This window comes from Odocoileus virginianus, chromosome 3, assembly GCF_023699985.2.
Source record: "Odocoileus virginianus isolate 20LAN1187 ecotype Illinois chromosome 3, Ovbor_1.2, whole genome shotgun sequence".
NCBI classification, from domain to species: Eukaryota; Metazoa; Chordata; class Mammalia; order Artiodactyla; family Cervidae; genus Odocoileus; species Odocoileus virginianus.
Genome location: NC_069676.1, coordinates 46,336,482 through 47,398,166, shown reverse-complemented (window position 1 = coordinate 47,398,166; position 1,061,685 = coordinate 46,336,482). Strand labels below are relative to the sequence as shown.

Here is a 1,061,685-nt window from a genome sequence, read left to right as displayed (position 1 = left end):
TCCATAGGTATGCATATGTCCCCTCCCTCCTGAGCCTCCCTCCCACCTCCTACTCCATCCCTCTCCTCTAGGTTGTCAGGTAACTTACTTTTTTTTTTTCCAATTATTTTTATTAGTTGGAGACTAATTACAGGTAACTTACTTTTAAAATAAACAATATATGGTGAATCTTCCTGTGTCAAGACATATTTTTATTATATTTTAATGGTTGTATATTCAATCATAAACATATCATATTATCACATTTTGGGGGACATTTAGGTTGTCTTAATATTTTTACTATTAAAAATATTACTATACGGGGGACTTCCCTGGTGGTCCAGTGGCTAAGCCTCTGCACTCCCAGTGCAGGGGGCCCAGGTTCTTTCCCTGGTCAGGGCACTAGATCCCACATGCTGCAGCTGAAGATCCTGTGTGCTACAACTAGACTCAGTGCAGCTGAAATAAATATTAAAAAAAAAAATTACTATATGGAACTTCCCTGGTGGTCCAGTGGCTAAGACTTCATGCTCCCAAAGTGGGGGACCCTGGTTCGATTTCTGGTCAAGGAACTAGATTCCCCCATGCTGCAACTAAGAGTTCATATGCTGCAACTAAGAACTGATGCAATCAAATAAATAAATATTAACAATGGAACAACAGACTGGTTCAAAACTGGGAAAGGAGTACATCAAGGCTGTGTATTGTCACCCTGCTTATTTAACTTATATACAGAGTACATCATGCAAAATGCCAGGGTGGATGAATCACAAGCTGAAATCGAGATTGCTGGGAGAAATATCAACAACTTCAGATATGCAGATGATACCACCCTAATGGCAGAAACCAAAGAAGAACTAAAGAGCATCTTAATGAAGATGAAAGAGGAGAATGAAAAAGCTGGCTTAAAACTCAACATTCAAACACCTAAGATCATGGCATCTGGTCCTATCACTTCAGGGCAAACAGATGGGGAAAAAATGGAAACAGTGACAGACTTAATTTTCTTGGGCTCCAAAATCACTGTGGACAGTGACTGCAGCCACGAAATTAAAAAATGCTTGCTCCTTGGAAGGAAAGGTATGACAAACCTAGACAGCTTATTAAAAAGCAGAGACATCAGGGCTTCCCTGGTGGTCCAGTGGTTAAGAATCTGCCTGCCAGTGCAGGGGACTCAGGTTAGATCCCTGGTCCAAGAAGGTCCCATGTGCTGCAAGGCAGCTGGGCCCGCATGACCTGCATGCCCTAGAGTCCATGTACTATAACTGGAGAGTAATCCCTGCTCTCAGCAACTGGAGAAACCCCTCATACAGCAATGAAGACCCAGCACAGCCATAAGTAATAACACAGCAGGATATATTAAGAAGAGGTGGCAAGAATACACAGAAGAACTATACAAAAAAGATCTTCATGACCCAGATAACCACAATTGTGTGATCACTCACCTAGAGCCAGACATCCTGGAATGTGAAGTCAAGTGGGCCTTAGGAAGCATCACTACAAACAAAGCTAGTGGAGGTGATGGAATTCCAGCTCAGCTATTTCAAATCCTAAAAGATGATGCTATGAAAGTGCTGCACTCAATATGCCAGCAATTTTGGAAAACTCAGCAGTGGCCACAGGACTGGAAAAGGTAAGTTTTCGTTCCTATCCCATAGAAAGGCAATGCCAAAGAATGCTCAAACTACTGCCCTATTGCACTCATCTCACACGCTAGTAAAGTAATGCTCAAAATTCTCCAAGTGAGGCTTCAACAGTATGTGAACCGTGAACTTCCAGATGTTCACTGGTTTTATAAAAGGCAGAGGAACCAGAGATCAAATTGCCAGTATCTGTTGAATCATCAAAAAAGCAGAAGAGTTCCAGAAAAACATCTGCTTTATTGACTATGCCAAAGCCTTTGACTGTGTGGATCATAACAAACTGTGGAAAATTCTTGAAGAGATGGGAATACTAGACCACCTGACCTGCCTCCTAAGAAATCTGTATGCAGGTCAGGAAGCAACAGTTAGAACTGGACATGAAACAACAGACTGGTTCCAAATCGGGAAAGGAGTATGTCAAGTCTGTATATTGTCACCCTGTTTATTTAATTTATATGCAGAGTACATCATGAGAAATGCTGAGCTGGATGAAGCCCAAACTGGAATCAAGATTGCTGGGAGAAATATCAATAACCTCAGATGACACCACCCTTTGTTATTGTTATCAGATGACATCAATAACCTCAGATGCAGATGACACCATCGTTATGGCAGAAAGCAAAGAAGAACTAAAGAGCCTCTTGATGAAAGTGAAAGAGGAGAGTGAAAAAGTTGGCTTAAAACTCAACATTCAGAAAACTAAGATCATGGCATCTGGTCCCATCACTTCATGACAAATAGATGGGGAAACAGTGGAAACACTGAGACTTTTATTTGGGGGAGCTTTTATTTTGGGGCATATGGAGTGCAGCACTTTCACAGCATCATCAAGTTCTGTCTAGTCAAGGCTATGGTTTTTTCCATAGTCATGTATGGATGTGAAAGTTGGACCATAAAGAAAGCTGAGCACTGAAGAATTGATGCCTTTGAACTGTGGTGTTGGAGAAGACTCTTGAGAGTCCCTTGGGCAGCAAGGAGATCCAACCAGTCCATCCTAAAGGAAATGAGTCCCGAATATTCATTGGAAGGACTGATGCTGAAGCTGAAACTCCAATACTTTGGCCACCTCATGCAAAGAACTGACTCATTAGAAAAGACCCTGATGCTGGGAGGGATTGGGGGCAGGAGGAGAAGGGGACGACAGAGGATGAGATGGTTGGATGGTATCACTGACTCAATGGACATGAGTTTGAGTAAACTCTAAGAGTTGGTGATGGACAGGGAGGCCTGGCATGCTGCAGTCCATGGGGTCGCAAAGAGTTGGACACAACTGAGCAACTGAACTGAACTGAAATATAAAAATATATTTTTTAAAAAAGCAGAGACCACTTTGGTGGCAAAGGTCTGTTTAGTAAGCTATGGTTTTTCCAGTAATGTATGAATGTCACAGTTGGACCAGGAAGAAGGCGGAGCGCCAAAGAATTGACTCTGATGCTAGGAAAGATTGAAGGCAAGAGGAGAAGGGGATGACAGAGGATGAGATGTGGGATGGCATCACTGAATCAATGGACATGAGTTTGAGCAAACTCTGGGAGATGGTGAAGGACAGGGAAGCCTGGCATGCTGCAGTCCATGGGGTGAAAAAGAGTGAGAAACGACTTAGTGACTAAACAGCAACAAAAATATTGCTATAGTGGATATTCTGTAGTTAATCTTTGTACAACTCTGAGGGCTTTTGGGTATAAATTCCTAGGAATGAAATTGCTCTGTCAAAGACTAATCAAATTTTTACATCTAAGTTCATGAGGGATAAGAATTTATATTTTTCTTTTCTTGTAATATCTTTGTCAACTTTTCATATCAAGGTTATCCTGGCCTCATAAAATAAGTTGGAAAGTGTTCCTCTGTGTTTTGAAATAATTTGTGTAGGATTGTTATTTTTTCTTCTTTAAATAAATATTTGATAGAATTCACCAGTGAAGCCATCTAGTCCTGGAGTTTTCTTTGCAGGAGGAGTTTGATAATAAGTTAATTTCTTTAATATGTATGGGGCTATTTAGATTTTTTTTCCTTCTTTTGTCCATTGTTTTTCAAGGAATTTGTTCATTTCATTTAAGTTGTCCAATTCATTAGAATAAATTTGCTCATAGTATCTAGTTTTTCCTCCACTACCTGTAGAAGAAAAATTTCCTAGTCCAGGGCCTCTTCCTGACCCAGGGATCGAATCTCATCTCTTGTGTCTGCTGCATTGGCAGGCAAAATCTTTACCACTAGTGCCATCTGGGAAGTCCTAACAGTTATATAGTATTTGTTACTTATTTGTTTTTCCAATAGTCTGTAGAGATCACACAATATAGGTAATGGATGTGCTGTAGGAAGAGAATAACATCTGTGCTTGGTGGTTTCTGAGAGAGGATTATGAGGGACTTTTGCTTTCTAAGTCAAACATTTCTGAAATGTTGAAAGTTTTATACTGAGCATGTATTATTCTTATATAAAGAAAAGAAGTTTTAAAATCTATAACATGAAATAGCAAAAATTGGTAACAGTCTAACTATTCACCGATTAATAAAGGTTAATTACAGTACTGAATTCATACTACAGGATACTGTGCTACCATGAAAAGAATGATTAAATCCATATGTCCCACTGTGGAAGAACTATCATAATATTGTTGAGGTAAAAAACAAAAATTCCAGCAAAATGTAGTTGATATAATTCCATTTCTGTGGGTTAAAAAATGTCCAATAAAAACTCATGGAGCTGCTTACACTTGAGATTTGCACAATTCTAATGAATATCTTTGTTTTTGTTCCTTAAATATTTATTTATTTGACTACACCAGCTCTAAGCTGTGGGGTCTTTAGTTGTGACATGCAGAGTCTTTCTTGGTCGCAGCATGTGGGATCTAGTTCCCTGGCCAGGGATCAAAACTGGATCCCCTGCACTGGAAGCCTGGAATCTTAGCCACTGAACCACCAGGCACATGCGTGACGAATATCTGAATAGAAGTTTTTTTTCATCTTTATGAAATTCTGGTTACATCTGTATATGTGTTAGAATGTGCATGGGAAAATATCTGAACAGATGAAGACCAAATTTTTAACTTAATTATTTCTGGGGAATTACTTGAAGAAAAGGAAGGCACTTGCACTTTTTGCTTTACATACTCCTCTATATTATTTACGTTTTAAAATAATGAACATGGAGATTCCCTGGCAGTCCAGTGGTTAGGACTTGGAGCTTTCACCCCAAAGGCCACAGGTTCCATCCCTGGTCTGGGGAACTAAGGTCCCGCAAGACTCAGGGATGGGCAAGATAACAAAATGATTTTCTTTTGTTATTAAAACCAAATAGAAAAATAAAATTCTTTGTCTTCTATGGGGTCCCCTAAATCACTCCATTGATTTCAAGGACATTTTTGCTGCCTTCCCTCCCTCTCAGTGGATAAAGAAAATGAAGTCAGAACAGTCCAAAGGCTTCAGGCAAACTGTGTCCAGTCCACGTGACAGTATTACTGATTTCCCCTTTAATTTGCATTAAAGAAACTGAACTTTTGGTTGAAGTCGCTTTTGTCTCAAGGAGAAAGCAGACGAACTTTAATGCTAGGTACTGTCTCATGACCTTTTAACATTAACACGGCTCTCAGGAAAGAACTGGAATTTGGCGGCAAAGCTCTGCGTGAACATTATCTTTTTAAATGTCTTATTTTTGACGATGCCCTAGAAGCATTCTTTTGGAGAGGTTCCCATAAAATTTAGCCAATGGGAAACAGGAACCAGAGACCTGAGAGGCGGGACTGGTTTCGAGAATCTTCAGCCGCGAGTGAGAAAGCTGCATCTACAGAGGGTCGCCTCACAGCTTGCGGCTCCGTCCTGGTCCCAGTGTCTCTGCTGGGGGCAGCTGCAGCCCTCCCGCCAAGTGGGGCGGGGGACCAACCCAAACGGTTGGTCTTTCCTCTGCATTCAGCCCCACCTACAATCCAGGATCCACACAGATTTAGAGGGATGATTGGGCTCAAAAAAGGCAGAATGATCAAAGAGATGATCACAAAACAGAGCGAGGAAAGGGGACGTTCTAACAGAGGCTGGGGGCTCACCTGCCAAGCTTTAGCTTTCAGAATAATATTTTGACTATAGTAGGGTAACCCAGATCCATTGTGAGGCATGAAAGAGGGGCTGCCTCAGTAGCTTTACTGCTTTACCTTTTAATATTTTTGTCTGATTTTTTAAGTTTTATTTATTGTCAAACAATGCAGAAACCTATAGAGCTGAAAATTAAAGCCACCTTCTCTAATTCTACCTTCCTAGAAATAACTACCATAACAAATACTGTGTGTCTGTCCAAATCTTTCAATGTAAATATTGTATGTATAAATATATATATGGTATGATGTAGTGGTTAACAGGTTAGCCACTAAAAGTCAGTCTGTTAGATACAGGCTAACTTTGACAATTCAGCCTTATCCTGGACATCAGTTTTCTCAAATGTAAACTGAAGATAATAATAAATAATAGCTCCTTTTTAAAATTTAAAAAAAAATTTATAAACATAGATTCATACTACCTTTGTGGTTCTATAAGTGTAATTTCAAATGAATTTTTAAAAATTCTTACAGATTCACAGGGAGTAGCAAAATAGTATTGAAAGTTCCAGTGCCCTTCATTCAGTTTCCCCCAATAGTTACATCTCACATAATGATAGTACAATATCAAAACCAGGAAACTCATGTTGGCACAGTGTGTATATACAGTTTAATGTCATTTTATCACATGTGCAGATTACTGTGACTACTACTGGAATCAAGATGCAGAACTATTCCAAAACTACCAAACTCCTTCACAGTACTGTTACAGCCATGTCCACCAACCATCAATCTCCACATTTCTGCTGCTACTGCAAAATCACTTCAGTCATGTCCGACTCTGTGCGACCCCATCCCTGGGATTCTCCAGGCAAGAACACTGGAGTGGGTTGCCATTTCCTTCTCCAACTCATAAAAGTGAAAAGTGAAAAGTGAAAGTGAAGTCGTTCAGTCATGTCTGACTCTTCGAGACCCCCTGGACCGCAGCCTAACCCTTGACAATTACTAATTTACTTTCCATTTCTGTAATTTTGTCATTTTGAGAATGATATATAAATGAACTCATACTGTATGTATGAGTTTTGAGATCCCTTTTGAGACTGGCTTTTTTCACTCAGCAAAATACCCTTGAGATCCATTTACACATCTCAACATTAATTGTTTTTTATTGCTGTGTAGTATTCCATTCTGTAATGTACTTAAAACTTTTTTAAAAATTGTAGTAAAATACGTGCACATGACAAAAATTGCCATTGTAATCATTTTTAAGTGTACAGTTCAGTGACACTAAGTATATTTACATTGTACTTAATGTACTTACTACATACAACCACTACCACCACCCATCCATAGAAATCTTCATCTTGCAAAACTGAAACTCTGTATCCATTAAAGAATAACTCCCATTTCTCCTTCTGCCACCCCCTGGCAACCACCATTCTACTTTCTGTCTCTATGAATTTGACTACTCTAGATAGCACAAATAAGTAGAATATATAGTATTTATCCTTTTGTGATTGGCTTATTTCACTTCACATAATGTCCTCAATAATGAACCATGATATAGCATGTCAAAATTTCCTTCCTTTTTAAGGCTGAATAAAATTCCATTGTATGTAAATCCATTCATCTGTTGATGGACATTTGGGTTGATTCTACCTTTGGCTATTGTGAAAAACGCTGCTATGAACATGTATGTTCTATAATGTACCTTTATTTGTTAAAACTGTATCATGCCACCTGTTAACAAAATAGTATATGAAGGGAAATTTTTCTTTATAAAAGTAGTCTAGCTAATATTTTAAGTAGTAATGAGAAAGTATCAGCATTTTGTGACCTCTAATGAATTAATTGATCTAGGCATGGAGTGTAAATGACTGCTAATTTTTTGGTAAGAGGCAATCAGACACTATTTGCCTTCTGGTAGAAGTACACCATACCAACTCTGAAGCAGTGTTGCCATCAAATCTCTACATCATACTATGTAGTAACAGGAAATACAAAGGACAGAAAAGCAGGTCAAAACTACCTCAGAAATGCAACCACAAAATTCAGATTGTGAGAACAATAACAATACAGTTTCTTTAGCAAGAAGTTGCAAGTAAGGACACACACACACACAGAGGAAACTTATAAATTGAAAGATATTTAAGAATCCCCACCAAAAACTTGTGCAAATGTTCATAGCAACAGTATTCATAATAGTAAAAAAATGGAAAAACCTAAATATTTATCAGCTGATGAACAGATAAACATGATGTGGTATGCCCATGCAGTAGAATATTATTCAGCAATAAAAACATGCTGCAACATGGATGAAACTTGAAGGTATGTTCAACAAAATATACCAGTCATGAAAGACCACAGATTGTATGATTCTGCTTATGTGAAATGTCCAGAATAGGCAAATTCATAGAGACAGAAAGCATATATGGGGTGATGGGGGATTTGGGAGGTAATGGCTAAGGAGTGAGGGTTACTTTGGGGGATGAAAGTGTTCTAAAATTGACTGTGATGCTTGAACAACTCTAATATACTAAAATATATTAAATTTTACATTTTAAATAGATGAATTATATGGTATGTGATTATATATCAATAAAACTATTAAAAAGTATTTAAGAAGCATATGAATCAATCACAACATGTGGACCCTATTTATATTCTGATTCAAATGATTAAAAATGAAATTTATGATACAATTGGAAATTTGAACACTAACTAGATACTTGAGGATATTAAAATATTTATTACTATTTTTAAAAGTGGGATGAGAGTATGGTTATCACACAATGGGATGATACTTTTGGTTTTTAATAGGGTCTTTACTTTCAGAGATACATACTGAAATATTTTTATAGGTTAAATAATGTCTGGGATTTCTTTTATTTTTATTTATTTTGGGGGGGTTTCTTTTAAAATGAGTCGGGAAATAAGTGAGGATACAAATGAAACATGACTTCCCATGACATAATAATTATTGAAGTTGGGTAATGGAGCTATGTCAGGCTGGATGAAAACACAAGCTGGAATCAAGATTGCGGGAGAAATATCAATGACCTCAGATATGCAGATGACATCACCCTTATGGCAGAAAGTGAAGAAGAACTAAAAAGCCTCTTGATGAAAGTGAAAGAGGAGAGTGAAAAACCTGGTTTAATACCCAACATTCGAAAAACGAAGATCATGGCATCCAGTCCCATCACTTCATGGCAAATAGATGGGGAAACAATGGAAACAGTGACAGACTTCATTTGCTTGGGCTCCAAAATCACTGCAGACGGTGACTGCAGCCATGAAAGTGAAAGACGCTTGCTCCTTGGAAGAAAAGCTATGACCAACCTAGATAGCATATTAAAAAGCAGAGACTTAACTTTGCCGATAAAGGTCCGTCTAGTCAAAGCTATGGTTTTTCCAATAATCATGTATGCATGTGAGAAAGTGAAAGTGAAAGTTGTTCAGTTGTGTCCGACTCTTTGCAACCCCATGGACTATACAGTCCATGGAATTCTCCAGGCCAGAATACTGGAGTGGGTAGTCTTTCCCTTCTCCAGGGGATCTTCCCAACTCAGGAATTGAGCCCAGGTCTCCCACATTGCAGGTAGATTCTTTACCAGCTGAGCCACAAGGGAAGTTCAAGAATACTGGAATAGGTAGCCTATCCCTTCTCCAGCAGATTTTCCTGACCCAGGAATCGAACCGGGGTCTCCTACATTGCAGGTGGATTCTTTACCAACTGAGCTGATGTGAGAATTGGACCATAAAGAAAGCTGAGCGCTGAAGAATTGATGCTTTTGAACTGTGGTGTTGGAGAAGACTCTTGAGAGTCCCTTGGATGTCAAGATCAAACTAGTCAATCCTAAAGGATATAACTGAGCTACTGAACTGAACTGAATGGAGGTATGAGAACTTATTGTAATCTAGTCTGTCCACCTTTGTGTATGTTGAAAATTTTCCATAAAAATACATACTAATGAACATATTTCCATGTCAATATATGGAGATGTACTTCATGCTTTTTTTTTTTTTAGTATTGGAAACTTTTATATTTGGAATTAGCTAGATGGACTCAGTTTAGGTGATCCCAATTTTGTTGGCAACATTCAAAGCATCCTAGTCAGGAGCCAGTTGAACATATGCCTTCTTCTCTCCCTCAGGCCTGATCAGGAGTTGACCTTAGCCACATCAATGTCATAGAGCTTCTTCACAGCCTGTGTAATTTGGTGCTTGTCAGCCTTGACATCCACAATGAATACCCATGTGTTGTAGTCTTCTATTTTCCTCATGGCTGACTCGGTGGTGAGGGAGAATCTGATGATGGCATAGCGGTCAAGTTTGTTTCTCCTAGGGGCACTCTTCTGAGGATATTTGGGCTGCCTCCTGAGCCATCGTGTTTGGCTGACGCCAGGAAGGTGGGTGACATCGGATCTTATTTTTTGGTGGATGTGGACGCCTTTGAACACTGCTTTCTCGGCCTTCAAAGCCTTTTCTTTGGCTTCGACTTTAGCAGGGCCAGGGGCTTCCTTCTTCACCTTTGCCGCCATCTTCATGAAAAAGGGTTTCTGTATTTCATGCTTTTTAAGAGCTACATATACTTCCATATTTATATATAAACAATTCCCTATTAGAGGATATTTGGATTGCTTCCAAAATATTTAATATTCTAAACAATGCTGCAGGAAATATCCTTGTCTCTGCTCATCCTAAAGGAAATCAGTCCTGAATGTTCATTGGAAAGATTGATGCTAAAGCTGAAACTCCAATACTTGGGCCACCTGATGTGAGGAACTGATTCATTTGAAAAGACCCTGATGCTGGGAAAGATTGAAGGCAGGAGGAGAAGGGGATAACAGGGGATGAGATGGTTGGATGGCATCACCGACTCAGTGGACATGAGTTTGAGTAAACTCCAAGAGTTGGTGGTGGACAGGGAGGCCTGGCTTGCTGCAGTCCATGGGGTCGCAAAGAGTCGGACACGACTGAGAGGCTGAACTGAACTGAACCGAGCTGCCCAACTAGCCATTTCCTTAGAATAAATTTCTAGAAGTAAAAGTGTTAGGTCAACTGATGTGAATGTTTTAGATTTTTATATACGTGGAGAGATTGTTTTCTAGGAAATTCTTGCACTTACTTATTTTCCCACACTTACAATAAAATATTGGTCACTAGCAATCCTATCCTTTTTTATAAAAAGAGTTTATTGCCATTTAACTTTTATACCATTAAATTCACTCATTTCAAGAGTGCAAGTCAATGATTTTTAGTACATTAGTTATAGTTATGCAACGATTACTCTGTAAGTTATAGTTAGGCAACCATCTCCACAAATTAATTTTAGAATATTTTTATCACCCCATAAAGAAACTTAGTGTCCATTTATTGTCAACCCTTAGTCCTACTCCCAGCCCTATATGAACAGTAATCTACTTCTTATTGCTATAGATTTGCCTTTTTAGGACATTTCATGAAAGTGAAATTATATACAATATGTGTTCCACTTAGCATGCTTTTGAAGTTCATCCATGTTGTACCATGTGTCAATATTTTGTTACTTTTTATTGCTGAATAGTATTCTATTATATGGATATGCCATATTTTGTTTATGTATTCATCAGTTAATTGACAGACAAAATGCTGTTTCCCCTTTTTGGCTATTATAAATAAGGCTGCTATGAATATTCACATGCAAGTCTTTGTGCGGGCCTGTGTTGTCATTTCTCTGGGTAGATCCCTAGGGGTAGAACTGATGTGTCATATGAAAATTCTGTTTAGCGTTTTGGATAACTGACAAACTGCTTTCCAAAAGACCTGCACCATTTTACATTCTCACCAGAAGTATAAGAGGATTCTGACTTCTCCACATTCTGACCAATGCTTGTCTTTTTTTTAAAATAGTCTCTTAGTAGGTATGAAATGGCCCCTCATTTTGCTTTTGATTTGGGACCATATTAGTAATCTCAAGACAAAAATATAGGTGATTTTAATTCTGCGTGATAAACCCTATGAAAGTGAAAGTGAAAGTCACTCAGTCGTGTCCAACTCTGCAACCCCATGCACTATACAGTCCATAAAATTCTCCAGGCCAGAACACTGGAGTTCTTTCCCTTCTCCAGGGGAACTTCCCAACCCAGGAATCAAACCCAGGTCTCACAGACTACAGTCAGATTCTTTACCAGCTGAGTCACAAGGGAAGCCCAAGAATACTGGAGTGGGTAGCCTATCTCTTATCCAACGGATCTTTCCGACCCAGGAATCGAACCAGGGTCTCCTGCATTGCAGGCAGATTCTTTACCAACTAAGCTATCAGGGAAGCCCTGGGGTAAATCCTATTGCAACAGTAAAAACAACAACAGTCATCATTTTTACTGACTCCTGACTCTGAACTTTATTCTTATTTAATCTTCCAAACCACCTATGAGGCAGATACTACTTTTAAGATGAGTAAATGATTTCCACATCAGGAAGCCAAGGCTTTGGTAAAGATAAGCACAGACAGTTGTGTAGCACAAAGGAGGGGTCCTCATTTAGACTGGGGGGTTCAGGGAAGGAGTTTTGGAGGGGACAACCTCTCATTTGAAAACTGAGTTACACATAGGTGGTACCAGGCCTTGGAGAAGAAGGGCTGCCTTGCCAGGCATAGGAAAAGCAGGCACAGGGGCTTGTGAGTTGGGGAGCTATTGTGGCCGTTCTCTCCCCTGTACCAGCATCCATTACCAGAATTCCCAGGACAAGCATCTGTACCCCGCCAGCTCTGCCTGTTTCTCCCCAAGACCCCTTTGTCATCTTGTGGACCAGATCCTGCAACCAAACTACCCTTTGAGAATAAGGGGTTACTCCAAATACTGCCCAGCCCCTGGGAATGGATGGCCTGTCACACTCACAGGGTGGCCTGAGTAAGATCAGCATGTCCAGCTGCCAACACCAAAGCCAGACCGGAAGTCATGCACGTGTGTATGTGTGCGGGGTCTCCTTGGTAAGCCACACCCTCCCCCAGCCCCAGAATCTCCACCTTGAGATTTCCTCTTGGGAATCAAAATTTCCCTTCTAAAATATAAACAACCCTTGCAAAGGGGCACTGCAGCTCTTAACTCCTTAGGACAAATTGTGTGAGTTCTTTTATAGAGAATAATGAGAAAGATAATTCTGTCTTTCAACAAGTGTTCATGGAGCAGCTATTTTGTGCTAGCTCCTATGGTGGCTCCTAACACTGGGCACCAGGATGTAAAGGAGATAAAGCCCCAGCCCTCATAGAGCTCACATCCTAATGAAGGAGTGTTTAAAGTTACTGTAACCATGTAACAAATTACCCCAAAATTCCGTGAAGTAATAATTTAGTATGCTCACGGATTTCCCACTTCAGAAATTCGGATAGGGTACAGTGTAGTTGGCTTATCTCTGCTCTGCCGTCTCTAGGGCTTCTGCTGGAAGCTATCGATGTGTGGTTGCTGGTCCTGGCAGCCTGAGTCCCTAACTGGGGCCAGAGGCTGAATATTTGAATGTAAATGGAATAAGAGTGCCTGGAGGATGAGACTCTGAAAAGGACTGTGGCGCTATAATAACAGCTCATGTTTCTTTTTAATAATTTTATTTATTTAAGTATTTATTTTTGGCTGTATTGTATCTTTGTTGCTGTGCAGGCTACTCTCTAGTTGAGGTAGGTGGGCATCTCATTTCAGTGGCTTCTCTAGTTGCAGAGCACGGGCTGTAGGTTACATGCTTCATTGAAGCACATGGGCTCAGTAGTTGTGGTTCCCAGGCTCTAGAGCACAGGCTCCATAGTGGTGCAGGTACACAGGATAAGTTGCTCTGTGGCGGTGGGATCCTCTCAGACCAGAGATGAAACCCATGTCTCCTGCATTGACAGGCAGATTCTTTACCACTGAGCCACCAGGGAAACCCCTCAGCTCATGTTTATTAAGTGCTTAGTATGTGCCAAATATAGGGAAGACATCCCATGTAACCCAGGAAAGTGGGTGAAAATGGAGCTCCAATAAAATTTTTTTTAATTACACAAATAATTTTTTAAAATTATGTGTTTTCTTTCCATAAAGAGAAGCATACTATTTTTTGCTTCAACTTGCTGTTTTACATGTCAATATATCAGGGACATCTTTACATGTTACATTCAGAACTATACTTTTCTTTTTAAAGACTGTAGACTCTTTCATAATAAGGATTCTATCATAGGTAATTTAATTAATCCCTTATTGAGGGAGAAAATTAAGGAAAAATTAATTCTTAAAAATTAATTTTAAAAATTAAGAAAAATTAATTTTTCTTGACACGTTTGTAGGATAAATCCTAGATGTATTATTAGCAGATGAAAGGATATGCAAATTTAAATGTTTAGTAGGTATTGCCAGATTATTTGTTAAGGAGGTCATAAGATTTACACTCTCTACCAACAGTATTAGTAAATAAGACCACATGGTTCCCTACACCCCACAACATCCCTCATCACAAATGGGTTAGGCATACCTTTTCATATGCTTTTTGGCCACTTGCATTTTATGCTTGGACACCTGCATGTCTATATCTCTCAAGCTGGCGTCTTTATTTGTAAAAATGGGGTTGTAGACAGATGGGAATCCCAAGCGTGAAAACTACAAAATCAAGAATGAATGACCCCCCCCCAAAAAAAAGAATGAATGACCCCTCCTACACTGTTGGTGGGAGTTACATTGGTACAACCGCTATGGAAAACAGCATGGAGATTCCATGAAAAACTAAAAAAAAAAAAAGAGAGAGAGAGAGAAAGAGTTATATGAGCAATCCTACTCCCAGGCATATATCCAGAACAGTCAGAAGCTCTAATTTGAAAAGATACCCATACCCCAGTGTTCATAGCAGTACTATTTATAATAGCCAAGACATGGAAGCAACCTGAATATCCTTCAGGTTGAATGAATGGATAAAGGAGATGTGATGTATATACAATGGAATATTACTCAGCCATAAAAATAATGAAATAATGCCATTTGCAGTGACATGGCTGGACCAGAGATTATCATACTAAGTAAAGTAAGTCAGACAGAGAAAAGCAAATATCAGAGAAATCACTTACATGTGGAATCAAAAAAGGATTAAAATGAACTTATTTATAAAACAGAAATAGACTCATAGACATAGAAAACAAACTTACCGTTACCAAACAGAACACGCGGAGAGGGATAAATTAGGAATTTGGCATTAACAGGTACACACTACTATGTGTAAAATAGATAAACCACAAGGACCTACTTTATAGCACAGGGAACTACATCTTGTACCTATAATGATAAAGAATCTGAAAAAGAGTAACTGAATCACTTTGCTATATACCTGAAACATTATAAATCACCTATACTTCAACTGAAAAAAAGGAAAGAATGGGGCTTTCCTGATGGTCCAGTGGTTAAGAATCTGCCTTGCAATGCAATGGACACCGGTTCGTTCCCTGGTCCAGGAAGATCCCACGTGCTGAGGAGAAACTAAGCCTGTGAGCCTCAATTACTGAGACTGCCTGATGCAACTACTGAAACCTAGGTGTCTAGAGCCTGTGCTACCCAACAAGAGAAGCCACTGCAACGAGAAGCCTGCACACCACAACGAAGAGTAACTCCACTCACTGAAACTAGAGAAAGCCTGCATGCAGCAAGGAAGACCCAGCGTGCATCCAAAAAATAAAATAAAGTAAATAAATAAATCTTAAAAAAAAATGAAGGGCAATGCTTGTGCAGTTCCTACCGTCTTACCTCCTACCCTGCAGATGAGAACCCCACACAAGATGGCTCCCTTTTTGAATAAAGCCCCTGGCCTTGAAGGGAGAACACTAGGGATTTCTGCCGAGTGGCTTCTGAACCTTATTTGTAACTCACTGGAAGCCCCCCACTGATGGTAGCCAGTGACAAACAGCATCCACGTTCATCTGTAAGAAGATGACACAGCTTTATGGGAGTTACCAGACACTACAAATTAAACACAAGAATCCTTGAGAGGCCTTGAAGAAGGCTCTAAAAGTGAGCCCACCCAGTCCCTCCTTGAGAGTGTGTCCAAGAGGCAGAGTTACCCACCAGAGGGAGGCTTTGCCCCCACTGCCACTTACTCTGCTGAATAATACTGCACCAGGGGCTTTCCCAACTCTGGACACAATTTCTTCACCTGGGGATAATAATAGCACTGACCCAATGGGATTGCTGCAGCATCTGGTGAACGCATGTGCCAGGCATCAGGCACCTAACTAGGTAGTTATTATTATTCTTACAGGTCTCTGACAGAAGGTTTCTAACCTCTGTGTAAGTAGCCCCGGCTTCCCTGGTAGCTCAGATGGTAAAGAATCTGCCTGCAATTCAGGAGACCTGGGTTTGATCCTTGGGTCAGGAAGATCCTCTGGAGCAGGGAATGACTATCCACTCCAGTATTCTCGTTTGGAGAATCCCACGGACAGAGGAGCCTGGGGGGCTACAGTCCATGGGGTCGCAAAGAGTCAGATAGGACCGAGCGACTCACACACACACACACACACACACACACACACACACGTAGCTCTCTTACATTGCTGTCAGTAGGTAAATAAAATCCCTCTGTAGTCTAATCTCATTCCTCCTACTGCTGATTCAGCTCCTTCACTTGAGTTCTGGAGCAAGGAAAGGTTATTTTTAAGACCCTCCGTAACTTACTCTTTTCCATCTGGTTCCAGGCACAGTCTGTCAAACACCTTTGGGCAGGGAAGGAGGCATGAGAGGGGGCGGTGCTCACAGCAGCACCTCCCACTCTTTCTTCTCTTTATTTGCCCACACCTGTATCTGAAGATTACATGCTATCTGCTGTGTGGCATGTGGGATCTTAGTCCCCAACCAGGGATCCTAAAATGGCAGCTCAGAACCTTAACCACCAGACCACCAGGGGAGTCCCCCACCTGGTCTTTAAACTTTGCCTGACAAAGCCCAAGGGGGACTATTGACCCCTTCCAGAGAAAGAGGGGGTGGGTGATGGGGCTAGGTTTAGGATTGGGCCCCAGCCTATTGCTTAATAATCACCATAAAGGCCTTTCTGGCCTTGGAGCTTCCTGAGGGGCTTTCACATTCAAGATGCTCAGGCCTCCTTTGATCCCTCTCCCTCCAGTAGTGGACCAGTAATACATAACAGTGGCCTCTTGTTACTGAGCACAGAGCACAGAAGGGACTTTAGCACTTGGTAATAATAATAGCTAGCATTGATTGAGTGCTTAATAGGTACCAAATCCCTCACAACTATTCTGGGAAGAAGATACTGTTACAGACAAGGAAAAGAAGGCTGAAGGTCCTTAGCAGTTCAAAATTATGGCAACCAAAGGGCCAGATTGGCATCTGAAGTCCTGCTGGGATTCTGAAACCAGTATGCAACACCTCCCTGCAGGCTGCACTTCCAAACCTGTTAGTCCTCTTCCTTCTGCAGTGTTCCAGCTTCCTCTGACCTCCTCTTACCAGGAATTTTTTTCCAGGCCCCTCCCTCTCTCACCTCCAGGACATCCACTGGTATTTTCAATACCCTCCATCATCTATCATTGTCCCTCCAATTATTTAAGACTCTTCTAGGGTCACAAAGTGATCCCTCCCAGTCTAGCCACCCTCCATCCTTTCTGGGACACGCGTTTGCAGGCATATGCTTGCACACCCCCTGTTCCCCATCTCCAACAAAACAGGCTACAGCCATTACAAATTGTGCAGCAGCAGGTTGTAGTGACAAACAAATGTTTAGAATGTCTTTTATTTAATTTTTCATAGTTTTGAAGAAAATGATAAAACATTATATTAAATATTTCTTGCTGTTGCTTATCTGTGGTTTCTGATTTATTTTCAAATGAGCATGTATTAATCTTGTAGTAAAGGGAGAAAAGCCCATATTTGGAAAAACTTAGGTAGAGGTAGGAGTTAATGGCCTTTGACTGGCTTTATATTTACCCTCTGATGGATTCTTGCTTCCCATGGCCCAATAAACTCCAAAGTAAGAAGCCCCAGCAGCTTTAAACTTTTGGGTCAAAAGAAAAGCAGTAGCAAGAAAGAACACCCAAGAACTTTGGTAGTCTCTTTTTTGCTACTCTTTGGTGTTAGCTGTTGTATCTCTGATGACCTGGAGAAGCAGGGACAGGATCCTGGCAGTGCCAATAGGGAGCTGGGGGTCCCCTCTCTTTCTCTGATATGGATAATTGATCCCTTTTCATTCTTATGCAGGTAGACCTCCAAGACAAGTTTCCCAGAAGCCCCCTTCCACAAAATGTGTCCGTTGTTGTTCCCTGGTACACCAGGGGCTGAGCTACCTTCTTCAGAGATTCCAGCCCCTCCCATGTTATCCTCCTGCCGTTTCTCCAGCTCTCCTCCTTCACTGTCCTTTGTTCAGGAGATGAACTCAGATGGTAAAGAATCCGAACTGCAATGCAGTTTGATCCTGGGGTGGACAATCCCCTGGAGAAGGGAATGGCTACTCACTCCAGTATTTTTGCCTGGAGATTTCCATGGACAGAGAAACCTGGTGAGCTATAGTCCATGAAGTCACAAAGAGCTGGACAAGACTGAGGGGCTAACACTTCCAGTTTCAGGCATGTTAAAGCTCTGGGGTCATTGTAGGGTATGTGACAGGCAGGCTTTTGAGATGAGTCTCAGATGGCATCTGGGGTTTTTCTGGTGGCTCAGTCAGTAAAGAATCCACCTGCAATGCAAGCGACCCAAGTTTAATCCCTGGGTTGGGAAGATCCCCTGCAAAAGGAAAGGGCAACCCACTCCAATATTTTTGCCTGGGAAATCCCATGGACAGAGGAGCCTGATGGGCTGCAGTCCATGGAGTCGCATAAGTCGGAGAGGACTTAGTGGCTAAACCACCACTCAGATGGCAAAGAGAGTCTTAGCATGTAGGAAAAATGGGAAAGAGTCTACAGGCCAAGGCACAGAGGAATCTATGATAAAGCCAAAGGATGGGAAGTGACAGGAAATGAGACTGAAAGGCCCTTATAGGCCAAGCTAAAGGTTTGCATGGGATCCTGAGGGCAGTCGGAAGTCATTGAAGAGTTTGGGCTAGTGAGTATATACCAGAAACACAAAGAGAAGTGTTAAATAGCTGACATTTATTGACCACTTGCTTTGTATGAAGAGAGTTTATTTCATTTAGTCTTACCAACAATTTTATGAACTAGTATTATTTCCATATGATTTTAAGGGAAACTATAGAATATGGGAAGATTGTTTCCTCAAGCCATAGCAAGGTGCTGAGCCTGGAATTTACTCCTTTAATTGTCATGCTAGCAGACCTGAGTAAGGGCAGGGATCAGTGAAGAGTCCTGGAGATGACTGGGAGACAGAATGAACCACTGGATTCCATGACTGCCTGGATGTGGGAGTGAGGATGAAAACCTCTCAAAGATGATGCCCAGTTTTGCACACCTGGGAGACGCATGCAAAAGCACACATTCTCTGGGCCAAAGTACAGAGATGAGAGCCAGAGCCAGCCAGTCAGCGGACCCATTCTGATGGGTTGGCCGTGTCCGCAGGGAAGGCCCAAATCAGCCACACAAGGGGTGCTATAGCAGGAGCAGGTGGCCTGCCTTTCTGGTCCTTTCCCAGTGCCAGCCAAGCAGCAGGAGGGGCCGAGGGATGCTTGGAGCAGGGCCATCTAGCAGAGCCTGGACCCTTGGCAACCAAGCCCCATGAGGGGACCACACAGAACGTGCCAGGAATGGCAGCTGCTAGGGCAGGTCACCAGAGGGGTGGGGGAAGGGTATGGACCCAGTTGCAGGCCAGGCCTCTCTGGTGGTCTCTGTCCTACTGTGGATGAGGGATGCACCAGGCTGTGTGGTATCCCTGACTCTGGGGTCCCTGAAGGGTTGTAGCTTCCCTACCCTCAGGCACCAGGCATTGACCCTATGATCTGACCTCTCTGACCCCTCAGATTCCACACTGAATCCCTTTGTTACCCAGCTCAGGTCTTCTTGCTTGAAATGCAGCAAAGCCAATCTACTGATACTTGATTTCGTGAGGGACATTACAGTGTTTCCTGCAGGGTACCAAGCAAGGAGAACCGGGTGGCTAGTACTCAAAAGGCCCAAACTCCTCAGGAGCTTTCAGGCAAGGGTTTTAAAAGGTAACAAGACGAGGTGAAGGTCACAGGGAGTATAATCAGCTCCTGAACATTTTTCTGAATGGCTGGTGGGGATGCTTCAGGAATCTCAATCATTAGCCTTCTGGTTCCAATCAGTCTGAAGTCTACATGCTTGTGGGCAGCATGTCATCATCATCCTCCACTGGGTGGGGGTTTAAGTTTCTGCAGAACAACTCACACTTTTGTCTATATCCCTTCAGACTCGTTACTCTAGTCATAACTGCTTGAGTCTGCTCTTTGGAACTCAGGGAAGGCCAAACAAGAAACAGGGGCTTGTACCTGGGAAGGCCCCGCAGGGTCCTGCTCATTTTCAGTCTTCCCTTTTCTTTGACAGTCCTCATCCTGAGGGAGACAGGGATGGGACAAGAAAGGGAATAAAGCTTTGGACAGAGAGCTTAATCATAAATTCAGCATGGGAACTGGGCTTTAGGGATTCCTCACACTCCTCGGACTTCCTGTACCAGGTTTTGGCCCCTCACCACCCATTTCCTTGCCCTCTGGCCACCTTATTTCCCTTATCTCACAGCCAGTCCATTACCAGGTCCTGTGGATGCTCCTGCCCGCACCCCTCTTCTCCTAAATTCAGCCACTTCTCTAGCCCCACTGCCTTTTTCTCAATTCAGGCCAACACCCACTCAAGGCATGAAGGTCACATCAGCCAGCAGTCCTGTCCTCTTTCTACACTGCAGCTGGAGGAGGGATCTTTGCAGAGATTCTTGTTGTTCCCTGGATGAAAGCTCTTCAGTGGCCTTCTGATTCCTTTGGTATAAAGACTAACCTCATCGGGCTGACCCACCAGCCTTTCACAGCCCGGTCCCTGGGATCTCTAGCCTGTCTTTCACAATGTCTCCCTCACATGCTGAGCCATAGTCCCACCTACTTTAGAATCACTAGTGGAGCTTGTTAAATGTGAATTTATTCTGGATCCCCACCCCCAAGTCCACCAAATCAGAATCCCTGAGGCTGGCACCCATGTCAAATAAGCCTCCCATGATTGAAACCTACTTCTTGTAGCTCCTCCAAAAGCTAGGGCTCTTGTAACAAATTCAACAAAACCTTTTAAAATGGTCCACATCAAAAATAAAAATCTTAAAAAAAAAAAAAAAAAAAGAAGAAGCTAAGGCTCTCTTTTCCTCCTGGGCTGTACACAGGTTCCTCTTGCCTGGTGACTATACCTCCTCAACTTCCTTCATACTGTTTAAAGGTCACCTCCTTCCTGCCCTAGGCTTACTCCTAAAACAACTCTTATTAAGTGGAATTTTGCCTGTCTGCTTCTTTGTCCCCACCCCCCATCCCCAACCAGAATGTAACCTCCTATGGTAAAGTGCCTGGCACAGAGAAGGGATTCAATAAATACTTCTTGAATCCCAAATGAATTAATATCTGGGCATATTCCAAGCTCAAGGATCTGGCATGGTGCAGGAAGAGAGAAGAGCAACCAAGAATAAGCTGGCTCTGAGCATGGAGAAGTGGAAGTATCTAGGGGTTAGGAAGTAGGGGTCCTTCCAGTTCCCTTCAAGCAGCTACTCAGAGGGGTCTGATTAAGGGCACAACCACCTCCCAAGGGTACCAAGGAGAACCTATGTTTGTGGATCAGCTTTCTTCTCTGTGGCCTTAAGGACCCACCCCTGCTCTTCTGCTGGGGGTTTTGAGTCCCCCCCTCCACCCCTGTGCCACCCAGGGCACCTGGGGATGGCATCTTGGTACTCTAGCAGCACTTTGTCTCTCTTGGCTTTTTAATCCATCAGAAAAATGTCAAACCCAGTCCAGACAAGTGACTCATTACAGCTTTAAGGAACGAAAGCTGCAAAGCCAGGCTCGGACAGCAGCACATAGAGAAGGCACTAAGAGAAGCCAGACAGCAGATGCCCTCTAGAGCCAAAAAGAGGTCTTCTCTGTGTCCCGGGGCTTCTCTGGACACAGAATCAAGGTATTCTGCCCTCTCTGCTCAGGGATGTCTCCATCTAGTTGTGGGAAGGACTTAAACTGGGTCTTAATTACAACAGCAATAACAGCTGTCATTTTTATTGAACGCTTGTGTGTGTGCATGCTAAGTTGCTTCAGTCATGTCCGACTCTGTGCGACCCTATAGACTGCAGCCTGCCAGGCTCCTCTATCCATAGGATTCTCCAGGCAAGAATACTGGAGTGGGTTGCCATGCCCTCCTCCAGGGGACAAACCCAACCAGATTTGTCCCTAAGCCAGGGATCAAACCCACATGTGTTAAGTCTAACCTGCATCGGCAGGAGAGTTTTTTACTACTAACGCCACCTGAGAAAACCATTGAATGCTTACCCTGTGGCAAACATTGTTGTAAGCATTTGGCTAGTAGCCTCTCTCACACCGCAAACAATCCCTTTGCAGATTAGGAAACTGAGGCTCAGGGAGGTTAAGCCCATCCATACAGTGGAAGGGATGGATATAAAGCAGAGTTGTTGAGAGGAGGGCTCTGGGTAGGTTGGGAGGTGATGCACACTTATTTCTTCAGTTGAAAGGAAAGGCATGTTCTGGGGCGGCGGGGGCAGTGCTGTCATAAGGTAATGGGAAAGTCCTGCTTGCTAGGCTAAGGTGCTTGTAATTGCCCCTCTAGGCTCCATACCAACTGTTCCTTTCCTCTGTGTTTCTATGTTAGGTGGTCAAATGCTATGATTTGACCTAAGGAACTGGACCTGGGAGTCCTGGCCCTGCTACATTCTGGCTGTGGGACCTTAAGCAGGTTTCTGCCCTCCCTGGGCCTCATTGTCCTTGCCCTGAAAGGAGCTTTATTCGGGGACTTCCAAATTAGCCCATGGGTCTCTATTCATAGCTTCATAGGACAATTAAGCTTAGATGCCAGGAGCAACTTTTATTAATAATTAACTTTAACCTTTTCCTGTAATAGACCCTTCCCCTACCTCATAGGTTCCCCTAGGACACAGGACAGGCACAGAGGAGGGAGGCAAAAGAGAGAGCAGAAGCCATTTTGTCTGTACTTCCCTGAGCGGATGAATTGTCTGGCCCCCTCCTGTAGTCCAGGTTGGTCCACTTGCTTAGATCTCCAGATCAGAGAGAGACAGCATCTCTTCTTCCTCTTACTGTCTGTGTTCATTCATCCATTCATTCCTCAAAATCCAGGGCCTCCTCCAGTCCAAGCACTGTATAGGACAGCTATGAAGCAGATGGACAGGACAGGTAGATGGTGGGGTTGCTTTTGTCCTAGTCCAGCTGGCCACCAGGTGTCGCCAGTGCCAGCCACACAGCCTCCCTCAGGCCTGAGAAAGAAAGTGGGGCTGGGATGGGGAAGTGTGAACCAGTGAAAACATCCAGCTCTGCTCAGCCAGCCTGGATCAGAAACAAGTTCCTCAAGTGCAAAAATAATCCACTTCCTTGCCCCTCCCCCACCAGAAATACACCCTCATGATTCCTCCAGCAGCCCAGCTTGCTTGGGATATTGGGAACGCATAACCTCTGTTCAGTCTGGAATTCTCTCTACAGCACATCCCTCACAGCGAGCCCACCAGACTTCTTGTAAAACCCTTTGGTGACCACCGATTACCACTTTGCAGGTGAGACAGGCTGGGATCTGGGACCCTTTACTGCAGTTCCTGCACCTGGACAAACTTCTCCTTGAGCAACAGAATATCAAGAAACTATAAGGGACTGGAAATAACTGTGTACACATGCAGCTGGGGCAAACTGTGAACGAGATACAAAAAGACCAAAATCCAACTGCCACTTCTGGGATTCAGGGAGCAAAAGCAGGGCACTGTGAATGACCCCTGCACATGGAGCCACCCAGGGGGTGGGCAGACCACCTAAGCCAGTGGGCCCCAAATTTTTTGACACCAGGGACCAGTTTCGTGGAAGACAACATTTCCAGGACCAGAGATGGGGGATGGCTTTGGAATGATTCAAGCACATTACATTTATTGTGCACTTTATTTCTATTATTATTATATCAGCTCCACCTCAGATCATTAGGCATTAGATCCTGGAGGTTGGGGACCCCCAACCTAAGCCACCCCTCTGACCTGACCCACAAATTCGCCCATACCTTTACTTTATTTAAGGGACCAGCTTCCTCCCCACCTCCCACTACCCCACCTTCCCCTTCCTCATTGCCTCACCCCCTCATTTCCATCTACTACCAACCCCCCACACCCTCCCCCACCCCAACCGAGGGGAGCAAGCAAGACAACACATTACTTGTTTTCACTCCCTCCTGCTGTAGCATCAGTCCCAGTAAAGCTTTGCCTGCATTTCTCATCTGGCCTCTTATCAGTTTCTATTGATTAAAGATTCCAAGAACTGAGGTCAGTAACACAGGCAGCCTTTATTACTAGAAGATCCTTCCTGACTTAGAACCAAAACTTGACCATCACTTTGTCCTTGTTTTGCCTTCTATAGGCCAGAAGAAGAGAGCTCTTTGGCTGCATACAGCACTTCAGGCATTTGAAGAGATTGCTCAGGTCTCCTGAGTTTGTTTGTTCATTATTAATGTCTACATACAGAGAATTTGCTGTATGACAGACCTCAGGGCCACAGCAGAGAACAAGCCAAATTGAGACCTGTCCTCCCATGGCTTGTTGTGTGTCCAAGAAACCAACAACCAAACCAACAGAAAGGATAAATCTTGCACAAGGCCAGATAGAGGATGTTTGGTCTGACATGGGGCAGGAGGCAAGGCTTTCACCCAGTCTGGTGGCTGGGAAGACTTCCTGAGATCTCCCTGTGGTCAGGCAAAGGGTGAGCAACTTCAATGCCATTCGGTATCAAACTTTTTCTTTTGGCTGTGCTGGGTCTTCACTGTGGCACACAGTGGCTGTACGTGAGGTTTCTCTAGTTGCAGCAAGCAGAGGCTACTCTCTAGCTGTTGCTCAGTAGTTATGGCATGTGGGCTCTAGAGCACAGGCTTTTGACACAGTTGCTGACTGTCCCCAGAGTGAGTGACCCAAGAAAGAGAACAAGGAAGAAGTAACAATGCCTTTTATGATCTAGTTAATCCTACACTTAGGACGGGATTTATGCTTCACCTTTTGAAGGCAAGAGTATGAAAGAATTTGTGGATTTTTTTTTTAAACCTCCAGATACCCCAAATTCCCTTCCCAAATAACTACTACGAACATTTTGTCATATTTACAACCAGAATGTTTCTCATGCAACTATATACATCAGCCTTAAAAAATAAAAATGGGTGTCATAATGTTCATTCTGGGGTTCATTCCTATCTTATGTAACATTTGAACGGGTAATAACTCACACTATAAAAATTTAAAGGTATAAAATCATATGCAGTTAAAAGTGAGCTTCCCTCTCTTACTTGCTCTCAGCCACTTAGCTCCCCTCCCTGAAGTTTGCCTTCACCTGATTCTGGCATATCACAGACACACACATGTGCTGAGCTTTGTGCTTAGTCACTCAGTCGTGTCCGACTCTTTGCGACCCCATGGACTGTAGCCCACCAGGCTACTACATCCATGGGGATTCTCCAGGCAAGAATACTGGAGTGGGTTGCCATGCCCTTCTCCAGGGGATCTATCCAACCCAGGGGTTGAAACCAGGTCTCCTGTATTGCAGGCAGATTCTTCACCATCTGAGCCACCAGGGAAGATCAGACACATACATATCTACCCTTTTGTTTCCACACTCACTGCTCTGCAACTTACTCTTTGATCTCATTCTACAGCACTCAGATATTTCCATATCAGTACATAGGGAACCGCCTCATTTTTAAAAGAGTTGCAAAGTATTTCATTGAATGGAAGCAGCCAAATTTATTTAATATGGACTATTTTGTAACTAGTTCTGCGACTTTAAAATGACTATAAATGCCTTTCAGTGTCAGTAATTCTATGGCAACATTATACTTTGTTGTGGCTCTGACCATGTACTGTCATTAACTGATTCCCTGGTGTTGAAAATTTGAGTTGTTTCCTATTTTCTTGTGGTGGCTTCCAAAACAAACAGCATACATCTAGTGAGCCTTTTGGTAATATCCATCAGAAGCCTGAAAAATAGGCATAATCTTTGATCCAGCAATCCCAATTCTAAGAATCTCTCCTGATAATCAGAAAAGTACACACAGATACACCTTCCTATGCTTGCTGCAAAGTTGCTTATTGCAGAGAAATATTTAAAAGAACAATTATACCAAAGAAGTTCTCACACTGTTGTAAAAGTTCTAGGGCACACAACAGATTACCCAACCTGGGGATCCAGCAAAGGGACTGAGAACCCCCAGGGAATTTGACTTTGAAGGCCAGTGGGATTTGATTACAGAACTTCCACAGGACTGGGTAAACAGACTCTTGGAGGGAACAAACAAAACCTTGTGCCCACCAGGACCCAGGAGAAAGGAGCAGTGACCCCACAAGAGACTGAGCCAGGGTTGCCTGTGAGTGTTTAGGAGTCTCTAGTGGAGGTGTGGGTTGACAGTGGCTTGCCATGGGTCAGGGGCACTGACTACAACAGTCCTGGCGTAAGTACTTTTAAAGGAGGTCACCATTACTGCCATTACCCTACCATAGTTTGGCCTCAGGCCAAACTTCAGGAAGGAAACACAGCCCCACCCATCAACAGAAAATTGGATTAAAGATTTATTGAGCATGGCCCCATCCATCAGAGCAAGACCCAGATTCCCCCACGGCCAGTCCCTCCCATCAGGAAGCTTCCACAACGTATCCTTATCCATCTGAGGGCAGACAGAATGGAAACCACAATTACAGAAGCGCGCCGGCTGCTACGGACCGGGCAGAAGCGTGGCCGTGAGGAGCTACCCCTCGCCCAAGGTCAGGGGTGGCAATCGAGAGCGCCAGGTTGCGACATCGCAGGAGCGGCCCAGAGGAGCTACCCTACGCCCGAGGTCAGGGGCGGCGGCCGAGAGGAGCTACCCCACCTCCAAGGAGCGGCTGCGCGGGTGCAGGAGGGCCGAGAGGAGCTACTCCACCTTCAGCGTCAGGAGGGGCGGCCCTGCGGAGATACCCCTCATCCAAGGTAAGAAGCAGCGGCTGTGCTTTGCTGGAGCAGCCGTAAAGAGATACCCCACGTCCAAGGTAAGAGAAACCCAAGTAAGACGGTAGGTGTTGCGACAGGGCATCAGAGGACAGACACACTAAAACCATAATCACAGAAAACTAGCCAATCTGATCACACGAACCACAGTCTTGTCTAACTCAATGTAACTGAGCCATGCTGTATGGGGCCACCCAAGATGGACGGGTCATGGTGGAGAGGTCTGACAGAATGTGGTCCACTGGAGAAGGGAATGGCAAACCACTTCAGTATTCTAGCCTTGATGGTTGGATAGCATCACTGCCTAAATGGACATGAGTTTGAGCAAGCTCCAGGAGTGGGTAATAGACAGGGAAGCCTGGCATGCTGCAGTCCATGGGGTCACAAAGAATCAGACACGACTGAGTGACCGAACTGACTGACTGATTCTTGCTTTGAGAATCCTATGAACAGTATGAAAAGGCAAAAAGATATGACACTGAAAAAAGAACTTTCCAGGTTGGTAGGTGCCCTATAATATGCTACTGGAGAAGAGTGGAAAAAAGCTCCAGAAAGAATGAAGAGGCTGAGCCAAAGCAAAAACAACATCCAGTTGTGGATGTGACTGGAATGTGGATGTGTGGAAGTAAAGTCTGATACTGTAAAGAACAATGTTGCATAGGAACCTGGAATGTTAGGGCCATGAATCAAGGCAAATTGGAAGTGGTCAAACAGGAGATGGCAAGAGTGAACACTGACATTTTAGGAATCAGGTGAACTAAAATGGAATGGAATGGGTGAATTTAATTCAGATGACCATTATATCTACTACTGTGGGCAAAAGAATCCCTTAGAAAAAATGGAGTAGCCATCATAGTCAACAAAAGAGTCTGAAATGCAGTACTTGGGAGCAATCTCAAAAATGACAGAATGATCTCTGTTTGTTTCCAAGGCCAACCATTCAATATCATGGTAATCCAAGTCTGTGCCCCAACGACAAATGCTGAAGAAGCTGAACAGTTCTATGAAGACCTTCTAGAACTAGCACTAAAAGAGGTGTCCTTTTCATCATAGGGGAGTAGAATGCAAAAGTAGGAAGTCAAGAGATACCTGGAGTAACAGGCAAGTTTGGCCTTGGAGTACAAAAGGAAGCAGGTCCCAAGACTAACAGTTTTGCCAAGAGAACGCACTGGTCATAGCAAACACCCTCTTCCAACTGCACAAGAGAAGACTCTACACATGGACATCACCAAATGGTCAATACTGAAATCAGATTGATTATTTTCTTTGCTGCCTAAGATGGAGAAGCTCTATACAGTCAGCAAACAAAACCGGGAGCTGACTGTGGCTCAGATCATGAACTTCTTATTGCAAAATTCAGACTTAAATTGAAGAAAGTATGGAAAACCACTAAATCATTCAGGTATTACCTAAATCAAATCCCTTATGATTATACAGTGGAAATGACAAATATATTCAAGGGATTAGATCTGATAGACAGAGTGCCTAAAGAACTATAGACAGAGGCTCATAACATTGTACAGGAAGTGGTGATCAAAACCATCCCCAAGAAGAAATACAAAAAGGCAAAATGGTTGTCTGAGGAGGCCTTACAAATAGCTGAGAAAAGAGGAGAAGCAAAAAGCAAAGGAGAAAATGAAAGATATATCCATCTGAATGCAGAGTTCCAAAGAATATCAAGGAGAGATAAGAAAGCATTCCTCAGTGATCAATGCAAAGAAATAGAGGAAAACAATAGAATGGGATAGACTAGAGGTCTCTTCAAGAAAATTAGAGATACCAAGGGAACATTTCATGCAAAGATGGGCACAATAACAGACAGAAATGGTATGGACCTAACAGAAGCAGGGGATGTTAAGAAGAGGTGGCAAAAGTACACAGAAGAACTATACAAAAAGGATTTTCATGACCCAGATAACCACGATGGTGTGATCACTCACCTAGAGCCAGACATCCTGGAATGCAAAGTCAAATGGGCCTTAGGAAGCATCACTATGAACAAAGCTAGTGGAGGTGATGGAATTCCAGGTGAGCTATTTCAAATTTTTAAAGATGATGCTGTGAAAGTTCTGCACTCAGTATGCAAGCAAATTTGGAAAACTCAGCAGTAGCCACAGGACTGGAAAAGGTCAGTTTTCATTCCAATCTCAAAGGAAAGGCAATGCCAAAGAATGCTCAAACTACCACAAAATTCCACTCATCTCACATACTAGTAAAGTAATGCTCAAAATTCTCCAAGTGAGGCTTCAACAGTATGTGAACTGAGAATTTCCAGATGTTCAAGCTGGTTTTAGAAAAGGCAGAGAAACCAGAGATCAAATTGCCAACATCCGCTGGATCATCGAAAAAGCAAGAGAGTTCCAGAAAAACATCTGCTTCACTGACTATGCCAAAGCCTTTGACTGTTTGGATCGCAACAATCTGTGGAAAATTCTTCAAGAGATGGAAATACCAGACCACCTGACTTGCCTTCTCCGAAATATGTATGCAGATCAAGAGACAATGGTTAGAACTGGACATGGAACAACAGACTAGTTCAAAATTGGGAAAGGAGTACATCAAGGCTGTATATTGTCACCCTGTTCATTTAACTTATATGCAGAGTACATCATGTGAAATGAGAGACTGGATGAAGAACAAACTGGAATCAAGATTGCAGAGAGAAATATCAACAACCTCAGATATGCAGATGACACAACCCTTATGGCAGAAAACAAAGAATTAAAGAGCCTCTTGATGAAAGTGAAAGAAGAGAGTGAAAAAGTTGGCTTAAATCTCAACATTCAAAAAACAAAAACCATGGCATCCAGTCCCAGCATTTCATGGCAGATAGATGGGAACACAATGGAAACAGTGAGAGACTTAATTTTCTTGGGCTCCAAAATCACTGCAAATGGTGACTGCAGCTATGAAAGTAAAAGATGCTTGCTCCTTGAAAGAAAAACTATGACCAACCTAGACGCATATTAAAAAGCAGAGACATTACTTTACCGACAAGTTCCATCTAGACAAAGCTATGGTTTTTCCAGTAGTCATGTATAGATGTGAAAGTTGGACCATAAAGACAGCTGAGCGCCGAAGATTTGATGTTTTTGAACTGTGGTGTTGGGGAAGACTCTTGAGAGTCCCTTGGACAGCAAGGAGATCCAAGCAGTCCATCCTAAAGGAAATCAGTCCTGAATATTCATTGGAAGGACTGATGCTGAAGCTGAAACTCCAATACTTTGGCCACCTGATGCGAACAACTGACTCATTTGAAAAGACCCTGATGCGGGGAAAGACTGAAAGCAGGAGAAGGAAGACAGAGGATGAAATGGTTGGATGTCATCACTGACTGGATGGACATGAGTTTGAGCAAGCTCTGGGAGTTGGTGATGGACAGGGAGGCCTGGCATGCTGTAGTCCATGGGGTCGCAAAGAGTTGGACACAACTGTGTGACTGAACTGAACTGATATGTCCCCAAATAGGTCACTGGTTAAATCACAACTCATAATTCTATACCATGGAGTGCTAGGTATACACCAAAAATTATGATGAAATTTTATCTTTATTGATACACAAATACATCTATGAAATGATCCCTCATCTTAAAAAAAGCAAGTTATAAGACTGTATATCTAGTGAAATTGTGAAAACAATTTCATTTACAATAACATGAAAAAGAATAAAATAGAAAATAATTTGAGGGTTCCTCAAAATGTTAAACATAGGATTACTGTATGACCTAACAATTCCACTTTCCATGCCCCAAAGAATTGAAAACAGGAACTCAAATGGATACTTGTGTGTAAATATTCACAGCAGCATTATTCACTATAGTCAAAAGGTGGAAACAACCCACATGTTCATCAATAAATAAATGTGATACATATATAGAGTGGAATATTATTCAGTCATGAAAAGGAATGCAGTTAAAAGTGAGTCTCCCTCTCTTACTTGCTCTCAGTCACTTAGCTCCCCTCCCTGAAGTTTGCCTTCATAAAAACGAATGACATTCTGGTACATGATACCACTATGTGGATGAACCTTAAAAACATTATGTTAAGTGGAATAAGCCAGACACCAAAGACAAATAGCATGTGATTTAACTTATATAAAATATAGAGGGTAGGCAAATTCATGGAGAAGGAAGTGGCAACCCACTCCAACAATCTTGCCCAGGAAATCGCAGGACAGAGGAGCCTGGAGGGCTACAGTCCCTGGGGTTGCAAGAGTCAGACACGATTTAGCGACTAAACCACCACCAGCAGGCAAACTCATAGAGACAAAAAAGTGGATTACCAGAGCCTGAAGGAAGGGAAAAGCCGAGAGTTACTGCTTAATAAGTATAGAGCTTCTGTCTGGGATGGTGAAAAATTTTGGAAACAGATAGTGGTGACTATTGTACAACACTGTGAATGTAATTACTGCACCTGAATCGTATATCTAAAGTGGTTAAAGTGTAGACTTCCCTAGTGGTCCAGTGGTTAAGAATCCATCTGCCAATGTGGGGGACACGGATTCACTCTCTGATTCAGGAAGATCCCACATGCCTCAAGGCAACTAAGCCTATAGGCCATAAATACTAAAGCCCACAAGCCCTAGAGCCTGTGCTTTGCAGAAAGAGGAGCCACAGCAATGAGAAGTCCAAGTACCAAAACTAGATGACTCACCGAGTTCCAACGTTATCTCAAAATGCATGTTGTGGGTGAGGGGCCTGGAGCCACTCTGAGTTTTGAGACATCTCCTTTCTCTGATTAACAGCTTCCTGATAGGTATTTAAAATACTGGTAAAGGCTAGCAGGGGGACACTCTTTCTGCCCCCTTCTGATGTCTATGTCAGAAGCTTTCTCTATCTCTTTTGTATTTTAATAAAACTTTATTACACAAAAGCTCCTTTGATCAAGCCTCATCACTGGCCCCGGATTGAATTCCTCCTCTCTGGAGGCCAAGAATCCCAGCATCTTTCATGGCTCAACAACAATCTTTCAGTGGTACAGTGGACAAAAATCCACTTGCCAATGCAGGAGACACAGGTTCATTCCCTGGTCCAGGAAGATTCTACATGCTGCAGAGCAACTAAGCCTATATGCCACAACTACTGAGGCTGAGGGCCCTAGAGCCTGTGCTCCACAGCAAGAGAAGCCACCACAACAAGAAGCCTGTGCACTGCAACCAAGAGTAACCCTCGCTGTGAACAACTAAAGAAAGCCTGTGCACAGCAACAAAGACCCAGTGCAGCCAAGTAAATAAACAAAATTATGAGATTGTTGGATGGCCTCACTGACTCGATGGACATGAGTTTGAGCAAGCTCCAGGAGTTGGTGATGAACAGGGAAGCCTGGCATGCTGCAGTCCATGGGGTTGCAAAGAGTTGGACATGACTGAGTGACTGAACTGAACTGACTGATAAAAAGTAATAAGAATAAATTAAAAAAATAAAATGATTAAAGAGGCAAATTTTGTGTTATACACATTTACCACAATTTTAAAAGTCCAAAGTAGAGTAAAATACTAAATAAGTGCAAAACTTCTACTGTATACAATATAAAACATTGCTAAAAGGAATTTTAAAAGACCTGAATAAACGGGAAGACATCTCATGTTCAAGGGCTTGATAATGTTAACATGATGATATTATCCAAACTGATCTATAGAATCAACACGATACCTGTCAAAATCCCAGATGACTTCCTTGCAGAAATTGACAAGTTGATCCCAAAATTTGTATGGGAAATTAAGCTACCCAAATAGCCAAAACAATCTTGAAAAGGAAGAGCAAAGTTGGAGGACTCACATTTTCTAATTTCAAAGCTTACTACAAGCTACAGTAACCAAGATGGTGTGGACTAGGATAACAATAGATACATAGATCAATGGAAAAGAATTGAGAATTCATAAATAGAATTCACATTTAGAGTCAGCTGATTTTTGACAACTGACCAAACAATTTGTGCCAATGGAGAAAGGCTAGTTTTTGACTAGCCTTTTCAGTGGAGAAAGGCTAGTTTTTGACAAATGGTGCTGGGACAACTGGGTATCTATATGAAGAAGAACATGAATCTCTAACACATCACATATAGAAAGATTCAAAATGGACCAAAGGTATAAATGTAAAAGCCAAAATCATTAAACTCTTAGGAGAAAACATATATACAAACCACTGTGACCTTGATTAAGGCAATAGCTTCTTAGATATAGCACCAAAAGGACAAGCAACAAACTAAAAGTTAAATTAGGTTTTATAAAAATTAATAACACTTGTGTTTCAAAGGACAACATGAGGAAAGTGAGAAAACAACCTAAAGAATAGGAGAAAAATTTTGCAAAGCATTTATCTGATAAAGGACTTGTATCTAGAATATACAAAAAAACCTCCTATGATTATCACAACAACAAATTATTAAATAATAGTAAAAACACAAATACCCAACTAAAAATGGACAAAAAAATATGAGTAGGCTTTTCTCAAAAAAGATATGCAATAGGAATAAACACATAAAAAGATGTTCAACATAATTTACCATCAGGAAAATGCAAATCAAAACCACAATAAGATGCCACTTCGTATCAATGAAATGAGAATGGCTATAATCAAAAAGACAGATAAGTGGGTCATAGAGTATCTTGCTTTGATTTATGTCATAAAGTGGTCAGCCTATGTTTTCCTCTAAGAGTTTTATAGTTTCTGGTCTTACATTTAGGTCTTCAATCCATTTTGAGTTTATCTTTGTGTATGGTGTTAGTAAGTGTTCTAATTTCATTTTTTTACATGTAGCTGTCCAGTTTTCCCAGAACCACTTATTGAAGAGATTGTCTTGGCCCCATTGTATATTCTTGCCTCCTTTGTCAAAAATAAGGTACCCATAGGTGCATGGTTTATTTCTGGGATTTCTATCTTGTTTCATTGGCCTATAGTTCTGTTTTTGTGCCAGTACCATTCTGTCTTGATGACTGTAGCTTTGTAGTATAATTTGAAATAAGGAAGTTGATTCCTCTAGCTCCATTCTTCTTTCTCAAGACTGCTTTGGCTATTCAGGGTCTTTGGTGTTTCCGTATGAATTGTGAAATTTTTTGTTCTAGTTCTGTGAAAAATGCCATTGATAATTTGATAGGGATCACATTGAATCTGTAGATTGCATTTGGTAGTGTGGTCATTTTCACAATATTGATTATTCCTACCCAGGAACGTGGAATATCTCTCCATCCATTTATGTCATCTTTGATTTCTTTCATCAGTGTCTTATATTTCTGTACACAGTTCTTTTGTCTCCTTAGGTAGGTTTATTTCTAGATACTTTATTCTGTTTGTTGCAGTGGTGAATGGGATTGATTCCTTAATTTCTCTTTCTGATTTTTCATTGTTAGTATATAGGAATGCAAGTGATTTCTGTGTATTGATTTTGTATCCTGCAGCTTTGGTAAATTCACTGATTAGCTCTAGTAATTTTCTGATAGTATCTTTAGGATTTTCTCTGTATAGTATCATGTCATCTGCAAACAGTGAGAGCTCTACCACCTCACTCAGCCCTGCACATCAGAGGAAAAAAAAAACAAACTCAGCACAAATATCACCCCATACAAAGCTTACACAAATCATTGGACCAAACTTTGGAGGGCAGAAATCAAAAGGAAGAAAGAATTCAACCTTGAAGCCTACAAGGTTTCTTTTCTGGTAATGAAAATGTTCTAAATTTGATTGTGGTGATGTGACTATATTAAAAACTATTGAACTGTGCATTAAACAGGTAAGTTGTATGGTACGTGAATATCTCAATTAGGCTGTTAACCAAAACTAACAAAAAACAACTGTAGATTTCCCCACCCTCATGAATACCACCTTCCAGGAAGATGTAGGGCCTTACATAAATAAAAGGTTATTTATCCTCTGAAGATACAGTAGCTCAATCAGCTGTGCTTCCCCAACCCCTGACTGGGATATTGTCTTGTCCAAGAAATACCATGACACACTAGACAGCTGCATGATGGGGCAATAAAGTTACAACAAAGAGGTGGCTGGGGTCAGACTCAGAGCCACCCACAGGTGAGACGTCAAGTCTCTGTGTCTGCTTGAGCCCAGGATAGAGGCCAAGATGAGAGGGGCTGACAACTCAAAGAATGTGATTCTCAGTGGTTATGATGATGACGGTGAGTTAGCTATCACTAAGAACTTACAAATCAGGCCTACAGACACATTATTTCTTTTCATTCTCACGACAATTTTATGAGAAAAAAAAGTATTACTACCCCCACTTAGGTATGAGGAAGCTAAACTTCAAAGAAGTTAAATAACTGGGCCAAAGGGAGGGAAGTTAGATTCAAGTTGCAGACTGCCATACTGACAGGCTGCTGCCCTCTGGTCAGTGTTTCTGAGTGCCAACACTCTGTTCCACAGCCTGCTTGCTCCTGGGGCCTCTCCTTCACTTACTGGTAGTTGCTTCTTGCCTCCAGACACCCCGGAAGTGCTGGTCTGAGATGGTTTTCATTTCTATTTCCAACCCAGTTACAGCTTCCATGTGTCTTCTACAACTTGGACCTAACTTCCCTTTGTGGTCCTCAGCTTCCTCTTTGGATGCCAGATGGCTATCTAGAAGAGCTCTGAGGTCTTTGCCCATCAGCACAGCTGATGAGGACAATCCCATCCATGCAGTTGTTGAAAGTCCCCATGCCCTGAGGCCCTGGCCACAACCCACAAGGTTCCAAACAATTCTCCAGCAATCTTTCTTCCAGCACTGATCTTGTTATGGATTGAACTGTATCCCCCAAAAGAGATACTGAAGTCCTAACTCCCTCTACCTGTGAATGTGACCTTATTTGGAGGCAATGTCTTTGTAGCTGCAATTGAGTTAAGATGAGGTGATTAGGGTGGGCCCTAATCCAATGGACAACACTGGTGTCCTTATAAGAAGAGGGAGTGCCATGTGAAGACAGGGACACACAGAGAGACCGTCATCCTGTGATGATGGAGGCAGAGGCTCAAGTGCTACAGCTGCAAACCAAGGAGCACCTGGGGCTGCCAGAAAGTGGAAGAGGCAAGGAAAGGTCCTTCTCTAACACTAGCATACTCCAAACAACTAATACATGTTCAATGTCAGGAAAAGAAACCTTAAAAACATGATGAGCTAAAAGGGAAAAGCATACCAAAAATCACCCATAGTCCTGCTACATGGAGTAATCATTGTTAGCATTTTTCCTGTCATGTAGCCTTCCAGACCTTTTCTCGTGCAACATGTATTTCTAAAAATGCAATTATATTATTTTGTACTCTGCTTTTTTTTCCAGTAAGAAGCAATATGCTAAAGATATTTAAGAGTCAACATACAAAATTACATCTTCATATTTAGTGGCTACCTAACATTCTAAGATAAACCACGATTTAATCAGTCCCCTATTGTTGGACATTTAGTTTTTAGTTTTTCTCTGGTATAAACAACACTTGCACAAACATCTGAAAATGGGCATCTTTGTGCCTTTGTCTGGTTATTTCTTTTTTTAAAAAAATTATTTATTTTTGGCTGTGCTGGATCTTCATTGCCACTCAGGCTTTTCTCTAGTTGTGGCACACGGGCCCAATTGTTCCATGGCATGTGAGATCTTCTCGACCCAGGGATCAAACCCATGTCTCTTGCATTAGCAGGCAGATTCTTTACCACTGAGCCATCAGGGAAGCCCTGATTATTTCTTAATGAAGGATTCCCAGAAGTGAATTGCTAGGTCTATGATTCTATGTGTCTTTTAAGGCTTCTGATGCATGGCACCATTCTGGCCTATAAACAGAGAATCTTCCTCTAGGAGAAGGGGGCAGAGATGAAGAACAGGTTCAGCAGAAATGATGACCATTGTGGAGCAGTGGAACTGACAGAAATGGTACCACCCAGGGGAGATGGTGCTAGCTGTTGGGCAGGATCAGTATCAGTATCAGTTCAGTTGCTCAGTCATGTCTGACTCTTTGCGACCCCATGAACCGCAGCATGCCAGGCCTCCCTGTCCATCACCAACTCCTGGAGTTTACCCAAACTCATGTCCATTGAGTCGGTGATGCCATCTAACCATCTCATCCTCTGTCGTCCCCTTCTCCTCCTGCCTTCAATATTTCCCAACATCTGGGAAGGCGGGGCAGGATAGTAAAGGCCAAAGGTTGCTTGGCACAGGGGGACTTTGGGACAGATGTGGATTTGCCCTCTCTGGAAGGACTCTGTTTTCTTTGACAACCTTGGGGTTCTTTGGTTTTGAAGCACCGGAGCCTTTGTCCACCACAGGGCTCACCCTTTGTGAGCCTTTGTAGGGGAGAGAAAGTGCAGGGAATTCTCTCCATTCTTGGAAAATTATTTTTAAAAATGAGAGTTTTCTGGGAGCCTCCTTGCTCCCAAGAGGCCAGTGGCATCTATGGACATGGTGTGTCTTCTTGTGTCTGGTTGGGATATGGGGAAGGGTCTAGGCAAGCACCCTCTGGCCTGGGCATATATGGACCGCTTCTGCTCTGTGGCTTCTGTCCCAATCCCACTCCTGAGCCTGCCTCCTTCTCGAATCTGATCAGCTTACTGGTATGCCAGAAAATGGCCAGAAACACTCCCCACCCTCTTTCAAAGTGCAAACATGAAATTTGATCCTGGTCCTTCCACCCCTTTCTGGGGAATCAAGGCACAGAACCAGCTGGGTTTTGAAATCACCTACCTGATTCATGTCCCCACTCCCTCCTTTACTAGCAGGGGGACAGGGGCAAGTTAATTCACCTCACTGAAGCTCAGATTGTCCGTGAGAATAGCATTATACCTTCCTGATAGGGTGGCTGAGTGGACTAAGTGAAACAATATATGTAACACTTGGCATAATGTCTGGAGCACAGTAAGCACTTAATTATTATTATTATTATTATCATTATCATTATTACTATCATCCATGCGACTGCCTTTTTGGCTGGAAGCAACAGGTTCTCTCTGGGAAGTCACAGGTATTGCTATAATACTTCCTATGGAGAGCCGAAACCCCACACTTCAGGAGCCCTTTGGCTCTCACTCAGTTTTTTACTAGAAGGCTATTGTTACAGGAAATAACTCTTCATTTTCCCCGCCTCTAGTCTGATGTCAGAGTCTTCAGAAAAAGAGGATCTGCATCTGCAAATCAGAATAAAACCACCAGGCAGGGCAGCATCGTGCAGTGTGTATGCTTGGCTGGGCGTGTGAGTCTCGCGAGGGTGTTGGTAGAGTGTGTTTGACTGGGGGGTGCTTGAGGGACAGCTAGTGTTCAGGGTTGTGGCTGTGAGGAGTGTGAGAGGGTTTCTGAACACCCTTGGTTTGAGGGGTGGACGATGGAACGGGGGCCTTCTCAAGCTTTCTCCCTCACCCCAAGGCAGGCGTGGCTGCCCAGGAGTCCGTGGGAGGGAGGAAATAGCGTCCTCTGTGAGCACAGTGAGGCTGTGGTCTGGTGAGATGCCAGCGTTGGAATGCTGTGGAGGAAGCTTCAGTTGTTTTTAACCTTTCGTTTTTCAGGCTCTACCCTGAGAGGCCACCCTTGGTTGCTGGGAGCCCTGGTGCTGGGCCTTCTCTCCCTGTCGACTTCCAGAAACAACCTGCAGTCTGAGAGGTAGAAGATCAGGAGCCGGCCAGCCAGAGCTCTAAGACTGAGGACCCTGCAGAGGCAGCGGAGGTGGGTGCCTCCACCCTCTGAACTGTGGTTTACAGCTTTGCTGCCTAAGGTCCTCCTTGGGGTGGACTGTGGAGAAAGGGAAGCCTTGGTCCCCTGGTGAGTTGTACCTCACAGGACACTTTCAGGTCTGGGTCTGGGGTAATAGCTGTCTTCTTTCTTCACCACACCTGTGGTCTCACTGGGGTTGGGTGAGGTGTGTATGTGTTGTTCATTTGCTAAGTCATGTCCGACTCTTTGCATCCCCATGGACTACGGCACACCGGGCTTCCTTGTCCTTCACTATCTGCCCGAGTTTGCTTCAACTCATGTGTGCATGCATTTCTTTCTCCACCTACTCTGTTAGCAACAAATCTTTTTGGGTTGGAGCTCTGGGATGCTGTATGCCCAACCTGTCCCCTAGAGGTGTCTCCAGGAGCATCTTCTGGGTATGGCTGGGCACCAGGGAACTGGAGAGCTGGGGGACGTGCCCACTTAGGGCCTGAGTCCTGGAACTGTAGGAGAGTGAAGGGAGCACAACCATGGATTTCTTCGTACCCACAGATGCCTCACTCCAGCCTGCATCCATCCATCCCACAGCCCAGGGGTCACGGGGCCCAAAAGGCAGCCTTGGTCCTGCTAAGTGCCTGTCTGGTGGCCCTTTGGGGCCTGGGGGAGCCACCAGACTACACTCTCAAGTGGTTGGTGCTCAACCTGGCCTCCCAGGAGATGGGACTGCTGATCAAGGGGATCTGCAGTCTGGCCGAGGAGCTGCACCACGTCCATTCCAGGTGACTCCCTGAAGTACCTCCTGCCCCTCTCTGGCCGAGCTGGGCTGGTGTCTGGAACTTGTGTGTCACCTGCAGGTACCACGGCAGCTACTGGAGGGCGGTGCGGGCCTGCCTGTGCTCCTCCATGCGCTGCGGGGCCCTGCTGCTGCTGTCCTGCTATTTCTACTGCTCCCTCCCAAACATGGCTGGCCTGCCCTTCACTTGGATGCTTGCTCTCCTGGGTCTCTTACAGGCACTTAACATCCTCCTGGGCCTCCAGGTATCACACACAGGGAGGTGGAGGGTCTGGTCGGGTGGAGGTGTGGCTATTGTGACCTGCTCTGAGCTCAGTACTGGGAGTGGGATCAGTTTAGAAGCTGATCCTTGGACTAGAGCCTAATATGGTCTGGGTTCAGCAATGGCAGAGAAGGGAGCCAGTTGGCAGGAGGTTGGGAAATCTTCTTGGGGGAGGAGCGCTCTCGTTATCCTTCGCAGAGGCCCTCCAGCCCCACCCTGCTGTCCACAGAGCCTGGCCCCAGCAGAGGTCTCTGCAATCTGTGAAAAAAGGAACTTCAACGTGGCTCATGGGCTGGCCTGGTCATATTATATTGGATACCTGCGGCTGATCCTGCCAGGTGGGCCGTCCTCTATGCCCCCATTTCTAGATCTGTAAGACACGCAACCTTGTTTCCAGAAGTCACTATACTTTTCAAAGCATTCTCTTTTTTTTTCCCCAAGAGTTCTCAATTGCTATTTATTTTTCCAAAGCTTATTTATTTATTGCTGTTGGGAGTACAATTGCTTTACAATGTTGTGTTAGTGTCTGCTGTATGAAGTGAATCAGCTATGTGTACACATGTGTCCCATCCCTCTTGGACCTCTCTCCCACGCCACCCCCATTCTACCTGTCGAGGTCATCACAGAACACAGAGTTGAGCTTCCTTCAAAGCATTTTCAGTCTAACAAACCATATGATTCCAAAAGTGATTTTATAGGCTTGAAGGCTGTTACTATTATGCCTGGTTTGCAGGAAGAAATTTGGGGCTTAGATCCATTAAATGACTTGTCCAAAGTCACCCATGAATTCTTTCAATAAATATTTGCTGCAAGCTGTATTTCCTTCCTTTACAGTTTCTCTTTTAATTCACATTCCCTGGAGAAGGGAAAGGCTACCCACTCCAGTATTCTGGCCTAGAGAATTCCATGGACTCTATAGTCCATGGGGTCGCAAAGAATAGGACATGACTGAGCGACCTTCAGTTTCACTTCTGTGAGGACAGGATAATCATCACCCCTGTTTTAGAGTTAAGAACATCACTATTCTGAGAGATAAAGTAACTTGTCCAAAGTCACACACCTTAGCTATAGGAAGAAGCAGGATTCGAACACAGGCCTGTCCTTGACTACCCCACTGGAAACTTACAAATCGCATCTCATTCTTCTGACTTGCTGGCCAGGACTGTGGTTCTCCCCCATCTCATGGCTGCCTTTGCTAGACAGCAGGGCTTCGGCTAGAGGCCTGGCTCAGTGCACCTGGAGTTGCTGGGCATGGCAGCTCCCAGGGCTCTGCCTGCCTCTCAGAGCCCTGAAAGCTGTAGTGGGAAGGAATGGGGCTAACAGAAATCTGGACAAAGGTCAAGTGAGGGGAAGAAAGGGGTGGTGGGAGTAGGTGAAGCATTATTGCCTAATGCTCTGCCTCTCCTGGCCCCCCAGGCAATGCCTGTGGGCTGGCCCCCAGGGCTCTTGCACCCACACAGTGAGGGCAACAATGGCCTGCATCTCTGTCCTGAGTTGGTTGGGAGACAGAGTTGGTGGAAATGACTTCTTGGACCTCTCCACCCTAGGGTTCCGGGCCCGGATCCAAATTTACAATCAGTTCCACAACAACACGCTACAGGGCGCAGGAAGCCACCGGCTGCACATCCTCTTCCCGTTGGACTGTGGGGTGCCTGACGACCTGAGCGTGGCTGACCCCAACATTCGCTTCCTACACGAGCTGCCCCAGCAGAGTGCCGACCGTGCCGGCATCAAGGGCCGGGTTTACACCAACAGCATCTATGAGCTTCTGGAAAACGGGCAGCGGGTGCGTGTGCAGGGAAGCAGGTGGCACTGGGAAGGGGTCAGGCCTAGAGACTCAGAACTCCGAGCCCTGGCCAAGCCGTGATAAAAATTCACTGCCCTTCTCTATGCCTCAGTTTCTCTGATCGGTCCCAGGGCTGGGCAAAATTAGGTTCTGAGTGATAATGATTAAGTAACATTTATTTATTTATGACTGTATCATGAAGCTTGCGAGATATTAGTTCTCTGACCAAGGATTGAACCCTGGCATGGAGTCCTCACCACTGGACCACCATGGAATTCCTAGTAACATTTATTGAGCACTTATTGCAAGCCAGATGCTCTTCCAGGTGCTTCATCTGACCATCTCATTGAATCCTCACCACCACTCTGTGGTGTAGGGACTGTTATGACCCCTGCTTTGTAGAAGAGGACACTGAGACTCAGAGAACCAGGGCAGAAGTGGACAATTTCACCCTGAGTGTACCATGCTCTGGAACATAAAGCTGCCCAGATGAAGGTCAAGAGAATGTCTGAAAGATTTCATGTAGGCTGTGGAGAATCCAAGCAGAGTTGAACCCAGAGTCCAGTCCCCGAACTTGACTTCCAGCTGGAGTAGTTGACAGCCTAGATGAAGGATCTGGGAAGGGTAAATTTAATGCAGTCCCTGGCTGTGATTTTAGGAGTGGGGTTCACAGGCAAAGGTCATCAACCCCATCAGGGGGCCACCTCCCAGACTCCACCCCTACAGATTGAGCAGTGGGGTCCAGAGTCTGCCTGCCTGGCCCCTGGATGAGTCTGGTCTTCCTTTTACCTCCTCCAGGCAGGCGTCTGTGTCCTGGAATATGCCACCCCCTTGCAGACCCTGTTTGCCATGTCACAGGATGGCCGAGCTGGCTTTAGCCGGGAGGATCGGCTGGAACAGGCCAAACTCTTCTGCCGGACACTTGAAGACATCCTGGCAAATGCCCCTGAGTCTCAGAACAGCTGCCGCCTCATTGTCTACCAGGGTAAGGGGGTGACAAGCTGAAGGACAGGAAGGGTTGGGGGCCTCAAGGGCCTCCCAGGTGCTCGGCAGGAGATAGGACAGTCCTCAGCCTTCCTGAGTGGTCAGGGCATTCAAGCCCTGCCTCTTTCTCCCCTGGAGAAGGTCCTATCTCCCCACCATGGGACACCCGATGGCTTTCTGAGGTCTTTGGCTATGGGTCCTGGGTGGAGCATGAAGGGGTGGCTCCAGGGGCCTCTTACTTCATCTAGAGTACCAGAGAAAGCAGATAGCCCCCGGCCACCAGCCAAGACACCAGGACTGCAGCTTCAGCAGTGTCACTCCCTTACTCTGTGACCTTAGGCAGGTCTCTGTCCCTTTCATCTCTAATGTATCATCTCTAAAAGCAGGAGGGTAGAATTCTCCTGTCTCTAAAACCACTGCTAGCTCTAGGATTTCATGAAACTCTAGCCCCAATGGCTAGGGGTGGGGAGGAGGTGGGAGAGGGAGGGTTGGGGGAGCCCCCCAGCAAGTCCTCTGGGTGTGCTGGAGTGGGAATGTGTGAGGCCTTCACCACCCCCTACACATTGCCCTCCTCATTCCAGAACCTGCAGAGGGAAGCAGCTTCTCCTTGTCACAGGAAATTCTCCAGCACCTTCGGCAGGAGGAAAGGGAGGTTACCATGGGCAGCGTGGAGACCTCAGTGATGCCCGGTTCCTCTGTCCTGTCCCAAGAGCCTGAGCTCCTCATCAGTGGCATGGAAAAGCCTCTCCCGCTCCGCTCAGATGTCTTCTGAGGCTCCAGTCAGCTCTCCTGAGCCCCCAGCCAACCCTGAGACTCTGAGAGGATGTCTTTCTTCAGCAGCTGGAGGCCTAGCAGAACCATTTCCTCCCTCTCAGAGAAGGTGCTTGGACTTGACATTTCAAGATGAATCCTGTAACCTTGGGCGAGTTGTTTCACCTCTCTGAGCCTCAGTGTCCTCATCTATGAAACGGGATTATAATCATTGCCCTATCTACCTCACAGGGTAGTTATGAGTAGTATGGTTGTATGGTTTTTCTGCAAACTCTAAATGCCAGGTCAGGGGCTTCCCTGGTGGCCCAGTGGTTAAGAATCCATCTGCCAATGTCAGGGATGTGAGTTCGATCCCTGGTGTGGAAAGATTCCACATGCCTCAGAGCAGCTAAGCCTGTACTCCACAACTACTGAGCCCATGTTCCAGAGCCCGTGAGCCGCAACTATTGAGCACATGTGCCACAACTATTGAGGGCCATGCCTAGAGCCTGTGCTCTGCAACAAGAGAAGCCACCACAATGAGAAGCCCATGCACTGCAGATAAGGATAGCCCCTGCTCACTGCAACCAGACAAAGCCCCTGCAGCAACAAAGACCCAGCACAGCCAAAATAATAATAAATAAATGAAAAAAATCCTTAAAAAAATAAGTGTAGAGTCAAGGGCGTGGTTGGGGAGCTTTTGCTGTGCTGCGTCAAGGATCCGAAAAGCTCTAGTTAGCAACAAGAGTTGATCAGGTTTTGGGGAGCATACGTTTATCCCTTGGGAAGTCACTGGAAAAGGGATAGTTGCAGAGTCCAACACATTTAAAAATGCGTCTCCTTATAGACGGAGGTAGAAATTTATATTTTCGCCCTTGTTTGGTGCCCTGGTGGTAGCTTTGGCCACAGAGGGCTCTGCCTTGGGCCCAGAGCGAGAAAAACCAACCCCCGTTTCTGTTCCAAGAAGCGGGGGCCTATGAAGTCCTTTCTGATCCTAGATCAGGCTTCCCTTGGAGGGTAAGAGGTAACCAGGTCTCAAGGGACTGGTTCCCCAGTGTCACAGCCACCTCTTTCTCTGTCCTTGCTGAGCCAGGTCCAGAGGAGCTAGTTCAGCAGGAGGGTGCTGAGACCACCCGGGTGCCCACTCCTCGGCCCAGGGATGGTAGGTGTTCACAGTCCCTAAGAGTGAGGTGGAGGCATCAGGGTAGGAGGGACCAGATCTGGAGGGAGGTCACAGCCCCGGGTTACACAGCAGATTTGCACCAGGCCCTAGAACCCTTGTCCTTTCCTGCTAGTCTCAGGCCTCATCAATAGAGATGTGATGTCTGGAAAGAAGGGGGGGCGGTTTAAGCTAGAACAATCGAGAGATTTCTAGAGTTGGGACCAAAATAGAGGGACGGGGTTCCTGTCCTGAGGAGATCAATGAAAGAATTCAGGCTTTAATTTGGGGAGTCCAGAGAGGAGGGAAGATGGTGATGACCTTCGGGGACACAATCTCATTTGACAACAGCCGCAGTGCTGAGGTATTGGGATTGTAAACAGACAGCTAAGGAGAGAGCAGACAAACAAAAAAAAAAAGTGTAAACTTATTATAAGGTAATATTTACTTATTATAAATAAGGTAAACTTAAGGGATCTTCCAGGTGTCCTCCACTGGATGCTCAGACCTACCCTCCACCTCTCCTCTGTCCTAGGATGGCATCAACAGGCACCCTTGCCCTCTGACTTCTGGTCACATTCAGATGATGGGAAGCCACAGTGAGAGAAGGGAGAGGAGGGGGGTGAGGCTGGGATATTTATTCCCCCACGTCCCTCCCAGGAGTTTCAAGGTCACTGTGGGCTCTCTTCATCTCTAGACCTAAAGGACCCTTTCAGTAACCCTGTCTATCTCCAGGTTTCACTAACTTCCTCCTCCCCATCCCCCTTCAGGCCTGACCATGGTACTGGCATCTCACTGATGCTCACCTGGAATGCTCCCTCTCACTTGTAGTTTCCTTATACCTGCACTTTCTAAATAGTCCCCTTTAATTTTTATTAAAAATTTTTAAATTACAAATTAAAAAAAAATGTTTTGGCTGCATCACACAGTATGTGGGATTTTAGTTCACTGACCCAGGATTGAACCTGAGCCCCATGCAGTGGAAGAACAGAGTCTTAACCACTGAACTAACAGGGAAATCCTTAAGTAGTCCCCTCTTTAAACACTCTTCAGGTTGTTTATTGGAGTATGCCATCTTTTTCTGGCCAGACTCTGATACAGGCAGTTGCCCTTTATTATCAACAATGTCCGAATCTGCTTGCACACAGTTCTTTACACGTCTCCTCATACTAGTTCAGGGCCGTGGGGTAGTGGCCATCATTACAATGTAGGCTGAGGGCATAGAGCTGGGAAGCAACCCACTTCACCTGCCCGTTCAATGCCCTGTCTCCAGTGGGTGGCTTGGGGGACAGAGAGGAGCCTGAGCCAGCACAGAGATGCCGTAAGGAGTAAACACAGCCGTGTCCTGGGCAAAGGGACTACTCAAAGAAGCAGGGGCCACTGAATAAATGTCCCCGGATGAGACTCCCCTGAATAAGGGGGAGGAGAGTTTGTGTGAGGTGATGGGATATACTCTGGAGACTTTGGACAACACAGCTGGCTACTCACCTGCCACACTTCATGCCATCATTGTTAGAACTGATCCACTGCGGCAACCACTGTGGAGGCAAAGTTGCCCCCATCTGGGAGACCAGACAGCCTATTTCTGCCAGTTCCATCCATTCCCCCCAAGACTTATTCCCTCTCTCCCATCTTTGTTTTTATACAAATGCTCGATATGAATTTCTGAGTATAGCATTACTATGGAGAAAACCTCCACACAGACACACATTTGTCAAAAGCAACCCACTGCCCCCAAGGATGACAGAGCCAAGGGAGTGAAGGGGAAACAGTCCCCTCCCCTCCCCCATTGTACCAGCCATTCTGCCCCTGAGGACCCCCCAACATCACATCAGTCACTCCAACACCTAAAAATCAGCCCAACAAGATCTTTACCTACCCATCCAGCCACCAACATGGTTCTCAGACTGTGAAGCCTGCCAGTCCCAGGTTCAAGTCCTGACTCTACCACTTAGTACCTGGGTCGTGCTGGAGTCTTGATATCCCCAAATGTAAATGGAGATAACAGTGGCTCCTCCTCCTCCTCAGGCTGTATGAGGAGTAAACATTATATTATCTGTAGGTCCACAGATGAGCCTGGAGCCCAGCACACAATGGGCCCACAAGAAGGAGCAACTATTAACATTATAGCTGCCTCTTACCAATTCCAGTGGAGGCCAGTCCTCTGCACACATTAGTCTCTATTCCTCTTCATCTGTTATTTCTCACAGTCCTTGATTGTGCTGGGGTATCTCCAAGGGCAGTCCCCAAGGTTGACTTGTTGCACTCAGGTGTTCCCCAGAGTAAAGCACCCAGAAGTCCCTCCACAAATGTCTGTCTGCATGTTCTTGACTGCACAAGTCAGGTGAAGTTCAAGGGTGTCCAAGGAGGGGAAGCCTTTCCAGAGTGCCACGGAGAGGCTCAACTCTGCCTTCCCTGCCTCCTATATCTTCCCAACCTCCATGTCCCTCCCTCTGTAGGAACCTCCACTCCTTCCTTTCCCCAGACAACCTCCACAGAGCTCCTTTTCCTTTCCTGTTTTCCTGCCAGCTGGAAGGTTCTGGATCTGGGAAATGTCCTGCGGTAAATTCTAGACTGGTTCCAATAGGCCAATGCACACAGAAAGTGGGAGGTAATGAAAGACCCCCAATATCCCCTACTCCATCCTGGGGAAGTAAGATAGAGTCTTGCCCCAAGATGGTGGAGGTGATTCAAAAACAATTTGGGAATCTACAAGTGGGCTTCCTAGGTGGCATCAGTGGTAAAGAATCTGCCTGCCAACACAGGAGACGTTACAGGTGCAAGTTCGATCCCTGGGTCAGGAAGATATCCTAGAGGAGGGCTTGGCAACCAACTCTAGTATTCTTGCCTGGACAATCCCAGGGACAGAGGAGCCTGGACGGCTATAGTCCATCGGGTTGCAAAGAGTTGAACATGACTGAAGTGACTTAGCACACACACATGCAAGTAGTGCTTAGGGCTTTTAGGGCCCTTGGAAGTTGGCAAGGCCAGGGACCTGACAGCCAAAAAGATGTCGCTCAGTTAGTGAAGGGCAGTAGATCTGCCTTCCTTTCCTGAGTCCCAGAGAAGGCAGACCCCTAGGTTCTTTGACTTGGCTCTCTCTGGTTAATCTCACAGGACCTGGGGGCCGTGGGGACAGAGCCTCCACCAGGAACCTCTGACATCCTTACACAAGGGTGGAGTGGATGGTGGAATCTTCCCAGCTGAACTCACTTTGACACCAAAAGGGGAGATAAGGAGTAGAGGAGGGAGTAGGAACTCAGAGGAGGAGGTTCAGGGGTCTGGTGCTTCCTGAAGAGGAGAGGGTAGGTTTGTTAGGGTGGCTTTGGGCACTGGGAACACTCCCAGCAGCGTGTTTCTGAGCAGGGCTCTCAAGTTTCTTCTATTATTTTGGTCCTCACAGGGCTTCTTCTACAAATACTCTATTGAGAGGGCAGCTCCAGTAAGTCCAGGTGTGCCCTTCTGAAGCTCCAAGGTCCAGGCCCCGGTTTGCTTTTGCCCTACTTCTCTGTCTGGGCTTCCCAGGTGGCTCAGTGTGCAAAGAACCCACCTGCAATCCAGGAGACACAGGCAGACTCGAGTTCATTCCCCAGGTTGGGAAAATCCCCTGGTGGAAGGCACGGCAACCCACTCCAGTATTCTTGCCTGGAGTATCCCATGGACAAACGAGCCTAGTGGGTGATAATCCATAGGGTTGCAAAGAGTCAGACACAATTGAAGCAACTTAGCATGCACTACTATGTCCAGTTTCTTGTTCTGATACAGCTGAGGCCAACTTTCCAAAGTCTCCCTCCTACAGAAACGTGACTTCATCGATGCTGAACCTGGACCCATCTGGCACAGGGTAGGAGTGAGGGCTGGGAGGTTCCTGCTGGGCATCTTCATGACTGTCCTGATGGCCCAGCATGCGCCAGCGGATGAGGTAGATGCTGCCCTCCGGCTTTGGGGATAGTGGCTCTGTGGCGAGAGTGGCATGGCCTTTGTGCAGTTTTGGCCCAAAGTGGACCGCCACCACGATACAGACTGCCAGCAAGACGAAGACAGCAACGATGATGGTGAGCAGGGGCAGCCCGACCCCTGGACGTGGTTCCCAGGCCCCACCTAGCAACTCTGGAAGCTGCTTCTGGGGATCCTGCCCTGCTGAGCCATTGACAGTTGGAGAAAGCCACGGATGGCGGTCAGCCTGGGAGGGAAGCGGTAGAGGGAGAGGGTGACATGGGCATGTACACACAGAGAAAGACCAAGATAGAGAGAGACAGACACCTAAAGGGAACTGAGAGAGACAAACAGACAGATACAGAGAGACAGTAAAGACATGGAGAAATAGAAAGAGATGGCAGAGACAGAAAAACATAGAGATAAACACATAGCAATAGACAGAATGAAAGAAAGAGACAAGGGGGATACAGAGAAAACGAGGATGATACAGGTAGAGAGAGAGAGAAAGAGAAAGAAGTGAAGATAAATACAGAGAGACAGAAACAGAGGGGACAAAACAGATTAGGACACAAAGTCATTCAGAAAGGAACAAAGAGAGGGGCTTCATTACAACCTAGCATATGAAGTTTATCTTTCCTTCCCCCACCAAGTCCCCTCCCACTGATCTCTCTTCCCAGGTCTCCAGCAAAATTCCTAAATACATCTAACGTCTTGGGTCAGGAGTCCTAGCACATTTTGGACTGCTCTCCCATGTCTTAGCCAGGGGTCAGTGAGCAACTGTTCCTTACAGTCCAAAAGGGAGTCATTGTGTCCAGCTTCTTAGGTTCCCACTGCTCCCCACCCACATGGTAGGAAGAGGGCTGGTACTCCAGGGGAGGGAGAGAGGAAGAGGAGGCATGAACCCCAGAGGCTTGGGGGAGGTAAGAGTTATACCTCACCCCACAATATCCACTTCTGGATCAGGTTGTAGGGGGCACTGTAGAGTAGAGAATGCTCACCGGGGATTCCTGGTTCTGTCCAAGATGGACTAAGGAGACCCCCTGCCAGCCTCTATCTCTTTCAAGGTCCCAGCATTCTTCTGCCTAAAGCTGGGGGTCATGATCCCTACCTCTATCTCTACCCTGCTAAGTATTGGTTGGTGATGGGGTTTACTATCAAGGTAGCAAATCTCCAAACCGTAGGCCCCAGAGCTGGCAAGGTTATCACAGGCTCAAGAAGCTCTCCCCCTGGTCTTCCCTTCCCCAGCTGGACCATGAGGAGCAGCCCTTGCGGTGGAGACCCTCCCTTAACTCTAAGCCTCAGCCTGGGCATCCCCATGGGTAGGCAACTGGGGTCCAGGGAGGGCTGGCCAGGACAAACCCACTCCCTTTAGTTCCTGAGTCACAGGGTCCACCCCAGCCATCCCCAGCACCTATCCTCTGGCATCTTTAAAGCTTAATACCTACTTCCCCTCCCCTGCTTGAAAGTTTGGCGCTCTCTAGGGCCCAGGCCACAGAGCTCCCAGGGTAGGGGGTGGGGAAGCAGTTTCGGATGTACAAGGGGAAAGGGAAGCATAGGCTGGTGCAAGACTCGGGGCCCTTGATTGGGGGAGTCTCACCAGCCTGGCAGAAGGGGGTGAGCTGAGAATCTACCTGATGCATTGTCCGGCTGTGCAAGGCTCTCTTGGGACTGGCGGCCAGCTGGGCAAAGGAGAGCCTGTTGCCTCAGCTGGGTCCCTACCCGGAGCTGCCACGTCTATGGGGCTTACAGGGTACACACCCTCTACGCACACACCCTCACCGCTCTCTCCCGCGCTTTCACTTCCTTGAACATCTGTACTACCCTGGGCCCAGCCCTCAACTCTAACAGTGCTTGATCTTACTCCTAGGCACCTCCTTTCACATACCCTGCCACCTTCAGGAGCTCGAATCTGCCTGCTCATCCCTCCTCCACCTCCCTCCTCCACCGGATCCCAAACACTTGCCCTAACCCCGCCCCCGTCCCCCACCTTGCTGGCTTTACATCTCAACTGATTCCCTAAAGTCATTATCGTTTTTTGTTTTTTTTTTTAAAGCAATTTCTCAAGCACACTGAAAAGTGCAGACTATAATATACTAAGTCTCTCTGGTCCAGCCACCAGGTCTGTTCATCTCAATAGTCTGTCACATTTATTTCAAAGAATTTTAAGAACAAAAACATTACAAATAGAAGCTTCACCCCCTACCTTTCCCCTCCTCACCCTAGGGATAATCATCTTGTTGAATTTGATATTTATCGTTCCCATGCAAGGCATTCTCCTCTCTTTGTGCTTTTTCTTCATTGGTTTTTACAAGTATGAATTCTCTTATGTCTGTTTGCATTTGTCTATAACTTCGTTTGTGAATGTGTGTGCCTTAATGCTTCTGAGTTACAAAAAGTGCCCACTAATCTCACCTCTCTCTGGAAACAGTTTATAAAGGATAATTTTTGGTTCCCAACTAAGTCCATAGGACCAGCCATCCCTCACTGTTCCTCACTCATGTTCCTCACTATGCAGCCACCACCCTTTATTCTAGTCTGGAGACCAGGAGACCCCCTAGGAACTCCTCTCACCCTGTGATCTGATCCCAGAAGGTAAGCCTCCTGACTCCTTGTTTCTCAGCCCAGCTGCTACACATGCTGACGTTTAGGGACCCCATTCAACCTCCAAGCTCACTTAACCTGCTGGTCACTGGGTTTTTTACTTGACCTGCAGAATGAGTGCGACTGGCGGGCTGGATGCTAAGGAGAGGGTGCTGCTGGAGGACAGAGAACTGACCCCAACCTGAGGGGAGGGCTGAGGGAGGGATGCTTAGAATGTGTTCCTTCAGTTTTTCTCTGCAGAATAACAAGAATATTGTAATGCCTCCCTGAAAGATGCAAGGAGTCCCGGCTGGATCTGGAGCCCTGAGGAGGGAGTGGCGTGTAGAAGATTCAGGGTCTACAGAGGGTGGGCTGCCAGTGGGCTGAGCTTTAGGGCTCAGTGAGACAGAGTGATACCCCAAGAAAGCCTCCGGGTGGTGTGTGGAGGGACAGATGGACCCCTGCAGAGGGGAAGAAAGGGGGTGTGGGGCCAGGTCGCCATCACTGGCTTTTGTGCCCAGGTCCTGGCGGAGACCACGTGGCCCTAGCCAAGGCCATGAGGAGCCTGGGCGCAGGCACTGCTGTTTCAGCCTTACATCCTCAGCTGGGCTGCCTGACTGAGCAGGGCCCCTGGAGCCAGTCCCAATCTGTTTCCTTCTATTCTTTGACAGGAAGCTCCTGGAGAGCCGGCCCCCACCCCCCACCCCGCCCTCGCAGTCCCTCTCTCTTCTCCACTATGGACAGAGCTTCCACTCAGAGGCTGCTTGCCTGTCGCAGACCCAGCTGACATGGGGAGCGTCGGAGAAACGCAGCTGCGCTGGGCCATCCTGGGCTTCCTCCTGCTCCAAGGTAAGAGGCACCCACCACCGTCCTTCAGCAGTTCCTCTCCAGTGGCCGGCAGTTCTGGGTGCCTGTCCCTCCTTTGGGACACACACAGCACGCAGGCTCTCCATCCAGGGCTTCACTTTCCCAGAGGGAAATTCCAGCACCTTGTTATGAAGGGGATCACTTGGCTGGGGAGCTGGTCATTCCCAGGCAGCAGTAAAATCTCTATTTATTATTAGACGCTTTTGGTGGGAAACTTTCCAGGGAGAACTGGGCGCCCCAAAGAGGCTGGCCCCCTGAAATGTGGGAAGTGACTGTCTTGGTATGAGGTTCAAGCTGGAAAGCTCCCTCCAGGCTGTCCTAGTACAAAATGGTCTGTACCTTGGGCTTCACAGGTCATCTTTTTTCTTCTTTCATATGAGAAATAACAACCTTGGATCTCCAATTATTGACTTGACAGTCAAATCATAGCAATGAGGACTCAGGTTAGATACAAAGAACTATTTGCCCAAGAAGCTGTACACATTTCATCTAGGGGGCCAGATGAAATCATCCCCAAAAGAAATGACGGGAACAATATATCTCAGGGCTCTGATAGTTTATGACTTGTGAGGTAGCTCATAAGGGGTCTTCTAATTAGGGAGCAGTTGCTGGGAATCATGAAAAATCCAGGAGATTCTGACTCACAGGGCAGAAACTTCCCTTTGGTCGTGCCTTCCCCACCCCCACTCCACCTTCCACAAGCCCTCCGCTGAGGATTTAGGAGCTTGTGCTCAAAGCAGCAGAAGGAAGTTCCAGAGTATTTGGATGGGGAGGGGAGGGAGGATGGTTTTTTCTTGGTGGTAGGTGAGAGGGCCTGAGTATTCCAACTGTCTGTCTCCTGGAGAGGTCAGACATGTCTCTGAAAGCCCAAAGACTGAGTGCAAAACTCCCATCATCCAAATCCAATTCCCCCCCACCCCACCGACCCCCTCCCAGGAGGACAAAGTCACTCACTTGACCTGAGGCTCGGGGATTAGGTGGTTATAGAAACTGCAGAAATGGCACAGGAGGGAATTAAAAAGTGAAACTCATGAGGGGACATTTTCACAAACCTAGGCTTCTCCTAGCTTCCCTACCTGCCATCCTGCCCCAGGCAGGCACCAGAGCTGGGAATGTCCTTAGTTTTTCTACCTGAACCATGAGCACCTTTGAGTATCCTGACAGCTCCTCCCAGGATCTCAGAGCGCTCACTGTTGCCTTCTTTGTTGGATTGGAGAATCTTTTGAAGATATTCAGGCTCACAGAGAGACTTGACTATGGAGACACAGATTCAGGGCAGATTTGAAACTTAGAGGATTTAAGAGAAGGGGCAAAAATTAAAATGTCCAGAATTTCTTGAGCATGAGCTGTCAGGCACTGTGTTAAGTGCTTTGTGTGCATTTTCTTATCCTCACAACCACTTGTGGGCTACTAAAATCACTTGCACTTTAAAGAAGAGAAAACTGAGGCCCAGGTCAGACAGTAATCAGAGCTTGAACCCAAGACCGTCAGTCTACAAAATCCATGATTTTAGCTACTTAACTATGCTGCTGAGGAACATAGTATGGTGGTGGTGAAGAGGGGAAGGAGAGAGGCTAGAAGGGAATGAAGCAGGTAGGGATAAGAGAGAGGACACAAGAAAATAAGAAATCCCTGTGGTCAGTGTTCTTCCAGTTCTGTATGCCCAGTGGTCTGAGGCACCTTGGCCTGTAGGAACGTGAGCTCCCCAAGTCCCTCCTCTCCTCACTGAGGAATCCACTGTTGACACAGTGTTCGGTCGGGGGAGGGGAGACGGGAGACAGAGAGCAGGTCACTACCTGTTGGAGCTTGTGACTTTGAGACTCCTTCTAACTAGTTTTGCTTCTAGAAAAGAGCAAGAAGGCAGTGAACTGTGCCTTCCCACTAAAAGCCAAAGTTATAACCTTCTAGAACTAAGATGGTACCTTAGATATGCTTGATCAACAACTGATAGATTGATCTATCTGATAGATGTCTATCAATAACTGATAGACATGCCTCAGATTGAAAGTGTTCACCCAGGGTCATCTCCAGCTGGGAAGAGTTCTCTCTAGGCTGGGGCACCTAGAAGCTTGACACCCCCACCCAAGGAGGGAATGGGTCTATGAGAGATGGTGACCTGGAAAAACACTGCCCAGGCTTTGGGCAAGCTTGGGCTTGGAAACAATTAATTCCTCTCCATCTGAGTGATAGCCTTACAGAGAAATGCAGTGGTTAAAGAAAATAAACAGACCAGCAGGCTGCCCCAGGCTGGGCGGGCCCCTGGCCCTTAGCTGCCTCTGTTCACCCGGGCCCCGGGGCTTCCAGGCCTGGTGCTTCCCTGTTGATGAGGGGCCGAGGGAGCAGGAGGCCAGGCCAGTGGCTGCAGTCCCTGCCCAGCCAGTGGAGGACGGGAACCCAGCTGGGCGGCTCCACTTCCCCATGATGTTTTCCTTTCACATTGTTCATAGGTTTCAGGAATGATTTCATTGTGGAAAATGAGCAAACACAACCTGACCTCTCAGGTCCCACACACAAAGGGGACACATGTATGGGCACACCAGCACACACGACCTCTGCGTGGAGGCCCACAGGCATACACATGTACGTACACAAAAGGGAATGAGGGCTTGTGACCAGGGCCTCCTCATAATTGCCTCCTCCCTGGGTTTGGCTAACAGTGACCATTTCCAAAGTAGCCTCTACCTGTTAGAGTACACTGGTTGCTCGTTCAAGAATTTCCCTGCCTCCAGTATGTACCTCAGAACTTGCTTCCTGTGTAGGTCCCCACCTCCAGTTGGAGGAACAGACAGACAGCCCAGACACCAAGCCCAGCCCCTAACTCTATCTTATTCACCACATCTTTTCATCCCCTTCCCTTGGGGCAAGGCCAGGAGGAAAGCATTCACAGAAAAGGAATGGCTCTGCAGCACTGTAGTGAGAGCTACAGTGAGAGACCTGAGTTCCGGGTCTTTGTCTAGACGTGGTCTGTCACTGGCCCTCTGTCCTCGGACGTATTGCTAATTTGAAACAACCTTCCCCTGTCCTCGTGTCAGGTTTGTATGTAACCCATGTGGTGTTGAAGAGACCGGAAAGGACTTTGGGACACTGAGCCGTGAAGTGGTGGTGACAGGGCGACTGAGTCACAGAGGAAGCCAGCACCACAAGCTGGAGTCACATCCTCTAGCCCTCTGCCAGGGTGTCTGCCTTCTAGCACAGGGGCCTGGAAGCCAAAGGGCTGGGTTCTTCTCAACGGTGCGCACTGGGCAGAAACCTCGCCAAGCTAGTCTATATGTTCCCCTTTCTCTTGCCGGCTGCAGCTTCCAGCTCACAGGACCTACTCCATCATTCAGGTCTGGGTGCTTAGGAAGGAAGAGCTCCAGGCCTGTTTTGCAGGAATCTCTCACGTGCCTTGAGAGTGGAGAGAGATGGATGATTGGGTGGTGGGTGGGGTAGGGAGAAAAGTCTAGAAAACACCAGCTTAGTGAAGAAGAGAGGGAGACAGAGCAGTCAGAGGCAGTGGACCCTCAGTCTCAGATGATCTGTTTCAGGAGCCTTCAGCAGTCAAAGTTCAACCACACAGCCAACTTCCCCTGAAACAAGTGAGTATGGCTGCTGAGTGGCCAAGCCTTGCCCCTTGCCCAGCCCTCTCCCCAGCCCTTTAGACCTGCTTGGAGCCCAAGGGTTCTTGGGTGGGCTAGGGAGCGTGGTGGCATCACCAAACCTGCCCAGCCTCCAACTGCTCTCTGCCTATATTTGCAGGTCCTTCCACAGAGGCCAACAGCTTAAGCCCTCTGTCCGACACCTGGACCACAGGTACCCCACTGCTCAGGTTATAGATGCCATCCAGAGAAGGTCCAACAATGAGGCAGACACGGAGTCTGCTTTGAAGGACAATACAGAGTAGTAGGGGACCAGACAAGTAAATAGGACCTCACATTGACCGTTAGGAGGTGGGGAAGGGCCATGATGGGCATAAGCCAAAGGTGCTATGGGAACCCAGGCAACATCAACCACTTCAGATGTAGGGCCAGACATCCCAGACTGAGTGATCTCCGAAGCTGAGGCCCAAAAAGGAATCAGTCAGATGGAGGCTGTGGGGTGGAGGGCGGTAGGGCATACCGCAGGCAGAGGGCACTGCAAAGGTAAAGGCCCAGAGGACCTGAAGGCAGATTTGGGACTAAAGAGCCTCCCTGGTCACATGCTGGCTGAGGCTCTAAGCAGGCCACACACGCTTCCTAACCTGCAGCAGCATCAGAGATGCCCTCACAGATCTCCACAGAAGCCGTGACTCTGAGTTCAAGCACCGTGGCTGGTCACTTGCCGTCCTCTCCGGGACTGACTTGGTCCCAGTCACAGAAACACATGTCAGGACTCAGTGAGTACCCGGGGCCAGGGGTGGAAAAACACTGGGTCATGTCTGACTGGGTTCCTTCTTCCTCGTTCAGGAGGCCCAGGGTCCTGCCCCACCCAGAGTGAGGGTTCACACCAGGATCCACACCAGTGGTACCCTGCTTTGGGAGACAACTAGAGCAGCCTGTGGGTGAGGGTGGGGAGAATGGAGCTAGGAATGGGTCACAGTGAAGGTAAAAGGAGCCTGGACTCAGAATTGATAAAGGCATAGATGGGATAATTGGTGGGGGGGGTGGGGCAGGGAATAAGAAAATGCAAAATGATGGAAAGGAAGGCATAAAAGGTTGGGAAATGGCTACATGCTTCTCAGGGCAGGTTGGGCTTCACCCAGCAGTATGGGAGGAAACCAGGAGTGGGTGGGTACCTTCCCATCTGGGCCCTGTTTTATGGTGCAGGCACTGATGTTCCGAGCAGTGGCAGGAGCAGCAACAGCATGAGTGTAGGTATGTCCTGTCTGTGCTCACAGAGCAGAGCACCCTGACCCTTTCTCTTGTCCCAGCCCTCTGTTCTTCGACTTTTTTTATACTTCCCACCTTATTTGGTGGGGCGGGGGGTGAAGATAAGGAACTGGAATCGTGGAATTGCAATCAGGCCTGCAGTAAATGTGTTGAAGCTGGGCAGAGATGGGCAACCGTACTGCATTGTAAGAGCATCAGAAACTTGTGTCCATTAACTGGCAGCCTGACTTGTTAGGTCAGTGCCTGGGGACAGACATCCAGTGCCCTTCCTTCCTCCCAGTTCAACATTTGGCAAAACACAGATGGCTCCCCATGTTTTGTTTTAGGACCCCAGTCTGGCTCCCTATTTCTGCAGCCCTCCTCTGGGCCCCATGGGTGTGGTGGGAAAAGCATAATGAGGGGAAGCATCCTGAACTTTCTTAAGTCCTAGGAACATGAGTAACCAGCAGTGTTCTTCCCGTGATCCCATGTCTCCCAGTTCTGAAGGGTGGGAGGGTGTCTTTTGTGGGAGTTCTCTCCTCAGTTCTCTACCTGGGGGAAGTGGGAGGGGGCTGGCTTTCTCATGTAGGCTGAGTCAGTCCCTCCACTGACACCCCCATCCCTCCCTACTCCTTTCTAGACACCTCTCACAATGTTACTTCCACATCATCCAACATGAGTTTTAGGATGACAGCAGACTCCACTGTCCCACCCAGCCCCACGTCAGAGACGGTGCTCACTGTGGCTGCATTTGGTGAGAGGGAGAAGGTGGGGAGTGGTGGGGGGAGGCTCATGCCTGAACTGACTTGAACTCTGGGTCTGGGAACACAAGTTCAAATCTAGCCCATTTATTTCAGGAGGGTTGGCTGATGAGGAAGATGCTGGTGGGGAAGGAGCCTCCCCTGGCCCTCCACTCAGCTCTTTTGGACTCTGCTGGACTCCGTGTTCCTAAGAGAGGATGGGGTGGGCTGTGGAGATCACTTTAGCCAGGGATACAGGTTGAGAGCACATTCATTTGGGAGTGAAGAGGAATTCACTTTGCTCCCAGAACCTGTATAAACAGCACTCAGCTGGGAAGGGAATTTGGACTCCTGTGGGCCTCTTTTGTCCCCTCCTCTGTCTTTCCCTCACCCCATTCTTTTCCCTGTTCAGGTGTCATCAGCTTCATTGCCATCCTAGTGGTTGTGGTGATCGTCCTGGTCAGTGTGGTCAGTCTAAGGTTTAAGTGTCAGAAGAACAAGGAGTCTGAAGGTACATGCCCTGACTCTCAGGGCCCCCTTTGCCTCTCTTTGATGAGAGACCCACAGCCAGACTCTAGGCCTGACACCCAGCACAGAATTGAGGGAAGGAATAGCACACAGGGGAAATGGGATATGGGGGGAGGTCCACTTAGGTGGGCTTTGAAGGGCCGATTGGGCTTCTGAGTTACAGCCTGTGGCCTCCAACCTGTGCCTTTGGGTTTTTACAGATCCTCAGAAACCTGGGAGTTCAGGGCTCTCTGAAAGGTAAGACTATTAGAAGTACAAGGAAAGAATCATCTACTGACCTCTTACTCCTCCACTCCAAGAGGGAACCAATGCTTCCTGCCTTTTACACACACACACACACACACACACACACACACACACACACAGAGTCCTGACAGCCTCACTGAGGCCAGTGCTGGGGGTGGACAGGATAGGGGTGGAGCTGAAAGGAAACAGTCAGATGAAAGGAGATGGACTTTACCCCTAAGGAATCCTTTACCCACAATGCTAAGTCTTTATTAACCTCTTCATGAAAAGCGAAGGAACTCAGATTCTAATATACTCCTTAAACAGAGGGTACGTATTTAAGGAACCACTTTCTGAACACCTTGTATGTGCCAAGCACTATAATATCTCAAATCCTCAGAGTTCTTCAAGGCAGATATTTATGCATTTTACACATTAAAAAAAATTAAGACTTAGGAGAAGTTGTGGCACTAGAGGTGAAGAACCTGCCTACCAATAAATGCAGGAGATATGAGAGACGTGGGTTTGATCCCTGAATCAGGATGATCCCCTGAAGGAGAAAATGGCAACCCACTCCAGCATTTTTGCCTGGAGAATCCCATGGACAGAGGAGCCTAGTGGGCTACACTCCATAGGGTCACAAAGAGGCAGATACGACTGAAGCAACTTAGCACGCAGGAGAGGCTTTAACTTGGTCCAGGTCACACAAGTAGTAGGTAATAAAACTAAGATTTAAACACAAGTCTTTTGGGCTTCAAAGCACATACTTGTTTGATGACAATCTACCACCAAAATAAAGGCTTCTCAAAACAAAGGTCTAAATTTCAACACCCCACCTCAACAATTCCTTGACCCCCAACGCCCTGCAGCTCCTTCTCTCTAAAACCCATGTTCCCTTCCTTCCCCAGCGGTTCCACAGCCAATGGAGAGAAAGAGAGCATCACTCTTATCTCGATGAAGAACATCAACATGAATAACAGCAAAGGATGCCCCTCAGCAGAGAAGGTGCATTTTTTTCCTGGTTCCTTCCTTCTCCTTCCTCCTCCTTTCAGGCGCTATTTCCTTAACCAGAAAGGAGATACTCTCGAAGGCCCAGACTCTTCTTTCTCTACCCCACCATGGCTAATAATTTCACCCATCCTCATTATATATTTATTTTGCAGGTTCTTTAAAAGCAACCTTGGGTCCCAGTGGATCTGATGATGAGGCAACTGCCCTGTGACTGTAAGGAAGAAGGTGATGGCATCAGTAGAGGCAATGAACCAGATATAAATTATTGTTTCCCATTTACTCCCAGATTGAAAAGACACTAGCATCCCTCCAGATCTGAGAGGGAGCTGCCAGTATGAGAGACTCTTTCCCATGTGGACAGTCAGCCTAGAAACACAGCTTGCTCCTTCCTGCCATTTCAAAGTCAGAGGAAGGAGGAGTCTACAGAGCCAGAGCAAGGAAAATGACAAAGTGAACTGATCCTTTTTCCTTGGCATTAAAGTTATTTTCTAACCTGCAGTCTAATTTCTTCTAAGGTCTATGCTCCCATGAGTATTTCTTAGAGTGTTTTAGCAGTTCTGGGGCCTCCTTTTGGAGGTAAGGCATGTGTACAAGTTTCTACCCCTGTGGAGAGCTCTCTGAGAAGCTTGGGAGGTGGAGAGAATGTTTTATCAGGTCTGCCTTGTTTTACTTGATTTATAAGCAGTAATGAGGACTAACCACTCCAATAGAAGGGAGAGAAAAGGAGCTATAGACAGTGACCAACTGTCACCAGTTGGTCTGCAGAGTGAGAACACGAGAGGTACAATGCATTTTGATTCAGACACTCCAGTGACAAGAGCTGAATGATAAAAAGGCAAATGTCCTCTGCCTGCCCCAAGTAAACGTGATTCACTTTCATCCTACCGGTGGGAATAGCACTGGGAAGGACAGATCTATGACTTCATCAACCTAAATCTACCCCCTGTGCCCCACACAGCTATGATTTCTGTGTCTGAGAAACAGAATGAAGGTTCACAAACACTGTAAAGTCATTTAAAGAGAATGAGAAAAAGAAAGTCATCTGTATTCTTAGTCATCTCTACCATGACACTGGTTTGGAAGTGAATCTTGGTTGAGGAGAGTCAATGGAAGAGTCATCTGGGTATGTCTCCATGGAGCACCATAAGCATCTGGTTGATGGCAGTTTAGAACACAAGAAAATACAAATTAGCCATTCTGAAGCAACCATATGCTATTTTCTTCTGGATGTAGACTCTGTGAAGTAACAGGAGAGAGAAAACAGAACAGAAAGTTTCACTCTGCTTGTCTCAATGAAACTATTAAAGTGGTCTGAAGAAACCTACTGGATTCTAAAATCCTCTAGGGCAGGGCCTGTAACCTGCTCATGTCTGTAGCTTCTATGTGGTACACCATGCCCAGTACATCAGAGGTCATGAAAACTGGCTTGTGAGGGCAGAGAATCTAGTCAAAAGACTGGGCTCTGCCACAGACCTGCAGCTTGATTTGGGTGAAACCATCCCCATCTCTGAAACTATTTTTTTACTTTTAAAGTGAAGTGGGTAGACTACGTGGTCTTCCCTATCTTTTTTGGTTCTTATATTCTACATTTGGTAAACTCAAGATGTAAGAGAAAATGAACACAATATTTTGAGCAGAGATCATTCTGGGTGGGAGCCAGAGACAAGTATTGGGTGACTCTGGGACTTAGATTTTCCTCTGTGTTAGTGTGCATCAGTGTGGAAGAATGATCCCGGCCTAGCCCTGTCTATCTCACAGGCTACTTGGTAGGTAAAATGGAATAGTAAATGTAGAGACACTTGGAACTGCAGCAGCTAATGTGGAGTACCACTACCCAGGTCCCACTTCAGGATCAAGACCCTTGATCTTAAACTGCTGGGAGTGTTGGCTACTGAGGGCTCATAGCTGACTTAGGACCAGTCAATGGGGGTGGAGGTAAGGGTGAAGACTTGGACTCCTTACATCAATTTCTCCCTCTGCTTAATCCTGCTTCCCTTATAACTCACAACTTAATGTTAGGAACACTCACCAATAAACCTTCAGCATGCAAATCTCAGAGACTATATTTCCTGGAGTTCCCAACATGTGACAGCAATTCTATGGCATTTAAAAAGTAATTGATATATTTTATTTAAGCCACAATGCAAAAAACACATGACTTCTTAGCCAGTTCCAATACAAAAATCCATTCACTGGGATAGAACTCTCCAGGTGACCTAACAATGTCTAGAAGTACTGGATTCTTTTTTCTTTTTTTTAAGTACTGGATTCTTTTTGAATTGTTATTGTTACTCTGACTGCCGGAGGGACTTAGTTCAGTTTCTTACCTTGCTGGACTAATTAGGTTAAGGATGTGGTTTCATTCTAGGTAACTCAGTTGATATCTACATTATAAGGCCACAAACTTCCCCTTGATTCTGGACAATATAAAGCAAATATGAGCTGTTAGTCCTAAGGAATTTCTATGTGGGAGAGATGGGGTGAACTGGTATCAACAAGAGACTGAAAGCTTTTACCCTGAAATTGACATTGAAATACCACATTAGCCAAGTTGACTTTCCTGTTGTCAAATAAATACCCTTTGGGAAGAGGTTAAGGATGAATTCACTTCATGCTGAATTCTGCTCTCTAGCAAGCTATATTAGAGAGGTTTCTGCTGGAGAATCCTACTATTTATGTAAATACAGAACCCCACCTCTGACAGGAAATCCAAGTATAGCCAAGTATAGCAGCTTCTCTGAGCCCATATTTCTTCCTTGATGTCTAGACAACAGGATGGTGGTCATTTACTGGACGGCTTCCTCCCTATTCTAACATAGGACTTCAGGACTCCAAAGCAGGAACAAGTGGCAGGGGTGGGCTGGTTGCTGTGTGTCCTTCCCTTGCTTCTCCCTGCATCCAATGGGAGGTCAACTGACAAGTCATCTCAGGAGCACAGGCTCCATCAAACAGAGGGATGATTTATTCAGTATCTTTCTTCCAGGGCTGGATGGGGCAGCACTTCAATCACATAGGGAACACAGTAAACCTCAGTATCACCCACAAAAATTCACTACAGTTCAACAAATTTTTCTAAAAGTAGAGAAACTGATAGAAATCTGAGGCTGATTCTAGGTGAAGTGGTTTAGCAGATGAAGAGTTACTGCAGGCCTCCCAGCCTAGGTCTTGAATACAATTTCCCAAAGCCAGGCTAGTACTACTCAATTCTATTGAACTTGCTAGGAAACATTGTGTGGCTCTGCTCAGCAGTTTCCCCTTTGATTTGTCGATGTCCTTTCTCATCTCTTTGAACTTCTTTCTGCACCTACCTCCCTTTCGTTGAGAACTGCCAAGTTCTTCTCCCTTATTTCCTTCCCAGGTGCTCTCACTCTTCCTGCTGATTACTTTTGCCAGCACCTCCATCCTGAGCCCTTTAAGCCCACAGTTTCCTCTTTTACCAAACAGAGATTGAATTTGACAGTGGGAATTATTTTTGTTGTGTGGTTGGCGTGCTTAAGCAAAAACTGGCACAGAAGTGTTCTAAATGTTGAGGATTTGGAGTTCTAAGTTAGTCCTGGTGATATAGTCACAGAAAAATTCACCCAGAAGTGTTAATTGAGGTGTAAATGAGTTGAAGGATATATCTGCATGGTAATATCTGAGAAAGTTGCAATGCTAAATCATTTTTTACTGATATAGAAGTCACTGAGCCATCTAGAAGTGGAGGAAATGAGGTTTCAGAGGATAATGGGAAAGGTCATTGAAGTACCAGACATTTCCAAGAGGCCTCAGCTTCCCAAATCTTGCCCAGCATTCTTGAACCTGGACCCTATTCCTAGTTCAGTTCAATTCAGCTCAGTCGCTCAGTTGTGTCCGACTCTTTGTGACCCCATTGACTGTAACACAACAGGTCCCCCGATCCATCACCAACTCCCATAGCTTACTCAAACTCATGTCCATCAAGTCTGTGATGCCATCCAACCATCTCATCTTCTGTCTTCCCCTTCTCCTTATGCCTTCAATCTTTCCCAGCATCTAGGTCTTTTCCAATGAGTCAGTTCTTCACATCAGGTGGCCAAAGTATTGGAGTTTCAGCTTCAGCATCAGCCTTTCCAGTGAATACTCAGGACTGATTTCCTTTAGGATTGACTGGTTGGATCTCCTTGCAGTCCAAGGGACTCTCAAGAGCCTTCTCTAACACCACAGTTAAAAAGCATCAATTCAGCGCTCAGCTTTCTTTATAGTCTAACTCTCACATCCATACATGACTACTGGAAAAACCATAACTTTGACTAGACGAACCTTTGCTGGCAAAGTAATGTCTCTGCTTTTTAATATGCTGTCTAGGTTGGTTGTAGCTTTTCTTCCAAGGAGCAAGTATCTTTTAATTTCATGGCTGCAGTCACCATCTGCAGTGATTTTGGAGCCTCCAAAAATAAAGTCTCTCACTGTTTCCATTGTTCCCCCATCTATTTGTCATGAAGTGATGGGACCAGATGCCATGATCTTAGTTTTCTGAATGTTGAGTTTTAAGCCAACTTTTTCACTCTCCTCTTTCACTTTCATCAAAAGGCTCTTTGCTTCTTCTTTGCTTTCTGCCATAAGGGTCATATTCCTTCCAGAAATCTTGATTCCAGCTTGTGTTTCATACAGCCCAGAATTTCACATGATGTACTCTGCATATAAGTTAAATAAGCAGAGTGACAATATACAGCCTTGACATACTCCTTAACTGATTTGGAACCAGTCTGTTGTTCCATGTCCAGTTCTAACTGTTGCTTCCTGACCTGCATACAGATTTCTCAAGAGGCAGCTCAGGTGGTCTGGTATTCCCATCTCTTGAAGAGTCTTCCACAGTTTGTTGTGATCCACACAGTCAAAGGCTTTGGCATAGTCAGTAAAGCAGAAGTAGATGTTTTTCTGGAACTCTCTTGCTTTTTCAATGATCCAATGAATGTTGGCAATTTTTTTTTTTTGCTTTTTACTTTTTTAATTTATTTTTCATTTATTTTTATTAGTTGGAGGCTAATTACTTTACAATACTGTAGTGGGTTTTGCCATACATTGACATGAATCAGCCATGGATTTACATGTGTTCCCCATCCCAATCCTCCCTCCTGCCTCCCTCCCCATCCGATCCCTCTGGGTCTTCCCAGTGCACCAGCCCTGAGCACTTGTGGATGTTGGCAATTTGATCTCTGGCTCCTCTACCTTTTCTAAAACCAGATTGAACATCTGGAAGTTCATGGTTCACATACTGTTGAAGCCTGGCTTGGAGAATTTTGAGCATTACTTTGCTAGTGTGTGAAATGAGTGCAATTGTGTGGTAGTTTGAGCATCCTTTGGCATTGCCATTCTTTGGGATTGGAATGAAAACTGACCTTTTCCAGTCCTGGGGCCACTGCTGAGTTTTCCAAATTTGCTGGCATATTGAGTGCAGCACTTTCACAGCATCATCTTTTAGGATTTTAAATAGTTCAGCTGGAATTCCATCACCTCCACTAGCTTTGTTCACAGTGATGCTTCCTAAGGCCCACTTGACTTCACATTCCAGGATGTCTGGCTCTAGGTGAGTGATCACACCATCATGGTTATCTGGGTCACAAAGATCTTTTCTGTATAGTTCTTCTGTGTATTCTTGCCACCTCTTCTTAATATCTTTTGCTTCTGTTAGGTCCATACCATTTCTGTCCTTTATCGAGCCCATCCTTGCATGAAATGTTCCCTTGGTATCTCTAACTTTCTTGAAGAGATCTCTAGTCTTTTCCATTCTATTGTTTTCCTCTATTTCTTTGCATTGATCACTGAGGAAGGCTTTCTTATTCCTCCTTGATATTCTTTGGAACTCTGCATTAAAATGAGTATATCTTTCCTTTTCCCCTTTGCCTTTAGTTTCTCTTCTTTTCTCAGCTATTTGTAAGACCTCCACAGGCAACCATTTTGCCTTTCTGCATTTCTTCCTGGGGATGGTCTTGATCACTGCCTCTTGTACAATGTCACAAACCTCCATCTATAGTTCTTCAGGCACTCTGTCTATCAGATCTAATCCCTTGAATCTATTTGTTACTCCCACTGTATAATCATAAGGGATTTAACTTAGGTCATACCTGAATGGTATAGTGGTTTTCCCTTCTTTCTTCAATTTAAGTCTGAATTTGGAAATAAGGAGTTCATGATCTGAGCCACAGTCAGCTCCCAGTCTTGTTTTTGCTGACTGTATACAGCTTCTCCATCTTTGGCTGCAAAGAAAATAATCAATCTGATTATTGAAATTGATTATTGATCTGATTTCAGTATTGACCATCTGGTGATGTCCATGTATAGAGTCTTCTCTTGTGTTGTTGGAAGAGGGTGTTTGCTATGACCAGTGCATTCTCTTGGCAAAACTCTGTTAGTCTTTGACTGCTTCATTTTGTACTCCAAGATCAAATTTTCCTGTTACTCCAGGTAGCTCTTGACCTCCTACTTTTGTATTCCAGTCCCCTATAATGAAAAGGACATCTTTTTTGGGTGTTAGTTCTAGAAGGTCTTGTAGGTCTTCATAGAACCGTTCAACTTCAGCTTCTTCAGCATTACTGGTTGGGGCATAGACTTGGATTACTGTGATACTGAATGGTTTGCCTTGGAAACAGACAGAGATCATTGTGTCATTTTTGAGATTGCATCCAAGTACTGCATTTTGGACTCTTTTGTTGACTATGATGGCTACTCCATTTCTTCTAAGGGGTTCTTGCCCACAGTAGTAGATATAATGGTCATCTGAGTTAAATTCACCCAATCCATTCCATTTTAGTTCATTGATTCCTAAAATGTTGATGTTCACTTTCTCCATCTCCTGTTTGACCACTTCCAATTTGCCTTGATTCATGGCCCTAACATTCCAGGTTCCTATGCAATATTGCTCTTTGGAGCATTGGACTTTACTTCCATCACCTGTCATATCCACAACTCGGTGTTGTTTTTGCTTTGGCTCCGTCTCTTCATTCTTTCTGGTGTTATTTCTCTACTGATCTCCAGTAGTATATTAGGCACCTACCAACCTGGGGAGTTCATCTTTCAGTGCCCTACCTTTTTGCCTTTTCATGCTGTTTATCGTGTTCTCAAGGCAAGAATACTGAAGTGGTTTGCCATTCCCTTCTCTAGTGGACCACGTTTTGTCAGAACTCTCCACCATGACCCATCCATCTTGAGTGGCCCTACATGGCATGGCTCAAAGTTTCATTGAGTTAGACAGGGCTGTGGTCAATGTGATCAGCTTGGCTAGTACTCTGTGACCCTACTCCTAAGTAGCCACATAATTCATAGCACCTCTTCTCAATCCAGTTTCTCCCATATAATGCTCTAGCATCCCCACTCTCAACCAGATACCTCTGACTTCATGGTACTCTGACATCTTTGACTCTAGTCCAGTGCCTCTGGACTTCAAGACATATTCCACCTTTCCCTGTCCATCTTCTAGAGGAGTCTGTCTAGCCTCCCTAAACCAAATAAACTTCTTTTAACCACCTAAAGGATGTCCCTGGTCAGACCCTTTGTCTGAAGAGCACAAGTGGCTTCTTCAGGACCCAGCCTTCTGTGTACACACTGGTGCTCATGTATCCCAGGGCCATGACTGCAGGGAAGGGATGGAACTGCTTACAACCAAAGGCATTTACCCTTTCAGTTTGTGTCTAGGGCTGTACATCTCCCCACTCCACCCCAACTACCTAAGTAGCTACTGTTTGATATCACAATTGACATAACTTATTTGGTCTTTGTGAGTAAGATCTCAGTGAATTCCAGGTGATTTTTTGTTTGGGGATGTACATGATCATGTTTCACTTCTGCAGACCTGATTTTTGGCCATCCCAACTCACCTGCAGGGATGAGTCAGTAAGGACACTTAGGAATCGCTTTTATTCTTCGCTAGGCTCCATGCAAACCTGAGTGGGAAAATGAAGGGATAATTCTTCATTTCCTTTTCACTCATCTCCTAGGGCCTGGTCCTTCAGAAAAGGGGATGGGCGCAGTAAACAAATAGGGTGGCGGAGAGAAGTCTCAGAGGGGCCCTGGAGACTTCAGGGATGGATGTCTGATGGAGACTTCAGACATCCTGGGATGGAGGAAGACTAAGGAAAAGCAAAGATAGGAATCTAAGGCCAGCTCCAAAACCTGCCTTTTTCTTCTTTCTCTACCCCTGACTTTTACTGGACACTCTAATGAAACTATGCCAGGGACGCTCCCTTCTAACCACATAAAACTCTCACCTTTTTATTTCCTTGATTCTTCCCAGGGTTGGGTTCAACATCACCAGAACTTGTCCTGGACCAAACACACACTTTTACACAGAATAGGTGTCAGCGTATATTTCAAAAGGACATCCCTGAAGCTAAAAATAGTCACAATGTCACCCTCTAGCCCACAGTTTGTCTTTCCCAGTGGATCTAATCACGTCTTCTTGAACTTCCCAGCTGTTATGCGGCGTGGAAGCCACTATTCCCACAGATGAGGAAAAGCTCTGCCCGCAGTTGTCACAGTAGCAGCTATGAGCCGCTAGCCGGAAAGCAGTCAACTGGCAGCAACACGCTTCCACAGGCCTTCCAATGGTCGCGCCCCTTACACCACTGCAGCTGCGACCCCTGGCGCAATGCAGGCCGGGTATTGTAGTCCAGTGAGCCGCAGTTCCTATGGATTGGACTACAATGACCATCGTGCCTCGCGCTTTTTTGCCCCCTTTCCCTTTTAGCCTCGGGCGCGGGGGAGGCTCGGCAGACCTGCTGACTGGGAACCGATATGGCAGCGACTTTGGGGAGCGGGGAGCGCTGGACGGAAGGTACCAGGTCCTGGCCGGAGGGTGGGACAGGGCAGGGTCTCGGAGAAATCAGGGATGGGACTCCTGCTGGCACCAGAAAGGGCTGAGATCCTGGGCCTGAGATGAAGGACAGAGGCCTATGAGAAGATGCTGGGCCTGAGTGGGGTTCCTGGTGAGGTAGGAGACTGTCCAGGACAGGGGACCGGGATATGGAATCCCGGAGCGTTGGCTCAAGCTGAGGACCCGGCTCGGTACCCACAGTCACCTGTGACGACTTGTTGCCTCCGGCCCCCAGCCCCGCCCAGGGCCTGCAGTTATCAGGCCCCGCCCGCACCAGGGTGGGCGGGGTAACGCTGTCTCCCGCAGCTTGCTTACCCGGCCCTTATCCTCACCTCCAAACTGTGCTGCTTGACCCTAGACCTGGGTTTCGTCTTGTCTGTGCATCCAGCACTGGGACAGATAGGCCAGCCCATTCCATCCTACAGTCAGGCAAAGAGGACTGAACCAAGGCCTATTATGTATTCTGCATTATGGATTTGACAGACATGGTCCCCTGAGCCCACAGAACTCTCAGTCTACTGGGGGAGTTTGACAGGTAAACAGTTACAAAAGAAGGCCAAAATGTCCTGGGCTACACAGCAAGGTCGTAGGTTTTGGGAGGCATACTGTTAAGGCACTCAACACGACCTGGGTTTCAGAGGAGGCCTCATGAAGAAAGGGTTACATATGATGACATGAAGGATGCGCTGGAGCTAGCCAGATCTACTTAGAGAAAAGTTTTGCAGGCAGAAGGAACAGCATGTGCTAAGGCCCAGAGAAAACAAGGCATTGCTGATCTGAAGGAAGATTGCTGTGGTAGAACGAAGAGTACAGAGGAGCTTGTGGTGAGATTTGAAGCTAAAGAGACAGGCTGGGCCCATGAGAAGAGATCTGGACATGGAGCAATGGGTAGTCACTAAGATGTTAAGCAGGAGAAAAGGGTTTTTTGTCTTACCCAGAACAGATCCTCTAGACAGGACATGAGCATTCTGCCTTCTTTGACTATATTGCTATGGCCCTCTTCACGCTCTGCAGGCATTATGATTAATTAAATCCTCTCCCTTTAAACAGTAACCTCTTTCTGATCAGGAGTAGGTCTTACCGATACACCTCCTTGATCTATCTAGCCAAATGTCTTGTACGTATTAGTTCTATAACCATTTAAACATTGAACTCACCTCTACTTTAAATCTTAGTGGTGGAAAACATTGCAATGAAAAATAATAAGTTATGAACAATTCTCTTCTGACCATGAACCACAGAGAAATAGACTTCCCTGGTGCTGCCCTAAATCCAAGGTATTGGGCAGATGCCTCTGGAGTGCCTTTACTGGCCCTGAATCAAGATTATTTGCTGGCTGATGCCTGTAGGGATGATGGACATTTTAATGCTTCATGTTTCTGACATTAAAAGTTTTTCATGATTGCTTCTATATTTTCTGTATTGTTTTCTCAAGGAAGATGTTTCTTCTGCTTTGTATGGATTTGGATCTGTAAAAGTCAGTATGACACCACTAACCTGGTCCTCAAACATTCACTGGCCTACAGGCAGCCTCCCAGATAGCTAAGGCCAGTAACAAAGTTGATTTGCAGGTCAGAGTGAACCCTCATGGAGCTGCTGTTGTTTTGCAGCTTACATTGATGCAATCAGAAGAAACAAATACCCAGAAGACAGACCTCCTGAAAGTCATGACCCCTGTGGTTGCTGTAACTGCATGAAGGGACAGAAGGAAAAGAAGTCTGAGAATGAATGGAATCAGACCCGACAGGGTGAGGGGAACTCCACTTATACAGAGGAGCAACTGCTTGGAGTACAAAGGTGAGCCTGTGGTGGGATTAAATGAGTGATTTTATGTAGAGTGCCTAGCACAGATTATCTGTTCTGTAAGTATTGACTGCTATTATTATCATTGAAGCACAATAACATCTTGGCCTCAGAGGCAAAGTTAGGTGGAAGTAGAATGTTAGGCTATAATCTGAAGTAACTGCCCTGTTCTACTCTAAGAGAATCAGGGAAAACCATGTTGACATAACAGACATCTGTACAACATCCTACTCAACAACAGCAGGATGTACAATATTCTCAAGTATACATGGAACATTATCCAGAGTAGACCATATGTTAGGCTATAAAACAGCCTTAATAAATTTAAAAGGATTAAAATAAAACACTGTATGTTCTTCGAAATTGATAACAGAAGGAAATTTGGGTAATTCACAAATATGTGAAAATTAAACAACATATTCCTAAATAACAAATAGGTCACAGAGGAAGTCACAAGGAAAACTAGAAAATGCTTTGTGATGATTGAAAATGAAAACACAATGTACCAAAACATAGGATACAGCTAAAGCAATACTTAGAGGAAATTTATAGCTATAAATGTTTATTTTTCTAAAATCTCAAATCAATAAACTAAAAAAAGAAGCACAAACTAAATTCAAACAAACAGAAGGAAATAATAAAGAGTGAAAATAAATAAAGGACAGCAAAACAATAGAGATCAACAAAACCAAAAGTTGTTGGTTATCAACAAAACTGACAAGCTTTTAGCTAGACTGACCAAGCTATAAAAGGGAGAAGACTCAGATAACTAAAATCAGAAGTGAAATAGGGGATATCACTACCAATCTTACATAATCATTAAGATAATAATCAAATAATAAGATAATAATTATAAGATAAGATATAAGAAGTGAAATAGGGGATATCACTACCAATCTTACATAATAAGATAATAATCAAAAAATAATGATTATGTAAGAGGATACTGTGAACAATTATATGCCAACAAATTAGAGAACTTAAATGGATAAATTCAATTTCCCACAAATAAAAGCCCAGGCACCGATGACTTAACTGGTGAATTCTACCAGATGTCTGAAGAAGAATTAACTAATCTTTCATTAACTATTATAGAAAATACCAAAGAAGGGAACACTTTCCAAGTCATTCTATGAGACCAGTATTACCCTATAACCAAAAACAAATGAAAGCATCACAAGATGGGTACAGATTTATGCAACATATAAAATTTGTAAAAAGGATTATATATCTTGACCAAGTGAGATTTATCCTAGGAGTACAAGGTTGTTTAACCCATGAAAATAAAATAATGTAATACACCATATTAATAGAATGAAAGACAAAAGTCATATGATCATTTCAATAGGTATAGAAAAAGCATTTGACAAAATCCAGCACTCTCATGATAACAAAATTCAGTGCACTAGGAATAGAAAGGAACTTCTTCAACCAGATAAAGGTCATCTACAAAAAATCCACAGCTAACATCATACTTAATGATGAATAATTTGATGCTCTCCAAGATCAGAAACAGGACAGGAACAAGACAAGTACATTCACTCTAGCTGTTACTATTCAACATTGTGCTGGAGGTTCAAGCCAGGGCAATTAGGCAAGAAAAATAAGAAGCCAACCAGATTGGAAAAAAGAAGTAAAACTGTATTCACATATGTTATGATCTAGTATAGAAAATTTTAAGGAATATGCACACACAAACTATTAGAACTAATAAATGACTTCAGCAAAGATCAATATACAAAAATCATTATTTTTCTTTTTTTCACTTAATAAACATATATTTATAGATATACAATTTCAGAATTCTAATCAAGAAATATAGCTTCTCAGGGGATCTGTTAGGATCTATGTTCTTATTGCACATGGCTCAGCCCATCTAGGTAGGGACATCTACGGAAACCAGAGGATTGGGGTGGTGGGAGCAAAGCACTGGGGTCAGCCCAAGCAGGTCGCTCTCATCCATATCCAATTCTGAGCATCTCTCTGGGCTAGGGTGGCCACTTCATCATAGGGCAAGACTTTATTTATAAAGCCATATTTGGCATGTCTTAACCAAGCTTCCTTTCCCAGCAAGAATCCTGTTTGTTGGGGAACTCTTAAAAGAGAGCCAAGAGAAGCTCCTGGAGGGTAGTGACCCCCTCCTGGCTGGCAGTTTGGGGTACTAAGACTTCGGGGGATGGCTGGCTCAATGACACATCCCACCACCAGAGAAAAATTTGGGAAAAACAGTAATTCCAAAAGGTTCAGTATAAACTGTGGAAATGAATAAAACCTCGCTCCCTTCCCCTGGCAGTAACTGCTATTTTGAGAAAAACCTCATTTGAAAGTGATGATCAGAAACTTGTGGTTCGTCCTTTGTCCAACATGCAAGAGAAGGCCAGGTGGCGTCATGACCATGGAGGGTAGAGACAGAGGTGCCCATGGTCACGGACTTTCTTTAAGAGCCAGCGGCTGCCGCAGGGTCCTGAGAACCACCTGGTTGACTCTTCGAGGAAAAGCCTTCTGGAGTCTTTGATATATATAACTTAGGAAAAACCAGTAGCAACAGTGGGTCTATGCCCTGGGGCACCTATAAGAGAAAACTTGCATAGGGAAATCATTATTTTTCTATACACTAGCAATGAACAATCTGAAAATGAAAACAGTTTCATGTATAACAACATCAAAAAGAATAAAATGCTTAGGGATAAATTTAACAAATGTAACATTGTACATTGAAAACTACAAACTTCATTAAAAGAAATTAAAGAAACTCTAAATAAATGGGAAGTTTGCCTGTGTTTATGAATTGAAAGGCTTAGTATTGTTTCAGTTCAGTCACTCAGTCATGTTCAATTCTACGACCCCATGGACTGAAGCATACCAGGATTCCCTGTCCATCACCAGCTCCTGAAGCTTGCTCAAACTCATGTCCATCGAGTTGGTGATGCCATCCAACCATCTCATCCTCTGTCTTCCCCTTTTCCTCCTGTCTTTGATCTTTCCCAGCATCAGGGTCTTCACATCAGGTGGCCAAAGTATTGGAGTTTCAGCTTCAGCATTAGTCCTTCCAATGAATATTCAGGACTGATTTCCTTTAGGATTGAGTGTTTTGATCTTGCAGTCCAAGGGACTCTCAGAGTCTTCTCCAACACCACAACTCAAAAGCATCAATTCTTTGGAGATCAGCTTTCTTTATAGTCCAACTCTCACATCCATACATGACTTATGGAAAAAACATAGTTTTGACTATATGGACCTTTGTTGGTAAAGTAATATCTCTGCTTTTTAATATGCTGCCTAGGTTGGTCATAGCTTTTCTTCCAAAGAGCAAGTGTCTTATAATTTCATGGCTGCAGTCACCAACTGCAGTGATTTTGGAGCCCAAAAAGATAAATCTCTCTCTGTTTCCATTGTTTCCCCATCTATTTGTCATGAAGTGATAGGACTGGATGCCATGATCTTAGTTTTCTGAATGTTGAGTTTTAAGCCACTTTTTCACTCTCCTCTCACTTTCGTCAAGAGGCTCTTTAGTTCTTCTTCACTTTCTGCCATAAGGATGTTGTCATCTGCATATCTGAGGTTATTGATATTTTTCCCAGCAACCTTAATATTGATAATATTCCTCAGATTGATCCACAGATTCAACACAATCCCTATTAAATTCCCAGTTACCTTTTTTTGCAGAAATTGACAATCTGATCCTGAAATTCATATGAAAACGCAAAGAACCTAGAGTAACCAAGTGTTAGTCACTCAGTTGTGTCTAACTCTTTGTGACCCCCATGCACTGTAGCCCTCTAAGCTTCTCTGTCCATGGGATTATCCAGGCAAGAATACTGGAGTGGGTAGCCATTCCCTTCTCCAGGGGATCTTCCCAACCCAGGGATTGAACCTGTGTCTCCTGCATTGTAAGCAGATTCTTTACCATCTGAGCCACCAGGGAAGCCAAAACAGTATTAGAAAAAAAGTGCAAAGTTGGAAGACTCATACTTCCCAATTTCAAAACCTACTGCAAAGATTCAGAATGAAGATAGTGTGCACTAGCATAGGACAGGCATTTAGATCAATGAAATAGAATTGATACTCCTGAGATAAACCCTTATATTTATGATTAATTGGTTTTTGACAAGAGTGCCAAGACAGTTTAATGGGGGAAAGACTAGTCTTCTTGTTGGGACAACTGAATATCCACATGCAAAAAATGAACGTGGACTCCTTCCTCACACAAATAAAAAAATTAATTCTAAGACCTAAGACCTAAATATAAGAGCTAAAACTATAAAACTCGTAGAAGAAAACATAAATGTAAAGCTTTGTGACATTAGATTAGGGAGTGATTTTGTGTTGACAACCAAAGTACAAGTTAGAAAATATAGCCAAATTGGACTTCATAAAAAAAAATTAAAATTTTGTACTTCAAAAGATACCATCAAAAAGGTGAAAAATCAACCCACAAAACAGGAGAAAATATCTTCAAATTATATATCTGACAAGGGACAGATGGAAAGAGAAAGAGAGAGGCAGGAGACTATTTGCCATGGAATCAGGAATTGGAAGCTAGGGTGGGGAATCCATAGGATCCCCACAAGCAGCTATTGGGGAAGGGCCCCGACTGACATTCCAGACCCTGCATTAATAGTCCCGATTGTGTTACTAACTTATTATGAACTCTTCAGCAACGCTCTGAGCCTCTGCCTGCTCAACTGAGTTGTGTGATAGAAAAAACTGAAGGTACTTTAAATGCCCATCGGTAGGGAATGTACATGCATGCATGCTCAGTCACTCAGTTGTGTCTGACTCTTTGCAACCCTGTGGATTGTTGCCCACCAGGCTCCTCAGTCCATGGGATTTTTCTAGGCAAGAACACTGGAGTAGGGTGCCATTTCCTCCTCAAGGGGATCTTCCTGACCCAGGGATCAGATCCAAGTCTCCTGCATTGACAGGTGGATTCTTTACCACTGAACCACTTGGGAAACCCATACATCCATAACAGTGCAAGAATATGCATCCTTTAGAAGAATGTGGTAGATTTTTTTTTTAAAGCATAGTTGATTTACAACGTTGTGTTAGTTTCTAGTGTGCAGCCAAGTATTGTGTTATATAAAACTGAATATATATATGTTCTTTTTCAGATTCTTTTCTATTATAGATTATTATAAGATACTGAGTACAGTTCCTTGTGCTATATATATGTATAATATGACCTTATTGATTATTTTATATAAAGTAGTATTTATCTGTTAATCCCCAAGTCCTAATCTGTCCCCTTCCTTCCCACTCTCCCACCCCTGCTTTCCCCTCAGTTCAGTTCAGTCTCTCAATTGTGTCTGACTCCTGGCAACCTCATGGACTGCAGCACACCAGGCCTACCTGCCCATTCCAACTCCCAGAGTTTACCCAAACTCTGTGTCCATTGAGTCGGTGATGCCATCCAACCATCTCATCCTCTATCATCCCCTTCTTCTCCTGCCTTCAGTCTTTCCCAGCATCAGGGTCTTGAGTCAGTTCTTTGCATCAGGTGGCCGAAGTATTAGAGTTTCAGCTTCAACATCAGTCCTTGCAATGAACACTCAGGACTGATCTCCTTTAGGGTGGACTGGTTGTATCTCCTTGTAGTCCAAGAGACTCTCAAAAGTCTCCTCCAACACCACAGTTCAAAAGCATCAATTCTTCAGTGCTCAGCTTTCTTTATAGTCCCAACTCTCACATCCATACATGACTGGGAAAACCATAGCCTTGACTAGAGGGGCCTTGATGATGCTGTGAAAGTGCTGCACTCAATATGCCAGCAAATTTGGAAAACTCAGCAGTGGCCCCAGGACTGGAAAAGGTCAGTTTTCATTCCTATCCCAAGAAAGGCAATGCCAAAGAGTGTTCAAACTACCGCACAATTGCACTCATCTCACACGCTAGTAAAGTAATGCTCAAAATTCTCCAAGCCAGGCTTCAACAGTACGTGAACCGTGAACTTCCAGATGTTCAAGATGGTTTTAGAAAAGGCAGAGGAACCAGGGATCAAATCCAACATCCGCTGGATCATCGAAAAAGCAAGAGAGTTCCAGAAAAACATCTACTTCTGCTGTACTGACTATGCCAAAGCCTTTGACTGTGTGGATCACAACAAACTGTGGAACATTCTTCAAGAGATGGGAATAACAGACCACCTAAGCTGCCTCTTGAGAAATCTGTATGCAGGTCAGGAAGCAACAGTTAGAACTGGACATGGAACAACAGACTGGTTCCAAATCGGGAAAGGAGTATGTAAAGGCTGTATATTGTCAGCCTGCTTATTTAACTTATATGTAGAGTACATCATGAGAAATGCTGGGCTGGATGAAGCACAAACTGGAATCAAGATTGCCGGGAGAAATATCAATAACCTCAGATATGCAGATGACACCACCCTTATGGCAAAAAGTGAAGAAGAACTAAAGAGCCTCTTGATGAAAGTGAAAGAGGAGAGTGAAAAAGTTGGCTTAAAGCTCAACATTCAGAAAACAAAGATCATGGCATCCGGTCCCATCACTCATGGCAAATAGATGGGGAAACAGTGGCAGACTTTATTTTGGGGGGCTCCAAAACCACTGCAGATGGTGACTGCAGCCATGAAATTAAAAGATGCTTACTCCTTGGAAGGAAAGTTATGGCCAACCTAGACAGCTTTCCCCTCTGGTAACCATAAATTTGTTTTCTCTGTCAATGAGTCTGTATCTGTTTTGTAAATCAGCTCATTTGTGTCATCTTTTTATAATCCACATACAAGTGATATCATATGATATTTGTCTTTGTCTGATTTACCTCAGTATGATAATCTCTAGGTCCATCCTTGTTGCTACAAATGGCATTTCATTCTTTTTTATGGCCGAGTAATATTCCACTGTATATATATGTGTGTGTGTGTATATATATATATATATATATATATATATATATATTATATACCACATCTTTTTTATCCATTCATCTGGCTGTTGTAAAGAGTGCTGCTGTGAACACTGGAGTGCATGTATCTTTTCAAATTAGCGTTTTCATCTTTTCCGGATGTATGTCCAGGATCATATGGTCTATTTTTAGTTTTTTTAAGGAACCACCATACTGTTTTCCATAGTGGCTGCACCAGTTTATTTTCCTCCCAAGAATGTAGGAGGGTTTCCTTTTTTCCACACCCACTCAAGCATTTGTATTTTGTAGACTTTTTGATGATGGCCATTCTGACCAATGTGAGGTGATAGATACCTCATTGTAGTTTTGATTCGCATTTCTCTAGTAATTAGCAATGTTGAGATCTTTTTGTGTGCCTGTTGGCCATCTGTAGAATGTGGTAGATTTTTAGCAATAGCCAATATTTACATCATGTCAGATGCTATCAAGCATTTTAATGAACACTTAATTTAATTATAACAGCTCAGTGAAATATAGGTATAATTATTAGCCCATTTCAAAAGATAACACAATTCACAAAGTTAAGTCCACAGCAAAGTCAGATGCCAACCAAGGCATTTTGACTCCAGAGTTCATGTTGTAGTCCATCCATTCTCCAAGGTGTGGTTTGGGAATCCCAAGACCATTTTGGAGAGGGGTCTGCAAGTTTTAAACTATCTTTGTGAACTTCCCTGGTGATCCAGTGGTTAAGATTCTTTGCTTCCACTGCAGGGGGTACAGGTTTGACCACTGATCAGGAAAGTTCCACATGCTGCTTGGTGCAGCACCCCCCCAAAAAAAACCCACAATATTTTCATAATAATACAAACACATATTTGCCTTTTTCACTTGAGAGGCTATATAACATCCAGTTATATCTTTTTATAAGAGTATAAAAGACTTTTTATATCAAAAAGTTCAGAACTGCTGCTCTGGTGGTGTAAACTATTATCCCTGTATTTCTCATCTCTGTAAGTTACTGGTCAATCCCCAAGACAAATTGTTGTTTTAAAAAAAGATGTAGAAGGGTGATTATAATATGCTTACATTTAGGTATTAATAAGAAAAAGAAAAAAGAAAGAGATGGGGCCGTTTCTATACATGTGCTGTCTCTATACATAGGAATCAGAGAAAACTTTTTTTTTTGGGCCTTGCTATGCATCTTGTAGGATCTCAGTTCCCTGGTCAGGGATTGAACCTGGGTTACAGCAGTGAAAGCTCAGAATCCTAACTACTAGGTTACCAAGGAAATCCCTACAGAAAACTTCTAACTGTGGTTATTCTTAGCATAGGAGATTGGGGGACAGAAAATGGAGAAGCAGGAAGTTGTTTCACTGTATATAGTTTAGTATTTTGGATATTTTTCTTCTACCATCAGTTCAGTTCAGTTGCTCAGTCATGTCCAACTTTTTGCAACCCCATGGACTGCAGCATGCCAGGCTTCCCTGTCTATCACCAACTCTTAGAGCTTGCTCAAACTCTTGTCCAAGTCGGTGATACCATCCAACCATCTCATTCTCTGTCTTCCCCTTCTCCTTCTGCCTTCAATCTTTCCCAGCATCTGGGTCTTTTCCAATGAGTCTGTTCTTTGCATCAGTTGGCCAAATTATTGGAGTTTCAGCTTCAGCATCAGTCCTTCCAATGAATATTCAGGAATGATTACCTTTAGGATTGACTGCTTTGATATCCTTGCAGTCCAAGGGACTCTCAAGAGTCTTCTCCAACACCACAGTTCAAAAGCATCAGTTCTTCAGCACTCAGCTTTCTTTATAGTCCAACTCTCACATCCATATATGACTCCTGGAAAAGCCGTAGCTTTGACTAGACAGACCTTTGTTGGCAAAGTAATGTCTCTGCTTTTTTTTTAATTTATTTTTTTATGAAGGATAATTGCTTTACAGAATTTTGTTGTTTCTGCTTTTTAATATGCTGTCTAGGTTGATCATAACTTTTCTTCCAAGGAGCAAACATCTTTTAATTTCATGGCTGCAGTCACTATCTGCAGTGATTTTGGAGCCCCCCAAAATAAAGTCTGCCACTGTTTCCATTGTTTCCCCGTCTATTTGCCATGAAGTGATGGGACCAGATCCCATGATCTTAGTTTTCTGAATGTTAAGTTTTAAGCCAACTTTTTCACTCTCCTCTCACTTTCATCAAGAGGCTCTTTAGTTCTTCTTTGCTTTCTGCCATAAGGGTTATTGACATTTCTCCGGGCAAGCTTGATTCCAGCTTGTGCTTCATCCAGTTTGGAATTTTGCATGATACACTCTGCATATAAGTTAAATAAACAGGGTGACAATATACAACCTTGATGTACTCCTTTCCCAATCTGGAATCAGTCTGTTGTTCCATGTCCAGTTCTAACTGCTGCTTCTTGACCTGCATACAGATTTCTCAGGGGGTAGGTAAGGTGCCTTTATAACTTTTTAAAACAAAGTTTAAAAAGATAGCCATAAAAAAGGGGTACATTAAAAAAAATGGTTAGGGTATTTCTTCTGCCTTTGCTGTCCTGTGGTTCAACTTTGAGGACCTTAGATTGGGCCTTAATATAAGGATTAGTATAGTTATTCTACCCACTTACAGGGATATAGAAAGAATAAAATATTAGATGTAAAAATACTTTGAAAGGAATTAAGCTGTCTCTGGGAGGAGAACGTTGTTAGTGAATTGAATGATTCATTAATGTGTTCACCAGTTTTCTTTCTTTCAGGTTTGGAGCTCACACATTGGAAAGAGGATTGATTTACTATTTTGCAGTTAATTGTACAAAAGGGACCTTTGTAGACATACCAAAAAAATGTTTCTGATTTGTGTTTTTAGGATCAAGAAATGCAGAAATTACTATGAAATTCTGGGAGTTTCACGAGATGCTAGTGATGAAGAGCTTAAGAAAGCTTACCGAAAACTTGCCCTGAAATTTCATCCTGACAAGAACTGTGCTCCTGGAGCAACAGATGCTTTCAAAGGTCTGATCCTAAACTAATGCTTAATTATGCCCTCCTTGTGATGTTTGATCACAGCAAGTTGTTTCCAGCCTCCCTTGTAATTGTTTTCTAAGGCCACAAGCCTTAGAAATTGTTTTTTTCTGCCACACCTCTTAGATAGTGATTATTAGCATAGCTCTGTCCTTAATTTCTGACCTTAATTTCTTTTGGAAAAAACAAAATACTTGGTTTCTCTGTAATACCTTACAGAACCTTTTATTCTTTGATTCAGCAAATATTTATTGAAGATCTATGTGCAGGTGCCAGGGTAAGTAAAACTGATATGACTCCTCTTGTGGAACTTAAAGGTTGGTAGCCACTTGCAAGTAGGGCCTAGACAGCATTTCAAAACTTCTTTGACCATGAAACTCTGTTCATGAAACCTCCATTATAAACACATGGTTAGTATAAAAAGGCTTTATAAGACTTTGTAGAGAGCAAAAACACAGTTATAGATCAAAGGTTTTTCCATTGATTTCTGTGATACTTTCAGAAACATCTTCTCAAAAAATATTTTGGATCCAATACATAAATAAAATTTTACTTAAGAGCTTCACCCTGAGGATGTCATTGATTCAGGAAAGGATTATCAGTGAATGCTAAAACCATTGGGTAATAGGTTGTTGTTGAATAGAATATTCACATAATGTCAAAGTATCACCCCACAGAATACTTACTGATTTTGTTGTTATTTAGTTGCTAAATCATGCCCGACTCTTTTGTGACCCCATGGACTATAGCCCGCCAGGGTCCTCTGTCTGTGGGATTTCCCAGGCAAGAATACTGGAATGGGTTGCCATTTCCTTCTCCAAGGGATCTTCCTAACCCAGGGATCAACCCCAGTGCTACATTGGCAGATAGATTCTTTACCACTGAGCCACTTGGGAAGCCCAGATTGCACAGGGAAAATTTTCTAAGTAATGGAGATAGCTAGCTGTTACTACTTTAAGCAAGTGATCTAATTTATCATCACCATTACTAGAACAATTTAACATTACATGTTGTAATACTAATACCAGAATGTTTGACCTGAATCTAATAAAGAGGAAACAATAAAAATATGGAACATTCTACAAAGAACACTGAACTACTCTTCAAAAAATTAATTAAAAGAAAAGCAAAAAAGGTGGGGAGACTGTTCCAGATGAAAAGAAACTAAAGAGATGTGAAACCAAAGGCAGTACATTAACCCTGAATGGATTTACTGGGTGATAATGAATTGGTGTTCATTTTCTTAACTGTGATATGATATTTTGATCATGTAGGAGAGTATCTTTCTTCTTCAGAGATGTATGCTGAAATATATAGGAGTGAAGTGTCATAATATCTTCGGCATACTTCCAAGTGATTCAGCAAGAAAAAATGAATACATATTATATATATGCATGTATGTGTAGAGCATTGAGAAAAGAAAAGTGGTAAAATGCTAATATTGATGAATAAGGGTAAAGGTGTTTATTGTACTATTTTTTTCAGCTTTTCTGGAGATTTGAATTTTTCAAAAGGAAAAGTAGGGACCTCTCTGGTGGTCCAGTGGCTAAGACTCAGTGCTTGCAATGAAGGGGATCCAGGTTCGATCCCTGGTCGGGGAACTGGATCCCACGTGCTGCAACTAAAAGATTAAAGATCCCTAATGTCCCAACTAAGATGTGGCACAGCCAAATAAATAAATGTTTGTAAAAAAGAAAAAGTAAAAAAAAAGATAGATCTGAGACAGTTTTTTTAAGTCAGTATTTACCTTAGAGGACAAGTTACTTTGTTGAGTGCCTTTGTGAATCTCATTCTCCCCACAGTTTCTGTAAGGAAACAGATAAACCACATTCTCCTCATACCTTCATGTAGGGTACGTCACAGACTAATGCCATTTCTCTAAGAAATCTGCCAGATTTCAAGGGATGTGACTGTTTAAACAACTCTGTTTAGGTTTTTCTTTTTGTTTTTTTCTGCTTAACTGTTTTATTGCTATAAATAATTAATTCAGTTCCCTGACTAGAAGAATCACAAGGAAATGCTCTTTCTGACTATATTTCTGATAGTGTTGACTGAATTAAAGGTAGGCAGGTGGGAATGACTTAAAAGATTTTTTTTAAGATTTCTTTGATTGGTGATTCTTTGATTGGTGGTACTGACTGAATGTTTAAATGAAATTGGACAAAGTTTGCACATTTGTGCACAGGGAGGAGAAGTGATGGTATGCTTATGTAGTCTATTCAGACTTTGATCCCTCACTGAGGCACTGGACATACTTTTTTTTTTTTTTAAAGCCATGATAATTGGCTTGTGGGATCTTAGTTCCCTGACCAGGGAATGAACCTGGACCCTTAGCAGTGGAAGCACAGGTTCTAACCACTGACGACCAGGGAATTCCCTGGAGATACATTTCCAAATTTCTAAAGACTATGTTTAAAAGTTAAGCTGAAATAAGACTGATGACAGGACTTTGCTTTTAACCAAGTAGGAGGATTTTTATTTATTATTTTATTCAGGAGACTTGTTTATGTGACTTCATGTTAGAATACCATTGCTTATGTATAAACTGTTTCTGACCATAAACTATTGCTCTCAAGTGAAATAACACATTTTTTATAAGGGAGAACAGTACTTCTAAGTTTATTTTGACTCCAGTATTGTTTCAGGCTTATCAAACTAGATCTTGGGAAGATTTCAAGGGCAAGCACTTTGGTGAACTTTCCAGGCCCAAGCACCTCTCCTTGGGTCACTGTGAAGTTGTCCAGCACCAACTCTTCACTGTTACTCTGGGCTCTTCACTGCTACTACTGTGATTACCCTCAGCTGCAACAAAGACTGTGTACGCTGGTGCTTTTTGTTTTTGTTGCAGCAATAGGAAATGCCTTTGCAGTCCTGAGCAATCCTGACAAGAGACTCCGCTATGATGAATATGGAGATGAACAGGTGACTTTCACTGCCCCTCGAGCCAGACCTTATAATTATTACAGGGACTTTGAAACTGACATCACTCCGGAAGAGCTATTCAATGTCTTCTTTGGAGGACATTTTCCTACAGGTTAGTATCCCAAATTTTTTCATTTAAAAAGTCTTAGGGACGTCCCTGGTCCAGTGGTTCAGTGGTCCAGTGGTTAAGACTCTGCACTTCTACTGCAGGGGGCTCAGGTTTGATCCCTGGTCGGAGAGCTAAGATCCCATATGCCACGTGGCGTGGCCAAAAACAGTCATATATATTTTAAGGATCTGAATAGACAGGCCATGGTATGGTGGAAACAACAAGACTTTGGAATCAGATAAGCTGAGGTTGAAGTCGTCTCCAGCCTCCAACTATGCATGATTTTTACTTAGTCCATCTGATCTAGTTTCCTTACCAAAAAATGGGGCTGATAATACCAACCTCACAGAGATGCTGGGAGGATTGGATATTTTTTAAGTGTTTTATAAATTAGAAACAAAATTCCTATAATTATTGTAAACTAGCACTTATATAAAGGTAAAGGTTAGAAAAATACCCCCAGAGAGTTGGAAGTTGGGTTAATTAAATGCCTTGGAAGTAAATTGGATTTTGTGGAGTTGCTATTAAAGATGCTAGTGATATAATCTGATATTGGGCAAGAAGGCAGACAAGAGCATGTCAGACAGGATTCATGGTCCAAGTGCTGTTTCTTTCTCTGCCTCTCAGGTTTCTGTCACTCACTAGTTACAAAGGACTGTTTAAATAAGGGTGAGAGAGCTAAGCATGTCCCATTTTTCAGCTGGTTCACTTGATATACCTACTGTCTTATTTTTCTGCTGGGTAAAATGAGACAATACCCTACCCTCAAAGAGCCTAGTTGGAAGCACGGACTTTGGAAAAGGCAAGGAAGAGGTGTGTGCCATATTGTGTGCTAAGTATTTTTCTTTCTTTTCTAGGAAATATTCATATGTTTTCAAATGTGACAGATGACACCCACTATTACCGCCGGCGGCACCGACATGAGAGAATGCAGACACGAAAGGAAGAGGAAGAGGATAAGCCTCAGGTACCTGGGGAGGATAGGACAACAGCTGCCCATAAACGCTCGTACTGAAACTGACCTTTATGAAGTAAGATCAGGTTTTTGAAGTTCAGCTTGAGATATGTGCTAAAGCGTGCTTTAGGAAAGCGGAAGCATGGTAAGAAGACCTGGATAACTGGCCCAAATGGGCCAGAATGGTACCCCCTCCCCCACCCATCCTTTGGTGACTGTCCCGGGAAATTTGTTCCCCTATGGGGCTGTCTTGAAAAAGATTTTCTTGACTGCAGAGAAATAGGGACCCCCTTTATAATATTCAGTACTAAAGGGGATTTAAATTAAGGGATCAAGGGAGTCTCATGAAGCTCAAGGGCAGGAAGCACGCTGGGCCTTGTGACAGATGGGAACCAGGAACTGGGGTGCTGTCAGGCATCACGCAGCTGTGCTCTCCGTGACTCTTGGGGCCAGACTGTCTCCAGTTTTCCTTACTCTCTGCATCTGCTTTGTTCTCTCTAAGCAGCCTGGCTTTTCTACTTCCCCTTGCAAGTGTCCAGTCTACAGTGCCTCTGAGTATGTGTCCTTTGAAGTGACTGCCTAGCAGTGAATGGTGATGAATCTCAAGCCCAGATTCTTAGGAGGGAGAATGTGATCATCCCTGCTATGGTTAAATGTCTGCCAGATGTCCCCCAGTCTGCTCAGCTAAGGCTAAGGCAACAGAGCTGCATGATAACATGACCTCATGAGGGTCACAGGCTGGGCAGACTAGTGCACAGGTGTCTGCTGCATTGGTCTTGGAAAAGGAGGCTGCAGGATTGAGTGTCAGTCCAGGTTGTGGGTGGGCCCCCTTCAGCCTTTTCAGCAGACAGAATGGAGCTGTTTGGTACTTCTCAGCAGAAAATACAACCTTCTCAGAAAAACTTTGGGCAATGTGCAATGCACTGGTAATGCATATTTTCTTTGGGAAAACTCCTATTTTCAGTAAGCTTTATATTTATGAACAGCACTTACACCAAATATTTTTTCTTTTTCAGACTACATATTCTGCATTTATTCAATTACTTCCAGTTCTGGTGATTGTGATCATATCTGTGATTACTCAGCTACTAGCTGCTAATCCCCCATATAGTCTATTCTATAAATCGTAAGTCAAATACTTACAAATCTTTCTTAACAACAAGCTGGTACATTACCAACATTTCATGTCACCTTTTGTTGTAGAAAACACTGGTTTTGTGTTTAAAGGGACAGCTGGATAGTAATAATGCAGAGACTCAAAGTTACTTCAGGCAGTTTCCCATGCACTCAGGACCTGGATTGTTTTGTTCTACAGCGACATCATCTGGTCAACTGCGGAACAGCAACAGCTGGTTTCTGAGGGATTAACAGACTAACTCCAGGTTCAGATTAAATCTTTAACATAGTTCCATGTTAGAGTTAGAAAGGACCTTAATGAGCTTGTGAAAGTATCACTGCACCCCTGTGAATCTGAGAACATAGTAACTAAGATCTAGTGATTATGTCCAATTTAAGAAACTGCAAGAATAGGACTTTTATTCATAAGACTGTACAGTCAAACCATACTATCTCATTTCTTTGCTTTTGCTAAAAATATAGAAATCATTATGAAGTTTGTATTGCATGAAAAATATGAGCTCTGATAGGAATTTTTAAATTTCTTCAATTAAGTATTTCAGTTAAATCAGTTCTCAAAGTTTGATCCCTAAACCAAGCATCCCTAGACCAAGCATCCCTAGATCAAGCATTAAATGGCAACATAAGTGCAAACTCTTAGACCTTACTCTGTATCTACTGAATCAAAAACTCTAGAGGTGAGAACCAGCAATATGAGTTTTAACAAGCCTTCCAAATAATTCTGGTCCATACTAAATTTGAGAATCACTGGTTTGTTTTTTTTTAATTAATAATGGGAAATGAGCCTTTATTCACAATTACAGTTTAGCAGACAAACACCTTTCAAATGTGGACTCTGTTGTGGAACAGTACCTAAGAGGAAGAGCTCAGGTTGGTGATCACTATAGCCTTAAGGCTATCATTCTAGATCAGTATCTTCATTTTACAGAGAGGCAAGCTGAGACTCAGAGAGAGGTTATTGCTATCAGGTCACGCTGGCCTGAGTCCCTCTAATTTCCTGACTTCCCATATTTCTCCATATGTTACGACTACCTCCTTTCTCGTCAGGCCAGTGAGGCAGGCAGGAACCTGCCCTCAGCTTTCCAGAGAGAGGGAAGAGCAATCATGGCCTGAGCTCTTAGACATCCAGCAAGATCCATGAGTGAAGAGATCAAAGGAAAAGCTAGGAAAAGGTCAAATATAACTCCTTTAAGATAGACTTTGTTCAGTGTGAACAAAGTCAGCTTGGATTTGCACATTACCATCACATTGTTTTAACTGGAATTTGAGCTCCCTTCTATACTTTCTTATGGTTAGACTTTAGTTAACCCATGACCTGTTAAAGTTTCTGAACATCAGAGACTTGGATATCATTAAGAGTTAGCCTGGAGGTATAATTGAAATCTTTTGTCTCAGTTTTTTTGCAGTTCTCATCTAACAGCTATGTGTGAAGTACTTTTTATCATGTCCTAAAAATTGGAACTAAGTTAGTATAAGCTGTCTAGTTATTTGTGAATAGTTTACAATAGCAATCATTTCATTCAACCTACATTTACCATGCCAGCTGCCATGCCAGGTCCTGCAGAATATATAAATTGCTTTTTAAGCATTCAGCATTATACTTTTAACAGAGAAAACAATCTAAGAGAGGTGAATCCAGGTAGCTGCACCTTCATGTTCATAGCAACATTGTTTATGGTAGCCAAGACATGGAAAAAGCCTACACACACACACACACACACACACACACACACACACACACACACACGTGCGCGCATATATACACACAGAGGAATATTATTCAGCCCTAAAAAATGAAAATTATAGCATTTCTGACTACACTGAGGGACTCTGAAGGCATTATGCTAAACAAAGTAAGTCAGAGAAAGACAAATACTGTATGATCTCACTTATATGTGGAATCTAAAAAAAAAACTCAGAAAAGGAGATCAAATTTCTGGTTACCAAAGATGGAGGAGAGAGGGAGGGGGAATTGAAGGAAAGATGGTCAAAGGTGCAAACTAATAGTTGTAAGATAAATATTAGTAAATATGATGTATGTCACATACAATACAGTGTTATAGTGGTTAACACTGCTGTATCATAGGAAATGATAGAAAAGTTAAAGAGACTAAGTAGTAAGAGTTCTCATCACAAGGAAAAATTTTTTCCTTTATTCTTGTCTTTTTTTTAAATCTTCTTTATTTTCTTTTTATTGTATCTATATGAGAAGACAGATGTTAGTGGATTACCTATTAGACATGTTAGACATTGTGGTAATCATTTCACAATATATGTAAACCCATCATGATGTATGTCTTAAATTTAAAGAGACAGAAAGAGGGAGAAAGAAGAGAGGGAGATGACTCATTTAAGAGAATAAAGTAAATATGCTGAGACTGAATCCACCTGAAACATGCTCATAGAGTAGCGACAGTGACAACATTGCACTTACTGCTTTGCTTGGGAAATAATAAATGTTGATGTGTTAGAAATGGTATCTGCATCTGTGAAAAGGTAAGTGTGATGATGATGTCAGCAAGGCCAGTGCTAAGAGTGATACTTCCAAATATAACAAGCAAACCTGAGCCTCTCCTTGTTTTAGGACCTTGGGCCACACCATTTCTAGAGAAACCCAGAACCTACAGGTGCCTTACTTCGTGGATAAAAATTTTGACAAGGCCTACAGAGGTGCATCTCTGCGTGACCTGGAGAAGACGATAGAGAAGGATTACATTGATTATATCCAGACCAGTTGTTGGAAGGAGAAACAACAAAGTAAGATGCTCTAAAAGGGGCTTTAGCTGGTGCCACCCTGAGGTATCCCCAGCATACTGATCTCTCCTCTCTTTCTGAGCTACTCATGTTTATCTGAACAAGGACAGGACAGAGGCCCATTCAGGATATTAGAAATATTATAATAAAAAGGGAAGTTTATTGACAGGATACATGTGGCCAGGGCTTGAAATCTTTAGGGACTTAGGCAGTACTAGTTGCCTGTCTGTCTGTCTCTGAGTTGCTACATCTGTCTGCCTATCTGCCTTCTGTCCTTTCTTTTACCAACTGCTTTCCTACATTTTTTTCAAGCTCTCCTCCTTCACAGCCTTGATTTGCCCTAGTTTATTTTGGTTGCCACCCTCCTATTCGTTCTCCCAACTCCCCCAACCCCACCATTCATTGGCCTCTTTCTACGTCACAAGCTTCCTCTTTAAGTAGCTTGCTGTTGGTCCATTGTTTCCTAATTCCACATTTCCCAGAGGGAAACCTGATCCAGCCTAACCAAAGTTTGATAGGTTGTTGTTATTGAGTCTGGTGCCCCTTCTCTTCCCCTCCAATCAGCTGTGGCCACACAGAACAAAAGTGATCTCTCATTGGAGCAGGCCTTCCACACTGTTTCCCTGTCTGGAGACAGCAAGGGTGATGGTGTTGGCTTACGATTTGTCTTATGACTCCAGTGAGCATTCATGGAGAGTGCTGTAACAAGGCAGCCCTGTCTCAGCCAACAGGCTCCTTTTCGTCCCACTTGAATTCCCCCTGCACCCCCCCCCCCACACACACACACACACTAGTAATTGTATCTTATAAAACTTGGCTTTGGCTAATTTTTAAAAGGCAAACTAACTCATTTTAAAAAACCTATCACTGGGTATTATTAAACATCTAACAGTGTCTGATAAATTTAGATCCTTAGTCACAGTGCTACTAAGCGCTTGCTGACCCATCTGCACCCCAACCCCACCCCAAGTTAACCTTTCCTTCCTCTGTGTGTTTAAAGCCCTTCAGTCATCCTACTGAGACACTAACACCCTCGCAGTGTTAGTGTTCTCTAGGTACATGACAGTCTCTACTGGACTCTGGGCTCTCTGAGGTCAAGAACCATGTCTTACTAATTTTGTGGCCCAAGCCCTTGGCACAGTCTTTGCTTCAGAACAGATGCTCAACAAATGTCTTTTGAAGAGAGGATTCTCAGGACTGGAAAAAGTGAAGCTGCTGAGAACCAGGGATCACTGAGCAGGCTAGTGTCCTAACCCTGGCCCGAGGGACCTTGTGTCCTCCGTCTGCTCCCGCGGAGTGGAGCCCACCTGACCTCTCGGTGCCTTAAGAGCCTGGTGGGCATTGACTTGAATGTAAGGGGGATTCAGCAGGAGGAGGCCATTGCTTTTTTTATTGAAAAAACAAAAACGAGAGGTCTGGAAGTAACCCTATCCTACTGTTAAACTAGGTTTTTCTAGTTCTAAAAACCAGGAAATAATTTTAGAGTAAGATAGAGGCCTTAGACTTAAAGGCGTTATAATTGATCACCTGATCCAAATCAGGTGAAGGTCAGTGTATGTCCTAAGAGTCTCCATTGTTTTAGGCCCTGATAGGGTTTTGAATTTGTTGCTGTATGCAAGAAATTGATGAAAATATATATTTCTTAAACACCCCCCCCCCCCCCCCACCCACACACCAGCTAGAACTATGCAAAGAACTAATGGTTAAGATTTCCTGGTGGCTCAGACAGTAAAGACTCTGCCTGCAATTCAGAAGACCCGGTTTCGATCCCTGGGTCAGGAAGATCCTCTGTAGAAGGAAATGGCAACCCACTTCAGTAGTCTTGCCAGGAGAATCCCATGGACAGAAGAGCCTGGCAGGCTACATTCCATGGGGTCACAAAGAATTTGACACAACTCAGCGACTAACACTTTCATGGAAAGGATTACACCTAAGGCGGCTTCTAGCCTTGCATCCCCATCCTCATGAGACCTGCTTCCAGGGCTTTGGCACCCTCCAGGTATAATCAAGTGGGTGAGCATGACACGTCTACCCACAAGTTCCAAACTGGGGGTTATCAGCACACACCCCTTAAAAATCTATTTCTGGCATTTAAGGATGGTGGCTGTCCGGAGCCTCCATACAACCCAAGTGCCATTTGAGAACAGGCAGCATCTGCCCTCCGGATCCAGCAGCAAGTGCAGCCAACATGGTTAAATTTAGCACATGGATGGAGGTTGTAAAAATAAACCTGCTTAAGAACAAAGTTCAGTCTCGGCAAAATACCGAATGGAAACTGCTTTTAGCAAAGTTTAGCCATTGTCTTTTAAAATCTTTTGTTAATTTCTTTGCTCTGCTCTTCCTTAGAATGCTTCATCAGAGTGAATTTCTGTGAGTACTCCTTTACTGTAAACACTGATCGCCCTGTCTACTCCTTCACGGCTGCACCTAGATAATAAAGCCAATGCCAGGGGAAGTGGCCATGGCCCTGGACTGGGACAAACCAAAATAAAAGGCAGGACTGCTTCCTGACCTAGCTGAGCGGGACTGGGACCCCAGCCCTTCCTGGCAGAGGAGAACTTTCCATGCTCTGGAGCAGGATGGCAGAGAGGGCAGAAGCTTAGACTTTGAAATGGGGATAAAATGAACTTCCTCCCAAAGAGGTTGTATGGATGATAGAAGATGACATGAGTATAACACTTAGCACAGTGTCTAGCATATAGTAAGTGCTTGGATCCTAACAAAATCCAGACCTTGCTTGGCCTTGATCAACTGGATGTAGCTCTGTCTCGCAGGGCTGGATCCTGAGGGTGGTTGGGATCTGTCAGGACTCCCATCTGGGCTTTTGGGCAGAGTATTTTGCGAGAGGAGGCTCTGGGACTTGCTTCTCTTGGCAATTTGCCCAAGTCAGTTTACTCTGAAGGCTTCAATGCTCTGTTCATCTATTACACTGGCATTCAGGGCAGGGAAAACATTATGCAGAGAAGAAAAACATGTTCCCTTGATTCTGCCCCTGCCAAAGATTTTGTTTTTCCTTAGAAGTTACTGAATATTAACAGAACTTGTCAAAAGTAACATATTCGTTGAGTTGAGCTTTTGTTCATTGAAGTACAAAAGGATTCAGTGGCTATCTGGAGAGAAGTTTTCCAACCATGATCATGGGGATGTGGGCCATGGTTCCTTGAAACACTGTCCTTGTGCAGGGTCATTCCTCTGGAGCAGGGTTCTCAACCTTTGGAGCATGTTTTGAGAAAGCATTCATATATGTGTACGTATGTTCTCTTTCATCAGCTTATTACAGTAGTTGTCAGTATAGAAAATAGAATCACTAGCTGTTAATGTTTTCCGGAATGAGATTTCAGGCAATGAGACATTTGGATAAGGTCAGTAACAAAAAAACCTAAGGAAATCATTTCAAGGAAAAGCTGAGCCACAGAATCTGCTCTACATACTGGTGCAGCTGTGACTCCAGAGGACCACAGAGCCCTCTTGAACAGGTTTCCCACATGCCGAAACAGCCAGACAAATGGAGTCAGTGCCCAGCTCTGGGTGGAACAAGGCAGCAAAGGCTCTCATTTGGGTGCAGCCGATGATCCTCCATGAAGCTGCATCACCCGCGAGGATGCCCATGCCAAGGCAAGCTCTGGCTGGCACGCAATGCAGGCCCCACACCACGGGGTGAAAGCACATTGTTCTGGAGCCTAGGAGACTCGCTGATTGCCAGGCAACTGCTGGGCCAGGGCCCAGGCTCTGAGCCCCTATTGTAGAGGGTGGGTTTTCATGCATCCCCACCCCTCGCCCTAAAGTCCTGCACTTAATCTGTACTTTGGGTCTTACTTGGTGTAAACGGAATCATTGTGAGCAGAAATGCCTGTATTTTGTGTTGATAGAGACTTATTCAGAGACCAATGCGCATTGTTCCCCCTGGCCAAGTATTAATTCCTGTTTCCAGTCAGTTTGCTGATTAATCAGACAGGTGCCTCTCGTTCACCAAGAAAAACAAAATCTGTCAGCAAGATGATTAAGAATTAATAGGCATATTTAAGAATGATTAAAATAGCATTTTTCACAAGGATGGGCCTTTAAACACTGAGTAGCTGTCTGCTGGTGAAGCTACACAGGCCCTCCAAGCGTGCCTTGCTGTTAATACACCACACGCCTCTGGAGGTTCTCTTCAGGCATTCCTTCCTCAGAGTGTCTCTGAAACTATACAAAAGAATAAAAAAGAGAGGTAGCCAAACCACTGCTGAGTCCAGGAGGACAGCAGAGATTATATTCTGGTTAAAAATAGAATGACCTTCTCCACTATGAGGAGAAAATAAAATACATTTTGTCAAGGAGATAGAGGTCACCGGATCCAGATGATTTCACTTTCAAAAGAGCCCAGCTGCCTTTGCCCTTTGAGTTAGGGGCCCCCCATGTGGTGAGGGCATGAAGGATGCAGCCAGCAGCCTGGGTACCTAGAGCAGGCAGGCCCCCAGAGGAGGGCTCTGTGTCCGTCAGCGCATGAGTTATGCTCCAGCGACTCGGGAAGGGTGAAGCAGCTGCCTTTGTTTCAGATGACAGGAACAGGCGATCGGACTCCATTCTCTCCCAACTGCCATCTGAATACCATTTGTAGGAAAGCCTTGAAACAGAGTCTCCTCTTACTGCACACGTGCAGGTTTCCTAAGTCTGGTGCCAAATGTTCTGTTGATAAGAACTAAGTCCAGTGCTTTTGTAATGGAGCACAGATACTTTCGGACTCCAGGATCACAGGTGTCCCTTAATCCTCAGCACCTGGTGTGGTATAGCTTCCTGATACATGTTTCTCGAGTAAATGAGTTTTTTTTCTTAAACTTAATTGAAAGAAAAAGCATTATATAAAGTAAAAGGAGCTCTGCTTCCAGAAGTATTGAAGTGAAACAAAGGAGCTCAACTCTCTTGATGAATTGGTTACCTCTTTTATCTTTCAGAGTCGGAGTTGACCAATTTGGCAGGATTATACAGAGATGAACGATTGAAACAGAAAGCAGAATCGCTGAAACTTGAAAACTGTGAAAAACTTTCCAAACTTATTGGCCTACGCAGAGGTGGCTGAGAGGCTGATAGTTGTACGCAGGCTCGGGGTTTTGCTACATGTTACTGTTTATGTTCCTAATTCCATTTTATAATACAAAATTAGGAAATGATGAACATTTCACAATTTGCTAACTTTGTTTGGTGGGCAGAGTTGGAGGCGCTTCAGCATGGAGCCAGACTTGTCATCACAGAATCCTTCCTGGGGGTTGGCTTCAGGAACAAGGGGCAGGTCATCTAAATTCATGGCCAAGCATTAGATCCAGCTCCCTGCGCCATACCTACCTGCCTCTAGGAATGTAGTTCAGGGCATCCCAGAGCAGATTCATATTTTCTTCCTTCTTCAGTGAAGTCTCAATACCCAGTCATTCCTAGGGTTTAGCCAAAGCAGCTTAATATTGGTTGTTTACAATGTGCAATGAGAATTATACCTCTCCTTTTGTTAAAGTCATCTCCCCACCAGATGCAGTTGTTTTGACAACTCAGCTTTCCATTTTCAAAGGGGACCGCAGAGAAATGCAAACTGTTGTCCACAGTTTTCCATTTGCCTAATCTATATTCAGTTACTGGCGTTAGCAAACTACCTGATTTCAGTTTCTTTTACTTTCTTAACCCTCTCTCTTACAGAGGGCCCAGAAATTAGAGTTATTGAGTAAACAGTTCAATGGACACACAGAAACAGGGGCCAGGGGTAAAGGTAAAATGCAAGTCTGAGTCTCAGCTGTTCAGTGCAGTTTCCCTAGTCCATCATAGAACCCAGAGAATGTTGTCATTTTTCCTTGCAGCATCACACTTGAGCTGAGTCCCTATACCCCATAGATGTACAGTGGTCAGACCTAAGAGGAGGCATTCCCATCTAGCCAGGCTGCTCAGATCTAGAGATAGAGAGGAAAGACCCTTAGTCTGTGGCTTTGGGGCCTGGCGGGATCTGGCGTTGGCCCAGCAGTCACTTTGTTTAACCCAGTGACCTGTGGTTGTGATAGGAGATGCTTTTTTTACGTAGTCAGTGTCTGTTAAGTGCCTGGTATGGATGAGAACATCGGCCCAGAGAGGCTACATGGTTGACCTGGGTCACACAACTGGTTATGGCAGAGCTAGATGGTAGGCTGATTATCAAGTACAAAGTGAGTGCACATCCTCCTTGCTCAGGTGATTCTAGCCATATTGGTAAAAGCAGAAGCTTTCCCAAGGATGCCCCCCCTGCACCACCTCCCAGCCTGGGACCTGGTATCCTTTCTATGGCAGTCCTGCATCCACTCAGCACACCTCACTACACCACTTATCATACCAAACAAAAAGAGGCAACTCTTCCCACTTGTGACAAGGAAGAGGGAAACCGTCGCATGGACTGTGTGGTTCTGGGACTTCCTGTGGAGGTGAGCTATAGGATTGAGCTGCACAGATTCTATCATGAATCTGACCTAGAAGGATCAGTAGGTGACTGTAGTCAACACTCCATGTTTTTTTCAGGATAGAAGAAAAGTTCCTGTTGCAAGGAGAGTCTACATTAAAACTCATTTCCAAAGTAGAGTTTCTCCTTTCAGTGGCAGAGCCATGATTTAAGAAGACGTATTTAGTATGGGTCCACCTGGGGGCATCCCACAGGGTCAGGAGATGAGTGCAGAGGTAAAGAGTGGGACTTTGGTGGCTGGTAGGAGACACCTGCTCAGTTCCAGGGAGGGAGAGCAGCTCCAGAGATGGCCAAATTTTTGTCACCCAGCTAGGTCTGCCTTCCTGGGTTTGGGGGACTTCCTTGTTCCCCTTGGAGTGACTGAAAGGATTTACATGGTAAAATGTGCCTGTGAGCCAGATGGGCTGTAGAAAGTTGTTTTCCTATACATTCAAAAATCAAAGCTCTACTCTCCCCAACTCCAACCTCTGCTAGAAAATGGGCCATAATTAAACTGACTTGACAGGTTAAAAGTCCCTGCTCTAGGTGCCCATGAATAGTATAGTCACACATTTTATGGATTTCATGGCGGAGATGAGTTATCTGTGATGATACTCAATAGAGGCAATACTAACTCACTTCATTAGATGTCAAGTCTGTTGTCTGTTTTTATAGCACTGATGGTACCGTTTTATTTATTTTCTAATAGATGACAACACTCACATCTGGTTTTCCTCAAGGGGATGGTTATGTGCTTTGGATTGAAGGATAGTTTAATCTATTTGGTACTGTCCAGAATATTGTTAAACTGTAATTTTCTGGGTTGCATTTTTAGATGGGTTGTTTGCATGGTGGTAAAATAAGCATTTTCCTCTTGCCTACATCATTTGGAAGGTTTTATCATACATAAACTTTCTAGTTATGGCTTATTCTTGCTGTCAGAACTTGGCATGCAGCTCTCGACTATTTTTGTGAGCATGAATGCAGACAGGAGACCGGGCTAAGAAGTAGGGCTTGAGGCTCAAGCAGAAACTGAAGCTCTCAAAAGAATGGAAGTGCCTTCTGCAGTGCATGATCAAAAGTGAGGAGGGTAGGATAAAAACCCTTCTCATTACAAAGGGCACCACAATTTGAAGGCATCTGTGTCCCCAGGTTAGCAACCTTGGGGTTCATCTGCTAAAACTACAAGGCTTCTGAACTTCCTTGATCGGCTCCAGGCCTCACAGTTTGGGAGAAGTGACCAGTAAGAAAACACCATTGCTATTCTTTCTGTTGGAAACTTAGAAATTATGCTACTCCAAACCCCATGTGGAATCCAGCAGCCTGGCCAAGCTATGTGTTACTCTCATTTACATCCTCACACTCAGGACTGGCTTTGTGAGGAGACACTGTTGGGATTCCAGAGCTTTCTGTTATGAATGGCTACACATGCGAGTTCATTGTCTGCATGCATTGTTTCTCACAGGAGCTAGCACTTAATTAGTATTTATTTTTTATTCATTTAAGGTGTAAGCTTAGTGTCCTAATACATTTTTGGAAAGGACCAACTTACTATACATCTTATTTTTTGAGCCTGCATTGTTGATACCTCGTGCAGTGACCACCAAGAAACTATATACCTATGTGTTAGATATTGATTACATCATTTGCATCACATTGAGTATTTGTAATTAAAGATATGAATGTTCTGTGACCAAAACCAGGTTTGACACAGATGGAATCAGCTTATGGTGGAGTGAGAATCCTGAAAAATCTGGTCACCTGATTCACAGCATCTGGACTGAGTGTATTTTAACAGAGAAAGAAATTAAATGATTTTATATTAAAAGAATGGCTTTATATTTTTCCTTTGTTCTTTTACCTTTGCCCATGACACTCTTAGGTCCTGCATATTGCCTGACTCCTTGGAGCCACTTAGGACTATACTAGACCAGAGCTCTTGACCTCTGCTCCAGTGTTCCCTCATATATCAATGGAATTATTTGTGTTTAGAACAATGGATAGCATTGGTGACACCACCAATTCAATATTTGTTTTCCATTGGATATCAGCAGCTGCAGCTTATTACAACCAACAGACACATCAAATTTACTTAGCATCTGAACATCAGGTGTCATCCCAGTTCCTTGTTGGTTTTGTTCCTCATGGTCCTGTTAGGTTAGTCTTGGCTTAGAAATACAGGACATTGTTAATATAATAGTAATACCTTCCATGTGAAGAAAGATTAAGATAATACTCAATTCAGCAAAGATGGAGAACTTACTATGTGCCAGGTGGGCTGAGCTTTTGGGATGGAGATCAGGAAACAGTGAAAGCTGGCACCACGGCTCCTGGAGCTCTCATCCAACAGGGAGGCCAATTAGAATGCTCTCCAGTGGGATGAATGTCAAAGCGGGGACCAAAGGACTCTATAACAATGAGACTTAATCCAGGATGAAGGATCAATGAAAACAATTCTGAGGGAAAAGAGACTTGAAATGTAATCATCCTTCTTACAGTGATTAAAAATGGGGATGGAAGCAACACCATTGAAATGCTCCCATTTCCATGAATAGCACCACCATCCATCCAAGAAAAAATTCAGAAACCCAGAAGACTTTGTGTGGTATCCTCCAATGGATTCACACCTAATATTCATGACCTTGTGTAGTCCCCCTTCTGACCTGGGCTGGCCTTGATCTTTAACCAATAGAATGTGGCGAAACCAGCAACTTCCATTTAAGTCCTACCACCCTGAGACCACTAAGCTAACTGCATGGAGAAGCCATCTAGAGGAGAACCAAACAACTGAGCTGGCAGCAAGAACTGAACCCAGATACATATCATCTGAGCCAAACTAGTTATGCCATCCTGCTGATGATCACAGCAGAAATGAGCTGCATACCAAGCCCAGTTCAAACTGCAGATCTTGAGCAAGTAATACACTAGCTACTGTTTTAAGCCATTACATTTTGTGGTAGTCTGCAGCAGTAGAAAACCAAACACCTCAGCTCCCTTTCCCCATATCCCTTCCATTGTTAAGTCCTATCAGTTTTACCTCCAGGACATCCCAAATCCATCTACTCTGCCTCCTCTGGTGCCATCTGACTCCCAAACTACCATCCACTTTGACAGAAACCACTGCAGTAGTTGCCTAAGTATAAGTAGTCTCTCTGCATCTATCTACTCAGGGTTCCCTCCAATCTGTACACCTTGCTGCAACCAGAGACATATTTTCAAAGCATAAATTATAGCATAACACCCTCTTGCTTAAAATATTTGAGTAGTTTTCTTTTGCCCTCATAATAAGAATCAGTAAAGTCTTCAGCATGGCCTAATGCTTAACAAGGCTTTACCAAGTTTCTGGCCTCTATCCTTGCATGTCCTGTATATTGTTTTCTTTTCTGCCATATTAACCTTTTAGTTACTACACTCTGCCAACCTTTTTCCCCGAGGGACTTCGTATATACTCTTCCCTCTTTCTGGTACCCTTTCCCACTTCCCTGCCCCTGCCCACCTTCGTTAAGTGCTTCCTGGTTACCTTAATAGGTTTCATTCAGCTCAAACATCTTTTCCTTACAGCCTTCCCTGACACCCAGGCTGGGCTTAATCTCCTTTTAAATTACTCTCATTCCTCTTTTTCTTGCTTGAATAATGACTTAAATTGGGATTTATTTGGGTGTTTATTTGATTATTATCTGTCTCCCCCATTAGACTAAGTTCCAGTCTGGTTTTATCTGAATTGAACCTTGGAAGGAAATGACATGACACCTGTCAGGACTTCCTCTGGAAGTGCAGCTCAAATTCTCTGAAACTACTCCCATCAAAAAGTAGGAAGTGTCCCCTCTGCTTAAATCTGGACTCTCTGGTTCTTTGAACCAATAGGGTTGGGCAGAAATGACAGTAACCCAGTTTTTAGGCCCAGAACTTAAGAAACTGGCATCTCTCATTTTGTCATTTTGAAGGTTTATTGGCCGCAGACTCAGCTTGCAGGATCTTAGTTCCTTGACCAGGGATCAAACCCAGGTCACCAGCAGTGGAAGTGCAGGGTCCTAATTAACCACTAGATCACCAGAATATTTCGTCATTTTAGATGCTTTTAAACCCAGTCATATATTATAAGAAAGCCCAAGCAGCCCGTGGAGAGGCACCAAGAACCCTGGTCCTCATAGAGCAGAAATAAGGTTTCACCATTGAACATTGCCCAAGCTGAAGATTTCTGAGCCAAATGACTTTTTTTAAGCTGTTAATTTTGGGTGGTTTGTAACAGAGCAATAGATAACCAGAACATCAACCGGGATGACAGCCCTGTGAAAAAAGGCAGTCCTTCCTGGAGCAGGATCACAAAGCTATCTGTGATGTCATGTTATCCTGAGCCTTGCTGAGCCCCAGCTGGCGAGGAACCTGTAGTGTCTGTTGACACAGAGTGGGAGTCTTTGGCAGTCCCCAACCAGAGTGACCATCCCAGATCAAGTCCATGCTAGTATGCCATGGGCCTGGATCCAGGGTTCTCTCTTGCTCACAACTTCCCACCCCTAGGAACTGGCTGCAGAAGCCTATTTCACTCCAGAGTTTTGCCCTGAACATGAAGAGCAGCTGGTGGAAGTGATCTTTGAGTGGCAAGGGACATCAAGCAGCACCTCGTGAAAGACCCTAGAGAGGAGAGACTCAGGGATCGCTGCCCCAGAGCAATGTACAGCTTTGTCCAGAGTGATTCAGAGGAACATTTGCATTTGAAACACAAAGTTCCAAGAGGGCTCTGTCGTTAGGTACATAAATCACAGAGCACCCTATAGGCCCATGATAATCCAATACCATAGCCACTAGCCACATATGGCTATTTAAATGTCAATTTTAACTAATTAGAATTTTTATTAAATATTTAAAAAGCACTCCTCAGTCACATGAGCCATATTTCAAGTGCTGCCAAGCGACGTGAGGCTAGTGGCTGCTGGCACTGGACAGTACAGAACACTTCCATCACAGAAAAGTCCATCTCTGACCTTAGAGACTGATCCACAGTGGTGGCCTTACTCTCAAGGACATCAGAACAGACACAATAAAAAAGGAAAGAAGAAAAGGATAAAACAAGGACTACCACTGGGAGATCCACAGGAATGACCATGTCTTGTCAGGTCACAACATCCAGCCAAAAAGAGATACCCAGGCAGCTGAGGAGAGCACCCTAAGTGACTTACCTGATATTTCAACTTCCCTTTGTGATCATTGACAACATATTTTCCCAAATTCCTTCTTAATATAGTTATTTCCCACTTGGGAGTTTCAAATTCCATAACTTCAGAATCCATTATGTTCACAAAATACTGCATAGCATCATGGTTAAGAACATGGACTCTGAAATCAAACTGCCCCTGTCAAAACCCTGTTTCAAAGCTCAATAGCTTGGGTGACCTTGCCTTACTGGGTTATTCATTCTCATAGAAACTACATTTTCTCATCTGTAAAATGAGGATATTAGGATCAAGTACACAAGGTTATTATGAAGGTCACATGAAATAATACTAATAAAGCATAACAGTATCATGAAATAGTGAATACTTGATAAATATTAGTTCCGGTTTACCCCAAGCATAATCTTATTTGGGTTTCAAAACAAGCCCTCAACGGGGATTGGTGGGGATGTGTAATCACCTTATTCTTCCTTGCTTCCATTTTACAAGTTTCCTTCATGCCTGACTTCAGTTCTAATATCTTCAGACTCTTCAGGTTGCCCAAAGCCTGGTCCCAGAATATGAGGACTCTTATCTTAGATGAAGTCACTTTCCTATTCTATTTTTGAGCTTCCCTTCATTGGGAAGCTCAGGTCCCCTAAGTACTGTGTTCCTAAGAGCTTCGAAGAGGGATCATATTAGTCTCATACTATGCGGAAAATGCAGAGTTTAGAGTGGGATAAAGACACTTGCAGGGGTTGTCCATGACTCTTGCTTCTAAGTCTTGTATGTAGTTTAATGGGTCCTGGGGGAAGGCTGTGGGCCGGTGTGTTGCCTGCTCCTCAGCCCTTAGGGTAAGTTTAAACCGGGCCCTGCCCGCTCCTCAGGACTGCGTAAGAAAGACACCATATAACAACCGTGCAAATTCCCTATAAACCTAAATTACTAACGGTGCGGCAGGTTCTCTGCCCCAGCCTGCTCTTGTAAGAGAGGGACTCTTTTAAGAGAGCGACTCTTTTAAGAGGCGGGCCCCATCCCTGCAAACAAAGGAAGTCCCCGCCCCTGGTTGCCAGGGTGCTTTGTGGCGTCGCATTCTCATTGGTGGCCATCAGCGGTGAGGTAACCCGCGGCAGCCATTTCCAACGAGCTGGCGGGGGCGAAAGATGGCGACGCCCGTCGGGTGGTCGCAGGGCGGGTCAGGGTCGGTATGTCTCGCCTTTGATCAACTGCGGGACGTGATTGAGTCTCAGGAGGAACTGATCCACCAGCTGAGGAACGTGGTACGCTGCCAGAGAAGACTGACTGGACGCCTACGTTGTGGGGGCGGGGCCAGGCCCTGTCCCAGTGCCAGGGGCGTGCCGAGGCCACATTGCCAATGGCGTCATCCGGAGGAGGCGGGGCCCCGATATGTTCTGGCTGGTGGGGGGATTAGAGCCAAAAAGGGACTGTGTCTCAGGAACATTTACCCGGAAATTTTAGAGAAAACCAAGTTGTTTTCTACTCTCTTTGCCTGGTTGTCCAGGGCCTGGTAGATATGGCAGCCTATTCACTGAGCTTCAGTTTCCCCATTTCTAATTGGAGATGACTTCACTGTGTACAGAGTAACTATAACATCATCCCTATTGTGGAGTCCCCTCCCCATGCTGAGTGCTGTAAGCTATTCACATGTTGACTTAAGGGCTTTCAGCCCCTTTATGTCCTTTGCTTTTGCCTTGTCAATCAAATGCAAAGCTGGGACAAAGCACTGGAGCCACAAATTTCCTGAACATGTATGGTAAAATCATGGCCAAGTGGGATATATGATTTTTCTGTTTGTTTTTTATCTTGATAAAGAGGTGAGGACATAGATAAAACTGACTTCACATCTATTTCTCACTCCAATGTTTGAATGCAGCTCTGAACACTGAATTACCTAAAGGTACCCAGGCCTTTCTGTTGACAGCTGGCCTTACATATGTGTTCTCATTATGTGGAACACTTCTCTTTTCCATCCTTTTTTTCTGGCCCACCCATATTTAGCAGTCAGATATCAAGCTGACATCCCTTCCCTTGAAGCAGTTCTGACCCTTCCTCAGGCTGAGGCAAAGGCCTCATAGCACACATCATGGTGGCCACAGTGTCTTCTCCATGAGACTTGTTGTTCCTTGTACGCAGGACCTAGAGTTGAGCATCAGTGAATCTTGTGGAATGAACTCTCCCTTCCTTGGGCCCCAGTGTTATCGTACATGCCCTAGGCATCCATTATCTATACCAGGCCCTTGTGCCTAGAGAAACCCCTCCCACCACAACTCCAGGCCCTCCCTGAGCCAGGCTCTGTTGCAGATGATTCTCCAGGATGAAAATTTTGTCAGTAAAGAAGAGTTCCAGGCAGTGGAGAAAAAGCTGGTGGTAAGTAATAGCCTCTGTCAGCTTCTCATCTTCCCCCATTTCCCAGGATCCCAATGGTTGGGCAGTCCTTGAGCACTGGTCTCTGAGCGCCTCCAGCCCCCATAGCAAGGACAGAATCTTCCTGTACCATGTCTTCTACGTGCCCATCTGAGAAAGGGGACTGATTAAGGGGGCCTAGGAGACTCAGCATGGCTTGTGGTGATAAGGTCACTGCTGCTGCCCCTGCAGGAAGAGAAAGCAGCCCATGCCAAGACCAAGGTTCTTCTGGCCAAGGAAGAGGAGAAGTTGCAGTTTGCCCTCGGAGAGGTAGAGGTGCTGTCTAAACAGCTGGAGAAAGAGAAGCTGGCCTTTGAAAAGGCGTGAGTGGAACTTGGTAGTGGGGGAAGAGTTGGGGGTCCCATCTGCCCATCAGCCTTCCCATCTTTCCTTATCTTCTCCACTCAGGCTCTCCAGTGTCAAGAGCAGAGCCCTACAGGAGTCCAGCAAGAAGGACCAGCTCATCACCAAGTGCAATGGTAGGCGGGAGGCCCGCACTCCCTCCCACGCTTGCTTACATGGGCTCTTCCCTAACAGCCCAGTGCCTGTGTCCAGGGCAGGGTTTCACCCCAACTTCTGTCCCCGGCTGAGGATACAGGCCAGCCCAAGCGGGCCACACCCTCGCAAAGGCCTTCAGGGACCAGGCAGGCCACGGAAATGAGGGAAATGATTGGTGTACAATATTCTTCATGGCCATAAAGGAACGGGCTCGCTCCCATTTTTCTTGAAACATACGACCTTAGTCCACCTTTTTGTTTTCCCACTTTTGGTAACTAATAGAAAGAGTGTACTTTACTCATAACTCTGTTTTCAGGGAAAGAACAGTCCTGTATGGAAGCTGACCCTTAGTCTGAGTGTTGGGGACCCAACAGGGAGAAATGGGGACTGTGATGATGTGGAGAGCCATACTCCTTCCCAAGGGCCTAGCACCTCTGCTGTGGGAATAGGGGCCCAGTTCAGTCAGATCTTTAAAAAAAAACTGGAAAGCACATTCTAATGGAAGCTTTTCTGACTTTTTCATGTTGGCACTAAATTTAAAAATTCAAAAATGTTTAAAGTATTGTATGGGCCAAGGAAAATATGTCTGTGGGCCATTAGTTTTCACCTCTGCTCTATGCAGATGCCTGTGGCCACTTGTTGGCTCAGTTGGTACTCTGAGTTTTGGGGCACTTTCGGTCAGCTATTCAGTTTTCTGAGACCTTAGAACCCCTTTTCATTTTCCCAGAATGCCAGACTCTCCTTACCTACTTTAAGAAGTAGATATGAGTTCCATATGCAACATTTCCTTCATTCACTGCATTGTTCAAGTAGATCAGAGTTCACACCCAGAAGAGGTTCAGGGTCTCTCCTGATGAGCCCCCACCTGGAGTCTTGGGCACCCCCTACCCACCAATGCAGGCTTCTCTTTCCCCTGGTGAGTACTCTCACTGGAAAGATGCCAGTAGGCTGCCGTCTTGATCTGGCCAGGTGGACTAACAAGCCTCATGGTTGTCTAAGGCAACCTCATGGCCTCATGGCCCCTCCTGCGGCCCAACAGGCAGGCAGTGCCTCCATACCCAAAGATGCTGCTCCCTTAGTCCTTCCCTTTTCCCTGGGCTTCCCCCCACTTCCCTAAAAGGAACCTAGGCTTCTCTCCTAGTGGTGAGGCCCTTCCTCTAGGACACTTCCTAGAGATCAGCCATGGCCTCAGGGCTCTGCATCTGCTTGTGGAAGGTGTGTGTGAGTCATGGGGAGGAGCCTGGCTTCCTCCCGGCAGAATGTTCTGAATTCCTCCAGAAGGGCACAAGCCCTCACCTGAGCAGATCTCGTGACCTAAGCTACCCCCTGGCCTAACTTCTAATCCCCCACGCCTCCCTTTATGTGGTTCCAGGTTGGTTTTACACTTACATAGTTCCTTATTCTTCTGAAAGTCTTTTCTAACCACTCTCTCATTGGGTGCCATTTATTCTAAATAGCTCTCATTTATTTTAAGATTCGAACAAATTTCTGATGCTTTTTTCCCACAAGAACTTCATAAGCAATCAGATTGGATTCACTGGCTGACCTGGGGAAGGAGGTTCAATAGCACTGGTCCTGTGACCCATTGAACCCAGGTTTTCCTTCTTTTCCTTCACCCTTGTCTCTGTTCAACATATCCCGTAATTTTTGACCAGATTTTCTCTTCTCAAACCTTAACTGCTTCAGCATTTTTGCATTTTCAGAGCTTACGTTCTAGTTAATCTTTGTCTAGTCTTTGAAAGCTATAGGATTTTCTTCTTTGAGGATCAGAATTTTCAGGGCTCCCTGAGGGACATTATGTAAATGAAGCAACCCCAGATCCCTACAGCCTCATTGGATTTTAAGCCAAGACACAAAACTCATCCTTGCATCTAATGAGCACTTAATCTGGGGGTAAGCTTTGCCACCACTATCTCCCTGGGGTCCTGTCTTCTCGCCTGAAGCCCTAACACAGGGCTGGGCATCCTGCTCTAGCCCTCAGTGGGTGGGTGGTTTGCAATGACTGAACTAGGTGATGTTTCTAAGACTTAAACTCCCAGGGGACATCTTGTTTATCCATTCCACAAATAAATGTATTGTGCATCTATTTAACAGTATGTGCCAGGTACTATTTTAGGCCTCAGGGTTAAAGCCGTGAATAAAACAAAAATCCTTTTCTTTGTGGACCTTATATCCTAGTAGAGGAGAAGACATGAGCAAAACATGAGGTCTGTGAGATTTAAGTGGTAAAAGGGAAATAAAGCAGGAAAATGGGATAGGAAATATTGGGAAGTGAAGGGCTGTAGTTTTAGACTAGGAAGGGTCTCACCAAGGAGGGTGATATCTGTAAAGAGCTGCAGGAGTTGAGGGCAGGGCTGACCATTTCTCTCCAAGGGCCGTTGCATGCCCACAGGGGAGCCACCTGGTCCAGAATAGAGTTGTGAAGTCACTGACACACACCCCCACCCTATAAGGACTCTATAATAAACTCATCCTTACAAAGACATTAGCAACTACTCTTAGACAATCCCTGGGTGGTGGGGAGCCAAGTTCTGAAAAGACCCACGAGGGAATGCCTTATCTCAGGAAGGAGCCCATGGGATGGGAACCCCTCCTCCTCCCTGCCTCTCTCCCCCACAGAAATTGAGTCTCACATTATAAAGCAAGAAGATATACTTAATGGCAAAGAGAATGAGATTAAGGAGTTGCAGCAAGTTATCAGCCAGCAGAAAGAGATCTTCAGGTGAGGGGTCTGGGCCAGGCTGGGGGTTGTTGATGGAAGTAGGGAGCCAGACTTCTGCTCCCTACCCTGGGCTGTTCCCAGCCCACACCCAGCCGGCTCCGTTGCAGGAATCACATGTCTGACTTCCGGATCCAGAAGCAGCAAGAGAACTACATGGCCCAAGTGCTGGACCAGAAGCATAAGAAAGCCTCGGGGACACGTCAGGCCCAGAGCCGCCAGCGTCCCAGGGAAAAATAAAATGGTTGCCGCCTTCCTGTTATCTGGCTGTAATGCCCAACCTCTGCCTTCTCTGCTCTGGAGGTCCCCATCCTGACCCTTCCTGTCCCTGTGGGTACTTCCCTCAGGCCTCACAGTGGCCTGGACACCAGGGAAGAGGCAGGGTAAAAGGCAAGACACCCCTTCCTTCCTCCCTGCCTGCCTTTTGAACCCCCACCTGCCGGGCCATTCCTGTGCTCAGAAGTCTGAGGATGCACCTCGACGAGTCTCCAGACCCTGCTACTCCCCTTGCTTCCTCCCTTGGGTGATAGTGGGGACTCTGGGGGTACGGGTTGTAGCCTAGAGAAGGACTACTTGGTTGTCTAGTAGGCACTATCCCTTCTTACTCTTGGTATTAAATTCTTTCCTATATAAACAGCCCTGGTTACCCCAGCACACATAAGTGTGTATGTGCTGTGTTATGTGTCTGAGAAGCCCCAACTGGAGAGTTCAAAAATGGTGGGTTCCAGGACCACAGTGAACTTGGGAAATCGGTTTCCATCACATAACAAGAATGTTATACCTGTGAATCACCTTTGCATCTTCTTACACATCTCCCGAACAGAAGCTTATGTGCACAAATGGAGGAAGAGGAAAAGACTACTATGGTGGTGGTGTGTTTTTGGTTTTTTTTTCCCCCCTTCTATGTCTGTTTTTAAGGTGGGATAACAGTCTGTGGAGGGGTTATGACTTGCTCGAGTTGCATATACAGAGCTGAGTGTGATGGCCAGGCTTGGTCCTCTCAGAAGCCGTCACTAATGTGCCCTAGGTGACCAAGGGAACACACCCAGGCAGGAAACGCACTTAGGGGAGGCAGAGTCAATGGTCAGGTCTGGCCTTGCGTGGGTCAGTGTGAGGCTGAGTGCGTAAGGGCCAGCTGGGGCCTGAGTCATAGCAGGACCTTGAAGCCAGAAGTTTAAGGGCAAGTGGTGCCCATTGTCATCGTCCCAGGATAGTAACAGGTGGTAGCTGCTTCCCCATCAGCAGTTGTCCCCAGGACAGGTCCTGAAGTGATGGGGCCTGGAATGAGGGCATTGTGAGTGCCTGGGGGAGCACAGAGCTATTCTTACCACAGGCCTTTAGAGAAGGGACCACAGCTACCCTAAATGTTCCTAAAAGATGCCGTATTAGCATCTGGGCCTTGTTCTGACAACCTGAAAAGCTAGCACTGTCCCCTCCAGCCTAGGTTTCCACAAAAGCAGTGGGTCTAGCCAGGGACATGTTTTCTGAGGCCCCAGTACAACTTTCGGAGTTGGGGGAGCCTCCATGTGATGCTCCTCTATCAAAGATATGGGGCAGGTTGTGGTGATGGTCACAGAAGATGATGCATGCTCCCTTATGAGCTCTGGCTGGGGCAGGCTTTGTGAGGGCCAGAGAGGAGGGGTGCGCTGCAGTGGTGGGAAGACCTGGGGAGTTGACAGATGAAATTACCAGACCCGGGTTGTCTGGTCTGGCTCACACACTGACCCACACAGGATACTTGATGTCAAGCAGGTCCCTGCTCAGCCTCAGTTCCCTCACCTGGGATGGACGAGTGGAGTTGGGCCTGGCTCCTGGGTCCAAGTTGGATGTTTGCCCTCCGCTCACCTTCCAAACCAAATCCTGGAATGTCACCCTAGGCTCTCCGGTTCTGAGAAGGGATCTAGGAGGGTAGGGCCCAGGGCCCTCTGGCTGCCTATGCCGCTGTCTTAGGAGCGGACGCGGCCGCTTTAAGGCGCGGTGACCCCCACGACACCCGCGGGCGGGGCGGGGACAATGCGGGCGTCCGCGGCACCAGCGAAGGCGAATGCGAGGGAGGTAGTGCGCAGCGTCCGGCCCCAGCATGCTGACCGCGCTCGTCCAGCCAGCCCTGCCTGGGTTCCCCGGGCGGCTGCCTGAGGCCCCCGCTCGGCGCCAGGACTCGTCCGGTTCGTCAGGCTCCTACCACACTGCTCCGGGTTCTCCAGAGCCCCCGGACGTTGGGCCGGACGCAGAGGGCCGGGCGAATTGGCCCAGGGTGGCCCCTGCGCTGGGGGCGGGCGTGCAGCCTCGCCTGTCCGTCAGCGCCCAGAATAGCCGCCAGCAGCTACTGCCCGGCTCGGGTTTCCCGCGAGGCCCGGCCTCCGGCCCGCGACTACCCCAGCCCCAGCTGCGCATGCTGCCGTCGGGGGAGATGGAAGTCATCTTCGGCGCTGGGCCCCTATTCAGCCGCTCCGACGCAGAGGATAGAGAAGTGCAACAGCTCACGACGCGGGCCTTCCGCAGCCTCTCTCCGGCTGGGTCCGCGTCTCCCATCCCTGCCGAACCGCAGCCCCAGGTCCCCGACGGTGGCTCCCGCTGGGCCACTTACCTGGAGCTGCGGCCCCGCGCGGCGAGTCCTGCCACCCCATCGCAGTTCGAGTGTGTGGAGGTGGCGCTGGAGGAGCGTACCGCGCCTGCCAGGCCCCGGACGGTGCCCAAACGTCAGATCGAGCTGCGCCCTCGGCCCCGGAGTCCCCCGCGGGAGGCCAATGCGCCGCGCCCTCGACTGCTCCTGCGCACCGGCTCCCTGGATGAGTCTCTGAGCCGCCTGCACGCTGCCGCGGACCTCGTGCAGACGGCACTAGCCAGAAAACTGAGCCCGGCGCCCCCTGCCCCAAGCAACGCCATCTTTGGACCCACGGTGCCGCCGGAGCCTGCGACCCCGGAAACGCCCCGCAGTACTCGGGTGGCCCTGGAGGAAGCCAAGTCTCTGCCGCCTCGGGTGAACTATAGTTCAGCCCCAGCCAGGGCCCCAAGACCGTGGCCAAGCCTCCGGGAGCGCGCAATTCGGCGCGACAAGCCCGTGCCCGGGACCGAGCCGCTGGGTCCAGTTAGTTCCAGCATCTTCCTGAAGTCAGGGGAGAAGACCGAGGAGGTGCACCAAAAAGAACCGAAGGCTCGTTTCCCGCGAGATACTCCGGATCAAACCGTCCTGAGGGCACAGGGTCCGCCTTTCCAGTCTAGGCCCCCCTGGGAAGTTTCGAGTAAGGCTGTGAGACGGAGGAGCCCATCCCCGCCGTGGCAAGCCCCAAATGGGACCGTGCGGGGTCCTCACTGCACCTCCCCCCAGAACCTGTCCCCCTGGAATCGAACTATTCGGAAGGTGAGTAGCCCATCGCTCCCCGAGGCATCCTCCACATGGGACAATCAGGATGCTGCTGTCACGGAAACTGTCAGCAAAAAGAGCCCTTCCCCTCCGACCCTTTCCCAGTGGAATCGGGGTGTTGCCAGGGCAAGAAGCCCATCCCCCGAAGCTCCCTCCTCGTGGGAGGTGCCGCATCCGGCAGTTGGGGATGCAGTTGAGGGAAGTAGGAGCCCGTCCCCGCCGACCTTGCCCTCGTGGGAGACTCCAGATCGTACTATTGGAACGTGGAGCCCATCGCCCCAGGAGACGTGGAACTCCACAGTGCAGAGCTCATCGGTAGTGCCTACGCGGGTAGCTATGAATGGCGAGGCCCAAGAGGAACTGGTGCCGCCCACGCCGTCTGCACCAGGGACTCCAAAGCTAACAGAGGTTCAAAGTCCATCCACGCGGGAGATGCCGGATCTTGCCTTCCGAGGTAACCAGCTGTCGCCAGAGGTGACTGCAACCCAGCTGCCTCTCAGCCGCACCCTGGATGCCGATGCGCGCCCTGAAGCTGTGGGCTCTGGAGAAGCGGCCTCGGGGCGCCCGCGCGTGGCCATTCCGCGGCCCCGCGACGTACGCAAGATGGTGAAGACCACGTACGCGCCGAGCTTTCCGGCAAGCACCCCAGACTCAGGGCTCCCCGCCCCTCCTGCAGAACCCCGCGGGGAAGAAGGCAGCGCATCCAAGACACAAGAGCTTCAGGCGCTGGGGCCCCCCGCCCCGTCTCACTACACTTCCATTTTTCTCAAGGACTTTCTGCCGGTCGTGTCACACCCCTACGAAGGCCCAGAGCCAACCCCAGACACAGTCACCCGGGACGTTACGCAGTCCAACGGGGTCCTGCGGCGGAGGGCAGAGAACAACACGGCGAAACCCTTCGCGCGCACTGAGATCCGCTTGCCTGGTGCCCTGGCCTTGGGCCGCCGGCCTGAGAGAACCCGGGGAGTCGCGGTGCACGGTCCTGGAGGAAAGAACCGGGATGCAGAGGCCCAGCGCTTGGTCCCGGACGACAAGGGTCGGACCAGCCCTCTAGGCGGCGCTCGCACCTCACCCCAGCAGTCGCCCATACGGCCGGCGGAGACCCAACCTCCCGGACCGCCCCGCCCCAGCTCCCCGCAGGCTCGCCCCAGCTCCCCGCAGGCTCACCCTAGCTCGAGCTCTGGAATAGAATCCAAACTGGAGACGCCCCCTAAGGTCCCTGAGCCCGCGGTGGCGGTCCAGTCGCCCCTCCCGCGGGAGCCCCAGGCGTCGGCTCGTAGAACGGCCCGGGCCCAGCCCCGCGCTGCCTCGGCACCTCCGCTGGACCGGTCCGCGGACGGTTCCTCCCAGGGGGCGCGTAGGCCGCCGGGGGCCGCAAACCCGGGGAAGGTCCTGGTGGATCCCGAAAGCGGCCGCTACTACTTTGTGGAGGCGCCGAGGCAGCCTCGGCTGCTGCTGCTCTTCGACCCCGAGAGCGGGCAGTACGTGGAGGTGCTGCTGCCACCCTCGCCCTCGGTGCCACCCCGCCGCGTCTACACCCCGCTGGCCCTGGGCCCCGGCCTCTACCCGCCAGCCTATGGGCCTCTTCCTGGCCTCTCACTGCCACCATCCCCCGGCCCGCCGGCCTTCAGCGGCCCGCAGCTACCCTGGTCTTCCGAGGCGGGGCCCCTGGACGGGATGTACTACCTGCCAGTGAGCGGGACACCCAGCCCCGCACCTCCTCTTCTTCTCTGTACTCCACCCTCCAGCTTGGGTCCCTCGCAGCCCAACAAGGGCTCCTTGTTCCCGGTGTGAGGCTCCAGGGCCTGATCCGCTTGATGTTGGGGCCTATTGATGGTCTTAAAGGTTCTGGCATCCAGTCCTTCACCCTCTTCTCCTTCAATCATCTCTTCCTTTTACCCATCTCATGCCGTTGTTTTTTTTTTTTCCCAGACCGGAAGTTACCCTCAGATTATCTGAGACACGTTGGGGTGGGGTTGGGGGGCTAATGGAGCTGGAGCTCAGGAAATGGCTGCCTGTTTCCTCCCCCAGGAAAATCCTATACCCTTTCCCCAACTCCCAGAGTGTGGTGTGTTGGGGTGTGTAGGTGTGTGTGTGTTGTGGGCTGAAAAAAATGCACAACATGAGATTTGTGAGTTAAGTGTTACTTGGGGCAAAATGAAAACTATAAGCCTGGGAGACAACCTCTCACATAGCTTGTCTATGTGGGAGTAGGTCAGTATATATGTGATTTTGGTGAAGGAGGATAGTGCAATCAAGCACTCATTTTGGAAGAAGATTGCTGCTAGTCACAAGGAGCAGATGTCTATTTTATTGCTTTTCTAGATATGAGAAGATGCAAAAAATTGGGCTCATAAAAACTTCTCCTGAAAATAAGTATCTAAAGGCCTATTCTGCCAGTTTCTCCCGGAGCACAGAGGGCCTCATTCCTGATCTCTGCCCTGAACTTTCAGGGTGGGTTGAAGGTCAGCGATTGCAGTGGCTAGTGATTTCATCCTTGTAGAGGCAGGTGACAAGTGACAGTTTTTAGTTGGCAGTGTGAAAAATCCCATGACATGGCCCCAGGAACCGACCTGAGGGGATGATGGGGTTTCTCAGGGAGAGCAGGAAATGGGAGCTGCAAGGAAGGGGCTGCCCCTAGAGGTAGGGAGATGTCTGTCTCTCCCTGAAGGTGGACCCAGCTGAGGTGGAGCAGGCTAGTGAGCAATGATGGGATGAAGGAGGACACTGGTACCAAGTCCATTATTCTTTGGAAGGGGATCTGAGTCTTGGCCTGGGAGGCTGTGGGGAAAAGTGGCTGGAGCAGGCCCTAGGCGAGGATTATCTGAGAAAGGGAGCTACGGGGACAGGAGGTGGAGGTAGGTCAGGGAAGTAGTATGTGAGGGGCTGTGGAGGGTCAGCCTGGGACTTGGGGGGAGTGGGGACTGGGGAGAAGGTGGGAGGTGACTGTAGTCTGCAGCTGGGAGTACTGCCCCTCTTTCTCCCCTCAACTCCAGCCTCTGACTTGGCTTGTCTAAGCCCTCAGAACTGAACTGGCTCATTCTGGGGTTATAAGTGGGGGTTCTGGCTGTTCCCACCAAGGGGGGAGGAACAGATTAGTGGGTCATTGGGAAAGACTTAAAAGCAGAGAGGATGGTTGAGCTGAGGTCCCAGAGGAAACTCTTGACCTTTCTGGATGGGGTGGACAGTGGGTTAGGGCTGGTGAAAGAAGGGATGCCCCTGTGTGGCGCTCTCAACTGGTTCCACTTGCCTGGTAACAGATGTGGCAACCATGCCTAGAGAGGGGCTGGCTCTGCAGGCTGGTCACAGCATAGGAAGGGACAGGCCCCACAGAGGGTGTTCCAGTTGCCTTGAGATTCCAGGAGAGCAGAGGGGGGACGCACAGAGTAGGAGGTGCTCTTCGTGGGGGGTCTGTGTAGAGTACTGAGTGAAGTGACTGGGCTTCACTCAGTGCTGGACTGATACATGGTGTGATGTGTTTGCAGAAGAACAGTTACCATTAGAAGCAGTGTTAGGGATGGAGATCAATGCCTTTCTTAAATTCCAGGCCTCTGGTGGACCTGGATCTCTTGGAGTCACTGCCCCCCTCGCCTTGAATTGGAAACAGAGAACTATGAGTCAGAATAACCTGGACATCTTTCTGTGGCCAGAGATGCCGATGCCAAGGAGGGCCCTGGGCCACTCCTGGGCCCTTCACTTCATCGTGATGTGCAATAAACCCAATGGCCCCAATGGCTGGAACAACTGGCGTGAAGTGTCTGATTTCCTGCTGCGGCCCCTTAACACCCCCTACAATGCCTTCCATGCCTGGGTGTGGCTTGAGGGAGAGTATCACATGTGTCTTTCATACACTGTGGCGTCCCTCCTTCAGCAAACCTGCCTCTCAAGGAGGGAGCCCTAGGCTGGCAATCACACCTGTGACCTCATTTCTTCTGGCAGCTGAGTGGTCAGTGGGCCTTGGGGAGCAACCAGGCTTGGGTTCCAGTCTCAGCATAGCCCTTCTAGCTGTGTGGCCTTGAATTTGTCACTTTTCTCTAAACCTTTGTGTTCTTTGGGGTAGATTTAAGACATAACCAGTCATCTCCTCCCCCAAGGAGCTTAGCACAGTGCCTGCCATGTAGCCTGTCCCAGGTCAAGAGAGGTATCAGCTCCCATGTGTCTTTGCCCAGGCCCAGCCCCTCTCCTTGCCTCATTGGCTGGAGCCAGGGTCCCACGAGAGAAGATCCACACGTGGAGTCTCCAGGGCCCTGGGGGAAGGGAGAGAATGGGAGGGGTGAAGTGTCAGTTCCCCATTGGTCTGGGCCAGGTGTTCTGAAGCAGCCCCCACTACACACACACACAGATGCACCCACACACCTGCACCCCAACCACAGCCCTTGCTCACTGAGTCAGCTCCACCGGCCATGAGGCTGTCACTGCTGCTACTGCTGCCGCTGCTTGGGGCCTGGGCCATCCCAGGGGGCCTCGGAGACAAGGCCTCACTCACTGCCACTGCCCCTGAGCTAGACGATGAAGAAAAGTTCTCAACTCACATGCCAACTCACCTGCGATGTGATGCCTGCAGGGCGGTGGCCTACCAGGTGAGTCCCCCCGCCCCCAGCAGTTCTGCCCCTACGAAGGCCCCTTCTCAAGCCAGACCCTTCTGTCTGCCTCAGGTTCCACCACTGGCCTTTGATCCCCAAGCCCACCCCTAGGCATCAAGCTAGACTCAGCCTTCCATGTTATTGCCATCTTCACCTCACCAGAACCTCTGTGCCTCAGTTTATCTGTCTGCCCAGCAAAGAGCAGACAGGCCATCTCTGGGACGTGAGGGAGTCCCTAGCTAGTCCTCTCAGTCTTCTCCCTTTCCAGGCCGATCCTGAAGTCCGGACTCCTTCCCAAAGCATGCCTGGGGAGCATGTGGGTTTGTGCACGTGTGCATATTTGTCGAGTCTGTGAGCCCATGAGCATGTGCGGGTGTCTTGAGTTCACATACAAACCTGTCAAGTGTGTCTGAGTACTTGCATGAGTGTATGTGTGAGTGTGTAAGTGCTATGAGTACATGTGTCACTGATGACTGAGTGGTTTTATTTTCTTTCCTTGTTCTTGTGGTTTTACATTGCATGTGGTGATGGTGGGCAGGTGTGCCCTGCAGGAGGGTCCCCAGTGCCCAGGCCAGCTCAGCTTTGCCCACCCAACCAACTCATCCCAAGGCTGTCCTGCCTCAGCTGGTGCGTTTCCAGCTCTCTGGACCTGGGGGAGGGCCACGAAGTCAGCCTCACAGGTGCTTCCTGCTCAAAAGGTTCCGTTGCCTCGTTCTTCCTCTGAGACTCAGGCTGCTGCTTTCCCCGCCCCTCCTTCCGCACTGAGTAGTTTTGAAGCCCTGGTTCTGAACCCCTCCTTGTTCCAGATGTGGCAACATCTGACAAAAGCTGAGGCCAAGCTTCTCCCACTGGACTCTGGGGGCCGTCATGAGCTGAGTGAGTCAGTATACACAGACGTCCTGGACCAGAGCTGCTCGCAGACGTGGCAGGGGTGAGTTGGAAAATCTGGCCCCTGCCTCACTTCTCCAGGGGCAGGCTCATGAGTGGGGGGTCCCCATCCTCCCAATCACACCATACACACTCCACAAGGTCTCCAGCCCAAGGGTAGGGCTAGTTGGGACAGAGGCTGAACTCTGGAGCTGGGAGCAAGCAGAAGAGTGGGTGACCAGGGGATAAGGGTATTGTGTGACTTTGGGCCAGGGGCTTCCCCTTTCTGGTCTTCAGTTTTTCAGCAGAGAGGACCAGAATCTGGGCACTAAACTTGGTAGATGTCCCATGTGCCCCGCTTCGGGTAGATACAGGCTCCACTGATGCTGTCTCCCTCTCCTCCCTCTGCCTCCAGCTATGGAGTTGGAGAAGTGGACCAGGTGAAACGTCTCATGGGCCCGGGACTTAGCACAGGGGCACAGCCGAGCATCATGGTGGTGATCATGGACGGACTGTGGCCCACCAGGTGATGACTGGAGGGCTGGAGTGGGGTGGAGCCCTTGCAGCCTTGATCTGCCCATTGTAGGCAGGGCAGAGTCTGAGGCTCCTGCTGGGTTCCTCTAGGCTCTCCAAGACCTGCTTTCACTACCTGGGGGAGTTTGGAGAAGACCAGATCTATGAAGCCCACCAACAAGGTCGAGGGACCCTGGAGGCGCTGCTGTGTGGAGGCCCCAGGGGGGCCTGTTCGGAGAAGGCTCCAGACGCAAGAACAGAGCTCTAGTCCAACTCCTCCTTCCCGGTCAGCCCCTGAAGAGAGCTGGCCTCCTTCTTGATCTGCCTTCCTCCTTTCTGCAGGCGGCCTGGAGGGCGGGTGCAGGGAGGCCTCGCTCCCTCCCTCCTCCAGCCTCGGGGGCCTGGGATGTGGCCAGGGCCTTTCCCTCTGGACTCAAATAAAACGAGTGACCTCAATTCCTTCTCTCGGCAAAAGATTCTTGGGGGGCTGGGAGGATAAACATTGGTGTTTCTGCTGGAGAAGGCCAGGGACAAGCCCCACAGTTTCCCAGAGGTAAGAGATCTATCATGGTTGAAAATGTGTGTGAGCTGTCGAAGGCACATGAAATCAGTTATCAGCACGTTTGGAACCCCAGATCCCTCACGAGAGAAAATGAAACCCAAGGAAAACTCCATAAGCACGTCACCTGCGGACACGCCCACCACAGCCACTGCAATCTCTGTGCCCCTCCCAGAACACTAGTCTCCCTGGGTCTACGCCCAGCGGCTGCTCACTTTCTAGACTATGCTTTTGACCCAGCTGGCATGCCTGGGCCCTGGGACAGGGCAGGGCAGGGCAGGGTTCCCAGAACAGGCTGTATTCTGGATCTTGGCTCTACATCCTGCTCTCCCCAGAAATTCTTCTCACCTGTGGCCCTTTATTTAGCAGCAGAGAAAAGAGCTCCACCTGGGTTGCACCTGAGTCTGGATATCTGGGGTCAGTGATGCTCAAGCTTGCAGTTTCCTTTGTATCTCTGGGAGGTGGACAGAACAAACACTGTAATACTCTGTTGACACCTTGGCTCAGACAACAAAAAAGACTCAGGCAGAGTCCTAGGCGAAGTGGCAGGGCTGGGAGAGAATTCACATTTAGGGGGTGGGGGAAGGATAGTGCTGGAGTAATGGGGGTGTCCCGGGCAGGCCCTGACCACTGTGGCTTCCCTGAGCTGCCCTACAGCCCAGCGCTCTGTGTTCCATCACCTGTTCTCCACCTGTCTGAGGCCCCTCCCCTGGCCCTCAGGAGAGAACCCTGAAGCCCAAGGAGAGCCAGGGTCCAAGGCATTGGCTGAGGCGTCAGAAGTAACAGGTGTGGAGCTGGGAGCCGTGATGTGGACCTGCGTGGTCCTGTGTTTGTGGAGTGACTTAGACTTTGCATCAGACTCTGGGTGTGTTTGTGCAATTGTGTATCTGAGATCATGTGCAGCTTGCCGGCCTTGTCTCTGTGTGTGTGGTATGTGGTTTGGGTTGACTTGAATGACCAAAGGACAGTGTGTGGAAAGGGTGGGGCTGTCTCTCCAGCCCCCTAGGGAGTACCGAGGGAAAGAGGGTGGGGAGGAAAGTGCTGAGGAGTACAGGCTTTGAACTGGTCAGACAACTTTAGGAACCTGGGAGCAGTAGCCAAGAAGGGAGAGGAGAGGACAGGCAGGCAGAGCAACGGGCTGGAGGCTGGACAGGCCTTTGGATTCAGGATTGTGACATGAAGCTGCTACCCAGCTGGACAGCGGTGCTGCCTGGGAGCCCTCGGGGCAGGGCCTGGCCGTGGGCACAGCGACTCAGAAGTAGGTGGACCCTAAGGGGGCTGGGAAGGCACAGAAGGGAGCTGAAACTGGGACCTGGGACTTAGAGCCCACCAGCCAAGAGTCTCAACCCCTAGGCTTTCCCCAACCCCTAGGAGGGGAAGATGGTCCGGCCCAGGGCTGCTTCAGGGGCTGTGTGGCCGTCCCACAGGGCCTGATGCTTAGAAAAGTCCCCCGACTTGGTTTAATGCTCTGCTGTTGCTGTTTATAACACTTTTGGAACAGAGGGTCCCAGGTTTTCATTTTGCACTGGGTCCCACAGAGCACACAGCTGGTCCTGGTTGGGAGGGAAGGAAAGGAATCCTTGTCCCTAACACAGAGGACAGGCAAGACCGGACTAGCTAGCCCCGGCAGCTCCTTGGGCCCATTTCTGATTTTGCCTCAGGGACCCTGAGCGGTAGTGGTGGGGAGGGCAGCCCTTTATGACATTTAATGTAGAAATAAACACGGTGGGTTTAGGCATTCAGGCAAACCTAATTTTTAGAATGGTTTTCTAAAACCTTGCGACCCATGTGGCCTTGGTCAGATCACATCTCCTAAATCTGTTTCATCAGCTGTAAAACAGGTTAATAGCACCCAGAACCTGGGGTTAGACTTGACAATACAAGGATGTTGCTTGGCACACAGTTGTTCCTCAATAACAAGATGGGTTATGATGATGATAATGATTAACTTTTTATTAATAAGTAGGGAAAAGCCTGATTCAGAGTGTGACATCATATGTGCCCAGGTTCACTCCCTTTCTCCTCACCTCACCCAGGGCCTGGTACCCTTCCAAGGTCGTCCACTCCTCACCCTGGCCCTCTGTTGGAAAACTCATGGCCCGCGCCCAGGCTCAGGTTGTGGGCAAGCAAGGGAGTGCTCTGGAGGTACATGTGGCAGAGGCTTGGGCGGCCTTTTCCACTACAGCCAGAGTTAATACGTTACCTCAGGCTGGGCCCTCCTTTCGCAATCAGCGCTAGAGATCTGGTTACAGATTTACTTCAAACAATGTCTGATATGTGGAGTAAAGTCCTCCCTGGCCTTCTTAAAGCCATCCCTCCTTCTCCTCAGGAACAGCTCAAACCTGTGCCCCAAAGATGAGGGCCCGGGAGGATGCTGAGGGCCAGACACAGGTGCTGGGGGATGAGTGGGGGTGGGGGTGGAGGTGTGGGGGGGGGGAGGTGGGGGGTGGGGCCCTGTGCAAGCCTGCTCCCTGGGAGGGCAGAGAGAAAAGTTCTGATGAACTGGATCAAGAGTGACTGTCCCAGGTGGAATGTGGCAACTGGGGGAGGGGGTGGGGGTGGCAGTGGGGGTGAAGGAGATTTCTGCTTTGGGACTGGCTGACTCCAGCTTGGAACCAACAGGGGCCCAGCCTACCACCCCACTAGTGGACACTCCAAGGACCGGGGCACTGGTGGGACCAGAGTGGGTCCAAGAGGGTCTGTCACGGTCTTCAGCCCTCTTGGCCTCTTCCTGGGGTACCTCTAGGCTTCTGACTTACGGGCCCATTCCCTTGGCTAGAAGGCCCAGGTTCCGGGGGCTCCAGGAGCTAGCATAGTGGACTTGTTCCTGCACAAGGCAATGTGAGGTGGTAGCCAGGTGTAGCCAGGCCAAGGGAGAGCTGGGTGGGTGAAGCTTGAGGGAGGGCAAGGGCCCCCATCTGTGGAGCTGTCAGGCCACTCGGGGCACCTGATTGATTCTGAAGCAGAATGGACTTTTCTGGGTGTCACCGCTCCCTGCTGAGTTCTTCTCTATGCTGCCCCCAGCATGAGTCCCTGGGCTCAGCAGGGACCTCCACGAGGGACCCCCCAGTGTCCCTGTCCACAGAACCCAAGTTCGACATGTTGTACAAGATCGAAGATGTGCCTCCCTGGTACCTGTGCGTCCTGCTGGGCTTCCAGGTGGGCGTCTTCCCAGGGCCTGCCCCCTGCGCACCCCCCGCCCCGACCACCCTGCACCCGCCCCAGGATCCCAGCCCCCTCCCTGGCCAATGAGGTCTCGTCCTGGGTAACAGGAAGAGAAACTTAAGGTCAGCAGCAGTGACTGTTGCCAAGCCAAGTCGATGGTGAAGAGGCTTGATAGGGCCCGAAAGGGGTGGCGCATCACCCGCCGGGGGAGCGGGAGTGACAGGAGGAGGGCCCACTCCACAGGAGCTGTGGGAGTAACTTAGGGCAGATTAACGACTCCCAGAGAGGTGAGCAGTCGCTCTGTGGGAATCCCTTATGCAAGTATCAGTCCCAAGGGGGCTCCCTGGCAGGGGTGGCCTGGGCTCAGGCCCACTGAGGCAGACGTGAGGGCTCTGAGATCCCCCTGCTTCCTGGTGGGCTCCCTGTGCCCTGTCTCTCACGCTCTCCCCCAACTCTCCCCCACCCCTAGCACTACCTGACCTGCTTCAGTGGCACCATTGCTGTGCCCTTCCTGCTGGCTGAGGCGCTGTGTGTGGGCCGTGACCAGTACATGGTCAGCCAGCTCATTGGCACCATCTTCACCTGTGTGGGCATCACCACCCTCATCCAGACCACACTGGGCATCCGGTGAGCTGCCCCATGTGCTACCTGCACCTCTGACCCTGTTCCTGCAGACACACATGCAGTGACCCACACAGCAGGAGCAGTCTCAGAGGACTCTCGTGGGACACAAAGAGCTGCTATTTGTGTCCACCTGCTGCTTTGGTTTTCAGGCCAGACTTAGAGCCAGGAGGTTGGGGTCCCACCCTGAACCCCTGGGGGTTCCTCAAGGAAGAGGAATGTGCCTAGCTGGGCTCTCCTCTGTTAAGCCTTACTCTGGGTAATTGGGACCACTTGCTCTCCTGCTTCCAGGGCCTTTGTGGGCCTCTTCAATGGCCTGTCCTCCTGGGGGCTCTCTGCCTCTTGTGCATAGTCCTAGGCCTGGGTGGCCTAAGGATGGTTGTATGTGGGAAGGAAGGTTGTGAGCGGAGCTTGCACACAGGAGCCGAGCTATCCACTCCCATGCCCGTGGCCCATCACAGTGCAGGAGCTGGTGCTGAGAAGGAAAGGGAGCAGGTTATGGGCCAGGGGCTCCATTTGTTTTCTTTCTTATGCTCCCAAAATGTCTCAGAGTCTGGCCTGAGGCTGAGGTGACTTCCCTCTGTTCTGCCCCGGCCCCTGTTCCTCTGTGTCTCTGTCCCTGGGATTCTCCCGGCGCTGCTCTCTGCCGACCCCCCACTCCCCGTCTCCCTTGTCTCGTTCCTGCCTCCCCCACTCCCATCCTGTCCCTGTGGCTCTGTGCCTCTGCTTTCAGGCTGCCACTGTTCCAGGCCAGTGCTTTTGCATTTCTGGTTCCAGCGAAAGCCATCCTGGCCCTAGAGAGATGGAAATGCCCTTCAGAAGGTGGGTGCATTTCTGGGGTCTGCACTGGGAAGGGGAGTCCCCGGAGCCTGAAGGTTGGGACTGTCCCGTGTCCATTCAGGGCAGCATCTTTACTTTCTCTCTGTCCATGTATGTGTTCCTATCTCTGCCCACAGAGGAGATCTATGGTAACTGGAGTCTGCCCCTGAATACCTCACATATTTGGCACCCAAGGATACGAGAGGTGGGTTTGCATGTGGGGTAGAAAAGACCTGGACTTGAGGGTGTGGGCTAGATAGAGGGAAGGCCACTGCTGAATTGGGGGAAGTGAGAATGTGGTCCAGGAACTTTTTCTTTATAATTTTATTTAATTAATTTATTTATTTTGGCTGTGTTGGGTCTCGGATGCTGCATGGGCTTTTCTCTAGTTGCGGCGAGAGGGAGCTAGTCTTCGTTGCAGTGCATGGGCTTCTCATCGGGGTGGCTTTTCTTGCTGCAGAGAACAGGCTCTAGGGCAGGCAGGCTTCAGTAGTTGCATCGTGTGGGCTCAGCAGTTGTGGTACCCAGGCTCTGGAGCACAGGCTCAGTAGTTGTGGTCACGGGTCCAAGGGATGTGGGATCTTCTTGGGCCAGGGATTGAACCTGTGTCTCCTGCATTGGGAGGCAGAGTCTTTACTACTGAGCCACCAGGGAAGTCCTTTGGAACTTTTTTTTTTTTAACATAGATGTAATGGCCTCTACATAGTGACTTACAGCTGATCTTGCTTTTCCAGGTCCAGGGTGCAATCATGGTGTCCAGTATGGTGGAGGTGGTGATTGGGCTGATGGGGCTGCCTGGGGCCCTGCTCAGCTACATCGGGCCTCTTACAGTCACCCCCACTGTCTCCCTCATTGGTCTCTCTGTCTTCCAAGCTGCTGGCGACCGAGCTGGCTCCCACTGGGGTATCTCAGCTTGGTGAGTGAGAACCAGGCTTGATCCTTGCCCAGCCCCAGTCCCTCACTTTCCTCGTGTCCTGCCTGCCCCCTTAGCCTTGGCTCTTGCTCCCAGCACAGCCTACCAGCCATCTTCTCTTTGTGTTTCTGCCCCCAGCTCCATTCTCCTGATCATCCTTTTCTCCCAGTACCTGCGAAACCTCACCTTCCTGCTGCCTGTCTACCGCTGGGGCAAGGGCCTCACTCTCTTCCGTGTGCAGATCTTCAAGATGTTTCCCGTGAGTAGCTGATGGGCAGCTTGGGCTGGGACTAAGGCAGGGGCTGGACCTATGTCCAGGGCCAAGGTTGGGGGGAAGGGCCAGGGCAGTAGGGGAGCTAGAGGCAAAGATGAGGCCCCAACCAGGAATGGGGCTGGGGTCTGAGCTAGGGCTGGGACACAGGCTGGGAATGGGGCTAAGTTTAGCTGGTTAGCCTGGACTGAGCTCTCCTGGGCCCTCAGTGCACCCCTCACCCCACCCTCACTTCAGATCGTGCTAGCCATCATGACCGTGTGGCTGCTCTGCTATGTACTGACCCTGACGGATGTGCTGCCCTCAGACCCCACAGCCTATGGCTTCCAGGCACGAACAGATGCCCGAGGGGACATCATGGCTATTGCTCCCTGGATCCGCATCCCTTATCCCTGTGAGCAACCCATCTAGGCCCCTCTGCCTCCAACTGAGACCATCAATGTGGCCCCTGGTGACCCCAGTCCATCTGATGACATAAGTATCAACTGCACATTTAAAGTGTTCCAGGCAGAGTGCCGGTGTATTCCGACACAGCCTCACTCCAGCTTTATGACTAGGTGATCCCAAATAAGCTCCTGCAACTGTACAACTCCCATCCCAGCCTGAGATCCTTTTACCCCTCTATCTGCTCTACCCAAGTACTGCCTGTTCCACTGCCTAACCCACCTAGGAACACTCACTTCATCCATCCTCCTTCCCCCTGTTGCTTCAGGTCAGTGGGGGCTTCCCACTGTGACTGCAGCAGCTGTCCTGGGAATGTTTAGTGCCACGTTAGCAGGCATCATTGAGTCCATTGGGGATTACTATGCTTGTGCCCGCCTGGCTGGTGCACCACCCCCTCCAGTACACGCTATCAACAGGTATGCCCACCTGCCCTCCTTAATGTCTAATCCCCTCAAGGATCACTTGGGAAGCAAACATTGGGACAGAGTTGAACCCCAGAGGAGGGGGACAAGGAGTTGGGCAAGTCACTAACTCACCAGGATTGGTCCTCCTTACTTACGAAGTGAGGATGCTCCCATCACTTACTGTTTCGAATAGCTGAGGAGATAACAAAGCTCAGAGAAACTAGTCACTGACAACCTTCCATGTGTCTAGCCCTTGGTGTGCATTCTCTTGCAATCCATTAATGGCTCTGTAAGACAGGTATTCCTATTGTCCGCATCTTACAGATGAGGAAATTGATGTCCAGAATCACCCAAGGATTAAGCGCCAGGACAGTGGGACTAGCATTCAGACCTGGGATCCTGGCTTCCAGACCCCCTCTGGCCTGGAGTAGGGGACTACTATGGACTGTTGTAGCTCGCACAGTCCTAGAGACGTGAGAGTTCTGGCCAGGGCAATGGGAGGACGCAAGCCAGGATAGAGCACGGATCAAGGCCCCCACTTGCTCTTTCCTTACAGGGGTATCTTCACCGAAGGCATCTGCTGCATTATCGCGGGGCTGTTGGGCACGGGCAACGGGTCCACCTCATCCAGTCCCAACATTGGCGTCCTGGGGATTACCAAGGTGCCCGGCTTAGCCAGAGCGACCCAAAGACCCGCCTCCATTTCACGTACCGCAGGCCCTGCCCCAAACACCTCCTACCTTGGCCTAGCCCCACTCTGCCTTCGAGAGGCCCCTCCCAATCCTGCCCTGACCCGTCTGTGCCCTGCTCTTGTAACAGGCCCCGCCCACCTACCACACTCCTCCCCTCGCGCGCAACTAACTCTCCCCCCAGCCTCGTCCTCTGGGTCTAGCCCCAACTCCTGGCTCACTGGCAGGTGGGCAGCCGGCGCGTGGTGCAGTATGGTGCGGGCATCATGCTAGTTCTAGGCACCATTGGCAAGTTCACGGCTCTCTTCGCCTCGCTCCCTGACCCCATTCTAGGGGGGATGTTCTGCACCCTTTTCGGTGAGTGTTGCGCGTGCTTTTGAGGACGCAGCGTGGTCGCATTGAGTGGAGCCCACTCAGCGGTTTAGGAGCCTCTAGCGCTTCTCTTGCGCCCTCAGGCATGATCACCGCTGTGGGGCTGTCTAACCTGCAGTTCGTGGACATGAACTCCTCCCGCAATCTCTTCGTGCTTGGGTTTTCCATGTTCTTTGGTCTCACGCTGCCCAATTACCTGGACTCCAACCCGGACGTCATTAATACAGGTATTCCCAAGAGTCTACCCATCCCAGGGTGGGGGAGGTGTGGTGGGCTTGACTCTGAGCACAGCTTCTTCCCTCAAAGGCTCCACACAGCCAGAGAAACAAATCCTCCCCAACTCTGGATGTTAGTCAGCAGCCAAGTGGCTAATTAATAACTGTCCTTTACTCAGACATTTTCTGTGTCTTAGCTTTACATGTGCTCTTTTAGTTTTCACAACTCCATGAGACAGATACGATCTTCATGTCACAGATGAGAGGGGTTAAATGATTTGTTGCAGGACAAGCAGCAACCAGCAAACTAGGATTTGAATCCAAGGATGGGAAAGGCAGAGGGTATAATCCTGAATGTCAAGATTTTGTACTGTCCCATCTCCACACCTGCTCGACGAAGTCAGCAGGCTGTGCAAGTGGGGAGCATCTCTGAGGTCTTTCTCCGGATGAGGCCATCACATTCACTGGCCTTTGGCCTGTTCCACAGGCATTCCTGAAGTGGACCAGATTCTGACTGTGCTGCTGACCACGGAGATGTTCGTGGGTGGGTGCCTCGCTTTCATACTGGACAACACAGTGCCAGGTATGGATCAGCCTTGGTATAAGAACAGAGAACCATAGTGGACTCGTGGACAGTCCACCAGATGTCTCCAGAGCCGTGGCCAGGTCAGATGCAATGCAGGCTCTACAGGGAGAGGCAGGAACAGATGGGCTGGAGGGGGAGACCACTGGCCTCACAGAGGCCAAGTTTCCTCTTGGTCTTGAAGAGGATGTGGCTAGGAGAGTCATTCCTGGGCCCCATAAATTGTTTCCTTTCCATTTCTTGGTTGCCACTGGATTGAGGAGTGCCTTTGTTTTCTTAGAATAGGACAGGTGGGAATGTAGCATTAGTATATTGGCAAAACCCACTCCAGATATGCCAGTGATCTGTCATGCAGATGTAATTTTTCAGACCTTGGTGAAAACTGGGTTGAAAGCAATTTAGAGCAGTAAGGTCAATGAGCCTGGGCTTGAGTCATCCAGAGCACTTCCTGGATGATTCTGGATGGGCCAAGGAGACTGGAATGTGGACAAGAGTTGAAGGCACCACAGGGAGGGGTGTGGAAGGCAGGTGAGGAGCATGCACTGGTGGTTGTGTCTGGCAGTGGTGAGGAGTGAGGTTGAGACACCCATCTGGTGCCACAGCTCCAGCTCCTCCTCCAGGTGGTCTCTCCCGAGATCCCAGCCCTTCTTCAGATTTTGGGATACATCTGGTTTCTCTACTCATGGGGTTTTTCAACCTGGCCTGCCAGTGTATGGAAATCTCCACTTTCTTCTACTTGTTTCCAACCTCATCTCTCTTGTGAAAACCTCAGAGAATTCACAAATCCCTCCCATACCTACTTCCCCCAATTTGTGAAAGACCTCTTGTGTATCCCTACCACCAACAAAGATTTTACTTAGCTTGACTTTCTGAGGTTTGTATTACAGTTTATTTTCCAAATATGGAATCATAATACTGAATATTAAGACTGATTACAAAAAAAAAAAAAAACTGATTACAGTATTTTAAAATATACCTTCCTACCTCCACAGCAGTCTGGGCACTACTTGGTCCCCATTGGCCCAGCAAACACCAGCCCCATACTCAAGGTGAAAGCTGACATTACTTAACCTTCTTCATCATAAAATTTTGTATAATAGTGCATATACAACTCCCACCAATGTTTCAAAGAAATTAAGACAATGAACTTAAAGCACTTAAGCACGGAGCATTATGGCACACTGTAGATATGCAATAAATGTTGATTATGTATAACCAGTATATTTTAGGGATCTCTAGAGCTCTAGGCAAGTTAGGAGCTGAGATCATAGATTCAACTTTGCTGGACCAGAGAACTGAGAATCACGATAACTCTGGAATTCTTCCCTCATGACTAGGTTATGGGGAGGGAAGGTAAGCAGAGGATTGCTGGCTCTGGTGACCCCTTTGTCCACTTGCAGGAAGCCCAGAAGAACGAGGTCTGATACAGTGGAAAGCTGGGGCCCATGCTGATAGTGAGATGTCTTCCAGCCTGAAAAGCTATGACTTTCCCATTGGGATGAGCATGGTAAAAAGAATTGCCTTTCTGAAATACATTCCTATCTGCCCGGTCTTCAAAGGATTTCCTTCAAGGTCAAAAAACCAGCTTCCAGTTCCAGAAGATATCCCAGAAGACAAAGAGACGGTGTACACCAAGGTCTGAAAAATTACTCCCAGGAAAGGTAGGACTGTGTTAAGTCTATGGCTTTTGTTGGAGGGTTGGAAAATCACATTCTTATGCTTTAACCAAAGAGACAACTACTCAAGTTTTGTCTCAACCTTGAGACAACTACTCAAGCTTCCATTTTTGTGACCTATTTGACCATTTTCAATGGAAAGGCAGACTAGGTAAAAAGTCACTATATGTATGTGGAACTTCTTAGCCGTTTTGTAGTGACAGTGGAACTTCCCAACAAGTGTGGGCCATTAACCCTGTAGGAGGTTAAAAGTATGCTGAAATACTGATCCTTTGGCCTTTGGATTTTATAGTGACAGTGGAACTTCCCAACAAGTGTGGGCCATTAACTGTGTAGGAGGTTAAAAGTATGCTGAAATATTGATCCCTTCAGCCTTTGGGTATCTGAACTGATACTGGGTCAACTGGAGCCCATGAGCCATAACCTGTAGCTATAGGCAACCTCATCCGTGCACTCCAGTATGATAAATTGTACTTCATGACATGGAAAAGGTTGAGAAATGACTGACACAAGTATATTAAAAATTCTCTCACATAAGGTGCCCTGTTTCAATAGTTCTAATAAAACCTCTACAAAACAGAATGATTTCAGTTACCCTAAAACTATGCCATACAGGCCCTAATGGGGTGATGTTGTCTCAAGGTCTTAAAAAAGGTACTTTTAATGTGCACATTGCCACAGATGGACAAGTTCCAACAAGGTGAGAGCTTAGCTTAGATGACTCCATGATAGAAAGTTCTAGTTAAGTGATTTATTACTTTGTACCAGGGGATGGTCTCAAATGTTTGATGTGTATTAACTAAATACACTCCTGAGATAGATACTGTTATTACTACCATTTTAACAAGGTGGAAACTAAGGCACAGAAAGGTTAAGGGACCTACCCACAATCACTGGAATCAAATTCAGGAAGTCTGGTTAGTCTTTGCTTTTAATCATTAGGTTACTCAAGTTTATAACCTCTAATTATATTGAATGATGATCATCTGGCAGTATGTGAAAATGAACTCATCTGCCCACCCATCTAGGCTTAGAGAAATGGTCTCTAACACTTACATACTTGGCAGCTTGCTGTGCCACTTGTGGTACTGAGCTAGTAGAGAACAGAGGGGGCTGGTGGTATTGTGGCTCCAAAAAGAGCAAGAGCCGAACAGGATCAGCTACTTCAGAGTCTTAAAAAACCTACCTGTTTATTAGCTTAGTAAGGGAGTCATTAAAAAAACACCGGGCACAGGTACTGACATCAAAGGACCATAGGGAAAATGTGAACCAGGACTGACTAGATGGCCTTCTTAATCTTGAGCCCTCCAAATTTAAGAATAGGGCCACAAGGCAGAATTATATATGGAACCAGGAAATTGCTAGTTGACTGACAGCCTATCCCAAATAAAAGATTATAAATTAGTTTGTGAGAGTGAAAAAGGGGAAGATCTAGGTGAATCCAAACAGCAAACCAGGCCAATCAGAGCAGCAATGGTTTGTGAAGGGCAGAAGCCAGTGGAGCTTATACTAGAGTAAGGTTACCAATATACTGGCCAGTCAGAAAGTTTCTTAACATAGATATATATGATTGCCTTGACACTGCAGCCTGAGGCGACCAAGGTGGGCTACGGAGGGGGCTATGGGATTTATTTTACTGCTATGTTTTGGACAGATACTTATATAACAACATACCTGACACTATGGAATCCAATAAAGCTTGCTCTCTCAGCAAATTTTGCCAACAAGGTTGTCCTGAGGGACTGGGCCCGCACTAAAGTGAGTATCACCACTTGAGTCCGTATTTCAACACCAATAAACACAAACATCAGTAGCTCAGTTCTACTATTATTTATTTTTTTAAATATTTTTGAAAAAATATAATTTTTTTACAATATTTTCAACTTAAACACTATTCACACTGAACACGTATGGCAGCTTAACCTACCCAAATAAGAAGTTTAAGAAGCCAAAACTGTTCTAGCTTTGTTAAAAGAAAAGTTGTGCTGCAGACTATTGTAGTGATGGTTAACAAAGCAAGGAAAAGCACCACTCAAATTATATAACAATTTCTTTGTTCAATTGAATTATGGGTTGGTCAAATGTTAGATTTTACACTGGTAATAGTTATGATGCAATGACTCCTTAGAAAAGGATGGAATTCTCAAATCACATACTATCTTAGATGTAACACTGGGATAATTCAGTATTTTCTTACATGATAACACACCGTAAAAGCTAGGAGACTTAGGCTCACTACCTTGTAACCTCAGTAACTAAAGACATACTTAAATGTCTATACTGAATTATTTCAATTAACCAGCAAGCCTTCTTCAGAAAAATGAGATTCTTTTTGATGGGAATGCAGATTTAAGACTGAACTGAGAAACTCACTTAACAAGTAGAATTTAATTTAGATTTAGAGATCATTTAATTTGGTGCTTTTGACACAACTTGACTGGTGCTTCTTTCCTTGCTGTCTTCATTTCAAGCCATGGGGCCAATTCTATTCTCAGTAAATGTTTGACAGCTTTTTACTTAATAACAGTCTCAGCACTTTTATTAAGCATGCAAGACTAACAAAACTTTGGCAATGCATAAGTGTAACACAGTGACAAGAGAGAGCTTTTACAATTAAGTCTTCTAATACTGCCTTCACAGTGTGGAAATTGTGCTACATCCACCAAAAGAGGGCCCCGTCTACTCAAATATTTTAGTACTTCACCCCAGGAACAAACTCCTTTGCATTTGGATTCAGATTGCTCTTGACCTGGAAAATAAGTACATAAAAAAGCAAATTCATTAAGAGATAGCTTCAGATACTCAGAAGCATTCAACCCAGATCCACATGCAAAACATCTTCCAAAAATAAAAGACAAAGGCAAGAATTCAGATGGTAAGGTAAAACTGAATTAAAAAACATCTATAGCAGTCAAAGAAGGAACCAGATCTAAGCTATGTATATTATATCAAATTTTATCAATTTCCTAAAAAGAAAGTAGGAATTGAAATTAAATTTGCTTAAGTGTAAGCAGAAACTCACTAACTGCACATCCACCAAAGGAATGTCTCAGAAAACAGGATTCTATTCATTTAACTATGATAGTTGACTTTCTTTAAACAGTTTCATACTATGCAAACATTAAACAAGTGTTGAAATGATGATTAAAGTAACTGGGGAATTGTTTATGGATTAATTTTACTTGATGATGCTCCTTGAAAATATGGAGTTGTCTTTTTACAATTGCTGTATTCTAATTCCCACAGGAAGCATGGTATATAACAGGAAAAGAAAACTACATGGGGAGTCAGAAGATCTAAGTTGGAACCCCAGTGCTGCTAACTAACTTCTTACGTAGGCCTGGATAAGTCACTCTCTGGGACTGTTTTTGTATCAGTTAGGGGAGGAATGGGCCAAAGCCTCTCAGAGCCTTAGAGGCTTATACCACCATCATTCTGTATTTCTAAATCTTTACTTTCCTAAGTAGATATGTTAGCATACAGGGAATAGCTGGAAATTTTCCTCTACCACATCTCTGAATGCAAATTGATCAAGACAAAAAGAAACCAGGACGGATTCCAGGGCCTGAAATGTAGGCATGCTGGCAGGATTTTAGATTGAATCTGAGCCCTCAACATTACTTACTTCAAAACCAAAGCATATTAAACAACATATTGGAGCAATAATTTAAGTTTCATAATTTAAACAATCATTCTCATCTCTCAAGGGAAATCAATCTAAACTTTGGGCAGATACAAAATAACGAGGTTAATCTCAAATAGACCGGGTCAAACAAACCAGTTTCTAGACAGTGGAATGATACTGGGTCCAGGTAAAGTTATATATTATGCCCAGGAAAGAGCTTTTTTTCCTCAGAGGAATCAGGATTATTTGTGGAGTGACTAATCCAGCCATAAGCAAGCATACCCCAACAGACTGTTCAGATCACATATCTGCCCAATTGGGTTACTGTCCTTTACTGCAACAAAAGCTATGCCACAATGTACATTTCAGTGTTCTCTATACAGCCCTTTAGGAAAACGGTTTCAAAATGTCTGAAAGGGCAGGCTGGTGGTATCCTCTGGGAGTGCTTTTAAAAATTAGCATGTCTAGATGATTGATTCTATGGATGGGATGTTCCTGAGAAAATTTCTGTTTTTAATGCTTCGTAGGTCATTATGATGTACAACCAGGTTAGGAAATCACTGCACAGTGAATAAGACAATTATAAAATGAATTCAGAGTCTAGGGGTATATTCCAGAGAACCGTCTTGCAGAAGCAACTAGAGATTGTCCATATGGAGAGAAAGTTTAACATCCTGACTAAATTATCTTCATTTTAGCAAAAGAATCATCAGGTTTTACTTTAGTATTGATGCTTAGTTATCACAGTTCCTGAAAAAACTTTTTACTACAAATAAACCATCAGCAATGAGACATTGGGAACAACTAAAAATATAAATAGGTTTGTGTTCCTTTTCTGCCAAGAGTTTATAAGTCTTTGTTAAATCACAATTCCAAACGGGGTTAGGGTAACTCAATGAAAATCCTGGGTTAGGAAAAAAATCTCCAAAATTTTACCTTTCAGAAAAAATTTGTAATTTCACCATATATTTAAGACAGGGCAAAACCTCTCCATCAAGCTAATTTTGCATAGGCAAAACACATGAACATACTTGTCCCTTTTGAATGACTGCTTTTAGACATTTACTGAAAGTAGTGTCAAGAAGTCTATTAGTAGTCTCAAACTAGCTCCAGAGTGCTGCCACAAGTCACTCCATATCATAAGTGAGACCAGGAGGCCTCTGCTTCCATAGTAAGAAGCAGTAGAATTTCTTAAGGGAAAGAGACGTAGAACTCTTCTTAAACAGATGGATGCTGGCTTTTCCACTTATGAGAAAGATGACCCAGGTTTTAAAAAGATGAAAAAATAACTCTTTACCACAAGATCTTCCAGGGAAGAGCCATCACTGATAACAAGGTCATTAAACTGGTCTTGGATTTGGTCCATAGTTTGTGGGAGATCTCGAGCTGGAATAAACCACTCATGTTCCTCTTCTTCTTCCAGCATTTCTTGGAAACAGCGTTCAATAAATTCTTCTTCCCATAACTCCTCTTCTATCTGGATTTATAATAAAGGGTAATTTATAGCATACTTGCTAAGATGACATCATTAGGAAAGGCTTAAAGTATCTTGAACTGAACCATTAAAAATCACAATGTCATACCTTCTTCGTTTGCATCTATGCTAAGGTAAAAAAAAAAAAATCTTTCCCATAAGACCTGGAAAGACCTACTTAGATTTTTGCTATGTCTTTACTTGTCATAGCAGAATATTCTTTCTTTCCACTAAAGGTAGCAGGGAAGAAGTAACAAAGAAGTGTTATTATGCAGGACTGGGTATCAGAATTACCTATGAAACTTCCCAAACTATACAAACCCTAAACCCACCCAAAAATGACTGGAAAAAAATTTTTAGAGGGCCAGCAACTTAAATGTCATTGAAATAGAAGACTACACTGCTTAACCTTTTTTAACACTCTTGAATATATATAACTAGGTATGGTCAAATCAAGCTGGCTACTGATGACCAAAGCCAGGATAAGGGAGAAACAAGACAAAAGATGAAAACAGGTACAAGAAATATGGGAATAAAGACATCTATCAATGTATGAGAGTTCTCTACAACATATGAGAATTCTCTAAAGAGAACAGTGGTGTCAGATTTGGGGGCTGGTCAGAACGAGAACCTTAGGTGAAAACCAGTACTTTGGTACTTGTGCCTGTCTACTCTGCAGTCTCTTGACTTTCACCGCAATAGGACAATCTGACTGGTGTAAGGTAGTGGTTTCCAAACCTTACTGCTCACTGGAACCACCTGAGACCTTAAAAAAAAAATAAGTTAACCAGGTCCCACCCTAAACTCTTTTGAATCAGAATTTCTGGGGTCAAGACACCGAAAAAAGCTCCCAAGGTTATTTCAATTGAGCGGTTAAACCTGGTAGTAATCAACATCCAAATAAAACAGGAGTGGTGGCACATAAATCCATGTATCTCATATATAAGGAACCAGGTGAAAAACACATTTCAGGGACAAGTACAATTATATTATTTGATGGTTGTCATGGGCTACAATAAAAAAGAATGTTTATACACAAAACTAACTTGTCTGTTGAATTCCTCTTCATTTTCCATCCACATGTACTCTGCAAATGGATTGTCATCTTCATGAGAATGACCATTAATTATCACATCTTCATTGATGATGCTTGGGCTAGTACTGCTGCGACTTGGATCTTTCATGGTTGGCGTTAGATGTAGTTTTTAACCTTAAAACAACAATACAGTTAATTTAGTCAGTCATTCTTTCAGTTCTTAGTGAGCATCTATTATTACCAGCCATCATGGTTAGGTATGAGATGCACATGATACCTTAATGAACATGGTAAACCAAGCATTTGGAAAGCTTCATTTTTCTCCTCAACGATTTTAATGTCTAAGGAATAACTGAGAATAGCCTAGATTCTAATAACAGTAAACAAAGGCAAACAATTATTTAAATGGAATCCCCAAACCATCCAGTTTTTAAAAAATAGAATATTCTATGTTCCATAAAACAAGCATGGTTTGGAAAATCGATATTAAAAAACCCAGGGGCTGGAAGTGAAAACAAACTTTTAATAACTTCTAGTTCCTTAGTTGCAAGGTATAGCTGTGGCTCTCTCCACTTCATAGCCCATTCTCTATTTGCTTTATCTTTGGGTCCATGTTGAGTTCCTCCATGTCTGGATTTCCCCACAGTGAGTTTTAGGCATCTAATCTCATACAGTAATCTTATACTCAATCGTATACTCTACTCAAAAGGGGATAACATGATCTAACCTAATTGATATATTGCAAGTTAAAAGTTTGAAGCATTAAAGTTCCAGATTCTACAATAGTCTGTCTGTGTGTGTACGCCCAGTCGATAAGTTGTGTCCAACTCTTTGTGACCCCATGGTCTATAGCCCACCAGGCTCCTCTGTCCATGGAATTTCCCAGGAAAGTATACTGGAAAGGGTTGCTATTTCCTACTCCAAGGGATCTTCCCGACCCAGAGATTGAACCCATGTCTCTTGTATCTCCAACAGTGGCAGGCAGATTCTTTGCCACTGTGCAACCTGGGACACCCCTACAATAACAGTCTGCCAATTCATTAACTCTGAAATTGCTAAAAAATGTGTTTACATAGAGCAAGAGAGACTTGTACATAAATCCAAACATTAGTGTGATTTATGCCAAAGGAAGGCAACAACTTACCTAATATGAAGATAAAGAGTTTAAAAAATGTCTTCTTACTCCAAAGTTGTCATAATCAAACTAAACACCAAACCCAAAATATACTAGAAGTAGTTTTCCTTCTTTGGGTAAGGTTCAGGGACAGACTCGCTCTATATATGTTGCCTGGCCCTTTAAACTCATTTTATGAACTTATCCTTAACAGGATAAAAAACTTACAGCTTTTCATATTATATGAATGTAAGTCTCTAAGCAGTGGGGGTGGGTGGGCCCAATTCTGATGCACATATGCATCTCCCCCAATACTGAATACTAATGACAATAGTATTGTGGTGCTAACATTTTTAGTTGTTAGGAAGTCCTGAATTAAGAATTACTGAGAGGGCTTCCCTGGTGGCTCAGCGGTTAAGAATATGCCTGCCAGTGCAGGAGACACGGGTTCGATCCCTGATCTGGGAAGATTCCACATGTCGTAGAGCAATTAAGCCTGTGCACCACAACTACTGAGCATGTGCTCTGTAACAAGAGAAACCACTGCAATAAGAAGCTGGCGCACTGCAACTAGAGAGTAGCCCCTGCTTGCCACAACCAGAGAAGAACCTGCTCAGCAACGAAGACCCAGCACAGTCAAAAAAAAAAAAAAAAAAAGAATTACTGAGAATTCTGCCTTACTTAGTGTTGTATGTGTATGGAAAAAAAGGCAGAGACAGACTGAGATTTCTGTGCGAGGGTGCGGGGTAGAGGGCTTCCCAGGTGGCTCAGTGGTAACCACTCCACCGGCCAATGCTGTAGCTGTGGGTTTGACTTCTGAGTTGAGAGGATCCCCTGGAAGAGGAAATGGCAACCCACTCCAGTATTCTTGCCAGAATAATTCCATGGACAGAGGAGCCTGGAGGGCTACAGTCCATGAGGTCACAGAGTCGGAACACTACTGAACACACGCACAGTGTGGGGTAGAAAGAAAACACGATTTGGGTTAGGAAACTGAAGCACTATGAAAACAGACACAACAGAAAACAGATGAGAGATATCCTTGATATTTTTATTTATCATTAAACTTGGATTAAATAAACCCTCATATTTTGATAACAAGTTCTGACTAAACAGCAATCAGTTCCTCTAAATTACTCATTCTTATATATCAGGCTACCAAACATTTATATGCTCATCTTTAAACAAATTACATTTTAGAGTAGACTCAAATATTATGAAAAGAAGGAGGTCAATTCTGCTTTGCAACTTGACGGAACTTTGTTTACTCTGCACATGAACCGATCATTAAACTATGTTCAAATACATCTCAATTTACAACAGCTTTTCATTATTTTCCCAACACGTATCCTATCTCAACTCATACCCATTAAATCCTACCTTTCAGAAGACCACAGTATTAATAAGTGACTTATATTTTTAGTTAAAAATAGCAAATAAAAATCATGTTTAGCAGAGTACAGGACATTCAATATTCAAGTAGAACTGAACAGTTAAGTAGCAATTATGTGTGAGACCTGTACTAGAAATACCATTAACTTGTTTTTGAATATGCTTTAAGTGACTATAGTAGTATATAAATACAAACTTTTTAAAGAAAAAGTGTTTTCCATACATTTCATGAGCATAAGCTTATGTTAACAATGAAAACCTGCACCAGCAAATTCTACAGTCTGGGAATTTCAAGGGAACCCCTCCCTCCTTGTTTGATGCCAACCAGTAACAAAATATAAATAGTGCTTAGCAAAAAGGGCCCAAGCCCTGCATTTGACATGTCTCTAGGTCAGCTTTTTGCCCATTATCACCTCACCAAACAACCCGTGGCTTTGGTACAGATCCCACTGCAAGTATACGAAGGACAGTAAATAAAATTTAATTGTCAAGCAATACTTGGGAAACAAATCATAACCGGAACCAGTAAAATCAACTGGAGCCCGGGCACTAATCTTACATCTTAAGATAGCTGAGGAAGGAACAACTGCTGACCAGATTTCTGCTACAGCCAGTCAAGCGAAAAGCCAGAGAGGGGTGAGGATCATTTACTTTCAGAACATTGACAGGTCTACAATTACTGAGTGTAAGGTGTTTTAATACAAGGTATTGTTATCAGATTTTAAATTTTCTTCTATGACCTGTTCTTGATTCTTCTTAGACCACACAGTTTATATTATGTCCTATGTATGTTTTGGGGCTTCCCTGGTGGCTCAGAAGGTAAAGAATCTACCTGCAATGCAGGAGTCCTGGGTTCGATCCCTGGTTGGGAAGATCCCCTGAGAAGGGAATGGCTACCCACTCCAGTACTCTTGCCTGGAGAATTCCAAGCACAGAGGAGCTTGGTGCCCTACAGTCCATGGGGTTGCAAAGAATCGGACATGACTGAATGATTAACACACACACATGTGTTTTGCTATTACTTGAGTATATAGTTCAAATACTGTAAAATTTATTATTTTAAATTGGCATTTGTCAAAAACAGTTAAAGGCAAATATAGTAGCCAGTGCCAGCAAAGCGTAACAGTTGGGGCAAAAGGGAAAGGAAGATCGGCTGGTGAAGGAGATGCTTTGGGAATAAAGGCTTTGAAAAGCTCCTACATATTCTGGGAAACCTAAGAGGACACAGGCATGCCCAGTGCTGGCAGCACACTCAGTAAAGACCTGACAAGACTATTCAAGCTTCAGGCTCTGCACATAAAAAGGTTAAGAAGACTTGTAAAGTGCTCAAGTGTTAAAGGTGGGCCTCAGCATAGAGCAGCAGATTTGAGTGGGGAAAGAATCAATAAACTTGGTAAATCAATAAGGATTATTCAGTCTGAAAAACATAAAAAATAATGAAGATTTAAAAATGAACAGACCCCAAGAGATCAGTAGGATACCGTTACATGTACCAATATATGCATGATGGGAGACCCAGAAGAAGAGAGAGAGTGAAGAATAATGGCCCCTAATGCCTCCAACTTGATGAAACCTATCCAAGAAGCTCAAGGAATTCCCAAGCAGAATAAACTCAAAGCAATCCACATGGACACACTGTAATCAAGTTACTCAAAGTCAAAGACCAAAAGAGCATCTTCAAAACAACAAGATTAATAGATGATTTCACATCAGAAACTAGAGGCCAGAAAACAGGACAACACATATGAAGGGATAAAAGGGGCGGGGGGGGGGGGGTAACTAAAACATTCCCAGATAAGTAAAAAAGTGAGAGTTCATTCATTACCACTATACCTGTCTTATAGGAAGAGCTAAACTGAGTCCTTCACATTGAAATAAAAAGAATACCAGCATTAACTTGAATTCACTGGAAGAAATAAACAGTGGTAACTATACAGTAAATACAAAAGTCACTAATAGATTTCATGCTTTATAACTCCTCTTTTTCTCTACATGAAACTAAAGTAGCATTAGTTCACACTAGTTACAAACTAAGGCGTTATTTGTAATGTCCAGGGTAACCACTAGGAAAAACCACCAAAAAAATCACTCCAGTATTCTTGCCTGGAAAAGTCCATGGACAGAGGAGCCTGGCAGGCTGCAGTCTATGGGGTTACATGACTGAGCATGGGTGCACGAGGGTGGAGGGAGATGGATTGGTAGCAATAAACCAGTAGGAAAAAAAAAAAAAAACCACCAAAAAAATATATAGTGTAAGGTGTACCGCTGAGATATACCATCATCTTATTAAGAGGCAGTCCAAAAGCGGCATCTTCAAGTCAATGAGCTCAAATCTATATATATTAGTTTCTTGTGGTTGATAAAAAGCTTCTCTCTAGAACAAAACCAACAGAAACTTAAACAGGAACTCCTGAAAACAAAACAGAAGCACCTAATTTGCTTGAGTGATGTTTGAGGGCACAATGTATATAATGACTTGACAAATACAGTTAAAAAAAAAAATTTGAGAAGTAAACCATAACAATCTGTTGCTGTCTTGTCTTTGTTCATGATTTAATGGAAACCACTTAAAAATTGGCAGAAATGAACAGAGAAAACCCATAATTCCCTTACCCCAATTTTTAATGTTCATATTTGCTTCAAAGAACATTTATTCTGCTTCAAAGAACATTTATTGCTTCAAAAAAATTTATTTTTATTATTTAAAATCCTAAAATTATCACAAAATATAATTCAAAACTTTTAATCTTTAGCCTTAATCTCATAAAAGGATTTCTAAAACATAGTAATACTAATTCAGAACAAGCAATATTAAATTACTAATACTAAAAATCTAGTAGTTGTAAGAATACATCTAATAAGATTTTCGTAAACAAAAATCACAAAATGGTAAAACAACAATCTATCAGTGTTTTCAATAATCATTTAAAAAATTCTGGATAATGGGTCTTTGCACATAGTTAGGAAATTTTGTTGGAAAAGGAAGCATTAAAGTGAAAAAACTGTTTATGTACAAAGTAGACCCTACTTAAACAGGTCTTAAGTTTTTTCCTTTCCATCTTCAATCTTACCCAGAGGTAATAAATTTTAACAGCTTAGTGTATGCCCTTTCATATTTCTTTGCTTATAGAGACACACACAAAGAATTTATACATTTTAATAGAATCATGCTAAACTAATATATTACATGAAAGATCCTTACTAGTCAATATGCAAAAGTATACTTTATTTTTTAATGGATACAGTAGCAATTATTCAACCATTTCTTCTCTGATGCACGTTTACATTTCCAGTCTTTTCATTACAAATAATCCTGCTTTGATCACCCTTGTACACATATCCTTTTCTAGTTGTGTTTTCTGTAGGATACATTCTGGTAAGTGAGAATAACCGGGTCAAAGGCCATGTGTAATTGTAGCTTTAAAAGACAGATTATATGTCAAAAATATTATGGTAATGTACATTCCTATAATAAGCTGGGTGCTCCCATTTCTCTGCATCCTCAACAGCTCTCTATATAATCAATATAGCATTTTACTTTTGCAAACAGGTGAGCATAAAAGAATCTCACTGTTTTCCTCTACAGCTGCCAGTATATGTTCATCTTGTTTAGGAAATCTTTTCCTATCTTGAGGTTTTATTTCCTTTATTTTCTCTCAGTATTTTTATAGTTTCTTTTTTATATTGAAACCTTAAAAAAAAAACCAAACCAAACAAAAACCCAACTATTTCCATTATTTTTAAAATATATTTTTACATATTTATTTGGGTTACTGGGCCTTAGTCATGACTAAGGGATCTTTAGTTGCAGCATGGGGAACCTATTTCCCTGACCAGAGATTGAACCCAGGCCCCATGCACTGTGAGCATGCACAGTGTCTTAAGACACTGGACCACCAGGGAAGTCCTCTAAATCTTTGATTCATGTGAGCATTACTTTGAATATGATGTAAAATATCTATATTCATCACTATTTAAATGAAAGTTTGTTCCTCAGGTTTATCATGATCAAATTCCTACTATACTGTTTCCTTGTTCTATGACGGTATATTGTATAATGTTTTATCCCCAACTTTTATTTTGAAGGATTTTAAACTTAACAAAAAAGTCATAATAATAGTATCATGAACACTTGTACCTTTCATCTAGATTCATCAACTATTAGCTTTTTGCCAGTTTTCTCTATACAATTTTTTTGGCTTAACCATCTGCTACGTTGCAAACCTTTCATCTTCAAATATTTCAGCACAGTATCATACTGTTTTGAAAACAGTAGCCTTTCAGTAAGTTTGAATACCTAGTAGCACATATCCCTTAGCAACTTTCTTGGGGGAGAGGGGAATCTTGCACTTTCATCTTCGTATCAATTTTAGAATTGTCCATAACAGTCTGATAGGAATTTTACTAAAAATCTGCAGTTTAATCAGCATCATGTTTTTTATGTTAAGCCCTCTGGCCAGGAAGATGGCATATCCATTTACTTGGAAATGTTTTAATTCCTTAAAGCATAAATGAATCAGAACTTTGTACCAATAGTGGTAGACTAGATTATTTACAGTCTTCCCACTAAAAGTGCTGGATAACATATTCCTAAAGGAACACTCAAAAGTGTTGAAAGGTAAGTAAAGTGGGAATTCAAAGAACAAAGTGGAACTTTTAAACACTGAGGCTGCCTCTGCACTGAGGGCTTCTGCCTATTAGGCTTCTGTGAGTTGACCTTGGATGCTTTGTGGGCCAAAAGGCATATAGGAAAGGTGGAACAGGAGATCCTCCCACCCTAAGCTGGGACCCTAAAGGGCTATACACTCAGGTTAAGGGTGAACCAAAAATGACTCCCACTCCCCACCAAGCAAATCAAAAGGAAAAGGTGGAAGGGAACACAGACACTGTGACTATGGCCGGACCTCTTATGGATAGGAGGAATAAATTCTCATCACCTGGGAGGTCCAGAACATTCCAAGTCATGAACTGAGTATAAAGTGGCCCTTAATAGGCAGTGTCCCTAGTGCCAGAGCCTGGCAAAAGCAATGTAAAATTCCTTGGGAGAAAGGCATCTTCATTCTAGGCCTTAAGAACCTCAAAAAATAAATCTTTAAGGCCAATGAAGAGTTCAAAATGAAAGACAACCAAATTCAAAAGGCAAAAACAAAGATACAATAAGCAAGAAGCAGTGCAGTTTACAGAAAGCATAATCAAAACTCATGTAGCATGTTGCCACTCATGTGGCAAATGATCATTACATATCAAGCTTGAAAATATCTTCAGAAACAGCCAAATATAAAAAGTGCACATAGTAGATTTGGAAAACAGCCAAATGATGATATATAAAAATCACAACATAAACAAAAATATAATGGGTTTGGCAGCAGACTAGATCTGTACAACAGAACTGAAGATAAAAGAAGTATCCAGAAAAGGGCAAAAAGATAAAAAATACAAGACGGTTCAAACAATATAGATGGCAGAGTGACAAGTATCAAGTTCCAAAAGAAAATAACTACAAACCCAGACTATGAGAACGCTACATAAAATAGTTTTCAAAAAAATGAACTAGGAATTTTTCCATCCTTATATTCAGGAATTGTTTGAATAACAAGAATTATGGGATCCCCAAAGACAAATGAATCTAAAATTATAAGAGCTTGGGAGTTTTAAAACTAGTACATTATTAACAACCTTTAATTTTCTCGTGTTTTGATAGGTCTATTGAGGTTTTCTACATGTATGGATGTGAGAGTTGGACCTAAAGAAGGCTGAACGCTGAAGAATCGACTATTTCAATCTGTGGTGTTGCAGGAGACTCTTGCGAGTTCCTTGGTTCAAGCCATTCAATCCTAAACGGAATCAACCCTGAATATTCATTGGAAGGACCGAAGCTGAAGCTGAAGTTTCAATACTTCGGCCACCTGATGCGAAGAGCTGGCTCATTGGAAAAGACCCTCATGCTGGGAAAGGCTGAAAGCAAAAGGAGGAGGAGGTAACAGAGGATGAAATGGTGAGACAGTATCACTGACTCAATGGACATGGATTTCAACAAACTCCAGGAGAGGATGAAGGACAGGGAAGCCTGGAGTGCTGCAGTCCATGGGGTCACAAAGAGCCAGACATGACTTAGCAACTGAACAACAACAGACCTCTATGGTTAACTACAGTAATTTTTATTTCACTAAAATCTCATTTCTCCAGAATTTCAATTTTGTTACAACAAAAACTAATTTCTCCTATTTCATAGCTAATTTGCCTATGTCCCTCTTTTCTGTGATAAGGCTGACATGGGATTTATTGTAAGGAAAAAAAATACCAGCTTTACAATTTGCAGAACACAGTGAGTGTGATAAACTCTTCATACAAGTAAAAGAGGGGTGTGTGTGTGTGTGTGTTCACAATTTGCAAATGTATAGAATCTCTGGAAAGGTAGAAAAGAAACAGAACCAAATCATATCTGTTAAGGGAACTTTATTTAGAATAAAGACCTAGTACAACTCAAAAGACCAACCAACCAATTCGAAAATGGGCAAAACATCTGGAAAGTTATCCAAAGGCCAAAAAACTGAAAAGATGCTCAGCATCCTTAATGATCCGGAAAATGCAAATCAAAACCATGAGATAATACTTTATATTAGTGGAAATATGGAAAAATTGGAACCCTCATTTGCTGCCAGTGGGAAAGTTAAAATGGAAAACAGTCTGGTAGCTCCCCAAAAGATTAAACAAGGAATTCCCTTATAACCCAGCAATTCCACTCCTGGGTATATTCCCAAGAGAAATAAAAATAAGTATCTACATAAAAACTTACACAGGCACAATGTTCATAGCAGCAGTATTCTTAATAGTAAAAAAATAGATCCAACTCAAAAGTCCACCAGCTGATAGATGGATGAATACTGAAAACATCATGCTAAATCGAAGAAGTCAGTCACAAAGGAACACATATTGTATGACAGAACATGGACATAAGATTTCTTTTTGGGGTAATGAAAATGTCCTAAAACTGACTGTGGTGATGGAAGTACAACTCTGGTAATATACTAAAGACTACTATATACTTTAAATGGGTGAGTTGCATGGTATGTGAACTATAGCTCAGTAAGAGCTGCTAAAAACAAAACTGAGAATATGGTTGCCTACATGGAGCTGAGGGTTCCCCCGGTGGCTCAGTGGTAAAAGAACCAGCCTGCAATGGAGGAGATCCAGGTTCGATCCCTGGGTTGGGAACCTGGAGGAGGGTATGACAACCCACTCTAGCATTATGCTGGGGAAAGTTCATGGACAGGCTACAGTCCAGGGGGCTGCAGTCAGACACTCGACCAGACTGTCGCAGTCAGACACTCAGACTGAGCATGCATGCACAGGGAAGAGTGCAAGATGGCTACGGAAACATTTTGTATTGTTCTTTGGGAATGGAAAAATTAAAAATTCAAATTTTTAAAAATTCAATTTTAATAAAGCTCCTGCTTTTGGTTTTATTGGTCTTTTCTACTTACCTCATTAATCTCAGTTTTCTCACATTATCTCCCTTTCCTTTCAACATAACTTAAACTTGTTGCTCTTCATTTTTACAAGTTGACATTTTCATCCTTTTATAAATAAAAATTTTGTCTATGAATTTTCCCTAGAAGTGTTAACACAACACAGTTATCAAGTTTAGGTAATTACAAATTATTTAATTTATATGCAGAAGAATGTTCTTAATTTCCAAGTGATTAAGGTTCTTTTGGTTACCTTTTGATGCCTGATTTCTATTTTTATTTTACTATGTTATAATAAAATGCAGCCCGAAAACCTTCACTTCGGGGAACTTATTACAGTTCTGTTTGCAGACAACTGTTTTTGCTGTAAAATGTTCTTTGGGTCTAAAGAGAAAAATGTGATTTGTATTTGTTATCTTTTTAAAATTTCTTTTTAAAAAAAAATCAGAAGTATGGTTGCTTTATGATGCCAATATCTGCTGTACAGCAAACTGACTCTGTTACACATACAGACACATGGCTATACATTAGGACAATATACAGGACTATACATAACCTATACATAGGACTCTGCTGTTGTGATTTCTATTTCTAACATAAAAAATGATGTATATATATTAGGCTAATTCTGTTAAATCCTGAAAGTGATGTATTCAAGTCCTCTACTATACCAAGTAGATTACTTAACCCAGTCTGAGACTCTTGTCTCATAGGGAATTAACATTTCTGGTAACTGATGTTTGGTAGTCTTCCATCATAATTTCATATTTACCTTTATTATAGATTTTTTATACTATTTCTGTAGTGTTTATTTTCCTACTTAAAGCAGATTAAAAAAATATTTATTTTCTGTAACTTAAAAACTACTGCAGAATCTCAGTTGGGTTTTTCACCCCAGTGTAAGTATAAAGGTGTACAGCACAATGACTTGACTTGTATCTACTGTGAAATTAAATAGTTTGAATAGTTTCCTATCAATTAAAAATATACTCTATACACCTTCAACCAATTCAAGACATTTTGAATGCTTTACTTTCCTTTCTCAATATACCCAACCCCATCTCTGCTCCAGACAAGGCAAGACCTTTAGAATTTTACTTACCCGTTTTCTTGTCCCACCCCACATCCTGAGCTTTGTAAAAATAATCTAGCACTGTTAGAGCTACACTATTAGATTTTCTCTTAGAGTATATAGATAATCATCTTGCTTTAACTTGCTTTGGCTTAATATTTCTCCAAAAGATTACCTGAGGATATACAAATTTCTAGGCTACTACGTATCTTAAAGTCTTTTGCAATGAATTTTCTTTCTTTTGTAAACATGCTGTTTAGCTAAGAGCCTTATATTCAGATATTTCTCCAGGGACTTCCCTGGTGGCCCAATGGTTTAGAATCTGCCTGCCAATGCAAGGGACGCAGGTTAGATCCCTGGTCTGGGAAGATCCCACACCCTTTGAGGCAACTAAGATGGTTCATCACAGCTACTGAACCTGGGTTCTAGAGCCCGTGATCCACAACTACTAAAGCCTATATGTGCTCTGCAACAAGAAAAGCCATGACGATGAGAAGCCACCACAATGAGAAGCCCATGCACAGAAACTAGAGAAAGCCCACATGCAGCAACAAAGACCCAGTGCGGTCAAAATAAATAAAAAATTTTTTAATTAAAAAAAAAAAAAGAAAGAAATTTCACCAGATTTTGGTTAAGAGCAGTTTTTTCCTGCTATCTGGCACTTTAAATCTACAAACTCTTTTCCTCAGCTGTTTTTTGCCATTTAATTGGTTTCCAGCAGTGTCTATACATTTATAGTCCCTACAAAATTTTTAAATATGAAAATAAATCTTTTAAGTTTTAGAAAGTTTCCCCCTTTTTCATCTCTTAATAACTATCATTAACCACTTCATGAGGTATGTAAATAAAATTATACTATATACCTTAAACTTATACAGTGCTATATTTCAATTATATCTTAATAAAACTGGAATAAAAAATTAAAACATTAACTCTTAAAGAAATTCTCATTAAAATTCAAACAGAATTCTCTTTCTGCTTCTTTCATTAAACTGACTCCACAAGGAATTTCCTGGTGGTCCAATGGTTACAACTCTGGGCTTCCACTGCCAGGAATCAGGGATCAATCCCTGGTGGGGGAACTAAGATCCCACAAGCCGAATGGTGCCGCCAGAACCCCCACAAAAAAACAAAAAGAAACTGACTCCACAGACTTATCACCTTTTCTTATTCCACTGGACTCTGAACTACTGTAGGCTCTTTAAACTTATTTGTTGTTTTATACACATATATTGTATACGTATGTATTTTAGTGAAAGAAGATATAGAAATTCTGCATCAGCTTCTATATTTAATTCAGAAGTCTGTGGGCAGCACTGAATTTTTTTAATGTTTGGCAGTACAAAATAATGATTAAAAGCATGGGCTCTGGAACGAGGCTGCCTTTCTAGAAATGTAATGTTTCAGGTTCCCTATCTATAAAATGGATAATAATAAGAGTAGCTAGGCAAACAACCTAGCAGATAACAGTATTACTAAACATGTAGAACAATTAAGATTGCTAGGGCAAAGTATAAGATAAAAACAACAGGTCCAACCACTTGTAGGAGTGAAACAATGTCACAGAAAAATCGCAAAGACTATAACCCTGATGTCAACTGCAGTGTAACTAGGTTATTCAGGTAAGAAAAAGGATGGTACAACACGGCTGAAAAAGGCTCGAAGTGCATCACAAATACCATCCTTATTTATAAAAACTGATACAAAAAAGAAGCAGAGTCAGTTCAAATAAATCCACACTATCCAACTTGGTAGCCACAGCGACTTGTTGCTATTTAAATTTAAATTAATTTTAAGGCAAAAGAAGAGGTTGGCAGAGGATGAGATGGTTGGATGGCATCACCGATTCAATGGACATGAACCTGGGCGAACTCCAGGAGATGGTCAAGGCCAGGAGTGCTGCAGTCCATGGGTTCAAAGAGTCAGACATAACTTGGTGACTGAACAACAATTTTAATTCCATACAATCAAAATTTTAGTTCTTCGGTTACACTCGCTACATTGCAGGTGCTCAACAGACATGTGCTCAGTAGCTATCTTACTGGACAGCACCATTATAAACAATGAGGAAATTAAGAAAAAAGATTGAGTTACTGATAGTGAATCTCAGACTGTATCATACATCAAACCTTAATGTATCTGTGCAACAGGGTGATCCAGATCACCAAGACAACTTGGACAACTTTCATTGTGGATTGGGTTCAAATCCCAGATATGCCATTAACCACCTAGAGGACTCTGAATATGTTACTAAATCACAGGCAGCATGCTACAGAGGTTAAGAGCACATAATCTCTGCTTGGACTTGAATTCCAGCTCTTATTAGTTGTGTAACACTGGGCAAGTTACTTCACATCGCTCTTTCATTTATAATCTTCATTTTACAGTAGTACTTGCTGCCTAGAGACACTAAAGACTAAACACTTGTAAAAGTACTTTGAACAATGCCTTGCATTACTAAGGGCTATAGAACTATGTGCCTAATAAAATCTCTCAAGTTTCTACTGATTTCAAAATGGGCAGGATAAAACTTACTCTCCCTGCTTATTTCACAAGTTAAAATAAAAATGAAAATCACCTTCCATGCCATAAAGAAACAGAAAAGCAGGCTACACCTTTGGGAGAGTTACCTATTTTTTTTTTTTTTTTTTTTGGTCAAAGACACCTACTTGTGAGAAAAAATTAAGTTCTGTTCAAGTTCACAATTAACAAGTGGTATAAACAGCGTAATTTGCTCAAAATATCCTCTCACAGACCAGAACAGAAACACAAAATAGCAAACACCAGGAATCTCATTAAAACCCTTAGAGAACTTTATTTGCATACATAACCTGCAGCCCATGAAATTTCAAAGGCTATTTAAAGAAAACTCAAATCAACACCTGACCAACTGCTCAACGCAAACTGTGAAAAATCATACCACCAGGTTAATTAGACAAGATTAGCCAGCATATGCAAAATGGGAATTTGTCTTCTGTTGAAATGTCAAAAGCTGTCAGCTGTTAGACCTTCATCCACGGCATACTGGATGCCAAATTCTTTCTAGAGTTTGTGGTTTCTGTGAGATGACGGCGTTGCAAAACCAGGGAAAAGACAACGAAAGGAAGCAGAGAAGGCCCCTTTTTGCAGTTACAGAAAATACCAATGCTGGCTGCTTCAACAAATGTTTTGAAACAAACAGCTTTACCACAAGCTATATATTTTTGATGGTGCGAGAGAATAAGCATAGTACAGAGAAACTAAAAAGTAAAAGAACCAAAATTGAAAAACGTGAATTGGCTGAGCCCTTAAAAGTTCAACTGGCTCAAAACAGTCCTGAGTAGGAGTTGACAGTACTCCAAAGGACCTCCTAATCTGAGCACTAAAAATAAGGGGTAGGGGATGTCGAAGAAACTGGAGAAAATAGAAAGGTACAGGCTCACGGACGGTTACAAAACGCTCTACTAGTATGCAAGGCAACCCGCCAGTCCCTCCGCCCCTTTCTCTTCCCCCACCCAAGCTTCAGGAGAAGCGCGCAAGCGCAGCAAGAAGGGGCAGCGCGTGGCGACGCGCAGGCGTAAAGTGGGGAGAAACAATGAGCTTTGTTGCCGAGGCGGCAGCGGGGGGCAGGGGAAAAGGGTACCGGAGGGGGGTGAAGGGACTGCGGTGGGGGTGGGGGCTCGCGAGAAAGTGCTATCCCGGCAACCATCGCGCGCCACTGAGGACCCGGATAGAGAGCTGCGAGATCCAAATCATAAATAATAATGACAATGAGAAAAAAAAGTGACGGCCATTTCTCAAAGAATAAAGAGACTAAATCGGTCCAAGATCATCTCTCAGACTCAACTGGAAGAGGCAAGGAACCACGGGGCCCATATGGGCTTGGTGGCCAACGACCCAGGGGACCCTCTAGGCCCCTCAGCCGTCGCCGAGGTGGTGTCCCTCGACCGCCGGGGCCGCCGCACCCTTCTCGCCGCTCCGCCCGAGGGAACCCCTCACCCAGTGCACGGCAGCGGGGACGGCAGCCAACGAATCCGGTCGGCCTCCGCGGATCTCCACAGGCAGCGCCGCTCCCCCGCTCGACGCGCGCTTCGCCCGCAGCCTCCCTTCTCCAGTCCAAACAAACACCCCAGCCCGGAAGTGACTTCACTTCCGCCGCTGCCTCCGGCCCCGCCTCTCACCCAATCTGCGCTGCCCCCCGAGTCCACCAGAGAGCGCGCGCGAGAGAAAGGGCGACCCCCAAAGTTCTTGTCGCCAAAGCGGCACACTTGTGCATGCGCACAGGCCTTTCCTCCGTACCCTTGTGACCGCGGGGAACGCTGGGAATGCTGTCACGTTTTCTTAGGAAAACCGGAGTGGAGCTGGGCCGGTGTCCCCACACGCGCCCATTCTTCAAGAATGATGGGATGCAGTGAGTGGGGGAGCTAGGAAGGAGACCCAGACAATATACACAGACGTGGACTATTACACACCTCAACAGTTACCTCAAACACACTGACATCAAATAGGAACATCTAGATAACGAGAGTGCAGTCACACAGCCAGACACACACACCCACCAAACGTGATATACAGCGTCACACTATGAGTGACACGTACCAAATCATATCCAGAGATCCTGACACAGAAAACATAACAGAAATAATAAACTAAGACAAATTCACAGAGGCATATTACACAAGCACCTGCACTCATACACGTCCAGGTACACCCTTTTCGAGCCCAGATTTCACCACCACTATCCAGACATAGCATGAAAACGTGAAAGTACCCTTGGCCAATCAGGCTTTTTCAACCACAATGGTGAACTCAATGTGAGCTGGGAATTGAGATCTATAACCCCCTTTCGAAGTTACAAAGGAAACAGTCTGTTCAGAGGTAAGGCAGAAGGGTGAGTGTTAAGGGTCCAATAATTTTCCTCCTCCATGATCTCGGATGCGCTGCCCGCCATACATTAATCCATGCTTCCTTGCTTCCTCATTGGCAAGTCCTATGTATGTTTTTAGTGATACTAACCAAGGTACAGTATATAGTATGTGTAATATACATTTGAAAGGGGACACACGAAAACTTCCCCCTGGGGAAGTAAAATGAGGGACTGACATTTATCTTTTTACTCTCTTGTAAACCTTGAATCTTAAAAAATCAAGCTTTTCTATCTGCTAAAACTGAAGACAAAAATAAAAAAAAAAGCTCCCTCCATGGAAGTCCTGAATCTGAGAGCGCCTCTCTCTACCTAGGGCCATTTCATTCATTAAAATCTTTGAGTCAGCCCAAAGCTCCAAAGAAATAAAATGTGGTGGTTACCCCTCAGTCAACCACATTGACCACATTTGCAAATCTGTATCCTAAACCGACTAAAGTCTCTGTGTGGATCACAACAAACTGTGGAAAATTCTTAGAGAGGGGAATACCAGACCACCTTACCTGTCTCCTGAGAAACCTGTGTGCTGGTCAAGAAGCAACATTTAATAGAGCCAGACAGGGAAGACCAACTGGTTCAAAAGGAAAGGAGAACAAGGCTGTATATTGTCAACCTACTTATTTAACTTATATGCAGAGTACATCATGCAAAATGCTGGGCTGGATGAATCACAAGCTGGAATCAACACTGCTGCAAGAAATAATAAAAAACAAAACCAAAAAGATTGCTGGGAGAAACATCAATAACCTCAGATATGCAGGTAATACCACTCTAATGGCAGAAAGTGAAGAGGAACTAAAGAGCCTCTTGATGAAGGAGAAAGAGTGAAAAAAACTGGCTTGAAACTCAACATTAAGAAAAAGCTAAGATCAGGGACTTCCTTGTGGTCCAGTGGCTGGGGGCTTCATACTCCCAAAGGAGAGGGCCCAAGTTTGATCCCTAGTCAAGCAACTAGATTCCACATGCCCCAACTAAGACACCTTGCAGTCATAATAAAAACAAAAAACTAAGATCATGGCATCCAGGTCCCATCACTTCATGGCAGACAGAAGGGGGAAAAGTGGAAGCAGTGACAGGTATTTTCTTGGGCTCAAAAATCACTGTGGAAGGTGACTGTGGCCATGAAATTTAAAAAGATGCTTGCAAAAAATAATAAAAAAAGATGCTTGCTCTTTGGAAGGGAAGCTATTACAAACCTAGACAGCATATTAAAAAGCAGAGACATCACTTTGCTGACAAAGGTCCATACAGTCAAATTATGATTTTTCCAGTAGTCATGTATGGACATGAGAATTGGACCATAAAGGCTAAGTGCCGAAGAATTGATGCTTTAAAACTGTGGTGCTGGAGAAGACTCTTGAGAGTCCCTTGGACTGCAAGATCAAGGCAGTCAACTCAGGAAAATCAACCCTGAATTTTAATTGGAAGGACTGATGCTGAGGCTGAAGCGCCAATACTTTGTCCATCTGATAGGAAGAGCAGACTCACGGGAAAATAACCCAACGCTGGGAATGAAAGAAGGCAAAAGAAGGGGGCTGCAGCAGGTGAAATAGGTAGATAGCATCATTGTTCATGAATTTGAGCAAACTTCAGAGATAGCGGAGGGCAGCGGAGCCTGGTGTGCTGCAGACCATGGCATAGCACAGTTGGACATGACTTAGTGACTGAACAATCCTAAACCAGGGAAAAAGGGCTTGGCTTTCTTGCCTGCTGAACAAACAGCTCTGGGGAGGAAGATGTTTTACTGGTTTATGGAGTATGATTAATTCAAGGAACCTGGAAGGTAATTTATCAACTTGAGGCTAGAAGAGGCATGAACAGAGGGAGTATAAAACCAAAATATTAATCTGTATTATTATTTATAATCTGTAGATACTGTCTGGATGGTGGTGATGATAATCTGATTGGAAAACAGTGTCACAAAAAGGAAGGCTATTGTTTGCCAGTGATGAGACATTGCAATAGAATCATCAGAGGTCCAGTGTTTTAAAATGCTACAGAAATTCTTGTACTGTTCAGTTCAGTTGCGACCAACTCTTTGCGACCAACTCTTTGCGACCCCATGAACCGCGGCACACCAGGCCTCCTTGTCCATCACCAACTCCTGGAATCCACCCAAACCCATGTCCATTGTATTGGTGATGCCATCCAAACATCTCATCCTGTCATCCCCTTCTCCTGCCCTCAATCTTCCCCAGCATCAGGGTCTTTTCCAATGAGTCAGCTCTTCGCATCAGGTGGCCAAAGTACTGGAGTTTCAGGTTCAACATCAGTCCTTCCAATGAACACCCAGGACTGATCTCCTTTAGGATGGACTGGTTGGATCTCCTTGCAGTCCAAGGGACTCTCAAGTCTTCTCCAACACCACAGGCACCAATAACTCTAACTTGAGATGGAAGGTGAAGTAGGATGCAGGAATCAGGAGAGGATGGTTATGAAGGCTCTCACTCTTTTCATCAAATGTAAAAATGTGTAAATCTTCTGTCTCAAACACTCCATGTATATATGAAATTGGAAAGATGTAAAGATAAGGATACTCATAGCTCTTAAGTCAAAATGGAAAAGCCCATCAATAGGGAATTGGTTAAATGAATTATGGTTAACAGAATGTTATTTTTAAATGGCTAGAATAGTATATTTTGTGTATGAAAACAAAAACTGACCTGACTTATAAAGGTCAAACTTGTAGAAAGTATATATAGAAAAAGGTTTTTTTAAAAAAAGGGTGATATGCACCTACAGATGTGCAGAATGTAAGGGCAGAGGAAATTCCTCTTTTGCAGTGTCAAGCCCTTCCTTGCTGGTTTTGCACAGCTTAGCTACTTACCATGAAATGGATCAGACATAACTTGTGCTTGTGAGCAGAATTAGCCACAATTAGGAAAATAAGTTAGGTTTTCACTAGTTTTTATCATCTACTACACTAACGACCATTTAAACTCCAATTCCTTTCCACAAGTTTTTTATACCAGAGCAGATTAAGGGCACACACACAGCATAAAATGATGTCTTCCCGATACAAGTGGAGGGGGGGGTATACATATAAAGACTACTTGGCAGTTGCCAAGGAAGTAGCTGATGAAAATTGATTTAACGACCCTGGCAAAACAAATAGGAATTGGTCCTACTTTTGACAGTCAGGTGCAATGAGTGAAATTGGAGTATTCTGACCTTGTCAAATGTAGGACACTCCTGTTGCTCTTGGTATATTCCATTTGGATCAGGTAATTAAACCTGTATACGAATGGTGCAGTATATAAAGCACAATAAGATGGTTCAAAGATATTAAACCTGTATTTAATGGCTACAATTTTTACTGTTAAGTTTCTTACTGGTGTGAACACCATTTGTTTTTTCTCTACTATATATAAAAGACTGCCCCCCTTCCTCTGAATTTTCATGTTCCCTATTGTGCATTTGGCTTTACAGAATTCTTAAAATGTATGGAAATTAGAAGGCCAGGGTTAAAGGCTTTAATAAATGTCAATACAGCCTTTTAAAAATTAATCATAGATTATCTAACAGTTCTCATGTGGAATTTTCTTCAACCTATTATCTCCTGATATCTTCACATTTTTTCCTAATAGCTAGTACCTTAATTGAGCTCTAGCTTCTATCAACTATAGTAATTCTGTAAGTTATATCTGGAGTGAACAGTATCTACTTCCAATTTTCCATTCACTTAAAACTTCAGTAAATTAGCTGCTCATTTTATTAATGTCCCAAGCTAAAGGGTTCATCACAGAAAGCCGTATTGAGGGCTCTGATATGGGTGTCTCCCACTTATAACTTTAAAAAATGCTTCATGAGGGATCCCAAATATTCTTTTTCAACATTTCCCTTACCTTTAGTACAGTAGCAAAACCTTCAAGCAATATATCTAAATCAGGCATCAGACCACAAGTGCCTAGCAGTACACTTCAGCTATAGGTAAATCAATCATTCTCTAAATGGTGGGCTCTATCCTTGACATCACCATCACCTGGGTAATTTTTGGAAAAATGCAAATTAAAATCAACCCTACACTCAGTAAATCAGAAATTCTAGGAACAGAGCCCAGTAATGTTTAAAATGAAGTTTCCAGGTAATTCTGCTACATTCTATCATTTGAGAATTAGTCTTAATTCACAGAAGCATTTTGTTTGTATACCATGTCTTACACCTGACATACAAAGGATGTGCATCAGATTGGAGAAGCACTTTAACTCCAGCTTAACAAACAGCTTAGCTCAGGGTCCTGGTTGGAGAAAAACTCAAATGTATTACCACCCAACAGTTGATCTTTAGGCTATCCTAGGCCATATTTCATGGAAGACAATACAGAAGAGTACAGAGCCGCTCACTCCTAGACTTAGCATGTATTATCCTAACCAAACTGTGTATACCGATTTTGTTTGATTTAAAAATATAATACACAGCATTCCTCTACAGATTTCCACTACATACAAGCCTCTTTCGTCAGTTTTTACTCATGTCATCTTCCAGTTCAAAGCCACTAAAAGTACACTGTGAACAGTCAGGCAAAAAAAAATGTATATTCTTCTGTTTTTATAACCTAATGCTGCCATACTACTTAATAGCGTGTATGTATGTCCTTTTCACCCTAAAGTGAGAGTCCCTCAGTCATGTCCAACTCAGTCCCTATTGTGACCCCATGGTCACAACATACATCTATGGAATTCTCCAGTGGATCTTCCTGACCCAGGAATCGAATCGCACTGCAGGTGTATTCTTTACCAGCTGAGCTACCACGGAAGCCCTTTTACCCTAAGAAAAAGGGGTAAAAGAATTCAGAGGCTGGATATAAGCTTGAAAAGTTCCTTATAATCTATACCATATAAAAATCTCTAGAAGTACTTATTTGGTACTCAAAAGCCAGAAATTCACATTCCTCATTTACAATTCTAAACAAAATTATTGGGTTGGTAAGATCTTATGAAAAACCTGAATGAACTTTTTGGTCAACCAAGTGTTTTTAGGATACACACTACTACAGCTAGCCAACTTAAGCCTTACCAGAGTCATTCTCACAGGCCGTATTTATTAGCAATGATAAAACTGTAAAACATCAAGTTTCCTTCACTCAGGATTAACATCTATTTTAAACTAAAAACTAAAATGGGAGTGGGAAAATTTTCTACTTTATAGTTGGTTAAGTGAAAAACATTCCTGTTAAATAAAGGTTTGTCATAATCTGGGAAATAGCTGTTAGAGGTTTATTCATCATTAGCAAATTATGAGAATTTCTACTTTCCAAACCCTAGCAAATGAAGATATTAAATATTCTTTTCTACACCTTGGTATATCTAACAAAGTAGGACCTATGAAAAAAGTTGACAAAAAAACAAGGGATTCCATTGTACACAAAATGCTTTGTATAGCTACTGTTAGTTAAACAGTTCGAATTAGAAGTTGGTAATTAGTAAAGGTCAAAATTAAACTGAAGTAAACTGGCAAGGATTTTTTGTGCATGTTACATTAAAGTGTCATTTTCCCCTCAGTGGTAGATCATAAAATTTCTTCCATTTGATACATCCTTTAATAGATCTAAGTGGTTCAAAGAGAATCCCTTAAATTCTTTTTAAATTAAAAATTTGCTTGACAATAATCTTTTAAATCAATTACCCCAACATATTTTGAAAGGCTGATAGAACTAATTCTTGTTATTCCATGTTATTTCCAAGTTTATTGTTAACACTTAGACATGTCTAAACGAGCTTTTGTCATTTGTCACCCTTAGCATTTTGAACTCCTAAGGTCTGAAAAAACTATAACTAGTCCAATTTTTAGTTATGTAACAGGAACAAGAAATCCACCAGCACCAAAAGCTTTAAAACTCAGATTTTTAGTAGTAGTTTTTAGAACACTCTAGATTAAAAATGGAATAATTTGTTAAAGCATGCAAGAAAGTGTAACAGTAAATAAAAACCACAACTGTGACAAATATATTGGTTAACACCTCAAACATGTATAACCAATGAACATGGCCTAAGTTTTTGTTTTTTATTGGTACTCACTTAAGAAACTTGAATCCACAGATATAAGCAGTATATAACCAGAAAGTTACAAGTAAACACAGATTATACATGCAAATTTCTGTTCACAAAGGTCACATATGCAAGTATATGAATTAGAAGCGTGCGTCTAAGATTATGGCCAAACTTCTTAAAATGCAGAAATGTAAAATTACATCCTGAAAATACAAAGAGATGGTCTACACACTTCAAAAATCAAATGTTGCTTATACCAGATGATGTATGACAGCTACAGGATTCAAGTGACAAGCAATAAGATCTCAAGAAATTAATACTGGTCAAAGAGAAGGGGAGTATTTTTACATTTCACTGAAAATACATTGACTTCTAGAATATGAAATCTAGCAGGAACTTGGGGGAAAAAATTACAAAATCTAAAGCCAATTACTTAATATTTCTTATTACCTAAACAACAACATGACATTGAAAGAAAACTGCACCTGCATTTTAATTACCAATCTCACATTAGTGAAGTTCTCCAAAAATGAAACAAAACCAAAAATGCTTCAAACTCCAAATGAAAAGTCTGCAAGGCTCAGATTAAAATGTGGAATGTTTCAGATGAAAGTAATAAAAATACAATTGGTTTTGTTCTTTATTGAATGGAATCAAAAGTTTTGACATATCTTTGAAGCTTGGAACTACTCAATTTCATCTCTCTGAATGCTTCTACATATCCTTCTTAGTGGTGCAAGTGTCTTTAGCATACGAAGTCAGTCTCTACAAAGTATTTCTGTCTGTTACCATTTTGATAAAACAAAAACAATTCTTCATTAACTTAACCGTATATGTATTTTTGCTATAACACTTAACACATGAACAGACATCTATTATCTATTATTTTTCCACTAAAACAAAAGAGTACAATAGTTTTCTTCTAACTATCAGTATTGTATTTAAAAAAGGTTAACATTTAAAAACAAAGAACCATTATTTTCTTTGAAATCATTAAGCTTCTTGCACATCTCAAACTTCCTTCTTCTGCCTGCGTTCCTCTGCCAATTTATTCAGAAATTTCTGAAAAGAAAAGAAAAAGTTACAAGGATTAAGTCACCTTAGTGAAACATAACAAATGGATTAACTACAAAACAAAATATTCTAATTGAAGTTTAGGGACCTCAGTCTAATTTAACTATAACCTTGTCAATATTTGTATGATCCAGTTACTCTTATCAAGCAGGTATAAAACTAAACTGGACACCACAGTAAGGCATGGGAAAAGAAACAGTAAAATATGAAAAAGTTACTTCAATGTGCAATTAAGACTAACTTACAAAGATGAGAAAACAAAGACCAAAATACGCACATAGAATAACTGCTGCTACCCCCAAGAACTTAAGATTAGTTAAATGACATGTATTTAATTCAATGCCCCTTCTTCTAAGAAAAAAGGACAAAATATTATTAAATTTCTGCTACCACTGAAAATAACCACTGCCCTTAATACTCTAGCAGCTTTATATTATAAATCAGTATCATCTTTTTTAACTCCTACTTTCAAGTTTTCCCTCATCTATTTCAATACTTGGTCCTTAAGCCACTAACTAAAACACCAAACTTCGAAATATCCAAACAGAAATTTGTTATTCTTTATTATGTTGTGCTTTATTAATTTTTCCTTTTACCTGTATATCCTTTTGGTCATAAAACTTCACTGAAGTGTCATTATTAATAAAATAATAATTTAAAGTCAATGTAAAAATCATTAAGTATAAAGGGATATGGCACTTTAAAGTTGAAAAAGGCTTTGTAGTATTTCACTTGACTTTCAGGCCTCCAGTATTTTCCAAATTAGAGAAATTACAGTCTAATAATCATTTGAGAATACTCAAATAACTCTTAATTATACAACAGAATTTGTAATGTTTAAATCTATAAATTTTGAAATTATTGAATTATCATTTAGTTAAGAGTGTATTCTAGAAAGAGGTTTAGCAGATGTTTCCAGAGTTCATCAAACTGCTCAAGGCCCATCAATAAAGAATGTTATCAGGATAAAGCGTGCTGGGTCCACAGATGGTACTGGTCCATAAACTTACGTGACTTGTTAGTTTTCACAAAAGAACTCTCCTCTTTTAGATTCAGCCTTACCTTTAATTTCTGATAATGAGGAAGGCTGCTGCAATGAGTATTCTTTGCAACTTCTTCATTTGTATAAAAGAGTGAACACAGCTTACAGTAAAACCCTGTTTTAGGAATCACATAGTCTATACCTAGAACACAAACATACATTCTTACAAATTCAGTAAACTGAAGGTTTTAATAGTGTTCTCAAATCTTTTTTTCCTGTCAATATAATTTGAATGAGTTAACAATTGTGACATGTCCAATATAGCCTACGCTAAAACAAAGCAAAAACCATGACATCGTTAATAGCTTGTATTTAATTGATGTTTAAGGGCCCACACCTAATTGTTCTCTTAAAAATGTTGAAATAGAACGGTGAACAAAACAAAAAGCAATGTGAAATTCTCAGAAAATTTTATGAGGAGAAAAAAGAACATATTATGGAATGGTAACAAAAAGAGGAAAAAAGAATGCTTCAAGTTAAGATTTACAAATTGTTCTACATAGAACTTCATGTTTTCAGAGTTTATGTTAAGACCAATTTAAAAATATCTTATATTAAGAGTTTGGGGAGGGTGAGGGGGAATAACAAAGCCTTAAATCTCACCAACAGGAACATTGGGTTGATATGGTCCAATTCTATACTCATCTGGGATTGTATAGTCCTCCTTGTTTTCATCACTTTGGCCATCTGCGTTTTCACTTGTATCTTTGTTGGTATCATCAGCATTCTCAGCAGATTCAGCACCTGGCTCTGTATTTTCCTCATTTTTAATTCCATTTTCCAACGCTGCTTCATTTTCTTGGTCAAGTTCCTCGATCTTGTCCACCTTAATTTCAACCAAACCATCATCATTTTTGTCACCAGATTTAAATGCCATGCCCGATTTACGAAGTTTCTGAAGTTCCGAATCTTCCTCATCACCAACCTCATCTAGAGTGACAAAACCTTCCATATTCCCTGGGAAACGACGCTGTTAAGAAAGACAAATTTACTCTGCAACAATTATCCTGCAGTATCCCTTCCATTTGCTTTACTTGAAGGGAAAGGGATAGCGTCTTTGCCTTCATTTTCTCAAAAAAAAAAAAAAAAAAAAGACTTTTCTTTCTCTCCCCCCAAATTTACTAGTCTTAAAAAAAAAAAAAAAACAAAAACTTAGCTTGTTTTAAAACTAAGTAATCCAAGGCTTCCCTTATAAAAGAGCAGAAAATAAATATGAGGACTTATTATGCTGTAAGATAATCAGAGAGCTGACTTCATGAAGTATCAATACGTTGAATGATGTCCTTTGAAGAAGGTATCTTATGGTGCAACTATTTTTATCACTGTGGTTTAAAAATCAAGCTCTGGAACATAACTGCTTAGATTTAATTTTTGGCTCTGCCACTTACAAGCAGTATGACCACAATCTACTTAATTTTAACATGACTCAATTTCCTCATTCATGAAATACGGATAACAAGCATCTGTGGCATAAGGTTATTGTAAGAATCAGTTAAGTAGCACACACGAAGAGATTAGGAAAATTGATGGCACATAATAAATGCTCAATAATTATCAGCTCTTAAGAGCACAAACATAGTACTACATAACTATCATCTATTTCAGCCAGAAAAAGAACCTCAAGGCTAACTTATTTGACCAAGCCATCAAAATTTAGAGGTAAATATTAAGTTTTTCTGGTAGCTGCATATATCTTAGAAGGAATGAATGAAAGAGGATTATAATAATCTCATTTCAAGACATTTACCTTATGGGGTTCTAAAGGCATTGTAAAGCTCTAATCTTTAATGGAGATAGTCAAGTACACCATGGGTCTTCTGATTTACTATTCTTTTACCATGTATATATTTTTATATTGCTATTTGCCTTACTTTAATATGTGACATGTGTTCTAGGAAAAAATGTTTTAAAACCTATTAAGTATCTAATCAAGGTTACATTTCTATAATAGGAAAATTCCTTAAGTTCTATCATTTTTGACATAATGTTTTAAGTGTCCTGGGTCAGTCACCCCTGGGTCAGGTCAGGTAACTTCCTGTAAAATCCATACCCCATGTTTAAAAAAACAAGCTGGACTATAATATAAAGGCTGCCTACTACTATTTACACACTACCACGACCAAACAGAATCATATATAGCTTTAAGTCTTTCTCCTTTGTTAACTAAAAAGTTCTCTGTGAACTGACATTTTTCTACTGCAGTTTAGTCCTATTCAATCTATGTATTGCAGAGTTTAGATTTCAATTTTTTTTAGTGATTCCTATATATTTCTTCCTAATATAAGTGACTAATTCTATTAAATGTGACCCTAAGATAAATAATTTGAAACACTGATCTAGTTTTCTACTGAAACAAGTCAACATAAAACCTTCTTTTACCTTTTTAAGCTTTTTCTTTGCAGCTCCAGAAGCACTGGCATTTGCATCTTTTTTCACAGCTTTGTCTGAAGGGTCTTTTTTCCCATCAGATGCCACATCCCCTAAATTAGCAAGATCTGTTTCATCTCCCACTGAACTGCCACTTTCTAGCAGTGCTGCTGCTTCTTCTTCATCTACAAGTAGCTCATCTTCAGACTCAAGAAGCATGTTAGGCTCCTGTTCTGCCTGGTCATCCTTTGTATCTTTTTCACCATCTTCACCTGACTTCTCTTCTTGTTCTTTACCTTCAGCAGTACTTTCAGTCTTCTGGGAACCATCTGTTTTGGATTTCTTATCACTTGGAGATTCTTTGCCATCTGGAGAGTAAGATCTTTTCCTGAAACCAAAACATACACCTGAATTAATTCTACTGAGTTGGAAAACAAAGGTTTAACATACTAGTGTATACAGAGACACACACACACACACAAAATGAATTACCGGGATTTATCTTTTTTGAGTAAGTCAATGCCTCTGTTGGGAATCTAAAAGACAAAATTTTGCCAGTTACATAAATGTATTTGATTTCGTATTTAATTACCCAGTTAACTAATAAACGATGACCATCCTTTATATATCAATTAACCTTATTTAAACCATACCTAAGACTGTAAGCTGCCTTAAAGCTATTAATTCATTACAACCAACATTTCAAGGGAAGTGAATAGTAAGCTTTTTGACAAAGCTTTTCAAATAAAACCTTAAGTAAAATAGATAAAAACAAAGATACTTTATACAGACATCAATTTAAAAACTTCTGTATTAATGAAGACCAGAAAAAGAGAAAAGATTACTCTTTCAATAACTAAATCCTATATATGTATTAATTATTTACTTATTTCTGGTCATGCTGGGTCTTTGTTGCTGCGTTCTGGCTTTCTCCAGTTGCAGTGAGAGGGGTTACTCTTCGTTGAAGTGCTTGGACCTCTCACTGTTACAGAGCATGGCTAGAGCGAGGCTCAGTAGTTGTGCACAGAAGGGATCTTCCCAGATCAGGGATTGAACCTGTGTCCCCCACACCACCAGGGAAGTTCCTAAATCCTATATTCTCAGCATGTAAAAATGTTAATAAAAATGTCATGGCTTGAAAAGCATGAAAATTAGCTTTATAAAGAACCTGAATCAAACACTACATACCCTGAGTACCAATTTTTTGTATTTTTCAGACAGGTCAACTTTTACACATCTCCCTTGAAACCAAAGGGCCTTTTTCAAACAGTGGTCAACCATTGCCATTGCATCTTCTCTGGTCTCCATCTCAATAAAGGCCTGGGGCAAGAAAAAAAAGAACAAAAAATTAAAAAGTAAAAGTTTGGAAGGATACTCATGAAGCTACAAAAAGGCTAACAAAGAAAAGATGCTCTACTTACCATTAATTTTAAAAATGAAAATCCATCTATTAATTAAATTTACATCATTTGAAAAGTCTGTAATATCCAGTGTTTATAAAGCTCTTACAATGCTAGTATGATTGTATACGAGTACTATTTTTTGAAGAGCATTTGGCACCGCCAAAGAAAAGAAATCAAGTATCAGGATCCACAACTTCAATTCTGAAATTGTATCCTTCAATTATATGCATAAATTCACATGCCACAAAATCCACAGCAGCATTAATGGCACAGCCAAAAAACTAGCATCTCTAATATCCATTAATTAAAGAAATTAAATTCATCACAGTTTACTCAATGGAATCATGTGTGAAGTGGAAAGTAAGTTTATTATAATCCCATTTGAAGTAAAGGGAGAAAGTATACTTATATACACAAAGGAAGATCTTTGGAAATATTAGCCAAACTAGAGAAAAAGATCTTTACTTTCCACTTTATTTTCTCAATATTCTTGAATATCTACTATGACTTTATAAGAAAGAACCAATCCACTTTGGCCGCCAAATTACTCTCCCACCCCCTCACTAAAAATGAGGATGTTATAAAACAAAAACTTAAAAAACTTTGAGAAATCATCTTTTCCAAAACTTCTACATGTATATTACCTGACTTTTCATCCTCATCAGTATATAATTCTTTATTTTCCCATAAGGCTCAGCAAGCTTGAGGACAGCACTGTCAGAATAGCCAGAATGAGGTAAGTTGCTGAGATGTATCACCCGTCCAAGCTCTTGTTTTTGATCAAACTTCTGGTCTGGCTTCCCTTCAGGTTTCTTTAATACATAGGAGGGAAAAAAAAAACAAAACAGAGGAAATCAAATGTTAGTATGTCCTAATTATTAGTCAAGATTATCCTAGATATTAGCAACAATTTTAAATAGCTATAAGTTAGTAAATAGTAAAATGAATACATTAAATAACTGGTGATACCAATCTGGAAAAATAGAGATTATTACCTTTATTCTCTTATACTTCTGGGATAAATGAACTCTCACTGGCTTGCCAAATACTAATGCTGGGGTGGTTGTATAATAATCCACTGCAGCCTGAGCATCTTCTGTGGTTGCCATTTCAATAAATGCCTAAAATTAAAAAATATATGTATTAACATTTCCAAAAAAACAACCCAATTCCACACTGTCCAAAGTCTTTCCAAAAATATTTAATCATTAAATAGAAAGCATTTTCAAGAACCTGAGAAAAAAATAAAATCTCTAATTTCCTATTTTATTAAAGATCATCTCAGACTTTATTACTTTCACGACACTATCATTTATTATGCCTACTGAATTTGAAACAATAATTTGGCACCATTTGGGCAGAAGTTTGAAATGTTTTTCCAAATAATTATGTTTCTATAGTTTTTACTATAGCAGTAGTGTAATAAAGACAATGTAACTGCTTAAGAATCCCAATGTCTAAAGTTACTAACAATCTATCAGTACTAGAATTTATTATTGATTAGCTAGACTATTGGCCCTTTCCATCATTACATCCCACATTGATGATTTAAGCTAACGTTCTTTTTTCTAATACAAAATAATGTATTCTCTTTAGGATATACTTTAGTGATGAATAAATACTACACACTTAACTCATACCTCATTAATTTTATTTAGAATAAGATGATTTGAAATAACTCCAAACGGTTCCACCAGTTGTAATAGTTGATATCTCAAGTTTTTCCCTCGCTGGAAATCCATGATGTGAACAACTCGGCTAGTTTCCTATTCATTAGTAAAAAACCAAGTTAGTAAATAAATTTCTTTAGAAGCAATACAAAACAGTAAAATATTAAATCTTTTATAATCTACAGTCAATCAGAACAAATTAAGCAAGTATTTAAAATAGGTTACTGGGACAAGCCTCATAGTTTCAGAAAAGAGTGTCTGCACTAATATTTAAATCAACTACTGTTATGTAATTAGATGGCAAACTTAACTATGAACCAAGGTGAAATCTCTAGACTGTGGACATATAAAAATGAAGTTTTAACTCTTATCAGAACCACATATAAAGCCTACTGGTTTTCAAACTAAAGAAATCTTTCTATAATAAGGACTACAACAGATTCAATTAGCAAGGATTCAAGTCAAATTACATTTCCCCAAAGAACTAATAAACACAGCTAATACAGTAAAAGGAAGAGCTTTATTACTGACCACTCTGCCTTTTTGCATGTGTCTTGGTCCTTGCAGGTTTCCATTTCCAGCACCTTTATGGGGAAAAAAAATATTTTCAGTCTTAAATTTAAGTATACTTGTCCTACCAGGTTATTTTAAATGAAAAACAGACATCTCTCCAACAGCAAAAGGACATTACAAATATATGTGTATCATGTATTCTCATGAAATGTCATCTTTGAGTTACATTTCAATGACACTTCTTTTGCCTAAAATCATTGCATTTAATCTTTATGATAAAAGCTCTTAGGGAAAGGTAACATGAATTTCATAATCACCCAGATTTCCTCTTGGTCCAACTGCTGGTCCCCCAAGATGAAATGATGGGGGTGGAGGTCCCAGAATTCCCGGGGCTGGGTTTGTAGATTGCTGCAACATGAATGGATCACCCCTGGGAATGTGAAAACATAAATACAAAGTATGAGAAAGAGGTCCATCAAAAATAACTAAAATTTACTGCTAAACATTCCTTGTGTGACTATGATTTCAATATTTGGGGGCATTTAGGCATGAAGTAACTAGAGGAAAATCTATAATAAAAAAATAAAAATTACTACATAAAATAGTTTCTAAAAACTATTTCACCCATGGTGACTTTTAACAAACTCATATTAAATAAATAAATAAAGAAAATATTGTTAAAAAATGTGAAAAATTTAACCTGAATTCCTTACATTGACCTCCTTTACAAACAACAGCTTAAAAAATTTAACTTACATTGTGTGTCCTGTATCAGTGTCAGGATTCCATTCTGGGTAGCTTTAAAAAGATCAGAAAATTAACTTTAAAATAAAACTGCTCTTTTCACAAAGTAGCCTTGTTTGGCCTTTAAAATAGATTTATTAGTAAAGTTATACAGCAGTGTAAGTGTTAGAAATATTAACAGTTTAAAACATGTCATACAGATACTTCCAAAGGAAAATTTCAAATTAATCCAAATGAAGGAGAATTAACTTGTTCTGTACTGCTTAAAAATGTTAAGTAATGTAAATTGCAATTAAAATACTCCCTTATCTGTTTTTTTTTTTTTTTGGGGGGGGGGGGTGTCAGGAAGGGTCACACGACTTGTGGGATCTTAGTTCCCTGACCGAAGATTGAACCCTGCCTGGCCCATGGCACTGAAAAAGTGCATGGAGTCCTAACCACTAAGCGTCCAGGCATTCCCTATATTTGTTAATTCACAAAGAGAAGAAGTGCTATATGAGGGAATGGAAATGTGGGTTATTTAGGGAAATAAAGATTGACCACAGATTTTTTTTTTTCCTCCAACATTAAAAACAAAGAGCAGAGCTGAGTTCTGGCACTAGACAGAAAGGATAGCCATAGCACAGTGTATGTGAAAATGGCCACCCCAGTGAACAATGGGTTTCATGTTGTTTAGGTAGGGAGATTCTTTACAAATTCTATTCTAGCAGCTTAAACTCCAGCACAAGTGTCTCAAAAGCAAAAAATACATCCTGAAGGGTTTTGCTTGAAAACTTGTTACTTCTAGTATAACTTCCCCCTTTTCTTTAAGGAAAATAAATATTTTCTTTTTTCTTAGAGCACATATTATTGTTACTGAAAATGCTCTTATGAATCTATGGTATGTATCAATGGCGATCTTTAGGTCTCTTAAAAATTCTTTCAATTTCAAATAACAAAGTACCACTACCACTCCATCTAATATTCCATGTGCAATTCCAGACCTAAACGTTGTTGGACAGTGTCAACTATTCAGTAATAACAATGTGGATATTACAAGTAAAGGATGAATTCCCCGAAACCAATCAATGGCTGTTTCTGACACAGTTAACTGATGCTTTAAAGGTATTTCAAACTCCTACATTTCAAGAAGAAGCTGGCATCGACGACTGTGACTTGCTCCATTGATATGTTGACTCCACTCCTGTAGCAAAGTAAATTAGTAGAATTAACAAAACTAAGATTTCTTTTCAACCATTCAAACTCTAGGATGTTAATCTATATGTCTATATGCAATTATCATAAACTGAACACCTGACCAGTCACTAATCACACTTATTTAAAACCATTTCTCTGAATCCTTGAAGCTTCATCCTGCCCTCAAATACGCCATGCACATTCTTGGAAAAACTGGTAACTTGGTTAACAAACTAACAGACCTGACAGGGAAAAGATAAGAGTTAATAAAGATGAAGAGTAGTAACTGACTTTGAGATCAGTAGGCATATTAATTTCTGCTGTAGACAAAACTGAAGTTTTATTCACATATTATTAGAACTGCTTTCACAGAACTGATAAAATATCCATGCTTATATCACTTTTTAAGAAAATGTATACTGTAAGTATGAATAATTAGTTAAAAATAGTATCTTTAATTTCATCCAGCCTTTGAGGTATGTTGTAAGTGTACTATAGCCACAGAAAGCAAAGTTGATTCAACAGGAGTGACTTTTCTAGGAAACACTCCCCAATTTATCGAAAAACCTAAGCTCCCATTGTATTTCCCAAAATTAGAGAAATAAATTTCAGGAATGTCCATTTCTAAATTTTAGGAAGGAAAACATTTTATTTCTTCAATATTTGCTTTATGATTATTTTAAATTTTGAAGGGATTACCTTTTCCTTTACTTTATCCAAATAAACTATCCTTTCTTTAAAAATCCACATGTAAATGATCAGCATTTTAGGCAATATAAGAAGAGGAGTTAGGAAAAGTAGGCTTTGCTGCCAGACTGCTTAGGTTCAATTCCCAAGGTACCACTTACTAGATGTGAATCCTTGGTACAAGTTATTTAAAAACACTGTGGTTCAGTATCTTTCTAGGGTTTTGTGGAAAGTAAATGAATAATAAAGGTAACCTGTTTATTGGAACATTGCCGGGCACATAAGAAGTGCTAATAATAAGAAACTTTTTAATTATAAAGGAAGAAAAGCAACTATTGTTATACTGCTTATAAAGCTATCTTGTTTTACAATCCCCACTTTACAAGTATTATTGTTTCACAAATCCTCACAAAATAAGGCAACTTTTCCAAGACTCATACTACCTGAAACATTAGAAAGTCCTTAAGAGGGAGTCTCACTTAGAGCTGAATTAAAGGAACCAAATTACAAGAGATACCATTCTGAAGTTTTAAAAAGTTAATTTATAAATGGAATCTAATTTTTAAAAACCTAGTTTGAGTGTTTACACACATTTCTTTGCCCTACTAAAATTAACTGAAATTCTGTGAATGAGGTAAAATGGAACATTTCAACAGAATGGTACTGCTAAGAACTTGGGGAGCTATCTTTCAAAGTTAGACTGTCTTTATGGCTAACAGTTAAGGAACTGGAAGACATCTGTCCAGCTGGCTCTATAACCAAATGTTTGGGGTATAAAAACTTTCTATTTGCAAAGCAACAGACCACTGATTTGTTGGAAGCCACTTTAAAAATGGCTGTAATCAAGAGGCACCACAGGCAAAGTTCACAAAATTCAGAAGCAGGATTAAACAAATATGTTAACCAAGAATTTTCTTAAAGCAAACTATTCAGATTTAAAATATCCTTGAGAAACAGTGTGTTCAGAGAGGAGTAAAAGTTACCCTATTAGGCATGCTTCTAATTAATAGGAGATGGTAAGGCTATCAGTAGACCAGAAGTTATTTATATCCAATCCCCCATGATCTTTAAGGGCTCAAACTTTTGAAAGTGTGGCTGGTCTTACAAAGTACTAGAAGGAAAACCAAGATCAAAGAATCAGTTACACCTCCCAAACCCACCATTACTACTCTGCTCTACCATAATGGGTTTTTAAAAAAATCTGTATCCTTGGATTCTACATTGAGGCAACACTCAGATTAATAAAGAATAAGGATTCACTTTTTGAATTCAGAAGTTCTGCAGGAAAAACTACATTCACCTTAATGTCATTGAGATACCTAAATTATATAAAGAAAGGATAATTTGGAAAAGCACATGTGGAATGGCAAAATGAAGTTAAGAATAACTTAAGGGCTTCTAGAAAACTAAAAAGAAAAACATGAACTGAAGTGACAAGACAGCAGAAGGGCTGTAGTGGCCAGTTTTCTTTAAGTGAAAGGAATTTTGAGGCAAGTTTGAGGCTGTGTAGAAAAGCAACTTGACGTTCTAAAATGACCTAGAAAGAAATAAAAGCAACATCATCACTGAAAGTTACTTAAAATATCAAAAATAATGTCAGATGTTTTTCCCCTAAAAGACTATTCATAGTAAGAAGAAGTTTTGATCATGTAAGTTATTTAATGTTACCACTAAGTGAAAAGAACAGATTTTCCAAGTTATGCAGCAATACCAGAGAGCAGGATTAAATGTTTTAAAAATTTTCATTATCTACTTTCACAAGAATTTTCTCTAAACTCAGTGATTCTATATCAGCTATAAATTAAAAAGATCCCTACCAAAAGTGAGCATTTATTTTTTCAATAATGAAGACACCTAGAAAACATTAGCTGTGTTAAGGTAACTATATTAAGAGAATCCAGGTGTTAAAACTTCTTACAATCGGTACAATTTACAAATACCACAAATTTTGAAAATCAAAGGGCCTCTAAAGTAACTGTTTCTAAATTTGCTGGAGTACATGCATTTTTGCAGATTAAAAGTATCTCTTTACTAGGTAAGGTGCCTTACTCTTGAATCCAAAGTTTCAAATATTCAAAAATGTTCTTTGGCCAATTTAGATCCATTTACTATCATTATTTATTAACTGTTCAGGAATTAGAAGGTAGTAACATCTGGATAGAAAGTAATATACAAAAATAGAAACTTTTTCTGATTCAAGTCCTTCTTCATTTCCTTTTGTGTACCTTTACTAAAGAATTGCTTTCCTGTATGTAAGTGGCAACATTAAGTTACTGCTCAAAGTCAGGATGAAGAGTCTTCCAATAGCAGCTTTTATTTTATGATGACTCCAGTAGCAAAGATTAAGTCCTTTAAGATCATTTTCATTTGAGAAACTGTAACTAGCTATCTTCCTTGGAATTTAGAGAACCTGTATGAGAATATTTCTCATACTGTCATTTCTGCAAGAAGGCAAGAAGTAACAGAAAATATTTGGAGTCACCAAAATTTAATGGATCTTTTCATTAAATCATTTAATACCAGATCTAAACCTTGAAGTTGAATACTGAACAAAAACTAAATTTCATGATATATTAAGTGTATCCAATACACCTGAAAAAAGAAAACACCAAAATACCTACTAATAACAATTCCCTAACTTTTATGAGTTTGTGGTTCCATGTCTTACATTAAAATTAATCTATGAATGTAAATTTACCATTTGAAATTATTTTGACATGGATTGAAGAATAAAATATTCCTTGTGTACTTAAACTATTACTTCAGAAGATTTTTGTACTATAGATATATATACATGTATTTTTAGCTAGAAATCACTCTTTAAAAAGATATTTTTAAAAATACTCTATAAATTCAAACAATGTAAGAAGTCTCTTAATTATCTTGAGACAAAAAATTCAGATCTAAACACAGAAAAGGGATTGAATGGTAAGACTTTTAAAAAGATTAAAAACAAAACCTCTAATGACTTACATGATTTACTCAAAAATCAACTCACTTAAAAATGCATTTAAAGGGATAGATATGAAAAGAAAATGACCTTTCCAGATGTTACTGTGAAGAAAAAACCCTGTAATAGCAACCATCAAATCAGTTTCATGGCAGCAACATGTTCCAATTAAGTACAGCACATCAGGAAAAATGGATGGTCAGATTACAGATCAAGCTAGTGGACTGCTATAATGCTGACTTTAAGTCAACTGCACTGTATTTTGTTTTGGGATAAAAACAGTGCGAATGATTAGCATTGAAAACGTTGAAAGAGAAAGGACAATATATTTAAAAGGGCATTTTGAAAAAGTTCCCATTTTGCCAGATGTGATAATTAAAGCAAAGGAGAATTAGATTCTTTTTTTTCTTCAAATGAATATACCAGAAGTCTAAGTCAGAAAAAGAATATGCTTATGAGGAACACAGAGCAGGATACTGCAGTAGGTGATTTTCCCAAGTCTCTAAAGGGATAGATGCAATATGGGATAATAAAAAGTGAGTTTTGAAGTATGTTTAAGAAAGTTGTGGAAAAGGAGAAAAAAAAATGATGAAAAATTTCAGTTACAGCATGAGAGTTTGTGTTAAAGGGAAATTAAAAAAGAAGAATGAACTAATCTAAAATATGAAATATACTGAAACAAACACCAGGGCTCTACATTAACTCTTTCCCTGTAGCCACAGATAAGGGAAAAAAGAGAATTGTTCAAGAATGTATCTTTACTACATACGAATCAGTAATTAAGACAGATGGAGAGCTGATTATCTAGCATCCTGAATGGCAGAGCACATTGACTGCAAAAAAACAGAAAAATACTTAAAACAGTTCAACAAAGCAGACAAAAAAACCTGCTTAAATATACAATTAAGAAGAACATATTGATGCCAAAAACCAACAAGATAATTCCAGTGGATGACAGCTTTGTGGCCAGAAGTAATCTATGCAGATTATATTAATGTAAAGCCCTGGTTTAAAATGCTCAAAAACAATTACCTTCCAAATAAAGTAAGTGTTCTCAAAAGTATAAAAATTCTTGATCAACTCAATGTCATCAGACTACAGATTCAGAGTACAAGATATAGGTAAATACAGAATAGGAACTACAACGTAAAAGAAATTAGAAGTATCTGTTGCATTAACTCACCTTATTAGAATGAACTGGCAAATCACATATAGAGCACAGATGGGGATAACCCTTCGGTAAGAGTCCATGGAAGTCTTCAATATTGCTACTTGGAGGAGCGCCCCTCTTTTTCTCAAAGAGAGATCTCTCTTGTAAGGGGCCAGGACCACGTCCCATTCTCTCATACTCACTGTCAAATTTATGATAGTTATGCGAGGTCTCACCAAAAAAAGAATCATCCCTACACCTTTCTCCATCTCTTAATCTGTCATCTTCATAATCCATTCTGTCATAATAACCAGATTCTTGAGAACGACTTCCATGGTCATAATCAAGCACTGGGTTGAGACTAGGACCACGATCATCAAAACTATCTCTTCTAAAGTGCCTTTTTTCTTCCCAATCGTCCCTAGGTACTCTGTATGGTGGCTCCCGTGTAGCAGATCTGCCATCTCTACCATAACTCAATGTAGGGCCTTCTTCAGTTCTCCTCCTTTTAAGCTGCAGAAGGATTTGGGGCAAATTCTCAGGAGTAATCTTGTCCTCTGGATAACGACTCAGTTCATCTAAGTCTCTAGCAGACAGACCAAAGCTGGCCAAAATGTTACTGGCCTGGTCTGCATCTCCACGGTGTTGAGAAGACAAAGGGAGCGGACCTCTACTTCCAATGTTAAATATAGACTGCAAATTATGGGAAGAAGTACTAGCAGAAGACAGTGCACTATGAGCTCCTTGTTGATTCAATGAAGAACTCATTCCAAGATTCATTAAACTAGCAAGGCGTGCAGTACCCTGGTTCATCCTTCCAAGAGATGCTGGCATACTTAAAGACTGGGTAGCAGCAGCAAGAAGGCCTATTCCTGCTGCAGACAGGTCACGCCCATGACCCTGCGAGTCCCTACCGAGAGATGACTGCTGGAATGACTTGGACATTGTAGAACTATCTCTTGTCTAGTTTATAGATTTAAAAAAAAATTTTTTTTTTAAAGATGGCCAAAAAGAAAGCTCAACTAGAAAACTAGGTTAACTTTGCTTCAAAAAATGGTAACGCCAAGAAAAAGGATCAATAAGGACTGTAGAATCTTCTTCAAGCTGAGAACCAGCAGACAACTCTGTAGAAAAATAAGCAATTTTAGTCATAAATCCCTTTAAGTAGATGCAGTTTTTTTTTAGAAAAAAAAAAAAACTTATGCATCATGTTGATTTTAAAAAAAAAAACATTTAAGATCTCAAACTTACAAGGAATTACATAACTTAAACAGATTTCAGATGTATGCAGAGCTTGCATATACTTAAAAAGTAGTCTTTCATGCTAAAGTTTAACTATTAAAGGGAATTTCATACTGAATTTAAAAACATTTCAATTGAAGGGTCAGATGTCTGAATATATCAAAATTTCAATAAAAATATAGATGGGTCTCTTCTTTTAGAAGAAAAATACACCCTATAATATGATGCTTAAGTTCCAGAAGACTAAAAACAGAACAAAAAAAACCAAGGTCAGCAAGTCAAAGATGAATCAGTTGTATTGTTTTAGAAAATGAGACCTATTAACACTATCAGAAAGAACCAAGTAAAATCACAAGTAACGAAGCTTAAGTGTCAAGTACCTAGAATAAGATCTAAGACCAAACACTACAGTTGAGATCTTTATGCAGCAAAATCAAATTGAGGTAAAGACAGATGTGAAGAAAAATAGGTGACTTCCTACAGTTTACAGATTTCCGCACAAATTTAAGCCAAATAATTAACTGCCTTATTCTCCATCTTCTATCAGGCAGTTGCTTATCTCATTTCTAATCTTAAAAGGTAAGGAGAATCAAATATGGTCAGTACAGAAACAGGAGACTCCCCAAGAACAACCACAAGTACAGGAAGTTTAGGTGATTTAAAGAAGTGAAACTCCCCAAGGTAGTAGCCATGAACATTCATTTAATGCTCAGAGCTATAACACCTCTAGAGTTCAAAACAGGTGAAAATGAAACGAGATCTTGCTTACACAGATTTCTGTAAACATAGATTCTTTCACAAGAATAGCCCCATCATCCAGAAAATTTAAATTCTGAATACAATCCCTCAAGATGTGTTTCCTCCAAGATGTGATAGTAATGAAATTACTTTCATTTTTATTGTTATTTTACCTCAAAAATTTTTACATAAGAATTCACAAAGCATTTACAAATGATCTCATAAAGTATTAAATGACGTACATAACTGTCCCTGGTGAAACAATTTTATAATCACAATTACACACAGAAGTTAAATAAGTCTTAAATTGTTTGCTACATAATTCTACTATGTAGAGGCGCTGCTCAGTTAACTCATAAGTTTGATCACCCACATACCTAAGCACTTAGTTTAAAACATTAAACTTTATCAACATAAAAACCAGGCGATAATTAATAGTTACAAGTCAATTATGGGACCAACTCCACCAATGACAGATTAAAGTAAGAAAACATTGGACGAAAACAGCAGTAGAAGAAGTATAAAAAAAAGTTGCAGGCAAGACTTAGATTTTACAAAAAGATGTAACAACGTTAAAAAGACACAGAAATGCTATCAGAGGTGACTGGAATTACAGATGTTTTTGCACACCAAGAAAGATGAATTTGAGAAAAGACACCAAAGAAACTAGTTCCAGATGAGGTCCATTACGTAAACTACTTAGACCTTAAGATTAATAAAATAAAGATAAGAGTAAGTGAACATCATTGGATGAAGGATTCTCTGATATGACTTTTAAATACCACACAGAATGGTGATTAAAATACTGTTGAAACATTTGTAGCACCCTCTTATGCTTTCATACGTTAAAAAAAAAAAAAAAAAACCTCAAAACTATTAAGAGGGTTTTTTGAAATCAAAATTTCAAAGTATCTAAGTTACTATTAATTGCAGCTTTGCCCTTCATTTGGGAGTCAAAGCTTTGTATACTGAAAAGCCAGCCTTTCAAAAGAACTATTCTTTCCCTTTAGGGAAATTATACTATGGCATTATGATCATGTGTAAATTTTTAACATTGATATTTTAAGGAAATGATTGTTGAATTACAGAGATCTCAATTACTTTTCTTTGCAACATATATGAATGGTGGAGCTGAAAAAAGGAAAGGTTAAGAGAAGTAAAGGTAAAAGGTGATAACCTTAAGACAAAACAGAAAATGGATGTCAGAAAAACTAAGAAAAAGAGAAAGACAACCATGTAATAAATCCCATGACAACTTGTAATTTAAGAATAACTTTAATATTTTTGTGACTCAGTTTTAACTTCAGTCACACACAAAGACATGAGAGTAGCAGTACTGAAAAAGAATTTAAGTCAAACTTTTGATTGAAACAGATTTCTTAAAAATTGTCTATTAGAACAAATAAAGAGAAAATCCAACAGGACAGCACTGATGCAAGAACATTTATTAAAAAGTTCCTTTAGTATCTCATTTTTGGTCAGTGAACATAAGATGAACAAGGCACTTTAAAGGCTCCAAGTGAGACCTACTGACTATGAAACCATCACAATACTGAGAGATTTACTAAGTTACTAAAGTGCTTTTTTTTAAAAAAAGATTAGCTTCTTTTACTGTATGTTTTTTCTCCATAAAGCTGCATTTTCACAGAGGTTAATAAAGTTTGAAAATAGTTCCTTTAAGATAACTAATCTAAAATGTAATGTTAAAATTCGATTTACCCATTTAACTTTATACAATACAGAATCTTTCACTCCCCCCCCAAAAGTGTCTCCACCCTCCCCCATCAGAAAACATTAGAAAAGAAACTTAAAAAAAAAAAAAAAAAAAAAAGAAACTAAGTAGGCTCACAAATGCCATTTAACTATAGTCTGATATTCAAATTGTCAATGAACAAAGCACATGATATAAATTCTATTAAATATGTTAGCTTCACATTCAACATCTGAATACGTATGGTTAAGAAATAAGCTTCAGTTAATAATATTCAACACCCACATTCCACAAATATGATATCCTTTATTTTCAATAACTAGAAGAAATGGAATACTAAAACATTTTAGAAAACAAATGAAAGCTAAACACAAAATTCACAGAGAACACAGTGTTCTGTATCCAAATTTCCTGTGTAAAATAAAGATTATCTATTAGTCTATTATATATTCATTATTTCAGAGGGTTACTTAGCAGGAAGTAAAAGGAGCATAAGCATATTAGTTTTTAGTTTAAAAGATGAGATAGAAGAAACCTTCAATCTGAACTTAAAAACACTATGTTTTAAAGGTATCTAATACCACCATATGGATCTTTATACTTTCTGTGTGAAATAAATCATTTTAAAAATAACCGATTTTAAGATAATGTAATCATAAAGGCATGCAGAGATACTTAGGAAAGAAATATCCACATGGTGACATAATAACCTTTTAATCTCATATAAAAATTGAACATACAACAGCTAGAAAACAGCTTCTGAATTGTAACACAAATGGTGCAAGAAATTTTGAGATTTTCCCATCTCTATCAAGGTCAAACACCTTTGTGATTTAACTTATTCATGCGAAAATATGGCAAATATACACAGCAACCAACAATACCAATACATTAAAAATGTCCTAACCATGTCACCAACAGATGGCAGGGATAATTCACTAATTTAAAGAAGTACTTGACTAATTAATCTCCAACTGAAGTACAAGGTACTTCAATTGAAGTTAATAGTCTTTAAAGTTCCTCCCTTATTAACCTTATAATGGCTTTATAAGTAACTTATCAACATAGCTTCCATTTTATAATATTAAATAAATTTTCATCTTAATGTTAGCTTACATCACTATATCTTTTTCTACCGTATTTTATAATTTGTATTTCATTTAAGGTTGTGTTTTTTTTAATTGAAGTATGACTGATTTATAATACTACATGAGCTTCAGGTGTACAACACAGGATTCGGTATTTTTGCATATTACACTCCATTGGAAGATAATTCAAGATAACAGCTATTATTTCCTGTGCTATGCGATATATAATTGTTGCTTATCTAGCTCTATTAACTTTGTATACACCAATGTGCCTCACCACACAACAAAGAAAAACTTTAAAGTGCAGTGCCCAAGAAGGCTGAAAAAAAAAAAAAAAAAGAATTAATATTCTGAAGGGCTTTAAAACTATTGGTGTCAATTCATATTACTGATCTGGATTCAACTTCTAACCCACTTCTTAGTCCTTAGGTTAACAGCAGATTCAGTTGCTAAAAAATCTTCATGGTAATCCATGGAAAAGATTCCTATTATTCAGACTTGAAACATTTTTCTTCTTCCTAAGTTTTTTCCCTAGTGACTTTAAGTAAATTCATACTACAGCAAAGAAAGTTACTCCATTTAACTGACAATTTTGACTCTTGATCTGACCCACGACACTAACTTGGCTAACTCTCCTCTCCTATTTAAATGCAAATCTGTGATTTTCCTCAAGGCATCATTCTGCACCCTTATGATATTGCCCTCTGCTTCACGATCTGCTCTCTTGGTTTCCACAAACATTTGTACAACTCTTTGATTTGATATAAATTGAGATTTTTTTAGAGCCCAAACGCCTGGATTTGAAAACCAGCTCTTCCACAGAATAGCTGCATGAACCTGGGCAAATTACTTAACATCTGGGTTTATTCCTTCATATGTAAAATGGAAATAAAAATAAAATCCATTTCACAGGGCCTGGCATACGGTAAGCACCACAGTGATCAACTACTTTATGCACTCCGATCCTCACAACCAATGAGAAAATAAACTAGAAGTAAAAGGACTGACCTAGAGACATAAACACCTTTCACTTGTACTGGACTATTTAATGAATCAACTATAATGTCTCATCCAATTCTATTCAAAGCCAGATTTAAAACTTGAAGGTTGCTACCAAGTCAGAAGTCAGTTTTAAAAGACTACAAACCTAAAACATCACTCATCATTCTACTCTGTTCAAAAACATACTACTCTCTACTATTTACCACATGAAGTCCACAGTATAGTTTTCAATGCCTTTCATATATATTGGTTGCATCCTACCTCTCTAAACCTATTTCCTGGCACATGCCAACACCTTAACAGAAAGTTAATTTTATGAGCCATTATACAGACTGCTTAGTACTTGTTCAAACATATTAGCTAGAATGTGTCTCTCCTTTCTCCATTTAATACTAGCAATTCTCTTAAGGTACAACCCACCCCCCCTCACATCATGTATTTTACAAATCAGTGTATATAAATTCCAAAGGTCAGAAACAACTTCAATAAAACCTTAGATACCTATTTCCAATGATTCTTCCTTCCCTTATGGAGTCTCTTGTTTTTAAGTCTTACCACTTAACAGACATGTATCTTCTCAGTGTTAATTTTACTTTTCTTAATTTTATACAAATGGGCTTAATATATATATATATATATATATATAGTGCTTGTTTAAAACTAATTTACACATGAAGTAAAACTACATTTTCACTGTTATATAGATACCATTATAGCATACATACTTATTTGTTTTTCAGAAGATGAACATTTAGACTGTTTCTAATTTCCTGTCATTACCAAGAATGCTGTTATTGAGTATTTCTTGGTCTTCTGATGCTTCAGTATAAAATTCCCTCCTCCACTGTGCTTCTCAAGAATATCATAACCCACATAAGGGTACATAATTAAGCATTAAAATTGTTCTATTGCTTCACACCTTTTCACAGTGAGAATGTTTTAAGTACAAATGTTTGTCTTTGCTATTACTGTTCCTTTCCCAACTACTCTGTGAGTCAAGTGTTCAAACACTTGACTTTAAACTTTCACATATGCTATAAAAGCTCTTCTTCTATCAGTGACTGTACCAAAGAGAGATGTTTAATATCCTAGTAATTTCCAGAGGGAAAAACCCATACAAATCACCTTTAAAGACCAGAGAATTATCTATTTCATTAACAACCAATGATACTACAAATCAATGGATCTTCCCTGTAGCTCAGATAGTAAAGAATCTGCTAGCAATGCAGGAGACCTGGGTTCAATCCCTGGGTTGGGAAGATCCCCTGGAGAAGGTAATGGCAATCCATTCTTGCCTGGAGAATCCCATGGACAGAAGATTCTGTAACCACAGAGGAGGGCTACAGTCCATGGGGTCGCCAAGAGTTGGACAAGACTGAGCAACTAACACTACTACTACTACAAATCAAAGATCCTACTGAGACTGTATTATCAATAGACTCCTTTCCAATTTGCATTTACTGCTCACTGTAACATCTTCTATTGACATTCTACTCTTTGCTCTTCTTATCCAGCAGCTATTCCAATGGCAACAGCTGGGAAGACCCATGATCCCACCTCCCACCATGGGAACCCTCTTTTTTCTCCTATTAACCTGTTTCTGCCTTAAGACAGGCACCAATAACCACTAGCTATTGGTACTCTATAAAAGAAAGGCAGAGATTTGTCATTTAAAAAACTTTCCAGAAAGAGAGCAAGTTTTTATATTAATTAGTCTTAAGTTCTGGAATAGTTTTTTAAAATCTTGAAATTAAAAATAATTTTTAAAATTTTTAAATAAAAAATTTACACCTAAGTTTTCATTGTTACCACATATCAATTTCAATGTCAGAAACTCCTGAGTCTTTTTTAGATAGACATTAGGGCTTGACCATTGGAGAAGGAAATGGCAACCCACTTCAGTGTTCTTGCCTGGAAAATCCCAGGGACGGGGGAGCCTGGTGGGCTGCCGTCTATGGGGTCGCAGAGTCGGACACGACTAAAGCGACTTAGCAGCAGCAGGGCTTGACCTACAACTGGGAAAATCAATCACATGGAGGTTGCAACACATCAAAGGTACTGCAACCATTCAGACCTGCCACCTAATAAATTATATTTGGGTCAGGAGAGAGAACACAGCACTTCATCATGTAACTTGTATTGTAGCTTATGGTCAATATGATATGCAACAAATCAAAAGCTAAAGTACTTTAAAAGGCTTCATATCCACAGTTATCTCAATCCACTGGGCTTCGATGCCCTATCTTTTACTATCCACTAAAAGAGTTTTCCTATTTAAAAACCTTTTATAAAAAACAAAAAGAAAAACCTTTTATCAAACATTTCAGAACCCTTGACCTAATCCTCCAATGAGAAGACTCACTACATAGTTAGGAATTTTAAATTAAAGCAATTTCATGGACAGCGTTAACCTTGGAAAAACCACATATATAAAAAAATTGCAAAACTACACTGTCCACAACCCTTCCACGTCACTAACCATGCATTTGGTAACGTCCACCCCAAACCGTCCGTCAGGTATACTGAGAAGCTACTGCCACAGTGTGGGACAGTTTTAATGCAATTCTAACTAATAGTATATAAAAACAAAGCATGGACTTTTAACTAGAAGATTTGCTAAGAACACCACTTAACAAACCATTGTCCAATTAATTCTTTAATTTCGATCATTTATAAACAGCTAATGACTGCAGTTTATAGCGTAATTATTAGTCCTATCAATATTAATTTTATGTGAGAATGCCTTCAGATTCCTGTGTACCTACACATAATAATAACATATTTTACAGAATATCTTACAGAAGCACTTTTGAAAACTGCACTTCAGATTTCAAGAGCTGGCTCATTTCCATCTCAATTCCCCTTAAACAGAGGTGAGATCCTAAAAAAATAAAAGTGAGATTCTGGTCTTTTCAGCAGTTCTAACATTTACAAAAAAATGTTTCACTTTTCTCATTACAAAAGTAAGTGTAACGTCTTGTGGAAATTTCAGGAAAAAAAAAGAGGAGGAAATACAAATGACCCATAAACCAACATTCAGGGATATTTTTGACGCTTATTTACATGATCCTTCAAAAAACAACAAAAGTCATCAAATGTGGTATCAGCAGAGTTTTATTACACTTTCTCCCCAATTAGTACTATAGTCCACTATAATTTCCCCATCGTTACTCTTAAAATACTTCTAAATAGCTGTGTAGATTATCACTTGATGGCCACACTATAATTAGCAGATCTCCAAATGTTGAATCCTTTGGATTTTTAATATGCTTAGTAACCAACATTAACATATATGTACACATACATTTGACATAGTATTCCCTTATTTACAGGATAAATTCCTGTAAGCGTAGTTTTTCCATTTTAAGCCTATTTATTGTAACATGCAGAGCCTGAATCAAGTATCTAATCAAAACGTAAGCGTTCTAAACACTGGCTTCATTGCCATTGGTTACGTACATATAACAAGCAGTTCTCTTAGACTTCAATTCTTCCTATAAAATTGGGAATTCGAGCTACTTGCTATTTCTTAAATCATGAAAGATTTTTTCTTTGCATTAGTATTTACACTTCCCTAAAAGCATTAGTAAAATTAGTATGTTTAAAGATTTCTTTAACATACAGAATGTTTAGATCAAGAGTAGTTAAATACTTTCGGATTAGTTCAAAATGTTACGTAAAAGCAACTCCACTTACACACAGCTAAGAGATCCGAATTCTTGATTTCTAAAACAATACTAACGTCACACAATTATGTCGCTAGACTCCGATGACCGAGCCGTTTAGTTTTTAGAAGGTAATTCTGAACACGTATTAATATAGCCTAAAATACAGTTTCTGCCTGCAGAGTACAACTGTTTTAAATTTACCAGGGAGAAAACTGTTCTGTCGACTATCGAAAAATCTTAAACCAAGCTCTGTTCAACGCGCAGAACGCAGCATCAACGCAAAATCTCATGACTACGGCCTGGGAAATCAACAACTCCCACTTTCCAGCGCTCGTTAAAGACTAGAATTTTGGAATCGCCATAACCGTTCTAGAAATATCTGGCTGGAAAACTGTAACTGATCCAATACGACTATTACACAGAATAGCGCCACAGAGCAGGATAAATACCTAGGAGATACTACTCCACTGTATTTGGGAAAAGTCTTTGTATAATACAGAACGTGGCACAGCGCTGGCAATGAAAAGAACAACGATGCCGCGACTATACCAGGCTACTCTAAACCCTTTGTCTGGAAACCGGAAGGTCCCCACACCACACCATCCTCTCTGGAGAAGCCTAAACTGATAGTATTTTAATAAAGAGGAAAGGAATGTGAGGTGACTCTCTAAACAAGAACAAATCTCCTTCGCAGCGTACTGCAGGCTTTATTCACGACGCAACACGATGAACAAGCGTTAACGTTTCATTTTTCGGCCATTTTTACGCGATGGCGGGGGGAGGGGGGATTGCTTCTGAGGTCCGGCTAAAATCGCGCGCGCCAGTGTGTGGGCGGGGGACAGGAGTATTAGGGGGCGCTATGAAACGATGGGCGAGAAAAGGAACGAAGGCCGCGACACCAAGAAACGCCGCTCAAACGGCTAAGCTTTTCGGAGTCTACGAAATCCTCCATTTTGGGGAACGTTTTCAGGCGCAAAAGCGGGGGGAAAAAGCAAATTTATCTGGGGCTGCTGTTAACTTAACTATTCTCCCCAAACAGCAGGCCACCCCCCTCATGGTTAGTCGGTCCCTCAGGCCTCGAGCGCTCCTCCCTTTCCCTCAGAGAGGCAGCCCGCGTGTAACGGGCTCGTCGTCCCGCCCCCGCCCACAGCCAGCTCGGAACGCAGGAAGCTCGGCCGATCAGCTGCCCTCGGCGCGCCCCGACTCTGCCTCCGCACCCTGGGCCCTTGGCTGGCCGCCTGTCTAACTCCGGGACCGCTCACCTCCGCCGCCCGAGAAGGCTGGTTGCGCCGCCACTGCGCTCCTAACATGGCGGCCGCCGATCAGGCGGCTCACATACGCAGCGCGGAGGGAGGCAGAGCGGGCGAGCGGGAGCGAGCAAGAAAGGCGCGCCGCCGGCTCCCCGCGGCCCCTGTTGCAGTCGCTGCTTCCTCCCGGCGGACGCGGAGAGCCCCCGGCCACCCCACCCCGATTCTTACCCGCTTCACGCCTACCTTGAAGAAAGGGAGAGGGAAAACGAGAGGTACCTCTCTCCAAGCGAGCGGGACGCGGAGGCTCCCACAATGCCCCGCAGCAACGGCGCTGGTAAGAGGTGGCAGCAGAGGCAGCAGCCGAAGAGAACAAACCCACTCTCGCGAGAACTCGCCCCAACCCACCTCGGGTCCCGTTTCTGCGCGCGCCAGGCCCCTCCCCCGGCCCGGCGCGCGCACGCCGCTCGCGCCTTCAGCGGCGGTCGTTGTTCTCTGGTCTTGTAGCTCGCCTATGGGCGGGAAATGGAGAGCCAAAGCTTACAGAGTTCGAGTCTCACTCCCCACAAAGGATTTTTTTTCCCGACTCTTCCATATTGCTTGGTGCAAAACTTAAATAAGGTATGCGTTAGAAGTGCGTCGCAGGATTCCCTGACTTGGACCCTCTCTCTGATAAATTGCGGAGAAGTGGTAGTTCGGGGCAGGAAGTGGAGACAGATACTATTTTGAATGGCTTTAATTTCAGAAATTTTATGCAGCTCACAGAGGAAGATAGCGAAAACCCATTCCACTGAAAAGACCGCCGCCGCCATTTGGTGAATTTGAATTTGAATGTAGAACACTCTTCAAGTACCCCATGAACAAAGAAATACAGCACATGAGAAAATCCTGAGAAATTGTATAGATAAGGATGGAGGAAAGGGCCACTTCCCTGGGGTTTGAAGTTTAAATGCAGAGGGACAGGCAGGCACCTGACGTCTGAGGTAAATTAGTGAATACAAGTCAGATTAATAGCCCTCAAAATTTTAAACCTTGAGTATGCTGAACCATTCTGGGTCCACTGTGAAGATAGTGGACGGGGCAAAAATGAACAGCAGACCTGTATGAAATTTTCGAAATCATTTAAGACAAAAAGCAAGACTTGATTGGATATGGAAGATGGAGAAGTATCATGTAAGAATGACAACTGTTTAGCAGTGCTATTGAGTGGGAGGTGGGGGCTTCAGTTTGTCATCAGCTTTAAAGGAATTATATTTATTGACCTTGATCTCAGGAGAAAAGGGTGTGAGTTAGTGACAAATTCGAGTTAATATAAGTGAAGGAGAGTTAAGAGATGAGCTGGAGATAGTACCGGTAAAAAGAGAAACCTTAGGACCAAGCCTTGAGAAACTAATCTGGTAGTTAAATGGCAAGAGACCACGTTGATGGGGGAAAAAAGTAGAGGGGAAGGCACAGAAATTGTACTGCCTTAATAGCCAAAGTACTCAAAAGACTAAACGATCAACAGGGTCCAATGCTACAAAGAGATCAAGACTAGGACTAAAAACATCTACAAAAGATTTGGCAACAGGGACTTCCAGTTCAGTGGGAGAGGATGTCAGATGGGAGGTGCTTAGTATATGAAAAGTGTAAAACAAACTACCAAATGCAGAGTAACTGGCTATGATAAGAAAGCAGGGTTGGGGAAGATTTGATTTACTAAGGGAGAATTTTGGGCAATTAAAATGTTTGCAGAAGAGTTATATTAGGAAAGGATTGGTTGGGAAAGACAGCAAGAGAAGGAAAGATTCATATTGGCCATTACTCAACAGATGAGATCTAGAGGAGACATCCCTTTCCTTTAATAGGTACGGAGAGGATGGTGCTAAATTTTCATTAGGAATTAGTCAGGTGACTTAAGTTTTTGTGACTAAGCCGTCTATGGGAAGGGCTAGAGTTACATGAAGGAAAAATTTTAAATAGCCATTGTGAAGAGTGGAACTGTAATCCCACATTTCCATTATGTTGCATGCTTTTCCATAGGCTTTGAGAAGGCATTTGGTAGAATACATCAAGAACTGGGGCATCCCTAAGGCCACTGCATAGTTAACTTTGGAATGAAATTTGTGAGTGAATATTGGGTCCTCCTTCACTTCTACTCTATGAGTCTTTGATTTCAACTGATTTTGGCTAAGACTTCACTTTATGTTCTCCCCAGATCTTAGATGAAAACAGCTCTGCTTTTCTGGATTCAGAAACATGAATGCATGCTTATTTCAGATATACACTTACCATGCTTTTGTACAGGCTATTAATGCAATTTGGTGATTACACAAAGAAGGAAGGCAAACTTTTTCAGTTGAGTAATTATTTATTGAGGATCTGCTTAGAAGGTCAACAGCAAAAGACACACTGGAAACCAAAGGTAATACAAGATTTCAGTTGTCAAATGCCTATTTCATGATGGATGGTTCAATCCCTGAGTTGGGAAAATTCCCTGGAGAAGGGCATGGCAGCCCATTCCAGTATTCTTGCCTGGAGAATCCCATGGACAGAGGAGCCTGGCAGGCTACAGTCCACAGGGTCACGAAGAGTCAGACATGACTGAAGCAACTGGGCACACATGCACACATACAATGATATATAAGACAGATTATCAGCTTTTGAGAATCCCAGTCTGATGAAGACTGGACAAGGAGGCTGGCCTCAAGATGGGCCTGGCTATGAGAAGAGATGGATCAAGAGTTCTATTCACATTTGGGTTTCTATTTCATATTTGGGAGTGGACGTGGTACACCAGTGATGACCGAGGCTACAAAGCAAAACTTTCTGCTAAGACTTTGAAAGGTTTTAAGTTTTAAGTTTGGAATAAAACTTTAAACACCAGGATACAGTCTCCATAAAGCTAATGAGTATCCTTCTAAAGTTTTGAGCAGAGGAGTTGGTTGAGGACATATATTTTCACACCACACAATCACTAAGCAGCTGATAATATAATTTTAAGAGTAAAGTACCTTTCCTCTTATTTTACATAAGAGATTAAGAAGCTTGCCTAGCTAGGATTTGAAGTCAGTTCTAAATAAATCCAAACCCAGAGCATTTGAGCATTATATTAGACTGCCTTCAGCAAGGCTGTGGTCTCCTGGCAGTTCACCATCTACTTTTTAAATAGATATAATGCCCTGGAGGGGCTTCCCTGGTGGCTCAGTGGTGAAGAATCTGCTTGCAATGCAGGTGACCAGGGTTCAATCCCTGGATTGGGAAGATCCCCTGGAGGAGAGCATGGCAACCCACTCCAGTACTCTTGCCTGGAGAATTCCATGGACAGAGGAGCCTAGTGGGCTACAGTCCATAGAGCCACACAGAGTTGGACATGACTAAAGCGACTAAGCAGCAGCAGCAGCAAGGTTCTAGAAGCAGGTCATTTCAAAACTTTAGGCTATTTAAAAAACAGAAAACTGTTAACCAGCAGCTCTTTTAGCAGTTGCAAGGGAGGGGAAATGGGCTTAAAGATTTGGGGGAACTTCCTGGTGGTCCAGTAATTAGAGAACTCCATGCTTCCACTGCAGGGGTCCTGGGTTTGATCCCTGGAGGGAGGATCCCTGGTCAGGGAGATACCACAAGCCATACAACACGGTCAAAAATAAATTTAAAAATTGGGGGGAGTTTTTGAATAAGGAATACATATAATAAAATTCAAAGCACACACAGAAGTTTTCCCCAACTGCTTTCCCTTAAAGGCAACCACCATCAACCATGCGTATTTTAAGGATTTCAAATAGTTAGGCACGGTTACATCTTCAGGACTTCCCTGTAGCTCAAATGGTAAAGAATCTGCCTGCAGTGCAGGAGATGGGTCAGAAAGATCTTCTGGAGAAGGAACAGCAATCCACTCCAGTATTCTTGCCTGGAGAATCCCATGGACAGAGAAGTCTGTGGGGGTCGCAGAGTCAGACACAACTGAGTGACTAACACACATACATGTTATATCTTTATAGAGTCCACTAGCAAATGATTTGGAAACCGACATATTTGTTTCCATGATTTTTTTTCAAAATTTAACAAAACCAAACCAGCACTCTTACTATCCTTACTTGCCAGGGTATTGTTAAAAAGTAGGATACACCTATGACTTTACTCTATATTGGGTACATAATGACACACTGATACTAATATTTACCAGTTGAAGTTCTCCAGTCAGCTATTGGTATAATTGAGGCTGCTTGGCTATATGGGAGTGAGATAAACATTTAAAAACTGGTAAATAATACCTTTTTAAAGGACTGTTAACATGGCATCTGGCTATCTAACTCTGTGGTTGAATATAGCACAAAGACACATAAAATGGGTGTTCAGTCAGGGAAGGTGCTATCTGAGCTGAGATATAAAAGTATACAAAGTGGAAATGGAAGATGGAATCAGAAAGGGAAACAGCATGTGCAGAGACTGAAGAAACCAACATTGTCAGAAAGAAATCTGAAGGCGGTAAACATGACTGTGTCGTGTTCATCATGTATCACCAATGTCTAGCATAGTGTTCAGTTAATAAAAGCTGTAAAACTATAAAAAGGGTATGAGTTAATGACTAGTCTTCTGACAAGATGAGCAAATAGCATAGGTTATTATCACTTCCTCAACCCTGGATATATTATACATACAAATAAGAGTGAGGTTAGGGCCCAAAAAAACTAAATATGAAGAGTTCCCTGGATGAACAGATCATGATTGGGCTCTACTATACAGGGGCAAGAAATGTAAGCTCAGTGTAGTAGTATAGTGCCATTGGAATAGGGTCAGCATAGGTCACACAGAGAACTCTCCAGGAGTGGCCAGCATATTGTAACCATTAGCTCCTGGAGTTCTCATCTAGCGAATTACAACTGAGAATAAGAAGAGGAAGTTCTACTATCTGCCATTCTGATGAAGTCCAGGTTCTATCTAACTCACAGGCTGTGTGCCTTGGGAATTTGTCTACTTTCCTTCAACTCATTGAAGTTGGGCCTACACTAGGGCCTGGGCTTGGCTCCTCCCTTCTCGCACCAGCTGATACAAAATGTGAGCTCATAAGGTAAAAATAATCAGTCATTTGGGGACTACAGCATCTACTATAAAAGACAACAGGCTCAATCACTATTCTAAATGAAAGAAGGCTATAACTAAGGCATTTTGAGTATTAAAGACAACCTACAGAATGTAAGAAGATATTTGCAAATGATGCTATGGACAAGAGCTTAATTTGTGAAACATGAATAGCTCATACAACTCAGTATTAAAAAAAATAATAAATGGGTGGAAGGCAGGGGGGATCGGGATGGGGAACACATGTAAATCCATGGCTGATTCATGTCAGTGTATGGCAAAAACCACTACAATACTGTAAAGTAATTAGCCTCCAACTAATAAAAATAAATGGAAAAAAAAATGGGCAGAAGATCAAGGAAGTCTAAGAAGCTGTCACAGCCAAGAGAAGCCTAAAGAGACATGATGACTAAATATAATATCCTCAATGGGATCCTGGAACAGATAAAGGACATTAGGTGAAAAATAAGGAAATGTGAATAAAGCATGAACTTTAGTCAATAACACATGTACTATACTAATATGTTACTATTAGGAGAAACTGGGTGCAGGGTACATGGGATTTCTTTGTACTATCTTCATAGCTTTTCTGTACATCTACCAACTATTCTAAAATGAAATTTCAAGGTCCATTTTATCACCTCTTCCCAGGTAGTAAAGTTACCCTTAAAAAGCAGTATAAAATGTTCTTACACTCTAAAGGGCTTGTAATGGAGAATACGGATAGCTAAAGTAACAGGGTCTCCTTTGAATCAGGCCTTAGGATCCTAAATTGACAAATCTATGACCTAGCAAGTGGGCTCATTAGGTGTTCCTAAATAACTGTAAAGAGCAAGGTGTTGCTAAACAGACATTGTAAATATTAGAGTTGTTAATTCAGTGAAATTGTTTTTCAAGAGAATATTACTGAATTGACAGGTCTATTAACTGAAGCTGTTCATAAAGCCCTAATTAAGCAAAAAGATTCAGAGGAGCCATTATTACTCTTTTAGGTTCTTAATTAGTTCCTCTAACCAGGTTGTTTTCCTTAGTGTGAATTCCTAGGCCCTGAGCCACCTTTTTGTGTCTCTTTGGGGCCTGCAGAATTTATTTCTCTGGGGTTTTGTTTTCATGATTAAAATTTGAAATGTAATCCAAAATTTCATTGCAAAACTCACTGACGATAGTTTTTTCCAACCTTGAATGAAAGGAAATAAATCATTGACAGGTGACAGACTCAATACTTGGGGCCCCCTACTCATTATGCTTTAATTTTCCTTTCTTAATATGGTGTAGGTCCTGAACTTGAGCAGCTCAATGAAAAGGGGCACTTGTATTTACTAATTGCTAGCTATAGCAGGAGGTGGCAGCTTGGATATTTACAGACCAATATCTGCCAGTTCAATTTCAGTTTTCACTGCAGCATGGGAAAAGGGTGATGGAGAAAGAGAAGGCATGGATTTAAAGCTACTTTGAAATGTTACTTCACCTTAGACTCACCAGGAAAAAAAAAACAAACTCAAGCCGACAGGGAGTAGTAGGTGACTAATTAACTTCACTTATCAAGTAGGAAATCCCATTAAATTATTTTAATGTGCATGATTAAGCTACTGAAACCTCTGGGGGTACTGAATACAGGCATAAACACCAAATGAATTTTCCTTTTTCAAGTAGCAGCATAGGGGCCTCTCCCCGCACCTGGGTAGCTTTACCATGCTCAGGAAAGCCATCTATATTCTAATAACTTGAAATTCCAGATTTTAAAACCTGGATTTTTTTTTTCCTAGCTATTCTTTTTTTTGTTTTTATGACATAATCATTATTTTTTTTATTCAAAGCTAGGTTTTAATTGAAGGATAATTGCTTTACAGAATTTTGTTTTGAAAGAATTGTTTTCTTTCAAACCTCAACACGAATCAGCCACAGGTGTGTGTATATATATATATCCCTTCCCTTTTGAACCTCCCTCCCCATCCCACTCCTCTAGGTTGATACAGAGCCCAGTTTGAGTTTCCTGAGTCATACAGCAAGTTCCTGTTGGCTATCTTAAATATGGTAATATAAGTATCCATGCTACTCTTTCCATTCATCTCACTCTCTCCTCCCCTCTCCCCATGTCCATAAGTCTGTCCTCTATGTCTGTTTCTCCATTGCTGCCCTGTAAATAATTCTTCAGTACCATTTTTCTAGATTCCATATATATGTATTAAAATGCGATATTTATCTTTCTTCTGGCTACTCTTGATATATAAAAATTTCCTCTTTCCTTAGGGACCATTTCTACTTCACTACTAGGATTGGGTTTGTGATCAGGTTCTGCTGGAAACCAAACACTGCTGTTCTTTCTTAGGACCTCCTTAGGTGTACATTTAAAAAAGAGGACCATTATAAGTAACCCATTCAAAAAGCACATACAATAAACCACAAATATAAGAAATAAGGACTATCCTACTACTGTACTCTAAAAGCTGAAGAAGTTAATACTATGTGGTAAAAGCTTGTTATAAGGCAAAGGTATTGATAACATCTAATTTTTCAGGGACACATGTTGGTACTGGCCCTAAATCTGTTACTAATGAGCTGTAAACTCCCAAGGCCTGAATTTCATTCCCTAAGACAGGGGTTGGTAATTCTGGCCTGCCATCTGTTTTTGAAAGGCCCTCAAGCTTAGAATGGTTGAGGGAAATTTTTTTCCTTCACTGAAAAGTTTATGAAATTTTGATTTCAGTGTTCCTAAATAAAGTTGTATTGGAGCATCATTTGTCGACATATTACCTATGGCTGCTTGGACACTGCAACTGCAGAGTTGAATAGTTGCAACAGATAATAGGTAGTCACTAAGTACTGAGAGGGAGAAATGGATTTTGTCAATTTTAAATCCACATGTATTATGCAGCAGAGCTCTAGAAAATGAGGACTTAGTTTAAGTCTTGGGTTTACTTATTTTTAGCTGTTCTGCACCTTAATTCCCTGAGCAGGGATCAAAGCCAGGTCCCCAGCAGTGGAAGCACAGAGTTCTAACCACTGGACTTCCAGGGGATTCCCAAGTCTTGGACTTTAAGCATTCTCCTCTAAAAGTCTAGTTCTCACCACAGTTTTTTCAAATGTTAAGTATTTCTGCCTTTTAAGAAAACCACATGCCTCCTCCTATTTTTCCTTCAGTCTCAACCTCTGGCCATACTCTTAGTGTTTTTGACACCAGATGTATGGGTCTTGTCACCAGCTGGGTGTCCTGCAGTGTAACTCAATTCTGACACCATCTACACCTAGGAGTAACTTCAGATCTCAGAGGCTAAGGGCACAGTCCCATAAGACTGCCCCTCTTCCACGTCAGATGCCAAACCCAAGTCCAGGTTGTTAACCTGTGCTTCTGACAGAAAGGCTGTAAGTCAGAGATTGACACAACCTTCTCCTTGGGTTTGACTAATTTTTGCTAGAGGGGCTCAAAAGAGCTCAGGAAAACAGCTTACTATTTACTGGTTTACTGCAAAAGGATATGATAAAGGATACAAATGAACATCCAGATGGAAGAGATGCATAAGAGAAGGTATGTGGGAAGGGGCATCACTCTCCTAGCACCTCAATGTGTTGTTAGCTAACCTGGAAGTTCTCTGAACCCTATACTAATGGAATTTTTATGGAGGCTTCATCATGATCATTTCCAACCCCTCTCCCCTCCCTGGAGAAAGAGTGTGTATTATATGAGTGTGTGTCTAGAGTGTGTGTAAAAATTCCAGTCCCATTATAACAAAGACTTTCCTATCACCCAGGAAGTTCTAAGGGATTTAGGAACTCACTGTCAGAAACCAGATTCAAAGACCAAGTATTAGAACAAAAGATGTTCCTGGACCTTCAGGACAAAAGGACTACATACATTACTTATTTGGATGTCACAAAGGGCCATCAGACCCCCGAGGTCCCAATGGAGGAAGGTTTCTCACTCAGGCAAAGGCATCTAGGATTCAAAGAGGAAACGAATGACAGGCTGTCCATAAGAAAGGGTCTTTTTCTAACAGAAAAAAACTGTTTGCACCCAGACTAGGACCAACTCCACAGGAGGAGTTACTCCACTCTCAGAGGTGCAAAACGCTGCCCAGAGGTACTCAGCCACAACACCAAAACAGTGCTGAAGTCAGACCTCAATAAAGGCAGTGCTTGCTCTTCCAACAGTGTAACACCATCCGAGGCATCACGCTAGCCTGGATAGCTGACAACTGCTGGATGATTCCCGAAACAGGTTTCTTACTTGTTTCAGAAGGTATCCCCATGAATTGAACATTGACTGCAAAACAGAGGCCTGGAAGCACAGATTGCAGACCCTGCTGTCAAAATCTTGAAACAAATAGGAAACAGGAAACCCTTTCCCATGCCTTACAGTCATTTTATACAACACTGAGAGTTCTTGCCATGTGCTGGGCGCTGTACTTGGGATCTAGGGATTGGAATCTGTGAACAAGGTAAGATACACTACTTTCCGTCATGAAATTTACAATCTCCCCTCAGTTTTCTCAGATGTAATGATACACATAATCTCAAAAACCTTCAGACCAAAATCACCAAAAACCTATTCAGCCTTTTTCTGCCCAGAGGCTGAATTTATTAGGGACAAATACAATTGTTTCTGCCTTCCAGCTGTTTTCTGATGGGCTCCAACTAACAGGCCTGGCACACGGTCAGAATGAGTAAGGACATTTACCTGATAACGCCATACAGGTAGATGGTCTACTTGCCACTAATCTCCTCTCTTCAGGAGGGCCAAGGATGCCCTACTTTTGAGTCATCCTAAAAAGAAAAAGATTTCAGTGTTCAACATCCTAGCTTATGAGGCTGCTTTTCTGTAGAGATGGCAACAATGCTGTCTGCCATTTATGATTTATCATAATTTTTATATCCTCAGCAATTATTTCCCATTACTTGTCTTTTTTTCTTGCCTGTTACCACTAAAGCTCTCTAGATATTACTTGTATTATGGACCCATGTGTAAAAGGCTGTTCACAATGAACATCTGAGGTATTCATACAAAGCACCCAACATTTAGCTAAGAGAATTCTTTTAAGGGAAAGCCAATCAATAGAACAAAACTAGCTTCAACAAATACCTCTGCCTCCAACATCCTCATCAAGTCCTTCTGTAGAAACTAAGATGTTACTTTTCACTGAAAGCAGCAATTAAGTCTGACCCATTGGATAACCTCCAGCATCACTCTTGCCTAGAACTGAGAAGCATCTCTTCTCAGAAAATTAGCATTCCAAAACAAAATCACTGCAAAGGGGACTCAATTACTGCTCCAAAAGAGGCAATAATTCTGCTTACTCATGAAAATCAGTAAAGTGAAAGTCACTCAGTCGTGTCTCTCTCTCTTTGCAACCACATGGTCTATACACTCCAGGCCAGAATACTGGAGTGGGTTAGCCTTTGCCTTCTCCAGGGGATCTTCCCAACCCAGGGATCGAACCCAGGTCTCCTGCATAGCAGGCGAATTCTTTAGCAGCTGAGCCACCAGGGAAGATACCAACAAAAATCAGTAAGGTACCAAAAATCAGTGAGATACCAACAAAAAGTAGAAATCTGTCAACCTGAAGTAGAAATTAGTATTGCTGTAGCTAGGCCTAGTATTTGGAGCCCCTCAGTTAATTGCTACTTTTATATTCTATTGATGAGAGAAAGAATCCTCATCATTTTAAAGCAAATTCACATCTACATTCCTTATAAGGTATGGCAGTCTCACAAGTAACTACAGTTATAAAATCCTTCTACAAAGCGATTATCCTGAGTACCTCTGTGTTGGTAGAGTGGGAGCTATGAACTTTGATTTCAGTGAAATCTGCAAAAATCCCATGGCCCCCTTTGAGCACTCAGTAGACTAAAAAAAAAAACCCTCAACTTTTTCTCTCTATTTATATATCCCTCTATTTCTTCTGTTTCCAAGGTATGATTCAAAGAACTTCATACTAGTCAAACCTGTCAGACCAGAACCATTCTCCGCGTTAGGTTTCTCCCTGCAAAGGCACATGCTTGCAGATTTAACCTCCATGAAAAAACAACTATGCTGGCATCCTGGTATAGTTAACAACAGAGTAGGCATGAACCAGGCCCAGAATACCAACCAGCTATCGGCTGCTGTTCTCCCAGCAGTGTAACACTTGCCTAGGTACACGGAAACCTAGGCAGCTGCCTACAGCTGGGGCCAAAGGTAGGCTATTGGAGCTGCACTTACCTGGGGCTACATCTGCTCAAAAGTTCACAGCTGGATGCTCTGCAATCAAAGCACTCCAGGTTAGAGACAGACAAGAGTTAGTGAACACTTGTGTGGCGTTCAAGACCCCTACCCTCAAAACTCCCTTAACTCAGTGAGGCCTGAACCACAGAAACAATAGTCAACAATAAAACAGCTTTCCCTTGGTTAGCTTTATTGTCGTCATTCTTACTTGCATACCACAGCAGTTCAACAGTAGCAAATTAATGGTCTCATCAACAAGTATCAGGAAGCTTGGCTGTCACTCAACAGCCAAATGACAGTGGGCAAATAACCTCTGTACCTCAGTCTCATTTGTAGAATGGGAGTGTTGTACACAGGGTGTTTGGGAGGTTTAAATGGAATATAAATTAAGTGCATAAGATAATATCTGCTATAGACTGGGAACTTACTCTAAGCAAAGAGATGATGAATACTGGTGAGGAGAAGGGAAACTTATCCTTGAAAAGTAATGGGCACTGAAAATTGGAAAGGCTGGTTGAAACTAGATTGAAAAGGGCCTCAATTATGTGATCTCTTGAACCATAAAAGCAGCATTTTAAAAAATAATTGGATGCAGTAACGGATGTTAAAGAAACTGGAGACAGTTAGGTTGCCAATCCTGCCAACGACCCCAACTACTGGTTGAAAACAATAACCAAAATGTTTGCAAAAATGTTAACACTCCTACCCATTCACCCTTACAATTTACCTTGTTTGTATAAGGTGAGAGTATCTAAGACAATACTTTTTCCCAGCCTTCCTCTAATTTCACCCCAAAACGCTTCCAAACAATTAGAGGAAAAGGAAAATAGAGGGCTCATTGTCCAGGTCTAAAAACGAATCTAAAAATAGCCCGTCCCTTTCTGCGCTCCGATAGAAAGAACTGACCGAGCTCCACCCGACCACGTGTTCCTCACGAACCTTCCCAAGTCCCTGGCCCTGGTGCCTGGGGACCAAGGCTCCCCGACACCGACTCTCGGCAACTCTCCAGGGACAGCAGGGATGGTAGAAAACACGGGGGACTCTAGGGGTACGATCCCTCAGCATTTCTTCAAGATGCCCTCCAAACCCGGGGTCACTAGGGAACGAGCCCCAGTTTCGTCCTGGGCCTCAGAAGAAGCCTCCCAACCACTGTCTCCCGCCCCTGGCTGGTAAACCTCCAAGGCTTCTCCCCACTTTGCCCTTACTCACCGGCATGTGTCCGGAGCTCGGTAGGGACACTGCAGCCGGGGCAGAGACCGCAGGGGAAAAGGGCAGTCTGGAGCCGAGGGGAGCCCCGCCCCGGGGAGGCTACTGGGCGGGCCCTCGGTGGGCGGGGCCCAGAAACCCCGCCCAGGAAAGCGTTAGGAAAATGGGAGAGCTGTGGTAGACGTGGGCATACTCTACACAGGAGCTAGACCCAAGAAGAGAAAAGATAGAAATCCGAACAAGCGCTACGGTTATTTGACACCCACCTCATTTATACTTACGCGTGGAAAGCGCGCTGGGTTTGAAACTGCTTAAGAGAAAACTTGGTGTGTCCGAGTGGGGCGGTGCTTCCTGTCAGCCCACAGCGAGCACCGCGGTTCCTCGCACACGTGTGTTGGCGCCTTCTGGTTGCTGCAAGCTCAGCCCACGCTTTTTCCACCTCCCACGCAGATCCTCTTCCTGGCTTTCTCCAGCATTTCTGTCACATAGTCAGCGGATTGCCCACGCACACAGGTCACCTTGGTTTTTGGGATCTCTCCAGGAGGTTTTCGCCTGGATTATGCTAGTCACTCCTACAGCCTAACCTGCGGGACCACATCCCTGGGGCCCTGCAGTGAGATCTTTAGCTGAGCTGCAGCAGCTAGAGTACTGGCTTTCTCTGCCAAGCTTGCCTTCCACCGTGGCACAGTCAGCCAAAGAGGCCACATCTTTGGTCTGGACGGGTTGCCCACCAGGTTATCAGCATTTCTTTTGAACACTAATTCTCCCCTCACTACTTGGGAGTCAATATGATTCTCTCCTGCTGAACATTTTGGTGAAGCTGAGGATGAGAAAGTCAAGATCCAGTAACAGTAATTCCTAAATCCATTCTATAATTTTCCAAATTCTAAAGCCACTTTGTTCCTAGCATCTCCCTGCCCCCAGCCCCCAGCATCTGGTTGGCTTTGCCCATCTATTGCACCTGGCACCTTTGTCAGGTGAACCCTTGGGAGTAGCCAAAGTCCTTGTCATCTCCTGGCATGTTTTATTATCTATTTCCTCAGGTATTTCATAACGGGAAAAAAAATGTGCTTCCTATAAACCCAACCCTTGCAGACCTCTGCTGAGAAAGCCCAGAGTCCTACATTGATTTCAGGGAAAAATTTCAGGCTCTAAGGATAGCCCTGAAGTGGCAAACACAAATTCTTCCCAGTTTGGATGGAGTTGGACACAGTCTCTGATAGGAAAAAGGCTTACATAAATACAGTAATTAAAAATGTCACATGATCAGTGCTGGGCTGGTAGGCAGGAGATCTGCTTTGCAGTTAAATAGGAATGTGGCTGAAGACTGCTGCCCTAATCAGTGCCCACATCCAGCTGTCACCGTGTGTTCATAAAGGATGGTTATGAGAGCTATAAAATCGGGCAGATTGGGTGGATGATTGTCCTGCAGAGCTCTGCTAAAGGAGAAATTGCATTGGCATCTCATATATTTTGCTTTCTTTCATTTCATACATGTAAAATGGAGAAGGCACAGCTACCCTGAGGATTCATGAAAAGGAAAGATGAAGTTTGTGTGAAAGTGTGCATGTGTGCTTTCAGAGCACAGACAGGAAGTAACTGGGAATAGAGAGATACCAGGGCCTTTGGAGATAGAAGGACCAAATGAATTCACAGATCAGTCCAAGGAGAAGGCAGGATTTGTGTAGAGGGAAGGTCAGTCATTATAAGTAAGGCTGAGAGATGGGCCATGTTCTCTTGTGGTATTGAAAATGGAGTCACCTTTTTAGGATATAGGCCATTCGGTGTCCTTTTGAGGAAAACCTAAATTATGCTTTCTTCATTTTGCAGTTAAAAAGTCCTTTATAGTCTTAATCTCCATGCTTTTAAATTCTGAATTCATTTTGGTGAGTTGTATTATGCAGTCTTTTACTTGTATCAACTACTTTTTTACCTTTTTGTTTGTTTCTTATTCTTGCAAAGACAAAACTGTTAGGAATAATAATGGAAAAGAAAAGGGAAAATTTTAGAAAATAAAAAGCAGTCAGATGAAAGGCAAAGGGTTAGAATAGGTCCATTAGCCCCGAGTTTGACCTCATAATTGAAAAGCTGGCCCCAAAGGATGCTAGGTTTCCAAGCTGCTTCTTTTTTTGTTTGTTTCCAAGCTTCTTGCCTGCTTTTCCCTTTCACCTTCATTTATCCTCCCGTCTTGCTTCCTTACTGGACGTGTCTTGCCCTTGAGACTGCTCTTTTCCTCCCTTCTCTGGACAAGAATCACCAGTAGAGAAGTATGTAATCATTTGTTCAACTAGTCAATCAGCCAGTTAGCATTTACTGAACATCTACCATTTACCAGATCCTGATCAGGTACTATGTGTAAAGTCAGAGGAGTAGAGATTTCAGCCTGCCTAAAGCTTACAATTTAGTGGGGAAGAAAGATAAGTAAAATAAGTATCCTTGGGCATATGTCAGGGGGCAGCTAACCTAGCCTGTGGAATCAGGGAGAGTACTAAAGATAGCAGTATTCTCTCTGGCTGACTGTAAAGACTTAGAGTAGAAGAGGGATTCCTCCTGCATCCCTGTACCCCTTGCTGCCGCTCTATAATAGCTACCCAAGTTAGAGTGGGGCCCTATAGTAGTCCTTATTTCTCAAAAGTATATGGGGATTGGCAAGGATATAGAGAAATTGGAACCCTCATACACTGCTGATAGGAATGTGAAATGGTACAGCCGATTTGGAAAACAGCCTGGCAGTTCCTCATAGTATTAAACATAGAGTTACTTTAAGGCTCAACCATTCCACACCTAGGTATATACCCAAGAAAGTTAAAATGCAAATCTACACAAAAATTTGCACACACATGTTCATAGTAGCATTATTTGTTAGGGCTAAAAAGTTGAAACAAATGTCATTTAACTGACAAATGAATAAACAAAATGTGGCATATCTACACAGTGAAATATATTTTGGCCATAACAAGAAAAAGTACTAAATCACAGGATACAACCTAAATGAACATTGAAAACATTATGTTAAAGAAGCCAGGCTGAAATGGAGTAGGACCTATGGTCCTTGTTCCCCATGTCCTCCATCTGCCTTTAGTCTATGGAAAAACTTGTTGTTTAGTCCCTAACTCTTTAGTCTGACTCTTTTGTGACCCTTTGGGCCATAGCCCACCAGGCTCCTCTGTCCTGGAATTCTCCAGGCAAGAATACTGAAGTGGGTTGCCATTTCCTCCTCCAGGGGATCTTCCCAACCCAGGGATCAAATCTGCATCTCCTGCATTGGCAGGCAGTTCTTTACCACTGAGCCAACAGGGAAGCCCAGAAAAACTTAAGCCAAAGAACCAGTTTAATCAGAGAAATGCAAAAACAAAGGAAAACAGTCTAACAAGATTAAATAATAGCTTAGTCCTTAGCATAGTTAAGGACTTTAGTTCCTTCTCAAGGGCATAGATAATATTCTGGGCCATATCCTGTGAGCTGTCTTGTAGATACTGAAACCCCCACCATGTTAACTACATGATGACCAGTTTATAGCCATGACATAAACTATCACAACTCTGAGAACTGGCCTCAAGGAAATGCGACAACCGGACCGTAGAACTGAAGATTAACTGTACCTAAAACAAGATATCTCTGGTCAGACCACCAATGATCAATTTCAAGATAACTGTCAGAGCTGACTATACTGTTTCTGCACGTGGACCCCTCCCTCTGACTATAAAAAGCTCTTGTCTCCTGATTGTTGGAGGTAGAGGGGAAATGGCCTCTGGACAGGTGTCCCTCTGCTCCCCATCTTCCTGGTTACTAGCATCCCAAATAAAGCAAAGTTTCCACCAACCTGACCTCTTTATTGGCTTTTGAGCAGCAAGCAGATCTCACTTTTGGCTACAAAACCACAAATTGCTAGGCTTCCCTCGTAGCTGAAACAGTAAAGAATCTGCCTGCAATGCAGGAGACCAGTGTTCGAACCCTGGGTTGGAAAGATCCCCTGGAGGAGGGAATGGCTACCCACTCCAGTATTCCTCCCTGGAGAATTCCATGGACAGAGAAGCCTGGTGGGCTACAGTTCATGGGGTCACAAAGAGTTGGACACAACTGAGCAACTAATACTTTCACTCACTTTCATCACATATTGCTTAATTCCATACATATGAAAGTACAGGATAGGAAAATCTATAAAGACAGAAAGCAAATCAGAGGTTGCTTAGGTCAAGGGGGAGGGCTGTAGGATAGCTAAAAGTTATGAGGTTTCTTTTTGAGGTGATGAAAATGTCCTGAAATTGTGGTGATGGTTGCACATATCTGTGAATATAATAGAAACCATTGAATTGTATACTTTAAATGAGTGAGTTGTATGGAATGTGAATTATATCTCAATCAAGTGGTTAAAACAACAACAGAAAACATACCTGAGGACCTAAAAGATCTGCAATTCTGATTAAAATAGTGGACCTCACAGTCATTGCCAATTTTAAGATCTAGAAAGGACTTTTTATTCTGGACCCTGTGGCCTTTCAGAGTTCCTTCCTCAGTAGACAGAGAAAATGCATTAGGGTCGGTAGCACTAACAGATGCAGACGGGTAGACTGTGCATTCTTATATTCCCCCTCCCTAGCTTGCTTCCCTGATAGCTCAGCTGGTAACGAATCTGCCTGCAATGCAGGAGACCCCAGTTCAGTTCCTGAGTTGGAGAATTCCATGAACTGTATAGTCCATGGGGTCACAAAGAGTAGGACAAGACTGAACAACTTTCACTCCCTAGTTTGACTCCCTCATACTATTTTGGTTTAACATTTATAGTGTACCTACTGCATAGAAGGTATATGGACCTGAAACAGCTAGAGTCTCTTTATTCTTTCCAGTGTCTTAAGTTAAATTTTTAACAGAATATCCTGTATATAAGCAGATAAAGTTCTTTAGAAAATAGGCAATGTGGTACAAAGAACAAGTTGCAAGGCATCCTGAGATTCGAGGCTCCCTCTATGGCACGTAGCGAAATATCATGGTGACATCAGCTAGAGCAAGACTAATTCCAAGTCCTTCTTAATTTTGAGCAAGTTCCAAGACTTGGCTCCCTCCTTCCATGCTTCCAATCACCCCCTTCATTTGGTTTCTAGACTCAATTAGTTAGTCTATTTCCATACCCCTCATTTTCTCACCAACCCCACCCCCACAGTGTCCAAATTGGCCCTCCAATACTGAAACCATGTGCCGGAAATTCATTAAGCTGAACACATGGGAAATTACAGAGGAGATTTCACTTGTCACTTAGACTCAAATATAGAAAGTAATTTTAAAAGGACAGTGGCAAGAGGCTATTTTTATCTTGCTTGTTTGTGCTGAGTTTTCTTATCTTGCTGTCTCTCATTCTCTTCCTGGCTATCTCTACTCTTCCTTGCTTCTTCTTTAAAATAAGTGTTGGCCTTTTTAATCTTCATCTTGGTTTCTCTTATCTTGCGTTATGGAGTCTTTTGTCTGCCTTTGTCATGCATTTATTCACTCATTCAACAAATATTGAATGTCTACCATGTAGCAGGTCCTGTGCTAGGCACTAGTAGAATACAGTGGTGAATAAGACAGACATGGTCCTTACCATTGTGGAGATTACAGTCTAAGGAGGCAGGTGACATCAGGTAGATTGAGTTCAGTCTGGGTCACAGAAAAACTATCAGGGAGTTATTAGCACCTTTCTAATGCTAAGTTTAACCTGCAGTAAATGGGCCTGTGAAAACAGGCCAGATCCCAGCATGTTTGTGGGGTTAAAGAATACACCAAATTTATTATAAGGAATGCAAGATAATCAAAGACCCAGGTTTCTCTGTGTTGTATACAAGCCCTTGGGGTAGAGAGAACATGGATTTGACAGTCAGATGTGGATCTGATTCTGACTCCACCACTTACATATTAGCGGTTTGATCTCTGGACTTTAGTTTCCTCACTTATAAAATGCAAATTGTAATCTCTGCATTTTAGATTATTGTGATGATTAAATAAGAGAGCATATATAAGGGACCAGGCAGGTGCCCAATGTATTTGCTTCCTTTCCCATTGCCTCCTTATCCCATCTTTGAATCTCACAATTACAAAAAGAAAAAAAAAAAGTCCAGTCTCTCATTTGATGGGAAATGAGATTCTTTAGTTGGTATTAACCACCCTTATGGCAGAAAGTGAAGAAGAACTAAAGAGCCTCTTAATGAAAGTGAAAGAGGAGAGTGAAAAAGTTGACTTAAAGCTCAACATTCAGAAAACTAAGATCATGGCATCTGGTCCCATCATTTCATGGCAAATAGTTGGGGAAACAGTGGAAATAGTTGCTGACTTTATTTTTCTGGGCTCCAAAATCACTGCTGATGGTGATTGCAGCCATCAAATTAAAAGACGCTTACTCCTTGGAAGGAAAGTTATGACCAACCTAGACAGCATATTAAAAAGCAGAGACATTACTTTGCCAACAAAGGTCCATCTAGTCAAGGCTATGGTTTTTCCAGTGGTCATGTATGGATGTGAGAGTTGGACTATAAAGAAAGCTGAGCACTGAAAAATTGATGCGTTTGAACTGTGGTGTTGGAGAAGACTCTTGAGAGTCCCTTGGACTGCAAGTAGATCCAACTAGTCCATCCTAAAGCAGATCAGTCCTGGGTGTTCATTGGAAGGACTGATGTTAAAGCTGAAACTCCAATACTTTGGCCACCTCATGCTAAGAGTTGACTCATTGGAAAAGACCCTGATGTTGGGAAAGATTGAGGGCAGGAGGAGAAGGGGACGACAGAGGATGAGATGGTTGGATGGCATTACCGACTCGATGGACATGGGTTTGGGTGGACTCTGTGAGTTGGTGATGGACAGGGAGGCCTGACGTGCTGAGGTTCATGGGGTCGCAAAGAGTTGGACACGACTGAGCGACTGAACTGAACTGAACTGAAACCAGTTGTATACCCAGAAGAATTGGTTACTACAATGTGCACTACAATTTATGACAGATTACTTCCTTATTCTGGGGAAAGAAAAGGCAGTAAAAATAATGAAATTATACAAAAAGACTGAAATAAGGTGTAACAAAGAACTTCTTGACTGTGAGGGCTGGAAATGTAAGTGGATGCCTAGGACAGCTACAGAATCTTTTTTTCTAAAAGTATCTGTATAGACTGGGCTGGGGAAGGCTGCTCCAGAGGTAAACCTGCTAATCTCTTCATGTCCCATTTAACCTAGGGAATCTTTTCAAGAGAAATTGCAGTTCTTCCTTTTCCAAACCAGACATGCTCTGGGAAGATGAATGCTGCCAGAAGGCTTATTGCTCACAAGGAAAGGAAAAATGGCAGCTGCCATTTCAGGCACTTAATAAGTACACCAAATTGAGAAGCTGTTGATTTGGTTTACCTGATTCCTCCTCCCTGATAAAGAAGAAATCTCTTCAATCAGAGGTTCTTTGAAACTGGAAAGGAAGCCAGAGCTCTAACTGCGGAAATTGGCAGAGGCAGCACTCAAAGGAATAAGCCTGGCTCAGCAGGCAGCACCAGGATTTCTGGATTCGCTCCCCCGCCCGCACCCACGGGAAATTTCAGGTTTCCTTTGTTCTGCTGAGTTCTTTTCAAAGGACATTATTTTAGCTGTCCTTTCCTCCCTTTACCACCATTTTCCTTCTTCCTTCTTTTCCTTATTCTCGCTGCTTTCCTTCCCTCCTCTCTCGTGCCTCCTCCATTTCGTTTTCTTCATTCCTCCTCCCCCAAGTCTCCATATCAGCTGTTGTATCTCATCTCCTGCCCCGCTGGGATTTCGATTCCAAAAACTTTAGAATTCCTTCTTGGTCTAAAGTAACACTGTTATGCTGCTAACAAAGGCGATGCTCTGTGTATTTAGAGAGCAAGGTTCCCCCCAAGTGTAGTCAGGTGCAATCCGGGAAAACCTTTCATGCAGAAGGGTTTTCAGAGCCTTTCATGTGCTAATAAATTGTGAATGTCCATAGGGTTGGGGAGTTGGGGGCGCTTAGAATACTGGAATTCATTTTCCCAAACCTCTTGATCTTTTATTTTATTTTTTTTTCCTCCACAGAGCATATCCTGGGGCAGATGGTCTTTGAAACACATTTCAGAGACACTTAGATTTTTTAAAAATGCTGTAACATTCATTATCATTTGATTTTTACAACTACCCTATGATAGGACAGGGAAATTATAATATACTTATTTTATAGATAAGTAAAACTGAGGCTCAGAGAGATTACATGCCTGGCTCATAGTAACATAGCTAACCAGCAAGCAACAAAAAGCTAGGTCTTCTTATTTATGAGCATACTCTGTCTGCACTGCCTTGTGCATGCTTAGTCACTCAGTTGTGTCTGACTCTTTTCAACCCTTTATGAACTGTAGCTTGCCAGATTCCTCTGTCCATGGCATTTTTTTCATGCAAGAATACTAGAGTGGGTTGCTATTTCCTTCTCCAGTGAATCTTCCTGACCCAGGGATCAAACACAGTTCTTCTGTGTCTCCTACATTGCAGGCAAATTCTTCACCCACTGAGCCATTGGGGATTTACAAATATACAAAGTATAAAGTTAAATAGGTTACTGAAAGGATAAGAAGAGAACATCAAGATGTCATGGTTGTTGCTGTTTAGCATGTCTGACTGTTTTGTGCCCTGTAGTCCACTAAGTCTCCTCTGTCATTGGATTTCCCAGGCAAGAATACTGGAGTAGTTTGCCATTTCCTGTACTGTGTTTAAATATAATGTACACATGACATCAACATATGGCATGTAACATATTAAGATCTAAAAGACATACATACTATAATTGGTTAATTACGGCATTCATTTTCCCCATTCAACTAAATATGTATTGCGCAACTGTTACAATGTGTTTATCACCATTTCAGTTGCTGGGGACAGAGCAGTGACCAAAAGAGACAAAAACACAAATTCTTGCCTTCATGGAGCTTACATTCTAGTGGGTGAGATAGAGGTTATAAATATGTAAAATATATTTTATTATCTATGTTACATAATACATATATATGTGCTTTATAATCATAAAGAAAGAAAAAGTGAAAGTGAAGTCTCTCAGTTATATCCGACTGTTTGAGACCCCATGGATTGTAGGCTACCAGGCTTCTCCATCCGTGGGATTTTAATCATAAAGGCTAAGAATAAAAATAAAGTAGAATAAAAGATAGACAAATGTAGGAGTTGCCAATGAGGGGTGCAGGGGGTCAAGGAATGCTATACTGAAAACCTTACATCTGAATAAAGACCTGAAAGAGATAAATAAGTGACCATGCAGAGGTTTAGCATGGTTTAGGAGGGTTCTCCAGCAGATATGAAAGCAAGTTCAAAGAGTCTCAGGCAGGAGTGAGCCTAGGGTGAGGGTGAGTGGAGAGAATGGGGTGGTAGGAGATGAGGTTAGAGAAACTGAAGGGTTGGGGTCCTGACGCCAGCTCTTACAAGGAAATGAAGTGATATAATGCAGATGATATGTCATATGACAGGTATATTATACCATATGACAGGTCTGTTTCGTTACTACATAACAAATTACCCCCAAACTTTAAGAATTTCAAACAGCAAAAGTTAATCTCACAGAGTTTCTGAACTGGGAGTAGCTCAATTGAACTGGCTCAGAGTCACCCACGAGACTATGGTCAGGCTGTCCACTAGTGCTTCTGTCATCTTAAGGCTTGCCTGAGGCTGGAGGATCTGCTTCCAAGCTCAGTAACAGGGCTGCTGACAAGAAGCCCCAAGTTCCCTCCCATGAACCTCTCCATAGGGCTGTTTACTATGTAGCAATTGGCTTCCACCAGAGAGAGAGTAACCAAGGGGGAAGCCACAGTATCTTTTATAATCTGATCCTTAAAATTACATGCCATTACTTGTGTTATATTTCTTGATTGCGTGATAAACCCTGGTACTATGTGGGAGAGGACTGTGAGTATGTGAATATCAAGAGATGGGGGTCTTTGGGGATCACCTTGGAGGCTGGCTACTATAACTAGTTTGAGGAAGAAAACATCCTTAAAATAATCATTACTTCAACAAATATGTGGCAGATATTAGCATGTGGCTTCTAAAATACTCGTGCTCACAGCCCTATCTGGGTTGAGGCCTGAACAGGGGCAATACAGAGCAGGAGCTTCAGAAACCCACTGTGAGTCTGAAGATCTTACTTCATCCTCCTGTAGGAGGATGTTTCTTTTCATCAAAGCCCCACTTCCTCTAGGCCTGGCCTCATTATTTCATTCACCTAATTAACAGAACATGGACTAATCTTAGTTAAACCTGCAAAGAAAAAAAAAATCGCTTTAAGGAAAGCAGTAGAACTTCAAAGGCAGGCTAGGACCTCTCTGGGCAATTTAACCTTGAGATGACACTGGACTTTTATGAAGACACACCTACTCTGCCACATCCTCCTGTACCTTCATGTGAAGTCTTCCTACCTGGTCTAAAAAGACTGATGACAGGGAAGAGAGTATTTGCTCAGTCCCTGAAGCCCAGTATTAAGTCTGTTCAGAGACAAAGACAGGGCTCTCCTGAGACCCAGACGTGTTCCCTGCTGACTCCTGCCAGGTTCAGTTTTGGCTGTGCAGAGTTCAGCCAGTTTCCTCAGTTGAACAGCAGATGGCATCGCAGCCTCAGGAGCGAGCATCCCAGACTGCTGGCAAGAGCAGCAGCACAATTAAGAACTCAGACTCCTGCTTGGCATCTGGGAGTTCCTGGGGTGGGGGCCTCTGCCTCCCCAGCTCCAAGCTCAGGAAATTTTTGCTCTGTGCCTGCAGATTAGGATATGGTCAGGCTGGTATCTCAGTGAGCAGAGCCTGAAGCCCCCAGTTAGGAAACAGATGGTGAATGCAGGGTCTTTTCTATGATCTTTTCTGAAAAAGATGAAAATCAGAGGTTGCTGTTCTCAGAACTGTGTTTTTCCATCATCGCCTATCTTTTGCTTGTCAGGGTGTGCACAGAGTATATATATCTTGGTTTGGGGGCTAATGGGTCCTTGGCAGAAGGCTCCTGGGATGATCAGATGGGGCAAAAGACAGTTGAGGGATCAGAGGTTTCGGAAAAGCATCTCAGGAATCCCAGGGGCTCAAAATTGAATCTTTCCCCCCCAGTGACCTGAATGAGAAGCTAAGCTTTCTCCTAGCAATGCAGGGAGGGTTCAGTCCTGCAGGACTTCTGTTTATGCTTGTCTCCTTCCTTCTCACTGTATTTGTGACTCCTCCTCCTCCACCTCTCTGTTCCACATTTTCTGTCCTTCCTTTTTCCTCTGTCATCTCTGTCCATTGATGTCTTTCCCTCTGCGGATCTCTTTCTTTCTCTGCTCCAGGATAGACAGGAAAGCCAGTTACCAAACTGCTCTGGCAGAGTTCTAGTAAGCGTGGGGCTGCAACACCATTGCCTGTCCTTAGAGGCTGGGACCCTCTCCACTTGGCCCAACCTCCCTCTTTCCCTTCCTCCTGGCTTCTGCTTCTGCTTCATGGCTGATCCCAAGGAAACCTGGAAAAAGGGAGATCCAGAGGTCACCAAGAGAACATATTCCCCTCCCTCAGAGTCTATGCTCCATGCTTTGTAACAGTGGAGAGGAAAGTCCTCAGGGCTTCCCAGTAGGACTGGGATCCACTCAACCTCCTGTTCACTAGTTACCCATATATGCCACTAGAGTATGAACTTGACAGCAGGGCCTGTCTATCTTGTTCACTGCTGTATCCAAGGTGTCTAGTATATATATATATATATATATATTTTTTTTTTACTTTACTTGATTGCACCAGGTCTTAGTTGTGGAATGCCCAGACCTAGTTTCCCAATCAGGGATTAAATCTGGGCCCCCTGCATTGGCAGTGTGGAGTCTTAACCACTGAATTACCAGGGAAGTCCTGATAATAAATATTTAAAAAAAAACCAATAATGAGAAAATGGATGGAAGGATGAATGCTGTGCTCTGTATTAGGTGTTGGAGTACTAACATGAAAGGTGCCATGCCAGTCCATAAAGAGAGAGGAACACCTGGAGAAGCAGTAATCCATAAGAGTAACTCTGTCGATGATGGTGGTAGAAGCTCCAGTGGGTGTCTGAGTTTGCACTGTGAAGAGAGAGAAGGCTTTGTTCACTAACCACTGCAATAATTATCCATGGAGAGCCCATTAGTACTAGACTCTGGGTTATAGCGGGTGATAAGGTAGGCTCCCAATTGAGTTTGGGGGGATAAATACATAGGTAATAACAAACAGGATAAATGCTGTCTTAGGGGAAATAATGGGACTGGGGGCAAAAGCAGAAGCAGCTCACCTATTTTAGGGAGTTGTGGAAGGTTCAGTGTCTAGGGAGTTCAGGCTAAGACCTGCCTGAAAGGTTGGTGGAAGTCAGCTGGGGAAGGAGAAGGGAAAGAAAATTCCAGGCCAAAGGAACATTATGTAGGGTCAAGAGAGAAGAGCAAGTTTCAAGGAACTGAGTAAAAGTGTCAGGAAATCTGGCTGGAGTACCAGTATGGTGGTAGGCTCAGTTGGAAGACACACCTTCTAGAGAAATGGGTGGGAGTCAGGTGGAAGAAGCCCCAAAGGTTAAGGATCATGGCTTTACTTTGAGGACATGGGAAACCTTTAAAAGTTTTAAGAAAGGAGGTGATAAGATTAAGTTTACATTCTAGGGAGTTTACTCTGGTTACAGTGTGGAAAATAGATGGTGTGGGGCCAGAGTAGCAACCTATAGACCAGTGAGGGAATAGTCCATGCAAGGAATGCTGGCCTGAGAGGTGATGTTGATGGGGATAAAGTTCAAGGTTTGAGTCAAGACTGAAGATACTTAGGAGTTTTCCTGGTGACAAACTTGGTGTGGAGGGGATGTTGGCATTCCAGAGAGAGAAAATACATGTGCAAAGATATCAGGAACTTGGCATGTTCTGAGAAGCTCTTGTGGTTATGTGTTTTTAGCTTGTAAGAGGGCACAGGTGTAGGAGATGAGATAGAGGAAAATTAGCCTTTGCTGAAGAGCCTTGGAAGCCCTGGATGAGGCCAGCTCCCTTTTGTTAGAGTTTGCGGAAGAGGGAGGAGATATGGCTAACCTCTTCAGATATTCGAATTATCTGGAGGCTTCCAGAAGGCCCTGGTCCATCTAGGCATGTTCAGAACAAATGCGTTACCCAGAAGGACAAGGGCAAGCAGAATCCAAGGAGGTGAAGGAAGATGTGGGAACTGGAGGAAGCAAGTGGGCCAAGACAGGGAGTGGGAAAATGGAAAAAGACTGCCTGGCAAGCACAGCCAGGCAGTACAACTGGGTGAGATAGGTTCCATCAGAGCCTGGAGATCTCTCTTCCAGAATTATTTAGTCTCTGGATTCTTTCCTTTTCTGTCTCCAGACTTCACAACCTCCTATGGACATCTCTAATTTTTCCCCCAAAGAAGAGATTTTGGAAAAGGGCAGAGAGCATGGACCAATGAATGTACGCTTAAAAAATTGGGCTCTGCTTCTTCCTTGACTTGCAATTTTGGACAAATCACTGAAACCATTTCTCTCCTGTTACATGGGGACAATAATAACATCTACCTCATGTATACTGAAAGGTTGAAATGAGTTAGTGTGAACAGAAGGCTTGCACAGTGAAAGTTCTCAATACATTTTTGATGTTATTAAGATTGTGATATGAGCCAAATGGGATGCCAGGGGGCAAGATGGGTACAAAGAAAGATAGGAAGAGATGTGAGTAAAGAGGGCTGAGAAGAAGAGGAGTGAGTTCCAACCTGTGCAGAATTCTTCAATGGCTTCCATGGCCTATGAGACAAAATTCTCCACCAGTGCTACTTCCTGCCTACCTGTCCTGCTCCATCTCCACTATTTCCAACCTCACTTAACGTGATTAAACATGACACACACTACCTATGAGTCCCAGAACATACCAGGTTTTTAAAACTTTTACATGAGCTATTCTTCTGGAGAGAAATGACTTCATACCAAATAGCAGGACGTTTTGGGAGATCTGGAGGCTTACCCTAGGAAGGTAACTAGGGTGAGTCTGTTGTGGGAGAGGCATGGTCACTAAGGGAGGGAGGAGCAGGTAAAGATAACATGGCTCACGTAAAAGGCATTTGACCATGTACATAGGTGAGACAGGGGTGGGGAGGCTGGTAGGCATGCTTGGTAGTGAACCTAAGGCTGGAGACGAGGGAAAGGGGAAGGGTTTAGGGGAGTCCCAGCACAGACCTAGTTTTCCTCCCTCTCCCTTTTCTCTTTCCTTTTTCCCTTTAAGAGTTCATATTCCATGGAGGGAATTGCAAGAACTAGGAGTATTTCCTGGGACTTTCTTGTTTCTGTTACAAGCCAAGGCCCAGGACACAAAAATTCCATTACTATACTATTTGAAAAGTGCCTTATGAAGACTTACGTGAAGGAATATAGGAGCCTGGAGGCACAAGTAGCTAACCCAGGCCCCAGGAAGGATTTGCAGAAGAGGGGAGCAGGGCAGCGGGGCCTGGGGCAAAGGAGTAGGTTATCAAATGCAAAAAGGTTTCCAGGTGGTAGGCACAGCTTCTGCCTGGTCCGTGTGGAAGATAAACACATTCTTCATCCCTCCCCTTTTGGCTCCAGAATTGAACTTTTGCACTTTTTTCTTCCAGCCCACTCTTAGAATCATTGGTTGTTAGAGCCAAAGAAAAATTCTTGGTGACTTGTAGGTCATCCCAGTCTTTAGAGTTTTTTGGTGAGGAAACAGACCCAGAGGGAAGAAGAGCTTGTCTAAGGGATCTCAGTGGATGAGGAAGTTGGACTTAGAAATCAGGGTTTCACACTCATCTCTGTTCACATTTCCTGGTGCCATATTGCCCTCATCCTCCACCCTGAACCTCAGGGGAAGGTTTTTTGTTTTTTGTTTTTTTCCAGGTAAGGGTAAAGAGAAGGAATTTTTACCTAATCCTTTATTATCCAGTAGTAGTATCTACAACAACTATCCTTCATTGAGCATTTGCTGTGTGTCAGGCACAGTTCTAGCTGCTAGGGACGTAGATTTCAATTGCATGTAATGTATATGCTGGTGTAGAGACAAGTTAAACAACCTGTTCTGTAGTAAGGACTATGAAGAAAATTAAGGCCATAAAGGGGGTAGAGTTTGACTATAAGAAGACCTTTAGATTAGGGCATGTATTAGTTATCTGTTGTTGCATAATGAATTGCTCTGAAACTTAGAGGTTTAAATCAACAATAAACATTTATTATCTCTCACACTTTCTGAGGTTCAGGAGTGGCTAATCTGGGTAGTTTGGGCTCAGGATCTCTTTTAAAGCTGCACTCAGGGGTCAGTCAGGACTGCAGTGGATGAAGCCTTGACTAGGACTGGAGGATCTTGCAAGATGGCTTCTCACACTGCTTTGGCTGGAGGCCTCTGTTGCTAGCCACTTGGCCCTCACTGTTTAAGTATCCCCATGGCATGGCAGTGTGTGAGTCAAGAAAGAGAGCAATGAGGAAGCCACTTTTTATGCTGCAATAATTTTAGATTTAGAGACACGTTGCAAAGATGGTACAGAGAGTTCCCATATACACTCTATCCAAGCTCCCCTAACATTACTATCTTATATAACCATGGTACATTTGTCAAAACTTAGAAATTAACATTGGTACACTACTATTAGCTAAACTATAGACTTTATTCAGATATCACCGGTTTTTCCATCAATGTCCTTTTTTCCATTCTAGGATCCAATCCAGGATGACACGTTGCACTTAGTCATCACGTTCCTTTAGTCCCCTTTGATCAGTGACAGTTTCTCAGTCTTTGTTTTTCATGACCTTGAGAATTCCAAAAGTACTAATGAAGTATTTTGTGAAATGTCCCTCAGTTTGGGTTTATCTGATGTTTCCTCCTGATCAGACTAGGGCAATCATAATGCCTTTTATGACTTTATTTTAGCAGTCACACACTGTTAGGCCATATTCTGTTCTTCAGAAGCAGTCACTAAGTTGGGAGCAACATTCAGAGGGAGGAGAACTGAGTTCTACTTCTCAAAGGGAAGAGTATTGGATGATTTGTAGGTTTATTTAAAAATTACCACAGGGATGGGTGGAGAGGACTTCTCTGGTGGTCCAGTGGTTAAGGCTTCACACTCCCAAGACAGGGGGCATGGGTTTGATCCCTGGTTGGGGCACTAAGATCCCATATACCACATGGCAAGCCCCCCACCCCCCCACAAAAAAAAATCATGGGAGTCAGGGAAGGCCTCTATGAAAAAGTGACACTTGAGTAGACTTGAAATCAGCAAGAGAGCAAACCATGGACACATCGGGATAAAGCTTTGTATGGCTTCCCTGGTGGCTCAGTGGTAAAGAATCCATCTGCCAATATGGGAGACACAGGTTTGATTCCTGATCCTGGAAAATCCCACATGCCAGGGGTCAACTAAGCCAGCCACAACTACTGAGCCTGTGTTTTCCAGAGCCTGGGAGCTGCAACTACTGAAGCCCTTGTACCCTAGAGCCTGTGCTCCACAACAAGAGAGGCCACCATGATAAGTTCGTGCACAGCAAACAGCGGCTCCCACTTGCCACAGCTAGAGAAAGGCCTTCGCAGCAACAAAGACCCAGCACAGCCAAAAATTAAAACCAAAAAGCACTTTGCAGGCACAGAGGATAGCCAGTTCGAAGGGCCTGAGGCAGGAGTGTATGCAGCAATGTTTGAGGAATGTCAGGAAGCCAGTGTGGTTTGTCAGGAGAGAACAAGGGGGATAATGGTAGGGCAGGAGGTCATAAACTTTGAGGCCCGGAGTTAGGGAGGTAATAGAGGGCCCTGTGGAATTACAGAGCTATAGAATCTTATATTAGGGATTTTGGACTTTATGCTGAGTGAAATGGGGACATTCATTAAAGGGTTTTGAGCAGAGGAGTGACAAGATTTTAAAAGGCTCTCTGGCTGCTGTGTGAATAGACTATAGGTATCATATGGGGAAGAACTCAAGTGTTCTAGAAGGAGGCTCTTTCCATAATTCAGGTGAGAGATAATGCTTATTGTCTCATTTAATCCTTAACTCAAGGGCCATTATAGGATTAAATGAGATAACATATTTAGGGTGCTTGGCACACAGTAGGTGCTAAGCATAGCAAAGTCCAAGGAACAGCAGTATCTAGAGGGAGTAAATGAGTGAGTATCCTTGGGTCTGGACAACGTGCTTCTTGTATGTCCAGCATGTAGCCAGCCTCTAGGGATGCAAAGGAGAAAAAGCTGAGTTTTTGAGGCACTCAGAATCCTGTGCATTGGACATTTCTGCAAGAGATAATCCCAATTCGAACTGTCAAGCTGACTTAACACAGGGGGGTTATGGTGGTCCTTTAAGGAATGCCTGATTTGAGGAAAGTACCCAAAGACTCATCTGACACAACTTTTGCCCCTGTCATCTGTAGTCTACTCACTGAGAAGCCAGGCTTCAGACTCAGGGCTGTTGGAATCTTCAGGCCCACTTTCCCAACCACTCTAATATATTGAAATGGAGTAGGACCCTATGGTCCTTCCCCTTAAGACTTTTGCCGGCATATTGTCCTTGGAAAAACTAGCCAAGGAATAAGTTTAATCAGAGAAATGAGAAAATGTGTAAGCAAAGGAAAACAGTCAAACAAGACCAAATAATAGTTTAGTCATTAAACAAAGTCAAGGACCTTTAGTTCCTCTTCAAGGGCTATAGATAATATTCCAAGCCATATTCCTCTGAGCTGTCTTGTAGATATTGAAACCCCCACAAGGTGGAAGATGTTAACTCCATCATGACCAGATTGTAGCCATGGCATACATTTCCATGATTCCAAGAATTTCCCTAAAAAAAAATTGAACAAATGGACTCTGGAACTGAAGATTAACTGTACTTAAAATAATCAAGATGATGCTAATCAGACCACTGCATGACCAATTTCAGGATGCCTAACCCTAACCGAGTTGACTGTACTGTTTCTGCATGTAGCCCCCTCCCTCTGCCTAAAAAGCTCTTGCCCACTGATTGTCAGTGAGGTAAGTTTCACTTTGGACAGCAGGAGTCTGGGCCCACCCTTGGCTGGAAGCCTCTGAAATAAAGCAAACTTTCTTTTCCACCAGCCTTGCCTCTTCATTGGCTTTAGAGTGGTGAGTAGCTGAATTCCACTTTTAATATTGTCAGCCATGTAGTGACGTGGTTCTCCAAAACTTAATCCATGGCCTTGCTGGTTACATCCTGGGCAGAACCTGCTATGCAATGGGTTGAGGAGTTTTCAAAACCCAAAGACAGAGGGAAAGCCAGGCTTATTATCCTTTGATTGATATTCACTGCAAGTAACACTTAAATAACACACAGAGTGGGAGGTTGGTTATGGGACTCCTATGGTTAAGACTTTGATGAGGCTTCTCTGGATGAGGATGTGGGATTGTCAGTGTTATGATCGTGAGACCCCTCTCCCACAGGTCCACCAGCACTCGTTAAAAAAACTGCCTCATTTTTTTTTTTTTTAAGTTTCTGTCCATTTTAAAGTTGGAGAAAATTACCCTCTATTAGAAGAAGGCTTTGGCACAAGACTGAACTTCCACTTGGCCTTTGAAATCACCAATTTGCAGTTCTTTGGATGAGCTTTCTCTCAAAGAGAAAAAAAGAAGCATGGAAGCAAAAAGAACAAGAATGAGAGTGAGACAGAAATTGAGGAGGATACAATTAGAGGAAGTGGAATGAATCATGGGACAGGAAGTGGCAGATCATTTGAGGGAAGTTACAAAGAAGACCGCTGAAGACAAGAGAGAAGAACACACACTTCTTCCTTCCTAAAGACAGGTCAGCTAATAACAGCCCCCTTCATGTCTGCAGTGATAGAGCATCTTGGGCACTCGCCCTCAGATCCCCCTTGTCATCATCACCCTGCACATAGAACAGGGACTTGTCATCATCACCCTGCATGGAGGGCAGGGAGACACTCACTCTCCAAGAGCTCCCTATCCTTTGTTCCTTCATCCCTTCAACATGTAGTTAATGAGAACCTACTGTGCCTCATCAGAAACTGCTCAAAATGTTTGGGATACAGGTGTGAATAAGGCAATCAGCACACAAGTGAGTTAATACATTCATTGTAGATAGTGGTCAATACTGTGAAGACAATGAAACAGGATTACAGGATGGGGTGTGTTGAAGATGGAGTGTGTTGACAAATAAGGTGTTGTCATCTGTCATCCCACTCAAGATGCAATGAGGATAATAACAGGAGTGTTTTCACTGGGTTTCTGTAAGGGAATTAATACAAGAAGCACTTAGCACAGTGCCTGGCACAGAATGAACTCTCACCTCTCATCCTGTTGTGGGCAGGGCCTGTTTCACAGACAGGCCTATTTCTCAGAAGTATTGTTACCTTCGTTGGATTGTCTTTCCCTGAAGGAAAGGACTATTATCTACTTGTTTTCTGCTCCGTAGCAAATGCCTGGTGTATAGTCAGTCAATGTTTGTTGGACAGAAAAATAAATTCCCATTTTATCAATAAACAAACTGAAGCTGAGAACTTAGGGGATTAAAATGATCCACCTCAGTTAGTGGCAGAGCAGGGACTGAAATCCAACCCTCTGGGTCAGAAGGACTCCAGGGATTCTTTGAGCCCAATCCTCATGCCCCTAGAAGCCCACCTGTTCTATTATATAGGGGGATGGAGAGTGGTGGGATGTGACAAGAAGAGGCTCAGAGAGGTCTTCTATGACACCTTAAGTGGACTTAAAAGGAGTCCTGTGCCCTGAGACTCTCCTTCTTCCATCCTCTCTTGACTAGCTGCAAAGGTGAGAGCCACCCAAAAGACCCAAGTCTTTCTCACTCCACTACTGTGGACTGCTCCCCAGCAGCCAGCCACATGGCACAGAATCACTCCATCCCTTTTGCCATGACACCCTTCACTGCTGAGATGACTTTCCTTCTTTCCTTTCTTGCTTCCTTTTTCCAGCTTGCCCAGATCTCTCCCTTTCTCTCCATCTCTAACCCTCTCACTCATTCCTCTCTTTCCAGAGCTCCAATCTTCCTCCCTCCCTTTCCATTTTCCCCTCCTTTCCCTCCTTTCTTCATAATAGCCGTGCTCTTTCCTTCCAAAACTGAAGGGCAGGAGTGTAGTAAAACAAATCGCTGTCAACAAAGTACATTTGCACTGTATTCATCCCCAAGCTGAGAAGATTTATCAGGGTCTCTCACTCTGCACTGTTATGTAAATGTGGTAATCCAGTGGAAATATGATATCCGAGGAGTCTGAGGATAAAGTCACCATTAAAACTATCAATTACCCACTGGGGCTTGGGTTTAGTTAACTCACTCACTGCCTTGCCTGCCTCCTTGCCTTTCCTCCTCTGGGAGGAAAACTTGACATGTGACAACAGCTTACAGAAAATGCTTCCTGCCTCCTCGGGTCTCTGGAGGTCATCTGGAGAATCAAATGTTTGTAAAGTACCTGAGAAATTATGAAGTGCTACATAATTCAAGGGTGTTATTATTTCTGTTGTCACGCGGGCCGTCTCTGTGCCCCTTCAGTGTGACAGGTGTCTAATGTCTGCAAGCCTGGGATAACCCCATGCTTGAGTGTCTGTTGCCTCCTTCTGTTGGCTGCAGCTATAAGCGATGCACTTTCTTTGCTCTCTAAGTAGCCCTTGGGCACTCCTGAAACATGTTGATGTTTGTTTGTCCTGGAAGTTTAATAGGAAGGTAAGCTCCTGAGGGAGATGAGAATCCTAGAAGTAACTCTCCACATTCCCACCACTCAGTAGTGGAGAGTGGGGCAAGTCCACAGAGGCAATGGGAATAGGAAGGGAAGCTAAGGTCAAAGCTCTTAGCCTCAACCAGACCTCAGGGCAGCTGTACAGAGAACATCAGGATTATGTATGCTCCCCTACATTACTGAGAGGCTGTGCTCAAGGAGACCTACACTACTCTCTGTTCCCAAAACAGGCAGAAAAGCCTGGTGGTTAAGGGTCTGGATTTGAGTCCCAGTCTGCTATTTGCTAAATTATTTCCCCTCACTTCTCTCATTTGCAAAATGGCAATGATAATAGTATCTGCCTCATAGGGTTGTTGCGAGGAATAGATGAGAAAACTTATGAAGTCCTTAGGAGGTAGTAAAATAATTTTGTTGTTGTTTTAAGTGTTGCTCAGAATGCTTTCTACATCATGGGCAAGTCCCCTCAAAGGCCTGCTCATGAGGGTATAGCTCTTGGCTATTTCCCCTGATGAAAGACCCCTAAGTCTGGGTTGTGCTTGCTTCCCTAGAGATCAAGCTGTTTCATTCCCCCCACCCCCAACTCCAGCAACCCCTGGGGGCTGGAGTTTAAGGACTAGAGGAGGAATGGAAAGGCAGCAGGAGTTTTGGGGGAGGTGGGTGTCTCTTACATAGAAACATCAAGAGTCAGAGCTGAAAGTAGAAGAGGTGGCGGGGGTGGGGGGAGGAGGGAAGAAGATAGGATGTCTCTAAGCTGCCAGAATCCGGATGGGACTGCAGCTCTAGGGCCCTGGCACTTCCTGCCACCCCCAGTCTTGGGGATGAGTCACTGGAGGGGGGAGTGATGGAGGCATCACGCTCTGCCCACAGTGCATCGGGATGTTCCGAAAAAGAGGGCTGGTGGGAGGGAGAAGGAGATCCAGAGGCTTAGGGGCTGAGAGGAGCTGGAAACAGGGGAGAGAGGAGGAGCTCCTGAGGGTCAGCTACCTCTTACAAGTCCAGGGAGGCAGGCGCCACCTTCTTTCTCATGTGTCAGCTTCATTGACCATCCTGGCCACAAATAGTCTCTGTCTGTGTTAGTTTGACTCTATCCAGTTTCCTTCTCCACAGGGCTTGGGTGAGGTGGGGGAGCGTGTACTTCACATCCTCTTGGTACCCACAGTGGTGGGGGTCCAGGGGTGCATGCATCACTTTCCCACCTGGCCAAATCTTTACGTCTCCTCTGCTTTATTTATTTATATTTATTAAAATTTTTTAAATTTTATGTTGGAGTATTGGAGTATGATTGATTAATAACAATACTGTATTAGTTAGAAGTATATAGCACAGAGATTATTTGAGATTATATCAGTCATATTCATACAAGTATCCATTCTTTTCCAAATTCTGTTCTCATTTAGGTTATAACTGAATATTGATCTGAGTTCCCTGTGCCATACAGGAGATCCTTGTTGGTTATCCACTTTTAAATTTTTTATTTTTTTATTTTTTAATTGAAGGATAATTGCTTTACAGTATTTTGTGGGCTTCTGTCATACATCAACAAGAATCAGCCATAGGTACACCCATGTCCCATCCCTCCCAAACCTCCCTCCCATCTCCCTCCCCATCCCACCCTCTAGGTTGTCACAGAGCCCCTGTTTGAGTTCCCTGATTTATACAGCAAATTCCCATTTGCTATCTATCTTACATGTGGTATTGTAAATTTCCATGTTACTCTCTCCATATATCTTACCTTCTCCTTCCTCCCCTACTCCCTTGCCCATAGTTATGTTCTCTATGTCTGTTTCTCCATTGCTTCCCTGAAAACAAATTAATCAGTACCATCTTTTTAGATTCCACGTATATGCGACAGTATATGATATTTATATTTCTCTTTCTGACTTACTTCACTCTGTATAGTAGGCTGTAGGTTCGTCCACCTCATTAGAACTGACTCAGATGTGTTCCTTTTTATGGCTGAGTAGTATTCCATTGTAGGTTATCCATTTTAAATATAGTTATGGTACATGTCAATCCCAAACTCCCAATCTATTCCTCTCCCCTTTTCCCCTCATAACCTTAAGTCTGTTGTCTAAGTCTGTGTTTCTGTTCTGAAGATAAGTCCATTTGTATCATTTTTTACAGTTCCACATATAAGAGATATCATATGATATTTATCTTTCTTTGTCTGATTTATTTCACTTAGTATGATAATCTCCAGGTCCATCCATGTTGCTGCAAATGGCATTGTTTCATTCTTTGTAATGGCTGAGTAATATTCCATTGTATATACATACTACATCTTTATCCATTCATCTGTGATGGACATTTAGGTTGCTTCCATGTCTTGCCTATTGTAAACAGCACTGCAATGAACATTCAGGTGCATGTATCCTTTTGAACCATGGTTTTCTCTGGATCTATGCCCAGGAGTTGGATTGCTGGGTTGAATGGTAGTTTTGGGCTTCCCTGGTGGATCAGATGTAAAGAACCTGCCTGCAATGCAGAGACCTGGGTTTGATCCCTGGGTTGGGAAGATCTGCTGGAGAAGGGAATGACTACCCATTCCAGTATTCTTGCCTGGAGAATCCCATAGACAGAGAGGCCTGGTAGGCTACAGTCCATAGAGTTAAGAAGAGTCGGACACACCTGCATGACTAACACTTTCACTTCATGGTAGTTTAATTCTTAGTTTTTTAAGGAATCTCTATACTGTTCTCCGGGTGTTCATTGGATGGACTGATGATGAAGCTGAAACTCCAGTACTTTGGCCACCTCATGTGAAGAGTTGACTCATTAGAAAAGACCCTGATGCTGGGGGGGATTGGGGGCGGGAGGAGAAGGGGACGACAGAGGATGAGATGGCTGGATGGCATCACCGACTCAATGGGCATGAGTTTCAGTAAACTCTGGGAGTTAGTGATGGACAGGGAGGCCTGGCGCGCTGTGATTCACGGGGTCACAAAGAGTCGGACACGACTGAGCGACTGAACTGACCTGAACTGACTGATACTGTTCTCCATAGTGGCTGCACCAATTTACATTCCCATCAACAATGTAGGAGGATTTACTTTTCTCCATACTCTCTCCAGCATTTACTGTTTGTAGGAAGTCTCCTCCACTTTTTTTTTAAGTCTCCTCCACTTTAAAAGCCTTTTCCTACATGTAAATCCATGGCTAATTCATTTCAATGTATGACAAAAACCACTACAAAGATGTAAAGTAATTAGCCTCCAACTAATAAAAATAAATGGAAAAAAAAAAGCCTTTTCCTCTGTCTTTAACTCTATTGCAGCACTTGTTTCATTTTGTTGGATTTTTTTTTTCCAAGAATGCCTGATCTCTTAGCCTTCCAGCTCCTCAGAGTCCAGAGACTTTTCTTTGTCCCTAGGGTCCTTCCAGAGGATAGGCAAAAATGTATGGAAGTGGTCTTGGCTCAAAAATACTATTTTTTTCTTCTTCTCTCATCCTCTGGTTATTGCTGTTCTTTGACTTTTTATAGTTTTCATTAACTGAGCACCTCCTATTTGCCAGGTATCTTTACATGTTAATTCATTTAATCATAATGACCTCATGCTTATTTTACAATGAGATAACTGCTCAGGGAGGTTAAATAACCTATCTAAGGTCACAAAGTCAGCAGGTGCCAGAACTGAAATTGGTCAGCAAAGCCCTCAGAATTGGTTTAAGAACTTTTTTATTATTTTTTTAATGCAGTGATCAGATCTCTTAGTGCAACTAAGTATTGGAGCTTCAGTTTCAGCACAGTCCCTCCTTTAGGATTGACTGGTTTGATCTCCTTGCGTTACAAGAGACTCTTAAGAGCCTTCGCCAACACCACAGTTCAAAAGCAACATCAATTCTTTAGCGCTCAGCTTTCTTTATGGTCCAAGCCTCACATTCATACATGACTACTAGAAAAACTGTAGCTTTGACTATATAGACCTTTGTCAGCAAAGTAATGTCTCTTTTTTAATATGCTGTCTGGGTTTATCATAGCTTTTCTTTCAAGGAGCAAGTGTCTTTTAATTTTATGGCTGCAGTCACCGTCTGCAGTGATTTTGGAGGCTCTTTAGTTCCTCTTTGCATTCTGCCAAAAGGGTTGTGTCATCTGCATATCTGAGGTTATTGATATCTCTCCTGGCAATCTTGGTTCTAGCTGTGTTTATCTAGCCCAGCATTTCACATGATGTACTCTGCATATAAGTTAAATAAGCAAGGTGACAATATATAGCTTTGACATTCTTCTTTTCTAAGTTTGAACCAGTCCATTGTTCCATGTCTGGTTCTAACTGTTGCTTCTTGACCTGCATACAGGCTTCACAGGAGGCAGGTCGGGTGGTCTGGTATTCCCATATCTTTAAGAATTTTCCAGTTTGTTGTGATCCACACAAAGTCTTTAGTGTCTTCATTGCTGAATAATATTCCATTAATATTAATGGAATGGAATAATAATATTCCATTCTATGCATATTGTATGGTTATACCATAAAATACCACATTGTATTTATACATTTATCAGTTGTTGAAAATTTGGATTACTTCCACTTTATGGCTATTATGAATAATGTTACTATGAACATTCGTGTACAAATTTTGTATGAACACCTATTTTCAACTCCCTTGGGTGTACATATATCTAGGAGTGGAATTGCTGAGACATATGGTAACTCCATGTTCAGCCTTTTGAGAAATACCAGACTGTTTTCCAAAGCAGCTGCATCACTTTATGAACTCACCAGCAGTGTGTGAGGGTTCTACTCTACCCACATCTTGTTAAGTACTTGCTATTATCTCTCTTTTTAAATTATAGCCATCCTGGTGGTTTTACTTTTCATTTCTTTGATGACTAATGATATTGAACATCTTTTTTATGTGCTTATTGGTCATTTGCATATCTTCTTTAGTGAAAAAGATATATTCAGAGCCTTTGCACATTTTTTAATTGGGTTGTCTTTTTATTATTGAGTTGTAAGTGTTCTTTATATATTTTAGTTTCAAGTCCTTTATCAGATTTATGATTTGCAAATGTTCTCTTCTATTCTGTGAGCTGCCTTTTCAGTTTCTTGATGGATCCTTTGAAGCACAAAAAAGTTTTAATTTTGGTGAAATCTCCTTAGTTTTTTGTTTTCCATTGCCTGTGCTTTTATTGTCATATCTAAGAAGGCTTTGCTTAACCCAAAGTGGTGAAGATTTACTTTTATGTTTTTTTTTTTACTTTTACATTTTCTTTGGGGGTTTTTATAGTTTTAGCTCTTACATTTTAGTTTATTACCTGTTTTGAGTTGACTTTTATATATAGTATGAGAAAGGGGTCAAAGTTCATTTTTTCACGTGTGGATATCCAGCTTCATTTGTTAAGAGACTATTCTTTCATTTGAATTGTCTTGACAACTTTTTTGAAAATTGACTGATTATAATTGCGAGGGCTCATTCTGAAGTCTCAAGTCTATTCCATTGATCTATTTGCCTATTCTTATCCCAGTGCCACACTGTCTTGATTATTATACTCCAACTTTTTTTTTTTTTTTTTTTTTGAGACTGTTGTACTCTTTTGGGTCCCTTGAATTTCCATATGATTTTTAGGATCAGCTTGTCAGTTTCTGCAGAGAAATCAGCCGGGATTTTGGTAAGTGTTGTGTTGAATCCAAAGATCAATTTGTGGAGAAAACTCTCATTCTTAACCAGGACGTCATGACATCTATCAATCCCAATGCAAAAGGAGACAAAAGAAGGCCTACAAGAGGAGGGAGAGAGGAGTAGAAAGAGAGAGAGAGGGAAAGAGAGAAAATGGTCATTCACATGGAGTAAGTAAAAATGAATCCAGATGTGGTGCGGTCCTAAGAGGCAGAATCTGGGGATACTGAATTCTTCCTTACCAGATACATGTTCCATTTATCTGATTTCAGTGCATAGATGGAAGATGTTATGGCTTCTTGCTTCCTAAGATCATTCATTCCTTTTCTCTAACCTCTCTTCCAAATACCTGGAGGTTATGAGAATGCCTTATATGTCTTGATTGGTGGGATTTAGTCAAAACTTCCTGTTGAAAAGGCCCAAGTCTCAATAATGGAAATAAATTAATCTCATCCTACCCCCTTTTTTCCAGAAGGAAGTGTTACAGCCCCTTCTTGGGGAGTTTTGAAGTTTGCCTTCTCTGGGGTCTCTGTTCTAGGGAAACCAGCATACGGAGGGTGTGCCTGAATCTCCAGTGGTGGTCTGGGGAGTGCAGGGGTGAGGAATGGGGCTGCAACTCTCTTACAGCTTCCTGATTTGGTGAACTTAAACATCTTGCTACAATCTGTACCTTCTATTCTCCAACCAGACCATTCTTTCTTGCTAATTGCTGGTGAGGAAATGAGGATGTGAGAGGTGGGGGTATAGGCTGGAAGAGAAGTGAGTTTAATTCCCTCCTAGTGGATGGGAAAGGATGATTGAAATTGCTCATTTAGCAAGCGATTTAGCCTGCTGTAGAAAATCCTATTAAATGACAATTCTTATCTTAGTCCGTGGCTCCTGGGAAGAGCAGCTTTGGGCTTTGTGAAGACCAGGGCACACAGTCTCTTCTGAATCCAGTCAAACAATCATCACCAATAAGACACTAAAAGCCAGAGGCAGGGAAACTTCATATTTCCATGCCTCTTCCCACCCCTTCACCCTAGTCCCTCATATCATCAGTCAATTATCTGGTTAGTTGAGCCTTTTCTCTGCCCATTGTAATATAAATAGCAAGCATTTTATAGGTCCCCATTAAGCAATGTGATCAGCATCAATTACCTAATGAGACTCTGGAAAGTCGTGATTTAAAATCCCATCCTCAGTTGTGATTCGGCTTTGTCTGGAGCCAACATGAAAATTGCAGTGACATCCAAATTAATGGCACTTCAGATGTGGGGCCTTTGCTCCCAGCTTGGGTGTACCCCTGGAGAAAATTCACCCTCTGACAAAGGGGCTGATCACTGTACTTAGTTCTGAAAAGGAGAGTTTTACGTCTTACCAGGGCTCAGGGGGTGATGGCTAGATCTACCTAGTTCTGCCCTACAGCCTCAGGTTCTCTGGGCTTGTAATAAAAAGGGTGCTTGCTTAGTTGCTCAGTTGTGTCCGACTTTTTGTGACCCCATGGACTGTAGCCTGCCAGGCTCCTCCATCCATGGGGATTCTCCAGGCAAGAATAACTGGAGTGGGTAGCCGTGCCCTCCTCCAGGACATCTTCCTGACCTAGGGATCGAACTGGAGTCTCCTGCATTGCAGGCAGATTCTTTACCAGCCGGGCTAGCACAGAAGCCCAATAAAGAGAGTGAGACTATAGGAAAGTACAGGGAGCAGACTGTCAGCTCCTGAGGGCTGTCTGTTTTGTTCTTTGCTATTTCCATAGAGCCTGTAGACTACCTGGCACATAATAGGGGCTCCATAAATACTTTATGAACGAGGGACTAGAATCCTAGAGTGGTCCTTCAGCCAGAAAGCCCTTCTGTTTGCAAGTTTAGGTGTAGTTCCCTGGAAGACAAGGAGAGATTTTTGTGTTTAGTGATGATCCTTCTAGCCTGAAGATTTAGTAAATGCTCCATTTGGGCTGGTGTTCTGAAATGCACTCACTTGATGCTGACAACCTGATGGGTTTAATCTTTCTAACTATCCCCACCTCACCCCCAGATACCTTGGTTAAGGATTTATTTTCCTAGAGTAACACATGTATGCTCCCGTTTCTTCCTCACTTTTCTTAGTTTCTCTCTTGGATAAGAAGCAACCTAAAGCCACTTGCCAACTCTGTTTATCAATTTTCAGTTGTCATTTAGTCTGCATCTCACTAACATTTGACTTAGTTCATGACATACTTTTTTGGAACACTTTCTTCACTTGGCTTCCTGGGCACTAACATGCTCATGGTTTTCCTGGCAGATTCTTACCTTATCCTTTTTTTTTTCTGGCCCTGCTGATCCCACATGGCATGTGGGATCTTAGTTCTCTGAACAGGAATTGAACCTGTGCCCCTTACAGTGCAAACACGGAGTTCTAACCACTGGATCACCAGGGAATTCCCCTTAACTCATCTATTTTAAACTCAAGAGTCAGAGAAATCTTTTAAGAATATTGTCATGTGTCCCTTCTGCTCAAAGGTGTCCAATGAAAAGATGATCAGCATTATTATTAACCAGGAAAAATGCAAATTTAAAACACACTGAGAAGCCATTACATTCACACCAGAATGCTAAAGTTCTGATACCAAGTGTAGGCAAGGATGTGGAGCAACAGGAATTCTCATTCATCCGTGGTGGGGATGTAAACTGGGAAATGCCCTTTGGTAAACTGTTACTCTCTACTATAGTTAAACATTTACCTTCTCTATTATCCAACAATTCCACTTGTAGGTATATACCCAAGTTAAAGGAATGCATGTGTAAACATGTACAAGAATGTTCTTAACAACCTTATTCATAATAACCCCAAACGGGAAACAACCAAAATGTGCATCAGTAGGAGAATGGCTAAATAAATCCTGGTACATTCATTCATGAACTACTACACACAATGAAAGAGAATGAACTATAGTATGTGTAAACTAATGAACTTTTGACAGGAAAAAGAAATTTTTGCGATTTTAAATCATCAAGGTATAGAAATTTGTTACGGCAGTCATAAGAAACTAATTTTTTTATTATATCTCCTTATGATGAGTATCAAGTTTCAGTTTTACAAGATGAAAAGAATTCTGGAGACTGACTGCACAAAAACAATGTGAATGTACTTAATACTGAATTGTTCATTTGAAGATAGTTATGGTGTTAAATTTTGTTGTGTGTATTTTCACACAATTTAAAAAATTATAAGGTAAGATGAAATACAAAATAAACAAATAAGGCTCCACATAATCTCACCTTGCCTACCTCTCCAGGTAGCTTTGTCATTCACATTGTTCTTGGCTCACTGACCTTGAGCATATCAAATGTGCCCTAATGTCAAGATCTTTACATTTGCTGACCCCACCCCACTGCCTGATTTACTCTGTTCTCTTATATCTCTTCAGGGCTCTCCCCTCACCTCATTTAGGCTCTGTTTGTTTGTTTTTTAATTTTTTTTTCTTGGCTGTACTGCACAGCTTATAAGATCTTAATTCCCTGACCAGGGATGGAACATGGGCCTTTGCCAGTGGAAGCATGGAGTCCTAACCACTGGATTGTCAGAGAATTGCCCAGATTCTGTTTTAATGTCACTTTAACAAGGACTTTCTGGACTAGCACATCTAAGATATGCACCATTCTATTACCGACTATCCTCTATCTTGTTCTATTTTTCTAAAATAACTTTTAAAAAAATACATTTTTAATCTTAAAACCAGTCAGTTCAGTTCAGTTTGGTCACTCAGTTGTGTCCAACTCTTTGTGACCCCATGGGCTGCAGCATGCCAGGCCTCCCTGTCCATCACCAATTCCCGGAGTTTTCTCAAACTCATGTCCATTGAGTCAGTGATGCCATCCAACCACCTCATCCTCTGTCATCCCCTTCTCCTCCTGCCTTCAATCTTCCCCAGAATCAAGGTCTTTTCATATGAGTCAGTCCTTCGCATCAGGTGGCCAAAGTATTGGAGTTTCAGCTTCAACATCAGTCCTTTCAATGGATATTCAGGACTGATTTCCTTTAGAATGGACTGGTGGATCTCCTTGCACTCCGAGGAACTCTCAAGGGTCTTCTCCAACACCACAGTTCAACAGCATAAATTCTTTGGCATTCAGCCTTCTTTATAGTCCAACTCTCACATCCATACATGACTACTGAAAAAACCATAGCTTTGACTAGATGGACTTTTGTTGGCAGAGTAATGTCTCTGCTTTTTAATATGCTGTGTAGGTTGGTATAGCTTTTCTTTCAAGGAGCAGGCATCTTTTAATTTCATGGCTGCAGTCACCATCTGCAGTGATTTTGGAGCCCCCCCCTCCAAAGTCTCTCACTATGTCCATTGTTTCCCCATCTATTTGCCATGAAGTGATGGGACCGGATACCATGATCTTAGCTTTCTGAATGTTGAGTTTTTTTTTTTTTTTTTAAATTTTTATTAGTTGGAGGCTAATTACTTTACATCATTACAGTAGTTTTTGTTATACATTGATATGAATTAGCCATGGATTTACATGTACTCCCCATCCCAGTCCCCCCTCCCACCTCCCTCTCCACCCGATCCCTCTGGGTCTTCCCAGTGCACCAGGCCCGAGCACTTGTCTCATGTACCCAACCTGAGCTGGTTATCTGTTTCACCCTAGATAATATACATGTTTCAATGCTGTTCTCTTGAAACATCCCACCCTCGCCTTCTCCCAGAGTCCACAAGTCTGTTCCATACATCTGAGTCTCTTTTTCTGTTTTGCATATAGGGTTATCGTTACCATCTTTCTAAAGTCCATATATATGTGTTAGTATACTGTAATGGTCTTTATCTTTCTGGCTTACTTTGCTCTGTATAATGGGCTCCAGTTTCATCCATCTCATTAGAACTGATTCAAATGAATTCTTTTTAATGGCTGAGTAATATTCCATGGTGTATATGTACCACAGCTTCCTCATCCATTCGTCTGCTGATGGGCATCTGAGTTGCTTCCATGTCCTGGCTATTATAAACAGTGCTGCGATGAACATTGGGGTGCATGTGTCTCTTTCAGATCTGGTTTCCTCGGTGTGTATGCCCAGAAGTGGGATTGCTGGGTCATACGGCAGTTCTATTTCCAGCTTTTTAAGAAATCTCCACACTGTTTTCCATAGTGGCTGTACTAATTTGCATTCCCACCAACAGTGTAAGAGGGTTCCCTTTTCTCCACACCCTCTCCAGCATTTATTGCTTGTAGACTTTTGGATAGCAGCCATCCTGACTGGCGTATAATGGTACCTCATTGTGGTTTTGATTTGCATTTCTCTGGTAATGAGTGATGTTGAGCATCTTTTCATGTGTTTGTTAGCCATCTGTATGTCTTCCTTGGAGAAATGTCTGTTGAGTTCTTTGGCCCATTTTTTGATTGGGTCATTTATTTTTCTGGAGTTGAGCTGGAGGAGTTGCTTGTATATTTTTGAGATTAATCCTTTGTCTGTTGCTTTGTTTGCTATTATTTTCTCCCAATCTGAGGGCTGTCTTTTCACCTTGCTTATAGTTTCCTTTGTTGTGCAAAAGCTTTTAAGTTTCATTAGGTCCCATTTGTTTATTTTTGCTTTTATTTCTTAATGTTGAGTTTTAAGCCACCTTTTTCACTCTCCTCTTTCACTTTCATCAAGAGGCTCTTTAGTTTTTCTTTGCTTTCTGCCATAAGGGTTGTGTCTTCTGTGTATCCGAGATTATTGATATTTCTCCCAACAATCTTGATTCTATCTTGTGCTTCATCCAGCCTGGCATTTCGCATGATATATTCTGCATATAAGTTAAATAAGCAGGGTGACAATATACAGCCTTGATGTACTCCTTTCCCGATTTGGAACCAATCTATTGTTCCATGTCCAGTTTTAACTGTTGCTTCTTAACCTGCATACAGATTTCTCAGGAGGCAGGTCAGGTGGTCTGGTATTCCCATCTCTTTAAGAATTTATTACTTAAAATAAATTCTTACTTAAGTAATAAATACTTACTTAAAATTTAAGTATTTATTAAAATTTATTTTAGGTAATAAAGTAAAAAAATTTATTACTTGAAATAAATAAGCATGACTTATTCCTGTTAATGTTATTACTTATCACCTGGCTGAGTTTAGGTTTGCTAGGTTTCTCCACTGTTTAGTTATTCCTCCTCCCTTTCCTTACTGTACTGTTTGGAATGAAGTCACTATGTCCAACCCACACTTAAGGAGTAGATAGTTGTGTTCCACCTCCTTGAAGGTGGAGTAGCCACATAAATTACTTGAAATTCTGCAAGAGAGAATTGTCTCCTCTCCCTTGTTTTTTTTTCAATAAATTCTTTTAAATCAGTATTCATGAATACTTATTTTTAACTTGAGGTTATGATCCAGTAATACTTTATTTTGTTGCTCAGATTATCCCAATTTTGTTTACTGTGAGCCCTTTCATGTTGGCTCTTATGTCCCTTTGATATAGTGCCATGGTTGTGTTTTGAGTCCTTCCTTTGTTTCTGGCACTGCAAGATGCTCCAGGCTCACATTGTCTATTTCCTGCCCTATCCCTAGAATCAGCCCTTTCTCCTAGGAACTCTGGTTTCTTTTATTACAAAGAAGTTTGACTACCTGAAATTATATTATTTCTTAGTGTTCTATTTGTATCTCCCACTAGAATGCTAGGCTCTTAAGCAGGACCTTTTTAGCTTTTTCACTACTCTATCTCCACACTTGATCTTAGCCAAAAGGCACTGCTCTATCTCCATTACCTAGAATATTACCTGGCACATAGACAGGTATCAATAAACATTTAGAGAATGGATGAATAAATAAGGCCAAGTAGTATATCTTTTTATACCCATATTCTTCGTGGTGCTTTGACACTTATAAGAATTTGACTGAAGGATAGACGTATAGATGGATGGATTTATAGATATATGAGTCAAAATATATGAATAGATGACTAAAAATATGAATAAATTATTGGACATATGCATGAATCAAGAAGTCAGAAGTTGGTATTACTACCCTGCACTTCAGTTATTCATGATAGAAACTGGGTGGTGAGTGGCCTCATTCTTGATTCCTTTCACACCTGTTTCTCCCACATTCAATTGCCTACTAAGTCCTGCCAATTTTACATCTCAAATACTTCTTAAATCCGTTTCCTATTTCTTATTCCAACTGCTATTGCCCTAGAGCAGGCTCTCTATCTCTTGCCTGGATGCTGCTATGTCCTTCTAAGTCATCTCTCTGCCTTCAGCCTTGTTCCAGCCCACACCACCGTCCTCATTCCTATGACTCATTCCTAAACTATGACTTTGCTTGTGTCACCACTTTGGTTAACCCTTCAAGGTAAAGTCAAAACTCCTTAGCACCTACCCTACAATGACAAGAAACTTTGCCACCTCTCTAGCCTTTCCTCTGCCATTCTCTGCCTTGCACAGATTTGTATGCCTCTGAAATACCAAACAGCAGTTAGTTCCCACCAGAGATCATGGTGCTTCCCTGTTTCATCCTTTGCTGATACTAGTCCTCCTTGCCTGGAATGGAATCTTAGCTCCCTAGCCAGGGATCAAACCCAGATGCCCTTCCTGGAAGCACAGACTCCTATCCACTAGACCACCAGGGAATTCTGAGAACTTTGTCTTTTATTCCTGTAATCCCTAGCACAATGGCAGGTGCTCAGTAAATGTGGGAGGGAAGAAGGGTGAATTAGAGGTCCACTGCCAGGGCCTTCAAATTCAGACTCTCTCTCTTACTAGTATGGGGAATTTGAATAATTTCCTATCTGTTCCTCAGTTTCCTTATTTGAAAAGAAATATAATATCTCCATTATAGGATTGTTTCTCCATGTTAAGGGAAATTATTCATCTCATTAAAAATTTAAAAGTTATTGACCTAAAAAAAAGTTCTTTACAGAATTCTGTTATGACTTAAAATTTTCTACTATATCTGCTGGTATCTTCCCTTCAAAAAATTTTCATATTGTTTATTTATGCCTTATCTTTTTCTGGATTGAGCTTATCAAAAGGTTTTCTTGATCCTCTATAGTGTCTTTGTTTTCTAATTCATTAAGATTTGGCTTTGTCTTGTGACTTCTTCTTCCTACCCTCTTTTGGATTAGTCTCTTCTTTTTAATTTCTTGAGTTGGATGCTTTTTTCCAGGTTTTTATAAATCCACACATTTCCCTTTAAGTATTACTTTATCTACCTCCCACAGCTAATTTTAATTTCTAAATATCTTCATTTTGATTTCTATTTTTGTCCCACAAGTCTAGTAGCAAGTCCAAATGCATGGGATCCTTATTATCTTTTTGTTGTTAAGTTCTATTCTTATTAAAGAAAGTAGTTTATTGATTTTTTTAAAATATCTGAAGAGATGTGCTTTTCTGTCTAGTATGTGATCAGTTTTTTAGGTGTTCTGTGGGTACTTGAAAGGATAATCATTGGTTGCATCATAGGTTTATTGTGAAGATAAATATTAGATAATACCTATAAATCACTTACAATAATGCTTAGTACTTAAATCTCAAGAAGTGGTGGTTCTCATTGTTATTTTGCTGTTACTGTTGATGGGTGACAGTCAGTCATTACCGTGTGTGTGTCAGTAGGTGCCCTGGGAATTACGGAAATTGAGCCCTCTCCTGCAAGTCAGTGTTCTACAGTTAAGTGTCTACACTGGGTACAGGGTCAGTTGATCTTTGACACACACAGAAAACACCACTCAGCTCATTATAATAGAAACAGTTCCGAGTTTGAGTCAGACTAACCTGCACTGGGATCCCGGCAAGACCCCTCACTATCTATATGATGCTTCCCCTTCCCCCAAACTCAAACTCCTCTTTCCTTACTTAGGTGTGATCTTGGACTTGCAGGGTTGTTAGGAAGATGAGATTAAATGCCTTCAGCATAGGGCTGAATACAAAGTAAACCTTTGATCATGTTAGTTTCTTTTCCCTTTCCTTCTACTGATCTTGCAGTTAGAGCTCTAAGGTTACAGCCGTCTCCCCTCCTTTCCAGGACTTATCTCTTTGGAGAGCCTCATTTTCATCCATGCAAGGCTGCACTTCTCTGATGCTCTTCCCCAGGGAGCAGCTTGAAATCAGCCTGACAGAGGGAGAGGGAAGATGGGAAGAGGATGTTGACATATGCAAATCAAAACCCAGCCTTCTGTCAAATTAGTGTGACACCTGCTTGGACAGAATTTTCCTTTTATCTCCTGTCTGGAGCAGGCCAATTAATTTTTCAGGCTACCAGTCATCTCATAGATGACAGCTCCTCAGACCCTCAGTGAGAGCAGGGTCAACCTCTTTGGCTGCCATACAAACTCCAGATTTGCCTCTGCCCTTTCTGGGGTACCCCGGTAGACTGAACATCTCAGGGGCATCTCTGCCTTGCCCTCAGCTTTTGCTTGACTTTCCTCAACACTGACACTGACCTTTCCTACTTTTTGTCCTCTAAGCCTCAATCCCAGTGTGCAAAGTGGGTTGTCTGCTTTTCCTGCTTTTGATTCCAAGGTAGAAGAGCCAGGAAATGCACGGAGGGCAGAGCTACAGGGGACAGAATAAGGGAAGCCTGGACAGGGGTGTTTCATAAGCAGTCTCATACAGGGAATTCCCTGATGGTCCAGTAATTAGGACTCATGCTCTCATTGTCTAGAGTGTGGGTTCAATCCCTACTTGAGTAACTAAGTTCCTATAAGCACTAAAGTGTGAAAAAGAAAAAAAAAGCATTGTTACACAAAAATAAGTCACTTTTCCTCCATTCTCACCACTGCCTCTAGTTCCTTTGCCTCCTGTCATTTTGTTCCTACCATTTTAATTTCCACACATAGCTTGGACAACATTCATTTTTTCTGCTCCTGCCTCCAGGCTACTAGAGAAAACCATAGAACTGTGCTCATTGACTCCAGTGTCTGATTTTCAGTTGTGGTCGGGCCTCCAATGTCCCTTGGTTATCTTTGTAATCATCCCCAGCCCTTGATCCCTTTCATTCTCCCGCTATGGGTATTTGGGCTTGTTTCCAGTTTCAACTATTATGAATAAGGTTGCTGTGGATATTCTCATACACATTTTTTTGTGGACATATATTTTTCTTTTTCCTGGGTAAATATGTAGGAGTGGAATTGTAGGTTATAGGATAGGTATATGTTTGTATGTTTAACTTCATAAGAAAGTGCGAACAACTTTCCAAAACGGTTGGGGCTCTTATCAAAAAGCAAGAACCCTGAGCTCTGTGCTGAATTTACTGAATCAGAGCATTCTAGGAATACAGGACAGAAATCTGTATTTTTAGAAATCTCCTTCTGTAATTTTAATGCAGCCAGTTCATTAATTGGCATTTGGAAATCAATGGACATCACTAAGAATCTTTAGTTTCTTGTTTTCCATTCCCTCCTCAGTAAATGTAATTCTGGCTGCCATATTCACAATGTATCATGATTGTAAATAATGAAATAGTTGATTAACAGTGATTTAAGCAGTAAGAACATTTATTTATCTCACATAACAAGAAATCCAGAGATAAGTAGCTTTAGGTTTGAGTAATTTAGCCACTCAATAATGTTATGAAGGATCCAAGCCTTGGAGAGTTCTGTGGTGGTCCAGTGGTTAGGATTCAGCACTTCCACTGCTGTGGCACTTGGTTTGTCAGCCCCCCATCCCCTGAAAAAAAAAAAGGAAAATATCCAGACTTTTTTCATTTCCCTTCCTCAGGGTGTTTGTTCCATTCTTGGGCTTGTCCTCTCATAGTCCTAAGATGGCAGCTACAGCGCTGAACAACATGAGCTCACATACAACTTGCAAGGCAGAAAAGGAAGGGATTGAAGATATCTATTGTATTGAAAAGGATAGTCTTTTCCATAAGCTTCCAGGCTTGTTCTCAAGTCCCAGTGCCCAGAACTAGGGCACTTGTCTACCCTTAGGTTTAAAGGAGTGGAGGAAGATGTACTGAGAAATTATCCAGCATTTTTTTGAGCCCCTATAGTGGGAGATAGTCCTTGTCAGTAAGGAAGAAGGGTGGGAAAATAGTTTTGAGGTGAGTAATTGACAGTGTCTCCCACAAAACTGCTCCTTTGCTCACCTTAATTGCTAGTTCCAATGACTTTTCTCCAGTTTTCTTTATACTTGGCCTCTCTGTTATGTTCTACATTGCTGGCTCCCTCTTTCTTTTGTTTTCTGCTATGTACTTCTTTTTGGGCTCCTGTCCATTATCTTTTTCCACTTTTTGGTTGGCATTACCCTAGGTTGTTTCTCTTTTTTTTCGGCCGAGCTGTGGGGCATGTGGGATCTTAGTTCCCCAACCAAAGATGGAACCTGAGCCCCGTACATTAGCAGCATGGAGTCTTAACCAGTGGACTGCCAGGTAAGTCCCTACCCTGTGTAAAGTACAAAGATTCAACAGGTAGGCCACAAATAGCTCTCTTTAGGTCTTGGTCACATGGATAGGATGGATTGTTTGACTTAGAAGCTCAGAGATATCTAAATAGGGTCTGGTTAAAAACCAGACCTGTATACTAACAAAAAAAACCTGGGTTAAAAGCCCAGGGTGGTCTTCCCTTGTGGCTCAGGTGGTAAAGAATCCACCTGCAATGTGGGAGACCTAGGTTCGATCCCTGGGTTGAGAAGATCCCCTAGAGAAGGGAAAGGCTACCCACTCCAGTATTCTGGACTGGAGAATTCCATGGACTGTATAGGCTGTAGGGTCACAAAGAGTCAGATACGACTGAACAATTTTCACTTTCATGGGCTTCCTTTCCTCCCTATAGTCCTGATTCTCCCTCCACTATCTCTGTCTCTTCTGTCTTGATAAGGTTCTTGCTAGATTTTTCTTTTCTTTTTAAAAAATTAATTAATTTATTTTAATTGGAGGCTAATTACTTTACAATATTGTAGTGGTTTTTGCCAAACATCAACATGAATCAGCCACGGGTGCACATGTGTTCCCCATCCAGAACCCCCCTCCCACCTCCCTCCCCATCCCATCCCCCAGGGTCACCCCAGTGCACCAAACCTGACCACCCTGTCTCATACATCGAACCTGGACTGGCAATCTGTTTCACATATGATAATATATATGTTTCAATGCTACCCTTTGAAATCATCCCACCCTCGCCTCCCACCCTCGCCTTCTCCCACAGAGTCCAAAAGACTGTTATTTACGTCTGTATCTCTTTTGCTGTCTTGCATATAGGGTCATTGTTACCATCTTTCTATTTTTTTTTCCATTTTATTTATTCATTTATTTTTTTAATGTAAATATATTTTTTTTTAATTTCAGTGAAATTTTTTTTAAAATTAGTTGGAGGCTAATTACTTTACATCATTACAGTAGTTTTTGTTATACATTGAAATGAATTAGCCATGGATTTACATGTATTCCCCATCCCAGTCCCCCCTCCCACCTCCCTCTCCACCCGATCCCTCTGGGTCTTCCCAGTGCACCAGGCCCAAGCACTTGTCTCATGTACCCAACCTGGGCTGGTTATCTGTTTCACCCTAGATAATATACATGTTTCCATGCTGTTCTCTTGAAACATCCCACCCTCGCCTTCTCCCAGAGTCCACAAGTCTGTTCTATACATCTGAGTCTCTTTTTCTGTTTTGCATATAGGGTTATCGTTACCATCTTTCTAAAGTCCATATATATGTGTTAGTATACTGTAATGGTCTTTATCTTTCTGGCTTACTTCGCTCTGTATAATGGGCTCCAGTTTCATCCATCTCATTAGAACTGATTCAAATGAATTCTTTTTAATGGCTGAGTAATATTCCATGGTGTATATGTACCACAGCTTCCTCATCCATTCGTCTGCTGATGGGCATCTGGGTTGCTTCCATGTTCTGGCTATTATAAACAGTGCTGCGATGAACATTGGGGTGCATGTGTCTCTTTCAGATCTGGTTTCCTCGGTGTGTATGCCCAGAAGTGGGATTGCTGGGTCATATGGCAGTTCTATTTCCAGCTTTTTAAGAAATCTCCACACTGTTTTCCATAGTGGCTGTACTAATTTGCATTCCCACCAACAGTGTAAGAGGGTTCCCTTTTCTCCACACCCTCTCCAGCATTTATTGCTTGTAGACTTTTGGATAGCAGCCATCCTGACTGGCGTATAATGGTACCTCATTGTGGTTTTGATTTGCATTTCTCTGATAATGAGTGATGTTGAGCATCTTTTCATGTGTTTGTTAGCCATCTGTATGTCTTCCTTGGAGAAATGTCTGTTGAGTTCTTTGGCCCATTTTTTGATTGGGTCATTTATTTTTCTGGAGTTGAGCTGGAGGAGTTGCTTGTATATTTTTGAGATTAATCCTTTGTCTGTTGCTTTGTTTGCTATTATTTTCTCCCAATCTGAGGGCTGTCTTTTCACCTTGCTTATAGTTTCCTTTGTTGTGCAAAAGCTTTTAAGTTTCATTAGGTCCCATTTGTTTATTTTTGCTTTTATTTCTGAAATTCTGGGATGTGGGTCATAGAGGATCCTGCTGTGATTTATGTCGGAAAGTGTTTTGCCTATGTTCTCCTCTAGGAGTTTGATAGTTTCTGGTCTTACATTTAGATCTTTAATCCATTTTGAGTTTATTTTTGTGTATGGTGTTAGAAAGTGTTCTAGTTTCATTCTTTTACAGGTGGTTGACCAGTTTTCCCAGCACCACTTGTTAAAGAGGTTATCTTTTTTCCATTGTATATCCTTGCCTCCTTTGTCGAAGATAAGGTGACCATAGGTTCGTGGACTTATCTCTGGGCTTTCTATTCTGTTCCATTGATCTATATTTCTGTCTTTGTGCCAGTACCATACTGTCTTGATGACTGTGGCTTTGTAGTAGAGTCTGAAGTCAGGCAGATTGATTCCTCCAGTTCCATTCTTCTTTCTCAGGATTACTTTGGCTATTCCAGGTTTTTTGTATTTCCATACAAATTGTGAAATTATTTGTTCTAGTTCTGTGAAAAATACCGTTGGTAGTTTGATAGGGATTGCATTGAATCTATAGATTACTTTGGGTAGTATAGCCATTTTGACAATATTGATTCTTCCAATCCATGAACACGGTATATTTCTCCATCTGTTTGTGTCCTCTTTGATTTCTTTCATCAGTGTTTTATAGTTTTCTATGTATAGGTCTTTTGTTTCTTTAGGTAGATATACTCCTAAGTATTTTATTCTTTTTGTTGCAATGTGTTACCATCTTTCTAAATTCCATATATATGCGTTAGTATACTGTATTGGTGTTTTTCTTTCTGACTTATTTCACTGTATATAATAGGCTCCAGTTTCATCCACCTCATTAGAACTGATTCAAATGCATTCTTTTCAATGGCTGAGTAGTATCCCATTGTGTATATGTACCATAGCTTTCTTATCCATTTGTCTGCTGATGGACATCTAAGTTGCTTCCATGTCCTAGCTATTGTAAACAGTGCTGCAATGAACATTGGGGTACACGTGTCTCTTTCAATTCTGGTTTCCTCGGTGCGTATGCCCAGCAGTGGGATTGCTGGGTCATATGGTAGTTCTATTTCCAGTTTTTTAAGGAATCTCCACATTGTTCTCCATAGTAACTGTACTAGTTTGCATTCCCACCAACAGTGTAAGAGGGTTCCTTTTTCTCCACACCCTCTCCAGTATTTATTGTTTGTAGACTCTTTGATAGCAGCCACTCTGACTGGCATAAGATGGCACCTCATTGTGGTTTTGATTTGCATTCCTCTTATAATGAGTGATGTTAAGCATCTTTTCATGTGTTTGTTAGCCATCCATATGTCTTCTTTGGAGAAATGTCTGTTTAGTTCTTTGGCCCATTTTTTGATTGGGTCATTTATTTTTCTGGAATTGAGCTGCAGAAGCTGCTTGTATATTCTGAGATTAATTCTTTGTCAGTTGCTTTGTTTGCTATTATTTTCTCCCATTCTGAAGGCTGTCTTTTCACCTTACTTATAGTTTCCTTCATTGTGCAAAAGCTTTTAAGTTTAATTAGGCCCCATTTGTTTGTTTTTGCTTTTATTTCCATTACTCTGGGAGGTGGGTCATAGAGGATTCTGCTGTGATTTATGTCAGAGTGTTTTGCCTATATTTTCCTCTAGGAGTTTTATAGTCTCTAGTCTTACGTTTATATCTTTAATCCATTTTTAGTTTATTTTTGTGTATGGTGTTAGAAAGTGTTCTAGTTTCATTCTTTTACAAGTGGTTGACCAGTTTTCCCAGCACCACTTGTTAAAGAGATTGTCTTCTCTCCATTGTATATTCTTGCCTCCTTTGTCAAAGATAAGGTGTCCATAGGTGCATGGATTTATCTCTGGGCTTTCTATTTTGTTCCATTGATCTATATTTCTGCCTTTGTGCCAGTACCATACTGTCTTGATGACTGTGGCTTTGTAGTATAGTCTGAAGTCAGGCAGGTTGATTCCTCCAGTTCCATTCTTCTTTCCCAAGATTGCTTTGGCTATTCAAGATTTTTTTGTATTTTCATACAAATTGTGAGGTTATTTGTTCTAATTCTCTGAAAAAATACCACTGGTAGCTTGATAGGGATTGCATTGAATCTATAGATTGCTTTGGGTAATATACTCATTTTGACAATATTGATTCTTCCAATCCATGAACGTGGTATATTTCTCCACCTATTTATGTCATCTTTGATTGATTTCATCAGTGTTTTAGAGTTTTCTATATATAAGTCTTTTGTTTCTTTAGGTGGGTTTATTCCTAAATATTTTATTCTTTTTGTCTCAGTGGTGAATGGAATTGTTTCCTTAATTTCGCTTTCTGTTTTCTCATTGTTAGTGTATAGGAATGCAAGGGATATCTGTGTGTCAATTTTATATCCTGCAACTTTACTATATTCATTGATTAGCTCTAGCAATTTTCTGGTGGGGTCTTTAGGGTTTTCTATGTAGAGGATCATGTCATCTGCAAACAGTGAGAATTTTATTTCTTCTTTTCCAATCTGGATTCCTTTTATTTCTTTTTCTTCTCTGATTGTTGTGGCTAAAACTTCCCAAACTATTTTGAATAGTAGTGGTGAGAGTGGACACACTTGTCTTGTTCCCTGACTTTAGGGGAAATGCTTTCAATTTTTCACCATTGAGGATAATGTTTGCTGTGGGTTTATCATATATGGCTTTTATTATATTGAGGTATGTTCCTTCTATTCCTGCTTTCTGGAGGGTTTTTATCATAAATGGATGTTGAATTTTGTCAAAGGTTTTCTCTACATCTATTGAGATAATCATATGTTTTTTATCTTTCAATTTGTTAATGTGGTGTATCACATTGATTGATTTGCAGATATCAAAGAATCCTTGCATTCCTGGGATAAAGCCCACTTGGTCATGATGTATGATCTTTTTAATATGTTGTTAGATTCTGTTTGCTAGAATTTTGTTAAAAATTTTTGCATCTATGTTCATCAGTGATATTGGCCTGTAGTTTTCTGTTTTTTGGTGGCATCTTTGTCTGGTTTTGGTATTAGGGTAATGTTGGCCTCATAGAATGAGTTTGGAAGTTTACCTTCCTCTGCAATTTTCTGGAATAGTTTGAGTAGAATAGGTGTTAGCTCTTCTTTAACTTTTTGGTAGAATTCGGCTGTGAAGCGGTCTGGTCCTGGGCTTTTGTTTGCTGGAAGATTTCTGATTAAAGTTTCGATTTCTATGCTTATGATGTTACTAGATTTTTCTTAAGGGCAGATTTTCTTTTCTAATTTATTTATTATCTTCTAAATAATAGGTTATAAAACTGAAGGGCTCTGTGTTTTCAAACACTCCATTTTGAGATAGAAGTTGAATTGCTCCACAAAATTAAAGCATGATGTATTTGGAGTCCCAGAGTTTAAAAGATGAAGAGAGACACTAGAGTCAGTTGAGAGCTGGGTGATGGAAGAGTTGAGAAGAATCTTCCACTTACAGTATGGCTACCTATGAGAATTTGGATAGACATGTCTAGAGCTGACTTTTCAAGTGAATGATGTATGTTGTGACTCCACTCTGAGATTGCATGAATTATTATGTAAAACTTCTGAAGCCATGATGTAAGTGGTGTGACTTGATTTAAGACAGATGCCTTTGAGGAATCCAGGGTTCATGAGGCTGGCAATATGGACAGTGCCACATCTGAGTCACGCTCAGGCTATTGCAGTGTCTCACTGATCTTTTAGTCTCTGACCTGAAACTGCTTCCAGCCCCTCCACCCCCCATGTAGTTGCCAGAATGATCTAAGACACAAACCCAGGTCATTTCCTTGTTTAAATCTTTTAATGACTCTCAAATCAATGTGTCTCGGACCTGGGATTCATGGATCACTGGGCATGTATTCTCTGGGGTCTTCAGTACCCTTTAAGAAATTTATTATTTAATTTCAGAATTAATTTAAAAATGTAAGCATAGGCTGTAATACCCAGATGACTACCTTTTAACCAAGCACTTGGAGATTTTAGTGTTTGTTTGCACTTATTGATTGGGTTCGTGCCAAGTGATCTTCTGAAATGACAGCATTTAACTTTTTTTTTTTTTTTAGCATTTAACGTTTAATGTTGTAATTATTTTTATATCATTGTTCATAGATATATCCCCACACCCACTGCAGTGTCTGGTACATCATAGGTGTTCAGTAAAGATTTGTTGTGAATAAAAGAATGAATGAAGCATCTCAAACTGGTTTCTGATATCCTTGGGGATTCACTAAGTTTGAGATCTCCTTAGCATGGCATGTGAGGCTTTTCACAATCAAGCTAGGAATACTCAACTTGTAATTTTACCAGACAGTCTGGGCAGGATGTGGAGGCGTAGTCCTTTTTAGAAAATAAAAAAGCAAAAGTATAAAGGATTTATGTGCATTTTGACAGGGCAGACATGATATGCAAATTACTTGCAAATATAATGCAAATGACATGCAACTCCTCATGCAAATGAGCATCCTGTCTTTGGAAACAACTGCCCAGGCATTCACTAATTTGTCTGTGGTACTGGCAGTAAATCTCTCAAGGGCTTAGGATGTAAGTTGCTTTGGCGAGGATGTGTGTGTACTGGGGAGGAGGAAGTGGTGGGAAGAGGTCTCTTAAGATGTCAGTGTGGTGCTATAAGCCTGAAGCTTAGTATGAAGCTTAATACAACTTGCAGCATAATATGAAGTTATTCTGCCTTGCTATTCCAAAGACTGGCCTTTTGGATTTGGCGATGGTTGTCAGACCAATGAAATGCAGCTCCTTATATATCCCTTCAACTCTTCAGCTACCTCATGTCTTCTGTCCCACCCACCTCACACTGTTCAAGCTTTGGTCTACTGGAGCAGAAAGTAGCGAGTCAGAGATCCCTGGCCATAGGTCTTCACCATGAGGATGGCAGAACAGCCTGTGATAAGAATTCTTATAAGTCATGTCTGAAAGAGATTAAGAGCCTGATGTGGAGTTCTGCATTTCCTAATTTCATGACAAGAAAAATTTAGCTGAATTTCTGCTAGACCAATTTGAAAAAGATGGTTGGTTACAAGAAGCATGGGGCCTTTCTGAGAAATATAACTGCTTAATTTCAATGCCAATGATGCATTATCTGACTAAACTGGAAGCTTACTTGGAAATCTGAAGGAAAAAATTGTCAACTGTGATTTTTTTTCATTATAAAACCTGTTCTTCCCTGTTCTCAATATAAAAGGAAATTTTTGGTTACACAAACTCTTCTACAATGATTATAAAAATGTTGGGCAAATGAAGTAAAAGAGCCTTGAGTAGATGCATTTTAAAATAACTAAAAATCTATTTTTTTTCCCTCTGACAATTTGCAATCAGACCTGGGTTCAAATTCCCACCTCCCAGATACCCAAACTTGGGCAACTTACTCAAATTTGCTGAGACTCAGTTTCTTCATCTGTGAAAGAAGAATAATAGTACAGCCCTTATGAAGCTGCTATCAGGGATAAATGAGAAAATGCATGTACTTAGGACAGTGCTTGGTTCATAGTAAGCTTTCCAAAAAGTAGTTATTTACAGGGGTCATCTGTAGACTTGCTGCCTAGAGCCCATTCACCCGCCATCTGCTAGCTGTTCCACATTTCCTTCTGGTGAAACATCATTCTCTCTTCAGTCCATGTTGTTCTAGTGAAGCTGGCTCCAACCTCAGCACTAGGATTAGAGCCCGTGCTCAGGTTTAAACCAATCAGACCAATCCATTCTCCAGGCCACAGTTCAGTTCAGTTGCTCAGTCATGTCCGACTCTTTGTGACCCCATGGACTGCAGCATGCCACCCTTCCCTGTCCATCACCAGCTCCCGGAACTTGTTTGAACTCATGTCCATCGCGTTGGTGATGCCGTACAACCATTTCATCTGCTGTCGTCCCTTTCTCCTCCCACCTTCAATCTTTCCCAGCATCAGGCTCTTTTCCAATGAATCAACCCTTCACATCAGGTGGCCAAAGTATTGGAGTTTCAGCTTCAACATCAGTCCTTCCAATGAACACCCAGGACTAATCTCCTTTAGGATGGATTGGTTGGATCTCCTTGCAGTCCAAGGGACTCTCAAGAGTCTTCTCCAACACCACAGTTCAAAAGTATCAATTTTTCGGCATTCAGCTTTCCTTATAGTTCAACTCTCACATCCATACATGACTACTGAAAAAACCATAGCTTTGATGAGATGGACCTTTGTTGGCAAAGTAATGTCTCTTCTTTTTAATATGCTATGTTGGTCATAACTTTCCTTCCAAGGAGTAAGCGTCTTTTAATTTGATGGCTGCAGTCACCATCTTCAGTGATTTTGGAGTCCAAAAAAATAAAGTCTGCTACTGTTTTCCCTGTTTCACCATTGAAGTGATCAGACCAGATGCCATGATCTTTGCTTTCTGAATGTTGAGATTTAAGCCAACTTTTCCACTCTCCTCTTTCACTTTCATTAAGAGGCTCTTTAGTTCTTCTTTGCTTTCTGCCATAAGGGTTGTGTCATCTGCATACATGAGGTTATTGATATTTCTCCTGCAGTCTTCATTCCAACTTGTGCTTCATCCAGCCCAGCATTTCTCATGATGTACTCTGCATATAAGTTAAATAAGCAGGGTGACAAGATACACCCTTGACATACTTCTTTTCCTATTTGGAACCAGTCTGTTGTTCCATGTCCAGTTCTAGCTGTTGCTTCCTGACCTGCATACAGGTTTCTGAAAAGGCAGGTCAGGTGGTATGGTAATCCCATCTCTTTCAGAATTTTCCAGTTTGTTGTGATCCACACTGTCAAAGGCTTTGGCATAGTCAATGAAACAGAAATACATGTTTTTCTGGAACTCTCTTGCTTTTTCGATGATCCAACAGATGTTGGCAATTTGATCTCTGGTGCCTCTGCCTTTTCTAAATCCAGCTTGAACATCCGGAAGTTCATGGTTCATGTACTGTTGAAGCCTGGCTTGGAGAATTTTGAGTATTACTTTACAAGAGTGTGAAATGAGTGCAATTGTGTGGTAGTTTGAGCATTCTTTGGCATTGCCTTTCTTGAGATTGGAATGAAAACTGACATTTTCTAGTCCTGTGGCCCCTGCTGAATTTTCCAAATTTGCTGGCATATTGAGTGCAGCCCTTTCACAGCATCATCTTTTAGGATTTGAAATAGGTTAGCTAGAATTCCATCACCTCCACTAGCTTTGTTCACAGTGATGCTTCCTAAGGCCCACTTGACTTCATGTTCTAGGATGTCTGGCTCTAGGCGAGTGATCACACCATCATGAGTATCTGGGTTGTGAAGATCTTTTTTGTGCTGTTTCTGTGTATTCTTGCCATCTCTTCTTAATATCTTCTGCTTCTGTTAGGTCCATACCATTTCTATCCTTAATCGAACACATCTTTGCATGAAATGTTCCCTTGGTATCTCTAATTTTCTTGAGGAGAGCTCTAGTTGTTTCCATTCTATTTTCTTCTGTATCTTTGCACTGATCAGTGAGGAAGGCTTTCTCATCTCTCCTTTCTATTCTTTGGAACTCTGCATCCAAATGGATATATCTTTCCTTTTCTCCTTTGCTTTTCATTTCTCTTCTTTTCACAACTATTTTTAAGCCCTCCTCAGATAGGCCTTTTGCTTTTTTGCATTTCTTTTTCTTGGGGATGGTCTTGATCCCCGGCTGTTGTACAATGTCATGAACCTCTGTCCATAGTTCATCAGGCACTCTATCTATTTCTCACTTCTACTATATAATTGTAAGGGATTTGATTTAGGTCATACCTGAATGGTCTAGTGGTTTTCCTTACTTTCCTTACTTTCGAAGTCTGAATTTGGCAACAAGGAGTTCATTATCTGAGCCACAGTCACTCCCGTTCTTGTTTTTGCTGACTGTATAGAGTTTCTCCATCTTTGACTGCCAAGAATATAATCAATCTGATTTCAGTGTTGACCATCTGGTGATGTCTATGTGTAGAGTCTTCTCTTGTGTTGTTGGAAGAGTGTATTTGCTATGATCAGGCCACAATGATTGAGTAAAAAATGGGGACATTGATAGTTACCATATGACCCAGCAATTCTACTCCTAGGTATATACATAAAAGAATTGAAAACAGGTCTTCAAATAAAAACTTGTATGTAAATGTTCATAGCAGCATTATTCATAACAATAAAAAGATGGAAACAATCCAAATGTCCATCATCTGATGAGTGGATAAACAATATGTTGGTATATTCACAGGAAGGTAATATTATTCAGCCACAAAAAGGAATGAAGCACTAGTTCATGCTACAATGTGGATGAAACTTGAAAACACTGTGTTAAGTGAAAGAAGACAGGCCATATATTATATGATTACATTTATATGAAATATCGAGAATGGGTAAATCTATAGAGCTGTAAAGTACATTCATGACTGCCAGAGATTGGAGGGAGGGAGAATGGGGAATGATTGCTAATGGGTGTGGGGTTTCTCTTTGAGCTGCTGAAGATGTTTTGGAATTAGATAATGGTGATAACTGTACAATATTCAGTTCAATTCAGTAGCTCAGTCGTGTCTGACTCTTTGCGACCCCACGGACTGCAGCACACCAGGCTTCCCTGTCCATTACCAACTCCCGGAGCTTGCTCAAACTCATGTCCATCATATTGGTGATGCCATCCAACCATCTCATCCTCTGTCGTCCCCTTCTCCTCCTGCCTTCAATCTTTCCCAGCCTCAGGGTCTTTTCCAATGAGTCAGTTCTTCGCATCAGGTGGCCAAAGTATTAGAGCTTCAGCTTTAGCGTTAGTCCTTCCAATGAATATTCATGACTGATTTCCTTTAGGATTGACTGGTTTGATCTCCTTGTAGGCAGATTCTTAAGCACTGGACTATCAGGGAAGTCCTTAAGACCTGGTTATACATTGGAGTTTGTGTGTGGTTTTCCTGGTTTTAGGACTGAAAATCCTTTGTTCCACATTGGTCACCCTAGTTGGAGCTCTGAGTCTCCTTCTGTTGAAACTCAGGAGTATACCTGTGGACTCTCTGCTTACATGAGTCAGTAAATTCCCTTTTTGTTTTAGCAAGTGTCATGGGTTGGGTTATCCAGAGAAAGGAACTGAGACAGAGTTCAGGGTTCCAGATGTTATTAGGGAACAATATTTATGAAAGAGAGGAGGCAGAAGAAGATTGGATGGAGGATGAAGTCATTGGTCAATCCAAGAGAGGGCTCTGAAACTAGCACTGCCCTTCAGAGAGTCCCACACTGATCCAAAACGGTAGGTCCAGTATATTTTCCTTTGTTTCTTTTCACCTGCAAACTTCTAGTCATCCTTTAAGTCTCAGTATAAATGTTGCTTTTGTGGGGAGCCACTGATGCTTTTGAACTGTGGTGTTGGAGAAGACTCTTGAGAGTCCCTTGGACTGCAAGGAGATCCAACCAGTCCATCCTAAAAGAGATCAGTCCTGGGTGTTCATTGGAAGGACTGATGTTGAAGCTGAAACTCCAATACTTTGGCCACCTGATGTGAAGGGTTGACTCATTGGAAAAGACCCTGATGCTGGGAAAGATTGAAGGCAGGAGGAGAAGGGGACAACAGAGGATGAGATGGTTGGATGGCATCACTGATTCAATGGACATGAGTTTGGGTAAACTCTTGGAGTTGGTGATGGACAGAGAGGCCTGGCATGCTGCTGTTCATGGGGTCGCAGAGTCAGATACAACCGAGCAACTAAACTGAACTGAACTGATCAGTGATGTTAAAGTCCCATGGCACCTGGAGCATGTGTAGCAATTTGATTAATTAATAAGTTTTTTGTTTTGTTTTATGTTGTCTTCCTTGAAGTCTTCTAGCTGCATGAAGGAATGGACTGTTCTAGTTAGCTATTTTTAAGTAACAAACTACTCCAAACCTTAGTGGCCTACAGCAGAGGCTGGCTTAGTACGACCCTGGTGCCAGATCTAGCCTACCACTTATTTTTGTATAACTGAACAACTAAGAATTTTTTTTCACATTTTTAAGGGTTTATAAAATAAACTCCCCCAAAAGAATAATATGTAACAGAGATGGTACATGGCCCACAAAGCCTAAAGTACTTACTATCTGGCCCTTTATAGAAAAGGTTTGCCAAAACACCCATTTTGTTACATCTCATGATTTTATGCATCAGGACTTCAGGAGAGGTTTTGTTGGATGATTCTTCCATGTGATATTAACTGGCACTGCTCAGTGGCACTCAGCTAGAAGCTAGTCCAGTCGAGAGGGTCCAAGAAGGCATCACTCATATATCTGGTACCTTGGTAAGATGGCTGGAAGCCTGGGTTCAGCTGGGCCCCTGTCCACACTGTCTGTCCCTCAGGGTGATTGGACTTTAGTAAGAGTGGCTCAGATATCCAAAAAACCAAAATGGAAACTCTCAAAGAGGGCTTATAATTGGAGAGTGTCACCTTTTCTATGCCCCATTGGTCAAAGCAGTCCCAGGCCAAGCCAGATTCAAAGGGACGGGAAATATAACCCACCTCTGAATGACAGGAATGCAAAAACGTTAAGACTTTCCTTAATTAACTTGAGGACTAAGTCAGCTCACTCACCATTATATTGCCAACTCTTGGCACACCACCTGGCATATGAACTCAATAAGTTTGTTAACTAATGGATATACTCTGGTAGATAAAATCTGAGCTATTTGTAATAAAAAATATTAGATTTGAAGCTTGATCAAGGCTGAGGTCTAATTGAACTCTTAGAAGCACTCCTTTCCATATGTTCCATTTTGGGACTACTGTGGGTCTTCTCTACTGTGTCGTATCTCTCAGAGTGTTTGAACTTTAGTTTCCTTTTTGGTTAATGCGGGACAATGTATCCTGTATCTTACAGGATTCCTGTGAGATAATGGTATAGTGAATTAAATGGTGATAGTGAATCTGAGAAAGTGTTATAAACTGTAAATTTCTGTTTAATTTTAGGTTGTCATTATTGTCATTGTTCCTTAGGATGAGGAGTGGACAAGGCCAGAACCCCTAGATCCTCAGGAGATGGGGAAGGACCCCTCAACCTTACTCCACTCCTCAGCTCAGTTCCTGAGGAACAGACATTAGAAGGGTGCACCATGGCCATGTAGTGAAATTCTAGCCAGGGAAGATTAATTTCTCCATAGTGGCTCTAATGGTGGGTCTCATAATTCCATAATGATCTTGGTGCCAATTCCTCCCACCCTAGGCATCTCTGCAGAGGCCATCGGGAAATGAGAAACCACACTAGGTAAACAAATAAGAATGATTAGTTGCATGTGGCCAGCCTCTTGTCACCTGAGTTGGCCCGTTGTGTGCTCCAGCATATGGAGTAATAAAAACACTGCTGAGAGAAATCACATTCAACTTGTCACTCTTACCCAACTCAGAAAATGCAGTATCCTTTTCCCTGGAAGAGCCCCCTTGAAACTCTCTGTCCCAGAGGCATTGCCATACCTTTAATTTTTATGTGTCTCATTTTTGACAGGAGGGAAGATTTGTCTGCCTGAGTAATACCTCTTCTTCCAACCTTTCCACAAAACCTCCTATGCATTCTGAGCATGATGTATAAAGCATGTGTAGTGTGTGTACATCTGGGAGTGGGATAATTACTTTGAATATAAGTAGGATATAAAGCAGGATCCCTGTGTGAGTCTGTAAGTACCCACGAGTATATATTTGTGTCATTTAACTTTGCCCAGCCTCTAGCACAATGTCTGTGTAGCCAACAGGCATGGAAAAGAATGGTACTAATAGCTAAGAACGACTCAGCAGTTACTGTGCTAAGCACCAGCCGGAATGCTTTATATAATATTATCCTATTTAATCTCCATAACAATTATTGAGGTGAGCACTAATATTATATCCTTTTTACAAATAAGGAAACATACCTCTGATATTGGTTAAGGTTAAAGCAACTTGCTGAGCCAGTGAGGAGCAGTCGGGACTTAAAATGTCTGTTTGATTTCAAAGTCTGTTCTTAAATTACTCCACAACCCCAAACCTAGGCTCTCTGCTAACAGCGATATTGGATTTAATTATCCAGTGTTCTGTGACATGCCACATGGCAGGCCTTATTCTCCACATGTGATCTCCCAAAGCTTTGGTGCTTGGAGACCTTTATTGGGGCCAATGTCAGAGGAGGGAAGTGTTCTTCCATCACTGGCTTGCTGACCCAGGTCTGTGTTGGTGTGGTCAGTCATTGTACCCACCATGCCCAGGATTCCCTTGTAGCAGACACCTTCCCTCCTGCAGCTCCTTGCATGGCCCTTGTATAGGGGTAGGCACAGACTGGACCAGTAGCAGGTCCACATATGGCTCCCTGCCCTACAGTGGACCTGCAGTGGCCTGATTCTTAGGGTTTTTCCAGAGGTGGGCCATGGAGACTGCAATGAACTATTACAGTCAACCGGGATTGCCCCAAATTTGGAATGTACAGTTAAACTGTCTTAGCCAGTTAGACATCTCAGTGTGATGCAGATGTCAAGAGTAAGAGGACAAGTGGTCCGTGAGAAGGAGAGATGAAAGAGTAGCCTATTTTCAGATCACTTAGTTCCAGTTCCAGTTCTGCCTGTTTGTCTTTACATCAGTCCTTTACTATGGGCCTGGGCAAACCTGAACTGTATGGTTAAGGGGTGTGTGAGGAATTTGGAAGCTTGAGGGAAAATCTAGGAGACAGAGATGTAAACTAGATGACTGGGTACTGTGCACAGGAAAGAAAATAGTAAAATACAATGCATGGAGGTGACATAGGTGAGGCATGTACATGAAGGTGGGGGAAAAATGGCTCAGGTAGGCTGTCAGGTTGTCTGTTGCAGGGTGTGTGGTGTTCATGTCCTCCCCTACCACCCTACAATGCCTTCACTATATCCTGCATTTCACCCTGATGCTTTTGCAGTATGGCTCCTTGGTGGGGAAGTGGAGCAGAATGAGGGGACAGCTGACATCTAGGTTATACTCCATTTGTCACCAGTCTGGTTTCCCTAGGGTCTCTGATTGGCTTTCAAGGCTACTTTATACGTATATGTTTGCATGTTTCACTAGATATGTTTACTTGTGTAATTATAGAGAAATGTGTCTGTGGCAATGTGCATATCCATATATAACAGAGTTCATATATGTAAATGCACGATGTTTTAAATTTATTTATACATGTAAACATGTATGTGTGCAGTGTGTATTATGAATCTGGATGTGTAATCTGGATGCACAAGTGTGGGTGTTTGTGCCAGGGTATGGGGCTTGTGGCCAACTGTATTCTCCAGAGGTGGCTGCCATGATATATCCCATCCCACATGTTCTCTTTACAAGATGATGGTGACATTCCTCCCATTGAGAGGTGGGCTCCCCTTCCTTCTCCTCAAATGTAGGCAGACCTCTGTGACTCCCTCAAACAATGGAGTGTGGCAGAAATGATGCTACGTGACTTCTGAGGCTAGATCATAAAAATACCCGGCACCTTAACGCTTGGTTCTCTTGGGATGCTCATTCTTGGAAACCAGCCACCAAGTTGTGAGGAGGCCAAGGAGCTACAGAGAGAGGTCACTTATCAGTGTCTTGGCTGACACCCCCAGCTGAGGTCCTACCTGCCAGCCATGTAAGTGAGCACCGTGCCTTAGTGGAGCCACCCCCAGGGGACAGTGCACAGTACCCTGTTCTTCCCTACCAAGCCCTGCCCAAATTGTTAAATAAATGTGGATGCTTTGTTATGCAGCTATAGCTGTGTCTGCCCTAACTGTGTGTGTGTTCCTGTGATTTGATGCCTTTGTGAGTGACTGTAGGCAGTTTATTTGTGTCAGATGTCTGTGTACTTCAGTAGGTGTGTGGTTGAAGGTGTTCCTTGGGGTTCTTGGGGTTTAACTTTGACCTCAGTGGAAGTTATTTGCTGAGAACACTTTGAAATCTGGTCTGTCTTCTATGTCTCTTCCTTTGCATGTTTTCCCTTTGAGCCAGAGAGGCCTGTTCAGATGAAAGCAAATGCAGCTTAAATTTACTGACCTTTTTTCTGGTTAACCCCCCCGGAGATGCCAAAGCCTTCTAGCAGATGGGAGGTTGCTATCCAGAGGCCTCACAAGCCTTTCACAGGGGCTGAAAACACTTTAAAAAAAATTTTTCCTCTTCAGGAATGCATCAGAGACAGAGCAAAGCACAGACACTGGGGATTCTTGATGTCTCCTGGGATAGAGAGATCTAAAATTTCTGACTGCCACCAAGGAAGCTGTTTACAGGCTTAAGTGTGCCAGGGCACACAGGTCTCAGGGCAGAGGTCGTCTGGTCTTTGCCCTGCCTTGCCTGTGCCATCTACTCCAGTTGAGTGCAGCCCAGGAAGTATAGAACCCTGGCTCTGATGGCCAGTTCCTCTTGGTCTCCTCAGAAGTACCCCATCAGCTTCTTGCTTCTTCCATGTTGGCTCTTGATTTACTTTTCCAGGAATGCAGAGAGCTCTCTCTGCTTCACACTCCTGCCCTTGCATTGCCTCTCAGGCTCTTGGGATCTCTAAAGCACCGTTGTCCAATAGTGCTTTTAGCAATGAAATGTTTCATAATCTGCACTGTCCAATATGGTAGACATTAGCCACATGTGGTTCTTGAGCACTTGAAATGTGACCAGTGTGACTAAGAAATCGAGTTTTAAATTTTACTTAATTTTGATTAATTTAAATTTAAATAGTACACATGGCTATTGGCTACTGCGTTGGACAGCACAGCTCAGAAGAGTTCAGAGAGAAGAGTTTTTCTTCTATTTGTAAAATGGGGATAAAAATCAGCCCCATCTGCCTCATAGGGCTGTCTGAAAGAAACAAGATGACGAATGTGAAAGAGTTTTATTCACAGAAGGGATCTGGAAAGATAGACAGCAGTGTGAACAGAGTGGGGTTATTCTTATAGCTGTTTGTTAATATTTCTGTTTTATGGCCCTTGCTGGACTGGGTTGATTTGATCTGTTTACATTTCTGAATCTCTCATCTGACTTTGAGCTCTTTGAGGGTAAGAACAGGTCGGATAGTATCATAGCTGTATCCTCACAGCCAATTACTGGCATGTAGCTTGGTACTCATGTTCAGGTTCATAAGATTCAAGTAATAACATGTCTAGAGTCTAGAAGTGATTGCTGGCAGCAGTATTTAAACTTTATGGTGAGAGCTGGGATTGGGGAGTACAGAGAGAGGAGGGAAGCAAGAGAATAGGGTGGTGAGACGGGGAGCTAGGGCTCCAACTCCTGACACTCAGCATTCCAGGGCCACCCAGAGAGACCAGTGAGCCAATTCCTGATGCCAGGAAGCTTTCACACAGCTAGGCATCAGGCTCGCGGGAGACTGAAAAAGGTTGGTCAGAGGAGAAATGCTCCACTCATACATTTTGCTTGTTAAGGAAGGCAGTTGAACATATAAATCTCTGCCAAGGTAGGGCCCTGGGGTTGGTGCTGTGGTTTTCTTTCTTTTTCTGAGGGTTCCTCATGCCCTTTACCTTTCAAAGGTGTTGCTCTTCTGGGGAGCAGAAAAGGGAACTTGAAAACTCTCCAACAGAGCTTTAAGGGACAGAAGGCATTTTTAGTCATTGTTTACTTATTTAAAAGGAAATTTAAAATTTACTTCTGCTCAATTCCAAAAGTAATACAGGGAAACAAAGAGAAGAGACCAATGGGATCCTACCACCCAATCTGATCCCGGGATTTCAAACTTTCTGCCTTTACAGTGCTCCTCCTTGTTTTGGGACCATGAGAATAAAGACAGTCTGCTTAGGCCCAGCCCTGCACACTGATTTTAGCAGCTCAATAGGCTTGAGCTCAGAGCTAATTCCCCTGGGAAGGTGGCTCTCAAACAGGGCTTTTAAAGGTTTGGAGATTGGGGGACACAGAATTTCCCTTCTGTACATACTTGACCTGGTTAGATCTGTCCCAAGAAGGAAGCCAGGCTCCTGTGAGTGTTGGCTGCTCTCTGTCCAGCTGGACTCTTTTCTTGGCTCATGCATTTATGTATGAATTCTGAGATTTGAGCTTATTCTATTTTTAAGCTTCTTACTCTTGTAGTACTTTATTAATATCTTTTTTATAACTTGTGTCAGGCTCAATTGTAATTTATATGTTCACTCTGCAGTGTATCCCATATGTAATAAATATTTGTTGAACATTTATTACCTGTCTTCATGGTACTAGGCAGTGACACAAACTAGAATTATTCCTGGGTCCAACTACTCTCTCTTGTCTCCTGAGTGTTCCATGGGGAAAGCGAGCGGTTCCCTGTCCTTTCCGACCTAGTCCCAGTGAAGTGCCTTACATAGGTCTTCCTAATAAACTGGCAGTACTCACTGAAGCCTAGATTCCCTGGAGAAGGGAATGACTACCTACTCCAGTATTCTTGCCTGGAGAATTTCATGGGCAGAGGAGCTTGGGTGGCTACAGTCCATGGGGTCTCAAAAAGTCAGATATGACTAACAGACTAACACTAAGCCCTTTCAGGCAAGAAGGAACTATGGAAAGAGAACAGGACTTTTGCAGGAGTCCAAATCAGATTTAAATTCCCAGTTCTAGCACTTTGTGACTGTATGACTTTGCATAAGTCCCTCAACCTCTTTGAGCCATAGCTTCCCCATCTATGAAAAGAGGTGTGTGTGTGTGACAATTCTGATCTTAAAAAGTTATGAGAAGTAAATGTAATGTATATGCAACACCTGGAATATATAAATAAGACATTCGGTGGTAGAGCAGAATTAGAGCTGCAGGTAACTTTTATTTTTAAAATAATTGGTCTTTGTCAATTCACACAATAGTAAGTATATAAAGTAGGTGACTTGCAGGTGCCCTATTCTGTATGAATTTTCTAAAATGACTGTTTATTGTTTGAGACTGAAAAGAAAGTGAAGTCGCTCCGTCGAGTCCAACTCTTTGGGACCCTATGGACTGTAGCCTACCAGGCTCCTCTGTCCATGGGGGTTCTCCAGGCAAGAATACTGGAGTGGGTTGCCATTTTCTTCACCAGGGGATCTTCCCGACCCAGGGATCGAAGCGGTTCTCCCATCTTGCAGGCCACCAGGGAAGCCCATTTACTGCTTTATCCCAGCTGAGTCACACCAGTTTGATTTTTTTCACTTCCTATCCCTCTGGTTTCTTTCTTTCTTTCTTTCTTTTGTGTGGGCCACGAGGCTTGCAGTCTCCTCGACCAGGGTATTGAACCCATGCCCCCATAGTGGAAGCACTGAGTCTTAATCACAGGACTTCTGGTGCAGTGCCACCTTTAGTTTCTTTCTGATGATTCTTCCGCGAAGAAGAAGCTGTTGGGAAATCAGAGACGAAACTTCAAAGCTCTGTTTCTCTCTGACTTAGAAGGAAATTGAACCCTCAAGTATCTCACACCGGCGGAAGGATACTAGGCTAAACAAGCTCCAGGAGGTTCGTTCAGGTAGACGCTAGGGGGCAGGACTTAACAGAAGCGAGGGGGCGGGGCTATCAACTCCGAGTGCGGGAAAGGCAGTGGGACGCCGTCGGCTGTTCTGGAAGGCGACAATTGGGTGAGGAGGCAAGTGACATAATAGCCGCGCGCTCACGGGTTCTGACGGTGGCCGTCGCGTCTGCGTACGGGAAGCTGGTTGCCGCTGCGGCCGCCTGGAATTGTGGGGATTGTGTCTGCCCCTGGGCTGCCGGGCGGGAAGCCGAAGGTAGGGGCAGTAAGGCCGCCCGGCCCTGGGCCTGGGCTGGAGGCTAGGGCGCTGCCCCGGTCTTTACCCGCCAGCAGCCCTGGCGCCGTCCCAGCACTGTACGGGGTCCCTACACATCCCACCAGTGTCTCTGAAGCGGGAAGTGTAAGTGGGCTCTGGACTCCTCACTAGTTTCTGGCCTCTCAGCCCAAGGCTGCCTTCCCTATCTTTCCCACTCAAAACGTCTCCAGGATACCTCCTTGAATGCCGGGAGACGAGGCAGTGGGGGTCCGAAGACAGGCTTTTGGCTTTTCACTTGTTTTAGTTTCCTTCCCTATTCTCTTCTCCCGGTCTCAGTTTCTTCATTTGTCCAGATGCTCCAGGGTTGACATTCTGGTGTCTCTTCACCATATGGAATTGAATGCTACCCGCGTTGTATCTTCACTTCTATCTTGTGTTTTCCTTTGCCCTAGGTAGATGAAATACTTGCCTGTAAAGTCGGAGTTAGAGACTTCGGTGTGTTTCAGATCACCAGAATGCGTATCCCTGGTTTGTTTCAAATCACTCAGAGGGTTGTGTGTATCTCTGGGCATTATTTTCAGGCATTTTGGATAAAGTGAGGCATGGGTACTTGGAGTTCTCCCCAGGTGGTTCTGATTCAGGTGGTCCCCAAATCCTCGCTTTGAAATTCTCTGCTACAGAAAGCAATAGAAAATAATTTGAACTATGAGCCACATGTGGGAAAAACAAGGTAATCAGGAAATGCCCAGCACCTGCGAGGTTAGTGGATAGGGGGTTCCTTTGCACTAGAGGAGCTAGAGGGCTGTTTGATACCTTAAAATAACTTAAAATATATGATTTATATGTAAGATTCGTTTTTAAAATATTTTTAAATACTTGGCCTCGAATTCAAGTCCAGCTGGCTTTCCGGCCTAGATAAAACAAAACAGCAAGCTGTTTTGGGGGATTTAGGAAGTTAGATTAAACCTAGACTAGGTAAGCGGAAAAGGAATGAATCTTTCATGTTTGCCAAGAGAATAAATTGCTATTTATAAACACAATGTTTGTTTAGACAGTGTGAAAGATGTGTTTTGTATCTGTGTGTCTTCTTAGCTCTCAACACACCCAAGTTTCTTTTCTGATAAAATTATAGCCAGATGTGGAGATTGGATAGAATTTTGATGGGAGCTAGGACAGGAGGATATCAGGATTGATATTTGTGTGGAATGGATCAGGACTTGGTCTGTGGCTTCAGTTGAAAGCTTGGTCCTTGGGCTTTTTTCTAAATGGAATTAAAGATTGTTTTACTTATTTTTTGACTGTGCTTGGTTTTCATTGCTGCATGGGCTTTTTCTCTAGTTATGGAGAGTGGGGGCTGCTTTCTAGTTGTGGTGTGCTGGCTTCTCATTGCTGTGGCTTTTCTTGTTGTGGAGCAGGGACTCTAGGGGCTTGGACTTCAGTAGCTGGGGCACGTGCGGCTGGAACACAGCCTCGGTAGTTACGGTGCACTTGGGCTTAGTTGCCCTACAGCAGGTAATCTTCTTGGACCAGGGATGGAACTCCTATCTCCTGCACTAGCCAGTGGATTCTTTACCACTGAGCCACTAGGGAAGCCTGGCCCTTGGGTTTTTAAGCTGTTGCCGTATCAGACTTATTTTTACCTTTCTTTTGGGTGTTTAGTGGATTTAATCTGCAGATTAATACATGTGCTGTTCGGATAAAATTGACAACAGACAAGACTTACTGCCCCCATTTTATAGATGGTGGGAATGGGTAGTATATTAGTAGAGATGTGGTAGCCCAGGAATGAGCTTTGTCCTCTGATTCCTGCTCTTTTCCTCTTGCCTGATGTCTTTGAATGCCAGCTATTACTTTTCTGCAGAAGCCAATTTTGAACCCTGGTGTGTTTCGTTGACAGGAGAAAAGCATAGTTAAAAAACTGCAAAGTAACAAAATGGTTTTAAAATAAGTGTGCTGGAACTTAATTCTCAGTGAGTATTGTTCTCTTTTAGAATGGCATGTGTAAGTGGTGGCGGTTGAGGGTGGCATCCTGATAATGGCCTTTTGTTTTTTTCTTTTTTGCCTCCATACTCAGCTTGTGGGATCTTAGTTTCCCAACCAGGAATCACACCTGCATTGGAAGTGTAGAGTCTTAATCACTGGACCTCCAGGGAAGTCCCATATAAAAAAAAATTTTTTTTTAAATGGTCTTTCTACAAAATAGTTTTGAAAACCCATCTTGAAATTGTCAGAGATGTTTTTGAACCATATGAGAGATCAGTTTCATTAATACATGACACCATACAGTTGCTGCCGTTCTTAGTTTTTTTTTTTAACTACAAATGGCATGGTTAGGCAACCTGTCACGTGACCTCACATGGATTAACAGTTCATTTGAAGTGGGCCTAGTGGTAATGTGAGGTTTTTTTCTTTTTGGGTGGGGATGAGCGTGTTGCATGGCTTGTGGGATCTTAGTTCTCCATGAAGGGTTGAACCTGGACCCTCGGCCGTGAAAGCATGGAGTCCTCACCACTGGACTGTTAGGGAATTCCCTGAACATGAATTTTGATTCTGAGTCTATCACTTATTACCAGTATGACCTCTAACAAGTTATTTCACTTCTAAGGCTTGGTTTTCCAGTGGATAAAAATGGGAATAATACTTTGAAGAGTGGTTAAATGAGGTAGTACATACGAAGCTTTTGGGACAGAGGAATGCAGTAACCATTTCCACCCTCAATAAAGAGTTGCTATTATTGAAAATATTCAAAAAGACAAGAGAGTTTGTAAAGGCAAATTGTACCTTTTTCCAAATAGGCGGATGCCTTCTAATTGTCATTTCATTATGTTTGTAGATTCATGCTCTGACCTTCTCATCCTGCCTCCTGTGTTTTTTTCCATTTATTTTCTATCTTTTGCTGAGTGATGCTGTGCTGTGGAAGCTGTCTGCCAGTCTCTTGGAGTAAGCCTCTTTTCATGAGAGCTAATCTGAACATTCTTACAATGCCAGCCCCTTGGTTTTGGATTCCTGGGGATTTTTCTGTGGGGCCTCAGCTGGTGTTTGGATCACGCTGTGTAGCACAGTCATCTCTAACTCCTGGATTTGGAGTCAGTTTGGAGACCTGTCCTTGTGAGCTAATCTTTTCTCTTTCTGAGTGAGGATGAATGCTTTATCCTTCTCTGAGTCGGCTTTAAGTTGCAAGTCTTAGTCTTCTGCAACATAGAGCTTCTTATTTTAATTATATGTGGTGTAAGGAAGGAATATTCTGCCCTTTTCTTCATTTACTTCCACCAAGTGTTTTATTGCCAAGTAGGAAGGGAGGATAGCTGGTTGTCATTTGGGTGAGGCTGTGGGTGACCCCTGATGACCAGCTTCAACAATAGTTGAATTTGTCTTTGGAATAAAAACCTCATAAAAGAGGGAAGCTACTCAGGACACATGTGAAGAACCTGCCAGAATTTTCCTGATTTGTGAACAGTTTACACCTGGCATCCTCATTTGTGCAGTTTTCTACCTTGGAGACAGAATCCAGGAGCAACTGAACCGTATTTAGCCCAGACTGATGGACAAGGGTGTGGTTGTGTTAGCTGGTCATGTCTGCCCTCATTCTCCTAATAGTGTCCTAGGAACAGTTTGAGGCGTTGAGAAGTAACTTAGTCCATTATGGGCTGCTATAATAGAACACTAGATTGAGTGGTTTAAGTAACACACACTTATTTCCTGCAGTTCTGGAGGATGGAAGTGAAAGATTAGGTGCCAATATGATCAGGTTCTTTTGGAAACTGGGTTGTCCCTTTGGACATCTAATCTGATGTCTCTCAACCTTTTGTTCATTAGTACCTTTTGAGACATTTTTCCCCCTAATTGCCTCTCTGCCTCCAGTCAATGGGATTTTAATACAACAGATATACTGTGTATCTGTTTATGTACTGTGGCCCTTTGGGCCACAAACTGTTGTAATATCTAAGATTTTTTTTCTCCCTCAGGAATCAGTTTTTACCCCTTGGGGGTTGATTTTGCCCTCATTGAGAATGCATGGTCTTATCCTATATTGTCTCACAAATATAGTCATTGAGGCTCATTTTTTTAACTTTTTTTTTTTTAATTGGAATAAAGCCAATTAACGTAGAAGGCAGTGGCAACCGTCTCCAGTACTTTTGCCTGGAAAATCCCATGGACAGAGGAGCCTGGTAGGCTGCAGTCCATGGGGTCGCTAAGGGTTAGACACGGCTGAGCAACTTCACTTTCACTTTTCACTTTCAGGCATTGGAGAAGGAAATGGCAACCCACTCCAGTGTTCTTGCCTGGAGAATCCCAGGGACGGGGGAGCCTGGTGGGCTGCTATCTGTGGGGTCTCCCAGAGTCAGATGACTGAAGTGACTTAGCAGCATTTTATTTTTTACTTATTGCTATTCTTAATAATTCAGAGCAAAAGTTGTTTGTCCCTTTCTGAAGTTATTCTGTACTGTCTGCTTCAAAGCGTAATGATGTTAAGGGAGTTGGAGAAGAAATGGAATATGAGTGGAGGTAGGAGGGATATTTTTATCTGGACTTCTCCAAATAGGCTGGAATTGAGTTTATTCTTTACTGTTCTTATTTTCTTCCAAATCTTGAGTTTTCAGGTACTGCATTTGCCATTTGTTTCTCTAGTGCCTCCTTGGTCTTTATTTATCACAGCTGAGCGCAGATGTTCTTGGACTGAAATTTGGGTAGTGTCTGTTCAGCTCATGTCACATGTCAAATTCACAGAAATGGGAAGGGGTACATTTCTGAGGTCTGCTTGCTGGCTATGTCTTGATTGAAAGCATTCTTGATTATGTCTTTTAATTACCACTTACTGTCATCACAGGTAGAAGAACCATCACAGGTAGCAGTGAATGAATCGATCCATGCCTTGCCACTTCCCTTCTGCAAGTTGTCTGCACTTTCTGTCTTGTGAGAGAGAGGAGTTCTAGAAACTGGAAGATGAGAAATGCATCCCAGAGGTCTGGTGAGGGAGGCTGATGCCAGTGGACTTTTAAATGGACATTTCTTTACATTTGTGAATAGTTTCATGCTTATACCTCTTATCTTTGTGAGGCTCCCAAGGAGGTAGCATCCATCTGACCAAACTGTGGAAAACTAGCAGGCTTCAGTTCAGAGGAAGAAACAAAGTAGGACAATCAATACAAACATTGACTGATCATGCTTTGAACCCAGGTAGTAGTAGACGTTGGAAGCATAAGAAGGCCAACTCCTTAGCAAGGAGTGTAATATTGATTTTTTGACCCTCTGTATGTCATACTCATGGGATTTGATTTCGATTATAGGCAGTCTAAATTCACGTTATTTCTGTGCTGGAAGAGATCATCCTAGGAGGTCTTTATATCAATTTCATTGCAAACATCAGGACTGAGTCTGGTTCAAATTCAAGGGATGGCTCTTTGTGGTTCCTTGGGTGAGTAAAGAGTCAGAAGGTACCCTTCTAGTTCTGTCACCACCCAGTGCTTCAGTTTTACTTTTTATGGGTTCCTATTTTACTGATGAAATGAGCTTCAGGCATGTGAAATGGACCATATACCTTTTTTAGGGCCACCAGCATATTAGTGGCAGAGCTGAGACTCAAGCCAGAGGGCTTGCAGAAGATGGCCATAGAAGTTGTTGAAATTATTTAGAGCCTTGTAAAGATGTAAGATGTAGTTAAAAATCCCTATGGAAGGAGAAGACCCTGCCTCCATTGACTGCCTTGTTCATTATCTTACAACTCTCACAGGTGAGGTTTTTGGGTGTCATGCTGATTTTTCTCCTACTTATAAGTATTTCCTTTTGCTCTTACCTCAAAGGAAATAGATTTGAAGTTTCCACTTGGTTTAGAAACAGTAAAGTAGTGCCCAGGCCAGACTGCTGTGTGTTCTATAAAGAATGGAGCCAGTGAAGCAGTGGACCTTATTTTGTGACCCAGGCAAACCTGTGAAACATTTCTAAAAGAAAAAGCAAAGGAATGGATGGTATGTCACATGGTTTAAAACCGCTCAGGGGTCCAGTGTTCATAACAGCATTATATACAGTAGCCAAGACATGGAAGCAACCTAAGTGTCCCAATAACAGATGAATGAATAAAGTAGAAGTGGTACATATACACAGTGGAATACTACTCAGCCGTAAAAAAAGAATTAAATAATGACATTTGCAGCAACATGGATGGATCTAGAGATTATCATACTATAAAGGAAACCAGATAAAGACAAATACCATATAATATCACCTATATGTGGAATCTAAAAGAAGTGTTACAAATGAACTTATTTACAAAATGGAAACCAGAAATAGAAAATAAATTTATGTTTACCAAAGGGGAAAGGGGGGAGGGATAAATTAGTTTGGAATTAACAGGTACACACTATATAAAGTAGATGAACAAGGACCTACTGTATAGCACAGGGATCTATATTCAATATCTTGTAATAGCCTATTAATCTAATAGACTTCCCTCGCTGTCCATTGGTTAAGACTGTGCTTTCACTGCGGGGGGGCTTGGGTTCTATCCCTGGTTGGGGAACTAAGATGTTGCATGCCATGCATATATATACAATTTATATTCTTTGTGCTTAGTCTCTCAGTCATTCCCGATTCTTGGTGATCCCATGGACTGTAGCCCGCCAGGCTTCTCTGTCCGTGGGGATTCTCCAGGCAAGAATACTGGAGTGTGTTGCCATGCCCTCCTCCAGGGGATCTTCCCAATCCAGGGATCAAACTCAGGTCTCCCACATTGCAGGTGGAATCTTTATCTGAGCCACCAGGGAAGCCCATATTCTTTATATATATATATCTTTATAGTATATATATATTCTTTATATATACTCTAATATATTTAAATTATATATATTATATAAACTATAAAGCACATATATATATAATAAAGAATATATATACACTTTTTAGTATATACTTTATACTACAAAGAATATATATAATGAATATACTTTATATGTTATATATTTATATGTATAATATAAATATATATTCTTTATATGTATGTATATTCTTTATCTGAATCATTGCTATACACCTGAAACTAACACAGCATTGTAAATGAACTATTGTTGTTGCTTGTTTAGTCACTAAGTAGTGTCTGACTCTTTTCAACTCCATGGATTTCTGCATGTCAGGCTTCCCTGTCCTTCACTATCTCCCAGAGTTTGCTCAGTTTCATGTCCATTGAGTCAGTGATGCTATCTATCTCATCCTCTGATGCCCTCTTCTTTTGCCTTCAGTCTTTCCTAGGACCAGGGTCTTTTCCAGTGAGTCAACTCTTTGCATCAGGTGGCCAAAGTTCTTCCAATGAGTATTCAGGGTTGATTTCCTTTAGGATTGACTGGTTTGATCTTGCTGTCCAAGGGACTCTCAGGAGTCTACTCCAGCACCGCAATTCAAAAGCATTAATCCTTAAGCACTCAGCCTTCTTTATGTCCCAACTGTCACATCTGTACATGACAACTGGAAAAACCATAGCTTTGACTAGACAGACTTTTTTTTTTCCATTTATTTTTGTTAGTTGGAGGCTAATTACTTTACATCATTGCAGTGGTTTTTGTCATACATTGAAATGAATTAGCCATGGATTTACATGTATTCCCCATCCCTGGAGGCTAATTACTTTACATCATTGCAGTGGTTTTTGTCATACATTGAAATGAATTAGCCATGGATTTACATGTATTCCCCATCCCGGTCCCCCCTCCCACCTCCCTCTCCACCCGATCCCTCTAGGTCTTCCCAGTGCACCAGGCCCGAGCACTTGGACTAGACAGACTTTTGTTGGCAAAGTGATGTCCCTGCTTTTTAATATGCTGTCTGGGTTTGTTATAGCTTTTCTTCCAAGGAGCAAGTGTCTTTTAATTTCTTGGCTGCAGTCATCGTAAGCAGTGATTTTGGAACCCAAGAAAATAATACATCACTGCTTCCACTTTTTCCCCTTCTGTTGGCCATGAATTAGTGGGACTGGATGCCATGATCTTAGTTTTTTGAATACTGAGTTTTAAGCTAGCTTTTTCACTCTCCCCTTTGACCCTCATCAAGAAGCTCTTTAGTTCCTCTTCACTTTCTGCAGTTAGAGTGGTATCATTTGCATATCTGAGGTTGCTGATATTTCTTCTGGCATTTTTGATTCTAGCTTGTGATTCATCCAGCCTGGCATTTCACACGATGTGCTCTGCATGTAAGTTAAGTAAACAGAGTGACAGTATACAGCCTTGTCATATTCCTTTCTCAATTTTGAACCAGTCAGTAGTTCCATGTAAGGTTCTAACTTGCTTCTTGACCTGCATACAGGTTTCTCAGTCTGGTATTCCCACCTCTTTAAGAATTTTCCACAGATTTTTGGGATCCACACAGTCAAAGGCTTTAGTGTAGTCAATGAAACAGAAGTAGATATTTTTCTGCAATTCTCTTGCTTTTTCTATGATCCAGCGGATGCTGGCCGTTTGATCTCTGGTTCCTCTGCCTTTTCTAAATCCAGCTTGTACATCTGGAGGTTTTGGTTCACCATGTACTAACTTGACGGATTTTGAGCATTACCTTGCTAGCATGTGAAATGAGCACAATTATACAGTAATTTGAACCTTCTTTGGCATTGCCTTTCTTTGGAATTGGAATGAAAACTGACCTTTTCCAGTCCTGTGGCCAGTGCTGTTTTCCGAATTTCTTGACATACTGAGTGCGGCACTTTAACAGCATCATCTTTTAGGATTTGAAGTATCTCAGCTGGAATTCCATCACCTCCACTATCTTTGTTTGTACTAATGCTTTCTAAGGCCCACTTGACTTTACACTCCAGAATGTCTGGCTCTAGGTGAGTGACCATACTATTGTGGTTATCCAGGTCATTAAGACCTTTGTAATGTAGTTTTTCTGTATATTCTTGCCATGTCTTCTTAATCTCTTCTGCTTGTTAGGTCCTTCCCGTTTCTGTCTTTTATTATGCCCATCCTTGCATGAAATGTTCCCTTGATAGCTCCAGTTTTCTTGAAGAGATCTCTAGTCTTTCCCATTCTATTGTTTTCCTCTGCTTCTTTGCATTGTTCATTTAAGGCCTTCTTATCTCTTCTTGCTATTCTCTGGAACTCTGCATTCAGTTGGGTTTATCTTTCCCTTTCTCCCTTGCTTTTTTCACTTCTCTTCTTTCGTCAGCTGTTTGTAAAGCCTCTTCAGTCAGCCCTTCACAGATCACAGTGTTGTCATGGTGAAGGGACTTGCATAATTCAGTGAAACTATATGACATACTGTGCAGGGCCACCCAAGATGGACAGGTCATAGTGGAGAGTTCTGACAAAATGTAATCTTCTGGAGGCAGGAATGGCAAAACCAATCCAGTATTCTTGCTTAGAGAACCCCATAAACAGTATGAAAAAGCAAAGATATATGACACCAGAAGATGACCTCCCCCCACCCAGGTCAGAAGGTGTCCAGTATGCTACTGGGGAGCTACAATTGAAAAAAAGTCCCACTCATGGATCAGCTCATTTGGTTTCTTAATCTTCTTTTGTTAGATTTCAGATTGTTAACAAGATGCTTACTTTCTCTAAGCCTTGATTTCATGATCTGTAGAATGGGAATAGTAATAGCTACTTTTGTAGCTGTCTTGAGAATTGAGAATTGTAGAAAGTGCATTCACTGGCACAGTGTAAGTGCTTTGTATATTATTATCAATAATAACAGCAACAACAGTTTCCAATTCCTGACCCGGTTAGAGGGTAAATTATGCTGACTGTTCAAGTGTGATCTTAACCATCACATCATTGTCTTTGTTGGCTGTTTTATTATTCCTGTCAGTCACATTGATCATGCTTATGCTAAATAACTAAAAGTTGTGAACAGCAAAGGACTTTGCAGCTTCTTTGCCACCTCCATCCTTATTTGGCTTAGTTCTCATCTTTTTGAGGCTCTGTCTACTGGCTGCCCCAGTCAAGGGGCGTCTGACATGGTGATTTTATTTTATTATTATTTTTTTAAATGTATGTATGTATTTATTTATTTATTTTTTTGAATTTGATTTTTATTTATTTTTTTTTTCTTTTTTTTTTTTCCATTTATTTTTATTAGTTGGAGGCTAATTACTTTACATCATTACAGTAGCTTTTGTCATACATTGAAATGAATTAGCCATGGATTTACATGTATTCCTCATCCTAGTCCGCCCTCCCACCTCCCTCTCCACCTGATCCCTCTGGGTCTTCCCAGTGCACCAGGCCCGAGCACTTGTCTCATGCACCCAACCTGGGCTGGTGATCTGTTTCACCCTAGATAATATACATGTTTCAATGCTGTTCTCTTGAAACATCCCACCCTCACCTTCTCCCAGAGTCCACAAGTCTGTTCTATACATCTGAGTCTCTTTTTCTATTTTGCATATAGGGTTATCGTTACCATCTTTCTAAATTCCATATATATGTGTTAGTATACTGTAATGGTCTTTATCTTTCTGGCTTACTTCGCTCTGTATAATGGGCTCCAGTTTCATCCATCTCATTAGAACTGATTCAAATGAATTCTTTTTAATGGCTGAGTAATATTCCATGGTGTATATGTACCACAGCTTCCTCATCCATTCGTCTGCTGATGGGCATCTGGGTTGCTTCCATGTCCTGGCTATTATAAACAGTGCTGCGATGAACATTGGGGTGCACGTGTCTCTTTCAGATCTGGTTTCCTTGGTGTGTATACCCAGAAGTGGGATTGCTGGGTTGACATGGTGATTTTAATGAAGCAGGGTTGGCTGGTCCAGAGCCTGCCTACAGCCCTCTGAGACAATGTGTTTTCCTTGTCTCTGGCCTTCTGCTTTTCACCCAGACATGAAGCAGTTAGCTCATTAAGGGAACTTTGACTTCTGTCACGGTTTTTTTTCTGATTTGTATGCCCATTTCTGGCCTTGTGCGAGGTCAGAGAGGCATAGTCAATTACACTGACCCGGATTTTGTGCTCAAGTTGGCTCTCTCTTGCTTTGAGATTTGCAACTGGTTCAGTGTAGCAGTGGGAGTGGAAGTGGGGAAAAGCCCATGAAGCTATTAACCAGCCCCGCCCCCATTTTATTGATTTCAAGCTGAGTTTTAAAAAATTCTGACATCATAGCTATTGCCTGTGCCTTACTTCTGAATGAAACAAATAGGGTTAAACCTCGTTATTTAGGGGCAAGACCAGTCTGCATAGGTAGAAAAACAAAAATCAAGGAGTGTTTTCATGAATTGCTGTATGGCAAAAACTATCACAATATTGTAAAGTAATTATCCTCCAATTAAAGCAAATAAATAATCCTGACTACCACACACACACACAAAATGTTTTCAGAGATACCATTGTCTTAAAACTGGGGCAGGCTTCTGCTGTGTCTTTCTCATCCTGTCTTACTGCTTCCTCTGTTTCCTGAAACTGCATCTGAGTGTTTTTTTCTAAACTTTTTATTTTGTATTGAGGTATAGCTGATTAACAATGTTGTGATAGATTCAGGTGAACAGCGGAGGTATTCAGCCATACATATATGTGTATCCATTTTCCCCCATGCACCTGGGTTTTTATAGGAGTCTCCTCTCATCTCCCTCTTTGGCTCTCTCCAGGACATTGTGTACCACTGCTGTTAGGGTCTTCCTAAATACATTTCTGATGGGAGAACACTCATGTTTAGAAGATTTCAGTGGCACCTACTGGCTGCTAAATAAATTCCCTGTGTATCAGTTGTACTGGTGTTCATGCCCATCACAGTGTATCCCTATCCTACCACTTTAATTATATCCTCTGTCATTACGTACGAGTACTGTTTGCTCCTGATACACTGATCCATGTGGTCCTCTAAGCATTCTGCATTTTTGTCTCAGCCAGTTCTTGTGTCTGGAGTACTCTCTCCTTAGTTTCCTACTTTATTCTGCAGATCCACCTTCTTCAGTGGGCCTTGCCTAATAGCTCCTCATCTGTATCTCCATAGCAACACTTTGATTATAGAGTTCAGCATACTTTATCCTGGTTTGTTGTTTTGTCTCTTATTGTATGAGCTTCCCAAAGACATGGGCACACTTTATTTTGTCTCTAGTATAATGCTGTGTAACATGGACACTATAAATGCTTATTGTATGAGTGAATACATGAGTGCCTGAGAAATGATTAGCAGTTCTGTTCAAATCCCAGTTCTTTCCAGAAACATTCCTTGATCCCTAATCACAGTGAGTCTGGCACATTCAACTCTCAGAGCCCTTTGTGTCTGAAACAGTCTGATTCTTTAGAGTCAGTCTTCCTACCTTGATTAGAAATTCTTGGAGAGCACAAATTGCATCCCTCATTTTTCTTTGTGTACCCAGCCCCCAGCACAATTCCTGGCATACATAGGGTGTTTAATACATGCTTTTGAATCCAAGAGTCCAGCCATTTGGTCAGTCGCTGTGCCTACCAGTTGATCAGCCTTCTGTCACTCACTGACCAGGGGTCTCCAACTCAGAGATGTTTCCGGGCCAGGTTGGAAACAGTGCGAGGCAACAAGCAATGTTGGGCTCTCGAATTGGAGTGCTTATGTGCTCTGTGGGGAGCAGCTATTTCTCAGTCCATTCTTGCCACAGGTGAATATGGCTTTAGTGGCCTCCTCATCTCATATTACAAGAGAAGCTAGAAAGTCAGATTCTAATGTGGTATCTGCAAGGACTACCAAAGTGCATGTGTGGTCCAGATTTGACCTATTCCCTATCCTTTTGTGGCCTTTGGATTGAGGCTGAAATTTCCCAGCCACAAATTTTATTTGTGGAAGAAGAAAGGGAGGGGAGGGCATAAACTGAGGGAGCTTTTCAGGGAGTTTTGGTGAAAGCCTAGCTTTGAGAGTATCCTGTAATTTTCTCTGGGTAGTGACTTACTGTCTTGAGCTGAGTGCTATAGAGACCATGTATGGTCTGGGCTTCATCCTCTTGTATTCTGTCCCCCAAAAGATGGTGTCCTAGGGACTTTATTGATATTTGCTCTTTTTGTCCAGCCTCAGCTGAGACAGGTTTGATGGTGGTTCTTGCCTCTGTTGACTTCTAAGGGCCTGGTGGTCAGGCTTGTACAGAGAACATTCCTGTTAAAGGCTTCCCTGGGAAGGAATTCTGGATGAGCAAGTACAACCAAAAGTGAAATATACTGAACAAAATCAATGCCTAAATGTCAGCCAAGGAGCAAAACAGTTTAATAGCTGGAAGGAAATCTGTACCTCTGTGGAACCTCGTGCAGGGCCATATTGTATCCCCTGGCTGTCCTGTTCTTTGTATAGTCTCTAAGGGCACCTGGCAGTGCTTACTGCTTGGTATTACTTTTGTGTCTGAAAGTGTTGCCACTACTGGTCTCCCCATCTGTGGCAGAAAGTAGGTGATGGAATATCTGGAAGAATACATGGGAAACTGAAAAGAGTGGTTGTCTTTGGTGAGAGCCCCTGCATGGCTGGAGAATGGGAGAAGAGGGAGGCTGACTTTTCACTGTGTACTTTTGTGTGCTTTCTCTGATTTGAACTGTGGCAGCCTCACCTCTCTGTTCTTCAGAAGTCTTTTAGGGTTTTTCACTTGCGGGTCTTTAGAATGACAGTCAGGCCTAAAGTATGTTCAACATTTTACTATTTTTAAAGGGTTTTCAGATAACATTATTTTATCTGATCCTTAAAACATTCCTGCTTTCTAGAGGTGAAAAATTGAGGTTTGGACAGTCTAAGTGACTTACTTGGGGCCACACAGCTGGTCAGGATAGAGCTGTGACTGATCTGGGTAGCCATACTTCACATTCGTGCACCTTGCTCTGAGTTCTTACGGCAGTGAAGTTGTCTTCTGTTTTTGGAATTCCCTTAGTGGTTTCCAGAGATGTTTCAGTTAGGGCAGGGGTGGAGCTGTGGTGTTTTCTCTTTGCTCTTTCTAGTCTTTCCCTCTTTAGGACTCTCAATTACATAGACCTGTCTTTTCTATGAAAAAAGGGGTCAGAAGTAGGTTTCTCCATTTTCTATGTAGGGTAAATTAAGGCTCTATAGGGGCAGTACTTTTTAGGGAAGCTTGAATTGACAGTCTGGTTTCCTATTCTTTGCTGAATATTATTGCTGCTATTAGGCAGAGGGCTGTGTTTCCAGGTTACAAATCTTTTTAGCAAAGAAGTAAATGTGGAATAGAATTGGAAGGACCCATGTAGTCCTTGGATATAATTTAATGCTCCACATCCCAGAGAGAGTAAACATTGTAAAGTGTGCAAGATGGGTTTGGATTAATATCCTGACAACATATGGTTTGTCATGTAGGGCACTCCTGGGAGACCCTCCTCACTGTACATAGCCTGCCTCTGCCGGGTGGCCCCTTCCCACAGGCCTTCCCAGCAGCTGTTACGCACCTGGGTAAATTGTTAGCTTCCCTAAGCACTGAAAAAAAATTTTTTAGCTGATGAAAGCCCTCATACAGGAGGCAAAATAAACAGACAACCCTGAGAGACAGTGTGTTCTAGTACTTCTTAGTTTCCCCTGAGTTTGTCCAGGGTATTCGCTTCCTTTAGAAACACTGGCTGATCATCACCACTGGGCTCTTCAGAATACAATATTGAAAATCATCTTACCCTTTCCACTCTGTTTCCCCTGGTGTCATGGTGTGGAAAGTCTCTGGAAGCTCCAGAGAGGCAGTGAGCACCATGGAAGGAAGTCTCAATTGTTCCTAAGCATTAAGCAGAAATCTTTGACATTTTACTTTTTTTATTCTTACTTAAATTAGAATTAGGTTGCCATCAAAGAGGATTCTGTGCATTAATGACACCACTCAGAGTGGGAGAGGCTCCTGGTACCTCCTTTGCAGCATCTGAAGAGAACTTGTTGGGGGCATGCAGAGATCATGCTCAGATGATCTTTTCCTCACCTAGCCCTAACCTATGCTGTGCCAAAGAGAGTTGTCATAGAGATGTATACCAGCTGATGGCTTAGTCAACGCCTCACTGGTTGGCAGCTTTGTAGGTCTGGAAACTCAGCTAGTTCATCCAGGTTTAAGTCCCAGTGGGGTCTTAAAGCATGTGAAATTCTTAAGCATATGAAATTCATGAGACCATCGAGCTACAGTCCCAGTTAACTAATTAACTCTAAGAAACATGATTACCAAGTTGATTTGTGAGGACAGGTAGGAGCATTGTCTCCACTACAGGAAAGGTGAGCTGGGAGCCAGGTCAGCTCTGGAGGAAGTCAAGGTGAAGTATGGTGGAAAGCTCTTGTCTATAGATCGATATACCCAAATTCAAACCATATACTAGCTGTGCTGTGAGACATCTGAGATGAGTTATTTAACCTCTGCTCCTATTTCTTCATTTGTAACCAACCTCCGGCGGCCACCCCCACTCCCACCCCGCCCCGCTCCCCGCCGACTTCCCCTGGATTTTCAGATATGTATGTAGTAAGCACTCAGTAAAAACTGTCTTATTTATTTCCCTGTCTCATTCCCTCTGCTCATCTTCCCTTCCAGCCTTCTTCTTCTAGGGCTATATCTATATTCTGACCAAAATACACTTGTCAGTCTGTTAGGGCACCAGGGATGCATTGGAGAGAGATTCACTTTCATTCTCTAGCTTCCCTTTTATGTATCCTTTGCAGATCAGTCTTTTACCACAGGTTACAGTAGGAACAACTAGATTCTAACTGTTCTGTCTGTTTCAACCTAATAAGTCTTTCTGGTTACCATTGAATCTATAGTTCTTTGCCAGGCACCCACTATGGGTTAGGTACTGCTTGGCCATGAGAATATAGTGGTGAGTGAGACAGAAACACCTTTCCAAACCCCCTCCTCAGATGGGTTACTTCTGTGGATGACTGGTCTTGTGCGTTTTTTTTTGTTGCTTCATCCTAATTTCCTTTTGAGAGAGCAGTCTTCTGCCTCGACCTAGGAGACAGTGCCCTTTTGTGTTGCCTGGGCCTTGCCTGCTGGCTTGCTTGCTCCTAAGTGATGAGAGTAGCAAGCTGAGGCTGAAGGAGAAAGCCCTGTGGGCTATTACTGCCTCGGCCACACATGTCCCAAAGGCTTGTGCTTGGCACTCTTGAATGTTCCTTTTCTCCCCGCACACAGATTATAGTGTTCATGGGTAATTTAAATTCAAATAACCTTCCACCTCCTCTCCTCCTCCTCAAAAAAAAAAAAAAAAAAAAAGAGCCCTGTGTATTACAGGTTAGAGAAAAAAGAGGGGCAGCCTGGGTCTCCTGGTAGGGTTTGTTATATCATGTTTTTTATGCAGCCTGGCTATGGGTTGCCTTTTTTTTAATAAGGCTAATGTGTAATTAGACATACTGATATTCTGCAGTCATAGAATCTCACATTTTTCTCTGCCTTGTTTGTCATATATAGTGTGACATATAGTCATACACACACACACACACATACACACACGGTGTGTTAGGGGCTTTGACTGACAGCTGACAGGAAGTGGAACTTGGTTCTTCACTTTGGACTATACGCTGCATCCTGGCCCTTAGTGGTTCCTGCATAAAGAAAGAAAGAATGCCCAGTAGCCAGGTTGAGGGACTTCTTAGCTTCAAAATATGGGCCTGAAGATAGCTCTCTGTTCCCTCTTCCTCTTTCTGTTGCCAACTTACCAGCAGTTGCCAGGAAGTGTATACAGGGAGCAGGCAGAATGGCTCTCTGGGAACCCTTTATTTGAGAGCCCCCAGTGGAGAAGTGCATTTTCCTCTCCTCCTCCTCTTGCTGTGGTGTGTAGCATTGTGACTTGGTACTGCTTGTCCCTCTGCAATCCTGAGGCCTGTTTGTGACTCCTCTGGCCCTGGAGGGGTTTTCAGCAATAAATTGCTTGGTGTTTCCCCCAAACTCCATCACCTTCCCAGGAGTGGGGGAGTGTGTCAACAATTAGGGACCTAGCAGAGCCTCTGTTTCTGACACTGTGACCGCTGGAAATATAGTGGTTGAACCCACATGAGCCATGCTTCCCACTGCTTCTGGGGTTGGGCATTTGCTGCAGTTGGATTTAGCTTTAAGAATCATGCTAGAGGCTTGCTTGGGAAGAAGGAGCACTTAATAATTATTGCTTATGTACCAGTTAAACCTATCAGCCAACAGATGTCAAGTGCAGGAAAAAAGTGCAGTAATGTTATTATAATGGCATAATAGTTATCATAATAATCAGCTGGCATAGCATTTGATAAGAGGCAGATCCTTTAGTGAGTGCAAGGGAAGGGTTAACCTTCAACTACAGCACAATGAATTGGTGCTTAACCTTGTAAGAGATGCCTTGTTGATGCAAGAGATTCAGGTACTGGTTTGTCCCCCCTCTCTCAATAGCTAGAGGAGCTATGGAAACTTCAGCTGGGGTTGTCTGCCCTGCAGGTACTCTCTTTTTCATAGTGTGATGGAGCATACACTGTCCTTTTAAGTTTTATCATCCTAGCACCCAGCAGCAATGGGTTTATTCCTATAGGTTCATTTGGGATTTTCAGAAAATCCAGCCTCATTTTCTTAGCTACAGTTGACGAACTCTACTCCCTGCAGTGAACTGTGTTCCATACCTAGGGGTGGTGGTGTACCTCTTTTATGTGTTCGTACTAATTGTGGTGGGCTGTGCTTGCAGAAGATGGCCTCTCCTCACTCAGAGAGCTTGCTGGAGCTGCATTCCTATGTGGTTTGGAAGGTGGTGGTGAAGGGGTGAGGAGCAGAACTGGGCTCACAGATGACCCACAAAGGCAGCACTGGGGTAGGAGAAAAGAGTGTTCAGATTCAGGCAGACCTGGGCTTGCTCTTGACCTTGTCACTCACTAGCTGTTGGAGAAGTTATTTAATTTCCCTGAGCCTACTGCGATGAGTCTTTGTGCTCATCTGTGTCTCATTTGTTCTTCACTAAGAGCCCTGTCTCTGAAGTAACTATCACTATGCCTGCCACTAAGTAGAGGTCAGTGAATGCTTCTGCTTCCCTCACCCCACTCCTACCTGCCTATCCTAAAGAGTAGAAGGGCAGGGACAAGACCTTCCTGCTTCCAAAGGGGAATTTTGGCCACAACTGGAGATTAATAGGTGAGTTTCTTCAGACCATGGTGTTACTTCTCTGAACCACAACCTGTAGACCTCCTTTGGAGCTGACTCATCGGGAAGACTTTTGATATTTAAAGTTTGGGTGCATCTCTGCTTTATCAGGGGAGTAAAACATGGGGTTTAAAAATCACTTCGGGGAACAGTATCCTTTCTCCTGCCTCAGTCCCCTGCCGCTGTGCTCCTTTCCCCTATTTTCATTTGTGTGGGTCACTTGGGAGCACCGCCTGCCTTGGGAAGTGCTGTTTCTTATAGAAGCTGCTTGTTCAGTCTCTTTACTGGGTAAAAGTTATTGTATGTCTTTTTTGGCTGCATCATATGGCATGGGAGATCTTAGTTCCCTGAGGGAGGATCAAACCTGTGCCTCCAGCAGAGGAAGCGTGGAATTTTAATCATTGGACCACCAGAGAAGTCCCAGGGTTATTATATTTCTATATGCCTGGGCCTTTGCTGTGGACTTTTATTTTGGAAGCCTGGAGTACTCAGACAAGGTGATATCTTTTTAGACTATTTTTGGCTGTAGGCCAGCTTATCACTATGGCTACCACTCATTTGGAGAAAGGCAGGATACAGAAAGTAACTTTTGGAAGAAATTTGGGAAAGAGGAGGGGGAAGGGAAAGAATAGTTTGTTTTAAGGTCACAAGAGGAGAATAGCTTCTCTAAGCAGAACCATTTTGTTTTGGACAGAGCTTCATTTTCCTTCTCTCTGAATTTTTCTTTCAGTCAATAGACACATTAATAGCCTCTGTTACATTCTAGATACTGTGGTTATCCCTTTTATATACTTGTCACCAAGTCAGATACAGTTCCTGTTCAGAGTGTTGATGAATATAGACATTAATCAAATTATGATCTCATACATAAATGTGAAATTATGATTATAATAAGTGTGTGGAAAGAAAGGAATGTGATACCATGAGAATATTTGACAGAGATTTGACTTGATCCTGGGTTTAAGAGGGTATCAGGGAAAGCTTCGTTAAGGGAGTGATTTTTGAGTTGTGAAGAACAAACGGATTTTACTAAGTGAAGTGACGTGAGGTTGAAGGGCATTTCTGGCTGAGGGCCTAACTTTTACAAAGCCTCCTGGGGGCATGGTGGGGAGGAAAGAAACGTGACTTCTGTGGGGAGCTGAAACAAAATGTGGCCAGAGCACAGAGAGTGAGAGGAGATAGGCACAGGGTCAGGTTGGAGGGGGTGGCAAGGACAGGCCTGTTCAGCATGGTAAGGCCTTTGGATTGTATAGAAGAGCTGGGAGACCTTTGGAGGGTTGTTAGTTGTGGTGGTGAGATGATTGAATTTGACGTATGAACAGATCACTCAGTTAGATGATACATTAGGTGCATTTTGATGAGAGTGAGATTGAAGATTAGAGAAGGAACATTACTATAATGGGTTACTTTTTTTCCTTCAGTCAACTGAATGGTAATGTTGATATAGACCCCATGACACATTGCCTTATTCCTCCTGAGTCAAGTCCTCTCTTAGTGTCTACCATCAGTGTGTTGTTGGGGCCACCTGGTCATTCAGCAGCGTGGTGGCTCAGAGTGTTGGCATTTGGCATTTTGTCAACTTCCCAGAAAAAGACCTGGAGGTTTCATGCCTGTCACTTGTTAACATGCGACAGCAACAACACACTGTGTAACCTGTTGACTTGCCATCTCTCTGTTGGCTGTCACTAACTGGGCAAGGGCTACGCCTTTCACCTTAGACCACTTAAGCCACTGACATGGGTTCCTTCCTGAAATGTGATGTGCCAAGTTAGCAAAGCCAGCACCTGCGGTTTGTGTGCTGCTCATTTCTGGTTGATGTTGGTGTGTACATGTTCTCTCTTGGCAGCAGCCAGTGTCTGGAGGGCTGGAAATGTGTTGTTATCCTTCTTCCCACTGTATCGCCAAGAAGACTGAGATTCAGGAGGGACCCATAGTATAAAGAAGCCTGGGTCAGTGTCACATGCTGTCAGACCAAGTGTTAGATGCCTGGTAGGTGGTTCCAGACCCTAGATCAGAGCCTGTCTTCAGCAGTACTGTGGCCTTGGCCACTGCTCCTCACTTACTCAGCTGGAAGGCCATGCTGCATATGTGGTTAGGAGCATGACACTTGGAATTGAGCAGATGTTAGCTGGACTCTCTGCTTAACTACTTATAAGTTGTGTGATCTTGGACAAGTTACTTCACTTCCCTGACCCATAGTTTTCTTACCTCTAACTGGGAGATAATAATAGATTTCCACCTCACGGGGGAGTTGTGAAGTATCAATGAGAATATATGAAAGGTGGTTAGCTTCTTCACAGCCTAAATGATGAATGAACAGTGGTTATGATTGTTGTTATGGTTTATTTGGCTGATTTTGTTAGTTTTGCATGTCTGGCATATGCTGGACTCCTTGCTGAGTGTGGCATAAAGATGTCCTGCCTTTGAGGTACTCAGTTTTGTGGTAACTTTTTCTGCTATTTGTCACCTTCTTTGTGGTCATGCTTCAGTAAAACAAAGAGTCTCCTGGAGAGGATCCCGGTCAGATTCCCACTTGGTGTTGCTTTGTCTTCCTTTGGGCCTCTTCCTCCTCCTGCGGTCCCTGGCCTCCAATATGCCTTGACTTATGTTTGCTCCTGGCTTGGAGGTGGGAGCGATCTGCTCTTGGTGAGGTGTAGCCCTGCTTCTTGCTGGGACTGTACCACCTGGAGCAGCCGTCTCTTTCTGTTGCCTTGTGAGTTTCCATTTCTGGTAGTGAACACATCCTTGGGCCCTTTTCTTTGTTTCTTAAAACAGTCTTTTGTTGCTGCTACTCTTCTTTGTGAAATGCCATGTAAGGTGGTTGACATAAAAGAGACCATGAAAAATAACCTGGGTTGTATTTTCTGTAAAGGTTTGTTCAGTACCAAATTGGGTAAAATAAAATACTCCCCAGTGGTCTTGGGGTTGGGGAGGGGAATGATCTTTGTAATGGGATTGTATTTGGTGGAGGTGTTGGGGAAAGTTAATTTGATTTATTTGATTCCTGCGGGGGTGGAAGTGAGGGTAAGGGAAGGTCAGAGCATTTCACATTCTCTGAATTGGAGCCTTTATTGGCTGAGGAGGTGAGATACGTTGGTCTAGAGTGTCTAGAGCTGGAGTGCAGGCCCTGACCTGTGCCCGTGCGTTCTTCGTCATTCATGGTAGTAGGGGTTGCCACAATGAGTTTGTATGCCCCTTCATTCACTCATCATTTAGTAAGCTGCATGCACTGTGTTCTGTAGGAAGAAAGAGAATTCCACTTCTGCTGATTGATAGTTCTTTGTCCCTGCCCTAGTACTTCTGTGACAGTTTCCTCATCTGAATAAGGTATGCTGATATCCACCTGCTGGGACAGTTAGGATGAAATGAGATAATGTATATCATTGCCTGATGTGTGGTAGGTGCCCAGTGAGTGATGAGGATTATAGTACCTTCAAAGAACTCAAACCCCATCAAGTAGAGAAGCCATAGATGAGACCATAGGTTCTGAGAAAGGCTGGCCAAGGGCACAGACCATTGAGAATGGATTTGGTTTGTTAGGGAAGATTCCTGGGGAAGATGCTTAGAGTCAGGCCCCAATCTGTGTTCCTCATTGGGGAATATGGGAAACTGCTTCAGTTTGAAGAGAAGCAATAGCCAGAAGGTTTGTGTGGTTACCTGAAAGAACTGTTGTCTTTCCCCCTACTCCCCTACCCCCAAACAGAAAGGGGTTGGAATCATTAGAGCAAAGTGGCTGGGGGCCCTGACTCTTTCTAGTCAGATTGACCTGGGTTCCAGCTGTGGCTCTGTTTTGTACATGCTGTATGGTTTTGGGCAAGTCACTTCCCCCTCTGAACGTTGGTGCCCTCATCTGTAAAATGGAAATGACAATATCTACTCAGTGTTGGTTGAGGATTGAATAAAAATAATGCATGTAAAGCAGTTAGCAAAGTGCCCTTGACATAGTACATATTCAGTGACTTGTATATCTCTTGGGAAATGAAACTCTTCAAAATTTCTGGGGCCAGGTAAATTTTTTGTAAAGTCAGTCTATATCCTGGAATAAGTTACCGACTTTCCGCAGTAAGTCCTTAAGAACGTAGTTCCCCTACCTTCAGTTTCTGTTGGCTTACCATCATACTGAGAATACTGTCCAAACTCCCTTCCCTACTTATTGGTCTTTACCGAGCAGATCTCCCTCTGCCTGGATTGGCAGCCACATTTCCTGCGCTCTCCCCCTCACACTGTGTTCTGGCCACTCTAACATTTCTGCTCCTCACGTAGAGGATCTTTCCTCCCTTTGTACCCTCTGGCTGGAATACTCTTCCCTCATGTTCTCTCCATTGACTCCTTGTCGTTCAGGTCTCAGTTCTGCTGTTACTTATGAGAGAAGCCCTTCCATTTGTCTGGTATTAAGTAACTTCTCACATCATGGTAACACAGGTATCTGATATTTTTCTTGTTTTCTTCTTGTTGACTGTCTGTTTTCCCTCCACCAGAATGTAAGTTTGTTGTTGCTGTTGTTCAGTCGCTCAGTTGTGTCTGACTCAGACTCCATGGACAGTAGCACGCCAGGCTTTCCTGGAGTTTGCTCAAACTCATGTCCGTTGAGTCAGTGGTGCTATCCAACCATCTGGTCCTCTGTCATCCACTTCTCCTCCCGCCTTCAATCTTTCTCAGAATCAGGGTCCTTTCTTTCTTTCTTTTTTTTTTAGGGTCCTTTCTAATGAGCCGGCTCTTCGCGTGAGGTAGCCAAAGTATTGGAGCTTCAGTTTCAGCATCAGTCCTTCCAATGAATATTTGGGATTGATTTCCTTTAGGATGGACTGGTTGGATCTCCTTGCAGTCCAAGGGACTCTCAAGAGTCTTCTTCAACATTTCAAAAGCATCAGTTCTTCGGCACTCAGCTTTCTTTATAGTCCAACTCTCACATCCATACATGACTATTGGAAAAACCATAGCTTTGACTATATGGACCTTTGTGAGCAAAGTAATGTCTCTGCTTTTTAATACACTGTCTAGATTGGTCATAGCTTTTCTTCCACGGAGCAAGCATCTTTTAACTTCATGGCTGCAGTCGCTATCTGCAGTGATTTTGGAACCCAAGAAAATAAAGTCTGTCATTGTTTCCATTGTTTTCCCATCTGTTTGTCATGAAGTAATGGGACTAGATACCTTGATCTTCATTTTTTGAATGTAGAGTTTTAAGCCAGCTTTTTCACTCTCTTCTTTCACCGTCATCAAGAGGCACTTTAGTTCTTCTTCAGTTTCTGCCATAATGGTGGTGTCATTTGCATATCTGAGGTTGTTGATATTTCTCCCAGCAATCTGGATTCCTGCTTGTGCTTCATCCCTCCCAGCATTTCGCATTATGTACTCTGGATATAAGTTAAATAAGCAGGGTGACAAGATACACCCTTGACGTTCTCCTTTCCCAGTTTTGAACCAGTCTGTTGTTCCATGTTCAGTTCTAACTGTTGCTTCTTGACCTGCTTACTGGTTTCTCAGGAGGCAGGTAAGGTGGTCTGGTATTCCCATTTCTTTCAGAATTTTCCATGGTTTGTTATGATCCACACTGTCAGAAGCTTTAGTGTAGTCAGTGAAGCAGATGTTTTTCTGGAATTCTCTTGTTTTTTTCCTATCATCCGGGGAAGGCTGGCAATTTGATCTCTGGTTCCTCTGCCTTTTCTAAATCCAGCTTGAACATTTGGAGTTCTAGGTTCACGTACTATTGAAGCCTGGCTTGGAGAATTTTGAGCGTTATTTTGCTAGCGTGTGAAATGAGTGCAATTGTGTGGTAGTTTGAACATTCCTTGGCATTGCCATTCTTTGGGATTGGAATGAAAACTGACCTTTTCCCATCCTGTGGCCACTGCTGTTTTCCAAATTTGCTGGCATATTGCATGCAACACTTTTACAGCATCGTCTTTTAGGATTTGAAATAGGTTAGCTGGAATTCCATCACCTCCACTAGCTTTGTTCGTAGTGATGCTTCCTAAGGCCCACTTGACTTTGCACTCCAGGATGTCTGGTTCTTGGTGAGTGATCACACCATTGTGGTTATCTGGGTCATTAAGATCTTTTTTTGTATAGTTCTTCGTGTATTCTTACCACCTCTTCTAAATCTCTTCTGCTTCTGTTAGGTCCATACCATTTCTGTTGTTTATTGTGTCTATCTTTGCCTGAAATGTTCCCTTGGTATCTCTAATTTTCTTGAAGAGACCTCTAGTCTATCCCATTCTATTGTTTTCCTCTATTTCTTTGCATTGATCACTGAGGAAGGCTTTCTTCTCTCTCCTTGCTATTCTTTGGAACTCTGCATTCAGATGAGAACAGCTTCTGTCAGTCATGTGCACAGTTGTATTTCCAGTGGTAAGAACAGTTCCTGGCATATAGTAATAGATGATCAAACAGCATTTATTGAACGAATGAGCTTGTGAATGAGAATGGATTTTGTTATTACGCTGACTGGGTGCACAGGTGCTCATGTTCATACCGCTTTGTTTCCAAAGTAAATGTAATCAAGGTGATTTTCTTTCTTGTTCATTACTTATTAAGTGTCTTCCCACTTCCCCTCAACCATTAATTGGAACCTTCTAGAGGGAGGCTATTTTTCTCTGGCTTCATTTTATGTGGCTTTGTTTATTTCTGGCATTTTGTTACTGGAAAGAGGAGTTTGTAGTTATTGGGCTTTGGGCATTGATTTTTAGGTTTTCTGTTACAAGGAAGCAGGCTTTAGTGCATTTGCTTGGAATAAAGACAAACACAGAAGCTCGCCAGAATGGTGAATTTATCTCACTCTGATTTTCTACTGACAATTTTTGCAATACTACCTAAGTACTTGGACAGGGGCATTAGACAAGAATTGACAAATCAGCGATGGCCAGATAGATACAGATTCACAGAATGTGAGTAAGTAGCAGGTGGAACAGTCAGGGAATATTGCTTTTTTTCTTTCTGACAGTGGCCTGTTTTTTTTTTGTGTGTGTGTGTGTGGCAATTATTAGTGATATGCGTGAGACCTGGACCAGTTACTGTTTCCCTTGTAGATGGCCTGTAGCCTGCGGAGCTGCAGGGACTGTGGGCTCAGTGCTGGTGTGCCCACGTGGTAAGTCCTAGGCAGTCCTGCTTTGCTTTGCTTTGCTAAGAATGTACTCCAAGCTCCTAGAGTAAGAAAGGAGCAGGAATCCAGTCATCTTTGTAAATGTTTGGGTCCTAAATTTTACTAGTGCTCAAAGATTTAGAGTGCTCCTGGATTTAGAGAATGAAATCATAGGCATGAATATGAGCAGGAAAGGGTGTCTGGAGCGGAGTAAGCCAGCAGACATGGGCTTAAATCCCAGAAAAGGTTCTGTGTTTATTGAGAACAGTAGCCCTACGAGTTCTGGTCTCTACTCATTTCCAAGACTCCCTTTCTCCCAGCTAGAGCTGCCTTTCCTTCTTGTCTCTAAGTACCTGGTTATCTTACCTTGCTTTAGATATTGTTGACTCTTCACTATTTATAAAGCTCAGAAAAGGAAGATATTGGATAGCTCTTTGTCAGTTCTCTCCTTTGCTTATTTTCCTTCTTTGAAGGACTTAGACTTGTGGTTAATTCGGGGGTATTTGGTCACACCTGTTACTACTAAGTCAGTATCTTAACTTGCTATCATTACTGACCATCCTCTATCCATCTGGAGTAATCTTTATGTTTAAATTTATTTAGAAGTCCACTTTTAGTGAATTCCTCTTTACTTTTTTTTTTTTTGTTGTTGTTGTTGTTTTAATGCAGGAATTTCAGCTATATGTCAGCAAGACAAGTATTTGAAGATTCTGATACCAAAAGGTAATTTTTCTCTGGGCTCACAAATCATTATTACTCCTCACTTCTTACACCTCTCCCTTCAGTCTTTTCTGAGCTAAATGATGATCTCTGTTCCTTTAATCTTCTCTCACTTGTTCTATTTCCTGGTCCTCCTGTTGTTTCCACAATTCTTGTTCAAAGGAGTATTTTCTTTCAGAATTCTAACAGCTTTCATCTGGCCAAGATTGCAGGTAACATGTTAGGCTCCGTCTCCTTTTCCCCCAGGCTATATAAGGGTTGTATGTGTGCGTGTGATTGTAGAAATATGATTGGGATGGGTAAAATGCAGTTACCCTTTCCCACCCCATGTTCACTGTCATCCATAATCCTGAATCATTTAAAGGTGCATCCAGCCAGTGAGCCCCGAGGCTCGGGGTGGTGATGATGGCCTGTTTCAGATAACTTATCAGGCTACCTATTTCTTTTTTTTTTAGATTGACTTTTTGTTGTTGTTGTTGTTTGGTTAAAAAGTAAACCAACTCATATGTCTTTTTATTTTGATTTGCATTGATTGTCTGTCCTTAAATCCCAAGTGAGAACTTCTTTAAAACCAGTTGCCAGTGTTTGTGTTCGCAAGGATTTGGAGAGTCAGGCCTCCCAGTTCTTCTTCACCTGTGTGTCTGATAGAATAATCAGCCGCTGTGTACACAGCTCTCAAATGTCTCTCCTCTCTTACACATGCATGCATGCATGCACACACGTGAACACATTCTTTTTTCTGAGGAATGGACGCGTCTCTGAGAGGAATCCATCTTGTTTCATGCAAATAACCTCCATTACAGCAAAATTCAGGCGACTTTGAGAAAGGTAGAATTAGCAAGTCCCCCCCCCCCCCCCCCAGAAGACCTCAAAGCTCTTAAAATAAACCTTAAAAAACCTGCTACTCATAGCCTCAGCTCTGAGAACAGACAAATTGCAAACCTGGTGCAGTGAGACTCTCCTTTTCTCCTCTGATCTTTTCCCTTTTTCTCTCTCAATTTATTTTAACATCCTCTTTCATGGTCTTACCTAGAAAGTTGATTCAGTCTTTCATTGCCAGCTCTTAGCAGGAGAAGCAGCAGGGTTTCTGGCCCTAATTTATGGTTTATATTTCTTCTCCATTCTCTTTCTTGGCCACCCCAGTTGCTCATCTCCCAGCACCTTACTGATCCCTCCCCCGTTAGAATGACAGTGACGTATAGCTTTGGAATTTGATGTTGTCAGTACTCGCCTAATGATTTGGGTAGAATTTGGCAGCCTGTTTTGTGCATGTGCTGCTAGATAAGGAAATGGGGCTTTTCTCTCTTGGTACCTTCTTTCTTTCCTTTTGCCTGCCCAGTCCTGGTGAGCCTTGTAGCCAGGGGGAAGGGAGAACCCTTTACCTGATTAAATAGGGTATTAACTTATGAAGCTACAAAATAGCATTTCAGAGCAAGAAGTCAGGGAGTTTCCCTGCAGTTCCCCTTGGAAGGAGGTGACCTTTCAGTTACTTTTTTCAACATCTTTGGGGGCCCATTTGAAGAGAGCTGAAGCAATAATTAGGACTAAGCAAAGAAAATGAATTTGGAGCCAGAATAGTTTAAAAAGAAGCTTAAAAAACCAGAACCTGCTGAGACATAATAAATAGGTGTTTGAGTTTTGTTCTCTTCTTACTCCATCCTTTTTTGCCTTTGTTTTTGGTTTCCTTCCCAAGACTTAGAGACTCTGTTATTCCCTTGATAGTGGAATGAGGATCCTACTGGTGACAGCTTGCTGATATTCAGGCAGGTAAAAGGAGCTGAGGTGGGCTCCCTTCACGTACTGCTAAATCCAGGAGTTTTGGGTTGTCTAGGGAAGGGTAAAGTTTCCATTTTTATATTCCTTTGCATTCTCCCTAGTATTCTTTGGGACTGACTGTATTTTCCAGATGATTATCTCTGAGAAATGGGGAAAGAGGAAATTTTCTGGACAGTTTTTGCCAGGCTTTCTGAGCAGTTGGAGCATCATGCCAAAGATACATGGGTTTATCTCCTTAAGATCGTCTCTAGGCCCCCAGTTTGTTTGAGGAGGCTGGCGGTTTGGTATAGGTAAGAGCTTGGACTTTGGAGTCAGATCTGCTTTCAAATTCTGACTTTGCCACCGATTAGTTCTGTGACCTTGGAAAAGTGACCTTACCTCTATTAGTCTTAGCTTTCTGAAACGTAATGGAGGGTAACGATGATGCCTCTACATAGGACTGTTGTGAGTCCAATGTCTTGTGAATAAATACTTTGTAAACGTTAACTGTAATTGTAATTTTAAGATACTGGTAGAATATTAGATTGAAACTTCTTGGCAAGAGACAATAGGTAGAAAGTTGCTAAAAAAAAAAAAAACTGATGGAAGATTGGTTTTTCCTCTCCCTCAACCTTTTAGCAAAAAGAAAAGGAGGAGAACGTTGGGTACTGTAATGAGTTACCTGTTGTTTTACTACATTAGTAAATCCCAGGTCTTCCCCTTTGTTAATCCAGTCAGTTGATTGTTCTCCCAGAAACACCCAGCCTTGTTACTGGCTCCTCTGCAAAGATTTAATAGACACAGCAGTCAATGTCCTCCATTACCAGGACATTATTATTTTTAAAACATACTGCTTTGTTTCGCCACCTGCACTTTGCAGTTTTATAAATAATTAAAGCTCACCGCACTTGTCAAAATAGGTTCAAAAAGTGCATTTTGGGATGCTGTACCTTTGCCTTGACAATGTGTTTATTAGCTTGTTTGTTAATTCCAGGATTGGTTAACTTGAGGCTCCTCTGTGCCAGCCTGCTCACACCAATACTCATCTTGAAGACTTCAGCAGAGGGGCTCAGTGTGGTGGTCTTTTTTCTGTGTCCCTGAGAAGTCATCAAGTGGTCAACAAGGAAGCAGAGAATAGTTCTTGCAGCTGATATACTCTTCCCCAAATGTGTTTGTGTGGGAAAGAACAAATCATGGGCCGAATGGAGCAGAGCAACAGAGGTTAGGAGCTTCTTGATTTTCTGGAAAATAGTCAAGTGCAAACAAATCAATTAGATGAAAACCTTTGTGAGACACTTTGGTTTGCATTTTCATCAAAACATTGAACTGTGGGCTGTTTCTGTCCATTCCTGGTAATTGGAACAAATGTTCATTTTGCCTCTGATAAGCGTTTGCTCTGACATGGGAGTAGGAGGAAGAGAGACTTTTCTGGGAGCATTGCTGTAGAGGAGCTGTCAGTGCCCATTGCTTCAAGTCTTGGCAGGGTGTCCTGTCAGACAGCACACAGGTCTGGCTTGGGGAGGCTGTGTGCAGAAAAGGAGCAAGGCACACGTCTCAAGTGCAGATGTAGAGTCGCAAGGACCCAGGTTCACAGGCTGACTTTGTTAACTACTAGCTGGATGTGTTAATTTCCTGTGTCTGCTGTAAAAGGTTAAAATAAGCCTGATGACTTAAAACAGCAGAGATTTATTCCTTTCTAGTTTTGGAGGGCAGAAGTCTGAAGTCAGTATCACTAGGCTGAAATCAGCATATTGGCAGGGCTGCACTCTCTCCAAAGGCTTTGGGGCAGAATCTGTTCCTTGCTTCTTCCAGCTTCTGGTGGCTGCTGGCATTCATTGGCTTGTGGCTACATCACTCCATTCTTTACGTTCAGTATCTTCAAACCTCTGCTCTGTTTTCACATCACCTTCTCTTCCATGCCTGTGTCAAATCTCCCTTTGTCTCTTTCTTACAAGAACATTATGATTGTAAGGAATCACACTGTGAATGTGTGTTTAGGGTCTACTCAGATAATCTGAGATAATTGTTTTAAGATGCTTAATCACATCTGTGAAGACCTTTTTTTCTTATAAGGTATATTTGCAGGTTCCAAAAATTAGGACCTGATATCTTTAGAGGGCTTCTAGACTTTCACCAGTGTTTTCTTCCTTATCTTTAAAATGGTAATTGTATCTTCTGAAATAATTTCCATGGAGCTTGTGAAATCTTGCTTGCCAGACACTCAGCACAGTGCCGAATACATAGTTGGTGCCTAGTACCTAGTAAATATTCTTTTATTGAGGGGGATATTTTAAAATTTTATTATTGTTTTAAGTGTTGTGCCAGACTCTGCTGTACAGTAGAGTGACTCAGTTATCAGTTCAGTCGCTCAGTTGTGTCCGAGTATTTGCCACCCCATGGACTGCAGCACATCAGGCTTCCTTGTCCATCACCAACTCCCAGAGCTTACTCAAACTCCTGTCCATCCAGTTGGTGATGCCATCCAACCATCTCATCCTCTGTCGTCCCCTTCTCCTCCTGCCTTCAATCTTTCCCAGCCTCAGGGTCTTTTCCAGTGAGTCAGTTCTTTGCATCAGGTGGCCAAAGTATTGGAGCTTCAGCATCAGTCCTTCCAATGAATATTCAGGATTGATTTCCTTTAGGACTAACTGGTTGGATCTCCTTGCAGTCCAAGGGACTCTCAAGAGTCTTCTCCAACACCACAGTTCAAAAGCTTCAATTCTTTGGCACTCAGCTTTCTTTATGGTCCAACTTTCACATCCATACATGACTACTGGAAAAACCATAGCTTTTTGACTAGATGGACCTTTGTTGGCCAAATAATATATCTGCTTTTTAATATGCTGTCTAGGTTGGTCATAGCTTTTCTTGCAAGGAGCAAGCATCTTTTAATTTCATGGCTGCAGTCACTATCTGCAGTGATTTTGGAGCCCCCCAAAATAGTCTTTGACTGTTTCCATTGTTTTGCTGTCTATTTGCCATGAAGTGATGGGACCAGATGCCATGATCTTTGTTTTTCTGAATGTTGAGTTTAGAGCCAACTTTTTCACTCTCTTCTTTGACTTTCATCAAGAGGATCTTTAGTTCTTCTTCATTTTCTGCCCTAAGGATGGTGTCATCTGTGTATCTGAGGTTATTGATATTTCTTCCTGCAGTCTTGATTCCACTTTATGCTTCATCCAGCCCAGCATTTTGCATGATGTACTCTGCATATAAGTTAAATAAGGAGGGTGACAAGATACACCCTTGATGTTCTCCTTTCCCAGTTTTGAAGCAGTCTGTTTCATTTCTGGTTCTAACTGTTACTTCTTGACCTGCGTGCTGGTTTCTCTGGAGGCAGGTAAGGTGGTCTGATATTTCCATCTCTTTCAGAATTTTCCATGGTTTGTTATGACCCACACTGTCAGAAGCTTTAGCGTAGTCAGTGAAGCACAAGTAGATGTTTTTCTGGAATTCTGTTGTTTTTTCTATCATCCAGCGGATGTTGGCAATTTGATCTCTGGTTCCTCTGCCTTTTCTAAATCCAGCTTGAACATTTGGAAGTTCTAGATTCACGTACTGTTGAAGCCTGGCTTGAAGAATTTGGGGCATTATTTTGCCAGCGTGTGAAATGAGTGCAATTGTGTAGTAGTTTGAGCATCCTTTGGCATTGCCGTTCTTTGGGATTGGAATGAAAAATGACCTTTTCCCATCCTGTGGCCACTGCTGAGTTTTTCAAATTTGCTGGCATATTGTATGCAGCACTTTCACAGCATCATCTTTTAGGATTTGAAATAGGTTAGCTGGAATTTCATCACCTCCACTAGCTTTGTTTGTAGTGATGCTTCCTAAGGCCCACTTGACTTCGCATTCCAGGATGTCTGGCTCTAGGTGAGTGAGCACACATCATGATTATCTGGGTTGTGAAGATCTTTTTTATACTGTTTCTGTGTGTTCTTGCCATCTCTTCTTAATATCTTCTGCTTCTGCTATGTCCATACCATTTCTGTCCTTTATTGTGCCCATCTTTGCATGAAATGTTCCCTTGATATCTCTAATTTTCTTGAAGAGATCTCTGGTCTTTCCTATTCTATTGTTTTCCTCTATTTCTTTGCATTGATCACTGAGGAAGGCTTTCTTATCTCTCCTTGCTATTCAAATGGGTATATCTTTCCTTTTCTCCTTTACCTTTTGCTTCTCTTCTTTTCTCAGCTGTTTGTAAAGCCTCCTCAGGCAACCATTTTGCCTTTTTGCATTTCTTTTTCTTGGGGATGGTCTTGATCACTGCCTCCTGTACGATGTCATGAATCTCTGTCCATAGTTCTTCAGGCATTCTTGTCTATCAGATCTAATCCCTTGAGTCTATCTGTCACTTCCACTGTATAATCATAAGGGATTTGATTTATATCATACCTGAATGATCTAGTGGTTTTCCCTAATTTGTTCAATTTAAGTCTGAATTTGGCAGTAAGGAGTTCATGATCTGAGCCACAATCAGCTCCTGGTCTTGTTTTTACCAGCTGTGTAGTTCTTCTCCATCTTTGGCTGCAATGGATATAATCATTCTGATTTTGGTATTGACCATCTGGTGATGTCTATGTGTAGAGTCTTCTCTTGTGTTGTAGGAGAAGGGTTTTTTGCTCTGACCAGTGTGTTCTCTTGGTAAAACTTTGTTAGCCTTTGCCCTGCTTCATTTTGTACTCTTAAGGCCAAATTTTCCTGTTACTCCAGGTATCTCTTGACTTCTGCTTTTGCATTCCAGTCCCCTATAATGAAAAGGACATCTTTTTTGGGTGTTAGTTCTAGAAGGTCTTGTAGGTCTTCATAGAACCATTCCAACTTCAGCTTCTTCAGCATTACTGTTTGGAGCATAGACTTGGATTACTGTGATATTGAATGGTTTGCCTTGGGAAACGAACAGAGGTCATTCTGTTGTTTTTGAGACTGCATCCAAGTACTGCATTTTGGACTCTTTTGTTGACTGTGGGGGCTACTCCATTTCTCCTAAGGGATTCTTGCCCATAGTAGTAGATATGATAGTCATCTGAGTTAAGTTCACCTGTTCCAGTCCATTTTAGTTCACTGATTCGTAAAATGTCAATGTTCACTCTTGCCATCTCTTGTTTGACCACTTACAGTTTACCTTGATTCATGGACCTAACATTCCAGGTTCCTATGCAATATTTTTCTTTACAGCATTGGACTTTACTTCCATCACCAGTCACATCCACAACGGGGTGTTGTTTTTCCTTTGGCTCTGTCTCTTTATTCTTTCTGGAGGTATTTCTCCACTGTTATCCAGTAGCATATTGGGCACCTACCAACCTGGGGACTTCATCTTTCAGTGTCCTCCCTTTTTGCCTTTTCATGGTGTTCATGGGGTTCTCAAGGCAAGAATACTGAAGTGGCTTGCCTTTCCCTTCTCCAGTAGACCTTGTTTTGTCAGAACTCCCTACCATGACCGGTCGGTCTTGGGTGGCCCTACATGGCATGGCTTGAGTCAGACAAGGCTATGGTTCATGTGATCAGTTTGATTAGTTTTCTGTGATTGTGGTTTTCATTCTGTCTACCCTCTGATGGATAAGGATACGAGGCTTATGGAAGATTCCTGATGGCAGAAACTGAGGGGGAAACTGGGTCTTGTTCTCATGGGCGGGTCTGTGCTCCATAAATCTTTAATCCAATTTTCTGTTGATATTCAGTGCTGTGTTCCCTTCCTGTTGTTTGACCTGAGACCAAATTATGCTGGAGATAGTGAAGATAGTAGAAACTTCCTTCAAAAAGTCTGTGCACACACTGCTGCACTCAGTTATATACCCGTATATATATGTTCTTTTTATACATATTCTTTTCCGTTATGGTTTACCCAGTGAACCCGCACAGCTCAGATATGGGACTTGTAAACCCATGGGCCAGGACTTGAACTCAGCCAAAACTCAGACTGGGGCTTGAACCCATGGTCTTTTGACTGAGATCACATACCTGGTTTCAGGACTTAATGAAGCCCAGGTTTTTTATATCTCACCTCAGAAAAAATTCAGAGGCTAGGTGATAGATAAGAAGTGGGTTTATTTAGAGAGAAACACACGCCTGAGAGTGATGGGCCATCTCCAGAAGGCAAAAGGCCCTAAAATATGGTGTAGTTAGTTTTGTTTTTGTTTTTTTTTTAGTTCTACCAGTTTATTGCTACCAACCCATCTCCCTCCACCCTCATGCACACATGCTCAGTCATGTAATCTCATGGACTTCAGCCCGCCAGACTCCTCTCTGTCCATGGATTTTTCCAGGCAAGAATACTGGAGTGGGTTGCTATTTCCTTCTCCAGTGTAGTTAGTTTTCATGGGTTGGGTAACTTCATAGGCTAATGAGGGGGAGGATTATTCCTACTTTTTGGGGAAAGGAGGTGGAGATTTCCAGGATGTAGGCCACTGCCCACTTTTGGATCTTTGGTTGGTTTTGGATCTGTCACGGCACTGGTGGGTGCCTCCTTTAGCATATGCTAATGTATTACAATGCATGTATAATGAGACTCAAGGTCTTCTGAAAGTCAGATCTTCCACCATCTTGGACCTAATTGGTTCTAACCAGTTTTTGTTACAACTTATAGCTGTGTCATTCTTCTTCTTTTTTTTTTTTTCATCCAGTACTATGTATTGATGAAGCCATTCCTTCCCTTTCTGATTTCAAGTGCCGTCCTTGACACGAACTAAACTCATGTGGGGGTTTTTACTAATGCATGTTCACAGACCCACCCCAGGACCAGAATCTCTGGGAATAGGATCCACCCATATCTGGAGACCAGTGCCTTAGAGCCTTACTACACAGGCTGGCCGGAGGACCAGCAGCATAGTCATCACCCCAGAGCTGTGCATGTGTCAGTCGAGTCTGACTCTGGGGCCCCATGATCCACAGCCCGCCAGGCTCCTTTGTCCATGGGATTTTTCCAGCAAGAATACTGGAGTGGGTTGCCATTTCCTTCTCCATAGCTGTGTCATTCTTTTAAAGGTTGTGTTCTGCCCTCTTCCCTCCTGTTTCACCAGGAGATTGGATTGGATATAGTTTGCTGTGCTATAGAGTAGGACCTTGTTTGTCCATTTTAAATGTAATAATTTGCATCAACCAACCCCACATTCCCAGTGAATATTCTTATTTATGTACATATATCTTACTACTATTATTTTTTAGCCATCTTGTGTGAAAGAGAGATGAATAGTTCCCTTAAGACTTTGACTTTGGACATTCTCCCCACCCTCCACCCCCAGTCATTGTCCCCATATCCCTAGGATCTTTGACTATTATCCACCACAGTGAGCAGCTGAGTCCTCAAGTCCACTCTATTACCAGTCCTCCATTATCCTTTCTCAGTGCATGTGCTAATCATTAGGAACAGGCCTCACCCTTTTGTTGATGTCCCTTTAAAATTTGTATGTTGAAGCACTAACCCCTGGTATGGCAGTATTTGGAATAAAGAAGTATCGGGTTGGCCAAAAAGTTCATTTGAGTTTTTCCATAAGTTGGTACGAAAAACCCAAATGAACTTTTTGACCAGTCTAATAATTTGGAAGCAGTTATTAAAGTTAAATGAGGTAGTAATGGTGGGGCCCTAATTTGATAGGAATATGGTCTTTATAAGAAGAAATACCAGAGAATTCTTTTTTTTTTTTTCCTCATCATTCAAGTACACTGAGATGCCATGCGAGGCCTGGGAAAATGTCACTGTGTAGAAGCCTAGAAGAGAGCTCTCACTAGAAACAATAGCAGCCAGAACCTTGATCTTGACTTCTAGTCTCCAAAACTATGAGAAAATAAGTTTCTCATGTTTAAGCCACCCATTGTGTGGCATTTTGTTATGATAGTGTTAGCAGACTAATATGGGGGGTGTAATCTGGTTCACACCCACTTCTCAGATACCTGAGGAGAAGCTTGGGCTCTGTAAATGATTCCCAGTTACCATTCAAGACAGTTTGCTGTGTTGCTGTTTTCCCATGGATAATTGTAACTCCATAATGAAGCATAGAAGAATATTATTTTTACAGTGATATTTAGTGTCTGATAGCTGTTAGCCAAAAGGCACGTGTCCCCAGCGAGGTACTGTAAATACATTTTATCTGTTCCATTACCTGCTGTTTCACAAACATATCCCTGAAGCATTTTGATCTTGTTTTTCATACTTGTCTTCAAGTGAGGAATTGTTCTGATTTGCAACTTTGGGGGATAATTACTACATTCATTAATTTCTGTTCTTTTCTCCCCTCCATTTATTACTGCTTTCTTGAGAAAATTTTTGTCTAAATCTACACTAAGTGGAAACAAGTGACTCGATTAAAGGGTGTTTTATAACAGTGGTTTCTCCAGCTTCCTTGGCATACTGATGGGAGGGTTATGAAAGCATCTTCTTACCTGTGGTTGAAGGTCTCCCTGGTCTGGGCTCAGATGAGTAAGAGGCTTTTGGGAAACCTCTGACCTCAGGCTTCATTGCAGAGTGTTTGTTTATTTATTTTTTTTGCCCTGGGGTATTCCTGGGCTAAGGGAAGGAGAGGCTAGTTGTCTTCCTTTCAGAGATTTAGTCATAGACATTAACCGAACATGTGTTATGTACTGGACATCGTGTATAGTGTTGTGGGAAACACGGTTCTCCACTTATAGAGATGCTCAGTACATGTTGACTAGGTGAATGTGTGGCTGGATAGAGTGGTCTTTGCCTTCAGAAAGACTGAAGGGGCAGACAGGGCTTCATTGGCTGGGGGCTAGTGGATGAAGGGTGCTGTAACCTCCCTGGAAGTTGGGAACAGAATTGGGAGCATCCTGTTGGGGCCATGATGCCCTAGCACTTGGATCTATAGGAGGAAACGGTAGGGGAGAAAGGCTGTGTTGAGGATGGATTATTTTGCATTTAGTTTTTTCTGGTATTTTGGCTTCATGAGTCCCCTCTTTTCATTGTAGACAGGGACTGTTACGTATGTTCCTTGTAAGTGCAGATGCTTCATAAATGTCGAGTGATCACCCATGACAGTTGAGGGAGGAGGTAGAAAGGTAGTAGCTGAGACAAGTTGGCCAAGGCTAGGGCAGAAGCAGAGATGTATGTGAATTAGATGCCTGGGATAAGAAGTGAAGAAGGGAAGAAAGCAGAAGCCAGGAAAGGATTTGAATTAATTTGGAACTGAATGGGAGCGCAGTTTAGAGAAGTCTGATCTAGGATAGATACTCAGGGAAAGAGCAATGGAGAGGGATTTCTATCTAAGAATGAGGAAGGACAGAGAGTAGTTAGCTTGTGATACTAAGGGAAAGGGGACACTGGGAGGAATGACTTAATTCCTTTCTGTACCACCCACACACCTATGTATCTCTCCTTTATGGCACTTGTCATACTTTCTGGCAATTAGTTGTTCATGTGCTTTTCCTTCTCCGAGAAGATAGAAGGGGCTCAGTCATCTCTGTATTTTAATTATTTAACACTGAGTCCATCACATAGCATGTGCTGCACAGGTAACTGATGAACATTCTTGAGGTTAAGGCCTGGGTGAGCCATCCATTAAGAACTGAAATGTAGTGGGTTCAGATGGGGCAGAGGGTACATGAGCATGTAACTGACTTTGTTGGGGGTGAGTGGGATAGAAGTGAAAAGTGAGATTGACACAATCTAAATCTTACAAGAATTTACCAAACACTTATGTGTCATGTTATCTGGGCATAGTCCTTATCCTTACGATGCTTAAGGCCTAGCAGTGGAGGAGGAAAACTGGATAAGAGAAAGTGTAGTAGGTGCAATGAAAAGAAAAGTATGAGTGCTATATCAGTGCCTAATGGAGTCTCGTGAGGAGGGTCAGCCAAGGCCTCCTGGATGAAATGTCTTTTAGAGTGAGTAGCAAGCCTTTAAGGTGAGTAGGAATTTGCCAGATAAAGAGGAGAGGGAATAGAACTCCAAGGAGACATGTGCGAAGGCCTGGAGGTAGAAAGTTCCATAAGGCCAGCTGTAGATAGGGTGAGAAAACAGAGAAGCTGCAGACATTGATTGGGGCTTGATATGGTGGAAAGCCTGGCTGTGGAGTTTGGCCTTTTCCCTGAGGGCCCTGGAAGAACATTAAATGGTTTCGGGCAGGGGGAGGGTGGGATCGCATTCATTCTCTGGCTGTAGAATAATCCATCTGACATTTTATCAAGGTGTATACTTGTACTTTGCTGATCTTTTATCCTCTGACACTGCAGCAAAGTCTGTCCATTTGCTCTAAATCGCTGAGTGCAAGAGCCTGAAGAGAGTGTGGCCTGCCTCAGACCCGAGTTCCTGGTGTTTGGACCTGGAGCCCAGCCTGTGTGGCTGAGCATGTGGTGTTCAGGACTGTAGCTCCCACCTCTTCTGCAGGTCCTTCCACCCTCCCCTCAGTGCCCCCTTCACAGCAGCTTAAAATTCCTGTCATTGTACTTTCCTCAGCTTTGTGCTTTTTTCAAATTGAAAATTTTTATGACAATGTCAAATCAATGGGAAAAGTTTTGAAAAGTAGGATTGAGAAATAAAGACCTCTTTCCCTTTTCTCCCTGTAAGGGAATTTGAAAAATATAGAAATTCTAAGTTACATGTTAAATATCCTTGGGGTTTCGTTTCCTTTCCTTTTGAAAAATTTTTTACATTAACCAAAAATCCGACAGAGATGCTTGTGGGAAGATAATTCCTTTTGGCTGGAGCTTAAGCTCCACATTGTGAGCTTTTTAATTTTCTTTTTTCTGCATTGAGTTGGGACCCAACTGTGCAGTCACTAGAGCTCATCACCGTCCTGTTGCTGGGCAAGGTATCTCTGTGAATCTGTTTGTTTTCCCCTTGTACCTACCTAATGACAGCCAATTTAAATCAATTTTTAATCAATGAAATGAATGACGGGTTTTTCTTTAGAAAAGAAACCACAGGCCCCAAAGTACTGGAAACAGTAAAAAGTGAAGTTTTCATTTGCATGTGAGCCGTTAGGCATGACTTTAATGTCAGACGAATGGGAAGTGCTGTTAAAGTAGTATTTGGAAATATGCTGTCTCATGGAGATGAGGGAGAGTGGCTTTTCTCTCTGCCCTCTTTTCATAGTTTGTGTAGCCTGCATGTGCCCAGCAGCTTGCACAGGTATCTAGTGCATTGAGATCCCAGGACACCTGAATGACTGGAGGGGTGGCTTTGAGCAGGACCATCTTTCTGTCTTGTTGCCACTTCCCTCCAGCCTTTCAGTCTACTTGTTTGTTCATTGCTTCATTCGTTTATTCAATATACAATTATTCCTTCTGGGCTTTTGTGTGGACCCCTGGTAAGGAATGGGATGAAAGGAAGTTCTCAATGAATTGAGGCTACGAGCCATGGCTTGATGTCGCCTTCTTCTTTATTACGTTTTATCCCTTTTTTTGAGATACTGTTTTCTAAGCTACTCTCAGCACCAACATCATCCTCCTGAAAGTTGCTTTCTTCTGCCTGCTTTGGTGGAAGGAAATGGCTTCTTTTAGGGTAGATGGAGTAGGTATGAAGACTCTTTAGCTCAGTGGCTATCCCCATTTGTAAGTCTCCATGGGCTATGAGGGGTGGGGCTGTGAGGGGGCAAGTTTGCTTTGCCTGGGATTTGATTCCCATAATCATTGGTTTGGCTTTGGTCTCTAGAGTCCCAAGGCTTTGGTACCTCTAGAGGACTCTAGGCCCCAAACCTTCTCTGCAGCACATATTCCAGTTTGCTATTGTTATTGAATGGGTTCCCTGAGTGATGCTCTTCATCTGAGGAAGAAAGTGGCTTTTACTGAGTGCCTTTTAGAGTGGTTCAGAAGACTGGATTTGGGTTATTCTAGAAACCCTGGACTTAGAAAACTAATTCATTAAAGCTGTTCATCTTCTGCTTCCTCATTGTGCTCATCAGCTTGGGTTGCTGTCACCTGAGAGGTGGTGGTTGGGGGTGGCGTTAGTAGTTTGGGCAGGTGAACTTGAAGGAAAAGAGATAAATAGTTGGTAGTTAATGATGGATGGGGGCAGACAGGAAGAGGCCTTCTGGGTTTCTGGCTCGTGCAGGTAAAGCTAGGCATTTCTAGAGAAGGATCAGTATAGTATCTCTGGGCATGTTGAGTGTGAAAAATACAGAGGAGATTAGAGCAAGGCGTATCCTCGGGGAGAGTGTGCCTGGATTCTCAGGCTGATGTCTTGTTCAAATTACCCACTTGGGTTTTGGGTCACTGTAGTGAGGGATAATACAGCCCAAATCCAAATTTTGTTTACAAACTAACTCCTTCTATTAAAAGATGTTGAAAATTTTCAAGAACTAACAAACTCTGAACCACAAGGCAAAGGAGTGAGCTCATAAGCAGATTTCATAAACAGTGATGACCTTCCTATCTTCTTTTTCCTCTCTCTAGTCTCCCTTTCACCACGGTGCAGTTCTGAAAAGGAGAGGGATTTCAGAGGGTTACTTAGACAACCTAAGCTATGTGTTTGAAACCCATCTGACAAAGTGGATTCTTAACATATCACGACAGCACTCCTCTGTAAATCCTTTTCTCCAGCATTGTTGAGATAAATACATGTTCTGAGTTTTAGGCCTCCAGGTCTTCAAAAAAGCAGTCTTGCTTCTGTTTGGGATACTTTTCTCATTGTCTTTGGTTGGTTAATTCCTTTTCCTGTTTCAGGAAGTCCTCTCTGATACCGATTTCCTGAGGGAGATGCCTGTGCTTTCCTGCAGTCAGAGCCTTCTAGCTGGCTCCTTTAGGGCTCTTTCAACCCAGGGCTTACTATAACTGCTGATTTACTCATCTATTTCCATTGCCCATCTGGAGGCTCGTGGACAGCAGGACCCCTTTTTACTTAGTCTTTGTATTCTCAGCACCTGGCACATGTCTGGGATGTAGCAGGTCTCAATAAATATGTGCTGAAGGGTGAATAATCTGCTAGTTGGATTTGTTGGAGGTGGTGGCAACTGGATATATGTCCTCTAGTAGGTGGTAAGGGTTTATTCATCTTTCATAGTGAAAAAGTTTTTGATTTTTTGGTAGTTCTTCTGTATGGGAAGGTGAACAAGGTCTTTGCAGAAATATGTTTCTGGATTAGTGTGGCTGTTGAGTGCTCACCTGGGATTGAAATGATTTTGGTGTGGGTGTGAAGCTACAGGTAGTAAGTGAATTGTTTGTCTGGGCTTCGTGAGTGTAGTGTTCTTGTGTTTTTCTGGTTGCTTTCCATGTTTTTATGAGCTGCCACCCAAACATCCAACTTCTCTGAAGCCAGGGTTTGTTACATGTTGCCTTTCAGGTAAGAGATTGTAGTATCAGCCAGTCTTCGTCTACAGTGTTTTCTGTTGGCATTATCAGGGGCTGTGGTGGCTGTTTTAAGGAGAGCTGTCATAAGAGGAATCCCTGAGCAGTGAGAGACTGAACAGAGAGAGAATAATTGGAAAGAACTGCCTCCTCCTTTGTGTCAGACCAGGCCCTTTAGGCAAGATAGAAGAAGTAGGAAGGGTGCTGGCTGACAGAAATAAAAATGTAATACCAACTGAGAGGTAAAGAGGTAGTTTTGTAAGGAATCTAGAAAGAACTGGGGTCCCTGCTCTAAGGGTGAGGCAAGCAAGAGCCTATCAGCATCTGACACACCCTTGGTACTCTGGAAATGATTCTGTCTTACTCATGACCCAGTTGGTTTGGGTTCAGAGCATCTGCTGCCCAAAATGTGGGTTCTAAATGCTTACTGATCCTTAGCTGAATGTGCTCCACTTGGAGGCCAGTTGTGAGATGGATTGTTTCTAGGGTATGTTTACCTGGGCAGGTAGCTGTCATGTTATCCCCTTTCAGCAGATCTGGTGCTCTGACAAGACTAGCTGGCAAGTCATCCTCATGGAGCCTGCTGTGGCAGGAGAGACTTCCTGGGGTCCCACTGGCATCACAAGCTCACTCACTGGAACCGAGAGTCTCTGCAGGCTCCAGTCTGGGATACTGCTGTTGGCTGAGCTGTACTCCTGTCAGCTGCAGGCTGATGACTCCTGACAGGCTGGGATGTGATTGGTGGCATCTTGCAGGGCCCTCTGACCCTACTTGCTATCATGAATCCTGTTGTATCCCCCTTGTACACTTGCTTCAGCGTCTCATGATATACCACTCTTAAGAACAGATAGCAGATGGAAAAGTCGTCTTTCTTGGGTTTATTCCCTGGTGGCTCAGGCGGTAAAGAATCTGCCTGCAGTGAGACAGACCTAGGTTCAGTCCCTGGGTTGGGAAGATCCCCTGAAGGAGGGAATGGCAACCCACTCCAGTATTCTTGCCTGGAGAATCCCATGGAAAGAGGAGCCTGGTGGACTACAACCATGGGGTTGCAAAGAGTCAGACATGACTGAGCGACTTGCAGTTTTTTCACTTTAAATAATGATATTACATTAAAAAACTTGTAGCCTGGTTTGGCAGTTTTCCTGGCTCAGGATGTGTTTGTTATGTTCTCATTGCCCTGTGGGGACCAGCAGAGCTGTGAAGAGAAATCACTTCATTAGGAGACTCTAGAAGAAAACTGGGCTCTCCTGGCACTTACTCAGGGATTCGGGCCCTTCCCCTTCCACAGTCTGCCAGGGCCTGGGGACTGCTCCCCAAGGTGTGCTGTGTGCCAGTGTCCAGGGATCTTAAGGAATATAATTAAGCAACTAGTAGACGTGGGGATGTTTAAAGTTAAAGTGTGGTTTTGTTGACATTAAGCATAGTTATTTAAATATCAGTTAATTAGTGCTTTTTAATGTTGCTTCTTGAACTCAAGTTTGGTTATTGCAGTTGACATAGATACTTGACAAACCCAAGTCACTGTGGAGGCGTGGGGCACAGTGAACATGGACTTGGAGGAGAGGAAGAGAGAACACATAATTAACAGCTGTTGAAATAATTCAGCTGTTTCCCTTGCTGATTGCTCTCCTCCTCTGTACTGCTGATACAGTGAATTTTTAGTGGGGTGGGCTCTTGCTGTGCCAATCAGGGTTAGGATGAGGCCTTTTTGATTGTTGGAAGAAAGCTATAAGATTGGGAGGAACACTTTACATTTGAAATTAATGCCATATTCCTCCTTAATCCCAGCACAGGATCTGAGCTTTGGGGTATGCTTTGGTATGAGGGCTGCAACTAGTGTGAAAGCAGGCACTGAAACTATGGACATTATTGACTGGGTAATGAGGTTAAGTCGGGAGATGAGAGTCTCGGGCTCGGGTTCAGCTTATAGAACTGCAGATAAGTTGAGGTGCCCATAGACAGAGAAGATGCCTCTATGGAGTGGTCAGTGAGCCCTCAGAAAGTCTCCTTGCCTGAAAAATCTGCACACCTTCTGGATTATGGTGTTTATCTGCTCACCTGGTCATGTCTCCACCCACCCATTCTTTATTTATCAGCCATACTTTTATTGAGAGTCTGCTGTGTCCTAGACCCTGCACTAACTAAGATGGAACAGTGGATAAGGAAGGAGTCTTTCCCCTCAGGGAGTTCATATTTACAATGTTTTCAAGATTCATCTATGATGCAGCATGTATCAGAACTTCATTTTTATGACTGAATAATATATCATTATATGTGTATACCACATTAAAAATCTATTTTAAAAAATTTATTCATCTCTTGATACCTAGATTATTTCCATGTTTTGACTGTTGTGAACATTCACATGTTAGTGTCTGAGTTACTTTTTTCAGTTACTTGGATATATACCTAGGGTAGTATGATGATTTTATGTTTAGCTTTTGAGGAATTGTCAGACTTTTCCATAGTGATTACATCATTTACATTTTCCACATCTTTGCCAATACTTGTTCTTTTCATTAAAAAAAAATAATTGTCCCAATAGGTATCAAGTGATATCTCACTGTAACTTTGATTTGTATGTCCACAATGACCTCTGATACTGAGCATCATTTCCTGTACTTATTGGCCATTCGTATGTTGTCTTTGTAGAAATATCTATTCAAGTTCTTTGCCCATTTTTAAATTGGGTTGTATGTCTTGTTGAGTTGTAGGAGTTGTTTATGTATTCTAGATGTTAAACCCTTATTAGATATGTGATTTGCCAATATTTTCTCTCATTCTGTGGGTTATCTTTTCATTCTTTTGCTAATGAGAGGCAGAAAAGTTTTAAAAATTTTTTAAAAATTAATTTTTTATTGAGGTATAGTTGATAATGTGTTACTTTCTACTGTACAGCAAAGTGATACACTTGTACATATACTATTTTATATTCTTTCCTATTGTATATTTTGGGATATTGAATATCATTTCCTGTGCTCTAGAGTAGGACTTTGTTTATAAAAGTTTAAAAATTTTGATGAAGTTCAATTTATTTATTTATTTATTTCAATTTATTTATTTTTATCACCTGTGGTTTATGTCCTATTTAAGCAACTGTTGCTTGATCCAAGGTCAAGCACTTTGGCCCCTACATTTTCTTCCAAGAATGTTATAGTTTTAGCTGTTACATTTGATCCATTGTCTTTGATCCATTTTTAGTCAATGGCACCTTTGTTAAAAATCAATTGATGTAATGATGTAAGAGTGTATGTTTATCCTTGTATCAATATAAGATTATATGTTTATGTGATTTTCATGCAGTTTTGCTTATTGTAACTTTGTGGTAGGTTTTGAAATCAGGATGTGTGAATCCTCCAGCTTTACTGTTCTTCCAGATTATTTTGAGTAGAATACCTTGATTTATTTTTATTTTTGATTGCTTTGCATGGTATGTGAAATCTTAGTCCCCAACCAGGAATTAAACCCATGTCCCCCTGCATTTGAAGCATGATGTCTTAACCACTGGATTGCCAGGGAAGTCCCTGGATAGGGTATCTTGAAATTCCATGTGAATTTTAGAATTAGTTTTTTCGTTTCTGCAAAAAATGCTTGTGGGATTTTCATAGAGGATGTTAAATCTGTATCTTGACAGAATATGTTGACTCTGTATAATACTTTGGGTAGTATTGTCATCTTAATAAAATGAAGTCTTTCAGCTCATGAACCCAGACATATTTATATTTATTTAGGTCTTCTTTAATTTCTTTTAGGTCTTTTTATTTCTGTTGTAGTTTTTAGTGTAGAAGTCTTTTTCCTTGGTTAAATCTTTCTCCTTTGATTAAATTTATTCCTAAGTATTTTATTCTTTTTGATATTATTTTAAATGGAATTATTTTCTTAATTTCCTTTTTGGATTGTTAGTGGCTAGTGTATAGAAATACAACTGATTTAAGCTTTGATTTTGTACCTGTGGAATTTATTAGAATGGTTTTTGTTTGTAGATTCTTCAAGAATTTCTTTGTATAAGATAAAGTCACCTGTAAACAGACAGTCTTGCTTCTTCCTTTCTCATATGGATACCTTTTGTTTCTTTTTCTTGCCTAATTGCTTTGGCTGGCTAGAACTTCCAGTATTATGTTGAACCTTGGTGACAAAAGCATCCTTGTGTTATTCCTAATCTTAGAGGAAAAAGTTTTAGTCTTTTATCACTGAGTATGTTAGCTGTTGGTTCTTCATATATGACCTTAGTTATGTTAAGAAAGTTCTCTTCCATCCCTGGTTTATTGTTTTTATCATGAAAGGATGTTGGATTTTGTCAAATGCCTTCTCTGTATCAATTGAGATGATTATGTGATTTTTTTTTCCCTTCATGCTACCACTGTAATTTACTAAATGGATTAATTTTCATGTGATAAACCACCCCTTATTCCTAGGATAAATCCCACTTGATCGTGCTGTATAATCATTTCGAAATGCAGGTGAAGTTGCCTTGCTAGTATTTTGTTGAAGATTTTTCATGTATGTTCATAAGGATATTGGTTCTTATAGTGTCCTTGTTTTGCTTTGGTGTTTGTTAGTATAATTCTGGTCTTACAGAATGGATTAAGAAGTCTTCCCTTTTCTTCTGTTTTTGGAAATTTTAGAAGAATTGGCATCTGCTACCCTTCTGAATAGGTATGTTGCTGGGTAATAGGTCATGGGCTTTGTGACATGGGGGTACCAATGTGGAGCATCCTTTTTTTTTTTCTTTTTTCTTCAGTGGAGGGCTCTGCACCTTCATCTTGGCCCCCTGTCTGGGGAGTCAGTTATACTGGTGAGGAAGACTGGAAGTTGTCTCGTTTAAAAAAAAAAAAAAGGTGAACTTGAGAGTTGGATTTTTAAGACTGCAGTTATTTCCTTGTGCTCTTTCTTTCCTTAATTGGTGGATGGTCTTGCTGAACAAGAACAAGACCTCTGTGATCCCAGTCAACAGAACAAATTAGTAGATAAAGGAACAGTTTCTGTGTTGAAAATAGCATATTTTCTAAGTATGTCTTACATTTTAGGAAGAAAGATTTCATTGAAAATAGCTTCCCATATTTCTGACTTCATATCTGACCACAGAGATGGCTACAGGTACTTTTTTCAGAGTTCTGGTACTTCATACACATGTGCCATTATGTTCTGCTTCACTCAACAGTTAATTGTTCAGTTGCTCAGTCATGTCTGACTCTTTGCGACCCCAGGGACAGCAGCATGCCAGGCTTCCCTGTCCTTCACCATCTCCCGGAGCTTGCTCAAACTCATATTCATTGAGTCAGTGACGCCATCCAACCATCTCATCCTCTGTCGTTCCCTTCTTCTGCCTTCAGTCTTTCCCAGCATCAGGATCTTTTCTGATGAGTCGATTCTTCACATCATATGGCCGAAGTATTGGGGCTTCAGCATCAGTCCTTCCAATGAATATTTAGGGTTGATTTCCTTTAGGATTGACTGATTTGATCTCCTTGCAGTCCAAGGGACTCTCATGAGTCTTCTCCAATACCATAGTTCAAAAGCAACACTCAGCAGTATTTTATGCATTTTGTTTTCATGTTTCACTATAGTGCATATTTTCACTGACATTATTTTCCATTGTATATTCCACATGACTCCTTTTTAGATTATTGATTTTATTCAACTAACATATTTTTTGAGTGTCTGGCACAGTGCTAGGCAATGAGGATCCAGCAGTGGTTTAGGTGGACAATGGTCCCTACCTTTGTGGAGCTCCCAGTCAGATGGGTGGTAATTGTTATAGGCTCATGAAATGAAATTTCACTGACCATGTAACACAGCCTTGGAGAGGATGATGAGGTTGTATAGTCTCTAGCCCTGGCTCCTATTCCTGCCTTCTAAAAAGCAAGTGAGACCTTGTCAGGGCAGTGGCAGTTCTGCTTGTGAGAAGGGATCTCAGTGAAGCCCAAGATGGGGAGCCCTGGGACCATGGCAGAGTCGGCTATAAAATGGGACTGCCGCAGCAGGGAGAACTGCTGTTTCCTAGGCAATAGTCTGCTTAATATTTTTAGTGCGTGGTCATGGCAGAACTAAATGTGGTTTCTGATCCCAAATTGGTAATAAATGTAGACATATTTAGAGTAAGAAACAATGCGTTTTAAATCCTCTGCTCCTTAATTGTCTTGCCAAGTGCTGAGTTTAGGTTTCTTTGTTTCTTGGCTACCTACCCAGCCTCCCACCATCTCTCAGCGAAGGCACCCAGATTTTCTCTGGGTGTTTGGTGGGATTGTGAAAGCCTTGAGTTATGCTCCCTGAGCTGTGTTGAGAAGCATCTGATTTTTGTGTTTCTCCCCACATATGTAAATGTATATATTTTAAAACTCATCCTCCTTTCAAGTTTTTAAGAATCTGGGATTATGAATAGTCTTGGACTCTCAGGCATGTTAAAAATAAAATATGACGTTTCAGTTGCTGACTTACCTGGAAGATATAGTCAGGGCCAATGTGGTAGTAGCAAGTTCAGTGCTTGGGGACCCGTCCTTGTGCTGCCGCTAAGTATTTCTGTAAGTAAATGCTGTTTTCTTGGGGTTCCTCAATTAGTTTAAGGATCACCCTAATTGTTGCCTTTCTCATGATTTCAGAGTTGTAATTTGTGTCTCCAGTTGCCCGTAGCAGTATCTATTTTTTCATGGCATATTCCTTAAGAGAGCTTTCTTCTTAATTGTACTGTCTGAGACTCAGATGTGGAAAATCATGCAAGTCATTGATTGTGAGCAGGACAGAAAGACCATCACTGAGGACAGTGATGGTATCTTTTGTATATTCTGTTATACAGTAAGGTTCCCAGTGTGCTCAGGGGACCTGAGGTACAAGGGACCTGTTTCTAGAGTGTGAATACTGAATGCTTATAATCTAAAGTGCCAGACTGGCTGACACAGAATAAGGGTTACTGTTCTTACTGATTCGCAATTAGTCCATTTGTAACTATGGACTAGAAGTCATACCCTCCTTCCTGTCTTAGTCCCACAATGAGGCCCTAACCTTTGCTGGAAGTTTGGAGACAGCAGGCAAAGGAAAGATGAACTTTGATACCTCCCTAGCCCCAGCCTGTGGTGTGTAGATGACAGTATGAAGTCTCTGGTATTCTTGAGGAGCAGGCTATAAAGAAAGCCCATCATGCTTACTGTTAGCAGATACTAGTTTAAAAGGAGAGGGAAGGAGGTGGCGCTTGTTTCCTGTATAGCAACTGACCCTGTCTAGTGTGGTCCAATCAGTCTCTCTACTGAATTTGCCCATGTTGGTCCTGCCCTCCCTCTTTTCCCTTAGAGGTAGGAGAGCAGCAGCAGGAAGATACATCCAAGTCACCAGGAAGCTGGGCTCTGAAGTGGCTGTTCTTAGTCAACTCTTCAGTGGGCACTGATGCAGAGCCAGCCAATATTGCTTGAAGCTTTCAATGGAAATGCCTCTGTAGCTGCTAGAGTGTAGTCCAGGTGTGTGGGAAGATTTGCAGCTCAGGGAAGTTGATTCTAAGGAGAGACTTGTTGTCACAATACGTTTCTGTATGGGGGTACAGTCTCACAGTTTTTGTTTATCCTGCCCTTTTCTCTAACAATAGTGGTTAGTGAGAGCTACAAACTTCTCAAGCCCTTGGTTTGTGTCAAGCATTGTGCTGTATGCTTCCTATCATCACATCATCTCATTTAATGCTAATAGCCATCCTACAGAATAGTTGCTGTTAAGTTCCTTTTTAGATGCAGGAATTGAAACTTGGAGAGAGGTTAAGCAGCTAGTCCAAAGTCCCACAACTAATTGGGGAGACCTGAGTGGAAATCCAGAGCCCACATTCTTTTCATTACATCAGAGTGAAGATGGAGTTGAGTAGAGCTTCTGGTAACCTTGGCTGCTGTCATCAGAAACAGGTTGATCATTCCTAGGATCTCACAGCGGGTCAGGGAGCAAGTATAAGGAGTAGATCTCCTTGCCCACAGCCTGCTAGATAGAAACTTGCAGGTTAGGTCCTAGTAGAAAGTACACTCACTCTGGCCGGGGTATTTCTCTACTTTGCCTTGTTGCTTGCTGGTGTGCTTAGGCAAGCCCAACTCACCTTTTTGGTCTCTATTTTCTTCATCTGCTGTGTAGAAATAATTCTGGGTCATCCCCCCCACCCCCGCCCCTGAGGAGGGCTATAGGAGAGTTCTACATAATTTTTGGAGGTCTTGTGAGATAAACAAGACCAACAACAACAACAAAAAAGAAATAATTCTGTCCTGTGTGTGCCATGTTTGGGAAATAGGAACAAAGACTAGTGGTAAGTGAGTTTGGATATCATCTGGGCCAACTTTTATGCAGTAGAGGTCTCTCCTCACCTCTGCTGAATTCTTTCCAGACAGGTGAGTGTGTTTGAGGGGAGTGCTTAGTGCTGGGCTGTAAGGGAGAGCAAGGGTGCTTTTGCTTTCTGGACAGCTGGGGAGCCCAAGTTACGGGAGGTTACGAGGTCAAGTCATACCGGGTGACAGTGAACTGGTTGCAGTCTGAGTCAAAGGCATTCTTCTTCTGGAGTGTCTGTGCCTCTCCTGGAGGCTGTGCTGTGCCAAGGACATTCATTAATTAAAATGTGTGTACATGTGTGTGTGTGTGTGTGTGTATGATGTGCAGAAATACAGACGTGGTAGAAGTGGTCTCTCCACCGTAGGCTCATTAAAAAAAAGTTTCTCTCCTGACACAAAATGTGTGCTTTTGTATTCACACTGTTGCAAAACAAATGAATGGCTGATTTCGTCTACCACTGGAAAAGCAGCATGGTCTGAAAAGAGAATGGGTTCTGGGGCCAAACTGACTTTGAATCCTGACTCTACTATTCTCTGGCTGTGTGCACTTGGGCAAATTGCTTAACCTCTCTGAATTTTGGTCCCATCATGGGCAAAATGAACAGCATTTTAGAGCCCCTTCATAGGATTGTGGTGAAGAATAAATGAGCTTTGAACTTTGCTTGGAACATAGAAAGTACTTTATAAATATTAGCTATAATTAGAATTTATTTTCCTCTGGGCTGCCCAAATATTGCATTTGAATACTGGAGGATTGGGTGTCACTGGGGTACTTCTCTTTATCCTTCAGTCCAAGTGCTGTAATTATGATTATTACAGCTCTACAGAGTGTGAGGACTAAGGCTTCTGAGTGATCTGAGAGCTCAGAGAAGGTGGAGTTGTGTCTGATGGGAGTTTGTTCTTGAAGAGTTTGTCTCCCTTCCTCCTTTCTCCACTGGTGTGACTGTGCTCATCACTATCCTGAGGATGTGTGTGTTTGAAGGAAGCTCTACACCATTATGGGAACCTGTTGTATAGCATCAGAGAATCTCTCTATAGGACCACTGGGGCTAGTATTTTCTCTGTTATCGTTGTGACTCTAGGAAAAATGTTGAAAAAACTGGATTTAGAGAAGTGGCCCCAAATCTCCAGACTTCATTGGACCTACTCACCATTTCCAAATATACTACCCTTGTGCCTCTAGTTCTTTTTTAGAAGGCCCCTCTGGCTGTCTCAATGCCAAATCCAGTGGCTTTTCTCATCCTCATTCTGACTGACCTCTTGACTGTTGCCCACAACTTGATTTTTCTCAGGATTCTCTCCTCTTTTGATCTGTATAATTCTGCACTAATCTTAATGTTTTTCATCTTGTCCCCTGGATTGCTCTTCTTTCTTTTCCTAACCTCCAGGCATGGCTGGAAAACTCTTCTTGGCCCATTATTCCTTTCTCTGTAAGTTTTCTCCCTAATAGAAGGACTCATTGCTTTGATTGTCACTTCTGGATGATGGCACCAAAATTCTTCTCTTGCTCTAGTCCTATCTACCTCTTTGTCTTCAACAGGCATGAAGTTGCCAGAGCCTTCCTGGATGCAATGACAAGCCCATGCCTAAAGGCATTGAACTCTGCTTATTCTGTGTGTAGATATTGATTGTTAGCAGGCCAAATGAAGACTGAGTCTTAAGCTTTCTTCTAGCATTAGATTCTTTGAAGACTGGGGCTGAATAGGATAGGTCTGGAGAGGGCCGGGCTGGGCTCCATTTTATTCAGTCACTCTACTTGTCACTTGATTTCTTTTTGATGGAGCCACTATCTTTTGTCTATGGGATTGCAGTTTTTGGCTAATATGCTTAGCTACCTTAGAAAATCTTTTTAAATAGAAATACTGTAGATTTACAATGTTGCTTTAATTTCACATATACAGCAAAGTGATTCAGTTATACATTTCTATCTATCCGTTTTCAGATTCCTTTTCATTACAGGTTGTTACAAAATATTGAGGCCTTCCCTAGTGGCTCAGATTGTAAAGAATCTGCCTGCAGGAGTGCAGGAGACCCAGGTTTGATCCCTGTATTGGGAAGATCCCCTGGAGAAAGGCATGGCAACCCACTCCAGTATTCTTCCCTGGAGAATCCCCATGAACAGAGGAGCCTGGCGGGCTATAGTCCACGGGATTGCACAGAATTGGACATGACTGAGGTGACTTAGCACACACAGGATACTGAGTATATTTCCCTGTACTGTATGGTAGGTACTTGTTGGTTATCTATTTTATATGTAGTAGCAACTTAGTTACCTTCTTGAAGATTTGTTCTCTTCAAGTAGGGTAGGAATGGGCTTGGTCATGTCCCCTTCATTTTGGAGTACAGAGTATTGAGAAGGGGCTAGGAATGCCCCTTCCTGTTTCATCCTGTCCTGTGTTGTCTGCTTTCCAGAGCTGCAGTCCCAGCTGGGCCTGTGGAGCCCTTCTTGGCTCCATGTGCTCTCTGGCAGGGCCAACACCTATTTCTGTGTTGCCGCTGGAAAGGCTTCACTAGGTCCCTCTGTTGCAGGCTTTGCCAGCACGTTTTGGCCTTGTAACTTTTCTCTGGTCAGGCAGAGGCTTAGGTCCATTGTGAACTTTCTACCCTCCAGTAGCTTCATCTAATCACTTTACTTTTAGGGTGCCTTGGATTTTATTGAGAGCAGTCCCTGTTTGCTTGGCCTCAGGCATGACTTCAGTATTTGGGGCGCACACTGTTGCCATTACACAAATGGTCAGTGGCTTAAGGATGTTCCAAGTCCAGCTTGCTACCAGTTACGGTTTAGACTGGGGTTAGAAGCCACATTTCTTTTGCAGTTCAAAAGCTCTTTTCATTTAATTGCTGTCTACCTCCTGACTTTCTGCTTAATTTATGTCTTAGAGGAAAAGCCTGTTTGCCTGACCTCTTCAAACTTACTTCTCTTGTCCTTCAAATTAGTCTTGAAAAATCCATTTCTTTTCCTAAGCCTTTGCACGTTGTTCTCCCTTGTCAGGGCTCTCCTTTCGGTGTTCTCTCTGCATTGTTTTTTCAGCTTCTTATTTGTTTGCCTAAATTAGATGGTGAGCTTCTGTTTGTGGAGAGGTGATTGTGTGTGTGTGTGCATGTATGAGTTTGTGTAGCACACAAATAGTAATAAATGTGTTTGTGGGAAGAGCTCATCCTCTTTCAGTTTGTAAAGCAGAAGACTGTTTTATAGCCGTTCCTGCAAATGAAAGTTCTCCATGATGGTGGCCTGGCTCTCTGGGCAGTAATATGCTGGGAAAAGCACTGAGTGGGCTAGGTCTGCCTCAGCTCTCAGCAGAGAATTGGCTTGAGTCTTGCCATTTTTAGCTGTAGGGCTCCTCCTTTGAACATCTGTTTCCTTCACCTCCTGAGAGTAGATACCCAACAAAAGGCCTCGGTCCTAAATTTTGAGATGTAGGGTCAGCTAGAGGTTATGTCGATCCAGCAGGAGGCAGGAGCTGTGGAGAGTGTTTCAAGGGTGCCTGACCTGGCTCTGGCTGCCTGTGGGTCCAGGGGCAAGTCTTCATCCTCAATCTAATGATGGTGTGATAACGAGTTACCAGGTGCTATACCACATACTTTCCATGCATTGTTTTGTTTAATCCTCCCTAATATTGTTTGAAGTAGGAGCTTTAGTTATGCCCATTTTATAGGCAAAGAAACTGAGGCCTACTGAAGTGTGTGATCTAACCATGATCACATAGTTAGAAATTGGCAGAGCCAAGACTTGGCTTTACGTGTCTGACTCTAAATTCATGTACTTACACTTTCAACCTAATGTTTTAAATCTCTTTGCTTTAATTTCCTTCTTGTAAGATGGAAGTATAAATTCTTGCCCTTTCACTTTTTCCAGACGATTTGGGGAAACAATACATGGACAATATGCTATAGCTTAAGAACCTGGTCATTTTGTAAGATGGAGTTCCTAGCGTGACCAGGCGGGCTGCTGAGGTGGCTTTCCCTGCCAAGAACACTTGTGATGTTTACCCTTTCTCTCTGTGCTCTGGCTCTGCACCTGTAGAGCAGCCAGTGTCCGTGGGGCCTACCAGCCATGTCAGAAGTTTTCAGAGGTCCAACAGTCTCACTCCGTCTTCTCTTGGCTTCCTGCCATCCATCATGGCGTTCTTTTGTTTTCCTTCCTTGAGAGAAGGTAAAAGTTATGGGAAGATTTCATGTTTATGTAGGGCCCAGTTCCCTCCCCATTCCTGTATGAATTGAGGGGAGAATGTGAAGCACCAGGGAGATGTGGGCTGTTGAGTCCAACGGCCTCCTCCCACCTATGCCCTCAGCAGCTACTCCAGGCAGCAGTAAGTTGGCAATACAGATTGCTGAGAGCATCCAACCTCTATTTAAGTAGAAGTACAGACTACAAATGGCCAGTTTTGATAGAAAAATGGACATCTTAAGTACCATATTATCTCTTTTGTCTCAAAGCCCAAGGATATTTAAGGAAAGAGTTACTGGTGGAACACTGAAATACTTCCCTCTTTCTTGGACTGAATTGATGGTATTGTAAGTCAGAAGAAGGCCTTAAATGTAAAGATGTAGTTCTGTCTTTTGAGAGTTAGGGATGATGGGAAGGTTTGTTACAGAGTGTACAGGAGCAGATGATGAGGTGAACCCAGGATTAGTGGGTGGCAAGTGATTTGGGAAGGGTACTAACCTCAGGCCACTCAGGCCACACTGTGCCTCAGTGGGATTCTGTGACTTTGGCTTTAGTTATGTCATGGCCTGAGGTTTTCTTTTGCTGCTGCCACTGCCTATGTTCCTGCTTGTGATGGTGGAACCAAACTGTGGGCTACTTCTTTCCTTTCTCCCAGCCTCCATGTAAAGCCCAGGGAAAACTTGCCTACTTGCCCTCCAGTTGCCACTTCTTAAATAAAGACGAAGGCCAGGTGGACACAGTTGGAGGCCAGGCCTTAAGAGGACAGAAGATACCATTACCCATGTCTGCATGCTGCAGAGTTTGCAGTTGTTTTCTGGGTACCCTTGCAAAGCCTGGGAAATTGTCTCACCCCTTTCTCCCAGCCTCACTGCTCCTAGGCCTTCCCAGGCATGCCACCCCCCAACCCCTGGCCCCATCATGTTCTCTCTCTCTGAGTCATGGAAAAACATAGGGAGGCAATGAATAGGTCAGTTGTGCAGTCCACATGGAATTATTGTGGGAGAGATAAAGGATCCATTTGGAAATCGATCTCTTATCCTTGGTATTGGCAGAAAATGCTTCTGAGGTGTTTGTGTGTGTGCAGGAGATGGAGGTGGTAGGGAGCCCTGTGGGAGCTGCCATTTCTCTTGTACCCACCGCCCTCCAGTCCCACTCCAGGAGGTGAGGACGCTGCTGTTTATACATTAGCTGCCGCCACCTCTTCTTTCTCAGTCCCTTCTGGGCCTCCTCCTGCTCATTTGTCTTTTTTGCCCTTGGTTTCATTCTCATTTATCTCTTCCTCCTCATTTTTCCCCCAGCGTCAGTTCCAAGTGTGTAACGATGGCTGTAAGAAGGGAGCTTGTAATTCTCTCTGTGTGTATATGCAGATACACATGAACAGTCTCGTGTAGGGGAAGGGAAGTCTTTTGGGAGAAACCTTTTCTGTCTTAATGTATGTTGTCGTGCTAGTGCTGTTAGCCCACTGCTTCCATTTTTTATTCCTCTTTTCTCCACAGCCAAGGATGCAGAAATAAAAAAGGTATGGGATATTATATGTCCTTTGGGACCCATCTTCCCTGGATCTTTCTAGACTTCTCATTCTTGATTGCCTCTGCCCATTGTTCATCCTCACTGAGCCTTGCACCCCACTCCCCTGCACCCCTAGGCATGGCCAGGCACCTGTCCAGAACCTAGTGCTGTGCTGTGAACTCACTCTGTGTCTTTCAGTGTGATTGGTGCCCTAGGGAGCCAGGTTGCTGGGGAAAACTCATGTGGCATTTAGCCATTCCATTTTGTCTACAAAAAAAGAGGGCAGAAACTGGCAGAAAGCAAAGGCTTTTGCTGCTGGGTGAGTTTAGCAGCTATTTTTAGCTCCTAAGCCTTTGCTTTTCCATTTGGCTGTGCTTTTTTAGCACAGTGTCATTCCAGCAGGGCTGTTTTCCTTCATGGCTCCAGATGTCCTTAGGGAAAGTTCCTGTCTGCCCCTGAGAAGGTGTGGGCTGGGCACGGGGTAATAACTTCTGATTGTGGGTTCAGGCAGAGCCTTGGGCTCCGCTGCAGTCTTGTCACAGGACCAGTTTATTGAGGTGGAACATGGAGCGTGGCAGGAATAGGAAAGAGAAAAGGTAAAATACCATACTCTCTAGAGGTGTTTCCCCTATAATTAATTCAGTTAGGAATTTATTGAGTAAACTGCCTAATGAGGTGTATTGGGGCTGAATGATCAACTTGCAAACCTTTAATAAGGATCTTGGACTGATACTGACAGGTTCTGAAGTTTTCTAAGGTGTTTTTTTTCCCCCCCAGATTGATTTATTTGGCTGCCCCAGGTTCTAGTTGCAGCATGCAAGATCTTTTAGTTGCAGCATACAGGCTCTTTAGTTCTGCCTTGTGAACTGTTAGCTGTGGCATGTGGAGATGGAGCTGCCTGACAAGGGGTTGAACCCAGGCCCCCTGCATTGGGAGTGTGGAGTCTTAGCCACTGGACCACCAGGGAACTCCCTCTAAGGTTTTTTTTTTTTTTAAGTTTATTATTGTTATTATTTTTTCTTTCTGCCTTTCTTTCTGGGGCCATTTGCCTGTTTGGGTTAAGTTGTTTTGACTTCCTCTCTAGTTTACTGACCAAAATTTTTTCACTACTTCAATTTGCCTATTCTTGATATTTCACTTAAGTAGAACCATACAACATCTATTTTTTTCTGTCTAGTTCATTCCATTTAGCATAATATTTTTAAGGTTCATTAATGCTGAAGCATGTATCAGAATTTCATTTTTTATGACTTATATGTTCCATTGTATGTACCACATTTGAAAATAATCTGTTGAATACCTAAGTTATTTCTACTTTTTTGGCTGTTGTCAATAATGATACTATCAACATTCATATGGAGGTACCTGTTTGAGTCAATGTTTTGGAACTTTTAGGTGGAGTATATACCTGGGGTGGAATTGCTGCATCACATATATAGTAGTTCTATATTTAACTTTTTGAGGAATTGCCACACTGTCCCACAGCAACTGCACCATTTTACATTCCCACCAGCATTGTACTAGGGTTTTAGTTTCTCCACATCCTCATTAATATTTGTTACTGTCTCTCTTTTTTTTAAAATAAATTTTAGCCATAATGGTGGATATAAAATGGTACACTGTTTCATTGTGGCTTTGATTTGCATTTCCTTAGTGATTAATGATGAGAATCCTTTCATGTCCTTATTGGCCTGTGTATATCTTCTTTGGAGAAATGTCTATTCAAGTTTTTTGCCCATTTAAATTTTTGTTGTTGAGTTATAGGTGTTATTTATATATTCTGGATTATAAATCATTATAAGATAGAAGACTTACAAATATTTTTCTAATTTTTTGAGTTGTCTTTTCACTTTCCTTATAATGTCATTTGAGACACAAAATTAAAACTTAATTTTGAAGGAGTTCTGTTTGTTTTTTCATTTATCGTCTGTGCTTTGGTTATTATATTTAAGAAACTATTGCCAAATCTGAGGTTATGAAGATTTTCCCTATGTTTTTCCTGAGAATTTTATCTCTTAATACATTTTGAGTTACTTTTTATATATGATATAAGGGAAGAGTCTACTTCATTCTTTTGCACTTGGATATCCAGTTGTTCCAGGGCAGTTTGTTGGAGAGACTGCCCATTGAATTGTCTAGATAACATTGTTGAAAATCAATTTATTGCACATGTAATTATTTCTGGGCTCTCAGTTCTGTTCCATTGGTCTGTATATCTGTCCTTACACTTACACAACAGTGTTTTTTTCTTTTTTCCCCACAGTGTTTTAATCATTGTAGCTTTGTAGTAAGTTTTGAAATCAGGAAATGTGAGTCCTCCAACTTTGTTCTTCTTTTTCAGTATTGGGATTTTTTTTTTTTTGGCGAAGGTTGGGAATCTTAAATTCCCCAAACAAGGATTGAACAGTGAAAGTGTCATGTCCTAACCACTGGACTGTGAGCAAACTCCTATCAGGATTTTGATAGGGATTGCATTGAATCTGAATATTGCTCTGGGTAATACTGCCGTCTTAACGATATTAAGCCTCCAATCTGTGAACAAGAGATATCCTTTTATCCTTGTATCATTTAAAGTTTAACAGCCATGAGGGCCTGCACTTTGGTTTGTTTGATTGTCTGAAAAGTGATGTGAAGGCTTTATGACTTGAGAATATTGAATTTTGCTGTTTTAGGGGATGCTGATGGTATTTGCCTTCAGGTATAACAGTAGATATGGTTTAGAAGTGAATGGTTAACCATTAGGGACTATAACCATTTAGGGACTATATAATCTGTGACCATTTAAGGACTCTCCTGGTGGTCCAGTGCCTAAGACTCTGCACTTCCAATGCAGGGGTCTAGGGTTCGATCCCTGGTCAGGAAACTGGATCCCGCATGCTGCAATGAAGATCTAATATCCTGTATGGTGCAGCTAAGACCAGGCAGTCAAATAAATACAAAAATGTTTTAAAAAAGTGAATGGTTATAAAGGCTATGTGAACTTGGGCCTGTGTCCGTTCAGACACAGATCATTTGGTTAGTTTCCTTCTTTCTGCACCATAGCCAATACCACCCTGTGCAACCTGATAACAACCTGGATAATGAAGAAGGAAGGGACAGGGCTATTATATTAGGTTGGAACAAACATAATTGAGTTTTTCCATTGTTGAAATTTGCTATTTGATATTGGAATACCGGCTTAATATGGTTATGTTATACATCATTTTAATGCACATTTCTTTATGTTTTTTTTACTAATGACTTATTCCTGCTGTTTATTTTATATTTAATTTGGACTGTAAATTTGAGTGTTTTTCTTTTTTGAGTTCAAAATGAGTCGTAAAGCAGCAGAGACAATTCACAACATTAACAATGCATTTGGCCCAGGAACTGCTAACGAATGTACAGTGCAGTGGTGGTTCAAGAAGTTTTGCAAGGGAGACTAGAACCTTGAAGATGAGGAGCATAGTGGATGACCATTGGAAGTTGACATTGACCAATTGAGAGCAATCATCAGAGCTGATCCTCTTAAAACTTACATGAGAAGTTGCCAAAAAACTCAGCATTGACCATTCTACGGTCATTTCACATTTGACGCAAATTGGAGAGGTGAAAAAGCTTGATAAGTGGGTACCTCATGAACTGACGGAAAATAAAAGAAATCATCGTTTTGAAGTGTCGTCTTCTCTTATTCTATGCAACAATGCACCATTTCTCAATCAGATTGTGACTTGTGACAAAAAGTGGATTTTATACAACAACCAGCTCAGTGGTTGGGCTGAGAAGAAGCTCCAAAGCACTTTCCAAGGCCAAACTTGCACCACAAAAAGGTCCTGGTTACTGTTTGGTGGTCTGCTGCCATCTGATCCACTACAGCTTTCTGAATCCTGGCGAAACTGTTACATCTGAGAAGTATGCTCAGCAATTTGATGAGATGCATGGAAAACTTCAATGCTTACAGCTGGCATTAGTCAACAGAAAGGGTCCAGTTTTTCTCCATGACAATGCCTGATTGCATGTTGCACAACCAGTGCTTCAAAAGTTGAATGAATTGGACTATGAAATTTTGCCTCATCCTCCATATTCACCTGACCTCTCGCCAACCAACTCCTAGTTTAAGCATCTTGACAACTTTTTGCAAGGAAGACTCTTCCACAACCAGCAGGAGGCAGAAAATACTTTTCAAGAGTTTGTCAAATCCCAAAGCATGGATTTTTACACTACAGGAATAAACCAGCTTATTTCTCATTGGTAAAAATGTGTTGATTGTAAAGGTACCTATTTTGATTAATAAAGATATGTTTGAGCCTACTTATAATGATTTAAAATTCACGATCTGAAACTGCAGTTACTTTTGCATCAACCTAAATAGCTCGTGCAAGGGTCCTGGGTGACTGCAGTTTCAGCCAAGGCCTCTTTCCTTGTATGGGGGAATGGAGGCTTACTTTAGGTTGTTCTATGTCTGGGGTAGGAGATCTGTGACACCTCTATTCCAGAAATGTCTGACATCATCTGAAATGTTTGACATCTGTGAAAAAAGTGACATCGTAGGAATCACTGTGTTGGGGCAGGCAGGGAGGGGTGTCAGGCACCAGCTTCCTATTGACCTTCTATCTTCTGTGTTTACATTCCTCAGGCCTCTAACTATGCCTCACCAGGGCCTGCTCCTTTTTAGGATGGCTCCTCTGTGCATGCTGCTCGGTATGCTGATGGTTTCCTGCTTCAACTTCTGCCTCTGTCATAAGAACTCAGTAAGTATTTTCTCACAAGTAGAGGGATCTTTGGGGTCCAAGAAAGTCTCCATGCCACCAGGGCTGCTGTGGGAGTTTCTTATAGGAATGTGACCAGTGCTGGGTCACGGAATGTGTGCACTTCTTCCCCTATCCCTTAGTCCTCTGGCCTCTGTTTAAAGCTTATGACACATTTTCTCTTTGGGGAGAAGATGGTGATGATGATAATGATGTAATAACAATGATGATAATGATAAGCTTATCATGTACCAAGTATTATCAGTTAAGTCACTCAGTCATGCCCAACTCTTTGCAACCCCATGGACTGCAGCATGCCAGGCTTCCCTGTCCATCACCAATTCCTGGAGCTTGCTCAAACTGATGTCCATTAGTTGGTGATGCCATCCAACCATCTTGAATCCTCTGTGTCCCCTTCTCCTCCTGCTTCAATCTTCCCCGGCCTCAGGGTCCTTTCCAATGAGTCAGTTCTTCGCATCAGTTGGCCAAAGTACTGAAGCTTCAGCGTCAGTATTGGTCCTTCCAGTGAATGTTCAGGACTGATTTCCTTTAGGATTGACCGGTTTGATCTCCTTGCAGTCCAAGGGACTCTCAAGAGTCTTCTCCAGCACCACAATTCAAAAGCATCATTTCTTCAACACTCAGACTTCTTTATGGTCCAGCTCGCACAGCCGTACACATCTACTGAAAAAACCATAGCTTTGACTATACGAACCCTTGTCAGTAAAATAATGTCTGTCCTTTTTAATATGCTATCTAGGTTTGTCATAGCTTTTCTTCCAAGGAGCAAGTGTCTTTTAATTTCATGGCTGCAGTCACCATCTGCAGTGATTTTTGGAGCCCAGGAAAATAAAGTCTGTCACTGTTTCCATTGTTTCCCCATCTATTTGCCATGAAGTGTTCGGACTGGATGTCATTATGTTTATTTTCTGAGTGTTGAGTTTTAAGCCAGCTTTTTCACTCTTTTCTTTCACTTTCATCAAGAGTTCTGCCATAAGGGTGGTGTCATCTGTGTATCTGAGGTTATTGATATTTCTCCTGGTAATCTTGATTCCAGCTTATGCTTCATCCAGCCTGGCATTTCACATGATGTACTCTGCACGTAAGTTAAATAAGCAGGGCGACAATATACAGCCTTGACGTATTCCTTTCCCAATTTGGAACCAGTCTGTTGTTCCATGTCCTGTTCTGTTGCTTCTTGACCTGCATGCAGATTTCTCAGGAGGCAGGTGAGGTGGTCTGGTATTCCCACCTCTTTAAGTATTTTCCACAAGTTTGTTGTGATCCACACAGTCAAAGGCTTTAGCATAGTCAATGAAGCAGAAGTAGATGTTTCTCTGGAATTCTCTTGCTTTTTCTATGATCCAACCAAGCATTGTATTGTGTGCTTTTATATGTGTATCCTCACTTAATCCCACCAACAACCCCTGCTAAGACAACTGAACTTATTATCCTCATCTTGAGAAGGAGGAGAACTAAGAGATACTAAGTAACTTGGCCAACATTATAAAGCTAGTTTGTAGCATAGCTGAGGAGGTCAGGATTTTCCCCAAGGACTGGGTACTGGTGTGGTGAGCACCAAGACTGCTTCTTCTTCTACTCCCCTCTTCGGTTTCTGTGTCCTCTTTCCCCCTGTCCTTTTTTGCATGTTCTTTATAGTCTCCTTTTCATTAACCCAGACCTCATTACTGAGGTTTCTGTCATTGACAAAGGCAGGGGCAGAATGCCTGAGAAGGCCCTAAGCTTGGTCTGGCTGCAGGGTGTCCTGGCCCCATTTCCCTGGCCTGCCCCAGCAAAGCCTGCCCTTGACCAGCTCCCAGTTTCCTCTCTTTCCTCTTCCATGAAATGCCCTTACTGTCAACTCTCTGACAGTTTTACCCTCCCCTGGCCACCTTCCCCAACCCCAGGGGTCCTACTTAAATGTTGGGTAAAGTGCTGGAGGCTTTGGAACTGGAAGGCCTTGAAGTGCAAATGACAATTGTGATGAATTTAATAGCAATTCAGCTCAGCTAAGGTTCACCTCTGGCTCATGGCAAACTTCCACCTTCCCTCTGAAGTCATTTGTTTTCTCTCTGCCTTTTTCCCTACTTTGTGGAGCAGGAGAGAATGTACAGTTAGGAGTCACGAATCCTTTTGAGCTTTTAATATTCTTTGACTAAGATCTTGTTGCTGTCATTTTTCTGGTCTCCTCTTCAAGGACAGTAAGACTGGAATCTCATTGGCTCCAGAGGGTGGGACTGGCCACAGCATGAAGTTCGGGCTGGCTCTAACATAGCTGGCCCAGAAAAGCACCCAAGTTTCCTGAGGGATTAGGGCTGTGTCCCCTTTAGCCTGCAGCTCTTGAGGATCTGGGTACTCCCCATCATGAGCTTTAGCAGATGCACAATTAACAAAAGCATGCTGATGAATTTACTTAACGACCGTGTGTTAGTAAGTCCCTTTTGGATAATAGTTCAACCAAATAGATGAGCTTTCAGAGCCATAATTATTCTGGCCCATTTATATTAGCTCTATTGAACCTAGTCTCAGAAAAAAGTTAATACTGACTTTTATCAGCAGAAGCTGCTTTTATCCTTATGTCTGTCCCTAAGCTGTATCCATTTGTCATAATCTTTCATCATGTGCTAACTACAAGTAGGAATTGAAGCATCTTTTCTCTCACACCATAAAAATTGCTGCCCTGATGGCATTTAAAATCCAAATTATGCAGCCAGCCACCTTCACAACAGTGAAAATGGGTGGTGGGGGAGATGGGAGTGGTCATGATCCTTTGTTCAGTGCCTGGAGTCCAGACAGATGCTCCTGGTGACCTGGAATTGTTCTCCCCAAGGGCATTTGTTACAGGTTAATGGCCACCCAGCAAAGGTTGGCTGTGTGTATCAGGATATGATCTGGAGCCATCCTTCCTTCCTGTCTCCTGTTGTGGCGCCTCTCTGGGGCGTCACTTCTAAGGAGCAGTGTGAATGCTAAAGGGATGTATTGTGTGGTATACTCACCTTCAAGAGATGGTAGAAGATGAGTGGGATAGTGGAACCCAGTATAAAGGAGCACAGAGCCTTAGTAAGCTCTCTTTTGCCTCCCACTTTGGCAGTTTGACCATTTCTGAGTTTTGTTTCCTCATGTGTAAAACAGGGTTGTTAAAACAGGCACCTCCCTCTTAAATTTTAGTGTAGATTAAATGTGATTATGTATATAAAGCACCTAGAATTGAGACTGGCACTGTATGGCTAATGGATGGTCAGTAAATGTCAGCTGTTATTTTTTAGTATGGGGTGGCTGCTTCCATTGTTTAATTTATGGCTCTGTCAGCCAGGCTCCTATCCGAAAATGTTGCGCCCTCAGTCTGTCTCTGTCACAACAGCAATCCACCTACCCTGAGAGGTTCATTTATTCTGTTGGATCTTGAAGGCTTTGGTCTTTAAAAATCTCTTATTCAGTTGCAAGTGTAAGGAAGCATATCATGGTAAGCTGTTGTCAGTTAACACCTTAGCTGGGATTTCTTGCCATTTCAGAGGAAATTGGTATTTACAGTATTGATGGCAGAGAGAAGAGAGAATTCAGCATTGAAAGGAGCCCTGAAAAGCCAACTGAGAGGGCACCAGAGCATGAGATTTACTTCAGAGCTGACCATGGGCTGGCTGGCCTCCCTCACCTCTCGGTCTTTGTCTCTTGTTTTGGACCCTGCTAGAACAGAGGGAGGGTCATCCCTTTCTCTGCAACTGTGTTTCTCACCTTGTCCAATAAAGGGCAGGGGCTGTGCTGGTAAATGTGCTGGGGTGATCTCATCCACCCCCCCCCACCCCACCCCCCGCCGCCGGCTTGCTTCCCTTAGCATCCAAGGCACAACCGATAGAACACTTGACTAAGAACAGAAACATAGAAGTGAATCAGGATTCAGGCAGTCCTGGACTTAAATCTCTGCTCTTCTCTCTGCAGTGTGGTTTTGCACAGATCCTGTGTTTGTAAAATGGAATTAAAAGTGTGTGTTTCATAGGTGAAACTTGGACAAGTTGTGTGGCATGGAAGGCACTTTAGACCAGTGCCGGGCATATGGGTAGGGGTTTCATAAACGGTAGCTGCTGTTTTCCTTAACTCCATCTCCGTGATGCTGCTTTTCCTGAAAACCTTTTCTGGAATTCCACCTTCGAGGTGACTGTCTAGCCTGTAGTATGTTTGTGTGACCAAGCCTCCCTCAGTGCTTGCTGAATTCACTCAGAGCCAGATTTGGTGATCAGAGTGAGTTGATCAGACAGATGAGCACCAAATTTATGTCACTTCTACTAAAAACAGGTGAACTGTAAAATAATGGCAGATTGTGAGAGAGAGAGTGTGTATGCGTGTGTAGCTTAAAATATGGTTCAAAGATGATACCAAAAGGAAACTTAAAAAAATATTTTGAGCAGTGATGGGATTGTTGGGAAAAGGGGCTTTCCTGAGGCTTCAGGTATGTGTCTCAGTGGTTCATATCTTGTTGTAATCCTTCTTCTTGAACCTACTCTGTTAGTCTCATTAAAGATCTAGGGAAAAGGGCTTTCTTAGCCTCTACTCATCGAAATGAACGCTAGCCTTGCCTGGATTTTGAAGGGTCATATTTTCATCATCACCATTACCCTTGCCTCTTTCTTTCTTCTTCTCTTGATGTTGAGGATTTGGTTAGTTGATTACAGTTATACCTGCTAGGAGTTAACCTGGCTAATAGATACACTAAAGCAAGAGTTGTAAAGCTTAGAGATGTTTAGTTTGACCCTGTTTGTGTTCTAAAAGTAAGAAATATCACAGAAAAATATGGATTTCTGTTTCTTACCAAGTTGAATGCCTTCACGGCAGTGGCAACTGAGTAACAGCTATGTTTCTTGGTCAGGACAGGAGGACTCCAGTTTTCACAGTTCCACTACTCCTAGTTGTTTTTACACTGGGCACACAGCACATTTACTTCCGTCCCTGCCTGGCTTCTGGAGGCATTTAATCCACATACTTCAGAGGTAAATATTACTAATGGTCTTCTAGCCCTGTGGTCTAGTGTATGGCACTTTTGACAGAGACTGACCAGCATGGCTGGGCCCTGGAGTATATAGGTTCCAGGTACTTAGTGGACAAGGTGGTCTTTGTTCTGGAGTTTGGAGCTAGTTCCTGGCTGCCAGCAAACTCTTTGGGCTTGTCTCCAAAACATACACCTGCCTGTAGGAGGAAGCACTTTTTTCATTCCTTTGTTGTATGATTACAAACTAAGCCTTGGGCTGGGCAAGGGGTATATACAGTGGTGAAAAAGACTGACACAGTGCCTGCCCTCAGGAAACTCAGCTGTTGGAAGTGTGATGTTCATGCTCTCAAAATGTAGGGAGCCTCCTGCCAGTCTGTCTTCTCATTAGTCTCACACACTCCTACTCTTCTGTTGCTAGTTTTTCTTTTGAGCTCAGATTTGTGCGGACTGCAAATTGAAAGGGTAGGAGGAGTTTGAGGGACCAGGTTGCACAGGTGACCACAACCCAAACCTGACCTGCCGAGTGAAGCCATTTTGTGTAGCCCCTGCTGGATGTCACAGCACAGACTCATCTGACTTGCCGCTACATGACTCCCTTGACGAGTAATAGGTGTAATGGCTACTGTGCAACCAGGGCTAGTGGTGTACAGGGTGATACTTCTTCTGACATATGAGTGAGATGTTATTTCCTCTTTATAAATGTAGAAACTGAAGCTTAAAAGTGAAGTAACTTTTCCTGGAGTCAAAAGCAACTTGGAATTGAACTTTGGGTTACCTGAAGGAGAGTTTCAGTTTTAAACCACAATTCTATCATCCGTGGGTGTTGTTACTTGTAACATGATTTAAGGACCTCTTCTTGTCCAAGCTGACTCATTTGAAAAGACCCTGATGCTGGAAAAGATTGAGGGCAGGAGGAGAAGGGGACGACAGAGGATGAGATGGTTGGATGGCATCACTGACTCAATGGACATGGGTTTGGGTAAACTCCGAGAGTTGGTGATGGACAGGGAGGCCTGGCGTGCTGCGGTTCATGGGGTCGCAAAGAGTCAGAGACAACTGAGCGACTGAACTGAACTGATCTTGTCCAAGATAATTTTCCTTACTGGTGCTTAAGACGATCTGAAATTCTTCCATCTGAATCTCATGTTTTTATTTCTTGTTAAAATGTAAAAATCCTTGGAGGGGCTTTACATATTGTCATCATCAACACCTTAACCCCTTAATCTTTCCTCTGTCAGCTAGTTAAAAATCAGGACCTAAGGGACCCAGGGAGGTTCCTGTCTGGACCTGGGGCACTGCTTGAAAGAGATGGCATTGTTACCTCCCATGTAGGATTAAAGTTGCTTGGGAGACCAAAATGAGATCTACCTAAAGTACCTAGCACAAGTTTGAGTTCATAGGAGGAATCCATGAAAAATACTCTTAGGGGAAGAATTGGGAGGTGGGGAAAAAGTGATGGCAGGGGAGGTGGGAGTGCTGAAATAATCTTCCAGTGTGCTAATGTGGGTTCTTCTTTGCCCTCCCAGATGTAATTTCTCAGAGCTCTGGAACCCTCTGGTTCCAGTTTCCTGAGGCCTTACTGCTTTTTTATACACAAACAGGTTTAAAAATGGGACAGGAAGGATGGGAGGCTGGGAAGGAATAAGATTAATAATACTTTGTATTTATATTACATCTTTCTCTCCTGAGCTCAAAGTGCTCAACAGACACCATCTCATTAATCCTCCATATTCACCCTGGGGTGGAAGGAAACAGGTTTTAGGAAGAGGTTTCCAGCCTGGGCATCTTCCTCCTTTAGCCCAGCTGGACTTGTGCCTTCCCACTTGCACCCCTCCCTCCATGGATTGGAATGTCCCAAGAGGTCATGTATGCCCCATAGGTACCCTGGGGAATTAAGGTACCCAGGCCCTTAGTCTGCCCTGCTGGGTGGCTTAGGAATTAATTGGGCTTTAGCTACCAGCTTTTGTACATCTGAGCTGACCGTTTGAGGCCTTACTGTTCTATTCAGTTGTATGCTTTTTCTTTTATAAATATCTTTAGTTTTTAATTTTAAGAATAATAGGAATTTTAAACATCAAACAGTATAGGAGCTTATCAAGTAGAAAATCTCCTGTTGTCTCATTTTGTCAACCCCTCTCCCCAGTATGTTGCCTGAAACCCCTCACGATAGTGTGGAACCTTCTGGACTTTTTAAACAGTGCATATACAAAAGTGCCATATACACACAGCACATGCTGTGTTAATTTAATCATATCACCTCAGCTGTACTGGTTCTGAGACTCATCTTATGAAAGGGCCGAACATGGCTAGGGAGGGCAGGAAATGCAAGGAGGAGGAGAGTGTACTCCCCAGGCCGTTTTATTTTTGCTTGCTTGCTACCCAGCTGTGGTGGTTCATGCCCTGTTTTCCTTTCTCTGAAGGAATTTGCACTGACCAACCCAGAGAAGAGCAGCACCAAAGAAACAGAGAGAAAGGAAACCATAGCAGAGGAGGAACTGGAACCCAAGATTTTGGAGGTGTTTCACCCAACCCATGAGTGGCAGGCACTTCGTCCAGGTACCAAGCCCAGCCCTGTCTCCAGGAAACACACTTGAAATTCAAAATTTGCATGTTCTTTGTCCACATAGGGCTGTTTTGAAAGAGCAGCCCCTCTCTGGCTTCCTCGGAGGGGAGTAGTGGTGGCTGCTGCTGCAGGACTCAGGGACCTTCATGTTCCAGAACAGAGACTGCTGCATCTGAGTGCCCTGGAAGGCAGGGAGGTAGTGGGTGGCCGAGCTTTCTGAGCACGTGATTAAAAACTTTCTTTCCTTGCACTTCTGAGGCGCAGGAGAGGCAGTGACATGTGCCTCACTCTGCAAATGCTATTTTGGGCTCTGTTGCTCGGCTCAGTGCTGCTGAAATATTGTTCATGGGAGAGTCCTGAGCACCGGTGCAGGGTAGGAGTTTTCTATTGTTAAAGGAGCCTGTGGTGCCAAGAAACAGGGGCTGATCCTGGCGTGGTTTTTGAACAGAGCATCCTCAGAAGGGACAACTTTCGAACCCTTTTATGGCCCTGGGCCCAGGGATTAAAATAATAATGAAATAAGCCAGCAGTTGTGGTGTTTACCATATTCAGATAGTGTGCTAGGTGCTTCATGTGCATAAGCTTGTTCAGTCTTCACAATAGTAAGAGCTATTATTGTCTTACTTTCAGAGAAAACATTGAGGCTCAGAGAGAGTAGGTGACATGACCTATGTCATTCAGTTAACTTGTCCAATGTCATTGACCCCAGCCTGGACTCACCTTCCTCCCACTTGTCCTTGGCTGGAGCCCGACTGGGCCAATTCTCAGGAATAGGCTTTGTGTTCTGCACTGTTGCAGTGGGATGACAAGCCCTGGCAGCTGCCAGAGCATAGTTTCATCAACTCCTTGCTGATATTCATCACTGTGTTCTCACTGCTGCATTGCTGCTGTGCTGGGCAGGGGCAGCATTTGCACTGCCAGCCAACTTTCTGATAGCAATATCGCCCCTGTTGGGCTTAAGTGCAGGTAGTTACTGCCACAGAAAAGTGATGAACCACCAGGGAAACCAAGTAGGTGCTAATGGTGTTGGGTAGAGGCAGATTTTAGGGGCAGAGGTACTGGGCTCAGCAAATTCAACTTCTGGCTGCTTTCCTCCACCTTCCCTGAGAACTGAGCCCCCTGGTCCCTGAGGACTAAAACCAGAGGGACTCTCAGGGTGTGGAAAGTGGAGGCTGTGGGTTATGTTCATTGATTTTATGTAATTAAAAGTGCTTATACCACTTCTGACCAGGCAAGTGCCTGGAGCACATGGAAGTCAGTGTCCCTACCCCTACCCTCTTTTCCTGTAGCACCCTTTGAGGCCTCAGTCCACGTTGCAGATTAAGCCTGAAAGTTCTGACCCAGGGCCCTTGCCCAGCCTCTGGGCAGTGGGTTTGCTGGTAATGGTTAAGCAAAAGAACCTCTCTTTATATCTTTGGGGAGGGAGGGCCAGCGCCTATGTGACAAGGGCAGGCTGAGTGCTTTAAGCGTCTCTTGGAGAGTTAGAGTGGAGTACTAACTTTTACATTTAACTTGTTGCCCCATTGACATCATCCTCTGCTTTCTAGTTTCTTAAGGCTCCTTATAAATTGTTCTGCCCCAAGTTTCCTTGAAGCCACTCCAAAGGCTCGTGAATTGTGTTTGAGCACAGACACTCAGGCCCCACAGCTCTGAGGGCAAAGCAAGTCTACTTCCAGTTGTGCTTGCCCCGTATTCCAAAAGTGTTTTCATTTCACCTACGCTCACCCCCCAGAGCAGGACCAGTGAGGGGAGGAGGGAAGGTGAGAGATTTGTTTTGGCCTCAGGGTTTGATGTGTGATGATTGAGAGGTACTGTCGAGGCAGACAAGACTCTCTTCAAGATGTGCTGTGTGTACATTGAGAAGATTTTTATATGTATGTTTGTTGGTAGGAGATTGACATCTCAGGGGTCTGTATGGATAGCTGGCATTTGCCTTTAATCAGTATATTTAATCCACCATATTCTAAATGCTACCTGGGAACTTCCATCACAGCTACTGAATGGTTAAAAAGGGATGTAACTAGTCCTGGAATGAGTAGATAAATGAGATAGTATAATTTATTAATAATGGTAAAGAGCACAGACTTTAGACTGAGCCAGTCCTGGATTTAGATCCTAAGTTTGCTACTTAGGGGATCTTGGGCAAGTCACTGAATCCCTCAGTTCCCCAATTGGTGATGTGGGAGAAATGTCCTGCCCACCTCCTGCAGAGGCTATTCTGAGGATTTCTAACATGAAGACATAACCCGGTACACAGCAGTTCTGATTTTAAATGGTAAATTCTCTGTGCCACCCCTTAAACTTGATTGTGAAATTGGATGCCAGTGGGTATGCATGAGTGTGTAACCTTCCTGTCCTCTCCGGCTTTAGATGGGGAAGGGTACTTATGGTGACAGGGAAAGACTTCCATGGTCATAGAATATTCTTCTTTCCTTCCAGGATGATTTTTGGTAAGGGAGCGGAATGGGTTAGCACAGCATTTCCTGCGTTAAGAGCTAGGACATGACATAAGAAGATGGTGGAATATCTTTGGGGGGACTTTTAAGAGAATGGCAAAATGGCTAGTTTATGTTGACAGTTACTGGCTTCAGTTCAGTACCTCCTGTCTCCTTAGGTCTCTGAAGGTAGGACCTCATCTGTGCTGTCCTCAGGTCTCCAAGGAGGAATTACTGGGCTACACAGTCTGGGCTCATATGAAGGCAGATATCCTGCCTGCTGTAGCCTGGAGTATCAGAGGACCAACCTGTAACTTCATGAACCTTCCTACCAGGCCAGGTGGGAACTGGGCCCCAGCCACCCTGCCCTGAGCAGCTGCAGGTCACTCCCCTGAAGTCTCCCTGCCTTGTTATTACTGTCAGCATCCTTGCTGTGAGTTACTTGTTCCTAGAAGTGATTTTCCTGTCTCTCTCTCTCTCTCTCTCAGTTTATTTTGGGATCTGTCATACCTTACGGAGGCACAGCAAGCATTTGAGTGTGGATTCAGCATCAGCTGTTCACAAGCAAGCAGAGGAAAGCTGTTTGCTGGCAGGTCCTGTGGGTTCTGGGCAAGGAACTCAGAAATTTGTCCTAAGGCTGAGCACCCATGAACCCCAGGCTTAGTGCCTGTGTACTTGCTATTAGAGAAAACTGGTCACAGCCAGATATGGTGGGCCTTCTGCTCCTTGGGCATTTTCTGTGATCCTACTTTGTGCCAAGGACTATACTGGTAGCCAGAGACAGATAATAGCTCACATTTACTGAGTATCCACTGTGCCAGGCATCTTTTGAGGGTAGGTGCTGTAACTACCCTCATTTTTATAGACAAAATTGAGTCTCAAGAGAAGTGACTTAGCCAAACGACCAAGTGACAGAGACAGAATTCAGATCTAGCTTTGTTTGGCTCTAAGCCTAACCTCTACCACTGTACCATACTGTCTTTCTGGGTAACAGATGAGACATGACCCCTGCCTTCCAGCAGTTCATAGTCTCATAGAGGATACAGAGAGAAAAAAGCATTGCAGTATTTTGAGTGTCCTGGAGAAAGTGCCTGGTGCTCAATGAGGGCACAAATGAGGGTGTGGGGAGGCCAGGCCAGGGCCTTTTCTCTGTTCCTGAGATTTTGGTGGGGCTTTGAGTCAGATTTTATGATGCTAAACCTCCAAACGCACTTTCAGTTCTCTTTTTGAGCTCTGTGGCCTTGTCAGGTTGATGAGAATCTCTGAATCTTAGTTTCCTCATCTGAAGACAGGGATGAAAATACCTACTTCACAGAGATGGTGTGAGACTGAAACAAGATTAACATATGTAAAATGTTTCACACAGGGCCTGGCACGTAGGAAATATTCAATAAATGGCTATAGTTGTCATTTTAAAAATATACCTTTGCTGCTGCCTTCCTTTCCTTGGGACCTGAAGGAAAAGTGGAGGCGATGAGGCTGTCTGAGTAAAGTCCTCTCTTGTTCTGCCTGTTACCCAGTGCTGTACGTTGGTCCCATATGGACTCATGGAAGCTTAGACCTGGGGCTTCTTATTGACCTGAGGTGACTTCCAAGATCTGAAATGCTGTGTGAGAGCGTCTGAAATATTGTCATTAGTACAAAGAGCCACTTGATGGGAGCACGCAGGAAGCCTGTGCAGGAACACATTCATGTGAGGGGGTATAAAAAAAAAATCTAAATCATCAACAACTGATGAGAGCAATCCAAGAATTACAGAGCACCAGCCATCTGGTCAGATCATTTCAGATCTGCATGAGCGATAGGAGGGAATTGAATTTTAAAAACCTCTTTTATGGTAGACCAACTACTCTCTTGCAAGCATTTAAGGGAGGAGTCTGATTTCTTGCAGGCTCTGGACATCTGTCTGAAGGAGCACCTGACTCTGGTCTGGGTGACTGTGGGATTGTCTCTCTGAGGTCTTCTACCCCTTGCAGCTTAGAAGAGGCTGTGTGGTCTTCCAGTCCTCGGATTCCAACTGCATATCCAGTAATTCAATTTAGACACTATCTATCTAGCTGGAGTTAGTGTCAGATCCCAGTTAAAGGACTCAGTCCCACTGCCTCTAATTGAGATGCTAGTCACAAGTCCCAGACCACTGGCCTTGTGACTGACCGGCTATAAATTGGAGATTCCCAAAATTCCCTCCTCAAGTTTACTAGAACAGCTCACAGAACTCAGGAAAACATTTTACTCATGTTTACTGGTTTATTATAAAGGATACAACTCAGAGTAGCCAGGTGTATGAGATGCATAGAAGGTATGGTCTCTAAGGTGTGGAGCTTTCCCGCCTTCTTTGAGTATACTGCCTTCTCAGTACTTCTGAGGTTCACGAATCAGAAGCTGTCAAAAGCCCTCCAGGGGCTTTTGTAGAGTTTTTGTTTTCAGGTGTGATTGATAAAGTCATTGGCCATTGGAGATTGAACTCAATCTCCAGCCCCGCTTCCCTCCCTGAAGGTGGGGCTAAAAGTTCCTAGTGTCTAATCAAGCCTTCATTTTTCTGGTGACCTGCCCCCGTCTTGGAAGTTACCTAATTCTACCCCTGGTCCCTCACAGGAGTCATTTCAGGAACCAAAGATAAAGACCAGATACTAAAAAAAAAAAAAAAAAAAAAAAAACAAACCACAGGCTACGATCGAAGTAGGACTAAGGGGCAAAGCTTTGGTGCCTTCTGCCACCTATCCAGCTCTGTGATTGGGAAGCAGGTAACCCTCCCTTTCTCCCTTAGTCAGGAGGATCTTCTTTATGGGTTATTTCATTCCCCAGGATGGTCCGCAAGAGTATGACCTATGTGTGCCCTGTCATTCGCACATAGGCACACACACACCTCGAGGTCCATGAGCAGTGGGTGAGAGTAGGAGTATTGGTTAAGAGCAGTTCATGCCTCAGCTCCTCTGGCTCATGAGAGTGAGGCAGTTGGGACTTCTTGGCTGCCACCAGGAGCTAATGACCTGAGGGAGGGCTATAGCAGGGGACCTCTCTTGGATGATCTTTCACCCTGGTTCAAGAGCAGTGCTGGAAATGTAGAGCAAGGGCTGGGTAGAGGAAACTGTGTGGTTTTTGTGTGGTTTCTTGGTAATGTGTCTCCTCTCTTGAACACAAGTTGCTGTCTCCAACAATATTTGAGGATGACGTGTTTAACAGAACTTAATCTTTGGTGCTACCTCCTTCTGCACAGTGCCTTCCTCTCCTACTTTGAAACTTTTCAAGTCTTTAGGAGATTTCCTTGAGGACTTCATTTATCCCTTCCCTACCTATACTCGTATCCATCCTCCCCTATTACTGCCACCTCCCTAGCCTTTGTTAAGTGTCTCCACTGTGAGCATCTCCTTTACTGCTCAGAGCATAGCAGGATGCCAGGTCTCTTGAGGCCTGTAGGAGCAGTGTCAGAGGCTCCAAAATACCCTGTACTGGGAGAGAAAATGATAGTGGGCTAGAATACATGCAGTCCCTACCAGGCTCCATAAGGACAGTTTAGAGCTCTTCATTTCAGAGAGACACCATTTCCCATATGTGAACTTCTTCCAGCATGGCTGACCACTGCTCCAATAGCGGCCAAATTGCACACCCTGCTGGCAAAGCAGGTAGAGGCCAGGGCAGGAAGGCCTGTGACCTCCATGGTAGCCACTGCCAAGGCTAGAGGCCACTTTGAGGCTAGCTGGCTGAGCACTGTGCTGTAGAGCTGCCCAGAGCATTTCTACTTGGGCTTTGCCTTTAAGTACAGAAATATGAATGGGGCAGGCCAGGGTCCAGTTTACATTCTATGGACTTGGGGGGTGATAAAGAGCAACTGTTGGATATCCACTTTTTAACAAGCGTTTGTATGCTTGATGCTCACCCTAGGCCCTCGTTTTCCTCTTCTTTTTCCTCCATCTACCTGATCTCTTTGAGGCTTAATAGAGTCCTTAGAGTTGTGCAGCCTCAGCTTTCAAAGATCGAGGACCCCCCCTCCCCCGAAACTGGCTAAAATAAAAGACTTAGACTGGAGTAGGAATAGTGGAAAACTAGTTGCCAAAACTAGTCCCAGCCCTTATACCCAGGGCTTGATTTTAATTCAGAGAATCTCTGTAGCTTCGACTTGCCTTCTTTCTCTCATATTGACCTCACTTGACTAGCTAAGACTGTCTAGGCCATCTCCAAGATTGGGATTAACCAGGGTTGGGAATAGCTCTCAAGGACCAACTTGGAGCTGAAATCAAAGATCCTCTTCCAGAGCTTTTCCCATTCTTAGCTTTATCACAGTACTGGAGGTAGGAATTGATTGATAACTTGAGATAATATTCGATTAGGTCGAGAAGAGGGCAGGTAGGGAGCAGGAATGAAGAGTCGGGATGACATGAACTCTCACTCTAAATGTGAGACTATATTGGTCTAGTTGGAGAGGCAGGGATGTGTAGGAGAAAAACAGGATGGTAGTGGTGCGCTGCATCTCTTCTGTCAGGTAGGGGTGGTGGGAGGAAAGAGAGTTGAAATACAGTAGATCTGACTATGTGAAAATAAGTGTATAGTTTATTCCCTTCAGGACTGTGCTGTGAATGGGAGTTGAGGAAATTAAGATGGGTGATATAAACTCCTGGGCTTTGGGGTTTGAAAATAAGAGGAAGAAGAGAATGAAAATAGTAACTTCAGAGACAGCCATACCAAAAAATTTATTTCTTGTTACATTTGTTGAACTCTTATAATGTTCCAGGTTCAGTGCTTGATGTTGGAGATACCATGATGGGCATTAAACAGAGGCTTGCCTGCTTGGGCTTATGGTGTAAGAAGATCCCAGATGGGAATATAACACTATGAGAATACAGAGGTGTGGCCTTAAGGAACATCTTCCCAGAGGCAGCGTCACTGAAGCTGAATGGAGAGAACTTTTGTGTATGTTGGAAGGCAAAGGGGAAAGGAGGCACTGTTGACAGAGATTTGAAATCCCAGAGAGCAGATCATTGATGAGACAAAGTTGTTTAGGTGGCAGATGGAAAGTCTTGCCCTCATGAATGTGATGAACTTGGGCAAAAACAAGGAAAAGTGGGAGAGATATAGAGGGAGATTGAGGAAGCTTCCAATAGATGTCTGATTATCTGAGTCCAGACAAGGATGAGCCTTTTACCTTGGATGATGCATGAGAAGGGCTTTATTGGGTGCTTAAGGAATGGAGAGGTTAAGAAAGAACCACTGTGAAGAAGCTGTTTAGACAGTCAAGAGGTCAGAACTAAGCATTGCCAAGCATCAGGGTCCAGTTGACATCTGACAGCCAGACTTTGTGGTGGTCTGGGACCGGTGGGTTTGGCCACGTTCTAGAGCAATGTGAGCCCTGGACAGTGAATAGCTGGAGTGTGAGGAGTGATAGGGAGATCATTAAGATTTGTTGGATTGTCTTTGGGATTGATGAGAAAGAGACCTTTGTCTGTCTGACCTATGGGGCAAGCTGGAGAGCATTAGTGGAAGCTTTTCTGAACCTACTCCAACCTCCCCTCTTCTGAAACAGGGATTATCAAGACTCTTAGAAGTGCTCAAGGTCAGAGTTGGGGTGGTTATCCCACTGGTTACTGATTTTCTAGGCACGCGTGAAAATAACCTGAATGAAGCAGAGCTTGTGTACAGGCTCTGTAAGCCTTGTGTTCCTTGTTTTCTGATCAGGCTGGTTTTGTTTCTGTCCATGTTGTGTCTTGCTTTGTTACTTTTCATAGACTAGGAGGTTGTTGATTTTGCCTTATTTCCTATAATATGTTGATTTGAGACAAACAGAGATTGATTTGTATTTTAATTTGTTTAGTTCTCAGAATAGTGTGTTTATGGTTTGTATAATGCAGTTGTTTGAGAGGACAGAATCATTCCTTTGAATTAAAAAGTTTTCAGATTTGATTACCTGTGGCCATAATTGGGCTTCCTTGGTGGCTCAGACAGTACATAATTAGTTTATCTGGGCAGAGGTGATGAGTTTTTATGAGTAGCAATATGATCTTTTTGTCGATTTTTTTTTTTTTTTTTTTGGCCTGGGGGAAAACACTATCCCCATCCCCTACCGAAAGCAGCCCTATAAATATTGCATAAGCATCGTCTTGTTAATCTCCATTCTGTCATCCTGGTTTTGCCAAGTCAGGCTTTTGGATAGAGAATGAGAAAGTTATTTAGTATCTCATGGTCAAGAATGACTGAGGCAGAATAGGACCCAGGACCTCTAGTCTAGCTGATGGGGAAGGGAGGAAAACCAGTGCTTTGGGGGAACCCCCTAGTCCTTGATGCTTTGTGTATGTTATTTATTTTTTTTTTGTATGTGTGTATGTTATTTAAGGGAGACTTCCAGTAATAAAAAAAACAAAAAAACCCAAAAAATACTTCCTGTAAAGAAGTGTTTGTCTCTTCTCTTGGTCTCTTGGAGCCTGTATTTGGCCAATGAAGGGGTCTCAGGTCCCATTGCCCTTCCCAGGATTTTTTTCTTTCTTCTGAAGGTAGAAACTGTAGGATCACTGCTTGAAAGTAGTGCTATTTCCGTCTCTGTGGGAACAAAATAATGTGAATTTTGGAGGCTGTTGGCGTTGAGAGGGGAAATTATTCAAGAGGATGAAGAATTATTCAAACTGCTTCATCTTTGTTTCCTAGGTTAGATCTTAGGGGTCGATCCAGATGTTCCATAAACACAGTGGAGTAAGTAGCCCTGTGTGCAGTGTGATTGGAGGGCTATTAGCTGGCTTTAGATACCGACTGGGTTAGATTGCAGATGGAAAGGCTGGAGGGATTGTTTCCTAAAGACCATTAGCATTTCAACCTTCAATATTTGATCAAAATAGCTAGCTGAGGATACCTTGGAGTTAGATATAAAATGGTTGACTTCAAAGGAGAGGAGCTCTTTCTTGCACAAAGCTGGCAGTAATAAGGGTAGCCAGATGCAATGTCTGATTTACAGGAACCTAAGTGATGGGGTTGGGAGGTGCCCTTTGAGGGGGTGAAGGAAAGTGGGGAGACGTAAGAGAAAGGCAAATCAAAGGAAGGCTGAGTCTTCTTACATGTTTACTGATGTCATTTAACCCTGCTTATGAGTGTAAGTGGAAGTCTTGGCTCTATAGTGACTAAATTTGAACCAAAGTCTCTTTTTCTCTTTCCCTCCCTTTTCATGCTCTCAGCTCTTCCTCCCTCACTGCCTACCCTCTTTGCATTCTTTTCTCCCTTTCTGTAATGGCCTCTACCTGCAGCTGAGAGTCAGGTGGCAGGGGTGGATAGATGGGCGGGTGTGTAGTTGGGGGGAGTATTTTCTCAGTTCTCTCAGCATCAAAGAAATGACTTCTAAGCCAATCCTTTCAGCCATGTATTTCGCTGATTAGCCAGAACAAGAGGAAAAGCACATTAGCATTGCCAGAGAGGGGATTTGGGAAAAATCAAGTCTGTGGAACTGAATGATCTAAAGTCATAATCATTAAGTGCAAATCCTGGAGTGTAGTTAGAGTTCTTCCCAGCCCGACTCCCACAGTTGTGTCCCTTGACGCTCTGCCCTGTGCTACACCAATGAGTTGTGCTTTAACCTTCCCCGAGAACCTAATGCTAAAGAGAAGGCTTGTGTTTCCCATCGTTGGATATCTCTGGACATGACATGGAAAAGAAGTAACCCCCAAAGGTTTCTTTTTTATCCTTTGATTGCAATGTCTCCATGTATTTGCAGAGGCCTTTGGAAGAGAGTTCTCTTGATTCTAGCATACCTACGTGTTTGTATGTTTCTCTTTTTCCTGGTACTGTTCAAGGGTGAGGTCTCAGGAGAACACTGGCCTCTTCTTTGTCCTTAGGTCAGGAAAATGCTTCCTGTGAAGAGAAAGAAATTTCTGGTTGTATGGGCATAACTTAGAAATTAAAGTGGATAGTTTATCTTCCTTGGAAAAAAAGACAGAAGCCTAGAATGCTCTCTCTTCAAAGAGTTGGGTCCTGTGGGGAGGGAGTTGCCAGAGGGCAAAGTCCAGCCTGTATTTTGGCATCTGGTTGTTGTCACAGTGCCTTGAAATTAGCAGACAGCAGAGAGTTGCAGAGTCTCTCTACCCAGGTTCAACTGTGCCTGGAACAGCTGGGTAACCTTGGGCCAGTTATTTAATTCCACTAAGGGTTGATGAAATACCCTGTAGTGAAATATCATTTGTAAAATAGGGATAGTAATAATTCCTACTTCAGAGATTGTTGTAAGTGGGTAAATAAGGGAAGTACAGAAGTGTTTACGATAGTGCCAGGTGTATGAAAAAGTGAAAATGTTAGTTGCTTAGTCGTGTCTGAATCTTTGCCAACCCAAGGACTGTAACCTGCTAGGCTCCTCTGTCCATTGAATTCTCCAAGCAAGAATAGTACTAGAATAGGTAGCCATTCCCTTCTCCAGGGGATCTTCCCAACCCAGGGATCAAATCTGGGTCTCCCACATTGCAGGCAGATTCTTTACCATCTGGGCCACTGGGTAAGCCCAGTGCTAAGAGTATAGGAATAGCTTAATAAATGTTAGCTACTATTGTTTCTGATGTAAAAATGAGTGGATATCAGACAAACTCAGATTGAGACATGGTCTAAAGATTGACCAGCATTCAAGTATGTCCAGATTGAGAAAGACAAAGACTAAGAACCTGTCACAGATTGGAGGAGACTAAGGAGACATGACAACTAAATGTGGTGTCATATCCTAGATTAGATTTTGTAACAGAAAAAAGAGCAGAGGAAAAAACTAGTGAAATGCAAAAATTGTCTATAGTTGATTTAATTACTATTGCAGCAATGTTGATTTCTTAGTCTTGATAATTGTTATGTAAGATGTAAATATTAGGGGATGCTGAGTGAAGGGTATATGTGAACTTTGTACTGTTTTTGCAACTTTTCTCTAGGTCAGAATAAAAAGATAAATGAAGTCCAAGTGACCTTTTAGGTAAAGAAGAAACTAACCAGGGTGGAACCATGCATAGCAGATCATACCTGACTCAGCCTTACCTCCTGTGTCACGGAGTGGGCTCTTGCCAAGGGGCTCCGATGCCTGGCCTTTAGTTCCTGAACACCTGCTGCATTCTGAGCAGAGGTCAGGCAGATAATTGGTCAGACATGCTCCAGTTCTGGTTCTGCAACAGTGCCATAGCTACTAGGGTGGAGGCCACTCATTGGGCTTTAGGCTGAGTGATCAGGGCATTTGCCTCTGTTCTTTGGAATATAAATGAAATACTGCCTATTTTATCCTGTTATCTAAGCACCAATCACTATGGCAATATGTTTGCAGATCTCAATGCCTACCCCTACGCTCACGCTCACTGTTTGATCATCTAGAAGAAAGGAAAATCAGTTCAAACCAAGCTTCGCAATAATTTATTTTCCTTCCTGTTTTAAGTGCCTTTCTCTTACACAAAGCAGGTACTTTGCTTGCTCTTCTTGGGTGCAGAAGGGACATGTGCTTTTCTTATGACTGATGTGGCCATCTCTGTCATGCTAATAGCAGGGTTTGTGGAAGAAAGCCATTATTATCATTGGAAGAATGTGGATCTTGGAGTTTTTATTTTTGCATTGAAGTCAGCTGTGAGGGGAGGGGTTCTGAAATGTATAACGTCTTCCATTCTAGCACACAGCTCTCTCTCCAGTATTTACCTTCTGGAAGCCCATATTTTCTAAGTTAAAAAAAAAAAAGTCAATGCTAAAAAATGTTCTTTGTATTTTAACTCACTGGCCATGCTGTACTACTACTTTTTGCTATTGATTTACAAATTTTATTGTCACACCCTGGGGATGTGTGCAGATTACTCAATAGTATGACAAATGGCTGGGCTCTGAATTACGTATTGTATTACGAGGGAGTTCATAAACTATATTTCTCTATAGGTTATTTTAGGCATAAGACTAGTAAACTGTCATTTCCATGTGATTAAAAAACAAAAAACAGGAGATGGTGATGGGAGGGAGAAGTATCTGGCTCAAGATTGAACAGTAAACTACCCATGAAGTCTTGTGAATATAAAGGCTTGAAGTGGACACATCTTGGGTGTGGATTGGGAAGATTGGGAACATCTGGGCTAGAGGAGAGAGACTTGGTTCCAAATCAGACCCAGCTCAGACTGGGTCCCCAGTGGAAAGATGACCAGTTTCCTTTCTCCTGGGGCTTCTCTTCGGTCAGATAACAAGTGGTCTGAGGCCAGAGAGCCTTGCACCCTCAGTGGGCCTTCCATGCTTCTGCTTCCCCTCCCCCATGCAGCCACTTGTGCTGATGGATGTGCAAACTCTTTGCAAACAGTTTGATACTGCTCAGGTTGCAGAGATCATCTGTCTCTTTTGAATGAGCAACTTTATGTTTGTGGCTTCTTTTCCCTGCACAGAGAGATACTGCCTTGTGTCAGCTTCTGCCTTCTGACAGAAATGTTTACGTTCCCTAGGGAAAGGCACCATTCTTTGGAGGTAATGTCTGCCGGTGCTCCCCATGCCTTGTGGAAGCATAAGCCTGTGTTCAAGGGTGGAGGAGCCATTGAAGCGTGCACAATAGCCACCGAGGTAACCATCTGCCGGTGTCTCAGCTCGGAGCCTGCCTTTGAGGTGCCGCTGGGAGGGAGTGTCTACACTCCCAGGCCTACATGCATTATGCACAGCCGGTTCCCTAAATGAGCTTTCTAAGTGTATATAATTCCCTTCTACTCTGTTCTAGTATAGTCTGCCTCGGGGCACCATTCAGAATTTCCCCTAATTATGCTGGAACTCAGCTCCTAGTGTCTAGCATTTAGGATGTCTGGTAATAGCTGATTATTATTATTATTTTTTTTTTGGATAGATTTCTAAAATTGCAGTGAGGGATTGATTTACAGTTAAAGGAAGATTTGCTTCTTAAAGGGAAATTATCGACACTGCAGTGATAATTGGTTCATGGCAGTGGTATTTTGACTCTCCAGAGCCACAGTCTAGCCTTCCTGGCGTCTTCCAGAATGGACTCTGTAGCTTGAGGAGGCTGCTCCAGCAGTAGAATGAAGTCTGTGCTTCCAGTTGTAGACCACCACTTTCCTTTTCTGAGATGGGGGAGTTTTTGCACATGCTGCTTAGAAAAAAGGGATTCATCGCATGACTCATTCCTCGCCCACAGATCTAGGATTCCTGCCACCCAGTAAATTTTGGCAGACACGCAGTGTAAATGGAGATTGATTCTTCTCTCCCGATGCCTGCACTGCTGCTCCCCTTATTGTGTATGCCTCTTGGGTGAAGTCTGGGGTGTCCAGCTTTTCGTCCTTTTTGCTTTTCCTCCCAAGCAGCCCCTGTGCCTCTGAGGCTCCTGCTCCCCTCTTCAAGTAACCACAGGAAAGCGCATGGTCCTGAGCTATGTGGCTCTTGCAGCAAGGAGACTGACCACTTGAAAGAGATTTAGGGCAAGTCTAGACCAGACCATATGTGCCTTCTTTTTAGCCTAGCCTGTGGGAAGCTCTTGTTTTAGGAACAACCTCCCTAACCCCTGAGTCTGTGTAGCCTTGTCTGGAGCTAAGCCTCTCCCTTCCAGTCTGACCTTTTGGGGCTTTCCTCCCTATTTCTGGCTTCAGCAAACTGACCTGCTGGCAAGTTATGGAGCCATTGCAGCATATGGGGCTTAGCAATGACAGAGTCTGTTGTAGGGCTGCCTTTATTGGATGTCCTTTGAAATTAACTTTCCTGTAGTCTGTAAGTGCCCCCATGGGGGCCCCTTCAGGGGTCTCAGCCTCTCTTGAACTTCATGCTCCTGCTGACTCCCACACTCATTCCTGTGTGTTTTCATTTTAAACGTGGTTGGTGATGAATTGGTGGAAGGGTATGGGGATTTGCTTTCCTCTGCACCAGAAGTGCAGTGCTGCTAATTTTATTCTCTGCACTCTGTCTCTGAGATGAGCAGGCTCCTCTGTGCCCATGTTTAGTACTGCTGTGTTGCTGGACTCTCCTGGCAAAAATTAGGCTAATGTCTCAAACGACTGCATTAGCCACTGAAATGAGGTTCTAAATTGAAGGTACTATACCAAGTCTCTCTCTAAGGTATCTCCTTGTTCTCGCTTTTATTATTCAAATTCATTCTCTCAATGATTCTCTGCAGACTGGCACGCTGGTTCAGTGCGGCACATAGTACTGGCTGAAAGGCAGGATCACCTTTTAAGAAGAGGCAGAAAGGAAAGGGGAAAAAAAAAGCAAAAGATGAATGCTATGGTGCAAACAGTCAGCAGTTTGTTCTAAGAGCCACTTGGCCAGCTTGTTCAGTACCTTGAGATAGGGGAGGAAGAAATGAGACCTGGAATGGCGTGCAGTGGGTAGTGTGAAGGTAGGATAATGTCACTGCATTAGTGGCATCTGTACCTTACAAGTTCACCACACTTTCTCCTTCCCTTTTGTGTTTACTGAGCATGTAAATATGTGCCTTACCAGGTGCTGAAAACTGGCACAGGATACCAAAAATCAATAAAACAGGATCTTACCTTCAAGAAGCCGTTAGTCTTATAGTTTCATGTGTGTGTGTGTGTGTTTTTGTTTTTTCTGTTTTGGGTGTGTAGGTGGCGGCAGGGGGGCCGTGTGGCAGGGTGGGTTGGGGGGGGGAGGATAAGGGAAGGGCTCAAACTTTGATTCTTGCGTTTTACGTCAGAAGTAGAAACCTTCTAGCAATTGATGCTTAGATGGTTGAGAATTTAGCTCTTATGTGTTTGTTTTTAAAATGGCTTTACTTTTTTCCTTGCCTGCTGACAAAGTAATGTTTTTGAAACAGAAAACTTGGAGAACACAAAAAAGCACAAAAGAAAACAACAACAAAACCATCCCTACTCTACTTCCCAGATGTAAAGATAACATGGTTTATGTTCTTCCAGTTGTTTATATAAAAGTGCTTTCATTCTCTACATAATATTTGGAGGCTTATATTTTCCATTTAGAAATTGGGAGCTAAATATTATAGGTTTTTAAAAGTGAGCGCCTCCAGCACATAATTAGGCACACAGTGAACATTTTCCAGATGCTGCTCTTTGTAAGAATATACCAAATTATGCTTATTATTGTTACATATTTAGGTGGCTTCCAGTTTTTTATTATAAATAATTCTACAGTAAACATTCAAAAACATTCTGTATGTTTTTATGTGCTCTTTATGTTCTTAGAAGAGATTCACCAAAGTAGAGGTTGCTTAGCTTTTCTGATTCTTTTGTCCAGCGTCTCAGCTGGGGCAACCTCTTATCTGGGCTGTTAAAATAACACACTGTGTTTTGAGTATCTCTCATTTCCATTGTGCAAGAAATGCCCTGGGATTTCTTTTCTCTGTGGTCCCTAGATACTTCTCTTTTGACTAGGAGATAGCTGGCTTCAGGGAAGATAGGACACCAAGCACAGAACCCATGTTCTCATTGTTTTGTACCAAGACTAGAAGATCTGCAGGACAGGGATATTGTCATCAGTCTCTTTGATGGTAAACAGATGTTGAGTGCCTGCCCACCTGTGTCCAGCTCAGTGCCAAATGAGGGAGGTATATAAAACAGGCCTCTACTTTCAAGGAGCTCACTGAACTGGACTGGATAACAGAACTGACATGAAATAATCCACATGTGTTTATCGAGTACTTGCTCAGTGGTAGGTATTTGCTCTAGACTACTGTTGGGAGAGGGTAGCAAAGACTGAGATGATCTTCTTGAAGTTGCAGTACATATAAATAAGAGCTATTTATAAGTAAAGTTAACTAGCCATACAAGTCATTAAGTGATAAATATCTAGTTGTACAGATAGCAAGTGTTACAGAGATTCAGAGATGGGCTGCTGTGAAGCAGAATGTCATTTATTATGAACCAGAATAGATACATAAAGCTCAGAGAGAACGAGGGACAGCTAAGGCTTGATAAAGAGTTGGAATTTGATGAGGTGGGGCAGGACGAGTTTTCCAAATGGGAGGAGCAGCTTGCAAAGGGATGGTGGCAGTAATGACTACTATCTCATGATGGAGACCAGTTGCACAGCAGCAGAGGAGCAGATTGACAGTAAAAGTGTTAGTTGCTCAGGTTTGTCTGACTGTTTGTGACCCCATTGACTGTAGCCCATCTGGCTGCTCTGTCCATGTAATTCTCCAGACAAGAATACTGGAGTGGGTTGCCATTTCCTTCTCCAGGCGATCTTCCTGACACAGGGATCAAACCTGGGTCTCACCATTGCAGGCAGATTCTTTACCTCCTGAGCCACCAGGGAAGCCCAAGGAGTAGATTGGGGGCAGGAAATTGCTGAAAGGTGAGAGCTCAGGTTGCATACTGAGGTACCTGAGAATTAGGGGCTCCAGAACAGTACTAGGTACACAGTAGATGGGAAAAATTTTGCTAAATTTGTTTCTGGTTATAGGGCAGATAAGGCGGCCTTGATTTTACTCAGTGCCAGAGTGCCCCAGGCACAGTCTTTGGACCCCTACTCTTCTCTTAACTACTCTTAACACTTTGGTGATCTTGTCTGGCCTAATGACTTTACATTTTACTTGTAAGCTGATGATTCCCAGATTTTTAAAAATCTCCAGTCTACACTTTTCGGAATTCCAGACCCATTTGTCCGTTTGCCTCTATGTGGGTGTTTAATCCTTAACACGCCTAAAACTGAGCTCCTGTAACCTTCTCCATCTTGGTTAATGATAAGTGTATCCTTTCAATTACTCAGAGGCCAAAACGCTCAGAGCCATTCTTGACTCCTTTCTGTCTCGCACTCACATTCTATCTCTCAGCAGGTCCTAAACAGATCTATCTTCACATATATCCAGAATCTGACCACTTCTCATTACCCCTGTCATTACCATTATCTCTCCCTTGAGTTATTGAAGTAGGCTTCTAACTGGCCTCCCTCCTTGTGCCCTTAATGCTTCCAGTCAGTTCTCAACACAGCCAACCAGAATGATCCTTTTATTATGTGTTCCTGTGCTCAAAAATATCCTTTGGCTTTCCTTCTCTTAAAAAGGTTCAAAGTCCCTTCTGTGGCAGACGTAGCCTTGTGTTGTGTATTACCACCCTTAACTCTGTCATTTCATCTTGTACTACTCTCCCTCACAGTCCCTCTCCTCTAGACACCTTGGCCTTCCTCATGTTTCTTGAATGCACCAGGCCCATTATGCCTTGGAACCTAGAATGCTCTTCTCATAGATACTTTTGTGGGTTGCCCCCTTACTTCTCTGAGATCTTTACTCAGAAGCCACCTTCTCGTCCAGTGGCCAAAGCTGGAATGGTTTAAGCAGCAAATAATGTAGTATTTGATTATAACCCAAAGTATAAAATAAATATACATGAGTGTGAACTTACATAAATGAATAAATGAATGTATGGCTAGCTAAATAAATGGGAGAGAGAAGATAAATCTCTTACAGAAGAATTCCAATAGTATATATAGATTCTTCCCCCTTCCAGGAGGTAGAACTTAAAGTGTGATTTGGATTAGGTGACTCACTTCTAAAGAGTAGATTATGGAAAGAGAAAAATAATACCTTTACAGTGCAGAACCTGGTAAATATTACTTGTGATTCAGGGTAACATCACCAGTGCTGTCATGTGGATACAATGGGTCTCTTGATATGATGTGAAAATAAGAGTGCTTCACCTCTGTGGTGTTTTTCCTTGAAACCAGTGACTCCATTCCAATCATGAGAAAAAAAATCAGACAAATTCAAGTTGAGGAACTTTCTACAAAATACCTGACCAGTATTCCTCATACTGTCATGGCTATGATAAACAAGGAAAGACCAAAAAACTATCATAGACCAGAGAAGACAGGATATCTAAATGCAACAAGGTATTCTGAATGGTATGCTGGAACAGATAAAAGTGGACAAACTGATGAAAGTTTAGTTCCTAGTAATGTAACAATGTTGGTTGCTTTTTTCTTTTTTTAATTGAAACATAATTGACTTACATCACCATTAGTTCCAGGTATACAATATAGTGATTTGATATTTCTGTATGTTACAAAATGATCACTACGATAAGTCTAATTACCGTCTGTCACCATACAAAGTTGCTACAATTTTATTGACTATATTCCCCATCCTGAACATTTTACCTTTTTAACTAAATTTTTTTGTACCTGGAAGTTTGTATTTCTTAATCTCCCTCACCTATTTCACTCATCCTCCTATTCTCCCGCCACCTGTTTGTTCTTTGAATCTGTGAACCTATGAGTTTATATCAGTTTTTTTTTTTGATTCCACAAAAGAGTAAAATCATATGGTATTTGTCTTTTTCTTTCTGACATTTTACCTAGCATAATATACTCTAGATCCATTCATGTCAAAAATGGCAAGATTTCATTCTTTTCTACTGCTGATATTCCGTTGTATATATACAACGGAATGTATATATACAATGGAATATTATATACCATATAATATGTACATACACACCACATCTTCTTTATCCATTCATTTGTTGACATTTAGGTTTCTTCCTTATCTTGGCTTTGTAAATGATGATACAGTAGCGTGGGGGTGGATATATCTTTTCAAATTAGTGTTTTTGGTTTTTTTGGAAATAGAAGTGGAATTTCTGGATTGTGTCGTATGTGGTTTTCTTTTTAATTTTTTGAGGAACCTCCATAGTGTTTTTTATAGTGGCTGTATCAATTTACATTCCCTCCAACATGCAAAAGGATTCCCTTTTCTCCACATTTTTGCTAAAACTTTTTATTTTCTGTCTTTTTGATAATAGCCATTCTAATAGGTGTGGGGTGATATCTCATTCTGGTTTTAATTGCATTTCCCTGATGATTAATGATGTTGAGCATCTTTTCATGTGTCTGACCATTTGTATGTCTTTCTTGGCAAAGGTCCTCTGCCCATTTAAAAGAATCAAGTTGTTTGTTTTTGATGTTGTTTTATGAGCTCCTTATATTTTGCATATTAACTCCTTATCAGATACATGATTTGCAGATATCTTCTCCAATTCAGTAGGCTGCCTTTTCTTGTTGTTGATGGTTTCCTTTGCTGTGTAAAAGCTATTTAGTTTGATGTCGTTCTGTTTGTTTATTTTTGACTTTGTTTCCCTTGCCTGAGGAGAGAGAGCCAAAAATACTGCTAAGGGACTTCTTTGGTGATCCAGTGGTTTAGACGCTGTGCTTCCACTGCAGGGAGTGTGGGTTCAGTCCCTGCTCAGGAAACTAAGATTCCATTTGCCATGCAGTGTAGCCAAAAAATGGGAAAATAAACTACCCCCCGCCCCGAAAACCAAACCTCCAAATACCACTAGGACTACTGTCAAAGTGTATACTACCTGTTTTCTTCTATGAGTTTTATGGTCTCAGATCCTACATTTAAGTCTCTAATCCATTTTGAGGTTTTGTTTTGTTTTATACAGTGTGAGAAGGTAGTCCAGTTTGATTCTTTTGCATATGACCAGCTTTCTCAACACCGTATATTGAAGAGGCTGTGTTTTCCTCATTGTATATTCTTGCCTCCTTTGTCATAGATTAATTGACCATATGAAGATGGATTTGTTTCTGGGATCTCTGTTCTGATCCATTGACCTATGTTTTTATTTTTGTGCCAGTACCATATTATTTTGATTATTGTAGCTTTGTAGTGTAGTTGGAAATCAGAGAATGTGATACCTCCAACTTTGTTCTTCTTGCTTGAGATTATTTTGGCTATTTGCAATCTTTTGTGTTTCCATAGAAATCTTATTTTGTTTTTTTCAGTGTTTGTTTATTTGTTTTACTTTATGTGTTTCAGTATAATTAATTGACTTACTGTGTTACTTTCAGGTGTACAGTAAAATGAATTGGTTATTCATGTAAAATATATCTCCATTCTTTTTCAGGTTCTTTTCCCATTTAAGTTATTACAGAATATTGAGTAGAGTTCCCTGTGCTAAACAGTGGGTCCTTATTAATTATCTGTTTTATACATAATACTGTGTATATGTTAATCCCAATCTCCTAATTTCCATAAATGTTAGAATTATTTGTTCTAGTTCTGTGAAAAATGTTATTGGTGTTTTGATAGGGATTGCGTTTAATATGTAATTGCCTTAGGGAGTATGGTCATTTTAACAGTATTCTACAAGTTGATGAACACCTTATATCTTTCCATTTGTTTGTGTCATCTTCAGTGACTTCCATCAGTATCTTACAGGCTTTCGAGTACAGTTTTTTTTTTTTCATCTCCTTAAATTTATTGCTAGGTATTTTTATCTTTTGATGCAATTATAAATAAGATTGTTTTTGCCTTTTTCTTACAATTTGTTGTTAGTGTATAGAAATGCAACAGATTTCTGTATGTTAATTTTGTATCCTATGCCTTTAATGTATCCTTTTATGAGTTCTAATAGTTTTTTGGTGATGTCTTTAGGATTTTCTATATATAGTATCCTGCGTGACAGTTTTACTACTTCTTTGCCAATTTGAATTTTTGTTTCTTTGTCTTATCTGATTGCTGCGGTTGGATTCCTAATACTGTGTTGAAGAAAAGTGGTGATAGTGGACATCCTTTTATAGTTGTTGTTGTCCTTGAACTTAATAGTGAAAATATGAAATCATTTCCTCTGAGTGTTATATTAACTGTGGGCTTGTCATTTATGGCCCTTATTATGTTGAGCTATGTTCCCTCTTTATGTATGTTCTTGACTTTGTGGAGAGTTTTTAATCATAAATGGATGTTGAATTTTGGAAAAAAGTCTTTTCTCCTTCTATTGAGATGATCATATGATTTTTATTCTTCAATTTGTTAGTCTGTTATATTACATTAATTTGTGGACATTGAACCATCCTTGCATAACTGTGATAAATCCCACTTGATCATGGTGTGTGGTCCTTTTAATGTGTTGATTAATTTAGTTTGCTAATATTTTGTTGAGTTTATTTGCTCCTATGTTCATCGGTGATATTGGCCTGTAATTTTCTCTTTTTGTGGTATTTTTATCTGGTTTTGGTGTCAGGGTGATGCTAGTTTTGTAGAATGAGTTTGGAATCATTCCTTTCTCTTTAGTTTTTTTTGAAATAGTTTGAGAAGGATAAGTGTTAACTCTTCTTTTCATGTTTGATTGAATTCACTGTGAAGCCATCTATCTCTGGCCTTTTGTTTGTTGGGAATTTTTTTGAAAATTACTGATTCAATTTCATCACTGGTAATTGGTCTGTTAATATTTTGTTTCTTTTTGATTCAGTGTTGCAAGATTGTATGTTCCTAGGAGTTTATCCATTTCTCCTAGGCTGTCCATTTTATTTGTGTTTAATTGTTTATAGTAATCTTACTCTTCTTTGCATTTATCTGGTTTTGGTTGTAATTTCTCCTTTTTCATCTCTGATTTTATTGATTTGGGCCCTCTCTCTTCTTTTTATTTTAATTGTATTTATTTTTCTTTATTTGGCTGTACTGGGTCTTAGTTGCAGCATCTGGAATCTTCGATCTTTGTTGTGACATGTGGGATCTTTAGTTGCCGCATATGATCTCTTAGTTGTAGCATGTGGGATCTAATTCCCTGACTAGAAATTGAACCTGGGTCCTCTGCATTGGGAGTGCAGAGTCTTAGCTACTGGACCCCAAGGGAAGTCCCCCTTCTAATAAATTTTTTATTTCAGTTATTGTGTTTTTCATCTTTGTTTGGCTCCTCTTTATATTTTATGACTCTGCTAAACTTCACACTGTGTTCATCCATTCTTCTCCCGAGTTTGTTGGGTATCATTATGATAACTACCTTTTACTCTTTATCAGGTAGATTGCTTTTCTCCACTTTGTTGAATTTTTTTCTGTGTTCCTTCATTTGGGATGTATTCTTCTGTTGCCTCATTTTGCATAATTCTTTGTTTCTGTGTAGTAGTATATCATTTATGTTTACTGATCTTGGAGAAGTGGCCTTATGTAAGAGACATCCTGTGGGGCACGGCAGCACCCTCCACCCTGGTCATCAGAGCTGTATGCTCTAGGGGGCCTCCTATGTGGCCTTATAAGCCCTTTTGTGGCAACACCAGTTACTGTGAATGTGTTGTTTGTAGGTGGGACTAGCCCCCAGCCTACCTGGCTGTCAGGGTCTATCGTGTCTAGAGGCTACTGGCTTCTGGTGGATGGGGCTGGGTCTTGGCATGCCTGGCTCATGACTCAGATCTTGGGGCTAGTACTAGCCTGCCTCTGGGAAGGGCCAATTCCAGTGTGGCTGGCAGCAGGTCTCAGAGTGTCCCTGATGGCTACCTTCTAGGTCTAGTAGGCTAGAGAGAGGACTCCAGAAAGGTGCTTGCTAGCACCAATATCCTTGTGGTAGAATGAGTTCCCCAAAATGGCTGCCACAAATTTTTCTGTTCCTAGGGGGCATCCTTTTGCCTCCATGGGAGATTCTCCAAGATCAGCAAGTGGGTCTGACCTAGGCTGCTTTCAAATTCTGCCTCTGCAGTGGGTCTCAGAGTATGTGAGAATTTTTTTTGTGCTATTTAAGAGTAGAGTATCTGTTTTCTACAGCCCTTCATCTCTTCTGTGCACAAGCATACTGGCCTTCAAAGCAGATGTTCTGGGGGCTTGTCTTCACAGTGCAGGACCCCCAGGCTGCAGAGTCTGGTGGGAGGTTGGACCCCTCACTCTGTGGGCAGAACCTCTGCAATTGTGATTATCCTCCGATTTGTGGATTGCCTACCCAAGGTTGTGTGTTTTGACTCTGTGTGTGTGTCACTGTTCCTACCAGTCTTTTTGTGGTTCCTTCTTTATATCTTTAGTCATGGAAAATTTTTTTGCTAGTCTTCAGATCATTGATAGTTGCTCTATAAATAGTTAAAAATTTTCATGGACTAATGGGAGAAGGTGGGGTCTGTCAAAATCTTCCTGCTTGCACTGTCTTGGCTGTATACCTCCAATGTTTATTTTTTAAAAATTATGAAGATCATAATATTAGGGGAACTGAAATTGGGTGAGAGGTGTACAAGAATATTTCAAAATCTTTGTACTATGATCATAAGTTTTCATAAATCTAAAACTACCCCCCCCAAAAAAAAAGTCACCTGCTCAAACAAGACCTTCCCTGGCCACTATCTGAAACAAGGTTCTTCCCTCCTTGTCCTTTCATGTCCTTTCCCTACATTATTTTGATCCTTAGTACTTGCTTGTCTGATACTATATATTTTACTAATAATGTTCATTGTCTATTTCCAAACTATAAAACTGTGAGAGAATATGGATTTTGGCCTGTCTTGCTCATATTTGGATCTTCAAGGCTCAAAGTTGTACTTAGATCATAACAGGTGGTTAAGAAATATTTGTTAATGAATGAAATAATTGAATTCCTCTGTATCACCCTTTTGTCCTTAACATGAGGATTTTGTGTTTGGGCTTTCGTTTCTTTTTTGAGATTTCTCCTATGGTGTCCCATTTTAGTGGATGAAATGACACCTGTTGTTTCTGTTTTACTTTAGTTTACATGGAAATGAGAAGTATGTCAGAAGTGGGTTGTATGCATCCAGTGTGTTTACCCATCAGCAAGAAGAACAAGTAAATGATACCATTTACTACTATCCTGGCTGAAATTGTTCCTCTTGAAGGTGAGGATTGGTTTATGAGAGACACTCTTTTCCCTACACTCTTCTCCCCCATGGTTAAACCTGTGTTCCAGGACTGGCTGGTTCAGCATGACAAACATGAAATGTGTATGAATAGTGAAAACAATGAGGGAAGCGTAGGACACTTTGACCTAGAGAAGTAAAGCCAGTGCAAGAAAATTCATTTAATTATGAAATCATGTTAAGCTTCTCTGTGACAATCACTGAACATTTGGAGGACAGAGATGGTGGAAGTGTGGACTGTTTCAGTAGTTCTTGGTCAGTAGAATTTGACAATACTGCTTGACCTTATGGCAACTAAATTTATGAATAACTAAAGCAAACATGCCTCATACAATGAATAGTAAATACATGGTTAAAAGTATATTTGAGAAAAATCTGTGGCTGATGGAAGTGTGACAGAGAGTTTTGAGGACCATCATTGAAGAGAGTGGAGAAGGACCAGTCTCTTCCACACTCAGTCCCATGGCAGGAGGTCCTATGCATTCCTCTGATGCGTTAATGGAGATGGTGTTGGGTGGAGAATTGTCCTGTCAACATCTTTTCAGGTGCAAGAAGTGGGGAAATGTTGGCTGTCAGGTGGACCTGACTGAGGTCTGGAGGATTTCGGGCAGTGCTTGTTAAATGTCAAGTTTTTCCTGCATTGGAAATATCTCATGGTATGTTTTTAAGCCTCCATAGGACATACTTCCCAAAGAATGGAGTCACACTGATTTCAGGTCTGGGCAAAAGTCATCAGGAACAGCAAAACTGTAGGGTAAAAGATATTTCCTTTGTGTCTGGCATTATCCATTTCCTGTTGCTTTCAGGTTTCCCTTGTCTTGAGCCTGAACATATAGTGATTTTGCTTTCTTTTTCGCGCTGTGCCCATCACACCTGTGGTGCTCTCTGAACAAAGGTCTGCTCTCTGCTGGATACAGGAATTGCCTCTGGGCCTGGGCCTGGGGTAGATTAGTTTTGGATACAAATAAGCAGGGCATCTTGCATCCCCTTCCATTTTGCCTGTCTTAAGGAAGAGGCCAAGGGGTCCCCTCCCTTTGCAAGTAGAGCAGAATGTACCTTCTTAAAAGTATTAAAATATCACAGTTGGGTTCAATTATCTGCAGAAATAGAGTTATATAAAGGGGAAACTTACAAAGGAGAAATTTGTACCAAATAACAGGCTACATTTTTGTTAAAAAAAAATTTCTTTCAAGGCCATCTGGTTTAAAGTCTGAGTGTCCAGGAGAGAGGGGAAACAGAAAGAAAGGAAGGAAGGAAAGAAAAAGAAACCAAGTACTTAAAGATTCTTGAGTGTGAATCAAAGTCTTGAGTGATCATATGCTCTTTACCAGCGATGCAACCTACCAGGGTCTTCCCATCCTTGACCTTCTTCCTCATCTTCTACTCCCTTACCCTCTGAGGATGGTCAGGCAGAGAAAGTGGACCTCAAGAGCCTTAGCTATTCCAAGTGCCTAGCTCTGCCTACCTGCCATCTAGCTAAACTAGATCGCCTAAGGTCTTGCAAAGCTGACTTAGTCTTATCTCTGGGTCATGGTGTAAACCCATCTGCAGGTTCATATTACAGATTACAGAGGGGCTGTTTACTTGTTTCTGTTGCTTTCTTCCAAAACAGTGCTATAGCCATACCAGAGTTTGTGGTTCTGCCATAAATAAGGACCCACAAGGTGTAGCAGCTTCATAGGTCTGAACAGTTTTTGGTTGTGTTCTCCTGGAGCAGACACTGAGATTGATGATGGGGTGCACTGTATGTATAAGGGATCAACATCTGTGATAGGAGGGGAAAGGGAGTAGGATTGGACAGAGGATGAAGTCAACTTGTGATACAGCCTTGATGAAGCCATGGCCATCTAAGCAAGGCATTTGAAGTAGGTATTGTTTTTCAGATTGCCCTACATTATAACAAAATGGTTAGATTTTTATATCCATTCCTGGCTCAGTCACCAGTTATAGACTGCCCCTGAACATTGTGACCTTGACCAAAGTAGCTCTCTGCAGTTGAGATAAACCATGAAGGAGCTGACACTGTAGGTAACCTGCTGACTTGTGCATATCCCCCTGATATGGTCAGGGGAATCTGAGCATATCTGCCACAGGATAGCTGGGAACCTTGCTAAAACAGCTTGGAGTTGAGGCATATAGGAAGCTGACTTTCTCAGGATGAGTCTTCCCGTTGTTCCCCAGGAAGTGTTCTTAGAAACTAAGTTGATGGACAGGAGCTGGGTGGGCAGGTAGAGTTGGCACCAGAAATTGCACTCAACTTCTCAGGTAGAGCTGTGGCATTTGAAGACTTGGGTACAAGTTCCCACGGGGAATGAAATCTCACTTATTAGAAAGTCTTTGTTCTCAGCCAATCAACTAACCAGGAATGGTTTGGATTTTGAAAATGTTTCATGATGTTTTTGAATTCACTATTCTTTGTCAGAAAAATAACAAAATGGAAAGGGCACCTAGTCAGCAGTCAGCAAATGTTTGCTAAATGAGTGAATGAAAGAACCATTGTGGGCAGAGCAGCAGCAGGAAGCGGGGGGTCAGAATTCTGTGTCATCTCTTCAGAGGAATCTGCTCCAGAGGTAGCAGCTTGACAGGCTTAATAATAGCTCAACATGGAAAGAGAAGGTGAGGGATAGAGTGTGAAACAGAGGCACAATGGTGGGGTAGGGAGATTCCCAAGTGATGGCAAACAGGTGCCTACTGGCTCTGCTGGCTTGTAGGAAGAGAGAGTGCATACCTGGGAGTGGACAGGTGGCTGGATAGTTGCCATATGTAGTCCTTCGGGAAATGCAGGGAGTGGTCTGGTTGTCTTTTCTCTTAGGACACTTTACCCCTCCCCATTGTTTGAGAATTGTGTGGCTTTCCTCTGCTTCTAGTAGTACCCTCTCATAGCCTCACAGCCGCACCCACTCTGTCACCTAGAATTTAAAACAATATGACTGACCCCCCTCTCTGGTCCATTGGTTGCCCCCACATCCCATTAAGCTGTTGTTTTACCCCAGGGAGCCAGGCCTGTGACCCATCTTGATTCTCTGAGCCTCTCAGTGTCCCTATGTCCTCTAAGTGACATGACATGGAACCTCATGGCACTTGTCATTTCCAAGACACTTTATTGTCAGTCCGTGATTCCCTCTCCTTGTCATCATATAGGGGAAAGACGGGACCGTTGTAGAATGTTGGATTAGGAATGAAGAATGGCTGTAGGGTGGAAGTTAGGGTCCTGAGGTCTGGGCTGGAATTGACTAATTGCTAGTTCTAGGAGTGGAGTTGGAGCTGGAAGAGGCAGGAAGGAAGATAGCCTATAAGTATAGTTTATTATTTTAATAACTCATTTATATAGAAGTTAGATTTGGCAAATTGCTTCCCTATCTGTTACTGTAATGTGGTCCATTCTTACCTGTTTTCTGACTCCTTTTCTGCTTCCTATTTTTCAGATATAGCCATTTATCAGGGCTGTCCAGGATGAAAAGTATTGTTTCTTCTCTCTTCACTTTCTGCCTCAGGGATTTCTGGCTTCAGTCCTCTTTGCCATGCTGGTGACTCCCAAGCCTGTGTTGCCAGCCTTAGCCTTGCCTCCTGAACCCCCATCCCATATTTTCAGCTGCCTGATGTATATCTACTTGTCCAATTGGTGCTTCACTTTCTTTAAAACCAAGCTCATAATTATTTCCTCTAAAACCCATTCTTCTTCCTGTTTAATCATGGTGTCATTATTCTCTCATTTACCTTACTTTGAAACTTTGGCATCTCCCTTCTTCCTGTCCCCTCAGCCCATTCTCATCAGTCACCTTGCTTTGCTGTGCCTCATCACTTGTTTCTCTTCCCACTTCTCCCTCTCGTTTTCCCACCCCTATGACTTCTTACTGAGCTGTGGCTCCTCACCCAGTTTCCCTAACCCCGTGTGCATATGCCTTCAGGTGTATCCTGTACATAATTGGCCACTGCATCAGTCTGTCTAAGCCATTAGAACATGAAGAAACTGAAATGCTTCCCCATTGCCTAGAGAGTTAAGGTCCACCTTCTCAGTGTGGGTTGTGAGGCCCCATAACCTCTTTCTTCCTTACCTCCTGTTGTGATCCTGTACATACCTCATTATCTAGCCATGGGACTGCTGCTGCTTCCTGCATTATGTCCTGGACTTTCCTTCTTCGCTGCCTTTGTTGATGTTTTTTTTCATCCTGAAGCATCTTTTCCACTTTCCGATTTCTCTACTCCCTTGCTCTCTAGTCTACGTAATTTCTCCCTGTTAAAATCATGTTGATTTATATACATTACAGTGGAATACTGTGGCACTGTTGAGAAATGAGGTGGATGTGTATGTGCTGACATGGCATGATGTTGAAGGCATGCTGCTAGACGACTAAAAACATGTATGACAGTATATAGGATCCCATTCTTGAAAAAACTGTTAACAGTAAGTGTATGTGAATATATACAGAAAAAATTGGAAAACTATGTCATTTTAATTAATTCTTGAAGAAAAGTAATGATTATAGGGATTGTAGGATGATTATATATTCATCTAATGTTTGATTTTTAAAATGATTGTATATTTCTATAGTAGTCAGCAAACAGAAAGCAAGGAAAAATGAGGAAAAAAAAGTTGTCCCCAACCTTCAAGGTTCATCCAGATTTTCTCCTCTCTAGTTTCCCCCAGTGGCAGGTGCTTATACTTTTCACTCCCCCAGCTCCCACCCTCACCCCACAACCTCTGCCTTGAAGCTCACATTGAACCTCATATTACAGTGATTTTTGGATTTGCCTTATTCCCCATTGATTGTTCTGAACCAGGAGTTGGTATCATCTGAATTCTTGAATCCCTGTCAGGGTCCGGCTGGGTGCTCGTGCTCAGTGGCTGCCCCATCTCTGTTGAGCTGGGCTGCCCTGCCCCAGACATACCTGGTCATCCTGGGGCTTTAGTGCTCTTATGCACTGGGAGGGACTAAAGGCCCTGCTTTTTCAACAGCAGGAGATGTATGCCTGATGGGACTGATCAATTGGCCTTTAATTTATTACCAGCTTCCTGACTAGGATCTTGATGATTATGATTGACAAGGATGTGATTGGAAATCTCATCTGTGTTCTTACTGATCCCTAGAGGAATCCATTTCCACACTGCAACCTAGGCTCTAACCTAGCATTAGATAAATTCAGTTCAGCAATCCATCAAGACACAAAGTAATTGAAGTGTGGATTAGAGCCTGCCAAGAATGGCAGGAGAAAATGATGGAAGAGTTTTGGGCCAAAGGGGCTGAGCTGTCCAGCCTCTAGGGAATCTATTATTCTTCCAGCTCACCAATCTTTCTCTTGAGCTTTAATGATGTCTGCTTTGTAGGTGCATCCAGACCCCGGATCAGCATAGATTCTGGTTTCTGCATCAAAGGATTTATACCACATAGTGAGAGACTTTTCTGTTTGACCTCAGTTAGCTTTCTTGGGGGGAGGGGTAGGCAGCAGAGGTTGTTGACAGTTAGGATCTGGTTGTTCCTGAAATACTATCTGGCTCAGCATGGCTTCACCCTGGCTTAGAGACAGAGTGAGGCAATGTTGGTTGTGGAAGAAGTGCTTTTGAAGTTCTTCTTCAGACAGACCTGGGCTGGAGGCATGGTTCTATTGCCAGTCTGAAGGAACCACTGTAGTTCGCAGAATTAAAATGCCTGGTGATTTGATATTTGGTAAATATTTGTTGAGTTGGGGTAGTTGTATAACCAGAGGACTCTCTTATGTAAAATGGGACTACCTTCCCCATAGAGTTGTTGTGAAAGTGAAGTAAGATATGTATAGCAGCTATTCTAATTGGTAACTGCTAATTTCTTCTTTTCTGCCCCCTTCCCTCTTACACCTTAAAGGTTAGAAATCTTATGACTTACTATGTTCATACGTAATAGACTACAGTGAGAACGGTTTGAAGATATCTCATTTTTATCAAGTATGGCCTTTCTCTCCATCTGGGTTGTCTTCTGTGGTCCTCGTAGCCATCCACATGGTCTGTGAAGGCTTCATTCACATCAATGACTCATGGCACAGCATGAGTGCAGTGGAGAGCCAAGGACTAAGGCAAGATACCTGAGCTCTCATCATCTGTTTTCTTACCTGCAAAAAAGTAATATTTGCCTTATCTAGAATTTATATTGCAGTTCAAATCTATTTTCTGAGAGAGCATTCCCTTACCCCCATTGTCCTGAAGGATATGCCTCCCTTGTGTTGCCCTGACTGTACTCGCTGTTCTTCTCTTGAATGTCTGTCTTATGACAGGATTTTATCAAGTGAGTGATCGTTGACAACACGTTGTGATAACAGTGGTTAATGCTGTGCTCATAGTGTCGTAGTACAACTCTTTTATGAGTCTGCCTGCTAGTTAAAAGGACTTTAAGTAGCTTTTAGTAAAAGATGTATGACTGCTTAAATATAAATTTAAACTCTATGGGTGTAGGATTGGGGAAAACAAACATAATAACCACCTTATTTACTTTGGTTACAGGATCTAAACATTAAATGTAAATCTGAATGTCCTGGCAGGCAAGAGAAAAAGGGAAATATGATGAATCACATAATTATCATCTAGTGAAATAGCCAAAAATTATAAAATAGGTTGTCTTCTGAGAAAGAAGCTTTTTCCTTGTACTAGTAAAAACTGATCTAAAAGCATTTTTATAATAGACATTAAATTATGTACTGGACAATGTCTTTAACAAGAGTCTTTTTCAGAAAATGCAGAATTTTTTCGCAGTCTGTTCCTTATATAGAACCTGAGGGCACACAAAAGAACAGATTTCAGTGAATATTTTATAGGGGACAAATCCAGTGAGCATTCTTCTGTTTTAACTAGGATACAATATAAAATCCCCTTAGCAGAATGGCGAGAGCCTGTATTTTAGATTGCTTTCCTCAGACATCTGCTCTGTCAGGTTGGTTTTTGGTAGGGACTTGAATAGTGGTCAGATTAATACTGAAATCTTTGGCCAGGACTTGGACTTCCCTGGTGGTCCAGTGGCTAAGAATCTGCCTGCCCATGCAGGGGCACAGGTTTGATCCTTGGTCTAGGAAGATTGCACATGCTGTGGGGCAACTAAGCCTTTGCACCACTACTGAGTCCTTGTGCCTAGAGCCCTTGCTCCACAAGAGAAGCTACTACAATGAGAAGCCCTTGCACTGCAACTAGAGGGTAGCCCCTGCTTGCTGCAACTAGAGAAAAGCATGAGCAGCACAGCAGTGATGACCCAGTATAGCCATAAATAAATAAATAAAAAGGAAACCTTGGCCAGGACTTGGTGCAATCCAACTGGTCAGTGTTTTCATCTTTCAAGACAGTGCTTTATCTGGAATGATCCATTTTTGTTCATTTTCTGCATTATGGTGATAAAAAATGACTGGGCACATGTTGACTTTTTAATAAAAATCATAGTGAATTGTTTAGCTGTTTTTGTTAGGCTGTCCAACAGGTGGTAATATCTGTGTCCAGCAAATTTTGTGTTTGTGTATAGTTTTATTTGGAGAAAAGTATATCACTCACAATCTATTGCCAAGTGCAGTAACAGGTATCTACCCTCCTACTCCCACTGAAGATGGTAACCTTCAGTGCTTTTGTTTAAGATAAGAAGCAAATATGGGCCTAGGAGATTTGCTGAAAGATGTTAGTTGTGGCTATATGAGAGAAAGTAGAAATCCCAGGTTTTCCTATCTGTTTCCTTTGGTTTTGCTCCTCTTGGGACTTTGAAGTTGGCATGAGAGGAAAAAAGTGGAAATTGTAAAATGTTGGTATATCCAGCGAGCATTTGCTAATGTATACAATTCCTTTAGACCTCAGAAATGGAGGAAAGCCACAGAGTGTATGTGAATAAAGTGATTATGAAGTTATTTTCTTACTTTGTTAAACCTTTTGGTTTCAATTAATCTTATAAGATGCTACTCAGTAGAGTTTAATTTGCCATTTAGTTCTTTTTTGCCGGACCTGAATTAAAGTAATCCAGGGCAGTTCATTATCCCTTTGCCCCTCCTTTGTAAGTTTGTAAGTTATTTCCCATTCAGTCTCCCTCCATCTCTGAAAGGGTTATCGGAATTGTTTGGGAGGGCTGGGTATTCTGTATCTATTTTCATCTGTTATTTATGTTTGCATTCAATTATACTCAGCCTTCCTTTCAATTATGGAGATGACCCTTGAGCATTTTTGTTTCAGGGAATAGGTGTCTGTTATAACAATTAGCTTGGAGAGAGGGAATTAACCATAATTCTTGTCCTCAGAGGAGATGTGGTACTAATGGATCCCTGGCCTCCTGTCTGACTCTGGAGAGCCACTACTCTTATTTACTCCTTGGCTTAGGGTCTCCTGAAGTGGAACTGGCAAGAGTTACTCAGTTTTATAAATCAGATTTGAATCCCCTAGAGGAGCCTCTGCTGCATGGCTCAGGTTTTCAGCTTGTATTTGTGCTGCTCATCATACCTCTCCAAGCCCTTTTCCAGGCAGTGTTTGACTGGGCTCTCACAGTACTCCAGGGGTGTGCAATTTGTGAAATGTGGCTCTACTTCTGTGCTGTTTAATATGGTAGTCACTAGCCATTTGTGACTATTTAAATTCAAATAAATTTTAAAATTCATTTCCTTAGTTTCATTAGTCACATGTGAGCTACTCAGTAACCATGTGTCGCTGCTATTATGGACAGCATGGGTTTAGAACATTTCCATCACAACAGAAAGTTCTATTGAACAATGCTAGTTTAGAAAGTAAGTGGCTGATGCTTAATTGACTGCTGATGTGAAAACATAACCTCCTTATATATTTGTTGTCGTTCACTCACTTGGTCGTGTCGGACTCTTTGTGACCCCATGAACAGCAGCATGACAGGCTTCCCTGTCCTTCATTATCTCCCAGAGTTTGCTCAAATTCTGTTGAGTTGGTGAGGCCATCCACACATCTCATCCTCTGTCACACATCCCCTTCTCCTCCTGCCCTCAATCTTTCCCAGCATCAGGGTCTTTTCCAATGAGTCTGCTCTTCCCATCTGGTGGCCAAAGTATTGGAGTTTCATCTCCAGCAGCAGTCAGTCTTTCCAATGAATATTCAGGGTTGATTTCTTTTAGGATTGACTTGTTTGATCTCCTTGCTGTCTGAAGGACTCTGAAGAGTCCTCTCCAGCATCAGTTCTTTAGTGCTCAGCCTTCTTTATGGTCTAACTCTCATGTCCGTACATGGCTACTGGAAAAACCATAGCTTCGACTAGATGGACTTTTGTTGGCCAAGTGATGTCTCTGCTTTTTAATACACTGTCTAGGTGTGTCATAGCTTTTCTTCCAGGGAGCAAGGTGTCTTTTAATTTCATGGCTGCAGGTACCGTCTGCAGTGATTTTGGAGCCTAAGAAAATAAAGTCCGTCACTGTTTCCATTTTTCCCCCATCTATTTTCTATGAAATGATGGGCCCAGATGCCATGCTCTTCATTTTTTGAATGTTGAGTTTTAAGCTAGCTTTTCCACTCTCTTTCACCTTCATCTAGAGAGCTCTTTAGTTCCTCTTCACTTTCTGACATTAGGGTGGAGTCATTGTCATCTGCATATCTGAAGTTATTCATATTTCTCCCTGCAATCTTGATTCCAGCTGTGATTCATCCAGCCACGACATTTCTCATGAATAAGCAGGGTGATAGTATACAGCCTTGACGTACTTCTTTCCCAATTTGAAATCAGTCCGTTGTTCCATGTTCGGTTCTAACTTTTGCTTCTTGACTTGCGTACAGGTTTCACAGGAGGCAGGTAAAGTCATCTGGTATTCCCATCTCTTGAAGAATTTTCCACAGTTTGTTGTGATCCATGCGGTCAAAGGTTTTAGCATAGTCAATGAAGCAGTAGTAGACGTTTTTCAAGAATTTCCTTGGTTTTTCTATAATCCGGTGAACGTTGGCAGTTCACTGGAGTTGGTTCCTCCGACTTTTCTAAACCCAGCTTGTACATCTGAAAGTTCTCAGTTCACATACTGTTGAAGCCTAGCTTGAAGGATTTTGAGCATTACCTTGCTAGCATGTGAAATGAGTACAATTGTGTGGTAGATTGAACATTCTTTGGCATTGCCTTTCTTTGGGATTGGAATGAAAACTGACCTTTTCCAGTCCTGTGGCCACTGCTCAGTTTTCCAAATTTGCTGGCATATTGAGTGCAGCACTTTCACAGCATCATCTTTTACAATTTGAAATAGCTCAACTGAAATTCCATCTCCTTTACTAGCTTTGTTCATAGTAATGCTTCCTAAGGCCCACTTGACTTCACACTCCAGGATATCTGGCTCTAAGTAAGTGATCACACTATCGTGGTTATCCGGGTCATTAAGACATTTTTTTGTATAGTTTTTCTGTGTATTCTTGCCACCTCTTCTTAATATCATCTGCTTCTGTTAGGTCCATACCATTTGTGTTGTTTATTGTGTCCATCTTTGCATGAAATGTTCCCAAGGTATCTCTAATGTTCTTGAAGCAATCTCTAGTCTTTTCCATTCTATTATTTTCATCTATTTCTCTGAATTGTTCACTTAGGAATGTTTTCTTATCTTTCCTTAACTATTCTTTGGAACTCTGCATTCAGATGGATATATCTTTCCTTTTCACATTTGCCTTTCACTTTTCTTCTTTTCTTAGCTCTTTGTAAGGCCTGCTCAGACAACCATTTTGCCCTCTTGCATTTCTTTTTCTTGGGGATGGTATTGATCACTGCCTACTGTACAGTGTCATGAACCTCTGTCCTAGTTCTTTTTTTTTGTTTGTTTTTTTTAATTTTTATTAGTTGGAGGCTAATTACTTTACATCATTACAGTAGTTTTTGTTATACATTGATATGAATTAGCCATGGATTTACATGTACTCCCCATCCCAGTCCCCCCTCCCACCTCCCTCTCCACCCGATCCCTCTGGGTCTTCCCAGTGCACCAGGCCCGAGCACTTGTCTCATGCACCCAACCTAGGCTGGTGATCTGTTTCACCCTAGATAATATACATGTTTCAATGCTGTTCTCCTGAAACATCCCACCCTCGCCTTCTCCCAGAGTCCACAAGTCTGTTCCATACATCTGAGTCTCTTTTTCTGTTTTGCATATAGGGTTATCGTTACCATCTTTCTAAAGTCCATATATATGTGTTAGTATACTGTAATGGTCTTTATCTTTCTGGCTTACTTCGCTCTGTATAATGGGCTCCAGTTTCATCCATCTCATTAGAACTGATTCAAATGAATTCTTTTTAATGGCTGAGTAATATTCCATGGTGTATATGTACCACAGCTTCCTCATCCATTCGTCTGCTGATGGGCATCTGGGTTGCTTCCATGTCCTGGCTATTATAAACAGTGCTGCGATGAACATTGGGGTGCATGTGTCTCTTTCAGATCTGGTTTCCTTGGTGTGTATGCCCAGAAGTGGGATTGCTGGGTCATACGGCAGTTCTATTTCCAGCTTTTTAAGAAATCTCCACACTGTTTTCCATAGTGGCTGTACTAATTTGCATTCCCACCAACAGTGTAAGAGGGTTCCCTTTTCTCCACACCCTCTCCAGCATTTATTGCTTGTAGACTTTTGGATAGCAGCCATCCTGACTGGCGTATAATGGTACCTCATTGTGGTTTTGATTTGCATTTCTCTGATAATGAGTGATGTTGAGCATCTTTTCATGTGTTTGTTAGCCATCTGTATGTCTTCCTTGAAGAAATGTCTGTTGAGTTCTTTGGCCCATTTTTTGATTGGGTCATTTATTTTTCTGGAGTTGAGCTGGAGGAGTTGCTTGTATATTTTTGAGATTAATCCTTTGTCTGTTGCTTCGTTTGCTATTGTTTTCTCCCAATCTGAGGGCTGTCTTTTCACCTTGCTTATAGTTTCCTTTGTTGTGCAAAAGCTTTTAAGTTTCATTAGGTCCCATTTGTTTATTTTTGCTTTTATTTCTGAAATTCTGGGATGTGGGTCATAGAGGATCCTGCTGTGGTTTATGTCGGAGAGTGTTTTGCCTATGTTCTCCTCTAGGAGTTTGATAGTTTCTGGTCTTACATTTAGATCTTTAATCCATTTTGAGTTTATTTTTGTGTATGGTGTTAGAAAGTGTTCTAGTTTCATTCTTTTACAGGTGGTTGACCAGTTTTCCCAGCACCACTTGTTAAAGAGGTTATCTTTTTTCCATTGTATATCCTTGCCTCCTTTGTCGAAGATAAGGTGACCATAGGTTCCTTATCTCTGGGCTTTCTATTCTGTTCCATTGATCTATATTTCTGTCTTTGTGCCAGTACCATACTGTCTTGATGACTGTGGCTTTGTAGTAGAGTCTGAAGTCAGGCAGATTGATTCCTCCAGTTCCATTCTTCTTTCTCAAGATTACTTTGGCTATTCGAGGTTTTTTGTATTTCCATACAAATTGTGAAATTATTTGTTCTAGTTCTGTGAAAAATACTGTTGGTAGTTTGATAGGGATTGCATTGAATCTATAGATTACTTTGGGTAGTATAGCCATTTTGACAATATTGATTCTTCCAATCCATGAACACGGTATATTTCTCCATCTGCTTGTGTCCTCTTTGATTTCTTTCATCAGTGTTTTATAGTTTTCTATGTATAGGTCTTTTGTTTCTTTAGGTAGATATACTCCTAAGTATTTTATTCTTTTTGTTGCAATGGTGAATGGTATTGTTTCCTTAATTTCTCTTTCTGTTTTCTCATTGTTAGTGTATAGGAATGCAAGAGATTTCTGTGTGTTAATTTTATATCCTGCAACTTGACTGTATTCATTGATTAGCTCTAGTAATTTTCTGGTAGAGTCTTTAGGGTTTTCTATGTAGAGGATCATGTCATCTGCAAACAGCGAGAGTTTCACTTCTTCTTTTCCTATCTGGATTCCTTTTACTTCTTTTTCTGCCCTGATTGCTGTGGCCAAAACTTCCAAAACTATGTTGAATAGTAGTGGTGAGAGTGGGCACCCTTGTCTTGTTCCTGATTTCAGGGGAAATGCTTTCAATTTTTCACCATTGAGGGTGATGCTTGCTGTGGGTTTGTCATATATAGCTTTTATTATGTTGAGGTATGTTCCTTCTATTCCTGCTTTCTGGAGAGTTTTGATCATAAATGGATGTTGAATTTTGTCAAAGGCTTTTTCTGCATCTATTGAGATAATCATATGGTTTTTATCTTTCAATTTGTTAATGTGGTGTATTACATTGATTGATTTGCGGATATTAAAGAATCCTTGCATTCCTGGGATAAAGCCCACTTGGTCATGATGAATGATTTTTTTAATATGTTGTTGGATTCTGTTTGCTAGAATTTTGTTAAGGATTTTTGCATCTATGTTCATCAGTGATATTGGCCTGTAGTTTTCTTTTTTTGTGGCATCTTTGTCTGGTTTTGGAATTAGGGTGATGGTGGCCTCATAGAATGAGTTTGGAAGTCTACCTTCTTCTGCAATTTTCTGGAAGAGTTTGAGTAAGATAGGTGTTAGCTCTTCTCTAAATTTTTGGTAGAATTCAGCTGTGAAGCCATCTGGTCCTGGGCTTTTGTTTGCTGGAAGATTTCTGATTACAGTTTCGATTTCCTTGCTTGTGATCATTTTGTTAAGATCTTCTATTTCTTCCTGGTTCAGTTTTGGAAAGTTATACTTCTCTAAGAACTTGTCCATTTCTTCCAAGTTGTCCATTTTATTGGCATAGAGCTGCTGGTAGTAGTCTCTTATGATCCTTTGTATTTCAGTGTTGTCTGTTGTGATCTCTCCATTTTCATTTCTAATTTTGTTAATTTGGTTCTTCTCCCTTTGTTTCTTAATGAGTCTTGCTAATGGTTTGTCAATTTTGTTAATTTTTTCAAAAAACCAGCTTTTAGCTTTGGTAATTTTTGCTATGGTCTCTTTAGTTTCTTTTGCATTTATTTCTGCCCTAATTTTTAAGATTTCTTTCCTTCTACTAACCCTGGGGTTCTTCATTTCTTCTTCCTCTAGTTGCTTTAGGTGTAGAGTTAGGTTATTTATTTGACTTTTTTCTTGTTTCTTGAGGTAGGCCTGTAATGCTATGAATCTTCCCCTTAGCACTGCTTTTACAGTGTCCCATAGGTTTTGGGTTGTTGTGTTATCATTTTCATTCATTTCTATGCATATTTTGATTTCTTTTTTGATTTCTTCTATGATTTGTTGGTTATTCAAAAGCGTGTTGTTTAGCCTCCATATGTTTGAATTTTTAATAATTTTTTTCCTGTAATTGAGATCTAATCTTACTGCACTGTGGTCAGAAAAGATGACTGGAATGATTTCAATCTTTTTGAATTTACCAAGACTAGATTTATGGCCCAGGATGTGATCTATTCTGGAGAAGGTTCCGTGTGCACTTGAGAAAAAGGTGAAGTTGATTGTTTTGGGGTGAAATGTCCTATAGATGTCAATTAGGTCTAGCTGGTCCATTGTGTCCTTTAAAGTTTGTGTTTCCTTGTTCATTTTCTGTTTAGTTGATCTATCCATAGTTGTGAGTGGGGTATTAAAGTCTCCTACTATTATTGTGTTACTATTAATTTCCTCTTTCATACTCGTTAGCGTTTGCCTTACATATTGCGGTGCTCCTATGTTGGGTGCATATATATTTATAATTGTTATATCTTCTTCTTGGATTGATCCTTTGATCATTATGTAGTGTCCATCTTTGTCTCTTTTCACAGACTTAATTTGAAAGTCTATTTTATCTGATATGAGTATTGCGACTCCTGCTTTCTTTTGGTCTCCGTTTGCGTGGAATATTTTTTTCCAGCCCTTCACTTTTAGTCTGTATGTGTCCCTTGCTTTGAGGTGGGTCTCTTGTAGACAGCATATATAGGGGTCTTGCTTTTGTATCCATTCAGCCAGCCTTTGTCTTTTGGTTGGGGCATTCAACCCATTTACATTTAAGGTAATTATTGATAGGTATGGTCCTGTTGCCATTTATTTTGTTGTTTGGGGTTCACTTTTATACCACCTTTCTGCGTTTCCTGTCTAGAGAAGATCCTTTAGTATTTGTTGAAGAGCTGGTTTGGTGGTGGTGAATTCTCTCAGCTTTTGCTTGTCTGTAAAGCTTTTGAGTTCTCCTTCATATCTGAATGAGATCCTTGCTGGGTAGAGTAATCTAGGTTGTAGGTTATTCTCTTTCATTACTTTAAGTATGTCCTGCCATTCCCTTCTGGCCTGAAGGGTTTCTATTGATAGATCAGCTGTTATCCTTATGGGAATCCCTTTGTGTGTTATTGTTTCTCCCTTGCTGCTTTTAATATTTGTTCTTTGTGTTTGATCTTTGATTAATATGTGTCTTGGGGTGTTTCGCCTTGGGTTTATCCTGTTTGGGACTCTCTGGGTTTCTTGAACTTGGTTGGCTATTTCCTTCCCCATTTTAGGGAAGTTTTCAGCAATTATCTCCTTGAGTATCTTCTCGTGGCCTTTCTTTTTGTCTTCTTCTTCTGGGACTCCTATGATTCGAATGTTGGGGCGTTTCACATAGTCCCAGAGGTCCCTGAGGTTGTCCTCATTTTTTTTGATTCTTTTTTCTTTTTTCCTCTCTGCTTCATTTATTTCCACCATTTTATCTTCTAACTCACTTATCCTATCTTCTGTCTCTGTTATTCTACTCATGGTTCCCTCCAGAGTGTTTTTGATCTCATTTATTTCATTATTAATTTTTAATTGATTTTTTTTTTATTTCTTCTAGGTCCTTGTTAAACATTTCTTGCATCTTCTCAATCTTTGTCTCCAGGCTATTTATTTGTAACTCCATTTTGTTTTCAAGATTTTGGATCATTTTTATTATCATTATTCTAAATTCTTTTTCAGGTAGATTCCCTATTTCCTCCTCTTTTGTTTGACTTGGTGGGCTTTTTTCATGTTCCTTTAGCTGTTGGGTATTTCTCTGCCTTTTCATCATGTTTAGATTGCTGTGTCTGGAGTGGGCTTTCTGTATTCTTGTGGTTTGAGGTTCCTTTTTATTGTGGAGGTTTCACCCAGTGGGTGGGGTTGGACGATTGGTTTGTCAAGGTTTCCTGGTTAGGGAAGCTTGTGTCAGCGTTCTGGTGCATGGAATTGGATTTCTTCTCTCTGGAGTGCAATGGAGTGTCCAGTAATGAGCTTTGCGATGGGTCTCTGTGTTAGGTGTGACTTTGGAGAGCCTGTATGTTGACACTCAGGTCTATGTTCCTGCGTTGCTAAAGAATTTGCGTGGTATGTCTTGTACTGGAGCTTATTGGCTCTTGGGTGGTGGTTGGTTTTGGTGTAGGTATGGAAGCTTTTGGATGGTCTCTTATTCCTTAATGTTCCGTGTGGTCAGGAGTTTTCTGGTTTTCTCAGGATTTGGGCTCAAGTCTCCTGCCTCTGGATTTCAGTTTTATTCTTCTAATAGTCTCAAGGCTTCTCCAACTATACAGTACTGATAATAAAACTTCTAGGTTAATGGTGAAAAGATTCTCCACCGTGAGAGACAACCAGAGAGGTTCACAGAGTTACATGAAGAATAGGAGAGGGAGGAAGGAGATAGAGGTGAGCAGGAGGAGAAAAAGGGGACTCAAGAGGAGAGAGACAGATCTACGCAGTTATCTGTTCCCAAAGTGTTCTCTGTAGCCCAGACACCCACAAAGATTCACAGAGTTGGATTGGGAAGAGAAGGGGAATGGAGGAAGTAGAGGTGTTCTGAGGGAGAATAACAAAGATTGAAAATCTAGTGTAGAGGTTAGACTCTTTGAAATACAATATTTAAAAACAAAAACACACAAAAAAATTTAGAACTGTATATGAAGTTCAGTTTTAAAATAGGGTTTCTCTCTCTCTTTTTTTTTTTGTGTGGCTATAGTGAAATGAAAGTGAAAGTTAAGGAATAATAGAGGAGTATTAGAGGACTCTAAAAGGAAATAGGAGAGAAAAACAAGAAAAAAAAAAAGAAAAGAAAAAAAAAAATTTTTTTTTCCCAAATAAAAAAATCGTAAAAATATATGAAAATGAAAGTTGAGGAGTAATGGGGGAGTAATAGGGAATTATAAAAGAAAATGAAAGAGAAAAAATAAAAAATTAAAAAAAAAAAAAGGGAAAGAAAAAAAAATTTTTTTTTTTTAAATTAAAAAAAAAAATGTACATATATATCTAGAAATTTCTCTGAGGTTGTTGCGGTCAGCGTAGGTTCAGTTCAATTTCAGATAGCTCCTCTTTTCCAGCTTACACTTCTCGATATCTGTAGGCCCCTCCCCGTGTATTCGGTGTTACCTTCAGGGATTTTAATCTGTTGCACCAGTCCTTTCTGAAGCGGTTCCCTTTGTTTATTTGGCTTCTGTTTGCTGTCTCTTTGGTGTCTAATTTCTGCCCTGACACAGGCGGGCGGAGGTGATCTCTTATTTAGGTTCTCTAGTTCAGTTCAGTCCTGCTACGGGGAGGGCGGGGCGCTGCAGACAGACACCGCTCTGTGTGGATAGCGCTCACCGTGTTCCGGCCACACTGGGTTTGCCCCGCTCACGGGTGTCTGTGCTTTCGCCGTCTACACTGCTCAGGCTCCCGGCTGCTCTATATGGAGCGGGCCCTGCGTTGAGTGCGGTTCCAGTTTTCGGGTACTCCACAAATGCGCAGATTCGGTTGCTCCTGCGTTTTGTGCCTTCCCCGGCCTGAGCGGTTCAGGCAGCCAGAGGCTTGGGCGCACTCTCCCGGGTGCAGTACGCCTTATCCCTCCGCGGCGAGCGGCCCAGGCAGCCAGAGGCTTAGGCGTATTCTCCCTAGGTGCGGCGCGCCTTTTCCCTCCGCGGCGAGCGGCCCAGGCAGCCAGAGGCTTGGGCGTACTCTCCCGGGTGCGGCGCGCCTTTTCCCTCCGCGGCGAGCGGCCCAGGCAGCCAGAGGCTTGGGCGCCCTCTCTTCCCGGGTACGGCGCGCTTTTTCCCTCCGCGGCCCCAGCACGCACCGCCAGTCGGGTCTCAGGAAGTCTTTAGCTAGAACCCGGAGGCCTGTTTGCAGTGTGGGAGGGGGTGGCTTCTCAGGGGCTGAATTTGCCCTTTTCCCCTCCCCTCTGCCTCCTACCTCCAGCGGGGATGGGCCGGCCCTTCTCTGGAGATTCTCAGTCCCTTTGTTTTGCGAACCGCCGGCAGTGTGTTCGGGCCGGTTAATTTTGTCCCTTGCTATCCCACAGTTTAAAAAAGCTCCCTCCGATTGCTCTCAGGGTCTTCGGGCCGGACCTCACCCTAAGCAATGCCGCCCGCTCCTCTCCGTTCCGCCCTGCTTGTTCCTGGCGGGTACGGGCGTCTGGGGTACTTTTCTGCTGGGAGTTGCTTTTAGGCACGTAATCTGTGGGCCTTGTTTAATTTTTCCTCCCAGTTACAGTGCCGAAAACTTCCCCCAGTCCCGCCAGTGAGAGGGTTTCCTGGTGATTGGAAACTTCCTCTATTAAGACTCCCTTCCCGGGACGGGTCTCCGTCCGTAGCTCTTTTGACTCCCTTATTATCGTTTATATTTTGTCCTACCTCCCTTCGAAGGCAATGGGCTGCTTTTCTGGGCGCCTGATGTCCTCTGCTAGCGATCAGAAGTTCTTTTGTGAAATTTGCTCAGCATTCAGATGTTCTTTCGATGAATTTGTAGGAGAGAAAGTGGTCTCTCCGTCTTATTCCTCCACCATCTTGGCTCCTCCCCTCTGTCCTAGTTCTTCAGGCACTCTGTCTATAAGATTTAATCCCTTGAATCTATTTGTTACTTCTACTGTATAATCGTAAGGGATTTGATTTAGGTCTTACTTGAGTGGCCTAGTGGTTTTCCCCAATTCAATTTAAGTCTGAATTTTGCCATAAGGAGTTTATTATCTGAGCCATAGTCAGCTCCCAGGCTTGTTTTTCTTGCCTGTATAGAGCTTTTCCATCTTCGGCTGCAAAGAATATGATCAGTTTGATCTCGCTATTGGCCATCTGGCAATGTCCATGTGTAGAGTCATCTCTTTTGTTGTTAGAAGAGGGTGTTTTCTATAACCAGTACATTCTCTTGGCAAAACTCTATTAGCCTTTGCCCTGCTTCCTTTTGTACTCCAGGGCCACACTTGCTGTTTTTCTATACTATATCCTTTGCTATACTGTATCTTAAATAGCTGCTTCATGGTCATTGTTATTTTCCTTCTTTATTAATTTAAAATTCTCAAGTAGAAAGTGCTAGATATTGCTAGCTAAAGCCATTGGCAGCAATCCCGAGTTCTCTGCCTCTTGTTGCCTGGTATTTTATATGCGTGCCATGTGGTAGTGGTTCTCCATCCAGTGGGAATGGTGCAGAGTTGACAGGCAGGTTGTGAAGTGAGGCTTCTCAGCAGAGAAGCTGTACCTGACATTGAGGGTGGCCTTTGCATATTGGGACCTGCATTCTCCGGCTGCACTGACTCCCCATCATGGAGCCACAAAGAAGATAGGTCTAGTGAAATTGGGAGGCTCAGGTGGGAAGATGCTTGGCTTTCAGTACCTAGAGAGTGAAAATCAAGTCCAGAGAGTTCCATAAGAGTTAAGATGATTCCAGAAATGAAGATTTTAACAAATTTCCCAGACACCTAAATGAGGAAGCTTTTTTGTCAATTACAATTTTGTCCACAATTGTATAATTCTTTGCAGTTTTTTTTTTTTTTTTCAGGCAAGGTGAGGTTAGCCAAATATTAGAGACACAAGAGTGTATAGTAACCAAATATTATTTGTTGTGTACTTAGAAAGATGAATGTGAGATTTTAACATGGAAAAATATAGCCACATTGCATAAGTGACCCTGGAGGTACATTTTTGCTGCACTGAGGGTCCCTGGGTTCATACAAAATCTTTCTAGATCCCAGATCTAGATATATGCCTCCTTGATCAGTGCTTTAGTTTGTGTGTGCAGCGTTAGAGGGAATGAGGACAGTGGAAGGCACACTCATATATACCACTCCTGCCATGCCTTCCTCCTACATTAAATCGTTTGATTTGTCCTAGGATAAGCTAAAGATTTGATTTGAAAGGTAGCTTTATAACAGTGGAATTTGATTAGTGGGATTTTGGGTCGTATTGGGATTATAGTTTCTTTCTGGTAGCCCTGAAATCCCAACTCATCAGTGACTCTTTTGGTGCCACTGCATAGAACTTTGCCCCCTGCTCTACCCTTTCACTGGAGAAGGAAATGGCAACCCACTCCAGTATTCTTGCCTGGAAAATCCCATGGACGGTGGAACCTGGTAGGCTACAGTTCATGGGATCGCAAAGAGTCGGACACGACTGAGCAACTTCACTTTCCTTCTTTCTACCCTTTCAGGTTTATTCAGAGAGGGGGCTTTGGGTACACTTACCTGTGATGTGTGGCAAGGCCTCAGTTACTAGCTTCAGGGAGTATGGTGGTTAGCTATTATGAAAAGCTAAGGTAGATTAAATGATAAATTCCCAGAGAGAATGAGGAGGATTATTAGATTGAAATTTTATGCTAGATAAGAGTTGGGGGAGATGGAGTATTTTGTTATAGGGAAGGACTCTGGCCTCCTCTTCCTGTATTTGGGCCTGTTAGAATTTCATTATGAGAGCTGATAAGAACTCAGAGAAACATCAGTCCACTTGATGGTGTCTCAGGTGGTCGTTTGTCCTCTAAGCCTCAGCTTCTCTCTGTAGATCACAGCATGCCTCTCTGTTCCATTGAGCCTGCAGTCAGCACTGTCTTTTCTAGGGATATGCTGTCATGCTGGGAACTATAAAGGAATTCAAGTTAAAAAATTACTATCTCTGGACACTGTGAGCTTGTAATTGAAAGTCATGGAGAATATTTAACTGATGCTTATGACAAGATATGTAAAATATAAAAAATTTGAGATAATGAGAAAGTCTTGGGTATTGGATAATAGAATTTGGCAAAAATTTTGTTGATAAAATATAACACATTTAGCACCATGAAATCTCAGAAAAATTGGGGAGAATTTTGTTTTTAGATTGTAGAGGGGAAGGGTGTGGTTAAAGAGCCAGAATTAATCCTGAGAAGGGAATAGCTTTTTATGTCTTATTGGAGTCTCTTTTATTGCTTGATTTGGGTCACAGTGGTCTTTAAGAGTGACCATTAGCCATACCAGTTGAAGGGAAATTGGTTTCTTTGTTAGTGTGCTGGTGAAATAATGGAGTGGCTATAAATCTGAACTTTTTGACATCATGCCCCCAGTTTTTCAAATGTCCACCCATCTGTCACAAGCTCTAGGGATATCCAGTTACTCTTCTAAATGGAGATGCTCTGAGTTATCAGAGCCCAGAGATTGATCACAGGATGGGACAATGTACGAGTGACTGTATCAGTATCAAGCTTTTGCCGTTTCCAAGGTCTGTATCTATTCAGCCATTTTAGTGGCTTTCCATGTAATGGATTTGACTTTTAGCTTCTGTTGCTAAAGTAATGGTAACATATTCTGTTTTCCATTTGTTTATTTATGGTCTTCTTTTTTACCCTTGCAAAACTTGATATAGGTACAAAGCTTCAGAAATGTACACATACCAGAGTAATAGATAACTCTGATTTGGTTACAAGGCAATAATTTAAGTTGACAGGTTTAGCTGATAACATAAAACACAAGAGAGAAATAGGATCAGTTTATAAATGTCAGCAGAACCCCTGAGAGTGAGTTGCTGCCTTGGAGCTGACTCTGGTACTGTTGTTTTGTCTAATATATTATAAAGCGAAATAAACTGATGTCTGTGAAAATCTGGTTGACCAAGATTAAAAGAATGGGGCTGTAAATTACCTGCTTCCTTAATGTCACTTTTAAGCAACTTTCAGAAAGGGCTAAATAACAAAACATTAAGATCCTTGGAAAGACCTGGGGTCCAGCTTCTCTGGAATGCCAAGAGGCCAAGAGAGTGGACCTGCTTGTGGCAAGTCCTACTGTGAATCAAAACATGCCTGTTCTATATGCTCACTATGTATGTCCTGGAAAATGGAACTTTAGAATAGAGAAGGTTGTGAAGTCCAGATTTCTGGAAGCTAGACCTTGTGGAAGGTCATTGTATGTTCTGTCACTATGACTGCCATAACCATATGTGAAATATTTTAGTGATTTGTAAAAACTGAAATCAATTCAGTATAATAGGCATTGACACACAAGATCACTATCTCCCTCATGGAAAATAAATATTTCTGCTTTACCTTGACATTTATTCCCTATAAATGTACCAGCATTTATGTAGCATTATCTTATGATTGTGTTTTATTCCCTGTGACACGCACACTCTGTTATTGATGTCTGCAGAGTCAGGGGAAATGGTGGGGATTGCTTAGGGCATATCAGAGTACTTGGTTTTTAGGGGACTAGTTCCATTTTGTAGAATTAGTGGGACTGGAGATAAACTTAAGCACACATATCATTTCATACCTCTCAGTGGCTGCCACAAACTTAGAAAGTCCTTGGAGTATAACTTTTACTCCATAGAGCAGTTTGGACTGATGTCCTTGTTTTGAGATATCTCGTGCTGCAGAGGAAAATAAAGTTCCAGGCAATGGAAATTTTTAAGAAGTAATGGTTTCCATCCATCTGCCTCAAGGCAGAACTCTGTCTAGGTTGGTCTGCACACCCTTACTTCAGCAGTTTCTGTGGATAATTATGCTTTCAAACTCTGGTTTCTGATTTGTGCATTTCAATCATTATGGGCATTTAGCATGAACTTTTTTAAAAATTGAAATTTAGTTAATTTACCATGTTTCTGGTATACAGCAAAGTGATTCAGTTATACATGTATATGTTGTTTTCCATTATAGTTTATTACAAGGTATTAAATATAGTTCCCTGTGCTATACAGTAGGACTGTTTTGTTTGCCTATAGTAGTTTGTATCTGTTAATCCCAAACTCCTGATTTATCCTTCCATCTTCTTTCCCTGTTGGTAACCAAAGTGTCATCTTAGTCTGTTTGGAATTTTATAACAAAATATCATGTATTGGATGGCTTATAAACAACAGAAATTTATATCTCTGAAGGCTGGGAAGTTCAAGATCAAGGCACCAATAGACCCAGTGTCTGATAAGAGCTCACTTCTAGCTCTTCTTCTCACTCTGGCCTCACTTAGTGGAAGGGGCAAGGGAGCTCTCTGAGGTCTCTTACGTGAGGGTACAGACCTCATAGAAAGTGACCTATTCACCTCCCAAAGGCCCCACTTCCAAATAACATCATGTTAGGAATTAGGTTTCAACATATGAATTTTGGGAGAGGCGTGGACACAAACATTCACTCCATAGCAAGCATTAAATGTTACTCAGAGATGCTTAGCTCTGGAGGCAAGAGGGGTTGAAGGGACTTCAGTTCTCATTAAAAAAAGCTCTTTAATCCTCTCTACTCCCACCTATCCGACCATTGTCACATGCATCCAAATTCTCCTGAAGTGCCTCCTCTCTTCCACTGTTTGGCTTCCTTTGTCTTGACGGGCAGATTGATTGGGTGAGGGTTCTGATCGAGGTCATATGGGAATAAAGGCACTAAGGTTGAACCCAGCATCTTCTTGATTTGTGTTTGAGCAAGGCCCATGTTCTCAGCCTTTGGGACCACCTTTTTGTAATGTCATAACCCTAGCAAAATAACCTTTCAGGTACTTTATTGCAATTTACATTTGATTGGTTGGACTTGTGTCTACTTAGCAGTATGTACTAAAATATATCTGAGTAATACATGCTGTTGAGTCATTATTTCTCAGTTTAGAATGTGTTTGTTGTTGGTATGTAATTTGTAGATAGTTCCTAGTTATAACAGTGTATTTCAAGGGAGCCCAAATGAACCCATTCTATAGTAAGAGATTTCAAATGGTTGGTTTGTTTTTTTATCTCAGCTCCCTTTTTTCTTTTTAAAATAAATCTTTATTTAATTTTCTGGTACTAAAAGTAATACATGCTCACCATTAAAAAGTTATAAGATGTAACATAGGAAGTAGAAGTCCTTTTCTTTTAAAATTTATTTTTTTATTGAAGGATAATTGCTTTACAGAATTTGGTTGTTTTCTGTCAAACATCAACATGAATCAGCCGAAGCTATGCATATATACCATCCCTTTTGAACCTTCCTCCCTTCTCACTCCCCATCCCACCCTACTAGATTGATACAGAGCCCCTGTTTGAGTTTCCTGAGCCATACAGCAAATTCCCGTTGGCTATCTATTTTACATATGGTAATGTAAGTTTCCATGTTACTCTTTCCATACATCTTACCCTCTCCTCCCCTCTCGATAACATATATTTAATATATTCTTTTAAGACCATTTTTATTATAAAATTAGATACAGAAAATTAAATAAAAATGTATAGCCTAATGAGTTGTTATAAGGCGAATACTCATGAAATCCTACCCAAGTCAAGAAATAGAACTTTACCAAGCATCTCATATAATCACAATGGTGTGATCACTCACCTAGAGCCAGACATCCTGGAATGTGAAGTCAAGTGGGCCTTAGGAAGCATCATTATGAACAAAGCTAGTGGAGGTGATAGAATTCCAGTTGAGCTATTTCACATCCTAAAAGATGATGCTGTGAAAGTGCCACACTCAATATGGCAGCAAATTTGGAAAACTCAGCAGGGCCACAGGACTGGAAAAGGTCAGTTTTCATTCCAGTCCCAAAGAAAGGCAATGCCAAAGAATGCTCAGACTACCACACAGTTGCCCTCATCTCACACGCTAGTAAAGTAATGCTCAAAATTCTCCAAGCCAGACTTCAGCAATACGTGAACCGTGAACTTCCAGATGTTCAAACTGGTTTTAGAAAAGGCAGAGGAACCAGAGATCAAATTGCCAGCATCCACTGGATCATCGAAAAAGCAAGAGAGCTCCAGAAGAACATCTATTTCTACTTTATTGACTATGCCAAAACCTTTGACTGTATGGATCACAATAAACTGTGGAAAATTCTGAAAGAGATGGGAATACCAGACCACCTGACCTGCCTTTTCAGAAACCTGTATGCAGGTCAGGAAGGAACAGTTAGAACTGGACATGGAACAGCAGACTGGTTCCAAATCGGGAAAGGAGTACGTCAAGACTGTATATTGTCACCCTGCTTATTCAACTAATATGCAGAGTACATCATGAGAAACGCTGGGCTGGATGAAGCACAAGCTGGAATCAAGATTGCCGGGAGAAATATAATAACCTCAGGTATGCAGATGACAACACCCTTATGGCGGAAAGTGAAGAGGAACTAAAGAGCCTCTTGATGAAAGTGAAAGAAGAGAGTGGAAAAGTTGGCTTAAAGCTCAACATTCAGAAAACTAAGATAATGGCATCTGGTCTCATCACTTCACAGCAAATAGATGGGGAAACAGTAGAAAGAGTGGCTGACTTTATTTTTTGGGGCTCCAAAATCACTGCAGATGGTGACTGCAGCCATGAAATTAAAAGACACTTACTTCTTGGAAGGAAAGTTATGACCAACCTAGGCAGCATATTAAAAAGTAGAGACATTACTTTGTCAACAAAGGTCCGTCTAGTCAAGGCTATGATTTTTCCAGTCATGTATGGATGTGAGAGTTGGACTGTAAAGAAAGCTGAGAGCTGAAGAATTGATGCTTTTGAACTGTGGTGTTGGAGAAGACTCTTGAAAGTCCCTTGGACTGCAAGGAGATCCAACCAGTCCATCCTAAAGGAGATTAGTCCTGGGTGTTCATTGGAAGGACTGATGTTGAAGCTGAAACTCCAGTACTTTGGCCACCTGATGCAAAGAGCTGACTCATTTGAAAAGACCCTGATGCTGGGAAAGATTGAAGGTGGGAGGAGAAGGGGACGACAGAGGATGAGATGGTTGGATGGCATCACTGATTCAATGGACATGAGTTTGGGTGGACTCCAGGAGTTGATGATGGACAGGGAGCCCTGGCATGCTGTGGTTCATGGGGTCGCAGAGTCAGACACGACTGAGCGACTGAACTGAAGTACCTCAGAAACTCCTCCCGTGTCCCATCCCTGCTACCCCATCTCCTTCTCACCAAATGCAGCTGTTCTCCTGGCTTTTATAGTAATTGCTTCATTTCATCTTAAAATAGCACATTACCCAAGTGTGCACCCTAGACTCTAAAATGTTTCCTATTAAAAAAAATTGTTATATCCTTTAAATTTCCTTGAATCCACAGGTTTTTATTCCCTTTTCTGTCCCTTATCTTTACAGTTTGTCTGTTGAAGAACTCGAGCCATTTCCCAGATTGAATTTTACTGCTTTCATACTCATGACACAGTTCATCATGGTCCTCACACCTCAATATTTCTTATAAATTGTCAGCTGGATCCAGAGACTCAGTTAGACTCAGGTTCTGTCCCTATCACAAGGTTATAAATAGATTTGGGTTTTTGTGTGGGGAGTACATAATGTCTGGTTGCCTTTCTTTTTGTGGGGTTTACAAGATGGTGATATTCAAGCTTATCATTTCCTTTTTTGCTTTTAGCTGTATAACTTAAAAGAATTATTTATTTGGCTGCATCAGGTCTTAGTTGCGGCCCGAGAGATCTTTGTTGCATCATGTGGGTTCTTTTTTTGTGGGGCACTTACTCTCTGGTTTAAGGCACATGGGCTCCAGAGTATGCGGACTTGGTAGCTGTGGAGCATGGACTTAGGTGCTCCACAGCATGTGGGATCTTAGTTCCCTGACTGGGTATCCAGTCTGCATCCTCTGCATTGCAAGGTGGATTCTTAACCTCTAGACTACCAAGGCAGTCTCTGTATAATTTTTATAAAGAGACACTGCCTCTCATATACTATTTGATTATTCAGTGGTTCAATCCATAAAGGAAAGACAGGAGACATGCTTGATTCTTCTTCCTAATTTATCCTAAACTTTATCAGTTTTCAAGGTAATGAATTGTTTCCCAGTCAAGTTTTAATGAGTGATTAGATTTTTTTTCCTTTAAGAATGTTTAGTAAGTTTCAACCCATTGCAATGACTGTTTTTACTGAAACTGAAATTATATTGTCTTTTGTCACTTGAATCAAAGCTCTTTTCATATTATCATAGTAGTTATTGATAGCGTTTTTGCTATTTGGTGTGACAAGATAGTCTAGGCTCGTACTCTTTATTTCCTGCGTAAGTTCTGAAATCAACCATTGCTCCAGGAAGTGCTGATTTCTTTTAATAGGAAATGGTGTCTTAAGATTATGTTCTGGCCATTAGGGTTGCTCACTGATACTGTACTGATCATTGTTTCCAGGTCTTTCAGTTGACGAGAGCTAGGAAATATATCCGATAATATACTTCATATATTTAAACAGATACTCATATTCAGGAGTACAGGAATTTTTTTTAGCTTTTTGGTAGTATATCTGTATCTCTTATTTTACTAAGAATTCTGGTTCTGGAATAGAATAGTATACAGTTAGAATAATAGTTACTCATTTGTCCTGTGTCAGGTTGTACATAATACAGTTTCAGAATGGCAGTACAACCACCCTGTTAGGATTACTGAGAAAAGTTTAAAAACATTCTTTTGTGTGTGTTTGCTCATCATTTGTGAACAGCTGTACTGTTTCTATATTGCCAGAGCATATAGCCACTTCTTCATTTTAACATTCATTTAGTCTTATTTCTACAAATAATTTTATATATATGTATTTGATACTTCTCCTCCTGTGGGAGGAGAAGGGGACGACGAAGGTTGAGATGTTTAGATGGCATCACCAACTCGATGGACATGAGTTTGAGTAAGTTCCGGGAGTTGGTGATGGACAGGGAAGCCTTACATACTGCAGTCCATGGAGTTGCAAAGAGTCAGACACAGCCAAGCGACTGAACTAAACTGATTAGATACTTAACTCCAGTCTTAATGACAGTGTCTCTTCATAGTTATTTTGATTGTCTAAAATGGGCTTTCTAGTAGATTCTTCAGGCAGAATCTACTTGAAACAATATTCTGTGAGTTCTTGGATATTGATAAGTTTGTCTGTGGTCTTTATGTTTTAAATATAAAGTGACTACCCAGAAGCCGCTTTGGTAGACATAAACTTTTTGGTTTACAGTTTTTTCTTTGAGTATCTTAAATATGTCAACTTATTTTCTTCTGGCAGTAGGCTTTGCTGGCAAAAACACTGATTAAGAATCTAATTTTGGGCTTAGAGATCCTAAGGATTTTTTTCCTTTAAAATCCATTAATTTTACTAAATTATGTTTGCTGTCGGGCATTCCTGATCAATATGCTCTTTTAATACATAGTTTTTAAAAACTTTTTTGTTTTAGGGGAAATTTTTTTGAATTACAGTTTTTGGTATTCTCTTTCCTGTTTTGGGATTTCTTCTTTAATGTTGGATCTTTTTTTATCTATCTTTATTGTCAGTTTCTGATAAGTTTTACTTTTTTTTCTTCATTCATTTTTGGTTTTTCATGTTTTTCTCCGTTCACCTTCTACTTATTTTATGACATTTTTTGCTTTGATTATTATTTCTAACTTTCATTGAGTTCTGGCACCTCATTTCTTATTTTTATTCTTGAATACGTTGTATAATCAAAAACATGCATTTAGCTCCTTTTGAAATAGGAAGTTGCAGTTTAGGTCTGTTCATGGCCTGTTTTTGCGGCTTGTTTTTATATTCCATGGAGATGTTATTCCTTCCCTAATTCTGTTTTTCTTTCTTATAATAACTTTATAGGATTTGAACTCAGTCTTTTTCAGGTCATTTTTTATGTGAAGTTAGATTTCTTGAGTTATTAGAAAAGAAGCATAGCTTTAATTACCTTTTTAAAAAAATTCACAGTGCCCCCTTTTCTGTTTCCTTGTCGTATTTAAAAACATGGCAGTTTACTCTGTGAGGATATTCCTGGCTCTGTTTCCTTTCAGCATTTTTATTTGGACCGTCTCTTTCCTTTTTTGCTATTGTTTCAGTTCTGCTTAATTTTTGATGTCTCTTCCAGAAGTGTCTTCTCAGTGTCTCTGTCCTAACTTATCACTGTTCTAATAGGGAGCATTGGTTGATTAAATTTGAGAGTTCAGTAGAGCTCTATTGCTCTAGCCACTGAGTATTGACCACCAGGATTCTTGTACTTATCTATTATTAGACTGGGGAAAATCCCTCCTAGGTTCAACTGCTGTTCTCCCACTGGCCTGTTTTGTTGTGTGTGTATGTGTGTGAATACCTACTGACTACCTACCTACTTAGGGCTTCCCTGGTAGCTCAGACGGTAAAGCATATGCCTACAATACAGGAGACCTGGGTTCGATCCCTAGGTCAGGAAGATCCCCTGGAGAAGGAAATGGCACCCCACTCCAGTATTCTTGCCTGGAAAATCCCATGGACTGAGGAGCCTCAGTCCATGGGGTCGCAAAGAGTCAGACACGACTAAGCAACTTCCCTTCACTTTACCTACCTACTTTGGGCTTCTCCTTTTTCAAATTTGTTGGACAGCTGTTGTTCCTGTGTCCTCCCCCCACAGAGACTAATTCCATGTAGATCTGGTGATTTGTCTTCACCTGCTTCACATCTGTCTGGAAATTTGTAGGTGTCTTTTTACTTCATTTTGATACAGATACTGCCTGTAGCAAAACAAATATTGTTTTGCTATCTAGTCACTGAGTCTGTTTTAATTGTGAGGGTTTGAATAGATTAAAAGCTTATACTGCTGCCATATTAAACATGTATGTTCTTTAAAAAGAAAGATGAAATTTGTAGCTTGTTCTTTTTGCATAGTCTTAGTCATCTTTTTGAAAGTGAAAATGAAGTTGCTCAGTCGTATCCGACTCTTTGCAACCCCATGGCCTGTAGCCTGCCAGGCACCTCGGTCCATGGAGTTTTCCAGGCAAGAATACTGGAGTAAGTTGCCATTTCCTTCTCCAGAGAAACTTCCCAACCCAGGGATCAAACCTAGATCTCCCGCATTGTGGGCAGACTCTTTACCGTCTGATCCAACAGGGCATTGCAGGCAGATTCTTTTACCAGCGGAGCTACCAGGAAATCCCAGTCCTCTTTTTAGTGTCAGTATAATTCTCCTCCTTGTTGGAGACTATTGTATTCCTATAAGCTGCATTGTATAATAAATCCCTTACTGATGGACATTTTGTTTTGTTTCTCATTGTCTTTGGTTATTAAAATGCTATAATGAACATTCTGTCAATATATCATTGTGCAGTTCGGTTACTGTCTCTATTGGATACATTCCTACAAGTGGAATCCACTGAAATGAAATGAAATGAACAGTTGCAGTTTTAATAGATGTTGCCAGATGCCCAAAAGCATTGCACAAATTCGTATCTTTACCTACAGTGTATTAGAATGCCTCTTGCTGTGTAGCCTTCCTGGTATTGGCCTATAGCCACTCCAAGGTATGCATGTTTATATGTGTATTGGGAGAGAGATTTACAGACCTCTTTAGGAAACTGGTGAAAGCTATAAACCATCTCAGAAAAATGTAATTGTATACTTAAATATTTCACATACAGTTTTATAGTCTTCCCCAACTGGTCTCAGGTGACATAGTTCTTGTTGTTGCCTTCCTAGCCATCAGATCTCTCTTGCTTCTGTTTGGTGGACTTGGGAATACTTGAAAGTTTAGGGATAAAGAGCAGTTGTAGAGCTTTGGCCAATATTCATCCACTGAAGCCTGTAATCGGAGGTTATGATACCCTGAAGTCCACAATGAACTCTGATGAGTGTAGTTTACTAACAGTTAAGAGCTCAACTGCACTTCTTTCTCATTCTGTTTTGTTGTTGTTGTTGGTTATTAATTTTTTCTTGAAAAATTTTTTATTGACGTATAATTGCTTTACAATGTTATGTTAATTTCTGCTATACATCAAAGTGATTCGGTTATACCTGTGTGTACATTCTTTTTCATATTCTTGTCTATTATTTATCTCAGGATATTGAATATATTTCCCTGTGCTATACAATTGGACCTTGTTGTTTATTCATTCTATATATAATAGTTTGCATCTGCTAACTCTAGATTCCCACTCCATCCCCCTTCCCCCACCAGCAGCTACAAGTTTGTTCACTCTGTCTGTGGGTCCATTTCTGTTTCATAGATAAGTTCATTTGTGTTGTGTTTTAGATTCCACGTATAAGTGACTTGTGGTATTTGTCTTTTTCTTTCTGGCTTCATTTAGTATGATAATCTCTAGTTTCATCCATGTTGCTGCAGATGACATTATTTCATTCTTTTCTATGGCTGAGTAGTATTCCCTTGTATGTATGTATATGGGTGTGTGTGTGTATGTGTATCCTTTTTATCCATTATCTGTTGATGGACATACAGGTTACTTCTGTGTATTGGCTATTATGATTGGTGTTGCTATGCACATAAGGGTAATAATTCTTTTTGAATTATAGTTTTGTCTGGGTATATGTTCAGGAGTGGGATTGCTGGATCATATGGAAACTCTAGTCTTAGTTTTTTGAGGAGCCTGTACACTCTTCTCCACAGTGCATATACCAACTTATATTCCCACCAACAGTGTAGGTCTCTCATTCTGTTTTGAGCTCTTGCTTTCTGTTCCTTTTTGTGCAATCCTTTTTTTTTTTTGACCATGCCATGCAGCATGGTTTCTTGACCAGGGGTCAAACCCATGGCCCCCTGCAGTGGAAACAGAGAGTCTTAACCACTGGAATGCCAGAGATGTTCCTCTTTGTGCAATTCTTAGTCTTTGTACCTCTATCTCATTTAACTTGTGGGTTGAGGAGTGATACTGTGGAATTAAAATGCATTTAAAAATATGTGTTGTATTTACTAGATTTTACTTTCCGATGATCCCATGTTAAAGACCGTCTTTGCAGCAGTACATCCCTTTTTCTACATTTCATAAAGAAGACATTGTTTTTCATCTCATAAAGTTAAATTATTTTTGTTTTGAAATATATACACAGTGGACATTTACTACCAGGCACTCTTGTTTAGTAATGTAGGAATATAAAGATGTTCTGCCTTCAGGGGGAATTTAACCTACCGGGGGAAATTTGTCAAATATAGTGTTTTTACATATTTGTTACCCTCACTAGCCCAGTGATTTCCTTAAGTGTAGAGAGGTCATATCTCATCCTTAATTTCCCTAAAGCCCACCAGATTATAGGTGGTTAGTAAATATCTGTTGAATAAGTATCAGAGAATCCAAATGAGTAAGAAAAAATGAATAGAGGACATGCCATTAGACAGGAATAAGCAAGATACTCAAGGTTGAAAGGGAGGGAAAACAATGTATCAAGTTGCATAGCATTGTTTGAGCTAGGCCTTTAAAAATGGATTTAAATCCAACAGAGGAAAAGCAAGTAAAGGGCAGTATCAAGGACCAGAGAAGGTGTTGGTGAGTTTGGCCAGAGAACAGGGTGTTTGTGGGTGAGGGGAGATAATGCAGAGAGTGTCAGGCAGGGACTTTGCTGTATTAGGGGGACCTTGAACACCAGCTGAGGTATTGGTACTTGGGAGGGTAGCAAAGAACCACTGAAGGTTTTTAAGAAGGGCAGTGCCAACAGAGTTTCCTCAGGGATGCTCCTCCTGCCTGTAGTGGCAGGAGGCATGGCCCAAGGAAGGATCTTGTATCTTTCCAGTGGAGATTAGGTCTCATGATCTCCTCATGATCTCTAGCTCGTGGTGCTGGTGACCCTGGAGTTGTGAAGGGCTTGCCTTCTCTCATAAATTTAAAATGGCAGGGGGAAGAGGGTGTGTTGGAGATGGCTTTTTGTGAGGTGACTTCTATCAAAAGGGATCCACACCAGAATCTCAATAGGGAGTGAATGCACTCTTGAATGGTAGGAAGCACCAAGGCCAGAACTTCCAGGCACTGCCTGGGTACTTGTAGGGGACTTGAGAGTGTGTAGCAGGTAGAGTGCATATAGTCAAGTGACAGTTGCAGAGTTTTAAGTGCTCAGGATTGGGAGTTTTGTGGGGAGGCACAGCTGGGGGCAAGCATCAGCTGTTGTGATGGGTTGGAAGTATAAAGCAGGCTGCTTGTCAGAAGTGTGCACATCAGCAGGTTTGCCGAAGCACCAACCTCGTGCCCAGTGGCCTGGAACATCCAAACGTCCTCACCCATGCTTGGACGGGCACTTGCAAGCATGATCCCCCAAGGAACATGAAGCCAGAGCAGGGCAGCTGCTTTTATAAGCCTGATGGTGCATTGTTACAGAACTGGCTTCAACCTGTGTTTGAATTAAGTTTATCAGGAAGCCAGAAACCCTTTCCCTTGTTGCTGGCTGGGCAGTTTTTCTCATTTAAATCCCTCCCACATTTGCTTAAGTTATACTTATGAATATGGCTTCTGATTTCTATTCTGACTTGGGGAATGGTATAGATAGAGACTGCTCCATCTTTTTTAAAAATGTGTTTATTTTTGGCTACACTGGGTCTTCGTTGCTGTGCACAGGGTTTCCCTGGTTGTGGCGAGTGGGGACTACTTCTCGTTGCTGTGCATGGACTTCTCACTGTGGTGAGCATGGGCTCTAGGTGCTCGGACTTCAGTAGTTGCAGCACACAGGCTCAGTAGTCGAGGCTCACAGGCTCTGGAGCACTGGCTTGGTAGTTCTGGCACACGGGCTTAGTTGTTCCTTGACATGTGGGTTCTTCCCGGACCAGGGATTGAACTCCTTGGTGTTGCCTCCATTGGCAGGCGGATTCTTAACCACTAGACCACCAGAGAGACCTGAAACTGCACCATCTTAAATGGGTTTGGTTGACCTACGGCTGGCCCCAGCCAAGGAATGCTGTAGTGTGTGTGTTCAGTGTGGTAGAGGCCTGGTTTAACCACCTGCCCTCTAAATTTGTATGCCCTGAAGCCTTCATTGTTACTGATCTGGCTTCACTCCGACCTGAAAATTCTACAAAAATCATGTACTCACTTATCTCCTACAGAAATCAGTCAGATACATACTGAGAGCCTGTTAACACTCAGTCTAACCATCTGTAATGGTCCCTGTCCCATAGCTGGGACAAATCACAGAGAGACACGAGTCTGTAAACACCATTATTGAGACTTCTCTGGAGTCAGCCCTAAGCATCCCGCTTGCTTTATCTCTTACTCCTCACAGTGAACTCTGTGAACTCTCTGAAGTGAATACTTGGAGCCCCATTCTATACATGGGCCACAAAGCTTATTGTCCCAAGATCTTAAAGCTCTTAAGTGGTGGACCTGGACCTGGAATCTGGGTCTTCCTTGGCCTATGCCCTCTACTTCTGTACTGGATAACTGCCCAGGTAACCCAGGTGCTAGAGGCTGTAGCTCCTTCTGGTGAAACTAGCAATGCAGATGAAGAAAGCAAAACACAGCACACTTAGTAGGTCTCTCTCTCTCTCTTTTTTTTACTTAGTAGGTCTCTTAATACACATGATCCAAAACTTTAAGCTGAGAGGCAACAAATTGGGATTGTTATTACATTTTGCTAGGTGAAAGGCTCCGGTAACTAACCTCATCTTGTTGTTCAAGTTGCCTACATTTAACGGGGGCCCTCTCATAATGCAGCGGCAAGGACTAGGGACCAGGTGTTTCTTTGAGTCCCTTCTCTACACTGTATCCATCGCTCCATCGGCATCTTTTCACCTTCTCGTTTACATTCTGCTCCCCTCCCTCAAAAAGGAAGGGAGTCCTGTCCTTTAGAACTGATCTAGAGAGAAACAGCTCTAGGAATTTTGCTGCCCTCATACCTATGGATTTGCTCTCTTTCCACTGCAGGGAGAATACAAATTGAGGGGCTTTTGCAGTAGACAGTGAGGAAATTGTAGAGGTCAGTAGTAGCTGGTACTGTTTTGAAATTATTCACACAACCATGTTTGACTGTGGAGATAACAGGTGCTGTTGAAGAGAACAGAGCCAGTTATGATGTCAGGATCCCTGGGGACTGATGAGGTAGGAAAAAAAGGATTAAAAGTTGAAGCAGAGTATCTTGGCACTTTGCTTCTTAGCCCCCTTATTAAATTATGACTTCTGTTTCTGGAAAATAAATGAGAACAAAGGGTGTGTTTAGAATACAATCTTTGTGTTTTAAATTTGACTAATGAATGGTTTTAGCACTTTCATTTGGTCCTTAGTCAACTTGCGTTCAAAGTGTCAATTAACCAATAAATATTATGAAAAACAAGAGTCAGAAATGGTTGCCATTCTTGCTAATGAGCTGCTAATGAAATTGTGCCTGGGTGGGAAATGCAGGCATTCTGGAATCCCCGAGTCTTCTCCAAAAAATGAGCTATAGTGGAATTACAGTCCCTGACCTCTGGGAAAAGGGTGCATTTAACTTCTTCACTCCCAATTGCTGTTTTTCCCCTCCTCATTATTAAATGAAGCTCATTGTCAGTATCTCACAGTTAACTTCAATTGCAGTGAGACTTTTAAAATATGTTTTCATTTGACTCAGTAATTTCTAAGTGGTGGGATCGGAGAGCTGGAAGAACTGTAGCTTTGCTGTTTATTTTATTTGTGGTTTATTTCCAACTGCCTGGCCTTTGGTTTCTTAATGGTTCCTTTCTTCTTCCAATTTTCTTGAGTCTTTACCCAGTCTCCTCATCCCCAACAGATACACATACACATATGCACAATTGAAAATGTGAAATCTGCATATACTCAAGAATTTTTAGGTTTGAGAGAATAGGTGGGGAATAAGCGTGCGTGCTCAGTCATGTCTTGTCCACCTCTTTTGCTACCCTAATGGACTATAGTCTGAGAGGCTCCTCTGTTCATGGAATTTTCCAGGCAAGAATGCTGGAGTGGTTTGTCATTTCTTACTCCAGGGATTCTTTCTGACCCAGGGATAGAACCACATCTTCTGCATTGGCAGGTGGATTCTTTACTACTGAGCTCCCTGGGATGCCTCAGTGGGGAATATCTCTCTAAAAAAAGAAATGACAGTAACTAGTATACTCTAGCAATCAATAGGATTATTAAAAACCAGTTCCCATGGATGTAAAAGCTCAAGTGCTCTGATTAAGGGGCTGTGCTTTATCTGTTAGTCTCACTGGGTCTTCTAAGCTATAGAGGAACATGAAATGTGTTAAGGGTAGAGATGAAAGGGGAACAGAGGAAACCAGTGGGCTAGGAAACAGGTGTGGCATGCCCATCTTGGATTTCTGGGTGAAAGTATCCCTCTGTTTCTTTTGTTCTTTACCCTGTTCTCCTTTATCCCTGGATTCACTAAACTGTGGGGCTCTGACTGGTCTCCTGGCCTAGGGGAAGGAGGCACTGTACATGCTTAAAGGTCTGGTGCTTTTGAAGGAAGGAGGACTGACCACTGTCAGAAGAATTCTTTGTTTTTCTGGTCAAAATACTGTCATCCCTTACTGCTGTCTCATTCTTCCCATTCCCCACCCTTTCCTCTTGTTCAGGCTTGATTGTATCTGATTAGATCAAGTATAATATCTTTCTAACCAATTTCCTTACTTCTTATCTTTCTGTTATATGCTGAGTTTCAGAAGGAGTTACTCATTGCCCCCTTTGCCCCTCATTGTCCACTTGTTTGCTTGCCAGAAAACTGGGGCTCTGAATGTTGTTACTCCTCCTCTTCATTTATTTCATATTCCTCAGTTCAGTTCAGTTCAGTCGCTCAGTCATGTCTGACTCTTTGTGACCCCATGAACTGCAGCATGCCAGGCCTCCCTGTCCATCACCAACTCCCGGAGACTACCCAAACTCATGTCCACTGAGTTGATGATGCCATCCAACCATCTCATCCTCTGTCGTCCCCTTCTCCTCCTGCCCCCAATCTTTCCCAGCATCAGGGTCTTTTCAGATGAGTCAGCTCTTTGCATCAGTATTGGAATTTCAGCTTCAACATCAGTCCTTCCAATGAACACCCAGGACCGATTTCCTCCAGGATGAACTGGTTGGATCTCCTTGCATATTCCTCAATGGCAGCCATTGGTCTTGTTGATGTGGTATCCTTCCCAGTGCCCAACACTGCAGGTGGCTTTCTTCAGTGGATGCACAGTAAGCTGTGATAGAAGGAATGCTAGAATAGAGCAGGCAGACTCTTACCTAATCCTCAGTATGTGCTTGTTGACCAACCAGTTGTGGACAGAGACTCACTGTGTCCTAGATATGGTTACTTTGAGCCTTTGTCCTGATGGCTGTTCAGAGTACCTCTCCAGCTGAAACACAGGAAATCCTCTAAGTAGCACGGCTAGTCCTTATACTTGAAGAGCACTGCTGTTGTGAATTCTGTGGGCAGAGATTTGTGAACAGCTGTTGTCTCTTCTTGGAACTGGAAAGGAGACATTGCTTACATCACAGCAGATAAAATTTTGGAGGGTAGTTCTGGAATGTGGTGGGAGCTATCAGGATAGCTGTTCCCAGAGGAAGACTGTGGAGTCTTCTCATCTGAAGGACTTTAGTGCAGGTGATGGATTTCCACCCTTGCTTGAAAGCCCTGTCAGAGAACTGTTCTAAGGCTCTGCCCAGATTGTAGATTATATGGCAGAGTAAAAAAAAAATAACTTTGGAGAATATTTTAATTTTTTCTTATTTTGCCATTGTTAAGTCCTTTTAGGAAATGCATGAATGTAATGACAAGACAGACTGCTTCACTCTGTGTTTTGCTGCTTACAAAAAAGATCTCCATTTGTGTTTCCCTTCAAAAAACATTTAACGTTGGTTCAGGGTTCAGCACCCTAGAGAGGTTTGTGCACATTTTTTTGTTGTTGTTGCTGGTTCAGTTCAAGTCCTGCCTTGGAGACAGGATAGATGCTCATTTGTGTGAAGCCAGGATCTTGCCAGGACTTGTTTGGGGTTTTTGAATAAAAAAGCAGGAGGAGAGGGCTGTGGTAGTCATGGCAACCAGGCTTATGAAGTCTCAGCTCTGTCTCACCCTGGTTAGGAGCTTGGAGGTGAGTGGCATTGCTTCCCGTACTGTATTCCTTCTGTTAATTCTGGTCTTGGAAGTGGGGGCCAGGGGGCTGGCATTCAAGCTGACCTTCCTGGTGGCCTACTGTGTGCTTAGAGTTGAGCTTGAGCTGGACACAAGTAATTGGTCCCTGCCCTTCAGAAACTCGGCATAATTGGAAATTTTCACTCTTGTTAACACATACATACCTACAGGACTTGATAAATAAAATGTCTTTGCTTTATCCTGGTTGACATTTACCTTTTTGGGTCTGTGTTTCCTGAAACGCTTATAACTTCTTCTCAGCTCTGACACAGTGTTTTCTCATTTGTTCTTCACAACAATCTAACACATTAGTGAAAGCAAGCACGATAGATTCTTGTCATTTGACACACAAGGTCATGAAGATTCAGAAAGAAAAAGCAATTTGGCTGATTTTACTGGCTCTCAAAGAAATAGCCAAGTGGGTAGTAGAGTTCCAGTGCTCATGGTCGATGGCCAGTTCTCATCCAAGCAGGCCATGCTGGAGCAGCCCTAGATTTTTTTGCCATTGTATCCACGTTTAACTTGAAAGAGCCCAGGGGTCCCTACAGGGTGTATGTTTCCAGGTTGAAGCCCACAGAGGACATCCCATACCTCTTATGCCCCCCAGAGACATACTACTCCTAGGCATCTGATGCCATTGCAGAAACCAGGACACTGTGTCATCCTTCTCAGCTGGCCCTGGCTTCCCTGAAGCAGGGCAGTCAGACTATACAGAGGGCTTCTGTGGGTACTACCCAAGGAGGACACTGCCACTCTGAGCCCAGGAAGGCTAAGTTTCTAATTACTGGGCAGTTAGGTGAGTGGGGACAAATACTGAGTCAGGTAAGATTTGTCAATAGGTGAAGCTTCTTTTCCAGTAGTCGCAAATTGGTTGTAGGCTGAATTCCAAATATAGGAATGTTTTGTTTGGCTTTTATATTTAAAAATTTGAATGCTTTTAGAAAGGGCATTTTTTCTTCAGCACTCACCATTCCTTATTGTCTTACAGATGGCCTTCCTCACTGATCTCTCTCACTTGCTTGTCTCTGTCTCCCATGGGCATTTGTGTTAACTTCTACATCTCAGATCAATATTTCTTACTTGCCCTTCTGCCAGTATTCCTCTTGCCTGGGTATTTGATGGCTTCAGGCTTTCTAGGCTCATTTTCTTTTTCCTACCCTACCCAGAACTGTCCTTCTGGGTTTGTGTTTTGGCTTTGAACTTAGCTTTTTCTTGGCCTCTAGTAATACTTGCTGTCACCTTGGACTATATTTGATAGTCTAATTACTGTTCCGGGATTCAAAAGAAGTACTTCTTTATCCAAAGAAATGAAATTTCGAAACAACTTTATTGAGATAAAATTTATATATCATAAAATTCACTCATTTAAAGTGTACAGTGGGAATAATTCTCAAATGTCCTAGGGAACATTGGTAGAATAGATGAGTAGTTTCCAGACTACGGTATTTCATGAACCAGAAAACTTGAAAAGAAAATTCTGGGGACCAAAGGCCAGCTTTTTTACTTTTCTGAGTTAAGGACCTTAACATAGAAACAACCCACTGTCATCCATCATCATCATTATCTCATTTATAAAAGGATGTTTTAACACTAAAAAGATAGAAATGATATAATTTCAGAAAAAAGGACCCCTCTTTATATTGGATACTTTTAAATTCCTTGTTTCAGGGCCATTGGAATAAATTGTGACAATAAACAAACCACTTCAAAACTCAGCTTTAAAATGATAGTAATTTCTTTTTGTATTGCTCTCTTAGAACTGTAGTAATAGTTCACATACCCTTCAGATGCCCCAAAATAAAAAATTAAACCAGCCAGGATGTGTAAGAATGGGAACAACAAAATAGAATACAGGCACTAACAAATGAACCAAGTATTACAAATTGACAACATAATCATACTGACTTGGGTAGGGGAGAATGAAACTAAACTAAGCAGCCTTGTGAAATGATACCTTGGCTAGATACTGTAAAACTAAAGACAAAGGAGCCCTATGTAAATGCTGTAATCTAGTTTGGTAAATGTGTTTCTGACAGTGCTATGGTTAGCAATTTTGAAACTACTTTGTATGTATACTAGGATTGAACAGTAAATAAAACATTGCAGATAAAAAGAGCCAGTTTTCTTACTGTTGGAGAAAGAAGTTGCAAATAAGGAAAGAGGGGAGGGAGACAAATGAACCCTGTAGTGTTGATTGAAATCTCAGGTATCACTATAGTCTATGGCCATATCACCCTGAATGCATGCAGTCTCGTCTGAGGTATCAGTATAAGCTTGTACTTTTTAATAGTCGTTGTGCTGCCAAGTTGTGTCTGACTCTTCTGCAACCCCATGAACTGTAACCCACCATGCTCTTTGTCCAGGGAATTTTCCAGGCAAGAATACTGGAGTAGGTTGCCATTTCCTTCTTCAGGGGATCTTCCCAACCCAGGGATCAAACCCTCGTCTCCTGCATTGCAGGTGGATTCTTTACTGCTGAGCCATCAGGGAAGCCCACTTTTTAACAGGTACACAGAAAAATAGATATAGAAACATAGATGTGTATACACATACATAAATTTCTTATCTCTGATTCAAAGACAGAGCCCAGAAGCAATGACAGCCTAGTGGTAATGAGCACACCTGTTATGCAGATCAGTTCAGTTCAGTCGCTCAGTCATGTCTGACTCTTTGTGACCCCATGGACTGTAGCACGCCAGGCCTCCCTGTCCATCACCAACTCCCGGAGACTACCCAAACTCATGTCCATTGAGTCGGTGATGCCATCCAACCATCTCATCCTCTGTTGTCCCCTTCTCCTCCTGCCCTCAATCTTTTCCAGCATCAGGGTCTTTTCCAGTGAGTCAGTTTTTCTCATCAGGTGGCCAAAGTTATTGGAGTTTCAGCTTTACCATCAGTCCTTCCAATGAATACCCAGGACTGATCTTCTTTAGGATGGATTGATTGGATCTCCCTGCAGTCCAAGGAACTCTGAAGAGTCTTCTCCAACACCATAGTTCAAAAGCATCAATTCTTCGGTGGTCAGCTTTCTTTACAGTCCAACTCTCACATCCATACATGACTACTGGAAAAACCATAGCCTTGACTAGATGGACCTTTGTTGGCAATGTATTATGCAGATAGTGGGTTCTAAACACTGTTCTTCAATAAAAAAAGCTAGAACTCCTTGAAAAATGTTGATTCAAAGGCTGGGGAAAGGAAAATTTAAGATAAACTTGGAGCTTCTTGTGGAGCCAGAAAGTAAGGAAATACTTGAAAAAAGAAAATGACGGACTAAAGGGACTTATCAAAGGAACACAAGAGTTAACTTGAAGAAGCTCCTAGTTGCCAAAACTGAAATAATTTGAGCAACAAAATAATGATAATATTGGACTATAACTCATAGAATAAAATATCTATGAGAACATATTGATTAGATAAATAATTAAGTATATGGAGAAATGACAGTTTTTCCTTATAGTGAAATTTCAATTCATAAATGTGTAAGGAAGGGAGTAGAAAATTGCTATTAACTGGGACTCTGTAATAACCTAGAGGGGTGGGAAAGGGTGGGAGGTGGGAGGGAGATTCAAGAGGGAGGGGACATATGTACAGGTATGGTTAATTCATGGTTATGTATGATAGGAATCATACCAGTAGTGTAAACAATTATCAGTCAAAAGTAAATATAATTATGAAAAATTTTAGTTACAAAAAAAATTGCTCATAGACTGTCACCACAGTGATAATTGTTGCAAGTGGATCCCCTTAATTGTGTGCAAAGGTTTGAGGAAAAAGGGGATTTGTATAATCTCAGAGTGTTTCCCCCATGATTTTCTTTAAACAATTCAGGGGTTTTTAGTATACGTACAGCATCATGCAACCATCACCACATTTTCATCCCCTCCAAAAGAAATAATTCTTATGAGTGGCCATTTCCCATTTCTCCCTTCCTCTAGCCCCTGACAACCATTAGTTTCCTGTGTCTAATGATTTTTCTCTTCAGCACCTTTCATGTGAAAGGAGTGATATGATGACATGACTTTCTGTGTCTTCTTTCACTTAGTGTAATACATTCAAAGTTCATCCGTGTTTTAGTATATATTAGTATTTTATTCCTTTTTTATTTATTGTGTAGTTTATTGATTTACTTCTTTATTCCAGTTTTATTGAGATACAGCATAATGATTTAAAGTATTTCATTCTTTAAGTGGATGAATAGTGTTCTTCTTAATGGCTAGATTGCATTTTGTTTGTTCATTCCTTAAATTTGATGGACGTTTGGGTTGTTTTGCCACATTTTAGCTATTATAAATAATGCTGCAATGAACATTCATGTACAAGTTTTTGTGTGAACATATTTTTTTAGTTCTTTTGTGTATACACCTAAGTGCAGAGTTGCTTGGTTCATATGATAACTCTTTGTCTAACATTTTGAGGAACTGCCAAACTATTTTTCACAGTTTGCCATGATTTTTGTTTACCACAATGGAAAAGCTCAGTAGACATGGCTTTTGTTGATCAAGACCAGTATCACCAGTATAAGACATGTTGACAACACGAACCCTTTGATATGGTGTGTTGGGAAAAGCATGACGTAGTTTCTCTGGTGCTTCTGTCAGGGTGGCATGATTTGAGTTTAATCATGACAAAAACCAAACAATCCTGAATAACTGATTAGTATTTCTTGAGAATGTCAGGGTCATGAAAGACAAAGGGAAGACTGAGGAACTGTTGCAAGGTGCAGGAAATTAGGGAGAAATAACAACCATGGGCCATATGGGATCATAGAACAAAAGAGGACCTTAGTGGAAACACTGTTAAGGTTTGAAAAGGATCTTTAGTTTGGTTACTAGTATTATTTTCCCAGTAGTTGTCTATGACTATGTAAGATAGTAACATTGGAAAAAATTGTGTGAGTGATATATGGAAACTCTCTGTATTGTTCAATACAGTGTAAGTTTAAAAGTAATTCAAAGTAAAAGGTTTTAAAAAGATATCCAGTCATTTATTCTTGCTCACACGTCTGCAGATGGGCTTGACTCGTATGACCATGGTTGGGCTCAGCTCCAGCCTGCAATTTGGGTTCAGGTCTGCTCCAAGGGCCTCTCATACCTCTTGGATCAGAATGCTTGTAGAGCATGTTCTTCTCACAGTGATACACAATTCTGAGACAAGCCAAACACACAAACACATTTCAAACCTCTGTGGCACATGTGCTAACATCCTGCTGACTAAAGCATGTCACAGGCCAAGTCCAAAGTCAAAGGGTGAGAAACTACACCAACTAGTAGGAGGGACTGTGAGGTCATACAGCACAGGGGGTGGATGGAACAGAACTGGTGATAATGATGCAATCTACCACTCATATTTTTTCCCCTCAGGGAGCCAGTATTAGGGAAACAGACACTGCAGGCTTTGCAGGCCTTTTTGCCTTTCTGGATTCCTGTCTTATTTTCTGATTATCCCCTTCTCTTCTACCTCCCAGTCCTTAAGTGTATCTGGTGACTTTTTGCCTCTGCTCCCTTCTTCTCCAGTATTCTGCTCCCTTCACAGAGGCCCTGGAAGAAAGCAGGTCAGATCACACTTTCTCTCTAACTTGGCCTTTTTCCCAGTGGGATGGAAACATTTGAAATACTGTGTTTTCTGTTGCTTCTGCTGCTGCTGCTGTGGCTGGTTTCATGTATTTTAAATGAGCGTAACCCATATTTTAAGTTAATGTTATTGTGGTTGCTCTTGCCCCCTGTGGTGGCTTATGTGAAGGGAGTAATTTTGGAATTTTCCCTAAATAAAATAAATTGATTCACATGAGATCCTAATCTCTTCCTTGGCCAGTTTAACACAGTCTAACTTGCTATTTTCTTGAGCTTTTAAAATCATGTACTTTTTCTCTTTTTTATTTCTAATTTTGATCAAAAGCCTGAAAATTCAAGATATTATTATTACTGGTATTAGTATAAATCAGTACTAAAAATAACTATCAACGTGACTACTGATTATTATGAATCTACTTGCCCTAGTGAAAATCTTTGTTGTCATTTCCTCATACTACTAGATAACACTAGGATTTTCTCGCTTCCATTTTTAATTTTTCACTTAACAAATAATTATTGAGGATTTACCATATGCTTGGATATGTGATAGACCCTGAGAATAAAATTGTGAGCATTTTTACTAGCCAGATCAATAAAAAACTTAAGATATAACTATTGATTGTGGTAAGTGTGATTGAGTAAAAGGGTCATGGTAAGGAGTTCCCTGGTGGTCCAGTAGTTAGGACTCAGTGGTTTCAATGCTGTAGCCCTGGGTTTAATCCCTGGTGGGAGAACTAAGCTCCCTCAAGCTGTGTAAGAACTAAGATCTGTCAAGTGTGGTCAAGAAAAAGAAAAATGGTCATGGTGTTGTGAAAGCCTTTGGGGGGCAGCCAGATCTGGTCTGGGGAAATAGAGGATGCCTCTCAGCTTCTCAGCTGGGATTGGAAGAATGAAGAGATGGAGGCTAGGGTTGGATGGAGTGTTCTGGGTGAAGGGAACAGCACATGAAATGCCCTGTGGTAGGAGGAAGCATGGTTCCTTTCATGGAATGGAAAAAGGCCATTGTGGCCTAGAGCATGGGGAATGAGGAGTGGACAGGTTTGAAGAGGCAGGCAGTGGCTAGATACTAAAAAGGGCCTCATTGACCATTGTGAGGATTTTCATCCTTAAGAACAGTAGGAAGCCACTAAAAGGTTTGAGGTCAGGGAATGACATCTTCAGATTTGTATTTTGGAAAAAAAAAAATCATTCATTGTAAAGAGTAGTTTGATTAGGAGGTAATTGTAGTTAGTAGAGGGCAGTTGGAAAGCTTTGGCAGTGTCTGAAAGAGAGATGGTGATGGTTCTAAGGCAGTGGTGGGGAGGACAGAGAATGATGTAAATTCAAGAGAGACATGGCAGGAAAAACATCACATTTGGGAGATTGATTGGATATGGGAGATGTAGAGTAGAGAGAATATCAAGGATGATTTGCTTAGCTTCATACATTTGGAGATGGGATTTTTGTTTGTTTGTCATGCATGGCTTTGGGATCTCAATCGCAGACCAGGGGTTGAACCTGGGGCCACAGCAGTGAAAGCACCAAATCCTAACTGCTAGACCACCAGGGAACTCCCTTAGAGATGGGATTAATGCTAAAGAAGTTACCTCTTAGCCCATGATCATAGGAATAGAATAGAAGTTATCGGTTTTTTGTTGTTTTTCCCAGGATTTGGCCTCCTCTCTTTGAAGAACCAACTTCCTCAGCCATTACTTTTATTTTCCTACCCCAAACTGGGCTTCAAGTAGTGTTTCAAGATATCAGCCTCCACAGTCCTTCCAGTTCTTCTGGCCTCTTCTGTTCCTTGCCTCTTGAATACATCCTGTCAGTTTCTGTGTCTGAGTCTTTGCATGAAGGACTCCATCTATTTGGGATTCACTTTTTCCCCAGTCTGGGTCTCACTTCTTGCCTCATTTAACCCCTGACTTAACCTTACTCAGGGAGCCTCTGCAGAGAAAGGTTTTCCTATTCTATTTCAACATACCTTTTAAAAAAAATTCTTGAAGCCTTCTGGATGGATTTGAGGTTAGAAGTGGATCATTAGGCACATACACTTATGTACTCAGCTTGGCTTTTTTTTTTAATTTTTATTAGTTGGAGGCTAATTACTTTACATCATTACAGTAGTTTTTGTTATACATTGATATGAATTAGCCATGGATTTACATGTACTCCCCATCCCAGTCCCCCCTCCCACCTCCCTCTCCACCCGATCCCTCTGGGTCTTCCCAGTGCACCAGGCCCGAGCACTTGTCTCATGTACCCAACCTGAGCTGGTTATCCGTTTCACCCTAGATAATATACATGTTTCAATGCTGTTCTCCTGAAACATCCCACCCTCGCCTTCTCCCAGAGTCCACAAGTCTGTTCCATACATCTGAGTCTCTTTTTCTGTTTTGCATATAGGGTTATCGTTACCATCTTTCTAAAGTCCATATATATGTGTTAGTATACTGTAATGGTCTTTATCTTTCTGGCTTACTTCGCTCTGTATAATGGGCTCCAGTTTCATCCATCTCATTAGAACTGATTCAAATGAATTCTTTTTAATGGCTGAGTAATATTCCATGGTGTATATGTACCACAGCTTCCTCATCCATTCGTCTGCTGATGGGCATCTGGGTTGCTTCCATGTCCTGGCTATTATAAACAGTGCTGCGATGAACATTGGGGTGCATGTGTCTCTTTCAGATCTGGTTTCCTTGGTGTGTATGCCCAGAAGTGGGATTGCTGGGTCATACGGCAGTTCTATTTCCAGCTTTTTAAGAAATCTCCACACTGTTTTCCATAGTGGCTGTACTAATTTGCATTCCCACCAACAGTGTAAGAGGGTTCCCTTTTCTCCACACCCTCTCCAGCATTTATTGCTTGTAGACTTTTGGATAGCAGCCATCCTGACTGGCGTATAATGGTACCTCATTGTGGTTTTGATTTGCATTTCTCTGATAATGAGTGATGTTGAGCATCTTTTCATGTGTTTGTTAGCCATCTGTATGTCTTCCTTGGAGAAATGTCTGTTGAGTTCTTTGGCCTATTTTTTGATTGGGTCATTTATTTTCCTGGAGTTGAGCTGGAGGAGTTGCTTGTATATTTTTGAGATTAATCCTTTGTCTGTTGCTTCGTTTGCTATTGTTTTCTCCCAATCTGAGGGCTGTCTTTTCACCTTGCTTATAGTTTCCTTTGTTGTGCAAAAGCTTTTAAGTTTCATTAGGTCCCATTTGTGTATTTTTGCTTTTATTTCTGAAATTCTGGGATGTGGGTCATAGAGGATCCTGCTGTGGTTTATGTTGGAGAGTGTTTTGCCTATGTTCTCCTCTAGGAGTTTGATAGTTTCTGGTCTTACATTTAGATCTTTAATCCATTTTGAGTTTATTTTTGTGTATGGTGTTAGAAAGTGTTCTAGTTTCATTCTTTTACAGGTGGTTGACCAGTTTTCCCAGCACCACTTGTTAAAGAGATTATCTTTTTTCCATTGTATATCCTTGCCTCCTTTGTCGAAGATAAGGTGACCATAGGTTCGTGGACTTATCTCTGGGCTTTCTATTCTGTTCCATTGATCTATATTTCTGTCTTTGTGCCAGTACCATACTGTCTTGATGACTGTGGTCAGCTTGGCTTTTAATTTTTAGTCACATGTAAAGAAACTCCCTGCTGAAGTGTAATGGCAGGAACAGAAAACAGTTGTCTTGGCCTGGTGATTCCTTGGCTCCTTGGTTCTCTGATGGAGGCACGGTGGTTGGTGTAGCTTGTAGTTCACTATCCTATTGCCAGAATTGAGAAAATGAATTATTGTTACATCATTGCGCTTTTATGCTTAGGATTTACCTGATCATTCCAAGAGAACTTGTGCTGTATGCTTCCCTTGAAGGAATTTTTCATGTTGCAGTGTCCCTCCAAGTACCATATACCTCATAAGCCTTCTCTGTCTTCTTGACTTTTAGGTCAGGCTGTTCCTGCAGGATCCCATGTGCGGCTGAATCTCCAGACTGGGGCAAGGGAAGTGAAACTCCAAGATGAGGACAAGTTTCAAACCAATTTGAAAGGGTCGAAAAAAGGCAAAAGGTACAGTGTCAAGCCTGGGGACTGGGAGACTGACAGCATTGACCCTGTAATGCTGAGAGTAATGACAATGTATTGTTCCTTTTTTTGTTGTTTTTTTTTTTTTTTGTTCCTTTTTTAAAATTAATTTTTAAATTGGAGTATAATTGCTTTACAATGTTGTTAGTTTCTGCTGTACATCTGCTTGAATCTCCTTCTTGAGCCTCCCACTCACCCTCCACCCCCACCCCACCCCTCTCGGTCGTCACAGAGCACCTAGCTGAGCCCCTGTGCTGTACAGCAGCTTCCCACTAGTTGTCTCTTTTATACATGGTCATGTATATGTGTCAGTGCTGCTCTCTCAGTTTGTCCCACCCTGTGACCATTCTTTACATCTGTGTCTCTAGCCCTGCCATGCAGATAGGTTCATCAGTTCCATTTAATGTATTATTTCTTGCCCAAGTACATGTGGGTTTAAAAATTTTTGAAATTTAATAGCTTAGAATTTGTGATAAATATTTCAGGGTTTTATGGATGTTTACTTCTATGGTCTTTGGAAAGAAATAGTTTGCCTTTTAAAAAAGGCTGTAGGGGAATGCTTAACCTGCTTTAAAAATGAAGTCTTTTTTTCCCAGTACTTTAAGAGCACCCATTTGAATCCCAACAGTTAATGCGCTGATTACAGATGAGTCATCTATTCATTAAAACAGGCCTGTTAGGCCTTCTGCTTTGCAGTAATACTTCCTTGGTGGACAATAAAATTGCATTTTAGTCTTTAATTCATAGTAATTTTTCGTCTTGTTACTCCATATTAAAACAGGCTTTCTTATAGTATAAAAGTTCTTCAGTGGTAAGAATTGCCTATTTTTTAATAATCAGTTTAGTTGATTTACTTTTGGGCAATTCATAGTCTCTGTTTTTCTGTTTTGTTTTTTTTTTTTTCTTTTTGACTTACCAAGTTTTCTTTGCTTGCTATTTCCTGTGTAAGGGAGAAAGAGGCTGAGGCATGGGGTTATAGGGGCTGTTGGAATTGTGCAGTTTGAAAGGTCAGTGTAAATATCAACCATAAAGTTTCTAACACAAGGACCAGTAAATTATGGCCTGCGGCAAAATATTGGGACTACTGTCTGTTTTTGTATGACCCACAAGTTATGTGGTGGTTAATGGTTTTTTATGGTTGAAAAAAAAAGGTGTTTCATGACTGAATAAAATTATGTGAAATTCAAATTTCAGTGTCCATAATTAAAGTTTTATTGGAATATAACCATGTTTATTCATTTATGTATTGTCCATGACTGATTTCTTGCTGCACTGACAGAGTTGAGTAGTTGGGAAAATCGTCCCATAAGGCCCACAATATATATATATATTTTTAATCTTTTTTTTTCCATTTATTTTTATTAGTTGGAGGCTAATTACAACATTGCAGTGGGTTTTGTCATACATTGACATGAATCAGCCATGGAGTTACATGTATTCCCCATCCCGATCCCCCCTCCCACCTCCCTCTCCACCCGATTCCTTTGGGTCTTCCCAGTGCACCAGGCCCGAGCACTTGTCTCATGCATCCAACCTGGGCTGGTGATCTGTTTCACTATAGATAATATACATATTTCGATGCTGTTCTCTCGAAACATCCCACCCTCACCTTCTCCCACAGAGTCCAAAAGTCTGTTTTGTACATCTGTGTCTCTTTTTCTGTTTTGCATATAGGGTTATCATTACCATCTTTCTAAATTCCATATGTATATGTTAGTATGCTGTAATGTTCTTTATCTTTCTGGCTTACTTCACTCTGTATAATGGGCTCCAGTTTCATCCATCTCATTAGAACTGATTCAAATGAATTCTTTTTAATGGCTGAGTAATATTCCATGGTGTATGTATACCACAGCTTCCTTATCCATTCATCTGCTGATGGGCATCTAGGTTGTTTCCATGTCCTGGCTATTATAAACAGTGCTGCGATGAACATTGGGGTGCACGTGACTCTTTCAGATCTGGTTTCCTCGGTGTGTATGCCCAGAAGCAGGATTGCTGGGTCATATGGCAGTTCTATTTCCAGTTTTTTAAGAAATCTCCACACTGTTCTCCATAGTGGCTGTACTAGTTTGCATTCCCACCAACAGTGTAAGAGGGTTCCCTTTTCTCCACACCCTCTCCAGCATTTATTGCTTGTAGACTTTTGGGTAGCAGCCATCCTGACTGTAGGCCCACAATATTATCTGGTTATTACAAATAGTTTCCTGTCCCTGTTCTAATATGGCCGTGTCTCATTTTATTGCGCCTCACTTTGTTGCACTTCTCAGATACTTCATTTTTCACAAATTGAAGATTTATGGTAACCCTATGTTGAGCAAGTCTGTTGCTACCATTTTCCAACAGCATTTGCTCACTTCATGTCTCTGTGTCACATTTTGGTAATTCTTACAATATATTTCAAACTTTTTCATTAATATTATATTTGTTATGGTGATCTGTGATTAGTTCTTTGATTAGATCTTTGATGTAACTATTGTAATTGGTTTTTTGGTTTGTATTGTTTTTGTCATGTATTTTTTTCTTGTCATGTATTTTTTAATTAAGGTATAAACTTTTTTTTTAGACATAATGCTGTTGCAAACTTTATAGACTACAGTATAGTGTAAACATAGCTTCTGTGCACCAAAAAATTGATGCAACTTACTTTATCACAATATTTACTTTCTTGTGATGGTCTGCAACCAGTCCCTTAATATTTCTGAGAGATGTCTGTTCATGTAAGTATTGGGAATCAGTCATGGATTGAGCAATGTTAGTGTTACTCAGTCCTTGGATTTTTATTATTTTAGCAATATTTTGAAGTTAGAGATGAGGCAGAAGGGGACCTGGCAAAAGGTCATCCATCCTGTCCATGTGGCACTTAGAAGATCACAAAATAGCTTATTCAGATTTGGGCATTTTTCACTGTCAAAAAATTCAACTTTGTATTATGATCTGTAAACTAAGGAGCTATTTGTCCTCCTTATAGTCACCTCAAACTGGGTTAGATCTTTATTTTTCCCTGCCTCTCCAGATAGGCATGTACCTGGAGTAACACAGGTTATATGATGATTACTTTCTCAGAACCATTAAAGAAAGAATCAAATGTCATTGTGGTGACCCCTGTCAATATCCCTCCATTTCTAGCATGCATGTACATCTTTCAGTGTCTCAAAGTACTTAGAAAGTCTTTTCTCACATCTAAGCCAAGTTTTATTTTTGAATAAGAAACCTATTTTTCCCCTGGTTTAAGAATATTGAGTTAGGAACTTGGTTAATTTGGTGCTATTTTATTAATATTTGTTGGTTTTAATACTATGGAAAGTAATTTCTCCAATAACTGGCCATAGATCATCAGTAGGAGCACTTATTGCTTCACCTGTTGCTCCTGTCTTTTTTAGACTAGAAAGCAGAGCCGTCTTATGTGGTCTATAGTAGAGACACCATGAGAGAAGAATATTCATTCCTACTCCCTCCTCTTTACTTTTCTCCTTTGAAATGTTTCTGAGGGCTCTGCCTTGGAATGTCTTCCAGGGTAAGCTGGACGTGTCTTCTTCCTTCTCAGTGTTTATAGCTAGCAACAAACCTGTCTGACCAGAAGCCCAAAGGCATTGACAAGGTGGTTGAGGGTGTTCAGTGCTGTGAGCTCAGTGAGTCTCTGGTGGCGACTTTCTCCTCTTGCAGTGAACCTCCTTCTGTGCTCCTTTAATTCCACTTCACAGTGTCTTCCTGCTTCTTTAGTTCTGGAATGGGAACAGAGACCAAAGGACAGGGCTGATTTTCAAAATTGTTACAACATTTTGTTTACTGACTTAACTGCTTTGAGAAACAAAACCCACAGCTTTCCATCAGTCTGTCAAAGAAGTTGGTGATCTGTGAAGTTAAGAACCACTGGCTAGAGAAATGGGATAGTCCATTCAGCCTAATCCACAGCAGTTTCTCCACTAGTCCTGCTGGACATGTGACTGGCCACCCTGCTACCTAAAGCTACAGTTCCTGTGAACTCTAAAGCCCACAAGAGGTCTCCTTATTCTGACTTGTCCCAGAGGGTTCTCTGGGCACTTGCCAAGTTCAGTGTATAGTTGACTCTCAGATGGTTTTCTTCTTGGTATTTGTGTGTTAGACATTGCCATCTTCACTCGTTTTAGTTTGTATCCCTGTCAGCTTCTCCATAGTACATCTTTTGCCTTGAAACAATCAGCTTTTTGAATCATCCTCTTACATTTAGAGGACCATACTGCGTCCAAGTTGTTCCTTATTGGGTTGTGTGTTTGTGTGTGTTAATTGCTAAGTCCTGTCTGACTCTTTGTGAGCCCATGGACTGAAGCCCACCAAGCTCCTCTGTCCATGGATTTTTCCAGGCAAGAATGCTGGAGTGCGTTGCCATTTCCTCCTCCAGGGGATTTTCTTGACCCAGGGATTGAACCTGCGTCTCCTGTGTCTCTGTATTGACAGGTGGATTCTTAACCACTGAGCCATATATGAAGCTCTGTTGAGAGCATTTACCACAGTATAATATGGTATAATAGTTAAGGGAGTGGGCCATGGACAGGACCATTTACTTATTCCACCATTCATTTCACAAAAGACCTATTGAGTGCCTGTGTGCCAGGCATTGAGGATACAGTAGTAAATAAAACAGACAAGACGCTAGCTTAATTGAGGCTGGCAAGCAGGAAAAGAGAAATAAGTATGCAAGTAAGGTAATTATAGATTATAATAAATACTAGGGAAGAAATAAGGTAATAAATCCCTGATGGAGGCTATTGGATTGGCCGAAAAGTTCATTCAGGTTTTTCTGTACCATCTTGTGACTAACTGAACAACCTTTTTGGGCAACCCAATAGAAAGGATGGTTTAAGAAGGCCTTGTCAAAGGCTGAAACCTGAAGGATGAGGGGCACTTAGTCATGCTAGGGGTTAATCTTATAGGTTTAGAGTTAGAGCACTTCAGGCAGAAGAAACAAGAAGAGTTCCTGGCTTTGTTAAGGAAAGGGCTTTGTCACGTTCAAGAAAAAGGAAAATGATCAGGGTGATTAATGGGTAGGAGAAGGAAGAAGACTAATATGAGATGAGATTGGAAAGGTATGAGGGGCCCAATCATGTGGAATTTTGAGGAGCATGTTGAATGTTCTTCATTTAAGTAGAATTGAAATGGTGAGCCATTGGAGGATTTTGGGTAGGAGAATTATTTAATGTAATTTAGCAAGATCATTATAGTTGCTATGTATACCGAGGATAGATTGAAGGTGGACAGAAGATGAAAAGAGACAATTAGAATGTCATTTCAGTGGGTGAGGCAAAATATAATGGTGGCTTAGTCTGTGGTGCATAACAAAGAGTGGATGAATTGGAGATTTAATTTGGAAGCAGCAGCAATAGCTTTACAATCTAGGGATTGGAAAAAGGGGAGTAGGGGTTCAGGTAAAGCCTCATTTGGGATTTGCATAACCAGGTACTGGAAGGTACTATTTATTGAAATAGAAAAGATTGAGAGGGGGACAGATTTATGGAGAGAACTGTCAGGAGGTGTAGTAAGTCTCAGGTGGCCATTAAAGACCCAAGATGTATCAGTAGTTGTACAGGAGTCTGACTGGTACTTGGGGAAGGGGTTTGGGTCAAAGATGTAATTTTAGGCATCACTGCCTGATAGATATTTTCAAGTATCTAGGGGAGAGATTAGTCGCTCAGTTGTGTCTGACTCTTTGTGACCCAGGGACTATATAGCTCACCAGGTTCTTCTGTCCATGGAATTCTCCAGGAAAGAATACTAGAGGGGCTTCCCTGGTGGCTCAGACAGTAAAGAATCTGCCTGCAATGCAGGAGACCCAGGTTCAATCCCTGGGTTGGGAAGATCCCTTGGAGAAGGGAATGGCAACCCACTCCAGTATTCTTGCCTGGAGAATTCTGTGGATAGAGGAGTGTGGTGGGCTACAGTCCATGGGGTCACAAAGAGTTGGACATGACTGAGACACACACACACGGAGAGTGTAGAGATAGAGAAAAGATTGTTCGAGACTGACCTCTGAGGTGTTCCAGCATACAGGATTCAGGTAAGAGATAAGGAACCAACAAGAAGAGTTAGAGAAGGAGCAAGGAAGAGGAAAAATCCCGGAGAATGTAGCAACAAAAAGCCAGGAAAGGAGAGTATTTCAAGGAGGGAGGGGTGAACTGTGTAAATGCTGCTGAGTGGTTGAGGAACAAGCACTAGTGAAGAATCCATTGGATTTAACCATTGATGATTGGTAATTTTGATGAGCAGTTTTAGTGGAGTTTTGGGAACAAGATCCAGGTTGATGCATATGGCAATCTAAATAGCATTCAAGGAGTGTGGATAGTGAATGAAAACAATGTGTTCATAAAGTTTTATTTAATCTGAACAGAAGCGGAGAAATGGCATGATAATTAGAGAAGGTGGAGTCAAAGGGGTGTTGGTATGCTGATGGGAATAATCCAATCAAAGGAAAAACTGATGATGCAGGCAGGTGGGAGTGTCGTATAATTATGGGGGTTAAAGGTTTCGAAAAGGCAAGTGGGATCTCTACCCTAAGTTCAACAGGGCAGGGACACTGTCATCCTTTTTAATAGTAGGGAAAGCAGAAAATGTAGATTTAGGTGCAGGTTGTTATATAGACAGGGAGGCCTGGCGTGCTGCAGTTCATGTTGCAAAGAGTTGGACACAACTGAGCAACTGAACTGAACTGAACTGGTATATAGAGTGGATGATGGGAAGATGAATGAGTTATTGATGATAACATCTGTTTTTCTCAATGAAGAATAAAATGAGAATACCAGCTGAGGATACTTGTGCCTGTGTGCATGCAGGCACACATGTACATTTGTGTGTGTGTAGCTAGGGCTAAGAGTGGGTGATGATGGATGGCCTGGGAGAGTGGGACTTTATACAGTAAATAGAGATGTAGACATCTCTACATTTTAGGATTAGGGGTTAATCCTAAGTCTTGGAAAAAGGAGGAGATAATCTGCTCCTTATAGCCTTGTACATATACCATCAGGAAACTGTAGTCAAAAAAGACACACGTACCCCAGTGTTTATTGCAGCACTGTTTACAGTAGATCAGACACAGAAGCAACCTAGGTGTCTGTAGATAAATAGATAAAGAAGTTGTGGTACTTACATACAATGGAATATTACTCAGCCATAAAAGGAACACATACAGTTCTAATGAGATGGAGGAACCTAGAACCTATTATACAGAGTGAAGTAAGTCAGCGAAAAACATCGTATGTTACTATATATATATGTGGAATCTAGAAAAATGGTACTGATGAACCTATTTGCAGGGCAGCTGTGGCGACGCAGACATAAGAGAACAGACCTGTTGACACAGTGGGGACTGCAAAGGTTGGGATGAATTGAGAGAAAGGCATTGAAAGGTATACACAACCATATGTAAAATAGATAGCCAGTGAGAATTTGCTGTATGACGCAGGGAGCTCAAACCTTGTGCTCTGTGACAACCTAGAGAGGTGGGATAGGGTGGGATGTGGGAGGGAGGTTCAAGAGTGAGGGGACATAGTGTACCTATGGCTGGCAAAAACAACACAATATTACAAAGCAATTATTCTCCAATTAAAAATAAATAAATTTAAAAAGTTATAGCCCTAAATACTTCACTCCCTCTTCAGGGTAAGGATCAAGGCAGTGGCATCCTCTTGCAGCTGGCAGTTGGTGAGTCTCTGACAGGAGAGGTGTTGTCTGTCTTATTTGGTAGGACTGTGGTAACAATTTGAATGAAATATTAGTTTTAAAGGATTGACACAGTGCCTGACACATGGTTAAGTGCTCTGTAAATGGGAATGATTAACTATTATTAGTTAGTTTAGGAGGATTGCGATTTAAAGAAATCAAGTGTTTTTCTGAGGGCTCTAAGGGGTCTCTGGGATGAATCAAAGACTGAGAACCTTTCATGAGAGCTGAGGCTGGCTAGGATCTTGGGCCATGAGACTGAGGTACTCATCTCACCTGGAACAGAGAGAGTGGTCCACTTGCCCCTTCCTCCCCATCTTTGCTATATCTCCAGGGATATCTGGACCACCCTCTCCCCTCACTGCCAGCCAGACAGTCTTGCCATGCACAGTCCACATTCTACACTTCCGTTTGTATGTATCACTTTTCCCTACCTCTGTTCACTGAACTGAAATGAGTGCTGGTGGCAAAACCTGCATTCCACCCCCCTGCCCCACAAATGCCTTCTCTCCAGTCAAGATGAATTGTGGCTTGGATCAGCTCCAGGACTGTTTCTGAAGATACCACTCTAGTCTCTGCCAGCTTCCTGACATTATGTCCACCTTGGTTCCTTTCTTCCCTCTCCTTGGAGGCTGGCTGCGGAGGGTAACTGGCCTTGGTTTTAGTTCTTCATATCTCAAACCCATTCCTTTGTCAGGTTGACTCATACCCCCTGCATATAATCTGTGCTCAGGTGTTTGTCTTAAAGGTATGAATTTATTCAGCCTGTGTTTGTAAAAGATAGATTGACTTGTCAAACCAGGTTAGGCACACACTTGGGCGGGAGGAGGCTCAGGTTCCTATTAGTCTCCTTCCTGGAAGATTATATATAGGGTACATGTTATGTCCTCTGTCTGTGCCCCATTGTCCCCCAGGAGGTCTTACTCTGACACCTGCTTGAGAGAGCAGCATTGCACAGACATTCAGACTTGTTTCTGCCTGAGTAACTGGCTGAGAGCTCTCTGTCCACAGTGGGCTTCTGTCTGCCTCATGCCATTTTCTCCTCTTTTATTAAGTGACCCCATCGTCAGCATTTTTCCTCCTCTAGCTTCAAGGTAAGATCATCAAGGTTAGACTTCTGGCTGACCCACGGCAAAGGTGCTGTGAGTTAGCCTGGCTTAGCTGGCCCTGGAGTGCCAGCCATCCAGAAGGGTGTTCTTTCTTGGGAAAGATGGTACCCGCCTCATGACTCTCAACTTCTCTTTGGACAGGCTGGACATCAACACCAATACCTATACATCTCAGGACCTCAAGGATGCACTGGCAAAATTCAAGGAGGGCGCAGAGATGGAAAATTCAAAGGAAGACCAGGTTAGTAATATTGCTTATAGTGAATTTATACCATCCTGCAAAATGACATGAAAGGGAGTCACTGTTTCCTAAAGCTTTAGCAATAAACATAGGTAGTAATAACAATAATATTGCAAAATAATTTAAGGAACAGTTAATGCCAAATAAGTAACCCTTTGTGGACTATTAATAAATTTCTGGGAGCATTTCTGTCATCGTTTCATTAGGATTCAGCTTCCCATTACTGAAGCACAGAGCATAGATAGCCATGCTCTCTATTACCACAAACATCAGTGAGGGGAACAGAGGTTAGAACTCACATCTCCTCACTTACACTTGGGTTAGACACAAGTTTAAAGGATGGGACCTAGACCAGGAAGGAAGAAACCCAAGTTCTTGTCCTTTGAACATGTGGCAAACCTTTTCCAGTCCTCAGATCTCTTAAATGTACAATATGGGGCTGGGACAAGATGGCTGAGGTTTCCTTCAACTCTTAAATTTATGTACAAGCTATTAGGGAATGAGAAGGAGAAAGAGGCAGAGTCGCAGCCCCTTGGCTATGTCCCTAATGTCTGGGATGGTTCATGGATCCTGACCTATCAGAACAAAATCTTATTCTTAGATGGATCATGAGGTCATGTGATAGCCAGAGTGTGTTACAAATCAGTCCTTAACATTTCCGCTTGAGTCCTATCCTTGAAAGAACTTCCTCCAGTGGCCACCTTGCAGACCTTGTTCACCCTCTTGCTCCTCCTCTTCATAGTTCCCTCTGCTTTTCTTATCTCTGCCCTCATCCCAAAATTCTGGCAGTATCTTAGAGAGGCAGCATCAGATTCTTGACAGTCTGTGTGTTAGTGAAGGAAGCTTTAGATCCTTCAGAACTAAGTATTTCTGAGACAGATGGACCTGTGTGTGTGTGTGTGTGTGTGAGAGAGAGAGACAGAGAGGACCTCAGGAGGGAGTGTTAATATGCAGGCCAAGCCTCCACGTCTTTATCATCTTACCAAAGTTGTATCTCAATATGAAGAGTACACATGATAAAAGAAGGTGAGTAGCAGGATGGCAGCAGTAGTGGTGAAGGAAGGTGATGCATAAAATTATATCCCACTGCAGGTGTGTATTAACTGCAGGGGTAGAGAGGTGTGACGGAAAGCAAATCCCTTACCTGGTGAAGTGAGGCCAGCAAAGGAGAGCAGTGCATTCCTAGGCGCCTGGAGCAGAGATTGGTATTCCTGTGACCAGGGCTTGGGCTCATTCCCACTCATTCTCTCACCATGAGCTCCACATGGGACAGATGGGAACATAAAAATCAGCCCTTGTTCCATGTGTTCTCTGTGGATGGAAGACCTACTGCGCCCCTGTCTCTTCTCTTTATTCTCTTTAGTGGTATTCTTATCTCATAATTCAATTAGTGTAGAAAAGTATGAATATTATAAAAATATTTTTAAGTGTAAAAGCAAGAGATTATTTAAGTTTTCATTTGCTGTTTTTTGCAATTAAAAATAATTCTCTTTCTCTGCAAGAGGAGACCCCAATAATGACAGCAAAATGTAATACCCCTGTTCCATCTGATTTGTGTCAGCTGCCACTTTAACCTATGCCTGCCGCACTCTTTTTTTTTTTTTTTCACACTCTTTCTTTACTTCTGTGGTGCTTAGGTTGTTAGCTTCTTCACCGAGGTACTGAGTCCTGGGGTCTTTTTTCACTTTCATTTGTATCCTTCCTGGACTGACTCAGCCATCTGCCAATGTACTGGTACTGGCAAATAAACCGACTTGAAGTAGGTTGAGGAGTTTCTTACATGTCTCCAGCTCCTGGCTGCAGATACCATCATACTTTTTAATCAGTCTTTAAACAAAATCTTTACATGGTGACTTGCAAGTACAGGATGTGCTTTTACCATTTATAAGGACAATTCTGTGAGATATTGTCATATCTTACCAATTGAATGAATTTTTTTTGCGGAGGGAAGGGCATCAATTCCATTACATCCATTGGTAACTTATTAGATTTAAGTGAATCAGTCCTTCCAGAGTGCCTTGCTTTATGGAAAAGCTCTGTGTTACCCAACAGATTTAGGTCATTGTTGTTGAATCTGATCTCTTTATCCCCTTATTACCATACAGATTGCTTGATGCTTTATGTTTTATCATGTCAACTGTTGTTCAGCTGTATCCTATAATTTGTTCCATTTAAAAATACGGTTGCCTTAAACTTTTGAGTCTGGGCAAGATTAAATAGACTCATTTCTTCCTATTCTTCCTGCTATTGTTGTTTGTTGTTCAGTCGGTAAGTCATGTCTGACCCCATGGACTGCATTGTACCAGACTTCCCTGTCTTTCACTATCTCCTGGAGTTTGCTCAGACTCATGCCCATTGAGTTGGTGATGCCATCAAGCCATCTCATCCTTTGTTGCCCCCTTCTCCTCCTGGCTTCTATCTTTCCCAGCATCAGGGTCTTTTCCAATGAGTCAGCTCTTCACATCAGATGGCCAAACTATTGGAGCTTCATCTTCAGCATCAGTCCTTCCAATGAATATACTTTCAGGATTGATTTCCTTTAGGACTGACTGGTTTGGTCTCCTTGCTGTCCAAGGGACTATCAAAAGTCTCCCTCCAGCACCACATTTTAAAAGCATCAATTCTTCGGCACTCAGCCTTAATGATCCAACTCTCTCATCCATACCTTACTACTGGAAAAACCATAGCTTTGACTAGATGGACCTTTGTTGGCAAAGTGATGTTTCTACTTTTTAATATGCTGTCTTGGTTGGTTGTAGCCTTTCTAACAAGGAGCAAATTCTTTTAATTTCATGACTGTAGTCACCATCTGCAGTGATTTTGGAGCCCAAGAAAAGAAAGTCTGTGACTGTTTCCATTGTTTCCCCATCTGTTTTCCATGAAGTGATGGGACTGGATGCCATAGACTTTTTTTTTGAATGCTGAGTTTTAAGCCAGCTTTTTCACTTTCCTCTTTTTTTTTTTTTCCACTTTCCTCTTTTACCTTCAAGAGGCTCTTTAGTTCCTCTTTGCTTTCTGCCCTTAGGGTGGTGTCATCTGCATATCTGAGATTATTGATATTTCTCCCAGCAATCTTGATTCTAGCTTGAGCTTCATCCAGCCTACCATTTTGCATGATGTACTCTGCATGTAACTTAAATAAGCAAGGGGACAATATACAGTCTTGACGTACTCCTTTCCCAGTTTTGAATGAGTTTGTTGTTCAATGACCATTTCTAACTGTTGCTTCTTGACTGGCATATAGGTTTCTCAAGAGGCAGGTAAGGTGGTCTGGTATTTCCATCTCTTGAAGAATTTTCCAGTTTGTTGTGATCCACACAGCCAAAGGCTTTCATAATACTAAAAGCAAATATAAAAATATGTTAAAGGTGAGAAGAAAGTTTAAAAAAGGTGAGAAGAAGAAGGTGGATTAGATAGGGACCTTAGAATTTGAGGGATGACATGGGAGTGAGTTTCTTCCCTTTCTTTTTGTTCTCTAAATATCCCAAAGTGGATACTGGGGAAGCCCATATCATGGAAATGACAACAGGTACAGATAGAAAAAAGGCCCTAAGAAGGTCCTACTCTCTATAAGAAAAAACCAGGAATAGGGCAGCCTAATAAAAATATTTTTGACAATACCTATTCTCTTTTAGCCAAAGACCATGGAAATCTCTCCACCTCCCTTAGTGCCAGTGGAAGTTAAATGTAGAATTTGGATTTCCAGCTCCAGTTTGTGTAGTAGAGCAAAGCTATACTCTTGCCTCCACCAGAGTGGTGTCAGCAGAATCTGAGTGGGGAGCCTGAACTTGCTCCCCTTCTGGTGTCAGTAGATGGTGTGAGGCAGTGCTCGCCTATCTCAGCCAACATGGTGTAGAGCAGAGAGCCTGAATTTCTGCATTCTGCCCAGTGAAAGAAGACTGTTCTCTTCCCCCACTACTGTGGTACCAGCAGAGTCCATGTGTGGAGCCTGATTTTCACCCCTCACAGGGGTGTAGCAATCTGCTTTTTTCTGTTGGGATGGTGTCAGCAGAGGCCAAGATGGGAACCTGAGTGTCTGTCCCCTGCTGGCAGCATCAAGGTAGTTTTCCACTTGCTTTAGCTGCAGTGATGCCAGAGGGTGCGGTCAATGGAGAGTCTATACTTCTAACCTCCATCTGGAGGGAACAGGGCAGTGTAAATCAGCATTCTGCTTTCCACTCTAGGGTGGTGTTAATGAGGATAAATGAGGAACCTGAATTTCTACCCCTAGATCAGCAGTGATAAGGCAGTGCTTTAGTTACCCCACCAGGGTGATGTCAGTAGAGGCCAAGGAAGGACTTCCACTCCCAGTGTTGAGTGTGCATCTGGGACAAATGATGTTTTTCCTTCTCCTTACTAGAGAAGGGTAGTAGGATTTTGGAAGGAAGGAAAATGCAGAAAGGAATTTTGCAAATGAAGTTCTAGGAATGCTCCTTAGTGATCCACAAGAGAAACAGACCAGACATAACAGCAGATTTAAGAATGTAAATACAGTGTGGAATACTGCCCAGGATTTTAGATTAGCTCTGGGGGGCACACAGAGGAAGGAGACCAGAATAACACTGCAAATTCTCTGAAAACTAAATTGTCTTGGGTTCACAACCTCACAAGAAGACAAGAACCAAGATATTAAACTTAAACAGTGTGACCGCCTACTGAAAAGGAAGATTCAGTAGAATTCAGAATCTTATAACATAATACTCAAAATGCCCAGGTTACCTAAATTGTATCTCATGATACCAAGAACCAGGAAAATAAAAACTTGACTTAGGAAAGACAGTTAACTGATGCCAACAGTGATGTGACCCATAAGTTGGTTATTTTCTAATAAGAATTTTAAGGCAGTTATCATAAAAATGCTTCAAGCAATTATGTATACTCTTGAAACAAATGATAACCTCAGCAAAGAAATAGAAGATATAAAGAACAGAATGGCATTTTAGAACTGAAAAATGCAACTGAAAGTTAGGAAAAAAATCACTGCCTAGGCTTAATAGTAAAATAGAGATGAGAGAGAAAAGAATCAGTGAATTTAAAGGCAGATAAAAGTTAATCTAAATAACAGAAAATAGATGAAAAAAATAAATGGTGACTTAAGGATCTGTAGGACTGACTGTAACAGAAAATCCAAGGTTTGTATAACAGAGTCTCAGAAGGAGAGAAGAAATAATATGGGTCTGAGAAAATAGTCAAAGAAACAAAGATGGAAAACTCTCTCAGTTGGTGAAAGTCATAAACCTACAGGTTCATGAAGCTGAGTGAATTCTAAATAGGACACATTCAAAGAAATCAACACCATTATGCATCACAGTCAACCTGAAAACTAAAGACAAAAACAATTTGAAAGCAGCAAGATAGAAACCACATACTAGCAATAGGCAATAATGTTTGAATGGTAACATCTTTTTCATCTGAGATCACAGAGGTCAAAAATATGTGACATATTTTTCAATGGTGAAAAAGCAAACTGTTCACTCAGAATTCTATAGCCAGTGAAAATACCCTTCAGGAGTGGAAAGGAGGAAATCATGACACTCTCACACAGAAGAAGGTTAAAAGAATTTATCACCAGCAGACCTGCCTAAAGGAATGACTAAAGAATATTCTTCAAATAGAAAGGAAATAATAACAGAAGGAAACATGGACCATTGGGAAGAAAGAGCTATGAAGTGCATAAAGTAGAGGAAAATATAATAGACTACCCTTTTCTCAAATTTTAAAAATTATGTTTGATAGTTGCAGCAAAAATTATGACATCATCTATAATTCCATATATGTTTAATATATAGTTCAACTGCCAAAGTTACCACTTTTTTTTTCTTTGCTGTGCTTTCAACTTTGTTGTCAGTTCTATCTTTTCATTAACCATTTTTATGAAATGTTTCATGGTTTTATCCTGAGGAGACTATACTGCCACACACTTGACATCTGTATATGAATTAAATAATGGGTGCACAGTGGCCATTCACTGACAAATTTTGAAATAAATAATGTGATCAGCAACTGTTCATGATTGGCATTTATATAATTTACATAATGATTTATGAACTGAAGAGCTAGCAGCGAATTTGGTACTTAATGCACTTAAATATATGATGGCACCTGAAATTTGAGTCGTGTTGGGAGACTGCTACTGCTACTGCTAAGTCACTTCAGTCGTGTCCGACTCTGTGCGACCCCATCCCTGGGATTCTCCAGGCAAGAACACTGGAGTGGGTTGCCATTTCCTTCTCCAATGCATGAAAGTGAAAAGTGAAAGTGAAGTCGCTCAGTCATGTCCGACTCTTTGCAACCCCATGGACTGCAGCCTAACAGGCTCCTCCGTCCATGGGATTTTCCAGGCAGGAGTACTGGAGTGGGGTGCCATTGCCTTCTCCGGTTGGGAGACTAGTATTATGTAAACTGTGGTATTTGAAAGTGGTGCGTATGAGATCTGTACAAAGCACGGACTGTCTGGTAAAAGACTTGCATCTATCTAGAACATGTAAAGAGCACTCAAGACTCAACAGTAAAAACCAACAACCAGTTTGAAAATGGGAAGAGGACCTGAACAAACATTTCACAAAGAGAATATGTGGATAGCAAATAATCACATGAAAAAAGTCTAATGTCATCAGCTGTTATAGATATGCAAATTAAATCCACCACAAGGTATCACTATACATCTATTAGAATGCCTAAAATAATAATGACACTAAATACTATTGAAGATGTGGAGAAACTGGGTCTTTCATTGGTGGGAATATAAAATGGTGCGGCTACTCTGGAAAATGCCTAGTAGTTACTCTCTTGGGCATTTATCCCAGAGAAATAAGAACTTAGATTTATTTTTAAGAAAATCTTTATACAAATGTTCATGCAGTTTTACTTATAATACTCCAAACCTGGAAACAGACATTCTTCAACAGGTAAATGGTTAAACTGTACATCTGTATAATGGAATACTACTCAACATTAAAAAGAAATAAACCATTGATATTTACAGTAAATTGGATAATGAGTTAATGCATCTCAAGTGAATTAAGTTCAGTAAAAAGGCAGTCTCAAAAAGAAGACCCAGAGGGATCGGGTGGAGAGGGAGGTGGGAGGGGGGATTGGGATGGGGAATACATGTAAATCCATGGCTAATTCATTTCAATGTATAACAAAAACTACTGTAATGATGTAAAGTAATTAGCCTCCAACTAATAAAAATTAAAAAAAAAAAGTTACAGACTTTATTTGTATAACAGTCTCCAAATGCTAGAATTATAGAGATGGAGAACAAATTAGTGTTGCCCAAGCACAGGGATAGGAAAGAAGGGGTGAGAGGATAAAGTGCAGATATAGAGGAGCACTGTAGAGTCATTTGGTGGTGATGATACAGTTCTGTAACTTGATTGTTCTGGTGGCTACATGAATCTTTTTATCAGATAACACTGTCTAGAATGACACACACACGTGCATGCTAATGTGTACATGTAAAAGCTGGTGGAATCAGAATAAGACTCGTGGTCTAGTTAATAGTATTGCACCTATGTCGCTTTCTTGGTTTTGACATTGTATTGTTATATAAGATGTTACCATTGGAGGAAGCTGAATGAAGGGCATAGAGTACTCTCTACTATTTTTGTAATTTCCTTTGAGTTTATAATAATTGCAAAATTAAAAATTTTGTTAAAGGCCTTTCTGGGAACCAGGCATGAGGCAAAGATAACTAGTTTCTTATCCTGCTCACTTGTCTGTCAATCCTCAGCTTTCCTTGACCTCTTTACATGGTCTTTGGTGGCCACCAGAGTCTTCTAGCACAGTGGAAGGAGAGCATTTCACTGTTTTAGCCTAAAGGAGAAGAATATAGCATTCCATAGATGTGATTGCTCTGCTAGGAATGGTCTTTTTTAAGAGAGACTGATTCATTTCTTTGGTTGGTGTTCCTATGGAGTGCTTATAACTGGGGAGAAAACCCATAGGTAATAGATGAGCAATTTGGAGCTGACAGCTGCTCATCATCCTGCTTTTTATAAATATTCGTGCCTTTTAATTATTCTTGGAAGATGGAGACATAAGCCACTGTGACCTTTCAGACTCTCTTTATAAGTACTATCCTCTGAAATTGCGAAGAAAACAAAGTGTCACATGTATAAAATATCTAATTAAAGTCTTTTATTCACCTCCAACATAACTTCATTTTAAAAATCTTTATATGTGTGTGGGGTGGAGAGGGACTGAGCAAAAATTGTTTGAGGCTTGAGTATAGTACATACAGTAATTTAGCCACTTCAAACAGTTGAACAAATTGTACACCTGTAGTTAGATTGACAGTAATGACAGATTTAATTTTCATCAGTAAATTGCTCCCACTCTGACAGCTCTTTACCGACAGTTTCCTGTATCTGGGTTTCCCTAAAATGTTGCTGGATGGGTAGGGTAAAGCAAAGATATTCTTTAATCGTAGAAGAAGGAGAACCAAGATATGGATTATTTCACCTTAGACCTTGGCTTTTCTATGTGAGATTAGGGGTTGAAGGTGAGCTGAAATTGTATACCCTGACCTCAGTGATTACAAGGAGACTTTTCATTCTTCTTGAGCACTGGAAGGCAGGCTGAGATAAGTGGACCTTGGAAAAAATCTTGAGTGTGTTCTTGTGGCAGAGGGCTATATGTGTAGATTCTGAGGGCTCTCTCTCTCTGGGCATCCTGGAAAGTACAGATTTTGATAGTACAGATTAAAGAAGGTTGTGCCCTGGAGCAGCAGTTCTTTGAGGATGGGCATCCATGGCAGACCACAGGCTGACTGGGGAGATGTCTACAGTTGATGATTAATCATCTCTTTGCTACTCTTCTTAGGAAAGGCAGGCCAAAGTTAAGCAGCTCTTCCGTCCCATTGAGGAGCTGAAGAAGGACTTTGAGGAGCTGAATGTTGTCATTGAGACAGACATGCAGATCATGGTACGATTGATCAACAAGTTCAATAGTTCCAGCTCCAGCCTGGAAGAGAAGATTGCTGCACTGTTTGATCTCGAATATTATGTCCATCAGGTATTGTATTTCATTGTCTGTTGGTCTGACTTTTAACTCACAGCTCCAAAAATTAGCCCCTCTGCCCAAGGCCCTAAGAAAATATTGTCATCATCTTTACTTCTCTCTCAAGGCATGGAAGTTTTTTAATCTAGGCCATTGTCTGTTGTATAAGATACTTTCTTAGAGACCAGAGCCAAGATCTATTTCATCTGGAGTGTTACTTCTTTTAAGTTTTCAACACTGAGGACACAGCAGAGGTAAAATAGATGTGATACTTGTTCCATGTAGCTTATAGTCTGGAAGAGGGCACAATTAAATAGTGAACAATTGAATAATGAACAAATTAACAGTTTAATAATGAGATAATTTAAGATTGTGATAAGGATGAGTATATAATGGGGGAACTTAGTCTAGTCAGGGATACTGGGGAAGGCTTCTCTGAGATTGTGACATTTAGGCTAAGCATTTAATGATGATTAGGGGTTGAGTAGACAAAGGGGAGATGGGGTGGCAAACAGTGGCCCACTTTTGTGAACAAAGTTTTATTGGAACACAGTCACATTTCTTTGTTTATGTATTGTTTTATTGTCTTGACTATTTTAATACTACAATGGCAGAGTCGAGTGGTTGTAACATGAACCGTTACGGCCCATGAAGCCAAAAATACTTAATATCAGGCCTTTTAGGAAAAGTTTGCCCCATTGTATCAGAGCGTTTCAGGCAGAGGAAACAGCATGTGCAAAAATCTGAGTCAGAGAAGAGTGTGGTGAGATCAAGGACCTGGTAAAGACTGGAGTGACTGGAGCACAGAGACCAGTGGGTGAGTGGCATAGATAAAGTGGAAAGGTTAGGGGATCAGACAGGTGGCCTTGAGAAAATCATGCTTTTCATAATTTTATCTTTGATCCTAAGAACCATTGGAGAGTTTGGAGCAGGGAAATGACTGATCTGACTTGTGCCATAATTATAATAGTTAATGTTTATTGAGCATTATCATGTACTCGGCATGTAGTCAAGTGCCTTGTACACATTAATTCATTGACTTCCATACCTGCCTTTGGAGTAGGCACTGCTGTTAATCCCATTTTGTAACTGAGGCAAATAAAGCACAGGCCACATTTGTGATTGCCCAAAGTCACCCATTTAGTGTAGAGCTGGGATTTGCAACAAGGTCTGTATGACCCTAAACTCTGTGCTCTTAGTGTTTTGGATATTCTGCCTCTTGCGGGATACTGGTACTACCTGAATGAAGCCTAAGAGAGAATAGATGGATCTAAGCAGAAGGAGCCAAGAGAAGTCATTCTCTTATTGAATGAATTAATTTATTGCATGCCTGTTAAGTTCCAGGCACTGTTCCAGGCACTTAAAATACATTTATGGATGGAATTGGAGCTTACCTTCTAGAAGAGGTGGAATATGTTTGAAGGAGATAGATACTACTGAAAAATTAAAAAATAGAGCAGGATAAGGATTGGCAGTGTTGGGAAGGAAGGTCTCAGTCACGAGTAACAGCAGGTACCACAGCCCTAAGATGGGAGCATGTCTAGTGTGTTTGGGGAACAACTATGTGGCAGGAGCTGAGAGAAGTAGATGAAGTGCAGAGAGAGAATGGGAGGGAGATCATGGAGCACTTTGTGGGCCATAGAGAAGAATGGAATTGGACAGTGTTGGGAGAATGTTACAGAAGTATATGATCTAACTTTCTTTTAAAGAAAGTCTGGTTACTGTGTTGAGAGTTAGACTGTAGGCCTAGGGCATGGGTAGAGGCAGAAAAACCAGATAGGAGGCTGTTGCAGTAATCCAGACTAGGGGCGATGGTGGCCTGGGAGGGCTGTGTAATCATCATCAAAGGCTTGCTTGAGATCTTCATCAAGATACAGATCTTCAGCGACCTCCCACACATGACAGCGTCCTTGTTCTCTATAAACTAAGCTAAAAGACATTCTTTAGGATTTTGCCAGCCTTTGTGTTGAGAGAGGATGAGTGTGTACTGTATCTGCAGGAATTATGGGATGGCCTCTTCATCTCTCTTTGCTCATACTTCTTTCTCAGGCCTCAAATAGCAGGTCTATGATCCTTTTAGAGAAGAAAATGGAGCTGGGTTCTCTTTCCTTTTTCCAGTCTTTCTCTCCAGGGTAAAAAAACAAAAAGTCCAACAGCTTTTCTGTTACAGATATTTAAAGGAATAAGGATCCTAGGGGTTATTGGCCAACTCAGTCCTGCTCTGATGTTGACAGCTTTTATTTTTTCTCATTTTAACATACTTCGATGGGTCTTTAGGTGTCAGGTTTCTGTAGGCTCTTCTTTTAGCTGCAGCATAAAAGGCCAAAATGATCTTTTATGAGAGCTTATCTTACCCAGAGGAGATTGAGTACAGAGGAGGGTAGCAGGGCCCTAATAAGTTTTATTTCCCTTGCAGGTTCTTTGGTAATCCTGCAGTATCATCACTAGGGTGACATCCCATTGTGCTTTCATGGGTCACTGAGAGGGATTAACAATTTCTTGGACATCACCAAACTTATCCTGTTTTATCAATCCAGAAACTAGTCCCCTGATGGAGACCAAACTTGATCTGTTGGCAGAAGACTCTTAAGTGTTCTAGATCATTGGTCTTTCAAGTGGAAATATGGATAAGGTGGTAGGCTGGTGTGTTGGGCTTCCATGCAGTAGTGTTAAGTTGTTATTTCACACGCCTATTGAAGAAGACAGCTTGGCCTCAAGTTCCAGTTGTGGTGGGCAGGTAGGGTGATGTAGTGTTAGATTTGAGGAAGATAAGACTCTTCTTGCAAGAAACTTACTTAGTCCACTTTTATTCTAGACTGCTGATTGGATGTTTTGAGGAGTCATGGGCTTCAAGGATCCAAACTGGCTCTGCCCAAGGATTTCCTCACAGCCATGTTTGAATTATTAAACAAGATTTGTGAAAAGCAAAATCGTATGTGTGGAAGCAGCATGTGAATTATTTAAGGAACAGCCACTGTCTGCCCCATTCACCCTGTGGCAGTGTATTTGCCTTCCCTCATGTGACTCCTCAATTATTTACCATCATTTCTCCCTTTCTTTATTTTCTGTGTTCTCTCATTGTCTTGTCAGTTTTCTGTTTCTCTTTTCCTCCTGAGTGTTGGCACAGTTCCCTACTGCCTCCTTCATTATGCACTCCCTCCTTCTACCTTGAATTCCTTTCTTTCTGTCCCACCCAGTCCTGAGAGCAGCCTGGGAAAAGTTCTGGCCCCAGACCCTGGCCCTGGTCATGCCTTCTGCTGTGTGATACTGGGCAGGGCCCAGATTTTGGAGCTTGTGTGTACAGTAGGCAGAGTGACTCTTTCCTACTTCATCTTCCCATAAAAAAACAAATGAGAAAACAGCTTGAAAGGCTGAAGAGCTTATGTAAATGTCAGCCTTAATAATACCCTGGATTATCTTTATAGTAGTGAAGATAAACTGAATCTATAATAGAACTTCTATGACTCTGGGCTGCATTGGTTTGCTCTGCTAGGAACTCATACCAACCTTGATAAGTAGCCATCTCAGGCATGGGATTACAGGACTCTCTGAGCCAGGGTTTTATATTTGGAAAACCTGGAGGAAGGAAGACCAAAGGAGAAGGTAGTGAATTCTTAGATTTTAAAATCAAGAGTATGTAAGGAAGGAAAACTCAGCAAGTATTTATTTGTGCTTATGTCACAAAGCACCCCGCTATGAGTCTCCCTAGTTCGCTAGGCTATGGTCCAATAATCATTCCCCTTCACAAGGACAGATTAGGGCAGACAAATGCCAACCCTGGCCTGGGGCCCTTATGACAGAGCAGACTCCATGCTTACTTCATGGCCCTGGATTGGCCATCTTTTTAGGTCTGTGGTACAAGCAACCCATTCATTTTATTGGACAGTTAGCCCAGACTGCCTTTTTTAACTCACAGTGAAGTTTATTTCAGTGACCTTTTTTTTCTGATCAACTTTATTCATTGTTTTAATGACTGTGTATTGAACGCTTAGCTATATGCTTAGACTATTGTAATCCTTGGACCTATACCAGTGGTCAGAAAGACAAAAAAACCCCTGCTCTTGTGTTTGAGAAGAATGATCTTCTAAGTGGTAAAAACAGGCTAGGCCTACCCCAAAACATAGGCATAGTCAAATACAGCCCTTCAAACTGGATTTCTCTGCTAGGGCCATCTTCTAGTTTGAAAGAATAGAGTCAGGTAAGAAAGGGCTTAGTAGTATATGGAGGAGAAAGGTGGGTAGTAATCACATTGCTGTTAGGCTTCCTGCCTCTTCCTGATGATTTGTAGAGTGGGATGAGCATGTAGACAAGAGGCAGCTTTTGTAGCAACAAACATATTTCCAAGGGAGACTGTAGCTGCTGCATGGGGAAAAAAGGACCCAGTGACCTTTCTGAAGAAGTTGAGTCTTCTTGTTCCAGGGTGCAAGTGAAGCTTGGGAAATGAGATTCCCTATAGAATAAAAGAGACAGAGTCTGAATTTTGGGCCCAATAGAACTTTATGGGATGATGGAAATGTTCTACACTGTCCAGTAATAGCCACTAGTGAGTTAGCACAGGCCTAGGCTAAAGCTTTTGAGAGAGGCTTTTATGCAGATTTATCACAAAGTGTCCTCAGATTCATTCAACCTTAGACTATAAAGTGAGGAAGTGGGAAGAGAAGCATGCTATTGTTATTCTTCTCCTAGCATTTTTCCAGCCCTCCACCTGGAACAGAGTTCCTTTTATAGTTCCTGATTTCTAATTAAAAAGCAGCATTTTACAGTGTCTGCTGCCTCCACTGCGCCCACTGAGGCTGGACATCACCAGGAGCATAGTGTCATTTACTAGTGCTGATGACACCAGATCTTGGTGTTAACAGCTTGTACATTACGAGTAAGCTTGTTGACTCATTCAGTTTCATTCAGTCGCTCAGTTGTGTCCGACTGTTTGCAACCCCATGAATCGCAGCACACCAGGCCTCCCTGTCTGTCCATCACCAACTCCTGGAGTTTACTCAAACTCCTGTCCATCGAGTCGGTGATGCCATCCAGCCATCTCATCCTCTCTTGTCCCCCTCTCCTCCCGCCCCCAATCCCTCCCAGCATCAGGGTCTTTTCCAGTGAGTCAACTCTTTGCATCAGGTGGCCAAGTATTGGAGTTTCAGCTTCAGCATCAGTCCTTCCAGTGAACACCCAGGACTGATCTCCTTTAGGATGGACTGTTACTCATTATGGTATTAGAATTTTCTAGGACATGTTTGGCATAAGCAATTGCTAGGTGCCATATTTGCCAGTTCCCACAAATTTATAGGTGCTTATAAATCATGGTAGATGAATTGGGAATTCTCAAATGTAAGATTGTTTTAAAATTTAGTTGGTTCTTACAGACCCTTTCCTAATTAGTCAGAAAGACCACCAATACATTTTACCTAATTTTTTTTAGTTTGTTCTTGAATAGTTACCAAAGGAAATTCTTACCTTGATGTCTGTACTATACTAAGCAGTGCCTCTGTTCCAGATGGATAATGCACAGGACCTGCTTTCCTTTGGTGGACTTCAGGTGGTGATCAACGGGCTCAACAGTACAGAACCCCTGGTGAAGGAATATGCGGCGTTTGTGCTGGGGGCTGCCTTTTCCAGGTGAGCAGCATGGATGATCATCACATTGGCCAGGATCCTTTGGACCCTTCAAGTGAAGTCTAGCTTTACTCTTGGCCTGATGGGCCTGGAGGAAGGATATGTTTGAACTCATGCACATCTCTATCCACAGCTTAGTGTAATCTCATTGAAACTAGAGTAAGAATTTGATTCTGCCTTTATTCTAACTAGATAAGAATTTTCACCATTGTTGTCACCATCTGTGACTCTCTCTTCCCCCTCATATTATATTATGAACATTTCATAACATATTTTAGGTCACATTCTCTGTTTTAGTCAAAGCTGATTAGAAGTTACACCAACCATAAATAGTTGAGAGGGAGGGGAGTGAATTCCAAGAGTTGATCCTTTTAGCAGAGAAGCTTCATCTGGTGATGAATAAGTGATGAACCTGACCAAGGAGGACCTTTTGGGGGGAGATTTGCCTCCCTCTGGTTGCCTGAAACCAATCAACATGCCACCAGGTTATCACACTCTCTGGGTTGAGAGTTGTTTAAATTTGAGTTAGTCTGGCTTATGCTCGAAGACTGACCAGGTGAAGGAATGAGCATCTCCAAAGGGTAGATGCAGAAAGAGATAGGAGCACCGTATCATTATACTCGCCTTAAAAAGGTCAAAGTGTCTTCAAGCTGCAGTTGGTCCATTGGAGCTACAGTTTGTTCCATTTTTGAAAGTCTGTTCGTAGGACCATTTGTTCTTCTACAACAGGAACCATTATTTGAATTCTTGCTGTTAGGACATGTGTGGTGCCTATTAAGGGTTACCTTGCTTGCTTGCCAGGATTGTGATAATGTAGAAGGGCTATTTTGAACATTACCATTGGACTCTTTGTTTTGAAAAGATTTCCTTTGCCTTTCATCTATGATTATCTTTATTTAATCAGAATCTGAGTCTGATACTCTCTAATTTTAAAAGACTTAGCTATCTTTCTTAGTAAATTGAGAGGCAAAATTAGGAAAGCCAGAAGAATTGTTGTAGGTGAGATGCTGGGAGCACTGCAGGCCTTTGTTTCCCTTCTTGCTTACCTGCCCCATCTTTAAGCCCTGCTTGTCTGTGGACTCCAGAGCATACATCTCTTGCTGTCATCGACCAGAGCCACACAGGAAAATCACTGCCTGTGCATCTACTGGAAAGGTGAAGAATCTATAAATTTGTCATTGGTAACTGTGATTTCAGCCCTGCACAAGTTAAGATCTTTATCCTCATTAGACTTTAGAGGCTTGAGAACTTACTGAAGTTCACTTTTTGTTTCTCAAGCTATGAAATAATTGATTCACACATTATGAACCTCTTTTCCCAGACCCTTTTTGGAACTCTCTGTAATCGTCAGTACTTTCTTTGTACTTTGAATGTGAATTGATGATTCTGTGTGTACTTTGCCATTGCTTCTGGAAACACATTTCATGAGGGAAAAGAAACGTCTTGATGTCACACCTTGGTTTAGGGGAGCTAAGTGACTTGAGAAGCTTGCTTTGGGCCTGCTTAGCAGGCCATAACTCATCTGGAGGCTGTGCCAATGTGTGGTGTTATTAAGACTTTTCCATGATTGTATTAGTGTAAGACTGTGTTAACATTTATGCGGCATCACTAAAATTTAAATAGAGATAAATATAAAATATTGCAATTTAGTGTTTTGGTGGCAAGAAAACTGCCATATTCAAAATGTTCTAGCTGGGATTTTGATGGCTCATTGGAGGGCAGTTACAGTGACAGCATGGTATGGTGCCAGAGCATTTGGAAGCCAACAGCAGGCTCCTGAACACCATGAAAATGTAAGTGTTTTATGCAAAGAGGAACTTGATGCAAGGTAAGAATGTTTCCATGCAGAGGCAGGTTTCAGTGGTCTAGTCTGATATTCATTATTTATTCCTGGTGTCCTAAGTATTGCTTCTGCAGCTTCCTACCTGCCCTCAGCCTGCAGGTGAGTACTCACATAACACACATGTATGCATACATGCACACACAAAGTGATTGGATCAGCTCTTCATTTGTCAAGAGGGCTTTCAAGGGGTAGTGAGCATGTTGGAATCATGGAGTCTCATGGTTTGGGAATCTTATTTAGAGATCATTCCTTCCAGTTTTCTGCTGATGAGCAAAAACATAGCTCATTCAGTCCAGATGTTTGACTATTTGGTAGACCACTGGTACCTACAGTCAGAAAATCTAGGTTCAAGTCCAGTTTCTATCATTTCCTGGCTATTTACCTATAGGCAAGTGATTTCACTTTTCTAAGCCTCACCTTTTTCATTTGTTATCTAGAAACAATAATAGGTTTCCTTTGCATCTCATAAGATTGAATGAATATGGAAGAACATAATATACAATAAGTTCTGCGAAGTGCTTATAACGCACCTGTCAGTGACATGGGGTATAACATCATGGTGTTCATAGTGTGTCCTTTTTACTTTATCACTGTGACTCGGAGTTAATGTGTTTCTTTTGTTTTTACAATGCAAGCCTTTGTCTTCCTTATTTTCTCTTCTATTAAGTGCCTACCTTCTACCACATATATCTGTTGGTGTCAGTCTTGCTGCTTCATGAGGGTATTTGTTTGCCTGCCTGGGTTAATTACTTCATAAGACCTCCACAGACATTTCTGTAGATGAAGAGATCTCTTCTGTGGTGTTAAATGGGAAGCAGTTATTCCAAGATCAAGAAGAAAGAGTTTACATAAACATAATTGATGTGGCCACTCAGTGTTACATGATCACTGAAACAGTTTGTTCCGTTATTTAAATATTATTCACACTTATTATGGGTCATGCACATTCATTTTCAGCTGCCAGTGTTTTTGTTGGCCCATATGCAAGGCAGGTCAGGCTCTTGCATAAAAAGATATATAGAAATAGGGTGGCAGGAGTCTGATGCCTTTGGCATCTTTATTTTTCCTTCCCTCCCTTTCCTTCCTCCTTCCCTTTCTCCTTTCTTCAAGTCACATATTTTCAGTGGTCTTTCTATGACCTGCTTTCATCTTATGATGGCACCTCAGTCACTTTTGGTGTCCACTGTCCATGAGTTCTTTTATGCATATGTTTGAATTATTCAATTACATTGGCTTATAAATGCTCACTATATGCAATCCTTTTTTCATGAACTTATGCATAGTGTAAAAAGGGAGGTATGTGTGCTATCAGTCATAGTGCAATTATGTTCTCTTATGATGGATCCCTGGAATAGGATTACACTCTACCCTGTCTTTGATGTCTTCATTGGACCCTCCTTAGGAAATACTGGGTTACATACATCTCTTTGTAAAACTCACCCCACTGCTGACCTTCACCCTCTCACCCTATGCTTTGTTGGTTCTCTAATTTTCCTAGTTGTACTCCTCCCACGAATATTTTACTAATTAATTTTAACCATTTGGCCAGTGTCAAATCATTGTGTCCCATTTCCATTTGTTGGCCTCCAATTTCCAGATTTCTTTCCTGCTATCCTTCATGAATTTCAGTGCTTATCTGTATTAGCTCTGTCTTTCCTGACTTTTTTTTTCCCATTTATTTTTATTAGTTGGAGGCTAATTAGTGGGATTTTTGGGGATCATTTTCATTGACCTTTACCTTTACTGCTGTCATCCACTAGATATCTTGAAATTGGTTTCCATTCCCCCCCAACATTTCATGTTCTCTGCCCACTTCCATCATCTCTTCACATTTTCATCTCTCCTCTTAAGTACAGTTCTTAGCCTTGTCATGATCTCCACCCTCTGCACATCCTCCTTTTCTCCCCTTTGCTATCAGTGTTCTTCACTGTCTTGCTACTCTCTAGACTCCTTCCTTTTAGCCCACAAATGTTTGATTACTTAGCCACTGACCCCTGCCAGCCTTCCCTTCCAAACTTCTTGAAAGATTAGACAGTTAGGGATCCAATAAGTGCACATGAGATACAATCCCTGAAATGGTTCAAGAGTGTTTTGTCTTTATTGACATCTCCATTAACATCAACAATGTCAACCACTACTTTCCTTTGGAAAATTTACTTCTCAGCTGCCATGTAATTGTGGTTCCTAAGTTCTTGAATGTCTGTAATTAATTACTCCATCTTCTTTTGTTTTTATGGCAACATTATCTTCTCAGTATCTCCTGACTACAGCCATTTACCAAAATTTTTATGGCCTTGTCACTATTGTCTCTTCATTTTCTCTACCAATGGTCCTACCTTTTCCCATGGTTTCAAATTCTACCTCATTGTGAATAACTCCAGTGTCTAAGCCAGCCTTTTTTCTCAGGTTCTTTCCTCCATTTCTATCAGACTGTGTCATTGCACATCAAACTGAAAGAGAAGAAAATGGAATTCATTTTTGTCTACCTCACAAGGTAGGCTTTTCTTCCCACTTCTCTCTATCTGTTCTTGGCCTTATGATTGTCTTTGTTACCAAAGCTTGAAACTTTGGAGTGATATTTGAGTCTTGTTTCTCTCTAGTTATTTACCTGGTCACTGAGTCCCGTGGATTTTTTTCCCCCACAATTATTGTCTTCTAAACAATTATTTCATTTTTATAAATCTATTTTAAGGAACCTTGATACTGTGAGGGCAGCAACATGTTTAGGGAGGGGACTCCCTCTCCCAGTGCTAGGAAATGATCCCTGAATAGTTTAAATCAAGCATGGCAATCCCATTTTCTGTGGATGTAGATTGATTTAGAGGTAAGCATTTGACCCAGTTCTGGACAATAAGACATAAATAGATGTTTGCTGGAAAAGCTTCTGGGAAGGATTTTGTTCTCTTATAAAGCTGTTCAAGCTGGTTTTAGAAAAGGCAGAGGAACCAGAGATCAAATTGCCAACATCTGCTGGATCATCGAAAAAGCAAGAGAGTTCCAGAAAAACATCTATTTCTGCTTTATTGACTATGCCATAGCCTTTGACTATGGATCACAATAAACTGTGGAAAATTCTGAAAAAGATGGGAATACCAGACCACTTGACTCTCCTCTTGAGAAATCTGTATTCAGGTCAGGAAGCAACAGTTAGAACTAGACATGAAACAACAGGCTGGTTCCAAATAGGAAAATGAGTACATCAAGGCTGTATATTGTCACCATGCTTACTCAACTTATATGCAGAGTACATCATGAGGAACGCTGGGCTGGATGAAGCACAAGCTGGAAAGAACATTGCAGGGAGAAATATTAATAACCTCAGATATGCAGATGACACCACCCTTATGGCAGAAAGTGAAGAAAAACTAAAGAACCTCTTGATGAAAGTGAAAGAGGGGAAAAAAAAAAAAAGTGAAAGAGGAGAGTGAAAAAGTTGGCTTAAAGCTCAGCATTCAGAAAACAAAGATCATGGCATCCGGTTTCACCACTTCATGGCAAATAGATGTGGAAACAGTGGCTGACTTTATTTTCTTGGGCTCCAAAATCACTGCAGATGGTGACTGCAGCCATGAAATTAAAACACCCTTGCTCCTTGGAAGGAAAGTTATCACCAGCCTAGACAGCATATTAAAAAATAGAGACATTACTTTGCCAACAAAGGTCTGTCTAGTCAAAGCTATAGGTTTTTCCAGTAGTCATATATGGATGTGAGAGTTGGACTATAAAGAATGCTGAGCGCTGAAGAATTGATGTATTTGAACTGTGGTGTTGGAGAAGACTCTTGAGAGTCCCTTGGACTGCAGGGAGATCCAGCCAGTCCATCCTAAAGGAGATCAGTCCTGGGTATTCATTGGAAGGACTGATGTTGAAGCTGAAACTCCAATACTTTGGCTACCCGATGCGAAGAGCTGACTCATTTGAAAAGACCCTGATGCTGGGAAAGATTGAAGACAGGAGGAAAAGGGGACAACAGAGGATGAGATGGTTGGATGGCATCACTGACTTAATGGACATGAGTTTGGGTAAACTCCGGGAGTTGGTGATGGACAGGCAGGCCTGGCATGCTGCAGTCCAGGGGATCGCAAAGAGTCGAACATGACTGAGTGACTGAACTGAACTGAACTGAAAGACAAAGATAGTAAAGAGACCTTGTCTACTTCTTACTACCTCGATTACAGTTGTTGGAGTAACAGTTGTTGGAGCTACAACTGTTGTTGGAGCTACAGCTGGCTTAGACCAGTGAGAGGAGATACACAGGAACAAAAAGGCAACATGCTGAAGAGGATAAATGAGGGGAAAGAGAAGAATAGCTTCTTTATGATACAGTTTAGCTACTATACTGGTTTTAGAACCATCTATTTACATACTTTTGTCATGAGAGTTTTTTTTTAAGAGATTCTGTTAGTCATTGTTCTGTTAATTGCTTCTAAACATATTTGAATTAATAAATTTTAAATATCTGTCTCAGATCTTTAAAATTCCTTGCTTCTTCATAGCACTTATCTCAATTTGCAGTTAAATATTTGTTTGATTACCTGTTAAATGATGATAAACCCTGTTAGTCCAAGGGATGATAGAATTCATTTTCTATTTTAATCTTGCTGTTTCCCTAGTGTATAGCAGGACCTAGCATTGAGTGCTAGGAAGTAATAATGAAGGAACTAAAGAATAAAGTGACACCTAGGAAATGAAGTGTTTTTCAGATAGCAAATGAGGGCAGAGTGGAGAATGCTGTCTCTATTAATGATGCAATAGTAGATGGTTCAGATTTCTCAGTTCAGTCACTCAGTCATGTCCAACTCCTTGCAACCCCATGGACTGCAGCACACCAGGCTTTCCTGTCCATCAGCAAGTCCCAGAGCTTGCTCAAACTCATGTCCATCAAGTCAGTGATGCCATCCAAGCATCTCGACCTCTGTCATCCCCTTCTCCTCCCGCCTTCAATCTTTTCCAGGATCAGGGTTTTTTCCAATGAATCAGTTCTTTGCATCAGGTGGCCAAAGTGATGGGGCTTCAGCTTCAGCATCAGTCCTTCCAGTGAATATTCGGGACTGATTTCCATTAGAATTGAATGGTTTGATCTCCTTGCAGTCCAAGGGACTCTCAAGAGTCTTCTCCAACACCACAGTTCAAAAGCATCCGTTCTTTGGTGCTCAGCTTTTTTATGGTCCAACTCTCACATCCATACATGACTACTGGAAAAACCATAGCTTTGACTAGACAGACCTTTGTTGGCAAAGTAATGCCTCTGCTTTTTAATATGCTGTCTAGATTGGTCATAACTTTCTTCCAAGGAGCATGTGTCTTTTAATTTCATGGCTGCAGTCACCATCTGCAGTGATTTTGGAGCCCAAGAAAATAAAGTCAGCCATTGTTTCCACTGTTTCCCCATCTGTTTGCCATGAAGCGATGGGACCAGATAGCATGATCTTCATTTTTTGAATGTTGAGTTTCAAGCCAGCTTTTTCACTCTCCTCTTTCATCACAAGGCTCTTCAGTTTCTCTTTGCTTTCTGCCATAAGGGTGGTGTCATCTGCATATCTGAGGTTATTGATATTTTTCTGGAAGCAATCTTGATTCCAGCTTGTGCTTCATCCAGCCTGACATTTTGCATGATGTTCTCTGTATATAAGTTAAATAAACAGGATGACAGTATACAGCCTTGTCTAACTCAATGAAATTGTGAGCCATGCCGTGTCGGGCCACCCAAGATGTATGGATCATAATGGAGAGTTCTGCCAAAACGTGGTCCACTGGAGAAGGAAATGACAAAGCATTTCAATGTTTTTGCCTTGAGAACCCCATGAACAGTATGAAAAGGCAAAAAAATATGACTCTGAAAAATGAACTCCCCAAGTTGGAAGATGCCCAATATGCTACTGGAGAGGAGTGGAGAAGTAACTCCAGAAAGAATGAAGAGATGGAGCCAAAGCAAAAACAACATCCAGTTGTGGATATGGCTGGTGATGGAAGTAAAGTCCAATGGTGTAAAGGACAATATTGCATAGGAACCTGAAATGTTAGGTCCATGAATCAAGGTAAATTGGAAGTGCTCAAACAGGAGATGGCAAGAGTGAACATCAACATTTTAGGAATCAGTGAACTAAAATGGACTGGAGTGGGTGAATTTAATTCAGCTGACCATTATATGTACTACTGTGGGCAAGAATCCCTTAGAAGAAACACAACAAGAGTCTGAAATGCAGTACTTGGGTGCAGTCTCAAAAATGACAGAATGATCTCTGTTTGTCTCTAAGGGCAAACCATTCAGTGTCACAGAAATCCAAACTATGCCCCAACCACAAATGCTGAAGAAGCTGAGGTTGAATGGTTCCATGAAGACCTACAAGACCTTCTAGAACTAACACCAAAAAAAGATGTCCTTTTCATCATAGGGGACTGGAATGCAAAAGTAGAAAGTCAAGAGATGCCTGGAGTAACAGGCAGGTTTGGTCCTTGGAGTACAAAATGAAGCAGGACAAAGGCTAACAGAGTTTTGCCAAGAGAATGCACTGGTCATAGCAAACACCCTCTTCCAACAACAGAAAAGATGACTGTACACGTGGACATCACCTTATGGTCAATACCGAAATCAGATTGATTATATTCTTTGTGCCAAAAGTGGAGAAACTCTATACAGTGAGCAAAAACAAGACCGGGAGCTGACTGTGGCTCAGGTCATGAACTCCTTATATTCAGACTTATATTGAAGAAAGTAGGGAAAACCACTAGACCATTCAGGTATGACCTAAATCAAATCTCTTACGATTATACAGTAGAAGTGACAAATAGATTTAAGGGATTAGGTCTGATAGAGTGCTGAAGAACTATGGACAGAGCTTTGTGAGATTATACAGAAGGCAGTAATCAAAACCATCCCCAGGGCAAACAAAGGCAAAATGGTTGTCTGAGGAGGCCTTACAAATAGCTGAGAAAAGAAGAGAAGTGAAAGGCAAAGGAGAAAAGGAAAGATATATCCATCTGAATGCAGAGTTCCAAAGAATAGCAAGGAGAGATAAGAAAGCCTTCCTCAGTGATCAATGCAAAGAAATAGAGGAAAACAATAGAATGGGAAAGACTAAAGATCTCTTCAAGAAAGTTAGAGATACCAAGGAACATTTCTTGCAAAGATGGGTACAATAAAGGACAGAAATGGTATGGATCTAACAGAAGCAGAAGATATTAAGAAGAGGTGGCAAGAATACACAGAAGAACTATACAGAAAAGATCTTCATGACCCAGATAACCATGATGGTGTGATTACTCACCTAGAGCTAGACATCCTGGAGTCTGAAGTCAAGTGGGCCTTAGGAAGCATCACTGTGAACAAAGCTAGTGGAGGTGATGGAATTCCATCTGAGCTATCTCAAGTCCTAAAAGATGGTGCTGTTAAAGTGCTGCAATCAGTATGCCATCAAATTTGGAAAACTCAGCAGTGGTAACAGTACTGGAAAAGGTCAGTTTTCATTCCAATCCCAAAGAAAAGCAATGTCAAAGAATGTTCAAACTACTGCACAATTGCACTCATCTCACACACTAGAAAAGTAATGCTCAAAATTCTCCAAACGAGGCTTCAGAGTGAACCGGGAACTTCCATATGTTCAAGCTGGATTTAGAAAAGGCAGAGGAACCAGAGATCAAATGACCAGCATCCGGTGGATCATAGGAAAAGCAGGAGAGTTCCAGAAAAACATCTGCTTCTGCTGTATTGACTGTGCCAAAGCCTTTGACTGTGTGGATCACAACAAATTGTGGAAAATTCTGAAAGAGATGGGAATACCAGACCACCTTACCTACCTCCGGAGAAATCTATATGCTGGTCAAGAAGCAACAGTTAGAACCGGACATGGAACAACAGACTGGTTCCACGTTGGGAAAGGAGTACAAGATTGTATATTATTGTCAGATATATCACCTTGACCCTTTAAAAATCTAGGGCTGTATAGTATGTATGTAGCAACACTCCCCACTCCCAACCCCCAACCTTTCCACACAGCTGAAGGCCCAGAAAATAGAAGGTTAGAGGTGGGATGCAGTCACACATTAGAGATGCCAGAATTTGAATAAAAGTCCAAGTGCTATTCCTAGTACTAGTTCTGACCTCTTGACTCCATGACCCAATTTTTCACACTCCTCCAGATGCAGGGAGATGCTCAAAGCATTTTGTATCTCATAAATTAACCAACGTATTAACCAGGTTGGCCCACGCAGTTCGATAGCCTTATAGCTTTAAAAGCTGCATTTGAAGTCTTATTTCTTTTTTTAAAAGGCAATTAATGACAAATGGAAAATGAGAGCTGAGCCTGACCAGGGTACTGAAGAAACAAAGGGTTCATTGTGGGGAGGGAGGCACCACTTTGCTTAATGAACTTGTCCTTTCTGCATTTCTTTTGAATCTCTCTCTCTAATATTCTCCTGCCTCCTCCAGATCCTCTATGGGGCTGCTTTCAGATTTTTTCATTATTGACTACCTCCTCCTTAATTTCTTCACTGCATAACTCCAATCCACAAAGTTCTTTCCTCTCAACTTCATTAACATTTGTTGTCTGGACTCCTAAACTGTCTCATGCAACTAATTATCTGCATTGGTCAATTCTTTTCCTCTGTTTCTCCAATAAAACCGAGCTTCTTGAGAGTGAAACTGGTATCCAAGCCTGTGGTAACCACAGCACTTTGTAGAGGGTAAGTTTCATGTAGCTGCTTAGAGCATTTCATGGTACAAACTAAATGGTCCAACACAAAAGCTGAAATCACCAAAAATCAGTGGGAGTAATGAAGCCACAAGGAACAGAGAAGTTTTTTATTTTCTATTTTGTTTTGTTTTTCCTCCAGTGAGTGTGTATTACATTTGTATTTAAAATTTATACAATAAGTAGCAAAACAAAGTTGGAAGACTTCTGTATCTAGCATATGATGATTAACATTTCTCAAAAAGAATTCTTGGTTCAGAAAACCTGAAGATGCTGGATCTGTAACATATAAACGTTTCCTTAAACATTGCTCAATTTAGCTGTCAAAAACACTTTAGTGCTAATGCTTTGAATTCCTAAAGGGAAAATAACATATTCTTTATGTGGTAGTCCTGCAAGAAATTGAGAGAAGTTCCAGAGACACAAAATCTAAGAGATATGAAACGCTGGAAGTTACATCTGTTATGAGAACACTTGTTTCCTAGTGGCCAAGATCACTTGGTTTCAACAAGTGTTAAGTTGGGAGACAGGAGATAAAAACTTGAGCCCTTGAAAAGGAGAATTAGAAAAATGAAAATCTTCTACTTAGAAAAGGCATTTTGGCTTTGAATGGAAGGTAGAAAAATTTCCAAAGAAATTCTTCACCCTTGAGTACTTTTGGGCTGGAAATCATGTTCTTTTTGTGCTCTAAAAATCTCTAAGCTGAGAATTTAGTCTAAAACAGTCTCAATAAATAATAAAGTGGAAAAAATGTTTGCAAATTAGATTACAGATATAACATTAGTATTCCAATATATATAAAGAGTGCCTAAAATAGAGAGTAGGTACATTAATAACCCTATAGAAAAATGGGATAGGCACACACTGTTTGCAGAATAAAAGAAGTGTAAGTGACTTAACCATAGGAAGAAATGCTCAGCCTCACTCATAAGAAGAGAAAGACCAGTTAAAACTACACTGAGATACCGTTTTTCACCTATCAGGAAAGCAGAAGTCCAAAAAAGTAGATAGTATATTCTGTTTGTGAAGCTGTGGGGAAATAGGCTTTTATACATTGGTGGTAGAATTTAAAAATAGCACAACCCTTACAAAATGAAATTTGACAGTAGCTAACAAAATTGCACACATATATTTACCCTTTGAAATATTATTCCTACTTTTAGAATTATGCCTCTAAAATAATACAGATAAAGATATGAAAAGACATATGTATGCACAAGGTATTCACGGTAGCACTATTTGTAATAGCTAAAGAGGGGAATCAGTCCAAACGTCCATCAGCAGGGAATAGATGGAATAAATTATACTATACCATAAATTGTATCATTTATTCCATGGAGTGCTGCAGAGTTGTAAGAAAAGATTTAGGAATGTTAATGTATAATACAGAATGTCTATTGTGATATTTCCCAGGATATATTGTTAAATGAAAAAAAGTAGAGAAAATTATGAATAACTGCTATTAAGCATGCATATGTGCTTATGTTTTTTTAAAAAATGAAGGATAAATGGTTGATATAGGGAGAGGGACTGCAATCATGCAGAAATTTTATGTAATTTTAAAACTCAAAGTAATTACAAAAAGTTATTTCTCATAAAAATTGAGAACAAAATGAAACAATTGAATCTAGTTGTCTATAGAATTGGTGGGATAATCACACAAGGAAGAACTATTTTATGTGATTTTACAATCCAGTAATTTAACTATACATCCCAATTTGGCTGTGTTTTAAAGACAAAGGTATCTGTGAAACCTTTCAGAAATCTTATTGTTAATGGAAATGTTAGTGTTGTTTTTCTGAGACTGTTATGTGTGTTGTGGGATAAAGCAGATGAATATTTATGCTGGTTTCTCTGAGAGCTAGGATTTTCAGCATGACAGAGGGGAAATACTGATGTAAAATTGAATATTGAGTAAAAATCCCTCTTAGTCCTGATTTTGGATTGAAAGTATTAGCATGATTTCATGATGAATTTTTTTCTTAGAAAATGTATTTGTTAGCTCTGTCCACTGAAAGGATCTAGAAAAAAAGATAAAGCTAGTAGCAATGATCAACTGGGCCTCCTAGATTGTATTTTCTATTAATAAATAACATTTACCTCTAAAATAGCATTTTCATTAAAGGGAACTCTGATTTCACATTGGCTCATTTCAAATCTGGAGTAAAACGTGTGCAAAATGATCTTGGATGTCTTGTCATAATCAGAAGCAAGATCATTCTCAAAGACTACTTGGGTCTTGTGTAAAGGACTCAGGATTCAACTTGAAAAGGTTCCCAGTGACCATAGATGGGACTCTAGGAATTTCAAGATGGGTAATAACTGCAGTGAATTGAAGCAAATATGTTTAAATCATGATATTTTTGAACAAATTTTAAACCTCTTCGGTAATTTTTGGAGAGTGCTGGGTAGGGAACCAATTCATAATCGAAAGTAACAAATAAATAGAAACAATAAAGCATTTTATGTTTATCTCTTCTTTCCAATATGAGCTGAATCTCTGCATACTCAACTAGTTGAGGGGAAGTTTTTATTTTTATTGCGTTACAATGTTGTGTTGTGTTCTGCCATGCAACTGGAATCAGCCATAACTATGTATATATCTGCTCCCTCTTGAGCCTCCCTCCCACCCCTCCCCCTTTAGGGGAAGTTTTTAATAGAGAAATCAGAGGTAAAAAAGGAAGAGTGTTGCAGTTAGAGTACTGCCATCCTGTAACCTTTAACAAACTGATGGATCTTGGTAATGACCGTGAATGGCTGCAAAAGAAAGGCAATCAAACATTATCTGCCTTGTTATGGATGATGTGGTACATATCCAGTTATCCTTTTTTTTTTTTTTTTAATTTTATTTAGGCTTTGCTAGGTATTCTTTGCTGCTCCAGCTTTTCTCTAGTTATAGCGATGGTGGGGAGAGCTACTCTAGTTGCAGCGCTTGGACGTCTCATTGCGATGGCTTCTCTTGTTCTGGAACAGTGATCGTGACCTTATAAACAGTATCACAAAACATACATGAAAAAAGGTATCATGAGTAAAGACAGCAGAAACAATCAGACCTGTAACTACAGAGAGTGTAATTTCAAGGGTATAGTTTGTAAAGTAAGTCTTTTAATACATTTAAAGAAATAAAACATCTCATCAAAAGTATGAGAAAAGAATAACAGACTGTCAAAAATGACATCCAGAAAGATTTTAAAAAGAGCTAAATAGAACTTCTAGAAGTAAAAAATATGACAATTGCAGTTAGGAATTCAGTAGATAAGGCAAATAACTAGTCAAGACACAGCTGAAGAGTAATTAAGTGAACTGGAACATAGACTTAAAGAAATTACCCAAAGTGTAGCATGAAGAGACAGACATGGAAAAGTTAAAAATGAAAAAATAGTAAAGACATGGGGAATAGAATGAAAAGGTCTGACGTGAATCCTAGGAGAAACGAAATGTGGGAGAAGCTATATCTTTTAAGAGGTTTGGCTGATACTTTTCCAGAATTGATGAAAGACAATTCATGTATGATTCATTAATATCCTACTGCATCCCAAGCCGAGTGATTAAGAAAAATTGCATTTCTAACATCATAGCAAAACTATAGAAAGCTGGAGTTATAAAAACAAGAGAAGTAACACATGAGCTACAAAGTAGTAGGAGTGGTACTTGGAAAAAAGAGGAAAAACAGCTGTGCCGAGAGTACTGTTAGCCCAGTTGCTTGGCCTGAGAATGAGGCTCCAGTGCCCCTTTCCGCAGTTCCAGACAGTAATGGCCATCACAGTCCCATCATCTGTGATACTTCTTTCTTGGTCCTTTTAGACGGTCCAGATTCAAGGAAGAATCCACCATGCTCCCTAAAGTTCAAGGTATTTCAAGTCTGCCAAATTATTGCTAAGTGTCTGTTCTTGGGCTGAGGTTACTGGAAAGAAAGTAGTTTCTCTCTGAGGAAAGAGAAGGATGGAACTACAGAGTCTGATGAGGAGGCAGCCAGCACGAACTTCGCTAACCATCTCATTCCTACTTCTTAACTCCTACCAACCTCAGTTTCTTTCTGTTTTTATCTTTCTAAGTGTTATATACAGTTGAAGACCTTTTCATAATCCTTTTATTTCCCTTTCTTCTTCCCTGGGTAACCATTGTTCTCAATTTTGAGAATATATATCTGGTTTTTTTTTTTTTTTTAGTTTATCATATATATGTGTTCATATCTGTGTGTATATATGTATGTTTATATTTAAACTTTTGCAAGTCTGACAGCTGTGAAATGATATCCTGTCCTTTTTATTTCACTCTTCCATGACTTATATAAAGGTTGAATACATCCACCCCCCCATAATTGGAGTCATACTGTTTATACTGTTCAAAAATTTCCTTTCTCCCCACTCTCCTTTTTTTGATGAGTGCATTTTTTGTTTTTGTGCCATCAGGGTTGCACTTTTTGGAATTACTTCTTCATACCCTTTGTCTGGTTTTCCATTGAGTCTTCTGTTTGTTGTTTAGTTTTCTTCCAAGAAGCAAGCATCTTTTAATTTCATGGCTGCAGTCACCATCTGCAGTGATTTTGGAGCCCAAGAAAATAAAGTCTCTCACTGTTTCCACTGTTCCCGCAAGTATTTGTCATGAAGTGGTGGGACCGAAGGCCATGATCTTCATTTTCTGAATGTTGAGTTTCAAGCCAGCTTTTTCACTCTCCTCTTTCACTTTCTTTTTTTTTTTTTTTCCTCTTTCACTTTCATCACGAGATTCTTCAGTTCCTCTTTGCTTTCTGCCATAAGGGTGGTGTCATCTACATATCTGAGGTTATTGATACTTCTGGCAATCTTGATTCCAGCTTGTGCTTCATCCAGCCCCACATTTCGCATGATGTACTCTGCATATAAGTTAAATAAGCAGGGTGACAGTATACAGCCTTGACATACTCCTTTTCCTATTTGAAACCAGTCTGTTGTTCCACATCCAGTTCTAACTGCTGCTTCTTGACCTGCATACAGATTTCTCAGGAGGCAGGTAAGGTGGTCTGGTATTCCCATCTCTTTCAGAATTTTCCACAGTTTGTTGTGATCCACACAGTCAAAGGCTTTGGCATAGTCAATAAAGCAGAAGTAGATGTTTTTTCTGGAACTCTCTTGTTTGTTCTGTGATGCAACAGATGTTGGCCATTTGATCTCTGGTTCCTCTGCCTTTTCTAAATCCAGCTTGAACATCTGGAAGTTCTTGGTTCACATACTGTTGAAGCGTTGCTTGGAGAATTTTGAGCATTACTTTTCTAGTGTGTGAGATGAGTGCAGTTGTGTGGTAGTTTGAACATTCTTTGGCATTGCCTTTCTTTGGGAATGAAAACTGACCTTTTCCAGTCCTGTGGCCACTGCTGAGTTTTCCAAATTTGCTGGCATATTGAGTGCAGCACTTTCACAGAATCATCTTTTAGGACTGAAATAGCTCAGCTGGAATTCCATCACCTCCACTAGCTTTGCTCATAGTGATGCTTCCTAAGGCCCACTTGACTCTGGATTCCAGGATATCTGGCTCTAGGTGAGTGATCACATAATTGTGGTTATCTGGGTCGTTAAGGTATGTTTTGGATAATTCTGCTATGTATTCTTGCCACCTCTTCTTAATATCTTCTGCTTCTGTTAGGTCCATACCTTTTCTGTCCTTTATTGTGCCGATCTTTGCATGAAATTATATCTATCCTTATACCAATCTCATATTATTTCCATTACTATAGCTTTATATGTTTGTTTCTCTATCAGATGAAATAAATCCTTTGTTCTTATTCTTTAAAATCACCTTGAATGTTTTTGGCCTTTTACTCTTCCATGTGGATTTTAGACACACTTTGTCAGGGTCAATAAAAACTATTTGTTTCCATTAAAGTAAATTTACAGATTAATCTGTGAGAATCAGCATAATTATGAAATTATGTTCCCATCTATGAACATGGCTTGTCTTTTCAGTTTAGTTCAGTCTAGTTGCTTAGTTGTGTCAGACTCTTTGCGACTGCATGGACTGCAGCACACCAGGCTTCCCTGTCCATCACTATCTCCCCGAGCTTGCTCAAACTCATGTTCATTGAATCGGCGATGCCATCCAACCATCTCATCCTCTGTTGTCCCCTTCTCCTCCTGCCTTCAATCTTTCCCAGCATCAGGGTCCTTTCCAATGAGTTAGTTCTTCACATCAGGTGGCCAAAGTATTAGAGCTTCAGCTTCAGCATCAGTCCTTCCAATGAATATTCAGGACTGATTTCCTTTAGGATGGACTGGTTGGATCTCCTTGCAGTCCAAGGAACTCTGAAAAGTCTTCTCTAGCACCACAGTTCAAAAGCATCAATTCTTCAGTGCTCAGCTTTCTTTATGGTCCAACTTTATCTTTCCAGGTAGATGTTTTTAAATCTTTTAATTAAGATATGTAATCTTCTACTTAAATACTAAATATCTTTTGTTATCCTTAAGTACTTTACAGGTTTTGTTATTGTAAATAAGATTGTTTTCAACTTTTCATTTTCTAATTTGTTGTTGCTGATGTTTGATTTTGTATCTAACAAATTTGCCAAAGTCTTATCTCTTCTAATAGTTTGTGTTTCTTAGTAGTTCTTCCTAGACAGTCATGTCATTTTAAAATAACAGTTTTTGTTCTTTTTCATCTTTATCCTCATTTGTTCTTCTCTTATTATAGTTTTTAGCATCTTTAATACAGTGTTTATTAAAATATTAATAGGAGGCATTCCTGTCTTGTCTTTAGAGAGAATGACAGTATTTTACCATTAAATGTGATATTTATTATAGGCTTTTAATAAGCTAAAAAATTCTCTCAGTTTGCTGGGTTTTTTATCATGAATTTGTATTAGATTTTATTGATAATTTCTTTTATCTATAGAAGTGATTGTATGATTTTGTTTCTGTTCATTCACTGATAAGATTAATTGCATTAGGAGTTTTTCTACTATTCTACATGGCTGTGATATATTTTTATCTTTAATGTTCTGTTTGACTTAGCTTTTTACTCCTTAATTTAGAATTTTAAAATTTATGATTATAATTGAGGTTGGTCATATGATTTTTTTTTTATTATACTAGTCTTTTTTAATGAGAAAACATTTGTTTTATTCTTATAGTAAGCCTTAATGCTTAATAATGATCTAAATGTGACCTTGTCCTTAAATTAAGGACTTCGTTGTTCTTGTGGATTACAAAATATAAACTTTACTATTTTCACTATTTATTTATTTATTTTTGACTGCGATGTTGTGGCATGCAAGTTCCCCAACCAGGGGTTGGACCTGTGCCCCCTCTAGCTGAAGCACAGAGTCTTAACCACTGGCTGCCAGGGAAGTCCCTGATTATTTTTATTGAGATAGATATTAGGACTCCACAGACAAAGAGCTCTAAAAATGCTTCCCCCCGCCCCTAAGTATCTCATTTTAATGAGAGAATACTATCAAAACCAATCAGATTTATATAAACTCAGATATGTTGTTCAAGTATAAATGTAGAGAAAACTATGAAATTGAAAAGAGTTATCAGAGCTTACTATAAAATTTTACTTGACGTAGGTAAAAGGCACGATAAGCTCAAATTTTAGTGTTTGTCATACTGTTCTTATATGTTTTGTATAAAGCTTATAGAGATATCATAAAAGGGTATGAAATGCTTTCCTTCCCTTTCTAATGTCTGGAACATTTTGTTATCAGTTCCATAAAGTCTTGATGAAACTTATCTGTAGAACCACCTTGCTTGGCACTTTTTTGTGTGGGTAGATTTTTTTTAAAATTTCATATTCAACTTCATTAATATTTAAGTCTCTTTAGATTTTATATCTCTTTTTAAAAATTTTTTATTAGGGTATGCTGTCAGGGATACAGCAGAGTGAATCAGTTATAAAGTTCCATAAAGTCTTGATGAAAGTTATCTGTAGAACCACCTTGCTTGGCACTTTTTTGTGTGGGTAGATTTTTTTTTTATTTCATATTCAACTTCATTAATATTTAAGTCTCTTTAGATTTTATATCTCTTTTTAAAATTTTTTTTTAAAGTTCCATAAAGTCTTGATGAAACTTATCTGTAGAACCACCTTGCTTGGTACTTTTTTGTGTGGGTAGATTTTTTTTTAAATTTCATATTCAACTTCATTGATATTTAAGTCTCTTTAGATTTTATATCTCTTTTTAAAAAATTTTTATTAGGGTATACTGTCAGGGGTACAGCAGAGTGAATCAGCTACCATTGTTCAGTTGCTAAGTCATGTCTGACTCTTTGCGACCCCAGGGACTGCAGCATGTGAGGCACCTCTGTCCTCCACTGTTTCCTGAAGTTTGCTCTAATTCATGTCCATTTAGTTGGTGATGCTATCTAACCACTTCATCCTCGGCCACCCCCTTTTCCTTTTGCCTTCAATCTTGCCCATCATCAGGGTCTTTTTCCAGTGAGTCAGCTCTTCATATCAGGTGGCCAAAGTATTGGAGCTTCAGCAACAGTCATTCTAATGAATGTTCAGGGTTGATTTCCCTTAAAATTAACTAGTTTGATCTCCTTGCAGTCCGAGGGGCTCTCAAGAGTCTTCAGTTACACATATGCATATATCCACCTTTTTTTAAGATTCTTCCCTTGTTTAGGCCATTACAGAGTATTGAGTAGAGTTCCCTGTGTTATACAGCAGGTTCTTATTCATTTTCTATTTCATATATAGTAGTGTTTATATGTCAGTCCCAATCTCCCAATTTATCCCTCCTGACCCCTTAACTGCTGGTAACATAACCACAAGTTTGTTTTCTACATCTGTGACTCTACTTCTGTTTTGTAAATAAGGTCATTTGTACCACCCCCCCCCCCTTTTTAAAGATTCTACATATAAGTGATATCATGTGATATTTGTCTTTCTCAATATGATTTACTTCACTCAATATGACAATCTTTAGTTCCATCCATATTGTTGTAAATGGCATTATTTTGTTCTTTTTCATGACTAATATTCCGTTGTATATATGTGTACACATCTTCTTTATCCATTCCTCTGTTAATGGACATTTAGGTTGTGTCCATGTCATGGCTATTGTAAATAGTGCTGCAGTGAACTTTGGGATACATGTGTCTTTTCAAACTGTTTTACTCCGAGTATATACACAGGAGTAGGATTGCTGAATCATAATGGTTGTTTTGTTTTTAGTGTTTTAAAGAACTTCCATACTGTTCTCTGTGGTGGTTGCGCCAACTTACATCCCCAGCAACAGTGTAGGAGACCTCCTTTTTCTTTGTACGGTCTCCAGCATTTATTGTTTGTAGATTTTTTGATGATGGTCATTCTCACTGGTGTAAGGTGAGACCTCCTTATCGTTTTGATTTGCTTTCTATCAAATCAACTTTCTATCAAAGTTTTGAGTCAACTTTGGTCATTTCCCATTTATATTTCATTTAACTTTTCACATAAAGTTGTTGAAAGTATTACCTTGGGGGTTTAAAAAAATTAAATTGGTTACATTGTGTTTTAGTTGTAGCATGTAGGATCTTTGTTGTGTCATGTGATATTGTTCACTGTAGCACATGGCTTCTCCAGTTGTGACTTCAGTAGCTGTGGCATGTGGAATCTTAGTTCCCTGACTGGGGATCAGACCCATGTCCCCTGCATTTCAAGGTGGATTCTTAACCAGTGGACCACCAGGGAAGTCCCCACCTTAGGATTTTTTACTTTTATCTGTACTGCATCTACAGTTAGGTTTCCCTTTTCATTCTTAATATTATTTATCTGTGCTTATTTCCTTTTTAACTTGGCCAGTCTTTCTAGAAGTATATCTTCTGATAGTCTTTTGGCTTTGTTAATCCTTTTTTAAAAACCTTTGTTTTTTTATTTATTTCTGCAATTAACTGTTATTTTCATTTATATACTCTCCTTGGGTTCATTCTTTTGGTGACTTTTCAACTTGAAAATAATACAAAGTTTTTGTTTTCCCTGTAACACCATTTTAGTTAAATAGTCTGTAATTTATATTATGGTTATTTTGTTAGCTGTTTTTTTTTCCCCAGTAAGTTACATGTGTATTTTCCACTGTGCAGAGGGTCCACACCCCTAACCCGTGGGTTGTTTGAGGGTCAGCAGTACAGTGTTTCTTTCTCTATATTTGTGTATGTATGTGTGTATGTATGTAGTTTGCCTTGTGATCAAAGACTATGGTCTGCCTGGTAATGATTCTTCATTATTTGCTGAGATTTCCTTTGTTGTTTGCCAGGTGGTTAGTTTTATGAATATCCTGTAAGTGCTTCTGAAGAATAAGTAATTTATTTGATGGATACATGGATATATGTAATTTTTTTTGCTTTATATACTTACATATGTGAATTTAATTTTACACATAAGGTGTTCATGTTTCCTGTTTTCTTACTAATATATGGCTAGCTTTGCTTTCTTTTCTGAGAAGTTAGTAATGAAATCTCTTTTTCTGATTATTTTTCTTCCTATAATTGTTCAATTTTTGTTTTGAGTTAAGGTTGTTAAATGTATATAGATTCAGGATTCTTATAACCTCCAGATGCACTGTACCTTATGTCAGTATGATTATTTTTATCCCTAAAAAGTCATTTTTGCCTTGAAGTCCATTTCATCTGATATTTATATATCTACCAACTTTCTTTGCTGTTAGCATTTTCTTGGTATATCTTTCTCCATCCCTTTTCTTTCAATATTTCTCCCATAGTATTTTGGATATATTTTTTCTTTATATAGCATATAGCTAGATTTTGTTTTGTTAATTCAGTTAAACACATTTGCTTTTTAGTGGGTGAACTTAATACAGTCCCTTTTATTGTGATTTATTGACATAGTTGGATTAATTTCTGCTATTTGTTTCAGTGATGACCTTTAACTTTTCAACATGCTTGATTGGGCTCCTGAAGTGTAAGGTTTTCTTTACCTCCTCTCAAACAATTTAAGAACTGTTAAGAATGCTTTAATTCTGAGTTCTCCATTCTCTATGATTTTGTTGGCTAATATTTTATTTCCAACTTGTTTTTAACCAACTTTTTAAAGTAGTCATTATTAACATAATCAGTGCTAATATTTTACAGTTCATGCTTGTTGATATTTACCTATATGTTTTTTGATTCCTTTGCCTACTTTTTCCTTCTGGAGATCAATTTCTCAAGTTATTCTTTCATCAGATGTTGAGCTGGTAAGGTTTTTGAGATTTTCCTGAAATTGTCATCCTTTTGCTCTCCTTGAATGATACTGTATCTAGTTATCCTTCTGGTATCTGTTGTTATTGATGGAAAATCTATTGCCAATCTAATAGATGTTCCTTCTGTAGGCGATCAGTTTTCCCTTGATTGTTTTAAGGTTTTTCAGTTGTATTTAATTATTAGCCAGTTTTACCCACTCCAGTACTCTTGCCTGGAAAATTCCATGGATGGAAGAGCCTGGTAGGCTACAGTCCGTGGGGTCACAAAGAGTCGGACACAACTGAGTGACTTCATCTTCACCATTATATATCCAAGAATTTATTTTAATTTATCCTGTTTGGCTCTCAATATGCTATTTCAACCTTTAGATTTCAGTTGTGGAAATTTCCTGATTTATTGTCATTTCCTGGTTTGTTGGCTTTCCCCTATACTCACTTTTCTCTTCTCCCTCATCTTTTATTAGGATTATATTGGACTGTGTGTTTTTAACGTCTCTTAACTGTTATTTCATATTTTTCATCTCTTCATCTCTTGTGCTCTTTCTGAATGACTTCTTCCACTTTATTTTCAAATGAATTGATTCTCCAGTAGTGTCTGATGTGTTTATTAGATCCATAAAGTTGCAGTTTAAATGGTTATATTTTTCATTTCTAGGGGTTTTCTTTTTGCTTCAGTGACATCGAAAAGTTTTGATATGTATTACTTTAAGGAAGTGTTCATTCAAAATATTTTAAAATTTTAATTATGACTTGGTTCATGATTTATATTTAAGTGTATTTCTTTTGTGTGTGTGTGTGGAGCAGAGTTTTATTAAATTAAGAAAAGGGACAGAGAAAGCTTCTGATATAGACATCAGAAGGGGGATGGAGAATGCCCCCCTCACTTGTGTTAGCAAGGGAGTTATATACTTTTTAATTAGTTATTACAATAAATCGAAAGAATGTCTGGAGGTTGTAAAGATCTTACTAGACCCACTCCCATAATTTACATTTTAAGATAACGGGATTAGCCAGAAGGTTTTCAGAAAGGAGAAACTGTCCTCAAGCAGGATACATTGTTATTATATAATCCTTGGTGATTTAATTGCTAAGTAGAGTGTCTGATTCTTATAACCCCATGGACTGTAGCCTGCCAGTCTCCTCTGAATACTGAAGTGGATTGCCATTTCCTTCTCCAGTGGATCTTCCTGACCCAGGAATTGAACCCCAGTCTCCTGCATTTCAGGCAGATTCTTTACCGTCTGAGCTATGAGGGAAGCCCATATAATTCTTAGTACAGAGTTTAAATTGAGTTGTTTGTTGTATAATCATCAGTTCTGGGCTTAAAGAAAAAAATGTTTTATGTGACTAAGACTAAGGAATGTAGAGAAAAAAAGATGTTTGTCCTTTACTCCTCCTTGAGAATTCCAGACCCCTATTTCCTCCTTGAGAGCCCTCGACCCCTTTCTCCTCCTTGGGGACCCCAGACTTCTTATCAACCTGCCTAGGAATTAACTCTCTCATTTCCCCCTTTTCTTATGGGAGAATTATGTTGCCAAGGGAAAGGGGTGTTGGCAGAAACTACTTTCTGCTGAGATGGGACGCTGTCCCTAAATTGTTGAGGCAACATATTCTCCTAACCCTTATGTTGAGGGTCTCTGATCCAGGGGCCCCAAGTAGTAGTTGGAGGAGGTTGTGGCACTCGTAGGAGCTTGGACAACCATTTGTAACTTAAAAGCTTTCAGACAGTTAGAAACAAACCCCATTTTACAGCTATAGGTGTAAGGCAAAATAGTCATTAAACCAAGTTAAAACCTAATCAAAATTAAAAGTTACATTATGTCCATAGTTATATCAGTCCATCTTAACATTATTAGATGTCATCATAGAGTTGAAGAAAGTCCTTTCCTTGAAGTGGAGAAACCCACCATGGGAAGTCTTCAATTGATGAGGAGGGGAGTGCTCTGCAGACCCAGCAATTAGACAGATTGTGGAATTCAGCATAGAAATGAGTTCAGGACAGGAAGGTGCTGTCTTGAGGGTCAAACAGCAGACTCAGGACTTTCAGAGTCAGCAGAAGCAAGCCCACCTAGATTCTCAGGCCCATCTCGGTTTCTGGCTCAAACAGCAGCTTGTTTAACTCAAAGGCTGTGTCAGGAGTTAACCTCCCGGTAATGTCTGTTGAAAAGCTAAAAGCTGTTCAGGATCTATGACAATCAGTTCAGTTCAGTTGCTCAGTTGTGTCCAACTCTTCAAGACGCCATGGACTGCAGCACGCCAGGCCTCCCTGTCCATCACTAATTCCCGGAGTTAACCCAAACTCATGTCCATTGAGTCAGTGATGCCATCCAACCATATCATCCTCTGTCATCCTCTTCTCCTCCTGCCCTCAGTCTTTCCCAGCATCAGGGTCTTTTCAAATGAGTTAGTGCTTCACATCAGGTAGCCAAAGTGTTGGAGTTTCAGCTTCAACATCAGTCCTTCCAATGAATACCTAGGACTGAGGTCCTTTAGGATGGACTGATTGGATCTCCATGCAGTCCAGGGGACTCTCAAGAGTCTTCTCCAACACCACATTTCAAAAGCATCAATTCTTCAGCACTCAGCTTTCTTTATAGTCCAACTGTCACATCCATACATGACTACTGGAAAAACCATAGTCTTGACTAGATGGACCTTTGTTGGCAAAGTAATGTCTCTTCTTTTTAATATGCTGCCTAAGTTGGTCATAACTTTCCTTCCAAGGAGAAAGCGTCTTTTAATTTCATGCCTGCAGTCACCATCTGCAGTGATTTTGAAGCCCCCAAAAATAAAGTCAGCCACTGTTTCTACTGTTTCCCCATTTGTTTGCCATGAAGTGATGGGATTGGATGCCATGATCTTTATTTTCTGAATGTTGAGCTTTAAGCCAACTTTTTCACTCTCCTCTTTCACTTTCATCAAGAGGCTCTTTAGTTCTTCTTCACTTTCTGCCGTAAGGGTGGTGTCATCTGCATATCTGAAGTTATTGATATTTCTCCCAGCAATCTTGATTCCAGCTTGTGCTTCGTCCAGCCCAGCGCTTGTCATGATGTTCTCTGCATATAAGTTCAATAAGCAGGGTGACAATATACACCCTTGACATACTCCTTTTCCTATTTGGAACCAGTTTGTTGTTCCATGTCCATTTCTAACTGTTGCTTCCTGACCTGCATACAGGTTTCTCAAGTGGCAGGTCAGGTGGTCTGGTATTCCCATCTCTTTCAGGATTTTCCACAGTTTATTGTGATCTACACAGTCAAGGTCTTTGGCATTGTCAGTAAAGCAGAAATAGATGTTTTTCTGGAACTCTCTTTTTCAATGACAGTATCATGCTTTTTCTATGACAGTATCTGTGCACAAAAACAATCTGTCATAGAGACAGTCCCTTCTTTTGCGGCGGGCAGTTTGAGCCCTCATTAAAGCTATGGGTAGAACTGTAAACCGACTGTTTTGTGTTTCCTGAGTTAGCTTACATGGGTGTCTTTTAATAATGTCATTAGCCTTTTCAACTTTTTTCTGGAGAAAAAAGTCTCCAGGAACAGTGGGGTTTCCGGGAACAGTGTAAGTGATATTCTGTTCCTAGAGCTTTTGATACCCCTTGAGTTACAGTAGCTTTAAAGGTGGAGCATTATTGCTCTGAACTTTAGAGTTTAAGATCCCACTTATATCATGAGAAGTCAGTACAGTAAGATTTTGCCCATTCATTAACCTTGGGCTTTAGTGGATACTGCTTTTGATGTGGAAATAGGTGAGTGTCTTGAGCTTGATAATGACAGGAACAGCATTTTGTGCTTGACCCACAGCTTTTCCATTAGCCTACACTTTAGGATTTACAGTTTGTTCCATTAAAAAGAGCTGGTTCCATATTCATGAAAACAGAGGCCTGGACCTTGTTTAATATATCCCTCCCCGGAAGGAGTGAGGGAGACTTTGGCATGATTAGGAACACGTGAGAAAACAGCACGGAGTCCCAGCTGCCACTTAAAGGATGACTGACATAATAATGTTTGGCTCATCCAGACAGTCCCATTACAGTAGTGGATCAGGAGGAAAGTGGACCAGGGGCTTCAGTGAGCACAGAGAAAGTTGCCCCAGTGTCCTAAAGAAGTCAACTGGTTGGCCCTCCACAGTTAATACCTGGAGTTCCTCAGGTGTAATTAGGATGGGAACTTGTGTGGGGAACCCTGGGCACCTTCAGTCCAGATTGTCTCGAGAGTCTGACAGTTCAAAGGCAGCCTCTTCTGCAGTGTGGTCCTTTGCAGACTGGTCCCAGAGCCGGGGGCGGCTTAGATGCCTGAGGGAAATCCCGCTTGAGATGCCCCTCCTTTCTATAGTAATAACAAGACTGTCCCTTTTCACCTGGGTCCTCTGGGCATTTTTCTCAGGCTGTTTCAGAGCAGGTCTAACAGCCATTGTTGGGGCTTCATTCTTTTGCCTGGTTCTTTTTTGTCTCGATTTTTCCTCCTCATATTCTCTACCGTAATAAACCGTCTGAGCCAGCTGCAACAGTTTTTCTAAAGACTGATTTGGTCCAAACACTTGTTTTTGTAACTTATGGCAGATATCTGGAGGTGACTGAGTGAGAAGTCTATCTTTTAAGGTCATTCCTCCTTCTGCACTTTCAAGATCAACATCAGTAAACCTGTGGAGAGCCTCCCATAGTCTATCTAGGAATTTACCAGGAGTTTACTTCTCTTCCTGTTCTTTGTCAGCCAACTTAGCGTAAAGTCTTAGCATGTGCTCACTTGAGCCCTACAAGAATACATTTGGCAAAGTGGCTTTGTTATGGGAACTGCTTGGCTCCCAGTAGGAAGGAGGGCTATTTTGTGTTCCCTCTTTCCCCTTGTCTCACGCTGAAGCCATTCATCTCCAAAAGTAGTAGCTTCCTCTAAAGCTAGAGCTCTCATGTCAGGAGTCAGTGTCTGTCCCAAGACATACATTACATCTCTCCAAGTAAGCTCATAAAGTTAAGTTAGTCCCGTAAAGGCTTCTGTGTACATTTTGGATCCTCTAAATAGTCTTCACCGCAATTGGGACTGTTCAAAATTCTACCGAGACTGAGGCAACCCCTCCTAGAAGGGTGCCCTGATGCTCAGCCTGTTCAGTTGGGAGCCCCAGGTAAAGGGGCAAAGTAAGAGAACAGGAGGCAGCTGAAGGTTTCACACCCAAATCTGCACCCTTAGGTTGTAAGTCTGGCATGTCTTTCAGAGAGATAAAGACCAACACATATGGCACTTCTACCCATTTCACTTATTTTCTACAGAACCAGTCTAGTTGTAAAACAGTAATAATTGAGATCCTTCAACAGGTCAGCATTCCCTGTCTTGCAAAGGATACTGTGGCCATTCAGTATCACAGAAGAAGATCAGGTGTGTCTTTTTAAGTTCTGGGGATTGAACTTGTCCCAGTTTTTTAAAATACATTTTAAAGAAGTGGTTCTGAAACTGCTAGCTCCCATCTGTAAAGAGAAAAAAACGGCATCCACAGCCGTGGCTTTTTTCCACTGGAAGCATCCTTCCCTGCTCTAGATGGGGGTGTAGATAGACTCTCCACTGAAACTTTTCTTCCCTGGTCGAACTTAGTCTGTCCCTTACCGACGCAGGCGTCTTACTTGTCCCTCCCGTTTCTACTACCGAGGTGGGATGGAGATGCACTAGGTGTAGACCTGATAGCATCCCAGATTGATTTAGTTCCATACCACCAAGACCTTTGTTTGATTTGCCCTTTGCTCTGATGCCACCCAGAGTGTAAAAGAGTAGCTTTCCTGGAATGTGTCCCAAGCTAGTACTACTAGGGGAAGCATCCTTTTTTTTTTTTTTCATTTATTTTTAATAGTTGGAGGCTAATTACTTTACAATATTGTAGTGGTTTTTGTCATACATTGACATGAATCAGCCATGGATTTACATGTATTCCCCATCCTGATGCCCCCTCCCACCTCCCTCTCTACCCGATCCCTCTGGGTCTTCCCAGTGCACCAGGCCCGAGCACTTGTCTCATGCATCCAATCTGGGCTGGTGATGTGTTTCACTATAGATAATATACATGTTCAATGCTGTTCTCTCGAAACATCCCACCCTCACCTTCTCCCACAGAGTCCAAAAGTCTGTTCTGTACATCTGTGTCTCTTTTTCTGTTTTGCATATAGGGTTATCATTACCATCTTTCTAAATTCCATATATATGTGTTAGTATACTGTAATGGTCTTTATCTTTCTGGCTTACTTCACTCTGTATAATGGGCTCCAGTTTCATCCATCTCATTAGAACTGATTCAAATGAATTCTTTTTAATGGCTGAGTAATATTCCATGGTGTATATGTACCACAGCTTCCTTATCCATTCGTCTGCTGGTGGGCATCTAGGTTGGGGAAGCATCCTTCTTATGTGTGCATATGTGCATTCCCGAGTACAGTCCTGACTGCAGTAGAAGCGGTGAGTCATAAAGGGACGAACAACAACCAAGATGTCCCTCTTGAGTGTCACCACACCAGTATATGTGATAGCAAAAGAGATGGTGGAGGATTGGCCAGCAAAGAAAAAGTGATTTTTGTTCTCGAGCTATTAGGGCCAATCCTTCCAGTTCATTTCCGCACATTCCACAAAAGGAATATCTAAGGAGTTGAGACAAAAGCCAATCAGAGAGCCTCCTCTGGTCCATTAAGAGTTATCGCTACCAAAGGAAGAAGCCCATTGCATTTCCAATCTGACCAGATCCTTCAGTTCCCAATCTGTGTCCTCAAAAACCTCATGGTCAACAGCAGGGCTTCTATCCACATAGATAGGAGACACAGCTGTAACAAAGACTCACTTTCAGGTTGCTGGCCCCTGAGGCAGGCAGCCAAGAGAGTAACCTCTATCCTGAGAGACGTTCCCGGGGCTAGAGCTCTGCCTCGCTCTCAAACATGCTCCTGTAACTTTCTGCTCCTAGTAAGGCTAGGTGCTTCATACATGGGGTCTGAGTAAAAGTACATAGTAACAGCATGGATCACAGTTGTCCTGAAAGTCTATGATCTGACAAATTAGGTTAGTAGTTGTAATTCCCCACGCAATTACGAAATAGTCAGAGACCAGGAAAAGATGACTGAGAAAGGAAAGTGCGGTCCACATGCTTTGCCCACTTCTGGTCACTCCCCTCTCAGGGACCTTGGGTTTCTCTTGGCATTGGCAGGTCGGTATAAACTCCCGACAAAGCTCCCCTTTTGGGGGTTGCCTTCAGTCATTACAAAGTCATTATGAAGGCACCGTGCAGGACGTGTCATTCACACAAGTACACCATAGAGTTATTAGTGAAGTAAATCAGAAAACTTGCATACTGAGAAAGCAGAGAGGCTAGAGCTCTTGAGTGTTCTTACCTTGTCCTGAAGATCCCAGACAAGCCCCCAAGATGATAGCTTACTTTGAACAGTGTTGGATTCGTGATCTCTGAAGATGATGATTTAGCTTTGGGACCAGGGACCAGGCTTGATCATTCAAGAGGTTTTGTGTAGCAGAGTTTTATTAAAGTAAGAAAAGGGGCAGAAAAAACTTCTGACATAGACATCAGAAGGGGGACCGAGAATGCCCCTTAAGTGTATTTCTTAATTTCCAAATGCAACAGAAAGTTTCTAGTTACGTTTTTGTTAGTAACATCTATCTTGTGGTTAGATAAATACTTTTATAATTTCAATCATTTGAAAATAATTGAGACTTTCTGTTAGTGTATGATCAGTTTTTATAAATGTTCACATGTGCCTGAAAAGAACATATATTCTACGTTTTGATTATGAGCCTGCCTGCCTTTCCCTTTCTTCCTCCTTTCTGCCCCTCTCTTTCCTCTGGATATGGAATTTTACGATGGCATTTGTTTTCTCTTAGTGAATTAAATGTATTATTTCATCCTGCCTTATGTTGTTGCTGTTAAGAATCTGGCTATCAAGTGATCACTGTTTTGAAAATAATCTCTGTCCCTCAATCTCAGCCTACTTTTTTGTACTGTATGTCTTATCCACACAAGGCAGCCAGGGATGGGGTTGCCAAGCTGCATCTGGGTCAAGGGACCTTCCTCCCTCAAGGATGGGTCTGCCCCACTGGGGGCTGGTTTTCAGGCAGACCATCATGGGCACCGGTGGAAGGCTCCTGGGGCATAGGCGGCAGGCTTGGGTGAGGGCATCACACTTGTAGAGCTAGAGGTGATATGGCATGTCCTTCTCTATCACCATGGGTTTTTCCATGGGACCATACCACTTCAACACACAGCTGTTCTTGTCAATGAAGAACTTAGTAAAGTTCCATTTGATGGCATTTCCCAGCATGCTCCTCCCCTTGGGCTGAATTTTCATCCACTTCCACAGAGGGTGGGCATCATCCCCATTCACACAGATCTTGCTGAACTTCACCGAATTTGATGCTGTAGCCATGGCGAACTCTTTGATCTCAGCATTGCTCCCTGGCTCCTGCCTCCTGAACTGGTTGCAAGGGAGGGCCAGAATCTGTAAACTACACTCTGCGCATTGGCCGTTCATGTCAACCCGCTGAGTGTAGTTTACATCCGTCTTGCCTCTTTGCGAGGTCACACTGGTGACTGTGCACACTTGGCCTGGTGCTTGTTCAGGTTAACCATGCTCCCTTCAGTGTTCTTGACTGAGAATTCCTACATGAAGTGTGCCCAGTGCCAGTCACAGGACACAAAATGGTGCTGACCAGGAGCGCGCAGGGCCCCACAGAGTAGTGCCAGCCTCAGCAGGTGGCACAGACAGCTCCCAGCTGTCTACTTTTAAGATTTTCTGTTTTTATGATTTTTTTATACTTTCCCATGATGATGTATTTAGATGTAGATTAAAAAAAAAATTCCTGCTTGGAGTTTGTTGAATTTATTCAATCTGGATTTGTGTCTTTCATCTGTTCTAGAACATTTATAGCTATTATAGCTTGAAATATTGTCTCTGCCTGTTTCTTTTTCCTATCTTTTTGAGATTCCAAAGAAACATATGTTAGACCTTCTTATTCAGTAGTCTTTCATGTTTCTTTACCTGTTTTCCATATTTCCCCTCTATATTCCACTTTTGTTGAAATCTCAATAGTTTTGTGCAGCGTGTCTTCTGGTTTACTTGTTTTCCCTTCCACTGTGTCTAATCTACTATTGAATCTGTCCATGAAATACTCAGTTACGAATTTATAGTTCTAATTTTTACAAGTTTTATTTGTATCCTGTCAAAGTTTGATTTATTCCTTTCTAAAATTTCCTATTTGCTGCAGATATTTTAAAGGATGTCTTTTATTTAAACCTTGTATACATATTTTAAAATACATATTTTTATAGTTCCAGGTCTTTTTCTGCCAGTTTACATCAATGGTACCTTGTTTCCTTACAAGCTTGGTGGTGGTTTCACTGTACTATTCATTATTATTAAAAATTATTTGGAGCAGATTTAAGTTCTCTTCTGCTAGGTGCCTAGCGGTAATTAATGATCTGGAACCATGGCAAATCAAGTTCACAACTTGAGGTTTCTTAGTCTGCCCATGAGATGTGAATCTAAATTGTAAACAATATAGAAGCAGATTGTGACTTCAGTTTTTTGGGGTCAGCTTTTTCTCTTCCTTTTTCCTTTTCCTTCCACTGCCCTGTGCTCCCCACACAGCTGTTGTACTGAGTATTGCCAGGGCAGTCTTTATAATTCACCTTTAAGCTAGAAATTCAAAAGACTAAACTCTCAGGAAAATGTGGGGAGAGTTCCCACTTTGGGTGGCTCTAAACTTTGACTTTATTCACCTTTCCCCACAAGGCTGCCAAAACCAAAACCCAAGTTGAATGCATCAATGAATGCAGCAGGGTTGAGTGGCTTTAGTACTCTGGTTCTATTTTGTCTCTTCCTTAGCTTTTTGTTTTGTAGTTCCTAAACATTCTGTTGCTTTTTTGATGCTTTTAGTGGCATATTTTTATATTCAGGTTTTTTTTGTTTTCAGAGGGGTTTGATCTGAATAGTCCAACTCAATATTATTGGAAATGAGTTGGCCATTGATTTTTTAAAAAAAAATATTGCAGAGTACTTTACTAAACTATTTTATTGTTTGTAAAAGATTTTCAGTTTAGTTTATACAGTCAAAATACCTGCAAAGAAAGAGAAATATTTTCTTTTATAGTGGTATAGTAGGTAATTTGTTTTTGACTGGAATCCTTTTGGTATTTCATGATTATCCATGATGATGGCATTTGATGTGTATGTGTGTTTTATCTACTTTTATATGTGTTTATATTACATATGTTTATGTCAAGTAAATATGTTAGAGTAGCATTAAGAATGTATATATAAATTTCAGTTTCACCGAGGGCCGTTGAAAGGAACTTATAGTGAATTGTATGCCATTTTGCCATCTACCTAGATGACTGTGTGATAATCCTTCTACTGTGACCTCTCATTTGGCAAATTATATTTGTATATTACCCAATAGTGAATCATCTTTACATATCTGTAATGATTTTCTTGACCAGTGTATTAGTTATCTGTCACTGTCTGACAAGTTACCATTAACTTAGCTGCTTAAAGCAATGCACATTTGCTGCTTCAGTATCTGTGGTTCAGGATTCCACGCATGACTTAGTGGGTCCTCCGTATCACTGCAGTGCTGCTGCTGCTGCTGCTAAGTTGCTTCAGTCGTGTCTGACTCTGTGCGACCCCATAGATGGCAGCCCACCAGGCTCCTCCATCCCTGGGATTCTCCAGGCAAGAATACCGGAGTGGGTTGCCATTTCCCTCTCCAGCGCATGCATGCATGCTAAATGGCTTCAGTCGTGTCCGACTCTGTGTGACTCTATAGACAGCAGCCCACCAGGCTCCTCTGTCCACGGGATTCTCTAGGCAAGAATACTGGAGTGGGTTGCCATTTCCTTCTCCAGTATCACTGCAATAGCTGACATCTAACCTGAGGCTTGACTGGGGAAGGATATCTTTCTAATAAGCTCATGGGGGTCCAATGGTTTTTGCAGAATTCAGTCTTTTGCAGCTTGTCAGATTAGGGGCTTCATTTTCTTGCTGGCTGGATCCTGCTCTCAGTTTCTTGCCATGTGTTCATCTCCATGAATAGCTCCCAACATGGCAGCTTGGTTTTTCAAAGCCAGTGAGAGAAAGAGAGAGCAAGTTCTCAGCAAAACAGACACTACAGTGTCAGGTAGTGCGATGACATGTACATATTCACATGCATCCTGTTACCTTTCCTGTGTTGGTTAGAAGTAAGTCATATCTCTTACTTAAGGGGATGTGTCTGATTTTGGTCTAGATATTATGAATTGTCTGCAAGTAACAGGAAATGATATATATATATAAGATGTTTATTTCTCTTACCTAAACATGATCTTCAGGTCAGCAGCGCTGGTGTGGCAGCCCTGCTTCAGGTAGACACGGGGGTCTTGGGTTTGTTCTAGTCACACTGATTCCCGCCCTAAGGAATAGCCCTTTATTCATCATTTTTAATGACCAGATCTGCATCCCAGGGAGCAGAGTGGAAGAAGGGATGTAGAAGCAAAAGCCAGTGACACTTAAGTCTTTTAAGGAAGACCTGAAATCTGGCAAATGATGTTTCTGCTTCTATCTTGTTGGCCAAAATGTAGTCTTTTTTACTGACACTTCATTTGCCCAGCAAAAATTTGGCTGCCATGGAAGAATGGGAGAACAGATCATGAGGAACCACTAGCAATTTCTACCACAACTAGTTTTAAGCTAAACAAACAAACAGCCAAAAAAACTCTTTGCTCTGGGATGTTGTTGTTTAGTTGCTAAGTCATGTCTGACTCTTGGTTACCCCATAGACTAGAGCCTGCCAGGCTCCTCTTCTGCATTAGCAGGCAGATTGTTGACCACTGAGCCACCAGGGAAGCCCTGTTCTGAGATTGTTGTTGTTGATCAGTCATCCAATTGTGTCTCACTCTTTGCGACCCCAAGGACTACAGCACGCCAGGCCTCCCAGTCCCTCACCATCTCCCAAAGTTTGTCCAAGTTCATGTCTATTGCATCAGTGATGCCATCCAGCCATCTCATCCTCTGACACTCTCTTCTCCTTCTGCCCTCAATCTTTCTCAGCATTAGGGACTTTTCCAATGAGTTGGCTGTTCTCATCAGATAACCAAAATACTGGAGCTTCAGCTTCAACATCAGTCCTTCCACCAAATATTCAGGTTGATTTCCCTTAAGATTGACTGATTTGATCTCATTGCTGTCCAAGGGATTCTCAGGAGTCTTCTCCAGCACCACAGTTTGAAGGCATCAATTCTTTGGCGTTCTGCCTTCTTTACAGCTCTCAAAACCCACATGTGACCACTGAGAAGACTGTAGCATTGATTATACAAACCTTTGTCGGCAGAGTGATGTCTCTTGCTTTTCAACACACTGTCTAGGTTTGTCATAGCTTTCCTGCCAAGAGGGAATCATCGTCTGATTTCATGACTGCAGTCACCATCCGCAGTGATTTTAGAGCCCCAAAGAGGAAATCTGTCACTATTTCCATCTTTTCTCCTTCTGGACCAGATGCCATAATCTTAGTTTTTTTAATATTTATTTTTAGACCTGCTCTTTCACTCTCTTTCACCCTTATGAAGAGACTCTTTAGTTCCTCTTCGCTTTCTGCCATTAGAGTGGCATCATCCCGCGTATCTGAGGCTGTTGATGTTTCTCCCGCCTATCTTGATTTCAGCTTGTAACTCATCCAGCCCGGCATTTCTCATTATGTGCCTGATGTAATAGGTTAAACAAACAAGGTGACAACAGACAACTCTGTCATACTGCTTTCTCAGTCTTGAACCAGTCATTTGTTCCACGCAGGGTTCTAACTGTTGCTTCTTGACCTGCATACAGGTTTCTCAGGGGACAGAAAAGATGGTCTGGTATTCCCATCTCTTTAAGAACTTTCCACAGTTTGTTATGACCCACACAGTCAAAGGCTTTCATGTAGTTGATGAAACAGAGATAGATGTTTTTCTGGAATTCCCTTGTTTTCTCTATGATCCAGCAAATGCTGGCAATTTGATCTCTGGTTCCTCTTCCTTTTTTAAACCCAGTTTGGACATCTGGAAGTTCTTGGTTCACATAATGCTGAAGCCTGGCATGCAAGGTTTTAAGCATGACCTTACTCGCATGGAAGGTGAGTGCAACTGTCCAATGGTTGTCAAATTCTTTAGTACTACTCATTTTGGGATTGGGATGAAAATTGACCTTTTCCAATCCTCTGGCCACTGCTGGGTCTTCCAGATTTGCTGACATACTGAACTTAATACCTTGATGGTATCATCCTTTAGGGTTTTGAATAGTTCTACTGGAATTCCATCACACCACTTGCTTTATTAATAGCAGTGCTTCCTAAGGCCCAGTTGTTTTCACTTTCCAGAATGTCTGGGGTCTGGGTGGCTGACCACACCATCGTAGTAGTCCAGTTAAGATTTTTTTTGTACAGTTCTCTGTGTATTCTTTTCATCTCTTCTTGATCTCCTCAGCGTCTACTAGATCTCCACCGTTTTTGTCCTTTATTGTGCCCATCTTTGGCCAAAATGTTCCCTTGACAGCTCCAAGTTTCCTCAAGAGATCTCTAGTCTTTGCCTTTCTGTTGTTTTCTTCTAGCTTTATGCACTGTTCATTGAAGAAGACCTTCTTGTCTCTCAATTGCTGTTCTGTGGAACTTTGCATTTAGTTGGGTACTACCTTTCCCTTTGGGCTTCCCTGATAGCTCAGTTGGTAAAGAATCCCCCTGCAATGCAGGAGACCCCGGTTCAATACCCATCAGTGATATGGATCAGATTAGGAAGATCCTCTGGAGAAGGGATAGGCAACCCACTCCAGTATTCTTGGGCTTTCCTTGTGACTCAGCTTGTAAAAGAATCCTCCTGCAATGTGGGAGACCTGGATTTGATCCCTGGGTTGGGAATATACCCTGGAGAAGGGCAAGGCTACCTACTCCAGTATTCTGGCCTGAAGAATTCCATGGGGTCGCAAAGAGTTGGACACAACAGAGTGACTTTCATTCCTCTTTCCCTTTCTCCCTTGCTCTTTACTTCTCTTCTATCTTCAGCTATTTGTAAAGCCGCCTCAGATAGCCACTTTGCCTTCTTGCTTTTCTTTTTCTTTTGGATGGTTTTGTTCGCTCCCTCCTGTACTGTATTACAGACCTTCATTCTTCAGGCACACTGTTTACTGATCTAATCCCTTGAGTCTATTCGTTACCTCCACCGCATATTCATAGGGGATTTGATTTAAGTAGTACCTGGCTGGCTTAGTGGTTTTCCCCCTTTCTTTAGTTTAAGCCTGAATTTTGCTGTGAGAAGCGGATGATCTGAGCTATAGTCAGCTCCAGGTCTTGTTTTTGCTGACTGTATACAGCTGCTCCATTTTCAGCTATGAAAAATAAAATCAATTTGATTTTGGTATTGACCATTCAGTGATGTCCATGTGTAAAATCATCTCTTGTGTTGTTGAAAAAGGGTATTTGCTATGACTAGTGCATTCTCTTGACAGAATTTGGTTAGCTTTTGCCCTGCTTCATTTTGTTTTCCAAGGCCAGACTTGCCTGTTACTCAGGGTATCTCTTGACTTCCTACTTTTGCATGCCAATCCCCAATGAACATCTTTTTTTCGCATTAGTTCTAGGAGGTCTTCTAGGTCTTCACAGAACTGATCAAGTCTAGCTTCTTGGGTATTGGTAGTTAGGGCATAGACTTGAATTACTGTGATGTTGAATGGCTCGCCTTGGAAGCAAACCAAGACTGCACCCAAGTACTGCACCTCAGTAGTTGTGAGGTTGCACCCAAGTACTGCATTTCGGACTTTTTTGTTGATTATGAGGGCTACTCCATTTCTTCTATGGGATTCTTGCCCACAGTAGTAGATATAATGGTCATCTGAATTAAATTCGCCCATTCCCATTCATTTTAGTTCACTGATTCCTAAGATGTAGATGTTTATTCTTACCATCCCCTGCTTGACCATGTCCAATTTACCTTGATTCACTAACCTAACATTTCAGGTTCCTATGCAATACTAATTCTTTGCAGCATTAGATTTTACTTTCATCATGAGATATATCCACAACTGAGCATTGTTTCCACCTTGCTTCATTCTTTGAAGGCCCAGGTGCTTCATTCATTCTGGGGCTATTAATAGTTGTCCTCTGCTCTTCCCCTGCAGCTTATTGGACACCTTCAGACTTGGGGAACTCGTCTTTCAGTGTCATAGCTTTTTGTCCTTTTATACAGTTCATGAGGTTCTCATGCCAAGTACACTGGAGTGGTTTGCCATTCCCTCTTTCAGTGGATCATGTTTTGTCAGAACTCTCCACTATGACCCATCCATCTTGGGTGACCCTACACAGCATGGCTCATAGCTTCACTGAGTTATGAAAGCCCCTTCACCATGACAACCCAGTGATCCATGAACAGGGCTCTGGGATAGTTAAGTATAAAATTATTTTTTCTTCCTTTAGAGATTTGAGAAATTACTAAAAATTCAGTTTCTTTTCTGTAGGATGGGGAGGACTTGAAGAGCACAGTATGCCAAAGAGAACTGGACTAGCTTGGACAAAGTACAGTGTGGATATGAGGAAGGCTGGTTGTGGAAAAGGAGCCTGCAAGGGGCAGGTTCTTAAAGTATATTATCTCTATTTTAACCTCCAACAACTCTTGCTGTCAGTGCAGTTCAGTCACTCAGTCGTGTCCAACTCTTTGTGACCAGATGGACTACAGCATGCCAGCTTCCCTGTTCATCACCAACTCGCAGAGCTTGCTCAAACTCATGTCCATTGAGTTGGTGATGCCATCCAATCATCTCATCCTGTGTTGTCCCCTTCTCCTGCCCTCAATCTTTCCCAGCATCAGGGTCTTTTCCAATGAGTCAATTCTTCGCATAAGGTGGCCAAAGTATTGGAGTTTCAGCTCCAGTTCTTCCAGTGAATATTCAGTACTGATTTCCTTTAGGATTGACTGGTTGGATCTCCTAGCAGTCCTAGGGACTCTCGAGTCTTCTTCAATACCACGGTTTAAAAGCATCAATTCTTCGGCACTCAGCTTTCTTTATGGTCCACCTCTCACATTCATACATGACTACTGGAAAAGCCATAGCTTTGGCTAGATAGACCTTTGTTGGCAAAGTATTATCTCTGCTTTTTAATATGCTGTCTAGGTTTGTCATAGTTTTTCTTGCAAAGAGCAAGTGTCTTTTAATTGCATAGCTGCAGTCACCATCTGCGGTGATTTTAGAGCCCCCAAAATAAAGTCTGACATTGTTTCCATTGTTTCCCCATCTATTTGCCATGAAATGATGGGATCAGATGCCATGATCTTTGTTTTTTGAATGTTCAGTTTTAAGCCAGCTTTTTCACTCTCTTCTTTCACTTTCATCAAGAGGCTCTTTAGCTCCTCTTCTCTTTCTGCCATAAGGATGGTGTCACATGCACATCTGAGGTTATTGATATTTCTCCCTGCAGTCTTGATTCCAGCTTGTGCTTCACCCAGCCCAGCATTTTGCATGATGTACTCTGCATGTGCTGCGGGTAATATTATTCTGGCTACAGAGCAGGGTAATTGCTTAAGGACTCTAAAATGGTTTATAGGAGGACTTAAATTGAAGAAAGTAGGGAAAAGCACTAGACCATTCAGGTAAGACCTAAATCAAATCCTTTATGATTATACAGTGGAAGTGAAAAACAGATTCAAGGGATTAGATCTGATAGACAGAGTGCCTGAAGAATTATGGACGGAGGTTTGTGACATTGTACAGGAGGCAGTGATCAAGACCGTCCCCAAGAAAAAGAAATGCAGAAAGGCACAATGGTTGTCTGAAGAGGCCTTACAAATAGCTGAGAAAAGAAGCTAAAGGCAAAGGAGAAAAGGAAAGATATACCCATTTGAACACAGAGTTCCAAAGAATAGCAAGGAGAGATAAGAAAGCCTTCCTTGGTGATCAGTGAAAGAAATAGAGTAAAACAGTAGAATGGGAAAGACTAGAGATTTCTTCAAGAAAATTAGATTGATACCAAGGGAACATTTCATGCAAAGATGGGTCCAATAAAGGACAGAAATGGTGTGGACCTAACAGAAGCAGAAGATATTAAGAAGAAGTGGCAAGAATACACAGAAGAACAATGCAAAAAAAGATATTCATGACCCAGATAACCACGATGGTGTGATCACTCACCTAGAGCCAGACATCCTGGAATGCAAAGTCAAGTGGGCCTTAGGAAGCATCACTATGAATAAAGCTGATTGAGGTGATGGAATTCCAGTTGAGCTATTTCAAATCCTAAAAGATGATGCTGTGAAAGTGCTGCACTCAATATGCCAGCAAATTTGGAAAACTCAGCGGTGGCCACAGGACTGGAAAAGGTCAGTTTTCATTCTAATCCCAAAGAAAGGCAATGCCAAAGAGTGTTCAAACTACCGCACAACTGCACTCATCTCACACGCTAGCAAAGTAATGCTCAAAATTCTCCGAGTCAGGTTTCAACAGTATGTGAACCATGAACTTCCAGATGTTCAAGCTGGATTTAGAAAAGGCAGAGGAACCAGAGATCAAATGGCCAACATCTGTTGCATCACAGAAAAAACAAGAAAGTTCCAGAAAAACCATCTACTTCTGCTTTATTGACTATGCCAAAGCCTTTGACTGTGTGGATCACAACAAACTGTGGAAAATTCTGAAAGAGATGGGAATACCAGACCACCTTACCTGCCTCCTGAGAAATCTGTATGCAGGTCAAGAAGCAGCAGTTAGAACTGGACGTGGAACAACAGACTGGTTTCAAATAGGAAAAGGAGTATGTCAAGGCTGTATACTGTCACCCTGCTTATTTAACTTATATGCAGAGTACATCATGTGAAATGCCGGGCTGGTTGAAGCACAGGCTGGAATCAAGATTGCTTGGAAAAGTATCAATAACCTCAGATATGCAGATGACACCGCCCTTATGGCAGAAAGTGAAGAAGATCTAAAGAACCTCTTGATGAAAGTGAAAGAGGAGAGTGAAAACGTTGGTTTAAAACTCAACATTCAGAAAACTAAAAACATGGCATCTTGTCCCATCACTTCATGGCAAATAGATGGAGAAACAATGGAAACAGTGAGAGATTTTATTTTGGGGGGCTTCAAAATCACTGCAGATGGTGATTGCAGCCATGAACTTAAAAGACTACTTGAAAGAAAAGTTATGACCAACCTAGACAGCATATTAAAAAGCAGAGATATTACTGCTGTAATCCATGGGGTAACAAAGAGTCAGACATGACTGAGCGGCTGAACTGAACACTTTAAACCTCGAACTTTATGTTAAAGCCCATGTTCATTCTTTAGTTTGAAGAGTTAACAGATTCCCATAAAGAGAGCCATGTTTCTTAAGGTCATGAGTGTGATACTAGTCTTTTTATTCATCAGTTATGCAAGCTCTCAACTTTGATACTTTGAAGTTGCCGGCAATGAGATGAGGATGTAATTGTTCAGTTTTGAAGTTGTGTGGGACTCTTTGTGACCCCATGAACTGCAGCATGCCAGGCCTCCCTGTCCATCACCAACTCCCGGAGACTACCCAAACTCATGTCCATTGAGTTGGTGATGCTATCCAACCATCTCATCCTCTGTCGTCCCCTTATCCTACCCTCAATCTTTCCCAGCATCAGGGTCTTTCTCAGTGGACCAGCTCTTTCTATCAGGTGGCCAAAGTTTTGGAGCTTTAGCTTCAATATCAGTCCTTACAATGAATATTCAGGGTTGATTTCCTTTAGGATTGACTGATTTGATCTCCTTGCTGCCCAAGTCAAGAGTGTTCTCTAGCACCGCACTTCAAAAGTACCAGTTCTTCAGTGCTCAGCATTCTTTATGGTCCAACTCTCACATCTGTACATGACTAGTGGAAAAACCGTAGCTTTGTCTATATAACCCTTTGTCAAAAGTGATGTCTCTGCTTTTTAATACACTGTTGTCATAACTTTTCTTCCAAGGAGCAAGTGTCTTTTATTTCCATGACTGCCGTTACCATCCGCAGTGATTTTGGAACCCAAGAAAGTAAAGTCTCTCACTGTCCATTGTCTCCCCATCTATTTTCCATGAAGTGATGGGACCGGATGTCATGATCTTAGATTTTTGAATGTTGAGTTTTAAGCCAGCTTTTTCACTCTCCTCTTTCACCTTCATCAAGAGGCTTCTTAGTTCCTCTCACTTTCTGCCATTGAAGTGGTATTATCTGCATATCTGAAGTTGTTGATATTTCTTCTGGCAATCTTGGCTGAATGAATCACAAGCTGAAATCAAGATCACTGGGGAGGTAATAGATGGGATGTATGGAAAGATCTCTTTATTCAGGCTAGCCGTGATAACCAGCAGTCTGAGTGGTGGTCAGGATGTGACTTGATAAAAGTCTGTCTGTTCCTTCCTTGCTTTCCATGGTCTGCTTATGCTTTAGTATGGCTGTCCAGTGGGCACTGGCTTAGCATGAACCTCCTTAGGAAATTCACGGCCACTCTCTCTTGCCCATTGGAGATAAACCCTGCAAAAAGCTCTGACCTACCTTTCCAGGAATGGGGCTAGTCAGACTGGGCAAGCATGTTTGGAAGTTTGCTGCTTTGGTTCATTTTTCAAAACAGTTGAGTCCCTTCTGCATGGTTTCTCTGTGGGGTTTAAGTCACAACGTCAGAGATGGGGAACTTTCTCTTGTCATACTTCCTCTCTTTTCTGCCTCCCTTCAAGTACTTCTGAATGTTATATTTATTTAGTTCTGATCAGTTAGACATTTTCTCTCCCAGCCATTCATCTGCAGGTAACATTAGTTACAGAGGAGAACCCAGAAAGACAAGGGGGCAGGCAGTAATTGAAGAATGGCAGGAAATATCTACCCTGTCCCTGCTGATGACAGCCATGCTTCACAGCTTGCACTTCCTGAGTAGAAGACTTGGGAAAGGGAAGGCTCAGAGCTTTTTCAGGAAGTTGGCTGCATCCCATTATCTCCAAATGTGTGCAAAGTGTTTAATGAACAGCACTGGGTACAAGGCTGTCATGTGGCTGTGGGGCAGAAGGATTTGCTCGTATTGGACAATTCATAATCCCTTTGTTTCAGGGAAATCTCTAAGACTGACTTCGCAGGCTGCCTCCCAACCCCCATTGCATACACAGCCTTGAGGTTTAAAGCTAATTTATTTCTATCTCATTTTCTTTCAGCTTTCTACTGCGTTTAATCAGTTGCTTTAGTCTCACTGCCCCTTCAGCCAGGCTTGCCGGGAAAGGATTATAGCTGGGCCCTCATGCCCCAGCTTCATTTGGAGCATCTGGTCAGCATGCCAGAACACAGAAGATCTCAGAGGCTTCCTCTGCTCTTTGACTGGCAAATTTAAGCTGTCATGGAGCCTTCCTTTTATAAAACATCCAGAATATGAGAAGGATAAAGGGGAAGCTGAAGGCTCTTAAAAACCAGCTGGAAAGTGCATGAAAACTAAAATGCAGTCCACCTGCTCAGTTCCCAGGAGTCCTTCCCAAGCTCCTTTTTGTGGTTAGGTCATTTAGATTCTCACTGCAAGGACTTGAGGGAAAAGGCCATTCCAGTAGGGTTTCTGTTTGGGTGAGAGTTCCTGAGGGGCATCCTGAGGGACTTTCCTTCACGATGGTCACTGTGGTACTTCACTCTGAGCGAGTATCTTTTCACAATCCTCATTGTCTTTGTGGAAAACTCTTTTGGGTGTGTGTCCACACTGGGGTGAGTGTTAAGATTCGAAAAGAAGCAAAGGCTAAGCAGAAGGTGGGCCCAGGAGTAAACTTGCTGGGCAGTTTTTAGGCAGGAAGAGAGGACAGAAATCAGCAAACCCTGGTGCATACCTTTACCATCTAACGTGAAATGCCTGTTGCATAGATGCTCTTGCCAAAGAACTGTGGAAAATAGCTGAGTGGAGGAGCCTCCAATCCCCCTTAGTGTCTCTGTTGAAATGATTTTATTCAAGACCACAGAGCCAGCTGGCAGACAAAATGAAAAGATGAGTCAGAAACTCTATAATTTTTTTTCAAGCTAAGATGTGGCCTTCAGGTAGCATTTCCTGCACAGAGGACTCTTGGGATACAGAGCAGCGTGTTCCTGCAAGATTCAGATAAAGCCCCTCTCTCCAGCCCTGTAACTCACAGTAAACTGTGCATTAGATGAGCTGCAGTTTCTGCTTTTGCAAAAGTAAGAAATAGTTGGGGGCTTATCAAGTTAGATAGTGCCTTATGGGGTGTCTAACACAAAGTATCTGGCCTACCCTCCCTCTCCTTCCCTCCACTTCCCTTTCCCCTTTCTCCTTTGTTGCTGCAACCTTGTCTTCAGATAGTCATAGTGACCTTTTGGGTCCCTGCATCTTTCTAACTACAGCTAATCCTGGTCCTGCATTCTTTTTTTGTTTGTTTTGTTTTTTAAGTAATTTTTATTTCTTTTTGACTGTACTGGGTCTTTGTTTGCTGGATGGGCTTTCTCTAATCTCAGTGAGCGGGGCTACTCTTCATTGTGCTGTATGGGCTTCTTATTGTCATGGTTTCTCTTGTTGCAGATCACAGGCTTCAGTAGTTTTGGCACATGGGCTCAGTAGTTGCTATTCCCAGGCTCTAGAGTGCGGGCTCCGTAGTTGTGGTACATGGCTTAATTGCTCCACGACATGTAGGATCTTTGAGGACCAGGGATTGAACCCATGTCTCCTGCATTAGCAGGCAGATTCTTTACCACTGAGCCACCAGGGAAGCCCTGGTCCTGCACTTTTAAAGTCTGCACCCAAAGGCTCACTAAAACTGCACAGCTAAGAGACATAAAAAGCAGAGACATTACTTTGCCAACAAAGGTCTGTCTAGTCAAGGCTATGGTTTTTCCAGCGGTCATGTATGGATGTGAGAGTTGGACTATAAAGAATGCTGAGCGCCGAAGAATTGATGCATTTGAACTGTGGTGTTGGAGAAGACTCTTGAGAGTCCCTTGGACTGCAAGGAGATTCAACTAGTCCATCCTAAAGGAGATCAGTCCTGCGTGTTTATTGGAAGGACTGATGTTGAAGTTGAAACTCCAATACTTTGGCCACTGATGCGAAGAGCTGACTCATTTGAAAAGACCCTGATGCTGGGAAAGATTGAGGGCAGGAGGAGAAGGGGACGACAGAGGAGGAGATGGTTGGATGGCATCACTGACTCAATGGACATGGGTTTGGATGGACTCTGGGAGTTGGTGATGGACAGGGAGGCCTGGCGTGCTGTGGTTCGTGGGGTCGCAAAGAGTCGGACACAACTGAGTGACTGAACTGAACTGAAGAGACATATAAGAGTCTTGTTTTCTCCATGAAATGTAGTTAGACCTCGCTATAGTATTTTGGCAAATGTCCAGATTAGTGTCATGAGGTGACTTATTCAAATTTAAATTTTATGTCTTCAGCTCTGATTTGGTAATATATTCACGTGGTTCAAAATTCAAAGGTCACTAAAGGCCAAGGTGAACTTCCTCACACCCTATCCTTATGCCATCCAGGTTCTCTTCCTCAAAGCAACCAAGGGTTGCCAGTTTCTTCTAGAGATATTTATGTATAGTCTAAGCAAATATACCCGTATAGTGTTTTTTCATATATTTACACAAAAGGTACTTCACTGTGTATACAACTTACTTGTTTCCATTTAAAAATATATCATAGACATCATTCTTTGTCAGTACATAAACAGCTTCTTAGGAGGTGACTTTCATTTTAATATATGTAGAATGACTCAGGTAGAAACCTTTGGGGAAATGTGTTCGTTGACCCATGTTTAAAAATGACAGTGCTCCAATTAGACTTATTACTTAGGCACAATTTATTGTTTAAATGAAGAATGTATTTGATTGTTGTGTCTAAGAAGTGATTACTGATGGCTTTTTAGAGCCAGTATGACTCACAAAGCATCTTTGATGATAAGTTTAGAATGACTGTGTCATTAGTTCTGATTGGGAGTTTGTACGAGTCAGAATTTTAGTTTAAAATCTGTTAAGGGAGGAAAGCAGCCATAAACTTGGTCTCCTTGGCTGCAGTGCTTCCCCTGTGTTGTGCTGGTACCATTTTTTTTAATAATCAGCGGGCTGCACTTAGGTCTGCCATGGCCACTTGGCACTTTGGATCTAGAGATGCCCAGATCTTTCTTTGCAACTATGAAAAGTAAAAATAAAAAAGCTTAGCTATTTGCATTTTCCTTGCTGAAACCTCCTGACAGTTGGGAATGCTTCCAGACCCAGGTGGCTGACTAGTTGGGCTCTGACCCTCTTGTGGTTATGTTCTTGGTAAATAGGTGATCCAAGAACGATCAGGGAATGAGTTGGGATGAGTAGGACGGCTCCATCTTGAGTGTTTGCCAGGGCAGCCACTTTAATGCTTGTGGGAGAGCCAGTCTATTTACAGAAGACAAAAGCCACATTTTTTGCTTTGGAGGAGTGCATTGGTTTAGAATCCTCAGGGCCAATATAAGACATCCAGAGGTTCTGAACACTGAAAAGAATATGGTACCCATCTCCCCCAACCCTCAAATCACCTTCTCCTCAAAAATAGGTAACTCAAAATAGAAGTAATTCCAAATTTTAAATTAAGTCTGCTAGCCCCAGGAAAGATGGCTAGTTATATTTTTTACAAAAATATATCAAATAGACTTTGGGCTTTTTTCCTCACATTTTTTTGGCTACCCAAGCTTTGCTGATGCCCAAGGACAAATTTAAGTATCTCTGTTGCATGATCTAACATTGAGAGTTTCTAGTTCTGCTGAGGAGCTACCCTCTTCCTAGGATTTGGATGACAAGAATTATTTTACAGTATCAATAATTTTGAAGTTTTTTATATTTTATTTTATTATTTTAAAAAATTTTTGGCTGTGCTGAGTCTTCGTTGCTACTTGGGCTTTTCTCTAGTTGCAGGGAGCAGGGACTACTCTCTAGTTGCCACATGTGATTTCTCATTGCAGTGGCTTCTTGTGTTGTGGAACGTGGGTGTGCAGGCTTCAGGAGCTGTGGCGGCATGTGGGCTCAGGAGTTGTGTTCCCAGGCTCTAGAGCACAGGCACAATAGTGGTGCTGAGTGGGCTCAGTTGCTCTGCAGCATGTGGGATCTTCCTGGATCTGGAATTGAACCCATGTCTCCTGCATTGGCAGGAGAATTCTTTACCACTGAGCCACCAGAGAAGCCCCAATTTTGAAGTTTTTAAAAAGAATGTTCTTTTGTTTATTTAAAATTATCTTTACCTAGACTGAACATTTGAATAGCTCTGAAATTTTCCTCCCAGAAATGCATTTTCTTCTTGAGTGCTCCATGATGAAATCAGTCTTAATTTCAGTTCAACTAGTGTGTAAAAACACACAGTGAGTGATTATTAGTCCCTGAAGGAGGCAAGACAGATGGAGCCCAGAATGGAATTGGCTTTATGATTAATTGAATCCTTGAAGAGCTGAATAGAGTTAGAGCTGATCCAGCCCAATCAGTGCCTTGAGACGGCTGGTGCTATCCCAAGCCTGAGAGAGGAAAGGGTCACAGCAACCCAGATTTATCCTCTATTAAAATGGATTGGATGTATGTACCAGACAGTTCCCATTTTTAAGCCATTGATGCAGGATAATTGGAATGGAAACAAACAAGATTAGAACTAGATTACAGGTATTTGTGCAAGTTGCCTCCTAAATCAATCAGAGTCCATGATTTGTTCTGAGGGTGCGTTATCATTAGAGTGAATCATTGAAACTCAGCGACACATCTGGAGCCGGCCAGCCAGAAGGGAAAAAGGGAGGGGGGAGCAGAAAGCTGCTTAGGGTAGGGAACTGGGCACAACTGTGGAGTGCTTTTCTGTCTTTGGGGGCAGAAGTCTTCCAGAGAGAATTTTAATTTAATTTTGCTCTTTTTTCTTTCCAGCAGAGATGCATGAAGGTATAGGTTTGAAATGACTGCCTTCTTTCCATAGTGAATAGATGGGTGTGTTCTTTTTTTAATGTTTGGGCCAGTCACCTAGGGTAGCTTCTGCCTATGGAGACCCTGCCATCCAGGGAGAGAAAAGGGCAAAGGCCTTCTAGGTGCTGTGGAGGACTGCAGCCATGTGAATCACCAAGTCCATTAGGATTGGGTGCCCTGGTGCCTTGCCAGGGGTCTTGTTAGTACAGAACATCATGTGTGGAGCTAGAGAGCTCAGGTTTGCTTTCATGGTTGGGCTCTACTTTCTGGGCCAGGGGCTGAGGGATGAAGTCCAGGTTCCCTCATAGCCCTCTGCCCCACTGACTCTAGCTGTGGTCATGGGCTGGGATGTCGAGGAGGGGTGTCGGGCAGGGGATCCTCAGCCCGAGGGTGACTCATCTAGTCCTGTACTCACATGGGTCACAGTCTCAGATCTGGAGCTGGCTAACTAACATCTGAGTAATTGTTTTACATATAAAAGCAAGAATGGGTACATGAGGGGCTTTCTCACAGAGATGTGTTGCCACCACCCCTTTCCTTTCTGAGTTACCTTCCAGGCACTGGTGCTTATGTCATGTTCCTGGCAACATGCTAGGTTTAGACCCATAGAAGCCTCGTCTGGTAGGCTAGCATTACCCTTACCTTCGAACTGAGCTTTTTTTCTTTTTTCCATTTTGAGCTCTTGTGAGTCAGGCTGCAGGCAACTCATTTACATGGGAGACAGTCAGAAGGCAAGCATCTTGAAGTCTACTTTCATTTTGCCGTGGGAGGTGTTTTCCTGTTGAATTGCTAACCTGGCAGGTCAGGGGGAATCATAAAGGATCTCGCTCATCCTTAGGTGGAACAGAGTACAGCAGAGCACCTCCGAAGGGGGTGAGAAAACCTTCCTTGATGACAGTTCTGGCATTCTCTAAGCCTAGAGAGTACTGTCCCCAAGGGAATGAGGTGAGGTTTCTCCGTCCCACAGCAGAGAAGGTGAAGCCACGGTCCATAGCGCACACTTAGGCTGCTGTAGAGCTAAGAACTGGACTTGCTTCTCTCCTCCCCTTTTTCCCTCCCCTGTGTCCTGCTGTTACATTGGCCCTGCTAGCTGCTCTGGCTGTGGTTTCCACTGCTACCATTGTGTCAGGCACAAAGGAATTTAATTTGCTTGTTTTGTTGGAGTTCCCTTTATGAAGAATGGTGTCTAATCCCTGAGCTGAGAAGCATCTAATCCCCCTGTGTCTGATACAGCCTTTGTTCCTGTCTGAGTCGTTTGCTCCCTTTCCAGCTCAGCCTCAGCTGGACCTTCTGCCTCTTACTAGCCTGGACCCCAAGAGCCAGCAGTGCTCAGCAGACTCTCCTTCTTGCTTTTGTGTGGGGGTGTGGGTAGAGGAGGGGGTTGGCAATGCTTAGGGGGCTTGGCCTGGTTTCCTGGACCTGAAAGGACTCAAGTGTATATGGGAAAAGGAGGAATTAGTGGTGCAGTGCCAGTCTTGCCTGGGACCAATTGGTCCTTGGCATCCAGGTCTCAGTACTCATTCCTCTTTTTGTGCTTGAGCCTGGACATGACCTCTCATCTGCTTAGAGCATTGCTGTTCCTGGAAGCTCAGTTGCTCTATTCAGTGACAAGAGGACAGGCTCGACATTTAACCTTACTTGTTAAAACAGGTGGAAGAGGAACTTGGCAGTGCCATCTTTGGAATCTGTCCTCTGGGGCAGGGGGCAGGTATAGCCACCTTTGCTAACCCCCCAAGGAAGCCCAATATGACAGGAAGCTCTTACTTTAGTCTCTAGGTTGTCACACACTGCTTGTGGCTGTCGTGTCCCACCTGTCTGTCCAGTGTCCAGGGCTGTGGATGGGGAGAGATGTGGTCAGAGAGATGGCTGAAAGAGGCCATTCCCTGCAGAGGAAGCTCATAATCTGTGGTTAGGATCTGTCTCTGGGAGGAGGGATGCCTCTTAGGCTTGTGTCTCACAGACTGTCTCTTTCTGTTTGGGCTTCAGTGTTGCTCATGTTTAGAGTTTCTGCCAGGCCTTGTTGTTGCTCTCCTCTGGGGCCAGTGTTCGCTATGATGACTGGGTAGGTGGACAGACTCTGTGGGAAAGCCTGGAACATGGGAGACCCATAAGTGTGGGGTAGGTGGTGGAAGGACAGACATCTGCTTGGACACATATCTCTGTGTATCTCATGCAGTATGAGGGCCCTGTCCTTGCCCTGTTCCCCTCTCTGTGTGGCACCCCAGCCCCTGGACTGCTGTGCAAATGTGATTCTTGATGACAAGCTGGAAGGGGAGGACTAAGCCAGGTAGCAGTCAGGGCTAAGGGCTTCCTACCAAGGGGGACACTTTTTGGAATAGTGTCAGCTACCGCCTCCCACCATGGCTGAGTTGTCAAGAGGTGACTTTATCTGCTTAGTGTCCCCAAAGAAGCATGCCGGGGAAGTCCTACAGGAAGCACAAATACCATCTGGGGATGCTGAGGGACCCACAAGCCAGGAGCACCAAGGCCCCACTGACTTGGACAGGGACCTTAGCCAAAGCCCTTTGGCCTCTCTCCACTCTTACCTGGAACTGGGGAATAGCCTCTTATACCTCCTGGGGCCATGGAGAGTGATGAGATTATTCCAATAAAATGGCTCTGATTGTCTTGGAAGAAGTATGCTATATCTCTGCCAGTTGTGGTTGTTATAAATATTGACACTTGAAAATCGATAGGGCACCACTCAGAGGAGCCGCAAGTACTGCCCACGCTTGTTTGTTTTCCAGTTTATTCTCACCTTTTCCTAACAGAGGGAGGGGCAGATGCTGCCCGCGCTGCACACCTCACTGAGGGTTGGGAGGATTAGCTGCGAGGTAATGAGCACAGTAGAACTGTGAACTGGGCAGAAGCATTTGGCGGCCTTGCTTATTGCCCATGGCAAACAGGCTGAGAGAGGCCAGCTCATCTGACAAATGTTTACTGAATTTCAGCTCCTGTTACTTTCCAAAGAGATGGAAAGATGAATTTGGCATTTTTACTGCCCTCAAAATGTTTAGAGTCTACATCGAGGCATGAAGAATGTTGAGAAATAGCCAGAGTAACTGCAGTATTCCAGACACTGAGCTAAGAGGTTTACATTCAATTTGTCATTGAATTTATCCAATAGGTTATTGTTATGAATAAATATAACTATCATTTACATTTTACACGTGAGGAAATGAGACCTATGTGACCTGTTTCCCTAGGGTCACATAGCTAAACTGTGTTAGAGCTAAGACGTGAACCCAGGCAGTATGACTCAAAAGCCAAGTTTTTCACCAGTGTGCCATGCCAAAGTGATGACAAATGCTGAAGGAGAGACAGAGACATTGAGAAAGACAGGTACATTGAGGGACAGAGAGAGACAGAGATGGGGGAAGGGGAAAGAGAGGAGAAAAGATGGATGGAAAAATGAGGGGGTAAGAGAGGTTGAGAGAGGACTAGCTAGTATGTGATGGCTTTCTATTGTTTTCTCTGCCTGTGAGTGATAATCAGCCTTATTCTTTGCCTTTATTTCCATGTGCTGTAGATCAGATCCAACCCTAGGAGGAAAATCAGAATGTGTATTAGGAAAGGGCAGTAGATAAGAAACTTGATTTTGGTGGCTCACCAATCCCAGGGAATGACTCTCATCAAACACTCATGTCACAAAGGACTCTGCTCCCTTGGGAGTGTAGTTTAGTGTTTCTTCCCTCCTTTTTGATAGATTGAGTAGTGGTGCCTCTGTAGTTGAATTCTGCATTGGAGTCCTTCACTCACTTGCCCCCTCATCACCACGGGCTCCCACTGGAATCTTTGAGAGTGTGAATGCCCATCTCAGCTTGTGATCCTGAGCCCAGAATGCTTCTCAGAAGAAATCATCTGCCTTTTGCTGGAGATAAGCACCCAGGGTGAACCTCTAATACAAACATGAGGCTTCTGTGGCAGTGTTGGACCCACACCTCTGGGAGGAGAGTTTGCCTTTTGTCACCAAGCACAGGAGGGAGACCCTGTTTGTGGGGAGAGGGTCAAGCACAGTATTTTTAGCAAGTAATCCTTTGTTGTTTACTCAGCCACTTTAAAAATAGATACCACCCTTTCTTTCTAATTGGCACCATTTGTCATTCTCTGTCCTTGATTTTCACACACTGAACTGTTCATGAATATTTATTTACCCTTCCAGGGCAACTCTGTATGTGTGTTTGTGTGTGTGTGCGCACACGTGCTTGCATGCGTCTCACAAGCTCATTCTGCCCCTCCTTTCTTTCCTGTCATGAAAGATGACATAATGGGAGGTAGGGGCTCCTTGAATCCCTTTCTTTGATGCTGATGAGTTCCCACACATGTGTTTCACGTTCCTGCTTGTGAAGCTCCCTCTCTGCCTGCCCTGATTGTCCAACCTTTCCCACAACTCAGCCAACCTTAAACTCCCATTCCATACCTCGGCCCTCCTTGCCTAGCTGGTGAAATGCTCCTCCTTGGCAGTGAAGTCCAGGATCCCCAAGGTGCTTTGATGAGGTTCTTCAGATTTGTTGTTGTTGTTCTTGGCAACGGCTAGACCAGGGGCTTCCCAGGTGGTGCTAGTGGTAAAGAACCTACCTGCAAAGGCAAGAGACACAGGAGACATGGGTTTGATCCCTGGGTTGGGAAGATCCCCTGAAGGAGAGCATGGCAGCCCACTTCAGATTACTTGGCTGGAGAATCCCATGAACAGAGGAGCCTGGCAGGCTACAGTTCATAGAATCGCAAAGAGTCAGACACTACTGAAGCAACTTAGCATGCACGCATGCAGACGAGGGAAGCAGGGATCAGTTTTCACCTCTTTTTTTCCCTCAGTAAACCCTCTGCTTGTCAGCCACAGTGACAGACAAGCCCTAGCAGTTCTGAACAACAGAGGAGCCTGGAGCCTGCCTCTGGGATTTTGTGCTGGGCTGAGGACTCTGGAGAGAACCTCCCCGTTGTGGGTGAGCCCGTCAGCATGAGATGGCCCCTTTCCTGAGCCATTGCTCTGTCTTTTGGCTCTCTAGAGTGGCTGAAAAGAAAGATGACTGCTGAGCAGTTTAATCAGGGAGCTTGTTATTGGTGATATGCACGTCTCAGGTGTGTTACACTTAGCATCCCTCAGTGCACTTTCCCTTTGCTCTGATGGAAGTCTGCATTCTCTCCGTCTTAATGTCTTCTCTAAACTAGAAATGATTTCAGATGTCATCTTTTCACCCCCGTCTCCTAGCAAGGAAGCCATTTCTTATAGCCCATTTCACATTTAACTGCTTCTGGTCTTAAAATTCATTTATTCATTAAAAATATTTGTATTGACTATTTACCATGTGCTAGTATTCTTGCCTGGAAAATTCCATGGACGGAGGAGCCTGGTAGACTGCAGTCCATGGGGTCTCGAAGAGTCGGACACGACTGAGCGACTTCACTTTCACGTTTCACTTTCATGCATTGGAGAAGGAAATGGCAGCCCACTCCAGTGTTCTTGCCTGGAGAATCCCAGGGACAGGGGAGCCTGGTGGGCTGCCGTCTCTGGGGTTGCACAGAGTCAGACGTGACTGAAGCGACTTAATAGCAGCAGCAGCAGCAGGCTACCATGGTGGGGGAATAGTGGTGAACAAAACAGTTAGGTCTCGCTTCTTAAATAGTTTACCTTTAGTCAGAAATAAGTTTTTAAAAATTAGTTAATACAACTTGGGTTTGAACTGGTCAGGTCCAGTTACATGCAGATTTTTTCAGTCAGTATGCACTGCAGTACTACATGATTTGAGCCTGGTTGACTCCAAGGCTGGGTAAACCTGTGAATGTAGAACCATGAATAACTAGGGCTGACTGTAAAGTTACATGTGGATTTTCGACTACACGGGGGTCAGCGCCCCCACCCCCTAGTTGTTCAAGGGTCAACTGGACATCATTACAATTAACAGCTTCTTGATGTTGCCTCAAAGGACAACATCAAGCAAGTGAAAAGAGAGCCCACAGAATGGAGAAAAATTTTGTAAATCGTATATCTGATAAGGGACTTATATTTAGAATACATAAAAACTCTTACAATTCAATAGTAAAAAGGATAAATAACCCAATTTAAAAATAGGCAAAGGATCTGAACAGACAGCTGTTCAAAGAACATATACAATGGCCAATAAGCACACGAAAAGCTAGTCAACATCATTAGCCACAAGGGAAACACAAGTCAAAACCTTAATGAGGTAATACTCTATACTCTCTAGAATGGTTGTTATCAGAAAAACAGATGATAATAAGTGTTGGTGAGAATATGGAGAAATTGGAACCCTTATAAACTGGTCATGGGGATGTAAAATGATCCGGCCATTTTGGAAAACGGTTGTATCAAGTTTTTCTAATGATTAAACACAGAGTTATCATATGACCTAGCAATTCCAATAGACCCAAGACCACTGAAAACATATGTCCACACAAAAGCTGGTACCTAAATGTTCACAACAGCATTATTCATAATAGCAAAAAAAATGGAAACAACTAAAAAAAAAAAGGAAACAACTTAAATGTTTACTGGCTGATAGTGGATCAATACAATGTGGTTTATTCATACATTGGAATATTATTTGAGAATAGAAGGAAATGGTGTGCTGATACATGTAACACATGGATGAAACTTAAAATATGCTAAGTGAAAGAAACCAGTCACAGAGGACTGTGTGTCATGTGAGCCCATTTATATAAAATGGCCAGACTAGGTAAATTATAGAGCCAGAAAGTAGAAGTTGCCCAATCTTGGGAGGATGCGGTTTGGAGAAAAATGAGAAGTGACTGCTAATAGGTATGGGTTTTGGAGGGAGGGTGGCTGATGAAAATGCTTTAGAATTTAATGTAGTGATGGTTGCATAACTCTGTGAATATACTTGTATAATTTCAATGGGTAAATTGTATGGTATATGAATTATATCTTAATTAAGCTATTTTAAAAAGTCAGTGATAGGTGTTATGAAGAAAATAGGATTATGTAGAGATTTTAGATTGGTTAGTTAGGGGTACCTTTTTGAAGAGATGTCCCTTCTGGTCCCAATTGAAATGTTGAGGTGCAATCAGCAGTACATGTTGGGCTGAGATTTTTTTTTTTAGGCAGAGGAATAGACAGTGCAAGGACCTTGAGGCAGGAGCAACCTTGGTCTGTTGGTGAAGCAGCTGGGAGGTCACTGTTGCCTGAGTTGAGTGGAAGACTAAGAAGTGAGGTTGGGAAGTTAGCAGTGCATCTAGAAACCAAGGTAAGGTATATTTGGGTTTTATTCTAAGAGTAATAGGAAGCTACTTTAAATAGGGGAGTAACAAGATCTTATTTGCGTTTTTTTGAGCGATCCTTCTGGTTGCCTTGTGGGAAGGAACTCTTCATGTCTTCAGAATTCAGAGCCTCCTATCTTTAATCTTCCACCTCTCGTGGTAGGAGATTTTTCCTGGTGTCTTGTTCAAGTCACCCCTTCTCATCAGGATTCTGGGTGGTGGATCTGGTGACCATGATAATCCTTTATAACCTGGAAGATTATTGCTCTTCAGATTAGAAAGTGGAGTCAGAAAGTTTCTATAGTTTCTCCATGGATGTGTCTACTTTCATCATGTGGTTGTCAGTTTCCAGATTTGGGACCATGGTGTCTCCTTGGTTTTCCACAGCTGGGCTGGCTCTGGCCCTAGTTCCTTGGCTCCAAATTGAGTAGGGCAATCCTTCTGCCTCTGCTAGCTAGCAGCAGACCTGCTTTCTTCCCCTGAGGTTGAGGACAGTCGGGAGGGTGAGCAACACAGAAGGTGCTGTGTTGAAGCCCCACAACCCAGTTGGGTGGGCAGGGCTGGAATGAACATTTTTACAGCTCCAGATAGCTCTTGAGAGGCTGGTGATATGGTGAGTTGGAACATAAGACAGGAGCAAGATGACCTGGATTTGAACCTGGTCTCCACTCCTCTTGACAACCCACCTCAGTGTCCTTGCCTTGAGAATCCTACAGAGTAGTCCATGGGGTCACAGAGTTGGACAAAACTGAGCGACTAACACACACATACACACTCCACTACTCATTAGGTGTCAAATGTGTTAGGCAAGTTATGTAACCCCTCAAGCAGTTTCTTTGTCTGTAAAATGGGGATAACCAACCTACCTAAGGTTGGTTATTGCAGAGAATTAAATGTGGTATACTTGTGAAGCATGTAGAAGACTGCCTAGCAGGTAGTGATCAGAGTGGTAACTGCTATTATTATCATCTTTGTTCACCCAAATGTTAACTCAGAGAGTCGGCTCAGGACACTTGTGTGGGCAAGGCAGTAGATGGCACATAGTCATTAGAGCTTTGCTTGCTCTGCAAATATTTTTTTAAAATTTCATATGTATTGTCTCTTCTGACCCAAAGAAATGCATGCTCAGTGTAAGTTTTCCAAACCTTAAAGTAATATGTAGTATAGAAAGTTGAAATGACATCAAAAGGACATAGATCAGTTGCAGAGAACTGCCTAATGGTAGTTTATTCACTCATGCAACAAATATATATTGAGTGCCTGTTATGTACATCCTCTGAGTAGCATTGTGAAGAGTAAGGGAGGTAATGTAAAAAGAGTGCCTTGCACATGCTGGGCAACCAGTAAGCACTCAGTAATGATAGCTTTATTATTGTTACTGTTACTCTGACTGGAGGCTGAGGTATGGGCATTGTTGTTTTTTTTTTCCCCCATTTATTTTTCTTAGTTGGAGGCTAATTACTTTACAATATTGTAGTGGTTTTTGCCATACATTGACATGAATCAGCCATGGATTTACGTGTGTACCCATTCCCGATCCCCCCTCCCACCTCCCTCTCCATCCCATCCCTCTGGGTCTTCCCAGTGCACCAGCACTGAGCACTTGTCTCATGCAACTTGTAAAGTTGCAGGATATAAAATTAACACACAGAAATCGCTTGCATTCCTATACACTAACAATGGGCATTGTTTTAAGCAGGCTTTTTTTTTTTTCCCCAGCTGGAGAGCTGGGATATCGGTCATAAAGTTGATTATCCTCTCTTGTATAGTGTTCTGGATCTTAGGGGCTTAGTGTTTTTGCTAGCCTGTGGCCCTGACACTGGACCCAGTTCTTCCGTTGATGTGTCACTTCCAGGAAACAGAATACTGTGAAATGTCTCTCTTGTTTCCTTGTTGATTGTTAGTTTCTTTTATTGCTGTATAACAAATTACTTCCAAACTTAGTGAGTTCAACCAACAGTATTCATTGATTATTTCTCACAATTTCTGTGAGTCATGAATTTTGAAATGTAGTCAAGATGTTGGCTGGGCTACATGGTCTGCTTCCAGCTCTCGTGCCTGACAAGTTGGTACTGGCTGTTGGTTAGAGGTCTTAGTTCCTTTCCATGTGAGCCCCTTCACAGGGCTATTCATGTATCGCCCATGGCTCCTTTCAGAGTGAATAACAGAAAAAAAGCAAGGCAGCAGTGTCATTGCCTTTCATGATGTAGCCTCAGAAATCAGCACCATCACCTCCTCTGTCTTCTTTCTGTTACACAGATAAGCCATGTTCAATAGCGGAGGAACATATACAAAGGAATCAATACCAGAAGGCAAGGATTGTTGGTGACCATTTTGGAGACTGGCTGCCATACCTAGAACACCAAGAACACTTTCCTAAAAAGATCCTGTGGAGTGAATCCCAGGCATGAGTCCCTTTGTAGATACTTGTCTGTGAGGTCAGTGGTACCCACAACCCTTCCCCACGCTCTACCTCCACAGTGCTGAGCTGCCTCTTAGCTGAAGTGCTCGCATGTCGGGGGGAGGACAGTGGTTTCATTTTTCAGTCTTTGATCATGATAATAGCTAAAGTGAGTGACAGAAGACTGCTTTCTTGCAACTCTGTCAGTGACTTGTGCATTAGATTCTGGATTTCTTGAGGTGGACTGACCAGTTGCCCAGCCTCCTCTTAAAGCTTTCAGAGGAGGGGGGCCATTTTTGGTACATTGAAATCCAGTCATTTCAAGATGAGGGTAAATGGTATTGTACTAAAAAAGGGCTGTTAACATTTTCATTCCTTACAGTTTCATGTGTTCTGTTAGGAAGACTCTCCCTTATGAATTGGGAGAGGTAAGAGTTGGGTGGCAGAAGAGGTTCTTGGTTAAGAACCTGGGCTCTGGATAGACAGGCCTCTTGACGCTGTATCCTGGACAAGTTACTTAATCTTCTAAGTTTCAGCTTCCTCAGCCGAGAAGTGGAGACAGTGCTGCTTCACTGACTCACTGTGAGGATTAAATGAAACAATGTACATGTAGTATAAAGGAAGCTCCTAGCACAGAGCATGGCACATGGTAAACAAATACAAGAGCTGTCCATAATAATATTGTTGGCATCAGTCTCATCATCATTATTATTACCCTCTTTGACCCTAAGTTAGATGAGGAGAGGGGCAGCGACTTACCCAGCAGCACAGAGGGACTCTGGGCCTATGGACTCCATCCCTCCTCCAGCCTCTATACTTTCCAGCTTGAATGTCCTTCCATGTGATGCCTGAACCACAAATAGAAGTTTGGGCAACTCCCAATTATCTAGTGTGAATAATTCACTCTGAGATAATCTGTGTGCCTGGCCAGCTTCTCAGATCAGCTGACTGGATTATTCTCCTCTTTCAATTATGCAACAGTACAAGTAATTGAGAGCTGGCATTAGAATGTGAAGGCTGTGAGGTCATCTTCTGTTGTTCTCGGTTGCTCAGCCCTGCCAGTGGTAATGTTTCAGAGGAGCATGAAGGCTGTAGAGAGGAGCCCAAGGTGGGAGGACAAAAGTGGGGTCGGGTTTGAGAACCAAGGATGAGAGCCCTGGAATGACATCCTGGGGAAAGCAAAGCTGCTGACTGCAGACCGGGAGAGCTGGCGAGGAATGGTTTTCAAGGTGCCTTTTCTCTCACCTGGGCCAGAGGGAGGGCCCGAGTCAAGGGTCATGCTTCCCTGAGGAACTCTTTGAATTAAACTTGACTCTGAAATGTTTCTTTTTGTTTTTGTCTGAGCCATGCGTCTTCCAGGATCTTAGTTCCCTGATCAGGGATCGAACTCAGGTCACCTGCAGTGGAAGTGCAGAGTCCTAACTATTGGACTGCCAGGGAATTCCTGAGTCTGAAATGTTAGATATTCCTGGAGTCCCTTAAAATATGGTTGACCACTGTCTTCCCTTCTGTTTGGCATCAGGGGACTGCCTTAGGAAACTCGAGGAGCCAAGCCTTTCTGTAAAGTAGGGGCTCTACATTGAAATGATCCCTTCATATAAAAAATAAACAGATTTATTTACAAATTTATAGTGCATATAAATACATAATGTAAAAATCAGCTTTTATTTCTGAGGGTATGAGGAATGAGGTTTTGAGATAGAGGAACTTTTCTATTTTGCATCTTCTATGCTGTTATGAATCTTTTTTTTTTTTTTTTTTTTTACCATTAGCTTATATCATTTTCTAATTAAAAGGTAGAATGAACTCAAAACATACAAGAAGTTGCTATTGGGTTTTCTGGTATGAGTTTTTTGAATTGTTGTGATATGTAGCCTTTAGTTGACTTGAGTTTTGGAGTTGGACACAATAATTTGTTCAGATCCCTTCAGCCAGGTGGCCAGTGAGGCATTATTCATGAACATCACGGCCCAGGCTCCCTTAGTTAATGGGGCTTAACAAGCACTCATCTGCCCCTCATCACCAGTGCCTTAGTCCTGAGGTTGCCATCCTCCCTCCTGCTCTTATGATCACCACGCTCTCCTTCCCTAAGGACCCAGGAACCATTTCCCCTGCATCTGCTAGACCTGGGGTTACCCTGAAGTTATCCATCTAGACTCCCTTTTGCTTCTGAGAAGGAGGATTAAACTCTTGATCCAGATACTATTTTGATATGTGGTTTGTCCAAGATCAGTAATTTTGAAGGGAGGAGAAAGGTTAGTTGGTATTTGAACTGTTTCTCTTGAGTTAAAAAAATAAAAACACTCATTCAGTTTGTGGCTTAGGAAAAGTTGTTTGAGCTCAGTTTGTTCATAGTTACTGAGGTTCACTCCAGGTCTTGACTGGTGGTTGGTTCCAGCGTGTGTTTAGGAGGAGCAGGGACAGAGTGGAGGCAGGAGCTTTTTTGTCTTTGGGGCTCTTAACAGCAGCAGTAAATTTTAATGTGTGTGGAGCAGGAGCAGAGCCAGCTCACAGAGCCCTGGGCCAGAGGGCCCATCTGCGGGCAAGCTGCTTTTCAGCCTGGCTGGAGGTTCTTACATCTGAGCCCAGCATGGCTGCATTAGGCCAAATCTTCAAACGTGGCTCCAGAGTAACAGGCATAGCCAGAGCATTTAGCTGCTCCACGTGGAAGCTGAGCTCCATTTTCCTGCATTTCCATTTCCTGGGAAGACCTTAGTGGCAGAAAGAACTTGGTAGACACTTGTTGGCCAGCATCACTGCTTAGGGCAGGCTCCAGGTCAGTAGTGAAGTTGTTGGAATGGTTCAAAAACGTGCAGAACTTGGGAGCTGAATGAAACCTAGAGATGCCTCTCCTGGATCTGGTTCCTGAAGGTCCCTGTGATCTCCTGTCCCCAGCTGGCCTTGGAGCAAAGAGGCCACCTGAATTTGTCTCACCTCTCCCCGAGGACCCTGACAGAGCCCTTCTGGGCTTTTGGAGGAAGGTCATGACTTCTTTAGGCTGAAGGAGATAGGCATTCCCAGAGTCCCTTGAGAAGGGGATAATTAACTTTGATAATTAGCCTGAGAGATGACTTAGGCTGTTGGCTGGGGCCAGATGAGGGAGTTAGAGGAGTGTGTGTTGGGCTCTGGAGGTGAGGAACACCAGGGACTCTATTCCTTCAAGCCAGATTAGGGGGAGAGCCCCAATGCAAGCACTTTGTGCTAGGTGCTGAGCAAGTGGTGGCTTTTGTGTCACTGGGGATGTGGTGGGTTTTTCCTTTTTGTACCTAAAATACCTGCTTTCCTCTCCAAGACGTAGAAATATCCTGGAATAGAGAGCCACTCTGTGGAGCCATTGGTATGAATGGCAGTGGTTCTGGAGGGAGCCACATACCTATTGTTAGCTCCTTATCAAATATGCTGAGCTGAAGTTTCCAGGTTTTGGGGGTCATATTCTCCATGGTTGGTGGGTGCTATGAAGGAGGTTTGAGTTAGTGGGTAAAGGAAACCTCCAAAGAGTTGGTTGTCTGAAGACTTTATGCTTTAATACTGTGTGAGTTTCCTAAGTATGAAGCTGCTTGTTGTCCACATGGTCTTGTGCTTGGGCCATGGGGACAGACAGACCTGTAAGGATTGGCCACTGTTAAAGGACTTCCCTGGCAGACCAGTGGTTAAGGCTCTGCAGTTCCGCTGCAGAGGGCATGGGTTTGATCCCTGGTTGGGGAACTAAGATCCTACATGCCACAGGGTACAGCTCCCCCCTTCCTCCCCATCCCCCCACAGAAAGGGGACAAACAACAAGCCATTTGGAGCATGTAACCTATGTAACCAGACTGTTACATACCTGGCCTAACTCCCATTCTAGCTCCAAACAGCCAATTACTATCCAATATTATGGCTTGAATCCCATGGACAGAGGAGCCTAGCAGGCTACAGTCCATGGGATTGCAAAAGTCGGACATGACTTAGCGACTAAACCACCATCATTATGTCTTGAGGTGGTATGAAACAGTATGGTGAGCTGTGAAGGCTCTTGATTTATATTGTTTTTGGTCTCTCAAAACATTTTTCTATCTTTCTCATTTGGAAACCACCTTCTTTCCTTTGAGAATAAGGTTGTTAGTCTTTGTGACCCACCTCTTCTGTTCCCAGTTAGGGCTTGTCATATAACCTGGACTAGACATTTGTAGTGCCTCTTGCGTCTGTGCAGTGACTGGCCCAGGGGTTGGCATGTGACATAGTCAGGACCAATCAAAGTCCTGCCCTGGAATTCTATTCCACTTGAGAGGGATAATTCTCTATGCTGGGATTGATGCATTTGGGGGCAACCAGTGACCGTCAGACTCATCTTTCTGTGGAGAATGCAGCTTCATCTAAAGAGAAGGCAGAGCCCAGAGATGTAGCCTGAGGGAGGGCCTGGCATGCTGCTTGAGCCTCTGGACCCAGTTGTCCATTTACTTTCATCATCATTCTTCATGATGGGTCCCAACAAACTAAGTTTTTCTCTTAGATGAATCTGAATTCAGTTTTGATCCCTCCTTGAGTCCTGACTAATAGAAAACAGCTTCCAACTCATCTAACTCTTTGCTTCCAAATAGCCAATATCGTGTCCAGGGAAGCTGGTTCATGACTGGGACCTCATACAGAAAACTTGCTTCATACACGTTGGGTGCTCACTTCATGTTTCTTCCTTGAGTAGCAGCACCCTTTCCATCTGCTGCCAACCTGTGGGAGAAGGGTGGAGACCTGAGCCTGGGTCTCCCAGCCTGCCTCTTGGTGTCAGTTAATCTTATCATCCATGCATGCATCTTTCATCTCCTTCCTCTGCTTCTGCAGAGATAAATACAAACTGTCAGTCTTGCGTTGCAGGTGCCTTGCCAAACATGCCAGCAATGGGGAGTTGATCAGTCTACCACAGGCTCCTGTTTTCCATGTGTAGAGAGGGAACCATACTCCTGTGGCACAGTGCTATTTGAGGCTGCAAGTCTGATTATATCCCTCTGAAATCAGGCTGTCCTTTGGTGCCCAGCTTGAGCTGGTGCTGAATTTATTGTCCCTAAAACATCAGGGCAGTGTTAGAGGTTCCTTGCCCACTGCTCTTTTCCCAGGCTGCTTGTGCCAGCTGTGGGGCCCTCGTGAGGCTGTTAGGTGTCTCTCTGTGGCAGATTCATTGTTCCATATTTTTATTTAATTACTTACTTTTATAGCTCTTAGAATAAATCTAATTATCCATCTGTTATGCTACATTATGCCACTGCAGTTCATGCAATTCTTTCTCATTGTATGATATTTGTTAACTTGACCTTGCCCTCTTCCAGTGTTCATGCTCCCCTGTGTGGCTCTGTGCCACCTTCTCAGTGGATCCCCAGCACGTCAGTCTGTTAGGGCCCCTGGCAGAACCGACCTGTGGGTGGCTCTTAGATGAAGCAGAGGTTGGTGGAGTTTGGAGTAGTTCAGAGGGAGGAGTGTGGCCGAGGAGCCACCTGCAATGCCATGCTGACCTGACTTCGGTTTGGAAGGCTGGATTGGTATTAGGGTGCCAAGAAAGAAAGCAGAAGTTGTAGCTTAAGTCCCTGGCCTTTAGCCAGAGTGCTGTTGTCAAGGTCAGCCAAGTGAGGTCGACCAGGAAGGAGGTGACCGTGCACACCTGCGGACGTGTCTGTGACTGCCCCGCCATGGCTGGCAAGTGGTGCCTGACATTAAGAGTGAGTCAGGACTGATCTCAGACACAGCACAAGTGAAAGTTGCCTACTGGAGACTGATTTCAGGAACCACATGGAGTATCCTGTCCCTCAGATTGTTTTGTTTTTTTATTCTTTTCCTGCTGCCTAAAAATTTTTAATACTATTGGGAATTAATGTCTTGATTTTTTAAATACATCCATTACCTCTCTTTGGGGACAAATATAGATACTCCCAGAAGGGGTATGCCAGGGGTCATTGAACACCTCTGCTGTGTCCCTTTTCTCAAGCAGTTGGGAAAGCATGGTGGTGGGGACACACAGGGAGTTGATTTAGGAACCAAACTGGAGGAGGAAAGGAAGAGAAGGCAAAAATTGAGAACATTAACTGGGGTCTGCCTTGTGTGAGCCCTTGCAGTGGGTAAGCTGCTTATAATGGGAGGGAGGTCATGTTTCCAACCCATCCACATACCTAGTTATGGGCCGGACCACCCGGGCCTGTGTCCCAGCAGGGGAGTTATACCAAGCCGGCCTTATCCTTTTAGGTAGCTGCTGCTCATTGAGTACTGGCCACTGGGCTAGACCATCTGGAGAGTGAGGTTACAGGTGAATAGGCAGCAAGGCATAGTCCATGTCCTTGAGGATGGTGACAATTTAGTAGGGGAGACAGACTTTGACCAAGTCTGTTGAGTGAAGGGGTCCCAGGAATGCATAGCAGGGGCCCTGTGTAGGAGGTGGTCACTGAGGGCTTCTCTGAGGAAACGGTTGGAGAGAGACCTGGAGGAATAAGGACTAGCCTGATGAAGCTGAGGGCAGGGATGGGGAGTGTTTGAGGGAGGACACTCCAGGCAGAGAGGCAGTGGTGATCGTTGCACATATGAGTTGAGAAGTTCATTGTGGGAGGAAGTCAGTTTTTGTTTTTACATGGGCTCATTTTCAGCGAGTTCCTGAATGGAAACACTGAGGCTGCCTCACTAATTCCCTGGGGGCACATGTGTGCAGCCACATAGGCTTTCTGTGTGGAGACACTTGGGTCAGAGGCTCTGTGTTCTACTGCCTCATCCTCCAAGGTACCCACAGCCCAGGGCTGGGCCTGCTACAGTGGCTGAGGCCTCCCCAACCCCCTGCCTCTGGCCCAAGCCCATATAAAAGGCCTTCTGGATGCAGGCCTGGTTTGGAGCTCATTATAGCCTCATGGCCAGGCCCTCCATTTTCCCTTCCAGGTTAAGACTTGGCAGGCATCAAAGACTGCCAGGAACACCCCACAGGCCTTCTCCCTTAATGATCTTGCTACCGCCCCCAGTCTGCAAGGCCTTCTTAGCCAAGCTTTTCTCACCAGAGCCTCTGGTGACTTTTCACAAGCTTTTCTTCATTCCAGCAAGAAAGATTCAGTGACTAATTGCTGGTATTTTTTTTCTTTTCCTCAAGACTATTGATACAGACTGTCATGTTGGGGGTGGGGAAGAGCAGGCTATAGTCTCGGGGGACTGATGTTTCCTGCTACTGCCATCATTAGACTGAGGCCCATGTGGTATTGATGTCCGCACTTTATCTTTATTCTCATATTTTTTATCGTTTCGACATTTGGTTCTTTGAACATCTAACATGCCTTTTATGCTTCTCATCTCCTACAGAAGATTGTTGTATTTTGTCCCCCACCGAAGCTGTGTTTTCCTTTTGTCAGATTTCTCACTTTCTTCTTTATTGTATTTTGATCAGTGTGGCCATGTAGGTCTGGGTTTTATTGGGAGCTTTTCATCTTCTTGGCAGTGGCCCTTGGGGCCTGGGTCTTCTTGCAGAAGCTGGGCTTTGCCACAGGCCCCTGAAGCAAGCTTCTCCTGGCCAGGGCTGGATAGAGCCCAGCTTGTCATCTGTCCAGGGACATTCCAGCGTAGTTGTTCTGAGACGTAATCAGGCATCAGCACTAGGAAGACTTGTCAAAATACAGATTTCCAGGCCTCATCCCCAGAGTTTCTGATTCACTAAGTTTGAGTTGGGGCCTGAGAATTTTTACTTTACCCTTGTTCCCAGGTGATGCTGGTACTGCTGGTCCAGAGACCACACTTTGAAAACCATGGTATTAGTGTAATTCCTGCTTTACTTTGAGCCAGAGTGTCCAGGGTCCTATGAATGGGAGAATAGTGAGGGACTAGATTCCTTCTCCAAACTGGTCCAGCTCTCCAAAACCAAATGAGAGCAGATGTTGGCAGTGGCAGCATAATGTTTGAAACACTTTTACAGTGCTTTCAGTCACCCTGTACTGTTTGATCCTGAAAAACAGACCCCTTGGTTAAGTAATTCAGCTTCTTGACAAATAATAGACGTAAAGTTCATATAAGTTCAGGACTTTTTGACTGCGTGTGGTGTAGCCCCAGTGGAATCCAGGTCTCTTGGCTCCTGTTCTTGAGCTTTCAGGCCTCAGCCACTTATTAGCTATGTGACCTTGAGAAAAAAGCTACTTAACTTTCCCTGACTCAGTTTATTGATTTGTAAAATGGGGGTAATAATAATGTTTGCCCCATAGAGTTGTAGTAACAATCATATGACTTTATATTTAAAAAGCACTTAATTGTTGTTAAGTGTTGGAACCCCAGAATCTATTCTCCTAATGACTGTGAGTGGCTGCCCTTATTTTTTGCATTTCTGCTGTCACAGAGGCCCAGGAGAATGTACCACTACTCAGTAGATGGCATTATCTCAGGCAGTCAGGACGGGGCTCACTCAGTTTGGAAAGGTCCTCCTGTCTGTGGTCTGCTCTGAGGGAACGGTGGATGGCTTGTGCCTCTTGGAGTTGGGGTGGAGCGGTAGCTGCTGGCCAGGGTCAGCATGTGGAGTCTGAGACCAGGAGCGCAAGGTCATCAGTACTCCTCAGGAGCTGCTGCAGTTGAAGCTCAGCCCTGGAGTGGCCCTTCACAGGTTAGTTTATAAGGAGGAAAAGCCCAGTCGGCCTTTGCAGGGTTTTCTGTCTTCCTGACTCCTCTCTCCACCTTCTGACTAGGGCATGTTTTAAGTACAGGGCTGGTCCTGATGATGCTAATAGTATTCAGCCTGTTGAACAGCATGTGCCAGGCACTGTTACATTGGCTACCTCGTTTAATCCTCCCAATGAAACAATCCTTAATTTACAGATGAAGAAGTTTGGGCAAAGATAGTTTAATTACAGTTAAGCAGAAAGGAGGTCCAAGATTCCAGTTCAGGTCAGTCTGGCTCCAGCACCCATGGTCTTTATAAAGTTTTGTGAAGTTTCCTCCTCGTGTTCGACCATGATGTTTCCCTCTGGGGTGTCACTTTCCGTCTCCATAGACGCCTTGCCTTGTCCAGTTCCTGGTATTCTTTTCTTCTCAGCTTAATGTCCAGGACAATGGAAGTTTTTTTTTTTTAATTGACCTTTGTATATTCATAGAATTTAACACAAAACCTTATACAGAGGGTGACCATATGTTCTATTTATGCCTCTTTTCCCAGTGCAGTAATTAATAGTGCTTCTTTTCACTCTTAAAAATGTCCCAGTTTGGACAATAAATTATGTGGTCACCCTACTTGCATGTGATTGGGACAGTGGCATTTTAATAGAAGACCTTTAAGACTCAAAGAAACAAACCCCAGATGGTAAGATTTTAAGCACTTTTATTGCCCAGTGAGTAGGAGGATTTAGATGAAGGTTCTGCTCAGCACCCCACAAACATACCAAAAAGAACTATTTCTAAGACCAGACTTGAGGCCAGTAAGGGTCACAAAGTCAATTAGATTTATCGAGACAGGAGTCCCACTGTGGCTGACATGCCAGGCCAGGAAGAGAGGAAGTACAAAAAACTTAGGCTTTCCCACTTCTTCCAAGCAAAAATGATCCCCAGCCTAACACTTGTCTGTCCTTAAGCCCCTTAGCGTTCCTGCAGGAAAGAGCTAACTGGGCTTGAGCTGTTCCACCACGCTGAATGAACTCAAGCCCGATGGGAACCCGGGCTCTTGTCCTAGTGCTTTTTTTCTGGGGTTCTGTTCATCTCTGACTCTACCCCTGTACCCTAGACGTGGGATCACCCACACCCTTGGTGTGTACAAGTCACACACCAGATTGTGTCCTTGCCCCATTTGCAGGCAGCTGAAAACTGCTGTGCATATGTCAGTTCACACTTGAACTGGTTTAATGTTTTTTTCCTTTAAGTTGCAATCTAAAATTCAGCCAGACAAGCTTTAATGAGCACTAAATTGTCAAGCCTTTTGTTTCCCTTGCTATTTCCCAAGCCATAGAGATTCTGTGTTTGATTCAGCAACAATTGCTGAATCTTAAACAAACCATTTACATTTTGACATTAACTGTTTTATGAGTGTAACTTTTTTGTTGTCATTAGAATGCTTCTAACAGAAGGCCTTTTTAATGACTTATTAGTAAAAGAGTTAAAAGGGTCTATGGAAGGTGATTCTTAACATTTTCTTTGAAGGAAACAAAAAAAGATTTTTATCTGAATTCATTGGGTAATAAATACATGCAGACTTTTAGCCTTTCTCCTCCAAGCTGAGGCTTTTGCTCTTGCTGAGGTCATTCTAGGGTACCTTCCTGGTCAAGCCCTCCATTTTTCAGATTACAGTATACCTAATATTGAAGCCCCCCCTTTTGCACAGTGACTTTTCTAATAGAATCCCTCTGCATGTTTCTGTCAGCTGTTAATTTTGTCTAATTAGGGGCAGGAACTATTTTCATTCTTTGCTTTGGCCCCAAGATGCTTAGCTGAGGACCCTGTGCACTCTGGGCCCAATCAAGATTTGTCGACCAGCCGGCTGGACAAAGAGCCTCAGACAAATAGCATGCTCACAAACGAAACCATCCATCATTCTGTCTCTGGAAGCTCTGAGTAATTGGGGCTGTTCTCCAGTGTTTAAAGATCTCCACAGAATGGGAAGTCTTTACTTTCCTTTTAGGCTCCCATTTCAGTATCTGGTGAATCAGGCACAAAGGCTTTGGGCAAGACTAGTCCTCCCAGTTTTGTTCCTGCATCAGGGAAGCTCTGTGTCTTTCTTAACCTGGAGGAGACCTGCTGAGCCCTGAGCCTGGCCAGGGAGTCTGCAGACCCACTGCATCCAGTTTTTTCCTCTGTTACAGAGGAGAAAGTGGACAGAAAGTGGACTGGGGTACATGGACCCACAGTCACTCGAGCCATGAGATTGGCCATATGAAATAGAGCTGGCCAAGGAGGCCATGTTGATCCACCCCCATGGAAAACCAGGAGGAGCCTTGCCTCTCTTGAGTCTGTTCTTGCCTCTTGGAGCTGGAAGTACTTGTTCACAAAGATCTTTCCAAATACCAATAATGCAGAATATTTGGGTGGTTCACCATATTGTTCACCATATTTAAACTGTCAGAAACCTTAAATATCTAAGCAGAACCTCAGCAAACAAAGGATATTTTGGGGACTTGTTATGTATGTTGCACAGCAGAGAGATTTGTAGTCTATACGACTTCCAAATCCTGGAAATGAAGCATTTCAGTGTTGTCATTTTCTGCTATAGACCATCCCACGATCATTGCTTTTCCTTTTACTATTGAGACATGGCTCATTCATAAACATTTCTGCAGTTGTGTGGCAAAAGCAAAATAGGCTTTGCTTAACTCCATTGGCTCTGATTGAGGAGATGAGGCGGTTGGGAGGAAAGGTGAGTGATTTCCCAGCACATGTCTCAGAACTCTTGAGAGCGGGATTTAAGTGAGTATGGAAGTTCCTCCTGAGCCACTAAAGGCCTGTTGAGAAGGTGTATTGCCTGCAGCTTGGAACAAGGATGACCAGTGGTCTTCCTGGGGTGCTCATACCCTGCCAGACCAACCTGTCTGCTCTTGTCAGCCTTTAGCGTTTAGGGGAGCTGGTATAGACCCATCTCACACCCACTCTGGGTTCTCTAATAGACTTGATAAATCTCACTGTGAAAAGTTTCCATATGATTAAGCCTAAATTTCCTTCTGTTTAACTTTGTTGATCCCACCTTGCTTCCCTCAGACTGATTGAGACAGTTATGGGAGACATTTGTTGAATATTTATAGGGCCACAGATAATTTCCCTTTAGCTCTCTGTCTTCCATGTTCCCCACCCTGTGGCCTCCCTTTCAGTTCAGTTCAGTCGCTCAGTTGTGTCCAACTCTTTGCGACCCCATGAACCGCAGCACGCCAGGCCTCCCTGTCCATCACCAACTCCCAGAGTTTACCCAAACCCATGTCCATTGAGTCGGTGATGCCATCCAACCATCTCCTCCTCCTCTGTCGTCCCCTTCTCCTCCTGCCCTCAATCTTTCCCAGCATCAGGGTCTTTTCAAATGAGTCAGCTCTTCACATCAGGTGGCCAAAGTATTGGAGTTTCAGCTTCAACATCAGTCCTTCCAGTGAATACCCAGGACTAATTTCCTTCAGGATGGACTGTTTGGATCTCCTTGCAGTCCAAGGGACTCTCAAGAGTCTTCTCCAACACCACAGTTCAAAAGCATCAATTCTTCAGCGCTCAGCTTTTTTTTATAGTCCAGCTCTCACATCCATACATGACTACTGGAAAAACCATAGCCTTGACTAGACGGACCTTTGTTGACAAAGTAGTGTCTGCTTTTTAATATGCTGTCTAGGTTGGTCATAACTTTCCTTCCAAGGGGTAAGCGTCTTTTAATTTTGTGGCTGCAGTCACCATCTGCAGTGATTTTGGAGCCCAGAAAAATAAAGTCAGCCACTGTTTCCACTGTTACCCCATTTATTTGCCATGAAGTGATGGGACTGGATGCCATGATCTTAGTTTTCTGAATGTTGAGTTTTAAGCCAACTTTTTCACTCTCCTCTTTCACTTTCATCAAGAGACTCTAGTTCTTCATCACTTTCTGCCATAAGGGTGGTGTCTTCTGCATATCTGAGGTTATTGATATTTCTCCCGGCAATCTTGATTCCAGCTTGTATTCTTCCAGCCCAGTGTTTCTCATGATGTACTCTGCATATAAGTTAAATAAGCAGGGCCTCCCTTTAGCCAGTTCTAATTAGCTTCTTTGATCCTTCCTCCCTGTCTCTCCCTCTAGCTTGTTAATTACACTTCTCCCCCATATACTTCCTGTAGTGGTCTTATCTGTCTAGCCAGAGGAGCTGGGACTGAGAATCCAGGGCCCCTTAGTGGGAGGTATTACCTTCTTTTTTGTCCCATACCACAGGTAGCCTCTCCCACTTCTGAGAAGCCTGAAAACCCAGGCACTCTGCCTTTCCTAGCAGAAAGGTAGGAACAGTAATTTTCATTAAAGTACAATATATTATGATTAAAAGTGTTACTTGAATGCTTGGTATTTGCCACGAAGTGTGCTAATCTCTATATATTATCACACTTCATACCCACAGTAATCTCATGAGATAAATATTACTAATTCCTATTTTATAGATGAAGAAACTGAGGTCTGAAGAGGTTTATTAACATGTAGCAACCATACAGCTTGAAAACACTGAAACTAGAACTTGGGTCTCTCTGACTCCATAGCAGCTTTTACTCAGTATTTGCTTTTTGAGTTTGGGCTTTTTGATAAGACGAAAGCCCAGGTCACTGGCTCTCAGATCACCAGAAAGCATGCTGGGATGTCAGCTATTTACCCTTAGTGTGGGAGAGGGTTTTTGAATTGAGATAATAAAACTTGGTGCAGAAGCAAGTTGGTATGGTGCTATGGGTCTTTATGTATCTGGACCCTTGGAAAAACCTGATTCTGCAAAAAACAAGAAGCTTATCAATTTTTTAATTGCTTTAATTCAAATTAACTCATTTTTCTGATAGTTTTATCCCTCAGAAGGTTAAGGGAAAGGGCTTCACTGAAGTGGTATTCTGAGCGTCATGAATGAATTGTTTGGTGAAGTGAAGGTGTTGGAAACTTTAGTCGAAAGTGACCATGTTCAGAGAAACCAAGGGAAATACAGAACTCTGAGTTTGAGGGAAAGAAGATTTTAGATGGTCCAGGGCAAAGCAGATATGATGTTTGGGCAAGGGCTTTGAAGGGAAGGATGACTCATAGTCTGAACAATGAAATGTGCTTAGTACAGTCACAAGTGATTACTGTAAGGAACAGAAAGGAGACACCTATTCAGGCCAATAAGGCCACTTGGGGAGTTGTTAGTGTTGAGCTTTGTCTAAGAGATGGTAAAGGGTCCTGTAACCAAGAACAAACAGAGAACAAAAGGTGTAGATCTCCGAGAACACTGTCAGGACTGAGGTGCTAAGAGCAAAGGACCTGCCTGAGCAGTTGGTGTTCGGAGTGAGGAATGGCAGGGAGGACACTGGGCCACCTGCCCCAGCCAGGTGACTCGGTGTAGCAGGTGACAGAGGCCTCATTGCCGTCCTTCTGTTTTACCTCTTCACTTCTCTTTTAAGGAGAATGGCCCTCCTGTCAGAAAGAGTACAGCAAATATGGTTAAGAAGAACTTGAGGAAAGAGGGACAAGAGCCACTGGCTTCTTAAAATTAGGGTCTGAAAAATCAAATGAAAGCTCACGGATATCATCATGAGACTGTGTACATATGGATCTTTAAGCATCATTGAGAGAGGAGTAAGAAAACATGGTAACTGTTTTGCTTTTCAGAATAACAGGGCAAGTTTTGAGACCTCATTTATGAGCATTTCTAAAGAGAGATGATCTCTTGGAATTAGTGTGGGTTCCATGAAAATAGACTGATTTAAAGCTTCATCTCCCTTCCTTCCTCTGTCTCTTCCTTGTACAGAATAGTACATTCATCTTACGTGTAACACTTGATAACTTTTTAAAAGTGAATATACCCATGTAACTACCACCTGAGTCCAGAAATGGAACTTTATCAGCACCCCAGAAGACTTCCATACTGCCTCTTAATTCTGATTTCTTTTTTAGAAAAATTTGCCAACCTACAAGTTAAGACTCAGTGTTGTAGACAAAAAGGGAACCTACATTTCAGAAGTGTTTGTCCAAACATGTAGCAAAGTGACATTTTAAATGTTGCTGTTACTAAATTTTTAATTTTATAAATAACCACATTCATTGTTTTGGTTTTTTTTAAATCTTACCATGCAGGAACAAATATATGGTGTCAGTCCACCCATACCATTTGTAACTGGCTTTTTACCTGCTCTGCTTGTATTCAGGGCCATGTTGAGGAACCCTTGCCTCATCAGAGGGTGATAGGAACAGCCTTCAGGGATTCGACCTGGGCAGGCCCAGTGTGAGTCAGTTTTGTGATACTGCTACCGAAAACTTGGATATGGCCTCAGTTTTTAGGAACAGATGACCTTGGGGCAGAGTATTAATTATTTTAAATAAAAATTGTTAGTGAATTCCAGAACTAATGGATGAAAGTTTGGTGAGGAACAGGTTGTCTTCATATCTCAAGGAATCTCCCTACAAAATACATGTCAATTTTGAAGGGACAAGGAGTATCTTTACAGTGGAGAAATCTGGCAGGTACCACCACGATCAAGTAATCAAAGTGAACCCAGCCACTCTTGAGCCTGAATGATGTCACCTTGTGCAGCCTCATATGAGGTGCTGAGAGAGACAAGACTGCTTTTGTGTCACTCCTGCCAACATGCACTACCTCAGTCTAACCAGGAAAACCAGGAAAACAGGAAACACATCAGCTTCAGGTTGTGGGACATTCTACAACTGGCCTGTGCTCTTCCAGACTGTTACTGTCATGAAAGAAGACAAACACAGACTAAGGAAAGCTGTCTCAGAGTTAAAGGAGATGCAGAGACATGCTTCTCAATTCGTAATATAAGGCCTGGGTTGGACCTTAAACTAAAATTATTTGTCTATAAGGATATTTTGGAGACAGCTGGCAAAATCTTAATATCTGTAGCTCATGCATCAATGTTAATTTCCTCATTTTGATAACTGTACTGTGGTTATGTTCTTAGGAAATACACATTTTATACATTTGGGGTAAAGGGGCTTCAGGTTTCAGGAAAAATGTGTAAATATATAGAGAGAAAATATAGTAAAATGGTACCAATTTGTGACTCTTGATGGAAGTCTTTTTTTATTCTAGCGAAACCAGAGAGAAATTTTAATTCCTTTTAGTGTTTTTCTTATTTGACTAAATTGCAGTAGAATAGCAAAACATATTTTAATGGAATGGATAATTATATCCTTTTTCTCAAATAGTTTCCTAAGACAATTTAAATTTTCTTAAAATTAACCTATATCTTCAACATAGAGTTTTTGATTCTACACTCTTGAGAATGGATTTTGTGGATAATGTTTTTTCTTTTATCTCCTGCATTGGCAGGCGGATTTTTTTTTTTTTTTTAGTTGGAGGCTAATTACTTTATAATATTGTAGTGGTTTTTGGAAGTCTTTTTTCGTTTTGCCACTTTTCTGTAAGTTATTTTTCTGTGTAATTTTCTATGGTATTTTTAAATTTTTATTTATTTGGCACACTGGGTCTTAGCTGAGGCAGGTGGGCTCTTTAGATGCGGCCTGTGGAATCTAGCTCCCTGACCAGGGATTGAACCCAGGCCCTCTGCACTGGGATCATGGACTCTTAGCCACTGGACCACCACTGAAGTCCCTCTATAGTAGTTTTTTAGTGCCCAGTCTGAAATTATTTGGACTTCCCCGGTGGCACTAGTGGTGAAAAACCCAGCAACCAGTACAGGAGACTAGAGGTGCAGGTTTGAATCCTGGGTGGGGAAGATCCCCTGGAGGAGGGCATGGCAACCCACTCCCATATTCTTGCTTGGGGAATCCCATGGACAGAGGAGCCTAGTGGGCTAGAGTCCATGGGGTCTCAAAGAGCCAGACAGCACTGAGCAGGGTGGGGCAGGGGATGCCCCAGGTGTCCGTGAGGCAGTGCTGTGTTTGAGAGCTCCCAGATGTCAGGAAGATTCTTCGGTGCCCCTTCCTCTGAGTCCCCTTTGTCTCTCCCAGGGTGGGCAGGTTATCGTTCTGTATGTTTGTGTCTGGAAAGATGTTCTGGAGATGCTCTTGTGAGCTGTATCATTGTGGTGAACTGCGGGCGGCCTACACTGTCTTCTGTGACTGGCAACTGTTTGGGGACTGTATTTGAATGGGTCCTGTGACACTCCCTTCTTTTCTTCAGTGTCGAGATGGAACTTCTAAGGGATCCAGCGTGGTTCCCACCACAGTTACATGGTTTGAAGCTCACTACAGGCTAGAAGTCTTTGTTTCTCCTGGCAGCTTCATTTTCATGTGGAAGAGTTGTATGTGGGTTTTTTTTCCCCTAAGTTGGTAACTGTCCATGTCTTGATTGATTAATTGATTGCTTAACCACATTAATCCCTAGATGGTAGGCTAGTGTAGATCCTTAATGAGCCTATTTCGGGAGTACACATCCTACAAGTTGTTGTGTTCACAGGTGACCCAAATCACTGGGACTCAGACAGGCTGAGGCCTGAGGTCAGAGAAGGGACCTTTCTCTCTCTGAGTATGCACAACGTCATCAGGCAAGATCACAAACGATTGAGCCTGAAGTTTCCCCCTTCCCCCACTGTACAGCATCTTCTCAAAGAGCATTTCAGAACAGTGGCAGCTTTGTCTTCTGTTATTAAGACAGAGGAATAATGATTGTCCTACCTAGAAATACTGCAGGGACTCATGAGAGAGCACATACCCTCTGTGTCTCCAGCGTGCTGTGAACAGACCCAACATCTCGGTTTGGGCTGGGGCTCTGGACCACACAACTCTACACCAGGAGTTTCACCTTAGCATTTCCTCAGCCCCCATTGAAGCCATCAACCCAGTCCGTATTTCCTGTCCTCTCCCTTTCTGTTTTTCTCCTTTTCCACTGATTCAGACTCCCGTTTTAGTTCTTACTGTTCTGATTCACCCATGAGCATGCTGGGTGAGCAGATTCTGTGCATTTCCTGTTTCTGGGCACACGCCCCCGCTGCCAGCAGTGTCTGCTCCACAGCCCCCATGCATTGCAGAGGACCCCACAAGGAAGAGGGCCTGTGCTTGACTTACTGCTCTGCCCTCACCATCTTGAAAACCCTCAATTTTAGAACAAGGGTCCCGTGTTCCCTGGAACATTATGTAGTCAAGTGCCAGGCAGGGAGGAGGCACTGCCTGCCTCTGAAGCAGGCAGCGTTGTCCTGAACCCCCGTGGCCAGGCCTGGCTGCCCACCCTGAGATCAGCTCCACCACCCCCTCAACACCCCTCAACACTTGCTCAGCCTGGTTAGCTAAAACATGACCTCTGACCCTTGGCAGGTTCCCACATCGGTCACCCCAACCCAAATTGTTTGTTTTTGCAAATGCAGTCTCTTCCATTTCTGCAGTGCCCCCTCCCCCCGACGCCAAGATTTACTGAGGAGCAGCTGCTGCTGTCCCTCTGCACTCAGACAGCTGACTCGCCTGCTGATTGTGAACATCCCAGTAATCCAAGTGCTAATGGTGTTTATTCAGCCCAGCCGGCTTAGCACAGAACAAGGTTTATTCTCATTTATCTCATGGGAGACGAGCTACGTCCTTAATATCCTTCTGTTGACTTTGAGCACACCAGCACCACTGATGTCACTGAGAGACATGCCAGGCCCCTGCCCTTTTAACTCACCCAAATCCTCAGTTGTCAGGACACCCATCGTCCGGCCGGCAAGACACCCCCATGCCCGCCCCCAGGCTCCGTGGCTGTGGCTCTGATCCTGAGTCTGTGGACTGGGAGGGGCTGAGACCAGCACACATGTGCCTGGGACCTCTGGGCCGAGGAGAAGCTGTGTTCTTCAAGGGTATGGTCTGGCCGCAAAACATGTACAGCAAACGTACTGTGATTGTAATCTTCCAGTCTGGCTAGCATTTTGGTGCTCACTGGCTTTTCTGTCTTTAACTCAAGGTAGTTTTAGCTCTGCCTCCTAGGTGAAGACTCTGAAGCAAAGGGACCCACCCAAGGTCATCAGCCATTTTATAGGATTCTCGCTGCGTATTCTCCTGGCCCTGCCCCTTACACATGCTATAGACCTCACTCTGCGCTGCTTGGGGCACTTCTTTCCCTCAAAATGGCAGAGAGCATTCAGAGCCCAAGTCTGAGCTCTTGGGAGAGAGGTTCTCTAAGAGCAGGTTGGCGTCTGCCCTTCCAGGGCAGACTGCTCAAGAGAAGCCCTTCTCCACTGTCCCTGATGGATGGACTGAGTAACATCTTGAAATGCGAGATTGGTCTTTTCCACCCTCCGGCTGTATTTCCTCAGCCCCTTGACTGGACCGCACTAGAAAGCTGTTTTCAGAAGGGTTTTGTATGGAGTCTCTGGCATGTCCATGGAACCACTGAAGCCCTGGGCCCTGGGGTAGGGCCTAGAGTTAGGTGGGTTCTCTCATTCAAGCTGGTCAAGGTGTAGGCCCAGGGCTGCCAAGGCCACACTCGGCTATAGGCCCACATTTGGCCAGTGGTCCTACTCTACTTAGGCAGGTCTTCAGGACTCTGTCGCAGGTGGGAAAGAGTCGATTGATTGCCTCATGAAAGTGATTCTATCAAGTGGCAGTAGGCACGAGGCTTTCCCTTTTTCTCGCTGGTGTACTTCTGTGTTTGAGCTGTATTCTTTCCTACTCTGGATGGGCTTCCCTCCATTTAGAGGGGTCAGGACGAACCTGGCTGCTGTTGGCTGTAGGTACCCCTGGCTTGCAGCACACTGTCTGCCTTGTGGAGAAGAAACTTCTGTGTCCTGACTCCAGGGTCAAAGACTGAAGGGCTCTGATGGCCTGTCCTCGGCAACCCACTGAGGGCCTGGTGAAGGGGGAACATGATGAACCAGTGCTGGGCCACAGGCCGTGGGGGAGTCCGTTCCAGGAGGAAGGGAAGAAAGGGTGTCAGAGCCTGTTGAGGGGCAAGGATGCTGGGCAGGTACAGACACACACCACACCACAGCGCCGGCCTGACCTGCGAGTGGTGGGCTGGCCTGCCTCAGAGTGTCCCTCCAAGTCCTCTCCCATCCCTGGGTCATTGGCCTGACACGGGCCCTTCTCCTGGGCCCTCTCTTGTGTTTGTGCCCTGGAGGCACATTTCTAACTCCGCACTTTGCCTTGCAAGTGTCGAGGAAAGAGAAGCAGGAGCAAGTTCCACTTACTGGGCAGCTTATGGGTCCTGTGTCTCCCCTGCTCAGTCACAGCCTGACCTGCCTTTGTGTTGGGGGTCAGCTGCACCTCTCAACCCCGTTCTCTGTGATTCTTCAGGGCAGCCTTCCACTGAATGGTCTCTTAGCCTCTCTGGACATGCTCATGTTGTCCCCTGAGCACATGCCAGTCTTCTGGTTCACAGACCATCTTCCCCACCTGACTCCCACTCTCCTGCAATCTGCTTTTGGGCAGCCCTGCTGACTCTTCCAGACAAGACTTTCCTATTCTTTCTTTGAAGCCCCACAGACCATAGGTTCAGAGCCAGCTGGCAGGGCCTAAAGTTATGTAGCCATTCACTTATTCACTCTACAGCCTGTAAGTCGAGTATGGTGGTGTGGCGTCTCTCGTATGTGTGGAGCCTGGCTTGTCAGTGTTGAGTGGCAGAGAAGAGGCTGCGTGTCCGCAAGGATCTCTTCTGCACACGGGGCATCTCTGAGCAACTAACTGGCTGGCCTGTGCCTTCCTCTAGATCTTCCCTGGCACAGTGCCATGTGGCCCTTTCTACCCCACATCAGGCTTCTGTGGACAGAAATACTGGGAAGCCATGTCTCTTCTTAGCTTTGGGCATGTTTTGTTTACTCCCACTGGCTTATCCTTCCTCTGGGGGATCCTAGGGATTTGCCTACAGACTGCGAGCCCTCCCCTTGGCCCTGGTAGTTTGTTTTTTCACTGTGTGTGCTTCGGTTCCCTCTGGGGTTTGGGTCTTCTCTCCCCTTCTGCCAGCTGAGACCTGGGTGGGCAGAGACCAGTCTTGTTTGTGTCTCTCCCCTCCCCCAGCTCTGCCCAGGCTGGTGACAGGGAGGTGCTCCAGGGTCTCCCTGGGGGCCCCTCTGCTCCTGAGCTGTGTCGCCTCTCTGGGTTTTGTTCTCAGCAGATCTGTAGACGAGAACGAGTCTTCACATGCTGTCTTTGAAGGAGCTTGTCTGTGCCGCTCTGGGGGCCCACTGGGGATGGGGCTCCTCTGTGCTGTTCCCTGAGGCTGATGCGATGTTGGGCCTCCTAGCCCCCGCTTCCTTGGGAGACTGCATCTGACATTTGTATGAATTTTCTCAGCATGGTTGACTTCTTTTCCTAGACCCTGCCTGTTGCGGGTGAGCGTTCCTCAGACACACGATGGCAGAGACAGCCCTAATTAGCTCACCCTTTGATGAAGCAGCTGCCTGTCTCAAGTTGGGGGAGCAGGGGTAAGGGAGAGGCTCAGCGCCAGACTCCCAGTGTCAGTGCCCACCTGCCTGTCTGGAGAAGAGCTGTCAGCCTTCCTCTCCAGGGACCCCAGCCCTCTTCTCTAGACGGCTCTTCAGACACGAGTGAACTTGCAGTGGGAGAGGCTGGTACCCACCCTCATGTCCTTTCTACAGAGGAGATGCAGAGGGGTGCAGGCTCCTCCCGTTTTACAGTAGGAATACTGGCCCTGTGTGCTCGGTCTGACTGAGCCTTGAAGCCACCGCCTGGCAGCAGCAGAGGGTGGGCCGTCAGGCACTCACTGGGCCCCGTGACCGTACTCTCCGGCCAGGGCCTCTCCCATGAGCCGCCTGCTCTCTCTCCTTGCCCGCATCCCCTTTCTCTGGGTTTTGGACCAGGAATCGTCTCTGTGATTTGTCTGTATCCTGAGCATTGATTCATTCTCCCCATGCTGTGAGAGCCCCCTGCTAAAGTGGGGGTTTGGAGAAACAGGTGCTTTTTGGGTCTCCAGGGCACTTCTCGGCAGCCAGAGCCCGGAGGAGAGGGGGGCCATCTGTGTGCTTGCGTCTCACTGGGGGCCCAGCCCCCACCCCATCCCCTTGCCGCCAGTCTCAGGCTTTCACTTGCCTGCCACCTTTCCCAAGACCTCATAAGATTGAGAGGGCATCTCAATCTTCCTCAAGGGCCTGATCACACAGGTCCCTGCACTTGGCTCAATCCTTAATTCATCACCAGTTTGGTCTTAGAAAGCAAATGGTTCCCAGCCATGTCCCTGTCTGGCACCCTGCCCCAGGGGAGGTCTCATCCTTCAGGCCCCCCTGGGAGGGGGGCTTTGCCTGAAATGTTTGTTTGAAGTTCATCGCTCTTTTCTCTAGCCCAGAATGGGGACCGGAGTTCCAGGGGCAGCCCTGGGTTTTGAGTGTTTCATTGTTGCCCGTTTGCTGGTTGATGCAGTCACGGTTGTACACGTGTCAGCTCTCTCACTCCCTGTTGTCCGGGACCTGCGCCACGGCAGACCCTGTGCTGGGATGCGGGTACAGGCGCAGAGTGGAGAGTGCGGCAGGAGGCAGCTGGGTTGGTCCTGTGTCGGGATCTCCCCAGGACCAGAGGCTCCTGGATCCTATTCTTTCTGCCTGCCTTCCTCCTCACGCTCTGTCTGTGTGCGTCGCCTGGGAGGGGAGAGGACAGAAGAGGCCTTGCAGCTCCACACCCCGCTAGTGTTTCTGCAGAGCATGATGGTCCCAGGACCTTGAAGGCAGCGGGGGAGCAGGTATGGCTGCCTCGAGGAGCGTGGAGGAAGCTTTCCATTGGAGAACCCTGAAGGAGCACGTTTAACATAGCAGGATCTTAAAATGGGATTTCCATCCCCAGATCAGCCCAGCCTGTTGGCTGATGTGGAGTGGACACTGGCCTGGGGCCCTGGGCCCTGTCGCCTGTGCCATTGGCCCTTGTACCCAGGTGGACCCGCGCCATTTTGTTTCTGTTTACCCAGCTAAGTCCTTGCCTGTCCAGTGCGGGAATCCCCCCTTGTTCTTCCCCAGGGATGGCCGCTGTGGCGGCAGCCCCCTTACCTGGGCTGGGCGTGCCCCCAAGTTGGTGAGTAGGTGCAAAATCATGCTTTCATGTTCTTCCCCACAGCAACCCAAAGGTCCAGGTGGAGGCCATTGAGGGGGGAGCCTTGCAGAAACTGCTGGTCATTCTGGCCACGGAGCAGCCTCTCACCACAAAGAAAAAGGTGCGTTTCTGCCCTTTGTTCCTGTTCAGACCTCAGCACACCTGTGAAACCTAGAAGGCGAGGAGGGTCCCTCTCCAGACTGCACTCGTAACCCTTGGGGGCCTGAGTGGTCATCCCTGGGTGGCATGGCGAGGAGGGCTTCTCTCTGAGGCAGGCAGGCAGCCTGTGAAGTGTCTGAGGCCTGGGTTCAGCTCCCAGGTGCTGTTCCAGGTTCAGCACCCCAGTTCCTGCCCTGGGTCTCCGTTTGTCCACTGGGTGATGTTGAAGGTGTCTGATGTCTCTCCTGCTCTCTCAGCCTTGGGTCCTGGGGTGCAGCTAATCCGGAGGGTGGCAGGTGGAGCCAGAGAGAAGGGGGCTTGGCTGGGGCACTTGGGGCTCCTCCGGGTGCCTGCCCCAGGGCCTGGTTTCTGTGGCCCCTCAACCCATCCGTGTCTGTTTCTCCCCAGGCCCTGTTCGCCCTGTGCTCCTTGTTACGACACTTCCCCTACGCCCAGCAGCAGTTCCTGAAGCTGGGGGGGCTGCAAGTGCTGAGAAGTCTGGTCCAGGAGAAGGGCATGGAGGTGCTGGCCGTGCGTGTGGTCACGCTGCTCTATGACCTGGTTACCGAGAAGGTGAGAGCCTGGGGCCTGGCCTCCCCTGCCCTCTGCTTTGTGTGTGCTTCTGGTCATTTGACCTCCCCCTCCCCCAGTATCTTCCATCCGTCCCTCCATCCTCATGGTGGAGTGGCCTGAGCAAATGTGCCAGCCCGGAGCTGGGCAGGGATGCTGTGGAGCCCAGGACTTCTGAGATGTCACAGTGGATGTTCTGTGGGAGGTGACTGCTGAGCTCAAACCTGAGAGCTGTGCCGAGTGGGAGGGAGGAGGGGACGCTGGCAGTGGTCGGGACCAAGTGTGCAGGCACAGGGGTCAGTGTGACCAAAGGCCCGAGCAGCCAAGATCAGCCCTCCATGGAACGAAAGGTCATGTGTGGTGAAGTATGGAGTGGGAGCGACCAGGAGCAGGTGGGGTGGAGCAGCTTGTGTCTGGGGCCTCCACAGCAGCCAGGAGACCGAGGAGCCGGGCTGGAATAACGCTGAACCTGAAGGTTCTGGAAACCTCCTCTGGGAGCTTTGGCTCTGGGCCGGGCTCAGACTAGCTGCCATCAAGGGCCCCAGGGACTTGCTGCCTGCAAAGAGACTTGGTGCCCAGCCCACTTTGGTCTTTGTGAGCTTATTAAGGAGAGGGTAAAACCAGCCAGGCCTGATTCTTAGTTTAGCCGCTGCAGAGAGCTCTGGCAGGGTTTCCTCTGTTGCCTCTCAGGGGCCACACTCTCCCCACAGCTGACTCGGATTAGTGGAGCAGGGCTGGGCAGCCCCGGGGACCACGCTGGAGACAGAGATCGCCCCCCTTCCTCGCTGTGCCTCCCTGGCTCCGTGCACCCCTCCCCCAGGCCTCAGGCTGGGTCAGGGTCCTCCGTTGCCGCTTTCCTCTCCGCCTCTTGGCTTCTGTCTGTGTGTGCTGCCCTCTGGTCCTGTCTCATCTCTCTGTCCCTCTCCCTTGCTGTCCCCTCCCCCTCTCTCTTCCTTCACCCCTCTAAGCTGCAGAAACCTGATTTCTCAGAACAGCAGGCAGCCATGTGGTGCTCACATCAGTTAATAAGGCCTGGGTACAGTTGACGTCCTGGGAACAGGCCAGCAAGCCTGGGGAAGGATGTGTGCATTGGTTGGCATTTCCTGGGAGAACCCTGTCACTTTCCCCTGGTGTCTTGTGTGTCTCTGCTGCCCCCAGCCCTGGCACAGGGCACTGTGACTGCATCATCCCCGGGGAGCCATTGCTAGCAGTCTGACCAAGGCTGTCTGAATCAGCTGGCCCAGGAGCCGGACTGGAGGCTTTGGGGTGCCATGAGGATCAGGGAGGGCCTGGCGTCTCTCTGCAAACAGTATGAAGATTGCCGTCTGTCTGCAGGAGGAAGATGGTGGAGGGGTTTCAGCCGGAGTGTTGGAACAGATGGCACACGTGCTCTACACTTGAGGCCGTCAGGGTGTCTTGTTCTGTGGTTTCTCAGAGAGAATACACTGGGGATGGGTACAGGGCTCCTGAGGGAAGAAGTGTGACAGGGTGGAGGGGTGCCATGCTCCTTGAGGGCATCTTTGGTGTGGGGAGGCAGTGGCTGGACTTCAGAATTGCCAGGGGAGTGTGGACCCACCTCTCAGATTGTCAGGCTCCTCGGTCCTTGCCCCTTCCATTGTCTGCCAAACACCAGGCATTTCTTCTTCTGTCCCTTGGCTCTGGGCAGGCCCTTTACTAAGAAACTGTGTCCTGACATCTGGGCTCCTGCAGAGCTGGGACGCCTGCCTGTGGTCATGAACCCGCATCTTCTTGTGCCTCCATGGAGCTGAAGGGCCCTTCTGCAAGTGTTGCCTGGGTGTCTGCCTACCCCGGGCCGGGCCCAGCCAGTAGTCCCTGCCCTCCTGGTGCTTCCAGGCAGACATTTACCAGAGACCCTCCTAGAGTGCATGGGCCCTGGAGGCTTACAATCAGGGCCCTGACTCTTCGGGGCAGTCAGGGGAGTTGCTGAGATCCGAGGGTTGAGTGAGGTGGACTGTGGAGTTGGTGCTGGGTGAGAGGGTGCCTGGAAGTGCGAACTGCCCCTGCACAGGCCCTGGGGGAAGGTTAGTGTGACAGGTGCCAGAGTGAGAGCACCAGTGGGGAGGCATCCAAGCACCCGGGGGGCAGGGCCTGCAGAGCCTCCATGTCCCAGGCAGGGGAGTCCATCTTTATCATCAGAAATGCCCAGTGTGAAGGGTTTAGGGTGGGGCCTGGAGGGGGGCAAGCTGGGCCCGGGAGGCAGGGCACTGAAAAGTACAGTGAGGAGCAGGGCCCCTGGGGCAGAGAGCTGGCAGGACTGGGGTGTGTTTTGCAGGTGGAGCTGGCGGGATGGGAGTAGGTTAGGAAACGACAGCCATGTCCCTTTCAGCCTTTTCTGTGTCAGAAAGCTGACCCTCCCTGCTTCCTCTGCTGGCTTTGAGGAGCCCCAGAGCCGTCAAGTGGTCTGCTGTGGGCCCTGAGCTTTTTCTGGGCTTTCTTCTTGCCTGCCCTGTCATCTGCACACCCCATTCTCCCCTGGAGTTAGGGCAGCGAGTCCTTCTTTCTTCCTGCGAGTACATTTAGTGCACCCACTGCTGCCTCTCTGTCTCTGCATACCTTCCTCTGACAGGTGAGCTAAGTTGGTAGACTCCTGGTGGCGTGCTGTGATCGTGCAGTGGTTAGTACTCTGCGTAATGAAATGAGGTGGTAATCTGTCAGGTCGCAGGTGCTCCCTTCCCTGCCTCTGAATTCCTGCCAGGCTTGGTTCCCACCACATTCTGTTGGAGCTGGGTTTCTGTACATCACCAACGCAGGCCGTGTGTGTAACTTCCTGCCCAGACTTCCCTCGGTGTAGAGGCCAGGGATGCCTAGGGCTCTGTGTGGTGTGTGCCCAGCCTGGCCCTGGTGCCCATCCACCGTAACAGCCTGCGGGCTACAACCATGGGACAGGCCGAGGCCTCTTGTCACAGCCCTGCCATGTGTGTGAACCCTCCACCCTCGTCCCCTCGGACAACTCCCACAAGCCTCTCAAGACTCAGGGAAATGCCAGCCTCCTCTCCCCTCCATGCCCGACTCCTCTGAGGCAGTAGATCTGTGGTTGTGGTGGTGATGCTGCCGCTGACACAGCTGACATTTGACGATGGTAAAGCTCACTTTGTTGGTGGGCTCCGTGTGCCAGGCACTGGCTGTGTGTCCGCTGTCCCATTGAGTCCTCCCAACAGTCCTGAAGGGGCTTCGTCATCTCGTCCACATGAGAGATGGTGACATTGAGTCCTAGGGAGGCTCAGTGCTGGCCCAAGGCCATTTGGTCATTCAGCTGTCAGCGGTAGAGCAGGATTTGAGCCCAGACTATCTGCCTCCACCCCACCCTGCTGCACGAAACGCACTGTGACATTTAAGACTTGCTCTGCTAGATCCTGAGCTGCTTGAGGGCAGGGATCCTGTCTCCATCTTGGTTTCTCCAGCACCTGGCACACTGCATTTTTTTTTTTTTTTAATGAGTGGATGGATGGATGGACTGGACAGCCTGGAGAGCATGTGTGGAGCTGTGAATCCAGCTGACTTCCCCCCTGAAGGGCCTTTGAGGCCCAAGGGTATGGACAGAGAGGAGACAGACTCACGGGTCAGCCAGGTGCCTTCCAGTCTGAAGGGCAGAGCTGACGGCTCTCTGTGTGTTCTCTGTCCCATGTCCCCCCACCCTTGCCCCGGCCACGCGGACGGCAGATGTTTGCGGAGGAGGATGCCGAGCTGACGCAGGACATGTCCCCCGAGAGGCTGCAGCAGTATCGCCAGGTGCACCTCCTGCCCAGCCTGCAGGAGCAGGGCTGGTGCGAGATCACCGCCCACCTCCTGGCGCTGCCAGAGCACGACGCCCGCGAGAAGGTGCTGCAGACACTGGGCGCCCTCCTGGCCACCTGCTGGGACCGCTTCCATCAGGACACACAGCTCCACAAGACACTGGGCACCCTGCAGGCTGAGTACCAGGCACTGGCCGCCCTGGAGCTCCAGGAGGGCGAGGACGAGGGTTACTTCCAGGAGCTCCTGGACTCCATCAACAGCTTGCTGATGGAGCTGAGATGAGGCTGCCCCTGACACTGGGATGCTCCTTGTGAGAATGAGGGGCACCAGCTTGGGTGGGCTCTTCAGGAGATACCAGGCAGTAGGGAGGACTTCCCTACTGGGGCCTGGGCATCATCTGGGCAGTGCTGGCTTGGCCATTAAATGGAGGCATGACAGCCGATGTCTACTTGTGTCTGTGCGGTCTGGGCACAGCGCTTTGGTGGTCGCTGGGTGACAGGGCTCCGAGGTTCCCTGGTGCTGTGCTGAGTGGTCGCCTGGTAACGGGCCCTGTGGGAAGGATCCAGGCCCAGGAGTTAAGAGAATCCCAGCTAGACCCTGCTCTCTCCCACCAGTGGCTCTGTGACTTTGGGAGGACACTTAGCTTCCCTGAGACCGTTTGCTCCTTTGTCAGAGGGGAATGCCATTAAACGCGAGAAGACACACAGAAAGCACCACACCAGTGTCTGGCACTCATGCTCGTCCCTCCTCACCCAGCTGTGTGGGGCACTCTGCCCCCTCCATCCCGTGCCTGCATGTTAATTTCAGGGCCGGTGGCAGAAGCTTGAGGGCATCTCCACACACAGGGGTGCTGTGTCAGCCCAGGAAGCTGATGGGTGAGGCTGGAGCTCTTCATTGGCACTGGGTCCTAGGTGGTGGGACTGGGGGACTCAGTGCACTCTGGAGGCCTTTGGGTGGAGGTATCACCCTGGGAGAGGAATAATCTCTCTACAGCTGGTAGTGGGAGTCCAGGCCTGCTGGGCCCACCTGGCGGAGCAGAGGGGCCTGTCCGTGCCCTTGCTCCTCTTCTGCGTCCATGTGATCTGCACTGAGCTGAGGTGGCAGCCTTGGAGGCAGGGGCAGCTGAGCCTGACAAGCCGCAGCCCCCACCCCGGAGAGGCGGAGCGCCAGGCTGGGAGCCTGCTGCAGGTTGCCACAGCAACCCCTGCTCCGGGCTTTCCTGATTTGGATTCTGGTGCGTTTGTTTTTCAGCTTTTCCCAATGCACCAGAGGCTCACTCCTGCTGCTTAGGCTGCCCCTCCCAGCCTCTGTGTAGAACTCTCCCCATCCCAGCTTTGCATGTAGAAATCGCACTTTCGCTGAGCTGAGGGCAAGCTGAGGCCCAGAGGAACCTGGGGCAGGTCAGTGGCCTCAACCCTGCTCCTGCCCACGGAGAGCCTGGGAGGGCTGCTTCAGCAGAGCGTTCTCCTGGGAGGCAGGAGGGAGGCCAGGGTCTGTGGAGTTGGGGTAGGATGCCTCGGGGCCCAGGCATCATGGGGATCAGTCCACTGAGTTGGATGCCTGCTGGCTTGGGTGTCATGGGGCTCAGACCAGAGTCCACAGTGTTGGATGCTTGCTGGCTCGCAGCCTCTAAACCTGTCAGTAGCCTTGTACATTTCACAGGTGAGGAAGTCACGGCCAGGGAGGTTGAATGATCTTCCTGAGGTCACAGAGGTGGCAAGGGGCAGAGCTGGAGTTTGCTGGGCGGAACATGCTTTGGAAAGGTTGATTGTTTGGCTCAGAAAATCATTTTAATCTGACAGGCGGTGGTGGGAGGGCCAGGAGAGATGGCTGAGCAGGCCAGGTCCAGAAAGGTGCTGGGACGTGGGAGTGAGTGAGGGGAGGCAGACAGTACCAGGCGACTGAGCCCACAGCCAGGTGATGGCACTGCGTCTGTCGTCTCCTTCACATACACAACACAAGGCGTCAGCAGGGGTGAAGCTTGGTCTGCAGTCTGCCTTCTCAGTGGCCTCATCTGGGTCGTCCTGGACCTCTGCCTTCTTAGTCCTTAGTCTCAGGCCCTGACAGAGCCTCCCAGGAGACAGGCACAGTGTGACCCAGGACATAGGCCGCAGGGGTGTGGATTCTGGTTCCACCATCCAGTTCATCAGCAACTGTTGTCTGCAGGTCTAAGAGGAGCCCTTGTCTGCCTTCCCTTGGGTGACATCAGGACCTAGAGCCAAGGAGTACAACCTGGGCTACATAACATGATGTCTGGCAGTGAATGCTGAAAACTGTGAAGAAAAACAAAGCCCAGAATGGGGGATGAGGAGTGTCAGGGAAGGCCTCTCTGAAGAGGTGCAGTGTGAAGAGAAGGAAGTGAGGCAGTGAGCACTGTGGGATCTGGCGAAGTGCTTTGTATATAAGGAGATAGCAGAGGCAGGAACATGGCTGGGGTATTGGAAAAAAAAGCAAGAGTTGGTAGAAGGGAGAATAGTAAGCACCACGAGGAGGGCGGACCCTGGCAGCTCTGGTGAGGACTGGAGCTGCTGCTTTGCTACGGGGGCCATTGGAAACTTGCGAGCAGAGGACAGACCCGACGTGACTGACATTTTAACAGGACCACGCACGTTGCTGTGGTGAGAATAGACGACACCGGAGTGCGGACAGAAGCAGGCAGCCCACACAGCGTCTGATGTAGAATCCAGGTGAGAGCTGATGTGGTGTGAACCAGGGTGATGATGGAGAAGGTGACACGAAGTGGTCAGACTCCACATGTGTTTTAAATGTCATCATGAGAGGACCTGCTGACTGACCTCATGTGGTGTGTGAGGGAACAGAGTCAAGGATGAGGCCTTACCTCAGGATTTCAACAAAGGGTGCGGCACAGCCATGTTTTAGAAAATGAACCTTGACCTATAGCTGTCATCTCACCCCAAATTTAACTCCAAAGCATATATAGACCTAAATGAAAAATTGTACAACTTTTAGAAGAAAATAGGAAAATTAGTATTTGTGACCTTATGTTAGAGTTTTTAGCTATACCACCAAAGCACAATTCATAAAGTTAAAAACTGATAGATTGAACTATATCAAAATTAGAAACTTGTTCTGTGAAATTAAGAAAATAAAGACAAGCCAAAAACAGGGAGAAAATATATACTTGGCAAAAAGGATTTGTATCCAGAATCAATGTAAAAAAAAAAAAAAAAAAAAAAACTTGACAAAGGATTTTGTATCCAGAATATATGAAGAATTCCCAAACCAAGAAAACAGTCAATCCAATTTTCAAAAATAAAGATTTGCAAAGACATTACCAAAGTGGATATACAAATGACACATCAACAGGTGAAAAAAATGCCAGTGAGACAGCATCTCAGTCTCATTCCTAGGTATTTACCCAAGATAAAAATCTTTGTTTATACAAAAACTTGTACTTGAACATTTGTATCAGCTTTATTTGTAAAAACAAAACAGGAAACAGGCACACTGTCCCTTTTCTGGGGGTGGACAGACCAACAGGGTAATAATCCTCTCTGCTCCACAGGGAAGGAACAGATCACTGTGCACGCGTGCGTCTCAGATGCATGCTGCTGACTCGAGAGAAGCCAGGCTCAGAAGGCTGCATACTGTTGCTTTATTTATGTGACATTCTGGAAAAGGCAGAACTATAGAGAAAGGGTTTTTTCAGGACTTAGGGGACATTTCAACAACAGCGGGGTAGCACAGTGGAATCTTGGGGAGCATGCTGGAGCTGTTCTCTGTCTCAGTTGTGGTGGTTACACAACCACCACGTGTGTCAAAATTCAAACACCCCAGAAAGTGAATTTTACTCTGTGTAAATTATAGCTAAAAAATTGTAAGGTAATAAATACTTCCCTGGTGGCTCAGATGGTAAAGAATCTGCCTGCAATGCAGGAGGCCTTAGTTTGATCCCTGGGTTGGGAAAATCCCCTGGAGGAGGAAGTGGTAACCCACTCCAGTATTCTTGCCTGGTAAATCCCTTGAACAGAGGAGCCTGGTGGGCTACAGTCCATGGGATGACAAAGAGGTGGACACAACTGAGCAACTAACACTTTCAAATACTCAAACGTTTCCTTTCCTAGCATTTGACTGTTATCTGTGCTTCTGAGATTCCTTAATGTCTATCGCATCTGATGGTGGAAACACTAACTATGCACTCGAATTTCTTTTCCCAGCTCCACCAGCAGGACACCTCGTGGGTGACTAGAAATCTATGGTGGGAGTATTTATACCAGGGAAGTTGGGAATGTTACAAATCAAGGCTTAATTTATTGTTTTCTTGATTGTCTAGACTTAAAAGAGGGTGCTGAAGACATTAATGCTAATTAGGCTTTGTGTGTCATCTATATCTAGCATAAAAATTGAGGAAATTGTCTTACAGTATTCTGATTCAGCAAAGTCATCATTCCCTGTCAAGTGAAATGCCCACATGTGTTTTTGTTTTTTCACTCCCTTACTCCTTAAGGTAAACAAAAATATCAACCAACATTAACGTCAGAACTAGACTCATTTGTCAGTTTCAACCATAGGTTGGCTATAGATGCAAGATTTGAGCAAAAATCAAAGAAGGCCTCAGTGGAATTTAAGCTGTGTGGAATCGAGAGTAAAGAATATTGCGTATTTCATTGTACTGTAATTTCTTTATAGGAGTAAAATGTGTGACAAAATATATGGATATATATGCAACCTCTCCCCATCCCACCCTGAAAACCTGGTTGTTGCACATTATTCATCAAGCAGAAGAGAACCACGGTCAGTGGCCTGGACCAGCTGAGTGTTAGAGACCAAGACGGGGAGCATGTTACGGAGTTGAGACTCGAGCAAGGTGAGTGAGGATGTGATGGTGGAAATCTGGAGAAAGCGTGACAAGGAGGGAGAGCGTGGCCGCCAGCAGCACATGGGGCTGAGAGGAGGGCTGGACCGAGCAGGGAGAGTGATGGTGGGCACTGGAGACAGTCCCAACGTTCCCCTGAGAAGCTCTGTCTCGGGGAGGGAGACGCGGACCCAGGAAAGCTTTTTGTCTCTTTAAACTCTGGGGTCTATGACAACATGTTTTTGTGTGCTGATGAGAACCACTGGGGGAAGGCAAATTTGGTCAGGCAGGAAATGGGGGGTAAGAATTGAGGGCTAAAATGATTTTGGACTGGGATCCAGTGATTAGTCATGGGGTGGCCTCACCCAGGAGCCCGGAGAATCCCCGCAGGCTGACATGCAGTCCTGAGGGCCTCTGTGGGAACGGGGCAGGTGCTGCAGGAGCCTGAGGGCTTCTCTGGGGCTCCTGAGGGCTGGTCAGAACCTGGGGGCCTTAGAGGGACTGTCTTGGCAGCTGGGAGGAGGGGCTGGGCGACTCATGAGCTGTGTGACTTCGGTGAGGGAGTCGGTCCCCACTCCTGTAGAGTTTGAGGGGCAGTAATAGTGACACGTCACGGGCAGTAAACCACCAACAGGGGGATGTGGGTGAAGGCCTACACGGGCCCTGGGTGTGCCCAGCATGCGGCAGCTCCTCCTCTTCCTTCAGTGGGGGGGTGATCCTTGCCTGGGTGGAGAGGGGAAGCTGTGAGGATTAAGGCTGCAGAGGTGAGGGGGCTCCTTTGTAGTGTCTGCCCAGGGGTTGTGGGAGGCACTGCCCTGTGGTTAGCAGGGCAGAGGGGAGGGCAGCAGGGCTCTGCCCACCACGCGTGAGGTCGTGGCCAGAGCAGGGGTGCAGGGCAGCTGGGCCCAGAATGTCAGGCTGAGGCGCCAAGGGGAGGAGCTAGCCTGAGGAGGTGTCACACAGGGAGGTGACGCTGAGGATTGTGGCTGCCCTGGCCGAGAAGCAAGAAGCCTCAGGATGTGAGGGGAGGGGAGACAGTCCTCTTAGTGGTGGCCAAGGGGCAGGAGCAATCCCCACACAGACAAGGTGAGGCTGGTCTCCCCTGAGCTCAGCCCATAGTCTGAGGAGGGTGGAGGACTCAGGATTGCTGGGCAAGATCTCTGATGCCACCTCTGTGACCTGCTTTCTGCCTCCCAGTATCTTCTGACTGACTGGTTTAAATAAGCAGTGAATCATTCGAACAGTTAAACAACTATTTCTCCAGCATGTACCAGGGCCTTTGCGAGGTTATGGGTTCACCGAGACCACTGCCTTTTCCCCAAGGAATGCCAGATGGCTCTGTGTGGGCTGGCACTGTGACGCCACGTGCTGGGGGCAACGGCCAAGGCCTGGTGAGAAGGGGGTGGTCGTGGGCCACGCTTGCCTGTCATGGTCCAAGGGGAGATTGTAGGTGCTACAGCAATGAACACTTTACTAAAGTAAATTTTAATGTGTATTAGAAAAACTGTAGTACATCAAACATTTCATAGCTTTTGCTTGAGGAGGAGGTGAAGCTCAGTAGAACCTTCATCTTTTTGGTAAAGTGTGTGCTATTAATGTTGGGATGGCGAAGGTGATGCCTGAAACATGCAAGTGATGGGCTCATGGGGGGCAGCATGTGGGCATCCCAAGAATTGCCTCCAGTGGGCAATGTGGGTGCAGAGAGGGCACGGCCTGTTCAGATACTCCCAGGGCAGGCATGGGGTCTCTGAGGGCTGTGTGCAGAGGACTGACTCTTTAGAAAATGTTTTTGGAAGCTTCTTTTACCACTTGGTGGAGAGTGGATAATGGATGCTGGGGGCTGAGGGAGGGGGCTGTCCAGACCAGGGTGGGCTCAGCCTCAGAGAAGTGGATGGGCTGAGCAGACAGGTGGACTAGACGGTCTGCCTGGTGCTGGGGTGCGGGGCTGTAGGTCATGGCAACAAAAGCCATGAGTGTTCCAAGTGTCATCGTGGATTCTGAGTCATCCAGGAGGAGGGGCCGAATGAAGGGAGGTCAGTGTCTGTGGGCCTGGCCCCACAAGGGATTCCCCGGGTCCCCAGGGTACCTGTTCACTGTGTCCTGGGCCTTGGAGAGTGGGTTCCTATCCCTGTGAAGCAGGGAGGCAAAATACCAGGGGAGGTCTTTCTGATAGAGACTTTTGACAAGACACCTGAAGGAGATCTTGAGAAGGAATGGGGGTCTCTGGGGAGAGCAGAACCAAAAGTGGCAAAGGGCAGATGCAAAGGATGGTGAGAGGAAAGGCCAGAGACAACAAGCGGCCACGCTCATCAATAGGACTCTGGCTTTTAGGCCATGGAAGGCACTGGAAGGTTGAGCTAAGAGAATGACATGCTCTAACTCGTCTCTGAGGGGTTACTGTGAGCCATGGAAACTGTGACCAGGGACGCCAGGCGGTTGGGGGGGAGGCCACTGCAGTGGTCCACGTGCAGACGACCGTGGGAGCCACCTCCTGGCCTGTGCCCCTGTGTTGTCCCCTCCCACCATGGACCAGGGGTGGTTTTTGTCACCAACATAACTGACGGCATCATGTATCGCTTTGAGGATCAGGTTTTTAAAACATGCGGTAGCTTCCATCTGGTTGCCATTCTCTTGGTTCCTTCACTCTGGTGGGGGCGGGGGGCAGCTGCCATGGCATGAGCTGTTCCACGGGAAGGCAGGCCCACCAGGCGTGGACCGCAGCCTCTCGCCCCCGCCCCGTGAAGGAGCCTCCAAGTGGCTCACAAGCCTCCAGAGACACAGCCTCAAAAGAGACCCGAGTCAGAACCTTCCCCTCGGCTGCTCCTGGATTCCTGATCTTCAGAAACTGTGAGTGATGATTGTTGTCTTAGCTGCTGAGTTTTAGGGCAGTTTGTTATATGCTAAGAGAAGCTAATGCAGTGATGAGGCCTTAGACCAGCTGATGGTGAACAGAACTGGTGAGAATTAGTTGGCCCCAGCATACATTTCAAAGGGAAGAATCTGTGTGAAATATGTATAAAGACATCCAAGTGGAGAGTATAGGAGACCGCCAGTTTTAGAAGTCTAGTTCTAGGAAAAGTTGGCATTTGGATGGTATTTAAAGCCAGAAATCTGGGTAAGATCAGGAGTGAGCAGAATCAAAGACAAGAGACTGAGGACTGAGCCCTGGGACAGAGAGCACAACTTCGAACAGCTAGGAAGAGGAGGAGCATCGCGTGAGAAGACAGGAAACCAGAGTGAGGTGCTTCGGAGGACAAGGGAGGAGCTGTGAGCAGGGAGGGCCTGTGCATCTGGGCCGCTGACAGTGAGGAGAAGAAGATGGGAGTGCAGAGCTGACTGGAATGGCGGGAAGTGAGGAAGGGGGGGAGACAAGGACGACACACTCTTTAGGGAATGGGGATGTAGGCTGGGAAAGGACAGCAGGTTTAGGTTTGTAAGGCAGCCATTATCATGGTACAGTTGCAAACCAGTGGGGATGATTCAGAAGGGGAGGGGTGACATCCAGGGAGATATGAAGGATGCCTCTGAGGTTCTGGCCTGCACCCTGAAGTGTGGACATGTGAATCCCGTTGTGGGCGCGGCCCTCCCAGCCTGGAAGCTACAGGGAGGAACAGCCCTGAGCCCTGTGCAGTCTGCTCCCTCCCGGGGCAGTACCATGCAGGAAGGAGGGCCACGGGGAGCTGGAGCAGGGCAGGTGCTGGGGGCCAACCCCGGAGATGTCTGATGTAGACTCCACTCTACAGGAAAGCAAAGAAAAGGACTCTGGCCCCTTAGACTGGGTTTCATAGAGGACTTTATTGGGAAAAGTTAGTGTAAAAAACATTCAAATTCATAAAATTTAAATAAAGTAAAATTATACCTTGTAGTTATAGTAATCACTATAGTAATCACAAATAAGGTAAGTCTAAATTACTGCCTAAGCAAACACTATTTTGTCAGGCTTCTCTCCAAAGCCCAAGGCAGGAAGCACTGCAATTATTAGAAGTGAAGCCAATGATGAATTTGCATTTGAAGCTGAAGGAAGGTAAAAAACCATGTTCTGATTATGGCATCACAACATTCTAGCCTGAAAAAAGCAACTTTATTAATGTCCCACAGCAGAGTACATTAGTAATTGTAACCATGCGTTAAAATCCTCGTTTCATGTTATAAAGAGAGTAATCCATTTTCTTTGAGATACATTGTTTTAATTAGTTTCGTGTGATCTGTCCCTCTAAAGACCTGTCTGGGAATGTTCCTTTCTCCAGGGCCTCCTAAGACGCCCGGGATGCTTGCTCCCGGTCGTCTTTGGTCATTTACTACCAGCCAAGTTGCCAGAACTGGGGGAAGCCCCTCCCTGAACCAAGCTACAGGCAGATACCCTCTCCCAAACCTACTGCTGCCACCACTAGGAGGACAGGCATCTCAACTTGGTCAACAGTGGTACTAACATGTCCAATGTGGGAGTCTCTTTGGTTATGGAATTTTTACTTTTAATTATTTAGGAGTATAAAAAATATAGCTAGATATATGCTCCTGAATTCTAGGACTTAAACACAAGTACATCCTTGCAAAATTCACCAGGTTGGCCAGGTCTCAAGAATCTATTTCCCTACAGAATCTAACATCAGTTTTCTATTTAGCAAATACATGAGAGTAAAGAACAGTGAGGGGTCTTTAGGAGGGCCGTGGGCAGCCTTAGATGCTGTCCATAGCTTTGAACTCACTGAGGGCCTGCACGGGGTTCACATGCTTCTTCTGAGATGCCCTTTTAATCTTGGTCTGTGTCTCATCCTGTTTCTCTCTCTTCACCAAGGGCTTTTTCTCAGGCGCCTTCATCTTCCACGACACAGCAGGGAGGTTGAGGGACGCCATCCCCTGGGACTTCTGGTATTTGGTGGAGGCCACGTACGATGCCTTCACTGTCTGCACCACCGCATTCATCAAGTTCTTTGCAGCTTGGATCAGGGACATGGCGCTGTCCACCTGAGAGGCACAGACGGAAGGTGAGGAGCATGGGCCAGGGTCTGGGGTGGAAGGTCCAGCTGGCCTGTCAGTCCCTGACAGGGAGTCCCCACTACCCCCGGGCCTGGCAGCAGCCCTCGTTCCTGATCAGCTCTCCCGACAGCTAGGTGCTCTCATCCAAACACCCTGAAAATGCCTGTGTTTCAGATCTTCTGAAGGGAGGAGTAATAAAACATAAGGTACCATTACCTTACCTGCCCCACCCCTCAACAGTTTTCACTCAAACAAGGTGGGGGACGATCTGCAGAACAAGCACTGTGAACAGCCACAGGGGTGGGTGGGGGGCTTAAGTCAACCTCCTGGACAGAGAGCCCCATGCTTTCAGTAATGACCCAGGGGGCTCCCCTCATATTTAGAGAAGATGGTAATCACTCCCCAGAGACAGGGGCATTGATGTTGGAACAGGTAAGCAAATGGTCTAAGTATGTCCAACATTCAAAGTTCTTTGAAAGGAAATTGTGTGGGGTTTAGCAGAAGCCACGAAGCTTCCATGGAGGGAGGTGTCCTTGTTCCCCTAGGGTGACAGGTCCAGAACTGTGCTGTGCCCTGGGAAACAGACAAGGGGACAGAGTATACGGGGGTTCATTGAGGGTAGCGGGGGTTTGAGAAAGGCTGTATGTCTCTGCAATTTCTGAACAGGCTCACTTTCTCTACAGAGGAAGAAAAGAAAGGAGGATAAAAATACTCTTTCCCACAGAAGAAAAAGGGAAGAGGCCAGCACATTCAGGGCTCCTAGCTGTCACCAACTGTGCTCAGTGGAGCTGCAATGCGCACAGAGGAGCCGACATGCAGCCCTCAACCTCCGCGAGGAAACTCTGGGTCCCCTCCCAGCACGTCCTCCCGACACTGACAGACGAAACTTACCCCAGAGACAACCAGCTCCCCACCAAGGTTCTGCACCTCGGCCTTGACTTTGCTGCAGATGTTGAGCTGGTGGCAGTAGAGGGCGATGCGCTGAAGGTAGGCCAGCAGGTCCTGCTTGCAGGCTGAGTCTGGGCACTGATGAGAGAGCAGACTTAGCACCAAGCAATCTGAAACACACCCAACCCCTAGGGCTATTCTCACACGCTCAGTCAGTGCCCCAGCTTCCACACTCAGTGCTGCAGCAAGGACGAGAGGATTATCCAGGTTCCCGGGCTGTCACCACCCTTAGCGACTCTGCCGGGTCCCTGCCCCTAAGTGAGAGCGAGAGTCTGCCTCTGGAGAAAAGGGACAGTGCCACGAGCTACAGCGAAGGGCTGTCTGCTCAGAGGGACCAGACCTCCGATGTGAGCACTGTGAACACCTGATGAAACGAGAGTCATTTCAGGCAAAGATGGAGAGAACAAGTGAATCAACCAAAGCAAGCAGGGCACCTCTCAAGTGTTGACGCAAACACCTCCCTTCTGTGAGGCTGGGGTTCTTTATTCTCAGCAGCTCCTGAGGCATGGCAGAGCCATCCCTCATTTGCATTTTAAAATGGTTGTGTAAGACGACCGTGTTGGGAGCTGTGTGGAGGGCGGAGCAGGGAGTCGGTGAGGAGAGGCCATAGTCTTGCGGGCACGGGCTGTGCACGATAGACTGAGTGGTGGCTGCTGAGAGGAAGTGACCAGATGGTGCTCACATTCGTGTGGCCAGTAGATGTACTGGGGATGAGTACCAGATTATACATGAAAGAGGGGCGTTGAGGAGGGTTTCCACGTCTTTGGCTCGAGCAGTGGGGGGGCCACTGTCACTCCTGCAGCCCTGATGCAGGCTAAGCATGTGGACACTTGAGGGAAAGGAGTGGGAAGGCTTTGTAACTATAGCTGAAAATGGCCTGTAAACCTTCCTGGAGGTTTACACTTTTTCCAACACATCAGTAGAGAAAAGGGATGAAGGCTGAATGGTTGGGAACATAGAAGTCTTTCCCCACCTGGGCACATCATGCGTCCAAAGCACCAGACAGAAGAGCTCCTGATTCCTACATGAGACATGTCCACAAGAGTCTCTCACACACTTAATTTCAGTATATCATTGGGGCTTGCAGAATTAGCTCCTACCCAGAGCTGACATCCTCAAGAGATCCAAAGACCTAACAGTAAAGGCTGGTTTTAGCTGTCAATCAAGGCAAGATTTTAGGACATACACACCTGCTCCAGAGATGTGCTGTAATGCAAACTGGGTCTGTCTTACAAAACTTGTCAAAGAAACAGGTATTCAGAAATCCTTAAAACTCTGTGCTGATGTTAATCAAGCAGGTTGGTGAGTTAAGAACAATGTTTGAGATGGGAAAAGTGCTGTGGCTCATGAAAAAAAACACCGTTACCACCACGTCCAGGATGAACTTTGAGGCTTGTGGGACAAGTCTGTTACTTACATGGTCTGCAATGGTGCGGCCAAGCTTATCCATCCTGGAGCCTGCTTCAGCAATTTTCTTGGCGGCACTGATCACATCTGATGTGTTTTTCAGTGGTCCTTTACCTCTGAAAAAAGGGAACAAGAATGATTGTAACTAAAGCCCTCGTAGGTGGAGATGAGCAGCACCTCCTGCCTGCGTGAGGGGGCCTGCAGGGAGGGGCTGCTCACCGGGTGAAGTCCGTCATCTCCATCATGATCATGCACATCTGCTTGGCCAGCACGATGATATCATTGCCACTGTCATCCCACTTGGACACCTCAGCATCCAGCTTGCTCTTTTCTTCCTGAAAACTAGCCACCTGTTCTGCAATCTTTGCTTTTTGCTCCTGGGGAAGCTGAGCCATGATCGCCTGAAATCAGAAGCACAGAAAGCTCTTACATAAAGAGAATATGAAGTTCTCACAGTGCATTAACTAAGAATATTTCCACCAAGCAATCTATGACATAGGTACGATGATGCTTTAATAGGTTTCATTTTGCCTGAAGAGCCACTTATTCTTATTTTGCGCAGAAGTTTATAGCTTCCTGACCCACTTTCAAGAGTAAGTTTTGGTCAAGAGAAAAATGGGGTGTGAGGGGCTGAAGGCTAATGTACAAGTTTCGTGATCAAACCTCCACAGGGACAAAACCTGCTTAACTTAATTCTTTAAAAGTTTCATCATCTGAAGTCAAAGACAAATGCCACATTAGACAGGTGGAATCTGATTTTTTTAAAAAGATACAAATGAACTTATTTACAAAACAGACTTGAAAACAAACTTAGGGTTGATTACCAAAGGGGAAACATGATGGGGTGTGGGTAAATCAGGAGCCTGGAATGAACGTACAGTATTTTATACACATAAGGTAACCAAGGACCTACTGTATAACACAGCGAATTCTACTCAATATTCTGTGCTAACCTATGAAAGAATCTAAAAAAGAACAGATATATGTGTAACTGAATCACTTTACTGTACACTTGAAATTAACATAACATTGTAAATTAACTATACTCCAATAAAATTATTTTGAAGAAAAATAAACTTCCTTTAACCTTAAAAAAAAAAATATCCCCCGCCTCCTGCCATGGGGATGAGGGAAGGGCTAATGCATGCAGGCCTTTCCCTGGTGGTACCGTATATACACCTCCAGCTTTCGAAGATGACCCAGAAAGAGGCAGAAGAGAACCTGCTGCAGAGCATACTTCTCAGGCGCCTGGAGGCCCGCTGCCTACCTCAAGCCCCAGACTCAGGCACAGGGCTCCTCTCGACTCAACTCCCCAAGAGATAGGACCCAGTGGGGGCTTAAAGCAGAGATGAACCCGCTGTTCAAAACAACTTCTAAGGGGTGAAAAAAGACTCCTTAGTAATATTTCTTGGCATCCTCCCAAAAACATAAATGCAACTGATTGAAGATTTAACGACTCAAATGAATGCAATGGCTCTGATTTTCTTGAATGTACCACTGTTATTTTTTTCCCCATGAATAATTAAATAGTTCATGCCCATGGTATCATTGAGATAGGCAAAGACAGCAATCTTTTTTGAGTTTCACTGTCCTATTAACAAACATTGCATTGACTGGAGCATAGCACTTTCCTGACTCAGGGCTCTTCATAAACCAAAGCCTCAGGGTACAGCTGAGGGGCCCATGTTCCTGCCCTGCTGTAGCTGAGGAGACATTCTGGATGAGCCTACAGTGGACAAGCAGGTGCCACAACTTAGGATAAGGTTCCACTGCCAGAGAAAATGAGAGGAAAAATGGTGTTCTCAATAATGAGAGAGTTTATCTGGAAAGGAAAAAGTTAAGAACAGAAGAGAGACAGGGAAGTCTGCAGGACAAGTTAAACCTGGTCCTTACCCGGGCACTCTGGCCAGCTATCAGCTGGTCGTCTTCTGTCTGGACGCTTGTCCTGCTTCTGACATCGAAGTCTTCCGTCTCAAAGTCAGAGTCATCCAGCTCCTCAGGGGTCTGCCACCAAGACAGAAATGACAAATCAAACACAACCCTCGGCTGCCAGCAGCCCCGAGCCCCTGGGCCCACAGCCCCAGGGTTTCATGTAAAGACATCCAGAATTTTCTGCAGTATTCCAAACAGCCGTGAGCAATGAAGTTAAAATTGCTCAATATTTGAACCCTGCTTCACTGATGCATGTTTCAAGCAGTCCGTTCAACAAACAGCGAGCAAAGGCACCACACCAGCATTCCCAAAGGACTTGGGGGGTTTCAGTTTCTACCAGAGAGTCAAGACTCTGCTTAACAAAAGGTTTTCACTTCATGTACTTCTCCAACACCTGCATCTTAAGACAAATGTGAGAGTTGTTCTGGGTGGAAAACATACTTTAGTAAAAATAGCAGTTTCGTACATTAAACAAATTCTTACAACTTTGCCATTTTTTTATGGAAAAAAAGTGAATACTGGGATTTCTCTTAGGTTAGCAAAAGTTGATCTGAGGAGTAAAAACAGACAATGTATTTTTATATACTTTTTATTCAAGGAAAAGAGAACATGGCAGATAAAGTCTGAGTAAATACCAAAGGAACTGATTACTTTTTTGCTTTAATTATGAAATAAAAATTCTTATTTTGTACACCCTCCAGCCTCTCGTGATTAGCTGCTGACTTGAAACATAATGTAATCTTCTGGAAATTATCAGCAACAGGGCAGCAGGCAGAACAGCTGGGGTTGGCTCTTGGCCCGGCCGGCCGGCCTGTGACAAGAGGGCAGTGAGGCGAGCCCCTCATCTGCACCAGGACCTAATCCAACCCCAGCCTGAGGGCTTCCTGTGAGGAAGCATCCTGACTGCCCAGAGTATGTCGAGTTTGTACATGTGTGAAGGCTGGGCCTGTTCCTGTGTGTAGAGGTGAGGACTGTGGGGGTCACTTGAGGCACCAGTGAGTCACACGTCAGTGCAACCCCTGGAGTCCAGCTGCTGTTGGCCATTGTGATTCTGGGGTGACAGACACTTGAGCCTTATTAGTGAGGGGTGCCTCTTAACAGGATCTCAAAACAACAACAACAAAAACAGGATCTCTACTTCCCCACCTTCCTCCATAGCCCATCACAGACCCAGGAACTGTTCTTACCAGGAAAACCAAATTATCTCCCAGTCGTTCATTCATCTGTTGAATATCTGTGTGCCAAGCAAGCGGTTCTGGGCCTTTAAGGTACAGAATGACAGAGACAGACATCCCCGCGCTCACAGACACAAGACTGCAGGCACCCAAGGGTGTGAACAGTGAGACAGAAGCAGCTGTGTGAAGCCAGGTGAGAGATGCTGGTGACCTAGACCAGGGTAGGAGCCATGTTCGGAATACCTATTTATTGTGAAGGCAGATCCAACAGGATCTGCTGATAAATCAGATTCAGCGTATGAGGAAAAAAGTGGAATCAAAGATGAATCTAAAGTTTGGGCCTAAGCAAGTGGAAGACAGACTTGCCATCCACTGATGAGAGAACAGGGTGGAGCAAAGCAGAGCTCACTTTGGGGATGACAAGCTTGAGGCAGTAAAGTGAGAGGCAGGGTGGCTAGAAGAGTGAGCCACAGGAGTCAGCCTCTCATTTTTATGCTCCAAGCGAATGAATATAGTCAGAAAAGTGGTACAGGGTGTACCCGTGGTCAGCAGCTGCGAAGATTAAGGATGAGGAGAAACCAGCAAGACTAAGGACGAGGGGATTTTCTTATGATGCAAGAAATTAAGGCATGTTTGTCTGCTGGGGGAAAAGTGCTGGAGGAATAGGGAACGAGACCCAGTGCAGGGAACAGGCTCAGCCAGGAGCAGATGATCAAACCACCTCAGGAACGATGGATCCCTGGTGACTCAGAGGGTGAAGCGTCTGCCTGAAATGTGGGAGACCCGGGTTCAATCCCTGGGTCGGGTAGATCCCCTGGAGAAGAAAATAGCAATCCACTCCAGTATTCTTGCCTGGAAAATCCCATGGATGGAGGAGGAGCCTGGCGGGCTACAGTCCATAGGGTCGCAGAGTTGGACATGACTGAGTGACTTCACTTTCACTTTTTTAGGATCCTCAGTGAAACAGCTACCAGGGCCAGACAGGTAGGATGGGGCACAGGTGGGGAAAGGTGAGGCAAGCAGGAAGGTATGAACTGTTCCCAGACTCTATGGTTGTGCAGCACCAATAGTGACCCAGGACCCCATCCTGCAGTCAGATGACTCTACTTCTATGCACTATGTTCAGCAGGAGACAGCATTTCACTAGGGTTGTATTTTGAAAGGCAAATAAGGGGAGTAAAAGGGTACAAAAGAGATTCTACTGATGAAACAGAAGCTGGAATAGGAGTGAGGGTTGCAAGTGGGGAGGATCAACCGGCTGAAGATCCTGATGGACTCAAAGCACTGTTGGGAGTCACAGAACTAAAGGGAGCAGCTGACCGAAGGGCTGATGGAGATGCTGGTTATGACAAGGAACAAGCAAGAGTAGGCCAGAGGCTGAGTGCAGGGGAGGACAAGACATCAAGAAACCAAGAGGCCCTGGGGCTGGAAGGATGGCTCCTGAATTAAATCAGGGCAAAAAGGAGGATAAACCAAGGCTGCTGAGCTCTACCTGTCCTCCCTCTCTGAGCCATCCCAGGTGACCACACCCAGGTTCCATCTCACCACACCTGCCAGGGCCTCTGTCGTACTTACGCTCCAACACAGCAGTAAGCATGCAAGAAACAGCTACTATGTGCCAGGCCTTGACCTGAACATGTTATCTCCAATTCATCCCATCAAAGCTATCAACACCATCATCTGCATCTCAAAGAGACAAGGGAACTTGCTGAGACTCTCAGATGTGAGGAGGAACCCTGCTTCTACAGAACAGGCCCTATATTTGCAGGCATCCTGGGGTGTGTGCAGTGCCAGCTCATTTAAAACCCCAAAGGCATTAACCTCAGACACTCAACAACTCATGATTATTAATGTTTCTTCTATTCTCTGTCAGCATGCAAAGAACTTTGGAAAAACAGGGCTGCATTTTGCCACCACTGGTGCGCTTGACCCGGGGATCCCTTCGCACCTCTGGAGGCCAGGCCTCCCTGAGCATGGGCTGCTCTCCAGCACAGCAGCAGGGGTGAAGAAAGCAACAGACTCCCCCAGATCCCCTCCCAACCCCCAATACGTGCAGGTGACCCCGGGCCTGCAGAACAGCCAGCCGTACAATCCTTGAGCCACTCTCTCTGCTCCTTAACCTGAGAGAAGTGCAGTAATGCCCAGGTGTTTCTACGTTGCATACAGAATGCATCCAGCCTGATGCAACTACCTTAGGAATGGCCTCTGTTTCCAGCTGAGGGGGTAAAAAGTGGGACAGAACCCTGCCCACCTTGGGAGGTCTGACTAGCAAACCATGAAGGTGTAACGAAACTCCCCAACACGACTAGATTGTCAGCAGAGCCCAGAAGCCGTCTACTCAGCAAGCCTGCGTTCCAAATGCTGGCTCTGTGGCTACGTCAGGGCTGGTCTGAGCCTGGGGGCATCCAGGTGACCCCAGGAGAGCTTGGCACAGGTCCTGCTCTCAGGTTCCAGAGCAACACGTTCATGCTCAGAACAGCGTGTGACGGATCAACTGCTATGTGAGTCCCAGCCTAGCACATGGGATGATCACAGAAGAGGTGGTGGTTTCTCAAAACCCCATTGTTCACGCCCACCTCCGGGGATCCCAGACACTGTCTCAGATGGTGAGAACTGCTGCTGGCTCAGAGGACAGGTCAAATGGGGCCCAGAGCAGGTGGCACTTCCCTTCAGCCACGGTGAGAGGGCCCGACATTTGGCCCCGAGATCAGGAGCAGCACCAAGGGCTGCATGCCCCTCATCCTCACCCTCGACACCCTGGGGCTCTAGACCCTGCCTGCCTGCCACCCCTCTGAGGCGAGGAGTGCTCCATGTAAAGAACAGCTTCAACCTGCATAAAGGAAATACTCCCTTCTCTGAAATTCACTGACGAACCTTTATTTTCTGTCACTGCCCTTTAACTCAAGAGGAAGCCTCAACTCATACTATGACCCCTTTTCTCAGCCCAAGTTTGGGCTCTAACTTGCAACTAAAAGTCATTTTAGACAACGTAATTAAACATATCTCCTTCTAAAAGCTCTTAGATTCATGGTTTTAATATACTGCCAACACATCTGTTGAGTTCCAGAATGATGCATTGCTCAAGTTTAGCAAATGATAAGAAGAAAGCTGTTAAAACATCTGAAATGCAGTTACTCACCCTTATCATCAACACTGCTTTCCTGATGTCCCGGATGCCATCGTATACCAGGCGGGAGGCATCGATAAACTCGTTCTCATCCATGGGCTGGGCGGGGTCTGAACTGAGGGCTTCCACAGCCGCTTCCACTTGCTCAGTAAAACGTGGCATGACTGTGGAGAAGAGAGCCGATAACATCACCACCAGACCTCCTAAATCCCTCAGTCAGATGGAGAGAGGCAGAGTGTCTGATGAAGAGCCTCTGCTTCTACCTATGTGAGAGGTATTTATGGTTCAAATAAATTGAATGCCATATTTTACAAAGACTTGAATCTACTTCTTTGTCTCTGGCTAGATTCTGCATCACAGGATTTAGATGGCTGAGAATTTGAATTGGGATTAACTAGAGGCCTTGCTAGAACGGGAACCTCCTTAATTTAGTGTGTTCACTAACTAGAGATATAACTCGGAAGTTCATCTTAAAATACTGAGTTCAGAGTGACTCCCATTACTACCTGTGGGACACTAGTAAGGGAAGCGTGTTTGTGTGCTCTCTACTGTGGCTGACCAATGACTCATAAATCTGACATACCTTCCAGAACTCATCCTAAAACCAAACTTGAGTCCCAGTGTCCTACTTCCTAACCACAGCGCCATCTGTGTGTGAAGAGCACAGGTAAGGGAGGGAGCCCCACACCTGTGTTGGAGAGCAGCTTGGTTGCTTCCAGCACCTTCTCTGTGTAGACCCCTGGTTCATAGTTGTCCATCTCTGAGGTGACGACATGAATGACCCGGGCAGCACGGCCTCGAATTGCACCAGCTGTGCGGTCCAGCCCATCCACATCTTTCTCTTGAAGAGCAATGACACATTTGTTCACGTCTTCCAAGATGTGATTCTCTGAGGAACAAACAAAAACAGCTGAATGAGGGAGGAGGCTTCCCACTAGAAGAGGACAATTTTAAGTTGGTATCTGTCATTCATCAAGGGCTAACTGTGTGCCAGCTACAGTGCCAAAAGCTTTACACATATCATTTCACTCAAGAAACCAGATTAGCCATGGAATCAACTCTTCTCTCAGAAACTCGACCTGAAATCACCTCCAAGAATAACCATCTTTATTCCAGGTTTAGAAGAGAGAGGCAGAGATGCCCATCTTTCAGAATCCTTGATAACTTCTCTTTCCCTTAAACAATTTCACTGATTTTATATTCCAAAGTCTAAATTAGAAAAAAAGGTTCACTATTCCCAGTGCCTTGCCCCTCACTCCAGGAGATGCCAATGGTATTCAGACAAACGACCAAGACATCAGGATAGCTCTGGAACGTGAGAAGGGTCTGGAAGGCAGGCAAAAGCCTCATGGAGCTGGATTTGGAAGATCTGCCAGAACTGTCTTCCCTCAAAGACAAAACGTGACCCTGGGTACTAGGAACCCCAGAATGAGGAGTCCACTTTAACCTCATCTATAATAGCGAAGGGGGAGCAACCAAAATGTCCCGGAACAGAGTAATAAATTATGGGCACTGTGCAGCCACTGAAATGGATGAGGATCTGCAGGGGCTGACCAGAATGGGAAAGGGAATGTTCTCACCACCAGGAACTGTGCAGTCCACCAGCAGACAGCCCTCATGACAGGGCTATCCACACCACATGGGGCCGGTGGGTGAGAGACACAAAGTCTCCAGGTCACTGTCTGGCTATTTCCTTCCTGCTCAGAAAGCAGCTTTCCTAAGACACACAAGAAATCTGAGAAGCAGTGTCTAGTAAAGATGTGCTCCCTTCCTTAAACCAAGACAGTACATGTCACAACAGGTGAAAGACTACTGACTCTGGTTTTTCTGAAAGAGTCAGGACAATTAGAGCAAGTGTTAATCTGTTTAAGAAACTCATTTGGGGACTCCCCTGGTGGCTCAGTGGTAAAGAATCCACCTGCCAATGCAGGAGACATGGGATCAGTCCCTGATCTGGAGGATCCCACATGCCACGCAGCAACTAGGTCCATGTGCCACAACTACTGAGCCCACATGCCTCAGCTACTGAAGCCCGAGAGCCCACAATCCGCAACAGGAGAAGCCCCCACTTTCCACAACTAGAGGAAAGCAGGTGCTGCAATGAAGACCCAGCAGAGCTATACATAAATACAATTATAAATAATAAAAACAGAGAAACTCAGCTGACCATTTTTTTGGGCATCCTAGTTGTGTTTTTGACCTGTCATTATCTAGGACTGGTTCCTGATTTAATTCCCTTCTAAAAGTCATTACCCTTCCCTCATAGCCTCTGCTAACACAGTCATGTTACATAACACAATGTCTAGAAGAGTGATTGCAACAGATTTACCTCCTAAGATACTTCAAACAAGCAAGAGGACCTGATGCCGTTTCCTCTTATCTCAAGGGGAGCCAGAGGTAAGTGGAAGTACTTAGCAGATCCAGCAAAGAACAGAGCCACCACAATGCCCTGCCTGTGGGCTTCTGGATCCCCACTAGGCTCCAGGAACAGGGCCCTCCATTTTGTAGTTCCCTAGAGATGGCAGGCATGGCTTGCACCTACAAAACTAAACATACTCTTACCATGTGATACAGCAATTGCATTCCATGGTTATTTATTCAGTGGAGCTGAAGACTTAAGTCCACATAAAGACCTGCACACAGATGTCTATATTACTCATATCTGCCCAACTAGGAAGCAATTGAGGTGTTCTTTAGTAGGTGACCTGAAATACTGTGGTACATCCAGACGGTGATATATTATTCAGCACTTAAAAAAAAAAAGTGCTATCAAGGTATGAAAAGACATGAAGGAACCTCGGGAGTTGCCAGGTTTTGGAGCAGGGAAGAATGAATAGGTAGAGGACAAAGGATTTTTAGGGCAATGAAAACACTCTGTATGATGCTATAATGATGGCTACATTTGTACACTACCAAGAGTGAACAGAGTTAACTGTAGGTTCATCAGTTGTAATGAATGTGCTACTGTGATGGGGGATATAGATAAAGGAGGCTGTGCATGTGTGGGGGGCAGAAAATAGAAAAATCTTTGTACCTTCTTCTTAATTTGGCTTCCTCTCAAATTGCTCTAGAAGTCTTTTTAAAATTCTTTAAATCATCAATTAAAATAAATATCTTTCCAAGGAGCCAAAATACAGCAGTAAAAAAAAAAAGGGGGGGGGATGAATTACCACAAGACAGCTAACAAGACCATAATTCAGCATGTACCCTTGCTCCTTGGAAGGAAAGCTATGACAAACCTAGACAGCATATTAAAGCAGAGACATCACTTTGCCGACAAAGGTCTGTATAGTCAAAGCTATGGTTTTTCCAGTAGTCACATATGGATGTTGAGAGTTGGACCAGAAAGAAGGCTAAGCACCAAAGAATTGATGCTTTTGAAGTGTGGTGCTGGAAAAGACTAAAGAGAGTCCCTTGGAATGCAAAGAGATCAGCAATCCTAAAGGAAATCAACCCTGACTATTCATTGGAAAGAAAAATGCTGAAGCTAAAGTTCCAATACTTTGACCACATGGTGTGAAGATCTGAGTCACTGGAAAAGACCCTGATGCTGGGAAAGGCTGAAGGCAAAAGGAAAAGAAGGGAGCAGCAGAGGATGAGATGGTTAGACAGCATCACTGACCAAATGGACATGAATTTCAGCAAACATCAGGAGGTAGTGAAGGACAGGGAAGCTGCAGTCCCTGGGGTCAAAAAGATTCAGACATGACTTAATGACTGAAAAACAACAACAAATTAAAAAATTAGGAGACTTGTTTGAGTTTATACCACTGCACTACTAAAAAAGATAAAATGTATTGAACTTTTCACATAAACCAATTTTAGGTCATCCTGTTCCAGCAACACAACAGACGACTCTAACACATGGGCATCACCAGTCTGTCAATACTGAAATCCGATTGATTACATTTCTTGCAGCCGAAGATGGAGACGTTCTACACAGTCAGCAAAAACAAGACCGGGAGCTGACTGCGGCTCAGATCATGAACTCCTTATTGCCAAGTTCAGACTTAAATTGAAGAACACAGGGAAAAAACCACGAGGCCATTCAGGTATGACCTAAATCAAATCCCTTATGATTATACAATGGAAGTGACAAATAGATTCAAGGGATTACATCTGATAGAGTGCCAGAAGAACTATGGACGGAAGTTTGTAACAGTGTACAGGAGATGGTGATCAAAACCATCCCCAAGAAAAGCTAATGCAAAAAGGCAAAATGGTTGTCTGAGGAGGCCTTACAAATAGCTGAGAGAAGAGAAGCAAAAGGCAAAGGAGAAAAGGAAAGGTATACCCATTCAAATGCAGAGTTCCAAAAAATAGCAAGGAGAGATAAGAAAGCCTTCCTCAGTGATCAATGCAAAGAAATAGAGGAAAACAATAGAATGGGAAAGACTAGAGATCTCTTCAAGAAAATTAGAGATGTCAAGGGAACATTTCATGCAAAGATGGGCCCAATAAAGGACAGAAATGGTATGGACCGAACAGAAGCAGAAGAGATTAAAAAGAGATGGCAAGAATACACAGAAGAACGATACAAAAAAGATCTTAATGACCCAGATAAGCACAATGGTGTGCTTAATAAGCACAATCACTCACCTAGAGCCAGACATCTTGGAGTACGAAGTCAAGTGGGCCTTAGGAAGCATCATTACAAACAAAGCTAGTGGAGGTGATGGAATTCCAGTTGAGCTATTTCAAATCTTAAAAGATGATGCTGTGAAAGTGCTGTATTCAATATGCCAACAAATTTGGAAAACTCAGCAGTGGCCACAGGACTGGAAAAGGTCAGTTTTCATTCCAATCCCAAAGAAAGGCAATGCCAAAGAATGTTCAAACCACCACACAGTTGCACTCATCTCACACGCTAGTAAAGTAATGCTCAAAATTCTCCAAGCCAGGTTTCAACAGTACGTGAACCAAGAACCTCCAGATGTATAAGCTGGATATACAAAAGGCAGACGAACCAGAGATAAAATGGCCAAAATCTGTTGGACTACAGAAAAAACAAGAGAATTCCATAAAAATATCTACTTCTGCTTTATTGACTATGCTAAAGCCTTTGACTGTGTGGATTACAACAAACCATGGAAAATTCTGAAAGAGATGGAAATATTAGACTACCTGACCTGCCTCCTGGGAAACCTGTATGCGGGTCAAGAAGCAACAGTCATAACTGGACATGAAACAACAGACTGGTTCCAAATTGGGAAGGGAGTACGTCAAGGCTGTATATTGTCACCCTGCTTACTTAACTTATATACAGAGTACATCATGTGAAATATCTGGCTAGATGAAGCACAAATTGCAATCAAGATTGCTGGGAGGAATATCAGTAACTTTGGATATGCAGATGACACCATCCTTATGGCAGAAAGGGAAAAAGAACCAAAGAGCCTCTTGATGGAAGGTGAAAGCATACAGTGAAAAAGCTGGCTTAAATTCAACATTCAAAAAACTAAGATCATGGCATCCGGTCCCATCACTTCACAGCAAATAGATAAGGAAACAATGCAGAGAGAGCCTTTATTGTCCTGGGCTCCAAAATCACTGCAGATGGCGACTGCAGACATGGAATTAAAAGACGCTTGCTCCCTGGAAGAAAAGCTATGACTAACCTAGACAACATATTAAAAAGCAGAGACATTACTTCGCTGACAAAGGTCTGTATAGTCAATGCTATGGTTTTTCCAGTAGTCATGGACGGTATGAGAGTTGGACCATAAAGAAGGTTGAGTGCTGAAGAACTGATGTTTTTGACTGTGGTTTGGAGAAGACTCTTGAGAGTCCCTTGGACTTCAAAGAGATCAAACCAGTCAATCCTAAAGGAAATCAGTCCTGAATATTCACAGGAAGAACTGATGGTGAAGCTATAATACTTTGACTGCCTGATGCAAAGGACTGACTCACTGAAAAAGACACAGTTGCTGGGAAAGATTGAAGGCAGGTGGAGAAGGGGATGACAGAGGATGAGATGGTTGGATAGCATAATTGACTCAATGAACATGAGTTCAATGGACATGAGTTTGAGCAAGGTCCAGGAGATCATCAAGGCCAGGAAAGCCTGGCGTGCTGCAGTCCATGGGTCACAAAGAGTCAGACATGACTGAACAAGAAAAATGAACCCATCTTAAGAATAAAGGGATTTAGAGCCCATGTTTAGATCAGAAACATCTTTTATATACTTATTATGTCAATATATATGTAAATAATATCTACATATCCCTTAAACTAAGCTGACTTGTACTGAGCCTGCCTACCATACTAGGCCTTAGGCTAAAAATTGCTACTTTTACTGAATCTAACACAACAAACATCTGGAGAAGGGGAAGAGAAGGAATAAAAAAGAAACAATGTTGCTAATTAAACTATGAACCAAAGTTTTCTCATATCACTGATTTTCAAGACTCATCCCAGTTTCAGGATTGTTAATACTTGGGGTGGGAAAGCACCTTTTGGAATCACTAAAGAACACCATTCCTTTTCATCCATTAAACAAAGTGGCCCAAACTTCACCAAGGATTTATTAACCTTCATGTTGGCAAGTAGTTTTTAAAACTCAATTTATATTTTCTTGAATTTTTACAGGTTTTCTTCCAGACGAACCCAAACCAGGGAAGGGCCTGCCATTCTTTAGCCACCAAGGAAGGCTTCTATTTCAGGAAGCTGCTAAAATAACATTTTCTACACTCACTGAGAAAGCACCAGCCAGCTGAGGCCAATATGTACCCAGGACACAACCAACCTGTTCTCTACACTTGAGCCCTAAGGGAGAAGTGAGTTCCCACTGGACACACATGCACCCACACTAACTTAAGCCATAAATTACTTTAATCTTTAACAGAATTTCTAAGGAAACTCCATTCCAAGTAGACACACCAATCTGGATACCATTAAAAACTCTTGATGGTTCAATATAGTCTTTATCTGTAGGTGCTTCAAACAGGGAAACACACACACAAACACGACACTCTTATCTCCAAGGGATCATATTATGGACATTAATATACCCGGTTTTCATTTGAAAATCTTTCTAGGACTGCCTCTGCAGATCTACCTCAGCCATGTCAATGGCTGTGCTGTACCCTACTGAACAGACGGAGAGGCCATCATTTGCTTATCCAGTCTTCTCTTAGGCGTTTTGGTTGAAGTGAACATCCTTGCATTGGTTACTTCGGCAAACATCTGTGTACCCGTCCCTCGGGAAAATTTCTAGCAGTGGGATTACTAAGTCAAAAGGCGTATGTGTATAAAGTAGATGTATGATGCCTAATTGCCCTCTGGGAATCAAGCCAACTGGTATTCTCCAAAAAGCCTGCATGAACTTACACTCGGTCCACAATGTCTAACAGGCCCATCCTGCCCTCCCCTTGCTCTGGGTATCTTTATCAGTGCAGCCTTATGCATACACAAGAGATGATAATATTAATACTCTATACAGAGAATGTACTCCAATATTATGAAAAGAGCCTGAGTGCTTGACATTTTTAATTTTTTTAAAAAAATCACAATTATTGTGGAAACCAGGCACAGAGGTATTTAGTGACTTGTTCAATCTAGGGTGCATGGGAGTCACGAGATCAAATATCACCACTTCCTTACCGTATTCTTCAGTCCTGGAGTTTTGCAGTTAAACAAACAAAAAAAAAACTAGGTACAAAAATCCTTTTATTTAGACCAATCAGACCAAATTATTTTGGCATAGTGACAATGAAGAAGAGTATAAATTACTACTCTTATTTGTTGCCCCAAAGTATCTAATGCATTATATTGTTTCCAAAACCACTTGGTTAAGAAAAAACAATAAACGCAATTATAACCACTTTAACCTACCACTTGCAACCCCAAAAAAATAAAAGAACAAGGGAGGGGTTAGGGTGCGGGAATCAAAACTTCCACATGAAAGCAGAGTAAACGAATGAGAAAGTAAATTGCATTTCCAAGGAAAACATTTATCAAATACAATTCAAATGAAATTCAAATAGTCTTTATCACTTTGAGAAATTTCAAACCACTGTCCTTAAGGAATCAGTCCATATAAATATATTCATGGTTTAGTGAATGTTGCGTAGCATCCTAAATCACCTCCAATATTTACAAGGCAACATTCTGAATAGAATAGCTTAGGGAAAACGAGTGCCCCTCCCTCTTCCCTGGAAGTGGCTTGCATGTCCCTCTGTATTTTCAAGTGCCACTGGCTCACATCTGAATCACAGTGACTCAAGTTCCCCGAGCCCTGCAGCCTCATGAAACACTGCCATCAGGGTCTTGGTGGCTTTACCAAGTTATGCACAATATGACCATTATTTTTTAAGCTGCAAATTTGGGATATAACTTACAATAAGCACAAGGGAACTTCTAAAACCAATGGGACAGAATATGCAGAAATAATGGAGCTAAAACAGCAGAGGGTCCTTTCAGTCCTATCCCCTAAGTAACTTACCCTTGGAAGGGCACTCATGAGTAGATAGGGCTACAGCAAACACACAGGCCCCATGGATTTCAAGAGGGACTGATGGAAAACTCATTACTGGAAATATTCCTCCAAACCTATCCCATTGCCAAAGCGCACAAAATCCCGGGACACGGGAAAACACCAACACTCCAAGGGGTCAAGTTGCATTCTTACTTTTCATTAGGTAAAATTTCATGAACTGCACCAACCCTAAGCCACAGCCTGTGCTGGGCACTTGCCCAGCAGCCCCTTACTCAGAAACATGCCCACTTTGCTGAGCACCACTCAGAACACGACTGTGGCTCTGGGCGATGCCAAATGGCAGAGAGGGCAGACCTTGGCTTCTGCTCCAAAGACTGCTGAAAAGCACATGGCTGCTACAGACACCTGCTGTCCAACCTGGGGGGATGCCTCTCAAGAGGCTGTGAGCTGGGGACCACTGGGTGCCTGTACACTAGAAAATGGGATTCCTCTCAACGAAAGCCAGTCTGCTGGGTGAGATGGGGAGATATCTCTAATCTGCCACATAAATAGTGCTAAAGCTGCCATGGATGAGGTTAGTGCGTAAGGGTATAAAGGAATCTAAATGCCAAAACTTATCAATCCAGTAACACTCTACACAGGCATCTGCCTGCTTCCTTTCATCCCAAGCCCCCGAAAAGCACACCATGACAACCAGAGGAATTTCGAGTTAACAGTCTTGTCCTGTTAATTAATTAATTACCTGACACTAAGCAAGCCTATGACAAAACCTTAGAGAAACACACTAATGAGGGTCTCTGAAATATAGATGCTCTGAAAGCACCACCACCACCTCCTGACTGAGACAACTATTCTGTGTGTTTATTTGCTAAATGGAAACTGTCGAAACTCCTTTCCATCAAGTCAACCCTTCTATTTCCCCATATTTGCATAAAAATTGAACATATTCACCAGACAAAAGTTATCTGTTAGAAAATCTGATTTCTCTTTACTGTTCTTCTGTTTTATGTCATATACCCTAAAGATATTGCCTGGATCCCACTACATGCCACTGTAAAATCCCTTTTGTTCTCTGATCTGAAGAATGCTGCATGAGGGACATCTGATTCTATTACATTTTATTCTGCTGTAAAAGGACTAGAAATCCCTTGAGACCAAGTCTTATTTGGTAAGTAAGTTTAAGAATGTAATATCTATCTCCAGAGGGGGGCTTTGCATTTAGATTTCAGAATTTGTTGTTTGCTTAAAAGTGTGCTGTGAAGGTGGAATGTTTTTCTCTAAACCTATGAAAAAGAATAATTCAGTATTTCATTGGGAAAAACAACAGAAGGCCAAGATTTCCCAAAAAAGCAATTGCTGCATTTTTGGCACCTGCAAAAATGTGCTTGCAAATAGGTTTTTTGTTTTAAAGTAACAGCACCTGCAATTTGGCAATCCTGCAGCAGCATGGTTCACCCTCTTGTTATGCAATTTACAGACTCCCTGCTCCCCACTCTCTCAAGCAGAGCCAATGCTCCAGTCCCAAGGAGAGTGAGCGAGACAGGGGAACATTGGTATGCAGAACACACTGTCACCTTATATAGGTCACTGCTGGAGGACTGTGCTGTGCATGTACTTAAGCATCACTTCTGTTTCAAGCCCCATTGCCACTCACATCTCCCACGTTCCAGACTGTGGTTCCCTGGGGTGACAGGTAGTTTCAGCCCTACAAGGACCAGCTGCTGACTGCCCACAGCCACTGGCCTCGGGAAGCCTGGCACCTCCAGAGAGCAAGCAGCGCGGCCAAGGGCAGCAGAGGCCTGTTAAATGGAGAATGCATTTATACTTACTCAACCCTAAGGAGATGGATTGAAATTTATCTCTGTGTGATAAACAGGGAATTGCAGTTGACAGACATTTTCTATATGAATGCAATTTACTATGTCATTACCAGTTTATGTTTATATAATGAAATCAACTGTTTTTGTGAGGTGAATTACCCAGATTTATTTTTTGCAAGTTCATAATTAAATGGTACTTAAATATTTCCTCTCTGTTTTCTATCTGTGCATCATGCAGACAGAGTCTTTCAAAAGTAGGCAGTTCAACTATGATCATTTCTAAGGGAGAGAGAGATGCTTTCTAAGGGGCACAATTTTTACAAAAGAAACCGAAGCTGATGATGCTGGGAATCCCATCTCCTAAGTATCACAGGCTTGTAACAAACAACCACAGTCCAGACGCAGATCAGTGTTTTTTCTACACACAACAGCAGCAAAAGGGGTGAATGCTTATGGAGTTTTACAGGTCACAGCTGCAAAATCTTACTCTATACAAACAGAGAACACTTCCTCCAGGCAGTTCCCTGATTCACGCCTCTGAAATTGAGACCAGCCCCAACACAAGCAGAACAACTCCAACCCTCTGTCCCACTGCTTAGAGTCACTGGTAGCTGTTTTCTTTAATTAAAATGAAAACCAGCACAATATTATTGCTAGAATAATTTTTTTTTTTGCTAGAATAATTTACCTGCCCAGACTTGGGGGTGTTTTGATTGTCCATTATTGTAACATAGGTGAAAGTAATTATGCACATCCTCACATACTTCTCAGGGGAATCAGCTCATTACCTGAGACAGCCAAGAAGTCATCAATGGAAGTAATGTCATCGACAGCATCTGTGAGAACTCGGACTTGTTTTTCCCACTGTTCTTTAAAAAGATCCATGTTCTCTTGGGCCAGTTTACTCTGTGGTTTTGCTGCCAAAGCCAATGCAGCATTGATAACCTGCAAAGACATTAAAGTTCATTGTATACTCTTTCAGAGTCAGGAAAATAAAATAAGCCAGATACTTTGGTTGGTGGAGTGGCTATGGCTTTGTCTCCTGTGCATTTCATGAGGACACATGATACCACATGCTCCACTTAAACAGTTACAAAGATGAAACAGAGACATATTAAACAAAAGGCTTTACATATGAATGGAGAAGCAATTCATCAGAAATACAGTACTGGAAATACTGGAACTATGGATGGTAACAAACACAAATTATCTCTAATCTCCCCACTCTGACAGCAACTCTTCACAATTTCTGACATTTATATTTCAGGCTTTTTTTCCTCCTCACATACACATGTACATGTGCCAAGTCAAAAAATTCACAATTAGAATTATATGCTAATAAAACTGACTATCTTGTTTTCTTTTAAATACTTCTCCATATCATTAAATGAATGTTAAAACATTAACTTTATTACTTGATCTTATAGATGCACATCACTACTCCAACTGTAGGATGCCTAGGTTTGTTCCAGTCACCCATTATTCTTAATCTTGTGATGAACTTTAGCATTTTAGGCTCTTGGGATGTTCTCAAACTACGTATGTGAAAAATGTTCTTCTGAGGCATACTGAACTTGACATACAACTTCAAAGAAAGTATAATATTTATTAAGTTTAAAAGTTATTTCTTCTAAAATAATAAGTCATTTCTTTAAAAAAAAACACACAAAAAATGGCTTTACTGAGATATAATTTATATACCAAACAATTCACCTATTTAAACTGTAATATGCAAAGATTTTTGGTACATTCAGTTTTGTGACCATTACCACAATCATTTTTAGAACACTTCTATCACTCCAAGAAACCCCATATCCACTAGCAGTCCCTCCTTATTTCCCCTAATCCTATCTTCCAGCAACCACTTACTCTGTGATTTTTTTGAATTTAGCTATTTTGGTAAATTTTTATGAATTACCTATTCTGGACTTTTCCTATAAATGGAATCATATTAATATGTGCATTTTTGGAACCAGCTTCTTTCACTTAACATGTTTCTAAAGTTCATACACACTCTAAAGTGTATCAGTACTTGGCCCTTTTTATTGACAAATAATATGCCATTATATGAATTTACCACATTTTCTTTATTCAATTATCAGCTGATAGACATCTGAATTCCACTATTTGGTCATTATGAATAATACTATGAATAATTACATATGTGTTTATTTCCACTGTTCTTTTATATATAACTAGGAATGGAATTGCGGGAGTATATGGTTAACTTCATGAGGAACTGCCTATCTTCCAAAGCAGTTGAACCATTTTACATTTCCACCAGCATATGTGAGAGTTCCAATTTCCTCATATCTTCAACACTTGTTTTCCCTTTCTCCCTATTCCATTTTTTAAATAACAGCATCCCAGTGGGTGTGAACTGATATCTCACTGTGGTTTTGATCTCCATTTCCCTGACGGCTCATGATATTGTCTCTTAACGTACTTATTGACCCCTAGTGTGTATTCTTTGGAGAAATACCTTTCAGATCCTTTGATATATTCACGGAATGAATGAATAATGAAAGTAGTTTGAAAAAGAGCTGAGAGAATCACTAGGAAGATCTCTAGGTACAGGTGCTTATGGGTTATTGGAAATAAATGTGTTCATAGTAATGCAACTTTGAAGGTAAGCAAGGACAGGGAAAGCGGGTGGTGCTGGAGTTGAGATCTGTGACAGGACAGTAGTTACCATAGAGTCACTTGGGCATTGTGCCAGAGGGCAGGAGTTCGGGATTATGTTTTTTGGTGCTACAGAAACCACATGCCTTCAGGTCATGTGTGTAATTCCCAATATATTGGAGGGGGATCCAAGAGTGAGGTTATCAAATTACCCCTCAAAGACTGTAGTCAAAAAACTAAAGAAGAATCAGACCCACTTGACTGGTACAACTAATTCCTCTTCCCTCACAACTAACTGGAAGGGATGGATTATCGAAACTATCAATTATAGACTGTAGGTTTTGAGGACTAGGGCAACCCAGTTACTATTAACAGCCCACTACTTTCAAAAGTGAATGGGTTTGGACAATAAATTATTTGTCAGAAGTATCCTAGCTTTCCCATGTGTTATACCATGGTCTCCCCGATTTTCATCATTTCCAGGCTTGTTCTTTGACCTCTTTTCCTTCTTCCCTTTGTTTCCCACTGGGTGATTCAAGATTGTGGACTAATCTTCATTAGTTAACTCATTAATTCACTAATGGTATCAATGAATCAGAGTGGAGCAAGACCTTGTAAGAATACCTGGCTGAAGAACATGTTTCTTAAGAGGGCCAAGTAAACAGCGGCAGGGAATTAATTATATGTTTTAAATACTAAGATAATTTTCCCTTACAAAGAGAAAATTGCTCTCTTTGTTCTGTAATCTTTAACAGTATAATGGAGGAAAAGCATCTTGTCTAAGGTGAACTTTCTTGTTTTGATTACAAAACTGTGGGACACAATAAATTAAATACTATTTTCTGATGTATTGGGATTAGAAAGATACTTAAAATAATACCTTGAATAATCATCCAACATGACACTTAGTAGGGAAAACTCTAGAATCATTTACTTTAAAAATCAAGATGTTATTGATCAGAATACCTATTGTCATCATTAGTTAATTAATAATGGTCTTTCTAGCTAATGAAATAAAGTGGGAAATGGAAATAAGAAAAGGCTGTTTAGAAAGTAGACAATAAAATTACTTTTCAATGTAGAACATCTTTGTTTATCTAGAAAACTGAAGTAAGTCAACTATAAAACCTCTTAGAATTAATAAGAGTTCATTAAAGTGAAAAGTGAAAGTGAAGTCGCTGAGCTGTGTCTGACTCTTAGCGACCCCATGGGCTGCAGCCTACCAGGCTCCTCTGTCCATGGGACTTTCCAGGCAAGAGCACTGGAGTGGGGTGCCATTAAAGTAGCTAGAGACAATGTAAATATATAAAAATGAGAAACATTCCTATATACCAGAAAACAGGACATAAAATGAAGGGAGTATAAGCTCTTCATGAAAACAATTAATAGGAAATATGTGGAATTAAATCTGTAAAGAAACCTAAAGGACCAAGATATCAAAAGTGACTTTTTCTAAGTACATTATTAAAAAAAAAACTTGAATAAATAGAAACACAGTCCATGTTTAGGAGTGGGGGGACTGACCTATTTATTCACAAATTAATCTGGAATAGTTAATGGCTGAAAGCAGCAAATATATACATGGGCTAGAGGATCAAGAGTAATGAAGAGAGTTAAAATGTAATACAAAGCTAAAGTAACTGAAAAGAATGATCTAAAAACACACCCTATCATAAAGCAGAAGTCAATATATGACAAGAGAGACATCACAAATCAGTGATGGGGGGATGGTCCATTTTTACATTTGATGGGCTATTTGGAAAAAAATAGTCAAAGTCTGAACCTCATACTTATATTTATGTGCAAAATAAGATCATTCCCAAATGGATAATAAGTTAAATTAAAAATGATCGGACTAACAGAGTGTGTTTAATTAGGCATTTACTGAACAAATAAATATTTCTTGTTTTAGAATGGTTAAGGTTCCATGCTTCCACTGCAGAGGGCACGGATTTGATCCCTGGTCAGGGAACTAAGATCCCACATGCTGTGTACCAACCCTGGCCCCACCAAAAAAAAGAAAATTCTCTGCTTACATTTGTGATTAAGTATACATGACAGATGAAGTATATAATGTCTGACAAATCACTAAGGAGAACACTAAAATACTGGTAGAAAATGGAGGTAAGACATGAACAGCCTACCTAAAGTGACCTATAAATGATTAAGAAACAACTAGAGGGAAATATTTACTCTCACTTCTAAATTAATGTGAGTCACTATCCTTGCTCATTAAATTTGCAAAGAGCCACAAACTAGGCACCACCACCATATATCAATGGCAACTTTTTAAATGCTAAGGCTAAGACCTCCAGGACAACACTGAACAGGACATTCTTGTCTGGTTCTGATCCTAGGGGAAGTACTCAAGCGCTTCATCACTGAGTACGATGCTATCATGCTAAGGAAATTTTCTTTTATTCCTAGTTTACAAAGTGTCTTTAATCAGGTCTGGATGTTAGATTCTGTCAAATACTTTTCCTGTTTCATTCCCACCATTCTGGCTACTTCTGTGTCTCTTTTGCTGTCATCTTCTTCCACTAATGCTTGAGTTCCAAGGCTTGATCCTATGCTGTTCTACACTTCTCCCACCTGTGAGCAATTTCTAGTTTCATGATTTTACATACCACCCATGTGCCAACTACTCCCACATCTCCATCCCAGACCACTCATTCTAGCTCCCAACTCATTTCCTAACTACATACCCAACAGCTCTACTCAGATGTCTCAGGTATTTCAAAATAAACATTTCCAAAATAAAACTCATGATTTCCTGCTCCCAATCATGTTGAATGCAACTCACTTTAAAATATCTATCACTCAACTTCGGCCGGCGGCCAAAATGAAGTTCAATCCCTTTGTGACTTCTGACCGAAGCAAGAATCGAAAAAGGCATTTCAATGCGCCTTCCCACATTCGCAGGAAAATTATGTCTTCTCCTCTTTCTAAAGAGCTGAGACAGAAGTACAACGTTCGATCCATACCCATCCGAAAGGACGACGAAGTTCAGGTTGTACGAGGGCACTACAAAGGGCAGCAGATTGGCAAAGTGGTCCAGGTTTACAGGAAGAAATACGTCATCTACATTGAACGAGTGCAGTGGGAGAAGGCTAATGGCACAACTGTCCATGTGGGCATTCACCCCAGCAAGGTGGTTATCACCAGACTAAAACTGGACAAAGACCACAAAAAGATCCTCGAATGTAAAGCCAAATCTCGCCAAGTAGGAAAGGAAAAGGGCAAATATAAGGAAGAAACAATTGAGAAGATGCAGGAATAAAGTCATCTTGTCTACAGCTTTCATTAAAAACTGTTAAAATGAAAAAAAAATAAAAAATAAAATAAAATAAAATATCTATCACTCAACTTCAAGAGGACTCACAGTGTTGGGGACAGCAAGAGAACTAGATTTCCTTAGTCCAATCAGTATCTTCCTCTCCTCAAGTCTGGACTCTAAAAGAGTAATTATTCTGTATCTTCTCCTCAAACCTGTCACATTTCTGAGAACATCATCACTCTCAGCTTATAGCTCTGCTTCCTATTTAAATGAAAAGATGAATACAATCAAAAGAGAATATATGCAAATCTTATCACTGCATCTATCCATTTACCTGCATTTATGCCACATGCTGTCTTACCTCTTTTTAACTGTGAATGTTCCTTTCTATGCTCCTATCAGAACAGTCTTGCCAGTCATCCACAGGATCTCACTTCCTCTCCTCTACTGTAGGACAATATCCAAGTAATTCTCTCCGCTCTAGTCTTTATTATTGGTATTTCCCTTCTACTGGATTATTTCCATCAACTGAACGTTAAAAAAAAGCTCCCAACTAAAAATAAAAAGCAAAAGTCACTCTCAACCCTGTATGTACTACATGCTACCACCCCATGTCTCCATTATCCTTACATTTAATTTGAAAGAGCTATCAACTTGCTGTATTCAATTCATCTCTTTTCTCTTGAATCCACTCTACTGGATCTCCTAAATTCTACCTAAACTTCTTTGTCCAAGATCATCTGTGAGTATGTTGCTCAATCCAAGGATCAATTTTCTGGTCACATTCTACAACCATCTGACATGAATAATGACTCTTTCCTAGGAACATTTTCCCCACTTATCTTCCCAGATAGAGTGAGCTTCTGGTGCTCTTCTGGTCCATAATACTTCTTGAATCTCCTTTGCTGGATACTGCTCACCTCCCCAAACTCTAAATATCAGGGAACCCCAGTTTTATTTCCCAGACCTTTTTATTCTGGGATTATGCATTCCACTGGTGAACTTATCAAGGCTCATGACTTTAAGCACCATGTATGTGTTAAAGAATCCCACATTTATATATTTTGTCCAGACCTCTTCCCTAAACTTGACTTTATTGCTTGCATGTCTAACAGGCACCACAAAATTAACATAAATGATAGCTCCATCTTTCTGGTTACTTAGGATCAAAACCTGGAATTTTTCCTGACTCTTCTCTTTCCCCTGAGTTCACTAATCCTTCAGTAAATTCCACCTTCAAAATATATTTGGACTCTATAACCAGTGCTTACCACCTCCACTGTACTCTTGCCTCTGTTTCAGTCTCCTATGCTGCTGTGACATATTATCACAAAACTAGTTGTGCTTGAAACAACACAAATGTGTAATCTTACAACTCTGAAGAGCAGAAGTCAAAAGTGGGTCTCACAGAGCTAAAATCAAAGTGTTAGCAGAATGTTCATTCCAGAGGCTCTAGGGGAGGAGAATCCAGTCCTTGTCTTTCCCAGTTTTTAGAGGTTACCCATATGCCTTGGCTTGTGGCCACTTCACTCCAACTCCAGGTTCCATGATCACATCTTCTCTGATGCCAACACTGCTGCTTTCCTCATATAAGGACCCTTGCGATTATATTAGGGACCTACTGGATAATCTAGGTTAATTTAACCATTTTAAGATCCTTAGTTTATTTACCTCTGCCAAGTCCCTTCTGCCATACAAGGCAATATATTTACAGGTTTTAGTAATTAGGATACTGGGGGTGGGGACAGAACATTATTCTGCTTACCATAGCTTCCTAGGGTGTCTCTCTATCATTCCTCACCAAAGTCAGAGAGACCTTGATAAAATCAAAGTTAGATCATGTTAATTCTCTACTCAAAACCCATCAATGGCTTCCCATGTGACTCAAAGTAAAAAAATCAAATGCTTTACCATGGCCTATAAAAGGCTCTATACCATTCACACTCCTGTTAGATATTTCACCCCTCTTCCTCAGTTCAGTTCAGTCGTTCAGTCATGTCTGAATTTTTGTGACCCCATGAACTGCAGCACACCAGGTCTCCCTGTCCATCACCAACTCTCAAAGTTCACCCAAACCCATGTCCATTGAGTCGGTGATGCCATCCAACCATCTTATCCTCCGTCGTCCCCTTCTCCTCCTGCCCTCAATCGTTCCCAGCACCAGGGTCTTTTCAAATGAGTCAGCTCTTCACATCAGGTGGCCAAAGTATTAAGAGTTTCAGCTTCAACATCAGTCCTTCCAATGAACACCGAGGACTGATCTCCTTTAGGATGGACTGGTTGGATCTCCTTGCAGTCCAAGGGACTCTCAAGAGTCTTCACCAGCACCACAGTTCAAAAATATCAATTCTTCGGCGCTCAGTTTTCTTTATAGTCCAGCTCTCACATCCATACATGACCAATGGAAAAACCATAGCCTTGAGCAGACGGGCCTCTGAGGACAAAGTAATGTCTCTGCTTTGTAATATGCTGTCTAGGTTGGTCATAACTTTCCTTCCAAGGAGGAAGCGTCTTTTAATTTCATGGCTGCAGTCACCATCTGCAGTGATTTTGGAGCCCAAATAAATAAAATCTGACACTGCTTCCCCATATCTATTTGCCATGAAGTGATGGGACCGGATGCCATGATCTTAGTTTTCTGAATGTTGAGCTTTAAGCCAACTTTTTCACTCTCCTCTTTCATCAAGGGGCTCTTTAGTTCTTCACTCTCTGCCATAGAGTGGTGTCATCTGCATATCTGAGGTTATTGATATTTCTCCCGGCAATCTTGATTCCAGCTTGTGCTTCATCCAGCCCAGCATTTCTCATGTTGTACTCTGCATTTAAGTTAATAAGCAGGGTGACAATATACTCCTTTTCTTAATTGGAACCAGTCTGTTGTTCCATGTCCAGTTCTAACTGTTGCTTCCTGACCTGCATAAGGTTTCTGAAAAGGCAGGTCAGGTAGTCTGGTATTCCCATCTCTTGAAGAATTTTCCACAGCTTATTGTGATCCACACAGTCAAAGGCTTTTGCATAGTCAATAAAGCAGAAATAGATGTTTTTCTGGAACTCTCTTGCTTTTTTGATGATCCAGTGGATGGCTGGCAATTTGATCTCTGGTTCCTCTGCCTTTTCTAAAACCGGTTTGAACATCTGGAAGTTCACGGTTCACATATTGCTAAAGCCTGGCTTGCAGAATTTTAAGCATCGTTTTACTAGCGTGTGAGATGAATGCAATTGTGTGGTAGTCTGAGCATTCTTTGGCATTGCCTTTCTTTGGGATTGGAATGAAAACTGACCTTTTCCAGTCCTGTGGCCACTGCTGAGTTTTCCAAATTTGCTGGCATATTGAGTGTAGCACTTTCACAGCATCATCTTTCAGGATTTGAAATAGCTCAACTGGAATTCCATCACCTCCACTTGTTTTGTTTGTAGTGATGCTTTCTAAGGCCCACTTGACTTCACATTCCAGGATGTCTGGCTCTAGGTGAGTAATCATCGTGATTATCTGGGTCTTGAAGATCTTTATAGTACAGTTCTTCTGTGTATTCTTGCCACTCTTCTTAGTATTTTCTGCTCCTGTTAGGTCCCTACCATTTCTGTCCTTTATTGAGCCCATCTTTGCATGAAATGTTCCCTTGGTATCTCTAATTTTCTTGAAGAGATCTCTAGTCTTTCCCATTCTATTATTTCCCTGTATTTCTTTGCATTGATCGCTGAGGAAGGGTGCAGCAAACACCATCTTCCAACAACACAAGAGAAGACTCTACACATGGACATCACCAGATGGTCGACTCTGAAATCAGATTGATTATATTCTTTGCAGCCAAAGATAGAGAAGCTCTATACAGTCAGCAAAAACAAGACCAGGAGCTGACTGTGGCTCAGATCATGAACTCCTTATTGCCAAATTTAGACTGAAACTGAAGAAAGTGGAGAAAACCACTAGACCATTCAGGTACGACCTAAATCAAACCCCTTCTTCCTCAAAGTCTCTATATTTGCTGTTCCCTCTTCCTGGACTGCTCTCCCCTCAGACACAGTCTCTGGCTTGTTCTCTCATCTCCTTTCTGGTCTTTGCTTCTACATCACTCTCTCAGTGAGGTCTTCCTTGACCATCCCAATAATGCGATTTAACGTACACACCAACATTGTGTATGTGTGTCTATGCTCAGTCCTGTCCGATTCTCTGCGACTCCATGGACTGTAGCTCCTGCCAGGTTTCTCTGTCCATGGGATTTCCCAAGCAAGAATACTGGAGCAGGTTGTCATTTCCTACCCTAGGGGATCTTCTCCACCCTGGGACTGAACCCAATTCTTGCGTCTCCTGCACTGGCAGACAGATTCTTTACCACTGAGCAATCTGAGAAGCTGCACACCAACATTACACGTTACATTAGAAGAGAAGGTGTTAAAGCAATGATTTAAAAACTTCTAACTTAAGAAACTAGAAAAAGGCGAAAATAAACCCAAAGCAAGTTGAAGGAAAAAAATAATAGAGTAGCAATTGATAAAATACAAATTACCAAAAGTCAGTCAAGAATAAACAGCTAAATATTTAAACAAATAATCTGAATATTATATCTATTAAAGAAATAATTTCTTATTGTTTAAATAATAATTTAAACAATTTAGTTGAAAATCTTCCCATATAGAAAATTCCAGGCCAGACGGCTTCATTGATAAATCCTCCCCAAACATTTAAAGAACTAACACCAATTATATAGACTTTTCGAGAAAATGAGAGAGGGAAACCTCTTACAGTATGTAAATCAGACTTTACAACAAAACAAAACAACAGGCCAGTATCAATATACAAGGAGACCAGAGTGTTGCTGGGGCCCTGTTACCTGCAGACATCCATCAGAGGGGGTTAAGGGAGGAAAGAGACACAAAAAATGCTGTGAGAAAACTTTTAGTCAGAAGCATCTCCTTTAAGCTCTTCTGTGCAATTACTGTGTAAAAATATTAGAGAAAATCAGAAGTAGAAAGGTGAGATAATAACATATGAATGAGAGCTTGATGCCACAGGCTTCCCTGGCTGGTATGCCTCAGCTCATTTAAGAGCTGTCTGTTTTCTCATTAACTGTACAGACCAGGCCTGTCTGAGTTTATACTTATTTGATAGGGACTGAACAACAACAAATGCTTATCAAGCCTGTTAGCTACAAAAATGATCAGAATTCCCATAGCACAATGGGAAAAACAATAATATGAAAGATAAATCTAAGGAGGCTGAAGAAAAAACAACGTAAGAACATTTCTTCTTTCTCTATTCAGTTAGCGAGAAATCCACCCCTCCCACCCAAAAAAGGACAAAAAAATGTAGATAAAGCAGCAGCTTCAAAGACTTGATTCACCCTTGCTTAAATTTCCAAGAAAGGCCATGCATTAAACCCAGCCATATGAAATATTAAACTGCCAGATTTGTATTAACTTAAATGTACAATGCTCATTCTTGCATAATGAACTAAGAAAAATAAAATATTAAGTGAGATAATCTCCAAAATGCCCTTCTCCGATTTTAAAGACTCAATTGTCAGAAACCTGCTGTTGGCAGGGTTTTTCCACTTTGTTTTGACCAGCACTGGATGAACTGAAAAATGAAAATCTTTTAAGCAGCTACCAAGAAGTAAGACTTGAGCACAACCATGAGTGAGATGATAAGGAGAATCAGGTCCTTTTCCAGAACAGTTTGATTTTTTTTTTTTTTTTTTTCCTGATAAGAGCATGTGAGACTGGTGCTATCTGCTCAGATGGAGGTAGGTCCCTGTTCTGGAAAACAGTGAGATACTGCAGACACAAAGCAGAAGGCAATGCAGAGAGTGCTGACCTACTTTCTTCCCTACTCATGACAACAGTAAATCACCAAAAAATGTGGGTGCTTTTCTCCCCCAAGCAACAAAATAAATCCACCTTCAGGTTACTTCGTCTGAACTCAACTTTAATACCACAAACATTTCGAGTTAAAATCACTTAACTCCTAAAAAGTCAGTACTTTAGAACAGAATTTCCTATTTCAAAAGTTAATCTATTAGATGAATGGAAAGATGGGGAAGAAAACTGCTCTACAGGTTCCATCTGTCATCTCTCCCCTCCAATAAGGTCTAGGAGCCAACTCCACACTATAGGTGCGGTCACAGAAAAGCCCCCAAAAGAGGGGCCAGGGCTGCCTGAATGCAGCAGTATGGGTATGAAACATAAAGAGACTGGAAAAACCCAACACATATTCTATATGGTGGACGGATGCTGACAGTAGCCTCAAAGAAACATACACTTTAATACTGTCTACATGCTACAGCATATTAAACACCATGTTAAACTACTGGTGAATTAACTAACTAGTTTATTCAAGTTGATTAGCTTGCCTAGGACTTATCAAACAAGCCAGTGATGCCTGACATCACTGCCGGTACCAGGCTGCAGAGAGGGACAGCCATTAGCCACCTTAAAGGAGAGGTCCTTCGAGTATGAAGGGCCAGGGTAGGTGAGATGCAGCGCTCAGAAATTTGTTTTACCCTCCTCAAAGAATTTCACAATTTTAGTTACCAATCCTTTAAAATTGGAACTTAACAAAAAATCTGAATTGCGGACTTTTCTTTACAAATAAAGAAAGAATCTAGCGACAATGGGCTGGAATGGAGTCAGTTACCTCATTCAGAAATGGCGCCTGCTATCCAGATTGCCATTACCGTGCCTGCAATGTCTGCTGTATTTGCTGTCATTGAACCTGCCCAGCCCTGTTTGCGAGCCAGGGTAGGAAGGAGCCTGGGAGAGAATCTGGGAGAATAATCACACCAAGTAACACCTTTTTATCGAGGACATACACCTAATGGCAACTAATGGTACTTCAGTACTCTTGCCTGAAAAATTCCACAGACGGAGGAGACTAGCAGGCTACACTCCATGGGGTCGCAAAGAGTTGGACACAACTGAGTAAATTCACTTTCTTTCTTTCGATACCCAATCAGGCATCATCTGGGTATTGTCCTGAGGTCTGTTGTAGTAGGAGAAATAAACTACAAAAGAGAGGGAGAAAAGATGCTTTCTGACGCAACCTAAAGCCTGGGCAACAAGTCCCAGCTAAACGTGACTTATGTACACCATCACTCTTATTAGAATCTACTAGACTCTCTTTTTCAAGGCTTTAAGATCATTTATATAAATACTCTTAGTAGGTGTGATCAGCGTATGTTACCATCTGTTTCAGCCGACATGTGAAAGCATTGTCGCTTTTCAACATTTAAAAATCAAATGGAGAACCAAAGGCATTAAAAATAAAGCACTGATAGGGTAATATGGCAAACCTGAGAAAAGAATGCCAAGTCTGTAAAATCTGCTCTAAATTTATTTCATACAACTTGATCATCCATGAACTTTCCGGAAGTGATTAAATTCACCATGCTTATTGACTGGCCAAACAGACTTAATGACTAGATTAAAGCTGAGGAAACATTGATCAGATCATGTGGATCCACAGCTGACCCAACTCACTAACACCCAGAGGAAGCAACTTTCATTCGCAAACTAACCCACATGGTTGAGAAAGAGAACAAATGCCCTAATTAACCGGCGTACCAGTCAGAATCCCAGATTAATCATCAGTCTTTACTTATTTTGGTCAGGAATCATGCATATGAAAGAGTCAAAGTAATGGTTACGGTGCATCTTAAAGCTGGTGGCAAGCATAACACAGAAACTTCATTGCTGTGATCTCTTATCTCTAGTTCCCTTGGTTTATTCCTCTTTATTTGTGGTCAATGTCATCTGGCAGGACATTTAGAAAGAAGTTTAATGTATATCTTCAGAGTATGCCCATGACCATTCTCTGCCTGAGAAACTGGAGAGGCAACCTCTTCCACCAAAACAGCACCGATACTACTCAGAAACCCCTGTGAGAGGCATGGAGTATCAAGCCACACAAACAGGATCAGCACACCTCACGGGAGGGAGCAGCTCATCTAACATTTAACAAAACAAGCATTCTTCTGCGTGCTTCAGAGTCTTTCTAAAGCCCCAGATGCTTAACCTAGCCTCATCACCAGCCTTACAATATGCCATTAGAAATGGAGAAAAGTTCTCAAGTTTTACCAGTAGTTGGCTGAAATACCTTATTAGTATCTGTATCATAAGGGTACTTCAGAACACAGCAGATTAAGGCTTCCAGTTCTTGAATCTCATGCCCTCTAACTAGATCCAAACACTGGGCATAAAGATGCAGTGTGGGTGGGCAGCAGTTATCCTTTCAGGCTCATGGGGTAACAATCCTGATGCCAGGACCACCACATGTTGCAGGTGGCCGTCCCTTAGAAAGGCCCTTAGGAATGGCCACTGCCTGCCCTCCGTTTGCCAGCAGTGAAAAAGGCTATAGATTTTAAATGAAGGGTTAGGAGACAGTAACATGACGCCTGAAGGAAATATCACTGGAAGTTAAACATACATTTCTCTACATGGACTATGATCAGTATTTTGTCCTCAAGGCTTCTAACTAAGATCCTAAAAATGAAACATAAAATAAAATTCATTTCCACTTTAATAACTCAAATCCAATTTGGTGATAGCTTAAACACTGCTGGTTGTACTTTACCTGAGGACAGAGGGCTTCTAGCTGGCTTGCAGACATTCGAACAAGCTTTACACCTTCTTCATTGTTTGAGATGGAACAGGCCAAGTTGGCAACCTAGAAGAAAAGATAAAAAAAGATCTTTGAAGATTTTTCTCTTTTGACTGCAAAGGAAAACAAATGTACATCTACCCCATCCCTGACCTTTAGAGAACAAATGAAAAAAGCACCAAAGGTGTTTTATTTCTCACAGACTGATTACCTGCTTATGAGGACAAATTTTTTAGCTCTGTGCTAAGGAAATTAAACAGACTCCTAACACATGTCAAACTGTAAGTTGGTGGCAGAACCCTGAGAGATCCTAGGGCTTGTAACCCACCAGTTTTACATGGGTTCTAACCTGCCTATATAGTAACCTCAGAACAAGGGTCTGCTGGTATGAGCAGTGATGTGAGGAAAGCTAAGGAACCGAGGCACTAGAGAATCACTGGTACCCGCAACTACAATAAAAATGTATTTCGCAGCTATTCCTGAAGGAAGGGAATCGAAATTCTAAGTTGCTGTTCTCATTTGACAGGTGAATGGATACTTAAAGTCAAGATGAGTTTTATTTGAATGTGAGGCTATTTTTCAAATATAAAAGAACAGCATTAACACACTGAGATGGACTTAAGACCATCCTCATATAAGAAATGGAAAAAGAAACATAGATGATATCCCATACTTAAGAGCAAAACTGTCCTTCAACTGGTTTCTTAAAAGCACTGACAGCTGGACTCTTTCCTGAATGATACTACTTCGTTTGAACTCAAATCTTTACCTTCCCATCCAACTGCCTCAATGACACTACTCATGTGGCCAGAAACAATCTTTCCAAGTTGTGTCATATTTCCTCTGCTGAAGCTCTGGCTGTGCTGAATATTGCTCTATAGTGGCTGCTAGGGCCGTGATCACTTATCCATGTTTCTAAATAAATAGGCTTGCCAATTCTGCTGGCAGTACCAAGGACCTACTGAATACATGGTGCTAAGAGATATCTTCTCCCCAGTTGCAAACTGAGTTATGAATGATAGACACGTAGGCAGTTGAGTATCAGAGGCACACTCTGAGAACTTAAAATGCCACAGTAAACAAGGGCAATGGCAATAACCTTTGATTTTCACTGCTCCAGCCAAGTTAAGCACATAGAGGCACAAGAAAAACTATATACCATTACTGTTGTTTGCAGTGTTACAGTTAGGGATTATCAGCTTTCTGTAAGACTGCTAACTATCATAACTAGAATCCTGCAATGCTTAATCATAAGGAGAAACAAAAGAACATGCAATTTAAACACAAAAATTATGGAAAAAGAAAATTAAGTCCGATTTTAATGTGTAGGGGCCTTCAAAATCACATAAAGAAGTAACATTTACACTCCCTGAAGGTTACAATTCCACTTTCCAGTGTCAACTGGATGTGAGCAAACAGGCACTTCTATTCATGACGACAACCTATAGAACTGATTGTTGATTTCTATTTGTTTGCTTTAAAGTGCTGCAAAATATGACATAAAACTTTTACAAATGTTATTCCTCAAATATACATTTTATGGTGCTCCACCGAAGGAGAAAGCTTTAATTAGAAGTGTTTACAAAACCATAGCTTCTATTGCTTCACTGCCTTAAGAAGGCATTTTGAAACCAAATATAAAATTGGAGGCTGATGACTGAATTAGCAATTTGGGACTAACAAAGACCCCTGGTCCCGCCCCATGCCCACCATTTTAGGAGGCCAGTCAAATGTTAGATTCAGGAAGGCCTGTCACTGTTTCTGCCTTCAGCTCTCTAGCCACCACACAATTCTATATTCTCCCAATTTTATGAATCTGTAAAACTCAGAAAAAATATTTAAGTTAAGAAACAAATGAGTACAACAAGTATTATCTAAAGCTGAAATGGCTTAATTCTCTATACCATCATTCCTGTTTTCCGACACAAATCCTAACAAAAGTTATGGAAGACTGATTCTTTATTTTAAAACATTAAAGTGTTTCTGATGTACTGTTGAAGCAGTAATCTTCTGCAAGAGTACACTGCCTGTTTCAGGAGGCCACCCTGCCTGCCCTGGGAGGAGGAAGCGGGCGCCTGTCACTGACAGTCTTCTCCAGATGAATGAGCTTCAATTCACCCTCCAGGGACAGGGCTACTCACTTCTAACAATGACAAATGTGCAAATGCAACATCTCAACCACAGCTCTCTTAGAAGCTAAATTCATATACTAGTGGCAGGCTAGACTGCCATGAAAGCTGGGTATGAGGGAAGGGGCTTCCTAAATAATCTCTGTGGGACTCTAGAAATTTGGATAGCAGCTAACTAGACTGAAGAAGTTTCTAAAGTCTGAATTAAAAGCACTCAAAGCAGCTGACTTCCACAGAGAACCTAATAGAGCTGAGACTTTGGAGAGTGATGAGTCTTTAATTTGCTTTGGGAATAAATTGTCTTACCTTTACAACCACGGTAACTTCATGTATTAATAATTTAAATGTCTGTGATTCCCGCTAATCTAAGAGGTAGGCTAAGATTGACACTATGACTCCCACCTTTGAAACTGTGACTCTGCTTCTGCACTACCTCTGCCTATTCCATTTAAGTGTGGACCTTGTAGACAAGCACAACATTTCAGAAAACTTTCAACTACCCAAAAAAACAGCCCTGGGCTTTTCTGGTTTTAGTAATAATTTGTGCTGTGTGGAAAAAAATTGTCACAGCCAAGCTGTGTAAAATCAACAAATATGACATCTGTACATGACAGAAAAGACAACTTTTCAGACCCTGAGAAAAGCTCCAGAACTTCTTTATTTAAATAAAAGTTATTAAGCAAAGTTATAAGGCAGAAAAACTATATCATTATGACAAATTTTCCTATTATACATGTGTTAATGACTTTAAATAAATTTAAAATTTAAGTCAAACACAAGTTGCTTCCTACTGCCCCTTAACCTGGAACCTTTACAGGAAGAAAAAAAGAGATTTCTTTTTGTGCTTAGTAATAAATTAATGACCTACTCTCACAGTAGTCTATACCTGTTGTGGAGGTGAAACAAGTGAGAAGAACTGTGAAACAGGAAGCTGTTAAGTCTAAGTAATGACCCCACAACCTGAGTAGCAGGCCATAAAGTTGAAGCTCAAAACCTGTATCACTTGCTACATGGTTTTAGGTCAAGCTATCACCTGAGAGTTCTTCTTTAAAAATGGTTAAGCTATCTGTACTCTCAAAAAAATCCAAAGTAATAATACAATCAACTTTTCTAAACTTGCCATATAGGAAGAGAGAAGTCCCAACTGCACATCATATAAATATCAGAACCACTCAAGAAATTTTTAACAATCATTTCCAAACCCACAGAAGAAAAGATGATGGAACAGAGGTTAAGCTTCTAACTTTCCAATTTCCAGGGAAGGGCCTTTTGACGATTTTATCAGGAGAAATAAGATAGCTTACCCCAAAGTGAAGCACACATGGATGATAAGAAAGCTCCGAACTGGACTACGATGATGACTGCACAGTTACGTAAATTTAGAACAACTAAACTGTACACTTAAAATGGGTGAATTTTATGGTCTATAAATTATACCTCAATCATGTATTAGCATCTATAAGCAACTGGCAGAAGTAAATATAAATGGAAATTTTCAGTGATGGAAGGTAATCTAAACCCAGGCCTCAAAGAACTCCCACATGTGAAATACCAGAAATTTGAACCCACCAAACTCAGCTGGTAAAGAATTCATCTGCAATGAGGGAGACCTGGGTTCAATCTCTGGGTTAGGAAGATCCCCTGGAGAAGGAAAAGGCTATCCACTCCAGTATTCTGGTCTGGAGAATTCCACAGACTATAGTTCACGGGGTGGGAAAGAGTCAGACACGACTGAACAATTTTTGCTTTCACTTTCATACAAGGAAATAGGGATTTTGGGCAAAAGTAAGCAAAAGAACTGTGTAATTGGATCCATGACTGCAAATAATCAAATAATCAAAAGTGCAGTATTAAAAAATGTTTTTTTTGAAATAACAAAGTATACAAAATATAGAAAAGGAAAAACACACTCAAAAATACCTAGGCAGACTTGAGAAGGATCAAAATAGAGTATCAAGAGGAAAGTAATAATGACTACCATTTCTAGAAATTTAAAATAATACTGACAAGACACTGCTGAAAAGAGAATTATTAATCTGGAAAGTCAAACTGATGAAATTATTCAGGAAAACCAAGACATTTTCATGACACGGAATCCATAAATTAAGAAGCATGCAAGATAAATTGGGACTGTCTACTACTGTGAGGATTTCAGGAGGGAATACAGGGAGAAAGGGGAAGAGGCCATACTCAAAGAGGTAGGTGACAATGAAAAAATTTTCAGATTTGGGAAGACATTTTAAGCGGAGTAAATAAAAAGAAATCTACACTCTGACACACTGAAGTAAAGCTTTAGAACAAAGCCAAGATTTTAAAAACAGCCAAAAAGTAAAAACAAATTATCTACAAAGAAAGCTCAGTGAGACTGCCTGTTGCTTTCTCAACAGCAACAATGGAAGCCACAGACAGGGTAATAACACCTTCAAATCCCTGAAGAGGGTGGTGGGGTGGAAATTGTCCTAGGATTATACACCCAATAAACTACTGTATTTTTTCAAGAATTAAGACAAAATAAAAAATTAAGACAGAACAAAACCAATCTCAGAGCACTTATTCCAGACAGATCTTTCCTGCCTCAACTAAAGGCGTTTCATACAAAGATGCTTCAGGGAAAAGGAAACAATCCCATAAGGTTTAATGTCCAAGAAGAAATGAGAAGCAATGAAAATATGATATCGAGTAAAATTTATCCAAAGTCGAAATAAGTTATTAAAAAACACCAATGGTGCCTAACATGGGGCTAAAAATTTAGAGAAATGAAATATTGTACAAGAATATTTAAGTTAGAGAATAACTAAAGTTAAAGCATTCTAAGATTCTCATACTGTTTCAGAAGGAGAAAAAGATACTGACTAACCTCAACCTCTGAGTTAAACATACATGCTTAAAACATCTAGAGTTGCTACTAGTTTAACAGTGTATGATTTCCAAACAAGAAGAGGAGGTTAAAAAAATAGGAAGAAGTGGGAGGACTCAACCAATCCAAAAGAGAAAAATAGAGTCAGAAATAGAGGAAGGATGAAAGCAGTGGGTTAAAAAGAAAAAGAGAAGAAAAATGCAGTGGTAAGAATGAATCCACGTCATGCCACACTTCAGTGAACAAAACTCCATAATAAACAACAACAACAACAACAAAACCCCTGCTAACCTGAGTAACAATAACTAAACTTATGCAGGACTCATTTAAAACACAAAGACACAGAAGCATTGAACATTATTTTAAAAAAAGAAAGCTACACTGGGGTGATCAGGAAGAAAGTACTGGACTCACAGCCCCTTAGTTCCCCTAATATTTTCACAGGGAGGTTGAAGGACAAGTGCTGGGTTAGGCCCTTACCAAATAGCAGATGTTTGGACTCAACTTGGTGTAAACTGAATGTTATGACCTTGCCTTTTTAGAGGAAATTTACGAGGAGGGAAAAAAAAAAATGCATGGTACCTGCCACTACATTTATTACTAAAATATTGAGGGCCCTATCTATTAACTCATTCCCTGTTCCTTATGTCAAAGTCCCACATGAGAATATTTTTTACTTACAATAGGCTTATTTCCAGTGAAAAAGTGGGTATACTTCCTCCATTCTAAAGACAAAAACTACACAACCAATTGTGTTTCTTCCTTTCCTCCATGCTACCAGGAAGTGCAATGCCACAACGAAACACAAGCATGGCAATTATAGTTACATGAGAAGTGTGTTACTTCTCATCTGCATCCTGATTTTCAGCATCTACCTTCATCTTACGTTTTTGTTCAAAATGAGCCATACCAAATCAAATTTTAAGAAGAGGCAGGATATAAATGTAAGGATCTCCGGTAACAGGATTAGAAACTGTGAATTTACTAAAACATCATAAACTATTTTAGACAGTTTTGTTATTTGATATTTTTAAAAAGCTTTTCATGTATAGATAACCACTCAGATGAAACTGTCATCATTTCCATTTACGTGTTACTATATGGACCACTTGAAAAAGTTCCCTATTTCTGTCTAATCTCTAATCAGTCAGTAAAGCTAGGAATGGTACCTGTTTAAACAGTAGTCCACCAACTCTACTGGTGAGGCAACAGGATTACACTCTTTTCTGAAGCAGAGCGCTTCCTTAATCATTCCTACCAAGGCTCCAAGAGAAGAGATTCTCAGTGCTTCTTAAGAACAAAATGCATCCATCGCCTGCACCTGACCATCCCAAAATTTGAGTAGGTGGTTAAGTTCAGCCAAAAAAGCTTGTTTGGGGTTAAGATGTTAAAATAGTACATGCAAGACACTTTTGTCTTGCACACCCCATTTATCTGAAATTGCACACCCTTGAAAATGTGAGAAAATCAAGCTTAATATGCTTAGGAAGTTTTTCCTAATTTCAAGGTCAGCATTCTCCCCCAAGAATACTTCACTGCTTTCATGCAAACATCCTACAGTACTAGAAAACTGAAGCTTCATTTGATTTGCCATTTGCAAGAATTTCAGCCTACAGTATTGTACAAAGATACTGAGAAAATATCCAAGATGTCACAGGTAAATTGTATAAGGTCACTGTTTAATTCAAATGCTCCTTACAGAGGCTTCTTCAAGGTCACTTTTCTGCATACCGCAGAATAAAAGTTACAATGCAGATCACTCAATTTGCAGTTAAAATACACATTTCAAGCCAATAAAATCATACCCTATGAAGTCCCAGAAAATGGGAAATACTTGGACTGGGGGTGGGGGGGGGTGGGGGGGGGTACTGGGGGAGTGGCATAGCAAGCAATGATAATCCAGCTCAAAATTGTACCAAATGTATTTACTTTTTGGCTCTTAATTCACAAGACAGTGAATGAAACACTATCTTATTGTAGCAAGTTCATTATAATAAGAGGCCTGTTTTAATACAATGTCTGGGGCTGAGGGGAAAGGGATACTAAATGATAGTTTTTATAGGCAAGATTTCATGAATTGTATTTTTCCTATTTCACTCTCAATTCGTGAAACTGAAAAAGGATCCAGAGGACAGCAAAATTAAAAAGGGAAAACTGATTCCTCTTTAGTTATTAAGCTGCCCACAGCAAAGGAGGTAGGCAAAGAATGAGGCAATTAAAAAGGACACATGGATGTTGCACTAATGACAAAAAGGTTAATATTTCTGACAGAAAACAAATTTTTCACCTCAATACACTAAACTGACAAGCAACATAAAGAAATCATTAACTTGATATGGGAGAAAATCAGGCAGAAAAGGTGTTACTGTTATTATGAAGCATAGCCATGCCCTTTCATAAACAGATGAAAGACAAGCCCTCAGGCTCTATGTTCCAGAACAGAAGAAAATGGTGGTGAGAAGGGTCACCAGCTCATCAATACGGACCCTTAGCTCCTGCTCCCCTACTCACTGGCCTTGAGACACACAACCTTTATGTACCCTTCACCTAAGAAAAGGAACTCAATACAATGTGTGGAGCTAAGAGATCCCACTGACAACTGTAGTGCGGCATCAGGGTCTTAGTAAGACCCTGAGAAAATAAGAGCAGTCACACAGCAAACAGTGTTATTTGCTTTTTCCAGTAAAATCATAAAGTCATTTAATAAGGATCTGGTAGGCAGCAGGCACCATACAACCTTCCAAACACTATGCCCACACAGAGGGGCTGGAGAAATTCACTTCTGTTCCTAAAATCTCAAGAGTCAGTAGATGGTTTTTATTCTTCAAACTAATCTCATATTTTCAAAATGTGGTGTACAGAGAAATGTGTACAAAATGTGGTGTACCATAAAAGGTTCCCATTTCTCAGTGAATGCTTTCCCTAATACTACTCTGAAACCATGAATACATTCAAAACAACTTTACATGACATCCCAAATTAAGGCGTAACCTTTTTACATTATTTTATTGGGGGGACAAAAATTAAGGAATTTGTAACTGATTGAGTGGTAAACTATATACAAAGAATTGTACAATCAACACAATGATTTCTAGTGGCAATCTGAAAGGTTCTATCCCATGCCTTGTCTCAGACAGTATTTTATGAACATCAGATTGGATAAAAGGAGAAAAGATATGCTTATTTTTTAAAAAAGAAAGAAATGACAAGTTTGGAAGGTGTTGTCAATAATATTAACAGTAAAGCCAGCAACAGTCTTGACAGATAGAACACTAGACTGAATCTAAGAAATTTATTCTGGATGAGTGTCAAAACAGAATCAAAAAAAACCCAACTGCCCCCACAAAGACCAGAACTGAGAAGACGGACCTGAGCAGCAGGAACTCTGAAGACAAAACCCTGGAGCTGGCTGACTGTGAGGTCACTGCTCAATGGCAGCTTTGGCAGTCGGACTTCGTCCATCCACCCACCCATGGAGCAAGTGTTTGACAAGGGCTGGCACTTCAGTGGAGAGCATTCAGACAAGAGGCAAAATGAAGAGAGCCTCTCAAAGGTCTGAGGAAATCATCTACACTAGTGTTGTCCAACAGAAATACAATGTGAGCCACATTAAGAGGTGAGGTTAGAAAAAATAATACTTAAACTCAAGATAATACATTTCAACATGTAATCAATTAAAAAGTTAATGCCATGAAATTAAAAGATGCTTATTCCTTGGAAGGAAAGTTATGACCAACCTGCTGCTGCTGCTAAGTCACTTCAGTCGTGTCCGACCCTGTGCGACCCCACAGACGGCAGCCCACCAGGCTCTCCCGTCCCTGGGATTCTCAAGGCAAGAACACTGGAGTGGGTTGCCATTTCCTTCTCCAATGTGTGAAAGTGAAGTCACTCAGTCGTGTCCAACTCATAGCGACCTGATGGACTGCAGCCTACCAGGCTCCTCTGTCCATGGGATTTTCCAGGCAAGAGTACTGGAGTGGGGTGCCACTGCCTTCTCCATATGACCAACCTAGACAGCATTTAAAAGCAGAGACATTACTTTGCCAATAAAGGTCCATCTAGTCAAAGCTTTGGTTTTTCCAGTGGTCATGTATGGATGTGAGAGTTGGACTATAAAGAAAGCTGAGAGCCAAAGAATTGATACTTTTGAACTTTGTGTTGGAGAAGACTCTTGAGAATCCCTTGGACTGCAAGGAGATCCAACCAGTCCATCCTGAAGGAGATCAGTCCTGGGTGTTCATTGGAAGGACTGATGCTGAAGTTGAAACTCCAATACTTTGGCCACCTGATGCAAAGAGCTAACTCATTGGAAAAGACCCTGATGCTGGGAAAGACTGAGGGCAGGAGGAGAAGGGGATGACAGAGGATGAGATAGTTGGATGGCATCACCGACTTGATGGACATGGGTTTGGGTGGACTCCGGGAGTTGGTGATGGACAGCCAGGGAGGCCTGGCGTGCTGCGGTTCATGGGATTGCAAAGAGTTGGACATGACTGAGCGACTGAACTGAACTGAATGATATCTGTTAAGTACATTCTTTTTCCATATCATATCTTTGAAATCAGATGTATATTTTACACTTATAGTTCCTCTCAATTCACTTGTGCACAGCAACAAAAAGATGGGCAGGGGTAGTTCCAGAGAAGACGACTGTGGCCCCCCTATTCCTACAACCAGAGAATCCACCAGTGGAATGTGATGCCTCTGGAAAAACGGAGTCTCCCACTGCTGAAGGTGTCTAAGAAAGGGTAAGTGCCAATGCATGGGTATTAAACAGAATGGGATTTACACACCAGAGGGACAATCAATACTTCTATGAGAAAGGACCTCTTACTGCACAGAGAAGAGATGGTCTCAATCAGAAAACTAGGCTCCATAACGGCAAACCTCCAGCAAAAAGTAAAACAATGAAAGGAACACCAGATAAGACAAGTGGTAAATCACTGGGTAACTGGCCACAAATAGGATCAACAAAGCTGCGGCACACAAATCTGCCCTGTCTCACTTATTCTGTGTGGTGTTTATGGCTGGGTAGCAAGTTAACTGAAAACCATATACTCCATGTACCTTCAAGATGGCGGAGGTGGTACCTTCAAGAAAGGTCTGGTCTTTGCACTGGACTACTTCTGAATTCTCAGGAGATTTTAGGACTGCTTTGCTACTCATCACTTATGCTAATGAGGTAACTCGAGGTGAGCCACTACATATGTTAGACTAATGAGACAACTCAGGAAGAGGAGGCCAATGCCAACCATGTGATTATAGAGGACTGAGGCTTTCTGGAAAAACCTAGGTCTAGGGGAGGAAGGGATTCTATCAATCGCACCTACATAATGAAATTTCAATAAAATCTTTGGACAATGAAACTCAGTTGAGCTTCCCGGGTGAACCATCAATGTGCCAGGAGGGTGATTCATTGGGAGAAAACAGGAAACTCTGTCTCTGAGACCTTCCCATACTTCAACCTCTGTGTCTCTTCATTTGGATGGTCCTGATTTGCATCCTTTACATTAAAATGGGAGTCATAAGGACAACTCTCTCCTGGGTTTTATGAGCTGTTCTATCAAATTATTGAACCTGAAGTGGGCCCAAAGGAATCCTCCAAATTTGTAGCTGGCTGACCCGAAGATTGGGTGGACTGGGGACCCCCAAACTTGCAGCTGGCATTTGTAATGAGGGCAATCTTGTGAACAGAAGAGTGAGTTGGTCATGGGAACCCTCGAATTTATACACAGTTGGGTTCGAAGTACAGGTGAGATATGACCCCCTAATTTGCAGTTGGCATCTACAAGGAGCACAATCTTACTGGGCTTTATACCCTTTACCTGTGGAGGTAAAGTGGTTAGTGGCAGAACTGTATTATTTTAGAACAAAAGTATCTGGCAGAATTCTCAGTGGCTGCAAAATCTGAGCTCTTCCTTTCCTGCCAGAGGCCTATCAACACCTGCCCTTCCCAACTCTCACTTAGCACTCTCACTTCCTCCAAACCCTCAGGAAAAGAACGGCAAAGGGCCCTAAAACCAAAGTTGGCCTGCAGACATTGATTCCACTCAAGATGGGAAATTAATAAAAAGAAAGGAAGATGGCAGGAGATTAACAAAATAATCACAATGGAGTATTTTACCTTTGCTTAAAACAAGTCTCTCACTAATTGAGTGTTTCCTTATAATACAAAAGTACTAGTGTGGGGAGGAGAAGGCCTGTCATTGAAGAATCTATAACAAACACTGTAAAAATTCATTTTGTTTTTATGCACACATGCAATTATTTATCTTAGTACCTCTATTACCATAAAGTAATTTAAATGTTTGCAGAATGGTACTACAAGGCCTTTGGTTATGCCTCAAGCAATGAAAAGCCATGTGTCATTTAATATACATATATTATTATGTGTGGGGGATGATGGGGGTGGAGGTCACTGAGAGGGTAGAGAGGTGAGAAAAAAGTCAGCAGTGAGCTGTGACAGGGAATATCCAACTCTGAACACTATTGGGCGCCTGGTTAGTTCAGAATGAAATAAGAAGTATGAGCATGGACAAAGTTCCTAGAGTAAGCTCTCCAAAGCCATCAGGTCCACCTAGTGCTTCTTCCTGGGCATGAGGCTATCCACTACACCAGTGAGCCCGAGTGGCACAGCCTTCATTCTAAGAGGGATGTAAGTTACTTAACTTCCCTAAATCTTAGTTTCCTTACCTGAGGAATGTACACTATTTGCATACATTGCATCCATACATGGTACAGAGTAGATGCTCAGCAAGTGTCAGTTCTGCTGGATGGAGAGGCTGAGGACTGTACAGCAAGTCCTTAAAAAGTTACCTTCCTCCAGCTGAAGAACAGACCAGGACTGCCCTGAAGGTTCAGTCTGCCACACCCTTTCAGATGCCCTTTCCCATGCCACTACAGCTGCCTGTTACCCCAGGCTGTGGGCTGGCAGTGTCCTTGCTTCCTATCTCACAGGCACACTTTCTGAGATGCAGGCTACTTACATGAGGCTGGCTTCCTGAAGACAATCTTTGTATATTTGGACGTTATATCGTATGCAGTCATACAACTATTGTGAAAAGATTATGCTTAATGGAGCCACAAACTGCAAGCCTTCGGACCAAATGTCAGAATCATTAAATAGAAGACTGACCTACATATTTTGTACATAATTAATTCAGTTAAGGATAACGATCAATGTTCAAAGAAAACTAGATGTAAAATTAGTAACATGTTTAATGTGATAACTGATACTTTCCTTAGGCTATTTTACAGTATTAACCTGGCCTAATGTCACTATATATCCAAGTGTACAAGAAACACATTTTACATAAAAGGCTCATTTTCTGTTGTTACATAATGACCAATTTACCAAATGGTCTATAGAATATCTCCTCCAAATATTAGGTGTTTTACATTCGGGTTACAAAATTAAATAACTTGCCATATACTTACTGGGTGTCAAATTTTTGAAATATAGTAATAATGAATCAATTAAACAGTAATATAATTTCAGTAATCAAAAGGTAGGAGGAGCTAGCCTAACTTACCTGGAAATTAAATAGCAACTTACTCTTTCTTCTTATCACCTTAACAAAGCAACACTAACATACAGATTTCTACTATTCAAACATATCTAATTAGTAACATGTTAGGGTTGCTTCTTTCTTTAGGGCCAGGAGGTGGTGGCTGCGTCACAAGGCTTGTGGGGCCTTAGCTCCCCAACCAGGGATTGAACCTGTGCCGTTGGCAGTGAAGTGTAAAGTGTTAACCACTGCAAGGCCAGGGAGTTCCCAATTTCTTTAGTTTCCAAAAAGGGCGATGGAGCCAAGGCTGTTCTAAGGCAAAGGGTTAAGCACTTGACACACATCATCTCTTAAATCTCAAAATAATAACTAGATAGGCATCATTAGTATATTCTCATTCTATGGATAAGAAATGGAATTCATAGGGATTCAGTAACTTGCCAAGATGCAAGCCCAGGAGGTATGACTTCTAAACTCCAGCTTCTAGCCACTATTTTCTACAGTGTCTTCTGAGATTAAGCATGTCATGATCTATCTGTATCTGCATTAACACTAAGTGGAGATGTTAAGATTCCAGGAATAGGGACTATTTTTTTATTTAATCAGGTACATAATTAACGTAAACTTACCAAAATGGTAGTTTTGGATAGATGTTTAAGTAATTATGCAAAGGACTTTTGTCTTACACACACTGTAAATAACATGAGTCCCTAAATTCTTCAGCTGATTCAATAATATGGTTAAAAATCACCACATACCACCAAGTTACCCATAGTTAATAAAACGGCTAACACACTTACCTCAATTAATTTGTTGGCATGTTCACGGAAAACTTGGGCATATTCTTTAACTTCTTTCTCATTTCCATTCTTTGCAGCCTCAATCAATACTAAAAGTGGAACGTTGGTTTCCAGAAATGAATCTGAAACATGGTCCATGACAGCTTTGCGGAGCTAATAATTAAATTGTAAAAATTTGATTTTGTTTCTACCAAAAAGCTAGATTGCTTTCTTCTCTTGCACTTTTAAATCTAATGGAAATTCATGACAATTTGGCTGCATTTATATGAGAACCCCTCATGTAAGCCATGCAGTTATATAATCTGCAACCCAGGAAATACAACTGCAGAGATAATAGCTTATACTACAGTTAAAGCATTTCAGCAACAGAATCTCAGTTTTCAAAATAAAACCCTTTTTTCTTGGGAATTACAAAACTAAAGCTTCTATCTTAAAGGAGTAATTTTTAAAAAAAAACCTCAACAGAAATGAGCTCTAGATTGAATTAGCACATAGCCCTGGAATATAACTGGCCTAACTGGCTAAATAAAAATGAGAAGGGAGAGGGTGTTAGCACTTTCTGAATAGGGTTAGCACACTATGAACCCTAAAACTGAAAAGTTACCTTTATAACCATTTGTGGTATTACTTTACCAAAACGATGATGGGTAGCTACATTCCATCTTTAATTTTGCTTTATATCAGACATGAACAATAAAATATTTCTCCACTAAGTCTGGAAATTGTTTGTATTACAACTTCTTTTTAAGTCTTAATGTTGCTTTACAAATTCAATCCTATCTTTTTTTTAAAGGCTAACACTCAATTTGCTCCCAAAATGTTCATGAGATTCTTTAACATTAAATGAAGAGAAAGATGTCTGTACTTACAAACTCAGAAAACTGAGAGCCCCAAATAACTCTATACTCAGCATATCTGTACTAGAAACACATCTTCACCAAGAATCAAAATCAGAAAGGGGCAAGTCAAATATGTAATTTCTATCTCTACTTGTTTGTAAGTTAACATCACAAGATCTTTCAGGGTATTTTCTGAGGTCCCCAAGTCATTTTAAATACCAAGAACTTGGGGAAGCAATCAGCACTTCTCTCAGCTTACCTGCCTACGCAGGTCTCTGGTCTTCTTGGTCATCTTATCTATTGCAGAATTGAGTGCATCACTTCTTTCTTTACGTCCAGCCTGGAAAACAAGGCAAGAGATGCATATTACATAATTTATAAGAAAATTTAATGGTAGTCAATAAGTTCAAATCAACATTGAAAAATCAATTTTTTTAAGCCCCAAGTTGGGATATAGTGAGGAGAGCACCACATGGCTTTGTTCATAAAAACCTAATTTTACAACTCTCAGGCTCCATATTATTTAATGATAGAAACTGAGGGAGTTTTGCCAAAACAAGAGAAGCCAAAAGGCAAGAGTTTCACTTAAAGTTCTGCTGGAAAAATTCAATGTATATTTTAATTCAAGGTTCAGCATACAACAATTTCATTAATGAACCAGTTCTCCTTGAACTGCAGGCAAAAAAAAGGTAATATCCGATTCTGATGAACTCTAAGATATGAGGAATGCCAAAATGTGAAAGATGGCACCTGGCACTAAAACAATGTGAAACAATAAGTTTTAAAACAAAGATGCATCATGATGGATAGGAGTTAATAATGTATTTTATACAGCTCAAATAAAAGAGCGCTTTATAAGATTACTTCAGTTAATACTGTATATCATATAGGCCAAATAAGAACGCTTTGTAAGATTATTTAAAATGTCTAGGTTAAGCTTAATGCCATTGTATTGCATAGAAAAGAACATATCGGCCACTCTGAGAGAGGTATATAAACCAGCATTTCTTAAGAGGGCAGGGGGTTGAGTGGACATTTGCCTTGGGGGACATTCTAAGCAGAATCAAAATTGATGGTAGTTTTAAGAAAAGGGACAAAGGTAGTTACCCCAGGTAGAGCTAGCTAGCCATGTGCTTAGAAATACCTTGTAAGACATCAGGTTAAACTATGAAATATATTAAAAGCTTTTCCTTACAAAATGCCCAGTCAACAAATGTGGCTCATTCTGTAAAGCATGTAGTAATTACAGAAGAGATACAAATGGACAAAGGAACTTAACCCAGTGTTCCTCTAGCCATAGGTGCCCTCAAGGCATTCTGATATAGATAATCTACCTAAGTCAGTATAGAAGGTGAAGAGCCAAGAAGATGTAGTTATACACTTTCTGAGTGCCTTTTAACATCTGTTACTCAGTTTCTCTCTTATCTCCCATCTGTTGAATGTGGACAATGATACTTGTCCCTCTGCCTTCATCTCTGGACTATTAGGAAAAAAGAGAAGGAACATTTAGGGATATAGGTTATGCAGCAAAAGAGAGGAGGAGACAAAACATTAAAAGTTGAAATACAACCAAAACATTGATATGGTCCCTATCAAATCTAGTCAGGGTCACATTCCAAATCTTTTCTCCACCTGGACTGTCAATAAAATTAAGTAATTCACTAATATTAATGGGCTTAAGAAAAAAAAAATCTCAACAAAAACTGAGGAAGTATGAGAATTTCTTCTACCTATAAGAATGAACTGTGGTTTATTCATGGGCATCAGTCAGAAAAGAATGTGACAAGAATAATTAGTTACTGACAACCTCAAAGATCAAAATACAAGGATCTAAGGCAAAGGTGGCTAAAATTAAAAAAAAAAAAAAAAAAAAAATCAAACTGACCTCATAATTAATGCTTAAATCAGGAAAAGCTCAGCACATTTCATAGAAACCCAAGTACTCACTCAGAAGTAAACCTAGTACAATCTGTCATTATATCTAGCTATGTTGCGGGGGGAGAATCATTTATTTCAGAAAACATGTTATCTGAAACTCAAAGGTTGAATTCAACGCCCTCATGAGCACCTAATTACTTGCAACCAGAAATGTCCTCAATTTAGGTAGAAGGATTTACTTAGAAAGTTATATAAAAGCAAATTCTTAAACTTGACTTTTGAGGGAATTGCATTCACACAGCAAAATTCACTTTAAGATGCAACACACAACATGAATCTGTTAATCCTCTGTCATACTATCCTAAAAATTAATTTGTCTTTCTTGTTACTTTAGGAAATAGAGGCTTATGCCTCATTTCTCTGGGGGCGGGGAGAGGCAGTTCAGAAGCAGTTATTTACTGACTTTTTAGGTTATGCTAGATAGATCATCTTTTAAATCAAAGCATCCTTTTAAAAGGAAAAAAAAAGAAGCAGTCCAAACAGCAAATTTATAGTTCCAATTATTTAAAATATAATAGAGGTGAGTATACACACTTACAAACTTAAGCTTGACAAAAGTAGAAAGCTTGCTGACCTGTAAAATAACATCTTCTCTTTGAGATTAAAGCTGTTATGATCTTTTGTTAATAGTTTTGGCTAGGCCAAAGTAAAGTTGCCCAATGAATTTAAGTAAATTCTTGGCTCCCACCTAATTGAGAGACTATCCCACTAAGCACAGAGACCACCTAGGCTCACTCAGTTTTGATATGTATGCCCCTGCTAAGCAGTGACAAAGGCATTCTAAGAAAAAGATAAGGCATGTTTGGGGTTTCAACATAAATCTCCTCAACAAGTAAACATCAGATGAGAGGCAAAGGTTATTAGCTGCGACTGCCTCTAAGCAACTCGGTTTTGGCTGGGACAGTAAACGGGCTTTCAAAACCCATTTTCAAGAGAAGCATAAGGAAGCCACTTTACCTTCCTCCTGCTTCTATTTCTTTAGATATTCTTTAGTGAGTACTCTGCATCCACGGGAGTAGGCAGGACTAACGGTAATTCTTTCTCAGAAGGTTTCTAATCCGAGATAAAATAATTAAGAGCAACTCCTAATTCAGCAAGACCCTGTATTGTGCTGGGCCTGACAGGAGTTCTGAATGACATTAACAGTGGGTCAGAGCAGTACGTAAAAGTCATACAGGAAGTTACATTTAAGTTTGGCGTTGATTTTTTTTTTTAAGTATTAACTAGAGTTTTCTGGAGGAATTTACCCATTTTGGTGGTGACTTCTGAGTGAACAAACCTTTTTTTTTCCTTTCAAAGAACTGTCTCCTGCCTCAGAAACAATAAGCATTCTCTTAAAACAAATCTACAAGTCTCAACCATTCAAGATGATACTGAAGGAGGAAACAGAACAGGCTCTATCTTGAAAGCAGGATTGCATCTTGGGCTGGACTGTGGACTTTGAGCTATCTGCCCAGTATCTATGGAAACAACATACCAATTGGAAAACCAGGCCCCTGGAAGGAAGAGCCCCAAAGCTCTCCATTGCATGAAAGAATACCTTAATTATATGTGTGACCAAATAGAATCATACATTCTATTATGCTTATTGGGGTATGACCACAAGCCTATTGATAACTGTCCACTGTTAACTACCTAGGCGTAAGACGTATGAATTGTGGGTTAACTTTGATTGTATCTTTCTTTTTCCTTTGTTCAGACTAGTTTCAGGGAACCTTATACACTTGGGGTATATGAAGTTTTCATAAAGACTGGTCGGGGTCCTTGGCTAAGACGAGACTCTGCCTTGGGCCCGTCAGTGTAATAAACTGCACTCCACTATTTGCATTGTCCTTCTGAGTGAGTTTGTTTCCCGGAACCCGTAGCTAGAACAGTACCAGGCATCAGCACTGTGTCTGGCACATAGGTCCACCAATTCCTTGCCCATATCCTACCATCTCTCCATTCCCTAACTTCATTCTAACTCTTCCCAGTTGGAAAGGGACGAAGTATGTCCCTCGCACTGCAGGTGGCATCTCAAGGCACATTATTCCCTAGATGCAATGTGACAAAGGTTCCCAGGTAAACGCCTCAAAAGTAACAGCACAAAATAAACACAGAGCTTCCAGGGGAAAACACAAAGTGAAAACTTCCACAATACTTCCAGGGTGAAAAGTACACTAATCTGAAGATTCTATATGGTCCATTCAGAGCTCTTCTGTGAGAGGCCCTGCCAGAGCCAGGCCACTCCCGTCACTTCACTGCCTCTGGTCACTCAGATATGATCCATCCACACACATTTAAATTCTTCAGACATGCCAAGCTATTACCTACCTGGAATATTCTTCCCCTCCTTCTTCTAACTCCTACCCATCATTTAGATGAGGTATCACATTTCCTTGTAGAAGTTCCCTGTGGCCACCTCCAACCCTAAGTTTCATTTAGGTGTCCCTCTGGGGTGCTTCTACGGCACCTCATGTTTCCCCTCATAGCCATTCTCAAATCATACCCCGGGACACCTGCCAACATAACAAGATGAGAAACCAGGGACCACAGACGTGCTTCAAGTCACAGGACTTAGTGTGTCATCTACATGGCAAATTATCCGTCCCGGCTTTCCTGTTATCAGTGAAAATGTAACGCTTTTCAAATAACCTCAGATACTGTCTACCAAATACTTTCTATATTTAATCTAGAGTAAGGCTGGAAGAGAATACCAGCGGAGGGTAAAATCCAATTTAAGGACTATTTAAAAGGGAACATTTAAAAACTATTTAAAAGGAAATAGGACGCTCCAATTAATTTAATAGGAAGGTCTAGTTCAATACAATGCCTCCATCAGCCATTAGAAAATTACAATTTAAACACCAAGAACCATGACATTTCACAAGATCCAAGTCAGAATGGGCATCTGAAGCCTCTTTCCCTCAATGATGATGAGAGAGAGAAAAGAACAGAGCAGCACTGTTATCTCCAGGTACAAAAGGGGAAAATGAGGTCTGTCATCCACTATACTGCCATCAGGTAAAGCCGGGGATAAGGAACTTTTGAAAGAAAGTGTTACCACGATGCTGCTGGAAGACTTCAGAGAAGAACAGGGGACCTGATATTAAAGAAATTCTCAAAAAAAAATTTTGAAAACCCAGGGAGACTTGAGTTCAGTCAGTATCCTCACATATGCTAAGTCGCTTCAGTCATTCCAACTCTTTGTAACCTTATGGACTGTAGCCTGCCAGGCTCCTTTGTCTGTGGGATTCTCCAGGCAAGAATACTGGAGAGGGTTGCCGTGCCCTCCTCCGGGGAATCTTCCTCACCCAGGGACTGAGCCCGAGTCTCTTATGTCTCCTGCATTGGCAGATAGGTTGTTTACCACTAGCACCATCTGGGAAGCCCTATATCTTCAAAAGTAGGACTAAAATGTTTGCTGTGGGATGGGCAACATATTATCATACAATATACATTTAGTGGATAACAGAAGAAGCAATTTGACCCTTCTTGCTTTACCTGGCCTACACAAGACTGACGGGCTTTGCATAAACTCAATGTGTGACAAGAGTTGAGGCAAAGATTAAGTAACTTAATATTAGAATATAATATATTAGACCAGCATTCGCAAATTCCTTTCAAAGATACACTCTTGCTCCTTACAGTTGCAAAAGATAGAAGTTTCTGGTTTACCTAATGTTACCTATTTCATCCTAAAAATGTTAAAACTGTGTAGGAAACTCTAATGTTACATGCTATAACCTTGCTTTCTTTCTCTCCCCCCTCAAAGAGGGCATAAGCTTAGAAATGAGCCTTACTGGTTCATCTGAGTATTTTTTCAGATGACAGCGAGCCTTGCTTACCACCTTTAGATTTTTCTCAGCCCCATGCCATGTTGCACCTAAAAATGTGCCTATAAGTTCTAACAAGCTTAGGTATTACAACCACCATTAACATTCCACTATGGCATAACTATGCCATGTCCCTTTACATGGCCATTATAGCACAGAACTAAATGAACTGTAGTGAATATGTTGCATCCTTCCCACCAAATCCTGGGAGACCAGAATGAATGTATGAGCTACTACCTTCCCTTCCTGGGGAAAACAAAATCCATGATGGAGAAAAGAACAAACTGAAGCATGTAGCTGAGATATTCCAATCGCTTTGAGACACCAGTTCTCTTCTTAAAAAAACCATCTACTTGTTAAATAGGTGCTATGCGTAGTAACTTGGGAAGCTGTCAGAAGCACAAATAGGTATATAAAGCAAATTGGTATACAAACTAAATATATAAAGGTCATTTAAAAAGGCCTTAATTTTAAGCTACTAATAATCCAGGAAAGAATAAAATTACTCAAATGTAAAGATATTTCAAAAGGATTTTTTTTTCTTAAAAAGTATAAGATCTTTTTTAAAATTTATTTTTAATTGAAGGTTAACTGTTTTACAATATTGTGCTGGTTTCTGCCATAACATCAACATGAATCAGCCAGAGGCATACATATGTCCCATCCCTCTTGAAGCTCCTTCCCACCTCCCACTCCATCCCACCCCTCTAGGTTGTCACGGAGCACCAGTTTGAGATCCTTGAGTCATACAGCAAATTTCCACTGGCTATCTGTTTTACATATGGTAGTGTATATGTTTTCATGCTGCTCTCTCCATTCATCCCACCCTCTCCTGCCCCTGTGTCCACAAGCGTGTTCTTCATGTCTGCGTCTCCACTGCAGCCCTGCGCAGAAGGATTTTTAAATGCTCAGTTAACTGGTAAAATCAGGTTAAGATTTGAGATAAACCAGGAAACACTTTTGATTTCTGCATTGATTTAAAAATAAATAACCTTCTGAAGGATTGGATCCTCTTTTCTCTGCTAAAGATAATGGGTTAATAGGGAATCTCTGTTTACTGAAGATGCTACAGATTTCATGTTCACCAACTTGTACTGGATCATTACCATAATATGACAAGTGTGTGTTTTAATATTAAGAAAGATTATGATCTGTTTCACTATTCATTAAAATTAAGCATATATAGCAAAGATCATAAAACCTTTAAAAGACAAATGACTAACTGGAGGAGATATCTGTAAAGTATGTCACAAACAAAATTAGCTTCTTTAATTAGCAAATAATCTCTGCAAATCTTTAAAGAAATGACCAACTGTAGGAGTGGGAAATGGAATGACCAAATGAAATACACAATCTACAGAAAAGAACAGATAACAGTATACCAACATCCAAAATGATGCTCAATTTCACTCATAACACATCAAAGAGAGCATGTTTCACCTATCAGATTCATAATTTTAATGTCTGCTGATTTCTAACATGGTGTTAAGGTGGGGGAGGGTTAGTATACATTTACATATTACTGGGGAAGTATAAATGGTTTAAAATTCTTTGGAAGGTAATGTGGCAATGTCTAGCAATTTTAAATAATATACTCCCTCAGTTCAGCTTAGTCATGTCCGACTCTTTGCGACCCCATGAATCGCAGCATGCCAGGCCTCCCTGTCCATCAACAACTCCCGGAGTCTACTCAAACTCATGTCCATCGAGTCGGCGATGCCATCCAGCCATCTCATTCTCTGTCGTTCCCTTCTCCTCCTGCCCCAATCCCTCCCAGCATCAGGGTCTTTTCCAATGAGTCAACTCTTCACACCAGGTAGCCAAAGTATTGGAGTTTCAGTTTCAGCAAAAGTCCTTCCAAAGAACACCCAGGACTGATCTCCTTCAGGATGGATCTCCTTGCAGTCCAAGGGACTCTCAAGAGTCTTCTCCAACACCACAGTTCAAAAGCATAAATTTTTCAGTGCTCAGCTTTCTTCACAGTCCAACTCTCACATCCATACATGACCACTGGAAAAACCATAGCCTTGACTAGATGGACCTTTGTTGGCAAAATAACGTCTCTCCTTTTTAATACGCCATCTAGGTTGGTCATAAGTTTCCTTCCAAGGAGTGTCTTTAATTTCATGGCTGCAATCACCATACCCCCTACAACCCAGCAATTTCTTAGGAACTTACCTTATATATAAACTTGCCTAAGTATGCAAAAATATTAAAAGAATATTCGTTTTACACTGTGTCAAAAGCCTCAAAAAAAAACTACATGTCCATAGATCATGGTACAGCCACACAAGGGTAAAGCTATGAAGCTATTAGGTACACGTGTATGTGCACACACAGGGAAAAATTATGAAGGCATTAGATAGACCCCCAATGTTCTCACTTTCACAAGCGCAAAAAACAGAGGAAAAGAATCAACTCCCATGGGAGCTCAAGCCTTAGCAACACGGGGTCAATATCTCAACAGCAGCTATAATGTTGACATGCTGCTATAAGCCATTCCTAATAAGAAGGGATCTTGTTCTCTTTGAGCCAAATTTTTGTTACTGGATTTCTCTGCATTGACAATATCACATGTTCAAATATTTTGCTTGCCTAAAGCACATGTTGCCATCTCTCTATCCCAGAGCACACTAAGAGGGAGGAACGGCATTTCCAAGCTTCAACAACCAAGACTGCATATAGATGATATACTGCAAATTCATCCTCTTAAATCTAGCCAATTGGGTCAAAGAGCCCACTAAAATTGAAAGATTCTTCTAAATATGAATGGATATCTCAACTCTTAATCCTACCCTGTGCAAAAGGTTTTGTATAGCCTGTGGCCTGTCTCTGTAGGCAGGAGGAAACATATCTAAATAGAAAGTTACTCCAAATGCAGAAAGGGAGAAGCAGCAGGAAAGACAAATCCAAACTTGGCTCTATTTCAGAATAAAAAATGAACCCTACCACATACAGAGGACAGGGGAATCACAAACACAAAGAAGCCACAGGCAGGCAAGAATAACAAATGCGTGCATGTTCAGTCACTCATTTGGGTCCATCTCTCTGTGATCCCATCGACAGTAGCCCACCAGGTTCCCCTGTTCATGGGATTTCCCAGGCAAGAATACTGGAGTGGGTAGCCATTTCCCCTTCCAGGGGATCTTCGAGATCCAGGGACCAAACCTTCATCTCCTGTATTGGCAGGCACTGAGCCACCTGGGAATCCCCAAGGGCTTGGTAATGTAAATTTCAATCAGTCTATGTACTTTTATCAAGACTTCAAGACAGTTCTGTTTGGTTTAGGTTGGTCTGATGTCTACAATAGGTAAAATAAAAGATCTTTGTGGTTTAAAAACACCTCAGCTCAAACTTTAATGGGAGATTTTCCCTTACCTAAGATTTATCACCCCAAGATTTACTGCTGAATTTTCTAGATCTGGGCACAGAACACAATGTTAGCATACAACACTAGTTCTGCCATCCCGGCAATAGCAACAATTGCCCAAAGCCACATCTCCAAAACTAGAAGGAGAAATCCCACATTTTGAAAGTCACAGCATCAAAAGGAACACAGCTCATCATCATTAGTGTAACCATCACTCCTTCCTACTGCTTTCTCAGTCACGTTTAATGAAGATAACAAAAGAACTTTAAAAATATCACAATTAATGAAAGGCAAGGATGGGGTCAAACTATGGATTCTGCGGGCCTAATGTGGACAGTCTACTTCTTAAAAGGCTTTTGGAAGGAAAGATTCCCAGCAACAGAGATACTTATTAACACTCAACAGTGGTCCTCTGTGTTTTCACCAAAACTCTAAGAGCCTATAATTCTGAAAGTTCTCAGATTCTCTGGCTCTACCTAGGATAATGAAGTAACTTGATAATCAATTAACTACTCTTTAACCCATGTCTAACATGACAGATTGGTAAGGCCATCAATATATCAAGGCATATTCTATCAGCCTCTGTCAGACAGATTCTGTTTCTTGGGAAGATAACAAGCTGATGTTTAGTGCCAAACTCCATTTCTTAAAGAGCAAATCACAGACTTTTCCTGTGGACCAGTGGTTAAGACTCTCCCTTTCAATGTATGGGATGCAGGTTTGAACCCTGATCTGGAAACCAAAGTCCCAAATGCATGGGGCAACTAAGCCTACATAGCACCAACTACTAAGCCTGTGTACTCTAGAGGCTGTGCTCCACACAGTGAGAGAAGGCTATGCGCTGGAACAAAGACCTAGCATGGCCAAAAATAAAAATAAAGAGTAAATAAAAAACTTTGCCTCCAAACACACGTTTAAAAACAGTGAACTCTAGGATTTATCATAATTTTCTCTCATCCTCGTTCCCTCCCACCTCTCAAAAAAGGCTAGTATTGATAAAACTCACTCAAATAAAGATATTGATAAAATATAGGCCCAACTGTGGTTGCCAACTAAGAGCCCTAAAAGGTTCTTGGGAAGGGATATACTCAGACCCACAAATCTTGGATCTCCACCCTAAAAATGGCTGCAACTTTTTGGTAGTTGTGAAGAGATCTCCAAAGAACCATGACCAAGACTGGTAGCCAGAAGGTTTTCTTTAACCAAGCACCTCTGGGATATGAAAATTTGGGGAGTCAGGCATGATTGGTTAAGAAACACCTGATTTTTCAGCATAAAGCAAAATCCAGCTCCCTCTCTACCACAAACGATTAGAAAATTTCACAATATACATCTGCTTTTCCAAAGAGGTAAATATTTATTCCTGATTAGCAATATATATTGCAAGCAAACTTTCATGAAGAGTAATGCAGCTAAGTGTTAACACCTAAACCCTGCCACATGACTCATTTAATTTGCTTAAAACCATTCACAGAGAGGACAGACGGGCTAGATTTTACTTGTCCTTTGCCTTGCCACGAACAACTAGAACAGTGAAAATTGAAACAGATGATATCAAGAGTACTTTCCAGAGGTTGTATTGCCACTTTAATTAAGTCAAAGGCATATGTATGCAGAATAAAGCCATTGTGAAACGAAACCAAGAAAAGGTTTAATTCAGAAAGAACATGGGTTTCTTTTTATTCCTTTTAGCTAACGAGAGATAAAGATCAAAAAATGATACATATTTCCATCAATAGGAACAGTGTACTCCAACCCATTTTAAGACAAACATCACATCTCCTTTGACTCCACAGCCTAAACCTTTTGAACCCAAAGAGAAGTCAAGTGGGCAAAACGGCTAGTGACAGACACACCATGCTCTCTAGGTACTGCGGTATAGCAGGCATTACTGCCCACTTCTCCAGGTGCATCAAAAAATAATTACTCTTGATTGCACTGGGTGCTTTTCTGCACAATTTTCCTTGCCCACAAATCTGTTATAATAGTATTAGGATAATGTAATTTAAGGGTTTTTTCATCTGTTAGTATACTGTAAGTAGGCCAAGTAGACTACAAGAGCAGAAGGGAACCAAGAGTTCAAGGGGAATGAAATGCTCTTCTTTTCACATATAACTCATCCCTAATCATGGTTGCTCTAATTCAATTGATTTCGACACTTTTCTCCACATGGAACTAAAGTGGTTACTTCAAGAGAGAAATTAATCCAGCTCCTCCTGCCTTGCAAAGGTTGTTTTTCATCAGAGGATGACTAACTTCAGTAAGAGCATTTACAGTATCCCCAGGGCTTCTTATCCTTAAAAAAAAAAAAAAAAAAAAAACAAAAAAAAAACATTGAGAGACCACCCTTATCAGACACCCCTCATTGGAAGCTTTGAGAACAAGTTCTGTTCCTATAGAATGGTCACTCTGAAACCTAGGGTCACAGACCCTCTAAGAATTTGATTAAACTTTATCGACAGAAAAATGCACAAGCAACAAAACTCTACAGGCCAATTATGGACTCAGGTTAAGAACTTCCAGCCTACAGAGAGACAGACTGTGGAAAGGATCCAGGTCAGTTGGAGGAATGGCATCCTGAATTCTAAACAAGGCCCTCTCCCACTCTTCCTTAACCAGTAAACAGGAAAACTGGTAATACTAGCTCCTGAGAATAAGGGGTTCTACTCAAGGCAACGTTGGCCTGGGGACTTCTCTCTGGCTCGGAGAAACTGACTGAGAACTGCCCTGCTGGTAGGGTCTTTCTTTCCCCTCTCCTTTCAGAGGTGTCAGACATGCCCCAGGGGCTTTTAGACTCTACCAAACCTAAGGAGTATTTGTCATCTTCTCTCTCCCTTTACACATCCAGGGCATTTTCCTCAATAAAATTCTTATACCTCTAATCCTATCTTGGGGTCTGTAACTAGGAGGAGCCAAACTACACACCTGCAATTGCTGCTGTCTCCACAGAGCCCTGAGGAAAGCACCCTGGAGTCTTCAGTCCTCACTCCGGCACTGCACTCCAACACAGACACAACACCCCTTGAGAAAATAACTTCTTACACACACCCAGTGTGATAAAGCCAACAGATTGATGGTGTTCTTGTTTCTCAGATACCATGGGGTAGTTTTCAGATTTCTGCCTTCAAGTCTGACACAAGACCTACTGAAGATACGTATGAGAGAAATGGCCAAGAAGGCCAAATCAGTAATGTCAGGTGTACAAGAGGCCTTGCCTTCATCAGGTTGAAACTATGACCCTAACTCACAGTAGAAATAACTTTCATGTCTATACAGTAGTAAACATGGAGGTGTATATTCATAACCAAATTCTGAAAAGTGATACTATTCGACAGGAGAAGACAGTATTAGGTCAAGTAAAAACAGCCAAAGCAAAAATCCTATTCCAAAGTATAAGTGACCTTTTGTATTCCCTAGAGAGATTCTAACAACAGTGAGTATGAGAATCGAAGTCGGTTCTTAAGTGTGCCAACAGGCGCTGTTGAGCATGCAAATGCTCTATTGTTTGAGGGCCACAATACCCCAACCCAGATCAGTAGAGGCTTTTAGCTTAAGGCGTAAGTGAAAATTCTGAGGTAAATACAAGCGACCATGTCAGAATCTAGCCATGCTGTACCACTTGTCCTAAAAAATTTCTATTCCACTGTTAACACTTACAGCATGCAATATTAAATGACTATATCAACCTACCCTTTTCTCCTACCAAGACATCCAAAGATTTCTGGATTATTATTTTTCAGTTAGTATTGTGATAAAACACTATTATATAAAATAAGACAGAGAAGGAGAAATCATTTTAATTAGCTTTCTCTTAAAATTCTCAGAGTAGAATAAGCAAATTCTGTTTTCCAACCTTTCCCCCCCTTTATTTTTGGTTTATAATACTAAACTCTTAATGGTGAAGAAGCAAAGCCCACTGAGCTAGTTTACCAACACATCTGAGGCAAATCATAGTCATAACTTCTATTTTAACCAAGCATGACAACCAGGTGATTGAGTAGCTTTCCAAACTACCAGAGCAGCAGGCACTCGCATAGGCTGCTGTTAAATCAGCACTTCATAAATCGTGCAGGCTCCTGCCCATTTAGATGATCTCTCTATGCAGAATCGGCAGTCTAACGCTGGCTCTTCCAAGCATTAAAAAATCGTCACTCTGCTAACCCAACTCACTGTTCAGACGGATCTTCTTGAATGCAGCCTTTATTACAACCTCACTGCTGCTTCCTACACTGAAGGAATACCATGTTTCCAGGTCAGGAGTTCTTCTTTCTTGCTTTATTATAATCGGGGGTCTTACAACGACCCCGATATTGTTACAAAGCACGCTGCTTTATAACAGTAAAGCTTCTGGAAAACCCAAACAAAAGACACGTCACCCGGTGACGTCAGCCTATATACAGTTCTGTGTGGTCGCAGCACATAAGCAAATCCATTCTTGTGCCGTTTCTCGGAAAAGCTTTTCAGTAAATGCACTCATGCTGCTCCAGGAGCTCTTCTCTGCAACAAGCCGCCCATCTGCCATCAACAAGTTAAGACCGAGAGAACTAACGGCTGCGGAAAGGAGAGGCTGAAGCTTTGATTAACCAGCTGAGCAGTTAGAGGAGGACGAAATTAATAACTTATATTCAAAACTGATTTAGGGGATCAGAGAGGTCAAAGAAAATGAAACCAATGCTTTCGAGAGGAATATCCTAAGGAAAAAAAAACTCGCCCTGGTGGATTTCAATTTTACTCAGAAAGCCTGGGACACAGAAACAGGAAACTGGTCAAAGGCTCCTGCATGTTAGAGCCTTTTACAGACTCACTGCGTTGAGTCTGACAACCGAGACTGAATGCAGCCTCCAATGTGCTCAGAAGAATGGGTAAGTCCGTGTATTTAATGTGTCTTGTACAGTCAGCAAGGAGTCACGCTTTTAAAATAAGCCATTGAATTCACATTTTATGAGAGAAATCACTTGTCACATTTTTGGATTTTGAGGTTTAGGTAAAATATATATTGCTGATGACAGGATGTGTTGTAACTCCTTTCTTAATGGTTTAAGTTTTGTTCTAGTCATACTAACAAGGTTAGTTTTTCTACAGCAAATGAAAAAATAAGTTATATGTAGTGAAATCTTTTGCCATAATGTTGTTGTTGTTTTTTAAAAGCCCGTATGCTCTGCTGAAAAATATTCTATCTTCTTGTTTTCCTTAAATTATATTCTGCAGGCTTACATTTCAAGTGGCCATTAGGGGCCCCTATGCTAGCAGCAATATATGCAATGAGTATGGTTTTAAAAATGCTGCCTGCGCTGGGTATGGCGTGTCCACCCAAATGCCGCTGTGAGAAGCTGCTCTTCTACTGCGACTCTCAGGGCTTCCACTCAGTGCCAAACACCACGGACAAGGGCTCTCTGGGCCTGTCCCTGAGGCACAATCACATCACAGAGCTCGAAAGGGATCAATTTGCCAGCTTCAGTCAACTCACCTGGCTCCACTTAGACCACAATCAAATATCAACAGTAAAAGAAGATGCTTTTCAAGGACTATATAAACTTAAGGAATTAATCTTGAGTTCCAACAAAATATTTTATTTGCCAAACACAACTTTTACCCAACTGATTAACCTGCAAAATTTGGACCTGTCTTTTAATCAGCTGTCATCTCTGCACCCAGAGCTCTTCTATGGCCTCCGGAAGCTGCAGACCTTGCATTTACGGTCCAACTCCCTGCGGACTATCCCAGTACGCCTGTTCTGGGACTGTCGTAGTCTGGAGTTTCTGGATTTGAGCACAAACCGTTTGCGAAGTTTGGCTCGCAATGGATTTGCGGGATTAATCAAACTGAGAGAGCTTCATCTAGAGCACAACCAGCTGACGAAGATTAATTTTGCTCATTTCCTACGGCTAAGCAGTCTGCACATGCTCTTCTTACAGTGGAACAAAATTAGCAACTTGACATGTGGGATGGAGTGGACCTGGGGCACTTTAGAAAAACTAGACTTGACTGGAAATGAAATAAAAGCCATTGATCTGACAGTATTTGAAACGATGCCTAATCTTAAAATACTCCTCATGGATAACAACAAGTTAAACAGCCTTGATTCCAAGATCTTAAACTCCCTGAGGTCCCTCACAACCGTTGGCCTCTCTGGCAATCTGTGGGAATGCAGCCCTCGAATATGTGCTTTGGCCTCCTGGCTGGGCAGTTTCCAAGGTCGGTGGGAGCATTCCATCCTATGCCACAGCCCCGACCACACCCAGGGAGAGGATATACTAGATGCAGTCCATGGATTTCAGCTCTGCTGGAATTTATCAACCACTGTCACTGCCATGGCTACAACTTATAAAGATCCAACCACTGAATACACAAAAAGAATAAGCTCATCAAGTTACCATGTGGGAGACAAAGAAATCCCAACTACTGCAGGCATAGCAGTTACTACTGAGGAACACTTCCCGGAACCAGACAATGCCATCTTCACTCAGCGGGTAATTACAGGAACAATGGCTTTATTGTTTTCTTTCTTTTTTATTATTTTTATAGTGTTCATCTCCAGGAAGTGCTGCCCTCCCACTTTAAGAAGAATTAGGCAGTGCTCAATGATTCAGAACCACAGGCAGCTCCGATCCCAAACACGACTCCATATGTCAAACATGTCAGACCAAGGACCATATAATGAATATGAACCTACCCATGAAGGACCCTTCATCATCATTAATGGTTATGGACAGTGCAAGTGTCAGCAGCTGCCATACAAAGAATGTGAAGTATAATGTCTACCCATCATCAAAAAATACATCAGATAAGTAACCTATTTTACATAGTAGGGGCTAAATACATATCTAATTTTTACCAATGGTGACATTAAGCCTAATTTTTCCAAACCAAGTGGAGACTTAGGTTTCTGATGTGTTGAAGTATTTTTAATTTTTTTTTAAACGAAACCATATTTTAAGTGTTAAATGAAGCAATGCTCACATTAATTTGCACTCTTGTGGGAAAGTCTAAAAATGCTTACTTCAAAATAAGACATTTCATGTATGTAATTATAAAATATTGTGTGTAAACATTTACACTAAGGTCTCCATATGCTGTTTTTTCCTACTGAAAACAGTTTGAAAAGATGCTACTGAGCAGAAAGAGATATGGATCAATACTTGTTTGATCATTGCTCTCCACCCCAAGTACCACAACTGGCTTGCTGCTTAAAAGGAGACTTAGCAAAATTCTCTTGTATGATAATTAGGTAATTACTCAAACTTACAATTTAATGCCAGTGTGGGGAGTAGAATTTTATGTATGCTGAAGACTGGTCAATATTAAACACTCTTCTTCCAGAGTTTTTGCCTGGGTTAGTAGGTATTATCAAAGTTCACATCATGAAATCAGAACCCTTTATGTAATTCTAATACGCTGAGTGACTCTCTAATGTATTTAAACAATGAATCCAAGTGATTGTGAAAAGGTCTCATTACAATGAAATCAATACTAAGTAATGACACTGACTTCGTATCATATCTCCAGTTTGACTTATAATGGACATGTTGATTTTTGTGGCATTTAGATAATTATTTTAAACTAGTGTTAAATTATCACTTTACTAATTAGTTTACTAAATCCTATACTTAACATTTATATGTGAAAAAAGATTTAGAAATTATTTTGGAGAGAAAAGAGATAAACTGAGTCAATTTAGCAATCTTATGACCAGCTGCTCACTCTAGTTTGAAAGCACACACACAAATACACCCTCACTCCCTGTCTGTCTCTCTCTCTCTCTCCCTCCCTCTCCCTTCCCTGTCCCCCCCCTCCCTCCCCCTCCCCTCAACTGCCATGATCAAAGATGCCTTGACAAAGGGGTTTAAACCTCTTTCTTCTGCCTTTTCTTGATCTTCAAGCCTCAAAAAAGCCAAATTAAAAATAACTGGCTAGCAACAGGCATAATACTGATTCTTGTTAGAATACCTTTTAAAAGAACCATTTTAAAAAAGCACTTTCTAAGTATTATATGCTAAATTTTGACCTTTTAATGGATATCAATTCTTACTGTTTAAGAGCAGGTCCTTCTAAGTAAAGGGAACAACACAGATCTGAAGCAAACCTTCTCATGGCAGAACACTCTACATGCCTATGAAGCCACACAGTGGTAACTCGAAGGAGGTGAGGGGATGAGAGAAAGGCAGCATTTTGAAATCTGACTCTCCCTGAAACAGGTTAGCAAAGTTAAAGGAAGCAAAGCAAATGGGTAACTATACATGATCTGAATCAAACAGGGCAAAGGCCCTGGGACCTGCAGCTGGAAAGGGGTGAGGGGGGAGATTCTCTTATTAATATAAATGTTGAGTAATTTAAAAGTGATAATGATGTCATATTTCTCGTGTAGAAAAGAGCCACAAGTATTTTGTTTATTTAATTATGATTTCCCCAGAAAGACTATGACATATTTAGGATTCAGATGTAAGTTACCAATTCACACAGAATTTTTCCATAAATGAGTTTCTAGGTATGTACTAGCAAAAACCATGAAATTAGACTACTGACTTGACTTTTAGAAGATGAAAACTGACATTTGCTGATGAAGAAAAAAAGGCATAAATTCTTAAGAGAAAATCATTACCATAAAAAAAGTTATCCTTTACTTCATTCAAGGCATATTTCTTCCCAGGACAGAACTGAAACATGTTAAGACTATAGTTTAACCCATGAGATTTAATACTAAGAGATGTCTACCTAAATTTCAAAGAAAATGTACCTCAGTAAAAAGCAGACAAGATCACAAATTATAGTAAAAATGTGCTCTCTACAATTTCTAAGTAGGCAGATTCATTCGGTAAAGTCTCAGTCCACCTCAGCAGATCTTGAGCAGTGAGCATTTCATCTCTTAATAAAACTAGACCCCAGGCCTGCCTGGGCAAGGACAGAAGTTGATTTCCTGGCATAGAGCACAGTTCACACTTTCCTTACAGAAGGGCTGGATCAGAAGCCCCTGTTACAAATGAGAGCTCCACAAGCTAAAATTTACCAACCCATTTATAAGGATAATCATGGCCATTTGTCAGGGAACAGCTTTGTCACAATACAACTGTGTCTTAGACTTACAAGATTCCACTAGCTCTGGAGGATAGCAGAGTAGTTTCCATCATTTCAACCACAACCCAAAATTAATTGAAACTGTGAGCAGAAGGGCGAGAAATATTGGCTGGGAATCCCCACATTAATCCTAAAGATTACAGTTAGTAAAATGGACCATCAGTCGGCAAAACCCTTAATGTACACAGGAAAGTAAATTGGAAAATCAAGCCATTTAGTAATTCAGGGGAACAGCATAGCCAAGGCCACTAAGGCATACTTTTCAGTTGAAAAATAACAGATTTTTTTGGCCCTTCATTTTTTGGGCAATGCTCTCTGAGAAAAGTGAATAACAGCGCCAAATAGCGCTTTCCTTTTCCAGTTAAAGAGCAAACTTCACTTTTCAAATGCCTATAGGAGGCAAGATTCCTTTTAATTTTGGTCTATTTGTGTTTCTGTATGAGTAGAGGTTTGAAGATGAGACTGTTTGTCATATGTGCTCTCTTTACCAACTGGTTCGGGTGGAAGAGCATCACAACCACACTGCAGATGCTGGCAATATAATGTTATTAGGCCTTTTGTTTTTACTGTCTTCTTCTCTTCAACTCCCCCATCCCCCCTTTTTCATTTTCAAGATTAGAAGAAAATGACCACTTGAAAACCAGAAAAATAAATCTCTCTGGAAAAAGGAAGCTAATGAAGGCTTTGATACTGTACCCACCTAGTAACCAAGAGCTAGTATGGAATTATTTCTATTTATTTCTGTAGCTTGCCAGGATTTCAATCACCTTTATGAAATTAGAGTTGATAAATTTACAAATGCATACAACTCAGAGAATACCCACTGCCAACAACAAACAGCAAAGATACTAATTTTTAAGCCAAAAATCTGCACTAACACATGTAATTTCTTAATGTGGCTACATTAATTTCTGTACCAATTCAATGAATGGAACTGACTGAACTTCCCAACTCCACTAATTATTAAAATTCATCTGCTTACTCTAATGCTAGTCACCAAAATCTAGACTCTTTCCAATAAAAATGAGCCCTACCTATGTAGCACTAGGTCTTAATCCTAAATTCAAAACAGGCATACCATTTTCTTTAGGCATACCTCCTCTACACAGCGATGGGGGGGGGGGGGGGGGGGGGGGGATGGAGACTATAAATGCCCTGATCTCTCTAAAGTATGAATATCAGTATGAAATTTTGAAATATTATTTTTACATGATCATTTTCCTAATAAAGCAATAAAGTGACAGATCTGACTCAAAAATCTGTTTGGGGACATGCTTTTCATACCTTACAGGTTAAACTGCTTCAACTAGAAAAAGATAAAAGAGATGAAGATAGATAATTAAATATTTCTGTTCCTAACCTAGGGCAAACACGTAGTACTTAAGGTCAAAACAAATAGTAAATGGCTATTTAAGCTTTCATATTGCTACTGCAAACATTTTGGAAATGTCTGCTACTCCTGCAATTAACCTGTTCCTCCTTGGTAATTTTTAAAAGCCTAATCTATGGAATGTTTGATGAACCTTCCGACCAACATTGAAACTGGAAACTAAAAGTACAGTCCAAACATATTGTGTTCAATCACCCTAAGAGCCATTTTTTTGTGGGAGTGGTAGGGGGGTGGGGTGGGGTGGGAGGTGGTCAAATGGGTTGTGGGGGAAGGGAGAAGAAAATACTATTATACCGGGGCAGGGGGTAACCAAGTGCAGTGTACAGGGAAGTTTTGTTATTAAAATTGTGTATACTGTAAAAAGTGAATGTCTGTTTTTTCCCGAAGCTTTTCCTTGGTAACATATCAATTCTGACATGTGAAACTTGAAAAATCATTTATGACAGATACAGAAACCTTAAATGAACAGTTGTTTTGTACCATGTTCTCTATAATGCCAAATGTGCCAGTTGGAAATAGGGCAGCTAATCATCACCTGTCTTCATTCAAAGACAGGCAAAAAACTAGGCTAAGAAGTAAAGCGGGGGAGGGGGGCTGGCTAAAAAAACCACCCAGCTGATAAACACCAGTCATACAATAAGAAGCTGCTCTACCACAAGCCTTAGCTACTGGACAAACAGCTGTCTATAGGGCTCACCGGGCCCAAGGCTGGCCACCATCCCCCACCCCTCTAACATTCGTGTTCTGCCACAGCCTGGGGATCCCCCACCCCTCTAACATTCGTGTTCTGCCACAGCCTGGGGAACCTCAAAAATGTACTCAATTGCCTATACCCATCAAATAGCAACTTGGCCTCTGCCTCACAGATCTGTTAGTACAATGTCCTAGCAGTACCTTGCACACCACCCCTGGGAGGGAATCCACAGGTCCTGACCAAGCTGAGGTCTCTAGGATCCCTACATGCCCCACCCTGTCCCAGACAGCAACTCAGTAACTATGGATAGGGGACAGGAAGGGAATGTTTTTAACCTATCTCTCCTTGCTTGGCATAAACATCCCAAGGACAGGGCACTTTGCCTGGGCAGCACTGGGGGCATAAGCTAACCTGGCCCTGAGAACTGAATGCCACAGGTCGCCACACTTGCCAGGATGACCTTAACAGTTCTCCAGACCATCAGTGCAGCAAGACCAGACAGGCAGGAATAAATATCCAGGGATGAGGATATCAGAGGGGCTAAGGGAGTTCTTACACCAAGCACCTCAGCAGTAATTAGAGCAGAGGCAGGAAGCACAATACAAAATTTGACTGTCAAACTCATACAGTATGCACTAGAGGGCACAGGTGATTGTGGTTTCAAGTTGCACAAAAGAAATGAGATCCTACCCTTTATGGAGTTAAAAGCAGAGTTTATTAACATAATTCTTATACATTTTATCTTGAAAATCCCATGTAAAGCCACATCTGATTGCTTTATCAGTTATTTTAATTAGCTTTGCCTGTATGCCACAGCATTCTCAGGTTCCCACTCAGATTTATAATAGAATTCTTCAAGGTCTGTTTAAAAAGATTTTTTTCTTTCTTTAAATATATCTAACCAGCTGGGTACTCAAGTCTCCCTTAGACAGACAAAATGTACTACAAATTGTCTTTTACAAAGAAAGAAAAGGAAAAAGAGGTGAAAATCACAGCTATTTCCAACATCTCCCCTTAGCACGAGTTCCTCGTCACTAGACAAGGTTTTGGGAACAGTCTTCAGGGGCAGATGCCGAACCTCCCCGAAGCCCTATCTGAAGGAGACAATAAAGAGCAAGAAACCTCCAAAGGCAAGTACAATGAAACGTGCTTTCCTGGAGAGCCCACAAGCTGAATACGCCGTCCTTTCATACACGGAGGACCAAGAGCAAAGCTAGCCCAGGCCTCCTGGCTAGAAACCCAACATGACGGAGCACCTATGAACCACCACCCACAACTCTGAAGGCAGGGGCCAATGGCTACACCAAAACCCAAAGAAAAATGGCTCTTTCCTCATTTGGGAACCAGATTTTAAAACTGCAGCCCCAGACACAATTTCCAAAGACTTTTCACAGCTTCCATGAAGAGACTTCACCAAGAACCACAGTGAACAGAAGCAAAAAATGTCATAACTTGACTGAATATCGATTTACAATTATGCTCAGTGCACAAAAACTCCACCTTTATGCCCTGGTATTTCTACCAAACACACACACACAATCTTCAGTTTGCATTTTCTGGAGAACCATAAGATAAAAAATCTATAGCCATTTATATGTGTCATTATCATGAGAACCAAAAATGTTCCCCTGGCCTTGCTGCCAAATATTATACATAGAAGGCAACTGCTCAGCACCTCAAAATCTCTGAAAGCAATGTGTTTATTATTTACATTGGGTCTACTTCTATAAAGTCAAGGAAATTGAGTAAAATACATTCACACATACAGAATGGTTGAAATACCGATGTAAAAAGATCAAAAGCAGGGAGTCGAAGATGTTTCATAGGATGCCAAAAATTTCTTGAAACTATATTGTAAATATTGTGTATGAATCTAGGAATTTTACCAGATCCTAAACTGTTCTGGTTAACTCACCCAAAATGCCCTATTCTAGTACACACTAGTTTCGCTTTGATCTACCTGGTAGCCAAGGGAAAGAACAAAATCAACAGCTTTCATCTGATAAAGGAAGCACATCGGTTTATTTGGAGGGAATGACACAAATGCAAAAGTCTGAATTGCCTTTAAAAAAGAGTCAGCTGTAGGAACAATAAGGAAACATGTCAGTACCTCCAAGGAGCTTTTACAGAACAGGTAGACATGTTTTTCACATCAACTCTTGAAAAAACTATGGAAGAGGAGGCTACGCAGGCATGATGCATGCTCTGTGGTATGATCTAGCATTTGTGGTGACCCAAGGCAAGAGCCTATAAAGTCAGCAAGAATGAACATGTATCCAACTTTGAAGTACAGCTTGCATTTCCTCCTTATAATATCCCTGGGACCCAAGCTAGAGTGTTCATCACATAGGGACATCCAGTAAATTCCTAACCTACCATTACATTATAAATCTTCCAGGCTAGAAGTACAATTTAAAAATCTTCCACTACATGAATGAACAGAAGCACATTTCATGCATCTCTAGTTATGTTGATGATAATCATAAAGAATGATTTAGATAAGAATCTATAAGATGATAACCAATTTCCTAAGAAAGAACACACTTAAAAAGATAAAGCATTCACTACTGTGGATAGCTGTCAGAAATTTAACTGTCTTTAAAATTTAAAACTCATTCTGTATGTCATTAGCAAAACCTTCTACGTTTCAACAAGAGCAAATAGAGACCTGTGATTAGAGACCTGCTCCACACTTGGGCCTGTCACCTGAACCAGTTCATCATCAACCTCACTGTGCCTTGGGTCTCTTAAGATGGAATTAGTAACAGTAACAAGCAAAAGGGAATTTAATACATGCGAAGTCCTGAAAACAGGCTGGCACACAGTAAATACTTAACAAATATTTGCTATTTTTAATAACAGTATGTGAGAACTAGATGTGACAAAACCAAATGCCCATCAGCTGCAAATGAATTTATACAGCTTGGGAAATACTATTAGAAACACAAGTACACATCTTGAGTTGTCTTCTTAGTCTACCCATCCCTTTGTATAGATTCAAGTATCAAATAATATTATTCACCATTCTTACACTGTCAAATGATAAGAAATACGAGCCATTTAAGAATAGTGACATTTTTGCTCTTAATAAATAGCACTCACTCCAGGTCTATGAGCAAATAAAATCCCTAACATTCTTCACATGTCTAATGTTAATAGTTACTTTGCTGGGTTTATGGGGGGGCGGGCAGGGAATGCACCCTAGGGAATAAAGGACGCAGGTATAGAGAATATGGTTCTAAAATCTCAGAAATGTAGCGTTCTCAAGATAATAGGTGGTAATCTTTACTTCCCTCATCTGTGCTCTAAATTTTCATATACATTTTGTCAGAATTCCACTGAATTGGCTACAAAAACACTGATCTTTCACGTGAAAGTATTTTCTGCCATAGCTTTTGCTCCAAATATAAAGACAAGAGCATTAGGCCCTTCATGCTAGGACTGTCACCCATGGCACACACTAAGATACTGGATCCAGAAATAACCCTGCCAATGCTACCTTCTCTCTGATCAATCTCCCTAACTCTCCCTTGAAGTTCAAAAGGGAAAATGGCAGTAAGAAAGAAGGAAAAAGAATACACCACTTTCAGCACACTTCTATAGGTATTCTGGGACAGTGCCAAGTCACCATGTCTTCCTCTTGTCTCCTGACAATCCCTTCAAGCCAGTAGGTGCAAAACTACTCTCTGATATTTGCTATCAACTTCCAACAACTACAGCCCATTTTATTATTTTGGTAAAACTGCTAGTCTAAGATTTATCTAATCCTCTACATGAAAACCTGGAGAAGGCAATAGCACCCCACTCCAATACTCTTGCCTGGAAAATCCCATGGATGGAGGAGCCTGGTAGGCTGCAGTCCACGGGGTCACTAAGAGTCAGGCACGACAGAGTGACTTCACTTTCCCTCATTGGAGAGGGAAATGGCAACCCACTCCAGTATTCTTGGGACAGAGCAGCCTAATGGGCTGCCATCTATGAGGTCACACAGAGTCGGACACGACTGAAGCGACTTAGCAGCAGCAGCTACATGAAAACCTAATAGCAAGTGGTCAAGAATTTTCTTCCTTTTGATGCAGCATTCCTAAAGTGTCAAAAGACATCATAGTGCATAAGCAATACCATCATCTAGACATTCAATTTGTGCTCACTTAGAAGTACACATGAGATGAATTACAGATAGAAGTGAAAGAAAGAGTCAACTTGTAAAAACGTTTATCTAAAGTGGGCTTGAGGTTCCCAGCAAAGACATCACCCTAAGTTTCTACAAAAACAATTAAGCAAATATAACTCTGTGAAAAATACAAACCTTCTGGCTTCCCAAAATAATCATCAGTATTTTTAAGATCATGCCTTATAAATATTTTATGTCAATTTTCAAACACACACACACACACACGCCTCAGTTTAAATTGAAGAGGGGATGGAGGAGTGGGCCTAGGGATTAGACAAAACCTATGATAGGCTATATTCTTTAGTCTGATTTATGAATTAGCATTTAAATTAATTGAATTCCAAGACCTAATATCAACTGGGAGTAAGAACACTATAGATGGCATAGATTGAGAAGGGGAGGAGTAAAAAAGATTAAGATTCTGCTTTCCACATGTTAAAAGGTGAAATTCAAGTAGTGGATGACAAATTACCACACTCTTCTGATACATCAACCTAGGAAACTTTAAACAGTTATCTATCAAATAACAGTCAACCAAAAAAGGATGGGATTCAAGTGCACCACCCCTCTCTCAACATCAAAGTCACATGAGCAAATCACGTTCTATTGGAAAACTAACAGGAATAAGGTCAACTTAATTCATGAAAATGGGCTGAAACACTGCGTATCAAAGGAATCGGTACTATTAAGTATCCATATTACTTTAGGAAGGGAGAATGGTTACTACTACAGTGAATCCACCATTCGTCACACCTCTAAGTATGTTCTCCAATCCAAGTAGCTGAAACAGATGATCCTGCCCTCAATGAGGTCTGTGTAATAAACCAAAGATCCAATAAGAGAACATGGGTCAATCAGAAAAGCAGGTTTCAATATGGGGGGAAATGTATGACTCATTTACTTGAAATACAAGGCAAGTATTTAATAAAATGATAATCATATAATGTTCTCTATCTTCATAAAGGACTGGGTTACAAAGTATGTGCATTTATCAAAACCTATCGCATATTTAAAATTTGTACATTTTACTGTATAAAATTCACCATACAAAATTAAACCAAGATGCATGCTGTAACGTTTACAGATGAAATATGCCAAGTATCTGTAACTGACTTTGAAATGAATCAAATAATAAGATGGACTTTCCTGGTGGTCCGGTTGTTAAGAATCCACCTGGCAATGCAGGGGACACAGGTTCAATGCTTGCTCTGGGAAGATTTCACATACCTATGGACAGCTAAGCCCGTGCGTGGAAACCACTGAGCCCACACATCACAACTACTGAAGCCCTCGCACCATAGAGCCTGCGCTCTGCAACAAGAGGAGCCACTGCAATGAGACCCAAGTGCACCGCACTAGAGAAAGCCTGAGCGCAAAAATGAAGACCCAGCACAGTTCCCCCAACCAAAAAACTTAAGTAAAACAGTAACATGATGGACACAGGAATGGAAAATATGTGCTAAAGCAAATATAAAAAAATCAATCGAAAATCTACAAAATAGGTGTGTGTAAATATGCATGTTCAATTGAAAAGTTCTTTCCAGTTCTATCTATGTATGAAATTTTTCATAATAAAATTTGGGGAGGAAAGGGAATATATAATCACAAGTCTAATTTATGGTATGGGCCATCTAACACACTATTCTTCTCAACTGGAACTATAGTGTTGCATGGTGGCTAAGAGCTTGAACTCTGGAGCCAGGCTAAGCTCAAACTATAGTTTTGAACTTAATACCTGTGAGATCTTAAATAAGTCATTTAATCTCTGTCTTAACAGTATGAAGCTCATGTTCAGAAGATTAAATGGGAGAGTGTGTAAAACACTCAGAACTCCTGGCACAGAGTGGTAAAGTGTGACTGTATTACTACTACTACTTTGTAATATATTTAAGTAATTTAACAAGTTCTTCAACGTTCACTATATGAGATGTTCAGGTGATATAGGCACTTGCCCTCAGGAGTTTATAGTTTAGTCAGAGGTTAAATTTAAGAGTCAATAAATAACTAATAAAAGAAGCCCCCAAAATGTGAATTGAATGGTGCCACCTAGATCGCTGATGAATTTAGAAAAGAGGGGGCAGGTGAAGAATGGTGGTCACTTCAGGGTGGTCACTGAAGAATGCAGTGGCGAAAAGAGCTTTAAGCTAGGTACAAAAGTACAAACAGGATTTCAATATGACTGGGTGTGGGGGGTGGCCAAAGCCTCTGATCTGACAAACTGATACCAATAAATGAGCCAAGTTAAGTCCAAATGCCAAGGGGCTTCAGGGACCAGGAAAGGTGCTCAGATTTAACATGGTGAACAAGAACAGCCACTTCAGATTTGTGGAGATGACTAGAATTATGATGGTCAAAGTGGTGATTTAGAAAAATGTATTTCAGTAATTTTTCTTGTTTTGCTGAGAAAAACAAAAGCTATAATTTTAACTATCAGAGAAGGGCTGCAGGAGATGATGGATGAAAGATTTATATGAAGGACAGTCAAAGGGTAAGAACCAATGGCCAATTGAGAAAACAACAAATGACTCTCTCATAGCTTTGCTCAAGAGAAATGAGGGCAGCATGAGGGGCAAAAATGTAAGAAATCATTCCTTCACTAGCATGTACTAAATAGAGCGTCTAAGTTCCCATGTTAATTTCAAGTTTTCATTATTAATATCCAATCTGAAACTATTTTCTGAGAAGATACATAGTTTCTTCATGTTTTCATATTTACAACTTTCTAATCAAGTGTCAATAAGGACTCCCTCTCCTGAATGAGACACAGAAAAGGCAGAACCTGTTTTCACTTTTTGAAGTATGGAGCAAATCCCTTGCTTGGGTCCCCTTCACTCTAATAAAATCTATTATGTACTCTTATATTCTCTGCAAGCTAAAATTTTAAACTTTTAGAACAATAATTTGATACCCTTATATAGTACAAATATTAAACAGAAAAGCAGGAGCACAGTGTAGTGACAACCTGCTAATTTAACTCTCACATACTACAACAAAAGAATCTTATTATAAGGTTTAATGTGTTACTTTCATATATAAGAGGTTCGTTAATGGCTTCACTGTTAGATACTTCAAACTGCTACTTTTTAAAAAACTGTGGAATGGCTGTCAATATAATTTTAATAAAGCCCCAATTGTTATCTACATACTATCTTCATAACAGAAATTGAAGATGAAAAATGACACCTTAAGGGTTACATTTCACAACAGCAACAAGCTTCAGAATTTCAGAATCCTTTAATTTCCTATCCAAATTTAATACCATCATGTTTTTGGTTCCCTGTCTATAATCAAATACTTTCTCCTTCTTTAGAAAGACTTAGAAACCATCATACTTTTAAGAGTTCTTCGGTGTATCGAATAAGAAAATACATTTTTATTTTTCCAGATTTTCATTACAATCAAGACTAGCTGGGAAAAAAAAGAAGGGAAAATTGAAAACATATAGGGCTATTTGAGTAATCTTTTAAACACACCTGTACAAAAGAAATAGGAAAACTGTGTAAGAAAGTTATGTATTTTTTAAGAGTACATGAAAGGAGAAAAAAAGAATAAATCAGTTTTTCTCTCTCTAAAAAAAGACTAGCTGATAAACTTCCCCACTTAGGTAAACCATGAAAATTATCAGATACCCAGATTTTTCTGTACAGACTTAAGAATTCTACAGTTAGAACCAGATAGAGAACCACAGACTGCTTCAAAATTGCGAAAGGAGTACATCAAGGCTATATATTATCACCTTGCTTATTTAACTTAAATGCAGAGTAAGGTACACCGTGGGAAATTGTCAGGCTGGATGAAGCACAAGCTGGAATCAAGACTGCCAGGAGAAATATCAATAACCTCTGATACGCAGATAACACCACCCTTATGGCAGAAAGTGAAGAGGAACTAAAGAATCTCTTGATGAAGGTGAAAGAGGAGAGTGAAAAGGTTGGCTTAAAATTCAACATTCAAAAAACTACAATCAAGGCATTCAGTCCCATCACTTCATGGCAAATAGATGGGGAAAAAGTGGAAACACTGATAGACTTTATTTTCTTGGGCTCCAAGATCACTGCAGCCACAAAATTAAAAGAAGCTTTCTCCCTGGAAGAAAAACTGTGACAAACCTAGATAGTAGAGTAAAAAGGAGAGACATCACTTTGCCAACAAAGGTCAGTTACGGTTTTCCCAGTTGTCATGTACAGATGTGAGAGTTGGACCACAAAGAAGACTGAACACCAAAGAATTGATGCTTTTGAACTGTGGTGCCAGAGAAGACTCTTGAGAGCCCCTTGGATGGCAAGGAGATCGAACCAGTCAATCCTAAAGGAAATCAACCCTGAATATTCATTGTAAGGACTGATGCTAAAACTGAAGCTCCAATTCTTTGACCATCTGACGCAAAGAGCCAACTCACTGGAAAAGACCTTGATCTGGGGAAAGACTAAGGGTAAGAGGAGAAGGGGATGACAGAGAACAAGATGGTTGGATGGCATCACTGACTCGATAGATATGAGTTTGAGCAAAGTCCAGGAGATTGTGAAGGACAGGGAAGTCTGGTGTGCTGCAGTTCATGGGGTCGCAAAGAGTTGGACACAACTGAGCGACTGAACAACAAAGAATTCTACATAATTTTTGACTCAAGGGACTTTGTCAGCAGTCCAGGGGTTAAGACTCCATGCTCCCACTGCAGGCAACACACAAGGGACATGAGTTTGATCTCTGATGGGGGAACTAAGATACCAAGTGCCATGCAGCCAAATTATATATGTGTGTTTGTATAAAATTATATAATTTATATATATATATAAATTTGCAGGTATTTTTAAATTTAACCAAAGTAGGGGAAACTGTAAATGAGGAGATCCTACCAGATATCAACTTCTGTTGCTTTCTGCATCTCTTTTTACAAGAAAAAAAAAAGGGGGGGGGGGGATATGCTTTCCCCTTCTGCTAGAGAGGGAAAAAATGGAGACTCTCTCACCCACCAAACTTGAACGTGTGGGACCCCAAAACACCTCCAGGCGAAGGTCTGCAACTAGAACCATTAGTAAAAAATAGTTCTCAACAAAGTACAAATTTTTAGGAGACAGGTGGGGGAAAATGTTTTACCCAGTATGTATTAGATTTTCTCTTTTTTTTCTAGAGGATAACTACTTTACAATGGCTTGTTGGTTTCTGCCATACAACTCGAATCAGTCTTAATTATATATATAAATTATATACAGGCTCCCTCTTGAGCCTGTATTGTATTTTCTGTATTGGTATTAAAGGGTTTCTACTGGTGAATCCATGATTTCCCGCATTCACAGTAACTTTTATATATAGAACTGGTTGGTTAGTTTGCTTGGTTAAAAGACCAGTCATGGGGTTTGGTCATTGTAGAGATCAGATTTGCTCTTCACATTCTGAACTCAAAACTTTTTGCCTGTGAAATTGAAAACATCTGTCAATGGTTACAACTGGTACTCAAAACTGTGAGGATATCAGTGAAAATGCTTTTCACTGCTAAGGAGAAATCAGAGTATATGTCCCATGAAGTAAGAAATACCTCTACATACAGTATAATATATAAGCCATCCTTATCCCTTTTAAATGAATAGTATCCACAAAAGATAAGAAAGAATAAGATGACATCATAATAAATTAGTCCAAAATGAGGAAAAAAGGAACTAGGAAAAATGTCTATAGAAAGGCTTAGGGGGATTTTTTTTTTCCTAACAGAGGGACACAGTAGGTCAAATGAATCCCACCCTAAAATTCTTTACTGTCACTGTATCACAAAATGTCTGTATTTTACACTACTGCAGCCAGAGAAGTTTGTCAAACTGTTCTTTCTTCCTCCACTTCTCTCACTTAAGTTTCTCTCCAGTGATGCTTGGCAGCCTACTCATTCAGCCTTTCCTTACTTGAGAGCTTTCAAGCATTTACACTTTTCACTTAAGTCTATGGAAGAGAGTATTTCAATAGGCACAAGTCCTCTGCGTTCAGTTGGGAAAAAACAGAAGTAAAAAGACCTATGTCAAGACAAAATAAAACAGCCTCTATTTGTCTCAAAGAGAATGCCATTACTTAGCTCATTTCTTGTCGAAGATTTTGTTTTTTAAACTTTGGCACCTCTCTCTGATTTCAAGTCTTGCACCAACATTTTTACTTGATTAAAGAAAGAACCTCTTGCTTGAATATGTGTCCTTACATTCAAGCTCGCATTCAAGAACTTGTATATCCATAAATAAACCACAGATACCCACACAAATTCTGCAGACGTAGGTAAAAATAAAAACAAATATTCTTAAAATTATTTACAAGTATAGAAATCCTGCAGATGTGATGTCAATGAGAACTGTGAAAGACAAGTTTACCATAGAATGCTATATAGAAGGAAATGTTCTGAAAACCTACACTAAACCAGCTCTATGATTGGGCTTCTTCCCTTTCCTGCCAAGACAAATGACTTCTAATCCTGAACAACTAAAATAGCCTGTTTGGGGAAAAAATCTTTTTGGATAATTGTATAGAAGCTCAAAAGTTAAGCGATTAACTTTGTATTCAACCATGAAATTTCTACAAAGGAATTTTTACTTGGATTATGTCAATTTATATGTTACTCTCATTTGAAAATTCTTTTCATAGAACCAGAATAAAACAATCTTTTCTCTTTTGGGGGTACTACTTCTGCATGTACACACAGAGCAATAGCTTACTTAATGAACAGTATAAACATAAGTCACCATCCAACCGGAAGAAACATTGGAGTATTTATCTCACATCAGGCAAATGAAAGATTGTGATGGATTTTTGTTGGGTCAATTTAGCCAATTCAGAACTACACTTTCCAGAATTCCCTTCCCTGCACAGTTTCAGTTTATCCCGTGTAGAAAGCTATATGCATGTGTATGGGTGTGTATAAATTTTAAAAGAATTATCTTTGCCTTTATAATTTCTGTATTGTACAGTTGCACTTGTTAAAAGTGACTCCTAATTTCTTATATTTTGAAAGGCAATATAGAGTCTAAAAAGCAGCTATAATTAAACTATAGTAGTCACCAGATTCACTGGATCCTGGGAAGGAAACTACGACGGTGTAAAAAGGAGGGGATGGGACAGAAAACAGAAGAATGAAGGCAGTGAAAAGAGGATGTACAGTGGAAAAGAGGCTAAAATCACTGTCCTGGAAAACTGCTAAGAAAGAGGTGAAAGTAGCTCTCTGAACTGAGCCTGGAAGCAGGAAATGTTGACGGAGGCAGGGGTCAGGGGTGGCTATTAGCCCACAGCCCCATTGCACTGAGGCACTGTTAAAAGTGTTGCAATATCTCTCACACACACACTCACACCAATACTTAAAAGGTTAATGCCAGGCCTGATAGAGGCTTCCAGAATCCTGCTCCAGCACAACAGCATGCTGACTGGGCAGCACCCACATTAACTAGTTGTACCTATAATGAGTATCTCCCCGACTTAAAGACAGAAACCATCCATTCCCATCATAGTTCACCTTTACCCCCAAGCACTGCAGCATAACTTCCCAAGACGACCAGTGGCCTTGATCAACTTGAAAATCACCTGAAGATGTGAAATTTAGGGACCTAGAAGCCCAGGTGTCAGAAATCAAGCACAATAGTGCCCAGCAATATAAGAAGAGAGGCTCAGTGAGATAGGAGCCCAGTAAAGGCAACATGGTTTTCCCGATTACCTACGATATACTCAACACAGAATATTTTGTGAAATTCTCCCTAAATCTGCACTCCCCAGCCATCTATCATCGGTTACATTACTGCATGTTTTCCACTGGCACAAGACAAAGAGTACTTTTTGTTTGTTTGTTTACTAATAGTCTTTCTTCCTATAGCACAGAGTGGCAGTATTTTTACCATGGCTATAGGCAATGCACAATATCCCCTACACTGAATCTAAAAACTCCTTCTGTATGGCTGAGGTTAAAGGTTCAATATTAGAAAGCAGAAACTACTATCAGTCACAAAAAGACGTGTTAGCCAGGGTTCCCCAACCCCCAGTAGTGGTTAATAGGCAAGAGTCATAGAGGCTCACAGAGTCTTTGGGGCTCTAAAACCAGAAAGCATCAGTCAATGCTTTTTCTGGACAAGAGCCAGAGTTAGGAGTTAAAGACCACAGGAATTCTCAGATATGCAAAACTGAAAGAGACTACAGTAAAATGATAAAACCTTGAAAATTATAGTGAATGAAGACCACTATAAACCATCTGTGATGAGAAAAGCTAATAAATTATGAAGTGTAAAGAGATCTGACACTGAAATAACATTTCAAAGAGAACAGTAAATGCCTATTGGCTATACAGATAATACACTAAGATGTGCTGTCATAATAGTAATTATTTGTTAAAGAGAAGTAACCTCAATAATATACAGAACAGTTAATAATCGAGCAACCAGCCTAGGGCTACTCAATCTGACTTGGTTGAAAAACAATTCAGACATGAAACACGACACAATGACTACATTCCAAGCATGTGAGGTTTACAGACTTCATTACAATAAGGGACTGGAAGCCGATGCCCCAGTAGAGAAAATAAGAGAGGCCTCAGATTAAATACCTAAAAAAGTAGCAGGAAAGCAATGACAAACAGGAAACAGCTTTCTTAGGAGTGAAAAAAAGATTGCAAACTTCTGACCAAAAAAGGGGGCTGTGGAATGCAATTCAGTGGTCATAAGAGCAAAGTATATACTTAAGAAAACACTTCTGGGGGGTGGGGGGGTGGGGGGGGGGGAAGCCCAAGCAGAAGTCTGAAGATTATCAGAGTAAAGTCTCTTTGAAAATTAAGTAACATAACTCTCAAAACAGACATCTTTAATTATGTGTGTGTGTGTGTGTGTGTATGTACTTTACTGTATCTACATAAAACATTTCTGGAAGGAAACAAAATATAAGAAGAAAAAATGGATGGCTAGAGAACAGGAATGAAAGGGGACTTCATATATACTCACTATATACTCTTTTATACCCTTTTAATTTTGCACCATATAAATATATTACCTATTTTAAGAACTAAAAAACTCTTTTATTAGGTAGAAAGAAATACCGTAGTCATAAAGATCTCAGCTTAACAATAAAGACCTACATTTTTCAAAACAAACCTATCAGACTCAGCAAATGAAACACGTTCCCACTTTCCCATATTATTTCTGAAGCAACTAACCATTAATCCAATGAGTAAGTTCACAGATAACATCTGAAGGCAACTGTTCATATCTCCTAGGTGAAGACTGATGATGTCAGCCAGCCCACATGCCTCACTTCTAAGTCAGCCCAGCTTAACTACAAAGATTTTTCCCTTCAGCCATTTTAGAACTCTAAAAAGAAATAAAGGTTATAAATATCAAAGGGAAAAGAAACCTTCTAGACTTCACATTACCTGTTTCAGTGTCTTTTTAATACTACATATGCCACACTTAAACATTGTTTTTGGTTAATTATTTAACCAGCTCTAGGGTGTTTAAATTCTCTTATACACTGTAGAAAAAGTTTTATTCATAACATCATCTTCTTGTGCTAGAAAGAAGTTTCAATAAACTACAAAAAACATATCAACGTGACTTATAGAAAAACAAATGAAAGGGACCTCCTGGTGGTCCAGTGATTTAGACTCTGTGCTTCCAACTCAGACTGGACCCCTGGTCAGGGAGCTAAGTTCCCACACGCCACAAGGCACAGCCAAACAAAAAGTGATAAAGAAAAGAAAGGAAAAAAAAAAAAAAAAAAAGAGAACAAGAAAATAAACTATATGGACAGTCATAGTATTCAAATTTTTAGAAATCTACTTCAAATGCAGTCACCAAATAAATCCAAAATGAAGCAGGAAAGAATAATGAAGAGATTTTATACAGAGAGGCCTATTCAAAACTCAATTCAGAGAATGAACACTGTCACTCAAGAGCCTCGCTTCTCCATGCCAGGAAACTCAGAATAAAGAAGTGTGCCAGACCCAAGCAAAGTATACGTTTTAACAGTAAAGAGAACATATTATGAATCTGGAAATAAGGCCACCAACTTCAGGCAAGACAGTTAAAAGAAACGGAAAGAAATAAAATAACCTCTGCAACAGTCAGTAGGGGTGTATTTGCTAAAAATTAATACAATCTTCAGATATTATTACCAGAATGCACATAAAAAAGGAAAGATTCTCCAAATGAATTTGGCCACTGCAAAGAGAGGAGAGGAGATGGTAAAGGGAGGAAGGGCAGAATGAAGCTCTTTGACTCAGCAGAAGAAATGCAACTACGCTAAGAAATCACTGGAAAGCAGGACAGGTAAAAACAAAAAAGAGGCCTTAAAGTATTAACCATTTAAAATTCTAAACTTTATTAGTAATAGTAGTGGTAATCATAGCAGTAGTAAGAATAGCAGGGGTTATTTCACAAGCTCCCAACCATGCTGTGTGCATAGGCACAACCATCATCGCCAACTCAGTGTTGAGATGACCGAGATTGGGGAGTGACTCTTTCAGTTCAGTGAAGCTGTCAAGAAATAGAACAACATCAGTCCACTGACAATCCTTTCAATAAGAAATTTATCTTAATGCCAACAACCTACACATATCAGTAAACGCAGAGTTCAAAGATCTCTGGAGGGAAAACAAAGCTTCCAGTTAGGTAGACTTCACCACCCCAGAGCAGGCCACTGAATACCAACAACACAAAAAGAATTTTAAACACACAGAGGAGACACCCGATTTCTCTGCAGAAACATAAGTAATATTAGTTGGAGCCATGGTAAAGAATGAGCCTGACAATGCAGGAGACTCAAGAGATCCAAGTTCAATCCCTGGGTGAAGATCCCCTAGAGTTGGAAATGGCAGCCCACTCCAGTGCTCTCGCCTGGAAAATTCCATGGCAGAGGAGCCTAGTAGATAGAGTCCATGGGGTTTCAGAGAGTCAGACACAAACTGACTGAGCACGTACACACGCATCCCTGACAACTTCACAACTAATAAGAAACCCACTAGCCTATACAATCTTTGTCATTTTCAGCTACTATTCAACTTCTCAGCCCCAGATAAAGAAATATCAACATCATCAGAACCAAACTCCAAGCAGCAACAACAGAACTAAGAGCTAAAGCTACTCAAATAGTCCCTTTCTATAGCCCATTGAAAATTTACTTGGGGCAGCAAACATATGCTCTGTCTCCCAGGACATCAGCTTAAGAGAGAGATTCCCTACCGAAAATAGGCTTCACAAGCACCTGTCCACACTGATCTGAGGGTGAATCTATCTAGCAAAACACATCTTTTCTTACTTTCTGCCATTGTGCCTGAAATTCTATCATCAAGCTTCTCTCTGAGAGTCTTCTTTAAGGGGGAAAAAAAAGGGAGGAGGTACAAATATCCCCAAACAAAGTGACAATAAAAACTGGGGAAAAGAGACTATATTTGTCTATTTCAACTGACATTTTAACTAAGAAATTATGAAAGCTAAAAATGAATGCTTACAGTCTTCCCCCTTGTTTCAGAAAAAGCTTAAGAACTTCTGAAAATTCCTTCTCTCATATGAATGTTTTTGGAGCCTGTAACAGTTTGGTCTGGTAGAAAACACTGGGAAATAAAATGTACTAACTACCTAGCAGGTTAACATAAATGGAAAAACACTGAAAAGAAGTCATTATGGTTAATTTGAACCCTTGTTAGTAACTGTAATTTTATATATATTATATACATAGTTTATTTTAAGCTTGTATAGTTGTTGTTGATTTCTAGGATGGAACTGAACACTGAAAGCTGGAAGAAGGCTGATAACTTCTGCCTACACTTCACCATACATAAGCCCCTTGAGTTCACCAAAGTTGACAGATTTGCAGTTTAACTCCACAAGTCAGCAGCAAACCCTACAGCATCAACCATGCTGTTCTGGCAGGTGTAGCACAAAGATCAGAAAATGCCAGTATGACACAAACTCAAGAGCCATATTGTTGATCTACAAATAATAACCCACAAAGGAAAAAAAAAATCTATTATAGGCTAACAAAGTAATTAATACTGCTTTAAACAAGCCACTTCTGGGCCTGGTGCACTGGGAAGACCCAGAGGGATCGTGTGGAGAGGGAGGTGGGAGGGGGGACCGGGATGGGGAATACATGTAAATCCATGGCTAATTCATTTCAATGTATGACAAAAACCACTGCAATGTTGTAAAGTAATTAGCCTCCAACTAATAAAAATAAATGGAAAAAAATAAAAAATAAACAAGCCACTTCACTTACAACCTCTGCTACCTCTTTTTTGCAATTTCCTCAAGTTCAAGCTGTATCTCATAGCTATGAGATATATATATATTTATAATTTAATGAGAACCATTATTTCTATCAAAATTCCTCCTTCAAATCCATTATATTCCTGTGATCAAAAAAAGTTTTCACTAAAAAAGTTACTATTTAATTAATATAAAAGCTGATTCCTTTTCATAGTTCTTAGAGTTCTAAGCTAATCAAATTTTACTGATTATATGCAGAATCATCACATTAAAAAGTCCATAGTATTTAAAATATGATAGCTTAAGGGCCATCAATATGCATAATGTACAGATCCACCACTTTTTCAGAGACAAAATAAAAATAAAAATAGTCACTCTGAAATGATACATGTTCAATCTGATTTCTCAATTTTTAAAATTATTTTTGATTCAACAATTCTTTACTTGATATATTCATAATTTAGATGAAACAACCATAGAAAATTACAGACCATTAGTTTGTTCAATAGAAAGCCAGAAGATTAAAGAAGCCAACTTATATATACAATGTAGGCTTTTAATGTGGCCAAAGTCATTCTGATGGCAATAGCAGACACAGGCCCCATCTCAAAATGGGGAAAACATTCTTTGCTTCACACAGGATAAACAAGTTTCATGAATCTATAGAAAATATAATTTAAAATACTCATCACATCATTAGGATACATACATGTGAAAAAGCATGTCAATATTTTTAACAGCTTTATTAAGATATGCATTTATGTATTAAGATATATGTACTTATTATAATGTATATATTAAGACATAATTGATATATAACTCACCCAGGTAAAGTATACCACTTGATGTTTTTTAAAGTATATTCACAGATATATACAACCATTACCATTAGAACATTTTTACCATCTAAAAAGAAGCTCTGTATACCCTTTAGCTATCACTCTTCCAATCCTTAGATGTGAATATTTAAGTATCAACATTAGTTTCAATATCCAGGACATGGTGAGCATACTTGGTTTTAAGTTTTAATGCCCTAAATTTGTGTCCTTTTCTTAAAAGTAATTTTTAGTATTCAGTCTAAATTTGCTCCTTAAACCTCCAGGATTACAATTTTATCCTTTCTTCAGGTAATTCCTGTTTGTGAAAAAGGGTATCAAGGCAATCAACTCTTTAAGTACATTCCCTCGTACACATGAACACACCACCTTTTAGCACCCACAACAAACAAAAATACATAAAAACAAAGCCACAAACACATTTTAAAATGTGTCTATCCAATAGTATCTACATAATAAGGAATTATCCTTATTCTATGCCACGTGCCTTTCTTGGGTTTAGAAAAGTAGAAACGGGCTCCAAGTCCAACCGTGCCAAAATTAACAGGGCCTTAAAGAATGTTAGACACTCTTTTCCTCCACCCACATTAAATATACACCCCAAAAACTGTTGATTCACCGGATTTGCAGCTGCCAAAGAAAGTAGACTAGCTCAGTGGTTGACATTTCCTTTTGGCAGTCATTAGTCCTTAATGTGTTGCTGTCTAGAGGCTAAATGCAATGGTTTCATTCCTTTCTGCTTTAGTAGATCATTTTTTTGGGCCTGAGGAAATGTATCAAAGGCTAAAACCACCTTAAAAGAATGCTGTCAATCAAAGATGTTATAATATAAAAGTAATATGATTAAAACTCCTCTCTCCATACACCCCTTATCACTAGAATTAGAACAGTAACTTTCTACATCGGTGCAAATTAAAAGGGAAAAGCAAACATTTCCCAACACCCCTAACTGTCAGTGAGCCACCCACTAACAGTAGAAAAGAGGACTGCTTCTAGCAAATCTTCCTTGTGAAATGGTACCTTAAGGGTTCTTCGTTCCCACCAAGCCAGGTTTGCCATCCCCTGTACACTAATTAATTGCTGATTCTATATCTATTATTGTTTCTCCCTTCACCCACTCTTCAATGCCAACCTTGTCTTTGAATACCCTATTTAGTATAGTCTTAGACTTGAGTGTTTTATAATAAAATAATTTCATTTGTGCTTTTTTAAAAGATTTTATTGCACAGCATTATCTCTTCTAAGCCAGATCGCCTAATTCCGGTTTTTGCCCACAAAAAGTGCTAAAAAAAAAAGAGGGGGGAATGCAGCAGTACAAAGAATGTTTATATTCAAACACCGTTTTCCCTAGCTAGAGGCCCTGATTTTCAAAATCAACAGTGAAAGCAAGGAATCTGAAACCATTATGGCCAACAAAATACTGTTAAAGCCACCTAAAATTGTGCTGAGGCAACTTCTTTATCAGTAGGAAGTGTATAGGCGATAAGTCATGTGACCATGGGGGGGGGGGGGGTGCCCGCAGGCCTGGCTAATTACTACCATTTATTATATTCCATTCAAAGTTTAGTGAACAACCAAAGAAACATCACTACTAAATTACACAATAGTCAAGTACAGATAAGAAACAAAAATTTTTTAGTACACATGATAGAGCTTTAAAACTATGATTCAGTGCTCGGTTCGGCAGCACATATACTAAAATTGGAACGATACAGAGAAGATTAGCATGGCCCCTGCGCAAGGATGACACGCAAATTCGTGAAGCGTTCCTTATTTTTAAACACTCTCCGACATAAATCACAGCAGGAACCTCTATGACCCACCTCCCAGAATATTAGAAATAAAAGCAAAAATAAACAAATGGGACCTAATAAAACTTAAAAACTTTTGCACAACAAACAAAACTATAAGCAAGGTGAAAAGACAGCCCTCAGATTGGGAGAAAATAATAGCAAATGAACCAACAAAGGATTCATCTCAAAAATATACAAGCAACTCCTGCAGCTCAATTCCAGAAAAGTAAACGACCCAATCAAAAAATGGGCCAAAGATCTAAACAGACATTTCTCCAAAGAAGACATACAGATGGCTAACAAACACATGAAAAGATGCTCAACATCATTCATTATCAGAGAAACGCAAATCAAAACCACAATGAGGTACCATTACACGCCAGTCAGGATGGCTGCTATCCAAAAGTCTACAAGCAATAAATGCTGAAGAGGGTGTGGAGAAAAGGGAATCTTCTTACACTGTTGGTGGGAATGCAAACTAGTACAGCCACTATGGAGAACAGTGTGGAGATTCCTTAAAAAACTGGAAATAGAACTGCCATATGACCCAGCAATCCCACTCCTGGGCATACACACCAAGGAAACCACATCTGAAAGAGACATGTGCACCCCAATGTTCATCGCAGCACTGTTTATAATAGCCAGGACATGGAAACAACCTAGATGCCCATCAGCAGATGAATGGATAAGAAAGCTATGGTACATATACACAATGGAATATTACTCAGCCATTAAAAAGAATTCATTTGAATCAGTTCTAATGAGATGGATGAAACTGAAGCCATTATACAGAGTGAAGTAAGCCAGAAAGATAAAGACCAATACAGTATACTAACGCATATATATGGAATTTTAAAAGATGGTAACGATAACCCTATTTGCAAAACAGAAAAAGAGACACAGATGTACAGAACAGACTTTGGGACTCTGTGGGAGAAGGCGAGGGTGGGATGTTCTGAGAGAACAGCATTGAAACAAGTATACTATCAATGGTGAAACAGATCACCAGCCCAGGTTGGATGCATGAGACAAGTGCTCAGGGCTGGTGCAAAGACCCAGAGGGATGGGATGGAGAGTGAGGCGGGAGGGGGGATCGGGATGGGGAACACATGTAAATCCATGGCCGATTCATGTCAATGTATGGCAAAAACCACTACAATATTGTAAAGTAATTAGCTTTCAACTAATAAAAATAAATGAGAAGAAAAAAAAACTATGATTCATGGGAGGGCAATGGCTGTGATAATGCTTGAAGCAGTAGACTACGGAACGCCTAGGTAAGTAACGACCACTTCTGACCTTCTAAAAAAAAGTGCTTGCTAACAATTTAGCCTAGAACACTACATCATTCAATGACTACACTAGTTAAACTCCTTTTTTGGAGAATCAAGGAAATCAAATCAAATACAGTGACAAAGGACAAATGCATAAGAAACCAAACACAGCCTCAGAGGCAATACAGGAAGCCTAGGATCCTCTCCTAACTGGCTGCACCATTCTCCAGTCTCAAATGCCTGACCCAACGTTACCCTCCATGTGGCCTAGCTAATTCATAGCTGCTGTCCACCCACAGATTCATTTTGCCACGACCCCTCATGACCTTGACTCTACTTAATGCCCTAAGTTCTTACTTCAGTTTTCATTTACTAACTGCATCATTTTCTCATTTTTCCATACAAATTCCCAAGAGAATTAATTAACCTAAGTAAGAACTGGGGACTGAGAAGGGGGCTGGATAGAATAAAGCAGGCTCTTTTAGAATCTGCAAGACAAATGCCTTCAGAAAGCCTGTAAGACATGGCAAAAACTGTGCCCTTAAATATCTAATATGCTGGCATCTACTCAAATAACCATAATAATAAGATATGTCTTTTAACTTTTTATTATGGGATTTTCCCAAACATCCAAAAAGATTAAGAATAGTAAAAAGAACTTCCTTATGCAGTATTACCAGCCATCAACTTTCTGCTTTCTTGTTTCATTTGTAATAGTTATGTTAGTTTTGGGGTAGGGTTTTTAAAACAAATCTACAACATCATGTCATTTCATAAGGCATTCATCATAAACCTATGTTCATCACTGGATGATCAAATCTTGAGGGTTGAAAGAACTATCATTTGTCCAAATCCTCAAACTGCAAATAGACAGTTATTGGTCTTTATCCTCAAAACCCTAAAACTAACAAAACTTTTTTCTTTTTATGGCTATACCTCATGGGTGGGATCTTAGTTCCCTGACCAGGGATTGAACCCGGGTCCCTGGCAATGGTAGGGCAGAGTCCTAACCACTAGACCACCAGAGAATTCCCAAACTACTGTAATTCTTGATTCACAGTGGTTCTGAGAAAATAATTAATTTTACACTAGCAGGGAAAACCAAATTAAAAAAAAAAAGTTTGATTCCTGCTCTAGAGTTTGCCAAAATGAAAGATCTACAGACAGCAAGTAACAGCTAGTCAATGGAATCCGTTTTAACAAGCACTGTGATTAAAATTCTACTTTTAAATGGAAGTTCTTGGTAAATGCTACAAAGTTCAATATTGCTTTGAAACAGAAAAATTCAACACATCTCTTACTAATGATTTGAAGTCCATTTCCTAAATTAAGAAATTTCAGTAGCCTAAGATAAACCATGTTTGAAAAGGTTAAAGGGAACAAGGGATTCCTTTATCACCAAAAAATGACTCAATAATTGTATATATAAATGACCAACTTTAAAAAACTAAACAATTTGCCAGTATCTTCACCAATTCAGAATATTAAAAGCAACATAAACACATACATCTATTTCCCAGCAACAAGTGCATTTATTGTTAGGAGCTGTAAAGATTATAGTTGGGTACACTGATCAAACATCTAGAATTTTTCTTATAAAATATTTCAGGTTATGCAATGTTCATACAGAAACAAGGGCAAGTCAAAACACAGATCTTTTTATTCCTAGAAGATGAGTTCCTTATGTGAGTCTACAAAACCAGTAATTCTCCTTCAAAGCAGGGAGAAGTAATTCAGGACAAGTAAGTTCTGGAGTTAAAGAATAATTAGCAAGGAAGACTTGAAGTAAGATGCCACACTGCATCTATATGGCACAAACTGCAAATTACAAAACCCGAAGTTAGAATATCTGCAACTGGAGTAAAACCAGAAGGTCAATCACTTCAACTCATCTGAAAATAATACTTGTAAGACAATTTATTGACTAGTTATTATTTTAGCATAAACATCTCAAGTGAAATGTCTTCTTTATGGTATATTTCCAAATTACACCATTATGAAAAGGTCTGTTTTCAGAGAATGACCAAACAAAATCTGTTCGTAGCAGTCTCTGGTTCTAAATACTGAATATTCCACTTTAAAATAAATAAATTATCAGCTGTCAAGTACTTATTTAGCAGTCATCTGATGTGAACACAGATTCAACATAAAATAAAATTTTAAAAAAGGACATTCACTCAGAGAAGAAAAACATCACATTCCACTGACTTTTGTGATGAAGAAATACAAAAACCAAAGTAACTTTCAAGAGAGCAGGCATGAAATCACAAAGAAATTTCCTGGCAGCCAGCTACATCTATCTCTGGCAAGGACAGTCTAGAAACTCAACCAGTTCTTTTTAACTACCTTAGGTCCTCTAAAACACCGAATTTAAATTAAAAAAAAAAATTAAGATCATTGGACAGAAAATATTAGGGTAGAAAGTTATGACTGATAAGCTTTTAATTTTTTTGTCCTATGTGGGTATTCTAGACAAACAGGCTTATTAAAAAAAAATAAAATGCCTAGCTTGCTACATTTAAACAATGACACTATTTTTAATGAATTGATTTATTCTCAACATAACTTTGCCAAAAGTAAAAAGAATAGATGAGGAAGAAAGAACTGTATTATTATTTTCGTAAAACAATACCAATTTGCACATATACACAGCATTTTCTAGTTTTATGCTCATGTCAAACATGGCATCCCTTTTCCTTTCCACACTCAAATGAGGTGGGGTGGGAAAAAGATCCTCTGTCAGCCAAAATTAGACGCTTAAACTACAAGATGATGAAGACTGAGGGTGGAGGCTGCTGCTTTGGCTCTCCGCTACAGACAGAGCAAGAAACCAAGATATCACACAGAGCCAAGACGACAGGACAGCAGCCTCAGTCACTGACTACCCAGGTACCTGGTTCACCTTTTCCAGACTACAGTTCATTTATTGCTCTCTTCTCTCAAGGCATGTTGATATTTTTGCATTACCACCATCAACGTTCCCATTTTCATTTTCCCTGGTCTTGAGTGTTTCTCTGTGCCTTCTAACAAAGTCAGGTAGAAGAGTAGCTATTAATGACTGTTTCACAGCTGAGAAAACAGCTATGGGGGAGGCTATTTGATCAAGCTTTAGTGATACCTATTCTAGGTAAGCATTATTGTCTACCATCCTTGGCATCACATATGAAAGGGACCACCAAAAATAGCTCTGGACTAAAAATCAGAAGCCTCAATTCTAATCTTAACTATTCTTACCTGGGTATGATCAGGGCCACATTACCTCCAGGTCTTAGGCTGTTTTGAAAATAGGTGATTGGTTTTAGTTCTGATTAAGATGGGGTAAACACATTCCATGTCTATCCCAATGAATGCAACTAAAAACTCTGGAGAGAATACACAGAGTAGAAATCTTGAGAACTGAAATGAAAAAGGGCCAAAGTCACAATTACGTTTGGCAGACAGGGCTGTATCTGTCTCAGTAACTATCAGAAGAAGCAGACTCTAAATAAACAAATAAATAATCAATCAAGGTACAGAAGTACTAAACCAACTGAATCAGTCAATGTCATCAACCAACTCCATCTAATTAGCATATATATTAAAAGAACACTCCAACCAACAATAGCAAAGAAAAAAAAATAACCATAGTCAAGTGCAGATAGAATATCACAAAGGTAGCACTACTGCGTCATAAAACAAATCTCAATAAATAATTTAAAAAACTAAAGTCATGCAAATTATGTTCTCTGACCATACTGAATTTGAATTAAGCTAGGAATCAGTAAAGGCTTCCTAGGTGGCACAGAGGTAAAGAATCCGCCTGTCAATGCGGGAGATAAGGATTCAACCCCTGAGTCGGGAAGATCCCCTGGAGTCGGAAATGGCAACCCACTCCAGTATTCTTGCCTGGAAAATTCCATGAACAGAGGAGAATAGCGGGCTACAGTCCACGGGGTCACATGACTGTACACACACAGAGACAAGAAATCAGTAACAGAAATTTAACAAGAAAATACTTGGAAACTAAACATATTGTACACTTCCAAATAATCCACTGGTCAAAGAGGAAAACTCAAGCAAAAATTTTAAACTAAACAAAAATGGTATGAAGACAAAGCAGGGCTTATATGGAAATCTGCCCTAAATCTTTACACTAAAAAAGAGAAAAGGTCTCAAGTCAATAACCTAATTTCCCACCTCAAGGAACTAGAGAAAGAACAAAATAAACCTAAAGGAAAAAGAAGAAACAACAAAGAACAGAAATCAGTGAAATTGAAAATAACGGAGGAAAAACACACACACAATGAAACCATAAAAAGCTGGTTCATTCAAAATATAAATAGAATTGATAAACCTACAGCAAGACTGGCAAAGAAAATAGAGAGACTAGAGTCAAATTACCTACACTAGGAATGAATTAGAGAATATGGCTATAGACTCCCCATAAACACTAAAGGGATAAGCGACTGCTACAAACAATTTTCTCATATAAAACTTGATTAAATGGATAAAATGGACCAATTCCTTAAAAGCCACTAACTTTCAGAATTTATCTAAGAAGAAATATATAACCTAAATAATATCACATCCAATAAGAAAAACTGAGTTTGTATTTTAAAACCTTCAAAAAAATTAGTTGACTGGACCAGATTAAAGCTTGGCAAACTTCTGTAAAGGGCCAAACAGCAAATACTGTGGGTTTTTAGGGCCATTCCATCTTGGTCACAACAACTTAACTATGTCACTGCAGTGGAAAAGTAACATGGACTGTAAGTAAACAAATGAGTATGGCTATGTTTCAATAAAGTTTACAAAAATAGATGGCAGGCAAGACTTTACCTAATAAGTTTAATTTGTCAACCCTACACTATGATAACTAATGTTACTTTCAAATTCCAAAATTTATAATTCTATACTTCCAAGGTCAAAAATCACTGAAAAATAGTTGAAGAAAAAGGATAATGCAAACACTATCACAGAGATAACTTTCCCCCCCAAAATGTGACGCGTTTATTTTCTTCTGATGCAAAACCAAAGATTTCTACTACCGTACAGAGATCAGTACATTACCAGATCATGAAAAAGTGGTGTGGGACATGCAGGACATGATGGACAACTAGAGGGTATGGTCAATCAATCCCTTTGTAACACGACACTACACCATCACTGAAGAACACACTAAAAAGAACACTGAGGAACTGAACTGAAATGTGGACAAACGTGACAACTTCCAGGCATGCCTTCAAGCACCTCCCTTAAGATGGACTCAGTATCTAAGCTTCAGTGTGGGGAGGATTACAGGAAGATTACAATTCTTTGGAAGAATAAAAAGTTCACACTTTCGAAATTTCACAGAAGAAATTTAAGGTCAAAACATAGTGGGTTTATTTCTCTTCACCTCCAGGAACAAAGCTGATGCTTTATTCAAAACCACATTAAGCTTCTAGTTCAGATCCCAGTCCGACCTTGTACCCTCCTACATTGAAGTTCTTTCCATCGATTAGAGCTGACAGGGTCAGTTTCACTCCTGGTCAAAGGGTCTGAGTGTAACCCAGTCCCATCAGGCTAGCATTGTTTACTTTAGCAGAGAGAGAAGTTCTAAAGTCCAGCTTGTAGTTAGCAGCAATGCCAAGGCGGGTGTTGTTACTGCCAGTTGTCTACTAGAGGTTTATCAACATTTCAATCTTCTCATTCAATTTCTGGTAGATTGACCCTCCAAACTTAGTGCCATCGTTCACATGAGTGTGCAGCTAGAAGTCTGCAGCCTTGTAACCCAGGGTACAATTATTCTGTGACAGTTTGGATTTGGTTGTGTCAAAACTCATCTGATAGCCAGCAAGCCAACCTTCAAAGGCCAACACAGTCCAGCCACAGGTGGCTGGTCCAGAAAAATCTATATCAACATTACTGCCAAAACTGAAACAATCCCATTAATATGAGGTCTTCAATTTCCCACTCTTCTTTCCTGTGTTCAGTACAAATATGGGATCAAGAGTCAGTTTCAACCCTTCAGCTAACTTATTCTCCCAAGTGATTTCTATCCATTACTCTTCTGGGTGAAGGTCAGTCCACAGTTACAGATCCTGTATTTGGTCTCTAGGTTGCCTGATGCTTTCCTTTTATCAGCATAAGCATGACCAGAAGAAGAAAATTTCACTCCACTACATGACTTGGTTCTCAGATCTATTTTGACCATGCCAAATCCATATTCTTTGTTGAAGACATCTTTGGCAGCCTTTCCTAGGTCATAGTAAGTCAGTGTATTACACCTATCTCTGACCAGAGTGCCTGTTCCCTCCGCCAGGGCACCGCTAAAGGTCTTCTTCAGACCAACACTGTTCCTAACTGACTGTTTTGATCAAGACCTTCTGTAAGTACGTACTGTAGTAAACAAAGTCCCCTCCTCCCTCCAACAACTTACTCTCTCAGTCAAACTAGTCCTACATGAATCATTAAAAAAAAAAAAATCACATTATTAAGGTAAAGGCTAAAACTCAATGCATCTGCAGCCTGACACTGGACAGGCTTCTGGGCCTGCTCCATCATCCTAATTTCAAGAGATCACTACTGCTCCATTAAGCCAGTGCCATTTTATCTAATATATAAACATGCATCTTTCTGTGTACAAAAGGTTAGGATCTTGCCTGTTAAAAACTGCAATTCATAATGCCAGAATGGCATAGCTAGAAGTACCTCAAACCTCTTAGAAAGCAACATAAAATACAACTAGAGACATCTTCCTCAGACTTAAGGTCTTTTAAACCTCTCATCTGACACCACAAGAAAATCATACAATTTTTGACAAATAAGCTTTCCAAATTACATAAATGTCAAGAGGAAGAAGTCCTACACATGTTTGAATTTTGCATTCAATGCAACATCTATTTATACTTAAATTCTCCAAATATGCTAGGCAGATCACAGAACAGCTTACACTAACAAATCAATAGAATCATACACCTACAGAACTATGGACTAGCAATACAGGGAAGAGTCTACTGCAGGAAACCCTAGGGTTCACACAAAGATGGAAATCATAGCATATTATATAACAAAACTCAAGCCCTATAGTTGCATATCACAGAACTAACTGAAACATCTATGACATCATGCAACACCAGAGAGTCTAGCTTTGCAGGATACTCTAACACAGCTTTCTTTTCTTGTTGAGCTCGCTTCAAGCAGCTATACAAAAAGAGATGGGTTTACCTTATTTACTATGAAGTATTTCAGTAATAAGTTTCATTTATAGAGCTATACAGTGAAAAATTCCATTTTATTAAAGACAATGGTATAAAATCATATTTTCTGACTTACAAAGATGCATTATAATAAAAGTAGTAAGTGTTCAGATTCTCGGATCACAGGGATCTGAGTTCAAACCGCAGCTGTATGTTTAAACATCTCCGAGCAAGTAACAATTCAATAAGGGTTATTATGGTAGTCAAACAGGTAATAATATGTCTCTCAGCACAATGACCAGTATATGGTAAGCACTATAATAGTAAGATGATCCTTAGTTCTGCTATCAAAAAAAGAAACAATAAGAACAGATAAATGTGTACATACACACACAGTCCAAATGAAGTCTGGCATGCTATATACCAAAAATGGTGATATATAATGAACAGAGAACTTCATAATCAGAAATAAAATAACCTATTCTAATTCTGAAAATTAGAAAATGTAGCCACAAAATGACGCAGTAACAAGCTTTTCAAACAGTCCTTCCAAAGCCTGGAAGCTCTGGCTCTGCTAAAGTGGTTCCAGGAAAGCATTTGCAAAACAGAGAAGAGATCAGCATCTAGATTAAGTGCTTCCCTTCACTACAATGACAATATATCTTCGACAGCGAACATTAACTGCACCTTATTCATACATTCCATATCTATTCTCTTAATCAGATAAAAATTTTATACCTGATATGTTACATAATCAAACCCCTCAAATACAGGCCCAGGCCAATACAAAAAATGTCTAGTTACTTCATTACTCTTTAAAGGTCCTAAAATCACTGCCTCCAATGTTTCAGGGCAAGAACAAAGGCAAATTTAACCTTAAGCAACATCATCCTCACCAGGTCCTAAACTGTACCAATTTTATTCTGCCTAAAACTAGTTTAAGGTACAAAAAAATACAAGCTATAATAGCTACTATGTAAGTTACCATCCAGACACTGAAGGAAGAAGTTGATGGCTTAACTCTTTAGCTATTCCTCTTAACTGGTTGGCTATCTTAACTGGTTGTAACTATCCAAGAGAAATTTAAGACAAGCAAGAAATAAAAACTACATATGTAATCTAAAATTTTCAAGTAGCCATAGGTAAAAAGAAACAGGTAAAAAAATTAGAACAAATTTTATTTAACCCAATATATCCAAAATATTATCAATGAGACAGAGATATTTACAGCTTTTTCAGTGAAATATGTCTTGGAAATTTGGTGTATAGTTTACACTCACAACACATCTCAATTTGGACCTGTCACATTTTAAGTGCTCAATAGCCACATATGCCTACTGGTTACCACACTGGATGGAACCAAGCTAAAGCTACTCAAGTCCAAGACATGTACTTCTTCTCACCAATTACAAATTCTAATTCTAGTAACTCAGCACATGACTGAACTGCTAGACAAGATTGCTACGGTCACAACCAAGTGGAATTCTGGGAACTTCCTAGTAGTCGAGTGGTTAGGGCTCTGCCCTTTCATTGCAGAGGTACTAGGTTTGATTCCCAGTCAGGGAACTAAAATCCCATAAGTTGTGCATGTGGCAAAAAAACAAACAAAACACACCCAAATGGTATTCATTTTAAAGACTGAGGTCTTTTATGTTTCAGACATTGTGTTAAGAATTTTCAGACAGGGGGACAAGAGGGTTTTGGATTGGGGTAGTGGGGAAGGGTTGTTCACTTGTTTATTGAGGGGAATGTGAATATGGTAATAGAAACAAGTAAGTTTGGTCCTAATAAATTCTACTACTGGGAAAAACTCAAAGCACATGACCTAACAAAGGGAGAAAGAACCAAATTAATAATCAGTATATCCCTTAGCAGAAGAAGAGTGTGAAATAAAGAATTCAGCTGTACCAAGTACACAGCTCTTCAGAAGGAGGTGTTTCACTGGCACTGAAATATCTTCAGAGAATATTATAACACAGAATTGGGCTCCAAAGTCAACTACACATTTAAGAAACAAATTTGAACACATTAAACTAGTAGCTGATTTTAACCTGTTAACCTAATTGTTTGTTTTTTCATTTTGTTCATTATTATTTTTTATTATGCTAATTGCATAACATAACATTTACCATCTTAGTCAATTTTAAGCATATAGGTCTTAAGAACATTTATATTACTGTGCAGCCATCACCACATCCATTTCCAGAACTTTTCATTTTCCCAAACTGAAACTCTGTTCCCATTAAACAGTAACTCAACACTTCCATCTCCACCAGTGCCTGGCACTCCCACTCTCCTTTCTGTCTCTATGAACTTAACAACTCTTAGGAACCTCATGGAAGTGGGATCATAGAGGATTTGTCCTTTGTGTCTGGCTTATTTCACTCAGCATAATATCCTCAGGTCCATTCATGTTGTTGTCCCATTAACTTAACAGTTTGAACATTCTATGAATATCTTATGACTATGTAGAGAACATTAAGAGGGTTAAAACATTATTTTAAAATTTAGAAAACACTGCATACAAGAAAATGGACAAACTGGAAATACATATACCTAAATGTTAGTAGCAATGGTGGTTCAATAATTTAATGCACATGTGTGACTTTCAATTAGAAAAAATAAACAGTGGCAATAACTTTTTTCAAATTCAATTACATTTCAATTTCAATCCATTTACTTTTAAACCCATCCAAGTTGCTTTTCCTTCCCTAGAAACCTCACAGGCAGAGTAACCTTAGGTTGACAGAGCAAGAACAAATTAAACTTAACCACAATAACCACATTTCATATCAAGGAAACCTGGAAAGTCATTTGTGACACTACAGAGATCCACTGAACAGTCCCAAAAACCCTCTACTGCCAGGCATCTGAAGTATTTCCATAATGTTTAGTAAGCAGGGGTCAAATGAATTATTTTTAACACCAATGTTTCTTAAAGCTTCAGAGTAAGTCAGCAACAGATCTAACATCATCTCTTAACTCTCCAAACTACAATGCAAGAAGCAACACTAAGGCTGCTGACCTTCTAGCCCTTGGAGTCTTTAAAAGAGAGCTGGACCCTCACGTTATAATCATTTACCCTCGCTGCTTATTTCAGAGTATCTGATTTAATTTTTTCCAAAAATGTCATCTGTATACTGAAAAAGTGAAACATCTAAGAGAAGTAAGGGTAAACCACTCATAGCCGCCTCCTCCATAATGCTCTAGAATGTAAGACAAATAAGGACAAGAATCTTTATTTTTTTCACTAATGTATCCCTAGCACCAAGAATATCCCAAACTGTTCACCTTATCCATTTTTCCCAAGTCAGCATGAGTTCTTATGAAGCAAGTACCTATTGAGTATCTCTTCTAGCATTATACTGAACCCTGAAAGAATATTTTAAAAATAGGCCCATCTTTCAAAAGTTTAAAACCAAGCTGCATAAATTGCATGGATAAAGGTAATACAATTAAGCAACAATTCAAGGAAGTAAAACAATTGAGTGCTACTTGCTTCAAGTAGCAAAAAATAAGGTAGAATGGTGTAGTTTGAAATGGCGTTCAGCAAAGAGATGGGGGTGGGGGAGGGCAGGGAAATGCGAGCCTTGAAGGAAGAGCAGGTTAGATTTAATCAAGTAGGAAGGGAATTTCAAAAACATAATGAACAATGTCCTACTGAAGGCATAAGCTCAAACTGACCTGAGCAGGTAGAACAAACATGAAATGGAAAAAGTGAATAGAGCCAGGAATAAGACAATGGCAATGGAGACAAAAAAGGACAAATGCAATAAACCATCCTAGCAGTTTCTCCACCTTACCTGTACATTGGCATTTCTTGAGGAACTTTTAAAAATACTGATGCCTGGAACTGAATCTGGTAATTATGACTTAATTTGGGTACAATCTAGACATCAGGATTTCTAAAAGTTGCCCAAGGATTCTAATTTCCATCCAAAGTTAAGAGTCACTGCCCTATCTCATCAACTGTACATTTTGAAAACAAAGCTTTATTAAATTTATTAATAAGTTTATTAAATTGTTATAAATTATTAAATATATTTATATTTTTACATTTAATATTACTATTATATAATTATTAAATATGGATTATAAAATTATTATAAACTTATTAAATCATTGTCTCAGAGGAAACACCAGTGTAACTTGCTAAGTGGCAACACAGGATGAAGAAGGAAGGCTCAAGAAATTACGACAAAATTATAGTATGTTATCTATAAAAATAATGACATGACTAGGAGAATTCAACAAGAGGAAAAAGTAAAAATACATGAGCCTTTCTGGATTTTTACCATTCCATCAACAAGTTCTATGTACTAAACCAGTTTTAATTAATACAAACTGTCCCAATTCTCCATATACCATAATAACTCATCTAATACTTTTCATAAGAACTAATCAAAACTGAAAGTGAACCATTTTTTATAAATCAAGGTAGAGCTCAATGCAAAGACCATAAAATAAATACTTGATAAATTGCCTCAGGTTTCCCAGCTAGAAATAAACTCATCCTCCTTGCAATTCCCATGGTATTTTAGTAAAACCTATGATGGCACTCCCAAAAAATGGGACTGTAGAGATGCTGTATGTTTCCGAAGGGAAGGATCAGTGCCTCATTCCTCCCCTTAAACAGTGCCCAGCACACTACTCTGCAGATTATACATAATATGAACTGCGTGGCAAGAAGATAGTGACAGGTAAGTTCTGACTATCACTGGAGGTTTTTGAATGCTTCATGAATAAGCAAACCCTATCCCCAGCTGATTCTGCTTCTTGCAGATCCTTTTACCCTAGTTCAGTTCAGTCGCTCAGTCGTGTCCAACTCTTTGTGACCCCATTAATCGCAGCATGCCAGGCCTCCCTGTCCATCACCAGCTCCCGGAGTTTACTCAAACTCATGTCCATTGAGTCAGTGATGCCATCCAGCCATCTCATCCTCTGTCGTCCTCTTCTCCTCCTACCCCCAATCCCTCCCAGCATCAGGGTCTTTTCCAATGAGTCAACTCTTCGCATCAGGTGGCCAAAGTATTGGAGTTTCAGCTTCAGCATCAGTCCTTCCAATGAACACCCAGGACTGATCTCCTTTAGGATGGACTGGTTGGATCTCCTTGCAGTCCAAGGGACTCTCAAGAGTCTTCTCCCACACCACAGTTAAAATGCATCAACTTTTCAATGCTCAGCTTTCTTCACAGTCCAACTCTCACATCCATACGTGACCACTGGAAAAACCATAGCCTTGACTAGATGGACCTTTGTTGGCAAAGTAATGTCTCTGCTTTTTAATATGCTGTCTAGGTTGGTCATAACTTTCCTTCCAAGGAGGAAGTGTCTTATAATTTCATGGCTGCAATCACCATCTGCAGTGATTTTGGAGCCCAAAAAAATAAAGTCTGACACTGTTTCCACTGTTTCCCCCATCTATTTCCCATGAAGTGATGGGACTGGATGCCATGATCTTAGTTTTCTGAATGTTGAGCTTTAAGCCAACTTTTTTACTCTCCTCTTTCATTTTCATAAAGAGGCTTTTTAGTTCACTTTCTGAAGTGAAGGCTTCTCGTCACTTTCTGCCATAAGGGTGGTGTCATATGCATATCTGAGGTTATTGATATTTCTCCCGGCAATCTTGATTCCAGCTTCTGCTTCTTCCAGCCCAGCGTTTCTCATGATGTACTCTGCATGTAAGTTAAATAAGCAGGGTGACAATATGCAGCCTTGACGTACTCCTTTTCCTATTTGGAACCAGCCTGTTGGTCCATGTCCAGTTCTAACTGTTGCTTCCTGACCTGCATACAGGTTTCTCAAGAGGCAGGTCAGGTGGTCTGGTATTCCCATTTTTCAGAATTTTCCACAGTTTATTATGATCCACACAGTCAAAGGCTTTGGCATAGTCAATAAAACAGATATAGATGTTTTTCTGTAATTCTCTTGCTTTTTCGATGATCCAGCAGATATTGGCAATTTGATCTGTTTCCTCTGCCTTTTCTAAAACCAGCTTGAATATCTGGAAGTTCACTGCTCACGTATTGCTGAAGCCTGGCTTGGAGAATTTTGAGCATTACTTTATTAGCGTGTAAGATGAGTGCAATTGTGTGGCAGTTTGAGCATTCTTTGGGATTGCCTTTCTTCGGGATTGGAATGAAAACTGACCTTTTCCAGTCCTGTGGCCACTGCTGGGTTTTCCAAATTTGCTGGCATATTGAGTGCAGCACTTTCACAGCATCATCTTTCAGGATTTGAAATAGCTCAACTGGAATCCCATCACCTCCACTAACTTTGTTCGTAGTGATGCTTTCTAAGGCTCCCTTGACTTCACATTCCAGGATATCTGGTTTTAAGGTGAGTGATCACACCATCATGATTATCTGGGTCGTGAAGATCTTTTTAGTATAGTTCTTCTGTGTATTCTTGCCACTCTTAGTATTTTTTGATTCTGTTAGGTCCATACCATTTCTGTCCTTTATCAAACCTATTTTTGCATGAAAAGTTCCTTTGGTATCTCTAATTTTCTTGAGATCTAGTCTTTCCCATTCTGTTGTTTTCCTCTATTTCTTTGCATTGATCACTGAGGAAGACTTTCTTCTCTCTCCTTACTATTCTTTGGAACTCCACATTCAAATGGGAATATCTTTCCTTTTCTCCTTTGCTTTTCGCTCCTCTTCTTTGCACAGCTATTTGTAAGGCCTCCTCAGACAACCATTTTGCCTTTTTACATTTCTTTTCCATGGGGATGGTCTTGATCCCTGTCTCCTGTACAATGTCATGAACCTCCGTCCATAGTTCACCAGGCACTCTATCAGATCTAGTCCTTTAAATCTATTTCTCACTTTTACTGTATAGTCATAAGGGATTTGATTTAGGTCATACGGGAATGGTCTAGTGGTTTTCCCCACTTTCTTCAATTTAAGTCTGAATTTGGCAATAAGGAGTTCATGATCTGAGCCACAGTCAGCTCCGGTCTTGTTTTTGCTGACTGTATAGAGCTTCTCCATCTTTGGCTGCAAAGAATAGAATCAATCTGATTTCGGTGTTGACCTTCTGGTGATGTCTATGTGTAGAGTCTTCTCTTATGTTGTTGGAAGAGGGTGTTTGCTATGACCAGTGCGTTCTCTAGGCAAAACTCTATTAGCCTTTGCCCTGCTTCATTCCATACTCCAAGGCCAAATCTCCCTGTTACTCCAGGTGTTTCTTGACTTCCTACCTTTGACCCTAAGGTTTCTTCAAATGTGTTTCACTGCCCTCCCACTTTATCCTCACTCCAATACTTCTGGACAGGACACAGCCTGACCACTGTTATGTGAGTCAATTCAAGCGAACTATTAAATGTTTTTATCTTTAGGAGAAACATGCTCAGAAATTTTTTTCTAAAATATACTTCTGAATCTTGACATAATTCCCTTCAAAAGCCCCATCATAATCCTTTAAATTCTGCCCAACATCAATCACTGTTCTAGCTTTCACTTACATAGTAAGATGTTATGTAAGATGGCTGTTATGGTCCCCATATCTTCAGTATAAATGAATATTTCCCGCTTTTACTTACATCCATGGCACAAAATAGAAAGTACTATTTAAATATCTGCCATCCTGGGGAGAATCCAAGAGGTGACTCACAGCCAGAGGTGACTAGCCCAAGACCTGACCAAATCTAAGACTGAAGGAATATTTTTTTAGATTGGTTAGGAAGCTCTGGTATGGAGCAACGAGAACAGATTTATCACATACTCTCCCCTACAAAGGCTGTTTTTAAAGTGCCTTCCCAATCATAACTATTAGACACTTTCACATCACTTCAGCACTGTACATGATAGCAGGGAACTGATTCACATACATGCCAGTAGGCCTTTGTTTCCCTCTTTAAGACTCCAATATCATGAGTTAGTCTTCAAATTAGTCATTTTTTACATTTTCTGATTTCCAGGCTTACATATGGGTTTTTAAATGTGTCCCACATTTTCACTGTTGACTTATCAACTGCATTTTCCATCTGATTTAACTAAGCCTCTAATCTCATTTTTCTGAGGTAAACTGCATATGATCAAAACATGGCAATGGCTTAAAAAAATTCAATATGCTTGACTGATTTCACAATATGGTAGAAACAAGATAAACACAGGAAGCCATTTATCTTCACCCCAGGAATTCCATCATGACCCACCATTATATGTTCACTTATATAAGAATAAAATGAACAAACAAGATGTATGGCAAAAGAACATATGAGAAAGTACCAAAGATCTTTTCACAAAAACTTATTAAGTAGACAAAAATCACTAAAACTAATTCGCATTGTCCTTCTTCCCTTTAAAATGATTCTCTATAATTTTTATTTAATTTATTCCTTCTTTGCTAGAGTAAAAGACTGGGTACAAGATCTAAACTATAGTAACCCTAAACCAGCATTAAATAATTGAAATGGAAAAGTATTAAGGAAGTAAAAAAGACATTACCAATAGAGAAAACAAGTACGGTTATTTTCTACGGCAAAAAGAAAGGTGTTAAATTTCACAGCATTGGTTTTCAAACACAAATCTTAAAAGTTCAAAAACACTACTCACTTCACCTAACACAACAGTTCAGTTCAGTTGCTCAGTCATGTCCGACTTTGCTCTGCTTGGCAAAAATCTAGTCTTATCACATTGTATATACAGTTCATTCAAGAAACTTCATCTATTATAAATATTTTCAATATTCCCTTTTGCTCAAAATTATATGGTCACCTAGATGTGGCAAAAGAATTTTAGGGGTGTTGAAGGTTACTATCCATGTAGACACAAGCTGAAATATGTAGACACAAGCTGAATTATGTAGACAGAGGTGAAGAAATACAATTTCTGCAAGTTACTTTCAAATGTTTCATATAAAAAAGGGTTGCATATATGCACATACACACACACACATATATTTCTACACAAAACATATTTATCTGTTAATTGGTGAACTAGATAAAGGGTTTACTGTATGATTTCTGTAAGCTTAAAATTTTAAACACTAAAAAGTTGAGAAAGGGGACACACAGTAAGCTATCTATCCATTCCTTGAAAAATTTTACTCCACCCAAAAGTCAAGAAGCTAAAAACATATTGGACACTTACAGTTAAAACACCTCAGACCCAACAATTATTACAGAAAACTCTTGTTACTTCAAAGAATGTTTTGAAAAACACCTCAGAACCAACACCTGTCAGGGAAAATTCTTACTCACATTGCCCATGTACTCCGAGAGCAGGTCCTGCAAGGCCTGGCGGACAGCATTACACTCTGCCACGATTCTCTCACGCCGGTCATCACGTGTGCAGGATGAATCAGCCATCAGGGCAGCCCCACTAATGATGCTCTCCAGGCGCTCCTCCAGGGAAGGCCTAAAGCGCTCCTCGCTGAAGCTCAAGGGGTCCACAATGATTTGTTTCTGCAAAGGAAGCATTAGTGACTATTAGTGTAATCTCTATTTTCTCCAATATTCAAGAAGGTGAGGAAAATGCTGTTTAGAAACACCAATATATAACACAAAAAATTTCAATGCCTGAAACAAAGTTATACTTGGCAGATGAGGGGCATCCCACACAAGTTGGCTGATGGTGGATTACTTCTTAAAGAAGGCACTGGAAGCAATACTATCAAGCTGAAGGGGTCTGAATAAGGTATGATATCTCAAATGCAAACAGAACTATGTCAGCATAAAAATCATGTTCATGCTACTTAATCTGAATATCTAAAGGTTAACATATATCATAATAGTAAGTAACCAAATGAGAATTACAAGAAACATAAACATCAGCACTCTTTTCCTTTCCTATGTACAGAGTGTAAAACTGTTACATGACAGTAACAGAACTGTTTCACCACACACAAAAAAAATAAAAACAAAGCGCTGACTTCTGTCATCAAGGTTTCAGAAAAGTCATTTATAATCAGTTTCAACTGTCCTCACCTTAAACATTTCAAAGTTTATAAATGATTCAGTCTCAAATTTATTCTGCTAATTCCAAATTAGAGACTTTATTACCTCAAAAACCTTCAGATATTCTGTAAGAGATGACAGCAATCTGTCCCAACAAAGCCACTCTCTAAGACACAATTATCCCCAAAAGAATAAATCCTTCCTCTGTCTCCCCTTTACTCCCCCGACTCCACTCAAATCTAGATTTACCACTGATGAATAAAGTCAGGTAACAAGTAAGCTACAGGTACAAGGTCTAACATCAGCAGCCACAGGACAGGATCTAGTGGCCTTCCATAGACTTTCCACTTGATACAATTCATCCTCACACCAATAAACGTCTGTACAAATATTTTGCCTTTATTTTTCTTTATAGGGACTATGTTCTTATTGATTTCGATTTAAATGCCAAGTTTTTCCCCCCTAAAAAAAGCCTGCCCTTTTCCAATAAGTACACATTTCTTCTTTCTCTTCCCCAAAACCATCCATTTCAAAAATGAACATACGATTCCTTCGGTTTATTATTAACCTACATTATAGCTGACTGTTTTTTTTTACCAGACTAAGATACTGCAGTTATTTCTCTGGTCAAAACTGAATACACAATGCCTTCTTCACAATGACCAATAGGAAGGAGGAAGGAATGGTCACAGGATTTTAACAGTCACAGAACTTCAACAGACTTATAAGCATTTAGTCCAACCCCCTCATTTTATGAATGAAGTTTCACTGTACCCTGAAGAGGTTAAGTGGCCTCTAATAGATACTACTCAACTTAGGGCAAAATGTAACCCTTACTGCCTTGAATGAGGCCAGTAGCTAATACTATCAAATTTGAAGGGGAAAAACAACAGTGCCAGTTAATTGTAAGATATATCTTAAGAATTTGCTCTAAGTTCATTTAATGTTTAAGGTTCCAGGGTCAAAATTCAGTTCTAACATCATAGACTTTTGGCTTAACACTGTCTTTACCCAAGCCAAAGAGGTGAGACAAAGGAAAGAAAAATCAAGAAAAACTGTTAAAATGCACTCTATTATATTCACTCTATACTTCAAAGCATTCCTACTTATGAAAGGATGCTTGTCACCTGGAAGGTAATTTTCTCTTATGCTAATTTTTTTTAAAAAAATTAACAGTTGGTTCAAAAAAAAAAAAAAAAAACTTAGAGAAATCTTGAACTGCTGCCATCTACTGGAAGCCATGAGGCATTGTGGGTAGAAACTTAAAACCATAAAATACATCCCCAAAAATTATGATTCGAGTTGACACATAGGATAGTGTGTGCACAGAATATATACACAGAACATAACTGGGGCATCATTTATAAAAAGTGATTATATGGCATTATGCTAACAAAGTATTTTAATCCTAAATTTGCTCCCACTTGATTAAATGTTGTCTTTATTACAACTTAGTTATTGAGAAGTGTGTCTGGGCAAGTAAGATTAAGATGACAGCACTTTTGGTGTAGTCATTTATGATGTGTCTGTAACTTTCACTAGACTGTGAGTACCTGGAGCATACAATCCAAGTGCACTTTGCCTCTGTATAGTCCATAGGTTCACATCTCCCAGAAGGTTAAAATCTTGGTTGAAATGAATAGAATTCATATCTAAAGAATGACCTCTTAAGGAAACACAAGTTGTATTAAAAAAATTCAGAAGTTTAACTAAAACTAAAAAAGAAAAGAGAAGGGAAGGGGAAGAGGGACGGGAGGGGAGAGGAAGAAAAGATAAAAGCTCTAGGCCAAGATCAAGCTGACTGATGGGTCATAAAATTTCTTTCAACTTACACTACAAATCTAAGACAAAATTGAGCTTTCATGAGAAACCTTGATCACATTTCCCCAGAAATCTGTTAACTTTGACGGATCATCAAGAGCCTGAAGTCTCCTCCCAAGTATAACTTACATCAAAGTTATTGAGGGCATATGCCAGTTCTCCACCTCCTCCACCCTGGTGCTGAGAGGCATCATCTGATGCAGTGGCCTGGGCTGCATTAGAAATTCCTGTGACTGCCTGTTGCAGCTGCTTGTATATCAGGTCTCTGTTGGCCTTGTAGGCTGCGACGTCAGGGTGCTGTAGGCATGCCTGGGATGCAGTATAGAGGATTGGAACGTTTTTCTGCAGGATTCCTCTGGCTGCAGCCATCTGATCACGATGGCCCACATCTTTCAGTTCCTACAAAAGTAAAACAAGAATATGAGTTCCACTCATAAAAATTTGTCAGTGAATTCTAAAAAGTTAGAATTTCTGATAATTAGATGTTATTTTCATTAACAGTTTGGCTTGAAAGTTCATCACAAAGGACACAGTATGGCTTAGTAGCTAAGAGTTCAAACTTTCCCAAAACACAAAGACCTGAATTTGAATCTCCAGCTCCAGTTTTTACTATTATGATCCTATTTAAACTCTACATACTCAGTTTCTCCTTCTGTAAAAATAGGAGCAATATTTTGCTCTCTTATAAATGCCTTGAGGATTAAATGGAACAATGCATGTAAGGCATCTAGAACAGCACTAATAAAAAATAAAACCATAAAAAAAAACCCCATGAAAATAGCATCTTGATTATAACCTTATTAAGATGGATATACCTATTTCAACTAAAATACAAAAAATAAGAGACATTTAAACAGAGCAAAATTTATTAAGAGGACTTCTTTTTTATTAAGTTATTAAAGTTCACTGAGAGAGTCTTGTGAAATTTGGGATGAGATACCACAGATATCTCAAAACCACAAACTACTCAAATCAGCCAGATAAGGATGTGGAAGCCTATTCTGCCAAGTACAGAACATCTCGTTTTCCCTTTCCCATCCCAAAGACCACCTTAGGACCCAGATTATTAGGGCATAAAGCTGAGGTCCATGGACTCCATGACTTTAACCCAAAAGGTTTGTGTTAATATTTCACTATAATACTCTATAGACATGCAATCTTAGGTGAACTGTCCTTTCTCAATTTCCTCTATCCCATAATTATAATCCACAGTTAAAATGATTTGAGGTTCCCAACATGGTTTCAACTACCAGCATCTGCTTGGTAAACTGGGTGAATATGCTAAGTGATACCAACAATAAACAAGATGGGAAGGGAGTACTTCTGGAATTCCTATGTTACTGCAATTACTCAGAGAAAACTAAGTCTTCAGTAAATGTGCATTTGCCACCACAGGAGAAAAATGTAAGTGATAACCATAACTGACCACCAACTGTTTCAACTCTATTTTATGTGTGATCCTAGAATTTCAACGTTAATCTCATCAACTGAGTCCTAGAGTGTAATTTAAATGTTTTTAAAATAAGTACAACACATGCAAACAGTAAGAGAAAACTGACTTAGAAAGGCCAAAGTCAATTACTCAATTTAAAATCTGACTTAACTGTTTATGGGTCATCTTTCTAAATGAGTTCCTAATTAAGCATTAGAGACACCAAACTGGCTTTTGTCTGAAACTTCATCTCACTATGTTTTAGGTTTGCATCTTTATTGAAACTTTGTACAGTATGACAGCTTACTTTTCCTGCTAGAATTCTCATTTGCAATCTGAATTTGCAAGTAATAGCTCACAGCACTTCAAATGCCCTGTAGCACAGTACATTAGGCTAAATATTCAGAAATAGGACCCCGTGGATTTTGATATCAATGATCCATTTCAAGACTCAAGCTATGACAGGGGGTTGAGGCTCACTATTATGCTTAAACAGCTGGTGCACATGTTCTGTGTGGTATATCCTAAATGGCTTCCCTCACCACAACCTCAGGGACTTTTAGGCTTTCTAAGAAGGCATTTGCCTTTATAATATCCTCTATTTTATAAGAACACTTTGCAATCAACTTTGACATACTTCCTAAGTATCCACAGCCTAAATCAGCACAATCTTTTACAAAGGTTAGCAAAGACACTTTGTGGTCACCCAAAGTTATAATAGGTGCTACAATTCCTGTTCAACACATAATTTTCCTAAAGCCACTTCCCAGCCTGGTATGATAAATTCCTACCTTCCCAAAGACTACATGAGGTTCAATACTCAAAAAAGGACACCATGGACTTAGAGGATGATCATTTTAAGACTCGAGCTAAGACAAAGGGCTAGGGCTCACCAGTATATGAAAGCAGCTGGTGCACATGTGCTGTGTGGCATTTTCTAAATATCTTGCCCTCATACAATGTATCTTTGACAGACTTCTTTTTACAAGTAAGGAGGATGTATTTTAATCTATGACGAAAATGACAGCCACCATCATTTGTCCTAACTGCTAAAGTGTTCTACCTTCTCTCTTTTTAGAAGTGCTTCTGCCACAACATAAAGAACTAGATTTTAAGTAAAGATAGGAAAACAGACACTATCACAAGGCAGGACTATTTACTATAATAAGAAAAATGATCAATCATAAGAATTCTTTTCAAAATATACAGTGCTAGGACTTCGCTGGTGGTCTAGTGGCTGAGACTCCATGCTACTTAAATTCAGGTCTGATCCCTGGTCAGGAACTAGATCCCACACGCTGCAACTAAAATCCAATGCAGCCAAAAATAAGATACACAGGGCTGGTAAGTAATCCAGATTAATGGGGGAAAATAAGCTATTAAGCAATGTAATAGATTACATACAAAATTATAGAGTTCCTTGGTCTACTTTAGGCTTCATAATTCCCCAGTGTGACCAAACAAACTCAGGAACAAACAAAACAAAGTGGAAATGACTCCTTCCAACATAATTTGAACTAACCATCACACAAGTAACCAAGAAACAGAAGCTAAGTTCTAAGCAATCCAGAACACTTTCTAACTAAGATCTGGAAATTCAAATGACAATCTCCTCTCATGTCCCTCTTAACAACATAAAATTGCAGCCATAGTTACTTTTGATCAGATGTCTTCTCTTGGATTCAAATGACTATACTTAAAAAAATGGTCCATGGTCAAACCCATTCAGTCCACATGATTTACACATGAAATAGACAGTGGCAATATTATCCATTACCAATTTGTTCACGCTTTCAGAAAAATAATCACGAAAATCAGAGTTGACAGACTAGGTAAGAAGCACTATGTTTTTAACAAACCTATCTCAACAAGCTCGTGTACCTGGGTGGGTGGAATGTAAACACCATAGTAGTCCATCTTTAGCATATTGGGGAGGCAGAGCTGACAATGTAAGGCAGAAGTAGTCCTCCTCATAAAAACCAGCATCAGTGCTATGACAGATCCAACCCCTGCCATCTAGTTTACCCTGACAGTCAAAGAAGAGTCTGCAGCCAGTCTAATGGAAATTCAAAACTTCTACTCAGCAAATAATATTCTAGCCCAAGAAAGTAACAGATTACAGCCACACACAGGATCCCATTCCAGATGGAGCTGCAGTACAGCAAAATGGGGTTTTTCTCTCATTTTATTGAACACTATTGTATCTAGACAGTGTTCTAGGCACTAAGGATTACAGCAGCAGATTAAACAATATGCCTGTCTTCTAGAGCCATACAGCCTAGGTTCAAAACAGGCTCTACCACTTCTAGATGGATGTCTGTGCCAAATTAATTAACCTCTCTACACTATAGTTTCTCCATCTATAAAATTAATATCTGATCAATTACAGGATCTACCTTATACTATTTTTGTGAGGATTAAACAAATTTGTCCTTACAAAGTGCTTATAACAGTGTTTAGTGCATAGTAAATACCTTTTTAAAGTTATTCACTATTATTTTCAACAACATCCTCACCCCTACACCATGTTCCATAAAAACCTCAAAGACAAAATCGGTAAATTTCAGAGCTCCTATACATCTTATACGGTTCAGCATTTCCTCACTGGGTGGCTGTTGCTTAAATGGTACAGGGGAGCTAAAGCAGCCAAGTATGCACATCGTATCCAAATACTGTTTGTGACGAAATCCCTTTTCTGGACCAGGGAGCCTGCAAAGATAAAAGGCTTGATGAGGAGGTGAACTATTACATACCACACCTGGGGAGAAAAGGAAAGGTCACAGGTGAAACAGTCCAGGATACTAAGCATACAGCAGTAGAGGAACTCTGCCAGAAAACACAAAGTGTGGAAAACTGTGACCAGTAACTAAAGAAGACCAGTGGGAAGTACCTAAAAGGGAGAGTGAAGATTCCACCAGGCTGGTACATTAGGATAAAATGAATTGCAATTTAATTCCCAAGAAAAGCATTAGTTTCAAGAAATACACACCAAGCCCCAGGTCCTATAAAAGGTCGTATTATGATCGGGGGCACACACGCGCCCACAGCCAGCCTATTCAACAAATTCTACTGTAGGAGGCTAAAGGTTAAAGATTCAGACCCAAGGAAAACTGTAAGTGACCATGATATACTACAAACCCAAGACAAACTCTAGAATCTATCAGTCAAGATACCAGCAGAAAACAGATGCTAAGATCAAGCTAGGTAATTTAAAGATGTTTAGAGACTATAATACAACAGTTATGGGGGTGAAGTACAGAAAAACCACGGTTTATTAGGGCACTTGGGCCCAAAGAGACGAAATTAGACAGCAGTTACCTGAAACCAGGGAACGAGGCAGAAGGAGAACACAACCCAAGAGAGGCTATGACATTTAGCCACCCAGGACAACCAGGAGGCATGGATAAATCCCAGTTTACTGTCCTCTGATCTCCTAATGATGCTACCACTAGCCAACTCAACCAGAAGCCAGAGAGCAAAGAAGCCCCTGGATGCAGTCCTGAAGATAGGTTAGGCTCCTGGGGCAGAGAGCAGGGTGATCAAGGGCAGAAAACACATATGGAGTGGCTTATAGAAGATCTTTCAGCACATTAACGAGTAACTTCAAGATTTTTATGACATCTTATTTGGGAAGCATTTTTATATATATATATATATCAGGGGATTATAATTAAGGAACTCTTCATGGACTCAAAGCACACAGAATTAAAACTCAGGTAGCATTACTCTTCAGTAAGTTTCTCCAGTAGCATACAAAATTCTAGATTATTACTGTGTTTATCTCAAGAACATCATCAATTTACTTATTCCACCATTTTGAAAGATATGCAATAGTGTCAGTCTAAATGTTCTCACTTTCCTCAAATAATAGTAAGCCTTCATAAATCAAGATCAGACTAGGTTTAAAGAGAGTAGGACTATTCCCCAAACTTTATTTTTTATATATAACATTTATTTCACATATTCAGAAGAGACCTTATATTCAGAAAATCCAGTAAAATCAATTGCAAATATAATTTCGGCAGCTTGATGGAATAACCATACTACCATACAACAAGTTCTTCTAAGGATTAATCAGCTATAGCAAAAAGAAAAAACTACTTGTGATTAATGTGATAGAGACATAAGCTAATTCAAGGACAAATGATAAAAGTGCACTGAGCCTACATTAACTAAATTATTCAGGCAATACAACAAATCTAGCTATATTATCATGTATAATATTAAGTACTGGAAACATAAAATCAGGACCCCATATGTGCAGATTCAGACTGATCACATCTTATAGCTTGAAACATGAGCAGTAACTACTATTTACCAACTGCCCGCTGCTAAGGGCCTACTAAGAATCTGGTGCTATATTAAATACTTCACATAACATTATTTAATTCAATCTTGTCAACCTTGTGGGATAGAATTTTTATTCTAATGTAAATGTAACCAAATCAAAGTCTAAGTCTCCAAAGCTGAAGCTGTAATATACTGGACATTTACAGTACCGACCCCATGTTCCTCATGCCTGTCAGAGCACTCTTGTTGAATGTTCCTGTTCTCAGGAAGGTCTACCCTGTCACAGAAGAAGGGAGATCTTCATTACCCTGAGTCAGATATTGTTAACTGCTTTCCTCTTTCCAATGATTAGTATGGAATGGGCACATTATACAATTCATTATTAGGGCAAATCTGTTAAAGGCTTCTAGATCATTTGCTTATTGAGAGAGACATATGGAAGAAACAAACTTTTCTTTCCTCACTGGACATACTGACAAATGCCATGCCTACAGCTTCTTCAGCGAGGCACACTCAAGACGGCAGTGCTGGAAAATGTAAAGACACCTTGATAATACTTGCAAAACCTTTACATTTAACAACCCTGAAGTCACTTAACCTATTCTGGGGCTTCTAATCAGTGAGAAAATAAACCCCCAATGTTCATGTAATTTAGGAGCTAGATTTTCTGTAAACTGCAGTGCAAAATTATCCTAACCAACATAGGTATCAGCTAACAATAGTAAGAATTCATCTTTTCAGGACTTTAAAAAAATAAGAATAGCACAAGCTTAATCAGGGCTATGGAAGTTATTAGAGCCAGATGGTGACACATGCATCCGCCCTATAGAATACACATCTAACACACAGCATCCAACAGAAAGGGCACAGGAAGACTTCAAGCATCCCAACAGCAAAACACCAAAGGGTGAGCAAAAGCTGTAAAAATAAGAACACTGATCCACATGTCACACAACATAAATTCCTAATACTATAAAATCTACTAATAACAAATAATAAGAAATACTTAAAAGTTAAAAAATATGGAGGGCAAGGTACTTTCTGATATAGAATTCCAATATGTTTTTGACTGGTTTTTTAGAAGTCTGAATTAAATTTCACCATCAACTCAAGTTCATCCTTGAACACAGAGAAGAAAGGCGTATCACTTCTCCAAATGCTATCGCAAACTGCTAAGGCACCTAAAGCAAAATTTTCACAGGAATCAAAATAGGAGTGTAATATGGATACAACCTAATTCTAACTTTAGGAACAATACTGAAGGACATGTCATGAACTAAATGTCTTAATGGAACTATATTAGAAGAGGGAGATATTGGTACCTTTTGAAGACTTAGGTTGAATGCATTTTTCCCAAGAGGTAATAATACAAACACTTAGATATATCCCCAAATCAGGACCGTACCTGTTGTCTTTTGGCTGCCATAATGTTCAGTTTATCCACTTCAGGTTTCAGGGCTTTATACTGTATTCCCAAGTCCTGTTCAGTGCCAGCATTCCTCAGTTTCAAGATACCATCTTCTACCTATAAAACATATCCCCACAAAAGAAAAATTCTCAACAATACAAGTCTGTACATAAAGAAGATCTAGAATTTTTTATTCCTTTCAACAGCTACTCAGATAGTAATCCAAACTCCCTCTTAAATTTACATTTGGGCAGTATTATTTTGGCTTTCATGTAAAAGGATATAATTTAACATATCTTGATTTCTCAACTCTGGAACTCTGCTGGTATGAAGAAATGCTTAATCACTACCACAAAAAGGGAAGAAGTCAAAAACAATACCTTTTCTGCAAAGACAACATAGGCCCACAGCACAGCCAGTATCATGTCCACGTGGAATAGAGGAGCAAGTGGAAATTAAAAACATTCCTGGTCCACTTAGGTAAACCAAGCTCATAACCAAACCAAATCCTAAGGAATGCTGAACTAAGTATTAAGTATGGCCAGCAGCAGACTCGCTGTGATAGAACAAATTACAGACATAGGCCTGTACTTACAAGTTTCAGCTGAACAAGTAATTTGTAGACATCTGCCATGTCAGCCAAAATAAGCAGCCGGGTAACAGCAGAGAGCAAAGCCCGAGCTGCCCGAACCATGTTGCCACGCTTCACGGAAGAGCAGGGATCATCTGCAAACTCTCCTGCAGCACTCTTCATCAAATCACCTGTTTTACAGAATGGAAAATAAACGCAGCAGGAATGAACCAAATAATCAGTCTACATTTAAAAAACCAATAATTCAACCTTTATATGTTCATACACAGAATTTAAGGATTTTTATTTCTGCTATTTTCCTCTTGCATTTGTCTTCCAGCTGTCACTAAGACAAGCAACCGCATATATTCCTGGTAAAAGCACAGTATCTGCAAAGTGATTTAGCACTATTTATCAAGAACCTTAAAAATAATTCTTTCCAATAAGGAAAAAAATACTTCTTTCCATTGACCTAGTAATACTCCTTTCCAAAAAGGACCATTATATGTATCCTAACAGGGAAAAAAATTCAAGATTTGAATGGGAGGAAAAAAATGATCTAACACAATCTACCCACACATCCAAAGAATGATAGAGAAACACAGCAACCATTATGAAGGACCACCACACTTCATTAAGCATTTCAACTATCTAATGCATAGAGCTCAAACAAAGACTCACTGATATGTGAAAAGACAGGAGTTCATCACGGACTCATTCATTTTCCTCATAGCAGAACACTTAAAAGACAGTTCAAATGCCCAAGCAAGCATCTAGTTAAGTTATGGTAAAGCCTACAATTGACTATTATGCAAATATTAACATATATAAGAAAAATGTTAAAGTTTATGAAATGTTAAACAGAAAAAAGATGAAATGATAAATGTATGTAATCTGTGCTTTAAAAAAAAGATTGGCGTAAAAACACAAATAACGATTATACAAGATACAATCTAATTCTACATTATTCTGTACTTATAAAAGCATTTTCTATAACAGACATCATATTCATAACTTTAAAAATTAACCTAAAAATATATACACTTTACTATAGTTATGAGGAATATCCAGCTTATACAATCCCACCTTCAACAATGCTAAGAAGTTCTAACATTTCCTAGAAACTTGTAAAGTAACTTATACTGCTTTGTCATGCGTTTCTAATAATAACCATTTAAGGTGCTTATCGTTTTCTCTCTTCTTACAGATGGAAGTAACTGGAGAGCCAGGGCCTGTTCCTCTCTATGGTGATTATCTTTGGATTTCTGGAAAAGCAATTACTCCCTCCCTCGGTGGCTCAGCTGGTAAAGAATCTGCCTGCAATGTGGGAGACCTAGGTTCGATCCCTGGGGTGGGAAGATCCCCTGGAGAAGGGAAAGGCTACCCACTCCAGGATTCTGGCCTGGAGAATTCCATGAACTATATAGTCCATGGGGTCGCAAAGAGTCGGACACAACTGAGTGACTTTCACTTTCAACTGAACGTGTCCACTTCTGATTAAAGCCTAAAAGCAATTCACTCTCTCATCTCTTCCACAAATGTAAAAAAGCACACTCTCATGAAGCCAAGCTAATTCTGAAGAGACCTACAAAACTTCTCTTAACTATCAAAATTTTAGTTGCAGAATATGAGCTTTAGCAGGGGAGTTAAATTCACCCTCAGGGGGAAAAAAAAAATTCACCCTCAGTTGAGTCACTCCGTCATGTCTGACTCTCTGCGACCTCATCGACTGCAGTACTCCAGGCTTCCCTGTCCATCACTAACTCCCAGAGCTTGCTCAAACTCATGTCCATCAAGTCGGTGATGCCATCCAACCATCTCATCCTGTTTTGTCCCCTTCTCCTCCTGCCTTCAATCTTTCTCAGCAGCAGGGTCTTAAAATGAGTCAGTTCTTCAAATCAGGTGGCCAAAGTATTGGGGCTTCAAGCTTCGGCAACAGTCCTCCCGATGTATGTTCAGGACTAATTTCCTTTACAACTGACTGGTTTTATCTCCTTGCTGTCCCAGGGACTCACAAGGGTCTTCTCCAGCACCACAGTGCAAAAGCTTCAATTCTTGGGCACTCAGCTTTCTTTATGGTCCAACTCTCACATCCATACATGACTAATGGAAAAACAGTAGCTTTGATTAGATGGACCTCTCTCTGTCTGCAAAGTTATGTCTCTGCTTTTTAATAAGCTGTCTAGGTTGGTCATAGCTTTTCTTCCAAGGAGCAAGCGTCTTTTAATTTCATAGCTGCGGTCACCATCTGCAGTAACTTCGGAGCCCAAGAAAATAAGTCTCTGTTTCCCCATCTATTTGCCACAAAGTGATGGGACCAGATGTCATGATCTTCATTTTTTGAATGCTGAGTTTTAAGCCAGATTTCCACTCTCCTCTTTCACTTTCCTCAAGAGGCTCTCTAATTCCTCTTCACTTTCTGCCACAAGAGTGGTGTCATTTGAGGTTATTGATATTTCTCCTGGCAATCTGAATTCCAGCTTGTGCTTCATCCAGCCTGGCATTTCACAAAATTTACTCTGCATGTAAGTTAAATAAACAGGGTAAAAATATACAGCCTTGACGTAGTTCCTTTCCCAATTTGGAACCAGTCCATTGTTCCATGTTTGGTTCTAACTGTTGCTTCTTGACCTGCATAGATTTCTCAGGAGGCAGGTAAAATGGTCCAGTATTCCCATCTCCCATCCAAGTACTAACCAGGCCCGACCCTGCTTAGCTTCCGAGATCAGACAAGATCAGGCACGTTCAGGGTGGTATGGCCATAGACTGGTATTCCCATCTCTTAAAGAATTTTCCACAGTTTGTTGTGATCCACATAGTCAAAGGCTTTGACACAGTCAATAAAGCAAAGTAGATGTTTCTCTGAAACTCTTTTGCTTTTTCAATGATCCAACAGATGTTGGCCATTTGATCTACGGTTCCTCTGCCTTTTCTAAATCCAGCTTGAACATTTGGAAGTTCTTGGTTCATGTACTGTTAAAGCCTGGCTTAGAGAATTTTGAGCATTACTTTGCTAGCGTTGTGAGATGAGGGCAATTGGTGTGGTAGTTTGAACATTCTTTGGCATTGCCTTTCTTTGGGAGTGGAATGAAAACAGAACTTTTCCAGTTCTGTGGCCACTGCTGAGTTTTCCAAATTTGCACTTTCACAGCATCATCTTTCAGAATCTGAGATAGCTCAACTGGAATTCCATCACCTCCACTAGCTTTGTTCGCAGTGATGCTTCCTAAGGCCCACTTGACTTCCCACTGCAGGAAGTCTGGCTCTAGGTAAGTGATCACACCATTGTGGCTATCCAGCTCATTAAGATCTTTTTTTGTATAGTTCTGTGTATTCTTGCCACCTCTTCTTAATTTCTTCTGTTTCTGTTAGGTCCATACCGTTACTGTCCTTTATTGGGCCCATTTTTGCATGAAATGTTCCCTTATATCTAATTTTCTTGAAGAGATCTCTAGTCTTTCCCATTCTATTGTTTTCCTGTATTTCTTTGCACTGATCACTGAGGAAGGCTTTCATTTCTCTCCTTGCTATTCTTTGGAACTCTGCATTCAGATAGGTTTATCTTTCCTTTTCCTCTTTGCCTTTAGCTTCTCTTCTTCTCCCAGCTATTTGTGAGGCATCCTCAGACAACCATTTTGTCTTTTTGCATTTCTTCTTCTTCGAGATGGTGTTGATCCCTGCCTCCTGTACAATGTCATGAATCTTCATCCACAGTTCTTCATGCACTGTATCAGTTGTAATCCCTTGAATCTATTTCTCACTTCCGCTGTATAATCATAAGCGAATTGATTTAGGTCATATCTGAATGGTCTAGTGGTTTTCCCTACTTTCTTCAATTTAAGTCTGAATTTTGCAATAAAGAGTTCATGATCTGAGCTTCGTCGGCTCCGGGTCTTGTTTTTGCTGATTCTATAGAGCTTCTCCATCTTTGCCTGCAAAGAATATGATCAACTTGATTTTAGTTTTGACCATCTGGTGATAACCATGTGTAGAGTCTTCTCTTGTGTTGTTGGAAGAGGGTGTTTGCTATGACCAGTGCCTTTTCTTGGCAAAATTCTGTTAGCCTTCGCCCTGCTTTATTTTTTACTCCAAGACCAAACCTGCCTGTTATTCCAAGTATCTCTTGACTTCCTACTTTTGCATTCCAGTCCCCTATGATGAAAAGGACATCATTTTTTGGTCTTAGTTCTAGAAGGTCTCATAGGTCTTCACAGAACCTTTCAACTTCAGCTTCTTCAACATTTGCGGTTGAGGCATAGACTTGGATTACTGTGATGTTGAATGGTCTGCCTTGGAAACAAACAGAGATCATTCTGTCGTTTTTGAGATTTTTGAACCCAAGTACTGTGTTTCAGACTCTTGTTTTCTATGAGGGCACTCCATTTCTTCAAAGGGATTCCTGACCACAGTCATCTGAATTAAATTCACCCATTCCTGTCCATTTTAGTTCACTGATTCTTAAAATGTCAATGCTCTCTCTTGCCATCTCCTGTTTGATCACTTCTAATTTACCTTGATTCATGGACCTAACATTCCAGGTTCCTATGTAACATTGTTCTTTACAGCATCGGACTTGACTTCCATCAGCAGTCATATCCCCAACTGGATACTGTTTTCGCTTTGGCTCCGTCTCTTCATTCTTTCTGAACTTATTTCTCCACTCTTCTCCAGTGGCTTATGGGGCACCTACCGACCTGGGGAGTTCATCTTTCAATGTCCTATTTTTTTTGTCTTTTCATACTGTTCACAGGGTCCTTAAGGCAAGAATACTGAAGCAGTTTGCCATTCCCTTCTCCAGTGGACCATGTTTTGTCAGAACTCTCCACTCTGACCCATCTGTCTTAGGTATCCCTACATGGCATGGCTCATAGTTTCACTGAGTTAGACAAGGCTGTGGTCCATGTGATCAATTTGGTTAGTTTTGTGTGATTATGGTTTTCATTCTGTCTGACCTCTGATGGATACAGAGAAGAGGTTTATGGAAGCTTCCTAATGAGAGAGACTGACTTCAGGGGAAACTGGGTCTTATTCTAATGGGCGGGGCCATGCTTAGTAAACCTTTAATCCAATTTTCTGTTGATAGAAGAACCATACAGTATTAAGAGTAAAGACAAGCTCTGTGAATATGTCTGTGTGTATTGTGAGAAATAACTCACAATGAAGAATTTGATAGTTAAAAGTTTTCCTGGATTTAAGATACAGACACATGACAATTACGTGGATGTTCAACAAAAATGTTATTTTACAGTACTTAAAACGAGTGCTCAATCATTCATTTATTTATTTAACAAATATTTGAGCACCTCAAAGACTGTATTAGGTGTCAGTGATACAGTGCTCAAGAAACAGCCCATGTCCTCCTTGAGCTCTCTGGAGGGGGAAGACAGACAAGCAAACAATTAAAAGCTGATTAAGACAAGGCATCTGTACTCAAAGGGCCCACAAATCAGGGAATATTACAATGCAACCAGAATTAAAATAGCCCTATGGACAAGGTGCTATGGGAATACATTAGGAAAAGCTATTTACTCATGTACAAAGTTGTCTCTAAAGTCTTACAAAAAAGATATTTGCCTTAATATTAAGCAACAGAGTTCCATCTATTTATTGAGACCTTGTTACACACTAAAATAAATCCACTACCAGGGATATATGAAGCTGAGCAAGACTTACTCTCAAATCGTTTATAAGTCAGAAAAGAAATGATCATACAAAAATTATGTGTCATTTTTAACATACAAGCTTTAAGAAAGGCACAGAATAGCATAGGGCCAAAAAAGGAAGCACTAATGACCAGGTTGGGGTATAAGTGAAATGCCAGTAACAGTTTTATGAAAGACACAGTACTCTGAAATACAATCTACCATCAAAGGACAGGAAGAATTTGGGGCAGCAGAGTTAAGGGAGTTAGTATCTCAAGCGAAAGGAACAGCAACATACTAATATCTAACATTTATTAAATGCCCAGTCCATGACACTACACATATTTTATTTAATCCTATCCACCACCAAAAAATAGGTGGTATTAGCCCTTCTATACAGAAGAGACAACTGAAGTTTAGACAAGTTAACTAACTTAACCAAGTCACCTAATAGTAAATGACAGAGTCAGAATTTGTAATGCTTAATGCTTACGGTCTTAGGACCACATAACAGGTTGCATGTACAATAAAAAGGTGTATTTGATGTGTATTCTCTAGTCTAACTTGGAAGTGAGGGATGTGTATAGAAGCAAGCATCAGATGATGAAGGCTGGAAGGCCACAGAGAGAGTACAAAGAAGAATCCCTAAGCCAAAGAAGGAAATCAAAGTCAACCTAACATATAATAAACTTGGCCAGAGATAAAGATCACAAAGCCACAGTAAGAGCCCAGGAAAAGGCTCTGGTGGTCCAGACGGCTGAAACTCTGAGCTCTTAATGAAGGGGGCCTGGGTTTGATCCCTGGTCAGGGAACTAGATCCCGCAGGCTACACTAAACATCCTGTGTGCTGTAACTAAGACCTGGAGCAGCCAAATAAAAATAAATAAATTTGGGGAGGCAGGGAAAGAGCCCAGGAAAGAGCAATAGTTATAAAGACTGGGGTAAAATGATATGATAACCCTTGATTATTAAGAGGGAGGGAGGGAATTCCCTGGCGACCCAGTGGTGACAACTCTACATTTTCACTGCTGAAGATCCAGGTTCAATCCCTGACAGGGAAGTAAAATTCCACAAGCTCACTGGCATGGCACTCCCACCAAAAAAAAAAAAAAAGGAGTGAAGGAAAAGAAAGCATGGACGATCACTTAAAGAATTCAAGGTACATGTGTCCTGAGATGGAGAAGAGAGCCAGAGCATAAACATGTGCACATGAACGGGGGAAGGTTTTTTTTAAAACAACTGGAGTCCTTGAGACTGTGCATTTAGGAGTAAGGGAAGGAAGACTCTGTGACAAGAGAAACAAGGAGACCCAACATGATAAACTGTCAAAATCAAGAAGTATTTGCATACGAAAGTGGTCAACAAAGTCAAATATATACATGTAGATCATCAGAAGAGAATTGAGAATCCAGAAATATAATGAATTAATTTGCAACAAGGCTACCAAGACCATTCAATAAAGGGAAAAAAATATTTTTAACAAATAGTACTGGGACAACTAAATATTCACATACAACAAAATGAAGCTTGACCTACAATCTCATATCATATACTTTCAAAATAGATCAAAACCAAATATAAGAGCTACATTTACAAAACACTTAGAAGAAAACATTGATATGTCTTCAAGACCTCCAATTAGGCAATAGTTTCTTAGATATAACCATGAAGTACAAACAACAAAGAAAAAAGAAACAAAGTGAACATCATCAAAATGTAAAATGTTTGTGCTTTTAAGGACAGGGTCAAGAAAGTAAAAACACCCACAGAATGGGAGAAAATTTGGGGTACTGGTAAGGATCAAAGTACCAATAAGACATAAAGAAGTCTTGGGTTTCCCTGGTGCTCAGTGGTAAAGAATCTGCCTGCCAATGCAGGAGACATAGGTTCAATCCTTGATCGGGGAAGATCCCATAGGCCACACAGCAACTAAGCCCATGCACAACTATTGAGCCTGTGCTCTAGAACCCAGGAGCCACAGCTACTAAAGCCCACAGGCCTTAGAGCCTGTCTCTTTAACGAAAAGCCAAAGCAATGAGAAGGCCTCGAACTGCAACTAGAGAGTAGCCCCAGTTCACCACAACTACAGAAAAGCCCACAGAGCAACAAAGACCCAGCATAGCCAAAAATCATTTTTAAAAAAAGGAAAATGCTGGAGAAGGAAATGGCAACCCACTCCAGTACCCTTGCCTAGAAAATTCCATGGATGGAGGAGCCTGGTGGGCTACAGTCAAAAAAATAAAAGGAAAATGCATATCAAAAAAGGTACTCTTAAAATCAACAATAAAAATACAAAAAAATCCTATTTAAAATAAACAAAGGGGGACTTCCCTGGTGGTCCAGTAGTTAAGATTCCAAGTTTCCCCAATGCAAGAGATATGGATTTAACCACTGGTGGAGGAACTAAGATCCCAATTGCCATGTGGTGTGGCCAAAAATAAATTAACAAATTAGAATAGGAAAAGGAATTATACCACATGTCTCCAAAGAAGATATGTAAATGGCTAATAAGCACATGAAAAGATGCTCAATCTCAATTGCTCTCAGGGCAAAGCATGTCAAAATCACGAAATATCACTTCATATCTACTAGGATTGTTGTTGTTGCTGTTTAGTTGCTAAGTTCTGTCCATCTTTAAAAAAGACAAACAACAACAAATGTTTGTGAGGATACAGGGAAACTTGAACTCTCATAGTCCATTGGTGGGAATATAAAATAATACAGCCACTTTGGAAAACAGACCAGCAGTTCCTGAAAAGGTTAAATGTAGAGTTTCCATAGTTATTCAGTCTCTAGGTCATGTCCAACTCTTTGCAACCCCACGAACTGCAGTACGCCAGCCTTCCCTGTCCTTCACTATCTCTCAGAGTTTACTCAAATTCATGTCCACTGAGTCAGCGATGCTATCGATATGTCACCATGTGATCCATCAATTCTACTCCTAGGTATATACCCAAGAGAACTGAAAACAAATGCCTACACCAAAACAAATATATGAATGTTCACAGAAGCACTATTCTTAACAGTTGACATATGGAAACAATAAAAACACCCATCAACTAATAGATTAAAAAAAATGTGGTGCATCTACACAATCAAATATTTAGCCATAAAAAGGAATAAAATACTGATACATGCTACAACACAGATGAACCCTCAAAGCATTATGCAATGTGAAAGAGGCCTGTCACAAAAAGCCATATATTACAGTGCTCCCCTTATATGAAATGTTCACAAAAGGTAAATCCATAGAGACAGAAACTATCACTGGTTGCCAAGGGCTGGGGCAGAAAGGAAGACTGAGGATTACTAACTGCTAATAGGTTTGAGGTTTCTTTCAAGGATAATGAAAATGTTCTGGAATCACAAAGTGGCGACGGCCTATATAACCTTGTAAATACACTTAAAAACCACTGAATTTGTATGCTTTACAAGAGGGAATTTTGTGGTATGTGAATTATGACTCAATAAACAAGGACAAACAAGAGTATCAAATGCAGTGACCTGAAAGTGTACACAATGTGGAGTTAGAGGTTAGCTTAAGGTCTGACTTTGCCACTTACCAGCTATGTGACTAAACTCCACAGCCTGTTTCCTCCTCTGAAATATGTAGAGAATACCTTGCTGTGAGGGTCAACTAATAACACATATAAAAGGCCTTTTTATAAGGTACTTTATGACCTTGCACCAGAAGGTAATACAGGGTTGGTAGAAATTATTACTATTAGGCAAAACACAATAAGAAGACAGAGAAAAGATCTTCATTGCACTTCCTGTGTATTCAAATCTGTTCAACAATGTTCCTCAAGGGCATTCTTGCCTTCTTTCAGCAAGTGTTTACTGAGTGCCTGCTATGAGCCAGGCACTAAACACTCGGTATAGAAATTAACCAGACAAAAATTCCTGGCTCTAGGGAGCTTATAATTTAATGAGAGGGAATGATAACAAACATAATAAATAAATCAATTATGGAGGGGCAGTAACAGAAAGGACGGGGGGGGGGGGGTATATAATATAGAATTTAAAACGGGGATCCAGGAAGGTCTCAATGAAAAGGTACACTTGTGGAGTCTTGAAAAATGCAGCACAGGAGGGATGTGGCTGTCTCAAGGCAACATTCCAAGCAGAGGAAACATCAAGTAAAGACCCTAGGGGAGATGAACTCTAAAATGATCTTGGAAGACCAAGAAAGCCAGTGGAGGTAATGAGGAAGAGGGACTGGGGAAGGTAAAAAAAAGCCAGATCTAATGGGTAACGGAACCAGTTAGAAACAAAACTGCTCTTTCAAGAATCTGATCTGCTCCTAGGAAGAAAAATCAAGGGCCCATTAACAAAAAATTTATTTTGTGTAGTATTAGCAGTAGAATGGAAGAGAGTTATGATCATGAATTTACAAGTCAGACAGAAACTGTAGCTTCACCACTACCAGATCAGTTTCCACAGTTTTGTAACAAATAATACAGGTGACCCTCACTTTGCACAGTAGTGCTGGTCTATAAAAATGATCACACAAACTGAAACAGTGCGATGCGATCTTAATTATCAATGGGAAAAATTACAACTGTCTTGGGATCTTCAAATTTTTCTCCCAGTTAAGAGCTTACTATTCCTTATATACACACACACACACACACATACATACAGGGAAATGCAACTAAAATAGTACAACTAATATTTATTTAATATGTAACTTAAAACATTATGAACACTGAGAACTAAAATGTTTCCTTGTATGAAAACTACTCAAAAGTAGTTTTTTAAAAATGATTACCTTTTTCAACGTGATACAGAGTGAGCATTTTTTACTCACTTCACAAATTATCCTATTTCTAAGTCTGGATCAGTTTCAAACATTTTATCCTTTGCATTTTCATAATGATGAACTATCTCCAAGAGTCCCTTTCATGTGAGGGTTTTGATGACATCATTTCCTCTAGGACCTCATTATCCTTTCCATCACAACCACTTATCTCACTTACTTCAGGGAGTTAGCCTTCACAAAGTTACTCTGAGTATCTAAAGTTTCTTAAACAGCAGCACTGTCAACATTTCCTCAGGCAGCAAATTCCTTCTGTAACTTGGATTTATTACTTTTCCTTTCTTTGCTGCACTTTCATCTTTGCAAATTCCCTCTTTCAAGGCTTTCTTATAAAATGGCAGGTTTTATAAACGGTGGGTTTATCACCGAGATACAAGGAGGCAGTGCAACTACACACTGCATGAACTGAATAGTTGCAGTGATCAATCAATCACTAACAGACCATGAAAGAAACATGATTTGTCAGTGATCTTGATGCACACCTTTTATTTATGTAATGATTTCTACACTTCACAGTGAGCAGCTAAGTCTGTACTTTATGCAATCACTCAGCTAATACATGAACATCTGAACCATGTTATTAGAGGACTGGTAATACTTAACTGTGGTAACAAATCTGTACATACTGGATATATGCAAAGTGAGAACTGCCTCTATCAACCTCCCAGGCTTATGAAACCCAGTGTTTAGGAGAGGGGTTAGAACAGTGCCTGCACTCCCATACTATCCTTTTTTATCACTATTGGAATTAGTTACAGACAGATTGGGCAGGGAAAGGATGCAAAATGACACTAAAGACACATATTAAAGAATGAAGATTCTAGATCAGGGAACACATATAATCAGGACCACAGGAGGAAGTGAGAGCCATGGAGTTCTTGTACCCTTGGATGAGAAGTGAAAGCAGAGGCTTCCTGGCAGTATAAAGTTCAGCACTGCTACAGAATCTGTTTTCTCAGAGGCAGTAAATGAAGCTCTCCTAAAAAACTGAAGATGGAAATGGAAATGAGGATTTGAGGAGAGTGGAAGAAACTCTCAAGCAGCTGCTATAGGAAATGAAAAAGTGAATTAACCTGAGGTAAATCAAAGAATTGTGGAAAGAACTAAAGACCCAGAGTGAGCCAAATAGGATGAACTGAAAGTAGATTCTTAAAGCTACAGACTGTCTAAATGAATCAGAACTATTTAATGATCAGCTTACATTCAAATGGACAAGTATAAAGTCTTAAATTTTAACTTTAATTACTTAATCTCACTGTAATAATCCCCCAATTTATTCCCAGCTCTAACCTCTTTTTTGCACTATAACCCCCTCCTTCCAAATTCTCATCCACCTAAGTTTCTCTTAAACAATTTCATGCCTCTACAGCTACAGCATGATATCATTCCAAAATAGTATCAAGGCAGGTAACAGGTAAGTGGAACTGAAAGGAAGAAACAAAGTAAATAAATTCATATCCATCCTCATCTCTCTTAGCTCACAACCATAATGGCAAATATTTAACTTCGTAGCTAAACATTCGTTATTAGGAATGACAATATACATGAGAAACATACTGTATGATGAATTAAAACATACAAATTTTTTCTACTCACAAAACTATGAATATGAAAATATGCCTTTAGCTTTACAGCAGGGGGCACAAATTCCTGTTAAATGGTCATCTCTATAAAAGGAACATGACACTTTGAGACTGAACTGATGGTTAATAAGTTAAAAACAATAAAATGTATCTGTCGATTAGTTTACAATGCAGACATGTAAAAGTTACCAAATGCACTCTTTCCGTAGGCCAACTAGGAAAACTGAGACAGACTGCTCACAGTCAGCAGTAAAGGTTGAGAATATAGCTGGGTCTTCTAGCCGTGACTCAACTGTCTATAGAGTCTACTACTTGACATCTTGTATTAACCAAGATATAATGGACACGGAATTTAAGAGAATGCACTACTACTGTTCCATCAACCATAAAACAGATCTGTCAACAAGTCCATCCCCTGGCATTTTCCCCTAACTAAGCTGGGGATAAAAGTTAAGCTCCTCATGTACCCAACCTGGGCTGGTTATCTGTTTCACCCTAGATAATATACATGTTTCAATGCTGTTCTCTTGAAACATCCCACCCTCGCCTTCTCCCAGAGTCCACAAGTCTGTTCTATACATCTGAGTCTCGGGTGGAGAGGGAGGTGGGAGGGGGGACTGGGATGGGGAATACATGTAAATCCATGGCTAATTCATTTCAATGTATAACAAAAACTACTGTAATGATGTAAAGTAATTAGTCAAGGGAAAAAAAAAAAGAAAAAAAAATAAAAAATAAAATACCATTAAAAAAAAAAAAGTTAAGCTCCTCTGGAGTTCAAAACAAGAACAAAGGGCAACTGTAAATAAACTAAAAACCACAGTTCTACATTAGAACAGGACAAGATAAAGGCTTTCTGAAGCAAATACCCTGAGTAAATTCCCTCCAAAGCAATCTTAACTTATAAAATTATGGGGAAAGGACAGGCTAGAAAAGTGTGTGTGGGTGTACGGGAAACAGACACACAAATAGACAGGAAAAGAAAAAAACACACAGAGAGGGAAGGCTTATTTTTTCTAACTTAAGCCTAGGAAAAACGTGAGATATTATGAGAGATTATATTGCTCCTTTAAAACAAAGGATGTTGCTATGTTAGTGAATATACACTTCTCCCAGAACACTGTCTGGCATAGATCAAACAAGGTATTTGAACTGGGTCTGAATCCCAACTTGGCTATTTGGTGTGACCTCAGGTTGCTTCAGCTCTGTTTTCTCTTCTGTAAAATCAGAATACTATCTCCCACCCCCACTGAGCTGTTTTGAAAATTAAATGAGGTAAAAAAAAAAAAAAGAAAGAAAGAAAATTAAATGAGGTAATAAATACAAAGCTCAACAATTATTTCTGTGCCCCTTCTACTTTCCCACCTACCTCCTCCAACTCTTAAAACTATTCAGAACATTGTCATTGCTCTCACATCCATCATTTCTTAATTTTCAGAAATAAGGTCATATTAGCAAGTTTCCTAAAGGAGGAAAAATTGACTTTTAATTTCTAGTGATGAAGCAGTAAAAGAGGTGCCTCCTTTACTCCAATCTCCATAGTGCAGAAAGTGGTAAAAACTGATCCTTTTGTGATAACAGCTACAAGCAAAGCTATAGTTCCCCTTGCTGGGGGCTTCTCAGGTGGTGCTAGTGGTAAAGAACCTGTCTGCCAAAGCAGGAGATGTAAGAGATGCAGGTTCAATCCTTGGGTCAGGAAGATTCCCCTGAAGAAGGGCATGGCAACCCACTCCAGTATTCTTTGCCTGGAAAACCCCATGGACAGAGGAGCCTGGTGGGCTACAGTCCATGGGGTTGCACAGAGTCAGACATGACTGAACTGACTTAGCACGCATGCACAGCTGGGTATTTTAGCTTTTCCATGTGATTTTTAGAATTGAGAGGGAGAGACCCCCCAGTGAGGGGTAGGGCGGGAATTAAGCCAATCTGAAGTTCCTCCAAGTTTGGAAAAATCTGTCATCTTCCTCATATATCCTATTTACAACTTCTCATCCCCAAAAGCCCATGCCATACCGTAAGAATGGCTTCCAATCACAATGCCATAGCAGAAGATACTAAGTCCTCAGAAATTTAGTTATGGAAACATCTCTATAAGCCTTCAAATGTTCTCCAAGAAGACTCAAAAGATAAAGTTATATTTCTCCTAAAAATAATATGAAGGTTTGGGTAAACTCCAGGAGCTGGTGATGGACAGGGAGGCCTGGCATGCTGCAGTCCATGGGGTTGCAAAGAGTCACACACGACCGAGCGACTGAACTGAACTGAAGGGTACTTCTAGTAAGTTCCTTGGCCAGAACTTTTACTACCTTTAGGTCCAGAAAAAAAAGAACTCTTGCCAGTCCAGAAAAGGGACACGGTTTATCTCTGTAAATTACATAATTTACCCATTTCAGGTATCTTTATTAATGAAAGAATTTTTAAAAATTTCTATCTTAAATCGCAGATATACAAGAATCTGTACTGCACAATAAGAACAGAAATCACAATGTGTTTACATCATTAGGGTGGGATGGGGGAGGTGTTTCAACATACTTGAAAATACTAACACAGGTGGTATATCATCAGGTTGTACAGCAAGATGGGTGATTATTTTCTACTCTGTGAGGGTTTTCTTTTTGAACTTTCTATAATGAATGTATTTTTAAAGAAAAAAGTCCTCAAATGATTTTAAAATGTAAAATATCCTTAATTCATGCTTGTGACACATAAAACTCAGGTTTTCCTAGAAAAGAGTAACTTAAAACACTCCAAAAAAAGCCTGTATGCAAAATTTCTTTTTTTAGAAGTATAAAAAAACCCCATGGCTACTAGTGTCAGTGCTAGAAAGGAAAATTAGCATTCATTATGAAATAAAAGCTTTGTAAAATCAGCTATCTTGAGAAACTTATCCAAAATATGGAAAAGCAAGGAGTAAAATAAAGAAGGGGCCCATTTGCAGCCCCAATCTCACAGTTATTTTTTGTTGAGTTGCTGCAGGACAAGTTCAATTATTATACAGACCTTAATAGATATTTCTTAAATAGAACATTTTATAAAAGCATATTTTTTTTATCAACTGCCAGATCCAAAAAGAAAAAAAGGTATCTTTTTTTTTTTTTTTTTTTTGGGAAAAAAGGTATCTTAAAACATCCACCCAAATATGCTTTTGAAGCCCAACAAACACAGTTCAGAATTAAAACAACAGAAGCATCCAGGAGAAGAGTTAAAAGCCATTTATCATCTTAAGCATGTTCCAATTATTTATTCATTTCATGATCAATTTCATGACCATATGTGGAATTCTGATTCCCCCTCTCCCACTAATTTCCTGGATGACTTGCTCAAGTCACTTTCATCTATTTATTTCAAAATGATTTTAACTGGCTAAAATTTTTCATCCTCTCAGTTATCTCATACTATCCTTGTTAACAATGGCAGGCTCAGTCTTTAAAACTGCCCTATTTATCACACTCCTTTTAGATTTCTAAAAAGTGACTAAAACTCTGGTCATAACAATTTTAAAGTCTTTAGTTTTCCGGTTCAAAATAACCTTAAATCATATTACTCTATAGAGGGTATTATTCGGCCACTAAAATTTATGTTATAGTAGAGTACTTAAAGATACTGAAAGCTGTTCAGGATCCATTAAACGAAAAAGGTAAAATTGAGCAAAACATAATTCTACCCATGTCAATACATTCATCAAAGACACGGGTGTAACTATTGTTGATTCTTGTAGATGTATGGCAGGGAACCACAGAATTCTATAAAGCAATTATCCTTCAATTAAAAAACTAAATAATTTAAGTGGCAAAAAAAATGCAGACTTCCCTGGTGGTCTGGTGGCTAAGACTCCGCACTCCCAATGCATGGGGCCCGGGTTTGATTTCTGGTCAGGGAACTAGATCCCACATACCACAACTAAGGCTAAATAATTTTTTTTTTTTTTACACTGGAAGGTCTAGATCAAAATATTAACCATTGACTTCATCTATGGGTAACCACAAAACTATAACTGATTTTTACTTCTTTTTTTGCTCTATCAAAAACATGTTAACTGCAGAAAATTAACTTTTGCTAAAGGAATTTTTTAGTTCTACACAGAGTATCCAGAGGAAGACTAGGGAAAAAAAGCAAGTAACCAACATCACAGTTAAGTCTGTTACAAACTGCCCTATACTTAACAGATGAGCATTTTAACACAGGAGAAGGCAAAAAAAAAAAAAAACAAAAAAAACCCAGCCAGCCCTAAATTTGAATATCTAGAACTTCCCTATCACAGGATTCCTAATTCTTGAAAGTTACTTGTTCATCACTTTAGTTCCACTGATAAACTTACTTTATACCAAATTTTCTAAATTTATCTGATTAAAGGATCTCAGCGAAAACTGTTAACGGTTTTAATTTCTTTGTTATCATTCCACCAACTTTCTTTTTATAAAATAATAAATTGACAGGACCATGTCTTCATAAAATTATTTGCCAACTTCAAGGTAATCAAGGATTAGCACGCATTTTCCAACCTGTCCCAATCCCTTCCCCCCAGTCCTCAAAATTTCTAAATTCATTTTCCATGATCTGGTAATAAAGTAAGACATTTTCCACGCTCATCAATGAAGACAAACTGGCAGTATACTTGCAAAGAAAAACAGATTTTATAACATAGTACTTATCGGAAGGAACCAACGGTGGAATGTATCTGTCATAATTCACACGCCCTATGACACGCAGATGAGCATGAATAAAACAGTTAATCCTCTTCGCCTTCACCTTTCCATTCATCAATGAGGGATATTTGGCAAAAACCACAGACCCCTGGATGACACCTCCATGGCTGTAGAAAAACTGACCATGATTCAAAGAATTTCTGACAGATGCTTTAAGAGAACTTTCCTGGGATGCCATTTTTAATCCACAAAACTGTTTATCTTTAGAAAATCAACCCAGAATATTTAATATCATGTTATTTAAATACTGTAAGTCAGTCCATCTGAACCAGTTCAGGGAACACCTAGAAAAATTCTCAAACTACACCCTTCTCCATCCACTGTGGGTGAGAAAAGAAGTTTTGAATTTCTACTTTTTCTAGTAGACAGAATGGATTTTTTTTTAAAAATTAAAATAGAGTACCACACATATTCATGTTCTCATTTTCCTTACTAATTCAAGTGTGCCCTGCTGCTATTCAAAATCACTCCAAAGAGAGGCACTTACTTCCTGATTACACATTCAAATAAATGCATAACATGCATTTCAACTTGGAATCACTTTCTTAAGAAATTAACTAGTAGAAACCACGTTTCTACATCATGGTTGAAGTCAAGCCAAAGTCAAAAATTCAGTACCTAACTTCCTCAGCTACACTGTACAAATATATTAAGGCAGGAATATTATCCACTGTATCTTAAAAGTATCATTATCCTGATTAGTACTATTATTTTTGTGAGTTTAACAAGACTTTAAAAAAAGGGAGGAGCAATTTCAAAATGACAGGAAACATTAGAATTTAATAACTTCATTCTCCTTTCCTCACTCTCAAGATGGCTACACCGGAACCCAAGTCTCTGCAAAGTAGAATATGGTCACACAAGGACAGTGATCCAGAAGTGGACAGCATCCCTGACACATCCCAAGTGAAAGAAAATACAGCCTTCACCCTAAAGACTTACAGTTTAAGTCAAGCAGACAACTTTAAGACATAAAACACCTGGATGACAACTAGTTAATGATTTTTGGAATTTATATTTTGCTTTTCATGCTAAAGTTAAATGAAGAGCAACAGAAAATGGATTAAATAGAGTGGAGGAACAGGGGTCAATAATGAGCAAGTTTTAAATTAATCACAGTCCTCAGGAACATATGAAGGGTAGGAATTGGAGTGGGAGCCCTTTAAACAACAGATACAGCCATCACAGGATCACACAAAAAGAGACATCCACAAAAATAAGCAGTGAAAACAGGACGAAAAATCTACTGAGATAGCAAGGGGAAAAGGAAGGATAACAAATGAGAAGGCAGAACTTAAAGCAAGAGTATGAGAAAAATCAGCTGATTTCTTGTTAAGTTTAATGAAGAAAGTGATTACACTAGTCCGGAAACCTAATTAACTTAAATTTAATCTTTTTCAAAATGTTAAATGTTTCTCTGCTATTGCACTTCCATAGCATCATTAACACTTTTTGAAGCCTGTACTTAATATTCCAGGGTAGGAATACTTGTCATTTTTCTCCTGTGAAAAATTAAAGAGCCCATGTATAAGATCCAGCTCATGCTTCTAACCTGAATAAAACCACACTAACAGCACCAGGCAAATTAAAATGCAGTCTCTCTCACACACCCACACAAAGCTCCTCGAAGCTATGTTTCAAGTCTTCACATCAGGAACTTAGCAAGCCCAGACTTCACTCTGTCTCCTGTCTACCTCTCAAATCCTACTCGAAACAGTCACTGGCAGCTGCTTTGTCCTGATCACAGCTGCCTTTTAACATCTATCTTGCAGGCTGCCTATATTAGATGTGGATACATCAGTCTAAAGCTGTCAACATCTGCACTGGACAGGAGACCAATTTTCACCTCCTTCAATCTGACTCTAGTCAGTTGCCAGGGAGAAAATTATGCCTCAAGAGCCTGACAGCTTGTGCTCAATATTCTTTGTCAGGAATAAAATACATCATTATTTTTCCTAAAACTGCCTTGCCAAGATTTACAATAAAATAAACACACACACACACAAACATGTACAATCATACATATACTTGTGGGTGCACACATATTTCTCCATATGTATACATCATTTTCTCCCTTTATACAAATCATTCACACACATAACAAGGAAGAAGGCCTCTCTGTCCTCAATTTCACTACATAATTACTAAGATAAATAAAAGAATTGTCTCTTAATAGCAATTTAAACCCTCACTGCCTATCCCTTCTTTATGACAATGTCCTTAAAAGACAGTTTTATCAAGTACTTCTGTACTTCCAAGATTTTAAAAGGCTAAGAAGACATCTGTGCAACAAGTCCACGTCACCAATGAACTATAACTGCTATGATCACAAGAAGCTGGTAAACTCAGCAGCTTTAACTATTGTTTTAGAAGACCAATAAACACTGCTTTCTTGCTCTAAGTGACAAGACACTTTCTACAGAAAAGAAAGTTCCTGTAACAACTGCAACTAAGTACTGAACAACACTGACTGTTCTCATAAGCTGAAGTCCTTCTACTCAAGGACAATGGGCTTGCATTATAATCAAAGTTTACCTAAAAAGGAATAATGATCTCAAAACCAGAACTGGAAAAGCCTCCCAAAAATCTTAACACAAATACTGCCTGACATAAACAGACATGAAAGGTGGAAAACTATAAGCCAAACATTAAAATGTTTGCTTTCTGTTTACTGAACAAGGACATTTAGTAAAAAAAATTTACTTATTTGCACCTTCTATCCACTTAGAAGGGGTATGAAGGTGTTACTATTAAATGGTTTTCCAATATTAGAGAAAATAAATCTCCAAATTTCAAATACTGGAGAGGATTATTGCAGTGAATTATCTAGATATTTTCATGTTGTTCACCATGTAAATAATAACACATACATGAGAGGTGACTGGGTGTAGTTAGTAGCAAGGCGGTCATAGAACAAAAATCAAAGCAAATTGCCTGAGAGGCAGTAAGAGCCATGGATTTAGCTGCAGTCTTTGCTCTATTCAACAGAACTCAACCACCTCTTCAAGGACTACCATAAATCAGGTCCCACTATTAATATCATTACAGACAGACATAATCATGTCTTGATTCTCAGCTCCAAGTTAATGTTACCTCTGCATACCAACAGACTAGCAATGAGAAACCTAGAAGATTAGCATCTCCAGGCCAATAAGCCAAGTCTCAATTTTTGAAAACTTGGCAGAATGCAAGTCAATAAGAAAAATAACAGGGATTCAACAAATCTGCAAAGGAGCACTATTATTTATAAATACTTATCACTGCCCTAAAGACTCACAAACACCATCATGTTTCAATATATTCATACACACAAAGAAATGGTCAACATCAATTACTGCAAATAAAGTGAATTTTTAAAAAGAAAGTAGCATTTTACACCTCTAAAGACAGCAAAAAATATTAATGAACTATCCCATTACTTGTCAAGAAGGATAATTTGCTTTCATTAAACATCATATTATTAATATTATATTCTGCATTCCTCCAGAGAACGGGGAGGTCCCCCATTCCTTGTGCCCCGGGGTGAACATGTGATCTACACTGGCTAAACAATCTCCTTTGGCAGTAGGAAGTGTTTCAGTGCCGAGCACAACCAAAGCAAAGCTAATGATAAGATATAAACACTAAGAAAAGTTATATCTGCTGAGATGAAAAAACTAGTATGACCACTTCAAACTAAAGGTGGGCATCTTATCCAATATGTATATATGGAAATAGAGGTAAACACAAGGAGGCAAATGATGAAGAAAATCATGCATCCTTTCAGTCAGTCACATCTGGCTGTGCTTGAACTCTGGATCTACTCTGGGAATTCCCAAACTAAAACTCCTAAGAATTTCCCAGGTGGCTCAGCGGTAAAGAACTCACCTGCCAAGCAAGAGACACAGGTTCAATCCCTGGGTCAGAAGATCTCCTAGAGAAGGAAATGGCAACCCACTCCAGTATTCTTGGCTGGGAAACTGCATGGACAGAGAAGCCTGGAGGGCTACAGTCCATGGTGTCGCAAAGTCAGACACGACTTAACAACTCAACAACAACAAAGACCTCAAAACTCTCTTTATGTTTAAACAAGTTTGAGTTGAGTTTCTGTATCTTGTAATTGGTGAGGTTATATGAATATTAAGCAAGACAGAGAGATATAACCCCGTATGAACTGTGCTATGCTAAGTCGCTTCAGTTGAGTCTGACTCTTTGTGGCCCTATGAACTGTAGCCTACCAGGCTCCTCTGTCTATGGGATTCAAGAATACTGGAGTGGGTTGCCATGGCCTCCTCCAGGGGATCTTTCCGACCAGGGATTGAACCCGTGTCTCTTACATCTCCTGCATTGGTGGGTAGGTTCTTTACCACTAGTGCCACCTAGGAAGCCCTATTAGAGAACAATTTAGGGCTACATTTTAAAGTCCTAAAATCTATGTCCCTGAGGAAACTCTCTGAATGGTAGTTAGATGAGTACACATATATTGGAAATTCCTTCAAACTGTACACCAATCTATATACTTTGCTATATATGATGTAAATATATACTCTTCAGTTCAGTTGCTCAGTCGTGTCCGACTCTTTGCAGTCCGACTCCATGGACTGCAGCACACCAGGCTTCCCTATCCATCACCAACTCCCAGAACCTACTCAAACTCATGTCCATCATGTCAGTGATGCCATCCAACCATCTCATCCTCTGTCAACTCCTTCTCCTCCCGCCTTCAATCTTTCCCAGCATCAGGGTCTTTTCAAATGAGTCGGCTCTTTGCATCAAGTGGCCAAAGTACTGGAGCTTCAGCATCAGTCCTTCCAATGAATATTCAGGACTGATTTCCTTTAGGATGGACTGGTTGGATCTCCTTGCTGTCAAAGGGACTCTCAAGAGTCTCCAACACCACAGTTCAAAAGCATCAATTCTTTGGTGCTCAGCTTTCTTTATATACTCTTAATGTTTTTTTAAAAGATCTGTGAGCCCTATATTCATATTCCAGGAAATGTATCTTAAAGATATAAATTTTTTAAAGGGAAAACATTACATGTATAGTGTTCACTTACGACATCATTTTTATATCAAAAACATAAAAATAACTAAGTCCAAAAATAGGGAAATGATACAATAGAAAGTATATAGTTTTAAAGATTATAAATACCAAGGTTATACTAAATCATAAAAAAATGCCTGTAATTAGTTTAAAATTTTTAAAAGAAAACAGTAAAATGGTATAAGCTAGAAATAAAAGGCATATATGTAGCCAAGGAATTAAAAAGAAACACAAAACTAAATAAAGACGATTTATAATAACTCCCCAAAAATGTAAATCTAATAAAATATAGAGGATATATGTATTGTATATATACATGGTGCTAAACACCAATGAAAGAAATTTTAAAAAGATATAAATAGACAAAAATGTATTTTGTTCATAAAAGACTCAACAGTAAAAATGTCGACTCTCCCCAAAGTGTGATGCAATCCCTATCAAAATCCCAGATTTTCTATAGACAAGATTATCTAAGATTTACGGGGAAAAGCAAAAGAAAAAAAAAAAAAAAAAACTAGACTAGCTAAAACAATTTAGAAAAAAAATAAAGAGGGAGAAATCACTCAACCCAATTTTGAGACTCATAACTACAGCAATAAAGACTGTGAGCATTGGCTGAGGGAGAGACACATAGATAATAGAACAAAATAGAGAACCCAGAAATAATCCCACAGAAGTACAGCTTGACTGATTTTTTTCCCCAGCTGACTGATTTCTAACAGGGTGCGCAACTCAATAAAACAGTCTTTTCAACAAACGATACTGGAACAACTAGATGTTCACAAAGGAAAAAAGAACTCAACCTAAACCTCACATGCCATGCAAAAATAATCCAAAATGAGCCCAAGAGTTAAAAGTAAAACATAGAATTTCTAAAAGAAAATAGGGGAAAATCTTCATGAGCTAAATAAAGCTTGTTAAAGAACTCTTAGACATGACACCAAAAGTATGATCCATACATTGGGAGAGGGGGATCAATAAATTGGACTTCACCAAAATTAAAAACTTAGTATGCTATTTAAAACTTAGATCTGTTAAGAGAATGAAAAGACAGGCTACATCGAAATCATGGAGTACTCACAGTATACCTCCTTGTAATTAAAAAGCTACAAACTATTGATATACCAACTGGAGGGCTCTCAAGGGCAGCATGTTGAGTTGTGTGTGTGTGTTGAGGGGGTGGGGGTGTGGGGAGAGCCAATCTCAAAAGATCATACATTGTATATGATTCCATTTATACAATATTCTTGAAATGACAGAATTAGAGATGGAGACAGATTAGATGCCAAGGGTGAGGGATGATGGGGAATGTAAGCAACATGGGTATGATTGTAACAGGTATCAAGAGGAAGAGCTTTGTGGTGATCGAATAGTTGTGCAGAGGTGGTTGTACAAATCTTCACAGGTTAAAACGAGAGAACTGCTGTGCCAAAGTCAATTTCCTGCTGCTGACATAGTACTATAGTTCCATAAGATGTAACCATTGGGGAAATGGGGAAATGGTACACTGGACTACTCTATATTTGCAACTCCCCATTAATCAAAATACTTCCCTGGTGGCTCAGACGGTAAAGCGTCTGCCTACAATGCGGGAGACCCTACTTCGATCCCTGGGTCAGGAAGATCCCCTGGAGGAGGAAATAGCAACCCACTCCAGTACTCTTGCCTGGAAAATCCCACGGACAGAGGATTGTGGTAGGCTACAGTCCGTGGGATCGCAAAGAGTCGGACACGACTGAGCGACTTCACTTCACTTCATTAATCAAAATTAAAAGCTTTAAAAAAAAGTTACTTAACTTTTTATTAGTGTAAATACACACTGAAGTAAACAATGTAATTTTTAATCTGACAGAAGACTGCACAGCAGGATCTCAGAGTGGCTTCAAGTTAATGAGAGTACGCTAATGTTAGGTAATTCACCTGGAGTTCTTAGTAGCTCACACTGCCTCAATATATACCCTAAGTGATTCATGTCTGAGGAAGGCATTTTAATTTTTCACATACCAGGTCCCTCAGCTTTATCTATAAGGAGCAGCCAAGTACACAGGCCAAGCTGGCAGTAAAACTGCATGCACGCGTGTGTGCTCAGTTGCTAAGTCGTGTCCAACTCCTGGCAACCGCATGACTGCATGACAACTGGCCAATTCTCCCTCTCCAGGATCTGCTGCAGCAGTCCCTTCCTTAACAGCACCATCTCACCTCCCACGACCCTAATGGTTTCCTGACTGTTAGTCCAGCCTCCAGGCTCTCCCCCAACCCCCTTAAGGCTTCCTGTACACACCTGAGAAACTAATCTCCCCTAAACACCACTCCTTTTCATATTCCATGTTATCCAGATGGTAGAACTTCTTAAAACAGGAACAAAGTTAAGGAGACATATTTCAGTTTAATTTAAGAAGAAAAAGGCGTTAAAAATAAACACAAAGCAATGTTGGAAAAAGCTGCTTCCAGAGGTGCAAGTCCTGTGTCACTAGACACATTTAAGTATATGGGAACCTGAACCTGGGAGACCTATTCCAGCCAGAGAACTAACTCAGAATCATTTCCCTGATAGTGCGTCCTTCTTCACTTGACATTCTAAGTCACCCTCTAAAACCTAGCTCCAAGCTCTTTTGTATCCAACCTCTCCTCCCAGCACTCCTCTCCAGTCAGAGCCTTCACTGTTCCCCGTGCACATCTTGCTTTGTCTGCTGCTTCTTACCTGAATGACTTTTTCTCCCTCCCTTCTTTTACCTTTCAAGATCCAGTACACCTTCAGGAAGCTTTTCTAATCTCATGCGCACCTTCCTATTCCATTCCATTCTTTGCATGCTATTCATGCTATTAATTTTTTATGTCCGTATGTCCTAATTATAAGCTCCGAGACAAAAAAACAGTAAAAACACCCTCCTGTCTGACAGAAGACAGTCTCTCTCTCCTTTTTTAAAATTATTTTAGCCACTCTGCACTACATGCTCAGTCTTAAGTTTCTTGACCAGGAATCAAGCCCAGGCCCCCTCCAGTGGAAGCAGAGTCCTAACCAATGAACCTCCAGGGAATTCCCCAATACGGTCTCTCTTCACGAGAGACCGCACATGGTCACCCAGCCCTTTCCCGACTCTGGCCTAACACAAGCTTCTCCCCAGGAAATCCACTGTTGTGAACCTGCAGCACACCAATCAGCTGCCCCTTTGCTGAGAAGAGTATCTTTAGAAGCCATGTGAGGATATAAGAATACATAAAGGTGTACCTAAGACTCTTGGGACCTTCTCCCTCATTCACCCAGAAATGCCCATGAGCTGTAGGGAAAAAGTTACTGATGCAGCAGCAAGTCTCTGTTCTTGGCCTTTGAGATCTACTGTAAATTGTAGCTAATGGATTAAAAAACACTGTTCTAATAGAAACCATTCCTCATCACTTAACTTCCTATTTATTACTATCATCACTGGTCCTCCTTTTAAAATGCCTCCCCCCTTTTCAAACAAATGTCAATTAGGCTTTCCCATCTCTGCCTCTTGGATGTCCCCTAACCAGTTAAGAGCCCTCTTTTTCTTATCAGAGCCCTAGTGAAGTATCCATGAAATACTTTTAGATACTCTTTGCAACACGCAGGTATTGTTAAAGTACGTATGTATAAGGAAAGGCTGTTAATGGGTATGAGATTTATTTTGGGAGTGACGAAAATGTTCTGGAATTAAATAATGGTGAAGCTGCACAATTCCATGAATATACTAAAAACCACTGAATCATATACATTTTAAAATGGTGAATTTTATGTTAAGTGAATTATCTTTTTTTTTTTAAAGGTAAGATTCTCCACCAGTATCCCCGTACTTACATCTGACATGGGGCGAAAACATCTTAATTTTTAAGAAACACCTTTTCTCACATACTTCTTTGGAGAACATGGTCAATTACCTTCCTCAAACATTTAAGTGCCTATCATAGACAGGTACCATGATAGCTGCCACAGAAAACAGCTGTCAGACCATCACAGAGCCTATGCTGCTGGAGCCGAAGAGGGGAAGATAACCAGCTATTTAACTATCACTGTGCCAAGAGCTAGGAAGAAAAAGTATAAAGATAAGAATGACCTAATCAGAGTGGGAAATGTGGGGGTGGGCAGGGTCCCCAAAAACACATCTCTAGGAGACACATGTAAGCTTCAGCCCATATCAGGTAGTTAACAACTAATTTGGACTGACAAGCAGTACAACAAAACCCCTGTTTCACAGGGGTTTTGAGGCCATGCAATTGATACCTGGCTCCCATCCACCATAGGAGACTCACCTGGTCTTGAGGTAAAGCAACCCTGCATTTATGTATGTGTATGTTTCACCCACTGACAGTGTTATGATAAGGTTTTAGTGTCCTCACAAATGTTTGTGTTTATTATTCATGTAATCAGGGGCAAATACAAAAAGAAAATTAAGTGATGCTGAAAAACTGCATACATTCAAGTCTCTGATTATTAATGATTGCACAGAATAGCACAGACAGGGCTTATACAAGCTCAAAAGACATAGAAGGTTCAATTTTTGGCTCAAAAGTATTATGAATAAGAACCTAAATCAACTATTTATTCAAGACAGTAAGCTCACATCTTTAGCCGGAGATCAGAGATCAGCTAACTATGGCCTGTGGGTCAAGTCTAGCCAATCCACTGTTTTCATAAATAAGTTTTACTGGAACAAAGCCATGCCCATTTGTTTTTACACTGAATAGCTGCTTTCCCAACACAACTGCTGAACTCAATAGTGTTAAGAGAAACCTTATTGCCAATAAGGTCTAAAATCCTTACTACTTGGCCCTTTATGGGGAAAAAAAAAGGCCAACTTGTACTGGATGAAAGTAGCCCACACTGATTCAGAACAAAAACATCTTTTTATATATCCTTTAGCAATTAAAGGATGTTCCAATGGATAAGCAACAGACTTGAAATGCAAAGAACTCTACTTCATTAGTCAATCCACTACAGAGTTCTTGATAAATCATAATTACTCTATATTTTATGTACCAGTAAAATTCAGAGCAGTTAGGTCAGAGTTTTCCATAAGTGCTCAGGACTGCTGAAAGCAGGCCTGGGAGAGGTTTTTGTATTAATTATATATTCCTGCACAATAAATTACCCCCAAATAAGTATCTTAAACATTATCTCACTAAGTTTTCTGTGGGTCAGGAATTCAGGGTTGGCTGGGGCTGCCATCATCTGAAACTTAACTGTAGTTGGATGATCTTCCAAGGAGGCCTGGTTACATACTTGGTAAACTGGTACAAGAGACATCAGATCCTCTCCACAAGACCTCCTGAATGTCCTCATAACCTAGCCAGCTTCCCCGCCCCACCCCCGAGTCAATAATCCATGAGAAAGAGATAGGAAAACACAACATTCTCCTTATGACTTTGCTTCGAAAGTAGATAGTTTAACTTCCACACCATATTCTATTCTTTATAGAACTAAATAAGGGTCTCTAAGTACAACACATATTCAAGAAAATCAAAGTTAGGCCTCATTTTTAAAGGAAAAGGTGTTAAAGAATCTTCATATATAAACATCACTTCAGGGTTTCAAATGAGTAAATAGCTTCAACAACATAACCTACAAGGTTCGGTTGACTCAAGAATCTGTGCTTAACCATTATCATACCATGTATTTTGTTCTATTTGTCATAGGAGAGAGACTGCATCACTATTTGTTAACAATCACCAAAGAAAAAAGTAAGCCAACAGAAGAAAGGCAAAGCACTTCAGTTTTTCACATCTGACACAGTAACAATGATGGGAGGCAGTTATACATTTGCTTTAGTTTTAGTTCTGTTTTCCTGCAAAGAGAAGGAAAATTATGGAGACTAGATCATGAACACATCAAAAATAATTGCAAAGCTGTACCAGAACAGATAAGCATTTATGATTCAGTGCCACATAAAAAAATTTTCTCAGATACAAACAAAAATAACAGAAACTGAAATTTAGATATGTATTCACAATTGGGAGGAGTGGGGTTGTGCTTAGGAGGGTGTATTATATCACGATTGCAACAGATGTGTATCAGAGTAACTTCTGGAACAAGAAACATATATAGTAGGGGAAAAAAGTTATTTGTTACAATTCAACTTATTTTGAAAATAAATGTCTTTGTAGACCCATGAACACTTGACCAAATTCACCTGTTAATACCGTTTCAATACGGGAAGCAAGAAGACCAAGGAAGCAAAACTTTCTCATTGAGGGCAGAGAAATAACAGTCATCCTGATTTCCTCAACAAAAAGCTCAAAAATGGTCCTGAATCAGACAATTAAATCACTTTAAATTCATTCAAAATTCACTCTGCCAGGTTGAACAGTATCCCCCACCAAAATTTACATCCTCCCAGAATCTGTGAATGTGGCCTTATTTAAATAGAGGGTCCTTTTAGATATAACCAAATTAAGATGAGGTCATCCTGGATTAGAGTGGACCATAATTCAATGACCAACATCCTCATAAGAGGGAACTTGGCAACACAGACACATGGAGAATACCAGGTGACAAAAAAAGTCAGATACTGGAGGGACCTGTCTACCTGTCAAGGAACACCAAGGATTGCCAGCAACAAGCAAAAGCCAGGAAAGAACATGGAACAGTCTTTGTCTAAGGCCCCAAGAAAGAATGAATCCTGCTGACACCTTGATTTCAGCTATCTAGACTCCAGAATGCCAAAAAAAATAAATTTCTGTTGTTCTAAACTACCAAGTTAGTAGTCATTTACTATAGCAGCCAGAGAAAACTAACACATCCACTCAGCTAGGATTATGGAATTTAAGTAATCTCACCATTTTCAGTATTAGAAATATTTATTCACAAACTCAGAACAATAGGAGATAGCATCTCCATTTAATGCCTTGCCCTTTTTGGGTACTGTCACAGGGATGAATTTGACTTAAGCCCCCACTGGACTATGCGTACTGCCATCAGCCAGAGGGCTACTGAGGCACTCCCGAAGGCCAGCAGAACACACGCAGAGCATGAAGTCAGATCGCCTCAGCTGACAGCCAACAGCCCTTAAAAAAAACAAAAAAAAACCTATGTTTCTGTTGAGGTCCTCCTGCTGGACCAGAAGTTTAACAAAAAACTACAGGTTTCAAGAAGTTATTCTTTCAGATTTAAAGTCCTCTTATCTAGATAAGCAAAAAGGACCTACTATAGAGCACAGGGAGCTCTGTTCAATATTCTGTAATAACCTAAATGGAAAAAGAATTTTTTAAAAAAGATACATGTATAATTGAATATTTTTGCTGTACACATGAAACTAACACTGTTCATCAACTATGCTCCAATATAAAATAATTTGTTTAAGAAAATAAAGTCCTCTTATCATGATTATTGCATCATAGTGATGGCAGTTTTTCTAACAGTAACCAGTGGTAAGCTGTGGGTTACCATTTCACTTCTTATTACTTCTGAGTTTCCCAAAACATGTTTCCTTTAGGCTCACATTTAAATTATTTTAATCTCAAGTCAGTGCAAATATGCATGGCTGATTTGACCTATCAGTCTGACAGAAAGACACACTGTCAAGGTTATTTTCAGAATTGCTAAACATTTTTCTATTTTATCATCCCTTTATCTTTAGCACACACTAACATATATTAGACAGGATAAAAGATGAACTTCTGCCCCATATATTTCCCATCAAATTGTGCTACAACATTCCTACAACTATTACTTGGAACACTGAAGAGAACTGGATTCAGATTCTCCAAAAATGATGTTCCTTTGTTAATCACTCCTGATTAAAGCTTAAGCCAGTACAACTTAATACATTTCCAATAAGTGAATATTCGTAGTTACTTGAGCAACTGGCAACATATAAGAAAGAAAATACTGACCGCAAAGTCACCTTCAAGGATTATTTTTCTAGAAAAACCTGGCTCTCTCCATATGAAAAGTGGCATTGACCTACCTTGTTTTCGAACATCTTCTACAGCAGCTACAAGCTCCTCCTTGAGAAACTGACTCTCCTTTGCAATTTTATCCCCCTTCTCCAAGAAATTCTCAGTTGCTTGTTCAACAGATGCAGCCAAAACATGGGCCTTCTTAGAACGACCTCTCTTCTTATTAGAGGGCCCCTTGCTATTGGTGTTTACCAAGGTTGTAACCTAAACGTTTCAATTTTGAAAATTAAACTGTAGCCAACCAAAATTAAAAGAAAGGAAAAAAAAAAACCCACAAAGAGTAACATCTTTACAGATAGCAAGAATAAATTACTCATAGTAAAATGAAACATCACATTTATGACAGTCTAGTAAGTTATTAACAAATAAGATAAAACTCTCTCCATATTTAAAATATTCAGCAGTGATACTCCATATTTCATTTCCAAAATAATTTAGCTATCTCAATATGTAAGTTAAGAAACATAATGAATGTTTTAATTTCTCAAACATGATCATTAGGCTTTTAAGCTTCATTTTACAGATTAAAAACTAACAACAAACAAATTACACGTCTCTATTATGTCATCAAGAAGTTTAGAAAGAGGTTAACAATGAATTTTGGAGCCCAAAAAAATAATTTATTTATATTTTAAAATATTTTATATTTACACTTAAAATATCTTTATTTATATTTAAAATATTTATTTTCTTGAGTTCCAAAATCACTGCAGATGGTGACTGCAATCATGCCACTACCTCTCATTTTCGTGCTCAAGTACAATGTCTGTCTCCCTCACTCAGACACAGACATTTGGCCAAAATGTGCCAAAACACTACACGTGCACAGCAAGTTGCTAACAGTTTAATGAAATGTCATCACATTGTGATATCTGAATTTGTAACAGAACATACCAAACCTACGCTCTCAAATTAAACAATCTTCTAACTGATCCTGGACAACAAAAGGTGTATTAAGCGAGATGAACAGACTTAATAGTCAAGGTTCCATATCCTATCTTTCTTAGAAATACTTTTAAGTATTAAGTGGTATGCACTGCATACCCCTAGCCCCTATTACTGCCAATCAAAACTGAAGAAAATGGCAGCAAATATATTTCTAAAAGGCTAAATGAATCCACACATAAATATTTAATTATTAGTGGCGCCAAACTGTCTCATTACCATCAGCCTAAACTCAACGATTCAAATTAAGACTTTGAACTAAACAACTTTGCCCTGTGTTTATTACCCAGGTCATGGAACCATGGAATGTTATGGAATCATGTTACAACAACTATGTATGTGTTAGCAGATTCTTACCTGGGTAACAAGAGGCTCTAACAGTCTTTCAACTGCCAGAGTCCTGATCTCTAGACTTTTGGGGTCCCATTTGAAGTTTATGTTGCCTGTGTGGACAGCAGTCATTTCTGAAAGAGAAACAGCCAGTCAAGCAAATAGCAAACACACATATGAAACACAAAAAATCTTCTCCTACTCAAGGACTTTTTTACACCAGGAAAGTTACAATCACCACAAGATGAAAGGAATTCTTACCAGCCTGCACATGAGGGCCCAGTAACTCTTAAAACCCCTTACACATAAGATTCTGAACTTACAAACATTATGGGTACTATAAGAGGGCATTCCCAATCATGAGCTTTTCCCCTCGGGCTTCTCTGGCACCAAGGCATTCTACCTCCAGTTTTTTCATACTAACCTAGAATCAGGATGAAAAGCTGAAGGGAAAGAAGGCTAATACAGAAGATTCTGATTTGTCTTATTCCACAATAGTTATAATACACTTATTATCTAAAAGGTAAACCTCACTTCATTTTCTGATGGATTCTTAGAGAATATCTTATCTTACTGTATTAAAACCTAACACTTCAGTCTACTGTCTTCTGCACCTACAGCTACTGTCACTCACAGCCTGAAGAAATTTCAAGTCACACTTAGTCAAGTATCACTGTATCACTGTCGAGGTAAACTTCCATTAGACAGAAGCTTTAAGACTAAGGGGAAAGACTTCAGCCATAATACCAGGCAGTTGGTGTTTGCTTCTAAAAGTAGTGCCTCAAAGATTAAACAGAAAAACAGGTGAGGTATGTAGATGAGGTAAACACTAATAAAAACAAGCTGTTCATAGAAATACAGACCTTAAAAGGGTGCATCCTTATGAATTTTTACCTCTTGATTTTCACTCTAAAGGAAAAATGAAGGTCCATGGAAAAACCTGGGTACAATGATGTTTATAAAAGCACTATATAATCATTAAAAACTGGAAACTACCTATATTTCAAAAAATAGACCACTGAATAAATAAATCACACAATCACAAAATGGGACACTGTGCTGCTCTTAAAAAACTACATTAACAAAATTTAGGAAGAAATAATAGCGTTCTCACTGCCCAGGTCTTTCTTTCTATTAAGTACTAATTCCTTTAAAAAAATTTTTTTAAAAAGGTATATTCCAGGTCTGATATATCCTACTGTGCAGAAAGCAAGGAAAGACACAATGACTAACAAGAGCATATTAAAAAGATACAAGAACCAAGGGTTCCACTGGCTAAATTCATAAGTTGAATAGCAAGAAGATGACTTTAACTGCCTACTGGACAGCTATCCTATGACCATGCATGGTCAGTCGTTTCAGTCGTGTCCAACTCTTTGCAACCCTATGGACCATAGGCCACCAGGCTCCTCTGTCCATGGGAGTCTCCAGGTAAGAATACTGGAGTGAGCTGCCACGCCTTCCTCCAGGGGATCTTCCCAACCCAGGGAATGAACCCATGTCCTCTTGCACTACAGGTGGAATTTTTACCTCTGAGCCACAGGGGAAGCCCTAAGGATCCTCAAAAGGAAAGAAAGGGGGTGAAAAAATTTCACCATAAATGTACAACAGAATTAGAAAATGACTATTTTGTAAACCCCAATGTAATAACTGATTCAAACTATGGCTATCAGTGGATATTAACACCATTAGGTTAGATTACTGGGGAACAGACTATTTGAAAGGTGCCAAAGTATCACCCGACGGTTTTACTTAACTAATCACAAAGGGGGCAAGACATACCTTTACAACATTGAGATCTAATGGCCATCTCCTTAGAACAAAGCTTGGCATTGCTAGTAATGCAACTCTATTATATGCCTCACATGCCATGCCTTGGCATGTGAAGTGCCCTATATTCCCTAAAAAGTATTCTTAATGAAAAAAAAAGTTTCAGATGTTTTTCAAGAGCCCCAGTATTACTATAAACTGAGCAATGTTAATTGTCCAAGAGCAAAATGAAAATTAAATATTTAACCTGAGTCTAATGAAGCCTCTGCATAGGGATTCTAAGCCTTTCTCAATGTATGGATCCCTTAAGCAGTCTAGTGAATTTTATAGACTAATATTGTTCAGTAGAAATATAATAAAAGCCACCTATGCAATTTAAATTTTTCTAGTAGCCACATTAAAAAGTAGAGAGAAACTGATGAATTAATTTCAATAATATTTATTAACACAGTATATCCAGAATATTATCATTTCATCATGTAACTAATTTTTTAAAATTACTGATTACATAAGATGGTTTACAAAGTACTAAGTGCTGGAAATCTAGGATGTGTTTTACACTTAAGGCATATTTACATTCAGACAAGTCACATTTCCAGTGCTCAGTAGCCACATGAGGATAGTGGCTTCAGTACTGCACAGTGCAGCTACAGATGCTTTCTCAGAATTTTTTTTTAATGCATGAAATACAATTCAAAGGATTACAAAGGAAACATATATGTTGAGATTTAGCTATCAAAAGCAACATATATGCTCTTTATTAACATACTAAATAAGACGTCAAGAATTCTGATAACTACTTCAAAGTAATAATGAACACACTTTCTCAAGATAGATTACAATTGCTTCATGTATGAAAAGCACTGAGATTCCTACTGTTGGGACAAAGTTATAGGTTCAACTGAAGTTGGAGTTTGTTTTCTATTGTTAATGATAAATTCCTATTAATAATAACAAAGACAAAACTTTTCCAATCCATATTCAGTGCAGGTTAAAAAACCCTAACCTGAACTGAATTTCATAGAAGAAGGGATACAGATGCATGTCAAATACCACAAGGGAACAGACAATTGGAATATAAGGCATTCTTATAAAACATTCTTATAAGACAAAAAGTCAATATGGGGGTATGGGACGTAATTTAGACAAAAAGACAGGAGACAAAAGAATCTAATGCAATACACATATTTCATTTGGATCCTGGTTTGAAACAAAAAGCTATTAAGAAGACATTTGTAGGAAAACTGGTAAATTTTTATATTAAATATTATATTAACTGGAGAAGAAAATGGCAACCAACTCCAGTATTCTTGCCTGGAGAACCCCATGGACAGTATGAAAGGCATGCTTGGGGTCGCAAAGAGTTGGACATGACTTGGCGACTGAACAACAACAAAGAAATTATGGAATTACTGCTCAGTTTCATAGGTGTGATAATGAACTGCAGCTGTATAGAAAAGGACTATTTTTAGGAGATGCGTACTGAAATCTTTAGAAATCAAATGTCAGGGTGACTGCAACTTTCAAATTCAGCAAAAGTAAACATACACAGAGAGACCACGAATTATTTAAAAATATTCATAACTGCTAAATCTAAATGTAGATCATGTGGAGAGGTTGGGTACACCTGAAATTTCTCATCTTAAAAAAGAAGAAAATGTTGTAGAGGTTAATGAGAAAATGTTCAAAATACATACTACTTAAGACAGAAAGCAGATTTCAAAAACCATATGAAGTATAACTGCAGTGGGATATATAAACCAAACATTAACAATGATGTTACATCTTAAGATTGCGGGATTACGAGCAGTGTTAACTTTCTTTTTTCACAACTGTATTCTCTGATTTTATAAAATTATAGGTATTTAGAAAGTTACAAAAAAAAAAAAGTTGCTTTTGTAATGAAAGAAACAGAATCTTTAGTTTACAAGGTGCAAAGAGGACAATACAATCCAAAGGCAAGCTTGATCATTACTCAACCACTTTGAACTTGTTTCCTCTTTTATAAAATAAGGCTATCATTTACTTAAAAAAAAAAAAAAAAGACTATCACTATCTTTAGAGGGCTTGTGTGAAAATTAAACAGACTATGATCCACTGAATAAAATGAATCCATGATAACACCAACAAAGAAGGAAAAGTTCTTCCATAATAGGAAATCAGATAACATATAGAGAAGGAGTAACACATATAGAAAAATCACCATTTAAGAAACCTCACAATATATTCAGGCAAGAATTAGCAAAGAATGCTAAAGCAAACAGGTGAAAAGTTTACTAAGAAACTGAATATTCAACCCAGTGCTCTGTGCCAACCTAGAGGGGTGGGATTGGGGGGAGAGGGTAGTTCAAGAGTAAAGGGATATACGTATACTTATGACTGATCCACACTGTTGTTGTACAGCAGAAACCAATACAACATTGTAAAGTAATTATCATCCAATTAGAAATAAATTTAAATAAAAAGGAAACTGAGTATTTACATAGTCTCATAATAACTCCCAAGAGATTACTGATTACCAAGAGGGGAAATAAAGTATTTAACTCTGCAGAGCAGAAACCTGGCAAACACCACCTTAGCCAAGTGACAAAAATTAACATCCCTAATAATGGGATAAATGGACATGATGTACTTCCTAATACAATGCAATGAGAAGGATACACCATTGCCTTCTGTGGTATTTCAAAGTTACATAATCCCAATCCTGTCACAAGGAAACATCATACAAACTCAAAGTAATGGATATTCTATAAAGTAACTAGCTACAGTCTTCAAAAATGTCAAGATAGGAAAAACAAAGAGGCTGAGAAATACTTCCAAATTAAAAGAGGCTAAAAAAAGACATGAAAACTAAACACAGTCATTCTGGACTGAAAATTGCACTAGGAATAAGAAACAATTGAGACAACTGATATAATTTGATCAGGGATTCTGAAATAGATAGTAAATAGTAATATATCGATGTTAAATTTTGAAAAATCCCATCATTGTATTGTAGCTATGTCCTTATTACACATAATGGGAATGATGTCTACACCTTACTCTCATATGGTTTAGAAAAAAAATAATGCATTAAATATACAAAGAAGAATGAAAAATAGGAAGCAGAAGGAAAAATGGGAGGGAGAAGAGAGATAAGGAACAGAGGGAAACTGAATGGAAGAATGAGGGATAGGGAGAAGGAAGGGATGGAGAGGGAGCAGTAGCAGGAGAGAGGGAGGGGAAGCAGAGGGGAGGAGAAGGGAGACAAGGGCGAGGAAGGAGAGGGAGGGAGAGAGACGTCCTGAAATGGCTGATGTAGCTGAGAACTGATTTTTTAAAAATTTTATTCCATTTTAATTAATGTTAAATAGCCACTAATGACTACCTTATCAGACAGTACAGTTCTAGACCCTCTACGAAAAGCAACAGATGTCTACATCTCATATTTGAATAATGACCAGGACAAAGTAGAACTGCACGTGTCTGTGACTAGTCCTCTCCTAACAACTTTAATGTAAAAACATCTGTATCCTCTCCCCTAAATGCATGCTTGAGGCACAAATAGATAAGACTCCCTTAGATATTGCTGAAAATATTACTGCAAGCATCATCTAACATTTCATGAAGACTTATGTAAGCATCAAAAATTCTAGAACCTGGGCTTCCCTGTTGGCTCAGTGATAAAGAACCCACCTGCCAATGCAGGAGACATGGGATCAATCCCTGGTTCAGGAAGATCCCACATGCCACAGAGCAACTAAGCCCCTTGCACCATCACTATTGAGCCAGCACTCTAGAACCCATAAGCCACAACTACTGAGCCCACGTGCCACAACTACTGACACACACACACTCCAGAGCCTGTGCTCCACAGTAAGACAAGCTGCCACAATGAAAGGCCCATGCAAGACAACTGGAGAGCAGCCCCGCTCAGCACAACTAGAGAAAAGCCCATGCCGCAAGGAACGCCCAGCGCAGCCAAATAAATGAACAAAATTAAATTCCAGACTCGCTGAAAATAGGATGCCAAAAGGAATGTAGATTTGCAAGTTTGACCTTCTGGTAACAAAGAATGCCAGTTTCCACGGAATTCATTTCATCTCAAGTAGGCAAATTTGCTCTCTCTATACTCATATTGTGTAAAGTCTATACTCTGGTTTTTAAAGGTTATTTGTCCACTAAACTGATCAATCCAAATGAGTAAACCTTAGGAGATGGGACTAGTCTATATTGCTACAGGACTGACAACTGTAGCTCAAGCCAATGTCATGAAATGTCAAGACATTTCAGAAGGAATGATTTTCCCCATGCATCCCACATTTCTGTATCCTAGCATTCCAGCCACTGTATCAACACAAAACAGAAAATCTTTCAAAAGTTGTAGAGGGAATGAGCCCAAAGACAACTCAAGTGAAGCTACTTGCAAGTAGACATGTAGTCACATTTTCACATTTGGATTTTAATTATTAAACAAGTACGACACAATTCACTTTCCCAAAGAAATACACTCATTTTTTCTTGAAATTTTTAAAAAGTCTTCATGAAAGGAGCCCAGAGAAAAACATTAGGTCAATCCTGCCTGGGGAAAGGCACTGAGCCTGAGGATTTGATCAGTTTTGAAAACCCACAAATCAAGATCCAAACACCGTACACATGCATTCTTATTGCTTTATAATTCATAGCTCAAGCCCAGTGAGCAAAACTGAAGACCAGGATGAGAATCCTTAGCTGAAAGACAGGGTTCAGGCCACAGAAAAGCTGCCAAGGAAAAGGAAAGCTGTTCAGAGGTAACTCAAAGAGGGAACAAGCTGCCCAAGGTGAGCCTGGGCAGACTGACCCAGTCCAGTCATGGGGTAAAAAGGCTTCAGACACTTGGAGAAAAATTTGAATTGCCATAGAGAAAGAACAAGAGTCCCCTGATTATCATACACATGTTGAAAAAAAGGATAAAAACATTCTCAAATAATGTCTTTTTGTCTTTTGTTTCCCTAATTTTGATACTCTGGGGTACAAAATAATTTCAGTTTCTTGTTAACTGGGAAAAAAAGGCAGAGTGTAAGCACAATAACGAAATTCAAACAACGCTGATCTCTCTGGGTCTGGGAACTGGTAAATGGGAAAAGCCTGTGTCCAGCTTCCCATGAACCCCAGTAGTCTTAAGGTTGGCAAATCGTTCAATTTTTTAAGAGATCTGAACATGCAGATTTTTACGTTAAATCTTCCAAATTTAATGTTAGAAACTTGTTTCAAAAAATTTTACCACTGTATGGGACAATTATGTCTGAGTACTATGTCTGCCCTTTCGGTCACCACTTTGCAGTCACTAAAGATTTTCCAATGAAGTCCTTTCTGATTACACATTCCAAAACTCCACATCCTCTTAAGTAATGTCTCTGAGAATGTCTTCAGCCTCCCCCATAAGATACACTAGATTCAGGTTCCCACTAAAGATGTTAAGGCAAAGGACTCACTCACTCACTTCCATTGAGAAACTTGAAATATACTGACACTTGAAAACTGAGAACCCAATTCAGTGTGTTTTCAAGTCTTTTAACAACCATGAAGGAAGCAGACTGCTTTGTGATGCATCTTTAATAAAAGGTCCTGCCATGAGTGACTTCAAACATTATTAAACCGTACTACAAAATCAAGTTATGCTTTTGTGACTACAACCCTAAAAGGATTTCAAAAAGTAGAGGTAGAACATTTAAAATCTAATGAAAACACATTCTCTGGAAAGAACATGGCTCCTGGAACCAGCTTCATCATTTATTTATTCTCTGACATCAGACAAGTTACCTCAGCTTTCTGAATCCTCAGTTTCCTCATCTACAAAATGAAAGTGGTTGAATTCTAAACTTCAAGTCTTTTCAGTTCTGAAATTCTAGTATTCCCTTCACTGAAATGATCTCTCAATAGCCTCTGAATTGTTTCATTAAATGTAACTTAATCTTTCCCAGGTTTAGACTGTGGTAACCCTAGCTGTATTGTAAATTTAAAGATGACAACTATGCTTATGCTTCTTTACAAGCCTTAAGTTGCTGGCAAGGTGCTTTAAGCAAAGACGCTTTATGCAGAGCAGACACAGTATTAACTGAATTAAATTTATGCAATATGATTTTAAAATATTTACAAGTCTACCAAGACAAAGCTCCTACCTCAATCCTAGTCATATCTTCTGCTTCTCTACAATTAATGACAGACATCGTTTAAAGTAGCTAAACAAATAACTTAAACTCTAGGCAATTTCTAGTTTTCCAATTAACTTACAGAGCACTCCTTCACAAGATCTATTACAAAACCTACTAGAGCTAGTCAACCTTAATGAATTACAGCAACCGGAGGTTTTTCCAGGAGGGGATCAAGGTTGGCGAAACTAAATGTTAAACTGTCGTCGTTCAGTCTTCAATACCTTATAAATAGCAATCCTAGCTATAAAGCAAAAGTTCACTATAAATTCAGAAAGGGGCAGACAGTGGGCAGTTAACTAGCAATCTTCATGATAGAAAGAGAAATGGAGAAGCAATAAGCAGAAAGTAAAAGCACAGCTCCTCCAGAACGAAGGAAGCTGATTGTTGGCAAATGGCCTCATTCAAGAAAAGAGCTGCATACCTTCTCCAAAGACATTAAATGTTCATTTACAATGGAATGGCCACATCATTCTTAAAATGTGTCTGCTCCAAAGCTTTAGACTATCCCCACCTAGCTACTCAATACCAACTTTTTTTTTTGCATATAAACAGGAAGGTTAAGTTAAATTAATACAATGGTTGGACAGTTCATTTAAATGCAAATCAAGAAATTTAGAAATTAAAAGTACCCAAAGTAGTGCTAACTGTCACAGTGCACAAGATACAGGATTGTGGATTAGTCGATGCAGTCCTAGGTATGCTAGGCTACATCTGTATTAAACAGAATTAACAAAGCTGTTGGGATCTTAACTTCCAAATCTCCAGGTTACTGTAAAAAAAAAGACAGAAAAAAAGAAAACCTTATGATTAACACTGGCTGACACCTGTTTGTTTGACTAAATCCATCCCCAAACCTGGGTTTACCCAGTGGTCCTATGACGATCTTGGATCGGAAAGATCCCCTGGAGTAGGAAAGGGCAACCCACTCCAGCATTCTCGCCTGGAGAATCCCATGGATTGAGGAGCCTGGCAGGCTACAGCCCATGGAGTCGCTGTAGTGAATGAGAAAACATGGGTGCACCCACAGGTCCCCAAACCTGTCACTTTCTCCTAAAATGTAAACTAGTTGGGAATAGGGGGAAAAGGGACAAGGAGAATCCCTTGTACAGAATCACTGTCCTCCCATTCCAAAAAAAAAAATACCTAGCCTTGGTCAAACCTGAGAGCCAAAACATAATGACAGTAAAAAGTTTCCATCCACAGCAGAGTACTGGATTACATAAACCATCATCCCAGTGATCCACTCATATACAAATACATTTTATACCATTTATATGGTACACAGTACAAATTGGCACTCGGGTATACAGAGCTAGAAGAAAAAGGACACGGCTAGGTCTTTGTTCTAACATTGTAATATTATGATAATTGTATTACTGCTAAAGGTTATAATTATTTTTAATCACAATAAAACATATCATCATTCTCATTTTCTTATCTTCTCTAGAGTATCAGAGGTAACAGGGAAACACAGGAAACACAGTGATTATCAAAAGCATTAAGCAAAGGACAAAACATAAACCTAAAGAAACAATGGCTGGTCCACTATTTAGCCACTCAGTCAAATATTTTACTGCTTTCTCTGTATAGACACTATTCGAGACCAAAAAAAAGTCTGTCTTCATGAAACTACACTATAGTAACAGCATAAATAAGTAAACAAAACAGTATCTGTGCTAGAAAGAAAATTAAGCAGGGTAATGGTAATGAAATGAGGTAGGATCCTTCCAGGATCTTTCCATCTGGCTTGAGCTGAAAGTCAATAAAGAGCCAATCAAGTGAATTATTTGGGGGAGGAGGCTTGCACACAGAGGTAACAGCAATAAGGCAGAATCTCCCAGGACTTAGAGAAAGAGGTGACCAGTGTGCCTGGAGCATAGAGAAGAAGAGGTGAGAGATCAAATGAAGAGAAAAACAGAAACAAGCTCCAGAGCTGCTGAAGTAACTGCACTGTGGGCCGGATATCTATGTCCATTTACTCAGCTTCCATTCCACATGGTTGAGACCATTAACAATGCAAGTGTTTAAGAGAAAACTGCACTAAGCCTCACAACAGATAACTGATTATGGATGCACAGGAAGTCCCTGTTTCCATAAGAAACTGGATGGTTTGAAAAACAAAGATGAAGCCAGCATCTGGCCTGGAAGCTCAAGAGAACAGAGAGACAAAAGGGAAAAGAGGGTTTTGTTTGACAACAATGGGACTAAAAGGCAGAGAAACTTCTCACCCAGCTGAGACGCACAGAGGAATAAGAGGACTGTACTTTTTCCTAGAGAGCCAGGAGAAAAGATGCCCAAACTTGACTAGAGGAAGTTACCCAGACTGAGTGAGACAGAACTGAGAAAACAAGAAAGAAGTGTCTCTAAAACTTGTAGCATATACCTTTGATGACTTGGTTATCATTTATTTGTCAATGACTGACCAATTACCACATCCTGAGGATCCTGCTAGGTGCCAGGGACACAAAGACTAATCAGAAATCCCTACCAGATCATCACAGCAATCACAGCAATCAGTTATTAAGTACAAAAGGAAAAATGTTCCTTTACAATAGAGCTATCTGGCAGACGCCACTTAATCACAAGTATTTAAACTTATTAGCATCACCACAAGCGCAACAACCTGACAATAGTTGTGATGCTGAGAAAGGTAGATCATCACATATGTACGTTCTTGCCACAAGTGGTAACAATGAGACAAATCGAAACTGTAGGCATTCTCTACAATTGCCTTAAACTCTCCAAAAGTGTCAATGTCACAGAAAAAACAAAAAGACTGACAAAACCAGAAACACAACCACTAAATTCAGTACAGATCTTTTACTGATTCTTGGATTTAAAAAAAGAAAAAAAAAAAAAAAACCTATGAAGAACATCACTGGGACTTGTCCCATATTCATATTAAATATGAATATGGATTGTACAGGACTTCAGTACTTATAGGAATCTTGTTAAAAGGCAAATTCTGAATTAGTAGGTCTAGGGTAATATTTAAGAGTCTGCATTTCTCACAAGTTCCCAGGGACGGCAGACATTGGCTTTTGGCTGCTGCTGCTGCCAAGCTGCTTTAGTCGTGTCCGACTCTGTGCGACTCCATAGATGGCAGCCCACCAGGCTCCGCCATCCCTGGGATTCTCCAGGCAAGAACACTGGAGTGGGCTGCCATTGCCTTCTCCACATTGGCTCCTGGATCACTCTTTAAAAGGAATTATGTTACTATATCAAAGTAAAATTTCTTATGTTATAGTTGGTTAAGTAAGGCAATGTCCTTACTCTTAAAGGAGTTACATGCTAAAAAACATAAGGGTGAAATACTTGGTATCTGTAGTTTATTTTCAAATGCCTCAGATAAAAAGCTTATATATAGTAATAGAGGAAATCTGAAAAATGTTAACAATTGATGAAAGTAGGTGAACTGAAGAACCAAGTACTCATTGTATTACTTTTTACTTTTCTGTACATTTGAAGAATTTCAAAAAAAGAAAGTTGAGGGAAACGCTCATGGTCTAGAAAGAAAAACAGTTTATAATACAACAGGAAGTATAAAGTTGTAAAGCGATCCATCGGTGCAAAGAGGAGCACCCAGGAGGGAATCCCCAAGGGGCAGAGTCATCACTGAGGATCTGATGTCATAGGAGGGAGGGCAGTTGTTTCAGGTTGTGCAAAGGGACCAAAGACCTTTGGCACCTTCCAAGAAGGACACGTGTGAATGAAAAATATTAGACAGAGAGTGAAATGGCAGAAGATAAGGCTGAAAGATAAGCAAAGCAATTAAGAAGGCATCAGGTGCTGCTGCTGCTGCTGCTAAGTTGCTTCAGTCGTGTCCAATTCTGTGTGACCGCCATAGATGGCAGCCCACCAGGCTCTCCTGTCCCTGGGATTCTCAAGGCAAAAACACTGGAGTGGGTTGCCACTTCCTTCTCCAACGCATGAAAGTGAAAGTGAAGTCGCTCAGTCGTGTCCGACTCTTAGCAACCCCACAGACTGCAGCCTACCAGGCTCCTCCGTCCATGGGATTTTCCAGGCAAGAGTACTGGAGTGGGGTGCCACTGCCTTCTCCAAGAAGACATCAGAGATTATCTTAACTTAAAACTACAATTTTATTCTTACTATGTATAATACTTGAGAAATCCTGAAAAGCACTCCCCCAAAGAAACACAAAGATAAAAGGCAAATTGCCCCCCCACCACAATAACCGTATTAAAAACCAAAAGCCAGTGCCATCCTGGCCAGCAGCACTTGCCCAGTCTAAAGGCCTTCACACACACACCGGAGAGTTCAATTCCTCAAAACCCACAAGGCCAGAGCCAAGCATTTTCCTCCTCATCTATTCCCCCTGTGGTTTTCCTCATCTCCACTGACCAAAGCTCTACCAAACTAGGCCCCTAGAAGGAGACTTTAGGGCCCTTTCCTCCTCTTCCTTCCCCTCCTTGCACCTCACTTTACTTACCCTCCCTGTTTTCAGGAATCTTCTCATTTCCAATCATTCTCCAGATAGCCCCAGACAGTTATCACCACCATGGAATCAACTTTCCTCTGAAAAAAACATAGGATTGCTTCCCCAACCAAAGACAGGATGAAGCTGAAACTGCAACAAACCTTACTCACACTGATCTGTCAACCTCATCAGCTGCCTGCACACCAAACTCTTCTCCAGACCTTTGTGCAACCCCGATCTGCTGCTCAGGGCAGACCTTCAAATTTTTCCATGTTCCTTCAAGGCTCACACAGATGTCCTCTGCTTCTAAGAGCTGTTCCTTCTTTTCTGGTTCCCCTATCATTTTACAAGCATCTCTATTACAGCACTTGCTACATAGCATGATAGCAGTATATCCATCTCCCATAAAGCTGACAGCTACTTTGAGCACAGGGACCATGCCTTTTTTGAGCATGGTAACTTTCATCTAACAACATTCTATAAATGATTAACTGAATTGGCTTAACTGTTTTAAGATTTCACCTAGTAACACTGACACATGTGGAAAGAACTAAAAACTCTCTCTCCTGTAATACTTTAGCAAAACAGGTACAGACTGCTAATTCTTACCTATCAGTGATATTACCAAAGTTAACGTCATTAGTTTGTAAACTTCTTGAGTCTAGCAATGGCGACTTACACTCTTTTTTTCTTTTGGGCACACCACACAGCCTGTGTGACCCTACAGCCTGTAGGATCTTAGTTCCCCTAAGAAGGATCAAACCTGTGCCCCCTGCAGTGGAAGTAGAGTCTTAACCACTGGACAGCCAAGGAAGTACCACTTACACATTCTTAACATCTTCCCTAGCACCTGCTTTTAAAGTCAGGCTTAATAAATGCACTGTATTTAACTGAATCCTTCCTTGAAACTGAGATACAGCAAATATAGCCTTAGAACCTAACTCAATAAAGATACCTCGAAAATACCACCTCTTCCACTGGTCTTAATGACTCCAAAGAAGTTTAAATTTCTCTCAAGGGTTGCCGTATTCCATTTCCTTGAATTTTTTCCTTTCCTCCCAAGGGATCAAGCTCACATTTCACTTTCCCACTTCTGTGCAAAATGACAGGTTTCTAAAGATACACCTCAAAGTCAGTCCAGAGCTTTTCTGAGAAAATGATGACCCCAGGTCCAAGGAAGCAAGAAAATGATAACAGATGATTATAAGAAACCTTTGCCAATTTAGAGATCCCCAGGAACAGAAAATCCCCATGAACACTGACTCATCAGTAATAGTAACTTACCCTTTCAGCTCTGCCTTACTCAGTGCACTATCATTTTTCATAAACCATGATTAACAGTCTAGATTAATACTGAAATATTTAACATAATGAAATATTCAACATATCACACGGGAATAGTTAACAATGCATCTTTGCTTGGAAACAAAGCATGTATCGATGCTGCACAGGGCAAATGGACTATTAGCAAAGGCTCCTATCTTTCATGTAACTTGAAATGGGCCTCTGTGAATGCATTTTCTAAGTTATGACCCCACTTTCAGTTTCAAGAACAGCCTGCACTCTACCTGGCTAATAAACCAGTACAAGATTATGTAATCTGGTAATTAACCAGGCTTCCAACTTACTCCTCAATTTATAATGTCTAATACTAACAAAATAAACCAGAGCAATAAAACATTTTCAAAATACAACTGATGATCCACTTGTTTATGACAGTATATAACAATGAAATCTCAGAACAAGAGAAAGAAATCCACAGCTCAACATAATGAAGTAGAAGAGCCAAAATGAAGTAATCGAGAAAAGAACTACTCTTTAAATTAGCAATTAAGGAATAACATCAGTTATTTAACACTAAGATTAAACTGGATTAGATTATTTCATCACAAAAATTTAACACAAAAGAGAAAAAAATGTAACAGAAATGTTACATTTTTTTCTTCAGTATAGCTCTGGAAGTCCTTTTTCAAAAACTCTTACAGATGAAAATAACTTCCACAATATAATTCCCTCTCTTCTTTTACTACAATGGGAACACTAATTAGACAAGAAATTTTAAAATCTAATCACACTACTCATATAATACTTGTTCCAAACGATCAAATCTTTGCTACAAATATTCAGAAAAACACTCAAAGTTGCCTTCCTAACTGTATTTGCCTTAAATGCACTGCTCCAAACTTGCAGCCAGTGAAAAAGCACAAATTAAATCCCAATCAAAAGAGGGCTTGATAGATGACAGTCCATCAACAAGCAAACAGAAATGCATGCTCATTTCAAGCTCCATTAGAAATGGGGTAGGGGGTATGCTGGCACATGGAGAAAGTTTGTTATTAGAAAGAAAAATAAACTAAAGGGGAAAATAATGAACATTTGGAAGCTCCAACAGGGAAAGGGCAATGCTGAAATTTTATTCTGAAGCACGGTTATTTCTGCACACTCTGAACTTTCAATAATGGACAAATTTAGTATAGCGCTCTTGCAAGTGAGCAAAAACAGCATGAAACAGGGTAAATCAAGCCAGATTGTTCACCTCACTACCCTGTTCAGCCCATTCAGCCCAGGCCCACAACATGGGGGCTGAGTGAATCATCACAATGCACATGAAACAAAAAACATTCTCACCATCTCAAAGCAAGCACACTGGCACCTGGGCAAATTTCAGTAACTGTTGCTTTGTAAGATTCTCTACAATGCCTGGTGTATTTAACTTTTTTTCTTAAGAGAAAACAGAAGGTACTAATAAGACTTAAATCCTCCAACACATAAAGTATAACCAAAATTGCTTCAAGACTTCTAAGGATGTAGCTTCACAGTCACTCAAGAGAAAAAACTCCTAATTGGGCTGGGAAAGCATAAGGATAATCAATTTCACATTTTTCACTATTTGTTTATATAGAAGGTCAAATTTGCAAAATACATATTTTTTAATGAGTTTATTTTTACCTGTTTTTCTTTTCTATATGCAGTAAAAGTCACTTCAGTTTCCTATTCCACAACTTTTGAAAAACTCAGAGTTGTGTAATCACCTCCAAAATCAAGAGACAGAACAGTTAAAAGAATTTATTTTCACAACAACACACGCATTCAACTAAACCACAAAAGATAAATGTACAAAAAATTATTTACCTCAAGATCAAATGTGGCATCAACTTACTGCAAAATTACAATGAACAAAGATGTGGTACTGGCATAAAATAACACATAAAGACATAAGAGATCAACAGAACAAAATGAAGAACCCAGAAACAAACCCTCTGATAGGCATATGATTTTCAACAAGGATGTCAAGACTATTCAAAGAGGAAAGGACAGTCTTTTTAATAGGTAGGGCTGAGAAAACTGGATATCCACATGTAAAACAATGAAGTTAGACCCTTACCTTCTATGGTATTCAATAATTAACTCAAAATGGATCAAACACCTAAACGTAAGAGCTAAAACTATAAAACTTTAGAAAAGAATCACACAGCAAAAGTTTTATGACACTTGATTTGGTAATGCTTTCTTGGATATGACACCAAAGACACAAGTAACAATAAAAAAGAAACAAACTGAACTTCATCAAAATAAAAACTGGTATATCAAAGGACACTACCAAGAGTGAAAAGGCAATCCAGACAACAAAAAAAAATAACTGCAAAACATATGTGTGATAATAGATTAATATCCAGAATACATAGAGAACTAAAACTCAACCAAAAAAAAACAAAACTCAATGATGTGCAAAAGACTAGACATTTCTCCAGAGATGATATACAAATGGCCAATAAACCCATGAAAAGATACTCAGTATCACTAATCATTTGGGGAATGCACATGAAAACTATGATAACCATCTCACATTCATTATGATGGCTACTATCAAAACAACAAAAGAAAACAGGGGAAAAAAGTATTGGTAAAGATATGGAGAAAAATTAGAACTTCCGTGCCCTGCTGGTTGGAATGCAAAATGGTACAGCCACTGTGGAAAACAGTATGGCAGTACCTCAAAAGTTAAAAATAAACTTACCATATAATCCAGCAATTCCACTTCTGGGTATATACCCAAAAGAACTGAAAGCAACATCTCAGAGATATTTGAACACATGTTCAGAGCAGTATACTATTCACAGTAGAACTATCCAAATGTTCATTAAAAACTGAATGGATAAGCTAACTGAAATATATATAAAGTAATGTTGCCGTTGTCCTCAATAAGACAAATATATGGTTCCACTTATATGAGGTACTTAGTACTTAGAATAGCAAATTGATAAAGAAATAAAGTAGAAAAGAGATTACCAGGAACTGGGGAGAAAGCAGGATGGGGAGTTGCTGCTAAATAAATAAAGATCCTGTTCAATGATGGAAAAGTTCTGAAAACGGATGGGGATGATGTAAACGCACTTAATGCTCAAAAATAGTGAAATGGTAAACTTTACGTTATGTATATTTAATAACTTCAGATTTCAAAAAAAAAAAAAAAAAACATTCTTTTAAGAGTAGCAAATCTTTCCCTGGGGAATTCCACTCCCAAGAAGCTTCCCTGAAGATGTCAGGACAGGGAGAAGATTCAGCTGCAAATTAAAGCAGTTCTAGAAGCAAACTAAATGTCCAACAGAGGACTGATTAAAGAAGTTATGTTGGAACAGTAGGGGATCATTAACATGCTATGTTAACACTGTGAGATTAACATATTTCATTAATTTTAACAATTTCATCAATACATATTTCACATCTTTAAGTCTCTAAACTTTGGATGTGTTCTAAAATTAATAGTAGTTCCCAGTGTATTTAGTAGTGTTTATTTCTTGTGTGTGGGCTCAGTCATGTCCAAGTCCCTTCGACCCTACGGGCTATAGCCTGCCAGGCTCCTCTGTCCATGGGATTTTCTAGGCAAGAATACTGGAGTGGGGTGCCATTTCCTACTCCAGGGGAATCTTCCCAACCCAGGGATAGAATCCACATCTCCTGCAGCTCCTGTATTGGCAGAAGGATTCTTTACCACTGAGCCACCTGGGAAGCCCTTATTTTTTCTCAGAGGTACATAAAATAAAGGTTAATCTTAATGCTATTAATAGGGGAAATGTTCGAGTATGATAAATGGACAAGAGCAAATAAAGTAAAAATCTATTTTTTACAAAAGTTATAGTCAATACACTCTTAGAAAAAATATCAGAGGATGTACACCAAAATGTTAATAGTGTTTATCTCTAGGTGATAAAAATGAGTGGTGGTTTTATTTTAAAAAACAACTGGATGTAGGGACTTTCTTGGCAGTCCAGTGGCTAACACTCCATGCTCCCAATGCAGGGAGCTGGGTTTGATCCCTGGTCAGGGAATGTGCCATATGCCACAACTAAAGATCCTGTGTGCCGCAACTAAGGCCAGGCACAGTCAAATAAATAAAAATAAAATGTTTAAAAAAAAAAAAACTGGATGTAAAGCCAAGCTTCCTCCACCCCCATATCAATCTGGCAAATCCTATATAGAGCATAAGTGTATCTACTCGTATTAGACGTGAATCAGGCATCACAAAAGACTGAAAAATGCAAAAGAATGTGGTGGCCTTGAAGGAACTCATCAGGTAGCAAAAGAATTTATGGTCCACAAGAGCCTTTAGGAAGGTAAATAAGCAACTCAGTGCTATGTAAATAACAGCACTCCATAACTAAAATAATAAATTAGCATTTTATCACATCAGACATTAAAAATAAATATCCTTTGTGAAAGTGAAAGTCACTCAGTCCTCTCCAACTCTGCGAACCCATGCCAGGCCCCTTTGTCCACAGAATTCTCCAGGCTAGAATACTGGAGTGGGTAGCTGTTCCCTTCTCCAGAGGATCTTCCAACCCAGGGATCGAACCCAGGTGTCCCACACTGCAGACAGATTCTTTACCATCTAAGCCACTAAGGAAGCCCAAATATCCTTTTTAAGTTCATCACATTCGTTACATAGATGACAAAGTTCAAACTCTTCAGCTGAGATTCGTTAAGATTAAAAACCCCTAAAGGCAGTTGACTTCCCTGGTGGCTCAGACAGTAAAGCGTCTGCCTCCAATGCGGGAGACCCGGGTTAGATCCCTGGGTTGGGAAGATCCCCTGGAGAAGGAAATGGCAACCCACTCCAGTATTCTTGCCTGGAAAATTCCAGGGACAGAGGAACCTGGTAGGTTACAGTCCATGGGGGTCACATAGAGTCGGACATGACTGAGCAACTTTCACTAAAAGCAGGTTATGATCATAAATCAGGTAACAGACACATAATCAATGACAAATCAGCAATAGCAGAAAACACCCTGTCATACAATTACTGTTCGTTGTGACATTTTAAGAATTACATTAAAAAAAAATTCTCTTAAGTTTTTCTTCCTTGCTATGTGCTTACTGTACTGTAGGGTAAAGAGGCCACAATAAAAAAACCTTATATCCTGTTTTCAAAGTCACAGAGCAGCTGAGGAAGGGGTGGGGGTGGGGGGGAGAACACAAGGAAAAGCTCTTTGACAATGGAGTTGGCAGTGATTTCTTAGAAGACACCGAATGAACAACAAAAAAACAGATAAACTGGACTCGATCAAAATTTAAAACTGTTGTTCATTAAAGGACATACCAACAGGGTAAAACTGAGATAAAATATTTCAAGTCCTATATCGAACAAGGGATTAACAGCCAGAAGATACCAAGAAATCCTATACCTTAACAACAAAAAACCCAAACAACTAAAATGGGCAAAGGACTTGAACAGAGATTTCTTCCAAGAAAATACACAAATAGCCAATAACCACATGAAAAACACTCAACATCACTAAACATTAGAGAAATACAAATCAAAACCACAATGAAACATCAACTCACATCTATTAGGATGACTTAATAAAAAGTAAACAAATCTTTTTAAAAATTAAAAATAGAAATTAACAAGCGTTGATGAAAACATGGAGAACACGAACACTTACACATTACTGTTATGAATATAAAGTAACACAGTTACTGTGGAAAACAGTATCGCAGATCCTCAAAAATTTAAGCACAGAATTACCATACTAAATGAACTAGAAATTCTATTTCTGGGTATATATTTAAAAGAGCTGAAAGCAAGAACACAAACACGTATTTGCACACCTGTGTTCACAGGAGCATTATCCACAGTGGCCAAAATGTGGAGGGAAGTGTTCATCAACAGATGATTGGATAATGGAGTATTACTCAACCCTTAAAAAGAAGGATATACTGACAACACTTGTAAAACTTGAAAGCATTATGCTAAGTTAAACAAGCCAGGTATTAATACAGTCAAATTCAGAGAGACAGAAAGTACAATGGAGGTTACCAGTGGGCCAGGGGGAGAGGAAATGGAAAACTATTGTTTAATGGTTATGGAGCTTCAGTTTAGGACAATAAAAATTTTCCTGGATAGGGACAGTGACAGTGGTTACACAACAAAGTGAATGTACTTAATGCCACTGAAGTATATACATAAAGATAACTTAAATGTTAGGTACATCTTGTTATGTGTATTTTTAAAAGATAATGTCATAATCAGGTGCAAATTTTAGAATTTCCAGTATATTAAAGATCACTTTCAACAATAATGATCAATGCCTCAACAGAAGAGGCATATCAATCAGATGGATAGCATTTGTGTCAGAGGACAGAGCATTCCAGAACAAATGCCTGGCAGATTCAGAGACATACAGCAAAAATTCTTAATAGAAGATAAGATTGAAAAATAAATTAGGGCCAGGACTTAAAAGGTGTTGAATGCCAATCTAAAATTCTGACTAGTGCAGCAATAAGGCAGCAGTGTATCTCCCCAAAAGATTAATAAGTATAGCTTATATGTAAAAGACTGAATGGTGGAGGGAAAGACAGAAATTCAATTAACTTTAGCAGACACTTACAGAGCAACAATAATGTTCCAAATTCTTAGATTATAAAAACTGAAGGGAAAGAAGGAGTGGGTAGTGAGTGCAAAGGGATTTCTAGAGTACCAGTAATTTTCTTTTTCTTGATCTGGATGGTGGATATGGTGGTGTTCACTCAATTCATTAAGCAGTACTCCTATAATTTAAACGCTTTTCTATATGTATGCTATACTTTTAATTTTTTTATTAAAAATAAAAAACAACTGATCAGTTCCGTTCAGTTGCTCAGTTGTGTCCAACTCTTTGCGACCCCATGAACCACAGCACGTCAGGCCTCCCTGTCCATCACCAACTCCCGGAGTCTACCCAAACTCACGTCCATCGAGTCGGCGATGCCATCCAGCCATCTCATCCTCTGTCATCCCCTTCTCCTCCCGCCCTCAATCTTTCCCACCATCAGGGTCTTTTCTAATGAGTCAGCTCTCCGCATCAGGTGGCCAAGTGCTGGAGTTTCAGCTTCAACATCACTCCTTCCAATGAACACCCAGGACTGATCTCCTTTAGGATGGACTGGTTGGATCTCCTTGCAGTCCATGGAACTCTCAAGAGTCTTCTCCAACACCACAGTTCAAAAGCATCAATTCTTCAGTGCTCAGCTTTCTTTCCAACTCTCACACCCATACATGACTACTGGAAAAACCACAGCCTTGACTAGACGAACCTTTGTTGACAAAGTAATGTCTCTGCTTTTTAATATGCTGTCTAGGTTGGTCATAACTTTCCTTCCAAGGAGTGTCTTTTAATTTCATGGCTGCAATCACCATCTGCAGTGATTTTGGAGCCCCAAAAAATAAAGTCAGCCATTGTTTCCACTGTTTCCCCATCTGTTTGCCATGAAGTGATGGGACCATATACCATGATCTTAGTCTTCTGAATGTTGAGCTTTAAGCCAACTTTTTCACTCTCCTCTTTCACTTTAGTCAAGAGGCTCTTTAGAAAAATGTATATACAAAATTATAGAAATTATATAAATTTCTAAATATAAATTATATAAAATGTAATTCTGTTTTATATAAATATAAAATATACATAAATTATAAAACAATTTATCCAGAGAACTACAAGCGGTTTTGATAGTTCAAAAATTAATCTAAACTAGAGTGGAAGCAGAGAGAAGGGAAAACAAGAATTTATAAGAGGAAGAAAAGATGGAAAAGATTTCATCTGATTACAGCTGGGTGGAAAGGAATAAGAATGAAATGAGGATAGTTCTCAATCACCCAAAATATCAACTTGGTAATCAAGGCCCTCCATAATCTGACTGTTGCTCATCTGTCATAGTTCCACCCACAAGCCAGATTCCATAAAGAAAAGACTCCTTCCTCCTCCATTCAATGGGCATCTAATGTTTTCTCTATTCTCCAGGCCAGGTACCACGTGAAAGACCAAGGCTCACTATCTAACAGAAAAGACAAACAGGGATATCAATAACAAGGTACAAGAGGTCTTGTACAATAACAAGGTGGAAGAGATCTGCTACCAAAAAGTGCTAGCTTGAAGTCTTGTAATAGGACTAAGAGCTCATCATAAAAATGATGGAATACAAAGAGGGAGGAGGTTCATCACTGAGCAAACAATACAACAACAGTAACATAATCCTAGACCCTATGTCCAATTCATATTTCATATGTTAAGCCTATCTCATTTCTCCAAAATACAGCTCCCTTTATCTCACCACTCTCAGTCCCACCATCTTCCTACTTCCATTTGTACACAATACAAGCCCTGTAAGCACTAACAGGAGTGATCTTAAAAAGGAAATCAGATCATGAAACTCCTACAACGGTTTCTTACAACTCTTAGAAGAAAATTCAAACATGTGAGCTGGAGTTTCCTGGCAACTTCATGTGAGGCCTTCCCCCCTCTCTAAAAGAACTTAAAGCTACACAAGTGTTCTCTTAGGTCTCTCAACACATGGGAGTTCTTTCCTGTCTCAGGACCTTCAGGGAAGCAGAGATCCCTGTTCCTTCTGCCCAGATCTTCATCAGCAAACCACAACAACCAGGTCTGTCCATCCTGTATCACACTGTCCCTTTCTCAAAGAAATCCCAGGACTCTGCCAGCTACTGAGCATCTCCACATCTGGTTTAGGTCTAAAAAAGAAAAAGGTATCTCATTTTGTCCTCGAGTTTGAGAAGCCTCTTGGCTTCTCAAGCCAAGCAATTCTCTGGTGCACAAGTGACCCTATGGATCAAGTGAGACTGTCAAATTCAAGAGAGAAGCTTCCACTTTAGCATCAGTGTTGGATTTTTAACCTAAGTTTGATGACAGGAAGACTATGCAGAGAAGTGATTCTCAACTTACAGAGGAAGAGAGCACCCCTGATCCCTAAGTCACTGTATGGAATGAGATGTTGATAATGAAAGGAGGGTGACATCCCACCAATGATGTAAGGCTTTCGAGATACGCTGGATAGAATCCTCAATAAGAGTGTATAGAACAACAAGTAAAACAAAAACAAAATCCCAGACTGAGAAACAAGAACCAAAAGTAAAAGAAAAACCAGGAGAGATTTAAATCACAATTCCATAAACTCCTTTACCCTTTTATGCTTCCTCCCAACCAAACCCTACTCCTGTTTCATCCAGTTCAAAAGCTGCCGTCTCCTGGAAGCATTCTAATCTTACCCAAACAAAACTTATTAGCACCCCCTTTTCATGTCTCCACCAGGTTTTATCATTATTATTACCTAAGACTGACCATTCACAAGCTTCTTATCAATACTATTGTGGGAGTAAACGTCAACATTCTTGTACTACACCTGGGGTGTGTGTGTGTGTCTTTCCTATTACACTGTGAGGTCTTGGGGTTAGAGACCATTTCTTATTCAATTGTGGGTGCTTAAAGTGGATAAAAAATATTTAACTTAGTAAAAGTCAAAGAGAGTAGATAATCGGGCAGAGGTTCTGGATTAACTTCTCAACCCGTTCCTCTTATAAAACAAAATAACTGTAAAGTAATTAGCCTCCAACTAATAAAAATAAATGGGAAAAAAAAATAACATCCTAATTAACTTGATTTATAAATTCATCCTTTCCTAAAGTAACATACACCTGTAGGGTCTTTAAAAATCACTGCTAAAGAAAATACCCTCTCATCGAAATGCCTATCCTGTTGCAACAATACCATGATGTAATCATTTCCTTTACCATAAACAAGAAAAGTCCTTAACTTGGTTGGAGACTTAACACATCTTACGTTTTTAACATATCTTACTCCATTCTAAATTACTGTGAGTTTTGTTCAAAACATACACACACACACACACACACACAAAGTTACAAAGACGCAAGGATACATTAAGAGGATGTGAGTCCTGGATCTGAGCCAACTGCCGCCCGCATTATTGGGAAGCCATTCCTGCCCAGCCAAGGTTAGGCATTCAGTCAACATTTTTTCCAACAAGTGTTTCACACACGCACACTCCTTTAAAAGTTAACAAAAAGAGATTCCAAAGCCACTTGTGAAAACTAGGACTAACTGATTAGTCCTAAAGTACTTTCAATTAACCAGCACAGTAAGTCAGAGTAATTTCAAAACAAAGGTTAACTCGGTGCACGCCAAAAGTCCACACACGGGTGTGGCGCCCATTCCCAGTCAGGATGTGTCAGGGAAGGGCCACCAACTTTCACATTCGCTCGGGCCGGGGCTGCGGGCTCAGCCCCCGTCGCGTCCGCCTAACCTGGAAGTTTCGGTGGTGGGGGAGGGGTGCGACCACAGAAACCACAAACCACACGTACTTCAGAGGAAAACTCAACTCCCGGAACCACCCGCACCTCGAGCAACGCGCAGACTCTTTCCCACAAGCAAGGCGGCCGCGGGGACCCAGCGCGGGTCCGGCGCGCGCACCGAGCCCACTTGAACAAAGTTTAGACACCGGGAGAAACTTTCCAGAGAGGAAGCGCCGCGGTAGCGCGGGGTCCGCCAGTCGCTCCGTTCCAGCCGCCGCGGCCCCTCCACTTCCCGAAGGCCAGGAAGCGCCGGCCCCGCCCGCCGGGCCAGGGCCCAGGCCGGGGGCCCCGCCAGGGAAGCGAGCCGAAGGCCGCACCAGCGCCGGCCTGAAGCCGGATTCCGGGGGAGGTCGCTGAGATGACCGCGCCCGGACCGCCCACTCGAGGAGCCCCTCGGACGGTTGGGGAGCCCGCACCCGCACGAAGACAATTACCTGCGGCGAGTTGGGCGAGCGCTGGAAGATTCCAGAGGCCAGAAGCCGACGTGACGCCGCTTTGTCTCCCCCACTCCTGCTCCGAGGAGGAAATGGGCCGCCCGGCGCCCCCGCCCCCGGCCCGCCCCCCGCCCGCGGCCCCCGCCCCGCGGCCCGAGCCCCGCCCGCCCTTCCCAGCACCTCCCTCCGGCGCGCTCTTCCCAGCGCCTCCCGCTGCCGCCCAGCTTTCCCAGTTCTCCCTTTGGGGGTGAGTCCTCGACCAAAGAGGCTGGCAGTGCCAGACCCGAACCCCTAAAAGGACCTCTTGCTCTCCGGCCTTCACCTCTGAGTTACTTCATCCCAGGCTACTAGTAACCAAAGATGGGAGTGACACCCCTCCCACCCCTGAGAGGAAGGAGGAACGCTCACTCCTGGAACAGCCCGCGAGCCGGGGAGAGCAGGTGAGTCACCGCTCTGCGCACAGGTGAGTCTCCGGGCGCGGCCGGCTCAGGCCCCTCCCACTCGCTGGTGCCCCGGGGACCGGGAGAGGCAACGCAGAGCCCGGGGCAAGCTCCTCTGAGGAGTGCCACAGGTGTTCCTCAATGACTGGCTTCCTGAAAAAAGTGCTCTAGCCCCCGCTCCTAGCTTCACAGCAAGAGAAACTGAGGCCTCATAACTTGAGGCGAAGTGCAACTAGAGTCCGGCTCTAGGGACCTCATAAAGTGCGATGGAAGCCCTCCGAGAAATTACCTAATCCATCTGACACTTGACAGATGGGGTAACCGAGAGCTCTCCTGATGGAGGACAAGAGTCTTGTCACAGCGGTGTCCCCTCCTAAGATTGCCCCCAACGCAGGCGCACACACACAAATTTGAAGGACCTGGCATCTGTCCCTATCCCTCTGGCCATTTAGGGAATTTTATTCCCTGCCTTCCTTAACTTCCTGGTGAATGTTCCCCCCAAAAAACTACAAGATAAACAAAATACATATTCACTATCAGCCTGGTATAGAAAACATTAATGACGTTTTTTCCTCCATCATGGGATGGTGAAAACGGTTGATTTCAGTACTGGCCTATAAATCCAAAATAATGCAAGACAACAGTACCCACAGAGCACTGAACAAGGTGCTAGGGAGACCTGCCTTCAACATGTTTCCCCTTTACTACTTATATCTCCGTTTCCCAGGAAATGCAAACTCCTGGAGGACTGCAGCTGTGTTCCCTACAGCACCCAGCACAATGCTCATCCCCTAGGCAGTTAATGTCTGTGGGTGAATGTGCCCGCTGTAATTCAAAGCACTATGGATTTGTGCTAGTTGGGAGTTGCTGACAAAAGGCAGTAGGACCATGAAGGGAGATAACAACCTTCAGGAGACAGACCTTAACAAGGCCATTTGTCCAGCCACATCTCATTCTATGTCTAGCTTCAGAACCTTTGCTCCTATGGCCTCCTCTGCCTGGAGTGGCTATGGCTTCCCTCCCCCTCCCCCACTATACTTAGCTACCTTAGAACATAGTTTTCAATCAATAAATATTTGAACTAACAAGGGATAGAGTTAAAGGATTATGTTTCATAACTTTTTATATTCATCACTTTACTGAAGTACCAGTTACTTAGTTTACAAGGTCCCATGTTCAAAAATTGCTAACAATTTCAAGGTCCCAACATTGGAGCATTAAACCAAGCATGGGGCTTCCCAGGTGGCACAGTGGTAAAGAATCTGCCTGCCAATTCAGGAGACACAAGAAATGTGGGTTTGATCCCTGAGTTGGGAAGATCTGCTGGAGGAGGAAATGGCAACCCACTCCAGGATTCTTGCCTGGAAAATTACATGGACATCGCTTCTTGGCCTTTTGGCTAAGATCAAGTGAAAATTACATGGACAGAGGAGCCTGGTAGGTTACAGTCCATGGAGTCTCAAAGAGTTGGACACAACTGAGCGCATGCACACACAAACACACACACACGAGAAGCCTTCCTAAGCATAGGACCCTGGTATAGATTGAATGTTTGTTTCCCCTCTCCCCCAAATTTACGTTGAAAACCTAATGCCCTTGGTGATGGTATTAGGAGATGGGGCCTCTAGTACGTGATTAGATCATGAGGGCAGAGCCCCCATGAATGGGATTTGTACCCTTATATAAGAGGCCCCAGAGATCTCCCTTGCCCCTTCTGCCATGGGAGAACAGAGCTTTGACTATGAATCAGGAAGACAGCTCTCCCTACAACATGATGATGCTAATGTCTTGATCTTGGACTTTCCAGTCTCTGGAACTGTGACAGATAAATTTCTGTTATTTACAAGCTACTCATTCTGTGGCATTTTGTTATAGCAGCCCCAAAAGACTAAGACAGGTCCTAAAGATGAAGGTGTGGATTTGTTTGAGGAAAAGAAGGATCAGGTGACAGAAAAGGAATTTGATAAGAGAGTTGCAGTGTTCCCTGTAAGCTATGGTGAGTCACTTCCTGACCCCTGAGAAACCATGACACGCTCACTAGGGGCAACTTGAGCATTCATTAAGTCCAAGGCACCTGCTATGTGATGGAGCAATAGCAATGAATAAAACTGACTTTAAAACTGAGATAAAATTGAGATCTGTGTTCTCACAAAATTTGAAATGTAATAGAAGAGACAGATATTAAAACAAGTAAACTACCAAAAAAAAAACCCAAAAGGTCAAGTGTGAAAATAAGGTAGGGCAACAAGTAGATTTAGGGGAAAATTAACCTAATCTGGGGCTTCCAGGTGGTGTTAGCAGTAAAGAACCTGCCTGCCAATGCAAGAAATGTAAGAGATGCAGGTTCAATCCAACCTACATCTCTTGGAAATGAGTCCAAGATGGCAGATAGAAGGACATGCGCTCATCTTTTCCTGCGAGAACTCCAAAATTACAACTTGCTGCTGAACAACCATCAACAGGATCCCACCAAAAAAAGACACCCCCCTGTCCAAGGGCAAAGGAGAAGCCCCAGCAAGACTGTAGGAGGGGTGAAATTGTGTTTAGAATCAAACCCCATACCTGCCAGAGATGCTCAGAGGACTCAAACAAAACCTTATAAGCACCAGGAGATCCCACAGAGACTGAGGCAGACCTGCCTTTGAGTGTTTGAGTGTCTCCTGAGGAGGTATGGGTCCGCAGTGCCCTGCCACAGGGGCAGGGACTCTGGATGCAACAGGCCTGGGTGTGGCATAAGCCCTCTTGGAGGAGGTCGCCATTAACCCCACCATAGAGCCCCAGAAATTACACAGGACTGCAGAAACAGAATCTTGGAGGGCTGAAACAAAACCTTGTGCACACCAGAACCCAGGAGAAAGGAGCAGTGACCCCACAAGAGACTGAAACAAACTTGCCTGTGAGTTTCCAGGAGTCTCCAGCAGAGGTGTGGGTCAGCGGTGGCCTGCTGCAGGGTCTGGGGCACTGACTGCATCTATGGGTGCACAGACCTTTTAAAGTAGGTCGCCATTATCTTCATGACAGGTCAAACAACAGAGAGGGAACACAGCCCTGCCCATCAACAGAAAATTGGATTAAAGATTTACTGAGCATGGCCCCGCCCATCAGAATAAGACCCAGTTTCCCATAGTCAGTCTATCCCATTCAGGAAGCTTCCATAAGCCTCTTATCCTTATCCATCAGAGGGCAGACAGAATGAAAACCACAGTCACACAAAACTAACCACATGGACCACAGTCTTATCTAACTCAATGAAACTATGAGCCACGACTTGTAGAGCCACCCAAGATGGATGGGCCATGGTAGAGAGTTCTGGCAAAATGTGGTCCACTGGAGAAAGGAATAGCAAACCACTTCAGTATTCTTGCCTTGAGAACCCCATGAACAGTACGAAAAGGCAAAAAGATAGGACACGGAAAGATGAACTCCCCAGGTCAGTAGGTGCCCAATATGCTACTGTAGAAGAGTAGAGAAATAACTCCAGAAAGAATGAAGAAACAGCCAAAGAAAAAACAATGCCCAGTTGTGGATGCGACTGGTGATGGAAGTAAAGTCCAATGCTGTAAAGAACAATATTGCATAAGAACCTGGAATGTTAGGTCCTTGAATCAAGGTAAATTGGAAGTGATCAAACAGAAGATAGCAAGAGTGAACATTGACATTTTAGGAATCAGTGAACTAAAATAGACTGGAGGGCAAATTTAATTCAGATGACCATTATATATACTACTATGGGCAAGAATCCCTTAGAAGAAATGGAGTAGCCCTCATAGTCAACAAAAGAGTCTGAAATGCAGTACTTGGGAGTCAGTCTAAAAAACGACAGAATGATCCTTCTGATCGTTTCCAAGGCAAACCATTCACTATCACAGTAATCCAAGTCTATGCCCCAACCACAGATGCCGAAGAAGCTCAGGTTGAACAGTTCTACGAAGACCTACAAGACCTTCTAGAACTAACACCCAAAAAAGATGTCCTTTTCATCATAGGGGACTAGAATGCAAAAGTAGGAAGTCAAGAGATTCCTGGAGTAACAGGCAAGTTGGTCTTGGAGTAAAAATTGAAGCAGGGCAAAGGCTAACAGTTTTGCCAAGAGAAGGTACTGGTCATAGCAAACACCTTCTTCCAACAACACAAGAGAAGACCCTACACATGGTCATCACCAGATGGTCAAAACCAAAATCAAGTTGATTATATTCTTTGCAGCCAAAGATGGAGAAGCTCTATAGAGTCAGCAAAAACAAGACAGGGAGCTGACGAGGCTCAGATCATGAGCTCTTTATTGCAAAATTCAGACTTAAATTGAAGAAAGTAGGGAAAAGCACTAGGCCATTCAGGTATGATCTAAATCAAATCACTTATTAATATACAGTGGAGGTGATGAACATAGATTCAAGGGATTAAATCTGATAGACAGAGTGCCTGAAAAACTGTGGATGGAGATTCATGACATTGTATAGGAGGCAGGGATCAAGACTGGGTTGTTATTTCCTACTTCAGGGAATCTTCCTGACCCAGGGATCGAACCTGCGTCTCCTGCATTGGCAGGGAAATTCTTTACCACTGAGCTAGCTGGGAAGCATTCTATAGGTTACATGATGTACAATATGTATCACTCAGAATGCAGAAGCAGATACAAGAATCCAGCTACCTTGCATTAAGCCAGACATTAAAAAAATTTGCAAAAATGCAAAACAATGACATTTCTCCCCTTGAATTTTCTTTTGTTTAGAAAACATTGTTATTTTTCTTTTTAAAAATACTGTTTACTTTAATGCTTATAAAAGCAGATCTGCCAAAATAAACTTTAAGACTTTCTATATTAAAAGAAAAAAAAGCTATTTATGATAACATGTAATACTACAGTCAATACTGATAGATAAACTCCCATAAAGAAAAGCTCTTCAAGATCCTCAAAAAATTTTAAGAGTGTAAAAGGATCTTGAGACTTAAAAGTTTAAGAACTGCTGTTAGAGTGTCCCAGGACTCCATCCTTGAACTTTTTCTGTCTACCATCAACCCACTGGTGATCTCATCCAATATTTTTGCTTTAAATATGCAGGCAACTATAGGTTTGTATTTCAACCTGAACCTTTCCCTCTGAATTCTAAACTTGCAGATCCAGCTCACTACTTGATACCATCATAAGGATATCCAGAAGGCACTTAGGCATCACACTGTATGTCTATGTGTCCAAAATTGATTTCCTGAAACCTCTGTTCAAACCTACCAATCTAATAATTTTCTTCATTTCATAAATGGCAATCCCATTCTTCTAGTAAGCCAAAACTTTGGAGTCATCTTTGACTATTTTATTTCATGCACACATTTCATATTTGATTCCTCAGCATGCCTCTTTCTTCAACATATATTTGGAATCTACCAACTTTTTACCATCTCCACTGTTACCATCCTGAGTCAAGCTATCATCATCACTTAGCTTGAATTTCATGTGCGTGCATCCTCAATCACATCCAACTCTTTGCGATCCCATGAACTGTAGCCCTTCAGGCTCCTCCATGGGATTATCCCAGCAAGAATACTGGAGTGGGTTGCCATTTCCTCCTCCAGGGGATCTTCCTGACCCAGGAATTGAACCTGCAGCTCCTGCATTGGCAGGCAGATTCTTTACCACCTGGTATTTTAACAGCAGTCTCCTAACTAGTCTTCCTACTTCAGCCTTTGCCTCCCTCAGTCTGTTCTCAATTCAGTAGCTGGAGTGATTCTATTAAAAAATTTAATAAGCCCAAACATGTCACTACTACTCTGCCCAAAACCCTCCAGTGGCTCCTGTCTCAGACTAAAAGGCAAGTTCCATATAAGGGCCTCCAGAGCTCACCTGCCCCCACACACCCCTCTGACACACTGGCCTCTTTACTATTGCTGGAACACTTGGAGGCAGGCTCTCGCCTTAGGGCCTTTGCTTTCTGGCTGGAACATTCTCCTCCAAATAGCTCCCTGACTCACTCCTTCACCTCCCCCAGGTCTTTGCTCAGCTTTCACTTTCTTGGTGTGGCTTCTCCTTGGCCACAGGATCTAAAACCGCATTCCCTACCCCCAGCATCCCATCCCTCCTTCATTGCTTTATTTTCCTCCTTAGGATGTATCACCATCTTACATATAAAGTCATATAGTATGACTTTATATGACTTTTTCATAACTATTGTTTTCTCCTGTCTAACTCTCACTAGAATTTACACCCCATGAGGGATAGACTCTTTTTTTTTTTTTTGAGAGACAGACTTTTTGTCTGTTTTCTTCAGTGCTGTATCACTGGTGACCTGGAATATACTTCTAGAAGAGGACCTGAAGGACATGGTGGTGGTGGTTTAGTTGCTAAGTCATACCCAACTCTTGCGACCCCATGGACTGTAGCCCTCCAGGCTCCTCTGTCCATGGGATTCTCCAGGCAAGTGGGTTGCCATTTCCTTTTCCAACATAGCAGGTCCTTCAATATACATTTGTTAAATGAATGAAAGAAAGAATACACGAGATGTATAGAAAAGTCATTGACTGTATGGATAGGGAAGGAAGGAAAGAATAATTCTAGACAAGGGACAAGCAAGTTTGACAGCCCCAAATCCCACTACTGGAAAAGAAGTTCTGTGATTTGGGAGCAGTAAAGCAGGCAGAGGCCAAACTGGAGAAGGCTTTGTGAGGCTTCAGACTTGATTGTGAGAGAATGGGGCACCACAGAGGATTTCAAACAAAGAGGTAGTTGATCACATTTTGTTTTTTTTAAGTTCATTTTGCAAAAATGCAGATTGTAAAGCAATGCACATAATATCCCATTTATGTTTGAACACTGTATACATATTTGTTTTAATGCTCTTTTCTCACAACATCTGAGCCATTTAAATCCCACCATCTGTTCAAAACCTCCAGGTCTTCCCATCTCACTCTAAAGAGTGGTCTTGCCCAGCAACTTCAAACCCATCTTTGGCTTTTCCCTTCTATCTTTCCACTCCAACCTACTCTGGAGTCCTAGACATTCCTGTAACACAAAGAAACACTTTCCTTCCTCAGGACCTTTTCATTTCCCATTTCTTCTGCTTGGGATGGTCTCCCAGATAGCTCCTTAGCTCACTCCATGGCTTCACTGAGATCTCTGTTCACATATCATCTTGTCTAGTAAAATAGCACTAGCATCCTTTCTTCCCCTCTCCATTTTATTTCTTAGCACTTGTCATCACCTAACGTATTAGGGATTTCAACATCTCCTGGTCACAGAGACCTTCCCTGACCACATCCCCTACACCCCAGTCCCTCTCCATCCATGTTACTACATTCTCTTATTTACAGCATTTATCCTGTCTCTAGAATTGTCTTGTCTAATGACTTATTTTCTTTTTTTTATGAATAATTTTATGTATTTATTTTTGCTGTGCTTATTCATCCTTGCTGCACAGGCTTTCTCTAATTGCAGCGAGCAGGGGCTACTCTTTGTTGTAGTGCATGGACTTCTCATTGCAGTGGCTTCTCTTGTGGCGTGCAGGCTGCAGTACATGCAGGCTTCAGTAGTTAAGGCATGTGGGCTCTAGAGAACAGGCTCAATGGTTGTGATGCATGGGCTTAGTTGCTCCGGGGCATGTGGGATCTTCCCAGACCAGGGACTGAATCCATGTCTCCTGCACTCCGGCAGGCAGATTCTTTACTACTGAGTCACCAGGGAAACCCCTGATTTATTTCTGTCTCCTCTATTATATTATAAACTGCATGAGGACTGGAATCTGAATTTTTTACTTCTCTGCTCAAATAATTTAGCACAGTGACTGGAAGATAAAATGCACTTTAAAAATATTCGGAGAAAGACTGAGTGGCCATAGATATAGGAGGAAAGCCAAGTGTCACTGAAATCAAGGACTTGTTCACTAATGTCAGTTGATGATATCTGATAACTTCACGTTTCAACTTCAGGTTGATTAAGGTGCATCAAGGATGTTAAGGAGGACTTCGATGGTGGTTGAGTGGATAAGAATCAACCTGCCAATGCAGGAGAAACGGATTCCTGGTCCAGGAAGATTCCACATGCCTGATCAAGGAAGATTCCACATGCCTCGGAGCAACTAAGCTTGTGCTCCACAACTACTGAGCCTGCACACCTAGAGCCTGTGCTCTACAACAAGAGAAGCCATCGCAATGAGAATCCGGCACACCGCAACGAAGAATAGCACCCACTTGCCATGACTAGAGAAAAGCCCACGCAAAACATGAAGACCTGGCACAGCCAAAAATAAAATAGATAATAAATTAATTAATAAAAAATAATAGTTCTAAGAAAGAAAGAAAGTGAAGTTGCTCAATCGTGTCCGACTCTTTGCGACCCCATGGACTGTAGCCTAACAGGCTCCTCCGTCTATGGGATTTTCCAGGCAAGAATACTGGAGTGGGTTGCCATTTCCTTCTCCAGGAGATCTCCCCGACCCTGGGGTTGAACCTGGGTCTCCTGCATTGTAGGTAGACACTTTACCGTCTAAGCCACCAGGGAACTCCAACAGTTCTAAACAAAACCCCCCAAAAACAGGATGTTAAGGAAAAAATAGTCCACAAAAGTCAATCAGAAAGACTTCATGGAGTATTCTGGAAAGAAACATAAAATAATGTCAAAATGTCAATAAAGATGAACCATCAGAGATCATTTTAAAGATTTTCTACATTACATTGTGGTGTTGTTTAGTTGCTAAGTCGTGTCCGACTCTTTGCGCCCCATGGACTGCAATATACCAGCCTGTCCAACACTATCCTCCAAAGTTTGCTCAAACTCATGTCCATTGGCCAATGATGCTATCCAACCATCTCATCCTTTGTCACCCCCTTCTCCTTATGCCCTCAATCTTTCCCAGCATCACAGTCTTTTCCAATGAGTTGGCTCTTTGCATCAGGTAGCCAAAGTATTGGAGCTTCAACTTCAGCATCAGATCTTCTAAGGAATATTCAGGATTGATTTCCTTTAGGATTGACTGATTTGCTCTCCTTGCTGTCCAAAGGACTCTCAAGAGTCTTCTCTAGCACCACAGTTCAAAAGCATTGATTCTTTGGCCGTCAGCCTTCTTATGGTACAACTCTCACATCTGTACATGACTACTGGAAACACCATAGCTTTGAGTACACAGACTTCTGTCGGCAAAGTGATGTCTCTGCTTTTTAATATGCTGTCTAGGTTTGTCATAGCTTTCCTTACAAGGAGCAAGCATCTTTTAATTTCACGACTGCAGTCACCATCACCATCTGTAGTGATTTTGGAGCCCCCCAAAATTATAATCTGTCACTGCTTCCACTTTTCCCCCCATCTATTTGCCATTGGGTGATGGGACCAGATGCCATGATATTAGGTGTTTTTTTTTTTATCTTAGTTTTTTGAATGTTGAGTTTCAAGTCAACTTTTTCACTCTCCTCTTTCACCCTCATCAAGAGACTCTTTAGTACCTCTTCGCTTTCTGCTGTTAGAGTGGTATCATATGCATACCTGAGGTTGTTGATATTTCTCCTGGATATCTTGATTACAGCTTGTGATTCATCCAGCCCAGCATTTCGCATGATATACTCTGCATATATAAGTTAAAGAAGCAGAATGACAGTACACAGCCTTGTCATACTCCTTTCCCAATTTTGAACCACTCTGTTGTTCCATGACCAGTTCTAACTGTTGCTTCTTGACTTGCATACAGGTTTCTCAGAAGACAGGTAAGGGTGGTCTGGCATTCCCATCTCTTGAAGATTTTCCACAGTTTGTGGTGATCCACACAGTCAAAGGCTTTAGTGTACTCAATAAAGCAGAAGTAGATGTTTTTCTGGAATTTCCTTGCTTTTTCTATGATCTAAAAGATGTTAGCAATTTAATCTCTGGTTCCTCTGTCTTTTCTGAATCCAGATTGTACATGTGGAAGTTCTCAGTTCATGTATTGTTGAAGCCTAGTAGCTTGAAGGATTTTGAGCATTACTTTGCGAAATGAGCACCGTGCAAAATTACCATGTGAAATGAGCACAATTGTATGGTAGTTTGAACATTCTTTGGCATTGCCCTTCTTTGAGATTGGAATAAAAACTGACATTTTCCAGTCCTATGGCCACTGTTGAGTTTTCCAAATTTGCTGGCATACTGAATGCAGCACTTTAACAGCATTATCTTTTAGGATTTGAAATAGCTCAGGTGGAATTCCATCAGCTCCACTAGGTATGTTTGTAGTAATGCCTCACACTATAGGATGTCTGGGTCTAAGTGAGTGACCACACCATCCTGATTATTGAGGTCATTAAGTCCTTTTCTACATCATTCTTCTGTGTATTCTTGCTACCTCTTCTTAATCTCTTCTGATTTCTGTCCTTTATCATGCACATCCTTGCTTAAAATGTTCCCTTGATACCTCCAATTTTCTTCTTCAAGAAAAAGATCTCTAGTCTTTCCCATGCTATTGTTTTCTGCTGTCTGTTTGTATGATTCATTTAAGAAGGCTTTCTTATCTCCTTGCTATTCTCTGGATCTCTGCATTCAGTTGGATATATCTTCTCCTTTCCCCTTGCCTCTGGCTTCTCTTCTTTACTCAGCTATTTGTAAAGCCTACTCAGACAACCACTTTGCCTTCTTGCATTACTTTTTCTTTGGGATGGTTTTGGTCACTGCTTCCTGTACAATGTTATAAACCTACGTCCATAGTTCTTCAGGCACTCTTTCAGATCTAACCCCTTAAATCTATATTCATCCCCTCTATTGTATATTCATAAGGGATTTGATTTAGATCATACTTGAATGCCCTAGTGCTTTTCCCTACTTTCTTCAATTTAAGTCTGAATTTTGCAATAAATAGCTCATGATCTGAGCCTTGTCAGCTCCCGGAATTGTTTTTGCTGACTGTATAGAGCTTCTCCATCTTTGAATGCAAAGAATATAATCAATCTGTTCTTGGTATTGACCATCTCGTGATGTTCATGTGTATAGTTGTCTCTTGTGTTGTTGGAAGAGGGTGTTTGCTATGACGAGTGTGTTCTCTTCACAAAACTCTGTTAGCCTTTGTCCTACTTCATTTTGTACTCCAAGGCCAACTTACCTGTTATTCCAGGTATTTCTTGACTTCCTACTTTTGCATTCCAGTCCTCTATGATGAAAAACATCTATTTTGGTGTTCTAGAAGGTCTTGTAGGTCTTCATAGAAACTTTCCACTTCACCTTCTTTGGCGTTATTGGTTGGGGCATATACTTGGATTACTGTGATGTTGAAAGGTTTGCCTTGAAAACAAACACATCATTCTGTCATTTTTGAGACTGCACCCAAGCACTGCATTTTGTACTCTTTTGTTGACTATGAGGGCTACTCCATTTCTTCTAAGGGATTCTTGTCCACAATAGTAGATATAATGGTCATCTGAATTAAATTCTCCCACTCCCATCCCTTTTAGTTTACTGATTCCTAAGATGTCGATGTTCACTCTTGCCATCTCCTGCCTGACCACATCCAATTTACCTTGATTCATGGACCTAATATTCCAGGTTCCTATGCAATATTTTTCTTTACAGCATCAGACTTTACTTTTACCACCAGACAACTGAGCGTCATTTCCCAGCCTACTTCTCCACTCTTCCCCAGTAACACATTGGATACCTTCTGACCTGGGAGGGGGGCTCATCTTCCAGTGTCATCTTTTTGCCTTTTCATACTGTTCATGGGGTTCTCACGGCAAGAATACTGGAGTGCTTAGCCATTCCCTTCTCCAGTGGACCACATTTTGTCAGAACTCTCCACTATGACCATCGGTCTTGGGTGGCCCTCCACAGCATGGCTCATAGCTTCATTGAGTCAAGCCCCTTCACCATGACAAGGCTGTGATCCATGAAGGGCTATATTGTGAGGATTTCATTATTATTTATCTACATGTGCTGGTAAATAGCTTACCAGTTTACAAAGCATGTTCCTAAATGTTATCTCATTTGAGGAGGGAAGAACCAGAATGAGTAAAGATCTAAAAACAATGAAGATGAGAACTGACTGGGCAGCTTTGCAGTCAGAGTTTGGAAAGACTTTACCACTTGTTTGTTGCCATGAAATGATGGGCACCCCATCCCCCAATAAGGCCCATGTACATGGTGCTATGTTGCTTCAATTGTGTTCGACTCTTTGCAACTCTGTGGACTGTAGCCCACCAGGCTCCTCTGTCTGAGGGATTATCCAGGCAAGAATACTCGGGTGGGTTGCCATGCCCTCCTCCAGGGGATCTTCCTGACCCAGGGATCAAACCTGCGTCTTTTTTTGTTTGTTTGTTTTGTTTTGTTTTTGCCCCATTTCACATGGTTCATTTATTTTTTCTTTTTTCAGAACTTTTACTTCTTTATTTTTTTTTTCCATTTATTTTTATTAGTTGGAGGCTAATTACTTTACATCATTGCAGTGGTTTTTGTCATACATTGAAATGAATTAGCCATGGATTTACATGTATTCCCCATCCAGGTCCCCCCTCCCACCTCCCTCTCCACCCGATCCCTCTGGGTCTTCCCAGTGCACCAGGCCCGAGCACTTGTCTCATGCACCCAACCTGGGCTGGTGATCTGTTTCACCCTAGATAATATACATGTTTCAATGCTGTTCTCTTGAAACATCCCACCCTCGCCTTCTCCCAGAGTCCACAAGTCTGTTCTATACTAAACCTGCGTCTTGTATATTTTGAGATTAATCCTTTGTCTGTTGCTTCATTTGCTATTATTTTCTCCCAATCTGAGGGCTGTCTTTTCACCTTGCTTATAGTTTCCTTTGTTGTGCAAAAGCTTTTAAGTTTCATTAGGTCCCATTTGTTTATTTTTGCTTTTGTTTCTAAAATTCTGGGATGTGGGTCATAGAGGATCCTGCTGTGATTTATGTCGGAGAGCGTTTTGCCTATGTTCTCTAGGAGTTTTATAGTTTCTGGTCTTATATTTAGATCTTTAATCCATTTTGAGTTTATTTTTGTGTATGGTGTTAGAAAGTGTTCTAGTTTCATTCTTTTACAGGTGGTTGACCAGTTTTCCCAGCACCACTTGTTAAAGAGGTTGTCTTTTTTCCATTGTATATCCTTGCCTCCTTTGTCGAAGATAAGGTGACCATAGGTTCGTGGATTTATCTCTGGGCTTTCTATTCTGTTCCATTGATCTATATTTCTGTCTTTGTGCCAGTACCATACTGTCTCGATGACTGTGGCTTTGTAGTATAGTCTGAAGTCAGGCAGGTTGATTCCTCCAGTTCCATTCTTCTTTCTCAAGGTTACTTTGGCTATTCGAGGTTTTTTGTATTTCCATACAAATTGTGAAATTATTTGTTCTAGTTCTGTGAAAAATACCTTTGGTAGTTTGATAGGGATTGCATTGAATCTATAGATTGCTTTGGGTAGTATAGCCATTTTGACAATATTGATTCTTCCAATCCATGAACACGGTATATTTCTCCATCTGTTTGTGTCCTCTTTGATTTCTTTCATCAGTGTTTTATAGTTTTCTATGTATAGGTCGAAGCAACAGACAAAGGATTAATCTCAAAAATGTACAAGCAACTCCTCCAGCTCAACTCCAGAAAAATAAATGACCCAATCAAAAAATGGGCCAAAATACACACCAAGGAAACCAGATCTGAAAGAGACATGTGCACCCCAATGTTCATCGCAGCACTGTTTGTAATAGCCAGGACATGGAAGCAACCTAGATGCCCATCAGCAGACGAATGGATGAGGAAGCTGTGGTACATATACACCATGGCATATTACTCAGCCATTAAAAAGAATTCATTTGAATCAGTTCTAATGAGATGGATGAAACTGGAGCCCATTATACAGAGCGAAGTAAGCCAGAAAGATAAAGACCATTACAGTATACTAACACATATATATGGAATTTAGAAAGATGGTAACGATAACCCTATATGCAAAACAGAAAAAGAGACTCAGATGTATAGAACAGACTTGTGGACTCTGTGGGAGAAGGCGAGGGTGGGATGTTTCAAGAGAACAGCATCGAAACATGTATATTATCTAGGTTGAAACAGATCACCAGCCCAGGTTGGATGCATGAGACAAGTGCTTGGGCCTGGTGCACTGGGAAGACCCAGAGGGATCGGGTGGAGAGGGAGGTGGGAGGGGGGACCGGGATGGGGAATACATGTAAATCCATGGCTAATTCATTTCAATGTATGACAAAAACCACTGCAATGATGTAAAGTAATTAGCCTCCAACTAATAAAAATAAATGGAAAAAAAAAAAAATGGGCCAAAGAACTAAACAGACATTTCTCCAAGGAAGACATACAGATGGCTAACAAACACATGAAAAGATGCTCAACATCACTCATTATCAGAGAAATGCAAATCAAAACCACAATGAGGTACCATTACACACCAGTCAGGATGGCTGCTATCCAAAAGTCTACAAGCAATAAATGCTGAGAGGGTGTGGAGAAAAGGGAACCCTCTTACACTGTTGGTGGGAATGCAAATTAGTACAGCCACTATGGAAAACAGTGTGGAGATTTCTTAAAAAGCTGGAAATAGAACTGCCATATGACCCAGCAATCCCACTTCTGGGCATACACACCAAGGAAACCAGATCTGAAAGAGACACGTGCACCCCAATGTTCATCACAGCACTGTTTATAATAGCCAGGACATGGAAGCAACCTAGATGCCCATCAGCAGACGAATGGATGAGGAAGCTGTGGTACATATACACCATGGAATATTACTCAGCCATTAGAAAGAATTCATTTGAATCAGTTCTAATGAGATGGATGAAACTGGAGCCCATTATACAGAGCGATGTAAGCCAGAAAGATAAAGACCATTACAGTATACTAACACATATATATGGAATTTAGAAAGATGGTAACGATAACCCTATATGCAAAACAGAAAAAGAGACTCAGATGTATAGAATCGACTTGTGGACTCTGGGAGAAGGCGAGGGTGGGATGTTTCAAGAGAACAGCATCGAAACATGTATATTATCTAGGTTGAAACAGATCACCAGCCCAGGTTGGATGCATGAGACAAGTGCTTGGGCCTGGTGCACTGGAAGACCCAGAGGGATCGGGTGGAGAGGGAGGTGGGAGGGGGGATTGGGATGGGGAATACATGTAAATCCATGGCTAATTCATTTCAATGTATGACAAAAACCACTGCAATGATGTAAAGTAATTAGCCTCCAACTAATAAAAATAAATGGGAAAAAAAAAAAAGAAAGTGAAAAAAAAAAAGAATGAAGTGTGGTTTCACAGCAAAGGAAACTATAAAACAAAAAGACAACCTCCAGAATGGGAGAAAATATTTGCAAAGGAAGCAACCAACAAAGGAGTAATCTCCAAAATATACAAGCAGCTCATGCAGCTCAATATCAAAAAAGAAACAACCCAAACAAAAAATGGGCAGGAGACCTAAACAGACATTTCTCCAAAGAAGACATACCAATGGCCAACAAACACATGAGAAGATGCTCAACATCACTAATTATTAGAGAAATCCAAAGCAAAACTACAGTGAGGTATCACTTTACACTAGTCAGAATGACCATCATCAAAAAACCAACAAGCAATAAATTCCAGAGCATGTAGAAAAAAAGAAACCCTCTTGCCCTGTTGCTGGGAATGTAAACTGATACAGCCACTCTGGAAGACAGTATGGAGGTTCCTTAAAAAACTAGGAATAAAACTACCATATGACCCAACAATCCCACTACTGGGCATATACCCTGAGAAAACCATAATTGAAAAAGATACATGTACCCCCAATGTCACTGCAGCAGTATTTACAATAGCTAGGACATGGAAGTAACCTAAGTGTCCATCAACAGATGAATGGATAAAGAAGGTGAGGTACATACATACAATGGAATATTACTCAACCATAAAAAGGAGCACATTTGAGTCAGTTCTAATGAGATGAATGAACCTAGAGCTTATTATACAGAGTGAAGTAAGTCAGAGAAAAACAAACATTGTATATTAATGCATATATATGGAATCTAGAAAGATGGTACTGATGAACCTATTTGCAGGGCAGCAAAGGAGATGCAGACATAGAGAACAGACTTGTAGACACGGTGGGGAAGGAAAGAGTGAGATGAATAGAATAGCATGAAAACACATACATTACTATGTGTAAAATAGCCAGTGAGAATTTGCTGTATGGCTCAGGGAGTTCAAACGTGCTCTGTGACAACACAGAAGGGTGGGTAGGGTGGGAGGTAGGAAGGAGGTTCAAGAGGGACAGGACGTATGTATACCTATGACTGATTCATTTTAATGTATGGTAGAAACCAACAATGTTGTAAAGCAGTTAATTTAAAACAACAACAACAACAACTCTGCTTACACTTCAGGGGGCAGGAGTTCAATCCGTGGTTAGGTAACTAAGATCCCCCATGCCCTGCTGCAGGGTGTGGCCAAAAAAAAAGAAGAATGAAGTATAAGAGAACATGAGTGAATGCTTGTCATCATACATTAACTTATTCACGTATTCAAAAATATTTTTTGAGTAGCTAATTGCCAGACAGTATGCCAAGCACTGGGAAATCATGGTGAGCCGAACAACATTCCCCCCCTCAGGGAGCTTACAAGATAACTAGAGAGACAAGAGAAGTATAGAAACTTATAAAGAGCTGAGTGCTGTGCTGGGAGTAATCTCCATTTGTTAAAGGTACCCAGGGAATTCATTCATTCATTCATTTAGTAAATATTTATGTGTCAAGCTCTTGGAATACAATGATGAACAAAATACACAACATACATACTTCCATGGTGTTTACAGATTAATGTCAGAAGCAGACATTAATTAAACACTCTCACAGACATATCATTACCCACTGTGATATGAGCTCTGAAAGAAAAGTAATGTGAGAATGTATAAGAGGGGAGCTTGGATTAGTCTGGGAGGATGCGGGAGACCAAAGGATGAGCTGCAAGTAAAGAGGTAGGTAAAAGAGGAAAGGAAGATTGTCAATTGTGTCTCAGTAAAACTGGAAAAAGAAAAAAAGGTGACTTTCCTGGTGGTCCAGCAGCTAAGACTCTGCACCCACCATGCAGGGGACTCAGTTTCAATCTCTAGTCAGGGAAATGGATTCCACATGCCACAACTAACGGCTTGTATACCTCAACAAAGATGGTGCCTCAACTAAGACCTGGTACAGACAGATAACTAAATTAAATAAATAAATATTTTAAAATAAAAGAAAAAAGAAAGGAAACAATGCTGGGCCATTGGTGGTGAAGGGAGGGCGTTCCAGAGCAAAGGGATAGTGTGTGCAAAGGCGCAAGGGCTACAGAACAGAGTAGATTCTGGAGGGAAGCAAGGTGTTCAGTGTGGTTGGGCTACAGATGAGAAGGGCACAGCAAGGTTAAAGAGAATGGAGAAGCAAGCAGGTGAGAATCATGCCATGCTAATAAATTCTTTTGACTGGTAAAAGATTTTAAGCAGGAGAATGATGAGGTCAGATGGATTATTAGAAATGTCTCTGGACACAGAGAGGAAAGTGAACTCTGCCCCCCACAACATGCCACACTTTATCTAGAGCAGCAGATCCTACTGAATGTGGGCATTATGCCCTCAGTAAAACCCTTCTTGGGGTTTCCTGGCTTAAGTGAGGTTCAATTTAGCAAATGAAATTAGCCACCTTATTACTACTTCTCCCTAGCATCCATAGCCTATCTCAGGACTAATAGCAGTCGTGAATGCAGAAGACATCTGCCTGTTGTGCTGAGAAACAACCCATCAGTGCCTCCAAGACTAGGCACACGAGTTTCCTCTGCCTCATGAGCCATAATGGAGTACACAGGGCAAGGTCCCCTTAGATCTCAATGCCTTATTCTTTTCATTAATTTGCTTAAGGTGAGGAATGTGACCCCCTAACTGCTATCATTTGCCCTCAGCATTTTGCTCTTACCTTGAGCTTTCAGCCAAACATCTGGCTTTCTGGACTAAAGCACTTTTTACTTGGTGGTAAGCAATACTTTCTGACTACCCTGTCCATCAAGGGGTGTTTCCATTTAGGGGGTAGGAAGAGGTTATCCTGTGTCTTCACTGAGGCTGAGGCCCAGGAGACTAGAGTAAGATTTCCAAAATGTGACCTAGGCAGGTACTCCCTGCCTCAGGTGGCTTACCATTGTTATAGGACCAAACCTAAACAATTTAGCCTGCCTCCATGGCCTTTGGGGATCTGCCTCTTCTACCAGCTGTTCCCCTGCCTGGTGGGCTCTGTCCCCAAATCTCTCTATGGCAGTGCCTTTTTATCATTTGGGTCTTAACTCAGCCTCCCTGATCACCCACTCTAAGGTAACTGGATAGCCACTCTCTATCCCATCACCCTGCTGTATTTTCTTCATAGTACATGTCACCATCCAAAATTATTCATATTTGTCTACCTACTTATTATTTGTCTTCTCCCACGAGGATGTAGCCTGACATCTTGGACCTTGTCTGTCTTGTTCACTGGTTTATCCCCAGTACCTAGAGAAATGTCTGGCACATAGTAGGTGCTGAACAAATGAATGATGTTAACTTATCTTTCCAACCTTATACCACTCAATTCCTACATTCATTCCCTGAGCTTTGGAAGGATGGAGGGTTATGGAGAGCCTTAGACCCTTTTCACTAATCAAAACCTCTAATTCCTTCATCCCGAAATAACTTTCCTCTTCTCCCCACCACCTACCTTCCTACCCCCACAACTATTCTCCCTTTTCTTCCAAATTATGAAATCCTCCCAAATATTCAAGCCTGGTACACACCTCTGTCAAGGCTGATCTTCCTGTATTGCAATGAGATGTTTACCTGTCATCTACCCCACTTGCCACATCTGTAAGTTCCTCAAGGAAGGCATCCATTCACCTCCTTATCCCTAGCACACAACACAACAACCAGCACATGATAGGTACTTCACTAATGTTTGCTGACTGATTAAGAAAAATGTGGTTCAGAGAAATATGGATTAGGAAACTGTGGTCATTTTTATGACAGGAGTAGGATGAGTTGTTATAAATCTAGACCTAAAGCAGAGAGGCAGCCTCTTCCTATGGACCAAGCCAGAAAATAACATCATATTAAATCCTGATAACTAAGAACAAAAGGCTGAAGGTGTGGCCAGAAAGATGCTACTTTTAATTATCCATGTACCCCCGAAGTGAAAAACAGCAGTGACTTCACAGGTGAGAAGTACAGGAGCTTTCTCACTATCAACTCTGGCAAGATCAAGCAAAGAGGCCTGGGAGAAGTGCTAGCGAAAGTCTGTACTTCTAAGCTAAAGTGCTTCTCACTCCTCCAAGCATGTCCTCAAGCCTTATCTCACTAGGGTCTAGGGGGAAGGAACGTAGGTTTTATCCTATCAAAGAGGCTCCAAGAGCTGCCTGCCTAAGGAGACATCACAGGAGTGAGCTGCTCTATAGCTGTGTTTTATCCTATTTGGGAGCTCTTAGCATGCTCATCCAAGGTTTAGCTGCTAAGCTTCTAGAAGTCTGTATAATTATTGCCTAAAATACAGAACAGTAGAATGTGTAATTAGATGCTTTAATAAAGGCCTTTTGGGTGATGCTGATGATGCTGAAGATGATGGCAGGTTTGATAATGATGATGATGAAGAGGCTATCTTTGAGGACAAGGGCCAAGAGGGAACCCTTGTCTTAGAATGGAGCAACAGCCAATATCTCAGGCAAAGGGCTAGTCAGGATACAGCCCAGTAATTGTCTGAACTCAAGCTGGGCCAACAGTGACCACCTCAGGGCTTTACTTCTGATCGGCTGTGTAACCCCACCAAGCTTCAGTTTCTCCATCTCTAAGTGAAGAGATATTACCTCTTAGGTTGTTGGGAGGCTCTTTGGAAGTACCCAAATAAGCTGTTTATCAGAGAGCCTATACCACAGTAATTGCTTCATTATAATACTAGTAAATACAAACAGCATTACTTTACGACTGGCAATGGCCTAACAAGTTTACATATATTAGTTATTAATATAGTACCCTGTAAGGTATAAACTAATATCATCATAACTTTTATAGATAAACTAAGGTGCACAAAGGTAAGCTGAGTAATTTGCCCATAGGTCACAGAGCAAGAAAGTGCCAGAGCTAGGTGGCAACCCAGGCAATTGAAGTCCAGAGGCATTACACAGCTCTGGTGGCTATGGTGGCCATGTAATATGCTATTCAGCTTTCCCTTTGTGAAAACGCCTATAGTGAGCAGAGCTGATTGATTTCAAGATCTATCACAGCATCCACACCAAGGCCATGCATCCTCTGGGTCTCTCTCAACCTATGGCTGAACCTAGCAAGGGTACTGGAGTTGGGTCATTCTTGCCCAATATGGGATTGCTATTTTTGTGTGTATGGTAAAATATACATAACATAAAGTTTATCATTTTAACCATTTTAAAGTGTACAGTTCAGTGGCATTAAGTGCATTCATATGATTGTGCAACCATTACCTCCATTCATTTTCAGAACTTTTTCATCTTTCTATCCATACTGATTAAACATTAATTCCTCATTCCCCACCCCCACACCCCAACTGAAGCCGTTGGCAAGCACCATTCTACTTTCTATCTGTATGAATTTGACTACTCTAGGTCTCTCATGTGTGTGGAATCCTACAGTGTTTTTCCTTTTGTGACTAGCTTATTTTGCTTAGCATAATGCCATCAAGGTTCATGCATGTTGTCATGTGTTAGAATTCCTTTCCTGTAAGACTGAATAGTATTCTGTCTTTTGTATATATGACATTGTGTTTATTCTTTTTTTAATTCATTAAAAAATTTTTATTTGACCATGGAAATTTCTTTCCCTTTTTTTTTTTTTCTTCCATTTTGTTTATTCTTTGATTGGATGACCAACCTTTGCTCAGGACTGTCAGTGAGCCTGGCTGAGACTTTCAGAACTCCACTTCAGTCTGAAGCTTTTTTTTTTTTTGAAGCTCTTTCTACCCAAGTCTCCCTTATTGCCCATCTCCTTTTCCAGGTTGTCTAATCTACATTGTAGTCAGGAGACTCTCATCATCTTCCCTAGCTCACTCTCCCTTTATCCTTCACAGATGCTCCCCCATTAATCTCTTGCATGCCTAATCTCATTTTGATGTCTATTTCTCAGAGGACCATACTGTCACAACAGCTTCTTAATAAACATTATTTATCATTATCATTATTTCTTGGGAAGGGGAAGAGGCATATAAAGCAAATTTATAAAAATAACTTAGGAAAGTTATATAGCATAACTGTGCATAGTAACTTCTTTTGCTATGTATATCTCATTGTAGAAAAGTTAGAAAATACACAAGTAAAAAGAAGAAAGTTAAACTCACCCATTATTGTACTATCTTATATTGTTTTCAACCATTAATGTCATTACTGTTTCATTTTGGGGTAGCTCTCTCTAAGATGTTTATCTCTACATATGCAATATCAGTTTCTTTTTAAGCAAACTGGTTTCTTTCATAGAATGGATTGAGTGGAAATGACTATGGAATTTGGATTGTATAAAATAATTTAGGAATGCATTCATTTGTTCACTCATTTAACACATATTTATTGAACAGCTACCAAATATCAGGCCCTGCTCTAGGCACAAGGGATGTAAGACAGACAGCTCTTGTCTGCAAAAAGCATACAGTTTAGTGTAACCAAAGACGCTCTCTAGGCATTTACAATATGCTGCTGTATAGACAGAGCAGGGCCACCTAGCCCAACTTCCCAACTTGCTTTCTTGGAGAAGGAGGTATCTCATTCAAGACTTCAGGGATGGCAAAGAATTAACCAGCCAGAAGACAGGAAATTTTAAGAGGCATTGTAAGGCTAGAACCTAGGTAAAGGGGATCATGCATAGTAGATTTGGTTGCTTAAGGAGCAGCTATAAACAACTAACTCGTGTGTATGTGTGTGTGTGTGTGTGTGAGATTAGCAGCCACTCAGCAAGGGATAGATAAGGCCTTAACCAGTCGAAGAATCTTGGGCAGACGTTCTCAATGGAGGTGGCAGAGACCCAGGAACCCACTAGAGGAGAGTAGCTAACTGATCCCCAACTTTAGATTGGAAATACTGGCCAAGCATTCAGTTCTCCAAGGGCAAGGATGGCAGCTACTCCCCCTCTGTGGAGTCTTTAGGCCCAGGACAAAGCCAAGTAACAGAGAGGATTCTTACTTATAACTAGTACCCAGGGATCATTGTTTATCAGCCTAAAGAGGTCTCAGGCTAAAGAATCACATTCCGGACAATTCTGGCATCAACATGAAGTATAGACTCCAGGGTCTTGGAAGTAATGCAGAAAAAATACGAAAGCCTAGCCTTTCTCTGAGAAGATCTGAATTATTTATCAACAGCAGTAGCAACACTGCCCATCACAGAATTTCCAAGAGACGTTAACAATCAACAGAAAGTGAGTATTGTTTCAAGAATTATTTTGCTATAAACTTTTAATTTTGGGTTGGCAGCAGCTGACGTCTTATTTTCTGCATCCTGTATTATTGTTGGCCAAGTTCTATTTTAGCATATGACCACAAATGAAATTATTCAATGATATAATATAAAAAGTTCTCAATGTGTACTGAAAGGCACCATCATCCATTAAATATGAATATAACTTGGGTTTTTGAGGAAGAAAGTGGTTGACAACCATGCTCTGGTATTTTTAGGTATGTAGGTAAGGTAGGCACCCACACATGTCACCACATGCCTCTGAACAACAGAGAGAGCTCCTCACTTCTCCTGGACCAGGAGGGGATGGACTGAGGTGACCTGGCAGTGCTTCCTCAGTGTCACCTTCCTTGAACATCAGCAAGCCCCCCATTCCACTTGTAAATTCCATGCTTAGCAAAGCAGCTGCCAGCAAGTGGCCTAGGGAATGAGGAGGCCCATCTCTGTGGTCAGGGGGGCCTTGGCATTGAAATGGACAGGGACATGCCCAGACCTGGCAGCTGGACCCTCTAAGACAGTCAGCCACAAAGATCAGTACTGGTCAGGGGTGTGATGTCTTTCCGATGCAAGAAATGTCACCACCTCCCTCAGGGACAGGCCTGGGTGGGGGTTGTCACTGGTGGGTGGATACCCACTGGTCTCAGCCAATTTGGCAGTCAGGGTAAAAATAACACCAGGCGCATCATTTTCCAAAATTAAGGGCGATGCTATAGCAAATGTATGCAGATGTATACAGACACAGATGGGAACAAGTGTATTTAATTGTAAATGAGTCAGAACGGAGCAAATGAGATTTCCCTTATATTTGGGTTCCAAAAATTACAGAGAAAATGTGCCTGAGGCAGAAACAAACCAAAAAAACCACCAGAAGAAAGCGGCGGGGGGGGGGGGCCTAGATTATTGATTCAGAAGCCACATGGGAGGGAATCTTTGGCATCCAGAAGGGGTGGCTTTGGTTTTCTCCAGGGTTTATGAAAGCATCCTGGGTCCCAGAGACCCTAAAGTAACAAAGATGGCTGGACTCATGGTCCTCTGGTCTCATCTGGCCCACAGATGCCAAAGAAAGTGGGGAAAGGAAGGGAGGGCTGTAATGGGCTGTCCTTAGGAAGGGAGCCAAAGGTCAGCTTTTGTGACCTCAGAAAAACAAGTTGAGGTGGAGAAAAGAGAGAGGGAGAAAAAACATCTCTGCCCAGCTCCACGTGGCTAAAGAAAGAGGAATGACTACAGAATCCTTCTTGTTTGGAAAGTACCATTTCACTTCAACAGCTTTAAGGAAGGCACCGAGTAGAGTGCCTGGCTCTTGGCAGATGTTCAGTAAATACTAGAAGAAGGAAAGGAAAGAGAAAACATGGAAAGAAGGAAGAATATATCATCTTGCAGGTCCCTCCCATTCAGTGGACTGAAGCAGTGCTGGAGTGACGAACAGAGGAAGCAAAAAGGCAGACTGCCCGAGTGCAGGAGACGTGCTGCTCTGGGGCAGAATGGATGTGTATGTGTGTGGCTGAGTCCCTTCCCTGTGCATCTGAAACTATCACATCATTGTTAATTGGCCATACCCCAGTACAAAATAAAAAGCTTTAAAAGTGAATAAATAAAGGAACATACTGCAACAGACACAGCTGTGCCCTCTTTGGGGGTTCAGGGGGATGTGGGAGATGGGCTGGAAAGTGAGGCACACTGATCCTGCCAGGCCTCCTACCCCTGAAAGCTCATGCCCTCCACAGGCAGTAGTCTGGAATTCACATCTACCCCTGTGCCTGCACTATGGTAATCTGCACCTCAGAGAAGAGAAAAGACGGGTTTCAGCACAGCCAGAGAGCTGTCCTTAAGGGCAGCAGCCTGACACACAAGCTGAAAGCTCTGAGCATCTGGGCCGCCTCTGTCTGAGCGCAGCACCTCTGGTGATAGATGCCTTCGAGTAGATGTATGTATGAATGGAAGCATAAGTGAATGAATGAACACAACAAAGACTCTTCCTACCCCAAAATGGTCTCATTGCATGGTTTGAACCCTTTACCACTCCCTTCCCAGCCTTGTTTCCTGTGTCCTAATGAGTCTCTGCAAACCCAGCCTTTTCACTGTGGGCCAGGCCCCTGCCTGCTGCAGAATTCCAGGAAAGCATGAAGCACAAAGGCTCCTCTCCGGGAAAGGGCAAAGGGAGCTTTCATCCCCAGTCACCCTGCATTCTTTGTCAGTTTTGCAGTCTTTGCATTCTCTCCCCAGAACACCCAGAGGGCTAGGTTGGCCTTCTAGACATTTGACCTAAGTTCCTCCCCCCCCCACTCCCCTAACCCCTCTCTTGCCTCTGCTCCACCCCCAGGATTTTAGCCTTGAAGAAAGCCAATACTGTGTATCTAGTGATTTGCAGTTAACTCCAGGGAGGGTTCTGAGTGTTACAATCCAGAACAGTATATGGCTTGGCTCTGCAGGTCCTCTGAGCCACCCCTCCCAGTTACCAGCAGACACAGAAGCAAAAGAGGAAACTGAAGCAATGCCACACAGCGTCACACAGTACAGCTGTGAGCAGCCCAGCACAGTCACTGCGGCTTCAGTCTGCCACATGCCAGCCTGGCAGAAGGGTTCCTTAAAATGAAGTCAAGAAGCACTGAAGAACCACTTCAAGCAGAGGCCCATGTCTGCTATTCACAGGCTCTGTTTCAACAGTGGCTTCCTACAAAAGTTCAGTGCCCAAACTCTGGTTCCTTTCTATAACCTGCCTCCCCTTGCCCTGCCCTTGCCTTTTATGCCAGACTCTTCATCAGGTGTCCTACTTTATAGACTTTCCACCTCCCTCCCTCTGTCTTCCATTTCTTCCTTCTCCCCCTCTTCCTCCCTTCTTCCATTTGCTCAATACCACCATTTATGAAGCTCTTCTAGGTAAGATGAGTTCAGTGGCATATGTGACAGAGCAGGGACTGTGGCACATACCAAACTAGGGAATTAGAAGGCAGGTTTTGAAAAGATGGAGAAAGAGAGATTGTTGGAGAAAAAATATATTATTAGTATAATAACTACCAGAGCTAGACCATAAGAGGGAAAAGCATCTTGTAACGCTTCAAACTGACTTTGCACTTTGGAAAGGCAGACCCTGTCTTCCATCTCCTCCAAGCAAGACCGAAAGACTAACATCTCTGCCTGTGTTTTCTGAGACATCTTGTTTTGGATTCCCACAAAACAAACCCTGAAACAGGAATTCAGGTGCAAATTGTTTATTTGGGAGGTGGTTCCAAGAAACACTGGTAGGGAAGTGAGAAGTGAGACAAAGAAGAAAAGGAAAGCACTAAAGTGTGTGTTACAAAGTTACACGGACCACTGGAACTCAGATGTGCTGGGGACAGGAAGATAACGTAAAGGTGCCCCAGGGTTACCCACTGAGGGATGAGGAAGCTGGGCTACATGTACACTCCCATTACTGACTGAGAGCAGTGCTCGGAGCTGAGCAATTAACTCCCTGGCACTCCCTGCTTTCCCTGTGCCTAGGCCAGTGTGCTCCTTGGGCCAGAAAAAGCCTTCAGGGAAAGTCCCCTGTGTCTGCATCAAGCACCTCTGGTGAGTAGACGTGAGCACTGAGAGGACTTGAGCAGGGCCACAGCAACATTTGCTTCCCTGGTGGCTCAGTGGTAAAGAATCCACCAGCCAATGCAGGTCACGTGGGTTCAGTCCCTGGGTCAAGAAGATTCCCTGGAGAAGGAAATGGCAGCCCACTCCAGTATTCTTGCCTGAAAAATGCCATGGATAGAAGAGTCTGGCAGGCTACAGTCCATGGGGTCTTAAAAGAGTCGAACACAACTGAAGCGGCTAAACAACAACAGCGACGTTTGATACAAACTGCTGCAGCCTTCCAATCAATACCCTTTAACTTCAGCCACTTGGAGTTGGTTTCTATCCCTTAAAGCTAAACAACCCCTCACTAAGCTATCCCCCCTCTCCCTTATCATCCCTAGTAGCTTGCCATGGCAGCACAAAACCCCTCACTCTTCCTCTTTTCTCTTGTCTCTATGGCCTTAAAAAGGTCCCTCTTCTCTACCTCAAAGTATTTTTGAACCTCAACCCATGTTTATTTTCTATGCTCTTGTCTTGGAATATTTCCCTTCCACCTGAGCTTCTGCATGCATGCACGTATGTGCCTATGAGCGTGCATACAGACATACACAGACACACACATACACACCTCTTGCTTCCTCCAAGACTTTGTCCTATTATTAGTTACCCTCCTTAACAGAGGAGCAGGAATACTAAAGAGAGTATTCCAGGCAGCAGAAGCCATAAAAGTTTGCCTAGAATCAGGCCTAAGAGTGCCCCTCCCAGTGGCTTCCCAAGACCCAGGATACAAAATTCCTGAGCCTGGAATTCAATGGTTTAATCCAATTTACCATTCTTTACCTAATCTACTTCTGTCTTTTCCTATGCATCTCATTAATCAACAAACATCAAGGGACTTCTCTGGTGGTCCAATGGCTAAGACACTGACCTCCCAGTACAGAGGGCCCAAGTTCAATCCCTGATCAGGGAGCTAGATGCTGCAATTAAATACCCTGCATGCCACAAGGAAAATCAAAGATCCCGTGTACCACAATTCTAAGTCCTGGGACAGACAAATAAATAATTTTTTTAAATCAAGGGCTTTCTACTAACAAGCATGGGCCAAGCACCAGGGAAGAGCCAAGACAGACACAGTTCTGCAGTTTCTTTCCTCACAGAGTTTACAGCTCTTTAGGGATGCAGAAGGGAGAGACAGAAAGGAGATCATAAGGAGACTGCCCTTCTTTGATCCAAAAAACATTCTGAGAGGAGCCCAGATCCAACTGCCTTCCTGGTCTCTGTGCCTCTCCCATCTGTGCCTCTCCCAGCGTCCAATAAACGCTGTCTCCTGGTATTCACACCTGGTGTGGCTCCTTCCCACACTGTGCCAGAGTCAGTCTATGTGACCAGTAGAATATGGCAGAAGTAATGGTACATCACTACTGACACTAGGTTATAAAAGACACTACAGCTTCTGTCTTGGGCTTTTCTCTCTCACATTATTTTCTCTCAGATTCCATTGCCATTTCATAAGCATCTCTGGAGACAATGAGACTTCCAGCAAACAGCCATAACAGTGACTCATCTTAGAAACAGATCCTCCAGCCTCAGTCAAGCCTTCATATGACTGCAGGGTCCTAGGCTATGCAGTCTCCTGAGAGACCCTGAGCTAGAACCATTTTGCTAAACTGTTCCCCGATTTCCATCCCTCAGAAACTATGAGAGATGTTAATGTTTAAAGCTACTACATTGGAGGGAGGGGGTACTTTGTTACATAGCAATAGGTTAATATACTGCCTTAATATACCACCTTCCCCTTGATATCCAAGGCCTTTCTGCTTGTCCCACATGGTTCTCACTGTCCATCTGCTCACCAGCATCTCTTGCTGGGCCTGGTAGAAGGCATCACAACATGATTCCCAAGATGCTTTCAAAGCTTCAAAGTTGGCTGAAACTGCCCACTTTACTTTCCCTTAGCTGTTTTTCCCCTTAATTTATGTTCCCTTATATACAATTCAAAGGAAAAAAAGAAGCATTAAGTTCCTGATTCGTGTATACTTAACTTTTTCCCCATGGCCTTGAGAAAGGACTTTTGGTGTGAGAGAAGTCTATCTTTGAGCCCCTTAAAGCTTCTACTCTTAAATAATGTTTGTTGGCTGGTGGGATGGATGATGAGTATGTGAGTGGGTGAGAGGTATGTGGATGGGTAGATCACTGGTGATATTAAAAAAAAGTTTCTACTCTTTCTGTGAACAAAAGAAGTGAGCTTACTAAGAGAAGACAAAACTTGGACCTCAAAACATTGGAGCTGAATTTTGAATCTGGAATTTTTGTTCTCTAAGTGGACTCCAAACCTGGCCGCTTCCTTGTCTTCCTCTGACTCAGTCCCTCTGCCTCACTGGACAGCTCTTTCCATCAGAGATATGCAAACACTCCCATGGTAGTTTCCTCACAGAGCACAAAGGAAATACACAAATACAGACTTATTTTAATGCTACAGTGCAGGGGAGGGAGGTGGGAGTCGGGATCAGGATGGGGAACACATGTAAATCCATGGCTGATTCATGTCAATGTATGGCAAAAACCACTACAATATTGTAAAGTAATTAGCCTCCAACAATAAAAATAAATGAAGAAAAAAATAAATAAATAAAGCTACAGTGCAGGATTTGGACATACTGAGAATTGACTTATATGGTTGCATTCTCTATCAGCAGAGGATTCAAGCTCTTAACTCAGTTTTATTCTTTTTGTTTTAATTTTCTATCCTGAGAAGTAGCTCTGAAAATTCCCAAGGGACATTAAGTCACCTACCTGCCCCAGGTCACCACCATAAGATTTGGCACTGAGGGGCCATTTTGCTAGGTTTGAGATCATCCAGAGTTGGACATAAGACAGAAAAGAGAGAAGCAGTCTTGGTTATTTTGGCAGCTTTGGTTGTGCTCCTATCCTTTGGAGTGAGTGCAAATGGTTCCGCAAGTTCCAAAGGAGATAAAGAGAATACAGAATACTGTTTGTTGAGCCCCTACTATATACAAGGTTGTTATATCAATCTTCTCAGGAACCAATGAGGGAGGAATTGGTGGCAGTTTGAAAGCATGGCTTTAAGTTTTTATTTCTCTTTCCAGCAAAAGATGATCTCTATCCTGTGTTGTCTCCCCTTGAATCTGGGCAGGCTGGTGACTTCTTTGACTATAGAGTAGGGTACAAAATGATGCTATGTGGGCCCCATGACCAGATCATCAAAGGTCATGAAGTTACTACCTTGCTGGCTGGGACATTCACTCCTGGAACCTGGAATCATAAGAAGGCCCAGAGGCCACCATGCTATGAGGAAGCCCAAGCCATGTGGAAAGGCTGTGGTTCACAGTCCAAGCTGAGTCCAGTTTCAAGTCAGCCCAGTGAAGCCCCAGACATCATGAAGCAGAAACAACTCTTCTCCACTGTGCGCCTTGTCCAAATTACTAACCTGCAGAATCTGTGAGCATAACAAATTGGTTGGTTTTTTTTAAAAGACAAACGTGTGTGTGTGTGTGTGTGTGTGTGTGTGTGTGTATAGGATATTAAAAAAGCAGAGACATCACTTTGCTGACAAAGGTTTGTATAATCAAAGCTATGATTTTTCCAGTAGTCATGTACAGATGTGAGAGTTGGACCATAAAGAAGGCTAAGCGCTGAAAAACTGATGCTTTCAAACTGTGGTGCTGGAGAAGACTCTTGAGAGTCCCTTGGACAGTACGGAGATCAAACCAGTCAATCCTAAAGGAAATCAACCCTGAATATTCATTAGAAGGACTGAGGCTGAAGCTGAAGCTCCAATACTTTGGCTACCTGATGCAAAGAACCGACTCATTGGAAAAGACTCTGATGCTGAGAAAAGATTGAGGGCAGGAAGAGAAGGGGATGACAGAGGATGAGAGGGTTGGATAACATCACCGACTCAATGGACATGAGTTTGAGCAAACTCCATGAGATAGTGAAGGAAAGAGGAGCCTGGCATGCTGCAGACCATGGTGTCACAGAGTTGGACATGACTTTGTGACTAAACAACAAAGTGGCAGAAGATTTCTCACTATAAAGCCCATTGTTATTCCATGAGGGACCCAATCAGGGATGAGATATCAGGACAGCTGGGTTGTAGGATTGGGAGAATCATATGGTTGTACTTTTCCTTGGTTGAACCCCAAATCCTGCATTCACCTTTCCATCTCAGAGCAGAAATGCCCATATACTTCAAGCCCTGGGAACATTTGGCAAAGATGAATCCAGGTTCTTTGTTACTATCTGATGCTCAGCACAAAAAGCTGGAGCAGGGTTCCTGGGTCTGGAAGACTCATCTCCATACACATCAGAGCTATATGCTGGTGCCTGAATCACTCATTTTTCAAGCAGATCCTGACCTCCAGGAGATGCTGTGAGCTAGGATCTCTTTGAGAACCAATCAAAAGCCCTTTGAAGATTGGCTTGAAAAAAAATATGGATTTATTTACCTGTAAGGTGAAGGTGAGGCAGGTTTGGTCCTTTGTCTCCTTTGGCGAGAGGAGACGGGGTCTAATTTCTCCACTCTCTTCCCTGTTTACAATGGTGCTGAGGGTTTCATTTCATTAGTTTCATAAAGTCTCTGAAGGGTTTCAGGTGTCAAGTGCTGTAATAAGTGTGAAATATAATTTCTTTTTTATCAAGATAAAAAATCCAACCTCAGAGATTCAACTACTGGGAATCTGCTCGTAAAAGGCAGGAACCCTAGTGTCGACTTTAAATAAATTGCAACTGAAGCATAATCGAGCATCACATTATCACTGCAAATCCTCTCAGGAATTCTCCATCAATGGATAGACAATAAGACCTCAGTCCCATCCAGGAAGGGGGCCAGATGGAAGCCATAGTCCTGCTACCTCTCATGTCTAGGGGCTTCCCTGGCCCATCTTTTTTTCCTCAGAATGTACAGTTCTCCCTGTACAGGTTCCCAGTTCCACTCCACAGACCTTCCTTAGCACCCTCCCCACATCCTCTCAAACACACTTTCCTGCACAGCAATTTCTGGTGAGTGCTGTAGGCTGAGTTTTCCAAAAGTACAGCCCTGGCCATTAACCTTTAAAGAGCAAAATGCCAACAGTGCTGCGTCACAGGGGGCACACCTTCTATTTACAGCTCCTTTTTCAGATCACAAGGTATGAGGCAAAGAGAGAATTTTGCTTGACTAACAGGAAGTGCCTTAGCATTAATGTGGGGGAAAAAAGGCCATGATATGATCTGAGCAAGTCATGGACAACCCAGGTCAAATAGGAGATTCTAAGCAGCGTGTTAGAGGGTTCTGGGACCAAAGCTACAATGAGCAACTCTGGGCCATTCTATAGGAAGGGAAAATTAGCATTTACTGAACTCTTACTGTGTGTCAGGTGCCATGCAAGATATTGTACATATATTACTTACTCCTCATTTCAGGTCTGCGAAGTCCCATTTTACGAACGCGTAAACTGAGACTCAGAAAAAAGTGATTAATTAACTGAGGTTAATTGCCCCAAATCACACAACTAGTGTTGGAAAGACCCGGGATTCAGATTTGTTAACTCCACATTCTTCATTTTACCTACTGCTTGTGAGAAGTATATCCTTGCCTTGGCACAGACATCCTAGCATGTGACTCCCACCCTCCTCAAAATGAAAACAGGAAAGATTGAAAGTTATTTCCAATATGTTTATAGAATGACTTGAATGAAAGGATCTATTACAACCCTTGAGAAGTTCCTAGAAGAAACTGAATGTTAACTGTGGGACTCAGAATCTAGAGTCTATGCAGTAGAAGCACCTGACTCCGCCTCCAATCCCTCCCAGCCCCCTGCCACAGCGGTCCACAGGGCCTCAGTCCGTACACAAGGCTTCTCAAGTACCTGCACTACTTTCTCCACTCTAAATGCATGTGAAGTTCTGTGCTCAGTCGTTAAGTCACCTCTGATTCTGTGCGACCCCATGGGCTATAGCCTGCCAGGCTTCTCTGTCCATGAGATTCTCCAGGCAAGAACACTTGAGGGAGTTGCCATTTTCTCCTCTGGGGGATCTTCCCAACCCAGGGATCAAATCCATGTCTCTTGGGTCTGCTGCATTGGCAGGCAGATACTTTAACAACTGTACCACTTGGGAAACCCAAAGATGACTCCAAATAACCATCTCTTGAGGCTGGTAGAATACTGATGTCTAATCATTTACCCACCCTCACAAAGCCCAACGTCTCAGGCAGGGTCATATAGATTCTTCCACATGTCAGCCACCAAAGCCACCTCTGATGCACCCATGGTCCCAGCCCCCTGGTGCCCTTGGATCAGGAAGCTCTGTTACTTTGGGGTGGGTTCTTGGGGTGCCAACCTCTCTACTGCACTCTCTCAGAGGTTCTGCCAGGAGCAGGATTTAGGTCTGCGCAGTTTAGAATATTCCTGACTTTAGACTTCTTCCCAATCTGGCTGCCTGCCAGGACAGCTTCCTCTCTCCTACCCACTCTAGGACCCAAGTACAGCCTCATCAATGAGCTCAGGTTGGGAGAAAAAACAAAACAACATAAAATGGAAACTTTCTGCTCACTCCCCATTATTTTCCACAGTAGGAAATGAAAGCACTGTTTTATTCAGCCTCAAGCCAAAAACTTAACCATCGTTTTCAATTCCTTTCTTTCTTTTACACTATATAATGTTTAATCCATCAATCTCTATCTTCTATATATATCTATATTTTGAAAGTATATCTATATTTTGAAACCTCTATCTTCAAAATATAACCAGAATAAAAATAAAACCACTTCTTTAGCACCTCCAGTGCTACCACCTCAGTCCACGTGCTTATCACTCTTATCTGGACTACTGCCTTCATAACTAGTCCTTCCGCTCCCATTCTCAGTCCCTTTTAGTCTGTTTTATGCTCAACATCTAGAACTGCACTGTTTACTATACTAGCTACTAGCCACACGTGGAGGACTTCCCAGGTGGTGCAGTGGTAAAGAATCCACCTGCCAATCCAGGAGACACAGGAGGTGCAGGTTTGATCCCTGGGTTGGGAAGACCCCTCAGAGGAGGAAATGGCAACCCACTCCAGTATTCTTGCCTGGAAAATTCAATGGACAGAGGAGCCTGGTGGGCTACAGTCCATGGGGTTGCAAAGAGTCAGACACGACTGAGCACACACACACACACACGTGGCTTTTCAAGTATAAATTTAAATAAATTGAAATTTTATTTCCTCAATCATATTTACCACACTTTGCATGCTCAATAGCCACATGTGGCCAACAGCTATAGCACTGGCCAGAGAAGACAAACATTTTCATCACTGAAGAAAGATTTTTTGGACAGCACTGATCTACAGTGAGCCTTTTAACACTTCAGTCAGATGTCTGGCACCTGCTCGATGTGCTCCAGTGACTTCCTATCACACTTAACCACCTCCTCCTGAAAAAATCCACAGACCTGACCATGACCTACAACATTATGTGACCAGGTTGCTGCTGTGCCTCCTGTCTGGTTTCCTTATTGCCCTCTCCATCTCTCACCCCCTCCAGCCCTTGGCAGCTCTGATATTCCTCGAATGTACCAAGCATGGTTCTTCCTCAGAGCCTTTGCACTTGCTGTTCCCTCTGCCTTGAACATGCATACCCTAGATAATCATGTGGCCTACTCCCTCACTTCACTGAGATCTCTGCTCAAATGGCCCCTTTCTCACCACTATTTTGTCTGATTTTAAAGGAGTTATGTCCTCTCCCTCCACCCCTAGTCACACTCCAACCACTTATTCTGCTCTGTATTTCTTTACAGCACTCCTCACTGCCTGACATTCTATGATACCTGTATTTGTTTTTAGTCTCTCTCTCCCACTAGAACCCTTACTCCATGAAAACGAAGGCAGTGTGGTTTGTTCACTGCTCTATCCTCTTGTGCACAGAACCCTGCCTGGTGCATAGGAGAGACTCATGAATGTTTGTTTATTGATTGAATGACTGCATGTTTTCTATTCTGCAAATGTCATGGAAGCAAAGAACTACAAAGCACTAAGGCATCGGCTTGGAATGGAGAAGATGAAAAAATTGTAGAGAGAACTAATGAACTATTATCTTAATAAATTATCCAGTTATAAACCTATATTATAGAAGTTGGTGTGTGTACAGTCTTATGTCTCTATAAGGCTTATTTTGAAAACATGAATTTGTTCCAAACCGATTGATATATTAGGAAACAATTTGAACAAAAATGCAAAGTTTGCTTCTGTGCAACTTCATCCATAAGAAATACAAGATAAGTGCAGAAAAATACACCCACCTGAATCAACACACGTAGAAATACACAAAATACAACACACACAGACACCACACATGTATTATGATCCATACCCATCCACATCTAGTGTGACAATTTCCCAACAAATTCAGATAGCCCACCTTCTTCCACTTCACAACTCATACGATGCGACTTTGCCAACACCAAATTCCACAAACAGCAGTTGTTGTTTTTCACATCAGAGTGCTATATTTATGTTTTTCTTAACTATTTAACATCTACAAAGCTATGTTATCATTTTTGTCAGGTTCCTATCTTTTTAAAATGTGTCACTGGTGAAGTTTTCATTATTGTGCTCCTAATCCCATTTTTCTATAAGCCCTGAGGGATTTTGCAAAGCTCTGTGATGTTTATGAGCACACATGTCACTGTTGGGGCCCAGGTTAGGCTACCCCAAAATGTGCCTCAGTGGCATTTTTTTTTTCCTCAATGGCATTTTGCTTATTTTAAATTAAAATTACTTAAACAGCCAACACAAGAGGGACAGTGTGATTCTCCTGTCTCCCTGAAAGTAGGAAATCAATCTCTCATGTGACAGATGCATGCCCTGCATCTGGAGGTAAAAGGACACCCTTATAGCCAAAGACAGGGAATTCAAACCAAAAGATGTATATGAACCGTGTTACTTCTTTAATTTGCTACTCCAAGCCCAAACACTGTTTAGATTCTTCACTAATTGGGAGCTCAAAACCCAAGTTTCTTTGTCCTGTTAATTTCTCACTAATTTATTATTTCCTTGTCTTCAAAATGTAAAACTGCCTGCTTTGGCCATGTCTTAGGTGCCACTTCTATGGAACCTCCATGCATATGAATTTAAAAAAAATTTTTTTTTCCTGTTAATCTGTCTGATGTCCATTTTATTATCAGTTCACAAGAACTCCAGAGAAGTACAGGGGGAAATTTCTCCCTCCTCAGCATCACCTTCTAACAGACCTGACCCTATTTGGGTACATCTACCCTCTGCCCCCCAGCCCCCAACTATAGGAAAAGCACCTGAAGGGCAACGTGATTTTTACTCCTTTTCTAATTCCCAGAGCTCTGCCTGCAAGACTGCACATATAATGTAAGGAAATGTGTGTTGCTCAATTTATTCCACCCCAGCCTTCTCTCAGGAGATCTCCCATTAGCATTCTATCAAACTGGGTGTGGAACAGGGTAGCCAGAAGGAATTGCCCAGGGAAGATCTTTGTTGGCAACATTCTCTCCCAGAGCTTCCAGGAATCCCACTTCAGGGAACCATTAACTTTCGTCTGAGCAGGCGGGAGCCAATCTACCCTCGACCAACATCCTCAAACTGTGGAGGAAGGGCACGCTCAGGGCCCAGGAGGTCGAGCCAGCAGGCGCCCCCCTGTGCAGGCCCTGCAGCTCCCAGCCGAAGCAGCAGCTAGTGTGGTGAGGAGGCCCGAGTAAGATATATTAACATCACAAAAGTTAATGGACCAGAAAGGGAAAAAATTAACATAAATTACCTTCGCCTGAAATCCTGCCTGCCCTGGCAGCTAGAGAAAAAGTTCAATGCGGAGCCAGAGGAAAATCAGGCCTAGGGAAGCAGAGGCCTTAATGGGCTAAAATATCACCTCCAACCCTCCCTGGAAAACAATAACTCCCTGATCATCTGGGCCTAGTAACAAATTATGCAAGGCAAGTGGCACAAAGAAGCTAGTTTTACTCTGCTGCTCTCTGGCTAGTCCTTTGTGCAGTGGGTGCTTTATGCAGCTTTTGCTGGGTGTACAATGCATTCTCTGGGAAGATGGTAATTTCTCTCCATCCAGGGAACCTTGGGGGTATCCCTGGCTCCTGCTGGGCCTCCTTGAGTCCCATTGTAAGAGCCCTCTGTAACAGGAAACCAGCTTCCAGGCCTCTCTGGATGCAGGATATTCTCCCTGCTTCACCTTATGCTCCCCTGCGCCCTTCATGCAAGGTTTAGATGACTACTGTGAGGCTTAGTGAGAGAACAGAATTCCACTATGAAATTTCAAGTTCCCAGGATAAGGGGCTGACTGAGGAAAGGGAAGAGATGAGAGACGGTATTGATGGAAATGGTGTACAGAGCAAAGCAGCAAGCTGGATGGTGGTTGAGAGATCCCTGGTGGCAAGAATGATCAGGGGACTTTGAAGACCAATGAGGCCCAAGACAAAATTTTAAGCTGTTGATGAGCTGTGTGGTATGGGTCCCCTTCTGCTTTTCCTCAAGCTTTCAATAAAAGGCTATCACCTATTGACTTGAATTAGAGATGCTTTGAAGAGCGAAGAACATTGGTGGCCTGAGAGAAGAAAGGGACGAGAGGCACAGCAGGTTAAGAATTCAGCAGAAACACGAGATAAGAGTAAATATTTTTATAACCCTAATGGAGTGGTAGATACAGCTCTAAGTGGCTTATGTTCATATATTACTGGTAACTCATTTAATGCTATGAAGGAGGAGCTTTGACTATTCCCATTTTACATACAAGGAAACTGAGGCACAGAGAATTTAAATAATTTGTCTAAGGTCACACCACCAATAAATGGCAGAGCTGGAATGCAAATAAAGGCCTCAAAGCCATTCTTCTCAAACACTTCACAAGAATTCCCAAGACATGGGGCTCAGGACATGGAGATTTCTATTGTACTTGAGGGTGGGGAGCAGCATAAGGTAAGTCCTCCTAGCTGAACATCACGGGAAAGAGACCCCAGGAGTCTGGGAGACTTGGATAAACCCAAGGGGCTGATAGCTGAATTACATTTAAATGAGGGAGGAAGGGGACTTCTGTGATGGTCTAGTGGTTAAGAATCCCCCTGCTAATGAAAGGTACACGGGTTCAATCCCCAGTCCAGGAAGATTCCACATGCCACAGAGCAACTAAGCCTGAGCACCACAACTACAGAGCCGGTGCGCCCTAGAGTCCACGAATAACTGAAGAAAGCCTGCACACAGCAACAAAGACCCCGGGCAGCCATAAACAAATAAATGTTTTCTAAAAAGAAAGAAACTACCAAATCTATCTTACAAAATGGCTCTACTATTAAAAAAAAAAGGAACAGAGGGCCAGTGATGCCCAAAGTTCTTTCCTACCTACATTAAGGGTCTGTGAGACCAAGATCAGGGGTCCTTCCCTGGAAGGGGCTGTGGTATTGTTGTAGAGGAAACACATATCTGGGACAAGTAAAATAGCCCACTGTGGGCTACACAGAGCCTACAAGGCAGCAGGGCAGTAAAGAGAGAGGTCTGCCGGTCAAAATGATACATGTTAGATGAAGTGCATTAGGGAAAGAAGAAACCACGGAGACATCACGGAGGAGGTAGCTTCCTGCACAACAGTAGCTACAATCACAAGGCCCTGGAGTCTCATTTCAAGCATTTCCCAGCCCTAGCCCCCTTCCTTCAGGCCCCTACTTTACTCTCTTTCCTCCCATATCCCAGAACTCCTCTAACTGGATCAGCAAAGCCCTAGGGAGTGCCTTGGGGAGAGGTGGGAGCAAGATGGACAAAGGCTGGGTTTGCTGTCAGTGGGAGAATGACCTGCAGGGGCTCTGGCTCCCGAAAATGGTCTGGAAGCTGAAACTGAAGGGAAATTTGAATTTCCCACTCCAAATCATCTTTGGTTAACTGTTACTTTTTAACCAAGATACGATTCATATAGATTAATACTACTTTAAAACATACAATTTTGTGGTTTTTAATATATTCACATGGTTGTGCAACCATTACCACAATCTAAACATGTTTATCATCCCAGAAAAATCCTGTGTCAGTTAGCAGCTATTCCTCACTTCCCACTCACTCCAGCCTGGCCACTGTTAAACTTTCTGTCTCTGTGGATTCGCCTATTCCAGATACTCATTTCAAGGGGATTATATAATGTATGGTCTTTGATGACTGGCTTCTTTCACAGAGCATGATACTTTCAAAGTTCACCTATACTGCCGTATGTATCAGTACTTCAGCGCTACTGGTTCCTGGCTCCAGCCATTTCTTCCTCAGGTAAACTGGTCTGCATTCTCTGCATTCACCTAGCTCCCTCATTTTCAGGATAGCAGTTTGTCCTGTGATCTCAGTTTCTGATGAGACTAAGAAAAGTTGTTAATTTTCAGTTTGCTTAGTTTTTTCTTATTGTAAGGCAGTGGGGATTTTGATGGGAATTGAATTGAATCTGTAAATTAATTTAGGCAGTAGTGCCATCCTAACAATATTGAGTCTTCCATGAATATGAAACCGGGGCAGTTATCAGTCAGAGCCTTCAAACTATAACTTGCTTACTAAATAATATCCCGTAACTTGCCTTTACTAACTAAGCTTGCTTTAATTGTCTTTGCAATTGCATACCCTCTAAGCTTTACATTGCTTAGACAACATACCATAAGACTTCTTTAACTGACAGCCCCTATAGATAATACCTCTGATGTATGGATCACTATAGTAACTGTTGCTTACATTGTTTTCCAGAAACACGGAGGCCAGTTCAAACCAGTTAAGACCACCAACCATTCAGTTGAGTCTGCTCGACTTTCTGAAGGATAACATTTGGATATCAGAGGGCCAAAAACTCTATCCTAATGTTAATGCAGCCATTTTCTGAAAATGCATCCCATGAAGAAGCATCCTATCCCATAACTTAGATAGGCCTGCTGCTGCTGCTGCTGCTAAGTCTCTTCAGTCGTGTCCGACCCTGTGCGACCCCATAGACGGCAGCCCACCAGGCTCTCCCGTCCCTGGGATTCTCCAGGCAAGAACACTGGAGTAGGTTGCCATTGCCTTCTCCAATGCATGAAAGTGAAAAGTGAAAGTGAAGTCGCTCAGTCGTGTCCAACTCTTCGGGACCCCGTGTACTGCAGCCTACCAGGCTCCTCCACCCATGGGATATTCCAGGCAAGAGTTCTGGAGTGGGGTGCCATTGCCTTCTCTGAGATAGGCCTGCATGGAATGCCAATTGCTTCACCTTTCTCTTGCCTCTAATTATCTTTCCCCACATCTGAGGTCACTCTGCTTCTTTATCCCATAAATATCCCAAGCCTTTCACCTTCAGGAAGGTAGATTTTCTCGCATCTCTCACTTGGCTGCTTTGTGAATAAACCCTTTTCTCTGCTGCATCTCACTGTTTTACTTGCTGCATGTCAAAGGAAATGAACCTGGTTCAGTAACAAACATGGGATATATTTTCATTTATTTAGGCTTTCTTTAACTTCTTTCCATAATATTTGTATTTTTCAGTGTACCTTTGATTAATTTTTGTCCTTCTCTGCCTCAGCTGCTACAGAGCTGAAGGATTAAGATGAGGGGAGGGATAGGTAGGATTGTTCTCAGCCAGGAGCAAGACCAGGACTCTCTTGGGATACCCATGCCAGATGCTCGGCAGTTACCTAAGGGCCTTCACGCTGAAGTGCTGGGCACAGCTGCCGGTCAGCATGTACTTGGCACTGTCTCATCTGGGCCACTCCCTGACTCTCAGTTCTTGAAATGCTGAGACAGGAAATTTTTCAGGCTCATTATTCCAGGAAAACATCTTCTTGGGCGAGCCTTAGAGCAGCAGCCTCAGGGACTCTGAAGTCTGGTCCCCAGCTCCTATCTGCCCTTGGAATTTCTGCTGCCAGGAAGGTGCTTTCTCCAGGAATGTCATTGGCAGAGAGGACAAGAACCATGCAAATTACATTTCCAAGCCTTCCCCTAATCATATCAAAGTCCTTTGCAAGGAGTCTTCTAGCCTAACTGGAGTTTGATAATTACAAATTATTTCTAGCAGAAATGCTGACTGTGGGAAAGCAGGTTAGAGCAAATCTGATTCACATTAAAGCCATGGTCAGATCATCATGAACCTACAGGATATTTATTTTTCCATCAGCTCCTCCCTGATTCCTCTACCTCCCTTTTTGGCCTGACTGAGCTGGAGACTCGCCTAATACAAATAACAGCATTAAAATAAAATCATGGGAAAGCTCAGGGGAACACGCCTGAGTAATGGAGAAGATAATAAGCTTGGACAACCACCCCAGCCCCCTCCTCTTACTCCCTCAAAGCAGATGAAAGTTCATGACTGATTTGGGATGCCTTCTAACAATAAACAGGAGGGAAACTAGAGCTTAAGTGGTTTAAGAAAAAATTGTAATAATGTACCAAATCGCTTTTAACTCCACTGATACTCACTTAGTCCCCATATCTCTGAAGTAATTTTCACTTTCTAAGTTATGATGGGGGGAGTTGTATACTGAACAGAACAAAACAATAAAGCCACGAGAAATAAACCAAGACAGAGGTGGCTTCATTCGTTCATTCATTCATTCATCAAATATCTACAAATATCTACCAGGCACTGCTGCAGGAGACATAGAGGTGAAGGAGGTGGCAAAACTGTCCTTGGTGCCCCACTGTTCTTTTTTTTCCCCCACTGTTCTTAAGGATGGAGGTATAATAGATGTGTAGCCAAATGACCAAACTTACCAGCAAATGGATGGCTTTCAAGAATCTGCAGCTTAAGACTCTTCCTCTCAGCTTAGGTTGGTGGGGCAGGGAAGTTGTGAGTGGTCATCTTACCTCTGCCTGTGGGGAAGTGAAATTAGAACTGCTCATTTATCTTTGAAAAAGAGAAAAAAAAAGAAGGAAAAGGAGAGAGGAGATTGTCACTGATCTCCTAGAGGAGGGTTTTTTCCACTGATCTTGTACCTTTGGGATGGACAACTCTGTTGTGTCTCAGAGATCTGGTTCTTTGGACAAAGAGTCTGGCTTGAAGAGTGAGGGAGGTGATCAAAATATTAGGAAGCAAAACCACAGAGTGTCTGAACCTAAAAGCTAACATTTGGTAGAATGTTATACTGCCCGTAACACGGAGCTCTTCCCAATCTGCTTTCCCAAAAAATGATGAGAATAAGGAAGAGGATGGCTAAGAAGGTCTTGAGGTATATGGAGAGATGCCAGCAGCAGCAGCATTTCACTGTGGGGCAAATCACTTGGGGTCATCTGGGGGCTACTTTACCTTATCACCACGAAAATGCTCCGGATTTTATTACTGGGAACAGTGACCATGCTTTTGGCTCCTCCAGGGCCTGGGTGTTTGGTGAGTCATCCCTCAAATCTTCTCTCAGTGTGAAATGGATTGCTGCATTTCCAGGGCTTAATTGTCCGCACCAGCTAAAAGCACTCTGCCAGTAATGAAAATACATCCACTCTTTTTATCAAGAAAAAAGGATAATAACTCAGCCAGCTTTAGCTCACATTTTATTGAACATCAGCCCAGCTTGTTTCTAAGGACATTTCTGATGCGAAGCATAGAAACTGAGGAGTGGGGGTGGGGGTGGGGGGTATGGGGTGGGGGCAGGGGGAGAGACACTCAGGAAAGTTCTGGGGGAATGAAGGGCAAAGGAGAGCCCAAGGCTACCCTCCTTACCCCCTCAGAGTCCACAACTTTCCAAAATGACAGCTGTCCCTTCCCAAGGGGCTGGAAGAAGTGATTACTCAAAATATAAAATTGCTTTGTCTCTAGAGAACAGACTTGTGGTTGCCAAGGGCAGTGGTGGAGGGATGGATTGGGTGTCTGAGATGAGCAGATGCAAACTATTACATATAGAACAGATAAACAAGGTTCTACTGTGCAGCCCAGGGAATGACACTCAATATCCTGTGATAAACCATGATGTTAAAGAATATAAAGAAGAATGTGTATGTGTATATGTATAACTGAATCATTTTGCTGTACAACAGAAACTAACACAACACTGCAAGTCAATTATACTTCAATAAAATAAAATTTTTAAAAACCCTTTGTCTCTCATTGAAGGTGAAAGACGGTAATAACAATCATAATGATGGCCCTTTATAGTTTTCAAAGAACATACAGAAACTCTTTTATTTGATCCTTATAACCCTCCTGAAGAGTTAGCAAGAGAATGCTATTGTGTCATTCATTACTATAGGTAATGAAACTAAGGCTTAAGGAAGGGAAGTGACTTACCCAGAGTTATCAGCTAGCATTAGAGTCACTGTCTAATACTTGAGCTGGGCAGCCTTTCTAGAGCTCCACCCACATCCCTGAGGTGAGGTGGCTCCCTGCAGGGGTGCAGGTGCGGGAGGGGTGACAGGGAGAGCGACTGCGCTGGAGGGAGTAACTAGTGCAAAATGGGATAACGTCTTAGGGACTTACATGGTTCTGAAAGATTACATTTGAAGAACCTGAACCAAGCTCTGCATTCTTTCAGTTCCCTATCCATAACTTTCTCTTATACCAGTGCTCCAGGCACTGTCCTCCTGCAGCAATATTCCTCAGCACCAAATTACAGTCAGTCATTCCCTACTTCTTTTTTTTTTTTAAATTTTTTTTTCCATTTATTTTTATTAGTTGGAGGCTAATTACTTTACAACATTGCAGTGGTTTTTGTCATACATTGAAATGAATTAGCCATGGATTTACATGTATTCCCCATCCCGGTCCCCCCTCCCACCTCCCTCTCCACCCGATCCCTCTGGGTCTTCCCAGTGCACCAGGCCCGAGCACTTGTCTAATGCATCCAACCTGGGCTGGTGATCTGTTTCAACCTAGATAATATACATGTTTCGATGCTGTTCTCTTGAAACATCCCACCCTCGCCTTCTCCCAGAGTCCACAAGTCGATTCTATACATCTGAGTCTCTTTTTCTATTTTGCATATAGGGTTATCGTTACCATCTTTCTAAAGTCCATATATATGTGTTAGTATACTGTAATGGTCTTTATCTCTCTGGCTTACATCGCTCTGTATAATGGGCTCCAGTTTCATCCATCTCATTAGAACTGATTCAAATGAATTCTTTTTAATGGCTGAGTAATATTCCATGGTGTATATGTACCACAGCTTCCTCATCCATTCGTCTGCTGATGGGCATCTAGGTTGCTTCCATGTCCTGGCTATTATAAACAGTGCTGCGATGAACATTGGGGTGCACGTGTCTCTTTCAGATCTGGTTTCCTCAGTGTGTATGCCCAGAAGTGGGATTGCTGGGTCATATGGCAGTTCTATTTCCAGCTTTTTAAGAAATCTCCACACTGTTTTCCATAGTGGCTGTACTAATTTGCATTCCCACCAACAGTGTAAGAGGGTTCCCTTTTCTCCACACCCTCTCCAGCATTTATTGCTTGTAGACTTTTGGATAGCAGCCATCCTGACTGGCGTGTAATGGTACCTCACTGTGGTTTTGATTTGCATTTCTCTGATAATGAGTGATGTTGAGCATCTTTTCATGTGTTTTTTTGCCATCTGTATGTCTTCCTTGGAGAAATGTCTGTTTAGTTCTTTGGCCCATTTTTTGATTGGGTCATTTATTTTTCTGGAGTTGAGCTGGAGGAGTTGCTTGTACATTTTTGAGATTAATCCTTTGTTTGTTGCTTCGACCTATACATAGAAAACTATAAAACACTGATGAAAGAAATCAAAGAGGACACAAACAGATGGAGAAATATACCGTGTTCATGGATTGGAAGAATCAATATTGTCAAAATGGCTATACTACCCAAAGCAATCTATAGATTCAATGCAATCCCTATCAAACTACCAACGGTATTTTTCACAGAACTAGAACAAATAATTTCACAATTTGTATGGAAATACAAAAAACCTCAAATAGCCAAAGTAACCTTGAGAAAGAAGAATGGAACTGGAGGAATCAACCTGCCTGACTTCAGACTATACTACAAAGCCACAGTCATCAAGACAGTATGGTACTGGCACAAAGACAGAAATATAGATCAATGGAACAGAATAGAAAGCCCAGAGATAAATCCACGAACCTATGGTCACCTTATCTTCGACAAGGAGGCAAGGATATACAATGGAAAAAAGACAACCTCTTTAACAAGTGGTGCTGGGAAAACTGGTCAACCACCTGTAAAAGAATGAAACTAGAACACTTTCTAACACCATACACAAAAATAAACTCAAAATGGATTAAAGATCTAAATATAAGACCAGAAACTATAAAACTCCTAGAGGAGAACATAGGCAAAATGCTCTCCGACATAAATCACAGCAGGATCCTCTATGACCCACACCCCAGAATTTTAGAAACAAAAGCAAAAATAAACAAATGGGACCTAATGAAACTTAAAAGCTTTTGCACAACAAAGGAAACTATAAGCAAGGTGAAAAGATAGCCCTCAGATTGGGAGAAAATAATAGCAAATGAAGCAACAGACAAAGGATTAATCTCAAAAATATACAAGCAACTCCTCCAGCTCAACTCCAGAAAAATAAATGACCCAATCAAAAAATGGGCCAAAGAACTAAACAGACATTTCTCCAAGGAAGACATACAGATGGCAAAAAAACACATGAAAAGATGCTCAACATCACTCATTATCAGAGAAATGCAAATCAAAACCACAATGAGGTACCATTACACTCCAGTCAGGATGGCTGCATTCCCTACTTCTTCCTTGCTCACATAAGCCTACTTTTACTCTCAGAAACCAGAAGCCTGGTTTTTGTCAGAAATTGATAGCACTGGTTCTTCCATGAAGTTCAGTAGAAGCTAGACTGCTCCTCTGCTCAACTATACACCAATGAGTCACTCATTCTCTTTGCTAATGACCAGTTCACGAATGCATATGTGATCAAATTTTTGTTATGTTATGAGATATGAAGGGAAATCTGCATACTGTCAAAGGAAGGGTTTCCTTGTTCTAAAAAGGGAAGGATTTGCTCTCTTCCTAGGCACTGCTCGAGGGAGTTGGAGCTCTGGCAGCCATCTTGGCACCCAGAAGGACCTAAGCACAAGGGGGTGACTAAGAAGAAAGAAAGGAATAGTCTAGCCCTAAATGATGCTGACTTGCTAAATTAGCCAACCTTACAACCCTAGCCCCTCTGCCTTCAGGCTTCTTTATATGAGGTAATAAAATTCCTTTTTCTTTTTTTTGTACCACTTTGAATTGAGGCACCTTCTCCCTTCTTTCCACTGAAAGTATCTGAAATGCTATACCTCCTCTCTGTTTCTCAAATTATTCAAGTTCCTTCTCATTTTGGGGCTATTCCTGTTGTTGGCATAGTTTTCCATCAGATGTTCACCTGGTTGTCTCCTTCTAATCACTCAGGCCTCAGTTCAAATTTCACTTTTCCACAGAGACTTTCTATGACCTAAAGAAAGATGAGCACCGAAGAATTGATGCTTTTGAACTGTGGTGTTGGAGATCTTGAGAATCCTTTGGACTACAAGGAGATCAAACCAGTCTATCCTAAAGGAAATCAGTCCTGAATATTCATTGGAAGGACTGATGCTGAAGCTGAAGCTCCAATACTTTGGCCACCTGATGCAAAGAACTGACTCACTGGAAAAGACCCTGAAGATGGGAAAGATTGAAGGCAGGAGATGGGGAAGACAGAGGATGAGATGGTTGGATGGCATCACCAACTCAATGGACATGAGTTTGAGCAAGCTCTGGGAGTTGCTGATGGACAGGGAAGCCTAGTGTACTGCAGTCCATGGGGTCCCAAAGAGTCGGACATGACTGAGCGACTGAACTAGGCTGAAATTTAAACCAGTTTTCCAATCACTATGTTTCCACTTTTAGCACTTATTAGTATCAGAAACCATGATGTATTCATGTGTTTACTTGTTTATTGTCTATTTTCCTCAAGAGAATATAAGCTCTACCTGAGTAAGAACTGCCTGGCTTCCTCACCACTGTATTCCTAGCACCTGGCACAGAGCCTAGAATACGGTAAGTGCTCGATAAACATTTGGTGAGTGAATAAATGAATCCCAAAGACAATCTCACCACGCTGCTTCCCAGTTTCTCTCTCCCCCATAGCTGTTTGGGTAATGTGTCTGTACCCTTGGCCTTTCATCAATTCCTTTTACAAAAATCTAAATCGCAGGACCACTAAGAAATAAAGAAGGCAGCAGAGAAGAAGAACATCATAAAAGCACAATTATTTTAGGCTTAAATGTAAAAGGAGAGGAGGCTGATTGCATAACATATGTAGATATATGCAAATTACCATGCAAGTTAAATAGAAAAGAAGTTTAAAGTGGTGAAGTCCAGAGTCCCATGTTGGGTATGTTTTCCTTCCCACCAGGAAGTAGTATTAACTTTTTAGACTCAGAAAGTGGGGATGCTGACATACTGTGAGAGGAAAATCAACTAACAGTTCCACAAGTAAAAAACAACATAATGTAGTTGTTGGGTTTTTGTAAAAGATAAAAATAAAAAACATTCCATGCATCCACTTTAAAGACTAGAAATAGGAAGCATAAAATTCTGTCCAGTTTTACACGATGGCCAGCTAAGATTACAGAAGAAGAGGGAGAAAGGAAACAAAAAAAAAAAAAGAAGAGGAAAAGAGAGCATGAGAAACAAACCCTGAAATTATCCAAATCCTTCATCAGAAAGAACTAATCCATGTAATAGTTTTTATATTCACAGAAAACAAGCAAACTAACAAAAAACAAATGCACCACCACCACACACAAACAGCCGTCTGTTTTAAATATACATATGTGGGTTTCCCTGGTGGCTCAGATGGTAAAAAATCCATCTGTAATGGAGGAGACTCAAATTCGACCCCTGGGTCAGAAAGATGCCTTGGAGAAAGGAATGACTATCCACTCCAGTACTCTTGCCCAGATAATTCCATGGATAGAGGAACCTGGTGGGCTACAGTCCATGGGATCACAAAGAGTTGGCCACAACTGAGCAACTAACACTTTTACTTTCCATATATATATGTGTGTGTGTGTGTGTATATATATATAAAATATATATATTCTCAAGGTTTGTTATAACTCCCTATCTAAACTATAGGAGAAATAGGTACTCACTCATTCATTTGTTCAACAACTATTTTTGGAGTACACGACTCCTGAACCTAGACGCAGCTGCTGGGGAGCATCTGAGAACAGGGTATGGACATGGTACCTACCCTTGTGAGGCTTGTGCTCTCTCAGGTTCTCTAATTTTCAACAGAGGAAATAGCTTTACTTGCTTTCTCTAGAAAGAAAAGATCGTTCATCTCATTTTACAGAGGAAAAGGTCTATTTTTTGGAGCACCACACTATGGGTGGTCCCTGTGCTGCCATTAAGGATTTGAGGGCCCTGTCCCAGGACCACGAATGAAATTGCCTTTTGCCAAAGAGGTCAAGGAGAAGCTGGCCTTCCATGCTGGACTTTCTAGGATATTACTAATTTTGAACATTTAGAGCCATCGTATTTCATGGGACATGCTCCTCAGCCATCACTCTGGCCATCACCATATTTCACTTAGTTATAATAGTCTCCTATCTCCCTGCGCCCAACCTTGCCTTCCTTCTGCCTATGCTCCATAAAGCAGCCAGAACCATCCTGTTAAAACCTAAGGGAGAGCTTGTCTCTTCTCTGCTCCATCCCTGTGCTGACTTCCTGTTCACTCAGATCCGAAATCCTTATAATGGTCTATAATCCCTTTCCTCTGACCCCCTTTCCTTCTCTTCCCCCTCCTGATCACCCTGTTCCAACTGCACACCACCTACAGCCCCACATCAGCCTTCACATTTGACACCACTCTATCCGCAGTGCCCCTCCTCTATCTCCCATATCTTCACGGCTCAGTCCCTCACCTTTCCAGGTCTTGACTCATTTGTCACCTCACCGTGGCCTTCCCAACTGTCCAATTTAAAAATCACAAATCCCTCTGCCCTCCACACTCCCTATCCTCTTTCTCAGCTTTATTTTTCTCCACAGCTCTTGTCACTCTCTAACTTATTGCATATTTAACTCATTTGTCTTATTTATATTCTGTCTTTTCCCCATAGAATAAAAGCTCTGAGAAAGCAGGGATTTTCGTCTGTTTTGTTCATTGTTGACTCCTCAGTCCCTTGAAGAGTGACTGTCAAATTAAAAACTATTCGTTAACAGTCCTTTAGTTTGAACTGACGTAGTTTTATGGAAAAACGTGATCTCATACTTCTTATTTTTGTGATTTTACAGAGGACCAGTGAAAACTTCATCAAAGGCTCAGCCTGGTCCTCACACTCGGGCTTTGGAAGCTCTGGCCCAGAAAGCTGTCAGTCCCTGGAGATAAACCCTGGCCCTGAACACCCCCACCCCACCCCCACCACCAAGCCAGTCCCAGAAGGGGTGGGGCCCCAATGACACTTAGCTCTTAGCAGTTAGGTGCCTGAACAGCAAATGTCAGAGCCTCCTCCTAAACGCAGGCAGATTTACTTTGCAGACGGTAAGGATGCATTTTAATTTGTTGATGTGAAATCTTAATTGAACTAAACTGCTAGAGGTAGTCTCTGTTCTCTGTCATAGTCTTAATTTAGTTGGCAAAACAAGATATCATCAAAGGAAAATCACAGGCGAAGATGCCGTGCCCAAAAGCAAACACCCTTCTGCGTTTGGAGGTGGGCTGGTGAGTGACTGGCACAAGCAGGAACCCCATCCACACAATGCAGGATGCCAACTGGGCTTTCCAGGGATACTCAAGGGCCGTTAAATGGGCTCAGACAACGCAGCCAGGTTAAACACAGCTCCCCTCCTGGTTTCAATGTTCTGTTTTTGAATTTTCAATGTTTTACTTTCTGTTGTTAGAATAGGGAAGACATGGGGGATGGTGGTTCCCACCGGAAGGCACTGAATTATGAGAGGTGCCAGCTATTTCACTCATTGCTGGGGACCTTGAGCAGCTCACTACTTCTTCTTGGCCTTAGTTTCCCCATTTGCACAACAAGGAGGTTGGAATCTACATCCCTTAAGGCTTCCATCACAACATGCCACAGCTAGGACCTTCAGGACTGTGTCAATATCTAGCCTGAGACTCCTGACTCTAGTCCACTAAATCTCTGCTGAGTCTTCGCCATGGCTTATACTCACACCAATGGCCTCACTGTTTCCTATGGGGGGTCAAGCTGCAGACCTGTCACTAACACAGCCTCATCCCTGCCTGACAGAATCTCAGGCTGCAGTTCTGGTAAGGAGGCCTTAGGAATCATTCTCCTGATGAGTGATGCTCACCTTGTCCCTTTCCCAGATGTCTACCCCCCAGGATCCTTCTCCACATGTGACCTGTCCCAATGCAGCAGCTTCTACCTGCTTAGTCTCTTCATGTCTGGAGAAGCTCCTGCTGGAATGCTGCTTCAAGCTTACCCTTGCTGTAATGGCCTCAATGGGCAGAAGCAGCTCATCAGTGGAGACTGGTGGGAACTGGCCCCCTGGGCAGTCCAGCTCAGATATTTGCATTATCTTATTTCAAGGACAGTCTCTGCAAGGGAGTTCCCAGGTAAGTGACTCAGGCCTTGGCATCTTTCTCTGAACCACAGCTGTAGAAGGGCTGGGGGCAGCTTCCTTAAGGGTTAAGTTCCTGGGCTGACAGATACCCACTCATGTGACTCACTATCTGGAATAGAGGGTTTCAGGTCCCAGTACCTGCATTTAGTCACAGGTTTGTCTCATGCAGGGAATCAGATGCCAGGAGGTTTAGCAAAGAGGCAATGCTACGTAGAAGGAAGACCACAGCTTTACAAAGAAACCACCTGGCAAGTCCGTCTGCTCACTCAGCCTGTTTCTTCATCTGTTAGGTGGGGATGTTAATATCTACCTCAGAGAACTGTTGTGAGAACTAGATGCTATGTTTCTAGAGTGCTACCCCTGTGCCAGATTACACTTTCCAAATGGTAGCAATTGATGCATTGTTGTTATTATTTAGTTGCTAAGTCCAGTCCTACTCTTTGTGAACCCATAATGTAGCCTGCCAGGTTCCTCTGTTCATGGGATTTCCCAGGCAAGATACTGAAGTGGTTTGCCATTCCCTTCTCCAGGACATCTTCCTGACCTAGGGATTGAAACTGTGTCTCCCAAGGCTCCTGCAACTGGCAGGTGAATTCTTTGCCACTTAGCCACCTGGGAAGGCCATAATTGATGTGTTATTATTATTTAGGTCCTAGCACAGTGACTGCATCATCAGAGGACACTTGGAACTATAGATCTACTTTCAGTTTTGGGGGGATGATGCAAAGTATAGATCATACAGACATATTCCTGAAGTTACTCTCTCCTTGAATTCTTCTGTCCTGCTCTACTTCTCCCTCAGTCTGTGAGGAGACCAGAGTCAGGAGCTGGTTGGTTGGGTGATGGCATTTGAGAAACAAACTGTGAGCTCTGCCTCCCTCTACCCTTGGTAGAAGCTGAATATGTCCTTTTCTCATCACAGGACAGAAAGTTTAAGGATACTAATCAAAAGCCAGCAGGCTTCATGCACAGGAAGAGCTTGGACTTTTGATCAGTCTTCCTTGGGGTGTGGTCCTTTGTAGAGACTGGGCTTAGCCTTTGATTAGGCAGGATTCTTTCTACTGGAAGTGTCAGAAACCTCTCTCAAATTCTCAAGTAAAAATTGAATGCTTTGACTCTCAGACTTGAGCAGGATTCTAATCAAAGGATCAAAGGAAATCCAGGACCAAGGGACTGGAACCAGGGACCTGGCATGAAAGGACATGCTCTCTCATGATGAAAATCAAACCTGATGGTATGGTAGAGTCTGGGCCCACTTTATGTTGGGAGGTCAGGAAAGGTGGATTACGGGCAGATCTGTGGATAGAGTGGCTCCAGGCAGAGGTAATATTTTAGCTAGTGCAAAGGCCCTAAATCAGGAATAAGTTTGTTCAAGGACAGAAGGAAGCCAGTGTGAATGGAGAGCAGTGAGCAGAAAGAGAACAAAAAAGGAGACAGGGATCAGAACATGAAAGATCTTATAGGTCAAGATATGGAATTTTTATTGTATTCAAAGGATTGTGGGAAGTATTTGGAGGGTTTTAAACAACAGAGGGAGTTAGTCTTATGTTTTTAAAAGAACTCTCTGATTACCGTATAGGAAGGAGACCAGGAGTCAGGATAGAAAAAGGACTTGGAGGAAAGGCTAGAGGGAGGAGCAGATTTGGGCCATGGGTACTGAGAAGAGTTCTGTTCCGGTGATGTTAAATCTGAGATGCTGCCAAAATGTTGCACTATTTCCTTAGGACTGCTGTAACAAATGGCCACAATCTTAAAATAACAGAAATTCATTCTCTCACACACAGTTATGAAAGGCCAGAAGTCTGAAATCAAGGTGTCAGCAGGGTTGGTTCTCTCTGGGTGCTCTGAGGGAGGATGAGTTCCATGTCTGTCTCTTTTAGCTTCTGGCAGTTGCCAGCAGTGCTTGGCTGTGGACACATCACTCCAATCTCTGCTTCCATCTTCACATGCCATTCTGTTTCTCTGTGTCTCTATGTCCTCCCTTCTTCAGTGATATTGATTTTAGAGCCTATTCTAATCCACAGGCTTAGAAGAAGTGACCTCATCTTCACTTGATTATATCTCCAAAGACCCTACTTCCAAATAAGGGCATATTCACAGGTATTGGAAGTGAGGATTTCAACATACCTCATTTTTTTTTTTTTTTTTTTTTTGGCCATGCCACACAGAATGTGGGATCTCAGTTTCCTGACCAGGGATCAAACTTGTGCCTCCTGCATTGGAAAGCGGAATCTTAACCACTAGATCACCAGGGAAGTCCTTCAACATATCTTTTCAGGAGACACAATTCAATCAATAGCAGACATCCAGTGAGCTGAAAGGTATAGAAGGCTGAACAAAAGGTTAGGTCTATTTTGGAGATACTAGTTTGGCAGTCATAGAAAAACACCATGGGACTAGATGTAGATAGAGAAGAGAATAGGTGTTAGGTTGAGCTCCAGGACTGTCTACTATTCAGTGGTTTGTGGAAGAGAAGGAGCCAGCATAGGAGACTGAGAAGTGGTCATGAGGTAGAAAACCAGGACAGCATGGTGTCTTGGAAGCCAAGGAGAAATCTTCTTTTTTTTTTAACCTTAGTATTTTTTTTCTTTTTTATTAAGTTTTATTGGAATATAATTGCTTTACAGTGTTCTGTTAGTTTCTGCTGTACATCAGTGAATGAGTTATACAAATACATGTATCTGCTCTTTTTAAGATTTCCTTCCTATTTAGATTACTCCTGAGTACCGAGTAGAATCCCCTGCCCTATAGAGTAGGTTCTCATTAGTTATCTGTTTTACATATGGTAGTATATACATGGGGGAGACCATGTTTCAAGACAGAAGTACAGTCAACCACGCTGAGAAGCAGCTCTCAGACATGGCAGCATGCTGACCATTGGTGACTCTAACTAGTGGGGCAGGTGTTATGACTGGCAGCCCCATCAGAACCACAAGCAGTGGGGGAGGAGTGATTTCCCCATAGGAAACAGAGATGTTAGACAGAAAGCAACAGACGTCCGCTCTCGCTTACGGCCCTCACAGGGTTGCCCTGAGGCCCAGTGAGACAGTGTCCATGAAACTGCATTGTGGGCTGCATAGCCACTACACAAGGTGAGGGATTATTAGAGTGGGACTTAGTAAATGATAGATTTGTTTCCTTGTTCACTCAGTGAGTGGTGGGGATGGAAGCCCACCTGGAGGGGCAGAAGAGAAAACGTGAGGTAGGAAGTGGAGAGAAGAACTACATACAGCTCTTTCCAGAGGTTTTCACCACGAAGCACAGTAGAAAAACTGAGTGATGACAGAGGCGAATCTGCGGTAAGGGGAGGGTTATTTATTTATGTTTTAAAGCTGGAATACATTAGAGAATGTCCGTATGACACTGAGCATGCTCTCGTGTAGCAGTTGGTTGTTGATGGGAGCAGGAACACTCCAGCCACTGTATGAAGAGAGAAGGCAGGTCATGTGAGGCAGCATCCAAATAGGCAAGTAGAACTGCTGCTATGAAAATGAGGGAGCATTTCTCTAATTGCTTCTATGTTCTTCATGAGGCATGAGGCATGGTCATCAGCTGAAAGTGAGCGGTGAAGAGAATGAAAAATGTTCAAAGACAGGAGAAGCTATGAAGCAGAAGTTTTGAAGAGTGAGAAAGTGAATATATTAGAGGAGTATAGGAGAATTACAGAACAGCAGGTGGCCTCTTTAGAGTTCCATTCATTCTCGGACCTCTCTCTTGACATCTTTCTTCTGGGTATATACCTCCCTCTGGAAAAAGTCCTGGTTGGCTCTGTTTAGGCCTTATGCTTATCTCTGGCCCAATCACGGTGCCCAGAGGATGAGATACTATTTTTAGGTAGACCTGGGTCACATACTTACCCTTGTGACTAATGGGGCAGCTGTTATGACTGGCAGCCCCATCAGAACCACAAGCAGTGGGGGAGGAGTGATTTCCCCAAAGGAAACATGGATGTTAGACAGACAGAAAGCAACAGATGTCCACTCTCCCTTACTGCCCTCACAGGGTTGCCCTGAGGCCCAGTGAGACAGTGCCCGTGAAACTGCATTGTGGGCTGCATAGTACTGTACAAGATGAGGGATTATAAGAGTAAAGTAGTTATCGCTCAGTTGTGTCCAACTTTTTGCGACTGCGTGGACTGTAGCCTACCAAGCTCCTCCGTCCATGGGATTCTCCAGGCAAGAATAGTGGAGTGGGTTGCCATTTCCTTTTCCAGGGGATCTTCCCAACCCAGGGATCGAACCCAGGTCTCCCACATTGGAGGCAGAGGCTTTAACCTCTGAGCCACCACGGAAGTTGTAAGAGTAGGACTTAGTAAATGATAGATTTGTTTACTTGTTCACTCAGTGAACAGTTACTGAGCCTCTAAAAAAGGCTTTGTCCTAGGTTTATGAAAAAGAAGAAATAAATCACAAATCAGATGTGATCTTCCCCATAAAAAAGCTTCTAGTTTAGTAAAGATGTATCAGTTAGCTTTTACCAGGTTACACTGTAGTAACAAACAACTCCCCAAACTTTGAGGTTTATAACAACAGAGGTCTGTTTCTTGCTCATCAGCTTCAGGTTAGCTTTGCTTCTGCTCTAAGAGTTGAGGACATGTCATTCCTAGGGTGGAAGGTAAAGGATACTGTGATGGCTCCTAAAGCTTCCCCTCCAATCACTTCTATTCTCAGTTGATTGGCTAAAGCAAGTCTCATGACCAAACCTATGACAATGTGGTAATGAAATATACTCCCTCCAAAGGGAAGTACTGAAAGTCACACGCCAATATATGGCAATTTATAATGCTTTTACTGAAAGGAAAAGTGAATAATATGGAAAAACAATATAATCACCATAAAATCTTAAAGTGGTAAAAGAACATGAGTACTTATAACACAACATAAAATGATCAGAGCCCTCGGATCCAGGGCATTAGGAACTCATACTCTCCAATTGGGCAGACGAGAGAAGAGTTCACTCCAAGAGGAGGAACTGGCTTTGGAGCTGGGTTTTGAATAATACCAGAGGATCTAGGTGGGTATAAAAGAAGAAGACAGGGCATTCCAGTAGAGGAAGAATAGCACAAGAAAGCCATGGAACATGGAAAGTAAGATGCTTAAACAGGGAATGGTGAATGGTTTAGTTAGCCTAAAGCAGAGAAATTAGAAGGAAATACTGGAAAGATAGCAAGATGAGTATGTCTGCTGGCCTCTGAGAGCACAGCGTCTCATCCCACTCCATCCAACTGCCCTTCCAAGGGTCCCTGGACCAGGACAGTGCCTGAAACTGCTAGTAAATGAGTCCAGAGTAGGTAAGCTCTTGGCTAGATTCTTCTGCCCTTCTTGACTTGGTCAAGTCCAGGTCCTAGCCCAGAGTCAGCTCTCTCTCTCTCTCAACATCTCTTTCAAAGTTTTGTTAGAAATCGGACTTCTAATGTTCTTATAAACATTTCTATACATTTTCTGTTGGTTTCTTCTGCCTGTATCAGTTAGCTTGCTATCCAGATGGTACTCCCACACCAGGAGACATTAAAAAGAGGTTTCCCATTGGACTTCCCTGGTGGCCAGTGGCTAAGATTCTGTGTTTCCAATGTAGAGGGCCCAAGTGTGATCTTTGGTCTGGAAACTAGATCCCACATGCCACAACTAAAAGATCCGGAATGCCACAGTGAAGATCAAAGATTTGACATCCCACAGATAAGACCCAGAAGAGCCAAATAATAAATAAAAATAAATAATTTCTTTTTTTAAAAAAAGAAGTGCTTCTCTGGTGGTTCAGTGGTAAAGAATCTGCCTGCCAATGAAGGAGACATGGGTTCAATCCCTGATCTGTGAAGATCCCACATGCGATGGGGAAACTAAGCCTGTGTGCCACAACTACTGAACCTGTGCTCTAGAGCCCAGGAGCCGGAACTACTGATGCCCAAATGCTCTAGAACCTGTGCCCTGCAGCAAGAGAAGCTGCCTCAATAAGCCCATGCATTGCAATGAGAGAGTAGATCCCACTCGCCAAAACTAGAGAGAAGCCCGTGCAGCAACGAAGATCCAGCACAGCCATAAATAAATAAATATGTTTTTTAATTAAAAGAAAAAAAAACAAGGTCTCCCCAGAAGCAGTAGGATGGACAAGACAATCTGGTGAAGTGCCCAACCTTGTAAAGAAAGCCTCAGGTTTCATTCCGCTGGTTTCTCTTTTCTATTGCAGCAGTAAGATGCGTTTCTGTTTTGTTTTGTTTAGAATAAGATCCCATAATTTATTTTGTTCATAATGTCATAAAAGAAAAATAAAATAGCTCTTTACAACTTCATGCGTTACAGTACAAATTTCATTCTTTTTGGATTCAGCTTATTATTACAGCAATGATTTGGGTTAAATGTTATATAATAGAAACTTTCTGCTTCTTATTATATGATAAGAATGTGATGATCAGTAAAATTAATTTTATAACAATCTTGTTTGTTTTCTTTGCAGTTATCAAATGCAGTACACAGATGGAAAAAGCTTTGTGAGAGGGTCCTGGCTTATTAGAATTAATGAGTTACCCACATGGTGGGCGTGTGGTCTAATTAATACAGGCCCTGGGCAGGTTTGCACTTTTAATCATTAAAGCCCTGCAGCCTGCTGGAAGCATGGAAAGAAACAGGCTGACTAGAGCATGCCAGAATACAGGGGCAGGGCCACAGGAAGGCCTCCCACAGCCCAGGAACAGCCTGCCTGCAGATGTAAGAGGAGCTCAGGGTCCTGTTAGTAGGTGTAATCCTTGGTGGTCCTACCTCAACGGAGGCAGGGGGATCTCTCCTTTGGGTAGCCTCCAAGGTCAAACATCTCAGTAGGTGACAGAGTATATCTCAGGCCTGAGAAGAGCCCTGCATGTCACTCATTCCATCATCCATTCACTAAAAAATATGTATTAAGCACCAGCTCTGTGTCAAGCACTGGATAGAGCAATAAACAAGACAGAGAAGCTCTCTGCTCTCTCAAGGTTTCATTTTAGTGTGGGAATCAGACAATAAACAAGTTAAGGAATAAATCAGCAAGATAAGGTTAGTTAGTAATAAGTGCTATGAAGACAATAAAAGGGTGAAGTGATAAGAGGGCTTGGGTAGGCTTACTCTAGACTTCTAGTTGAGGGCAGGCTTCTCTGCAAAGCTGACGTTTATGCTGAGACCAGAGGTAAGGGAAGGAACCTGCTTTGCAACTTGCTGGGGGAAAGCATTCTAAGCATTGGGAACAACAGGAGCAGGAAAAGACTTTTCCAAGGCAGGAAAAGACTGCAATTATTTGAGGAACAGAAAGCAGACAAGTGTGACTGGAGCATAGTGAGAGAGAGAATGATTAGAACTGAGGTTGGGGAGTTAAACAAAGATCAGATTATTCAAAGTTTTGTAAAGTTAAGTGTGTTAGTTAATAGACAATCAGGAGAAATCAGAGACCACTCTAGGGTTTCAAGGAGAAGGGGTTTACTTTGAGGAACTGGTAGCAAAAATGTTGGAAAGGCTGGAGGAACAAAAAGAGGGAGATTAGTAATCACAGGAAGTCACTATTAGCCCTAAGGCTGGAAGAACAACTTAGGCAGAGGTTGTAACTATAGCTGAAAACTGCTATTCCTTGCCTGAGAAGGAACACAAGAGCAAGCAATTGTTGCTGTTACCAAAGGTGCCATCAAAGTGTGGAAAAGAACATGGCTTCTCCCTTACTCCTGCCTTCCAGTCTCCAGCCAGTGGTTCCAACTAGAAGAATATAACACAAAGCCAGCTATCAAAGGAGTACAGGAAATGTGGGTTGCAAGCTCCTTGGTCTTGGGGGGACAGTATAGAAGGCAAATGTGGAGCCAGACAACAACACTCACCATCATGTCAGGGTAAGGGTATGGATATTATTCTATAGGCCCTCCTTCATGAGCTTTGTAATTGATATGTAGAACAGGCTGCAGGGGCAATTTTCATTTCACGTCAGTAAAACAGGAATGAGTTGGACACAACTGAGCAACAACAAAACGGCAACGACAGTATTCATGGGTTTGTTATGAGGATTTAGGGAAATAATGTATAGAAAATACTCAACACAGTGCCTGGCACTTAGTAAGGTCTCAGTGGACCTCAGCTATTGATGAAGCTATACTGAAAGTAAAACCATTTGTGAGACTTTTAAATGAGATAAAGGTCTTATCACTCAGAAAGATTGGGAACCAATGGTTCTAGAAGAGCTCAGTCTAGACAAATTGAGAGAATCAGAGCATCTCCATTTCCAGTTTGTTCCTACAGGGTTTACACTGAAGACGTTTGCTGGGCTCTAGTTGGGCCTCAATAGGAAATACAGGGTATAAGGAGTCTGATGGAGGATTTGGGCACCAGATAAGATCATGAGTATTGTTCCAGTTATCTATTGCTGTGTAGTAAAATACTTGAGAGCCTAAGAGCACAATCATTTTTTAATGTTCATGAGTCTGTACATCAAGAATTTGGTTGGCTACAGTGGGAGATAGCTTGTCTGTTTCACGTCGTCTGGGGCCTCAGCCGGTACAATTAGAAGGATATAGGTCTCTCAACAGCTTAGGGCTGAAATCACCAAATGGTCATTCAGTCATGTCTGGTACCTTGACTTGGAGATTAGGACTGGAGGCCAGAGTGCCTACACATGGCCTCTCTAGGTGGTATGGCTTCCTTATAACACAGTGACTGCCGGCTAGTCCGACTTCCTATATGACTTAGGGCTCAAATTATGAGTTTTTCAGCTAATAACGTGGAAGTTGTATTGCCTTCACGACCAAGCCTCAGAAATTTCTCAGGCTTCCCAGGTGGCACAGTGGTAAAGAATCCGCCTATTAATGCAGGAGACACAGGAAATGCAGGTTTGATTCTTGGATTAGGGAAAATCCCCCAAAGAAGAAAATGGCAACCACTCCGGGTATTTTTGCCTGGAGAATCCCATGGCCAGAGGAGCCTGGTGGGCTATAGACCACAGGTCGAAAAGAGTCGTACGCAACTGGGAGACTGAGCACACACAGAAGTTTCCTGGCAAGACTTCTGCTGCAAGCTATTGGTCTATCATTTGTAACCTATAGTTCAATTCAGTCGCTCAGTCCTGTCCAACTCTTTATGACCCCATGGACTGCAGCACGCCAGGCTTCCCTGTCTATCACCAACTCCCAGAGCTTGCTCAAACTCATGTCCATTGAGTCAGTGAGGCCATCCAACCATCTCATCCTCCGTCATCCCCTTCTCCTCCTGCCTTCAATCTTTCCCAGCATCAGGGTCTTTTCCAATGAGTCAGTTCTTCGCATCAGGTGGCCAAAGTATTGAAATTTCAGCTTCAGCATCAGTCCTTCCAATGAATATTCAGGACTGATTTCCTTTAGGATTGACTGGATGGATTGCCTTGCTTTCCAAGGGACTCTCAAGAGTCTCCTCCAACATCACAGTTCAAAAGCATAAATTTTTTGGCACTCAGCTTTCTTTATAGTCCAACTCTCACATCCATACATGACTACTGAAAAAACCACAGCTTTGACTAGATGGACCTTTGTTGGCAAAGTAATGTCTCTGCTTTTTAATATGCTATCTAGGTTGGTCACAGCTTTTCTTCCAAGGAACAAGTATCTTTTAATTTCATGGCTGCAGTCACCATCTGCAGTGATTTTGGAGCCCAAGAAAAGAAAGTCTATTACTTTTTCCATTGTTTCCCCATCTATTTGCCCTGAAGTGATGGGACCAGATGCCATGATCTTAGTTTTCTGAATGTTGAGTTTTAAGCCAACTTTTTCACTCTCCTCTTTCACTTTCATCAAGAGGCTCTTTAGTTCTTCGTTGCTTTCTGCCATAAGGGTGGTGTCATCTGCATATCTGAGGTTATCAACATTTCTCCCAGCAAACTTGATTCCAACTTGGGCTTCATTCTCATGAAGCTTGTGCTTCATTTCACATGATGTACTCTGCATGTAAGTTAAATAAGCAGGGTGACAATATACAGCGTTGACATACTCCTTTCCCAATTTGGAACCAGTTTGTTGTTCCATGTCCAGTTCTAACTGTTGCTTCTTGACCTGCTTACAGATTTCTTAGGAGGCAGGTCAGGTGGTCTTGTATTCCCATCTCTTGAAGAATTTTCCACAGTTTGTTGTGATCCACACAGCCAAAGGCTTTGGCATAGTCAATAAAGCAGACGTAGATGTTTTTCTGGTATTCCCTTGCTTTTTTGATGATCCAACAGATGTTGGCAATTTGAACTCTGGTTCCTTTGCCTTTTCTAAATCCAGCTTGAACATCTGGAAGTTCACGGTTCATGTACGGTTGAAGCCTCGCTTGAAAAATTTTGAGGATTACTTTGCTAGCGTGTGGGATGAGTGCAATTGTGTGGTAGTTTGAGCATTCTTTGGCATTGCCTTTCTTTGGGATGGAATGAAAACTGACCTTTTCCAGTCCTGTGGCCACTGCTGAGTTTTCCAAATTTGCTGGCATATTGAGTGCAGCACTTTCACAGCATCATCTCTTAGGATTTGAAATAGCTCAACTGGAATTCCTTCACCTCCACTAGCTTTGTTGCAAGACCCCACAGACTTTACCGTCCACAGAATTCTGCAGGCCGGAATACTGGAGTGGGTAGCTGTTCCCTTCTCCAGGGGATCTTTCCAACACAGGGATCGAACCCAGGTCTCCCACATTGCAGGAGGATTCTTTACCAACTGAACCACAAGGGAAGCCCAAGAATACTGGAGTGGGTAGCCCATCCCTTCTTCAGTGGATCTTCCCAACCCAGGAATCAAGCCAGGGTCTCCTGCATTGCAGGTGAATTCTTTACCAACTCAGCTATGAGAGAAGTGCTATAAAGAAGTTATAAACCCCAGACTCAAGGGGAAGGGAAGTATATTCTACCTCCTGATAGGGGAATGACAAAGTTCTAAAGAGCATATGAGATGGGAAATATTACTGTGGCTAGTTTTTGAAAACATAATCTGCCACAGACCTGCAGACTAGAACTGATACTTCCATGGGCCACAGACCTTGCCAGCCATTCTAGAAAAATAAGGTCTGAGCTCCCTGAGGAAGATAGGGCCAAAGGCACATGCCCATCTCTGCCCTGCCTTAATCTTCAGAGGAAGCCTCCCCAAAACTCCCAAAATGAGACAATTTGGCACAGAATAAGTCCTTAGACATCCTCAGAGAGCCCACTGGTAAAGACTCAGGAGACAGAGATCACATTAGAAAGCAAGGGAGATGGAAACTATGCTAGGGAGTCTCATCTGAGACAGGATAATGATGATGATAGTGATGATAAGACATTTAATGAGTGCCTATTTATGACCAGGCACTTACATATATCTTTTTCATTTAAGCCTCCGAAAGGAAACATAGAGCCATAAATGTAGAAAAGAAAAAGATTGAAAATTAATGAGCTAAAGATCTATCTTGGTAAATTATTATATATATATATATATATATATATATATATATATATATATCAGAATAAACTCAAAGAATGTCAAAGGAAGGAAATAGCAAGATGAGGAACAGAAATTGAAGAAATAGAAACCAAATATAAAGCAGAGAGGATAAGCCAAGCCAAAAGCCGATTCTGTAAAAACTGAAAAATCTCTGATGATACTGATCAAGGAAAAGAAGACAAAAATAAACAATGTCAGGAATGAAAAGAGGGATATTGCTATGGATGCTTCAGGCATTAAAAAGAAAATGAGAGGATATTATGAATAATTTTGTACCAATAAAACTGAAGACATCTGTGAAACAGACACATTTCTTAAAATATATAGCTTACTAATAGTGATTCAGCTTGATATAGGAAAACTGAAAAATCCTATAATCATTAAAGAAATTGAATCAGAAGTAAAAAATCTTCCCATAAAGAAAATCTACACTTTAGTGGTGGGTTCTAATTCTTTAAATATCCCATAGGAGAATTAGTATTCCCTTCTTCAGATGAGGAAACTGGAATTACAAGAGTTTAAGCAACTCTCTAAAGACCAGAGCTAGTAAATGTCAAAGCCAAGATTTGAACTCTGGTTGGCCTGGCTCCAAAGCTAAGAAGTTTAGCTATTATAACCCCCAGCCTCCTCTTCACATGCTGTAACAGCATATATATGAAAATGAAAGAGAAGACTATGATGCAAAACTGTACAACAGATTCTAGATTTGCAGAGATAGAAGATAAGGCATTTTCTTTCTGGGGAAGCCCTGGAAACAAGAATCTGGTTATGCACACACAGAGAAGGAATCTGACGATTATCCTTAGGATACCACACCACCATCTTTCAAGACCTATTTAAATGCCACCACTGCTATCCTGCAAAGCACCATAAACCCTGCCCTAAGCCCCATAGCTGGCCCTGCCTCCTGCACTCTTTGATGCCCTCAGCACTGAATGTGGGCCTCTTCTATACATCGTCTGCTGTATATCATTTTCATTAACGTTTTCCTACCTTGAAAACACGTATCTTCCTAAGGATACCCTGTAGTTTGAGAAGCCTGCATTAGAAAGTTAAATATTGGCACCCGAGGTGACCATTGAGGCTTTCAACATTGTAAGGCAGCTATTGTTGATATCTAGACCATCCAAAATATGTTCTTGTTAAATGATATTTTAAAATTTTTCACCAAAAGAAAAACTAAAATTTAAATATTCATATAGCAAACGCTGTGGTCTCCGAAGATAGATTTTTATCTTTGTAATAGGCATGAACTGTTCCATGATACATTGGAGGATTTCATTATCTCTCTAAATCAAAATTAAATTCAGTTTAAATTCTGTGGAACACTAGAATATTGTCCCATCCTTTGCTCCCCACTAGGTAATAAGATTATACTTCTACATTCTTTGCCAGGTAACTTTACAGATTCTTCCTGTGGGTGGAGTGTATTTCTCCATCTGTTGACTCTGGGCTTGGCCATATGACTTGTTTTGACCAGAGGCATTTTATAAGACTTGATACAAGCAGAGACTTAAAATGGGCTATGTACCGGGCCTATTACTCTTGCATTCCTTTGTGTCCATTAGATGGACATTCCCTGGCTAGCCTGCTGCTCCTGGAGGATGAGGGGCACATGGAGCAGAACCAAAGCACCCCAACCAAAACCAGCCTACAAGCAACTGACTCACAGTGATCTCCAAACACATGAGTTAAGTAAATGCTTACTGTTGCATGCACTGAAATTTGGTGATTGTTGTACTGTAGTCATAGCTGACTGATATAAGCCCCTTCCTATCAAGATACCAAATCCTCAGATCAGTTGCTGTACTCCCTGCCTGGGTTGTCAAGTATATCTGAAAGTGAAGGATCTCAGGCAGCTCCACGCCCTCTGTGACAAGTCCAGCTACAGTGACCCTTGTCAAAGACCCACAAACTGTGGCTCTTTGTGCTCCAGCCTCACTGGCATTCATGGCCCTCAGTGACTGCCTGGGTTTGATTCTCAAACCCATAACCTTGAGCAATTCATGCAATCTTTGTTTACGTCATCTGTAAAACGGAAACCATAATATTCTTTACTTCACAGAGGTCTTGTGAGAAGTAAGTGAATGCATATAAAGTGCTCAACACTGTGCCTGGCATACAGTAAGTGTGCCATAAATGCCAGTTGTTACTGTTATCATGTATTTATTCACCTAAATATTCTTCCTCCTAAGTCCTCCCATCTCAGAGGGCTTGCATTCACATGAACACAGGTCTCTGCTCTGATGGAATTCATGCCTTCATTCCAACCAACCTTCCTGATTTGGGACCATCCCTCTTCAGTGTGGGAAGCATTAAGCTTCCAACCCTAATCTATGTTAGGAAAGGCTGTATGGAAGTTCTCTCAATAGCCTGATGCTTGCAGCTTCTCCTTTCTACCTGGAAATACACAAATATTCATGGGGGGCCAAAAAAGTCTAAACCTCAAAGCACAAAGTTTGGCTCTCCTCCCAGAAGGGGTAGAATGCTTTTTATTCCTTTGAGGTGAGCTGAGCCTGTAGCTGAGAAGAACTAGACAGGGTTATTTTCCCAATAGGTCATTCTGCTACATCTAATTCTCAATATACCTTCAGTACTAGACTGTGATTTCCTTGTCTATGTTTTATTTACTGTGTATCTCTAGAGCTTAGCAGAGAACCCATACTTAGTAGGCGCTTGATAAATGTTGGGTAAATGAATGAATGAAGAAGATATGTTACAGGACCAAAACAATTTCCAAATTAGGAATGCAGTAAAAACATCAGCACCCACTCTGCCACTGTGTGCTCAACCTCATGCTTAATGCTGAGGCTTATAAGGTAAAAGTACTTGAGCCTGGACTCAAGTCCTCAAAGACTTAATTAAGTCTACAAAGGAAACAAAGCTCAACCAGACAAAGCATTTTCTCTGTCTGACATCAAAGAGAGCCCACAGAGGTGCTTGGTTTGGAAGCTGCGGTGGGATTGACAGTGCACAGAAGGCTTAGGGAAGGAAGAGGCAGAATGTGGCCCAAGGTTTGAAGGTCTGAGCAGGGTTCAGGCACTCAGCAGAGTGCCAATAGCTTGTCAGATGTCCAAGAACATCACGAGCAAAGGCACAGCACAAGAATGAGCTTGCTATTTGTGGAAAATAACAAGGAGACCAGGCTGACCTGGCTGTAGGACTTGTGATAGGGAGTCATGGGAGATAAGCTTGGCTATTTCAGGCTGTGACCTGAGTGTGGAGACGTGGAAGTCAGGCTGGGAGTGGGTCCTGATGAGTCAGGTAACAAAGAACATGTTCCTGAGATGAGGTGTGACAAGCATCCACTAGCAGCAAGAGCTCTCTTCCCTCTCATTCCAGGATTAGATGAGATCTGAATTCAAGTCAGAGATTCCAGATATAAGCCCACTAGAGGGCAGAGCCCATAACTCCTCAGGAAAATGGGAATCTGTATTGGTGAAAATGTTTAGTTGTAAGCAACAGAAAAATTCTAGGTAACAAGCAAAAAATGTTTATATTAAGAAAGAAATGGTGGGGGGTGGGGGGGGGGAGTGGCTTACAGAATCAAAGAAAATACTGAAGTGGCTATCCCAGTAAGATGAGGAGCCAGAAAACTGAAATCTGAGCCTCAGCCTGACAGATACCTCTTCATGATGCTGTCTTGGCAATATATGAATTCCATTTTCATGTCATATCACTCAAGACTGAAGGGAGAAAGACCATCTGATTATCCCAGGTAGAGTCACATGCCAACTCCTTGGCCAAGCAATGGAGGCTGTCTTCATTCAACAGTCCATAGTGGGACATTTCTGGTGGTTCAGTAGTTGAGACTCTGCCCTTCTAATGCAGCGGGCTCGGGTTCCATCCCTGACTGGGGAATTAGCATCCTGCAAGCTGTGTGGTGTAGCAAAAAACAACAACAGTTAACAAATGGTAATTGCTACAGCAGGGCCCCAAGCTAAATCCCCAAAACTGATGCCAGGGGAAATGGACACTAAACAAGCCAAAACAGTAGTTTTCTACTGCAAGATGTGTGATCTGGGAAAGCCTAAGGCTTAGTTCATCTTAAGAGACTGGAGAGACAGGAAGGCCGGCCCAGTTTCCTGCACTGGTAGATACATGTGATGGTTAATAGTTTGTGTTCACTTGACTTGGACACAGGAATCCAGATACCTGGCTAAACATTATTTCTGGGTAAAAGTTTGTTAGGAAAGTATTAATTACCCAGCCTCCCTGATCCTAAAGCCCTGACACAAGGAGAATGAGGCCATCTGAGAATCCTGATGCTGAGCAGCATGGGTAGGGAGAGTATCAGGGCAACTGAAATCTACACCCATTTAGTTGGAGCCTCCCTGGACCTGGTCCACCTCAGCCCGAGAGATGGAATGAGTCCTGAGCACAAGTGGCAGAGGGACTTAGAAGCTTTTGAAGAACTAGGTAGGGATGAGGTAGGCTTAGGGCTGGGTGACCTCAGAAGGAAGAGATAAGAAGGCCTCAGATTCACGCTCCAGTCTCCTCTGCACTGCTGAGCAGCCCAGGAAACTTGCCTCTATGGACAGTATTGCCCTGGCTCCTTGCCCTCAGCATCCTGTTGGGTTTGGCCAGTGAGAAGCATGGGAAGGAGATAAGCCAATGGGAGGAGAGAAAGGTAGGGGTATTTACTCCCCGCCCCTATTCCCACTGCTGGACCTCAGGGTTAGCAGCAGCTATGTTCCTTTACAGAAGGCCACAGCTCCCTGGAAAGGGCTCTCCCACACACAGCTCTCAATGGGTTCTGGCCAACACCACTCCCTCCTTTACCCCTTGGCCTTCCAGCCTGGAATTGGTAACTGCTTTCTTCTGTGGCTAGGCCTAGGTGCCTCCAGGTCCTTTGTTGTTTCCTGTAACCCCCGACCCAGGAAACATTTCCTTCATTGCCTCTCTTCAACTTACTCTGAGCGTGCCATCTCTTTTCTGTTCCTGCCAAGTGCAGGATCTCACTGTGGCACAGCAGCAGGAAACCCCCAGTCTCCTTGGCCACTTGATGGGCATACTTGCCTGGGTTGCCTCAGATCAGTCCACAAAAATCAAGGAATTTCAATCAAGTGTTCTCTGGTATTTGGCAGGACCCTTAAAAGGTTTTTCTGTCACCTCCCTGCCTCCACACATGATCAGTAACAAGGCAAGAGGCTGGCCAGCCCAGAAAAGGCTGTCAGGCAAGCAGAGGTCCTCTGGCCTCAGTGGCCCACCAGGATGGATTTTCTCCCCTCAGGCCTGACTCAGATCCTCCTGCTAATATCTCGGCCTGTCCCTGGTCCCCTCCATGGACTTTCCAGTAGGGAAATCGGAACCCCCTTTATAATCTATCCTTAAACGTCAGCTGTCTTCCACTTGCTTCTCCTTTGCCCAGAGATAAGACTTTTGTCTGTCCTCCCACATCCATCACAGCACGTGGAGTGCAAAGAGGAAGACTGGGACCCTTCTCTGAGCCTTACACTCCCATCCCCAGCCTTGGTTTCCCCCAGAAGAAGCAGGCAGGGGGAGACCTGTCTCAGACTGAAGACAAGACAGCTTCTCATTAGGAAAGCTGAGAAGTGAGGTAGGTGACTAATGGTGTCAGGAGCAGAGCCCATCATGAGCAGAGAAGTGAGCAACGACATCAGAATTGACTGAGGGAGAAAAAGGAGAGGAGAGGAGAGTCAGTGCGCAGACCACTCAGGGCTCTCACTCCCAGGGGATTCTCAGGAAACAACTAAACCAGTCTGACCTCTCCCTCTTGGGAGCTGTCATCTCAGAAGAGAGGACAACTCTGTCACCTTGTGGGGTGAGGGATTGTTGGAACATGGATACAGCAGGGATGTTTATTCATTCATTTCACAAACATTTATTGAGTGCCTACTCCACACTGGGGGCCAGCTGTGAATCAGATAAACATAATCCCTGCCCTCTTGGAGCTTGCTTCCTGATGCATTGAAAATGAAAACTCCCTACTGGCCCACAAAGCCACACTTGGTCTGGCCCCTGTCCTCCTCTCCAGCTGCATTTTGTGCCTCTTCCCGGTCTCAGTCTCTCTAGCCACAAAGGCCTTCATGCTATACCCTGAGCAGGCTATGTGCATTCTTGCCTCAGCACTCTTGCATTTCCTGTTCCTTCTGCCTAGAACATTCTTCTCCCAGATGGTCCTTTCCAATAAAAACAAAAGAAACAAGTGGAACCTAATCAAACTTACAAGCTTCTCAACAGCAAAGGAAAATATAAATAAAATGAAAAGACAACCTATAGAATGGGAGAAAATATATCCAAGCAATGTTATCGATGAGGACTTAATTTTTAAAATATACAAACAGCTTATATAATGCAACAACAACAAACAATCCCATAAAAAAGTGGGCAACAGACCTAAATAGACATTTGTCCAAAGAAGACATACAGATGGCCAATAGGCACATGAAAAGATGCCCAACATCCCTAATTATTAGAGAAATGCAAATCAAAACTACAGTGAGGTACCACTTCACACCAATCAGAATGATCATCATCGAAAAGTCAACAAATAACAAATGCTTGAGAGGGCATATGGAGAAAAGGGAACTCTTCTGCACTGCTGGTAGGAATGGAACTTGGTGTAGCCTCTGTGGAAAATGATGTGAAGTTTCCTCAGAAAACCATAAACAGAATTACCATATGATCTAGCAGTCCCACTCCTGGGCAAATATCCATACAAAACTATAATTCAAAAAGACACATAAACCCCTATGTTCATAGCAGCACTATTCACAATAGCCATGACAAGGAAACAGCCTAAATGTTCAATAGATGACCAGATAAAGATGTGGTACTTATATATAATGGAATACTACTCAACCATAAAAAAGAACAAAATAATACCATTTGCCACAACATGGATGTAAGTAGAGACTATCATACTAGCTGCAGTCAGTCAGAAAGAGAAAGACAAATACCATATGATACCACTTATATGTGGAATCCAAAATATGACACGAATAAATCTATCTATGAAACAGAATGATGAATATAGAGAACAGACTGGTAGTTGGCAAGGGGAGAGTATTGAGGGAAGGATGGAGTGGGAGGTTGGGGTAAACTTTTATGTATAAAATGTATAAACAACAAAGTCCTACCATATAGCACAGAGAACTATATTCAATATCCTATGATAAACCATAATGGAAATAAATATTAAAAAGAAGAGAATGCATACATATATATATATATATATATATATATATATATATATATATACTGAATCACTCCGCTGGACAGCAGAAATGAACACAACACTGTAAATCCACTATATCTCAATTTTAAAATATTGGTAAAAAATAAATAAAATAAGAAAAGATCTTCCTTTCCAAGGCTGTCTCCTTCCAGTCATTCAGGTCTTCACCAAGGGACTTTCCTAGTAGAGAGGAAAGCACTCCAGGTGGAGAAGAAAACTTGATGACAGTCCTCAGGTGGGAGAGTGGAAGAGCTCAAAGAAAACCAGTGTGGCTGGGGAGGAGATGGCAAAGGGAAAGGGGAAATTATCTACTCAGAGTTGCCCTGAAAGTCAGCCATAGCACAAAGGCTGCAATCCAGGGATCAGGGAAGAGGGTCAAAGGAGGGAGACCAAGGACAGCCCGTATGAGAACTGTACGTATTGACTTGATCACAGTTTCAGTCAGAAAATTAGAGATACCAAGGGAATATTTCATGCAAAGATGGGCACAATAAAGGACAGAAGCGGTATGGATTTAACAGAAGCAGAAGAGATTAAAAAGAAGTGGCAAGAATACACAGAAGAACTATACAAAAAAAGATCTTAATGACCCAGATAACTATGATGGTGTGATCACTCACCTAGAGCCAGACATCCTGGAGTGTGAAGTCAAGTGGGCCTCAGGAAGCATCACTACAAACAAAGCTAGTGAAGGTGATGGAATTCCAGCTGAGCTCTTTCAAATTCTAAAAGATGATGCTGTGAAAGTACTGCACTCAATATGCCAGCAAATTTGGAAAACTCAGCAGTGGCCACAGGACTGGAAAAGGTCAGTTTTCATTCCAATCCCAAAGAAAGGCAATGCCAAAGAATGTTCAAACTACTGCACAACTGCACTCATCTCACATGCTAGCAAAGTAATGCTCAAAATTCTCCAAGTGAAGCTTCAACAGTACATGAACCGAGAACTTCCAGATGTTCAAGCTGGATTTAGAAAAAGCAGAGAAGCCACAGATCAAATTGCCAACATCCATTGGACCACAGAAAAAGCAAGAGAGTCCCAGAAAAACATCTACTTCTGCTTCATTGATTACGCTAAAGCCTTTGACTGTGTGGATCACAACAACTGTGGAAAATTCTTCAAGAGATAGGAATACCAGACCACCTGACCTGCCTCCTATAAAATCTGTATGCAGGTTGAGAATTAACAGTTAGAACCGGACATGGAACAACAGACTGGTTCCAAATGGGGAAAGGAGAACATCAAGGCTGTATATTGTCACCCTGCTTATTTAACTTACATGCAGAGTACATCAAGTGAAATGCCGGACTAGATGAAGCACAAGGTAGAATCAAGATTGCTGGGAGAAATATCAATAACCTCAGATATGCAGATGACACCACCCTAATGGCAGAAAGTAAAGAGGAACTAAAGAGCCTCTTGATGAAAGTGAAAGAGGAGAGTGAAAAAGCTGGCTTAAAAATCAATACTCAAAAAATGAAGATCATGGCATCTGGTCCCATCACTTCATGGCAAATAGATGGGGAAACAATGGAAGGAGTGACAGACTTTCTTTTCTTGGGCTCCAAAATCACCACAGATGGTAACTGCAGCCATGAAATTAAAAGACATTTGCTCCTTGGAAGAAAAGCTATGACCAAACTAGACAGCATATTAAAAAGCAGAGACAGTACTTTGCTGACAAAGGTCTGTATAGTCCGTCAAACCATCAAAGCTATGGTTTTTCCAGTAGTCATGTATGGATGTAAGAGTTGGACCAAAAACAAAGCTAAGCGTGGAAGAATTACTGCTTTTGAACTGTGGTGTTGGAGAAGACCCTTGAGAGTCTCTTGGACTGCAAAGAGATCCAACCAGTCAATCCTAAAGGAAATCAGTCCTGAATATTCATTGGAAGGACTGATGCTGAAGCTCCCACCTGATGCGAAGAACTGACTCACTGGAAAAGACCCTGATGCTGGAAAAGACAGAAGGCAGGAGGAGAAGGGGACGACAGAGGATAAGATGGTTGGATGGCATCACTGATTCGATGGACATGAGTTTGAGCAAGCTCTGGGAGTTTGTGTTGGACAGGTAAGCCTGGCATTCTGCAGTCTGTGGGGTTGCAAAGAGTTGGACAAGACTGAGTGACTGAACTGAACTTGTAGCAGCATCCCATGTAAGGAGTGAGAATGCAGGCCATTTATGTGCTCCTCAAGGTACTCTCATGTGACCTGTGTTGGCTGAAGGGAAGGATTGTCACAGTGTTCATCACAAGACTCTGGTCTGGTGCATAAGTGAGCACATTCATTCAGGAATTTACTGAGCATCTCCTATGAGCCAAGCACTCTCCCAGGCATAGGGCAGGTTGAGATGATCAAGAGTGCCAAGCACCGTGCCCTCACCCAGTGTGAGTTCACATCCCCATGGGTGATAGGCAGACTTGGTACATGTTCCATGTACATTTCAGTGTACAAGGTACAGGCATGTGCTGCCTGGTGGGGGCCTGTGATGCTAACTTTGCGTCTTCCATAATCTTTCCCTGCTCCCACACCTACCTCCTGCTCTTCCCTGCCTCATAATGAAGGCCCCAGGCAGGCAAATAATTCCACCCCCATGAGCTGGGGGCCAGCTCATTTTAATTTCTCAAGAAAAGTTTAATTTTGCCAACAGCCAGAGGCAATGACAGCAGCTCTAGAAATCTGGCTGCTGGTACCATGGGCTGGGATAGGCAGCCCAGAAATAATTGCCTCTTTGAGTGTTTTATTGGAGCCTGCACGTGCTTCCTGCTTCTCGTGGGGACCATTCCTTCCCAGGGTGCTTCTTAATGTGAGGAATGAACTAGGCCTGTGGGTTGCTTCAAGGCAAAGGTGGAGGGCAGGTCAGCCTCAGGGTTATACCTTGTCCATCCTCCCCCTTCCTCCAAAGCTGTGTTATTCAAGCAGGAGTTTGGAGAACACCTGCAGACCTGTTGGGTGCACCAAAGCCTTAACACCTTATGGTCTTACAATTTTCCCAAGGTTTGCATCAACCCCCATGCTCCTTGGAATTGGAATCCCCTCACTGTGCAGTTGAGGGTGGGTGGCCTTGAGCCTTGCTCTGTGCTCTGAGGACTGCGCTGCTGGAAGAGCCTCCCCTTTGCTGCTGTCCTTAGTGCAGGGTGCCTGCTTCTCCTTGCTCTGCACAGGGAAACAGAATGTTAATGATGATTAGTCCAGATTCTCCCGGCTGTGGAACCAGCCAGATGGATCCTAATGCCACATCCTGGCTCAGTCCACTGGATCTGTGACTGTACCAAGATGGCTGCCTTCTCTGGCTGCTGCCCGGTGTGAAGGGAGTGAACAGCCAGAGAAAGAAGAGAGGGGAAATGACTGCAACAAAGGGAGAGGATTCATTCATCTGCCCCAAACCTGGTGGGGGCTTCTCAGGATCACCGAGACTATCTCCCTGACTCCAGCCTAGTCAGTGCCTTCCAGCCTCCCCAGGGATCCCATGCCAACCCATTATTTGCTGGACCCTCGGCAAGGTCAGAGGATAGGCGGAGAGGAGCTCCACTTCCATGCAGTTATTCCAGCTCCGTGCCTCAGCAGAAATCCTCTGGGGTTACAGGCCTGTGGACTAAATTCTCTCTAAAATAATTACGCTTCATCTAGGTTATGTGATTTCTTGTGACACAGGAAATGGTTGTCAGGGTGGGTGCAGGGTACCAGGACCCTGTTTAGCCCTGGGGAGAGACACAAGGACCTGCAGGCCTGGGGACTCCTGCTAATGCTGCCTGTGGCTCCAGTCCTCCAGGAGGCCCAAAGAAGTGCTACGCCATTTCATTCCTTCCCCATCTTGGCTCCTGGAAAACTGCTACTCATTCTTCAAAATCCTGATCAAAGATCACCTTTTCTCTGAAGCCTTCCCTGATGCCTTTTCAGGCAGAGCTCATCACTCTCTTTTGGCTCAACAGTCCACTCTGCAAACAGACTGATCTTGAGTAAGTTACTGATTATTATGGAACCTCTATAAAATGAGAGTAATGTAGCATTTGCAGGGTTAGGGAGGAATTAAGAGATGATGTTTTCTTAGAATTGTGCATAGCACATGGTCAGGCTCAGAAAATGACAGTTCTTAGAGTGATGATGGCAGTGATCACACTTTTTCAGTGGTCTGTTTACACATCTGTCACCCCTAATAGGATGTGGGCGCCTTAAGGACTGAGACACAGTTGAGTCATTGTTATGACCGTAGCACCCTGACTAGCTCAGAGTAAGCACCCAATAAAGGGTAATAAATGTCAGCAGTATCATTAGGATACTTAAAATAACACTAACTGGCCTTTAGTGAGTGTTTACCATGTGCCAGGCACTGTTCCTTGTCATTCAGCAGGATCATCTCACATAATCTTCACAACAATCCTATAAGGTAAGTTTGTCATCCCCATTTCACAGGTGAGTAAAGCGAAGCTTATCGAGGTTAGTTAGACAGTCTGCCTGAGGCCATACTGTAAGGAGTGAGAGACGGAAGCAGTTTTTTGAACCTGGTCAGTCTAATGCCAGGGTTTTTGAAAAACTCCACGCTTGACTGCTGAGCATGCTCTATACTGTATCACAATCTTCAGTCCTAGGTTCAATTTACTCATGTAGCCCCCAATCCCTGCACAGATATTGGCACAAATTAATGCTCCCCAATTAGTGCTTCTTGGATAAATAGGTGAGAAAAGGAGTGGGAGAAAGGAGAAGGTCAAGGGCAGATGAGGCCAGAAGAGGAGTGGGGAGAAGGCCAGGTCTTGGCCTTAAGGTTTGCACACCTTTACTGGGACTGGTACCATTTTCACCATGCCAGCTTCCAACTGTGTTTGAAAGGGTGCCCCTTGGGAACAAACTGAAGCTCAGAAGAAGGGGAGTGGAGGACTCAGGTGCTCCCTTCTTCCCAGGAGCCCCTCCCCATGCCCAGGACCCCTGGCCTGAGTGGTAGGGGATAGAGAGAGGTGTGCCATACCTGAGTGAGCCAGCATTTGGGAGAAGAGGAAATAAAAGTAGGTTGCAACATCTCTGTGCCTTAGAAGACTAGATTGTGGGGATCAGGCAGTCACCCCCACCTACCATCCACCCTCTGCCACCTCTGAACTCAACATTCAAGGTCTGACTCACTCAGTAGGCTCATGGCCAACCTTGATGGAGGTGAAGCTGTCTTTGATGGAGAGAGGGCTGCCTCTTCTCATCTCCCCCAGAACACTGAAGGGAGGACCCACCCAGGGCCATGTGACCTAGGGCAGCTCCAGTCTACTCCCTGACCTTCAACTTCTCTATATTTAGAAGACTTGTTATTGTTGTTTATTCACTCAGTCCTGTCCGACTCTTTGTGACCTCACGGACTGTAGCCCACCAGCCTCCTCTGTCCGTGGGATTATCCCACCAAGAATACTGGAGTGGGTTGCCATTTCCTTCTCCAGGGGATCTTCCTGACCCAAGGATTGAACCCACATCTCCTGCATTGGCAGGTCGATTCTTTACCATTGAGCCACCAGGAAAGCATCCTTATGCCTAGAGGCAACTTGCAGCACAAGTGCCCAGAGGCAAGTGAGTGGAAGTTCTCTGTTCCTGCTGTTCTGTCAGTACCCTGGCCGGGGTAGAGCCTGCCTGCCCACCTGTCCTCAGGCCCAAGGTCATGTGGACTTTGGCTGGCTGTGTCCAAGCCCAGCCCTGCTTCTTCAAGTCCAGTTGGTGCTAGGGAGGGAGAGGGAAATTTTAATTTACATTTCTCCCCTCGATTCAGAGTCTGGGCAGCTATTTTGACTGCTTCACTGGAATATTCTTTAATTCTGAGTTACTTTTTCTCATTACGGCTTGAAAATTAAAATTTCTCTGCCTTGGGCAAGTGAAGGCTGAGTGAGGGATGGCTGAGGCCGCTGCACATTCCTTATTTAAGTCAATTTGGAAACACCGACTGCTCCTTCTCAGGCAGGTGACCGAGAGAAGAGGACAGGGCAGACTTTAGCCTCCCTCCTTCCCACAGCGTTGCCATTAATCCTCCCATTATTCCTGTGGCCCTCACTGACCTGCCTAATCACAAACATAATAACACCCTGGCTTGTAAAGCTCTTCCCCATGCGCTATTTCCAGCTGATCGTCACAACAGCCCTGCAAGGAAAGCAGGTGTTCTTATCCTTGTTTTTATTAATGAGGGAACTGAGGGTCCAGGACATTTCACAGATGAAAGAGAAGCCCCTGAAATCCTTGGGGAGGGTGCAACATGGTGCAGGTAGTTGACGTTGCGACCCCCTACCTTTAGGTCCCCTTGTTTCTGAAAAGACAGCTGGGACTGGACTGCCTCCTCTCATCACCCCCAGAACACTGAAGGGGAGACCCATGCAGGAGCCATGTGACCTAGAGTGGCTCCTGGCCCCTCCCTGACCTTCAACTCCCTTATATTTAAAAGGAAGCTGCCCTAAATTATGCCTGGAGCCACTCTGCAGTGCATGTGCCCAGACTCCAGGGGAAAGGAGGACAGCTGTTCTCTGCTGCTTTGCTCCAGGACTGTCCTTGGGTGGTGACAGCTCCTCCCTGTGTGAAAACAGCCAGCTGTCTCTGCCTTGCTCTTTTCTCTCTGCACATCTCTCCATGACTTGCCCATAGACTCTCAGAGGAATATCAAATCCACATGGGTCTCCCAGGTGAGCTCCAGAACATCCCCTTGGAGAAGGGCCTGGAGAAAGTCTGGTGGGAGGTGACTCTGTAATTTCATCAGAGCCCGAGCAGCACATTATCCTTAATGAGCATGAAGGAGGTGTCTGGGGTCTTCTGAGGCCTGGAAGAAAGGGTCGAGGAATGCAGGCTGGGCTGCACCTCAAGCAGTCTCAGAAATTATGACTGCCCCCTGTTGTCAAATAGCAGCACCAGCCTTTGAGCAAGGGCACATGCTCTGGTGGGAAAAGAAGGTTCTCATTTGCCCCATCCCCAGCTTCCTCAAGGACCTGGTAGTTTCCACATTCTTCTATTCCCTTTTGTAGAACTCCAGAGAACCAGGAGCCCCAGTTCCCAAGTGACCCTAAACCTCTTCCACAATCTCATGTGTTTGTTCCTGGTGTGAAATGACAGCCACTCTCATCTGCCTCTCTTCCTCCCTGGGGAGTGGGAGCTTAGAGCAGACTGCTCTCTTCATCACCACCTCAACCCCATGGCCACAGAGGGAACTCCAAACCTAACCTGAGCCAGCAAGGACAGTCTGGGAAACCAGGGGCTTCCTGAGGCTAGTTCAAGAGGGAGAGCTGACGGAACTTGCCTGGTGGTCCAGTGGTTAAGACTCCACACTCCCAATGCAAGAGGCAGGGGTTTGATCCCTGGTCGGGGAACTAAGATGCCACATGCCGCAGCCAACAAAACAAAAGAAGAGCTGATGGAGAGAAGAGGGAAAGAGCACCTTCTGGAGATAAAGGCTTTGGATAGTAACTCAAATCCTTTGGACTGTTGAGGCAGAGAAAATCAAACTAATCTCAGATCATATTTCAGCTCTGTCTCAAGCTGTGAAATCTCAACCAACCTCTGGAAACCTCAGTTGCCTCCTTCACTTTCCACAATAGTGATCACCCCATATTGCTATTGTAAGATGGAATGAAATAATGTACATAAGATACTTACCAAGCCCTCCAGCATACATTAGGTGCTCAGCAAATGGTTGCTATTTTTATCACTATTTGGTATTCATTTCAGTTCAGTCATGTCTGACTCTTTGCAACCCCATAGACTGCAGCATGACAGGCTTCCCTGTCCAACACCAACTCCTGGAGCCTGCTCAAATACATGTCATCAAGTCAGTGATGCCACCCAGCCATCTCATCCTCTGTCATCCCCTTCTCCTCCTGCCCTCAATTTTTCCCAGCATCAGGATCTTTGCCAATGAATCAGTTCTTTGCATCAGGAGGCCAAAGGATTGGAGTTTCAGCTTCAGCATCAGTCCTTCCAATGAATATTCAGGACTGATTGCCTTTAGGATTGACTGGTTTGATCTTGCTGTCCAAGGGAGTCTCAAGAGTCTTCTCCAATACCGCAGCTCAAAAGCATCCATTCTTTGGCACTCAGCTTTCTTTATAGTCCAACTCTCACATCCATACATGACTACTGGAAAAACCATAGCATTGACTAGACAGACCTTTGTTGGCAAAGTAATATCTCTGCTTTTTAATATGCTGTCTATGTTGGTCACAGTTTTTCTTCTAAGAAGCAAGCATCTTTCAATTTCATGGCTGCAGTCACCATCTGCAGTGATTCTGGAACCCAAGAAAAGAAATTCTGTCACTGTTTCCAGTGTTATCCCCACTATTTGCCATGAAGTGATGGGACCGGATGCCTTGATGTTCGTTTCTTGAGTGTTGAGTTTTAAGCCAGCTTTTTCACTCTCCTCTTTTACTGTCATCAAGAGGCTCTTCTGTTCCTCTTTGTCTTCTGCCATAAGAGTGGTGTCATCTTCATACCTGAGGTTATTGATATTTCTTCTGGCAATCTGGATTCCAGCTTGTGCTTCATCCAGTCTGGCATTTCACATGGTGTAATCTGCATATAAGTTAAATAAGCAGAATGACAATATACAGCCTTGAAGTACTCCTTTCCCAATTTGGAACCAGTCTGTTTGTTGTTCCATGTCTGGTTCTAACTGTTGCTTCTTGGCCTGCACACGGATTTCTCAGAAGGCAGGTAAGGTGGTCTGGTATTCCCATTTCTTGAAGAATTTTCCATAGTTTGTTGTGATCCACACAGTCAAACACTTTGGCATAATCAATAAAGCAGAAATTATTATTACTATTTAGTATTAGTATCCATATAGCCAAAGCTATGGCTTTTCCAGTAGTCATGTATGGATGTGAGAACTGGACCATAAAGAAGGCTGAGCACCAAAGAATCGATGCTCTCGAACTGTGGTGTTAGAGAAGACTCTTGAGAGTCCCTTGGATAGCAAGGAGACCAAACCAGTCAATCCTAAAGGAGATAAACCCCAAATTATTCATTGGAAGGACTGATGCTGAAGATAAAGCTCCAATACTCTGGCCACCTAATGCGAAGAGCCAACTCACTGGAAAAGACTCTGATAATGGGAGAAATTGAAGGCAGGAGGAGAAGGGGGAGACAGAGAATGAGATGGTTGGATGGCATCATCAACTCAATGGACATGAGTTTGAGGAAACTCTGGGAGATAGTGAAGGGCAAGGAAGCCTAGCGTTCTGCAGTCCATGGGCTCGCAAAGAGTCAGACAAGACTGATCAACTGAACAACAACAACTAGTATCAGTATTATTATTGTTGTTGTTAATGGAGATTTAGGAAGTAGGGATTGGAAACAGACTTTCTTGTTTGCAAAGACACTCGGCCACAGTGAGTTAGGAGGGGAGAAAATCTCCAAAGGGTCTTCATCAAAAGTTTTGTGTGACCTTGTGAAAGCTCCGCCTTATCTCTCCAGCGCCATCTTGTTGACCCACTCATAGACCCAAAAAGGCTACTCTGTTTCCTTGTGGCAGCTAACTTTACCCTGGCAACAACAGCACCTTGGGAAGCTGCAGTCAAGGAAACTGGGCAGTCAAGTCCCTCTCAATGTCAGATAAAGGGGCCCCTGTTCTGATTCCCGTCAGTGGTGAGGGATGATACTCAGACTGCCACTGAGCCCAAGGGCCTGCCCAGATGGAACAATGGTTGGACAGGTGCCAAGGCTTTGGGAAAAAACTGAGGTCCCCAGAGAGAAACCAGAGCTGCCCCCGTGGGCACTGCCTTTCTTTGTGCCTCTCACTCTTGGCTCCTCCCCACTGCCCACCCAATCTCATTTCAGACAAGGAGGGTGGGACCAAGGTGAGACCTCACGAGGTAAAAATTGGGGCTCCTCTCCTGGGGAGGGAGTTTAGAGCATTGGACTTCCCCCCTCATCACTAGCTCCAGGGACCATAATATGACTGAAGGGCCAGGAAAATGGGGTAGCAATCCTAAAATCCTGAGAAGGGAGAGTCCCCAGAAGTCAGCATCACCTCACCCCATCCCTCTTCCCCAGTCCCATTTCTTCTTTCTTCCCTGACTCTCTTCTTTCCATTGTCTTTTCACTGCCTCTTCCTCTTTCTCCTCTCCTATCCACAGGCTGGCTTTGCAAGTTTTCAATTTCTATTCCTAGACCCCCTAAACATGCAGGAGTGTCTCTTTTTGTTTCTCTTGTTCCCTCTCTTCTCTCTGATTGCCTCACCCAGAGGCAGGAATTCCTGCCTTCTCTGATAGACAGACAGGAGAGCTAAGCCCCAGGGTTTAGGCTCAGGCCCCTCAGGGGCAAGTGGGGGGCAGGGGCTGGGCTGTGTGGAAGAGGAAAGCATGAACTGGCTCATGAGAGCATAAAGAAGGCATAGACAAATGGAATGCAGTATTGATTGGGCTCTGGGTGACTCACCACCCCAGAGGAGGGATCTAGGAGAGTGATGTCATTGCTGGAGCTGATGGTGACACTGGCAGCTGCACCCCATCCCTGCCCAGAGACATTTACTTCCTTTGTTAGCTTCTTTTCGCCTCCTCATTACAGGGCAGGGCTGGGGAAACAGATTTCACCTTTGGTGTCCTTTGGAACCACAATGTGGTTTTCTCAGACTGAGACCTTCCTTCCTACATCTTTGCTCCAATTCCTCCGCCTGTCTTATTAAATGTACTAATGTGCACATGGGCATTCACTGTTTCACACATGTGTGCACACTTCTGATATGTATGCACAGCTTACATGTGCGCACACATGCGCGCACACACACACACACACTCTCAAACATACTCCCACCTGCCATCTGTTTCCTTCAGTGAGGGGAATAAACTGGGCTTCCGAACAATGCTAGGGGCGCGATTCTCCCGGGGAGTGATCTGAGGAAGAGCTTCTGTGTGCTTATCTGTTGGCGTCTTGATGCCTTGTGCCTCTTGGCTACAGGAACTGCACACTAGAGCCAAAATAAGCCCAGCATTTGAATAGGCATGTGTCCTTGAATATGTTCATTTCCAGCTTCATAATCATGGGGAAACTGGGAAGGGACGTGGTTAGCAGGGGACAGAGATATGTGGAAAAGGACAATCTAAGTAGGGGCAGAGACTTTAGAAACTTAACTCCAAGACAAATTTCATAAGATACCCCTCTCCCACACACCCACCCTCAAATTGACTATATCTTTCCCTCTACATCCTGGGAAGAGAGAGCTGAATCTCCCTTGTCAACTAAGTCCCAGGAACCCAGCTTAAGCTGCGGCAGATCAAGAGTTCCAAATATGAATGGGAATATTAATACTATGTAAATCACATGCAAATACATTGAAAGCAAAAATAAATAGCTTGCAGGTCTTGAAAAAGAACCATTAGACTGGGGTGAAGGCGGTGGAGAACCCATAGCCCACATAATGGGGGTGACTTCTAGAGTCTGGGTGGAAGATGAGTCCACTCCAGTCCTCTGGAGACCCTGGCCTGTGGTGGAAATGGTTTGTTTTGACCATGAGCAACCTACTCACAAGTATTTGCCAAATGCCCATTTGACATGGTGGCAGAGATGGATTTTCTGTAAAGCTAAAGAAGCTTAAGCTTCAGGGCTACAAATTTCCACAGGCCCCTGCCAAAGGCTGCACTTATTCTTATATCTATAATTTTGCGTTCTTCTTAAAGAGAGCTTCTCCAAAGTTGTATGAACTTTGGGACCCATAAAACCTGGGTCCACCTCTACAGTGAAGAGAATAAACTCCCTATTCCTAATTCAATTAGCAGCCTCCTTTGAGATAATCTATCAGAGATGCCTGTCAACACAGTCTTTTCTCTGGGTGGAAGATCCGAATGAGCTCCTCCTCCCAAGGCTGCTCCAGGCTCCAGGATTCCAGTTTCCTGCCTTGAGGCTGGTGTTGGAGGAGGATGAAGGTAACTGCTTTGTTGTTAAAGGGAATGTGACCCTCTTGTCCAAACTCTGAACCTCAGGGAACAAGTACCTGATAATGAGTAGTAATTATATCTTACATTTGTAGAGCCTTTGAGAGTTTCTGAAGGGAATGTGTCATTTGATCTTCAAAACAACCTTGAGGCAGGGAGGAGATACATTAATACTATGGAAATTAATTATAGACAAGGAAACTGAGGCTAAAAGAGGTGATATTAAAATAATAACAGCTCACACACAACTTTTTAACATCAGGGATGCTTACATGTATTATTATTGTGCCCATTTAATCTGCATAACTCTATGAAGTAGGTACTATCATTACCATTAGTTTTAGAAATGGATAAATTGCACAGAGAGGTTAAGGAACTTTCCCTAGCCAGACTCAGGAGTAGTAGCGCAAAGACCAAAACTCAGGCAGTCTGGTTGCAGAGTTCTTGCTCTTAATCAGTTCACTACCCAAACAACTTATGCATGTTCATAGGCCAGAATTTATATTCAGATCTTTCTGACCCCAGAGCCCTTTTTCATCACTACTAAGCATGGCAGCCTCCCTAATGAAGGGAGGGCCAGCCACTTGTTGTCAGAGACCTGGAGGGAGGCACAAGGTGATTGGTCTAAGGACCAGGTAATAGCCAGAGAAGGAAGGATGAGTACCAGAGTGCCTCCTGGGCTGACTGCTCAGAGTGAGCCAGCAATCACCAACCTCAGATGAGCCTGGGGAGGCTTCCTCCCTCCTGGGCCCACAAGACCCCAAAATCTTTGACCATCTCTCTCTATTCCTGTAATCCCAACAAATGAGATCATGATTATGGTCAGAGGTGTGTTTAGGAAGATCACCATGGCAGCAAAATAAAAGGTAGTAGATTAGTGGTCAGGGTGAGTTAGGAAACGTTTGCAAAAATCCAGGAGAGAAGTGATGAAGTCCCAAACAAAGGCAGTGACTGTGGTATGGAGAAGAGAGATGCTGCAGGAGTGAACAAATGAAGGGTGAACAGGGATGTCTTCAAATGATACAGCCTACATTCAGGCATGGGTGGAAGAAGAGGGACAGACAATGCGGGAGGTAGGGGGACAATGAACAGTGAGGCCTGTAGGATGAGCAGCCCCTGGAAGCTGCCAGAGGTAATAACATTCTATCTTTCTGCTCTCAGGGTCCCCAGTCAGGCTGGTCCCCCCCAGGCTTTGTGTGTGTGTGTGTGTGTGTGTGTCTGTGTGCATGCAGAAGTGTCAGCCCTGGGCTCTAGGGCCACATCACAGAGAGGTGAGCAATGGGGAGCATCAGGAAAGTGTGATTTAAAGTCTCATTCCCACTGCCCTTCACTGTGCTGCAAGGACAGTTCAATGTAATATATAATTACCGCCGCCCAACAAGGCTGCACTGTACACAAAGCTCCCCACCTTCCTCCCGCTCCCTCCTGCCTGTGTTTAGACTATAAATCAGTTTTCAATCCTGAGTGCTACCTGTAAATGTTCAAGCTCAGGATCCTTGCCTCATATTTCTGCATCCCTGGGGGGTGGTTCAGGCTCTGAGTGGCCCCCTTCCCCTAGTCTGATACTGACATGCTTCTGATCCCCTGATTGATGGTAGGAGGGGCAACAAGGGAGCTGGAATTGGCTCTAGGGTCACTGGGACCCTGGCTTGGGGGGTAGGGGTGGGTGGCTCTGGGTCTACCTGACTTGGCCAGCACACTAGCCAGTGTGCATGCTTTAGATCACTTGGGTAGGAAGACAGTGAGGACTTCCCTGGTGGTACAGTGGATAGGAGTCCACCTGCCAGGATAAGAGATATGAATTCAATCCCTGGCCTGGGAGGATTCCACATGCTGCTGGACAACTAGGCCCGTGGGCCACAGATACTGAGCCAGCACTCTAGAGCTCAAGAACCACAACTACTAAACCTTCGCGCCCTACAGTCTGTGCTCGGCAACAAGAGAAGCCACAGCAATGAGAAGCCCATGCACCACAACAAAGAACAGCCCACCCTTGCCGCAACAAGAGAAAGCCCACGAGCAACAATGAAGACCCAGTGCAACCAAAAATAAATAAATAATTAAAAAAAATAAGACAATGAAACTAATCCTTCCTCTAGAAGGGCACTGGAGAAGGAAATGGCAACCCACTCCAGTATTCTTGCCTGGAGAATCCCAGGGACAGAGGTGACTGGTGGGCTGCCGTCTATGGGGTTGCACAGAGTCGGACATGACTGAAGTGACTTAGCAGCAGCAGCAGCAACAGCAGAAGGGCACCCTCCTCCCAGTGACCACCCTCCCCATGTACTGATGTGGGGATGCAGAGGCACAAGCCACGGTTCCACAGTTCTGTCCTGAGCTGGGGTGGGAAACCCCATGGTGCACCTTGGGGGTGACAAAGGACAAATCAAGAGAGGGCTTCCTGATTCCCTGAGGGCTTTGATTCTCTTATTTTTTAAAAATGTGGATGCTTGCCTTGTCACCTTCCTGCCTCTCTTTACTAGGATGACTATAGTGGCCTCCTCACCCCTCAACCTGCATTCACTAGTTCCCTCTGAACACATCCTCCTGCTGAATGGAGGTGAGATCTTGCCTCTTGCTTCCCTGATTAAACCTCTTTGTGAGAGTCCTTCTTCCCTTAGGATAACACCAAATTTCTTCCCAAGGTTCACAAGACCTGACCTTGCCCATCTTAACCACACTAACCTCATCAGGGACTTCTCCTTTTATTGCCTCACACTAGCCACACTGCTGTCCATTTCTTCAACACACCTGCTACTGAAAGCTGAAACATCCTTCCTCCGGCTCCTCCTTTTCAAGGCTCTTCCTGTGTCACCATCCTTCCTTGATGACTCCACCTGAAGTAGGTCCCCCTTTGTACCTCAGCACCCCGCTTGTTCACTTTATAGTACTGTTTATACATAATTTGTATTTCTGTGTTCTTGAGCTGGTTTCCTCATCTTTTGGTTTTTTGTGGGTTTTCCCTATTAAACTGGAATTTCTGTAAGGGCAGGGGCGATACTATGTTGTTTACCACTGCATTCCAGATGCTTAGCATAAAGCCTAGCACATAGTAAGGTGTTAAATATTCTTTGAATGAACTGAATGCATGGCAGGTGGTTGCCAACAGAAGTCCTGGAAGTTGAAGCTGACTCTGCTGACTCCCAACACACCCCCATTTGCAAATAGCAAGCAGATTCCTCCTTCCCTAGGAGATCAGGCTTGTACCCACCCTGGGGAAACTAGGAGGGGCTCCCCCAGGGCCTCAGCCCTCCTTTCTCTCTTTTGGGAAAACTCTCCTAGCTCTGGCCACTTCTGGCTGTCCGTGGAACTGCCCCTCCACCATGCGTCAGTGGTCAGTGTTCACCACCTCGCACTCGCCATCGAGGTCCCTGGGTTGCTGCAAATCACAGCCTATTCCAAATCCATACCTGTGCCCACTGGTCAGGGCAGAGAAGATGAGCCTGGAAGGAAGGGAGGGGTGCTTGGGCCAGGGACTCAAAATGGAAACAGGAAGGGAGGCTGAAGAGGCAGCTCTTCCACGCATTTTAATATCCATGAAGTAAATGCAAATTAACTGAAAGCACCTTTTGAATAAGCAGCTTTTATTGAGGGAGCTGCTCTAATCCGTAAATGGCTTTATTGACCACAAGGAGCTTCCTGGTGGGGGAGGATGTAGGAAATATAAACCCGCTGTCAGGAATTGCTCCGCAGCGCCCTTGTCCCTGCGTTTTTAGATTCCAGACATGCTTCTTGTGGCTAATGGAACTTGCAGATCTCTAACCTCGGCTTCCACATTCCACTCTCCACCCACTCCCGGAGTCTGGGGAGCCTGCCCTCTGGGTTTGCGGGCGGCTAAGGCTGCTGGATGCTGCACCGCTGATCTAGATGTTGAGTGAATCTCAGGGCTGTAAGCAACCGAGCGTGGCTCTAGTGATATGGCTCTGGGCTCTCTGGTATAGCTCTACACCCGGGCACATGAAATAAGCCTATGCCTGTGTATAAAGGTATGTGCACTGTGCTTGTGTCCATTTACACACACCCCTGGGAACAAGCATAACTGTATGTCTCTGTGACTGTGTGTGTGTCTGCAGCCTCCCCTCAGGTCTCCAGTCATTTGTACTCCTCAGGTTATAGGGGTCTGGCCTCAGCTGAGGAATCATGTTTTTTCAAGGACTAATGACTTTATCAGAATGATAATGAACTGATGACACATGGAAGCTCCCAGGCTCTGGAGAGAAGCCAGAGAACTGGGAACAGAATGGAGGTTGGAGGAACTTGGGGGTTCAAGGACCTTGTCTTTCAGAAAGTCCACTCTGGCTCTGTTCAGATTTTAGAGGATGAGGGGATGTACAAAGGAAACCCAAAGGATGTTGGAAATATGTTATCAGTATTCCTGGCCTGGTCTACCTGCCTTTTCTAGGAGCCTCCAATCCCTGTGCTGCTGTCTCTCTTGCCCTCTCACCTTGACCATGGTTGTGAGTTGTGAGGGGTAAGGCTGGCTACTCTACGCTCCCAGTCTCTTTCATCTGGCCCTCACCCAAAGCCAAGTCCTGCCCAGAGATGGAAGAAGGGGACTGCCTCTAGATATAGGATAACAAAGAATTCTGAGAGGGGCAGGGACACATAATCAGGCCTTGAGGCAAAAACTGGAAAGTTATCCCTTGAATGTGCAGCCTGTCAAGGCTAATCGGCCTCAATGACCTTTCATAATGAATTTAGGGCCAGGTGACTTGTCATTGGGGAAAGGAAAGGAAAGTGCAGAAGCTTATAGAATATCCTCGCGGGAGAGACCTGGATTACAGAAAAGAGACTTTTCTCATTGGTCAGAGAAGATAAGTGACACCCCTCTCCTAAAGGTTTCAGAGACATTTCATACAGACCTGGCTTACAGCACACAGGGGCTTGCTTCACTGAAAAGTTCCCTACTCCACTGCACCAAGAGACAGCCACTTTTCCCCAAGCTGAAGAGCTCCAGCCCCCTTAGCAAAGCCTGGAACACAGTAAGTGTTCAATAAATACTAGTTGTTGTGAATATTAGGGCTTCCCAAGTGGCGCTAGTGGTAAAGCACACATCTGCAAATGCAGGAGACGTAAGAGACATGGGTTTGATCCCTGGATCCCCTGGAGGAAGGCATGACAACCAACCCTAGTATCCTTGCCTGGCAAATCCCATGGACAGAGGAACCTGGTGGGCTACAGTCCACAGGGTCACAGAGAGTCAGACCCTGGTCTCCACTGTGGCCTCTCCTTGCCCAGTCCTGGCTTCCTCTCTCTGGGCCCTGCAGGGAGTCCTCCTTCTGTCCCAGGGAGTCCCAGTGACCTTTCCCTCAAGTCTGCAAACATATTCTTGGCGAGTCTTGGAAATAAAATTGTGCTCAACATTTGTATAGGGCTTTTCTGCTGCCCAGCCCTCTACAGACATTAGCTGATTAAATGGAGAAGGATGAGACGGAAGAGGGCCTGGCCTCTGCAGCCAGGATTCCAGGCCCTCCTGACCTGGGTGGCTTCAACCTTATTTTTCCTTTACTCTTTTTCTGCAAGATTGGACTCACTCTGAAGAAGAAACTTCTGGGGAGTTGGCCACTGAGACAGAGAGCAAAGTGAGAGGAGGAAGTTTAACAATATGTTGAGGGACTTCCCTCGTCATCCAGTGTCTCAGACTCCTCACCCACAGTGCGGGAGACTCAAGTTTGATCCCTGGTCAGAGAACTAGATCCTGCATGCCAAAACTAAATATCCCACATGCCACAATGAAGCTCAAAGATCTTGCATGCTCCAACCAAGACCTGGTGCAGTCAAATAAATAAAATAAAACAAATATTTTTAAAATAATAAAAAATAATATGTAGAGTAGGTTAAGAGTCTTCCTGATGTCATTCTGTCACATATCCAGTCATATCCAGCAATTGGCTTGGTTTAAAAGTGTAATTATGTGTCTTCCACAAAGGGGTCAGTCACCTTCTTGCCCTTAGGAGGAGGATATCAGGACAGACAGACAGTAACTAGAGCCAGAGCAGGTTGTCAAAGGTCCTTCCCAGAGAGCTAGGGGTCCTGTTCCTGGTCTAGGGACAGTGTCGACCTCTCAGCCTACTTGGGAGTCACAAACTGGACAGTGGTTCCTAGCCTGGAGAGAAGCACATAAACCTCTGCCCCACCCTGCTCTTCCTGACCATGAGAGCTGGAGGGGAGCCATCCTCGGCATCAGCAGAATTTCTCATTGCACTGCCCCCTACCTACTCCCACTTCCCTCAGACCCTGCCTGTGTCAGCAGCGAATCACAGTGTGGAACTGTACTCCAATGGGCAGCAAGTCAATTCCCACCTGGGGAGGAGAGAAAGGAGAGATGGGAGTGGGGAGGTTATCATGGACTAGAACTAGGGGAAAGACCAGAGAGAAACAGAGACCGTTACAGAGACTGAACTAAGGAAGACATAGGCCATGATTCAGACTGAGACTGTGGGAGAGCAAAGAAGGAGACTGGAAAGAGAGAGGGAGAAAAGAAAAATAAAAATTAAAAAAAAAAGAGAGAGAGAGAGAGGGAGGAAGAAACAGCCCTGCAGGTAATAACTGTGTAGAGACCAAGGATTTCTTGATAGAGCCAGGAACACCCCAAGTAGAAATGCCCCCAGGAGGCCTGAGAGAGCTGCCATGAATCCTGGAAGGAGAGCCACACGCCTCACCCACCAACCGCCCAGAAGGACAGCATCCACAGGTGCCCACCTCAGATGTGTGGGCTCCTCCAAGAGGCAGGAGGTATACATTCTCCTCCCTGATCCCCTCACAGGGACTGCAGCCTGGAGACGCAGGCCTCCTCCTGTGGTGAGTATCCTCCTGTGGTGAATATCCTCCCCTCCCCTGGCCTATCCCTGCCCACCATGATCCCATTCATCTGCCTGGTGCTGATTGGGGAGTCAGCAATTCTGGAGGCCCCGCCAAGTCCAGCAGAGAAGGGCCTGACCTTCTCTCACTGTAATTATCTGTCTCATAAAAAATAGGCATTGAACTTCATAAAACCAATTAAGACTTCAGGGCCAGGGCACAGAAGCAAGCCGGAGTCCAGGCAGCACTGACGACTGTGTGAGCCAAGTCCACGGGCAGGGCAGTGCGTGACAGCTCCCTCCTCTCAGCCCCAGCCCCAAAGGCAGCTAAGCTCCTGCAGCTGTAACAGAAGAGGCTGAGGTCAGACCCAAAGAAAGACTGTCTGAATGGCTGGCAGGAGCTGTGAGGTTTCTTCCCTTTTGTGACTGGCAGCCTAGCAGAGACTGGTTCCTCCCTCCCATAGCCCTCTGTGGTTTCAGAAAACCTCAAGAGCTTCCCATCAAGTTACCAAGGCAACCACAGCCCAGCAAGATCCACAGTGATGATGAAGACAGAAAGCGAGCAGAGACTGACAGCAGCCCCCTGACAGGTTGTCAGGGTGGGAAGACACATTCCAGGGTGAGCAAAGAGGCAGAGGCTTCAGGCCAGAGAAACATCCCCTGCCTCCCTGTCCAGTCTGTTCCAGGACTTGTTTTCCTGCAGCCCAGTCCCAGGTGGGTGAAAAGACAGGCGAGAACACAGCTTCCCGCACTGTTAGGGGAGATGGTGGGCATCTCCTCCACAGCTTCCCAAAATGGCAGATGTTGCTGCTCCTGGCCCCAACCTCTGCTTTTAAAATCCATTGGTTCAGTTAACGTCAGGTAAGGATTTTCTTATGTGCGGTTCAATGGCAAATATTTAAATAGTGATTTTGAAAAGAAAAAAAAAAATCCAGTGGGACTCCTCTTCATAATCACCTGCTCTCTCCATAGAGGATGCAGAGTTGCTAAGGGATCATGAGCACAGGGTGTTTTGGAATTGGGTTTGGTTCTTGCTGTGGTCACTTTCTAAGACTCTGTGATCTTGGGCAAGTCACTTCTCTCTCAGTCTCAGTTTCCTTAGCTGAAACTGGGGATAGTATGATAAATTCTCAGGACTCAATCCTGGTTTGATCCCTGGGTTGGGAAGATACCCTGGAGAAGAGAAGGGCTACCCACTCCAGTATTCTTGCCTGGAGGATCCTATGGACAGAGGAGCCTGGTGGACTACAGTCCACTGGCTCACGAAGAGTTGGACACAACTGAGCAACTGACACTTTCATTAATATCATACATATAATGTGCTCGTGCAAGGTCTGGTACAGGGTGACTTTTTGTTTTGTTTTTAAATTTTTGGCAACACCTTGTAGCATGTGGGATGCTGGTTCCCCAAATAAGAATCAAACCCATGTTCCCTGCGTTGGAAGCAGAGTCTCAACCAACCACTAGACCTCCAGGGAAGTCCCACTGGGTCAGTTTTTTTAAAAGAAATCTAGCTGTTAAACATTTTATCCTTATTAGTAGCATTTTAATTTTTATTATAACTATGTGCTTCCATTTGCTCATCTGTAAAAGAGGAATCATGATTCAATGGGTCAAAGATTGAACAAGATAAAGCATATGAAATGCTTAGAACAGTATCTTCCCCTTAGAAAGTGCGTAATGAATTGGACCTATTATTATTATGATTTCTACACCTCCCTTGCCACCTCTCCCCACCCCAAGCCTTCAGATTAGGTACCTGGAAGTTATCCCTGAGCTGGCCCAAACTCCTAGCTCCCTAAGTAGTATTGGCTGTGAAAAGGAGGCTTCTGGAACTGTACTGAACTTCTAACTCACTTCTGGACCAAGAATAAGTCTTTGACTTCTCCACTCCCTCATTTCCAGCTCAGGAGCCTTAGGTTCCCTGCGCAGGCTAATGTCCAGCTAGATCAACATCCTGAAGGAAAGGGGTTATGGTCATTTAGAAGGGAAAAAGGTCAGCCACCAAGTTAGGGTAGGGGACACAAGAGAATAGATGAAAGACCACATGGGTGGAGTTACAATGCCTTTTAAAGGTTCCTGCCTTTTGCTGGTCCAGCTGAGGCCTCATTTCCATAAGGAGATTTCAGATATGACAAGCAGTTGCAGACTGCCCCCAAACACTCGCCATCTTCCTCTCAGGAAACACCAACACTCCTCTAGGGCCCAGTCACACTTCTGACCTCTGAGACCCACGAACTGGCCTGTTTGTGACGTGGTCTTCCTCACATCCAGCTCTTTTCGCACACCTGTACCTCATGATCCAGTCGCACACAAACTGCTCCAGAGGGTGTCCCAGGGTCTCCAGTGGATGCTGCAAGCTGGAAGCCTGGACTAAGACTACAGATGGAAGAATTTAGGTGAAACCTCAGGAAAATGTCCTAGTTCCAGAAGCTGGGAGACAGACAAAAAGGCTACAGGTAAGCTATGGAATTCGCGCCTCTGCAGCTTTTCATCTGGAGCAGGCCCAGTCCCTAATCTCTATTGCCCTAAACAGTTTGAGAGTTAATCCCTCAATTGGGGGTAGGTGGGGCTGGGGCTCTCTGGGCCCTCAACACTGGAGCCAGGGACTCCTACATTGGGCTTATCTTCCCATTCCCCTTACCCTCCTCTCCTCCACAGCCTGGAGGATTGCTGCCTTAATGTTTATAGCCACCCTGAGGCCTGTGGGATGAAGTGGTGCCCTGAAGGCCTGGGAATTCCTGCAGAGTCAGACTGTAGAGAAAACTAGTGATTTTGGGTTCTGAAGTCAAACACCAGTTCTGAGGATGACTTGGACTTATACTCCCCTAGAATAAATTCACAGATTTGGCCCTGTGCTTACTTGAGAAGGAAATGGCAACCCACTCCAATATTCTTGACTGGGAAATCCCATGGACAGAGGAGCCTGGTAGGCTACAGTCCATGGGGTTGCAAAGAGTTGGACAGAACTAAGCGACTAAACAACAACCACTTCAGCTCTGCTAGTGATACCTGAGATCCTGTCCTCTACCACCAGCCACTGTATACTGGCCTCCCCCCAATTCTTTGAACAGAGACAACTACTGATAAAGGCATTTTACCATCCCTGTGCCCTTAAGTCAATACTCACAAGGCCCTGTTACTGGAGAAGAGGAATTTGGCTTTGAGATGACTGGGTGGTGGATGAGGAAATCTGAGGGAGATAAGTGGAAGAAAGCAGGAGTAGGAGGCCTTGGGAAGTCTCCTCTCAGGGGCTTTTCCTCAGGGCAGCTGCTGCCCAGAAAGCCTCAACTGGGTCAGCTATGGGTCAGCAATGAGCTCTCAGCTCATTCTCAGAGTGCTGAGATATGCTCAGCACTCCTACTGAGCATATCTCCTACCCCATCCCCATCAGACTCCCAGACAAGTCCAGGATAGTCACAGAGGACTGTGGTTGGTCTGGGAAAAATAGAAAAAGCCTCTCCCATTTCCCCACCATGATGAAGAATCTAGTGGGCACGGCATGGGTATTAGCAACACAGATTAATCTGAAAGTCATTCTGAAGAAAATATAGCTCCCCAAAGACAGCTAAACCACTAGTAGCTGCTAAGGACTAGCAAGGGACCAGGAGTTACACTGTCCCCAAACTGGGACCCATTTGGTCTTGGCCACGGCTCCCAGATAGAGACCTGCCCTCCCAACTAATCTCCCAGAGGCAGAAGTCAGGTTCCTTTCAGCCCAAGAAATCTCAGGGAAAATTTAGAAAAGCGATTTTTCCCTCAAGTCTCTGTCTCTGCCTGCTAGAAAAAGACAACTTCCAACTCTCAAAGGGTTTGCCCTGTTCACCCTCAGAATGACAGGTGGATACACAAAATTTCTTTCTTTTTTTTTTAACAAAATTTCTATTATGTTCAGAGTCCAGGCTGAAGATGGTCCCTAGAATCCTCTCCTGGGATGACTCAGGAGTGCCCCCTGCTTCCAGGCTTGTCTGAAGCCAGTTTGGGGTGGAAGAAGGACAGCATGTTAAAGCCCATTCTAGTTGCTCCAGCAGAAGGGGCCACGCTTTATGCTGCCGTCTCCACACACTGCCCAAATCAGAGCTGGATCTCCCCTGGAGTCACTAAGGATGGGAACAGCCAGAGAGGAGCTGATCTGGGAGAAGGACAACACACCAGGCGCTGCAACCTGGTCTCCGGCACATGCCCAGAGCTCAGAGGAGGGCTGTCCACTCTGCAGGGGTCCCTGGCTTCAGAAGAGGAGTCAGGTTCCATGTAGCAAAGTCAGCCACCTTCTCTGTGTCCCAGAGAGAAGAGGCTGTGCCACATTCGGTGAATCGCCTCAGTGAGAGTGCGGTGGGAGATCTACACAGGAGAGACCCCACTTCTCCCCAGAAACTCCCTCAGATGCCAGTGAGACATGACCAAATTTACCACTGACAATGCAGATAAGAATAGCTGCTTCCAAAAAGACCTTTGGCTCCATGTCTGTAAGCTCAGGAGAAACTAGAAGATTCTTCAGGTCTCTTTAGCTCCAACATTCTGTGAGCCTATAGGATTCCGCAGCCCAGCCCGCCCCACCCCTAGTGGCTGCCTTCTGTCCTGACCACCTACTACTCCCCACTCCTAGTTCTTTCTTTAACCTGATTTAAATCCATCTTGCTGCATCCTAAATAGGGGCAGCTAGGAGGGAGGGTCTTTTTCCATCGCTTCCTGTTTTCAAGATCAGAGACAGACAGGGAAGCCAGGGGCAGGGGAGTGCAGTGTGTGTACGTGGGTGGGGGAGACAGGACACAGAGAAACCCAGAGAAGAAGGAGCAAAATAAGGGGTGGAGAGACGACCAGCTAAGACTCAAGTAAATATCTGAGAAAAACCTTCTGACTGGCTGGAGAGGTAGAGAACAAACCTCAGAACTGTCTCCAGTCATTTTCCCTCTAAATGGTTCATAGGTACACCTGCACTCTCACTGAATGTATGTGTGAGCGTGCACGCACATGTATGGCCTGTACTGTGCTTAGCTGCTCAGTCGTGTCTGACTGTTTGCTTCCCCATGGACAGTAGCCCGCCAGGCTCCTCTGTCCATGGGGATTCTCCAGGCAAGAATACTGGAGAGGGTTGCCATGCCCTCTTCCAGGGGATCTACCCAATCCAGGGATCAAACCCAGGTCTCCCGAATTGCAGGCAGTTTCATGAGTGCTTAGACTTTGGGAAAGGCCTAGCTGGATGTGGGGCTGGAGGGGGAAGCAGTACTTCCCTGGCCAGAGAGTTCTGCCCCTACCTGCATAGTTATGTTCCCTTTCATAGCCCACCTCCCAGCCTCCAAGCCTTCCAGCACTAGGTCTTTGTGATTTCAAAACAGCTCCCTGCCTGAGTGCCACCTCCAGGAAGTGCTGAGCTGGTCAAATGAGGGGATGCAAGGAAGGAGAGCAATCCTCTTCCCTCCAGAGCACGACCTCCATCAACAACCTCCTTTTACCTCCCCTCCCCTCCACCACTTTCATCACTGCCACCGACAGCTGCAGGAACAGTCCTCCTCATCCAGAGCAGTGGACTGCAAGGAACAGCCCACTTCCCATGAGGTGGGAGGGGACAGGTCTGGGGCAGCAACATTCCCAGCAATGCCAATACCCTCTGCCTCCCTTCTCCCATAATTAAAGAAAGAAAAGGAAAAAGAAAAAAGAAAGAAAAGGGAAAGCCCTCCCAGTTAGTCCTTACAGCCACTTTGCAGTCACCCCAGCACCCTGAAATCCCTGCCCAAGCTGTCCACAACTCTGCCCTCCCAAGAGAGCCTGTATTTCTCAGACCTTTGAAAGTCACTCCAGGATATCTCACCTTGAAAGACAGATCTGCTCTTAGAATGCAGGGAGACAGTGATGAATTCGCCCACACACTAGCAACCTACTTCCATTAACTCCTGTGTCCAAATAATTTCTTTAAATCACCAAAGATGAGGCTGGGGGAGGGGAAGGCAAGTCTGTGACATCAATCTTCAGTGGGGATTCCTCCTCCAAACCTGTCCAGGGCCAGGCAGGAGAAAAACCCAGCACATCCATACTCTGGAGACTTCTGGAAAAAAGCGAAGTTAAATGAGACCCCACACTGGCATCCCACAATGCCTCCTGTGACCTCAGTTATCTTCAAGTCATCCCAGTCCCTTGGATTCTTGGAAAAACAACACAGACATGGGTCTATGCACCCCTTCCTAGGGGCTTTCAGAGCTCTGGCTGTTCCTGGACAGGGTAGTGGTGCTCCTCAGAGCATCCTGACCCCTTAGGCAGACAAGAGAGCACCATGCCCTGTGTGATCAGCATCTGGGGGACCCAGAAGGGCAGGGCACAAGAAGGATAACAGATAAGATAGAAGACAGATAAGCTCTGTACTGCGGTTCCCAGTTTACCCATTTCTTCTCAAATTACCCTATTTAATGCCCTCATTTTACAGTTGAGGAAGTAGAAACTCAGAGGAGTTGACTTGCCCAAAGCTACCAGCTAGAAAAGGGATGGATCTGAGTCCAGCACTGGTCTCCTCCTCTTCAGGGAGATTATGTCCTGGTAGTTTAGGAGACCAGGAAACAGGTAACATTTCAGCTGCTAAGTACGTACACCTACCCTTGGCTCTGGAACACAGTATCATCAGCTCAAAACTATAGTTCTAGTCCCTGCCCTGCTTACACTGCCTGCCCCTAAGCCAGTCTCCAGCTGGATGTTTGTACGCCTTGGGGTTGGGCCAGGTGGGACCCAGAAGGCAGAAGGGACAGAGAAGGTAAATGCTGGCATTTCTCCAGGGCCCAGGAGCGGCAGAGAGAGTGAGAAGTGGGCAGATGGGTCTAAACAGGCCACGTGGGAAGGCTGGGCTACAGGAAAAATGTGGGCACAATGTGGCCTGGCTAAAACATGGCTGTGCCCAATTGGCAACCTGAGAAGTTTTCCCTTCCTGCATTCTCCCCACCTCCCTCCAAATTGCCTGCTTCAGATGTGATTCTTTCCAAATGGGCTCCCCTCCCCCACAAAGGGCATGTGGAGGGAGGCTGTGGACTGATTACTGACATCATAGCCTCCTTCCAGCAGCAGCAGGCTGGGGAGCTGGGGGCCCAGACCACAACAGGAGCAGCTTGTGATGGTATGTTTCAGCAGATTGGACAGGGTTCCCCATGGCTCAGACCTGAGGTCGAAGGGCCAGGATAGAAAACGCAGGAAAGAGGAGGCCCCCAAAGTCTTGGCCAACGGGCCGGTTTATTAGTGGCTTGAAATATATAGGCTTTCCTTGCCTAGGAAAAGTCAGCATTATCTAGCCCTGCAATCCTGACTTGCTGCAGAGGCTCAGTGTTGGGATCCCCCTTCAAGGTCCTCAACCTGTCCCAGGCCCTGGAGTTCCCAGAAATGAGGGAGGAGCAAGTAGGAACCAGTCACTGGCACTTGTTGGCTCCCTCCATGCCTCTTAATAGTAGAAACTCAACTCTTCTTTCAAGTATCTCATTGAAGGGAGTAGTGGGAAGGAGAATAACTTTCCCTCCCGGGGTCTTGTGGAACTGCCAGTAGTTTGAGTTATCTAGCGAGACCAAATGCGTCAAGAGATGTTAAGAGGAGCAAGATACAAATATTGAAACTCTGAGACTGGATTCAAGGCATGACTGTTATGTCCGATGTCCGAATCCCCGAGCGGGAAGAGAGAAAGCTACCAAGAGACAATGCAAAACGCAAGAAGGAAGTTTATTGCTAGCTCGAGCTAGGGCCCCCGCTGTGTCCAACGCAGTGGCGCACAGGCTGAGAGCCCCGAGCCCGGTTTTCTACCCATATTTATAGAACATCCAATTTCAAACATAAGCAGGGGTCATTTAGCGAAGCGGATTGGTTACATGTTCACGGGGGTCTTTTCATTGGTCAGACATTCGCGCGCGCGGGATCTTTCCGTTAACAAGTTCTGATTGGCTGTATCTGGGTGGCCTGATAGTCTCTGACTGGTTGTGTCTTGGTGACCTGATAGTCGCCTTAGTTGCCAGGGTGAGGGCCTGGTCTTCCTGCTTCTGCCTCCTATCATGGCGTTATGTTTGCTCTTCCTACATTCCGTTTGTTCTTCCTACATGACCTCTTCTCTGAGAATATTATCTATTACCCTTAAATGTGTGCGTGCATGGTCAATCGCTCAGTTGTTGCATGAGGGCCACTGATACAGCAATATGTTCCCAAAGAAGCTCATTGTCTTCTAATGTAGGGGAGAAGGCTGGAGTAGGAGTGTAGGGGAGAGGTATCTTCTTATTTCAGCTAAAGTGACCAAGGGGCCTAATCTGGCATCTCTACTAAAATGGTGGTGGGAAAACAAGCTACCGTGAATGAGATGGCCTCCTACACTAACATGAATCATTCTCAGGACACCTTTGAGCCTATCTAGGCCCCGATCTTTGTCTAGATGCTTCTCTCTAGCTGAGGCTGGGAAGCCAATGCAGACACTTGCAACCTCACTCTTCACAGTGCAGCCGTTAAGGAGCCTGATTAGCAGAGCCCCATGCTGGGCTGCTAATGGGTTGGGGACATTAAGCATAAATGGCTTCCCAGTCATGGGCATGAGTAGAGCCCAGGAAGAAACAAATATTTTAATCTCAAAGAACTAGAAATCTAGGAGGGGTGGGTTTCCTCAGCTTACTCTGCATCTATTGTTCTCCCATCCTCTACCTACAACAGTTTCTGCAACTCTCAAATCCAGGGATTCCCTGCCTGAGGAGGGCTTACCCCCACCTCCATGAATGGGGTGGGGGATGGTGGGAATAGACCTGCATTCATCCAAACAAATGAGAGTAGAAGAGATTACCAAAGATTCACAGGTAGCATTGATTCCTGGGGCTGCCTTGGCCAATAACCCTGATAATCAGGAAATCCTTGACATCTAACTTATTTTATTAAATATTTTTTAATTTATTTGGCTGTACCGGGTCTTAGCTGTGGCATGCAGGATCTTTTATATTTATTGTGGCATCTTCAGTTGCGGATGCAAACTCTCAGTTGCAGCATGTGGAATCTAGTTCCTTTATCAAGGGTAGGATGCTGTCCCCTGCATTGGGAACACAGAGTCTTAGCCTCTGGACCAGCAGGGCAGTCCCCCTTGACATCTAATTTACATTAGTCTTGGGATAACTCAAGGCCCATTTCCTGGTAGCTGGGGAATTGGGGGAAAGGACTAGAATGGAAGGTCATGGATGGGACACCTTTAGATCCAAATTAGTTGCTTCAGGCCAGCGGTTCTCCCAATGTGATTGGGACCAGCAGCAGCTGGGACCTTGCTATGAATGAAAATTCTCAGGCCCTAACCCAGACCTACCGAACTGGTAAATTCTGGGTGTGACAACAAGCAATCTTATTTTAACAAACCCTCCAGGTAACTCTAATGCTTGTTTTAAGTTCATGAGCCACTGCTCTTGGCTCTACCTCTCAGAAGGAAGGGGAATGTCAAAAGAAGGGAGAATTAGGGAGGGATGCAACAAGCCGCCTCATCCAAAGGAAAAAAGAAAAAAATAGGAACTTTCCCAACGTCGACTTCCAAAGCTAGGCCTCAGAGGAGTCCTCTGATCTTCTCGGACTGCAAATGACAGAGTAGTGTCTAAGTGGCCCTGCACAGAGGAGTCTGGGGAAAATAATCAACTCTGACCTTTTGCATTTTGCCCAGAACAGGAAAGGACAATGAACAACCCTGTCAGGTCATTTATCTCCTGCTCAGTTTTTCTGAGCAGCCTTTCCCGTGGGCCCCCCTGAGACTCACATCCCTCCTTCTCCAGCTCCCTAGCCCTCTGGCTACCTGCTGCATCTCCTGTTATTTCCCCTCACCCATTGAACAAGAACTAATTCAAACTGTTTCTTAAGCAGACCACCAGTGAGTGAGGCCTTACTCCATAGGGAGTAAGAGTGAAGCCCATCATAACCTAAAACTATAATCTATACTGTCCCTCTCCCACAGCCCAGGCCACACCAGTTCATAATGCTGCCATAAAAGAAAAGAGTGGTTTTCCTCTTTTCCTGACCTTTTATACTGGACCTGAATGGCCATGCTTGCAAAGAAAAAAAAGACAAAATTTCAGTTCCCAACCAACCTGTAAGTTTCCTGAGGGCCAATACTGAATATAGCTTATTCTTCTTTTATATCCACCATACTAAATGCCCAACACACTAGGTGCCTAATGAATATCTGATCAATTGAATGGAAGAGAGTGCCCAGGAACAAGAAACTAACTAGTCTGTTTCCAAACTGAAACTACAACAGTCATCAAGAAATGAGTTCTTCCTGCAATGATTAGGAGAGAAACCCCATCTTGTCACCTTTGATGCCAGGCACAGCTATCTTCATTCATTTATTCAACAGGAATAATGTTCATAGCACACCTGCCATATGTGGAATGTAGATCTTAAGGCCTAGTGGGGGGAAAAAACATGCATTTCAGATGGCATTAACTGTCTTGGAAAAAAAAAAAAACAAGGTAGGTAAGAGGGCTACCGATGGTGGGAACAGGGGTAAAGAAGAACCATCCTGAGGAGCTAGTGTTTGCGCAGACACCTGAAGGAAGAGGAGCGAGATGTGCAGCTCTGTGAGGGGAGAGCATTCCAGGCAGAGGGAAGAATAACGCAAAAGCCCCGCAGTGGGGGCATTCTGCAAGGAACCCAGCCTGAAGTGAACAATGGGGGAGAGGCAGGAGATGAGACAAGAGAGAGAATGGTGCACAAATTACATAAGACCCCATAGATTGTAAGGATCGGAGATTTCATTCCTAGCGAGAGAGGTGATTAGCAAGTTCTGCACAGAGTGAAATGTTCTGATTTTAATGAACTACTCCAGCTTCTGTGTTGGGAACAACCTGTAGGAGGTAAAGCAGAAGCAAGAAAACCACTCAGGAACTATGACAGAGCTCACTCATTTCCCCCCCAAATTCAGTCTCTCCTGTCACATTTTAGCTGGGCACAAGGCTACTCAGAAAAAGAACTACATTTCCCAAGCTCCCTTGCAGTGAAATGTGGCCTTGTGACAAAATGCTGACTGATGGGATGCGAGTAAAGGGATATATGCAACTTTCAGGTCCTGTTCTTACAGGAAGGGGTTTGCTATCTACTTCTTCCTTCTCCCCTTTCCATCAGTTGGAATCTCACGAACATGACAGTGGCAGCTGGAGCATCTATCTTAGGCAACAGGATGGAAGTTACATGTTGAAGAACTGACAATATTTTCCAAGGAATTAGATAAGGAGAGATGAAAGAAAGAGAAAATCCAGGAATGACTCCAAAGTTTGGAAACTGATAGAACAGAGTTGCATTTATTGCCATGGAGAAGACTGGGGTACCAGTGAGTCTGAGTGGACTATCAGTGACATTCACATGGAGATGTCAAGTAGCAGCTGGATATGAGTATAATGTTCAGGGGGAGCTGCAGGGCCTGAAGATAGCCATTTGGGACTTACTAACATAGGTGATTTCAACGTCCTGAGATAGATGGGATTATCTAGGGAGGGTGGAGAAAGAACAAAGCTATGATGACAGTCCTAGGGCATCAGAGGTAGGGGAAATGAGGAGACAGCACCGGACACTGGACACTGAGGAGGCAGGGGGAGAACTGAGAGAGGAGCATCTGGGAAGCCAAATGAAGAGGATGTCTTAAAATGAAAAGAGCGAACATATGTGTCAAATGTTGCTGCCAGGATGAGTAAGAGGAGGACTAAGGGATACCACTGAAATGAGAAGCCACCAGTGACACTGACAAGAAGAAAATTTCCAATGGAACATTGAGAACACAAGAGAATGAGGAGAGAGGAAGTGGAGACAATTCTGAATTCCCAGCAGGTAGAAGTCATTCTAGCAGCCTAAATTCCACACTTCCTATCACAGTCCCAGGCATTCTGAAGGACAGGAGGGCACCCAGCAACTGAACCTTATCCAGCTCCCCTTACTCACATGTCTGAATGACCCCGCTATCTCTCCTCTCCCAGCTTCCCAGGCATCCCTGCGGCTCCTCCTCTGCCCTGCTGGCTCCCAAGGCAGCTCTCAAGGACTACCTGGGCAGGCTCGGCAGCCAGGCCTGACACTCCTGGACCATAATTAGTGCTGCCGCTAACGACGTTTGGCCCCTATGGAACAGCAACCTGGGAAATTCTGATACTTCCAATTTTCCCCCTCAGTGCTTTTCCAGATGCAATTTCCCAGCCAGTGTCTGTGTTCCAGCCCTGGGCCCTGGTTGCCTCCTCACCAGGGAAAATGAAAGCAGTGTCTCAGATGCCATTCCAGAGGGCCTAATCAGTTAGCTGAGGTCATTTCCTGGCCATTGTCACAGCATTATTATATTAACACAGGCGCACCTTTGGGGGAAGCAGAGAGGTTACTGTGAGGAAAGGGTGAGGGCACCAGGCCGGCTTCACACAGCCCATGAGGAGCACTGCTAGTGGTGTGATGAGAACACTGATAGCTAGAGAGAAAAGCGCCCACCCAGAAGAACTCTGGAACTTCCAGCAGAGATGCAGCTCATCCACCCGCTCTTCCCTGATGAGGATTCTCTCTGGGGCTCCTCTCTCGGCAGTCAGAGCCCTGCACACTGTCCCGTGGCATCTTGAGGCTAGACCTGGTCAAAACTCAAACCCAGCTCTCCTCTGCCCCCGTAGCTTCAAGCATTGGCCTCTTGCCCTGGAAAGTGCTCAGTTCAGAGTATTGCCCTGACCTCCCAGGTCTGAGGACTAGGTCTAGGGCAGGGGCTAGGGTGGGCCCCACGCCTCAGGCATTTGGAGGAGAGGTCAGAGGGTTGCCTTGGGTTAAGAGCATTGGGACTGACTGGACCTTGGCTTCTGCCACAGGGGATAAAAACGGAAACCAGCACCTACAAAGCACTTGCAAATGGGAGACCAATTTAAAGCCTTTTTTTTTAATGTAAAATATACATAACATAAAATTTTACCATTTTAACTATTTTTAAATGTACAGTTCTGTGGCATTAAGTACACTCACACTGTTATGCAACCATCACTACCATCACTCACCATAGCACTTTCATCTTACCCAACTCAGACTCTGTATCCAACAAACACTAACTCCCTCAGCGTAGGGTGTTGCATATTTATCTCTTATAATCCTTATTGTGAGGTAGGAACTTTCTCCATTTTTTACCAGTAAGGATATAATAATAGGAAACAGTGAGAAGACAGTGCTGCCCTGCCCAGGGACAGACAGGCAGGAAGAGGGTTTGAATCCCCATCTGCCTAGTTCCAGGACTTACCAGTGACTCAGTGGTAAAGAATCTGCCGGCCAATTCTGGAGATGTGGGTTCGATCCCTGAGTCAGTAAGGTCCCCTGAAGAAGGAAATGGCAACCCACTCTAGTATTCTTGCCTGAGAAATCCCATAGACAGAGGAGCCTGGCAGGCCACAGTCCGTGGGGTTACAAACAGTCAGATACACGTGAGCGACTGAACGCTGGTGCTTTGTAGTTCCTCACTCTGACAAGTCTGGGGTGTAGGGCCTTTATGGGAATGGTATCACTAAGAGACATCACTGATGACTAGTCACTTAACACATGATGTTGTACACTCAACTGTAACGCAATGGAAGGGCTTCTAGCCAGCATGGTTTGTACTTCCCAAAGCAAGGTCAGCCATTATTAATATCTTTTGACCACCTCACAGGACCCAGCAGGAAAGGGTTCCTCAGACATCTTTAATTTGGTACCACTCTCCAAACTTGACTGTGTTCACTTTCAGGGTGTTGGGCCTTCACACTGCTCAGGGATTCCCCCTCTGCAGTGTGGAAAAATGAAAGGAGTCAAGGTGTGCAGTCAGATGAACTTGGGTTCACATTCTGACTCTGCTACTCTGTAACCCTGTGAGTCCAACTCATGGGAAAAGAGATTGCCTTAAGTTAACTCAAGCATAGAAGTTTGGGCCTCTCAAGACCTCCAGGGGCAGTCACTGGAGCTGGAGAGGAATTTAAATTCAAGGCTCCTCAGCAACTGGAAGTCATGGCTCTGTCGTGTCAGGCTCCATTGGCCCCTAATGTGATTCAGCTCCACTGGGCAAATATGCTTCTCTTCCAGGCTCTGATTGCTGCTGAAAACTCTTTACTTTAGGTTGAGGTTTCCTAACCTAAAGTAAAGGAATAGATAGATAGGGGGAATCAAATTGGCTCAAACCATCTTTTCTCCATGGGGCCATAAATTAGAGGTGACTGGCTAGCCCATGAACTGTCTGACTTTGGGTCAGAATCTCCCTCTGGTTCAATCACCTAAGAGCAGAAGAAGATGGAGGTGGGTAAATGGTAGTTTAAGAAGTTGGGGTGAGAGGTGTCATGTGGTATATAACACTGCCTGCAACCAAGTTTTGAACAGTCACAAAGGGGGATGTGGAGTGGGTAGAGAAACAGACCTAATATATATATGCTAACTATGTTACTTATACAAGTTACTTTACCTCTCTGGCCCTCAGTTTTTTCTCATCTGAGCAAATCGGAAAAATGACTACTTCACAGGATTGTTGTAAAGACTAAATGAAAGGGGGCTTCTCTGGTGGCTCAGTGGTAAAGAATTCGCCTGCCAATGCAGGAGACATGGGATTGATCCCTGGTCCAGAAATATCCCACAAGCCTCAGTGCAACTAGGCCTGGGTGCCACAACTACTAAGCCTGTGCTCTAGAGCCCGGGAGCTGCAACTACTGAAGCCTGAGCACCCTAGAGCCTGTGGTCCTCAAAAAGAGAAGCCATCATGATGAGAAGCCTGCATATTGCAACTAGAGAATAGCCTCCTCTCGCTGCAACTAGAGAAAAGCCTGTGCAGCAATGAAGGCCCAGCACGGCCAAAATAAATAAATAAATGAATTTTTTTAAAAAAAGACTAATTGAAAAAAAAAAAAGACTAATTGAGAGAACAACCGTCTGATAGTTGCTTACTAACAGAGTAGGTGCTTAAGAGACATTGCTTCCCTTCCCTCCTGTAGGAAGGCCCACTTCCAGTGCTATATTGAGCTCAGTTAAAATAAAAACAAAAGAACCAAGATGGGGTTCTGTCCTCCATAGTAGATTGAAGTCTCCCTGGACAAACATCATGACTCATCCTCTATTTGTTTCCCTCTTGGCACCTCCACTTGATATATTTTATTCCCTTTTGCTGAAATGAGCCTCCTAGCCAAGCACCTAGTGGGAGAGAGAGATGCGTCCTCCTTTATATTCCTGAAGGGCCAGAATTGCTAGCTAACCCTCTCCAAGAGCCACTGGCAGCATGAGTGATAGGGAGCAAAGAGGGCTTCTATGTCAAAAGGAAGATTAATGTGCCCCCACACTTAGAAGGATGCTTTGATGGAAAGCCTCACACAAGGCAGCATTTTTTTTTTTCAAAATGGTATAAGACAATAAAAATAAAAATAGGTCTTCCCCCAACTCAGGGGCCTGGGGCAGATGACTTATTTTTCAGTGGTTAATCTATGCTCACAGGAATTATCCTAGGTCTCATTCCATCACTGACTTAGTAAATATTTATAAAATATCTGCTCTCCTGAAACTTACAGTCTCATCAAGGAAGGAATTTACAATCTAACCAAACAATCCCACTCATGAATATTTAAGTACAAATCATGATGAGCATTATGAAAGAAAGAACATGTTTAAGGAGAGCATATAATGAAGAACTTGACACAGATTAGGCAGTCAGATCGAGTTAAAAATTTTGACCTTCATCCTGAGAGCAACGGGAGGTCATTAAAGGATTTAAGCAGAGTTTTGGCAGGATCAAATATAGGTTTTGAAAAGATCGCTCAGCTACAATGAAGAGAATGGATTGAAGGGCGACTGTTGTGGTAATTCCAAGCAAGAGATAATGGTGCCTCTAACTTCCGTAGTGGTGGTGGTGGTAGTGATAGAGAAGAGTTGTGGACTAAAAAGATATTTAGGAGGTAAAATTACAGGACTTGGTGATTGGATATGGAGGAGGGAAAGTGTGGAGAGAGTGTGAGAACAAGGATTCCAGCTTGGATAACATGATGGATGAAAACAAGGGAGGAAAAGCCCACAAGCAAAGTCTGAGGCTGCCCTTTAGGAGCCTTCAAGACATCCAAGTGCCAACGTTAAGTTGACAGCTAGATACATGGGTCTCCAGCTTCAGGCAGGAGTCAGGGCTAGGGATAACAAATGCGTGGGTCATTTGTTCAAAAGTAGTTCAAAGGCAATAGATGAGTTTGCCTCCGGAGAGAGCAGAGAGTGAGAAGAAAAGAGACTTTGAGTCAAACCCTGAGAAACTTGGCCACATCATTTAGGGTAGTAGTTTTCCTCCACTGGGAGGTTCCCAAGACTCTAAAAGTCCATAAGGTCAAAACTATTTTGATAACAAAATTAAGACATTCTTTTCATTTTTCACAGTGTTGACATTTGCACTGATGGTGCAAATGCAATAGTGGGTAAAATAGCTTATACCTTGCAGTGGCACTAAACTGTACAAGCAGTTTTTGTATTCTTCTTTGCAGTAAAAAAAAAAAAAAAAAAATTTCACTTTAACTTAGGACTGAACTTGATACTGTAAACACTATTAATTCTTACTAAATCTCAACCTTTGAGTATATCTTTTTAATATTCTGTCTGAGGAAATAGGAAGGACACATAACGCACTTCTGCTGTATCTCAAGTATCATGGTTGTCTCTAGGAAAAGCATTTTTGCAATTTTTTGAGTTTCAAGCTGAATTACCCTCTTTTTTCATGGAACATCATTTTTACTTGTTAGAATGACTAGAAGACAAACTAAGATTACTCAGATTTCAGTGTCTGGCAGACAGTTTCCCAAAAATGAACAAAGTTAGCCCGTCACTTCAAGGAAAACAACTGACAGCTTTTGCTGCCAATGATAAAATTCAAGCTTTCAAGAGAAAATTAGAATTTTGAGACACTTGTATCTGCCACAATGAACTTGATGGCTACCCAATGCTTAAAGACTTCCCTGATGAGACTGATGGTGATACAATGAACGTGATTTTTAAAATATTGTAAATGAAATGTATCAACATTTGGAAGATCTATACAATTCAGAGGATCTATATTTTCCAAATGACCAATGCATGACATTACAAAATTTATTCAAAGTGCAGATTAAACCAATGGATTTTAATGTAATGGAGTAGAAAATGATAGTTTCAGATTCCACATTGCAAGTGATCTTTAAGAAATTACCATGTGTAGAGTTTTGGTGTAATATCAAAGAAAAATATCCACAATTATTGGAAACCTAAAATACTCCTACCTATTTCAACTCTCTGAGGCCAGATTTTCTTCATATACTTCAACCAAAACAAAATATTGATACTGATTTGAATACAGAAGCAGAAATGAGAATCCAGGTGTCTTCTAATGTTAACCAAAATATAATATTTAAGTTAACATATAACAGTTTATTATTGTTATTTTAAGATGGGTTAATAAATATTGTTTCAATTTCTCAGTTTTAATTTTTGGTACAGTAAATACTGATAGGTATAACCCACAAACAAAAGCTCTGGGAGGCCTTCAATCATTTTTAAGAGTGCAAAGAAATCCTGAGAGCAAAAAAATTTGAGAACTGCTGATTTATAAACTGAAATCCCTTCATTTGAAGAGATCATTCTATCCATCTCCATCAATAAACAGATGAGAATAAGGATATCTCTCCCAGTTTGCAAATATCTCTAAGGAAGAAGAAATATTACAACTCACAAACACTCACAAAGTTTTGGAGCTGCAAAGATGGACCCCAGAAGCTTCCAAAAGGGTCTAGAGAAAGTCCCCTATCAGAAAGACCTCACCCTGTCCTTCTCTCTTTCCATAAAAGGTAATGACTCCAATAAGTCAGTTAACCCTCAGTTCTTACTCCATCAGTGCCATCACCTCTTCTCATCAGCACATCCTACTGTTGATTTTTCAATCTGCTGCTGGTTGAGGCAGTGCTAGAGGAAGGGAACATGAAGGGGCAGATGGGGTCAGCCGTATTTCTGAAATGCCAGCACATTCAATTTGTCTGGTTATTTTGCGTGAATTTCCTCTTGAGTTCAGAGGCTCCTAACTCAGCAGAATTAAAATGGAATGAAGTAATTAGAGCAGCAGGCTGCGAGGATGTTCTGGGCCTGGCATGAAAATGTGGGGCAGGGGAAAAGGAAGAAGAGAAGAGAGACTTAAAGAGAGGTGTAGACAAGAGACCCACTCCAAGGGCCAGCTCCTTAGGAAAGCCTCCCCTCACCTCCCTAATCCCTTGGTCAGCAGCTCTCTCCTCAGCTCTGCTTCCTAAGAATCTATCCTGACTGGCCCCTCACAATCAGACCCCACCCTCCATTTCTAGTCCCCTTTTCAGAAACTTCTACCAAATAAACCTTTCCTCTGCTCCTACTAAACTTATCTTGCTCCTCCTATATCACAGTTCTCTGTGCATGCAATTATTACACTCTACTGAAATAATTGTTTATATGTGTGAATCTTCAATAAGACCAGCGGCTCCCTAACCTCTGGATTCTATGCATGCATTGCATCCTACTCACTAAGCAAATTGCCAACTCACAACAAGACTTTCTCCATTTGGTCCCCAAACTGATTCCTAAATTAGTTCAAACCCATAAGCCCTAAGCTATAAACAGGATGATGCAGTCTTGTTATAGTGCAGTAGTCTGAGTTTAGGTGCTAATGCTTTGCTGATCGCAGGAGTGTGACTGGCTAAGTGATATGATTAAAAGGATTGGTGGGTGGGTTATTTGTGCCTTGTCCATGGAACACCTGAATGCCTGGTTAATTTTGATAAAAGCTGGTGACCACATTCCATTACCCCATAAAAGATAGAGCCCAGAGGCTTCTCACTGTGGAGCAGACTGTTCCTGTTTCACCAGCTCTTCCTGTTATACTTGCTGGATCTCTCTGTAGAGTTGCTATCCTTCCTTCTCCTTCTCACCACCCCCTCACTTTGGCTAGAGGAGATGAACCTAGAACCTCCTGGGCCCGTGGGCTTGTGGGACATCGGCCATCCCCTCTGTGCTGTCAGGAGGAGCAGCTGCTCTCGAGAGAGGACATTTACAAACTGACTCTCTTGGGACCAGAATCTCTCCCCTTCCCTTATTTCCGAGTCTAGTGAGGGTGGGAAGTAACAAGAGAGCCTGCTTTTGTCTCAGTCATGACTAGTAAATCCATGTTCCCTGCATAGGTCCACTTCTTTGGGTAAAAAAGGCCTTTTCTTAGACTCACCGCTGGAATGAGAAAATTAACCTTTAACCAGTAGACTTCCCTCACACACACACAATTTTTGAGATATGGCTGATTTTCTGCCAAATAAGTAAAGTTAAAGGAGAAAACTACTATCTACTATTAATATCATCTTTTTAGGAAAGCATGAAAATACGAATATAACCTCACATTAAAGAGGAGAGGTTTTCGTGTTCATGGATTGGAAGAATCAATATTGTCAAAATGGCTATACTACCCAAAGCAATCTATAGATTCAATGCAATCCCTTTCAAACTACCAAAGGTATTTTTCACAGAACTAGAACAAATAATTTCACAATTTGTATGGAAATACAAAAAACCTCGAATAGCCAAAGTAACCTTGAGAAAGAAGAATGGAACTGGAGGAATCAATCTGCCTGACTTCAGACTATACTACAAAGCCACAGTCATCAAGACAGTATGGTACTGGCACAAAGACAGAAATATAGATCAATGGAACAGAATAGAAAGCCCAGAGATAAATCCACGAACCTATGGTCACCTTATCTTCGACAAAGGAGGCAAGGATATACAATGGAAAAAAGACAACCTCTTTAACAAGTGGTGCTGGGAAAACTGGTCAACCATCTGTAAAAGAATGAAACTAGAACACTTTCTAACACCATACACAAAAATAAACTCAAAATGGATTAAGGATCTAAATATAAGACCAGAAACTACAAAACTCCTAGAGAACATAGGCAAAACACTCTCCGACATAAATCACAGCAGGATCCTCTATGACCCACATCCCAGAATTTTAGAAACAAAAGCAAAAATAAACAAATGGGACCTAATGAAACTTAAAAGCTTTTGCACAACAAAGGAAACTATAAGCAAGGTGAAAAGACAGCCCTCAGATTGGGAGAAAATAATAGCAAATGAAGCAACAGACAAAGGATTAATCTCAAAATATACAAGACGCAGGTTTAGTATAGAACAGACTTGTGGACTCTGGGAGAAGGCGAGGGTGGGATGTTTCAAGAGAACAGCATTGAAACATGTATATTATCTAGGGTGAAACAGATCACCAGCCCAGGTTGGGTGCATGAGACAAGTGCTCGGGCCTGGTGGACTGGGAAGACCCAGAGGGATCGGGTGGAGAGGGAAGTGGGAGGGGGGACTGGGATGGGGAATACATGTAAATCCATGGCTAATTCATTTCAATGTATGACAAAAACTACTGTAATGATGTAAAGTAATTAGCCTCCAACTAAAAAAAAAAAAAAAAGAGGAGAGGTTTTATATTGAATATATTTAGCTTTATTTAAAGACTCATTACATTGTCCTTATTTTTTCTCATTGCACCATGGCAGTGAAATGGACCCGTAAATACCAGGAAATAACTAAACCAGACTATAAGCTTCTTTGAGCAGACAGTGGTTTTTACTCATTTGTATTTTCCTAGGACCTAAAAGAGCCTGCTTTATGATAAATGCTCGTCACATTTTTGTGGAAGAAAAGAGGGGAAAAAGAGAGTAAGGAAAGAATTCCTCAACTGAGGACCATGACAGGAAATAGATATCAAGTCCTAAGAAAGTGGGACCCTGGAACAAACTGTCTATACCCCAACTCTGCTCTGTGACCTCCTTATAAAGAAAAGAGCTGCTTAACCTATTCCCTTGTTTAACAGCATTCAGTAGTTCCCCACTTCCCACGTGATAAAGTTCAAACTTCTTAGCAGAGTACACCAGTCCCTTCACAATTGGTCTCCAACTTCCTTTCTAGTCATTTTTTCAGATACTCTCGCAGGACGTCCCTTACCTCTTACTCACGCTAAACTCACCATTCTCTGCATTCACCACAGTCCTTTGTAATTCCTGTTCTCGCTGTCTAGAATCCACTTCTTCCCTCCATTCAGATTGGCTAACTTTCAACTCGTCCTTTAACAAGAGCAGTTCTTTTCTTCTCTCTCTCATGTTGGCTGTTCCCTCCTCTGAGATCACATGTTACCTGTACAATAACAATTAACCTGGACTCTTGCTATTTCTATGCTTGTCTCCCCAACAAGACTGTGCCTCTCGGAGGAAAGGAACCATAATTTTTTCCATTCTTAACATTTCCAGTATTTGGCATTGTTTGCAAGTAAATAAGTGAATGGGGAAAAAAAACAACAACAATAAATCAATCAGTTAATTTCACTTTCTTGCTGGGCAGTCTAGAGTTAGTGTGCCAACTGTGAATTAGGGTCACAAATTCAGGTTCCTTCTCCCAGAAGGTATGAAAGCCATCTGAAGTACCTGATTAAAACCCAGTGCACATTTCTTTACCTTTAGTGCCTGAGGCACTGCTGAGGCTGAGCAAGGAAAATTCAGGTATCATTTTCAATACAAAGTCACTTACACAAACCCATTCAACTCTACCTTGAAGTTACTAATGCCAACAACACCAACAGGGTCCTTGGTACTCAGGAAAGGAAAAGAGAGTCTGGGCTGAGGGCCTCAAATTTAGGTTTTGTTGAAACTGAAGTCATACCTAAATAGTAAATATAGTCTGGGTGTGTTGATCACTCACACACATTCACCAAGTATAAAATGTAGGAAAACAGAATGTCTCACCCATGAAACTGTCATTTTCTATGGTCTTTCTCTACTTGTTCCTCATTATCATTATAATTTTAATGAGTCACGCCACCCCTCTTATTCTGTATCAACTTGTTCCATGGATTGGAAGTTCTTTCTATGTCTAGGCCCTTAGACATAGAAACAAAAACAAGAGTAGGACATGCTTCTTGACTCATATCTTTAATGTTACTTGGACATGGTTAAGACTCTTCTGGAAAAAAAAAAAAAGACTCTTCTGATACAGGCTCTACATACAGACTTTGACAGATTAGATTAGCTCATTTAAGCAATTTCTAAACTCTGGGAAATCAGGGATCCCTGAGCCTGTCCAAGTCTAGACACATAGGACCACAGAATTTTAACCTCTGCCAGAGGCCTAGAGCAATCTGGAGCTAGCAGTAAGCCAGCTTCTCATCATCCCAGGGCATGAGGAAAGTTGGGAAGACCAAGAAACAAGGTTATTCAGAGGAAAATGACTGAAGGGAACAAGAATGGGCCAGAAAACAGAGGAAAAGAAAAGAGGAGGGAAAGTGCAGAGGTAAGGGATCAAACAGGCTTCCAGGTGGCGCCGGTGGTAAAGAATATGCCTGGCAATGTAGAAGACATAAGAGTCTAGGGTTCAATCTCTGGGTCTGGAAGATCCTCTGGAGGAGGAAATGGTAACCTGCTCCAGTACTCTTGCCTGGGAAATCTCATGGACAGAGGAACCTGGTGGGTTACAGGTCCATGGGGTTGCAAAGAGTCGGACACTACTGAGAGCATGCACCAAGGATCACACACATGAAAGCGATGAAGGAAATGGCTGAAGGAGAAGATGCCAATCTCATTAGAAGACATTAATTTCCTCCAGAGTAGGAGCAGTCTCATACTTCTTTACATATATTTATTTACTTATCTATTTGGCTGTGGCGGGTCTTCGTTGTGGCATGCAAGATCTTTAGCCACAGCATTTTTTTTTAATGTATCCCTCATATAACCTCATAAGTGCTCAAGAAGTGCTTATTGACTCCCGCACAGGGATGGAACCCAGGTCTCCCACACTGCAGGCAGATTCTTTACCAGCTGAGCCATGAGGAAGCCCAAGAATACGCAGTGGGTAGCCTATCCCTTCTCCAGCAGGTCTTCCTGACCCAGGAATCGAATCGGGGTCTCCTGCATTGCAGGTGGATTCTTTACCAACTGAGCTATCACGGAAGCTGATGGATAAGGCTTTCAATAGGAGAATTCAAGTGTCTGGTACTGTCCCATCAGACAAGTCCCTCAGAATCCTGGGACTGGGATTCTTGTATTCATAGCACCCCTCAATCTCTCTTTCCATCCCAGGTCCTCCATCCTGTTAGAGGTAGGATTTCAGACTATGTAGTCTTTAATTTATTCACTAGTCAGCAAAATCTGCCCCAGGGGCAAAACTGCTCCCTGTGCTGGGCCTGTATACCCCAGAGGGGGGCTCAGGCCTTGGTTAACCCATCAAGTTGTGACATTTGCCCACTTCTCCCAACTTTTTTTTAATATTTATTTTATTTACTTATTTATTTGGCTGTGCTGGGTCTTAGTTGCAGCATGCAGGATCTTTAGTTGCCACATGTGAACTCTTAGTTGCAGCAGGTGAGACCTAGTTTCCTGACCAGGGATTGAACCCAGGTCCCCTGCATTGGGAACCTGAAGTCTTAGCCACTGGACCACCAGGGAAGTCTCCTAACTTTTATTAAATAACTCCCCTTGGCTGGACACCGGGGAGAGTCAAATGAAGAATTCTGAATCAAGATGCCTGGTCTTAGGTGTAGACTCTGCCTGTCTCCCTTTGCAGGGAGTGAGTCCTCAAAGTCCTCACAGAGAACTTCTCATGAATTTTAGCACAGGGGCTGCTTTCTCAGGCGACGTCTCCGAGCCAGCCTCTCTCCAGCCCCTTCAGGTACCTACTGACTGAACTGCTTCTCTCCCCTGCCTCTGACCTGGCTTCTCGTGAGGACAGGCCTAAAGCAGGCTTGTTCCAAGTACTCTGTGCTCTGCTAGACTTCCCAGTGGCTTCGTGCAGGTGTTTCCAAGTCTGCTTTCTAGATATTCCAACAAATCTATCCCTAGAATCATCTTGCTAGAGACCCCAGCAACATACAACCTACTCTTTTATAAGTTCTTATTTGACCTCCCTTCAGTTTTGCAGTTAAATCCAATGCTAATGGTAGAATAGCTCATGTAAAAAAGTCCTTCAGAGACTAAGCAAGTAGTCCCCAACTTCCAGTCCTCTTTGTTCATAATCAGAATATTCTAGAGCCCCGATGGAACCTGTTTGAGCACCACCATTTATCTCTAGAAAAGCACTGAATACAGCAAGAGGCTAAGGACATGCTGACATCTTCTCATCAGCAGGCCAGAAATGATGGTTTCAATTTCCTTTCTCATTTCATTTATTCCCAGGCTGCTCCCTCCCCACCTTCATAAGCCAGGTCTTATTTCAAAAAGTGAAAGTAATAAAGCTGTTCTCCATTATTCATCAGGTTGCATGCTTCCTCTCAAGCACACATACCCCTTACACCCTCCCCTCCAACTCTTCTTATCACCTTCCTTTCCCCCTCTCTACTTCCTCTCCCTGGGTGCTTCCCAGGTGTGCTAGTGGTAAAGAACCCATCTGTGCTAGTGGTAAAAAATGATGCAGGAGACATAAAAGGTGCAGGTTTGATCCCTGGGTTGGGAGGATCCCCTAGAGAAGGGCATGGCAACCCAGTCCAGTATTCTTGCCTGGAGAATCCCATGGACAGAGGAGCCTGGTGGGCTACAGTCCATGAGGTTGCAAAGAGACAGACATGACTGGAGTGACTTGGTACACATGCACACGTCTCTCCTTTACCTCTTCCAAACTGAAGGGCAGTTCAGAGCCTATGCCCTTCCTCAAAGTCCTACACTATTCCTAGAACCTTCTGAGCTAATTCTCAGCTGGGTTGATGATCACAGAACTAAATACATACTTTATGATCTGCTTTGCATTCACTCATTTCCTCACACCAATGTCTCAAGCTATATACATCCTTCAGAGATAACCCTACAAAAACCTGCGGTCCCAGAAAGAACTGAAAAATCCCAGTGGGATTCACGGGCCATATTCCAGCTGGGTTTACCATCTCCCATCCCAACAACAGGAATTATCATCCTTGAGCGGGGCTCACACCAAATACCAAGGCACTGGCCTTGCAGCCTGGGTCTGGACCAAAAGCCAAGAATTCTGTGGAGACAGCCCCTTTGTAGGTACCTGCATCATCATTCCTCTGGCTGGCATGGTTTGCCATCCTTGGTCAGTAAATACAAAGAGATACAATACAGCATGTTGGGTAAGGGATGGGGTGTGGAATAAAAATTCGAATTTAAATTCTGTCCTAATACTACATAAGCGAACTTGGTTAAGCTACTTAACTTCTCTATGCCTTTGTTGTAAAGTAACAGTACCTCCCTGGTTGGAAGGATCAAATGAGAATATAGAAGTAAAGCAGTTAATGCAATCCTTGGTACACAAGGAGCACTCAATAAAACTTAAAAGTATTACGATCATATATGAATGGACATCCATAGTTCAGATAAACTGTTCACTCATTACAGGCTTTTAAATAAATAAATACAGCCTTATTTATAAGCATTGCCTCTAGGAGGTGTTTTAATGAATTGCTAGAGCAGAGTGATTTATTAAGTACCATATTGTTGAAATGCAAATAGATACTTCAAAGAGGTGAAAAGTAACTTCTTTTCTTGAGTGGGATAACATTTCCCCTGGGATCCTGTTTACAAATTCAAATATTTTGTAAGCAAATAGAACTAAGATGAACTCTAGCTCTTATTTAGGTGAAAAGATTAGAGTACTACATTTCTGAGATTTGAGTAAAAGAGGTTTTTACCTTATAGAAACAGAACCATTGCACAAATGAAATGCTCTAATTACAAAAGCAGGAGGAAAAATGTCAATCCTGAGATTTTTCCTTTTATGAATATTTATTGTAATGTTGCAAAAATTGGGTAATGGCCAACCTATTACACAAATACAGTCAATTTTTAATTATTCATATGTGGGTTAACCAAGGCAGATACCTAACCAATACTGTTTGCTTTTTTCTGTTCTATCTGCCCTTTATTTTTATTGTCCCTCCCCCACAAACACACACACAGATACACACATTTGCACACATACCACTCTTTCACACACACACACACACACACACACACATCCCACGTTGCCTAAAGCAAGTTGGGCCCAGAAATAACTATTCCGTTGGTTACAAAAGATGTCGGTCCCCAAGACAAGAATCTGTTCCTTTTCTCCCTCACCAGAGGTTTCCCTTTCCCAAATATCCGGTGGGAAGAAATGGGCAAGAATGAGGAAGGAAGGAAAGGAAATCATGGTATAAGTTCCCCAGCTCGGCAGTGCAGGCTGTGAGAAACAGAAGGCTCCTGCTCCCTGTGTGCTGGCATCTCTCTTGCCATTTTACTGAAACTTTGGGGTGTTTTTCTCTCTGCAGCACCCACGCTCCCTCCCTTTCTGCCAAAGCTTCTTGTTGTGACAGAATGAGAGGTTGGTGGGTTGGTGGGGAGGGGAAATGCAGCTAGGTAGCCTGAGGGCAGAGTTACAGCTCCCCCTCCAGGAACAGGGTGGGTGGGTGGGAGATTAAGCTACAGACAAATCCTAGAGGCCCCCCTAGTGCTGAACCTCACACATATCCAGAGCATCTGTACACACAGAACTGTGTACCACCTCCCAAACTCACCCATACACACACCCACATGCAGGACTGGAAATTTGGTGGGCACAGCCATGCCTCAGAAACACTCAGGCAAGACATTCTTTGTCACAGTGGCACAGATCTGCCCAAAGCAACCCATGCCCCAGGTCCCCTCCTTTGATGGGCTGGAGGATGTTGCTGGACACCGGGGCACGTTTGTGCTGCAAAAGAATGGCATGTCTTGAAGAGCCTCACTCAGCACTTCAAACACAAGGACCACCAGTGGCAGGAGAAGCAGGCTGCTCAGAAAGTGACAGAGTGGAGTGGGAGTCACTCAGTCGAAGCTGACTCTTCACAACCCGATGGACTACAGTCCATGGAATTCTCCAGCTCCGAATACTGGAGCGGGTAGCCTTTCCCTTCTCCAGTGCATCTTCCCAACCCAGGAATCGAACCCAGGTTTCCCACATTGCAGCCAAATTCTTTATCAGCTGAGCCACCAGGGAAGCCAAGAATACTGGAGTGGGTTGCCTATCCCTTCTCCAGGGATCTCCTGACCCAGGAATCAAACCGGGTCTCCTGCATTGCAGGTGGATTCTTTACCAGCCAACCTACCATGCTCAACCCTCTCCTTAGTAGTCTCCACTCAGAACACCCCAGGGCTCCAGCCGCACACCCCAGAAGACACACACCAAGTCCTGATTAGGGGGCAGAGGAAGTATGGGCCGCCGCGACAGGCCACAGTCTGTGGCCTCCTCGTTCCCCTCAGCCTTAGCTGATGTCCCAGGCTTGTCTAAGGGAAAGGCCTTTCTACATGAGGGAAGAAGAAAGGATTTGAGGAGCTCTCAAAGCTCTCTCAAAGCTCCAAGAGAAACAGCCAATGAAAACCAGCTGATAAATCTGCACACACAGAGGTCCCAAAGTTGCCAGGCTAGACCCTGAACAGGAAAGTCAAAAGGCCATCCTCTACTGTGTGAAATGAGGCTTCACTAGCTCAGCTGCCAAGTGGCCAGTGTAAAACGGACTTAATTCTTCTCCTTCCAAGCCACTGCCAGGCAAGTACACTGACTTTTCATCTTCCAAAGTCCTTCTCTTTATTAGACATCTCCATTATTCTTTTTATTTTATGCACATTAATTTAGATAACTCCACAAAGTGCTATCTTAGGGAAAGCTGAGAAAGCTTGAGGTTCAGAGATTTCACACAACTGGATCAAAATTACATGGTTTGCCCTTTCCACTGCTTCTCAAGGTCACTCCACTGTGAATCCTCCTGTCTGCCTCTGAGTGAGTGTGAGACTGGTGGTAAAGACAGTGCTGCAGAGGCGGAAGAGGAAGAATCTACCTGTTGACCTTCTTCCAAGGGAGACAAAAAGTAGTGCAACCTGGGTCTCCTGACCTCTGCCTGACCTTCAGCATTGGGGATGAGGCCAGCTCCCTTGAAGCAGAGTCCTTCCCTGGGTGGGCTGTGCCCAGTACATGGGTGATTAATCTAGAACTCTGTTTCTCCTTCAGGACCACAATTTTCTTGGCCAGTGTGCTACATGGCTGCAAAAAGCCCAGCCCTGGACATGCAGAGAATATGTTGGTTCAGAAACATTTAAAAATTAATCAGCACATGGAGATGCAGGCTGTTTGCTCAGGGCAATGTGCCACTTATGTTGTAATGTGCCAAACTCCCTCCTTCCATTTCCCCCAGGTCCTCCCCCTCCCCAGGTCCTGGCTGTTACCCTTGTCATTCTGGCAGTGAGAGTCTGTTCCCTTACTCCCTCAGGGGTGACTGTTTGCAAAGCTCAAACTGCCACCTGAGCAGCTTCCCCAGGTGTGTGTGTATGTGGTGTTTTTCCTTCTCCTCAAACTGAGAAGTAATGAATCCACTGGTTTCTCTACCTTCTGGAATGTGTCCTAGGAGGAGAGGTATTCAGTTTTGCATTTGCTTTCAGGAAACCTGCCCAAGTAGCTACTCCTTGAGGCAAGAACTACAGGTCACGCTTTCTTGAGGATGACCAAAATAGAGATTATTCCTCCCAGAGGGGCTACCACCAAAAGTTTATCCCATTTTATCTCCTTTCAAATAGGGCTGCTCTTTCTTATAGCCCAGAGAAACATAATTCATTCAAATAGTCATTCAACAAGTGTTTATCGAGCATCTACTGTGAGCCAGAAACTGTCCCAGGTGCAGGAATACAGCAATAGTAAGACAGAAAAGGACTGTGCTTTCTTGGAGCTTGCATTCTAGTGGGAGAAGGTGGATAAGAAATGAGTAAAATAAGAATCAGTGCCAGGATGAATGCGCGATAAGATATATAATAGCACAGAGATAGGATCAGCCGACTATGGCCCATTGTGTTTTGTAAATAAAATTTATAAAGTAAATAAAGAATGCTCAGCAAGGAGCTACTTTATACTTTTATTTTTATTCATATTTTAAAATATTTTTGAATAGATAATATATTCAGTAAGTTTAAATTAAAAAAAAAAAAAAAGGATATGCATAGAAGTCTCTCTAACAGCCCTGTATCCCAGCTATCCAGTTTCCCTCCATATAAGCAGCAAATTTTAATATTTTATGCATCCCTCCAGAGAAATTTATTCACATAAAAAGCAAATACATGTGTGGAATCTATAACCACCCCCCACCCCCAGGGAAGTTATTTTAAATTGGGAGATCAGGAAACTTGTAATTTAGGCTAAGACCCAAATGATAAGAAGGTGCCAGCCAGGCAAAGGTCTCTGGGTAGCAGCTTTCAGGCTGTGTGTGGGAACAGACAGTACAAAAGCCTCAAAACTAGAGATGGCAGTTCCAGAGAAAATGAGGCTCATGTATTTTGGCGCATACTGGGCAGTGATTTGAGGTAAACCAGAGAGAAGTTAGGAAGCAGGAAGAGTCTTCTCTTAAAGGCTCAACAGGATCCACAGATTCCAAACTCCTTCGTCTCCATACTGGAGTGAGAAGGAAGTAATTCCTGATATCTAATTCTAGTGTTTTTTCCTATCTTCTTAGTCTTAAAGGGGGACCACTCTGTCTTTTAATAATAGACTCCGTTAGTATGTATATGCTGATATATATTTGTATGAACATGGAGGAAAGTATGGAGCAAAACAAGAGTATGGAGGGGAGAGGAGGGTTAACAATTAGCATTTCTACAGATTCTTAGCCTAGGAGCTTGATAAAGACTTTGTAAAGATGATGATTACCAATCTGATTCGAGCAGATGGTCTTTGCCTGGTCGCAAAGACAGAGAGCAATAACTAACTCTCCAACCAGGACTCTGCTTCACAAAATGTAGAGAATTTTCAATTTATGTAATAACTATGTGGGCATTACTTCATGGCAAATAGAAGGGGGAAAACATGGAAGCAGTGACATATTTTATTTTCTTGGGCTCCAAAATCACTGTGGACAGTGATTGTAGCCGTGAAATTAAAAGACACTTATTCCTTGGAAGCAAAGCTCTGACAACCTAGATAGCCTATTAAAAAGCAGAGACATCAGTTTGCCAACAAAGACTTCTGTATAGTCAAAGCTATGGTTTTTCCAGTAGTCATGTATGGATGTGAGAATTGGACCATAAGAAGGCTGAATACCGAAGAATTGATGCTTTCGAACTGTGGTGCTGGAGAAGACTCTTGTGAGCCCCGCAGACTGCAAGGAGACCAAACCAGTCAATCCTAAAGGAAATCAACTCTGAATATTCATTGGAAATACTGAAGTTGAAGCTCCAATACTTGGGCTACCTGATGAGAAGAGCCAGCTCATTGGAAAAGACCCTGATGCTGGGAAAGATTGAAGGCAAAAGGGGAAGGGGACAACAGAGGATGAGACTGTTAGGCAGCATCACCGACTCAATGGACATGAATTTTAGCAAACTCTGGGAGACAGTGGAGGACAGAGGAGCATAGTGTGCTGTAGCCCAGCAGAGTTGGACATGACTTAGAGACTGAACAATATGGGCAGAAATTTTCAATCTCCAGTTTTTGAGGGTACTGGCTATGTGTTCTGTATCTTGGGGAAGGTAAGTGAAGTAGAGTACCTAGTCCCTACCCTGAAGGAATCCAGGTGGGGAAAGACAACTTGAACTTAAGAAATAATGGTGGGTTAACCTAGATGGTGTAAACTAATTCAGGGAAGCTAGGAACTAATGTGAGCAAGAGCTGTCAAAGAAGCTCTCAAGAGAAGGTGTATTCTAAGCTGAGTCTTAAAGGACAAGGAGGATCTGAATAAAAATAATGATTTATTGATTAAAAGGAGATAATGTGAATGTAGAGAACAGCAATTGGCACTGTAACCACTCAATAACTGGCAGCAGCAGTTGCTTCTTATTGTTCCTATTATTGTTACAGTTGACAAAACACTTTTCCATAAACTATTTCGTTTCATATTATACTAACCTTGTGATTGGACAGAGCCACTGTTACTGTTTCCATTTTACAGAGGAAGAAACTGAAGCTCAGGATGAGTATGCACACTGGCCAAGTCATAGACTAGAAACTGAAACTCAGGTGCTTTGAATCCACACAGCATAGGCTTTCCCTCTGTGTGGGGAGAACAGCAGGCAATTCAAGCAGGCAGAACAGCAGGAACCAGAGAAAGACACAGGGAGCCTTAGTAAACCAAATTATGAATTACATGTCAGTTGCACCAGAAGCGAACTAAGCAGCTAAGCGCCTGCCTCTCTTTCTCTCACACTGTTTTCAAAAGAGCCTACGTGCTCTGCCTTTTCCCTTAGATAGGTTCTATATTCCCAGATCCAAGCCCTAGCTCAGGAAAAGGAGAAACTTAGAGATGGACAACCTCAGAGTAGGAAAACTGAGCAAGAGAAAAATCATCCTTTCTACAATCTCATTAGCACTATAGACCTGTACACACATGTATCAAACCTTCAGGTTGTCAATGTTAAGTTACTAAGCCTGAGGCCTGAAGTAAATCAGGCTATGTCTAAGAAAAAACAGGCTATGTTACTCATATTAAGTATGAAGTATCTGTGTGGATTAAAATGCAATCTACTGTTTTGAAAGCCCTTTCCTTTTTCTCAGGATCCTGCTTAGTGGCTGGAAAGGCTATCTTCTACACCCTTCACTCAGACCCACCTGAGCATATTGGCCCTGTCCTGTAACCTCACAGAGGGGTCTGGCTGAGATAAACTACCTACCTTTTGTCTATCAGAGCCAGGTTTATGAGGCCCTGGGGCAAGGGGCTTCAGTGACTGCCTTTGGAACAAGGCTGCCTTCCAGGGTTGCCCCTGGCAACCAAGCTGCTCCAATGGCATGCATCTCTTAGAGGAGACCTGGGAGATAGAGGAAGTGACTGAACCATAACATGCAGGCAGCAGCATATCAGTCATGTCCTCTTTTTTTTTTCCTCCCAGCCCCCAACCCCACTCCTGTGATGAGTACAAGTGCTTTCCCCTCACCTGTCTTCCCCAGATCAACAGGACTAGCCTATATTCTCTGTGGGAACAAGGAAGTTGGGGAGAATCTGTCTGTTCTGCCCTACAGCTGAGATCTAGGTACACAATACATCCTTGGCCAGTTTCCCCACACCACAGCCCTCAAATGATTAATACTTTTTTAACCCCTTAAGCATCAACATTGCTTTCTCCAGAAAGCCCTGACTTGCTTCCTGTGCCTCAGGCAGGGATAGGTGCCCTTGCCAAGAAACCTTGAGCATCACTCCATCATGTTACACACCACCCTGTGTGTTTTTATCTGTTTTTATTACCTTCTTGAGGTTAGGACTTTGTCTTCTCTAGCACAGGGTCTGGCAAACAGAAGGCACAAAATAAATTCCTGTTGAATGGATAAGTGAATGAATGAGAACACAAAGTTCTGACCGGGAAAACAGGGCACTGGGAGGGAGCTGTTTAAGCACTGGCTGGAGGAAGCAGCCTGCACAGAGCACAAAGGGGCACGAACGATTCAGCTTCATCTAGAATGTAGAGTGTGAGGAGGGAGCAGGGAGGGCCCTCCAGGACAGTCTTGAAAGCTGAATGAATACGTTTAGGACAGGAGCGTGCAAGCTCACAGCAGCATTTTGGGAAGACAGATTTGGCCAGGTATACAGTATGGACTGGAGCAGGGAGACTAGTAAGGAGGCTGTTTTGACAGTCTAGACTGGCAATGTAAGGGGTCTAGACAAGAGCAGTGATGATAAACCACCCAACTCTGCTGGATGGCTTCTTCAGGAAGCCTAGGAAACATCAGTTCTGCCTGACCCTGGTTAATTAGCACCCTGTGGTTGCCATCTGAGCTGACTGGCCACCAGAGCACTCTGCTCTCTGCTGAAAACTTAGCTACCATCCTCAGTGCAGCTGTTACTTTGAGGGGACTAAGTGGTGGTGGGTGGAAGAGTATTTCCCTTTCCACTCACCTATACTCTAGGTGAGTATTTCCCAAACCAGTGTTCCTGGAACAGTGGACAATGGTATATTAGTAATCATCTTGCAAAGAAAAATAAATGAGTTATCTTCTCAGTAACTTTAGAAAACTCCAGACTCAACAAAAGGCAAAGCCATTTCTATACCCAGTTATCTCAGGGGGGCCATATTACACACACATATACTCCCAGTGTTTGTCAACCTTAAATGGCATTGGAGCCTTTTTCATGCCATACCTACTCACAGCTCCTAAAGGAACACTCACAGAATAGCTGGAAGACTTCAGAATCACACTGGTTTGCCACGCCTCCTGTAGGACACATCAGGACTTACATATATAAAGCACACTGCCTGCACGCCCAGCACCCTTGCTTTTGTAACCTCACACATGGCCCTACCTCAGAAGCAGTATAGAAGCTGTTTACAAGCTGTGGCCCTGAAGTCAGCCTGCTTGGATTCAAATACTAGCTCTACCATTTAGTAGTTATCTAGCCTCTCAGTTTCCTTATCTATACAATGAAGAAAATAAGAGAACTGACTTCAGTGGGGTTGTTTGGAGGATTGTATTAGTGAGATAAGCCCTGAAGAGCACTTAACACTGCCTAGTACATAGTAATCCCTCAATAAATATGAGCTAATCTTTTTATCTTATGCAGCCAACTATTCTCTGATGAGAGTCCAAGTCCTCTAGTCATAACTCTGAACTGAGGCAACCTGGTGAGGTCTGGCATGAAAAGGCAAGGAATCACATTCTCTTTGGGGAATTAGGAATGGGACACAGGGAAGAACAGGCTAGGAGAGAAAGCTGAAAAGATTATACACAGAGGAGCCAGGAGGAGGCACAGGAGTCAGCGCAAGCAATTTTGTCCAGTCTGCTCCTCTCTCTCCATGCCAAAATTCCCATGTTCTTTTTTAAAAAATGTTTTATTTATCTATTTGGCTGCATTACATTTTTTTGATATTTATTTTTTAATTGAAGGATAATTGCTTTGCAGAATTTTGTTGGTTTCTGCCAAATCTGCCAAACATGATTACATCTTGGTTGCGGCATGTAGGATCTTGAATTTTTGCTGTGGCATGTGGGATCTTTAGTTGCAACAGATGGGATCTTTTTTTTTTTTCAGTTGTGGCATAAAGAATCTTTAGTTGTGGCATGTGAGATCTAGTTCCCCAACCAGGGATTGAACCCTGGCCCCCTACATTGAGAACACGGGGTCTTAGCCACTGGACCACCAGGGAAATTCCCCAAAATTCCCATTTTCTGGTACCTCATTTGCTCTTCCTTCATCAGAGATATCAGGCTCTCCAGTATTTCAAGCTAGTGCCTTCCTGGCTGGAGTACTATTAAAATCTGTTTCTACCTACAGAACACTTCTAAAATGTGTGGAAGGCTTTTTTCACACCAACAATCAATTCTCTGTCTCTCTGGACACCAGTTGGGTATCCTAGAATTTAATTCAATTCCAACACTAACTACCTGAAGTTAGCATCAGGTCTCACAGGTTAACGGCTCAGTCCCACGAGACTGCTTCCCATTTCAGATGCCAGTTGCCAGCCCTTGGCCTCCTTTACTTCCAACCAACCAGCCATAAATCAGGGGTTCCCACGACCCTCTTCAGGGGCAATAACTTGCTAGAACAGCTCAAAGAACTAAGGAAAGCACCTTACTTGCAGTTACTAGTTTATTATAAAGGATTCACTTAGTCTTGTTTGACTCTTTGCAACCCCATGTACTGTAGCCTGCCAGGCTCTTCTGTCCATGGAATTCTCCAGGCAAGAACACTGGAGTGCAACACTGTTCCCTTCTCCAGGGGATCTTCCCAACCCAGGGATTGAACCCAGGTCTCCCGTATTGCAGGTGGATTCTTTACCATCTGAACCACCAGCGAAGCCCAAGAATCCTGGAGTGGGTAGCCTATCCCTTCTCCAGCGGATCTTTCCAACCCAGGAATTGAACTGGGGTGTCCTGCATTGCAGGCAGATTTTTTATCAGCTGAACTACCAGGGAAGCCCTATTATAAAGATACATACATAGATTGGTTCAAGATGGTGGAGTAGAACGTGTGCCCCTTCAGCCAGAGCACCAAAATTGCAACTAGTTGTTGAACAACCATCAACATTGTTCTTCCTGTCTTTGACAGGAAGACACTGGATGAGGGCCAGAAGGGTCCCAACTGCAGGAGCTTCTGTCCCCATGGACTTGGGATGCACCATGCTCCTGACATGTGAATGCATTCACAAAACTGAAAGCTCTTGAAACTTGGTCATTTAGGGGCCTTTATGGAGGTTTTACCACATAAGCAAGACAGATTATTTACTCATCTCCAGTCCCTCTCTTCTCCTCTCCTCAGAGGGTAGGAGGATCAGAACTAAAGCTCCAGACTTTTAATCAGGATTAGTCTCTCTGGTAACCAGCCCCTATCCTGACCATCTAGGATCCCACCAAGAGTAACCCCATTAGAACAAAAGAGGCTCCTAACACCCTGGAAATTCCAAGGGATTTAGGAGCTCTGTGTCAGAAACAAAAGATGCTACTATCACCCCCATCATTCAGGAAATTATGAGGATTTGGGGAGCTCTTTGTCAGAAACTGGAGACAAAGATCAAATATGTGTTTCTTATTATGCCACAGGTATCAACTCCTTAAGTGTTTATAGATGCTTTTGGTATGAGTAAGAAGCTCATGTCAAATCCTCCATGATTACAGGGAACACCACTTCACCGCAGTGTTCTTGCCTGGAGAATCCCAGGGAAGGGGGAGCCTGGTGGGCTGCCGTCTGTGGGGTCGCACAGAGTCGGACACGACTGAAGTGACTTTGCAGCAGCAGCAGCAGCTGTATCTCCTTGCCCTCACCACACACACACACCTTTCTAGATACTCACCTTGATCCAACAGCTTTCACACATTCCGAGGAGAGGCCTTTGGATTTGGAAAACAGAATGATGGAATGAGAAAATAATTCCTTTCTACCAATACAGCATTTTACAAAGTGCTTTTTATATACTACCTGATTTTGAATAATAGCCCTCAGAGGAAGGTATTATTATCCCTATTTTACAGATGAAAAACTGAAGTTTGAAGAAACCAAGCAATAGTTCAAAGGTCATACAGCTACTGAGGGTAGAATCAGAACCAGTCAGAACCTGGTGATTTTGACCTCTAAGCCAGGGACCTGTTCACTATTCCCTCCAATCTGCACTCCACCTCAACCTAGGACTCAAGGGTCAGGCCTATCCACTTGAGAATCACAGTCTTGATCTGACTGAGAACTTGTCTCTGAACAGGTCGTGCTCAGTTCTGTGGAAGTTGGTGGGTAGGCAGAACCCCAGATACTGAGCTGTGCCTATGAAAGTGACTTTTGAGAGGAAGTGAGCTGGCAAGGGTGTTCAGGGATGCTAGGAGCAAAGTCTTGGATCAGAGCTACTCTTCCCACTCTTGTCACACACTCTCCTCTGGGGAGATTCGCAGCAGCTGTGATATGGTTAGGTTCAGTATTTTGCCCTGATGTGGTCTGACAGCAGCTAAAAGGCTACAGTGGGAAGATACTAAGACTGAAAATCCCTCAGTGGAAACGTGGTTTCTTGTTACTCTTCTTCATGGTCCCACAGTTATGCTGGGGACTCAGAAAGGTTCGGGCAACACGACTGTCTGACAGGTTTTGAGTTTCATTCATTAGCCATGGTAAGAGGCATCTCATCCTTTCTCGCCTGTAGAGACAGCCTGAACTTAAGCATGCTGAGAGAGATGATAGGTATCTGCTTCCTTCGTTTTTCCTCTTTAGACTTGTCCCTCCTCTCCTCCTGCAGTGGGAATCAATTTCTTTTCACTCATGAACCAGCTTCTGAATCTTGGACTTGCTTCATGTCCCCTTTCCTCTTCTCTCCTCATTACAGAATCAGAGGGTATCCCAAATCCCCCTTGTTTTTTTATCCTCTGAATTCCAGGACCGACAATTTATTCATTACAAGGGTGAAAAGGATATATTCTTTCTCATTCACCTTATCCTGTGGGAATGAGAAGGCAGGCGGTTTCAGCCCTCATTCTACTCTATCTAAACTTCTAACCTTCCCAGCGCTACCTCAGCTGTCAAAACCTGAGACAGCACACAAACTAAGGCACACAAAGATCCCCCTGGGGACATGAAGGAAAGCTCCAAGTTTTTTTCAGTTTCTCCCAACATACAAACACACACACACTCGCTGTCTCTCTCTCTCATCTCCTCCCAGCCTTTCCCTCCTTTCCTATCTCTCCCTCCTCCACTTCCCTTTTTCTCCCTCACCCTCCTTCCCTCTATCCAAGATGTTAATGGAATTGTCCATTAGATGCAGCAGCTGCCAGAGTGCTAGGCCGACTGGGCAGAGGGCCTGAACCCATTTATTCCAAACTACATCCCCTAGCACATATCTCAGGTTTTTATCTTTTCATTTCCACATTGTGCCTCAGCCAGGTCACTGAGTGCCAGCTCCCTGGTCTGAGAGCCCAAATACTTCCCTAGAGCACACATTGATGCCTGCCCGTCCACCAGACACAGAAATAGTTCATGGAGATGGGGGAAGGAGGATAGCAGGAAGGATAAATCAGCACCATCTCCCAGGTCCAACTTTGCCCAAGAAAATGTTGCTTAAAAGGCCTTGATTGTGGAATCTTTCTCTGACATTTATCTATAATTGTGACAATTTATTACAATGTCACAAAGTCTAAAAGCCACTCTCAAGAAACCATAGCCTGTTTCTGAAGACTCTGGGCCTGAGACCAGTGACATCCACAGTGTCACTGCTATCTGGTACCTACTCTGACCTCTACCACGAGTTATTAGAAAGTCATATACTTTACTAGCTGTTCAGGATAAAGACAATAAAACAATCACTTTAATTATAGTGTGGGAAAATCCTAGAGTACAGCTGCGTACAATCTAGCAAATTATGGAAACATGGCTTGATCAAAGAATGAAACTCTGACTTAGCATGGGACTCCGCCTTCAGTTCCTGGTTTGGTTCTTCCTGTTTCTCCCAGTTTTATCTTTGACCTGTGATTCACACAGAAGCCATTCCACAAGTATTAACTCAGTGCCACTATGCGCCAGGCTGCTCCTCCCTGCATAGCCCTTGAGTTCACGGCAAGACTGACTCCTCCTCGTGGTTCTCCAACACCCGTATCCAGCTGGTGCCTGAGCACTATGACCAGAGGCTCCTCAAACCAGATGGACTGATTTGATCGTTTCTTGAGCTGAGCTTGCCTTTCTTCACACTTGAGTCAGGAAAACAATATTCACAAGTGACTACTTTATCCATAATTTGTGTTTCATAAGCAATTTCATTTGAATAAGTTAAACATACTGCATAGTCAAAGAGGGAAAATAGGCTATGTATGTTGTAAAGGACACATGTTCCTCCCCAAGCATCACTTCCTTAACGAACTCTCTCCCATTTCCTAGTTTTTCCAAGACTGGAGGGGCAAGGTCCTCCTCCCAATTTCAGCAGTAAGAACATGATCCAGACCTAGCCCATCGGATTATTTCACACCTCTGGGCATAGTAAGTGGCTCAAGGAAGGTCATATGATTTATTCATTTTTTTTTTTTGGTCATATGATTTAAAACCACATCAATCACAGTCTTCTCTAGGCTTCTGTAGGAGTAATGGGAAAGGTGCTTGCTTTCTCCCTCTGGAATGTGGTAGCACTGGTTTGGAGCTGCTGGTGGCCACCTGGCTGCCATGTGTGGAAATCCTGTCTAAGAAAGAAGCAATACAGGAGCAAACAAAGCCAAGTGATGCAAATAATCTACACCTTAATGTATCATTTGAATGCATGGATTTAGTCTTTCTGAAGCAAATCTGTTCTTCATTGGAGATGTTTGGGAAGAGAATAGATAGCTGCCCTTCAGCTGTCTGATATGAGGGCCTCATGCCAGCTCTATTTTATTCCCTCCCACAGAATACATTGGAGAAAAGTTAGGGAAACGAGTAGGAGCCATCCAGAACCCCCTTTCATCTCTTGGTCTAAACGCAAGATATCCTGAGAAGCAGCAGGAGCCACTCTCGTTCTCCTGTGGGGGAACTAGGCTTGTGGAAAGGTTAGGGATATTTGAGGCATGTCCGTAAATCTTTGAGAGCATCTGGGTTAGTATTTACTGTTACCTCTCAGACACATTTTTCCCAGGGCCATTATCAAAACAGATGGGACAAGGTGTGTCAGTGGCATATCAGGAGAGAGTTTTCCACCCCCTCACCTACTCCATCCCTTCCTATCCTCACCAATAGAACTATGAAAGATAAGCTCTCAGAGGTAATCAGAAGCAGTTAGAAACTGTCCTGTGGAGGGTTTCTTGGAATAATGTAAAAATTCACCCTCATTTTCTCAAGATAGAGCCAGTCCCAAATCTCAGAGGCTCTGATGATGAAGCCTGGACTCAGAGAGGAAAGTAGCAGGTAGAAATGGAAGAGGGAGGGAAAACACAGGGAATTATTACAAAAAGAGTAAAACAGAATTTCTCAAGAACAAAATAGCATCATGAAAAAGCCAATAGGCTGAGCAAAACATGGTAGAGAGGGGACAGTTTCCAAGCATCTATTAATATATCACCCCATCAGAGCAGAGACTTCCCTAGGCAGGCGCTGGTGCTCTCCTTTCAGAAAACTCTGGACCCTGCCCAGGGCAGTGCAGAGCCTGGCTGATTCTCAATCAATGCACAAACCTGCTCAATTGACTCTGCCGTCTAGTCATGGCTCAAGGGTTCTTGAAGTCAAGATGCTTCCATAATTGGTTAAGCCCATGTGGAACCTCAGTCTGTGGTGCTGTGCTAACAAGGCTGTTTAAACCCTTCCTGGCAAGGAAAGCACAGCTGTCCACCAGATGTCTGTTGAAGAAGCCATCTATTGCTAGAAGAACACATCCTCATCTTCTCTCTCAGTGGGCCTTTATTCCTCTATACTTTCTGGACACAAAAATAAGGGCTGTTGTTCCCAATGCTCATTATCATAGGGCATTAATCATTGTCACTATACTCACAAAGCATTATAGTGTCATTTAGGTTGCTCTATACTCTACCACTTGGGAAAAGTGCTGCCTTAAGTTAGGTTCCCCAGAAGCATAATGTGAAACAGAATGCAGGTCATGTGATTTGTTGAGGTCTGCCTTCAGGAGAAAGAGAATGAAAGAAGCAGTAATAAGGATGGATGTGGTCACAGTTTTGTATTTGGCCTCAACCTGATGCCACAGGACAATTCTGGAGCATGAATGGCACCAAAGAACTGCTCCTTCTTTGGGGTAAAGAAATGATCCTTCCTCGAGGCCTTTGTACCTCCTTGACTGAAAGTTGCAGCAGGTAAAGACAGGGTCTCGCATTCACCAGGAGCAATTTTTCTGGAGATGGGGGCAACTATGGGACACTGGACTCAATACAAGCAGCTAGGCTTGAAGCAGATACACTGATGTCATAAGTGAATTTGGGCAGAGTACCAATAACATTCATTAGAGCTGCTCTATTAGTCAGCTCTGGCTGCCTTATGAAAATACCACAGAGTAAGTGGCTTAAATTTACTTCTGATAGTTCTAGAAGCTGGAAGTCTGAGGCCAGAGCACCAGTGTGGTTGAGTTCTTGCATGGGCTTTCTTCCTGACTTGTCGATGGCTGCCTTCTTGCTGTGTGCCCACATGAGGTGGGGGATTGGGAAAGTGGGGTAGGGTAAGCAGCAAGTCCTCTGAGTCTGTCTCCTCTTATAAGGGCACTAATTCCCTCAGGAGAGCCAACCCTCATAAACCTAATTACCCACTTCATCTAAACCTAATTACCTCCCAAAGACCCTCCTCCAAATACCATCACATTGGGGGTTAAGGTTTTAACATATGCATTTTAGGGGACAAAATTCAATTCATAACAGCTATCATTTTGTAAACAGGGAAACGAGACAACTGTTAGCTAGATTTGTTCAATGACAGCCATTTCCTTTGCACCTAAATTCTTCCAGAACCCCATTTGTCATCTGCTGTGGAAGAGACCAGTTAGACTCCCAACTGCCTGACCTAGGCCTAGGATCTCCCAAAAGTTTCTCTTTTCTCCATCTCAGCAGGCACTGCTTTTTTGCCCTGGGAAAGTCAGGCTGTGATTATTTGCAAGACTCAGCCCTTGGTAAGTATTCTGTAGGTGACAGCAGAGGCGTCTGTGTGCAATCCTATCCAGCTCAAGCTTTGAAGCTCCAAAGCAGAGCCATTAACATTCTCTTCAGCCTCAGACAGTTCTCTTCAGCCCTTGTTAGTCTCATTTTCTTCCCTCTCAACTTTTTCATCAAGAGCAGCAGCTTCCTTTTCCCTAGAACTATTTCTTCTCTTCAAAGAGCTCTGGGCTCCAGGGAGGCCTGTGGCCAAGAGACTTGCCAGACACTGATGGATTCTCAATGAAGATCACACTGTGCTACCTGCTCTGCAGCTAAGAACCCAAGCACCTTCAAGTCCTCTCAGTTCAGGACTGAGCAAAGGACCAATCAGGAAGATGCCTTCCCTCTGGCTTCCAGGGTGGTCTTCAATGGTTAGGCCATGGGTCATGGAGGTTATCCTGAGTCCTCCAACCCAACCCTACTTCTGGATTTATTTATATAGAGGACGTCAGGGAGGAGAGTCACACAGGCCCTGCCCTGAGAAAGTAGAAATCTATCCTCTGTCTCCCCATCCTCCATTCTGAAGCCTTTTTCTGTTCACAGGGGAGGAGGCCAAAGGACTCACCCTTTTACAGAGGGGGTCCTATAGGCCTGAGAGGGGCAGAAGAGAGTTCTCAATGAGAATGCCATCAATGCCTCCAAAATTTATTAAGAGCTGTCAAATATTCAGCTGTATGGAAGATTCTTAGAAAATAGGAAGAAGGAATCTTAGGGAAGCTTAAATTCTGCCATTGGTCCCAAAGTAAATTTCTTAGGTAATCTACAGATTACAGTAAGAGGGACTCCTGTGTCTGCAATTCAGACAGAGAAGAATGAGTTAGGCAGGTGGTAATTCAGCTTCATTGTCTTTCCTCTTAAACTTGTCTCTTAAACCTGCCCTTTCCTACCAAGAGCCACTGGTTGTATTCCTGTGTCCTCGCCAAGGTTTTTGAGGGGTAAGGGGAATTGTGTCATATTCTCCCATTACCACTCTCCTACTTGATTCTGTTATTTCTTTAGCTTTCCTTCTCTTATGCCCTACAGCTATCTTAGGCATACAACCTCTCACTCCTTACAACTGCTTCCAGAGAGGCATATGAAAACAACTTTCCCAGGATCATATTTTACCAAACTCCTCTGCAAACAGAACAGCAGCTACGACAACAGAGTATCATCATTTGTATTCATTTCTCTGTCCCTTCTGGCTGCAGAGCTGGGCCTAGCATCGCACAGCGCAACAGCCCAGGTGGGCCCAGAGGCACACAGAGAAGTACTGCTACTCCATCTGCTGGTTTGACAGCAGCCCTGGGTTGCAGTCTTTCGACTCCTTGCAAGGCAGGTTCTGGCTCTGAACCAGAAGAGCAAGATATCTTTTTGTAATGATAGAGAAAGGATAATCAGCCATTTTGTCTAAAGTGATGACATTCACCCCTCCCACCTTAAACCTGCAGACACAGATACAAATACAGCTGGAAAACACAAAGCCAAGAACTACTGATCTAACAGGAGCTGTCTCTGCTCTGGACAATCATTGTTTGGGGGCTATTAAAACCCCAAACCCAAGGAGGAGGTGGGAGGGGTTAGGATGGAGTCTCGAAAAACACTGATGAAACTGGGTTTTTTCTTTTCTTCTTTCCATCAAGCCCTTTCCTTCATCTCTACTTGTCTTCTTTGTGAAAAATACCTCCTTTGCTGATTATTTCCCTATGGCTTGTGGTCCATCCAGAGCTGTCTTTATGCTCACAATTTCTTATTTATCTACCCTTAGCAAGGCAAGGAAAGGATGAGAGTAATAAGGGTAATAGATGAGGGTAATAAGCTTCCTCAACAGAAGAAAGAAGGAGAAAATGATATTACATACCTTTACACAGAAAGGAATTACTTAGTTCCTGAAATCTCTGTTCAACTACAGTAGGTACACAGTGCAATTTGGAAGTTTCAACACAGGCTCCACTATGTAGTAACCATGTCATATGAAAGACACAGATATGTAACAAAGATGCAAATTTTCATAGAAAACCGTTAAAAAATGGTTATGTAACTCTAAAATCTTCACCCATATTAAGAAGTTGTTGGGTATTAAAAGAAAATTTTTGAAAGACTATTTATTTGGTGAGAAGTGTTGGTACGCTGTTGGTATCCCCCTCCAGAGAAAGAAGGGTACCTGCATTTCACCACTAGCCTACTGAGAAGAGCTTCAAGGGAACCCTCAGGGGGCTTGATACATGTCCCATGCAGTTAAAGGGGCAGAATGGACTTATTTTTTATTCCAGCCCAAGAAATATAAGGGCCATTGTATGGGCTAGCATCTGCTTAACAATGCTGGGATTGCCCACAGTCTCAGAGCTTATATGAGCAAAACACTGGTTTCTCACCAACAGGCCACTGAATTCCTACAGAGGAAGAAAGCAACTGACAGAATAGAGTATACTTGCCCAAGTCAAGTGTGCATATGTCTATGTGGTAGGGTGGCGGGAGTACAGATCTCTGAAGAACTCATAAAAGTACCCCAGGAGAAAGCTAAATTTAAACATTGGCCATTCCTCGAGAACACAAAGCTGGCTTCAACAACGTGAGGCAAGCACAGTATTTCCTGCTCCCTCATACTTTCTTGCTCTAATCCCGGAAGTGTCAGAAACTTCAGGAAAGAAAGAAGGACCACACCCATCTTCTTACTTGTAGCAAGCCCCAGATGAAAGAGGACAAATAGCTTAATACTGAAAAACTTTGGAAACCGGGACAATATCTGGGCTGAATATGTTAAGTACCTAACTGAGATCAGGTTTTATTATATAAAGCGACTATAGTGCTTCCTAATACCTGTAGAAGAAACGTTTGTCCAGGAGCAGAGTGAGGACTACCACTATGGAGCAAGTTTAAAGGAACAGTGGAAGCCAAAAGCAAAGTTTTTGGGTTTTTTTTTAATGATTATATACCATGAGCCCTGCTTATCACTGTTCTAGTTACAACTGTAAAAGTTGTTTCTCAACCTTTATTTTAAAAAGTAATAAAAACACCACCAAAGGGGTTATAGCAAGCAGAACTATTGTCAGAGTTAGTGGTTCTACTTGGCTTAATAGCACTCTAATGTCCTTGTGAAAAGTGAGGCCTATGGATTTAAGCTCTGCCACTTCTCCCCCTTTTAATTAATTAATTTTTTTATTGAAGGATAATTGCTTTATAGAATTTTGTTGTTTTCTGTCAAAACTCAACATGAATAAGCCATAGATATACATATATCCCCTCCCTTTTGAACCTCCCTCCCATCTCTCTCCCCATCTCACCCCTCTAGGTTGATACAGAGCCCCTGTTTGAGTTTCCTGAGCCATACAGCAAATTCCCATCGGCTATCAATTTTACATATGGTAATGTAAGTTTCCATGTTACTCCTTCCATACATCTCACCCTCTTTTCCCCTATCCCCATGTCCATAAGTCTATTCTCTATGTCTGTTTCTCCATTGCTGCCCTGTAAATAAATTCTTCAGTACCATTTTTCTAGATTTCATATATATGCATTAGAATATATTTATCTTTAGCTTTCTGACTTACTTCACTCTGTATAACAGGTTCTAGGTTCATCCACTTCATTAGAACTAACTCAAATGCATTCCTTTTTATGGTTGAGTAATTTTCCATTGTGTGAATGTACCACAACTTCTTTATCCATTCAAATGTCCATTTAGGTCTTTTTCCCACTTTTCACCTTTTTTCCTGAATTTCCAAAAGCATCCTCTATTCCCTCCTGCTGCTACCCTGCAATACATACCACAGTTCTGAGCAAAGTTACTTTTAACAATGTCCAAAAGCCTCCTGTACTGTCACATTCCTGTCCCATATCCTGTCTCTTGCACCCTGAGCATCCCCAGGGGTAACACGGGAAGTCACAAGCCACCTCAACAGTTTCAATGTCTCTTTTATGTAAACACTTACTTCCATCTTCTCAATTTTACCTCCTCATTCTTCCCCTATATTCCAGGGGAGGGGAGGGGGATGAGACACATACACATACACCCACATACAAAGCTTTATACAAAGAAAATTATAATGTGAATTCTCTGCCTTCCAGGAAAGTACAACTTAAGAGAGCTAACATTAAATAGATAAGCACAAACAGCAGAAAAGCAGCATTAAGCCAATACATGATGAACAGCAGGGGAAATGCATGACTGAGGTGAGAAGCAGAGCTGGCCAGCTGATGAACATTTACTTGAATAAGCTACTAGGTGTCAGGTACTGGGCTAGGTTCTGGCAATAAAATTGTGAACAGAATAGACACAGTCTCTGTGTACATGGAGCTTTCAAAGTACTGGGGAAGATAAGCAGCAAGCACATTTTTTTTTTTTCAAATTTTTTTTAAAAAGTAGTTTAATGAATATAAGTGCACAAAGTGCTATGGAAGATAATACGTAGGACTGGTCTGGGAACTAGGACTCTGATCTAGTCTGGGGGTTAAAGAAGTTTGCCTACTTAAGTGATATTAAAATATGGGGGAACCTGAAAGCTACGTAGGATTAGACAAACGGCTGGTGGGGAGAATAGAGACCTAGAGAGCAGAGAGAACATATGGGAAAGCAGAAGCAACACACTGAAGGAGCTGAGAGAAGGCCTGAGTGGCTAGAATGAATCTATCAAGTGGGAAAGAGGCCAAGGTGAGGAGGCTGAAGGGATTAGCAGAAAGCTAGGGGATTCTAAGTGTTGATTAAAGGCAATGCAAGTAAAAATTATAGGATCAAAGATCTGAAGTATTGGAAAGCTTTTAGTGTTATCCAGTCAGACTACCAGGATGATGCTGGAATCCTCTCTGCCTGTTCCCTGTCACTAGAGCAACATGAATGAAGGCCAGAAGGACTTAGCATAGGGGCTGGGGGGGGAGTCCACAGGAAGCTGGTATAAGCAGCAAGTGAAGTATTCATAGAGCCCCACAGGCTGAAGCAGGAAACTCTCCACTTCCCTAGAGTATGAGCTAGAGTTGCCTATCCAGCCAACCTGCTTATTTGTGTGAAGACACTCTCCCAGGATCAGCCAAGGAGAAGTAAATGGCGACCATTTGTGTTTAACCCTAGCTTAGTGAGAGGAAAATTACTTTGAGCAGGTGTCAAGGTATGTTGATATGTTCAAGAGGGACTGGCTAGTTTGCGTTCATGACAGAGAAATCTATTGTGAAGGGCAGCCTGTGGAGAAGCAAAAGGACAGCAAAGCTAGAGTGCCCACCACCCCGAAGAGCTCTGGACTACTTACTCTGATAGTGGAATGTGTTTGTTCATGTTAGGGCAGATGCTTCGTTGGGTGCTGGAGGCAAGCAAGGAGGCTACTACTTGATGGTATAAACCAACGAAACACATTATTTTCATGGCAGTAATAAAACTGGCCCCCCTTTCCCTTTATTTTCCTGCTTCTTACGCTATGGCAGGTCTGGGTGTGCTTAGGAAGGATCTCATGGCCAGGTCATGATAGTCACTAATCAGCACTTAGTGAGCACCCCATACTATGAAGAGCTCTGTGGTGGCTCAGGATACAAGAAAATGGAAGTCTCTGTATTTGAGAGGCTCACAAATCTAGATGAGAAAGGAAGAAACAGGCAACATATGATAAACCATAACCTCGGGTACCAAATGGATGTATGGAAGAGAACTAGGTTTAAGGTGGACTACATCACTGTGAAATGGGCTAAAAACCACCAAGCTGTTTGAAGCAGCAAGCACTTGATCTGGGAGGCACATCAGTCAGGTGTAGTGAGGAGGTGGGAAAACATGGGGGGTCAGGAGGTGGAGCCGTGGCTTTAGAGGAACAGGGTTAGACCAGAGGCCTCTGACAAAGGAGTAATGGGAAGTCAGCTTTCAAAGGTGAAGAAAATCATGAAAAGCCCTAATGGTAGACTAAGGAGCTTGGAGCTTTGATTTTATTCTAGAGACAATGAGAAGCCACTGAGTTTCTGGGCAGGAGTTTTAGAACAACTATTCTGACTGGAATGTACAAAATAATTGGAACAGAGAAGAGAAAAAAAAGGCAAGGATGTCAGTTAGGAGATCAGCATATGGCAGGATTTAAATTTTTTCTTCTCTTTTTTTGCTGAAAGAACTGGATAACAGATGTCTCTCTTAACCTCCCATGGAAATTTAAGGAAAAGGAAATAAAAGTTTTGGTTGTAGTGACAGGGGATTGGGATTTAAAAGACCATTAAGATCGCTATAAACGAATAAGATAAACCAGCCTCAGAGGAGCATAATGCAGGCAAGTACTCCAGGCAGACTAGAGATGCCCCTGGGTTATAGATGAAGATGAGTTTGTAGGACCTACAACCTGGGGACCCAGGCCTTGCTCCTTGGCAGCACCAGAGGAAGGAACACAACCCAGAGACGACTGACCCCATGTTACAGCCAGGAGATAGGACTCTAGGCTGCAGGATTCACAGCCTCACAAAAGGTTTCTGTAAGTCAAGGATGAAGATCAGACACTCAGGCAGTGGACAAGAAGGGTCGGTGCAAATAATGGGACACCAGGCATCTCAGCAATAACCAGCAACTCAGAACCCCTTCCAATCTCATGGCGAAATACAGGATCCTGGAACCACAATTCAGGTCTGAAGATGAAACGTAAGTGAGGTTAAATTTCCCACCAGTCATACAGGGTAGGAGCATATAATTGGAGCTTACCTTAATTTAAGCTTATAAATAAATGTGATACTTTCCCCACATCTGAATTTATAAACTGAGAGTCATACCTGCTATAATTGCTGCAAGTGTGAGAAAATGTCACTTACATTAGAGTGACTGAAGTGAGAAGACAAAGACACACAAGCCCTAGAGATATCGTACAGGAGGAAAGAAAAGGACTTCCTCTGCCAAGAATCTACAGAAAATCCCAGGACATAGTGAGAACGCAGGAAATATCTCCTTGCCTCTGTCACTCTCAGGCATCCTTAACAGGGGACTCAAGTAAATGCTTTATGTTTAGTCGTGGTATTCATAAATTATGATGAGATGTAACTTTAAAAAGCTTTCTTCTTGGGCTTCTTTGGTGGCTCAGTGGTTAAGAAAAATACGCCTTGCAATGCAAGAGACACTGGTTCGCTCCTCGGTCCAGGAAGGTCTCACAGGTCCCGGAGCAACTAAGTCCAAGCACCATAGCTACCGAGTCCATGTGCTGCAACTACTGAAGCATGCGCACCTGTAGCCCACGCTCCACAACGGAGGGCAGCCCCTGCTCAGGGCAATTAGAGAAAGCCTGCGTACAGCAACAAAGACCCACCATGGTCAAAAAATTAACTAACTAACTAAATAAATCTTCTTAAAAAAAAAGCAAAAGGATGAGATTTCATCATGAGTTTTCACTTGGTGTCAGATATGGGATATTAATGAAGCATCAGTTGCTCAGTCATGTCCGACTGTTTGCAATCTCATGGACAGTAGCCTGCCAGGCTCCTCTGTATATGGAATTCTCCAGGCAAGAACACTGGAGCAGGTAGCCATTCCCTTTCCCAGGGTATCTTCCCCACCCAGGGATCAAACCCAGGTCAACTGCATTGTGCACCAATTCTTTGCCATCTGAGCCATCGAGGAAACCCATGAGGTTCTAGCAATACCCATATTAATAAAATTCTGTTCGTGTCCTTAAGATGTTCACAATCTAGTGGAAGGGATGGACATGCTGACAAATAATTAAGCTTCCACGTGTGTGTCATAACAAATCTGTGAATAAATATTCTAGAAGCACAGAAGATCAAGTGAGAAGTTGTCTCAGGAAGCTTGAAAAGGATTTACAGAGAAGATGAGATTTAAGAGGGTTTTACAGGATAAGTAAGAGCTCAACATCTGGATAAGAAATAGAAGAGCATGTCAAATAGTGGGAAAGGTATATACAAGGCATTGAAGCATAAAGCAGTAGTAAGCTTGCAATGGAGGGATGGGAGATTATATTCAGCGAAAAAGATGTTCTGCCTGGAATTGTCCCCTAAAATCTTTAACAGAGGCTACCCATATAATCAACACATTCACCTCAAAAGAGCTTCTGAGATACACCAAAGAGAAGTCAAGTGTCAGTATGTGGCTCTGTGCTGGAGACTACACAAAAGGATACAGACACTTAACTACCCACTGAGACCCTAACTACCACTGAGTACCTAACAGCCTCAGGCAAAACTTCACTTTTCTCTCTGAAGACTTCTAACTGAAAATACTAGCATATTTTCCTTCCTCAATACTATCCAACCTGGACTACATGAATGCATCCCCCAATAAAATAGCCTTAATTAAAAAAAGATACTATCTAACCTCATCATCTATCAAACAAGCAACTTTCAGATGAAATACTTTAGTTTAAAACCCATATTCCAGGAGTCTAGATAAAGCCTGGTGACTCAGAGACTGCTCAGCTCATCACAGTGCTGAGTTTTCAGTCCCAGGGGTCACCTCCCTTTAAGCACTACTTCTTCCCCCTTTTTAGCCCTAAATACTTGGGCAGTGTGGAAGAGGGCCATGCTTGCCTATCATCCATTGTAACATTAAAACAGGAGGGAAGACGGCAGGGAACAAATTTTAACGAATGACATAGACATTGAGGATATGACAAAGACTGGTTGTAACTGGTTAGGTCTAAGATGGTGGAAAATTTGACTTCTAGTAGACATTGAGCCTCATTATATGTTCACTGTAATACATCAGCTACATGACATAACCACAGGTGCCATGGCAATTCCAAGACCAACCATGAAAGGCCAAAAAATGGGCCCAATTCCTAGAAATCTCTGCCCCTTCTCCAAAATCGCTGGAATAATCCTTCCACTCATTAGCCTATGGAATGATCAGATTCATAAAAAGTACCCAATCCATATTTTGGCACCTCTCATCTTCTGTCTGTGGACTGTGTTTCTTCCAGGGCTGCTCTTGCTTTTTGAGGCAGATCACATTCTGTCTATGAAATGTGTATGTCTCTAAATAAATCCACTTCTTTTCACTTGCCTTTAGCTAAATGACTTTTATGCTGAGACATAAAGAACCTGAGCTTCATTAAGCTCTGAAACCGGTGTGTGATCTTAAAGAAAAGACATTGGGTTTGAGTCCCAGCTTATGGGTTCAAATCCCAGTCTGGGTTTTGGCTGGGTTTGAGTACCATCTGAGTTGTGCAGTTACAACTTATGCAGTTAACAAAATATGACACAAGAAGAAAATACCTCAAAAAACTCTAATAGAATCTTTCCCTACTAATGTGCCTCAAGATTTATTGAGACATCAAAATCTTATTTTCAGCACATTAATGGCCTGGATTGCAAATGTACAGGTTGTATATTTTGTGTTGTATTTCTGATAGAATTCAGGGATCAGGGATGAAAAGATATTATCACTGATAGATTCTTTGAGGGTGAAGGGAGGGTCTTAGAAAACTGACTTCAACTAAGAAAAGGAAGATAATTTGGTTTTACTTTTCAAATAAAAAGTGTGTTCGATTTTGAAAAACAATCATCCAGACTCACATTTTTGTGTTTAACAACCACCTTGAAATTGGTCTGCCTCAGAGGACAGCACAATTCTGGGCTACCTTAGCATGAATGATTTATGACATTCATGAACTTGGCAACTACATCAATTTTTCTAAAGCTGGCACCCAACACCACCTGCATGTTAAGTGAAGATTTATGATTTCTAAAACTCACCTCATTATGCAGAGGTACATGAATTGTCTTATACGTGCAGTCTATAACTCCCAAGACAGATAAGGAGGCAGCTATGTCACAAAATTCATGGCTCTTTCCTGCTAAAGCTGAAGTTTTGGAGAAAAACTAAGGAAATAACAGGCCCTTTGTAGAAAAACAGCTTTAGCTAACCATTACACCTCCAAATGATGAACCAGCTATAGCCTACCACTATATCTTACAGGAGCAAAGAGGCTAATGGTGAAAGTCACTTTAATCATGGCAATGAACTATGTCTATCTTTTGAACACTGCAGCAATGGACAGAACCTAAAGTGATTCTTTGGAAATATCGACCATTCTGTCAGTTTAATTTTTTCCCCAGTTTGGTGTCTGAGACCTCTTGCTGATCAAGTGGCCCAGTCAGACCCACAGACGTGGACTCCAGAGAAGGGAATTCAATACCTTGGCATGCCCAATGGCAGAGAATTCAATACTTGTGTGCTCCCTCAGAGTGAAGAAAAGCAAATGCTGGTCTAGGTTCTGAAACGCAGCTTGTTTTCTGAGATTCTTTAGAAATGCAGCAAATCTTTCCACATACCCTGCAAGATAGTTGAAGCAAAGAGGATTAAGTGGAATAAAGTTATGAATCTCAAGGAAGAATAAGATTATATAGACAACCATTAAAAATGACAAGCATATGTGACTAGGTTGACAAGCAAATATTTTTAGGAAAGGTATAAAAAGCAGAACACAAAAATGGCAAGCACACACACTGACGGGAAAAAAACAAAACGACAGAAAAAATGGTGTGGATCTCCCTGGTTGTCCAGTGGTTAAGAATCTGCCTGCCAATGCTGGGGACAGGGGTCCCTAGTCTTGGAAGATTCCACTTGCAGGGGAGCTTCTGAGCCCATGTGCCACAACCACTGAGCCTGCGTGCTCTAGAGCCCGGGAGCCTCAACAAGAGAAGCCCGCACACTGCAACTAGGGAGTAGCCCCTGCCCACCACAACCAGAGAAAGCCTGATGCAGCAGTGAAGACCCAGCACAGCCAGTAAGTTAGAAAAATAAAAATTATTTTTTAAATGGTGTTTCTAGCCTAGAGATTTTCAATAACATCAAGTTCAGCAAAAAACAATAAATTCTAAATAATTTATTTTCAAATATCCCCATCAATCAGGATATAGACACACATGTATGACTGCTAGCTACCCTAAATCCAAGAAACTCCTGTCTCTCTCTCCTTTGCAGAGCTCAAGACAGTGGGCCACTCCCCATGGCCTTTGAGAGTATAGAACACCTGCACTCAAATACCCAAGGTGACAGAAGAAAACTAAAATACTAAAAGTCTCCAAGTAGGGGTAGGAAAATTATTTGGGAAAAAAGATTGTGGGAAACCCATTTTCAACCTTAATGACTTATTAGATGTCATCTGATTTCTGAAATGTGCTTGGGATTTGTCCAGCTCAGACTCTGGGCTCTGACAATGCCTTAGGTCTGCTTGTCCCAGTGTGGTTAGTCTATCTCATGGAAATGATGCTCCACTCACAAAACAGTGCACAAGATCAAGAAAGTGGTATCAGAGAACTACAAATTGGGCAAATCAGGAAAAGTGAAGCCTCTTTGGCTACTGGGAGTATGTATATATCCAAGAGCAGAGTAGATACACAGAGAAGACTTGTATTTGAATTCAAGGACTCAGTTACTACTTCACATTAAGTTACTTGTAGACACTTGATCACTCAAACACAGGTGGTGTTCTCCAGGGCTTTGGTGCTGGTGTTCTACTGGCTGCCTTTAATCCTGAGAGCAAACACACACACACACACACACACACACACACACACACACACACAGTGCTGGTGTTCTATTGGCTGTCTTTCATCCTGAGAACAACCACACACACACACACACACACACACACACACACACACACACGGTGCTGGTGTTCTACTGGCTGCCTTTAATTCTGAGAGCAACCACACACACACACACACACACACACACACACACACACGGTGCTGGTGTTCTACTGGCTGCCTTTAATCCTGAGAGCAACCACACACACACACACACACACACACACACACGGTGCTGGTGTTCTATTGGCTGCCTTTAATCCTGAGAGCAAGCAAACACACACACACACACACACACACACACACACACACACACAGTGCTGGTGTTCTACTGGCTGCCTTTAATCCTGAGAGCAAACACACACACACACACACACCACCCCATCTCCTGGCACAGCCCAGGATAAAACTGACTTCTTTTTGGGAAGTCACGGAAAGCTGAAAGAGCTCACAAAGGGGGCCTCATCCACAGCCTCTGTGGAGTTTCTCTCTACAGAGAGTTTGCACTTTGCCAGGCTCCCCAGGTGATGCTAGTGATAAAGAACCTGCCTGCCAGTGCACGAAACATAAGAGACAAGGGTTCAATCCCTGGGTTGGGAGGAGGAAATGGCAACCCACTCCAATATTCTTGCCTGGAAAATCCCATGGACAGAGGAGCCTGGCGGACTACAGTCTATGAGGTCCAAAAAGAGCCGGACGTGACTTAACAAATAAACAGGCTTAGAGACAGATCACTAGCCTATGGTAGAAGAGAGATGTTCATGAGACCCATAGCAGCTATCACACTCAGATTCCCCCTTGCCCCTGAAGAAGGGGACCACAGCCTCCCTCTAGGAACCAGCCTGCTTTACATGATGCTACACACACAGTCACTACTCCCACTCCACCCCAATCACTAGCTCAATAAAACAAAGAACTGGCACCTAAACGATAGGCCCAGGAGCTGACCCAGTGAACCTTGAAACAATGTGCCACTTTCCTGTGCCTTTACTCTGCCCAATAAAGGTGCTCCGTAATGACGGCGTACTTCAAGCACACAGAAAGATAGCGGGGTAGTGCGAACAGCCCTGGGGATAAACGAGAGTACAGGAAAAAAGTATTCCAATGTATTTACATTTATTATCTTTTCTATTTTATATATTTTAATAATAGTACTACATGCAAATACTTCTAAGTACATAAATACATACATATCTAAATACACAAATACAAGTACTACTTCTAAATACATAAATATTCATAATGGAGGTATGTGCTCAAATTTTTTGTTTTTAATTTTTTGGCTATGCCATGCAGCATGCACAATCTTAGTACCCCAACTAGGGATGGAACCTGTGCCCCCCGCAGTGGAAGAGCAGAGTCTTAACCACTGGACTGTCAGGGAAGTCCCTCAAATATTCTTCTAATAGAATGTGTAGTGAAAAAATGTGACCAGAAGATACCACGATACTTGGGGTGTTTCTAAGCAAGGTGTGATCCTTAATTGCCACCCATATCAGAACCTCCTGTCAAACTTGCTAAACATGCAGATTACTTGAAACACCTCAGACCTACAGGACTAAATTGCTTGGGTTGGTATGCTTAAAGAGCTTCCCAGTAATTCTGATGCCTACTGAAATATGGGAACTACTGCCATGGAAGAATTAGGGAATCAAACACAAAGAAGTGAGCTGTGGAAAAGGCAGAGTCAGTGCAGAAGCTCCATAAAGATGACTGATCCTGCTGGGGCCTGACCAAAGAGGAGGAGCTACCCCTTGTTCTTCCTGAACTCTGGTTCTATGGGTATTGAGACAATACCTGTACTTTCCCAACTAGCCTTCAGATAAATCCTTATCACCTAAAGAAACTTGGGTACTTCCTCTCCTGATGGTTGGGAAGCAGGGGTGGGGAACCTTAGAAACCAACATCCTCTCACATAGAGAAGATGTTAGTCAGAAGAACTGAAAAGATAGCTGATATACTTTCACTAATTGTATACCTTAAAGAGTGAGGATAAGACACGAGGAAGTAGGTATATGAGTCAGAAGTGTCTGTAAACATTTGAAAAAAGATCCTGTACTAATTGAACATTTAATCTGAAATCATGTGGGTGATTTCTAAAAAGCATACCAAGTAAAAATTGAGGCTGTAGAACAGAAGCTACACTGTCTGTGTGACTTTGGGCAACTCACTAATTCTCTCATTTCCTCATCTATTAAATGATAAATTAGATTTTACTTTATATTTTTGGGTAAAACTGTTTCAATCTTTTTTAAAAAAAACTTTTATTAGAGTTAATTTAAAATGTTGAGTTAGTTTCAGGTGTACAGCAAAGTGAATCAATTATATACATACATATGGTAAATGCATGCATGTTCAGTTATGTCTGACTGTGGCCCTAAGGATTGTAGTCTGCCAGGCTCTTCTGTCCATGGGATTATCTTGGCAAGAATAATGGAGTGGGTTGCCATTTCCTCCTCAAGGATATCTTCCCAACCAAAGGATCGAACCCACATTTCCTGAGTCTCCTGCATTGGCAAGCAGTTTTTTGTTTTTTTTACCACTGAGCCACCTGGGAACAGTATGAACTCCCTAGGTTGGTAGGTGCTCCACATGCCACTGGAGAAATAACTCCAGAAAGAATGAAGAAAGAGACAAAGAGAAAACAACACCCAGTTGTGCATGTGACTTGTGATGGAAGTAAAGTCCTATGCTGTAAAGAACAATATCGTATAGGAACCTGGAATGTTAGGTCCTTGAATCAAGGTAAATTGGAAGTGGTCAAACAGGTGATGGCAAGAGTAAACTTTGACATTTTAGGAATAAATGAACTAAAATGACCTGGAATGGGCAAATTTAATTCAGATGACCATTATATCTACTACTGTGGGCAAGAATCCCTTAGAAGAAATGAAAAAGAAAAAAAGAATCCCTTAGAAGAAATGAAGTAGCCATCATAGTCAACAAAACAGTCCTAAATGCAGTACTTAGGTGCAGTCTCAAAAATGATAGAATGATCTCTGTTCATTTCCAAGGCAAACCATTCAGTATCACAGTACTCAAGTCTATGCCCCAACCACAAATGTCGATGAAGCTGAAGTTGAAAGGTTCTATGAAGACCTACAAGACCTTCTAGAACTAACATCAAAAAAAAAGATGTCCTTTTCATCATAGGGGACTGGAATGCAAAAGTGAGAAATCAAGAGATAGTTGGAGTAACAGGCAGGTTTGGCCTTGGAGTAAAAAATGAAGCAGGACAAAGGCTAACAGAGTTTTGCCAAGAGAACACACTGGTCATAGCAAACACCCTCTCCCAACAACACAACAGACGACTCTACACATGGACATCACCAGATGGTCAATACAAAAATCAGATTGATTATATTCTTTGCAGCCAAAGATGGAGAAGCTCTATACAGTCAGCAAAAACAAAACTGGGAGCTGACTGTGGCTCAGATCATGAACTCCTTACTGCCAAATTCAGACTTATATTGAAGAAAGTAGGGAAAACCACTACAATGCAAGTGACAAGTAGATTCAAGGGGTTAGATTTGATAGAGTGCCTGAAGAAATATGGACGGAGGTTCATGACATTATACAGGAGGCACTGATCAAGACCATTCCCAAGAAAAAGAAATGCAAAAAAGCAAAATGGTTGTCTGAGGAGGCCTTACAAATAGCTGAGAAAAGAAGAGAAGCTAAAAGCAAAGGAAAGATATACACATTTGAATGTAGAGTTCCAAAGAATAGCAAGGAGAGACAAGAAAGTCTTCCTCAGTGATCAATGCAAAGAAATAGAGAACAATAGAATAGTAAAGACTAGATAATGCTTAAAGAAAATTAGAGCTACCAAGAGAACATTTCATGAAAAAATGGACCCAAAAAAGGACAGAAATGGTATGGACCTAAAAGAAGCAGAAGATATCAAGAAGAGGTGGCAAGAACACACAGAAGAACTGTACAGAAAAGATCTTCATGACCCAGATAACCACGATGGTGTCACCAATCACCTAGAGCCAGACATCCTGGAATACGAAGTCAAGTGGACCTTAGGAAGCATCACTATGAATAAAGCTAGTGGAGGTGATAGAAGTCCAACTGAATTATTTAAAAATCCTAAAAAATGATGCTGTGAAAGTGCTGCATGCAATATGCCAGCAAATTTGGGAAACTCGGCAGTGGCCACAGAACTGGAAAAGGTCAGTTTTCATTCCAATTCCAAAGAAAGGCAATGCCAAAGAATGTTCAAACTACTGCACAACTGCACTCATCTCACACACTAGCAAAGTAATGCTCAAAATTCTCCAAGCCAGGTTTCAACAGTACATGAACTGAGAACTTCCACATGTTCAAGCTGGGTTTAGAAAAGACAGAGGAACCAGAGATCAAATTGCCAACATCTGTTGGATCATCAAAAAAGCAAGAGAGTCACAACAAACATCTACTTCTGCTTTATTGACTACACCAAAGTCTTTGACTGCATAGATCACAACAAACTATGGAAAATTCTTCAAGAGATGGGAATACCTGACCACCTTATCTGCCTCCTGAGAAATCTTCACTCAGGTCAAGAAGCAACACAGTTAGAACTGGATATGAAACAACGGACAGGTTCCATATTGGGAAAGGAGTATGTGAAGGCTGTATATTGTCACCTTGCTTATTTAACTTATATGCAGAGTACATCAAGCGAAATGCTGGGTTGGATGAAGCACAAGCTGGAATCAAGATAGCTGGGTGAAACATCAATAACCTCAGATATGCAGATGACACCACCCTTAGGGCAGAAAGCAAAGAACTAAAGAGCCTCTTGATAGTGAAATGGGAAAGTGAAAAAGTTGGCTTAAACTCAACATTCTAAAAACGAAGGTCATGGCATCTGGTCCCATCACTTCATGGCAGATAGATGGGAAGACAATGGAAACAGTTTCAGACTTTCTTTTCTTGGGCTCCAAAATCACTGCAGATGGTGACTGGAGCCACCATTAAAAGACACTTGCTCCTTGGAAGAAAAGCCTCTATGACCAACCTAGACAGCATATTAAAAAGCAGAGACATTACTTTGCCAACAAAGATTCATCTAGTCAAAGCTATGGTTTTTCCAGTAGTAGGTATGGATGTGAGAGTTGGACCATAAAGAAAACTGAGTGCTGAAGAACCGATGCATTTGAACTGTGGGGTTGGAGAAGACCCTTGAGAGTCCCTTGGACTGCAAGGAGATATAACCAGTCCATCCTAAAGGAAATCAGTCCTGAATATTCACTGAAAGGACTGATGCTGAAGCTGAAACTCCAATACTTTGGCCAGCTGATGCAAAGATCTGACTCCTTAGAAAAGACTCTCATGCTGGGAAAAACTGAAGGCAGGAGAAGGGGATGACAGAAGATGAGATGGTTGGATGGCATCACCAACTTGATGGACATGAGTTTGAGCAAGCTCTGGGAGTTGGTAATGGGCAGGGAAGCCTGATGTGCTGCAGTCCATGGAGTCACAAAGAGTCGGGCATGACTGAGCCACTGAACTGAACTGAACTGAGTCACCTGGGAAGCTCTGAGCCACCACATGTACATATATCCACATGTTTTTAGATTCTTTTCCCATATAGGCTGGGCTTTCCTGGTAGCTCAGCTAGTAAGGAATCTGCCTTCAATGTGGGACACCTGGGTTCAGTCCCTGGGATGGGAAGATCCCCTGGAGAAGTGATAGGCTACCCACTCCAGTATTCTGGCCTGGAGAATACCACGGACTGTATAGTCCATGGAGTCACAAAGAGTCAGACATGACTGAGTGACCTTCATTTTTCCCATATAGGCCACTACAGAGTATTGAGTAGAGGTCCCTGTGCTATAGTAGCAGGTTCTTATTAGTTATCTATCTTATATATAGTAGTGTATATATATCAATCCTAATCTCCCAATTTATCCCTGCCTGCAAAGGTTCGATTTTAAATGATATTTAAAGACATTTCTATGTTTCTAGAACCCAAGTTCAGGCTCAATTCCTAGTTCAGGTTTCCTTTTGCTAAGTCATTCTGATTAAAAACAAATGAAAGCATTCAGAAAAGGCCCCTACATCCTTAAGAATTATTAAATGGGTCTTCATAAAGAGCAAATCTCTGCTTTTGTCAGTTCTACACCCTCCCTAAATAGGGACTTCACACACAGACCCTTGGACCTAACAGCCAACTGTTTTTCAAACCTGAATGAAAATCCAAGTGAGGTTAACTAATTTTTTACCCTGTGCAATAAGACTGCATTATCACTAGAATGTAAATATCAAATCTAATCAAAGTGATTATCTTAATTTATTGCTGCCTTAGTTTTCTTTCAGGGTCATCCTCTATTTCTTGTCCTTTCAGAAGGCAGGCAGGTTGGTTGGTTACCGGGCATTCCATACAGAAAGAAACCTACTAATTGTCACCATCCCCAGGGACAGAAACATCCTGACACAATACATCCTACACTTCACTAGGGCAAGTTCCACTGAATTAGACTTGAGTGAAGTGACACTGTGAAATGTACTCCAATATAGTGTAGCTAATACCCAAACAGAAAAGTGGGAACTGTCTCCTGAAATCTGCTGCAGGTACATGAAAAATTCCAAGGAGAATAAAAATGACAAATCCCTGCAGTATGTCACATTTTTATTTCATGAAGATGGAAAGTGCCACAGCATGATATTCATCTTTGGGAAGACTGAATAAAATGTCATCTGAGCCACCAGTTTAAAGAGACTCCTTTAAAAATATAAACTTGATCTTATGTGTTCTATTACAGATTGAACTTCCTTTATAGTTGTCCTGGAACCTAAACTACATAAAAATATTTTTATAGCTTTAACTCAATTGCCTAAAATAACTGCTGTTAATAATGGATTAGGCCAATGTTACAAAACTCTTCTTCCGTATACATAGAGATAAATGATCAGACCCAGTTTTGTTATGAGACAGCAAAGGCTAGTGGTTAGCAGTATAGGTTCTGGAGTCAGACAGTCTAGCTTCAAATATGGCCTTACCATTCAATTGTCATGTGACCTATATAACACACTGGACCACTTTAAGCCTCAGTTTCCACATCTGCAAAATGGGAATACCAACAGTATTATTCCCTTGAGACCATTTTTTTTGCACATTCCATTAAAGAATGTTACAAAGCTTTTAGGACAGTGGCGCACTTAAGTAACACTTGACAACTATTAGTGATTGCTATTTAAAGACAATTCCTGTTAATGATTGGGAATTAAACATTTAAAAGTTATAATTTAAAACAATAGCATGCACAGGTATTAGACAGCCATCTGTTCTGCCTGGTAAACAATTACCCGCATGAAAATTATGTACCAACTCCTTTCACTTTTCAGTATGACACTGAAATGATAACAGAGAAATGGAATACAGTGCTGGGATATATATGAAGAATTGTATCAGCCGACCATGGATCTAATCGTCCACTCTTATTCATTTGCACCCTGTTTCTTTTTAGACTCAGGCTCATTTCTTCCAGCCTTCAGGCTGCAGGCTATGTTAATCTGCAAAGCAACCCCAAAGCTTGTCCTTCACACTGGCAAATAATAGGATACATGCAGCCTCATTCTCAGGATACTGCTTTGAATAGTGTCTAGAGCTACAACATCCCCCTTGTGGTCATATTGAGTATTTACCAGGCTCTTGGGGAAACCAACAAAAACCTCAGCGATATGTGTACCCCCAGAATCATCCTCTCAGACATCCTTTAATCAAATAGTTAACACTATTTGATTCCAGAATTCTTATGATTAACACTTTGTGGTCTTTAAGTGTATGCAACAAGAAGGAAAAACAGCAAATTCTTAGGAGAACCAGTAGATAAGAAAGATGTGAAGAGGATGCAGTGAATACCAATTATCCCACTTGCCCTCCTCCATGTCATATGCAAGGTAGGGATGTGAAATTTTCAAGTTCTACTTTGCTTCCATGTTTAATATTATTTATCATTCCTCCCTATGTTTCTATGTTCTTTTTTTGAAAATTTTTATTGGAGCATAGTTGATTTACAACGTTGTGCTAGTTTCAAGTGTACAACAAAATGAATCAGTTATACAAACACATATATCCACTCTTTTTTAGATTCTTTTCCCATATATGTCATTACAGCCTATGGAGCAGCATTCCCTGTGCTATACAGTAGGTCCTTATTGGTTACCTACTTTATATAGAGTAGTGTGCATACCACAACCACAAGCTCCCAATTTATCCCTCCCCTCAATGTTCTTCAGCATCAATGTACTGTTTTAGTATACAAATATCCTAAAAATAAGGGTCATTAGACTTGGATGACTGCAGAAAAATCTACTTCTGAGGGAACTAACAAAATAAGAGAAATGAAAGCACTAAGTAGACAAGTAAGAATAAATAACAAATAAGAGTGTGAGGGTACGTCTTAAAAGAACATGTATAAAATATAAACAATATAATGTTGGACCTTTATTTTCTTACTCCCATTTCCCTTCTCTCTAACAAGGTAAACCCCAGCTGTCTTCTTTCCCTCCCAAACTTCCCGAAAATTTCCTTCACAAGTCCTCACATCGGAATAGTGGAGCATCTTTCTCTTTTGAAATTGGACTTTGAGACTTAAGAAGTCACTGGCATCTTGTTACACAACCCATGCCCACCGTCCCATGCAACAGGTTTCGAGATGGGTCTGAGGACCTGGTACAGAACACAAGTTTGTGTGCCTGACACACAGTGAAGCCAAACCAACCAAAACAGGAGTTTGGACCAGAGAAAGGTTTTATTACAGGGTCAAGCAAGGTTAGAAAGGGTGGCTCATGCTCTAAATAAATCCCTTAACTGAGAGCTTTTAGAAAGTATGTTTTTATAGGAAAAATTTGGAGTAAGGGCTGCAAGGCATGTGACTTCCATCTGGTGGGTTTGTAGTGAGGAATCTTGCCCTCAAGTTTAAGTTACCATCCTCTATCTGGGCAGGGCCTACTTCCCATAGAACTCATAAATACTACATATACTCAGGTGATGTTAGTGGTAAAGAGCAAGCCTGCCAAAGCAAGCAGCAGGGGTTCAATCCCTGGGTCGGGAAGATCCCCTAGAGAAGGAAATGGTAACCCACTCCAGTATTCTTGCCACAAATTCCACAGATGAGCCTGGTGGGCTACAGTTTGTTAGAGTCACCAAGACACAGCTGACCACACACTCCCTGAGGAGGAACCATGACCGGGCCCCAGTGCTGTGCTATTCTTACTTGACTATGCCTCTCTTGTTTCCGTCCCCTAATAAGCAACTGCTTAAATCTGCCTTTTGGAATTCAGGGTACCTTAAAGAAGCTAAAATAAGTCTACAAACAAGAAACAGGGGGGAAAGAAGGGCTTTCCTGCCCAGGTGGGCCCCACAGGGGCCTGCTTGGCTTCTGAGCCTCAGTGAGGCCCAGCAAAGCTGGGTAGTAGGATCATGAGCTCAGGTATGTTTATCTCTCGACGGTCTGCACGATAATTAGCCTAAGATAACCCAATGCTTTGTATGAACGAAAGTCTTCTTTAGTAGTTCAAAACCCAAGGTCCCTGTGCTAAAACACAGAAATAATTCGCCTAAGGTCTCCATATGCAGGTGTATTTCAAGTTACGGCAACAGCAACAGGCAGTGAAAACACAAAGGACGAGCAACAAAGGTTTTAAACCCCAGGTTTACATTGAACAAAAACGCAGGACAAAATGGCGCCCTCCGCGAGAAGGAAAAGTCAACTCGCTCGGACTTGGCGGCCGCCAGGATCTCCCAGGGAAACGGGGGTGGGAGGGCTAAACTCACGTGAGCTGGAGCACCCTATGACAGCGGTAGTCAGACTCCACCCCGTTTTTCACTACTCCCTGTGCACATGCGCTCCAGGACCTCGGCGGGTGGCCAGTTGCGCAGGCGCAACAGACCCTTCCTCTCACGTAACTGACGCAAGGAGACTGTAATCTGTTCGCAGTTTATCCCGTGTGACCTTGAGTCCTTCCTGCCTCCGAGGACCGGGGTTGTCCACAGTTTTGCCTTATGCTACTCTTAGGCCTCCTCGTCTCTCACGGAGCCCTGACCTGCCGCAGCCTGCGCAGAAGGACATATTGTTCCCAACTATCAGGCTTCGAAGCGTAGTAGCCGTAGCTACTGACTCCGGGCGCGGCGTACAGGTATTCTCTGATCAGGCAGCACGGGCGGCGCCTCAGAGGATGAGCGGGCTTCCAGGCCGCAGCGGTCAACCCCCGCCCCCCACCCCACGTGGTAGGAGGTATCCAGAAGCGCTAGCACCTCTGCGCCGCGCTACCCTCGGCCGCCCGAGCGCGTCTTTGCTGTCTGGTACTTCCACCGTATAGCAGCCATGATAAGCGCCAGCCGAGCCGCAGTATCCCGTCTTGTCGGCACCGCAGCCTCCCGGGGCCCCACAGCCGCCCGCCACCAGGTAAGGGACTGCCGGGCCCTCCCCGAGGGGCTCACGGTCTTGGAACTCAATGCTGCAGGCCGCGGCCTTCGGGGTCAGAATCCTCCAGGAAAGAGGAGAGATGGAAAATAACAGATCTTCAGTATTCAGTGTTGCTGATTCAAGGATTAATTCAGGGTTTTGCCTTTCTCTCTTTGCTGAGTCACACCCCTTGGGAGCGTAGAGTTTTATTTCACCGTTATATTTCACCAAGTAGCTGGTAGTCGTTCTGATAGGCTTTTTGATACGGATTACGCAGTTTTGGCCTTGAGGTCGTAGTCTATAGGGAAGGAAAAGCTATTATAGTTTTCATTTTCGCTTAGGGGTAGAAGGAGTCTTCTAAAATCCGGAGTGTGCAAGGACCCCGTTGCTGTGATATGACGAAGGAAGAAAGAGCATCCGAGCATAAATGAAAAGTCAAGCTCTGATTTTCTTGTTTGCGAACATTTAATAGTTGTTTTCCCAAAATCATCTCCGTTATTTCAGAAAAAATAAGCAAATCGGGAAAAGGCCATGGAGTGATTGCTCATTATCGTGTAAGACTAGAAATACATCTTTTGGAATTGTGTTTCTTTGCGGTCAGGTTGAGTAAAGGACCACTTGGAATACCCTGAAGTGAAAATGTAACAGGTCTTTCATCCTGATCTGAGGCCACTCCTGACACCCCCCCCCCCCCAACTGATTCATAAGGTTGCTAATTCTAGTCCCCTTAAAGCATTAGCTTGGCAACATCAGGGGAAATGGCTCAGATTAAGTTAAATCTATATTTGCAACACACACATGTGTGGATCTTAAGTGGACACTGCTGTGATAGTGAAATTGAGTAGTTATTTTGTAATGTATTTTTGCTTCTCCAGGGAATGTTTGGCAGTGTTTGAAAATGACTTTGGTGGTTACAATCTGGGTAACCATGCTGCTAGGTTCTAGTTGTAAAGATTCAAGTTGTTGCTGAACACCCTGCAGTGCATAGAACAGCCCAGCTCCCATCAAAAGTTTTGTTCAAAATCAATAATGCCGAAGTTGAGTAACCTTTTGGTAATGTAATTCAGGGCAGTTTTACATGAATTTGTTTGATATTTGGAAAACTTATACTTTCTTGGACTTGATTGCCGTGTCAGTACCGTTATGCCTGTTATACATAAAATATCTTACTATTTCAATGAACTTTATGCACGGTAGCTACTCAGAATGAAAATCTCAAACGTTCACATATTCTTCAGAAGAATAGTTAAGCCCAAGTTTTCATATGTAGTTGATGGCTGATGCAATTTTTTTTTTTTTTTTTTTTTTTTAAGGATGGCTGGAATGGCCTTAGTCATGAGGCTTTTAGAATTGTTTCAAGGCGGGACTATGCGTAAGTATAATTTCATTTCCTTTAATAGTAAGATGATAAATATTAAGTCCTAGAGCAGTGGTCTCTAAATTTATGATTATTTTGTTCAGGAAAAAACCCACTTATATTTATTAACAGAATGTTTATTTCACCACAGTAGCAAATAATTGTTTTCTACCAAACCTTCTTCAAGGTTTACCTTCATATTGTAAAATAGGTCTTTTTTACCACCATCTTGGAGACCACTGTTAACTGATCGTAGCATTGTTTTAAATGTCTTACAGATCAGAAGCAATCAAGGGAGCAGTTGTTGGTATTGATTTGGGTACTACCAACTCCTGTGTGGCAGTTATGGAAGGTAAACAAGCAAAGGTGAGCATAATTGGAGGCTCTGGACTGTATAGTGGTAGCTAGTAGACAATTTAGAATTCTGTGTCCTTTGGCTTAGATAAGGGACATTTTAAAGGATGTGTTTAAATTCTTAAGACTCTCTTGAGGTGCATCTTTGTGCTTAATTTATGCTGGTAATAATCAAACGGATTTAACTTCCCAGGATTGAAGTGTGTCCTAGTACAGAGGTAATAAAATTTTACCTTTCTGTAAGTCAGTTAAACAAAAGTTAAAGGTGCAGAAACAGTCTAGAAGCAAGTGGAGCTCCAAGTAATGCAAAGGCTGGGTCATAAGTAAATAATGTTCTTTATTTCCTGCTGTGGTAGAGGCTCTTCCTCCTGAATCCTACCTATTCTGTTCTTTTTTTTTTTTAATATTCTGCTCTTAAAAATCTTTATTCCCACATGGTTCTCCTCAATAATATTTGAAGCACCTGGATCTTTTAATTCCTTTTTGGCGATTAAAAAATAATTTTTTTCTTTACTGCGCTGGGTCTTCATTGCTACATGAAAGCTTTTTCTAGTTGCGGCCAGTGGGCGCTACTGTCTTGTTGCAGTGGCTTCTCTTATTGTGGACCAGGATCTCTAGGGTGCTCAGCCATCAGTAGTTGTGGCACATGGGCTTAGTTGCCCCACACCATGTGGAATCTTTCCAGACCAGGGATCCAACCTGTATCCTCTGCATTGGCAGGGGACCACCAGGGGAATCTGCAAATTTTTTTTAATGCCTGAAATTTTTAGCCATCACCAAAACAAAAGTACAATTAATTGTATGACAACAGTAAGAAAGATCTGATTTATATATATTCCTGTGTGGTTTTTTTTAAGTTCTTAGTTGATTGTTTCAATCTCAAATAGCAGTTGCTTACTGTATCAGTATTTACAGGGCAGAAAAATATCCTCAGTAGTACTGCTGTTTAATGTTTGCTCTGTGTCTCAAATGATTGATACAAAGACAGTGGTGGTGACTGGAACCTTACTCTGTCCTCCTTTGGGAGTTTTAGGTGCTAGAGAACGCTGAAGGTGCCAGAACCACCCCTTCAGTTGTAGCCTTTACAGCAGATGGTGAGAGACTTGTTGGCATGCCGGCCAAGCGACAGGCTGTCACCAATCCAAACAACACATTCTATGCTACCAAGCGTCTTATTGGTCGGCGATATGATGACCCAGAAGTTCAGAAGGACATGTGAGTAATAGTAAGACTGTATTTATTTGCAAAGGCTGTATAGAACAGACTTACTAGCAGGATCCCTGGGGACAGGCCCTGCCCCTGCCCAGAGGGTGTCTTCTTCAAAATATTCAATTCTGCCTTCACAGATTAGGACTTTGCTATGTGTGACATGATATATGAAGATTTGGGTAGTCATACCTGGACCATGTAAATTGGTGTTAAACATGAGACAGATAATGACACAGGCTTCATCTTGTGCTGATCAGATAGTTCAATATGTTTTCAAGGTTTATCCTTGCTGTCTCATGTTATCAGTATTTCATTTGTTTTTATGGCCAAATAATGCTCCATTGCACACATACATAGAGAATTTAGTGTTTATTTGTTGATGACATTTGGGTTGTTCCCACTTTGTGGCTGTTACTGAGTAATGCTACCATAAACATTTGTAGGTTTCTATGTGGATGTACATTTTCATTTCTCTTGGGTAGACATCTAGTAATGAAGTTTCCTAGTTATATGGTATCTCTGTGTTATCCAAAGCAGCTGCATAAATTTTTGATGAGAAGAATGTTCAGGTTTCATCAGGATGTTTTTACATGTTAATGATTACTTTCTAAAGGATTTCACTAAGTGAATTCCTGAAGTTCTCATTTGTTGACCATGGATCTCGTGGGGTGGAAGATGGGCTTTCATGGTGTATGGTAACTTCTTGATGGATTGTGCTGGTATGTTTTCTCAAAATATTTGTGTCTTTCAGTAAAAATGTTCCTTTTAAAATTGTCCGTGCCTCTAATGGTGATGCCTGGGTTGAAGCTCATGGAAAACTCTATTCCCCAAGTCAGATTGGAGCATTTGTGTTGATGAAGATGAAAGAGACTGCAGGTGAGAAAGCTTAGTTCATATCTTGGAAAATTCAGAAAACTGCATCATTACTCTGAGATCACTGGCTTCTGTATCTCATTGACCTTTGAATGAGTTTGCAGTGGCTTTTGCACAGAATACCTAGAAATGGCAAAACTTCATTACTCTTTCTCTACAAATTGAACTTCTCTTCCAAGTTTTCCTAATGGTGGCTTGCATGTTTATTTTTCCCAGAAGGGAAACCAAAAGACTACACGTTAAGCTTTTGTGTCTGTTAGATAAAACTTATAACTTCCTGTTTGAGGAAGAGTGACTCTTTTAAGTCTAAAAAACTAGGTCATTATAGTTGATGAGCCTTCACTAATGTGTTAAAGGTGAGATCTTGGGTTTTTTAAATCACAGTGTTTTTCAGTAAGATCTCTACATGTTAGGTCATATGCTAAAAAACTAATGGGTACTGTTTGTGATCTCAAGAGGATGACATGGGTTGTCAGGCTGCATTAATTGTAGCTTGTTTTATCTGATAGGATTCTTCTCATGGTTGATTTTCATTGATTTCTTTTCCAGAAAATTATTTGGGGCATACAGCAAAAAATGCTGTGATCACAGTCCCAGCTTATTTCAATGACTCTCAGAGACAGGTGAGTTCAGTTAGCATTTTTAGTCACGAAATAAATGGTACTTGGGACACAAGGGTAAAAAATGCATTTTTTCTTTTTTCTGTAGGCCACTAAGGATGCTGGCCAGATATCTGGACTAAATGTACTTCGGGTAATTAATGAACCCACAGCCGCTGCTCTGGCTTACGGTCTGGACAAATCAGAAGACAAAATGTAAGTTTGTGTAATAAAATTCTACTTATATGCGTGAGACTAAGTTCATGGAATCTTGAAATCTATCCTCAATCATCATCTTGATTTCTTAGTGTTGCGCCTTAGACTAAAAATGTACTGCCTTGACCTTTTCCCCAGGTTCCTATGGTGTGTGTTTTTCATTCATTTCAGGACTATTCCTTTGATTACTTTTTCCTCTTTTCTTTCTTTCTTTTCTTTTTAAAAGTACTGACTATGGTTATTTTACTCCCTTGGTATGCCTGTTGGCAAGTATTCATCCAGAAGTTTAGCATTTCATTTTAACTCTTACATGTTTTACATGTTGCTATAAGGACCATATGTTAAGACATACGACACTTAGGCAGTCGTCAATTTTCATAATTATACCTGGGTGGGGGGAAATAGCCAGGTGTATGTTAGTTTGGTGACTGAACTCTACCTGTGATGAATTTGGTTCTTGAAGGCCTTCTTTTTTCTTTCTAGCATTGCTGTGTATGATTTAGGTGGTGGAACTTTTGATATTTCCATACTGGAAATTCAGAAAGGAGTATTTGAGGTGAAATCCACCAATGGAGACACTTTCTTAGGTGGTGAAGACTTTGACCAGGCCTTGCTGCGTCACATTGTGAAGGAGTTCAAAAGAGAGGTTAGTTACCAGTGTGGTTAATATGTAGACATTGAAATTCAACTGAGAATTTCTTTGGACTGCAGTTTGCTTTATGATTTTTTCTCCCTTTAGTAGACTGTTGCACAGTCCACTGAAATTGCATTTCAGTTTCATGGGTGCTCTGAACTGTTCCAGTTATTGTAACTTCAAATTGTGAACAGACAACAATGAAAAGGATACAGTACCTGGTGTACAATAGTACTATGGCATTATATGTAAGAAACCTGAATGTCTTTGGATTGGGGAATCCACGTTTTTGGAGAGAAGTGCTAGAACCAATCCTCACAGATACTGATGGACAACTATATAGGTTTCCTCCACTATCTGAAAATGTCTTCCTGTGAGACTTATGAAATGTTGTGAAGCAAAGAAGCAATTACCTTAGGGCACCTTTTTTCTAACGGATGCACAAAACAAAATGTTCATATGCTTCCAGATAGTTCAAAGCTATGGTGGCTTGATACTCAGATAAGTGTAGTTACTGGGCAAGGAGCTTGGGGTGCACACTGCTTCTTTAATGGCTTGCTGCAAAGCAAATGCTGAATATTAGTTGTCCTTTTTGCCTTTTTTGTAAATGTGAAAATCCTTTTCAGATTTCCCTTGGTTGGCAAAAACAGGTATTAATATAAATCTTTTATAAAAGTGAGGTGTGGTTTAAAGCAAGTTTTGGAAAAGTGGGAGAATACCACCAAAATTCACAAAAGGAATTTTGAGAACTCCTTTTTTGAGCTAGAATCCTACAGCTGGAAAGAAGTGAGAATAGTTCATCCCTTTAACTCCAGACATATCTTTTTCAGATTAGGTCTTTTTCCTGTAGATTTTTAAAGGCAATAGTTAATTTTTGCTTGTTTATGAAGGTATGGCTTTATTTTGTCTTGTCTACACCTTACCACTGCGATTTAAGTAGTATTCATTTTCTCACTTACACTAGTTATATTCTTTGTTAGACGGGGGTTGATTTGACCAAAGACAACATGGCGCTTCAGAGAGTTCGGGAAGCTGCTGAGAAGGCCAAGTGTGAACTCTCTTCATCTGTGCAGGTGAGACATGGACAAATTCCAGCCCCCTTGATGGATCTTTTCAGCTGGAGTTTACTTGAATAGCATATGTTAATTGGCATAATGTTGGTGAGATTTTTTTTTTTTTTAACCATTTTCTGGTTGGTGGTAAAAAATGCTTTTCCATTAATAGAATCATTGTGTTTTTAATGAGTGAGCTGAAATTTGTTAAGCACCAAATCAGGTTATGTTACAGGAGCCAAATAATGGTTTAATTGAGAGCTGAATGACATTGAATATACTTATTTGCATTCAAGATGGCATTTTTAAAATCTAGACTGCACCATTATGCTAAGTCACTTCAGTCTTTTCCAACTTTTTGGACTTTTTGTGACCCTATGGGCCGTAACCCGCCGGGCTCCTATGTCCACAGGATTCTCCATGCAAGAATATTGGAGTGGGTCGCCATTTCCTCCTTCAGGGGATCTTCCTGACCCAGGAATTGAACCCAAGTCTCTTATGTCTCCTGCATCTAGACTGAGCAGTGTGCAAAATTAGAATTACTAACCTGGAAATACTAGGAGACTCTCAGAACTACTTCTGTTTTTATTTCAGACACCTTTTTTATGTAAGTCTCTAATTTATTTAGATCACCAGTCTAGACAGTGAGTTAATGAAACCTGGCTGAAAGCCGGGGAATATGTACCTGTGCGAGTTTGCCTCCATGGGCAGATTTGCTTAAATCTGTTGAAGGTTTTACCATATGTTGCTCCAGTTTTGAGAGATGAAGTTTCTCTTTGCCTTAACCACTAAGAAAAGCATAACAGCATGTTAGGTCCATGTCAGGAATATAACAAGATAGCAGGAGTTCTAATTCTAGATTCTCAAGTGGCAGCAGGAAAGAGCATACTGCTAGGTAGGTAGTTGATTACCCACTCTGGGAAGGGAAGAGGTGTTTATAGCGGCTGTTGTTGTGTTGGTAAAGTGGGTGACCTTCAGTCACATCTGGATTTTTTTTTTTAATAGCAGCTATGAAAGAGGGACAAAGTTGTACAGGGTCATCCATGAAGTTGATGGTATTCCTTTGTTCAGCTGTCAGAATTTGCAGCATGATGGTTGAGACTGAAATATGTAACACTACCAGAGGATAGCTTATGATTCTTTCTTCCTAGGGGGTTCACTTCTTGGAGTGATAACTTGGTTGGTTTTACTATGGCTGTATCCTATTGAAAGGTACTTAGATTGTTTCTTTGCATTTTGCTTTTTATTAATAGCAAGATATATTGACCATCTTTGTACGTTAGTGTTTGTGCATATGTGATTGTAAGTCTGTAGGTTAAACTCATAGAAGCATTTATTGCCCTTGTGGAATTTATACTGTAGTTTGGAGAGGTGGACATTAATTAAACATTATATCAATAAATGTCAGAAGTAATATAGAGGTTAACAGTTACTCTGTAGATAGACTGGTGGAGATTAAGTTTCTATTTCATTGTTTGCTATATGACTTTGGATGAATTACTAATGTTTGTTTTCTTGTCTATAAAATGAGGGTAATTAGCACACCATTTCCCCCTTAGAGTTGTGAGGATTAGTAAATTAATAGGTGTATAACATGCTTAGGACTGTGTAGTAAATAGCAGTGGTACTATAAGTGTATATGTTAATTTTATTTTCTAAAACAGGCAAACTTAGATTTATAATAGAGGAACTTGACAGGTATTTGACATAATTAGAGCCTCCTGCAAGGTGAGTTGATAGGAACACATAAAGTGTCAGATAAGTATGAGGTAGTGGGGTAAGACCTGAGAAAGGGTCAATGTGGCTGAAGTACAGACTAGAGGGGCAGGAGGACCATAGAAGATAAGGCTGGAGGCTTTACAGATTGGAGGATTTGGTATCTTTCCTGAGATAATTGACTACAAATCACTGAAAAATTTTAAGATGGGGCAGTGACATGGTCAGGTTTGGGGAAAGCACCCTGAGGTGAAGTGGAAAATGTGGGGGAGCTGTGGCAGCCTGAGTGGGTGTGAAAAAATGTAGAGGGCTGTTAAAACTACACCAGGTGGTGAGAGAGGAAAGGACTTGGACCAGGGTGAGGTAGGGAGAGATAGATGGTTGATTTGAGAGAGAGAAGGGACAAAACTTCATGATGGAACTGGCATTTGAAGGTGGAAAGTACTGGAGTTTTTCAGTTTGTAACTTAGAGCACATGGAACTGCACTAGTACAGTAACCACATATGGCTATTTAAGATTAAATACAATTTAAAAATATTTATTTGACTGCACTGGGTCTTGGTTGCATACAAACCCTTAGTTGCAGCATGTGGGATCTAGTTCCCTAACCAGGGATCAAACCTGGGTGCCCTGTATTGGGAGCTGAGTCTTAGCCACTGGACCCACCAGGGAAGTCTCAAAATACAATTTTTAAGAATTCCATTTCTCAGTTGCACTAGGTGAATTTCAGCTTTTCAGCCATGTGTGACTAGTGGCTGCGGGATTGAGAAGCACAAGTAGCATTTCCATTGCCACAGAAAGTTCTGTTGGATTGCATTAACTTTTTTCTGATTCGGTTTGACATTGTGCAAAGAGGAAATTGTTATTGGTGTTCTTAAAACTATATCCAGTATCACTGTTTTTACAGAAGGTTTGTTAATTCTTATTAAGCCTTTAACTGTCCAGGGTACTCTCCCTGAAGAAAAGTGGCTAAGGATTTGCTCCCTTCAGTCTTTATTGCTTTTTGGCCTTGTTTGATGTAAAGTTGGAGGTGCAGCATAAATTTAACTCTCTTCCTGGGAGTTCCCCCCTGAGACACCTGTTTCTGCATGTTTAGTAGTGAGTTTTGTCAGTCTAAATATTCTTAATCCATGCCTTATTAGGATTTGACGTTTATTGATACTATATGTTACATGGTGTGACTGTAGCAGTGTTTGCTGCTCTCTGTAACTATCATAGCAGTAGTCAGTCCTTTAGGCATTTTTGTTGTAGCTTTTTTAACTATCTTAGACTTGTAAAGCCCTGGTTTAGTGGCAGATTATTTGGTTCAGAGCATACTTTTTTCTCAAAAGTACACAATTTTTTTAAAAAACTTGGTAAAAACACAGTAGTGTCATTACTTAATGCATGTTTTAATGTCAGGACAATTCTTCACCTTCTGAATGGGGATTTTTTTTCCTGCTTCTCTGTTCCATCCTTCATTATTATTAATAGGTTTGTAGTGTTACTTCTGAGAAGATAAGAGGTTAAATCTTTTTAAGAGTCTGTCTTTGGTAGCTGTTCATTTAAAGTGTGTCTGATCTTCCCTGTGACTTGAAATATTTTCTAGTGTGTAGTCTTTAATTGAAGTAATAGAGAGACTTCACAACTGGTCTTCCTGCTTCCCTTGCAGACTGACATCAATTTGCCTTACCTTACAATGGATGCTTCTGGACCCAAGCATTTGAATATGAAGCTGACTCGGGCTCAGTTTGAAGGGATTGTTACTGATCTAATCAAAAGGACCATTGCCCCATGCCAAAAAGCCATGCAAGATGCAGAAGTCAGCAAGAGTGACATAGGAGAAGTGATTCTGGTTGGTGGCATGACTAGGATGCCCAAGGTAAGTACCCATGGAATTCTTGGCATGGAGAGCAGAGAGGGCCAACATATGATTTCTTAGGACATAGCATATGCACACCATATGGCTTATGTTGTGTAGGGACATGTGTATGTGACCTTTCTACCGCTTTGGCCTGAAAGGGGTATGAATTTGTGTACTCGCTAGAGTTCTAGTCTTAAAGAGTATTTTTTAAAGGGATTAAGAAGGTGGGGGAATGTCTTTGGAGTACTAGCAAGGAGGACCCTGAACTTTAGTTTTAGAGAATTTTTCAGAATGAAACAGTATGAGTTCCAAGACACCTTAACATACAGCTTAACTAACTAGCCTCTATAGGCAGTTTTGGATATGTGTTTTGCAGTATATTGTTTGGGTTTCTAATACCATCTTCAACAGAGATTTGTGCAATGATGCATTGTATCAACACATCATTCTGATAAGACAGGTGTGTGGAAAACTAATGACTGAGCACAGAACATGTTGAAGGTATAATTCTTTATATCTTGAATAGAACGATCTTGGACTTTGATTTTCATAATTTTTTCTTTTGAGTTCTTATGCTTAAATAATGCAGACAATAAACTGGGGGTGAAAAAGAGAGGCTTTGAATCAAGCAGATATCTTTATGTTAACAAATTATCTCAGATGTCATATTCCTATTCTCAGATGTTATATTCAAATAAACTTTTTCCTATCATTAGTAAAATATGGAGGGGAAAACATGCCTCACATCAGCACCAGTATTGAATTACTGAATTACTACTGCTGCTTTTAAGCTGAGTTTTAGTTGATACATAGAAGAGGATTTGGACAATATACATTTAAGTCCCCTTGCCTTTCGCTTCTATTCCTAGTGTGTTGCTTGGGAAATCAGATGACAAAACTTAGGCAAATTGTTTACAAATTTTAAAAGGCTATAAATGAGATATTCCGAGTAAAATACGTGTTTCCAAATAATATACTTAACTCATTAAAAAGAACTCAATTGCAAAATAATAATTTGAGTAAACATTTCTGGACGTTAAGCAGCCGGTCCCGGATCTGGTGGGGCCTGGGGAATGCGCACTGCTCTCGTTCTCAGGCAGGTGCCCTGAGCAGCTAGTGACAAAGTTCTTTTTTCTTGGTGCTCAGGTTCAACAGACTGTGCAGGATCTCTTTGGCCGAGCCCCAAGTAAAGCTGTCAATCCTGATGAGGCTGTGGCCATAGGAGCTGCCATTCAGGGAGGTGTGCTGGCTGGCGATGTGACAGATGTGCTGCTGCTGGATGTCACTCCCCTGTCTCTGGGTATTGAGACCCTGGGAGGTGTCTTCACCAAGCTTATTAACAGGAACACCACTATTCCAACCAAGAAGAGCCAGGTAAAAGTCACCCCCTCCTTACTTTCTCACAGAGATACTAGATTCTGTGAGGGATGTGATTGTAGCCACTTCTATGAGCTCTTTCTAGAAAACTTTTCTTTTTGTTTTGCAGTTCACACTAGTTGAATGTGGGTGGGTGGTAAGAATCTTCTCACTTATTCTCTTATATTCCTGGAAAAGTTACCTGGTAAGGTGGTTACCTGGTGGTGATTTTAGGGAAGTCATCAAGTGTCTTCCTTCATAGGACAGTAATGTGCCAGAAGGAGCCTCATTATTTTAAAATCCCTACTTTACTCTCAGAGGCAGTAGTAGGGGAGTGTGCTTGTCTTCCCAGTAAACGATAGTTCTGAGATACCAAGCCCAGGGTTATTTGGACAGTGGGTCTTAGATTTAGAATTACTTCCTAAACTTTCTGAGTTTTGATGTTTTTATGAAAGAACTATGACTGTTGCTTTGCTTGCAGTGATATATTGCCACAGTATCATTCTGAAGAAAAGTGATGATTTCCTATGACTATGAACATAAATGTCCTTTCTCTGACCCATTCCTCTGGATGAGCATGTTTCAACATCTCACTTTTTATAGCTCCTTCTAGGCCTTATGTGCTAGTGTTGCATCTTTGTACAATGTGTTTGCTTAGCTGAAACAATAGCTATTGTATGCCCTTCTGCTGTGCTAATCCTGTTCCTGTTCTCTGTAAAGACATAGGCCTTTGTTCTGAACATAGTGTACGTTAGGATTCTTCCAATGTTGGGATGTGAATTTCTTCCTTTAGTTAGCAGTTTGTAGGGGGTAATGGTTTAATCAGGCTGCCAGCCCAGCAAGTTTCCTTCTTTCCCCTAGGTGTTTTCTACAGCTGCTGATGGACAGACTCAAGTGGAGATTAAAGTGTGTCAGGGTGAGAGAGAGATGGCTGGAGACAACAAACTTCTTGGACAGTTTACTTTGGTAGGTATTAGGAATCCTGAAATTCATGCTCATGATCATTCTTTTTATGGTGAAGTTACACTATTCTGACTCCTAATATTATAAACTGCAGACACAGTTTTTGTTATTTTCGTGTAGTATTCAAATGAATTCTGCAGCCAGATAACCAGGGCTTCAGTTTTTTTTTGTTGTTTTTTGTTGTTTTTTTTTTTTTTTTTGCAGCAGAGTCTGGCAAATCTTTATTTTTCACTGTAGCTTTTAGATTCTAAGTTAGTACATTTTTAAGGGGAAGATAGTTTAATATTACATCAGCTTATCCTTCATGAAACCAGGGTGTTTTATGTATACTTCTTTGTGAGAGTCTTGTACATTATCTTCTGGCCATGGCGCCTATTGACATTTTATGACCTAGGTGAATGCAAAGCTGTTTTCCATAATCTATTCTTTTTTTTTTTTTTTTTTTTAGGTTGAGACTTGCAGTTTATTTTATTTTATTTTATTTTTATTTTTTTATTTTTTAAAATTTTTATTAGTTGGAGGCTAATTACTTTACATCATTACAGTAGTTTTTGTTATACATTGATATGAATTAGCCATGGATTTACATGTACTCCCCATCCCAGTCCCCCCTCCCACCTCCCTCTCCACCCGATCCCTCTGGGTCTTCCCAGTGCACCAGACCCGAGCACTTGTCTCATGTACCCAACCTGAGCTGGTTATCCGTTTCACCCTAGATAATATACATGTTTCAATGCTGTTCTCCTGAAACATCCCACCCTCGCCTTCTCCCAGAGTCCACAAGTTTGTTCCATACATCTGAGTCTCTTTTTCTGTTTTGCATAAAGGGTTATCGTTACCATCTTTCTAAAGTCCATATATATGTGTTAGTATACTGTAATGGTCTTTATCTTTCTGGCTTACTTCGCTCTGTATAATGGGCTCCAGTTTCATCCATCTCATTAGAACTGATTCAAATGAATTCTTTTTAATGGCTGAGTAATATTCCATGGTGTATATGTACCACAGCTTCCTCATCCATTCGTCTGCTGATGGGCATCTAGGTTGCTTCCATGTCCTGGCTATTATAAACAGTGCTGCGATGAACATTGGGGTGCATGTGTCTCTTTCAGATCTGGTTTCCTTGGTGTGTATGCCCAGAAGTGGGATTGCTGGGTCATACGGCAGTTCTATTTCCAGCTTTTTAAGAAATCTCCACACTGTTTTCCATAGTGGCTGTACTAATTTGCATTCCCACCAACAGTGTAAGAGGGTTCCCTTTTCTCCACACCCTCTCCAGCATTTATTGCTTGTAGACTTTTGGATAGCAGCCATCCTAACTGGCGTATAATGGTACCTCATTGTGGTTTTGATTTGCATTTCTCTGATAATGAGTGATGTTGAGCATCTTTTCATGTGTTTGTTAGCCATCTGTATGTCTTCCTTGGAGAAATGTCTGTTGAGTTCTTTGGCCCATTTTTTGATTGGGTCATTTATTTTTCTGGAGGGCTTCAGTTTTTACTTGAAAGCCTTGCCTTGCTTCTTGTGCCTTGGGAACTAAGTCAAGAAGTTTATAAGCTTCAGGGAAATGTCCATAAACAGTGCTTTTTAGAATAAATTTCTCATTACTACTTTTAAAGACATTTGATACTGTTGCTGGTTTTTTGGCCACACTGCACAGCATGTGGGATCTTAGTTCCGTGACCAGGGATTTAGCCTGTGTCCCCTGCAGTAGAAGCACAGAGTCTTAACCAGTGAACTGCTAGGGAAATCACTTGCTACTGTCTTCTAGTCAGCCTTACTTATTGTTTCTTACTGACAATGAGCAATGGAGAACTTTGCTCTCACTGTGTATTCTTAGGTACATAAAGCCACTACAGCTACTTGCTGCAGCCAGCTGGTAACTGGCTGGAACTCACTGGTATGAGTTCTTTATTTCAGGCAGCAATGAAAGTACTACCCTAACCTACAAACTCCTGTTTTTGTACATTTAAAGTGTAAGTTTCACTTGTTTCTCCCAGAAAACAGGTAATTTATTCCCCCAGAAGATCATACAGGTTTTGGAAACAGAGCACTGGACCTGTTGGTGAGAGAAGCTTACTCTGGTATTTATTTATCCTAGATTGGAATTCCCCCAGCCCCTCGTGGAGTCCCTCAGATTGAAGTTACATTTGACATTGATGCCAATGGGATTGTACATGTTTCTGCCAAAGATAAGGGTACAGGACGCGAGCAGCAGAGTAAGTTCTCTTACTTATTAGATTGTAAGAGTGAGGTAAGGGCTTCCCTAGTGGCTCAGTGGTAAAGAATCCGTCTGCAGTGCAGATGTGGGTTTGATCCCTGGGTCAGGAAGATGCCCTGGAGAAGGAAATGGCAACCCAGTCCAGTATGCTTGCCTGGGAAATCCCATGAACAGAAGAGCCTGGCAGGCTACAGTCCATGAAATCACAAGAGAGTCAGACTCGACTTAGTGACTAAAATAACAGAGGTTAGAGACTTTGAAGTTCCTCTCCATTAGGAACTACACTCTAGAGTGTGTAGTTCCTCTCCATTAGGAACTACACTCTAGACTGTGTATATCTTCCCCTTCCCAGCCTCAGGGGAGGATGGTGAGTCCTTGCCCTCATTCTCCTTAGTTATCAGTGTCTCGCTATCCAGGTATGGTGTTTATTCACCAAAACAAACAAGCACTGAGCCTCTGAATCACTGATCTCTGTATATTAGACCCTTGGTCTCCCTCTGATTATTATAGGCCAGTAGGTTATTATTCTTCTCCATAATTCACATCAAGATTAGCTACTCTGAACAGGAGGATTCTTTTTCTTAATACAGTAGAGAAAGAAGCATATGAAGCATATCATTTTCCTGAGAAATAATGCGGTGCCTTTTTTTTCATTATAGTTGTGATTCAGTCTTCTGGTGGATTAAGCAAAGATGATATTGAAAATATGGTTAAAAATGCAGAGAAGTATGCTGAGGAAGACCGGCGAAAGAAGGTGATTACTTCACTCGTAACTTATATGAAGTGCCTTTCTTATTTATTCTCATATAAAAATTGTCATCGAATCCAGCTTAAAATCTCTTAAGACATCTCAGACCACAGTGATTTCTCCCTCTCTTTATACTCTTAATTGTGTATAGCCATTAGCAGGTTGATTGTTAAGTCTTCGTTCATACTGCATTTTTAATTTCTCTTAGGAACGAGTTGAAGCAGTTAATATGGCTGAAGGAATCATCCATGACACAGAGACCAAGATGGAAGAATTCAAGGACCAACTGCCCGCTGATGAAGTAAGTCCTCTTGTAAAACAGCTCAATAAGTTTGGGGTCTATTGTCACTGATGTCAGTGACAGTCATTTTTCTCTGGATCTTGATAGCAGTTTCTTTTAAAAAGTGTCTCTCTAAACATTCTGCTATATGTTCTGGGCTAAGAAAACCAGAAAAAAATGAGGGTCTGGCTTTGTTTTGGTTTTAAGTGCAACAAGCTAAAAGAAGAGATCTCCAAAATGAGGGAGCTCCTTGCTCGGAAAGACAGTGAAACGGGAGAAAACATAAGGCAGGCGGCATCTTCCCTTCAGCAAGCATCATTGAAGCTTTTCGAAATGGCATACAAAAAGGTATTTTGCTCCTAACTCAATGTAACTGCTCTTGATCACTTTCACTGATGACTGATACACAGCCATTTATGGAACTGGGAGTATTGGACTTGGAAGTAAACTTCCTGGTCTTCTTGAATACTTCGGGAGGGAGAGGGGCTGAACCCAAAGGGAAGAAATCACTGAAACTGGGAGAGTGGAACAGGTAGGATATAGCTCCTTCATTTTTAGTTCATCAGAGAACAAACTGTCACCCTTAACATTAAACAAGTGACTCTCAAATGCTTTCTTACAGATGGCATCCGAGCGAGAAGGCTCTGCAAGCTCTGGCTCTGGGGAGCAAAAGGACAATCAAAAGGAGGAGAAACAGTAACAGCAGTAAACTTTGGAGTTGAAAGGACAACATGCTTGGGAGTGAAGGGATTTCCTGAGCTGAAACGGGCAAACTTCAGTCTTCTACTGTGTTTTTGCAGTATTCTATATATAATTTCCTGAATATGTAAATTTAGTGACCATTAGCTAATGATCATTTCATGAGTGACAAGTCCAGCAGTACAAAATTCACAGTATTTTGTCCTTAGCCTGTCATTCTTTTTCATTTCAGCTGCATGTAAAGTTGGAAAGATGATTTATTGATCATTCTAAAGATGTAACATTGTTTTGTATTGAAGTAGCCATATTTTCAAGGGGTGAAATCTCACACAGTGAAGACAGTTGGGTCTGGAATGAAACCATAACGTGATGAGATCCTTCTAATGACCTGAGTACTGCTGTACCAGCCTGTATGTATGTGGAATTCCTCAATTGAGGCCTTGCAAAGCAAGCCAGCTGTACCATGTTGGGAGGAAGGGCAGGGAAAGCTAGATCAGCAGAAAACTGAGCTAACTATTTATGTTAGATCCAGCTTTTAAAACACAAGTTACCCAAATTTTCTGAAGGCATACTTTCCTAGCTACCCTTCGGCCTTATGTCTGGCACCTGTGTCCTTGATGACTGTTCTTTTTGATCCCTTCTGGACTTTTCTAAAAAAATAAATAGGAAAACCATCTTGATCTTTTTGTCTGAGGACCTGAAATTTAGCTTCAGAAATATATGACATGAATTACATTTCCCAGTTCCCTGACCTGTAAACTGGATTTCCTAACACTAGCCAGTTTAAATTTCCAACAAACTGAAAACTTGAGAAGGCTGGTATGATAATCATTATCACCAAAGGCGAGTCTGATTCAGGAGTTTCTTTCTAGCCCATCTGAGGTTTGGAGTGTTGAATGTTAGATCTTTAACATGAAAATTAGGCCTCATACTTTTCAGGCTGCTTTCTGCTCTAAATAAAAACTTCAGAATTGGCTCACCATAATGAAACATTAAGTCCTAAGGTGTGATTTCAGTGGCTTAAACATCAGAAACCAGATAATTTCTATAGTTTTACTTTTTCACCCTCAGCGAGTTGTCATGTGTCCTACTTTTTAAAATGTAGTTCTAAATATCACATGCTACCAGGAAGGTGACTACATCTATAACCCAAGTTTTAGGAATTAATTTATTTTTAAAAAATTAAGGAGACTTAATTTTTAAAAGCTTTTAAAAGCTTCTTGAGGTTTATATGATAAATAACAGGCTCAAGTTTTCAACCACATGAACACTAAATGGGAAACTTGGGGGGTGTGCAGTATTTCTTTATGAACTCAAACTGCCGTATATATGGTGGTGGTTCAGCTACCCACTAGTAAAACTAACATCAGCACAAGTAGCCTTGAAAGGCAAAAAGAAATTTAAATTCAGATACAATCTTCATCTTGTGACAACACATGCATTATAGGTCCGGAAAGAAAAACTGGGATTATTCCAAGTAGTCTTGGAATGTACCCCTGCTACACAACAAAACAACACATGTGATCGGACCCCTTTTCCTATACTTTGACCTTGCTCAGACTGTCTTCTATATTTCCACTTGGTGACTCCCCTCACTATTTTTAAGTAAGGCTTTGAAATTGTCATAAATAGCAGCCCTCAAGTCCCTGTCATTTCCTATCCTTACCCACAGCAATTATTACCACCTAATTTGTCTTTCCCTCATGGCTATGTGAGTTTTTTGGTCCTCCAAATCCCTGCTTTAAATATCAACTCCTAGGGTGGTGGTATTATTAGGTGGGGCCTCTGGGAGGTAGATCATTCTCATGATAGGGAATAGTACCCTAATAAAAGAGGTTTCAGAAATCCCTGATGCCCTTCTTAACATGACACATCATGACCTGGAAGAGGGCCGTGACCTGATCATGCTGGCACCCTGATCTCTGACTTCTAGCCTAAATTGTGAGAAATTCCGTTATAAGCTACACAGTCTATTTTATTCTGGCAGCCTAAATGAACTAAGGCCCACCCTTTTTTGCAAGTTTCAAGAACCCAGAAACTTGTTCACTGTTACTTCCCAACATTAGAACAATGCCTGTCACTGAAGCACTCAAATCTTGTCAAAACAATCTCTCCCACTGTCCAAAACTTTTGGGTGGTTTTCTTTCTCCATTTGAGGGAGAAAAGCCTTACTTTTTAAATTACTTTTTAAACTCTCCATCCATCAAGAGTTCTAGGCGTAACAAACCACACACAGAAACTTAATTGGTGAAAGATTAAGAAGTCTTATTTAGAAAAATTCAAGGAAAAACTAATGTTTACAGGACCAGAAGTGTGGCCTGAGGTACTCCTAGGCCAGCAAAGGGGGCGTAAGAGTGACCAGAATAAATTTGCAATCCTCTTTTATCGTTTCTAGGTATTAAGTACAATTCTGTTGCTGACTCAAAAAAAATTTACCCAAGTTTTTTCTTAACTTTTAATTAAACCTATTAGAACATCTAGAAGAATGCTGTCATGAACACACAAAAACACCATTCACGTGGATTCAGTTAGCATTTTGCCACATTTGTACTTTTTAACACTGCTCGCTCTCTCTACATGTTTTCTGAACGTCGTGACACTTCAACCTAAATGGCACACTTACGAGCAAAACATTCTCCCTACAGCTAATAATCAGGAAATTTAGCACTGATAAGAATAGTTCCTTTGCCTTTTTGTCTTTTCATGATGTTGATTTTGTTTTCAAGGGTATAGGCCATTTGTTTTACAGAAGAGCTCTTTGGATTCACCTCGTGATTCCCTCGTGCTCAGAGTCATGTACACATTATTGGTAGGAATACTTTGTCTTTATCAGTACATCAGTTGCCAGGGAGAACAATATAATGTCTGTGCTTTGCTCCACATTTCTTCATCATTAAGTTACCTTTAATAAGTAACCTGTAAGGGTGGCTTAATTTTAAGTATAACATTTATACTAGAGATTCTGTAGCAAGAAGGAGCAGTAAAGAAAAAAGAAGTTCTTACAGATGGTACATGAGAAGACTGGGAGTGAAAAGAAATCAAAATTTGAAAATAAACTGCTTCAAACAGCCTTTGTATTTCAGATACCACTGTGACTCCATACTCTAGTCCTAAGGCTGTTTTGTAAGGGCTGTGTCGTCTTTACTTTCCTCTGGTATCAGAAGAACAATGCAATGAGTGAAAGCCCTAGATACAGGAGCTACAAAGCAACCTATATTATTCAATCAGTGAAGCAGACAATGTAGTAGTTATAGAAAGACCACTGAAACAGCCATTTAAGTAGGTCAAAACCAGTCAAGTACCAATCTCATGGTTAAACCTAATTACAATGCACCACCATCAATCCCGTTCCTGCTGCAATAGGTTAGGAAACTCAATTTTCACACTAGAGAGAATACTGCAACTGAACCAACCTTTAATAATTACAGGTTTTCAACTCACAGGAGATCTCAGGAAGCAGGAAATGTTCCACTTAAACCATAAGCTCCTAAACAGGTTCTTGTAGCCCCTGACCCAAAAGGTAGATATTTGGGGCAATGGCTGGGAAGTGGAGAGTCCACATGAGTGACTTCAGGGACCCAGAAACCAACTGATTATAGAATGCAAGATTGCAAATACAATTTTTTTCTCGGGAAATGGTCCACTGCTCTTGATTTCTTGAAGGAATCTGTGACCAAAAGGGGGTTAAGAACCATAAGTTTTTCCTAAATGGGAAATCAATCTACCTTACTAGTCTAACTGCTGAATTCAAGCCATAATCCTTGATCCATGTCCCCTTGCCTTTAGCCATCTCCCGTCTTGCCTTTTCATGTCTTACGTATCCTGGATCTACCTTCTTTCATGAAGCCTTCCCCATTCAGCCCACACTGGCTGTTTCACTCAAATTCTTACTCTTTATTTTTCAAATTTTTAATGTTCAGGAACTTAAAGCTTTTAATATTTTCTATCTTCCCTTGGATTATTTTGAAGCAAATTCCAGAAATCATAATTTTACCCTAACCTTTCAGTGTGTACCTCCAAAAGTGTATTATTCTATAAAATATAACAATATCATGATCACATCAAAAAATTAATCCCTTAATAGCAAAACCGTGAATGTTTAAATTTTCCCAATAGTTTCATAACTTGCTTTTTTTGGCTGCACCACAGGGCACACAAGATCTTAATTTTCTGACAAGGGACTGAACCTGTGCCCCCTGCAGTGGAAGCACAGTCTTAACCACTGGATCACCAGGGAAGTTCCATAACTTTTCCAACTGTTATGAGTCAGGAGCCAGTAAAGCCCACACCTTGTATTGGTTGAAAGTCTCTTTTGAACTATAGGTTTCTCTGCTTCTTTTTCCTCCACTTTGCAATGTATTTGTCCTGCAACCTCTGACATCCTACATTTCACTGGCTGCATTCCTATGATGTCATCAACATGTTCTTCATCCCCTATGGATCTGATTCAGCTTAAGCTTTTTGACAAGATTGGGTGGTATGTACTTTCATCAGAGGGTATACAACTCTGGTTGGCTCTTTTGTGATGTCAGCAGCCACTGATGATCATTACCTAGTTCTCTAATTTCATTAAAGGTATACTATGCTATTTTTTCATTTTTTATATGGAATACCTCTACAGTGAGACACTTCTCCTATCAAGGAACTAGTTAACCTGAAGTACAGTTCTTATGGGAAAGAACTGGTTTTTAAAGTGAGTTAGTTTTGTAGTATTAATCAAAGGTGAGACCAGTGAAATTTCTTGGGTGTCTTTGTGAACTCATGCGTTTTAACTTACTTAATATGCTTCAAGGGGCTTCCCAGCTGGTTGAGCGGGTAAAGAATCAAGCCTGCAAAGCATGAGACCCAGGAGAGGAGGGCTTGATCCTTGAGTCGGGAAGATCCCACTCCAGTACTCTTGCCTGAAGAATCGCATGGATAGAGCCACCTGGTGGGTGGTCCATGGGGTCACAAAGAGTTGGACATGACTGAAGTGAAGCAGCACACAAGGACACACACATGCATTGTGCTTTATACTGGCTTAATTTTAACAAGACCCCATTAGTAAAGGACAGTGTTTTCAATAAATAGTGCTAGGAAAACTGGACAACCACAAGCAAATGAATGAAAATGGATCACTATATTACACCACATACAAAAATTAACTCAAAGTGAGTTAAAGACCTGAATGTAAGACCCAAAACCAAACGCTTATAACAGAGACAGTAAGCTCCTTGACATCAATTTTGGACTTACTGGATTTGACACCAAACACAAAAATAAACAAGGGGGGAGTACACCAAACTAAAAAGGTGCTTCTGCACAGCAAAGGAAACCATTAACAAAATGAAAAAGCAACCTACTGAATCAGAGGAAATATTTGCAAATCAGGTATCTGATAATAAGTTAGTTTCCAAAATACATTAACACAAACCAATAGCAAAAAAATAATCCAAGCAAAAATGGGCAGAAGACATAAGACATTTTTCCATAGACACACAGACGGCCAAAAGGTACATGAAAAGGTGCTAAAGATCATTAGTCATCAGGGAAATATAAATCAAAACCACAGTAAGGTATCACCTCACACCTTAGAATGGCTATTGTCAAAAAGACAAACAGCAAGTGTTGGCGTAACAGAAAGAAAAACACCAATACAGCATACTAACGCATATATATGGAATTTAGAAAGATGGTAATGATAACCCTGTATGCGAGACAGCAAAACAGAAACAGATGTATCGAACATTCTTTTGGACTCTGTGGGAGAGGGTGAGGGTGGGATGATTTGGGAGAATGGCATTGAAACATGTATATATCATATGTGAAATGAATTGCCAGTCCAGGTTCGATGCATGAGACGGGGTACTCAGGGCTGGTGCACTGGGGTGACCCAGAGGGATGGGATGGGGAGAGGTGGGAGGGGGGTTCAGGATGGGGAACACATGTACACCCATGGCAGATTCATGGCAATGTATGGCAAAATCAATACAATATTGTAAAGTAATTAGCCTCCAATTAAAATAAATTTATATTAAATAATAAAATGCAAAGAAATTCAATGTAAAAAAAAAAGTGTTCACATAGATGTGGAGAACAGGGAACCATTGTGCACTATGACTGGAAATGTAAATTGGTGTAGCTACTATGGAAAAGAGTATAAAGGTTCCTCAAAAAATAAAAGATAGAACTACTAAAGGATATAGAAATTCTGCTTCTGGGTATTTATCCAAAGAGCAAAAATTTTGAAAAGATGTATGCACCCAGATATTCACAGCAGCTTTATTTATAGTAGCCAAGATATGTATTCATTGATGAATGGATAAAAATGATGTGCTGTATATATACAATGGAATACTATTCAGCCATGAAAAATAATGAATTCTTGCTGTCTATGGTAACTTGAGGGCATTATGCTAAATGAAATGTCAGAAAAGACAAATATTGTATGATCTCACTTATGCTCATGTTCACAGAGAACAGACAGGTGGTTGCCAGGGGTGAGGTTAGAGGTAGGGTAGGAGTGATAAGGAGTGTTATTTTATAGAACTTCTAGTTATAAAATAAATCAGGATTCCCTGGTGGTCTAGTGGTTAATAATGTGCCTTGCAATGCAGGAAACACAGGTTCAATCCCTGGACCTGGAAGATTCCATATGCCACACAGCCACTAAGCCTATGTGCCACAGCTACCAAGGCAGTGCTCTGGAGCCCTTAACCACAACTACTGAGGCCCATGCACGCTAAAGCCTGTGCTCTGCAACAAGAGAAGCCACCACAATAAGAAACCTGCACACTGCAACTAGAGAAAGACTGTGCACAGCAATGAAGACCCAGCACAGCCAAAACCAAATTTTTTAAGAAATTAAAAAATAAGTCAGTCTTGGGGATGTACCATATAGTACGGTGACTGTAATTATATTGTTTAGTTGCTAAGTAGTGTCCGACTCTTCGTGACCCTATGGATTGTGGCCTGCCGGGCTCCTCTGTCATGTTGCCATTTCCTTCTCCAAGGGATGTTCCTGACCCAGGGTACGAAACATCTCCTGCATTGGCAGGTGTAGTCTTTACATCTGAGCCATCAGGGAATCCCTGTAATTTATTATACTCTGTTACAACAGACTGGTTCCAAATCGGGAAAGGAGTACGTCAAGGCTGTATTTTGTCACCCTGCTTATTTAATTTACATGCAGAGTACATCATGAGACATGCTGGGCTGGATGAAGCACAAGCTGGAATCAAGGTTTCTGGGAGAAATATCAATAACTTCAGATATGCAGATGACACCACCCTTATGGCAGAAAGTGAAGAACTAAAGAGCCTCTTGATAAAAATGAAAGAAGAGAGTGAAAAAGTTGGCTTCAAACTCAACGTTCAGAAAGCTAAGATTGTGGCATCTGGTCCCATCACTTCATGGCAAATAGATGGGGAAACAATGGAAACAGTGACAGACTGTATTTTGGGGGGCTCCCAAATCACTGCAGATGGTGACTGCAGCCATGAAATTAAAAGATGCTTGCTCCTTGGAAGAAAAGTTATGACCAACCTCAACAGCATATTAAAAAGCAGAGAGATTACTTTGTCAACAAAGGTCCATCTAGTCAAGGCTAGTAGTCATGTATGGGTGTGAGGGTTGGACTATAAAGAAAGCTTGAGCACTAAAGAATTGATGCTTTTGAACTGTGGTGTTGGATAAGACTCCTTAGAGTCCCTTAGACAGCAAGGAGATCCAACCAGTCTATCCTAAAGGAAATCAGGCCTGAATATTCATTGGGGGGACTGATGTTGAAACTGAAACTCCAATACTTTGGCCACCTGATGCGAGGAACTGATTCATTTGAAAACACCTTGATGCTGGGAAAGACTGAAGGTGGGAGGAGAAGGGGACGACAAGAAGAAGAGATGGTTGGAAGGCATCACCGACTCAATGGACATGAGTTTGACTAGGGTCCAGGAGTTGGTGATGGACAGGGAAGCCTGGCGTGCTGCAGTCCATGTGGTTGCAAAGAGTCAGACACAACTGAGCAACAGAACTGAACATATTTAATATTTGAAGTTGCTAAGAGAGCAAATCTTAAAAGTTTTCCCAACAAGAAGAAAAAAATTATGTGTGGTGATGGATTTTAGCTATACTGTGATCGTTTTACAATATATAAATATACTGAATCATGTTGTACATCTGAAACTAATGTCAATTGTACCTCCATAAAAAAAAGTCTAGATATTAAAAGTATCCATAAAAAAAAAAGACCAAGACCCCAGTAGTCTTTGTTCCTTTGCTTTCTAAATGATATAGCAAACTGCTTCAGGCTCAATTTGTTCTTTTCTGCCTCAGTCCTATAGTTACCTCTCCTCTTACACTATTGTCTATTTATTTAGCATTCCTGTATCTTTTTTCCCCTGACCACCACCATAAATTTAAGCATTGCACTACATCTAAAAATATTTAGTACTCACCCTAGCACTCTGCTACACAGAAAACTAGTATGAGATTAATATTTATGGAATTGAACTAAAAGATTAGCCTCTATCTAGCAATTCTACAAGGATCTCTAATGATCCAAAACAGGCAGCACTGGAAATGTTAAGCACTTACTTACCTCCTCAGGTGGTTCAATGGCACGACTTAATCTCACTCTGCTAATTTTTCTTTCATGTTATGGGAAGACCTACAACAGCTAGTGAATCCTCCCTAAAATAATTCTTAAAAAAGAGAAAAAATTTTTTCTAGAGCTGAAAGAATGAGAAAAAGTTCTCTATGCATATTATTTAAGTTAGAAATCATTCTAAGGTAAAGCATTTAATGGTCAATATCTGATTAATTTAACAAGGTTGAATTAGTGTAAAGATATTCTGTTATCTACAGAGGAAACTCCTGTCATTCCCTAGTTGTAGTTCCTCTTCCTACTGAAAGGTTGTTTCAACACTAGGGGTTCACAGGGGAGGAAATAATACCTTACACTGGCCCATTTCAAGTCACTTTCACACACATCTGCACTCCAAAGTTAAGCCACTGTGCCTTATGTCAATTTACAAAAAAATCTCATGTCTTTTGTATTATACCATATAGTTTAGGTCTTCTCCAGTGACTTTTACTTACTGTAAGACTTTTTTTATTTGAAGATGGAATCTACAGAACCGCATTCCTCAAATTCACTATGCTTAAGTACACCAAGAACTGAGGGCAGACCACACATTCCTTTATTGACCTCTACATCATGAACTTGTAAGCACTTTAGAGATGGTCTAATCCAAAGAATTTTCTATTTTTTATTCTTCTAGGCACAGAAACATTTTTTCTTTTTAAAGAAAATACTACCTGTAACTCTTGGATGGATGGATGGACAGATGGATGGATGGAGCAGGGAAAACATATACTAAGATACCTAGGGAAAAAAATCATTCATTCTACTAATACAGTTAAGGTTATAAATATTCAGGATTTTAAACTCCAACTCTGAAAATTTTTAACAATTATTAACACATCAGCCATAGAAGTAGGGGGAAATATAGCACAAACCTATTTTATTGGCCCCCCTCTTTCCACCAGAAGGAAAGAGTCCCTAAAAACTGTACTCTGGATCTGTTCTTAGTTTCTCAAACTTATTTGCTGATGAAGCAAGTACTGTCATAGATCTTCAATAGAAAGAGTACAGAAAATAGTGGAAGAGGACAAAACAAATTAGCAGAAACCACAAAGAGAACTAAAATTCACTGGTGACACATGCTTCCTGTAAATGGTATTAGGAGCTTCACACAAATTATCCAGGATAATAATACTCTCAACAAAACAGATGGAATTCTCATTTTACAGTTAAACAAAGAGAGATTCTTCAAACTTTAAGAAGCTGACTTGCTCAAGGTAAGGAGAAGAGTCAAGGCTCAGCCCTAAGACTTCCTAGCTCCAGACTTCTCTTTAACAAACCCAATGACTTCTAGGAGTCATAGTAAGAGTCAAAGCAAACCTTTCCAGAACCATCTCTTCCTTACCTTTTCCACCTTGGCTACTCCTAAACTGGCCTCTACACTGGCAACCAACTCCCATTCTGTACCTAAAAGCACTTTAGTCTCAAGTTGCTACAGGTGTTTTCAACATCAAAACAATCCATCCATTTTCTTTTCCCCCAAATCTGCACCTATTTAGTAGGAATGTCACCTATACCCCGTATTTAAAATTATTACCTAATGTTAGATCTGGGGGGAAAGTACCGAGGTCATCAAGAACAAATCTTTCTTTTTCAGAAGACAACCTGTGCCTAGAGAGGCTATATATTCTGGATTTTGAAAAAAATCTTAATCATTGATATTACAGGAGGTTCTCCTGGACAATGAATGGTCACAGACTCCTCCTTGACAAAGGGAAGAGCATCTTTGTTCCTCCCAAATCTCTTCTACTAGAGATCCATGTCAGCTTTTGTCTCTAATGCTCTATTTCCAACTCTTAAGTACAGAGATAGTGAATTTGCAGCAACTTGGCAAATAAGCTTTTAGGGCTACAAACTGCCTGGATTTAAAATATTCTAAGAAATAAGTTGCAGGAATATTACTTAGTCACACAAAGAATGAAATAATGCCATCTGCAGCAACATGGATGGACCTAGAGATTGTCATACTGAGTGAAGTCAGAGAAAGACAAATATCATGGTATCATTTATATGTGGAATCTTAAAAAAAAAGGTACAAATGAACCTATTTACAAAACAGAAATGCAGTCACAGGTGTAGAAAACAAATTTATGGTTACTAAGGGGAAAGGAGGGGGGAGGAATAAATCGGGAGATTGGGATTGACATATATACACTGCTGTATATATAGAATGAAGTTTCCCAGGTGGCTCAGTGGTAAAGAATCACCCTGTCAATGCAGGAGCTGAAAGAGACAAGGGTTCAATCCCTGGGTCAGGAAAATCCCTGGAGGAGGAAATGGGAACCCCCTCCAGTATTCTTGCCAGGATAATCTCATGGACAGAGGAGCCTAGTGGGCTACAGTCCATGGAGTCGCAAAGAGGTAGACACAGTTGAGCGCCGATATAAAAGAGCTGACTAATAACAACCTGCTGTAGTGTATAGGGAACTCTACTTGATACTCTGTAGTAACCCATATGCGAACAGAATCTAAAAAGGAGTGGATTAATGTATATGTGTAGCTCATTTGCTCTGCTGTGCAGCAGAAACTAACAATGCTGTAAGTCAACTATACTCCAATAAACATTAATTTAAAGAATGAACAGCAATTCTATCTGGGATGTCACCACGCTTACCTCAGCATAAAACCAAAAAGCAAGCCTGTGAGCTAGTCTAGAACACCTGTAAAGCCATCACACATGGGCCCTAAACAACACTATAAACATAAAAATGAGCAAGAAAAGAAAATCAAGGCAAACTAGTATAAAAACAAGGAATTGGGGCAAAGAGAATGAAGTAAGGAAAATGGAGGGACACAGCAGACACCAAGTCAGTAAGCAGTATTTATGACTATTTCAGAAGGGCCACTGCTAAGCACAGTCAACGGCGCACAGTAGAAGTACAATATCTATTATATAATGAGTGAACGTATATGGTAAAAATACAAAATGGAAGCGATTCCATTCTGGGAATTCATTTGCTGGGGGACAGACTTGCCCTGAGTCAATGTCCTCACTCTCAGCAACTTCCTTTCACTTTTCTTTGCCTGAGTTTCCCAATCTACGAAATGGGAGTAAAAGCCCCATTTCCAAGGTGTAAAGTTGAGATAACCCACAAAAAGGATTCAAAGTTCACACAAATGCAACCACCTGAGCACCCACCGCTGGCGTATTTCATAAACAATCTCAGATTTAATAAGCGGAAGAAATTTTCAAAAATCCCCCACAATCTGCTCATCTTCCCCCATCTAACCATTTCAATACTCTGGGAGTCATTCTTGCTCTTCCTCCTCATCCAACCTAACCTCCAGGTCTAACCATTCTAACCCTCAAATATCATTCACTGTACTGTCATCACCCTAGTCTAAGCTACAAATTATCTCACATAAATTACTAACCTTGCTCCACCACACGAGCTTTTGCAATTCCTGAAATGTGTTATGCTCCCTCTTGACAAACTCCTATTCACCCTTGGTTTCATTCTGGTTTTCACTCACTCCTCTTTCATTACACACTCACACCCCTCTGAAGTACTTATGTATTTGTGCAATTATTTTACGACACAAACGTATAAAATCACAGACGGCTATAAATCCAACTAAACTGAGAGCACCACGAAGGTAGGCACTGTTATCTGTCTGGCTCTTCTCAGGAAACCCGGGCCTGGCACACAGCTTGGGCCCAAATACCTGAATGACTCCAGCTGAGGTGGAGACATAAAGTAGCCAACTACAACTCCAAAATCAAAAAGACAGCTGCCCACGTTCCTTCAACATTCTCCCCACCTTCACTCTCCACAGCTCAAATCAAACCATTCAAGGTATCAGATACCTCATGTCTTCAACCTCAGGCAGCCCCTGTTTTCTCCCCTTCCCCATAAAGTTCCAGGTCCAAAGAGAACCCCTCTTAGCCCTGGGCCGGGAAGGGACGTGCTTCTTTTGCCCGTGTGGGTGTCGGGGTGCTGGACTATCCGGAAGAAATTTCCTAATCCTGACACCCTGGCCGAGCGTCTGAACACTAGTCCGCGGAGCCGTGACGCACGCAGGCCCAAATGCTTCGTCAGCTGTGAAATAGCAAACAGGCGCTTCTTTGAGACTTCTCAGACGCAATTCAAACCGCGCGTCCCAGCTCGAAAGTAAAAATGCGTCACAGACCCTCAGAAGTCCATTCCACTCAAGAAAGTGGGAGAGAAAACACAACGACCCCGGCGCCTTGCCCTTTAAGAAACACCCCCGGTTTAGGCAGCCAGACCTAGAGTTAATTCTCGCGAGATTCATCTACTTCCGTCCGCTTCCTGCTCTTTGCTCTCCGAACCGGAAGGAAGGGGATATTTCCCCGCCCCCGGCTTCTACCTCACAAGGCAGCGCGGCCCCAGATGAGACCAATCGGCGGGTTCATTGTAGGCCACGGCCCAAACAGCCAATGGAAAGTCGCGGCGCGCGCAGAGCTCCCCCTCTTCCTCGCTGGCCCCCTCCCTTCCGCCCGCCGACTACCACTCAGCCCCTGGCGGAGGAAGTGATGTCACAGGCCCCATGTGAGCGGATTGCAACACATGCAGCTGCCTGGAGAGAGGGAGCCGGTGTCCTACGTCAGAGCCGCCGCCGCGGAGCCGCCGCCGGGGAGGAGCAGCCGCTGCCGCCCAGGACTGGGCCCTTAGGTAAGCCAGGGAGAGGGAAAGGCCAGCTACCACCGCGGCGGGCCGCGCGGGGCGGGAAGAGGAGGGACTCTCGGGGGTGGCAAGGAAGGGGGCCGCTCTGCCCCAGCGGCGGCGCTAACTCTGTGGTCTTGGTGTCTCCGGGCCCCGCCGGGCCGCTCTAGGGAGGAGGAGGCGAGAAGATGGCGGACGACCCCAGTGCTGCCGACAGGAACGTGGAGATCTGGAAGATCAAAAAGCTCATTAAGAGCTTGGAGGCGGCCCGCGGGTGAGCGCCGCATCTGGGCCCCCCCATGCCCTCTTGGTTCCGGGACCCTCAGGATGGCCGCCCCCGCGCCGCATGGCCGGATGAGGAGAACCAGGCACTAGCCAACTCCCGCCTTATGGACCTGTGGGTAGTAGCTTCAGTCCCAGGGGCGAGGGTCTACGCCGTTGGCCCCAGAAGGGGCAGTTCTCCGTCTTGGGGCTAGGGGGTCCTGCTCCCGGTACTCGGACCACTCGACCCCCTCGTGGTAGGCCACTACTACTTCTGTATCTCTCTCAGGCGCTGAATACAGCACCTCCTTTTCTGAGCTCCAGATGCTGCCACCCACCTCGGGTGCTGTTGGGGGAAAGGGCCAGGCCTTCCTTTCCAAAGGCCCTTCCCTGATTTCCTCTTTACCTTCCTTTACATTCTTAAGCCAAGCCTCATTAAAATGGCCTCTCCCTCCCGGGCTTCTTGAGACCCGGGTGGGATTAAGTCTGGATGGGGCGGGAAGGAGAGGTAGTCAAGGACAACCTTTTTCTGACTTCCTCTGATTTCTCTGGGTTTTACCATTCTCCCAAGATGACTTCCTCCTAGTCCTGTAATTACCCTTTAGCTTCCTGGTTTTAGCTGTTACAGGACCCACCTATAAACTGAGAATGTGTGCGCCGGAGGGGAGGTTTTGGCTGACAGCTGTGTATCTGTATATACAGGAGAAATCCGAATTACGGGGTTGCTGATATGAACAGGTTCCCTTTTGGCCTGTCTCTGGAACTCCTGGAGTAGAGGTGCCTAGTGTATTAATGATTGTTGAAATTCAGAACTGGATTGGGTGGGCTTTGAGTTTTCTTCGGTAAATTTTGAAAAGCAGCTGTTAGGTGTGTCCATTGTGGGAAGGGTGAACTAGTTTAAAACTAACTTTATATGCTCTTTTGAAATTTAAAAAAAAAGTTACTCTTTAGGGGAGAGTGTGTCAGAGGTGTATCTATTCTCTCACTTTATTACTTTATTTTGTTCTTTTCCCAGTCATAGAAACTTTTTACTTACAGGAAGTGGCAAGGAAAAAAAAAATTTTGGAACGTTACATATTTGTATGTCTGAGCATTCTTAGAATAGCAGAGTGACTTTTCTGGGACCATGTTGAAAGTTGTTTTCAGTACATGAATTGGACATTCTGGTTTCTGAGGCAGGTTTGTCCTTGGTTGGTAGATTTGCAATGATGGGATTCAGCAAACTCATAGTAGTTACTGCTTTATGAAGTAAAGTATGCTTGGATCCATTGAAGCCCAAGGCTAACAGCTTTGCCATTGTGCTTTGTTCTTAACAATTAGTTTAGTGACAGTTCTGTTTGGGGTGAAACTTCTGAAAGTTTGGTTCTCTTCAGTTACTGGAGTTTTTGCTCACTTTCTCTGGTATGAATTGAAGGTAGCAGCTTATTTTTCATTCCTTAGGTTTGTTTTTCTTTGAATTTAATAGAATTATTCAGACATAGTTAATATAATCTTACCAGAACTTGAACACAGATGATTCTATGCCACATGATAGAATGAATTATTATTCCCCAAGTGTGAGAATACTGTACAGGAGGGATAATATAATAGATCATGACCCATTATGATGCACTACTAGCCAGATTCTTTTGTTTCATTAGCATCTTCTGTTGTTTTGCTTGAATCCTTCACTTGAGTATGACTTTTCTAGATTGCTGTTGCTGCTAAATAAGCAACAGCATTCCTTTCTACTGTTTAATGGAGGGAGCTCATTCTTAAGTTTGTTCCTAGCCATATTACCTAGCCACTTGAACTTTTAAGCTCCTCTTTGAAGCTTTTAAAAGCTGTAGTCCTTTGATTAACAAACTTAGGTAAAGTTGAAGCATGCTAAAAATGAAGTTCTTACGCACAACCTTTCTTGCAAGTGGTAGTTAAGTTTGAACATTTTATACAAGTTTAAGCTGTCATATAAACAACGTGGTTGATAATCATGTCCTACTTTGCTTTTATTCAGGATTTGGTTATATTCTGATCCCATGAAAATTTAAATTCTTGACCATCGCTAGGTATCAGTAAGGGAGTCACAAGTACATTCTTTTTGACTCAGAAGTTTCTTGGTATATACCGATTTCTTTTTGAGAAAAGCAAGATTGTATTATGGCTGAGTTATATTAGTCACTCATTAGATTATCATAATGTGCAGTGAGAATTGTTTTTCCTTCTTTCCCTAATGTTAAAATAGTCATTGAGAAACATGGTAGACTGTTAATTTTAAGCACAAACTGGATGGTACAATGAATCTATTTCTGGTGGTGTTTAAGGGGCAGGGGCAAGTTGTGGGTTTCAGGAGAAAACAGGTTGTGTTCAAGCATGGTTACTAGTGCTAGATAGTGAAACAGTGGTAGACTAGTAGAATTGTTTTGGAAATGAAGATTTCTTCTCCACCACCCTCACTCTGCTGCCCCCCTGCCCTCCACCCCTGCCCCAGTCAATTCTGGGCATGAGAATCAGAGATTGGTTTGTTTTTAACTTTGGCTCTTAAGGTATGCTGGGATAAGGGTAATCTTGAAATTGAGACAGCCAATATGTGATTATCTTGATATATGATCCCAAGGTAATGTAGCTTTGAAGGAAAACTACCTGCAAAATAGACTCACTGATTAAGTAAATCTGAACAGAGTGAAGTTTCTAAGCACATTAGTTTTTTAAGCAGTTAGCATATTATGGATACTGTATTAAGCAATACATTATTTCATTTAATCTTCACAAGAGGTATTGTCTCTTTGTCATACTTTCTGAATTAAAAGGAGTGTTATACATATAACTTGAATTTATGTTGGGTGGAACATACACATTTAGCTTTGTATAAGCCTGGTGAAATGTTGGTTTCTGGGTATGCTAGTTAAAAAAAAAAACCAGCTAAGTCTTTTCCTATCCATAGGTCCCACTTAAAATTAATTGTAGTTCTTCCTGGTTTATGATTGCTCTTGGTGTATTCTCCATAGTTGGCTTAAATGAGGACAGATGTGTACGTAAGCCAAAACTCGACCTAGGGCCATGTGGATGGAAACCATGGTTGTAGATATTTTCAAAAAGGAACTGAATCAGGTGAAGATATGTAGAAGAAAGGTAGGTAGCAAATTTAGGTTGTTTAATGTTTCTGAGCCTGTGAGAGGTAGCCCCAGAAATAGTGTTGGAAGCTTTATAGTTTTCAGGTAATAAAATCATAACCAGAGCCTGTTATAGCAAGGACAGTGGTGAATATAACTAAGGAATGGACAAGGTAAATCTGGACTAAATTATGTCTGTGAGTATTAGAATATTTTTTTTTTCACTTATCTTCCACAGGGAATCATATATTTCATATATAATCAGAGCTCAGTCAGATAACCCATGTTTAAAGATTAGGGCAGTTTCTAAGCTTCATTTGAGTCTTCTGTGGTTTGGGGACATTTTTTAAGCTTTTGTTAAAAATAACTTGTAGATACCTTGAAGGAAATAAATTGCCTGAATTTACATGACTGTCTTTCTTACCCCCAGATATATATGGGCGGGGGTGGGAGTGGGGACACAGGATGCACAGCAGGATGGGACAATTTTTCTCCTCTGAGAAGTTCTGATACTAGCTGTGTGGGTTTTTTCCCCCACACCAAGCAGTTCTTCAAGTCTCACTGGACACCAAAAAGGTATTCCTACAGTTGGATTCAATTCTGACACTACCTAGAGTTACTATCAGATCCCACAAAGCTCAGTCCCACAAGATTGCCCACACATATGATGCCAAAACAAGCCTGGGCCTTGGGGGTTCTTATGACTTCTTGGGTTCAGTGATATGTTAGAAGGGTCCAAAAACCTCAGGGAAACTATGTTAACTGATTTATTACAAAGGATGTTATGAAGGATATAAATGAACAGCCAGATGAAGTGGTACATGGGGCAAGGTCTGTAAGGGTCCACGTGCAGAAGCTTCTGTCCTTGTGAAATTGGAGCATGCCACCTGAGTTTACCAACCCAGTTCACCAACCCAGAAGTTCATTAAATCTTGTTCAGTAATTTTATATAGATTACTCTGCAACTACCTCTTCCCATAGGTCTGGGAATGGAGCTGAAAGTTCAGCCCTCAAAAAACTTGGTCTTTCTTCAGACTGGTCCATCCTAATTCTGCCTAGGGGCCGCACCCTAATCACTTCATTGGCATAAACTCAGGTATGCTCCTTGGGGACTCCTTATGAATAATAACAAAAACACTCCCCATCTCAGGAAATTCTAAGGCTTTTAAGAGCTTCCTAAAAGCCAGGGACAGACCAAAATCTCCAGAAAATTCCTCACATTATATTGAATTAAAAGTTATATTTTTATGAGATCGATAAATGGGTTTTTTAAATAGAATATAGACAGGTTGTTTATATGATTTGAATAAATTAAACTGTGTAAATGTGTTTGGGTTCCTTCCCTAAGTGGAAGTTGTTGATTAGTAGAACATTCACCTAAAGGATTCTTGGAATGGTCTCAAAGCAATGAATTTCAGGTGGTTTTATTTTTTAGTTCTCCACATCCTAGTTACAGGTGGCTATAACTAAAATGATACTTTGTCGTCTTTCATACTGATACCAGGATATTCAGGCTCTTAAAGAGGATGTTTTTCATCCTCTCTTCTGGCTTTCCCTGCCTTTCCTGTCTCCGATAGTTATACAGGTAAAAGAACCCACTAGAGAAAAGTCAAGAATTAGAATATTTTTAATTTCCTGGGAAGAGATGGGTGTAGAACACAAACTACAGTGACTTCCCACAAAACGGTCAAAATATAGATGCCACCAACATGTCTGGGCCTGTTGAGGTGGAAAAAGGAAGAGGGACAGGTAAGAGTATATTTGATAGGGTGTGGTGGTGGTACTCAGTCTACTCCAAGTGTATTAGGCTGCCTGCCTCAACTCAGAACTAGTCCTAACAGCCGTTGTATTCTGGCATGGTGTTCTATGCACTGTGAACCTAATGAACAATTACTCTCTTTGAATTTCAACTCCTGACAGACTTCTTATTGTAATAGCAGATACACTTATCCTTCCAGGAAAGGAACATTTGCTCTGGACACATTCCTAGGTAAGCAGGAGTACCTAATTAGAATACCGTTTAAGGCAGAATGCAGTATAGGTCGCCAGTGTCCTCCCTAGCTGCCTGCCACACACACACACTGGTAGGACCCTTTTAGCAGCGGGCCCTTTTTTTGAGTTTGGTTGTGGGAAAACTTAAAATGTGGGTTTTGCAGCAGGGCTAAATGGCTTCAGGCTCTATTTAGAGTCAGGAGAAATTTGCCTTTTTTCCCTAGGCCTACTGCTGGAACCATCTATCTCTGAACTTGGGCAGCAGAAATTTTTTGAGTCCACCCTGTTCTCCAGGGATCTCAGGATAGAACCTTCTTCTAGGATACATTCTATAGAGGAGTGTCTGCAGCAGCCTGCTGTTTTAGTGAGGAAGAGAAAGGATTTAGAGGGGGTTCAAGATTCTTCCCACCAAGTTGGAAATTACAAGGTTTTTCTGTGGGCAACTGTCCTCAGAGAGCATGATGATTGAAGTTCCCTCTCATAACAGCTTCCTCTTAATACTGCCTATTAGGTAGTAATGAAAGTTTCCTCCCCACCCCCCTTTGTGAACAGGTATCTTTTTCTTTGAATCTAAGTGAATCAAGATAAAGCGTGGTTGCTCTTTTTCTCACTTCTTCCAAAACATATTTGAGTTTGATAAACAGCCATAATTTCATTGTTTTTCTTGTGGATACAAGGATAAAAACAGATGATTCTTTCACATTGATAGATTGATCAAGCTTTCTGTGCTGTAATCCAGTGTTGTTTCTCTTTTATCTACTTAGTTTGTATGTAGTACCCAATCTGTAGGTATTTACATGTTCACTTTGTCCTTATTTTAACCCTTGAAGTTGTTTTTTCATTTTATCCTTTAAGGTTTCCTTTAAAAGAATGATCTAGTCAAAATAGAAGATTGTCTTTTTCTCAATGTCTGTGGCCTTCTAACTTAGATTTTTTCCCCAATTTCACATCTAAGTATATGAAAAATGAAGCCCACAGATGCATTTTTACTATTAACTAGTCAGCTTACAAGCTCCATCAAACATCTGCTGTAGGTTGGATATTTATACATTTAGGGAAGCATTGTGCAACACCATGAGAAAATGGTCTGACACACAACCTTGGAGTGATGATATGAACCATTTCCGGTCTCAGAATAACAGGGTACATGTTGATGTGGGTGTAGTGTAGGCAGATTATTTGGGTCTTAAATGAGGTATTAGACATGGTCAAAAATGGAGAGATTGTTTAACTACTTGGGCAGATTTCCTAGACAAGGCATGTGAATGTTGTCAGAGAATGTTACTTTGGGCATTGTTTGACTGATACAGTATCTTTGATACACTGATGTAGTGGAGCTGTAACTGATCTGCAACTTTGAAATGGTCATTGACATTCATTCTTGATTTAAAGCCAGTTAGCCTAAAATTAGACTCAAAAGCTTTGTGTTGGTTGTTAGTTGGTGAGCTGTCAGGGTATTGAAATAGTGCAGAGTATTTGCATATATGTGCCTCCCTGGTAAAGTTGGCTTGACAGTTTGACAGTCCCAACACTAGTTTGCAAGTAGTGAAAATGTACTGATCCCCAAACATTAATTTCTTAATACCTCTGGATATTTTTAGCTTTTTACTGAAGAAAAAAAAGTTTTCCTCCTTTCTGGCCATCCCATTCTCTGGCCTCCTCTGGCTTTTATGTCTCTACTTAAAAGCAAGAAGGATCCTCAGGAAAGACAGGGTTAGAAGTTCATAGACAAGAAAGATTGAGTTTTAATCAAGCAATGAAATTAAATTAGTTTCCTGAAGATGGGTTGAAGAGCATATATTTTGACTCCTCACAACGACGCTATGAAAAAAGCTATTACTGCCATTTCATGGATGAAAAAATTTGCAGTGCTGAGAGATTAAGTAGCTTTACTAATACAACAGTCTTAACAAGGGGCAATGCTAGATTCTGTCCCCACTTTCCTGATTCCAGAGCCTCTGGTACTAACTATTATGCCACACTGCCTTACTCTTTGATTTTGCTGAATAGAAACATTTTTCTTTTGCTGAATAAAAACATTTCCTATTCTCTTCTGAAAGGAGGATTCTTGTCCAAGGAGATTTTCAATTTACTAGAGGGAGCAGATGTGCAGAGACCCGAGAGCAAAGATAAAAGGGAACAGGCATGCTGTTTGCAAGTCTACCTTGGAAGAACTTGGGTACTGAACAAGTTTGTTCTTAATGAGCATCATTGGTGAGGGAAATAACTAACTTCTAAATCCTTCCCCAGAAGCTCATGTGTATATTAGAAAGAAGATTAACAGGAAGGCTGTGGCTTTTGTTTTATTTGAAAAGTACTTGCATAGTGGCCAAGAAAGATAAGAAGTGGACTTTCTCGCCCTGTGTAGAACCTTGATGGTTAGTTGGTCCCTAATGTTGGTTGTGATTGCTATCTCCTGGCTTCTCACTAATGTGAGAATGCTAGAGAAATTTTCCAGCTTCTACTGCTCCCTAGTGGAATATTCCACTGTGTCAATTTGTTTGTTTTTAGTTTCCCTTTTATAACAAAGTAAATTCCTGTAATAGTAGAAAAAATACTCCCACCAGATACGTAGTTTTGTTTTAGAGTACAGTAATCTTAATGCTTTTGAGGATAAAACACTAAAATGAGCTTTTTGTAAACTTAACTTTCTGCAAAATATTGGGACTTTTTGAGTTACTGTGTCTTCTAGGGTAGAGGCTGCTTTAATGTCTTGGCGTGTTCATAGCTTCGTCCTTGTCCCATCTAGTAATGGCATCTAACCCTGAGGTCAGTAGCACAAAACCAGTTTCCAGTAACTCTGTCTAGCCTCTTAAAACAGTAACAGAATCCTCTCTTGGTATTCTGTAAGCTCTCTATAGAAAGCAGCCGTACCCACCTCCTATGTGCATCACAGGTAATATTTGGGAGCAGGTTTGAGGTGGGGTTGAACCAGTTTAAAGGTGGCAAAAGAGGATATTGAAGGTGTCGTTTTTGCTATGGTAAAAGACCGATGGGATGGTTTGAGCATTTTAGTGAAGCTAAAGCAGAGATGATTAGTCATTTCCACACACGTTAGTTCTTCTCCAAAGATTGGCAAACTCTTAATTGGTATTTTATTTAATAGTTTAGAATAAAACCCTTGGTGTCGGCTTAGAAGAGACTGTATAAAGAAGACCCTTTTTCTTATGTTAGCAATTAACCATTTATTCATTCTCAAATGTTTAAGCATGCACTCAGTGCTGAAATGAATTCTACCTTCAAGAAGTGTTGTTTCACAGTTATTTGGTGGGAATGACTCTTGGTGGCTCAGATGGTAAAGAATCTGCCCACAGTGCAGGAGACCCAGGTTCAATCCCTGGGTGGGGAAGATCCCCTGGTGAAGGGAATGGCTACCCACTCTGGTATTCATGCCTGGAGAATTCCGTGGAAAGTGGAGCCTGGCGGGATACAGTCCATAGGGTCGCAAAAGAGTCGGATACTACTGAGCGACTAACACACTTTCTTTGGGTGAAAGAGAAAAACAGGTCAAATCTTTGAAGTGACTGATAACCAGATAGAAGTAAAGGGGAATTAATTTCTGTATTTCTCCCTTGTGATGAATTCCAAAACAGCTTATAGTGTTCTGACCATATTGTTTGAACTGAGTTTTGGCTTGGTTCTTTTGTTCTGTTGGAAGATTTGGCAGGTCCTGTAACCCAGTAAAGGTGATTATCACCTACCACAAAGTTAACTATTATATCTCTCTCTTTAGGCTTACTCAGATTCAAATAAGTCTGTAGCATCACTTAACAGTGTTGCTACTCTCCCCTGCCCCCTAACTGCTGTGCCCTTAATTCTTTCTGGCTTCTCTTAAGGACGGGAGGGGGGGGGGGGCATAAGAAGCTATCAAGTTCCATCTAGTTACCATTTAGCGATCTATCTGCTATCCTTGCTAGGCACTTGATATATATTCTTTTACAGAATCCTCATGACTGTGAAGTAAGGAGAAACTGAGACTCTTAATTTGCCCAGGTTGTGGCAGTAGGACAATCATAAACCTGTCCGTCCTAATCATAACCACCATCCTATTATGTTCCCATATTAAACCCACATAAAAATTGCTTTAGTTTCAGAGTTTAAACTTAGCTTTCTGCATTTGGTTAAAGAAGAAAAATGGAAGACCTGTAGTGAATAAAATGACAGAAGTAGTAGAAATTGGAGAGGAACCAATTGATTTTCAGCTGGGATCCCTACCATGTAGCTAGGCTAGTGAATCCCAGAAATGCTGTGTCTGAAATTTAAGTTGAGCTTTGTGAGCTTGAAAAGGGGATAGGGGAAACCTTGACCATCTCTATCCTAGGCTTATCTTGGTCAAACATTGAGATGATAGCTTCCTGGGGAGCATATACTCTTAAATCCCAACTAGAAAGGATAATAGGCAGTCTCTAAAATGCTCCTCACCCTAATCTGAAAGTAGGGGTGATAAGATGGATGGCAGTGATTGAGGAGAGTGTTCTGGCTGGGGAAAATTGGACACATCTGAGCCATCACAATTCACTGTAGTTATGTTATTGCTAGGGTACAGGACAGCAGCTTACCTGCAGGAGATGAGCTCTGAGTTTCTTTTAAGTAGGGGTGAGATCATGGAATCTCCTTGACTTCAGCTGGCTGAGAGGTCCTTCTTAAAGGCATAGAAAAGAAGCCGGACACAGTGATTCTTAACCCTAGTTATGCATTTAAGTCTGATTCTATTTAAATCAATCCATTTGAAAATTGAGACTCTCTCAACCATAATCATTACCACCCTCACTCCTCCTATTCAAGAGCTATTGAATCAGAATATAAAGGAAGAGGAGATCTTTTTGTATCTAAGCATTTTTGTTTGTTTTGCTTTTTTCAGAAAGCTCTTCAAGGGTTCTGGGGCTCTCATGCAAATTGGCCAGTGGATAAGTTTGTGGGTGCCACATTTTCTTTCTAAAGTGTTCTTAAGCATTGTTAATGATAAGCACTGGCAAGATCTTTACAAGTCAAAGACTACTGAGATTTTCGTTTTGTCACTCTTACGACTAACTGCATGAGCAGGCTTCCTGAATCCAAAGGCTGGAACACTGCTAACTGTAAAGCTACATAAACATACACCCCCTAACCCAAGCTTTGCTCTGATTACCTTGAGTTTTTTTCTTTAGAGTCCTTGCAGTCCTGGTAATCTGTACCTTAATGTTTCCCTGACCGTAGTGTTTAAGGGCCATGAAACCTTGGATTAGATAAGTAACTGGTGGTACTACCCCTGACCGCCCATTCTAGGGAGAGAAACTTTTCTTTCAACAGTCACCTTTGAGATTGCAGGAAGAGAAAGCTGTCAGCTGTCTCTTTAAATTCTCTTGCTTTTCCTAAGTTGTGTCTAGTTTGTTTAACTATCCATATTTAGTCTATTTACAACTACTCCCTTCTGTCTCCCAGCTGTTTTATTTCTCAGAAGTTAGTCCTCTGAGTGGAAGCACTGCTGAACTCTTCTTTGAAAAGGGAACATGCTCCTAAAATGATGAGAACAAGGGGTCTGAGAACAGAGGCCCCTAGACACCTTACACAGCACATTGTATGTTGTGTCTTTTTTACAGCCTGCCTGTGAATCATTGCTGTGTGCCTCATAATCCACTGACTTAAATGAGAGCCTTCTGATTTTGGGAAAGGGACATAGTGACAAAGCAGAGGCATGGATGAAAAGTATTAAAATTATAAGGTGTAGTTTGCTTACACTGCCAGCACCTCAGTGAGAGCTTTATTTCTCACTGTCGCCTGAGGGCTCTTTGCTCTGCTTCAAGTGAAATACTCAGCTTTCTTGGTTTTATTTTGGTGTTTACACAAACTGGTCTAGCAACTTTGATTGGCTTGCCTGGGGGGCAGGTGGGGGGTAAAGGAGTGTTTATTTTGTTTGGAAACTTTCCTGGAAAAGCTTTTTTTAATTTTTAAAAACCAGAAGCCTCCTTTTTTTTTTTTTTTTTTAAACTTTTATTCTTTTGGCTGTTCTGTGAGGCGTGTGGGATCTTAGTGTTCCCCAAACAGGGGTCGAACCTGTGCCCCCTGCAGTGGAAACAAGTCTTAACCACTTGGACAGCCATAAAGTTCCTGGAAAAACTTTAATTTCCTGTTATCAAACCCAACATGCAAATCATGAAGCCTTTAAACTTCTAAAGTAGAGGCCATCTATTTAAATAATCCTTGTATCCTCATCCCCAGTGGTGTCAGATGAATTCAGAAACTTACGGTTTCCCCCAGACTGGGTACAGTCTGAGGCACAGAGGCACAGAGAGAGGCACAAAGGGAAACGTGAAAGTCGCTCAGTCATGTGTGACACTCTGTGACCACATGGACTACAGCCCACCAGGCTCCTCTGTTTATCAGATTCTCTAGGCAAGAATACTGGAGTAGCCATTCCCTTCAGGGGATCTTCCTGACCTAGGGATCCAACCTGAGTCTCCCGCATTGCAGGCAGATTCTACTGTCTGAGCCACCAGGGAAGCCCAATTTTTTAAAAACATTAGTCAGAATTCAGAATGAGTAAGAAGCCAAGACTGTCAAGTGGCTTCCTATTTAACAACTTAGTAGAAATCTGCCAGTGTTTTAAGTGGAATTCCATAACAAGATTATGTTCTTAGTTATCTCTACTACTCTGTCCTTTCTAGGATGTTAAATGGATGTGAGTTTAAGGTTGCCCAACGCTGGTGCTATACAGTAAAGTTGCTTAATGGATGCTTCTCTTAACCTATCCACAGTGAAAAGTAAATAGCTGCTTATCTTAAGGTCATTGCTTTGTCCTCCACATGATCATCCTGCTTTAGGGACTTCCTTTAGGCATTTCAGCCTCAGTTAACTTATGCCAATGATAAAGAGGTTCTCTTTAGCCTCAAACTTTACCTCCTTTGGGTTTGTTGCCTGTTTAGCTTTCAGATCTCTGAGCCTCCACCCTGCTATCCTTTTAGCCCTTTCTCATTACATTTCCTACAACTGAGCCCTTTTGAGAAGTAGCTAAACTCTTATGGTCCCTAAAGAGTCCGAAAGCCCCAAGGTAAAGAAATTCTCTTTTGAGAATTGTTCATCTGAAAACAAATACAAATCAGTAAAGCTCAGATTGAACTTACCTATCTTACTTAGATTGCAACTTTTCCCTGTCTTGTATAGTTTCATATCATAAGATGACATCTACAGTCTAAAACAAGTTTAATTTCAGTTTATTTGCCTAATTTTTCTAGCCCCTCCTAGAGCAAACTCCTTTTCTCCTCTTTGGCCTGTAAGATTTGGAAAAACTCCAGAAGGAATTATCAAAAAGTGTTTAAGAAATTTAGGTCCCTAGCAAGATACATATTGGAAGTGCAGCAGTTTGTTACAGTTGATTGCTAAAAGAACACCCACTGATTGTAAAGAGCAGTTTTCTTTTTTGTAATAGAAGATACCAACTTGTTTCATTTGGCAATTCTTTTTCCATCTAATTCAGAAACTGGAACATGGCCACTACAGTTGTATATATGTCTGATTTTTTATTTCACAATCATTGCTTGCATTTGTGGTGACTAAAGCTGCTTATCATGAATTGGTTTGATTCTCCGCTCTGACAAGGGCATCTGCTCCACTGTCCAGTGGTGGCAGCAGAATACACACCGTGCTTTACAACGTGTTTGTAGCTCACGATTCACAAAGTAATCAGCTTGCAGTTTATTGAGGAAAGTATCACAAAGGCTGTGAACCCGCCTTCTAAGTTTTGAGTAGATACCCCGACAGAAACAATGCTGGTTTTGAAGACAGTCTGGGAGCAACTATCCTGATTGTGGAAGGGCTTGCTAGTCAGCTTGTCTCCTTCTACAGAAAACTTTTCTGCCTAGGGGACTTGTGAATTTTGCCACTAGGAGAAAACTATGAGGTTCTTTTCCAGTGCTGGTACCAAGATGCACATTTGTGAAGATAATTTTATTCTAGGAAGATAGTTTCCAGACACTTTCAAACACTTATAGTTACAAAGCTAACATTAGGGGTTTTCTCTTTTTTTTCTCTACTGTGCCTCTTCCCTTCTTTCTTATGACACTTGGCACATAAGCCTATTTGACTTGACACTGTAACCATCTTTCTAATTTCTTTTTCTTGCAAACTTCCACCAGACATTGGATATATGTGAAGTTAACACACTCAGCAATTAGGAAAAAGTTTTAGGTGTTTCTGGCAGTCTATCCAGTTTATCTAAAGAAAGCCCCCACCTTTTTCATTTTGACACTAAAACTTGTAATGATTAAACTTATCATAGCCTTTAGGATCATGATCTTGAAGAATCTCAGGAAGTAACTTTCCTATAGACTCTTTAAGTATCAAATAGAAACAGTTTGTAAAACAACAGTCACATTTCTTAACATACTTTGGCTCATATCAGATCAGCTTTTGCCTTCAAAATATAAATTGGCTCAATTTCTTTTTTATTGACATATAGTTGATTTACAATTTGATTTCTCTACAGCAAAGTTATATATATGTATATACATTGATTTTTTTTCTTTAATATTCTTTTCTGTACATCTGTTAACTCCAACCTCCCACTCCACCCCTCCTTCAACCCCCTTGGCAGCCACAGGTCTGTTCTCTTAAGTGTGTGAATCTGTTTCTGTCCTGTAAGTAGGTGCATTTGTGTCATATTTAAGATTCCACACTATCACATAAGGTGTGATATATGGCATTTGTCTTTCTCTTTCTGACTTACTCACTTAGTATGGTAATCTCTCATTGCATCCATGTTGCTGCAAATGGCATTATTTTGTTCTCTTTGTTGGGCGGTGGGGCTGAGTAGTACTCATTGTATGTATGTACTGCATATGTCTTTATTCATTCAATTCATCTTTTGATAGACGTTTAGGTTGTTTCCAGGTCTTGGCTATTGTGAGTAGTGCTGCTATGAACATAGGGGTGTGTGTATCTTTTTCAATTAGGGTTTTGTCTGGGTATATGAAATTGGATCAATATATAATGATAGATATTATTAGAAAGCCAGCCATTAGATTTGGTCAGGGCACATTTGGGACTTATAATATCCCATGTATATATTTGTTACACTTCTAATTCTGCTCATATTGTTACTTGTTTTATGTAGTTTTTTTTACTTATTTTTACTAATGGTAAACACAAATTAGCACTTCTCAGGAAAATCCTTTGGCTTTTCTTGTAAGCTAGCAGATTAAGAAACCTTAAAGGAAATAATGTACTAGCACTCTCTTTTTTTTTTTTATTACTGAATAATTCCATTGTTTGGATATACCACATTTTGTTTATCCATTCATCAGTTGGACATGGGGTTTTTTGCTACTTTTTAGCTATTATGAACAGTGCCTTCGGTGAATACAAGTTTTTGTGTGTACATATAGTTTCACCTCTCTTGAGCATACACCTAGGAGTGGAATGGCTGAGTCATGATAACTGTTTAACCTTCTGAGGAACTGCCATGTTGTTATTCATAATGGTTATATACCATCTAACATTATCACCAGCAATGCATATGTGTTCCATATCTCTGCATCCTGCCAACACTTTTTTTTTTGGTAACACTTTTTTTTTTTAATAGTGGCCATCTTATTGGGTGTGAAGTGGGTTTGTGTTTTGATTAATGATTAGTGAATTGCTATATTTTGATAATTTTTATATATTCCTCAAAGAAAATGAACATTGACATATTTCTTAACTAGTGATGCTAATAATAAGTCTTGAGAATGTCTAGGTTAAAAAGATATGTTGTTGGCATCAGCATTAAGGTTAGAGGGGTTGATAGCTATTCAAAAGGAAGCTCCCATGTGACAAAGCCTTGGAGGTGTATCCTACATAAGTTAGGGTTTTGTCCTGGTTTTTAGTTGCACAAACTTCAATTTGCTTAGTTACCCGGAGGTAATCAGACTATACATTTCTCTCTTTAATCAAACTCAAAAGTGATTAATATGTAAAATACATTTAGAGGTACATTTATTTAGAGAAAGGTGTGTGTGTGACAGAGATTTCCTAACTGGGATATTTATGTGAATCCAAGACTCTTGTTTCTCATTATCAGGATACTTAGGGTGCTGAATTAGGGATTCTAAGTTTTTGTGGTGAGCCTGGAATTTTGAAGGAGGGGACCAGGATATTAAACTGGTATTTCATCTAGACTTTGGGAAGACTTGTTGCACCATCCTATTATTGCATCTTCCTCTGAAGAACCACCAGATTCTAAGCCTCTGCCTTGGACTCAAGGTTAAATTCCAGTCTTGTTGTCACACCCTTATCAAAGCTTCTCCCTTCATTCCTCGGTGAATGAGGCATTTCCCAAGTACTCCTTAAAGTGCTTTTTGTCTTTACATATCGCTAAAGCTAGTATTAATTCAAATAATTAAACACCTGTCATATTCTTTTTAAATTGAAGTATAGTTGATTGTATATAATTGTATATACATGTATATACATGTATATACAATATATATACATTCTGGAGAAGGAAATGGCAACCCACTCCAGTATTGCCTGGGGAGTCCTGCGGATGGAGGAGCCTGGTGGGCTGCCGTCTGTGGGGTTGCAGAGTCAGACATGACTGAAGTGACTTAGCAGCAGCAGCAGCAGCATATACATTCAGTGATAGTTATATGTGTATATATATATATATTCTTTTTCATATTATTTTGCATTATGGTTTATTACTGGATATTGAATATAGTTGCCTGTACTGTACAGTAGGACCTTGTTGCTTATCTGTTGATACTTTATATGTAGTTTGTTAATCTCAAACTCCTAATTTATGCCTTTCTCCGTTGGTAACCATAAGTTTTTTTCCTGTATGAGTGTTTGTTTTGTAAATAAATTTGTGTCATATTTTAGATTCCACATTAAGCGATGGGATGTCTTTTCTCTTTCTACAAATGGGATTCATTCTTTCTATGACTCTGTGTGTGTGTGTGTATTTAGTTTTTTAAGCAGCCTTCATACTGTTTTCCACAGTGGCTGCACCAATTTACCAACACCCTCCCACCTGTGGTGTAGAAGGGTTCCCTTTTCTCCACAACCTCTCCAGCATTTGTTATTTGTAGACTTTTTGATGATGACCATCCTGGCTGATAGGAAGTGATACCTTGTTGTAATTTTTATGTGCATTTCTGTGATAATTAGCAGTGGTGAGCATCCTTTCATGAAATGTCTTCTGCCCACTTTTTGGTAGTGTTTGTTTTTTGTTCGAGTTAGTTGTATGAGCTGTTTGTATGTTTTGGAAATTAAGCCATTGTTGGTCACATCATTTGCAGGTATTTTCTCCCATTCAGTATGTTGTCTTTTTGTTTTGTTTATGGTTTCTTTGCTGTGAGAAAGTGTATAAATTTGATTAGGTCCCATTTGTTTGTTGTTGCTTTCATTTCTGTTGCCTTGGGAGACAGGCCTAAGAAAACACTGGTACAATTTGCCTGTGTTATCTTCCAGGAGTTTTATGGTATCATGTCTTAAAGTCTTTAAAGCATTGAGTTTATTTTTGTGTATGGTGTGAGGGTGTGTCTTCATTGATTAACATACGCTGTCCAACTTTTCCAACACCACTTGCTGAAGACAGACTGTCTTCACTCCATTGTATGTTCTTGCCTCTTTGTTGAAGGTTGATATACCTACGATATTTTGAACACTATTCTAGCTCTGGGTACACTCTAATTACAGAGGTATAGCCCCTACCTTCATGGCCACTTTTAGAGTGATTTATTTTTCCTATTTAGGGGTATCTCACTCTTAACTCCATTTACTAGTGATAATTCTTTACTTATGTAGTACTTAAACCTCTAATGCTATTCTTCCACAGCAATGGCACAAGCATGATATCGTTGATCATTCCTCCCAAAGACCAGATTTCACGAGTGGCAAAAATGTTAGCAGATGAGTTTGGAACTGCATCTAACATTAAGTCACGAGTAAACCGCCTTTCAGTCCTGGGAGCCATTACATCTGTACAGCAAAGACTCAAACTGTATAACAAAGGTAATCTGGAGCTTGGCCATTTACCTCCTCTACTTTGTCTTGGCTGTGTTTTCCACTTTGATTCTGTTGTGATGCTTTTGGTCACAAGTGCTTTCTTTACCCAGACATGAGCTGTGTTCCTTTGGTCTTTTTTTTCCCCTAAGTTATTTTTTTGAAAGTTAAGTAGTATGTACTATACTTAAAATAATAAATCCTTTTGAAAACATCTCAAGTTTCAAAATTAGGAAGAGAAATCTGCCTGAGAAATTTACAGATATTTCTACTTTATGTAAATTATGATTTAAAGGGACAGGACCAGTGGGCTGTGGGAACATTTCCTATTAATTGAGGAAAATTAGGTGTGTATATAAGTAGAGAAATTGTTTGTTCTTTGCAGTACCTCCAAATGGCCTGGTTGTTTACTGTGGTACAATTGTAACAGAAGAAGGAAAGGAAAAGAAAGTCAACATTGACTTTGAACCTTTCAAACCAATTAATACATCACTGTATTTGTGTGACAACAAATTCCACACAGAGGTAAGAAGTTAAAACAGAATGTTTTTGTTACCCTAAAAGAAATCCACCATACCTATTAGCAGTCACTCCCAGGCCTTCCTCGTCCCTGCCACCATACCCCAAGATCTTTCAGCTATAGGCTACCCCTGATCTGTTTTTCTGTGCCTTTTGTGGCTTGTTCCTTTTACTTAGCGTGTTTTCAAGGTTCATCCATTTTGTGGTATGTATTATGCGTCATTCCTTTTTTATTACCAAATACTATTTTCCACGTTTTATCTATTCATGGATATGCCATATTTCACTTAATAACATCATTTGGTGAAATTGTCATTTCCATTATTTGGCTGTTATGAATAATACTGCTTTGAACATACATGTACAAGGTTTTGTATGTCCCTATGTTTTCACTGGGGGGCCAGGTATACAAGCTAGAAGTGGAATTTCTGGGTCATATAGTAATTATGTTTAACCAGTTCAACAATTGCCAGACTGTTTTCCAAATAACTGTTCCATTTTATAAAGCTGGTTCTTCTTTTTAAAAAAAAATTTTTTTTCAATATGACAATGAATGTCATGAATATTCAGCATGTTTGAGGAAAGTGCTAAGCTGGGTTTGAAGAACTAATTAGAAGCAGAGAAATAAATGACTACCTGATCTCTAGGTCTCCTTATGTATCCATGATACTTGAATATGAATATATTTCTTGCACTCTTAGTTTCAGCTGACAAATTATAAAAATTTTCAGTAGTCAGGACCATAAGAGCTTTTTTCCCCCATCCATTAAAAAAAAAAAACAAAAACTTTTGAGTGACAGAACTGTCATAATATGATGAACATTAAGGGTAGAAAGGAAACCTCATTAGAGTGACCTAAATCAGTCAACAGTAGAACAATCAAGAATTCACAGCTGGCTTCTAGTTCAGTCTCTTGCCTTTCATCAACATAGGGGAAAACCTCTATAGTGGAATTAGAACTGACATTTGTTGACACAGTTTACAATGGATGATTCTGCTAACTTGACGGGAAGTTCAGTTCCAGTCGGATCTTGAGTGATTGCATAGATGGTGGAGACGGACTTTTCTCTTGGCTGTCACAGCCTGCTTCTGGCAAAGGTTCCATTGGGGAGGCAGTTTGCCACCCTCTTCCAATTAACTGTATCTGCTTTGATGAAAGCAGATTTTGAGTCTTCTTGATTTAAATAGTACATGATACTCATGTTATCTAGTTTTACCTTACTTACCTAAGTTAGCTTAACTCTTTTTCCAAAATACCATTTCATCTTAACTAGCTTTGTTTTGGCTCTAACTGGTATATCAAAAACTACATATACATGTGGTATACTGAAGAGCACAACTGCAGTTGTGTTTAATCAGGATATTTATATATTCTTATTATGAGAGATAAGTCTATTCCCTGATTCTGACCCCACTCTGTGGCGTGTGGGATCTTAGTTCCCTGATCAGGAATCAAATCTGTACCCCCTGCATTGGAAGACAGAGTCTTAAGGCAAAATTTTTAACATGGGCAATATTCATGTCTTAATGCTAATTATCAAGTATGCTTTGGTTAAAGGGTGATTCTTAGTGATTAATCTGCTTTCCAGTCAGTTCGTGAAGAGCTGTTTTCTTCCTCAGTTAAATGGTATGGGTAATAAATCTTAGCTCTATAGAGGCTGCCACCTAGTTATTAGTCACCTACCATGTCTATAGACGCCAACTCTTGCCCATCTATATGGGTCCCAGAACTATTTAAAGATCTGATCTTTCAGGAGGCATAAATAGAATGATACTCATAAAAACTCACAATTATTACTATAGTACCTTTAAAATTGAATTTTAGATACTGATGTCATTAATGTTACTCAAGACATAATTAAATGAAACATTTCAAAACTAGATCTTTTTATAGACGATTTCTGGGTTTTGTCCTCAGTAAGTACCCCTGTTCTAGAATTGATTTGCAAAAGATTCTTATTAGCCATAGTGAATACTGCCTATTAATGCTGGGGTTATTAATGGTAACAGCAAGTCAACTTTTGGAGGTTAGACTTTGAATATTATGTTCTCTAGACCACCATCAGTCTAAAAACAACCTAGGAAGAATTTGAACCCTATAACTCTATTAGTTTTGGGTTCCTGTGCCTAGGTCAGCTTTGTAAAAAGGCTTCACATTGATATTGTTGGTTTTCTCCTGCATCAGGTTCAGATTTGTCTATATGAATTACATATTTATAGCTGAAGCCTTTAAATTACTCTGTGAAATGGTTTTTCTGTAGTACTCCATACCTTTCTGAGTGGAAAGGGCTTGTATATGTCCCTTTGGGATTTTTGTCTTAACTTTGCAAAGCTTTGAGATTTATGGTGTGGTACCTGTGTTTGCTTTTCAGGCTCTTACAGCACTACTTTCAGATGATAGCAAGTTTGGCTTCATTGTAATAGATGGTAGTGGTGCACTTTTTGGCACACTCCAAGGAAATACAAGAGAAGTCCTGCACAAATTCACTGTGGATCTCCCAAAGAAACATGGTAATCTAGGAAGAGAACATGAACACTTTTGCTTTGTGTCCAGCATTAAGGAAGCAAATTGTGTAGTAGGGGAAAGTAAACTCAGGTGATGGGAAAAGCATTGTTACTTGTGACTCTCTTGACTAGAGAATTAGTGTTCACTCACTAAAAGCAATTTTATTCTGAAAGGAATAGTGATTTTCTCCTTTCCTTGGGAAATAGCATGGTTATATAATTACTTTTTAATTAGCAAGGTATCATATACTTAATAAATGCTGTTTTCTCTCATCACTTTTTTTGTCAAAGGTAGAGGAGGTCAGTCAGCCTTGCGTTTTGCCCGTTTAAGAATGGAAAAGCGACATAACTATGTTCGAAAAGTAGCTGAGACTGCTGTGCAGCTGTTTATTTCTGGGGACAAGGTGAATGTGGCTGGTCTCGTTTTAGCTGGATCAGCTGACTTTAAAACTGAACTAAGTCAATCTGATATGTTTGATCAGGTAAGTGAGAAGTAGATGCTCCATTATGTAAGTTTCTTGGTGGGAGTAGTTGAGTTCTCTGAGTGCTGGGACATGCACATCTCTTTCTTTTACAGTGATAAATTCCATGTTAAAAACTTCTGAGTTGGCAAAATTTCGTGTGTATTATTAGTAATATTAGGAGATATTCCCCTACTGTGTCTGGACTTATTTTCTTTTGAAATCAGCCATTTTGGGACGGAATCTTTCTTGGCCCTATGTTGGCCCCTGGTTTTAGTAGGTTGCCATAATTGGCTTTAAATTGAAGTTTGATTTCAAAGAAACTAGGAGCTGGTTTTATCAGTCTAATAGGATGTGCAATACAGTTGGCTGGGGAGGTGATCTCCATGAGACCTGTTCATGAATAAATTGGGCACCTTCCCCCATATTCTTCCTCTTGATGTTTCACTGGCTAGTTTTGCATGCCATTAAGAGGTCATGGGTCTTGGTAAGGGTGTTTTGAAGTACTAATGTGCTTTTTCTTTTTTTTTTTTTATTTTGTTATGTGTTAGAGGTTGCAATCAAAAGTTTTAAAATTAGTTGATATATCTTATGGTGGTGAAAATGGATTCAATCAAGCTATTGAATTATCTACTGAAGTCCTCTCCAACGTGAAGTTCATTCAAGAGAAGAAATTAATAGGTATCAGTGAAATACAACTTCTTTACTGTGAAAAGTTTTTGTATGTGTGTATGTACAAAACAAGACACTGAGAAGGGTAAGAGGAAGGTTTAGCATTTTTATTAAAATCCTTCTCGATGGAATCATTTTAAATCATCCTTTAGTTGTCACATCTAATATTAATAATAAATGTTTGTCTTTCTTACTGTTTTTACCCTTTGGCAGTAGGAACCAAACTTCAGTCAAATTTCCCATATTATGTTTTGTTTTAGAGTGATAAATAATTCAAAACCTCAAATTAAAGATTAATAGGGCCATTGTTTGGCTGTGTTTCCAATTTGATACATGCGCATTTCCAAATGATTATGTATTTGGCCCAACTGGTACCTCTTGAGACTCAATTTCTGGAGCCTCGACTAGTGGTGTGATTTTTCACTAACTTTTGGCAGTTGTTTTTAAGTTGACTTGTTCTCTTTCTCTGATTTTGAGTAAGAAGGTGTATGTGTACAAAAAGAAACATTAATATACATTCTTTTGACCTGTCCCTAATCACAGGGCGATACTTCGATGAAATAAGCCAGGACACGGGCAAGTACTGTTTTGGAGTTGAAGATACACTAAAGGCTTTAGAAATGGGAGCTGTAGAGATTCTAATAGTCTATGAAAATCTGGATATCATGAGATATGTTCTTCATTGCCAAGGCACAGAAGGTATGATAATTAGTAAATAAAGTTTCCATTTGTTACTAACCTGTGTATTCAAGAAGCCTGGGGTGGAGATTGGACAAGGTGGCTGATTTCAAGAGCAATTAAAAGGCAGATGTGTACCTTGTTGCCCACTCCCAGCCTGTACCCGATCAAACTGATAAATGTCTGCCTAAGATTTTTTGAGGATAAGGGCTGTATCTTAAATGTCTTTGATGTTTCCTTATGATAGGACCAGTATACCTGGTAGACATTCATTCACTGCATACTGACTAATGTGCTTATAAAAGAAGATTGATAGAATCAGTTCAGGAGTCCTTTCATCTAACCTAATTTTCATCTCATGGAACTTAAACCTATTAGTATCTGAGAAGCAGGTTAACACATCTTTTTTCCCCCAATACTGCAGAGGAGAAAATTCTCTATCTAACTCCAGAACAAGAGAAGGATAAGTCTCATTTTACAGACAAAGAGGTATGTGATTGTTCATGTGCTTTGATGATACATGCAAGGAAACATAAATCCGTATGTTAGAGCACTGGCAGCATAGAGTAGCATCAGCCTCGAGAAACCAGACCTCTACTTGTTGGCAGTGGGAGTGCCAGGAGGTGGTCCACTCCCATGTGCCACATAAAAGTCTGATTCCAAGGAAGGAGGCCAGGTGATGGTTACCCTGGTTCTTTTTTTGTGGTTTTTTTTTTGTTGTTGTTGTTTGTTTTTTATTTTTTTTTAAGTATAAAAAAGTTTACTTGCTCAACACAGGTCCCTTTTATTTGGTAGCATCTTCAAATTCTGAGTTGGACAACTTTGGTTTTTACAAGGCTCCTCCAAAAAGCAGTTGTGGCTTGCCTCTTAGCTGTTGAATGAGTATTGTCTAGAGACACTTTGTAACAGCCTGACCTCTCAAGACAATGGGAGGAACCATAAATTGAAAAACTGCCAAGTGTGTGTGAACATTTCATTACTGATGCTAGAGCCTGGGGAGGAATGTTGTTTGAAGTAATCAGAATTTCTGTGCTGTTGCATTTATGTCGCCAGAACCCATAATTTGCTTACAGTTGAACACACCATAGATCTGAGGGGAAGAGGGAGAATGGCAGGCAGGGTAGCAAGTATCCATGTCTTGAAACTGTTTCTGTATCTCATGGCTGCCCCTGCAGACAGGACAAGAACATGAGCTGATTGAGAGCATGCCCCTTTTGGAGTGGTTTGCCAACAACTATAAAAAATTTGGAGCTACTTTGGAAATTGTCACAGATAAGTCACAAGAAGGATCCCAGTTTGTCAAAGGATTTGGTGGAATTGGAGGTGAGTAGCAAATCAGAAAACTGAATGCAAAAAAAAAAAAAGAAAGAAAAGAAAACTGAATGCCAGGGTTTCAGCCACAACCTTTCCTGTGTATCCCAAAAATATCATTACTTCCAGAGAGGTGTGCTCATACATCATCTCTCCTTGCTATAATTCTGCAAGGGGATTGCTCCCCACCCTCCAGTTTTGTCAACCACGGCTATTTACTGTTTGTTCGTTTGTTCCCATAGGTATCTTGCGGTACCGAGTAGATTTCCAGGGAATGGAATACCAAGGAGGAGATGATGAATTTTTTGACCTTGATGACTACTAGGTAGTCGACATGGGTCCGGCAAAATGTGCCTCACCCTCCAGCATCCAACCCAAGGAGCATACCCGTGGTGGAATCCAAACAGATCCCTGCCTTACAATTGGAACATTTCCAGAACTTAATCCATGAGCATTGGATATTGAAAAGAAAACCGAAACAAAACCAGACCCAACCCTACACTTTGGTTTGTCATGGTGTCAGCGCAGCAGCCTACAACTAAGTTCCTAAATGCCACTTTGGACTAATTTAAAAAAGAATCCCAGTTTTTACTTTTACTTGATGGTGAAATTGGTTGCTCTTGTATTTTATGGGGAAAAAAAAAAAGATTTTTTTAACCTTCATACATAGAAGCAAAAATACTTTAACTGCTGTAAACCTTCAAAAGTTAATAGAAATGAGATCATACTGGTTTGTTTCTTATTTTGATTGGAGAAAAATTAAATTGCTGCATTTCGCAGTGACCCATTTACATGGCATTCTCAGCTTAGACTGCATAAGAAGAAATATATGTGGTGAAATGTTGGAACCATTTCTCTCGGTCTCTGTTTAATGTTGAAAGAGTGAGCTAATAGGCAATTTCAGCTTCACTCCCTCAGTACCCCTCCCGTCCAGGCCGTCAGTTTCAAGGATGCAGGTTGCATTGCAAAGAGAAACTGACACATGAAGCATTTGGGCCACTGCTGTTTCCTTCCATCTGTTCTGCAGGCGCATTTGCGCCCAGGGTTTGGGAGCCCTTAGCATCAACTGCTTTGACGAGGGTTCTCATAACCTTGCATACTAGAAACCAGTTTGGGATGGATATGATGGGACTTCTATGCTATTGCTGGAATTGGGAGAAATAAAACATGCAATTTAAGTGGAAGCAAAGACATTTAAATATTTTATTTTGCTTGGGTCTGTCCTTGCAAAAGGGAGGTGGTCGTGTTTTCCTTGTGTTGGATGGCATGAGATTATGTGAATGTTTTGATTTTTTAAAAATGAACTGCAAGGTTTTTCACAGGAACGACAGACGAGACATGTATGACTGTGCATGTAATTGTAAACCCCTGACCTCCTGGTGGGGTTGGAGCATCTGTTTGAAATATGGGACTTACAAGCACCTCTCAGAAATTATGGGAGGAGGGTGGGAAGGGCAGGGGTGGGAAGGGATGGGGACACAGCTTCTGGCACCAAGGACTTAACCATGTTGGACCCAAAAGTGGGCCTGAAAACCTGAAGCTTAGGCTTCACAGCTGGGTTGTAAATCAGACTTGACCCCAGCTAACATGCAAGGTCACGGACAGGGTGCCTGAGGTGGTGACAGTGAACAAAGTGTATAGGACGTGCCCAGTGGTAGCAATTGAAAAAAGTATACCAAATGGACTTTGAAGGACCAAAGGTTTTAAAAGTCGATTGGTATCCCCCCACACTGCTAGGGTAGTGGGGTGCATTTGGTTTTCAAATTGGGTACTTTAAACACTTTAGTGCCTGACTGCTGTTCTTCACTGACTTGACTCAGTCACTCGTAGCTTTATTGGTCTGAACCAGCTCCTTGTTCCCAGGTTGCAGACCTGCCTATCGTTCCAGTAATCCTGTTTCACTTGAATGAAGGGAGTATGTCTTAAATGTAAAGCTTCTGGTTCTCAACACTGTACTCTGAGGTCCAAATGACTGTCTGTCGATGTATAACCTGATGTCTCAACCCCCAGTAACAAGAGTCAATTCTTATTCACCAATGCGGGAGGCTTCACCAGAACAGGCTTTTTCTTTGGGCTCTGCTGTTTGTTTGCAGAACACCCAAGAGCGAGCAAACTTGCTCTCTTCATAGCAGTACCTTAGGGTTTTGCCATTGTAAATGGGTCTAATGTGATATATGACAAGATCAGAGAAATTGGATGTAAATTTACATTTTTGAATATGCTTGTTGTTTCACATGATACATTTAGGGTATGCAGCTCCTTTTGTAGTTTTTATTTTTACTATTTAAGTTTGGAAATGATGCCAAATTTTTGTATTTCTTTAATCAATGTGTTCTCTTCAGTGATATATATTGCATTATATATTGATGTGTGTATCAATATATACTGATATGTATTACACTTACACAATACAAACACATAAGTAAGAGGGGGTGAAAACCGTAGCCTTTGCGTTCTCTATAGCCTCTACAGAGAGATCCTAAACAGCAAAATCTTGGTGTTGTGATGTACAGAAATGGAGAAGAGTATTAAACCATATTTAAGAATATACTTTGTGTGCTTGAGATTCTTTAGGACTGTTCTAAGAAAGGTCTGAGCCATGGAGACAGTGTGAGTGAGCTCTCCAAAGCATGTGCAATTTCCTCATAGTTACTCTTTAGCCATAGATTTAGTGATTAAGTTGTCTTCTGCTACATTTGCCTATGGAAGGATATATGCAAAAGGCCATAATCCCAGTGTTAACACCAGAGGAGAGGTTCCAGTTGATGGGCCTAACTAATTTGTACCTTACTCTCTTCCCTGTGCAAGCCAAAGGGAAACCTGCCCTTTAAAAAAAAAAATAAAAGTGTTACCCTTGTTAACATTCTATGGAGATAGATGGCACTTTTAAAACAGGCTGAAAGAGGTTAAGTAGCAGCTCTTCAGTGGCAAACCAGATTTTATGCCAGGCTTAATTCCAAAATTGATTCTCTTTCTACATGTGGTTGCCTTTGAGTCAACAGCATGATCCAGATGGAAAGGTGGAAACCAAGCCTCCCCTGCTCTGATCTTGCATACCTGGTACCTGTGGAAGAGCAGCAACCTCATTCAAGGGCAAGTCAGAGGCTGGCTCAAGGGAACAGGGCTTCTAGGATGTGTTAAAACAAAAGAGGATTCTTGTTTCATTTGCTTTTCCCAAAAGTGGAGCTCCTATTTAGTAGTTTAGGAAACCTAGTTGAAGTACCAAGGTGGTACACGGTTTTCTTTGTCCGGATTTAAGAAGTATTAACAAAACTGACCAGTAAGGGAATCTCTTCTGTCACTTTGCTTTTTCAGCATAATTTTGTCCAGTTTCTCATCTGATTTAGATGACAGCCTTGATGAAACCCAGTCACCCTATGGGAAGAGGCAGACATGCCCATGCATGGCAGAGGTAGTTTTTTCTACCCCTAGCTGCTGTTTGAAGTCAAAAGTTAGAAGGCAGCACAGTAGTGCCGGTTATGTGGGCTGTTGTGCTCGCCTGTCTGGGCCTGCAGCACTTGCCATCTTTTGTTCCCTGGCTCCAGTTCTCATGCCATGGTGCTCCCAGACAGACAGTGTATTCAGGGCTGAATGCCAAGATGGAATGTAAGCTTCATGCCAGCTTCTCCCTTGTTGCCAATTTGAGTGTGTGCCTGCTGGGACTCCTACCTGCCAAGTCCACCCTGATGGGACTGTGCCTCCCAGGGACACAAGAACTGACCGACCAAGAGGTGTGGAAGTAATGGGCGCCAAAGTTATTGAGAACGTGGGGTGTGGAAGTAATGGGCGCCAAAGTTATTGAGAACGTGGGCCAAATAACTGGCACTAGAAGTATATGTGGAAACAGTTTATCTCCAGGGTTCTCTTTGACAGTCAACTCCAAACATGTCTGAGAACTCTGTTTTGGGTATAGTCAAATTGCTTGGTAAGCTCACCCTGGGGCTTAGTCAAGAGCCTAGGACAAAGAATCAGCTCTTTAGGCAAACATCTCTGGTTTTGTCTCTGCCATTCGTTGAATTTATGACTTCACATAAGTCCCTTTCTATCTCTCCAGTTCCGTATCAGTGTAAGGATGAGTGTGAATCTCAAAGAGCCTTTCCAACTGTAAAGCTATCAGGATATAATAGAGAGCAGGAGATCTGACATCTGATTAGAATAGAGATCCTGCCTAGAGACATTTGGCCATGTGTCTGACAAGCAGTTTCCCTACCTGTAACAGTGTCTGCTCCCTATAGACTGTGGTAAGGATTAAATGCAATGAGGCACGTGAAATACACAGTAGCACTTAGCAACTCAGCTGGGAGATGATCACACCTGTACCACTTTGGTCCTCTACAAGTGGCCTGGGTGAATTTGCACTGGAAACCACAAGGTGGTGCTCGAGTTAAAGATACTGGTTGTGGAAGAAAGTTGCTTCCGGTGGGGAGATCTCTGACAAGCATTAAGATTCCTGGGACAGCTTGTTTAACTTTAAAATTTGGCTATATGGATAAGGCAAACTACCAAAGGAAGCAGGGATGAGTGAACAGGGAGGATAACCAGGGCTTTGAATGGCCCATCTGAAAAATAACTACACTCACTAACATTTGTTGGACAGTTACCATGTACCAGGCAAAATGCTATGTCACGTGCATTCTCTCATTTAATCCTTAGAAAAACAATGTGCCTCATTCTGTTGTAAATCTGCCCATTTGGTTCCAAAGCCAATGCAAATACAGGTCATTCTTCGCTCAAGAAGAGAGAACAGGTGTTGCTACTGCTAAGACGACCAGTCAATTCACCTCACCAACCTCTTCTTTCAGAGACAACCAACAATTTGGATTGCATCTGGAAGACATTCATTTGGCAGTTATGCCCTTCCCTCAGAACATACATGTTCTGACAGCTTGGTCACAGCCACAGTTGAGAATGGATAAAGAAGTTCTCTTGGGCTCTAGAGGATCCCTGTAATTGATCCAGCATCTTCAAAGAAGAATGTATACACATAATGGAATTTCTCAGACACTAGGGCACTGGCCCCTGCTCTTAAAAAAATATGCTGTCAGAGGGCAATTAATGAAACTGGAATGTGAACAATGGATAAAATATTGTATCAATGCTTCTGATCTCCTGAACTTGATAACTATATGTGGTTATGTAAGATTATACCCTTTCTCATAGGAAATATACACTGATGTAGCAAGAGGTTTAAAAGAAGATGTTCATTAAGAAAATTTTTGAAATTTCAGAAATAGGGAAGAAAAACCTAAAAGCATCATTTAACTAACGTTTTAAGGTCATCATGAACATCCATTATAGAAAGAGTGTAATATAATGAATGTTTAGGTTCCAATTGATTCACAAAGTATCTAGAACACAACTTTAATTTGACCCTTCATTCAAGTTTGGTTTTTACTCAGAATTTGGGTTTGACTCAAAGGTCAATATAGGAGACATAGGTTTGATCTCTGGGTGGGGAAGATCCCCTAGAGGAGGGCATGGCAACCCACTCCAGTACTCTGGCTTCTAGAGAATCCCATGGACAGAGGAGCCTGGCGGGCTGCAGTCCATAGGGTCGCAGAGAGTCAGAGAATGCATTAGAAGAGTTAATTCTGCAGGGTGTACAGCTGAGGAGAAATCCCCAGCCAGAGGGGCTAGGGATGCTGAACCTAAGAACTGGGCCCAGATTGGAAGGAAGAGAGCAGAGGCAGTGTCAGGAGAGGAGCTTCTGTCAAACACTTCAGAGATGAAATCAGCTTTGGAGTTGGATCAGTGCTGAGTGAGATGAGACAGTATAAAGAACAAGACTTCTTGGGGGACCCTTGAGTGCTGCTTCACTGAGCAACCCTGGGGATGAAGGGAAGAAGGCAACGCTGCTATCTTAAAGCCTACAACCCATTCACAGAAAGGACAAGAGTGACATCAGACTCTAGTCCTTTGTCGACAGCCACACCCCTTCAATACTTACGGAATCATAATTTCAGCACTTATAGGGGGCTGGGACTTTACCATCCCAAACTCCTAATTAAAGGGATAAGAAAGTTGAAGCCCAGAGAGCAGCCTAACAACCTGTCATGCTCATGCAGCAAATGAGGAGAGCCAACATAAGCAGCTGTTACAGCTCCAAATTCAGTGCTCTTACCAAATGTGGGATCTTGTTATTCTTCATCTAAGCCCCTTCTCCTCGTTAGAGATGAGAAAAGAAGTTCGGAGAATAAGGGAGTGGCACGAAGCCAAAGACAGAGCTGGGAAGGGAAAGGTGGCCACCATCCAGGTGGAGTTATGAAAGTTCTTTTGAAGTCACTTCCCTGTGAGTCAGGGTTGGCTTGAGTGTATAGATTAACTTGCTTCTCCAGCCTCCAGGGTTCCACATTAGCACCATCTAGGTTTCCCTTACAGTCAGACTTCTGGCTCTTCCACTCTGGTGAGAAACCCTGCCTGGGCTCAGCCCCTTCTGCTTGATTCTTCATCCTCACCCAAAGGAAACTTAGGGGGCAAACCCATATTCAAGGAAGCCTGAGTGAGTCAGTGTCCGACTCGTTGCAACACCATGGACTATATAGCCCATGGAATTCTCCAGGCCAGAATACTGGAGTGGGTAGCCTTTCCCTTCTCCAGGGAATGTTCCCAACCCAGGGATCGAACCCAAGTCTCCTGCATTGCAGGCAAATTCTTTACCAGCTGAGATCCAGAAAAGGAAGGTGGAAACTTCAGAGAGAAGCTCTCCAAGCAGGAACAGCAAGGATCTTTTGAGGTAAACCCAAGATGTAGGAATATTTTGCTCCATGGAGGAAGGGAGGTGGGAGCCCGCCTTGAGAACAAGGAGAAATCAGGGCTTGATGCTCGAAGGCCTGCCCCAAGTTAAACATCTGTCCAGACCTGAGCACATTCCCAGGCTAGGCTTCCCTGGGGACTGGGATGAACCAACCCCCTCATACTGCAATCCCCATTGGAGGGCCTGCAAAGGGGCACTCTGTTTTTAAAAGGACAGGATGTCACCTGAGGAAGAGGAGTTGCACTTCAGTCCTCAAGGCTAGAGGCCTCCCTCACACCCTTGTCAAACTTGGATTCTAGAGACAGATGACATGGAATGGGCTCTTTCCTCCCTGGGGAACTAAGCAAAGGCCGTCAGAAACTCACTGACATTGCTCAATGCCACCTCTATTCCTTACATTGTGCCTAGGTTAACTCTGGTCTCATTCTTTCATTCAGCAAGTATTTACAAACACTTCCTATGTTCTGGGACCTGTGCAAGATGCTGGGGCACAGTGGTGAGAAACAGTCATTGTCCCTGCCCCTGCCCTCCAGCAGGAGACAGCAAGTATTATAATAAAAGTGAAGACTATTAGAGGATAAGAGGAGGGCACCTCCACTTCATCCGGAGGTGGCCAAACTGCCTGGTGAGCCAGAGTTGGCCTGGAGAGGTTAGAGGCGAGTTTCGAAAGGCAAATGTGTTGGTCCTGACTTGACCCAAAGGCCAGGAAACTACTCAGATTTTAAAATACTTTTTAAAACCTGCTATCATTTTTGTTCTTTATTAACAGCTTTATTGAGGTATAACTTACAAACTATAAAATCAACCCACTGCATGAATAGGTCAGTGATTTTTTAAAAATAAATTCATACAGTTAGGCAAACATTACATAATCCAATGTCCACCTCTCAAAAAGGTCTTTTGTGTCCCTCTGTAGTCAACCTTTGCTCACTCCCAACCCTAGGCAACCAATGATCTGCTTTCTGTCTAAACAGTTTTGCCTTTCCTAGAAATTTAATGTTACTGGAATAGTGCAATATGCAGTCTTTTACATCAGGTTTCTTTCACTTAGCTTTTTTCATTTAGATGGATTTTTTTTACATACATCCATGTAGATGCATGTTTGTTTCTTTTTATTGTTGAGTAGAGTGATATAATAAGCAAGATATATTTGGTCTTTGTCTCCTATTCTTGGCAAAGACTTTCTCTAAAACCCTTGGAATCTCTTGAGTGATGAATGTCTTTGGTACACTAATGAGATACCCAGATAGTTTCAAGATGTGGGCTGCTTGCCAAATAAACAAAAATAGGATTACAGGGTTGGAACATTCAGCCCTACCCTGAGAAGGGAAAGGGGCTTGAGATCGAATCACCAATTTCCAATGATTTACTCAATAATGTCTACATAATGATGCTTCCATAAAAACCCCTAAATTATGCAATTCAAGAGCTTCCAGTGTAGTGAACACACCAAGGTACTGGGAGGGATCCCTGAAATTCTATATGAATTTGAGGATGAACTTTTCCATATCTGCAAACAATGACATTGGAATTTTGATAGAAATTGCACTGAATCTCCAAATTGCTTTGGGTAGCATTATCATCTTGAACATATCGAGTGTTCTAATCCATAAACACAAGATGTATTTCCACTTATTTAGGTCTTCTTTAATTTCTTTCAACTGTGTTTTACAGTTTTCTGTGTATAAATATTTTACATCCTCAGTTAAACTTGCTCCCAGGTACTTTAGTATTTTGGATGCTACTGTAAATGGAACAGTTTTCTTAATTTCCTTTTTGGATTGTTCAATGCTGGTGTCATTCTGGTTTTGGCTTTGATTTTCACTTTCATGCTGAACATCTTTTCATGTGTTTACAAGCCATTCATATATCTTTTCTGGTGAAATGTAATCTTTCATTCTTAATCTCCCACTTTACATTTTCATGAGGGGAGAGAGAGAGAGTCCCTCTGTCTCTCAGATACTTTCCTCCTTCTTCTGTTCCTCTTTACTCTCAAAAAATACTTCACAGGTGGAAGGAAAACACTGTGCATGAGGTTAGCAACAGACACTGGAGCCGTACCTAGGTCCCACTCTGCTGCTTACTAGCTGCATGACTTTGAGCATGCTGTTTCACTTCTCTTTCAACTTCTTAAAGGTTTTAATAGGATGCTTTGTTAAATAAACTAAGCTATTTCATTTGTCACATAAAATATTAATAACTGCAGCCTACTACAGCCAAGCATTGTGCTAAACCCTACAATGCGGTCATAAGTAAAAGAGACACAGCCATTGAGCTTCCAATGCCTTATCCCAGTGAATGTGAATCCCCAAACGCCAATTATCACCTGAGGGAGGGCCACAGGTTGAGTGTCTGTCACAGGGTATTTTGACCTGGCTGTCAACTTTTCTGAAGACACTGGTGCTTTCACTGAGCACAGGCGATATTAGCTAGACAAAGAAGAGGAAGAACATCTCAGGCAGTGAGAATATGTTGGCGGTGGCAAGGAGTACAGTTAAGGAGGTAGGTGGAGAGAAGTGTGAATGAATCAAAGAATGAAAGGGCAATGTGGTGGAGGAAGCGAGAAGGGAGGCCAGAACAGGCAGTCCGGGCTGAGCCTCAAGAGCCTTGCTGAGACCTTGAAGTTTTATCGAGGAAAAAGAGAAGCTGCTGAGGTGTTTTAAGTAGAAGGGTAACAAATGCAGATCTGCTTCTCAAAAAGATCCTTCTGGCACAGTGCAGTTTGAGAAGAGAGCATGAGGCTGAGTCTTAAAGTACTGGGACATTTTTTTTTAAATAGGAATTTTTTTTTTTTTTTTTTTTTAAATTTTTGGCTATGCTGGGCCTTCATTGCTATGCTGGGGCTTTTTCCAGCTGCGGCAAGTGGGGGCACTATTCTTCGTTGTGGTGGTCAGGCTTCTCAGTGTGGTGGCTTCTCTTGTTGCGGGGCACAAGCTCTGGGTGTGAGGGCTCGGCAGTTCCGGTGCATGGGCCTAGATGCCCCACAGCATGTGGGATCCTTTGATGTCCCCTGCATTGGCAGGCAGATTCTTAACCACTGGACCACCAGTGAAGTTCTAGTACTGGAACATTTAATATCCAAATAAAGCGTTAACATCAAGACATGTAAGCAATGAAAGAAAAGCCTTCAAGAAGAGATAATCAGTGACCCCTGGTGGTTCAGGGGTGAAGACTCTGTCTTTCAGGGCAGGGGCCTCAGACTTGATCCCTGGTTGGGGAACTAAGATCCCACAGGCCATGGGGCATCTAAGCCCACATGCTGCAAATAAAGAGCCTACATGCTCTGGGCTATAAAGAAACCTGGGTGCCACAACTAAGATGCACAACACAATGCAGTCAAATAAATTAAAAAAAAAAAAAAAAAACAGATGGTCACTTACAAGTCCATGCTGGTGAGAATTACTAAAGGAAAATGAAGACTGAAAAAAAATCTACTGGATTCAAGAGTCAGGGGGTCCCTGGTAACAGCTAAGGAGACCCCAAACACTGCTGCTCAGACCCTGGAGTTTGTCTAGCCTCTCTATGGCCCCACAGTCACTGCCTCAGGGCTTACCCTCTGGCAGATCAGAGCAAGTCTTTCTCATTAAGATTCTTAAGATTCCCTGGCAGCTCTTCTGGCTGGCTGCACCAGCTCTATCATGGGACCAGGCCAGTTTGCCCATGTCTGCCTACGTATCTCATCTAACCCACCTCACCCATTTGGCTGCTGGGGAGCCAGAGGTTTCTACTGGGTGCCAACAAACAGGCAGTCTCATGCCACAGTTAAGCACTACTCCGAAGTCACACACCAGTTCCTAACACAGCTCTACCACGTATCAAGATCTTGGTGAAAGATATGTAAATGGCTGAAACTGTTTTCCAATTTGTAAAACACTGTGACAATGAAGCATGTATCAAATACTCCACCTAGAGAATTAGCTATCACAGGTTCACATTCATTCATTCAACAACTGTTTATTGTATAGGTAACAGCAATATAATAGACAACAAGGCAGACATCATCTATGTCAACAAGGAGTATCCAATCTAGTGCGGACCTAGTCAAACAAAGATCTGATACTTGACAGGAAAAGCAAAGGGCCCTGGCAGAGAATTGGGTGGGTGGGGGAACAAAAGTCACACCCCTAATACTGTTGCAGGGGGTTGGCTTTTCTTTGGGCAAGATCACTCATTTATAGCATAAATACAGGGTTGGTGCCATTGGTAAGATAAGGTTTGATTCCTGTCCTAAAAGAGAATTAGGAGGTAAGCACAGGAAAATAATATGGTTAAGGAGAAGAAAACTGCAAAGAAATCCCAGGAAACTGTCATATTGGGTGTCACATTGGCTTTTTATGCAAAAAGTCTCAGCTTATTTGGAACTCAGGTTCCAAATATCCCCACCAGAGAGGCCTGAAAGCTAGGACCCAGGGTCACTGGAGTATCAGTCTCTCTCAAGACAGGGAACAACATAGAAACCCTACTGCTACATAGGGTTTTTCCAGGTTCAAACCCATGTCAACCCAGAAGTAAACACAAGGTTTCCCCAGAAGAGGCCTGGGGTTCCTGCAAATTCTGTAGCTGGAGAGGAAGCTGCTAGACCTCCCCAGCCTCTCAGGCCTTCCTCCTCTGCTAGGCTCAGCTATAAATAGCTTGCCGGTTTCCAGCTGGGGATCTCCCAGCCCTGAAAGGAGTAAGCACCGCCTTCTCACCTTGTCCTGCCCTCAGCCTGGAGCAGAAGGGGGTGGTAGCTGGCGGCCGGAAGGATACGCTGCTGCTGCTGCTAAGTTGCTTCAGTCATGTCCGACTCTGTGCAACCCCACAGACGGCAGCCCACCAGGCTCCCCCATCCCTGGGATTCTCCAGGCAAGAACATTGGAGTGGGTTGCCATTTCCTCTCCAATGCAGGAAAGGAAAGGAAAAGTGAAAGTGAAGTCGCTCAGTCATGTCCGACTCTTAGCGACCCCATGGACTGCAGCCTACCAGGCTCCTCTGTCCATGGGATTTTCCAGGCAAGAGTACTGGAGTGGGTTGCCATTGCCTTCTCCAGAAGGAGAGGAGGGGAGGGCAAAAATGAGCACCACAGAGAAGCTGGCCACTGGACTACATTACCCACAATCCTAGATCATAGCTGGAAAGAAGAGGCTGCTCTGGGCCTGCAGCCTTAGGTGGGAACAAGGCCAGAGGCAACCTAGTGCCTGCGTGTGCAGCCCAGGCCCAGTTTTTTCCAAAAATCTAACCCAGAAACCTTCAGTCATGGACCTTAGAGATCATCTCCTCTCCATATACTCAACTCACAGGCACTCAGCTGATCTGAGGCCAGGGAGACGGACAAAATTCCATTTATTTTCACTTTATTCACAGTGTGTGTGTGTGTCTATAACCAAAGACTGGAAGTCTATGAGTGATTTTATTCTGGATCAAGTCCAGAGGCTTCTTAGTGCTAAAAGCCCCCTCCCCAGCATTTACTCGACTCATTACTCCCAAGCTCTCAGCTTTTCTCTCCCTGCCTCACCTGAGGAGGAGCAAATGCTCACACGCTGGTCCATGTTGCATTGCATTTCTGGAAGTGCTCGGGGGTGGGTGCTCAGGAACTGCTGTCTCTGCTGAGATCTAGTCCCTCTCAGACCTTTGCTCACCTCCCAGCAGGCAGATCAGGGTAATCACGTGGCTGAGGCATCTTTAAGTCCCTGGAGGCGCTGTAGGAGAGCCTGGAGGGGTTGCGGTTTCCTGCAGTGGATAAACCAAAGGTGTCAGGCTGAGCAAGGAAGGCCATTCTGGGTGGTAGAAGCACCCAGTGGGCACTACTTCAGACCTCAGTGCCACCGCAGGTGTACACCTGCCCCAGCTCTGGCTCCCCCCACTCCAACCTTCCAAGTTTCCACAAACAGCCAAACTATTCATGTCGGATTCCGGGGCTCATGAAGGTCCAGACTGACAGGGAGCATAGCGGTGAAGGTATTTGGGACTAGACCTGAAGTCGCGGACCCCTGTCCAAGGTGGAAAGATACTAAGGCTAGCCTGACAACAGGGTCTTTCCCTCCTTCCCCTCGCTCAGATTTGATAACAACTCTCACATCCTAAGCCCGGCACCAGGAATGTCAAGATGGAGTCACAGTCTCAATAAATAAATGATGTGTTAGGTGCACAAGAGGCCTATGGGTGGGGGGTTGGAAGGACTTCCAGACGGCCAGAGGTCTGAAACAAGTAAGGGTGACGCACAGTTCCACCAGAATGGTGTAGAAAGGATATTCCAGGCAGAAGGGGCAGGTTGATAATGGCAGAAAGGAGCGAGAAACGGAAAGCAGAGAAATACCTAAGACCGACTAGCAAAATGCGCGCGCAGTGGCGCGCAGCAAGCGAGGCCAGGCCCTCACACCACGCTAAGGTGTGGGCTTTAGGCCTCGGGTCAGCAGCCGCCGGAGGAGCTCCAGCAAAGTCGGCGGCGCTCAGAGAATCAGGGGGTAAAGTGGGACAAAATACGAAACCGGTGGGGAGAGTGGCAACCTCATACCCTCTTGGGACGCCCGAGTCGGCCTATCCCGCGTTTACCTCAGCCCGGCCAAGCCACGCGTTCCCGGCCCCTCCGCCGCCGCCGCCCCCTCCTTGGCAGAGTCCCCTGGCCGCGGGCTCCCGGGCGCGGGCGGACCCGGAGGGCCGAGCTCCCGCCCACAGCCGCCTGCGGGCCGCCTGCCAGACGCGGCGGGAAGGAAGCGCCTTGTATGGGCCTCAGGCAGGGAGGAAGCGCCAGGCAGGGCCCCGGGAGGAAGCGCCATATTTGGCGAGGGGCGGGCCGGGGGCGGGGAGCGCGCCCGCGAAGGAGGTCGCTTCCGCCGCCGCAAGACAGAGCCAAGCCGCGCCGCCCCACCCCGCCCGCGCCGGGCCGCGACCCCCGCCCGACCCGTCCTCCCGTCGGAGGTACGCACGGCTTCTCGCTCCGCTCCCTCGGTTCCAGAGCTACGGCAATTGGGGACGGAAGGCGGGGTCCAGGCCGTCTTTGACGACAGACAGAGCGGAGAAGGATTGCCGGCTCCCAGCACTCGCTCTGTGGCAAAACACTTTGGTCTCTGAGCCTCGGATTCCTCTTCCTCCGAAGGAAATGGGGATAAAATGAGAGGATACCTGTTAAGCACCGCCAGGAGCGGCACTGCCCTCAGTGGCAGCGCATTAATCCAACATTTGTGTGTGGCGGGAGAGGGGCCGAGGTGTTTCCATTCCCTTGCTGTGTCCCTTTAGCCTCTTTATAGCCTACTAGGTGTCTGGGGGGCTATATGGAGCTGACGCTTTCAAGAAAATATTTTTCTTGAAGAAAATAGGGCTACCTTAAAGTCTAGAGTTTTTCTTTCCAAGCTCTGGAGTCACACAAGATGGGGTTTCAGTCCCAGCTTCTCCCCTTCCAGCTGATTGATGCTGGGAAAGCTACTTTCCTTCCCTAAATCTCAATTTCCTCATCGGTAGAATGGGGATAATAATTCCCGATTTGCAGGGTTGTTGTGGTAATCAAATGAAACTGGTGTGTGCGTTTAAGAGAGAGAGAGAAAGAGAGCCCCTGATATGGAGGAGGTGCTTAATTAATGACAGTTCTTCCGTTCACTGGGCACTTTCCCATCCTGCCAGTGGGGAGGAGATAAGAAAGGCTAAGTAAACTGGGCCATTCCTCCTGGAAGTCCTACTCTCTTGGAGAAGACTGTCCCTTCTTTAGAATGTATGGGACCTTGTTGCTAATATTTGGTTCTTCTTCCAGAGGCATATCTGTGGCCCTTAATGCTCCCCTTTCTCAGTTCAGCCACCACCGCCAGTGAGTTGCCATCCTTGCTTGCTCTTCTCTACCTACCCTAGAGCCTCGATGACCTGAACACACTGGCAAGGGCAAAAACAACCTGGAGGAAGTTGAAGTTCCCATCACAGCCAGAACCTGGTATCTAGGACACCATACCTTCCCACGCCTGTCAGTACCACACCCACACGTTTCACCAAGAGATGGGTATCAATCTCAGAAAAACATTTCCCAACCCTCCCTTCTTGGCCCTGCTCTGCACTCATCAGTTCTGCCTGTCCTGAAGTTCCACATAAATCTAACCAGAATCTTTTTGCCTCTCAGTCACAGCTCCATCCTGCAGTTTGCAACCCCTGAGAGGTTCCAGGCAAGTTTGTGAACACACACAATAGATGTGTCACCCACGGCCTTGTTTCCTTTCATCCTTGCTGGGCAAGGAGGCTGTCGTTGGCATGGTAACCTTGCCTGTAAAAGTTGCAGCCCTCAAGGATGTTTTTCAGTTCCAGCGGGGACACAGCTCCTTCCCCCCACCTCCCCCATGTAGATCACAGGGTGACATGTAGCTGTGTCATCTGGCCTCCCCCAGAATGGGGATGTGATGCTGGTGGCACAAAAGAAGGACTAGTTTATGGAGGGCAAAGGACTTAAGGGAGATGTTGATTGGATCTCTGAGGAACAGGTTCCTTCTGTTCCTTCTGTCCTGTGTGTGTTGATCCTCAGCCACCAGAGAAACCAGTTCTGAGATTCAGAATATTTAGGGAGACACTCTGGATCTCGTGGTGAATGATAAGCACACATCTTCACTTAAATCAGGCACCCAACAAATCATATGATTCCTGGTGCTTAAACCTGTAGAATAAACTGATAAACCCAAAAAGCCTCCAGAATCCAGTGATTTCCTTTCTCCTCAGGCCCTGTGGAATAAATGAATATTTATTAACCATCTCCCATGTTCCAGTCTCCCCATATATTATTTCAACTAATTCTTCCCACAGTCCTTTAAGGGAAGTATTAAAACACTCCTTTTACAAGTGGGGAAACTAAAATTTGGGCAGAGCTCTCAAGCAACTTGTCCAAAAATACATGGCCTTGAAGTGATGGCACTGAGACTTTCAGACTCCCAATCCCTCACAAAGTCCTGTGTTCCTTTGTATTTGTGATTGTACTACTTGCCCCCAGGTCCCAAGGTATTCCCTTTCTAGGAGGTCCTCAGGAACGCAATGGGCATCACCATCAGTCCATGTGGCTGTGGGGTCCTGTGTGGCCCTGAGTGGCACATCCTCATCCTCAAACCTGAGGTTTCCCGCTGCCAGCTGCCTTGTCTCCGTCATGGAGTTTCCCCGGCAGAGGGCAAGCCGAGGGAAAGTGGTTCCCAGCTGCCAGCCTCATCTAGACAAAATTGCATTAGCGCCAGCCCCGGCTTCCCTCAGTCCCTCCAGAGTGAGCACATTCGGCTCCCCCGCAGAAGGGAGGGGCAGAGAGACACCGAACAGAAAATTTCTCTGGCTGGGAAGCACTTGGCTTCCAGCTGCCACTCATCTTGTCGGTCGGGAAGATTAATACTGATCCTCTGGAGATTACAGAAGTCTCTAAAATGAACCCTTGGGCAAAAGGTATGCCAGGGAGAGAGGCTAGTAGGAAAGCCCAAGGTTTGAGTGCAGGGGGCTGGAATGAGAGGCAGTCTTAGGAGGGAGGAAGGCCACTGATGTCCTGTCATGCTCTTTTCTGGGTGTCATTCTTCTTTCTGTGGGACTTCTGGCCTTTTATCCAAAAGGTGGAAACAGTCATTTCCTGGCAACTGAAGCAGGGTGAGGTAGGAAGCAGTAGGAGGCGGGAACTCTCAGATTGTGACCTCAAGCAAAATAGGGGATGCCTTAATAGTATTAATATTTATTTACGGTGTGTCAACCACACTTCCTTTATTACCTCATTTAATAGATCTTACTGGTACCCCTGTCTTAGAGAAAACAAAACTGAGGTTTATGGGGCTCCTCAATGACCATAGCTCCCAATAGAAGTGGGCCAAGCACTCTGTAGATATTGTCTCATTTAATCCTCACCACGAACCAGTGAGATGGAACCATTATGCCCATTTTCTAGAGGTGAAAACTGAGAAGCAGAAAACTTGCCTGTGATCACTAAGTAATGTAAGTGGCAGAATGAGGGATTAGAATTTGACGTGTGACCTCAGAACACACATGCTCGACCACTTTGTCTTGCTGCCACCAAGGCTTCTCCATGCCTTTGGGGACTTCTGCTTACATAGCCTGAGACCACAAATATCTGCCCACACTTGCATTTTCCTAGTAGTTGCCACACAGGTGAAAATCCAGCCAGGAGCATTCACTTGGTTTAGTTCAGACTTGCCATCAGAGTCTTTGTAGGGCCTGAACAGATAAGTCTGGGTAATGTGGGGCCCTGTATCTTGGGGCTTGGCTATCTCCCATCCAGACTCCCAAGGTGGGAGGAAACCCAGAGAGGTCTTCATTACCCTCCTCATGCCTTGAGATTTCCCTAAGAGATACAAAGATGTATAAATTGAACAGTGCTTCTTGCAGGAGAGGATGAGGAGTCCAGCAACTTCATCCAGTGAGAACCCAAAGCAACAGCCTCTCCAGCTGGGCAGGCTCCCAGTGGCCTTTCTCAGAGGCTCCTCTGCATTATTACATGAGCAGACTACATTGCTTCCAGCCCTACTGCAGGACTGTGGGGGTGGGAAACACTTGGAATCCTGAGTCAGAGGCAAGGTTCCACTTCAGTTTCCCTGGAACAGCAGGTCAAGGATGCAGCAGGCAGTGTATCTGGAAAGGAAGGGTAACAGGAAAGTGAAAAGGAATTGTGCTCATTTCCTTCCCTACCATCTCTTTTATTTTAAAAACATTTTATGTATTTAATTTTTATCATACTATGTGTGATGCATGTTATTGCAGAAAATACATGTGATGGAAATGAAGTTTTTTAGTGTGAGTATTCCTTCCTTTTTTCTTTTTTTTGGTTGTGCCATGTGGCATGTAGAATCTTAGTTCATTGACCAGGGATCCAATCCATGCCCCCTACAGTGGAAGCCTGGAGTCTTAACCACTGGACTGCCAGAGAAGTCCCAATGAAAGCATTCCCCCCAGCCCTTTTTCCTCTCCTAATTTACCAACTCACCAAAAGGTTTCCAGCTCAGAATCCAATCCCACATTCCAGTTTAAAGAGTTCAGTCTTTATAGTCCAGTTCTGGACATCTTGTTATGCAGAATCAGAATTGGGAGAGGGGAATAGTTAGAGATGTGGAGCCTGTTGTTTTTGTTCAGTCACTAAGTCGTGGCCGACTCTTTGTGACACCATGAACTGCAGCATGCCAGAGCCTGAGAGGCTGGGAAAGGGAAGGACTTGGGCATAGAGGCTAAGCTGATGTTTTAATAAAGAACAAAGAAGGAGAGGGAGAAGGAAAGCTAGAAAGGAAGAGTATGAGGAATTTTATGAAGTATTGTAGGGCATTAAGTAGATTCTCTATAATTCCCCAAGTAGAGATTGAAATAAGTTTGTACTTTCTGACTCCAGGGTCATAATTCCTTATTTGCAACTCTTTGTTGCAAAGCTTGTAGAGCCCTAATCATATAGAGATCCAGAATTTGTTAGGGATCCATACAGGAAAGTACAAAATATCATTACGTAATAAATGAAAGAAAATAGTCAACGATTTATCCTGTCTTTTTTTTTTTAAACAACTATGATTAAGCCTAAATTCATCATCAACATATTCTGGCTAACAAATGCAAATGGAATGATAGAATTACAAAATCACCATTTTGTAACCTCTAATGAGATAATAGATTTGGATAAGGATCATTAGATTCCTGAAGCCATAGGGTGGTGAAGGATTGACAGAAATTTTTTTTTCAGAAATTTTATAATAATACTTGAACCCATCAATTAATTTTAACATCACAAAAAGAGAGACCACCCAAGAGAACTGAAAACATCTTCACATAGAAACCTGCATACAATATTCATAGCAGCAGCCTTATTTGCAATAGCCAAAGTGGAAGCAACCCAAATGTCCATTAACTGATAAGTGGATTTTTTAAATGTGGTATATCCATACAATGGAATATTATTCAGTGAAAAAAAGGGGGGCGTACTGATACGTGCTACAACATGGATAAACTTTAAAAACATTGTGCTAAGTGAACAGAGATACCAAATGCCATATATTTTATTATTTTATCTACATGAAATGTCCAGAATAGGCAAATCCATAGAGACATAAAGTAGACTGGTGGTTACCAGGTGCTGCAGGAGGGTTGGGTGGAATGTAGAGTGATTGTCAATAGCTACAGGATTTCTTTAGGGGGTGATGGTAATGTTCTGGACTTAGGTAGTGGCAATAGTTCTACAACATTATGACTATATTAAAAACCACTAAATTGTACACTTCAAAGTTTAGTTTTATGTTATATTAATTATTTTTCAATTAAAAAATCATATATAGGAAATTTTAAAAAGAGAGAGAGAATTGATGTCTCTTGATACACTGCAGGAGCAAGTATATCACATGACCTAAAATGTGAACCTGAATTTGATCAAACCTCTAGGTATAAAATGAGTTTATAGGAAACTCATGAGCTAGAGGGACATAGTAAATAACATTATGAGAGGAGAAAAACAATGCAATCTATCAAGTCCTAAAAGTGGTAAATTCTTCAGGACAAGTAACCTGGTTTCTTCAATAAATAAATAGCAAGGGCAACTATTACAAATGAAAAGAAATGTAAAAGACATATCAACCAAATGCAAAATGTGGTCTTTTTTAGGTCTTGATTTAAACAAAGGAACTTCAAAAATACTCATATATATATATATATATATATGCACACATACACATATGTATATGTGTATATACATATATACAGTGGTTATATACATATATCCAGTGGTTAAGAATCCATCTGTCAATTCAGGGGATGAGGGTTCAATCCCTGGTCTGGGAAGATTTCACATGCCACAGGGCAATTAAGCCCATGTACCACAACTACTGGAACCCACACGCCTACAGCCTGGGCTCTGCAACAAGAGAAGCCACCACAATGAGAAGCCCTCACACGGCAACTAGAGAGTAGTCCCCAGTCGCTGCAGCTGGAGAAAGCCTGCACACAGCAACAAAGACTCAGCCCAGTCAACAATAAATAAATAAAATTTTTAAAAGCATATACTGAAGTATCTTTCAAATAAAATTATGTAATGTCTAGAATTTGCTTCGAAACAATCCAGTGGACGTTGGCAGGGAGCAAGAAAGGCAGTGTAGATGAGACAAGACCAGCTGTGAACTGACAGGTGTTGAACTGATGGTTAGATACAGAGAAGTTCACTACACTACTCCCTTCTACTTTTGTGAATGTTTGAAAATTTACACACACATGTAAAAATGAGGCTTGACTTACCCACGAAATTGGGGCATATTTAAATGTTACATATTATTTAAAGGAAAATGGGTTAAGATCAAATAATTGAGTGTGAGGTCACTCCTGTTTTCTTGAAAGCTGAAATTAAAGATCATGTATAAAATCTGAAGGGACCAGTCAAATTATTGTTACCATTATTGTTATTCCAATAACCAAGTTGGAAGTGGAGTAGGGGAACCAGGACCCTCCCAAGGAGGCAGGAAGCAGTGCAGCCTGTCAAATACCCAGAAACACAGTCAAACTAAGTTGTTGGCCTCTGGCCCCAACCTGTGTTTCAAGCCCCATTTCTTGCCCCCTCCCCACTTTCCTTGCTTTCAGGCCACAACACCATTAAGTCACAGGTTCCTGAACACCCTGACCTCATAGCCTTTATACTTGTTATTCCCCTGCCTGCAAATCCCTCTCCTGTGAATGCCTCATCTTCCTTTTACACCCTGTTCTCCTCCACCTTCATAGAATTAGTCACTCCCTGCTCTATACACACCTCTGTCACAGCGCAAAGCAATTATTTATTTCTAAATTTTCCCCCACCCAATTCTGTGATGCCCCAGACTCTATCTTGTTTATTTCTACAAGCTCAGAGCCTGACATAAAGCAGGTAGCATTTGATGACTATGTTTTGGATAACAGACGGACGGAGTGACTGAGGAGCAGCATAGACTTTGGATGGCCCAGTGCTCAGGGTGGCCCCAAGAAAGTTACCCAGACTTGGGCTCTCCCATCATGTGCCTGCTACATTGGTGTACAACAAAGCAAACAGTCTGATCCAAGAACAACCAACAAAATCACCTGGTTTGCAACAACTCAGTTATAAGCAGAAGAAACAAGTTTAGGAGAAAAACTTTGAGCCTAGTAGTGTGCATGAATTGTGTATGGAAAATGAGGACAGAAATAATTCGGTGATGGGGGCAAGATCTCAAGAGTTCTGTAATAGTTGAGGGAAGGTGACAAGCTAATAAAATAGTGCTTTCTGACTTTTAAAAAGCCTACAGCCCCCAAATTTAGAAGCCAGCAGCAGCTCTCTGATGCTTCTATCCTGCCAGATCCGACAGACAATCCACCTACAAGGAATATTAAACAGGCAACCTGTGTCCCCTCAGCAAAAACCTAGAGTCCTGAGTCCCTAGAAAAATTTTCCCTTCTTTTCTTGTTAGCACTCTTCTTAACACCTTACAACTGAGGGAGCAGATCTGTGCAGGGGAAGAAAGTACTCCACCAGAGGACCTTCATAAAGACCCCTACATCACACCAGATTCTAGAAAATAATTGTTTGCTTACTTAGTCTTTTTTTCTCTTTTTCTTTCATAAACAAAATTATTTTCTTCTGATGATAAAAAAATACCTGCTTATTTGGAAAATACAGAGGTCCCCAACATGAAATAAAAATATCCATAATCACACCAAAACTAACATTAACATCTGCCATATGTGTGTGTACATGTGTGTATTTTATATAATTGGAATCATGTCATAAAAATTTTTATATATTCAGCTGTGGTATATTGTGTTACTAGTCATGACTATTTTAGAACATGATTTATAATGACTGCCTAGTAGTTCATCATATAACAATTGACTTCAGCCATCACCCATAGGACATTTGTGTTGCCGCCAGTTTTTTTTTCCCATTATGAATAATACACTATAATTAACAGCAATCCTGGAAGAATTGCTAGGTCAAAGGGTATGAACTTTTATAACATTTTTGGTGCATGTTGTTGAATTGCTCTCAGAAAGGCTTGCACCAGTTTATTCTCCCTCCATCAGTGTGTGAGACTTTCATGCCTCAAAGTGCTATCTCTTATTTCACCATGTGTGAAGAAAACATAGGTTTATTCTCACAACAAAGATATATTTTGTAATCAGAAAATAATTTACATTCTTTTGGAGAGGGCCACACCCCGTGGTATGTGGAACTTTCCCTACCAGGGATCAAACCCCTACCCCTGCATTGGAAGCGTTGAGTCTTAACCACTGGATTGCCAGGGAAGCACTCATGTTCTTTTTTAAAAGAAAAAGAAAATAAGCACTATTTTCCCCATTAAACAGATGAGAAACCTGAGGCCCATGGATGAATAACTTTAAAAGACTTGCTTTTTTGAAGCCTGACAGTTGGATCTGAGGAGGTTGAAAAAAGGGTATTTCTGGATAGAATCAAGATGCTTCTAAGAAGAAAATTCTAAGAACTATGTCAGTCTCATTAGCCGAAAATGAAGTCTGACTCTGAAGAGAATGAAAAATGACTCTGAAGAGACTATTCAGGGGAGTCATCACAGATCTGAGGAGGCAAACTAGGTTCTGAGCCTTCGTTCGGAATGGGATCAGAAGCAGTCAGCACTCCAGAGTTCCCGTTTTACAGGGACCTGGGGTGATCAAATATGTGTTTGCAGCATTCATAGAATATCGAGAACATTCCCAAAGTACTGCTTGACCTCATCACTGATCTAAGAAGAATTACAAATGGGCCAGGTTGGGGGACCTGAGAATATTAAATAAGTGGTTCTGAGAAGAGTTTAAGATGGATAATTGGTGTTGAGATGATTGAAAACTGGTTGTGATAAGGTAGCTGGAGATTCACTGTCTCTGACAAGCTGATGTGAGGAAATTAAAAGACATTCAGAGGTGGTTGGCAGGCTGGGATGCTTTTGTTTTTCCTTCTCCCACCCCCTCCAAATCCCCTGGATCAACCCACCCACAGCAGACACTTAGTAAATTTGTTCAATAAACTAGTCCCGGTTTGTTTCTCAGGAGTCTGGTCTTCAGATCCAAAAAGATTCTAGGATGAGAAGTTGGTTCTGAGCAGAAGAGAGCTTCCAAGAATGCTGAGATAATTGTCTCTGAGGAGGGCACCCACTTCTGGTTCTGCGGAAATGGAAACCTCTGGGTTTCTCTGGGAACTGAGAAGGCACCCAGGCCCAGGTGTACAGCCTGATTTGGGGAGGAGACCCTTCAGCATAGATTCATTTCCATCCATTTGCCTCTCCAGATTAACTAAGCCCTTTCCCTCAAAATGAGTCCCAAATGAGAGTCTTAAGAGGGCCTCCACCCCTACTAACCCCAGGTCTGTTCTTTGGACTCTAGTTTGCAAATCAGCACCATGATCTTAGAAAGCTGTGTCCTCCCAGCAGAGGGGCTGGTCAGAGCCCAGGTCAGGGCAGCCAGGAGGAGAGAGGGCCCATGAGAATCCTCCCCAGGGAGGAAGGACAGGTCTGTAGAATGGAGTGAGATCTAGGAAACTCACCTGGGGAACAGGCACCTAAGACAGGGAAGAAAAAGATTTTAAAAATCTGGCTTTAGTGAGTATAAAGGATTTAAAAATACTATACTTTCTTTTTATTTAAATCAACTATACTTTGACTTTCTTTTTTAAATTTGGCTGTGTCGAGCCTTAGTTGAGGAATACTGGATCTTTACTTGCATTTGAACTCTTAGTTGTGGCATGTGAGATCTAGTTCTTTGACCAGGGATCAAACCTGGGGCCCCTGCATTGGGAGTATGGAGTCTTAGCCACTGGACCACCAGCAAATCCTGAGGTATAATTTCATATCCTAAAATTCATCCATTTTAAGAATACAATCAATGACTTTTAGTAAATTTACAGAGTTCAAACATCATAATTTATTTTTAGAACATTTCCATCATCCTCAAAATAACAAGTTAATTTGCAGTCAAGACTTACTCTTTTTTAAAAATGTTACTTTTAAATGTGTTTTTGGCTGTTTCACTGCACTCAGAATCTTATTTCCCCCACCAGGAACGGAACATGTGGCCCCTGCAGTGGAAGGGCAAAATCTGAACCACTGGATCAATAAGAAGTCCCTCAAGATCTCCTCTTATCCACACCCTCTGGCAACTACTAACCTGCTCTCTGTCTCTATGGATGTGTTTTTTTCTGGATATTTCATATAAATGCAACCATACAATATGCACCGATCTTCTTTATTATAATGTCTTTAAGGTTTATCCATGCTGTAGGGCACATTCGTATTTTGTTCCTTAAGAATTAGAGTGTTATTTCTTTGTTTGGATATACTCCATCTTATTTATTCATTCACCAGTTGAATAGACATTTGGCTTGTTCCCACTTTTTTGACTCATGAATAATGCTGCTATGAATACTTGCATCTGTATCTTTGTGTGAACATGTTTTCATCTCTTTTGGGTAGAAGCCAGGAGTGGAATTGCTGGGTCATATGGAAGATCCCCTGGAGCAACCCACTCCAGTATTCTTACCTCGAGAATTTCATGGACAGAGGAACTTGGTGGACTACAGTCCAAAGAGTCGAACATGGGGAGGGAGGTGGGAGGGGGTTCAGGATAGGGAACACATGTAAATCCATGGCTGATTCATGTCAATGTATGGCAAAAACCACTACAATAAAAAAAAAAAAACCACTACAATATTGTAAAGTAATTAGCCTCCAACTAATAAAAATAAATGGAAAAAAAAACAACAAAGAGTTGAACACTACTGAAGCGACTTAGAATGGCGCGGCATGGTAAGTGTATGTTTAACTTTACAAAAAATAACTAAGGACTTCCCGGGTAGTCCAGTGGTTAAGAATCAGCCTTCCAGTGCAGGAGGCGGGTTCAAGCCCTGGCAGGGAAGCTAGGATTCCACATGCCAAGGGGCAACTAAGTCCATGCACAACAACAGAGACCTGATGCAGCCAAATAAATAAATATTTCAAAAAAGAAGAAGAAATGGCTAAACTATTTTCTAAATGGCTAAAATGGTACCTTTTTACATGCCCACCAGCAATGTATGAGGGTTCCAGTTTCTTCACATCACCAACACTTGTTAATGTCTGTCTGAAAGGGTAAATGTTAAGGATACTTTTCTAAAATAAGTCAGGTTATGCTCTCCCTAGCCCAAGCCCAACACTTACCCAGGCAGGCAACAAGTGCCAGTTTATGAGAGTGGGAAACCTACCTTCTGGCCCCTGCTGTCTTTTCATCCTCAGGCTGCTCCCCAGTCCCAGGCTCCCTTGGCTCAAAGAAGAGAGACAAACGATGTAGTTACAAGACTGCCTCAGAACGGAGGGTTTGAAATGTGGTAAGATTGGGTTTATGATAACTAGGGAGTGAGGGGGGCCCATATTCTAGAAAATCCATCCAGGTAAGATCCCACAGGAGACAGTAACAAAATGCAATGTGTACAGATAAGCTCCCAGGACTAGTCTCCCGGGATTGCTTCCCACATCATCTGATCTTAACCACTTCCTCCTTTTTAGGTAGGAGCACCTCATCAGTGTGTGGCCCACCACCCACCAGGCACCTATTCTCCTTAGAAGAGTGTTGCTGAGGACTTAAGTACATTTGCTAAACTGAATAAATAATGACATATAAATAAATACACCTTGTTTAGTCCCAGACATCTCGTTAAAAGAGGGTATAAACAAACGGGAGGGAGTTTGAAATAGAGCAGTAAAGATGATGAAGGCGCTGGCTCTGTTTCCATGCAGAAAAATGAAATGAAACAAAAAATTTTTAGAAGGCTAGGTACTGACTCTGTGAGTGTGGGGGGAAGCAGGTGATTATTGCTTTGAGTAAGAGAGAAGCCAATGAATGGGGACATGGTAGGAAGAAGGGGCCAGAAATGGGAGACGGAGGTTTGGGAGTGGATGAGCCCGCATCTACACAATGACTTGCACTCACAAGTGCAACCCCTAAAGGAACCAACCCCAACGTCCATGCACACGTGAAAACATGAGCAAATTCTGCCATTCCTACACAGTGGAATACTGCTCAGAAATGAAAAGGAGTCACCATTTATTTATACATGCAACAACATGGATGAATCTCACAATAACACTAAGTGGGAGAACCCAGGCCAGAACCAGCGGATACTGAATTATTCAATTTGTCTGGAACTCCATAAAATGCAAGCTGATATCTTTATAGTGACAGAAAGCAGATCAATGGTTGCCTGGGGACAGAGGTGGAAGAAGGAAAGATTTCCCAGGGATATAAGGAAAGTTTTGAAGGTGATGGATATGTTCATACCCTTCACTGTGGTGATCATTTCACCTGTGTACACATGTATCAAAACTTATCAAACTGTACACTTTACGTGTACCTCAACTGTATTTGTATCAGTGTTTTGTACTTATATATACACACCAACTGTACCTCAATAAAGTCATAATAGCAACAACAACAGTAATAATAACAAACAGCCTCCCTGGTAGTTCAGACGGTAAAGCGTCTGCCTACAAAGTGGGAGACCCAGGTTCTATCCCTGGGTCGGGAAGATCCCCTGGAGAAGGAAATGGCAACCCACTCCAGTATTCTTGCCTGGAAAATCCCATGAACTGAGGATCCTGTTAGGCTACAGTCCATGGGGTCACAAAGAATCGGACACGACTGAGCGACTTCACTCACTTAAGTGCTGAGGAGAATGGACTTACGGGATGGCTTCCTGAAAAAGAAGATGAGATCATGCTACTTGGATCTGAGGAGCTAAGCCCCCATCTTGACCTATGAGAACATATCAAGTAACCTTTGCCTGAAAAGTCTCTCCTAGGTTCTAGTAGTGGAAAAAGCGAGATGGGATGAAAAATCACTGCAGTGGAGGGCTAGATTGGCTGTTTGGGTGAAAAATCTTATTAGCACCCAAAGGTGTATGGGTAGCATGTTGAAATCTTATTTGCTCAATACCTGATTATTTTAGATTTTGTCTCATTTCCCCTTAGGACCACTAGGATCTTACGCTGCCCAATTTTCCCCTCTGAAACGGAATTAAGTGCTGCTGCACCAGGGAAAACCGCAGAGGAGAGAGGGCGACATTGGAGAGAAGACCTCTGACTCTATTGCACCCTTTCCTGACTCCCATTTCTTCCTGAAGTTGGGGACGGGCTGTAAGTGGGGGCAGGTCGAAAGGAAACACACTTCAAACCCAGCCTGACGGCAATGCTAAGCTCCGCCTTTCTCAGTACTTAGGATTCTTCAAAAAGGATGATACTAAACATTCCTGAAATTAAGAGAAAAGATGAACTCTCAGATACCAAGAGGTAAGGGTCAAGGGTCCTAAGGATTTGGTTCTTTCTTTCATTTCAGAATTGAAACCTGTCCTTTGCTGGCCAAGTTCCCCTGACTGCTCTCCTCTTCCATCCCATTCCTCTCTGTCACTCTCCACAACCCCAAAGGCCTAGACAATGTCCCCAGGTAACAATCAATCGCTCAACATCTCTTCCCAAACCTCAGCCTTTAGGACGATGAGAGTTTTTATCAGCACTACCTTGTGCCCTTGGTTTTGGATTTCCCTCATACGAGCCAGAGTTAAAACGAACACTTTCCTTTTACTTTATACTACAGGACTATAAAATGGGGCAATTAGTGTGTCTTGGCCTATTTCAACCATGCAAAGAAACTTGAATCTCAGTTGTCAGAACCTAAAGAAACTCTGGTGACAGGACTAGTAATAATTAGCTGGCAGGCTTGGCAGAATTTCTCAGTCTGCATCAGAATCACCTGGCATGCTTGTTATCAAGGCCAGCCCCAGGAACCCAATTCCAGACCTCAGGAATCAGACACTCTGGGAATGGGGCCTGGGAATCTGACTCTAATGCTCTGTAACAATGTAGGAGTCCCTTTGTTTTAAAGGAACAGAGTGAGTATCTTTGCTTCTTCTTTCGTGTTTTATTCTTGTCGTGTTTTGTTTCTCAGGATTCTGTGATGAGAAATTCTTAAGAATGTGTAACAGGCATAGACTTGTGTTCCTGGACCAATATGGGGAGGGTAGGTGGGGCTGGCAAGAGGTGTGCCAGCACAGTATTGTCCCATCAGGACGTGGCAGTTTTTCCAGGAGGCTCACAGGAATGTGCACTTTGCTAGAGAAGGTGGTTTGGTTCCCCCCTGTTCCAGGCTGGGGAGGCTGGTGTCCTGTGAAAGGGCAGAGATCAACATTGCTGGTGCTTGAGGGCTGGAATGGAAGAGGAAGCATTGGGCTGATGCCAGGGGACTGCCGGAATTCCCCTGGCTCCAGGAGAGGTGCGGGTTGGTAACCAGTGAGACCCTTAGAGGGAGGAGAAGGTGTGGAGGCAGATTAGACCTCCATTTCATTCACGGCCTGATATCAATACTGGGTAGAGGAGATACTTCATTGTCCTTGATTTGGGGGTCAGAAGTTGGGAGAGGAGCCAAGGCTTGGGAGTTCCAGAACTATTAGATTCCAAATCTACTGTACCCATCTGACCAAAGGAAGGGGTGTCTGACCAAGTCACAGAAGACTCCTATCCAGGTTGGAGGCCATGTTTCCCTTCAGGAATCTATCCATCCATCCCCGCTGGCTCACACAAAAAACAAGCCAATCAGGCTGACTTCTACTTGCCCTGCCAAACTCAACTTTTTCACCTTTCCTAAGCCCCTGGGTGGGTCTGAGAGCCTCATGCTTGCCCATATTATATAACCTAAAACCATGTTACAATTTTCGGCTTACATCGCTGTCTCCCCAGCCGACAATCTGCATTGTTGTGGCCAGTTCAAGGCCTCTCACACGATAGACAAATGCTCATGATCCCATGAGTGTCGCTCTGCATACGAGTGTGGACCCTCAAGGGACAGGGACCAGAAGAACCTAGCACCTAAGGCCTCCTGCACATTGGGGAGAGACTTAGTCTAGATGGAACCTTAGACAGCAGGCCAGCCTCCTGCCCACTCTGCCCTGTGTCACAAAGCTGCCAAGGATCACAGCTCCAGCTGGCAAGAAATGAGGTTTCTTCCTGGAAGGATTCTTGGCTTGAGAACCAGCCCATGCCTCTTCCAGTCTTCTTCAGTACCCTCAGGTTTCTGGGGACCTAGAAGAGAGGAGGGGGAGACCGAGGCAATCCCACCTTTGTTACTGTTTCCCAATGCCCTCTGCCTACCCCTTAATTCCCCCAAGTGCATATGGCAGGGATTCCGTAGAATACAGTTTCCCAAGCCCAGATAGAGATGGTGCGGCGGGGGCAGCGGGCAGGGCTGGTTGAACATTTATGGCCAGAATGGTACTGTCTCTAGCCACAATTACTCCACCTACACATCTGGCCTTTTGTAGCTTTAATTAACCAAGATAAGCTTACAGCCCACCAGATTGAGGAATAAGCCCAGTATCAAAAAGAGGAGATCCACATTCAATTTTCTAAGAATTCACTCCAGTGACACACACTGGGCACGTTTCTGGTTAGAATATCCTTGTCCTCGTAGAAGTCCCTCGAACCCCTCGATAGAGATGGCTACTACAAAGCCCTCCCCCCAGCCCAGGAAACACACCCAACCACAGCTATTTTATTTTCCTTTTAATTTTTCTGAAGGATATACACCACATATCCCATGGGCAATAAAGCGCATTCAATGTGTTTATAAGCCAAACAGTCACTTTGTTTAAGCAAACACATGTACAAAGTAAAATAAAACCACAAAATAATGAACTGCATGTTCATAACATACAAAAATTGCCGCCTACTCAGTAGGTAACTACAACATTCCAACTCCTGAATTATATTTATAAATTTACATTTTCAGTTTAAAAAAATAGACTTTTGAGAGTTCAGATTTTTAGATTTTGTTTTCTTACATTCTGGAGAACTGGAGCTCAAGCTCAGCCCCCTTCCTTATTTTGCTCCCAAAGCCTCCCCCGAATCACCACTCCCTGCCCCCCTTAAGGCTAGAGGTGAGCACATCCCTCAATTGCACATGTCAAGCCGTGTCAGCAAGGCGCATCACGCAAAAGGCACCAAGACGTGAAACTTTTAAACCAAAAGGACAAAAAAAAAAAAAACTACTTTCAAAAAAAGGAGAAAAACCAAACCGTATTTTGCCACATGTGAGTACAGTCGGGCAGTATTTACAAAACGGTTAACAGAACAACACTCTGACACATGCTCCGTTTAATACCGAGAACTGCTGTTTCAAAAAAAAGCTTCAAACTTAATCGTCACAGCATCATCACAAAACAAAGGATCACCATTGGTTTTGGCTTTTCTTTTTTTGTTTTTTTCCCAAAAGCAAGGATCTAATTCCAAATAATACAATAGAGTATGCAAATTATCTTCACATCAAGAGTACCCCAAGAAAAACAAAATCCATGGCACAGACACTGTACAAGAGTACAGGGCTGGGCTCTGAGGGGCCCAAACCCCATTTTTGCCAACTTGATTTTCTAGCATTGAAGGGAGCAAGGGGTCAGGCATACGATGGAGATGATACTGAAATGATATATCCAGAATCCATGCAAATCAAGTTCTTTGGATAGATGTGAAGAACTTGGACATGGCTGTTTCAGGCAGCTGAAGTCAAAGGGAATAGGGACTGGGAAGGAAAGGGAAGTGGACAGAAAGAATTGTTGGCCAACAGACCTTCCACAGTGACCCTGGGGTCAAGTAGAGAGGGAGGACTTGACTCTGAGAACCTCCATCTGACCTAAGAGGAACCCCCTCCTATGGCCATCTCCTCCTCCTGTCCTTTAAGTCTCTTGTGTTTCATTTTCTGCCTTTTCCTTCCCCTTTAGCAAATTTCAATTGTCCTGGGAGAAAAGGTGGTTGTCATGTCCGAAAGCCCAGTGGAGGCGCTGAAGGAGTTGGTGACAGCTGAGGAGGGGAAGCTGCTGACCTGGGTCGGGAAAGCAGGAGGGACGGAGGAGTATGTGGTGGCCACCGAGGGGGACGGGAAACCACTGTGGACAGGGGATGGGTAGGTCGAGGAGCCGGGAGAGGAGTAGGAGGTGGGCACCGGCGACGGATATGAGGTGGTGGCTGGGGATGGGTAAGAGGTAGTAACTGGGGATGGGTAGGAGGTAGCCACCGGGGACGGGTAGGAAGGGAGAGAGGAGGGGGCAGCAGAGACTGCGTTTTTGTCTGCTTTTTTGTCCTTCTGCCGCAAGTGGATCTTGGTATGCCTCTTGCGTTCATCGCTCCTGGCAAACTTTCTCCCACAGATGTCACAGGCGAAGGGCTTCTCCCCTGTGTGGGTGCGGATGTGGGTGGTGAGGTGGTCGCTGCGGCTGAAGTTGCGCATGCAGATGCGGCACTGGAAGGGTTTCTGGCCGGTGTGGATGCGAATGTGGCGGGTGAGCTCATCTGAGCGGGAGAAGCGTCGGTCACAGGATTCTACAGGGCAGGCGTAGGGGCGTTCATGGGGGGGCGTCTTGCTGGGCCGGTTGGGGTACTTGCGCATGCGGCTGGGTTTGATGAGTTGAGACTGGTAGGTGCTGTTGAGGGCCTTCAGGTCCTGGGAGCCCGACTGTGTGGCAAAGGCCTTGATGGTAGAGAGTGGAGTGAGCGAAGGCTGCTGGGTACGGCTCTCCAGGCCCTGGAAGGGCTTCTGGTCTGGGGTGCCCAGGCCCAGGTCCCCCTGCTGTTGTGGAAACAGATAGTCGGGGATCATGGGGACCTGGAAGCTCCCCTTGGCACCAGGGTAGGCAGGAGGTGGGTACTGAAGGGCGGGGCCTGCTGAGCCCGGAAAGGCCTGGCCTTGTGGCTCAGGGAACATGTCAGTGTTAGGTGTGGGGAAGGTGGGTGCCGCGGAGTAGATGGGGCTGCTGTCGTTGGACTGCACTGCGCAGCTCAGCGGTGGGCTCTGGGAGGCCGAGGAGGAGGCTGCTGGAGATGATGCTGAAGATGAGGTGGCCGGTGGGTTGGTCATGCTCACGAGGCCGCTGACCAGGCTGAAGAGGGGCTCAGGCCACAGGGTGTTGCCACTGTTGGGTGCAGGCTCCAGAGAGAAGCGGCCTGTGTAGGTGATGGGGGGCAGCCGGGTGGTTTGGCTGGGGTAACTCGTCTCCACTAGAACCTTCTCGTTATTCAGAGAGATGTCAGGAAAGGACTCTGGCAGGAGAGAGGGAGGAGGCCTGGTTACTGGAGAGCAATCACCGGAGGACGCGGAAGACCCATGCTGCCAGACAAAAGGTCGGGCCAGCTACCATTGACTCTTGAGCTAGTTAATAATTGATAGCAGCAGATTGAAATGTTCCTGGACCCGCTCCAGACGCAGAACCCATTTCAACAACCGCTGACGCAAATACGGAGAATCCCCCTCCACTGCAGCTCCCAGCGCTCCGCAGCGGCGGCTGCGCGGGCGAGGGATTCCCGCCAGTACCCCGCAACGGCCGCGGCTAGTGCGCGCCCCCTACCCCGGGCTGCCGGGACATCCCGGGCCAAGGATCCCGGCCTTTCCTCGGGGATAGCGGCAGGCTAGGCAAGCCTTTCTGGAGGGGGAGGGGGCGCAGCCCTGCTCGTCAAAACAAGCTCTCCCTCCTCCATCCACCCACGCAGCCCCACAGCTCTCCATCCAAAACAAAAGCTGGCTCCTCTGCGCACCGTTAAGGACAGGGTGGGGGTGGGGAGAATGTCTCCAGGCAGTCCTCTAACACGGGACCCTGGGGACGAGGGGAAAGGAAGGGAAACCCCATTTGCATCCCTGCGGCGAAGGGGGCGCTGCAAAGGCCGTGGGGAAGGACTGGACGCCAGGATGTCGGCGAACGGGCTAGGTCTCGGCGTAGGCCACAGCTTACCTGCGGTCAGGTGCTCGTAGGGCTGCTCGCTTGCCTCCCCCTGAGGATTGAAGGCGCTGCTGCTGTTGCTGTTGCTGCTGCTGCTGCTGCCGCCCCCTCCACCTCCACCGCCCCCGCTGCTGCTGCTGCTGCTACCGCTGCTGCCCTCCGGGGCCCCGGCGGCACCGAGGAACTGGGGAGCCCCATTGCTCAGCAGCATCATCTCCTCCAGCTTAGGGTAGTTGTCCATGGTGGGCGAATGAGGAAAGGAGCCAAAGGGGTCGGAGATCTGCAGCGGGGACATCAGCTGCATCTCGGCCTTGGCTGCCGCCATCCCGGACCGGCGGGCTGGAGAGCTGGTGTTGGGGCGGGTGGGCGCAGCCGGGGACCGAAGCTGCGGGGGACACGTCTCGGGGGCTTGGCCAGGTCACATGCGGGACGCGGGGCACACTGTGGAAAGCGCAGGCGGGGTCCGCAGGCTCGCCCTCGCCGCCGGCCGGTGTAGACGCGGCGCTGCTACCGAGGCTGGGGTAGGGGCCGGTCCTGCGGCGGCGGAAGCTGGCGGCGGCGGCAGCTGGCGGCGGCGGCTCCCCAAGTTCTGCGCGCTGGGATCTCTCGCGACTCCCCGGATCCGCCTCTATTTGAAGGGTCTGGAACGGCACGGACCCGCCTCCGTCGTGACGTACATGGCCATATATGGGAGGCAGGAAGCCCTAATATGGCAAGACCGGCCGGGAGGACCCGGAGTGACGTGAAGCCCCCTCTTCAAGAACTGTAGGCACTACCGTCCCGCACCCTAGGCCCCACGCCGGCTCCCGCACCCTGAGTGCTCAGGCTTCGAGGAAATTTAGTGCTCAAGCCGCAGCTGAGGACTCCCAGACCGAAGATGCTCAGTAGTTCCCGGCGTTGCCCCCGCCTCTTCCCTCCACCTTCTTCCCTCCTCCCGGAGCCGGAAGCAGCCGGGCCATATCGGGGCGCCCCAAATAAGGCGCTGCCCAAATAAGGATTGTTCCGGCGGGGGATCCTTCCTGCTCCTTATATGGCGTTTCCGGGTCTCTGCTTACCGCTCCCTGGCTCCCTCCCTCCTCCCTGGTTCCAAGCCGGGAGCCCAACGCGCGCGCTAGAGCCGGGGACGCCCAGGCGGGGAGGGCTCCGGGCGCGTAGTGCTAGGCGCACCGCGGTTCCCCGGCGGGGACTGGGCTGGGAAAGCCCGGGCCCTGGGCGGAGGCGAGGGCGAGGAGGACTGGGGTTCTGCCGCCGTCATCCAGGGCTCGCCCGCCCACCTCTGGGACCGTGGGAGCCGGGCGGGAGCGACGGGGAGGAGTGGCTGGGCTGGCCAGGGCAGAGGCCGCCCAGGAGAGGCGGGGCCCTGACCCCTGGCCTCGACCAATGGCATGGTGCCTTTCCCGGTGTCGCGGTGGAAACTGAGGCTTAGGAAATAATAGCCAGATGGTTCCTGTGCAGTGCGGTGGCCCACCTGCTTCTCCGCCATCTGCTAATGGAGTGGGGTTGTTGGGGCCTCGGGATCCCTCTGCGCCACCAGAACCGAAAGGCGATTCTCTGGTTCTCTCTGGGGAAGAGCCCACGCTTGGGTGGCTGGACAAGGGAAGCTGATTGTCTCTGGAGAAACCTGAGTCCTTTTCCCACCAGGAGCTAGTGGTCCTTGGGATGGTGGGAGACTGACCCACCGTTATCCAGAACAGGTGATTGGTGGGGGCGAGAAGTGTGGGAATCTGAACAGGAGGCTTCCCTAAGGGCTGTCTGGGGACCCCCGGCCGGCGAGAAGAGAGATCTGCTTAGCGAGTTGGTGCTGCCCTCTGGAGGTCCCCTCTCCAGCTTGGTTCCCCCGGCCCCTGGCCGAGTAGGCTTTTCGCCGCCTTCTTGCTCCCCCTCCCAGCTCCTGTGCTGGGCGCTGCGCCAGGCAGGGGGAGCCTTAGACGCAGTGAGCGCTAACTGAGCAGGCGCCGCAGCCTGGGCTCCCCCTGCAGTCCCTGGGGAGCCGCCACAGCCGAGGCTCGCAACTCCCCGGCAGGGTAACACTCCCCTCCTCCAGCCAGGCCAAGGGCGAGGGTGGGAGGAGGGGGTGGTTAGGCTGGCAAGGTTCCAGCCGGTCTCCTGGGAGCTAGACGCAAACGGGGAAGCCCTCCGCATTGTGTCCCCGCTCCCCCCCTTCCAAGTGCGCACCCCAAACAGAAAGGGGATTCCTGTTGGGGAAGGCTTCTGCTCTAGCTCTGAATCCAGAGGAGGTGGTGTTTTTCTGAATTTAAAAAGAAAGCAGTAAGTGTGTGTGTGTGGAAGAAGGGTTTTGACGGCACTGGGAGGGAAGGAGGGGGGCGGGTTAAGGTCTCCCTGAACCCAAACAGCTTCAGGAAGTCGGGGTTGAGGATGTAAAATGGGGGAGGAGGATGTAACTATCTTCGGCTTCATCCCTCTGTATTCTACACACACACAAATCGGCTTAAGGAATCCAGCAATGAACCAGGGCTCCCTTATCTCTGTTCTCTAAATCTGAGCTCCCCATCCCAAACGCTAGGACCTGGTGGGGGCCAACTCCCACTGGTACTGAGTTGTCCATTAGAAGCAAAAGCCTCCTCCAGGGCCGAATGGCCAGGCCAGTCAGGGTCAGATGTGTTGTGTCTGAATGCCCATTTTGCTCCTCCCTGGTGGGGTACCTTGGCCATGCTTTTCTTATCTCTCTTCAACTGTAAAACAGAGCTAATGTTAATGATGGGAGGATTGCTGTGAGGACTGAAAATTTACATGGACTTCCATGTGTGAAGTTCCAAAGGACAGTGCCTGCCTTGTAGCTGACATTCAGTACACAGTGGCTATTGCTGTTTTCTGGGGCTTTTGATCCACTGGGTTGCCCACAGTTCATCCACCCATCCTCAGCCCCCAAGTAAACCCCAGTGACCCTTTTCTGAAAAGTTGTACAGAGAAGAAATATTCTAATCCTAACACAAGGGCCGTTGTCCTGAAGAGCTCATCTTAATCCTTCTTGCTGCAGTAGAACATTATTTCATAGAGCAGATTTTTTTTCAACCTTGACTGTGCACAAATGGAGCTCTGAAAAAAAGGTTTTACCCTAGGCTAACTGAATCACAGTCTTCCTGAGCTCGTGAGGGCCAGAACTGAGCAGACACTTCCTAGGATCCTTTTTCTGTTTCTGGGGAGCTACCCAGGCTCTGAGAGTACGTATTCCTCCCCCAGCCAGGGCAAACTGGTTTCCCTATGATTCTAATGTGGAATCTGACCCACGGGATCTTCAGGTCCTCACTGAAGCTGGGCACTCAAAATCCTAATAGTCTGCATCTTTTGCTTTGTGTGTCCAACCATTCTTTTTCTAAGTGCTCCCAGTCAGCTATTTCCTTTGGAGAACCACCCCCAATCCATATGGTGGAGGGAAGAAAACCCCATCCTAGATCTAGGTGAGGACATGTCACCCCTACCTGGCCATCCATCTAGGATGCTTTCTTTCAGCAGTCCAGGAGCATTCTATCTCCCTAGGCATAGCCACTGCATCAGGATGGGCACATGACCCAAACCAGGCTAATGAGAGCCTCTTCTAGGATTTTTTCTGGAACTCTGAACAATAGGAATTCTCTTTCTCAGGTGGTACTAAACCAACGGAATGTAAGCCTGAAAGCCATCTTGCCATCTGACCTGGAGAGCTTACCTGAGAATGAAGCCCATGCAGAAGAAATTAAAAAACAGATCCACACCCAGAAAGTAAATCTCTAGAGTTGGGGCCTTTGAGCTACACAGGTTAATAAATTTCTTTTTTAAATAAAGCTTATTTCAGTTTCTATTACAGCCCGGCAGGTTCTGATTAAAACACCCATTATCCACAACAACGATAAACTTTTTTGAGGACTTTCTGTGGACAAAGGCCTGAGGCATAGGCTCCTGCTCCTGAGAAGCTTACAGTTGGGTAGAAGGGAAGCTGGACTCCATGCTACAAGAGAATTAAGATTAGGCAGCATCCCTGAGTCTGGGACTCTCAGACCTTGCCCACTGAGTGACTGATGCTAAAAGGTCTAGAAAAGGTGAGAGGCCCTCAGAGGGTCTGCAGGTCTGAGCTGATGTCTGTGCTGAGACTTTCCTTGCAAACCAGAGAAGAGGAAGAGGCAGAGGTAAGCAGAACTGAGCTGGTCCATGGCAGCTGACGCTAGGAGAGAGTCAATGGGAACCATCATGTCTGACCCAGGCCTGAGCAGGCTGCAACTCTTGGAGGAAAACAAGCCCCTTTTTCCATTGCCACTTCCTCCTCCTCACCCCAGGCTACGTCAGCACCCACATGTGCTGCTCGGATAGTGGTTTGCCACCACTGTGACCAGCCCAGGGCTCAGGAAGTGACTCTCGCTTTGGTTCTGCCTGGGGTGCCTGTCACACTTTCCGACGGCTGATCAGCTCTGCCGGAAACATGGAGGGCCTGGCCTTCAATGGGTCTGGGGGCAGCTCTGCTCCCACCCCAGGGAGGGTCTTTGGGCGCTGAGAGAAGAACCTGAAGAGGCCAGGTATGGAGTGGGACAGAAGATGTGCTGAGAGGGTGGGGGAGAAGTGGAGGCATGGTGGAAGAGGGGAAATGAGAGCAAATCACCCCAGAGTGCTCCCGTGGGAAACCATCCTATTTCCTCCAATTTCAGATGGGAAAACTGGGTGCCAGAGGAGATCCTGAGCCCTAGGACAGGTGGAAAAGGACAAATTCCGAGACAGGCCCACACAGAGTGATGCTGAGGCCTCAGGAAGTGGAGGGTCCCCCGGGCCCTGAAGAGGTGCCTGGCTGCACCCTCCAGATGGGATCCAGGGCTGCAGCGAGGAGTCCATGTAGGATCTGGCCCAGGTGGGGGGTCTGCCTGTGAGAATCAGGGTCTGGGTTGCTGTCCTTTGAGTCTGCATGAGGGTTCATGTGCTGGGCAGAGTTAGGTAAGGCCTGAAGGGAAGTCACGGGAGTGGCACAGAGGGACCATGAAGGGAAGAGGGAGTGGGTCAAGGTAGGTGAACATTTCAGCATGCTCACTGGGTCCTCTCTGCCCGGCAGAAGCAGGAAGAGGCTGCTGTCCCTGGACATCAGTCCCTTTGCCCTGTGCTGAGTGGTCCCTCTCCCAGGCCTGGGGTCAGCGGGATCCTGGGCTCAGAGGACAATCCATCCTTCCTTGCTCCACCCACCCCCAGCTGAGTGTGCAGCAAAGCTGGCTGCAGAAATCTCTGGAAGCTCGTTGGGCAGGCAGAGGGAGGGGAGTGTTACATAAGAACCCACTGATGTGCAGGAAGTCTAGAGCAGCCTTTAGATTAGAAAGGCAGCGTTCCCATCCAGCCCAGAAAGGCAGGAATAGCAACGGTGGTTATTTCTGGCCCCTCACCACCGCCCAGCTCCAGGGCTGCTCAGCTTCATGGTGGGTGAGCTTGGACTCTGCAGACCTGGGGGGAGGGCAGAGGGAGGGAAGGTAGCCCCTGGGTTTACCCCATTCTGGCACTGGCCTCACAGTCCCCTCCCCCTAAACACCGGGAGGCCGAAATCAGAAATCAGTGGTGATGTTTGTTTCCTCTGATTTTCCTCAATCTCTAGATGCATTTCCTATCCCCACCCCACCCCCCAGACACATTTACAGTGTGACAGGATTCATACTAAACACTTGACAGGTATTTGTCCTCACAATGCCTTATGAAGTAGGTTCCATTCTCACTCCTGTTTCATTGATGAGGAAACAGGTTCAGAGAGGGCAGGCAATTTGCTCAAGGTCAGAGAGCCCAGCAATGGCAGAGCCAGGATTCCAATCCAGACAGTCTGGCTTCAGGTCTGTCTGGCTGAACCTCAGTTCATCCTAAGAACTGTTTTCTGGGGCCCCAGCATGAATCAGACAAAGCTTTTATCCTACCGGCACTCTTGAGTCAAATCGAATAGGAGAAGCAGACATGAACACATCATTTCAATTCATTCATTCAGCAATTATTTATCACACATCTGTTCCACTCTGGGCATTAAAAATATGAGGAGCAGTAAGGCAGGTTCTCCCTTTTATGCTCCGTGGGGGAGACCGACAAGTAAACAAGCAATTTCTACAGTGTGCTGTGTGCTATCCTGGGGGAAGGAAGCACAGTGACTGGGGAGCCCCTAATCCAGCTCCCACCCACTGAAGTGGTTCCTAGGCAGTCAAAGAGCCAACACACCATTTTAAAATAATTCCAGGAGGCTGGGTGGGGGAGGACTGGTAGTGAGACCAGCCAGCAAACTGTGTAGTCATCAGGAGAGAGGGTAAGGTCTACATGCCTCAGGGTCAGCTATCAGAGACTCTTCAGGGACCTCCCAGTCAGACAGCAAGAAAAACTGACCCCCAGATTTTCAGACAGGCCTCTCAGCCCAAGGTGCATCTGTTCCCGGTGGTACTGTGGCAACGGGAAAGTCAGAGAGGTTGGATGAAAGAGTCTTCTCTTTTTCTTCCTCTAATCATCCCCTTAACTGGTCTATCCTTATGGAACCCCCACTTTTTACTTATTTATTTATTTAGCTGTGCTGGCTCTTGGTTGTGGCATGCAAACTCTCAGTGGGATCTAGTTCCCTGACTGGGAATCCAACCTGGGCCCCTTGCATTGAGAACATGGAGTCTTAGCTACTGGACCACCAGGGAAGTCCCAGGAAACCTATTTTACAGCAAAGTCAAACTGAGTGACCAAAGAGGAAGCTGGCACCCAGAAGCAGGGAGAAGCACTTCTATCTGGATTATCACACTGACGAGTAGTAATGAGAGGGAGGACAGTTAGCCCCGGGGCCCAGGAACATCCACAGAGGTGTCTTCAGTTCACTCTGGGCAGAGGCCACACTTCTGTTCTATCAGCCAAGGGAGGGACTCTTCGGAACTGAAAGGATTTGTTTTCCCTCTGGTCAAGCTACAGCGAGAGCTATCGTGGCAGGATGATGATGTCTTTAGGCTGACATTGGACTCATTTTTTTTTCAAAAATATGTACAGTAAAAATGTTACAGTTACTGTAACATTAAAAATATGTTAGTTTTTACCTGCAAAAAATATACATAACATAAAAAATCCCATTTTAACCATTTTAAGTGTCCTATTCAGTGGCATTCAGTTATATGTGCAGTGCTGTGCAACCGTCACCAGTATCCATAGGCAGAACTTTTTTTTATCATCCCAAACAGGAACTCTGTACCCATGAAACACTGGGGATAGGGAAACATCAATTCTCTATCCTGTTACCTCCTCTTTGGCCCCTGGTAACCTCTATTAGGGTTTCTCTCTATATAAATTTGCCTAGTCTAGGTACCTCCTGTAAGTGAAGATATTTGTCTGTAATATTTGTCCTGTTGTGCCTGGTTTAGCATAATGTTTTCAGGGTTCATCCATGTTGTAACATGTATTAGAATTTCATTTCTTTTTCTAAGGCTTAGTAAGTATGTATACACCACATTTTGTTTATCCTCCCATCTCTTGATGGACATTTGAGTTTTTCTACTTTTTCGACTATTGTGAATAATGCTGCTATGAATATTAATGAACAACTATCTGTTTATGAATTCTGTTTTTATTCATCATGCCTCTCAGCAGTTACCAAATAGATTAAAGTTAGATTTAAGAAGGACTTTCTGGTTTCCTACTACCAGCGACCTAAGCAGCAGCATCTCCCCCTATGGATAGTTCCAATAACCTGAGTCTCTTCCACTTCCTCTAATCCCATCCCTAGGCTGGGGTAGTGTCCAGAAAGGCAGCACCATCACAGGAGGCTTCACAGGGGTCACTCTGGAGTCATGCCTCTGGATGACTTATTTTTAGTAGCTGGGTGGGGGTTTCATTGTCTTCTCTTGGGTTCTGGGTATGTTTGCCACCACTACCCACCCCAGACCCAACGTTCTCCTTTCCTTGGCAACATCTAGACTGTCTCCCTTTTTCTCTCCCAGGCTAAATCGGGAGTGTGAAGCTGCTCTTCTTCCCAATTTAGCTTTTGAATTAAAGTGAGAAGTGAATGTGGCTGGAAAGCTGACTCCCATCTGTGTGTGAGAGAGAGAAAGGCAAAGCAAGCGATCATAAGCACATGCTGGGGGGGTCAGGGCGTGGGTAGGTGGTCTGGGCAGCTGCTGTTTAGTATAGACACCCCTCCTCAGCTGCAGGCAAACAGCTCCGCAGGGAGATGCAGGTAGAAGGCTGGTGTTTTTTTGGGAGAGGAAGAATGCTGCAAAGATGTCATTCGTACATTGCAGAAAAATGGGCTGAATTATTAGAGTGTGCCAGGCCCTGTACTAGATGCTGGGCAAACAGTGGTGAACCAGGTAGGCCCATTGCCTATGCCCGGGCTTTCAGTCTAGTGGGGAAACATGGCCAATGATGAAACAGGGCGATGTGTGCTGTCAGGGAAGAGAAGGCCACAGGGGCCTGGACCAGGTGCAGTGTCACATCTAAACCGAGACTTGAAGCGCATGCAAGAGATTACCAAGTGAAGCAGGAGACAAAGAGCATGTGAGCAGAGGGCACTGCATGTTCAAAGATTTGGGTGGGCCTGGTTTCCCCGAAGGAGGGCGCTGGCCCCCTGGGAAGCCCACCAGTGGGCTCAAGAGGGCTAAGAGCTTCCATTTCCTCCTCTTCTTCCAGGGAGAAGAAAGCCAGAAGAGAATGCCAGGGCCAGAAGTCTGGGAGCACATGAGTCCCTATTGCTCAGGCTCCAAAATAGTTGAAGCAGGGGGAGGAGGGAAGCCCCAGGTCTCCTTCTGAGTTGCCACTCAGAAAGCTGGACCCGGCAGGTCCAAGATGGACATGGAACAGAGGAAATGGGATCTCACTTGCATCAGAGGAGACAAAGGAATCGAGAAGGGTCGCTGCTTGGTTTAGCTCACCCCATCTTCCCCCTAGAGGCTGCCTGTGTCAGTCTCTGGGGGACCCGTCCTCTTCTCACCTAATGGCAATGAATCATGATCTGGTGGAGACGGGGACAGGTCAAAATCTTGGCAAAGAAAAGAGGAAGAAAGGAGCTCTTTGGGGGCCATGCATTTCTCTGTCAACTCTCAAGTTCCCCAATGACAGGCACGGCTAAGGGATGCTGGTGTAAAACTTGCCATTAATATTTCAGGCAGCATTATTTATTGATCACTCATCTGGCTGGGACAAAAGAAGAGGGTAATTCATTAGGTGTGTGGGGCTGGTGGGGTCAGTTTGGGAAAGAGGTCAGGCAAAGGTAGGTCATTGAGGAGTCAGCCCAGGCTGCTGGAAAAAATACCTTGGGGTTCAAGGGTCTGAAGATTAGGGTCTTTGTCTCCTTTTTCAGCCCTACAGTACCCATGATGAAAATCAGGGAAGGGGTAGGGGACAGGGAAACCTAGGGGCAGCCCTGGGACTGCCACTGTGGCCATAAGGGAGTCATCTCCAGGGAACCCTGCATCTAGGTGAGTGTCCCTCTCGCTCGCCCGAATTGGCCCTCTCTTGATAATATTTTAGAAGCCCAAGTTGGGTCCTTTGGGCTGTATGACCCTCCTAGGGTCAGCTTGGCAATTTCCTTGCTCCCAGGAGATGCCTGATCCTTCCCCAAAGGGAGTACCTGCTTGCTGGGTCTGACCATCTCCTCTGCACACAAACTGAGGTTGGGAAGTGATTGAGAATTCATATCTGCCTATTCACCCACAAGGATGCTTTCTTCATGAACCTCCGATTCCAGGGACTGCGGCATAAAGCACCCTGGGAGCGGACCTTAAAAGCCAACTGACTGCTGAAGGAAAGACTATCCCCCAGCAAGGGCCGGGGAATCCCACAATGGGGGTGAGCTGCGCCACCTAGTGGGCTTTTTTCCTCCTTGCAGGCATCCTTCCCACCCATCACTGCCTCCAGCCTAGATGTGCCACAAGCTCTCGGGCAGAACGCAAATGGCTCTAAGACTTAAGGTGCCCTCCTCCTTTATGCACGCCTGACCCAGCTAGAGAGGGTAAACCTGGGGTTAGGGGGAATCTGTGACGGAGATAATCACGTACTCGCTGGCATTTAAGGCAATGGGGAAGCCAGCACTTTGGCCTCAAAATAGTCTCTCCCTATTATTCTGAATGCCACATATATGAGGACCAGAGGCCCCCAGAGACCCTCCCTCCTCTACTTAACCTCCTTTCCTCCAGGCTGAGCAAGGGCTGGGCTCAGCTCTGCTGATCAAGGAAGAGCTGGCATAGGCTGGAGCTGCAGGCTTTCCTTTGACGTCACAGCCTGGAAATCACATTTTAAGCAGGTTCTCCTAGTGTGGGGCACACACAAGGAAGGGAGGGGAAGCAGAATGAAACCACTTCAGGCCTGAGGACCATTTTAGCCAGGGACCTCAGGCCTGGAGGGCTGCCCAGTGTCCCCAACATGGTCTGGGTGTGGGACACGGGGCTAGACCTCAGCCCCCACTTCAAAGCTTATCTCTCTCAGTGCCCAGTGGGTTTCCAGGCAGTGATCAAGCACCCTCCACATAGCTCCTGCCAGACATCTCTGTCATGACTTCTCTTTCCCACTCCCCTGGCCTAGAGAGATCTACTAAGGCGGAGGGGAGAGGGCAGGTGACCCCAGGTGAATAAGACAGCAAGGGGTCATGTAGACCCAGATGTGCTTCACCAGCCTCCTCCCCTCATTCTGTTTGTCACCCTCCATCTCTCCTCTCCTCCCCAGCACCACAGGGGTCAGACCCTGTGTGGAGGTCTAGGAGACAATGTTTCCATGGCAACGGACCAGTGAACTTGGAAATCTAAGCATCTTCTGTTGACACGGGGAAACCCAGATGTGCAGGGAGAGCCTGGAGATGTGGACTCTGACAGTGACCCCCTTGGCCACTGGTCCCTGTGGATGGAAGTGTGTAATCTGAGTGTGAGTTGTGTGAGTGTATGTATGTGAAATGCAGCAAATGGGATTTAGGTTAGACAGGCCTAAACTGCTTTCCTGGCCATATGGTAGCTGCTATCAGGAGACTCAAGCAACTTACTCTCTGGAGATCTTTCTAGAACAAGGGAGTCTCTCACCTGATTTCTACTCTGACCCTTCCTCTCCTTTCTGATAGAGAAAGGGGCCAAATTGCCCAGAGGGCAATGGTGAAAGGAATGCTGTTCAGAGCGCTATTGACTGGAGAATTTCAGGAAAGATGAAAAGGGCATCTCACACGCCTCCCTCCCTCCGCCCCCAATCTCCACGGGCACCTCAGTTCGGGAGGTTCTTGGCCAGCTGGCTCAAGTTTGGCAGAAGGACATGCCCCCGTGATGCCAGGGAAGGGAGAGGAAAGCCTCTCCCAAAATGTAGGGACATTTTGCCAATCCTGGGGTCCAGGGCCTGGAGCTAGGTCTCCACTCACACTCCCCACCCCGTCCCCAGCTCTGCTTCCTCCATTTTCCTTCTGTAAGGCTGAGCTGCTGTTTCTCTAGCTTCCTTCACCCTTCCTTCTCCTTCCCTCACTCTCTTCACCCCCTCCCGCTCTGCTCTTTTCCCTTGTCTCTTCTGATGCTGCCTCTGCTCCTCTGCCGTCTTTTCCCTCCTCCTGGTTTCTGTTCCCATCAGTGGTGACCCTGGCGACCTAGGCGCCACCTCCCCAGAACTTGACCCCAGGCCCTGCAGCTTCCCTCCTTCTCTCCTCCACCCCAGCCCAGCAGCTCAGGGCTCCAACCATCCCTCCACAGGCCACATGGGCTTGCCTCACTGGCTCTGGCCCTTGAGTCCCTGTCTGCCTTGTTTGTCCCCAGGGTCAGATGTGAACCATGAGGCTGGTTCCTCATCTCCATGTCTCCCTTCATCCCACCTAGATCCTCCCTTCGGTGTCTGGCTCACCGTCCCTCTCCACTGTTTTTTAGCCTTTCTAGGCCATGGCGATCCAGTCCCCAGGCTCTGCCAGGAGCCCCCAATATCCCATTCTCTTTTTCCTGGAGCTTCATCATGATCTTTGCCCCTAGAACTTACACCCTGGCACTTTCTGTGAGGTGTCAGAATGGAGAGGGGTCTCCGGGTAGGATTCTGAGGGACAGGACAACCTCTGAGGGTGGTCCCTTGCCCTTCATAAGTCCTGGCTCTTTCCAGCCCCCCTGGCTCTATATTGAACCTCCAAACCATCTTCCCAGATGGAACCACCTCAAGCCTATCTCTTGGAGATCAGATCTCTTGAGTTCACAGTTTGACTTCTTCACCTCTCCATCCCACAGCTGAGCCCTGGCTTCTCACTTGAAGTCCTTCTCACCTGTGGACTGGTAGACCAAGAACAAAGCACAGAGGCCAAAACAAATGAGGTGCCAGAATTTGGTTTATTGGCTCATCCAGTGCCAAAGGTCCATTGGGCACCCTCTTCCCATGGATCTGGAGCCCCCTGGCTCCTAATACCTTTTTCTTCTTCACACGCTCCTCCGAGCCCTGACGGAAGGAAGCCACGGCAGACGCTGGGGCAAAGTGTGGGGCAAAGGCTGGGCTCTGACAGGGGTCTGCTTACAGGGGGCCTAGCCTGCTTGGCACAGGAAGAGGGCCTTAGGGGGAAGGAAGATGGGCCCCCAGGAGAGGAGGAAAGGAATCGGCTCAGCAGGGGCCTCACTGAGGGCCCAGAGCGGTGGAGCCCCGTCCTGGGGCAGGAACGGGAGGAGGCAAGAGAGGAGCGGATCAAGGGCACAGCAGCGGGCGAGAGGCCCCTTGGAGCCCTACTCTCTCATGGGCTGGGGTCCTCTGAGGCTCAGAGAGTAGGCGGGAGGGCCGAGGGGGGAAAGGGCAGCTGGGTTGGGTGGGGGGAGGTTACTGCTGGAGGGAAAGTCCTTTATTCAAAAGCCCCCAGCTCTAGACCCAGAAAGATACATACTCTCACACACACACACACACATTGTCTCTTTCACACACGCACACCCCTGGAGCCCCACCTTTCAGTGGGCACAGGTAGCTCACAGCCCTACCCAACACCCCCAGCTGCAGCTCTGGCCTGGCTCCTGGTCACTTAAACACACACTGAGCCCCTGTCCTCCATTCACACCTGCAGGCCCAGAACCCAGGTTCTCCGAGGCCTCCCCACTCCCTCCTCTGCTGGGCCTTCAGGCTCCAGTCAATCTGGGCTGTGACTGGTTGCCGACCCTGACTCAGGGAGAGCAGTGGGGCCACATGTTAGGACAAGGGGATGGCCATGGTCTTCAGCAAGGCACTGGGTGGGCGGGGTCAGGGCTGGAGCGGGGAGAGTAGCATTTGGGCTCTGAGGGGCCCGCACCTCCTCGAGTGGCTCCATCCTCAGCTCCTGGGTCCAGCCTCTACCCTCGGCCCCCCACAGCAGGGCCTCTCTTCTCTTTCCCAAGCCCTTCCAGGGGAATGGCCACTGGGAGGCACCGGAAACAGCCATCTGAGAGGCCCCGGGGCCTGAGGCTGAGGGCTGCTGGCACAGTGTGGAGCCGGGATTCTGCAGCCTGCGGGGAGGGGGCTGGGGCCTCAAGCTGAGTCACCCCCTGCGGAGGTCTTCTTCTTGGGCCGGGTCTTCAGCGTCTTGGAAGCCGGTGGCTGTGGAAGGAAGAGAGGGAGACGGAGGGCTCTGCCTGGAGCCACAAGCCCTTCCCACTTCCCCAAGCTCTGGCCCGGGTCTCACCTCGGCTTTGGGCACTTTTTTGATGGGTTTGATCCTCTTAGGGGCCTTGTCTCCCGTGTCATCCTCAGAGATCTCTGTCCGGGGATCTGCCTGGTTGGTGCCTGACCTTACGCTGAGGGTGGGGTCATCTCCTGGTTTGGGGAGGAAAGAAGAGCAGGGCTCTGGTCTCTCTCGCACCCAGCCTCCTCACCCTTGCCCCCTGCCCGCCCTGGGCCCGGCCTGTACCCAGGTCTTCAATGGTGTCCAGGAGGCTGCCGGGGCTGGCTCTGAGGCGGCCGTCGGGCCCCTGCAGGGGCAGTGCGTCCTCGTCCCGGATCAGAGTCAAGTCCTGCATGCTGAAGCTTCGGAGCTTCTCTGATAGCACCCCCTGGCCCTGGGGTCACCACCACGCACCGGGAGGACCGGAGGAGAAGGGGCGGGGTGGAGAGAGAGGTCACCATGGGGCACTGGGCAGCCACTGGACTCGGTGCTCTCCCCATGGTGTCCTCACCCCATCCCACGGCAGCTCTAACAGGCGGGGGCCACGCGTTCCCTTTGGATGGGTGAGGAAACTGTGGTCTGCTGAGTGGAAGTCCTTTAGTGGGGGGGATGTTAAAGGCAGGATGGGAACCCCAAGCTGCACAAGCCCCCAAACCTTCACTGACTCAAGGATGCGGTGGATGCAAAGGGGACTGGCTGGGGGACGAGATGAGCAAGCTGGGGCCTGGGAGCTGGGTCTGCCCCCAACTCACCTTGGCAGCAGCCGTGACTGCGGCATTGGCGGCCAGATTCAGACCCCTCTTGCCCACCCTCATCATGGTCTCATAGCTCTTGTCTCGGGCTTGTGTGATGTACTCGTCGATCTCCTGAGGGGTTGGAGGAAGAGATGAGGTCTGGGTCCTACCCTGCTTTGCCCTTGTTCACACCTGGCACTGCCTGCCCCAGGGGGCCAGGGCCCTCCCAGATCACCCACAGGGAGAGCCATGAATGCACGTGGCTGCAGGCACTGGGCTGCCTTGACCCAGGATAGGTGGGAAGCGAGCGTCCCTTGTTCCAACAGACCTTCTCTTTGTTGGACAGGGTTGGGTGCACGAACTTGCGGTAGAGCACGCTGGAGCCTTTGGTATAAGGGGACAGCAGCCATATCACAAAGGCGATCTTGAGCTCAAAGTAGAAGGGGAACCTGTGGGTGGGAGACAGGTAAGGGCAGAGCCTGGGGCAGGAAGTCAGGAGGCGTATGGACCTGCTGCAGGACCCTGGCTGGCCCCCCCACCCCTTAGTGCACTAAGGTCCCCATGTGGCTTAGGAGACTGGTCAAGGGGAGGCTCAGCTGAGACTCCCAGTAACAAGGTGAAAAGTGACCCCAGCAGGAATTCCCAGCAGCAGTGGCTCTATCACCCTCTTCTCTCGGACAGAAGAGCACTCACTCCTCTATCCTGGGGTCAACACCAAGGCGAGCTCCCTAACCTTCCAGGTGCATTCTTGGGTCCTCACTCCCTTCCTGCCTGCTCTTCCTCCCATGAAGAAGTCGGGCTTCTCCAGCTGTGCTCTGGATCTATCCCTTGCTGCTGTGACATGGCCCCTGCTTTTTAAGGACTGTTCTCTATTCTCGCTGCTGTGACATGGCCCCTGCTTTTTAAGGACTGTTCTCTATTCTCATGGCTCCTTCTCAGGTCACACACTCCTTTAGGTCTCCTCTATCCTCACAAAGCTCTCATCAAAGCTCCCTCCTTTGCTTGCATCAAGAGGCACCTGCACTCACCTGTTCTCAATTTTTAACCCATTACTCTTTCCTAATTTGACCCCATTCAACTTTCTCTGCTCAAACTGTTTTTTCTCAAAGGTCCTTGAAATCTACAAACGCCAGGATCTTTTGTCCTCTACCTCTCAGTAAAACTCTTTTGACTTCCAGTGTACTGTGCTATGTTTGTCCTCTCTTCCAAGAGGCATTTGCTCATTTAGTAAACATTTTTGAGTGCCTGCTGTGAATATACAGATGGTTAGACCATTCTGTGTCCTCAAGAGTGTATATATATAGTCTAGTAGTGCCTAGAAAAAGCCTTTGAAATACAATCCAATGTTCACGAGATTGACTCATATGCCTGTTTTACAAATAGGGAAACTGAGGCCTAGAAAACTGTGAACTGCCCAAAGTCACTGTAAGTCTGGCAGAAGCAGGTTCCCTGAATTTTATTGTGCTGCTTTGGCTGCCAAAAGAAAGGTGAGAGTTACGTCTGTTCTTATTCTGCTCAATCAAGCAAGGACTGGATGGGGGCTGAGAGGAGGGGACACCCAGGACCCCATGGGACTGTTGGGGAGATGCCACCCTGGGTGGACTGGCTATGTAGAAGTCAGAAGCCCTGGCACCTGAGGTGCAGGGAGGCAGGGGTTACTGGACCTCACCAGGAGAGCACGATATCTGTGAGTGTCTCAGCAGTGGTGAAGAAGGCAAAGACGATCCAGTACATCATCCACTTCACCTAAAGGTACAGAGGGCGGTGTTAGCTGGGGCCTTGGGGAAACACCCTGGACCCCACCTCTACTTGCCAACCATGCTGGAGGCTCTGTGGAGGGGGCACAGAGGGCCCCAACTTTGTCTGTGTATCACACCAGGGCTGGGGAAAGGGAATACATAGGAGCCTCCCCTGAACCAGGTCTCATTAGTGCTGACAGCATTAGTATAAAGTCATCCCCGTCTGTCATGTGACCCACTGTCCTCCCTGATCTCTGCCACGTAAGTTGGGTGGGAGATGAAGGGTCACACACTCACATATTCCTTCACGTTTTTTGTCTTCACGGCCTTGTAGGAAGAGTAGGCTGGGTACAGGGTGCCAAAGATGAGCCTAGGGAGGCAGGCATGGTTACTGGGCCCCTCGGCCAAAAGCAATGGCCTCTCCCTCCCATCTCTGCATCAGTCCCTGCGTAGGTAAGGGGAGAATGGACAGAACTCCAGGATACCACATCAGCTGACTGATGATCTCAGGTCAGGGAGTAAAGTCAAAGCAGGCAAGCCTGAGGTGATACACAAGCATGGAGGCCCTGGCCAGCTAGGGTGATGCCCCGGAACCCTTTATTGTTCAGTTCTTCTCCAGCCCGACAGAAAGACCTAGAGGCCAGAGGGTCTGATGTGGCTTATCCAGCCCTGAACCTCATTTGTACATAACCATATCATGGGGTGGGGGTCAGGTCACTGCCTCAGAGGTGTCGTCCTTCTCCAGACTTCACGCACTTTCTTACCCATTAGCCCTTACCCTCTACCTCCCCGTCGTAGGGCCAGTAACACTACCCAACAGGGTACCCGGCAGTCAGAAGTACCACTGTAGCCCTGGGGACCTGAGGAGCAGAGGGCACAGGGGCAGGAGGCCCTCGGGGACAAAGTGGTTTATTTCCCGATGTAAACACTTTTGGGACTAGGCTCCGGAAAGTGCGCTGGGCTAGAGGTCCCGGCTAGAGTGGAGTCTGTGCTGTTCCCATCAGAGACCACATAGAGGACACAGGTGAGGCAAGGAGAGGACTGATGTCACTCGGGGAGCTCATTCACACAAGAGGAGCAGCCACTCTGAAGGCCACATGGAGGTTTGAAGCCCCTGGGTTCCCTCAGGTGGGAAGGGGAGACTCTGGTGGGTCTAGAGGAAGCCAGAACACAAGAACATGATAGCAGGGAGGGGATCCTGGGGTGTCAGTGCCCCAAAGGTGGAGGCTGAGGGGCAGGGTCCTGAGCTGGGGCAGGTTAACTGAAGCCATGCAGAGTCCCTGCCAGGCCCAGCCTCTTGACAATGTGTGGATACCGCCTGTTCCCCATGGACTTGCCTCACTGAGGCAGGATACTTCAAGAGATGGAGTCGGGGGTGGAACCCTCAAGGACAAAGTCCACAGTTGTGGGAGAGGGTACCCTCCTGAAGCCCGGGGGAGCTGGGAGGGACAGAGCCGGCAGCCTGGGATGAAGGCCACCTAACACCCTTCCCTCCACGGCTCTCACAATCCCAGGCTGAACACACATATCCTCTCCCAGTTACCTCCCACACTTTGTCATCCAAGCATCTCTGCTTCCCGTCCTCCCTGGGGGGCCTTCAGAGCATGTGCCCTCACCCTCAGTCTCCTGACAGACAGTGGAAGAGGGAGGAGAAATGGGGCCCTTCGGGGAGGCCAAGGCTGCCACGGCCCTAAGCTATGGAATGAGGACGCCCTGCCTTGTTCCCCTGGCTCTCCCGATGGGAGATGAGAGCCCAGGTTTGAGGGGCTCCTCCGGCCAGATCTGCTACGTGGGGGAGGGGACAAGCCGCCTCCCCTCATAAATCAAGCCATGCTGCCTAGCCCCCCCTCCGGGGATGAGGGAGGGCGCAGAAACAGGGAAATTAAAAATAAAAGGGGTGGGAAGCCAGGCCTGCCTTGCTCCTCGAACATTCGCCCCTCCTCCGGATCCCTCATCTCCACGTCTCTGGGGACCCCAAATAGGGATGATGTGCCTTTAGGTGATTCTGCTCTACGAAGCCACGGAGTGGTCCATCCCAGGCTTCCATACCCCTCACCCGCCACCCCTAACCCCCATCCCCCTCCCAACCGGCCGCGCCCCGCCGCCGCACTCACACCACCAGGCGAGAGATGATCCAGGACACCATGGCGGGGCCGGGCGGGGCGCGGGGCGCGGGGCGGGAAGCCGGCCCGGGCCGAGGATGTAGCTGCTGGAAGCCGAGCGGCGGCGGCAGCAGGAGCCGCAGTAGCAGCAGCACCCGCAGCAGCAGCCGCCGCGGGGGCCGCGGAGCGCCGAGCCGCCGCCGTTAAAGGGGAGGTCCCTGCCGCAGCGGCGGGCCGTGGGCGGCGGCGGCTCTTAAAGGGGAGGCCGCGGCGGCGGCAGCGGCGCGCCCCCCTGCACCTGCTGTCGCTGGGCATGCGCCTTTGACCTGCCTTCCTCCAAAGGCTTGTTCACCTTTTTTGGGTTCCAAACCCAGGATTGAGGTCCTCAGAGGCCTTCATGGTTCCATCCGGACATCCTAGCCCTCCTCCTGCGCTGATCACAACAGGCTGAAAGACTTAAATAGCCTAAGAGGAATAATGACTATGACTTACTGAGTGCTTATTGTGTGCCAGGCCCTGTGCTAAGAGCTTCTCATGCGTTATTTCAGTGACCATCCCATAAGACAGACGTTATAATGATCATTTTGAAGATAAGAAAATGGGAAGCTTCAGGGAGGTTCAATAATTTGCCGCGGGTCACAGAACCACTAAGTCATGCTGCTAAGAAAGGAACTCAGGAAGCCTACTGAATCGGCTACTTCTTCCAACTGCTATCAAACCCTTCTCCCCTATCGCTGACTGTCAAGACACCAACCCAGGAAGCCCTGAGGTCAAAGGCATAGAGGCATATGTCCAGCCCACCATCACCAATCACTCCAATTGTAAAAGGACCTAACCCCATTCCCAATCTGATCTGCTTTCCCAGGTTGTCAGTTTCTAAGTTTTGTAGGGTAACAGGGCCCTGCGCTCTCAACGATACCCTGGGGCAGGGGAATCTCCCTCTTTGTAAAGAGAGGCTGGTAGAGAGGCCTGAGGTCCAGGGAGGCGAGGAATAAGGGGCTCCAGTTCCATCCCCATCAGCAAGCACTGGTGGCAATGGATGCCCTAATTCTGAAGACATTTATATCCAGAATGTAGGCTAGCCTGCCTCCTGATTTTCACCAAAGCAACAAAGCTCCAGCAACCTCTGCAACCTCCCTTCCCCCACTGCTTTCCTTTCCCGTTCCATTTCAAAGCTTCTGCATTCTTTATGTCGAGGTATAATCCTCTGATGATCACAGCACCAGCCCGTGCCCATCCAGGCTTAAAGGACATGCTCAGAACTCTGTATTTCAGTTATGGTGCTATTCAAACTCAGTATCCTTGAACCACACACAATGGTCTATTTCCACCCTGATAATTGTATTTCCAGGCTCAAACACTTTGGAAGATGTTTTTCCAACAGGATCCAAGGAAGCAGCCTCTGATGACCCCTCTTGCTATTCTTTACAACTTCCTCTTCAAAAGGCCTTTTCTAATTGGAACACAGTCTGTCCTCACCCTTCAAGCCACTTCAATTTCCTATGTGGGCACCCAGGCCTCTTGTTTTGAGCAACTTTGTCACTGATTGCCCAAAACCTTGCTCAGGCCACTCTCCATGGCCCTTTTCGCCAGGCTGCTTCTGGAAGGTAGGAACCCACCTTTCCCATAGGGCAGAAACTATGGAAAGCCCATGTTTGCTCCTACCCTCTAGCTCATGTAGCACATTCCCCTTTGTCCCTAAGCCCTCAAACCACAATGGCCTGGCACATCCCACGCCCAGCTGGGCACAAATTCAGGGAGCAAACAGTAATAATTGGATGCAACAATGTAATGATGATATGAAAATGAACTATCCTCCAACTCCAACCCCACCCTCAACCTGGCCCTGCTTTTTAGAACAACTGGCACAGGAAGAAGTTAGTCCACTATGAACAGATTTGTTAGATTTTTAATAAGAACATGGAAATCCCAATCAGCCCTTCAACAAAATTAAAATACAGAAAGTGAAATTAAAAGTATTCTACAGTAAATGACTTTTATTTAAAAAAAAAAGTAACTGTGAACATATAAACAAGCCTGCAGGGCACTACAGTACAGCTGGGAAGAAGATAGATACATTTTCCAATGTATCTATGGGCCAATGAATTCCATCATTTTCAAATAAATTCTTAATAAAACTCCACTGAGTTGGAAAGTTTTGCTGAAAATATTTCTGGACAAAAAAACTCCCAAAACAAAAAGCCTCATGTAGGAAAGCAAACTTTCCTTTGAATTTGGAACTACAAGAGGAGTCCCAAGGGAACGCTGGTAATAGGTGGAAATGGTTCCTGGAGTCACCAGTGTGTGTATGCATGGAACACACCACAGCTCAGACACGACAAAGTTCTTTCTCAAGATGGCTGTTCCCTCAAGATAGGGCTGAGATGGGAGGGGGGGTGAAATTAAAAGAACCCTAAAAAGCCAATTCTTTTAAATTCTGCTTTGGCTGATTTTTGTGCTATAATGGGCAGTTGATTTCTAAAAATCTTATTTCTTCAAAGAGTTTTCTCGAAGGAAGACTAAATGTAATGTGCCTTTCCTCATAATCCAGGAAAACAACTGTGGTATTTCAAAAGTTCTAAAAATATCTACTTTCATGAAATAGTAACTATTTCACTACAAACCTATTTTTCACTAAATACACACGTTTCCTAATCCTGGAGCCTCTTGGGAAAAGCAGTGGATTCTCCCTGGGTCCTTCAAGACTTCAGTGTTCATGGGAGAGATGGTGGGGAATGGCTTCACCCGGCTCCTGGGATGGGCTGTGTCAGAGGTCATGTGTAGAGACACCATCAGGCTTCCACCAGGTGTGTTTAAATAATTAGCCCCCACATGTACCAGGTATGTGATACCCCCCTACCTCCAAACACATTCCCACTTAACTAGGCACAAGAGAAAAAAAAAAAAAGAAAGGTGTGCCCACATTCCTGGTTTCCACAAATCTCAAATCATGAGAATGTGCAGGACAGCCCAGCGATGTTCAGGCAATTTGAAGTCCCAAAAGGCCACAGGATAGGGATGTGGCACCCTCGGCTTGGAGTCTGAAACTGTGTGTGTGAACAGTGCGACTTTCCTGTGTCAACCTTCAGTGTTGAGGCAGCGTAGAAAAGAGTGGCTGGAGAGTTTGTAATACTGACCACACTGGCTCCAAGTGAAGGACCTCTGCTCCAGCAGAGAACCCTGTCGTTCCCTGTATGTGTTGTGAGTGAAAGACCTGCTTCACAGGGGAGTTTGAAATTTCTCCATGCCTACGATCTTGCCAGCTTGGATTCGTGAGCCTTGAGGGTGCCAACAGCATCTTTCACTGCATGATAAATGATGTTCTTCACCTGGAGAGAGCAATCAGCCCAGTTAGTTCATGGCAGCCACAGACTGTGTTCTGCAAATGAAAATATCCTGCAATGACTAAAAGCCTACTGATGAGTGAGGAAAGCCCTCAACCAGGACTGTGCACTCCCCTAACTGACCCCAAAAGATGATTTACAAATCACACAGAATATATAGTCTATATTAAAAAAAAATGATTCATCATTTGAAAGGCTATATAATCACCATCCTCAATGTGTATGTATGTGCTGGGCACTACTGCTAAGCTCTTTATGTGGACTTTCATTTAATCCTTACCATAATCCTATGAAGTAGATTCTATTATTATCCCCATTTTATAGATGAGAACTGAGGTTCCATGGTTAAGAATCTTACATTAAGGTCCTATAGCTAAAAAGAATGCACTAAAAACAGTGGGCAGGTAGGATTTATTGGGTATTTTTCCCTTTCGTGCCTATATTTTCTAATTTGTCAAAAAGGACCACATATAATGTATAAAGTAAAAGTTATTAAAATAGAGTGAACAGGATAAAGACAATTTTAAATCAACATGATGATTATTTCTGGGGAAATGGAATGGGAAAGGGTACATGGAGGCTTCAATAATGTAGTTGTTGTATACAAATACATTGTATATATGGTATGAATATGATGCTTTATCTCTTAAGCTGAATGATGGCCATACAAGCCCCCTTGCTATTCTCTATTACACTTTTTTGTATTAATTCAACAAATATTTACTGAGTACCTACTGTGTCAGACATGTCCTAGGGAAAAGCAGTGAACTAAAATAGTAAAACCCCTGCCTTTATGGAGCTTAAATAGCTTATGTCCTAGTAGGGATAGAAACAAACAAAAGATACATAGTATGTTAGATGGTGAAAACTACAGGAAAAAATAAAGCAATAACAGAGGACTGGGAGGTGATATGTGACAAGTAGAGACCTAACAGAGGGTAGTGTAAAATATATATGCCTGAATACTTGCATTATATCTATAATATAAGTGTCATTTATCAATCTACCAACAACCAAGAAATATATCCAACCTCATGGGTCACCGACACACCTGAGTCACAGGCATGACGCAAGAAAATAGGCCATAAGTGAGAGGCTGGAAGAATGCCTGTTTGGGTGCTAAACCTCTCCTGGGGAATCTTGCTTTCTTATTCTTTTTTTTTTTTTTTTTTAATGTTATTAAGCATCGAAGTATATTAACAATGAAATTCTTCCCTTAAAGTTCCAATCCATTTCTGAACAGAGGAAAACCTAATCTGATTCTCCAGTTTAGATCTATGAGGGGAAACAACTCTTAGGGACACGGATTAAGGTCCCCAGCAGGGCTTTTAAGGAATTGAGTTTGCACAGAAATTTGCTGGGACAAGCAGTTTTGTGGAAACAGGTTTAGAACACATTGCCACAGTGCTTTTCTCACCTGATGGGGGAAGTCAGTCTAGTTTAGTTTAGTTTAGTTTAGTCTAGTTTAGTTACTAACACTGAAACACTGTATCTTCCAGGGGCAGAGAAAGAGAAGACTGCCACAAGTGATTAGGTTAAAAGTGATTAGGAAGTGATTAGGTTAAAAGATGAATATTCTCTAAAAGCAAACCTGAAGAGGACTGATTATATACTTCCTGAGGGAGGACGCCATACCCCAGACATGGGTCCTTTAATCAGCTCTCTACACTTAAACTGCCCAGATAATATCCTCAGAAGGCAGTGTGCACCTCCTGTGTATGTAGCCTACAAGGAGATAAGACAGGGCTGGAGTGGAGGAGGAGTTCTTTACCTGCAGTTTATCCTCATGGTTTGTATGAGTGTTAGAGAGATGCCTGAATTCCTGTGTCAGGCGAAAACAGTGCTTTACATGTTCTGGAGATACAAAGTCTTCTGCTACTTTTATGCAACTGTATAGATTGTGCACCTGGGAGAGGAAAGGTACATAAGGCAAACATCAGGCACCCGAGTCAATAACATGTGGAAACTGTTCATCATTTAGTTCAAAAGGACACTTTAGAAATACTTCTGATATCCCACTTTTATAAAGACAACAAATGCAGAAAGACTGTAAGTATAAATTTATAAATGAAAATGTTAGTAGTTGTGCAAAAATAGGATCTGGAAAAATATATACCAAACTGTTAACAGTAGGCTACTTTCTGGGGAAGGCAGAATAAGGGGATTGAAAAGGGGATTGAACTGAGACTCACTTTTTCTTTAAATGAGCATTTAAAATCACATGGAAGAAAATGAAAAGGCAAAAAATAAATTGCAGTTTAAGAGCAATTGGTCTAACCCACACTTTTACATCTACTGCCAGATTAGCAACAAACTCAGAAATAAGGAAACTAAGGGAACTGTGGAGCCCCACCCACAAGTTGGGACATACCTGGTGTGGGGCTCCAGCAGGTATGAAGACAGCATCTCCCAGGAACTGAACAATGGCCCAGCCTTGCACACCATATTCCTCATAGAGCCGCTTACGTAGGGTCTGGTCCAAGTACCAACTTTGGTCATGAATTGGATCATGATCAGGGGGATTCTCTTGGCCTTGCTCTTCTCCAACCTGATCATGAAACCACGATCAAAACCCAAAGATGGAAAAATCAATAAACACATAAAGATTATTAACAGGATAAATCCAGCTGGCTGCAGTAATACCTACTTTATTTAATATCCTCTAAGTGAGGATTCAGCCCTAAGGGGCCTTGTAACAAAGGACACAGGTCTTTAACGCCAAGGGACTCCACATGAGAAACCCCAGTTAGACTGTCTTGGCATCCCCAGACCTTTAATCTGTAAGCTGGGAGCCCACTCAGGGACATACCTTTCGGAGCAGCTCCCGGATCTTCTCTGCATCCTTGGCTGCATAGATATGCCACAAAGCACCGGGTTTCTCCTTTCCATCATGAATCCTTTGCTTTGTCACCTCATCAGCATCTCCCTCGTCAATTGTCTTGAGAACCTCTGAAAAAAGCAAAATGACATTTCAATATAAGCAGCCACTTCAGTACCTCTGAGTGAAGCAAAATGTCCAATTCAAACAAGTTTAGTCTCTACTATTCTTTATCTGGAACAACGGATTGGTTTAAAATTGGGAAAGGAGTACGTCAAGGCTGTATGTTGTCACCCTGCTTGTTTAACTTATATGCAGAGTGAAATGCCAGGCTGGATGAATCACAAGCTAGAATCAAGATTGCCAGGAGAAATATAAACAACCTCAGACATATGCAGATGATACCACTCTAATAGCAGAAAGTAAAGAGGACCTGAAGAGCCTCTTGATGATGGTGAAAGAGAAGAAAGAGCTGGCTTGAAACTTAACATTCAATAAACTAAGATCATGGCATCTTATCCCTCACTTCACTCCAGTTCAGTTGCTCAGTCGTGTCCCACTCTTTGCGACCCCATGGACTGCAGCACGCCAGGCTTCCCTGTCCATCACCAACTCCCGGAGTTTACTCATTGAGTCGGTGATGCCATCCAACCATCTTATCCTCTGTCGTCCCCTTCTCCCACCCTCAATCTTTCCCAGCATCAGGGTCTTTTCAAATGAGTCAGTTCTTCACATCAGGTGGCCAAAGTATCGGAATTTCAGCTTTAGCATCAGTCCCTCCAATGAATATTCAGGACTGATTTCCTTTAGGAAGGACTGGTTAGATCTCCTTGCAGTCCAAGGGACTCTCAAGAGTCTTCTCCAACACCACAGTTCAAAAGCATCAATTCTTCGGTGCTCAGCTTTCTTTATAGACCAACTCTCACATCCATACATGATCACTGGAAAAACCATAGCTTTGACTAGACGGACCTTTGTTGGCAAAGTAATCTCTCTGCTTTTTAATATGCTGTTTAGGTTGGTCATAGCTTTTCTTCCAAGGAACAAGAGTCTTTTAATTTCATGGCTGCAGTCACCATCTGCAGTGATTCTGAAGCCCAAAGAAATAGTCTCTATTTTCACTGTTTCCCCATCTATTTGCCATGAAGTGATAGGACTGGATGTCATGATCTTAGTTTTCTGAATGTTGAGTTTTAAGCCAACTTTTTCACTCTTTCACTTTCATCAAGAGGCTCTTTAGTTCTTTTTCGCTTTCTGCCATCAGGGTGGTGTCACCTACATATCTGAGGTTATTGATATTTATCCTGGCAATGTTGATTACAGATTGTGCTTCGTCCAGACCAGCATTTCTCATGATGTACTCTGCATATAAGTTAAATAAGCAGGGTGACAATATATAGCCTTGACGTACTCCTTTCCCAATTTGGAACCAGTCTGTTGTTCCATGTCCAGTTCTAACTGTTGCTTCTTGATTTGCATATAGATTTCTCAGGAGGCAGGTAAGGTGGTCTGGTATTCCCATCTCTTTCAGAATTTTCCACAGTTTGCTGTGATCCACACAGTCAAAGGCTTTATCATAGTCAATAAAGCAGAAGTAGATGTTTTTCTGGAATTCTCTTGCTTTTTCAATGATCCAATGGATGTTGGCAATTTGATTTCTGGTTCCTCTGCCTTTTCTAAATCCAGTTTGAACATCTAGAAGTTCACAGTTCACGTACTGTTGAAGCCTGGCTTGGAGAATCTTGAGCATTACTTTGCTAGTGTGTGAGATGAGTGCAACTGTGTGGTAGCTTGAGCATTCTTTGGCATTGCCTTTCTTTGGGATTGGAATGAAAACTGACCTTTTCCAGTCCTTTGGCCACTGTTGAGTTTTCCAAATTTGCTGGCATACTGAATGCAGCACTTTCATATCAACTTTTAGAATGTGAAATAGTTGGATGGAACTGAAATTCCATCACCTCCACTAGCTTTGTTCGTAGTGATGCTTCCTAAGGCCCACTTGACTTCGTATTCCAGGATGTCTGGCTCTAGGTGAGTGATCACACCATCGTGATTATCTGGGCCATGAAGATCTTTTTTGTATAGTTCTTCTGTGTATTCTTGCCACCTCTTCTTAATATCTTCTGCTTCTGTTAGATCCATACCATTTCTGTCCTTTATTGTGCCCCTCTTTGCATGAAATGTTCCCTAGGTATCTCGAATTTTCTTGAAGAGATTTCTAGTCTTTCCCATTCTATTGTTTTCCTCTATTTCTTTGCATTGATCACTGAGGAAGGCTTTATCTCTCCTTCCTCTTCTTTGGAACTCTGCATTCAAATGGGTATATCTTTCTTTTTTCTCCTTTCCCTTTTGCTTCTCTTATTTTCTCAGCTTTTTGTAAGGCCTCCTCAGACAACCATTTTGCCTTTTTTCATTTCTTTTTCTTGGGGATGGTCTTGATTACCGCCTCCTGTACAATGTCACGAACCTCTGTCCATAGTTCTTCAGGCACTCTGTCCATCAGATATATCCCTTGAATCTATTCAGTATCAATGGTAATCCAAGTGTATGCCCTGACCAGTAATGCTGAAGAAGTACAAGTTGAATGGTTCTGGTCCCTCATTTCACGGCAAATAGATGGGGGAAAAAGTGGAAACAGTGACAGATTTTATTTTCTTGGGCTCCAAAATCACTGCGTATGGTGATTACTGCCATGAAATTAAAACACACTTGCTCCTTGAAAGAAAAGCTATTGACAAACCTAGACAGAGTATTAAAAAGCAGAGACATCACTTTGCTGACAAAGGTCCATAGAGTCAAAGCTATGGTTTTTTTCAGTAGTCATGTATGGATGTGAGAGTTAGACCATAAAGAAGGCTGAGCACCGAAGAACTGATGCTTTCAAATTGTGGTGGTGGAGAAGATTCCTGAAAGTCTCTTGGACAGCACAGAGATCAAACCAGTCAGTCCTAAAGGAAATCAACCCTGAATACTCAATGGAAGGACAGATGCTGAAGCTAAAGCTTCAATACTTTGGCCACCTGATGGGAAGAGCTGACTCACTGGAAAAGATCCTGATGCTGGGAAAAACTAAAGGCAAAATGAGAAGGGGGCAGCAGAGGATGAGAGAGTTAACAGAACACCGCCGACTCAATAGACATGAGTGTGAGCAAATTCCAGGAGATGGTGATGGACAGGAAAGCCTGATGTGCTGTAGTCTAGGAGGTCGCAAAGAGTTAAACATGACTTAGCGACTGAACAACAACATTCTCTATCTCTTGGGAGTGATAAAAAGTAGACTCAAAGAATCAAAAGTCACACTGAAGTCTAAGCTTCCTACACATGGGAAGTGACCCTAATCTTCCATACTTTTGATAGAGACTCAGCATTTTTTGGAAGTACAGTTACTTTTAAAAACATATTTCCTGTTCAAACTGTGTAGCCATATCTTATGTTCGGATTGCGCGTTATTTCCTATTGTATGTAGATGGACTGTATACTTTCTCAAGACCTCTTCAAACTCTAGGATTCTATGGATTTAAGGCCATGAAGAGTAAAGCTTCTCTGCCAAGGTAAGAGGCTTGGCTTCTAATCCTTATCTATTACAACCCTTTAAAGGACAACATAATGAAAAGATCTACAGGTGTGTAGCATCAAAAGCAAATGTGTGGCAGAAAATATTACCAAAGTAATGACATTGATTATCTTTGAACTTTGAGATTTTGAGTTATTTTCTTCTTTAAAATTTTGTTTTCTGAAACCTGCATAATTAACACATATTAATTTTACACCAAAATAGCAGACAGTGCAAATGCAGCAAAGTATCACTTTTATTTTTCATTTCTGTGCAAATGACCTGGCTTTATCATCTGTTACCCCACAGCTGAACTGGCTGCTGGACGAAGTAGGCCAGTTTGCCCTTTCTTCTTTTTCCCTCTTTGAGATGCTACACACTCAGTGTTAAGGGGCAGCATTCCCAGAGACAGAATAACTCTGGTTGATGACACACAAGTACCACTCTTATCCGCTACAATCACCTCTTTGTGCACCTACAACGTATCATGTTTGGTGGAGACTTAAGAAAAAGCAACTAGCCCTGACTGAGGAGAAAAACATCCCATTTTACTTCTGAGGCTAAACCTCACCCTCCTGAAGCACTGAGTTCTAGAAATCTTACCTTCATCATGAGCACCCTCCCCGATGGGGATCCCAACATACACCATCACATTAACTGCATCAGACACATCTAAGTGAAGATTTGTTGTGCCAACTCTTCTGTCTTCTGCTGTTATCAAGCCTGAAGATAAAAGGAAGATACACAAGGTGAAATGGCAATATTCTGTATTATTATAATTATTTTTTTCATTTTTGGCTGAGTGGTGTGGCATGCAGGATCTTTCCCTGACCAGGGATTGAACCCATGCCCTATGCAATAAAAGCATGGAATCTTAACCACTGGACTGTCATGGAAATTCCTTGGATGGAGTCTTTGAGAGGAAACTTTCTAAGGCTGTAATGTATGTTTTATGGACTGGGCTCATAGGGCTGCTATGTAAATCCATGATAAAAGCAAACATTCAAAACCATCCTGGATATTGTCAACTTCTTCAGCACCTGTCACTCTGCCCTCTATCATCTCTACACATGACACTGATTACAGATCTCCCTCTTCAGGTAAAATGGAAACAAGAGTGTCCAAAAAGATCAGTTATGGCCTCTCCCTCATACCGTAGGCATTGTACATCTTGGGGCCCAGATCGGGCCTTACAAAATAACTGGGCAGCCTGGAGGCCAGATTGAGCCTGCCATCTCGCTTGGTATATTCTGGCAGAGGAAGGTTCTCCATCAGATCTTCAAACCTACAAAAAAGCATAAGAGATGACTTAGGTGGTTACAGGGGAAAAAGGCAAAGAGGTGGAGCTCACTTTTCTGTGATTACGTTGTGATGGCTTCAGCAAAGCACAAGTCTCTCAAGATGACTTACTGTAGTTCACTAACCTTGTTGGCATCATGTCCCGAAAATCTTCCCCAGGAGGCCAGTCCTTGAGTTTGAGCACCATTGGCTGCCCATCTTCTGACCTTAATCGCTCTGGAAGACAGAAAGCACTCCTACAAACATCTGCTGGGTTGGCTATTTCCTGATTCTCCAGTGACTAAAAGGTTTAGAAGACTAAACTCTTTTTTTTAGTTTGCAAATCTCTATAATGGATTACGTGGGCTTTGTTTTCCTCACCTACAGAAAAACCATGGTGAGTTTTTCCATCTCAAAGTAAAAGTGCCCCACACAGCCCATGTGATCATGTGCTTAAGTCCAGGTAAGGCCTGGGAGACATGTGATTGCCATGAGAGCTACCTGGTTGCCACCATGATAGACTATTTCTCCCACTAAGAGGATGTATCAATAATTTGCTATTTTAGGGGTAGGGCTGGGCATATAGATGCTGACTTTCCAGTCTGCTTTTATAGAACCTGATATCAAAGCTACTTACTGCATATGATCTCGAAGCCATCCCAGAAATCCCGAACTTTCACATCGGAAATTATAGCACAGTTCCTGCAGTTCACCAAGTCCACATCCTGGTCTCCAAATTCCTGGCTAAAGGCTTCTGGCTTCCAGAGCTCAGACTTGAGCTTTTTGTGTACCCCTGAAACCAGCACTGGCTGCGGAAACAAGAGTATCTTGATCACCGCCAGGTAGGAAACACTTAACGCAGGGCTAAGGATAGAACAGGAGGATTTCCTGAGGACCACCTCCTCCTCCATGATGACTTATTGATCCCTCCCAGTTTCAGAATCCACGGATTCAACATGTCAGCTACAGAAAATGAAAACACTTCTATTCTGTTACTATACTTGATTCTCACAGGGTTGGGGCGGGGGTGCATTCCAGAGAAATCACTTTTATTGCCCTGATATGTACCGCTAATTTGAGGTGAGAGGATGAAAAGCCACAAATGCAACTCAGAATACTCCCTCACATCTCAAATGAAAAACTATCTAGACAATTCCATAAACTCCTCCTTCCTCACACCTGCTAATGTATAAAAACTCAGGAAGTGTTATCACACTATCACACAGACTTGTATGGTCTTGAAACATTTACCTAGAAAAGTACCACCCACTTCCACCCACTCTTGCCTCACCCCATATCTCACTTAAGGATTTTCCTCTAAAGGTGTCATTAATGTCAGATCACAACCTCACAGGAATTTCAACTGTGCTTTTAAGAACACAGAGCTACACAGCTGAGAAAGAAAAAAAGATCCATAGTGTATTTTATGAATCTTCTGATTTTCAAAAATCAAAGAAAACTCAAAGTAGCAAGGCTGTCTACAACAAACATACTGTATATCTAAATTTCCTTGGCAGAGTATCTCCCAGAGAGAACTGAAACTATCCTGCTAGCTTTGGTGGGTGGGCAGGTAGACAGCCGACCCTGGGATCTGCTTATTCTTGCTTACCTGGCCTTGCTTCCAACACTCCCGGAAGATCTTCCAATTGTTTTTGTTGCTGGGGTCATGAAGACACAAAAGTCTTCCATCACAGAGCCAGGAATGAGAGGTATGGGGGTCCAGCACATTTAACCCCATCACCATCTCCTTCACTTCCTTTTGGGTATCAGTCAAGTTACAGGCCCGCTTTGCAGCATCTGAGGTTTTCTTATTTTCTACCACTGAGGCAATGATGTGGTCAAGGAAGTTGGGTAGGCTGGCCTTGTTCTTCACTCCCTGCCAGACACAAATCCATCAGGTTAGTATGACTGAGGCACCATCAGTAGAGTATTAAAAAACAGTCTCACAGTTTTATTCACATGGAGTTCTGATCTACCTGATTCAACTTCATAAAAATTATTATGAAGTCTTTTGTGGTTGGAAGGGGAATCTATTAAGTCAATATCTTACATTTTCCTGGCCTTCATATTCTGTTTTTTATTTGTGAAAGAAAAATGCAGAAAAATCCCCTCTGTTGCAAGAGATTTGAGACCTAAGAAATATCTCTGGGGACTTCCCTGATGGTCCAGTGGTTAAGATTCTGTGCTCCCAATGCAGGGAGCATAAGTTCAATCCCTGGTCAGGGAAGATCCCACATGCTGCATGGTACAGCCAAAAAAAAAAAAAAAAAAAAAAAGAAATATCTTTGGCATTGAGGCCCATTTTAAGCATATGCACATAGACTTTAGGGATCACAAAATGCTATAGCTGAGTGAAAAAGATCATTTACTTTGAGGGTTATACATTTTTTCTGGCCAGCAGGTTCAAGGGATATAATACTTCAATTAAGTAACTGAGGTGACTTTCCAACACAGTGACTTTTTACTAGGGAGTGTACCCACTAAATGTTTGTATCTAAGAGAACTGTATATTCTGAAAGTAGTCTCCCACTCCTCAGTTTGTCCCCTACCAAGAATCTCTCATTGTTTTGGCTGGTGGGAAAGCTCAGGCCCAGAGATGAAAAGTGACAAACCTAAGATCACAGACGTGAAGGAAGGGGAGGGCTTCTGTAAACTGTCTAACCCAATGTCTTAAGTATCACTAATCATTATCTCTATAAAGTATATGTAACCATATAACATCCTTGGAAAATTTAAAAAGAAAAAGGAGAACTGGGAGTCCAAGCCAAGTACAAATAAAACAGAGCTCAATGTAATTTTGGAGGTCATTTATCCAAAAGAGAAACAAATAACCCACACTGTACAGGGCTCAACTATCATCAAATTTCAGTCAGTCATAAAACAGAATGAGAAACATGTTTATGTACTTGTTTGAAATGATCTCTGAAATACATAAACTGAAAATAAAGAAGCAATGTATAAAAATATCTGTGTAAAATATATACTGAATGTGTTTTAATATCACAGAAATGACAATCATGAAACAGTGGTCGCCTACAAAGGGGAGGCAAGAGCGAGAAGAAGCTTTTTCACTGTATCTTTGAAATTTAAATTTTATATCTTTTGAATTTATTTGTTCAGTAAATGCTTACTAAATACCTATGTATCGAACATTGTGGCACTATGGCTATCAAGTGAATAAAAATGGGGAGTTTCTAGCAGTTTAGTGGTTAGGACTTTGTGCTTCCACTGCTGGGGACCTGGTTCGATCCCTGGTTGGGGAAATAAGATCCCAAAAGCCACACAGCATGGAAAAAAAAAAAAAAAAAGACAAAAATGCCTTTATGTGGTGAGACAGAAAATAAATAAAATACAATAAGTCAGATGATTATAGGTGCAGAAGAAACAGATATATGAGTGGAGGATGGGAGTGGAATGGACTTTAAAAAGGGGTAATCTAAAAAGAAGGCTTACTGAAGAGGTAACATTTCAGAAAGGAGGAGAGGGTGCTGATGAGGAAGCAGGCCATATGGTGACATGGAAAAGACAGCTCTTGGTGGAGAAAAGGACACATATAAAGGTTCTGAAGCGAGCATGGCTAGTGATGTCCAAGGAAAGGCAAGAAGGTGGGTGTGGCCAGAGCAAGAGGGGACAATGAGAGTGGTAGTTGAAGTCAGGGAAGTGAGGAGAAGATAGGGCTGGAAAATTATAGTCCACTGAAAGGACTCTGCTTTTATTATGAAATTGGAAGCCCTTGAAAGATTTTAGGCAGAGGTGATAAGATTTGATTTATATCTTAAAAGGATCATATTAACTGCTCTGTTGAAACTGACTGTAGAGTGGAAAGGGAAGAAATGGAGATTACTGCAAGAATTCAGGCAACAGAGGATGTTATCTCAGACTAGAATGGGGAAGCAGGGGACCTGATGAGAAATGGGTGTGCTACTGAATACATTTTAGCAATCAAACTGAAAGGATATGCTAACAGATTAGACACAAAATGTGAGAGGGGAGTCCCAAATGACTCTAAGACTTTTGGCCAAGCAATTGGAAACCCAGTGACCAAGAGAGGGAAAAAATAAAGGAAATGCAAGTTTACAGGCATTAGTCTTAGACGTGGTCTAAAACGTGTTAGACCACATGGTCTTAGACGTGTTAAGTTGGAGGTATCTATTAGATATCCAAGAGGATACCACATAAATGTATTGCCTATGTTAAAAAAAAAAATTACCTATCTGTTATCATCAAGAAAATAAAGTGATTCCTGCTGATGACTGAAAAATTCCAATGCCTCAGTTTCTAAGTGATTTCCTAACATGGCACAAAAGCTTTACTACTTAAAAGGATCTCAAACATTAGCCAAACTCAATATAAAGAAAGATCTTATCAGCTGGGACTGATAATGTAGAGAACACAAGTCACACTATACCCTTTAACCTAGTTAGCAGATCTCTTTCTGATGGTTCTTCCATGGAAAAGCAGCAAAGGCTAGAGTTTTAGGGAGGACACTTACTGCTGAGGATGTAGAGAAGACCGGGGGAAAGGGTATGCCTGTGTCCAGGGGGGTTTGAGGAAGCTTTCCGGGCCCGGAGTGGAGGAGGTCTCGAAGGCTAGAGCCTTCAGTTTTGTTGTTGGAGGCAGTGGGACCCAGTAACAGACTGTTAAAAAGCTTTGGAGTCAACGGAGAGACCTTTGCAGTGGAGTTGAACGAGTCCAGCCCAAAGGGTGAATGAGACTCTTTATTGAGCACCGACCTCAGGGACCCTGCTTCTGTAAGAACATAACCAGGAATAGCATTAGGCAAAAGGAATACCCAGCAGGCAACTGCCTCCTAAAAATCAGCCAAGTGGAAAAGAAGAAAGACTCTCCCCTCCCCTGCCCCCCAAACTACCTACAGCCTGTCTGGGCCAAGCCTGATGAGCTATGACTATGGCAAGTCTCATGGCCAAGGAGAAGCTCTCCTACTTCTTCCTTTCTTTTCCAGATCTGGATTTCAAACATCCTTTTGTTCCCATTGATCTTTCGTCTCCCTCACTTTCTAAGTCAGTGTTTTTTCAAGTGAGTCTCCAGACCACTTGTAATCTGGAATACTTGCAATCACTTGGAATGCTTGTTAAAAATGGAGATTCTCATTTAATAGTTCTGGTGGGGCACAGGAATCTTCATTTTTAATGATTCCCCAGGTGATTCTTGTGCCCATCAAAAGACAAGTCTAGCCTTCCTGGCTAGTAATACTGGCTTAATAACAGGGCAATCTGGGAAGATTGTTAAAAACCTCATATCAATTCTGACTAAAGAGGTTTGGGCTAGAGCCCAGGCACGTGCCTTTTTAAAAAAGCTCCACTTCTAGAAAGAAGTTGAGATTCCCTCATTTTACATGATCGGCCAGAGAAAGTAAGCAGCATGTTTCAAAAATGTGGATGGTAATGTGTGAGTTTGAAGAATCCCAGAATAACTCAAGTGTTCTACCCATAGGCAGGGCAGGGGCTTGTGTTAATCTCACCTTTTGTTTCTTCTTTAGCCTTCTGAGTTGCTAAATCCGCCAACCAGTGCAGGGCAGAGGAGGGTGGGGCTGTGTCGGGGCAAGGGGGCCTGATGGCTTTTAGCTCACTATTGCTATTTGATGTCGAACTGTCTGCTTTCAGAGGCTCATCTGATCTGCTGTCAGTACTGTCGGCTTTGGGAACATGGTCTGTCTCTGGTTGTGTTCCCGGTGCAGTTCCTCCTCCGCCTGAGAAGGTGGTTTCACTTCCAGAAGAGGCACTAGGGTTTATGCTAGGAAGCTATAGCACAGAACGCCAAAATGATTAAAGTGCTGTCCTTGTGTAGAAAAAATACAATGCAAATAGTAAGGACTGCTGACACTAAATAAGTCTGGGAAAGCAATTTGGAATTGTCCCATCTACTGCTATTTCACTCACTCATTAATTTAATATATATTTATTGAGTCCTATATATGATAGAAACTATGCTAGGTTCTGTGGAAAGAGCAATGAACAAGACAGGGTTTTTGTTTGGCATGCCTGAGGCTCAATTTCTACATTGGCAAATCGGTGATCAGAACCTGACTGCACAAAGCTGCTCTGAGAATCAAATGAGATAGTATATGCAAAGAGCTCAGAACAGTGTCTGGCCTATATAAATGCTCAATAAAAAGGTCATTATTCTGTTGTTAAATTTTCCAGATGATGTATTCTAATATATCAATTCTACTGAAAACATATCTTGAGATTTCTCAGGGTTAATCCCTGTACCTCTTATTGATCATGCGTAGCATTCCTGCAAAGTCCTCCAAAAGTAAGCAGTTGTGTTTTTTGTTTTTAAATAATGTCTTATTCTTAGTGGTCACCATCAAACTAGAATGACCTCCACCTGACAGAAAATGGGAAAATTACTGCCTCTCTATGAAGGCTTAGGATGGTTTCAGGTGGAATGATCCCAGATCAGTGGGCCAATATTCATGTTTCTTTCCTCAGTACCTAACATGACAAGGCAGGGTCCATGCACACAGATAAGACTGTATTCCTAGTGACCTTTTCTATACTCTTTATCTGCATAAAGACCCTGAGGTATAAATCCTGACAAGATGCAAAGAATCTCTTTGTGCTATTTATCAACCAAGCCTGAATTGGTTTTAAAGACAAATGAAAAGAAACTCACACCAGTTAGGGGGAATTTAAATCCCTCCAGTAACTGTATGTGCTCTCTCTAGACAGGCTTCCCTATCCCCTAGTTGCCCAGGAATCCAAGAGTAGCCTGGGACAACAGAGGTGAAAATGGGACATTTCCTGGAACAAAGAACTTAAGTTTCTCTCAGTTTACCTGTGAGAAACACCACTTTTCACACCATTTTACCTGTGACATCCCATTAGTGACAGCAGGTCTCAACACAGATTTGTTCTGCCGACTAATACAAGGGCAGTTAGCTTTAATTCCCCACTTGCCCCGGGCAGCATGTACCATGTCTCCAATATTGTAAAGAGCTGGAAAAAAGATAATTATAATAATAATAATCAACCTTGGAATACTTTACATTATCTCTCTCAAGCCTTACAACATTTCAATGAGGTAGCAACTTGTACCCTTGATTTCTGATGTTGAAACTGAGACTCAGGGAAGTTAGGTTATTTGCTTAAGTACATAAAGTTGGTAAATGAAAGTACTAAGACTTTAACCCAGGTCTATCTAGCACTAATGTTCTGTACACATTTAACCACTAAGCTACACTCCCTCCCTCCTCTAGTAAACATTAACAAGGTGTCCTTCAGCAGAAACTCTAAGGGTAGATTCCTTAATATTCAAGTGTATATAAACGTTTTGAATTGTATACTTGAGATTTAGGTACTTTACTATAAGTTGGGAGCTATTCTGCTTGCATACACTGGGGTATAAAGATACAGGGGGTGGTTCCCCAAAGTGAAGACTAGAGGCAGGGGATTCACCAGCTTCAGTGTGTGAAAGTATGTTAGTGAAAGTATGGAAGCTGGAAATAGACTTTATGGAGGAATCACTGAAGTAAGTTGCCATATGACCATTCATTCCTACTGGTAAGCTGCCTTCTTCATGGTTTCAAGAGCTTTGATTAGCTTCTGCTGGATTTTTTTTTTTTTTTAATATATTTATTTTTAGCTGCACCATGGGGTATGTGGGATCTTAGTTCCCTGAACAGGGATTGAACCCAGGCCCCCTGCATTGGAAGCATGGAATCTTAACCACTGGACCATCAGGGAAGTCCCTCAGCTGGATTTTTATAAGCCTAAAAACAAAGGTCTTTCTGGAAGCCAGGGGACTAGCTTTTTCTTTCCTTTTTTTCTTTTTGCCATGTTACACAGTTTGCAGGATCTTAGTTCCCCAACCAGGCTTAAACCCGGGCTCTCAGCAGTGACAGCACAGAGTCTTAATCACTGGACCACCAAAGAATTCCAAGACAGGCTTTTTCTATTCTGGCCCTGCTGACCATAGGAATGTAAAATGACATCTGAAAAGCAATACACCCCTACACCCAGCAAGGCGAGGTAAAGTATGTACCCTGCAGCATACAATCAATCTAACACTTATGAAGATTCAAAGTCTCAGAGAAATCTTGTGAAGCTTAAAAACAGTCAAGCTGACATAAACCATTTTACCAAATTTTATAGTGTATACAATATAACTTAAAAATATTTTTCTCCCACCAAATCTAAAAAAGGAGTGCCTTTTACCTGTGCCAGGGATTATCTGTGTGGGCATGAGATTCTCTGGTTCATGGGATTGCCCCTTTGCACACTTCAACCAGGAGAAAACCTCTTCATCACCCATCTCTTCTGTCTCTGAAACAGAAATGAATGACTTTCCTATTTATGAGGGTCAGAAGATGTATCTCTCTCAGTGAGTGAGAGTTGCAGACTCTAAAGGCCAATTTTCTCAACGGTCAAAGAAGATCACAGCTAACTTTTATTTATTTTTGGTTGTACAGTTTGTGGGACCTTAGTTCCCCAACCAGGGATAAAAACCATGCCCCCTACGGTGAAAGCAGAGTCTTAACCACTGGACCACCAGGGAAGTCCTTAACTTTTAAAAATACTGCCTCACTGAGGTATAATTTACATAAAATTAGTTCAACAATTTAAAGTGTACACTTCAAATTCAAATATGTTTGAATTTCGACAAAGGTATCTAGTTGTAGAAAACAGTGTGACATTCAGAATTTAGAACATTACTATTTCTTCCCAAAGTTTCCTTTAGCCCTTTGCAGTCAATACCCTTTCCTCAAACCCTGGCCACTAATGATCAAATTTCTAACACTAAAGTTTTGCTTCTTTTAGAATTTCATATTACTGGAAACATATGGTATGTTATCTGTCATTTGTGTTGAGATATTTTCATTTGGCCTAATGATTTTGAGATTTATCCATATTGTTCCATGTATAAGTAATTCATTCCTTTTAATGTCTGAGTGCTGTTCCACAGTTTGGATGCACCACATTTTGTTTACCCACTCATGAATAGTTGGACTGCTTTCAATTATTGGTGAATAGTTGGATTGTTTCCAATTATTGGCTACTATGATCCAACCAGTCCATCCTAAAGGAGATCAGTCCTGGGTATTCATTGGAAGGACTGATGCTGAAGCTGAAACTCCAATACTTTGGCCACCTCATGTGAAGAGTTGACTCATTGGAAAAGACCCTGATGCTGGGAGGGATTGGGGGCAGGAGGAGAAGGGGATGAGATGGCTGAGATGATGAGGATGAGATGGCTGGATGGCATCACTGACTCAATGGACATGAGTTTGAGTAAACTCCGGGAGTTGGTGATGGACAGGGAGGCCTGGTGTGCTGCGATTCATGGGGTTGCAAAGAGTCGGACATGACTAAGCGACTGAACTGAACTGAACTGATGAATAAAGGGCTACAAACATTCAAGCACAAGACTTTGTGTGGACATATTTTCATTTCCCTTATACATACTAGTAGAATGCTAGTTGATGTTTAAATTTATGAAGAAATAGATATACTGTTTTCCAAAGTGATGGTACCAAATTGCATCCCTACCAACAATGTTTAGTAAGTTTTAGTTGCTCCATATCCTTGACAGCACTTTGCACTCTCAGTTTTAAAAACGTTATCCATCCTAGTGGGGATAGTGGTTTCTCATTATGGTTTTAATTTGCATTTCCCTAGTAAGTAATGACAGTTTCTTCCATGTGTTTATTTTTCATTGACCTATCTTCTTTGATGACGTATCTGTTCAAATATTTTTCCCATTTAAAAACTGGGTTGTGGGGACTTCCCTGGTGGCACACTTCCAGTGCAAGGAACTTGAGTTTGATCCCTGGTCCAGGAAGATTCCAGATGCTCTTCCTTGTGTTTTTAATGTTCTAATTTTTTGGCTGTACTGGGTCTTAGTTGCTGCGTGGGCTTTTCTCTAGTTGCAGACAGTGGAGGCTACTCTCCAGTTGCAGTGTGTGGGCTCCTCATTGCACTGGTTTCTCTTGTTGCAGAGCATGGGCTTTAGGGCACTCGGGCTTCAGCAGCTGTGGCACACAGGCTCGGCAGTCGTGGCTCCCGGGCTCGAGAGCACAGGCTCAATCAGCTGTGGCGCACAGGCTTAGCTGCTCCACAGTATGTGGGATCTTCCCTGACCAGAGATTGAACCCATGTCTCCTGCATTGGCTGGCAGATTCTTTCTAACTGAGCCACCAGGGAAGCCCTTCCTTGTCTTTTTTTGAAATTATTTATCTATCTAGTCAGTTATTTTTGGCTGTACTGGGTCTACTGTAGCAGGGGCGAGTCTTCCTTGTGGCATGCGGGCTTCTTGTTGCAGTGGCGTCTCTAGTTGCAGAGCACAGGTTCTACACACGTGGGCTTCAGCAGCTGTAGCACTCAGGCTCAGGAGTTGAGGCTCACAGGCTCTAGAGTGTGGGTTCAGTAGTTGTGGCGTATGGGCTTGGCTGCTCCATAGCATGTGGAATTTTCCTGGACCAGGGATCGATCCCATGTCCCCTGTGTTGGTAGGTGGATTCCTATCTACTGTACCACCAAGGAAGTCCTATATTGCTATTACTTTTGCTTTAAACAATTATTATTTTAAAAAGATTAAAAATAAGAAAAAAGTCTTTTATATGTACCCACATATTTACCATGTAGCACATTCTTCATTCCTTTGTATAAATCCAAATTTCCACACTGTATCATTTTCTTCTGCCTGAGTCACTACCTTTAACTTTGCAGCATGGGTCTGCTGCTGATAGAATCATGAATTCTATCACTTTTTCCATTCCTGGAAAACTATTTCACCCTAGAAAGATATTTCCACTAGGTATGAATTCTAGACTAATAGGTTTGTTTTCAGTACTTTAAAATGCTGTTCCATTGTCTCTAGAGTATAGTTTTCTGACAAGTTAGCTACCATTCTTTTTTTTTTTTATCATTCTTATCTTTGTTACATAATGTGCTTTTCCTCTTGTGCTTTTCAGCTTTTCTCTTTACCATACTGTTTTTCAGTAAGTAATTAGGATGTGCTTTGGTGTGTTTTTCTTAACGTCTTTTTTATTTGGGGATTATTGCTAGACTTGTAACGTTATAGCTTTTTCATCAAATTTGGAAAATTTTTGGCTTTATTTGTTCCAATACTTTTTCTATCTCTGCTCTCCTGCCCTTTCTCTTTCTGGAACTCCACTTACTTGTTTGGGAGGCTACCTAATGCATTGGTAGTTCAACAAGGCACTCTTCAACTTATAAATTTAAGTCCTCTATCTGTACTTAGTTTTTTTAGTTTTTATTTTATGTCTTCAAGTTCACTGTTTCTTCTGCAGTATCTAATATGCCATTAATCCTACCTAGTGTAATTTTTTCTGAGATACTTTTCATCTCTAGAAGTTTTATCTGGGTCTTTTACATGTCTTCTATGTTATTCATTATGTTTTCCTTTATGTCCAAGCATATTAAAAGTTATTTTAATAGCTGTTTTAAGGTCCATTTACAATAACTCCATCATCACTGTCATTTCTGGATTTGTTCTATCAATTGTTTTCTTCCTCCCAGATTACTGGTTGTATTATACTGGTTGCATTATTCTTTTCTGTACACCAGATCTTTCTTCACCAAATGCAGAGCTTTGTGAGTTTTACATTTCAGAGTACTGGATTTTGTATAATCCTTTAAAGAATGTTTGGTTTTACTGTGGCATATAACTAAGCAATTTGCAGATGAATTTGATCCTTCCAAGTCGTGCTCTATACTTCATTATGGCAGCTCCAGAGCAACCTTATTCTGGGACTATGTTAGTTCTACCACAAAGGGTGTGACCCTTTGGACTCTATCCAATGTCTCTCCACTCTGGCTGGTGGGAATACAAATTGTGAGTTCAGTTGAATGGCTTGAGGACAGTTTCCTCTGATGCATGTGCAGACCACTATATAATAAAAAAAAATTGAGATGATTTCTCTAGATCTGGTGTTCTTTCTGTAGCACTTCAGTACACTGCCTCACTCTTCTCAGATTTTAATCTTGGTATGAACTTGTGAGATTGCCAAACTTTATTTCCTTGTGGTACAGGCTAGAAACTGCCTCCAGGCAATAAACTGGGGCAACTGTAGGACCACCTTGTTTCTTCATTTTTCTGAGGGAATACAGACTCAAGCTGCCTGTTGTCCAATATCTGAAACTGTGAAAGTGAAAGTCGCTCAGTTGTGTCTGACTCTTTGAGACCCCACAGTCCATGGAATTCTCCAGGCCAGAATACTGGAATAGGTAGCCTTTCCCTTCTCCAGGGGATCTTCCCAACCCAAGGATTGAACCCAGGGCTCCCACATTGCCAGGCAGATTCTTTACCAGCCGAGCCACAAGGGGAGCCCAAGAATACTGGAGTGGGGAGTCTATCCCTTTTCCAGTGGATCTTCCCGACCCAGGAATTGAACCGAGGTCTCCTGCATTGCATTGCAGGCAGATTATTTACCAACTGAGCTATCAGGGAAGCCCTCTGAAACTGTGGTTTTGTATATTTTGTCTGATTTTCTTATTGTTTATGATAGGAGGGCAACTTCTGCAGAAGTTTATCTTTCATGGGCAAAAGTGGAAGATCTTAGCTGTGTAACATGCAGTACCTGGTGAATGTGTTAACCACTTGACATACATTATCTCATTTAATCTTCAAAACAATGCTGTGAGGGACATACTTGTATTATCTTTGTTTTATAGACAAGGAAATGAGTCTGAGGGGTTAAGTAACTAGCCCAAGATACCATAGGTGGTATGATAAGATACAGAGGTAGGATTCAGATCCCAGTAGTCTAAGCTCTAAATCACTGTTACAATGGTTACACTGTATCATAGAAGAGGGAAGAATGATGAAGTCAAGGGGCAAGGAAGATTCTTGGCAGGTAATAAGATAAAGCAAAAAGAAAGGGAATCAAAGGATTTGAGTAGACATTTTTCCAGGGAAGATAAACATAGGGCCAAAAAACATATGAAAAGATTCTCAACATTAGTAGTCATCTGGGAAATGAAAGTTAAAATCACACTATATACTACTTCACAGTCACTATGATGGCTATAATCAGACAGATAATAATAACAAGCATTGACAAGGATGTGGAAAATTTGCAATCCTCATACATTGTTGGTGGAATTATAAAATGGTGCAGCTACTTGGGAATACAGTTTGGCAGTTTCTGAAAGGGTTAAACATAGAAGTGCCATACGCCCCATCAATTCTACCACAAGGTATATATTCTCAAAAAAATGAAAAAACACATCCATACAAAAACTTGTAACAAATGTTCCACTATTCATAATAGCCAAAAGCAGAAACAACCCAAATGTCCATCAACTAAAGAATGGATGAAGAAAATGTAGTATATCTATACAATGGAATATTACCTGGCAATACAAGGAATGTAATACGTGCTATAACATGGATGAAACTTTGAAAGAGTATGCTAAGTTTAAGAGGCCAGTCACAGAAGGCCATATATTGTATGATTCCATTTATATGACATGTACAGAATAGGCAAGTTGATAGAGACAGTAAGTAGACTGATGGTTATCAAGGTTTAAGGGGGGAAGGAATAGGGAGTGACTGCTATTGAACGCAAGATTCATTTTTGGAGCAATGAAAATGAAATTAGATAGTGGTGATAACTATATAAACTTGGGAATATACTAAAAACATTTGAAGTGTATACTTTAAAAGTTTTAACCTTCTCAGTTAGGCTGGAGTATTGGCAATTTTAAGACCTCACAATGTGACAAAACATAAGCTAAAGAAGGGGCCCAAAGCTATTTCTGCTTCAGTTTCCAAGTCCACACCTCCACTGACAGTTTACCTTCAGCTGTATAGGACAACATTTGCTCACCACTGCGTGGTCGGCTTTTCCTGAGCCTGTAACAGTCAAGGCAGACCCCAAATCCGCATTTGCGACAAACCCAGTGGATGTTGAAGAGGGTTGTTTCACACACATCACACATCTCCCGTACGCCTCGGACCGCTCGCTTCCATGCCACTTTCTCTGGTGGAAAAAGGAAGAGGAATACTGTTGGCACTGATCATTCTGAGCGAGAGCAAAAGATCCCAGATCCACTGATTCCCATTCAAGCATTTTGTCTAGCAATTAAACTCAAAGATTCATGAAGTTTGTATTTCTATAATTGTTAAGAGAAACAAAATACATGGAATTTATAATATTTCTGAACAAGTGTCAGTGAGAATGAATGCCATATGTTGTCACTTAAGATACTATAAAGTTTTCAAATTGGGGAAGCTTGAAATAAGAGGATTTTTCTCTTTAAGTATAGGGCATAATTTTATAGTACAATATTCCTTGGTCTAGAAATAGGGTATAGTATCTCATAGACATGGAAATACCATAAATGTATGAATATGGGCTTAAGGTATGAAACACAACAACCAGTAGCACTTAATCTATTCACATACCATCAAGTATTACGACTTAGTGACACAAATTAGTTCAAAGTAAAGAAAATATTCAGAGTGAATCAAACCCAAATAGGGATCAAAATGCAAATTATGGCAACTGTGCTACAAAAATGAAAGACAAACAAGGAACGAAATTTTAGTCTGTTAAATGCCAAAGATGAAAAGACTGAGGATTGCTAGACACAGGTATTGCTTTAGCTATTCAATTTACTTCATATAGAAGTTTTAGCAGCCTTAATTCATCCATAGAAAATGCTATCTGCCACTCATTCCACACTTCACTTTAAGCAAAAGAAAATGAGTTTCCAACTAGAACTGCCTAGAAGACAAGCAAGAGGGTGCCTTACGGTGTGGCTCCACCATCATCATGGCCTCCTTCTCAGACATCACAAGTTGGCAGAACTGGTCTCCAACATTGGCCAGAATGTATTTTGAGGTTTCTAGGTCTATTCCTTCTGCTAGGGAGGAAGAGGGAATCCACAGGTTCATGGCATCAGGGTCACTTTGCTGGGGACTCAGAAACCCTTCCACTCGGAGTACACCTTTTCGAGTGAAGATCAACCTGAGATAGGAAATACATAGTCAAATACACAGTAAATAGCAGCAACCATGCAGACCAACACCCACTTAAAAATCCTACAACCTAAAAGAAATTAAGTGAGACTTAATAGGAATCAGGCAGTTAAGAACTTGTACCATATTTGACCAACACAGTATGCACTAATAGAAAGGCTTATTGTTAATACTTATTAGGTCCAGGTTCTTTATTTTTTTTTTCTTCTTTTTTTTTTTTTTTTCCAGGTTCTTTAAAGAGTTGTCTACCAGTTTCTCTAACCACTTATTCCATACCAGCAACAACACCAGTAAATGTGACCAGAGAAAAATACAGATCTGTGCTCACTGTCACACTTGAAATGCCTGTATGCTTACATCAGGTGAGCCTTTAATGCTTGTTTAATATCTTCTTTCTTTTCAGAACTCCAGTATTATTTTCCCCACGAGGACCTTGCTAATTATTTCACTCAAAAATTTCTGCAAGGAGCCAGAAGAGAGAATTCCCACAAGCTTCCACCACACTATCACACACTGTTATACCTGCCCCCATGTACTCCATCTCATCTTCTGCTACTATGGATGAACTAGTTCCTAGTGAAGACCAATCTCTTCACCTCTGCTCTACACCTTATCCTCTTGCATAGGCATCGCTTCACTAATTCTCTGTTCTACATCTATTTTCCCCTCTTTTTGTCGTTGTTCAGTTGCTCAGCCGTGTCCAATTCTTTGCGACCTGATGGACTGCAGCACGCCAGGCTTCCCTGTCCTTCACTGTCTTCCTGGAGTTTGCTCAAGGTCATGTCCATTGAATCGGGGATTTTCCTCTCTACTGAATCACTCTTGTCAGTATTTGAATGTGCTATCTCAGTCCCTTTGATTCCACATCCTCCTTCATTTATCTGTTTGTAAGAGCAAAGTTTCTTAAGAGATTTGTCTATACTGATAGTTACCAGTTCCTTTCTCTCTTATTTTCTCTTTAACCACAACATTCAGACGTCCTCTCATCAATCTACCAAAACTTTATTTTGGCTGCGCTGGGTGGCATATGACATCTTGACTTCCTGACCAGGGATGGAACCCACATCCCCTGCAGTGGAAGCACGAGTCTTCCACTGAACTGTGAGGGAAGTCCTAAAACTGTTTTTGACAAGGTCATTCCCCCTCTGTTAAATCCAAAGGTCATTTTTTTGTCCTTAACTGACCACACCCAATCAGCAGCATTTGCCAGAGTTCATTATTCCTTCCTAGAAACACATTCTTCAGTTGTCTTCCAGAATACCTCCCTGGCTGTTCCTTCTCAGTCTCCTTTACTAGTTCCTCCTCATCCTGAAACAGGAGGGAAGTGGGAGGGCACAGACTTTAAAAGAACGACACAGCCCAAGGAACACGACATAAACTGATTGGAACAAACAGGTCCGAGATGTCAGAGTGACTTCCACTAGACCTTTGAGCCTCAGTATACACTTATTAGAACACAACAGGAAAGTAAACTGACACACCCACCAGTGCCATCACAGTTCTGAGGCCAACCATCAAAGACCCAAAAGCGGGTGATGGCCCAACTCCTGGAAATCCTTGCCCTTTCCCAGGATGACAGAGGATGAGATGGTTGGATGGCATCATAGACTCAATGAACGTGAATTTAAGCAAGCTCTGGGAGTTGGTGATGGACGGGGAAGCCTGGCATGCCTGTAGTCCATGGGGTTGCAAAGAGTCAGACACGACTGAGTGACTGAACTGAACTGCATTTCCCAAAATAGTTGGAATAATCCCCCCATTCATTGTTGTTGGTCAGTTGCTAAGTCATGTCGTTCTTTAGGACCCCATGGCATCACCACTTGTGGGATCTTAGTTTCCCAAGCAGGGATTGAACCTGTGCCCCCTGCAGGGGAAGTGCAGAGTCCTAAACACTGGACTGCCAAGGAAGTCCCCCATCAAGTAGCCTCTCTAGCCTCCCCACATATCAATCCTCTTTCCCTTCTTTATCTTCCTCATAGTTAAACTTGTTTTTCTTATTTATTATCTGCATCCCTAACAAGCCTCCAGAGGGCTGGAATTTGATGGTTTTGTGTACTGTTTAATCCTCAATGCCCACAACAATGGCTGGCACACATTAAATGCTCAATACACATTTGCTGAATAAGTGAATCCATGCCACATGGATAAACCACTTGGATTTTTTTATTTAAAAAACTAAGGACTCTTGAATGATTTCTTAGAAGAAATTCCTCTTCTAAGTTTATCAAGCAGAAGCAAAGTGAATAAATAACTATTGTTTGGTAAAAGCATGGGACATTTCAAGGATTTTCAAGTTATCCCTATTTTAAAGAAGGTTCACGTTATCTCCTAATCTTACTTCCTCTTCTTTCTTAGGGGACGCAAATTACTCTAGCACTAAAGAGGAGTAACTGGTTAAGCAAATTTATAATACAAAATGGCATCCTTCTGCCCACATCACTGGTTTCAAATGGAACTCAAGTTAGGAATAAGAACACAGTTCAGGGGGCAGCAGGTGAGACTGTTAAATTTCAGTTCTCTTTTTTTTTTTTTTCCAAACCCTTGTGTCGAGGGCTGACTTTCAATAGATCGCAGCGTGGGAGCTGCTCTGCTACGTATGAAACCCCGACCCAGAAGCAGGTTGTCTACGAATGGTTTAGCACCAGGTTCCCCACGAACGTGCGGTGCGTGACGGACGAGGGGGCGGCCGCCTTTCCGGCCGCACCCCGTGTCCCGGGATGAAGGGCTCTCCGCACCGAACCCCGGAAATTTCAGTTCTCTTAAGGGCAAAGTCATGTATCATTTCACAACCTAAATAACTAATGGGATGGCAGAACCTTAGCACAGACTCTGAGAGCAATGGAGTTTAGGAAAACAAGAAAAAGATGCTGAAACATGTTTACCAATTCAGAGAAAGAGTGGAAGTTATGTATCACTAAGGAAACTGGGAAGGAGACGGAGAGGAGTTTGGGTACCTCCGAAAGTGAAAGAAGCGGCAGGCCACAGTGGAATCATCTTGCTCCTGTTCTTTAAACTTCCGATACCGCTCCAGGCGGCACTCACGACACTTATGCAGGTGAGGGGCTACATTGATACACGACCCATCCTGCAGGAAGGGCTCTCCGGACTGCTTCAGCTTCTTTACTTTGCTCACATCTTTCAGCACTGACTGGCCCACTGTGAGAAGGCAGAGAGACAAATGGTTGGTCATGAAAGCTTTAAAAGAGATGCAAAAACATAATCCTCCTGAGGACAGACATTGTCCTGACCTGAGTCACTCCTTGCACTGGATGGGCATGAGCCCATTAGGTCCATCCTTGGCAGAAAGGAGCAGAGGGAACAAAGAGGCTTCAACTGGGAAATAAAAACCATGGAGAATTTGTGGGAAGTACCCCATGACAATGAAACAACTCGAGTATGGGTGAGGAAAACTCAAGAAGGCAGAAGGTAGCTTCTTGCCACCAGCCCCTCAGGATACAACTGTTCTACTAATCAGGAACTCTTGGGGTTTCTATGGGAAATCAATTCTTAATGAGAATGGTAACTTGCCATTTTCTTAGATACTTGTCTTTACACAATTTCAGACCATAACCTCACTCCACAGGAGTTAACGGCTTTTGAAAGAGGTTTAAAACCATAAATATGTGACAGAGAGGAGCAAACTGAGGAGCGGTTCTCTTGCTTCATCAACTCTACTAAAGCCTGCTATGTGAGAATAAAGACTAGTACTGAGTAACTCCCCTAAATTCATTAAAGGGGAAGGACCAAAGGCAGGAGAAATACACTAAGAGAGGAAAGAGCTCCTGACCAAAATTAACAAGACTATCAAGACTTTGTGGGATTATCATTAACAGGACAGATATCCCTCTTACAGTGCTGGTTTAAATCAACCCTGCCTTTAACCAGATGATCTGATGAGGGATCCCTACTCTACCCTTTGGACTATGTAATTCTATGAGATTATAGGACTTTCCATCAAAAAGAGGGCCTCTGCTGCCCAAGAGCACAGCAAGCATTTGAGGCAAGTGCCAGAGCCAGACCCATGGATAATCTCAGCAGGATCACCTTTCAAGGGAGCAGTCCGAGGCCGGCCCTTGGGGGCCTGCTTCCCTTTGCCTTTTCCCAGCAACAGCTCAGCACTGCGTTCCCCATTGGGGCCCAGCTTCCCCATCAGGTGCTCCGGAATCCCCTTCAGGCCGGTCTTGGCTTGCAGCTGCTCCTCAGAGTCGCTTAAATCTGACAGGTCACTATTGGTACTGGAGTCTGAGTCCTGTCTGCAAGCCAAGCTTCGCTCATCCAGTGAGAACCTTTTCACAGCTTCAAAAGGAGCTTTGTTCTCCTGTGAAAAATCTGCTGGGGAGGACAGAAAGCTGCCTGAGTGCCTGCCAAAGACGTTACTAAAGGTTTTAAGGAGAGGATTGTCCTGCTGCCCAGGCCCCACAGTTGGCCTCTCCTCTGTGGGGCTGGAGGAGAGAGTAGGCATCTCAATGGGCTGGGTGAGGCTGCTGGTGGGGGAACTGGAGCGGCCATTCCCCATGGCAGAGAGGCTTGGCCCCCCAGTGGTAAGAGCTGAGCCCAGAACACCAGATACCAGTTTGGAGGAGTCAGTTGTGATGAAGAGGGTTTTCTTCTTTGCTAAAGATGCCGAATCTGTAGAGGAGTGAGACTCGGGCCAGCTGGGTGCTGCCTTGGAGGTGACAGTGGTAGCAGAGGAAGAGCTACCTGAGGCCTGAGATGCAAAGCTGCTGAAAGGGCTATGTTCAACTTTCTCCACAAATGCCAAGAAAGGGTTAGAAGGCTCTTCTCGGGACAGTTTCGGGGGCTGTAAAAATAGATTTTCATGACTGTCTGGGGTGCGGGCATTTAGGAGGCTCCGTGGGAAGGCTGGCGTGAGGGTGGGCATGGACTCTGCAGGCACTTTCCGATCCACAGAGCTGCCAGCCTTAGAGCCTGATTTACTGTCTGCTCCGAGAGTGGATCTTCCTTTACAGAGGCTCTCAAGGCTTTGTTTAAATGAGTCTCGACTGGAGGAATCATCAGCCAAATTCTCTGAAACGGTAGTGAAGTAGTTACTGGTGGGTAAAGTTTGGGACATGCATTGAAAAAACAAGTTTTTGGAGAGATCAGAGTCTTTCTGAGACTCCGGTGCTGGGCTACAGCCAAAAGAGAAGCCCAAAGGTTTGTTCTCTGTGGCAAGAACCCCATTGGACTGGCTCCTTCCACTTCCAAAAGTCAAAGCTTGTGATGAACCCGGGAGAGATGCTCCAAATCCAGAAGAGGCCAGGATAGAATTCCTTGAATTCTGAAAAGAAGATAGCCAGAGTTAGTGATGCTGGCTTCTCTTGACAATCTTATGATATCTTCTTGGACCTAGGCCAACATTTCTTATGGGTCAATCAACTTTTCTCTCCTACAATTCCAGGAAAACTGCTCTTATAACTGTTACTTCACCAGGAAAGAAAACTGCCACAGACAACACAGAGGGGTCTTTAGCAAGGTGAGACAGAGATGGCAGGATGAAATGATACCCTTGGCTGTCAGCCAGATGATGGTCAAAGCACCAGGAGGCTGTGTAGGCTTCTAAGTTATCTATTTAGAAGTGAAGACTCTGCCAGGGAACTGAAGAAAGGGGTACCCGAATGTAAATGAGCTTTTAGTTTGAAATAGAGTGAAATATTACTAGTGACCCTGTAATATTAATCTACCTCTAAGACCTTAGGGGCTATGGTTAAAGTTTTGGTTGATTTAAGTCATTGCAAATCGCCCACTCTTACAAAAGTGACTTCAGCCCTATGAAAAGCTCATTGTACATTAAGGAAAATTGCTTGTCTGAAACTGTCTGAAAATCGCTAAGATGGACCCAAGTCAACGTAAAAGCTGAATTATCTGTTTCTCTTAAAAGTTAGACCTAAAGGTGCTAAATTAAAGAGACATACCAGTTACTGAACACTTCTGTTATCATTATGATTTAACAAGTCTCCAAAGTGGAAAACTGTAGATACTGATAACACCCACCAACAAAAGCATTCAGCATAACAAACTGGAGAATGAAAAAAAAAATTCTTTTTTTCATACCTTAAAAATGCTAACTTCATTTGGATAAAGAAGGATGTGTACATAAAGAGGGGTTAGAATCACTTTCATGTAGTATATCACACACTCATATATGTGGATAGTACAGAGAAATATCCATAGGCAGGTAGGTACAAGTACTCACATAATACTTATATTCACTTTAAAGTATTAGAAATAAAAATTATTTCATGACTGCTTAATAGATATGGAGTTTCTCTTGGGGGAGAAGAAAATTTTTTTATGTAGTAGTGATGGTTGCATAACATTGTGAATATATAAATGCCGTGATACTGTACACTTCAAATGGTATAAATGGTAAATTTTATGTGTTAACTTAATTTTTAGAAATGTAACATATACCAGATAAATGAAAGGGTGTTGTTCAAAAAAAGCGGGATTAGCGGGGAGTTTCTTCTTTAACTATGTAAGAGGAGTCTACATTAGGACTTTCTTTGAGGGTGGCAAAGAGGCATGAGAACCAGGCAGGCCCTCTATGGCTTGCCTCCAGGTAACATCTGCTACAGAGACCAGTTTATGGCATTTCAATAAGTTAGTTCATGCTCCTTTTTTCTTTTCCTTTCCACTAACCAAAAACCACTGACTTAAAACTCCTCCAAATAAAAAGAAGAGAATAGACAGACACAGCACTGACGCTATGCTGTTGTTTCACTGGCTGGATCTGGCCAGGTCCCTTGACACCTGCATGACTGCAAGGAATGAGCATAAGGATCTCAGGTTTCACTACTAAAGTTACTCTCTAAAAATAAACACACACATGGACTTCCCTGGTGGCTCAGTGGTAAAGAATCCTCCTGCCAGTGCAGGAGACATGGGTTCCATCCCTAATCCAGGAGTATCCCACATGGTCGTGGAGCAACTAAGCCCGTGCATCACAACTGAGCCTGTGTTCTAGACCCCAGAAGCAGAAACTACTGAGCCCATGTGCCTCAACTACTGAAGTCTGAGCACCCAGAACCCATGCTCTGCAACCAGAGAAGTCACCACAGTAAAAAGCCCTTTCACTGCAACTAGAGGAAAAGACAGTGCAGCAATGAAGACCCAGCACAGCCAAAAATATTAAATAATAAATAAATAAAATTATATAAAAATTACACACATGAATGAAAAATAATTGGATGCTCTTTCATTTTCCTACAACTGATTAAATTTCAAATCCTTTTCTTATAAGAAAGTGATGACAAACTGATTTCAACACAATTTTTAGGGCAGGAAGTTTCCTGAGGGGCTGTGTCCCTGGTTCATGATGGAAACATCCATTTCTGGACTTTTAAATCATATCCCAAGAGAATACCTAGGCTAACCCACTAGTAAAGTTACTGATACAGTCACAGAAATTTCTCAGACCTGCTTGGAAAATGCCCCCTGAATCTGCACTTCACCTATTCAGATTTGCTACTCCAAGAACAACAGTATTCAGTGGATCTCTTCGTGAAGCATGTAATATTTGCTCTGTTTTGTAATCCCCATTTACATCTATTCTGCCTTTGACATGGATCTAATTTTAATCAATGTGGGCAATATGATGACTTAAACAGAGGAGAAATCCACATAAGATCTCCACCTAGTTCTCTTGGGAATGCTGGTAAACTAACAGAGAACAAATCATGAAGACTGTAAACTTTGTATTTACAGGCCTTCTCTTCTTCCGCCTTGGCACTTCACCTCCCTCCCCATCCCTGCACACCAGAGATTAAGAAACTGGATCTGCTATGGAGGGGAAGAAGTCAGATGAAATGTATATGCCATGTTTTATATGACACTGTTATAAAATGATTCCATTTTAGGATGTGAGCTCCTTTAAATAGGATTTCAATTCTTTGTTTATAATATACAGTACTTAGCACACAGTAGTTTCTTACACATAATTTATAAAAGTCATTTAGTATTTTATTTGTATTTCATATTCCAGTTTGAATTAATAGCCAATTTGAAAAGAAAATATGGCCAGCGTCATTAATCATACTTTGGTGACCAAAATAAGAGCCAAAAGAATATAAGAACTGATTTTGATACTGTTTCAAATTTGACTGGGGAGCCAACTTGATGTTAAATTTATTTAACAAAAGTTCCATTTCAGCAACAATATATGCATATCAGATAAAGAACCTAGCAAGATGGATACTACCACGATTAATTCAATCAAAATTTCCAAGTAAGGCTTAAAAGATTAAGTTAAGAGGGGAAAAAAACCTTCTATGGTCCTATCAAAGCGGCCCAGCCTCAAAGGAAAATATAGAAAATGATGAACTGAAAATGGGTTGGAAATAGTAGCTTTCACATAGCCCTAATTATAGTGTTCACTGTTTCCAACACTATAATTCATTAACCTTGCCTCTCAAAGGCCTGGTGGAGGCTAAACCACTACACGAACTAAATAAATAGATAACTGAATTTAAAAGATTCCCCATTAGATCTATTTTAATGACACATTAAATTGGATTGTATAATCAAGTTTTGATTAGCCCAACTGTTCAGGTGACTTTTAAGAGCTGAGAAAGTTTTAAGAATATACACATTTGTCCAACAAGCAGTAAAGGATTATCCACAGAATACAATTTAAACACATCTCAGAAATACTCCTTTCCTATGGCATCTGAGATGCTTTTTAATGTGTTAAGAACAAAGTAGGGTCAAAGTGTGAACCCACATCTTGCAAATCTGCCCCTGAAACAACTCACCTCTCCTGGGGCCTGCGACCAGCTGCCTTTCTGTTTTTCCGGCCCAGTCCCTGTTGCAAGGCCAGTGTCTGAGATCCTCACCGTGGTTGGGGTGGAGCTGGCGGTAGTGACCACAGCTGCTGAAGCCACCATACACTGGCCAACTTGATCCAGTGTTTTTCCTGCCTCTTTATTTTCGGCTCCACCCACCTCTGGGGCCAAAGGTGTCTGACCTGTGGCTGTAGAATACGGAGTGAAAGGTAGAGGTGTGTCCCCACCCACAGGCTCATCCTGCACCACCAGAGTCCTGCCGTTTTCTTTGGTGTAAGTGGCAAAGCGAATGTTGCGGTTAATCTGGGGGACAAATGTAGTCGGTGGCTGCTTGGTTCTCTGATCCAGCCCTGGCTCTCCACTGGCATTCCCTCCTTTCCAGGGCCCTCGGCTTGCCTCGCCTCCATCGCTCCCATTACTGTCTACTTCACCCCTGTCTCCTTTCAATTTCTTTGATGCAGGGTCACACCCAGAGTCCGAAGCACTTTTCCTCCTCCGGCCATCTTTCCCCTCTATGCTCTCTCTCTTCTTCTTTCCTTTGGAAGATTTTACTGCTTTTAACGTACCCCCCTACAAAACAAAATTCAAAAAAGATTTATTACAAGGGACTTTCCATCCTGTGAAAACCATAAACCATTAGCTCTTTCCCATCTCTAGAAGCAGACAATCAAAGCTGGGACAGATTGCCAAATTCCAATGCCAGCTCTAAGACATCCCCTTTGTTAAAAAGTTCCAATCTTCCTGTGGTTCAATTTACACACACATATTCAAGATAATAGTTACTAGAGGTTAACTCACTTGGCAAAACTTCCCTTAAATGAAATGTACTCCTTTCTTAAATGGACTTTTTTCAGGATTTTAAAAATTTGTGGAATTTCTTTTACAAAATGGACTGATAAAGCTAGTCTGGGAACTTACTTGCCCCTTGGTGGGGGAAAAAAAAAATCTGCTTTATATTTATCTCCTTGTTTGACAGAAACTGGAAAGTATTGAAATATAAAAATCTCCTCTATCCAGAAGTCACTAAAAACTGGTGACAACTTAACAATAGGAAAAGGAACACTTATGAGTCTGTGACCAGAGGAAAAGTGAGCCCAACAGAGACAGGTTTGGGTTGCTCTTATGGACACTATAAAGAACACAAACAATTTCCAGATCTTATTTCAGAGCATTAGATACAAACAGGGGGAAAACTAAAAAGGCAGGCTACCATAACCAAAAACTCAAATCTCTTAGCTCTTTTAGTAATTTCATCCTATCTCACGAAATCTTATTTAGCCTTATTTGAAAGGTCAGTAACCTTAAAAGACACAGAATTAGAAGGGGGCAATTCCTATCTCTGAGTGAAAACTATTTCCCTGAGAAGGACAAGAGGACAGAGGCTTAGGACACAGTTAACACTCTCTCAGGCAACGTATACCTGGAACATTCTTAGACTGATATCCTATTATTTCTTTTTAGCTGCATTTAGCTAACTTTCAGATAGTTTCATTTAGATAATATGCTGGGGTGGCAACGCTGTTATTATTTACCAGTTTGATTAATCGACTCTCATTGCCCTTGAATACATATAGATTCTTTGTGCAGATCTGTATCTTTGTTGTAATCAATTATTATAGCTCTTATAACTGAATTTTTTTCAAATTTTTCATTTCTTCTTGCTAGTTTTCTCTTCTTTTTTTTCTGTCTTCATTTTTCCCCCTTAATTTCCTTCTGAAAACATTAACCAAAGCTCAAGATTTACTTATTTCTCCCATACTTTTGGTAATATTAATCTAAGTTTCTAAATCTTTCATTTAAGAACTGTTTCTGTTTGTTAAAAATTATTTTCATTTGATCATTTAAAAATCTTTTTACCCGTTCTTCAACCTCTATCATCACTCAGTTTTCAGTGCTGTGAAGTATTTAAGTACGATCACTGAAATCTCCTTTCTTTCTCACTCTTTCCAAGAAAATGAGGTGAACTTGGATCTCTAAGAAGCGTTACTGTAAAACTTGGCAGATCTGTCAATAATTGTATTTTTCTAGCTAAGAAGATAGTCACACCATGGCAAAGCTGAAAACAGAAGAATCAACGTCTGTTGCTGAAAACCAAAGACCTCACCTTTAACCCATTCAGCCAACTTACAGAGCCTGGCTCACAGCAATTTCCCTGAGCAACAACTTATATGTCCTACTAATGGTGAGCTACTCACATGTGAGTACATTAGAACACTCAGACCAGTACTCCCTAGCTATATATGGCATAATCTAAATGTACCTAGCATATAATAGGTGCTTAAAGAACAAATGAAATGAGGAAGGAAATAAAAAAAGGACCCAATACAGCATCAAAGTAACAAGTGTTTTTCAGCCATGGAAACACAGTCAAGAGACTTATCCTATTTGTAATAATATAACATGTAGTAAAGAACTATTAAATTTTACCAATTCTTCTTTTCCTACCCCAATCTTGTTTTATCAACCAAAATGACTGGATAAAGAAGAGGAAGAACTGTATACCCAGCAGGAGCAGCCAAGAGAGCAATACAAACACAGGTGCTAAGAAAACTATGAAGAATATATGGGCAGATGGCTGTCCAAGTCAATGTCCTACTGAAGGAAATTCATACAGGATTCCTTGATTGGTTCAGGCACTGATTTACAATGCGTCTTTTAATGGGTTATGATAATTCTGAATGAACCAAGAGTTGGTCTGATTCAGAAACTATGGAGTAATCCACTGTGTGCTGAGCACTGAACTAGGCACTAGTTTAGTTTGAACTCTTCTTGGGATACGAAATTTCAGATTTCCTTGGAGCTCACTACCACCTAATGGAAAGAAAAAAGGATGTAGCTTCTTCTCCATTTCTTATTACTGGGTAGGTTATGAATACTACTACCGCTTATTAATACAGCTTTGTCTATTGTATCTTTTAAATATACCTGTCCTAAAAAAATGTAAGGAAAAGGTAGGCCATTTTAAAACAGTTAGGCAACATAGCCATAATGAAAAGGGTTTGTTCAGACTAGGTCTCTTTCTTGAGATTATCCTCCCTCCACTGTGGTAAGAGCAAGAACTGTACAGTGGTCAGAGCTTGAAACCCAAACCTATTAACATGGATAACACACACATAATGAAGTCTATGTAACAGGATAATGCAAGCTCATGAGTCTGCTCAGAGACTCACTCTATTACTGTACCTCGCTCTGAGGCGCCGAATTATCCACGAGCATCACATGGATCAGTCTGGGATCTACGGACTTGATCTCACCACTCTATAGAAGGAGGGGGATAGAAATAAGAAAAGAGGAGAAAGATTTAATGCCTGCCCACCAAAGACATAATTATGTATTTTTTCTTACATAATCTATGCAATTATCTCTATTTGTTTCTACTTCCCTGATAGAATGAAAGCTCCATGAATAGGTATCTCTATTATTTAATTCACTGCCGGAATAACAACATTTGAAACAAGGTCTAGAATATGGCAAGCACTCAAATATTTGTTAAATGAATGAATGAAAAAATTGAGTTCAACGCTCAATTGTCTCTTTTAGGGTTACTAATTTCAAATTCTGCATCTCTAAAACCTTCCTATTCTGTAATTAAAAAAACAAACAAACAAAAAAATGAACTTTCCTGGTGGCTCACTGGTGAAGAATCCACCTGCCAATGCAGGAGACACGGGTTTGATCCCTGGTCCAGGAAGATCCTACATGCTGTGGTAACTAAGTCTGTGAGCTATAACTGCTGAGCCTGTGCTCTAGAGCCCAGGAGCCACAACTACTGAGCCTGTGTGCTTAAATTATTGAAGCCCTGCCAGTGTCAGAGCCAGAGCTCTGTAACAAGAGAAGCCACCACAATGAGAAGCCTGCATATCGCAACTAGAGAGTAGCCCATAGACCCTGAAGCAACGAAGACCCAGCAAAGCCAAAAATAAATGTAAATAAATAATAAAATTTAAAAGAAAAAAGAAACCTTCAGAAAAAAAACTAAAGGTTTTGGCAGGGGCCAATTTGACAGATACTGTCAGACTTAATGTGTATATCCTTTGACCTGGCAATTACACACTTGGGAATTTATTTCAAGAAATAAATAATGTGAAAAATGTATGATGATATATGCTCAAGGATATTCACTGAGGCATTATTTGTATTAGTAAAATACTGGAAATGATTTTTAAATGTCCATCAATTTTAAATTAAATTAGTTATAATACATCAATTCAGTGGATAGTATGTATCTGTTTTTAAAGAATGAAGTAGATTTCTATATATATTTACAGAGAATGATGCTAATAAATTAAAATTAAGTTAAAAACTTAAATCAAAGAACTACGTGTATCATATGATCCCATTTGTTAGTACAGTATGATTTATACAGTTCTTACGTAAATAAGACAGTATAAAAATATCATATACACACATAGAGAGAAAGTATTTGGAAGAATATGGAATATATACCAAACTGTTAATGGTGGGTACCACTGTCAGGAGTAATATTTGCCTATGGGAAGGGATGGCTTTCATGATCTATTTTATAAATATGTGTATCACTTGAAATTTGTAAATGAAGATGGAATAATTTAATAAAGTAAATAAAGAAATAACTAAAATCATATGCTCATATTACATGTGACTGCTGAGGGCAAGTCTGAAACCAATTCAAAGGTGTTATAAATATATATGTGTTTGCCTCAAAATACTCTTGTTTTTGATAGATAATTCTCCAGGTAGTTATAGATGCTATGTTTTTTCTACTTATTTCCTTAGAAAACAATTCATTTTATCAGCATCTAGGGGAGAGTGGCATAAGTATTATAGAAGCAAATGCTAATTGATTAGATCTGTAAATAATAAACATTATGAATATGATAAAATAATGATAATAGCATTTCACATCTGTCTACTGTTCTAAAGATTTCAAAGCACTTTTGAATACATCATCTTAGTTCCCAAAACACATACTGTGAGGCCAAGGGTGGTTACCTAATTACATCTAATTTACAGATGAGAACACTGAGGTTGAAAAAGTAGAACAGCCTTTCTCAAGGTGATAGAATCAAAAGTGATAAAGCCAGAGATGGAACCCAACTCTTCTTACATGTAATGAAGTGCTCCCTTACTCCATACCACCTATGGTAAGGGGATGGATGGACCGCAGACAAAATAACACAGAGCCTCACCTCAGTTACAGACACCTCCATAAGACGGGTGATGGAGTCTTGATGGCTTACAACACCACAGAGCCAACTTTCTTCTCCCTCTGGCTGGTATACTTTGACCCTGTGACCTTGAACACTGTAGGGACCTAAAGAAGAGATCAGTCAGTACTGAATATTTTTGGCTAAGCTGTATTTCATGATTATTCCTAAAAATCAGAAACAGAGAGAAGACTTATTGGCATTTTCAATCCTCTTGTATGGAGTTGAATAAATGAGCAATTTCAGACTTACTATACACAGCAATTTAAAAATAAAACATAGTTTTTCCCAGTGACTTTTGTAAATTTTATTTGGAGATTTCTTAGAATATCCTAGGTTCTGCCTCAATCTTCCAATTCGAGAAGTAATATAGGAAAGAGAAAGGCAACTTACAAGTAAAAAAACTATAGATAATATGAAAATATACACAGATCTATCTGACATATACTTAAAAAAAGAAGGCTAGTAAGTTGAATGTACTATTTTGTTATGTTAGCATAGGAATGACACATAACCATTTGCCCTTTGCTATCATACTTTCAATACAGTAGGTGGAGAATTCAATTTATGAGGTTTCCAGCCTCTGCTCTAATAATAATCTGAACAAATATAGCACCTGTCTTCCTAAGAACATAGAGTTTCAAAGATATTACTTTTTCAGCAGGTAATGTTACCCTACAATTTCAGCTGGCCCTCTAAGAACAACAGTTTCTCTCTCCTACATATCTTATACATTTGAGACTATATAGTTAAATCACTGCTTATTTTAATTATCTTTCAGAGCTATAATTAAGCTTAATTTTTCTATACACATTCATATATATGTCTACGTCTTATCCTGTCCTTTGATTTCCTTCTCACTGCTACCTATTTTTCCTCACTGTTTTTCCTCTCTCATACCTTTCCTTGATCATTAGACATCATTTCACACTGATACGTCCCTTCTCCAAAGAGGCCAGTTTTCCTACCTTTACCTATTTAGATTTAGTTTGACAAAAGAGAACCAAGAGCCCTATTTCACTGAAAATCATTATTATCATGAGGTCAGGAAGGACAAAGAGCAGATGTACAACATGAAGGGAAGGATAAATGAAGCCAGAGTCTACCCTTTGTATATAATCTTGGGCAAAATCTGTATGTAAAATGAAAAAGTTAATAAATCTCTTTTGTTTTCATTCTTAAAAGTTAACATGCTCTTAATGTGAATGAGTCTGTGGACACCTTCCTTTATGAACATACGTTACACTCTAAGTTGTTATTTGTTGGTGTTAATAGTCTTTGGTCCACTGAACCTTACAAGACAGTATGCTTAACAAGGGCAGAGATTTTCTAGCTTGTGGTTAAATCCAAGTACCTTAACACTGTGTTGACTGCAAGGTTAGTCCTTACTAAATATTTAAGAAATAAAGAAATTTTTAAAAAGACAAAATTGCATATTATGAAAGATAATACAAAAAGGAAACTGGTTGGAGGGAGATCCTATTTTTCCAATCCATTCTAGAGATCCAGCTAACTAGAGTTACTTGTGACACTACCCACAAAAAGAAGATAAGCACAGATGTTTTAAGAGTTGCATGGTGTTCTCCCCATTCTATCACTTTCAACATTGGCCATACACCCGATTCAGAATTCAAGGACAGAAGACTATTCTTACCTCGGCTGAATATCTCTTGTAGCTTTTGGTCACTGATCAAAGCATTAACTGTGTCTCTCAGAGCAGCATGTTCCAAAAGAATCTGGTTTTGGCTATCTGTTCCCATCTAGTAAAGATAAAAGAAGAAACAACTGAATACTGAAATAAATAGCAATAATATCTAACCAGAAGAGAAAAATTATACCCTTGAGGAGCTCTACATCAGCATATGTCAAAATGTTCCAAAGAACCCTAGTCTGACTACAAGATGCTCTACAAAAGTTAAAGATGCTACAATCATTTAGGTTTAGGAAATATTATACCTCCCTTGAAGAAAGTGGGAAGGGGGCAGGACATCAACTGCTTCCCCAACCCATCCAGTCAAAAATCTGTGTATGTTTGACTCACCCAAAACTTAACTCCTAATAGCTTACTGTTGATTGGAAGCCTTACTGATACATAAATAGTTGATTGACATATATTGTGTATATCATATATATTTTTCTGTATTCTTATAATAAAGTAAGCAAGAGAAAAGAGAATACTGAAATCTTGAGGAAGAGAGTACTGTATGTATTTATTGATACCCTATGTTCATGATGTCTGTTTACAAGATGAACTATCTGTCAACGCACTACATCAAGACTGCCTTATTCAGGGCTTCCCTGGTAGCTCAGTGGTAAAGAATCTATCTGCCAATGCAGAAGACACGGGTTTGGCCCTTGATCTGAAAATATCCTACATGTCACCACAACTATTGAGCCTGTGCTCTAGAGCCTGTGGTCTGCAACTACTGAAGCCTGTGTGCCCTGGAGCCCATGCTCTGCAACAAGAGAAGCCACCACAATGAGAAGCCCACACACCGCAACTAGAGAGTAGCCCCCACTTGCCGCAATTAAAGAAAAGCCTCTACAGCAACGAAGACCCAGCATAGCCGGAAAAAAAAAAAGACTGCCTTATATAAAACAAAACACTACAGATGTCAAAAGTATTACCAACATTAGACATCTAAATGAAAAGACACAGTGAAAAAAAGCCATCTTAATTTATAGGTACTATATTGATTGAAGAACATCCATACACTAAGTGGACCAATGTAGTTAAAACCTGTGTTGTTAAAGGGACAACAGCATACTATATCTTTCTACATACAATAGTACATTTAAAGGCTCTGAGAAGACATGCAGGAAAAAAGCATGTTCAGGTAAATGTTCTTCATACTTATTTGACTGTAAAACATTTTATTCCCTGTAAATCTTGTTATTTTGATACTTATCCACATCACTGAGAGCCTATTCATACAAGCACTAGGATTACAAAGATGAATAAAACAAGACTGATGAGAGGGAGTGAGGCCTAATGAGGCAGGAAGACATCTTGACAAAAAAAAAAAAATCATCATTAATATTTCACAAAACAAAGAAAATAAAAGAAAAAATATTTCACAAAGCACAGTTTAGTAAACATTGCTCTTGGTTGCCTCAATAAGACAGCAAAACTCTTGGAAGTCTCCTAAATTTTAACATTCAGACAATAACTCTTGTGAGAAATAAATATTATCATCCATAAATTCTGAAACTCTAACTCAGATACTAGCTTATTTAAACTAACCTATCCCTTTTTTGTAACTAAAAATGTATCTAAGCTCTTCAGTATTTAATGTTGGTTGGAACCAGCCCAAATTCCCAGCCTCCCTGCCACTGGCAAAGGTATAGGCCCTTCTCAGACAAGTTACAGAAGCAGACACCTCTGGAAAGTCACTACTTCTGTGGAACTGTGGTCTTAAGTGTAAAGTGGTTTTAGGGTAAGGTGGGGGTGTGGAGGGGAGAAAAGAAGCTTCAGTCACCAAATGTACTTTTCAAGGGAGCAAAGAAACTTTAAAAGGCACATGGATTAAAAAAAAAAAAAAAGCACATGGAATTACTGGGAGAAAGTACTTGCTTCAACATTAAAAGAGAAGAGGAAACACTCTATTTATAATCAACAGAGAAATTAGCAGAGAGAGAAATAAATTCAGGACTAGACCAACTGATACGTACCTGAAACAAATGCAACCCATTAGCATCTGACAGGAAACGAAGCTCCCGATCCAGAAGGTATTCAACTGGAACCACAGAACCCAAACCGAGTTTATCTACCAGGGGAGTGAAAGTCTGTGAAATACAATGACAAGAAATAGATTAGTACTTGGGAGAGAAAATAAACAACAATTAAACTGAATATCTAGCTGCAAAGAAAATATCCATTATTAATATATATCTTTCACCTCAGTAAATTCAGATAAGCTAAAGCATAAGTTCTGAGAGTCATTCCTAACCCACCATCTGTCCTCAAATAATCATATGAAGCAAACTAGAGCATAAAGTCAGCTCAATAGCCTTATTAACAGCTAAAAAGGATAAGAATAAGAAATTCCTCATTCTCTTTTGCAATCTAACTAATCTTGTCAGGCTTAAAGAAGGTTACATTACAGTAAGCTCTCAGAATAAAGAGTTACACCATTATCATCTCTAGAACTCTTGAAACCTTTGTGAGATTTCTAAAATGATCAGTGATATAAAAATGCATGGGTAAATTCATATTTAGTGTTTCTTAAATAATCTGCCTACAAAAGTCACCCAGGGACCAAGATCAATTTGAGCTTCTTCTAAAAGTTCAACTGGAAAATAAATAAATAAATAAAAGTTCAACTGGAAAGTGGCTTTAAAAACAAATTGAAAAGAGTTCAGTAGGTGATGATATGTAAAATCAATAGGTTAAAAATGTTTGTTTTGAGCATTATTTAATTTGGTTAGTCATAGGAGAACTAGATTTTTGCCTTGTGAGAGTCTGAGCTAAGAAGTGGTACACAAAGTGTCTATGCTTCTAACTTTTCCAACTAACAAATGGGTGATTTAAAATGCTAAAAACAAAAAATTCCTCACAAATAGTCTGATTTAAAAAATGAGCATATCACCTGAATAGATATTTTTCTAAAAACAGACAAATGGGCAACAGGTACATGAAAAGGGACTCAACCTCACTAACTTCAGGGAAATGCAGATCAAAACCACAATGAATAATCAATCACCTCATACCTAAATGAAAGACAAAGAGGAGGGGACCCTTGTGCCATCAGTGGGAATGTGAACTGGTGCAGCCACTACAGAGAACAGTACAGAGGTTCCTCAGAAAAATTAAAAACAGAAACTACCATGTGATTCAACATCCCACTGCTGAGTCTTTATCCAAAAGAAACGAAATCACTGTCTTGAAGAGATATCTGTACCCTCATGTTCACTGCAGCGATATTTACAACAGCCAAGATAAGGAAACAACCTACGTGTCCAGTGGTGAATGAATGGATAAAGAAAATGCAGTGCATACACACACACACAAATATTATACACAAGGAAACATTATTCAGCCATAAAAAAGGAGGAAATCCTGCCATTTACAACAACACAGCTGAATCTCCAAGGCACTATGCTAAGTCAAATAAGTCAGACAGAGAAAGACAGATATGGTATGATTTCAATTACATGTGGAATATAAAACAACTGAACTCATAGACACAGAATATATTGGTGGCTGCCAGGGGTAGGGGGAATGTGGGAAATGGGTAAAAGTGGTCAAAGGGTATAAGCTACAGTAATAAGAAGAGTAAATTCTGAGGATCTAATGTACAGCATGGTGACTATAGTTAATAACGCTATGCTGTATACTTGAAAGTTGCTAAGAGAGCAAATCTTAAAAGTTCTTACCATGTATGTATTGTGAGAAGCAAATTAGATAATATGTAGGAAGGTACTCTATAAAACAATGAGATTATTATACTTTACTGAGATTTTTAAAATGTTCTTGTTCTGCAAAGCTAAAAAAGAAGAGTTCTTACCACATACACAAAAATGTAACTATGTGAGACATAGAACTGTTAACCTTACTGTAATCATTATTTCACTATAAATATAAAATCATCACCTTGTACACAGACTTATACAATGTTATATGTCAATTCTACCTCACTAAAGCTGGAAACAAAACAGTTTCTATGGGAAAAAAACAGACTTTAAGAACTACATTGTTTTATAATATTATTATGAGAAAAGAAAGGTGAAAAATTTAGAAACAAAGTATCAAGTGTTACTTAATATAAAACATTTCAGAAAGCACAGGAGAAGAGATCTCTCCCAATTTTTGCTTTAGTAACTTCAGAATAAAAGCCTGTTAAGGACAAAGCATTAGAGTTTGGGGAATTCTAAAGAGTTCAGCTATTGCATAAATACCATATAGAATAGGAATAAAGCCCAAATATGTTTCTAGCCAATAAAAGTCACTCACCAGGGCTGGCCACTGTGCAATTGAGACTCGAGTGCCCTGGATAAGGACTGGGTCCTTCCGAGGTGCCCATACTAGAGACCCTTCCAGCAAAAGTACAATAACTTCTTCAGCGTGAACTTTAACCCAGGAGTGCTGCTTCCAGTTACAGCCATCAAACTCTACAAAGATCTGGAAAAAGAGACAAAAAGTCATCTTGAGGTTACATTGGAAAAAATCCCACACTATAACATAAAAACAAACACAAACTTCCTGTTTTGAAAACTTTTAACTTGTTTTTAACTTCTTTTAATGGATTTCAATAAAGACCAATCTTACTTCAGAGCCAGGAAGTTGGTCTCATCCTCACTCTGAGAAGAGGGTACAGAATTAAGGGGGCATTAGTTATTTACAGTTTGTAATTTCTAGCCAAGATCCTACTGATATTTATAACTCTTAGTTTCCAATTTACATCTAAGCACACTAACTGGGGGCTATGCTAGGTTCATGAATACGGAAAGGAATCTAGAACACTGGTCTCAAAGAGTTCATAGTCTAATAGGTAGAATGACAAATTTTTTACACTTCTACTGTGAACTTTTAAAATTAATAAAGGCTAGAGTACTTATAACCCACTTCAAAGAATTTTAGTTGGCTTTTGGGGAAGATGCAAGAAAATGATAAAATATAAATTTGCAATCAGGACTATGCAAACTACAACAGGAAGTCACTATTAAAGTATAAAAAGAGGGAAAACTTATGATGAGAATAAAGATCTATACAGCTGTATGACTGAGGGATATATGATGAATAATGGATTACTGATTTGGCTCTGAGCTTCCTAAAGGCCAGTCTGAAAATGGAGAGGTCAGTTGAATTGTCTTCACTGTCTAAAAGGAGAACACAAAGCAATGTCTCATGGAAGCAACACTTTTCCAACCACTTGGCTCTCCAAGAAATTTCTCATATGACACTTCCAAAGGCAACAATGTAGGGCAATTAAATTCATTACATAAAGCTCTAGGTTTATTACTTGTAATATATTTAGTAAGTTTCACATCTACTTTAAAAAATAAAATGATGGGAAAATAAGGCTCAAAAGGGGAAGCATGATTTTTACAGAGAAAGAACATTAAACTGCATTACATTTAAAATATGAAGGGGCTCATTCATATATTAATATGTGTTCTGGGGGAATCATATACAACTTTAAGTAACTTGCTGACAATTTGGAAAGAGATGTATTCAAACTTGTATTTAAGTGCAGACTCAGGCAACAAGAAAGGCAGTAATGAACAAAGCTTGGGGCTTATGTTCCTGAAGGCTTGGATTTCTGTCTTAACCTTAAGATGTTCGTTTTAGTTGAAAACTTGAGCAAGTCACTCTTTGCTTTTCAAGTGTTGGTTTCATCCTTTGTGATAAGACATACCTCATGGACTGGTTGTGAAGACTAAATAAAGTCATAGATTCAAAAGTACTTTGGTCAATTGTAAAGCACTACTTGGGCAATAACATGGCATAAGATGAAACAAATAAAATAAAGTACAGGGAGTGTTTAAGAAGCAGGAGAGATCACTTCAGGTGTGCAAAGGGACTGATATGGGCTGAGGTTAAAAAAAAAGTCCCAATCAAGTTCTAGGACGGCCAGGAGCTACAGCACACTGTGGGGTAAGGAGTGGGCAATGAGACTAAAAAGATTAATAGGCAATGTGGAAGACACCAAATACTGGGATAAAACTTGGTTTCATCCATCTGCCAATGGGGGATATATATGTGTATGTGTGTGTGTGAATGTGTATACATGCAATTGCCAGTAAAAGGTTTCTGAGGTCAAAACATAAGTAGAACAGTTTGTTTCAGGACAATTCAGCTACTTAGTGGATGAAGATGGTTTAGAGTGGGAGTGGGGTGGGGAACAGGGGGTGTTCTTACATGACCTAGAGTGGGAGCAGTGAGACGAGGAAGGAAGTGACCAGGGCTCATGAGAGTTGATGAGTCATATCAACAAGCAGGATGACTGGCTGGAATAAGAGTAAGGGAAAACTCAAAAATGACTTGGATTTTGAACCAAAGACTAGGAGAACAGCAGCCCCATTACTGTTCAGTGGTGTCATAACTGATGTCCAGAGGAGGCAGTGGCTGAAGGACAGACAAGGCCTTCCAAGTCATGAAAAGGAACAGAGGCTGTCGAAACCCTAGGTGGAGTCTGACCTTGAGTGACACAGTGCTCTCCTGGGCATAGCTTAGAAAACCAGAGGTTGAGGCTCTCTGGTGCCTGACAGCTAGGTGCCATGTACAGTGGTAATCTGCCAACTACTTTAAAAATCAACATGGTGCTGGCGCTGGTGCTAATCGCTTCAGTCGTGTCTCACTGCACGACTCCACGGACTGTAGCCTGCCAGGCTCTTCTGTCCATGGGATTCTCCAGGCAAGGATACTAGAGTGGGTTGCCATTTCCTCCTCCAGGGGATCTTTCCAACCTAGGGATCGAACCAGCAGCTCTTATGTCTCCTGCATTGGCAGGCAGGTTCTTTACCATTAGTGCCACCTGGGAAGCCAACATATGAGTCACAAAATTCTAAGTCATACCAACATACAAATACAAGGACAACACTAAAAGAAGTCATTGTATCAAAGCTGTAGTGATTTTAATTCTTTATATAGGAATTTGAACATTTAAAAAGTTAGTATTCAGGAATTCTATCATAACACATCTGAAAACACCATGGAAGAGCTGAAATATTTGAAAGCCATATTTCACCTAATTTAAGGGCAATTATTTCCTAACCTGCCCGGGCAAAGGAATAAAGTATTGTACTTGGCAACCAAAGTGCTGTATGTTCTAGAATCAAACAACTGCTCTAGGCTAACAATACAAATTTGTTTTGAGAGCAATATGAAATGTGGATATATGTAAATATGTTCTACCAGTATTATGGCTTATTTCTCATCCTAGCACTCTGTTCCACTTCCTAGCTAGAGATGGAAGGAGTTAGAATATATAAAAAAGGTGAAGAATCATTTCATGTCAAAGTACACACAACATGAACTCTTAAAATGGTAATGGCCAGGGACTTCTCTGGTGGTCCAGTGGTTAAGATTCCATGCTCCCGATCCAGGGTGCCCAGGTTCTATCCCTGATCAGGGAACTAGATTCTACATGCTGCACCTAAGACCCAGCACAGCCAAACAAACAAATATTTTTTTTAAATGGTAGTGGCTAGGTCACAAAACAGGAAGAAGGGATATAAACTAACAAAAATCAATGGTAGTGCTTGGACCGAGTTAGAGATGGCCAAGGCAGGTTGATCTGGACAGAACAGAACTAAAACAGTTTTGAGTTGATTTTTAAGTATTTTTAAAATTTCTACTATTAGAGTAAAAGTAGCAAAAAGTATTATTGTGCAGCTAGAGCCTAAGGACTAGATGTATAAAATATTTCTTTAGTTAAGGAGAGTTAGTAGTAAAATACTTACTTTCATTTCAAAATCCCTTTTATGGTCTATATGTAATGCACATTCATTTCAGTGACATTAAAATAAAATAATTTTTTTAAAAATCAAGTAAGTTAACCTAAGTTTGATAAAATCAGACAGTAGTAGTCTGAGTAATACCAACTTTCATGCTAACCACATAATTATGTAGTAATCAGTTTGGATTCTGGTCCTCCCTATGGCCATTCTTCAATTAATAAAAGTATTATTCACTCAACAAAAACAGAATGCCTCAAAAATATGTGTGTGTTTGTGTGCATGTGCACAAAACACTTGCCAGGGCCAAGAAGATCAAGGTGAATAAGGTAGCACCTGGCAGGAGGGAATCAAACCCTAGATGAGCCAATAGAGAGGTACAGAAATTATTACAGAGGTATATAATAAGAGCAGTAATAAAGACTGAACGTATTAGAGAAGGTATATGTTTTGGGAAACAAGAAAGGTTTCATGGAAGAGGTAGTGGTATACAAACTGGATCTCAAAGGACAAACTGTATTCTTCTGGCAGGGAGAGAAAGACTGCAGCAGGTGCAAAATCAGAGAAACCTAAGAGCAGATTCGGGTGTTCTAGGAGGAGGATGTAGCAGCTAGTAAGTTAGCTGTAAAGTGTTTTGTTGGCCTGTTAACGGATGATAAATTGAAACCTGGTGGCAAAAGTTCTTGTTTGGTCAGCAGAGCGGGGGTTCTGTTGGTATGTCTGAACTCTCCAGTAGTCAATTCCCCCATACCCTTCAGTCTGTCGCCCAGCTATTTCTACAAGCCTAGTCCTGGACACATTTGAGTTAATGCTGTCTTCTATAGGCCTTGGGGGAGCGTCTGATTTTTTTAAGGCGGGTGGGAGAAATGATGATATACACAGACATCTTTCATGTGCATTTTATAAAGATTATGCCATCTGAGGGGAAAAATGTCTCAATACTGTTTAAATAGGAAATCAAAATAGAAATTACAAAAAGTATTAAACATCCTTTATTCAAATTATGGAATAACATAAGGAAGTTTTAAAAATGAGATATATCTAATAGATGAACATAGATATCTAAGATATACTATATGGAAAAAAGCAAGCTGCAGATTTTTCAGGGAGTTGGGAGGACAGGAGAAGGGTTGGGATAGGAGCAGTAATAGTATTATCTGATAATAAGGTAATACCTTATCAGTAAATGTTCATTTTTTGTCCTTAGACATATTATTTATATAATTAACTTTTTTTTCTTTTTTAAAGGAAAGAATTAACTTTTGGATCAGGTTTGAAAGGAACTCATAGAGGCAAGAAACTGGAGGCAAGGAGACTAATTATAAAGTGATGAAAACCCAGGTAAGAGATGTAAAAGGCCTAAACCAAGGTCTAGATCAAGACTGTATGAATGAAAGGCATATTTGAGAAATTAGAGATAAAAATAACAGGATATGGTAATGACTGTGAGAAGGTAAGGAAAATGTAACTAACTTCCAAGGCTCCTAACTTTTCTTTTCCAGTTTTCCTAACTACATTCTAAATGAAATACGAACTCTGTTACAAATGATACTAGAATCCCAGGTGGCATAGTGGTAAAGAATCTGCCTGCCAATGTAGGAGGTGCAAGAGACAACGGTTAGATCCCTGGGTCAAGAAGATCCCCTAGAGTAGGAAATGGCAACCTGCTCCAGTATTCTTGCCTGGAAAATTCCATCGACAGAGGAACCTGGTGGGCTATAGTTCACGCGGCTGCAAACAGTCAAATGCAACTGAGCACAGAAATAACCTGAATACAAACTCATGTGTGTACATATACATATACATATACATATATACATATAAATGGTTTTAGGCGCAGAGGAATCACAAAGATGTGGATTTGCATCCCAACTTGCCCATTTCTTAGCTGCGGGAGCAAGTTACTTTAGCCTCTTTGAGACTTACTTCCTTTGTCCATTAATAGGGACAGTAAGTGCCTCACAGAACTGTGGTAGAATTAAATAAAATAATGTGAAATGCCTAGTGGATCTTGGGCTTCTGATAAATATGCATTTCTTAAGCAAATTCATAACTGGTCAGAATATAAACTGGAATGACTTAAAAGGAAAAAAAACTGTCATATATCAAGAATCTTAAGTATGTGTATACCCTGTATTTCCGTAATAGCATTTCTGGCAATAATCCTAGGAAATCATAGTAAACACAGAACAGGCTTTATTCACAAAAATATTCATAACAGAAATATTAATAAACCATAAAATCTGAAACAATTTCAGTATCCAATGAAAGAGGAACAGTTAAATAAATTAGCCAGTCAACAAAAACTATGAGATTTTCTTTGAGAGTATTTATTGTTTCCCTTTCAGTTACGAAAGCAACACAAGTTATCTGTGGAAAATACAAAAAATGACAAAAAATTAAAGTCACCTATAATACAAAAATTTTTGGTAATACATGAAAATAACTGACATATTAAAAGAAAAACTCAAAACTGAAAATACAGTATGAATTCAACTTAAAAAAAAGATTAGAATACGTACCAAACATAGCAGTTTTTAATAGGTTGTGATTCTACAGGGGCCTTTTTTTTTTTTACTTATTATTTTTTATTAAAATAACTTCTACATTTTGTACACTAGTCATGTATTACTTGAGAATCAGAAAAACAAAACACATCTAACAACTCTGATGTAAATCACAAAAACCAACGGACAATATACCTTGGATGGGGGTCCCAAATATAAATCCAATCATGTAAAGAAGAAAATCAGTAGTGAGTCAGTATCAGTAAAAATATACAAAAGAAAAAACCTTAAAGATCAAGTTAAATACAGGGGGCCACAGAGTAGAAAATCCATAATAAATAAAATAAAAAATCAGAAATAAAAGTTAACATAATACTGGCTTCTAAATATTCTACTTAAGGTGAGTAATAGTAAAAATGCACATGTTCCCTGTTCTTGATGAACTTACAATCTAGAAGGGCAGATAAGCTATATATCTTGTTATGTATCTACACCAAGAAAAATTAATAAATATTACAAAAGTAGTATCTCACCAAGTGATAAAGGAAAAACACTGGGATTTAGAAAGACTTGATTGAGGTGTTCTTTTCTCTTTACAGGATTTCAATGGACGACAAAATCAAAAGCAAAGGGTAAAGGGGGTATAAAACACAGAAGCCAGAAAGTACTAGGAAAGCAGAGGATCAGTAAGAGTGCATATTGTAAATATCCCTTCAGCAATGCCCAGCTTTCCTTGTCTGATTCTTTGCAGGACAAGGATCCCTCTTATCTGTAATTTGGTCTCCTGAGTAGACCAGGAGGGGGCTCTGTGCAGATCTCTGGATAGGTTTATCTCCCATTGTAAATTAATAACTTTACATGTGGATTTACAAATCAGTCTCAAGAGTTTGGCTAGTGAGAATCAGTTCCCTAGAGCCTGATTACCCCTGAAGACACACAACTCCCCCCTCCCGGCCCCTCCCAGAGCTCCTGCCCTTGCAAAACTAAGCAAGGTCACTGTTCAATCAGGCAGGTTTTATCCAACTGCAGAACAAGGGTAGAAGACACTTTAGCAGTAGGAACAGTGGGATAAGGAGGGCTTAAAAACCACCAACCTGTCAAAGGCAGTGGAAAACTGAGAAACAGCAACAGGTGTTGTGTCCCCCAGGCCTTGAGGAAGCAAAGCCTACTGGAACCCACTCCAGCTGTTGCTGAGAAAATCACTAACAGAAAATGCCATGTTAGTCACCCGTGATTTAGGCGGGTGGAGGGGAAACTAAATCAACGAGAAGAAGGTGGAGAATAGAACTAGGCCAGTGAGTACTAAAGGAGGGAATGAGCCCTTGACAGATGGAGAGTTAGTGAAACAACTCTTAGAAACAAATGCATAATTAACAAGAAAAAAAAATCTGTACAGTAAAGAGAGAGGATGCTGGACAAAATGACCAGTGTACAGTGTGACCACTGGTGGACATGTTGTAGTCTTGAAATAAATAGAATGCAAAGACAGTAAGATAGAAGTATCAAAAATGACATACACACATAAACGAAGACAACCTTTAAAAAGCAACTTACACAAAGCACTTGAGTGCCTAAAAAATTCAATAGTGGCTCCATGTTTCAAAAGCAGACCTCCTGCTGTAAGAGGAGAGTTAGGATGAAAAGTGTGTGTAGATGGCCTCACACTTAACCATTATATATTCTTTTGCACCATCTCATTTTTATTTAAAGTTCTCTAAACCATACACTGATTCACAAAACATATTCTACTGACTTTAATAAATAGCATACTACAATATTATTCGATTTTTATTTAGCTTAGGGATTATAAGCAAGAAAAGAACACTTATGGATAATCATTAAAGGCTGATCTCCTAATTCAATTAGGGCTGAAATTCTATGTGTGAACTTAGGTTGAGAATAAATAATATTAAGATTGTACACTGGAAATTATTATATTATCTAGAAACAAACTAGACAGCTATTTTAAAGTCCACCTATCCTGAGACAAAGTGGAGAGGTTGCAGGAAGAGTTTTTTCTTTTTTTAAAAAAAAAAGGAGATATGCTTTCACTCCTTTTGGAAGACTACCAGACGGAAGAAATATAGTACTAGCCTGGACACTCCCACATCTATTACATCAACTCAAATCAAAGAAAAGGAGTACTTTAGAGCCCACCTTTCCTTTTAAAGGGTTAAAAAAATTAAGGCAGATATGCTTGTACTCCTGTTGCAAGTTCTGGATAGCTGAGATAGGTAAGATAAACATTCAAAACAATTCATGACTACTAAAAGCATAATTTAATTCTATCATATAGAAAGAAAACGATGAATTAGTTAATAAAATTGATGCTGCCACAAGTGGTTCCTACTCAGTAGGAAAAGTTACATTGTCCACCACACATACCAAATGGACTAAAGATCTAAAGGTTAAAAAAAAGGAAACATTAGAAAGAAAATCTGAAGAATATTTATACAGGCTCAAGGTGGCAGAGGTGAGGGTGGGTGTCTTCTTCCCAAGCAGTTAAACCCAGAAGCCGTTAAGAAAGGTCTAACAGACCTGACGATATAAACATTTTATTTTTCTATGTGGCAAAGAAACCCTTAAACAAAGTTAAAAGACAAATGAGAGAAATGATACTCTTGACAGGTAAAGGGGTTAATGTGCCAAATACAGAACTTGAACAGAATAAAAAAACTTTCATTTTTTCAAACAGGCAAACACTTGGCATAAATAACTCATAAAAGAAATGTAAGAGACTAAAAAACACAGAAAAGGATCAGTGGTCATGAAAGTGCTAGATACTATTTTTCACTCATCAGACTGCAGAAAATGACAAAGACTGATGACACCAGAGACCGCAAGGATGAAACGAAACAAGCACTGCCTGCATGTGGGTGAGCGTGTGAGATGCTGCGATCTCACAGGAGAATAAACTGGGATCACCTATACACATGTACTCCTTAACCCAACACTTTCACTCCTGGATGGCTAAACTAGACATAAAGCCACGATTACATAAAGACTAACTGCACTGTAAGTGCCCAAAAATTTAAAGTACCTTGAATGCCCATCATAAAGGGAAATGATTGAATAAATCATTGTACATCCATTCTATAATGTAGTTATCTAAAGTGATGAGTAAGGTCATGGGTACTGATACTCATGGTCTAATGTTAAATGGAAAGAAAAAAAAAAGACACAGGCTACAGATATTGCACAGTATGATAGCATTTGCTTAAAAAACAAAATGAAAAAAAAACCCCACTATTTGTATAGAGAGAAATGTTTTTATATTTTTGTACCAGTATTAAGAGGACACACAAGGAGCTCCTTCAACAAGTGGAAGTTGCTAAAGGATGCAGATTGTTGACCTTCCTGTGTATACTCTTGGCATTTTGACATTCTGCAAAATGCAAGTTTTGCTTTTATTATCCCCAAAAGAAAAATCTATGTTTTTGTGTGTTACCACACCTACATATGTGAAGGTCCCAAGGTCTCTGTCACATGGACCAACAACGATCCAGAACACAAAGAGGACACAGTGTTAGAAACGCAAAAAAATCCATAATACTAATTTTGCAACTAGACTTTTTTTTCAAATATAACAAGCCTATTTTGAAATACAAATAAAGTTACTATTACATGAAGAGGGGAAGGAAAAAAAGATGTTTAATTACTTAATTCAAAATCTCAGTACTTATTTTTCAGCATAGCTTTGGTGAGGAAAATGCCCAGCTATCAAATTCTTTTCAACAAAACTCTTGATCAAGAAAGATCCTGATTTATGGCTTTAGTAATTTAAAAAAAAGGGGGGTGGTTCATTAGTGAATCAGGACTACATTTTGAAAGATTTCTGGATCAAAATTATTTAGAAAGAGAATATTAATGGTGCCTAAAATTGCAAAGTGTTTGCAATCACTTCAAAAACTCATTCATTCAACCCTCAATTACTCATCCTTAACAGGGGGCGCCCTGCCATGCATTACTCAAAACCAGGCATGCCTGAAAACATCTTAAACATAACTGAATGAAAATCTGTCCAATCACAGGCCAGCTGCTTGCAAACTCCACCCTTGAGTACAGGAAGAACACTTTTGATTGGAAGACAGTTGTGTTTACTACGGTTGTGTGGTGCAAAATTGGAAAGGCACACATGCCAAGGGTCCAAAGGAAATCTCTTTAATGAAAAAGGGAAACAAACGGACAGTTCTGATTCTATATTAGTTGTCGTCATTAACTGAACCTCATCATCACAGCAGCAGTTCTTGAGCAATTCTGCAAGCTAGTAAAATATTTTAAAGGCTGAGTTTTGTTGTCGCTTTTTTCTCATCTATGTTCCTTGATTATACATACGAGACAAGCATAAGCCTATTCTTAAAACCCCAAACTGCCTTTGCTTCTAAATGCATACAGCTCTATCCAAGACCTCAACACAGTTGTTAGCACTTTGTTTTGAATCACTGAAACTTTTTACTTGGTTTGAGAAACCAGTTCCATGGGCCCAGTGGCACAATTCTTCAGTATTTAGCTTAGTAGGTGTCCAGCATCTCAGTGAGCTTCAAAAACCACTGCCCTTTGGGAGCTCAGCAAACAACAGAGTGAATGGGTAGCCATTTCAGGTGCAGAGCTCATTAGCAATTCATCTGATGGAGGAAACAACTAGAACAGAAAACTTCGACTGAAACGCTAGGACAGACTAAGTTTTTAGGTCAAAATATGCATTTAATGGTGGATCTTAACCTAAGTTTTGCGTTCAAGGTGGTAAATTACTGGATCTAAGAGGGACACCCCCCCCTCCCCACGTCTTAACCTAAAAAGCAATCTTCTAAAGAAATCGCAAAGGAATTTAACTCCAAATTTCCTTGCTTAATCATCCTCTTCACCTCATTATATTCTTGATATCTCTTTTAAAAATTCGCCCCACTAAAGCCTCATAAATGTCCAAGCAGCCTTTTTCTTAAAGCCAAAGCCAGCCACAAGCAAAACAACCCAGAAGACTTCTATATGGGGCGGTACGGGGAGTCTAAAACCACTGATCAATAGGTAGAAAAATGAGTATCAAAAACCTGCAATGTTAACATCAAATCTTACAAAATGAATTCCCGTTTACAGCGAAAAAAAAAAATCTGCAAAAGCAAGTTCATCAAGAAAATTTTCCTTCTACCTGCGGATCTACCACAATCTAAAAGAATCCCATTTTTCATAGCCTTATCTCAACACAGAACCTAGGGCCGCTATCAGAATGAGGAACTAAAGAGGCTTGCCAAAGTTCAAAGACAACATTTCGTCGCTACATTAACAAAAAATAACACATCACGGACACGAATGCTAGTTAAGTTCTATTACTGAACAACTTTAATCACAAAATACACCAAGACCAGTATTCAAAAGCGGCCATGCCCCAACATAAAGTTTCAAAACAAAACCTCTCCCAAGGTTTGGGGGAGTTGCCCAGCTCGGAGATAAAACGCACCACCCAACAGCCCTATTTGTCTGCTAAGGCAGATCTCAAACTTATCAAAAGCAGCCACTAAGGCAGCTCCTGTCACCCAGAAGCGCGAAGAGAGAGGAGCCTGAAGAGAGCTGGCCTTTCTGGAGACAGCCTGGCCGAGTCTGGCTCAGACAAGGAGGAAGTAACTGCCAGATAAAAAAGCCCTGAGCAGCTCCAACTGCAGCCTCTCGATCTCCCACAAGTGCCCACATTCCCGCCCCATTCGGGGCTCCGGGAAGAAGGGAACAGGGCGCAGGTCTCCCACGAGAGGCTGGAGACTACAGGTCCGCTTCTTCCAGGAGGCAGCGGCACACGGGCAGAACTCTAAGGGGCCCCGGAACCCAGGGTGCTAGAGCCTGCTCCGTAGGAGTGTTGGGGGGGACGCTGAGAAAGGGGTCGCTCAGGAGGCGGGGCCTGCCGGGTGGAGGCAGCATTTCCTAGCGCCCTGGCTGCCCCCCGAGGTAAACCGGGGCGCGCACCCCGACGCGGAAGCCATGCTGGTCAGAGCTCGGGGTGCTGAGGAGCCGGCGGGGGGCGCTGAGGAGATCTGGGGGCGCGGAACTGGGTCACCTCCACCCCACCGCCCCCTCACAAAGGCCCCCGGGGAGGCCGCCCGCAGGCCGTGCAACCCCGGCCTCGAGTGCCCGCCTCGGCCGCCACTCACCGCTAGGTCCTGGGGCACCGCCCCGCTCATGGCCCGCACCGTGCCGGCCCGCCAGGCCCGAGTGCGCAGCGCAGGCCCCGGATCTCCGCCCGCCGCCGCCGCCGCCGCCGCCGCCGCCGCGGGGACCGAGGCCGAGGACGAGCCCGCGGTGTCCGCGAACAGAAGCAGCAGCCGCTTGCCCACCGGGGAGGCCGCCGCGTCCGCCATCGCCAGGGCCGGCCGGACCCGTGCTCCCGCCCGCCGCCTCCCACCACCTCCGCCGCCGATCTCCCGATCCGCCCGCAAGGCCTCCCTCCGCACCACCCGCGGCCGCGGCTCCCCCCCCACCCCCCCCAACAGCCACCACCAACCACCGGCGCCTCGCAGCGCCCCCCGTGGTCGGGAGCGGAGCCGCAGCCCGGGCCCCGCACAGCGCCCCCCGCGCTTCGGAGCGGGGCGGCAGCTCCGGGCCCCTCGCAGCGCTCCGCCCCAATCTCCCCGGGGCCTGCAGTGCCCCCTGCGGCAGGGAGGGGAATTGCAGTTTCGGCCGGGGTGGGGAAGTGGGCGGGACATTCAGTCTCCCTTGGCACCATCCTGGTGCCATATTTCCCTTAGGGGGCCCCTTCATCTGAGAAGGTTTTAGCTTACCTTCCTCGGATACCAAAGACTTTAACTGGGGTGGGTGGCTGAGGGGCAAGTTACCTAGAGAATTGATATTCTGAGATAAGAAGTTAGTGCCCCAGTACCTGATTGATTTCCAAGCCTGAAAAAAGGCACTACCCTCCCGTCCTTATCTTTTAGGAAACTTCCCATTGGCCCACGGGACATAGTATCTTTCTTCTCACCAGTCCATAACATGGTACCATTTCATTATTTGAAATTATGGTATCATTTCATTACCAATACTTCATAGGTCCCTTTCCAATTGACCAACATTTTATACCCATAGAGTGATAATGCCACTCTATATTGGCTGAAGGCCAACATGCTTCCAACATCTCAATAGTCTGACATATCCCAGTGGAGCTTCCTCCTGCTTCCAAATCAGCCAATGTTATTAAGTCCAGGTGTTTCTCAATTCAACTTTTAAGGGAACTGGAAAGAGACCAAAGTATATCTTACCATGGAAATAAGTGGAGCTGAGGACAAAGAAAACCCCACCACTCCTATCTGAATTCATAGGCATGGAAGACTGATACTCCTGCCAGAAAAGTGATTGTAGAGAAGGGGAGATACATATTTTTTGCCTAGATTTTTGTTTACACTGGGTAATGAGAAATCTCAATCATTAACATTGGTTATGTTAGAGACTAGCACAAGTCCCATAATCTTATGGATGCAGAGTATACATGGAAGTAGATACAAACCAGGAAAAGGTATGGTATTAATCCATGATTACTACCCTAAAAGTACCCATTTCTTTCACTGATCTGACCCACAATTAAGAGCAGTAGCATTCTTTCCAGACTTATGTGCCTACCCAGAAATCTGTCCAACATCTTCTTTACCCTTGACCTACTTGCCTTGTAGCAAAGGTTGGGGGCCAGAGGGAAGTACCAGTTATTGGCTTCAGTCAAAATACAACATCCAGTGAAGCCATTCTAGAACTAACCCTATGGAGCACCAAGGAAACATTTCTTTGGATTTTTTCCTCTCCTTATTCCTTACAATGTCCATTTCCCATAGCCAACCTGAGGCCTGATTCAATTTTTCTTGATTTTTCTGGGCCAAGACACCTCTTAAAGCACACACACAAATTGTAGTTGGTAGAAAAGAGGGATGAATCCATACATGACCTAGCTGCCTTGCAGATTTTCCATTAAAATTCACTGCTGGGATTTTCTCCCACGTGGAGCTCTTATTACTGTCCCACTGTCCAAAGCTGGCTTCTCACAGCACCAGACACAAGTGGTGTCTTTGTGCCTAAGCTCAGGAATGGGAAAGCAAAGATTAAAAAAAAAAATTAATTCAACAAATATGGCAACACTTTTCATAAGCCAGTAAGTTTTCAAAGTGTTGGGGCTACAACACTGAATAAAACAAAACCCTCATAAAGTTTATATTCTTTCCTATGCTTCAGCAATGGAAAATGAAATCACACTAGCCTTCAGAGAAAATAAACAGTAGAAAAACCCAACAAAAAAACTGAACAGAAAGGAAAAAAGCAGAGGGAGGTAAGTTTAGATGTTCAGGCCTTAACCCTGCTCAAACAGTAGGTGAAACGTAACAGCAGTTTTATACAAAGAACGAACCTGTAATTCTGAGATTCTTTAACCACATGCCATAACCCTACCCCCTCAAAGCCCTTCTAACGTTTCCAGGATAGGTGACAACTCCCACTCTTTTCAGGGTGTATTTTCATCCCCTCAAAGTTCCTTCTCCAGGTAGTCAAGCCAATCCTGTCTCTTGTACACTTCATTGGTATTCAGTGATGAATGCCACCAATTTGAAGCAGGAAACTGGGTCGGAGGCTAAGCAACTTGACTCTTCTTGCCACCTGGCAAGTCAGTGCTACAACTGGTAAAGAAAGGCTATGCCTTAGGGACAAGAGGCTCCTGCCTGGCTCTCTAAGCAACTACACTTCACCCACACACATTGGAAGAATGCTAACAGAGGGAGAAGAAAGGGTGGAATAGAAAGGTTTAAAGAGAGAGTGAGCCACACTGCTTCTTTCAGCAAATGAACATTCCAAATTGAAGCATTAGGGAAAATACCACCTTCTAGAGCAAAAAAGCAGCTCTGCTGCTAGGGTAGTTGACCAAAATCAGTATTTTCAGGATGGAGAAATTGCTGAGGTCTTTGGACTTTGAATTTTGACAACTTTATCTCCAGCTCTCCACAACATAGTGTGTGAAAACTCTGAAAAGACACTCCTGGACAAGGTCCCTATCATGCCTTCTCCATATTCCCCAAAGCCTACAAACCATTCTAGACAAGATTCTAATTGCACCATCTAGCATTTCTCAGGGAGGAAGAATGGATTAATACTTGACTTCACCCTGCTGGAAGTGAGAGTGACAGGAGGTAAGAAGAGATGGGTATAAGTACCAAGGAAACAGGAGACCAAATCAGACTGCCAGAAATAACTGAGGTCTTAGGAGAAGCTGGGTCACAGGATATAACTACTGTGGCTGCAAAGGGCCCAGGGACCAAATACTGTCCTTGAGGGGCAAAAGTTCAGCCATGTCATAGAAGCAGCAGCTGGAAGAGTTGGGCGGCCTTCTCCCCACTTCTTCCTTGCCTTTCTTTGTGAAGAAAGGAAGACGACACTGTAGTACACAAGGTTGCTTGGGAAAATGGATTATTCTAATAAAACTTTATTTTTTCAAACACAGCCACAGAGGCAGGACCTCATGTTTAACACACACAGACTTATGGATTTTTTTTTAATATAAAACAAAGTTTACGAAAAATTTTTTTCCACTTTTTATATTTGTAATCCCATTAGCACAGGGACTTTGGCAGCAGGTGGGAGTGAAGGGCAGCTGGAGCTGCCAGTGGGCAGTCACCGGGCACAGGAGGAGAGCACCAGCCTGGGAGTGGCTTCACTCACACACGCAGGAATACTCACCTACTGATCAGCCACACCACACACACAACACAGATGCAGATGTCTACCCAGGGCCAACCACTGCAGAGGTGTGTTCCACTCTGGGTAAGCCCAATATGTGAAAATCCAAATTGTCAAAACAGCTAAAGTAGAGGGAGGTTGCTTGCTTTACAAAAGAAGCAATCACAGGCTGCTTTTAAATGGTCAGCAGTCCAAATGCTTTGAAAAATAGCATTTGGTTTATACAGAACTGTTGGAACAGATCTACCGTGTAAAGCAAAATAAACCACTTCTCGAAAAGGCTTGTCCAAGGACCACAGGTACTTAGATTAGGAAGCAAAACAATAGCTCCAGCTAGTTTAACTTTCCAGATCTTAAAGTAATGGAATTCAAATATGGCATCTATAGACCTTCTCCCTTAGGGATGGTGCCCTTAGGGCTTTGAGGAAGCCAGGGTGGAGGCAGAAATTATTGCCCTCACTTCTTCAGCTTTGGGCCTGCAGAGAACCCCTGACATTACCAGTGGCCTATTGTAAGCTGGCACAATCTGCAGCAGAGAGCCCAGGGATGAGGATGCCCCAGGAGGAAAAGAAGCTGGCACCAGGGAAATTATGGCCTAAAGAGGGAGAACAGCCAAGGGAGGGATAAGACCAAGGAGGGGCAACTCCTGGGCTCACAGTTTCCTTGGATTCTCCAGAGAACCTCTCTCAGGCCCCTACAAACCTGGTAGCTCACTGGTAACTCGTGCTAACTAGCAGATGAAGGGAAGGAGTCCTGGAGGGGTAGAACCTTAGTCTAAAGGCAGGAGGCTGAAGAAGACATAGCCATCTCCTTGGGAGTGGAGGCCAAGATGCTAGGGCCTCACTGATGCTCCTATCCAACATGTGGGAGACCCAGAAAACCACAGGTTCAATTCCATAAGGAAGAAAACACATAGGTCCTCTTCCCTAACATGAGCAATTGGTTCCTACAAAACCCTGGGAAAATGCCCTTCTTCCAATAAACAGGAAGGGCAGGTCCAATTTGGTCCTGCAGGGTCTAAGCAAAGCTGGACAAAGCCTCAAAAGCCATTATGGCGGCAGCTTCAGCATGTATCTCCCCTGGAACCAGCTCTATAGAGCTTCTGAAATTCTTAAACCCATCAGTGTGGCCACTGAGACCTGTTGCCTGGGTACAAGTTGTGGGTGTGAAACAATAAAAGAAATTCAATCCAGCAACAACAAACTCCCAGCTGCTTCTCACAGTCTGCTTTACGCATCTTCAGCCAATCCCTCAGTGAGCCTCAACCTCTCAGAGGTCTCTAAGGGCCAATTAGAGGCAAATAAACATTTCCTGGCAGGAATGGAAGACAAGCAAACTAGTAAATGCTGACATCCCCTTCCTCTTTCTCAACCAACTCAGAAAAAATGGCTAGGCCTGGATCTGATAACGAGTTTCTCTACAGTCTGCTTCTAAAGGGCAGTGCTGGGGTGCACTCACCTATGCCTGCTGGGGACTGAACACTACTTCTGCTGCAGGTCAGCCTCCATACAGGGGCTTCCTTCCTTCTTCTTGACCCTCAAAGGGCAGAAAGTAAGAGGGAAAAGAGGTCCCATCAGTAGGGAGGGAAAGAAAGAGATGGAGCCCTTCAGCCCTGCCTTAATTGCCCACATGTGCTTGCATCTACTTAGTGAAAGAGACAGGCAAGTTGTATCCAGCCTTGGCAATCTGATGAGAAAAAAAAAAAAGCCAACTCAGAATCAATATGCAGCACTCTCTCCAGCCAATACTAGATCTATCTGGAGGAGGTGTGGGCCTGAGGAAAAGACCATTAGTTGAGGACCCCCAAATAGAATCCTTTGCAGAGCCACTGTTGCTAACAGATTACAAGCTTGCTTCCAGAGCTCCTTAGAACCCCAACTCCTAGAACAAGCCTGCTGTCCCATGAAAACCCAAGATCCTGGGAGTACTGTGGTGCTCTGCTCTTAGGGAGCAACTGCCTTCCTTCCCTAAGGCTACCCAAACACACCTTTCCTCGAGCACTCTCATGCACTCACACACTCTCACACAATTTCTCCAAGGAGGCTGAATGAACCCCCCACCCTGGCCAAATTCTAAGACACAAGTGCCCTTTGAAGCAAAGGGGCTAGTGAAATTCCCCGAGCTGGGGTCGGCAGACCCCTTCCGTCCCTGCCCATTGCTTTCTCGGTGGCAGGGATACTCACACTCAGGGCCGCCATGGGAAGGGTCTGCTCTGGGGCTGTCCCTCCCGCCACCAGCTCCGTTTATCTTGTCCCGGCCAGTCTCTTGGCATGGTCGAGCTTCCTGGAGCGAGAAGATTTCCGGCTGCCCTGAGTCGGAGCCCTCCATTCACCCCCATTCCCAGGCTGGGCCCCCGGCCTTGGGACCTCGACACTTGTTAGTAGCCGTAAGAGAGTCAGTCTGTGTAGCCCCAGGAAGTAGCCTCTCAGTTTTAGTTCTCCTCAATCAGATTCAAGTCCAGGTCCCCAAAGTCCTGCTGGCACAGTGTCCGCTTGCTCAGCGCCTGCCGCCCCCACCGCACGGCCCCCTCCTCTTCCTCTTCGCTTTCACTCAGCACCTGGGAGGAACCCCCAATGGGGCTGCAGGAAGCAGAGAGGGGTGGGGGGCTGCAGGCCATGAACCATGGTGGAGAGATACTGCTGCCTTCCCGGGCTGTTTCTTGGAGACAGAGACCTCCTGAGTATGGTTTCTGTCAAACAAACAAACAAACAAAATTAAGGCAAAGAAAGATGTTAACTTCCCAGAGAACCTTGCCCAAGCTGTATTTCAAAGTAACTCTCTTGGTTACCCTTGAAGGCAGGAGTCCTATGCATTAGGGTGAGGTCATGAACTCCCAGGTAAAATTTGAAAATTTAGTGTACATGCATATTTTTTTGAGGAAAAGAGACCATAGTTTCTATCAGATTCAAGATTAGAAGCCTGTTTATAAACTTCATGTGTGTAGGAATACTACCTGATGGCTTGTTTCACTCCTATATTGCCAGTACCTAGTCGGAGTCTGTTACATAGTAGGTATTCAATAACGTTTGTTGACTGCTTGAATGAATGACTATGAATAAGTGAGTAAGTTCTCAAAGTGGTTTATGACCCAGTGGTCTAGAAGGAAGAATATGAAAAGGGTGGACAAGTGCCTACAACAACTGTACTCACACTGGGAAGACAAAAAACATTTGTTGAGCGAATGAATGATGCAGCAGCCTATTTTGCTTAAGCCCTCACAGGCCCACGTGAAGCAGTGAAGGGCAAGGGACAAAACCAGCCATGCGTGAGAAGGGGCAAGGCACTAATGATTGGGTTTTTCTGAGCCATGCCTAAGGAGGGAAGATGCCTCCGGTAGGACAATCTGGGATCTCTGTTGGAAGGTTTAACATGGGTTCACTAAGTTTCTCTGGAACCCCCAGAACAGGAATTTCACAGGACACAGGACTTTCAATGCTAAAACCAGGATAATCCTGGGCAAATTGAGATGGTAGACCACCCTTAGCAAAGGCTCAGGCAGACAGGAGCGCCAGGGGAGGCCACGTCAGGAGGGCCTGGAGCTAGAGGACACCTCACAAGTGAAAACGGAACAGTCTTCACTACTCCCATCCTAGCTTCCCTGGTCTTGCTAGTCCCACCTGATTCATCTTGTCAAAGTCCAAGGAAGGCCGCAGCCGCCGAGGGTCCTCCTCGTGGCGCCGCTTGACCCCAGCTTTGCGGGCATCAAGATCACAAGGCTGTGAGCGGCTTCGGGGAAGATTGCGCAGGCCTCGAGGTCGCCAGGGCAGCTCTGGGGAGGATGCAGGGGAGCTCCGGGCAGAGGGCAAGAAGCGGCTTGCCTGTGGGCCCAGGCTGGGTGACAGGGAGAAGCGGCGTTGGGGTGGGCAAGGTGACAGGGACTCAGCATCACTCTCCCAGGAGCCACTTTGCGGGGAAGCGGCAGAGGGATGAGAGGAATCTTGGGCTAGGGCCAGGCTGAAGAAAGGGGGGCTGTAGGGTCTGTGGGCTGGGGCACATTGAGAAGAGGCACTGGGAGCTTGGAGGAACCTGAGGCTGGAGACCCGCTTCGGGGGGCTCTGGTGAGGCACCTGCGGCCCACCCCCTCCACCACTGCCCCGGTGCTTGATGGGAGTCCACAGCTTGGAGGGGGCGGGCCGCCACACTGGCTGCCAGCGAGACAGGTCCACGGGCACTGAGAGTGAGCGGCAGTGCCTCTTAGATGGAGGGGCAGGGGGCACAGGAAGCTTTTCTGGGTCTGGGGGCTCAGGGCTTAGGACTTGGGAGAGGGACTGCTCCTGTGGGGAACTTCCCGGGCTGGGTGGTCTGAGGTGCAGGCTCAAGCCTGAGGGGTGGTAGCTGAGGTTGAGGCTATCCTGGAACTCGGCACAGGAACAGTGGGGCAGGCCCCTCCAGGAAGCACCTTCTGGAAGGCATTCATAATAAATATAGAATTAATGATAGCTAATATATTTTCAAGAGCTTACTATGTGCTAGAAAACATAATGAGCACTTTATGTGAGGTTTCCCCTAAACTTCATGAGTTGGGTACTACCACTACCCCCATTTCACAGATGAGAGAAGTTCCGTAACTTGCCAACAGTTATGCAGGAATCAAATGACCAAAGCAGGGTTCAGAACAAGATTTGTCTGATGCTAAAGATAGGTCTTTTACCCAGTAGACTATAGTGCCTCCGTTACGAGGAACCACCTGAAACTAAAAATATAGAATCATAAACTGCCTGCGAATCCCTCTCAAAGGTAGAATGAGTCAAGAGAAGCGAAGGTGTGTGTGCCACGCTCATCTTTCACTCCACTCCACCGAGCTCTACTTTGCTCCCCCAACCCCCCAGCCCTGAGTTGCGGAAAGCTGGCCTACACTGTCCGTCCTTAGCCTTTATTTTTCCTGTGTGTCAAAGCACCAAGACAGGGTGATCAGGCAGGTAAGAGATCATTTGGATTCCTAGTGAAGGCAAGGGTGGGGAGGGTACCCTGGGAAAGGCCTTTGATGCTGCTTGTGTTCTTCTGGGTCTGGCCACCCACAAGGAAACACTGAACATACTTACATGGAAAGATCTAGTCTTATTATGATTAGTTTAAAAAGAAAGTTCCAAATATACAGAATGCAACCTTTTGTGTTAAAAGAGTGGGAATAAAAAAAAATTTACATTTATATTTGCTTCTATTTGTAAAAAACCAAAAACAAAAATTTGGTTGAATAGACAAGAAACTAATAACAGGAGTTACTTTTAGGGAGGTGATAGAAGCTGGGGAGATAGAAAAGGAAGGGGGACTTTTTTCAGTTTAACACTTTTCCTATTTAAAAAAATTAGAAACGTGACTGTATTGCCTACTCAAAAAATTACATTATAAAAGTTCCTACAAGGCTAGAATAAGAGCAAGGTAAACAGATAACTCCCATACTGGTGCAATAAAATGGAGACAAGCACCAATCTCAGTAGCTGACCCTGGTAAGAAAATTGTGGAGGCAGGCTAGCTAGACCTGGTTATGGAAAACCAATAAAAGAAACATGTGGATGGAGGCATGGGCATACACACAAATATACACACAATGTCTTACCAGACACAAGCTGGAAAGGGTTCCCACAGTTGGAGATGTCTGCATGATCAGGCAAAGGCTAAGAGACAGAGAATATCCATCATGATTCAAGATCAGGACAGAGTTCCAAGAAGACCTTTCAGCTCACCCCTGCAATTCATGGGCTATAGGGATATTAGGGACACCTAAGTGTTCTCTTCTTATCCTCCCCGTTAGTAAAATAATTCACATCTTCCAGTATCTCAAACCCTTCTCCACCCAAATTTTAGTGTCCCTTCTCTTAACAGTAAAAAAATCCCTGCCCCTTTTCTTTTGGGCTGGGTTTTGAGTCTTTAGTGGGCACATCCAGTACAAGTACCATGATTCATATAGCACAGGACAAGGGTGAAGTAGTAACAACAAATAGCCTCAGAAAAAAGGGCAAGGGGCTCTTAAAGAAGTGGGAGACTGTCTTTTACCAGACTGATGCTGAAGCGTGTGCATTTCAGCTCATCCAGAGTCTGCTTCTGTAGCTGCTCAGTGATCAGGGTTATCATGATTCTCCCCGGGATTTGACTTGCACACTTTGGAGCGAATGATGGATGTCTTCCCTGTTGTTCTTCCAGACCTCACTCGTGAGCCGTCTTCTGCCACTGCAGCACCATTCTAGCACCATTAGGACTTCCCTCTCCAGTCATGCCTGCTGAGTCTGCCAATTACAGATGGATCAGCCCCAAGTGATATTAGAGATGTACCTAGTCCAGAGATGGAAAATGCATGGCACACATACCCCAGCATCCCTATGTCAGGCCTCTGGCAGACATCATCAACTGATCACAGCTCTTTCCGGCTAAGCCTAAACATAGCCTCAGAAACATTCTCAACTTGGCACTCCGGATAACCAGTATAATAAAATGGAGTTGGCAAGCAAGTTGAAACCTATTTGCCACTCCTAACCTGGTTCGTGCTCTGCTCTGCCTACCCAAAATACCAGCATCACTTAGAAAACAGCTCAAATGAGAGAAATGCCCACATTGTTATTTCCATCCTGATTAGTCCAATATTTTATCTTCCAGTCAAAAGCAAGGAGAGGTAGCCTTTTCCTAAACTACAGAAATAGTAACAGTGCAGTGGTTGTAGGAATGACTTTCTACTTCAAACCAGAGTAAACAAGGTATTATATTCTCCTTTATCCCGAACAGCTGATATTATTGTTCTCCAACAGATACTGTACGTACTCTTATAAGAAGATAAGGAAATGCTACCAGGGTAATTCCATTCACATTTCAACTCTATAGATGTTAAAAACAACAACTCTAACTTCATTCAACAAAGTTTTTAGCCTGATTTGACTCAAAGACCATGAATACAATTAATCAAGACTCTTTCTCATGGTCAATTACAGTAGAAGCAAACTAATTCTATCAGAGAACAGGCTTCAAGCCCACACAATTGCCTGAGGGACCTCGATCAAGGGAGGAGGAGGGGAAGTTAATCTAACATTTCCATACTGTTCTGCCTATTCCCAGAAATGACCAGCAGGCAGACAGCAATCAGACAGTATAAGTAGCATTTGCTAGCAGAGAGAACAAACTATCAAGAAATCAAATCTGATTTGCTGTGATGGTCTTGGCAAATCATCAAACTTTTCTTTCCCTCAGTTTACCTATATGAAAAATGGGCAGAATAATCTTAATCTGTCACAGGGATAATATAATGCAAAATATCAAAACATAAGAAGTATACTACTTGGACTGTACAAATCAGAAGTCCACACAGACTGCCGTTTCTCACCCTTCCTATTTGCTGCTCTACAAAGCCTCAGGTTGCTACAAGTGATAATAAATATTAAGATGAAGAAGGCAATTGGGTAGATTTATTTGGCTGGGTATCAACCTCCCTCACTCACATGCCAAGAAAAACCCAAAAGGCTTGACCTTGAGGGCAGATAACTTTCAACTCTGGCCAAAAAAAAAAGGGTGGGGGGGGGAATCCCTTCTACTCGATTTCCACCTCAGAGGGAGGCAGACCACAAAGAAAGGCAAAGAAACACACTTCGTTGTACTTGGAGTTTAGGCAAAAAGGAGGCAGGAGAAGTCAACCACCACTATAGTTAAATAACATTTTCATGCATAATTATTATTACCACCCTGAAGTTCCAGTTTCCTGAGCGCTCCCTTCAGCTGCTTCCCCCATTCTTGTAGGAGAAACTAAAGCTTGTATCACTTCTGCTCTTGATTTCTTAATTCTGCCCTCAAAGACCAACCAGAGAGGAAACCTAAGGCAGGCTTTTACCCCCAGAGACCCCAGGCCTCAGGCTGACCAGCCATGAGGAGCAGGGAATGCAGCAAACTCTTTCAAGGTTTTCATGAGGCATTTGGCCAAATAGCAAACTTCCAGCCCTCTCTGGGATCAAGAGTGATTTTGTGTTTTTCTGCATTTTAATTGTTGGGATGTGACCACACACGGCGGTAATTAGAACAATGCAACCACCACCACGCAACTGATACTTTCAGTCTGAGTTTCCTAAAACAGGCCAGGCTGAGAGGGGGAACAGAACGGAAGCCATAAGGAATCAAACCAGGACACAAAAGAAGGCAAACCAGCTCCGCGAGGGGCCTCCTCTTTCTCAGGCAGGCAGAGAAAAAAGTGTTAAGAAGCTCTCTCTTGCCGCCTTCCTTCCCCTTCCATTTTGTGTATCTGAGGGGCACAGACAGCCCTGAACGTTCACTAAACAAGTTAAAACTTCTCAGCTTAACAACTGGCATGGGGCTAAGCCCAACACAGAGCGGCAGGCCGCTAGGCCCTCCCTCAAACCCCACCAGGCCCAACTCTCAATTCAAGCTTTCTCTGCACCATCACCTCTCCCTCAAATAAAGGTTGGACCCCCACCCCACTGGGTGGCAGTAACCCCTGACATAAGGGTTTCAGGGATGCTGAGGTTGTGCTTAAACCTAGATAACCTAGGATCAAGTCAGGCCAAGGAAGAAGAGAGTCAAAAACCCCTGGAGACCTTCCCCCTAGGTCCCAGTCCCACAGCTCTGGGGGAGACTGAAGAAAAACATGAGGCAGGGAGGCACACGAACAGGTATGTGGGGACCTGGCTTTTTCTCCATATGGCACCGGTGGGCATAGGGGTGACAAGTGGGAGCACCCCTCCCCCCACCCCAATGAAGAAGCAAAAGGCTAGGCCCCCCTCTCCAATCTTCAACCTCTCCATCGGTTGCTCTGTCTGTCCCCGCGGGGTGGGGCATGGGGCATCCGCTAGCCCCTTGGGGTGGGGGGGAGGGCGCCGGGGCACGCTCAGGGGGGCTGTCGCTCGCCTGTTCCCAATCAGCTCCCATCATCTGGACGCGGGGAAGCGAACTCAGGACACAGCGGACGGGAGGGTCTGGGACTTAACACTCCGCCACCCCCTCCCCCACCGGGTCCCGTGCTCTCCCCGCGGAGGCGGCCAGCGAGGCCGTGCCTCGCGGGCGGACGGGCTGGGGGAGGGGAAAGAGGGAAGGAGGGAGGGACAGTCTAGGCGCCCGCCCCGAGGCCCCAGCGCCACCTGCCCTCCGCCACCTACCGCGGCTCCTCCAGTTCCCAGGGCTGCGGCCGGAGCAGCTCTGAGCGCTCGGTTCGCCCCACGGTGCCCTTAAAAGGCGCCGGCGTGAACCAACGGGCCTCTCAGGAGAGTGGAGAGATCGCTTGGGTTGGGAGAACCCCCCTGAACCGTCCACGGAGGCTCGAGCTCCGCGTCGTTTTTCTCGCAAAGTCTTTCTTGGCTAACGCCGTCGGAAAGAGGCCGGGCTCTTTGATTTAGCTATGAGGGTGGTTTCCTCCCTAGGAAGTCACCCCCTGCAAAATATTGCAGAAGGTGGACTGGGCCAGTCGAACGCAAATCTCGAAACGCGCGGGGGAGGCCGTGTCTGTCGAAGGTAAACAAAGCCATTGCCCCCGCCCTCTGCTACTACATCAGCCCACGGACAGCCCCCAACTCGATTCCGGCAGCGTAACGGAATTAGCCAGGATTCCTCTCACCTGTTCTCCTGCCCCCACTCTCTACGGCCTCGGCTCTGAAGGAATCCCCCTTCCCCCAGCAGAGGACCCGTCCGCGTCGTGAAGGCTTCTGGGAGGCGTAGTCCAAGCGGCGATTAGGGCCTGCTCTGAGTCCCAGGAGCCCCTCTTCCAGCTGCCGGATCGGCTCGAACCTTATAAACCCAGGACCTGTAATGGTTGCGGGCCGTTCCCACTTGGTTGTGTAGTTAGCTGTCACTCAAAATACTGTAAATCCGACGAGGGCTCAGGGCTGTTCACTCCTTCTCCTCCCTCTATGCCCCCACCCCCAGCAGGATGAGGTAATGGGATTGTGATTATGACATCATAGGCGGTTCAGTTGCTTGCGTGGGGGAGGGGGGAGAGGGGAAAGTACGGTAGTTGCAGCTGGACCCCTTTAAACCTTTCTGGGAGGGAGGAAACAGGTCGCTGGGGGAAACGATATTGATAGTGCTATATTCCTCTTCAGGGAGAGGAAACCACCTTTTATTAAATCTCCATCGCTACCACTGCCTCCTACTCAGCCAAAGTTTAAGTCCTTTTTGAAGAGACTGAATGTAGCAGTTGGTAGGTGAAGAGGTTGTGGAACAGCTAGGTGGTTTCTGGCTCTTAAGTAAATTTGAGTATCAGCTATCAAAGAAGGTTTAGACAGAGGGTAAAACATGGGGAAAGAAGAGGTTTTAAACAATGCCTTCGTGTTATGATCACGTTGTGGGACGGAGTTTTAGATTTTTAATCAATTGGAAAGCAGAAGTACTGCAAGTAATCTTCACTATTACATTCAGCAAGAAGTCCCCTAAAAGACACGTTTTCCCTAAATATTTTATGCACCACTGAAGTCTGGGACAGATAAGTAATCGTGACCAGCTCAAAGGTAGAGCCAGTGGTGGGAATCTTCCTCAGAAAGACAGAGAAGGCAGGAGCGACCAAATCTGCAAACTGAAAAAGAAGAGTAAAGGGAAAGTGAGGTAGTTATCAAGAAAATACGAAGAGCAAGGGGGTGTGATGGGAGATACACTGCATATTTGTTTGCCCTGCACATTTGTTTGCCCTGCATATTTCCCCTTGGCAAAAGAAGGGTCAGGGACCATGAAGTGTAGAGGACACGGTTTCCAGTAATTGCTGCTATGGAGCGTTTATGTGCCAGGCACTGTGCTGCGTACTTTAAATATGTATTCTCATTTTTGTTTACAATCATCAGATGAGAGAAAATTTCCCTGTTTGACAGATGAAACAGCTAGCTACCCATGTGGTAGACAATGGTAGTATTAAAAAGCTGTCTGAGACTCTAAAGCCCTTGGTCTTCACCACTAGGTAAATCTCCCTTTTTATTTAGTAATAAAATATCATGCTTACTAAAGGTAAGTGATTGAGTATAAGAAGTTAGCATTGGTGCGTTTGCAAATTTGAAACACTTAAAACAACCAAACTCTGCAAGTCAAATTTCTGGTCTTGATTCAAAGGAAAATGACACCCATTTCATCAAATATAAAACAGTGTCCCCAGTGCAGCCCAGCCTCTTCCCCATTTCTAACTATAACCAGATCTCTTTATGCCACTTTTGGTTCAAGTTTTTTTTTTTTTTACTCACATTCTGCATATTCCCCCCCCACCCCCACCCCCCCACCCCCCCACCCCCCCCACCCCCGCTGTTCCATTTTCTTTCTTTTGTTCTTGGGCTACTGCCTTGAACCCTATCATAATTGTGACCTCCTGGGCTAGACCCCATCTTTGACCCTGCTCCAGTGGGTTTCAGCAGAGGATACTACCTGGGCTCCCTCCTAGTCTTCATCCTGATTCTCTGAGGGTTCCAGGGCCTGGAGCCAGTCATCCAAAGGGGTGGAATTCGTTGGCTCTAAGAGATTGTCCATTCCACACCTAGGAAGGCAGCAGAGTCAGAGAAATGCGCACTTCATTCAGACTCTCCCTTTTCAGCCAGTGAAAGTGAAACCTCTGTAAAGTGGGGAGAGATAAGGCTTAGTCCACCACTCCAGGAAGGAACAAGGAATAGTGCACACACCCCTCAACCTGCAGAGGCTGGCTGGGAGGGTCCCAGGAATGTAGGGCTCTTCTCCACTTCCTGATCTGGGCATCCCAGGAGCGACGGCTGTACCTCCTGTTCTTGTTTGGTGTCTGAGGGTGAAGTCCTGGCTGTCGCTGTGCCCTGTCAATGACAAATGTGTCAGACTAAGGTCAAGGCCAAGGGGCACAACTTATTGCTTATTATGGTGAATTAGGAGACTCATTAGGGATTTCCTGAGAATGAGGTAAAATCAATGTCCTCAATCCAAAGAAGATGTTTAAATTGGATTAAACATCAAACTTCCCAACTCTCTAATATTCTTTCTTCTGGGTAAGCTAAATTAGATATTCCAAGTCCCTCACTAGTCAAGATAGATAAAGAGGAAAGTATTTGACATCTCTTTAAAACATATTCTACCTTTTCATTCATTAATTTGTATATATGCTTGTAAGCTTACATGTAATTAGGCAGGTATGTTGTAATTAACAGTCAGATGGAGGCATGGGCCTTCCCAGGTGGCACTAGTGGTAAAGAACCCTCCTGTCAATGCAGGAGATGTAAGAAGTGCAACTTCGATCCCTGGGTCAGGAAGATCCCCTGGAGGAGGGCATGGCAACCCACTCCAATATTCATGTTTGGAGAATCCCACAGACAGAGGGAATCTCCTGGGGCTGGGGTCCATAGGGTCAGAAAGAGTCAACTGAAGTACAACTGAAGTAATTTATGCATGCACATGGAGGCATGAGGTGAAAATGGAAGAAAAAAAATTCATTAGCAAACATGAATAGAGCTTTGAGAAGTCTTATGGGTCAAGTATAACTTGTTCCATTTTTAAAAAAATCTTGGAAATTTATTTGGGGACTAGATTACAGGATAATTTAGTAATATTGCAACTTTGTGGGAGCATTCAGATTTTAGTATCTTTCCATCATCTGACATTGAAGAAAAGCCATGTGATTGACACTCTTGTGACTACCCACAACTGCACTCACTTGGGGACCTGCTGCAGAAAGCACTGGTAACCAGGTGTTCGCTTGCCATAATCTATTTGCTTTTGCCGCCGCTGTAGGACAGTTGCATCTGTCTCTAGCTCCCACCTATAAAGACGTAGACAGTGGTCCCAAGAAGTGTTACGATAGTCATCAAAGCAGAAACCAGCTCTTCCCACATTCCCCTTAATCTCCAGCCTGATTGTCAAACTTACCTGACATGGCAGGGCTCTGTACTGACTCCCACACTCATCATCTCTATCCTGGAAGATAAGGACTCTTCACACACCTTCTTTCTGGGGAAGCAGATTCTACAGATGAAAAGGGTATTAGGATAAAACCCAGCTAACTATACTATACCTCTCAGCCACTACACTCCCAAGATCCTGGCACCAGATACAGGTTGTATTCCTGACTCACTGTCTCTCAAAGATAAAGGTTGCATTTCTAATTTGTTTCTCAAAGTGTGGTCTATAAGCCATTTCTATGGGTAGCTTATGGGTGCCTTGATAATTCCTCAGCCCCACTCTAGACCTATTGAATTAGCACTTTGGGAAGTTATATTTTAAAGAGCTTCCAAGGTTATTTTAAACATTTTTTATTATGGAAAATTTCAAATATGCAAAGATAATAGCATAATCCTCTGCTACTCAAAGTTTGACCCTAGGACCAGCTGTATTAGCATCAGCTGAGAACTTGTTAGAAGTGTAGAATCTTGGTAACCAGATCTAGTGAACCACAGTATGCATTTTAGCAAGATCCACAGGTGATTAGTATATAGATTAAACTTTGAGATCTCAAAGTTTAATGGATATCATGGACCTCCTAGTTACCCGTGACCAGTACTCATGGCCAATCTTGTTTCATCTATACTCACCACCACTCCCACAGGATTATTTAAAAGCAAACCCCCAACATTAAGAATAAATTCTTAATATCATCTAGACAGAGGATGAGAGAGATGGTTGGATAGCATCACTGACTCAAGGAACATGAGTTTCAGCAAACTGTGGAAGATGGTGAAGGACAGGGAAGCCTGGCGTGCTGCAGTTCATGGAGTCCCAAAGAGTCAGACGCAACTGAATGACTTAACAATAATAACCACCTAGTCAATGTTCAAATTTCCACTAACAACCAAAATTTGGGATCCTTTGGACTCTGATAAGGATTACGCCATGAGATGATTCTTTCCTTGAAAATAAATTTCTTTTACCTCACAAACCTAGTGTCTCAGATGCTGTGTGCTTAAAAGCGTCACGGACCCAGGAAAGCTCTTGGAAGGGGCCAGTGCTACTCATCATAAATACACACACCTGTCTTGACGCAACATCTGCCACCCTGGCTGCAAATGTTCCATCTATAGGGAAAGGCTAGCAAAAATAAGGAAAGGTCCACGTAACGGCACGAGAAAGAAGCAAGGGAAAAAAAACACAACCCATTTAAAACATCCTCCCACATAAATGAATTCCTCCAGGTCTTATCCTAGGGAGTGGTCGTCGCTAGCAAGGCGCAATTTAAATGTCCCGGGGTTGAAGGTGCTGAAGGGGCCGAAGGAAAGGAGAGCTCGGAAAGGGTGTGGTGATTGGCCAGAGAGAGAGCCAATGAGGGGCCAAGCTCCCTATGAGGCGGGGCTTATCTAGGGGCTGGCCCAAAGCAGGTGGTCTAATTGGAAGCCTGCTGGCCTGTGGGGCGGGGCAAACATCCTTCCGAACAGCTCACGCCCCCGGTGATGTAGGAGGCAAAAGATTGGCCCAGCTTGTCTAGGCGGGTGCGCGGAGGTAGGCTGACGCAGCTGTGAGGCGAGCGTGATAGGTTTTTGGGAAGGCGGAAGGTTTGAATGGTCAAGGCTTTTGGCTGTTAATCTTACTGTGAGGCTGTAACGTCAACCGTCTGCAGAGAGAAGCGGCAAAACCCGACCCGGGCCTATCTGGTCGAGAGGCATAGATGTCTGGTTAAATCGCCTTTACCTCAGATTTTCTTTAATTCTTCTAGAATCTTCGCTCGTGTGTGATTTCCCTGCCTACTTTCATTGCTCCTGAAGGCAAGTCTCGGACTCAAACCTGAGGTAAGCCTGGAACTGTGTCCTCCACAGAATCACGGGCCTCGCGAACGGTGTTTAGGGGGACAAAACAGGTATTATCGCGAGTTAGAAGACCTGAGTTCCTTCCTGTCAGGAGTCATGAACTGTGTGGCCCCTAACAAGTCAAAGGCCTCTTTTCACTTCATCTTCAAAACCCTGAGGTTGCCTTTCTGTAAGTTAAGTTTCCAATGGAAAGGCCAAGCCGCTTCCGGCAAGTGCTATTTCACCTTCAGGCCAATCTGTGATTCACCGTTTGGGAATGCCCCCTTCTCCAATACTGGTTCATTTGGTTGCAACTGGAAAGGGTGGAGGAGGTTGTATAGGTGACGTTTTCCCTCTCTTGTGTTGTTTAGTAGAGTCCGACTCTTTTGCGACCCTATGGACTGCAGTCCACCAGGCTCCTCTGTCCATGGGATTTCCCAGACAAGAATACTAGAGTGGGTTGCCATTTCCTCCTCCAAGGGATCTTCCCCACCCAGGGATTCAACCCACGTGTCCTGCATTGGCAGGCAGATTCTTTTTACCGCTGAGCCATCTGGGAAGCCTTGTCCCTTAGCTAGGTTTTGTTTTTTCTTAGAACTTGGAGACAATGTCTGCAGAATTCTCATCCAAAAAAGAGAGAAGCCTTGCCTCAGGACCTAGTTTTAGGTCCAATCAGAGGAAGATATTAAACCTGCTTCTTGAGAGAGATGCCTCCTTTTCCATCAGTTCAGATCTCCCTAGAACTCCAGTGGAGAAGAAACTTTTTGGTGACTCTGCAAACCTAAGCATTTTGTCTGGGTAAATCTACCTTTTCTTTTCACATCTCCTTTGCTCTTCTAAACAGTTTTTGGGTTTTTTAAAAATTATCCTGGTTCAGAGATAAGGGTTAAGCTACTCTCCTTGACTAACCATTTAACAGTTTTGAGTCTAAGGCTTCTTTTCTGTGACATAGAAATAATAATCCCTTACTGTCTTACTATTCTATATGATCTTACTAGGATCATATAGAATCACATGATGAGGAAAGTCTTTGAAAACTATTGCATCACGTGAGTTGTCACTTTATAAGTACTACAGTTAACATTACTTTTCTTGTTGTTTAGTTGCTAGTGCCCAATTCTTTTGCAACCCCATGGGCTGTAGCTGTCGAGGCTCCTCTGTGGTGTTTCCCAGGCAGTAATACTGGAGTGGGTTGCCATTTTCTTCTCCAGGGGATCTTCCCAACCCAGGGATTTAACCCAAAACTCCTGCATTGACAGATGGATTCTTTAACACTGAGCTACCAGGGAAGCCCCTATTGTACTTTAAACTCTGGTAATGTCATGCTCTGATGCCTCAACTAGCCAGCAAAGTTGGAAGTCAGAGAAGTACTGAAGACTCCAGGGAGAAATAAAATCTGTGTGCTCATGGTGCTCAGGGCAAAAGATGAGAAATCAAGACCCACCTCAGCCATTTTCTTAAATTACCTTGATTCAACATGTTGATGAGGAGAAAATGAGGTATTATTGGAATAGAGAAAAGGTAGGAGATTTTTCTCAAGCCTAGTCTGACGTGTTTCCAAAAATCAGTTAAATTTATTTGAAGACTATTTTATGCGGTAGTCAGGGAGGGGTATTTCAAATGAAGAGGATAATGTGATTTTTGCCTTTTAGGATATTTTAACGCAGTGGGAATCTTGATGTATTATTATGTCTCAACAGAGGAACCCCAAAACGTTGCCTTGATCTTTCGAATCTTAGCAGCGGGGAGACGTCTGCCACTCAGCTTACTGCTTCTGCAGACCTTGATGAAACTGGTAGGGAAAAGGGAAGTAAAGGCCTCAAGGGAAAGAATAATTGTTAGGGGAGAGGACAGTAGTATGATAGAGATGGAAGGTGGTAAAAGTGGATTTAAAAAAAAAAGTAGATAGCCTTGAGGATGGAATTCTTTGAGTACCTAGAGGATTTTTGAGAAGAATGATTCAGCCAATGGGAAGAGAATTGACCCAAGTAGGAGTCACTTTGCATTGAGAAAGTTAGACAAGAAGGAATATTTTGTTGATTGATTGTGGGAATGAAAGTGCTAGTTAAAGATGATAAGTTTTATGCCCCAGTCTAGTTTCAGCAGAGACAAAGAAGCCAACATAAAGAAATGCTTTGTCAACTAATTCTTATGTGTTTTTATACGGTGTGTACCCCAAAGGAATGTGTTTTACTAGTCAACCATTTTAGTATTTGTTCTAATTTCATATTTCCTGAGTGATAAATTTTCCTTTTTACTGATGAAAAAAATCTCTGTAGGTTAGCATAATTCACTATTACTGAGAAATTTTCCTTTATGTGACACGTGCAGATTTTCAAGTTTCCATGAACTTGTACCATGGTACCTTGTATCATGAAATTGGTATTTATCAAGAGCCTTTGTGTTTAAAAGTTCAGCTTTTGAAATTAATATGGCTCACTGGTAATGAAAATTAGAAGGAAAGACAAAATACATGAACAAGAATAACTCTTTACATCTGATTGCAGGTCATTTGGAGTCTACAGGACCTGAGCAAGTACAGTTAGCTGGAATGTAAGTTCTTTTGCTAAATGAATCCCGTACTAAAGTATTAAAGCCTTCTCAGCACTGGCCTAGGGATTTTTTCCCATGCAGACTCTATAGAGAATGTTTCACCTTAGGTGTAAGGGGGCTTGAAGGTGTAGGTTCTTCCCTTGAAAGATATTTTAAGTTTCCAAAATCGAAATTGTGTTGTGAGGGACTTCCCTGGAGGCACAGTGGATGGAAATCCAGCTACCAATGCAGGAGACTTAGGTTTGATCCCTGTCCTGGGGAAATTCCACATACTGTGGAGCAACTAAGCCCATGTGCCACAACTTTTGAGCCTGTGCTCTAGAGCCCAGAGTCACACCTACTGAGCCTGCATGCCATACCCACTGATGCCCATGCGCCTAGAGCCTGTGCTCTGCAAGAAGAGAAGCACTGCATTGAGAAGCCTGAGCATTGCAATGAAGAGTAGCCCCCTTGTTGCAATTAGAGAAAGCCTGTGGGCAGCAGCAAAGACCCAATGCAATCAAAAAATAAAATAAATAAAAAATAGTAGATTACTTATATAAAAAATAGTGGTGTGAAAATGAAGGCTATTTATTTTAACCCTCACATACAATCAGTATTGTCTTTAAAATGGAAGAGAATGGTATACTGAACTTAGATGGAGGCTGTTATCTGCCTGTGAGTAGTACTAAATCTTAGTGTTCAAAAGTGCATCAGAGTGCAGGCTCTGGAATCAGAGTGTCTGGATTTCAGTGTCTACTGCTTCATCAACTTACTTTGACAAGTTTCTTAACCTCAAGGAACCTCAGTTTATTTGGAATAAAGAAATAATAATAATGGAGATAATAGCACTTTTCATAAATGACTCCTGTGAGGATTAAATGAAGATGTATACCTAATACATATGCTGCATTTTATAATGTTTATTGTTACTATTGAAGATTCTTTATTGAAGATCTTAGAAAAATGTTCAGTTAGAGAGTACTCAAGGAATGAAAAGTACTTTATCATGAATTTTCCATTTGATTGTTTTAATATTTTTGTAACTTTATTCTTCAAAGTTTAGATAAATTAGGTGCCTCTGTGCACTAGGGAAGACTCTCCATGAGTATTTTTAATCAATACATGTGAAAATTTTACTTTATATTGCTTTTATTTTCTTTGAATTGCTTGTATGTCCTAACCCAGGTAGACTAGATGAAGTCTGGGGAGGGAGGATAGAAATCCATAAAAATAAATATTAACTCCCAATAGTCCATGCTGAAAAATTAGCAAACTGTAAATTGTGTCTATATAAGATATAGGACAAAGTCATCATCTTTAATGCATATCTATGTATGGTTATGCCAGTGAGGTGAGGTCCTCATCCCCAGGATGTCACTCAATGTCTTATTATTTACCACAGAGAACACCCTATATATTGTTATTGGAAGAGACATCAATTAGGTACAGGTCTCCTAGAGCGCAAGAAAAGAAAGGTGGGGTGTCCTAAGTCACTGAAGAATAACCAAATCGTGTTTGGGGTTTGAATGACTGGCAGTTTTTCTTTTTTTGATCTACAGAAATTACCACCAGCATCTTATAAAATGTAGCCCAGTGAGTAACTCATTTTCTTGGGTTTGGGTTTGTCAGGTGGGAGGCAGAGGATTTCCAGCTTAGCTCGAGGATGCGGATGCCGGATGTTCTTTGAAAACAATCTCTTGTAGGCACAGCTGTTTTGTAGCACTCCGAATGCCTTGGACCGTGGCCGCAGGAAGAAAGACGCAGTATGTGGCTTGTCTGCAAATAAGGAAAATGTGAGTTTAATGGAAACCTAGGTCCATTAGTAGTTTTATTCCTTTGAGAAGAGCAACTAACTCATCAGTATCACTATGAGACTTAGAGCTGTCTGTGCTTCAGTATGCTTGAGAAGCAAATTGCAACACTAGAGGAAAAAATTCTTTATAGTTTGGTTTTTTTTTCCATTTAAGGTTTGATCCTAGTATGGAAACCTGGCTTCCAGTCTTCCACAGCAGGTCATCATTATTACTCATGTTCAGTTGATTGTAATGTAAAAAATTTAGAACTTAAAACACAGGGATGATTTACATAACTTGTTCACATATTCATTGCATGGCTTCATATACAAGTCCAGGTTTTTTAATTTCTTATTTCCCTCTTAGTCTAGCTTCTTAGCCCCTATTCTGAGGAAGTCATTGTCCTTTTTTGTCTGAGTCTCAGATCATCCTTCAGTTCGCAAGTTGAAACTAGCTTCTCCAAAGCTATATAATAGCTAAAATAATTCTCTAACTCATCCCTTCATTAATCCCTTTTTCTAACCATCTTTTTGCTTTTCCTGTCCTCCCATCCTTTCCTCCAGGTCAGTATGTATAAATGATAGCTGCTGTTCTTCTTTGCTCACATTGCCTAAGTTATGCCCATGTTTTTTGGCTGTCCTAATCAGCTTTTTCTTGAATTAATACAGTTCTACTCTGTTTATAATCACTATTTAAAAATCTCATCATTCCTTCCCCTGTCCGGCTCCCTTTTTCCTCCCTCCCTTTGGCTTGTGATCATAAAATCAGTACCCTCCAGAGCATGCTGTTTTATACACCATACATCAAATCCAAACCATAATTTGTATTTTCAGGATATGTGGTCAACCTTGATTACATGTACTATGTTTTGTGAGGGTTATCCATGGCTTCATCAGATGAAATGTTTTTGGCAGTCTGCTGACACCTCTTCTTTCAGCCAGTGTAGTTTTTCTTGTGCAGGAAAAGAGCACTTCAAAGTCCCTGGAGTGGTGGGTACCCAGGAACCTGAGGTCTCCTCTTTCTCTACTGGTGAGTCACTGGACATCATCCTCAACAATCAACTGAGGTGTTGTGGAGTAGAGGATTGCAGATCTGGATTTATGGCCCTTTGAATTTTCTTATCTGACTTGAGTGAGAAAAGGGGTTGGAGAAGTAACCTTTGAGCAAGGAAAGGGAGGAGACATGTCCTCTGATCTTTTTATGTTCAAGTTTAAGAAGAAGAATAAATTCTTAGGCCTTTTAAAGCATTTCTCCTTTATTCTTTAAGTGTTTCCCTCTTCTTTCTCATGGCTTCCAGGTGGCTCAGTGGGTAAAGAATCTGTCTGGAACGCAGGAGATATGGTTTCAATCTCTAGTTGGGAAGATCCCCTGGAGGAGGGCATGGCAACCCACTCCAGTATTCTTGCCTGGAGAATCCCATGGACAGAGGAGCCTGGCTGGCCACAGTTCATGGGGTCCTCAAGAGTCAGACACGACTGAAGCAACTGAGCATGCATGCACCCTCTCTTTGTCAGTTTTAAAAGTACTGTGTACCCATTGTGAAAACTGTGTAAAAAATATAGTAAGCCATAAAAAAGAAAATAGCTACCTCATAGAGAAAAACTACTATTAACATTTACCTCATTGCTTTCAATCTTTTAACCATGTGTATAGTTTTACAAAGTTGAGGTCATATTGTATATATAACTTTATATTCTATTATTTTAAATATTAAAACTCTTAGTAAGCAGTTCTTAATGGATGCTTTTATTCTAATAATTGAACTGTAATTTATATAAGTACATCCCGATTGTTGGGCACTTATGGATATATACATTTTGCTTTTACAAATAATGATATCATGTAAATTCCTGAGCACAAATTTTGCCTGTTAACAATTTTTTTATTTAGGATTAGTACCAAATATTATAATTACTAGATTAAAGGGTTTAAATATTTTTAAGATTTTTGATACATATTGCCAAATTCCTTTCCAAATAAAGTTCTAAGAATTTACATTTTCATGAGCAATCCATAGCTCATTTGGATAAATGATTTGTTACCACTTTTAAAAATTTGCTAATTAGATGGGTAAAATGTTTTGTTTTATGTTAAAAATAATTAGTAATGATTACATGTCCCTTAGCCATGCATACTTTCTCTAGTGAATGATTGTGTCCTTTGTCCATTTAGCTATTGGAGTTTTAAGTTGCACAGGTGCTCACTTGTTGTTGTGTTTGTTTAATTGAAGTATATTTGATTTACAAGGTTGTGTTAGTTTCAGGCATCACTTGTTTTTAATAAACTGTGAACTTGATATACTCCTGAGATTTGGATCCTAATCTCAACACTCTGGGGAAGGCATTTTAATATGCCCCATACTAAGGAGATAAAGTTGAGCATGTTTCAGATTTTTCACATCTTGGAGTAAGGCAAGACTTGGAGCATAGTAAATTGCTAGATAACTGTTAGTATATGTATGTGTAATTTTTTTTAATATAGAAAAATATACATAACATTTACCTTCTGAACCATTTTTGTGTACAATCAGTGGCATTAAGTATGTTCACAACATTAAGTACGTTCACTATCCATTTAAGAATTTTTTTATCATTAAAAACAGAAGCTCTCTGCTCACTAAATAATGGTGGTGGTGGTTTAGTCTCTGAATTGTGTCTGACTGTTGTGACTCCTGTGGACTGTAGCCCACCAGTCTCCTTTGTCCTTGGGATTTCCCAGGCAAGAATACTGGAGTGAGTTGCCATTTCCTTCTCTTGGGGATCTTCCTGACCCAGGGATTGAACCTGTGTCTTCTCCATTGTAGGTGGATTCTTTACCACTGAGCCACAGGGAAGTCGCCCATTAAACAATAACTTCCCCTTTCTCCCTCTGGTAACCTTTAGTCTACTTTCTGTCTCTGTGAACTTGACTGCTCTAGGTACTGCTTCATGTAAGTAGAATAATATAATATTTGGCCTTTTCTGTCTGGTTTATCTTACTTAGCATAATATCTTCAAGGTTCATCCATACTGTAACATGCATTAGAATTTTGTTTCTTTTTATGGCTGGATAATATTCTATTATATGGATATACTACATTTTGTTTATGCATTATTCTGTTGATGGACATTTGGTTTGTTTCTACCTTTTAGCTATTGTGAATAATGCTGCTATGAACATTAATATAAAAATATCTGTTAAAATCCCTACTCTCAATTCTTTGGAGTATATACCAAAAAACAGAATTGCTGGATCATACATGGTAATTGTATGTTTAATTTTTTGGTAGAATCACCATACCATTATCCACAGCAGCTACATCATTTGACATTTCCCACAACAATGTATATGGTTCCAACTTCTCCATATCCTTGCTGACACTTGTTATTTTCTGTTTTTTTGTTTGCTTGTAGCTTTCCTAATAGGTACAAAGTAGTATCTCTGTGGTTTTGATTTGCATTTCCGTTATGACTAGTTATGTTGTGCATCTTTTCATATGGTAGTTGGTCATTTGTATATCTTTTTTCAATAAATGTCTATTCAAGTCCTATTTTCTGTTATTGTTGCTATTGTTGTTGTTGAGTTTTGGAAGTTCTTTATGTGTCTTGAATATTAACCACTTATCAGATATGTGATTGGCAAATATTTCCTCCTATAGGTTACTTTTTCAGTTTTTTAATAATATTCTTTGATGTACAAAGGTTTTTAATTTTGATGAAGTCCAGTTTATCCTATTTTTCTTTTGTTGCTTGTGCTTTTATATAATATTCAAGGAATCATTGCCAAATCCAATGTCATAAAGCTTACCTCATACTATTTTTTTCTAAGAGTTTTATAGTTTTAGCTCTTACATTTAGGTCTTTGATTCATTCTGAGTTAATATTTGTATATTGTTATAAGTTAAGAGTCCTAGATAGTTTTTAATATTGTCAATATACTTTGTAGGACAATGGAAACTTGGTGGAAAGTGAAATGAAACATCTGGGCAGTCCCATTACTACAGTTTCAAAATTACATAAAAATCCAGAGCTAGCAGAAGATCAAGCAGAAGAGATATCAGATGAATTGATGGAGTTTTCACTGGAAGATCAAGAAAAGGCCAAGGTAAAATACTCTCTGATAGTATCTTTGTGTTTTTCATGTTCCTTCATTCTTGAATAAATAAAATTGTGTCTCTAATATGTTGCAGCCACTGGACTATGTGGTAGGTCTGAAGAGATCAAGAAGATATGGTCTCTATACTCTAAGGGTTACGTGACTGATAGAGTGTCAGGTCATCATGGGAATATTACTGCTGGTGAGAAGGTTTGTTAGCAGTTTGAGTAAATCACCGTCAGTGTAATCTGGTGTAAAAGATAGCTCCAGAATAATAGTAATAGATAAAATATGTTTAGGATGATTTTTCAGATATTTTAGAGTATATCTTTTTGTCTTTTATCCTTTCCATATTACTAAGAGGAATATATGAAGCCTGTGTTATTAGCAATATGCTGATATGTCAAAGATGCTTTCTTAGGCATTTAGATTTTCTCTGTTTCTCTTTTTTTTGCATTTTGATTTTCTGAGTCAACTTCCTTTCTTTGAAACAAATATATGCAGGGGTTTGCTTTTTTGGTGGGATCCAACATTCTCCTGGCAATGGTTGTCCAGCAGTGAGTTGCACTTTTGGAGTTCTCGCAGGAGAAGATGAGCATATGTCTTTCTACTCTGCCATCTTTACATGTAGACTGTTAAGATTAAGTTCTAGGACCCGCAACAGATTTCCCAATTTGGGGGTCTGGCAAAGGGACTGAGAACCCCCAGGGAATTTGACTTTAGAGGCCAGTGGGATTTGATAACAGAACTTCCACAGGACTGGAAACAGACTCTTGGGGGGCACAGACAAAACCTTGTGTGCACCAGGACCCAGGAAAAAGGAGCAGTGTCCCCACAAGAGACTGAGCCAGACTTGCCGTGAGTGTCCAGGAGTCTTTGGCGGAGGTGTGGATCAACAGTGGCCTACTGCATGGTCAGGGGCAATGAATACAACAGTGTAGGAATAAGTCCTTTTGAAGGAGGTTGCCATTATCTTCATTACCCCTACAATCGTTTGGTCTTAGGTCAAACAACAGGAAGGGAACACAGCCTCACCCATCAGTAGAAAATTGGATTCAAGATTTACTGAGCCTCTTTCCCGGCTGGAACCATGGAGGGTGCAGAAGAGAAGAAAAAGAAGATTCCTGCTGTGCCAGAAATCCTTAAGAAAAAGCGAAAGAATTTCGTAGAGCTTAAGATCAAGCGCCTGAGAAAGAAGTTTGCCCAAAAGATGCTTCGAAAGGCTAGGAGGAAGCTTATTTATGTAAAAGCTAAGTATTACCACAAGGAATACAGGCAGATGTATGTACAGGACTGAAATTCGAATGGCTCAGATGGCACAAAAGCTGGCAATTTCTATGTACCCGCGGAACCCAAATTGGCATTTGTCATCAGGATCAGAGGTATCAATGGTGTGAGCCCAAAGGTTTGAAAGGTGCTGCAGCTCCTTTGCCTCCGGCGGATCTTCAGTGGCACCTTTGTGAAGCTCAACAAGGCATCAATTAACATGCTGAAAATTGTGGAGCCATACATTGCATGGGGATACCCAAATCTGAAGTCTGTAAATGAATTGATCTACAAGTGTGGTTATGGCAAAATCAACAAAAATCGAATTGCCCTGACAAACAACGCATTGATTGCTCGATCTCTTGGGAAATACAGAATCATCTTCATGGAGGATCTGATTCATGAGATCGATACCATTGGAAAACGTTTCAAAGAAGCAAATAACTTCCTGTGGTCCTTTAAATTGTCTTCTCCATGAGGTGGAATGAAGAAAAAGACCACCCATTTTGTAGAAGGTGGAGATGCTGGCAACAGGGAAGACCAGATCAACAGGCTTATTAGAAGGATGAACTAAGGTATCTACCAGGATTATTTTTGTAATCTGGTCTGTTAATAAACAATTGAAACAAATTGAAAAAAAAAATTAAAAAACAGATTTACTGAGCATAGCCCCTATAAAGAAAGCTGAGCACTGAAGAATTGATGCTTTTGAACTATGGTGTAGGAAAAGACTCTTAAAAGTCCCTTGGACTGCAAGGAGATCAAACCAGTCCATCCTAAAGGAAATCAGTCCTTAATATTCATTGGAAGGACTGATACTGAAGCTGAAACTCCAATACTTGGGCCACCTGATGTGAACAACTGACTCACTGGAAAAGACCCTGATGCTAGGAAAGATTGAAGGTGGGAGGAAAAGTGGAAGACAGAGGATGAGATGGTTGGATGGCATCACCAACTCTATGGACATGAATTTGAGTAAGCTCCGGGAATTGGTGATAGACAGGGGAGTCTGGTGTGCTGCAGTCCATGGGGTCACAAAGAGTTGGACATGACTGAGTGACTGAACTGCACTGAGCATAGCCCCACCCTTCAGAACAAGACCCAGATTCCCCCACAGTCAGTCTTTCCCATCAGTAAACTTCCACAAGCTTCATCCTTATCTGTCAGAGGGCAGACAGAATGAAAACCACAATCACAGAAAACTAACCAAATTGATCACATGGATCACAGCCTTGTCTAACTCAATGAAACTATGAGCCCTGCTCTGTAGGGCCACCCAAGACAGACGGGTCATGGTGGAGAGTTCTGGCAAAACGAGGACCACTGGAGAAGGGAATGGCAAACCACTTCAGTATTCTTGTCTTGACAACCACATTATCGGTATGAAAAAGCAAAAAGATAGGACACTGAAAGATGAACTTCCCAGGTCAGTAGGTGCCCAACATGCTACTGGAGAAGAGTGGAGAAAAACTCCAGAAAGAATGAAGAGATGGAGCCAAAGCGAAAACAACATCCAGTTGTGGATGTGATTGGTGATGGAAGCAAAGTCCAATGCTGTAAAGAACAATAATGCATAGGAACCTGGAGTGTTAGATCCATGAATCATCATAAATTGGAAGTGGTCAAACAGGAGATGGCAAGAGTGAAAATTGACATTTTAGGAATCAGTGAACCAAAATGGACCAGAATGGGTGAATTTAACTCGGATGACCATTATATCTACTACTGTGGGCAAGAATAACTTAGAAGAAATGGAGTAGCCCTCAGAGTCATCAAGAGTCTGAAATGCAGTACTTGGGTGCAATTTCAAGAATGACAGAATGATCTCTGTTCGTTTCCAAGGCAAACCATTCAGTATCATGGTAATCCAAGCCTATGCCCCAACCAGTAATGCTGAAGAAGCTGAAGTTGAACGGTTCTATGAAGACCTACAAGACCTTTTAGACTAACACCCCAAAAAGATGTCCTTTTCATTATAGGGGACTGGAATGCAAAAGTAGGAAGTCAAGAAACACCTGGAGTAACAGGGAAATTTGGCCTTGGAGTACAGAATGAAGCAGGGCAAAGGCTAATAGAGTTTTGCCAAGAGAACGCACTGGTCATAGCAAACACCCTTTTCCAGCAAAACAAGAGAAGACTCTACACATGGACATCACCAGATGGTCGACACCAAAATCAGATTGTTTATATTTCTTTGCAGCCAAAGATGGAAAAGCTCTATACAGTCAGCAAAAACAAGACTGGGAGCTGACTGTGGCTCATATCATGAACTCCTTATTGCCCAATTCACACTTAAATTGAAGAAAGTGGGGAAAACCATTAGACCTAAATCAAATCCCTTATGATTATACAGTGGAAGTAAGAAATAGATTTAAGGGACTAGATCTGATAGACAGAGTGTCTGATGAACTATGGAAGGAGGTTTGTGACATTGTACAGGAGACAGGGATCAAGGCCATTCCCAAGAAAAAGAAATGCAAAAAGGCAAAATGACTGTCCGAGGAGGCCTTACAAAAGCTATGAAAAGAAGAGAAGCAAAAAGCAAAGGAGAAAAGGAAAGATATAAACATCTGAATGCAGAGTTCCAAAGAATAGCAAGGAGAGATAAGAAAGCCTTCCTCAGCGATCAATGCAAAGAAATAGAGGAAAAGAATAGAATGAGAAAGACTAGAGATCTCTTCAAGAAAATGAGAGATACCAAGGGAACATTTCATGCAAAGATTGGCTCAATAAAGGACAGAAATGGTATGGACCTAACAGAAGCAGAAGATATTAAGAAGAGGTGGCAAGAATACACAGAAGAACTGTACAAAAAAGCTCTTCACAACCCAGATAATCACGATGGTGCGATCACTCACCTAGAGCCAGACATCCTGGAATGTGAAGTCAAGTGGGCCTTAGGAAGCATCACTACGAACAAAGCTAGTGGAGGTGATGGAATTCCAGTTGAGCTATTTCAAATCCTAAAAGATGATGCTGTGAAAGTGCTGCACTCAATATGCCAGCAAATTTGGAAAAGTCAGCAGTGGACACAGGACTGGAAAAGGTCAGTTTTCATTCCAATCCTAAAGAAAGGCAAAAGAATATTCAAACTACTGCACCATTGCACTCATCTCACACGCTCGTAAAGTAATGCTCAAAATTCTCCAAGCCAGGCTTTAGTAACACGTGAACCGTGAACTTCTAGATGTTCAAGCTGGTTTTAGGAAAGGCAGAGGAACCAGAGATCAAATTGCCAACATTCGCTGGATCATCGAAAAAGCAAGAGAGTTCCAGAAAAACATCTATTTCTGCTTTATTGACCACGCCAAAGCCTTTGACTGTGTGGATCACAATAAACTGTCGAAAATTCTGAAAGAGATGGGCGTACCAGACCACCTGTCCTGCCTCTTGAGAAACCTGTATGCAGGTCAGGAAGCAACAGTTAGAACCAGACATGGAACAACAGACTGGTTCCAAATAGGAAAAGGAGTATGTCAAGGCTGTATATTGTCACCCTGCTTATTTAACTTATATGCAGAGTACATCATGAGAAATGCTGGGCTAGAAGAAGCACAAGCTGGAATCAAGATTGCCAGGAGAAATATCAATAACCTCAGATGTGCAGATGATACCACCCTGAAAGTGAAGAAGAACTAAAGAGCCTCTTGATGAAAGTGAAAGAGGCGAGTGAAAAAGCTGGCTTAAAGCTCAGCATTAAGAAAACTAAGATCATGGCATCCAGTGCTGTCACTTTATGGCAAATAGATGGGGAAACAGTTGAAACAGTGTCAGACTTTATTTTTGGGGGCTCTAAAATCACTGCAAATAGTGACTACAGTCATGAAATTAAAAGACGCTTGCTCCTTGGAAGGAAAGTTATGACCAACCTAGACAGCATATTAAAAAGTGGAGACATTACTTTGTCAACAAAGGTCCGTCTAGTCAAGGCTATAGTTTTTCCAGTAGTCATGTATGGATGTGAGAGTTGGACTGTAAAGAAAGCTGAGCACCAAAGAATTGATGCTTTTGAACTGTGGTGTTGGAGAAAACTCTTGAGAGTCCCTTGGACTGCAAGGAAATCCAACCAGTTAATCCTAAAGGTGATCAGTCCTGGGTGTTCATTGGATGGACTGATGTTGAAGCTGAAACTCCCAATACTTTGGCCACCTGATGCGAAGAGTTGACTCATTTGAAAAGACCCTGATGCTGGGAAAGATTGAGGGCAGGAGGAGAAGGGGACGACAGAGGATGAGATGGTTGGATAGCACCACCGACTCAATGGACGTGAGTTTGAGTAAACTCCGGGAGTTGGTGATGGACAGGGAGCCCTCGTGTCCTGCGGTTCATGGGGTTGCAGAGTTGGACACTACTGAACTACTGAACTGAACTGAAGTATGGTGTCTCCTGCTGAAGATACCTGGGTGGTAAAAATCATACAAGGAGGAATTCCCTGGCAGTCTAATGGTTAGGACTCTATGTTCTCACTGCCAAGGGCCACTGTTAAATACCTGGTAGGGAAAATAAGATCCCACAACCTTGTGGCATGGCTGGAAAAAAAAATTAAAGCAGGGAAGAAAAAAAAAAAAGAAATCTTACTACTAGGGACTTAGAAAAATGATAGTTGCTTGTTTTGCACACTTGGTTAGCTGAATATACAGAGTTTGAATGAACTAAAGTGTTGAGAAAGATGGTTAAGCAATTATCTAAAGTAATGCTGTTCAGTATAGCTTTCGGAGATGATGGAAATATTTTATATTTGATACAATAGCCACTAGCTACTAGCCACATGATGCATTGAGAACTTAAAATGTGGGTAGTGCCTCTGAGGAAATGAATTTTTTTTTTTTTTAGTTTTAATTCTTGCAAATAGCCATGTCTAGTTTGTGTTTCTATAATGAGTAGCACAGATCTAGAACACTCTATAAAGTATGTCCCTGGAGCAGGAGCATCAGTATCAGGTAGGAACTTCTTAGCCATGCAAATATATGGGCTCCACCCCAGGCCTGCAAATATATGGGCCCCACCCCAGATCCTAAAAGATGATGTTGTGAAAGTGCTGTACTCAATATGGCAGCAAATTTGGAAAATACAGGATTAGCTGCAGAACTGGAAAAGGTCAGTTTTCATTCCAATCCCAAAGAATGTTCAAACTATTGCACAGTTATACTCATCTCACACACTAGGAAAGTAATGCTCAAAATTCTCCAAGCTAGGCTTTAGCAGTACGTGAACCAAGAACTTCCAGATATTCAAGCTGGGTTTAGAAGAGGCAGATGAACCATAAATCAAATGGCCAACATTCATTGGATCATATAAAAAGCAAGACAGTTCCCCAAAAATATCTACTTCTGCTTCATTGACTACGATAAAGCCTTATCGACTGTGTGGATCACAACAAACTGGAAAATTCTTCAAGAAATGGGAATATCAGACCACTGACCACTTAACCTGCCTCCTGAGAAATCTGTATGCAGGTCAAGAAGCAACAGTTAGAACTGGACATGAAACAACAGACTGCTTCCAAACTGAGAAAGGAGTACATCAAGGCTGTATATTGTCACCCTGCTTATTTAACTTATGTGCAGAGTACATCGTGTGAAAAACCAGGCTGGATGAAGCAGAAGCTGGCATCCAGGCCCATTGCTTCATGACAAATAGATGGAGAAACAATGGAAACAGTGAGACTTTAGTTTCTTGGGTTCCTAAATCACTGCAGATGGTGACTGCAGCCATGAAATTAAAAGGCGCTTGCTCCTTGGAAGAAAAGCTATGACAAACCTAGGCAGCATATTAAGAAGCAGAGACATTACTTTGTTGACAGAGATCTGTCTAGTCAAAGCTATGGTTTTTCCAGTAGTCCTGGATAGGTGTGAGAGTTGGACCATAAAGAAAACTGAGCGCCAAAGAACTGATGCTTTTGAACTGTGGTGTTGGAGAAGACTCTTGAGAGTCCTTTGGACTGCAAGGAGATCAAACCAGTCAATCCTAAAGGAAATCAGTCCTGAATATTCATTGTAAGGGCTGATGCTGAAGCTCCAGTACTTTGGCCACATGATGTAAAGAACTGACTCATTGGAAAAGACCTTGATGCTGGGAAAGACTGAAGGCAGGAGGAGAAGGGGAAGACACAGGATGAGAAGATTGGATGACATCACTGACTGGATGGACATGAGTTTGAGCAAGCTTTGGGGGTTGTTGATGGACAGGGAAGCCTGGCGTGCTGCAGTCCATGGGGTTGCAAGGAGCCAGACATGAGTGAGAAACTGAACTGACCCCAGATCTGAATCAGAATCTTTGTGGGTGGGGCCCAGCAATCTAGTTCAATAGTTCCTCCAGGTGATTTTTGTGTACACTAAAGTCTAGGAGCCACTGCACTATAAATTAAATTTTTTAATTTTTTATTTTTAAAAATTAATTAATTTTAGTTGGAGGATAATTACTTTACAGTATCATGATGGTTTTTGCCTTACATCGACATGGATCAACCATGGGTGCACATATGTCGCCCCATCCTGAACCCTGCTCCCACTAAATTAAATTCTGTTTTCTTTTAATTTCCTTGTTTTGTGGGAAAACAACAGAACCAAGATAACAATCCGAAAGGGGCAGACTGGGTATTGGGAGAATTGACAGTGACCTTCCTGAAGAAAACATTTTTGAAGACTTGCTGATTATGGAGAGTAGATCTGTGGAAAAAGAGCAAGTTAGGAATGGTTAGCATGGGGAAAATACTACTAGGCTTTTCGGAATAAAAACAAAAAAGCCCATTGTGAAATGAACACTTAGTGTTGCTCTTGAAATACAGGTTAGTCTTCATATTTGTAAAATGTTGGAGTTAATACAGATAAGTCTCAATAGTATTAACATAATAAAGTTGAATTTAATGTTGATTGAAAAGAAAATTCTTTTGTTTTCAATTTTATTGTTTTAAATTTTTCTGAAGTGTTTAAACTGCTTTTGTGAATTTATAAGTACAATAACTGAACAAAATTGAATCTTTCTTTGCTGATTGATGATCTTTCAGTCTTAGAAACATCGTTTATTTTGAATTGTATAATATAAACATTATATGACAGTGAATTTAAAATAGACTCACCCCAGTAAATACTCTGGAATTTCGTTCACATGGAAGAATAACATGTGACTGTTAGGTATTTATTTTATTGGTCTTTAATAAATATTAAACCTCTTTATTGGCTTGTTTTCTTATATTATGACTCATATAAAGTAATTTTTTATTGAGAGCCCACTGTTTAAGACTGTGCATTGCAGTAGATTTTAGGTTAGAAAAAGTGTAGGGATTTTCTGTTGCTGGTTTATCTCTTTGATGCTAAATGGAATGAGATACCTTATAAAGCAAGGAGATTGGTGTAACCTTCGTGATTTTTTATTCATTTCTTTAAAAAAAAAATCTTGTTGACACTTGTTAAGGATCAGGCACTGTGATACAATGGTGAACAAAACAGACTAGGTTTATGCCCTCTTGGGGTTTATATTCCTGACATAGAGACACAAAAATCCAAAACCAAAAAACATGTTCATCAACTTATTAGATGAACTTAGTTCGAGTTCTTGGTTGCAAATAATGGAAATAGATTCTAGTTACCTCAGGCAGAAAAAAGATTTTTCTGGAAGATATTGAGGAACTTGGAAAATTACCAGGAAGTCTAGAAAATAAGATGAGGCCCGGCCAAAGTGCTACTATAGGAACATTGTGCTCTGGATGCCACCACTTGCTGGCTAAATGCTTAGTGCCACCATTACTCGCCCCTTCCACAGAACATAACCCACCTTGCTGCTGGACCCTTGGTCAGGGACATTGCTCCCACCCACTATACTGTCCCCTGTGATGCAGCATAAAAACATCTTAACCAATGCTGTGCTTTTGTATAGTTGCTCGAGTTTCAAAATCCAGTCAAGAATATGAAGTTGACTATAAGAGAACGGAAAAGGGATTATCTGTCCCCTTTTGTCTTCTTATCAGGAGGCAGGACTGCCTTCTGTCTAATTTGAGATTTTACTAAAATAGGATGCTTAGTAGCCTAATTGAAAATGACTGTCACAGAGACAAAATAATTTAATTATTGCAAATTGCCCAAGTGTAATGTAGGAAACAAAATGGGGGCCAATATAGTGTCTGACAGAAGGGAACCTTTAAATGGAGGTAATTAGGAAAGGCCTCCTCAAGCAGGAGTTATTTAGTTGAGAACAGATTCATGAACTGTCCCAGTTTTTCTGAAACTGAGGAGGTTTGCAAGACATGGGACGTTCATTCTAAAAGTGAGAAAGTCCTGGATGAATTAGGATGAGTTGATAAGGAACTATCAACTCCTTCCAATCCCAAAGAGAGGCAATGCCAAAGAATGTTCAAACAACTGCACAATTGTACTCATCTCACACACTAACAAAGTAATGCTCAAAATTCTCCAAGCTAGGCTTCAACAGTATGTGAACCCAGAACTTTAAGATGTTCAAGCTAGATTTAGAAAAAGGAAGAGGAACCAGAGATCCAATGGCCAACATCCATTGAATCACAGAAAAAGCAAGAGAATTCCAGAAAAACATCTGCTTCATTGACTATGATAAAGTTTTTGACTGTGTGGATCACAACAAACTCTGGAAAATTCTTCAAGAGATGGGAATACCAAACCACCTTACCTGCCTCCTGAGAAATCTATATTCAGGTCAAGAAGCAACAGTTAAAAGTGGACATGGAACAACAGACTGGTTCCAAATAGGAAAAGGAGTACATCAAGGCTGTATATTGTCATTCTGCTTATTTAACTTATATGCAGAGTACATCGTGCTAAATGCTGGGCTGGATGAACCACAAGCTGGAATCAAGATTGGAGGAGAAATATCAATAACCTCAGATATGCAGATGACACCACCCTAATGGCAGAAAGTAAAGAGGAACTAAAGAGCCTCTTGATGAAAGTGAAAGAGGAGAGTGAAAAAGCTGGCTTAAAACTCAACATTCAAAAAACAAAGATCATGGCATCTGGTCCCGTCACTTCATGGCAAATAGATGGGGAAACAGTGGAGAACAGTGAGAGACTTTATTTCCTTGGGCTCCAAAATCACTGCAGGTGGTGACTACAGCCATGAAATTAAAAGATGCTTGGTCCTTGGAAGAAAAGCTATGACCAACCAAGACAGCATATTAAAAAACAGAGATATTACTTTGCCAATGAAGATCTCTCTAGTCAAAGCTATGTTTTTTACAACAGTCATGTATGGGTTTGAGAGTTGGATCATAAAGAAAACTGAGTGCTGAAGAATTGATGCTTTTGATCTGTAGTGTTGGAGAAGGCTTTTGAGAATCCCTTGGACTGCAAGGAGATCAAACCAGTTCATCCTAAAGGAAATCAGTCCTGAATATTCATTGGAAGGACTGATGGTGATGCTGAAGTTCCAATACTTTGGCCACCTGATGTAAAGAACTGACTCATTGGAAAAGACCTTGATGCTGGGAAAGATTGAAGGCAGGAGGAGAAGGGGACGACAGAGGATGAGATGGTGGGATGGTGTCACCAACTTGATGGAAATGAGTTTGAGCAATCTCTGGGAGTTGGTGATGGACAGGGAAGCTTGGTGTGCCGCAGTTCATGGAGTTGCAAGTTCAGACACGTCTGAACTGAACTGATAAGGAATTGTACATGACAGGAGTTGATAAGGATCCATACATAGCTAGTTTGTTCCATGACAAAGGAATATTGTTAAGTGCCAAAGTCCCAAGGTGAAAAGATCTTGGTGTGTTTAAGGAGCTGAGAAACCAGTGTGAGTGAGGGAAAAAGTTGCCTGAGGTAGGAAAGGAGAGGTAGGTAGGAGACAAATTGTGCAGAGCCTCTAGGCTCGGCAAGTTTTTCAATTTTATTCTAAATAAATGCAGTGGGAAGTTATTGAAGGGTTTTAAGCAGGGCACTAGTATAATCTGATTTATGAAGACCACACTTGTTGCTGGAAGAGGAATGGGTACGAGTTGGGAGAGGGAAGAGGTAGGAGTTGGAAGTAGGTACAAGTAGGAAGCAATTGCAACATTCCCAGGGAGAGTTATTGGTAGCTTGAACTAAGGTGGTGGCTGTGGGACAGAGAGAAGTGGATGAATTCAAAATACACTTTGGATATAGAATCAACAGGGCCTGATGGGTTGGATATAGGCTATGAAGGAAGGATGGGTCAAGGTTAACTCTAGATATCTGAAGTTTGAAGTGTTTGGTTTCAAAGAAAACAGAAGCAAGCAGAAGAAAACTACCTTTTCTTGCCAAATATAGCAACCCATCTTCTCTGGTATTCATATGATCTGCCATTCCTCTTGTTACATGAAACAAAATGTCCTTGTTCAAATCTAAACTCAGCTGTTTCACCTATTTACACTGCACCCTTTGCATTCGTTCATTCCATAATCCTGGGGTTACAGTAGTGAACACAGCACAAATCCCTGCTCTCGTGGAGTTTACATTCTAGTCAAGAGGTAATGGACAAATCCCGAATATATTTATAATTGGCTGATAGTAAAAATACTATTGTAAAAAAAAAAAGTGGGGTAAGAAGAATGGAGAGTGCTTGGATTACAATGTGGTAGAATGGGAGTTGAGATGTATATATATATATATATATATATATATATATATATATACACACACACACATATATATATGTATATATATATATATATATATATATATATATATATATATATTGTTGTACTGCATGGCACGGGGAACTTTCCTAACTGAGTTGAACCTATGCCCCTTGCAGTGGAACCATGGAGTCTTAACCGCTGCACCACCAGGGAAGTCTGGGAGTTGATTTTTTTGATAGGTTGCATAGGTTAGAGAATATCTCTCTAAGAGTGAGCAGACTTCCGAAGCAGCAATGGAGCCAGGCAGCTATCAGGAGGAATGAGTTCTTCCAGGCAGAAGGAAAAGAAAGTGAGTGCCTCTGAGATGGCAGAGTGCCTGGCATATTCATGGAAGAGCAAGAAAGCTGGAGCAGTGAGCACATGCAGAGTGGTAGATAAGGGCAGAAGGTAGGTAGCTAGACAGATCATATAGGGCCTTATGATCTATTGTAAAGACTTTGCAAAACCTCTGAGTCAGACGGAAGCATCTCTTCTTGTTTGCTCCTACAGTACTTCTCTCTCTTCCTCTCTCCTATATTATCTATTTTCCTCTTTCTCTTAGATTAATTGTTGTCAATTTTTTTTTGTATCAGGATTCCTTTACAATCGTAATTATTGAGAACCCCTTGCCTGTACCTGATCTTACAGGAAAAGCATCCCGACTTTCTCTATTGGGTACAGTGTTAGCTGTAAGTTTGTTGAGATGTCCCTTACCAGGTGAGGAAGTTTCCTTCTTTTCCCTAGTTCACTGAGATATTTTAGCAGGAACAAGTACTAGATTTTGTCACGTACTTCCTCTGTATCTACTGAGATGATCTTATGAGTTCTTTTTCTAACCTACTGATACTGTGAATTACATTTATTGATCTTTGTTAAAACAACCTTACATTCCTTTGATTACATAGTCATGATATATTATTCTTTTTATGTATTGTTGGATTTAATTTACTAAAATTTTGTTGAGAATTTTAACATCCATGTTTGTGAGCAATATTGATCTTCATTATTTTGTTTTCCTTATAATGTCTTTGGTATTGGTATCAGTGAAATGTCATCAGTTGGAAAGAATTCTCCCTTTTTCAGTTTTCTGAAAGAGTTTGTATAGGATTGGTCTTCATTTTTAAAATGTTAGGCAGAATTCACCTGCGAAGGTGTCTGGACCTGAGTTTTTCTTTGAGAAGTTCTTTTTGTTTTTTTTTAAGTTATTGTATTTTATTTTTTGTCCATGCCATATGGCTTGCAGAATCTTAGTTTCCCAACCAGGGATTGAACCTGCATCTCCTGCATTGTAAAGTGGATTATTAACCACTGGACCACTAGGAAAGCCCCTCTTTTGTTTTTCTATTCTCTACTTCATTGAATATTTCCTTCCTCCTGCTTGGATTTTGTTACTTCTAGGTCATTAACTTGAATTCTTTCTTTTTTTTTTATAGGTACTTACAGCTATAAATTTCATCTAATCACTGGTTTGGCTAAATTTTTACCCAAGTTTTTGTATATTATATCTTCATTCTTGTTCATCTCAAAATATTTTCTGATTTCTTTGGTGATCATTGTTGACCCATTGGTTATTTAGGAATGTGTTAATTTCTATATTTGTGAATTTTCCAGATTTTTTTCTGTTATAAATTTCTGGTCTATTGTGTTTAAAGAACATACTTTATATAACTTCAATCCTTAAAATTTATTGAGGTTTTTTTTTTTTAATATCCTAGTATATAGTCTGTCCTGGAGACTCTTCCATGTGTATTTGAGTAGAATGTGTATTTGAGAATACTGTTGTTAGGTACAGTATTCTATAGTTGTCTATTAGATCTAGTTGGTTTATAGTATTACTTCAGTTTTCTTTTTTTTAATATTTATTTATTTTTGGTGGTGCTAGGGCTACTCCTTGTGGTGGCTTGTGTTGTAGAGCACAGGCTCTAGGGTTCTTGGACTTCAGTGGTTGTGGTACATGGACTTAGCTGCTATATGACATGTGAAATCTTCCCCAAGATTTGCAGGTTTGTGAGATCAAACCTGTATCCACTCCATTGGCGGGCAGATTCTTAACCACTGGACAACCAGGGAAGTCCAGTATTGCTTCAGTTTTTTGAGCTTTCTAAAAATGAAACCATCCTGAATTCTGCCATCACTGGTTTTGCCATTCTCACCAGAGCATTTGTTGTTCCTACAGCCTAGAACACATCCCCTGGGCAAACATGATTTTCTCCCTCATTTCAGTCTCATATCTCCACATTTGTCAGAAAGCCTTTCCCGACAAGCTTCTAAACCACAATATTTTTCCTGTCTTTTATCCTTTTTTATTTTTCACTTATGGCACTTATCAGTATATGAAAGTACAGAGTATATTCATTTGTTTGTCTCTTCCACCCTCTTATTCACTGCTATGTTACCTGGTATGTACTTGAAAATTGTCTAACAGGTATGTAAATATGGAAGTCTGGAAGTAAGGACAGAGGTATTTAGATAGAAATTTGGGGATCATCAGCATAGAGGGAAAATCTAAATTCATGGGTAGGAAAAAATCACTTAGAAAAAAGGCCATATCCTAGCTCTGAATCCAACATCTATTAGAGGTTTGGTAGGTGGGGAAGCTTGAAAAGAAGACAGAATGAGTCAGAGAGGTAGAAGAATCACAGTTTTTTCAGTAAACGGTTGCCTATATGAGGACTAAACTTAGAAGCTAGGTAGTGCCACTGAAGCTAAAGAAAAAGGAAGTAGCCAAGTCAATGGAAGCCACTGTGTGATTCAGGATGATACAGGGCTAAAGAAGTGACTGTCTGATGTGACAGGAAGATTGTTGATAATCTTGATAAGAGCAGTAGAGTGGTACAGACAGAAGCCAAGTCTATGTGTGTTAAAGAGCATATAAGCTATGAGGAAATGGTTGCTTCTTCAGTTTATGAAATAATTATCCAGTTTAAAAATCTGTAAGTAGAACTGAGCTTTTCTTCTTTCTGGTCTTTTCAGTGCTTAAAAATTCCCAGATTTGGAAGGTGTTCATTAATTCCTCAAACAATGAAAGCCATTAGTTTGTAGATCTAAGACAGCTGCTCCTGAGATCTGCCCTCACCAGCTTCTGGACACTGGGAAACTCCTGACTAGCTAGACAAAGCTAAAGTATCATTATTATCATTCCTCAATGACCTAGCATTTATACTCTTTGCCATAAGTTGCCATTTGTTTTTATATAAATGTATTGGAAATAATCTATCAAAGCAGTAATGGCTGTTTCTATTTGTTGAAGTAGTTTTCTGTTAACCTTTATTTCTGGCTTCTTGTCCTTGGACCAAATGAAACCCAAAGAAATGTTTACCACCCTCATTATTGCCATCAAAATAGCTACCCAAAACCTAAAGCTTCAGTGCAGCAGAATAGAGATTTGAGAAATAGACCCATGCATGTATGGTCAATTGGTAATAGACAAAGATACAAAAGCAATTAAATGCAGAAAGCATAGTCTTTTCAACAAATTGTGCTGGAGCAATGGAAAATCCATGTGAAAAACAAAAACTTCAATCTATACTTCATATCACATGTATAACTTTACACAAAATGGATTATGGGCCTAAACATAAGAGTGTAGAACAGCTGAAGAAAAAAAACTGGAGAAGAATGCTTGTGACCCTCTGTTAGGCAAAGATTTCTTAGATGTGATGCTAATAAATGGATGCATTTCACTTAGTAGATAGTTAATTCAAACTCTTTAAAATGAACTCTTTGCTTAATAATTACAGTGTGTTCTAGAGAGGTTCTTTTGGTTACAGAAACAAAGATTGACTAAGGCCAGCAAATTTGATATTCTGATCTAGCTTCCTCCTGCATTCTTCTCAGGGCAAAACTGAAGTGATATGAAGGGAAGTCATTCATGGAGGCTGGGTAGCCTGCTTCTCAGTTCTTTACCACATCTCTTCTACCACTATACCTTTGGTTCATCCATCCATTCATCATTGGTGTCATGACCTTGACTGTATCTCTTGGCTTCTTCCTTTTAATAAAACTTTGATTTCTACTGCTGCCTAATTATTTTGACATTTTGCAAGTTCATCTCCCATAGAGGGAACCTGATTGACCCAGATTATGTTTATATATTTTTGACCACTAAATAGGAGTGTTCAGTCAGCAATAAGGTCCAGTCATCAGTGGCTTGCAGTAGGATTGTGGAGACTGACTATAGGGTGTTGACTGGCAGGAGTCCAAGGGAAAAAGTAGGTATAGAATGTTGGTATATCAAATGTGATCTGTACTTTCAACTGGTACCATGAACAATTGAGTTTTCTTTAGACAGGACCATGGGTGTGACAAATACTGTTGTGTAGATGTAGTTACTGTGTTGTTGTACAGTAAATTACTGATGTTCTTACTTTCTTCTCCCAGAAACCATTGACTATCAATATGTCTTCCAATTTTGACTCTCTTATAGTATAGCCTGCTTCTAAATCAATCCATGGCAGTTAGTGAGATGAATATATAAAGAAGGAAAACAGAGGATAAGAATCTTGGATTAGTTTAAAGTTGCTATCAGAGATCTTTTAATATATCCCCCTGCATCTGGGTATATACACCCATATCATATCTTTCAAAGAGACAATTAGTCTATCCTTCTGTACTTAGTCTAATCCTGGGTCAGCAGCTCCCATGGTATTTAATCCATTTTTTTTTTCCTGATAGGCTTCATAGTATCAATCCTATAATGGTCATCCTGATTTTTTTTAAATTTATTTATTTTAATTGGAGGCTAATTACTTTACAATATTGTAGTGGTGTTGCCATACATGACATGAATCAGCCATGGGTGTACATATGTTCCCCATCCTGAACCCTCCTCCCACCTCCCTCCCCATCCCATCCCTCTGGGTCATCCCAGTGCACCAGCCCTGATTACCCTGTCTCATGCATTGAACCTGGACTAGCAATCTGTTTCACATATGATAATATACATGTTTCAATGCTATTCTCTCAAATCATCCCACCCGTGCCTTCTCCCACAGAGTCCAAAAGACTGTTCTTTACATCTGTGTCTCTTTTGCTGTTTTGCATATAGGGTTATCGTTACCATCTTTCTAAATTCCATATATATCTGTTAGTATACTGTATTGGTGTTTTTCTTTCTGGCTTACTTCACTCTGTATAATAGGCTCCAGTTTCATCCACCTCATTAGAACTGATTCAAATGTATTCTTTTTAATGGCTGAGTAATATTCCATTGTGTGTATGTACCACAACTTTCTTATCCATTCATTAGCTGATGGACATCTAGGCTGCTTCCATGTCCTGGCTATTATAAACAGTGCTGTGATGAACATTGGGGTACACGTGTCTCTTTCAATTCTGGTTTCCTCAGTGTGTATGCCCAGCAGTGGGATTGCTGGGTCATATGGCAGTTCTAGTTCCAGTTTTTTAAGGAATCTCCACACTGTTCTCCATAGTGTCTGTACTAGTTTGCATTCCCACCAACAGTGTAAGAGGGTTCCCTTTTCTCCACACCCTCTTCAGCATTTGTTTGTAGACTTTTGGATAGCAGCCATTCTGACCAGTGTGAAATGGTACCTTGTTGTGGTTTTGATTTGGATTTCTCTGGTAATGAGTGATGTTGAGCATCTTTTCATATGTTTGTTAGCCATCTGTGTGTCTTCTTTGGAGAACTGTCTGTTTAGTTCTTTGGCCCATTTTTTGATTGGGTCGTTTATTTTTCTGGAATTGAGCTGCAGGAACTGCTTGTATATTTTTGAGATTAATTCTTTGTCAGTTGCTTCATTTGCTATTATTTTATTCCATTCTGAAGGCTGTCTTTTCACCTTGCTTATTGTTTCCTTCGTTGTGCAAAAGCTTTTAAGTTTAATTAGGTGTCATTTGTTTATTTTTGCTTTTATTTCCATTACTCTGGGAGGTGGGTCATAGAGGATCCTGCTGTGATTTACGTCAGAGAGTGAGTTGCCTATGTTTTCCTCTAGGAGTTTTATAGTTTCTGGTCTTACGTTTAGAGCTTTAGTCCATTTTGGGTTTATTTTTGTGTATGGTGTTAGAAAGTGTTCTAGTTTCAGTCTTTTATAAGTGGTTGACCAGTTTTCCCAGCACCACTTGTTAAAGAGATTGTCTTTTCTCCATTGTATATTCTTGCCTCCTTTGTCAAAGATAAGGTGTCCATAGGTGTGTGGATTTATCTCTGGGCTTTCTATTTTGTTTCATTGATCTGTATTTCTGTCTTTGTACCAGTACCATATTGTCTTGTGGCTTTGTAGTATAGCCTGAAGTCAGGCAGGTTGATTCCCCCAGTTCCATTCTTCTTTCTCAAGATTGCTTTGGCTATTCGAGGTTTTTTGTATTTCCATACAAATTGTGAAATTATTTGTTATAGTTCTGTGAAAAATACCATTGGTAGCTTGATAGGGATTGCATTGAATCTATAGATTGCTTTGGGTAGTATACTCATTTTCACTATATTGATCCAATCCATGAACATGGTATATTTCTCCATCTATTTGTGTCCTCTTTGATTTCTTTCATCAGTGTTTTATAGTTTTCTATATATAGATCTTTTGTTTCTTTAGGTAGATATATGCCTAAGTATTTTATTCTTTTTGTTGCAGTGGTGAATGGAATTGTTTCCTTAATTTCTCTTTCTGTTTTCTTATTGTTAGTGTATAGGAATGCAAGGGATTTGTGTGTTAATTTTATATCCTGCAACTTTACTATATTCATTGATTAGCTCTAGTAATTTTCTGGTGGAGTCTTTAGGGTTTTCTATGTAGAGGATCATGTCATCTGCAAACTGAGAGTTTTACTTCTTCTTTTCCAATCTGCATTCCTTTTATTTCTTTTTCTGCTCTGATTGCTGTGACCAAAACTTCCAACTATATTGAATAGTAGTGGTGAGAGTGGGCACCCTTGTCTTATTCCTGACTTTAGGGGAAATGCTTTCAATTTTTCACCATTGAGGATAATGTTTGCTATGGGTTTGTCATATATAGCTTTTATTTTTATTTATTTATTTATTTTTATATATAGCTTTTATTATGTTGAGGTATGTTCCTTCTATTCCTGCTTTCTGGAGGGTTTTTATCATAAATGGATGTTGAATTTTGTCAAAGGCTTTCTCTGCATCTATTGAGATAATCATATGGTTTTTATCTTTCAATTTGTTAATGTGGTGTATCACATTGATTGATTTGTGGATATTGAAGAATCCTTGCATCCCTGGGATAAAGCCCACTTGGTCATGATGTATGATCTTTTTAATATGTTGTTGGATTCTGTTTGCTAGAATTTTGTTAAGGATTTTTGCATCTATATTCATCAGTGATATTGACCTGTAGTTTTCTTTCTTTGTGGCATCTTTGGTTTTGGTATTAGGGTGACGGTGGCCTCATAGAATGAGCTTGGAAGTTTACTTTCCTCTTCAATTTTCTGGAAGAGTTTGAGTGGGATAGGTGTTATCTCTTCTCTAAATTTTTGGTAGAATTCAGCTGTAAATCCGTCTGGTCCTGATCCTGATATTAGATTCTATTATTTCCTTTTCCCTTGCATGCTGCTTATTTTACTGTTTTTCTTCCCCCATTAACCTCTTTTAAGCCTGAATGATATTTTTCCTCTTTCACTCCACAGATTGGAAAAGAAAAAATTTTTTAAGTTTTCTTTTTTCCCCCTGAAGGAAGTTCCAAAAACCAAGCTTGAATTTGCCTACATGGGAAACTATTTACATAGCATTTGCATTGTATTAGGTATTATAAGTGGGCTTCCCAGGTGGCACAGTGGTTAAAAAGTCCACCTGCCAATGCAGAAGATACAGGAGATGTGGCTTTGATCCCTGGGTCAGGAAGATCCCCTGGAGGAGGGCATGGCAATCCACTCCAGTATTCTTGCCTGGAAAATCCATGGACAGAGGAATCTGGCAGACTACAGTCCACGGGGTTGCAAAGAGTCAGACACGACTAAAGTGACTTAGCATGCATGCATGAGTGTGTGTGTGCATGCACACACAGGCACACACACATATTACAAGCAATCTGGAGATGATTTAAAATATACAAGAGGGAATTCCCTGGGTTAACCACTCTGCAGTTCAACTACATGGGGCATAGGTTTGATCCTTGGCCAGGAAACTAAGATTTCACATGCTGTGCAGCATGGTCAATAAATAAATAAATAAAGTAAATGTACAGAAGGATGTTCATAGAATATACTACATGATTTTAAATAAGGGACTTGAGCACCCCCAGATTTTGGTATCTGTGGGGGTGCTGGAACCAGCCTCTCACAGATACCTCACAGTTGTCTCAAGGGACAACTATATACTCTTGCTTCTTAGTATTTTTCACCCAGGCTAACTTTTTTGGCTTGTTATCTTCAGTTTTGTTGGGATTCTTAAATCTTGATAGTCAGGGTCTTAGGATCCCATACAGAAGCTAACATATGACTGGAGGAATTAAGCTTGCAGTTGCTTTTTTCTACAAGTATTGGTATATATGATGATCAGGTTGAGAATTTGGCTGGAGTTAAAACATCTTAGGAGAGATGGAACTTCATGGAGTTTGAGGAGAAGGTGTTAATGAGGAAGGGAAGACAGGTTCCTTACCTGGGGCATTGTTTCTCAAACTTAAGTGTTTCTAGGAATCACCTGGGTATCTTGTTAGAGTGCAAATTTTAATTCATCAGGTTTGGGAGGAAGCCTAACATCTGGGATTCTGCATTTCTAACAACCTCCCAGGGGAGGTTCACAATGCTGGCCTGCAGACACACTTTAAGGAATAAGAACTTTGGGGTTTCATGTTTCCAAACAGCCACCTCTGTATCGCTCCTCCCTGTATCGCTCCTCATCGTTGCCAGACAGCTTGAACAGTCCAAGTCTGAAGCAGGTGGTAAAATTCAAGGACAGCACAATACCAGATAAAGTAAAAAAGAAGTATTGTTCAAACCACAAAGAGCTCGGAAAGGTAAGAAACTTTTTTTTTCTTTTTTTTTCAGAAACTTTTAAAAAAGACAGTCTCTTTAATCTTTATCTCATCTTCTCCACCTTTCTGGGTTGGGGGTTGCTTTCGCATAGCTTTTGGCTATGTACTTTTACTTTTATCTCCTCTTTCCATTTTCCTTTTCTACATCTGCACCCATATATAAAGTATTTAATAATAAATATGTTATATTATAATTTTGGAAATGATATCATTGTATTGTCTTCCCAACCACCTTTTTTTAAGATCTGAGAGAATACAAGGGAACTCTGATTGAGAAGGACATTTATTGCTGTTTTATAGGCATTTGGACAGAAATAACATCATAGAGATGATGTTTTGGTTTGCTGAAAAGCAAATTCTGAAAAAACTTAGCCCTCATAAAACTTAAGTAAAAACTTAGCCCTCATCCTGTATCTCTCCTTTAAAAAGGAAATCTAAAAAAAAAAAAAAGAAATCTCAATACATTTGGCTATTTTATGAAATCAGTGTATGACATTATAGAAAAATAGAAAATTCAAAAAAGCGAAAAGAAGCCATTGCAAAATGTGCATAATCCCACAGGCCAGAGATAATTACTATTAATAATGTATAGCCTTTCAGACTTTTTTTAATGCAAATATGTTTTTTCTTTTATTAAAGAGGCATTACAAAGTACATGTTTTCTAACCTACTTAATGATGTCATATTTTCAAGTTAATGAAGTTAATTTACAGCTTACTTTTTATTCCCTAATAGTAATTGGTAATGTGTGGATATGATTTGTTTAACCAAGATCCTGTTATTGATCATTTAATTTATTAGTAATTTTTCTCTATTGTAAACATCCTTAATAGCCAAATCTTTCTACATATCTTTATTTTCTTAGTAAAACAAGTAGAATTATTAGATCAAAGAGTATGCATATTTTTAATGAATCTTCCAACACTCCCTCCATTTCTTGGTTTTTAAACCTTTAACATGAGGATTGGAGTGGGGGGAATCTTGTCTCAGGACTTAGGTCTAAAGAAGATGGTCTCCCTCTGTGACATCAACATGACTCAGATGCTGGAGGAAGATTCAAACCAGGGGCCTCTGATTGGTGATTTCTCCAAGGTGAGTTTGGCTACTCCAATCCTATATTTCATCCTATATTTTGGATCTGAATCTTATCTGCATGCAGAGGACACTAAGTTTAATTAATATGTGTCTTCAGCAAGTACTCACTGATAACCTGAAGGTGCTGTAGTGGTACATCTAGGCCCTAAGCCTTTCATGAGAAAGTATCCCTTATTCACTCTGGAAATATCTACAGAAGTGGAAAAAGTATGAGGCTTTCTTTTGTCTGTTTTTTGGTGGTGCCCTATGGCATATGGAACCTTAGTTCCCTACCCAGGGGTCGAATCTGTGCCCCCTGCAGTGGAAGCACAGAGTCTTAACCACTGGACTGCTAGGAAGTCCCAAGTATGAGGCTTTCTACTTTTTTAAAAAACATATTTTAAAATCATATTTGGTGACTACAGAAGATAGAAAATGGAATTTACCCCAGATCTTATCAAAGTATTATTGTTTTTATTTATTTATTTTTTTGGTGTATATTTTGGTGTATATCTCTGTATGTTTTTTCACAGAGACACATGCACGTACACAAATACACTTTTTGTTTTTCCATGTTTGTTTTGAGGTTTTTATTCCATCTCCTTTGATATATCAGGAACATCTTTTCATGTCAATAAATAGTTCTTCATCATTTCATCACTTTTAATAACAGCACACTATTTCTTTTTTTTTTTGGCTGCCCATAATTTCCTGATAAACCCTTTCTTGTTATTTACTTCTACAATTTTTCCTTATGAACTGTACCAAGATAGACATATTTGTGGCTATATCTAAGACTTTTTAAGCATTCGTAATTAGCTCCTTAGGTTCAGTTCTTAGAAATGGAATCATTGCATATGCTCATTGAGACCATTGATTTCTGAAGGCATTTGGGGTTTTAAATGTCATTTGGATAGGACAATATATGGGTCATGATTTCAACTTTGGGTATAGAGAACTTGCTGTTTTTTTAGCTTTTGGGTATTTCTAGGTATGTGCACTGCCAACCGTGTCAGGGAAACACCAAGATCTGAAGTACGTCAACCCAGAAACAGTAAGCAGATTTCTGGAGATGGTAACTGGTTACATAAGCTGCCATCTGGTCTGTTCTGTCCCTAAAATCCCCACTTCCATTTGTATTTCTTTCACTTTGTTCACTCATGTGGGCTCTGTATTCAGCTGAAGCTATGTTAAAAGACTCATTTATATGTCACCTTTGTTTGTAATTAAGCAAATGATATATAATTGTTACATAAGAAAGGAAGAAGGAAGGGGAAGGGTGAAAAGCAAAAATCACCTGGTTAGGCTGGCCTTACATCCTGGTTTACATGTTGCAATTCCATTTATGCCTATTACTGGATATTATTAATAGTGCTCTCTTTCACTCTCAAAAGTATTCTAGTTTGTGCAATAATTATTTTGTCACTTTACCCATTGGTCTCACCATCAGAGATAAGCACTAGTCGTACTTTCCTTATGGCCTTACAGATTTTATTCTGGTATAATAAGTTTTATAAAAATAATATCATAATAAGCATATAATTTTGTAGTTAGCTTAATAAGTCATTGTAAACATCTTTCTGTATTATTAAAAAAAATCTATATTATCCCTTTGATGGCTATGTAATATTCTGTTATACTGATAATATATAACTTTTTAAACTAAACTTCTTTTGTTGAGTATTTAAGTTATTTATAATATTTTGATAATCTAAAGCAATGGTGAGATCAACATTATTGTGCCCTATCTTTACGTACTTCTGTTTACTTAAGATGCTAGAAAAGAAGTTGCTGAAAATGTAATTACATTTATTTATTTTTTTAAAAGTATTTACAAAGTTTCCTCTGGAAAGTTTGAGCCAATTTACATAACCACACGTAGCTTAAGTTTCTTCCTCTGGATATCAACAGTTTCCTTCAATATCCCTTTTGAGAAACTCGCTTTCTACTCTTCCAGTGGAGGGTAGGGAATCATTTCTCATTTCTTCTTGTAAAATTGAGACAGCTGCTACCTATGCCCTTACAGAAATCCTTGGGTGTCTTCTCAGAGATTGATTGTAGCCGTGTCTTCCTCCAAATAAGTAGCTTGAATGTTCTCCCTTGTGTCCTGGCAGTACTGACTGTTTTGGTTCTCCAAAAGGCCATTTCCTATTTTATTCTCTTACTTGCGGAGGGTTGGTGGGGGGCGGTTGCACCATTGCCATGTTTCAAATGTAGGGGGACTTTGGAGGCTGGGCATACAGTGGGATCCTGAGTAACTAAAAGGAGTACACATCAGGAACTGGGTGACTGGCTCTTCTCTCCCTCCAAAGAGGCAGGGTATTCAGTCACAGTTTCTGTACAGGTGGCTGCCTTGCTATCAGGGGAGTTCCAGGGTCTGATTGAGAAGTTTTATATCATCGATTGCCGCTATCCATATGAGTACCTAGGAGGACACATTCAGGTAAGGTTATATTGAGGACTTAGCAGGGGAGGGCCTGGAGATACTGCTTATTAAGAAGTCTAGACAAAGGGTCCTGTGACCTCTGGAACCAGGGCAGACATTATACATTTGGAACACATCAAGGTTGTCAGTCCTCATTCCTGTTGTAATTCTGTGAACCTTGAGCAATTTACTTTCCCTTTCTCTCCTAGACCAATCTGCCTCTTTCCTATAGGAGCCAAAAGCTCCTACCTGGACATAAAAACATTAATCCAGGGATTGAGCAGCACTTTGCAGACACTTATTGCTTACAGACATTTCTCACAATAATCCCTGCACTTCAGGCAGTTCCGTTCTATAAATGTTTATTGAGCACCTAATATATAACCAAGCTCCATGCCAGGCCCTGGGGGTAGATACAGGTAGATTTCCACTCTGAAAGTACTTAATAGTGTAGTCTTCCTGAACTAAATATTTCACGACGGTATTCCAGTTATTTCTAAGTGTTGGCCCTGTTCTCTCACCCTTAAGGAAATACATAATAAAATTATTTTACAGGGAGCATTAAACTTGCACAGTCAAGAAGAATTATATAACTTCTTTCTGAAGAAACCCATTGTCCCTTTGGATATCCAGAAAAGAATAATCATCGTGTTCCATTGTGAATTCTCCTCTGAGAGGGGTCCCCGAATGTGAGTGTCTACACGAGGAGGGGGCGTGGAGAGGGTGATGGATCTTGAGTTTGGACTTAAACAGTCAAGGAACCTTCCCAGCCCAGTTTAGACAGAAACTGAATGAATGAATGATTTCCACTATAGTTTAAAGAATGTTAAGGAGGTGGAAAGAAGGAGTTTCTACAATTCAAAGGTTTGAAGTAGTGAAGGAAAAAGGATTTGGAGTTAGGTACCAATGGAGGAAAGGAGAGAGGTGCTACTTGCACCTTGTTTTGCAAAAATAAGATCTGGAGCTCCTTTTGAGGGCTAGCAAAAGTCTCTTCTTCCTCCCCTTCCCCAGTGAATGACCCATGGAATCCTGAACTTGCTTGTTCCCATCCCACCCATCTGGATTTTCTCTAAAGGTGCCGTTCTCTGAGAGAAGAGGACAGGGCTCTGAACCAGTATCCTGCACTGTACTACCCAGAGCTGTACATCCTCAAAGGGGGCTACAGAGACTTCTTTCAGAATATATGGTAAATCTTGCATGGGGCATGTGGGGCAATGGGGGAGCCCAGACTTGGGGCCAACTTTAACATGCAGCTCCCAGGGCCTGCAAAGCCCTCTGAGAAGAAAGTGCTGTTCCTTCTAAGCCATTCCCTGCAGCATCTCTGTTATACCTCGTGGGCAGACTGTAGGCATCAGGAGGATTCCTTACTCTGTCCCTTGCCTTTCAGGAGCTGTGTGAACCACAGAGCTACTGCCCGATGCATCACCAGGACCATAAGGCTGAGCTGCTGAGGTGTCGAAACCAGAACAAAGCATGGGAAGGAGGGCGACAGCTGCAGGAACAGATTGCCTTACTGGTGAAGGATGTGAGCCCATGATATCAGGTCACCTACTGGCTGCCTGGGACTCACCAAAAGGCACTGTAGAAACCCTGAGCAGAAAGAGGCCATCTTCTGTGCAGCCTTTTTTCATTCTAAGATGTTAAAAGATGTCAGTAAACCAACAGGCTGCCAAACTAAAGAAATCCCAGGCGTGGGGATTGGTTACATTTTAGTAGAGCTGTTGGCTAGTAAGGAAGTCCTTGAGCTAGTTCTCTAAGGTTGGAGCCTTGGGTTGCATGGAGATTTATGTTGCTTCAGGGGGCTATTGCATTCCTCTTCCTAACTACTCTCATCTTCTCAGAGGTCAGCCAGATCTTTCTCCTGGGCTTCTGGCTATGCAAGAGAGAGTTGGGAGAGTTGTCCATCTTCTTTCTCTGTATTTTCCTTGTTTGTATCCCTCTCTCTTCTTTTTTTAAAAATGGAAATATAAACATTGATGAATGAGAAAAACTCCTAGAAGATGTATATAAGGAAGTAATCACCACATTTAAATTCCTTCAGACAAAGATGTAGCCATCTCAATTCATAGCTGAGGCCAAAGTGCTTTTCTCCAGACCATGGTTCTCAAAGTTTGGGCCCTGGTCCATCAGCATTATCTGAACTTTGCTTGAAATGCAGGTTTTCAGAGCCCACTCCAGACCTACTAAATCAGAATGTCTGAGGTTAGGGCCCAGAAATCTGGGTTTTAAAAATCTCCCATTCAGGTGATGGTGATGCATGTCAAGGCTTGAGAACTACAGCTCTGGAATTAAAGAAAACCTTTTAAATGGAATTCTTCAGCAGTGTTCCAGACTTTCCTTTCCTACACCATTCCATGGTATGAATTGCCTAAAAGTGTGCCCCAGACTCAATTCTTTGTGGTATCAAGACTCAGAAAAGCAAAATAATTGCCGTTCTGTAAGACCAAGTGATAGGTCTGAGTTGTATTCCAAAGGTTCCTTATCTTCAGTCTCAATAGAATTAAAAAAATATTTATTTATTTATTTTTGGCTTCACTGGACCTTTGCTGCTGCTCGGGCTTTCTTCTAGTTGCAGAGAGCGGGGGCAGTGCGTGGAGGGGGCTACTCTCTAGTTGTGTGCTTCTCATTGCAGTGGCTTCTCATTGGAGAGTACAGGGTCAGTATTTGTGGCGCATAGGCCCAGTTGCCCTGTAGCATGTGGAGTCTCCCGGACCAGGGACTAAAACTGTCCCCTGCACTGGCAGGCAGATTCTCAACCACTGGACCACCAGGAAAGTCTGCATCAGTTTTGACTTTTCCCATTTTCCAAAGTTTTTTTCCCACTCCACTTCATGTTTCACAGAGACAGATTTAGGGTGGTTGGAAGTAGAGATCTGTGCCATATGAAGATAAGAATGAAAGAAAAGGAAAGCACCAAGCAAGATCAGTTAGACTTCAGAAAGATATTTAATTTAATTAATCAATTAAAAAAAAATTTGTCCATCTGGCATGTGATATCTTAGTTCCCCAACCAGGGATTGAACTTGCATTCACAGAAAGATATTTTAAGTTACATTTTTCAGCATTACCCCAGGCTTTCCTTTTTTAGAGCTCTTTAAGGTGAGTAGGTTTTTGTCTGTGTAGTAAGGTACAGCCCTACTTGGCCTGGACGGCAGTGGAATTGCATTGTCATTCTGTGGCATTAACCTGGTAAGTAGTCATAGCTCAGGACTAGAAATGGACAAAAGGCTGTGAAGCCTAGCCTGAGATAGAATGGAGACAAAAATGACACCTTCCCAGATCTGGATGGAGCAGGGAGACTTTTTAAAAAATGAGTGGGAGGGAAGAGTGTGCCCGAGTGACTGAATTGATTTTTGCAAGGTTCAAGAACGCTCTTTTCCCAGAGTGCTGCATGCTTGCCTCACAGCAGAGGGCACTGCTGTATTCTCTAAGGCAGCTGCTGCAGCCTGCAGTCTCCACTCCTAGCTTGAACCTGCCTGTCCTGAGCCCTTGAGTTCAGAGCTCAGAAGGGCTGGGGAAAAATGGAGAGAAGAGCTGCTGCTTCAATAGGTGGAGACAGCTGAGGGAAAGATGCTGTTCTTTTGTCCCACTCCACACACTTCCTCCCAACAGGTAGGAGCTTAGCTGCCTGAGCAGGAAACTGCTTGAAGCACCTCCACTTCCAAATGTGAGGATGGGTCCCTGACTCACTGCCTACCCTAGTAATTTCCTGTAATTCTTTCCAGAAAGGGAGAGCAAGCCCCTACCTGGGAAAAGACTGGTGCACAAGTATTCACATCTCAGTGATCCTAAATGGAAGTTCCAAGTTGTAAAACATAAAACTATGTCTTAATCAGCTATCTACTTTGTGGAAAATTATATTTGCCTAAAAGGCTACATTTTCCCATATAGTTTCTTGTAATATCTTCCCACCGTATAGGTACCATGTCACGTGATTCATGTTATTTTTCAGGAACAATAGTAATAGTAGCTAACAATCTTTCAGCTGTTTACTGCTTGCAAGTAAACATTTACTCATTTTATATAAATAAACTAATTTTCACAACAATCCTGTGAGGCAAGTAACTATTATACACGTATACATTTATCCCAATAAAGAAATTGAGGAACAGAGAGACTGAGTAACTTATTTAAAGTCCCACAGCTAATGAATGGCAGAGTTGGGATATGAACCCAGGCACTATGGCTCCAGAGTCTGTAATGCTAATGGATTTTGCTGTTACCAAATCCTCATTGATGGAACGATGTGTCTTTCTAAATTGGCATTGTATTAGGTGTTAAATATGTAAGTGCCTCAGTTATAGGTTCTTGAGAAGTCAGGGCCAGAGGGTTGCTTCAGCTTGGGAACTGAAGCTAAGGGCAGATACTAAGACCCCAATCCAGAAATCTTTGCATGAGGCTATGAAGGGGTTAGCTCTGTGCTGGTGTCCTTGTACTGACTGGTATTCATTCAGCAGGAAGTCAGGTGATAAAGAATGGAAACCTTTTGGTCTGAAAACACTTCTGGTTGCAATCTCAGCCCCAGTACCTAGCTGACCTCTGCTACAGAGAAGGAAGCATTTTCCTTTCCTTACCAGCCATATATAAAGTGAGAGGCATGGAGGATCTTCTTTCCCCATTCAGTTCAGACAAATGTGAGGGACTCGCTAGTTTCTTTCAAGGGATGTCAATTCTAAGTACCACAAGCATTCAAATATGTCACAGTTCCTGCCCTCAAGGTAGAAATGACTCTCTTTGCTTCCATCCCTACAAGCACTCTGGCCCACTACCATATTCAGCAAAAGGAAGAAGATCTAGCCTCCAACTCCAAAACTGCAGGTTGACAGGTAGGGGCTGGCTGAGTTCATAGAATAATTAACTTCTGCGTGCCTCCTGCAGTGGTATCATTCCGTGTGTGCTATGTGCCTAGCACTAAGCTAAACCCTTTACTCACTGTATACTTGTTTAATCCTCAAAACTGTTATACAAAGTAAATACTGCTATTAATTTTTCAGATGAAGAAACTGAAGCACAGAAAAAATTTTTTTTTCCATTTATTTTTATTAGTTGGAGGCTAATTACTTTACATCATTACAGTAGTTTTTGTCATACATTGAAATGAATTAGCCATGGATTTACATGTATTCCCCATCCCAGTCCCCCCTCCCACCTCCCTCTCCACCCGATCCCTCTGGGTCTTCCCAGTCCACCAGGCCCGAGCACTTGTCTCATGTACCCAACCTGGGCTGGTTATCTGTTTCACCCTAGATAATATACATGTTTCAATGCTGTTCTCTTGAAACATCCCACCCTCGCCTTCTCCCAGAGTCCACAAGTCTGTTCTATACATCTGAGTCTCTTTTTCTGTTTTGCTTATAGGGTTATCGTTACCATCTTTCTAAATTCCATATATATGTGTTAGTATACTGTAATGGTCTTTATCTTTCTGGCTTACTTCGCTCTGTATAATGGGCTCCAGTTTCATCCATCTCATTAGAACTGATTCAAATGAATTCTTTTTAATGGCTGAGTAATATTCCATGGTGTATATGTACCACAGCTTCCTCATCCATTCGTCTGCTGATGGGCATCTGGGTTGCTTCCATGTCCTGGCTATTATTAACAGTGCTGCGATGAACATTGGGGTGCACGTGTCTCTTTCAGATCTGGTTTCCTTGGTGTGTATGCCCAGAAGTGGGATTGCTGGGTCATATGGCAGTTCTATTTCCAGCTTTTTAAGAAATCTCCACACTGTTTTCCATAGTGGCTGTACTAATTTGCATTCCCACCAACAGTGTAAGAGGGTTCCCTTTTCTCCACACCCTCTCCAGCATTTATTGAAGCACAGAAAAATTAAGTGACATGCCCGAGGTCACCCAGCATGTGTTGATAATGTCAATTGAAACCAGGTAGTCTGTAAAACTTGTTCTCTTAACTGTTTTTCACTGAACTGCTAACACCCTGGGTTAGCTAAGGAGAGCAGCAGGAGTTAAAGCCCAACAGTGAGAGAGGGCTTGATAGAAGGCAGGAAACCAAGGTTACAAATGAAAGTGGAGTAAGATACAGAGTCTTTAGACCTTTGAGCCCCAATCAGTGGCTTGCAAAGCCCTTCCAGGGCAGTTCGTGTCTTAATCATTTTTGCACCTGGCACAAAGCTGGGCTCATAATCAGCCTCAAAAGACATTATTGAATTGAATGATGGTTGAGTAACATCTTTGTAGAAAGGATTGGCTCATTTGTCATTATCCACAAGGTTCCCAAAAGCAATGCTGCTTATCTAGCAGGTGTTGGCAGCCACAAAGGACATGGTTGGTGGGGAGAGAGTGTGCTGGAGGAGCTGTCAATATTAGTCTTGGAGTCATATTTATTTGCAGAGGCTTCCTCAACCCTCCACTAGCCTTGGTTACCAATCCTCATTAAAGGCCCGATGATGTCAAGCTCTTTACCACAGTGCCCAGACAGAATTATGCTCCAAGCATCTCATTTACTCTCAAACAGAGCCTGGTCTTTTATGGGTGGCTTTGGATATTGCTTTCAGCCTATCAAGTTGACCTTGTTCCTTTTGCTTTCCTGGTTCCTTTTGTGGGGAGAGCATTGAGTAGACCCACTGAGTAGGCACCCTGAGCAAATGCCTTTTCTAAGCCTACCCTCCTATCCCAAACTGATTTGCCTTGGTTGCTGAAGGAGAGAGCAGAGGTGATACCCCTTGATCACCTCCCACATCTTTGTTGATTCATAGCACCCTTTCCTAGCATCCCAGTCACCTGATGTTACATTTTGCCTTGTAAATCCCACTTGAACTCTTGCCAGAGTGAAGCAGAGAGTGGGGGCTATCAGCTCCCCAGCCACAAGTTTACTAATCTTACTGGAGGGAAGGACTTGGGAAAGGTACAAAGAGGTAGGGTGGGACTGGTGGGGGTTGGGGGGAATAGGCCCTGTATAAAAGCTGAGTAGCCAGATGTTCACTTTCACAGCTCTCCTGTAAGACTGGCAGGGCAGATATAGATTAAAATGAAGCACAAACTCCATTTAAAGTGCATTACAGCCCAGGAATCATCTCCCCTTGGGCAGGAGAAGGGAGGAAAGGGCACAGGAGGCCACATAAGTCTCTTTCCTTATCTAGCACCACATGTCTCTCTCCTAGCTTTGTGAAGGGTGATTTACACCCTGGCTGGAATGACTCTCTTTCTGAGCTGATTACATTGGCAAATGCCCCCCAGAGGCCACAGCAGGATGGCCGTATTCAGAAGGAGCAGCCAATAAATCTCAGAGGTCTATATTGCACTTCTCAGTACCCTCCCTCCTGGCCCTCTGCCAGGTGGGCTGTGGAAGTAGAAGAGGGCTTGGCTGGAAGATCCGGGGAGGACACTCTTCAATACCTTTCATTACCATCTTCCCTAAGTACTGTTTAGTTGTCATTCTTACAAGCCATTCTGCCTCTGTCTTTATCCAGGGAGCAGGTGGGAACCAGCACAGTAAATTGATCTAATAAATAACCCTTATCTTTATGGGTAGAAGTCCTGGATTTCTCCTAGGTATTTGCTCTTGGTAGAGTGGCTTGCTCTCCTAACCCTCCACTGAAAATGAGGAGTCTCCTAAATGGTCTCTCCAAACACCTTTCTCAGTGATCTTTCGTCTAGGGAAATCTCTGCAGTTAAGCCTGAGGGAGGTTTGATCCTTCCATCCTTCCTCGTGACACTGAAGGGGCTGAAGTTTGGAGGAGTGTAGTCTGGCAAAGGTCCTGGGATCTTGCCCCAAGTCTGTCCCCAGCAAGGTCATTTCACCTGTCTGCAGAATCTTGGGGTTAATAATACAACGGAATCTCACCCCTGAAGATGCTGATGCGGGGAAATGATATCAGAGATGTGCAAATTCTAAGGGTGGTGGGGGGGAACCTTGAAATGCAAGTGCCCTTGTGCGTTTGTTACAAGATATTATTTGGGGTGGTTGTTTCTTGGTGGTAGAGCGGATTCCGGAAAATGAGATAGGATTCTTTGTAAAAAAACAAGTATTTGGACCCCCAGGACGACGAGTTTCCAGTGGCAGCTCCCACAATGACTCGGCTGCTCCGGGGCGCGTACCCTGGATAACCCCCACCCCCGCCGCCCTCTGGGTCTAGTAGGAGAGGCTGCGTGAAGCGTCCGTCGGCTTTGGAGTTGGAGGGCGGCGCCCGGGACCCTGGTGGGAGAGTGTCGGCGCCGTGGCGCTCCCTGCGAGGAGGGGCGGGAGAAGTGGTGGGAGGTGCCGGTGGAGGAGCCCGGCTCACAGAGCTCCTGTGCTAGCAGACAGGGTAACGCGGAGTCGGGTGCAGGCAAAGCACCCGACGTCGACAGCCAGCGCGCGCGCACCCCACCATGGCGCGCCCGCGGAACCTGCGACCTTTGCCGCCTGTGCTCCTGCTCCTGCTGCCGCTGCTGTTGCTCCGAGCTGGTGAGTGTCGTTGGAGCCGCCCCGGCTGGGGAGCAAGGGGATGGAGCTGGTGGTTACCGTGTAAGTGGGGTGCCGGCACCAGAGCCCGGAGAGGTCTCAGACCCCACACTGCTCCCTGGTGCCGGGTGTCCGTCTGTCCGATCCTGGAGAACTGGAGGAGGAGGCCTAGGGTGTCAGGAAGGGGCTGGGTTCTATGCCTAGTCCACGTGTCTGAACTTGTAGATTGTCAACCGTGGCCAGGGCACCCAGGCATCTCCTCGCTGTCGGTTCCCCCTCTTCCCTCTTTTGAGGTGCTCCTATAAAGTCACAGAACAACCCGCAGCCAGCCCACTACCAAGACAGCATCTCTAGGAGGCGGGGAGAATCAGAAGCAAGATGCCTTTTGCTCCACATGGGCTTTACCACTTCCACCCCGTGTAAAGACTGGGAAAGTGGCCACTAGGTACAGATGACAATATTGAAGTTTTTGTTAGAACTAACTTGTCACTGGGAACTCCCTGGTGGTCCAGTGGTTAGGACTCTGCACTTTCACATACACACACAAAAATTGACTTGTCACAAATTAGGGTTGAAAACTGCTGCCCGGAATTCGCCAACACCATTACTGAGTGGTTGAGAATATTGCTCACCACCAACAAACCCCCTCTTCAGGATGTACTTTATTATAATTTTAATTGGAGCAGAAAACTCACTATTGGGTAAGATGGCCTTTCTGTATAGGCTGCCCAGCACAGTGCCTTGCCCTGTTATAGATCCACAATAAGTGTTTTATGCAGTACATGATGCAAGGCCTGGTTTTAGAACTATGCCATTCCTCTAAGGAGCATGCATGTGGCCTCTGGGAGAGGGATGGGTGCATGGAATCTCACTGTGGGGCTCCTGTCCAGAGCCTGGCTGGAGGAACACATGAGGCAGAGACAAGGTACTTATCTGCACACGACCTCCTCCACAAAGTAGGACTGCAGAAGTACAATCTTGGCTGAGAGACAGATATGGAAGGAAGGAGGGAAAGTACTGACCTGTTCGGACTGACTTTGTCAGTAAATCAGAGCAGCAAGACATCACTGATCTGATTGAGCTGCCCAGGAAATTTCACTACCCTAACAGTATGGCTGTATGTCAGGATTCGGGTAAATTTTTAACATCTTCATCATGACCAATTTAGTGGAACAAGTTACCCTGTGTTAGTGATGAAATTTAACGTGACCCCTACCTTTCTTTTGTGGAGCTGCAATGCCCCCAGATCTACCACTGCTCAGACTTGGTGAACTGTATCAGCTAAGAAATTAGGTTTACTTTTGAAAATTGTTATGATTCAATATTTAATATTTAGTCCAGTTGAAGCAACAAGACTTGAACCTGCTACATTTCTTTCAGCAAGCACTTTCTGGGTACCTACTAGAAGTAGCATCTTAAGCATGCAGCACTTCTCAAACTGTTTAAATCCATGTCCCTTTTTTGATAAAGATAAAAATCTTATGTCTTCCTTAAATAAATTTTGAAATTTCAAAAGTCCTTTTGTTCATCTTTCACATATAAAATTGTTATCTATGCTTTTTTGATTTTGTTTGTTATCATTGTTGTTTCAGCCATGCCATGATCCTAGTTCATGTTTTGGCCCTGCAAGATCCTAGTTCCTTGACTAGGGATTGAACCAGGGCCATCAGCAGTGAGGGCACAAAGTTCTAACCACTGAACTACAGGGAATTCCTGTCAAGCATGCCTTTTTTGAACCACAGGTTCTCTTTGGAAATTCTATGTCCCTAAAAGGGTCCCATCCTCTCTCTTTCTTATCCCCTGCATTGAGGAATTCTGGTTTAGTCCAATCCCCCTTTTAAAGATCAAAATTATGGACTTCCGTGGTGGTCCAGTGGCTGAGACTCCATGCTACAAATGGAGGGAGACTGAGTTTGATCCCTGGTTAGGTAACTAGATCCCACATGCTGCAGCTATAATCGTGCATGCAGCAGCAAACATTGGAAGATTCCATGAGCTGCAACTAAGATCTGATACAGCGAAATAAATAAATAAAATTTTTTAAGTCAAAATTAAGGACTTCCCTGGTGGTACAGTGGATAAGAATCTGCGTGCCACTGCATGTGACATGGGTTTGATCCTTTGGGAAGATTCCACATGCCACAGAGCAACTAAACCCGTGAGCTACAACTACTGAAGCCTGCACACTCTAGGACCCTCAAGCCACAACTAATAAGCCCCTGTGCCATAACTACTGAAGCCACATGCCCTAGCACCAACAAGTCGCAACTACTGCACCTGCATGCTGCAACTGCTGAAGCCTGTGCACCTAGAGCCTGTGCTCTGCAACAAGAGAAGCCACCACAATAAGCCACCACACTGCAACAAGGGAGTGACCCCCATCTCTGCAACTAGAGACAGCCCGCATGCAAAAACGAAGACCCGGCACAGCCAAAAATAAGTAAACACATAATGACTAAATAAATATAGCAGTGTGTACATGTCTGTGTACATGTACACATGTACATGTGTGCATATAAAAATAAACGCCAAAAAATCCACAATGAACAAAATACCAAAATTTTAAAGCAAAAGTAACAATGCCATGTCGAGGCATATTAGAACCTGAAGCAAAAGGAAAAATCAGTACTGCTCACCCTGCCCTTTTTTACACATTGGATATGGCATCAATTGTCAAACTTTAAGGGGCATCATTCTGTCTAGTGAATTTGCTGTAATTCAGATTCCCAGGCATTATCACCAGAGATTCTCGTTTGGTAGTTGGAGCTAGGGCTCAGAAATGTGCATTCTAATAAGTAATCTAATTGATTATTATATGATTGGAAGAGAATGTTGGACTAACTAAACTTGGAGGCCCCTCCTAATTTTGGGACTCTATTAAGTAGAGAGAAGGTGCTCAAAGAAGTTATTGGGGTGGCTCATAAAATATCTGTTATCTGGTTATTTTTTAAATATTAGTGGGAGCTTACAAAGAATAAGCACTGTTCTAAACACTGGTAACAGAGTAGTGATAAGATAGACATGGAGATCTAGCTGGGAAGAAAATTTAAAAATGAAGTAAAAATATATCAAATGGTGATAAGTACTATGCAGAGAATTGGAATAACAGTATGTTAGAGTAGCTGGGGGGCTATTTTACTTTGGTTGGTTGGGGATAGACTTTGTGAGATGCCACTGAATGACCCAAGGGTGCAGTCATGTGAAGATCAGGTGAAAGAGCATGCCAAACAGAAAGGTTAGGTGGACACAAGCTTGTTTTGTTTAATGGCAACCAGAAAGAAGGTCGGTGCAGATGTAGGAAAGTGGGAGAGGAAGAGAGAGCTAGGAGGTAAGGTTAGAGAGTTGGGCAGGGCCAGATCTCTACAAGGCTTTGTAAACCAGGGTTCATAAACTAGATCTTAACCTAAGTGCAGTGGAAGCTGGTGGAAGGATTTAAGCAGAGAAATGAGATGATCTGATATACAGTTTCTAAGTTCACTTCAGTCCAATCACTCAGTCGTGTCTGACTCTTTGCGACCTCATGGACTACATGAGAGACTTCCCTGTCCATCACCAACTCCTGGAGTTTGCTCAAACTCATGTCCATCCAGTTGGTGATGTCATCCAACCAGTTCATCCTCTGTCATCCCCTTCTTCTCCTGCCTTCAATCTTGCTCAGCATCAGGGTGTTTTCCAATGTCGGTTCTTCTCATCAGGTGGCCAAGGTACTGGAGTTTCAGCTTCAGCATCAGTCCTTCCAATGAATATTCAGGACTGATTTCCTTTATGATTGGTTGGTTTGATCTGCTTGAAGTCCAAGGGACTCCCAAGAGTCTTCTCCAACACCACAGTTCAAAAGCATCCATTCTTTGGCATTTAACTTTCTTTATGGCCCAATTCTCACATCCATACATGACTACTGGAAAAAACATAGCTTTGACTAGATGGACCTTTGTTGGCAATGTAATGTCTGCTTTTTAGTATGTTTTCTGGGTTGATCATAGCTTTTCTTCCAAGGATCAAGCATCTTTTAATTATCATGGCTGCAGTCACCATCTGCAGTGATTTTGGAGCCCAAGAAAATAAAGTCTCTCACTGTTTCCATCGTTTCCCCATCTATTTGCCATGAAGTGATGGGACCGGATGCCATGATCTTCGTTTTTTGAATGTTGAGTTTTAAGCCAACTTTTTCATTCTCCTTTTTCACTTTCATCAAGAGGCTCTTTACTTCTTTGCTTTCTGCCATAAGGGTGGTGTTATCTGCATATCTGAGGTTATTGATATTTCTCCCGGCAATCTTGATTCCAGCTTGTGCTTCATCCAGCCAAGCATTTCGCATGATGTACTCTGCATATAAGTTAAATAAGCAGGGTGACAATATGCAGCCTTGACATACTCCTTTCCCAATTTGGAACCAGTCTGTTGCTCCATGTCGGGTTCTAACTGTTGCTTCTTCACCTGCATACAGATTTCTCAGGAGGCAGGTAAGGTGGTTTGGTATCCCCATCTCTTAAAAGAATTTTCCCCAGTTTGTTGTGATCCACACAGTCAAAGGCTTTATCATAGTCAATAAAGCATAAGTAGATGTTTTTCTGGAACTCTTTTGCTTTTTCTGTGTTCCAGCAGATGTTGGCCATTTGATCTCTATTTCCTCTGTCTTTTCTAAATCCAGCTTGAACATCTGAAGTTCTCAGTTCACATACTGTTGAAGCCTAGCTTGGGGAATTTTGAGCATTACTTTGCTAGCATGTGAGATGAATGCAACTGTCTGGTAGTTTGAACATTCTTTGGCACTACCTTTCTTTGGGATTGGAATGAAAACACCTTTTCTGGTCCTGTGGCCACTGCTGACTTTTCCAAATTTGCTGGCATATTGAGTGCAGCACTTTCACAGCATCACCTTTTACGATGTGAAATAGCTCAACTGGAATTCCATCACCTCCACTAGCTTTGTTTGTGGTGATGCTTCCTAAGGCCCACTTGACTTCACATTCCAGGATGTTTTGCCAAGAGAACAGTTAAGAAATGATCCCATATAATGCCAGTCAGCATTAAAATTATGTTATATTCACACAATGGAATGCTATACAGCAATGAAAGTAAGCTATTTGCAACTATACTTAACTGTGTGGGTGAATTTCAGAAACTTAATATTGAACAAAAGAAGCTAAGACACCAAAAACACACATGTGATTGAAAAACAGGCAAAACAAATTATTAATGTTAGAAATCAAGATGTTATATTTGCTTTGTTAGGAAGATGGTGACTGGCAGATGGCTTCTGGCATGCTAGTAATGTTCTGATTCTTTATCTGGGGATCTGGTTATACAGGTATATATAATTAGAAATTCATTAAGCTATACATTTTTTGATTTATGTATTTTTCTACATTATACTTTATTAGCAAACATGATATACAAATAACTAACAAAAACATGAAAATATGCTCAATATCATTACTTATTAGGGAAATGAAAGTGAAAACCACAATGAGATACTAGCTTATACCCACAAGGATGGCTGTAAAAACAGAACAAAAAACAGAAAACATGAGTTAATAAGTATGTAGAGAAATTGGAACCACCCTCATGCATTGCTAGTAGGAATGTAAAATGATACCAGCTCCTGTGGAAAACAATCTGGTGGCTCATCAGAAAGTTAAACATAGAATTATCATGTGATCCAGCGATTCCACTTCTAGAGAAATACCCAAGAAAAATGAATACAGGTGTTCAAGCAAATACTTGTGCATAAATGTTTACATAGCACCATTCACAGTAACCTGAGGATGAGTTTCCATCAGCTAATGTTTACATAAACAAAACAAATTATGGTATCCATACAATAAAATATTATTCTTAAAAAAGAGTGAAACACTGATATATACCACAATGTGGGTGAACTTCAAAAAAAGTATGTTAGAAGAAAGAAGCTAGATACAAAAGTACATAGTATGGTTCCATTTACATGAAACATCTAGGATAGGTAAATGTGCAGAGACAGCTGACTACTAGGGGAAGTGAGAATGGAGAGTGACTTTAATGGGTATGAGCTTCCAGTTGGGGTGATGAAAATGAATGGGATTTAGAAGTGATGCTTGTACAACACTGAATATACTAAATGCGATTTACTTGTGCCCTTTAAGATGATTGATTTTATGTTGCATGATTTTTTCTCTCTTTTTTTTAAATAGTTTGCATCTTTTGACTACCTTCATTCAATTCTTCCTTCCCACCCTCTGCCTCTGGTAGCTGCAAATCTGATTTCTTTTCCTATGAGATTGTTTGTTTGTTTTTGAAGTATAATTGACCTACAGTGCTATGTTCCTGGTGAACAATATAGTGATTTGCTATTTCTATACATCTCAGAATGATCACCAGATATGAATTTTACTTCAATAAAAATGTTTCACAACCTAAAACAATTTATTTAAAAAAATGGATGCAACAACAAAAAATGTAATTATGTGAAGTGAAAGATTTGTAAACCAATTGTGGTTACATTTTACAGTATATACATGTATCAAATGATCATGTACACCTAAAACTTAAAAAAATGTTGTATGTCAATCGTATCTCAGTAAAGCTGGAAAACAAAAAAGATGGCTGAATGGTAAGGAAGAATGAATTTCGAAGATGGAATCATAGAGACCAATAAGGACTCTCAACTAGTTCAGACAGGAAATGATGGTGGCTTGAGCTAAGGAAGTAGTGAGAGATGTGGAGAGAAGTGGACAGGTTCCAGATATGCAGTGGAATTGACAGGACTTGCCGGATTGAACATAGGATGTGAAGGAAAGAGAAGAATTCAGAATGACTCCTAGATGTCCTGCCTTGAAAAACTGGGGGATAATGGTGTGTTGTTACCACTTGATAGGGACCCTAAGGCCTAGGGTGCAGGGCCTTTCTCCAGGGCTAACCTATAACTAACCATGATATTCTTGAGTAAGTAACAGAATCAGTAAAAACTACCCCAATCCCAGCTGCTGCTGCTGCTAAGTCGCTACAGTCGTGTCAGACACTGTGCGACCCCATAGACAGCAGCCCACCAGGCTCCCCATCCCCTGGAATTCTCCAGGCAAGAGCACTGGAGTTGGTTGCCATTTCCTTCTCCAATGCCTGAAAGTGAAAAGTGAAAGAGAAGTCGCTCAGTCGTGTCCGACTCTTAGTGACCCCATGGACTGCAGTAATCTCAGCAAGTTCCCAGTATAAGGGTTTTTATTATATATATTTTTAAGTTTTTAATTTTGTTTACACCATGTTACTCTTAAGTGACTTTTTGTTTTTGGCTGTGCTGTGAGGTTTGCAGGATCTTAGTTCCCTGACCAGGGATTGGACCTGGGCCCCAGCAATGAAAATGCTGAGTCCTGACCACTGAACTCCCAGGGAATTCCCTTAAGTGACTTTTAATGGAAGACTGAGAGTTGTTGCTAACTGTCATTTAGCACTCCCATGCACATTCTCAACTCTCTGGTTATGATGCTAGCCCTGTTCATGGCATAACTCTTGCTCAGGGCTCTCTTCCCAGTGCCTGACAGGGTCATCAGGCTCAGCCTCAAACAGTTGTTCCCCTTCCCTTCCCAGGAGGCTGAGCAGCCTTTCTTTCTTTCTTTTTTTTCTTCTGAGCAGCTTTCTTTATCAATCCCCTGCCCTTTCTCGAGCCTGATCTCTTCTGTCCAGATTATGACCACGGCAGACCCTCCTACTGGACTTCTTGATCCCCGCTAAAGGCCTCTGTGCTACCCCAAGACTTTCCTGCTAAAGATTTCATCCAGAATCCCCCCACCCTACCTTATGACTTGGTTTTCTCAGACAGCTATTCTGACCTTATGTGAGCCTCTCTTGACCTCTCTCCCTCCATAGGGGACCACCTCCCCACAGAAGGCCGACTCACAAACAGCTGTATCCAGGCCAGGAGGAAGTGCCAGGCCAATCCCACTTGCAATGCTACCTACCACTACCTGAATTCCTGTGCCTCGAGTATAAGCACCTCATCACCTGCAGAGGAGCCTTTGGTCCCTGAGGACTGCATGGAGGCAGCACAGCAACTCAGGAATAGCTCTCTGATGAGCTGTACATGCCATCGGCGCATGAAGAACCAAGCTACCTGCCTGGACATCTACTGGACCATTCATCCTGCCCGCAGCCTTGGTGAGGCCCCCATCCTAGAGTGGGTTAAGCTAGGGAAGATGGCTTTTGGGAGTTGATTTTTAATCCTGTTGAATATGGGCCACATGGTAGATTCTGACAGAGATGATAATGAAGCTTTGCATTTGACATCAGTAAGAAATGCAAGGAGCAATTGGTTGTATCCTTTTGGGTCCCAGAATACTGCCCTCCCTTCCCACTACTTCCCCCTTTCTTTTACCTGGAAACATGTGGCTGCCTCTTGGAAGATCTCTGAACCAACTGAGGCTCAACATGGGGAGCTTCTGGAACAGATGGATATGGAGAGGAAGTGGAGGGAAATGGTCTTAACCCATAAATATATCATACAAATACAGAGAGGATACTCACTAATCAGACAAGAGATGGTAAAAGTCAGAGGGCACTGGAAGACCAAAGAGGAGCTTCCTTTGACTCTAGAAATCCCTTTTTATATAGTCAATTTTACTGGACTACACTGCAATAATGAAATAGGGTCTTCTAAAGCAAAGGTTAAGTTCTTACTCAGGTTCTGTCTTGGCTGTGTCATGTGTCCCCTTCATTCTGGGATCCAGTTCAGCCTCTACCTGGGATGTTCCTTTCAGATGGCAGAGGGAAATGAGCATTGGCAGAATCACTTGATACCTTTAAAAGTTTCTACTCAGACATGACATGAAACACTTCTGCTCACATTCCATTGACAAGCAGATCACATGGTCAAACCTGATGTCCTCCCCCAGGGGACACTAAAAATCACATGGCAATAAATGAGGATGTGTAGTCTTACAGGAAGGGTAAAAATAAGTAGAAACAGTAATGCAATCTACTGTAGTACATCACTTGGTCAAAACATTCATTTCCCTTCCTTCCACAAACAAAATATATCTACTCACTGTCTAAGGAAGGTGTCTAAGTATTCTATTTAAGCAGAACATCAGATTCCAAGATCCCTGACTTGGATATTATCTTGTGACAATTTCTGTATAAGGTCTGAATATGTGGTTCGTCTTAATCTAGAAACCTATAAACTAAAAAGTCATCTGCTTCCCATATATACTCAATATATAGTAAGGGAACAGGGACAGGAGAAGCACAACAAACTCAGAAAGAGGAATAATGGGAAGCACACAGGAGACATTGATTCATAGTAATTCTGAAGTCCTGCCACACAACTGATGCAAGGGCTGTCTTCCCTGGGAATAGGAATTGCTCTTTAATAAGGCCCTGCTTTTGCTCATTGGGGAGCAAAAGCCCAGGAGTTTCTCAGCCCTCTGGGAGGTCCTTTCTTGTCCATTATTTTCTTGGGCTACATCTGAAAAGGGCATTGAAGACTATGACCTTCTTAGGGACTGAATAGCACTCTCTGCTTGCTTCTTACTTGAGGAATGTTGGAGCATCTTAAGTCTCAAATAGTCAGAGTCTCTTTTAATTCAGGCTGGTAGCTCTTTGCAGTACAACTCTGTCAATACATAATTGTGTTTTATATCTTTTGATTTCTGTCACCTCGTGTGCCAGTAGCTGTTCCTATAATCCTTTTCAAGACATACATCTCTTTCCAGACCTAATTAGAGGTACCTTGCCCTTATTAAACTTCTGTGCCTGATCCACTATCTGTCTTTTTACCCTGAGCATATTTGTCCAACTGGCAGGATTTATTGGATACTGTCTTAATTGATGAGAGATCTCCACAAAGGGCATGATAGCCACGAACTTGAATTTGTCTTTGCCCCAAGGCTGAGTTGTAGTTGAGCTTATTACTCAAAGCATTTTTCAGTTTTATCTTTTACCATTAGAATATGAGAAGCAGTTGCATTTCTTAATCCTGCAAGTCCTAGAATTTCTGTATTGTTTCTTCTCTGTTTTCTCCTTATTGGTATACTGGTCAGTTTTCTAAGCTTATGTCTTTCTTGTGGTACCTTGCCAAATATAGCCATGAGCATTCACAACATACTAGTAATCTTCCTTTTCTTAGCTTCTTCCTCTTAAAGCACAAGCTCACTCAGTACCTCATCTCCCTTCCAGGTTATTGCAGGCAACAATTTTACCAAACATTGTGCCACTACATAATGAGAGCTGCCAGCCCCCAATAACAGCTTATTCACTGCCCACTGCCCATTCCCAAAGCTAATACTGTTTATTTTAGATTTTTTTGTTACTTCAGTACTCCACTTCTAGATACCAATTAAATGTTTAATAGGAGTTTGCTAAATTATGCAACCAACTGCAAAATCCTTGGCTTTCACCAACAAAAATGTAACTTTTGTTCAAGTTACACACATCTGCCATGGGCTTCCACGAGTTGGCTTTGTTTTAGCTCCACCTGTCTTCTTCATTTGAGGATCCAGGATGGTAGGTGGAAAAGAACCACAGCAGGACCACGTGATAGTTCTTAAAAATTCTTCTTAGAGGTGATTAAGTCTCTGCAGCTCACAATCCACAGACCAAGGTAAGTCACATGGCCAAGCCTTACAGTAGGGTGGGAAAGTACAGTACTCTCCTAGGGGGCCTAGAAGGCACATGGCAACAGGCAAGGATATACAATCATCTCCAGCAAGCAGTTGGAAACAGTAATACAATATACCACTTTCCTTGTTCCCTGACTTCCTCTCCCTAATCATCTCACTTCTAGGGCTTCACCTGAACCCTCTCCCTAAATCCTCTTGTCTTCCCCCTCTTTTACCTTGGGAGCTTCCAGGTCTCCCCAGGCATTCAAATCATCTTTTCTGATTTGCTTGATACTATCCATATCCCTTCTCTACTGAAGACATACTCACAGAATGTCCCTGCAAGCTCATCTCTGTCTTTATTTTTTTTTTTAATTTTTTTTCCCATTTATTTTTATTAGTTGGAGGCTAATTACTTTACATCATTACAGTAGTTTTTGTCATACATTGAAATGAATTAGCCATGGATTTACATGTATTCCCCATCCCAGTCCCCCCTCCCACCTCCCTCTCCACCCGATCCCTCTGGGTCTTCCCAGTCCACCAGGCCCGAGCACTTGTCTCATGCACCCAACCTGGGCTGGTGATCTGTTTCACCCTAGATAATATACATGTTTCAATGCTGTTCTCTTGAAACATCCCACCCTCGCCTTCTCCCAGAGTCCACAAGTCTGTTCTGTACATCTGAGTCTCTTTTTCTGTTTTGCATATAGGGTTATCGTTACCATCTTTCTAAAGTCCATATATATGTGTTAGTATACTGTAATGGTCTTTATCTTTCTGGCTTACTTCGCTCTGTATAATGGGCTCCAGTTTCATCCATCTCATTAGAACTGATTCAAATGAATTCTTTTTAATGGCTGAGTAATATTCCATGGTGTATATGTACCACAGCTTCCTCATCCATTCGTCTGCTGATGGGCATCTGGGTTGCTTCCATGTCCTGGCTATTATAAACAGTGCTGCGATGAACATTGGGGTGCACGTGTCTCTTTCATCTCTGTCTTTAAACAATAGTTTTTAACCAGCATTTATTAAGCACCTTGTGTATGAGCTATGCAGTGATTTTTTTTTTTAATTGAGATACAGTTGGTTAACAATGTTGTGTATGCAGTGATTTTATAAGATCCTGTACATCTCTTTCAGGAACCCATAGCCCCATAAGGGCATCTGAAAGAGATGTGTTTTCTTTGAAATCATTGTCTCTCCCTTCTCTGCTTTTCTCAGTCAGGTTCATTCTGGGCCTGGTCACGTTTCCATCACCTCAGTGTGTGATAAATCTCCATAGCCAAGTGGTCAGTCCTGGAACAGAGTTCACTATGGCCCCTTCTCCAATTGCAAGAGCAAATAGGACAGAATCCCTTTACTTGTTTACATACCCACGGGCAATATGTGTAGTAGTTAGGAGTGGAGACTCTGGAATCAGATAATCCAGATTTCAAATCCCAGCTCCACTTATTAGCTTATGTGAGCCTGAGCAAGTGAATTAAACCTCTTTTATCCTCAGTTTCTTTTTATCTACCCAAAGACTTCTATGAAGACTAAGTGAAATTGTATGTATGTATATGTGTATATATATATATATATATATATATATATATATATATATATAATGCCATAGTGCCCAGTATACAGTGTGCACAACAAACAGTAGCTTTATTATTCTTACCATTAAACCCAGTTTATTCATCAAGCCTAGCCTGAACCTTTATGGCCCCATTTTTTTTTCCTTTCCTTCACCCAGGATGCAGCTAGTTGGGTAGAGATTGTGCCTTTGCCTTTTCCCCAGGAGCTTCAGCCCCTCCTACTCTCATCCCCAGCCCAGTCCTCAGAATTCTGATGCATCCTACCTTGTCTCTAGGTGACTATGAGCTGGATGTCTCTCCCTATGAAGACACAGTGACTAGAAAACCCTGGAAAATGAATCTCAGCAAACTGAACATGCTCATACCAGGTGTGCAGGGCCAGCTGGGGCTGGGGTATGGGAGGGCCTGGACCCTGCGGGAAGAGTGGCTGGTGGGGAACACGGCTGGGGAATAAGAGGGGAGAGTTCTAGACTGCCAAGTGACTAAAGAAGCCCTGTCATGGTGAGAGTCTAAGCTATGGGGCATGATCTAGTCTCACAAGTCAACAAAAAGCAATAGTTATTAAGGAGATAATCAAAGAGAGCCTGTTAGAGCTTCCAGCTTCCAAAGGGTGGATCTCAACAAAGGGTTAGAAGGGAGTGGCAGCAGTTCCAGGGGAAAAATGTGCTGAAATGGAGTATTTACCCTAATTCGAGGCAGCCAGGAAAGTAGCTTGTGGTCCCTGAAGACTAGGAAATTGCTTGTTTTCAACCATTCTAATGGGATGGGCGAGGTGTTGGGCAGGGAATAGTGAGAGAGAGTGTGACTCCTCAAGAGTGATTCAGGGTGGGGAGCCATCTGTCTGGCAAGGACTATGATGCATTTTTTCAAGAAAGTGAGGCTGTTGTGTTAATTGGAGAGGAAGACACACATGCACTGTCTTTTTGAAAGAGATGTGAGATTTGTTGTACAGTCAGTTCTACATGTTAGAATTTTGAGAGAAAAGTATAGAAATTTATATATTAGAAACTCTAGGTTACAAGGAATCTGGGAATAACCTATTCCAGTTACTCCATTGTTCTGACTGCTGAAATATTCTGTTAATAGAAATATCACCATGATTTCCCAAGACTCAGAGTATGGGTTTTTTTATGCCTGCATCAATCAAAGAAAGATGGACAGAATAGAGATACAGAACCAAAATCCTAAGTAGAATTCGGTTGCATCTGTTGTGGACAGTTCAGAAAGGATACTTTTCCACACCAGGAGGATTGTGGGATCCTAGTTCTCCCACCAAAGATGGAACCCCTCAAAAGTGAAAGACTGGCGTCCTAACTGCTGGACTTCCAGGGAATTTCCCAGAAAGTACTTTAGAACGTTGTAGGGCCTCTTGGTTACAGTTTCTACCATGGGATCTCACTCATTACATAGGATTGTAAAAAGGATTTGGTTAGATGTATATGGGTTAAAACAAAAAAAAAACCTAGGCAAGCAGAGGAGGAGGATGGGGGAGGCTCATGAATACCAATATTGTTTGAGGCTAGCGGGCAAGGCCTTTTTCAGGGCAGTCCTCCCTGACGGTAGTGCCCTCCCACTTCTGCCCTTGATACATCAGAGGCTGGGCTGCAGGTCTAAGACTGCTGACTTGCTTCCCCTCTCCCCCCAGACTCGGACCTCTGCCTCAAGTTCGCCATGCTGTGCACTCTTAATGATAAGTGTGACCGGCTGCGCAAGGCGTACGGGGAGGCGTGCTCTGGGTCCCGCTGCCAGCGCCACACTTGCCAAAGGCAGCTGCGCGCCTTCTTCGAGAAGGCCTCAGAGCCTCACTCGCAGGGCCTGCTGCTGTGCCCGTGCGCGCCCACCGACCAGGGCTGCGGGCAGCGGCGGCGCAACACCATCGCCCCCAGCTGCGCGCTGCCTTCGGAGGCCCCCAACTGCCTGGAGCTTCGACACGTCTGCGTGTCCGACCCGCTGTGCAGGTGCGGCTGCTATGTGATGGGTGCTGGTGAACGGGGTGGGTGCCACTCCTTCCGGGCTTCTTCCTGGGCAGGGTTGAATCTAACCTAGCCCAGGGATCCTGGACTGACTTCACCACGTAGCTATTCTGGATACCTTCTGAAACTCTTTTCTAGGGGAAAATGTGAGTGTGTGTGTGTACGGTGTAAAAACCTTAGAAAATATAAAAATGTCTTAAAATATCACCCCAAGCCCGTCACCTAGAGTTAATCTAACATACTTTGGAGAGCATTTCCTTCCAATCTTTTTTCTCTACAGATAAACAAAATCAGACATTTTAAGGGTATATTTATCTTGCTTTTCTTCCACTTATGGTACATATCTGGCGAGTATTTTCTGATGGAAGCAGTATGGAATAGAGATGAAGACAAGCTCTGAAGTCACACATATGTGAATTTAAATCCTTATCTGTGTGACCTTGCATCTATCACTTAACCTAAAACTCTGTCACTTAACCCAAGGTTCCACTTACTCCTCTGTAAAAACTGGGATAATAATGCAGACCTCTGGGGATTCTGGTGAGAGTTAAATTACGTAATTTATGTACAGAGTTAGCTTACTGGTGCAGTTAAGTAAGCACTCAGTAAATGATGGTTCTTATTTTGTAATTTACTGTCATTTAACAACTTACTTTTTGACTGTGTACATTGTATTTCACTTTATAGATGCCCCATATTTTATTTAATAATTCCTCTATTTATAAATATTTAGGTTGTTTTCTTTACTGCTATAAATAATGCTGCAATAAATATTACTGTTATTCATTAATCTTTGTGCACAAATCTAATTATTGCTTAGGTTGTGTTGCTACAAATGTCATTACCAAATCAAAGAACATGAAGAATTGTAAGGTGTCTGATCAAAATCTAAGCAAAATTTTAATATGGTTTACCTTGACCTTCTCACGAAAACGTTCATCAGATTGAAGTTATCATCCTTTCAAGTGATATTTGTTGACAGTGAGAGTCACACCAACTTTGTATTGCAGCTTGGTTCTACCACTTAGTTCTCTGTAACCTTGGGCAAATCACCTCTCTTGAGTCCCACTTCCTCTTCTGTAGTATATTACATAATAAAAGCTCTTAGTTAGCATAATAGTGACACTCAGTAATTACTATGGGCTAAGTACTGTTTTAAGTACTTAACATCTATTAACTCTTCTAAAATTCACAAGAACTCTGTAAGATTGTTGTTGTTATTATTATTTTTTATCATCCTCAGTTTACAAATGAAGAAACCACAGCAGAGAAAGGATAAATAGCTTACTCAAATTCACCCCTAGATAGTAAATCAGGTTTGTTAATGAAGTTTAGTATGAAAGAAGTCTGGCCTAGAGTCTGCTCCTAAAGGCTCTGCTATGCTGTCTGTTGTTATGCTGGTAGCTGTTACTATTACTATCACAATCACATAGCAAGATATTGTCCCTCCCTTCAAGGAGTTTGCAGTTGAATGGGAATGACAGAGAAGTAAACCACTGATCTAACACAAGGCAAAATGTAAGGAAAACTGCACAAATATATACAAAAAAATATATTTATAATTCCATTGCCTAAAGATAATCAGCTTTACCTATTGTAGGATGAGTGTTAAAATAATAATATCTAACATTTACTGAATACTCACTGTATACCACGCCCTATTAAATGCTGTACAGTTAATGCTTTTAGTTCATCCTCACAAAAATCCACAAGGTAGTGCTATTTTCATCTCTATTTACTGTCAAGGAAACTGAGGTTAAAGAAACTGCCTGAGGTCTCATAATTAGGGATTTTGGAGCCCAAGTCAAAAGTGCTATGCTGTGGAGACTGGGGTGATGGTACATTTGACTGTGACAGGAGCAGGCCCCACTCAGGAGGAGGCCATGGCGCAGGCTCTGAAAGGCAGAGAAGGATTTGGCATGAAGAGAGGCATGTCAGCTAAAGGGGCAGCAAGGTGATGGCTGTAGGCCAGACTGTCAACAGGGACTCTTAAAATTTCCTTTTTTCCAGATCTCGTCTGGCAGATTTTCAGACCCACTGCCATCCCATGGACATCCTAGGGACCTGTGCAACAGAGCAGTCCAGATGTCTGCGAGCATACATGGGGCTGATTGGTGAGGCTGGGGGATGTGGGTAGGGAGCCAACAGGTTGGCCAGCCTGGCAGGTGAAAATGCTCTCAAGACTGAACCCAGATGAATGGTCCTGAGACAGGTGGGAGACGGATGGGAGATGAAGGCAAGGTTGGCTTAGTCACCGATAATCTTCTCTTCACCCCATAGGGACTGCCCTGACTCCCAATTTTGTCAGCAATATCAATGCCAGTGTTGCCTTAAGCTGCACCTGCCGAGGCAGTGGCAATCTGCAAGAGGAGTGTGAGCGGCTGGAAGAGTCCTTCTCCCACAACCCCTGCCTCAGTGAGTGCTCACCACCTGCTCCCAGTCCCTGTGGCTGGTTCAGCTCAACCCTGGGAGAGGGAAGGGGTCAGCTTTGTGGTCCACACTGGTTCCATCCATCTCCTGCAGATGGAGCAGCCCCCTCCTCAGCCCTCAACATAGGCTTACATCTCCCCAGCCTGGGCCTTTCTGCCTTCTCCCATTCCCTAAATGACCACCTCCCTGCCCCTGCCAAGCTGCCTCTTCACCTATCTGAGCCACAGGAACACTCTTCAGCTCAAGGAATAGCAAACAGAATGAGATAATATCCCACTTCCACCTGCCACACACCCACCCTGCTATATGCCAGGGTCCCTGAGACATTTCCTTTCCTTCTTTTGGAGCCTAAGAAATCTCGAACATCTGCCTGCTCTCAGTCTTCCTTCTCTCCTCAGTGGAGGCCATTTCAGCTAAGATGCGTTTTCACAGCCAACTCTTCTCCCGGGACTGGGCAGCCTCTACCTTTTCGGTGATGGAACGCCAGGTAGGGACTCCTCTGTTACACCCCCCTCCTGCCTTTTCTGGACCATCAGGGGAAACCCAGACAAAGGAGACAAGAGATTGGGGGTGGCGTGAGTTCCTTGTGGTCATGAGGACTGTAGACCTCTAATGGACACCTCAGGGGAGGGGAACAGGCCTTGATGGAAGCTGAGGTGGTGCAAAGGGTGGAGCTGACTCCATTTCATTTTTTCCACAGAACAAAAACCCTGCTCTGAGGCCACAGCCTTGGGTGCCCACTCTTTTCTCCTGTACTCTTGCCTTGATTCTGCTCTCGAGCCTCTGGTAGCTGGACTTCCTCAGGGGCCTTCTTCCCCTCTGCCACACCAGCTGACCTGCTGCCTGCAGTGGGTGAGGAAGGAACAGCATCGGGAAGGAGGTTCAGTCTACCACGTGGCAACCCTGACCTATGTCCAGTCAACTCCGGATGAGGTCATGGTAGAAGCTGACTAGCCTCGTTCTCATGCCCTTCACTTCTTTTTTTGTTGTTGTTGTTGTTTGGCCGTACCACACGGCTTGTGGGATTTTAGTTCCCTGACCAGGGATTGAACCTAGACCCTCCCAGTGAGTACTCAGAGTCCTAACCACTGGACTGCCAGGGTCATTCCCTTCACTTCTTCTTGGGCTGCCCCTTCTTAGGACTTCAGCGTATCACCTGGTGGTATCCAGCTCTCCCAGGCTCTCTCCTTATTTCTTTTTCCTGCCCACCCAGGGTCACTCAGGCTCTTAACAAATCAGTCACACTCTGCTGCATTCTCCAGGTAGGCAGAGTTGGGTGTTCTGAAGTGACCTGGAAAGACATTCCTCATGGTGAGGAAAGCTGGAGGAAGACTCCTGTCTATCCCGAGTTTTCTCCTCTGAGCGGGGGATGGGAACCTACTGCCAGCCCTGCCCCAGGATCCTACACAACACTTGCGCTTCAGGAGCTGGAGCATTTGGGCCTTGCTTTCTTCCTGCTACTGTCCTAGAGTCCCCTTAGCCTCTTGGATTATGATTAAACATTTTGACTTAAAACTTTTCTGTTTTCCCATTGTCTCACATTGTGAATTTATATAGAACAAGGGGTGTTACAGACACAAGAGCACAGGCCAGGTTATCTAAGAGACACAGTGACCCTGCCACCAGGTTCTGTGTGACCCCCAGGCAAGTCTCTCAGCCTCCTTGTGCACTTGACATGGAGTTGGAAGAAAAGTAACTTACGTGAGGCTGTACCAGGTACTAGTCC

At 42.3% G+C, this 1,061,685-nt stretch overlaps 24 protein-coding genes, 5 long non-coding RNA genes, 3 other non-coding genes and 1 pseudogene across 83 annotated transcripts; 19 read left to right on the top strand and 14 right to left on the bottom strand.

The window, feature by feature from the left end:
- Positions 1 to 9,809: 9,809 nt before the first annotated feature.
- On the bottom strand, positions 9,810 to 10,190 carry LOC110147128 (large ribosomal subunit protein uL23-like). Its single transcript, XM_070457981.1, has one exon. The coding sequence runs from the start codon at positions 10,188 to 10,190 to the stop codon at positions 9,810 to 9,812; it is 381 nt and encodes a 126-aa protein (XP_070314082.1).
- A 27,638-nt stretch (positions 10,191 to 37,828) lies between these two features.
- Positions 37,829 to 43,200, top strand: STING1 (stimulator of interferon response cGAMP interactor 1). 5 transcript variants are annotated; one of them, XM_020908423.2, is made up of 8 exons: positions 37,829 to 37,904; positions 38,215 to 38,371; positions 38,912 to 39,138; positions 39,214 to 39,397; positions 39,644 to 39,752; positions 40,962 to 41,200; positions 41,999 to 42,185; positions 42,766 to 43,200. In XM_020908423.2, the coding sequence occupies exons 3-8, from the start codon at positions 38,912 to 38,914 to the stop codon at positions 42,954 to 42,956; spliced, it is 1,137 nt and encodes a 378-aa protein (XP_020764082.2). In that variant the 5' UTR covers positions 37,829 to 37,904; positions 38,215 to 38,371; the 3' UTR covers positions 42,957 to 43,200. The 5 variants fall into 5 exon arrangements, with proteins under 5 accessions (XP_020764082.2, XP_070321561.1, XP_070321560.1 ...); XM_070465460.1 differs by having other exon boundaries at positions 37,849 to 37,886; XM_070465459.1 differs by lacking the exon at positions 37,829 to 37,904 and adding an exon at positions 37,911 to 38,124.
- Positions 39,871 to 49,898, bottom strand: SMIM33 (small integral membrane protein 33). Of its 3 annotated transcripts, none has more exons than XM_070465463.1 (3): positions 49,664 to 49,898; positions 46,235 to 48,366; positions 39,871 to 44,480 (listed from the first exon to the last, which is right to left on the bottom strand). In XM_070465463.1, exons 1-2 carry the CDS (start codon positions 49,670 to 49,672, stop codon positions 47,887 to 47,889), a joined length of 489 nt encoding a protein of 162 aa, XP_070321564.1. In that variant the 5' UTR covers positions 49,673 to 49,898; the 3' UTR covers positions 39,871 to 44,480; positions 46,235 to 47,886. The 3 variants fall into 3 exon arrangements, with proteins under 3 accessions (XP_070321564.1, XP_070321565.1, XP_070321563.1); XM_070465464.1 differs by having other exon boundaries at positions 46,235 to 48,276; XM_070465462.1 differs by lacking the exon at positions 49,664 to 49,898 and having other exon boundaries at positions 46,235 to 49,263.
- Positions 49,899 to 51,314: 1,416 nt separating this feature from the next.
- On the top strand, positions 51,315 to 59,307 carry ECSCR (endothelial cell surface expressed chemotaxis and apoptosis regulator). 3 transcript variants are annotated; one of them, XM_020908429.2, is made up of 10 exons: positions 51,316 to 51,461; positions 55,007 to 55,057; positions 55,218 to 55,271; positions 55,705 to 55,833; positions 56,264 to 56,311; positions 56,946 to 57,059; positions 57,458 to 57,556; positions 57,774 to 57,810; positions 58,707 to 58,803; positions 58,962 to 59,307. In XM_020908429.2, the coding sequence occupies exons 1-10, from the start codon at positions 51,401 to 51,403 to the stop codon at positions 58,968 to 58,970; spliced, it is 699 nt and encodes a 232-aa protein (XP_020764088.1). In that variant the 5' UTR covers positions 51,316 to 51,400; the 3' UTR covers positions 58,971 to 59,307. The 3 variants fall into 3 exon arrangements, with proteins under 3 accessions (XP_070321562.1, XP_020764089.1, XP_020764088.1); XM_070465461.1 differs by lacking the exon at positions 55,007 to 55,057 and having other exon boundaries at positions 51,315 to 51,461; XM_020908430.2 differs by lacking the exon at positions 56,264 to 56,311 and having other exon boundaries at positions 51,315 to 51,461.
- Positions 59,308 to 59,819: 512 nt separating this feature from the next.
- Positions 59,820 to 61,361, bottom strand: LOC110147129 (uncharacterized). Its single transcript, XR_002316754.2, has 2 exons — positions 60,839 to 61,361; positions 59,820 to 60,045 (listed from the first exon to the last, which is right to left on the bottom strand). It is a non-coding gene; the product is annotated as an uncharacterized lncRNA (long non-coding RNA).
- Positions 61,362 to 67,484: 6,123 nt separating this feature from the next.
- Positions 67,485 to 92,347, top strand: DNAJC18 (DnaJ heat shock protein family (Hsp40) member C18). Its single transcript, XM_020908426.2, has 8 exons — positions 67,485 to 67,600; positions 69,250 to 69,436; positions 79,166 to 79,311; positions 82,169 to 82,354; positions 83,209 to 83,318; positions 84,323 to 84,432; positions 87,028 to 87,200; positions 92,132 to 92,347. Exons 1-8 carry the CDS (start codon positions 67,561 to 67,563, stop codon positions 92,254 to 92,256), a joined length of 1,077 nt encoding a protein of 358 aa, XP_020764085.1. The 5' UTR covers positions 67,485 to 67,560; the 3' UTR covers positions 92,257 to 92,347.
- Positions 92,348 to 99,866: 7,519 nt separating this feature from the next.
- On the top strand, positions 99,867 to 105,076 carry SPATA24 (spermatogenesis associated 24). Of its 3 annotated transcripts, none has more exons than XM_020908431.2 (6): positions 99,870 to 100,054; positions 101,097 to 101,162; positions 101,391 to 101,521; positions 101,607 to 101,677; positions 104,316 to 104,418; positions 104,526 to 104,677. In XM_020908431.2, the coding sequence occupies exons 1-6, from the start codon at positions 99,938 to 99,940 to the stop codon at positions 104,653 to 104,655; spliced, it is 618 nt and encodes a 205-aa protein (XP_020764090.1). In that variant the 5' UTR covers positions 99,870 to 99,937; the 3' UTR covers positions 104,656 to 104,677. The 3 variants fall into 3 exon arrangements, with proteins under 3 accessions (XP_070321558.1, XP_020764090.1, XP_020764091.1); XM_020908432.2 differs by lacking the exon at positions 99,870 to 100,054 and adding an exon at positions 100,083 to 100,609; XM_070465457.1 differs by lacking the exon at positions 104,316 to 104,418 and having other exon boundaries at positions 99,867 to 100,054; positions 104,526 to 105,076.
- A 94-nt stretch (positions 105,077 to 105,170) lies between these two features.
- On the top strand, positions 105,171 to 111,527 carry PROB1 (proline rich basic protein 1). Its single transcript, XM_020908419.2, has one exon. It carries the CDS (start codon positions 106,496 to 106,498, stop codon positions 109,571 to 109,573), a length of 3,078 nt encoding a protein of 1,025 aa, XP_020764078.2. The 5' UTR covers positions 105,171 to 106,495; the 3' UTR covers positions 109,574 to 111,527.
- Positions 111,528 to 112,096: 569 nt separating this feature from the next.
- Positions 112,097 to 114,198, top strand: MZB1 (marginal zone B and B1 cell specific protein). The gene is made up of 4 exons (XM_020908451.2): positions 112,097 to 112,359; positions 113,169 to 113,293; positions 113,645 to 113,755; positions 113,854 to 114,198. Exons 1-4 carry the CDS (start codon positions 112,183 to 112,185, stop codon positions 114,008 to 114,010), a joined length of 570 nt encoding a protein of 189 aa, XP_020764110.1. The 5' UTR covers positions 112,097 to 112,182; the 3' UTR covers positions 114,011 to 114,198.
- A 2,372-nt stretch (positions 114,199 to 116,570) lies between these two features.
- Positions 116,571 to 128,139, top strand: SLC23A1 (solute carrier family 23 member 1). Of its 2 annotated transcripts, none has more exons than XM_070465450.1 (15): positions 116,571 to 116,692; positions 117,326 to 117,460; positions 117,936 to 118,093; positions 118,821 to 118,909; positions 119,044 to 119,111; positions 119,641 to 119,822; positions 119,958 to 120,078; positions 120,328 to 120,484; positions 120,803 to 120,950; positions 121,495 to 121,600; positions 121,855 to 121,984; positions 122,083 to 122,226; positions 122,702 to 122,797; positions 124,198 to 124,458; positions 126,128 to 127,748. In XM_070465450.1, the coding sequence occupies exons 1-14, from the start codon at positions 116,657 to 116,659 to the stop codon at positions 124,437 to 124,439; spliced, it is 1,812 nt and encodes a 603-aa protein (XP_070321551.1). In that variant the 5' UTR covers positions 116,571 to 116,656; the 3' UTR covers positions 124,440 to 124,458; positions 126,128 to 127,748. The 2 variants fall into 2 exon arrangements, with proteins under 2 accessions (XP_070321551.1, XP_020764076.2); XM_020908417.2 differs by having other exon boundaries at positions 116,572 to 116,692; positions 127,720 to 128,139.
- PAIP2 (poly(A) binding protein interacting protein 2) lies at positions 126,984 to 146,049 on the bottom strand. 2 transcript variants are annotated; one of them, XM_070465456.1, is made up of 4 exons: positions 145,934 to 146,049; positions 130,619 to 130,782; positions 129,396 to 129,575; positions 126,984 to 127,222 (listed from the first exon to the last, which is right to left on the bottom strand). In XM_070465456.1, exons 2-4 carry the CDS (start codon positions 130,754 to 130,756, stop codon positions 127,166 to 127,168), a joined length of 375 nt encoding a protein of 124 aa, XP_070321557.1. In that variant the 5' UTR covers positions 130,757 to 130,782; positions 145,934 to 146,049; the 3' UTR covers positions 126,984 to 127,165. The 2 variants fall into 2 exon arrangements, with proteins under 2 accessions (XP_070321557.1, XP_020764077.2); XM_020908418.2 differs by lacking the exon at positions 145,934 to 146,049 and adding an exon at positions 145,634 to 145,772.
- A 6,338-nt stretch (positions 146,050 to 152,387) lies between these two features.
- MATR3 (matrin 3) lies at positions 152,388 to 190,553 on the bottom strand. Of its 10 annotated transcripts, XM_070465446.1 has the most exons (17): positions 190,487 to 190,553; positions 189,275 to 189,313; positions 187,754 to 187,839; positions 186,932 to 187,012; positions 162,483 to 162,544; positions 161,374 to 161,415; positions 160,935 to 161,047; positions 160,636 to 160,688; positions 160,075 to 160,200; positions 159,430 to 159,555; positions 159,079 to 159,246; positions 158,220 to 158,351; positions 157,524 to 157,567; positions 157,044 to 157,419; positions 155,268 to 155,634; positions 154,685 to 154,806; positions 152,388 to 153,610 (listed from the first exon to the last, which is right to left on the bottom strand). In XM_070465446.1, exons 4-17 carry the CDS (start codon positions 186,959 to 186,961, stop codon positions 153,560 to 153,562), a joined length of 1,812 nt encoding a protein of 603 aa, XP_070321547.1. In that variant the 5' UTR covers positions 186,962 to 187,012; positions 187,754 to 187,839; positions 189,275 to 189,313; positions 190,487 to 190,553; the 3' UTR covers positions 152,388 to 153,559. The 10 variants fall into 10 exon arrangements, with proteins under 10 accessions (XP_070321547.1, XP_020764055.1, XP_020764052.1 ...); XM_020908396.2 differs by lacking the exons at positions 187,754 to 187,839; positions 189,275 to 189,313; positions 190,487 to 190,553 and adding an exon at positions 167,358 to 168,448 and having other exon boundaries at positions 186,932 to 187,007; XM_020908393.2 differs by lacking the exons at positions 186,932 to 187,012; positions 187,754 to 187,839; positions 189,275 to 189,313; positions 190,487 to 190,553 and adding exons at positions 167,358 to 168,448; positions 178,267 to 178,395.
- On the bottom strand, positions 187,080 to 187,279 carry LOC139034547 (small nucleolar RNA SNORA74). Its single transcript, XR_011487086.1, has one exon. It is a non-coding gene; the product is annotated as a small nucleolar RNA SNORA74 (small nucleolar RNA).
- A 56,972-nt stretch (positions 190,554 to 247,525) lies between the features above and the next one.
- On the top strand, positions 247,526 to 493,640 carry SIL1 (SIL1 nucleotide exchange factor). 12 transcript variants are annotated; one of them, XM_020908403.2, is made up of 12 exons: positions 247,631 to 247,734; positions 252,563 to 252,698; positions 273,475 to 273,528; positions 307,094 to 307,208; positions 314,607 to 314,742; positions 385,894 to 386,014; positions 394,972 to 395,071; positions 403,898 to 404,089; positions 409,572 to 409,693; positions 488,467 to 488,563; positions 489,010 to 489,174; positions 492,853 to 493,640. In XM_020908403.2, exons 2-12 carry the CDS (start codon positions 252,679 to 252,681, stop codon positions 493,207 to 493,209), a joined length of 1,479 nt encoding a protein of 492 aa, XP_020764062.1. In that variant the 5' UTR covers positions 247,631 to 247,734; positions 252,563 to 252,678; the 3' UTR covers positions 493,210 to 493,640. The 12 variants fall into 12 exon arrangements, with proteins under 12 accessions (XP_070321555.1, XP_070321556.1, XP_020764068.1 ...); XM_020908404.2 differs by lacking the exon at positions 247,631 to 247,734 and adding an exon at positions 247,742 to 247,878; XM_020908413.2 differs by lacking the exon at positions 403,898 to 404,089 and having other exon boundaries at positions 247,629 to 247,734.
- A 7,879-nt stretch (positions 493,641 to 501,519) lies between these two features.
- CTNNA1 (catenin alpha 1) lies at positions 501,520 to 822,241 on the bottom strand. Of its 8 annotated transcripts, XM_020908383.2 has the most exons (21): positions 822,140 to 822,241; positions 810,972 to 811,108; positions 714,379 to 714,544; positions 713,847 to 713,945; positions 648,329 to 648,435; positions 647,035 to 647,230; positions 617,364 to 617,530; positions 616,766 to 616,885; positions 609,768 to 610,037; positions 607,122 to 607,325; positions 550,454 to 550,534; positions 549,356 to 549,508; positions 536,035 to 536,127; positions 522,355 to 522,511; positions 511,998 to 512,198; positions 511,322 to 511,473; positions 506,969 to 507,079; positions 505,295 to 505,476; positions 505,086 to 505,191; positions 503,612 to 503,746; positions 501,520 to 502,708 (listed from the first exon to the last, which is right to left on the bottom strand). In XM_020908383.2, exons 5-21 carry the CDS (start codon positions 648,431 to 648,433, stop codon positions 502,421 to 502,423), a joined length of 2,721 nt encoding a protein of 906 aa, XP_020764042.1. In that variant the 5' UTR covers positions 648,434 to 648,435; positions 713,847 to 713,945; positions 714,379 to 714,544; positions 810,972 to 811,108; positions 822,140 to 822,241; the 3' UTR covers positions 501,520 to 502,420. The 8 variants fall into 8 exon arrangements, with proteins under 8 accessions (XP_020764042.1, XP_020764044.1, XP_020764041.1 ...); XM_020908385.2 differs by lacking the exon at positions 714,379 to 714,544; XM_020908382.2 differs by lacking the exons at positions 713,847 to 713,945; positions 714,379 to 714,544; positions 810,972 to 811,108; positions 822,140 to 822,241 and adding an exon at positions 672,761 to 672,858.
- Positions 526,959 to 527,540, top strand: LOC110147117 (large ribosomal subunit protein uL24-like). The gene has a single exon (XM_020908415.2). The coding sequence runs from the start codon at positions 526,974 to 526,976 to the stop codon at positions 527,466 to 527,468; it is 495 nt and encodes a 164-aa protein (XP_020764074.2). The 5' UTR covers positions 526,959 to 526,973; the 3' UTR covers positions 527,469 to 527,540.
- On the top strand, positions 563,800 to 569,649 carry LRRTM2 (leucine rich repeat transmembrane neuronal 2). Its single transcript, XM_020908402.2, has 2 exons — positions 563,800 to 564,179; positions 564,526 to 569,649. Exons 1-2 carry the CDS (start codon positions 564,176 to 564,178, stop codon positions 566,070 to 566,072), a joined length of 1,551 nt encoding a protein of 516 aa, XP_020764061.1. The 5' UTR covers positions 563,800 to 564,175; the 3' UTR covers positions 566,073 to 569,649.
- On the top strand, positions 589,361 to 589,467 carry LOC139034597 (U6 spliceosomal RNA). Its single transcript, XR_011487120.1, has one exon. It is a non-coding gene; the product is annotated as a U6 spliceosomal RNA (small nuclear RNA).
- LOC110147136 (voltage-dependent anion-selective channel protein 3 pseudogene) lies at positions 595,786 to 596,996 on the bottom strand (annotated as a pseudogene).
- LOC139034395 (uncharacterized) lies at positions 672,945 to 681,842 on the top strand. The gene is made up of 2 exons (XR_011486862.1): positions 672,945 to 673,200; positions 681,115 to 681,842. It is a non-coding gene; the product is annotated as an uncharacterized lncRNA (long non-coding RNA).
- A 327-nt stretch (positions 822,242 to 822,568) lies between the features above and the next one.
- On the top strand, positions 822,569 to 839,571 carry HSPA9 (heat shock protein family A (Hsp70) member 9). Its single transcript, XM_020908401.2, has 17 exons — positions 822,569 to 822,770; positions 824,084 to 824,142; positions 824,406 to 824,493; positions 825,515 to 825,696; positions 826,442 to 826,566; positions 827,113 to 827,186; positions 827,272 to 827,378; positions 827,862 to 828,024; positions 828,993 to 829,085; positions 832,433 to 832,642; positions 833,771 to 833,998; positions 834,842 to 834,946; positions 837,045 to 837,162; positions 837,824 to 837,918; positions 838,121 to 838,213; positions 838,400 to 838,540; positions 838,815 to 839,571. Exons 1-17 carry the CDS (start codon positions 822,690 to 822,692, stop codon positions 838,890 to 838,892), a joined length of 2,040 nt encoding a protein of 679 aa, XP_020764060.1. The 5' UTR covers positions 822,569 to 822,689; the 3' UTR covers positions 838,893 to 839,571.
- On the top strand, positions 833,042 to 833,112 carry LOC139034549 (small nucleolar RNA SNORD63). The gene has a single exon (XR_011487087.1). It is a non-coding gene; the product is annotated as a small nucleolar RNA SNORD63 (small nucleolar RNA).
- A 12,441-nt stretch (positions 839,572 to 852,012) lies between the features above and the next one.
- ETF1 (eukaryotic translation termination factor 1) lies at positions 852,013 to 876,774 on the top strand. Its single transcript, XM_020908381.2, has 11 exons — positions 852,013 to 852,148; positions 852,310 to 852,413; positions 869,273 to 869,448; positions 869,825 to 869,964; positions 872,331 to 872,469; positions 872,755 to 872,945; positions 873,476 to 873,605; positions 874,140 to 874,295; positions 874,699 to 874,763; positions 875,450 to 875,597; positions 875,828 to 876,774. The coding sequence occupies exons 2-11, from the start codon at positions 852,328 to 852,330 to the stop codon at positions 875,908 to 875,910; spliced, it is 1,314 nt and encodes a 437-aa protein (XP_020764040.1). The 5' UTR covers positions 852,013 to 852,148; positions 852,310 to 852,327; the 3' UTR covers positions 875,911 to 876,774.
- LOC110147109 (uncharacterized) lies at positions 876,759 to 889,045 on the bottom strand. The gene is made up of 2 exons (XR_011486861.1): positions 888,871 to 889,045; positions 876,759 to 888,048 (listed from the first exon to the last, which is right to left on the bottom strand). It is a non-coding gene; the product is annotated as an uncharacterized lncRNA (long non-coding RNA).
- Positions 889,046 to 904,810: 15,765 nt separating this feature from the next.
- Positions 904,811 to 908,645, bottom strand: EGR1 (early growth response 1). Its single transcript, XM_020908379.2, has 2 exons — positions 908,036 to 908,645; positions 904,811 to 907,349 (listed from the first exon to the last, which is right to left on the bottom strand). The coding sequence occupies exons 1-2, from the start codon at positions 908,346 to 908,348 to the stop codon at positions 906,031 to 906,033; spliced, it is 1,632 nt and encodes a 543-aa protein (XP_020764038.1). The 5' UTR covers positions 908,349 to 908,645; the 3' UTR covers positions 904,811 to 906,030.
- Positions 908,646 to 909,408: 763 nt separating this feature from the next.
- On the top strand, positions 909,409 to 911,808 carry LOC139032404 (uncharacterized). The gene is made up of 2 exons (XR_011484939.1): positions 909,409 to 909,717; positions 911,627 to 911,808. It is a non-coding gene; the product is annotated as an uncharacterized lncRNA (long non-coding RNA).
- A 558-nt stretch (positions 911,809 to 912,366) lies between these two features.
- LOC139034394 (uncharacterized) lies at positions 912,367 to 920,749 on the top strand. Of its 2 annotated transcripts, none has more exons than XR_011486858.1 (2): positions 912,367 to 912,531; positions 916,616 to 920,749. It is a non-coding gene; the product is annotated as an uncharacterized lncRNA (long non-coding RNA). The 2 variants fall into 2 exon arrangements; XR_011486859.1 differs by lacking the exon at positions 916,616 to 920,749 and adding an exon at positions 912,661 to 915,546.
- On the bottom strand, positions 920,238 to 926,493 carry REEP2 (receptor accessory protein 2). Of its 5 annotated transcripts, none has more exons than XM_020908377.2 (8): positions 926,127 to 926,248; positions 924,310 to 924,382; positions 923,943 to 924,019; positions 922,602 to 922,722; positions 922,292 to 922,405; positions 921,786 to 921,933; positions 921,561 to 921,691; positions 920,238 to 921,475 (listed from the first exon to the last, which is right to left on the bottom strand). In XM_020908377.2, exons 1-8 carry the CDS (start codon positions 926,156 to 926,158, stop codon positions 921,407 to 921,409), a joined length of 765 nt encoding a protein of 254 aa, XP_020764036.1. In that variant the 5' UTR covers positions 926,159 to 926,248; the 3' UTR covers positions 920,238 to 921,406. The 5 variants fall into 5 exon arrangements, with proteins under 5 accessions (XP_020764036.1, XP_020764037.1, XP_070321541.1 ...); XM_020908378.2 differs by having other exon boundaries at positions 921,786 to 921,927; XM_070465440.1 differs by lacking the exon at positions 926,127 to 926,248 and adding an exon at positions 925,928 to 926,031.
- Positions 926,494 to 928,093: 1,600 nt separating this feature from the next.
- Positions 928,094 to 984,337, bottom strand: KDM3B (lysine demethylase 3B). Of its 4 annotated transcripts, none has more exons than XM_020908370.2 (24): positions 984,090 to 984,337; positions 972,000 to 972,167; positions 969,719 to 969,832; positions 967,701 to 967,806; positions 966,029 to 966,153; positions 964,044 to 964,118; positions 960,831 to 961,430; positions 956,122 to 957,358; positions 955,032 to 955,233; positions 951,852 to 952,066; positions 950,894 to 951,076; positions 945,288 to 945,395; positions 943,942 to 944,069; positions 942,590 to 942,869; positions 941,600 to 941,856; positions 938,717 to 938,983; positions 937,745 to 937,916; positions 937,254 to 937,344; positions 936,984 to 937,114; positions 936,433 to 936,552; positions 932,268 to 932,407; positions 931,830 to 932,006; positions 931,230 to 931,364; positions 928,094 to 929,443 (listed from the first exon to the last, which is right to left on the bottom strand). In XM_020908370.2, exons 1-24 carry the CDS (start codon positions 984,294 to 984,296, stop codon positions 929,363 to 929,365), a joined length of 5,319 nt encoding a protein of 1,772 aa, XP_020764029.2. In that variant the 5' UTR covers positions 984,297 to 984,337; the 3' UTR covers positions 928,094 to 929,362. The 4 variants fall into 4 exon arrangements, with proteins under 4 accessions (XP_020764029.2, XP_020764028.2, XP_070321537.1 ...); XM_020908369.2 differs by having other exon boundaries at positions 950,924 to 951,076; positions 984,090 to 984,336; XM_070465436.1 differs by lacking the exon at positions 960,831 to 961,430 and having other exon boundaries at positions 984,090 to 984,336.
- Positions 984,338 to 987,352: 3,015 nt separating this feature from the next.
- On the bottom strand, positions 987,353 to 997,490 carry FAM53C (family with sequence similarity 53 member C). Of its 3 annotated transcripts, none has more exons than XM_070465432.1 (5): positions 997,181 to 997,490; positions 993,634 to 993,863; positions 993,197 to 993,254; positions 991,257 to 992,041; positions 987,353 to 990,328 (listed from the first exon to the last, which is right to left on the bottom strand). In XM_070465432.1, exons 2-5 carry the CDS (start codon positions 993,709 to 993,711, stop codon positions 990,071 to 990,073), a joined length of 1,179 nt encoding a protein of 392 aa, XP_070321533.1. In that variant the 5' UTR covers positions 993,712 to 993,863; positions 997,181 to 997,490; the 3' UTR covers positions 987,353 to 990,070. The 3 variants fall into 3 exon arrangements, with proteins under 3 accessions (XP_070321533.1, XP_020764032.1, XP_070321535.1); XM_020908373.2 differs by lacking the exon at positions 997,181 to 997,490 and adding an exon at positions 996,726 to 996,964; XM_070465434.1 differs by lacking the exon at positions 997,181 to 997,490 and adding an exon at positions 996,478 to 996,624.
- A 1,480-nt stretch (positions 997,491 to 998,970) lies between these two features.
- On the bottom strand, positions 998,971 to 1,000,514 carry LOC139034393 (oocyte-specific histone RNA stem-loop-binding protein 2-like). The gene is made up of 4 exons (XM_070465435.1): positions 1,000,423 to 1,000,514; positions 1,000,211 to 1,000,315; positions 999,216 to 999,359; positions 998,971 to 999,073 (listed from the first exon to the last, which is right to left on the bottom strand). The coding sequence occupies exons 1-4, from the start codon at positions 1,000,461 to 1,000,463 to the stop codon at positions 998,977 to 998,979; spliced, it is 387 nt and encodes a 128-aa protein (XP_070321536.1). The 5' UTR covers positions 1,000,464 to 1,000,514; the 3' UTR covers positions 998,971 to 998,976.
- A 1,498-nt stretch (positions 1,000,515 to 1,002,012) lies between these two features.
- On the top strand, positions 1,002,013 to 1,037,308 carry CDC25C (cell division cycle 25C). Its single transcript, XM_070465429.1, is given in 15 exon segments — positions 1,002,013 to 1,002,272; positions 1,002,865 to 1,003,067; positions 1,003,970 to 1,004,064; positions 1,004,777 to 1,004,822; positions 1,006,364 to 1,006,397; positions 1,006,508 to 1,006,597; positions 1,010,522 to 1,010,680; positions 1,031,327 to 1,031,479; positions 1,032,488 to 1,032,589; positions 1,033,563 to 1,033,625; positions 1,034,916 to 1,035,014; positions 1,035,552 to 1,035,685; positions 1,036,072 to 1,036,169; positions 1,036,172 to 1,036,182; positions 1,036,384 to 1,037,308. Coding segments are annotated over 14 exon segments (1,425 nt in total). The 5' UTR covers positions 1,002,013 to 1,002,272; positions 1,002,865 to 1,002,876; the 3' UTR covers positions 1,036,534 to 1,037,308.
- A 101-nt stretch (positions 1,037,309 to 1,037,409) lies between these two features.
- GFRA3 (GDNF family receptor alpha 3) lies at positions 1,037,410 to 1,061,474 on the top strand. 3 transcript variants are annotated; one of them, XM_070465431.1, is made up of 9 exons: positions 1,041,905 to 1,043,391; positions 1,043,607 to 1,043,611; positions 1,051,218 to 1,051,532; positions 1,055,832 to 1,055,924; positions 1,057,202 to 1,057,514; positions 1,059,540 to 1,059,643; positions 1,059,810 to 1,059,944; positions 1,060,358 to 1,060,446; positions 1,060,660 to 1,061,474. In XM_070465431.1, exons 1-9 carry the CDS (start codon positions 1,043,330 to 1,043,332, stop codon positions 1,060,747 to 1,060,749), a joined length of 1,206 nt encoding a protein of 401 aa, XP_070321532.1. In that variant the 5' UTR covers positions 1,041,905 to 1,043,329; the 3' UTR covers positions 1,060,750 to 1,061,474. The 3 variants fall into 3 exon arrangements, with proteins under 3 accessions (XP_070321531.1, XP_070321532.1, XP_020755785.1); XM_070465430.1 differs by lacking the exons at positions 1,041,905 to 1,043,391; positions 1,043,607 to 1,043,611 and adding an exon at positions 1,037,410 to 1,039,822 and having other exon boundaries at positions 1,051,245 to 1,051,532; XM_020900126.2 differs by lacking the exon at positions 1,043,607 to 1,043,611 and having other exon boundaries at positions 1,041,905 to 1,043,405; positions 1,051,245 to 1,051,532.
- Positions 1,061,475 to 1,061,685: the final 211 nt, after the last annotated feature.

What these genes read in the sequence shown, in the direction of transcription:
- LOC110147128 (XM_070457981.1), bottom strand. Translation starts at nt 10,190, where the DNA reads ATGGCGGCAAAGGTGAAGAAGGAAGCCCCTGGCCCTGCTAAAGTCGAA.
- STING1 (XM_020908423.2), top strand. Translation starts at nt 38,912, where the DNA reads ATGCCTCACTCCAGCCTGCATCCATCCATCCCACAGCCCAGGGGTCAC. An exon ending in CTGCACCACGTCCATTCCAG is followed by an intron (nt 39,139 to 39,213) that starts GTGACTCCCTGA and finishes TGTCACCTGCAG; the next exon opens with GTACCACGGCAGCTACTGGA. An exon ending in TTCTGGAAAACGGGCAGCGG is followed by an intron (nt 41,201 to 41,998) that starts GTGCGTGTGCAG and finishes TACCTCCTCCAG; the next exon opens with GCAGGCGTCTGTGTCCTGGA.
- SMIM33 (XM_070465462.1), bottom strand. Translation starts at nt 48,447, where the DNA reads ATGTTTTTCTGTCTCTGCCATCTCTTTCTATTTCTCCATGTCTTTACT.
- ECSCR (XM_020908429.2), top strand. Translation starts at nt 51,401, where the DNA reads ATGGGGAGCGTCGGAGAAACGCAGCTGCGCTGGGCCATCCTGGGCTTC. An exon ending in GTCCGACACCTGGACCACAG is followed by an intron (nt 55,272 to 55,704) that starts GTACCCCACTGC and finishes CCTAACCTGCAG; the next exon opens with CAGCATCAGAGATGCCCTCA. An exon ending in GCTCACTGTGGCTGCATTTG is followed by an intron (nt 57,060 to 57,457) that starts GTGAGAGGGAGA and finishes TTCCCTGTTCAG; the next exon opens with GTGTCATCAGCTTCATTGCC.
- DNAJC18 (XM_020908426.2), top strand. Translation starts at nt 67,561, where the DNA reads ATGGCAGCGACTTTGGGGAGCGGGGAGCGCTGGACGGAAG. An exon ending in TGGAGGACATTTTCCTACAG is followed by an intron (nt 82,355 to 83,208) that starts GTTAGTATCCCA and finishes TTTCTTTTCTAG; the next exon opens with GAAATATTCATATGTTTTCA. An exon ending in TTGGAAGGAGAAACAACAAA is followed by an intron (nt 87,201 to 92,131) that starts GTAAGATGCTCT and finishes TTTATCTTTCAG; the next exon opens with AGTCGGAGTTGACCAATTTG.
- SPATA24 (XM_020908431.2), top strand. Translation starts at nt 99,938, where the DNA reads ATGGCGACGCCCGTCGGGTGGTCGCAGGGCGGGTCAGGGTCGGTATGT. An exon ending in TCCACCAGCTGAGGAACGTG is followed by an intron (nt 100,055 to 101,096) that starts GTACGCTGCCAG and finishes GCTCTGTTGCAG; the next exon opens with ATGATTCTCCAGGATGAAAA. An exon ending in AAGCTGGCCTTTGAAAAGGC is followed by an intron (nt 101,522 to 101,606) that starts GTGAGTGGAACT and finishes TTCTCCACTCAG; the next exon opens with GCTCTCCAGTGTCAAGAGCA.
- PROB1 (XM_020908419.2), top strand. Translation starts at nt 106,496, where the DNA reads ATGCTGACCGCGCTCGTCCAGCCAGCCCTGCCTGGGTTCCCCGGGCGG.
- MZB1 (XM_020908451.2), top strand. Translation starts at nt 112,183, where the DNA reads ATGAGGCTGTCACTGCTGCTACTGCTGCCGCTGCTTGGGGCCTGGGCC. An exon ending in TGCTCGCAGACGTGGCAGGG is followed by an intron (nt 113,294 to 113,644) that starts GTGAGTTGGAAA and finishes CTCTGCCTCCAG; the next exon opens with CTATGGAGTTGGAGAAGTGG. An exon ending in GACGGACTGTGGCCCACCAG is followed by an intron (nt 113,756 to 113,853) that starts GTGATGACTGGA and finishes GGGTTCCTCTAG; the next exon opens with GCTCTCCAAGACCTGCTTTC.
- SLC23A1 (XM_020908417.2), top strand. Translation starts at nt 116,657, where the DNA reads ATGAGGGCCCGGGAGGATGCTGAGGGCCAGACACAG. An exon ending in ATGGAAATGCCCTTCAGAAG is followed by an intron (nt 118,910 to 119,043) that starts GTGGGTGCATTT and finishes CTCTGCCCACAG; the next exon opens with AGGAGATCTATGGTAACTGG. An exon ending in GATCCGCATCCCTTATCCCT is followed by an intron (nt 120,485 to 120,802) that starts GTGAGCAACCCA and finishes CTGTTGCTTCAG; the next exon opens with GTCAGTGGGGGCTTCCCACT.
- PAIP2 (XM_070465456.1), bottom strand. Translation starts at nt 130,756, where the DNA reads ATGAAAGATCCAAGTCGCAGCAGTACTAGCCCAAGCATCATCAATGAA. An exon ending in AAGAGGAATTCAACAGACAA is followed by an intron (nt 129,576 to 130,618) that starts GTTAGTTTTGTG and finishes TTATAAATCCAG; the next exon opens with ATAGAAGAGGAGTTATGGGA. An exon ending in CTTCCCTGGAAGATCTTGTG is followed by an intron (nt 127,223 to 129,395) that starts GTAAAGAGTTAT and finishes CTTATTTTCCAG; the next exon opens with GTCAAGAGCAATCTGAATCC.
- MATR3 (XM_020908396.2), bottom strand. Translation starts at nt 168,269, where the DNA reads ATGTCCAAGTCATTCCAGCAGTCATCTCTCGGTAGGGACTCGCAGGGT. An exon ending in TGGACCAAGAGGAAATCTGG is followed by an intron (nt 160,689 to 160,934) that starts GTGATTATGAAA and finishes TTCCCCATAAAG; the next exon opens with GTGCTGGAAATGGAAACCTG. An exon ending in ACAAAAAATTGGTACTCAGG is followed by an intron (nt 157,568 to 158,219) that starts GTATGTAGTGTT and finishes TTTGTCTTTTAG; the next exon opens with ATTCCCAACAGAGGCATTGA.
- SIL1 (XM_020908403.2), top strand. Translation starts at nt 252,679, where the DNA reads ATGAGAAATGCATCCCAGAG. An exon ending in AAAATTCAAAGGAAGACCAG is followed by an intron (nt 395,072 to 403,897) that starts GTTAGTAATATT and finishes TACTCTTCTTAG; the next exon opens with GAAAGGCAGGCCAAAGTTAA. An exon ending in TCGAATATTATGTCCATCAG is followed by an intron (nt 404,090 to 409,571) that starts GTATTGTATTTC and finishes CCTCTGTTCCAG; the next exon opens with ATGGATAATGCACAGGACCT.
- LOC110147117 (XM_020908415.2), top strand. Translation starts at nt 526,974, where the DNA reads ATGTTGAATGCAACTCACTTTAAAATATCTATCACTCAACTTCGGCCG.
- CTNNA1 (XM_020908383.2), bottom strand. Translation starts at nt 648,433, where the DNA reads ATGACTGCTGTCCACACAGGCAACATAAACTTCAAATGGGACCCCAAA. An exon ending in TAGAGCCTCTTGTTACCCAG is followed by an intron (nt 647,231 to 648,328) that starts GTAAGAATCTGC and finishes TGAAACGTTTAG; the next exon opens with GTTACAACCTTGGTAAACAC. An exon ending in TACTTGTTCAGCTGAAACTT is followed by an intron (nt 616,886 to 617,363) that starts GTAAGTACAGGC and finishes TATGTTTTATAG; the next exon opens with GTAGAAGATGGTATCTTGAA.
- HSPA9 (XM_020908401.2), top strand. Translation starts at nt 822,690, where the DNA reads ATGATAAGCGCCAGCCGAGCCGCAGTATCCCGTCTTGTCGGCACCGCA. An exon ending in TACAGGACGCGAGCAGCAGA is followed by an intron (nt 837,163 to 837,823) that starts GTAAGTTCTCTT and finishes TTTTCATTATAG; the next exon opens with TTGTGATTCAGTCTTCTGGT. An exon ending in ACCAACTGCCCGCTGATGAA is followed by an intron (nt 838,214 to 838,399) that starts GTAAGTCCTCTT and finishes TTTGGTTTTAAG; the next exon opens with TGCAACAAGCTAAAAGAAGA.
- ETF1 (XM_020908381.2), top strand. Translation starts at nt 852,328, where the DNA reads ATGGCGGACGACCCCAGTGCTGCCGACAGGAACGTGGAGATCTGGAAG. An exon ending in AATCTGATATGTTTGATCAG is followed by an intron (nt 872,946 to 873,475) that starts GTAAGTGAGAAG and finishes GTTATGTGTTAG; the next exon opens with AGGTTGCAATCAAAAGTTTT. An exon ending in TCATTGCCAAGGCACAGAAG is followed by an intron (nt 874,296 to 874,698) that starts GTATGATAATTA and finishes CCAATACTGCAG; the next exon opens with AGGAGAAAATTCTCTATCTA.
- EGR1 (XM_020908379.2), bottom strand. Translation starts at nt 908,348, where the DNA reads ATGGCGGCAGCCAAGGCCGAGATGCAGCTGATGTCCCCGCTGCAGATC. An exon ending in CTACGAGCACCTGACCGCAG is followed by an intron (nt 907,350 to 908,035) that starts GTAAGCTGTGGC and finishes CTCTCCTGCCAG; the next exon opens with AGTCCTTTCCTGACATCTCT.
- REEP2 (XM_070465437.1), bottom strand. Translation starts at nt 926,429, where the DNA reads ATGCCCAGCGACAGCAGGTGCAGGGGGGCGCGCCGCTGCCGCCGCCGC. An exon ending in ATCATCTCTCGCCTGGTGGT is followed by an intron (nt 924,020 to 926,126) that starts GTGAGTGCGGCG and finishes CTGTACCTTTAG; the next exon opens with GTGAAGTGGATGATGTACTG. An exon ending in GGACACCATTGAAGACCTGG is followed by an intron (nt 921,692 to 921,785) that starts GTACAGGCCGGG and finishes TCCCCAAACCAG; the next exon opens with GAGATGACCCCACCCTCAGC.
- KDM3B (XM_020908370.2), bottom strand. Translation starts at nt 984,296, where the DNA reads ATGGCGGACGCGGCGGCCTCCCCGGTGGGCAAGCGGCTGCTGCTTCTG. An exon ending in GTTGTCCTATACAGCTGAAG is followed by an intron (nt 945,396 to 950,893) that starts GTAAACTGTCAG and finishes TTTCTGTTTCAG; the next exon opens with AGACAGAAGAGATGGGTGAT. An exon ending in AGTGTTGGAAGCAAGGCCAG is followed by an intron (nt 937,917 to 938,716) that starts GTAAGCAAGAAT and finishes TTGTTTCCGCAG; the next exon opens with CCAGTGCTGGTTTCAGGGGT.
- FAM53C (XM_070465432.1), bottom strand. Translation starts at nt 993,711, where the DNA reads ATGATAACCCTGATCACTGAGCAGCTACAGAAGCAGACTCTGGATGAG. An exon ending in CACGCTTCAGCATCAGTCTG is followed by an intron (nt 993,255 to 993,633) that starts GTAAAAGACAGT and finishes TCTGTCTCTTAG; the next exon opens with CCTTTGCCTGATCATGCAGA. An exon ending in ACTTTGACAAGATGAATCAG is followed by an intron (nt 990,329 to 991,256) that starts GTGGGACTAGCA and finishes TTTGTTTGACAG; the next exon opens with AAACCATACTCAGGAGGTCT.
- LOC139034393 (XM_070465435.1), bottom strand. Translation starts at nt 1,000,463, where the DNA reads ATGATGAGTGTGGGAGTCAGTACAGAGCCCTGCCATGTCAG. An exon ending in ACAGAGCCCTGCCATGTCAG is followed by an intron (nt 1,000,316 to 1,000,422) that starts GTAAGTTTGACA and finishes ACGTCTTTATAG; the next exon opens with GTGGGAGCTAGAGACAGATG. An exon ending in TTTCTGCAGCAGGTCCCCAA is followed by an intron (nt 999,360 to 1,000,210) that starts GTGAGTGCAGTT and finishes TGTCATTGACAG; the next exon opens with GGCACAGCGACAGCCAGGAC.
- GFRA3 (XM_070465430.1), top strand. Translation starts at nt 1,039,594, where the DNA reads ATGGAGGATCTTCTTTCCCCATTCAGTTCAGACAAATGTGAGGGACTC. An exon ending in ACTGAACATGCTCATACCAG is followed by an intron (nt 1,055,925 to 1,057,201) that starts GTGTGCAGGGCC and finishes CTCTCCCCCCAG; the next exon opens with ACTCGGACCTCTGCCTCAAG. An exon ending in CTCCCACAACCCCTGCCTCA is followed by an intron (nt 1,059,945 to 1,060,357) that starts GTGAGTGCTCAC and finishes TTCTCTCCTCAG; the next exon opens with TGGAGGCCATTTCAGCTAAG.